This window comes from Callithrix jacchus, chromosome 8 (assembly GCF_049354715.1).
Source record: "Callithrix jacchus isolate 240 chromosome 8, calJac240_pri, whole genome shotgun sequence".
Lineage (NCBI taxonomy): Eukaryota > Metazoa > Chordata > Mammalia > Primates > Cebidae > Callithrix > Callithrix jacchus.
The window spans coordinates 4158229-5311661 of NC_133509.1; the positions used below are offsets into that span (position 1 = coordinate 4158229).

Below are 1153433 nucleotides of genomic sequence, written 5' to 3' on the forward strand. Positions count from 1 at the left end.
CCCTGAACATAATGTTCCTCAATCTTAAGATGCAAAGACCCTCGTTTTCTGGACTTATTCCCACACTTACTGAGTACAGATGGAGGAAAGCGGTAGCAATTCAATCATACCTTTCATTTGCTGATAAACATTATCAGAAGGCCCTTCCCAAGCCACCTTTGGTCTTGCTAAGCCTTGATCTTCCTTCCTGCCAGCCCCAAACATTCCATTCAGGGCATTTCCCCCAGTTCAGTCTTTTCCCCTTGAAGTTCTCTAATGGATGTTACTTCTGAGAAAAGATCGCCCGCGAGTTACAAGCACCAGGGGATGCTCCACATCAGGGGATGCACCTTCAGTGAAAGAGTCAAAAAGCCCAGCATTCCCAAAGGCGTTAGGTTTCCCAGCTGCTTTGTGCTGATAACAGAACAACAGAAAGCAAATGGGAAATGTTTCTGGTGACTTATGTTCTACCATCTACGGACAAAGGGGATTTTTTTCCGGCTTGGAGGCTACCTGGATATTTCCTATTTGAAATAAAATTGTTGAGTCACGGTTGGTCGGTTGGTTGGTTTTTGCAGGTATTAAGATTACTAAGTCCGTTTAGTTCAGAGGTTGTCTATTGTGTCCACAAATTTGAATTTCCTGGAGGAATTTAAAAAAAATACCCAGTTGGTCCTTTGTAAACATCTCAGGTGATTCTAAAAATGCAGCAAGGGTTGAGAACAATGAATTGGGTAAATCACGTGGGTCTAGGGTTTCTCCGGCCAGGTCCAGTAGCGGCCAGGTAATTCCTGGCAGGATTCCAGAGTCCTGGGATCCTCATGGGTTAGACCAATGGTTTTCCTCCCTCCCTACTTCTCAAGGGAACATGTGGCAATATTTGGAGAAGTTTCTCGTTAACATAACTCGGAAGGGGAGGCTAATGGCCTCTAGTGGCCAGGGATGCCGCCAACCATCCTTCAGTGCAAAGGCAGCCCTCAGAACACATCATTATTTGGCCTAAAATGTCAATAATGCTGAGGTTGTGAGGCCCTGGAGTCGAGGAACGGCTGGGAGGAGAGTGAGTGGAGACAATGAAACCCTGCACTTTGATTCAGGTTCGGCCAAGAGCAGAGGAGCCAAACAAACCAGGAACACACCCTGGGGGCGGACTCTAATTCTTAGAGCAAGAGGCGACTCAAAATTTGAGTTTTGAGAATAAACTGTGGAATCTGTGATCTACACGGGTCCTCATTAAACAAAACTTGATGATTAATTACTAGGATTTATAAAGAAGAAATGTACCATTAGGGAAATCAACCCCAGGAAGATTTTTTTCAATTAAAAAAAGTGCTTTTGTTCCAGGTGCTGACACTCAAATTCCCTTCCCACCCCCTGTTGACAAGTAAGTGGATTTACCTTTGTGAAGTTCTTACCCAAGAGGATGTTTATATGTTTGAATTATCTGTATCAGAAGTCAGCTAGATAGAGCAGACTCATCCCATTTTTTAAATAGTTGCTTTAAGAGTTAGAATTGTGGCCGGGCGCGGTGGCTCACGCCTGTAATCCCAGCACTTTGGGAGGCCGAGGCGGGTGGATCACGAGGTCAAGAGATCGAGACCATCCTGGTCAACATGGTGAAACCCCGTCTCTACTAAAAATACAAAAATTAGCTGGGCATGGTGGTGAGTGCCTGCAATCCCAGCTACTCGGGAGGCTGAGGCAGGAGGATTGCCTGAACCCAGGAGGCGAAGGTTGCGGTGAGCCGAGATCGCGCCATTGCACTCCAGCCTGGGTAACAGGAGAGAAACTCCATCTCAAAAAAAAAATAAAAAAAGAGAGAGAATTGTAACATACCTCCTTCCCTCCCCCTCATCAATCAAAAAACTTGATAGGAGCATTTATCTTAATGCCAAAAACAGAATCTCTCTGATTCTTTAACCCCTTTCGATCTCAGAGCATGTCAAAGGTTGCAGGAGTTTTCTACCCGGTAACAACCAGTCAATATTCAGCTGTTAAACAGGATACTCCACGCAAAAATGACATGTGAAATTTTATCTGTATAATGTAAATTACTATTCCCCTTACATTGTTGACACAGACGCACGCACACACACACACACACGTCCTGCTTTAAGGTATGTCGATGTTCAGCAATATCGTCGTGGGAAAAAAATACAACTCCCAGTTACGGAGCATGGTTTCTAAGTTTTGTTCAGCCACAGAACCTATCGCTCAAATAAAATCTTGTGTGATACCCACAAGTGAACTGGAACTGCTGTAAATAAGGAAAGGAGGGGGGTCAGGAGCTTCATTCTGCTTGTGATGTCATCTTAAAAACATCCCTAATGCAGCCCCTACCAGGTCACTGAAGAGAAATTGTGCGTGTGTGTGTGTGTGTGTGTGTGTGTGCACGCACGCATGTGTGTTGGGGGAGTCTTCGGAACACAGTTTTACAGTTTGAAAATCATTGATAAAGACTAGGAATAAGTCGCTGGTGCACATTTTTATGAAAGTTTCAAAGACAGGACCTACCAAAGGCCCTATTAGTTTAATCTCAGGTCATTTTCCAAAGACTCTTAATAAATGAATCATATGGGGTGAACAGATTACCCAGCTCACCCTTTCACCCACACACATCACCACAGAACTGATGTGGTACAGCACTTCTCAGACCGGGAATTTCAGTTCTCTGAATCACAGTCCACACAGAGAATCAGTGGTAGTCCTGGTCGTACTTATTATGTTGACTGTCTAAGTCTGTATAAAAACAGACATTGTGAACTGTGCTGTAATAAACATACGTGTGCATGTGTCTCTATAATAGAATGATTTATAATTACTTGGGTATGTACCCAGTAATGGGATTGCTGGGTCAAATGCTATTCCTAGTTCTAGAACCTTGAGGAATTGCCACACTGTCTTCCACAATGGTTTAACTCCAACCAAAAGTGTAAAAGCATTCCTATTTCTCTACATCCTCTCTAGCATCTGTTGTCTCTTGATTTTTTAAAAAATGTGGCACATATATACCATGAAATACTATGCAGCCATAAAAAAGGATAAGTTCATGTCCTTTGCAGGGTCATGGATGAAGCTGGAAACCATTATTCTCAGCAAACTAACAGAAGAACAGAAAGCCAAACACTGCATGTTCTCACTCATAAGTGGAAGTTGAGCAGTGAGAACACATGGACACAAGGAGGGAAACATCACATATCGGGACCTGTTGTGGGGTGGGAGGCTAGGGGAGGGTAAACATTAGCAGAAACACCTAATAAAGATGGCAGGATGATGGATGCAGCCAACCACCATGGCACGTGTGTACGTGTCCAACAAACCCACATGTTCTGCACATGCACCCCAGAACTTAAAGTACAATAAAAGCAAATAGATAGATGACAGATAGACAGACGGATATGTAAGCAACCGACCGTGCTCCAGTCTCTTTCTTGCTGCTGGAAATGGAGTTGCTCTTGTTCAAGAGATGCTGTCTCTGCTCTGGATTAGTGAAAAGTGGGCCCCAGGTACACTGAACCTGAATCCCTGGAACTATGTGTCTGGATTAGTGAAAAGTGGGCCCCAGGTAAACTGAACCTGAATCCCTAGAACTATGTGTCTGGATTAGTGAAAAGTGGGCCCCAGGTAAACTGAACCTGAATCCCTGGAACTATGTGTCTGGATTAGTGAAAAGTGGGCCCCAGGTACACTGAACCTGAATCCCTGGAACTATGTGTCTGGATTAGTGAAAAGTGGGCCCCAGGTACACTGAACCTGAATCCCTGGAACTATGTGTCTGGATTAGTGAAAAGTGGGCCCCAGGTAAACTGAACCTGAATCCCTGGAACTATGTGTCTGGATTAGTGAAAAGTGCGCCCCAGGTAAACTGAACCTGAATCCCTAGAACTATGTGTCTGGATTAGTGAAAAGTGGGCCCCAGGTAAACTGAACCTGAATCCCTGGAACTATGTGTAGATGCAGATGCCACCCAAGGCAGCTGGACTCTGTCTCCCTCCAGGGCCACTTATGTTTCTAGCAGCCTTAGACACTTTTGCCCTCCTTGACCTCTCCTCAGCCCCAAAGCATCAATTAAATCATTTTGTAATTGTACTGGTGACAAGCTCTACTGTATTCTTTTTTCCTGGATGAGGTTTCAGGAGAGATTTCAGCCTTTCCGTGGTCTCCTGGAAGTAGCCTGGGCTCCAGGCATAGTGCCCAGTGAGGAATTCCTGCTGCCTGCCACTACTTCCCTAGTCCAGTGTGCCTGTGTCCCAGAGCCCAGCACACCACATTGCCTTCCTCCACTGGACGCTCCACTCTCTTGACTGTGGGGTCTCAGGAAATGCTGGGGGAGCCTTGGGAGTCCTGGAGGTTGTGAGAGATGCTCCAGAGACCAGACCACTGTTCGTGGGGATCGGCCACATCGTGGCCCTTGGCCCTCCGCCATCTCCCTGAGGCTCCCAGAAGGAAAGAAGCTTCCTGACTTCCTTCCTGCAGAGGAAGCAGGGAAGTCCTGGGCCTGAGGACCTCCCATGCAGAGTCCTGCGTGACGTGTTACTAAAGCACAATTCTTGTGCTTTAATTCTGAGTGTCTCACCGTTCACAAAGCGTGTTCACATCCAGGCCTCTAAGACTCTCAGAGCAGCTCAACAAGTAGATTATTCTTTGGGAGGCCGAGGCGGGTGGATCACGAGGTCAACAGATCAAGACCATCCTGGTCAACATGGTGAAACCCCGTCTCTACTAAAAAATACAAAAAATTAGCTGGGCATGGTGGCGCGTGCCTGTAATCCCAGCTACTCAGGAGGCTGAGGCAGGAGAATTGCCTGAACCCAGGAGGCGGAGGTTGCGGTGAGCCGAGATCGCGCCATTGCACTCCAGCCTGGGTAACAAGAGCGAAACTCCATCTTAAAAAAAAAAAAAGTATATTATTATCTCCACTTAGAGATGGGGAAACTGAGGCTTGAGGCCTTAAACAGTTTGTACCAAGTTCCAGGATGAAGAGTGGAAGACGTCGGATGAAAACCACATGTCCTAGTGTGGTGACCAATCGGCCCAGGTTGCTTGGGACTCAAGGGTTCCCCGGGATGCAGGGTGCAGTGCCAATACCAGGACCAGTTGGTCACCTCTGTCCTGAGCCTGGACTCCCGCACTTCCCACCACTGAGCCTCCTTGCAGACGGATGCTCTCCTTCGGGCTCATTGTCTCGCAGCAGATAAAATGTTCTTCGATTAATTTGACAGAAAGAGAGAATGTCTTCATTTTTAATTTCAATTATAAATGTGAATAAATATTTTAACAGTGCCACAGTGGTTTAGAGCATAGGTTATTAATGAAAATTCTGTCAGCTCTACCTCCCAAACGGATTCCAAATCTGACCTCTTCCCTCACACAGCTCTAGTCTAAGCCACTGCCCTCTGTCTCTGAGTTCTCAGAAAAGCCTCCTAACCGGTCTCCCTGCCTTTCTGCTTAAACCCCTCCTGCCAGTAATCAACACAGCAGCCTGTGTGATCTTTACAGAAAAGCCCTAGTGGACTTCAAAGCGTCACGTGCTCTGACCTCCCTGGCCTGGTCTTGACTGCTCTCCCCTTTGTCTCTAGCCATGACTCCAGCCACACAGGCTTCCATCCTGATCGTCAAACCCACCAAGCAAGCCCCTGCCACGGGGCCTTTGCACCTGATGTCTCTCTTGCTTGAAATTCCCCACCCCACCTCCTTCAGGTGCCTATTCAGTATCACTGTCAGTAAGACCTTTCTGATCAACCATCACTCTCCACCCTCTTTCCTGATTTACTTTTCTCCCCAGCACTTATCACCCTTCCTAAAATACGTAAATTTCATATTACGCTTGTTGGATTTTGTCTGTTTCCTCCGGTTGGAATAGACGGTTCCGTGCTGGCAAATGCTTTGCTCTCCAGTTCTCCACCTAACGCCAGGGCCTAGAACGTGGTCGTCCCCCTACGAAAATGTGTTGAAAGGGCAGTACAGAGTCACCCTTTCTGGGTCCAACTCTGAGTTCTTTACTTGCTAGTGCGGTCGCCAAGCGAGTTAGCCTCGGTTTTCTCGTGGACCAAGTAGGAATAGTAACAATGGGATGAGTAATGTAAAGCTCTTAGAAAAGCCCAGCCTTAGAGTATGTATTGACTAACTGTGAACTGCTGCCGCCACAGCGTCTGCTGTTGTTACTATTGATCTTGCTAGAACAGGTGGGAATTTGAAAACACGCGGTGACGTCATTAGAATCTGGTTACAAGCTCTTCCCTTGCTTTTTATAATTCAATCGCTCTCAGTTGCACCTGTCTTTCGGGAACTATCCTTCAAGTACCTAAGGTTGCAGTTTTGTTTCTCAATCTTTAACGGACGTCACTAGGATTATTTTAAATCATTTAATTATGAAAGATTTTTAAAACACAATAGCGAGAAAACAGTATAATGATACCCCACATATTGTTACTCAGCTTCAACAGTTGCTGAAACATAGTCAATAATGTTTTATTTATTCACCCTCTCTGCTTCTCACGTTTCCCTCTGGGATTTTTTTTTTGAAGCAAATTCTAGACATGATATCATTTTACCCATGAATATTTAAGATGTATCTCTAAAAGATAGGGACTATTTTTAAAAACATAACTGCAATACCATTATCACGCAAAAACATAAGTATCAATTTCTTTTTTCTTTTTTTTTTTTTTTAGACGGAGTTTCGCTCTTGTTACCCAGGCTGGAGTGCAATGGTGCGATCTCGGCTCACCGTAACCTCCGCCTCCTGGGTTCAGGCAATTCTCCTGCCTCAGCCTCCCGAGTAGCTGGGATTACAGGCACGCGCCACCATGCCCAGCTAATTTTTGTATGTTTAGTAGAGACGGGGTTCACCTTGTTGACCAGGATGGTCTCAATCTCTTGACCTCATGATCCACCCGCCTCAGCCTCCCAAAGTGCTGGGATTACAGGCGTGAGCCACTGAGCCCGGCCATGATCTCTCAGTTTCTTAGTACCATCAAATACACAGCCATTGTGGACATTTCCAGTGAGACTGGACCTTGTGGTTGTTGTTTGGAGGAGAGTGTCTTGCTATGTTGCCCAGTCTGGACTCGAAATCCTTGGTTCAAGGCGTCTCCTGAATAACTACACACCCCCACACCTAGCTGAGACTGCCTTTCAACTCTGGCATGTAACAGTGTAAATTCTGTAAAGGTTGAAAACCAGTGAGTCACTCTGACGTCTAAAGACTCAGGCAAATATCAGGGTTTTGCAGCAACACTTGGCCTCAAATTTGTACAAATTCCTATCCAATTCTTCTGCAAGATTTGTGCAAAACATTTTTATTTTGATGCAAAAAGGAAAATGTATTTGTCTGCTACTAGTAAAAAGTAGTCACCTACCAGGAGCAAAGTTTAAACAAGGAGGAAGTCCTCAATTATTTGAAATTATGGAAAATATCATGAACAATTATTGTTGCACTAAGAAATCCACAGTATACAAAATGCTTATACTTTAGATGGTAAAATATGCTGTGAAAAGAACTTCAAATATTTAACACCTGTCCACCCCTGTGAGTGACGTTGGGAGTGATTAAGGTAAGTGAGCACCTGGAAAATCCTATTATAACCTGTGGTGGTAGCACCTATTTGATATTTATCTATTTATTCTTACCCAAAGACTTCAGATCTTTGGAAATAAAAACTTATACAAAAGTGGCACAATATTCCGGGTTCCAACCTCTTCATAAAGGAAATCACCTTTATCAAGAGAGGATTTTGATGGCCCTTGGTTGGCTGATCTATGGTGATATTTTGATAATAAGATTCTGATCTAATGGAGCATATAGTTATAGCCAAAAATCACCTGTAGATCATGGAGAAGAGAGGACCATGCATTGCCCATCCCAGAGCCTGTTCTCAGCCTATAGTCAAGGGCAGAGAATGGATGTTACATTGCTGATGTGATTATCTTTGGAAGAAGACCAGGAGAGCTTTCAACGGCTCACACATCGGAGACTGTGTAGCTAGTGATCAAAATGTCAGGCTCTAGAGATGGCCAGATTAGATTCCAGTCCACCAATGAATAGCTGTGTGACCCTAAACCTCGGCTTCCTCATCCATTAAATGGGAATGTTACTAGTACTTGGGTCTTACCGGTTGCTGAAAATAAAAGTTTGTGTCCTTTGTAGGGACATGGATGAAACTAGAAACCATCATTCTCAGCAAACTGACACAAGAACAGAAAATCAAACACCGCATGTTCTCACTCACAGGTGGGTGTTGAACAATGAGATCACATGGACACAGGGAGGGAAGCATCACACACTGGGGTCTGTCAGGGGCAAATAGGGGAGGGACAGTGAAGAGTGGAGAGTTAGGGAGAGATAGCATGGGGAGAAATGCCAGATAGAAGTGATGGGGTGGAAGGCAGCAAATCACACTGCCGTGTGTGTACCTATGCAACAATCTTGCATGTTCTTCACATGTACCCCCAAACCTAAAATGCAATTAAAAAAAAAAAAAAGAAAGCAAATGCCTGTGAAACATGTAGCACAATGCCTGGAATTTATTTCCTTCTTAATACTTGTAGGCTAATTCTGTTTTTATTTCACATTTACAAATTCAGCTGTATATTCATGTGAGAATTTGAAGAGCAAGAAAAATTTTCAGGAATATGGATTTGTTAACACCTGAATAATCTAATTCATATGGCTGGCTTAGCTCTGACAGTTTTCTGAATGTACTCGGGTGCAAAGAACCTACTTAAGGCTATGCTTAGCTTATGAATCACAGAGTTTAGTTTTGATAAATTAATTAAACAAATGATTTAGTTGCCTAATGGAGTTGCCAAGTTCATCTGAAAATCTATCATAAATAAATGAAGAATGATTTACAGAGTTAATGAAATTCCTAATAAAAAATTCAGTAGTCTATTTTTTGGAGAAATTCACTCAGTGATTCTAAAATTTGTATGTAAATACAAAGTAACTAGAAAAAACAAAATAAACTAGGAAAAGAGGGAAAACCTTGGAAAAGTTATGCTATCTAATTTCAAGACTTTCTATAACGCCATGGCAATCAAGAGAGTAGGCTATTAGTACAGGAAAGAACAAATCGATTAATGAAACATAATAGAGCATCCATAATTTGACCCACGCTCATGCAGTAAACTGATTTTCAATAAAAGGAGCTAATGCAGCCCCATGGAGAAGGGAAAACGTTTTCAACAGATGGTACTGAACAACTAGAAAAAAGGTAAATCTTGACTTCCATTTCACAGAAACAGACAGAAAAATTAACTGAACATGGATCATAGACTTAAAAATAAAAGTTAAAACTATAAAGCTTCTTGAGAGAAATGGGTGAGAATATCTGCAGTTTTGGAACTGGCAAAGATTTCTTGTATAAGAATATAAAACCATAAAAATAGATCAACTATATTTCAATTAAACTTCAAATTTCTACGTATTAAAAGGGATCAGTGAGAAAATAAGTGGGCAAGCTACAGACTGGGAAAAATGCTTGTAATAGCTGTAGAAGGCAAATGTACTCAAAATATATAAACTTAATTCAATAAAAAAGGCAAACCAATTGTTTAAAAAGACTATGGATGTAAACAAACACATTCATTAAAGAATACGTATGAATGACCAATAAGCACGTTAAGGAAGTTCAAATTAAAATCACAATGATGTATTAGAATAGTTATCTTTAAAATAGACTGAAGACACCAAATAGGAGGATGTGGGGCAAGTGAAGCCCTCATACATTGCTAGTTAAAGTGTAAAATGCTCACTCCTGTAGTCCCAGTACTTTGGGAGGCCGAGGCAGGTGGATCACGAGGTCACGAGATGGAGACCATCTTGGTCAATATGGTGAAACCCTGTCTCTACTAAAAATACAAAAATTAGCCAGTTGTGGTGGTGCGCACCTGTAATTCCAGCTACTCAGGTGGCTAAGGCAGGAAAATCACTGGAATCCAAGAGGCGGAGGTTGCGGTGAGCCGAGATCACGCCATTGCACTCCAGCCTGGGGAACAATAGCGAAACTCCGTTTCAAAAAAAAGAGTGTAAAATGGTACAACTATTTCATAAAGATATTTATTGCAAAAGTAAACTTACACCTACTCCATGATGTCCAATTCTATTCCCAAGTACTTACCCATAAAAAGGCTAAATTTAAAAAACAACAACAACCACCACAAAAATTCTTATGCAAGAATGTTTATATCATCTTCATTTGCAATCGTTCCAATCTGGAAACTGCTTTTTGAATTTACAGATATGGAATTTCTGGAATCCAAATGTCCATCGACATGAAAATGAATAAACAATTTGTGGTATATTCTTACAATAAAAATATTTCTCAGAAATAAAAAAGAAAATACACACCTGTAATCCAAACACTTTAGGAGGCCGAGGCAGGAGGATCACAGGGTCAGGAGCCCAAGACCAGCCTGTCCAACATGGTGAAACCCCTGTATCTACTAAAAATACAAAAACTAGCCTGGCATGGTGGAGTGTGCCTGTAGTCCCAGTTACTCAGGAGGCCAAGGCAGGAGACTTGCTTGAACCCAGGAGGCAGATGTTGCAGTGAGATGAGATCGCACCACTGCACTCCAGCCTGGACACAGAGAAAGACTCCATCTCAAAAAAAAGAAAACAAAAAAAAAAAAAAAGAAAATGCCATAATATGGATAAATCTTAAAAACATGCTGAGCAAAAGAAGTCAGATACAAAAGAGTGCATAAAGTGTAATCTCATTTTCACAGAGCTCAAGAATAGAAAAAAAGTACTCTATAGTTACAGAAACCAAAGCAATGGTTGCTTTAGAAATGGAAGAGTATACTGTTTATAAAGGGGCTTGAGGAAATTTTTGAAGGAAATGGAAATTTTATGTAATATGCTTCAGCTAAAGGTTACATGGATGTGCACATAAGTCAAAAACTTATCAAACCCTACAATTAAAAATCTGTGCAGTTCAATGTGTATAAATTATGCAAAAGTATTTATAGTTAATTACTCATCAGCAACCATGAGGGCCAGAAGGCAGTGGCATCGTGTATTTAAAGTAATAAAAGAAAAAGACTGTCAACCAAAAATTCTATAACCAACAAAACATCCTTCAAAAACGAAGATGAAATTAAGACATTCCCAGACAAACAAAAACTGAGAGAGTTGTTACTACTATATCTGCCCTGCAAGATATTCTAAAGGAAATCCTTCATGGTGAAACTAAAGCACACCTCACAGTAACTCTAATCCATATGGAGAAATAAATAGGCTGGTAAAGGTAACCACATAGGTAAAAACAAAAGGGAATATGCATGCATTTTTATTTCTATCTATTTTCTTTCCAATGATCTATTTGTAAAGACAACTGCTTAAAGCAGTAATCACAGAGCTGTACTGATGGAGGCTATAAAATTAAAAAACAAAAATCAACTTTATTTCCATACACTAGCAACAATCTGAAAATAAAATTTTTTTTAAAATCCCAGCCCATCAACGATAGACTGGACAGGGAAAACGTGGCACCTATACACCATGGAATATTATGCAGCCATCAAAAACAATGAGTTCATGTCCTTTGTAGGGACATGGATGAACCTGGAGAACATCATTCTCAGCAAACTGACACAAGAACAGAAAATGAAATACTGCATGCTCTGACTCATAGGCGGGTGATGAACAATGAGAACACATGGACACAGGGAGGGGAGCACTATACACTGGGGTCTGTTGGGGGGAATAGGGAAGGGACAGCAGAGGGTGGGGAGTTGGGGAGAGATAGCATGGGGAGAAATGCCAGATATAGGTGAAGGGGAGGAAGGCAGCAAATCACACTGCCACATGTGTACGTATGCAACTATCTTGCATGTTCTTCACATGTGCCCCAAAATTGAAAATGCAATTAAAAAAATAATAATCCCACTTAACAACAGCATGAAAAATAACAGAATTTACAAATAAATTTAACAAAAAAGTAAGAAGTACACTTGTGCACTGAAAACTATGAACTATCATTAAAGGCAATTAAAGAATATCTAACAAAATAAAAAGACATCCAGGTTCACGGTTTAGAAAGTTTTATATTGTTAATGAGGCATGGCTGTTTCTGTACAGCACTACGGGAGGAACTGTCACTGTCTGTGCTTCTGCAGTGAATAGTGCTGCAGAACTGCTACAGTTTCCTGATCGAGAGGAATAAGCAGACGTGTACCACAAAGCCCAATAACCCGAGGACCCACACTCCCTCTGCTACCAGGCCAACTCACCACGAGACTGTGGATATGAAGTCAGTGGCCAATGGCAACAGTGGAGATCAGACCAGCAAAAACCAGTCACCTCCTACGTGCATGCAGACCACCAGCAACAAAAAGAACTGGGCCACTCTGAGCAGCATCAAACACGTGATCCTCAAGAACAAAGACCTGCACGGGGCTGCCATCCGCAGGGCCAATGCCATCCTGCACAGCCAGAGCCTGTGATGGTGAAGACGATGTGGACCTATCTCAACAAGAGTGCCTGAGCCACTGTCCCCAAAAAGCAATAGTCCGATGACCTTTTCTCGACCAAAAAAAAAAAAAAAAACCCAGTAATAAAGATAATGTGGTAAGCAGAATTACGGCTCACCAAAGATACCCACATTCGAACTGCTGGAACCTCTTAAAATGTTAACTTATATGGCAAAAGAGAATGTGTAGATGTGATTACATTACGGACCTTGATGGTGGGGGAGCTAGTATTGGATTATCTGCATGAGCCCAATCTGATCACAGGGGTCCTTAAAAGCAGAAAACCTTTTCCAGTTGCGAGAAAGAGGTGTGACTTCAGAAAACAGAACCAGGAGACAGCAGCCTGAGAAGGACTTGGCTTGCCATTGCTGCCCTGGAAGATGGAAAAGGGTGTGGCAAGCCAAGGACTGAGGGTAGCCTCTTTCTAGTGGCCAGAAAGGGTGTTGTTAAGACTCATGTGGGACTTCTGACCTACAATATTATAAGATAAAATGTGTTTGCTGTTTTAAGCCACTTCATTCATACTAATTTGTTACAAAAGTCACAGAAAGTTAATACATCCAGTACGTTCAAAGGCAGATACAGATTCAGTGCAATCCCTGTCAAATTCTCAGCTTTGTTTTCTTGAAGAAATTGGCAAGCTGATCATAGATAGCATTCATATGGAAATGCAAAGGATGAAGACTAGCCAAAACTCTGTCTTTAAAAAGGAAAAAGGCGGCTGACATAGGCCTCCTAATTTTATTACTGAGTACATAGTTACAATAATCGAGACAGTGTGGCTACAGACAGACATTTAGAACAATGGAATAGCATCAGGAGTCTAGAAATAAACCCCTAGGTCTATGACCAGTTGGTTTTCAACTGGGTTGCTAAGGCAATTCCATGAGGGAAAGAATGGGCTTTTCAACACATTGTGCTGGGAAAACTGGATTTCCACATGTCAAAGAATGAATCTGGACCGATACCTCACAATATATGTGAAAATTAACTCTAAAAGCATCAAAGGCCATAGACATTAGAGTTAAAACTATGTAATACTTAGAAGAAACACAGGCATAAATCTTTTGTCCTTAGTTTAGGTAATAGCTTCTTAGATATGACAGCAAAGCATAATCAACGAAAGGAAAAAGAAATAGGTAAGTTGGACTTCAACAAAAGTACGAACGTTTATGCTTCAAAGGACACCATGAAGAAAGTGAAAAGGTGGCCAGGTACGGTGGCTCACACCTGGAATCCCAGCTCTTTGGGAGGCCAAGGCAAGTAGATCACTTGAGGCCAGGAGTTCGAGACTAGGTTGGCCAACATGGAGAAATCCCATCTCTACTAAAATAAAGAAAAAAAAATATATATATATATATATATATACACACACATACATACATACATACATATCCAGGTACGGCGGCACACATCTATAATCCTAGCTACTCAGGAGGCTGAGGCACAAGAATCTCTTGAACCCAGGAGGTGGAGGGGGCAGTGAGCCAAGATGGCATTACTGCACTCCAGCCTGGGCGACAGACCAAGACTCTGTCTGTAAAAAAAAGAAAAGATGACCCACAGAAGGGGCGATAAAACTTGCAAATCATATCTCTAATAAGGAACTCATATTCATATTAAAAAACTGTTACAACTCAAAAATAAAAGGACAAATAACCCAATTTTAAAATGGGCAAAGGATTTAAACAGACATTTCTCCAAAGAAGATATGAAAAAAGCCAATGAACACTTTGAAAGACGCTCAAAGTGGTCGTCAGAGAGATACAAACCAAAATCACAGTGAGACGCCGTTTCCTATCCACTTGGATGGTTATAAGTTATGCAAATAAATAATAACAAGTACTAGTGAGGATATGGAGAAATTGGATCCTTCATATATTACCGTTGGAAATGTAAAATAGTGCAGTTATTTTAGAATGCAGTTTCTCAGTAATTAAGCACAGACTTAACATAAGAACTAGCAGTTTCCCTGCTAGGTTTATACCCAAGAGAATTAAAAACAAGTGTCCACACAAAATTACACACATAAATGTTCAGCATTAAAGCATAATAGCCAAAGTGTAGCAGTGTTGTTCATAATTGTGAAGTAGGGGGAAGCAGTCCAAATGTCCATGAACTCATGAGCGGGTAAATAAAATGTAATGTCGCTACACAAGGGTATAACATTCAGCCGGGCGCGCTGGCTCACGCCTGTAATCCCAGCACTTTGGGAGGCCGAGGCGGGTGGATCACGAGGTCAGGCGTTTGAGACCAGCCTGACCAACATGGTGAAACCTCATCTCTACTAAAAATACAAACATTAGCTGGGCATTGTGGTGTGTGCCTGTAATCCCAGCTACTCAGGAGGCTGAGGCAGGAGAATCGCTTGAACCCAGGAGGCGGAGGTTGCAGTGAGTCAAGATCACGTCACTGCACCCCAGCCTAGGTGACAGAGCGACACTCCTTCTCAAAAAAAAAAAAACAAATAATTAAAAAATTTTTAAAAACCAATGGAGCACTGATACATGCCGTAACAATGATAAACTTTGAAGCCTTTATGCTAAGAGAAAAAAGTCAGACACAAAAGGCCACACATGTGTGATTCCACTTATCTGAACAGGAAACAGAGGAGCGGTTGTTAACGCAGGGAGAAGGGAAAACGGAGAGTGCCTCTTAATGGTTAGAGTTTCCCTCAACATTTCTTAAAGTGAAAAATGTTAGAAACCTAAAATAAACAGACGGAGAAAGAAATCCCACTGTATTTCCATGGCCACCTCTTGGAGGCCACGACAACTGTGAAGTGATGGAAATGTTCTAACTGGACCATGATGCTGATTTCACACATTCACGAGCGATCCAAAAACCACTGAAACGTGCACTCTAAAAAGGTAAATTTTATGGTATATGAATCCTGTCTCAGTTAAAAAAAAGAGAGAGACACTTCCTCCAAACTATCCTTGAAAATCTGTATCCTCTGAATTTTCAGGGAAGCTGATTTGAGTAATAATTAAACTCCAGTCTCTTGTTTAACCATATATGTGTAAAACACTTTATTGCATTTCCCCTGCCTTGATAAACTGGCTCTATCTGGGCAGCAGACAAGAAGAACCCATTGGACAGTTGCAATTACCCTATCAAAAAATAATACCGCTATCTAATATTGACTGAATAATCATTGTTTACCAGATGAAGAAACTGAGGCAGAGAAGAATTGTCTCTTGTCCAAACTCATGCAGCTGCTAGGACATATGTGTAGGACCTGAGCCTTCCACCCATGTGTTTTCCACCAATATGCCACATTAAAAGGATGAAGCATGAGCAGGCTTTTGCTACCTACCAAAAAGATTAAATAAACTCAAAGTGAATCATCAAAAAAAAAGAGAGAGAGAATGTTGTAGCCATTTGAGAAACAATCTGGAAGAACTCAGTGATGCTGAATATGTGTATTCCCGTGGTTCCACAATCTCATTCCCGCCAGATTCACACGAGCATATGCGCAGGGATGTTTTTTGTGTTGTTTTTGGCGACGAGATACTAGAGGCGACCTAGAGTCCATTACTAGTGGAACACATATGTGAAATGAGGAGGATGCATACTCTCTGACAGCATGTAACAGCTAACTTCAATGAGCCAGATAGATATTCTATATTGTAAACAGATCACATAGTAAAGTATGTATTGTAAATAGATCATATAGATGAGCAAAAAAAAAAAAGAAAAGAAAAAGTGAGAGACTGAACAAGACCAATAACAAGTACAATTTATGGAAATTAGATAAATACATAAATATAATATATGCTTCAGTGATACATGACTCAGGATGAAGCAGGAAAATGATAAAATAGGATCGAACCAAGCACATGCAAATGTTGATAATGTGCCGTGAAGGAGGAGGATAAATAGCCCAACTCTCTGCCCTTGAAACCCAAAGGGAGAAAGATAAGAGGATACAAAGAAGGAAAGGCCAGAGGGAATGAGGGAAGAAAGACGCCAGCTCAGACACACCCCACAATTGTAACAGAGACTGTCTCCAGGAGGTGAAATTGGAGTGGGGTTTATTTCTCCACCTTTTTTTTTTTTTTTAAAGAAATGTGTTTAACATTTTTTAGTTTTACGAGGTTAAGAAACGCCAAAAGTCTTGGATGCCTCTTGAGTGGCATTTAAGGACAGCTAGAGAATTATAACCAAGACCTTCCCCTAGGTCATTACATAGATGACAAATGACTCTCCTGTGAAGTGTAATGCATCACTGTCTCTCTCCGTTCTAATCAGATACGTTCTCTCCTTAAACTGGCATTTTGAGTACTCAGAGAGTCACTGGCGACCTGGATTCCACTCTGTGTGGTTGACTATTGTCACCCTGCTGAAAGAAGGGCATCTGATGGGTTTCTGACCGATAAGGCCATCTCTCAAAAGACTCAAAATCAGCAAGAGAAACGTTCTCCAGGATTTAATTCAGGACCAGCCAAAGAACTGACTGGCATGAGCGAGTGTCAGGAATCTTAGACATTTTCCTAGAGAATATCTTAGTACCTTGCTTGGCTGCCTGCTGGGGCAGCATGCTAACCTCCACTGCTGGGCCACCTAATGCTACTTGTAGATTCAACTGGGACCCAAGATCTGCTACTCCCTACTTCAGAAGGGGGATATTAGGAACCCTGAGCCTAGCACTTTCTGGCTTCTCCCTGTGTAGTTGGTTCCATGACTTGGTGCCCAGTCCTTGCCGGTATGATTGTATTTCATTTATCTTCCTGGTGCCCAGGTTCTCCCATGACTGGGTGCTCTTCTGCCTGTCCACTTTCTGCTTTCTACACCCACATCCCATGACTTCCTCGGGTTGCCTGGTTTTCTATCTCATTCTGCCAGAGCTAAGTGACCTCTAGGCCTGGCCCAGCACAGTCCTGGAGATGACAGCCGTGTGAAAATATGGTGCAGGGAAGCTGTAAGCCATGAGGAATGTGAGAAGTGGCCACTAGGGTTTTTCTGACACCAGCTGGAGCCCCAAATGGGTTGAGCTGTGCAGAACATGGGAGGGCCACAAAGGGCATGAGTTGGACATGGATGGGGGTGGAAGGGGGGACACATTTTAATTAACGAAGAAGAGCAAATGAAAAGGGATAGGGTTGCAGCTCCGGGCAGATGGTTATTGTGGACAGATGGCAGACAGAAAGCTGCACTATTTTTATTTTTGCTATATTCTTCAACACAGTCCCATAAACTAGGGACAGGCATGGACGCTTCAAATTTGCAGAGAAGTGACAGGAAAAAGGTCCATTTCACAGACTACAAAATGAGTAACAACTTACTATTACAATATGGCAGTAACGATAAGGAGCTTTAACAGGTATTGAGAGTTTGTTACACCCTGGGCATCCTGCTAAGTGCACTCCACATGTTATCTTGTAACCATCACATGAAACCCATGGAGGAAGTATTAACCTCCTCATTTTACAGATGAGGAAACTGAGGCTCAGAGAAGTTGAGTATCTTGGCTTAGTTCAGAATGAAAAGAACCAGGATTTCGTCCCAGGTGTGTTTGACTTCCAAACCTGTATTGTTTAAACTCTAAAATAGATTGTTCATGGTTGTGTAGAAATAAAGTGGAAGGCATTAGGCGCCCACATGACTGGGTTAACAGCCAGTCATGTCACACTGAATTTAAAACACTTTATTAGACAGATTTACTCTGAAAGTTCAGGGAAAGGCTAGAGAGCTAATATGCTTTGACTTCAGCAAGGTGAATTCTCCACAAGGCCTTCAAGCACTAAAGAAAGAAAAGCAGTTTCATTGACAGCAGATTATACAGACGTGTAGGGGAATGACCATTTCCTACAAGTGTTACTTCATCAGTGCTCTGCCAAAGGACTCTGAGTTTTCCAGATCCTGCTCAATATGTGGGCATATCATCAAATTGCAGAAAACACAGAAGTAATTATTATATTAGATGATATACTAAATTTTTTTTTCAAATCTCATCAAGCTGGAACGATGAGTCACAACAGACAAGATAAAAAGTGTCAAGAAAAATAATATAAAGTATTTTTGTTAGGTCCATAGCAACATTTAGGAAAGAACTTGGGAGAAAGAACCAAACAGCAGTCCTGTGACAATGCTGGGTGTTTATAGTTGGCTACAGAGTCAACCTGATGATATGATTGCTAAATGTGAATGAAATCCAGGACTGGGGTGACAGGGTCAGGGTAAACAAAGGCACTGCTCCTTCCAACCTCAACACTACGCAGACCCATTTGGATCCTGGGAATGTGTTTTAGAGGGCTGTTTCAGTTACACGTTTGATTGGTTTTAGCTCCACCCAAATCTCATTTTGAACTGTACTCCCATAATTCTCACACGCTCGGGGAGGGATCTGGTGGGAGATAATTTGAATCATGGGGGCAGTTCCCCCCATACTGTTCTTATGGTAGTGAACAATTCTCACGAGATCTGATGGTTTTATCAGGGGTTTCCACGTTCGCATCTTCCTCATTTTCTCTTGCCACCGCCATGTAAGAAGTGCCTTTCACCTCCCGCCTTGATGCTGAGCCCTCCCCAGTGATGTGGAACTGTAAAGTCCAATTCAGCCTCTTTTTCTTCCCAGTCTCGGGTATGTCTTTAAAAGCAATGTGAACACAGACTAATACAGATTTTGGTACCAGGAGTTCTTCTAGAGGAATAGAATATTAAGGATGGAGTTCTTTCACTGGTTTTGGGGTTTCTGGAGTTGGCTGTTTAAAATGATTAGATTTAAAAATGCTAAGGACTCTATTTCCAATAGTATGGAGAACATTGATAGTCCCTGGCATAAATTGTTTAGCGAATTCGTAGAAATGAAACTGAGAGGAAGCCTAGTGCACTCCTACTTAATTTATATAAAGAGAAAACTTCTAGGTCAAACGGACAAAAGACCAATTTGAATTATAAAGCAGAGAATCATGGCCCCTCATTTAACTTCCAGACTTGAGCCAGTTTAAAGACCCAAAACCACCTGAATGAAGGGGAGGCTGGGAACCCTTGAGGAAGGACCACACTCTCTTACTGCCAATTCATGCACTGAATCTTTCTCCCATCCTTCCCCAAGGAGACCGCTGGCCTTTTACCAGGATAACTGTGTATTGGAGAAAGAGAAATGATCAGACATTTCGGTGACTACTGGACACTGGCTCTGAGCTGATGATGATTCCAGCGGACCCCAAACGTCATTGTGGTCCTCCAGTTACTGGCTTATGGAGGTCAGATAATTAATGGAGTTTTAGCTCAGGTCTGACTTACGGTGGGTCCAGTGGTCCCTGGACTCATCCTATGGTCGATTCCCCAGTACCAGGATACATAATTGGCATAGACATGCTTAGAAGCTGGAGGAACCCCCACATTGGCTCCCTGATTGGTAGGGTGAGGGCCATTATGGTAGAAGAGGCCAAAACAAAGCCATCAGAGCGGCCTCTACCTAGGAGAATAGGTAGGGGCACCCTGGAGGGACTGTGGAGATTAGTGCCACCATCAAGGACTTGAAAGGCACAGGGATGATGATTCCCACCACAGCCCCATTCTCAGCTCTCCCATTTGGCCTGCGCAGAAGACACATGGATCTTGGAGAAGGACAGTAGATTATCGTAAGCTTACCCAAGTGGTGACTCCAACAGCAGCTACTGTACCATATTTGGTTTCATTGCTAGAGCAAATTAACAAATCTCCTGGTACCTGGTGTGCAGCCACTGACTCGACAAATGCCATTTTCTCCATTCCTGTCCATAAGGCCCACCACAAGCAATCTGCCTTCAGCTGGCAAGGCCAGCAGTCAACCTTTACTGTCCTACCTCATGGGCATGTGAACTCTCCGGCTTGTGTCATAATCTTATTTGGAGAGAACTTGATTGCTTTTGCTCCCACAAGATATCACCCTGGTCCGTTACACTGAAAACATTATGCTGACTGGACCCAAGGAGCAAGAAGTAGCAAACACACAGGACTTACTGGTGACACATTTGCATGACAGAGGATGGGAAATAAATCCAACTAGCTGCATTTGGCCCCTCCTACAACCAAGAAGGGTATAACGCCCAGTGGGCCTGTTTGGATTTTGGAGGCAGCACGTTCTCATTTGAGTGTGTTACTCTGGCTTATTTATTGAGTGATCTGAAAGGCTGCCAGTTTTAGTGGGTTCAGAACAGGAGAAGGCTCTGCAGCAGGTCCACAGGACCTGGGCCACAGGACCCAGCAGACCCAGTGGTGCTTGAGGTGTCAGTGGCAGATAGGGATGCTATCGGGAACCTTTAGCAGGGCCCCATGGGTGAATCACAGTGAAGGCCTCTAGAATTTTGGGGCAAGGTCCTGCCATCTTGTGCAGATAACTACTCTCCTGTTGAGACACGGCTCTCAGCCTCTTACTGGGCTTTGGTGTAACCTGAAGGTCTTACTACAGCTCATCAAGTCACCATGCTACCTTAACTGCCTATCATGAACTGGGTGCTTTTGGACCCATCTAGCCATAAAGTGAGTTGTGCACAGCAGCATTCCATCATCAAAGGAAGTATTAGGTACATGATCAGGCTCAAGCAGGTCCTGAAGGCACCAACAATTCGCATGAGGATATTATTCAAATGTCCGTGGTTTCCGCTCCTGCCACCCTGCCTTCTCTGCCCCAGCCTGTACCGATGGCCTCACGGGGAGTTCCCTATGATCAGCGGACAGAGGAAGAGAAGACTAGGGCCTGTTTCACCAATGGCTCAGCATGATATGCAGGCACCACGTGAGAGTGGACAGCTGCGACACTACAGCCCCTTTCTAGGACATCTCTGAAGGACAGCAGTGAAGATAGATCTTCCCAGTGGGCAGAACTTTGAGAAGTGCACCTGGTTGTGCACTGTGCATGAAGATGAAATGGTCAGATGTGTGATTATGCACTGATTCATGGGCTGTAGCCAAAGGTTTTACTAGATGGTCAGGGACTCACAAGCAGCATGATTGGAAAATTGGTGACAAAGAAATTTGGGGAAGAGGTATGTGGATTGACCTCTCTGAGTGGTCAAAAACTGTGAAGATATTTGTATCCCATGTGAATGCTCACCAATGGGTGACCTCAGCAGGGGGGGATTTTAATAAGTGGATAGGAGGACTCATTCTGTGGACACCCCTCAGCCTCTTTCCCCAGCCACCCCTGTCATCACCCAATAGGCCCACGAATAAAGTGGCCATGGTGGCAGGAATGGAGGTTGCTCATGGGCTCAGCAACATGGACTTCCACTCACCAAGGCTGACCTGGCTACAGCCACTGCTGCGTGCCCAGTTTGCCAACAGCAGAGAGCAACACTGAGCCCTTGATGTGGCACCATTCCTCAGGTGATCCACCAGCTGCCTGGTGGCAGATTAACTGTATTGGGCCTCTTCCATCATAGAAAGGGCAGAAGTTTGCCCCCAGTGGAACAGACCCTTTCTCCAGACATCAGTTTGCCTAGCCTCCACATAATGCTTCTGCCAAGCCTACTATCCATGGACTGATGGAATGCTGTATCCACTGTCATGGTATCCACACGGCATGGCCTCTGACGAGGCACTCACTCTTCAGCTAAAGGAGTGCAGCAGTGGCTTGTGCTTATGGCATTAACTGGTCTTACCACATTCCCCATCATCCTGAAGCAGCTGGATTGATAGAACAGTGGAATGGCCTTCTAAAGTCAGTCACAATGTCAACCACGTGATGCTATATTGCGGGTCTGGGGCAAAGTTCTCCAGAAGGCCGTGTATGCTCTGAATCAGCACCCAGTATATGGGACTGTTTCTTCCATAGCCAGGATTCAGGGGTTCAGGAATCAAGGGGTGGCGGTGGAAGCGGCACCACTCGCCATCATTCCTAGTGATCCACCAGCGAGCATGTGGCTTCCTGTTCCCAGGACATTCTATTCTGCTGGCCTAGAGGTCTTAGTTCCAGAGGGAAGAATGCTGCCAAGAGGAAACTGGAGTTAAGATTGCCACCTGGACACCTTGGGCTCCTCCTACTTTTAAGTCAACAAGCTAAGAAGGGAGTTACAGTGTTGGCTGGGACGACTGACCCAGACCATCAAGATGAAATCAGTCTACCACACCACAACAGAGGTAAGGAAGAGCATGAGTGGAATACAGGAGCTCCATGAGGGTGTCTCTTAATATTACCATGCCCTGTGATTAAGATAAATGGGAAACTACAACAGACCCATCCAGGCAGGACTACAAACGACCCAGACTCCTCAGGAATGAAGGTTTGGGTTACACCACCAGGAAAAAAACCATGACCTGCTGAGGTGCCTGCTGATGGCAAATAGAATACAGACTACCCAGTCTGGATTTTTTTTTTTTTTTTTTTTTTTTTTTTTTTGGCAGGGGATCCACCATCTTGCCTCCCTGCCGCTGAAGCCAGAGACTATGGCTTCAGTTCATAAATCCCTTTCTCCTTAAATATGAAGCCAAAGGACATGCAGGCAGGAGGCGTTGCTGAGGGCGGGATTATTTGTCTGAAGAGTTCTGTCCCCCAGGCTTACTTGGCTATGGAGTGGACCCCTGTCTAGGAGACAAGTGGACAACTGTGTGTGTGTGCGCATGTGTTCTGTAGTTAGCAGCCATATGCCATTAAGGAACGGTGTGGCTTTGGGCAAGTTGCTTAGTATCTTGGGACCTCAGCTCACTCATTCACAAATTGTATCCGTTGAGTGACATTTCTCCTGGGGTCTTCAAAAGCCCAGGGACTGTGGACACAAACAGCAGCTTAAGGCCATTGAGTAGGGCAAGCACTCAACAGTTAGGACAAAGGGAACTTTAGCCTCAGCTCTGCTAGGTACCTGCACACGACCTCGAGTGCTGCCCCTTACTATGCCTCGGTTTTCTCATCTATAAAAATGGTATTTTTCTCTTCTGGGTGGGGCTGTTAAGTAAAGTAAAAGACGTAAAGGGCCAGTAGAAGGTGGTCATCAATACCAGTTACAACCATGTGACCAGCCGCTGAAATGAGGACTGTAATTGTCGTGAGCATTTCCTTCTTCTTCTGTTAAAAGCATGCTTGTGCATGTACACGCTTGCACTAAGAAAATATCTTCATTTTATTTTCTTTCTCCTTTATCATGTGACATAAGATTTATTGACTTCACACCAGCATTTGAGTATTGTTAACTTTATATGATAGTATTCCGGGTGGGAATTGGTGTGTTTCCCGTTGCGTGAAGAAGTATTGTCAGACGTAACTACGACCTTGTTATTGTCTGAATTTGAAGATTATGTATGATCTCAGTAGATGTGTATGAGTTCCAGCTGACAACAGGTGGACTCGTGATGGTTAATGCTGAATATCAACTTGATTGGATGGAAGGATACAAAGTATTGATTCTGGGTGTGTCTGTGAGGGTGTTGCCAAAGGAGATTAACGTTTGATCAGTGGGCTGGGAAAGGCAGACCTGCCCAGACTCGGGGTGGGCACCATCTGATCAGCTGCCGGCACAGCTAGAATATAAGCCGCAGAAAAATGCGAAAAGAGAGACAGGTTTAGCCTTCCAGACTACACCTTTATCCTCTGCCGGATGCTTCCTGCCCTCGAACATCGGACTCCAAGTTCTTCAGTTTGGGGACTTGGACAGGCTCTCCTTGCTCCTCAGCTTGCAGACGGCCTATTGTGGGACCTTGTGATGGTATAAGTGCATACTCAATAAGCTGCCATGTATGTATATGTATATATACACACACACAGACACACACACACAGACACACACACAGACACACAAACACACACACACAGATACAGACACACACACAGACACAGACACACACAGGCACACACACATAGACACACACACACAGACACACACACAGATACACACACATACACACACAGACACACACACACAGACACAGACACACACAGACACACACAAAGACACACAGACACACATACACACAGACACACACAGACACACACACACACACAAAGACACACAGACACACACACACAGACACACACACACAGACACACAGACACACACACAGACACACAGACACACAGACGCACACACAGACACACACACACACAAAGACACACAGACACACACAGACACACACACACACAGACACACACACAGACACAGACACACACACAGAAACACACACACACAGACACACACAGACACACACACACACACACATTACTTCTGGGCATATAAATATATGTTTCCTACTAGGTCTGCCCCTCTAGAGAGTGCTAATACAATATTGCTGTCTAACAAATCACCCAAATGTAGTGGCTTAAAAAATAATGAACTGCATTAGCATCTCTCATGAGAGTGTGCTGACTGGATTCAGCTGGGTGGTTCTTCCGTTTGTCTCCCTTTGAATCTCTCTTGCATTTTCAGTGAGTTGGCAGCTGGTGCCAGAGCACTCTGGAGACCCAAGGGCTGGAGCATCCAACATGGCTCCTCTACATTCTTATCCATGTGATATCACATGCCCTGGGATCTCATCTCCCCAGCAGGGTAGCTGAACTTTTACATGGCACTAGCTTCTCAGGGCACAAAGATCGAAGTTATCAGGCCTTCTTAAGGCTGAAGATCAGAACTAGCACAGAGTCACTTCTGTCACATTCGATGTAGGTCAAAGGACAGCCAAAGTTCAGGGTGGAAGGGGATACGAAAGGACAGGAATACCAGGTGGTACCATTTATTAGAAGCGGTCTTTGTAACCCATCACAGAGGGACAACCAGCTTTACAAAGATATTCTTCAAAATCATGTATAATGTGAAAGACTTAAAGAAGTGTGGGGGTTTTAGCCTGGACACGATGTTTTATAGGTTCACAAGAGCTATTTTGAATTCTTAGAGGACTGTGCACAGAAGAAAGCATAGATATCTCCTGTATAGGAACGGAATTAGGACTAGAGGTGAGTTTCAAGTCAAATGCTAAGCACTCAATTGTCTGGGGCATGGAGAGAAGTTTGTCTGCATAGGAAGTCATAAGAGACAGTCTCTAAGGCCCATTTCCATTCTGGAAATTTAAGCTTCTAATTACACGCCTCATCCTGCTAATTATTTCTTGGTGTATGAGTCCTATCTCCTCAGCCACATTTTAAATTGGAGAAACCGAATGAAGAAATCAAAGACATTTCTAAAATAGCTTCCAGTCTTAGCTCTGCTGGCCGCCAGCGGCAGCCCGACTTCAGGTAAGTCACTTAATGTCCCTGGGCCACAACTTCTTTATCTGAAAAAGAATGAGACTCAGTTCTAATCTCCCTCGCAGTGCGACTGGAAGATGATAAATGGCAACCTTCATCGTTTTGCTTTCAGGGCCAAATGGAAATGATAATAGAGAAAACACTGAAGACAATGGCTGGCCAATTATCGGTGTTTCATAAACATGAGCTCTCGCTGTCTCCCTGATGATTGTGTTTTCTGATTGTGTGACTTCCATGTTTACAACAGGGTCCTGCGTTACTTTGGACCTTCGCTTCTTTTGCTCTGCACAGTGGAGATCAGAAAGTGACTCATAATTATCACTCGTCTAGGTCTTCTCACCAGGTGACCAGGAGCCCTTGATGAATGATTCAGTTAAATTCAAAAGGGCTTCGGCAGCAAAGTGTTCTCTTGCTCCAGGCCCAGCAGAGGGAGCAGAAGAAAAGGAACCCATCCTTTCTCAGCTATGTACCCAGCACGAAGGAAGACAGAGGCTGAGGGCTTTTAGAGGTCTCCCTATTCACCCACCCTCTCCCCTCACTTTGTAGATTATAAAACTGAGACCAAGAGAGGAGACGGGATTTCTCAAGGTTGCCAACCAATAAGCGGTAAGACCCTCAAAAAGACAAGCCTGTGTTCTCGGGCCCAGTGTTGGGCCTTTGCTATCGTGTTGCTTTCTTTCTTTTCAAGGAGATCAGCTGTGGGTAACCGCAACCTGAGCCCTCTCTTTTGCCTCAGTTCTCTGATGGCACAGGCTTGGTGTCTGAATTCGGCGCTGATGCTAACCGTGTGGCCTTGGGCAAGTTCCACAGCCTCTCCAAGATGCAGAAACATATTTTTTAAGTAATTGTAATAATTGTATTTCTCTTCAAAGTTGGAAGGAATTAATAAAATCAAGGCCGGGCGCAGTGGCTCAAGCCTGTAATCCCAGCACTTTGGGAGGCCGAGGCGGGTGGATCACGAGGTCAAGAGATCGAGACCATCCTGGTCGACAGGGTGAAACCCTGTCTCTACTAAAAATACAAAAAATTAGCTGGGCACGGTGGCGCGTGCCTGTAATCCCAGCTACTCGGGAGGCTGAGGCAGGAGAATTGCCTGATCCCAGGAGCGGAGGCTGTGGTGAGCCGACACTGTGCCACCGCACTCAGCCTAGCGCCTGGTGACAGAGTAAGACTCTGTCTGAAAAAAAATAAATAAATAAATAAAATAAAATAAAATAATGTAATATAAAACTCCTTGTAAGGCATCCTGAATGCATGAGGTGCCATAATACATGTAAATATATCCTTGTCAAAAAGAAATCGTTCATTGAAATGAACTGAAACTGCATGACATAGGTCTGAAACTCAGAGGCTGCCAGGAGCCAGCCATTCAAATAAAGGCATCTGGGTAAACAGAGGGACTTCCGGGGACTGCAGCAAACCACAGCGCTCATGGCTCAGGAGATAAGCAACCTTTAACAGGAGAAGATCCAAGCCCAGTGTCGCCAGATCTTCCCAGAGAAGCTGGAAATCAGAGTTTCTATGTGCAAAGTTCTTATTTTTAAAAATACTGTACAGATGAAATAAAACTCAGACCGGCAGCTTGTTATGCCTGCTTTTAAAACCTAATTTTAGAGTTCCATATGCAGAGATACACACCATGCTACGAATGAGAAACTCGGCTCCGTAAGTTCGAGAGAAGAGATGCTGTCTCTCATTTTGAGGGAATGTCAGTAATAGAAACCCACGGTCTTGTTTTTCTAAGGCCCTTACTCAGCAAATGCATTGAACCTCTGGGGACTATGTTGCGATCCCTGGAATATCCTCCAACTTTCCTTGATGGCTTTTGATTCCCTGCCCATTCCATGCCTGGTGCCATTTAAGTGGCTGTAGTCTTCCAGCTTGAGTGTAAATTATACGTTCCACACTGATATGCCTGTTCGCTACAAGGTAGAAAACAGCATTTGACAATTTTTTTTTTTTTTAATTTTTTATTGGATTATAGGTTTTGGGGTACATGAGCAGAGCATGCAAGACAGTTGCGTAGGTACACACATGGCAGTGTGCTTTGCTTTTCTTCTCCCCTTCACCCACACTTGGCATTTCTCCCCAGGCTATCCCTCCCCACCGCCCCCTCCCACTGGCCCTCCCCTTTTCCCCCCAATAGACCCCAGTGTTTAGTACTCCCCTTTCTGTGTCCATGTGTTCTCATTTTTCATCACCCACCTATGAGTGAGAATATGCGGTGTTTCATTTTCTGTTCTTGTGTCAGTTTGCTGAGGATGATGTTTTCCAGATTCATCCATGTCCCTACAAACGACACGAACTCATCATTTCTGATTGCTGCATAATATTCCATGGTGTATATGTGCCATATTTTTCCAATCCAGTCTATTATCAATGGGCATTTGGGTTGATTCCAGGTATTTGCTATTGTAAACAGTGCTGCAATGAACATTCGTGTACATGTGTCCTTATAGTAGAACGATTTATAGTCTTTTGGATATATACCCAGTAATGGGATTGCTGGGTCAAATGGAATTTCTATTTCTAAGGCCTTGAGGAATTGCCACACCGTCTTCCACAATGGTTGAACTAATTTACACTCCCACCAACAGTGTAAAAGTGTTCCTGTTTCTCCACATCCTCTCCAGCATCTGTTGTCTCCAGATTTTTTAATGATCGCCATTCTAACTGGCGTGAGATGGTATCTCAATGTGGTTTTGATTTGCATCTCTCTGATGACCAGTGACAATTTGATATATAACGTTCATTTTTATTTAACAGCGGCCTCCATCAGACAGTCACTGAAAACAGGTCCGTTATAAGCAACAGCCAGATGCGGGAAAGGGCTGACTGTCTCGAATTTTTATACCAAGTTTTCCTATACACATTAAGAACAAAAATTATTTTGTTCCAAAGAAGGAAAATAAGCTGTAGGTACATCAGAATAGAAGAAAGAAAGTGCAATGTTCAATGGCGACACGAAAAGGGGGTGGGGGAAGGAGGGATTAGGAGGAAAGAAGCAGAAAAGTGAAATCCAACCCTGAAAATTTTTCAGGTATTTTTGCTTCTCTACCTAAGCCCCTTAATTCGTGCTTGATTTCCATTAAGTGTCTCCACCATTAGCTCCCTTTCTCTGAGGGGGAAAGGAACAACAGGAAACGTGCTTACTTTTCATTGTTTAACTACCTTGCAAAATGTTCTCGTGCAAACCTAGCGTGGTGGTTTACTTTGCGGGCTAGTGTATGTAAAGCTACCGTTTTGCAGAAGGCACCACCCCTTCGGAGATGGGAGAATTACTGCCCACAGTATAGCCTTGCATTTGAAACCGACGTTTCCAATTAGCTGGACCAAGATATGATCATGTTGAGTTAATGCTGGGTTTCAATAATGCCAGGAAGCCTTTCAAAAATCAGTCTGAGATATTAAGGAACATGACTGACAGAGTGACAAGGCCAGGTCAGTGAGGGTGGCACTGTGTTAAAGAAGCAGCGCTGTTCACAATAGCAAAGACTTGGAGCCAACCCAAATGCCCATCAATGATAGACTGGATAAAGAAAATGTGGCACATACACACCATGGAATACTATGCAGCCATAAAAAAGGATGAGTCCATGTCCTTTGCAGGGACATGGATAAAGCTGGAAACCATCATTTAAAGCAAACTGACACGAGAAAACCAAACACCATATGTTCTCACTCATAAATGGGTGTTGAACAAAGAGAACACACAGACACAGGGAGGGGAACATCACAAACTGGGGCCTGTCAGGCGGTTGGGTGGCTAAGGGAGAGATAGCAGGGGGATGGGGATTGGGGAGGGATAACATTAAGAGAAATACCTAATGCAGATGATTGGGGGATGGATCCAGCAAACCACCATGGCACGTGTGTACCTATGTAACAAACCTGCACAATCTGCACATGGACCCCAGAACTTAAAGTATAAATAATAATCATCATCATCATCTAAAAAGTTAATAGCACTCAATTAAAAAAAAAAGTAAAGAAAGAAACAGTTACACAACGGAGACCAGGAAGTCGAAGTCAGAGCAATAGGGAGCATGAGAGTGCAGGGTTCCCTGCGGCCCCCAAGTTCAGGCCTAATAAGGAGAAACCATGGTCCTGAGGAGAGTGTGGAGGATCAATCCATGTCAGAGCCTCCTGAACGCCCCACCTCCCTGAGGCCTTTTGATACGGAAAAGCCAGTGCGGCAGGAGAAGGAAATAAAAAGTGAGGTTAATTTTCATGAGAGCTGAATATAACACCAGAGGCTGAACCTGCTCTGTGCCAGCTCCGTGGCCTTGAGTGAGTCTATAATCTCTTCGAATTTTAATTTTACGATTCATAAAATGAAAAATGTATAAGATAAAAATCCAAGGACTCTCCTATGTCTTATGTTGTAAGCATTTTCTCTCAACTTTTTATTTTGAAAAATTACAAGTCTGTAAAAAAGATAAAGGAATTGAACTAACAATATGCCCTTCTCCTAGATTCACCAAGTGCTAACATTTTACCTTATTTGCTTCCTCCTGTCACTGTTCTACCTACCTACCTACCTACCTACATACCTACCTACCTATCAACCTACCTACATACCTACGTACATACCTACATACCTACATACCTACCTACCTACATACATACATACATACCTACATACATACATACCTACCTACATACCTACCTACCTACATACCTACCTACCTACCTACATACATACCTACCTACCTACATACATACCTACCTACCTACATACCTACCTACCTACCTACATACATACATACATACCTACATACATACATACATACCTACATACATACATACCTACCTACATACCTACCTACCTACCTACATACATACATACCTACATACATACATACATACCTACATACCTACCTACCTACCTACATACCTACCTACATACCTACCTACATACATACCTACATACCTACCTACCTACATACATACCTACATTCCTACCTACCTACATGCCTACCTACCTACCTACATACCTACCTACCTACCTATACCTACCTACCTACACACCTACCTACCTACATACATACCTACCTACCTACATACATACCTACCTATCTACCTACCTACATACCTACCTACCTACATACCTACCTACCTACCTACCTACATACCTACCTACATACATACCTACCTACCTACCTACATAGCTACTTACCTACCTACATACCTATCTACCTACCTACATACCTACCTACCTACCTACCTACATACATACCTATCTACCTACCTACCTACCTACCTACATACCTACCTACCTACCTACATACCTACCTACCTACCTACATACCTATCTACCTACCTACATACCTACATACCTACATACATACCTACCCACCTACCTACCTACATACATACCTACCTACCTACCTACATACCTATCTACATACATACCTACCTACCTACATACCTACCTACCTACCTACCCACCCACCTACCTACCTACATACCTATCTACCTACCTACCTACATACCTACCTTCCTACCTACCTACATACATATATACCTACCTACCTACATACCTACCTATATACCTACCTACATACCTACCTACATACCTATCTACCTACCTACCTACCTACCTACCTACATACATACATACCTACCTACATACCTACCTACCTATCTACATACCCACCTACCTACATACCTACCTACCTACATACCTATCTACCTACCTACCTACATACATACATACATACATACCTACCTACATACCTACCTACATACCTATCTACCTACCTACCTACATACCTACCTACCTACATACCTATCTACCTACCTACCTACATACCTACCTACCTACATACCTATCTACCTACCTACCTACATACCTACCTACCTACCTACATACCTATGTACATACATACCTATCTATCTACAGAGAAAATATGGGAGGAAGAAAATACATATATTATTATTATTTGTTAAATCACTTAGAGTAAGTTGTGACGTTCATGGCATTTAGTCACGACTTCACCACGCACTGCCTAAAATTAAGAAGGTTCTTCTATGTAGCCACAATATCATAATCACATCTAAGAAAATGACAATTCCATATGATCTAATATTCAGTTTATATTTATATTTCTAAAATCATGCCACATTCTTCTACTTGTGCTTTTAGCCTTTAGAGCTTGTATTGGTTTAAAATACCAGAAAATGGCACTTTTTCTTTTCTAAAATGTGTTTGTGTCGTTAAAGGAGCCCCGTTATTTCACAGGATGCTCCGGCATTCCGGATAAAGCTGACTGATTCCTCTTGGTGTTTGTTTTGTGACCCGATCCTCTATCCCCATAATTTCTATGCTCTGAAAATCAGGTCTGGCAACTTGATTAGATTCCAGTTAAACATCTCTGGCAAGAACAAAGCATTGTCAATTTCGTTACTTAATGTTGAACCACACTGGGGTAGCCAGTTAATGTCGTAAGAGTGTCCCAGTGTAAGTGATGCTAAGTTTGATCCCTTAATTAAGGTGGTGATGGCCAGAGGTCTCCAAAGAGAAATACCTGTACATTTTCCCTCCTTTGTTACCAGGAATCTGTGAGCAGTACTCTGGCATCATATGAATGGACTTTTCTCCAAAATGTCACCCACCTGTTTTAGTATGATTTAAAGATCCTTACCTGAGTTCAACATTATATTAGGGTTCTCTCCTTCCTGTATTTATTAGCTAACATTCTTCTGTAAAGATGAGCTTTCCTTTTACTCTTTTTCTTATTTTCTTTCTCTCTCTCTTTCTCCCTCTCTCTATCTCTCTCTTTCTCTCCCCTCTCTCTACATCATATTCCTGTGGTCCCATCCATTTCTTTATTTAATGTGTTATAGTTGCTTACTTTTTTTTAATATTCAAACTGTCCCAAATTTGGCTGAAGGGAGCCCCTTCAAAATGAATCCTGTATCCTTTTTTTGAGAACATATCAGTTTTTTATTTCTCCTTGATTTCTGGCACCATAAAATGTCCCTGATTCATTTTATATTTTTTTCTCACATCTGGATTAAACCATTTTTATTATAGCCTGTTCTTGAATTTCTGTAAAGAAACACCTGAGACTGGGTAATTTATAAAGAAAAGAGGCTTAATCGGTTCACAGTTTCACAGGTTTTACAGGAAGCTGGCATCTGCTCAGCCTGAGGAAACTTACAATCACGGCAGAAGGCGGAGAGAGAGCAGGCACTTCACACTACCAGAGCAGGGGCAAGAGAGCGGGAGGAGGTGCCATACACTTTCCACCGAGCACATCTCAGGAGAACTCACTCACTATCACAGTACGGCACCAAGGGCATGGTGCTAAAACGTTCGTGAAAAATCCAGCCCCGTGACCCAGTCACCTCTCACCAGGCTCCACCTCCAATGCTGGGGATTACAATTTGGCATGAGATTTGGGTGGGGACACAGATCCAAACCAAATCACCATTCTCCAAGGAGTCCTGTTTCCTTATAACGAAGAGGAGCATTTACAAGATCTAGGTAGTAAGTGTGTTCATGGCCGCTAGGTGTCACCACTTGTTAGACCATTCATTTAGCTGCTACTTCACCACGCATTGCCTAAAAACAGGGAGGTTCTTCTACGTCGCCACACTCAAGTGGGCAAAGCAAGGAAATACATGTGTTCAAGACTCATATATTCAAATTTAACATAAAAGGGTTTTTTGACGTATTGTATTTTCAATGTTTATTTTCCGTTACAGAAAAGTCTTGATTCTCAATAATGTTATTGTGTCTGCATTTTTGCTTTGTCCTTATAATAGTCATGTAACAGTTTAAATTTATAAAACTACCATTCCTCAAAACCAACAAGCAGACCACATAAGGCTTTAGCTGCCTTCGAAAGTCTTCTTAGAATATACACTACTGATACCAAAAATTATTCAAATCAATTATTTTTTCTGTGTGGTTATTTTTATTTTTCTTTATCATCATTACTATTAGTTTCAGCTTTTATTTTAGATTCAGGGGATACACATGCAGGTTTGCTACCTGGGTATGTTGTGTGGTCCTAAGGTTTGAGGTACGAATGGTCCTGTCACTCTAGTACTGAGCATAATTCCCAACAGTTCACTTTCACCCCTTCCCCACTCTCTCCCTCCTCAGTTTATATGCTGCATCTTTATGTCCACAAGTATCCAGTGTTTACCCCCCACTTTTAAGTGGGAAATATGCAGTATTTGATTTTCTGCTCCTGTGTTAATTCGCTTAGGATAGTGACCTCCAGCTGCATCCATGATATTACAAAAGTCACGACTTCATTCTTTTTACGGCTGCGTAGTATTTCATGGCATATATGTGGCATATTTTCTTCGTCCAATCTACCATTGGGCACCTAGGTTGATTCCATGTCTTTAACATTGTGAATAGTGCTATGAGGAACACATGAGTGCATGTGTCTTTTTGGTAGAATGATTCATTTTCTTTTAGATATATAATCAGCAATGCAACTGTTGGGTTAAATGACAGTTCTAGGTTCTTTGAGAAATCTCCAAACCGCTTTCCACCATGGCTGAATTAATTTACATTCCCATAACAGTGTACAGTGTTCCCTTTTCCCCATAGCCTTGCCAATATATGTTGGTTTTGACTTTTAATAATAGCCATTCTGAATGGTATGAGGTGGTATCTCACTATGATTTTGATTAGCATTTCACTGATGATTTGTAATACGGAATATTCTTTCATATGTTTGTTGGCTGCTTATACATTTTCTTTTGAGAAGTGTCTGTTTATGTCTTCTGCCTATTTTTAATGGGGTTGTTTTTTGTCTGTTTAATTGTATAAGCTCGTTATAATGTCTAGATATCAGACTTTTGTCAGATATATAGTTCACAAATATTTTCTCCCATTCTGCAGGTTGCTTGTTCATTCTGTTGACAGTTTCTTTCTTCAATTATATCCAACTTGTCAACGTTTGTTTTTGTTGCAATTGCTTCTGAGGACTTAGTCATAAATTCTTTCCCAAAGCCCATGTCCAGAACGGTGTTTCCTAGGTTTTATTCTGGGGTTCTTATAGATTCAAGTCTTACCTTTAAATTTTTAAGCCATCTTAATTTTTGTATATGTTAAAAAAAAGGGGGGAGATCCAGTTTCATTCTTCTGCATATGGCTAGCTAGGTATCCCAGCACCATTTATTGAATAGGGAGTTCTTGTCTCATTGTTTATTTTTGTCACCTTTGTTGAAGATCAGATGGCAGTAGGTGTGCAGTTTTATTGCTGGTTTCTTTATTCTGTTCCACTGGTCTATTGTCTGTTTTTGTACCAGTACCATGCTGTTTGGGTTACTGTAGCCCTATAGTATAGTTTGAAGTTGGGCAATATGATGCCTCCAGCTTTTTTCCTTTTGCTTAGGACTGCTGTGGCTATTCATGCTCTTCTTTGGTTCATATGAATTTCAGAATAGTTTTTCTACTTCTGCAAAAAATGACATTAATAGCTAGTCAGGAATAGCATTGAATCTGTAGATAGCTTGGGGCAGTATGGTCATTTTAATGATATTGATTCTTCTGATACACGAGCATGGCATGTTTTTCTATGTGTTTGTATTATCTATGATTTGTTTTATAGTTTTCCTTATAGAGATCTGTCACCTCGTTGGTTAGATGTATTCGTAGGTATTTTATTTTTCTGTGGCTATTACACACAGGATTGCATTCTCTGGCTCTCAGCTTGAATGTTACCGACGTATAGAAATGCTACTACTTTCTGTGCAATGATTTTGTATTCTGAAACTTTTCTGAAGCTACCTGTCAGTTCCAGGAGTCTTTTGCCAGAGTCTTTAGGGTTTTCTAGGTAGACAATCCTGTCATCAATTAAAAAAAAAAGATAGTTTGACTCCTTTTCCTATTTGGATGTGTTTTCTTTCTTTCTCCTGCCTGGCTGCTTTGGCGAGCACTTTCGGTACTATGTGGGATAGGAGTGGTGAGCCTGGGCATCCTTGTCTTCCTCCAGTTCTCAAGGAGAATGCTTCCAGCTCTTGGCGGTTTAGCGTGACGTTGGCTGTGTGTTTCTCACAGATAGCTCTTCATACTTTGAGGTATGTTCCTTCAATATCTAGTTTCTTGAAGGTTTTTTTTAATCATGAAGCAGTGTTGGATTTTTTTTTTCTGTGTTTATTGAGTTGATCGTGTGATTTTTGTTTTTATTTCTGTTTAAGCGGTAAATCACATTTACTGATTTGCATAAGTTAAGTCAATCTTGTACACCAGGATTGAAATCTATTTGACCATGTTGAATTAACTTTTTGATGTGTTGTTGAATTCAGTTTGCTACTTTGTCAAGTGAATATTTTATCAAAACAATATATGGCTTCATTTTTTAAACTGTATTCTGATTTTAGATTTTGCTTCTTCTTACCCTTAATTTTACTATTTAATATTCCAAGTATATAAGACATTCAAATGCTCCCACCCCTGTTCCCTCCAACCCAGTTACAATCCTCCTCCCCATAGGTTTTATAAGCCTTTTTGTATTTCTTTCTTCCTGCAAACACACACACACACACAATTTTTCCTTCTTTCTGGACGGAGTATATTGTACTATATGCTGTTCATACTTTGCTTCTTTTATTTAACACTGTATTCTAAAAATTACTCCAAATCCACTCATAGGGATCCTCCTCGTTCTTTTTCATGTTTCACCAGCTATTTTTAAATGCATGTTTATTACAAAATAAGACTTCAGGAATCTAGTTAGCGTCTGACACCATAATAGAAGATTTTAAAGTTGGAAATAGACTTAAGGATCTAATGGGCCAATATTTCGAGTGTGTATTGTTGAATCAGAGGCTCAGAAGAGTGAAGTGACTTGGCCCATGCAGTGGATGCTGAACTGCGTTGCCCAAATTGCTTCAGCACTAAAAGCCTAATCCCAGCTGCTAGAGATGCTGTTGGCACTCCCTGCTGTAGTACCGCCCTATGTGAGAAACAGCTGCCCAAAAAAGATGACATCAGTCCAGTCCAGTCACCTCGTGCCAACTCAGTATAGCTGTGCAGGGCCACCGCAGCTCCAGCGTGCCCCCATGCGGCACTGAGCCCCGGTGACAGCATCACGGCCCACCGTCTCCTCTGCCCAGTATTAATGCAATTGATCCTCCTGAACCCTGATCTCTAACTCAGGGTCTGCCTCCTGGGGCCCAACCAGAGACACCCAGAGTCATCCGTTTCATTATCATTAGAATAAAACTGGACACCGAATCTTCTAACAATGAATCTACCAGTTGCCTACATCATACTGCCTTTCAGATCCTCATCAATTTTCTTAACTGTTAAGCACACCCAGGCTGCTAGTTACATTTCCTTCTGGGGCAAAAAGTCTCTGTCTTTAAAGATACTTGCCATCAAAGGTAGTATTCTAGCTCTGTTTTATTCAAAACACAACACATTGTGTTTTAAATAAAGCAGAACCAGAATGTCCACTAACATCCCTTCACCCTTTGAGTCTGGGTAAAAACGGTATGAAGTGCTAGTCCACACTCTGGCAATTCAAAGCTTTCTGCAAGATTTCTGAAAATTTCCCCAAAAGCTTACGTTCTTAAAACAATTCTTGCTCTGTCTCCTGCTTCCAAATGTACTGTCTAGCACACAGCAGGTGCTCAGTAAATATATTGTTAGCCACGTGCCTCTTTTCCTTTCTTCTGGGAATAGGGGCTTCTTTATTTCTTCCCCCGACACCTCCATGCAATAACAAAGGCTCCAAAACAGATTCGCTCTCATTTTACATGTGGATATTTCAGGATCAGTGATTGGCCCAGGGTGGAACACATAACCCAATTCAAGCCAACCAGAGTCTCCTCCAGTGACTAAAGATTAGAACTAAGGGGAAAAGGTCTTTTCTCTTCCGGCAGCAGAGCACTGAGCATAAGAACCTGGAAGCTGCCGATGGCCACATCTCCTGTGGATTACAGAAAGTTCACCTGTCAAGGAATAAATAAAGCCCTTCTGTAATGACCAAGAGAGGAATCTGACCGTTCCACATAGCATAGTCCCGGAGGCCGGCTCCACCCTCACCGTTCCCACAGTGTGAGCTGAAACAGGACATCATCCTTGCCAGAGGCGCGGGCTAAACGACCTCCCCACAAGATGGAGATGACGACAAGTGGCAGGAATTGCAGTGGGAAAGGGACGTAGAATTGGGAAATAATATTAATCCCCAAAACAAGTCAAAAGCTGCACGGATAAAAAGGCAAAGAGAGAGTGACAGATTAAGAAGGTGAGCAACGTCACACAGTTCATTTGTGAATTGTTAAAAGTGCAGCCTGTCCCTGGAAAACACTCTGTCCTTTCCACCTCACCCTTGCTTTTTGCCTACCGGCGAGCACCGTGATTCCAAAAAAAGGCCATGTCTCTCCTCCAGAGGAAAACTTATGGGTGGCCCTTCCCTAACCTCCCGCCTGCAAATCCCTGTAAGTTTAGGGCTGGGCGCGGTGGCTCACACCTGTAATCCCAGCACTTTGGGAGGCCGAGGCGGGTGGATCACGAGGTCAAGAGATCGAGACCATCCTGGTCAACATGGTGAAACCCCGTCTCTACTAAAAATACAAAAAATTAGCTGGGCATGGTGGCGCGTGCCTGTAATCCCAGCTACTCGGGAGGCTGAGGCAGAAGAATTGCCTGAACCCAGGAGGCGGAGGTTGTGGTGAGCTGAGATCGCACCATTGCACTCCAGCCTGGGTAACAAGAGCGAAACTCTGTCTCAAAAAAAAAAAAAAAAAAAGAAAAGAAAGTAAAAGCAAAAACAAAAAGAAAGACAGCTAAAGGGAAATATGTCTCAAGCACTTGGCTTGAGTAAATGAGCACATGTGAACAATGAGTGTAACTTTATCTGACACCAAGACCTGGAGGGAACTGTGATGTACTATGTAATTTCAATTTCATTTTTCATGCCAACATTTTCTTTAGAGAGACAAATGTTTCCTGGCAATAATCTCATGCAGAAAAGATTTCCATGTGGGCTTTATATGAAAGGTTACATGAGATAGAAGACAGTACTACCAGTGACGCTTTCAGTAACACACAAAGGATAAACCTCACGTGAAATATTTCCTGAAGGCAAACTGTGTCTCAGAAATGTCTCTGCCAGGCACGCCGCAAACAGGGCCCAGCTGCTTTGGCTCCGGTGCCGTAGTTCTGCCCCAGATACAACCCGGAGAAGCTGGACGTGTTTCTAGCAGTTGCTGCCAACGGGCCCCTCCTCTCCAACAGCAGATGTGTCAAGGTAAAGTTTGGGCACTGGCTAAGCCTCCACGAATGTTTGAACAAATCTAACACGTCCCTGCAGCTCTGCAGGTCCTTGTCGTCAGGTGCAGTGCTGGGTTAGGCCCTAGATTGCCCTCCCTCTGACAGGAGGAGGTACTCTTGTCCCGCCAGTAGCCTGGACCTCGGCAACAGGAGGAGTACCTGAAATCAAAATGCTTTATATATATATATATTTTTTTTCCTTTTTCTGGAAGAAATTCAGAAGCTACTCAAACTCCAAAAATACAGTCATGGAGCCTCCATGACCTGGGAGGCAGCCTTGCAGCGGCACGGAGCCTTGTCAGAAACTGCACTGCCAAGGGTGAGAATGACACTAGAAGCAAGCGGTAAATTCTAAGCTGTTACTTTATACAGAAGAGAGCTGGGGAGGCAGGCAGAAGCTGCAAGCAGCGCTGAATTGGAATGCTCAGAAAAACACCCCCGGAGAGCTGGATCACCTCCACTTCATTTCAAAAGAAGGGGCGAGACAGGTTTCTCCCCAGTTTTAGTAGGAAATTAAGACGAAGACAAAAATACTATTAGGTTGGTCAGAGGAAGTGTGCCATCAAAGTGGGTTTTCCAGAAGCGCACGCCCCACGAGCCTGGAGGAGCCAGAGAAGCTCTGTAAGAAAAGCGACCGACTGGCTGCCTGTGTGCAGAGGAGGGCTTTGGGCAAGGGATGGGAAGGGCTGACCGTGGAAGACGGAATGATCTGACTGGCTGCCTGTGTGCAGAGGAGGGCTTTGGGCAAGGGATGGGGAAGGGCTGACCGTGGAAGACGAAATGCTTGATCATGGCCTGAGGACCACACAGTGCTGGCCTTTCTTGGAAAGGCCCACATTTTGCCGCCCCATTCTCCACGGACTGAGCTCTATACTTCTTCAGGACTCAGCTCTGAGACCCCGCCCCGGGATGCTCTACCTGTGGTGACTCCCCCTTTCCCACACTCAGCCACCCCCTCTTCAAGGTCCCTCTGTGCAGGGAAAAAAGGCTTTTCCTCTTCTAGAGGGAACATCAGCAAGGCAGATGGAATGGGTCACAAAAAGGTGCATATGCGACACCTTGCCTTTGTGTGTGTGTGAACTTAGGGTGGAGGTAGCGGGCGAGCGGAGGGATAAAGAGAAGGTTCTCCTTGCCCCGGAATCAGACTGTTGCTAAGTCTAGACCCGAAGGTAAAGTTATTTTGATCCTATCAGAGGACCTAGTTGGAGGGTAGGCACAAGACGGGGCCACCCTTCTTCTCCCCGACACCCGTGCTTCTCCCATTTCCCTTAACTTGCTGGTTTCCTCTGTGACAACACTCCTGGGTAACGGGCTCTGGATCCCATCCCCGCCCCAGAGAACCCCACACCTAGTCTAGGCGGGGTACCTATTCTACTCTGCTGCAGGCTGCTTTAGCCATTGTTGGGGAAGGGAGAAGCTGGGCACGTGGAGAGTGACGGTTGGGGGCTTGGGAGGGGTCCTGGCAAGTGAGAAGATCAGTGGTTTCATAGGGAATTAGAATTCCTTGATATATTCCGAGGAAACTCAGGCCTAGGATTTAAATGGAGGGCGGAATGCAGCCGGGGACTGGGAAGTATGACCTGGAATCTTTGCCTTCAATTTGCACAGGATACTGTGACATAGCTGGCCTAGAGTTAGAACCTGAACAATGCCATTTTATAAAAGACAAACTGTTTTTTAAATAAGTTGTAAAGGCTGCTCATTCTCCTCATAATAACCAGTGGCCTTGGCTTCTGTAAATAAGACTGCTAGTTTACTTTACAGAATGCAAAGAGGTAAAGCGGCTTACCTTCTCTTATCAGTAAGGGCCAGAGTTGCTGGCCTTTACTCACCAGTAAGAACCAGAATGAGCAGCCCAAGAGGATGCCAGCCTGGCTCCTGCAACTTGGAATAAGGAACTGAGATCTGTGATTCCCACCCTACCCAGATAAAGTGTAAACTAATGTTTATCTTGACTTCTGTAAACCACTTAAGGAACAATCTGGATGACAAAAGTCCCCTGGCCTTTGGAATGTCCGGAGCTCCCCCCTCCCCGCCACCCCCCACCACCCTCCTCTCTGCCCGGGAGGTGATTTACAGAATCCGCTAGTCCTCCGAAATGTCTGAAGCCTTTCATCCCCATCCCCGCTCCTCACCCCCACTCCCAACTCCCAAGGTGGTTTTACGGGCATAAAAAGTCTTGTCACCCTTCTTTCTCTGCCACGGGTTGGAGAGACGTGAGTCCTCCGTGGCCGCCGGCAATAAACCCTGCAATTTGGCATACTTGTGTCTTAGTGTTGACTTTCGATGCTTGGTCCAGTACAACAATACAGTTTGCCCCTGACTAACATGTGGATGACAGAGGACTTGTACACACAGCATCGAGCTTGACGTTTACACCCACCTGGTGACATATAATTATGATCTCAGTCTCAAAGACCAGGAAAGCCAGCCCTAGGGAAGAGAAATGACTTTCCCCAAAGAAGCAGTAAAGTGCACAAGTGGGCTTTGAGTCTTCTGACCCCAGAATACATTTTATACAGATAAAATAACTCATGAATTTTAGCAATTATTTCAGAATTCTCATGCTGTGGAGTTAACAAAATAGAAACAAAATAAAGAATATATAAGATACGCAGATTTGCCTGTGCGAAACCAATCCCACTTACGCTCCCTGATGGAACGCCTAATCCTTGAGTCTAATAATTGTGGAACTCGGTGTGATAATGGACATGATGAATTGTGTCTGATATGCATTTCTTACAAGTTTTATTTATTATAACCTCATAAAATCTATGCACAAGATGTTTTCACAAATCATGTTCTTTGTGATATCTGCTTACAATAGTTGCAGACTCTCTAAGGGACTGCGGGATTCAATTATTTTATTAGACTTGTAGTACTTCACAAGATAAAGCAAATATAAAGACACAAATTGACGCTGAATTCTAAATTAAAATGATAGCAAACTATGAGACAAATTAATATCTGTAGAATGTGGCTTGTAAGCTACAATTCCCAAAAGTGAGGCTCTCGCCACACACAAAACCGTGGAGGGGAATGAGGAACCCGACTTAATTTGGGTACGCTGCCACCAGGTGGCGGCAGAGTGCCACAGACGGTAAAGTGCAAAACAGCAGGTGGAGGATTTGTTAAAATTACAGAGGCTCTGGGTTCAAACCCTACAGACTTGTAATCACAAACGTTTCCATTTTTTTTTGTATTAGAAACATTTACTGGAAAATTAAATTCAAGAAAGTGATATGCAAAACACTTAAAAGAGCTCTTTAGAATGATTTTCCAAACCAAAACTATAGTTACAGCTTTCCCTTCAATCTCTGAAGGTTCCTTTTCTCACAAACACCTTCAAAGGAGGTGAATACTGAACCCTCTGCTGCTGTTCTTCTGTGAAACCCCCAGATATCCGGAATGGGTTTGGTGCTCTGACCTCTTACTCTCTTTCTCTCAGCCAGTATAAGAAACAGTGGTCAAAGGACTCTGAAGGACAGTGGTGAAGGGTATGGAGGGTGACCGACTGTCCCAGTTTACCCGACACTGCCCCAGTGTTAGCATCGAAAGTCCCACACCCAGGGACACCCCGAGTCCCAAGCAAACCGAGAGAAAAATATAGGCTTTCATTTCAGACTTGCTGCTCTGAGACCTTCATCTCTTCCCATTAGAAAAACAGCCAAATGTCCCCCTGTCTGATGAACCCCTCAAGTCCCACGTAGAAAGCCCCTCCTTTGGTGTGAGTCTTTGCTATGACGTTCAGGTTGTGCTTTGCATTTTACGTGGAGGCAGGCACGATGCATAGTAGATACTTAAATGTTTAAAGGCTGGTGAAGAAGCACCAGGGAGCAGGTGGACCCGCCGTTTCAGGTAAACAGACAGGGCCTCAAGGAAGTCCCTCAGTTTATCATGCCAACCTCTTTGGACGCCTCGCGACCTTTAATGATGCTGCCTGGAGGCAGGAAAGCAGGAGAGAATCTGCTCCAGCTGACACAGGATGTGACCCTGGAACTGAGGCTGGAGGCTCCTGGAAGGGATATATTTAGCCCAGCTCTGTTAATAGCTGACCTCTTGGATTGCCTCAGGAATGTAGCAGGCAGAGTTCTTCATGGTGAAATAACACGTACTGGCTTATAACTTCAGAAGAAAACTACCTTCAAGGAATGACCTTAAAAAGAATGACTGCACAGGGACCAGAGGAAAATGTTAATGTTATCTTGTGAACTGCTTTCCTGAGCAGTATATATCCATTATGTCCATTTCCTTCCTGTATTCTTTGTTTTGTTTTGTTTTTTTGTTTGAGCCGGAGTTTCGCTCTTGTTACCCAGGCTGGAGTGCAATGGTGCGATCTCGGCTCACCACAACCTCCGCCTCCTGGGTTCAGGCAATTCTCCTGCCTCAGCCTCCCGAGCAGCTGGGATTACAGGCACGCGCCACCATGCCCAGCTAATTTTTGTATTTTTAGTAGAGACGGGGTTTCACCATGTTGACCGGGATGGTCTCGATCTCTCGACCTTGTGATCCACCCGCCTCGGCCTCCCAAAGTGCTGGGATTACAGGCGTGAGCCACCGCGCCTGGCTCCTGTATTCTTTTATGTGATCGGTACAACCACAATTTAGCCTTTCTTCAGGACAAGAGTTCTTTGTCAAGTTTGTGTTCTCGGGCACAGAGTACTAACAAATCCTGCAGGTAGAGTACATCTGGTACCTGCCGGCCCCTATCTATGAGGAAAGCCACGGGATGTGGTAGCGTTCTGAAAAACGGAGCTCTGGTTGGAGTTATCTCCACATCCTGCAAAGCATGAAGCAGATGCTGACCGTGGGAGCAACGTCCCACTGGGATGGTGGGGCAATTTTGCGTGTGCCTGCCGGGGCGGGGAGCGGGAGTTCTGAGCGCTGAGGCCTGGAACGGGAACAGACAAGGGACAAAGGCGACACGATGGCACAAACACTGTTAGAACAGCGCATTTATTTATTGAATCTGAAGCTAGAGAACTGAAGACAGCTGAGAAATATGGTCGGGTTCCTAACTCAACCATGAATAAGCAGACTGTAATTTACAATCGCATGGGTGTCAGGCTGCCATGTGTTATGTAAATCGCTCTGGGTCCCTGTAAGAACAGAAATCCAGGGAGGACAAGGCCCTTTTGTGATCAGACTGGCTGCCTTGACTCAGACCCATCTTGATTTGCAGGGAATAAAAGGAAGGTCACTCAGATAGAGCTGCCTGATAAATGAGAGGACACCCAGCTAAGTTTAAAAGTCAGGTAAACAACTAATAAAATACATTTTTATTATAAGTGCGTCCCAGATATTTCTAAGGACCTATGAATAGTAAACATGTTATGTGTTCTTTATCTGAAATTCAAATTTAACTGGGCATCCTGTTTGCCAAATCTGTAACCATACACCTGGGATCAAAAAGGAAAGAACAATGAGAGGGGAAGGGAAGCATTGCCGTTAAGGCAAAAGAACAGGCACTTGGACCCACATCAGAAATGCCCAAGAACAGAGGAGAAGCTCAAATGGTGAGAGCGCCCAGGCATGGAGAAGAAATCTGACCTCAAAGGCAAACGCTCCCAAGAACCCCTCTGAATACCTTCCAAGTTTTTTAGCCCACCTCGTCCGTGTTGGAGTCAATGCCTAGCTGTTGAACCTTATTTCATTGGCCTTGTTAGGGCATATAACGTTCTGCTCTAAATGGTAGAAGACTGGCCTTTCGAACTTAACTGGGTGTGCTTGGCAAAATTCTTCTGATGAAAGACCCACTCAAATGAAATCAAAGCCGGCTGGCTGGTGGGCTGGGAGTAGACAGAGAGGTGGAGTCATAAACCCAGAATGAGGAAGAGAAGAGGTGGGGATGTAAGAGCGCACTGGGATGGAATTCTGGAAGTGGGAGAGCAGATGGGTGGAGGAGAGACAACCGCTCTCCATGCAGAGCCCACCGAGCTGGCAGGAACTTGAACTCAGAGGGGCCGGGCACCCAGATGAAAGGAGAGCGGCGTTTGTCTCGAGGTCCTTGTGCTGAAGAGTAGAAACCAGAAGCCTCCACCAGCTTCACCAGTGGCTAGCTGGGAGTCCTTGGTGAGGAGACTAGAGAGCTGTTCTCTGCAGAAACTGGAAGGTAGAGAGGCTTCGGTCTTGGTAGAACGGAGCAGAGAAGCAAGTCGGATGGGCTGAAAACAGTAGGAGCAATGTGGTAGGACACAGGCACCTGCCCTCGCCCTGAACACATGCTGGAGGCTCCAGCCCAGCCCCCGGCAGGGGAGAGGAAGCTTCCTCCCCGGAGGAAAAAAAAATGGCCACAGAGAAGAGGCTCCCACATAACTGCCCTCACCCCAATATATAAAAGTAACTCACAGAGCTTTCAATCAGTTTATTTCTGCCATAATCTTAAATATGAACAAAAAAACAAGGATCATCAGCCATGGGAGGGAATTTTCCATCCTCTTCCAGAAGCTCCCGGCCCCCGCCCCCAGAGGGACTAAAGGAAGAAAAAAGTGAATAGATGAAAGTGTCCGATACAGAGGGTGCTGGGCTTCAGAACTTCTGCTGAATAACCTCAAATATGTCAGACCATACTAGATACTCTCTCTCCCCAAAAGACAAGAGAATATAATTCAAACAAAACAACTGGAGAACGAAGGAATCTTGGCGGCTTTAAGCATGACACCTTCCAATAGAAGGCTGAGACTCTAAAGAAGACAGCATCTCTGGTAAAACAGAACCAAAAGACAAATATATGGAAAAGGTAACAGAAAAGATAAAAGACATAGAGAATTCAGGAAGACCAATTTTCACATAATAGGTATTTCAGAAAACGGAGTTGCGAAACAGAGGGAATGAAAATATCAAAAACTGATATTGAAAAATTCAGAGAACTGAATAATAGCTAACGTTGATTGAGTGTCCGCTGTGTATTTTAGAAGTATTAACGAAGTTAATCTTCCTGATAACCATGTGAGGCAGCTTTTATTGTTTGAGCAATTTACAGATAAGGAAACTGAAATACAGAGAGCTTGAGTAACTTGCCCAGGGCCTTCCAGCTGGCAGGGCCAGGACCAAAATTCAAACCTGGAGTCCAGCTCAGGAGACCAAGCTCTGGGATTCACTGTGGCTTAGTCTAGCCTTCCCACAAACCAAACCCAAAACGTATCTTATTGTTGCTAACTCTTCAGTGGGGAATGCAGTGCCAAAAGAGCAAGAATGATGGAAAGGAGGGGAAACAAACATAAGAGCGGGTGCTCCCACGCCGGCCATGGATTTATGAGTAACGGGTTTGCTTTTCTGTCTGTTAATGATCCAACGCTGAGATAAGAGGAAGATGTATCTGCTCATTCCCATTTCCAATGGTCAGACTCGCCCCATAAGATTTTATCCTCCCTCCCCTGTACTTCTTGGCTGCTTGGCTCTTCCGGAGGCCACCACAAAAGCCAGATCCCACAGCAGCAGCAGCAATGGCTGCCAGCAAGTGGGCATGGGCCAGTGGCATACCCTCAAGCTCGCACAGCCGCCTGCAGTGTCTCAGGCCCTGCTCAGAAAGCCATCGGGCACATGCAGGTGCTGAGTGCACCCAGAGAGTCTCATGCCTCGGTGGAAACAGGAAAGTCCTAGGGAAGGAAGCAAATGACAGGTGCATGAGGTAAGAGACGGGTCCTATGGAATCATGCCTTCATGTGAATGGCATGAAGGATTGGAGCAGCTGCCATGGTGGACCTGGCTAGCCAAGAAGGCAATGCTCCACACTGGTGGTGACAGAGTCAGAACTCAGCAAAGGTCAAAAGTCCCCTCTGCAGCCTTTAAGAGTGTGGTTGGTGCCACCATGGAATACTATGCAGCCATAATAAAGGATGAGTTCGTGTCCTTTGCAGGGACATGGATGAAGCTGGAAACCGTCATTTTCAGCAAACTGACACAGGAACGGAAAACCAAACACCTCATGTTCTCACTTATAAATAGCTGTTGAACAATGAGAACACTTGGACACAGGGAGGGGAACATCACACACCTGCGCCTGTTGTTGGGGGAGCTAGGGGAGGGACAGCATTAGGAGAAAAACCTAACGTAGATGATGGGGTGATGGATGCAGCCAACCACCACGGCACATGTATACCTATGTACCGAACCCTCACGTTCTGCACACGTACCCCACAACTTAAAGTATAATTGATAAAAAAGAGTGTGGTTTGTGCCAAGTGGGTTTCCTGGGGGGAGGGCACGGAAGGATGGCAGCCAGTCCAATCAGGGGGACACATGATTGGCTATGGCACTCTGCTATGCTGAGTCTGCAGAACTGAATGCTGACAATGCCTTTCTCAGGACAGCATTTGCCACTACGTGCCAGGCACTATTCTAAATGCTGCATGTATATTATTTGTTTTAATCCTCAGAGTAATGCTATGAGGTTCCTCGGGATTTTCCAGACAAAAATAGTAGCCCAGGGAGGGTTAGTAAGTTAATCAGTGCCATAGCTGGTGTATGGTGGACTCAGGCTTTGAATCTGGGCCGTCCGACTCTGGTGTCAGCACATTTCACTGTCAAAAGCCCACTGACCTCTTGTTGAAGGCTCAACAAACAAATCAAACGAAGACCTCCCGAGGTGTGAACGTCAGGAATGAAAAGCTTCCAAAAGCTTCAAGGAGAACAAATCGATAGAATCAGAGCAGCGTCTGTGTTCTCAACACCAAACCCCGGGAAACAATGAACCAATGCCTTCAAAACTTTTAGGAAGGTCATTTTCCAACCAGGCACACGGATTCAAGTATGAGAACAGAATGGACATCTGCGGACATGTTCAGACTCAGGTAATCGACCTTCCTTTCTTAAAAGTGCCTGGAGGATATGCATCTTGGTTACAAGGAAGTAACCAAGGAAAAGGAGAAGATGGCATCCCGGAAACTGAAATCCAGCCTAGAAGAGCTGTTGAGAGAAGATCCCAAGTCAGATCCCAAGTGTGGCAGAACTAGGGAGCCACGAATCCTCACTGGTCCAGGAAAAGAAAGCGCTTCACGAAGGAGCGTCCGGAGAGAAGGAGACCCACTAGAAAGGCTGATGTGACAGGGGATAGGAGGAAGCTTCTGGAAAGGAGAGGCAATGAGGCAATGATCAACTCAAGGAATGACAAAAGCCAATTCAAGAAAAAAATATGCAGTCCCAATGCTCTAATAAGTTCCGCCGTGAACAACACTGACACTGTCGTAATGGTTTAAAGACTCATGATTGATATAATTTAAAGTGGGGTGAAATTTGGGAGAGGAGGAGGAGAGGCGGAGATACTAAACCTTCTTATCTGTTAACAGTTGTAAGTATAAACAGCAACATATCCATGCATTTCAGTGCATCGGTAACTCAGAGAAAGCAGCTAAAACTTCGAAGCATGTCTTTCAGCGAGGAACCAGCAGCCGGTGTGGGTTTCTCCACGAAACTGCTGCTTTGTATTGTTAGCTTTTTAACACTGTTTGATTTCTTAATTATGTAGATAACTACCTCACAAAACATAAAACGTAAAACTCTGCTGTGTTAAGAAGACCAAGTCTGCAAAGGGAGTTAATGCAACTCAGAGCCCCCCGCGGCTCTCCCCGAAGTTCACCTCATTGGCACAGACCAACTCCATGATTTCTCCTCCCTGGACTCATTCACGGCTTTGGTTTGCGTTCTGACCTTGGCTTTGAACATCTGGTATCTTTTCATTCCCCGTCCTGACGTCCGTGTTTCACACAATATCCTAATTGCCTTCTGTGTTGGACCTTAATAGTGCGAGCTTTTCCTTCCAGCCTGCCTTTTCCCATAGCTTCTAAGACAAGTGGCTCAGACGTGGGGCTTCTTATCACAAACAGTGATAAGAAATACAATCTGGGCTCACGCCTGTAATCCCAGAACTTTGGGAGGCTGAGGCGGGTGGATCACGAGGTCAAGAGATCGAGACCATCCTGGTCAATGTGGTGAAACCCCGTCTCTACTAAAAAAATATATAAAAAAATTAGCTAGGCACGGTGGCGCGTGCCTGTAATCCCAGCTACTTGGGAGGCTGAGGCAGGAGAATTGCCTGAACCCAGGGGGCGGAGGTTGCGGTGAGCCGGGATCGCGCCATTGCACTCCAGCCTGGGTAACAAGAGCGAAACTCCATCTCAAAAAAAAGAAAGAAAGAAAGAAAGAAAGAAAGAAAGAAAGAAAGAAAGAAAGGAAGGAAGGAAGGAAGGAAGGAAGGAAGGAAGGAAGGAAGGAAGGAAGGAAAGAAAGAAAAGAAACACACTCTGTGGGAACTACTAATTTATCTCTGTGACTTTGGCTGAATCTCCTCACTTCTCACAGTTTCCTTATCTGTGAAGTAAGACAGTAGATCTCCATGATCCTAATCCTCCATCTCTACCGTTCTGTGATTCACATTTGGATCTTAAGGCCGAACTGGCGAAGGTCTATACAAATAATCATAAAGGAAGTAACGCCATCTATTCTATGATTAAGGAAAATAATCAACTGAAGATTTATATGAGGTTCTGGTCACTTTAAAAAGAAATCCGGGCTGGGTGTGGTGGCTTCACACCCGTAATCCCAGCACTTTGGGAGGCTGAGGCGGGTGAATCACCTGAGGTCAGGAGTTTGAGACCAGCCTGGCCAACATGGTAAAACCCCATCTCTACTAAAAATACAAAAATTAGCTGGGCGTGGTAGCACACGCCTATAATCCTAGCCACTGGGGAGGCCAAGGCAGGAGAATTGCTTGAACCTGGGAGGCAGAGGTTATCGTGAGCCAAGATTGCACCACTGTACTCCAGCCTGGGTGACAGAGTGAAACTCTGTCTCAAAAAAAAAAAAAAAAAGAAAAAGAAAAAGAAAAGAAAAGTGAAATTCTCCATACGAAACTTAAAGAATCAATTGTCAGAGCTGAATCAAGCTAATAGAAAGCCTAAATGGAGAGCAGAGGGTTAGTCAGTCCTCATCAAGCTTCTTTTATGAACCCTTTTATGAGAGAGATATTCAAATCCAGATTATAATAATGGCACCAGTGACCTCTTAACACAAAGAAGGGAGTTTGTTTTTAAATTTCCTCAACTTTCAGGCAAGATAAAAGGTGACTGGAGACAGACAAAGGCAGACGCTTCCATTAGGAAGGGCCCACGTGACGAAAGAATAAAATAAAAGCCCAAAGATGCCCGGCCATTCCTAATTAGGGAAAGGGAGATTGCCCCATGACAGACAAAGCATTTTTCCTTTCTCCCAAAGTACAGAACACCAAACTGGGTGAACTAATTCACTTGCCGAGTGGATCTTAGGCCCAAAAGAGAAATGACAGAATGCATTTATAATTACTAGCAGGTAAAATAGAAATGGCGGGTTTAATATACATTCTAGAGTTAGGGACAAAAATCTTACTAGACACATGAGAGCCCAAAGTCATGTCGCTAAGTAGATTAGACGTGATGGAACCCACCAGTTAGGTCCCAGGAAGACACACCAGGATCCAGGGAGGTCAGTTCTTTGAAGTGTTAGTGACTTGTAAGTCTCTCAAGAATATAAGGAGTTACGCAAATATAATCTAACTCGAAGTAGCACTGAAATAAACGCACAAACACACACATACGTTCTGAGAAATAGAAGGTGAACAATCCCAAGAACGGAGAAATCACTAAGGATTCCCAGTCCTTTGCTCTAAGTGAATGGACTTTTTAAAATATAGATAACTCCATTTCCACTATCAAACTCATTCCTGTCTTCCGACATTGGTTCCTTACTGAGGGGTAAGGAGACAAATTATAAAGGTATTTCTGGTGATGAAATGCTGTCCGCCATTTATGTATCCAGCATACATTGATTGAATCATAGGGAACATATGCTGAACCCTCCCACTGTGCTGGGACATCATTCGGGGCCTTCCATATATCGTCTCATTTTATTCCTATAACATCCCTGTCTGGGATTATACGTGATCATCTGAGGGGGGCCCAGAAATATTCATGAGATGTGGGCAGGCATTTACAGTTGTATAATAGTGTGAGTTATTACAAATCAAGTCCACTTGGCATTAGTCATGATTTTCAAACTGTTTCAACACCAATATAGTTTGGATCTGTCTTCACCAAACCTCACGGAGAATCAAAATCCCCAGAGTTTGAAGTGGGACCTGGTAGGGGGGTGACCGGGTCCCCAGTGTTTGGAGTGGGACCTGGTGGGGGGGTGACCGGGTCCCCAGTGTTTGGAGTGGGACCTGGTGGGGGGTGACTAGGTCCCCAGTGTTTGAAGTGGGACCTGGTGGGGGGCAACTAGGTCCCCAGTGTTTGAAGTGGGGCCTGGTGGGGGGCGACTAGGTCCCCAGTGTTTGGAGTGGGGCCTGGTGGGGGGCGACTAGGTCTCCAGTGTTTGGAGTGGGGCCTGGTGGGGGGGCGACTAGGTCCCCAGTGTTTGGAGTGGGGCCTGGTGGGGGGCGACTAGGTCTCCAGTGTTTGGAGTGGGGCCTGGTGGGGGGCGACTAGGTCCCCAGTGTTTGGAGTGGGGCCTGGTGGGGGTGGAGTGCTCACGAATGTTTTAGCACCATTATCCCAGTGCTGTCCAGTGAGTGAGCAAGTTACTAGGAGATCTGGTTGTTTAAAAGCGTGTAGCACTTCACCCCTCCTCTCTTCCTCCTGCTCCACCCATGTAAGACGTGCCTTCTGCCATGATTGTAAGTTTCCTGAGGCCTCCCCAGAAGCAGAAGCCGCTCTGCTTTCTTTACAGTCTGTAGAACCATGAGCCAATTAAACCTCTTTCCTTTATAAGTTACACAGTTTCGGTTAGTTCTTTAGAGCAGTGCAAGAACAGACTAACACAGACACCAAACGTGAGCACTGACCAATCCAGAAACAGGTGCCAGCCTCAGTCCTACCGGGTCATCCCGGCATACCTGCTCAGCCTGGACTCAGCATCTTTCCCCCTCCCATCCAGGAAAGAGAGCCCAGCACTGTGGAACTAAACACATTTTATATTCTGGGCCCACTGAGGAGGACTAACCTCTCCACCTTCAGTGGAGGTCTGGAAGTTTAATGGGCTAACTGGGCCCCTGGCGGGCTGCCTGTCAGAGAAACGCAAGGAAGAAACTCCGTTCAAAAGACCTATTATAAACTTGTCTACAGATTTTCCAAGTTGAGTAGTAAGCAGAATTCAGAGGCTCCTTCATCTCCCTGGCTCTAGAGGGCTCTATGCCCACCAAAGAGGTTTTGAATGTCTGCCAGAAGCTGGTCTTGATATGTATCTTTTTTTTTTTTTTTTTGAGACGGAGTTTCGCTCGTTACCCAGGCTGGAGTGCAATGGCGCGATCTCGGCTCACCGCAACCTCCGCCTCCTGGGTTCAGGCAATTCTCCTGCCTCAGCCTCCCAAGTAGCTGGGACTACAGGCATGTGCCACCACGCCCAGCTAATTTTTTTTGTATTTTGAGTAGAGACGGGTTTCACCATGTTGATCAGGATGGTCTCGATCTCTTGACCTCGTGATCCACCCGCCTCGGCCTCCCAAAGTGCTGGGATTACAGGCGTGAGCCACCGCGCCCGGCCTTGATATGTATCTTATGTTTCTGATCTGTGTGTCTGTGTGTGTGTGTGTGTGTAAGCAGGGCGTGGACTTCAAGAATTTCTCCATCAACTCCAAAATGTCTTTGAAGTCTTAAATGTTATCTTTAAAAGTCAGGCTAACTCTCAATTCTTTGCCATAATAGATCAGTCCTTGTTTTAATACAAAAAATTCCCTCCCAAAACACTGAGTAAATCTGTGCTCCAGAGGGCAGTCCTGTAATTATCTAAAAGCTTAGGGAACCCCAATTCAGACCCATAACTGGAACCCCAAGTGTACTTTTCCCCAAACAAGAAGCAGGGCTGGTGAAAAGAGCCCTGTGTGAGGAGTGAGGCTGTGCCCTGCGTGCTCACAGCTCCTGGGGAGACAAGGAGGCTCAGCCTATGTCAGATGAGAAAATAATGAATGAATGAATGAATGAATGAATGAATGAATGAATGAACAGACAAAGAGCTGGGGACCCCTTGTGGAATATCAGTTTCTAGGAGTCCTAATTATGTCCATCCTGACCTGTAGTACATAAGCCGTTTTGCTGACACCCGTGGCACAAGCCAAACAGGTGCACTCAAGACAGACTTCCAGGACAGACTCTGAAGACACAAAAGGACAAACCTAGCAGAAATAATTGATCACCTGGGAAAAACAAACCTGAACCCAGGATACAAAGCAACTGACCAGAGGGGAATTCTGTACGAAAAACTATTAGACATGCGTGTCAAACATCCGCACTCTCTGTGGCAGGAGAATAAATCATGTTGCCAAAAGCAATTTGCAAGCAAGGGAAAGTTAAGGAGAACAGAACAAGAGAGCCAGAAAAACAGGAGCGTCTCAGGTAGGAAGGGGACCTCACACCACCTGGGCCAGGACTCTTGCGATCTGGAGAGGGACACACACCAGGTACCCTGAAGGCTGTACAGAGACCGAGTTCAAAACAAAATGATGAGAAGGCTTAAGAGAGGGCAAGAGAGGTCCCTCCTCTCAGAGTGCTCGGTGTGCCTGGGAAGCGGTAGGAGAGAATGTGTCGCTGTTCAAATGAAGTATGTGACGATTCCATAATGGCAGGCCACTCTTTACCCTGATATATATGGCATAATATTTGAATTTTTGTGTGCTTCAAACACGAAGAATGTAGCATTTAGTTATCTGTGTGCTTTCAATGTAACATAAGAAACAACCGGCCAGGCGCAGTGGTTCAAGCCTGTAATCCCAGCACTTTGGGAGGCCGAGGCGGGTGGATCACGAGGTCAAGAGATCGAGACCATCCTGGTCAACATGGTGAAACCCCGTCTCTACTAAAAATACAAAATATTAGCTGGGCATGGTGGTGCATGCCTGTAATCCCAGCGACTCAGGAGGCTGAGGCAGGAGAACTGCCTGAACCCAGGAGGTGGAGGTTGCGATGAGCCGAGATCACGCCATTGCACTCCAGCCTGGGTAACGAGTGAAACTACAACTCAAAAAAAAAAAAAAAAAAGAAAGAAACAACCTATAAAACCATGGGAAGGATTTGTAATCTGCCCTGACTCCTGAGCAAGAGCATGTATGTATGTATGTGGATTTTACAGTCTAAAAAACTGGGTCAACCTACATAAAATGTCAAAATGTCCAGAACAGGCAAGCCATCAGCAGAGACAAAAACTAGACTGGGGTTTGCCTAGGGCGGAGATGAAGGGATTGGGAGAGACTGGGAGTGACCGCAAATGGGCATGGGCCTTCTTTAATGGGTGATGGACAATTTTCTAAAATTCATTGTGATGATGGTTGCACAACTCTGGATATACTAAAAACCACTGAATAACACACATTAAACGGGTGAGTTATGGGTGTGTGAACTGTATCTTCCTAAAGTTTTAAAACAAACCCTGAATTAGTGTCCTACCTCTGTCGCTGAAGAGTTATATGCCCCTGAGAAAGTTACTGACTCTGAGCTCAGTTTCCTCATCTGTCTAATGGGGATGAGATGATGGTGCTACCCATCTCATACAGGTGATGGGGCTTCTCACTGAGATCACACCTGTGAGAGAGCCTAGAGCCATGTTCTCTATGTGGTAGAAATGCAGTCAATGTCAGCTCTCTGTCCATTTGTCCCAATATAACAAATGAATGAATACATTTGAACAGTAAAGTTTAGATTGGGTTTCCCATCGAGGGCCCTCTGAGAGCCTAGAAAATAACCGTAAGATTTCCCTGGCTATCTTCCACCAGGAAGCCCACCGCAACCTGCACAGTTACTAGAGATCAGGCTGCCCCAAACTGGGAAAAATACCAAGTTTCTTGCTTTGGGCTGGAATCAAATTAACACAACAAGAATATTTGCTGACGAGAAGTTCAATTTGGACACTGTGTAAGTCATTGGTCAATTAATCCATTATTATTTGGTAAATTGTTGCTTATTTGAAAGACAAAAACCTTGCAAAATAAGGGGTCCACGGAGTACACCCATGAAAGGGTTTTTGGTGGTGACGGGGTAGAAAACCACCAGACCAGATGCCTCTGAGCTCCTTCCAGCTCTATTGTTTTGGCTGATTTTTGCAAGATGGGTGTTTGCCACAGATACGGAAATAGCAGCACAAGTGACAACTTGGAACATGAAGGGCTGGGCATGTTTGGGGAAGAGGAGAGCTCCATGGGTCCTTTCTGTCTCCTTCTCAACTGCTAAGACCTGGCTTCTGGCTGCAGGAGCCATGGCATTTTGAAAGCGAGTCAAAGGTAATCCTGCTCCCATTCCCGTCACTAAACTCGCCTTTTGTCTGGTGACACTGCTGGGGCAAAGCCACGGTCTGGTCATTGTTATTCCAACACAAACAGAGGCTCTATGTGGCTTGTTTTGCCTCCTAAATCAACTCTTACAAAGCACAGTGAGGCTCCTCGCATCTGCCAGGCACGGCAGCTGAGCTGATTGCTACGCAGAAGGAAGAGCCACCAGGGACTAAGTTCCAGGTGGGTCCAGTCCTGCTTAGGGCACTCATGGCCCCGGCGGCCACGCACACAGCACGACGGTCACTAGCGCCTTCCTGGACTTGGGAGCTGCTGCTTTTGTCTGTGTGCCAGCTGTCAGAAAAAGCCATCTGCCTACAGAAGTTTAAAGTAAGAAATGGGCTTGCCCGGGAATGTCGGAGAAGGCCAGACAGCGGTCTTCCGAGAGGCTTCCCAGGGTGGCAGCTCTTCATTTGATGACTTGACTGTGAGCCCTGGTCTGACCTTTGGTCTGAGGGTGAACACAAAGAGGGCTGCCCACCAAGGGCAAGTGGCTGAGGCATAAAGCCACTCTCCTCCTGCAGGTAGATCTGGGAGGAAAGCCCACTGGCTGTGGAATGTTGTTCTGTGTTCCTGGATTAGAGCAGAGAGTGGCTATGTAAGTGAAATGTTGCAATTATTAAGATTGCCTGGGTCAGCCAGGCACGGCGGCTCATGCCTGTAATCCTAGCACTTTGGGAGAGGCAGGCGGATCAACTAAGGTCAAAAGTTTGAGACCAGCCTCACCAATATGGTAAAACCCCATCTCTACTAACAATACAAAAAGATTAGCTGGGTGTGGTGGTGCACGCCTGAGGTTGCAGCTACTGGGGAGGCTGAGGCATGAGACTCACTTTAACCCAGGAGGCGAGGTGGCATCACACCGCTGCACTCCAGCCTGGGTGACAGAGCGAGACTCCATATCAAAAAAAAAAAAAAAAAAAAGGTTGCTGGATCAGCGGGACCTGACGGTGGGAGGCTGGGAACCCTTGAGAGCTGATGGTTACATTCTCCCGCTCCACCAGCAGCCGAGACGAGGTTCCAATGGACGTTCTGAAGGACATCGCCGATTTTTGTCTAAGGGCCTCTCCTTTTCGGCATGACCACGTTTCCGTGACTGACGGCATCTGTCATTAGATGCATTAAAATATTCAATGGAGTTAGTCAAATCTCAGAGGCCAGACTGTCTCTATCTGCTGGGATCCGGCTGGACCCTCATAGGTGATCTTATCTTCCCACTGCTTGAGGCTGTCTCAGTGCAGTCTCTGAGTGCCGACGTGTAGCAGACAGTAGCAACCTTCACTGCCTGCAGGAGGTCAAAATGCCCACAATGTGCCAGGTACTATGCTGAGTATTTGGCAAGTCCTAACTCATTTTATCCCCATAAGACCACACGGAGGTGTGATCTGTTATTAACCCCATTTACAAATAAGGAAACTGAGGCACAGAGAGGGTCAGTAACTTGCCAAACAGCATGAAGGTAGCAAGCAGAGGTGGCAGTATCCAGACCCAGGTAGTCCGGCAGCAAGGCCAAGGCCCCCAACTAGTATGTTTCAATTCCTAATAACAATCACGGTTGGAAAATCGCCTGGATTTCAGGGACAACAGATCAACTTTACTGGAGGGTCGAGAATCTAATTCAGTCAAGGGAACATGCTGGGTTGATCTTTCTGATTAAGTAGAATATGAAGCTCCTGACCTGGAAAGAAGAAGGAAGTGGAGCCGAGCCCATTGTCCTGGCAGTGCCCTCTCCTCCCCTCCTGTCCGGTTTGAGGCCCTGCTGTCACAGTCACTCCTCTGACTTGCTGTCTGATTTATTCCGCAGGCTTGAATTGAGTACTTTCTACCTAGCAGATGCCAGGGACACCAAAGGACGTAGCTGCCTCTGAGGAGCTCCCAAATTTGGTAAGAAGTTACCATTCGGCTAGCTACCCCTCAGAGCCACCCAATGAAGTAAACGAGGCGAGAACAGATATACCCATTTTATATCAGGGTACACTGAGGCACTGAGGAGCTCATTGTTCTGCCCCGCGTCTCAGTCATGCTCACTAGAATTCCAGCTGAAGCACTGTTTGGACTATTGTCTGCTTGTCTCCACACTTAGGAAATACACCTACATGGCCAATCTGTTAGAAAGCTTCCACTAGTCACCAACGAAATAAGGAAAAAAATGAGGATGGGAAATTTTTTTATTAAACGAAACTTTTTCTTTCTTTCTTTTGTTTTTTTGAGATGGAGTTTCGCTGTTGTTACCCAGACTGGAATGCACTGTCGCGATCTCGGCTCACGGCAACCTCCGCCTTCTGGGTTCAAGCAATTCTCCTGCCTCAGCCTCCCGAGTAGCTGGGATTACAGGCATGCGCCACCACGCCCAGCTAATTTTTTGTATTTTTAGTAGAGATGGGGTTTCACCTTGTTAACCAGGATGGTCTCGATCTCTTGACCTCATGATCCACCCGCCTCGGCCTCCCAAAGTGCTGGGATTACAGGCGTGAGCCACCGCGCCCGGCCAAATGAAACCTTTTCTATGTAAAGAACTATTTTTCTATTCTGCAATTATGTCCTTCCTTCTTCATGGTATTAAAATGCCTCTTTATAAAATGGTTGTTTTTTTCTTTTTACTGCACTTTTATGGCAACACAAAATATTGGTGATTCTGTTGATGCCCAAACCTGTTTGCTGGTCTTTGAATCCCTGTCCTAAGACACACATGATCCCTGAGAGGGACAGAAAATCCATCCCTTCAGTCAGGGGCACAGGTGAGCCACTCTTATGTTTGCAGTCCCCAAGGCGTCTGAAACCATGGCCTTGATGGGGAATGCAGGGACTCTGAGGAGCCTTGGACTGAGAAGAACAGGAGCAGTGACATGCTGCGATCCCTTCCCTCTGCTTTACACAGACCCAGGACGCTCCATAGCCATGGCAACTAGCCCAAAATGACAAGGCTGATTAATTCCACAAGCACATTTTTCATGTGTCACCAAACATTGACTCTTATCAACCTCCTTCCCTCAGCCATCTGTCCTGGTGTGTCAAATCAAAATAAATCAACAAACAAAAAGTGGCAGGCAGATGCCACCCCAGGGATGCGGCAACCAATTGCAGAGTCCCCAGGGCTAGACTGAGTTCTAAGTGGCTCTTTCATTTCTCCATCTCACTTCTTCCCCACATGACCGGGAGTGCACACTCATGCGCACGCGCGCACGTGCACACACACACACACACACACACACACGTTTTAGATGGCAATGCTATGGGTATGTGAGAGGGATAGGGTTGAGGGCTGCTAGGATGGAAAGGATATAAAAGATCCTAGAGGCTGGGCGCGGTGGCTCACGCCTGTAATCCCAGCACTTTGGGAGGCTGAGGTGGGTGGATCACAAGGTCAAGAGATCGAGACCATCCAGGTCAACATGGTGAAACCCCGTCTCTACTAAAAATACAAAAAAAAATTAGCTGGGCACGGTGGTGCGTGCCTGTAATCCCAGCTACTCGGGAGGCTGAGGCAGGAGAACTGCCTGAACCCAGGAGGTGGAGGTTGCGGTGAGCCGACATCGTGCCATTGCACTCTGGCCTGGGTCACGAGAGCGAAACTCCGTCTCAAAAAAAAAAAAGATCCTAGGAAGCGCTCATGATAGGAGACCAGTTATCGAGCTCTTTAATGTACCAGCCACATAAATGTCATGCTAATGCTTAACCCTCCTCACAACTTCGAGATATGGAAGCTATGATTATTTCTACTCTATGGATGAAAAACTGAAAATCATTTACATGAATTGACTTCCCCAGGTCAAACAGCTGGCAACTCATGGCCTGAATTCAAAGCCAATGCTCTGAATCCCTGTATGAGCCAACTCACCTGTCATTGTCACCTGGACATGTTATTCGATCTCTCTATGCTTCCGTTTCTGCATCACAGTTAATGATGCACCCAACGTACAGGGTTCCTGTGAGAGCTTCATGAGCTCATGCATGTCAAGCATTTGGAATAATCCCCGGGGACATCACAAGTGCTCAGTACGTGTTGGCTATTGTTACCGATAGCACTGGTATTTATTTATTTATTTATTTTTTGAGACGGAGTTTCGCTCTTGTCACCCAGGCTGGAGTGCAATGGCGCGATCTCGGCTCACCGCAACCTCCGCCTCCTGGGTTCAGGCGATTCTCCTGCCTCAGCCTCCTGAGTAGCTGGGATTACAGGCACGCGCCACCATGCCCAGCTAATTTTTTGTATTTTTAGTAGAGACGGGGTTTCACCATGTTGACCAGGATGGTCTCGATCTCTTGAAGCACTGTTACTTTTTATTACACAACACTGTCTTCCTTTGCTGAATGAAGGGAATGTGGAGGACCCAGATTTTACAAGCAAAGAGAAGGTATTTGAGGGTATGAACGTTCTTGGGAATCCAGTGCCGGAAGAACCACATCTCTGTTATCAAGGAGAGAGTAAGTTGTCTTCTCTACATTGGCCCACACTAGGTTGTACTTTCTATACCCTGCAGATCACTTAGCCCCTTGTTCTCCTCCCCACTTCCTACCGTCTCCTCTCTGTTGACAGCTCTCCAGAGAGGCCTCTCACCCCACCTTCCATAGCTTTGTCTCCACTGAGCCAAAAGCTGTTAGATCATCTGTTTGTCCTTTGAATGGTCCTTAGAATGAACAGCCACATGGATGGCTTGGTGGTGGTGTGTGCCACACCTGCAGGGAGCTCCCAAGAAAGCAATTTCCAGCACGTTCCCCTCCGCAGCTCCCCACCAAATTATGCAAAAACAGCAATGTCCATCTCCATGCGGGGCTTCTGGTGCCCTCTAACGACTGGAAACTTGGTCTTCAATTGTTTAACTTGGAAAATACAAACCACCACCACCGTGAATGCGAGTTACTTCTGCGATTTCTCTTTTCACCGAAGTCCGTCTAGTCACCAGCTGGAGCCTGTCACACCTCTGCTTCTATCCCACACCACCTTCCCCAGCCACTGACTGCATTTTCAAAAGTAGCCCAAGGCCAGAGAACAGCTGTTTGCTGGTTCCATCCAGAACAAGTTGCAAATGATGCATCATCGACACGGGCCGTTGGCTTCTTTGAAGGATGCATTGAAATGTGCCAACAAGAATCACAGGATGTAGGTGTCTCCTAGGCACCAAGATATAACTGGCATGAAATAAGTGTAAATTTAAAAAATAAAAGGGGCATCAGTCAGTAACTCCTAGTGCTGGATTGTTCTAGAGTCAACTGGTTTCCACTGGGCCCTGCAGAGGTTCTGCATTTGAGTTGACCCATGGTGAATCTGCGTGGGATTTGGGAGGGGAAGTGTGTCTTTCCTCTCTGGTGACTGTTGGTTTAGAGAGGTGAGATCCACGTGGAGGTGCCCATGGGTTCCAGCTGGCCACTTTTCTCTGCTGCACACGCAGATCTCCTTCCCAGCTGCTGAGCCTGCTGACGGGCAGTGATGCCAAGCCCAGCAGAGATGCTTTGCTGTGAATTCTGACCCAGCAGCCGTCCGTGGACTTCCCTGCCTGCCTCCTTTGCATCCTGCTCCAGGAGCTGGAGGAGCCTGGCTCCCCATCTTCCTTGAAAGCGCGGACTCCTTCTCCTGCTTCAGGGCTGGTTCACCACCTTCCTATCACCCTCCACCTCCTCCTTTCAAACCTTATTTTCTCATTAAGGGTTTCCTGCAGACCAGTAAGACCAGGCCCCCAACTTTCCTCTAGTGGAGCCTCAGGCACAGGAGGGGACACAGAGAAGGCTGAGAATATGGAACCTGGAGGGCCTTCTCCTCTTCAAACGAGTTTTCACTGCTTTTTATATTCGAGTTTCAAATAAGCTTCCATTTGAAGGGGGACAGCTCCCACCATCAAGCATAGTCTAATTCATAGAATATGTTCCTTTTTCTATGAAGCTCAGAGGGGCTCTGACTTCCTGGCTAGACCCTGAGTGATGCCTTCCTGGACCACTCGGCCAGATCAAGGGATCAGAGTACGAAGCCAAGAGCCTTGTCAAGAGATGTCCATGGAGGGAGATGCACTGAGCTATGTATCCCCACCTCCTCCTTTACTTCCCGTCTGGTGATGGGCCACCACGGGATCCTCCGGAGAGGTTTTCTGTGTGCTCCCTGCAGCTGAGGTACCCAGGGCTGCCGTCTGACTCATGCCTCAGAAAGCAGCAGCAGAAAGTCAAGGTGACCCCACTGGGTTTCACTCACTCCCAGAGTTTGGGGGCAGTGAGCAAGAGGACAACTGAAAGGGGCAGAGCCAGCTCAATACCAAGAAGCCAGAGGTGAGCTCAGGCCTGCTACTCCCTGATTCCAGATTTCTCCAGGGTTCGTCAACTCAAAAACAAATGTAAAGAGAAGAATGAAACTCAGGTCTAGAACTTAGATTAGCCAGTGTGGGGTCAAAAAGGAAGGCCTTGGTGATACACAGAGGCCAGGCGCTGGGGAGCGTGGTCAGCCTCTAGGTTTCTCTTGACCTCAGTTGGGGGAAGCAGTGACCAGCAGTCACCTGGGGTGGAGGAGACTTGCCCACCAGGGCAAGAGGTCTGCAGGAGAGTCTAGTAAGGAGAACCTGGAAGAAGCCCCAGAAAACAGCTCTTGCCAAAGCAGCATTCAATATCTCTCATCCCGGAGGGCATGAGGCCCGCTCCGGACACTGCCAGCACCTGGTTTACCATACCTTTCTCCCTCCTCACCTTTCTCCCTCCTCTCTGACCCTGGAATGAGAGGTGGCTGTGAAAAAAAAGGTGGCAATGATTTGCTATAAAGTTAAGTTCTGGCTTTCGGTTAATCTCTTAGAATGGACATGTTGAACTGAGGTTGTGTTTCGTGATAAAGTGACCGCGTGGACAGTGTACTGGCCAAGTGCGGGCCTCCCGGAGGCTTGTTCCCAGGGGTGGGAAGATACTTCCGTTGAAAAGACCTTAACGTGGGAAAGGAAGTTGTGGTTGCTCACGTGCAGAAGCCAGGCACTGGGCATGCCAGTCATAAACATCACGGCAACAGAGACCAGGCCCGCAGGCCTCACCTTGCGTCTGCAGGCCCCTACGTTCCGATAGTGGAGCCACAGGCACAGGAGGGGACACAGAGGCGGCTGAGAATATGGCACTTGGAGGGCTTTCTCCTCTTAAACAGAGTTTTCACTGCTTTTCATATTTAGTTTCCATTTGAAGGGGGATAGAATTCCATTGCTTTAAAAAGTTCTTGCACCCCGCTTTCTGTCTAATTCCATTTAACCAATTACACAGGGAAGGTCCTAGAGGGGAAGCGATCTGCAAGTGTGACCTGTAACCCTGGGCCCTCCCCCGTCACCCCTGACTGCATGGCCCAACCGACTTCGACATCTGCTACTTGATTTCAGATTTCTCCAGGATTTGTCAACTCAAGAATAAATGTAAGGACAAGAAGAAGGAAACACAGGACTGCAACTTACATCAGCAAGTGCACGTCAGAAAGGAAGGCCGTGGTGAGGAAACGGAGGTCTGGGTGCTGGAAGCACATTCAGCCTCCAGGTCTCTTTGGACCTCAGTGGTACCTGTGACGCTTGTGGGAAAGCAGATTCCCAGTGCCTGTGCCATCCCGGGGTGTGACCCAGAATCTGGATGTGTAATGTGATGCTTCAGGTAAAGCAGATTCCCAGTGCCTGTGCCATCCCGGGGTGTGACCCAGAATCTGGGTGTATAATGTGATGCTTGTGGAAAAGCAGATTCCCAGTGCCTGTGCCATCCCGGGGTGTGACCCAGAATCTGGGTGTATAATGTGATGCTTGAGGAAAAGCAGATTCCCAGTGCCTGTGCCATCCCGGGGTGTGACCCAGAATCTGGGTGTATAATGTGATGCTTGAGGAAAAGCAGATTCCCAGTGCCTGTGCCATCCCGGGGTGTGACCCAGAATCTGGGTGTATAATGTGATGCTTGAGGTAAAGCAGATTCCCAGTGCCTGTGCCATCCCGGGGTGTGACCCAGAATCTGGATGTGTAATGTGACGCTTCAGGTAAAGCAGATTCCCAGTGCCTGTGCCATCCCGGGGTGTGACCCAGAATCTGGGTGTATAATGTGATGCTTGAGGAAAAGCAGATTCCCAGTGCCTGTGCCATCCCGGGGTGTGACCCAGAATCTGGGTGTATAATGTGATGCTTGAGGAAAAGCAGATTCCCAGTGCCTGTGCCATCCCGGGGTGTGACCCAGAATCTGGATGTGTAATGAGCACCTCAGTGATCTAATTACTAGGGTACATTTGGATCCACAGGGTGGCCGCATACATCAGGCCAAGGATGCTTCACACGTGATGGGTGTCAGGCCTCCAAGTCCAAGCCTGGCCATGATAGCCTTGGTGACCCACACAAACACCTCTGGATGGTCCCCAAGTGCCAGGAAATCTAAAGTAACCACAGTAACGAGGTGGCCACAGAAAGAAGTGAAACAACTTGTTTCTGCCTCAACTAATTGCTCTCCCCCTGCAACCTGCAACCATTGTTAGTGCTCAGCCTTGCAGAATCTCCCCTCTGGACCCTGGGTTTCTCAGGACGCCTACTCTGTAACTGTGTAGTTTACTGCACACTCCCCTCTGCTTGCACCCGATAACCCCCACCCTTATGATCATGCCTGTTTGTAATAATGATCCCTATCCTTGTGACCATGTATCCCACGATGCCCTTTCCCTCCCCAAGTTAGATCACCAACCCCTAGCCTTGTGATCATACATCCCGTGACGCCCTTCCCCTCCCTAAAATAGATGACCACCTTTAACTGACCACTTGCCCCAACCTGTAAAACCAACTCCTATCCCACCGCTCTCCCCCGACTCTCTTTTCAGACTCAGCCCACCTGCACCCGGGGAGTAAACAGCCATGTTCCTCACCCAAAGCCTGCCCGGTGGTCTCTTTACTGGGGAAACAGGCCTAAAGTGGGGACAGAGTGCAGCACAAGGGGCAGCTGCTCCGCAGCAGCAAGGCACACCCCGGAGGAGTGGGACAGGGCAGCCTTAGACTCTGGAGGAGCTAGAAGGGGCAATTTCTAGACCGAGGTGGGCACCATGAAGGGACAGCAACTGAGACACCCCCGGAGTAATCCGTGTAAGGACTTGTTCTAGAATACAGGCCAGCAGAAACAGGGCATTAGGCTGCATGGTGGGTGGCACTTGGAATGACTCCAGGGGCAAGAGCTGGAGGAGGCGGCCTTGGAGGGGGTCTGCAGCCTGGGGGACAGAACGAGGCCAGGCTGCAGGTAAGAAGGGTAATTCTGGTGAGGTCCTGTCTGGCCATCCCAGGGGGATTGAGAACTCAACAAATGAGGAAGAGGTTGTGCTAACTTGGGCATCTCTCGGGTAGCTCTGGGCGCAGACCCTCAAGACAAGGTCGTGCATCTTCACAAGGTATCTGAGCCCCAGAGCACCTGGAAATTAACATGCTATTCTTGCTCATCTATGTCAGTGGTTCTCAGCCAGGGGCAACTTTGAGAACGTTTGGAGGTATTTTGCTCGCCACTCCCGAGAGGCAGGGTAGAGAAGGTGTGGGTGCTACTGGCATCCAATGGGCAGAGGCCAGAAAAGCTACCTAACATCCTATAGCACACAGACACCCCCTACAACAAAGGACTACTCAGTCCAAAGTGTCAACAATGCTGAGGCCGAGGAACGCTGGTCTACGGCAAAATTGTAACGGGAGCCCACTGTCCTTTGGGAAAGCTTGTATTCGAGTTGCCATGATATGGAGCCCTGATTTAACCATCCCCACAAAGCAGTACACGATGGAGTTCTCATGCCCTGGAGGGCAGCCAGGCCTGGGAACTGGGCCCTGGCATGCAAGTATGTGCTGGCCACTGTGTACCGTAGCCAGTTTTATCAAAAGAAAAGATAAACAGCAATCCATTGTGCAGTCAGCTAGTAATAGGCAGCAGTGAAGCCTGTTGGCTTCTCACCCTCACACCCCTGCTGCCACACCTCCTGCCGTCTCTCCCTGTCCCACAGTGATTGTTCTGCATGTCACAGGGCAAGAAGTACCTTTGCATCCTTAGCCCCGGCAAGTAGGGCTCCTCCACTCACACGGTTTCCCGCAGGCAAACCGGACATCTCTTGCAAACCACCAAGTGCCCCAAGTCGCACGCTGAGTGGGGGACCACGTTTCTTGTTTTGCAGTCTTTTAATGTGATGGTCAACCAGGTGTGGCCACAAGAGGAGACACAGGAAAGACAGGGTTATGCTCACAGGTCCTACAGACAGGAGGCACGTCACCTCCGGCCACATGGGAAAGACACCAGAGCTGGGGAGAGGGGACTGCCGACCACATTTTTATTGGGGTTTCCGAGGGAAAGGCAGAGCAGGAGACTGCGAGCCTTTGGATTGTCTAGTTTAAATAATTTCAGCAGACTCTAAACTCTATGAGTGGCCCCTGGTTGCCTGGTGCCTGGCCCCGGCACGACTAAGGCAGAGGAATATTGCCTCCGGCTGTCTGGGCCAGACCTAGCAGGTGAGCTTCTGGACTGGTGAGTCTACACATCAAAGATACAGTCTGTGCTGATCCATTCACAGTGTCTAAGAATGGGCTAGTCCTGGGAAGGGTCATCTCTCCCCAGCTAGAAAGGCTTTTTAAGACGTCAAAACATCATAATATACAGCAAATAAAAAATACAGGCCGGGTGCAGCGGCACACGCCTGTAACCCTAGCACTTTGGGAGGCTGAGGCAGACAGATATTTGAGTTCAGGAGTTTGAGACCAGCCTGGCCAACTTGGTAAAACCCCATCTCTACTAAAAAATAAAAAAATTATCTGGGTATGATGATAGGCACCTGTAGTCCCAGCCACTCAGGAGGCTGAGGCAGGAGAATCAGTTGAACCCCGGAGGCAGAGGTTGCAGTGAGTCGAGATCACACCACTGAACTCCAGCCTGGGTGACAGAGCGAGACGCCATCTCAAATAAACAAACAAACAAACAGTATATGTTCCTCTCAGAAGAGCCAGTTCACTCTCTTTTTGGGGCTACTCAGTTTGCAGATGAGGTGACTATAACCCACCCTACACCTGGCATGTTTCTTGCCTCTCAGTGATGGGTGTTTCTGAGAGATCGCTCCCAACTTGTCCAGAGAGCCGCACGCCTCCTTCTCCCAATTTACTCTCATATATGCAAGTCACTGAGGCACTAAACATCATTTTGCTTCTAAGATACCAGGGACATGGGTTCTCTGAATCTCTCAAAGGTGCAGCCAAGTCCTTTGAAGGGCATGGCAGGGTGCAGAAGGGCGAATGCACAGACGTCTTGCTCTCGCCAAGCAGGGCTCACCCAGATTCTTTCCACACTGGAAACAAATCTATTTGTTATTCTGAGCTGGCACTGAGATGACACCGATGACGTATAGCAAAGCATGAATTATCTTTAGGAGCAGAAAGACAAAGACGTACTGCGGGTCTGATAAGATAACGGCGGCAGCAGGTAGAAATATTTATAAAGAGAGACGATGGCTATCTGCCACCCGGCAGGAAAATACTCACCCACTAAATAGAAAGAAGAAATGAAGGGAAGTCAAGCCAAATTCTGCGACAGGTTACATGTTAGCATTCTTTTCTGTCAGAAGATTCATTAATAGAAGAGAAAATGGAAAGGGATGGTGGGTGCTGGCGTTTGGGAACCTTTGGTGACCTTGGACCAGGTGTGTTCCCCTTCAGCAAAAGTTTCCTATATATAAAAGGAAACAGGGATTGCTGGGTTTGCGTCTCAGAGTCATGGTGACGTTTAAATGCAATCAACACAGGTTAAAGTGTGTGAGCTGGGAAGCATCATATGTTTAAGAAACAGGTTCTCAGCTGGGCACAGGGGCTCATGCCTATAATCCCAGCACTTTGAGAGGCTGAGGTGGGCGGATCATGAGGTCAAGAGATGGAGACCATCCTGGCTAACATGGTGAAACACTGTCTCTACTAATAATATAAAAAATTAGCTGAGCATGGTGATATGTGCCTGTAGTCCCAGCTACTAAGGGGGCTGAGGCAGGAGAATCACTTGAACTCAGGAGGCAGAGGTTGCAGTGAGCTGAAATCACACCACTGCATTCCAGCCTGAGCAACAGAGGGAGACTCCATCTAAAAAAAAAAAAAAGGAAAAAACCAGAAACGAGTTCTCAAATTTTCAATGTAGTATACAGAATTGTGGCTTAGAGGAGCTCCTAAAAGTAGAGATTCTGATCCACCTTGGGTTGATTTTTGTATAAGGTGAGAGACAAGGATCCAGTTTCATTCTTCTACATGTGGCTTGCCAATGATCCCAGCACCATTTGTTGAATAGAGTACCCTTCCCCCACCTTGTGTTTTTGTTTGCTTTGCTGCAATCAGTTGACTGTAAGTATTTGGCTTTATTTCTGTTCCAATGGTCTACGTGCCTGTTTTTATGCCAGTACCATGCTGTTTGGGTGACTATAGCCTAGAAGTATAGTTTGAAGTCGGGTAATGTGATACCTCCAGATTTGTTCTTTTTGTTTACTCTTGCTTTGGCTATTTAGGCTCTTTTTTGGCTCCATATGAATTTTAGGATTGTTTTTTCTAGTTCTGTGAAGAATAATGATGGTATTTTGATGGGAGTTGCATTGAATTTGTAGACTGCTTTAAGGAAGTATGCTTATTTTTACAATATTGATTCTACTCATCCATGAGCATGGGATGTGTTTCTATTTGTTTGTGTATGTTATCTATGATTTCTTTCAGCAGTGTTTTGTAGTCTTCCTTGTAGAGGTCTTTCACCTCCAAATGCCATTCGCAGCCCCCTGGATGGAATTGGAGACATTATGCTAAGTCCAGCAGCTCAGGAATGGAAAACCAAAACATTGTATGTTCTCACTCATAAGTGGGAGCTAAGATGAGGATGCAAAGCCATGAGAATGATATAATGGACTTGGAAACTTGGGGGAAGGTGGGGAGGAAGTGAGGGATAAAAGACTATACGTTGGGTGCAGTGTATACTGCTTGGGTGACGGGTCCACCAAAATCTCAGAAATCACCACTAAACAACTTACTGATCCAAGTATCCAAACACCACCCATTCCCCCAAAAACCTATTTTTTGTTTAAGTACAGATTCTGGATCCCAATCCAGAGATGCTGATTCAGTAAGTGTAAGCTGGGGCCACGAATCTGAATTTTGGAACGTCAGATTATTTGGGAGCAGGAAGTCTCGACAACCCTATAAGACGCTATTATGATCCCCATGTTACACACGAGGAAATGAGACACACAAAGTCGGGTAACTCACCCAAGGTCACCCAGTAAGTGAGCCAGTAAGTGGCAGAGGCCGCTCCCAAGAGATCTCAGACTCAAAGAAAAGCAAGGCTGCTGGGATCCGGAAGAATCCCCTGCCCTCTCCTCTGGAGCAGCGAGCAGAGTTGCAGCTTAGTTCCAGAAGTATCCAGCAAACTCAGAAGAGCTGCATCCCTGCATCCCTTGAGCTTCAGGCAAACAAATGAACAAATGTGCTTGGGACCTGTATAAACACATAGGCACATGAATGACAGAGACTGGGGAAGAGGGAGGCAGCGGGGAGCTACATTAAACACCAGGCATTCTACCTAGCTTGTGCCTCTGTGTATCACTGAGAAGAATCGCCGGGATACAAAATGCTCTAAAACATGTCCATGCCAAGATGATTAAAATGCCGTTCTGTACCGTCAGTGTATGGAAAGGAGAGAGAGCTGCAACTGGGACACCAAGGTTTCAGGAAATAACAGAAATGAGTAAACAGGGTTACAAAACCCAGAGTCACAGAATGTTAGAGCGAAATGTGCCCCTGGAGAAGCCCTTTGTGTTACAGATGAGAACACCGAGTCCTGGTAAGGGCCAGGGTGGGCTGGGTGGGCAAGTCTCTGGGTGGGCCAGCAGAGCCCAGCCGCAGACCTTGGAGCTCGGCCCCCAGCCTGACGTGTGGGTCACACCGCACCCTGCCCTCACAAAGCTTTAAGGCAGAAGTGTCCAAGCTTTTGGTTTCCTTGGGCCATGATGGAAGAAGAATTGTCTTGGGCCACATATAAAATACACTCATACTAACAATAGCTGATGAGCTTAAAAGAAATCACAAAAATAATCTCACGTTTTAAGAAAGTTTATTCATTTGTGTTGTGGTGCGTGCGGCCCATGGGCCACAGGTTGGACGAGCTTGCTCATCTGTGAGGCAGCACTCCTTCCAGACACCACCTTCACCTCGCACACAGCCGGATTTCTAGTCAGCAGGTGCAGTAAGTGGGGAGAGAGTCCCAAACGTGACTGAAAGAGTCCATCAATCCCAATTCTCCAGCTCACTCACAGAATTTGAAATAAAGAAAACAAGTGACTGGAGGGAAGAGATTCCAAAAAAAAAAAAAGCGCTCCATGGTGAGTTGGAAGGGGTGGGCACATTGCCTGGTTGCCCAGGGGTGCTCTCCAGGAAAATCAAATGTTTGAGACACAAGCTGCAGGGGCCGGAAACAGAGCTGTGATTGCAGGGCAGGAGATTCGCGTCCAGCTCTCAACCTTCCCAGAAGCCTTGGCCAAGCATCCCAGGTCTGCATCATCCAGCCACACCCTGCGCATCCAATTTTATCTTCCACCACTGTCCTGCCGACAGCGCAGGTCTCATCCCTCATGGACGGGTCTACACAACCCATACTCCGGGGGGAGTACTGGTGTACTAGTGTCAGCCCAGAAGCCCAGCCCAGGGCGGTCCTCGATGAGGGAAGAAAAAGAACTTCCAGGGGATGGAGGAGTTGGGGAGAGGCTACAGAGATTGGAGAGGAAGAGCCCCAGGCCTCTGGAGACAGGCCTGGGCAAGGGCACACCAGCACTCCTGCGCTTTTCCCACCCTGTTCCGTCAGCACTGTGTCCTCCACACATCTCGTACTCTAGCTGTGGAAATGGTGACATCAACACAGAGGGGGAAGTGACCTCGCCATCAGCTCTGAGCTCCGCACCCTCCAGTGACCAAGTCAGTCAAGGCCACCTCCAGAGCAGCCCATTGGCCTGGGTTTTGACAAGACAGCAAATGATAAAAAAGGACAAGATGGAAGTGTCCAAATGTGCTGCTTTCTCTTCACGAGATTATAACAAGGGTTACTGGCTTGGACTGAGGAAGCCCTGAGAGTTATCACCAGAATGTGGGGTTCTAGGAGCGAAAAAAACGTCAGCATCTCAATAGTGAGGAATAGAGAGACAAGAGCTTATTTTCTACACAGACTGGTAACACAGCAGAAACCCTGGGATCTGGGTTATGGCCAGCCACTGGCTGTAGCTTTAACTTTGTTTAAAACCAGCCTGTAAGAAAAAAAAAAAGCAGAAGGAAACATGCTCAAGATGTTACCCATGAAAACAACGTACCAGGTCACCTCCTAAGCAGTGGGCTTATCAGATTGTCTTCATTTCTCTGAACAAACCCAGGGTGTGCTGGAGACAGCAAGAAACATTGCCCTGCAACTCCCGTAAGTCTCCTTCCTGAGAGCCTCTTGAAATCCCTTTTTTTTTTCTATTTATCTCGGTAATGAATTCTCTGAGCCTTTGGCCTGCCAGTTCAGTTATCTCTCCGTACCCCTGACAAAAGCATAGCTGTGGGGAAAGATAGTATTTTTTGTAATCAAATGAGTATCAGTGAGATCCACGCGGCAGCTTCTGACATAGTTTTTAATGACTTGATTCTTCCACAGCTCCTCCCAGTAGAAAGCCTTTGGGTATAATGTGAATCTGAAGAAATAGTCTGTATTTATTCAACTCATCATTTTTCTAACTTTATTAATTGGCCACAGAAACCTGTGAACTTTCTAGCTTTTTCTACATGGACAATGGAAAGGGGAAATTTGAACAATTATTTAGAAGACGTGATCAGTTTCAACTTGCATTTTGGATCTTCAGGCATAAACACGCAGGGTTTTGAAAGACCTTTGTTAGAATCTTTGCCCTGATGTTTAACCTCTGTCTGCTTCAATTTGTAAGCCGATGAACCAGAGATTACCTTAGTACCTTCCTCACAAAGACATTATGAGAATTACATAAAATAACGACCATACGCATTTAACACAGAGCCACCTCAGTCAATGTTAGATTTTTCTTTCCTGTAGAAACCAAAGGATGATCTCACATTTCCCTTTTCTTTCGCCTCTACAGACATGGCCTCTAGACATTCAGGATGTCACATGGGCAGCCGTAACAATGAACAAACAGCCTCTCTGAGCAAAATGAAATCAGTAAGATCTGCATTTTTATCATGTGGAAGGAGAAGTTGGCTAAAAGATGGCTGCATCTGTTTCCCAGGACTCCTGCAACAAATGACCACAAACAGGGTAGCTAAAAAAAAAAAAAAAAAAAAGCACGCATTTATTCTCGAAAGCTAGATGTTCAAAATGAGGGTATGAGAGGAGGCAGTTCCTTCTGGAGGCTCTGAGAAGGAACATCTCGTGTGTCTCAGCTTCTGATGGCTGCCGATAATCTGTGACATTCCTTGGCTTGGGGCTGCATGAGTCGTCTGCCTTGGTCTTCACATGGCCTTACTCTCTGTTCTATGTGTCTTAAATCTCCTCCTTTCTTTTACAAGGAAACCAGTCATTGGACTTAAGGCCCACCCTAAATTACTCCTTTGAGATCCTTAACTGAATCGGTTACGAAAACCCTATTTCCGAACACAGGTCACATTTACAGGGGTTAGGGGCTAGGAGTTGAACATATCTCTCTGGAGAATGACACTATTCAACCCACCATAACTACTTGGAGTTATTCAAACGAAGTATTTCCCACTACTGTGTTTTAGGGATGAAATGGCTTCAAGAGAGTACCGTTCATTTTCCATTTATCTTCGGAAGTCCACATAACACGACGTTTACGAAGTGTGGGTTGTATCAAGGATGTAAGTTTCTTTGGAACCTAGATCCTTTTAAGTCTCAAAAGAAGATGGAGGCAAACAAACTCATCCTGGTAATTTTGATAACTGAATTTCAGATTTCTCAGTTCTAGTTAATGATGCCGTCTGAGGCAGAATAATGCCCGGCCTAAGATGCCCATGTCCTAACCCCTGCACCCTGTGAGCATGTTTCCTGACACAGCAGAGGGGTATTAAGATTGCAAATAGGATTGCTAATCAGCTGACTTCCAGATAGGAAGCTTACCCTGGAAGATTTAGGCAGGCCCCATGTAATTACAGGCATCCTTACAAGTAGAAGGAGGCAGAAGAGGTCAGAGTGATGCCATGTGAGAATGACTTGTCCATGGCTCTGAAGACCCAGAAAATGGCCACAAGCCAAGGAGATGTAGGCAGCTCCAAGAATTTGAGAAAGGGAAGGAAAGAGTCTCACTCAGAATCGAGCACAGCCCGGCCAACGTCTTGGTTTTAGTCCATCCAGTATGACCCACGTTGGACTTCTACATCAGAACGGTAAAATAATAAATTTGGATTAAGGCACCAAATTTGTAAAAATGTGTTACGACAGCAACGGAAAACGAATATACATGCACTCTGAGTGTACACGGTGGCCCTTCATACTTAAACTCCACTGGAAAGATGCTCAAGGGTGGGCAGAAGGAGGCGTGAACTCGCAAGGACAAAGGACAGAGGAGAGGAGAAAAGAGCAGCGGGTGTGTTGATGTGAGAAAGCGAATGGTCAGGTGGTACCTCACAGAGCTGTCCCGAGAAGGCTAAATCCTAAGCCATCAGTGTGAAGACAAGCAGCAGCCTAACGTGTTCTGCAAAACCCCCCAAAGGCTCAGAAATTAGTGGCACCAGGTATATCTAGAGGATGGGTTTAACAGGAGGCTATACATAGGGTTGTTTAAGTCTTTTCAAAAAACAGTTGCAACCCCAGATTCTGTATCCCTCTCTGACCGGCCCAGACAACTGCTACTCCCCAGCAAAAGACCAGTGGCTTTTGCCCCAAAAGGATGTAACGTACAGTCTCTACGTGGAACACCACCAGGCATTGCCGAAGATGGGCAACAGAACCGAAACACAGAATTCAATGAACATTTACGCTGTGACTGTCGGATTCCAGCTCTCTTCCTCTCCTCAGCTCCCAGACCTGGTGTCAAGGTTTATTTTCTCCAGTCGTGACACTGGAAACATCTCATTTGGAGACTGAAATCTGACCAGCTTCTCAATGTCCCACTCTGAAAGTGGGACACGGATCAGCACACGTTTGAGGAAACTCCCTCTCTCAGACAGGCCCTCCCAAAATTATTTTAAAACAACTTGGAGGACAGAGACTGTGCAGAAAGAAGAAAACTTCCACAACTAAAGTTGTCACAGCAGCTTCCGGGAGATAACATACTGTATTTGGGAAACAGGAACAGGGTGCTCTATCATAGGAATGCTAAAGAGCAAAAAAAAAAATTCAGAAGATAAAAATACAGTATCAGAAATTATAAACACAGCAGGAGGACTGGAAAATAAAGCTGAAGAAATAACAAAGTAAAAAGACAAAGAGATGAAAAATATGGGAGAAAACTAAAGAATCAGTCTAGAAGTCCAAGACAGAGAAACATAAAAAAGAGGGAGGGAGAACATCATTAAATAGAATTTCTAGAGAATTTCCTAGAAGTGAAGGGCATGAACTGAGTGTACCCATCCAGTATCAGCAAAATGAGTGAAAAACGACCTGAAGTAAGACGTGTCGTCTGAAGGTTTAGGGCAAAGGAGACAGAAAGATTTTATGCCCTTCTGAGGGGAGGGAGGGCAGAATGTTTACAGGAAAGATTCAAAATCAGAATCTCACTGGGTTTCTCATTAGAAACACTCAGAGCTAGAATACAGAGTCATGCCTTCAAAAGTCTAAGGGAAGATGGCTTCCAACCTAGAATTTTATATCTGGGTGATTCTTAATGTGTTCGGTGAAATTTTGGAGGCAGAGAGAAATCTGACACACACGGAGAAGGCCGTGTGAAGACAGAGCAGAGAGAGAGTTCAAGCTGCTGGCCATGAGGACGTGAGTGACGTGGCCCACAGCACAAGGAATGCGGGCAGCCTCCAGACCCAAGGGATGGGTTCCACCCCAGGACCTCCAGAGGGAGCTGTCCCTGCCAACACTGGATTGCATCCCAGTGACACAGATTTCAAACTCGTGGCCTTCAGAATGGTGAAAAAGTACATGTGTCACTTTAAGCCACCCAGTTGGTAGTAATTTGGTTACAGCAGCCACAGAAAACTACTACACACCCTCCAGTCCAATTTCCTACCTTCCATGAAACACCTGTTTTATGGTTGATCTATGACCTGAGTGCCAATACGTTCGCTTGTAAAATACATAGTGCTGTTATGTAGAAGACATTGGGTTTTTATTCCTATTATACATTAGGCTACAGACTCTTTTTTCTTTCTTCTTTTTTTTTTTTTTTTTGAGACGGAGTTTCACTCTTGTTACCCAGGCTGGAGTGCAATGGCACGATCTCGGCTCACCGCAACCTCCGCCTCCTGGGTTCAGGCAATTCTCCTGCCTCAGCCTCCCTAGTAGCTGGGATTACAGGCATGCGCCACCATGCCCAGCTAATTTTTTGTATTTTTAGTAGAGACGGGGTTTCACCATGTTGACCAGGATGGTCTCGATCTCTTGACCTCGTGATCCACCCGCCTCGGCCTCCCAAAGTGCTGGGATTACAGGCTTGAGCCACCGCGCCCGGCCTTTTTTTTCTTTCTTTATAAGTTACCCAGGCTTAGAGTCTAACAGTTACCCTCTGTTAGACTCCTTCTTTTTGTATTCAACTTTGTGTTAAGGTTTCTCTGTGCTGGCAGGTGTGTGCACACCTGCCCCGATGCTTCATCAAGAGGCAGGTCATTGCTAAAGGGCTGACGCAATCTTTTCAGGACCTAGCAAAAAGGACAGATATTACAGTTGGGCCAAAAGTACAAGGAGAGGATAAAGTGTCAGCTCCGCGCATGTGTGAGTGAGTGACAAGTCTGATTTTTGGGTTCCCCTGCCTAGCCTTTTCTCAGAGGTCCTCTCTGCCCTGGCCCTCTCCACAAGAGACTCCTGGGAAACAAAAGGCCTAACAATTCCAGCTGTCTGGCTTGACAAATTGGAATGGAAGTCAGCAACGGTTTTCCCTCCAGCATCCTCTGGGAAATCCATCCAGTGACATGTTCCCAGCCTCCCCTGCTCTCAAAGATGTAATAATGTTCAGATACCAAGTGGCACCCGCCATGGACAGGACATTAGTGTCAGGAAGCAGTGCAAGCATTGAAAGGGGCAGAGACAGCCCCCGGGAGGGAAAGGAGCCAAAGCTACTTAGCTAGAAGAAACGGGGGTGACATGAGCTCAGCTGTTTCCAAGTGTATGAAGGCTGGTACTGAGGAACTGCTTCCACTGAGTCATGGAGCAGAGGCAGTGAACCTGAGCTGTCAAGAAGCATCTGCTCAAACACTAGACAGGGCTTTCTCACAGGAGAGGTGAGAGACAACAATCACGCAGCCTCAAAGGTGCAAGATGCGGACTAGAAGAAACTCCATAGGAGCAAATACTTTGGGTAAGAGGGACCCTAAAAATTCCCCACTTCATTTCTGCCACTAGTGTACCTAAGAATCTGAGAAACTGGGTACATTAATTTCTGCCTGTAATCAGCACTTTAGGAGGCCAAGGAGGAAGGACTGCTTGAGGCCAGGAGTTCAAGACCAGCCTTGGTAACATAGTGAGACCTAGTCTCTATTTTTAAAGAGTTTTTTCATTAGCCACGTGTGGTGGCACATGCCTGTAGTTCCAGCACCTCAGGAGGTTGAGGCAGAGGATCCCTTGAGCCCAGAAGGTTGAGCTGAAGTGAACAGTGATCGTAGCACTGCACTGCAGCACACAACAGAGCAAGACTCTGTCTCTTAAAAAAATAAAAAGAATCTGATCCAAGCCCCTTTGGGTCAATTTCCTCATGTGTCAAGAGAAGGACTCAAAAGATATGACTGTACCAAATTAACTCAAAATGAATCCGAGAAGTAAATTTAAGAGCTAAAATTCAAACCTTCAAATAGAAAACATAGAAAATCTTTATGACCTTGGTTTAGACAGGTATTTTAGATATGACACCGAAGCATGATTTGTAAAAGAAGTAAGTGATAAATGGGACTGCCTCAAAATTAAACAAATTCGGCCTTCGAAAGATGCCTGCCATTCATTTTAATTTCAAAAGAAATTAAAACATAAGCCAAAGACTGGGAGAAAAAAGTTTTAATTTATATATCTGATAAAGGCTTATATTCAAAACATATAAAGAATTCTTAAAATTGGCCTTGATGCGGTGGCTCACGTCTGTAATCCCAGCAGTTTGGGAGTCTGAGGTGGGTACATTGCTTGAGCTCAGAGGTTTGAGACCAGCCTGGCCAACACAGCAAAACCCCGTCGCTACCAAAAATACAATAGTTACCCAGGCAATTAGCACACCCACACCCGCAATCTTAGCTACTTGGGAGTCTGACGCACAAGAAACGCTTGAACCTGAGAGGCGGCTGCAGTGAGCCGAAATCATGTCACTGTACTCCAGCCTGGGCGACGAAGCAGGACGCTGTCTAAAACCAAAAACCAACCAAACAGGAATTCTTAATAGTCGAGATTTGAAGAAATATTTTACCAAAGATGTATGAATGGCTAATAGAAATGTGAAAAGACGTTCAACACCAGTAGACTGCAGAGACGTGCAAATTAAAACCACACTGAGAGACCATCCACTAAATGTCTCTAACCAACAAGTGCAATGGCAGCCAGTGTTTGCAGTGACATGGAGACACTGGGGTGTTCGTACACACTGTGGGAATGTGGAGTGGTTGTAATGTGGTACCCAGTGTTTGCAGTGACATGGAGACACTGGGGTGTTCGTACACACTGTGGGAATGTGGAATGGTTGTACTGTGGGACCCAGTGTTTGCAGTGATGTGGAGACGCTGGGGTGTTCGTATACACTGTGGGAATGTGGAGTGGTTGTACTGTGGTACCCAGTGTTTGCAGTGATGCGGAGACACTGGGATGGTCGTATACACTGTCGGAATGTGGAGTGGGTGGTACCCAGTGTTTGCAGTGATGCGGAGACACTGGGATGGTCATATACACTGTGGGAATGTGGAATGGTTGTACTGTGGGACCCAGTGTTTGCAGTGATGTGGAGACGCTGGGGTGTTTGTATACACTGTGGGAATGTGGAGTGGGTGGTACCCAGTGTTTGCAGTGATGTACAGACACTGGGATGGTCGTATACACTGTGGGAATGTGGAGTGGGTGGTACCCAGTGTTTGCAGTGATGTACAGACACTGGGATGGTCGTACACACTGTGGGAATGTGGAGTGGTTGTACTGTGGTACCCAGTGTTTGCAGTGACATGGAGACACTGGGGTGTTCGTACACACTGTGGGAATGTGGAGTGGTTGTACTGTGGGACCCAGTGTTTGCAGTGATGTGGAGACGCTGGGGTGTTCGTACACACTGTGGGAATGTGGAGTGGTTGTAATGTGGGACCCAGTGTTTGCAGTGATGCGGAGACGCTGGAGTGTTCGTATACACTGTGGGAATGTGGAATGGTTGTAATGTGGGACCCAGTGTTTGCAGTGATGTGGAGACGCTGGGGTGTTCGTATACACTGTGGGAATGTGGAGTGGTTGTACTGTGGTACCCAGTGTTTGCAGTGATGCGGAGACACTGGGATGGTCGTATACACTGTCGGAATGTGGAGTGGGTGGTACCCAGTGTTTGCAGTGATGCGGAGACACTGGGATGGTCATATACACTGTGGGAATGTGGAATGGTTGTACTGTGGGACCCAGTGTTTGCAGTGATGTGGAGACGCTGGGGTGTTTGTATACACTGTGGGAATGTGGAGTGGGTGGTACCCAGTGTTTGCAGTGATGTACAGACACTGGGATGGTCGTATACACTGTGGGAATGTGGAGTGGGTGGTACCCAGTGTTTGCAGTGATGCGGAGACACTGGGATGGTCATATACACTGTGGGAATGTGGAATGGTTGTTCTGTCTTTGGAAAAAGTTTTCCAGTTTCTTAAAAGTTAAATATACCTTCACCATACAACCCAGAACACCATTCCTAGATTTGTACCCAAGAAAAATAATAACATATGTTGACACAAAGATTTGTAGATGCCTATTCACAGCAGCATTATGCATAATAGTTCAATACTGGAAGCAATCCAAATGTCCATCCATCAGTGAACAGATCAAAAAATGTGGTGTTTTATATACCTTTGTGCTTCTATAACAAAATATCTGATGCTGAGTAATTTATAAACAACAGGTATTTATTTTTCACATTTCTCTAGTCTGGAATTCTAAGACCAAGATGCTAGAGTCTGGTGTCTGGTGAGGGCCCAATCTCTACTTTTAAGATGGCACCTTGTCATTGTGTCCTCTGGATGGCATGCATTCTGTGTCTTCACACGGTAGAAAGAACAAAGGTGCCTATCCAGTTCCCTCTAGCCCTAGTAAAAGGTACTAATCCCAACCATGAGGCCTCTGCCCTGACGGCTTAATCGCCACCTGAACGTGCGATTTCTTAATACTGTGCATGAGGGATCAAGTTTCAACATGAATTTTAAAGAATACAAGAAACATTCCACCCATAGCACGTGGTGTGTCCGCACAGTGGAACGGGAACATCCCACCCATAGCACATGGTATGTCCGCACAGTGGAACGGGAACATCCCACCCATAGCACGTGGTATGTCCGCACAGTGGAACGGGAACATCCCACCCATAGCACGTGGTATGTCCGCACAGTGGAACGGGACTCGGCAACAACATGGTCAAACCTCAAAAACATTCCGCTGCGTGCAGAACCAAACAAAAGGCCATGTATAATGTGATTCCATCATACAAAATTTCTACTAACAGCAAAACTATAGAGATACAGAAAGCAAAACTATATACATACAGAAAGCAGAAATTTACCAAAGTGGGGGTGGGGGGGCGGGGGAGGGCAGGTAGGAAAGGGAGTGCCAAGCGCTATGGGGAACCTGCGGAGTGATGGACTGGTGCTCACTGGACAGCTGTGTAAGTTTACCCCACATCGTCCATTTACAACAGGTGGGTTCCATGATTTATAACTTATATCTCGGTAAAATGGAATGCAATAAGATCGTGACAAAATGGTGACTTTCCTTGCCTCCGAATGTTTACGCAAACATTGGTTCTTGTTAAAAACACAACCACTTATTCACCAATCTCGGCAGAAAATTCCTAAGAACAATGGTCCAGAAGGTGGCGGAGGTGGTAAATTTTACCCTTGTCAGGGTGAAATTACCCTGACTTGACAACCTTGTAAAGTAGGTGGCTTTGTCCGTCTTCTGTTCTCTCTCCTCTCCTCCAGGTTAGCAATTCAGGTGCTTTCACCCTTTCTGTGCCTGTTTTCCTGAAGCGAGTAACAGACACACATGCTCAAAGGGTAAGTTATTTAGACCCAGAGAGATAGGTTCTTCCTCTGTAAAGTGGGTGATATGGTTTGGCTGTGTCCCCATTCAAATCTCAACTTGAATTTTATCTCCCAGAATCCCCACATGTTGTGGGGGGCACCTGGGGAGAGGGAACTGGATCATGGGAACGGCCTTTCCCATGCTGTTCCTGTGATAGTGAAGAAGTCCCAATTCTGAGGCTTCCGCAGCCACGTGGAGCTGTAAGTTCAATTAAACCTCTTTTTCTTCCCAGTCCTGGGTATGTCTTTATCAGCAGTGTGAAAACGGACTGATACAGTGGGATAATAAAACCAACCACCAACCTCACTGTGCCAATGGGCAGAAATAAGATTAGGCTGGGCGCGGTGGCTCACACCTGTAGTCCCAGCACTTTGAGAGGCCGAGGTGGGTGGATCACGAGGTCAAGAGATCGAGACCACCCTGGTCAACATGGCGAAACCCTGTCTCTACTAAAAATACAAAAAAAAATTAGCTAGGCATGGTGGCGCGTGCCTGTAATCCCAGCTACTTGGGAGGCTGAGACAGGAGAATTGCCTGAACCCAGGAGGCGGAGGTTGCGGTGAGCCAAGATCGCGCCATTGCACTCCAGCCTGGGTAACAAGAGCAAAACTCCGTCTGAAAAAAAAAAGATGAAATATTTGTAAAGCAGCAGCCCAGTGTCGGCATACAGGAGCCGCTCTACCAAGACCATCTGCTACCCTCTCCCATTGTTTACCAAACCGGCTTCCAGGACACACCTTGTGGGAGTGCGTTTCATTCAACTCCTTCTCTATAACTGAAACCATCCTTTTCAGAGTAGACGAAAGGCTTTTTACCCTGCCAAGGGGAAAGATGGGCACAGGCAGTCTCCATGTTCCTAAAACTCCCGAAATTCACCCCCTCAAATCCTTACTCAGTTGCCCACCAATGGCTTTGGAAAGCCCATTTTTGGCAGATCAGAAAATGCACTTTGCCTTTCTTTTTTTTAATTTTAATTTTTTTTTTTTTTTTTGAGATGGTGTTCTGCTCTTGTTACCCAGGCTGGAGTGCAATGGCGCCATCTCGGCTCACCGCAACCTCCGCCTCCTGGGTTCAGGCAATTCTCCTGCCTCAGCCTCCTGAGTAGCTGGGATTACAGGCACGCGCCACCACGCCCAGCTAATTTTTTGTAGTTTTAGTAGAGACGGGATCTCTTGACCTCGTGATCCACCCGCCTCGGCCTCCCGAAGTGCTGGGATTACAGGTGTGAGCCACCGCGCCCGGCCACTTTACCTTTCTTGAAGCGACTGCCGTGCTGTCTGTCACAGGATCTCAGTGAGCGTAGTGCTATTTCAGATCAGGTCCGCAGTCATGCCCAGAACACCGAGGACACAGCCGCAGTCATGCCCAGAACGCCGAGGACACAGCCGCAGTCATGCCCAGAACGCCGAGGACACAGCCGCAGTCACCTGGATGTTGTGTGCTTGTTTGTTATCGGCGCTAAGAAGAATGGTGTGGACAGAGCTGGGAGGAGGGTGAGGCCAGCAAGGTGTGTCGGGTGCAGTATTTAAGGGGACACTCTTGCAGTGTCCTCCTCACCCTTGCGTGACCCCGAGGATGTGTGCCTGCTTAAGAATGAGTCTCCAGGGCACAACATTTAGGGAGGCCCTGACTCTCAGGTCATGCAAATGCAGGGTGGACCCAGGGAGTGTGTCTCCTTCAGTGTTGCACCCTAGACACGTCACTTGCCTGCAGGGCAGCGCCAGTGAAAAGGGCCTGGACCCAAGCCCAGACCCTGCCATTAGAGCACCAGCTTTGCCAGCAATTAGCTGCGAACCCTTGAGCAAGTTTGTGCCTCCTGTTTCCTACCTGTCCCTGTTCCACGACTTAAGGGAAACTTCACTCCTCTCAGTAACAAAGCAAAACGACGATGGAAACACACATGACCTGGGTCATCAGGTCCCAGCTTACATTTCATGGCTGCACAGAAGCATCTCCGGACCATGGAGGCCACCCTCTGTCATGTGCTATCGGCGACCTGCTCATTTCATTCATAGCAGCTCTCAGGACTTACTTCAATTTGTTGGTTCCTATCAGGCAGGGTGGTCTAGACTAAGGCACAGTAATAAGCAACCCTCAAATCTCAGGAGCTTCAGCAGTTAACATTTCTAGCTTTTTCATACCATGTGTGCTTTGTGCGCTGGCCAAGAGGCTCCGCTCAGGCACCAGGCTGATGGGCAGTGACCGTAAGGAGCGCTGCCCTGGTCAGGATGCCAGAGGGAAACGAGAGCTTTAGAGAGCATTGCACGAACTACTCAGCCCAGAAGGGCGCCACACCCCCACTCACCACTCATCGGCCAGAATTGGTTAAAGGTCCACCCACGAGCGACCTCAGGGATGTATCCTCCTAACTCATGCCGGCCACCGGGAAGTCCAAAGGTTTGGTGTGCAGTTCTAACGACTATCACATTGTTTATTTGATTTTGCCTGTCTCCCTTCACCAGAGTGGCCCAGCAGAGCAGGACGGTCTGTCTTCTTTGTCATTTTAACCCCAATGCAAGCACCTCATTGGTGCTTAATAACTCTTTTTTTTTTTTTTGAGACAGAGTTTCGCTCTTGTTACCCAGGCTGGAGTGCAATGGCACCATCTCGGCTCACCGCAACCTCTGCCTCCTGGGTTCAGGCAATTCTCCTGCCTCAGCCTCCTGAGTAGCTGGGATTACAGGCACGCACCACCATGCCCAGCTAATTTTTTGTATTTTTAGTAGAGACGGGGTTTCACCATGTTGACCAGGATGGTCTTGATCTCTTGACCTTGTGATCCACCCGCCTCGGCCTCCCAAAGTGCTGGGATTACAGGCGTGAGCCACCGCGCCCGGCCAATAACTCTATCTTGACTGACTAGACGGTTCTGCCACTTTAGGATTGGAGACCAACACTGTCTACTGCTGAATGTCTTCTGTTCAGAGCCTGGAGGATTCAGAGCTTACCAAGTTAACTGGACTCTCCTGAAAGGAGAGAGGTAATGACTCTAACTACCGCTCTTCTTAATGTTTTCCTTGACTGCCTGACCACAGAGGCAAATGAACGAGAACGTCCGAGAGCCTAGCAGAGTGGTCCAAAGTGGCAACCTATAATCCAAAATGTCTTTGAAATTTTATTCTTCACCTGAAAAGTTCATGTGAATTTCACATGCTGTTGCATCTTATATTCATGGTCATAAAAAAAAAAAACTACCCAAGTTTTAAAATACATAGCTGAGTAAAATTAATGCTTCCCGAACACATGTCATGCTTCTTGTGGGTTTCAAAGTCCCCCTAAGGGACCACCTACCCCACCTCCAGGGTGGTTTGTTCCAAGCCAGGAGAGGATCTAAGCCTCCTTGGATATCTGCTGGGCCTTAAGACTTAAGCCTAACTTATTAAGAACATCTTCTGCATTTTTTTCCCTCTCTGGATTCATTCAGAAATTGTGGTGACTCTTTTTCTCTGATGGGGACGAAATCCCAATTATATGTGGGAACTTGCCTTTGTCTAATGAAATCAGGAAAACATGGCGATAAGGCCACATTTTCTTTACCACAGATCGATAGACTAAGTTCTTCTGATCCAGCGTTCCTCCAGCTTTGTTTGCCGTGACCCACACTAAGAGGGAATGCGTTGTCTGTCACTTGCAGTCATGGACACCATTGGCAACTTCATTCAGGCTGGTGCACTCATCCCCAGCGCCTGAAGATCGCAGCAGCCTCCTGCTCTGGAGAATTGTCCTTGCAGAATAGAAGCTGACTTTCCAGAAGATTACGCACCCCTCCTGATAGGCACGCCCACAACTGGTAGTGAACCTGGGGGTTCACAGACTGGCCCCTTTCCTCACGCAGCACCAGCTTTTTGGAGCAACTCAAGCCTCAGGGCCCCAGAAGTCAGGCTGGGGGCACACACTGTCACTCAGCTGTTTCTCCTGCCCCAGCCGGCTCCCCTCTCTTTTCCAGATCACATACACCAGATCTCTTTTCTTGAGCTCTGCTTCTAGGGTAACTTAACACACACACACACACCCCTGAAATAAATTTTGAGTAAACAGTACTGACACTTACTTCAGGTGATGCACTTCTATTTTCTGTACTATTCTATTATTTCTAATTGCTCGTTTGTAATCCTCTAATTTTATTTCCTAATCATGAATGGGGCACAGCTCTGCAGTTTGAAAAATACTACACTTTATAAGCAATCTAGAGACCCAACAAACAAACAGAACCCCCCACTGCACTGACCTTTCCCAGTTAACCTTCTGGAGATGTCTGCAATCCGGAAGGTTCGGGAGAGGGTGGAGCGAAGGGAATCTGTCATGGTGTGCATGGCATTTACAGTTTTGAGACTCGGGAGATATATTCTCCCAGGACCAAGTGTCTAAAGTAGCCCCGGGCATCTACTGCCTTCTGACTGCTGAGAAGGGCACCAACCTCCCTCTGCTCTCTCCTTCCCCTTGCAAATGCATTCACTTCTGTTCCAAGAGATAAAGCAGTTTTTGACCTTGCATAGATGCACGGAGATGTATATTGAAAGTTTAATTCAGCATCATCTGTGACGCCAGAGCTGAAACATCTCCAATGGCCCTCGGTAAATGCACTGCAGTGACAAAGGGATACCACGTGTCCATTAAAAGCAATGAAATAAGTTATCTAAGTACAGAAAACTTCCCAGGTACACTAAGTGCAAAGACCAATTAGTCCCACAGTTCTCCAGCGCCATTTCATTTTTTTGAAAGTTAGTATGTATACGGTAAACATATGGAAAAATAGACTCAAGGTTATTTGTGGTAATCATCTGCAGGGAGATGATTACGGAACACTTTTATTTTCTAAGTCATGTTTCCATAGCGTTTGAACTTTTTACTGCAAGCATGAATTATTTCTGAAATGAGGAAAAGCAATCACTTTTCATTTTGAAAAGTCAGAACAAAAAAGAAGCTTTTATAAGGCGGCAGCGTAAATTCCTTCGAAGGTACAATAGCAGTCCTTCAGTGGGTGAAGTGTGCTTTCAAAAGTGAGGTAGGAAACATTTCTGTAAGTTCATGCTCTCAGGTAACATCTTTGCTCCGACATAGAGAAATATCAGATCAAGAATGAATGGAGGAGACTTATACACTGTAATGAGACTCAGAAACCAAATAAACATCCCTGTGTACCAGAAACGACAAAAGCCCACCAGGAGCTGGACCAAAGCCAGGGCTTTGGAGCCTGGTGCTGAAAGCAGGCTCAGATGGCGGCTCCCACAGGGCGTTAGAGGCTGAAAGGGGTAGGGAATGGAGGGAGAGGAGAGTCAGGGTCAGGGGTTGGGGCTCCCAAACTTTCTAGAAAGCTGGAAAATGCTACCTGGAACATTGTTTCGTTTGTTTTAATCAAGGGTGTGTTACCCTGGCTGTATCTTTGACTTGGGAAGTTCTTAGAAAAATAACATTGCCCAGAAATTCTGACTTAATTCTTTCTCCCTCTCTTTCTCCTTTCTCTCCCCAGGTTTCCCTCTCCCTTTCCTCCTTCTCCTTTTTCTCCCCTTACTCCTCTCTTCCCTTCCTACTCCCTTCCTCTCTCTCTCTCTCCTCTCTCCTTTCTCTCCCCAGGTTTCCCTCTCCCTTTTCTCCTTCTCCTTTTTCTCCCCTTACTCCTCTCTTCCCTTCCTCCTCCCTTCCCCTCTCCCTCTCTCTCTCTCTCTCCCCCTCCCCTCCCCCCTCCTCTCTCCCTCTCCCTGTCCCTTTTAAAGGGACTCCTTTGGAGATTGCTACATCCATCCGGGATTGAAACCTCATTAACACCTTGGACTTAAGGGTCAATGGATCCAGACACAGACTCCGCCCAGGTACTCAGCCAAACAAGCAGCCAGCTTGGAGATGAGATTTGGGATTTGTTCCCAGTGTGGGTGCGTCTAAGCATCAGGAAGGCCTGCTTTGGGACTGGAGGCCCTGGGGAAGGGTGAGTTTGAGGAGACCAAATACTGCTCTTCGGAATGAGGTAATGAGACAGAGACAGACAGGGAAAAACATGTTTCTCCACAGGCAAATGGATGAATGCACGGTGTGGGCATGTAACAGAGTATCATAGAGTGGTGAGGTTTGTAACCAGGCACTAACATGGCACCAATGTGGGTATCCCTCAAAAACGTAACGGTGAGTCACAGAAACTCTTTACAGCATGGTTCGTAGGTTATAATGCCATTTATCTACATTTTAAACTTAAGGAACCAAGAAACATATATTGTCTTGTAGCTAAAACTGTTGAAATATTCATGAGACTCTAACACACTGACTTCAGGGCAGGGGTTCCCTTTGGCAAGGGAGGAAGAGGACTGGGTGGAAGAGAGGTGCACAGGGAGTAATAACCGGCACCTCATGGCACAACTCGGGTGGATCTGAAGGCATCAGGCTGCGGGTAAGAAACTGGTAGCAAAAGGTTACGGAATTTATTACTCCATTTGTGACATTTATGAAAAGACAAAATTAGAGCGATGAAGAATAGATTCGTGGTTGTCAGGAGGAAGACTGGAGCATAAAGGGACAGACTGTGCCAGGGCGGTGGGGTTCTCCCGTATCCCAGCGGAGGGGACGGCGATGCAAATCTGCAAGGGCATTAAAATTCACAGGACTAAACTTCACAAACAAAACTAGAATGGATGGTCCCAGGAACCGAGGGAAGGGGCTCACTGCGCAATGGATGCGGAGTCTCCGTAGGGGGCGATGAAAAGGTTCCAGAAACGGATGGTGGTGATGGCTGGACAGCAATGTGGATGTGCTTAACACCATGAACTGGACACTTACACACGGTTAACCTGGTCAACTTTCACGTACATTTTACCACAGTGAAAAACGTCTTAAATCCGAGGACTGAACACCAAAAGAAGCCAATTTTTATTAAATGGCAATTTTTTAAAAACTAAAAAGTCAGAAGCAAATAATGCAAAGTGCTACATGAAAGCTAAATCATAGATATATTCATGTCTGTTACTTAATTTCCTAGACTTTCCTGCATGTTTAAAATGCCCTCATGAGATCTTAATGGCTTCAGGCAGAATCAAAACTTTAGGACTGTGGGAAGCTTTGTTAAAAATTCCTTCCTAGCATGGAGTGAAACTGAGTTTTCACAGCTAAAAACCCCTGACTTCAGTCCAGTGCTTTCCACAGTGACTGTTTGGAACTGAAGCTTCTAATTGATAATAAAATCAGGCTTCCTCCACTTAGGAAAGCCGATGCGATGCAAAGAAGCGTGAAAGATGTGCTCAACTTTTCTAGTCCATAGGAAACTGTTTCTACATAATCAGAACACTCAACTAAGAACAGAATTAATATTTAATCAGTAGCTCTCTTCAAAAGAACTGTTAAAGTAAATTTAAAAGAAAAAAGTCACAAAAATCATGTGTCAGTTTTACTGAGGTATTCTAACTGATCAAGTGAGACATTGTAATTTGCTTCATGTCACCCTTGCATCTGCCTTTGTTCTCTCCCCCGCTCTCCTCCTATATAAATACAATCTTATACTGAATAGCTTCTGCGACCTCTTCTCACCCCCTATCTAATCTTGAGTGAGGGTTGCTCTCATTAGAACTGACTTGCTTCAAAAAGTAGTACTCTGCAAAGTTCTGGGGTTAAAAAAAACGCGTTTCACCATTGGATCTGCAGGGTTGTCGGTTGCAAGCAACAGAACTGACTGGGAAAGCCAGGACATCCAGTCCTACAGGATGAGAGACAGGAAGCCTGGCCAAGGGCAAGGGGCCTCTGTGGGAAATACCACCTCTGGTACCACTGCTGCCAGCAAGGACCTCGCCTTGTCGCAGTCATAAAGAATTTCTCAGCTGATGGAATATCTTTTGCGGATTATTCCAGGGAGATGGAGGGTTCTGGGTGCGGACATCCAATGCGGTTGGCTGAGCCTAGGTCCTCAGCCCATTCTCTCTGACATCCTCTGCCAAGAGCTACTTTAAAGGAGGCTGCAGCTCTGCCTTGCAACACACAATGACAGGCTCTCTTCCCTCCCAAGCAGGTAGAGAATTCAACAGTAGGTAGCAAAGCCAAGAACTGTCCACCATAATCAGCGTCAGAGGCTTCCCAACCCCCAAGAGAACCTTTGCTTCCTTACTCAGTTCTCCCAGCCACCCCTCCCCCTGGTGCTCTCATCTAAAGCCATGCAATTCTCCTTCATGCAACCAAAAATGTCTTTACTCTGTTGGTGTCCGGCACATCTGCCGGGGTGCTACCGACCTGCAGGAGTCCCCGAGACTGCCAACGTAGATGTCTCGTTCAACCTGAGGGAGAGAGTGCGCGGAAGTGAAAGAATAAAGGAAAGCGGAGTCTGGAGGGCTGGCTTAGGCTATGTCCAAGCAGCAATTTTATTTTTAAAATACGTTTCATTATATACCTTTCTGAAGTTAATGTCGTTTATGCCAGATCAACGTACTTAAGTTACAGTAAGCAGGTTACGCCCAGTAAGTAGGTTACTTCCATTAAGTAGGTTACGCCCAATAGGTCAAGGTAAGTAAGTTACAGTCACGCCCAGTAAGTTACCATAAGTAAGTTACAGTTACACCCAGTAAGTTATGGTAAGTAAGTTACCAAGTGTAAATACTTAAGTTAATATTTTACAATGAAGGTAACAAGGGTCCAAAATGAACACAATGAGACAATAAACCATAAGGAGCCGAAAGTGGACACATTGCCTCCCAAGTCCTCATATCCATAAGGTAATGTCTGTTAATTATTTAGAATAACATAGTCCCTTCTCTTGGTTCCTGCTTTCCCTCAGCTCGACTGCTCCAACTAGGGATCTGTGTCTGGGCTCAAGCTCACCGTATGGCGAGGCCCATTTCCCAGGGGCCTCACACGGGAGCGATCCCCATATTACCCCTGCTCAAAGGAAAACCATCCTTCTGGCATCTGTGGGACTCCTGCTTCAACTCTTAGGTGTCCACAGTCTCTTCTCCCCTGAGCATCCACAATGATCATTTTCAAACCTAAGACCAATCTTTCTACTCCTTGCCCAAAGTTCTCCAAAAGCTCTAGTGTCACTCAGAAAAGCAGCCAAATTTTCACAGTGGTCATCTACGCCTACATAATTGTCCCTTCCCACCAGTCTGACCTCCTCTCCTACTTCGTCCCTCTCACTCTACTCAGAGACAAACTCAGAAATAGGGCAGAAACCCAGAGAGTCAAGGCAGCAGCAATGGAGCCAAAAGGCCAAACACATGGTCACATTAGAAATAGCCAAAGGGGGCCGGGCGCAGTGGCTCAAGCCTATAATCCCAGCACTTTGGGAGGCCGAGGTGGGTGGATCACAAGGTCAAGAGATCGAGTCTGTCCTGGTCAACAAGATGAAACCCGGTCTCGACTAAAAATACAAAAATTAGCTGGGCATGGTGGTGCATGCCTGGAGTCCCAGCTACTCAGGAGGCTGAGGCAGGAGAATTGCCTGAACTCAGGAGGCGGAGGTTGCAGTGAGCCAATATCGTGCCATTGCACTGCAGCCTGGGTAACAAGAGCGAAACTCCGTCTCAAAAAAAAAAAAAAAAATAGAAATAGCCAAAGGGTAGCAAGGACGATCCATTGGAGAGCTGGGTCCCTCTACAGTGGCTACAGGGATCCTGTTCACCCACCTGATCGCCGTTGACTAGGAAATTAGTGTCAGGGCATGAGCATGGAGTCCCAGGTCCTCCACTGCCGGCAGAAGCCTGCTTTCCCAGTGGCATTTCTCCTGGCTCTCTGCTCCTACTGCATGCGTCTTGTCCCACTGCAGTTCTCGATGATCCCCGAAAGCCCTATGCCCTCTCATGTCTCTGAGCTTTTGCCCAGAGTTTTCCCATGGTCTAGAAGATTCTTCCTCCCCTGGTGTCTTTCTTAGCCCATTGAGCTCCTATACACATTTTAAGACCCTGTTTAAAATCACCTCCTGTGGGAAGCCTTTTCTTATTCCACAAGTACACCGTGTACCCACAGCACAATCATAATATCCCTGTTATAACCCTGGCTGTGCTGCTTTGTAATTACCTGTTTTCATGTCTGTCTTTTTCTTCTTTTCTTTCTTTCTTTTTTTTTTTTTTTTTTTTTTTTGAGATGGAGTTTCGCTCTTGTTACCCAGGCTGGAGTGCAATGGCGCGATCTCGGCTCACCGCAACCTCCACCTCCTGGGTTCAGGCAATTCTCCTGCCTCAGCCTCCCGAGTAGCTGGGATTACAGGCACGCGCCACCACGCCCAGCTAATTTTTTGTATTTTTAGTAGAGACGGGGTTTCACCATGTTGACCAGGATGGTCTCGATCTTTTGACCTCGTGATCCACCTGCCTCGGCCTCCCAAAGTGCTGGGATTACAGGCGTGAGCCACCGCGCCCGGCCCTTTTTTTGTTTTGTTTTTTTTGAGATGGAGTCTCGCTCTGTCATCCAGGCTGGAGTGCAATGGCGTGATCTCGGCTCACTGCAACCTCCGCCTCCTGGGTTCAGGCAATTCTCCTGCCTCAGCCTCCCAATTAGCTGGAATAACAGGTGCACACCACCACACTTGGCTATTTTTTGTATTTTTAGTAGAGACGGGTCTTCACCATGTTGATCAGGCTGGTCTCAAACTCCTGACCTCAGGTGACCCATCTGCCTCAGCCTCCCAAACTGCTGGATTACAGGTATGAGCCTCATGTCTGTCTTTCTTCACCAAACTGTTACATTCTACTAGTTAGTCTATGTCTAACTAGTAGAAATTAATTAACTAACTAACTACTTGGGTTACTCAATAAACTTTAAGAATAGGACCTGGCTGTTTGCCCCAGTGCAGAGTACATTTGCATGTTTAATAAATGCTAAATGAATAATTTAAGTAATTAATAAAAATCCAGAAGACTAGAAAATATCTCATGGTGCCACTTAATGAATTCCTCTATTTTCAGGCAGGAATCTACCAAAATCTGATCAACCTTTTCTTTAAACCTTGGAAGGTCCTGGGCAGACATTCTAATATTTCATCTCCTACACTTGAGGAAGTATTTTTATGCCTAACAGAAACTCCTCCTACAGCATTTTGTCACCTCTCTTGAATCCTCCAGTGAAAATACCTCTTCGCCATCATTCCTACAGCTTTTACTCCAAAGTAGGTAGGGATGACCACACTGAGCCAGCCTATAAAGCCTTCTCTGTGCGTGTGCTAAGGGTGCCAGAACCTTAGTGGTTATGGCTCATAACCTTCACAGTGGTTGCCACAACCACTGTGAAAACATTGCAGACTGGGTGACAAACAGCAGACATTTCTTCATAGTTCTGAAGGCTGGAAGTCCAAGCAGGGTTGGTTTCCTCTGAGGCCGCCCTGCCTGGCTCGCGGATGGCCCCCCTGCCCGCCTCGTGGATGGCCACCCTGCCCGGCTCGTGGATGGCCACCCTGCCTGCCTCGTGGATGGCCACCCTGCCCAGCTCGCAAATGGCCCCCCTGCCCGGCTCGTGGATGGCCCCCCTGTCCACCTCGTGGATGGCCGCCCTGCCCGCCTCGCGGATGGCCACGCTGCCCGCCTCGCAGATGGCCGCCCTGCCCAGCTCGCAAATGGCCCCCCTGCCCGCCTCGTGGATGGCCGCCCTGCCCGGCTCGTGGATGGCTGCCCTGCCCGGCTCGTGGATGGCTGCCCTGCCCACCTCGTGGATGGCTGCCCTGCCCGGCTCATGGATGGCTGCCCTGCCCGGCTCGTGGATGGCTGCCCTGCCCGGCTCATGGATGGACGCCCTGCCCACCTCGTGGATGGCCACCCTCTCGCTGCCTCTTCACAGGTTTCTCCGTCTGTGCATGCTCACCCCTAGTGTCTCTCTCTGTGTCCTACTCTTTTCTTTTTATGAGGACACCTCTCAGATTGGATTAGGACCCGCTCTAATGGTCTCATGTTAACTTAATTACCTCCTTAATATCTCTACATACTGTCACATTCTGAGGTCCTGGGCTAAGATTTCAACATACGGATTTGGAGGGGCCACAGTTCAATCCATCACACCTCCCAGAAGGCATTCTGTTTCAGACAATAGAACCAAAGTGTACTTGGAGAGCCCAGGTGTGCCTCCTGATTCATTCTCATATCCATTCCCACTCCACCAATATTTCACAAGAGCTATTTATATGGTTATATGGTCTACATGAAACCAAGAAATTGATCTCTCCAGATGTATTCCTCATCATCTCACCCTTCAGATAGAAATTCCTGAATGGTTCCCCATGGCCTTAAGAGAACTCAAGAATCCAAGCGTGGGAAACAAAATATTCAAGGTCTGGATTCCACTTACCTACCCAGTCACAATTCCCTCGCAACCCTTTTGCTTCCGTTAAAGTACTGGAGTATAGTGGCCGCACACACAAATGATGCTGAGTTACCTCTAGCTGTATGATCCTAGGCAAAATGTGTTTTATTCAAAAATTATTTAATTATCTCCTTTCTGTAGCTGTGCGAGGCCCTGGGGCAGATAAGAAGATCTCATCCTCGAAGATCTAATTGGAAGGGCATGTCAGCAAGTAAACGAAAGTTACATTGCAATTGATATTTGCATCTAAAGTCTAGATGTATGCAAAATGTGTCAGAGCTCCGAGGAAAGTCTCCTTACATTTCTAGGGCGCAATACACCAACCTCCAAAATTAAACTAAAGGGAAGGCCAATGCATAGCATAATCTACACGTTGTGCTAAGACATTGCCAAAATAAATCAGAAATGTGCATCGGATCCAGTTAATGAGTTACGTCACATCTTACATAACTAATGAAATGGAAATTGGTTACACACCCACCGAAGTATGCAGAGCCCTCAGATGGAAATTAAAATCCCTCTTGCTGGCATGAATCCATCTCTGCAGTGTTTTTAAAATGCACATATGAAAGTCACATGTGACACCCACAGTAGAAGCCACTCCACCAAGCTTGAGATAGTCTAGCTCATTAATCACCTAAACCAGCAGCCATGGTCTGACAATATGCTAAAATATAACAATGTGACTTGCAGTGAGGGTTATTTTATTTACATTTTAAATCTTCTAGCACATGTCTCAAGCAGTTATCTGGCCTAAGGCTGAGCATAGTGGCTCGCGCCTATAATCCCAGCACTTTGGGAGGCTGAGGCAGGTGAAGCGCTTGAGCTCACAGGTTCAATACCCACCTGGGCAACTTAGCCAAACCCTGTCTCTACAAAAAAATACAAAAATGAGCTGGGCATGGTGATGCGTGCCTATAGTCCCAGCTACTCAAAAGACTGAGGTGGGAGGATTGCTTGAGCCCAGGAGGCGGAGGTTGCAGTGAGCTGAGATCATGCCACTGCACTCCAGCCTTTTAAAGCCAGACCTTTTCTCAAAAAAAAAAAAAAAAAGTATCTGACCCAGAAAGTCACAAAAGAGAAGAAATATTGTTAAGCTGCCAGAGGCATAGAGGCTGAAATCTTCCCTCTAAGACCTCGTAGAAATGCTGGGTATAATGTATGTCACTTTGCTTTTAATGCATAGCTGAGGTTCACGACCAAGAAAGGGAAATTCCCAAGTGATGAAAATGAAGAGAGGACATAAAAGGAAGGTAGTAAGTGACGCACAGCGGCCAAAGTGGATGAGGAGATGCTGAGATCAGTTTTCGGGGAGCGTGGGCTTCAATGCCCTCCTGGGAACAGGAAGGAAGTCCTTGAGTCCACACGAGGTAGGGAGTGGGAATAGGGCCGCTGCTTAGAAACTGAACTCTCAGAGGGTGGCACCTGCAGAGAAAGGTGGACTAACAATCATCTATTTACTGGCACGTAGATCGAGGGTGTCTTTGCCCACATTCTGGAGAAGGAAAAATACCATTCCAGATGGAATGACTAATGGAAAGTCACATGTGACTTTTATTAATTAATGCAATTTGTTTAAAGGACCCAGCGTTTATTAATTTATTGCCTCTCAGCTTGGAACTTGCAATACCTGGTCTGCGATCACGGTCTGAACGCTGTAAGCCTTTCTCCTTCGCAGTAGGCATCATACCACGCTTGTCAGCAGAGGGCGCCAGAAGGACACTGCAGGAGGAAAGGGGCCTCTTCCTGGTTCCTGTGTGTGGGGTTTGCCTTTTTCTTGCACCTGCTGCATGGTTGGTCAGCAGGACGGGTGAAGGGGGACATCCAGTGGTGCTCTGCACAGTCCCTCGGTGACCTCACCATTCCGGCCAGGCCTGTGATCACCTTTTTGGTGTGGCTTTACCCGGGAGGTTGTTTCCTGTTTGCCCAGCAGCTGTGGATGGGCCGCGGCAAGCTCCTCTCCTTCCTGTGAGCCGCAGCCACACCTTTGCCAATGAGGTTCGAACCCAGCCTCAGGAGGCCCCATCTTTTCCAAATGTGCCCTTCCTTGGGTATTCTCTCTCAGCCCCGGAGTTCCAGTGTAGTCCCTTCACATCTTTTTAGTTGCTCTATTATCATAGATTCATAATGCCTCATAGTAAACCTATTTAAATTATTATGTGTGGTTTTCAGGACTGAGACCCAGGCATCTAGGAGCACCTCTCCGTTGACTTCCACACTGCATTTCAATAGAAGAAAAGGCTGGCCGACTGGCGCCTCCAGAATCACCTTTCTGTAAATAGCAGGCATGGTGTGGGGGAGGCTCTCCGGAAGACACTGCTTTTACTTAAACAAGATCAAACCCCCACCCCGCTTCTCCATCCGGAGACCAGAAACCTTTCACATGTAATTCCTAAAACTGCAAACCCAAGACACTTTCATATATGATTTTTTTTTTTTTTGAGACGGAGTTTCGCTCTTGTTACCCAGGCTGGAGTGCAATGGCGCGATCTCGGCTCACCGCAACCTCCGCCTCCTGGGTTCAGGCAATTCTCCTGCCTCAGCCTCCTGAGTAGCTGGGATTACAGGCACGCGCCACCATGCCCAGCTAATTTTTGTATTTTTAGCAGAGACGGGGTTTCACCATGTTGACCAGGATGGTCTCGATCTCTTGACCTCGTGATCCACCTGCCTCGGCCTGCCAAAGTGCTGGGATTATAGGCTTGAGCCACCACGTCCAGCCCATATATGATTTCTAAGACTGTAAACCTGAGACCCTTTCATGTGTGATTTCTAAGGCTGTAACCCTAAGATCCTTTCACGTGTAATATCTGGACTGTGAGCCTATATAAAGACAGAGCTTCTCTTTGTTAGCTGAGCTGGGTCATTTAAACAAATTGTCGCCCGGCTCCCAGCCGTAACAATAATAATAATAAACTTCTTCCTTCCCAGTTCGGTGTTCAAGAGGTCTGCTTCCCTTGGCTGCTCCTACTACAGTTTCTGTCTCCTGATTAGACCCAGACTGATACCCCTGAGACATCAAAAATCTCTGGCCTGTGCTATTAAAGATACAAATTTATATTACCCAGCATGAGTAAACACAAAAGCATTATGAAGGGTTATTTCCTCAACCAAGCTTGCATGGCATTCTCCAAAAAGCAAAATGCTGAATATATATCCAGTCCAAAATTTTAAAACTCACAAGGAAACAACCCTTAAGTATTGTCAAATATACAGTAAAATGCAATGATAAGTATTGTCAAATATACAGTAAAATGCAATGATGAATTTAGAACCGGGCTTACAACTGAATGGGCTTAGAATGAAAAGACTCAGGAAACAGAACTTAGAACTAAAGTAAATGCTGATAATAACATGATCCAAAAGAAAACACTATAAGTATGCTTGTAAGAAAACTAGTACATTAGTAGGAAAAGGAAAGACTTGACAAGAACAGGCAGATTTGAAAAATAAGCAAATAAACCTTTTAAAATGAAAAAACAAACCTCCAAAGAATGAGTTTAATAAACAGCTGATTAAACACAGCTGTAGAGAAACTAGTGGACAAGAGGAAGTGAGCAGTCTGCTCAGACGTCCGCACAGCAAGTTAGGTGAAAATATCCCTAAAAGACACAGAGAAAAGAATTAAAAGCATTGAAATGCAGATCACAGGAGCTGCAGGAGGACAAAACAGAGTGAATTAGGAATTTTCTGAAAATGACTCCACAGATTGAAGAAACAGACATTCCCAAATAAGATAAAAACATGGAACACTGATAAGAAACTCTAGACCAGAAAAAACAGAGAGAAAACCTTTAAATCAAGAGTCAGATTCTCTACACATAATTAAACTAAGAGCAAAAATCTTAATAACAGCTAAAGAAGACATGAAATAATGTTTTGTAGTACACAGGAAAATAGCCAGTGTAGAATTTAATACCCAGCTAAATTATTATTATTCAAGGAGGAGGGTAAAGTAAACACAGTTTGGAATGAACAAAGCTGAGAAAATGTATTCAGTGCCCCTTGCTAAAATAATTACTCAAGGATGTCCTTCAGAAACCAAACTGTGAACACAGGGAGGACGGGCCGCAAGTAGCAGGGGTGAGCCAAAGAAAATCTGTGCCATTATCCACGTAGTCCTCTCGTCTTTTGATCCATACTTCTGTGCCCTCCTTTGGGATGTAGAGTTGGCCCCCAGCTGCTGCAATGTGAGTCCGACAGTAAAGGGCCCAGGAAGGACCAGCAGGGGGATGGAGCTTCTCTTTCTGGCTTTCTTGCTTTGGTCTCTGGCTCCTGCGGCGGCCACTGGGCAGTTTGCAGGTGAGGGGCCAGTTCCCTGGCAGTGGCATGTAAAAGACACGTAGTGCACAGTCTCCAGCAAGTTCTATGGGCACCCCAGCAGGTGGCTTCCCAGTGGCTTCCACTGCAACACCGTGGGTGGGTCCAAGAAACTTCATCACCAGCTAGTGGTGTTGCCAGCATTCTAGCAGGGAGTTTGCCCGTCTACCAGACCCAGTCTGTGGGACCTAAGCAGACTTCACCACGCAGGGGCCTCAACCACACCTCCTTCAGTAAAATCTGACTTTCACCCCGGGAGAAGGCCGTTTTCTAGATGTGAAGCTGCCTCAGTCCTAGGGGTAGTGGCCGCTTGTGTATTTGCCATTCCTATATTTTTTAATGTTAATTTTACTCCTCTAAAGTTTTTATAACACTCAAAGGAAGAGAAGTGACATTGACTAATTTTAAATTTTTTAGTCTGCGTGTTGTATATTTTAAATTGTTAGGGTGGTCAACTTTTGCTCCCGGGCAGAAAAGCAGATAGTGGCAGCCCTATGTTCTCACTTCAACAACTAAAAAACCTGGGCAAATTACAAAAATGTATTTTTAAGATATTAGCAAGTACTGGAAGCCATGATGACTAGATTATTCTGATTTTCAGAAGGAAAGACTTTTTTAAAAAGCCCTTTTGAGTTGAAAATTGCCTACAGCTTTCTCCTCTTTTTTGCCAGTTCTGTTTTTTGCCAGTTCTGTGTATGGACTGAGGATTGCGCTTGGCCCGCGCAGAGGGAATCTACTGGATTTGGGCAGTCACGTGACGCTAGATGCCCAAGCCCCAAACATGTGACTGGTTTTCTCCACGAACATTTATCGAGTCCTGGTTAACCCACAGAAAGCCAAGGAGCTCGGCCAAGGGCTTCTAAAACCAGAACGAAATCTCCATCAGTCTCTCAGTCCATATGAGACAAAGTCCCCCTGGAGAGCAGGCCTGCTTCAAACACACAGTCAACCTCCTTCTCAGTATATATGCCAGATTTTGAGGAGTGGTGGAGCTGAATCTCCTGCACTTTTTCAGGAATGAAAAGACAGAAACCCATCAGGCTCACAGTCAAAAGCTTGGGAGTATGGAACAAGTCTTAGAGAAACTTCAGCTCATCCCTGACTAGTACGAAGCATAACGGGAAGCTGATTAGCTCCTTGCCTTTTCTGCCTAAGAGAGGAAGAAGGGACTCCTTATGTTAAAACGTAACATTCTGGAAACTTTTTTAAACTTTTCAAAAATGTCTACAGTGGCATACAACAAAGTATTAGTAGGCCAATCACTCGGAGGAAAAGCAAACAGTAGAGACAAATCCATAAGTAATTCAAATATTGACGTTAAGATGCAAAGACTTTAAAATAGGTGACACACACCTGTAATCCCAGCACTTTAGAAGCCCGAGGTGGGCGGATCACCTGAGGTCAAAAGTTTGAGACCAGCCTTGACTAACATGGGTGAAACCCTGCCTCTACTAAAAATACAAAAATTACCCCTGAGAGGTGGTGCACCCACCCCTGTAATCCCAGCTACTCAGGAGGCTGAGGCAGAATCGCTTCAACCCAGGAGGTGGAGGTTGCAGTGAGCAGAGATTGTATCACTGCACTCCAGCCTGGGTGCCAGAGAGAAACTCCATCTCAATAAATAAATAAATGAATAAGCTATAATTGATAAGTTAAAGATCCTAGGTAGAAAAATGGGACTAGAAGAAGAAATGAAAAGCAACAGAAAGAGCAAATATGTAGATAAGTAGAAATAACACTGAGTATTTAAAACACAGTCTTGTGGAGTTTATACATATGTAGAAGTCAAATATATGGTAACAATATCACAAAGGGCAAGAGAGAGGTAAATGTAGTTAAAACATTCTAGGCTTCTTGCATTTCTTGGGAAGTGGCGAAACTGTTAAAATAAGTTACACTCTAACAACTCAAGGGTGTCCACTGTATTTTCTAAAGGAATAAGGCAAGGCTGTGTAACTAAAAAGTTATTACAGGAGGGAAATAAAATAAAAAATATTTGTTATTTACGAAGAAATCAAGGAGGAATTAGGATACAAAGAACTAATGGAAAATAACATGGTTAACTCAAATCTATACACATCAGAAATTTCTATAAATGTAAATGGACTAAACAATTCAATTAAAAGGAAAGACTGTCAGATTTTCGTTCTATTTCCTGATTTGGATGGTGTTTACATGGATACGTTCATTTTGTGAATATTTATAGAGCTATTCTTTTATGATTATGTACTTTCCTGAATGCATCACATATTTCAATAAATATGTTTATAAAATATGTATGTATACAATTTTTGGGTCAACAAACTAGAAATGCTTTATAAATAATTAAACACCATATATTAAAACGTTGGGAATGTAAATAAAGTGGTACTTATAGAAAAGAAATCCATAACTTTAAAAAACTATATTGATTTCAAAAAAATCAATGAGGGTAGATATTAGAGAAAGAAAAACAACACATTTTAAAAACGTAGAAGGAAGAAAATCATAAGATGAAGGAGAAACATACCTGAGAAATCGTGGATGTCAATAGCTTCTCTAGTGTTAACTGTCCTTGCCTTTGCCGATGGCCCCTCTGGGCAAGCAGGACATGGGGCATTGAAACTGCTTTTGCCCTGAGGGCTTTTGTTGATAAAGGCAAACCTGACTTCAGCTTTCAGAAAGGTAAAAAAACAAATAATGGTCCAGGGCCCGACCGGAGACTGAGAACCCAATAGGAGGCCCTCTTACATATGAGGCTGATCCTACAAGACTACACCCCCAGGGTAAGGTAAACCGGAAGTAAATCTGCCCCTAACTTAACCCCAGGACACTGGAGTCCGGGTTGTCTCAGTGCCCAGTGCAGCTGGTGTTCAGCTAGCCTCTAGTTCCCACTGTTCCTTCAATTCTGGCCTGCTAGCTCTTTATGACCTTGTCAGTCCTATAACATTTGGTAGGATTTTAAATATTTAGGAAAAAAGTATATTTATGCATGTATCATTTAGGTAGAATTTAGGGTTACTTATCACAAGGAAGGGCTTGATCTACCAAGCCTGACATCATCAGAAATCAAATTTATAATTGCAGTCAAAGTATAAAACTATGATCTGGGAGTTATGCACACCAACTTCAGGTTAATAGTTACCTGTGAGGTAGAAGAGAGAAAAAGGAGATAGAGACACACCTTTATGTTTATTTGGAATGTATCACATCTTTAAAAGAAAACAAGTGTCCGTGCTGGGCATTGTGGGACATGCCTGTAATTCAATCCCAGCTACTCAGAAGGCTAAGGAGACAGGGTCACTTGAGCCCAGGAGTTTGAGGCCAGCCTGGGCGACCTAGTGAGACCCTATTTCAAAGAAAAAAACAAGCAAAGGCTCTGAAGCAAATTTGTAAAATGTTAACATCTATTTTTTTTTTTGAGACGGAGTTTCGCTCTTGTTACCCAGGCTGGAGTGCAATGGCGCGATCTCGGCTCACTGCAACCTCCGCCTCCTGGGTTCAGGCAATTCTCCTGCCTCAGCCTCCCGAGTAGCTGGGATTACAGGCACGCGCCACCATGCCCAGCTAATTTTTTGTATTTTTAGTAGAGACGGGGTTTCACCATGTTGACCAGGATGGTCTCGATCTCTTGACCTCGTGATCCACCCGCCTCGGCCTCCCAAAGTGCTGGGATTACAGGCTTGAGCCACCGCGCCCGGCCCACGTTAACATCTATTAAACCCTAAGAGTAGGCAGCAGCAGACCTTTGTGACTTGTTTGCCCAATATCTACTCTCTTTTTGTTAACAAAACCCAATTTTGATGAGATTGGTAATGTCACTTTTCCAAAGTTCCCTGGAGTCTGGAGGGGCCATATCACATAGTTCTGGTCAAAGAGATGTAGGCAAAGTCCCTTGGCTGTGCTTCCTGACGCACTATAACAACTGCCGTGTTTTTTGCATGGAGAAGGCCTCTCCTTCCTGTCTGCCAGTGGCAGCGCCTTCTTCAGACCATGGGGATGGAAGCTGCCTTGGGTGGTGCTGACGGTGGGGAAGCAGTGAGAAGCAGCAGCCTGGTCCCAGAGGCCGCTCCAAGATACCACTGCCTACCTCCCAAGTTCTCGTTATGGTCAAAAAAATTAACTTTTAAACCACTATTTTTCATTGTTCTGTTACAGCTCCCGAACTCAATTCCATGTAGTGCATTGGTTTTGATCTTTTTGTCTTGTTTTGTTTTTGTTTGAGACAGAGTTTCGCTCTTGTTGCCCAGGCTGGAGTGCAATGGCACGATCTCTGCTCACTGCAACCTCTGCTTCCTGGGTTCAAGCAATTCTCCTGCCTCAGCCTCCCAAGTAGCTAGGATTACAGAGATGTGCCACCATGCCCAGCTAATTTTGTATTTGTAGTAGAGAAGGGGTTTCACCATGTTGGTCAGGCTGGTCTCAAACTCCTGACCTCAGGTGATCTGCCAGCCTCAGCCTCCCAAAGTCCTGGGATTATAGGATTGAGCCACTGTGCCCGGCCGTGCATGGATTTTATCATATTATTTCACTTACGTTGAAATGTCTCAGAAGTAAAGGTATTTCAAAATTTAAAGAAGTAACACAAACCATAGGAAAGTAAAAATCATTTAATCAAATGAGTGCAGACCCCCTACTTTGGCAGACGAGGGGAATTGGTGGCTTGGCCACTTGCTGTTCTGTTTCTGATAAGTTTCTTGGGCAGAATCTGATTCCTATTCCAACCGTGAAAATGAAATCAACGTGGAGTGATACTTGATTTTGCTGTGCCAGACCATTTCTTTTATGGTTCTGTACACTAACAGTAATCAAGTGTGCTTTTGGTACTATTTAATACAATTCCAGCTTATAGAGCTACGCAGGTGTGACTCACGTAACTGACATCTCTTACAGAATCACTGGTGGCCCACAAACACCTCGTGTCATAAGGTGAATGGCGTTAGCATAGTTAACAAAGAATAGAAGATACCTAGGTAGGGAAAGGAAGGGCAAATCACTGAGAGAAAGACTGAGGAAACCAGGTGGGAAAGAGGCAGAAATAGACATCTTCGAAGATTTTAGTGGCGAGAAGAGCCCAACGTCTTTAGCAGAGCGTGGACTGATGACATGACTGAAATCACGTGCCTCATCCTGTGACACTGCAGCCCAAATTCACAGTTCCGAGTGTGGGTGTGCGTGCATGGGTGTGTGTGAGAAAGAGAGCGAGAGACTTGGTACCCAGGCTGGGCGTTGGTCCTTTTCTGTTACTAGGTTTGGGCTTGAAGAATATGACAGACAAAGCCTCTAGATTCCGAAGAGGAAGAACATGCCATTGGTTTATTACCTCCCAATTTCTGTAGGAGAGCTGTTGCCCTGAAAATAATTTGGGCTACTATCAGGAAATATCTTTGATACTCAGGGGTGAACACAGTAACAGCTCTCATTGCCAAGGTATGTGGCAGAAACAAGCTAGTTTAATTATTCTGGAGAGTCCTTTAACCACGATTTTTCTACAGAGCTGAATTACACAAATATTGCTAGTGGAAAACCTTATTTTTGCCGACATACTTGAAAGAGAATTTCTAAATGTTCATCTCAAATGAATGCACAGGTATTATCATCAACTGAGACATATACTTCTCAGAACATGGACTCTTCAGACACTGAAATCAGAAAAGAGCAACCTCTAACTTACTTTTTAAAAGGCTTCGTTGCCATGACCGTGTGAGTAACCCCTATATTCAGTGAATAAGACTGATTCATGTTACAAAAGCCTAAAGATCATCTCAAGATAAAGTGCCACCTTCTGACGCTATTGATTTAAACAGATAATCATAAATATGTAGACAGTAGCCCCTACATACAACAAATCCGACTTACTTTTGAAAAAAAAGCTTTAAAAATCTGCAAATGGCTTTCTGAAATGTTAAATTTTTTACAGTACCTTGCAATTCATTAACTGATAATTTTTTTTCCTTAGAGCTCAGTTTGACATTTTTTTTTCAACGTGTCATTTTTTGTGCACAATTAAGACCTTTCATGAATAACGTGGAGCATATTTAAATCTTAAGTTTGAAACACACACATTTGTCTCTCCTCCCTCCGGATACCGCATTAAGATGAAACAGAAGGAATGAAAAGGGACAAAGTCAGAAGAGACTCTGAAGAGACCATCGATGGGTGAGAGACTTCCACAAAGCTACAGAAGAGGAAAGGTGGAGAGAGACTTTCACTCCTGGGAGTACAGGAGATGAAATATTCTCAAAGGTCCTGCTGCTAAAGGCTGCATCCTGCATAAATGACAACAAACCTAACTTTAAACGCCTTGCTGGGATCACAAGAAAGTGAGGGAAATCTCCAAAAACCAAAAGCCAGAAAAAAAGAAAAATGAAAGAGGAAAAGGAGAGAGAAAAGAGAAAGAAAAAGGAAAAGTGCCGGACACAGAGGAGTGAGCAGTGATCAGTTTAAAGTCCTTTCATCCTTCATGCGGTATAAGGTTCTAAAACCACCAAGCAATGGAACTGTGCATAGAAAAAGAACAGGACATACAGGGGGGCTAGGATTGGAGAAAACTCTCTAAACCTGCACAGTCTCATAAGAAATTTACCGAACCGTAGTAACGAAAGGAAATAAACACACACGTAAATGCTACTGCCGTTTTTTGTTTTCTATAAATAAATAATATTGTGATCATAGACAAAACATTTAAGTGTGCTTGCTGCGGTCAAATGCTGTAGCTTCTGAGTCCTGGAGAACAGGTAGTAAGGAGGGACAATGTCATTCTCAGGCTAAGATGTGGTGACGCCAGAGGTGGAAGGTTGTGGCTCATTGCCTCATTTCTTTCTTTTGCTCTGGCTTAAAATAGAGCCCTACCTTTGCTGCCCAGGTTCCTCCTTCCGTAAAGAAGCTGCATGTGCACCTCCAAAGGCGGCCACACACCAAGTGCCATCCTGCTGCTCTGAGCTCTGCAGTCTGCAGCTCCATCCTTGGCAAACACTTCCCAGTCCCAACTAGCACCGAAGATAACTGGGATGTGATCGCCCCTCCTCACTTTTATTTTCCTTGCTGTCTCTGGAGGCACGCAGCGTGGGTTCCCTTGTTTCCTGGCTATCCCGTGTTCACGTGTCTCTTTTTACGTCATAACTCCAAGCTTCTCTACAATACTTCAGAGCGTTCCTTTGTATGTTTATATGAATTCCTTTGGATTCATACAGCCGGAATGTTCCATCCGGTTTGGAATGTCCTCTTAAAAAATAGGATTAAAACAAATATACAAGCTTGGGAGAACGGTGCAATACCTACTTGTAGGTTATATGGATAAACTGGGGGAAGAGAAAAGTTGAGGGATGTGTGTGCTGCGTGGCCTTCTATGAGACACTACGTTGAGCATGGTGACTTTCAATTTTAAACTGGTGTTTGTCAAAATGTGGGAAAATTGCACGTATGCAAGCACAATTTCTAGTTGGGTAATTTTGTCCCTTTGCATGTTTATCTTGTATATATAAATTTGTCTGATACAAAAAAATATAAGAGACCCATGATGATGATGCAAAGGCACAGTTGACCCACAGGCAAAAGTTGGTAACAGCTCTGCCTTCTGAAGACTAAACCCCGACCCATGGAAAAGTAAGAGAGCTAAATCTGAGAGTCACCCACCACTGAGCTAGGACTCTTTTTGTGTTCGTTTCTGTTTTTCTTCCGTTGCCCAGGCTGAAGTGCACTGGTGCGATCTCAGCTCACCGCAACCTACACCTCCTGGGTTCAAGCAATTCTCCTGCCTCAGCCTCCGGAGTAGCTGGGATTGCAGGCACACACCGCCACACCTGCATAATTTTTGTATTTTTAGTAGAGATGAGTGAGGACTCTTAAAGGGGGCTGAAATATCCCTGGTATGCAAAATTTCTCCGGATAAACGTAACCACATTTAGGCTCTTGGGATTCCCACAAGCCAATCTCCTTCATGAACGAAGAGGCATACATTTTAAACAAAGTATTCATAAATCAAATCCAGTGATATACCAAAAAGATCAAACATCACAATCAAGTAGGGATTATTCTAGTAATTCAAAGGTGGTTTCAAACTTGCAAATCAGCTCACTTGATTCACCAGATTAACAACAAAAATAGAGGGGTGGAATGTATGGCAATTCAAAAGATATAGAAAAGCAACTGATAGTAACTCTGTTTTAGACTGGGAATAAAGGTAAACTTCTTCAGTCTGCCAGAGAGTAACTATACAAAAGTCCACAGCAAACACTTTGCTTCATGGTAAAACGTTCGGACGAGAAATGGGTCAAGGATGGAAGGAGAGAATCTTCTCCCTCATTCATCATTGCACTGGTTCTAGCCAATGCACTGAGGCAAGGAAATAAATCACGAGGATTATGAAGAAAAAAAATACTACTGCTTTATTCACAAATGATATGCTTATGGACATAAAAATCTAAAGATACCCAAAGGCAAACTTAGCATGGTCACTGAACGCAAGGTCACATATATAAAACACCGCTTATTTCATATGTCAGCACAAACAAACGAAATGGGAACCATTTTAGATGACTGCATCGCAGGAGCATGAGAACCAGACTATCGGACGTACGCAAACTACACACAGTTTTAGCTGGGGAGAGAAAGCGTGGGGAGAAATGCCAGATACGGGTGAAGGGGAGGAAGGCAGCAAATCACACTGCCACGTGTGTATTTATGCAACTATCTTGCATGTTCCTCACATGTACCCCCAAACCTAAAATGCGATAAAAAAATAAATAAATAAAATGATTTAAATGATTAAAAAAAAAACACACAGTTTTATACCACTCCCCACCCACCACAATACTGTAACACAAAATCAAATTATATCAAATGACGGCAAAGATGAAAGGCCAGTCCCGCTGTCACACCCTGCCGGCTGCAGTGCACATTAGTATAACCACTTTGGAAAACTAACACTATCTAGTAAAGCTGAACATACACCCACCCTGTGACCTAGTACTTCTACTTCCGGGTATGTACTCAATAGAAATATATACATAAGTTCATCAAAAAACACGTACAGCAATGCTGTTTTAGTACTATGGCTAATGTCTAAATATTGGAAAGACCTAGACGTCCAACAACATGAGAATGGATGATTACAGTGTAACCTTTTCATACAATGAAACACTGAACATCAGTAAGAAGGACTGACACCTGAGTGTATTAACAATAGGGACGAAGCTCATAAATACACTGTTGAACAAAAGAAGCCATCTGCCAAAGAGAACATAACGTATAACCATTATTTAAATACAATTCAGCAGCAGGCTCAACTTACTTGTGCTGTTAGAAGTCAGGATAGGCCGGGCCCGGTAGCTCAAGCCTGTAATTCCACCACTTTGGGAGGCCGAGGCGGGTGGATCACGAGGTCAAGAGATCAAGACCATCCTGGTCAACATGGTGAAACCCCGTCTCTACTAAAAATACAAAAAATTAGCTGGGCATGGTGGCGCGAGCCTGTAATCCCAGCTACTCAGGAGGCTGAGGCAGGAGAATTGCCTGAACCCAGGAGGCGGAGGTTGCGGTGAGCCAGGATCACGCCATTGCACTCCAGTCTGGGTAACAAGAGCGAAACTCGGTCTCAAAAAAAAAAAGAAAGAAGTCAAGATAATGGCGACATTTGGTAGAACATAGAAAGTGGGAGGGAAACTGGAGGACTTCTGAGTGGGGATGAAGTTCTGTTTCTAGAGCTAGGTACTGATTGCAGAGGTGTGGTCACTTGGCAAAAACTGATCAAGCTTTACACTCACGGTTTTTGCACTTTTTTAAAGTGTAATTATACTTCAATTAAAAGCTTCCTTAAGCAGGAAAGAAAATGTAAAACCCGAAGAAACTGGAAGGTAAATGAGGACGGCACAGGTAGAAAGAAGGAAGGACACACAACGTTTTCATCTTAGAAAGCGGAGAGTCAACAGATATTATTATTCACAGAACAAGAAATGTAAGCTTAACTATTTCAGGGTGGCAAAGATGATGAATGGGGAAATCAAGACATGTTACAAAATAAGGGCATGTGGCAGAAGCAATGAGCTGAATCTTCATTTGTCATAGAGGGAAATTAATAAACAATGCCTGAACAAAAAGAAAAAAACCAACTTCGTATCTTAAAACAACCGTTATTTCTCATCATTTTGTGGATTAACTGGGCAGCTCCTCCTCGCCTGCCGATTTTGCTTGGGCTCAACCATACGCAGCATTTGGCTGGGGACATGGCTGGGCTGGACATTGCAAGTGGGTCTCGTTAGCATATTCGGTGGCTGATGCTGGCTGATGGCTGAAACATGTCACTTCCTCTCTATGTGGCCTCCCATTCTTCTGTGGGCTAGACCAGCTTCCCTAAACGCCAGTCTCAGGGCAGCATCCAAAAGGTCAAAAGCAGAAGCTACAAGGCTTCTCTTTTTTTTTTTTTTTTTTTGAGACAGGGTTTCGCTCTTGTTACCCAGGCTGGAGTGCAATGGCGTGATCTCGGCTCACCGCCACCTCCGCCTCCTGGGTTCAGGCAATTCTCCCGCCTCAGCCTCCTGAGTAGCTGGGACTACAGGCACACACCACCATGCCCAGCTAATTTTTTGTATTTTTAGTAGAGACGGGGTTTCACCATGTCGACCAAGATGGTCTTGATCTCTTGACTTCGTGATCCACCCGCCTCGGCCTCCCAAAGTGCTGGGATTACAGGTGTTAGCCACCCCGCCCAGCCGGCTGCAAGGCTTTTTAAGGCCTAACCTCCAACTTTATAAAAGGTTGCTTCTGCCTTATACTACTGAATAGAGGAGGTCGGAAGATCAGCCCGGATTCAAAGGTTGGGGAAATTCTGCCTCCCGATGGGGGAGGAGGACCAGCAACATGATGCTGCCAAGTGGTGCTGCCAGTTACAAGGACTTTGTGGCCACTTTTGCAATCTACTATGGTCTGTCCTCCGCCCACAATTATTTACATTTCTCTCAAAGAAACAACATTAGGAAGTTAAAATTGGTTCTCTCTGGGAAGTAGAATGGGGGTATATTATTCTGGGTTGTCCAGAGAAACAGAACTAACAACAGGAGATATATATATATATAAAGAGATTTACTAAAAGGAATTGGCGGACAGAATTACGGAGGCTGCGAAGTCTCACCATCTGCCGTCTGCAAGCTTGAGGCCCAGGAAGGCTGCTGGTAAAGCTCCGGTCTGAATCTGAAATCCTGAGAACCAGGAGAACCAACGGTGTGAGTCCAGGACCTAAGATCTGAGAACCAGGAGCGTTTATGTCCAAGGTCAGAAGAAAACTGATGTCCCAACTGGAGCAGAGAATGAATTCTCCTTTCCTCTGCCTTTCAACAGAAAGCCTATTCAGGCTTTCAACAGGTACGTAGGTGGTGCCCACTCACATGGGGGAGGGTGGTCTTCCTTTTAGCCCACCAATTCAAATTCTAATGTCATCCAGAAACACCCTCACAGACATGCCCAGAAAGGGTATATAGCCAAAATCCTGGGCATCCCGTGACCCTATCAAGTTAACACAGGAAATTAACCATCCCAGGGGTAAGAAAGAATAGACACACAATTTTTCTTCATTCTAAGTCCTTCCATAGGATTCTTTTTAAACATGTACATGTTTTATAAAAATTAACATTTCTATTATCATATAAGAGTCAGTGCATATAAATCCCTTGCTCTGGACAAAAAAAAAAAAAAAAAAAAAAAAAAAGACAGTTTCCCCTATCCTCACTTAATAAAGGCTGAACAACATTTACTGAATATGGATTTTAAGAAGTATAAGATCATTAAGCTACTCAGAACCCACAATCTTCAGTCATAGCCTCCCCACTCCACGTGACTAAAGATTGTTTAAAAATATGATCATATATGTGATAAATACTTCTTAAACTGTAAATGTTTTATAACTCACTATACATTATCTGTTGCTACTGGTTGTATGTATGGACAGTGCTGTATTAAGCCACGTGGAGACCCCAAAAGAAACAGGAAATAGGTTCCTGCCAGCAAGGAATCTGCAGTCTACGTGAGGAGACAGAACGACACCCACTGACCAATTATAGTCCATTACACCAGACTGTAGGGACCCATGCAGGCAGGGACCATGACTCTTCATTCATTGCAGCCCTACGAGGCCCCACACAATATAAGACCTTGATAAATACGTGCTAATGGAGGAATGGATCAATTACCTGGCAGCCCATGATTCGGAGCCTGGACACAGGACTGACTCCAAGTGCTGGAAGCATCAGAGAGCGGAGATAGAGGAGCTGGTTGCACTCAGCTAAGGCAGTGAGGCTGGGCTTCGTTTCTAAGTTGCAGTGCCAAAGAGGGAAGACAAATATTCCAACGCAGAGGAGCCCAGACAAGGAAAGACACATGGAAGTGAGAAATTCAAGGCAGCCTGGCTGGAAGAAGAGGGGCTGCAGGTGCCCAGAGCACTGTGGCTGCTGGACCGTGGTGGGGGGCTCAAGTGGAGAGGGACAGGAGGTACCTAGGGCAAAGGAGAAGGAGACAGAAACATCCCTACAGCCCAGCAGGCCCCAGAGGGAGCCCTGCCACAAACACTTCTGCCGTTCCATGTAGAAGAACCCCACCTTTTCTTCTAACTTCTATTCCACGCCCAATCCATACTAGAATCAGCTGGGAGAGCAAAGGTGAGTTGGGCCAGTCTCCTGCTTACCAGGACATCAGAGGCTTTTACAGTGGGACGAACCACCAGTCACATGAATCACGAAGGGTCTTGCAGCAACCCACAGTGGTGGAAAGCCAGGGCGGTGAGCCCAGGCACACGCAGGTGCCCATCCCAGCTCGGCACTCTTAGGTCAGATCCTCAGGGAAGCTGCCTTTTCTAAGCCTCAGTTTCGTCACCTGAGACTAGTCCCTGCCTCACCAGCTGGGAGGAGGAAGTGAAGTCACCCAGGTAACGCATTCAGAAGGGTACGTGGCTCATTCCCAGGGCTGCATGAACCTTCATACTGTCATGGGAGCCACATCTGTGAGGCCGGGGAAGACTGGATGGAGCTGCGGGCACTGGATCCAGACTTGAAAAGAAACCGCATGGCCGGGCGCGGTGGCTCACGCCTGTAATCCCAGCACTTTGGGAGGCCGAGGCGGGTGGATCACGAGGTCAAGAGATCGAGACCGTCCTAGTCAACATGGTGAAACCCTGTCTCTACTAAAAATACAAAACATTAGCTTGGCATGGTGATGCGTGCCTGTAATCCCAGCTACTCAGGAGGCTGAGGCAGGAGAATTGCCTGAACCCAGGAGGCGGAGGTGGCGGTGAGCCGAGATCGAGCCATTGCACTCCAGCCTGGGTAACAAGAGCAAAACTCCGTCTCAAAAAAAAAAAAAAAAAGAAACCGTATTTAGACTGCAGAGAGGGAAAGCTAGGGCGTCCTGGGTAGGAAGCACAGGAGCAAGAGCCAGTGCAGGAAAACAGTGTGCTCAGGGAGTGGCGAGGCTTCATCTTTGACTCCTGGAGGGGGCATAGGAGCTAGGTCAGGAAAGGCAGACAGACCCTCCTGGAGGTGTCCTGAGCTGTCCCCAGCAAGAAATGCAAACCCTGTTCTGGAGTCAGTGAGGAGCTGCAAAGCCTTTTGAGTGTGAAAGGGACCTGGTCAAGGGGAGGGCCCAAAGAGCTCTCTGGTAGGCCCGGGGCAAAGGCTGCTGAGGACAGACTAGATGTGGGGAGCCCATGTGGCCCAGACCCAGCTCCCAGAGCAGGTAGAAAGCAGGGCACCTTTGCACTAAGTCGACGCTGTCCTGTGCTGGGAAAGACCTAGGATTGAGATGTAGTGCTTGGGACTCTATCTCTTTCACAACTGGCTTCAAAGGCGAGAAGATGTGTTGACAAGAGAGGAGATAAAGGGCCATGTTAATGATTGCAGAGGCAACACAGTTCAGGGAAACACCTAATCATTCACCAAGAAAGCATCACGTAAGTCATGGAGTCAGGGAGTCACGTAAGAGAAGTACAGCTCAGCAGCCCTGACAGCGAGCTGGAGTCCAGATGAGGGCTGGGCTTGGACAAAGGGAAAATGGACTGTTCTCTAAATCTACTTCAAGCCTCTTCAGGGTTCCCTTGTCTGGTTACCATCGCCCTTACCCTCGAGTGACCAGGCCCCGTGGCCACATCCGAATACACCATGTCTCCGTGTGCAGTGTGGCCTATGTTGGAATTCCTACAATGCTGCTCCCTAGCTGTGGGGCTTTGGATGACTTAACTGGGTCCCTTGAGACCTCTGCAGCAAATGGAGATAAAGGTGACTCCTCCATGAGTAGACTTGCTATCTGGGAGTCACCAGACAGGAAGATAAAACAAAATAAGCAAAATAAGATAACTTCTATTTTTCCATCTTAGTCTCTTCCTCCAATATAATGTAAAAGGTAGTGAAATCCTACAAGGCGCTGGGCTGAAAGTCCGGGTAGGTCCCTGACCTCAACGATTGCCAGTGTGTGTTCAAAGAGCCCATGTATTTCGCTTTCAGGCTGATTCTAAATACACAGGTACTGTTTGCTGATAGCACAGAGGTATGTCACAATCTGTGAGAACATGTATGCTTATTAAAAACCTACAGGAGCAAGCTAGCGTGAGTGTTCCACAGACTTGCAGGTGTTCTCAGACCAAATCGCTTTTGTTTCTGAAGAAATTATATGACGTGAAGCGATTCCAAAAGGAAACCTGATTTCAGTTCATCTTTCTGCTGGTTTGAACGTAAAACAGATTTATAAAATTTTATTTCCCTTTTGAATCCGGCAATGATCGAATAGAAGTGCTATCGTTGCCTTTGATATGTTTCCATGGAATTTTAAGCCACTTACATCATATATGTGTGGGTATAAAAATAGATCTTCTTATGCTTTCTCATTAGGAATAATAAGTTCATGACAACGTTTCTTCTCAATAAATCTAATTCTGATTAGGATTTGGGGCTAGAGTTTTCCTACTTTCCTGTCAAAGAAAACAGTAATCGCACTGCAGTTACATCACCGCCTGTCAAGTAATGGATGCAAATGTTGTAGGACCGTGGGAGTCATATTTGTACCAGACAAAACACTAGAGAGAGCGTGTGTTAGAGGCACCAGGTGAATAGAACTTGTTCTTATCTGTTCAATCTCCAGTGGGCTTCACCTGCAATGTTTCCTTAGCTCAGGTAAGTTCCTCATAGCAATGGAAAATAATAGAATCTTTTTGGAAACATCTCTGAGTAATTCAGACTAGCTTTTCTTCTAGCTGGTCTGAACATGTACAGTTTTGTAGGGTGGCATCAAGAATAACATTAAGAACAGCCTTGCAGGCATTCTCAAACTATTTAGATCTGCTTCGTTACCATAATTGCCTCATGAGGTAAGATAAATATGAGGCAAAATAATCAGAGTTCTTCCTGGCCCAGGACTCAGGCAGATTCATTGAGCAGAAACGGACTGTATTGGAAGCATATCAGAAAGTTTGAAGACTCAATAGGAATGCCTCTGTGAAAATCAACAACATTAAAAAAAGGCGGAAACAAACAAAGCTAAAAGAAAACTTGGAGAAACAGAGATAATTTAGGGAAGAGAAATTATCTTATATCACAAGCAAGTAAGAAGGCTAATAATAACAGAAGATAAAACCTAGTAACTACAGAAAGATATAAAAATATATATTCTTAAAAGTTATGCTACCCTTTAGGAACAATCAAAAAAACAAGAAGGTTTGGAGTTTTATTTTATTTTTATTTTAAGACAGGGTCTCTCTCTGTCACCCATGCTGGAGCACAGGGGTGGGATCTTGGCTTACTGCAGACTCAACCTCACAGTCTCAGGCGATCCACCCACCTCAGCCTCCCAAGTAGCTGAGACTACAGTCATGCGCCACCAGACCTGGCTAATTTTTGGTATTATTTTGTAGAGATGAGGTTTCACCACGGTACCCAGTGTGATCTTCGACTCTGGGCTCAAGCAATCCGCCCACCTTGGCCTCCCAAAGTGCTGGGATTACAGCTGGTGAGCCATCAACCCCTGCTAAAAGGTTTGAAATTTTAGACAGATAAATTAAAATTCTAATAATAGGGCTAAACGTAAAAGTCTGAGTGAGTTTTCTTAACAGGAAGCCAAAACACAAATGGATGAGAAGCAGGACATAAAAGACAAAATGCAGAAATAGAGTGTACAGGAGACCTGTTATCTAATTAATCGGTGTTACAGAGAAATTGAGAAAGCGGAGAGAAGGGACATATTTAAAATATTCGATCCTGCACATGTATCCTGGAACTTAAAATTAAATTTAAAAAAATAAAATGAAATATTAGAAAAATATCCCCTAAATAAAAGTTAGATGTCATCAGAGAATAATTTTTGCCCAATAAAATAAAAACTAAGTACATGATTATCAAGAATAAGAAAATATAAAAGCTTCCATAATGTTGAGTGGGGGGGGCAGAGTAACTTAGGAGACAAGAAATATGCTGACATCACACTTCTCATAAGCAACATAGGATTTGAGTAGAAACTGGTGGGAACCTGATTTCTTGAAGATAGAACTGTGTAGCCAAACAAGCTGTCAATCAAATGTGATTGGCCTAAATAAAGACATTTTTGGATAAACGAGCCCTCAGAAAACAACTTCCGACTTTCTTGACAAATTCCTTTGAGGTCTACTCCATCAAAAGTGGATGAGAATAATCCAGAAAGAGAAAGACCAGAATCGGAGAAACCCTGGGTTCAGCCGGGGAAATAGGCACAGAAGAGTCCCTCGGAGAAACCCTGGGTTCAGCCGGGGAAATATGCACAGAAGAGTCCCTCGGAGAAACCCTGGGTTCAGCCGGGGAAATATGCACAGAAGAGTCCCTCGGAGAAACCCTGGGTTCAGCCGGGGAAATATGCACAGAAGAGTCCCTCGGAGAAACCCTGGGTTCAGCCGGGGAAATATGCACAGAAGAGTCCCGGAAAGAGAGGAGACAGGAGAGAGCAACAGGTCCAGCCTCAGGTAGGAGAACTTGAGAACTCAGCTAGGAAACAGATAGGGACTCTGTAATTGCTAATAGGCTTGAAAGCCTTGGTAAACTGAGGTTGAATCAAGGCACATTCTCCCCCCCCCCACTTTTATGTGTCAGAAAGGAAAGAAAGAGGGAAGAATAGAAAGAAAGAAAAAAGATAAAAGACGACAGGTATCAGGAAGACCAAATCCTGAACAAGAAAGCAGTGATCCAAATGCATGGCAAAGTGAAATGTGACATGATTTTAAGCAACAGATAGAAAGAAAAGAAAAAGCATTTGACCTTGAAGTTACTGTGCCTCCTCTCTTTCAACTCACCCATAGGTCCCGACATTAGACCTGTAAAGAGAAACATGGAGTCCCAGCATATTGCCCCTCCCTGTAGGGGGCAACGATTAACTGATCATAATAATGTAAACGATTTCCTTGATGGGTTACAACTCTTTTTTTTTTTTTTTTTTGAGACGGAGTTTCGCTCTTGTTACCCAGGCTGGAGTGCAATGGCGCGATCTCGGCTCACCGCAACCTCTGCCTCCTGGGTTCAGGCAATTCTCCTGCCTCAGCCTCCCGAATAGCTGGGATTACAGGCATGCACCACCATGCCCAGCTAATTTTTTATATTTTTAGTAGAGACGGGGTTTCACCATGTTGACCAGGATGGTCTCGATCTCTTGACCTCGTGATCCACCCGCCTCGGCCTCCTGGGTTACAACTTTTTAAATCACTTTTCTAAAAGTTATAACTATCTAAATCACTCTGAAACATAAGGAAGAGAAAAGGTAGGAGAGTGCAAGGCCACGTGACATAAACCCTCTTCTATTACCACCAGAAGTCCATAGAATGTTCTAAAGCTGATGAAATTAGGAAACAGGAATGCAAACATATTATTCTGGCTGATGAAATAAGCTTTGGAAGAATGGAAAAGAGAAACTTCCGGTAAAGGTTTCCTTAGGGGAATGGAACTACGGCTTGGAAGAGTTAGGCCTGGAGAGTCATGCTTTTCATTGTAAGTTTGCTTACGCTATTTCACTTTTTTAAAGTGAATCAACTGTGTCAATAATATTTTTAGGTGTGTGTGTGTGAAAGAGAGAGGGTGTGTATGTGTGTTTTCCTTATAGAAAGAACCATATCTCATCTAGCTTTGTCTTCCTAGGTCTGTCTTAGTAATTGGTATAATAACAATAAAATAACAATAATAATCAAGTTACATTACTGTTACTCTTTCCACAACTCTGCAAGGCCAACGTTATCTTCATTTTTCTGATGAGCAAATGAATGTAAAGGAGTTTTGAAACGGAAATTGTCCAAGGATACGCAGCTGATTAAGAAAGGAGTTGAACCTAGGTCTGGCTGTTTCTAAGAACTTGGGATTTAAACCAACAAAATAAACTCACAAAACCAGCATTTCAATAGACGATTGTGAGGCAATGCATGCGTACAAAACTTAAAATGAATGTCATTATGTTGCCCCATGCCGTAGCAAATACCTTCTGTCTGGCTGTGAATATCACCATCTAGATCCAAAATGCTTTGCAGACTCTTAAATGTATTGTGCCTGAAATAACTTGAAGAGGCTACTGTGAAATAATAAATAAGGTCCAGTAGGAGCCAGAGGGAAAATTTAGATTCTCAGAAGTAAGTGGAGAGATTCTGACCAGTAATAGAACAAATTGAAACAATCATGCTGAAGGAACACTGGGCAGGAAATAATACATTGAATGAACCTCAACATTTTCAGCTTTCGGGACTGAAGTATTTTCGTGCAGATTTAAATGGCACAGGCATTAGGGCTTCATGCAAAATTAGTTTCCCTAAGTGGCTGCGTCTTTGAGCCCAAAGAAGGTCATACAGATGCAAGAGTATGTCCTGTCTCAGCAACACAGCACGGGTGCCCAGTCTTTACCATATCAGTAAAAATGGTTGTGTATCTGACTTTATATGTGTATTTATAAATCATATCCTCATCTACCTGATCAAGATATGCATTTTAGCACATACGGGAAAACAGAAAGGATGAAATACATATAGTACAAAAACAGAAGCGCTACTTTCTCCTTTTATCCTTCAATGGGTCTCATGCAACCCCAGCTGCACCCCACTTTGGAGAACGCTGGTCTATGGGCTGACTTATCTCACACAGGGCAAGTAGCCATGGAAAATAATTGTGTTTAAAAGAAGAAACTATTATAATCAAAGCCAACACTTATTAACTACGTACCTTCTGCCATCACTATTCTAAGCAAGTCATAAGTTAATTCACTTAATCCTCTCAACAACCCTACGGGCAGTTTTGCTAGAAACCCCTCATTTTACAAAACAGGAGACTGAGGCACTGAAAGATTAAATAACTCATCTGAGGTTACACAGCTGGTAAGTATTAGGTCCAGAATGCCTTTAAGAAAAGCATTTTGTTTTGGAATAATTTTTTATTTGTAGAAAAGTTGCAAAGATGGTACAGAGAGTTCGCATATACCTATCACATAGCTGCCCCATTTGTTAATATCTTACATAACCATAGTCCATTTGGCAAAATGAAGAAACCAACATTCAGCAAAATGCCAGACTTTCAGTTTTACCAGTTGCTTTTTTTTTTTTTTTTTTTTTTGAGATGGAGTTTTGCTCTTGTTACCGAGGCTGGAGTGCAATGGCGCGATCTCGGCTCACCATAACCTCTGCCTCCTGGGTTCAAGCAATTCTCCACCCTCGGCCTCCTGAGTAGCTGGGATTACAGGCACGTGCCACCATGCCCAGCTAATTTTTGTATTTTTAGTAGAAACGGGGTTTCACCATGTTGACCAGGATGGTCTCAATCTCTTGACCTTGTGATCCACCCGCCTCGGCCTCCCAAGTGCTGGGATTACAGGCGTGAGCCACTGCGCCCGGCCAAATTTCTTTTTTAGAAAAGATTCGGTTCTGCTCTTAAGGCTTTTCATCTGACTGAACTATGCCCCCCACTCAAACTATCTGATATAATCTTTCTTATTTAAAGTCAACTGATTAGGGACCTTAATCACATCTACCAAATACCTTGACAGCAACATGTAGATTAGTGTTTAACTGAGTAACTGGGGATTGTAGCCCACCCAAACTGACACACAAAACCGACTGTCTCGCATTGTAATGCATTTAGATTCATTTTCCCTAGTCTGCATTTACAGGACGCCTTTTGAGGTCAGAGACTATCCAAAGCAACTCCAGAAGCTGCTGTGACTAGAAGCCTCAACAGTAAAATCTTAAGCATCTAGTTAATGCCAGGCTTGCTCCACATGCTTCATCTCATTTAATCTTCTGAGTGTCCCTGTGAGTTAGGTCTCCAACCTTACTCAATGAAGAAGGAGAGGAAGAGAGACGTGCGGTGGCAGAAGCAGGACTGAAACTGAGGCAGGTCCGTTTGGCACCACACCTTTGGTGTTCAAAACCTTAACCACACTGCTACAGGATTGTCTCTCTGATCCCCAGTGGATCTTTTTAAACATCCACAAGAAACATACACAGTTTAAACATACACAAGAAACTGCAGGAGAGTGTTTGAGCATCTTAAGGTCATATAATTTGCATTTACCAAAAATAATTTCACGTATTAAAGGCAGTTCATCAGGTATTTTTATTTTGTAGGAGGATACATTTCACACAGAACATGCAATTTACTATCTGAACCAATTTTTTCTTTTTTATTTTTTTTGAGATGGAGTCTTAAGCTGTCACCCAGGCTGGAATGCAGTGGTACTATCTCAGTTCACTGCAACATCCACCTCCCTAGTTCAAGCCTCAGCCTCCTGAGTAGCCGAGATTACAGGTGCACACCACCACGCCCAGCTAATTTGTTTGTATTTTTAGTAGACACGAGGTTTCACCATGTTGGCCAAACTGTTCTCGAACTCCTGACCTCAGGCAATCTGCCCACCATGACCTCCAAAGTGTTGGGATTACAGGGGTGAGCCACCCCACCAGCCCTGAACCATTTTCAAGTGTATAGTTTTCCTTTTGTCTTTTGAGGTTAAATGGGCATAGGTCTTCTACAAAAAAAACAAATGTGTCTCTAAAGTTGGTTCGTTTATTATGTGATGACACCTACCCTGGCTAACAGCAAGTGGGAAAACCTGGAATAAGGAGAGGGCAATGGGCTTTGCAAGGCACGTGCTGTAGGAGGACCAGCCTCCCCAGGCATTGCACCTGCACTATGCGCATGTCGGTGGCAGCTCTCGGCCAGGTTGCAGGGTTAAATATCCATCAGGGCCCTAACACACCTTTACAACATTCTGTCAAGACATGATGTGAAATACTGAACAATTTTCTCTTCATACCTTCTTGATCTTTGAATTATTGTCAAGTTCTCAAGTGAGGATCTTGATAATCAACAAAAGAAAAGCAGAAACAACCCTTGGAAAGGCATGGATCACCAGGACAGCAGTTAAGAAAAGCAATCCCCACCACCCTCCTCCCTGCTGGCAACAAAGTCTCACAGTTCTGAAGCTTAGTCATTAACTAGCTTGGCAACCTCAACAATGCCAAACCCTAGGTGGGGTTACCTTTTACTTCTCAATGCCCTATATATGTTTGAAGAGAAAGGGACTATTTTTAGAACGAGTTACAAGGTGGTTTCCTTGAAATAGCTAAAAAAAAAAAAAACAAAAAAAAAAACAGGAGGCAGTCTTAGGCTTAGGGCAGTGGAAGGAGACCCTGATGCACACCTTCTCACCTGTTGCTCTCACCTGCTCACCTGAAACTCTCACCTGCTCACCTGCTGTTATCACCATCTCACCTGAAACTCTCACCTGTTCATCTGCAGCTCTGCTTCACAGGTTAGAAACTGATACCAAAGAGCAAGTGAAATTTCAGGATGGAACAAGAAATTTCACAGTGCTGGAAATCTGTTCATCCTGCTCCATCACCCACACTACTTATCCTCCACAAACATGACCTAATTTCTTTGCCCTCCACAGTATTCACAGTTACTGCTCAAAGACCCCTGGGAATACTAGTGACCCAACTCTATCCCAGACACCCTTGGGCATCTTCCAGAAATCCTCTCTTGCTTTCCAAGCAGAATCTCAGACCCGTCTGAGAAGAGCAGAATGAAATTATCCCTTCTCTGCTGAAGAAGCTAGGCTGGAGTCAAGGGTGTTACAATGTGAGGCTAATTACTGTAGCCTTTTAATATTCTCTTCTCTGAAGCCCTCCCGGGAAGGATAAAATAAAACACTGCATAATAATAGGTGAGATGAACGGTGGACTGGGAACCTTCACTTGCTGCGTGACCTTGCACAAAGGAGTTGACCCAGACTTGCAATCTCATTAACACAAAGGGAAAAAGAGAGAAAAAGGCCCCTTTCTTTTTCTCACCAGAGCCCGGGGCACCACGAAAGAGCCAGGGTGGCTCAGAGAGGACTCTCCTACTGTACAGACCTGGGCGCGGGGTGGCGCAGGCTTGTTGGAGACACGGCGCTTGGCTGCATAGCTTTGGGTTCTCCATTACTGGATCCCTTACGTTTTCCCAGAATTTTTGTTCAGTTGAAAGCATGCATTTTACGTGTTTTAAAACGTTTTGTTTTCATTGCAAACCATATCATACAGACATGCATAAAAAGCTTATGTACAGTTTAGAAACTAATAATAAAATGAACACCAGGGTATTTACCTTTCAGGCACAGAAATAGAATCTTACCTCATTCTGGTCGCTGTTTCCTCCTCCTCCTGAGAGCTGACTGCTAGCCTGATGTCTGTGTTAACTGCTCTCGTTGACCTTTTCTTGTCACCTGCAAATATACCAGTAAAAATACATTGATAAATTTTGGTTTTGCTATTCAGACCAATGCAGTCCCGTTGTTATGAATTCATCTATTACTTTGCTTCTTGTAATTAATTTTAGGTTTTTAAGGTGTCTTCATGCACTACAAACATGCAGCTGTGTGTAGTTCAGTCATGGCCACTGCTGTGTCCTATTCCTTCATACACGAATTTGAATATCCCACAACGTATTCATTCATTCTATCACTAATGGGCATCGGGTTGTTTCCAGCTGGGAGCCATGAAGAGTGATGTAGCCATGGATTTCTCTTGCATGTGTGTCCTGGAACACATGTATAAAACTGTCCTCAGTTAGGGTAGAATTGCTGTGTCATGGAATATGTGTAGGCAATACTACGCAGTGCTACTCTGTTTCCAAAGTGGCCTACCAAGCTATACTAGCAGAATCTCCGCAGCTTCACACCCTCCTAAGCATTCTAAATTGTCAGCTTTCTTGTGGTTTTTGCCAATTTGGTGGTAGAAGATGGTTTCTCATTGTAGTTTTAGCTGGTAATTTTCTGATTAATGGCAAGACCGGGCATCTTTTTATATGACTCTGAGTCACATGTGTGTTCCTTTTCTGTAAAATGCCTGTTCATTTCTTTTATCTCCTATTCAAAAGAATCATTTGTTTTCTTGTTTTTTGCTTCATAAGAATTGTTTTATATTTTGGAAGTCCTTTGTGGTTATATATTGCAAATATCTTCTCTCCATTCATATCATCTTTCTGCTCATTATTCCTTTTTGTATCTCAGATATTTCCTCTTGGACCATTCCCTCCTGCCTGAAATATACTGTGCATAATTTTCTTTAGTTGGAAACCTTTGGTCATAAATGATGTTTCATTTGTTTGTTTTATTTGAAATATCTTGATCTTGCCCTCATTTTTCAATGCTGTTTGGCTGGATACCGAATTCTTGTTGCGAATTATTTTCTCAGTGGAAGATATTATTCCACTGCCCTCTGGCTTCCATCATTGTGGTGAGAAGTCAGCAGTGACACTAATTGCCATTCTTTTGTAGAGGCTCCATCTTATCTCTCTGGCTGCTTTTAGCATCATCTCTTTTTATTTACTCTGTACTTAGTATGAATATATCTACGTATGACATATCGAGGTATGTTTTTCTCTTATTTATCCTCCCGCAAATTTGTTGAAAATTCGCAACTTTCAAGAGTTCTGGAAAATTCTCAACCATTACCACTTAGAATAAAATCCCTTCTCCTCATCTAGCTAAAACTTCTCATTTTTCTTCTCTCTTTTTTCACTTTTTCTCATATTTTTAACTTACTTCTCAAACTTATAACCATGATAATTTCATTGTGTCCGTCTTCATTATTTCTTTCTAACTATATCTAATTTTCAGGTTACTCCACCCACTGATGTTTCAATTTCAATTATTATATTTTTATTTTTAGAAACAATTTTTGGTCCTTTTTGAAACCTGCTTTCTCCCTACTCAAATTTTCAAGATTCCGGTTTACATCGTGAAACATATTTCACAGCTATTTTACTTTTGGTATTTAACACATCCAGTATTTGAAGCGCTTGCTGGTCTATTTTTACTACCTGCATTTTTTTTTTTTTTTTTTTTTTTTTTTGAGACGGAGTTTCGCTCTTGTTACCCAGGCTGGAGTGCAATGGCACGATCTCGGCTCACTGCAACCTCCGCCTCCTGGGTTCAGGCAATTCTCTTGCCTCAGCCTCCCGAGTAGCTGGGATTACAGGCACGCGCCACCATGCCCAGCTAATTTTTTGTATTTTTAGTAGAGACGGGGTTTCACCATGTTGACCAGGATGGTCCCGATCTGCTGACCTCGTGATCCACCCGCCTCGGCCTCCCAAAGTGCTGGGATTACAGGCTTGAGCCACTGCGCCCGGCCACTACCTGCATTTTTTTTTCCTACTGGTTCTCTCATTCATAATGTTTTATTTCCTTACATGTTTTGTAGTCTATTTTCACTACTTGGGGTTTTTTTTTCCCCCTACTGATTCTCTCACTGAAAATATTTTATTTCCTTATGTATTTTGTAATGGTTGACTATAAGCTTCGCATTTTCCCTGGACATTTATCAACGAAAATTCTGAAAGACAGAAGATTCCTCCAGAATATATTCTTATGTATTCAGTTGGCCTTGTGAGGTAGTACCAAGTTGAGGAACACTTTAAATTTTCATAGTTAAATATTTAGGACTGGCCGGGCACGGTGGCTCACGCCTGTAATCCCAGCACTTTGGGAGGCCGAGGCGGGTGGATCATGAGGTCAAGAGATCAACACCATCCTGGTCAACATGGTGAAACCCCGTCTCTACTAAAAATACAAAAATTAGCTGGGCGTGGTGGCACGCACCTGTAATCCCAGCTACTCGGGAGGCTGAGGCAGGAGAATTGCCTGAACCCAGGAGGCGGAGGTTGTGGTGAGCCGAGATTGCGCCATTGCACTCCAGCCTGGGTAACAAGAGCGAAACTCTGTCTCAAAAAATATGTATATATTTAGGACCAAATGTGTGGTATTAATTGAACTGCAAATGCAAAGTAGTCTGTGTCAACAGTGATTCTCTGAACTGAGAAAGTCTTTCCTTGGACCTTTTTCTGTTTTCACCGAAAACGTGTATTCCTTTGGGATCCCAGCTTTATTTAAGGTTCTACTATGAGGTACTCGACTTTGGTCAAGCTCTGGACTTTCACTCTGTCTCCTATCCCTATACAGTCTCCCAGGAAAAAGCCCAAGACTCTGGCGTTTGGTGGAAATTTCCAGGAGGAAGGCAGTATTTGGTGTTCATTTACCTCCCAGCATTCTTTGTTTGCCTGTTTGGAACTCAGAGGATTTCTGACTTCCATAGAAGCTCACAGAGTATTTCTAAAATTGTTGAACATTTACTCTCTTCAGCATTTCAGTTGTTTTGGAAGGGAAAATGCTCTGGCTATCTAATTCACTGTATCACTGAAAACAGAAATAGTCAAACCAGTTTATTTTTAGCCAAAGCTAATATCCAGATTGCTCTGCACCTGTGAACCTGAACCAATTTGCATGAATGTGCCTTCCTTTTCTAGCCAAGAAGAATTTCCAAAGAGGAAAACAAATGGAGCTCAGTGGGAGAAAAACCAGTAGCATGCCAGTCTGCCTGCCCCAGTGACTCCCAGAGTGATGATTCTAACCTGTTTGAAACTGTCACGGCAAATGCATTGATAGTAATAGCTAATGCTTCCAGGTAAGGCTTACTGTCACTTACCAAACACTAAATGCATTATACACATCACTTACCAGACACTAAATGCATCACACACATCACTTACCAGACACTAAATGCATCACACACATCACTTACCAGACACTAAATGCATCACACACATCACTTACCAGACACTAAACGCATCACACACATCACTTACCAGACACTAAATGCATCATACACATCACTTACCAGACACTAAACGCATTACACACATTTCCTCGATTTTCACAACAACCCTCTGACACAGGCATTATTATTATTAGCTCCATTTTACAGATGAGGAAACTGAAGGGCAAAGTGGTTAAACAATTTTCCCAAAGAATGTGTTGGCAGTGGGAGGCAGTTGGGCTCCAGGGCACAGATCCTTAGCCTCTCTGCTGTGCTATGTCTGTCAGAGAAAAAGCAACCAGTGAAGACCTGGCTGCTTGAGAAATGGGGCCCACATCTGATTGCTCGGGGAAACTGTTTCCCTAGCATCACAGTTCTGACCTGAGCTGCCTGTCTGAAACACGCGGGGAGTGGCTTCAAAATATATCCGGCACCTTTCAAGCAGAAATTCTAATTCAGTTGGTCTAGGGTGAAGCCCCTACATTTTTATTTTGTCAAGGATCCCCAGGTGTTCTGATGAAGCACTGTGATGAGGACCGCCCCCCCCCCACCCCCCGGGTGAGTTGTTACCCAGGGGCTGCCTTGAACAGCTCCCTCTCTGTCTTGGTTCATGCTGGAACACTTTGTGTGGTTTCACCTTCCCAGAAAAAACGGATGCTGGGCAAGAAACAGTTGTCATCTCACTAGTCACGTCTGAGTGTCCTTGGGCAATTCGTCTCCCTAAAATCGATCCTCAGTTTCTTCCTGTGTAACATGTGGATTGGCGCGCGCGCACACACACACACACACACACACACGCTCTCACGCGTGCTCTCGCTCTCTCTCTCTCTCTCTCTCTCTCTCTCTCTATATATATATATATATATATATATATATATATATATATATAAAACACATCCGCTTCTTCCAAGGGTCCTGAAGCCATCCAGCAGAAAGAAGCTGTTTTTTGTTTTGTTTTTGTTTTGAGACAGAGTTTCGCTCTTGTTACCCAGGCTGGAGTGCAATGGCGCCATCTCGGCTCACCGCAACCTCCACCTTCTGGGTTCAGGCAATTCTCCTGCCTCAGCCTCCCGAGTAGCTGGGATTACAGGCAGGCGCCACCATGCCCAGCTAATTTTTTGTATTTTTAGTAGAGACAGGGTTTCACCATGTTGACCAGGATGGTCTCGATTTCTTGACCTGGTGATCCACCTGCCTCGGCCTCCCAAAGTGCTGGGATTACAGGCGTGAGCCACCGCGCCCAGCTGAAAGAAGCTGTTTTTAAGAAATTTAGCTTTGGTGGGTCTGAGCATAAGAAATTCCAGCACAGATGTTTCTCAGCAGCAGACACCTGATCACCCTGGGCCGACGCGGCAGCAGCTCTCCCTCCCTGATGGATTCTGGCTGCAGGCTTGCATCATCAACTTAATCCTTCCATTCAGTGCCTCTGGCCTGAGTCCTCCTAACTGCACTGGATCCCTCCCAAGGAGCAACCACGTAATTCCCACCAGGGCTCAGCCCAGACCTCCCTCTTGGTGCTCACAGCCACAAGCTCTGAAGGGCTTTGTGAGTCTGCACTGTTCACTCGTGGTATGCCCCAGCCCTCATAGGTCAGGGGCAGAAGTTGCTCCAGAAGCAGTTAGAAGCATGCCAGAAGAATGTGGTGAGTTTTCTGAGAGCCCCTGAGCAGCTGTGGGCTCTGATTCACAACTCCGTTTCATCCCCTTCAGGACTCCCTGGGAGGCAACTTCCCCACAGTTTGCCTCCGCCTCTCTCTGGATCACTGACTAAACCTGGCTCTGCCTTCTTCACACCCTGGGCCTACAGAGGTGACCTCTGTGAAGCCCAGCCGGGGCCAGAGACAGGCCATCAGCTCCAAAGGAGAGGAGTGAGGTCTTTGTTTCCTTCACAGCAGTGGTTTTTAAACCACAGAAGTTGCTTAGAAAGGCCTCGGGGAACATGCTGGGGAAAGAGTGCAGAGGATGGAGGCCCCAAGGACCTGGTTCTGTGTCTCTATTAGTCTGTTTTCACACTGCTATAAAGACACTAGCCGAGGCCGGGCGCGGTGGCTCAAGCCTGTAATCCCAGCACATTGGGAGGCCGAGGCGGGTGGATCACAAGGTCAACAGATCGAGACCACCCTGGTCAACATGGTGAAACCCCGTCTCTACTAAAAATACAAAAAATTAGCTGGGCACGGTGGCGCGTGCCTGTAATCCCAGCTACTCAGGAGGCTGAGGCAGGAGAATTGCCTGAACCCAGGAGGCGGAGGTTGCAGTGAGCCGAGATCGCGCCATTGCACTCCAGCCTGGGTAACAAAAGCGAAACTCCGTCTCAAAAAAAAAAAAAAAAAAAAAGACACTAGCCGAGACTGGGTGATTTATAAAGGAAAGAGGTTTAATGGACTCACAGTTCCGCGTGGCTGGGGAGGGCTCAGGAAACTGATAATCACGGTGGAAGGCAAGCAAGAAGCAAAGGCATGTCCTACATGGCAACAGGAAGAGAGTGCAGACGAGCAAAGAGGGAAGAGCCCCTTATAAAACCATCACATCTCATGAGAACTCACTCACTTTCACAAGAATAGCATGGAGGAAACCACCCCCATGATGCAATCACCTCCCAGCAAGTCCCATACATGTGGGGACTCTCGGGATTACAATTTGAGAGGAGATTTGGGTGGGGAAACAGAGCCAGACCATATCAGTGTCAGATGACCTAATGTCCCGAGTCCACTGCCTGGCGCCTAACAAGAGTCCGTACGCCGCAGCTGTTACACAGTGCTAGCAGGGAAGGGACCTTCCAGACGCCGAGGGAAGAACTTTACATAAATTCTCCACGGAAGCCGACTAAGGTTTCTGCAGGATAGGTATTATTACACTCTCATAGTTTTATAGATGAAACTTGGACACGTTAAGTGACTTACCCAGTGCTACACAGTGGCAGTGTGTGGCAGAATCTGGTTGTGCTTATGAATGAGTCTGACTCTGAAACGTGGACTCTCCCCACTGGTCCAGGCTGTCTTATTTTCCCTTAGAAAAATGTGCAAGCCTCTCAATGCATGTGTTTCTTAAAATGACTCATAAAATAAAAGTGTTTCAAAAGGTAAACAGGAGCTGTGAGGACAAAAGCCAAATGCCAGTGATTATACTCAGTGTATGATCTGGCCTCCTGAATGGCCAAAAAGGGATATAAAATAAAATCCAAGTCCTCCTGAGCCCTTGTCCTCTGCTGGCTCTTCCTCCCACACCCTAGTATCTATCTCTATCCTCCTACCGGAAGTATCATAGTGCCTGCTGCTTGATTCCCACCCAGGAGGGAAGCATCCCATGCCCTAGCCCTGCCTCTCCTTCTTCAGCTTGCCAGCCTGCCATTGGTGATCATTTTTTCCTGCATTCTGTGCAGGCATAAAAATCAGAGAACAAGCCATGTGCAAAACAAAATAAAACAAAAACTACAACAAAAAACTAGTGATCTGGGCAGCACAGACAATTACAGACCGGGGCAGCGTACAAGGAAGGACCGTTTGCAGGCTAGACAGGAGAGGCAGTAATCTGATTTCCAGTGGAAGAAGCCTCTTTCATAGGTGGCAGGCATAAGGAAGAATTCAGAACTGGGGTGTCTTTGGACACCTTACGTATTATACCACAAAGTCTCCTCCCTACTTCATCAAGGTTTTGGCTGCTCAGTGTGAGGTCTGACAAGTTTTACCAAACAATCCTGGAAGAGCAGGACTATTTCCCTGAGCATTGCATCCCCTTCCTGCTCTGCCAGTGTGCGGGGCAAACAAGCTAATTACATCCAGTATTCAAGGCAGAGGATGTAAACCTGTGGTTCCTCGTTCCTGGGGAATGTGAAGATATTTCAGGCGTCTGAGAAACCGTGCGTGTGCCACACATTTACTGCAGACCGAATGTACCTGCCGTTATTAGGAACCACTATTTCACACATGCATGCAGATGCTACGGAGGCCAAGGACTTCTAGCTCAAAGAGAACGCTGAACATTGCAGGCCCCAGAACAGATATTCCACTCCTTGCTCATATGCCTGCAACACACTCTTTGTTCTTCACAGCCTTCAACACATCCTATTCACTGCAGTGAGTATTACATGAGTATTACGTGAATATTACATGAGTATTACATGAGTATTACGTGAATATTACAATGAGTATTACATTGCTACACACAACTCACTTGCTCCCAGCAAGAAGGCAACCAAAGACATGTGTTCTGCAGGTAGCATGTGCAATGCTAAGTCATGTGGACCTTTTCTGCATCAAGCCCACGACCTTCTGATAACACTCACTCCTCCAGTGTTCTTTCTGCAACCCTTTCTAAGCATCGGTCCTCTCTATTCTGCATACTTGGGGCAAACGGTCAATGTGGACACAATCAACACACCCGATAAACATGGTAGAAGGTGACAAGAGCATTTTTAAGCTGGCAATAACAAGAATAGTAACATCTATTTTGCTTTTTAATGAAAAAGGGAATGGGGTAGTGTTACTCAGTCATCAGATACTTTAGCAGAGAAGGGAAAATTCACATGAAAAAGAGGGAGGGACGATGCTCTCATTTCCTACCGATGTCGCTACCATTTACAACCCTCTTCCTCCCCTCTCCCATGTTCCCTTTGTTTTTCTGCCCAAAGGAATAACTCTAACTTTTGCTGTCAGAAAATCTTTTGGCTGCAAATAATAGAAAACCGAACAGTGACTGGTTCCAACTGCAAATACTAGAAAAGCTCTCAGTGGCATAAATAAATAGAGATTTGTTCTTCTCATATAGCAGGAAGTAGAAAGCCATTTCTGCTGTTGGTTTAGCAGTAATGCAGGTCTCTGGGTCACACCTCTGTTCTGCTTTCCCCCTTTGCCTCCTAATCACAAGATGGCCATCGCAGCTGACTAAGCCGTGTCGAAGGCAGGAAGATGGAATGATGAGGCGTTGACACCAGCTACATCGGACTTTTTGTCAGCAAAAGCAAACCTTCCTAGGAGCTTCCAGGAATCTTCTCCTTCCATCTTCCAGGCCAAAACCGGTCACGCCACCACTTGTTAGTGTTTTCAAGGCTGTGAACTCAGATATCCAGCAAAGAGACAGGAGAAAGTCATAGTGGCGTAAACCTAATGCGATTCTTTAATCGCATTGAATAACCTTCTCCTAAACAAAATGAGCAAGAAAGAGGTAAGCAAACAACTGCATAGACAGCACACTTGCCTATATTGTATACTCAGAGTTTTCTGCTAACTTTTATAGTCTCTTGCACCATATTTTACAACAGGACCTTCCCTTCATAATCAACAATAAATTCCTTTGCTAGTACCCTGTAGCCCAGCGTTTATCAAATTGCTTATGGCAGTTCTTCCTTCTAAAGGATTTTTATCATGTCCATTAGTAGAAGTATTCTCTGCTGGGTAACGAAACGTCCAGACCAGCAGAGTTCAGCTGCAATGGGGAGACTGCATCATCGGGCATCAACACGAGACTCATGCTTACAGCCATGCCATGGTGAGACTCATCGTCAGGCAAAAACAGGAGTGGGTCATCCCTGCCTCCACCCAGAGGTTCCTGGATCTTTTGTCCTCACTATGGAAAGTGACAGCACCATATAAGAGAACCTGAAATTACTAATGTATCTACCATTGTTTCGTTCTCATCATATCTTTGCTCAACCAATCACACCAAAACAAGACTTACATAAGTGTCTGAAATAATTCTGACTTCCAAAAGGGTTCCTCACACTCGAAGGAGGTTGGACCCTTGCTGGTCCAGTGGGAGGGGCTCCAGGAGTTCAGACACTTTTGGGTAAAGCTGGCTCTGCAGCTAGGTAACCAGCCGTGTGGCCATGGAGGAACCATCTGCTCCCTCTGGACCTCAGTTTTGTGCTCTGTGAGATCGGCAGGTTCAAGCAGATCATTGTGAAGGCTCCTTCCAGCTTCCAACATTTTCTGCTGATTTATTCGGCTTATGCAACTCTGAGATCCTGTGATCCTCTCACTTTCAGGGTTGAAACTCCTTGTTCTTCTTACTTTGTCATTTCAGACACTAAAGATGGGTCTCATTTCCCCAGAATGTTCCAGTAGAATATAAAAAGACTCCCATCATCATCATATTTTATTATTTACAACTTCTATTTCAAACATTTAAAAAAGGAAGGAAAAGGAATTCAGTTCAAAAAGTCTTAAATCCCCTCAAAGTGAAATAAAACAAATTGAAATTGTCTGGATATTATTGATACCTTTCCTCTTCTAAGCTAATTGGCCATGCATGAAAGTTTCTCAAGATTCTAACAGAACTCATTAATGCCAAAGTTATTAACAAGTGAGGCAAAAATGATGGTGACATTTATTTGTTAAATGAAATAAATCTTCATTTAACAAATAAATGTCAAGAATGTTTGAAGATTTTAAAAAATTAAATGTTTGGTTTTTCATTCCTCTCTCTCTTGCCCATGATTACAGGGTGAGCTATAGAGAACACTGAGTTGGGAATTACTTTTTTTTTTTTTTTTCGAGCTGGAGTTTCGCTCTTGTTACCCAGGCTGGAGTGCAATGGCGCGATCTCGGCTCACCGCAACCTCCGCCTCCTGGGTTCAGGCAATTCTCCCGCCTCAGCCTCCTGAGTAGCTGGAATTACAGGCACACACTACCATGCCCAGCTAACCTTTTGAATTTTTAGTAGAGATGGGGTTTCACCATGTTGACCGGGATGGTCTCGATCTCTTGACTTCATGATCCACCCGCCTCAGCCTCCCGAAGTGCTGGGATGACAGGCGTGAGCCACCGCGCCCGGCCGGGAATTACTAATTAATAGCTTCACTGCACTAACTGTGTGATCTTAACCAAGTCCTTCTACATTCTTTAGCTTTAAAATGGAGATCATAATTATGAACACTCACAACTTTGGTGAGAATAAAATCACATCAGAAGTATATGATAATATATGCCAACATTTTAATAAATTATAAATATGATTAAAATTCAAAACTCATGTACTAAAATGGAAATGATATAAAAAGAATCACTTGTAAAATATGTAACTTGTGATTAACAATTTTGCTGAAAGTTCAAAAGATCCTATACATCTAACATATTTGCCAAAATCCAAAGCAGCTGAATGCCTATTGATGATACACATACACTCACGTAAGTACCCTCTTTTCATAGGAGTTTAGAAATTTGTTTTCGTTTATTTGGAAAAGTTAATTATTTATATCATCTTATGGTTTTGCTGGTATATGTATATGTCAAAACTTATCAAAGTGCACACTTAAAATGTGTCTGCTTTATTGTATGTCAGTTCTCCTAAAATACAGTTGTAAACATTTTCATTCTAAGTAGTTACTTGATAATGAGGATTATATCGTGGTTAACTCATTCTTCCGGCTTTCTTCTCCTGTATTTTCCTTTGTGAAAGTGGCTGAACGTTCATCCAACTGGTGACATTTCAGAATGAGAGGGTTCAGGATATGCTACCTTGAAATCTAGCACCTTGGCATAGTGAATTGTCGAGACCAGCTCAGCCGTGGAGACCCAACCCAGGCAGTGCTGAAGGAATTCAGAAAAAGACACAGAGATAGAAAGCAAAAGGTGGGTTCAGAGTGAGGCACCAGGGGTTTCCCAGCATTTCCAGCTGGGAGCCCAGAGCAAACTCTGATCCTCACATTTATTCTTTCCCTTCCAGTGACAAGTTTTACAAGCGGATGCTCTGTGTTCTTCCATTGGTTAAAGGTTAACTAACCAGGCAGCTAGTGTGTGTTTACTGTAGGTTACAGACAAACTAGAAAGAGCTCTTTCCGAGGGAACAAAGGAAAGGGTCGCACGTCCTGTGTTCAAAACACTAATTCATCCGGCATGAGATATATTCATATTGGTCACTGTTTCATAATGCTCTGAGCAGTTTTCCACTTTGGGGGGCTGACTGGGGTTTCCTTGCCACCGCTCTCAATAGGATTTCTCAGCAAACAACACGATTTCTCGCACACGTCAGAATTTGCTCTCAACACTGAGTATTTGAAGCTCAAGGAATTTGAGAAACACATAGTAGAAAGGACCCTCTGACCTTCCCCTGAAGCAGATCATTAGACATTCATATGAGAGGCGACCTCCTTATACCCAGAAGAAAGGAACATCCTTACCTCTGAAGACAAAGGGGCACAGGAATTGAATGAGTGGGCCTTGCTAAGTTTCTCCCAGTTTATTATCCTTAGCTGACGCCCCCTTTGTCCTGCTGTGTTTCTCCACAACTCTCTGCTCTTCATCAAACATACAATAAAAACACGCAGGTTTAACCACCTCCTTGGGTCTTCATTGCCTTATGAAGGCTCTCACATCACGTAAAACTTACGTTAAATAAGTCTGTGCGCTTTTCTCTTGTTTGTCTGTCTTTTGGCACAGAAGCCCCCTCCAATGAACATAAGATGGGTAGAAGGAAAAGACATGTTTCCTCCCCTCCAAGAACAAGAGAGAAAGGAAAATAATGAATTCCAATGAGGAAAAAAGAGGGAAAACCATTAGTGAGCACCTACTTTACATCAGACACTGCACCTATTCATTTGATTTCCCCAAAAAGCTGACGAGCCGGGTGTTTGCTGTCCACTTGTTACTGCAAAGGAAGCCGGTGCTCCAAAGACAAAATGACTGAGTGTCACAGAGCAGGGTGCTCAATTTGCATGCACAGCGAGTCACCTGGGGAGCGTCAACGATTCTGGGTCCCACCCCAGAGATTCTAGCCTGGGCTTCCGCATTTTAAAAGATCCTCCAGGGATTCTGTTATAGGAAGGATTTAGGAACCACCATGCGAAATTAGTTGGTGGAGATGATAATTGCACCAGTTCCTTGTTACTCTCTGGGTAGATGGCCTGCTGAGACATGTCCACACGGCCACATCAATTGTGTAGATTTTGGACAGACTTCATATTACTTGGTGTACAGCTGTTGCCGCAAACCCCTGTTCTCCCCAACAACTTCACTTCCTTTCTCTGGCTCCCCAGCCTCTCCTCAAAACCCCTCAACCCAGCAATGAAAGAGTTAGAAGACTCTGGCCCTCTATGCTAAAAAGGGTGATAAATACCTTAAAATCATCTCTAGCAGTTTCAATGCTCATTTCGTTTTCATAATACTTCAGTGCACATGGACAGAGTCAGAAAGAAGACTTTGGGCAAAGAGCTTTTTGAGCATAACATACACAGAGCTGAAAATCCCTACCCCACCGGTACACCATGCTGATACTAACTGGTACTAGCAACAGCAAACTGGGACCTTTGCTCAGTTTTTGCAAGAGACCACTTGGGACTTTAAGGTCAAAATGTGTTTTGTTCTCAAATGTACCAAGTCCATAGTCAGGTGAACTCCGTGAGCTGTCCAAAGAAAACAAAAGACATGAAGAAAATAAAGGGAAAAGAAAGACCCAGGAAATGATCTCACACTTCCCAACCGACTGCTTTTTCCTGTAATAGAAAGAGCAGGCCCAACCAGTCTGAAGTTTGAGCAAAGCATTTCTGTCCTCTCTCCGGCAAAGAAGAGGGGATTGCAGCTTTCCCTCATTAGCCAGAGTAAACCACATTAAACAGAATCATCAAACAGCACGCAGGGACCAGCTAGAAGCGTGTGGCCTCCGTAAACCTGGTCAGAGATACTCAACAGAAAAAACGGAGACAACACCCTGCACTGTTGTTCATTCTCGTTCATAATTAACAGCAGAAGAATGGAAGCAGTGATAAAAACCCTTATGCCACGCAGAGCGCGCCGTCCCTCTGAGTGCCCAGCTTCATGGCCTGCAGCAAGTGAGTCCCTTTTAACTCATTTAACAAACATCAGTTGAGCAGCTACTATTTTCCAAAAACTCTTCTAGGAGCTAGCATGGAATGCAGACCTAAGTAAGACACGGTGTCGGTTCCCGGGAGCCCAGGAGACAGACATGCAAAGAAATAATTACAAAGCACTCTGGGAGAAGCTGCGACGGAGTCTGTGCCAGGTGCAGGGGAGCCAGAGCAAGGAGTAATTAGTTTGGCTGCTGAGTTAGAAAAGACCTCAAGGAGAGGCAGGATCTGAAAAAACACCACAGACGGATGGGTCCAGATAATCCCTGTGGTTTATTTCAACTCTGTCTTCACATTCTGTAAAAAAAAAAGAGAGAGAGAGAGAGAGAGAGTGCAATAGAAACACCTGCTGAGAGCAGTCCTGAATAGACGTGCATGTTCCTTAAAGGGTCAGACCAAGGGTCAGAGCCTCTCTTTAGGCATCACTGAACACCCGAGAAAGTGGCTTGTTGATATTTGCTAGATCTTGAAAGGTATGAGACTAAGGTATGACTTGGAGATTATGTTATGAAACTGAAGCATCAGCCTTCGGTGAGAAAACAGGAGATCCCTTCACTATGAATCATGCGTTTCCCAGAAGCCTCTGATTCCCTGAAACTTCCTTTGGAAAATTCCCAAATGCACCAATGAACTCTTGCCAACGGCACAGTTTTGCTCATGCTGGCCTCGGTATTCCCGTAAGGTAAACTGGGTGTCCCAGGGAGACTCTCAATGGGAAAGTCTTTCCCATTGAAAATGTGGTTGGGTTTCTTTTTCTTTTTTTTTTTTTGAGACGGCGTTTCCCTCTTGTTACCCAGGCTGGAGTGCAATGGCGCGATCTCGGCTCACCGCAACCTCTGCCTCCTGGGTTCAGGCAATTCTCCTGCCTCAGCCTCCTGAGTAGCTGGGATTACAGGCATGCGCCACCATGCCCAGCTAATATTTTGTATTTTTAGTAAAGACGGGGTTTCACCATGTCGACCAGGATGGTCTCGATCTCCTGACCTTGTGATCCACCTGCCTCGGCCTCCCAAAGTGCTGAGATTACAGGCGTGAGCCACCGCGCCCGGCCCACTGTTTCTTTTTATGGGCTGGCTCAGAGTGATTATTTATTGTTTTAAAAAAGAGTAACCCTATGCTATTTCTAAATAGAGACTTTGGAAAAAACCCGACAATCCTGGGAATATGTGTGGAGTTAATGAAAAGTTTTCTCTAAAGAACATCCCCCTTTCAAGGCGTGCTATCTGGGAGCCGAATGGAGGGCGAGCCAGGTGAAGGGAAAAGGCATTCCAAAAGCAGAGTTAAGAGCAGATGTGGGTAGAAGAGAAATGGGTACATCAGCTCTGACCCCTCCCCTTCCCACCTACCCATCATGCCAGGTGGAAACTTCTTCCACAAGTTCATTGGTGTGTTTGTCTCCCTATGTTCTTACTGAGCATCTGTACAGCCCAGGAACTGCATGAGAGGAATCAGATACAAGGTGAAGGACAAGGTTCTCCAAGGACAGGTACGATGGTCCACAACTTGCGATGGTTTTGCTTACGATTTTTCAGCTTTACTATGGCAAGAGGCATTCAGTAGAAACCCCACTCAAATATCCACACAACCATCCTGGTTTTTGCTTTTGGTACAGTATTCGATACGTTACATGAGATTTTCCACACTGTTATAAAATAGGCTTTGTGTCAGATGATTTTGCCCAACTGTGGTCTAGTGTCTGTGTTCGGGGCCCATTTAAGGTAGGCTAGGCTAAGCTACGATGCTCACTAAGTTCTGTATATTAAATGCATGTTTCTGATGATATCTGCAACTTACAGTGGGTTTATCAGGATGTAACCCCATTATAAGTCAAGGAGCCTCTGTACACGGATTGTTTTTTTTAGTCATGAACAAAGCAGAGGAGGCAGTGCTGAGTGTGAAAAGCGGTCTTGGCCTCTTGGTCTCTCAATTGGAAGTTGGCTCTATATGTGCAAAGACCACGGTAAATTCTATGCCTGGATATAAACACGTTTGGGAATCTTCCCACTTCTGGGGTGAGCAGAGTCCGTGGCAGAGCGCGGTGTTTGGGAGATTCCTCTCTGACCAGCTTCTGGAGCCTGGGCTCCTCCTCTGGAACACAGCTTCCAGGCAGCAGGTGCTGTGGGAGGGGCATGAAGGCAGGTGCTCCCTTATTCTGAGGACAGTGAGTCTGAGGGAAGGTGAACTGCTGGCTGAAGATCTCGGCATGGTAAAAGCACTCAACAGGAGGTCAGGACACCTGATTTTGTCCCAACTTTGGCCCTCTCAGAGCTGTCACCCTGTCACCAAAAGTAGACAACTCACTCAGTCTCCTGCCTCCGTTTCCTTCCCTATAATGTTGCGGATGGATGAGATCATCTCTGTTTCCTTCTCAGCTTCCCCCAGGACCTGGGAGAACTGTCTTCAGGGGCCCCACCTTCGTCCCTTGCAAGGCTGTCACCCAGGGTGACCAGCGTGGCTGCCCAGGAGTCCAGCCCCCGAAAAGGTAATAAATGCCACGGCTGGGGAAAAAAAAGCTGTCCTGTTGCTAAAAGGGATGTGTCCGCATTGTGAGTCTGTAAGCTGGGAGGCTTCCTTATGACCTTCATCCATCTTTCTGAGCCCTGCCAGTTCCAGGTCATGACAAGGCTGAGGGACTATCACTGGGGTAAGACCGCCCCAGGCCCTCGGCAGGTCGCTCCTGACAAGTACGTATTCAGTTCCCTTTCTTCTCTTTGTTGCCAACCACACTTGCCCAGCACTTACTGAGGCTCTCCTGAGCCAGGACCTTACAGTCTAGTTGGGGACAAACATGTCGCTATAGAACCAACTGTATTTTCCCCAAATTTAGATGTTGAAGTCTAACACCCAGTACCTCAGCATGCGACCGTGTCTGGAAACAGGGTCACTGCAGATGGAATTAGTTAAGATGAGGTGGTCACGCAGGCCCTAATCCAATATGACCGGTGCCCTATACAAAGCGGTAATTTTGATGCCAGCGCACACTCAGAAACTCCATGTGAAGAGACAGAGAAGACAGCCACCCACACACCAAGCAGAGCGGCCTGGCGTGGATCCTTCCCTCAGAGCCCTGCTGGCACCTTGTTCTCAGGCTTCCAGCCCCCAGAACTGTGAGACAGTAGATGTCTATTGTGAAAGCCACCCACCTCGTGGCGCTTCGTTTCAGCAGCCCTAGAGAACCAGCAAAGATGTACTTGCAACTGCCAAGCACAAGGCAAGGCCAAGCCTGACAGAGGATTCAGCTAAGCCCTTTCAGACTCCATTTCCCACTTGTGTAGAGAGTGCAAGGAGGAGGAGGAGCCCGAGGTGCAAGGTCCCTGAGGCCCTCGTGCAGGGCGACACCAGAGTAAAAGTGACCAGATGTCTCAAGCACCAACAACAGCTCTTGTAAAGCAGCCAACACCCTCTGCAGCTAAGGAGCTTTATGGCCTGCAGCTCATCCCGAGGGGGGAGGCAGGAGGCCTCACAGCTCATCAGAACCCGGGGAGACGAGCAGCTGTCTCAGGACGGCCCCCTGGGTATATATAAGGAAATGAGTGAGAACTGCCCTGAGAGCAGCTCCTTGCAATTGTCCTGTGCTCTTGTGTCCAGGGATAGCCACAGGCAGGCATTCTGCCAAGACCCAGATCTGCTGTGGGTCACGTCTGGTCGCATGCAGACATGTGCAGGGTTTCCAGGGTGCCACAGCACAGCTGCTTCCCTGACAGCAGCACTTGCGAGGAGAAGACAGCCTGTGTTGGGATTAGGAGCCCAGCCTCCCAGCGCACAGAAGCTGAGCACAGAGGGATGGCGGGGCAGAGAGCTTGAAGGAGGCAGCTTCAAAGGAGTGATCATAGATCAGTTATGGGTTATCCAAGAATGAGCTTCCTGCTTTTAGGAAATTATCTTTTAAAAAATTATTGGCCGAGCACAATGGCTCGAACCTGTAATCCCAGCACTTTGGGAGGCCAAGGTGGGAAGATCACTTGAGGTCAGGAGTTCGAGGCCAGCCTGACCAAAATGGTGACACCCCGTCTCTATGAAAAATATACAAATTAGCTGGGAGTGGTGGCGGACACTTGTAGAGCCAGCTACTTGGGAGGCTGAGACAGGAGAATCACTTGAACCCAGGAGGTAGAGGTTACACTGAGCCAAGATCTCACCATTGCACTCCAGCCTGGGCGATAGAGCATGACTCCATCTCAAAAAAAAAAAAGAAATTCTTAACATCAGGCAAGTAAAACACGAAAAACTTAGAAAACTAAAATCTAAAACTCAAAGACATAAGCTGAGCAAAAGAAGCCAGACACACAAAGCATACATACTTAATGAGTCCATTGCTATGAGGCTGTAGAACAGGCACATCCACCTAAGGGAAAAAAATGAAAATAGAGGTTTCCTCTTACAGGGAGGGCGGGGATTGGAAAAGGCACAAGAGAACTTTCGAGCAGCTGGAGATGTTCTATGTTATGTTAGAGACATGAGATACGTGGGCATGTCCATTTGTCAAAATTGTGCCGTTAAGGTATGTGCATTTTGATATGTAAATCTGACTTTAAAAATGTAGAAAGAAGACGATAAGCATCACCTGAAGTCACGCCAGCCAAAGGTAACCTGCCAACACTTTTTAGTCACCAGAGAGCCATTTTTCTTCGCAAGTTTCTGAAGTCGAGATCATACCGAGTATACAATCTTCTTGTTTCTTTTTTTATTAAGTTTATATAGAAGTTTCCCCATATCATTAAACATCTCAATCAACACCATTTTTAAGTTACTCCCTGATTTTCCATTGTTTGGGTATTCTGTAAATCATATACCATCGGCTGGGTGCAGTGGCTCATGCCTGTAATCCCAGCACTTTGGGAGGCCGAGGCAGGTGGATCAAGAGGTCAAGAGATCGAGACCATCCTGGTCAACAAGGTGAAACCCCGTCTCTACTAAAAATACAAAAATTTAGCTGGGCATGGTGGCGCGTGCCTGTAATCCCAGCTACTCGGGAGGCTGAGGCAGGAGAATTGCCTGAACCCAGGAGGCGGAGGTTGCGGTGAGCCGAGATCACGCCATTGCACTCCAGCCTGGGTAACAAGAGCAAAACTCCGACTCAAAAAAAAAAAAAAAAACATATACCATCTCCACGGCACTGGGCATGTCGGTTGCTTTGGCAATAAAGAACAACACTGTGATTAGTATCTGTGCTCATATGTCTTTGTCTGCATTTCTGGTTATTACTCTATAAGATTACTGGAGGAGGAATTACTGGGTCAAGTGTATGCACATTTTAAGGCTTTCTGAAATGCATTCCCATCAACGGTGTGGGCTCTGTGCTTTTCTCCCTGCACGCTCAGCAGCCTTGAGTAGTGCCCCAGTCTTAATCTTGCAGGATGCAGTAGGGGAAATTGGCACTCTATCGTCATTATTTGCCTTTCCGTGATCACTGCCAAAGCTGATCACTTACCCACATGTTGCCATTTTTATTCCCTTACCTGTGAACGGTCTCTTCATGTCCCTACCCACTCTCCTATGGTGATAGTTTAGGGTTTTTCTTGTCAAAGTAGAAGCTCTTTAAAGACCGAAGCTACTAACTCCTTCTCTGCCACATGTGTGATTCCCGTTCCCAGCTGGCTTTTAATTTTGTGGGTTTTTTTAAAATCTGCATTTACCATTCATCCATCTAGGTGGAATTATTTCCTTTGCTTCCTTTGCCAATGCTCCCATGTCTTGTAGCTCAGGGTGGGATGTTCTAGGTGGGGCCAGCCATGTGGACTACAGCCTGAAATCTGGAAAGAGTTGATAAGGTCAAGAGACAGGGGCTGAGGGGATGGGCTTCTGTCGCTAAGTAGGAAGGAGACTTGGCGAGATGCGTGAGGAGGGGACTCAATCAGTAGAGCTCTTTCTACCTCTATTCAATCAGTAGGGCCCAAAACAGGCGGGGAACAGGCACTGTGTGGTGGACGGGCGGTTAGGGTGCAGAGGCTCTCCAGCTCAGCTATTCATTGTGTCACCACTGAGCACTTGCGATGTGCTTGTGTGTAACAGCAAGCTATTCTATCCATCTCGGCCGAGGCCACCTTCCACTTAACAAGGAAAAGAGAATATCCAATAATTTTTATATTGATGGCATGCTGGCATGACATGTTGGCTATACTGTTAAATGGAATATATTTCTAAAGTTAATTTTACCTGTTTTATTTTCCTTTTATTTATTTATTTTTATAGAACAGTGTGAACATAACTCTTTTACTTTTTTAACGTGGCTACTCAAAAATTTTACATTCCGTATGTGGCTTACATTCTTTTTCTATTAGCAGCTCTGCGATAAAGGCAGAGAACAGCCTTCAAGGGCAGCCCCTGCTGTTGACCAGCTGAGGATCCTGATGGTGGGGTGTCTACACTCTGGCAGACACTGTGCCAGGTGCTTGGGTCTGTATGTCTTCATGAGATAACTCACAATAGCCCTGTGAGTCAGGTCTCATGATACCCATTTTAGCGATGACGGAACTGAAGCTGAGACCTTAAAGAATGTGGACAAAATCGCATTGCAACGAAGTAGCAGGACTGGAACTTCTGATTTGGGTCTTGTGTTGTTTCTAGCCCACGTTGGGGATGTCACTTAATTTCTCTCAACCTCAGCTTCTGCATCTTTAAAACGTGGGTGTCACAGGTTGGGTCCCCTCGGAAGCAGACCCTGAGATGGAGATTAGCGTGTGGGAAGTTTATTACGGCATGTTCTGCAGATCAACACTGAGGGGGAAAGGCAAGGAAGCAGGGCTGGGCAGAGGGCGAAGCTGGGCTGCCAGGCAGATGAGGACACAGCTGACCCCGCGGGGAGCTCCGGAGCTAAGATGGCCTTTCAGAGTGGCCCAGATTGGGGTGAGAAGGCCACGCCTTACGGACCCACATCAACCAGTCATCGGATGCTGCTTCTCTGGGGGAGGGGGTGTGACCTGGAGTGAGAGGTCTCACTTCAGCCAAGAAAGGAAAATGCACTGAGAGCTGTAAGGAAACGACCTCCCCGGTAGCTGGGGAGAAAATCAAGCAATCTTGAAGGAGGATCTAGGCAGCAGAGCACAGCATCCAATAATAAATAGCTGCATTACAGGGCTGAATAAGAATCAAGTGAGGGTACATATTAAGGAAATGCGTAATGCAGAATACATATCACATATAGTACATCCTTTTATCTACACGAGGCTCTCCATATGTCTCCTCGATACAAGGATCAAATGAAGATATAAAATGGGGAAGTCACTTATCAAAATACTACTGTCCCGTCTTGTGTACAATAGGAAGCTATTCTATCCATCGTGTATAATAGTCTGCCGTTGTTTGGAAGAAAGGTGACATCATGATGAGACTCATGTCCCAAAAAGAATAAGCTGACACTGGTATGAGATGGTTTCTAAATTATATACAGAAAATAAAGAGACCTCGCTGTGGGCAGGTGTGGTTCTGAGGTGCTAAAATCCTGAGTCAGGCTGGGCGCAGTGTCTCACGCCTGTAATCCCAGCACTTTGGGAGCCCAAAGCAGGTGGATTACAAGGTCGGGAGATCAAGACCATCCTGGTCAACAGGGCAAAACCCCATCTCTGTGAAAAGTACAAAACTTAGCTGGGTGTCGTGGCGCATGCCTGTAGTCCCAGATACTCAGGAGGCTGAGGCAGGAGAATTGCTTGAACCCGGGAGGTGGAGGTTATACTGAGCCAAGATCGTGCCACTGCACTCCAGCCTGGCAACAGCGAGACTCCATCTCAAAAAACAACAACAAAAAGAAAAACCTGGGCCTAGGTCATGGCTCAGGAAATGAACTAGGAGAGAGGACATAGAAGCTGTTTTGAGGGTAGAATTAACAAGAATCAATGACTACTTATATAGAGGAAACCTGCGCGAAGCTTGAGGTGTGAAATTTGGGTGGCAGGAAGTTATAAGTGCCATCATGAGGGCGGGAAACTTGCAAGAAGGAAAAGGTTTTTTAAAAGGGTAACAAATTATACTGTTTTGAGTAGCTTAAAAATGTCTCACTGTTGACTCCCAGAATGTGAGTGGAACCAGCTGACGCAGGACGCGTGCCCTGCAGAGGAAAAGCACCCTCTCGCCAATTTTACTGCTGAAAAGCAGCACTCAAAACAGCCAGAAAATACTCTCTCAAGAATAATTTCACTCAATTACAATTAGCCCTTCAGTAACACAAGTTTGAAATGCACGGGTCCACTTAGACACAGATTTTCTTCTGCCTCTGCCACCCTCAAGACAGCAAGACCAGCCCCTCCTCATCTTCCTCCTCAGCCTCGTCAGTGTGAAAGCAACAAAGATGAAGGCCTTTATGGTGAATCACTTACCATGAATGAATAGTAAATATATTTTCTCCTATTATTTTTTAAAATATCCAACTTTCATTTTAAGTTCGGGGGCACATATGCAGGATGCGCAGGTGTGTTACACAGGTAAACGTGTGCCAGGATGGATGATGCACACGGCATCCCAGCAACCAGGTATTAAGCCCAGGATCCATCAGCTATTCTTCCTGGCCCCCTCGCTCCTTCCACCTCTCACCCTCTGACGGGCCCCAGTGTGTGTTGCTTCCTGCCCCATGTGTCCATGTGTTCTCATCATTAGGCTCCTACTTACAAGTAAGAACATGCAGTACTTGGTTTTCTGTTCCTGCATTACTTTGCTAAAGATAATGGCCTCCAGCGCCATCCATGTCCCTGCAAAGGACATAATCTCATTCCTTTTACGGCTGCATAGTAATCCGTGGTGTATATGTACAACGTTTTCTTTATCCGGTCTAACATTGATGGACATTTAGGTTGATTCCATGTCTTTGCTATTGTGCACAGTGCTGCAATGAACCTACCTGTGCATGTGTCTTTGTGACAGGATGATTTACTATTCCTTTGGGTATGCACCCAGTAATGGGATTGCTGGATCTAATGGCATTTCTGCCTCCAGGTCTTTGAGAAATCACCACCTTGTCTTCAGCAATAATTGAACTAATTTATATTCCCAACAACACTGTAAGAGAGTTCCTGTTTCTCCACAACCTCACCAGCATCTGCTGTTTTTTAGCTTTTCAGTAATGCCATGCTGACTGCTGTGAGACGGCATCTCATTGTGGTTTTGATTTGTATTTCTCTAACGATAAGTGATATTGAGCTTTTTTCGTATATTCATTGGCCACAGGTATGCCTTCTTTTCAGAAGTGTCTGTTCCTGTCCTTTGCCCACTATTTAATGGGGTTGTTTTTTTCTTGTAAATTTGTTTAAGTGCCTTACAGATGCTAGATATTAGAGCTTTGTGAGATGCATAGATTGCAAAAATTTTCTCCCATTCTGTAGGTTGTCTGCTTACTCTGTTGTTTCTTTTGCTGTGCAGAAGCTCTTTAATTAGATTCCATTTCTCAGTTTTTGCTTTTCTTGTAATTGCTTTTGGCATCTTCATCGTGAAATCTTTGCCCGTGCCTATGTCCTGAATGGTGTTGCCAAGATTTTTGTCTAGGGTTTTCACAGTTTGGGGTTTTACATTTAAGTCTTTAATTCATCTTGACTTTGTATATGGTGTAAAGATGGGGTCCCGTTTCATTCTTGTGTGTATGGCTAGCCAGTTCCACCAGCACCATCTATTAAAAAGGGAATGCCTTCCTCATTGCTTGATTTAGTCAGGTTTGTTGGATATCAGATGGCTGTAGGTGTGTGGTCTTATTTATCAGTTCTCTGTTCTGTTCCATTGGTCTTTCTATCTGTTCTTGTACCAGTACCATGCTGTTTTGGTGGCTGTAGTACAGTGTGAGGTTGGGTAACGTGATGCCTCCAGCTTTACACTTTTTGCTTGCATTGCCTGGGCTATTCAGACTCTTTTTTGGTTCCATAGGATAGGATTTTTTTTTTTTTTTTTTTTTTTTGAGATGGAGTTTCACTCGTCACCCAGGCTGGAGTGCAATGGCGCAATCTCGGCTCACCTTAACCTCCGCCTCCTGGGTTCAGGCAATTCTCCTGCCTCAGCCTCCCAAGTAGCTAGGATTTCAGGCATGCGCCACCATGCCCAGCTAATTTTTTGTGTCTTTAGTAGAGACGGGGTTTCACCATGTTGACCAGGATGGTCTCGATCTCTTGACCTCGTGATCCACCCGCCTCTGCCTCCCAAAGTGCTGGGATTACAGGCGGGGGCCACCGCGCCTGGCCCTCTCTGATTTCTTTGAGCGGTTTGCAGTTCTCTTTGAAGAGATACTTCACTTCCCTCATTAGCTGTATTTCTAAGTATTTTATTCTCTTTGTGGCAGTTGTGAATGGGAGTGTATTCATTATTTGGCTCTCGGCTTGCCTGTTGTTGGTGTACATGAGTGCTAGCAATTTCTGCACACTGATTTCTATCCTGAGACTTTGCTGCAGTTGCTTACCTGCTTAAGAATTGGGCTGAGATAATAGGGCTTTCTAGGTACAGAATCATGTCATCTGCAAAGAAAGATAGTTTAACTTCCTCTTTTCCTAATTGAAGACCCTTTATTTCTTTCTCTTGCCTGACTGCCCTGGCCAGAACTTCCAAAACCATGTTGAATATGAGTGGTAAGAGGGCAACCGTGTCTGGTGCCAGTTTTCAGGGGGAATGCTTCCAGATTTTGCCCATTCAGTATAATATTGGCTGTGGGTTTGTCATAAGTGGCTCTTAATATCTTAAGGTATGTTCCTTCAGTATTTAGTTTATTGAGAGTTTTCAGCATGAAGGGATGTTTGGTTCTATTGATGGCCTTTCCTCTGTTTACCGCAATCATCACGTGGTTCTTGTCATTAGTTCTGTTTATGTGATGAGTCACATTTATTGATTTGCACATGTTGAACCTGCATTGCATCCAGGGATAAAGCCAACTTGATTGTGGTGGATAAGCTTTTTGATGTGCTGCTGGATTCGGTTTGCCAGTATTTTTTTTTTGAGATGGAGTTTCACTCTTGTTACCCAGGCTGGAGTGCAAAGGCACGATCTCAGCTCACCATAACCTCTGCCTCCTGGGTTCAGGCAATTCTCCTGCCTCAGCCTCCTGAGTAGCTGGGATTACAGGCACGCACCACCATGCCCAGCTAATTTTTTGTATTTTTAGTAGAGACGGGGTTTCACCATGTCGACCAGGATGGTCTCGATCTCTTGACCTCGTGATCCACCCGCCTCGGCCTCCCAAAGTGCTGAGATTACAAGCGTGAGCCACCGTGCCCGGCCTCGGTTTGCCAGTATTTTGTTGAGGATTTTTACATCAATGTTCATAAAGGATATTGGCCTGAAGTTTTATTTTATTTTTTTGTTGTATCTCTGCCAGGTTTTAGTATCAGGATAATGCTGGTCTCAAAGAATGAATTAGGAAGGCATTCCTCCTTTTCAGTTTTTCAAAATAGTCTCAGTAGGAATGGCACCAGCTCTTCGTCGTACTTACGGTAGAGTTCAGTAGTAAATCCATCTGGTCCTGCGCTTTTCTTGGTTCGTAGGTATTTATTACTGCCTCAATGCCGAAACTCGTTATTGGTCTATTCAGGGATTCAATTTCTTCCTGGTATGGACTTGGAAGGGTGTATGTGTGGGAACTTATCCATTTCTTCTAGATTTTCTGATTTATGTGCATAGATGTGTTTACAGCATTCTCTGATGGTTGTATGATTTTCTTAACATTGCCTTTAGCTTACTTTATAAAAAAATGCAACATGTAATATATATTACATACAAAATATGTGTTAATTGACTATGTTACAGTAAAGCTTCTGGTCAACAGTAGGCTATTTGCAGTTAAGTTTTTGGAGAATCAAAGGTTTTATGCAGATTTTTGACTGTACAGGGGGTCAGAACCCTAATCCTCACATTGTTCAAGGGCCAACTGCAATTCATATCTTTTCTTTTTTCAGAAAGAATTTAGGTTGACTCACAAAAATAGGCAAAATATATCAAAAGAACATAAATCAATAGTAGGCAAGAAAAATGGGACAAAGGGAAAATGAGACAGGAATATAAACAGAGCCAGGAATGAGGCCTATACAGATATGCGTATCATGAAGTTCTAGGCTACCCCAAAACCTAAAAGGCAATTAAAAAAAAAAGTTCTAGGCTTGCTCAGGGTTGACTCTAAACCTTTCAGCACCCAAAAATTAAAAGATATTAAAAATTTAAAAAAGGAAGTGTTAAGTCAGAGAAAGACCATGGAAAGGAGTTGGGATGAGTGTGGAAGGAGCCAGAGAATACAGAGAAAAAAGGCATAGATTCATGAGGGGTTTTTACTAAAGCCGAATCACCCTCAGATGAAGGCGCTACGATACTGTGATCTCAGCATATGGGAAATGTAAACTTTACTACATGTAGATAGCCATGTATTAAGTTGGTTAAAAGTGCTAAGATTAATAATATCTGACATTTATACAGGGTCCGGAGGACAGACTGCACAACGAAATGCACTTCTACAAACGGCACGAAGCTCTCCGGGCACCAGAATGCCAAGAGTGACAGGGTGGGAAGCTGGAAAATCACTGCGGCCTACACATATGGGCACAAGATGGACTGAAAGCTATTGATTCAAACACAGATGATTGTACAGTGAGACTAAGCTCCCTCTCTTCACTGAGGAAAACGTTATTTGGATTTTCAGGTTCTGGCACAGTATGTAATTTAGACCAAACTCCCAGCAAGATAATTTGAAGGAGGACAGCACAACCACCTTCAATGTGGAGGACAAAACAATTGTCCATGTTGAAAATCAACAAGGGAATCTGCAAACGCCGCTTGACCTCATGAGTGAGTTTTGCAAGGTTGCAGGATGCAAGACCAATATGCAAAACCGACTGAATCTCTACATACAAGCTATAATCATGAATTACAATTTAAAAACTATCATTCACAGCACAATCAAAATAGAGATAAATTTGAAAAATTACACGAAAGACATATACACCAAAAGATAAAAAATATTGCTGACAGAAATTAAAGATCTAATAAAATGGAGAGATATATCATGTTCATAAGTCAAAAGGCATAATATTGCTAAGGTATCAATTCTCCTAGAATTGAGTTACATTCAAACAATCCCAGTCAAAATCCTATATGGCTTCTCTGAAGAAATTACAAGCTGATTCTAAAGAATCTAGAATAAAACAAATCTGAAAAAGAACAAACAGTTAAAGGAATCACCTGACTTCAAACAAAACTTCAGGGAGTGACAGATATGTTCATTATCTTCGTGGTTTCAGAGACATGTACATATATCGAAACTTACCAAGGTGTACACTTTAAATACGTGCAATGTATTGCATGACAATTATACCTCAATAAAGCTGTGGTTTAAAAATGTTAAGATAGTGAAAGAAAAAAAAAAGAGGGATAAAACATTGCCTGGGTATCAGACCTTCCCAAAATGTAAAGGCTTGGTTTTTAAAGAACCATAGGCAAGTCAGGCTGAATTCATGTGTTAAAGCTAGGTGTTGGCTCTCTGTAGATTTCTTTCTAAAATCTTTCTAAACCAACAGAATAGAGCACACTTGGGCAAAGACAGAAAGAAATTCAGTATTCTCTGCCTTTTGTTTTTGAGACGGAGTTTTAGCTCTTGTTACCCACGCTGGAGTGCAATGGCGCGATCTCGGCTCACCGCAACCTCCGCCTCCTGGGTTCAGGCAATTCTCCTGCCTCAGCCTCCTGAGTAGCTGGGATTATAGGCACGCGCCACCATTCCCAGCTAATTTTTTGTATTTTTAGTAGAGACGGGGTTTCACCATGTTGACCAGGATGGTCTCGATCTCTTGACCTTGTGATCCACCCGCCTCAGCCTCCCAAAGTGCTGGGATTACAGGCTTGAGCCACCACGCCTGGCCTTCCTCGGCCTCTTATAACTAACAGCTGTGGTATAATTTCAAAGAATCAGTGTTAGGGAGATTCTATACACTCACTGCAGTTACCTCCTTTTAGCCATTTTAATTCCTCCATTTATTTGATGCATGTTAGTTGAGTGTCTAGTGCCTGTGAGGCCTTATAATAGTCCGAATGGGGATGCAGGCAAGAACGAAACAGACACACTCAAGGCTGCATTTTAACTTGTACGGGTCTAAAGCCCTGTAGCCTTTTTTGGTCCCTTCCGTTATTTAAAAAAATAAACTTGTATTTTACAACTGTGCTGGCATGAAAACAAACACAATCCAGGCTGTATTTATTCTCTATTATTATTATATTCTTTTTGTAACTGATTTTTTAACAGTTGAAATTAAAACATGTTCGTGGACCCTGAAAAGATGGTGGCCCAAGGCACCTACTACGCTAATGAGTAAGTTGGCTCCAGGCACAGTTCCTGCCCCGTAGAGTCTGCTGTCTAGTAGAAGAGGCAATCTTTGAACAGATACTCATGGTAATAACCAATCAATTACAAAAGCTCTAGACAAAGGGCCGAACAAACAGAAGAGGGAAAGAGCTTAAAAGGCCAGGGGTTGCAGCCTCACAATCGAAAGGGAAACGACATGTCAACTGAAGCTGAGTTATGAAGGATTTGGGTCTTTTATCTCAGGACTGGTAAGAAGCCATTGACGTGCATCAAGGACACAATTATCAGAGTGAAAAGGCAAACCAAACACTGGGCAATTCTTTGCAAAGTATATATCTGGTAAGGAGTTAATATCTAAAATACATAAAGAACTCCTACCACTAAACAACAAACACCATTTTTAAATTGACAAGAACCTAAATAAACCTGTCTCAAAAAATATCCAAATGTCCAATAAACAAATGTATAGATGTTCAACATGACCGATCACTAGGGAAATGGAAATCAGAATGACAGTGAGATACCACTTTGCAGCACAATACTTTAAATGTGGAGGACAAAAACGATCGTCTGTTGAAAGTCAACGGTGGAATCTGTAAATGCTGCAACCTGTAAGGACGGCTACTACCAAAACAGCAGAAAATAACACACGTTGACAAGGGTGTAGAGAAATTGGAATTTTGGTGCACTATCGGTGAGAATGTAAACCGGTACAAATGCTTTGTAAAACAGTATGGCAGTTCTTCAGAAGAGTAAAAACAGAATCATCACACAATCCTGCAATTCCATTCCTGGGTATATACGAAATAGAATTGAAAGCCGGGTTCTCCAAGGGTTACTGTATACCATGTTTATAGCAGCAGTGCTCACAACAGCCAAAAGGCAGAAACTACCCAAGTGTTCATCCATAGGTGAGCAGATAAAATGTATTTGATGCATACAGTAGAATATTATGCAGCCTTTAGAAGGAAGGAAATTTTGACACATGCTGCAAGATAGATTACCTTGAGGACATAATGGTAAGTGAACCAGCGTGCTCATAAAAGACAAATACTGAATGATTCTACTTAAACATTGAGTAGAAACAATGATTCTACTCAAATTCATAGAGACAGAAAGTAGAATGGGGGTTCCCAGGAGCTGGAGGGAGAAAGAATGGAGAGTTTCTGTTTAATGAGCAAAGAGCTCCAGTTTTGCAAGATGAGAAAGGTCTGGAGATTGGTGGCACAAAAATGTGGATATATCTACTACTACTAAACTGTATACTTAAAACTGGTTAGGATAGTACATTTTATGTTATGTGAAATAAATAAATAACGCCATTAAAGTTGAGCCATGGGGAAGGTACAATACAATTAGCATTTTTTTTTAAAGATTGCTCTGACTTCTGTGGAAAGAATGAATGAGAGCATGCAAGAATGAGTCAGGTGAAGTCTCCCGGGAATATGTTGCAGACGTCCTTGTGGTGAGGGGAGAAGACTTGACTAGACTTGAGTAGACATCAGGTGTCTTTAAAAGGCAGAGGAGATAGACAAAAACGAGCAACATTTAAGAGTTAGAATCCACAGAATGTGGTAAGGGATGAAGTCCAGAAGATGAGGGAAGGACAGATGTCAATGGTAATTTACTGATTTTGACATGAACAGCTGAGTGGCTGGGGCTGCCGTTTACCGACCCAGGGAACTCTGAAGAAGGAGCTTTCGGGAGGAACACGGAATAAAACTCCATTTGGTACATAGTGAGTTTGAGGCACCTGCAAGATCCAAAAATAAAAGTTGGGTTGGCAGCCGAAAATACAGATCCCAGCAGGGATATCTAATCTTTTGGCTTCCCTGGGAGCCACACGGGAAGAAGAATTGTCTTGGGCCACACATAAAATACACTAGCACTAACCATAGCTGATCAGCTAAAAAAAAAAAAAAAATCACACACACACAAATCTCATAATGCTTTAAGAAAGCTTACAAATTTGTGTCGGGCCACATTCAAAGCTGTCCTGAGCCGCGTGTTGCCTGTGGGCCACAAGTCGGACGAGCCTGATCTACAGCTAATAAGAGTCTTTCAAACTGGAGTTCCATCAGAGTTCAGATGTTTTTAGGTAACAGTGGTGAATACAAAGATGGGAGATTGTTTTGAGAGGAGCGGAGAACCTAGAACTGAGCCCTGAGGAATTGCTGGTGAGTTGAGGTCAAGAATAGAAAGAGCTGGCACTACTATCCCACTTTATACATGAGGAAAGTTTCTCGCTATTGAGTTCCTTGTGTATCCTGGATATGAATCCCTGGTTGGATGAATAGTTTGCAATTTTTTCCTCCCATCCTACAGACTGTCTCTTTGTTGATTGCTTCCTGTGGTGAGCAGGTGCTTTTTAGTTAAATATAATCCCATTTGTCTGGTTTTGCTTTTTTCAGTTCTTATTTTTTATATAAGGCAAGTGAAAGTTATTTTCAAAAAAAATCTTACTGAGTATTTCTAACTTTTTTCTCTTTTTCAACTTTTATTTTAGATTCAGAGGCTACATGTGCAGGTTTGTTACCTGGGAATGCGGCGTGATGCTGAGGTTTGGGATACAAATGATCTTGCCACCCAGGTACTGCACATAGTAACCAACAGTTACCAATTCAACCCTTGCCCCTTTTCCTCCCTCCTGCTGCTAGTGGTCTCCAAGGTCTATTTTTGCCATTTTTATGTCCATGAGTAAGTACCCAATGTTGGTTCCCACGTACAAGGGAGGACACCCTGTATTTGGCCTTCTGTTCCTGTATTAATTCACTTAGGATAGTGGCCTCCAGCTGCATCTATGTTGCTGCAAAGGACATAATTTCATTCTTTTTTACGACTGCATAGTACTCCATATCACATTTATTTTCTTTATCCAATGCACTGTTGATGGGCACCCAAGCCAATGTTGCAACTGTGAATAGTGGTGCAATGAACATGGTACATATATCTTTTTGGTGGAATAATTTGTTTTCTTTGGGATATATGCCTGGGTCCAGCTGTAATTCTGTTTTAAGTTTTTGAAGAACTCTCCAAACTGCTTTGCACAGTGGCTGAACAAATTTACATTCTTTACGACTCTTACACTTTTTTCCCCAAGCCTTGCCAACATCTGTAGTTTACTGACTTTCTATTAATAGCCATTCTGACTGGTGTGAGATGCTATCTCATTGCGGTTTTGATTTGTATTTCTCTGATGACTAGCGACGTGGAGCATTTTTTATATGCTTTTTGGCCACGTGTACGCCTTCTTTTTTTTTTTTTTTGAGACGGAGTTTCGCTCTTGTTACCCAGGCTGGAGTGCAATGGCGCGATCTCGGCTCACCGCAACCTCTGCCTCCTGGGTTCAGGCAATTCTCCTGCCTCAGTTTCCCAAGTAGCTGGGATTACAGGCACATGCCACCATGCCCAGCTAATTTTTTGTATTTTTAGTAGAGACGGGGTTTCACCATGTTGACCAGGATGGTCTCGATCTCTTGACCTCGTGATCCACCCGCCTCGGCCTCCCAAAGTGCTGGGATTACAGGCGTGAGCCACCGCGCCCTGCCCGTGTATGCCTTCTTTTGAGAAGTGTCTGTTTATGTCTTTGGCTCATTTTTTAATAGGGTTATTTGTTTTTTGCTTGTTTACTCATTTAAGTTCCTTTAGATCCTAGCTGTAAGACCTTTGTCAAACGCACAGTTTGTGAATACGTTCTGCCATTTCGTAGGTTGTCTGTTTGTTGATAGTTTCTTTGCTGTGCAGAAGCTCTTCGATCACTTTCCATTTGTCAGTTTTGGGTTTTGTTTTAATTGCCTTTGAGGACTTAGTTATAAATTCTTTCCCAAGACCCAAGTCCAAAATGTTTCTGTTTCTTCTATCATTTAAGGTCTTATACTTAAATCTCTCATTCATCTTGAATTAAATTTTATACATTGTGAAAAGTAGGGGTCCACTTTCATTCTCTGTGTATGGCAAGCCAGCGATCCCAGCAACATTTGCTGAACAGGGAATCTTCCCTATTGCTTATTTTTTGTCAACTTTGTTGAAGTTTAGATGGCTACGGTGTGTGGCTTTATTTCTGAGTTCTCTATTCTGTTTCATTAGTCTTTGTCTTTTTTTTTTTTTTTTGGACTGGTATCATGCTGTTTTAGTTATTGTAGTCTTAGACTATAGTTTGAATCTCTGGCTTTGTTCTTTTTGCTTTAGCTATTCAGGTTCTTTTTTGTTTTTGGTTCTGTTAGTTTTAGAATAGTTTTTTCCAATGCTGTGAAAAGTGACATTGATAGTGTGACAGGAACAGCATTGAATCTGTAGATTGCTTTGGGCAGTATGGTCACTTTTGTGATATTGATTCTTCCGATCCATAAGCATGGAATGTTTTTCCATTTGTTTATGTCACCTGTGATTTTTTCAGCAGTTTTGCAGTTCTTTTACAGATGTTTCTACCTAGGAATATGTCTGTAGAAAAGAAAATCAGATGCCTAGGAATACATCTGTATACCCTGGAATATACAGATGTATTCCTAGGTATCTGATTTTTCTGTGGCTATTACAAACGGGACTGTGTTCTTGGTTTGGCTCTCAGCCTGAACAGTATTGGTATACAGAATGCTACTAATTTTTATACATTAATTTTGTATTCTTAAACTTTGCTAAAGTTATCATTAGTTCCTGCAGCCTTTCAGTGAAGTCTTTAGGGTTTTCAAGATATAATCATATTGTCCATGAAAAGAGGTAGTTTGACTTCTTCTCTGCCTATTTGGATGCCTTTTCTTTCTCTTTCCTGATTGCTATGGCTGGCACTTCGGATACTATGTTGAATAGGAGTGGTGAGAGCAGGCAGCCTTGTCTTGCTCTAGTTCTCAAGGGAAAGAGTTCCAGTTTTTGCCTGTTCAGCATGATGCTGGCTGTGGGTTTGTCATAGACGACTCTTATTATTTGGAGGTATGTTCCTTCAGTGCCTAGTTTCTTAAGGGTTTCAATCATGAGATGTTGACTTTTACTGAAAGCTTTTTTCCACATCTCCCGAGATGATCATACGGTTTTGGTTTTCGATTCCGTTTATGTGGTGAATCAGTTATTAACTTGCCAGTGATGACCCAACCTTGCATCACAGGAATGACGGCTGCTTGATCATGGTGAATTCACTTTGGATGTGACGCTGAACACGCTTTGCTGGTATTTGGGGGAGGATTTTTGTGTCTATGTTCGTCAGGGATATTGGCCTACTGTTTTCTTTTTTGTTGCCTCTTTGCTCGGTCTTGGTATCCGGGTAATGCTGTCTTCATAGAATGAGTTAGAGAGAATTTCTTCCCTCAGTTTTTTTGAAATGGTTTCAGTAGAATTGTCACGGCCTCTTTTTTTAAAGTCTGGTGGAGTTTGGCTATGACTATCTGATTCAGGGCTTATTTTAGTTTGTAGGTTTTTTATTACTCATTCAATTTTGCAAACTGATACGGGTCTATTCAGGGTTTCAATTTCTTTCTGATTCAATCTTGGGACATGTGTATTTCCATGAAATTATCCATTTTCTCTAGATTTGTGACGTACAGGTGTTCATAACAGTTTCTGAGAATCTTCTGTATTTCTGTGGGGTTAGTTATGGCGTCCCCTTTGTTGTGTCTGATTGCACTTATTTGAATATCTCTTTTCTTCTGTGTTAATCTAGCTAGTCTGTTGATCCTGTTTATCTTTTCAAAACACTTACTTTTGATTTCATTGGTACTTTGTATGGATTTTGGGGTTTCAATTTCATTCAGTTCCACTCTGATTTTACTTATTTCTTTTCTTCTACTAGCATTGGGGTTGGTTTATTCTTGTTTTTCTGGTTGCTCTAGGTGAAATACTGGATTGTTAGTATGAGATCTTTCCAACTTTTTGAGATAGGCGTGTAGCACCATAAACTTGCCTCTTAACATTACTCTTCCTGCATTCCAGTGACGTTAGTATGTTGTGTCTCTGTTTTCATTTACTTCAAAGAATGATTTTTATTTCTGCCTTGATTTCACTGTTTACCCCCAAAGTCATTCAGGAGCAAGTTGTTTAATTCCCATGTAATTATGTGATTTTGAAAGACCTTCCTGAGGTATATTTCTATTTTTATTCTATTGTGGTCCAAGAGTATGACTGGTATAATCTTGGCTTTTTAACATGTTTTAGTAGAGTATTTAGGTTTTTCTATATATAAGATCCTATTGTCTAAGGATCTGAGTATATTTTTATCAAAAGAAGACATACAAATGGTTAAAAAGTATATGAAAAAGCTCAGCATCACTATCAGATAAATGCAAATCAAAACCATAATGAGATATCATCTCACCCCAATTAGAATGGCCATTATGAAAAAGAAAAAAAATAACCAATGTCAGTGAGAAAGCAGAGAAAGGTAAGTCTTGCATGCTATGGTAGGAATATAAATTAGTACAAAAATTATGAAAAACAGTACAAAAGTGCCGCAGAAAACTAAAAATAGAAATACTGTATGATTCAGTAATTCTACTTCCGGGTTTTCACCCAAAGGAAAGAAAACATGTATATCAAAGAGATATCTGCAGGTCCTTGTTTAGATGCAGAACTTCTCACAGTGGCCAATATATGCAATTGACCTGTGTTCATCAACAGACAAACAGATAAGTAAAACGTGATACATATATATATACACACACACACATACACACACACACACACACACACACACACACACACACACATATATAATGGAATATTATTCAGCCATAAAGAAGGATGAAATCTCATAATTCACAGGAACATGGATGAGCCAGGAGGACATTATGTTAGGAAAATTAAGTCAGGCACAGACAGATAAATATTACATGTTCTCACTCATATGTGTGAGCTGAAAACGTTGAGCTCTTAGAAGCAGAAAGTACAACTGTGGTTCTCCAAGGATAGGAAGAGTAGGAGGAAGGGGAGAATAGGGAAAGTTTGGTTAATGGACACAAAATTACAGCTAGATATAAGAGTAAGTTATGGTGTTCTACAGCACTGTGGGGTGACTTACTTAATAAAAATCGATGGTATATTTTCAAATAGCTAGAAGAGAGAATTTTGAATGTCCCTAACACAAAGAAATGATACATGTTTGAGGTGACGGATATGCTAATTACTCTGATTTGATTATTATACATTGTACATATGTATAAAATATTCCTCTAGCCCCAATAAATATGTATAATTATTACATGTCAATTGTAGGTGTTTTTTGTTACCTAATTAGTTAGCTTTAAAAATGAGGAAATGGAAGCCCTGAGAGGGTAAGCCACCTGCCCAGATCACACAGGCTGGAAAGGGGCAGGACCTGAAATCCACCTTCAACCACTGTACTCCTTTTGCCAAAAAAAAAAAAAAAAAAAAAAAGGCCAGGAGAAGCCTCAGGGAACTGCAGCCTGAGCCTGGCCCTGGATGCCCATCCTGGCTCCTGGCCCAAGCTTCCTTCTCAGGCAAGTTCCACTCTCTGACCCTGACCCAGTTTCTTAATCTGCAAAAGGAAGAAAATGTGACAACCCCTTCCTAGGGCGCAAGGTTGTGATGAGGACCAGATGAGTCACAGACATAGACACCTGCCAATTGTAAAAGATTGTTCGGAGGGGCTAAAAATCTATGTACTTGTGTCTGAATGAGGAGAAGATCCTCCCTGTGCTTGGCCTACGGTAATAGCAAAGGCAAGAGTCACAATCTTCCGTCGACCTAGCCCAACAACCCAGTTAATCAATTCCACCCCAGGTGTACTTCCTGGTGTTTACCTTTCTCTGGTAACATCAGCCCAGCCTACTTCCCAACTCTTGCCAGACCTGTCCTCCCCCAGCTGAGGTCACCAGATCCATGCCCGCAGGCCAGCGCCCCCTCTGCTGGGCTGGCCCTAATCGAATGCCCAGTGTGGGAAACTGAATCCTTATTCTGTTCCACTGCTTTGAAACTAGAATCTGCCTTGTTCTTGGCAGGACTCCGCCTCATTGCCAGGAATGGGATCTGGCTAGAGGCAGGAGCCTGAAACCTGATGCTGCTACCCAGCTTGGACTTCTGAGAATCATCCAGCCCTGAGAATTTCTGACCACCAAACCGTGTCCACTGCCCTATCTGCAACTTCTTTTCTTTTTTTTTTTTTTTTTGAGACGGAGTTTCGCTCTTGTTACCCAGGCTGGAGTGCAATGGCGCGATCTTGGCTCACTGCAACCTCCGCCTCCTGGGTTCAGGCAATTCTCCTGCCTCAGCTAATTTTTTTTGTGTGTTTTTAGTAGAGACGGGGTTTCACCATGTTGACCAGGATGGTTTCGATCTCTTGACCTCGTGATCCACCCACCTCGGCCTCCCAAAGTGCTGCAGTCCCCTTTTCTTAAAAGCAGAAACCTACCTGCTCCTGTCTGCTGCTCAACAGGCTACCCGTCCTCCAGCAACCTCAGGTGGGCTCCCCACCCCTGTGCAGCACCCGGACATGCACCGGTGCCTGCCCCCTCCACAGCCTTCTTTTCTACCACCTGCCTCCGTATGTACACGTTTCCCAAGGTTTCACACTGACGTAAATTCTCTTTTCTGGACCTTCTGTCCCTTGACAATCTCACCCACTTCTGGGGTTTCAAGTAGCAGCCCAGGCGAAAGAGGCCATGAGTATAAGGGTTATTTTCAAGTTAAAAATCACCAAATCTCAAAGCTAATGGGCAGGGGAGGGAGGAGGGAATGAGAAAAAAGCTGAGCCCTGAGGAAGCTGAGCCCTGGGTGCACTGCCGGGCATAGGGTGCTACAGTCTTTGCTGGTTGAATGAAGGAACAAATCAATGGCTGAATAGGAAGTTGCTGCTTCCATCCCTGGATTTTGGTGCATTTTCTGAAGCTGTCCTCCCTCCTGATATGGGGCATACATAAGGCCAGGAGAAGGGGTTAAAGCCAACCCAAGTTTAGGGAGAAACCCCTCGATTTCCTGCAGGATGTACACGGGAATGTGTTGCAAGGTGTTTCCTCCAAGAACTCGCCGAGTCCCTTCAGGAGACCAAGAGATCACAGAACGGGCCCCCACCCTTTGGAGCAGCACCCAGCTCCTGTCTTCCGAGGAGACCTTGGTTCCCACAGCTTTTATTTTCCATTCGGCAACACTGTCACCTAGGTTTGTGGATAGGGACTGTGTTGAGGGAGACTTTACCTTTTTTTTTTTTAATGAGAAATCTTTTTTAAATTTTACACATATATCATTTAAAAAATCTTGTTTTTAATTTTACACACATGTAGCATTAAAAACAGCTTGAAACATTTTTACACAAGGCATACACTATGAACCCAGGGCCCAGCGATGGAAGAGTGGGAACGACCTGGACACTCTCTTTTTAAAATTCTCCCCTTCAGTCACTATTCCCAAGAGAGATGGATATCCTGGCTTTTCACTATTTTATTTTTTTCTTAATTTAATCCTCCCAAAGACCTTCTGAGACAGGTACTATGATTCTCTCCATCACAGCACCTATGGGAAATAGGTGCTGTTTTACGGATAGGGAAATTGAAGTTTAATATGATCCCACAGCTAATAAAAGTGACAGAACTGGGTTTTCTTCCTCTTCACTGAAATGCTGTTATTTCATCAGAATTTGCCCGCATGCTCAGCACTGATGGAATGTGTTATTTTCAAATCTAGCAATGAAGAACAGAATGGTAAAACTGAAAGAGCCTTTGAGACAAATTAGTCTAGCTCAGAGTAGGGAAGGAAAAGAGAGGGAGGCTCAGCCTGCAGGCTGCAAACCCTCCCCTCCCTGTTTATTCTGCTCCTAAAATAAAACAGAACAAAAGACAGGAAAGTCACCAGATTGGAAAATTCAGCATCTCCCTCCTAATTCCCTCCGATGCTATAATTCTAAGACCCATTTCCTGGAGGAAGAAGTAGTTAAGATCCCTCCGCTGGCTGATGTGGTTTTGAAATTGGAAGAGGGCAGGAAGGGTTGTGGTTACTCCCACCCAGAGCCCTCCTCGCCAGGTGCTGCCAGTCTGCCGACTGCAAATCCAGGAGCCTGAAGCCTTCCTGGGACTGGCCGCTGAGAAGACAGCCTCACCCTTCAACAAACCCTCGCTTCCTATTTGTATTCCTAATCGGCCTCTTCTATTGCTTTTCCCGGTGATTTCATCTTTCACTCTTGGCTAAAAATGGGTCTCTGATGATTTATTCTATCCTGGGTGTTGACAAGCTGAAGAAGTTGTGTGGGGGCTGCTGCCAGGCACATGGGTGACGAAGCGTGACTCAGCACTCCAAGGTCAGTGGGGGGGTGGAAGGCAGGGGAGTCAGCTGACAACATCTGCTGCTTTGTCACCAGGCCTTCTGCCCTCTTCCATGAGGCAGCTACACTCTAGGAAATGAGAGACGCCCCAGAGCCCGGCGAGGGAGACAGGCCAGGCAGCCCACAGGTCTGTCACATCCCGAGGCTGATTCTCTGTTTTGTTTCCCACCCCCAGTGCCAAATGCTAAGCAGCATTTCAGAGAGAGCTCTAAAAGGGAACAAGAACCCAGCCTTCCTTGAATCTCCCAAATACATTTTCACATATACACAAAGGAGCCCTGGAGATGATTTAACTCAATCTTCTCATTATGGAAAAAAAGTTGAGGCCCAGAGAGGTCAAGCAACATGGCCAAGGTCGTAAAGTGAATTAGAGGCAGAGCTGGGACTAGAACCCAAGTCTTCTGCCTCCCAGCCCTCTGCTCAGTCTACTAACCACACTATCAGGAGAATTAGACTTGTGCTCCTGAATGAATGGGGCCAACTCTTTCCTCCACGAATGGGGACAAGAAGGGCAACCTTTAAGGAGAGATGACTGCTGGAATTTCAGCCTTGCCCTTAGTTCTTCCCTCAGAGGGGTTCTGTGTTTGACAGACTGTCTCCCCTCCACCTGCAGGGATCCCTGGAGTCCCGGGGGATTGGGGTTAAGATTCCTGTCTCCCAGAAAACAGATCACTCTGAAGGCAGGTCCAAACTGAGGATGATCCAAAGATTATTTCTTCTTAGCTAAGACAAGAGCAAGTTGTTCTTAAATAAACAAGTAAGAGAGTTTATTACATCCCATCTGGGTGCTCAGTGACCCCATCTCGCTTTTTCTCTCTATCGTAAGTAAACAATTTGTTAGCCCAGAGGAGACTCAAATTCGTATCATCAGTAAATGAGAAAGGACTACAAAGTTCCTCTAGTCTGAACCCCCTACACTCGGCCAGAAACCACCTCTGCAACATTTCTAGATTGACACTACCCACGGCTTGAACGCTGAGAAGGATACACAACTCTCCCTCCCTCTCTGATAAACCCTTGTGTTGCTGGACAGACCCAAGCAACAGGCGTCAGCCATTCCGTGATGCCACTTTTGCCCTTTAGGCCAAAACAAAGCAAGTGTTTTCTTTGCACCACAACTTGCGTCCTTGCTCATGACTTACAGGACAAGCTGAAACAGATAGCACCGTTCTTGACCCTCAGAGGCCGAGTGTCCCGTTGGTGGGCTAGACACGGCTGTTACTCAGTTTCATGCTCCCATACAATGACCACGAGTCTTTACAAAACTCCTGCCTGCCTCCCCTAGAGAAACTGAGTAAGGAAAAAAGATGAGTGCCAAACCTGCCCATTTGCTTCTTGCCAGCAATTCCAGCAAAGGGTCTGACTGAGGAAGAGGCCAGACCCATCTGAGGCACTCTAAAATTAGCTTCTTTCTTCTTCTCCTGCTTACTATTAAGATAGACCATGAACAATTCCTCATTTGCCATTTCAGTCCTTTTGGAAACCACGTGTGAATTTCATTCAGTTAAAAAAAAAATCAGTTCCTTACTAGACACCAGGTACCATTCTAAAGGACGCAATGGTGAATGAAACAGAGGCAGCCCTACTCTCATGAAGCTTGCATTTTAGCAAGGAAGACAAGTATCAACTAACAGTTAAACATTGTAACATCGGGAACTGATATGCACTATGAAGGAAAACAAGCAGGGTGAGGGCAAAAGGTGACGAAGGCAGGCCTAGGAGGAGACGATGAGTAGAGACTGGGGCGGAGTAAGGATTCCTCCTCGGAAATGTGTGCAGGGAGCGCTGTAAGATGAATGACTGCAAGAAAGTCCTGACATGTGCAAACGGGATAAACTAGAATGAGTTTAAGGCGACTTTTCTTTTTTTTTTTCTTGAGACAGAGTCTTGTTCTGTCACCAGGCGCCAGGCTGGAGTGCAATGGCTCAATCTCCGCTCACCGCAACCTCCGCCTCCCGGGTTCAGGCAATTCTCCTGCCTCAGCCTCCCAAGCAGCTGGGATTACAGACACGCGCCACCATGCCCAGCTAATTTTTTGTATTTTAGTAGAGACGGGGTTTCACCATGTTGGCCAGGCTGGTCTCGAACTCGTGATGTCAGGTGATCCGCCCGCCTCGGCCCCCCAAAGTGCTGGGATTACAGGCGTGAGCCACCGCGCCCGGCCCTAAGGTGACTTTTCATAGGTAGACATAATTTTCAAGCCAAGGTTGCTGACAGCTGAGAAAATTTAACATGGCATTACCTGCCTTTGAAATTCTTCAGCATTCCGGAAAGCAGGTGGGACCCTCAGGATACAGACAATGTAGTCGAACAATGTTACTGTTTGTGAAACCCTTCTCACACATTATCTTCTTAATGATCACAACAGCCTCACAAGGCGGCTATCATTATCCACAACAATGTTACAAATGAGGAAACTGAGGCTGCCTTAAATCAAGTGTCCAGAGAGTGGCAGAGCCAAGACTCTGGTGGTGTGACTCCGGTCAGTACTTTGGGTTACGTAAGTACCCAGTTTCTTCACCAAATCACATAGTGTGGAGAAAAACACAAGGACATACGGGCTTGTCAATTTAACCTCAAATCTGAAACAATATCCAGTATTGGAGACTGGTATTTCTCTGGTAGTATGGCAGGGCACCATTGAGCTCTCTTCTAAGGGGACCTGCCAAAGGGAGCAGTTGGCCGCCAGCCCCAGTGAGCGTCCTTGGGACCTGCCTCCCTGCTGATACCAAGGCCATACTTCCCCTGGGCTGTTTGCGGCTGGCAGCCGAGCACTGTGGTGGGAACCAGTGCTCGCGGCTTCCTGCTGGATATAGGATGCCTCCAACCAGCAGCCTTTGTATTCAGGGACTCCAGTGGACCTGGCCAAGATCCTCTGAAAAAAGTGCTGCAGTCTGAGGAGCTGCAGTTCTCCTTCCCTCTCTCCTACCACAGGTGGGAGGCCAGCACTGCAGTCTGAGGGCTGTCTGCCATCTCCTGTTGCCGCCCCCTTATCCTTCAGTCCTTTCTCCCAATACATCTCTGGCAAAACCAACCCCATCTTGGCATCTGCTTTTCAGAGGACCCAGATTGGCATAATTGCTAATTTAAGTGGTTTTGCTTTTATGAAAGGGCCAGATTATTAGTTCATTTTATCTTTGTCTTTCTGGACTTGATATCCCAAAAGTAAAAGAAAAAAATATGCTTTTTCTCAGTTATCAGTGTCAGACTTTGGCTTCATTAATTGTTGATTTTAACAAAAACATAAAGGGAACTTCGGACATTTTGCTGCTGCGAATCAAGGTGAGGTCTTGGCCTGAGTTCCGGTTTTTATTTTAGCAGTTGCTGATCTGCTTTCACAGGTCCTATCTAAAGCAAACACTAAAGCTTGTAAATTCCAAGCTTGGAGCTAATATGAGTTGTCAATGCATATTCAAAAGCTTCTAAGTGGTTACAGGAGAAGACTGCTGGGAAGAAGTGCCACAGGCCGTGGAGGGATCTGGACCACCACTGCCCAGCAGAAGTGTAGTGTGAGCCGCAGAGGAAAAGGCAGGCACACCTCCCTGCACTGTGCTTTGCAGATACTGTGTTTTTTACAAAGTGAAGATTTGTGGCACTCGTGCTCAAGCCTCGTGGTGCAATTTTGCCAACACCACGTCCTCACGCTTTGTCTCCATGTCATACCTTGGTAATTCTCACAGTATTTCAGACTTTTTCATTATTATTATAATGAAATATAATATATTATATTTTGGTGATCTGTGGTCAGTGATATTTGATGTTATTATCATAGTTTGGGAGTGCTATGAACTGTACCCACAGGATACAGTGAACTTAATCGATAAATGTTACGTGTGTTCTGATTGATCCACTGACCAGCCATTCCCTGCCTTTCTCCGTCTCCTCAGGGCCTCCTATTCCCTAAGACACAATATTGAAATTAGGCCAATTAATAACCCTACAGCTGCCTCTAAGTGTTCAAGTGAACGGAAGAGTCGTACATCTCTCACTCTAAGTCAAAAGCTAAAAACAAGCTTAGTGAGGAAGGCCGATCAAAAGCAGAGACAGACCAAAAGCTAGGCCTCTTGCCTTAAGCAGTCAGTCAATTATTAATACAAAGGAAAAGTCACTGAAAGAAATTTACAGTCCTACTCCAGTGAACACATGAATGATAAAAAAAGCAAAACAGCCCTATTGCTGAGAGAGAGAAAGTTCCAGTGGTCTGGGTATAAGGTCAGACCAGCCACAACATGCCTGTTAGTCAAAGCCCAATCCAGAGCGAGGCCCTCAACATCCAGGCAAGGCCTTCCAGCAGCAAAAAGATCACAGCTCGCTGAGGGTCAGATGAGCATTAGCATGTTTTAGCAATGAAGTATTTTTAACTTAAAATGTGTATAGATATTCCTGACTGCTTTTATATTAACAAGAAATAAATTTCCATGTTGTTTAATCCATAAAAATAAATGTGTATAGATAGATAGATAAATAGTTATTTTAGACATAATGCTATTACACACTTAACACACCACAGTATAGTATAAACATAACTGTTACGTGCCCTGGGAAATCAGAAAGCCATGTCACTCACTTTATTGCTATATTCGCCTTACTGCAGTAGCCTAGAACTCTATGGCTGAGGTATGCCTGAGTAAGCAGCCACATGTGAAAAAGGAAGAAGGCGGCCAGGCACGGTGGCTCACCCCTGTAATCCTGGCACTTTGGGGGGCTGAAGAAGGAAGACCGCTTGAGCCCAGAAGTTTGAGACCACCCTGGATAACCTAGTGAGACCCTGTCCCTATTTAAAAAATAAAATAAAATTTAAAAAATGGAAATCAAAACGAATCAACTTCACTTTAATAATCTAATTATTACAATGGTCATGATTAATTTTAATAATGGTTTATTTAACCTGATGCATTGAAAATACTACCATTTCAACATATAACCATATTTAGGCATTACTAGTAAAACATCTTACTTCTTTGTTACACAGAGTCTATAGACAAGCTGCATTTCTTTCGGTGCTCATTAGCTACATGTGGCTCCTGGCTACCATGCTGAACAGTGCACATCTAGGTACTCCCGGCTTTGAGAAATAGTATTTGAACCTGGAGCAGCTGACAAGCTATTTCCTGGTGTTCCCCCTAAGCTGATTATAGCACTGCACCTACCCCCACGGTAGAATACCCAAGGGGATTTTTATTCAAGACTTTTTTCCCATTCACTAGGAAATGTAAAATAATACTTTTGAAATAAAATATTCCTTGGATTGAGTTTTTAGGCACATTTCAGATATTAGCTCCCAAGGTTATTCTAAATATGTCTTTGTAACTAACCAAGTGTACAGAAGTATGAGGCTCTTTTCTTTTCGCAAACATGTCTGATTCTACAGCTCTGGCGGTTCCCCGGTACAAGAGTCTGATTTCTTCTGCCCCCTTCTCCAAAGCAGCAACTGCCCACCCTCTCCTGGCCACGTCTATTCTCAGCAGAAAACACCACTCATGGCCTTGACTAACGTAAGAAAGTATTATGAAACTCTGATACTTTCAACTGGAATTATACAGTTAAAACCAACGTCACATGAGGCAAGTATTGGGTAAGTATTTGCCTATGCATTTTCTCAATTTTCAGCCTTACATGATTATCTCTATTTTATAGTTTAAAGAAATTGAATTTCTGAGAGCTAAGTTAACTTGCCCGGTGCCACATTGCTAATCACTCTATATTCCTTGAAAAGTTGGCATTGGGAGACCGATATTCTGAACCAATTTACAATGTTGATGGCATTGTAAATTGATTCAATCTTTTCTGAGATTAACTTGGCAATGTTTAACAGCAATAGAACGGTCCATGCCCTTGTATACAACTATTTTGGGATTTGTTCTCAGAGAACAACACATGCCAGATGCCAGTCCTCCTGTATACTTTCAGCCATTTCTAGACTTTTTTTTTTTTTTTTTTTGAGACGGAGTTTCGCTCTTGTTACCCAGGCTGGAGTGCAATGGCGCCATCTCGGCCCACTGCAACCTCTGCCTCTTGGGTTCAGGCAAGTCTCCTGCCTCAGCCTCCCGAGTAGCTGGGATTACAGGCGTGCGCCACCATGGCCAGCTAATTTTTTGTATTTTTAGTAGAGACGGGGTTCCACCATGTTGACCAGGATGGTCTCGATCTCTTGACCTCGTGATCCACCCGCCTCGGCCTCCCAAAGTGCTGGGATTACAGGCTTGAGCCACTGCGCCCGGCCTTAGACTAGTTTTAATACACTTATACATCACGTTGTGTAAAGATGTTGATGACAGAGAAACATCCATGATTGCAAAAATATATTAAACATCCCTGACTTTTTCACTCATTTAACAAGTATTTATTGAGTACCTGCTATGTGCTAAGCAAGAATTCAGCAGCAGAGAAAAAAAAAAGAGAAGAACAAAGATGATCACTACTTTCATGAAGAAGTTTCATGCACAAATATCTTAAGAGTGTAAAAGAGGAGTGAATAATGAAAGCCACACCCATAACGTTGAATTGTCTAGTTGTCTAGTAGCTACATTAAAAAGGTAAGAAAAAACAAGAAAAACTACTTTAAAGATTTTATTTAACCCAATATATCCCAAACATTATTTCAACATATAATCAGACATAAGAAATCAATCAATCAGATAGTTTACATTCTTCCTTTTGTATTAACCCTTCAAAATCTGGTGGCTATTTTACTCTTACAGGACATCTCAATTTGAACACCAAATTTTCAACAGAAATACTAAATTTATATTTACATTTTAGAAAATTAACCATTAAAAAATAGATTCAGATAGCCAAAGTGTTCTAAATATATTTAAAAGTTTCCAAATAATTCAATCAAATACCAAAAATATTTTTTTCTTTTTCTTTTTTTTTTTTTTGAGACAGAGTCTTGCTCCCTCACCCAGGCTGAATTGCAATGGCATGACGTCCGCTGGCTGCAACCTCCACCTCGCTGGTTCAAGCGATTCTCCTGCCTCAGCCTCTTGAGTAGCTGGAATTTCAGGCATGCACCACTATGCCCTGCTCAATTTTTTTTTGTATTTTTCGTAGAGAAGAGGTTTCACCATGTTGGCCAAGCTGGTCTCTAACTCTTGATCTCAGATGATCCATCTGCCTCAACCTCCCAAAGTGCTGGGATTACAGGTGTGAGCCACCATGCCTGGACCCAATTTTCTTTTAATATTTGCATATACAGTGGCCAAAATACCTCATCCCTTTTTAGAAGAAAAAGTGTATCCATTTTAAACAAATTTTTGTCCAAGTTAGGTAAATTCACTAACTGTTGGGTTAGTTCAGTCTCACTGGCATGAATTCAAAGAGATATTTTGTAAATAAATAGAAAACAACTCTAAATGTATCAATACAAAATGTCTTTGAGTTCTTCTTGTTTTTGCAATCAATTTACACAGTACTCCAGGACCCTCCAGAGGGTACCAAAATCTATGGCTGCGTAAGTCCCTGATGGCGCAATGGCTCACGCCTGTAATCCCAGCACTTTGGGAGGCCGAGGCGGGTGGATCACGAGGTCAAGAGATCGAGACCATCCTGGTCAACATGGTGAAACCCCGTCTCTACTAAAAATACAAAAAATTAGCTGGGCATGGTGGCGCATGCCTGTAATCCCAGCTACTCGGGAGGCTGAGGCAGGAGAATTGCCTGAACCCAGGAGGCGGAGGTTGACGTGAGCCGAGATGGCGCCATTGCACTCCAGCCTGGGTAACAAGAGCGAAACTCTGTCTCAATAATAATAATAATAATAATAAAATAAAATAGTATTTACATACAACCTATGCACATCTCCCTGTATACTTCAAGTCATTTCTACATTACTTGATACCTAATACAATGCAAGTGCTTGCAAACAGTTGCTTTACATGGTACTGTTTTTAAATTTGTATTACTTTTTGTTGTTGTATTTTTATTTTTATTCTCTCCAAAATACTTTCTATTTTCAGTCCATTGAATCTGCAGATGGCATTGTAAGCTGGTTCAACCTGAGAATACAGGCCAACTGTACTTTCTTTTCCGTTTTTAAATTTTTCTTTCTTGTGGCAAGAACACTTACCGTGAGATTTATCCTCTTAGTAGATTTTTGTTTCTTTTTTGTAGGGAGAGAGAGTCTGGCTCTGTCACGCAGGATGGAGTGCAGTGGTATAATCATCGCTCACTGCAGCCTTGAACTCTTGGAATTCAGAGATCTTCCCGCCGCAGCCTCCTGAGTACCTAGAGGTACAGGTATGCACCACTGCACCTGGCTAGCTTGTTGTGTGATTTTGGTATTTTGGGGTTTTCTGTTGTTGTTGTTGTTGTTTGGGGGGTTGTTTTCTGTTTGTTTGTTTTGTAGAGACAAAGTCTTCCTGTGCTGCCCAGGTTGGTCTTGAACCCCTGGTATCAAGTAATCCTCTTACTCCAGCCTCCCAAAGTTCGGGATTGTAAGCATGGGGCATGCACCTCACCCCTGTACTTTCAGTTACAATTTAAATCTTCCGTGATTGATTTATGTTAGAAAAAAGATGTAAAATTGTTATCATTGGTTTCGATTATGAAAGTCTTCAATTTCAACATAAATTCTTGTGCTTTTCTAATTAGGTCACAAATAAGTTTTTCCTTGACTTGGAAATTCAAATGTAGCTTGTTCACCTGCAGTGTAATACTGACGAGAAAACACCAATCACACTGCCATTCTGTGTCTTTGATCATTGACTATTTGGCAAGCATTCCTCTCGTTTCAAGAAAATCTTGAATTGGACCTAACAATACAGCACATCTTTGTAAAACTCTTCCACGACTCAATCAACCAGTATTGGCAAGAAAACAGGATCATTAAATTCATCATCTTCTATTTCTTTCAACAGTTCCACAAACTGTGATGATTCATGGCACTTGCACATACACTGACAATCTGAACAACTGCATCCATAATGCTTTTCACAGTCTCCTTCAGAAAACCGAGCACGTGTAGTTTCAGTGATCTGTATTACATCATGGAATTAAGAGTTAAAGGAAACATCAATCTCTGATTTCAACAAAATTCCAATAAATCTAAATTTTTTAACTGATGTGGCCAGATCACAGTGAATCATAATAGAAACTAATTTTTTCATATCTCGGTGAAATTCTTTGATAGATATAAGAGACTCAAAGATATTCATGCTTTGAATTTAAATTTTTAGGGCACAAATGGACATTTCTTTGTAAATTTGGAAGTCATTTGAGAGAAAACATCTCTAAGTGCTAGGTGGACAGTGAGCTCATCCAAAGCAGTTTTTCAGATTTGAATCAATTTATCTGTGACATTATTAAATGGCCTTATATTCTACCGACAACTGTTCGGTGGCTCCATTGAAGATCTTTCCGTTTTTGTAAAATGGTATTAGTAGTCTTTTCCTTTATCACTTCCAACAAATTTTCATAACTGAGATATTTTACTTTTCGTCCACCTAAAATTGATTCTTCTTTTGTTCAGGAATCCAAGCCATTTGATAGAAAACCAAAGTCACACGCTCAGATATTGCAGAAATTTTTTTGTGATTTTTATTGACATTTACTTCTTATTTCAGGTGTCTGAGTTCATTGATTCTTTTTTGGCAGTTCGGAGGAAAGTTCTTACCAAATTCCCTCTGCCTTTGCTGCACATTTCTGTGACTATCACTCATTTTCTTATTTTTGAATGTTTTATACAGGAATAGCTTTTTCATGCTGCTCTGCCACAGCAAACTGAAACTGCCCTGAAATGTAATATTTGCTTTCATCTTTTTTTTTCCCGTTCCAGTCACAGTGCTAGCTTCTGCTTATCTGTACCTATACTTCTGTGTATCTACACTTATTTACCTAGAAAACTAACTTAATATTACAATTAAAGGTGATAATGTTTAAAAGTCGAACGTTATTACTGATTATCATTTACACTGTAACTATGTTGCCTGCATAAATAATCAAATAAACACAAGTTACATCAGATACAAAGAAAGAAATCATTCAAACTGAATTAACCGCCTGACACCCACTAGATGAGTGAGGTGATCGTGCTGACTGCACGATCTTAGGCAATGTAATGAAATGTCCTATCAGAACAATAAAGTTGTGTTTAACAGAAAAACATTGGATACTGCTTCAGATTTTACCTTAGATTAACTTAAATAAAATTCATAATTCTGTTTCTGAGTCACCCTAGCCACATATCAAATGCTCAATAGCTACCGTGACTGGTATTAGATGGCCCAGGTCTAGTGAGAGGCAGGGAGAAGGGCCAGGCCAGTGAGTGGGGCCTTGTGTTTCCTTGAGGTTCCGGGAGTTTGGAGGGGAAAAGCAGCATTTTGAATGACGCTTTTGGCAGCCTCTTCATCTCAACCATGGTGGCTCCACTTTCAGGTTTTACTTACTGGAAGTCCATATAAGACTGAGTTGGAAGAAAGTGTTTCACTGTTTTTCTTTAAGAGGTTGAAACCAACCATGGATCCTCTATTCCCTTGCTCCTCTGAGAGGCGGAATCTCAGCGTGGTGTAGAAAGGTGGGGTCTCGGCCCCACTCTAGGCGATTCATATGATTCATGTGTGCACTAACGGTTAGGAAATATTGGGCTACATTTTTTTTTCAGCCTCACGATCGATCGCCTTTCTCTATGATTCTTACACATACACACACGCACACACACACACACACACAGTATGTTTTACGGAGGAATTAGCCCATCATGATACCATAATCAAACTCTGACATTTCAGAAGCAATCACAAATCAGGGACTGCAGCCCTTCATACTTCCTTTCAGCAGCTGTGACCCACGCAGAGTTCCAGCAACCTGAATGATAGCCCCAGCCCTTCCCCTCACACTCCTGCAATTGCTGTGCCTGACGGAGCCCCCAGAAGCACCATGCTTATGGTAGACTCTCCATCAGTTTCACAGAGGCAATGTGGTGAGTGTTTCAAAGAATGAACCCTGGAGCCAAACTGAACACACTGACATCCCGGTCTACTATTCCCGCTCAGGGGCCTTATGAAGGCTTCATTTGTCTCATCTATAAAATGGGAATAAGAATAGAATGTGCATAAAGGGCCGTTAAAGTGAGTAAGTTATGTAGGTAAAGCATTCAGAACAGTGCTTGGCACACAGTAAACACTCTGTATACCATATAAAAATCAGTCAGCCTCTGCGTCTCTTTCACAATTTGTAATATGAGGAAAATAAAATTATTTACAGCATTTTCTGTAAATAATTTCCTATCTCTGGGCAAAGGAAAGATTCATCTGCTATTAAGAGCTCATCAGAAGGTTTTAAATACTTGAATAAATGAGTGTATGAACAAACAAGGGGTTAGAATGGGATGATGACGGATGTTCAGAATCCGACACTGTCTTCCAGGCTCCAGTCCTTCCTGTGAACGTAACTTTGTTTTATCTGGTTTTATTCCTCCTGGCTGTTAACCTCTGAGCTTTCCAAGAATCATTTGAGTGTAACTTCAAAAAATGCTTTTCATAATTGAAAAGATTCCAAGCCTGCAGTCAGCAAAGCTCCCGGCATAAGCAAAAGCAAAGCTAAGGGTTTTTCCTTTATTTATATAAAGTCAGAAGATTGGAATGCAAAGTGAGACAGAACTACAAAATAAAAAATATTAACACAGAGAGGGCTGGAGACACTTCACTGTAGCTCTGATGTCACCTTATTAAAAGAACTTTCATTATTCCTTCTCATTATTCTTCCCTAAGTAGCTCTAGTGTAAGTCAGCTTTCAATTTCCTCTAATGGGTTCATGATGGCCACAATGAGGGGAATCCCTCTTCCGTGTAATTGTCCAGGTCTCTGAAAGCGTATACCTTGTCCAGTCTGAGGAATCCAATGTCAGGTGTGATGCGGGGCAGGTGGGAGGGAAGATTGGTGGGGGATTCTCTTTTAATGTACACACCTATTGTGAACCACCTCCTGGAAAAAATTCTACATAGAAAGAAATCAGAGATCCCTGCCTCCTCTCTCCAAATTTCCTGAGAAAATTGCAAAGTAAATTATCTCTGGAAAATAAAGTAAGAATATGAGAAAGAAGGCTTATTGCTGAGAACAAGAGATTGAACAGGAGAATGGGGTTAGGCTGTAATGTTTTAAATCCATTTGCTGGAGGCGTGAAGGCTTCCTGGAACTAGAACTGAGAAAAGGCTCCAGGTAATCTGAAATGATCATGGTCAAAGACCTTGGCTCACCAAAAGTCTCGAAGCTCCCACCAGGATGAAGCAGGGGATGTGCTAACCCCGCAGGTAGAAAGATTTCCTAACGCATCTTTTTTTTTTATAGTGTCCTACTAGGCTGTAAGCAATACAAGGGCAGGGACCCAGGTCTGTCATCTGTATATCCTCGGCCTCTGGTGCTAAACACATAGGACATATTCTGAACCCTTATGAATACATCTGAGAACCAAACTTACCCTTCCTAACACAAAGAATGGACTCAGACACCCGACCAACAGCAGAAGTCTTACAACATCAGTGGCTGGTGGGCAGACACACCACGCACAGGTTTCAACAAGCAATTTATCCCCCAGTGCGCAGGCCCCTCCCCCGGTTCCTCATAGGCTGAGTACTAGGGGGTCACAATCTTCCGAGACGTCACCTACTGATTGCTGAGTAGGGCCTTAGGTGGATTTTTTAGGGTTGTCTTGCTGCTTTTTGCTGCAGCCCAATGCATTGCAATCCTAGTTAACACAGGGGCTTTTCGAGTATTTGAGTTATGACCTAGGGATTGGAGCAGGCTGATAGGAAAAGACAAAGTGAGCTATTTTGCAGGCTAGTAAACTTTCATTTTAGACTGATGTTTTTTAGTTTGTGTGAAGGCAGCTAAGGGAGGGGCGCCCGACAAGCCCTCACTGGCCCCAAGCAGGGGCCTGGCGTATCCTGCTTCTTCTGCAGTTTGCTGACCTAAGCCAACTGAAGGCACTTTATCGTGGAAACGGACCACTGTATACTTGATTTCCTTCCATAAATAAATGAGTCTATAGGCAAACAATCAAGCAGTGTCACAGGTAGTTAGGCAAGAGCGTGGCAGGAGCAGGCTCTATCCCCCTCTACTACAAATGGCGGGCGGTGGTTTGGCAATGGTCATATTACCTCTCTAAAGGGGATAAATTGGCAGCCAGCCAGGAGAGGACATTTTCTGATGGTCCATACCTTTTAACATTAAAGTGTTAATTAAAGACAGACCCCAGGGAGAAGAAACTTCTTGGACATGCAATGTTAGAGACAAAAATGGCAAAAAGTATGATCTTCCTGCTACGCTCCACCAGAAAAAGGAAGAAAGCCTCGGATGGGCATGCCTGACTTTCTAAACACACTGGTGTGCTCATTTTACAAAAAAAAATACAAAAAATACAAAAAATGACCAGGTGTGGTGGCACACACCTGTAGTCCCAGATACTTGGGGGCTGAAGTGGGAGGATCGCTTGAGCCCAGAAGGTCGAGGCTGCAGTGAGCTGTGGTCACACCAGTGCACTACAGCCTGGCTAACAGAGTGAGACCCTGCCTCCAAAAAAAAAAAAAAAAAGAAAAGCAATTCAAGTTGATATTTTTTAGTGGACCCTATAATGCAGCCCCAGATCCTTTTTTCAGGAATGAAAGACCTTGTCCCCCAGCTGCTGAAAGTGACATGGAGGCCAGCCCCAGCAGTCAGCCATTGGAGAGATGCTCGGCTGCCCCAAAAGTCCCCTCCTCAATGTCAAGTCATATCCCTGCTTGACACAAGGGTGTAAATGCCAGGTTCTCCAGTCTTAGGATAGTTCCGCAGGGTCATCCCGACTTTAGACCTTCCCACACAGTCCCTGCCCCAGCCCGTCTGAGACTACCACACGTGGACGGTCCCTAATCAACTTCCCACAGGCCAGTGTCTGTCTCAGACTGCTTCTCACACCCAGAAATGAGACGCACATTTTAAAAGAAAGGAAGTCCCACACGGTGCTCCTTCAGAGAATCCAGCTTATAGAATTCATGACATAAACTTCTTTTGACTTTAGTGGGCTGATTCTCCCATTGACACATCTGACGAAGGAAGACCCCACACAGGTACACCTCTATATTTACTAGATTCTAATGAAGCCGTGTTCATCATTATTGCGAAACAAACTTGAGAGGAGGAGGGAATTCAACAGAACTCTTTTTCATTTTGCCAATCAGGTGAAAAACTGGTTTTCACAGTGTTCTTTTAATTGGCATTTTCCCAAGGACTATGGGATGACAATGTTCTTAAGTGTTTATTACCTATTCATATACTTTTGCCCATTTCCCTTTTGTTTCACCTGTAATTTTTCTTATTAATTGGTAATAAATGTTTGGATATAGGTTGCTTTCTTGACTTTTTAAATGATGAGTTTCACCCTTTTAACACATTATGTGTTGCTTTTTAAGAATTACTATAGTTTTAATTTTAAAACTCCACATATACAGAAGCATATAAAGAAGAAAATAATAACCACTGAAATGTTTCCACTCTGAAGTTCTTAATTTTTCCTTGCAATTCTTCCATTCTCAATTTCCGTAATTCAGATAATCTTACACTGAGCTTTACATATGGTTTTGAATTCTTGCTTTTTTACATAATATCCTATGATAAGCGTTTCTCTAGCCCCTTATAAAGCCTTAATAAACATATTTTAAATGTTTATCAAATGACAAACTATTATTTAATTTGATTCCTTCAGAAGTATCAGACACGTGATTCATTTCCAATTTCTACCTATTATAAATAATACTATTATGAGCTTCATGTGCATAAATATGTTTGCATTCCTAGTTGTTCCCTTACATTCTCAAGAGTAAAACTGAGGGAAACATATAAATATTTTTGTAAGTGAAAGCAAGTTTATTAAGAAACTAAAGGAATAGGCCAGTCACAGTGGCTCACACCTGTAATCCCAGCACTTTGGGAGGCCTAGGCAGTCAGATCACCTGAGGTAAGGAGTTTGAGACCATTCTGGCCAACATGGTGAAACCCCATCCCTACTAAAAATACCAAAAATTAGTTGGGTGTAGTAGTAGACACCTGTAATCCCAGCTACTCAGGACGATGAGACAGGAGAATAGCTCAAACCCGGGAGGTGGAGGTTGTGGTGAGCCAAGATCACACCATTGCACTCTAGCCCGGGCAACAAGAGTGAAACTTCAGCTCAGGAAAAAAAAAAAGACAGAACGAAAGTAAAGGAATAGAGAATGACTAGTCCAGAGGCAAAGCAGTGGCATAGATCACGGTTTCTCATTTTTATGGTTATTTCTTGACTATGTATAAAACAAGGGGTGGATTATTCATGAGTTTTCTGGGAAACGGGTAGCATTTCCTGAAACTAAGGATAACTTTCTGACATTGCCATGGCATTTGTAAATTGTCATGGCACGGGTGGGAGTCTTTTAACATGCTAATACATTATAATTAGCACATAACAAGCTGTGAGGATGACAAGAGGTCACTCCCATCACCATGCTGATGTTGGTGGGCTTTGGCCGGCTTCTTTACTGCAAGCTATTTTACCAGCAAGGCCTTTATGACCCGAATCTTGTGCCAACCTCCTATCCCATCCTGTGGCTTAGAATGCCCAGCCTCCTGGGAATGCAGCCCAGTAGGGCTCAGGCTTATTTCACCCACATGGAGTCACTCTGGTTCCTGTGCCTCTAACATTTCCCCCTACCCTTTTATAAGAGAGCCCTTAATTGTAAGGGTTGTAGAGGGATGAAGATCCATCTTCTGTGACTTCTTCAGGCTGAATAGGGCGGTGATGTTTCTGCCTAACTATGAGGGTCCCCTGTACTCAGGGTGGAGAGGAACTCAGTCACAAAGCGCCGGTATATCAAGGGCCACTCATAACTCTTGAGTTCTGACAAAAGGGGATATCCGCAGTCAACCAATCATTGCTGCAGTCTATTTCCTTTGGGCTGAGCGGTCTCTGTATCATCCCTTCCTGTTTTGCCAGAAAGGTGTTACCAGAAACGGGTCTAGATCCAGACCGTAAGAGAGGTTCTTGGATCTCACACAAGAAAGAATTTGAGGACAGGGAAAATGTAGCACATATACACCATGGAATATTATGCAGCCATCAAAAACAATGAGTTCGTGTCCTTTGCAGGGACATGGATGAACCTGGAGAACATCATTCTCAGCTAACTGACACAAGAAGAGAAAATGAAATACCGCATGTTCTCACTCATAGGCGGGTGATGAACAATGAGAACACATGGACACACGAGGGAAGCATCACACACTGGGGTCTGTTGGGGGGAATAGGGGAGGGACAGCAGGGGGTGGGGAGTTGGGGAGAGATGCCAGATATAGGTGAAGGGGAGGAAGGCAGCAAATCACACTGTCACGTGTGTACCTAAGCAACTATCTTGCATGTTCTTCACATGTACCCCAAAACCTAAAATGCAATAAGAAATAGAAAAAAAACTGGCTGGGCACGGTGGCTCAAGCCTGTCATCCCAGCACTTTGGGAGGCCGAGGCGGGTGGATCATGAGGTCAAGAGATCGAGACCATCCTGGTCAACATGGTGAAACCCCGTCTCTACTAAAAATACAAAAACTTAGCCGGGCATGGTGGTGCGTGCCTGTAATCCCAGCTACTCAGGAGGCTGAGGCAGGAGAATTGCCTGAACCCAGGAGGCGGAGGTTGCGGTGAGCCGAGATCGCGCCATTGCACTCCAGCCTGGGTGACAAGAGCAACACTCCGTCTCAAAAAAAAAAAAAAAAAGAGTAAAGTGAAAGCAAGTTTCTTAAGAGAGGAGGAATAAAGAATGGCTACTCCATAAACAAAGCAGCCAAAACATAGAAACGTTTCAAGGCTTTTATTATATATCTGAGCTCATTTTGAGGACTCGTTTGCAAACCAGTGTTTTACATCCAAAAAGAAATACTGCGGTGAAAGCATCACACTCAAGCTCGTCCAAGCTTCGGTGGCTGTGGTAGCGTCTTGGGTTATTCAGTTACGCAAACATATATTACATTTACTGTCCACAGATGACTATTTTAGGCACGCGAGGGAGGTGAATAAAGGTGACAGGATTCTGGCCTCAAAGAGCAAAGGATCTGGGAGAAAGACGCACAGTAACTGATCAGCTGTGACAGTGGGTGGAGGGGAACGTGGTAAAACACGGCAGTTGGGAAGATAGGTTGTTATACTGCGGTTTCAAAAACACGCTAACGGGCACGGGGGCCTTTTTAATCATCAGCAGTAGCAGTACTGTACTTTTATACCAAGTCTAGGACTTGGGAAGTGGTGTGAGGATTTTCCATAATTTCCTAGGTTGATGGGTTTTGCAGCTTCACTTTTAAGCTCTCCTGTTGGTCACTTGTTTTAGCTGTTACCAAGTCACTGGCATGCAGCCTCCATGTTTTTCTGGTAGAGTTTCATTTTTTAGCAGCCCATTCTGCACCAGGGGCTTGGGGACTGCACTGTGCCTTCAAGGCAGGGGCTGTTTACAATCGTTGCTGATTTAGGCTGTTTGCTACTTGCCCCTGGAGGAGGCTTTAGGGGATGGAGAGAGACCTGCCTTGCTGGCCTCCAAAAGCACATGGTTTTTCCCCTACGCAAAAGCTGAAGGGACCTTCTGTTGGTCCAACCTGAAGACCCTGACCCAGCAACGGATGGACAAATGCAGTCAGACACAGATATCCTGTGAAAGAGTGGGCTAGGGGACCAGGCCCCTCACAGACACCAAGGAAGGTGCTGAAAACAGCCAGCAGCCGAGGCCCTAAGAAGCCAGCCTGGGCCAGCCCTTATTTAGTATAGATTTAAGGACAGAGGCCTAAAGCAAACACCATTTGTGGGTAATTAACTTGACCGACCCCCCCCCCAGATAGAGAGCAGTCATGCACCTGTGGATTTTCAAAGATAGGTCTTAGGACCACATAAGTAAACAAGCTCTTTAGATAAACTCCCCTACATTTCTTTGTATCCGCTCTACAGCTGTTTGCTCAAGGACAGTTGACCAGGCTGCCTTCAACCATAACCTCTTTCCCAAGGCTTCTGCAGAAACCTCCCAGCCTCCCAAAAACATCTGCATCCTTTTCCTACAATTCCTCCCCCCACCCTAACTCAACTCTTACAACCTTCAACACCACAACCAGACCTGAACAACGTAAAGACGGTGCTGTGTGATGGCCCTAGAGTCAAAGTGCTAAATGTGGCCTTTGGTTTCCCCACTTAGCAACCATGTGGCCTGGACAACCTGCTCACACCTTTCACCTTTCTTTCCTCAACTGTGCCACAGAGCCAAGAAGGATCATGGAAAGACAAAAGACAGTGAATAGGAAAACACCTAAGAGGAAACTGTCTTCGAAATACCGACATTTATTATGGTTTTAAAATCTAAATAAAAGATTTTGCCTTCTTCCTCTCGGAACAAAATGTGATGTCCACAGTGGGGGCAATGGAGCACATCGGTGTATTATTTATCCATTTTAAAATGCACGGTTCAAAGTGACGTGACAGAGAACCATTTTTTGAGCTTCATTCTGTCCCTGGAAAGGCAGACTTTGGTTAGCTAAGAACACATTTGATTGTGTGGCTAAGGTTTTAAAAGTTAAGGGGAAATAGGCTGGGTGCAGTGGCTTATGCCCGCAATCTCAGCACTTTGGGAAGCCAAGCAGGTGGATAATCTCAAGTCAGGAGTTCAAGACCAGCCTGGACAACATGGCAAAATCCCATCTCTACTGAAAATATAAAAATTTAACCAGGCATGGTGGCACACACCTGTAGACCCAGCTACTTGGGAGGCTGAGACCCGACCGAGAATTGCTTGAACCCAAGGATCGTGCCATTGCACTCCAGCCTGGGCAACAGACTGAGACTACATTTCAAAAAAAAAAAAAAGTTAAGGGAAAACTTGGAAGGCAGGCTAAGTGGGAAAGTTTCTTGAGGGTTTACAAGTTGATACCAGGCTCCTCTCCTTAACCACACAGACTTCCAAGCCATCGGCCATTACCTTCCACTCCTTGGTCTATAAAAGGGGCATTCAGGAAGCCGATGTTGATGTGGTTGGTTGGGGGAGCAGATGATCAGCCAGGCTTCTGGACAAACGAAGCTCAAAGGAGCAGAGAGTTTCAAACAACAGCTTCTAATGTGTGAGCCTAAGAAGAAATCTTCAGACTTGCTTTATCCCACTTTCAATGGATAGAAAAAACACACATAAAACATGTCGTTTCTATACCCACCAGGTGAACAGAACATTACCAAGTGATTTGGTTAGGCACTCTTGGAAGCCAACTCAAAGAGAACATGCTTTCACCCAGAGAAGCTCAGGGAAGAGAGGAAAGGGACTAGAACATGCTCCCTGATCCACCTCTTCCATGTCGTCTGTTCCAACACAGCCCCCGAGAGCAAGACAGGCCTCCATCCCCACCCCTCCCTCTCCATCCTCACAGGCAGGCGAAGGCCAGGCTAAGGAGGTATTGCTACTGCATGGCTCAACTTCCCTGGCTGTGCACCCCACTCCACTGCCCGTCTGCCTTCAAGGATCCTCCCCTGAGCTTAGCCACCTCTGGAGACCCCTACCTATTCAAGAGTGAAGCCCAAGTCCCCACACCTGATGTCTTCCAAGCACTCCCACCTGCCACTACACAGTGCCCAGCCCCCAGCTTTGCTCTCCCCCCATGCCTCCTCTCATGGCTCTTCCCTACAGATCCTCTTTCCACCTGCAGTTCTGAGATCCCCACGCCTGCTTGCACTTCAAAGAGGGTCCAGGCAATTCCCAGGATACCCCATATATAACTCAGCTCCTGCTCTGTGAATTCGCAGCCCTGGTCAGGAGCATGCAGAGCCCTGCCTGCTCCCCGCCCAAAAGAAGTGGTATTTTCAAGAGACTGTACAGTGAAAAGGGTCAGCGCAAGCTGCAGTGGCAAATCCATTGAGTAAAAACACCTGATTAAGTGGAAAATAGTAATAATGATGACAGCTAGCATTTTCAAGGGCGCTTTCCTATTCACGTGCTGTCACTTCCATCATCCCTCTGACTCAACATCATTCGGTGGGGAAAGGAAGCAGGTGTTTGCTCCATTTTGCAGACAAGAAATGTGAAGCCGGAGGAAGTTAAGTGGCTGCAGCAGAACCCGCAACTTGGGGGTTTTGGGTACTCAAGGCCTCTTCAGCTTCTGGTAACGAAGAGCAAGCACCGGCAGGAGCAGGGAGGTTACACCCACCCCGCTGGCCTCCATCCAGCTTCCAGGCCACCCTGCCCAGCACTGCCAGCCCGCAAAGACAGCAGGTGCACCTGCAAGAGACAGCGCCTCACCCTCAGCACCTCACCCCTCAGCAAACTGGAGGGTGTTGTGAAGCAGAATGCCTCAGAGAACAATCTGGAGGTTGGCATCGTGATTAGAGACTTCCGTGGAGTGAGGAGTGGCTACCACTACCAACAAACCATAAAGGCCGAGCTGTCAGAGTCACGACCCTCCATCCTCCCAGAAAGCAGGAAAACCACACTGCACATCCTCCGGACCGGGCACAAAGGGATGGCCGGTGTTGATTATACGACAAAACAAATCAGCCACACACCTGCCCCGTGCCTTTCCCTCCGCCTCTCCCACACACACTAAGAGGCAGGTTTCACCGTGTGTGGTTGGTTCTTCTTTCTTCCAACAAGTGGGAAGATCCGCGTCTGGAAGATGGCTCCTGCCAAGAGCAGAGCCAGCACATGGCCCTGCAGCTGGAGGCCGTGAGCAGCTGTCCATGGGGAGGGGACTGCACCAGATAAAAATGCTAGAGGTGTCCTCTTCGGCATAAGGAAAGGAGCTAGGGTCCGGATGCAGTGGCTCACACCTGTAATCCCAGCACTTTGGGAGGCCAAGGCAGGCAGATCACTTGAAGCCAGGTATTCGAGACCAGCCTGGCCAACATAGTGAAACTTTATCTTTACTACAAATGCAGAAATTAGCAAGGTGTGGTGGCACACACCTGTAATCTCAGCTACTCGGGAGGCTGAGCCAGGAGAATTGCTTGAACCCGGAAGGCGGAGGTTGCAGTGAGCAGAGATCATGCCACTGCACTCCAGCCTGGGCAAGAGAGTGAGACTCTGTCCCAGAGGAAAAAAAAAAAAGGAAGGAGGGAAGCTAGGGAGGAGCACCCCTCCAGCTCTTCACATCAGGCACAGCACCGCTCCCCAGCCCGCAGCCTCTCCATCAGATAGAGGTGAGTCAGGGGCTCTGACCCTGCCCCAACCTCACAGAGGCAAGAAGGGGATTGCCTCTCCAACCCACATGAGCCAGAATATGGGGTCCCACTTTTCAGGGCCATCTTAGCGTTCTCCTCCTCTCTAGCTCCGGAGCTTTGCCCTCTTCTTACGAACTCACCTCTCCTCCTAGGAGGAGAAAGGTGGGCAATTTTATGGCCTACTCATTGAAGGGAAAGGGCCCGGAGCTGGGAAGGAGACTCAGCTATTACAGTACTCCTGCCAGCACTGACTCATCTGCTCCTGAGGTAGCCCCAAGGAACACATGGAAAAACTAGGACTGGAAAAGGGTTAGGGTTACTATGGGTATTTGTGGTGGAATCGGTACTGGCATTACTATTTGAACTCATATGAGTATTTGTATCCATGCTGGTATTGGTATGAGTCTTAGCACCTTATGAGGACAAATGTGGGTGTCCAGGGCTGCCTCATCTTGTCCTCTATTCTCAATACGGACTGGAGACGGTCTCTGGCAGTAAGCACGAGTGTAAAAGCTCTTGAGTTCCGTTTAACCCAGGGCCCGCGTGGGATGGCAGTGCACCCTCCTGGGGCTGCAAGAGGAGAATGGCAAAAGCCAGATCTTACGAACAGCTCCCAAATCTTGCATCGCATTTAGGGTTACAGCAAGGCAGTGGGAAATAAGGCCAAATAGGAGGACAGGAGGGCAGAGCCAATTCTGAATGGCATCATGGGATATAACAAGAATTTTTCCTACAAAAATGGATCGCCATTCAGGTCCTGGAAGCTCTCTTAAGTCCCAGGATCCAGAGTCAGGACCCTTTCTCTTTCCCCCATCATACTGTTTTATCGAACTCAGCACAGAAAGTCAACACCAGAACAAAAGTATGCCAAATTACAGGGTTTATTGCCGGCGACCACGGAGGACTCATGTCTCTCCAACCCATGGCCCTGAAAGAAGAGAGGCAAGACCTTTTTATACCCACAAAACCACCTTGGGAGTGGGGGTGGAGATGGGAATGAAAGCTGTCAATCACCTCCCAGGCTAAGATGAGGGTGAGGGGCTTCAGAAATTCCGAGGGCCAGTGGATTCAAATCACCTTCTGGGCGGAGAGGAGGGTGAGGGGGTTCCGGACATTTCGAGGGCCAGGGGACTATTTGACATTCTGATTGTTATTTAAGGGGTTCACAGATGCTAAGATTAGCATTCATTTACACATCGTCTGGGTAGGGGTGGGATCCATAGATTTTCAGTTGCTTGGCGCCAGATGGAGTTATCTGGGGGTGCTTACTCTGGGAAACAAAGGCCAGCAATTCTGGCAGAAAAGAGAAGGTATGCAGCTTTACCTCTCTTTGCATCCTGCAAATAATCTAGCAGTTTACAGAAACCAAGGTTAGCAGTCCTTGTGAGGAGAATGGAATTTTTGTCTTTTATACAGTATACAGGTTCCAACTTAAGTGAGCTATATCACAATACCACCACTCACCTGCACACACACACACACACACACTCTCTCTCTCTCTCTCTCTCTGCGCAGAACTTCAATCACCTGACATCACTCTATTGCTTTGAGAACATCTGCAGAGCAGAAAGTCAAGCTTTTTAACTTAGCCAGGGTGAGCCTGAGGCTTAATCCACAGGCATCTGTCCCGGGGCTGACTGGTGCTACCTTATTCACAGATACTCTACACCACCTGAGCGCTTCTTTGTGACAAGCCAAAGCCTCCAGGCTTACCAAAGAGCATCATCAGGCCTGCTCTTTATGGGGCCATTCAGCCTGTGGTCAGCCGGGAAGTGCAGAGGTCTTTTGTGGGTAACAGGGCCCAAGGTACCTTGGTCACCTTCTGATACCTGGTACCTGGTATCAGATGCCCCTCCAGGAAGGGCCAGCCCCCCATCCAGTCTTACTCTCACCTCACATGGTGCATGGAAAGCCTTCCTATGAGACTTCACGTCTCTGGGACTCTCCACGGCAGGAGGCCAATCCAAAGCCAACGTTTCCTTCTTTCTTGTTATTTTATGACGTAAAAGAAAGCACCCACCCAGGGAGCTAGAGTCTGAAAAATATGCATGTTGACCTACATTAGCATCCCTTTGATCTGTAGGGATGCAGAGGGAGGCATGCTGCACTAGTGCTGGCAGCTTCATCCTTTCCAGCTCATTGCCACCTTCCTGCTTTGAGGGCATAGATTCTCACGTAAACCTGCAAACCAGGTAAGCACGGGGACCAGTGAAACATATGCCTTCCAGAAGCCTATCAGCAATCAAGCTGTGGCATCAGAGCCAAACCTTTGATATCACAAACCCAGCTCCTGTGCTTACATTTCACAGCACTGGAAACAATTCTAGAATTTTCCAACTGAATGATATCTGAGAGCATCATTTTATGGGTGAGAAAATGTAGGGATTCATTTCTCAAGGTATAATCTTGTAGCCAGTGGCATCAGTACCACCTGTGGGCAGATTCTTTAGGTCCCTCCGCCCCAGAGTGGCTGAAGCTGGATTTGCAATGGAAAGGCCTAGGAATCTGCATTTTAAACACACCCCCTAGGCAACTCATGTACCTGACAATGGTCTAAAAGTACAGCTGGCTCACACAGTTCTGAGACCATAACAATAATCACCACCACAATATTGAGGAGACATCAATCTGGATACCCCCAGAGGCCCTTCTCCACTCCATTTCAAAGCTTAGCAAGGAGCTGGAGCAGCAGGTCTGTGCTTAACCGAGGAAGAGTGTCTGTTCCTGGTCACAGAGTCCCGGAGGTGCTACTTCCTCAACTAGGGATCTCCACTGATCCATAGAGGTCTCCTGCCCTTCAGTCCCCATCACAAGGCAGTGAGAATCATGCTCTTAGAGCTCTTTCTATGGTATAATAGTCCTGCAAGGTCCAACCCAGACGTGCCTCTCATTTTCTTCCTTCGACAAACACATATTGAAGGAGCTCTGTGCCAGGCATTGCGCTAGTGCAGATGATGAGAAAATGTCGTGGTATCCGAAAGTGTGGCTCAGTACAGAAGAGCCTGAGAATTGCTTCTCTAGCCCACGGGTTAGAGATTAGCTTGGAAAAGCCTTCAGAATGGGGCACCTCCCAGAAAGGAGGTAGAAAAGGAAAGAGCTCCTCTCCAGGGTGGCCCTGAAGGGAACTGCAGGAAACACAAACTTAAAAGGTCCTAAAACTGTGTCTCATGACCTTGAGTATGGCCTCAGTCTCAGAGAGTAAACTGCATGGGGAATGGTGGCCGATTTGGAAGTGCCAACACGTCCACCTCCCTGCTGTCTAGCCAGCAGCACAGCAGCACAGCATTTAAGACACAGAATTTCTTACAGCACATCTTCCCCAAAGTCCAAGTCAAGTCAGCCTCACCCACATCTACACCACTGCACCAAGCCTCCTGGTAACCCCTACCATGCGCGCACATGCACGCGTGCACACACACACACACACACACACCCCCAAGTAACCCAGAGCCTGCTGCTGTGACCAAGGACTTCTGCACAGACCTCCGTTCTTCCTCCCCCAGTCTCATGCCCATCCTCATGTCCCCTGTTTGGGAAGGTAGGTTTCTGCCTAACATGACTGCTCTGGGGTCTAGAGATCTATCCCCAAGTTGCCAGCTGAGATCTGCTCCCAGGGGACTCTGGCACCAGCTGCCTGCCTGGTTCCCTTGGCTGTCCTGGCTAATGATGAGAGCAAGGGCTTGAGAGTCAGACACACCTGAGCTAAAACCCTAAGTCCACCACTTCCTAGCTGTGTGACCTCAGGCAACTTTCTTAATCTCGCTAAACCTCAGTTTCCACTCTGTGACATAAGAAAACCGGGGCCTACCTTGCAGGTTACATTGTGGATTAGAGATCACCTTCATAACACCAAGTATCACATCTACACAGCAGGTGCTGAATACAAGGTCACAACTGGTCTGTGTCCCCGGGTCAAATAACCTCTCTATATCCCCCCCAGAAAGACCCAAGCATTGGGCTAAATACTCATTAAGCTCCTACGTGCCAGGCACTTTTCTAGGCACTGGAAATATGCCATGAACAACGCATAATTCCTGTCCTCATGAAACAAATTATTATCCATAATAAGAGAGATAAAGTGCTTGTACTCATTCGCGAGGGCCACCCTGACAAAGTGTGGTAAACTGGGGGGGGCTCAACAACAGAAACTCAGCAATGGAGAGTTTGAGATCCGAAGCCGGGTGTGTCCCGCAGCAATGGAGACAGACTAGAGATCCGAAGCCGGGTGCCAGCAGGGCTGGCTTCCTCTGAGGGCTGTGACACAGAACCCGTTCCTGGCCTCTCACCTGGCTTCTGTAATGACTGCCATTCTTTGTCTTGTAGATGCAGCGTCCATCTCTGCCTCCATCTTCACACGGTGTTTTCCCTGCATGCATGTCTGCTTCTGTGTCCAAATTTCCCCTTTTGGAAGGACACCGGTCATATTGGATTAGGGTCCATCCTAATGATCTCGTGTTAACTGGAGGTACTGGTGTTTCCATTTCAACATCTCTTTCCAGGAGGAAAAGATTCAATCTTTAACGGTGTCCCCTTCTGTCCATTTGATTTGTGAGTTGAGTTGATTCCACACAGGAATCCTTCTGATCCGCCTTAATCTCCCGGAATTGGAGGTATCCAGCAAGTTCACGGCCTTTAAACGCTATCTCCAAAAACCACCTCTGGCTCTCTTTCATCTGCTCTCAAGAAGGGAAAAGACTCCCAACATGGATCTTGCCCTGTCTCAAAAGAGAGACTACATGAACCTCCACAGGGGCTCAGGCCATAGCCCAAACTTCTCTCCCCGGGTCTCCAGCTCTAGCCACCTGCCCACCACACATGGCGCCTGAAGCATGGGCCTGCACCCCAGGCACTAGACAAAGAGTTTCACTCTGCACACCCCATACTACCTCGTACTCAGTCATCTTATACAAATGGAGAAAGTATCTCTTTGTGAAACTGACTATCTCCTGCAGCTTAACTTGGAAGAATGTTTACACATTCGGCCCTGGGGACTCATAAACATCTTGCAGCATATGTTAGCAGTTACTACATAACACCGTTCATTTTTAGGATCTAAAATTACAAAGTGTTCCCACCAGGATTCTCCTCCAGTGGTTTAAAGACTGATGGCTTTGGTTTTCCTCATCGGGCCTCAGAGGAATGACATTATTGGTTCTGGCTTGTCCCCTTCAAAAACAACCAATATCTCCTAGTAGGAAAAAGCAGAGGAACCAGCCACCAGGAGCAAGTCTTATTGCAAAACGTCCAGAAATGCCCAAATAGAGGAAGAGTCAGTTACTAAAAGTGACCAGTGGGTGCCAGGGGTCGCAAGGAGGAAGGGAGGGATGAATACACCATGCACAGAGACATTTGGGGCAGTGAAGCTACCCGGTATAACTGTACTGGTCAGTAAGTGTTCTTATACATTTGTCAAAGCCCACGGAATGTACATCAAGAAGGAATCCTAACGTAAACTCTAGACTTTGAGTGATACAGATGTGTCAATGTGACTCTATCAGTTCTAATAAATGTACCACTGCGGTGTGGTTTGACAGTAAGGGAGGCTGTGGATACGTAGAGGCTGGCGATACATGGAAAGTCTCTCTACCTTCCTCTTGATTTTATTGTAAACCTAAACTGCTCTAAAATACAAAGTGTAATTTTAAAAAGTCAATTACTATAAAAGAATGACAATAGCTTTGGTTTAAAACAACGGTTTCTAAGTACTGGTGAATAAGCCTGAGTGAACCTGAGATGCATTTAAAATACGGACACCTGGAGCCTACCTCCAGATCCCCTGCCTACCGTCTCAGTCTGTGTGTGCTTCTCTAACAAAACACCTCAGACTGGGTACTTTATAAACAACAGAAATTTCTTTCACGGTTCTGGAGGCTGGGACGTCCAAAGTCAAGGTGCCAGCAGGTTTGGTGTCTGGGGAGGGCCCCCACTCTGCTTCCAAGTTGGCACCTTGTTGCTGCATCTTCCAAGGGAAGGGACACCATCCTCACATAGCAGAAGATGGAAGGGAAACAGGGCACTCCCTTCAACCTCCAGCTCTTTGGTAAGGGCTGAGCCCTCGTGACTTAATCGCCTCCTAAAGGCCACACTTCTTAATACTGTTGCACCGGGGATTAATTTACCACAAGAATGTTGGAATGGACACCATCATTTAAACCACAGCCCCTGCTGAAAATTGGAATCTTAGAGTAAAAGAGAGAATCTGTATTTTTTAAAAATGGAGGGAGACGGCTGGCAAGATGGCCAAATAGGAACAGTCTACAGCTCCCAGCAAGATCAACGCAGAAGGCCAGTGATTACTGCATGTCCAACTGAAGTACCCGGCTCCTCTCACTGGGACTGGTTAAACAGTGGGTGCGGCCCACAAAGGGTCAGCCGAAGCAGAGCGGGGCATCACCTCACCCAGGAAGTAGAATACAGTGGGAAAAGAGTGGTATCTGGGCTGGAGTGCACCATTCGTTATGGCACAGTCCCTCATGGCTTCCCTTGGCTAGGGGAGGGAGTTTCCTGACCCCTTGCACTTCCACCACCTTGGGGGTGGAATCCACTGAGCTAGAACGCTTGGTTTCCTGGCTTTCTAGGAAAATTAACAGTTCTGTCTCGCTGGCATTCCAAGTGCTACCAGGGTTTGAAAAATGAGTTTGACAAATTGACAAAGTAGGCTTTAGAAGGTGCGTAATAACAAACGCTTCTGAGCTAAGGGAGCATGTTCTAACCCAACGCAAGGAAGCTAAGAACCTTGAAAAAAGGTTGGAAGAACTGCTAACTAGAATGACCAGTTTAGGGAAGAATAGAAATGACTTGATAGAGCTGAAAAGCACAGCGGGAGAACTGTGGAAGCACACACAAGTATCAATAGCCAAATCAATCAAGCAGAAGAAAGGATATCAGAGATTAAAGATCAACTTAATGAAATAAAGTGCAAAGACAAGATTGGAGAAAAAGGAATAAAAAGGAACAAACAAAACCTCCAGGAAGTATGGGACTATGTGAGAAGACCAAACCTATGTTTGATGGGTGTGCCTGAAAGTCATTGGGAGAATGGAAACAAGTCAGAAAACACTCTTCAGGCTATTATCCAGGAGAACTTCCCCAACCTAGCAACAAAGCTGACATTCAAATTCAGAAAATACAGAGAACACCACAAAGACACTCCTCAAGAAGAGCAACGCCGGCCGGGCACGGTGGCTCACGCCTGTAATCCCAGCACTCTGGGAGGCCGAGGCGGGTGGATCACGAGGTCAAGAGATCAAGACCATCCTGGTCAACATGGTGAAACCCCGTCTCTACTAAAAATACAAAAAGTTAGCTGGGCATGGTGGCGCATGCCTGTAATCCCAGCTAGTCAGGAGGCTGAGGCAGGAGAATTGCCTGAACCCAGGAGGGGGAGGTTGCGGTGAGCCAAGATCACGCCATTGCACTCCAGCCTGGGTAACAAGAGCAAAACTCCCTCTCAAAAAAAAAAAGAAGAGCAATCCCAAGACACATAATCATCAGATTCACCAAGGTTGAAATGAAGAAAAATTGTGAAGGGAGCCAGAAAGAAATGTCGGGTTACCCACAAAGGGAAGCCCGTCAGACTAACAGCGGATCTCCCTGCAAAAATCCTGCAAGCCGAAAGAGAGTGGGGGCCAATAGTCAACATTCTTAAAAAAAAAAAAAAGAATTTTCAACCCAGAATTTCATATCCAGCCAAACTAAGCTTCATAAGCAAAGGGGAAGTAAAATGCTTTACAGACAAGCAAATACTGAGAGATTCTGTCACCACCAGGCCTGCCTTGCAAGAGCTCCTGAAGGAAGCATTAAATACAGAAAGGAAAAACTGGTACCAGCAACAGCAAAAACATATGAAATTATAAATACCATCAACAGTGAAGAATCTGCATCAACTAATGGGCAAAATAACCAGCTAGCATCAAAATGATAGGATCAAATTCACACATAACAATATTAATCCCTCTTAAATGTAAATGAGCTAAGTGCCTCAATTAAAAGACACAGACTGGCAAATTGGATAACGAGTCAAGACCCATTGGTGTGCTGTGTTCAGGAGTCCCATCTCACATGCAAGTACACACACAGGGTCAAAATGAAGGGATGAAGGAAGATTCACCAAGCAAATGGAAAGCAAAACAAAAAAAAAAGGAAGGATTGCAATCTAGCCTCTAATAAAATCAACTTTAAACCAACAAAGATTAAAAAAAAGACAAAGGAGGGCATTACATAGTGGTAAAGGGACCAACGCAACAAGAAGAGGTGACGCTCCTAAATGGACATACACGCAGTACAGGAGTACCCAGATTCATACGGCAAGTTGTTAGAGACCTACAACTTGCTTTTTATTACATCTATTCGATTCTTCTCTCCTTTCTTTTTTATTCGTCTAGCTAGTGGTCTATTTTGTTGATCTTTTCAAAACCCCAGCTCCTGAATTTATTGATTTTTTTGAAGGGTTTTTTATCTATCTCCTTAAGTTCTGCTCTGATCTTAGTTACTTCCTGTTTTCTGCTTGCTTGTTTTTGTCAGGTTTGTCAAAGATCAGATGGTTGTAGATGTGTGGTGCTATTTCTGGGGCCTCTGTCCTGTTCCGTTGGTCTACATACCTGTTTTGGTACCAGTCACAAAATCCCATTGTCAGTATCAGACAAACTAAGAACCTTGAAAAAAAAAAAGGACAGACAAAATGCTAACTAGAATAACCAGCTTACAGAAGAACATAAATGACTTGATGGAGCTGAAAAACACAGCACAAGAACTTCACAAGGCATGCACAAGTTTCAACAGCCGAATCAATCAAGCAGAAGAAAGGATATCAGAGATAGAATATCAAATCAATGAGATAAAATGAGAAGTCCAGATTAGAGAAAAAAAGAGTGAAAAGAAATGAACAAAGTCTCCAAGAACTATGGGACTATGTGAAAAGACCTAATCTATGCTTGACTGGCGTACCTGAGTGTGATGGGGAGAATGAATCCAAGTTGAAAAACATTCTTCAGGATATTATCCAAGAGAACTTCCCCGACCTAACAAGGCAGGCCAACATTTAAATCCAGGAAATACAGAGAACACCACAAAGATATTCCTCAAGAAGAGCAACCCCAAGGCACATAATCATCAGATTCACCAGGGTTGAAATGAAGGAAAAAATCCTAAGGACAGCCAGAGAGAAAGGTCGAGTCACCAAGAAAGCAAAGACCATCAGACTCAGGATTTCTTGGCAGAAACTCTACAAGCTAGAAGCGAGAGGGGGCCAATATTCAACATCCTTAAAAAAAGAACTTTCAATCCAGAATTGCATATCCAGCCAAACTAAGCTTCGTAAATCAAGGAGAAATAAAATATTTTATGGACAAGCAATTGCTAAGAGATTTCGTTGCTACAAGACCTGCCTTACAAGACCTCCTGAAGGAAGCACTAAACATGGAAATGAACCAGTACCAGCCACTGCAGAAACATATCAAATGGTAAAGAACAATTATGCAATGAAGAAACCATGTCAAATAATGGGCAAAACAACCAACAGGAACAAAATGGCAGGATCAAGTTCAAACATAACAATATCAATGTTGAATGTAAATGGCCTAAATGCCCCAATCAAAAGACACAAACTGGCAAACTGGATAAAAAGTCAAGACCCAATGACGTGCTGTATTCGGGAGACCCATCTCATGTGCAAAGACTCACACAGACTCAAAATAAAGGGATGGAAGAAGATTTACCAAGCAAATGGAGAGCAAAAAAAAAAAGCAAGGGTAGCAATCTAGTCTCTAATAAAGCAGACTTTAAACCAACAAAGATCAAAAGACACAAAGAAGGGCATTACATAATGGTAAAAGGATCAATGCAACAAGAAGAGCTAACGATCCTAAATATATACGCACCCAACACAGGAGCACCCAGATACGTAAAGCAAGTTCTTAATGACCTACAAAGAGACTTAGACTCCCACACAATAATAGTGGGAGACTTTAACACTCCACTGACAGTATTGGACAGATCAATGAGACAGAACGTCAATAAGGATATCCAGGACTTGAACGCAGATTTGGACCAAACAGGCATAATAAACATTTACAGGACACTCCTCCCCAAATTCACAGGATACACATTCTTCTCAGCACCACATCACACTTAATCTAAAATTGACCACATAATTGGAAGTAAATCACTCCTCAGCAAGTGCCAAAGAATGGAAATCATAACAAACAGTCTCTCAGACCACAGTGCAATCAAATTAGAACTCAGGATTAAGAAAAGCGCTAAAAACTGCACAATCACATGGAAACTGAACAACTTGCTCCTGAATGATGAATAGATAAACAATGAAATGAAGACAGAAATAAAAATGTTCTTCAACGAGAATGAAGACACAATGTACCAGACTATATGGGATACATTTAAAACAGTGTCTACAGGGGAATTTATAGCATAAATGCCCACATGAGAGACAAGGAATGATCTAAAATTGACACTGTATCATCAAAATTGAAAGAGCTAGAAAGCAAGATCAAAACGACTCAAACGGAAGCAGAAGACAGGAAGTAACTAAGATCAGAGCAGAACTTAAGGAGATAGACACATTAAAAAACCCTTTAAAAAATCAATAAATTCAGGAGCTGGTTTTTTGAAAAGATCAACAAAATAGACCACTAGCTAGACGAATAAAAAAGAAAAGAGAGAAGAATCGAATAGATGTAATAAAAAAAATGATAAAGGGGAGATCACCACTGATTCCTCAGAAATACAAACTACCATCAGAGACTACTATAAACAGCTCTATGCACATAAACCAGTAAATCTGGAAGAAATGGATAAATTTTTGGACACTTACACACTCCCAAGACTAAGCCAGGAAGAAGTTGAAACCCTGAACAGACTAATAACAAGGTCTGAAGTCGAGGCAACAATTAATAGCCTACCAACCAAAAAAGTCCAGGTCCAGATGGGTTCACAGCCGAATTCCACCAGACACACAAAGAGGAGCTGGTACCATTCCTGTTGAAACTATTCCAAACAATACAAAGAGAGGGAATCCTCCCTAACTCTTTCTATGAGACCAATATCATCCTGATATCGAAACCTGGCAGAGACACAACTAAAAAAGAAAACTACAGGCCAATATCCAGGATTAACACTGATGCAAAAATATTCAATAAAATACTGGCAAACTGATTGCAACAGTACATCAAAAAGTTTATCCACCATGATCAAGTAGGCTTCATCCCAGGGATGCAAGGATGGTTCAACGTATGCAAATCTATAAACGTAATCCACCACATAAACAGAACCAAAGACAAGTCCAGCCAAGCTGTACACCTTCCTGTGGTCGTGAGAACAGTGAGTCTGACCCCTGGCCAGACACATGCCTCCAACTTGTAGGCCAAGGACTGTCTAGGTAGGGGGTTTTGTGAGCAGAGCCCCACTTTTGGGACCAACCTGAGGAGTAAGGGCAGGCAAGAAGGTGAGGGTGAGTGTGACACCAAGAGACTGCTCTTCCTGCCCTCACCCTGCCCCACTCCCACAACATTGGGTCTACCCTTGCGAGCTGACATGACCAGCTCAGTGATCCTGTCAGCAGCGCCTGCTCCTGGTGCCAGACTCCTGTTAACAGCCATGATTAGATGTGGTCAGACTGGGGGCCTGGAGACCATGGTCACTTGTTGACTGTGGACCAGAGTGCCTGAGGCATCTCAGGCAGCCTCAGCCTGAGCTTCTGCCTGCCTCTGAATTGCTGCAGGCGTAGCCTGGGCAAGCAGGGGAGGGAATGGAGGATGGAATGGGATGTATGGAGAGGATGGAAGATTTTCATGTAAAATAAAATTCAAAGAAAGAAAAACAAAATTCAACAGCCCTTTATGCTAAAAACTCTCAATAAACTAGGTATCAATGGAATGTATCTCAAAATAATAAAAGCTATTTATGACAAACCCACAGCCAATATCATACTAAATGGGCAAAAACTAGAAGCATTCCCTTTAAAAACTGGCACTAGACAAGGATGCCCTCTCTCACCACTCCTAATCAATATAGTATTGGAAGTTCTAGCCAGAGTAATTAGGCAAGAAAAAGAATTAAAGAATTAAAGGAAAAGAAGAAGTTAAATTGTCCCTATTTGCAGACGACATGATCATATATTTAGATGACCCCATAATCTAAGCCCAAAACCTCCTCAAGCTGATAAGCAACTTTGGCAAAGTCTCGGGATACAAAATCGATGTGCAGAAATCACAAGCATTCCTATACACCAATAACAGACTATCAGAGAGCCAAATCATGAGCAAACTCCCAATTACAATTGCTACAAAGAGAATTAAATACCTAGGAATACAACTAACAAAGGATGTAAAGGACCTCTTCAAGGAGAACTATAAACCACCGCTCAAGGAAATAGGAGAGGACACAAACAGATGGAAAAACATCCCATGCTCATGGTTAGGAAGAATCAATATTGTGAAAATGGCCATACTGCCCAAAGTAACTTATAGATTCAGTGTTCTCTCCATCAAGCTAACATTGACCTTCTTCATAGAATGGGGGGGGGAAAAAAACACTTTAAACTTCATATGGAACCAAAAGAGAGTCCACATAGGCAAGACAGTCCTAAGCAAAAAAGACCAAAGTTGGAGGCATCATGCTACCTGACTTCAAACTATACTACAATGCTACAGTAACCAAAATGGCATGTTAGTGCTACCAAAACAGTTATGTAGACCAATGGAACAGAACAGAGGCCCCAGAAATAGCACCACACATCTACAACCATCTGATCTTTGACAAACCTGACAAAAACAAGCAATGGAGAAAGCATTCCCTATTTAATAAATAGTGTTGGGAAAACTAGCTAGCCACATGCAGAAAACTGAAACTGGACCCCTTCCTTACACTTTATACAAAAAAAAACTTAAGATGGATTAAAGAATTAAACATAAGACCTAAAACCATAAAAACCCCAGGAGAAAACCTAGGCAATGCCATTCAGAACATAGGCATGGGCAAAGACTTCATGACTAAAACACCAAAAGCAATGGTAGCAAAAGCCAAAATTGAGAAATGGGATCTAATGAAACTACATAGCTTCTGCACAGCAAAAGAAACCATCATCAGAGTCAACAGGCAACCTACAGAATGGGAGAAAATTTTCACAATTTACTCATCTGATGAAGGTCTAATATCCAGAATCTACAAAGACCTTAAACAAATTTATAAGAAAAAAACAACCCCATCAAAAAGCGGGTGAAGGATATGAACAAACACTTCTCAAAAGAAGACAATTATGCAGCCAGCAAACATACAAAAAAAAAGCTCATCATTTCTGGTCACTAGAGAAATGCAAATCAAAACCACAATGACATACCATCTCACACCAGTTAGAATGGTGATCATTAAAAAGTCAGGAAACAACAGATGCTTTTACACTGCTGGTGGAAATGTAACTCAGTTCATCCATTGTGGAAAGCAGTGTGGCGATTCCTCAAGGATCTAGAACCAGAAATACCATTTGACCCAGCAATCCCATTACTGGGTCTATACTCAAAGGATTACAAATTAATCTACTATAAAGACGCATCCACAAGTATGTTTATTGCAGCACAGTTCACAATAGCAAAGACTTGGAACCAAACCAAATGCCCATCAATGATAGACTGGATAAAGAAAATGTGGCACATATACACCACAGAATACTATGCAGCCATAAAAAAGGATGAGTTCATGTGCTTTGCAGGGACATGGGTGAATCTAGAAACCATCATTCTCAAAAAACTAACACAAATACAGACAACCAAACGCTGCATGTTCTCACCCGTAAGTGGGAGTTGAACAATTAGAACACATGGACACAGAGAGGGGAGCATCACACACCTGGGTGGGGAGCTAGGGGAAGGACAGCATTAGGAGAAATACTTAATGTAGACGACAGGTTGAGGGGTGCAGCAAACCACCATGGCACGTGAATACCTATGTAGCAAACCTGCATGTTCTGCACATGTATTCCAGAACTTAAAAGTATAATTTTAAAAAAGAAAGGAATGCTAAAGATACAGTGAATGAAGTACAACAGGTTTGGAAAGACACTGTCAGAGTCTCAAGGCAAATTCTCCCATATCCCATGTGTCTCTGAAGTCCCTGTGTCCTAAGCCCCCAAGCCCACTTCTCTCCAGGCTTCTTTCCCGCTGACTTGGACCCTCACGGTGCCCTTCCTACAGATCTACCTCCCGCCTTATATTATCACTGCACTGCCTCTTTTATCTTACTAAACCCTGTCTTCTTCCTGGTGCTCAGTTGGGTTCATCACCTCTCTCTGGGGCCCTACAGCACCCCAGGCTTCTACAGTAGACTTGCTATGCTCACTGTAATCCTTGTTGGCTCATCTGTATCTCCAGCTAGACCATCACTATCTGCAAGAATGTAACCTTTTTCTTGTACCCAGCCCAGATCCTTGTTCACAACATCCTTGTTACCTGAGTGAATAATGAACTGAATCCTCCTAGGCCTATCCCAAGCTTCTGTGACCACCCCAGTGAGCAAGCTCACTCTCACACACTCCCCTGCCTGTCCTCCCCTTCTCTCCCTCTCTCTAATACAAAAGTACCAGTTCAATTCAGTACTTGCTTGATTGGAATCTACTGAATTGCAAAAGTACCCTGCTTGCAATTCAGTAGATTTCTGAAGATGTTTGTGGATGGCTTGGCTGGTGGACACACAGGGTGGTAGAATGGAAATAACAGGAATATGGAAGACCCGGGCTAGAGTTTCAGCTTCACATTTAGAGACTATATTTTCTGCATAATCCAGGGAGTATTCCTTGACAACTGTGATTCTAAACCTCTTTATTTGTACCTAGGGGTTTACTATTCTTCCTGGGATGTAGGTAGGTTAGATAGAACAGAGGAACAGTCTCCAACCTTTGATGTTCCCTATATCTGCAGGTGCAGAGGTACCCTAAGTTATAATGAAGCCCAACTAGAGTGATACCATTCCACAGAACACCCACTGTGGGTGTGTGGAATCACCCACAGACCTCAGAGTGAAGGGGAAGGAAGGGATGGGAAGGGAAGAGGCACAGCGTGTCACATCAGCAGTAGTCCCAACACAGGGTTTTAAACCAAGCCCATCCCTCAGGTGGGGAATCTCGGTCATGCCAAGGTATTGTCACTAAATCAAAGAGTGATTGAAGCAGATCTCAATCAATTTGAAGTTTATTTTGACAAGGTTGAGGATGCATTATGTTTCTCAGGAAAAAGAAACACAAGTTACAGTTGGAGCTGAAACCTGTAGTTTCTCCAAAGAGAATTTTAGGAATTTCAATATTTAAAGGTAAAAAGCAAGCAGGAGGGGAGGAGGGGAAAAAAGGAGGTGGGGTAAGGAATGGGGCAAGTGGTCACATTTGTGTAAGGCTTTGAGTAGCACTCAGTGAAAAGAAGGGAGTTGGGGAAAAAGTCAATTATATATTTACCCTATGCTCAGTAATTCTACATTTGGCGTAAGATAAAGTAAACATGTGAAATTACAGCTAATCTGTTTGGAAATAAAAGGAAGGTAGTTTTTTTCAGTGGCTCCAAAAAAGTTCCCAAGTTTAACTTTCCCTTTGACATAGTGAGTTTGGAATCCCAAGATTTTATTTTACTTTCACATTTCCCTCCCGTTCTCCAGAATGTTTTGGAGAATGCGTCGTAGAAGAAAATGAGTCTCTGGTCATGGGTTCAGTCATATCCCTCAGCACTAGAATGGTTTACTCCTAGAAGGTGAGGTCTCACATGGCTAGGAAGGCTCATTACTAAGAGAACATGAAGTCTCCTGTCCCACAGAGAAAAACAGAAGGAGGAAGAAAAAAAGAAAAAAGAGCAGGGAAAACAAGAGCACAAAAAGGCCAGATTATAGCAACAAAAGGAAAGCCATCCTGAAAACCCAATTCAGGCTATATTACCAAGAAATCTGTCTATCTGTAGGCAGGCAGGAAGGTGATATAAATAAGTAAATGCACACACACACACACACACACATGCATGCATGCACACACATTCACACACACACATATATATAGAATGGATATATATATATACACACACACATACATATATATGTATATATATATTCACACACACACACATTCACACACACATATATATGGGATGGATAGATATATATATACATATATATGTGTATGTGTGTCTGTGTGTGTATGTGTGTGTGTGTATATATATATATATAATATATATATAATATATACATGTTATGTCTCCCAAAATCTAAGTAAGAAAAGCACAGTCATAACTCCTAGTGATTTCAAGTAGTTAGAAAATGGAAGAAAAAATAATTTGGAAATGTTAGTTTGGAGACTTGCAGTTAGGAAAGAATTCAAGATCCAGTCCAGATAAAATGTAGGCAAATAATAAAAACTGAAAAACAACAGACAAGGCTAGAATCTAGTAACAGGTTTACTATAACTCCTTTTGAAACATAATTTTTTCTCTCCAGTCCATCATTTTTACCAAAGATAAATTATAGTAAAACCAGTTTATTTGCAAAATAAGTTGTAGTCTTATTATACTTGGCCTGATTATTTGCATGGAGTGGGGCAAGAAAAATTGGTCAATAGTCTCTTTTTGAATGGGCTTTGCTGGAACTTTTCCATAAGGAATCTCAGATTTTTAAATGCCTCTCAAGTCTAGCTGAGAATTTATCTTTTCCTGTATGAATTGGGTGAATTCCTCTCTTCTCAAGATCCCAAAATAACTAGACTTTCCTGGGCCTGTCAGAAAGCGACATTCTTTCCTTATCACAGGTGAGGAACCCTGTGGAGAACTATACAGACAAAGTATGAGGCCAGTAGTTCTGAGGGGCTTTTATCAGCTCCCTAAAGTCAATTTTAATTCCTCAAAGCAGTCTGTTCATATTTGAAAATATGCCATTCCAGTCAAAGTCTTGGTAAAATAACCAATGTCTCCAATTATGTCCTATTGCAAAAGAAAAGACTGCTATTGGACTTATGCAAATAAATGTATAGCCAAAAATTAAGACTACTCACAAATAGTTTTTAAATTCTGGAGAAATCAGGTAGAGAGAAATATTTTCAAATTTTGTTCACATTTTTAACTCAATTGTTAAAAACTAAATGGCTCAAAAGAAAAAGCAGCTTTCTCGATTCTGAGAAACCAAACAAAAAGAACCAACAATGTTTAAGACAAAGGAAAAAGGTGATAAAAATTATTTCAGTCCTCTATCAGTTTTGTCACATGAAGTTAACTCATTCCATTTGATACTGGGGTTAGTAAACCTCATGAACACATTGGTTCTTCAATGACAGTTCTGGAAAATTTTTGTTTTCCTCTAGTTCAATGGCACAATCTCCAAGGTTATCAGAAACCTGGTTTTAAGAGCACCCAACAGAATCCTTTCTGTGAACTTCCATAAAGAAGTAAGTTTTGGACGACAGTTGATTATATTACTTTTTGAGAAGGATAAAAGTAAAACAACAGAGAGAGGTGATGATAAAAGTCTCAGGATGGCCATGATCAAAGACACAATTGACAAGGAAATTAGGAAATTTCTATGGCATACAACAATTTAGCATGACGATCGTAATTATTATTGATGACATATACTAAGACATGTCAGAATAATAGAAATCTCATATAATTTCAGAAATAATACATTTACATAAAAAAAGTCAAGAAGTTAAACACCATCTAATATTTGTATGATTTTAACATATCAGGTAAGCTGAATATATCTCTTTTGGACTTCAGGGATCTAATATCTAAAAAGAAGTTAATGAAGTCAAAAAGACTAAATTTAGTACTTGAAATTTTGATTTTGAAAACATTGTCAAATATGAAAGGTTTAAGACACTTGATATGCAAAATAGAATCACAGGTCATTGTAAAATAAGTCATTCATTTAGACAAAATGATAATTCAAAAGATTTTTTAAAGCAAAATCTTTTTACTTTTTGACAGAGAGGAGACTCAGTTTCCCAAATAATAAGATCCAATAAAGACAGCTGACTGAATCTGACTCTTTTTTTTTTTTTTTGCAGTTTACTCAAAAGGTAAACAGAAATCTTTTACTATCTCTTAAAATTACATGAAAATCTTGCCCAAAAGAGAAACCCAGATTTTACTTTTGCATAGTAAATTATTAATGCTAAATTTATTTTTAAAATAACGACTTGTAAACAAACCTATCCAATCTCAGTTTGACTATAAGATTTCCAGAAATCTTTTATAACATTTTATCATTTGTTTCTATTTTTTTTTTCCAACTTTCTTGATCCATCCAGTTTTATTTATTCCTTTCATTTAAAAAAATAGTTTAAAACCTCTGGTCTAGAGAAAATTACTTTCCCTTTAACAAAAATTACATTTTCATGTCTTTGTATAATACTTTTACTAAAACTACATCCTTTTTTGTATATTTTGCATACAGAATCATTTCTCATATCTAGTACTTTTAATTATATATATTGATTTCAATGTTAAATATTAGTAACTCTTATTTTTAGTGAAAAACCTAGATGGGGATTGTAATCATGTATCAGTTGTAAGGCCCAGAATAAATGTCAGTGCCTGAAGCTAGGCTTCATCATGGCCCTTAAGGTTCAAATCTAAAGACCCTAAGTTTGTGGATAGCTTAAGGATCTGTGACTTGTGCTTTTTCCAAAGAGGGTTTGGGGAACTTCAATATTTGAAGGGTAAAGGGCAAATGAGAGGCACAGAGGGAAAAAAAGGAGGGAAGGTAGGCAGTGAGGCAAGTGGTTACATTCTTGTGAAGCATTAATCAGTGCTCAGTGAATTTACATTTTACATGTGAAAAGAGGGGAGTGGGGGAAAGTCAATTATGCATTCATCTCAAGCTCAAGTTAATCTGCATTCCTCATAAGATAATGTAAGCATGTGAAATTACAGCTATCTGCTTGGAAACAAAAGGAAGGTAGTTTTTGTGTAATATGACTCAGTTCCCAAGCGTAACTTTCCCTTTGGCATAGTGAGTTTGGGGTCCCAAGATTTGATTTTTGTTTCACACTGTCACCAAACCCATAACCCCAGTCTCATCTGTCAAGCACAATGTTGGCTGGCACAGCCCAGACATACTTCAGTAGCCAGACCTAAATTTATTGCACATTTACTTGAGCCAATAAATTGCAAGCAAAGAAGCCTGCCACCAGCCCTCACTGTCCAGTGAACGTTGGGATCTTTCCATGATTCTAGGCCCACATCATGCATAGTAGGAAGCTGTCAGCTGCTTCCAGGAGAGGGGCGGTGCTGGCAGAGTTGGCCCAGGGGAAATCACTGGCTAGAAGACACTTGGAGATTAACCAGCCCTACCCAAATTGCTGAAGGGGATGACATTCTTTTCTGAGAAGCAAGACTGTCTAAAGAAAGCTCTCCCTACAGTTCCCCTACCAAGACCTTGTCAGGATTCCCAGAAGGATACCCTTATTCTACCAGGATTGAACAGGTGAATATACTGGAGATGTTGGATACAATGAATTATAAATTTCTCTTCAAAGAATCAGTAGGTCAGCATGTTCAATTCTTTGTCCTCATTCTAAAAGTTAACTTCCTCATAGTTTCAGTAAACAACCTTTTCCACCAGTTCTAATCAGTAGGTCACATTTGTTTCCCAGGTCACCAGCTCTGTCCCAACTCACCCTGATCGCCTGCTGTGACCTGAGTCACCTTTAGTTACCTGGTCTGTAACTGTCTTTCCTGCCAAACTGCTCACTCTGGCTCATACTCCTGCTCCCTTTAAAACAGCCAATCAGAATTAGCTTACACTGTGTGGTCCAACCCTAGCCAATAGGGGAATGACACAGCAATTGGGGCTCCCTGCATCAGGGATAAAAACCCATTCCCCTTCCTTGTTCAGGTGTATGCTCACCATTGCTCCATCTGTGAGATGCACCCTTCTATAGAAGTAAACTGCCTTGCTGAGGAAATTTATATTTGAGTTCTATTTCTTTTGCAGCACCAAAAATTTACATATAACATGGACTTTGCAAAACACTCATTCCTCACAGCCCCTCTCTGGACATGTGTGGTATTAACTGCTACTGCCACTTGTTGTCCTTATTATTTTTCTACCTACACTAAACTTTGCATGGACCATGGGAGAGAAAATGAGACCAGAGTTTGCAGAGTGGTGGCTGCCTATATGATGTCTTTATCCAATTATCCAATTCAATGCACAACCCATGTCTTAGGTTGTGCCAGCCCACAACCCTAGAAGCTTCCCTGACTCTTATCAGGTGGATTTGTGAATTTAACATTTCAAAGAGATCCTTTACTACTGTCAGGGCCAAGGGAAAATTTTCCCTTCACCTTCTGAAGGTCCACTGAAAAATACTGACAAGAGGCCGATTCATAGAAAAGGCACACAAATTTATTTGATCAGAGTTTTACATGAAACAGAGGCCTTCAGAATGAAGACCCAAAGATACAGGGGAAATCACTTTTATGCTTTGTTTCAATAAAGTACAGACAGTGTAGAAATATGATTGGACTAAAAGGCTATGATCTAATGCTGATAGACTGAGTGGGGAAACTCAGCAAGGCCTACCCGTCTGGATTCTTCTTGGCCCCTCTGAGCATGCATTCCTGCCTTCTGGGTATGAGCAGAACCCTCTCTGGAATGGGGGTCTTGTGACCTACACCCAAACAGCATAGCTCAGATAATTTCTTTGTGCCCAGTTTTTACACAGAAAGGTTGGGGGGAGAGAGTAATGTTTTTACTTTTCCTGGCTGCCTTTGGGGAATGGGGAAAGGGGGTTCTGTGAAACCTGCCGTGGGAAAGAGGCTAGTTTCCATGGCTAGGCTTTATGGGAGATGGGACTAAGAGACCAGAAGACAGGAGGTCACAGAAAAACTTTTGCTTCTGAGGATTTCATTTTGGGATATTGTTTTCTGAGACCCAACATTATAATGTCAATATTCTATCTCTGGAAGGTAAGGAACAGGAGGACTCTATGAGTCACTTACTCCCCACTTAAATTATCTGCTCCTTTTCAGAGTCAGCTTTTCTTTGGGGGTGGGGAGAGAGAACAAAAAGAAAACTCTTCCTAACTCTCCAGGGAATAATTCAAGTGTGCCCTTAACAGAGGTTAGCTTTCTCCTGGAATTTCACCTTAAATTTTCAGAGCTTGTTTTAATTGTCAAAGCACAACTTTTTGTGTTGTCTTCAAAATATTCTTGTAAGTTAACCCTGGGCAGCAGTAATCATACCCTTACTTGACAATATAAAAGCAAAAATTATGAAGTGTCATGTTTAAGAGGCCATGACATTTTTTACATAAACTTTGAGCAGAAGAGTATGGGAGAATTTTTAAGTGTATAAATAGTTGTGGCATTGTTAAGAGAACTTGATTTAGTATAATTACATGTTAACTGCATGCAAGAGTCATTTAAATGCTTAAGAGGGTTTTGCTTATTAATATTGTAAGTTTACTCTGCCAGGCAAGTGAATGTTTAAAAAGAAAACATATTCATTTATAAATGTTGTTGAAGATATTTAAGGGAATGTAATTAACTAAGTTTGTAGATGGGACTAATTATAATCTGTGCCTTTGAGTTCATTGAAAGTCAAGGAATGAGTGAAAGTGTTTGTTCTTTTTTTTCTACTTTGGGAGGCCAAGGCGGGTGGATCATGAGGTCAAGAGATCGAGACCATCCTGGTCAACATGGTGAAACCCGTCTCTACTAAAAACACAAAAAATTAGCTGGGCATGGTGGCGCGTGCCTGTAATCCCAGCTACTCGGGAGGCTGAACCCAGGAGGCAGAGGTTGCAGTGAGCTGAGATCGCACCATTGCACTCCAGCCTGGGTCACAAGAACAAAACTCCATCTTAAAAAAAAAAAAAAAAAAGAATCATGAGATGTAATTTTAAAAATTTGAACATTGGCTTTAAATACATAAAAGCCTTTCACATGGAAGCCGGGTGTCTACCCAGTCATCTCCTACACATCCAAGGTGAAGCTTTTTATCTCCCGGTGGTCTCCCTATCTCCGTACATGTCAACTCCATTCTTCCAGTTACACAGGACAAAAACAAACTTAGCCACTCTGAACGCCTGTCTTTCACTCACAGCAATTCAAGAGAGGATCCTAATGACTTTGCTAAAACATTCGAAATCCGACCATGCCTTAGGCCTCCCCAACTGCTTCCATAGCCCAAGCCGTTCCCCTCTCTCCAGGATTACTGCAGTCACTTCCCAACTGGTCTCCTGCTGCCACCCTCAGCCCTCTAATCTATGCTCCACGCAGCAGCCTGGGAGGTCCGTGAACACACAGTCAGATCATGTGGTTCCCCAACTGAAAACCCTCAGAGTAAAAACCAGAGCCCACGTGGTGGTCTGCAAGCTGTGCCAACTCGTTGCTCTTATCCCGGCTCTTCTCACTCAGCCGGCTCCAGCCTCACTTGTCTCCTTGCTGTTTGTACAATGAACGCACCTCTCATGCTGGGCCTTTGCTCCTGCTATTCCTCTTCCCTAGATGTCTGCATGGCCCCCTAAAGGTATTTTTGCCCTAATCGCCAGAACCAGTAAATATGTTGGGTTACACGTCAAAAGGGAAGTAAGTTCGCAGAACCTAATTCCTAATGCAACTGAGTTGTACGATGAGCTGAATGATGTCCCTTCTCCCAAAATTCCTAAACCCCAGGACCTTAGAATGTGACTAGATTTGCAGATAAGGTCTTCAACAAGGTAAAATGGGGCCATTAGGGAAGGGCATCATCCAATATGATCGGGGTCCTTTTAAGAAGAGAAGAGGAGGACGGCAACACACATACACAGAAAACCTTGTAAAGACAGGAAGAAGACGGCCATGTACAAGCCAAGGACAGGGACCTCCAAAGAGGAGGAGCTGGCCTGCCACCGCTGGCTTTGAATATGGAGGAAGAGACCACAAGCCAAGGATTGTAGCACAGAGAAGCCGGAAAAGGCACAGAAATGAATTCTCTCCTAGAGCCTCCAAAAGAAACACAGCAGTGCCGACGCCTTAATTTTAGCCCCAGGAGACCAATTTGGGACTTTTCACTTTCAGGATTATGAGAATAAATTTGTGTTGTTTTAAGCCACTAACTTTGTGGTCACAGCAACAAAAGGAAGCTAATACACTCTCCTACAGGTCATTTTTCTCTTCTTTTTCTTTTTTTTTTTTTTTTTGAGATGAAGTTTCGCTCTTGTTACCCAGGCTGGAGTGCAATGGCGTGATCTCACCTCACCACAACCTCCGCCTCCTGGGTTCAGGCAATTCTCCTGCCTCAGCCTCCTGAGTAGCTGGGATTACAGGCATGCACCACCATGCCCAGCTAGTTTTTTTGTATTTTTAGTAGAGACGGGGTTTCACCATGTTGACCAGGATGGTCTCGATCTCTTGACCTCGTGATCCACCCGCCTCAGCCTCCCAAAGTGCTGGGATTACAGGCATGAGCCACCGCACCCGGCCCAGGTCATTTTTCTAACATGCTTCTCAATGCAGCCCTTTAGAACCTTCCTGTTTAAAACTGAACCCCTCCCCACCCCCCCTTTCCTGCTTTATGTTTCTCTAACATACAACATAGTTAGACTTACTTACCATGCCTATTGTCTCTATCCCTTGTTTAAAACAGACACACGCAGCTGGCGTGGTGGCTCATGCCCATAATCCAAGTACTTTGAGAGGCTGAGGAGGGCAGATCACTTGAGGTCAGGAGTTTCAGACCAGCCTGGCCAACATGGCGAAACTCTATGTCTACTAAAAATACAAAAATTAGCCAGGCATGGTGGCAGGTGCCTGTAATTCCAGCTACCCATGAGGCTGAGGGAGGAAAATCACTTGAACCCAGGAGGCAGAGGATGCAGTGAGCCGAGATCACGACACTGCACCACAGTCTGGATGACATCTCAAAATATAGTAATAGGCCGGGCGCGGTGGCTCCCGCCTCTAATCCCAGCACTTTGGGAGGCCGAGGCGGGTGGATCACGAGGTCAAGAGATCGAGGCCATCCTAGTCAACATGGTGAAACCCCGTCTCTACTCAAAATACAAAAAATTAGCTGGGCGTGGTGGCTCGTGCCTGTAATCCCAGCTACTCGGGAGGCTGAGGCAGGAGAATTGCCTGAACCCAGGAGGCGGAGGTTGCGGTGAGCTGAGATCGCACCATTGCACTCCAGCCTGTACAAGAAGAGCAAAACTCCGTCTCAAAAAAATAAAAAATAAATATAATAATAATAATTTAAAAATAAAAATAAAACATACACACACGTGGGAAGAAATCATTGCTTCTCTCGAATAGCCCTACTACATAGTTGCTGCTCCATAAAAATTCAATGATTTTATTAATAATTTAACTTGAATATTAACACTAATCCTTTATCTGCATAACAGCCTCCCTCCATCAAAAAACATAGCAATTTTATGGTGGTTATCTCTTTATATTTTCCTAAGATAATTTTAGAATCCAACAGAGCCTGCTCCATCCATAATGAAAGTCAAGCAGGAAACTGCAAATGAGGAATAACTAAAGCAATGGTGGTAGCCAGGGCTCTCCAGTGAAACAGAACCAATGGGAGACATAGATAGATAGATAGATAGATAGATAGATAGATAGATAGATAGATAGATAGATAGACAGATAGATACAGTGATGCATTGCTTAACTACAGGACTGTGCTCTGAGAAATGAGTCATGTAGGCAGCTCTGTCACTGTGGGAATGTAACCAAGTACTCCCATTCATCTAAGAAAAAGAGAATTACTTATTTTTTTCTTTTCTTTTCTTTTTCCCCTTTTCCCTGCCCCTCACTTCCTAAGCCACCATCACCAGACATTCCCTACAGGTCAAGTTCATCTAACTGTAAGCTGAGAGGCTCCAGAGTGGAGCTCTCTCTCACCAGAAGATTGCCTCAAGAGGCAACAGTCAATTTACAAGACGAGGTGTGCCCACCACAAAATTCTGTCCCACCTGGAGAGTTTCAGGCACTTTTAAAACCTGGTTCTCCCCATGAAGGCGCCAGCGCAATGGCCTGGTGGATAAGGCACTGAGGCGAGTTATGCGACCCTCCATCCAATCGCTTCCTCCCCTGCACACCATTCATGCTAAGCCCCCTTTTAAAATAATTTTTTAAAATAATTCCTGCTTTCTGCACCTGCTACCCTTAAGACAAGAAGCCTGTACTTCTTCCCCTTAGCTAGCTTTGAAATAAACCACTTTTTTTAGAACTAATAAACAAATTTATTAACATTATAGGATACAAAATCAAGACAAAAAAAAAATCAATGGTGATGTTATATACCAACAACAATCTCATTTGGTGTACAGCACCAACAAAAAAAAACTTAGTAATTAACCAAAGAGATGAAAGATCTACACATTGAAAAAAGGGTGGAGGAAATTTAAAAGACACAGACAAATGGAAAGACATCTCACGCTCATAGATCGGAATGTTTTCTTTTTTTTTTTTTTTTTTTTTTTTGAGATGGAGTCTTGATCTGATTCCAGGCTGGAGTGCAGTGGCGCAATCTCAGCTCACTGCAACCTGCACCTCGCGGTTCAAGTGATTCTCCTGCCTCAGCCTCCCGAGTAGCTGGGACTACAAGTGTGCACCACCACGCCCGCTAATTTTTATATTTTTTAGTAGAAACGGTTTCACCATGTTGGTCAGAATGGTGTCGATCTCTTGACCTTGTGATCCGCCCGCCTTGGCCTCCCAAAGGGCTGGGATTACAGACGTGAGCTGCCGCGCCCAGCCAAAATTTTTAACTTTTAAATTTGGGGGTACATGTGCAGGTTCGTTATATAAGTAAATTTGTATCCTGGGAGTTTGCTGAACAGATTGTTTCATTACCCAGGTATTAAACCCAGCGCTCATTAGCTATTCTTTGGGATCTCCTCCCTCCTCCCAACCCCACTCTCTGATAAGCCCCAGTATCTCTTGTTGCCCTCTATGTGCCCATGTGTTCTCATCATTTAGCTTCTCCTTATAAGTGAGACACACAGTATTTGATTTTTTGCTCCTGCATTAGTTTGCTAAGGATAGTGACCTGTAGCTCCATCCATATCCCTTCAAGGGACATGATCTCATTCCTTTTTATGACTGTCTAGTATTCCATGGTGTATATGTACCACATTTCTTTATCCAGTCTATTATTGATGGGCATTTAGGTTGATTCCACGTCTTTGCTGTTGGGAATCATGCTGCAATGAACATACACGTGCATGTATGTTTATGATAGAACGTAGAGCAGCTTCTTTATACCAGACCTCGCTCTTGTTAATTGGACTCTGCGAGCGGCGAGCGAGCTGCATCTCAGTTAAAGGAACGACATAAAGTGTTCTTACACAAATTCACAAGATACAGTCAAATACACAACTAGGCTATATGAGATAGCCTATTGCTCCTAGGCTAGAAACCCTGTACAGCGTGTCACTGCACTGAATACTCGAAGTAATTGTAACACAATGGTAAGTACTTGTGTATCTAAACACAGAAAAGGTAAAGTATTGTCATCTTATGGGACCACCATCATATATGTGGTCTATCTTTGACCCAAATGTCATATGCAGTGCATGACTATATATATATATAATAAGGAATTGGTTCATAAGTTATAGAGGATGAGAAGTCCCCAGATCTGTATTCAGGCAGCTGGAGAGTCGGGAGAGTCCAAGTATAGTTCTAGTTCCAGTCTGAAGGCCTGAGAATCAGCAGAGTAGAGGGTGTCGGTTCCAGTCCAAACGCCAGCAGGACTGAGACTCAAGAAGAGCCGATGTTTTAGTCTGAATCAAAAGGCAGAAAAGAATGTCCCGGCTGGAGCAGTCAGGCGGGAGGGACTTCCTCTTACTCGGCCTTTTTGTTCTATTCGGGTCTTCAACTGACTGGATGAGGAGCAGCCCCATTAGGGAGAGCAATCTGCCTTACTCAGCCTCTCAGTTTAAATGCTGATCCCATCTAAAAAACTCCTCTCGGACAAACCAGAATAATGTCTAGCCAAAAGTCTAGACACCCATGGCCCAGTCAGGTTGACACATAAAATTCACTATCACAACAACCAATTATGGAGCAGTAACATGGGACAAAACGGTTTAGGACATCTAACAAGTGAAACAGAGGAGTCGCTCTGCCCTGACCAAGCCTGAGACTTGGCTCAACCCCAGCTGTTTCCTATGCTTGGAGAATAGGAAATCTTTGGAAATATTAGTCAATTCCCTAAAGCAGGTGTGTGCCATTTTCTAGGGAAAGAATCCACTGATTTCACCAGCTCTCAGAGGAATCAGTGAACATTTAGGAATCTTTGTCCTAGAATCAGCCATTTCTCCATAAATACTCCATCAGTTCTCACCTGGAATCCAGACTATATCCACACAGACCATGTATGGGTGAATTCAATAAATTCTTTACAAAATAAGTGTCTCATGACTGAGCATGACGGCTCACACCTATAATCCCAGCACTTTGGGAGGCCCAGGCAGGCAGATCACTTGAGGTCAGGAGTTTGAGACCAGCCTGACCAAAATGGTGAAACCCTATCTCTACTAAAAATAAAAAATTAGCTGGAGGTGGTGATGTGACCCTATAGTCCCAGGTACTCAGGAGGCTGAGGCAGGAGAATCACTTGAATCCAGAGGAGGAGGTTGCAATGAGCCAAGATTGAGCCACTACACTCCAGCCTGGGTGATAGAGTGAGACTCCATCTCAAAAGACAAAAAAAAAACCAGTGTCGGGTGATCATGATTACTTATTTCATTTTTAAAACAAATGTTCTGTGCTGATCCATCTTTGGCCCAAACTTTGTAGCAACAGCAGATTTTTACTTATAGCAAAACTATTTAACCTCTTTCATAGACCAAATTATTTCCTTAACATAGGCCTGGGCTTGACCCTATGGAATTTGAACATTTTCCTGAATTATTTCTATGTTCTCATTGATACAATCATGGTAACGCTTCCTTCTTTCTCCCTCAGGAATTTAGTGAGCACCTATTATGTGCTAGTCTCAGTGATTAAAAACACAGAACTTCTGCCCTCAAGAAGCTCAGTCTAATGAAAGGGAGAGTTGTAAATAAGCAGTAACACTATGTTCTAAGTGCTGTCACAGGGATACACAGGTTCAGAACAGTGCATCCCTGGTGAGACATGGGCTCAGGAGCTGGACTAGTCAGATACAAATACTGCCTCCATCACTGCCTAGACACACAACTTCAAATATGTTCAGGCAGCTTGTCTCATTTCCTCAACCGTAATGGAAATAAGGCAAGTATAGACTGCATCTGCCTCTTGCGGGGATCAATGAGACAATGTTTGCGAGGTGTCTGGCCGGCTCTCCGCCTATGGAGAGAGCTCAGTAAGTATTCGGGTATCTCAGTTCTTATGCAGTGGAAGCACAAATGAGGAAATGACTAAAAGCAACTAACTCCACCCAGAGGGGTCTGGGAAGCCTTCTTAAGGAGGTGACAAAAGATGAATCCTCTTCCAGGAAGGAGGGAGGGTAGGGGCACTCCAGGGAGAAGGAGTGGATAGGCAAAAATGCTGAGGAAAGTTTGGGAGCAACAAAATAACACAAATATAGGTGTGTGTTTTAGAGGAATTTCTTGAGTAGCTATGTAGAAAACAGAATGGAACCAAAGGGATCTGAAGGCAGAGAGAAGAGCTGTGACACTGTCACAGTTACACAGGGGAGAGGGGAGAGAGACCTGGATGGAGGCAGGGGAGAGGGGAGAGGGACCTGGATGGAAGCAGGGGAGAGGGGAGAGGGACCTGGATGGAGGCAGGGGAGAGGGGAGAGGGACCTGGATGGAGGCAGGGGAGAGGGGAGAGAGACCTGGATGGAGGCAGGGGAGAGGGGAGAGGGACCTGGATGGAGGCAGGGGAGAGGGGAGAGGGACCTGGATGGAGGCAGGGGAGAGGGGAGAGGGACCTGGATGGAGGCAGGGGAGAGGGGAGAGGGACCTGGATGGAGGCAGGGGAGAGAGACCTGGATGGAGGCAGGGGAGAGGGGAGAGAGACCTGGCTGGAGGCAGGGGAGAGGTGAGAGGGACCTGGATGGAGGCAGGGGAGAGGGGAGAGGGACCTGGATGGAGGCAGAGAGAAGAGCTATGACGCTCTCACAGTTACACAGGGGAGAGGGGAGAGGGACCTGGATGGAGGCAGGGGAGAGGGGAGAGAGACCTGGATGGAGGCAGAGAGAAGAGCTATGATGCTGTCACAGTTACACAGGGGAGAGGGGAGAGGGACCTGGATGGAGTCAGGGGAGGGGGAGTCAGCAATGGCTTCAGAGAAAGAATCGGTAAAATTGGTGTCACCTGGTGAAGGCAAGGGGTGGCCCAAAACAGAAAGAAACCATGTGTCCTTAGAACCTTCAGAGCCTCTTTCACAAGGATGGTGGCATCTCACTGAACAGCCACCTGCCCCTTCACTGGTGAAGCTCTAAGATTACACCCTTCGTGGAGGAACTTCTGGAGCTAATGGTCAGATTCACAAGGTCTCTGAAATAGAGTCTTGGAGAAAGAGGGTGCCTGGCCCAGACTCAGGGGAAGCTAAAGGAAGGGGCTGGGAAAACAAAGATCGCATCTGTGTGTCCAAGACCTGAGGCCCCTGGGTCTTTCTCCGGACCCCTGCTCATGGTGGGTGAGCATCTCTCAGACGTGAATGAAACCCAGTGCCGGCCCCGAAGGAAGAGAGCAAGTAGTAAGTTGTAACGGAAAAATGACATCCTCCATCCCTACCCTTTGGCACTTGCTCTTAATTCCTCAGCAATCCAGATGGCAGGACAAATAATGAGGGTATTTGAAGGCAGGGGCTGTATTCACCATTGTTTCTTCCTAGCCCATCTCATTCCCCTCCCTCTAAGACTCCAGGAGAACTTCCCTGGTAGCTTACAAAGACCCATCACTCAATCACAACAGGTACCACGGGGCTGGTTGGGGGTTTTGTGTTTTTTTGACTTGTAAGTCTCTGTAACAACAAAACACAAAACATTAAACATTAAACCTTTAGATCTATGTGTCCCTGTTGTTGTCATGGCTGCTGCTGTTTGTAAATGCCAAATATACAAATCTCCAAGCATCTGAACACTGTTCCTCGAAGTATAACTACCCTTCAGAATTTAAATGAGGTTTCCATCTAGAATTTTCTTTTCTTCTTGAGATGCCAAGTCTGTGAGTTCTGACACCAAGTGAAATAAAGGTATTAGGTTTTCTGCAAAGACTGTGGCTGTCCAGCCACGGTACAGCTTCTGGATACGGCCGAAGTGGCTAATGCCATCTGCCTCAGCTGGTCTCTACCACCCAGGAAAGAAGGGACCCTGGCTGTTCTGTGGAATCAAATGCTCCACTATTTCCTGAGGCAAATCTCAGCAACTGATTTTTACTCAAATATACCCTGCTCAGGCCCTGCCTTCTGGATTAGCTCCTGAGTCTCCTCTTTCCTATGAACAGTTTTAAAAACAAACAAAAAACCCTAGAGATGTACACAGTTCAGGGCAGACAGGAACATCTGATTTCCCAGTCCCATGCTGAGGTCTGGTGTCCAGTGAGCCTATCTCACCACTATTTCTCCCTGCCATTTAGTGATACTATTGAACATGAGTCACTGATGACCACCTGTGGAGGTCTGCCCTGCAGACCCTGATTCGGCAACAGAAGAATGAAATACACTCTCACACACCAGAGTACAGTGAACCCCAGTGGGCTAGGGAGGTTGTTAGCTGCTCTCAGAGGGCGACACTCGCTGCTCCTCCTCACATTTTTTCAGTATAGATTTGATAACAGAGGTTCTAAGTCAACATACTTGCAGATAATTAACATCATTAAAAGAGTGATTTTTATGAATGATAAAAGGTCTCGGTTCCAGGGCCCAGAATAAACACCATTAATGGGTAATTCCCCTTTGACCTCCCCTGGGGGGGCCATCCAGCACAAAGTTTACATGAGTAAACAGAGCAGAGACAAAGGGATGTGGGGTAAACAGACTTATGTTATTCTAATCTTTACCCTATGACTTAGAGTTCTAACATTAGAACTGGTTGCCTTCAGCTCATTCCATTAAAACCTTTCGGCCTTACAATCTTACAAGTTTCCTTACTATTTTGCTAGCCACCCTGAGTGAATCCCAACAAACGTGGTTCTCAGGACCTGGAGAGGAGCCTATACTCCCCCAGAGCTCAACTCAGCCAGGGAGGCTGCTGGCTCAGGCTCCCAGATCACAGCTCCCAATGCTCAGCGATCCCAGCCCCATGCCACACCTCTGTGCCACGGAGCTAGTTGCCCTATCCCTCTAAGTCAGAGACTCTCACCGCTCTCCTCACCTTCCCTTTCTGCCTTTCCATCCTCAAGGAATCACACTTCTTTTCAATCCCTGAAGCTCAAAGGGTCTCATCACAAGGGGTCTCTTTCTTTAAACAAAGCAACCACCAGCCAAACACTTAAGGGTGGATCCTAGCAACAGGCTCTAGGGAGTTGTCTTACTCAGCTTAGGCTGTGATATAGTTTGGATGCTTGTCCCCTCCAAATCTCATGTTGAAATGTGATCCCCAATGTTGGAGGTGGGGCCTGGTGGGAGGTGTGTGGGTCATGAGGGTGGATCCCTCACTAATGGCTTGGTGCCGTCCCAGTGGTAATGAGTTCATGTTCGATCTGGTTTTAAGAAAGAGATAGACATCCCTCTCTCTCTCGCTTCCTTTCTCACCATGTGACAGACCTGCTCCCCCTCCACTTTCTACCACAAGGAAAAGTTTCCTGAGGCCTCACCAGAAGCCGAGCAGATGCTGGTGCCAATCGTGTACAGCCTGCAGAACCATAGGCCAAATAAGCCTCTTTTCTTTATAAATTAGCCAGTCTCTGGTGTTCCTTTATGGCAATGCAAATGAACTAGAACAGGCTGCTATAGCAAAATACCATAGATCGTGTGGTTTACACAACAGATACTTATTTCTCATAGTTCCAGAGGCTGGGAATTCTGAGATCAAGTTTCCAGGAGATTCAATGACTGCTGAGGGCTCTCTTCCTGGCTTGCAGATGACTGCCTTCTCACTGTATCCTCACACGATGCAGAGAGGCAGCTCTGGTCTCCCTTATTCTTCTTAATGTGGTAAGGGCATTAACCACATCATGGGGCATCAACCTTCACGATCTCATCTACCCCTAGTCATGTGCAAGGGTCCTATCTCCTAATAACATCACATTAGTATTGGGACTTTGACATAGGAATCTGGGGAGACACAAACATTCTGTCCATAACCAAGTCTGAAACTTGATTGTCTCTTCCCCTGGAGGAAGGAGCTGCTTTGCAGCTAAAAGGAGGCTGGTTTTCCTCCAAAGCTGACAAATAACTTGCAGAAACTTCCGTCTGTAGAACAAATAAATGGGAAACACACGCGTATCACACGTTAAATCTTCAGCCAGGTGAATTGCTGCACAGGTTGTTAAGCGATGGAGTGGTGAGGAATGGACCTTGCTTTTCCCATTATCTACGCAGCCGCTTCTCTCCATTCAACGTACAGCATCTGCTGCAAGGACTTCCATGAGGAGGGAAATACATGCAAATTCCCCCCTCCTATCACAGAAGTGGAATCTCAGTGTTGAAAGGGATTTTGACATCACAGTCTAACTCCTACTCAAGGTTTTAAGCCCCTCTCTTTATCTCTGCCAGGGATTATTCAGCTTATTTTTAAACGCCCAGGGACAGAAAACTCACCCACTGCTTTCTAAGCTCTCACTTGCTTATTTGCTTACTCACTTCTGAAAACACACAAATAGACACACACATACATTTTTTGAGGACTGTTGAGTACAGTGTAAGAGAAAAAGCCTGGACTTTGTGCTGAATGGACCTAAAATCCAAGTTCTGCCACCTTCTGCCAGATTGTAAGGAAATGTTCTAACATCTTTGACCTCTAATGTCATCACCTGCTAAAAAGAGAAGAGGAGGAGGAAGAGGAAGAGGAACAGGAGGAGGAAGAGGAAGAGGAGAAACAAGAGGAGGAGGAAAAGGAGGAGGAAGAGAAGGAGGAAGAGGAGGAAGAAGAGGAGGAGGAACAGGAGGAGGAAGAACAGGAGGAGGAAGAGGAGAAGGAACAGGAGGAGGAAGAAGAGGAGGAGGAGGAAGAGGAAGAAGATGACGATGATGGCAACGACCAAATTCCTGTATTGTTTTGTGAATGTGTTAGATAATGAAGTGTCCAGCATACATGTTAGTTTCTCTCCCATTCCTCTGTCACTGTTCCCTTTTAGCCTTTTGTTCATTTCCTGCAATGTGGATATTTTAACTGATGATTTGAGTTAATATCAAAACACTTTAGCCAATAGGCTATTGATGAAAACATCACAAAAAGCCATAAAAAAGCCATTATGTTGGTAAAGGAGACCCTTGCTTGGCAAGCAGACTCTTACATTCGTAATTTACACCCTCACTTGCCTTCAGCTTCTCCAAGGGCACGGATCTTGTCTCATACCCCCCACAGAATCTACCATAAGTCTTGGTGCATAATAGAAACTCGATAAATGCTTTGGAATCGAATTATGCTTTCTGTTACAAATTTAATTTCAGAAATGTATATAGATCATGGCAAAAATACAAACAGTGTTTGGATATCTGTTACTTTTGGGTTATCAGTTCCTACATGAGCGTATAGAGGTTTGTTTCTGCATTTAAGCTACCAAAAAGAAAGCTTACGGTCTCCAAGACGGGTATAACCTTAAGGGCTACTGCATTGGCAACTAGGCAGTAAGTACCAATCAACCTCTGGAAAATTAGTTATTCTGTTTATATGTGTGATTGAACTACATCTCCCCCTTCAAGAGTATTTGAATTTATTTATTTATTTTTTAGTAAAGACAAGGTTTCCCCACGTTGGCCAAGCTGGTCTCGAACTCCTGACCTCAAGTGATCTGCTCACCTCGGCCTTTCAAAGTGCTGGGATTACAGGTGTGAGCTGCACACCTGGCCAGAAACTAGACAATTTGAAAAGTTGATTCTCAGTTACCCTGTATCCTCAGTGCCTGTCGCAGTGACTGGCAGACGGGCAGCATTTCATGAGTGGATAGACTGAGAGACCGATCCACGGATTCCAGCATTTCCACTTCATTTTGAGTGTATTTGCAAAAAAACCATGATGAAAGCAGAATTTACAATTGAACTTAAAGATCTAGTGTGCACATTACTTATTTTCACGTAATTTAAATATTCACATTATCACTTAAAATTTTAATACTGCATTCTCTCTGTTTCACTGGATTATTATATAAGGTAATGTTAAAACATAAATGGCTCCAAAATTGTCAAGATATGTCACTCTCTGTGAATGAGTTTGGTACAAATCAACATGTAATAATGAGCTTAACCTTGTAGAAATAACTCTCCCAAGAGCCAGGTTGTAAATATATTGCTGTTACAAACTTAGGAAACATCTAAATCCAATCAAGATGATTAAAATATGACCTCAGAGAGTTACTAGAAAGAAAAAGTGTTAGGGCCAGGCGCGGTGGCTCAAGCCTGTAATCCCAGCACTTTGGGAGGCCGAGGAGGATGGATCACGAGGTCAAGAGATCGAGACCATCCTGGTCAACATGGTGAAACCCCGTCTCTACTAAAAATACAAAAAATTAGCTGGGCATGGTGGCGCGTGCCTGTAATCCCGGCTACTCAGGAGACTGAGGGGGGAGAATTGCCTGAACCCAGGAGGCGGAGGTTGCGGTGAGCCGAGATCGCGCCATTGCACTCCAGCCTGGGCAACAAGAGCAAAACTCCGTCTCAAAAAAAAAAAAAGTGTCAGAAGAAAAGAGCCAGCCAGCAAGCAGTCTCCTTCTTCAGCACGTGGTAATTACCTTAGTATCTGTGCAACCCCCACTCACACCCCCGTTAGCTGTAAGCTCCAAGAGAGCTTTTCCACTATGGCAGCCCCAGATCCTAGCTTGTCACTTGACATCCATCCATGCTGGGGTTTCTGGAAGAGCCTAGAGTGGAAAGCAAAAACAGTTTGTACTATTTCCTTCCCCAGTGAGATCTTCAAGTAGGGAGAGTGTGGTCTCCAAGACAGATCCCACTCAGCTAGCTTGCTTGCATGGAGGGGACAGCGACGCTGGGAGTATAGAAGAAATATTGTCACCTGCAGTGAATCAAGGCCTCTGTCAATAATTGTGAAGGGACTGAGATTTTAGCATACTTGCAAGCTAACAAGGAGCTTATAACTGCCTTATGGACGTGAGCAGAAGACACAAGGCTCCTGAGTCAGAGACAAATGACTTCGTTACTCACGGCAAGTGCAGTAGCCGTAGTATGAGTGTGACGGCCACAACAGTTTCCCATTTCCTCTCATTAGGTCCCATAGGGACAATATACGTGGCCCTAGATGGACCCAGAACATGCAGAGTTGTGTTGCAAGGGAGAAAGTCTCTACGTGGGTGGTTCACTGCTTTTATAGCAGGTGGAGGCAAGCCTGCTCTTTGCCCAGAGAGAGAGATGACCTTCTCTCTCAAGGTTGCTGTTGGAAATGCAAACTTGGAAATGGCCTGGGGAGACAGCACTCACAGTCTTGCTTTCGTGGCATATGCAGAAGAACAGGTAAAGCTGCTCAGGGTCCATAGTAGGTTACTGCTTCCAACACGAGTCAGATCAGGACCCCCTTCCCATGGGAGAGGAAGGAGAGGTTGAAGAGAATGGGGGGGAGTTACTCCACCACCTCTCCCCTGGAAGAATAAAAGCAGCAATCCCCTCATAGGGGAACTTCCCAGCTGTTCACTCACTTAACACTTTGGATTTAACAAGCAGGTCAACTGGGCTATGGATGCTTCTCTTTGGGATGAAAACAGAAGTTTATCAGGGTAATCCTGCTCCCATATTTACTAGCATACATCCAGATCCACTACTGTGCCTTGTATGATCCTCTAGGGACAAGTTGGGGCAGTTCTAATTCTGCCCACTTGGCTAAGCTATTGTGCCCAACTACTTGATGAAACGCTCATGTCAGCATTGCTGTGAAGGTATTTTGCAGTTACAGTTAACATCTACGATCAGTTCACTCGAGGCAAAAGAGATTACCCTCAATAATATAGTTGGGTCTATAGTTGGGAGATAACCCTCGTCCAATCAGGTGAAAGGTCTTAAGAGTAAAACACGTTTCCCCGAGGAAGAAAAAACTCTTCCTCAAGACTCCAACATTCACTGCTGCCTGAGACTTTGCAGCCAGCCAGCCTCCCCTACGGGTTTCAGACACCAGCCTCTACAACTGCATGAACGAATTCCTTGAACCCAGACAGATAAACCCAGGTATCAGAAATAGGCCTGAAAAAGATGTTAAATAAATCAGCTGATAGCTCTACTGCATCCTTGCTCACCATACAGCCTCATAACGGCTTATTCAGGGTCTCAACTCTCTTGATACCTGAGGAAAAATAGGCATCAATAGTCCAGCCACTGGGAGATAACAAATGGACATCTTTGCTGTGCTATTCATATTTTCTAAACAAAATATAAGACCACATGGTCAAACAGATATGAGTGTGCTTTGGGCAAGTGAGTAAAATTTCTCCTCCTTAGTTTTCTCATCTGTCACGATGGGCTCATAACAGTTGCTACTTCCTAGAGATAAAGTGAGACCAGGTCTGTACAGCACTCAGCAGAGAATCTAGCAAACAATAACACTCCGTGTATGTTCATTTCATTATTATAATCATTACTTCATCTCTCTTGACCTGCGATTCCTTGCCCACCGAACGATGAGTTCAACCACATAACTCCCAACTCCCTTCCAGTTCAACAGCTCTGTAACTTGGTAAGGCAGAAATAAACTTTTTAATTGACATCAGCCCCACTTCACAAATGAAAGTGGACACCAGGGGAGCGGAGGGGCTGGAGCCCAACTTTGAGTTGTGCCAGCTCTAGCATCCGCTTTTGGATGACGCTGTTGCTAAACCCAGTTGAAAACCTTCCATCCCTACCTTGCCTTGTGTCTTGCCTCTCGCTGCAACGCTAAGCTAATATTAAATCTTCCGTTCAGCACACGATGAATTGCTATTGATTACCTCATTGTCTCAGATCAGACACGAAGGCTCGATATACTGCATTATACATTCAGCCACGTACAGTTGGCTGAAACCAGCATCCGGAGTCACCTCTCAGCTCTCTGCAGGCTTTAGAATGTTTTCAGGATTCTGAGTTTCTTACAGAATAGGACGAAATTTTCAATGAGCTGGCAACTTTCACTGAACAATTCATATTGAACCACGAAGGAAAGGAGCGTCAAAAGCACTGTCTGCCAGGAATGTAAATCACTACCGATCAATTTCAATGACTTCCAATGCATTAAATTTAGTAATAAAACTGTTTGGGGAAAGACCGAAGGCTTGTGTCTCTTAATCACACACACCCGGAATCTGTTCTTAAGTATGTCCATGAAACGGTGTGTAATGGATCCACTGGAAGGACTGTTTATTTCCTCAAAACTATCAGGACCCAAGCTGAATTTAAGGGTGGAATTAAACAGAAGCTCTACTGCTCATTAGCATTAGTCGGTAGAGCTGAGATACATGGGTGATCTTTCTCCCGTGAATGAATCTTTCAATACTCAAAAAGTAATAACTTTGTAAGAATTGCTCTTATCCAGGACAAACCAGATAGAGCAACTACGATCCTTCTTACTCCAGTATTCCACAGGCGTCCCCTTCTCCAAGAAAAGCCATCTTCTGTTTCTAATAGACTTTGCTTCCATTTCTCTCTACCCCTCCCCTCAAAAAAGAAAATCACAAGTTTCGCTAAAACTTAGATTGCGATGTGTTTCACAATTTAGCACTCAAACGTCCAAGTATTGACTCACGACTGTTCATGCTGACTCCTAAGGAGACCACGAGACCCCTGGCAGCAAGAACGCCATCAGGAGTTTCCCTATGTTCTCTCACGTATTCGGAACAGTGTTTCTCAATCAGGGCAACTTTCCATTCAGGGGACATTTGGCAATGTCCAGGCACATTTTGACGGTCATGGCTGGGTCATAGCAGGTGCTAATCAAGTGGGAAGAGGCCAGGATGCTTTAAGTATCTTACGAAGCCCGGGACAGCCCCACAGAGTAGAATGATCCGGCCCATTTTGTCCGTAGTGCTGAGGTGCAGAGATTCAGATCTGGAATCATTCTGGGCACATATAAATGATCAAAATGTTTGTTGATAGAATACAACTGGCTCGTGCCCACATGAAGGCAGATGAGAACTCAGAGGAGTGTGGGGTAGTTAGGGGGTTCATGGAGGAGATGGGCTTAGTGGACACTTGGGAGTACAGGTAGAACCTGGGTGAGCAGGAAGAACGGGACACATTTCAGAAAGGGAAAAGCTACACAACTATGCCACTCACGAGAGGCCCGAGAAGACTGATCTCATTGGTAAAGCCTAGGAGCCCTCAGACCAGGGAGATCTTAGTAGAATAGAACTCAGTATAAAATCTGACTGAATAATAGAGCTTTGTTTCAAAAACGACTATATGTTTTGGGGAAGGGGGTAGGAAAAAAAATTCAATTTAGCACCATTTATATTTACATCAATAGCGCCATTGATTTATTTTAGCACATCTTACAGATAAAGGAAATGAGACATGGAGGCGTTAACCACAAACTCGAGAATACTTCTGCCTAATACTTTGGTAAATCTGCTTACTTACACCTTCTAACATGAGCTGGGTGTTACTGTAGACAGTACTACTAGTGCTTGGTATCCCGTGGTGTTGACAGCATGGTTCTGGTTGAGAAACACTGTTCTGCTTGTGTGAAAGATCTCAGGGAAATCTTCTGACGGGTATTTCCACCACCAAGCGCTTCACAGTCTACTGTGGACTCACGCTGACTTCGCCACTCAGCAGTTCATGACCTTGGCAGGGGCTGGACTTGTGAATATTAAATTGGCTTGTCAGAGTAAAGCAGAAAGGACAGGACTAGGCACATGGAAGACGCTCAGTCATGCTGGCTGGTTTTTATCACCGTCATCCTTTTTAATAAAGGTTCCTCAACCCTAGCCTACAAGTCTCTGCTGGATTTACCACCTGAATAAACAGTATCGACTCATCTGGGGGTGGGGAAATGAAAGAAAAATTAGTGTAGGCGCCCAGGGGAAAACTGCCCTTTTGCCCTCTGAAGGTTTACTGAAAAAATCAACTCACAAAAGCAGATTCATTGAAAGGCATATAAAATTTATCTGATCAGAGTTTTACATGACACAGAAGCCTTCAGAATGAAGACCCAAAGACACAGGGGAAATTGTCTGTTTTTATGCTTAGGTTCAACAAAGTATGGACAGGGTGTAGAAATATGATTGGACAAGAAGGGTCTGAGCTAATGCGAGAAGACGGAGTGGGGAACCCAGCAGGGCCTGTCTGTCTGAATCCATCTCAGCCCCTCTGAGCACACGCTCCTTCCTTCCACGTTTGGGACAGGGCCTTCTCTGGAATTGGGGTCTACGACCTACCGTCAAACAAGGTAGATCTTTGTGGCCAGTTTTGATGTAGATACACGGGCAGAGGGGCAGGAAGGAGTTAGGGTAGTATTTTTAGGTGCCTTTGGAGAAAGGGGGTTCTGGTTTCTATGACCTGCCTTGGGGAAGAAGCTAGTTTCTGGATCTAGCCTTGGGGGAGAATGAGACTAAGAGACAGAAGAGCAGAAGAAGAGTAAAGAAAAACTCTCGCTTCTGAACTCTGCATGGTGGGGTATTACCAACATTAGCGAGCCCCTTTTAGGAATTTCCCAACTCTTTTCAATAGCCTATTTTCAGAGATCTCACAAAACTCAAGAATTTCAACGTCACCAGTCGAGCTGCAAACATTTTCCCTGCAGCCTCCTTGCTAAATCTGTAGTCTGGACAAGGAAGCGATAAAGCAGGCATGTGCGGGCTGCTGCTTTGAGTAGCCAGCTGAGAAACGATTCCAAGGCGGGTGTGTGTGTGTGTGTGTGTGTGAGAGAGAGAGTGTGTGTGTGAGACTGTGTGTGTGCGTGTGAGTGTGTGGGGGGGGGTGTGAGTGGGTGTGTATGGGTGTGTGTGAGAGTGTGTGTGAGACAGTGTGTGTGTGAGGAGTGTGTGTGTATGAGTGTGTGAGTGTGTGAAGTGTGTGGGTGTATGTGTGTTAGAGTGTGTGTGTGTCTGTGAAGTGTGTGTGAAGTGTGTGTGTGAGAGTGTGTGTGAGAGTGGTGTGTGTGTGTGTGTGTGTGTGTGTGTGTTATAGGGAGAAAGAACAAAGGCAAGATACACAGCAGGATGACGCAGAGTTTCTGAGAACACAGTACAGGCTGCGGGGACTTTTACAATTACCAGCAATCAGAATCCTTTACGTGCAACTTATTTCCAGTTTAAAAAAAAATGAGGTGGGTGGTTCCTCCATCAAAGTTACCTCCCTGACTTTTAATCACTCATTAAATGGTAAAGGATCCAGAGGATCCTAAATGGTGAATGGGGCTGGAGGCTCTGCCACTAAAAAGGACTGGATAGACTGAGAGAAGCTAATAGGGCCCAGGGTGGCTTCAAATCTCTGCAGGGCTGACAGCATAGACAGGAATTAAATATGTTATGTGTAGGAGCCAGTTGCAGAGAGCAGGTGTCAGTGCAACATACCGAATGTCTTTCTGCTGCTTAGAACAGTCTAAAAATACAATCCACTGCCAAGTAGTGAGAGTCCCATCTTTACAGTTATGCAAGCAAGAGGCTGCAGGACCATTCTGCAGGAGGAAGTGATTACTTCAAACATTAAAGCCAATTCCAGTTACATAGTTTCCAAGTTTAAAACTTATATTGCCAGTTTGGGTGTGAGGAGTAGATCCTGCTTCTTTTCTTTGCCTTCCCCAGGCTGGACTCCACACCAGTGATGGAAAGCGTTTCCATCTCCAAGGCCAGCTCCTGTGATCGTCAGTGGATGAGAGGTTGCGAGGCTATGTCATGTGATCAGTTATAATGCTGAGGACAGAAGGAAGGAGCAAAGGGGGCCCGCTTTTCATTTCTATTGTATACACAGCAGCTATATGTAAAGATAATATTTTTTAAACATTTTCAATCTAATTTTCCTTCTCAATAAGCAAAATTCTTTCCTTTCCCCCATTATGGTTAGGGCATGAGATTTATTGCGTCAGGAAAGGAGCAGCTGGATCTTTCTAGAACAAAGAGACTATGGGGTAAGGAAGAAGAAAGATGGAATGCAGGGCAATTTCCAGCAGACAGAAGGGAACATCGAACCCTTCTCCAGAGGAGGTGAAGCGTTCTGGAGAGGATGAACTGGGGAGAAGGAGCTTCCTGAGACATCCCTGTCCTGCCTCCGAGCCTCACTCAGGGCAGGGAGTAAGGACAGAATGGAAACCTGGGGTGGGATGAAGGGAAAGTCAAGCACCAGAGAGGATCCAGGACACGTCCCACTTGGAATTCCAGAGGGAGACCGTCTCCTGCTACCCTGTGTCAATAACACAAAGCAGCCACCACAGGTCAATGACAGGGGCATGTGTGAGAGGATAGGGCCACAGCAGGGGTCCTGAGCATCTCTGTTCACAGGTGCTGTCAAAATGTCTGGAGTTCTCAAATGCACTAGTGAGGGATGCAGAGTTGAGAGCAAGGGGCCAGCCTGGAGTAGCCACTGTGCGTCAAGTGACACAGCTGATTGCCAAAGATCCTATAAAGCCATCGACATCTGAGATGGACATCACATCAACAAAGAAACCAGCAAGCTAAGAGAGCACACTCAAGGGACGCCACTGTGACTGTGTCAGGAGCAGACACACGAGGACAGAGGCCGTGGCCAGAAAGGGTCCTGCTGGAGCTCAGAGGAAGCTGAGACGCACGGCACTCTCACCAGGACCCTCTCCCTGAAGCAGAGAGGATGCAGAAGCTTCTCTCATTTGAAGCCACTGAGGAATGCCGGAGGGGAGACCCTCTGAAAGCACCCACAGTTAGCCTGAACTGCAAACTGACTCATTGCTACAGAGGCCATTTTAACCCAGAAAAGGCTGAGTTGCTTTTAATTCACAAGAATACGTCATAGTGTGTGGCGTCATGGAAATGGAAATGGCCTTTCCAAATCTGAGTGCGGCTGCGGCAGCGTCTCCACCGACTCCCTCAATCCGAGTGTGGCCGCGGCAGCATCTCTACCGACTCCCTCACACACATACACACTGTTAGTTCATCTGCAGGCAGTCATGAGAGCCTGTCAAGGTGCAGCTAGAGCAGAAAGAGCTGGAAGACGTTTGAAAGCAGAAGGAAAGAAGGAAGACAAGTAGGTGGGCACATGGTAGGAAAGAAAGAGAGGGAGCGATCCACCTGCAGGCTAGCAACAGCACTGTGAAATGTTTCTCACACAGCAGGCACTTTGCATCCTCATTACTCCAAGTGTGGCCTCGAGACCAGCAGGCATCACCCAGAGCTTATCAGAAATCCAGAATGACAGGTACTCCCTAGAGCTACCGAAGAAGAATCTGCATTTTAACGTGATGCCGGGTGACTTTCGTGCTCGTTAGAGTTGGAGGGGTGTTACATTACATGATTTAACATACTCTCAACAATTCTATCCGTTCAGGCCAATTCTCTTACTTTGCAGATGTGGAAGCTGAGATCCAGCCAAGTTCACATATCTGGTGAGTGATAGAACCTAGACACCAATCCAAGCATCCTGGCTCCAGAGTCCTCTTCACTGTACCAAAGGCTTAGACCACTTGGCTGCTTGGTTTCTGGTCAAACGTGTGTTGACAGTTGTGCGGATGCACACCCAGAACGTTTTGGAATCATCTGTGAAAATATGGCTGTGGCAAGATCTCCTTTTCCAATATGTTTTCCAAAGTAAAACAGCAGACATTCATGATTCAGCCCGTGTCTGGGATTCTGCATGATCAAGTACCCCCAGTACTTCAAGCTTTTGGATAATTCGTAGCTATCATGTCTAAATTGTTCTGCTTGTTCTAAATTTGCCCTGCCTGTGTACCTTTCAAGATAAGTTCTTTCAGCTGATAAACTCCCGTTTTTAAATGCAAATGCGTTTTGAAATGTATCTGTTCCATCGTTTCTCCCTCAAAATCATACTATAGCTGAATTACTCAAAAGGAATCCTAGTGAAGCACAGAACATTTTCAAGCGTAAGCCTGTGGTGCTTTTCATCTAGAAAGGTGACTAACAGCTTGCATAAGCTTATAACCAGACTTAAAGCTTAAAATCCCTGTGGAGTTTGCAAAGGGCATTGCGAAAGCCAGCCAGACCTGGGAAACATAAATGTCTTTGCATGCCGACTTATCTACCAGTCACAAAACCAGTCTGATTTAAAATTGCTGTTACTCATTTCAGCTCCACAACCTTTTCATGACAGCGAGTTGAAAAAGCACTCCTACCTCTGTTAAGAAAAATAAGAAATGACTTCTATCTAACAAATGTTAATTAGGTCACACGATGTTGTGGAAAGAGTCGTGAAGTGAGATGAAACCCGTGCAGCAATATCTGGCATCGGGTGGGTAATTATCAACATAAGTTTGAAAAAAAAGTGAATGACAAGGAGTCCTGGGTCTGGAATCAGCCAGTTCTGTGGCCTTGGGGGAAGGCATTCTCCTCTCCAAGTTCACTTTCCTTGGACTCAATAATTTCCTAAGATTCTTTCTCACTTTGCAGTCTCAAATTTAAAATCAGATCTTAATTATGTGCTAAGTAAATATAGCATACTTAATTCGAAGGGTGGCATGCTGATAAAGATAGTTAAGACGATGACAAGGCAGCATGGAAATTAGTTGTTACATAATATAGAACACAAAATGTTGTTTACAATCTAAAACCATGTAAGATGCGGCAGGCGTCTGAACAAAAGCCGAAAGGAAAGAGGGGACAAAGAAAACAGGGTGACAGCGCAGGTGGGTCACCTCTCCTTATATTTTGATTGCCACTATTTGCTTTTTGTTTTATGTTTAAAAACGACACTTTTAGGGAAGGATTTCATCACGTTTTATGGGAGAACTATTTGCCTGGCAGTTTGCTGTCATTTATTTTCTCAGCTTCCAAAATAGTGTTAGCCAGGTTGATCTCGTTGCTATTTATGGACCGTGTCACCTTCCCGAGCTCAATATTGTTTCCAAAGTTGTCACAGTAAGGTGGCACATCCGCAGCCCAAACCATGCGCTCAGCCCAAACCTACGACCACAGCCAAAGACTCTGCCTTTGCTTTTCCCTCCACTGCTGATGGGGAAGGGACAAATACAGAACAGAAGGTCAAATCGAAGCACCTCGGGTGGAAAGCGGCCCCAGCGTGTGCCTCGTCCTTCCTGTGAGGCAGCCCATGTACCGTCTACCTGGTCATGAAGAATCCCAGCTCTGCGTTCTTTGATTCACCCTGAGGGCCTCCATAGCCATTCCAGACAATGTGTCTCTGCTCCCCGCCATGGGAGCATTGGATTGAACCAGGCCCGGGCACCTGACCCAGGACGGCCCCTGGAGCCTCTTTCCTGCACATTTGAAATTGGGACTAAGAGGCTCTCTCAAGATGGTAAAATCAAAAACATGTCAGCATATCAGCTCGGGAACCATGGGTTAGGCTATCGCCACGTGGACTGTAAAAGGCAGAGAAAGTTCTCCTGAAGGGCAGCATGCCAGTGAGGAGAGAACGTGTCTGGATGGCTTTTTGCACCCCGTTCCAGCTTCTTCCTGCGGGACTGCGGCAGTCTGTCCTTGGCTTTTGTGAAACACACTGAATCCCCAAAATAAGGTATCTTTTCAGCTTAGGCTAAGGCAAGTTGGTTTATGTAAATTGCCATCCAAACTATCCTAATACAGCTTCCCTCCCTCAGTTAACTGTGGGACCCTCCATTTCCCATGCCACTGCGGGCCCTGTGTGACCCTAACGCCCTGCCTGGCCTCCCACTCCGTATTTCAGCCATGCTGGATGGCACATGGCCATGCCACAAGCCTCCTTGCCTCGTGTCTCTGGGCTCCGGTAGCTGCCCTGCCTGAAATGCTCAGCAGCCCACTAAGCTCCCTCTCCAGCCTCCTCAGGCAGGTAAGAAACCTGGCTGCACGGGCTGCTGACCTCCCTTGACTTTCAGCCTTGCCTGTGATGAAGACACTCTAGCCAGAGAGCTGCCTGGGATGCTGCAAACCGCGCTTTCTAATCCATGCTGGGCAGAATAGGTTTTGAGCTCACAGAAACCAGGTCCTCCCAGGGAAGCTGAGGTAGATGAACCTCCTTGCTGCACCCTGAGATTATGTTGTTCTCGTTAGGTTTGACTGCATTCTTTTTTTACAAGGATTTCCTGTGCACCCAGGTTAAAGGCAGACAGTGCCCAGCAGCCCTGTGCTTACTGAGGAATCAACACCAGGGTACAAAAGTAGATGAGGGGACTTTTTAGCATCTATGGCATGAGTGAAAGGAGAGAGGTTCTCTGGATATGCCTGGATAAGAGGAAGACCTCACCGCAAAAAGATTTTCTGAAGAGCAGCAAATGTGCACGTTTTAGTCCTTGATGAAGTCGAAAGGAATGGCAAATAATGATAACACTATACAGTGCCTACATATAGAGCATACACCGGGCTTCACAAAAGTCACCTAACTTGGGAGGCCGAGGCGGGTGGATCACGAGGTCAAGAGACCGAGACCATCCTGGTCAACATGGTGAAACCCTGTCTCTACTAACATATAAAAAATTAGCTGGGCATGGTGGCGCGTGCCTGTAATCCCAGCTACTCGGGAGACTGAGGCAGGAGAACTGCCTGAACCCAGGAGGCGGAGGTTGCGGTGAGCTGAGATCGCGCCATTGCACTCCAGCCTGGGTAACAAGAGCGAAACTCTGTCTCAAAAAAAAAAAAAGTCACCTAACCTAGGTGATATTAGCCCTGACTTAAAGAAAGTGAGGTACAGAGGTTAAGCAACTCGCTGAGGCTGCAGAGACACAAAGTGAGACTCTAGGTGCAAAGCTAGTCTGCCTGGCTCTGGTGCCTGCCTCTAAGCCAGTGGTTCTCAAAGTGTGCTCCCTGGACCGGCGGCACCAACGTTACTGAGAAGGCACTTGTTCAATGTAAATTCTTGGGCCCCGACCCAGACCTGCTAAATCAGACACTCTGTTCCCAGACCCCAGCAGTCGGGGTTTTAACAAGCCCTCCAGGCGACTCTGAGGCACCCTTTGCACCCTTCATTACTCAACATGGGACTCCGTCCAGTGGCATCGGCATTGCCAGGGAGCTGATTAGAAAGGCAGACTCTCAGGCTCCGCTCCAGACCTCACAAACTGGAATCTGTGCTTTACCGTCTCCGGGTGATTTGTATGCACGTTAAAATTTAAGAATTAAAAAGCGCTGCTCTGCACTATGAGGAGCAAACAGCCGGCATTTAATACAGTATAATTGTATTCCTGTTTAAAGTCCAGAAGAGGAGGGGAGTGTGGAAAGACCCACCATGAACTAAATGGACAAAATACAGATCGACAGGAGAAGAGGCATACAAAGTGTATTCATGTTTTTTCATTCCACATGCATGGCAGCTTCACAGAAAAGAAGTGAAAAATCCAAAGAAGCAGTTAGGCTTAGGGTCTTGTATATCATTTTAACAACAGGTGATAAATTGTGGAGAAGCGACTAGACAAAGAAGAGGGCTGGTAAAGTTTGGGAAGCAGGAGTGATAAGTTGTGGGAAGGTGATGGGGAAACACATGGGGGAAGGTAATGAAAGATGAGGGTTATTTTAATAAGGTATGTTTGTGCAGACTCCTTCTGGTGCCAGCTCTTCATTTCCAGTGATAAGGGTTGCACTCCTTATCGTGGCATAGAAGAGGGGAGGAAATTTATGCTCTGCTTTTAGGCAGATAACAAGAAAGTCAAGAACTTCTCCCGTATCTGTTGATTCACAATTGCTCAAAATAATCTTTATGCCAAAGTGGCGTATTTTGGGATGGCACATTCTAGACTCCCTCACAAACAAGAGGCGAGCAACCAGCATGGCTCGCAAAGGCAAAACAGCCCAGCTTTGCGGCTTTCAATACTGCAGTGGAACTGTCTAGCAACGACCGGAAGTCACCAGGTCCCTTTGGCTCATAATGATCACAGATGTTTTTGTTTTCCAGATATTTCTGTGCAATATATGCTTTTATAATCACTCAATGACCACGGCCCCTTGGACCACTATCCATATCATGAAATATAAACAATATAGCCTCTAAAATGAGGCTGAGGGTGTTTACTTATTAACACGCAAAGTTTCTTGTCTGTGTATGAAGCGAGGGTAAACTCACTCATTTACATGTGGCTCCAACAACCACTTACAGGTAGGTATGCAGGCGGATGACAGATGGATACATGATATCAATACACAAATATATGAAGAGAGAGCTAGAGAGCCAGTAAGATGCTAACGCTGGTTGTATTCTTGAAGTAAGGTTTATAGCGGTGTTTTATTTTCTTTTTGCTTACTTTTTTTGAAACATTCTTCAATACGCCTACCTTACTTTATGATAATGAAAAGAAGTCTTTGTAGAAGTCTTATGTAATACCTTAATCCACTCTACTGCTGGACACATGGTTTTCCTCAAACAACTGTTTCCTTCCTGTGTGTCTGATCTTTTCATTTTAACCATGTGGAGAGGACAACTCTATAAGGTCTGACAGAGTCCCTGCCCCTTAAAGGGTCTGCGCTGATTAGAATGAACAGTGCTGATGTCACAGGTTTGTAACTCCAGACTCCATTATTGTACTGTGGTGCCCTCGGGTAACACCGAAGGGCTGTAGCACCCTTGGCCCCTGACTCAATGGCCCCAATGTGCTGTGCTCTTGGCTCTTGGGTCTCAGATATGCTTCGTTTCAGCGTCTTCGGGGACTCCACATTATCTGTCAAAGCATCTGCTGTTACATGCTATCTACTCTCTTCTAATCTGTGGCTTCCAGTACACTGAATCCTTAGGAATCAGAGGAGCTCCATGATCATCAGTGAATGTAAAGGAACAGTAAGTATTTTCCAAATCAAAGCTCGAGGAAGTTTCCCAGGAGGAAGGCACGTGAGCTTTGGCACATGAGCTTCCCGGCGGTCTCAGCTGCACACAGCCTTTTTTCGTTTGTCTTCTGGTTCCTGAGTCTATTCTAAATTGGTGGAGCTGCTGGAGAGCAGAGTTCTGCATACCTGAAGTGGCAGCGTTTCTCAAGGCAAAGAGCTGCTTAGGAAATCGCACGGTTCAGCTGCCCTGGACATCTCCCTCCAAAAGAAGGAGGCCACAGATGGCAAAAGCAGAACCAACTGGGGTCCCCTCTACCCCCCACCCCATCAAAGTGAGGTTATTTAGGGCTACCACCTGGCTACTACATTTGCCAGATGGCAAGCCTGAGTAACTGCTCAGAAAGAGAGCAACTGCCCAATCTATTACCCTCGCACAGGAGGCACTGGTGTTTTAACACGTGGCCCACATCACAGTACACAACAGGGGAAAGAGGTGGCGGAGAGCCGTCATAAAGGCAGCCATCTGGGCTCGTGCTGGACAACCCTGCTCACAGTGGTCATGGGAACAACTGAGTTTTGTGGGGGCAGGGATGGGGGGAAGCGCTGGCGATGGAGAATGGGGCGCAGAGTTGGGTGGGAGAGGCGGGAAGCTGGACATGGGTCCACCTGTGCCACTGGGCTTACAACTGAAATCGTTCTGGCCACGGGAAAGCCAGTGTCTTCCATCTCTGAGACATCAGTGACTCCTGCCCATCCTCATCTTCTTCTGAGTTTTTCTTCATTATTTTCCATTCTCATGAAAAAGTAATGATATTTTTCTACCAACGTGGGAAAAATAGACACATAACTGGAGGTCATTTTGAATACTTCGATGGCACCAGCCCAACTCTGGCAGTGACGAAAATGGTTTTCTTTTAGGAAATGGCACGTACGTCTGGTGGGGTGAGGGCCGGGCAGGGAGGCTTCGCGCACGTTGGCTCTCCTCTCGAACTGGCTGTGACAGAAAAGCTCCAGTGGGTCCCAGCAGGCTGTCAGTTGTGGGGCTGACAGACACCAGACCTTGGCACCACAGAGAGTGACACCTGGAAAGAAAAGCAAGGGCACCGGGCCGTGCCCCACGTCAGGCCTGGCAATCTGCACGGGAACAGGAAGCTTCTCGTGGTCCTTCAGATCCCTTTGTCACCTCTCATTCCCCACAGTGCCCAGCTGCTGCCCACGCTGGGACATGAAGAGGGAGATGGAAGCAGCTGGTTTTCCAGCAGCCTAAATGATCTCAGTTCTGAGGCCCGCGGTACATGTGGACACACGCCCTGCTTCCTGCCGCCCCTCCCAACGCTCCACGTCCCCACGCTGTCAGTTTTAAATTCATGCAGGCGTCAAGTATTTCCTAGATTAAGACCAGCTTCATTCTGGGTTTTTAACCCCACTCTTCAAGCCCTGAGTACCATGCATGACTTCATTTCGGAAACATCAGGGATGGCGGGGAATGCTCCTGTGACCCACTTTAAGCAGCTGCCTCCATTCCTGCTGCGCTCTCAGGTATGTCCCTCAGCCAAGAGCTGCGTTACGCTCTCCTCAAGGCTGTGCCATTTACTGCCGTTACTGTCAAAGAGAAGAGGAGGCAGCAGCTCCGGAGTGAAAATGAAGGCAACTCCTCACTCGTGTTTTAGAACAAATATGAGGAAATAAACCAAGAACACCCAGGATAATTCCACATACATTTTTATCAGGGTTCTCTACTGTCGTGGACATTTTCAGCTTGTCTACAACGTACAGTAACCCTGGGAGCCCAGAACCTGGGGTGGCCCTCGACATGTGAGGAGACCGGGGCACACGGGCTCCTGGATCACAGAAAGAGTGGGAGACAGAGCAGGTCTCCAACTCGCGCTGCTGACTGGAGTGCCTGTTCTCTCTACACCAAAGCACACTGCTTGCGCCCATGTGCCACCGTCTGTCTATGCAATGTTCTCTGCCGCTCCTCCTAGTTAACCCCACATGCTCACTTTATTTCCATCAGCTTTATACCGTCTGTGTCTCAGTTCTTACAAATCACGTTCAACTTCAGCACTCGTTAAATCATAGAGAGCCAGTGTCTCAATCTGATAGTTTGAGGTTTTCTAGCTCACAGGCAGCTGGTCTTGCTCCAGAATAATCCCCTTCGGGGAGGAACCTAAAATGAGTCTTTCTCAGATGCCAGTGGGCCCACTGCTAGTGGTGTCTTCACGTCGCACGTCCAGTGTGGCACGGAGCAAAACAAGACAAAGACCAGGGAGAGCTTAGTGTCAGACACCCAGCAGCAAGCCGCAGACCACGAGCCTAACTGAGAAAGGTCAAAAGTTGCCAATACCTGTGAGGGGTTGCCATGGAATGTGAGTCCCAGATGAAGACATGGGAAAGTAGCCGATGGTACAGGGGGCAAGCCTGAGACATGCCAGCCATTTCCTGGTTTATTTGGCACAGGAAGACTTTCAAGAGTCCAGGTATGACTGTCTCCTTTTGCTCCCCAGTGGCTCAAAGGCACCACCTGTCACCTGGCGGATGACTGACTCGGCAGCCTGGGAGTTCACAGGGGGCCAGCCTGCCCTGGACACAGTCCTGTTGAGTGAAGCCAAGGAATCTCACAGAACAGTGACAGGTTAAAGCCAACAGATGTCTTCACACCCTGCATCACAGAGAAAGTCGGGATGAGATAGGGATAACTGACAGTGTCCCTAATCAAAACAGACATCTTGTCACGACATATTTAGTGGAAAATACATAGAAAACAAATGCTGAATTCTCCATCCAGGCTGCAATACCTAATATACCACTGTCAAGAAGAAAGCATTTCATGAAATCCTCTAAGTTTTATCTAGGGTAGGTGCCATATGGAGCAATTAGACAGCAAGCTCACGGTGCCGTACAAACAAAGCTGGTATAGACAAATGGGCACAGCACAATGTCCAGCAAATACGTTCATGAGACACCTACTATGTGCCAGGCACCAGGCTAGGTTCTGACATCACACCCAAGCTGTTCTTTAAAACTTCCAAAGCAAGTTCACACACACAGTCAAATCTGATCCTAGCAAAACCAAGTGACGCAAGGAGTTATGATCCTATCCCCACTTTGCAGATGGCTAAACTGACGCTCAGTGGGGTCAGATGAATGACCCAAGGTCGTAGACTCAAGCTTAGTATAGCGTCAGTCCGTGACCACTGAACGTTTCTGCATTGGGCAAGAATCTCAGAAAATAGAAAACGGAGAGTCAGAGAACATCTTGAGATGGAAGTCCCCTAATGTGTGTCAATGTCACTTGTTTCTAATAGATCTAGATGTCCCCCAAGGGCTATTTGTCTTCAGGCCCCCGACTTTACTTGTGCCAAAAGCCTGATCCTCAGCTCTGTACTCGCTCTACCTCAGATGTCCCTGCATTCTGCCTTCTGTACCTTTTGGTGAGAAGGGTAACATTTTAGTGAGAATATGCTTAGCCTCATGCAACAGAAAACCCAACTGACATAGACATAAGCAATAAAGACGTGTAATTATCTTATATAACAAAAGACATGAAAGCAGGCAATCCCAAAGGCGGCAGCCTACCATCTTAGGGTTGTTGCCTCATGGCTATAAAATGGCTGCGACAGCTCTCATCTAGTGTTCGCACAGGTCTGTGGCCAAAGGCATATCCCAGTCACGTGACCACGCCCGCAGCAAGGGTAGCTGGGAAAGCAAGAATCCAGTCTCTGTGGCCTTCATAGCGGGTGTGTGGTGTGTGCATAAGGAAAAAATTCAACAGTGGTTATTGGATTGCTAACCCGCAGTTTCTACCATGGATGACTTTCTGATTCCTGGTCAGGGTCAGGGCTGAAAACGAATTCCTCTTGAGCAGAAATGCGGATTGGATTTCCTGACACTATCTACACGTTGCTCTACTCATTTTCTATTGCTGCAAAGAAATAACCACAGACTTTGCAGCTTAATGCAATTCCCACTTGTTTCTATATAGGCCAGAAGTCCAGAAAGGCTTGAGCGGGTTCTCTGTACATGTCCCTACAAGGTTAGAATCAAACTGTTGGCAGGGCCAACCTCTCATCTACAGACTTGGGAAGAATTCACTTCCACGCCCTATCAGGTTGTCGGCAGAATTCAGTTCCTTGCAATGGTAGGACCGAGGTCTCCATGGCCTTCCTGGCTGCCAACCAGGCACCAGTCTCAATGCCAAAGGCCATTCTCAGTCCTGGCACCTGGCACCCTCCCTCTTCAAAGCCAGCAACAGTGTACTGAATTCTCTTCATACTTGGAATCTCTCTGACTTCCCTGCTTCTGCCACCAGCCAAAGAGGGCTCATGTGCTTAGATAATGACATAGATAACAAGCCTTTGCCATAATCAGGGATGGAGCACCAGAGGGTAAAGATTATAAGGCCGTCTTAAAACTGTACCTGTCACAGTCGCCACTAAAATGTACGTCTTTGGGACTTATTCCCGGAATTGAGAATTGGGTCAATCACGACATGGACAGGAGGGCTGCCAATCAAAACCAGGGCTCTGCACACGAAAAGTTTAAGAAGACCATGGGGGGTGGGCAACCAAGAGTGTCTGATTTGATTAATTATTGTCTATGAAACTGAGTTATTAATCTGTCAACATAAATTCACAGAGCTATAATACTGGAGAGGAGAGGTTTATTTTTTATAAGGGGTTGAAGCCTACAGGCTGGAAATCCCACAGGCTTGAAAGCACAGTCTACAGCAAAAAACCAAAGCAGGCACTTCAAGGGAGGAAAGGGGGAAAAGGAATTTGTATTGAATGGGTTGGCTAAGTATACATATTCAACAGTTATGGGAAGAGCTGCAAATGTTCCTGAAGGGAGGTGCACACATGCCTAAACACACATGCATGTTACATGTGTCCCATGTTCATGTTGGGGTGGAGACTTAACATTTAAACTCTTTGCAATTAGGTCCTATATGTCAAATGGTGAAGCAGAGAACAGGGAGGCACTCAGTGCAAGCCTCTGTAAACTGGCCAGAACCAGTCTGCCATCAGTGGACACTCACCAGGAGAAAGTCACTGAAATCAGTCTCTGATCCCATCATAGTAGTTATGGCAGAAAAGGGGTAGGGAGACGGTCGCTTAGGGTCTGGTGGTTGATGAGATGCCACTGTTTCAATATTGCTTCCCTGGAGGCCAGTGCTTGTTTAGCTACCAGAGAAAAAGAAAAACCGTGCACCTGTTAGAACCTAGTTTACTCTGTAAGTGTTGGGAGGTGTGACTTAACCCTTACCTGGCATGGCCTCGGGTCTTGTTTATAATTTCGTATATTTTTACCACCAAGAGTCCATTCTGTCATTCTTATAATCTCTTTCTTTTTTGAGATGGAGTGTCACTCTTGTTACCCAGGCTGGAGTGCAATGGCACGATCTCAGCTCACCACAACCTCTGCCTCCTGGGTTCAGGCAATTCTCCTGCCTCAGCCTCCTGAGTAGCTGGGATTACAGGGACGCGCCACCACACCCAGCTAATTTTTTGTATTTTTAGTAGAGACGGTGTTTCACAATGTCGACCAGGATGGTCTCGATCTCTTGACCTTGTGATCCAGCCGCCTCGACCTCCCAAAGTGCTGGGATTATAGGCGTGAGCCACCGTGCCCGGCCCCATCACCTGCTCTTTCAATGCATTATTTTCTGTTTCACTGCCTCAAACCAGACTCAGACCACCAATGCTCTTTATTTCAATTAGTTTTACCTGTTTTATGACATCTATTTGGGTTTAACTTTTGGTTCCTCCGCCAAAAAGTCTGAAATTCTAGGTCAGAGGTCTCCAAGGAACTTATATGTGTTTGCACAAACATGTGGAAATCCTTAAGAACTAGAAATTACCAACCAGTCAGTGCTCAGTGCCTTGGTATTTTTTGCTTTTGCGGAGGCTTGTGTTTACCTTTTATTTTAAGTGCTCTCCAGCCCATCCTCTTGAAGCACCAGGAGCCTTGCTCATTTGTTCTTGCTGCCTCGTTATTCAGAAGACCCATCAATCAGTGTCTGAAACAAGGAAGCTTCTGTGTAGAATCAAAAGCCACCACATCACAGCTGAAGGCAACAGAATGCAGTGGGCCTTGTTTGTACACAGGTCCTCATCTCTTTCAGAAGTGTCTCTGTTTGAAATGAATGAGGCAGACAAGAGCGTGGCTTCAAAAGCAACTCTCCTCCTCTGGGCTTTACTTATTGAAAGTCCTGTGAGCACTGTTAGTAGGAAGTAAAGGGAATGAAAAGCAAACCCGAGGCAGGCTACAGGTTCCTAGGCAAGGCACTTATACCCAGCCTCAGCCAGGCAGTACAGCCGGTCATTTGCCTTCACTTTGTCTATTTGAGTTTGCAAGGTTAACATGAAAGAGGCTGTTTATTTTCTCCCAATGATTATGCTTTAAAAATACATGAACTTCCCTCACCTAGAGTCTTGCCCAGACATATCACAGGCTTCTCTCTTTGCCGGTACCTCTTAAGGGTGTCATTGCCAATGGAAACAGAGCTGCCTGCACTACTGTTGCCATGGCTACAGTTTCTGGACCAGAAGATTGGCTGATCCTTAGCCCAGCTCTTCCACCCGGCTATCATCTCCTCCACAGCAAGAGGCCTCCTTATTCCCTGATCTATTTTGTGTTTAGCTGGAAGATCGGAGAGCACATAGCTTTCCACGGTACTTATGACACTTCTGTAGGCTCTTAATGGCTCTAATGTTGATTAGGACCCAAAGTCTTGGGCCAGTGGAAAAGTTAAAACGAAGTTCAAGACTCATATAGATGATGATCCAAATAACCATCTAAATGGCTTGAGAATCATCACCTCCATCTTTTGTCTGCAGAGGGTTTGCAATGAGTGCTAGAGAGTTCACACCCAATATCTGGCCCGCCACGGGAAAGTATAAAGGACAGTACAGCGTTTATCAATTCACTCTATTTTTCACACCCTTTTCCCCACCTAAATTTTCCTCTTAATGTCTCACATCCTGGTGGCTCATGCCTATAATCCCAGCACTTTGGGAGGCTAAGACGGGTGGATCATGAGATCAAGAGATCGAGACCATCCTGGTCAGCATGGTGAAACCCCGTCTCTACTAAAAATACAAATATTAGCTGGGCATGGTGGTGCGTGCCTGTAATCCCAGCTACTCAGGAGGCTGAGGCAGGAGAATTGCCTGAACCCAGGAGGCGGAGGTTGCGGTGAGCCGAGATTGCGCCATTGCACTCCAGCCTGGGTAACAACAGCGAAACACTGTCTCAAAAAAAAAAAAAAAAAAAACTTACATTGTTTGTATCTTTTTAAAGTGCTTTAAGTTCTTTTGAAGCTAAACTACCTATAAGGAAAATATAGGTATAATCATCAAAAATCGATTTGATTCTTGCTATTAGGAGGGGAGGGGGGGAAAGTACAAAGGTTTTTGTGTCCAAAAGGCAACAAGTTAACGTAATGCAAAGTACCTAGAACGTATTCTGTGTAAAATCAAATTGTATAATTTTACATAAATTTTCCTTTCGAAAAAAAATACACATGATTAAAGAAAATTTGAATTTCTGGTACAAAGGAGGAATAAGGACATGGCCTTCCTAATCCAGTAAGGTCCGTGAATAACCAGGGGCCTGCCAGGTACGGTTGTTCACACAAGAAAGTTGGGCAGTACCTTCAAAAACCTGAGATGGGCGGGGTGTGGTGGCTCGCACCTGTAATCCCGGCACTTTGGGAGCCTGAGGCGGGCTTATCACTGGAGATCAGGAGTTCGAGACCAGCCTGGCCCAACACGGTGAAACCCCATCTTTGCCAAAAATACAAAAATTAGCTGGGCATCGTGGCACATGCCTGTAGTCCCAGCTACCTGGGATCCTGAAGCAGGAGAATTGTTTGAACCTGGGAGGTGGAGCTTGCAGTGAGCCAAGACTGCACTATTGCACACTAGCCTGGGTCATAGAGCGAGACTCCGTCTCAAAAACACAACTCGAGATGAACTGTATGAGCAGGTATCAGGGAGGTGCCCAGTGGGTTCCAAAAATACCAGCGTCCTGCACGCAGCCAAAGCTTTACAAACACATAGCAAATAAACAGGGAAAATGAGTAACTAAAGAAATTCACAGATAATCTTCAGATTAACCCGGGTAGAAATGATTTAGCAATCCTGAGAGAAGCGGTTGCCGTCGAGGGTGTTAGAGCTATTTTAATCCTCTTGACAACACTTTGAGATACATGTTTTTATCTCCAGTTGTTTTTCAGGTGAGGTTGAGGAAGGTTAAGTAATTTGTGCAAAATCACATAACTGGTAAGTAAAAGATCCAGGACTTGAGCCCAGGGTTGTCTGATTCTAAAAGTAAAATCTATCCCCTCGGTGTACTCCATTGTTTCCAAAGCTAATGTTAACAACACAAATCTGGCCAGGCAGAGTGGCTCATGCCTGTAATCCCAGCACTTTGAGAGGCCAAGGCAGGTGGATCACTTGAGGTCACGAGTGTGAGACAAGCTTGGCCAACATGGTAGACCCCCATCTCTACTAAAAATACAAAAATTAGCCAGATATGGTGGTGTGTGCCTATAGTCCCAGCTACATGGGAGGCTGAGGCAAGAGAATCACTTGAACCCAGGAGGTGGTGGCTGCAGTGAGCCAAGATTGCACCACTGCCCTCCAGCCTAGATGACAGAGTGACACTCTGTCTCAAATAAAAAAAGAAAATAAAAGAAACCATAAATCTGAGGTCCCATCCCAGACCCACTGAATCAGAGTTTCCAGGGAGGGACTTGGAAACATTTGTTTAACAAGACACCAGATGATGATTAGTATCAGAAGAGTTTTTTTTAATGTCTCTGTTGCATGCCATAGGACATGAACCTACAGCTTCCTCTGGGTGACCGAATAGGAGCCATCAGATATGGTGAAGTTCATTCAACTAAAAATGAATCCGGTCAGTCTGGGCTGTATCAGATGACCGTATTATACTCTGGATCCTTCAGTTGGGTACTACAGCATTGTCTGATTGAAGGTTTTCTGGATCCTAAAATACCAAGAACATGTGAAAAGTTAAAAATGGGTTCCAGTTTCAACCTCAGACTTTTTTTTAGCTTCCCTCACTGCCTCTGATCCTGAGGAGCAGAAGTGAATGCACTTTGAATTCCTGGCAGCTTCACCGGCACAGAGGTTCCAGCTGTATCGGGGCTGGAGAACTGCTGGGGAGAACCACAAGCTGAGAATCAGTCCTCATCTCTGGCTGCCCCCGTCACCCCCTCCCCTCATTGCCTTTCATTGGATGAGCAAGTCATACAATCCAGGAAGTAAGAAAATCTATCACTGCTTGGTTGGATTTTCTTGGTTTCAGTTTTTCCACGCCTGATGAGTACTGCAGAGGCACAGCGAAGCCTGCAGCTTCCATACCCATCCTGAGAGCAAGTAACTTATTCGCACAACTTAAACACTTAATAACTAAACGGAAAGCAAGGCAGCGAATGATTCCCGACATGGCTGAATTTAAGTCAAGCTGTGAAGCTCTAAGGGCAGCCAGAAATGGACATGGACAACAGGAACTGAAACCTGAGAGCTTCTGAGGGGCTTTGGACCACTGCTTCTCAGCAGTTTTCCCTGTAAGTTACTCCCATCATCTCAAAGAGAAATTTAAAATACGGTTGCAGAAAAGTATAGAACTGATTATCCCCATTTTGAGCATAGATCATCATTTAACCAACTTGCTTTATAATTGCCAAGAAACTTGCTTTGAATGGTATTTCCAGACGTAGTATCTGCAATAGCAAATATTGACAATTGCATTTTACAAATAACCAGTTTAATACGCTTTAATATGCTTCTGTTTCTGAGTGCTCTTGATCTTATCTAATCTTCGAAGCAACGCTGTGCGGTTGGTATGCTTATTAACACCATTTTACAGATGCAGACACCTTGAGTGGCTTTCTCACAGGGCATTTAAGGGACTCGTAGAAAGTACACAGCCAGTACCTGGGAGCCCATCTCATTTCACTACACTATCTTCACCCCGAAGAACTTTATATACTTAGGCCATTCATTTCTAAAAAGACAAATTGTCATATTAGATTAAAACATAAGATCCAACAATACGTATGTTGCCTAAAAATAGGAACCTGTAACAAAAAAGAAATTCAGAAACGCTAAAATAAAAAGGTTTAATGAGAAAACTCAGACAAAAAAGAAAACGGTTGGTGAAGCTGATCGCATATAAAAGAAATTCTGGAGCCAAAAACATAGGGGGAGGATGCAAAGACGCTCCTGATTATGACACAAAATATAAAACCAACTGTGAAGACAGATTACCAAAGTTAGAAATGCAAAAAGAAATAGAATAAAAGATGAGCAGTTGTAATGGGAGGGTTTAATTCACTTCACGGCTAAGAAAATAGACAACAGTAAAAAATAAAGACAAATAAATAGACAAAAACTTAAAAGGTATTTAAGATGTGACAAAATACACACCAGAGGTTATGAGCATTACACGGTTGAGAAGTTAGAGCCAATAAACGTATACTGAACTCAATACAACATAGATTATATATTCTTTTCCCTCTGTGGGCACTGGCACATATATACTAACTCTCAAATAAGGCCCCAAAAATGGAATCAAGAGCAAAAAAAATACATAGTTTCTCACCACATGCAATAAAACTAAATGTTAATAATACAGTAAAGGCAATGAAAGAAGCCTTGGGCAAAACAATAATTTAACCAAGAGCCTTTGCAAAAAGAGTTCAGGGTTTAGATTTTAAACTCCCCTCCTTGCTGCTGTGTGACCTGAGCAGTCTACTGAACCTCTCTGAACCTTGGATTCCTCATCTCAAAATGGGGCTCTACTTTTCAAAGCTGTTATGAAGATGACCTATGAAGTATGTCAAATAAACTAAGACTTAAGAGAGACTTAAAACCATAGGCCATACAATGAGACTCCATTTCTAATGTACTTATATTTTATTTAACTAGAAAAAAAGTCTAGAATTTTTGTTTATTGAAAGCAAAAGTCTATAAAATATTCATCGAAATACTAATAGTGGTTATCTCTATGTACTGATATTTCTGCCAATTTTTGTTATATTGCTTTATCTTTTCTACTATGAATACATAGGATCATAAAAATAGTATATATGAAAATAAACATGAACTTTTGAAAAATGGAGTACAAGAAGAAAATAAATACTTATACTTGGGTGGCCTACAGATGGTGGTTGCTGCAGGCATGCAGCCATCTCGGCTGCTTGACCGTCATTGTAAATTCTAAAATACTCTCGATTTCTCTTTCTCCATATAAACATGCACACACACACACACACACACACACACATATAACACAATATTAGTATAACTGACAATTTGAATGTGGGCTATGTGATTAGATAATCATATGGTACCAATATGAAATTTCCTGATTAAATTTCTTGAATTTTATAAAAGAAAATATTTGTCTCAGGAAATATACATTGAAGTATTTAGGTATATGTATATATATATACACACACACAGAACTTACTCTCAAATTGTTAAGAAAAACATTCACAGATATATAGACAGAGTGAGAATAACTAGGGAAAAATAGAAACAGATGGAGCACCTAGGTAAAGGGTGTATAGGAATTTATTCTAGCCTTTTAACATTGCTCTAAGTTTAAAATTACATTAAAATATTAATGAGTATTCACAGCAGCAACAAATGAATGGGTATCAGTGTCTAACAACAATGAACCCTTTCCTAAACTACAAGGCCAAGTAAAAGAGGGGTCTCCAACCGCTGGTGGCCGTCTGTGGCCTGTTAGGAACCTGGCCACGCAGGAGGAGGTGAGCAGCCGAGCTCCACCTGTATTTGCAGCCACTCCCCATCACTCACATGACTGCCTAACAGTCACACCACCTCCTGTCAGATCAGCGGTAGCATGAGATTCTCATAGGACCGCAAACCCTCCTGTGAACTATGCATGCGAAGGATCTAGACTGCACGGCCCTTATGAGAATCTAATGCCTGAAGATCTGTCACTGTCTCCCAACACCCCCAAATGCAACCACCTGGTTGCAGGAAAACAAACTCAGGGTTCCCATTGTCTCTACATTATGGTGAGTAGATTATGATTATATAATTATTTCAACATATATTACAATGTAATAATAATAGAAATAAAGTGCACAGTAAGTGTGATATGCTCGAATCATCCCGAAACCATGGCCCATCCACCTGCATTCATGGAAAACTTGTCTCCCGTGGTACTGGTCCCTGATGCCAAAAAGGTTAGAGACCTCTGAAGTAGAAAATCACGAACATGGTAATAACTTTTGAGATGCTTATAAAATTGAAAACACCATATATCAAAAGTGAGGGGGCTTTGTATGAATCGGGGCCCAGAGATTAAGGCATAAGTCTACATGCTTTTATTTTAGAAATATGAAATTCGCATTTAACTTAAAATCTACTGGGTACAATATTCACTAATTGGACAATGGGACCGTTAGAAGCTCAAACCTCAGTGTTGAGAGCAAATCCTGAAGACAGTCAATGTAAAGGATGATAATAAAGAATAAGGACAGAAATAAACTAGAAAAGGGAAATCAGAGGAAATAATAAATAAATCTAGATGCTCATTCTGTAGAAAGACTGTAAGATAGATCAACCCCTGATGTGAATGAGTTCAGAAGTAAGGAGAAAGGTCTGGCAATAGATATCATTTTGGATTTTGTAGTAGTGTTTTGATAGCAGTTGTTGATAGCACGAAAATAATTTATCAGTGAGCTCCCTGACAGCTCCCTGACTTTTCTTTTTAAAGAAACAGGGTCGTGTTATGTTTTCTGGGCTGTGCTAGAACTCCTGGGCTCAAGTCATCCTCCTGTCTCAGTCTCCCAAGTAGTATCTAGGGCTATGGCCATGCGCCACCATGCGCAGGATTGAGCCACTCCCAGCCATCATGTTGCAAAGTATTTAAATGTTAAAAAAAAAAAAAGAAGATAGATCAACCCCTTGGAGATATAATAAACAAAAGAAAAGGTATAAATCAGCAAAATTAAAAACAAGACTGAAATCAATAATTTTAAAATATAAATGATTGCAATGCAGAATTTACGATAATCAATTTGAAATGCTTAGCCAAATGGACAACACGAAACACAGCACCATTGGGAGAAGATGTGGGCAACATGAAAATTACAAGGAGGGCAAAGGAAAAGTTGTTATTTATCTCATCCCCCACAAGGAACATGACCTCGACAAATTAACTGAGCAATGTTACCACATACTTAAGAAAAAGATTTTTTCATATTATATAATCAGTTCCAAATCACAGAAAAACAAGATCTGATACCCAATTCATTCTAAGAAGTGCGTATTATTCCCCAACCACAAACCTGTGAAAAGTACCACACAGGCGCACACCCAGCTAAAGACACAGTCTCAGGATGGCAAATGTGCCCAAGCGCGAGTTCCAATAAAACTGGCTGGAAATGATTAGAACCAGGCTCAAGGACATTAGATTTTCCCAAAACAGCTGTTGAATAAGTGAATATATGAATGAATGAATGAAGAAAATAATGCAAGGCCGGGCGCGATGGCTCACGCCTGTAATCCCAGCACTTTGGGAGGCTGAGGCAGGTGGATCACGAGGTCAAGAGATCGAGACCATCCTGGTCAACATGGTGAAACCCCGTCTCTACTAAAAATACAAAAAATTAGCTGGGCATGGTGGCACGTGCCTGTAATCCCAGCTACTCGGGAGGCTGAGGCAGGAGAATTGCCTGAACCCAGGAGGCGGAGGTTGTGGTGAGCCGAGATCGCGCCATTGCACTCCAGCCTGGGTAACAAGAGCGAAACTCCGTCTCAAAAAATAAATAAATAAATAAAAGAAGAAAATAATGCAAGCAATTAGCAACATGGACTAAGGATCTGAAAGGCAGGAACGGCTTGTGCACACTATCTGCTAAATTTTATTGATCGATACATTTTATCGATCCAAGGAACATTCTCAATGAGCATAGGCAGAAAAATCATTTTGAAATGAGCTCATAAAACGCAGCTATAAATTAAAACAATAGCAAGTAGTGACTAAATAAGGTAAATTCTACTAATGCCAGAAGATTATAATAATTATATATATTCATTATATAAATATATTATATGATAAATATACATAAAAGGTCCTCATAATGAATTGTATAATGAATCACAGAATTACTGTTTGCTAGGGTGTAAGACTAAAAAGTAAAATTGAAGAAATGAAGACACTAAGGATATTCGTGAAGGAAAAGACAGTAAATCTCATTACCCAAAAATGTAAAACTCTATGAAACAAAAGACATCACAGGTGATATGAAAGACGAAATGCAAACCGGGAGTATATTTGCAATGAACTAATAGAAGTATGGGCAAAAGATATGAATAAGCTATTTTCAGCAACAGAAATTTGAATGAGCAGTCACACACGTAAGAAAATGTTCAACCTCACCAGTAATCAGAAAGTTTAAAATTAAAACAATGAGATACCATTTTACATCCAAAAAACTGGTGAAAATTAAATAATCTGACACTATCAAGTGTTGGTGATGATGTGGAAAAATAGAAGGAACACTCACATTTTTCCAACAATATGTTCACAGGGGTAACCATTTTGAAGAATAAATTGTCAGCACCTTACTGACTCTGACAGGACGTGTATCTTATAACCCAGCAATTTCACTTCTAGGAGCAAATTCCAGAAGCTTTCGCTTGTGGACGATGCAATGTCTACTGCAATACTGTAATCGTAAAACGAAAAAACTAAACAACACGAGTATCCATCAACCCGATGAAAAAGTTCTGGTACATTCATACAATGGGACCATTTATAGCTGTTCCATCAACAGAGATAAATCTTGAAAATACACTGCCAAGTGACAAAACAAGTTGCAGATTGATGTGTAGAGTATAAAACTTTAAAACATACAAAATAATGGTGCAGTTGGCCCTCTATATCCATGGATTCCACATCCATGGATTCAACCAACCAAGGATGAAGAATATTTGGGGGGGAAATAACACAAAGTTCCAAAAGGCAAAACTTGAATTTGCCACAGCCCGAGTACCATGTTGAAACCAGGCAAATGACTGTGTAGGCATTGTCTTAGGTTTTAGAAGTAATCTAGAGGTGATTTACAGCCTACTGGAGAACGTGCATAGGTTATACGCAAACACGACACCATTTCGTATCAGGAACCTGAGCATCGGCGGATGGTCCTGGAACCAGTCCCCCACAGATACTGAGGAACTATCATATATATTTCATAGCTACATACATATGCTGCCAACGTTACAGACAGATATGAGAATGACAAACATGAAACTCAGGGTGGCGTTGCCTCTGAGACAGGAAAAATAAGATTAGGCTTGAGAAGAGATGCACAGGTATGCAGGTATAACACTCTACTTTTTAGCAAAAATAGGAAGCAAATATGGCCAAAATGTTAGGATCTGATGGAGCTGGGAGGCAGGTGGTATTCAAAACTATGCATTATAGCTATGAGTGTGTTTGACGTCATTATAATGTCTTAAATGAGCATCCCAATTTTAAAAGTATACAAAAACTATAAAAACATATAAAGTACATACAATGTATTAAAATCATGAACAGATTATTCATAAAGAAAGAAAAAAGGCAATAGAAATGGAAGCGGAGGTAAATTCAACTTCAACCCACTAGTTTTAAAGAAAGATTAAAAAATGCACATACTATTTTGGCTTATCAATTTAGCATAAAATTACAAAAACGTTATTATAATACTAATGTTAATAAGGGTGGAGGATAGAACAGGAGTATATTCACTGTTAACAAGAATTTAAAATGATAGAAATTTACTTAATGTAGCAGTACATATGTGAAGGCAAAATATATAGATAGATACCTAGATAGAAAACTTTTGCCCTAGAAATTCAACTTTAAGAAATTTATACAAAAGAAAATGTGATACATATACGATGTGTAGTGTTGTTTTTTAAGGAATACTACACAGCCTTAAAAAAGAACAAAATCAGGTCCTTTGCAGCAACATGGCTGCAGCGGAAGGTCATTATCCTAAGCAAATTAACACAAAAACAGAAAACCAAATACTGCATGTTCTCACTTCCAAGTGGAAGCTAAACAATGAGTACACGTGGACATAAAGGTGGAAATAGTAGACAGTGGCATTCCAAAAGGTGCAAGAAAGGGAGGGGGACAAAGGCTGAAAAAAATCTACTGGGTGCAATATTCACTAATTGGGCAATGGAACCGTTAGAAGCTCAAACCTCAGTGTTGAGAGCAAATTCTGACGTGTGCGAGAAATCGTGTTGTTTGCTGAGAAATCTTATTGAGAGCGGTGGCAAGGAAACCCCAGTCGGTCCCCCAAAGTGGAAAACTGCCCCCAAAGCAGAAAACTGCTCAGAGCGCTATGAAACAGTGACCAATATGAATATATCTCATGCCGGATGAATTAGTGTGTTGAACACAGGACGTGCGACCCTTTCCTTTGTTCCCTCGGAAAGAGCTCTTTCTAGTTTGTCTGTAACCTACAGTAAACACACACTAGCTGCCTGGTTAGTTAACCTTTAACCAATGGAAGAACACAGAGCATCCGCTTGTAAAACTTGTCACTGGAAGGGTAAGAATAAATACATAGGTCGGAGTCTGCTCTGGACTCTCAGCTGGAAATGCTGGCAGACCCTGGTGCCCCACTCTCAGAACCCACCTTCCGCTCAATTCCTTCGGGACCACCTGGGTCGGGGTCTGTAAGGCTGAGCTGGTCCTGGCCCCTCAGCATCACACAATATATCCATGTGACAAATCTGCACATATACCCTCAGAATCTCAAATTTTTTTAAGTTACTAAAAAAAAATTTATACAAAGAAAATAATCATACATGTGGAAGATTTCTGCATATGTTTCCAGTAGCATTGTTCACGGTAGTGCTATCTTAAAGTTATTGAAAAAAACAACAGGAAGTTAAGCCGATGAGGGTGCGTCTAGAGAATGTAACAGTACTAACAGTACTCTGTAGCTATTTTATGTAAAGTTTTAAAAGAATATTTAATGCCCCTGGAATATGCCACTAATGCGCTGTTAATACACAGGTGTTTTAAAGGCTTGTACAGTGTGTTTACAGTTGCATTCTTAAATAAATGTCTACACGGAAACATGATTTGGGGTTATTGACATCAAAATGCCAACAGCGGTTCTCCAAATGTGGAATCGCAGATCTACTTACGTTTTTCTTGAATTTCCTCATTTTCCTATTTTACAATAATAAATGTTTATTGATTTTATAATAGAAAAGAATTAAAAATAAAACATGAAACAAAATAAGCTTTGGTTGATTAAGGATTTAAACCTAAAATCTAATTATGAAAGAACTTGCAATTGAAAAGAGTTTATCAGCTCTCTGGGGGAATTTTAACTTTCTCAGCTTGGAAGCAACTGAAATGATTACACTATAAAAATTAGCATTACTAAAGGTTTTATAAGAAGGAAAATATTTCTATTAAACATTACAAAGAATTAAGAGCCATCATAAATAACTAATTCAAATTTGTAAAATAAATATCAAGATTCCAAAAGATAAGTGGGTCAAAGACAGATGATTCCCATAAGAAACATAAAATTAGTAGATAAACATAGTGGGGAAATGTTAATTCTCACCAGAAATCAAAGAAATGAAAATGGAAGCGGTCTGGAGACGCCAGTTTACACATTCTAAAGGAGCAACAAGAAAAAAATGTCAAATGCTAATATCCACTGACGGTGGCGCTCCCGGAAATTTGTCCACACATTCATTTACAATCATATTGCTCATGTCCCGTTAGCAGAAATGTTACTACTGAGAATTAGTTCTTAAGAAATAACTTGGCTAAAGCAGAACGGTCCCTCCTCATCTCCTTGACTTCTAAATGTTCGAACACCCAGGGCTCAGTTCCTTGACACCTTCTCTTTTCCACCCACAGGCAGTGTGTGGAGGATCTCACCCAGCTGTGCACGTGACCGGAGCTGCAGCCTCTCTGGGTATGGGCTCCAGGGAGAAAGGCAGCCACAGCAGAGGTTTCCCTAGGAATAGGGTGGGGGTAACTTGAGGGCCATTCAAGGACTCTCACCTCAGTCAGAGAGGGCAATGAAGGAAAGAGAAACCAGCAAAGACAATCAGAGAGAGGCCTAAGGCGAGCTTCGTCATAATATCAACCCCTATGCAATAACAAAGCATCCAGGCTAGATCCGCCAAGGCTCACCAGGGAGGTCCCCAGGAACTGCCTAATTGCAGTAGCCCTCAGCTCACCTGCAGGCCACCAGATCGCAGGTGACCCTGACCACCATCTCCAAAGCCTGAAGGAATTATTGTGAGACAGCCCACTCACATTACAGCTGAAACCTAAAACCAGTGAAGGCGGGTATCTCAGAGAGCCCTGCCCTGCCCTGCCAGGAGCCAGAGCTGTCCCTCTGTTGGTGGTCATCCTGGGAATCTGAGACAAGAAGGTACACCCTCGTCTGAGGCCAGAAAGCAGAATTTCTTGGGTCCCAATCTCAAGATCTCTTTGCTCCACCGTGTTCATCCTCTCATCCCACCCCAGGGCCTCTGCTTCACGTTGGTCCTTCCATTGCTTAAGTATGTTTGGAAATCTACCATCTCTTCTCTCCCCCCCCTCCCCCCGGCCCGCCGAAACAGTCATGCTCTGTTGCTGGGGCTGGAGTGTCGTGCCCTGATCTCAGCTCAGTGGAACCTCTGCCTACCAGGTTCAAGCGATTTTCCTGCCTCAGTCTCCTGAGTAGCTGAGATTACAGGCACACACCACCAAACTCAGGTATTTTTGTATTTTTTTAAATATAATTTTACTAATTGAGACTGGGTCTTGCTGTATTGCCCAGCTGGTTTTGAACCCATGGGCTCAAGCAATCCTCCTGCCTCAGTCTCCCAAAGTGCTAAGATTATAGATGTGAGCCACTGTGCCCAAAGAGTCCTGTAGACTTTAATACTAGTTCTGAGATACATGTGCAGAACATAGGTGTACACGACACTGTACCCATCAATCCATCATCTACATTATTTATTTCTCCTAATGCCATCCCTTTCCTAGTCCCCCACCTGCTGACAGGGCCCAGTGTGTGATGTTCCCCTCCCTGTGTCTATGTGTTCTCACTGTTCAGCTCTCACGTATAAGTAACAACATGCAGGATTTGATTTTCTGTTCCTGTGTTAGTTTGTTGAGAATGATGGTTTCCAGCTTCATCCATGTCCCTGCAAAAGACATGAACTCATCATTTTTGATGGCTACACAGTATTCCATTGTGTATATGCGTCACATTTTCTTTATCCAGTCTATCACTGATGGGCACTTGGGTTGGTTCCAAATCTTTGCTATTGTGAACAGTGATGCAGTGAACATACGTGTTCATGTGCCTTTGGGTATATACCCCAGGAATGGAATTGCTGGGTCAAATGGGATTTCTGGCTCTAGATTCTTGAAGAATCATCACACTGTCTTCCACCATGGTTGAACTAATTTAGACTCCCGCAAAAGTGTTCCTATTTCTCCACATAGTCTCCAGCACCTGTTGCTTCCTGATTTTTTAATGATCACCATTCTAACTGGTGTGAGATGGTATCTTATTGCAGTTTTGATTGGCATTTCTCTAATGACCAGTGATGGTGAGCTTTTTGTCATATGTTTGCTGGCCACATAAGTGTCTTCTTTTGAGAAGTGTCTTTTCATATCCTTTGCCCACTTTTTGATGAGATTCTTTGGTTTTCTTTTGTAAATGTGTTCAAGTTCCTTGTAGATTCTGGATATTAGCCCTTAGTCGGATGGAGAGATTGCAAAATTTTCTCCCATTCTGTAGGTTGCCTGTCCACTCTGGTGATAGTTCCTTTTGCTGTGCCGAAGCTCTTTGGTTTAATTAGATCACATTTGTCTATTTTGGCTTTTGTTGCCATTGTTTTTGGTGTTTTAGTCATGAAGTCTTTGCCCATGCCTATGTTCTGAATGGTACTGCCTAGATTTTCTTCTAGGATTTGTATGGTTTTTGGTCTTACATTTAAGTCTTTAATCCATCTCATGTTAATTTTTGTATAAGGTATAAGGAAGGGGTCCAGTTTCAGTTTTCTGCTTATGGCTAGTCAGTTTTCCCAATACCATTTATGAAACAGGGAATCCTTTCCCCGTTGCTTGTTTTTATCAGGTTTGTCAAAGATCAGATGGTTGTAGATGTGTGACATGAATTCTGAGGCCTCTGTTCTGTTCCATTTGTCTATATATCTGTTTTGGTACCAGTATCATGCTGTTTTGGTTCCTGTAGCCTTGTAGTATAGTTTGAAGTCAGGTAGTGTGATGCCTCCCGCTTTGTCCTTTCTGCTTAGGCTTGTTTGATGCGCTCTTTTTTGGCTCCATATGAAATTTAAAGTAGTTTTTTTCTAATTCTGTGAAGAAAGTCAATGGCAGCTTGATGGGGATTAGCACTGAATCTATGAATTACTCTGGGCAGTATGGCCATTTTCACGATAGTGATTCTTCCTATCCATGAGCATGGAATGTTTTTCCATCTGCTTATGTTCTCTTATTTCCTTGAGCAGTGGTTTGCAGTTCTCCCTGAAGTGGTTTGTAGTTCTCCTTGTGAAGTTCACATCCCTTGTAAGTTGGATTCCTCGGTATTTTATTCTCTTCGTAGCAATTGTGAATGGGAGTTCACTCACGATTTGGCTGTTTGCCTATTACTAGTATATAAAAATGCCTGTGATTTTTGCACATTGATTTTATATCCTGAGACTTTGTTGAAGTTTCTTATCAGCTTAAGGAGACTTTGGGCTGAGACAATGGGTCTTCTAAATATGCAGTCATGTCACCTGCAAACAAGGACAATTTGATTTCTTCTCTACCTATTTGAATACCCTTTATTTCTTTATCCTGCCCAATTGCCCTGGCCAGAAATTCCATTGTTATGTTGAATAGGAGTGGTGTGAGGGGGCATCCTTGTCTTGTGCTGGTTTTCAAAGGGAATGCTTCCAGCTTTTGCCCATTCAGTATGATATTGGCTCTGGGTTTGTCATAAAAAGTTCCCATTATTTTGAGATATGTTCCATCAATACTTTGTTTGTTGAGCGTTTTTAGCATGAAGGGTGTTGAATTTTATCGAAGGCCTTTTCTGCATCAATTGAGATAAACATGTGGTTTTGTCACGGGTTCTATTTATGTGATGGATTATGCTTATTGATTTGTGTATGTTGAACCAGCCTTGCCTCTGGGAAATGAAGTTGACTTGATTGTGATGGATTTTTTTTAACGTGCTGCTGGATTCAGTTTGCTACCATTTCACTGAGAATTTTTGCATCGATGTTCATGAGGGATACTGGCCTGAGATGCATCAATGTTCATGAGGGATACTGGCCTGAGATGCATCAATGTTCATGAGGGATACTGGCCTGAGATGCATCAATGTTCATGAGGGATACTGGCCTGAGATGCATCAATGTTCATGAGGGATACTGGCCTGAGATGCATCAATGTTCATGAGGGATACTGGCCTGAGATGCATCAATGTTCATGAGGGATACTGGCCTGAAATTTTCTTTTTTTATAAAATGAGTTCGGGAGGAGTCCATCTTTTGCGGTTGTTTGGAATAGTTTTAGAAGGAATGGTACCGGCTCCTCTTTGTACCTCTGGCGGAGTCTGGCTGTGAATCCACCTGGTTCTGGACTGTTTTGGTTGGTAGACTATTAATTACTGCCTCAATTTCGGAACTTGTTATTGTTCTATTCAGGGATTTGACTTCTTCCTGGTTTAGTCTTGGGAGGGTGTATGTGTCCAGGAATGTATCCATTTCTTCTGGATTTTCTAGTTTATTTGTATAGAGGTGTTTATAGTATTCTCCAAAGGTAGTTGTATTTCTGTGGGATCAGTGGTGACATCCCCTTTACCGTTTTTTATTCTGTCTATTTGACTCTTCTCTCTTTTCTTATTAGTCTGGCTACCAGTTTATCTAATTTGTTGATCTTTTCAAAAAACCAGCTCCTGGATTCATTGATCTTTTTGAAGGGTTTTTCGTGTCTCTATCTCCTTCAGTTCTGCTCTGATCTTAGTTATTTCTTGTCTTCTAGCTTTTGAGTTTGTTTGCTCTTGCTTCTCTACTTCCTTTAATTGTGAATGTTAGAGTCAACTTTAGATCTTTCCCGCTTTCTCTATTGTGTCGGGCACTATGGTAAGCACAACTGTTTTTTTTTTTCATTTAATCTTTCCCCAAGCCCGCGAGGTAAATAATTGTATTATCCCTGTTTTAAAATAAGGAAATTGAGGTGCCAGCTATTAAATAATCTGCCTACTTAATGAGATGGAAAAGGGAGAAACCGAGCTTGGAAATTTGGTTCTCGGCAATCACAGAGTCTCCACCCAGGAACAAAGATGCCTCAAGAGACAGTTTTTCCTTGAGAAAGAACCTCACCTTCCTATCGGAATTCTGTAGCTAAATACTTCCTTTATCATTTTGTAACAATACTAAATATAGGGGAAATGTTGTATTTCCATGGAAAAGGATGCCCTGTCTACATACAGCAGAGCTTCCCTAGGTTATCTGATTCCAGCTTTCATTGTTCCCGAAGCATTTTACAACTCTGTAAATTGTAGATAAATAATAGCGATGCAAAATGCAAATTCTGTCCTATCCTGTAACAGGGCCACCGACTTCGCGTCCACACTGCAGAAAAAGCCAGTTTTGCGTCTGTTTGCCATTTGTACGTTCACTGCAACATTTCTTTACTCATATAAATTTGTGTGGTTTGGGGGCTGCTTCTCTGAACTGCTTATAACACCCTTACAAGTTTCCTCATTAACCAGTTAAGTAAAATATTAACATGTATCCATTTTTGTAGGTGACAGTCATGACTTTACCTTCTTTTAAAAAAATTATCTCTTGGCTGGGTGCGGTGGCTCAAGCCTGTAATCCCAGCACTTTGGGAGGCCGAGGCGGGTGGATCACGAGGTCAAGAAATCGAGACCATCCTGGTCAACATGGTGAAACCCCGTCTCTACTAAAAATACAAAAAATTAGCTGGGCACGGTGGCACGTGCCTGTAATCCCAGCTACTCAGGAGGCTGAGGCAGGAGAATTGCCTGAACCCAGGAGGCGGAGGTTGCGGTGAGCTGAGATGGCGCCATTGCACTCCAGCCTGCGTAACAAAAGCAAAACTCCGTCTCAAAAAAACAAAAAAATTATCTCAACAGAATTATGAAAGCCTATCAAAAGCATCTCGTTGTTACTTGCTGAAGGACGCCAGGCAGGATCTCACTCAAATAAATGGCTTCAGGATTAACTGCATAACTGAGGATGGTCTAGTCAGGTCTTGGGTAGCACAGCCTTATCCTGTCAACTTCCGTTCAAGCATTTTTCTCTGTCCAGGACAAAGTGTCACAGTCAAAGGCCCTGGTCCCCTCTTCCTGGCGGGTCATCTTTACCATTGATTGAGGAAAAGTACTTGGGATATAAATTCTATGGTTCTGTCCCACTGTAATGTCTCCATTATTTCTATCTTCTGCTGTATCTCATAGGCTATCCTAGAGCTACCTCCATTAAATAGCTGAGAAAAAGCTTGAGAACATTTAATAATAACAATAAAAGTGATGTGATGGTTAACACTGAGTGCCAACTTAATTGGATTGAAGGATGCAAAGTATTGTTCCTGGGTGTGTCTGTGAGGGTGTCGAGATATTAGTGACACTTGAGTCAGTGGACTGGGAGAGACAGACCCACCCTCAATCTTGGTGGGCACCATCTAATCAGCTGCCGGTTTGGCTAGAACGAAGCAGGCAGGAGAATGTGGAAGGAGGAGACTGGCTGAGTCTTCTGGCCTTCATCTTTCTCTCGAGCTGGATGCCTCCTGCTGGTGAACATCAAACTCCAAGTTCTTCAGCTTTTGGACTCGTGGACTTGTACCAGTGATTTGTCTGGAGCTCCTGGGCCTCTGTCCACAGACTGAAGGCTGCACTCTCGGCTTCCCTACTTCCGAGGTTTGGGAACTCGGACTGACCCACCACTGGCTTCCTTGCTCCTCAACTTGCAGACTTGACTCTGTGACTGTGAGTCAGTGCTCCTTAATAAACTCCCTTTCACGTATGTGTGAAATACACGTGATATATGTCTATATACAGAGCAAGAGCATGACACAATTCCATCTCTGTAAGCATCGGATACACAAAGACCTCACAGCCAATCCCTACTCTACTTGGCAAAACTACTTTTTGTTGTATGGATTTCGAGGTCAAATAAGCATCATTCAAGTACCATTCCACCATTTACTACAGTATAGACTTGGGCAATTCATTAACCTCCCTGAGCCTCAGTTTCTCCTCTATTCAAAGGGAAAAATCATGCCTACATCATTGGATTCTTCCTGAAGTGTGGATGAGATCACATGGAGATTCTGGCACTATGCAAGCACTTGGGCTGTCGGTTCCTGAATTGCTAACTCCTGACTTTTAGGCCTGCCTCGGAATAAGTGATGGACCACGTCAGCAAGATTCCCTGTCTTCGGCAAAATGATGACTCATTGGCGGCCATTCAGAACTTGAAACGCATCATTGGGAATGAAGAGAATGAATGGGAATTAGTTCCTGGTTTCCCACAGCTATGGATTCCATAGGCTAAACTCAGAAAGCCTTTGTGAGATAAGGATGTGGCATCCTGCTGAAGGGAGGCTGGGGCCATCGTGATCTGACCAGTGCCCAGCCCTGCCTGATACCCAGGGTGAGGACTGTGTCCCTGGACACCCCATGACTGGAAGCACTGGGACCCAGAGAGAGAGCCAGTGTGCTGGTCCCCCCTCCGCAAACTGTACCCTTGCTTGCTGCAAGCAGCCAGTCCAGTTCATGGCTTAGGGGGAGTGTCCCTGAGAAGCCAGCATGGTCACCCCTGACCAAGCCTGACCAGCACCCCAGGAGCTGGAGGAAGCAGGCGCAGAGGAGACACGTCATGAATTCTAGCCTACACTCCCCTTCTTCCCCACAAAGGGGAAACCTCTGGGCAAACTTTATGAAGCCAACCATATTCACCATCTACCTGGTGTTCAAAGCCAACTTAAATCTTTATTTCCTTTTGCTTCTAAGCATAATACAAAGAGAGAAAATAGGTTTTTCATTCTACTGGGACTTCTAAGATCATAAAATGCATTATCGGGTTCTGCGTTATCTAGTCATAAAAAAGCCTGCTGTGGTTCTAGGGTGTTGCTGTTGATATTGATGAATTTCCCAATTGTTCTGCAATCTGACAGCTGAAATCCTGATAAGGAGAGTTTGTGGGCCAACACAGACCAGGAAACATAAAAATAAGAAGAAAAGAGATCTTGACTCTGCTCCCTAGCTCCGGAACTTGAGACTTTGGGAATCAGAATATTAGAGTTTCCAGGGACCTAGGGTCCTCACATTCGATTAATATCGATTAGATATGTGACCTTGCATAAGGGGTCTCTGAGCCTCACTTTGCTTACCTGGAAAATAGGGAAAATAATTCCTACCTCATTTGTTCAGAAAATCAAATGAGGCTTGATTATGCAGAGAGCTGTTATAAGCATTTTCATGTGATAATAATTTAACCTTCACAATCCCATTTGACAGGGAAACACACAGAGGCAGAGACAAGTTACAGAATGTGCCCAAGGTCACACAACTAGTTGGAGGCAGAGCCAATGCAAAGACACCCCCTAGTCACCAGGCGTGATCATCTTGGGTGAATAATAACCCACTTGAAATGCCTGAAATACCTCATTATTCCAAATAGTCTAAAATGTCATCTGCAATCTTGATTTCACCCTTCGTTTGTTTACTGGGTCTTTTTCTGTCTAACACAGATAAGGAAAAGGTTAAACTCCAGTCCAACCACCTTCCAAATGAGGACAGGCTACAGACCAACTCAAATTAATCAGGTTTACCTATTTGTTTTGCCATACTCCCACACGGTGCAAGAATGTCCACACAGATCAGTCAGTGACCCAATAAAAACCTGGTCATTCTCCTGACAACAGCTGGCCCCATGCAGGAGTAAAAGAGGACAGTCATTTTCCTATAACATGCTGCAAGGAAATTCATAAATTTCATCTTGGAAGTGAAATAGGCTGATGTGCAGAGAAGCCTCATTCGGTCTTAGGGAAAGTCAGATATACAGGGATTAAGGATTTGTGGGTTTCTTTTTTAAATATTACTTTATTTATTTTTTTTTTTTTTGAGACAGTCCCATTCTGTCACCCAAGGAAAAGTGCATTGGCACAATCTCGGCTCACTGCAACCTCCGACTCCCTGGTTCAAGTGATTCTCTTGCCTCAGCCTTCCAAGTAGCTGGGACTACAGGTGCACACTACCACGCTCAGCTACTTTTTTATAGTTTTAGTAGAGACAGGGTTTCACCACGTTGGCCAGGCTGGTCTCAAACTCCCAACCTCATATGATCCGCCCACCTTGGCTTCCCAAATTCCTGGGATTACAGACATGAGCCACTGCAACTGGCCGGGTTTGTGGTTGTTAAGAGAACAGAACCTGGCCTCAGATCCCCCGACTTCTCCTCTCTCTTCCTTTTACTGGTAAGATACAATTTGGTACCAGTTCTCAACCACTTAAATCTTTTTCTTTTTTCTTTTTTGAGACGGAGTCTTGCTCTGTCACCAGGCTGGAGTGCAGAGGCACAATCTCTGCTTACTGCAGCCTCCTCCTTCCAGGTTCAAGTGATTCTCCTGCCTCAGGCTTCCAAGTAGCTGGGACTACAGGCGCGCGCCACCATGGCCAGCTAATTTTCGTATTTTTAGTAGAGACAGGGTTTCACCATGTTGACCAGGCTGGTCTCGATCTCTTGCCCTCATGACGACCCGCCTCAGCCTCCCAAAGTGCTGGGATTACAGGCATGAGCCACCGAGACCAGCCCCTCTTAAATCTCAACTGCAAAATTAGGAAAATAACAGTGTCGATCCAAATTTTATTGCTTCAATCGTTATTGTATTAGACACCAACAAAAACCTGCCTTTCTCAGGTAAGCCATCCCAGTTCCTGAAGATGAAAACAAGAAAACCTGAGTCTGGGTACAAAACTCTGTTTCTGTCATCAGTGAACTTCACCTTGTCCCCTGGCCTCTTCCTCTGGGGATCTGCTTGCTTTATGCTTGTTAAATATCTGTTTCTTCTCTCCTAATTAACTTTCTTATCACCATGACACTAAAGAAAAAGGTCATTCTCAGATCATGAAATGCCACTCTCTTGAAATCTTTATTTCTTCAAGAAGTTCTGCACATTAAAAGAGAGCAAGACCTGGGCAATGTTTAAAAATCTAATTATAAAACCGTTATTACTTTAGACCGAGGCTTGCAGACCAGAATGCAGTGTCACTGAAAACAGAAAAGTCTTTAAATTGCAAAGGAAGAGGCTGGGCATGGTGGCTCATGCCTGTAATCCCAGCACTTTGGGAGGCTGAGGCAGGCAGACCACTTAAGGTCAGGAGTTTGAGAGGAGCCTGGCCAAAATGGTGAATGAAACCCCATCTCTACTAAAAATAAAAAAAAAATAGGCCAGGCATAGTGGCTCACGCCTGTAATACCAACACTTTGAGAGGCCAAGGCAGGCAGATCAGCTGAGGTCAGGAGTTTAAGACAGGCCTGGCCAATAAGGTGAAACCCTGTCTCTACTAAAAATACAAAAATTAGCCAGGTGTGGTGGTAGATGCTATGATCTCAGGAGGCTGAGGCAGGAGAACTGCTGGAACCCGGGAGGCGGAGCTTGCAGTGAGCGAAGAATGCGCCACTGCACTCCAACCTGGGAAACAGAGGAGACTCCGTCTCAAAAAGATAAACAACATAGTTGGTGTGGTGGCACATGCCTGTAATCCCAGCTATTCAGGAGGCTGAGCCGTGAGAATCACTTGAACCTGAGAGGCAGAGGTTGCAACGAGCCAAGATCATGCCATTGCACTCCAGCCTGTCTGACAGAGTGAGACTCTATCTAAAAAAAAAAAAAGAATCGCACAAGAAGCCGCCACAGGGCTCTGCTAACATGCACTGTGCTGATCGCTCCAGTGGAGGCTCCAACCTCTAAGAGGCTCAGGCTCGCCTCCTCTTCAGCATATAGGAAATGAAGAGGACTCGAGAACCTGCTGGGCTTCCTTGGGCATAGAAAGGGCCAAAGATTCTATGAATAGATCTATGGACTGTTAGATGCATGGCTGGAGGCAAGCACATGACAGCAGGTCTTGAAGCCCTATGAGCCATTTTGCCCCTCTAAGGCAGAGGCTTCACCCTGTGATAACACATCTTTATCAGTATTTTTTTAATTTGAGCTCTCTCCTGAATATATAGTTACTTCTTTATAAATAATGTAGCACTAGTAAATTCCATAGTGCCATGTGCAAATTACATAGTTCTTATATACTGTAAACATTACACAGGAACAAATACAAGCTGTCTAAGGTAATACACAGAAAAATCTGAACGGTCTATACTACTTTCTTCCTGAGTCCCAGTAGATGTCTGAAGCACCATTCTGAGGCCATGGTTCTCAAACTTTGTGTGACCAAGAATCACATGGAAACCTGTTCAAAATGAAGGCTCTCCAGGCATGGACCCTAGTTTTGATTCCATTACTCAGAATTGCTGGGTGGGCCCATGAGTTGTCCTTTGTCTGAGCTCCCCAGCTGACTCTTACTCTGATGCTCAGTTGGATTTTGGAGCCCCGGATCCAGACCCTTGTGTTTTCCTGTCCTGACATTTTTTGCTACAATTATGTCACTGGGTCCTTTTTTTTTTTTTTTTTTTTTTTTTGAGGCGGAGTTTCGCTCTTGTTACCCAGGCTGGAGTGCAATGGTGCGATCTCAGCTCACCGCAACCTCCGCCTCCTGGGTTCAGGCAGTTCTCCTGCCTCAGCCTCCTGAGTAGCTGGGATTACAGGCACATGCCACCATGCCCAGCTAATTTTTTGTATTTTAAGTAGAGACGGGGTTTCACCATGTTGACCAGGATGGTATCGATCTCTTGACTTCGTGATCCACCCGCCTCGGCCTCCCAAAGTGCTGGGATTACAGGCATGAGCCACCACGCCCGGCCTATCACTGTGTTCTTATTGTTATCTACCTCCTGGACACCCTCCTGATCCCCTCAGTGAATTTAAACATAAAAGATAATAATATTAGCTCTCATCAGTTATGTCCTGTGGTCTAGGATTGCTGGTGGCTTCACATGCATTGCCTCACTCAGTCAGACTAGGGAGAGATTACCAGCCCCATTAGGCAGATTAAGAAAACTAAAGCTCAGTCACAATGTCTTATCCAAGGTCACTCAGCTAGTAAGTACAAGGGGTAGACCAGGACTTTGAGCCCATATCTGTTTGATTCTCAAGGCTGTACCGTAATTTTTTTCTTTTACAGATAGGGTCTCACTCTGTCACCCAGGCTGGAGCGCAGTGGTGTGTTCATAGCTCACTGACCTCCACCTCCTGGGCTCAAGCAATGCCCCTGCCCCAGCCTCCTGAGTACCTAGGACTCCAGGTGTGTGCCATCACAACAGGCTAACGTTTTGTTTTGATTTCTGAATAGATGGGGTCTTGCTATGGTGCCCAGGGTAGTCTCAAACCCCTGCCTCTGCCTCCCAAATCATCGAGATTACAGGTGTGAGCCACCGTCCCAGCCTCAAAGCATGAACTCTTGACTGCTAAGTGCACAGCGCACAAATCAGATCATTACTGCTAGAACCAGGTGCTTGGCTGGACACCTTACACACAGATTTCTGATATTCATAGCTTACCTCTGTTTGTCAAGGTATTAATTTCAGTCCACAGATTCTGACATGCAGTCAGTTTCTTCAATCTCTGTAACCCATCTAAATTACTGACTCCAAATCCCTATCTTCAGGCCTTCTGGATTTCTTCTCCCCACCCCATCCCCAACCTCAGTAGCTCTGCCACAGTTCTGGACCAACACAACAGCCAGGCACGGGGTCAGGGCAGTGTGACCCAGTCCTCTGTCACCAGTCCACACTGGTGGCCACTGAGGGGCCCATCCTCCCATCAACACGACCTGCTGGCCCCAGAGGCCACCACTCTTCTTCCCTACATCAAGCCATGTTTATCTTCTGCCCTTCGGCCAACAGAGCCATTTCCTCTCTGGGTTCTTGCAGCAGGATTTCTGGGAAGCAAGTGACTGTCCCCTCTGCTCTCACACCCACAGACAAACCTCCCCCTTCCACAACACCTGCAAAGCCCAAGATATTGTCTTTCTAGTGATGGGAAGGGAGGGGTTTCTTTCCCCTTTACATCCCTTCAAGGTATTTTAGCCTTTTTCTTTCCTTTGTTGGTTAGAATTCACCTGCCCACACCTTGGGAAGCCAAGGCAAGATGATCACTTGCGCCCAGGAGTGTATGAATAGCCAGGGCAGCAGAGGAAGACCCTGTCTCCAAAAATAAATAAAATAAAATGAAAGGTAAAATAAAATTGACTTGGTCCTACATTTTTGGAAGACAACAGATTTGTAGTCTTCTCTCTACTTTGCCTCCCTTAAGTGGAAGGAAAAACAAGGGAGACAGTTTGGGAGAAAAATAAGAAGTTGAGGGCTGGGCGCGGTGGCTCAAGCCTGTAATCTCAGCACTTTGGGAGGCTGAGGCAGGTGGATCACGAGGTCAAGAGATGGAGACCATCCTGGTCAACATGGTGAAACCCCGACTCTACTAAAAAATACAAAAATTAGCTGGGCATGGTGGCATGCGCCTGTAGTCCCAGCTACTCGGGAGGCTGAGGCAGGAGAATTGCTTGAACCCAGGAGGCAGAGGTTGCGGTGAGCCGGGATCGCGCCACTGCACTCCAGCCTGGACAACAAGAGTGAAACTCCGTCTCAATTAAAAAAAAAAAAAAAAGTTGATATCTCAAAATATTATCTCAGGTACATGCTGTCCCCATTATATAGGTGAGGAGATGGAACTCATTAAGGTTATGTAATATCACACATAGCGAGTGACAGGCTGAGGACCCTCCCAAGAAACCTGATCCTCTACGAAGTCCTCCACTCTTCTCTCCCAGTAGCCTCCGTGGTCAGCTTCAAGAATACACAACAGAACCTGTGTGTTAAAACCACCACTGGAAGGTGGGACCTGGTGATTCGGCAGGCCTGAAGAGCTTGGGTAGAGGCAAAAGCAGATACCACCCCCGAAAGCCTGAAAGGGGACAGAGATCCATTCCTCCTCGTCATTTTCCAGAAGAGCCTCATAGAATTTGAGTTGACATGAGATGATGGTAAAGAAATTTTGGGTGGTTTGTGATGGAATGACAGGAGCTAGAAACCACGTTGAAGGCCGCTTCCTGTGTAGAAAGCGGTAAAAAAGTATACGCTGTAGAAATTTGGGGGGTGGGTGGGGGCACAGGGTTGGTATTTCAGAGGCACTTAGATTCATTGGGGTCTTTTGATGAGTTCATGACCATAATAAAATGGGGAGTGGGGGTGGTTACCGGCAGCACCCAGAGGAGGAGAGATAAGGGTGGGCCCAGGGCAGAGGAGCCCGAGGTGGGTAGCCAGCTGGTTTTACGTGCCAGTGTTATACGAAAAAAAGCGGAACTTTCAGATCCTGCTTAACTGTGCAGGAGCCAGCCAGGGATTCAGGGCAGAAGCCCTTACTCAGAAATTGTGTATCTGTCAGGGGTGGTGGCTCACGCCTGTAATCCCAGCACTTTGGGAGGCCGAAGCAGGTGGATCACAAGGTCAGGAGTTAGAGAACAGCCTGGCCAACATGATGAAACCCCATCTCTACTTAAAATACAAAAATTAGCTAGGCATGCTGGCACACGATTATAGTCCCAGCTTCTAAGAAGGCTGAGGCGTGACAATCACTTGAACCTGGGAGGCGGAGGTTGCAGTGAGCTGAGATCGCGTTACTGCACTCCAGCCTTGGCAACAGAGTAAGACTCGGTCTTAACAACAACAACAACAACAAAAAGCAATTGTTTATCTGACAGGATGGTGTGGAAGCTGCAGGGCTGGGGAGGAAGGTGCAGCCACAGGACAGACCACAGGCTTTGGGCTGGGTCAAGCTCGTCCAAGTCTGCTGATCACTTCACACGGCCCTTTCAGTGGGCTTGTCCAGGCAGTCATTATTACCACGTTATCTCATTTGCCCACTGCCGCTTGGATAGCTAAAAGCCATCTCACGACCGCACCCGGCCAAGGCGGAATCTCTCATCTTCCCCCACCAAACCTTCACTCACAGCCTTCCCTCCCCAGCTGACAGCGACCCCGTTAATCTACTTGCTCAAGACAAAACCCTTGAAGTCATCCTCAACTCTTCTCTTTCTCCCGCATCACACAGCTCAGCAGTCAGAAAATCCTGTTGGCTCTACCTTCAAAATATATCCAGCACCCATCCAATACTCAACAGTTGCCCTATTTCCATGCTGGGCCAAGCCCGTCACCGTCACCTCTCACTGGGTCACTGTAACAGACCTCTCCACTGCACCCGGGCTCACTTGCAAACCAAAGTGATCTTTTAAAACTCGAACACAAATCCTATCACCCTTCTGCTCACAGTGGCTCCCCATGTGTTATCGTATAAAAGTCAAAGTCCTTGTCATGTCTCCCCATTCATTGGCCTCCGCACTATTCCTGCAGCACGCCAGGCATACTCCTACCTCAGGGCCTTTGCACTGACTGCCCGAAAGTCTCCTCCTCAGGATGCCCGCAGGGGCAACTCCCTCACTTCCTTCAAACCTTGGCTCAAAGTTTAACTCCCAATGCAATTCACTCTGACCACACTGCTTAAAATCCCTACCTTCTCCCCAACCTGCTTAACTCTGCTTCTCCTGCGGTTCTCATTACAGTCCGCCAGTCCACATAAAACTCTTCTTTATTATGTCTATTATCCATCATCCAACTCCTCCCACCTCCACCGGCACAGAAGGCCTTGTACCTCCCACATGCCTAGAACAGTGCCTGGCACATAGTAGGCATGCCAAAATACGTGAATGTTGAACAAATGAAGAAAGCTAAAATAAAACTAGAGGCTGGCTCACGCCTGTAATCCCAGTACTTTGGGAGGCCGAGGCGGGTGGATCATGAGGGCAAGAGATCGAGACCATCCTGGTGAACATGGTGAAACCCCATCTCTACTAAAAATACAAAAAATTAGCTGGGCATGGTGGCATGTGCCTGTAATCCCAGCTACTCAGGAGGCTGAGGCAGGAGAATTGCCTGAACCCAGGAGGCGGAGGTTGCGGTGAGCCGAGATCGCGCCATTGCACTCCAGCCTGGGTAACAAGAGCGAAACTCCGTCTCAAAAAATAAACAAATAAATAAAATAAAACTAGAGGCCCGAAAATATCATGAGAGCCATGGACAGTAGCCTTTTCCCTCCCTGATTTTCTGAGTGGTCTCACTCCTCAGTCTTCTACCCAGCTGGAACATGAATGATGAACACGCAGGGGAAGAGGGGTGTCTACTCTGGGACCACCCTTCAGTGGGGCACTTGGCAAGGGCATCTTTGCTTCTCCGTCAGCTCCTTTTCACACGGGGTGAAAGGTTTTCTGCCCCTTTCAGCTGTAGAAATGTTGCCCCACCACATTTGACCACAAGCATCCCCAATTTCACTAAACCTAACAGAAATCTGGACCCCCGGCCCCCGGGGGCTCTCCGCATAGCAGGGCCCTTTTTGTCTTCTTGGGGCTTAGCCTGCAATTTGAAAAGCCAGTTTCCTGAGCATGCATAACCCCTTGCAGTGCCTTGTCACCCCCTTGTCACTGGGAGGCTTAGGCAGGCACGCGGAAACACCTACCCCTGAACTTTGGCACAATTTCCAAACACAACACAGTAGCTTCAAATTGATTAATCTGCAACTCTGACCTTGGCCCCGGAAGGTAAGAATACATACCAAGGTATTTTATTCTCAAAATGTGTTAGGATAAGCAGCGCTTCGCTGAATCAACCTTTTAAAAATAAATTTAAGTGGATTTGCAGTTGGGGGCCAGTAAGCAAAGTATCTGATCAGTGGATAGCATGTTGAGAGGTTAATTATTAATGGGCAGCCTTCCCTTACAAAGTAGCTAATAGGCATTCTGGTCTCTTTGGCTTCAGAAATTAGCAAGAAAGCCTGGACCCTGGGTGAAACGGAGAAATGGACACAAGTCGCCTGAGTGTCACCATTCTCTTGGTTTTATCCACCTTTATCCAACCAAATGCCCACGGACAAAGCCTGGAACCAGGTAAGAGCCTGACTTTTCTCCATAGATGGCCATGGATTTTTCTTTTTAAAATGTGTGTCACAAAGAACCCAGGGTTTTCTGACTGTATGAGCATGTTCTATACATGACTTCACAGGTTCACGGGGACACACAGCCATTTGTAAACAGAAATGAAATTTTAGAAAATCACCCTGGGATTAAAAGTCTTCTAAGAGTGCCCGCAGCTAGCAGGAAAGCCTCTTGCATACCTGATATGGAAACAGTCATGCTAAAAGTTATTCAGTGGAGAACGATCTGAAAGCAATTCGAATCTTCCTGGGAGTTAATGTGGCATCTAATTTGCAGCCAGGGAGCCAGGCTTGCAATGCAATGCTCTATGGTTCTGGGGTTGTCTCATCGCCCGGCTCTCAGGAGAGAGAGGAATTTGTAAGAGTTCCATATCCAGCCAGGTCTGAAGTAGAGCTTTCATTGCACAATTTCTAGACTTTGTTATTCTGCCAGTGTTTTCGTCAGGTGGAAGAATCCCACAGCCGTCCCGCCCGTTTTGTTTGTGAATTCATAAAAGAGATGGGTGGCCAAAGACAGATCAAATGTCTGATGAGGCATGTAGAGTGGAGCCCAGCTTCCAGGCTAACCAGTGGACCAATAAATGATGGATGAGTTAATTGAACAATTTGGCCAATTCAGACAGGTGTTAGGGTCTTCGTTATGGTACTGGTCACTGGTCAGGAGCCAGTAATGCAAAGGAAGATTTTTCTCTTCTCTAGGACTAAGCTTGGAGAGAGCTCTGAGAACTCTGAGAATTAGAAATTTACCAACAGGGAATGTACCTAAAACTTTCAGAAACATTTTCCCCCTTTAAGACAAAGGACTATCCCTTTATATTTGACTATTATTTTTACATCCTAGGTCAGTTAATAATTGAGTAGTAGCATTAATTATCACCACTCATGAAGTATTTTCTGTGCCAAGCACTATACTCATTATTTTTGATATATCATGTCTTTTATAAAGCCACATCCAAAAATGACCCTTACATAATAATCTAGAGCATACAGGTAAAACTACTGGAAATCTTCATTCCCTTGGTTCATAGAGATTTTGCTAAAGAGCCTTTCCTGCCTTTTGGCCAAGAATGTTGTGTTTATTTGTTTACTTTTTTAAAGTTTATATCATATATCTAGAAAAGGGCCAAATCATAAACCCTCAATAAATCCTTGCAAACTGAACCAGTCCCCAAAGCCTTCCTTGTGTGCCCTTTGAACCTTAACCTATATGATTTTGCCTCTGGGGAGATTTTTCGTTAAGAGAAACACATCAGTTGCTCTTTTGCGCCTGGCTTCTTTCATTCGACCTGACGTTTGCGAAAGTCAACCGTGGAGTTTCGTGGAGCTGAGGTTCATTCGTTCTCACTGCCCTAGCATTCTGGGTATAACTTATCCATTCTACTTGTCGATTGGCCCAGACAGTTTTCGCAGCGTGGGAATTGGAAGCATTCCGTGCTGAGGTCAAGGTTGAAGGGAGGGACGGCCTCCCCCAGGCTTCTGGGTATTGTCCAGATTTTCCTTGACCAATCTCACTGTCCTGGTCAGCCTGCTTGTTTCCCCGGGGCCTTGTTTGCGCAACTGCTGAGGGAAATGGTCACTATCAGCGACAGGGTTCCTCGGGAAAGGGGATCAGAGTCAGGAGGCCTCTTGTTCTCTTGGAAGCAGAGTCTCTTGGCAGAATTTGTCTGCAGTGAGTGAGCCCAATCTGTTGCATGTGGCTGGTGTGATGTCTTTCTGGGGAAACCACAGGGAAGCCGGTGTCCTGTGGGGGAGCCCTTGTCAGGTGACTTTCTACACCAGTGGTTCTCAACAGGGGCAATTGTACCTCCCAGGGGACACTTGGCAATATCTGGAGGCATTTCTGGTTGTAAAGACCCGGGAGAGAGGCTTCCCTGCCAGCATCTAGCGGGTAGAGGCCAGGGATGTGCTGAACATCCTACCACTCACAGGACCGAATTATCCAGCCCAAAAGGTTATGAGTGCAGAGGCTGAGAAACCGTCATCTGTGCCACACTTCAACTTATCCCACACCAGGAAGAACTCCCTCCAGGACCCTTCCTCGTTAGCCCCGCCTCCCAGCCTCCTTCTTTTGAGCATTTATTATTAATGACATCTGACTAATGGAGTCACTAATGTACTGAGCACCCAGCATGTGCCAGGCACTCCACAGACATTTTATCTCGTCCTCACCATATGGTTGAGTAAGCTGGCAGTTACGTGCCTCGCCAGCGGGCACATGGCTAGTCACAGCAGAGCAGGGACAGGTACCCATAGCCTCAATCTCTCTTCTGAGGCCGCAACACTGTCTGTAGAGCCCACACCCAGTGATTTGACAGCCAGAGGTTTCTAGAAAAACATTCGGCTCAGTTCCTCTCCCAGAGAGGCAGATTCACACAGTTTCTCCTGCCCATCAGCACTAAGGGGGACTGGACAGAGTGAGCTGCTTGAAGCCCCCATGACACATCACGCTTATGCCCAGCCCCCACTGCCTCAGACCCAGGTTCCCCAACCAGTATTGCCATCAGAGCCAACACGGCTCCAAAGAGCAGCTGCTGCTGGCAGACCCTGACAAGCCTCACCTTCCACTGGGCCCTCTATCAACAGGTGCCTTCTCCCTTCCCTCCACCCCAGTCTCAGCTTCCAAATCCTAGGAGCAACAGAAAGCTACCTATTCAGTCAGTCCCTTGCGAACGTCACAAGCATCTGTGAGCATCTGCCATATGTAAGGCAGTGCCTGAGGACAGCTCACACTCTCTGTTCCCAGGACACTTTTTCTATCTTAAAAATCATTGAGGAGGTCGGGCGTAGTGGCTCACGCTTGTAATCCCAGCACTTTGGGAGGCTGAGGCAGGTAGATCACAAGGTCAGGAGTTCAAGACCAGCCTGTCCAATATGGTGAAACCCTATTTGTACTAAAAAATAAAAAAATTAGCCGGGTATGGTGGCGCATACCTATAGTCGCAGTTGCTCGGGAGGCTGAAGCGGGAGAATCACTTGAACCTGGGAGACAGAGACTGTGGTGAGCCAAGATCGCACCATTGCACTCCAGCCTGGGCAACAAGACTGAAACTCCGTCTCAAAAATAGTAATGATAATAATTGAGGACCGCAGTGTTCATTCTGTGAGATAGCAATATGTACATTAGAAATTAAAACTGAGAAAGCTTTTAAATCTGTTAATGCTTCTAAAATAATAAACCCTTCCATGTTCACACATATAATCTAATTTATGAAAAATAATTTGTATTTTCCAAATAATAATTTTTAAATGAGGCAGAAGAGTGACACTGTTTGACAAAGAAATGTTGCAAATTTCTCTAATATCTGGCTTCACAAAAGATGGCTGGATTCTCTTACGTGTTTCTGTATTCGGTCTGTTGTGATGTGTGGCTTTGTTTGAAATATATGAAGAAAACGTTGCCTCCCACAGAGGAAAAGGGAGGACATCCTAAGGCGATCTCGCTGGGGCCCTGGCCTGCAAACTGCGGCACTTGTGCTGTGGGCCCTGGACAAGAGGTGGCTACACAGCTGTCCCCGTCTTGCAGGAATTTACAGTCAAATGCGGTAGGAGTGGGGCAGTGGGGGGAAATAAGGGGCCACGGGACGGGCTGAAGATGTGCCAGCCATGAAAGAGCAAGTGCACGCAGAGAATGTAAATACAATAATACAACCAAAAGCTGATCTCCCTGTCACTGTCACAATCCTAAGAACGTCAGCCAGGCGCGGTGGCTCACGCCTGCAACCCCAGCACTTTGAGAGACCAAGGCGGGTGGATCACCTGAGACCAGCCTGGCCAACATGGTGAAACCCCATCTTTACTTAAAATACCAAACATTAACTGGGCATGGTGGTGGGCGCCTGCAATCCCAGCTGAGGCAGGAGAATTGCTTGAACCCAGAAGGCGGAGTAGAGGAGCATTAAAATGGGCCATTCTGCGTCAAACACAGTACATGAGGTATACCACTGGGTCACAGAGGTAAATGGTATCAACTAGAACATGGCGTGTAATGAGCACCACGAGAGAGGAGTAAGTACGGATTCAGAGTTTACTTCCCAGTGGAGGGAAGACTTCTGGGAGGAGGCAGCATTTGAGTAGGGTCTCGAAGGGTGGTATCCAGACAGAAGAGAAGGAGGCTGTAGCACAGGTACACAGCTCATAAAATACATGTGCTTTCCAAGCCCAAAGACCTTCCAAAAAATAGACCATCTAGGAAGAAAAAGAAAAAAAAAACCTAAAGAACGGTGAGGATAGCAACACACACTGGAAAGAATTTGAATGCCAGGCACAGACCATGGGAGTCAGGGACTCCAGCTACTGCCAAGTCCAGCTCCAAACAGGCTTTGTTCTGAATACCTATCACTAAAAGTCACAGAAACTGTGGGGTCAATAATGACCAAGTCCAGACATAGGAGTTTACTGCTGGCCCCCGGGCACTCGCCGTCTAACCCAGCGCAGAGGATGGGTTTCGGGAAGTCCCCCCGCCTCCTGATATGCTGCCCAAGGCTATGTGTATGTGCATTTTGAGTGGGGGGGCAGAGGTCCTAACTTGTGGCAAATTATCAAAGGGACCTGTGACCTCTGAAAAAGTTCAGTAACCACTGGTTTTGTAGCTTTGAAAAACAAGCATAAGAGAATTGTATATGCAGGCCAGGCGCAGTGGCTCATGCTTATCATCCCAGCACTTCTGGAGGCCGAGGTTGGTGGATCACGAGGTCAAGAGTTCAAGGCCAGCCTGGCCAAGATGATGAAACCCTGTCCCTACTAAAAATACAAAAATTAGCCAGACGTGATGGCAGTCACCTGTAACCCCAGCTACTTCAGAGGCTGAGGCAGGAAAATCCTTTGAACCTGGAGGGGGGCAGAGGTTGCAGTGACCTGAGATCCATGCCACTGTACTCCAGCCTGGGTGACAGAGTGAGACTCCATCTTGAAAGAGAGAAAGATAGAAAGAGAGGAAGGGAGGAAAGAAGGAAGGAAAGTATATACGCAATATGGTAGGGAGAAAAAAGGACTAAATAATCTACACATTGAATCATAATTTTAAAAAAAAACTGTGCACACATGCTGCATATTGCTAGAGATTCTAAGTATATTTCAATATATATAAAGGGGTTTAAGGCTTTGAAGGATTTTAAGTACTTAAATGTACAAGAAAAATAAAATAAAATGGCCCTGATCAGCTACAGTTAGACTGCTCTTCCCAAGACGACCCCTGGGAAAGGGCTCTTCCACTGTCCCTTCCCACCTGCCACCTCCACCCAACCTTGCAGGTTCAGCCACACTCAAAACCACTTCCCCAGCAGGGTCTGTCAGATTTCTGAGAAGCCTCCACAATTATACACAACGTCGTCCATGACTGATATTTGAGGGAGAGTCCAGAGATGAAACTCATTCTCCCAGGAGTGCACAAAGTTCTGGCATCAGCAGAGGGCCAGCCCACAGCCTGCCAGGGAAAGGCTCGCTTTCTTTCCTCTGCAGGAGGCCCTCCCCCATCCAGGGCCTGCCTTCCTAGCCCTACAGCTGAATGGGTGTGTGGTCCTGCTGAACAGCTCACCATGGAGGCCAGAGGAGAGCAGCCAGTCCTCCACTCTGCTTGCCTCTCACAGGGACTCTGGACTGAAACCCATATTCTTTCATTCTGAGCTGCAGAGAGAAACTTCAGGGCTGACAGCTGAAGGCATAGGGTCTGTAAGCTGACCTGAAAACATGAATCACCTAACAAGTGTACAGGCAAAAAGCAAGTGAATCTAGTGCCTGGCTTCCTCCTTCGGCCTCTCCCTTCCCTCCTCCCCACTCCAGCTGCCACGGTGCAGCGCTGCGGGCACACTGGGTCCTCACAGGAAGCACAGCAGGGACAGAGGCAGAGAGAGGCTGGGAGGCAGAGAGAGGCAGCACAGCAGGGACAGAGGCAGAGAGAGGCTGGGAGGCAGAGAGAGGCAGCACAGCAGGGAGAGAGACAGAGAGAGGCTGGGAGGCAGAGAGAGGCAGCACAGCAGGGAGAGAGACAGAGAGAGGCTGGGAGGCAGAGAGAGGCAGCACAGCAGGGAGAGAGACAGAGAGAGGCTGGGAGGCAGAGAGAGGCAGCACAGCAGGGAGAGAGACAGAGAGAGGCTGGGAGGCAGAGAGAGGCAGCACAGCAGGGACAGATGCAGAGAGAGGCTGGGAGGCAGAGAGAGGCAGCACAGCAGGTAGAGAGACAGGGTGGAACAGTTCCCATTTCATCATCCCAGGACTGTCACCACCCTGGCCTCAACATGGGTGTCCCTGACAGCCACGAGCTCCACATAGAACAGAGGCCGTAACAGTTCTCACAGCCAGGAAGGTGCTACCCTCTGGTCCCCAGGAGGGTAACCTGTTTCGAGTGGGGCGCTCTCATCCGGGAATTGGGGTTCAGCCCACCAAAGAAATGGGCTGACTGGGAGCCAAAAGTGCCTCCAGATTTCTACCCTGAAGGCTGGACTTCAGCCGCAAGGTGTTAACTAGAAGAAGAGGGCCGAGCCTGTCTGTCCCGCAGTGGGTGAGGGAGCCGTGGTCGGAAAGGCAGTCCAGGCTCCCATCCACGTGGGGCGAGAAGACCAAGTTCAGTCGCTCCAGCCCTGGAGGAGTCAGGGCACCCACCTGACTGCTCCACTGAAGGTGCCATTTCAAAACATGGCCACAAAGTAGCGCAGGGACATCCCAGCTGCTTCGGGGTTTCAGGAGGGTTTCCAGCTTGGGAGAACGGAGTTTCTGGATGACTGGAAGATGGGGCGGTTAGCTAACCTCCCTTTCCCTCCCTACTTAGGGCTCCATTTCCAGAAGCATCCCTCGTTTCCATTTTTCCCCAGTGGGGCTTGGCCAGGGTGGGGAGGCGTGGGGGAAAAGCGCAGATAATCAAACGCGCGGAATGCAAGCGAGGCCTCTTTGTCTGCAGCATTTTCTCCTCCACGCCTGCAGGTTCGCAGTCAGGGCCTGGTGAGGTGAGTTCACATTCAGGGCTCTCCAGTGGAGTGGCAGCGGCCCTTAAAAACGGTTCTTAGGGGCCGGGCGCGGTGGCTCACACCTGCAGTCCCAGCAGTTTGGGAGGCCGAGGTGGGTGGATCACAAGATCGAGACCATCCTGGCCAACACGGTGAAACCCTGTCTCTACTAAAAATACCAAAGTTAGCTTGGTGTGGTGGCGCGTGCCTGTCATCGCAGCTACTCAGGAGGCTGAGGCAGGCAAATCGCTTGAACCTGGGAGGCGGAGGCTGCAGTGAGCCCAGATGGCGCCACTGCACTCCAGACTGGGCGACAGAATGAGACTCTGTCTCAAATATATATATATATATATATATATGGCAACACTGAGTAGCGCTTATGTTCCAACACGAAGAACAGGCCTCATTGTGTGTGTCCTGTGATTGCAACTGTGTGAAAATACATGGGTTTGAGAAACAGTGCTGGAAGAAAATGCATGAAAATGTTTATCCGTTGAGTTTCTATCCACACTTTTGTCTCTCCCACTCTTTATGTAGTGTTATTGTGTGGATATGGTATATTGACTTCCATGATTTACATGATCAGAAAATAAATTTGCTACAAAATGGTACAGTAAAGGGGTTTGACTAGATCAGTGGCTCTGGAACTGCCGTGGGCATCGGAAGCGCCTAAAGAGCTTGATAAAATAAGATTCCAGGCCTAACTGCGGAGCTGCTAATTCAGCGAGCCTGGAGTGCCCTTGGATATTGGCATTTATCACAGTTCCCAAATGATACTGCTGGTGTGCGAACCACATAGAACCACTAGGAAAAAACGAAGCCAAGACTTGAATGTAGGCCACTGACTTCTGGGCTAGGGTGCTCCCTACAGAAACAAGAAGAGGCTACTGGGCGAAGCTCACTTCCTTTCTCACTCTCCCGGGTGGAGGGGGTGAGAATTAACAGCTACTGCGCCCAGACACTGATCTCTTCCCTAGTAGCTACAACCCAGATGATACTAAAAACCGCAAGACATTCATGAAAATGTATTCATCCAAAATAAAATATCTACATGCTACAAAGAAAGCAGTCCTTGAAATGAAGAAGAATTCCCAAGCTGCACATTACTTATAACTGGTGGAAAAATAATCACTGTAAAAGCTAATTAACCATCCACCCTGAGCAGCTCCTTGGCAGGCCTGAAAATATGATCAAGAAAATTCTTTTCCTATGAGTGGGGCATGACCAACGGGTTCTCTGTTGACTAGGAATGCCCTTTCCATGACGGCTAAAAACTTTCCAGTGACAAATGTTCCAGCTTCCTGGTCCCAAGAGAAACCCAAGCGGTAAGAAAACAAACTGCTTTAAGTCTAAAGTGTAAAAACATAACAAGATCCACAGCAGCTGTTTCCTGCGTACCAGGAAATTATATCCCCGAGGGTACAGAAATGAGAAGGCGTGCATCCATTCACCAAGGACCTCCCTCTATGCCAGGGTCTCTAGCCCGTTATGGGGTGGGGAAAGGGAGGCTGGAACTTGAAAGAAGGGCATAATTTCAACACAATGCAGTATGTTTGTAAATAACATTACGTACAAAACATTATGAGCTCCCTGGGGCAGAGGTGATCAGCTGAGAAGTCTTGATGGAGGAGGTGATGTCTGAGTTGAACTTTGACTTGTCCTTCAAGAAGTAGAAGGACATTGTACAGAGAGGAAAAACGCAGGAACCAGCCTTGCTTGGCTTGGAGGCTAGAAAGGGGAGAGTGAAGTTGGGAATTCTTGAGACTTTGGGGAGGTCCGGGATGGGGTGTATAAAAAGAAGTGGCCAGAGGGAAGGACCACAAGGGCCAGCCTCAGAAGTTTCGTCCTCATCCTGGAGGCAGGGCAGACCACTGATAAGGCTAGTATTTTTAAAAGGCTGCCTTTCCCAGATGGGTTGATAGACTTCGCTCTTAGCCTGGCTAAAAGCCTGGCCACTCCCTGATAGAGAGTGAGGTTCCCAGCAGGGAAGGGGAGGGGTTGGGCCCAGCAGGGACCAGTTTTACAAGCTCACTGGGCCCCGCACCCACAAACACTCAGCTCTTCCTCCAAGGCAGGTCTCAACCTTGGGCAAGTCCCTTCGAAATTTTCCTGTTAATTGCTATACTTAACATTAAATCATGGGAAAGATTAACACCCATGAAACTGAAGCAGGAACACATAACAGAAGCTTAATAGGAATCTTCCATCATTAAAAATATCTTATTCTACATCTAAAAAGAGAACCATTTGGAAATTCCACATCATACTCACAGACTATAGCAATTTCAACATTAAAAATTCATTCCCACCTGCATTATATCGCTTGATTGTTAAAACAGGCCTGTAAAGAATATTGGGTAGGAATTCTTACTCCCATTTTAGAGATGTAAACATTCACCGTCCACAGACCATGGGGACACAGCTGACATCAACTGCAAGTTAGTTTCTGTGGCTTACTGCAGCCAGACTCACTCCAGACGTGGGCTTGTGCTGGACGAGTCTAAGGAAGGGTGGGAAGGAGAGGGGAATTCTGGATTGGATTCTGTCAAGAAGGAGGGCAATTCAATGATTAGGCATCGCAATAATTTAACAGTAAACTAAGTATCACTAATTATTATTTAATGTAATCAATAAATGATCTAGCAGATGAGAAAACAAAAACAGGGCTGAGCTGGTGTTGATACAGGAGCACAAGTCACTCCTGTTAGTCAGAAGAAGGGAATGTTTAAGCCGGGCGTAGCAGCTCACGCCTGTAATCCCAGCACTTTGGGAGGCCGAGGCGGGTGGATCACGAGGTCAAGAGATCGACACCATCCTGGTCAACATGGTGAAACCCCGTCTCTACTAAAAATACAAAAAATTAGCTGGGCGTGGTGGCGCGTGCCTGTAATCCCAGCTACTCAGGAGGCTGAGGCAGGAGAATTGCCTGAACCCAGGAGGCGGAGGTTGCAGTGAGCTAAGATCGCGCCATTGCACTCCAGCCTGGTTAACAAGAGCGAAACTCCGTCTCAAAAAAAAAAAAAAGAAATGTTTAGTCATGTTTCTTGATTTTGGAGTGGCCTCCTCCCTGCCTCGATGCAAACACAGATGAGGAGGGTCTGTGCTGCATGTCTTTCTATTCTGTGGGCACTGTCTCCATTCACTTGTGAGTATTATGGTCTGGCTGAGTCAGAGCTGGTTTTAATTGCTGTGCTGTGTTTTCGTGTTGTCTTACCGAAAGGAACTCCAGTAATGCCTTTGGGGTCTCCTAATACCTATGCGCCAGATGCACAACTTTGGGGTCTCCTAATACCTATGCGCCAGATGCACAACTTTGGGGTCTCCTAATACCTATGCGCCAGATGCACAACTTTGGGGTCTCCTAATACCTATGCGCCAGATGCACAACTTTGGGTAACGCCCTTCACCTCCTCTGACCTCTCAGGAGTAATAGAGTCCCTTCCACACTGATACTCTGGGCATCAACTGGGCTGATGAGAATGGTCATCATGGTGCCTGGAGATATGCGGTGGGGACCTCCCCACTCTCAGCTATTTAAACATTATCAGGAAAGAGAAATGTGGAAGCAAAGTTCTATTCATTTTATGTGGCCTTTTACCCTAACTGAACCTTAACTGACTCAATTGCCTTGAGCAATTCAAAGGTTCCAGGAAGGTTCCAGCAATTCAGAGCCACCAGGAAAACACAGATGGGATTCTGCAAGAACAGCCGAAGCAGTCAGTGACCGTGCGGCCGTTTCTTGCCCGGTACCGCCTTATTCAGAGCCAGACACACAGCAGTTTTTGACCAAGTGCTGACAATGAAAATATATGTTTGATTATGTTTGGAAGAAAACTCTTACATTTCTTGAATTGAATAGAACTAAGATGTATAGAAAAATAGACACTATCACTTCTGAGAATTTTTAAATGTGCCAACTTCTTTGCCCACTTATGTCCATTAATCCATGAAACACCCTGTGAGATAGGTTTTATCCTTATTTTACAGATAGGGAAATCGTGGCTCAGAGTGTTGAAGAAACTGTCCTTAGACCACTCAGCTAGCGCGTGGCCAAGGCAAGATTCACATCCAGGCCTGTTTGATTCCAAGCCCACAGCCCTCCATTAAGCCAGAGAAACCTCTCTGCTGTAGCAGAAATGTGGGCTCGGCTGAAGGGCGAACAGGCCGAAGCAGCCTCCCAAGGTCCTGTGATTCTCACTGATGCTTCCTCCTAGTGGTGCTGGTATCCCTCAGAGCTCACATGGATAGCTTAGCCTTCAGAGAGATCTCATTTTAGTTTTGGGGGTCGTTTTTGGGTTTTTTTGAGTCTCCCTCTGTTGCCCAGGCTGGAGTGCAATGGCGTGATTTCAGCTCACTGCAACCCCCGCTTCCAGGGTTCAAGCGATTCTCCTGCCTCAGCTTCCCCAGTAGCTGGAATCACAGGTGTGCACCACCACGTCCAGCTAATTTTTATGTTTTCAGTAGAGTCAGGGCTTCACCATGTTGGTGAGGCTGGTCTTGAACTCCTGCTTCAAGTGATCCGCCCGCCTCAGCCTCCCAAAGTGCAGGGATTACAGGCGTGAGCCACCGCGCCCGGCCTTTCTTTGTGTTCTGATGTCTGCCTCTCTTCTCTGTCTGCACATGGTCTTCTTTCTGTTTCTGTGTCCAATCTCCTCTTCGTAGAAAGACTCCAGTCATATTAGATTAAAGCCTACCCCAGTGACGTTATTTCATCTCAATCACCTCTTCAAAGACTGCCTGCCTCCATGAGCAATCTCAATCTGAGGTACTAGGGTTAGAACGTCAACTTATGAGTCTGAGATCTGTGGCCGAAGCCTGTAATCCCAGCACTTTGGGAGGCCGAGGCGAGCAGATCATGAGGTCAGGAGATTGAGACCATCCTGGCTAACATGGTGAACCCATCTCTACTAAAAACACAAAAAATAGCCAGGTGTGGTGGCACGCACCTGGAGTCCCAGCTACTGGGGAGGCTGAGGCAGGAGAATTGCTTGAACATGGGTGGCGGAGGTTGTAGTGAGCCGAGATCGTGCCACTGCACTCAGCCTGGGCGACAAGAGCGAAACTCCATCACAAAAAAAAAACTTCAATGCCCAGAACACCCACCAAACACTTTTCCAGGCCCTGCTGTGACCGGGTCCTGGGCTAGGCCCTGGGAATACAGTGAACACTGAAAATCTCTCTTGGTTGCTTCAGCAGCTCTCCGGGAGGCTCCTGAGTTAGAAAAGAGGTTTACAAATAGACAGGAGATTGGAAAGAGAGTACGAAGTCCACCCCAGGCCCAAACAGAGGGTCTATGCTAAGGGGGTACAGACAGCACAGATCCCCCTGTTTGGGCTTGCTTCCTAGCAGCAGCAGGGCTGACACACAGGAACCGGCTGGCTAGTGCCAGCGTGGTAGGAGGGGGCGTGGGGGTCCAGGGAGCCTGGTCTGGGGAGGGGCACCTGCCCTCTCCAACAGAGTTATGGGGACTTTCTGGCAGCATAAGCAATAACTGGCAAGAGACCAAGAAGGCACCGTGTAGCTGGCTCACGCATGAATGAGCGATAAACGTCACCCTGTGGCTCTGCACCTTACGAAATCATTATGTCTGCATGGATGTGCTCAGTGTGGGCCCCGAGCCACTCCCTCTGGCTTTGAGAGGTGTTTCTCCCTGCCCAGCTGGCTTCAGCCAGACTGTTGCCTCGACTGGCCCAGGCCTCAGATGAGGGGAAGGGCCAAGGCCGGCTGCCGCCTTCTTGTCATGTGCCTGCCTCCCTTCCTTCACCCCGCCAAGCCCAAATGGAAGGGTGGGATGATGGCCGGTGCCCGAGGACAGCGCTGGGGCTGGGAGGACAAACTCCTGGGCTCCTTCATGTCTGGGCTACAAGATCCTGGCATCAACAGGGGTTCCTGGTACAGCGGAAATAAAACACGGGTCCCTGAAGGAGACTCTGGATGGGAAGAGAGACCTAGATTTGGAGTCAAAAGTCCTGGGCCTGAGTCCCACCTCTACTTCCCAGCACGTGGTCTTGAACAAATCACCCAAGGCCTGCAGAGCTCAGTCAGTCATTAGTAAAGAGATGACGACTATTATAAAGACCCCCCCACGCCGGGCTGTTTTGAGGATGAAGCGAGACCGTGTAAGTGAACGCACTCGCAAATTATCCATCGCTGGCCACAAGACTAACACGAGTGGGCATCGACTTCCTAAACAGTCACTTCATAATACTCGCCCGATTCATGCATGACTCCCAGTGGTTTTCTCTACTTTTCGGGACAAAAGTATTCGAATACAGAAGGAAGTTTAAACAATGATACGATTAATTTCCATCTTCCCTATAGGTTAGACTCAGTAATTGTTTGCATATTGGTATATATCTTTATATCACTCTCTCTGTGCATATTTATGCGTGTGTCACTTTTAAAACCTGTTGAGACGAGAGGGAAAGAAACAGAAAGAAATGCACATGTATATTCCATAGGAAAGTTGGAGACATCATAATACTTCAATTCTAAATATTTGTAAGCTAGTATATGTTTTTTGTTTTTTTTTTTTTTGAGACGGAGTCTCACCCTGTTGCCCAGGCTGGAGTGCAGTGGCACAATCTTGGCTCACTGAAACCTCTACCTCCCAGGTTCAAGCAATTCTTGTGTCTCCGCCTCCTGCGTAGCTGGAATGAATGTCTCCTACTATGGACATTCTCCTACATAGTGCCAGTACCATCACAACACCTGAGAAATCTAAAGATCATTTTATATTGTCCAATATCCAGACCTGACTCCAAGTCCCCCGGTTGCCCCAAGATTGTTGTTTGTAGCATTTTTCAGACCGGGATCCACTCAGCATCCTCCCGTTGCCTCATTTGCTGCGTCTCCATCCTGTCTCCGCAGGGTCTGAGGTCGTGAGCATCTTGGTCGCTTGGTGCCAATGCTGACGCTCATCTGTGCTGTCCACTGGCCCGTGGCCCCTTGCACACCTCTCTCCGTGGCGCCAGCTCCTTGTGCCTACCTAGCTGCTCGCACACCCCTCTCCCTGCAGGAGGATAAGCAACGCCAGGGTAACGGCCAGTCTTAGCTACTGTGGTTTCCCCAGGACCCACACAGGCCCGGCATGGAGCAGGCACATGGCAAATGGCTGTTGCATGTTTGAATCTTCATCACAGGGCTAAGCAACATACACCTTTAAAAAGTAAGTCAGTTTTGTGTGGTAATTCATGCCTGTAACCCCAGCACTTTGGGAGGCCAGAAGCAGGCAGATCACTTGAGGTCAGGAGTTCGAGACCAGCTTCACCAATATGGTGAAACCCCTTCTCTACTAGAGATATAAAAGTTAGCCAGGCATGGTGGAGAGTGCCTGCAGTCCCAGATACTCGGGAGGCTGAAGCAGGAGAACCACTTGAACCTAGGAGGTGGAGGCTGCAGTGAGCTGAGATTATGCCACCGCATTCCAGCCTGGGTGACAGAGCAAGACTTCATCTCAAAAAGAAAAAAGTAAGTGAGTTTGAAGTAATTTCATCCGACAAATTCTGTACCCCTGCCGGAGATAACGGAAAAGCATCCCAGAGGCCCCCGAGACCTAAGTCAGCCCTGCCCTCCTTCCCAACCTAGAAGTGACCACTTGGGCTCTGAAGTAGCTTGGGCTGTTGACTCGTCTGCCCTCGACATCTGTGACAGGAGCAGCAGCTGAGAGGGAGGTCTGCCCGCCAGAACACAAGTCTTCTCTGAAACACACACACACACATACACGTGCGCGCGCGCACACACACGTGCACATATGCATGCATGCACAAACACGTGTGCACACACGCACACATGCACACATACATATACACACACGCACACACATGCACATACACACACGCACACACATGCACACACACATACACACACGCACACATGCACACACATACACACACGCACACACATGTGCACACACGTGCACACATGCACAAACACGTGTGCACACATACATATACACACACGCACACACATACACACACACGTGCACATATGCACAAACACGTGTGCACACATACGCACACATACATATACACACACGCACACATGCACACACACATACACACACACACGCACATACACGTGCACATATGCACGCGTGCACAAACACGTGTGCACACACGCACACATGCACACATACATATACACACGCACACACATGCACACACACATACACACACGCACACACATACACGTGCACGCACGCACACGTACACATATGCACGCATGCACAAACACGTGTGCACACACGCACACATGCACATATACATACACACACACACGCACACATACACACACGCACACACATACACGTGCACGCACACACACGTGCACACATGCACAAACACGTGTGCGCACACACGCACACACACATATACACACACGCACACACACACACACACACAGAGGTTGGCTCTGTTCCCATCATGGATCTCATAGAAGTGATTCTAAGTCCTTGACACACGCACACACACACACACACACAGGTTGGCTCTGTTCCCATCATGGATCTTATAGAAGTGATTCTAAGTCCCTGAGTTTCTGTGGAACCAGGAAACCCGTCGCTGACCAGCAAGAGTGAGAAGAGGGGACTGCACATCGTGTTTGCACAGCTCTCGTGCATGTCACTTCACCACGATGCTCAGGACCTTAATGAGGGTTTCCAGTTCTCCCCGCTTCAAACTGCTTTCCACCGCAGAGCTTCGCGAACTTTAATATGCCTGTGGATCACCTGGGGAGCTGGATACAACCACAGTTTTTTGTTTGTTTGTTTGTTTTTAAAGTAGATTTGGGATGAGCTCCAAGAGCCCAAATTTCTAACAGGTGGTCTGTGTGATGCCAATCCCTCTGGTCCCTGAACTATTCTTTGAGAAGCAAAGTTCTAAAAGTCACAAAATAACTTCTCATTTCTCCCATGAACTGGTAATTAGCACCTACAGCTAAACACAGGCAGTGTTCTAGCATCGGAGGGACAAGGAAATGCGAAGAAACACCAAGAAGAATAAGACACAGGCCCTTGACTCAAATCCAACCAGACACCCCTTTATATGACATCTAGCATTTTGCTTAAGTCGGCCGAATTCTTACAATAACCTGTCATCCATAAAGTGTACAGTTATTCTCACTCTACATATGAGGAAACTGGGCTCACGCAGCCTAACAGTCATGTTCCCAACTAGTAAAAGAGTGCCATGAGGTCTGAAATGAGGCCAGTGTTGTTCTGCACGCACCTGACACGTGATCTCATGCACTTCCCACCAAGTGCCCAGACCTGATGGAGAAGGCTGGGGAAAGAACTACCTTGCTCAGCCTGGCCTTGAAGCAGACCTGGCAGTGGCCGTGGGGAGAGGGTGGGAGGGGTGGCAGGCTGAAGGCTCCTAATAGATACCAGAAACGGGAAGTAGGACCCAGAAAGTTACTCCAAGCTGCCTCCCCTAGGGTCTTCTGGCTGTTTCTAGTAATGTCTATTCCTGCGGAAGCTCAGGCCCTTTGCTATAAGCTCCTAACATGCTATCAAATACTTCCCATGCTTGTAAACTTCAACCATAAATTAGGATCCAAATTTTGTCACCAAATGGCCGTGTGACTTTGGATGAATCACTCTCCACCCACCTGGACTAGGGTTGGGAGCTCTTCAAGTCCCTTCCTGTCTGCCAAAAGGTTTCTAAGCAGTTTTCAAGCAGTTTCTTGCAACTTTCCCGTGGAGCAAGTGAAGGCATGTGTTATGTCCCCATCAGGGTCCCCCAGCCCCCTCTTCTTAGCTCAGGACCAGGGCTTTCTGGGGCTCACCTACAGTCTTCGTCCTTTACTTCCTAACTACACGCGCATTTATCAAGCACATACTCTGCATCATTATCTGAGCCCAGGACTAGGGAGGCAAAGGTAAGTAAAATGCACTCCCTCCCTGGGGAGGAGACCCAAAACAGACCACGGGTGCCCTGCAGCATGGCTGGCTCAGGCTCTCCGGGTGCGAAGAAAGCACCTCACCCAGCACTGGCAGAGGCCAGCAGGCCTAAGCGGGCCTTCACCATATGTCAGGCCTGGCTAGGAACTTCCCTGGAAGATTCCACTTAACCCCTAGAAACCCTGAAAGGAAAATGCTAGTGTTGTCCCCATTCAAAAAATGGAAAAACAGGCTGGGCACGGTGACTCATGCCTGTAATCCCAGCATTCTGGGAGGCTGAGGCAGGTGGGTCACCTGAGGTCAGCAGTTCAAGACCAGCCTGACCAACATTGTGAAAGCCTGTATCAACTAAAAATACAAAAATTAGCCGGGTGTGGGGACATGTGCCTGTAATTCTAGCAACTTAGGAGGCGCAGACAGGATAACTACTTGAATCTGGGAAGCAGAGGTTGCATGGAGCCTAGATCACACCACTGCACTCTACTGGGACAAGAGAGGGAGATTCCATCTCAAAAAAACAAAAAAATCACGCCTGTAATCCCAGCACGTTGGGAGGCCGAGGCGGGTGGATCACGAGATCAACAGATTGAGACCATCCTGGTCAACATGGTGAAACCCCGTCTCTACTAAAAATACAAAAAATTAGCTGGGCACGGTGGCGCATGCCTGTAATCCCAGCTACTTGGGAGGCTGAGGCAGGAGAATTGCCTGAACCCAGGAGGCAGAGGTTGCGGTGAGCCGAGATGGCGCCATTGCACTCCAGCCTGGGTAACAAGAGCGAAACTCCGTCTCAAAACAAAAAAACAAAACAAAACAAAAATTGGCCAGGTGCCATGGCTCACACCTATAATCCCAGCACTTTGGGAGACCAAGGTGGGCAGATCATGAGGTCAGGAGATCGAGACCAGCCTGGCTAACATGGTAAAACCCGATCGCTATTAAAAATACAAAAAATTAGCCAGGAGTGGTGGCGCACACCTGTAGTCCCAACTACTCGGGAGGCTGAGGCAGGAGAATCACTTGATCCTGGGAGGCAGCGGTTGTAGTGAGCCAAGATGGTGCTACTGTACTCCACCCTGGGAGACAGACAGAGACTCCATCTCAAAATAAAACAAAAAAAAAATTTTTTTTTTTTTTAAATACAAAAATTTTTTTATGGAACGCTTCACGAATTTGCGTGCCATCCTTGTGCAGGGGCGTGCTAATCTTCTCTGTATCGTTCCAATTTTAGTATATGTGCTACTGAAGCGAGTACAACAAAAAAAAATTTTTTCACAGGCTTAAAGAGGTCAGATGACTGGCCCAACATCACACAGCTACTGTGGATTCGGTGAAATATGTGCCAAACACTTAGCAGAGCGGCGAGTCGTAACTACAGGGCAACTACGATGCCTTTTCTTTTTTTCTTTTTCATTGTTTTTAGAGACAGGGTTTCGCCACATTGGCCAGGCTGGTCTCGAACTCCTTACCTCAGATGATCCGCCCACCTCGGCCTCCCAAAGTGCTGGGATTTCGGGCATGAGCCACTCTACCCGACTCTAACATGCCTTTTCAAATGACAGAACAGGGGGTGGGGGCCACTCATCTCCACTCTCAGACAGAAAAAAAACCGACAAGTGGGAGAAAGGTTTCTTATCTCCCCTGAAAGACAATAACCTGGCTGGGGACCAGCCACACATGATTGAGAAACTCACCAAGAAGAGAAGCAGGAGAGACTTTGGAAGAAGGTTTGGCAGGGTGGAAAGTGCTCTTGGCGCACACCAGGGGCAGAGCGGGGCTCAAACAGAGGTGGGGGCCCGGGGCGGAGGGAGCAGATAGTCATGCCCAGGAGGCTCCAGGGGCCCTTTGTCCTTCCTAGACGGCTGCTCAGATAGCGCTCTTTGAGCACCCCGGGCTCAGCTGCTCCATGCTTCAGCCCACCCCACGAGGGTAATGGAATGTTACAAAGTGTGTTGGTGGCCATCGATTAGTGCTAAACTCTGTGCTCATTGGATCGTATTTCCAAGGATGCTCTGCTAAGATCCACGGCAGAGGTGCATCTCTCTCCTTCTACTCTGATGGCCCGGAATTAAACCACCACCCAACATTCTCTGCCAAAGAAATTGAGATTTATGGGTCACTATCAGTATCAACACATGCTGGCCATTATTTGAGTCTCCTTGCTGCTTGAGGCTGACTGCTATTTACTTTGAAAGGTAAATGTGGCTTTGTAATCCATGTGGGTTGCTGGGAGGAAAGGGTTTTAAATGCATTGAGTCTCACTCTGTCACCCAGGTTAAAGTGCAATGGTGCCATCTCAGCTCACTGCAACCTCCACCTCCAGGTTCGAGCAATTCTCCTGCCTCACCCTCCCAACTAGCTGGATTGCAAGCATGTGCCACCATGCCCAGATAATTTTCATATTTTAGTAGAGACAGGGTTTTGCCATATTGGCCAGGTTGGTCTTGAACTCCTGACTTCAAGTGATCCTCCCACCTCAGCCTCCCAAAGTGTTGGGATTACAGGCGTGATCCACCCGGCCCAGCCTTGGGTTTTAAATGTGTTTGTTTCTTCCCTTGGAGATCTTTCTATTCCGCTTTATTCTGTTTTGTCTGCTGGTGTTAGCCCCACCCTGTCCCTGCCGTCAGATATTCGAATGTCCTCTGAGGCTCTGGAACAAATACCAGAGGGACCAGCCTGTCCTCTGTCCAGAGTCATCAGTGTGACAGAATGTAGAGACACTTTTCACCTTGGTAGAAAAATTGCCCCTTTCTTATGGGGAGATGCCACTCATACATATCTGGGGCCAGAGTCAAGACTCCCTAAGACCTGCCTGAGGAGCAATAGGTAGGCCCTGTTGGCCTCTTCTGGTCTTTTGTGTTGCTGGGTGTGGTGTAGAAACTGATGCAGGAGCTCAATCAATTAGGCCACTGGTTCTCAAACTCAAGTGTGCATCAGAATTCACTGAAGACCTTTTTAAAATAGATTGCGGCCCCCACTCTAGAGTTCCTGATTCAATAGGCCTAGCGTGGGGCCCAGGAATGTGTATTCCTAACAATGTCCCAGGTGATGCTAATTCTGATGTTGGTCCTGCATCCCACCTGAAGAACTGCCTCAGAACAAGAGTGGGACGCATTAGAGGCCGGTTGTGGGAGCCATGAGGCTGCCGGCAGTGTTTGGCACTTGGGAAAGATCACAGCACTGTTTTCTAATGGAATTTTGTTCAGTTTCACCAGACAATGTGCGATTTAAATCCTTTTCTATGAAATCTACAGTTAAAGGTCAATTTCCATAAATATGGGGATCCACGTGTTTTAGAAATGCATTAAAAAGTTGCATGGGTCTGGGCTCACCCAGGCTGCCTCGTGGTGGTCTCCTATACCTCGGTACTGGGAAGTCGAGGTGCTGAGTAGGTCACATTCCTGCTACGGGGATGTTGTGCTAACGTTATTGGGTGAAACAGATGCCTTGTATTGGTAACGGAGCCCACTGCGCTAGTTTATACCAGCGGTCCCTGAGCAATTTTCCCTGCAGCAGTCAGGGTTTACAGATAAAACTGGGCCCAGGGCAGTTTTATTTACCCAATAAAGGGGTACAGCCTAAAGACTCTGGACATTTCCTGATGAACACTAGAGGTCTTTGGAGGCAGATGACAACTTTTTCTTTGCAGTGGGACTTTACATTGTAAGTCTCCATGAGGCTGCAATCGCAGTTCACCAGTGCTGCACTCCCGCCCCGGGAAATGTGCTGGGCAGAATCACTGTTCACTGAAGCTACCCCAAACCCTCCCATCAAAGTCTAGTGCACTGGGCAAGCTGTCAGCCGGAATTCATTACTTAGAGGCACGCGTCCCGCCGAGCAGTGCAAGCCTGACTCGCACAGGATTGGGAGGCTGTTGCTGAGATTCAGGCCTGCTCAGGGAGAGCAGTGGGGTGGACGAGAGTCCAAACGTTTGGAGATAGGAAAAAGGCAGGTAAGTAAGTGTATTCGTTGAAACTTTGGGTCACAAGAATAATAATCCAACCCAAATTAACTTGTGGGGAATTTATTTCTTCACATAAAAGGTAGGCCCAAATTATAAGCTGGCTCCATGACCTTAATAAAGTCACCAAGTCTCTTCATTTGCTCTCTACCCGCTCCCTTCATAACACTTGGAAGTGCCAGATTCCTCAGTCCTCAGGACTCAAACTTCCAGAGAGACCTTACTTTATCACATACCTATGGCAAATGTTCCAGAAACGACTCTGGCCAGGTTCCCACCCCTGAATAGATGGCCAAAGGCAGGAGAATGAGATCTCTAATCGGCCTGATTAGGGAACCATCCTATCCACCCCTTGGATAGGATCAACTTTACCCAAACCAGACTGATGAGGGTCCACATGTGAGCGCTGCTCCCTTGGAGGAGGAGATGCCAGCAGACCGTGGAGGACTGGCTGTGAGGCACGAGGATGAGCAGGAGGCAAGGGCAGCCCCCGCTTCCACAGGGCAGGCTGGAGGATGTTCCCGCCCTGCTCACACAGCCCTGACTCTGCACCCTGGGCCCCACTTGAAGATGTGCTATCGTAGCTAACCCGCCTGGGCAGAGCAGACCTTGTGAGTGTGAGAGAAATCCTGGGTGGTATAACAGACTTATCTGTAGGGCAAAGGGATTTCCAGTTAGTTCTGTAACACGCAGGAGGACCAACACAATGCTGAAGCATCGCTCCTCCCGGAGGAAGCAGACGGATGACATAAAGAAAACCAGCACCCTCACTGGTATCCTAGGATGCTCGAGGGCCTGTTTTCAACACTGTGTACGTTAAATACACATTTCAGTGATTCTCAAATAGCGGTCCCCAGGCCAGCAGCGTCACCACCCGCTGGGAACTCATTTGAGAGGCAGATTCTCCCTCCCACCCCAGACCTAATGAATGAGAAACCCTGGGTAGAAGGCCCCGCAGTCTGTGTTTTAATGCACCTTCTGGGTGATTCTGATACAGGCACCAAAGTTTGAGAACATCTGCTCTACAGACGTATTTGATCCACCTGCTATAAAAACGAAGTCTTATGTGCGGGGTGAATTTAAACCAGTAGAACGTAAAACTGTTCCGTTTCTCCCATCCCTGCCTTCAGCCGTGCACTATCGAGTTACATGCTTCCATCCCTTAATAGCATCTGGGGCAAATTCCTTTAACTTCTGCTCAGTTCTTTTATTAAAAGTTATCTTATTTTATTCTAAAGTGTCAATCTCACATCTGATCTGACCTTCTTCCCTTCTCTCACGAGCTACACTCAGGGAGGGGACGCAATCTGCAGTGGGGCGGGGACAGGAGAGTTGTGCTGTTTCGCTCCTCTCTGAGCACCACGGGGTAGGGTGGGAGGAAAGGTGAGGCCTTATCCTGGAACTGCTGTCCCCCATCGTTCAGGGCCTGGTTCTCAAACTTGAGTGCACAAAGCCCCATGGGGCTGGGAGCTGGCAGTGAGGGTACAGCTGGGGGACACACAGGTCCTCACCTCTTGTGTGTGGTCCCATCTGCTGCTGGTGGCCTCGGCCTGAGAAGACGGTGGATATGTTTTTCTGAGAGCCCTATTGGTGTGACTCCAGTCCATCTGTCACTGAGAAGGACAGCTATGGCCCCTTTTGGCTTCTCCAAAGGTCTATGCCCCTCCTACTCTGTCCTCCCATTCAGAGCATCAGAAATGACTTGGGTATTCTTCCCCACCTCTGAGGACTGTAGGAGCTGAGGTGTGGGGACCCATCTTTTCAGGCAAACTACCTCACAGTGCTTCTCCCCATGTGCCTGAGCCTCCTCTCGTAAGATGGCTAAAGCAGGCACAGCTCCCATGTTCCTAAACAGCCCCACAAACACCCATGGATACAGGTCAGTCTCTGTCCAGAACTCCATCCCCATATCCCCAGCACCAGATGGGACCTAGAATACCAACATCTCAGCCAGTATCCAGCCTCGAACAGTATGACCATTTCTGCCTCCTGCAGGCACCCTCATCCTGCATTCTTGATAAATGATTCTAATCGATGCCTCAACTTGAACTCAAGAGACCAACAATGGGAGGAACAGAACTAAATCATTCTCCCAGCAATTCCTACTCTCCCTCTCCCACTTGTCTGTCTACATGGGCTGGGGGAAGGTGGTGATGGGAATACGGACTGCTTCTTTGAGAGCCTCCGACTTGGAAGAATTTGGCCTCAGTTGCTGGCACTCCCATTACAGAATGTGAGGTCTGCTGGGCACAGTGGCTCATGCCTGTAATCCCAGCTGAGGCAAGGATCACATGAGCCCAGGAGGTCAAGACCAGCCTGGGCAATATGGTGAAACCCCAACTCTACTTAAAGTTCAAAAATCAGCCAGGCCTGGTATAGTCCTAGCTACTGGGGAGGCTGAGGTGGGAGAATCACTGGACCCTCAGACAGCAAAACTGCAGTGAGCCATGGTCATGCAGAGCAAGACCCTCTCTCAAATAAAGGGGGAGAAACTGTGGGTTCCTTGGCACCTGGTGTTTCAGCAGAGCTCCTGGTGCAAGTTCACTGTCCTCTCATTTGCAACATGCCTTCACACACACTCTCAGTTAACCCCACAGCGATTCTGTGAGGCATTTAAGCTACAAGGAAACAGGCCCAGAGAGGATAAGTGACAAGCCTGAGGTCACACACACAGTGGCAATGGTGGGATGGGAACCCAGCCCAGTGACTCCCGAACTCCTGTTCTCTCCATGCTGTTTCATGCAGGCACCTCAGCCACACTTGTCATCCAGCTCTGGGTGAACTTGGAGCAAATAAGCAGAGAAATAGCTTGTCTCCAAGGCCGCAGAGCAGCTGGCATGGGAGAGTTTGGGGCACGTGATTTCCTTAGAGGAAACATCAACTCGTTTTGGTCAGTCATGCCCATTCACATGGGTCCTGCCCTTTATCTTCCCAGGCCAAGGTCATATGTTCGCCTGGAACCCCGCTGGCTTTACTCCCTTCCTGGGATGGGGACAAGGGTGGGGACGTAAGTTGGTACTTTCAAAGCAGAAAGCTGGGGTTTGGGGCGGACAGAGCTGACGTTGAGCTAGAGCTCCATGGAGTTCCCAGCCCAGGTCAAATGGGGTCAGGGTACCATCTGTCCCTTCTAGATGAGTCTAAGTGATTCAGTTCTGCCTGTGGTGGGTGGAAGTTCATGTTCTTACTCCCACACAGAGACCACAGTGCATGGCAATTTTCTAGTCAACAGATGGGGTTGGAGCTTCTGCTACACACAAGAGGCTTCTTTCTTCAAGTTTCAGACTTCTGATGCTCACAAGACCCTCCCAGGCCCTTAACACATGCAGAACTTACCCCCGGGCCTGGGGTTTGATGAGATGTGTGACCACATGGGCTGAGATCACATTTTCCCCAGCGAAGATGAAAGCCCTCACCTGTCACAAAGCCATTTGCTAAATTCTCAAGAATTCTGCAAGCTGATTTTTAACCACAGCCATTATTTTAAACTATAAACCTTACAATGAAGCACGTTTATGATTACAGTAATAAATACTCAGAACTCCTCCGTCCCCAAGGTTATTTACATTTGCCGTACTGTGTGGTGGAAATACTGCAGAGTGGTGCCCCAGAGGGCATCTCCTCCCCACTCCGCGTTCAGTAACGTCACACTGGGAGCTTAACAGCCTCCAAGACGGTTGTATTTACACACGGAAATCGACAAACATTATAGACTAGGGTTTGACGTACTGTTTCGTTGACCGTGTAAAGCAAGGGTCAGCAAAGTTTTCTCTATAAAGGGCCAGGCAGTGAATATTTTTCCTTTCGTAGGCCGCAGGTCTCTGTTAAAACTACTCAGCTCCACTGCTGTACCGCAAAAGCAGCCACAGACGATACAGACGCAAAGGGACCTGGCTGTGTTCCAGTAAAGCTTCATTCACAAAAACACGTGGCACAGCAGATTTGTCAGGCACAGACGGCTGGCCCCTCATCTAGACTTCAGAGAGCCACAGGAAAAAATGTCAGTAATGAAGGTTAACCTCAGAACTGCATTGTGTCTGCAGCTGTTTCAATAACCAGCATAAAACAGGCCGGGCGCGGTGGCTCACGCCTGTAATCCCAGCACTTTGGGAGGCCGAGGCGGGTGGATCACGAGGTCAAGAGATCGAGACCATCCTGGCCAACATGGTGAAACCCCGTCTCTACTAAAAATACAAAAATTAGCTGGGCGTGGTGGTGCACGCCTGTAGTGCCAGCTACTCGGGAGGCTGAGGCAGGAGAATTGCCTGAACCCAGGAGGCGGAGGTTGCGGTGAGCCGAGATCGCGCCACCGCACTCCAACCTGGCGCCTGATGACAGAGCAAGACTCTGTCTCAAAAGTAAATGAGTAACTAGCACAAAACAACACTGAAGAAATATTCTTCCAATGTTCAAAAACAATGGTTTGATTGAATAAACAATTCATGTCACTGTTGAATGACTGAAGCTCCAACATGAGTCTTTATTTCATTTCTGTCTTCTTCATTCATGTGAATAAACCTATGAGCCAACCTGTACTTGTCAACTGCCACCATCGGGTGGCTAGTGAGACACGTGCCCAATAAAAATTAGCAAAAGTTTTCTGTGAAGATCAACTGGCTATTTGCACTTCACAGTAAAGAACAGTGCATATTTGATTATTATTTATAAACTGTATAATGCTCATCTTGAGAGCAATAAACATATCCATGTATGCGTGTATATATATGAACACTTTTTTTTTTTTTTTTTTTGTTGAGACGGAGTTTCGCTCTTGTTACTCAGGCTGGAGTGCAATGGCGCGATCTCGGCTCACCGCAACCTCCGCCTCCTGGGTTCAGGCAATTCTCCTGCCTCAGCCTCCTGAGTAGCTGGGATTACAGGCATGCGCCACCGTGCCCAGCTAATTTTTGTATTTTTAGTAGAGACGGGGTTTCACCATGTTGACCAGGATGGTCTCGATCTCTTGACCTCGTGATCCACTTTTTATAGGCGTGAGCCACCGCGCCCGGCCATGAATACATTTACTTCCAGAGAGCCAGTTGCTAAGTATCTACCAACGCACCACTGCCTGAGGGGTGTCTACGTAAAGAGTCCTAGCAGCCTACAGAAGCACTTGTTAAGGACCCAAGGCATGGTCCAGACCCCAAGGAAGGGAAGGGAGTCAGGGATGTATGGACAATTGGGAGAGTTCTCTGAGGTGGTCCAAGAACGCTTCCTGGGGGACAGAGCGCCATACAGCATGGCAGGACTAAATGAGAAACGGAGAACGGCTGCACTTCAGACAGGCACACAGCATGAGCGCAGGTGGGGAGGCTGAAGTCGGGGACACCCAGAGAAGAGGGTGAGCATGTGGAAGCAGCGGGGCATGGAGTGGGGTTAGATATACCTGACGCCAGGCAAACACGCTATGAGGTCGAGCCAAAGGAAGAAAACGCAGAACACAAAATTTTACATTCGCATTAAGGAATAAACACGTTAGAAGAAAATGCACTTAAATAAATTGCTGTGGGGGACAGGATGACAGCTGATTATGTACTCATCCTCAGCGCTGTCCTGCACCTTCCTGGTGTTCTGAAGTCATGTGTGTTACTTGGATATTCCTGGGGAAAGATAAGCTTTTCCAGTATGCAGAGCAAAAAGCACTGAGCCAAACCTGAAGCCATAGCCAAGGACAGGGCACATCTCCCCTGATGCAGTACAGGAGGTAGAGACTAGGGGTATTGCTCCCTCCTGGGAGGGAGGACTGCCAGAGCACCTGGGTAGCCAGTGCTGAGGCCTTCTGCCCCCATGGGCCTGAGCAGCCCTGTCCACACAGGGGATCTGCCCCCTACCCCACAGCCTCAGGGAGATGTCTGTTCTTTCCTTGCAAATTTCCCCCCACCCATTGTTAAAATATACACTCTGAATGAAGACACCCCCCCAAACAGGCTTTGTGTGAGCAACCTGGCTGTTTCATCACCTGGCTGCAGGCAGGCTGAGTCCAGAAAGAGAGTCAGTGGAGGGCAGTGGGATAGTAGTTGGTTTTCTAGGTCTGGGGTAGGCAGTGGAAAGTTACGGAAGTTAGTTTCAGGCGGTATTTTGCAAGCTGGGAGGGGATCCTAGGATCTGGAGTTAGGAGGTTGACCAAGGTTGGCTGCAAAGTCCAGTTGCCTTATCAAGTGAGGCAGTTTTTTCCCTATCAATTAAGGAACAATAGAAGAATGTCTCAATTAGGCACCTCAGGGGGTGACTATTCCTCCTCTTTTCATGGTCTTCCAGTTACTTCAGATTTCCTAATTCTGGGAGGCCCCGTGTACATGTGGTTCACAGGGATGCCATGGCATCCTTCACGCCACCAATCAGCCTAGAAGACCCATCACATTCATGAAGGCAAAACAAACTGGGGAAAATTAGAGTTCCTCTCTCTTTTTAGGGCTTCATCCCTGCTGTTTTTCCAAATGAAGAAATAGATATATTTTCAGGAATTCTTTACCATGCACAGCATTGGGAAATTGGAAGTTATCCTAGAGAAGATCTCTCTCAACTCGTTTACTTCACCAATAAGAAAATTAAAACTGAGAGAGTCAAGTGGCATACCCAGGGGCACAGAGCTAAGTGAGAACTAGGTCCCAGGAGACATGACACCCAGGGGCGGGCTCCCCCTTTCTCAGCATGCAGGTATTGCTGGGCAAGTGCAGGACTCAGCACCGGGCCATGTGGGCTAAGCAGCCTTGGCTTCGAAGGCATCACGTCTTCTAATCGCTCCTCAAATTTGCATGTGGACAGCAGCAGTGTCTACACGGCACCCAGTTTATGACACGCCACTCGGCTCCCTCAGGGCAGAGCTGTGGCAGCGGCACTTTTTTCCCTCTGTGCACCGCACCCCCTCAGCACATAAAACCATTCCACCCCACCCACTGCCCAATGGGACCTTCAGATGCTGTCTTATCCATAAAGCGTTGTATGGCTCAGCCATGTCATTTTGTCCTCAGTTACCTTCCCTGTTAGTGTTTATTCCCCCTAAACCAACCAGGTAACCCCTCAAAGGAGCCAGCAGTACCACCTTGGTCATTTCCTCCACATGCACCTGACTAAACTGGATGGATGCTAAGGATTCTGTCTCGTACATAAACACCTTTGTGCCTCTGTGATTCACACTCTGTCCGGGGTCCGTGTCTCCATCCTGCCCCCGATGCTGGCTCTTCAGGCATTTTCTGCATGTGCCGTGTGGTTAGTCTTAAATCATGAGCTCCTAGAGAGCAGAGGACATACCAGTTTATACTTTTTCTAATCAGGAATGAATGTAGAGGATTGAGAAACGCATTTTCTTGAGCTAGATAATAACAAAAAATTAAGCCGCAAAAGTCCTTGCTGTCCTCAGTAGCTGAAGAGCTTTAAAAATAAATATATAAGCACCTGTTTCCATTTTTTACTCCTACAGAAGCAGGGAAATTGCTGGAAGGGAAAAAAAATGTATGCCCATGTATTCTGTACTGTGTCTCTGGGAAGAAGAATAAAATTATAAACAGGGTCATGGGGAAGTGCTGACTGAATGTGCAATTCACAAACTGACCTTTGAAGTTTAGCAATGGACTTCCCCCAAGCCAGGTCAGCAGACACTATTGTTAGACCAGCAGCTGAGCCTCCCCACCACATCCTTCTACCTCATGCAATTAAAGCGCAGCCCAGGCAGATTTTTCTTAAATGGGATTTTTCTTTACGTTGGTGTGTATGTTGTTGTTTTAATTAATAGCAGAGACATTTTGTCCTCATCCCCAGCTGGTTCCTCCAAGTCAAAACATTTAGGATGACACCACCCAAGAATAAGTCTCATTTAAGGCTTTGCCACCGCTAACCCTTCCCACCTCTAACACTTTTCTTTATCCCTGTTATCTTGGGTGCTTTCCGTTTTTAGAGACCAGTTCTCCACCAGGGCTAAATACCAGTCTATAGTCTCTTTCCCCGTCGGAAACCAAAGAACTCCCTGTTTCTCAGCCCTTTCCAGCAGAATCTGGTCTCCCCTCTACCCCCCAAAATTACACATCTTATACAACTGGCCCCTGTCCCTGCACCATCCCTGTCCCTTGTCCTTGATGCTGGTTTCCCAGTGGAATACGAAAAAGGTTTTGCAAAGGACTTCTTGCCACCCTCTCTCCGGTCTTCAGGAGGCGAATAAGTTGTACGTTAAGTGGGGAGAAAGTACATTAGGTCAACCTCGAGAGCTGCCATCGATAATATCATCAGAGTGCGCCCATGGCTTTCTTACTTTTCTAGTGAATAGTAAAGAGAGAAAGGAGTTAGATCACAGGTTGTTGAGAAGGCTACGCATCTCCCCTGGGCTATCGGGGCAATACATTCTGAGAGGGAGAGGCGGTAGCCATGCCTCCTGTTTTTTAGATGAGGTAGGTATTTTGTAGTTCTGCTGTGACAAAAATAGCTTTCAGTCACTGAAAGCCCAAGGCCCAGTGGACGTCAGGAGGAGCTGGCCTCCAGCGGCGCAGGACGACCTCTGGGAAGTCTAGTCAAAGCCTGGTGCGGAACCTTCGACTTTTCCCAGCTAGCAGGAAGTGACACAGACGACGTGCTCTTAGAGAGCTCACTTTGGAGAATGCTCAGTAAGGGGCAGATATTCACCGGTGAGGTTGTATTTTCATCCCTTGCTAAGCTTGAGTGAAACAATCTTTTCAAGAACCGACCCCTTTTTTTCCCCCCTGTTTGTGGTCCCTTAGAGAGCTCACAATAAATACATAAATCACATCAACGCTAAAAGTACATGAAAAGTCCCAGGCTTCATCCAGATTTCAGGAAACCAGCAGTTTCTGGAGGAAGTCCCACCCGCTCCTGAAAACAGAAAAAATAAACAAGATCGAGTCCACCAGCAAACAGGTGTTCAGTATTCTCTGGAGTCATGTGAAGCAATTTTTACATTTATGGAAAAGTAAATACTCCCCAAACCCCACCCCGCAGAGGGCGTGGCCTGCCCTGGAATGGAAAACCAGCCTGGTGTTCTCGGCACAGTGTTCTAGTGGCTTCCACAGCTGTCACAGGAAGGAATGCACACCCCTCCCCAGAGATGTCTGCACAGGAGCAGATGCGGCTCCATCCCCCCTTGGGGAAGGACAGAGGTATCTGAGGGATTCGCAGTCCCGGCCACTCCTTGGGGTTCCTCCTTCATTGGCAGGCCCTGGGACCCCTAAGAGATCAGCACCGCAGCCAGTGGGGGGGTGCAGCAGGCTCACACGTAACAGGAACCGACCTCTCCCTTTTTCCTAAGAAGGGAAAACGACTCTCGAGGCTCACCCTGGAGGCCCCCAGGGAAGGCTGTGCGGTCCCGGCCTGCAGCTTCCGAGCCGACAGTGGACGTCTGAGCACCCCGTGGGGCTGTGCTCTAAAGTCCTTTCAGCTCCCAAGGAGCCCCGCACCGCTCAAGCTGATGAACGCACCCAAAGCCCCTGCACTCTTGGGGCCGCGGCCCCAGCCACCGCCTTGCACCTGTCTTCAAGGGTGTTTACAACAGAGTTCTGAACCAAAGTTTCGGCTTTTCTGGAGTTCTAACTCTGCAGGACAGGCAGTGAGATAGGACTCTGAGGAATTCAGGAAGCAAAGAACAGCTCCTGGGGAAAGGAGAGGCCGAGGCTGAGCAGGATGTGGATGTGGAAGAGGAAGGTGAAGGCTGGATGGGAGGCAGCGTGGGCACAGGGGGACGACCCCCTGCCAGAGAGCGGGCTTCAACATCTCAGCCCCATACTGTGTGCCACACACTGTACCAATCCCGTCACTCAGGTAATGATCACTCTACCAAACCCATCACTTAGGTAATAATCCCTTCTCCCGCCCTCACTCTCACCCTGCAAGGGAGCTCTTAGCATCAGCTTGCTCTCAGTGACTGAGAAGCCCAGGCTCCGAGGGGTGACATCACTTGTTCAAGGTCACTCAGCCGGAAAGGGCCAGTAAGGGCACAGGTCAAGCCTGTTTCTGGAAGTGCTGGAACGCGTTCTCTCCCTCGTCCCCACTCCCACCCATCAAGCAGTCTGCAGCGCATCATCCAAGTTACATGCCAAACGTCCGTATCCCGCCACGTCTGAGTGTGGCCCACCTTCCTCATTGCTTCTAGCATCCAGTTTCCTATTTCTGGCATGAACGACACTGTGTCCATCATGTCTATTTCTGTCTGCTTGTTCCTGCTTCCCCCTTCCCTGTAGGAACGTGAGTGCTTTGAAGGCAGAGAGAGGCTGGGCCTTAGTCCAGTCTGTGTGCAGCACGTGGCATACAGTGGCTGCTGGACAAACACTGATGACTGATTGACTGGGTGAAATGAATAACCACAAGAGCAAACGAGATCTGGATCCAGGAAAGGGCCCTGCTGGCACCAACCCCGTCCTGTGTCCCTAAACAGTATCACATTTAGCGTTTATGAGAAACATTGTCAGAACCTGTTTGAAGAGTTGGCACCACCGGTCCACTGTCTGCCTTTCCCTTAATGCATGCCACTGGTTTAGACACTCATATATGCAATCTTTCTCTCTTGCTCTCTCTCTCTGACTGGACCCCAGACTCAAGCCAAAGAAATCAGTGTTCCCTCTCCTGCTCTATTCCTACTTAGACAAATCGATCCTCAGCGTGAAAGGAACCAAAGCCAACACGTTAGAAGTCAGCCTGCTGCCAGCTTGGTTTGCTCACCTGCGCCTAGCCCTTGGCTTCCTCCTCCTGTGTGGGAGGAGCACAGCCCCGACTCACAGCCCACTCGAGGCAATCCTCTCCTCCCAGGTACTCCTTTGGTTTCCCTGGGTAGAGAACCCATTGGCTGAGCTCTGGCCTCAGAGGGGAACCCACTGGCTGAGCTCTGGCCTCGGAGGGGAACCCACTAGCTGAGCTCCGGCCTCTGGGTTGAGGGAACAGGCCAGAGGAACCCTTTCCAAGACCAGTCGAGCTCTGCTCGTCCGCTGAGCCCTGCCTGCAGAGACAGGTTGGCAGAGTTATTCTTGGTGCTTATTAAAACTACATAGGCAGGCCGGGCGCGGTGGCTCAAGCCTGTAATCCCAGCACTTTGGGAGGCCGAGGCGGGTGGATCACGAGGTCAAGAGATCAAGACCATCCTGGCCAACATGGTGAAACCCCGTCTCTACTAAAAATTACAAAAAATTAGGTGGGCACGGTGGCGCGTGCCTGTAATCCCAGCTACTCAGGAGGCTGAGGCAGGAGAATTGCCTGAACCCAGGAGGCGGAGGCTGCGGTGAGCCGAGATGGCGCCATTGCACTCCAGCCTGGGTAACAAGAGCGAAACTCCATCTCAAAAAAAAAAAAAAAACAACTACACAGGCTGCTGGATTATTCCTTTATTGCTAAGTGGTCCGCAGAACTGCAGACTCATCCCTGCTTTTGAAGTCATTGCAAGAGGCTCCAAGAAGTTGATTCCAATATCTTTCCTCCCAGCATGGATTCCCCTAGAGCAGCACTGGGGGTGTCTGGCTGTTAGAGGGGCAGCCAAGGGCCAGGTCCCCGGTGAAAGATGATATTGTGTGTCCACTGCATACCTGCACACTGGGATGGGGTTTGCCTCCCAGCCCGACTGCTCTGTTCTCATCTTCCATGGACCCCAGAGGTGGAAGGGGAACTCATGTGTCATTCACTCCAGGATCCTTACGGTCACTTGCTCAGAGCAAAGAATGTCGGTAGGGCCTGCAGCTGAGGTTCCAGTTTCAATGAGCACTGTGACCTCAGGGAAAGGGCTTAGACGCTCTACAGGAATCTGTGACCCAGACCAAACCAGCTATCGGAAGCTGCTCTGCTCTTTTGCTCTCCCACTCCTCTCCACCCTCTCATGCTGTGCTGCATCCACAATGTACCAGCCCAGACTGACTCAGCTTTCCGCCCACTGCTCCCCTCTAACGCACAGCACCCACCCTTTTGCCCTAACTCCACTATCCCATCCAAGCCCCTCAGCCAGCCTGGGTCAGCCATGCCCCTCCTCTAACCAGGAAAAAAAGAAAAGAATCCGTGGGGTCTTTTCTGTATCCTGAGATTCGGCAGGTATTCACCCTCTCCACACCCATCTCCCTGGCCCCTTTCTTGCCCTGTTCCTCTGGGACCTAGGCATTGGGTCCCGGTTGGTTTTTCTACTTTTCCTCATTCCCATAGGGCCCCTCAACCTGTCTCCTCATCAAAAACTCCAATAGAGGCCCTCGTATCTTTGAATATTTGATTTTTCAGTCCATCTTGCATAACTCTCAAGTTTGAGTTCAATATAAATAAAATCATTTCAATTGTCTGATATTAAATACTTCTGACCCGAAAAGCGGAAGGCCTTTGAACGGACAGTTACATTGATACAAGAGTCACAGTGACAGGTTTCAAAGATGAAAGTAACGGATCAGAAAATAGAACAGTAGAGAAAACACAGATGAAAGGCAAATAACCCCGTTTGAAAAATCCGAAGCTTTCATTTAAAAAAAAAAAAAAAAAAAAACCTGCCAAAAGCAATGTATTCTGTGTTTAAAAAAAAAAATCATGATGAAAGGAGCATACACCTGTTACCCTCCCATCCCCCTTTATACTTGTCCCTTTCTGTAAGCGCTGTGGTCTTTGTGCTGACTTTGTTGACTCAAGTTTCCTAGGCTGCTGCTCCCAGAGCCTGGTTTGTGTCTTCCTAGGAGCAGTACTCGTAACCCAGATACCATGGACGCCTGTGGCTGGCAGTGCCACCTGTGTGCCCCCTGTGTGAACCGACTTGGCTCCAAAGAGCCTTCCTCTCCATCTCCATGTTTAATCCAGTCAAAGCTCCACCTGCTTTCCCACACAATGAGAGTCCAACAGACGTTTTCGTTAAAACGACGTATCATAACAAATACTTAACTACTACAAATAAGAGCATTTATTTCAAGCAAGGTTTAAAGACATATAAACGTGAAGCATCAGAGCTCCATTCTTTAGTTGCTAACCATGACAGCCTATGCCAGTCCGTGAGTTCTGTCATGCTTGAGTAGAAGGCAGTTTTCTAACTCACCGTCAACTTCCTTGGGATGAGTCCTCCCCAGGCTCCTTGCTTTACTAGAAATGTCAGTGACTTCACCCCACAGCAAAACACACAGGGCTGTCAGGCATGGTGGCTCACGCCTGTAATCCCAGCACTTTGGGAAGCCAAGGCAAGCAGATCACCTGAGATCAGGGGTTCAAGACCAGCCTGGACAACATGGCAAAACCCCTTTGCTACTAAAAATACAAAAATTAGCCGGGTGTAGTGGTGCACACCTGTAGGCCCAGCTACTCAGGAGGCTGAGGCAGAAGAATCGCCTGAACCCGGGAGGCGGAAGGCACAGTTAGCCAAGATCATGCCACTGCACTCTAGCCTGAGCAACAGCACGAGATTCTGTCTCAAAAAAAAGAAAGAAAGAAAGAAAACATATAGGGCTTCTCATATAAAGACCATATAAAAGCATATTATGGGCCGGGCGTGGTGGCTCATGCCTATAATCCCAGCACTTTGGGAGGCCGAGGCGGGTGGATCACGAGATCAACAGATCGAGACCATCCTGGTCAACATGGTGAAACCCCGTCTCTACTAAAAGTACAAAAAATTAGCTGGGCATGGTGGCGCGTGCCTGTAATCCCAGCTACTTGGGAGGCTGAAGCAGGAGAATTGCCTGAACCCAGGAGGTGGAGGCTGCGGTGAGCCGAGATCGCGCCATTGCTCTCCAGCCTGGGTAACAAGAGCGAAACTCCGTCTCAAAAAAAAAAGAATATTATGACTGGTTTGCACCGGAGGAAAAAAAAAAAAGCCCTATCACTGCTCCCTGACTTTTCTGGTGTTCTGGGTTTCTATGTCTTATCTCTTGAGGAACCAGGGGAAAAAGAAAATTCTCTGGCACATGCACTCTACATTCGCCCATGTCACCCACTTTTTCCAATCAGGACCCGTCCTTTCCCCCACTCAACTGCTCCCTCATCTTTGCACTTTGGAGCCGGATGTATCTATCAATTGGTGGCTATTTGCTTGTAATTGGTGCCGCTTATGAAAGGCAATTGTGATTATACCTGGCTTTTAACACAGACTGTGCTCTTCACTAGTCTTAGTGCAGATTGAAGGTTTTTAAAATTCACACTTATAGAAAAAAGTTCCGTTAAATTCCACACGAGCAATGGAGCAAGTTTTAAATGGGACGTTAAAGTGATCAACTGAACACAGATTGTAGGAAATGACTGACGCGTAGGGCTCGGCTGCGAGGAAGAGACAAAGACCAAATGTTCAACCAAGGGCAGAGGCGGGGTGTAGATTACAGATCAGAACCATAATGGATGGAGTCCCAGGTGGATCCAGGAAGTTGGAGGGAGCAGGTAAAGCACTTGGGTCAGGCTTTCATGGACCTAGGAAGTCAGCTAGGGCAGGAAGGCCCAGACAAGGCTCGGGGATCCAGAAAGGTTGGACCGCTCCTGAGAAGACAGAGTCACAGAGGGCAGTCATCACCCGTCACACTAAGAGCACCAAAGCTCTCTGACCTCCCGTCTCTACTCTGTGCAGTGTATTGTCAAAGCAGGGATAGGTACAAACTAGGGAGACGGCACAGCCCCGCTGTCCATCATTTCTAATTAACGCAGAGCAGGGGAGGTAGGTCTTTCGTGGAGATCTAACGTTCCTCTGAAGTTCTGTCAAACCCCACCTCCTGATGATTCAATGGCAGTTCTAAAACAGGAAGACTTACTTCCAAAACCAGCAGATGCCTGTACTAAACTCACTTGTGATTTCACTGTGAAGTCCTGTCTGTGTCATTTATCAGGAATCATTTATGTAAGATTACGTGGAAAATGTTACTAGTCGTGAGGTATCTATCCATCTAGCTCGATCTGACTTTTACAGCCATGCAATGGGACGTGTGGAGGGAGCATTGGGTCAACTTTCCACCTAATGGAGATACAATTAGAACTCCTAGCAGGTGACTCATAGAGAATGATTAGAAATAAAAATGTTCTGGAAATTCCCCCACCCTCTTTAAGGCAGCCCTTATCGGGTAGCTTAGATTTCGTGAAAGGAAGACTGATGTTTTCCATCTAGTACACAAAATATTTTCTAAGTAGTTATGGGACCTTGAACAAGCCAGTTACCTCTGTAAGCCTCAGTTTTCTCGTCTACACAATTAAAGCCATCAGTAGATCACTTGATCTCTATGGCTCCTTTATTCTAAGGATGTAGAGATATTTTGAACACTTGGTTACCCATCTTGACCAAACTAGCACCACAGATAAGAAACAAAAGAAACAAGCTCAGCCAGGCGCAGTGGCTCACACCTATAATCCCAGCACTTTGGGAGGCCGAGGCGGGTGGATCACGAGGTCAAGAGATCGAGACCATCCTGGTCAACATGGTGAAACCCCGTCTCTACTAAAAATACAAAAAATTAGCTGGGCATGGTGGTGCGTGCCTGTAATCCCAGCTACTCGGGAGGCTGAGGCAGGAGAATTGCCTGAACCCAGGAGGCGGAGGTTGCGGTGAGCCGAGATCGCGCCATTGCACTCCAGCCTGGGTAACAAGAGCGAAACTCCATCTCAAAAAAGAAAAGAAACGAGCTCAAAGGCCAGAATTCCTCTGTGGTTTATGTGCTTTAAGTCAAAGGCAAGCACTTTACACGTTGTTTGGGCTACTTTGCCCTAAGCACATGATAGCTTTGTGGGCATCAAAGGGCATCTTCTATTTTCCTGCCCATTCATATGACCGCATAAGACCTTCCAGCATCTCAGTCTGCTGAGCCTTTTACCTCCTGGAAAGCACATGCTCTCCTTCTCTTTCAGGCCATATGAAATGCTCACACGGTACTTACAGTGATTATTCAGTAAAGCTGCTTTTCACATCTTCATCCAGAAAATTAACCCAACTGTTCCCTATACTTTTATTCTAACTGAACAATTCCAGTTTTCAAAACATTTTCAGATACCTATTGTCTCGCCTGAACCCTCATAACCTCTTTCCTTATAAATTATTCAGCATTCCTACTCACAGGTAACAGTTGTAACAACCTTTTATTCCTGAGAAACTTTGGATGACGGTTCATCAGATTCTTTCTGATACTTTTTGTTTTTCGTTCATTACATTCCTATCCAAATGTTTACTGACCCTGGAAAATAAATCTGGTAGACACTGAAGCAGAATCTAACTCAGAGGGTGATTAGAATTAAAGGCTGAAATAGACTTCAGTGATCACCTGTCCCACTCATCCCTAACCACAAGATCCTGTTCACAGTGACCAAAAGGTCCATCTCTCCCAGGGGCTTCCCGCTTGCGAAGCAGAGCCTTGTTTACGGGCCCCTTGTGTCTGTGATCTCCTCGGAACCACTCTGGAGCTCACAATGCCTGATTTGCACATAGTGGGACCCACTCCATGGCTTCTTCTGGTCCCCTCACAGGAGTAATATTTTCCTTTCTTCAAAGCTGTCCTTTCCCAGAGAGCTATGAAGCTGCTTTTACTGGGTTAATGAGTCAGCTGCCGCATTTCTGATCTGGTACCAGGCCTTCTGGGAAGCAGCTTTCTTGGGCTTCCCATAAGCCCAAAATGTCAGGCTGTTCAAGAGCGTCCTGGCCTTCCTGCTGACAATGCTGGGCTACTTTTTCCTCCTAATCAATGCCTCTATCTTATCAGAGTGGCCATTCTCAAATGAAGTAACTGAGTCTTGGACGTGCTGTGTTTTCTTTTGGAAACTTCCCATTCTGCCCAGACCTGAATTAATTGGCATTTGCTCCCTGTTGCACAGTGGTTTACCCATCAGGTATCCCTTACATTGAATCCTGCCCGCCACATAGGAAAACCACAGCTAGAAGCTGTTTGACAAGTCTCAGGGTTCACAGGGTTTTCCCACTGAGGCTCAGGGACGGCACAACAATTGAGAGCTTGGACTCTGGGGTCAGCCAGAACCGCCTCTAACACAAGGACCGCTCTTAACAACAGTTGATGCTTCCTAAATTCAGTCTCTAGATCTATAAAATAAGAATGTGAACTACTTCCTAGAAATGCTCAGAAGATTAATGGGAATAATGAGTTTAAAATGCTCAGTGAATGGTAAGAGTCCAGTGATTACTGATTATCCCACTACTGGGATATAAATACTTTATAAAATATACAAATATATAAACAAAATAAATAAATACTTTTCAATGCTTAGGGAAAGGCAGAGCAGCTAATATTCCCCCAGATTAGAGATAAGAGTACTGGGTTCGAAAGAGGTCCCATGGCTCACCCTCGTCTGCACGGCACCTGCATGAACCGTGGACCTGAACCCAGGTCCCTGCCTCCTCCCAGATCTTTGCTCTTCTGCTTCCGAGGCAGTGCCTCTCAGAGCAAAGAACTGTGTCCACAACAGTGATTCCCCAAGTGTTGCCTTCAAACCAAAAGCATCAACATCACCTGGGAACCTGTTAGACACGTCAGGGCCCCATCCCACACCTAATAACTAGACACTCTGAGAGTAAGGCCCCACAAACCGGGTTTTAGCAAGACCTCCAGAGGAGTCTGATGCACACCCGAGTCTGAGAACCAAGGCTTCGTGGAATACTAACTTGCCTTTGGATCTAAACCTGCCACGCACTCCTGAGATGGATGGTCGTCACATTTCACTAGGATCCCTAACATGAGTCAAGCTTTCCAATCCTGGGACATTATCAGGGGATTTGCGACGAACACATATTCAGACCATTTAACTGTGGCAGCGGTTCTCAGCCTTGGAAGCTCATTAGAATCATTTAGGGAACTTATAAAATAACCCAAAGACCTACCCAGACAGTTCAGATCTGAAGACAGCCTGGACTGACAACCACAGAACTACAGAGCTGCCGCCCAGACTCCACAGAACTCCGCTAGGTTGGTATTATTTTCACTTCACTGAGGTTTATGTGTTTCCTAATCCAGTTCCAGTAAATTGGTTCCTTCCTTCCCTGTGAACCTTGGGTCCCCACCTCATGCCTACTTGTTTGCACAGCTGCTAAGGTTCATGAAGTGTTTACTTAATATACCTCAGCCCACTGCCCAGAGCTATCCCGCTGATCTGAAAACGTCGTAAGGAGGTATGGTAAGCAACAAACATTAGTTCATCATAGTTCTGTTTTTCAAAAACATCATGATGAGGTATGGTAAGCCCGTCACAGGTATGTTTTCTAATAACTTAGAGGGCTTCCGGGAAAGTGATGTGTGTGTGTGTGTGTGTGTGTGTGTATGTGTGCCTTAAGAGACTGGATCTCACGCTGCTGCCCAGGCTGGAGTATAGTGGCATTAGCACAGTTTACTGTAACCTTAAACTCTTGGCCCAAGTAATCCTCCTGCCTCAGGCTCCCAAAGTGTTGGGATCACAGGCACGAAGCACCATAACCACTCAGGAAAATAGTTTTATGAGCATGTTAGAGTGTTCAGAAGTCTCAGCTCAGCTCTTGGCCCACGTCAGTCACAACCATCCAGAGTACTGATTACCAGACGAAGAGCACAGTATCAGCTTTTCTCCTCTTCCGTACCATGGAGGAGAGGATCCGGCTTGAGCCCCAAGCCATAGTGATGCTTTCTGCCCCACCCCCTTTAAACTGAAGATGACCAGATTCCCAAAAAGAGGCCACCCTCACTTTCCCACCTAGTTCAGGCAGGGAGGCTGAGAAGCTGGGGGTTGCCCATTCACCCAGTCACCAGGCAGATGGACAGGGGAGAAAACTGGGACCTTCAGGCCTGCCCTCAGGAAGCCTGGCCACCAGGTTTTACAGCCCAGAGCAGAGAAGATTGTAGCTGTTGCAGAACTCAGAGTGAAGTGACCCTGCCCTCTAATAAAAACATGGCCCCTGGACTCCAGTTATCAACAAAGAAAGCTCATTAAGAAGCAGCAAGAAAGAGATAGAGAAACAGGGCCTCCCTACTATAGTACTTCCCCGAGGAGAAATGCCGCATTCTTCCCAATGCTGGACAACGTTCCATCACCTTCCTCATCATGGAATGCATTATTTTGGGACAAGGTCTCCCTTTATCTCCCAAGCTGGAATGCAATCGTACGATCATGCCCTACTCAGTCTCACCCTCCCAGGCTCAGGGAATCTTCCCACCTCCACCTCTCAAGCAGCTGGGACTACAGGTACATACTTAAATAATTTTTTTTTTTTTTTGAGACAGAGTCTTGTTCTGTCGCCTGTCGCCAGGCGCCAGGCTGCAGTACAGCGGAGTGATCTCGGCTCACTGCAATCTCCGCCTACCGGGTTCAAGCAATTCTCCTGCCTCAGTTTCCCGAGTAGCTGGGACTACAGATGCGAGCCACCACACCCAGCTACTTTTTATATTTTAGTAGAGATGGGGTTTCACTATGTTGGCCAGGATGGTCTCAATCTCTTGACCTTGTGATCCGCCCACTTCAGCCTCCCAAAGTCCTGGGATTACAGGCATGAGCCACCACGCCCAGCCTCGAAAAAATTTTTAATTTTTGTAGAGATAAGGTTTCACAGTGTTGCCCAGGCTGGTCTCCAGTTCCTGGCCTCAAACAATGCTCCCATTTTGGCCTCCCAAAGTGCTGAGGTTACAGGCGTGAGTGGCTGTACTCAACTGGAATGCATATTCTTTTAATTTGAAAAGACTCTGTAAATGAGAGATTTGTTCAGAGAAGAGGGTGTTTCATACATACAAACCCAAAGACCAGCTTTTAATTCATTTTACTTTTTGAGACGAAGTTTTCCCTCTTGTCACCCAGGCTAGAATGCAATGCCTCTAATGGCAAACTCCCTCTGCCGGGTTCCAGCAATTCTCCAGCCTCAGGCTCCTGAGTAGCGGGATTACAGGCATACGCCACCACGCTCAGCTCGTTTTTGTATTTTTAGTAGAGACGGGGTTTCACCACATTGGCCAAGCTGGTCTTGAGCTCCTGACCTCGGGTGATCCGCCCGCCTTGGCCTCCCAAAGCCCTGGGATTACAGGCGTGGGTCACTGCGCCGGCCATTAATTTTTCATTAGGTATTATAGTCCCAAAGGTATGAAAGGGCGATAAGTCTGAGGCATTTTTATGAAGTTTCTGAAATGCATTTTCATAAAGTTTTTAATAAAAGTTTTAATAAAATCACTCAATTTTAAATGTAACTTAAAATTTCTTTAGAAAATTACTCCATTTTTATAAAATACACTTGAACTACTTTGAAAAGTATTACCTTCTTAATGCAGAATTGGAAAAGACAAACACACAGAAAGAATTCCCTGTAACTTCATCATTTCAAGTCAAAACTTCAGCTGTTTCCAAACACCTTGAACGTGTGAGTAAGTAAAGAGGGACACTCGTCCTTCTGTCCGCCTACTTGTCCTCTTCCTAGTACCTAACACCTCTCTCATCTTTCTAGTAACTGGGTAAGAAGGGCTTCCACAAAGAAAGGTGGAGAGAACTGAAACATGGCAGTATTTTTCAGGGAGAAATTACAAGGTTTGAAACGTGTGGAGGCATCAGGACGCACCCCGTGATCTAAGGTCTAGGCCAAAGGTGGTATTCTCAGTAGGTTTTGTTTTGCTTCTCGTTTTTGTTTCTTTGAGACAAAGTCTCCCTCTCTCACCCAGGCTGGAGTACAGTGGTGCAGTCTCAGCTCACTGCAACCTCCACCTCCCAAGTTCAAGCAGTTCTCCTACCTCGTCCCCCCAGTAGCTGGTATTACAGTAGCCCACCACCATGTATGGCTAATTTTTGTATTTTTAGAAGAGATGGGGTCTCATCATGTTGGCCAAGCTGGTCACAAACTCCTGATCTCAAATGATCCACCAGCCTCAGCCTCCCAAAGTACTGGGATTACAGGCGTGAGCCACTGTGCAGGCTGTTAAGTAGCTTTAAACCCAAGTGAGGATTCTATTCCATCAGGAAGGGCTGCTTCATGCAGAATAACTTTAAGAGGACTCCAGACTCAGGGTGAGAGAATGCTGTCATCCATTAGCCATATTTGTCACGGTCATGGGAGCAGCAAGAGGCAGTCTGAGTACCACACATTTCACAGCAATCTAGGGGTGAGCGGAATGGTGAATGGAGATTTGCCTTAAAGAAACTTCTAAAGTCAGTGCTACCAAAACATGAATCAACAGAATAAATGAATAGAACCCAACAGAAAGATATGACTACTCATTCTTTATTACGTGGAGAAGCTTAGAAAGGGCAGGCACCTGGAGTTCCTCCACCTTCCTCCCACCTCATCCAAACACCTCTTTCCTCCCTGCTCTGCCAGTCCAGCCACATTCCCTTTCCCCCTCTCTCAAGGGCCCTTGGGCTCCCCACTGAAGCTCCCTGAGGACAAGGGACCCAGATCTTTGGGGCTCTAAAGGCATTGGTTCACCCTTCTCAGCCCTGTACACAATTACTGGGTACTTGCACTTTGTATAAAGAGACGAAGATCTTGGCTGGATTACATCTGTAATCCCAGTACTTTGGGAGGCAAAGGCAGGTAGATCACATGAGTACGGGAGTTCAAGACCAACCTGGCCAACATGGTGAACCCTGCCTCTACCAAAAAATACAAAAATTAGCCAGGTGTGGTGGCATGCGCCTGTAATTCCAACTGCTCAGGAGGCTGAGGCATGAGAATCACTTCAACCTGGGAGATGAAGGTTGCAGTGAGCCAAGACTGTGTCACTGCATTCCAGCCTGGACAAGAGAATGAGGCTTTTTTTTTTTTTTTAGACAGATGAAGATCTTGCCCCTTCCCTCAAGGGGCTCACAGCTTATGGGAGAGGAAAAACATAAATATAAATAATTGTATTTAAAGAATTATGGCCGGGTGCAGTGGCTCACACCTGTAATCCCAGCACTGTGGGAGGCCGAGGTGGGCAGATCACGACCTCAGGAGATCGAGACCATCCTGGCTAACATGGTGAAATCCTGTCTCTACTAAAAATGCAAAAAATTAGCCAGGCATGGTGGCAGGTGCCTGTAGTCCCAGTTACTCGGGAGGTTGAGGCAGGGAGAATCACTTGAACCCAGGAGGCAGAGGTTGCGGTGAGCCGAGATCACGCCACTGCACTCCAGCCTGGGGGACAGAGCGAGACTCTGTCTTTAAAAAAGTAAATACTTGTGAAACAGTAAATTTTATAAATTTAAAATATAATCATAATTAAATCATCATGATTATTTAGATAAGAATAAGAGCAGCTAAATGCCAGACAAGGTGCTAACCATTGTGCTCACCCACTGTATTCCGTATCGTCTTTACAATGGCCTTGTGAGGTTTACTGATATTGCCCCCATTTTACAAATAAAGAAACGGAGGCTTAGATCATTCAAGCTAGCTGAGGACTCAAACCCAGGTGTGTGTGACTACAGCTGTTACTAAGAGGGAAATGGAATCATCTGAAATTGGGTTTGACTCAAAAAGGGACATGCTTTGGGCAACTTTGAAAGCACCTCTAACAGTGCCAGAGGGGAGATGGATGGCTGAGGAGCGGCAGGACAGCAGCCAGAAGCAACAGCCTCTGCAGTCCCAGCAGCTGGGACCCCCATGCCTCAACCAAGGATCGCCCAGCCTGGGTCCTGGTCTCCAGCACTGGGTATTGGCTTAGAGCAGAGAAGGCTGCTGGGGGCGGCCTCTGGTTCCTGCATTTCCTGTGCTCATGCTGCTGGGGTGGGTTTTATGTGACCAGAGACAAGCGGGGAAATTCGCTGAGAAGTCAGAGATCTGCCAGGGAATCGGTGATGAGCCCCAGGAAATGCTTTTTGTCTAAAAATATGCCATTTCGGAAAGGAAAACAGTCATTAGAGGGTGTGAGAAGCCTCCGTGGTGAGGAAAGCAAAACAGTAAGACTCACTGGGAGGCCAGCGGAACAACAGAGAACGCCATTACCCACCCACTTCCCGTGCGATTAACAGGACGCTGGGAGGATGAAAGGCAGGCAGGCAAAATGACAACCCACAGACAGAACTCCAGGGGAAATGTCTGGGGACACGTCGGAAGACACAGCAGGGAGGTGGGAGGAGAAAAACCGCTCCGGTTAGTATCTTTCTGGCGTCAGCTGGTTCTGCTATACATTTGGCTACGATTCCCTGTGTACCTGCTAGATGCCAGGCAGTCAGGGGCCTCTGCTTACCTCACTCTCCTGCACTCCTTTACACAGCACTTTATGGAGGAAAGTGAGTCTTGGAGGTGAAGTGACTTGTCCGAGGTGACACAGCTGGGAAGGGACAAAGACATGGCTCCATCCCTGGTTCCCTAATCCCAAGTACCAAGCTGCCTCCAGCACAATCAAGAATCGTAACCATCCCCAGGTCCAGTCAGTCCAGTTGTCCTGGCAGACTACAGCTGTTCTGTACTCTTCATCTTGTTTTGAAGCAAACCAGGTGAAAGAAACTCCCCACTTTTTTTTAATTAATAACCCATTTTTCAGCTAAAACACATTGCAGCCACATCAGGTACACGTGCCCGCCCAGCAGAGATGCGTTGTGGGAAGGCAACGCCTAAGTTACTGGATCCAAAGCCCTTCTACATCCATCAGGAAGCAACCAACCCTCCTTTGACGAATTTTCCAGGGGACCCGGCCCTTTGGTTGGGGAAGAGGGAACAGCTCCTTCAGGGTCATCTCCCCACTGGGAAGCGAGTGCATCCTCTGTGCTGGAGGCAGTAAAAGGACTTTACATGGGCTGGCTATGCCTATAATCCCAATACTTTGGGAGGCCCAAGCAGGAGGATCACTCGGGCCAAGGAGTTCGAGATCAGCTGGGCAACAGAAACAGACCCCCATCTCTACACACAATACAAAATTTTGCTGGGCTTCGTGGTTACACACCTGTGGTCCCAGTTGCTCCGGAGGCTGAGGCAGGAGAATCAGAAGGTCAAGGCTGCAGTGAGCCACAATTGTGCCACTGCACTCAAGCCTGCGCAGTAAAGCAACAAAGCAACAGAGCAAGACTCTGTCTCAGAAAAATAAGAGACGCTTTTCATGAATTTCACATTTCACCCCCCAACATCTTTGACAAGGTAATTGATCAGCTTTTTGTAGAGGAGAAAACAAGGTTTGCCCTATACTGAACGCAAATCGAGTTTGGCCTTGGGGAACACAATGAGCTTCCCACGTGGAGGTGCACAGGATTACCGAGAGTGACCGCCTTGATGGTCCCTCCCCCGGCCTCTCTGCAAATCCAGTTTGGCCTTGGGGAACACAATGAGCTTTCCCACGTGGAGGTGCGCAGGATTACCGAGAGTGACCGCCTTGATGGTCCCTCCCCCGGCCTCTCTGCAAATCCAGTTTGGCCTTGGGGAACACAATGAGCTTCCCACGTGGAGGTGCGCAGGATTACCGAGAGTGACAGCCTTGATGGTCCCTCCCCCGGCCTCTCTGCAAATCCAGTTTGGCCTTGGGGAACACAATGAGCTTTCCCGCGTGGAGGTGCGCAGGATTACCGAGAGTGACCGCCTTGATGGTCCCTCCCCCGGCCTCTCTGCAAATCCAGTTTGGCCTTGGGGAACACAATGAGCTTTCCCGCGTGGAGGTGCGCAGGATTACCAAGAGTGACAGCCTTGATGGTCCCTCCCCCGGCCTCTCTGCAAATCCAGTTTGGCCTTGGGGAACACAATGAGCTTTCCCGCGTGGAGGTGCGCAGGATTACCAAGAGTGACAGCCTTGATGGTTTCTCCCCCGGCCTCTCTGCCGGGGCTGAACATCCTCAGGTCCCTTGGCTCTCCTCTCAGCGCACAATTCTCCACTCATGGCCCTCCCAGCTGCCCCTGGCTTCTCAAAGCTACTCCCGCGTGGAGGCAGCTAGAACTAGCCAGCGAGCCTCCTGACCCACCCAAGGCCAGCCAGGAACTGCTTCTAGGTCCCCGTGGATTCTGGGCCTCTGTCCAGTGGCCAAAGGAGAGGAGGACATATCTCCAGCTACCATCTCTCCACCTATTTTCTAAGGAAACCAGTGAGTTCTCAAATGCCACCTCTGGTGGCCCGTTCTCAGCCTTCACCTTGAGAGGCCTTCCTCAAGTCAGGATTTCCCACACTGGAAGTCACTGTGGGCTTCTCTCTCCCTCCCCCACCTCATGTGGTCAGGAAGTCCGGCTGCCCTTTTTTCCTGCCTGTCTCTCAAATGTGTCCCCTCCGGCTCCCCTCCATGGCCACTGCCCTCTTCAGTGTCCGGCCTGTGTTCCCACCGTAGGCCTAAAGCTGGCTGCCCTCTCCCCTACCATCCTCCACACCACAATCCTGGTGACCCTTCTAAGAAGAAAAGGTAATCATGTGTCTTCCCTGCTCAAGATCTATCTAAATCTTCTGTGGCCTCCAGAGAAAAGGAAAACAGCCCAGCCACCCAGGCCCTTGACCATCTCCTCCTTGACCATCTCCAGCGACCCACAGTGTGTGCTGAAGATGTCCTTTGCCTGCCTCCGACCAACCACACTCCTTTTCTTTCAAGACGCAACTCAACTTTCACCTCTTCTCCAGCAGATCTTCCCCGATTTCCCCCAACCAAGCCAAAGGTGATTGTCCCCTCTGGTTCCCCACACCGTCCTCCACTCACCCCTGCTCAGGCATCCCTAGAACACTACCATTGCGACCACAGGCTCACACATTCGTCTCTACCAGCAAACCACTAAACCATGAAGAAGTGGCTTCCAGAGCCGGGCCTTGAGCAGTGAACAGATTTGCAACTAAGAGGGCCATTGAGAGATGACATGAGCTAAGTCATGGCCGTTGGCTCCCACGGAAGCAGCAGCTCAGGGCAGGGCCCAGACTTGGTGGGCAGGCTTAACTGTGCAGGACATTCCATTTACAACAGGTGCCGCCACTCTGATCACTTCCTGTGTGCCAGGAACTACGTGAAGCTCTTTACCTGGATTCTGTCAATAAAAAGGACTGAACGTGTTCATTTCTGGAAAGCAGTAGCACAGTGCCTGACACAGTGTGAGCACTGAACACACTGACAGGTCATTTATGGGACAGTTCACACCAGGCAGCATGGCAAGCACAGTCCATGCATCGTCTCACTCTTCACAACAACCTTGGGAAGAGGGCAGTCCTGTTTGTCCCCATTTTACAGAAAATGATACCAAGTCTCAGCTAGGCTAAGCAATCTGCTCAAAGTCTTCAGCTCAGAAGTAGTGGAATTGGTCCTCCATCCCCGATCCATCTGCTCTGGCACCCAGGTTCTCAGAGTCTCTGATACAGCAGGGTGCCAAAGTCCAGTCTAGAAGAAAGCAGGCCGGGTTTTTTAGGCACAGACTGATGAAATATCCAGGGGAAACACGTGGGACTGACAGGCTTCCTTTTCTGTCCCATTTAGTCTATTATCACATAGAACATACCATCCACCGAGGGACAGAATTCACAGGAAGCCATGCGGTCTGGTTCCTCCTGATTTCCCCTGTGTGCCCCGTAGTTACGCCTTCCTTCTGGAAAGGTGTGAGTTGGAGTCAGTCCCCTTCTGCATGCAGCTGGGGAAACTAAAGCCAAAACCGTTCTGTTTTACTCACAAGGAGCTAAGACAACCACACAAAGCTCAGGCACGGGGTCAGTCCACCAGCGGTGTGGACCTCACCCAGCCAGCTGTGCTCCAAATGACCGTGGCAGAGTGCCACCGAAAAAACACAAGGTGTGCAGCTGGACCTCCAGAAGCCCCAATTCTGCCAGGTGCTAGCTCTGGGACATCTTGGATGAGCCATTTGGCCTCTCTGAGTCTGTTTCCCCACCTGTAAAACAAGCCAGAGAGCTCATCCCTCACAGGTCTGTGGTCAGAATGTGACTCTGTGCTTGAGAAGTTGTAAAATGTTCCTCAACTGCCGCCCTTAGTAGAGAGCTCAGAGGAAAGTTTCAGTTTCACCTGTTTTCCCCTGGACTGCACTGTACCCAGGGCACTTCCTGCCTTCTGACAACAATCAGGGTCATTCTACCTCAGCTCAAGCAAACTGGTCTCAAACCAGTCTTGCACCACCGTGGCCTTAAGCTGCATTCCCATTCCATCCATGTTTGCCGAGCTGGGTGGGCTGTTTCCCCCACGAGCTCCTTTAGGCAGCCACATTTTTCTTTTAAAGATATTTCCCCTTGACTACAGTCCACAGACATTGGAGGATGAAGCTGGCAGGTTGTCTCTATATAGACTTTCTTCCAGGGAGGAAAGCGGCTTTGCTATCTCCTACCTTTTTAAACAAAATCTGCCTTGATTTTCTCTGCCAAGATATATCTTTGGATGGCGTAAGCGCTTCTAAGGGAAGCTACGTGAGCCGTGTTCTAGCTGAAGAGAGAATTGAAAGAGGAAGCCGAGCCGAGACCGCCACAGTTCCGGGGCTGGAACCCAGCCTTGCAGGATGCCTGCAGAGCAGTTTGACCCCAACGGATCAGGCTGTTAGGGACAGAAATGAAAAGCAAGAGGGAGGAAGTGTGGGTGGAGCTTACGGACATTCTGTGAGCCAAAGCAATTTTGAAGTCAATTCATTTAGGGGGGAAATATTTGCCATGTCATTTCAAAGAGCACACAACACTGAGGAAAATGAAAGGGTTCAAAAATAATTGGGAGTGCTTCTCTCTTTACGCTTGGAGAAGACGGCTCTGTTTTCCAGCTCCATTCGCTGTGTCCTCCATTGGAGGCTCCCACAGAGTCTTAGAGACGATGACAGAAAAGGTAGAAAATGCTGTGTTTCCTGCTTGCCTTAATTTAAGTAACTGCTCAACTGAAAAGTGACCGAATTTCATTTATAGGATAAAATATTTGACCTCCAGGGAAGCAGGCCTCAACAGACCGATTTTCACCATGTCGCTTCCCCCTAGACCTGAGGGGATTGGCCTGATTCTTGGGGAAAATTTGAACCACATGGCAGTCTGCAGGAGCCTGCAGGTCCCTCTGCAATCCGAGTCTCATCTCATCTCCCTCCTCCCCAGTCAGGGAGACCTGCAACCTATACTCACCCCATGCCCACCTGTCCCAGGCTCTGGCTTTCAGCTCCCACTCCAGAAAGGCCCACCTCCCACCATAGCTAAGGGTACCCAAGCTTGGCCCCTCCTAAAGCCATCTCTGATAACCCCACCACAACCTCTCTTGGTCAAATCTGGAAGTAGTGACTGAAGTCTCAGAATAAATAACTCATGTTTCTTGAGCTAAGAGCCAGGCACTTCACAAGCCCACTCTTTTTTTTAAGACAGAGTCTCACTCCATCACCCAGGCTGAAATGCAATGGCAGGATCTCAGCTCACTGCAATCTCCACCTCCTGGGTTCAAGCTCTTCTCCTACCTGAGTCCCCCAAGTAGCTGGGACTGTAGGCACACACCACCACGTCTGACTAATTTTTGTATATTTAGTAGAGATAAGATTTCACCATGGTTGGCCAGGCTGGTCTTGAACTCCTGACCTCAACTGATCCACCTCAGTCTCCCAAAGTGCTGAGACCACAAGTATGAGCCACTGCACAGTCAGCTCACTCTCAACTTCATCCTCCAACAACCCTATAATATAAGTATTACTGTGATTTATCCTCATTTCATAGAGGAGATAACTGGGACTTAGAGAAGTTATGCAAATTGCCCAAGGTCATATAGTTGAGAAGTATCAGAGGCAAGAGTTGAACTCATACTGCCTTTCCCAACAGCACCTTGAACTCCTGGAATTACTGTGCACCTGTAACATTTTTACAGAACTATAGTTCAGTGGGCAAAGGCCATGCATGATTCTTCGTAACCCCCACAACACTGAGCCACCAGGAACGAATGCATGAATGAATGAAGGAAAAATACCCACAGACTAGAGAGTTAAGGCGACATTTATAAACATTAAAAGGTTACCATCTCAACAAAGACGCATTAAGCACCAACCATGTGGCCCACATTCTGATGGGCTCTGGGCCCCCCGAGCTGAAGCCAGGCTCTACTGGACTTTCGGATGTACAGTCAGTTCGCACTTTCCAGCCTAGAAAACGGGCTCTTCTGTTGAGGACTGCTTCTCGTTCTCCTAGCTGCTTTGTTCATCATTGCTCAGCAAACAGTGTGATGTATGCATGGGACACACACAGTGAGATGCAATGTGGTTATTCCGGCTGTCATAACTACGAAATTGAATCGAATGGCGATCTACTGATGGCTCAACCTCTGCAGGAAAAATAATCAGCCTGAAAATAATCAGTGCAACAGCCCTGTGGCGACCCTGTCGAAAACCGTGCAACAGTACGAAAGGTGACGTCATGACTCATGTGTTAAGCACAGAATTCTGGCGTTCTGCACTAAGATGAAAGCCACTGAAATGTGAAGCTAATGTGTCCAAACGGAATGGCTAATTAATACCTTTGATTGTTCCTTTGTCTCTATCTTTTACTAAAGTCAGGCGGTTAGCAGTGTTTGCAATATCACAAGCAAATGAAATTGGGTCTCTGCCCGGTCTGCCTACAAAGTTCTTTTATAGCAATAAAAATAATCAACTGGATTCTTCATTTTATACTGGGTCCGAGTGATTTCCTTAATAATGTCATTGCATACTGTAATCTGTAAGAAAAAATACACTGCTTGCATGAATCATAAATTTCAGACCGCAGAAAGGCCATCTTTTCTTACAAAATTGTTTTGTTACAAGGGTATGCGGCTTGAACAATGAGAAGAGACCTCAGGTCTGGTGCCCAATTCATATTTTGTCTCCCAAATGTGCCTTGTACATTTCTCCTTCTGTATCTTTGGTCTCCAGCTATTGGTGAGGGAATGTACAAAAATTAGATTCAGAAAATCCACATTAAATCCCCAGCTTGAACATTCCCTAGCTAGTTATTTAGCCTCCGGGGCCTCAGTTAGGTTCTCTGTAAAATGAAGCAGAAAACTATGAAAGCACCTCCCATGTAAGTTCCCCAGGCTCCTAAGACGATGCCTGGCCCACAGAAGGCACACAGTACATGTTGCTTAAGAAACTGAGGGAGTTTCCTGCATGGCATCTGGCATGTGATCCACACAATTAACGGTGGCTTAAAAATTAGGAGTCTCTCCCAGCACTTTGGGAGGCCAAGGCGGGTAGATCATGAGGTCAAGAGATCGAGACCATCCTGGTCAACACGGTGAAACCCCGTCTCTACTAAAAATACAAAAAATTAGCTGGGCATGGTGGCGTGTGCCTGTAATCCCAGATACTCAGAAGGCTGAGGCGGGAGAATTGCCTGAACCCAGGAGGCGGAGGTTGTGGTGAGCCGAGATCGCGCCATTGCACTCCAGCCTGGGTAACAAGAGCGAAACTCCGTCTCAAAAAAAAAAAAAAAAAAAAAATTCTTGTTTTTCAATCAGAGAATTCCTAAGTCTCATAGAACACACTAAATCCTAAAAGGTAACAAATTTAAGTTCTTCAAAATGGGAGTGGCTATTTAAATGATCTTTAATTCACTTTTAGCATGACTGAAATTCAATGTAAATCACAGTGGTTATCTAGAGTTGAGATAAAAACCCTCCCTCTGTCAAACACAGGTTACTAAGGTCATAGGGATTAAGAAATGACCCTTGATAACAAAAGCTACCAATGTGGACCGGTTACGTGGCAAGTGGGGAGAGCCATTCTAAGTGTACGTGGCAGGTGGGGAGAGCCATTCTAAGTGTACGTGGCAGGTGGGGAGAGTCATTCTAAGTTTCCCTCCAACTCCAAGGGGCTCAGATCAGATACTCGGCAATTGGAACACTGACCCTGCCGTTTACAAAGTGAATCCTGTGATCCTCGAGGAGCTCATAATCAAGACCATGGGTAGAAGATTCTGCTCCTGGCAGACTTCTGCAGGATGTGGATGAGGCTGGAGGGGAGGCTGCTGTGAGGGTGGAAGGGGGTAACCTCTATCCCCTCACCCTGTTTCTCTTGCCGTATCACCATCCAGCATTCATACTCCATTCCCCAAAATAAACCACAGATACAAAGTAGAAACATGCTTCTCCATCCATTTTTCGAGTAAATCTAACAAGTTAAAGATCACAGCTGTCTCCAAGAATACCAGGCTCATGGACTAAATATAGCTCTCAGCAAGTTGTCCTAAATCAATTTTTTTTAATGAGACCTCTTTTTTCCTTCTTAGTATTGATAATTTAACAGCTCTGCAAAAAGTGCTTCTGAAGCAAGAAAACTGAGTATTTTCTCATTTATTCTCTGGGAGATTTGTCTGCTAATCAAATATCTTCATTCCCTCCATACTAAAAGGGGAATTTTTTAAGTGACTTTTCAAGTCTTTCCAGATTACTCCTCGAGGTTTATTGTGTTTTTAAAGTTATATCCAACCTGGGCTCTCTTCTTGAGGAATGAACTGTTTCAGAAAATGTTGATGGAAATTTTGGGTGAATCTACCAGCAGTGTTCAGTCTTCCCTAAAAGACAGTTCATTAAAACCTGAAAGGTTTGACCCTCTGGCTCTGTCTTTTTGGCCTCCCATCCTAACACAGGTGTGGACAGGGTCAAGCATGCGGGCCTATCTCTGGTATCCAGTTATAGCAAGGCTCCCCTTGGCATTTCACCTCTTCTACATCATACATTATTTATTTTCCCCTCGTTGTTCCATTCCTACTCCATCTGTTGATAATCCACTGTGTGCCAGGCACCTTTCTGGGCACCGGCACACAGAAAAAGGCCTTAGTGATTGCCCCTGCCCTTGGGCCTTGGGATTGAGAAGAAGTGGACAGAAGCACATCTCACTAAATGCTACATGATGGAGTCCGCATCGGGGATGAGAGCAAAATGCTCAGAGATAACGCCTTTTATTTAGGTCACAAATGCTTCTACAGCACTTACCATGGGCCAGGCATGGTGCTAGTAGGGGCTTTACCGATATTAACTCATCTCATCCACATAGCAACCCACTGAGATGGATACTATTCTTATCCTTTTGTACTGATGGGGAAACTGAGGCACCGAGAGGGTAACTTGCCCAAGGTCACACAGCCAGTCAGCCCCGGGTAGGGCTCATGGGACACGGGCCCTAGAGTCCACACACTACAACTCTAGGGCCCATACTCCTAACGTTGGGCCACACTACCTCACAACACACTTTCTTGCCAAGTTCAAAGACGTATTACTAAAATCACTTGCACATAGAGTATGACAACCTGAAACGCTACGGAACACACGGAGGAAGTCACGTTGGCACTAAAACCTGAACGACGAGCGGGAGTTAACCGGGCTAGCGGCAGAGGAAGTGGGTTGCGAGCCATGGTTCTGGGTGGGGAAAGTGACTCCGCAGACCACCACAGCAGGAGGGTGCGGGAGGAGGAAGAAAACAGCTCAACAAGAGGCTGAAACATGAGCAGTGGCCATAGCATTCAGTGCCCTTGCCACAGGCCAAGGGTTATTCTGCGGTCGGGTTTTGCAAGCATGAGAGGAATCTGTCTAACAGCTCTGGGAGGTGACAGCATCAGTTACACGTCATCCACTGATCACCTGGGCTGGTGTGTAGAATCACTGTAAGAGGACGGGGTGGAAGCAGGGAGCCCCCGGGGGACACAGCAGCCAGGAGAGAGCTGATGATCCCTTGGATGGGTTGCTGGTGGATAAAAGTGGATTCAAGAGAGTTTTAGGGGGCAGGATCAACAGGTGCATGTTTATGTTGGGTGAGGAGAGGGAGGGGTCAAATTCACGGGGTCAGGAAGCACTTGCTTGTCACAGGTTTGACGAGTGCTGGTGGGGAAGAAAGTCCCAGGCACAGCGTTCATCAGTCCCCTTGCGCTCAGGCGGCTTCAGGGTTCCAGACCCTCGCCTGTGATGGCCTCAGGCCTAAGAGCCATTTCGCTCCCTCAACTGAAGACCTTTCATACCATAACATTCAGCTTGAAAGTCTCCCGCTTCATACACATCACACGCTGACACTGGACCAGGCACTTATGTGGATCTCACAACATCTCTGCAAAGACACTGCCATCCCCATTTTACACATTACTGAGAATCAGAGACGTTCCAAAGCTGACCTGTCATTTGGGGCATAAGCAACAGAGCCCACTGACATGCCGGTGCTGCCTTCCCAGCCACACTGAGGTGGAGGTGGGCTTGGCATTGGGGCCCCTTCTTCTCAAAGGCATTGTGGATTCGAGTTGAGAACTTGAGGAACACTGAGAAGTTCGGAGGACATGCTATGGGCTGTGAGGACATGGGCGAGGGAACAGAGGAAGGTGGCTGGAACCACAGTAGGTGTTTACCATAGAACACGCCCCTCTGTCACCTCTAGAATTCATCTAGTAAAGCACATACATCCCAAGCCTCAGGCATCCAGGGTGTCCCTGTTCTTCCTACAAGTGAGTTCCATGAACAGACACCCCACAGCATAACTAGGCACAAGCTTTGTGCCTCTACCTCCCTGCTGAATCCATTCTACTTCCTGTCCTGCCATTCTGACATAGACCCTCTGTTCTAACCATGCCACTCTCTGGTGCCACTGCCCCTGTGCCCAGTTCCTCTTTCCTCTCTCTTATCTGCCTGCAGAGTCCCTAATCCTTGAATGAGTCCCACCCAGAGCATCCCTCCCCATCTCCTCGGGCTGGGTGGAGGACAAGCTGTCGTAGTATGCCTGCGCCTAAAGGACGTTCCACTTTGTAGCACTTTGGGTGACGAATCAGGGCACTCCCATGCAAACCAGGACGGTCGGTCACCCTAGTTAGGCACGCGGATTGCCTCTTCTTATGGCAAGCCCAGCAAGTGCCCAACCTGTCTTGTCCTCACTGGTTCTGTCTTCCGCTCCTTCCCCATAAGTGGATGTGACTGTGAGATGATGCCCTACACTTTGTTAATCACTGTACTCTCAACATCTAGGCCTGGTACAGACCAGGTGTGCAGTCAAAGCCTGTGCAATGAACGTACATGCCCAGACTCAGAGTAGGTGTGTTAGAAGACGGCCCCCAGCACCCAGCAGTTAGAGAGGAGGCAACGTGGGCAGGAGGCATCCTACCACAGCAGCTAATGAGCAAGACACGGGGTCCGAGAAAAACTGAACCGTGGCCCACAGACGCCAAAGAACTGGTTTTGCTTTTTGTGTTTCATTTGCCAATCGGAAGCTTGGCGGATAATTTAGTGGAATCCCTTAACCCGAATAATTCAACTATAGGTGCTTGGCAAACAGTAACAGTGAACAAGGCCCGAGAGAGGGGGAAGTAATTTAGATAGCAGGACGGCTGCACTAGGAGTGCCACATGGTGGGCACAGGCCCACAGTGGGTATGAGGTGTGACAACGGGGATCACTTCCCTCCTGCATGTGTGTGTCACTCTGCTCTAGAATGATTACGGTTCTGGTGTGCGCCGTCACTGACTTTTCATGCAACCCGGCCCCTAAACTTAAGGAAATGTCTTTATCTGATAATCAACTGGGAAAAATATTGGCTGAACTCCGTACTTTGTAAGTGCTCATGACATTTTCTTTTTTTTTTTTTTTGAGACGGAGTTTCGCTCTTGTTACCCAGGCTGGAGTGCAATGGCGCGATCTCGGCTCACCACAACCTCCGCCTCCTGGGTTCAGGCAATTCTCCTGCCTCAGCCTCCTGAGTAGCTGGAATTACAGGCTTGAGCCACCGCGCCCGGCCGAGATTTTCCAAAGTGGTTCTTACACAAACTTTAGAATGCCCAGACCTTCAGTCCCAGCTGTGCTCCTTAGTAACTACATGACCTTAAGTAGGTAATGACGTAAGCCTGCAGAGCTTCTGTTCTCCTGGTGGGCAAATGTGGGCCAGTATCTGTCCCTCACAGGCTCACGGTGAGGATTAAATGAAGGAAACGCACGCTCAACACTTAGCAGAGTGCTTGGTACACAGTAAAGGCCCAATAAACCAAAGCTATTATTTTTAGTGGTGGTAATAGCACTGCTTTTATTTGGCACTTAAAGCTGTGTAGCTAATCTGGGCATTCCACCAGGTTGCTGAAGCAAAATACAGCCCCTTAAAAAATAGCTTCCTGACAGCCTGTCATTTAAAACTGACTGCATTTTTGTTTCTCGGTTATTGGACCTATTATTTCCTACCTGATGGTCTTGCTCTGGCCCAAACAAGCTAATTATTGCAATTCCAGAGCACATGCCATCATCCAGAAACTGCTTTCTCTAGAGTAGAGACTGAAATTAACAGGCAATTAGCAAGTTTAACAGGATTTCCTTTCCCCAACCCACCCCTGGTAATTCTAACACATTAAACTGATCACAATCGTTATTTTAAGGAAACTCAGCAGAGGTACTCATAGGTCACGGATCATCTTGTGTTGGCCATGGATAGATCATGAAATCCTGTTGCCAGGAGCCTGGTGGGAGTGTGGCAGGGAGGCTGAAGTCAGAAAAGCCACCTCAGCCACCAAGTAGCCATATGGTGTGAGGCAAGTCACTACCCAACTCTGGGCTTCAGGTTCTTCATCAATAAGGAAGGAAACGGCCAGGTTAGCTCACCCTGTAATCCTGTCACTTTAGGAGGAAACGGCCAGGTTAGCTCACCCTGTAATCCTGTCACTTTGGGAAGAAATGGCCAGGTTAGCTCACCCTGTAATCCTGTCACTTTAGGAGGAAATGGCCAGGTTAGCTCACCCTGTAATCCTGTCACTTTGGGAAGAAATGGCCAGGTTAGCTCACCCTGTAATCCTGTCACTTTAGGAGGAAATGGCCAGGTTAGCTCACCCTGTAATCCTGTCACTGTAGGAGGAAATGGCCAGGTTAGCTCACCCTGTAATCCTGTCACTTTAGGAGGAAATGGCCAGGTTAGCTCACCCTGTAATCCTGCCACTTTAGGAGGAAATGGCCAGCTGCCATAGCTCACCCTGTGATCCTATCACTTTGGGAGGCTGAGGCAGGTGGATCACTTGAGGTCAGAAGGCTGAGACCAGTCTGGCCAAAGTGGCAAAACCCCATTTCTACGAAAACTACAAAAATTAGTGGAGCATGGTGGCAAACACCTGTAATCCCACCTAGTCTGGAGGCCGATGCAGGAGGATGGATTGAACCCAAGAGGAGGAGGTTGCAGTGAGCTGAGATCACACCACTGCACCTGAGCCTGCTTGATAGACTGAGACTCCATCTCAGTAAATAAATAAGGAAGATAGTCTGAGCAGTTCCTGTGACTCCTTCCAACCCAGGAATCTGGTGTCCAAACTGGGGCTGGCCACCAAAATACACAGAAGCACATGTCTCAGTTACCTTATCTACACCATTCATCCAACAGCTAAGTATTTGTCCCTATTAGGCACTAGGTACCGTGCTAGGTGTTTGGAAGAGTGACTCTCAGGACTATCCCATCTCAGCAACCTGTAGGAATGCCCTCACCTCCAGAGGCAGCCTCCTCGGAAGGAAAATGCTTCATCTCACATTCATTTCTTTCCTCCCTGTACCTGGAATCATTGGGGGCAGCCTCTCTGAAATGCCCTATTTTCTGAAAAGTGTCAGAGAAGTGGAACCCAGTCACGGGGCCTTCGGCACCAAGGGGGAAAGTCTTGGGAGAGGGTGAAGTTAGGAATGAAGAAATCCTGGCCTCCCACCATCCAGGCTTATGGTAAAAACAACTGCACAGACGAGCACATTTCTTCCCTTTAGAATCTCTCTTTGGCGTGACCCAAAGACCACTCCCATAAAGGGCCATACCCCAGTGTTTTCTGACAATCTAGGGGTGAATTCCCTGTTAGATCTCAGGATGGGAGAAAACCAGGATTTGGGAGCTCTGGTTTTAACAATCACTAAATGAACCTACTCTTGACCTCTCCTTTTGTCATCTGCAAAAGAGAAGTGGTCTTGATGGCTACCTGATAAAGCCGTTTGTGGGACAAATAAGACTGTGCGTCTGAACATGCTTTGCAGACTGCAAAAATAATAATTGTGATTCTCTCTTGGCCTTCTTCCACCTCACAACAATACTGAGCTGACCTTACAAATTAGCTGAACAGATGGTTGCCTCCATGGTAGAATGTGAATAGCACCAGAAACTTTCACCTGTCCAAAAGGATCTTTCCTCTGGCCTGAAATTCAACCATTAGTACTTCACTCTGTTGTGAGGCTTACAAGCTTCTCAGGGTTCATGAGCACTCGATTAAAAACACTGTTTCAGCTGTTGTAATCACCCAACAGCTTCTTCCCACTGGCTGCATACACAAAACCAGTTCTCTAAGAACATGCTGGGCCGGGCGCGGTGGCTCATGCCTGTAATCCCAACACTTTGGGAGGCCAAGGCGGGTGGATCACGAGGCCAAGAGATTGAGACCATCCTGGTCAACATGGTGAAACCCCGTCTCTACCAAAAATACAAAAAATTAGCTGGGCACGGTGGCGTGTGCCTGTAATCCCAGCTACTCAGGAGGCTGAGGCAGGAGAATTGCCTGAACCCAGGAGGCGGACGTTGCGGTGAGCCGAGATCGCGCCATTGCACTCCGGCCTGGGTAACAAGAGCGAAACTCCGTCTCAAAAAAAAAAAAGAACATGCTACTGCAATAAGGGAAGTTTAATTAACACAAGGCCACCCACACGGAAGACAGAGTTATTACTCCATCATCTCTCTGAAGGCACATAGGTCAAGGTTTTTCAAGGATGGTTTGAAAAGCAGGGGATTAGGGAATGGATGCTGCTGACTGGTTGGGGATGAAATCACAGGGGTGTGGAAATGGTCCTCCTGAACTTAGCTTGCCTTTGGGTAGGGTCCCCAAGACTGGCTGATTCATGAGTCTCAAGTTTGGATGGAATCAGTCTAAAAAATCTAAAAAGACCAATCATAGGTTCTACAATCCTGATGTTACCTACAGGAGCAGTCGGGGAAGTCACAAATCTTGTGACCTGTGGCCACATGACCCCTGAGCAGTAAGGGATGGTAGAAAATTTGCCTGTATCTTAGCAGAATTCAGGCCCCTTTCATAATCTTAACCTGCTGGCCTTTCATTGGTTTTGCAAAGGTGGCTTCATTTGGGGAGTGACTGTTATCCTTAAGGTTAAACTATGAACTAAATTCCTCTGAAAGTGAGCTTGGCGTAGGAAAACCAAGGACAGCTTGGAGGTTAAAAGCAAGATGGAGTCAACCAGGTCAGATTTCTCTTACTGTCATAATTTCACAAAAGCAGTTTCATTGTGACCTGCTAATACTGTGAAGAAAAATTGTACTCACTGGGCCTTAGGCATGTTCTAGGTTCTTTACATCACTTAATTCCTTTTTATCCCAAACCAGTCTGTGAGACAGGATTTACTATTCAGTGTATTTCTAAAACTGGGAAACCAAGTCTCAAGAAGTTTAGTAAACTTGCGAAAGGGTCAAGTAAGCGATGAGGTTAGGACTTCAACATGTGGGGTCGGGAAGGTGGTAGGCACAGGGTGTCAGGCCAGGGGAGATGCCCTAGAGCCAGCGACACTCCATCTACTTAACTTCTTCTAGCCTGGCACCTGGATGACCCGGTCACCTCCACAAGGACAAGCAGAGCTTCTGCCAGGAAAGGATGGGCATGGTGCTTGTCTTCCAAAACAGCGTATCTCCTCTGGCTAATCTGAACATATTTCTTTTTTTGTTTGTTTGTTTGTTTTTTGAGATGCAGTTTCGCTCTTGTTACCAGGGCTGGAGTGCAATGGCTCAATCTCGGCTCACCACAACCTCCGCCTCCTGGGTTCAAGCAATTCTCCTGCCTCAGCCTCCTGAGTAGCTGGGACTACAGGCGCGTGCCACCACGCCCAGCTAATTTTTTGTATATTTAGTAGAGACGGGGTTTCACCATGTTGACCAGGATGGTCTCGATCTCTTGACCTCGTAATCCACCTGCCTTGGCCTCCCAAAGTGCTGGGATTACAGGCGTGAGCCACCGCGCCCGGCCCTGAACATATTTCTTACAGGGTTCTTGAATGCCCCTTTGTAGCCGAGTGGGTTAACAGGCATCAAAAAGCTTGTCCCCGCTGCTCCACTGAGAGCCAGCACCGTTCGCTGGGTAATTATCCTGCTGTCGTCTCACCTCGGGAGAGGAGGCAAAGCGCCCTCCTTCCAAATCTGGCCCATCACGCCGGCAACACTTTCATTTTTAGAAGCTGTTTTCCCCTCATTGTTTCACAACCTCTGATCTGCCACTCTCCAGTGAATATAAATTAAAACTCAACAATGAGATATGGAGAAATGATTTCTCCCATCGTCTCCAGCTCTCTGAACCCAGGGCGGGGAGTGGGTGGAGCCCCTGATTTGTCTCCCCGGGGAGAGGAAAAGGGAGGCAGTGAGAAGTGCTACCTGGTCGCTTCCAGCTCTGATGAACGGCTGCCAACCAATTATTAGAGAGGAGGGGGCATCACTTGCAAAAATGTCAGGTCTCTGAGAGCCCAGAGAGGGAGCAGTGTGGAGGATTATTACACGCAGTTGGAAGCCTGGCCACGGCTCACCTCCTAAGGAAAGAGCTAGCCCATAAAATAGCTGGGAAGGAATGGAGTTCACAGGGGGTTACATTTCGAGATTAGAGCCTCAGAGTTATCCTCATATTTAGACCCTAAAATCTGGAGCTGAAGGAACGAGAGCGACCTTGAAGAACAGGTAAAGGGAGCCCTGTCTGAATTCTAAGTTCCCAATAGCCAGGCCACAAAATGACAGACATCCTGTACACACACGCCTACCCCATCGCTAAAGCAAGCCCCAGAGTCAGAGGCTTAGAGACTGGCCTTTCATGAGACCACAACACCTGCCAAGCACAAGAGGGAAAAAGATCTTAGCGCAGCCAGGCAGTGCCACAGAGTGTCGGGGGATGGGAGTTTCACCCAGACGGTGCCAGGCTTTAATCCCCACTCTGCTCCTCCTGGGTGTGCTACCTAAGCAAGTCACTCAGCTTCTCCGAGCCTCAGTTTCCTGCCTATAGAGTGGGAATAATCCTAATACTTTCTTGGTTGCCAGGTTTGAAGGACCAAATGAATGTCAACTGCCTGGCCGTCTACTTAGAACAGTAAGAGGGCCTAAAGTTAGTTTAAACCGGCCAGGCGCGGTGCCTCACTCCTGCAATCCCGGCACTCTGGGAGGCTGAGGTGGGCGGATCACTTGAGGTCTCAGGAGTTCAAGACCAGCCTGGCCAACATGGTGAAACCCCGTGTTTACTGAAAATACAGAAATTAGCTGGGCATGGTGGCAGGCACCTATAATCCCAGCTACCCAGGAGGATGAGGCAGGAAAATTGCTTGAACCCAAGAGGCAGAGGTTGCAGTGAGCCAAGATTGCGCCACTGCACTCCAGCCTGGGTAACAGAGCTAGACTCCCTCTCAAAAAAAACAAAGTTAGCGGGAGGCCTTGAGGCAGGAGACTTGCCTGAACCCAGGAGGCAGAGGTTGCGGTGAGCCGAGATTGCACCATTGCACTCCAGCCTGGGTAACGAGCAAAACTCCGTGTCTAAATAAATAAATGAATGAATGAATGAATGAATGAATGAATAGATAAATAAATAAATAAAGTTAGTTTAAACCATCCCTCTCCACCCTCTCCTTCGCTACCTCATTGCCATACCACAGAGAACAAATTCCTGACGAATTCCGGTGCCAAGCGCTGGGCAGGGCATGGTTCTGTAACCAGCTGTCAGGCAGCAACAACTTCACAGCCCTGCTTCATTCAGTGTGTGGTGACACTTCCGGGACAAGAATCCAAGTCGTAGGGCTTTAGTTGGAACCTACCAATGCCTGACTGCAAGTACACAGCACTGTCCCTTCCCTCATCCCAGACCTGACCTAAGACGGCTGGGATGCCATGGAACTGTTGATCCCAGTGAGAGCTCAGGGTGCCAGAAGCACTGCCTGCCACATGATTCCCGGTGGCCCTTCCCGGGATGCTAGCAGGCCTTGAGGCTGGAGGTCTCTCTGCCCACACTGCCACACAAGACCTGGAGCCCGGGGACCATGCTCCGTAGCTGCATTTCTGACCCAGTTGGGTACCTTGACATGGTCCCAGCAAGCAACAGAGCACCCACTGTACAGCCTTCCCCAGCCCCACAGAGGGACTGTCCCTGCCAAGCAGAGGTACCCCTAGATTCTGGAAGCAGGGGAGACTCCCCAACCATGCGACCTCCCCTGGTGGCCTGCGGCCCACTCTGCTCCTCAGGGTGGCCTGCTTTGCTGTCTGCGAAGGGCAGGTAGGAAAGGTCGGGCAAGTGGATGAAACCTAAACCATGCACTCTGCTACGGCCATGGAGGCTTCCTAGGTATTATTATTACATAGCTGTAATAGATTAATATTACTACAATTATTATTGTAATGTTACTATATCGCCATACATTGTAACATTACTGTAATGTTACTATATCGCCATACATTGTAACATTACTGTAATGTTACTATAATATACTTATATATATATATCCATAATATAAACGCATTATAAAGCTGTAATAGCTAATCTTAATCCTACTATGTGACAAGTCTGTACTAAGCATTTGCCCACTCTAAACTCCCCATAAACATATTAGATACAAACTATCATTGAATTTCATTTCACAGACAAGGACAATCCAAGACGCTGAGTTACTTGCCTGAGGCCACAAGGTCCACAAGAGCCCAAGTTCCCACTCAGGCCTGTTCTCTCAGCTACTGTGACACCCAGCTCTGCAAATGTGGCCACCCAAACCCACAAGCCAATCCAGCCAGGGGCAGAGTTGTACGAGCTAATCTAAGGCTCTGCCCACAGATCTCCGCCAGGTGCCTGGAATTCTTCTATTGATGTTTTTCTGTTTTAAAGCTTCACCTCCTCCTTAAACACAAATATCCCTGGGACAGGATGGAAATTCACAAACGGGTTTATCATTTTCACAAAGCCTTTTCTTCCAGATCGCTGGTCAACAGCAGGAGAGGGGGCCCTGCGCAAATTTGGGGGATCACATCAAAGTTCATTTGCCCCCACACACCCCTCTGCTTTCTACATGCTCTTCCCCTCCTGGTGGATTCCTAAATCATCTCTCTGCTAAAATCCTGGTGCCGGGTGCTCTTCCATTCTCCCAGCGATCCAGAACTTTCTTGCTGTCATAAAGAAAACTGATTTAATAAGTAAACTCATACTTAGGAAGCTTCCCATCCCCCCGGCCCACCACGTGATCTCACATCATCATCAGACCAAAAGAACCCATACCCTCGTCAGTGATGACTCAGCAAAATAAGCTTTCCTTGATGAGGAAGCCCACATGACTAGCAAGGCAAGGAGGTTCTCTGTGCCGGCCCCTCCTCTCCCCTGCACGCCATCACTGCCTGCCTACTGTCTGCTCATTTAGACTAGCAGCTGATGCTGTGGGATCTTTAACTCCACTGAAACTATGTCACAAAATTGGGGCATCATGGGGAAGATAGGAAAACAGACAAGCAATAAGGACTCCATATGCACCTGGCCCATACCTGAGTTTGGCTTAGGATGTACCTATTAGATCCTGCCATTCACTTTTTTTTTTTAATTTATATATATATATTTTTTGAGACAGAGTCTCGCTCTTGTCACCCAGATGGAGTGCAGTGGCGCCATCTCAGCTCACTGCCACCTCCACCTCCCAGGTTCAAGCCATTCTCCTGCCTCAGCCTCCTGAACAGCTGGGATTACAGGTGCCTGCTAATTTTTGCACTTTTAGTAGAGACAGGGTTTTGACATGTTGGCCAGGCTGGTCTCAAACTCCTGACCTCAGGTAGTCTGCCCACCTCAGCCTCCTAAATCGCTGGGATTACAGGCGTGAGCCACCACACCCAGTCTATTTATTTTGTGTGCGTGTGTGTATATATATACACACACATACACACACACACAAATATATACACACAAAATAAATGAACTTATACATCTTTCAAATATATACGAAATAAATTATGATAAAATTTGTACAAAATATTATTTCGTATCTATTTGTATATGTGAAATAAGTATTTTCACATAAATTTATATATAATGTATGTAAACATGTATAAGCATTAATCTACATTTCTACGGCTCACTATAAAGCAGCTGAAACCTCCTTAAGCATGACCCGCGTCTCCCAGCGGCATGAGCTGCACATGAAGCCGGCACTGGTTAATCTAAAGGAATGACTTGCTTGTGGGGGAACTTCACGCACTACAACTCCAGGTGAGAGAGGTTTTGAGAGGTGAGAGGAGGGGTTCTGGAGGAGGTCACCTTGCCTCCTCGTACACAGGTGAAGACTCCGCCGAAGCTGGAGAAGAACGTTCAAGAGGAGATTGGCAGGCCCAAGATCCTTGCAGCTGCTCAGGCAGAGGCTTCTATTTCTTGCCATGGGGGGGCCTCTCCATAAAGCTGCTTCCAACATGGCGGTTGGCTTGTCCCACAGGGAGAGGGTAGGGGATGGGGAGGAGGGAGGGAGGGAGGGAGGGAGGGACAGGCTCCACTATGGAAGGCCTAGTCTTTCACAGTCTAATCCCAGCAGTGATGTATCAGTCACTTCTGCTATGCTGCTGGTCACACAGACCAACCCTGGTGCAACGTGGAGGGGACCGCACAGGGTACAAATCCTGGGAGGCGGGGGCCCTTGGGCCGTGTGGAGGGTGGTTACTCCGGCAGGTAGAGCATGGTGAGCCCACATAGGGAGGTGCCCAGATTGCCGCCATAGACCCTTGGGCAGGTCATCTCACCTCACTCAGGCTGTTTGCACTTAGGGAGAATGAGAGTAATAGACTGGTCCGGGCTTGGCGATGCCAAGGGAAGCGCAGCGCGGCCAGAATAAGGCAACCTGCTTCTGACTGCAGCACAGCACAGTCGTGAGGGCTCCTACTCTGTTGAGCTAACGGGCCGCACCCATCCGTACCGATCAGTGCCAGTGCGTATTCCACGGTGTCAATACCCAGTGTCAAACAGTCAAGCGTTGTAAAACACAGCTTGGCTGAGATCTCTTTAGTGACCTGTTATAAAGCTCGTTTATAATTAGCCTTTTACCTGATGACACATAAGGAGTCTGGAGTTCTTGCTGCTTCTTGTTGGAAATGATCTGTTTCTCCATCTGAATGTCCTCCCTTCACCTGATTTCCTTAGCAACTCCGGTTTTCTATTTTCTCTGACAATACAAAATTAAGTAGTGGTCCAGTCCCTCTCTGGGATATCACAGGTTCCAAAACGCCCAGCCCTGGCATCATGGATCCCCACCTCAACCCTCCCACGGGTCCTTCCCCCCCCCTGCCCCCTTACCATGACCTGAGGGCTCTCAAGACAGACCTGTTTACCTCTGGCATTTAGAACACAGAGGACTTTCTCACCAGGCAATACCTCTTTCTAAAATCCCCACAATGCTCATCGTGCACCAAGAGCACTGGACCAGGAGTCAAGACCTGGAGTGGTGATCCTGACTTTCATCCTTAACAGCAGCGTGACCTGGGCAGGTCACCTCACTGCTCTAAGCAACTTAGTTCTTACTTACTAAAGACCAGATGATTCTACGCACAATTCACTGAACACCTCTGGGCCTTCCATTACGGCCTCCTCCCTGGCCTCCTGCAGCTCCCCACCAAAAACAAAGTCTATGCAGCCTTCGTGGATACTCCTCACAGATCCGTTTCTCTCCCTGTGGGCTCTTCTTTCCTTCTCAACACTGGCAGGACTAAACCATATGTTCCAGGCACTGGGGGTAAAACCAGCACAGCTTTTTGTGCTGGAAATTTAGCTACTTCTTCCCATCCACCATAGCTAACTAACCCTTGGAGGGTACTTGCTCTGTGTGCCAGGCACCGCTCTACCCCATTAAAACTTCACAGCAGTCCTAAAGAGGTCATTATTATCATCTCCATTTGACTGATGAGGAAACTGAGCTCAGAGAGGGTAAGCAACCTGATTCAGTCACCCAGCCTGCACGATGCAGAGCCAGGATTGAAGCACAGGCACTCCGGAACCCCAGCAGGCTGTCTCGGGACTAGATTTCCTTTCCCTGTGAAGAATGTAAATTTCGTCATCACAGGCCCCTTTTATTTTAGGCACAGTCAGCATCTGTATTTGTTGACTGATGACAGGCTTCTGTCCTAGGCATGTTAAGCATAGAGTCAAACATAAACTCTGTCCCTACCTCTCCAGAGCATATGATCTGATACAGTAGAGCAGACAAAACCAAGATTTCCTAGACCCGCAGGATTCAGAAGGAAGTTTTTTCATCTTGCTTTTCACATAAGAAAAGCGAAGCTTGAAGAGACTAAGCTGCTTCTGACCACACACCTCCCTGCTGCAGAAACAGGAGAGAAACCCAGGCCTTTGGTCCCTATCAGGAATTAGATCTAGGCCAGCGGTTCTCAACTGGGATGATTTCCATACCTCACCCACCCCCTGGGAGATTTGGCAATATCTGGGGGCATCTTTGCTTGGCACAGCTGGAGAAGAGGATGGTACTGGCATCTAGTGAGGAGAAGCCAGGGATGCTGTGGCACATCTTGCGAGGCAGCAGACAGCCTTCACCACAGAGAAATGGCCCAAACTGTCAATCACTCTGAAGCTGAGATACGTTCTGTGGGACTGACCAGTTCCTCTAAGGCTCTTTGTTCCTGTCTCCTTACAACTTGTCGTCTACAGCTGGACATCTTGTCTTATTCATCCCTGGCTCCAGCGCTCACGAAGGACCTGGCGTATAAAAAAAGCTCACTGAACACGGGAGGGAGCTGAAGGTGAGGGAAGGAAGGAGAGAGGGAGGAAAGGAAGAGAATGACAGAAAAAGCTGTCAGGTTTTCCTGCCAGGCAAAGAAAGTCCAACCCTAAAAATGAAGACCTCTGCTCATAAAACAGAAGACAACTGTTTGAAAACGATTCTTGCATATCGTTCCAGAGAGAAGACTAACTCTGGACACCTTAATCATGCTTCAGCACAATTCAGCCTAATACTCACAAAATGAATGGGGCAGAGACCCCAACCTCCGCTGCAGACGACTTCCCCCTCTTAAAGTAACTCTTTTTAATTTTTTATTTTTTTGAGACAGTCTTGCTCTGTCACCCAGGCTGGAGTGCAATGGAGCAATCTCTCCAGGGATGACAAGAGTGTGCCACCACACCCAGCTACTTTTTGTATTTTTAGTTGAGACAGGGTTTTACAATGTTGGTCAGTCTGGTCTCCAACTTTTGATTTCAAGTGATCCTCCTCAGCCTCCCAAAGAGCTGGGATTACAGGCACAAGCCACCGCGCCTGGCCCTCTTAAAGAGCCGTGATGACAGGCACAAGCCACCGCACCCGGCCCTCTTAAAGTAATCTTGATGGATGGACATGATGAAGTCAGTGAGGTACAAATGCTCTGCCTTTTAAAAAAAGTAACTGGTTCCTTGGAGGTGTCCATTGGGAAAATTGTGGTAGTTTTTCTGCCACTGCAAAAGATGTAACAGACAGCTCTCACGCCAAGGCAGCTGAGTCACAGAGGAGGGCTGGCCGGAGTGGTCAGTGTGTAGTGAAACCAAACCTCCAAATGCAGCTCACGCTTCACCCCCGACCGAATGACAAATGGCTCGCCCGTCAGAGCAAGCTGGCAGGTGCTGCACCACTCCTCCCCTCGCCTGCCACCCATGGTGGGACAATCTGTTAGCAGCCACGGATTCTCAGGAATGCATAGGGAAGCTAGGGAAGTCAGGCTGTGATTACCGGCCAAGGAGAGGGGGTCTCTGAGCCCAAAGACCTTCCTAGGAAATGCAGCTAATAACACTCAGTGACCAGTCAGGGAGGGCAGTGCTCATCTGTGCTTCCATCAAGTTATGGGAAGCATCTAGAAAACGCCTTGAAACATCCCCACATTTTCCTCCCTCCCTTAAGTAATGCTCTCCGCAGTTCTCCCAGGTCCTTCCTTTGTCCACTGGTCCACCTCTTCCAAAGCCCCCAGGATGCAGCCTGTCTTTCCCAGGCTCCAGGTGGGCACCGTGCACTCCCCACTTTATTCCCCAACTGCACACCGGTCTCCATCGCAGACACCTTCACATGCCTGGCTGGCAGGCCCTCAGCCCTGCCCATCGACCCATCTTTGTTCTTCGACCACCTTCAGGGTCCTCCCTTGGGCTCAGCAGTGGGCTCACTTGCGGTGGAACCAATGGAGCTCAAAATCCTTCACTTGCACAAGCCCCTTTCAACCCTCCCCCCTGCACGCGCACGCACACACACACACACACACACCTCATCATGTACTCATGATGTTGTGTTTTTTTCTTAAAGAGGACCTCCAAATTATATCTAAGATTCAGGCTTTATAGGACCCAGCTCTTTCCTGCCAAAATATGATCTTCACAGAGCCCAACGTTCCTTGCACATTTAATAAGGGCTGACGGATTGAAAAGATTAGATCCTAACCATGATTACCATGAATTAGCAATAAATATATAACACGGAAGGGAGGATCTGTGTTTCTCTCAGGCGGGCTTTAATAATTCTTCCTCTACTGTCAAACCGAAAAGAGCCAACAGTCTCCCCTATCTCAAATCCAGGATCCTCTGGAGGGTTTCAGTGGCAGCCAGCTGCACCCCACCTCCCAAGGACACGGTTCAGTAGGTCTAGAGCAGGACTCACGATCTGCATTTCTAACAAATTCCTGGTGAAGCTGGTCCGACGCCCACACTCTGAGAATTACTGTAAGCCCATGCGTTACCAACGGGGGCCATATTTTCCCCAAGAGGGTGACACTGGTTCTTGTGGTAGGTGACAAAAAATTTTTCATTCCTTCGTTCATTCATTTATTTTCAGACAGTTTCGCTCTTGTTGCCCAGGCCGGAGTGCGATGGTGCAAACTTGGCTCACTATAACCTCTGCCTCCCGGGCTTAAGCCAATCTTCTGTCTCAGCCTCCCAAAGTGCTGGGATTGCAGGCATACCTTGCCATCCTAGCCAATTTTTGTATTTTTAATAGAGGTGGGGTTTCATCTTATAGGCTGGTCTCAAACTCCTAACCTCAGGTGATCCACCTGCCTCAGCCTCCCAAAGTGCTGGGATTACAGGCATGAGCCACCACACCCAGCCTATTCTTTATAAGGCAGATATGTATATGCACACGCATACACATATATACAGCACACAATCAGGGGTGCAGTATATCCCTGGTGTTAAAACTTCATGGGTAGACAATTAGGGAACAGGGTGTCTAGAAAGACTCTGTAGAGGGCAAGAATGATAAAACATTGAGAAACACCAACTTGGCCCAAGTACCTCGTTGGTGCTCAGTCCCCAGCAGCCTGAGCCAGAGTCCCTCACCCGCAGTAACCTAGAGTCTACACCGTATCTGATACTGTGGAAGAAGCATTAGACTTGGAGTCAAAAAACCCAGGTTCAAATCCTAGCTCTGCAATACCCTCGGGCCACCCCACCCACACCCACTTCAGCTGCCATACTAAATAGAGAAAGTTACAACAACCAAAATTACCTGTGAGAGAACGCTGTGCATGCTTGGAAGGGATGCATTAGTGGTTTGTTTACAGGCATGGGACTGAGCGAGACCCCCAAAGGGCACGAGAGCAGCCCATGAAACCATCTCCCACGGAGGCTGGGCCTGTCAACTGCCTTGATTCGCTGCGTGTAGAAATGCACGTTTCAGGCCAAGCAGGATTACCTGGCACGAGAGAGGCCAGGCTGGGGTGAGAAGGATGGAGAGACGGTGGCTGCCAGGGACAGGCTGGGGCAGGACCTACCATGCAACATGTACGTGGGTCCTGATTTGGGCAAGTGTTCTCAGGGGCAGCTATATAAACTCCTTCGCCACCCCTAAGAATTCTGTCCTTTGTCATCTGCCTCTGAATAATGCCTTTGGGGACAGCAGATTATTTGGGGTAGAGCTGAGAGAGGCTGAGTCTCCCTTAATGTTATGCTGGCTCAGAAAAGGAGACGCACACATAAGGGGGACCACCAGACTCCTGGGTGGCACATCTTGTCTCTGTTACTATGTGTATGTGTCCAGTCTCCCAGGCCCTAAATAAGGATTCATCAGCAACGAGCGTGTAACAGGAAAGGGGGGATCTGTGTTTCCCTGAGGCGAGCTTTAAGAATTCTTCTGGTCAGGCATTAGAAGAATGGTCAGTGGCACGGGCTCACGCCTGTAATTCCAGCATTTTGGGAGGCCCAGACAGGTGGATCATGAGGTCAGGCATTCGAGATCAGCCTGGCCAACATAGTGAAACCCTGTCTCTACTAAAAATACAAAAGCTTAGCTGGGTGTGGTAGTGGGCGCCTGTTATCCCAGCTACTCAGGAGGCTGAGGCAGGAGAATTGCTTGAAGCTGGGAGGTAGAGGTTGCAGTGAGCCGAGATCACACCACTGCCCTCCAGCCCAGGCAGCAGTGCAAGACTCCATCTCAAAAAAAGAAAAAAAATTCTTCTACCATCGACCTGAAAAGAACCCGTAGGAACCAATAGTCTCTACCCCTAATCCAGAACACATTTCTTCCTCAGAAACTCTGTGTCCAATCAGCCACTGAACCCTACAGGTGATAGGTTGATCCCAGTGGGTCTGCTCTTCAGCTCCAGCTTCTCTGAGCACCTACGACCTGATCCCTGCATCTCTCCTGGGGGCTTCCATTTCTCATCTAGGCTCCAGCTCTGCCTGTCCAGTCCAGGAGCCACCCCGAATGCTCAAGCTGTCTTCTTGGTGAACAGGTCGGATTATCCTGACTGTATATCCTTGGTCTAAGCAAGGATGGGTAACAGAAGTGGTCTAAGCCACCTGCGTCCTGGAGAGGAGGTTAAGTGATGAACAGGATGTGGTCAACATGTCCCAGGCAGCAGCCCTTTGCAATGTAGGTGGATGCCAGGGTCGTGAATGGGGGAGGTCTGATTCGGTACAAGACATGAGTTGGAGAGGTCTGATCTGGTACAAGAGATCCCGAACTTGTGTCAAGCTAGAGTAGGGAGAGACAGAACAAAGTATATTAGACCTCAGAGACGGGGCATGGGGCAGGGGCTGGTTCCAGCTGAAACTTAAGGATCCCCACATCCCTCTACAGTCCCTCAAATGGTGAGGTTTAGCACACAGTAATAAGGGGTGGGAAGAGCATGGGTTTGGGTATCAGTTTTCACTCATGCAAACCGTGGAACCCGGAGCAGTGATGTCACACTGATGTCACTCCCCCGAGGCTCAGTTTCCTCCTAAGATGGGAATGAGAATGTCTACTGCATAGGCTATGGGATGATTTAGTGAGATGTAAGCACCCAACAGATGGTGGCGATGACGATGCTGGAATCGAGTGACTCCAGCGCCTTCACTGTCACACCTGCTGTCGTCTGAACATGCTCCCATGTGTCCATGTTGCTCCTGTGTCCAGAAGCAAATGCAATGATCCACTACCACTTAACCAGCACAGAACCGAATGAGACTGTCACCTTCCTTTTCTAAAACACATCTTGCAGACAGCACAGTCTACAGTCGCACGAGGGCTGGGAGATGATGCTGAGCAACAATGACTCCTGTTGAAAACAATAACCCATAAGCCTCTGAGTACCTTCATATGTGCTGCTACTAAGCCACCCCTGCCCGACGTTGAGCAGACAGGCTTGGGATCCACGTGTAGCCCTGTTACGTTTTATCATTTTAGATTCAGTCTCTCTCTCTCCTATCACCCTCCCATCCTCCCTCTCTCCCCCAGCTCTCCCCCCCCACCCCCTCCTTCTTATCCTTTGTGACATTTTTAGATTTTTGTTTCTAGTATGTCTTTTAGCTTCTTGACATCAGAAATGTGATGAACTCATTCTCTATTATTATCCAAATCAATGACAAAATTCCTGACTAAGACAAAGCCATGCCAAGCCATGTGAAACCACAGGAACCGCCACGCCTATGGAAGACACACCAGACCATTCACTGATACCCTCCAGGTGCGTCCCTCCCACTGGAGACGCAGCCCCAGCCCGGCCACTTTTCTCCCGCCTCTCTACATGAGCCTCACTGAGAAACCTTAGCAGATATCCTACCCAGACCCTTCTATTCTCCCTTCACCCCCTCATTTGATCAACCTCTGTATCCTGCTGGCTCCACCTCAAAATGGCTCCTGTGCACCCTTTCCTCTGCATCTCTATAGCCACACGCCTCGCAGGGATTTGTCACCTCCCCCACATACCACTGCGGTGACTCCCTAACGGGTCTTCTCGCCTACATGGCTAGACTCTTTCCGGAAAGCGTTTACGGCGGCTCGGCCGATGGATATCCAACGCCACTACCTGGTCCTAATGTGAGCGTTACCTACAGGCCACTTACACTTTTTTTTTTTTAATGCCGTAAGTTTTTTGTTTATTCCTTGTTTTTGCCCAGTTCCACACCCCAGTACTTCCTTGATGATGACAGATCTTCTCCCAAAATGACAAAAAACTTAGAAACGTTTTCCATGTATTTTTAACATCTGCGTCAGTGAACAAAGAAATCATGGTTGGCGGCGCGGTGGGGAAGGAGAAGAGGGAAATTAGCTTTAGCTTTTATAAGAACGTCCATCGGCGCTGGGTGAACTGGAATGTGACATCTGATTGGGCCTAATCACAAGGAAGGGTACATTGACTTGCCATGAATATATTTACCAGTTTTTACAATGCCATTTTTAAAACCCTCTACAGAAGCCAATTTTCTTATGAGAAAATTACCCTACCAAGATTTTTTTTTAGAATAAGCAAACCCAAGTTTCTTTCTTAGCCTAACTCAGCCCATCCAGCTCTGACACCGTGGCCTGAGGACAGACACTGATGCTATCTTGGAGTCTCTGCCTCTGCCCTTCAGTTCTGCGGCCTGAAGGAGGTAGAGAAACTTGAAGATGCAAAGAAAAACCAGACATCTGTTATGTCTCTTGATGTTAGGGAGTGGGAGTGAAATCCCAGCTCACCCACACTCCTGGGGAGGCTGGAATTTAACGGGATGCTTGAGATGGTGGACTGAGGGTGAGACTGCAGCCAGCGATGCTGGAGGCTGGACCTGGAGGTGATTTAGTGAGCACAGGGGCAAGGCCAGGGAGGGAGAGCCCTGCAGGAACTTAGTGACACGACAGCTCCCAGAGTGGGCACGCTGTGACATTTTCTCATTTTCTTTCCTTCTCTGCCATTCCCCAGATGCCCCTCACCAATTCTCAGCCCATTCATTCCTTCCACACAAGCCCCACAGCACTTTTGCTCCTGCTCAGAAGCATGTCCACTCCTGTGCTGCTATAGAACCCACCCTCCCCACCAGAGTGGATGCCCCGGGTCAGCAGGATCGTGACTGAGCTGTCATAATGAGTACCCGGCACACGCAGATGCTAAGCAGACATTCCTTCAAAACACAGGAAAGATGGTGGCACATCGCTACGTAGCTTCTTCCCTGGGACTGGTTTGCAAATCTTGTGTTGAATTCCATGCCATTTTCTCCTTTTGTTTTTGTTTCTTGTAACAACATATCATGCAGTTTGCCATAACTCTTGCTTTGAGATCACAAATGTCAAACTGGTTAACTCCAAGTCACGGCCAAGGGCACCATTTCTGTTGGGTTAAGGCCCCACCCTTATGAGCTCTAATTATCTCCTTAATGTCTAAGAGGAGGAAAAAGTTACCGAATCAGAAATAAGTTTTCTAAAACTAAGGCTTCCGATGCTGAAGAGAAGGTACAAAATGAGGAAAGCATGTTCCCTCATTCACTTGTATAGTGAAAGAGCAATGTCTAGGGCACTCCCATGTGCCACACAGCCTGGCAGGCTTTGGTTATCACCACCCCCAAGCAACTCTCAGCCTGTAGAGCTTTTCCACTCACTCAACGGGCATTTGATAAGCCCATGAGGTGCTGACACATTGCACCTGGGCCTTTTTTTTTTTTTATTTTGAGAGGGAGTATGGCTCTTGCCACCCAGGCTTGAGTGCAATGGGGTCATCTCCACTCCCTGCAACCTCTGCCTCCTGTGTTCAAGTGATACTCCAGCCTCAGCTTCCTGAGTAGCTGGGATTACAGGCATGTGCCATCATGCCTGGCTAATTTCTGTATTTTTAGTAGAGATGGGGTTTCAACATGTTGGCCAGGCTGGTCTCCAACTCCTGACTTCAGGTAATCTGCCTACCTCGGCCTCCCAACTTGCTGGGATTACAGGTGTGAGCCACCGTGCCCAGCCCTGGGCTTTTTTTTTTTTTTTTTGAGACAGAGTCTCACTCCATCACCAGGCGCCATCACTGCAACCTCCACCTCCCGGGTTCAATCAATTCTCCTGCCTCAGCCTCCCGAGGAGCTGGGACTACAGGCGTGCACCACCACGTCCAGCTAATTTTTTTTTTTGTATTTTTAGTAGAGACAGGGTTTCACCATGTTGGCCAGGATGGTCTCAACCTCTTGACCTCGTGATCTGCCCACCTCGGCCTCCCAAAGTGCTGGTATTAGAGGGGCTTTTTTTTTTTTAAACAAACACTTCTATCAGCTAACCCATGCATCAGTGAGAATAGTATACACATATTATAAATATGTATAAGCACTTTATAAATATTAACTCGTTTTAGCTCCGTAACAACTGAGCTATGGATAATGATCTATTATTAGGGATAATCTCTTTTAACTCCCACAACTGAATGAAACAGTGTTGCTAATCCCATGTGAAAAGGGGGAAACTGAGACACAGAAAGGTTAACTTTCCCAGAGTTGCACAGCCTCTTAAGTGGTAGAACGAAGATTTTATTTGTTTTCCTGGTGTAAGAGAACTTGGTGGGTTCCTTAAATCCTGATCAGAGTCTGTCACAGAATTTGCCTGTTGCCCATTCAGAGGCGGGAGGAGGAGTGGAGGGGCAGGGGCAAAGGTAGGGCACCAGGACTCGGGGAGAGGTGGTTTGTGAAAGGCTTTAGGGACAGCACCAGCCCCTGTAGAACAGGGACCCTGGGGGTCCCAAAGCATCATTGGCAGGACTCTGGGAGGTTAGGGCTTGGTCTGCATGGGACAGCGCGTCGCATCTGATACTGTCACATATTAGCAGTCTACTGGCCACATTCAAAGAGGCAGCACCCCATGAGTGTCTCAGCACCAGCACAGCAGCCTTCCAATTCACCTGCTCACTCCAGGGCAGGTGAGAGTTCCATTGGGCCTCACCACCCAGCCCCTGGGTGGCTCCAAGGGCTGAAGGGATGTGATTGCCATCTCCGTGAGCCTAAGCAGGCAATGTACCTTCCAGGGCACAGGGCACAGGGCACAGAGCACAGGGCACAGAGCACAGAGCACAGAGCACAGAGCACAGAGCACAGAGCACAGAGCATGCGTCCGAGGGCGAATCACCTGGGCAGAGAGAGCAGTGGCAGAAATCAAGGAGAAGTGAGCATGCTAGCCAAGTCTTCAGCAGCCTGTGACTTTCCAGGCACAGGCCCCACAGCAGGGTGTACATTTTTTATGTACACACACACACACACACACACACACACACACTGCACCAGTCCTGTCTCTTCAGATAGGCATTTTCAGAAGAAAGCCAATGACACTACCAAGCCCATGACCCATTTCAAGATATGACAGGACATAATTTCCAAGTAGAGAGAAGAAAAATTCTCAGAAAGCCCTGTATACCACAGAAATCCGTACACCAGTTTCAAGTCTCATCCAAAAGACGGGGCCAGAGTGCAAGACACCGCGTCCGGACTGGGGTGAAGAAGCTCCCTCCAGCCCCCTCAAGACTCTAGGCCAACCAACATGAAAGTCCCCTTGACAGTGGGGTCATTCCAGCCTCATCTCAGGTGGCAACCTCTCAGAGCAGAGGAAATACACACGCTGCTGCCAGGCAGCCCGGGGCAGAAGTGATCACAGCTGCTCATTCCACATTTCCCTTTTATAGACCTACAGTCACCTGTGGACCATTCAAAACAGAGATGTTTTCTGCATCTCAAGCAGGTGGCTGTTTAAGCCCAATCTACAAAGAAATTCCCATTTTGGTCAGTGCTCTTTCTGGAGGTCAACACAGAAACAGCTTCTTGCTCTTGAAAAGTGATCTTGTTGCAACACCTCCCTCTCTGTATGAATAAGGGGGTCTTCCAGGTGGCCAGGAACAGCCCTCAACAGGCCAAGGCAAAGCAGAGAGCGGCCTGAGATCCCCACTGCTACCTCCAGCCTGAGGCCCAGCATCACACGGCTTCCCCCGCTTTCAGCAACCCATTCGGTAGCTTTGCGGTGGTTAAGAAGACATTAGGATTCTACTTTTTCTCCTCCCAGCAATCTCAAATGTCGAAGAAAGGAAACTTCTACCATTATTGTCAGAAACAAGACCGAAACCACAGGCCATCCTCAAACACTAGTGTTCTCTCTCTTTTTTTTTCATCTTTATTTGTTCTTTTGTTAACACTAGTGTTCTCTTCACCAGACAGCAGCACGTGGAGGGTACTGCATCCCTAATCTAAGCACTACCCACCGTGTGTAAATCCAAATGGCTATTATCCTACCTCAAGGATCGCTGCACATGCTGTACCCTGTCTTATACGGCCTGCCAAGCTTCTGGCAGCAAAGAAGTAATCTCCCGGTTCCTACGTGGCACCGGGGATGCCAACGACAGCCAGAGAAATAGAACTCATAAGGTCAAATACATGCCCTCAAACCAAGCTACAAAAACCACAGTCAGGCAAAGCTGGAGTAACCACAAAGGCAGAGAATGGAAGCTCCCTTATGCTAGACAGCACAGCTCCCCAGGTTTCTGCGGCATCTGAAACTTGATAGGGTGACATCACTGGGAGAGGGTGACGGCCCACGAATAGGCCTGGGACTATAGGGAAAGGCTTCCACTCTACAGGCAGCCATCAGGGTGCTGGGCTACAGCAGGGCTGGCGCGGGCAGACAGACGCAGCATACTGGTGAAGGTGGGTGAAACATGAAGGAAACGGATGTTGGTATATCCAAGACCCTTCGCTACAAACGGTCCCAGCCCCACCACTCACCAGCCATGTGGCCTCAGGCAAGTGGGATAATCCCTGTGTCTCACTTTCCTCATCTTTAAAAGGTGAGCTATTGGGCCAGGTGCGGTGGCTCATGCCTGTAATCCCAGCACTTTGGGAGGCCCAGGCGGGTGGATCACGAGGTCAACAGATCGAGACCATCCTGGTCAACAAGGTGAAACCCCGTCTCTATTCAAAATACAAAAAATTAGCTGGGCATGGTGGCGTGTGCCTGTAATCCCAGCGACTCAGGAGGCTGAGGCAGGAGAATTGCCTGAACCCAGGAGGTGGAGGTTGTGGTGAGCCGAGATCGCTCCATTGCACTCCAGCCTGGGTAACAAGAGCGAAACTCCATCTCAAAAAAAAAAAAAAAAAAAGGTGGGATAATACAGATTGATGTACTTTATTGGGTTGTGACGATCAAATGATTTGATATACAGAAAAGTGTTGAGAACAGGCTCAACATACAGTATGTGCTCCATCGCTGCTGTTCATATTGGTGGTGGTGGTGAATGGTCTGCGGGTTAGTAGGGATGCCTGTGAGGTGGGAGGAACACTTCCTGAGTAGGAAGATAGACTGCTCCGATGATACTCATCTACTGCCATTGGCACGCTCCTCCCTTTATTGTACCAAGATCTGTTTCCTTCATGTTTCACCCAACCTCAATCAGCCCTTCCCTTCTTAGGACTAGGTCTCCCTTCAACACGTCCTCAAATGCTATGGTTTCCAGTCCCCACACTCTTATTCACCCTCCTTGGAACAAGCTCAAGGCCCTAAACAACTGTCTCTAAAGCCAGTTCCCACCCAAGCCAACATTCCAAGGCCGAAGCCATCCCCGCTATCATGAGTTGAGCATCCTGCTTTCACTAGGGGACAGCAGGTTGCACTGACGGGGCTGCAGGCTGACAGTCAGCCCTGGGGAGCCAGCACCACACATTCCCATGAGCTCCCTCCTCACAGGAGGTGGCTGTTGCCTTCTTCTGCCAGAGCTCCTGGTCCTTGGATAGAGGAATTCCACTGCTGTGTCTCATCCTTACTCACCAACTTGGAGACACTTCCTAAGAGTGGACGGCAGCCGCCTCCCCGCCCCACGGGGCTGTGCTCGGGCGCCTTTCGTGCCGCCTCTCACCCTGTTCTTGTCTCAAACACGCACACCTGTGGGGCTCCCTTCCCAGCACTACGCTTCACAACAGACTCTCCGTAGCCCAGGAGAGGAGAGGCTCTTCAGAAAGGAGATGGCTGCACTGCCCATGGCTTCGCTGCGGAAAGGGTGTTGTTTTGCTCCTTCCCCAGATCTCTAAAGCCACAGCTATGCTGGAGCACAGACATAGAAGCCAGCCACACCCAGCCGCCTTTGGCATGGGCACACTGAATGGGCTCAGTTCTCCTGCCATGACTGAAAGTGCACCCTCCCACAGAAGGCACTTGACCCCTGTTCCAGGACAGTCCCGATCAGAAGAGAGGCCCTCGAGCAGCGCAAGGCAGGTGCTGAGAAGGCACAGCAAAAGTGGCCCAGGCCACTCGCCTATTCCCTCCTCCTCCCCTGTCAACTCCACTCACATTCCAAACCCAGAGCCCTAGCTCCTGAGAAACCCATGCAGACGGCAAAGTTTTCTTTCTCCCGGACCCCTGAGAGGTTCTCCTGATAAAGCACCAGTGCTCTCCCTGAAGACACAGGCTTCTGTAAAAGGAAAGAGGTTGAATTGACTCACAGTTCAGCGTGGCTGGGGAGGCCTCAGGAAACTCAGAATCATGGCAGAAGGAGAAGCCAACACGTCCGTCTTCACACAGTAGCAACAAGAAGCACCCAGTGAAGGGGTGGGGGAAGCCGTTTATAAAACCATTCGATCTCGTGAGAACTCACTCACGATCACGAGAACAGCCTGTGAGAATCCGCTGCGGTAACTCAACTGTCTGCACCTGGTTCCTCCCAGGACACAGGAGGATCATGGGAGTTACACTTCGAGGTGAGATTTCGGTGAGGACACAGGCAAATCATATCAAGGGCGAAATGAGAGCACGAGGAAGTACATTTACCAGGCCGGGTCAGCTCGGGAAATAAAATTGGCTTTCACAGTGGCTAAACTGCTTGAAATTCCTTCTTCTTTCTCTATCCTCTCGAGAGTATTTCTAACTGAAAGAGAAATATACTTTTCTTTTTGAGGAAGGAAGGCAAGGAAAGGAAGGAGGGAGGGAGGGAAGAAGGAAGGAAGGAAGGAAGGAGGGAGGGAGGGAAGGAAAGGGAGAATGAAGGAGAGAAGGAAGGTAGGTCAAACTGACTTGATTTAGCTCATTATTAAACATACAAATAGGATAATTCCTGTTGTTGGCGTGTGATCATTTACCTGCATAAGGTCTTGTGACGTATCTATGATTGCATTACTTCTTTGAGTTAAGGATTCCCCGGCCACACACAAATCAGTACTTGCCTTACTTTGGAAAACCAAAAGAGCTCACTAAAGCGGTCCCTCTTATAATAAGGGGACAGCAGCCTGCAGGACACATTTCGGCTTCCACAATTCTGGAATGCAGAAAAAGTAGCTGGCTAATGACTTTAAAACCCATACTCCACCAGGCACTATATAGGGGCCAAGGGAAAGCTTCCCCTCCACCCTCTGAAAGTTCACTGAAAATCAACTCACGGAAGACAGATTAGTAAAAGAAATGGCATATGAATTTATTTTAACAAGCATAGCACTGAGGATCCATAGAGAACAATTACCCAATAACCCTTCTTCACAGGGGAAGGGGAGATGGAGGAAATGTGGCAATGTGAGGGATGGTAAATTATTTTTGGGGGGAGATAAGTGGACTTGTAGAACTTACTGTGACCTCAAACAGTCTGTTGGGACCACAGAGCAAACGATGGCTCACAAATGAATCTCTTTAAAATACCGAATGGCACCAATGGCTCGTGACAAAAAGCTGTCCAGGTGTGTCGACAGACGTCAGTGTTTCTTCCTGTGAGATGGGTTGAGTTGATGAAAACTCAGGGAGGAGACTAGAGGTAACTGTTTTCTTTTTGGTGGGTCCAGACTTCAGGCAGATAAGGATTAAAGAGAACAACTTCATCCAGAGCTTTGGGAGGGATGGGGCTGGGGGTAGGGGGTGGGGGTGAAGACCAGAGAGACCCTGAGGCTCTTCCTTAGCTCAGCATGTCAAAGCACCATATTTTGGGGTAACAGTTGCTGAGCCCCAACAACGGCCACACCATAGTCAAATTAAGCCAATCATCCAATACTGCAGGATTGGTCCAGTCCAGTTCCTCTCGTGACAAGTGACCCCAACACGAGTTTTACTCCCCGAGGTCATTTTGGAGGGGGAGAGATCACTTACCCGCATACTTTGATAAAATACGAAATGCCTTTCCCAGCTGGCTCTTTTCCTCTCCTGCAGGCCGACTCCCCATCCCTTTATTGGTATATGAACTTAACAAATCCATTAATATGGGGACATTTTGGATGTATCGACTCCGCTCTGAAACAAACCTGTATTCCCAAACTCAGTGCCAGGGCTGAGGGGGAGTCCCCTACGGCCGACATAGCTCCCCACGAGGTTCTCATTCGTCCCAGGTTTTTTTTGTTTGTTTGTTTTGAGACCTTTTCCTCCCATTCATGTCCTTCTCCCCTCTCCAGCACTGTGCGGGAAGAACCTGACTGTGATGAGAAGGCTTTGGGTTTCTCCACCCTTCACTCCTGCTACTTTTTTTTTTTTAGCATTCTTCTCTACATCCTCCTTTCCTCACTCCCAGGCTTCTCACCCAGACTCTCTGCTGGGTAACACTTGTAGACAAAGCTCCCTCATTCACAACATCCCAACTATTTGTCCTGTATCAAAGCAGACCTTGTGCAGTAGCTCAAAATTGAACAACCGCTGAAAGAGTGAAGGAACAAAACTGAGCGAAATGAAGCAGAACGAAGGGTTTGTGGGCAGGGAACGGCGGGGACGTGTCATCAGAATTCTCTCTTGCTGTTGTACCCAACTCCGCACATTCTCCTCACTGTTGAGTTATATCCATCCCCTGTGAATGGTTTAGATCGAATAGAATCGGTCAAGTTCACCAGCTTGACTCCTCCTCAGATGATGAGCCGCATTCTCCATGACAATTCCAGGGCTGGTCCCAGTCTTCCGAAGCGGTCGTTAACTCCTAGCAGATGTTCCGAAGCTCTCAGGTTTTCTGCGTAAGCGTAGAGTGGCTGGAAAAGCTGTAGAATCAGGAAGACTCAGACTGGAATCCTGGAGCAACGACCTACTGGCTACAGGCAGGTTACTCTCTCCGAGTCTCAGGTTCCCCATTTGCAAAATGAACCAGTGCTATCCGCTCCAAGAATTTCTGTGAGGATTAAATGACCATGTGCTAACCTGATAGTTGTTCTGGGCATATGTTTTTCCACTGTTCCCTGCAAAATTCACTGCCCATATCACCAACACAGTCCATATTCTTTCATGCCTTGCTAAAGTATAACGGCCACACTGTGTATACTCGGGGTTTCGTCACATTATTTACATGGATGAAATTGTTTCCTGTACCCCCAAATCTACCCTGCTTGGTGACCAAGAATCACTTCTGTCCCTATTACTAGTTATTTCATGTCTGTACTCAGACAACTGTTATTCAAAATTACATAATATGAAAGGAGTGCTGTCAATGGATGTCTATTATTATATTTACCAAATTTTTAATTCTTAGAACTGGTATCACCAACTAAACAAATTTAGAAGAAACGGGTTTTTATACCATTGGTTCTATTGGATCATTAAAAAAAGAGGTTAGAAAAAGAAGCTATTTATATAGTATTTTATTCCCATAAGACTTTAACCAGCTCCAGTGTTCATACAATGATCGCGTGCAGAATTGTATCGCTTTCTCCTTTACTCGACACATATGTATCCAGCACCTTCTTAATGCCAACATTGTGCTAGGCGCTGGGCACAGCGTAGCAGACACAAATGACAAGCACTCACCTCCTGGTGCAGGAAAGGTATTTCTTCAGGTGTAATGTCCACCGTTGTCCTATTGAATATCTTTGAACGTGGAGTCTATCTTACAAAGGCTATTGGCTAGGCCACGACTGTGACATTGATAAAAAGTGCTCTTATTGCCATCACTTCGGTTGACCTGGGTGCATTGTTGGGTGGCACTGCATGGCTTGAGCTTAACTGCCACTCAGGAGGTTTTTGAAAAGACTCACTCATTATCTGCACACAAAAAGGCACAGAGAGGTGAAGCAGAAATTTGATATTCGTCATTAGAGTGACCGTCATCTTATGTTTTCTTACAAAGCAACAAGTGTTTTATGAAACATAATCACAATATATGAAGCTGTGCTTCACTGGGCACGTGCAAAAGGATTGCTCATCAGGCTCTAAGCAGTAGAAGAAACTGCCAAACACTAAAGCAGAGGAAAGACATCCCCAGACAAAGAGAGGCACTGTGACACAAGACTATCACTAAGACATCAGGTTGCCGTGCAACTTGTAACTTGCCTTTTCCTTTTTTACTGGTACGTTAAACAATGGTACAGCGTGCTATTTGTGTATATTAGATTCAGTGAAATACTATAATAAACAAGTAAGCAAAAGATAAGATCATTATACGTCCTGAAAGGGCCTCTCAGCAAGAGTGACACATTGCCAAGTAATGCACATTGTTCCACATGAAGTTGGTGAGCATAACAGCACTTCCTTCTGGAAATACTTTAGTATACAAAGTGCTGACACGTGATGGTGTCTCTCGTCAGCAGCTCAACAACCACTCCTGGAAGCCATTATTACTGTGTATACGTATGGATGAAGAGACGGGGGCTCAAATAGCTTAAGAGATGTCCCTTATGTCACTCGGCTAAGGCCTGGAATACTCAAAACGAGAATCCAGGACTTGTGGCTCCATCTCCTGTGTTTTTCTTCTCAGCTATGTGAAATGGTACGAAATGCAGATTAAATGATTATCCGCAGTCCTGTGTGATTCTGGCAGGTATCCCGCTGAGACTTACCAGCTGTCCACTCAACTCCAAGGCATCCTTCAGTTCTCTCATCCTTTCCTCTCAGTCTCAGGGATCTGCCTGCAGAGGGAGTGTGGTCGAAAGGAGATACTGAATCCTCACTCTCTGCCGGGCCCTAACTCAAGGAGATGTAGGCAATAATTCATTCCATTGCTTTTACCATGGGGCTCTCCAGGGATGGCATCAGACGCTGCAGGAACGTGAATGATAAATATCACACTCCAAGGATTAGGTCCCAGGCAAGTTCTCAGGGGAGAGCTATACATATGACACATATCACTGTGTCCAGAAGACAAGGGCACCCTGCTGGTTCACATGAGCAAAGCCTAGATTGGCAATAACAGACAACTGGCAATAGGTATAGAGAGTCTTGTAAAAGTTGATGTCATTTAACCTAGTAATTTCATTCCCAGGAATTCATTCAAAGACAATCAATCTGGGATGTAGCGAAAGGTCTGTGAACAGGATTGCATCACAGTGTGTTTTACGTTTGGAAAAAACAGTGATTTTAACTCAAATTACAGTAGTGAAGGGTTGATCAAATATTGTAATTCTGATACAACCACACATTAGAATTCTCTCTTGCCAGTTATCAATGTCATGGGGAAATATTCAAGACAAAATATTGAGTCATAAAATCAGGATTCTTTCAAGGTCTGGTGGCTCATGCCTGTAATCCCAGGGCTTTGGGAGGCCTAGGCGGGTGGATCACCAGGTCAAGAGATCGAGACCATTCTGGCCAACATGGTGAAACCCTGTCACCACTAAAAATAAAATACAAAAAAAAATTAGCCGGGTGTGGCGACACATGCCAGTAGTCCCAACTACTTGGGAGGCTGAGGCAGGAGAATCGCCTGAACCAGGGAGATGGAGGTTGCAGTGAGCCGAGATCGTGCACCACTGCACTGGGTGACAAGAGCAAAAACTCTGTCTCAAAAAAAAAAAAATCAGGATTCTAAATGATACACACACACACACACACACACACACACACACACACACACACACACACACAATTAAGCTCAAACATACACATGGAGACTTTTACTACATTTTAAAACCTAGAAGGAAAGCATACAATAGTTATCTCTGACTATGGGAATACAGGTAATGTTGGTTACTTCGGTGTTTTTTGGTGTTTTCTCTAAAGTTTCTTTTTCTTTTTCTTTTTTTTAATTTTAGATGGAGTCTCAATCTGTCGCCATGGGCTGGAGTGCAGTGGTGTGATCTTAGCTCACTGCAACCTCCTCCTCCCAGTTTCAAGCAATTCTTGTGCCTCAGCCTCCCGAATAGCTGGGACTACATGCTAATTTTTCTATTTTTAGTAGCGATGGGGTTTTACCATGTTTTCCAGACTGGTCTGGAACTCCTGACCTCAGTTAATCCACCCACCTCAGCCTAACAAAGTGTAGGGATTACAGGCATAAGCCACTGCACCTGGTCGTTTTTCTCTAAGTTTTCTGCAGTGTTTTATTTTGCTTTTTGTTTGTTTGTTTGTTTTTGCTTTTTAAGAGACAAAGTCCATCCAAGTCAGAGGCAGAAATAGACGTGAAAAATGGGGACAGGGCCTTTGAACCAGAGGCAATATGAGAAAGTGAGAAGGATGGCCCGGGCCGGGTGGGTCTGTGAGGCTACCTGGAAAAGAGTATCACAGGGATCACATCCCACAGGGCAATATCTCCAGATCCAGCAGTCTTTCAGGAAGGCAGATGGAGTCTCACACCTGTCCCACTCATCTTAAACTGGCCTGGTCATAGGGTCAGAGCCTCAGCAGACGTAGGCACCCTGGAATAAGTTGCCAAATAGGGGTTGAGCAACAGCACCCCGGAACAAGAAGGTGGAGCCTGGGAAAGGGGATGTAAGGTAAAATCCTAACCCCTCTCCTCAAGGTACTTACAGTCAATGTGAGGAAGGATGACAGCCATAAAATGATGACCTGTGACAATGAGGGTCATTCCACACACGTCCTCCAGACCCCAGTACAAAAGCTCAGGCTTTCATCTCCATTATATTGGGCAAAACACAAAGCATTAACCAAAGAAAAAAATTAAAAGTACATAGAAAAGGAGACACAGAGGAATACAGAAAAGCAAAAACCCTCCACCAAACTGATGGATGTCTCCTCCCGAAGGACGCCTGACCTTTCTCAGGCATCCTGCCACTGAGGAAGTCAATTATTCACAGCCTACGTTCCCCAGATTCCACTCAGCACAGCCTGGAATCAAGGAGTTCATTTAATGGAAGCTTAACAGATTCAGATTTCTCTAAAATTCCACATCCCCTTCTGCCAAAAAGCTGTTTTGAAAGATGACACTCCCTTGATGTAAATTTGCAGCCTGCCCCATTAACAAGCTTCAGAAAACATTTTTAAACCAACCGTGTTCCAGACACTTGCTCCCAAGGACAAACTAGAAGAAACTCTGCGCCAGCTCAAACCTTCCGAGCACTTTGATGATCAGAAATGAGGGAAAATATTAGAACAACTGTTATTAATCCCAATAGTCTCAACAATCTTCAAAGCAAGCCATCGCTCCGGGCTGCAGAAAGCAGAGCTCATGCCGAGCCGGCCCTTTTGGTCCTAACTCCTGTTAGCCAAACCAGCCCCCTAAAAACAGACAGACCGCAGAACAATGGAGGGAAACATTCAGAATCAAAGGTGAGGGGAGGAAAAAAGGAAGAGGAAATGGGTGAATGGAAGAAGGAGGATGAGGATTGGAAAACTGACTACTTAAACCTTTAGCGGGTCCCTCCAATAGAAGGATAAGGTATTGCAATGCCACACCCGCCTCAAAGCAGCCCCCTCAGGTCACTGTTGTGCAGCTGAGAATTCTGGAGATGCCGAGGCAGCTGGCATCTACATCCCTGTCCCGCTCACAAGAGGCTGAGAACCCCAGAACCCCTCACCGTGCACATTTCTCTTGGGCGCGGTGGGAGGGGTGTTTCCATTCCCAAACCTTGCGGCCATGTGCTCTTAGATACACAAACATCTCCGCAGCCTTTGCCAACTTCACCCAGCAAGAAAGCTGCAATGCAGAACTAGTGGCATGTCAATCCTTTCTGTGACGAGCCGGTGACAGGCTGGACTACGATGAGTGAAGCAGTCGGATGTTGTCACAGGAAAGAGGCATGAGGAGAGGATGAGAACGGAGTGGAACCGTAATAAACATCATCATAGAAGACCCCATCGGCACCAAGTTTATCAGCGCCGGCCTAACTGAAAAAGCCAGAACACCTGTTTGGAACGGGGATTCCGGCTCCTCCACTTCGTAGCTGTGTGGCTGAGCACGCTTCTGGCCCTTTCTAAGTCTTCCTTTAGCATCTGTTGAAGGTGATAGCAATCACCACTCCATATGTTTAGAGATTAAAGCCAAACCATGTCTGTAAGGCATTTGCAGAGCATTAGCAGTACCAGTAGTAGAAAGGAGTATTTTATATTATTTCAACTAGGATTATGTACTATTTCATTGTACCCTTGCTTCGTATAGAAGACCTTTTTAACACTATGTGATTGAAAGTAGAGCAGAGTCTCAGAAAGGTTAGACGCCTTTCCCAGTAAGTAGAAAAAGTGAATGCAGGCTGGGTGCAGTGGCCAACGCCTGTAATCCCAGCACTTTGGGAGGCCAACACAGCCAGATCTCCTGAAGTCAGGAATTTGATACCAGCCAGGCACACATGGTAAAAACCCTGTCTCTACTAAAAATACAAATATTAGCCTGGTGGTGCATGCCTGTAATCCCGGCTACTCAGGAGGCGGAGGCAAGGGAATAGCTTGAACCCAGGGGGCAGAGGTCGCAGTGAGTCAAGGTCATGCCACAGCACTTCAGCCTGGGCAACATTCCATCTCAAAAAAATTAAGCAGTTAATGCAGAAATAAGGCCGTGTATTGGTTTCTTATTGCTTCTGTAAAAAATTACTACAAATTTAATTACTTAAATTGACACTATCCTACCGTTCTGGAAGTCAAAAGTCCTAAAATTAAGGTGTCAAACAGAACTGTGTTGACTCCAAGGACAAAACCCATTTCCTCGCCTTCTTCAGCTTCTAGAGACCACCTGCATTCCTTGGCTTTCGGCCCCTTCCTCTATCTTTAAAACCAGCAGCACAGCATCTTCCAATTCTCTCTCTGTTCCTAACCCTCCTGCCTCTTTCTTATAAGAACCCTTGTGATTCCATTGGTCCCGTTCAAAGAAACCAGGGTAATCTCCCCACCTCAAGATCCTTAAGTGAATCACACCTGCAAAGTCCCTTTTCCATATCAGGTCACCTATTCTAGGCTCTAGGGATTACGATGTGGACAAATGTGGAGGTGGTCCTTATTCGGCCTGCCATGAACCTGATCCTGTTCTACAGAACAGAGCTAACTGCAGCGGGAATGGGGTTTTGTTTGTTTGCTTTGGTTTAAACTCTCATTTCTTTTTTTTTGGAGACAGAGTTTCGCTCCTGTTACCCAGGCTGGAGTGCAATGGCGCCATCTCAGCTCACCGCAACCTCCGCCTCCTGGGTTCAGGCAATTCTCCTGCCTCAGCCTCCTGAGTAGCTGGGATTACAGGCATGCACCACCGTGCCCAGCTAATTTTTTGTATTTTAGTAGAGACAAGGTTTCACCATGTTGACCAGGATGGTCTCGATCTCGTGATCCACCCGCCTCGGCCTCCCAAAGTGCTGGGATTACAGGCTTGAGCCACCGCGCCCGGCCCTAAACTCTCATTTCTTTACTCAGCAAATACCATAGAGCAGCTCCTATGCGCAGGGCACATTTATAACTTATAACCTCCTCCTCTCTGGATATAACCCCATCAGAATCAAGCTTCATTAGTGTGATACAAAATAGGTCTTTACATGCATATCACAAAATATCTCTGAAACCCAGACTTTAAAAAACAAAAAGGGGCTTTGGAGACCGTCAGCCAATCCCTATTCTATAAAGGGGCAAACTCAGACCCAGAGGAGTAATATAACTTTCCCAGGGTCAAACAGGGAGTTTGTGAGAGGTTTTGAGGGTCTGACTCAGATCTAGAGGAAGAAAGTAAATGGAGACATTTTCGAGAAAAATCAGCGAGCTGGCTGGCAACGGGGCAGGAGAAATGCAGGGGTCACGGGTGCCTAAGGTTCACGGCTTGGGGATGTCATTCGTCGAGCTGGGGACCGATAGTACAGGAAGACACTTTTAAGGGAAAGTACGTATTCGGTGTGTTCCAGAACTCGGATCTCTTCTTGGTATCACTGTGAAATTTTCCATTACTTCATCTCGCTTCCTGTCTATTCTCTCATAAGTCCAAACACGAGGCTGTAATCATCGTCGGACCACTACATATCAGTGCTCCGTGCTTCTTGCTGACACCTGGCTACGCTTTGAGGATGAGATTTTTGTTCCAACATCCACCAACATACAAGGAGCCCAAGGCAATGGGATTTGCTGAGCATCTCTGCTTGAACCTTAAAGGTGCTGCCCCACTGTCTTCCAGTAGACCTTCTTTCTGGGGAGAGGTCTGTTGAATTTTTTTTTTTTTTTTTTTTTCTGAGACGGAGTTTTGCTCTTGTTACCCAGGCTGGAGTGCAATGGCGCAATCTCGGCTCACCGCAACCTCCACCTCCTGGGTTCAGGCAGTTCTTCTGCCTCAGCCTCCTGAGTAGCTGGGATTACAGGCACGCACCACCATGCCCAGCTAATTTTTTGTATTTTTAGTAGAGACGGGGTTTCACCATGTTGACCAGGATGGTCTCAATCTCTTGACCTTGTGATCCACCCGCCTCGGCCTCCCAAAGTGCTGGGATTACAGGCTTCAGCCACTGCACCCGGCCCATGTCTGTTGAATTCTTATCTTTGTTGCTGTGTGTGCAGTAGGGCCTTTTACTCTGGCTTTTCTAAAGAGTTTCTTTTTATCACTGGTTTTCGGCAATTTGATTATTCTGGACCTTGTTTCCCTCAGGTTGTTTGTGCTTCAAGATCATTGATCATCTCGGATCTACACATGAGTGTTTTCATCAGATTTAGACCGTATTCCAGCATTATTTCCTTAGGCATATTTTCTGGCCTCTTTCTTGTCTCCTTTGGAATCTTCAATGACATGCATATGAGGCCTCTTAAAATTGCCCGACAGCTCCCTGATGTTCTGTTCACCTATTTTCCGTCTTTTTCCTCTGTGTTTCATATGAATGGTTTCTGCGGCTGGGCCTTCGAGTCCACTAATCTTTTCTTCTGCAATGTGTAATCTGTTATTCATCCCATCCAATGGATTTCAAGTCTCAGACATTGTTTTTTCAATCTCTAGAAGTTCAGTGTAGACTTCTATGCCTTCCATGTTTCTTCTCAGCATGCTTCCATGCTCTTCTACCATCCTGAACAAATGAAATAGAAGAAATGTTTTGATGTTCTTGTTGACTAATTTTGCCATCTGTAACAATTCTAGGTTGGTTTTGATTGATTGATTTTTCTCTTCATTATGTGTTGTATTTTCCTGCTTCTCTGCATGCCCGGTAATTTTTGACTAGATACCAGACATTGTGAATTTTACCTAATTGGTGCTGGATATTCCTGCATTATTTTAAACGTTCTTCAGCTTTGTCCTGGGGTGCAGTTAAATCCTGGTCAATATGGTGAAACCCCGTCTCTACTAAAAATACAAAAAATTAGCTGGGCATGGTGGTGCGTGCCTGTAATCCCAGCTACTCGGGAGGCTGAGGCAGGAGAATTGCCTGAACCCAGGAGGCGGAGGTTGCGGTGAGCTGAGATCGCGCCACTGCACTCCAGCCTCGGTAACAAGAGCGAAACTCCATCTCAAAAAAGAAAAGAAAAGAAAAGAAATAAATTACTTGGAAACAGTTTGACCTTTTTGAAGCTTGCTTTAAAACTTTGTTAGAAGGAGCTGGGCACAGTGGCTCATGCCCGTAATCCCAGCACTTTGGGATGCCAAGGTGGGCAGATCATGAGGTCAGGAGATCGAGACCATCCTGGCTAACACAGTGAAAACCCATTTCTACTAAAAATACAAAAAATGAGCTGGGCATGGTGGCATGTGCCTATAATCCCAGCTACTCCAGAGGCTGAGGCAGCAGAATCGTTTGCACCTAGGAGGCGGAGGTCGCAGTGAGCTGACATTGCGCCACTGCCCGCCAGCCTAGTTAACACAGGGAGACTCCGTCTCAAAAAAAAACCCAAAAAACAACTTTCTTAGATGGGACCAGAACAGCCTTTAGTGTAGCGCAAATTTGCCCCTTGATTCCAAACAACACTGTTTATGTTGTTTTGTTTTTTGTTTTTTGATTTTTTTGAGATGGAGTTTCGCTCTTGTTACCCAGGCTGGAGTGCAATGGCGCGATCTCAGCTCACCGCAACCTCCGCCTCCTGGGTTCAGGCAATTCTCCTGCCTCAGCCTCCCGAGTAGCTGGGATGACAGGCACGCGCCACCATGCCCAGCTAATTTTTTGTATTTTTAGTAGAGACGGGGTTTCACCTTGTTGACCAGGATGGTCTCGATCTCTTGACCTCGTGATCCACCCGCCTCAGCCTCCCAAAGTGCTGGGATTACAGGCGTGAGCCACCGCGCCCAGCCGGTTTATGTTGTTAATGGTTACAATATAATGACAAGATATCCGTGTCCCACACTATTCCTTCCTGACTCTCCCTTCCACAACCGTGTTGGGGTAGAGCCGTTTGCTGCCCAGCTCACTCTCCCGTGTATTCACAAGGCAAATTTTCCAAGGTTTAAACAAATGCCTAATGGTACTGCGGTGCCAGTTTGCACAGCACCAGGGCTCTTGCCTCTCACAGAGTCCTGCCCCCTTTCCACTGTGTAACACAGCACATCCAGCTCAACAGTATTCCATCAGACTGACGTTGCTGCATATCTTCACCCAGGAGGGGTAACGGCGCTAAGCCTCTTATGTGAGTGACAAAATAAAATCCGAGCTTCAGCGCTGAAATGCCTTGCTTTTCTGGAGCAAACCCCATCGGAGATCTCAGAAGAATTTAAAAAAGAATTTCTAGAAGTTTCAGTGTGGAGAGTGGCGGGCTTAGAGAATTGCAGGGATGTTTGAAGCCCTGCCCACAGTTCCAGGAAACACCCTTTGCATGTGAGCTCCTTTCCCACACAAATGTGAGAAGGAGGCTATGACCCTGGAAACTGAACACGGGGAAACAGAAACCCTGCCAAAACTATTCCTCCATTGACGTCAGACACAGAAACACCCATATAAGTTTGGTTCGTTGTCACAAATAGAATAATAACATGTAATCATTTCACAGAGATTCCACTAACATTCTCACTTGTGATTCTGACAACAAGCCTATAAGTAAGAAAGGCAGGTGTCCCAGCTCCCAAGTGACAGATGAGGAAATCAGCCTTGTGGAGGATAAATCGTCTTAACAAGGTCAGACAAAGTTCGTGCAAAGTGGGGCCCTGAACCCAGATCCTCTGACTCCTGGTCAAGAGCTCGTTTCATTCTGCTCTGCCTCCTCTCTTACTGTATCAGAAAAGAGAACAGCCACCAACTTCCTGTGTTGACCCAAGACCAAGGTTTCTTGATGGCGGCACACTTGACATTTTGTGCTGGGTAATTCTCAGCTGTGAGAACCTGTCCTGTGCACTGAAGAGTGTTTAGCAGGATCTCTGGCCTCTGCCTACTAGATGCCAGTAGCACGCTCCTTGCCCCCTGTTTTGACAACCAAAAATATCTCCAGGTATTGCCATGATGCCAAATGCCAAATGTCCCGAGGTCGGGGATTAACAGCAGAGCAAACTCACCCCTCGGGTGAAAACCCCTGCCCGAAATGATGCCTGAGAACGCTGTCCACGAGTTTGAGACAGCAGCAGTGATTAAGTTTGTTCTGCAAAAGGAGAAACGAAATCAAAAGAGCAACGCGTGCTGATGGCAGTGAGTCTGGGACCTTGGAACTTGGCTGTGAGAGACAGAACAGCCCCGGAGAATTCTCTGAAAAGCTCTCTTCCGGGCCACCCTCCTAACTTAAGCTTCTGTGGTCCCAGTCCACTCCTTCAGGCCCAGTCAACTCTGCAAAACCCAAGCCACGTTCCAAGGAAACATTTCTGGAGGGCAACATAGAATCGTTAACGTGATGAGAGGCAGAATGGCAGAGGAGTTCAGATGCAGGCTCTGCACATACAATCCGGATGAATCTCCCCTAGTGCTGGGTGAGAAGGGCCAGGCCCAGAAGAGCACCTGCTGTATGAATCTACTGACTCGAAGGTCAAGAGCAGGCAAAACTGATCTCAGTGATGGAGGTCAGAACAGTTACCTCTTGCGGTGGTGTTGCCTGCAGACAGGTCTCAGAAACAGAAATGTTCTCTGCCTTTATCTTGGTGCTGGCTACACTGGACACTCACGATACTCACAGAGCTATGCACTTAGGATTCATCACCTAAAAAAGAAAAGAAAGAAAGAAAGAAAAAATGTTGACTCTGGAGACAACAATTGTCTGGGTTTAAGTTTCAGCCCTGAGGATGGTTCTGGTTACCTTGGAGCATTTGGTGAGAGGTTAATACACTACACAGGACATGCAGGAAGGGAATAATAAGGATTTGCATCATTATAATTAAAAGAACTGCACTTCCAGCCAGCCAGGCAAAGCAAAGGATGAAGAGAGCTACTCTGAATTTCTCTGCTGCCCTCCCCCCGCCCCGCCTCACCTCCCATGCATTGAACACAGAGTGCATATGTAAGTCCTCCCACCCAACCACGAAGACAGGCACACCTGCCATCTTTCTCTGTCTTCTCCAGTTCCTTCCAGGTTCTCTCCGGAGGATTGCTTCGGAGCTGCCCCTGTTTGCAGAGCTCTTCATCAATAGACTGCATATCTACAGAATAGCATGGTGTGGATTACACAGTTCATCGCTGGAGACCGGGGTGCTGTACTGCGTCTCCTCCACAGTTATTCTCGGCATCAGCAGCCCTGGCTCTTAGCATCCGTTTCTTTACATTTGAAGGTGGAGCATAAGAACTGCAGTGAAACAGATCAGATGGGGGCAGATGGGATTTCTCTTTCCCTTCCCCACACGATTCCTCAGTGGATCTATCCTGATACCTTCACTGCTATTTGCTCCCTGCTATCTTTTATTCTTCTCTTTTGAAACTGGCTGAGTTGAAAGGAAGTAAACAAGTGGGCGAGCGTGTGGAAAGGGCATTAGACGGCGTGTCCAGACACCTGGACTCTAGAGCCAGTATCTAGTTATGTGATTGATTGACATGTGTTTTAGCTTTTTGGCACCGCAGGTTCTAGGCTGTTTTGTTTTTTTTTTAATGTGTTAAATGAAGTGATTGGTCTAGATCTGTGGTTTTTGAATGCATGTCAGTCATGGAAACCTTCCTACAAACAGAATCTCTAACAGAAAATGTTAAAACCTAAAAGCAATTTTGTTTGGGTTGAAACGAGGTGGGCAGTCAGGAACCCACCCTTTCATCCTCTGTGTCCTCTCCCATCTCCCACAGCAGCCCCCAAAGTCGCTCCACAAGATCCTGGGACTTGGGGTCCTAGAGCACGATGTCTAAACCGTCAGATGTACCTATTTAGAAACTCATTTTCTGCTCGTCAAGTGCGCCGGCCTCTGCCCTCCATTAGAGCAGCGAGGACTAGCCTTCGAAACCCCAGCGCACAGAGGAGAGTGCAGGTGCAGCTGACAGCGTACAAGGCCTTGAAAAGCTGCCCGGACAGAATTTCCCCAACGGTGCCCTATGGACTATCAGTCCCAGAGATGCTTGGCCAAAAAGGGGAATACAGAGGGTAGGGGCACCTTGCCTCAAAGGAATTGAGTTTGAGAGCCTCTGTCTATCATCTGCCCCTACCAGAGACTAAACGCACAGTAGCTTCTTCTCTCTGGCCAGCAGGAAGCCTGATTCATGTTGCTTAATACAACATTTCCCAAATTTATTTGGCCACAAAATTCCTTTCTCCCCATAACTCCTATGAATATCACGAGAAACACTTGGAGATCAGAAAGGCCTTCACAAAGGGAGCTTTTAAAGACTGAGTTACAAGGCTCAAAATAAATGAGGAATCCGAGAAGACGAAGGGAAGAGGGAGAAGGACGCTGGTTTGGGCTCTAGAGGGCTTTACCACGAGGGCGGAGCAAGGCCCACCGTCATGATTCCAAAGACCACCCAGAACTCACTCGCTGTCTGTCGGTGCCTTTCTGCAGCTCATCCTAGAGGGCAGACAGAGGCCAGGGTTGCTGTGTTCGTGGCCCGAGGCTCCTGACCGTCTGAAGGGGACTGTGGGTGTTAGAAGTGAAGAGGGCAGGCCCCTCCTCTGTTCTCCCCTTCCTCCTGGTAGTGCCTCGCTGTAGCAAATCTTTCCCTGGAAAGGGCAGAACAATGAATTACCCTGTTAAATCACTTCAGCAGATAACCCACCTTTGTGCTGGGACCACACGGATGCATAAGATATGAACAGCTTAGAGCCCAGTCATGAAATGGGCAACTCAACAAACAGCCCCACCCTCAAGCTCTGCACAGGGGACTGGGGGCACAGAGAAGGGCCCCTCCCCTGACCAGCTGTCAGGAGAACCGTCCACACGTTCTGTTCCTCCAAGGTTGGGATCTAAGGCGTAGGAAGAGAAGACAGGCTCCAAGCACAGAGAATTGCAGGAGCAAAGGCACAGAGGCACCCGGGACCCTCGAGCAGCCATGGCTGGAGCCACGTGTCGCAGGACGGAGAGCGTGTGAACAGCGGGGACTGGAAGCGGAGGGAGCCTACCGGGGAGCAGTTGCGGGCGTTCATGCTGCAGAGAGTTGCTGACAGTAGGAGGGAAGAAGAGGAAGGGGGAGTGGAAGATAACTCAGCGGGGGTGAGCCGGTGCCTGGAAGAGAGGGATGTGTGAGCGGGATGAGGAAGTCAGCAGAAGCTGGCTGGAGGCGGGAGGTGGAAAGACAAGTTCAGTCCTCAGCAACTTAGCAGGTTATATAAGAACTCGGGGCCTGGATGACGATGATCATAATCATGACGGGGAGGAGGACAAAGACGTCTAGGAGCTCTCTCTGTCATCTCTCTCGCTCTTTTTCTTTCCTTCCTGGTTGTGGGAGTTTGCAGGGAGGCAGGAGGTGGTGAAGAACAGTAATTAGAAGAGAGTTTGTGTCATCATCAGAAAGCACCTGGGGCAAGTGGAGTTGGGGCTAGCTTCTCCATCCATCCCTGATACCCCAGCCCCATTCATCATGCAGCAGAAGACAGGCTGGGCTGCCCAGCTGGGTCCTGTGCCCCCACCACCCCACAACCCCACTGGTCCATATTTAGGATCCCTTGTCTTTGACTCCCTTCCTTCCCTGTGACTCACCTAAGCCTGACCCTACACTCCCTATCCCGGCCACTGCCTCAGCTTCCTCCAACCCCAGCTTGGGATGAACCATCTCCCTGCAGAGGCAGAGAACCAATGACACTACACGCTAACCAGGGCCATGATGCAAACAGAACGCCAAGGCGCCCTCCGCTTAGGATGCATTATATTCGGGGTAGACGCTGAATTCTAGTAACACATTCCCTGCGGTGTTTTCACATCCAGACACACCGGAGCCTTGTTCCAGCCTCACTGTGGGCGAAGGCCCCGGGCTCACCTCCAGCCTCAGGCTGGCTCTGGCTGCTGCCCCTGTTCCATCCTGGCTAGTGGAACTGAACAGGCCGGAGCTCCACAGCCCCCGCTGCTGCCCGCTGGAAGTTCTGCTGACTCCAACCTCAGGCCCCTGCCTGCTTCTAAATCTACACGCTCCTGCTCCTTCCTGCCCCTGCTGGCCTGTCAGAATGCCACTCCCTTCTGCCAAGACCTCGGGCGTTGCTACAGCCCAGCCCCGTCTTTATTGCCATTGGGGCTCTGTCCTCTGGCAGAGCCCATCCCATTGCCACCCACATCTGGGACAGCAGACTTCCCAATTTCCTCCAGAATCCGTTTCTTCCAAAAAGCTTGGCACATCTTAGCTGCCAGCATGAACTGCGAGCTCCCAGAGATGCCCATGGCACTTTCCAACATTCGTCACTTTTGACACATCTAAAATATCCTCGCTCCCAGAGCTGCCTGAGCACCAGCCCAGATGGACTGGCTGCTGGGGAGGCATCGGTCTCTCCAGGGCATCTGAGAAGCCCTGGGGCAGGAGGGGGATGTCTGACACAGCTTCCAGAGGAGCCCCGCTTCCTCTCTCACTGGCACCCCTGCCAAATGAGCGGGTACCTCTGTGTTCCAGCAGCCCTCGCTGCCCGGCTTCCAAGCTCCAAGCCAGCTTCCTTCCACAGAATTCTCTGCACCTTGGCTCCCGGTGGCTCCAAGCACTTTGCCATCTGCTGAGTTCAGTTCTGCCAGAGAGGAGGTGGCCTAGGTGGGGAGTTCTCTGTGGGGCCCACCTCTTCTCTCTCAGGTCACCTGTACTCTCAGAAGGAAACCGATCCCTGACCTATTAAATAGCTGAAATCAAGGGCCACTAGGCCCAGGTGGATAAAGGCATGAAGGTCAGATCTAGTGAGGCAGACAAGCAAGGTGAGCAGACCCTTTGACCCCACAGTCAGACAGCAAGAGAGCTACTCCCATGGTTCTCCGGGGCATGAAGGGGCTGCAGCGGTAGGTCGACAGCATCCACTAATGGATACCATGGAAAGTAGAAGAAGGAAACAAGCTGGGACCTTTTTTAATTTAACATTATTTTTTAGGCCGGGCACAGAGGCTCACGCCTATAATCCCAACACTTTGGGAGGCTGAGGCAGGAGGATCACTTGAGGCCAGGAGTTTGAGACCACAACACAATGAGGCCCTATCTATATGGAAAAAAAATTAAAATTAAAAGTTAGCTAGCGGGGGGGGGGGTGCTGGTTTCATGTGCCTGTGATCCCAGCTATTTGGGACGCTGAGGAGGGAGGGTTGCTTGAGCCCAGGAGTTCAAGGCTACAGTGAACTATGGATCACTGCACTCCAGCCCAGGCAACAGAACCCAGACCTTGTCTCTAAAACTATAAAGAAATAAAAAATAATAGTTTTTTTTTTTTTAGACAGAGTCTCACTCTGTTGCCAGCCTAGAGTACGGGGGCGCGATCTTGGCTTATTGAAACCTCTGCCTCCCAGGTTCAAGCAATTCTTCTGCCTCAGCCTCCTGAGCAGCTGGGGCTACAGGTGTGTGCCCCCATGCCCAGCTAATTTTTTTTTTTTTTTTTTTTTGCATTTTTAGTAGAGACAAGGTTTCACCATGTTGGCCAGACTGGTCTCGATATCTTGACCTCATGATCTGCCCACCCTGACCTCCTCCCAAAGTGCTGGGATCAGAGGCACGAGCCATCGTGCCCCGTCAAGGAAAGAAATTTTTTTAAGGGAGTAAATACATGCCTCATAAATTAAAAGGCTATAAAATAGGAGATTTGCAAAGTCCTATCCCCGCCCCGTGATGTCCGTATCCTGCTCTCCCACCATCGGTGACCACTTCTCTTCATCTTACCTGTATCTTTCCAACATTTCCTTATGCAGCTGAAAGCCAATATGGAGTTATTTACCTCTGCTCCCCGCACCCTTGCACAAAAGGTATCGCACTCTAGATACCATTCGGCACCTTACTTTGGCCACTCAGCAGCACATTCTAGACATATTTTCAAATCGGTACAGCGTTTCTGTAGTCAAGCTGCAAAGCATTTCATTGACGCATATGTCCCAGTTCAGTCACCTAGACTCTAGATGGATACTTGGGATGTTTCCAGTATTTTACAAGTACAGGCAACCCTGCCATGAATGACCTTGCATTAACTTAATTTCATATGTGTGCAGACATAGCCGTAGCGCAGATTCCCATGCAGGAAATGCTGAGTAAACAGAAAATGCGTTTGTAACCTTCATGGCTGTTGCCAAATCCCTCTCCGTCGGAGTTGCAGCATTTCAGCGTCTCCATCAAGCTCTGCGGTCACATTTTTTAGTGCTTACCAATCTGCTGAGTGTGACTTGTGTCTCAGTATAGCTTTAACTTGTATTTTTTATCTTCGAAGTGAGGCTGAGGATCTTTTCATGTGTTAAAGGGCCATTCGTATTCCTTTTTCTGTGAACGGTTCCCATGTCCTTGGCTGCCCCGTTTTTCTGCGGGTTGCTGGTCTTGCTCTCCTTGATTTCCAGGCATTCTGTAGATATCAGGGAGATTAGTCCTTTGCGTTGCAGGTAGCCATTACTTTTTCTCCCCTTACTGTTCATTTTTTGCCTCTTCTTACGGTGCTTTTTCGTTTGGTTGGTCATACGGTAGTTTTGTGTTTGCTTTCGTGTAGTGTAATTTAACACCTTAACAGCTTCTGAATTTTGAATCGCAGAGGGAGATTCTTATTCAAAGGTTATGAATGAATGAGCCCATACTTCCTTCTAGTCATTTTAGGATTCCTACTATTTCACTTAAAAATTGGATCCAGTTGGAGTTTCCCTGACTTGTGATGACAGGTCTCATATCTTTTTATCCTTTCCAGATCTCCCAGTACTGTTTTTTAAAGTCCGTCCTTACCCCAGCACTTTGAGGGATTCGATTTCCACTGCCCAGAACAACCTGGCCACTTTGAGAAGTCACTTCTATCAAACACTCCATGCAAATCTATGCATTTGGCTGTTCTGGATTTCTATTTTGCTTCTTTGGTCTGTCACCCATGCTCCCGTATACACAGCTTGAGTTATTGAATCTTTATGATGTGTTTTAGTATCAAACAGGACAAATCTTCCCCCATAGTCCTTTTTAGTTGAGAGCTCCCCTGGCCACTCACTGGCAAGCTGAGCTCTGTCACTGGCACTCTGTCCTTGCTCGCTGTCATGTTTTATTCTCTTCTCTCCTACAAGGAGGCCAACATGTGCCTTTAGGCATCCAACCAGCAAAAGAGACAAGCACAGCCCACTCCCCGAACGAGGCAGAGGCAGGGGTGCAAGGCCTTCTGGGAGAATCCCAGTAGCCCACTCCCATGTACTTCTTGGAGGCCGGTGTTTTGGGGAAAGGCCAAATAAGAGAGCTTTGCCTTCCTAGAGGCTTGGAATTTGCCCTGAAGATTCTCAGCACTGACCTTCTGGTCCATCTAATCTGTTTAAATGAAGGTGATCGCAGATAACCTCCACATAGAGTTATCCTGTCTGATACTCTGTCTCCTCATGATCTGTTACTGATCAGGTGCAGAAGAACCCTTCAAGGAGGAAGGTGTCATCATAACAACATCAATCCCCACCTCGACTACCACCGGTGTCTCCATGGCCACCTTTATTCCTTGAGAACCTGCTATACACCAGGCATTGTGGGAGGTACTTCACACCTTTATCTCAGTTACTTACAACCCCATGAGGAAACCATCTGTAAACTTGCCCAGAATTGTGGCTCATTAGCGGCAGAGCCAAGCTTTGAATCCCAGCCTGGTTCCAAAACTCACATTCGTTACCACAGGGCAACTTCTCAGAATGATCTGCCACCTTGGGATGATGCAAGTTCCCAACCCTCCCAGACCTAATGAATCAGCTGCTCTGGGAATGGCACCCAGGAGTCTGCCTCTCCCACCCGTGAATACACGAGAGGCACTGCTCGCAAGGTTGGGTCATACCTCAGGAAGGCTGTGAGGATGAGCATTTCCTTAGCGGCGGAGTGAGGGCAGAACTCTCGCCGGTGGGTTTTGCAGTCAGATCTTGATTTCCTCATTAGCAGAGAGTGTTAACCTGCAGCCTGATTTGGCTCCTTGAGCTGCCGAATTCAGACAGAGCACCCCACAGCTGGAGCACCCCACAGCTGGAGCACCCCACAGCTGGTAAAGGCGGGGACTCAGCTAAGTAGGTTCCAGAGCTACCGACTAAGGCCAGCCGATTTCTCCTGCCAAGAACAACCTGGCCAAATGGAAGGTGGGAGGCTGAAATCCTCACTCCAGAGAGGGGCCTCCTTTTCCTGGCACAAAGGCACAGCACCAAGCCACACAGCTAAGGCCACGTGCTACCTAAAGCAGGTGCACAGAATTCACAGAGAGGCACCGAAGACCTTGGTGGATAAGTCCCAACAAATATCTGCAAGGAGCCATGTTAGGCTGAGACATGAGAAGGGAGAGATCTTAGGCAAATTTTGTTTTTGTTTTTGTTTTTCTTTTTGAGACGGAGTTTCGCTCTTGTTACCCAGGCTGGAGTGCAATGGCGCGATCTTGGCTCACCGCAACCTCCGCCTCCTGGGTTCAGGCAATTCTCCTGCCTCATCCTCCCGAGTAGCTGGAATTACAGGTACGCGCCACCGTGCCCAGCTAATTTTTAGTATTTTTAGTAGAGACGGGGTTTCACCATGTTGACCAGGATGGTCTCGATCCCTTGACCTCGTGATCCACCCGCCTCAGCCTCCCAAAGTGCTGGGATTACAGGCGTGAGCCACCACGCCCAGCCCCTTAGGCAAGTTTTGAAAGGAAAGGGAAACAGTGCATTGAATGCCAAGCCCTGGACTAGACATTTCACCAAGTTTCATCCGTCCTCACTACCACCCCCACAAGACACTCTTCCTATTTCCAATGTAGGAGAAGGAAGTTGAAGTCCCTACCGGGTAAGGAAGCTTCCCAAGGTCACACAGCTACTAAGTGTTAAACAATCAAACACACAGCCAACCAGCTCCAAAGCCAGTGCCCTCCCACCCCACTACCCTGCCTCTGCCGTTGCTCCCCATGGCAACCTAGAAACTGCTGGCATACCTGCCTGACGTCTGAAGTGGGCAGGCAGCAGTCATCTGGGCCTCCAGATACGGGTGGTGAAGGGAGGGTACGAGTCCAAAGGCATATCTTAGGGGAATAGTGCACATGCCCAGAAATGGGTCATAGTCTCAGAACTTGAATGCAGAAATTGAATTCTGGTCCTGGTTTGGTTTTTTTAGCTAATGTGGCCCTTGGCAGTCACTGAACCCCTCCTTATTTCTTCCTGAGGAAATTAACATGCATGGATAGGAACAGCTGCCGATCCCAGAGTCAGGCAAGTCTCAGGCAAGATGAGAAACACTGAGGGTCTCAGGAAAGCTGAAGGGTCCGGGGTGCATGCTGCAGCCATGACCTCAACCTCTGTGAGTCTAGAGATGACCATACATAAGCTGATCTTCCCCCGACATGTCATAGTCCTTCCCTCCCAAAGGGACGCGCCTTTGATTAAAATTCCCAAGATTACCTGGGTAGCTGGGGGCACCACCCACCCATGGAGTTCGTCTGGCTGCGTTTACACCGGCCGGCCGCCTTATGGCTGGGGAGCTGCTCTCCTATTCCTCCGCCAACACAGCACTCTCCAAACTGTGTGACAGTTGTCTCTACCTGCCTCTACCATAGGACCATGAGCTTTTTGAAAGCATGTTCTGTCTTATTCACTGTTACATATCACAGTGTTAGGCACAGTCCCTGCCACATAATAGGTGCTTAATACATGTTGGGTGGATGAATGAATAAAAGGATGAATGGGATCATGGTGGGCCTTCCGTCTCTAAAAGCATACCCAAGAGCCAGCCCTCTCAGCCCCAGGACCCCACAAGGGGAAGCCGTAGGGAGGTTCAGGGTCTAGATCAGGCCCTTTCCTCATTAGGCAGCCCCCACACCTCTGCCCCAAAGAGCACATCCCACGTGCTTTAGCCCACACTCGCCACCCACGGTTTACTGCCTGTAGTCCCAGCCACTCAGGAGCCTGAGGCAGGAGAATGACTTGAACTCAGGAGGCAGAGGTTGCAGTGAGTCGTGACCGTGCCATGCATTCCAGTCTGGGTGACAAGAGCAAAACTCCATCATAAAAAAAAGAATAACCTTGGGCTGTTCGGCCACATTAATGCTTAATGCCGTCCTCATGCTGCAAGTGTTTATCTTCGCCCAGATTCCGGCTCCAGGGAGATGAACAACCCTGCAGAACAGGCAGGCATTCCCAGGTCACCCCTGCTCTCACTCTCACTTCTCTGTTTGCCTGATTAACTCTGACCTAAAAACACATCTCGGGGGCATAGCTGTCACTCATAATAATTATATGGTAGGTAGCTCTGTTAGTCTTATTTGATAGTTGAGATACAGAGAGGTTAAGTAACTAGCCCAAGGTCACACAGCTAATAATTAGCAGAGCTGAGATTTAAGCCAGAAAATCTGACGCCAGAGCTCAAGACCTTCTTATTTGTTTATTTATTTATTGAGACAGGGTCTGGCTCTGTCACCCCAGCTGCCGTGCAGTGGCACAATCACTGCTCACTGCATCCTCGACCTCCCAGGCTCAGGTGATCCTCCCACCTCAACCTCCTGAGTAGCTGGGACCACAGGCATGCACGGCCATCCCCTGCTCGAGCCCAGGCCCCTAACCACTACACAGCACTACGTCCTGCTCTTCAGCAACAAGCCACACTCAGGACGTGAGCCCATCTCGAGTCTCTTCAATCCATGGGTCCAGACTAGAAAGGAAGCGGCAATCTTCTTTGCTCATCTAAGTATAAGGCACCCCATTCATCTTCCAGCAGCCGACCTGGAGGGGGGAGTGGCCCTCATTTTCCATTTACAGGCGCCAGCACTGCCAGCGCTAACGCAGTGCCTGTCCCCACCTGCCTGGGCACCCGTGATCTCTGTTGCTAGCAGTAACTTCATGAGGTGGGTGGCTCTGGGCTAAGCTAGGACTAGCATGTTCCGAGATTCCCTGACTGTGATGTCGAAGGTCCTCTGCCCCCACCCCTGCTTCTATTCCTTGTAAGCTTCACTCGGCAATTATGTAGTGATGTCTGATACAGGAATGAAGGATAAGGTCGAATGAAGCTCAAGGCCAGGAACTAGATAGTCATGACACATCAAATGAAGTTTTGGAACAAGAATGCAATGAGATTAATTTGCCAATGGAAACAGCACTTGGCAACTTGACTGTAAGCCAAGACTTCCCACGGTGAGAGCAGTTGAGGGGCCTGTGATGGCCCCGCTCCTGGGGAGCCTCCCCCAGCCTAACTGTGGTCAGATGCCAGCATCACAGCCCCCTTAGCTGAGTAAGGATTCTCTTAGCGTCATCTCTGGGAGGAAAGGGAGACCAACAGACAGCGATTCGGCCAGATGTTTAAAAGGTGAGGATCATGGAACTCTTTGCTTATATTACCCTGGGCACCCCCAATTGTTTGGGGGTATTTCCCACAGACAATAGGACACCCCAGTCAACAGCTCTTCTGTGATTCCAGACCCATTTCCTCTTGAGCCAACCAGGGGCCTCACTGGAGGCATCGGCCTTTATGAGGCATGGAATGTAAGCCCTCTGAGCTTTACCAGATGTAGAAAGAGTCCCAGAGCATGGCAGGGAAGAGAGTGGGAACTTCTGTCTTCCAGCATAGTCGAAAGATGCTGGCTTGAGTGTCAGGACAGCCCAGTGTTTCTGCTTCGGCTGCTACCTGGATGCATGTCTAGGGCACGTCAGCTGGCCTTTCTGGGTCCCAGTTTCTTCCTCTGTGACAAGGAAGGCAGACTAGATCATCACTACCAGTAAGAGGTTTCTGACCTTGGGGAGCAATGGTTGGAGTGGGAGAAGGGCATCACCCAGCTATTTTCCAACAAATTACAAAAGATGATATCGCACAAGACGATGGAATGTTGACTTTGTTTGTTTCCCTATGGAATCCTCTTCCAGAGAACTGGAAGTGGAGATCAGTGGTGTTATCTATATCCTTCTTTGATAAGAGAAGGAAATGAATTATCCCTCAATAAGTACAGGTTGTTTGAAATGCAAGCTGGGTGCTAGGATGCTGCCTGGCCTCCAGACCTCCTGTGTTTCTAACCCTCTCACTGGACACCTTGGTCTCCACAGGGTAGTCCCCAGGAAACCCTTGGCCGTCCCTGGCATGAAGGAATCGGGGAAGGCCTTCTGGACATGCCAAGTCTCCCTGAGACCCTGCTCCACAAGGACTGGCTCACTCCCTGACCTGCTGTTTTGGTTCAAAGTCAGCTGTGGAGCTAGCTCTGCCAACTGACCCCAACCTCCAGAGAATTCAGAAACAGCTTGTCCTCTCAGGCCTGCAAACCAGGAGCAGCCAGCCCCAGCCATGACTTGTACAAGTAACTACCCCAGAAGTCCTGCTGTCCAGCCTATGCCACTTGTCCTGAATCCAGGACAATGTGGAGAAGCCACATTATTACTTGACTGTAGTGCATTATTCCAACAATAATTTAAAATATGCACCTGTATAAACAAGATCACCATCAAGATGTAGGATACTTCCATTTCTCTAAAAGATTCCCTTTTGCCCTTTCCTAGTTATTCCCCACCCCATTCCCTGGGTCCAGGAAATCCCTGATCTTCTCTAGATCATGACAGTCTTGCTTTTCCAGAATGTCCTATACATGAAATCATATAATTGATAACCTTTTAAATCTAGCTTCCTTCACTTAGCACTATGCGTTTTAGATGTATCCATGTTCTTGCATGTATCAGTAATTTGTTCCTTTTTCCTGCTGAGTAGTATTCCACTGAATGGATATACCACAATTTGTTTATCCATTTACCAGTTGATAGATAGTTGGGTCGTTTCAGGTTTGGGGTTGTTATGAATAAAGCTGCCATGAACTTTTAATCTTTATGTGGACATACGTTTCCATTTCTCTTGAGTAAACACTTAGGCTTGGAGTTTACTGGGTCCTATAGTAAGTGTACATTCACCTCTAAAGAACTTGTCAATCTGTTTTCCAAAGTAAGTATTTTTTGTTCTCACCAGCAATCTATGAGGAGATCTACTGGGTTTTATCACTCTTTAATTCTAGCCATTCTAGAGGGAAAGAAGTGATATTCCTTTGTATTTTAAATTGGCATTTTTTTCTCCCATAACTAATGATGTTAACCAGCTGTTCTTGTACTTATGTGCCATTTGCGTATCTTCTTTTAAGGATCTCTGTTCAGTTTGCTCACCCCAGGGTGGAATGTGCCGTGACCTTGGAACAGCTTTAGGCAAGTAATCCCCACTTGCCCCAGACAGGATTCCAGCCCAGATGGAAAGCTTTTCTGAACGGCATACTCTTTCACAAGCAGATTTCTTAAAAGAAAAAAAAATCATTCTGATTCTAGCCAGAAGTGAAGTGGAGTACGATTTAGGAGAAGAGTCAGGACCCCGTGTTTGGGCCCCTTCCACGAACGCTCCCTTCATGGAAGCCGTCTTCCTCGCTCCTGGATTTCCCCTCTGGAGTTCCCTTCCGCACTCTCTGCTGGAAGCCTGTCTTCCCCTCCTAAACTCCATCTCTCTCTTTTCCCTTCCACTCAGTGTGGAAGCTGCTTTCCCTCCCTGGATTCCATCTTTCTGGATTCTCTCACTCAGTGTGAGAGTTAGCTGTTTCTTTCTCTCTTCTTCTCCTATTTCTCTCTCTCCTTAAATAAATCACTTTCTACAAACAAGAAAAAAAAGAGAGAAAAGTCTAGAAGAAAACACTTTTTGGCAAGAAAAAAGACTCTAGTTACTTTACTCCCTGTCATCCGCGAAGGAAGAAATTGTGGCCTCAGGCTACAGTAGTCTGGTGCAAAAATGGACTTAAAAAAAAAACGGAATAAATGAGACACGAAAACGCGATCAGAGATAGCTTTGCTCCCATCCCTCATCTCATTGTCTTGTTTGGTAACAAAATGGTAAAGAGAAACTACAACAGCAGAGAACAAGTGAAACACAACACAAAAGATGATGGGGCGGTGGCAGCCCCCAAAAGGTAATAAATTAACTTCGGCAGCTTCAGAACCTAAAGCTGTAAAAGAAATCCACTCAAGACAACTTTAGGAATTTCTTCTGGGTTCAAAACAGTATCTTAATGACCTGAAAAACTACCACGGCTTTACAAAGCACCTCGTTCACTCCTTAGGGATGATTTATACCTTGGGTAATTGAGGTTCAACTTTATAGTGAAGTGATGCTAGGGCGTCACCGGAGGTGAAGGAAAATACAAACATTAGTAACTATTGAGAAATTTCTGAAATTTTTTTTTTTTTTTTTATGATGGGGTTTTACCATGTTGGCCAGGCTGGTCTCGAACTCCTGACCTCAGGTGATCCACCCACCTCGGCCTCCCGAAGTGCTAGGATTACAGATGTGAGCCACCATGCTCAGCCAATATTTTCAAGAAAATAATAAACTGGAGGGTGGGGTATCCAGGTCAGGGCAAAATTCAAGACCGTGGGAGTGGGAGAAACGTTCCTCACCCTGGCCTTGGGCAGAATCTGCTTATCTCCAAACAAAGCTCAGCAACAGCTAGGAGCTGAATTCCTAAGGTCCAGCTGCGACTAAATTCCCACGCAAATGTTTCCATCCTTCCACAGTGGAAGAAATTCTGAAGTCAACATTGCCCAGCTACAAATCATTGGCCTGACCACGGCAGCCAGGGACAGAGCTGTGGCTGCATTGATCACATAGGACTGTTCCACCCTGAGCAGAGGACATGGCCTGGAAGACTTTCGAGGCAATTATGAAATGTTGGTCTTCCAGAGGACCCCTGCCAGGTCTGGGGATATTTTCAGCAGTGGATGTTTACAAAGCAAAAGTCCACACACACACGTTAGCAAATCAAATAATGCGTGTTGTACAAAACGTGAGCATGTTGGGACATAGCAATACCTGAGGCTTCTTTCCTATGCACTTGTGTGCCCAGCACCAGCCAAGTACATGGAAAGGACTCAAGAAATGCTGAGCTGAGCAACAGCCTCTAGCCCAGGCATCATGCACAGGAGGCAAACCGTGACTCCAACCAGGTGTCCTTGTGGTAGAAGACCTGGTTCACTCCCATGGAAAGTGACCCACCTCGGTTGCCTGCAGTCACGCATCTGCTGATGTCCTTACCCAAAAGAAAATGAAAGAATTTCTTCTTGTATGAATTATCAGGAACCCTCAAACCTAGGAGTTGACTCTAAGTAGAAAAATCACTTGCTGCAGGGAATAACATTAGAAATGCAATGGCTGGAGCCTGCTTCTCCTTCTGACTAATTTTAAGGATTGTGTGGCTCCTCTAGTAGCTTACTGTCGTGTAGAGGACAACACCACCAAGCCTCCCTAGTCCATCAAGCCCTTCTCCTGGATACAGGGGCTGAATCCCTCAATGGATTTGACCACTTACCTCAATTTCATATTCCCCCTCCTGAAACCATAGTATCGGCCCCAGATTCTTGTCACTGGTGTGACCTTACCTCTTCTAAAGACATGAGAAATTCCGATTTCAGAAGACATGCTTGGAGAACGTGCTGCTTCTAGCTCATCCGACGTGGAGCCAATGTCTTCACTCCTACCTACAGCTTATCCTTTCCTCACAGCTTATCATAGAGCTGCCAGGTTTAAACGAGTCCATACAAATAAGACTGCTGGAAAATCACCTGGCACAGAGAGAGCATTCAATATACATTAGCTTAAAAAAATGCCGAAGATCAACTTGAAAATGTACGTGTCTATAAGGAGACACTAACAGGATCATACCCGAGGAAGCGGTTCTACGTTTAGGAAACCGTACTAAGAAGATACGAACGGATGCAGACAGATACTAATACCTAAAGGTTATTGCCAGAGAATTGCTTGTCACAGGGCGAAGAAAACCTTGAAACGACACAAATTTTCAACAATCGTGGAACAAGGAAATAAATTATGCCACTTTTTCCAAGTATGTTTTGAAGCATCTCTGGTGGTCTGAGAAAATGATAATGATGAGTGAAGAGGGATTTTAACCAACCATGTAACATGATCTCAATTACAGACCCTGCAAACAAATATCTATGGAACTAATATCTATAAAATTGGTAAGACATACCCTAAGTATTTTTTTTCTAAATAATATTTTCAGCATTGCGCACACTGCCTGCATCCAATGAGCATGCCTTAATTCTACAAAAACATAAAATAAAATATGAAACAGTTAAGAGTCTATTGCAACCCTATGATTTGAAGGGAGAAACAGGCTAAGGACCTAGACTAGGCCACTGGGCAGAGGAAGAAGATAATTCTGAAGTTGAGTCCTCAGTAGATGGTGACCCAGTACAGAAGCAAGAGAGGGCATAAGCTTTGAGCTGTCTAGCTTGAGCGTAGAGATGAATGATGGTGTCATGAACCACAACAGGAAATGCAGGAAGAGAGGACGAAGAAGGGGATGAGAGGAAAGAAAATGCATTTTGTTTGGCCTGGCTGAGTCTGAAGTGCCCAAAGAGTGCCCAGGCAGGGATGCTCAGTCAAGAGCTGGTGAGGAAAGCTGAAGTTTGGGGAAAGAGACTGCAGCAAATGTATGAGGGTGGGCACAGCAGTGAGTCCTCTAAGGCACAGGCTTCCCTTAAGATGCCCAAGGCTCTACGTGTTCTGCTGTCATGGAGACTCAGACCCTTGGGTTCAGGGCTCTATTCATTCCACCCCTAAATGTGACCTGAAGTGGCCCCTGCCTCCCTCAGTCATAGGGACTGCTGCTCAATTAGAGTGAAGGATCTCTCGCAGACTTTCCGTGACGTAAATGCTATTTGGTGCTGTGGCTGCTGTTTCATTGAAGATTACAGGGCTTTCAGAGTTCACCACACAAAACTTGCTGTTACATCTTTGGTAGGGATGGTTTCAAGACAACACTTCCTTTCTCACCCGGTAACCTCCACATATGGAAATCATCTTGGGTTTCAGGACCAGGAAAGAAGGAGCATCCGGCCACCGGGAACGTTATAATTGATCCTACTTCCCTCTTTGATGTGGCCAACAGGAAGCTCAGAAAAAAAATCTGTGGCCCATCTTCAGCAGCCTTGTAGTATCACGCGGTGCACATTTTAGGGTGTTCATATTAACATGTCTATCTTCATTGCTGCACTGCCCTTATTTTCTCTGTCTCGAGTTCTTCAACTGTTTCAAGTTAAACATGTTCTTTCATGTCATGACCACCCATTCTGTTTGTTCCTAACTCTTGAAGTGACACAAAATAATTCTAGTGTATCTTCTCCACAGCAGCCCTTCAGCTCTCATGTCATCCACCCAATCTTACTTTCATGGGCACCAGAGCCCTATTTCTTTAACAATTGTTCATAATGTGAGCTCTTAAAGAATCTTTCATCATCTAGACCCGACTGATGCCCTATCTTCTCTTGATCTCTTCCCTAAAGCCCCTGCTCAGGGTATTCCTCCACTGCAACACAGAGACAGAGCCTGGCTCTGTTGCCAGGCTGGAGTGCAGTGGTGTAATCTCGGCTCACTGCAACCTCCGCCTCCCGGGTTCAGGCGATTCTTCTGCCTCAGCCTCCCAGGTTAGAACTACAGGCGCACACTGCTACACCCAGCTAATTTTTTGTTTTTGTAAAGACAGGGTTTCACCATGTTGCAAAGGCTGGTTTCAAACTCCTGAGCTCGGGCAATGCACCCTCCTCGGCCTCCCAAAATGCCAGGATTGCGGGCGTGAGCACAGCCGGTTTTCATGCTTGCAGCCCCTCCCCCAACCCCGCATGAGCCTGGGGACTCTGGAAAGTCAGGGACCACGTGCCCTCTTTGCCTCCAGCTAGCACCTAGCCAGGGCCTGGGGCATAACACGGGCATAATAAACGTTTGTTGAAGAAGAGAATAAATGAATGAGCACACACCTGTATACAGTATACACAGCGTCCTCGCTCATGCATGTTAAGGAGAGCTAAAGTCCCCAGGATGGGAGAAGAGAGAGGGCCTGCTCAGCTCCGTTGGTTGTGGGCTTTTCTATCTGACAACTCTCTTCCATGGTCTCTCCTGAATAGCCTCGAAGCCTCAGGCACCTGGGTGGGAGCTTGTCTCACAGCTAAATCCAGAGTAAATACACTCAAGACAGAATTGGTCCTATGAGGACAACTGGGGTGAATTTCCACAGAAAGAAAGGTTTTCACTGATCAGAAATGCAAGATGCTAGATGCTCCGAGTGGCGCTTATTCTAACAACACTCCCTCCTCTACGTGTTAATCGCATGCCAGGCATTGTTCGGGGCTTTCTACAAACGTCTTGTTTCTCATAACAATCCCTTGAGATAGGCACTATTTTTATCCCTTTTTATGTTCATGTGACCCTCCTAACATTTGAGGCAGCTGTCCTAAAACGAAGAAAGGTAGAGTGATTCTGTCTCCGAATGAAAGAAAACGAGCTACATTAGGTCCAACGTACAAAAGGCTGAAGACTGAACGCCAGCCTTTGATCTGAGGTCTGGACCCGGCAGGACACCTCACCGCTCGGTAACACCGCCACTACTGTGCCCAGTTCTCCATGAGTTCACAGACAGGCGGAGGAAGCACACCTGGACAAATAAATCACCCAGCCGCAGGGCAAGAACATCCGGATCAGGGAGGCGGTGCGGCACCGAGATCGGGCAGGACTAACGACCTCTGACTAGATGAGAAGGCTTCTTGGACGCTGGGAAGTCTCCGTTCCACTTCAATGACTGGGGCAGCAGAGAGAGAGCAGGAGACGAGGTGCAAAGATACCGGTGTCCAAAAGGGCATTTGGGAACGGCTGGTGGCAGGAGACGGAAAAGAGGAGGAGGTGGGGGATGAGGGGCGATCACTCAGGTGACGGCCGTGGCTGCAATACCAAGAACCTGGAAGTGGCTCAGGGGTATAGTCGTTTCTGTGCTAGACTCTGAGCAGCTTGTGCAGGAGGACAGAGAGAGGCCAAAGACAGAAGGCCAGCTAGGAGGCTGCTGCAATAGACCAAGCGAGATACAGGCTCACAGGGACTAAGGCACAGGATTCTAGGGCTATCAGGGAAGCCTGAAGCTTTGGACGAATCGAGAGATTGCCGTAGCAGTGCGAGGTGACACCCCGGCTTCTGACTCAGTCAGGAGGGCACCCAGTGAAATCAAAAGGCTAGGTTGGAAGCAGGCTTCCAGGAGCAAGGGCGAGCTGAGACCCTCTAAAGCTTGGAAAAGCCGAACGGGGCAGCAGAAAAGTCATTCAAATTCTTGCTCACTTCTCCTTTTAATAAAATATGCTGCATTCCATTCTGTCATCACAGTGAAAAATCATTGCCCTTTGCTGGGAATTAATCACCTTTTGAATTAATACCCAGAGGGTAGGAGAACTGGTTCCATTAACACCGCCCCTCAGACTCTGTAGGTTTGTCATCTCCTGGTCCTGCCGTCCCCTGAAACCAGAAGCCCAAGACTTATTATCCGAGAAGCCTGAAGGATTTTGTGCTCAGAAAGAATGATCAGGGTCCTTAGTAATTGGGCTGAATTGAGTTCACTGACCAAATATGCCAGAGTGGCCTCGTGTCGGGCCCTCAGCCACAGGGGAGCCCACCTTCTATCAGAGGGAAGGGATGAGAGCTTCCTCTCTCAGCTCTTGGCCTGATCCTTAATCTGGGCAGAAAAGATGCGCCCATCTTGACATGCCACCCCATGGAAACGCGCCCAGCACTACAAACAGAACAGCTATTCGGCTGCCTGACAGAGTTGAATGACCACCCACCCCCATTCCAAAGTGGGTCATGGTGAGACTCCCCCAGAAGAGAGGGTGTAAGACCCTTCAAACAACAGAAAGTGAGATCTTAAAAACAAGTTCCCCTCCTTTTCCACCTCCCACGGCCTTGGAAAGCCTTGACTCATGTTGCTCCCTCAGCCAGCCCTCACCCCCGCAACCACACACACACACACACACACACACTCTCTCTCTCTCTCTCTCTCTCTCTCTCTACGATCCTGCAAGGCCAGGGTCAACATCACGTTCCCTGAAAAGCCCTCCCTGAATGCCACACCCTCCCTCAGGCAACATCCACGACTCCCTTTGTGATTCCCCCAACCCCGCCCCACCTTCAACCCTGTACCTTGTCCCTGCAAGGCGCACCTGATATAATGTGTCTGCAAATGAGGAAAGGCTGAGTCACAGGAGCTAATACACAGTGTCATCCGGTTAAGACGCTCTATTCACCGTCTCCCCACGTAGGGATGCAGGGATGAAACTGGAGACAGCGAGACCTGGGTTCAAATCTCCTCTCTCTCAGTTTTTAGCAGTGTGATTTGGGATGAGCTGCTTTTCCACCAAGCCTCCAAAACCGCCTTACCTGTATTCCTTCTGACCCGCAGGGTGACTCTAGTGCCTGATTGGCTGGTCACTGGGATGACAGGATAGAGGATCTCATGGTCTCCACCTCTGTGTTGGGTCCTCCTAGGCCATCCACCATCACTTGGCCATTCCACTGGAAACAGTCTTTGGGACTCCCCAGATTTGTGGCTCACTCTGATCTCCAGCATTTCCCAGTAACCTCGTTGGCTTGTGCTCGCAGAAGCAGCCTTTGAGAAGACAAAGGGCTGCACACGGACCAGATACCAAGCCAAGCACTGTCCCCAATCTTATATTCCAGAGCCATTTGGAAGAAGAACTCGAGCTCTTGAAACAAGCAAAACACCGCATGAGACAAAGACCAGATTCCTGCTCTTTGGAGAAACCCATCGGGGCTGTCAGATTCAAATTGATCGTCTGGACAGGCTACAGGAGTGCGGCTTCAACTCCTCTCTGCCTCTGGTGATGATCATCCACGGGTGGTCGGTAGGAAATGCTGACATGCCATTTTTCTCTCTGCCTTCACATTTTCTTTTCTTCTTTCTAGTGCGTTCATAAAAAGATAGGGAGCTGGTGATAACTCCGTGCATAATGTTTATGAAGCACATTCTCATATTCCAAGTGCTTCCCCATGCATTAGCTCATTGATTATCTCAGTTCCATGAGTAAGCAGGGTAGGAAAATATAATTATCTCCATGCTTCAGAGAGAAAGTGGCTCAAAGAGATCACAGCTCATTAGGACCCACAAGGGATTGCAGTCCATGTAGGAGGAAGCCTCCCTCCTGAATCTCCATGTTACATGGGGGGACGTGGGAAGCCAGACGAACGCACTCCCAGTGAAACACTGTAAGGTTTAAGTTCTACTGCGAATAACAGAGATTCAAATTAGCGTGGTTCAAATAAAACAGAAATTTATTCATTTCACAAAATATTCCAAAGATATATGTATCTGAAAAACTGGCTAGACAGCTTTGGTCAATGAAGTTCTCCGGGCAGTGCCTCCTTCCAGCTCACTGCTGTGCCATCCTGGGATGTGACCCTCATCCTCATAGTCCAAGATGGCAGCTAGAGCACTAGCCATCACATCTTTGTTCCGGGAAGCACAATGTAGTAAAAGATATACGCGAAGGGGTCAAAAGCAAGGTTTTTACAAAGAGCTTTACTGAGATATAATCTGCAAAGCATACACGTACAGTTCAGTAGCTTTTGGTAGAGAAGAGTGTTTTTTAGGTATCCCAGAGCCGCTGTGAAATTCTCCCAGTTATGCCCATTGACCAGACCTAAGTGGAAAGTGGCTGAAAAGCATAGGCTCAAAGAAGATGTAGCCTTTTAGTGACACTAAAATTTATACCACCACGGACTAAGGAGAGGAAACATATTGTCGGCAAGGGGTGAAGTCACACTCTGTGAGGCCTTGGCTCCAAGAGGAAATCCTGCCTCCCCATTTTCTAGCCCACCCATGATTTCAAGCATAGTTCACAGTTTGAACCCTCCAGAGAGGTGTGTGTCTATTTCGTGACTTAGAAACCTTTTTCCCTTAGAAAACTTTCCTTGGAAAGTACTCTGGGAACCCCCATCTAATCTGCCCTGGAGAGTAAAACGAGCCATTCCATCACCTGCCTCCCCTCCCCACTCCCTGCCCCCCACATGATGTTCCAGCTCCTCCATACCCCGGGTGCCTGCCTTCTCTCTTCTGGGTCTTGGCTCAGTCTGTGCCCTCTGCCTAGAGTAGTCTATGTCCTCCTCTTTTCCTGATTAACTCCCACTTTTCCTGTAAGACGCAATCCCAAACAGGTCCTCCTGAAGCCACTGCTGCCACCACCCTAGCACTCCTGCGGGGACCTTCAGCATCACCGGGAGTCCCGTGCGGCACCGAGCACTCTCCAGCACTGTTCTGCAGCTTGGCTTTCTAAGCTCTGCGTTTCTCTGCTCTGCTAGGCTGGAAGCTTCTTCCTGGGAAGGATTCTGTCCTATTCTGGTCTCACTGACCACTGTGGGCCAGTATCCACTATGTAATCAGTGCTCCAAAATGTTTGCTAACTGCTTTAAAGATCAAATGAATTAGTCTTGTTCATAAATGCAACATGAAGACCACATGAGCCTCTTGCCAGGACCCTTTTACCAAAATGCACTCTTCATTATCAACATTCTGTCCAACCTACTAGATGTCTCCACCTCCTATCACTACTAATATTAGTAACAACAGCGGCTGCAGTAACGAACCTTTCTTCCGTCTGTACTATATTCCACACACTGTTCTAAGCACTTTAGATCCCATCATCCAGCCCTCACCTCCTACTGCCTAGTCCTCGCCTACTAGTGTCTAGCCCTTACCCCCTAAGGTCTAGAGTGAGCCCTTATTGTCTAGCCCTCATGTCCTATTGTCAAGCCCTCACCTCCTATTTTCTAGCCCTCACCTCATATTGTCTAGTTCTCACCCCCCATTGTCTAGTTCTCACCCCCTGTAGTCTAGCCCTCACCTCCTATTGTCCAGTTCTCACCTCCTGCTGTCTAGGTCTCACCCCCCACCTTTGTCTAACCTTCACCCCCTATGGTCTCGTTCTCACCTTCTATTGTCCAGCTCTCATTCCTATTTTCTATCGCTCACCTCCTATTGTCTAGCTCTCACTTTCTGTTATCTAGTTCTCACCTCCTATTGTCTAACCTTCACCTCCTATTGTCTCAGTCTCACCTCCTGTTGTCTAGCGCTCACCCCATTTTCTAGCTTTCACCTCCTATGTCTAATCCTCACGCCATATTGTCCAGCCCTCACCTCCTATTCTCTAGTTCTCACCTCCTACTGTCTAGTTCTCACCTCCTATTGTCTAGCCTTCACCCCCTATGAAAGGGAAGAAGGCTATTCTCTCGTTCTCACCTTCTGTTGTCTAGCTCTCATCCCTGTTTTCTAGTTCTCACCCCCTATTGTCTAGCCCTCACCCTCTATTGTGTAGTTCTCACCTCCTACTGCCTAGTTCTCACCTCCTATTGTCTAGCCTTCACCCCTAGAAAGGGAAGAAGGCTATTCTCTCGTTCTCACCTTCTGTTGTCTAGCTCTCATCCCTATTTTCTAGTTCTCACCCCCTATTGTCTAGCCCTCACCCTCTATTGTGTAGTTCTCACCTCCTACTGTCTAGTTCTCACCTCCTATTATCTAGCACTCACCCCCTACTTTCTAGCCCTCGCCTTTTGTTGTCTAATTCTCACCTCCTATTGTCTGACCTCACCCCCTATTGTCTGACCTCACCCCCTATTGTCTGACCTCATCTCCTATTGTCTGACCTCACCCCCTATTGTCTGACCTCACCCCCTATTGTCTGACCCCACCTCCTGTTGTCTGACCTCACCTCCTGTTGTCTGACCTCACCCCCTATTGTCTGACCTCACCTCCTATTGTCTGACCTCACCCCCTATTGTCTGACCTCACCTCCTATTGTCTGACCTCACCCCCTATTGTCTGACCTCACCCCCTATTGTCTGACCTCACCTCCTATTGTCTGACCTCACCCCCTATTGTCTGACCTCACCTCCTATTGTCTAATTCTCACCCCCATTGTCTGACCTCACCTCCTATTGTCTGACCTCACCCCCTATTGTCTGACCTCACCTCCTATTGTCTAATTCTCACCCCCTATTGTCTGACCTCACCTCCTATGTCTGACCTCACCCCCTATTGTCTGACCTCACCCCCTATTGTCTGACCTCACCTCCTATTGTCTGACCTCACCCCCTATTGTCTGACCTCACCCCCTATTGTCTAGCCTTCACCCCCTACAGTCTCATTCTCACCACCTATTTTCTAGCTCTCATCCCCTGTTTTCTAGCCCTCACCTCCTATTGTCTAGTTCTCACCCACTATTTTCTAGAGCTCACCTACTACTTCTAGCCCTGACCTCCTGCTGTCTCATTCTCACCTCCTGTTGTCTAGCCTCCACCTCACCCAACTTTTCTACTCTCCCCTGACACACCACACTGCCCTTCCACGATGCTGTACCTCTGCACACGCTGCTCCTTCTGCCTGGAATTCCCTAGACCTCACCACTACCACATTCACCTGCCCACCTGTATTTTGTTTTTAGTTTTGCGTTGTTGAGATATGGTCTCACTCTGTTGCCCAGGCGGGAGGGCAGTGCAATCTCCACTCACTGCAGACTCGATCTAATAGGCTCAAGCCATCCAGCCACCTCAGACTCCGGAATAGCTGGAACCACAGGCGCACACCATCACACCTGGCTAACTTTTATAGTTTTTGTAGAGATGGGGTTTCCTTATGTTTCCCCAGGCTTTCTCAAGCTCCTAGGCTCAAGAAATCCCCCTGCCTTGGCCTCCGAAAGTGCTGGGAATACAAGCATGAGCCACTGTACCTGGCCCCCAACCATATTCTTCTTAGTGGACTCCTACTGATCCTTTAAGGCCCAGCACAAAGCTCTTTGTCTGTGAATCCATTAGAAGTGCCCTGCAAATTTGTTTTCAAACAAGGCACACACAGAACAATTCTCTGTAAACATTTTTCAGCTCCTACGATGTCAGGCTCACAGTGCCCATCCCGCTAAGTGCCACATCACCCAGTCTGCAGGGGCAGAGCCAGCTCTGTGAGTTTAGGGCTGAGGTGGGGCAGCCTCACGGAGGAGGAGGAGGAGACCTAAGGGATAGGTCAGGTTCCAGGATCTGATTTACACACATTTTTCCACTGTTTTAAGGTTTAGAGAGTCCCAAAGTGGGGAAACGTTAAGATAATCCTTAGGCAGGGAATGTTTGGAGAAATCTGTAGGCAGGCTTGGTTTTCAAAACCTGGGGCAGGGGGTGGGTGCTGCTGGCATCTGGTTGGTGAAGGCCCAGAACGCCGCTAAACGTCGTACAAAGCACAAGGCAGCCCCCACATCAAGGCATTCTCCGGCACAAAATGCCAGCTATGCACGGCTGAGAAACCCTATCACAAGCCCTTCGTCTTGCGGGAAAGGATCCAGCATTACCCAAGAGCTGGAGAAGGAAGAAGTGTGAGCAGGGAGAGGAAATGAGTGTGACCCTGTCTCTGTCACCTCAGGTGAATGGCATACTAGAAAACTGGATCTGGCAGCTGGTGGCCGCACTGAAGTCTCAGCCGGCGCAGCCAGTGAACGTGGGGCTGGTGGACTGGATCGCCCTGGCCCAGAACCACTACACCATCGCCGTCCGCAACACACGCCTCGTGGGCAAGGAGGTCGCGGCTCTTCTCCGGTGGCTGGAGGTACCGACCTGTCCCATCCTTCCTTCCCCTCCCTTCCCTCCTTTCCCTTCCTCTGAGACTGAGTGAATTAAGCCGGTTTCCAACAGCAGCCCAGACAGGAGAAGCACTAACGCTCAGCTCGAAGGAGCAAGACCAGACCTCAGGGCTCTCTCAGCTGCCTCCCTTGAACCCCTGTCTTGCAGAACAATCTTCTCCTCGCTCCTCATCCACTGTCCCTGTTATGCTCACCCCCCTCAGACACGCAAAGGGATCCAAACACACCCTGTAAGCTATCAGGTCGCCACACAAGTGAGTGGGATGACTTCTGTAGGACATTAGTGTCCAGGAAAAGACAGGCTGGCAGGAGGCAGCAGCCACCAGGTAAGGTCCTAGGTACCTGAGCCCCAGGAGAGGCAGCCAGGCAAGAGACGAGTGTGTTTGGAATGTGAATAAGGCACGTCATTTCTGAGTAGGCACGAAGAACAGGGTGGATGCCAGAACGCCCTGGACCACTAAAGGCATCTCTTCTCCTGCCCCCATCCCCCTGCTGTCTTTCAGGAGTCTGTTCAGTTCTCTCGAAGCCATGTTCATCTAATTGGCTACAGCCTGGGTGCACACGTGTCAGGATTTGCCGGCAGTTCCATGGGTGGAACACGCAAGATCGGGAGAATCACAGGTAACCATGCCCGATAACTCACGCTGCGATCTCCACCACACGGGGGCATCCAGCGGGGACCTCCTTTTCCAACAGGCTCATCATTAAAATGTCCCGGCTCTTTTTAAGACCAGAGCTCCTAAGAGGACTTAGAATACTCTCTCCAACATGACCAATGTCATGGACTCCTGTTCCAGAGAACTCAGAGCAAATCACAACCCCAGCTCAAACAAATGTCTCATGTAGATGCGCCAAACAGGACTAAAACACGGACTCTTCTAGCAGGAAGGTCTTTTTTTTTTTTTGAGTTGGAGTCTCACTCTGTCAACCAGGCTCGAGTGCAGCGGTCCAATCTCGGCTCACTGCAACCTCCACCTCCCGGGTTCAAGCGAGTCTCCTATCTCAGCCTCTCGAGTAGCTGGGACTAGAGGCATGTGCCACCACGACCAGCTAATTTTTGTATTTTTAGTAGAAACAGGGTTTCACCATATTGCTCAGGCTGCTCTTGAACTCCCGACCTCATGATACACTCGCCTCAGCCTCCCAGAGTGATGGGATTACATGCATAAGCCACCGCACTTACCAGGGCCTTATTTTTTATTCTGTGATTTACAAAGTCCAGTTTGGGTGAGTTAATTTGCTGTGATTCACGTTCGCACCTCTGTTCCCACATTTGTGAAACGTGTGTATTTTATTCTGGGACTCATTGGGGTTGAAAGAGGGAGCTCTGCGTCAAAAACCTCACCCCAAACTCCATACCACTCAGAAATGCCCCAAGACAGCCAGGAAGTTCGGCACACGTGCGAGAGAGGTCTTCCTCCCAGGCTTGCCTGACCCAGCCCCATCCTTCACACTGCCAGGAATTAGGATGCAAAAACACAGAGCTGGTCAGATTGTCCCCCAGCCCGAGTCTGAGGCCCACTGACAGCACAGGCATAAAACCCACGAGGCACAGGCAAGGCCCTCCTCAGTGTGGAAGCCCCAGAGTGCCCCAGCCTCCCCTTCTGCTCATCCCTTTCCATAGCTCTAGGCGTCAACAACATAAGGTTTTTCTCCACTTCATGAACACACCATGGCCTCTTGTGCCTCTGGGCCTTTCCACGCACTGTTCCCTTTCCCCACCACTCACCCCACCAAACTCCTACTCATCCTTCAGGACCCAGCAGGCTCATACCATATTTCACAGGCTAAAACAAAGAGTATTTGAGACCAATAACAGAGTGGTTACAACTTTATATTTTACCGAGAGGGCAATTTTAAAAACAACTACTATCTACTATCACCATTCCTTTATAAATGGCGGACACATAAACGGAATACATTTGTGATGATGAGAGCTCATTTCCTCATGCTGTTTTGTTCATCTTGCTGGTGACTGGGGAAGCCTGGTCCGGCGTGTGGCCCCATGGATTTAAGCCACAGTCACCTAGGGGTGAGCAGCCCTCCCAGTGAAGAAGCAGGGCCAGAGGGCAGAGGCCCAAGGACCAGAACCCTCTCCATCCAACCAGGGCTGTGGTGGGTCCCATCAGGCATGTCAGCCTGGCCCACCTGCCTCAGAGACAGCAGGAAGGCTCAACACCCTCTTGCCATCTTGTTATCAGCCTGATGAAAAAGTAAATAGAAATGACATCAGAACATTTTTCTTTTCTTTCCTTTTTTTTTTTTTTGAGATGAAGTCTTGTTCTGTTGCACAGGCTAGAGTGCAGTGACACAATCTTGGCTCACTGCAGCCTCCACCTCCCAGGTTCAAGTTTTTCTCCTCCGTCAGCCAGGACTACAGGTGCCTGCCACCATGCCTGGCTAATTTTTGTATTTTTAGTAGAAACGGGGTTTTGTCATGTTGGCCAGGTTGGTCTCAATCTCCTGACCTCAGGTGGTCCACCCACCTTGGCCTCCCCAAGTGCTGGGATTACCAGGCATGAGTTACCACGCCTGGTCAAGGACATTTTTCATCTGTCACTGGGAGTGGAGCTGGAGAATGGGTAATCTCAGAGCTCACTCTCAATTCCTTCACCCCTCATAGTAGAGAAGAAAGCCAAGGCTGGGGTGGGACACCAGAGGGTCCTCCAGGGAAGGCAGAGGAAGAAAAACAGGGAAAAACCTTGAGTGCATAAATGCTACGCAACCACAGTCAGCTGGGGGCTGCCACCTTGCTTCATGCACATACATCTGTCACTCGAGGCCCAGAGCTTTGAGCCACCCTGCTTGCACACACTTTCTGGACGTTCTGACGGAATGACATTGTCGGACAAAAATTAGCTTGTTTAGGGAAATTATAGACAACATGCAGGCAAACAAATTTCGTTCTTTGATAGGTAGGTTGGAACTACTTATAATGAGCATATTGGCTTTTTTTACGGATGCAAACAGATGGTCTTGAAAGAAGCTTGAGAGGTACTCGAAATTGATTTGCTTACGTAATTCAAGCATTCCCTTTTTCCTTTTTGAGACAGGGTCTCCCTCTGTTGCCTAGACTGGGTCACAGTGGTGCAATCACAGTTCACTGCAGCCTCAAACTCTTGGGCTCAAGTAATCCTCCTGCCACAGCCTCCCGAGTAGCTGAAACTACAGGCACATGCTACCACACCCAGCTAAGTTTTGTATTCTTTTTTTTAATTGAGACAGAGTTTCACTCTCGTTGCCCAGGCTGGAATGCAGTGGCGCAATCTCTGCTCACTGCAACCTCTGCCTCTCGGGTTCAAGTGATTCTCCTGCCTCAGCCTCCCAGGTAGCCAGGATTACAGGCATGTGCCACCACACCCGGCTAATTTTCTATTTTTAGTAGTGACAGGTTTTCTCCATGTTGGCCAGGCTGGTCTCGAGCTCCTGACCTCAAGTGATCCACCTGCCTCAGCCTCCCAAAGTACTGGGATTACAGGTGTGAGCCACCACACCCAGCCTTGTATTGCCTTTTTTAGAGATGGGGGTCTCACTATGTTGCCCACGCCTCCCAGCCTCAAGCATCATGACCTTATGCCTACCACTGGGTAGTTTCTGCAAACCTCTTCCCTTCTAGCTAATGCCTAGCCTGTGTCTCATTGTTAGCACCATGAACTACTGTGGTTTTACTGAGAAAAGGTTATGGCAAGGTTTTCTAGAGAAGGATTATCCCCTAGGTGTTTCTTCTTCCTGCTAGCTCATTAATGTATAATAATATGAAAAAGCTAAAAAGCCATTTCTCTTCCCCTCTCCTTGCTCCCACCTGACGCTTACCTCTGCTTTCCAATTAGGGCTGGATCCTGCGGGCCCTTTGTTTGAGGGAAGTTCCCCCGGCGATCGTCTTTCTCCAGATGATGCCGATTTTGTGGATGCCATTCACACCTTCACCCGGGAGTACATGGGCCTGAGTGTGGGCATCAAACAGCCCCTAGGGCACTATGACTTCTACCCCAATGGGGGCTCCTTCCAGCCCGGCTGCCACTTCCTAGAGCTCTACAGACACATCGCGCAGCACGGCCTCAACGGTGAGAGAGAAGTTATGGGGCCAGAGCACCAGCCTACACTTTCACAGGGCCGCTGGAATTCAGTGGAATCTACCGACATGTGGGACTCGGGGAACAGTTCAGCAAGGGTAGGGGTCCAGGTTGTATGGTCACCGAGCCCACCCAGAGAGAAGGAGTATGGGAGTGGGCAAGGCCACACCCTGAGGATGAGCAGAGGGTACCAACAGGAACCCCCACCTCTCACCCTGGCCCCATGTGCCTGGGCAAAGCCTCTCCCCCAGGACCAGCTCTTCTGAGAGTTGAGTCTGGATGCTCGTGGCTATTCCTCCTCCGGAAGTTTCCTCATTCCAGGGACTGCCACTAGGAGCCACATGAGGATCTACTTAATAGGCTGTGGCTTCTTGAGCCCTGCTCTCACCCTTCATCCCACGCCATCAGGTTAATTGGGGACATTACTCAGATTCTCCCAGTGGGAAATTCAGCTTCAGATGTGTCCTTGTTAGGCCCTTTACCTTGGGGCAGACACAGAATGTGCCATTATCTGGGGTGTGATCCCATTTCTCTCTGAAGTCCTAAAAACCGAAATGTGAACATGCACATGGATAATATGCACAGGGTTAAAGAGCAAAAATGTCAGCAGAAGCAGCACATTCCAAATTTCTTGCTATTGTAAAAGACCATCCTGATTCAGACACGCCCATCACTTTAAGCCGGCTAGAGCCCTCTACCCCCGCAAGCCACCTCACCCTGATCACCTGACACTGAGGGGAGAACACACTCCGTGATGACACCATCCTCGCTTCTCCAGTACAGAATGACCTTCACACTCCACATCACCTCATTTTGGCTGGACTCCTAGTCTTCCAACGCCCAGGCCTGAGAAAGCCTCTGGGAACTTGCCCTTTCATTGCTTACATCCCACACCCACCTCCGCCCGCCCATCGCCTCCCCTCCAGCCACCAGCAGTTCCCAGCTGACCTTCCAGCCCTCCTCCCAAACTTCACCCCCGCAAAGCTCAGCGGAGACCACCAGGATGGTGCATGAGCTTTGTTTGCCTGGTAAACACATCCTGACCAATCATTACCATTTGCTCGTTTTTTTTTTTTTTTTTTTGAGATGGAGTTTCGCTCTTGTTACCCAGGCTGGAGTGCAATGGTGCGATCTTGGCTCACCGCAACCTCCGCCTCCTGGGTTCAGGCAATTCTCCTGCCTCAGCCTCCCGAGTAGCTGGGATTACAGGCACGCACCACCATGCCCAGCTAATTTTTTGTATTTTTAGTAGAGACGGGGTTTCACCATGTTAACCAGGATGGTCTTGATCTCTTGACCTCGTGATCCACCCGCCTCGGCCTCCCAAAGTGCTGGGACTACAGGCGTGAGCCACCGCGCCCGGCCCCATTTGCTCTTTTGTGCTAAACTTCAAAGCAATGGAACCAAATATACATATTCAGCTTGCCCAAGTTTGGGGTGGCTTTTCTCAGTTGTCTTCACCCCTGTGTTTGAAAGGGTTCTGGGGGTAGTTCTCCCAGCCACGACTGCATGGGGGGTCACTGGAGACCTGCCGTTCCACCCTCACTGCCTCCTAGGTGGATGAGCTGGGTTGAGTTAGATGTCTTGGAGGCTCAGCTACCTCGTTGATAACAGCTACCTCCAGGAGCTGCAGTGAGGATGCAGGCAGTGGAGGATGGAGGCAGTGGAGGATGGAGGCAGTTGAGGATGCAGGGCAGGCAGTGGAGGATGCAGGGCAGGCAGTGGAGGATGGAGGCAGTGGAGGATGCAGGGCAGGCAGTGGAGGATGCAGGGCAGGCAGTGGAGGATGCAGGCAATGGAGGATTCAGGGCAGGCAGTGGAGGATGGAGGCAGTGGAGGATGCAGGGCAGGCAGTGGAGGATGCAGGGCAGGCAGTGGAGGATGCAGGCAGTGGAGGATGCAGGGCAGGCAGTGGAGGATGGAGGCAGTGGAGGATGCAGGGCAGGCAGTGGAGGATGGAGGGCAGGCAGTGGAGGATGCAGGCAGTGGAGGATGGAGGCAGTGGAGGATGGAGGGCAGGCAGTGGAGGATGCAGGCAGTGGAGGATGGAGGCAGTGGAGGATGGAGGGCAGGCAGTGGAGGATGCTGGGAAGGCAGTGGAGGATGGAGGCAGTGGAGGATGGAGGGCAGGCAGTGGAGGATGCAGGCAGTGGAGGATGGAGGCAGTGGAGGATGCAGGCAGTGGAGGATGGAGGCAGTGGAGGATGCAGGCAGTGGAGGATGGAGGCAGTGGAGGATGCAGGGCAGGCAGTGGAGGATGCAGGCAGTGGAGGATGGAGGCAGTGGAGGATGGAGGGCAGGCAGTGGAGGATGCTGGGCAGGCAGTGGAGGATGCAGGGCAGGCAGTGGAGGATGGAGGGCAGGCAGTGGAGGATGCAGGCAGTGGAGGATGCAGGCAGTGGAGGATGGAGGCAGTGGAGGATGCAGGCAGTGGAGGATGGAGGCAGTGAAGGATGCAGGGCAGGCAGTGGAGGATGCAGGGCAGGCAGTGGAGGATGCAGGCAGTGGAGGATGCAGGGCAGGCAGTGGAGGATGCAGGGCAGGCAGTGGAGGATGCAGGCAGTGGAGGATGCAGGGCAGGCAGGGGAGGATGCAGGGCAGGCAGTGGAGGATGCAGGCAGTGGAGGATGCAGGGCAGGCAGTGGAGGATGCAGGGCAGGCAGTGGAGGATGCAGGCAGGGGAGGATGCAGGGCAGGCAGTGGAGGATGCAGGCAGGGGAGGATGCAGGGCAGGCAGTGGAGGATGCAGGCAGGGGAGGATGCAGGGCAGGCAGTGGAGGATGCAGGCAGGGGAGGATGCAGGGCAGGCAGCGGAGGATGCAGGGCAGGCAGTGGAGGATGCAGGCAGGGGAGGATGCAGGGCAGGCAGTGGAGGATGCAGGCAGTGGAGGATGCAGGGCAGGCAGGGGAGGATGCAGGGCAGGCAGTGGAGGATGCAGGCAGGGGAGGATGCAGGGCAGGCAGTGGAGGATGCAGGCAGTGGAGGATGCAGGGCAGGCAGTGGAGGATGGAAGGCAGGCAGTGGAGAATGGAGGGCACGCAGCAGAAACAGCCGCCCAGCAGGTGCCCAACGAGTGCAGCCACCGGTGTCCAAGAACTGCGATGACTAATGTTGGTATTTGGCCTCCAGACACCTGGGGAAATAGCTTTTGGCAAAGTCACCTGTGCTGTCCTTTTACACCAAGGGTTTGACATATCTTGTGGTGGTTTCTCAACGCCCCTGAGAATTATTTACTACAGATTAGGTTAAAATTTGGAAAGTTTAAAAAAGAAAGTTCACATCCATGGTAGATCAACCCCATAAGCTTGTTTTGGGGGTGAGGGCTGTGCAGTTGGTTACTGGTTACTGGACAATGTCCTTCCAAATCCAGTCCCCGTGCTGCTTTCACAGGCCTGCCACCTAAGGGATGCGGCGTGGCTGCTTTGGGACACAAGGTAGACCCTGTCAAGAGGCCTCAGTGTTTTCCAGAGTGTCAGAGTGCCACGGGAGTGCACCCTGCATCCAGCTCTATTAAGAGAAAAGCTGCTCCCAGGCAAGCCTGTTCCAGAAACCCCACCCTCCAGGCATCAGCACCAGGGCATTTTAAGTTATCCCATTTAAGATAGAAACATTTCTCTCTTTTTTTCTTTTCTTTTGAGATGAAGTCTTGCTCCGTTGCCAGGCTGGAGTGCAGTAGCACGATCTCGGCTCACTGCAACCTCCGCCTCCCAGGTTCAAGCGATTCTCCTGCCTCAGCCCCCCGTGTAGCAGGGACTATGGAAATGCGCCACCACGCCCAGCAAATTTCTGTATTTTTAGTAAAGATGGGGTTTCACCATGTTGGCCAAGATGGTCCCGATCTTTTGACCTTGTGATCCACCTGCCTCCGCCTCCCACCGCAGAGAGAAATATTTCTATAATAAACTACACTCACGTGTTCTCGTAATGAATTAACTTAGTGACTTGGGTGCCTATTTACTTAGTGACTCCACTGCCGCAGAGGAGTGCCCTGAGGATCCCTGCGGTGCCTGGGATTTGCCCGACACTACGTGACCCAGAGGGTCTTCTTTCCTTAGTTTCCGTCAGTTATCACATCCGGCTGTTGTCAGGGGGTCCGCCTTGACAAGCCCATCCCTGCCTGTCCTGTGTGCTACTGCTAACCTCCTGTGGGCTGAGAACCAAGATGATCCTCTGAGTTGAGGCTGCTTTGGGTTAAGGGGTGATAATGTCCTTCTTGCCCTGTGTTCCAGCCATCACCCAGACCATCAAATGCTCCCACGAGCGATCAGTGCACCTTTTCATTGACTCCTTGCTGCACGCTGGCACGCAGAGCACGGCCTACCTGTGCAGGGACATGGACAGCTTCAGCCAGGGCCTGTGCCTGAGCTGCAAGAAGGGCCGCTGCAACACGCTGGGCTACCACGTCCGCCAGGAGCCGCAGAGCAAGAGCAAGAGGCTCTTCCTTGTGACTCGAGCCCAGTCCCCCTTCAAAGGTAAGTGTGGAGCCGGGGAGCCTTCAGAAGGGCGGCATGCAGCGCCCTGTCCAGGGGGCTCAGAACTCCCCCTCGGCTCTTGTCCTGGAGGTGCTTCAGCTCTGCTGTTGCAGTGTTTCTGAAACTGCAGGCTCCAGACAGCGACGATGACACAGCCTTTCTCCCAAGAGCGCGGCCACCTTACTGCCAAGAGCTGGGAGGAGAAACCTCGATAACTTCTAAAACGATCCGGGGTTAGCTCTCTATCCATTTTCACGATCCCCTGGAATGTTAGATCTGCAAGATCCCAGGCGGTTCACCTGGGCCCCCCCAGATCTCACTGTACAGGGACTTGGGGCATCTTCAAACACAGCCTAGAACCAGGTTCTTTCCTCTCTGTTCACGGCCCCAGAGTGCATTTCATTCCCCCTAAAATTTGCGTCTGCTGATCTTAGAAGACATTGTGGTCACCCTGAGGCACTCCAAAGACAAGATTCAGCTCCCAATGTTTCCCAGTCAGATTTTTAACCTCAAGGCAGGAAGTGGGCCCGGTGACTCTCAGGGTTGACCGGAAGGTTGCAGAAAGGGCTGTGGCCACGTCTTAGTGGAGGCCACAAAGAAATACTCCACTGAAGCCTAAATCCTCCTGGAGGGAACCAGCTGACATCTGTTGCCATTAACATTTCTGCCCGATCCTTAAAACAGCTCAGGAGTGATTTGGCATCTTACAGTTTCATCGCACGGCGTCTCCAGCGCTGGGAGAAGAAAGCTGGTGCTGTGCTGTTTGCCCATTACCATGCAGGTATTTGTATCTGGAAAACGTGAACGGGCCGTCACCACCACTTTGCTTTTAGAGAGCATTTTACACAAAACATCTGATGCAGCTGTCGACTCCTCGTGGTTCTCACAACAGCCGGGAGAGGATAGCAGGGCTGGTTATTATCCCATTTTAAAGAGGAGAAAACCAAAACTCACATGGGGTGCCAAGAGCTGCGCTGCTGTAAAGGGACCTGGCACAGGGCCACCTGACGCCCAGTCGTGAGTTCAGACTCCCAGGCAGCCTAGTTTTGAGGATTCCTCTTGTATCTGAACTGTTGCTCTCCAGCCAGGTTTCATTCTGTGAGTCAGGTTCAGGACTGACAAATTTCTTGTGGGTGCACATAGCATCCGAAAAGTAGTTGGTGTGAGGGCAGGATCTGTCGGGCCAAAGGGTCCATCCAGTGTCTATCCCTTAGGGCTGGAGGAGATGGCAGCACGCAGGTGAGGGAATTTGGAAGTCCTCCTGCTTGGGGGCTGGGGGTGGGGAGCTCCCCCTGCAGACTGTCAACTGTTTAGAGACTCCTTGGGGTTAACCAGCGCCTTTAAATGGCAATGCTGCCTGGAGTTAACCCTCTTAGATGATCACATTTCTCTGGATCTAGTTTAATCATGGAATGTTTGCATCTTTTTTGTTTGTTTGTTTGTTTGTTTGGAGACGGAGTTTCGCTCTTGTTACCCAGGCTGGAGTGCAATGGCGCGATCTCGGCTCACCGCAACCTCCGCCTCCTGGGTTCAGGCAATTCTCCTGCCTCAGCCTCCTGAGTAGCTGGGATTACAGGCACGCGCCACCATGCCCAGCTAATTTTTTGTATTTTTAGTAGAGACAGGGTTTCACCATGTTGACCAGGATGGTTTCGATCTCTTGACCTCGTGATCCACCTGCCTTGGCCTCCCAAAGAGCTGGGATTACAGGTGTGAGCCACCACACCCAGCCCACACCCTCTCCTTTTCTGTCACCTTTCAAATTCTCCCCAGTTCTGCTTCAGCCCCTCCAGTGAGCAAAGTCCTCACCCGCTCAACCCAGTTTCACTTGCTAGTGGAGAGCAACCTCTCTGAGGTCACATCAAGCAGCCCTGGGCACGGCTGGAAAGCCATGTGATGCTTGCCTGTTTGAAGCAGCTGCTCATGGGATACTGCTGTCTGTATAATGTTATGTTGTCCAATATGGTAGCCACAAACCATATGTAGCTATTTAAATCCACATCTCAGTTACTTTAAATTAAATAAAACCAAAAATTCCATTTGTCAGTCACAGAAGCCACCTTTCAAGTGCTCAAATACGTGGCTGCTGCATCAGAGAGCACAGAAATAAAACCTTTCCACCGCTGCGGAGAGTTCTATTGACGGTGCTGGGATGGAGGCTTTAATCTAGGCCACCGCAGCCACCCCACACCCCGCCCGGCACGGCTGCGATCATCGCTGACTTGGGCCCCCAAAGCCTATTTCGCCAGCCACCTCCAGCATTTTGATGAATACATATTACACTCTTGGAACAGCAGACTTGCCCAACCCCGGCCTACAGAGAAACCGCAATCCCTATTTTTCAAAAACATCTCATTGTACTATATATTTTAGTTCAGGGTCTGGTGGGGCAAGATAAACAGCGCGTCCTGACTGTAGTTTCACAAAGGATGACTAACTTGGCCCGGATTCCTCTGGCTCCCAAGATATTTCGACAAAACCATCAAAGGATCTATTTTCTACAACCGTACCCAGCACTCGGGTAAACACTGCGAGAGAAGAGCAGTGGCAGGAGAGGACTGGGAAACAGTCGCCGAGTGAAATGAGGCAATTTATCGCCCACGTGCGTTCTCACTCTCTCACGAGGAACCTTTACCAGTTTGGGAGCCTGTTTTTAAGGGAGGGGAGGGAAACTGATCTGTGCGGAGTGAATCCTGTTTCTCCAGAGCCTCATCTGGTTTCCTCCTCAGAGCAGTCAGATGAGGTAAGGGGGTGGGGAGAGAAGGGGAACTCGGGGAGCGCTGCGCCAGGCACTGGGCTGGATGTGTTGTACGCGTTAGCCCATTTCCCATTTGAGCCTCACGGCAACCTCGAGACATACACAGAGAGACACCATCAGGGCAAAGTCAGGTAATTTGTGAGCAGGAAGCACCGCATTGGGTCCCAGCTGGCCCAGATTCTGCAGCCTTTTTTCCTTTCACTGCACTCGGCCTCCTCGGGCGTAGGACCAAGGCCACTCCACTGAGTGCCACTCCCTCCGGTGGCATTCCAGCTGCATGTCCCTGCCTCCCCATCTCTGCCCTCCTCCCACACTCCCTCTTTCAGCTCTCCTGCGCTCTGCTGTCCTCCCCATGCTGCAACTCCCCCTACTCTAGGCTCTCCAGGCTGGGGGTGAGGGTCACTTGCTTCTGCTGATGGCTGCAGCCCTGAGAGCTCCCTTTCCATCCTGCTGGTCGGCGACAGGACGAGCCAAGCTGTGACTCGGGAGGTCTGTCTGTTTTTGGCTTTTCTCAGCTACTTCTTTGGAAGGTTTCTACTGACTTCAGGGAGAGTTCCAGAAGAAACGGGGTGTCACAGACAGCACAGGCTTGGGGTTGGGATAAGGAGTGTCAAGATGGCCTTGCTGCCAACCACTTATGTGACCTTGACCTAATAACAAAACTGAGCCGGGCGCAGTGGCTCATGCCTGTAATCCCAGCACTTCGGGAGGCCGAGGCGGGTGGATCACTAGATCAAGAGATCAAGACCATCCTGGTCAACATGGTGAAACCCCGTCTCTACTAAAAATACAAAAAATTAGCTGGGCATGGTGGCGCGTGCCTGTAGTCCCAGCTACTCAGGAGGCTGAGGCAGGAGAATTGCCTGAACCCAGGAGGCGGAGGTTGCGGTGAGCCGAGATCGCGCCATTGTACTCCAGCCTTGGTAACAAGAGCGAAACTCCGTCTCAAAAAAAAAAAAAGAAAACCAAAACCGATGTAAGCAGCAAGGAGGGCATGTGGACAGACACGGGGATGAATCACTGGCCTGGGGCCTGCAGATGGGTCTCAAAACCTGGCCGGGTCAGTTCAGGGTGGAGGAAGGAAGCAGGTAGCACCCAGTTCACACCTTCTGGAAGACGGGCCTTTTTTCATCACCATCTTGTCACATTCTTACAGCAACATTACAAGAGAGTTTTAATCCACATTCACAGAAGAGGAAATTGAGCCCCAGAGAAGCTATGTGCTCTCAAAATCACAAGGTGGCATATGGCAGAAAGGACTCAAATCCCGGACTCTGTCTGTCCGTTGAGGACCCTTATTATCCCCACAGCACAAAGAGCTGCCTACAGGATGCCAGTCAGCACAATAGTCTTCACACAAACACACACACACACAAACTCCCCCATCTCCACAGCTCACGGGCAGCAACAGATCCCCCACAGAATGGGGGTAGGCATTGGCCAGGCACGGTGGCTCACACCTGGAGTCCCAACACTTTGGGAGGCCAAGGAGGGAGGGTCACTTGAGCCCAGGCGCTCAAGATCAGCTTAGACAACAAAGCAAGACCCCATCTGTGCAAAAGAATTAAAAATTAGCCAGGTGCATTTGGTGCCTGTCTGTAGTGGCAGCTACTTGGGAGGCTGCGGGAGGACTGCTTAGACCAGAAGGTCAAGGCTGCAGTGAGCCATGACGACAGAGTGAGACCCTGTGTCAAAAAAAAATCAATGTACTTTAACAAAAAGGGGCAAGCATCCAGTCTCGTAACAACAGGAGATCGCATAAATGGGGCCGCACCGTGAAGCCGGAGTGTGGCCATGAACATCCTCACACACACCGGTGTTACATGTAAAGGCTCACGCAGTCACGTTCCCTTTGGCTTCTTCACGGCGCCTACTCTGAGTTCGTTCATGTTCATTCAGCCTTGCCGGCACCGGCCGCCTTGTTGGCACAGCAGCCCCTGGGCAACAGCGTCCTGGTCCCTCAGTCCTGTGATCTTCAGCTTCCCTCGGAGTTAAGAGGCATTTCAGGTCTCGGAACGAGCCCCCCGGGCTTGGGAGAAAACACAAGAGGTCTCATTCCTCCCACCTCCATGAGAGAAATCCATACACTGAGGGGGAAAAAAGCCCTCTCTCATGTTTGCGAAGAGAGTCTATCTCCCAGAGCCAACATCTAATGATTCAGAGTCATTGTTTCTGGGAGGAAAAACGTAGAAAGAAATACATTCTCTTTTCACAAATTCCATACCTGATCTTGTGAAAGGAAATGTAAATTTTTCTGTTATGAATGGCACCAGCAGGTTCCACACAGGGTTACAATCCGGGATGTTTCCTAGTGAGGAGACTCTCCGGAGGCCTCAGATTTCAGCTCTTGATGGAGTTTGCCTGGTCACATCTGAGGTCAATGGACTATTTCATGCTTTTCATCTTTAAGACCTGAAATAATTTATCCTGCCAGAACTCAGGAGTATGTTGTACTGGTCTCTTTCCAGCCACAGGATCAAAAACATTGTCCCCAAATCATTTTTTAACATCCGTATTAAACATGTCGTCAGGTACAGGGAGCAAAATCCCTCCGACTCTTCCCTTAATCTTTGTAACAGCATGGTTGCACTGGGGGTGGCAGGGTGGAATGCCAGGCACATTAGCCTTTCTTTTGAAGAAAAATGCTTACGAAAATCCAAATAAGAGTAAATAATTAGGGCTGGGTGCAGTGACTCACCCCTGTAATTTCAGCACTTTGGGAGGCCGAGGCAGGAAGATTGTGTAGACCTGGTCTCTATGAAGAAGAGGAAGAAGAAGAAAGAGAAAGAAGGAAGGAAGGGGGGGGAGGAGGGGGGGGAGGGGGGGAGGAGGGGGAGGAGGGGGGAAGGAGGAGGGGGGGAGGAGGAGGAGAGGAGGAGGAGGAGAGGAGAAGGAAGAGGAGGAGGAGGAGAGGAGAAGAGGAGGAGAGGAGGAGGAGGAGAGGAGGAGGAAGAGGAGGAGGAGAGGAGGAGGAGAGGAGGAGGAGAGGAGGAGGAAGAGGAGGAGGAGAGGAGGAGGAAGAGGAGGAGGAGAGGAGAAGGAAGAGGAGGAGGAGGAGAGGAGAAGGAAGAGGAGGAGGAGGAGAGGAGAAGAGGAGGAGAGGAGGAGGAGGAGAGGAGGAGGAAGAGGAGGAGGAGAGGAGGAGGAGAGGAGGAGGAGAGGAGGAGGAAGAGGAGGAGGAGAGGAGGAGGAAGAGGAGGAGGAAGAGGAGGAGGAAGAGGAGGAGGAAGAGGAGGAGGAAGAAGAGGAGGAGAGGAGGAGAGGAGGAGGAGGAGAGGAGGAGGAAGAGGAGGAGGAGAGGAGGAGGAAGAGGAGGAGGAAGAGGAGGAGGAGAGGAGGAGGAAGAGGAGGAGGAGAGGAGGAGGAGAGGAGGAGGAAGAGGAGGAGGAGAGGAGGAGGAAGAGGAGGAGGAGAGGAGGAGGAAGAGGAGGGAAGGAGGAGGAGGAGAGGAGGAGGAAGAGGAGGGAAGGAGGAGGAGGAGAGGAGGAGGAGGAAGAGGAGGAGGAGGAGAGGAGAAGAGGAGGAGAGGAGGAGGAAGAGGAGGAGGAGAGGAGGAGGAAGAGGAGGAGGAGAGGAGAAGAGGAGGAGAGGAGGAGGAGGAGAGGAGGAGGAAGAGGAGAGGAGAAGAGGAGGAGAGGAGGAGGAGGAGAGGAGGAGGAAGAGGAGGAGGAGAGGAGAAGAGGAGGAGAGGAGGAGGAGGAGAGGAGGAGGAAGAGGAGGAGGAGAGGAGAAGAGGAGGAGAGGAGGAGGAGGAGAGGAGGAGGAAGAGGAGGAGGAAGAGGAGGAGGAGGAAGAGGAGGAGGAGAGGAGGAGGAAGAGGAGGAGGAGAGGAGGAGGAAGAGGAGGAGGAGAGGAGGAGGAAGAGGAGGAGGAGAGGAGGAGGAGCGGAGGAGGAAGAGGAGGAGGAAGAGGAGGAGGAAGAGGAGGAGGAAGAGGAGGGAAGGAGGAGGAGGAGAGGAGGAGGAAGAGGAGGAGGAGGAAGAGGAGGAGGAGGAGAGGAGAAGAGGAGGAGAGGAGGAGGAAGAGGAGGAGGAGAGGAGGAGGAAGAGGAGGAGGAGAGGAGAAGAGGAGGAGAGGAGGAGGAGGAGAGGAGGAGGAAGAGGAGGAGGAAGAGGAGGAGGAGGAAGAGGAGAAGAGGAGGAGAGGAGGAGGAGGAGAGGAGGAGGAAGAGGAGGAGGAGGAGAGGAGAAGAGGAGGAGAGGAGGAGGAGGAGAGGAGGAGGAAGAGGAGGAGGAGAGGAGAAGAGGAGGAGAGGAGGAGGAGGAGAGGAGGAGGAAGAGGAGGAGGAGAGGAGAAGAGGAGGAGAGGAGGAGGAGGAGAGGAGGAGGAAGAGGAGGAGGAAGAGGAGGAGGAGGAAGAGGAGGAGGAGAGGAGGAGGAAGAGGAGGAGGAGAGGAGGAGGAAGAGGAGGAGGAGAGGAGGAGGAAGAGGAGGAGGAGAGGAGGAGGAGCGGAGGAGGAAGAGGAGGAGGAAGAGGAGGAGGAAGAGGAGGAGGAAGAGGAGGAGGAGGAGAGGAGGAGGAGGAAAAGAGGAAGAGGAAGAGAAGGAGGGAAAAGGAGAAGGAGGAGTATGAGGGAGAAGGAAGAAGGAGAAGAAGAAGAAGAAGAGGAGGAGGAGGAGGAGGAGGAAAAGGAAGAGGAGGAGAAGGAGGGAAAAGGAGAAGGAAGAAGGAAGAAGAAGAGGAGGAGGGGAGGAGGAGGAGGAAATAATAACTGGTTCTCTGCATGAAAGACCTTTGTATATTTAAAGTTAATTTCATTTCAAGGTTTCTCCAAAAAAGTACAGTCAGGCAAGATTCCCTCTGCAGACATGGAGTTTCTCAGGAGGGCTCCTGCAAAGTCAGACATCTCCCTCCATAGCCTCAGAAAGCAGGCTGGCTCCTCGCAGCCCACACCTTGGCAGGTTCCGCCCTCCCGCAGAGGCGCTACTCTAGACACACGTGTTGCGGAGACAGGCAGTTCTCACTCAGGACATGCAAGCTGAAGCGGCCTTTGCATCCTCTACAGCTGACTCCTGAGTTTTACACAAGCACCTTCTAAAATCGTGGAACCATCGCATCTCGAAGGCAGAAATCAATCTCCTCCTACTCACAATTTAAGAAAAAAGGGAAGAAAAATGGCATCTCCAAGACAAGGGCATGAAATATTTTTCTGGGCTCAGGGGCCAGACGTTTAGGGGACAGGAGAGAGGACTCTGTGGCAGTGACAGCCCAGGATGGGTGTCACGGGGTCAGAGCTGGCAGGCACTTTCTCTTGGTGGCTTCACTGGAAGCAGGTGTTGACCACAACTTTTCTTCCAGGGCTGTTGGCCATTTGCTTTCAAGGGACAGACTCAGTTTGCTGAACCAAAGCACGAGGAGATACAGAAAGGGTCTTTTGCAATTAGACACACCTGGCCTGGACCAGTTGAAGAAAGCAAGTAGGCCTCCTTACAAAGGGGTGGCAGTATTAAGGAAACCAACAAGGGCTGGGGCTGCACCCTGCCTCTAACAGCAGGATGGATGGAGCCAGGGAAGGGACTCGCCGTGGGAGAGCAAGAGCCGTGGAGGAGGGGCTGCTGCTAACTGTGGAAGGGCAGAGGCTGCACAGTCAGGCTCCAGAGCACCAGGGAGCAGAGGGATGATGCCCTGGCCTCTCTCTCCTCTGCCCTCATCTCCTACTAGTGCTTCTCCCTCCAGTGGTCACATCCAACCAGAAACCAATCGACAAAGGAGCCTGGCAGATGCAGCCTAAGGGATCCCATGCTGGGGCTCAGAGCTGAGCAATGGAGGGCAGAGTGGATGAGGGCAGCAGGGGTAGAGGGAGTAGACGGACAGCACGCAGCAGGTGAACATTGTGAAGTCTGTTACGAGGACAAAATGATGTGTGTAACCGTTAGTACGTAGCTTGATGTAGGATCTCAACAAATGGAAGCTGTTTTCTCATTCTTGGTCTCTTTAATGCACTTCTGTGTCCATCTTGTTCCTGACTCAATAAGCCTGTTAAGTCTCCCTGGACGCCTAGTGTGCGCTGTGCCCCTGTGGAGATACAAGCAGTAGCGTGGCTCTGCGACTGCCTTTGGGGACATAGGACATGGGCATAGATGCCCGTGAGACATAGCAGAGGCCTAGAGGACCTCAGCTTCTCATTCTTTTTTATTTTTTTCTTTTTTTTTTTGAGACGGAGTCTCGTTCTATCACCAGGCTGGAGTGCAGTGGTGTGATCCCGGCTCACTGCAACTTCCGTTTTCTGGTTTCAAGCAATTCTCCTGCACCAGCCTCCTGAGTAGCTGGGATTACAGGCAAGCACCACCATGCCTGGCTAATTTTTTGTATTTTTAGTAGAGACGGGGTTTCACCATGTTGGCCAGGATGGTCTCCATCTCTTGACCTCATGATCCACCTGCCTCGGCCTCACAAAGTGCTGGGATTACAGGTGTGAGCCACGGCACTGGACTTTTTTCTTTTTCAATGCTTGTAAAAGCTCTTTCTTTTTCCAGCTGGATTCAAATTAGAATACACGTTTACTACAGAACACGTGAAACCTGCAGAACATAAAGAAGAGAATGATGTCCCAGCACTTTCGGAGGCCGAGGCGGGTGGATCACGAGGTCAAGAGATCGAGACCATCCTGGTCAACAAGGTGAAACCTCGTCTCTACTAAAAATACAAAAAATTAGCTGGGCATGGTGGCGCATGCCTGTAATCCCAGCTACTCAGGAGGCTGAGGCAGGAGAATTGCCTGAACCCAGGAGGCGGAGGTTGCGGTGAGCCGGGATCGCGTCATTGCACTCCAGCCCGGGTAACGAGCGAAACTCCGTCTCAAAAAAAAAAAAAAAAAGAAAGAAAGAAAAGAAGAGAATGACGTTACCACTGTGCCCTCTCTGGAGATAAGCACTGTTAATATTTTTGTGAATTCCCGACCTCTGCGTATTCCCTTCTGCAGTGTTGGCCTCACACTAGACAATTTCATAACCTGTGGTTTTTTGTCGTTGTTGTTTTCTTTTTCACTTCTTTCATAAGCATTGAAATCGTTCCAAAAATAGCCTTTAATGGCTCCGTAAGAGTAAATCACACGTTTGGGACGATGAACTGAAAATCAGCAGACTAACCTCTAATTGCAGCTTCGTCAGTTATTAGCCACGTGACAACAAGAAGTTACTTTTTCGGAGCCTCGGCTTCTGTCTTTGTAGAAGGACGTGGGCGGGAAGACAAAGCGGGCATCTTGTGCGGTTGTTGTAAGGAGAGACGGGACAATTATGCGAAGCTATTAGCGCGGTGTCTGGGACACAGTAAAGAATATCATAATTGCTGTTATTAGTTCATAGCCGTCCTTCCATTACTGAATATTTCAGGTGTTTTCAGTGTATTTTTAAACAAATGTTAGGACATTTTTTGACTTAAATCTCTTTCCAGTGAAACCCCGTCTCTACTCAAAATGCGAAAAATTAGCTGGGCATGGTGGTGCGTGCCTGTAATCCCAGCTACTCAGGAGGCTGAGGCAGGAGAATGGCCTGAACCCAGGAGGCGGAGGTTGTGGCGAGCCGAGATCGTGCCATTGCACTCCAGCCTGGGTAACAAGAATGAAACTCCATCTCAAAAATGATAATAATAATAATAATCTCTTTCCACAATTCAGCTTTTTCCTTAGAGTATATACAGCTAGTGGTCCTGGGAATAAACACGTGTAAGTTCAAGTTCTGGAGTCAGGCTGCGTGAGCTGACGTCTCAGCCATACACGACTTACTTGTCTGTGATCCCACAAAAGTCACTTAACTGCTCTGTGCTTCAGGCTCCTCTTCTTTAAAATGAGATAATCATAGTATCATTTGTTGGCGGGTTAAGTGAGATGACAGATGGAAAGTGCCTCGTGCATGCTGCCAATTACATGCTTTTACCTGCATGGAGCGCTAGGCTGAACACACAGTAGGCGGCCAATTAATACATATCATCTGAAACTGAATGAAGACCGGTCACTAGGAGTGTTCCTTGAGTTCTCTGGAAGATGTCCTGCCTCCTCATAAGCAGGTTAACCCAAGGCCAGTCCTTCCACATCTTACCCGCTTCCACCCTTTGGGAAGAACCTTTGGCAACTTCTTTCTTTGGAAACTGCCTTTGGAAAGCACCTTCCTTTCTGTCTCATTTTGACTTACAATACTGTTTGCCTGTTACGGTTTCCTTGACAAACTCCTAGATAGTGTAAGACCTCTCCAGAGGCTTCTGGGATGACAGGCTAAGTCCGTTTCTCCATTGGTGCCACCCAGGAGTCTAGGGACCCTTCCCGGGACTCATGCCGATAGCTCTTTCCTTCCTTTTCCACCCACAGCCTCTTGTGGTCTTGAGAGCTTCAGGTTACTTTATTCCAGGCTTAGGATTTGAGCACCTATTGTATGACAGCACAGGTCCTCAACACCTGGCCACGAAGTGTGGCCCATTAGGAACTGGGCCACATAGCCAGAGTTAAGTGGCCAGTGAGGAAGTATTATCACCTGAGCTCTGCCTCCTGCGAGAGCAGTGTGGGCGGAAGATTCTCACAGGAGCGTAAAAAGCCTATTGTGAACTGTACATGACAGGGATCTAGGTTGCATGCTCCTTATGAAAAGCTGATGCCTGACGATCTGAGGTGGAAGAGTTTCATCCCGAAACCATCACCCCTACCCCCACACCGGTCCGTGGAAAAACTGTCTTCAACAAAACCCAACCCTGGTGCCAAAAAGGTTGGGGACTGCTGATGTGTAGGGCAGTATCGTAAGTACCAGATACTACCTGAGCCAGCTCTTACCTCAGTATTCAACTCTTGTTGTGAACGTAAACAAACATTTAGTGCTTCAGAGATAAACCCAAGAGATATCCCCACTCACGTGAGTAAATTAAGCATGAAATTCAAATGGGAAGATTAGTTTATGCCAATTAATTACACAATAGGATTGCATTTCAACATGCTGGATAAAAGGGAGGGATGGTCAACTGGTAGTGACCATGATCTAATTTTCAAATATTCTCTTCCAACAAAGCTCGAAACCCAGGTCTAGAATCCTCATGGGTGATTTCCATCTAGATGTTCATGCACATTGTGATATGTCACTCCCAAACAAACCATCAGTTCATTCATCCCACGAAAGTTTATTAAGCACCTACTGTGTGCAAGGCACTGTTAGGATTCGTGGATTAATCAAAACAGGAAAGGCAAATACACAGCGAGGATTCCATAAACCCCTTATCCTTTGCCCAAGGGAGATACTCATCTTGCCGCAAGCCTGGACGTGGCCTCAGAATCCAACTCAACACAGGGCTCCAGGCAGTTATTATCAATCAAATGGAATCGACATGCCAATTAAACCTGTTTGCAATCTTGGAGCTACAGAGAATATGGATACAGAAGAACCCAGGAGGTCAAGGCTGCAGTGAGCTGAGACTGTGCCACTGCACTCCAGCCTGAGTGACAGAGAGAGACCCTGTTTCAACCACGCCCACCCCAAAACTAAAACAAAAACCCACCCTGGTCTGGAAGTTGGACGCTGTATCCAACCCTGGGGAACCCACTGGGGAGAATACGGAGACAAAAGAAAGAAGCCCAAGCAGCATCGGTCGTCTCGAAATGAGGCAGGAGAATTTTCCAAACAGCTCCATAGCTCTGCAACCACACAAGCTAAGCCAACACCGCCTAGGGTGAGGGACGCTAAGGGCACACAGGCTGCTATTTGACCTTGAGGAAGTCACTGGCATCTAGGTGAGCTCCAGTTTTCCTATTTATAAAACGGGAGTGATGATAACTGTGCCTGCGTCACAGGGCTGTGGTAAGTAAATGCAATGCGTTCCATAATGCAGTGGAGTTAGCATGTAATGACGCAGTGTGTCTACCAATGTCTGTCCGACAGCAAGCCATTTGCTTTCAACAACTAAATGTAGAATTTATTAGGTAAAGAAGAATAAAAAAAAAATTATCTGTTTCCAACCAACCCATCAGTAGGAGGGCATTCTGGACATTTGATAAAACAGAAAGTTTTTAGGCCCAAGTTCTACAACTGAAGGTATCTTATTTCCATAAGGAAATGTGCTCATTAAACCTTACAGAGCTTGTTTCCAGGAACTGCCACAAGGGCGTATGTTGCTCTACCCCACCCTGAAACAGGCCCCATCAGACAGAGGCAATAGTGTAAGATGGCAGTGTATCTCTCTTGCCTGGTCAAATGCCCCAAAGGCATATATTCTTTGACTTATGAAAGGAGACCCTTGCCAAACACACAAAATATTACAACAGAACTCGCATCTAGAAATCAGTGACAGTGTCAGACATCCTATGCTCCTATTCTGCCTTTTTTTGTTGGCAAATATTTATCATAATTACATTACAAACACAATATAAGTCCTATGCAAACATCTAGGAAATATAGAGGAGATAAACCACTATTTAGGAGCCAAAAAAATGTTAACATTTTAATATCTAGGTATCCAAACTTTTCCCGCTAGATGTTTAAATTTTAAGAAATAAGAGATTTTTAAATTTAAAATCTCTGCTTAACTTCTCTCTTTCTCTCTCCCTCTCTCTAGTTTATCATTACAACTTCAAGATCCAATTCATCAACCAACGTGAGAAGCCAACAGAAACCATTTTCACCATGTCCCTACTCGGAACGAAAGAGAAAATGCAGAAAATTCCCATCACTCTGTGAGTAGGAGGTGTAGCCCCCCCAGGGTGAGGACACGCTTATTTTTCTCGTCGAGTATAAATGGACTCTGTAATTTTCAAGGATCAGGCCAGCCACGGCTACTTTATTCCAGATGTAAACCAAAGAGCATCTGAGACAAGTCTCAATGTATTTAGCAGTTAATTTTGCCAAGGATAAGGACATACCAGTGACACAGCCTCAGGAGGTCCTAATGGCCTGTATCCAGGGTGGTCAGGCTATGGCTCGGTTTTATACATTTTAGGAAGACATAAGACATCAATCAGTACTCGTAAGATGTACACTGGTTCGGTCCAGAAAGGTGGTTTGGGGATGGGAGTGCGGGGGAACTTCCAGGTCCTGGGTACGTTCAAAGATTTTCTGATTGGCATTGGTTGAATGAGCTTATCCAAAGATCTAGAATCAATAGAAGGGAGTGTCTGATTAAGATAAGGGCTTGTGGAGACCAAGGTTCTTTTTTTTTTTTTTTTTTGAGACGGAGTTTCGCTCTTGTTACCCAGGCTGGAGTGCAATGGGGCAATCTCAGCTCACTGCAACCTCCGCCTCCTGGGTTCAGGCCATTCTCCTGCCTCAGCCTCCTCAGTAGCTGGGATTACAGGCACCCGCCACCATGCCCAGCTAATTTTTTGTATTTTCACTAGAGACAGGGTTTCACCATGTTGACCAGGATGGTCTCGATCTCTTGACCTCGTGATCCACCCGCCTCACCCTCCCAAAGTGCTGGGATTACAGGCGTGAGCCACCGCGCCTGGTCCCAAGGTTCTTATTACTCAGATGGAGCCGGCTTCAGAGAGAATTGATTGTAAATGTTTCTTAACAGACTTAAAAAGGTCCCAGACTTATTTAGTTCTCTCCCGGATCCGTGAAAAGACCAGGAAAGGGAAGGTTGTTCTCTACAGAATGTGGGTTTTCTCCCCAAGGGACAGCTGTTCAGGGTCCTTTCAAAATATGTCAAGGAAACATTTTTTAGGTTAAAATAGTTTAATTTTTTTCAGGGCCTGTTGTCTGTCAGGCTGGAATTTGGTGTCTTATTGCTACAAAAAGTCTGGTTCATCAGTCTTAAACTCTGTGTTTTAATGTTAATGCTGGTCAGTTGCGCCTGAATTTCAACGGGAGGGGACTATAATGAGGGATGTCCCCCCCCACCAATCTCCTCTTCTCATCATGGCCTGAACTGGTTGTTCAAGTTAACTTTGGAATGCCCTTAGCTGAGAGGAGGCGTCCATTAGATGGTTTGGGGGCTTAGAATTTAATTTATAGTTTACACAGGGTTGAGCTTTTGAACAGCAATCATGTACAGGGCACTGTGGTAGGTGCCAGATACCACCTGACCTAGCTCTTACCTAAAGCAGAAAACGCTTGGTCCGCAAATCACCTCTTAGTATTTGGTTCTTCTTGTAAACATAAATAAATATTTGGTGCTTCAGAGACACCCCCTTTGGTAAGCCCAGCTCATCTCACATGGCCAACCTGGTCAGACAGGACATCCACCCATGCCCAGGCACTCACATCCCTCCTCAACCTCTATACAACATAAGTCCTGTATAGATATTTGGGAAACACAGAGAAGGAAGAACAAGATAAACCACCATTTAGGAGCAAAAAAGTGTGGTTAACATTTTGATATCTGTCTATCCTAACTTTTCCCTCCTTTTCCCTCCCACCACCTGCTTAATGTTACACACTGTGGGCTGAGCAGACAGGGAAGCCAGGGGTGGCCCCACCAGGACCTGCAGTGCAGAGGCGAGTGGTAAGGGGCAGAGCATTTGTCCCCAAGAAGTTCCCCAGAGCCTCTCCAGTGAGTTCATGACCCAGAAATGAAAGTTGTGTCTTTTGACTTGGCACAGATTTCCAATTTCAGTCAGCCTGCTCTGCCAGCTCCCCGTCTGTCCTTCACCCTGTTACCCACCTGCTCACTCTGAGGCTTCCCGGCCTCTCTGGCCTCTCAGCCTTCAGCATGGACTCTCCCTGGGAAGTGACACTAGCCCCTCACCCACTCAGGTATGGTCCTAAGCTTCTCGAAGATTGCCCCCAGCTTGGGATCTCTGATCATCACACTGATTCAGTCATTCAGGAGGCGTTTGCTGGTGCTCTGCCCAACACCCACCTAAGGATACAGAGGACCCTAGCATCTGGAGGCTCACAGCCTGGCAGGGCAGGGGATTCCTAAACAGTTCTTCACAGCACACTCAGGAAGAGCTATGCCAAGCCACACCAGGGACCCCTCCATCCAGCTGCCCTTCCCTAAATCCAGTGCTGCCTCTGCACTGCCGAAAATCTCACCTAGGAGATGGTTCTCAGTAGTGGAAAGGGCATCTCACCACTCTGTCAATGTTGGGATATTTCAGCGTCTTGGAGACGAGTGAGTAAGCTGATAATGATACCTCAGAGTCTGCATTTAAATCTTGCTCTAAATCGACGCATCCTTTTTACGTGTGGTTTTTCTATTACAGTTATACTTCACTGTTTTAACATTGATTTCTACTTATATGGGGGGAGGAGCATTACTCGGGAGAGAGGCAGACTGTGTTAACCCTACCGAAAGCTCAACTGTCCAGACGCCATTGCCAAAGCCCCCCCGTCTCCACAGGGGCTTCTTCCTAGAATCGAAGCTGAGGTGGGTGGATCACGAGGTCGAGAGATCGAGACCATCCTGGTCAACATGGTGAAACCCCGTCTCTACTAAAAATACAAAAATTAGCTGGGCATGGTGGCGCGTGCCTGTAATCCCAGCTACTCAGGAGGCTGAGGCAGGAGAATTGCCTGAACCCAGGAGGCGGAGGTTGCGGTGAGCCGAGATCGCGCCATTGCACTCCAGCCTGGGCAACAAGAGCGAAACTCCGTCTCAAAAAAAAAAAATCGAAGCTAAAGAAAGTTAACTAGATTTGTTATAGCAGGACTTCTCAGAGATTTTTTCCCAATTTTATCATCTGGAAATCCCTTTTTTATCCCGGCATACCTATTGCTAGCTCTAACAATAGTGTATTGAACACCAGTTTGGGAAATGACCAAAAATCCCAAGTCACTCAGGCAGACATAACGCATCCCGAATGTGTGTAAGCATCACTGTGCTGTTACAGCTAAACTGATTGTGTCTGATTTTCTTTGTATATTCAAGGGACAAAGGAGTTGCTAGTAATAAAACGTATTCCTTTCTCATCACGCTGGAAGCGGACATCGGTGAGCTGGTCATGATCAAGTTCCGGTGGGAAAGCAGCGCAGGGTGGGCCAACGTGTGGGACACGGTCCAGACCATCATCCCGTGGGGCCCCAGGCCCCCCGACTCGGGCCTCCTCCTGAAGACGATCAGAGTCAAGGCCGGGGAAACCCAGCAAAGGTGACTGGTGCTTCAGTCTGCTTCTAACATCTGCCAAGCAGCTATTTGGGCCGATTCAGAACAGAATGCTCACGTTCGTCATGTGAACTATTACGCCCTAGCGAGGGAGTGCAGAAGCTTAGAGAGGTGAAGGGACTGTCCCAACTTCACACAGCCGTGGGTGCAGGGACGAGGACTCACACCCCAGTCTCTGGATCCCACACCAGCGTCTCCCCACTGCCCAGGGCTGATGCTACCTGCCCCTGGAGGCTGAGAACCTCCACCCTAGCCCAAGAATTCTCAAGCTTCAGTGCAGGTGAATCACCCTGCGATGTCCGCGCCACCGGTCGGAGGTGCTGTGCTAGACACAACATCTCCTTCTTGTTCTTTGCCCAAATAACCGCTTTTAACAGATCACAATCTCACAAATCCCAATGTTATCTCTCTCTTTCTCTCTGTGGTGGTATCTTTCGAATGTCAGATGCCAAACAATTACTGGGAAGCCTAACACATTTGCAGAATTCCTGCACCAACCTGCATAGCTTCTGATTCCTGGCGGTCTTGAGAAGGGATCCAGGATGTCTGTTGTTGAATAAGAGCATTAAGAGATAAGAAATGCTGCTGCTGTGTTTGATTTAACATATTTAACATCCCCCATGACCCAAAGTCTCCAGGGATAAGAAGGTGTTGGGGTGGGTAGTAGAGAAAGGAGGGAAGAGGCAGGGCACGGGGGCTCACACCTGTAATCCCAGCACTTTGGGAGGCCAAGACAGGCCAGTCACCTGAGGTCAGGAGTTTAAGACCAGCCTGGCCAACACAGTGAAACCAATCCCTACCAAAAAACAAAAATTAGCTGGGTGTGGTGGCTCATGCCTATAATCCCAGCTACTCGGGAGGCTGAGGCAGAAGAATCGCTTGAACCCAGGAGACTGAGGTTGCAGTGAGTGGAGATCACGCCACTGCACTCCAGCCTGGGTGACAGAGAAAGACTCTGTCTCAAAAAGAAGAAAGAAAAAGGAAGGAAGGAAGGAAGGAAGGAAGGAAGGAAGGAAGGAAGGAAGGAGGGAGGGAGGGAGGGAGGGAGGGAGGGAGGGAGGGAGGGAGGGAGGGAGGGAGGGAGGGGAGGGAGTGAGGAAGGGAGAGAGAAAGAGAAAGAAAAAGAAAAAGACGAAAGAAAGAAGGAAAGAAAGAAAGAAAAAGAAAGAAAGAAGGAAAGAAAGAAAGAAAGAGAGAGAGAGAAAAGAAAGAGAGAGAAAGAGAAAAGGCAGATGGTCCAGCACTCCTGAAATCCTCCCAACAGAGCAAGGGCTGCCCAGCGTACCCTGCCACAGTGACTGTGCTTTTCTGCTATCCATGTTCTCCATGGCAGAATTCCGGGCTTCCCCGGGCCCTCCCCTCTCTCCTCCCTGCTCTATTCGGGACGTGGTCTCTCCTCTCCCATCTTCCCTTGTGAACTCCATGTTTCTCTTTGGCTTGTCCTCACAGAGGGGGAAAACAGCAGGCTTCTAATCCTGAACCACCCCCTGGGTTTCACTGCCAGGAGCTGGCCTGTGGCAGATTTATGCCCCCGAGTCCCTTATACAATCACACTGTCAGATTTTATCTCCCTGGCAATTCCTAAGAGCATACTCTGCCTTCTGCCAACAGATCTCCCAACGTGATCCATTCGGGAAGATGAAACTGCTCACTCCTCTTCTGCACTGAGCTCTTCTCACGCGACTCTTTGGCCCATTAGAGCAGTGCCGCTTCTGAGCTCCCACCCTGCCCACACGCTCTTAGCCGGAGGGTAATTCCTCAGTTCGGGTGGCTGCTCACCCTGCCAGTCCCACGTGGCTTGAGCTGAAAGGTTGTCTAAAGCACAGCACTGCCTTCTCCACTGGGGCACACCCATGTGGTACCAAAGAAGAAATGAGGAGAGGGAGGGGCCTGGCGCTTTCAGGGCTCCCACATGTGGTGGGCATTGAACGAGGCGCTCCATGCATCGATCTCATGTGATCTTTGCTGTGATCCTGAAATGGGCAGTATTGGCCATGCAGAGTAGGAACCGGGGCTCACAGAAGTTACACAGCTTGAGGACATGGCTCAGAATTGTCCCAGTCCAGATTTGACTGCAGTTTGTCTGATTAATTACCCATTCGTTGACGGTGTACTGTTTCCAACAATTCCTTCTTCCATTCATTTTGGTTCCATTAATCTGAATGTTCTCAGTCTAATCTAGCAGAGTTGGGGGGCTGGATATTAACATATACATGCATCAAACCCATCCTTAGGGGTACAGGAGGCTGAGGCAGGAGAATCGCATGAATCTCCAGGAGGCGGAAGTTGCAGTGAGACAAGATCTCACCACTGCACTCCAGCCTGAGGGAGTGAGCGAGACTCCACTTCAAAAAAAAAAGGAATGAAGTACTCGGCAGCCCTCCTTCGTTCCCCTCGTGACAGGTCATGAAGGTGTGAGGGTGACTGGTCCTTGACCACATTTGCCTTGACTTTGGGGCCAACTTTTTTAGTTCCTTAACCCTTTCTCCCAAGGCAGCCCTACCTCCCCAGCCTTCCCTCCTTGGACAAGCTCCAGTTTGTCAAGGCTGGTTTTTTTGGGTTTTTTTTGAGATGGAGACTCACTCTTGTCACGCAGGCTGGGGTGCAGTGGTGCGATCTCTGCTCATTGCAACCTCCACCTCCTCCGAACCTTGAATCTTCCAAGTTCAAATGATTCTCCTGCCTCAGCCTCCCAAAGTAGCTGGGATTCCAGGCACATGCCAACACACCTGGCTAATTTTTGTATTTTTAGTAGAGATAGGGTTTCACCGGGTTGGTCAGGCTGGTCTCGAACTCTGACCTCATGATCAGCCCACCTCAGCCTCCCAAAGTGCTGGGACTACAGGCGTGAGCCACCACACCTGGCCCCTTTCATTCTTACAGAACTGAAATCACCCCAGGCAGAACTCCAGGAAGTCTTATACTGATTGCTTTCACTGTCTTGGGTTTTGTTTTTCTCTGATGTTACAAAAATATTTGTGAAGGCCTAGGGAGGTGGATCATGAGGTCAAGAGATCTAGACCATCCTGGCCAATATGGTGAAACCCCGTCTCTACTAAAAATACAAAAATTAGCTGGGCATGGTGGTGCGTGCCTGTAATCCCAGCTACTCGGGAGGCTGAGGCAGGAGAATTGCTTGAACCTGGGAGGTGAGGTTGCGGTGAGCCAAGATCACACCACCACGCTCCAGCCTGGCACCTGGCGACAGATAGAGAATCCATCTCAAAAAAAAAAAGACATTACATAAATTGAGTAGCATTTGATAAAAGACGAAACATTTCAATGAGCTCCACCTAATACTTACTGCTGTGTTTGCTTTCTGTTTTCTATTCAGAATGACATTTTGCCCAGAAAACACAGATGATATACAACTTCGCCCAACCCAGGAGAAACGCTTCGTGAAATGTGAATTAAAGTCTAAAAACTCAAAGCAAAAGATCAGATGAGATTTAATGAAGACCCAGTGTGAAGAATAAATGAATCTTACTCCTATCTGGAATGGCTGCCTTATTTAGAATCCAAGATTACAAAAAGAACCTCACATAAAGTTAAAATAAGATTTAGATTTAAAGGGGATATGTTTCACTCTCACAAGCTGAGCTTTTCAAAACTATGATAGAACTATTTTCCGGTATTAGTACAACTAAAACTTTCCCAATTTTATCTCTAATTAAATATTAATTTATGCAAATCAGTGCAAGCGCAAGAGCTATTTTAGCTCTGTTGTTCTCATTTACAACGTCTTTGATAATTAAGTTTCACACATTTCTTTGCTAGTTTATTCTGACTAGTTTTTGAACCATGCTGGAAAGGTACATTTTTACTAGGTAACTAGTGTTCCAATAAAGCAAATTCTAATTTATCACCGCTAGTTATGTATGCCAAAATACATACCCTTTAAGACAATACAGATCATAAAAGAAAAATTCTAATTATTCTAAGAGTTATAAAATCAGATACTCATTTCACAGAACCAAGCACTTAGAAGTAGAATTCTACTAAAACTGCTAGTGATAACGGTGAAAGCTGGACAGTTGGTCATTTTAATAATGAAATTACAAATTAAGGGGAATGATCCAAGATGGCCGATCGCTAATATCTTGGGATTGCAGCTCTCAGTGAAAGCACAGGGAACTAGAGGACGCCACACTTTCAGACAAATTCAGGTCGCTCACGGAGCAGAAGATCCCCAGTGGAGGAGTCACACAGGTCGCCAGCACGACTCTTGTGGCCGGCGCAGCGGCTTCGCCGGCACCTCGGCGCAGCAGCTCTGGGAGCAGAGTAAACAGGGCCGGTTCCCCTTCTGACGGAGGTTTGGAGCCCGGGGAAGGCAGAGTCGCCCATTACGGAAACAAGAAGGAAGCCAGACAGGAGAATCCCGGGCAGAAAAGCACCATCAGTCTTAACGCCGCCGTTCTGGCCCTGGGAACTAACAACCTGGACGTCCACTCAAGAGACCTAATCTGAAAGTTGGTAATTTCAAAGATGACAGGAGGATAAATTTACAATGATGGGAAGAAACCAGCGTAAAAAAGCTGAGACTACTCAAAGTCAGAACGCCTCTCCCTCTAAAGATGATCACAGTTCCACATCAACAATGGAACAAGGCTTGACGGAGAATGAGCTCATCCCAATGACAGAATCACTCTTCAGGGAATGGATAATAAGAAACTTCTGTGAGTTAAAAGACCATGTTGTAGCCCAACGTAAAGAAACTAGGAACTTTGAAAAAAGGTTTGATGAAATCCTATTGAGAACAGACAACTTAGAGAGGAATATAAGTGAATTAATGGAACTGAAGAATACAATACAGGAACTCCGAGAAGTATGCACAGGTTTAAACACTCGAATTGTTCAAGCAGAAGAAGGGATATCAGAGGTCAAAGTCCAACTTAATGAAAGAAAACAAGAAGACAAGATTAGAGATAAAAGGATAAAAAGGAATGAGCAAAGTCTCCAAGAAATGTGGGACTATGTGAAAAGACCAAATTTACGTTTGATAGGTGTACCTGAATGTGACGGAGAGAATGAATCAAAGCTGGAAAATACCCTTCAGGATATTATTCAGGAAAATTTTCCTAACTAGCAAAGCAGGTCAACATTCAACCCCAGGTAATACAGAGAACACCACAAAGATATTCCTCAAGAAGAGCAACCCCAAGGCATATAATCGTTAGATTCACCAGGGTTGAAACGAAGGAGAAAATACTAAGGGCAGCCAGAGAGAAAGGTCAGGTTACCCACAAAGGCAAGCCCATCAGACTCACAGCAGATCTCTCAGCAGAAACTCTACAAGCCAGAAGAGAGTGGGGGCCAATATTCAACATCCTCAAAGAACAGAACCTTCAGCCCAGAATTTCATATCCAGCCAAACTAAGCTTCACAACTGAAGGAAAAATAAAATCTTTTATGAACAAGCAAGTACTCAGAGATTTCATTACCACCAGGCCTGCTTTACAAAAGCTTCTGAAAGAAGCATTACACACAGAAAGAAACAACCAGTATTAGCCTTTCTAAAAATATACCAAAAAGTAAAGAGCACCAACATAAAGAAGAATTTACATCAACGAATGGATAAAACAGTCAGTTAACATCAAATGACAGTAACCCTAAATTTAAATCGACTAAATCCCCCAATCAAAAGATACAGCCAAAACCCAATGGCAGCCAGGTGCGGTGGCTCAAGCCTGTAATCCCAGCACTTTGGGAGGCTGAGGCAGGTGGATCACGAGGTCAGGAGATCAAGACCATCCTGGTCAACATGGTGAAACCCTGTCTCTACTAAAAATACAAAAAATTAGCTGGGCACGGTGGCATGTGCCTGTAATCCCAGCTACTCAGGAGGCTGAGGCAGGAGAATTGCCTGAACCCAGGAGGTGGAGGTTGCAGTGAGCCGAGATCACACCATTGCACTCCAGCCTGGGTAACAAGCGCGAAACTTCGTCTCAAAAAAAAAAAAAAAAAACCCAATGGCATGTTACATCCAGACCTGTTTCACATGCAAGGATACACAAAGACTCAAAACAAAGGGATGGAGAGAGATTTACCAACCAAATGGAGAGCAAAAATAAATAAATAAATAAATAAATGAAAGGCAGGAGTTGCAATTCTCGTATCAGATAAAATAGATTTTAAAGCAACAAAGATATAGTGGTAAAAGGATCAATGCAACAACAAGAGCTAACGATCCTAACACCCAGATACATAGAGACTTAGATTCAATGAGACAGAAAATTAATAAGGATATCAAGGACTTGAACTCAGATCCGGAACAAGTAAACTTAATAAATATTTGTAGAGCTCTCCACTTCAAATACACAAAATATACATTCTTGTCAATACCACATCACACCTACTCATAGGTTTAAATGAAACATTGATTGGCCATTATTAATACCCATTTTTTTTAATAAAGCAATATTTCCGTTCACCCTCCCTCTTTCTCTTCCTCTTTCTTCCTCTCCTTTACTCATTCTTTTTTTCTTTCCTTCTCTCAAAAAAAAAAAAAAAAAAAAAAAAAAAGAAATCAACTTGTAAACCTCTAGATCCAGGTCAGCAATGTCTCCCTCATTGCTTGATTTCCTTCCTTCCCTTCCCTCCCTTTCTCCCTCCCTCCTCCCTTTCTCCCTCCCTCCTCCCTTCCTTCCTTCCTTCATCCCTTCCTTCCTCCCTCCCTTCCTCCTTCCCTCCCTTCCTGCCTTCCTCCCTTCCTCCCAAAAAAAAAGAAATTACAAATTAAATAAATATAATTATTGTCTCTTACTCATGCTTGCGACTAAAGCTAACAAAAAACTTGGAATATCTCAAAGAGTTTGCTATATGGACTGAAGGTTGGAGTCAACCCAAAATTCATATACTGAAATTTATCCCCAGTGTGATGGTATTTGGAAGTGGGGCTCTAGGAGGTGATTAAGTCATGAGGGTGCAGCCCTCATAAATGGGATTAGTGCCCTTATAGGGGATAAAGGACCAGAACTCTCTGACATGTGCAGATACAAGAAGGCAACTCTATGCAAACCGGGAAGTAAACCCTCACCAGACTACCAGATCTGCTGGTACCTTTATCTTGGACTTCCCAGGTCCCAGAACAGTAAGAAATAAATGTTTCTTGTTTAAGCCATCCAGTCTACGGTAATTTGCTATAGAAGCCTGAACTGACTGAGAAAGTTAGATGTCAAATTTCAAACTGTCCAATAAGTGAAATTATAATATTTTGATCACCAAATTCTATCACAGAGCACATGGTGACAACGGGTACTAAATATGGTAATCAGTTAGATACGTGTTTTACATAATTCAGAGAGGAACATGCCATGCACATTAATCAGCCTAACCTAACATGCACATCGGCTCAGCTCTACACAGCCCATAATTCACGTTCCCTTCACCAAAGCCGGGTAAACGGGGGCTCATGGAAACAAAAATCCGGGAAAGACGTCTGCCTCTGACTAATCACTTTTAAATTAACTTGCATGATTCACTTTTCTTTCCCTTTGAAAGACCTAGAAATCTAAAAAGTTTGGGGTGAGGGAGGAAACGTTTAAGGAAGCACTCATGCCTTTTGCCTTTGCACAAGGACATAAAAAATAGATACAGTATGATATAGGAGGAAAAGCTGGTCCAAGTTTCCAAATGAAGCATTCTGTCCTGCAAAAGTCTTTGTCCCCACTTTGAGGGAATGTGCGTGAATATGTGTCTAAAACTGATACTAAAATGAACAATATTTTCCATTATGTCTAAAATACTAAGGTTTACAATAAAATATTTGCATTGGATCGCCAGGTTTTATCATTAACAATCCAGAAGGAATTTAAAATATCACTTTCAATAAACAGCAGAGAAACACTCTTTGCTACGTACACAACAGAGTCCACGCATATGTATTCCAGGAGACATGCATGAGCCTTGAAATCATCAGAAACAGCCCAAACGTCTGCCGGTACAACGCAGAAATGAACTGGGGCATAGTCTTGCTAATGGGCTGTCATACAGCCATAAGAAAGATGAACCAAAGCTCCACACACACAAGAACAGGGCTGGGGCCAGCGTGAGGCAGCAACGCATCTAGGGAGCAACGTTTAAGGAAGCACTCATGCCTTTTGCCTTTGCACAAGGACATAAAAAATAGATATAGTATGATACAAACAAAACCAACCTATATTGTTAGGGATGGGTAAACAGGTGGCAAAACTCTAAATAAAAGCAATAACAGGCCGGATGCAGTGGCTCACACCTGTAATCCCAACACTTTCGGAGGCCAAGGCAGGCGGATCACTTGAGGTCAGGAGTTCAAGACCAGCCTGGCCAACAAGGTAAAACCCCTGTCTCTACTAAAAACACAGAAATTAGCCAGGCATGGTGCACACCTGTAATCCCAGCTATTTGGGAGGCTGAGGCACAAGAATCCCTTGAACCCAGGAGGCAGAGGTTGCAGGGATCCGAGATCTTGACATTGCACTCCAGCCTGGGCAATGAGACTCTCCGTTTCAAAAAACAAAGAGAAAAGGAAACAACAAAATCACCATCACAAAAGTGAGGCTGTGATAGTCCCAGGAAAGAGGAAGGGCACCCTGCAGCTCCAGGTGCCAGCAAAAGTCTACACACACGTTCACTGACTTAACCGTTCCACTCCGTCCACATCTCATGCATTTTAGCATGAATGTCACCTCCACAGTGTGAAGATAAAGGGCAGAGCTCAACAAACATGTTTCTACTGTAGTGTGATAGGTTTCGAAAGTAACAGTTTCACAAGCAATATAATTAGAAATTATTTCATCTTTAGTAAGGAAACCTGAAGTGCCACAATACATGGTAACATTTTGGGCAGAGAATCCAGCAAGCCTCCAACATGAGGAGTAGTTCTCGGGAACGTCTGACACTCCTCGGGGCGTGTCCAAATGCGGTTGCCAATTCTGCTGCCGGCGGATGATTTTCACTTGCAGGGGGTGTTCATCACATTTTCTTAAGCATATTCCAGTAGGGAAGTCAAATTGGGAAACTGAATAATGCAACCACATCTGTTCGTTGTACATGCAAAACGCTGGCTGGTGAACTGATTATACACCCCTCTCTCCACCGAATCTGCATTTATGAGCCCACTCAGGAAAGATAACACTAGCATTTTGCCTTTCAGGCAAAAGCTCATCTGTGCTTCTGCGTGTAAGAGCACCGGGAAAGACACTGAATGTCGATCACACTGCAGCTGGGCTCTTGGAGGTGAGTAAGTCGAGAGAAGGAAACGAGCACTCCATTCCACGTTAAAATGAATGCACTCCGCTGCCTCGCAAAGCTCCCTGTCCTCAGTGTTCACCGTGAGTCGTGTTGGTCGCAAATACTGCAAAGGCATTTATTGCAGCCCATGTCTGTGGGGTGGCAAGGCGAGGGGCAAAGCTGCCCAGTGCTGTGCTTGCACTCCCACAGAGGCTGGACTAGAGGAAAGGCAGAGGGTTGGAAAATAGACCACAAGACGAAAACTGAAGAAAGTCAATCCCCAAAGTGACCATTTACCAGCTAAACTTTTCTTATAATACACGTTTCTACTCGAATCCCAATGATCTACACATGACTAATGGCTCCCAACACATCTCATTCTCTCCCTTCTCTTATCCATTCCTCCTCTTCTTTTCTCCTCTGGAGTTTCTCTGCCTAACCAAGTCCTATTTATCTACTCAGGCCCAGTTATTTTCACTAGCTGCCTCCCGGCCCGGCCAGCCCACGGAGATCTTTCTGTCTGCTGAGTGCCTGGCAGTCACGTAAGTGACGCTCTCCGCCCTCCACTTGGCCCTTAGCTTTTTGTGCCCCACGGATTGCCCTCCAACGTCCCAGCCTCCTCCCAACCGCCGCGCTGCTCCCTGCCCTCCATTCAACAATTCCAGGGAATCCCAGGTCTCCTTTCCTGCTCACATGGTTCTCTCGTGCAGGCAATCCCACTCACTCCTATGGCTTTATTTATGACCAACCACATGGGACAACCATTCTCACTTTAGAGCTCCAGCCTGGGCCTTCTCTCCAGAGCCTCATTCCCACGTATTATGCAATTGTCCACTCAACAGTTCCCCTGTGTCATCTCTTCCTGCATCCAGAGATGAATGCATGCCGTTTCTTCCCCTGCAGCCTGCTCATCCCTGTTCTCTCTGTCATCTCTCTCCCTGAATGTCTTTACCACCCACCCAGTTGCTGCTGCTGGACTCTCCATGTGAGTCATCCATCACATGTCCTCCCCTTTGGCCCCTCACAACCCAATAATCACCATATCCCATGAACTCCTCTTATTTCTTAGGCATGTCTATGTCTCTCCACCTCTACTGCCAGCAATCCAGCCCAGGGCAAACTATCGCTTACCAAGACTCACAACAACTTTCCATCTCATCCCCCAGACCCTCTCCCTCTCAATTCCTTCCCCACACAGCAACCAGAGTGATCTTTAAAAAAAAAAAAAAATATATGTCATTTTTCTGCAACAAACCTTCCCAATGACCTCCCACATTTTTTTGGAAAAGGTCCAAAACAATTACCCTGGTCTTCAAGACCCCAGTCAAGCCCCTACTTTTCTTCCCAGTCTTGCCTCCCACTACTCTCTCTCTGTCTCTCACTCACTAGGCCATTGTCCAGCTCCACCCACGGAGTCTCCACCCAGCCTGCACTTCATTTTTTATTTTTATTTATTATGTAGGTATTGGAGATGAAGTCTCTGTCACCCAGCTGGAGTGCAGTGGTGCAATCCCAGTCATTGCAGCCTTGACTTCCTGGGACTCAAGCAATCCTCCCACCTGATCCTCCCGAGTATCTGGGACTACAGGGGCACACCGCCACATCTGGCTAATTCCTAAATCTTCTGTAGAGACAGGGGTCTCACTACATCACCCAGGCTTAGCGTGCACTTTAGAAATGCCTGAGGAGCTTTAAAAACTAGCCCCGCCTCAGCCCCACACCTAGAGATTTTTGACTTAATTAGACTGGGGCAGGGCCAGGATATCGAGACTGTTCGAAGCTTCCCAGGTGATTCTAATGTGCACTAAGATTGAGAACCGCAGGTCTAGACAACACTGCCCATCTCAGTTCCTTCAAAAGCACAAAGCTCTCTCCTTGGCTCCCACGTGTCCTCCACTGCATGTTTGTAGCTCCAAGTTGGGAGCTGGCATCCCCTAAATGCTTGTTGAGTTAATAAGTGACAGTTATCTCTTCTTATCAGTATTTTTTGCCTCTAGATTAAACCAGAAGCTTCAACTCTCATACCTGTCCCAGACAAGAGTTCACAGCTTCCTCATTCCGTTCAGAAACAAAGGCAGGTTGGCTACGGGGTGACTTCCCCCTCCGTCATCTCTTCCAGCTGCTGGCCTCCTCTTACCTTGGCTCAGTTTCCGTCTCAGTCAGTTCATCAAAATCTTTTTGTGTTCCTTGAATAAATTTTTACTTTACTTTTCTTTCTTTCTTTTTTTTTTTTTTTTTGAGACAGAGTTTTGCTCTTGTTGCCCAGGCTGGAGTGCAATGGCACAATCTCAGCTCACGGCAACAAGAGATTCTCCACCTCAGCCTCCCGAACAGCTGGGATTACGGGCATGTGCCAACACGCCCAGCTAATTTTGTATTTTTAGTAAACACGGGAATTCATCATGTTGGTCAGGCCGGTCTTGAACTCCCGACCTCAGGTGATCTGCCAGCCGCAGCCTCCCAAAGTGCTGGGATTACAGGCGCTAGCCACCATGCCCAGCCAATTTTTATTTTTCAAAGATGTCTATCACAAAAATAATTTTCCAGAGTCTTGAAGGTCTCTTCCTGCCAAATAGAACTAGAGAATAACCATAGGGGTCACCTACAACATACCTGTCAACACATGCTGTTCACAGGCGCCTTGCTGAATGGCATTTCTGACTCCGTAGGTCTAGGGCAGAGCCCGAGAGCCGGCGTTCCTGACAAGCTCTCAGGCGACGCCATGGCGGCTGGTCCCCAGGACACGCTGAGCAGCGTGGATGTACAGCAGAGTTTCCCAGGTCTCCCCGATGATATGTATCACCTGGGCTCTAAAAGACAGAGCTTCCCAGACTCCTCCCCTGGAGATTCGAATTCCTCGGGTCAAGGACAGATCCCAAAGATTTTTATTCTCAGCAAGTACCTGGGGAAATTCATCTCTTTAGATAGCTGGGGCAACACTGATGGAGCCTAACGCCTTCCTCTGAAGAGAGTATTACAGGTGCGGCCGAGCTCTGCTAGGGAAGGAGCGTCCCTGTGTTGCTGTGCACGCCATTGCACTCCAGCCTGGGTAACAAGAGCGAAACTCCGTCTCAAAAAAAAAATTAAAAAAAAGAAAGAAGAAAGAAAGAAAAGGAAAGAAAGAAAGAAAGAAAGAAAGAGAAAGAAAGAAAGGAGAAAGAAAGAAGAAAGAGAAAGAAAGAAAGGAAGAAAGAAAAGAAAGGAAGGAAGGAAGAGAAAGAAAGAAAGAAAGAAAGAAAGAAAGAAAGAAAGAAAGAAAGAAAGAAAGAAAGAAAGAAAGAAAGAAAGAGCCTGCATCTAACTTCCTTATACGTGTATCCCTATGTACCCATTCGTGGGAACTATTTCTACTAGTAGAATTTTTAAGTCAAATGATATATATTTTTAAATCAAATAAATGTTGCCATATTGATCTCCTAAAACGTTACCACAGTTTGCAGTTCCACCAGCAGCGTATGAGCACCTATTCCCCACTCCCTGCCTCTTTCCAAGGCAGAAATATTTACTGCTCATTTGAGTTTTTGCTAGTCTAATGGGTTCAAGTGGTGACTTCATTGTGACTCCACATTTCCCTACCTACTGCTGAGTTTGAGAATCTTTCCATATGTTTATTGAATTTGCTTTACTGTGAATGAATTGTTCAAATTCCATTTTGTTAGAATCCTTCTGTTTCTCGCCAGTTTGTAAGAACTACATATTTATGACATGTATTCACCTTTTATCTTTCAGCTTCTTTGCAAATAACTAAGTCAATTCCTTTATTGATTTTAGTTATAGGTTATTTTATTTTGTTTTATTTTATTTTATTATTGTTTTGAAACAGAGTCTTGCTCTATCACCCAGGCTAGAGGGCAGTGGCACAATCTCAGCTAACTGCAACCTCCGCCTCCCAGGTTCAAGGTGCTTCTCCTGCCTCAGCCTCCAGAGTAGCTGGGATTACAGGCATGCACCACCACATCTGGCTAATTTTTATATTTTGGGTAGAGATGGGGTTTCACCATGTTTCCCAGCCTGGTCTCAAATTCCTGGCCTTAAGTGATCTGCCCGCCTTGGCCTCCCAAAGTGCTGGGATTATAGGCGTGAGCCATTGCACCCAACCTTGATTTTAGTTATAGTATTCTTTGCTGTGGTAGTCAAATTTCTTTGAGGTCAAAAAAATCTAACATTTCTATTACCTGGAATTTCTAACTTAAAGTCACCACTGAAATGCAAATTGTTGAAAATAAACATTTTCTTCTGAGATTTTTGGTTTTGTCCCTCAAAAGCCTTAATTCATCTGAAATTTATTTTGTATATGGTGTGAGATAGAATGACAACTTTATTTTCTTCTATACGGATACAAGTAGAGCCAACATTATTTATTAAATAAATGTTTTCATGCTGAATTGAGGTCCCACTTTTATCACGAATTTAAAGTCTCTGTAAACTATTTCTTAACTCTCTATTTTGCCACATTGATCTCTTTACTTCTGTTCTAATCACACTCAATAGATTTCAAAGTCTTTAAATTACCATTTACGGTGGTTTTATTTATAGCATATTTTCAAGCATCTGGTCTTTCATATGGACTTTACAGTAATTTTGCTAAAATCTCTGTAAATATTCTAATTGGGAGTCACGTGAAATATAGAAATCAGTACAAAGAGAACCAATTTTCTTACTATGTGAAATGTTCCATCTGAGGGACACCATATGGTTTTCATTTCTTTGGATCTTATTTCATATCCTTCAATAAAAGTTCGTGGTGTTTTTTTCTGAGTATTTTAATTTTTTGTCCTGAGTTTGATGGAACCCTTCGTTCCATTCCATTTCTATCTTACGGACCTTATTAAAAACACCTTATAAAGAACAGCCTGGCCGGGCGCAGTGGCTCATGCCGGTAATCCCAGCACTTTGGGATGCCAAGGCAGGTGGATCACAAAGTCAGGAGTTCAAGACCAGCCTGGCCAACACAGTGAAACTCCATCCCTACTAAAAATACAAAAAAATTAGCCGGATGTGGTGGCGCGTGCCTGTAATCGCAGCTACTAGGGAGGCTGAGACAGGAGAATCACTTGAACCCAGGAGGCAGAGGTTGCGGTGAGCCGAGATCACAACATTGCACTCCAGCTGGGGTGACAATGTGAGACTGTGTCTCAAAAAAAAAAAAAGAACAGCTTTTGGTTGTTTATTCTGTACTTGTCCACCTGATCAAATTAATATTAATGCTATTCGTTCCTTGTTATACTAGAATCTTCCGTTGTACAACCACTTCGTCACTAACCACCACAGTTTATATTGTTTATTTCATTTTTCCCCCCTTACTGGCAACCCAAGTTGACCTCAACTGATCCACCCACCTCAACCTCCCAAAGTGCTGGGATTGCAGGCCGAGCCACCTCACCCGGCCTCTTCCTTCTTTATTCATAGATTACACTATGTTGGTACGCTTCCTGATACTGAGCCACATTTGCATTCTTGGAGGAAACCTTCCTTGATTACCATGTGTTTTTTTCATAACTTTGCTGGACTTTCCTTGCTTTTAGTTAGAATTTTGCCTTCGTTTTCATAAGTGAAATTTTTGTTTTTGTTTTTGTTTTCAGAGGGTCCTGCTCTGTCACCCAGGCTGGAGCGCAGGGGCACAATCTCAGCTCTCTGAAACCTGCACCTCCTGGGTTCAAGCGATTCTTGTGCCTCAACCTCTCGAGTAGCCAGGATTACAGGCACGGGCCACAAGGCCCAGCTAATCTTTGTACTTTGAGTAGAGATGGAGTTTTACCATGTCGGCCATGCTGTTCTCAAACTCCTGGCCTCAGGTGATCCTGTGTGCTGGAGCCTCCCAAAGTGCTGGTTACAGGCTTGCGCCACCTCGCCTGCCCTCATAAATGAAATTAATCCACACCGTTTTTAGGGAGCCTATCATTTCATGCTTTGATATTCTACAGCTTTTATCTATGGCCTTGAATAGTTTAGATAATATTGTGATGATCTTTTTTTAACAAATCTTTTTAAAACTCAGCTGTGAAACCATCTGGTCCTTGTGCTTTTGCATGTAATATTCTTAGATTTTCAGCTTTTACTTGCCTTTTGCATATAACATTTATTAAAATTATTTTTGTGAAATATCTTCAGGCAAGAGAGGCACAAAGTTATGTAAGAGAATAATAATGAGTAAATGAAGACATAACCTTAAAGCACACACAATACTCCAAAAGTAAACTCCAAAATTCTAATCATTCTTCCTAGGGTAGTTGAAGCAATGGACACATTTATCACAGAAAACAGGATAAACTACAGAAATGCCATGTAGAGCTCTATCCAACATTAAATCTACGTATAACCCACAAAAGGGAAAACACTGAAATGCTCAATAGTTCAGTTAACTATCAAGAGAAACTGTTTTGGAGAATGATACTCTTCCTCCTAATTTCTAGCAATATTCTCCTTAAGAGCATACTTATGTGGAATCTGTTTAGAAAGCACATTTAAAACAATTTTAACTTTGTTCAATTCTTGAGTAATTGGTAGGTTCATTCCCTGCCTGGTGGATGATCACCAAATAGCCCACATTTGTTTGTTTTCTACCTTATACCCTGACATTCTTTTTCTTTTTCTTTTTTCTCTTTTGAGATGGAGTCTAGCTCTGTCGCCACGCTGGAATGCAATGGTGCTATCTCGGCTCACTGCAACCTCCGCCTCGTGGGTTCAAGTGATTCCCCTGCCTCAGCCTCCCCAGTAGCTGGGACTACAGGGGCACTTCACCACACTGGGCTAATTTTTGTATTTTCTTTCTTTCTCTCTCTCTTTTTTTCCTATTATTATTATTATTATTTGAGACAGAGTTTCACTCTTGTTACCCAGGCTGGAGTGTAGCAGTGCAATTTCTGCTCACCACAACATCCGCCTCCCAGGTTCAAGCGATTCTCCTACCTCAGCCTCCCAAGCAGCTGGGATTACAGGCATGCAGTACTGCACCTGACTAATTTTGTATTCTTACTAAAGACAAGATTTCTCCTTGTTGGTCAGGCTGGTCTTGAACTCCCGACCTCAGGTGATCCACCCGCCTTGGCCTCCCAAAGTGCTGGGATTACAGGCATGAGCCACCACCCCCGAACTAATTTTTGTATTTTCAGTAGATACAGGGTTTCGCCACCTTGCTCAGGCTGGTCTCAAGTTCCTGATCTCAAGTGATCCTCCCACTTCAGCTTCCCAAAATACTGGGATTACAGGCATGAGCCACTGCACCCAGCGCACCTTGACATTCTAAATGAAATAAGATGTACAGATAGTCTGGCTGGGCGCAGTGGCTCACACCTGTAATCCCAGTGCTTTGGGAGGCTGAGGCAGGCGAATCAGAAGGTCAAGAGATTGAGAACATCCTGGCCAACGTGGTAAAACCCCATCTCTAGTAAAAATACAAAAATTATCTGGGCATGGTGGTGCACACCTGTAGTCCTAGCTACTCAGGAGGCGAGGTTGCAGTGAGCCAAGATCACGCCATTGCACTCCAGCCTGGGTAACAAGAATGAAACTCTGCCTCAAAAAACAAAAACATGTACAGAGAGTCTTATTACTATTTGTATTTTTCAATAACGACATATAATGACATGTGTGGGCCCATGAAATAGGGCTATTGACTTAGGAATATAAAAGAAAGTAAGAGGTCTCATTTTTCTAAGAACTGTTTTGGCTCCCCTGTCTTCTAGGCTGGGATTAACAGTAGTGAAACTCAAAGATCACAATAATAAGTATAAATTACATCTGGGTTATTATGAGTTTTATCCATTTTAAAAAAAGAAGAGGAGGAAGAGAAGGAAAAGGAAGGAAGGAGGGAAGAATAAGAAAGGAGAAGGGGAAGGTGAAAGAAAAAGGAGGAGAAGGAGGAGGAAGAGGAGGGAGAGGAGGGAGAAGAGAAAGAAGAAAATGCTCTTTCCTCCCCAGGAAGGAAGCTTTTACTATTCTAGTCAGCCAGAACTAGGGTGAGCGAAGCAAGGCACATAGGTCACAAAATTGAAGGAAGCCATACCGTGCAAGAGCCAGCCGCTCTCTTAATGTGCCTGTGAGATCAGGTGCTTCCTAGGGAGAGAGGTGCCTGGGTCCCAGGGCTGGCACCTGCACACTGTTTGCTCTGATTTTGTGCCCTGGGCTCATGCTTGCCTCTCTGTAGTCCCAGTTCTGTTTATATTCATTTATTCCTCATTTTCTTTGGCTTTATTTTGTTCTTTCCATGGAACTTGTTCCATAGAAAAGCAAATAGTACTTTTATTTTTAGTCATTCTTCTTTATTAATAATAGTATGTAAGCCTGTAATATACAGATGTTAATATAAAGCATTCTTTTCACTGTAGATTTTTAGTATCAGGTTTATATGGCTCTTCGATCCAAAGAGCATCCAGGAAGTATTCCTCCATTTATAAATAGGCTGTTCTGATCACTTTTATTTATTTCTAGTTTTACTGAAGGTGGCTACAAAAATCTCTCATTTCTGTATTTGCTAAACCTTTCTTTGTGATCAAGTACATAGTCAATTTTTATAACATTCTGTTGGATAGGTAAAAAAATCCTGTTTTACTTGAGAAATTTAAGATAATATATCTACTAAGTATGTTGATTGTATTATTCTTCTATAGCCTTGTTTTTTGTATATTAGGTATGATTCTTAAAAGTTTTAAAATCTACTCCATTTTGATCAAATTGTGTTTATAGTCACAGAGATTGGTATACATAAGTTTACTAATGTTAATTCTGCTTCACAAAATGTGCATTATATTGTTAGATAATATTCCTCTTATAGTGTTTCTAACCTTTAATTCCTCCTTGTCTGACAATTAATTTTGCTAATCTCATTTTCTTTTGCATTATATTTTCTTGGTATATTTGTTCATCTCTTTATTTTTAACTTTTCTTTATACTTAGTTTCTTTAAAAATTTTAAATATTTTTCCTCTAGACAGAGTATAGCTAGCTTATTTATATTTTTAACTCAAACTAAGTGTTTCTGACTTCTAATAAGAAAATCTATTCCATTTACATTTAGTGAAATGATTGGACTCTTACTATCATAGTTTTTGGCTTACTTTACCAAATATTTTCTGCTTTTACTTACCCTTATTATTGCAGATTGATCAAATTAATAGTTCCCCTTTCCATCTTCTTGATAATACTTCTCTTGTAGATTTTCATTCTTCTTCCAGCTATTTTCCCTTTCCTGTTGCTGATAATCAGATACATGTTTATTTACCATCATATAAAAATCAGACGCATACTTCTCCCACCAAACACTATTTGTCCACTGCTTCCACTCCCCATCCCAAACTTAAGAATACTTTCACTTCCCCTACCAGTTGCACAGCTACTACCCAGATGAGAACTTTGGAACATTTCCCTCCTTCCCACCCACCTCTGATAGCCAGATTTGCTGAGATTCACTTATTATTTTTAGCACCAGACTGTTTTTAGAAGAGTCGTCAAGGCAGATGGTGATGTGATCAACTCAGAAAAAGAATGGACTTTTACAGCGTGGAGGACCCAGTAACATCCACAGCGGAAAGATGGGCTTCTCTGGCCTTTGAGTATCCAGGAGCTGGCAAAACATTTTCATTTGGGTGATGATCCCCTTCACTGTTATGCTAAGATTTGATATTTTTCTGGTCCTTCCTAAGTCTATTGAAGACTTTAACAGTTTATTTTTTCACCAAGTAAAAGGAACTGGTAACATATTCTTGGATGCTTTTTAAAGAGTGAACTGAAGATATGGGGGGCCAAGCTGTAGGTCTGCCTAGGTGAATTTCCATATAGTCCTTTGCCCTCAGTGGGTGGCAGTTTTCCTTATTGTAGCTTCCAGTGTTGTAAGTAAACAGTCCATTGCCAGGATGACTCTTTCTTCATTAGAAGTAGCTTGTTCTTCCCTGTAGAAACTTTTTTTTTTTTTTTGAGACAAAGTTTCGTTCTTTTTGCCCAGGCTGGAGTCCAATGGCACAATCTTGGCTCCCTGCAACCTCTGCCTCCCAGGTTCAAGCAAGTCTCATGCCTCAGCCTCCCGAGTAGCTGGGATTACAGGCATGTGCCACCATGCCCGCCTAATTTTTGTATTATCAGTACAGATGGGGTTTCTCCACTTTGGTCAGTCTGGTCTCGAACTCCTGACCTCAAGTAAACCATCTACCTTGGCCTCCCAAAGTGCTGAGATTACAGGCATGAGCCACCATGCCTGGCCCTTAAATAAGCTTTTAAGATTTTTCTTTATTCTTGTAGCTCAGAGACATAATATGCCTAGTAGCACGTCTTCTGGTCATCAGTCCTTCCTCGAACTCCTCTGTGTTGTCATTTTGTTTCTTGAGACAGGATCTCACTTGTTACCCAGGCTGGTCTCAAACTGCTGGCGTCAAGTTATCCTCCCATTTTTGCCTCCCAAAATGCTGGGATGATAGGCATGATCCACCATGCCCAGCTTCTGAAACTCTGAGAGACAAGTCTCTCTCTTCATCTCAGAAACTTTTTAAACATTTTGGGTCACATCTCTCTATTTTGGATTTTTACTATCTCTTTGTAATCTTGCGCGATGCTTTCAGATAAATGTTTCTCTGACACTAATTCAGACATCAACAGTCACCACTTTCTCCTTCCATTTGTCTTTTAAAAGCTCTGGTTCAATATCATCCCTTTTTGGTTCCAGAAAATCAGTTTTATTGTACTGCCCTTCTATCTCCTTTTCTCATTTTTTGGTTCAAGTTGCCTATGCCAGCAGCTATTTCTGTACTAAGGGTTCTGCTTGTAATTCTCCCTGGCTACTGGACTCTATTAGGAATCTTCTTTTCCTTTGTTTGTTCACTGGGGCTCTGTTCCAGATACTGAGGTACCATGAGACAACATTAGCAGCCTGATAGAAGGAACAGCAGTCTCGGCCTCCCAGGCTCGAGCTTAGAAGCATACGGGTTACCAGTCCTCTGGCAAGGGACTAGGAGGAAGCCTCTCTGCCCCTTCTGGTCTCCTCACCTCTCTCTGACACCTTCACAGCAGTGAAGGCAACTCAACCCATCTGGTCAGCTCCTCAAGAACCAGGGAGACCCAAACGCTCATGAGGACCTTCCCCCGGGCCCCTTCCTTAGGGCTCTCTGATAGGGTTCCCAGGCGGGAAGACAGTCTTGCATCAGCTCTCTGATAGGATTCTGCTGTGGTCTGAAGCCTCATTCACATCCCAGCCCTTTTTGTTTGGTTGGTTTTGCTTTGTTTTCTAAATCTCACACACAAAAAAGGAAGTTCCAAGGTAGAGCGGGCTTCAGGGAGAGTTGACTGGTCCACTTGGTAATGTCGTGAAGATACAGTGTTTTTCACTGTCTCTGCTCCACCATCCTCGACGTTGGCTTCATCCTCAGGCTGTCGCCTACTGCAGCAGCAGACACGGTAACATCCAGAGAATGGAAAATAGACATAGCGGAGTTTTGCTCTTTTTGCCCAGGCTGGAGTCCACGCAGAAGACAGCCCCTCTTATCTCACTGGCCAACATTTGGTGACATGACCATTCCTAAACTAGGTGAGGGTAATAAAATTAATTAGAAACAAAGCATCCCTAACCACATGTCTGTTTGAGAAGATACTTAAAATCAGGGGACGCCTGCTCACCAGCTAAATGCTCCGGTTCGGTAAGCAGTTTTTCACGTGACAACAATGGCTGATATTTGCGTGTTCACCATATGCAAGGTGCCTTACATACCTTCTACTTTAATCTTGATCACAGTGCCCTGAGGTGGCTAATACTATTATCCTTGTTTCACAGATGAGGGACCCAGAGCTTAGCTTTTACAAGGTCACACGGCTAATGGACCATCATTTCCCTTTATAGAGTCCATGTGTCTAGGAAGGCAGCCTAGCACTGCAGTCAGGAACAGAAAATGTCCTTTACATATGAACTCCCGTGGACCCCATGTGAGAGCTATAATTAGGTACTCTACTTTAAGACACTGTCTTTTCATGTTATGGAGCCTGGTAACCAGCTAAAAGTGTAAATCATTCATGGCAGACGGCTAGCTGTGCCCTCCCTGCTGCTGCTGAGACTGTGCAGGGGCATTTGGCTATGCTGTGGAGTTTCACCTTTGTTTAATTATATAACAAGCCCAAAAATCCTTTTATAAAACAAGCCTTCAGATCTTAATATGGGGCCAGGTGCGGTGGCTCACGCCTGTAATCCCAGAACTTTGGGAGGCAGAGGCAGGCAGATCACAAGGTCAGGAGTTCAAGACCAACCTGGCCAACATAATGAAACCCTGTCTCTACTAAAAATACAAAAAGTAGCCGGGCATAGTGGCGGGCACCCGCAGTTCCAGCTGCTCAGGAGGCTGAGGCAGGAGAAACACTTGAACCCAGGAGGTGGAGGTTGCAGTGAGCCGAGATCGTGCCACTGCACTCTAGCTTGGGCAACAGAGTGAGATTTCATCTCAGAAACACAAAAGAGATAATACGGAACAGCCAAGACCTACATATTGAACACTCTTGGCTTGCCCACTTATTTTGTAAATTCCCTTGGGAACTCACATTTGTCTAGGAAATCGGGTATTTTCTACTCCTTTCTACACATGAAACTCTTTGCACTGCTGGCTCTACAGTGTGTGCGAGTGTATTTGTGTGTATGTATCAGTGGTTTTTCCCATTATAAAACATTTGAGGCAGAAGTTATCTGAAATTCTACTCAACCCTCCTTCCGTCCTCCCACCCTTAAAATAACCATTGTTAACTATGTAGTGTATTTCTATAGATTCTTTTGCAATGTGTTTTTTGTTTAAAATTTTTATTATGGAAATATTCAAAAACACATAAAAATGGAGAAGAATAATGAAACCCAACATGCCCATCGCCCAGCTTCAACAATCAACATTGGCAATGCATTGTGACATAGCTGACATCATAATATATTTAGTGACTTTAAAAATTATTTATTATAAAAAGAATCCAGTTCATTAAAAATTCAAGCAGTGAAGGGTAAAAAGTAAAAAATAAAAATCTTCTCACTCTCCCAAGACCCTCAATCTCAGTGCTCAGAAATAACTCAACAGTTTTCAATGTATCAATCTAGAGATTTTCTCTGAATAAATTATACATTTTTACAAATGTAAAAAGGTTTCACAGAAGAAACCCGACCACACATATACATGCACACTTGCTTCTTCCACTTAGTACTTCTCGGACTTCTTTAGAAGCAAATGCCTGCGGGCGGCCTGCATTCTTCAATGGCTGCAGAGTGCTTCACTGGAAAACAAACTTGACCCAGGAATGCAGGGAGGGTGAGAGCCAGTTGGCTTATAAGATAAGTAGATTCTATCTCAAAAGCCTGAGGCTTACAAAGTGGATTGGGTACACATGAGAGAGTGCAAAAAGCCTACTAAAATGAGGGAAGAAATACTGTGATTTCCATTAATTTTTTATCGTATCCCTTAAAATTGTGGCGTACTTTATTTTTTTTTTTTTTTTTGAGACACAGTTTCGCTCTTGTTACCCAGACTGGAGTGCAAATAGCGTGATCTCGACTCACCGCAACCTCCGCCTCCTGGGTTCAGGCAATTCTCCTGCCTCAGCCTCCCTAGTAGCTGGGATTACAGGCATGCGCCACCATGCCCAGCTAATTTTTGTATTTTTAGTAAAGACAGGGTTTCACCATGTTGACCAGGATGGTCTCTATCTCTTGACCTCGTGATCCACCCGCCTGGGCCTCCGAAAGTGCTGGGATGAGAGGCGTGAGCCACTGCGCCCGGCCAAATTGTGGCATATTTTAAAACATAATAATCGCACAATAACATTCATATTATTTATAAATAAATATTTCCATATTAGGAGTGTCAAGATTTTTAAATATGAGATAAAAGATCAAACAACTTGGAGACCAGCTGGATGTGATGGTTCATGCCCTTTGGGAGGTCAAGGTGGGGGGACTGCTTGAGGCCAGGAGTTTGAGATCAGCCTGGGCAAAATACCAAGAGCCCCACTTCTACAACTGTTTTTAAATTTTAGCTGGGCACGGTGGCATGTGCCTGTAATCCCAACTATGGGAAGTGGAGACTGCAGTGGGTCACGATGGTGCCACTGCACTCCAGCCTGGCCTATAGAAAACCCATCTCAAAAAAAGAAAAAGTTGGAGACCACTGTGCCAAGTAATTCTGATGCGTGCCCCAGAGAGCAGAGCTGCTTTGAGAGTGAGGGAGTAGGCTAACCTGCTTGTCCTGAGCATCTCTGCAACCCCACTGTCAGTGCCAAGTGTCTTAACGAGATGTGGAAGTCCCGGCCCAGTGAGAATTGCTTAGGTAAGGAGAAGCTGTCCCTGGCAGGGAACGCTACACAGTATCAGCCATCTAAGCAGTAATACCCAGCGTGTTCTACAGAACTCAGTCTTCGGGGGAGAAAATAGCAGAAGAGTTCACGAGTTTGGGAGAAATGCATAGTGTAAGATGCTTTTACAGATCGCAGTGAGTGCTAGCTCATTAGAGACTCTAAGTACCTCGTTAAAAAAATCAATCAATAAAACAAAATAAAAACCCATGTAACTCAGCATTTCCATTTGACCCTGGAATTTATACCTCCTGTTTTTTCCTGAATATTTGTCTAAAAACCTATTTGTTATTAAAAAAAACAACAACAACCTAGAATTTTGTGAAAACTGGAAAATGTTAATCTGGCGTCTTACTGCAGGAAAATGTCATCTGGAAAACATTTAACTTCCACCTTTCACTATGAAATAGCCAAGTAAGCAACGCCATCAGTGATTCAGCTGAAAAAAACATTCATCCACAAACACAAAGCTAGGGCCTCCCCTTTTATGTCCAATTTGAGCTTTCTGAATACATCTCCTCTTCTTTCAGGAGTTGTTACATGCCCGAAAGCTAAGTTACGCCTTTTCCATTTGTGTGAAACATGGTGGGTATGTTTCATAGTCTATAAATACGATGCACATTAGATTTTGAAAGAACGTTTCTATCCAGGGATGAGGGAAAGAGGTCATGCTGCCACAGGATTTAGAATGAGATATGGTAAAGGTTGGTAATGTGTTGTAATGAGACTCACTTTTGTGCCTGTCTTGTGAAATCAGCTTCATTGCCTACTTACAAAGCACACGACAAAACAAATGTTTATTGAACACCTACTATATATAGCAAAGCTCATGGAGATTCATAAAGCCCAGTCCTGCAGAACAATCAAGAAGGAAAGCGCAATTCAGGGGAAAGGAAAAGCAAATCCAGTCACGAAAGCAGGAAAACAGTCAACTGCCCGATGGTTACATCACTTCTAGAAGCCTGTGACAGTTGCCTGGACTAGTTAGAGCAAACTTTTACGGAAACTCAGCTCCAGGTTTTCTCCTCTGGGAAGTCATCTTGGCGCTCCCTACTACCTACTACCATGTTCCATACGCATTTCCTCTAAGCTACCAGGGCATCCTGTGTTTGTAGCGTTTCCAACACAAACCCCTCTGTATTGTAACTGCAAGTTTCCTTCCTAGACTCTGAGCTCCCTGAAGGCATGGACTGCAGTCCTTTGGGAGCTGTGAAGACAAACTGCAGTAGGTTGATAAGTGAATGAGAGCTGAAGGAGCCACTGAGTACAGATGATTCTCTCAAGGGTTTGGCTTAGATGAAGCAGGATTATATTGCAATGTGGTTTGTCCTATGAGAGAAAGATGTATAGAATTCCAGGGAGCAGCAGATCACAGGGACACCTCCTTCACCCTGGCAGGAGGCTAGATGTCCTAATCCTAAATTTATAATAGTCATGATACAGAGGCCCAGGTCTGAAAATCCAAGTGCCTTTCACAACTCCCAGACTGTTCGGTGAGAATAACAGGTATCATATTTTCCAAAGTATGGTATCTGCCAACGTTCATGTCAGCTCTTCAGCAAATGAATAAAATGCAAAGCAAAAAATAAAAAATTATTAAAAAAAAAAAACCAAACCTGAATGACTAGGCTGACATGTAATAAAGAGCAAAAACATACCTTTCCCCAAAGAAAACTTAGCTATCCAGTGCCCAGTATTTAACCAATCAACAGTATTAAAAATTCTATGCAACCTATTTAAACTCTCTTCACCCATCAGATTTTGATTCAAGCATCTTTTTCACAAGGAATTCTCTGACCTTCCTGGCAATGTCCCACCCTCCTTTCTCAGTCCTGTCTCTGCATTATCAGCTCTTGGATCACCCAAGACCTCCCCCTCAGCATGTATCACAGCTGAAACTGCACATTTATTCACATGATTATGTGGTATCTGTCTCACCCCACGACCATAAGCTTCACCAGGGCAGGAACATTGTTAAGTTCTTATCATCTAGCCAAAACCCTGGCACAATTAAGTGTCTAAGTAGTGTCTGTTAATGAGTAAGGTAACTGGTCAATGCACATCAGAAAACACACACCGTAAGAGCCAAAGAATTCCAAACATCTCTGATATGTCTCAAGTGAGGAGGAAAATGGTTAACAGGTCAGTTCACTTAAATTACAGATGCTTTTAAGAAAAATGAAAACCAACCACGATCACAAAACGAATGAGGAATATACTGACACCTTAATTTATAAAAATCGACCTGTTGGATTTAGAAATACAAAGGCTAATTCCCATACCCAAAGGACAAGGGAAGAAAAACAGTAAAATATTCATTGAAAACAAAGAATAAAATTGCTTAATTTGCTCAGTATAACCAAAGAGCCTTCATTTTTCCAAAATGATTTCTAAATCTCATGCAAATGGAAGCACTTTTTATATAGGACAACCTACACTCTATCAAATTATTCTCATTTTACACTGAGAACAAACAACTACAGGGTATCTTTTTAAAGATCTATTTCCACCTCCAGGGAACATGATCATCTAAACAAGGGCAGAAGAATCTAGTTTACTGTACTGAGCTACTGAACATTTACGCCAACATGGGACACAAAGACTGAATGTGGATAAGCTGACCACACTCCCTGACATGTTTAACAGAAAACGAGTACTGTGCTTCGGCAGTGAGTAGCTCCACGACAGACAGAGAGAGAGCAGACACCCAATGGTCTACTTGCTAAAACTGCTGGATGACTGATAGCTTCAAGAGTTCACCCTAGCAGTTACAATCAATTAATTATTCACTGTAACTAGAGCAGAATAGAATTAATTATGTTAGCTTGACTGGTTCAAGTTTAATTCCACTAAAGCAATCATTCTGAAAATCATTATGAATACAGGTCATTATCATGAATTACTGCTAAACTAAAAACAGTAATATATCAGCTTCTATATGAATAGGATTCACACTTAAACTTTTTTTTTTCTTTATTTGAGATGAGGTCTTGCTATCTTGCTCAGGCTGTAACTCCTGAACTCAAGTGATCCTACCACCTCGGGCCTCCCAAAGTGTTGGGATTACAGGCGTGAGTTATCATGCTCGGCTACATTTTTAAAACTTTTATGGAAAAACTTTCAAATATAAACACAGATAGAGAAAATAGTAAAATAAATCCCCAGTGCCCAACACCAGCTGCAGTAATTCTCAACTCACAATCTCGTTTCAACTATATCCACACACACTAGCCAACTTCAATCCTTCAGTTATTTTTAAGCAAAAACTTATACATCAGTTCATTTTTAAGTGTTTGAATTTGCATCTCTAAAAGGGGTCCTTTAAAAATGTAACAAAACTATCACACCTAAAAATAATGATTAAAAACCTTAATATCAAATATCTAATTTTCACATTTTTCTATGGTGTCAACAGTTTGTTTAAATCAGTATCCAAATAAGTCCATAATTATCTTGACGGACATACCTCTTCCGTCTCCTCTAACCCGTCATTGTCTTTTCTCCTTGCATTTCTGTTGTTGAAGAAGCAGGGCCATTGGTCTTGTAGTTTTCCAGAGTCTGGGTTTTGCTGATTGAGTCCCTTGTGTAGCATCCGTCTCTCTGTTCCCAGTATTTCTAATGAAGTTAGAGCTGGAGGCTTAATCATGATCAGATGTGACTTTTAGCAGAACTGCTTCTTAGGTGGCCTATGTACTTCCATTAGGAGGCACAAAATCTGACTGCTCACTCTTCACGAGGTTAGCAGTCACTGGTGACTACCGTCTAGATCACTAATTGTTGGGGAGTAAAATGGTGATACCCTAATTCTATCATTTGTCTTATTAGCTGGAATGTCTTTAAAAGCAGATCCCAAAGGTAACTATGACTCTGTCCACTACCATTATTAACTCATAGAGTTAAACATAATACAATGAGTTTCTATCTCTTGCTGATAGTATCCTTGCTGATGCTAAAGTTATCTCAGTTTTGGCCCGTGGTAGCTTCAAGGTGACTCCTTAATCTTTCTGATAGAGCTCTGGTACAAAAGAATGTTTCCTAGGTTCTTCTTGTACATTTCTTTCTTATACTTGGAATTAGCAAATTATCCAAAGGAGTCTGGCTCCTTTGAAGAAAATGGTATTTAGAGACCACAACTCGGGCACTAAATCTGACTTTCATTTGAATTATGTCTAAAGCTTATCAACTTAATTAAGCATGAGCCTTCTATTATTGTTTCTGATAAATTCATGTAGCTGCATATATGTGGGTTTCTAAGGATGGGGCTCTGATTTTTTTTTTTAAATACATATATTTTAATTGTAAGAGTAAGACTTGGTACATCTATCCAGGAGACAGTACCGTAATTTTTATCAGTGACCCTCACAAAACCTTTATTTCAACAATCCCACTTTTAGAAATTTATTTTATTAGCCGGGCGCGGTGGCTCATGCCTGTAATCCCAGCACTTTGGGAGGCCGAGGCGGGTGGATCACGAGGTCAAGAGATCGAGACCATCCTTGTCAACATGGTGAAACCCCATCTCTACTAAAAATACAAAAATTAGCTGGGCATGGTGGCGCATGCCTGTAATCCCAGCTACTCAGGAGGCTGAGGCAGGAGAACTGCCTGAACCCAGGAGGCGGAGGTTGCGGTGAGCCGAGATCACGCCATTGCACTCCAGCCTGGGTAACAAGAGCGAAACTCCGTCTCAAATAAAAAAAAAAAAAGAAATTTATTTTACTATTAGGGTAAGGATTTTCCTAAGAATTGTTTAAAATAATAAACAATAATGTCCAAACACTGGGAAATTAATTTTGAAAAACCATGGAATGCATCCATAGAAATATTTACAGTAATTAACAAGATATACAGTATCAATGCACTGTGAAATAAGAAAGGTGGGTTACAAAGTGTATTATGCTTTCGTCAAACACATAGAAAAAAAGTCATGAAGTCCAGGTACCCCAATTTTTTTTTCTTTCTTTTAGAGATGGAGTCTCACTGTTACCCGGGTTGGAGAGCAATGGCGCAATTGTGGCTCACTGCAGCCTCAGCCTCTCAAGTGACCCATCCACCTAAGCCACCCAAAGTCCTGGGATTACAGGTGTGAGCCACCGTGCCCGGCCCTGCCAGGTATTCACGTCTTAATAGTGCTAACTACACCATTCTCTGTGTCTCCACTGCTGGTTTAGGATTTGACTTCTCTGGGTCTGTCAAATCAGTACCACTCCTTTATCTGCTTCCCAGTTTCCAAAATGTTGTTCTTGTTCAATTCACCCTGTCCTTGTTCGATTACCCCTAGACCCCATCACTTTAGTGGAGATTTCAGGAAAAAGCAGACACTAATTAATATTTTGCTCAACCCTCTGTTTTTGCCTAATGTCTTCTTGTTTTTTGTAGGAGAAGAGGTGCTCTGAAGAGCATTCAATTATAAAATACATGCATTTCTAACTGAAAATAGTACATACATGTATATATATCTAAAACACATAAACAATACAGCAATATAAAACAGAAAGGCTCAGTTTATATCCGAATCATACACAGCGTTGAATACAGAAACAATAATGAAAAAACTAAACTGGCAATAGGGCCAGGCGAGGTGGCTCATGCCTGTAATCCCAGCACTTTGGTAGGCCAAGGCAGGCGGATTACAAGGTCAGGAGATTGAGACCATTCTGGCCAACATGATGAAACCCCGTCTCTACTAAAAATACAAAAATTAGCTGGGTGTGGTGGATACACCTGTGATCCCAGCTACTTAGGAGACTGAGGCAGGAGAATTCCTTCAACCTGGGTGGAGGCTGCAGTGAGCTGAGATTGTGCCACTGTCCTCCAGTCTGGCAAGAGAGAAAAGCTCCATCTCAAAAAAAAAAGGACCCAAAATGTTCAACAAAATAAAAAAAAATTAAAAATGAAAAAAACTAAACTGGCAATAAAGGGAAAAGTGTATCAAACAGAAGTTGTTTTCAGGAGCATAACATGAGAGATGCTGAAACTGAAGCTGTCTTCTGTGGGCAAAGCAACCACCGCTCTAGTTTCTTTTTTTTGAGACAGAGTTTCACTCTTGTTGCCCAGGCTGGAGTGCAATGGCGCGATCTCGGCTCACCACAACCTCCGCCTCCTGGGTTCATGCAATTCTCCTGCCTCAGCCTCCCGAGTAGCTGGGATTACAGGCACGTGCCACCATGCCCAGCTAATTTTTTGTATTTTTAGTAGAGACGGGGTTTCACCATGTTGACCAGGATGGTCTTGATCTCTTGACCTCGTGATCCACCCGCCTCGGCCTCCCAAAGTGCTGGTATTACAGGCTTGAGCCACCGCGCCCGGCCCCACCTCTCTAGTTTCTAAGACGCTGAACATGGTTTTGGGGAAAGTAAAATTTTTTACGACTTCAGTGACTTCTCTAAAGATGAACCGTCCCCGGCAGCTGCTTTATAAGTACATCCAGCTTGCACCTAGTTTTGGGAGACCTTGACCCTTTAAATATGGATAATGAATATTTCTTCTTGTGCTTCTGAAAGGGAACGGTCCAGGTTTATAATGCTTGACGCTGATACCTTCCATAACAAAGGCCTTCTCAGGCACAAGCCCCCAAAATTTCATAGATGCCAACGACACCAATCCTATCTTTGTAGAAATAGTCATAATGAGGTCTTACTACAGGGACAAAGGCAAGGACTTAGGGTCAAGCGGTTTGCTCAGCTTGGACACATCAGCTTTCACTAGTCGGTGACTGTGACAAAAACGAAGCACCCAAAGCACAGTGCTGAAAACATCTCACGCAACGAGACTGATCGGAGAAAGCTGTCATTTCCTTAAATACAGGCTTCCCCAAACTGCATGACATTGCCTGACACTACAGGGAATGCTGAATTCAGAAGCAGTTAATACATTTATTTTATTTCTGATTTTGTTTGTGAACTGGTGCCTGAATTTATAAAACTGGGGAGGGAGAGGGGAGAAAGAGAGGGAGGGAGGGAAGGAAGGAGGAAGGGACTGTCAACAGAATTTAAGCAGTCAATTACAAGTAAAAATAACTATAATTACCCAAATTAATATTGACAGTTTCATAACTAAATATAATATACATCTGATGGTCCTACATTAACAAAGTGACTCTCAAAGTATTATATATATACTCATTTAATAAGCATTACTTATAGCTGACCTTGACTAAAAAGAGAATTTCAAGCAGATTACCCCATACAGGGAACTGTTCTGAGCTTACAATTCCTTTTCTAGATAACACTGAAATGTCAATTCTCTCCATATTTGCTATGAACAGAAAAATGTTGGCTCAAAATTTTAAATAGACTTATCATTAAACTAGGCTTTTTAAAATAAATGAGGTACTTAGCATTCAAAACTCTGAAAAACACATAGAAACAAGATCTAAGTTTTCAAAGTGACTCAGGTCTTCCACCAAAACAAGCACTGAATATCGATTAGAAACAATGTAATGCATTAGTTGGGTGTTTTATAAAGGTTTATTGTGTGTACACAGAGAATCTAATTGGAAATTTTCTACATGGACTCCAAAGTATTAGCAGGAATAAAGATAATCTATACTTCTGTAGGAAGAGACAACTCTGTTTCTGCTTAATAATCTCTTTCATTTAGTAAGAAAACGCTGTCTGGTGGGAAGCCTCTTGTGATAGTTCTCAGAGTTCAAAGAGTAGAGAACCTTCAAGTTGATTTAATCAAGTCTATTTATTAATGCATTTCAAGTTTCAAAAAACCTTACATCTTTGCACAATACTTTATTTTTTGCAATTTTTAGTAAAAATTTCCAAAGTGAACAAAAAAAGATACTGTATAAAACACAGTGGACATTAAAACTGACAGTAGTATTAGATCTCATTTGTCTTGATCCTTTTATTTTACCACATCTTGATTCGCAGTGGAAAGAGTTCAGTGCATGTATCTCTTTTCAGAAAACATTTAACTTAGATTCAAAATAAAATAGGGCAGTGTGTGTACCTGCCAAAACCCTACCACAGGATAACATTACAAGCAAAAAATGTACATGTTCCAAAGTCTACCACACTCGAGAAGTTACTAAGAACTCTTGCAGAATAAAAGTCACCATTTTAGAAATGCAAACCCACTTCCAACCTTTGCACAGTCCAAAAACAAAGGCATTAAATGATTTAAAAGCAATTACATACATATCTACCTACTTGTTTGTTTAGAATTATTTATAGTCTATCTGGGGTTTCATGTACAAAATTTGTCTCTAAATCATGTACAAAAGCTGTATTTTGAAAAAGTCACCACATACTGTACAAGTTTACAAGGAAGAGATCCCGTTATTTTCTCTAGCATTTTTGGCCTTGCTGGCTTGCGTCACATTATGAGAATGATTGTGTAAACCTTATACTCTTAAGAAAAAATGAAAAAAAAAAAAAAAAAAGCCAAAACACAGAAATCTTTTCAACTTTCTCTAAATCTGTCTCCTATGTGAAGTCAGGAAAATCACAGCTTTACTCTAACTGAAGTGATGTAGTTGGAAATCAGAAACAATAAATGCCACAAGCTTCAATTTTTATAATGCCCCTTCCATTTCCTGCATAGCAACAAGCCTGTTAATACATTAAATGTTTTTGCTTTCTCTTTCTTTACAATGCCAATTATTTACACCTGTTTCAAAAATAAATTTGGAATGGGACATTGTGCTGTTTCACCTTCAATGCTGTTAAAAATTTTAGGGAAAAAAATGTCAGAAGGCCTATCTACAATCTTAACTACTACTTGAGCAAAATACTCATCTTTAGTGGTTTACCAATGATCAGTGATGATATGCTGAAAAAACTGTTCAAATATTTTGATAAAGACACAACTTTTCTGTATCCGACAGAAAACATAATTAGCATACTTCAGAAATATGGAAATACAAATAAGTAGGCTACAAATAAAAAGAATCATTTCATTGACATAATTCCTATCAAAGCATGAATACAATGTCACCTACCAATTCAAAAATGGAATTTAATTAGAAAGTTTAAAATATGTAAGCAGAAACCAGACGTTTACATAATGAACTCTGACGTAGTATGCTGCTATATCCAGTCGGCACAACACTTCACTGTGTTCTTCAGCATAGTCACCTGTGCCCATAGCAGCCATGTGATAAAGAAAAAATAAGTATCAAAACCAACTCCATTATAAGAAAAAGGTAAATTGATTTTCATTTCAAAACTGCCTGTGTAAAGCATTACAGAATCCTGGACCATTGAATACCACCATTCTCTGTTATCCTGAGTATGTCAATTAAACAGTAATTTTTCATTAAGAGCGGAAAAATTTTATAATACAAAGAAACATCCATATTGCAATTTCTGTTTACAATTGCACACAGAAGTACAGTGTACGTAAGAAATACATGTCTGCATATAACAAGGTATGTACATTGGCAAGTGATGTCTCCAATGTTGAGGTGGTCAAGCCTCCTAGCCTTGATTGGCAGTTGAAAAAAATATATATATTTCAATTTGTGGTAAAAGTTTATCGAGAGCCAAGTTTGCCTGCAAGTGAAGAAAATGCAGCAACGAAGAACAGGGAACACGGGGCACATAATAATATGCTAAGACTTTGTGCCATTAGGTTAAAAATATCTGTTCATAAGAAAATTGGGTTCCTTTTCCACCTCCCACCCCCAAATTGCAATTTTCAGGCTTTAAAATTTAAGTAATTCCACCTGGTCTGAGGACATGATCTCTTGCCATTTTTTCTTCATGTTTACGTGTGAGGGTTTAGTTTGGAGATGATGACTTAATAGGTTTCTCTTTGGAGTGAAGTTTTCCCATTGTAGGCACTAGGAAGAACCAAGGCAAAAGCTGCAGTTAACGTCTCATGTGTCCCATTTGATAACTCTCTCGGGGCCTCTGACGCTGGGGTTGCTGGATGGGCTGTGGAGGTCTCCTCCTCTTTAAAGTGCCTGTGAGCCACAAACCAAAGCAGAACAGATTGATTGATCATGAACATTGTAATCTTTAAAAACAAAGCTGCCGTTTCAATAAGAAAGGTTTTAGTTCAAAGCTGTTCAATAACATGGGCCACCAATGTAATTTAAAATTTCAGATGGGCATAACAAAAAAGGTTTAAAAAAGTGAAATAATTTTAATAATATTTTAAATTGTATTTAAATTAACATAGCCCAAGTATCATTTCAATATGTAATCAATATAAAAAATTACTAACAAAATATTTTTTATACTGTCTTCAAAGTCTGGTATGTATTTTAATTAAAACAGCACATTTCAATGGAAACTAGCAAGCCTTCAGTGCTCAACAGCCACAAATATTACATTAATTTAGATTAATATCACAGGTTCTGTGGACTGAATCCATGAGGAATTACTAGTGTCTTTGAGCAATACCTTAACCTGAGATTCAGACGCCTAGACTGTAAAACAGGGATGATAATTAATTTATATAGTCTGTTGTAAAGATTATATAAGTCATATAAAAATGTTTTAACACTTTTTCTGAGGGTTAGTTTTCCGACAGCTAGCTTTCTTAGTTTTTAAAGGTGCTATTTACTTAAAATGAAATCAATATACACATAAAATGTTTTACTGAATGAGAATATAATTAGTAATAGTATCTAAAAAGTGTCATGTGGCCCTTAGAAATCCCTTAAACACTAACATAAGTTCCAGAGTGCTAACTAACATTATGAATTTATGAAAAGCAATGATATAAAAATCAAATTTCCTGTAATTCTCACTAAGATACTGTCCTAGCATGACTACTGGCTCTATTGCCCCAGACAGGTAAGTGCAGGTGAACCGAGGGAAGACAGAAAGTGTAAGAAACCTAGTTTTGAACTACTTTGTACAGGGTAGTGGATTTGCCTGAGGCAAGACACTTCATGAGAAGCCTGAGAGCTGCAGGAGAGGGGACTGCTGTCATTTACCTCTGGCCCTCCCCTGCCACTGCCCTGAGACAATGTCTGTCCCCACACCTGTGGAGAATAGCCACAAATACCTTGGAGAGATGGAGGTATAAATAGAGGGAACTAAATAACACGAAGGGTTTATTTCCTAACCTTTTCTCCTCCCAATGCCCACAGCTAATCTAAAGAGGGTCCTTCCTCATGCGAAGTCTCCCTGTGGTAAAGGGTGGAGACAAGAACTAAAGAGTTGTTTTCAGGGATGGAGAATACTTGATTGTGCTTATTTGATGAATGAATCCTCTACCCTAAGACTCTCCCACAGACTGGGATCTGTATTTCCCCATAAGCATCACTCTGGTGGAAAATGAGCTTATGTACCAGAAAATATTTCAAGAGCACAAACACTAAAAATAGTAAGAGAGGCGGGTGCAGTGCACGCGCCTGTGGTCCCAGCTACTTGGCAGGCTCAGGTGGGGAGGACCTCTTGAGCTCAGGATTGAATCCAGCCTGGGCAACATAGTGAGAGAAAGAGGAAATAAAAAAAGAAAAAGAAAGAAGGGAAGGGAGGAAGGAAGGGAACATGGAAGGGAAGGAAAGAGGAAGGAAGGACAACAATATGAGAAGCACAACTATTAGAATAGCAAGATCAATAATTTTAAAGTAGTTTAACTACCATACTCACAACAAGGGAATATATTAGAATATGAAAAAAAAAATAAAAGAGCAAAAAGTAAAATTTCCAGTTTTAAATATTTTCGGACACTTAGGCAAATTAGCATTAATTTAGCAATCACTGACCAGACTGGATTGACAAAAAGCACACAAATATCAACTGAATCATTCATGCAATAATCCCATTCTTAGGGAGAAAGTACTAAAACATTAATTACTGAAGACTCATTTATAATTCAATTCTACCTGCTAAACAAGTCTGAGTTACATAACTACGTATCTTGCTCAAATACACTTACCTGGAAGTGGTTTAGGAGGAGGCAACTTTGGATTACTACTTGGAGTATGAACACTGCATATCTTAATAAAGCCAGCCATTAGCATGATCAGAGCAATTCCCATAAGCAATACTGCCCACCAATGAGCCTAGAAATAAACAGATTTTTTCCACTGAAAAAAATCTACAAAGTATTTTAGAATATTTTTAACAGTATATAAAACATAGAATAGAAAAACAGTACATAAAACACAGAAGAGAATAATAGTATATAAACATAGAACAAAATAGTATAATTTTTAAAGAGCATTTGTTGGTTGGGAGTTGTATACATATATTAGATACCTGCACATATATATTATTAATATGTTTAAATTTTTAAAAGTTTATAAAGTGGTTATTCTAGTTAAAATAAATCAAACAAATAAATAAATAAAAGTTTAAAGGAGAAAATGAAAATCACCCAGAATTTTAACTCCTAGAGGAAGCTATTCAATCTGATTTTCTTCTCAGTCCCTTTTCTGTACATAACAACATCTGTCATACACATGAACACAAATACTAAACTGGGGTCATCTTGCATATAGTTACATTGTATTTCCCATGTTATTAAATATTTTCTCATTTAAATATTTCCTTTTTTCCCCCCCTTACTCCTTTCACCCCCTTAAATGGGGGAACAAGGTTTGAGGGAGGCACATGTCACACGTGACTGTGAAAACCCAATCATCACACTTAAGAACTACAAAAGGATCTCCTCTTATACTCGTATAGAAGTTTTGTTTGCTTTTATACTTCCCATGGCTTAGAAAGCATGTAACTTGCTTTAAATTCTACTAATGAATAGATTTTAAAATTATTTTTTAACCTATATTGCTTTCTAATTACCAAAGTTAAGACTGAAATTCTATCTTTTGAGACCCTCTTTTCCTCTTTCATTTCATTTGGAACTGAAACTCAGACTACTGTTATGAAATTAATTTTTACACACATATAGTTTTCATTATATTATATATAATATATTTTCATTCCTTAGTGTATAGGTTAACTATCCTTTTAAATATGAAAAGTGGAAGAAGATATATATTTTAGCAGCAGGCAAAGTTTATCCAGTCTTAGAAGAAACCAAAACTTCACTTTTAACTTGACCTATAGTAAACAAATCAATTAGTCAAGTAAAAAAAAACCTTCAAAAATTATTGATAAATTTATAGGAAAATTACTGTGTCTAGTCTTAAATTCTATTTGACAATTCCAAATGTTCAAACTTTGTTTTAAGATCACATCATACAAAATATTAAAAATTTTAAAACGGAACCTTCACATTTATTTAACACAGACTGTTGTAACATATACACAGTTAACACTAAATGTTTCCAGCAAAACTACCATTTAAGAAGATTTTTATAACTTAGGGGCTTACAGCAAACTGGGTACCGCTTCTACACTGTTTACTTTTTCTGGCAGTGTTTATGGAATTGAAGTAATACTAATGCTAATTTTAGCATTAATGAAAGTAATGCTAAAATTAAAAGGCACATTCTACATTGATTACTTTTTCTAGCAGTGTTTATATAATTAAGGTAATACTAATTTTAGCATCAATGAAAGTAATGCTAAAATTAAAAGGCATGTTGTGGCAAAATTTCCCAAGCCACTTTCTCTGTGTGCACATAAAGACTTTCCTACTTTCTAAAAATTTGTTTTATTTTGAAATAGTCTCAAACTTAAAGAAAGTTGCCAGTACAATTCAAAAACCTTTTGAAAATCTGCAGCAGGGCACAGTGGTTCCCAGCACTTTGGGAGGCCAAGGCGGGTGGATCACCTGAGATCAGGGGTTTGAGGCCAGCCTGGCCAACATAGTGAAACCCCGTCTCTACAAAAAATACAAAAAGTAGCCAGACATGACGGCAGGTGCCTGTAATCCCAGCTACTCGGGAGGCTGATGGGGGAAAACTGCTTGAACCTGGGAAGCAGAGGTTGCAGTGAAATGAGATGGCACCACTGCACTCCGGCCTGGGCGACATGGTGAGACTCCATCCCCCCACCCACCAAAGAAAAAAACTTTTAGAAAATCTGGAAGCCCCTTAGAGTAAGGCGCTGCCATCATGCCGATCATGCCAATACTCCTGAACATTTCAGCTTAGAATTTCTACAACCTAAGGGTGGTTTCCTAGGTAACAAGACAATCATCAAAATCAGGAAATCTGTGCTGGTGTATTACTAACATTCAATCCTCAGACCCCATTCAGGTTTTGCCATTTGTACCAATACAATCCAGTGCAGAATGCTGTATTCTATTTAGCCACCATGTTTCTTCAGTCTCCTCTGATTAGGAAAATTTCCAGTCTTTCTTTGGCTTTTATGACCTTGATACTTTTGAAGATTACAGGGCAGTTGTTTTGTATGGAAATGTCCTTCAATTTGGGTTTCTCTGGTGTTTCTTTGTGATTAAATTCAGGTCATACAACTTTGGTAAAAATAACACAGATGCTGGGTTCTCACTGCATCCTATCAGGTGACACATGATTTTGATTTCATTACTGCTAATGTTAACTTGATCACTGGATTAAGGTGTTATCTGCCAACTTTACCATGATTCTTGTTTCTCTTTTGTAGACAATATTTTGTAGGGATGTAATATCGAAGTATGTAAATATCCTGTTCTTCATCAAACTTCCAATGTATTCATTTATTTATTCTCTCATGGTTTCCTATTTTATATATATAATCAATTACTGACATTATTTTGTTTTTTGGACTTGTCCTCATTATTCTTTAAGCACTTTCTTACGTTCTGGACCAACAAGACATTCCTGATTTATCTCATTCTTTCCCGACCCCAGCCTTGGAATCAGCCATTTCCCCAAAGAGATGTGGTTTCTTTTAGTCCTATCCCTCCTGTGTAGACACGTTCCTCATTCCACTTGCACTCTTGACATCCCATGTCATTCACTCCCCCACAGAGGTGCACTTCTCACCCTGCTCGGGCTCTGAAACCCAACACTGGTAGTCTTCCCCATCCCACACCTTCCAAATCTGGTCAGGTTTCAACACTCTGCTCTGTGCCATTACAGCTCCCCAAATTTGGTGTGAATGCCTACCTTCCTTGGGATCACCTCATGACTTTAGGGATTAACTGTTTCAAAAAAAGGAGAGGAAACAAAAAAGGGAAAGAGATCTATACATACATACATATGTATGTACACATACACACACATATATTCAATTTTCAAAGCAAATTTAGAATGATTTATACTTAGGTGTCATTTCTCAGGCTTATTTAATTCTCAGATTAGATCTCTGTGCAGAAGAGTCCCACAGACACCTTCCTTCTCTTTATTTTCATTTTTATTGTTCAATCTGTAAAAAGTGTGTCATGGTTGTCCCTCACATTGCTTGTTATGGCAGGGACTGCAAACTCAAAGGCTTTCATGGCAGGTAAGATGTAATACAATTCAACCTTACTGCTTAAAGATCTGATTTTTCAGGAGAAGCAATATATCTGAATTTTTATTTAAAATCTGTTTTTAGATGCTGGCAAACTTGTAAGAAATTTCTTAAAACAATGTGTAGAATATACAAAACATGCTGATGGGACTGAATCTGGCTTAGAAATTAAAACTTTACAATCTTCTTTTTAAAAGCCACTTCTTGAGACTGCCAGATTTTTAAAATTTTTATGTTGTGGTCTATAAAAAATCATGTTCAGACTTATGCTTTCCTTGCTGGTCTTTAGAATGACGTTCCCATTCATGTATTACATGTTTTCTATAGACTCCTATTAGTTTTTGTTTTTATTCATCCTCAAATAATTGACCTGCTATTTGCTGCAAGACAGGGCAGAAGGCTGCCCTCAGTCTGTGAAAGCAGTACAGAACCACCTGAGTAGTGCAAACAGTTTAGCATCCCTGGGCCCCATCCATCCAATGCCAGCAGCGGCCTGAGAGTTCCTCTGACAATCACTGTACATCTCCAAAACACCTGCCGGGGAAGCAGGAACACCTCTAATGTGAGCCAATCCCTGAGTGCAAAGGGCTAAGAGCTTTCCTACTAGCTTTCTCAGGTTGATGGACAAGTTATGTTAAAGGAGACACACTTCTATTCCTCACATTCTTTATCATCTTGAACATATTTCCTTCCTTCATCTTTAATTTTTATGAAAATACGGCCATCAGTGTTATGGCTACCTAAAATATGGAACTGACCATGTCACTCCTTTATGTCAAACCCCTCTTCGAATGCTTCCCACCAAAGATTTCCAAGATGGACCATTACGTGGGATAGAGGAAAAAAGGCAAAAGCAAAAACTTGAGTACATGATAAAGTACAGCAAAATGTGTATGATTCCATTTTTTAAAAAAGTATATATCTTTAAGAGTGATACAGCGTTTCTGAAGAATACACAGGAAATCCATGCTGGAAAGACTAGGGCACAGGGGGAAAAAAAAAAGCCTACTTTTGAATGTATTACTCTGTCAATTAAAAAAAGAATAATCAAAGTTTTCAAAAGAAAAGAACTAGAAAAAAGTTTGTTTTGGAAAATTCATAGTTCTGTGACTTTTTCACTAGCACTGTGGGAGGCTAACGAAGGCAGATCACCTGAGGTCAGAAGTTCAAGACCAGCCTGGCCAACATGATGAAACCCCACCTCTACTTAAATACAAAAAATAGCTGAGCATGATGGTGGGTGCCTGTAATCGCTGCTACTCAGTAGGCATTGAGATGGGAGAATCGCTTGAACCTGGGGGACAGTGGTGGCAGTGAGCCAAGATCGTGCCACTGCACTCCAGCCTAAGCAGCTGAGCAAGATTCCGTCTCAAAAACAAAAACAAAAAACAAAAAACAGGGCCGGGCGCGGTGGCTCACGCCTGTAATCCCAGCACTTTGGGAGGCCGAGGCGGGTGGATCACGAAAAATAGCTGGGCACGGTGGCATGTGCCTGTAATCCCAGCTACTCAGGAGGCTGAGGCAGGAGAATTGCCTGAACCCAGGAGGCAGAGGTTGCGGTGAGCCGAGAGAGCACCATTGCACTCCAGCCTGGGTAACAAGAGCAAAACTCCGTCTCAAAAAAAAAAAACAAAACCACCTTTGCTCTGGTACTACCTCCTGAAAGGCTTCCCCTAATAGGTTCTCCTAGTTTCTGTGAAAACACCATAAAGACTGAAAATATGTTTCTCTGGCCTGTCTTCTCTATCCCAAACTGACCTGTGAGCTCCCTGAGCTTATATCCTACTACCTCAGTACCTAGCCAACAAAACAAATACCTGCTGAACTAGTTATTACAAGTAAGTCATTATTTAGGTACTGACCTTGACACATAACTAACAGCTCATTTATCATTTCTAGATTGCCTAACACATACAAATAATGTGACAAGACTGTTACAACGGAGATAGGACAGTAAAACTGGTTTTCATACATTTAATGAAAATCTTTTTAGGACGCACACACTCTTTTTTTTTGTTCTTTTAAGAGAAAATTGGGTCTTGTTCTGTCACCCAGGCTGGAATGCAGTGGTGCAATCATGGCTCACTGCAGCCTTGTCCTCCTGGGCTCTGGCGATCCTCCTGAGTAGCTGGGACTACAGGTGCATGCCACACTAACCTGCAAATTCATTTATATATTTATTTGTATACATAGGGTCTTGCTAGGTTGTCCAGGTTGGTCTTCAACTGCTGGTCTCCAGTGATTCTCCCTCCTCAACCTCCCAAAGTGCTAAGATTAAAGGTGTAAGCTACTGTAACTGGCCTATAGATTTAAATAAAGTGCCATGCAAGTATGCACTATGGCAGTAAGAAAGGCAGATTTGAGAGAGCATACCCAGATTTAATAGTGGTTAAAACTGTATAAAACAAAGGTAAGAAGAACCTAGTCCCAGTGCAGATCAATACATATATAATATGGCACTCAAGCCCTTGAGAACTTCCAGTTCCTTCTAGCACAAATGTTCCTGGCTTTCTTCTAAATTTTTTCGGGTAACTGCCTATTTTAGAAGTCCAATGCTTGAGATGTTTTAGTGGCAGTGATAGTAGCTTTTATGAATTTAGTGTGTGAGGAAATGGAACATGGCAATGGATGTAACATAGCAAGAAAAACTAAACAAAATAATGGTGTACCTGAGAATATTAATAAGTATGGCCACCTTTGAGAGTTTTTCTTTTTAAAAGAGAATTAATTAAATGCTAAGGTGCATGCTTTCTCCTTTAAATATACTATAAAATCAGGGGAAGGAATACTAACTAGCCTAGTATATGTAAAATATGCGTTTCATCTCAAAAGAAAAGATAAAATTGTCCACCTGTTAGTCTGAAAGAAAGGAGAGCTGTCACTCATCCAACGAACATTTACTGAGTATAAACTGTGTGTCAGGGTCTTCTATGTCAGAGACAAGGGTGTTAAGCAAAACTTCAGGGACAAAGAGAAGACATCACTCTCAGCAAATGCACTCTGAACTTCCCATGGGTCACAGGACCATGTGGGGCCCACAGCTCCTTGTCATGATACCGATTATGTCATCCCTATGGGGGCAGAAACTTTCCTTTCATTTTGTCAAAAGATACAACATTATAATCTAGACTTTGACTATATACTCCTTCTGTCCTTCAAACTCCCACCACCAGCAGCAGCAGCAGCAACAATCTGCCAAGAAGAAAGCAACTTGTTACTAAACTTTTGGTTACTTTAAGCTCAGCCTGGACAAGTAGGATAAAACACCACTAAAGGCCAGGCGCGGTGGCTCACGCCTGTAATCCCAGCACTTTGGGAGGCCGAGGCGGGTAGATCACAAGGTCAGGAGTTAGAAACCATCCTGGTCAACATGGTGAAACTCGTCTCTACTAAAAATACAAAAATGAGCTGAGTGTAGTGGTGCGTGCCTGTAATCTCAGCTACTCAGGAGGCTGAGGCATTAGAATTACTTGAACCCAGGAGGTAGAGTTTGCAGTGTGCTGAGATCACGCTACTGCACTCCAGCCTGGCGACAGAGCAAGACTCCGTCTCAAACAAACAAACAAAAAAAGAATGTCATTTTGATAATTTTTAAAATTTTCTAATCATTTAAAAATATAAAAACCATTCTTAGCTTCTGAGCCATACAGAAATAGGCCAGGGCTGGATTTGGCCCAGAGGCCATAATCTGCCAACCCCTGTTCTAGATGAGTGGTCCTAACCCTGGCTCTTCATCAGAATTAACTGGCGAGTTTTAAAAGACCCAGATACTTAAACCCAAGAGATCCTGATTTAATTAGTGCAGACCCAAGGGTGATTCTGGACTACAACCAGGACTGAGAACTACTGGTATTAATCAATATCTTCCCAAATGACATCTAAGGAGGATATTTAGGACTTAGTCTTTTCATGATAAAAATTTCTGAGGTTAGGTAAGCTGGGAAAATGAAGTTCGAAAGATGTATTTATTGCAGGACTTCTCAGAATCTTCTCACAAGTATCCAAGAAAGGGCCACAGTATATATGGAGCAGTGTTTTCCAGAATCATTTGAACATCAAAGTCCTAGAACATCTGGAACTAGTGTTCTGTTAAGCATTTGGGAAACAGTGCTCTAAATCTTCCATCCATAAAGAACAGCAGATACTTAATACTTAGATGCATACATTATAGCAAAATATGAGACCAGAAATTAATTTTAAAATGAGAAAGTGATTCTTGGTAAACTAGCAATAAAAAAATACAAACTCCTGATAAATCTGAACAAATTAAAAAGAAAAGAGCAAAGTATCAGGCAATAATTTTTAAAGGGAGGGGAAACACATGAAATTTGAAAAAAGAAGGTCAAGGTAAAAGATGGTTTTCTACAATGTCAAACCTAACATGAAAGTTACAGAAAATCAGAACACAACAACTATAAAAACACTGGAAAAGAATCAATGCCCTCAATCCTTAATTGAAGAAAAAGAGATGCTGAAACAAGGTCTCAACCAATTTATTGACGAATGCTCTTAAACCTTTCAAGAGCTAGATGACTTTGATAAATCCAAAGGATGTTCATCATCTCCTGTCCAGACACACAGTAGGCACTCAGCAAATACAGTGAATGTATTTGGAAAAATCAAAGCATAAATGTCAACACAGAAGAGAAAGTATCATTTCCATGGTCCAGTAGCAGTAGTCAATAACCCATGCCCTGAGGTTCTAAATTGTGAAGGTTCTTCCTACTTTACCCAGCATGAGGAGAAAAGCTGCCACAGTGTACCACAGAAAGAAGACAAAAGGCCAGCAGGCACCACTGGAAAGGAATGTAATGAAACCAACAACTCACTTCTTTCACAGCTTCTTACACCAGAGCATCCTGATCATCTGTATTACTAACTGGAAGGGCATTTCCATGTCATGATAGAGTAAACTATGCACAAAAGAAAATGAGACAAGTAGCTTGTACAGAAGTGGATGTTTATTATCTTATTGCCTGACATGGTTAATGCCCACAAATGCACCAACAGCCTAGTGGTACTCTTCACACATTATGAGCATGCTATTCGAAAGAACTGGCACATGACCATCAACAACGACATAAAATAAAGGCATGTTCTATTCCACACACACTGAAAGTCAATGTCTATAAACTTGAAAGTGTCTGATTAATTAGTTCCAGAGCACAAGAAAAGACTTCATGTTGCCAAATCATTATGAAGCATTTCATTAATCCTCACATCTAAAATATGCGGAAAAAAGGTTAAAAAAAAACTTAAAAGATCATGTCTATTCAATATTTTTAAACTGAAAATAAATGAGCTTTTGAAATTCTAAATAATTTAATGAGTCAAAATTAGAGATAATAGAGAAAGTGAAAAATGTCATATCATATTTAGATATGACTTAGTATGCCCAAAATCTAAAATATCGAGCACAATATCTATGCAGCAGAATGTAATTCTGAGATCCCTTTCCTTTTCTGTATATGCTGACCTCTATAATAGATAAGTATACCAAATTTCAACTTTTCTTATTAGAGATAATCAGAAAAAAAAAATAGTTGAGTTGAAAATAAAGAAGGGCCAAGAAAGGTAAGTCACAGAATTGATAAATGCCAAAAAGATTACTTGAATCCTACAGGATTCTCAAACCTGTGCTCTTTCCACTACACCATGGTACCAGATGAGAACTTCAGCCTGACAGGTATTTACTAGAACTTATTAAGCAACAAGTGTAGGAATAAAAAAAAAAAAAAAAGAGTAACATGTTTTAAGGAAACCTAAGTAAGTCAACTGCTCAACTATTTAGTTTGAAAACTAAGTAGATCTCCTAAATCCAGTTTCAACAATCCTTCTACTACATGATCATTACATATTTAAAAACCACATATTCTATAACGTGTCCTAGAAACAGTAAACATCATTTTAATGCTGGAGGTAACTATAAAACTTTAGAATGCTATTAGAAGAATACCAAAAAAAGGCTGACCTCCCACACAAATAACATCTTTTGTGCTTTACAGCATCCAGAGTCCTGAAAACACACACGCGCGCATGCGTGCACACACACATACGTATGTTAAAAGTAATTTGAGAAAGGGGAATCTGAGTTCTAAATCAATTTCCAAAGCAAACTATATTCAGTTCAATTATAGCACAATCTCAAACAGATCATTTGCAAGTTTCCTATAGATATTTTAATGTAATTACTTTTAAAGCATGAACACTTAAGTTGAGATAGTCATTCTTGGAAATCTTTTAAGAAAAGTATCAGGTAATTCAGTGTTCGTACAACTTGGAGAAGTGTGGACTTAAAAATAAGCATTCAGTGGATGACTGCTGGATGAACGTCCAGAATCATTAGTAGATCTACCTGTGTAGCTGATTTACTCTGTTCAACATTTCCTATTATAAACAAGATGAAGACCCAGAGATTATACTGAAAGATCAGGAAAAATCGCCAATTAGTCCATGATTTGGGCAAATAAGTTTTCTTGAAAATAAAATAAAATAAAAATTGTAAGTCCCATGAAAATGTCCTAATAATATGCACTGAATGAAGTAACACATCCAGGAGATGAACTAAGGAGCACAGAAAAACAGAATGACTGCCATCGCCTACTAAGCAATCTGTGAATGATACAGATGATTCTGATCATTTCAGAAGAAAACAGTAACGGGGGGGGATACTGGAACTTTTAAAATCTTCACATAAGGCCAGGCGCGGTGGCTCACGCCTATAATCCCAGCACTTTGGGAGGCCGAGACGGGTGGATCACGAGGTCAAGAGATCGAGACCATCCTGGTCAACATGGTGAAACCCCGTCTCTACTAAAAATACAAAAATTAGCTGGGCATGGTGGTGAGTGCCTGCAATCCCAGCTACTCGGGAGGCTAAGGCAGGAGAATTGCCTGAACCCAGGAGACGGAGATTGCAGTGAGCCGAGATCGCACCATTGCACTCCAGCCTGGGTAATAAAAGCGAAACTCCATCACAAAAAAAAAAAAAAAAAAATCTTCCCATAAAGTAATTCTAATATAAATAGTTAAGAAGTTGTTTTCTCATAACATTGATGACTTCTGGCCAAGTACAATTAAGATCAAACTGCTTTAAAGTTAAGGTTTCTTTGTAAATAAAAACTAAACTTACCACAATCCATTCAGCAATGTTTTCATAGAGCTCTGGACTAAAAATTGCTTTTTTAAGCCTAGCTAGAGGCCCATCAGCATCTACTAATCTGCACCGCATGAAAACGTCACAGTAACCTCTAAAATCATTGCAAGGGGATCCAGGTTGCAGGGTGATGGTCCGACCACTGAAGTGCCTACTCCACTGCACAGACCCTGTACTGGCGCAAGTTGATGGGTCCACTGGAAAAGAAATGCCAAATACAAGCTGAAGACCAGACTCAAATATAAACTGAAGATCAGATTTCTAGTTGGTGAAATACAAAGGGGAAAAAAACTGTCTGAAATCATGACAATAACATGTTATATAGACCTTTTCTAGTTAGGCTGGATAACACCATTAGCAATTGGCATTAAATGTTACAAAGTAAACAAGCAACCAGCAAGTCTTGATTTAGTGTCCACAATGACTTTAAAACCTTCTAACAGTGTTTATATAAATTACTGCTGTAAAGCTGGCAATGTTTTGTCTAGTTTATCATTTTTAAAACATTGTAGAGACCCTAATAATAGAGACACAATGCTCTGTTACATCTGTAATTTCCTCAAGAGGACAGATTTAGCGGGAAACTATCTGGTCAAACTATAGGTCAAAGTTTAACACTTAAAATTTAGGAGACAGTAATACTTTGAGGCAGATACTCTTGTATTTTTAAAAGCCTTACTTTTCTTCATACAGCATACATGGCATAATTCTTTATCATCTTTGCCATCAGAACTGGCACAGGTACACTCCTCTAGGCCATATTTCTCACAGATAGAACCTGCACATTGCTAGAAGAAAAACAGAAGACAAATTATTTAATCCCTATACAGTCAAGCCTATTGTTTATAGTAATAGACAGGCAAGTGTAAGTTTCCAATGTCAAAATATTTAAATGGAAATAAAAGTGAAAAACAAACCCAGATGAGTATCAGAACTGAACTGCATACATTTGAAAACATTTGAAAAACAGTAAATGCAGGCAACATGGTAAATCTTGTAACGCAATGACAACTTTAAAACATAAAATAAAAGCAGAGAAAGAGAGAGACCAATTTTATGTTGGTTATTATGGTTTAATTTTAAGAAAAATTAAATTTTCTTCATTAGAGCAAAGTGATATTCAGCCAAAAAAGCTTTAAAGTTTTCATATTCAGAGAAGATGACTAGAAGAGTTACCTTATTTAGGCTACTGAAATATTTTATAAAACTTAAATATTATAGACAAGTCACATGCCGAGCGGCACAACTATGTTTCTCTAGATAATATCGATCACATGTACGTGAAAACATGAAAGACAAATGAGTAGCTAATTGAATGCCACCTAATGTGTTCATGGTTTTGTGGGGAATAGATAGGGATATTACTTAAACAGAGACCAAGATTAATTACTTTATGTAGCTTGAAGCATCTGTAATTATTCTGAAAAGCAAGTTTTCTAAAATAAAACTTATAACATATGAAGTTAAATGCTTACCCCATTAATGCACACCTGTGTGTGCCTATTACAGTCTGTGAAGTTGGGTTTGGGGTCAGACGCCGGGCAGAGCGCTGTGAAGCCGTTACACACCCCTTCCCGTGCACAGTCTGAATCGTCCCGACACTTCTCAGACTTGGACTTGAACGCACACTGTGCAGTACAACAAGGACCCTGACTCGGACTAGAAGAAACATTAACTGATTAAACAAAGTAAATCACCAGTTACTTCCTTAATTATCTCCTTGTTTGTTTGTTTGTTTGCACCTTCTGGCAACTAGTTACTTCCTATATACTATTACACATCAGATTAGATCCACATTATTCGACATAGTGCCAACTTTTAAATCTTAAATCTCATCATTTAAATAAGTATGTTACTGGTATACAACTTCAAAAAACTGAAACTGCACACTGCCTCCTGAGCAAAGAGTGCACTGGTGGAGCCATGTCTCCCAAGGAAACCGTGCTGGAACTACACAGAAAAGTCACACCCTGAAGGGCATGAGATAAAGCAGCACACTGCTCCTTCAGGTAACAGTGCCTTGGCCAAGGTGAGGAGCTGTGCATTCCAGGGCAGAAGAATCACTTGAACCCGGGAGGCAGAAGTTGCAGTGAGCTGAGATCACACCACTGCACTCAAGTCTGGGTGACAGAGCAAGATCCTGTCTCAAAAACGGACTGTGAAAAGAGACAAAAAAAAAAAAGGTCATTATATAGTGATAAAAAGATCAATTCAGCAAGGGGCTACAACAATTCTAAATCTATAGGCACCTAACACCAGGGCACCCAGATGTATAAAACAAATACTATTAGACCTAAAGAGAGAGATCAACTCCAATACAGTAACAGTTGGAGACTTCAACACCCACTCTCAGCACTGAGCAGACGACCTAGACAGAAAAATCAAGAAAGGCACACTGGATTGAAACTACTTTAGACCAAATAACAGATCTAACAGACATTTACAGAACATGCCGTCCAACAGCTGAACAGAATACACACACTTTTCATCAGCACAGGAATCATTCTCCAGGAAAGACCACATACTAAAGTACAGAACAAATACTAACAAACGTTGAAAACAGAAACCGTATCAAGCATCTTTCCTGACCACAAAGGAATAAAACTAGAAATCAGAAACAAGAAAAACTTTAGAAAGTGTACAAATATATAAAACTTAAACAACTTGCTTCTTAAAAACCAGTCAATGAAGAAATTAAAAATGAAGTTTAAAAGCTCTTTGAAACAACTGAAAACAGAAAAACACAACATACCAAACACTGTGGGATACAGCTAAGCCATATTAAGAGGGAAGTTCATAGCAATAAACATCTACACAGAAAAAGTAGAAAGATAAACAACATAACAATGCACCTCAAGAAACCAGTAAAGCAAGAACCAACCAAGCCCAAAATTAGAAAGAAATAATAAAGAGCAGAGCAGAAATAGACAAAATTGAGACTAAAAAATTAAAAAGAATCAACAAAATGAACAGTTGGTTTTTTGTAAAATCAACAAACCATTAACTAACTAGACAAGAAGAAAAAAGCACCCAAATAAAATCAGAAACAAAAAAGGAGACATTATAACTAATACCACAAAAACACAAAGAATCGTTAGAAACCATTATAAGAAACCACATATGCCAATAAATGGAAAAACCTAACGAAAATTAATAAATTCCTGGACAGATACAACCTACCAATACTGAAATAAGAACAGAAAACCTGGACAGACCAATCATAAGTAACGAGATTGAATCAGTGAAAAAAAAAAAAGTCTCCCAACAAAGAAAAGCCAAGGAGCTGATGGCTTCACTGCTGAAATTTAACAAACACTTAAAAAAGAATACTAATTATTTTCAAACTCTTTCAGAAAACTGAAGAGGAGGAAATTCTTCCAAACAAGTTCTCTAAGACTAGTGTTACTTTGCTACCAAAACCCGTCATAGGCACAACAGTAAAAAAGCTAAGGCTGGATGTGGTGGCTCACACCTGTAATCCCAGCACTTGGAGGGACTGAGGCAGGCAGACGGTTTGAAGCCTGGAGTTCGAGAGCAGCTTTGCTAACACAGTGAAACCCCATCTCTACTGAAAGTACAAAAATTAGCAGAGCATGGTGGTGCGCACCTGTAATTCCAGCTACTCAGGAGGCTGGGACATGAGAATTGCTTGAACCCAGGAGGAGGAGGTTGCAGTAAGCCAAGATCATGCCACTGCACTCCAGCCTAGGCAACAGAACAAGACTGTTTCCAAAACAAAAGAAAACTATAGGCCAATATTCCTGAAGAATATAGATGCAAAAATCCTCCAAAAATACGAACAGATAAAATCCAGCAGCACATTAGAAAGATCATTCCCAGGATCGAATGAGATTTATCATAGAGTTGCCAAGTTCGACATCTGCAATCTAAAATACATGATACATCACATCAACAGAGTGAAGGACAAAAGCCAGGTAATCATCTCAATAGACACAGACAAGCCATTTGAGCCATTTGATAAAATTCAACATGACTTCTAAGATTTTTTTTAAAAACCTCAGAAATTAAGGTACAGAAGGAGCACACATCAATACAATCAAGTCATATATGACAAACCCACAGCTAATATTATACTGAATGGGAAAAGCTAAAAGTTTTCCCTGTAAGAACAAGAACAATACTTCCTGATAACCAGGTAAAATAAATAAGAAAAAAAAGACTAGAAAAAGAAAAGAATGTCCACTCTCACCACTCTTATTCGATATAGTAATATACAGTAATATATTCAATATGGTCTGAGCCAGAACAATTAGGCAAGAGAAATAGATAAAGGGCATCCAAATTGGAAAGGAGGAAGTCAAACTGTCCCTGTTTACAGACAACATAATCTTAAATATATAGGCAACCCTTAAAGTGCCACTGCAAACTCTTAGAATTCATAAATGAATTCAGAATAGTTGCAAGATACAAAATTAACATTCAAAAATCAGTTGTATTTCTTTATACAAGAAAAGAGCAGAAAAAGAAATCAATCTCATTTATAATAGCTACAAAAAAGAGTAAGTTTAATAAACTCAAGGAGGTGAGTTTATTAAATTGCTACAAGGAAAACTATAAAACACTAATGAAAGAAATCGAACAAGTCAAAAAAAAAAAAACATTTCATATTCATGGACTGGAAGAATAAATACTGTGAAAATGGCCATTCTACCAAAAGCGATCTACAGATTTAATGTAATCCCTATCCAAATACCAATACATTTGTCACAGATAGAGAGAAAACAATCCTGAAAGTCATATGAAACTGCAGAAGACTCCAATAGCCAAAAGAACAAAGCTGGAGGCATCAATCTACCTAACTTCAAAATATACTACAAAGCTATAAACTAAAACAGCATAATACAGATATAAAAACAGGCACATAAACCAATGAAACAGAACAGAGAATTCAGAAGTAAGTCTATATGTTTACAGCCAATTGATTTTTCATGAAGGTGATTTGTGAACATTCAATGGGGAAAGGACACTCTTCAATAAATGGTGATAAGAAAACTGGAAATCTATTGTAGAAAAATGAAATTAGACTCCTATGTCTCATCACATACAAAAAATTTTTTAAAATGTGATATAAACGCAAGACCTGAAGCTATGAAACTACTAGAAGAAAACACAGAAGAAACACGTAAGGACATTGGTCTGAGCAAAGATTTTTGAGTAAGGCCTCAAAAGCACAGATAACAAAAGCAAAAATAGGCAAACAGGATTACATACACTAAAAAGCTTCTGCACCGAAAAGGAAACAATTAACAGAGCGAGAAGACACTCTGTTGAATGGGGGAAAACATTTTCAAATTATTCATCTGACTAAGGACTGATACATAGAATGTACAAGAAACTCAAATAACTCAATAGCAAAAAACTAAATAATCTCATTAAAAAATGGACAAATGATCTAAATAAACATTTCTCAAAAGAAGACATAAATTGCTAACAAATAGATGAAAAAATTCTCAGTATCACTAATCATCAGGGAAACACAAATCAAATCCAAAATGAGAAATATATCCAGTTAAAATGACCATTATTAAAATGACCCCAAAAAAAAAGATGTTGGCAAGGATGTGGAGATCAGGAACCTTTAGTTTATTGCTAGTGGGAATATAAATTAGTATAGGTTCCTATAAAAATTAAAAAGAGATCTACTATACATGTGATCCAGCCTGCTACACAGTCAAAGAAAAGGAAGTCAGTATATAAAAGGAATACCTACAGCCCCACGTTTACACTGTGCAATAGCCAAGACACAGAGTCCGTCTAAGTGTCCACCAACAGACAAATGGATAAAGACAAGGTGGTTTCTATTTGGTCACAAAAAAGAGCAAAATACTGTCATGTGCAGTAACATGAATGGAAATAGAAGTCACCATGTTAAGTAAAATAAGCCAGACACAGAAAGACAAATAGCACACGTTGTTACTCATATGTGAGAGCCAAGTAAGGTAGAGTAGAATGGTGGTTGCAAGAGGATGAGAAGGGTGGTGGAGAGGTGCAGAAAGAGAGACTGGCTAATGGGTACAAACATACAGTTAAAAGGAATGTGGCTCCAGTGTTTCATAACACAGTAAAGTGACTACAATTAACAAAAATTAATTGTAAATGTCAAAATAGATTTGAAATGTTCCCGAGACAAAGAAATGATAAATGTCTGAGGAGATAAATATCCTAATTGCCTTCACTTGATCATTACACAGAGTATGCATGTACCAGAATATCACATGTCCCTCATAAATATGTACAGTCATTATGTATCAATTGAAAATGGAATAAGAAGCTACTAGACCAAACATTCAAGAATAAAGTGTTTGAGTGTCTTTTTTTTAAACAGTCAAAGCATACTGCATTTGATATTCTTGTCCTATTTGCCTTTAGTAAAAGGCTATAACGGAAAATGGATTTAATATTAGGCAATTTATCAGTATTTTTTCAGTTACATCACACATTCATTGATTTATCGTTTTCTTTCACATTTTCATACTAAAATCAAACTAGGATACACTCACCAGCCATTTAAAAAATGCTGTTTTGGCAGAGTGCAGTGGCTCACACCTGTAATCCTAGCAATTTGGAAGGCCAAGGTGGGCAGATCACTTGAGGTGAGGAGTCCGAGGCCAATCTGGCCAACATAGTGAAACCCCATCTTTACTAAATATTAAAAAAATTAGCCAGGCATGGTAGCACACACCTATAGTCCCAGCTACTCAGGAGGCTGAGGCAGGAGAAATGCTGAAACCCAGGAGACAGAGGTGGCAGTGAGCTGAGATCATGCCACTGCACTCCAGCCTGGGCAACAGTGAGAACTCCATCTCAAAAAAAAAAAAAAAAAAGTCCGGGCGCAGTGGCTCACGCCTATAATCCCAGCACTTTGGGAAGCTGAGGCAGGTGGATCACAAGGTCAAGAGATCGAGACCATCCTGGTCAACAAGGTGAAACCCCGTCTCTACTAAAAATACAAAAATTAGCTGGGCATGGTGGTGTGCGCCTATAGTCCCAGCTACTTGGGAGGCTGAGGCAGGAGAATTGCTTGAACCCAGAAGGCGGAGGTTGCGGTGAGCCCAGATCGTGCCATTGCACTCCAGTCTGGGTAACAACAGCGACACTGCGTCTCAAAAAAAAAAAAAAGTACAAACAATTGCTTACATTGCTACCAAAGTAAATCTGGCAAGTGAAATTGTTCTATTTCACCAAGTTACAAAATTATATGGATTGCACATTAAATAAATATTTAAAGTTAAGATTTTAAAAATATGGAAGATAGTTACATTTTCACAATTAGTAACTAAAGAATATGTATTTTTTAGGATTCTTTTTAGTATGTCCTTTTTTTTACACTCACCACACAAATTACTTCTAAAAGCAGTCCAAACAAGCCTAGGCAAATGGTGTAACCATGTCTCTACAAAAAAATAGAAAAACTAGCGTGATGTGGTAGCACATGCCAGTAGTCCCAGCTACTTGGGAAACTGAGGCGGAAGGATCAACTGAGCCCAGGAGGCGGAGGTTGGAGTGAGCCAAGATCATACCACTGCACTCACTCCAGCCTGGGCAAGAGAGTGAGACCCTATCTCAAAAAAAGAAAAAAAAAAAAGGCAGTTCAATCTGCCAATAACAAAGGGCTAACCAATACTATTTCAGAAAAAGAAAATAAACAACAAATGAAAGCAAAGTTTCAGAACCATATGCATCTCTTAATCTCAGCTTTAAAATCGTCCTAACTGCATTCAGGTGACTTTACAAGAAGATTAGTATCACTGTAGCAAGGTACCTGCACTGCTTCCCAGGTTTCAGTTTGCATTTTTTCCCCTCTTGATTTGCGTCGAAGCAGCATTCATCTTTACACTGGTCGCTATAACCACAATCACATTCTTCACCTTGTTCTACCATTCCATTTCCACAAATAGGTTGGCCAGATTCTGAGGAAAATAAACAAAACAAGGTAAGCATCGTATGCACACATTAATTTTATTTAAAATTCACAAATTCTTCTGAGCATCATAACAAAAGGATAACGGAAAACTCTGATGAATAAATGGAGCAAACTAGGAATCCGGCAATCACGAGACTTAATTCTAACAGGGGTTTTGTAACGAACTAGCAATGAGATCTTGGGCAAGGGATTTCCCTTTTGGGACCTTCAGTTTCTTCATCTGCATAGTGAGGGGATTTGACAGAGGGTCCCTTCCGGAAGTGGTAACTTGCTATTTAAGCCATGCTACATTAAGGTTTACTGACTGTACTATTTATACAAACAAATACAAATCAAGTTAGTGCTTCATTAACCAGAAAAATAAATGAAGCCTTTTTTGCAACAGATAATTTCAAACATACATAAAAGCAGTAAAAGAATACATACAATGAACTCCCATGTACCAAACACTCATCTTTAGCAACTACCAACAATATGCTGTTCTTGTTTCATTTACTCTCACAATTTTTTTCTGGAGTATTTTAAAACAACCCCACCTAACATATTATTGTCCCTGTAAATACTTCAGAATGCATTGCTAAGACATGAAGAGTTTTTCTTATTTAAACCTAACTATAGTAACCAGGATCACATCTAACAAAATTAGTAATACGCTCAATAACATCTAATAGCCAAATCATGTTCAATTCTCCTCAACTGTCCCTTTACAATTTGTTGCTGTGAATCAAGTTTCAGATAAGATTTTTCTAACCCCAGCTCCTCCCCTGATGGTTGCTTTCTGACAGTTCTCTTACGGTCTTTCAATGTGTAATCGATTTCTCTATTTTTATTTATTTTTACACCATTGACCTGTTAAAGAAGTTGGGTGATTTGTCTACGAAATGTTCCACATTCTACTTAGCTGACTGTAATATATTAAGTAATTTTTTTTAATGTACATTAGTTTTGCTGCTGAGCTAAACCAAGCTCCTTAAGGGTACAAACATGTATCATTTATATCTTCTGTATTGTCACAGACCCTAACGGTACTGAGTCAGATCTAGGTTGATTAAGATTAGACAATCTCATCTAAGCATAGTGAGTAATTTTAGAAAATTTCTTCAGCAGTCTTCTAAAGTTCTTTGATTTTTGTCAATGGAATTTAAAATTGGAATAGAAATGCTCCTCTTTGTAAGGTCATAAAATCAAAGAACTTCAGCGATTGCAGAGAATGATAAAAAATCAAATGCCTTAAATGTTCTAGGAAAGAAAACTAACTTCCAGGGAGTCTGTAAATTGATAGAGACCATATATCCCAGAATGGGCAAAATACAGACTAAACCTCAGCTTTTCTAGGTCTACAATCTGGTGCTCTTTTCTTTCCACTACACCAAATCAATGTGGAAAACAGTCACTGTCTAGGCTTTAAATTAAGAATTGAGTAAGTAATAGGGAACACATACATCTCAACACAGGAACCCAACATGAGGCCCCTCTAAATCAAAAATGTTCTAGAAACACTGGCTTTATATTCAGAGAATTATTTCTTTATGGTAAGTCATCTTCCTTTATTTATATCTGCAATATAAAATAGAATCTTGGTATGAACACATGCACACTCACACCAGCCCGGAGGGAAGGAACCAGGACAAAGCCACTTGGCAACAGGACTGGGACCCCAGACCCTCAGAGCACACAGGTGCTTAGCTGAACCCCGATTTCAGGGCCCCCAGGGATTTTGCCATGGAGGCCCCTGCTCTCCAGAACCGAACTGGCCTGGGTGAAAGCAGAAAGTTCATTCTTAACCACATCGACGATTTTCAAAAATCTTCGAGGTGACTGAAGCTTCATCCCTGTTTCACTTTAAACCATCTTTTTCTCAAAAACTAGAAGCATGCACTATTTACAATAGCAAACACATGGAACCAACCCAAATGCCTGGCAATGATAGACTAGATAAAGAAAATGTGGTACATATATACCATGGAATACTATGCAGCCATGAAAAATGAGATCATGTCCTTTGCAAGGACATGGATGAAGCTGGAAGCCATCATCCTCAGAAAACTAACACAGGAACAGAAAACCAAACACCATATACTGTCACTCTAAAGCAGGAGTTGAACAATGAGAACACATGGACACAGGGAGGGGAACAACATACGCAGGGCCAGTCCAGGAGTGGAGGCAAGGGGAGGGAGCACATTAGGACAAATAGCTAATGCATGGGCTTAAAACCTAGATGACAGGTTGATGGGTACAGCAAACCACCATGTAACAAACCTACATGTTCTGCACTTGTATCCTGGAACTTAAAGTGAAATTTAAAAAAAAAAAAACTAGAAGTGTGCATTTGCACACATAATACCAGGTAAATAATAATGATTTTTATAAGTCTAGTAATAACTGTATAATTCATATGACATAATTTAGAAGAAAACAAAAAATGAAGTCAGAAAAATGTCAGATACATTATTTACTACATATTAATTTTATTTCATATAAAATTAGTACTTCAAGTTAGGTATTTGCTAACAGCTTAAACAACAGTAAAAGTACTATATGTATTTTTGTTTGTTTGTTTATTTGAAATAGAGTCTCACTCTGTCGCCCACACTAAAGTGCAGTGGCGCAATCTAGGCTCACTGCAGCCTGTACCTCTGGGGTTGAAGTGATTCTAGTGCCTGCAGCCTCCACCTCCAGGGTTCAAGCGATTTTCATGACTCAGCTGAGACTACAGGCTTACACTACCACATGTGGCTGGTTTTTGCATTTTTTGTAGAGATAGGGTTTCACTATGTTGGTCAGGTTGGTTTCAAACTCCTGGCCTCAAGCAATCTGCCTGCCTCAGCCCCCCAAAGTGCTGGGACTACAGGCGTGAGCCACTGCACCCAGCCTAAAAATACTGTTTAAATGCAAAAATTGTAATAGATACACATTTTGTTATAATTTAAGAAAAAATCTTCTTTCCTGCAATACCTACAAAGCAATGTGTACATTTTTAAAGATCAACTTATATCAGAAGGTTTACTGTGAAAACCCAGTTTACAAATGAAGAATCTTAATGTAACTGTACATTAAGAAGCACTGGAAAAACCACCATTGATAGTAACAACAATAACAAAAACAATAACATCAATGTAATTTCAATGTGCCCTTTTACAAGAAAAAGAAGGCTTTAAAAGATAAGGCTGGCCAGCGCAGTGGCTCACACCTGTAATCCGAACTCTTTGGAAGGCTGAGGTAGGTGGATCACGAGGTCAGGAAATCAAGATTATCCTGGCTAACACAGTGAAACCCTAGCACTACTAAAAATACAAAAAATAAGCTGGGCAGGCACCTGTAGTCCCAGCTACTTGGGAGGCTAAGGCAGGAGAATCACTTGAACCTGAACCTGGGAGGCAGAGGTTGCAGTGAGCTCAGATTGCACCACTGCACTCCAGCCTGTGCAACAGAACAAGACTCCTTCTCAAAAAACAGAAACAAAAGATATGGCCAATCAATGTAATGAAAAACTGATTAACTGGACCTCACCAAAATTTTAAACTTTTGCTCCAAGAAAGAACTGGGAAAGGATGAAAAGACAAGCTACACACAGGGAGAAAATATCTGCAAACCAGTATCTGACAAAAGGCTACTATCTAGACCATATAAGGAACTCTCAATACTCAAAAGGAAAAAAATCCCATTAGCAACGACCAAAAAGTATGGACAGACATTTCACCAAAGGTAATTTCTAAATGGCCAATAAACACATGAAAAGATGTTCAGCATCATTAGCCACCAGAGAAATGCAAATTAAAACCATAAGATATCACAACATGCCCATTAGAATAGTAAAATAAAAAATCATGAAAACACTAAATGCTAGTGAAGATGCAGAAAAACTGGATCATTTATGCAGTGCAGGTGAGAACATAAAACAGTACAGCCACCTTGGAAAACAGTTTGGCAGTTTTGTACAAAGCAAAACAAGCAATTGCTATATGGTCCATCAGTTGGATTTGGGGGCATTTATCTCAAAGCAAAAACTTACCTTTATACAAAAAACCTGCACATAAATGTTTATAGCTGCTTTATTCATAATAGCCAAACACTGGAAACTGCCCAGCTGTCTTTCAAATGGATGGTTAAACAAATTGCAGTATATACATACCATCAGATATACTACTCAGAAATAAAAAAGAACCAACTATTGATAAGCGCAACAATTTAGATGAATCTCCAGGAAATTATGCTGAGTGAAAAAAGGCAATTCCAAAAGGTTGTATACTGTATGCTTTTATTTATATAACTTTTTCTGAAGTGACGAAACTTTACATATGGAGAACAGGTTAGTAGGGTGGACGAAGGCACAACAGAAGGGAAGTAAGTCTTGTCATAAAAGCTCAACAATGAGGGATCCTTGTAATGACAGTACTGTTCTGACTCTTGACTGTGATGGTGGATACATAACCTACACATTAATAAAATTATATAGAACTAAATACACAAAGAGAGAAGTGAGAACAAGAAAAACTAGGGAAATTGGAATCAGATCTGAGGATTTTCTCAGTATCGATACCCTGGTCGTGAGACTGTACTGCAGTCTTGTAAGACATTACCCCTGGAGGGAAATGAGTGAAGAGTACAGAGAATCCGTCACTTCTTATAAACTGGATGTGAATCTATAACTTTCTCAACAAAATTTCAAATAAAAACAAAATGGCATGCTTATCCGGAAATCTACCTCAATTCTTTCTCCACTGCTGTGACATTTTTACCTCCTCTTTGAGTGTCCTTAATGTTCAAAGATGAACAGGCCTCAGGGTCTGCCCTTAAGAAACCTATAGTCTTGTGAAATAGGACAAGGACATGCACCAAAAAATCCTAATACAAAGTAAATATTTAGAGTATGTTCAATGCCACAAGGAAGACAGAAGAGACAAATGGAAAAACAAAATCCGGTCTGTACATACAGTGGAATGTTATTCAGCTATAAAAAAGGAATGAAACTCTGATACATGCTACAACACAGACAAACCCTGAAAATATTATGCTAAGTGAAATACGCCAGGAACAAAATAACAAATATAATACGTCCCCACTTACATGAGATACCCAAAATAGGCTAATTCATAAAGACAGAAAGTGGATTAGAGGTTACCAGGGGCTGAGGGGAAGACTTATTACTGCTTAATGGTTACAGAATTTCTGTTTAGGATGATGAAAAACAGTTTGGAAATGAATAGTGAATGTAACTGACTACATTCACACTCAACATCGTACATATAATTAACGTCACAGAACTGTACATTTAAAATCAGTTTAAAATGGCAAATTTTACTAAAATATTTCACTAAAATAAGAAATAATTTCATAGTAATTTTATTCACAGTAGCCCAAATCCAAGGTATTTTTATTCACAGTAGCCCAAATCCAGGAAAGATGCAAAAACTGGGATACAGTCACACAATGTAATGCTACTCAGCAACAGAAAGGAGTAAAATACTAACCATGAATCTCAAAAAGCTGTATGCTGAGTTAAACAGCCTTCCACAAAAGGGAAACTCTTATGCACAAATTATGAACAAAACTAATTCCACTTACATGAAGACAGAGCCAAAGTCTAGTGAAATAAATCAGATAGTGGTTGCCTCTGAGGGTGTGTTGGGACAGAGCTTGATTGGGAAGGAGACTAAAAGACAGTTCTGCGGTGACAGAAATGTCCTGCATCTTGATAGGTACTTAGTTTACACAGGTAAATGCATCTGTCAAAACTCATCAAATGATGCACTTAAAATTTGTGCATTTTACTTATGTAGAAAACAGAAAAAGAACTATAAACAATTTTGAACTCTAGTTAACTATTTGTAGACTAAAATGTTTAGGTGTGACGTATACTCATGGCTACAACTAAGTTTAAATTGCAATAAAACATGAATTGAGAGATGGCAAGACTAAGAAATAAGAGAAAGGAAATACAGCGAAGTATTAACAACAGCAAAACGCAGGTGGTAGTTATGTCAGTAGCCACTACAGAATTCTTTCAAGTTATCTGAATATTTGAAAATGTACGTAATAAAATGTTGGGAAAATACACATACCAACAAAACAGTTGTTTCTCTTCTTCTCAAGAACTTGGCTTATGTTCCTAATACTACAGAGTGAGAACTTATTGTTGTTAAGTTTGTCCCCAGATGTTGCTCTTGCATACATGATGTAATTCCCATTTTCTTTTTGTCCTAAATTCTTAGATTCTCCCGGTGTGCACTCTGTTCCAGAATCATGCTGTCAAAAAGAATACATAGTTACATAAACAGGAAGTAAAATAAGGTTTTCAGGTCAACTGATTAAATGTAATGTTCTCATCAGGAAAACAATGGAAGCTTGTGGACTCACCTTTAAAAAAGATCTTATAATTGTTTTACACCTTAGTAGAAAAAGAATTTGCTCTTTCAGGCGTCACTGTCTTAGAAAGGATGGAAAATCAGTGGAAGTCTAGCCACAATTTATAGCTTTATAAGTAAGGACCAGAATTTAGGGCAGATTGTCATAAAAGTATATTAAAAATAAGCTCACCTTCTTTTAAAACTACTAACAGCAAAATAAACTACTTTAAAATGACTAAATAGTCTCTAACATAAACTACATGTTATGACTAATTCAAAGAAGACAGACGTGGGGAAAGACAAAAGATTCAAAATAGACTGGCATGGGGCTAAGTGCACACAGAAAAGGAATCGAAGACAGCTAACTTAACAGCCAATATTTAAGCAAGATAAGCAAAAATGCTGACTAGGAACAGAAACACAACAGTGTATTTTTAAATGAAAAACAGTAAAAGCCAAGAGAAAACCAAAATACTGCTTTGCTGAATAAACAGGAAACAGAGTTCTGTGTACGTGTTAACATATAAATGCACAAAAGTGGTGGTTGGTTTTGATAAAGTTTATTGAAGTGTCAGATACATACAGAAAAATACCAAAGCATAGCTCTCCTAATTTTCTCAAAGTAATGCTTATGAGACCAAGCGAGAGAACACGACCAGATCCCAGCAGCCCCTGCCATCCTGGGGGATACGCACTAAAACAACCCTCACAATCCTTTTCAAACAATTCAGAGCACATCAGAAGGGGCAAAAAGCATGGGCACTAGAGTAATAATGCTATTTAATTAAAATCTTGCTTTAAATACCCAACAATCCCACTCCCAAGAAAGAAAAAGACTGCCCAAAGGAGTTCTGTTTTTTCCTAGAGCCCAACTAAGTTGCTTTCATTTTCTACTCCCTATTCTGAGGCAACTGTTAAATTAAAAAATATGTTCTCTATCATCACCTTTATTCTTCCTGATACCTCTTGCCTTTCTCCTGAATCTAGATTCAGCATTTAACAACTCTGTACTATTCTCCAATGTTATCTTGCTTTATGTTTTCATCCTACAAAATTCAATTCAGTTTCTGGAAAAGTTGTAGCACTAGAATTATTCTCAGTATTAGAACTTGAGAAAGGAAAGAAAAAAAAATCCCAGTTCTGTATAACTTTTGATGTCATCACAGAATATCTTGTGACTTTTCAATTCAATAAATATTAATGAATATCCAGTGTTATACAAGGAGGCACTAAAATATAAACATATAAACATGAGAAAAGTATTATCCCTAGCCTTCAAGGCACTTACATTCTATTTTTAAATGAGAGCAAATTTTGACGTATCTACCTAGTCTGACTTGCTGCTGCATAAATCCATTACAGACATTGCTAATCAAATATTATTTTACTAGGCCAGGGGATATTATAATAGATCATCATTAGCAGGAATGGAAGGGGGAACAGCTTGTAAGCAAACATGACAGCTATTTGCCATCCTCAGATAAGGAATAAAACAAGCACATGAATAAGCAAAACATAAAGAACAACCTAGAGGCCATCTTGACCAGACACACACAAGTATTGAGAGTTCAAATCAGGAGAAGGGTTTCACAAAGAAACTATATTCTGTTAGATAAGAAAACAGCAAATCTTTTCTAACCATAAGAAAGAAAATTAAAAAAATAAAAAATGCATAAAGGAAAATTCAATCACAATCTACCATGCATAACTATTATTAAATTTTTGATATATCTCCTATCTGACATATCTAGCTATATCGTATTTTAATATAAAATCTGGACTATACCATGTGTACGCTTATATATATATTTTGTGAGATGGAGTCTTGCTCTGTCGCCCAGGCTGGAGTGCAGTGCCGCAATCCTGGTTCACAGTAACCTCGGCCTTCCAGGTTTAAGTCATCTTCTCCCACCTCAACTACAGGTGCAGGCCACCACACCCAGCTAATCTGTGTGTATTTTTGGTAAACATGGGGTTTTGCCACATTACCCAGGCTGGTCTCAAACTCCTGGGCCCAAGCAATCTGCCCTCCTCGGCCTCCCAAAGTGCTGGGATTACAGGTGTCAGTCACTGCAGCCAGTCTCCACGTGTACAGTTATATACACCTTTCTTTCAGCTTAACAGTATAAAATGAGTACTGTGAAACTTCATGTTTAAATGACTGCAGAGCATTCCATGGTATTTTCACATTGCAGGGCCATTTAGGCTGCTAAATGCCATTTAGGCCATTTTGGTATTACAAATAAAACTACAATGGTTATATTTTCTTAATTTTTATTAATGGCCATATTTGTTTACATCATATAACAACATGGATCGAGATCTCAACAGGCAGACATGGGAAGGAACTGACTTCCTAGCAGAAGAAAGCTTTAAAGGTCTGTGAATTACTTAATTTGACAAATGAGGGGAGATAACACTAGAAATATACTTAAACACCAATTTATCAAACCCCCTAAATGCTAAGATAAGGAAATTGTATCAGCAATATTAGCAGGTAGAAGTACATTTGTAAGCAGAAGTGGCATTATTAGAAATATATTTACACATAGATGAAATCTGGTGAGAGTAGCTATATATTAGAATTTTCACACTGAGAGAGAGGAACCTTCTATTATTTATGATTACAACTTCCTACAACAAAGTTTATAAAGTAGTTTATAATTAATACACAATAAATATTTCAGATAGGATAAATCAATATAAGAAATAATGTGAACCACTCAGAAAAAGTAACACTGACATAGTATAAATGTGTAAGAGAGAAACAGATTTCAGATAAAGATGTCAAGGGAGACCGGTTCAGGTGTTTATGATTCTGGCTGTTCTTACTATTAAATTATTCAACAAATATTTATTAAGCATTGCTATAATTGGGATGTTTGCCCCCCCAAAATTTGATCCCAATGATGTTGGTGGGGCCTAACAAGAGAGGTCTGGGTCATGAGAGCAGATCGCTGATGAACAGATTAATGCGCTCCCTGGAGGGTTGGAAGTGGGTGGGTGAGTGCATTCTCACTCTCTCAATTCCTGAAAGAGCTGGCTCTTAAGAGCCTAGTACATCCTCTCTCCCCTATCTCACACTCCCACCACCCCCACTCTCTCAAGTGATCTCTGTACACGCCAGCTCCCGTTGCCCTCTATTGTGAGTGGAAGCAGCCTGAGGCCCTTACCAGAAGCTGAGCAGATGCTAGCATCATGCTTTTTGTACAGCCTACTGAATCATACGTCAAATAAACCTCTTTTCTTTATAAATTACCCAACCTCAGATATTTCCTTATAACAACACAAAACAGATGAAGACAAACATTTACCGTGAGTACAGATGGCACAATTAACAACATGTACAAAAGAATGAGGTATAATTGAGCGTAGTAGGCAAAGAATGGGAATTAAATAACAAGCAGTAACACAACATTAATGTAATAAAAACACCTCACTGCAGCTAGGTAGGAAACACATTAGACAAGAAGTGAGAAGAGAATGATCTAGATTCCCTACTTCAAATGTGGTTCACAGATGAGCACCAAGAAATACAGAAACTCAGGCCCCATCAAAGACCTACTAGAAAAGAATCTGTGTTTTAAGAACCTCAGGTGATATATAAGCACATTAAAATAAGAGACCTGGGACTATGAGCCAGCGAAGTAGCTGGAAGGGTCTAAAATTCCCCCAGTAAGGCCTGGAACCAGGGGAACTAGAAAGAGAGGACACTTTCCAGCTCTTGAAAATGCAAATCAACTTTGAACAATAATTCTCTGCTCATCTCTAAAATTCCAAGTATTCTTTTAAGAACACATCACAAAAGCAATCAAGAGTTTAGAGATTTGGCACATTTTAAATACCTTATCCAGGAACATTAATAATCATCTATCAATTTCTGATTGGGACTTAGAAGAAAGACTGGCAACTTAGTGAGATGGCACATTTTACAAACATGGGAAAAGGAGAGAAGTGCATTTGGGATTTTAAGCTACAAGCATACAACTTATTTTTAAAATCATAAAAATTTACATTTTTGCAAGTAACAAGGTAAAAGTAAAGTGAATTTACATACAGTTTTCAAGTGCAAATTTCCAAAATGTTATCTTTAATAAGCTCTACCAAAATCACAAAGACAGAATATCATTCAGTATTTCATATTTGTATGTTGCACTTATATTTTAGGTCACTTAAAAGATCAATATAATGGATTGCGTATTAGATAATATCAAAGATTGCTGTTAATTTTGTTAGTTGTAATAACCACATTGTGGTTATTACATAAGAAAATGTCTATGTTTCTCAGGAATGTGTACTAAAATATGTAAGAATAAATAAATTTGCTTTAAATACCTTAGCAAAGAAAAAGAAAGAAATAGAGACAGATGATATGGCGAACTTGTCACAATTACTGGCTCTCAATTAGGGGTTGACAAAGGAGCCAGCAGCCTGTTATTATATGGCTTAACTAAGAATGGCTTTTCCTAACAAACTGTAAAAACAACAGACTATACAACAAAACCAGATACTGCCCTGAAGCCTAAAATATTTTGCTAATCCCTGTTCTGAATCATGGGCTTATAACGCTTTGTTGCACTATCTGCTCTATTTCTGTGTATGTTAGAATTTTTTCATAATGAAAGATTTTAAAATATTAATCTCATTCCACAGTAGAGAAAAGATTTTAAAATATTAATCTAATTCCCCAAAAACGCTTTAACAGAAACAAAACAAAGAATTTCTCACAATTTGCTGAACAGTCAAAATATACTTTTAAACAATGAATAATGATTCTCATTCAAAAGATATTGAGTACATTATGTATTAGGCATTGTTCTAGGGCCAGGAGATACAGATATTATTTTGTCTGAATAAGCCAGATGAAATTCCTTGCCTTCACTGAATTTTGGCATTGTTACGCTTACTTTTCTTATTTTAATCACAAATGTTCTATCTTCCTCCCCCATTATGGTCAAATACATGATTGTGTTCTGACATAAAAACTAAACACTCGTAAGTACATTCGTTTTCACTGTAAATTTAAAATGAATCAATCAACATAACAGTTAGATTAATAAATATTTTTTAAGCTAATAATTAGACAATACTTACTGGGGATCCAAAGTTATGTCCAACTTCATGAGCAAAAGTAATGTGAGAGACTTTGGGAGGTACATGAGACCCATAGTTCTGAACAGTAATAATTCCAGTGTTTAAGGACTTCTTCTTACCATCTGAATAGAGTTTACTTTTTTCACATATTCCTCCAGAGCTTCCTAATTCAGAACAAAAAAAATGGCTCAATTAGTATCTATTTTCCCTTACCCCCTAAAAAGGTAATATATGCTGTATTAAATGAAAACAGTTTATATTTTCAATCTAAAATATAACTGTTACTCAAACATATGAAATACTCAAAAGTTTCTTTGGCCCAAAACTAAAAAGTCACTTCAAATAAAAGTTTTAATGACCCTCATAAAGAAACTCCCAGGACTGACTACACAGCCTTCACAAAATGTTCTTCGTAATCAAAATGTCCCCACATCTTTCTTCCCATTAATTAAAGAAAACAAATATTTACATTTCCTTTCAATTTGAATATATCAATATTTACAGAGCCAAAGTGTACACTTTCATCTTTTAAAAAGAAATCTTACGACTTAAGTTAAATGGAAGTTGCACAAAATATCCTCAAGAAGATTCTGAGACAGTCAGCTCTGCAAAAAGCAGTGATGCACATGAGTACATGATTCCCTGTCCTGAGACGTAACATACAACGTATTTGAAAAGAAGAAAATAATTATGTCAAGAAGACTTAAAAAAAAAAAAAGAGGGGGTGGAGGAAAGGAGGAAGGAGAGAAGGTGGGTGCAAAGGAAGAAAGAGATAGAAAGCATATGTGGCAAAAGGTTAATAATTAATCTATCAAGAATTCACCACTGCTGAGCGCAGTAGCTCACACCTGTAAACCCAGCACTTTGGGAGGCCGAGACAAGTGGATCACTTGAGGTCAGGAGTTTGAGACCAGCCCGGACAACATACTGAAACCTCATCTCTACTAAAAATACAAAAATTAGCCGGGCGTGGTGGTGTATGCCTGTAATCCCAGCTACTCAGGCAGGAGAATGCCTGCACCCAGGAGGCGGAAGCTGCAGTGAGCTGAGATTGTGCCACTGCACTCCAGCCTGGGCAACACAGTAAGACTGTGTCTGAAACAAACAAAAAAAAAGAATTCACTGTACTATTCCTGTAACTTTCCACAGGCTTGAAAATTCCAAAACAAATTTAAAAACTGAATTATGATTATTCCAATATGTCTTTAGGACACTATCAAATTTTAAAAGAGAAACCATATTTCTACTTATATTAAATATTTTTATCATTTTGTAGTTCATCTGTTCATGAACAGGAACTTTAGAATTTAATAGCAAAATGACAGTGCTTTCACAGTTAAAATCAATTAGAAGAAATCAGAAAAAGAACAACAGGAAAATCAGAAACCACCTGGTCTATTCATGCCTTTATATTATACACACTACACTGATAAAATCATGCTTTCTTTCAATTAACTTTATTCTAAGACTTTCAGTGAGAAGTTATTTAGTTTATGTTCATACTTAAAGTTTTCCCTATTTGATTTTTAAAAGAAATACAATCAATTTTTATTATGGTAACTGCTCAAATTAGCTTTCTATACCTAAGTTACAACAAAGTTACTAAACCATTAAAAAAAAGTCTAATTTGCTTCTCCTCCCCTTCCCACTCTCCCCGCTTCAAAAACAAGCCTAATATTTAGAGTCCCCAATAAAGCATATAATAAAAAGCAATTCAAAACAGATCTGGAAGAACAGCATGATACTATGACTGCTGCCTTGCTCCCATTAAATACAAGAAAATACATGGCAACAAAACACAAATTTGAATTCCTGTTACTACATAATTCAGAAAGCTGAAATGAATAATGCACTTCAAAGAAAAGTAAACTAAAAGACTGAGTCACATGCAAATTTAACCCATTAAGGGCTTGAGAACCTTTATGATATTCAAAATTAACTACCTTTTCTACATTGACAACTGAATAGAGAGAAAATATCAAATAATCTGTGAATATTTCATCTATTTTCTTAAGCCAGTTCTACTTTTGGAGCTAAGTCCTGAGGATCACATCATTATTGCCAGAAACCAGAAAAGATAGAAATAAGTATTTTACATATAATAATTACTGTACACACAGAATAGTTTTAAACAAACAGTAAATTAATACCCTGCCTTAGTGAAGATTTGTCATGTGCAAATTGGTCCAATGCAGTACTGTCAAACTTGAATTAAGCATAGAAGACTCCACACTTCAAATCATTATCAGTTAAAAAAAAAAAAAGTAAATAGGCATATTTTAAAATCTCTGATAATATAAATTTTTCTGTACTTTTAGGGTCTGGCTAATTTAAGAGAAGAGTATACATAAATTTGAATCTACTCTTCTGAAATATAATCTTTGTAATTTATATATTGCTTAACTTATTAAACAACTGCTTTTGGGCTTTATGATTATTGCCTATATGGAAGTATGGCTGGCCAGCGTCTCACGCCTGTAATCCCAACACATTGGGAGGCCAAGGCAAGCAGATCACCTGAGATCAGGAGGTGGAAACCAGCATGGCCAACACGTTGAAACCCTGTCTCTACTAAAAATACAAAAATTAACCAGGTGAGGTGGTGCATGCCTGTAATCCCAGCTACTTAGGAGGCTGGGGCAGGGGAATCACTTGAACCTGGGAGGCAGAGGTTGCAGTAAGTGAAGATCATGCCACTGCACTCCAGCCTGGGCAATAGATGGAGACTCTGTCTCAGAAAAAAAAAGGTTTCATATTTATTACAGACTAATAGCATATGTTCGAGAAACCTGATTATACAGGAAGAAATAAAATATTACTTTTAATTCTATAAGTTACAGTTTAATTTTTTAAATACTGCAACTAGTTTTGATATGCCAGAAAACTCAGATATCATATATACCCTCACCTAAACCATTAACTCAAACTCAACTACCATGTATTTTAAATTTAAGATTTTATTACACAGATATTCATCATTGACAAATTTAAGTTATAAATAACAATGAGAGGAGTGAAATGTTTTAAATTCCGGTCAAAAGCAATTGCTGATCAATGAGCCAACGAACACAATGGCAACTTTCTATCTACGGGATAGTTTGAGAGCTAAAATCAGAGTAGCTGTCCTAAACTTCAAAACAGACCCACCCCTCCCTCCCCCACTCCACCCCAAAAATGTTTTAGAAAAAAATACAAGAGTAATATAACATCTTAACAGATTCCATAAATACAGTTTTGATGTGAGGAGGCCAAAAATCAATAGTATGATCATCAATCATGCTGATCATACAATATTAATAATGAGCAGTAATTCTGGACCAGACCACAGTACTACTCCCAGAAGTGTTGCAAGGAAATGTGAGAGGGTAGGCATTTGGCTTTCAAGTCTGGAGGGCACTACTCATGTAATGGGTAGGGGTCAAAGATGTTAAAGATCCAAGGGTCCAAACAAGCACAAAATGCCAATAGCAAGTGTCCTATTGCAATATTCTAATGATGTAATTCTCCCAGCATTTCATATTATACTTTTAAACTGTGAGTTAAGAACTCAATGAGCTGTGGGTTATCCTGAGAACCCTGTGTTAAGCTCTGCATGCTCTCAAATTTTATTATGTAATATCAAACTAAAACATCTAATCTAAAAAAAAAACAAAAGGGTCTATTTCTACTAAATGAAATGTCTCAAAAAATGTTCTTCACAAATAGAGGAGTACTGAAGGTTTCAGGACTAACTACAAAGATGAATTCCAAAGGCAGCCTTATCAATGACCAGGCTGAACTGAGACTATGTTCATTCAGTTAACTGATAAGACCTACAGGTAGAAACAGGAAGTCTGAAAGGAAGAGCAAAGACAGAACTACAATGAAAAATAAACAACCAGAAGCAAAATGATTTTCCTGAATTTACAGAGAACAGACAAGAACCCTTTCTCCCAGCTCTCAATCCATTGCTCTTCCTATTATGCCATGACAATTCTCAAAATTGTATCAAAAGATTACAGCTTAGTATGATTTTATAACTCTTCTCTCTCAAGAAAGAAAACCAATTCCACCACTATATAACCTCTACTAAGAAGCAGAATACATTTCAGTTTCTTATTTGAAACATCTGGGAAAAGGCTAGGATGTGTGTTTGTGTGTGTGTGTGTGTGTGTGTGTGTGTGTGTGTGTATATATATTTACACACACACACACACACACATATATATATATATATAATACCTAGTAATATAATTACCAAATGAACTAAATCTGGACTCAAAAGGTCCAGATACTAGATCCTGTTCCACCTCTAGCTGTGTGATATCAGGTTGTTAACAGTTTCTGAACACAAGTTTCCTCATTTGTAGAAGGGAGACAATGATACCTACACCTCCTAAGAGTACTGAAATAATCAAGACTAAATATATAACATTTGTTGTTTTTTCTGAAACTCAGTTCAGCTAGTAGTAAAGGCAAAGACAAGTGAAGAAGAAAGCTGGTAGTTTTACTTCAAGGGAGGTAACCTACACTAAAAAAGCTGGGCCAAGGAAAAAAAGATCCCTTTTCTTTCCAACTCTGGACTCTATTCTTCTGTTTCTGCTTAGCCCTTCCCCACTAGCTCTTAGGAGATGGTTTCCAAGAGCTGAAGTTGGGGGTTTAACATAGAGTAATGGAAGAGAACATCTAATGTCTGAAATAAAGAAGAGATATAATCATATAAAAGAAAAAAAAAAAAACAGAGCAGAGGGAGAAAAAAATGGGGATCGAACGTTGCCAACAGTAGTCTTACTTTGCTATTTTGGTTGCCAAATACTGTAGTTTTGCTCATGAAATACACAGAAAGAATCTTGTTTCACCTTTACAAAGAACCTAATAATGAAAATACAAGTAACATGTCCCACCATGTTCAATTCAGAACTCTGCCCACCTCAAGAAAAAAGAGCAGCATCACAAATGGTGATTCAAATATCACAAACAATGAGACATAAACACTTAGTGTCCCCAAAAACCCATAACTATAGGTTAATCATGAGGAAAACATCAGACAGATTCCAAACAGAGGAGCATTCTAAAATATACCTGACCAGTACTCCTCAAAATTATCAGGGGAGAGAGGATGGAGATTGGAGAATACCTAATCTGTTCAATTTTTTGTAAATCTAAAACTGTTTTAAATATTAAAGCCTATTTGTAAAAAATCGAGTACCTGAATCTAGAGACATGACAATATCTGAAGATTTAGGAAGAATTTTACCAAATTTCTGCAGAACCATTACATCCTTAAGTACAATAGTGTGAAACCGAAAATGCAAAATGGCAGGAAGTTTTTAAGTTTAAGATCATATACTCCATTACCCAGGAGGCATTTTGTGAACAAGCTTTAAAGACAAAAATATTAATGTGAAAGACTGCTGGGCCCCACACCTAGAGCTTCTGATTCAAGAGACCTGGGTAGGGCCTACCAACTTATATTTCTAAGAAGTTCTGAGGTGGTGCTGATGTACTAGTCCATGGGCCATACTTTGAGAACCACTTATTTATTTCAGACTTCAGAACTACTATATTAATGGATAATATACAAATAAAAATCAAACGAGACAGAGTTTTTAATAATACTTACTAATGGATAGGGAGAATAAATCACAAACTTTGTGATAAAATCCTCCAACCATTGCAGAGGCAAAAAGATTTCAGAGTATGAAAGTTTCAAACATGAACTATCATAGGAAAGAGTGAGCTGTACAATCTGCTGACCAATCCAAGTAAAAAGAAAAAAAGACTATCATAAAAGACAAGTATCAAAAACTACTGCACTATAATACGCAGTCCATGACATAAAGTTGTACTTTACTGACATCGTGAAATTGAGTACACTTTCAAACATAGAAGAAAAACAAAAGAAGCCATGGAAATTATAAAAAATATTGACTTAAAATAATGACTTTTAAAAAAGGAGAAAGAAATATAAAGGAAAATATAGTACTAAGATATTAAAATATATAAAACAAATCGAAGATTAAACTAGTAAGAACAGATATACAAAAGCTTCTCTTACTCTGGATTAAAGCAGAAGTTTTTTTTTAAAAGAAAAGATAGAAATGAAGTATCAGAGGGAGAACTTGTATGTAGCTCAGAAGACAACATACTACTGACTAAACTCTACTTGGCACAATTTATATTCAAAGAGCCTGGGGTCCTTTCCACTCGTCTATCAATTAATAAATTTGGATTTCTAAACTAGGCAACTGAACTTACACAGTAAATCACAGATCCTCCACGCCACCCCACCCCCACGGTAATAGGAAGTTCAGTAGCTTTCAGATGGCTAAGGCAGAGACTTGGCAGAGTATGAACCCAGGTGATGATGTCAGTGGAACTGTGGGTACCAGGGGATTCCTGCCTACACCTCTTTCAGTCAGTGCTTCTCTTTTATTAAAATAAAGGCTAGAAATTAAATAATAAAGACAGGCTTTCTTTTCTTTCTGCCTGCTGTTCTGGATGATTTCTCTGTTCTTTATCTCACTACAGAGAGAAGGCAAGACATAGTCTTCCCCTTTTGATTCTATGTACCCTATTTTGGAAAAAAAAAAGTTAATAAGTAACATTTATTAACTTTTATGAAAAATGAATTTCCCTTTGGGTTTCAGAATTACCACTTTTTGCCATAAAATTATTTATTTCATTTGGTCTATTCAAATGGCTCAAATTTCAGGATATTTCCCTTGACACATTTCAAAATAAAAATCTCCTTCATCTCTTGTGCCTTTTACTTTATGCTTATGAATCTTGCCTAACTCAAGTAGTGTAAATTAAGATATTATACAGGCTTTACTTTCTCCTATACTCTGAAAATTCAATATTTCCTGAAAACTCCTCTTTGTTTCAAGTAGTAAGTTAAGGCATATTTAATATGATAAACTACCTGAAGGTGCTCCAACCCAAGCCAGACCAAGTACGCCATCATCAAAATCTCGGTCTGTGAAGACGTAAGCCAAACAGTAGTCATCATGATTCTGCTCAGAATTCAATTCCAGAAACTTCTCCACACCAATATTTGGGAAACGGAAAGGATTTGTAGGGTCCTTTTCATCAGCAGTTGTATTGATCTAAAATCCAAAACAACAATTTAGTAAGTAATTAATGTTAGCAGAACCTTAGTGTAAGTCTCTGCTCACCTTCTCCATACACCTGGACAATATGCTCAGGGTCCCACGGAAATGAGGCCTGCATTAAGGCTTCTAAGGTTGTTCCCACTGCCCACATCCCTGAGCTAACCACAGAAAGCAAAACAATAACAACCAATAAAAGAAAAGAGAAAGGTAAGGTTGGGAAATTAAAATTGAAGATGTTAAATTTCTGAGCAAGTATTCACCAGATTCCTGAACAGAGAACACCTGGGAAGAAAAAAAACAAGTTTTGCTTTTAAAACCTCTAGTAAAGGAAGTACAGTTTCTCAAATTTAATCATCTGAACAAGCGTCCTTTAGTCTTAATCTCCTACATATGGTGATACTTATAAGGATACAAAACCCTATTATTTCAGCAAATTATCAGACTTAAAATAGATATCAAAAATAATAATAATTTTTTAAAATCCCCTTTGCCGACATCCCTGGAAAAATAATAATGATAAATAGATATCAAACCCAACATTGTCAGTTGAGCAGGCAAAGCCTTTTCCTGGTTTTCCTTGCCTAGAGAGTCACATGAGCCAAGCCAAACTAGCTGCAAGCTTATTTTCTTTTCCTGAACGTGGGCAAGAATTTCGCTTTCCAATTTAAACTCACTTCTTTTACTATTTCAAGCTGAGTTCTTCCAGAATGTTTCTTTTGATACTCAGCTACTATACTCCTACTACAGGTTCCTCCTTTAGAATGTGAATAAGCTGTTCTAATACCGGACTTCTATTAAACAAAAGTTTCTATTTATTAGCCCCTGCATCCTTTCAGAGACCTGTGTGTCTCCTCTGAAGTCCTAGAACAATTTGGCTTTCTCCAGGTAAACCAAGAAATTACAATACGAAAGTAAATGATTTTATTGGAATGCAAACCTCAGTCTAACGGAAAATGTTGTCAGTAAGGGGATGATATAATGGTTGATACAACAAGAACTATAGGTCTCTTTATGATCCCTACTCTCCAGTAAAACCAAGAGGCTAAGAACTAGGAAGGCAAAACCACCATCAACAGATTTCAAAATATCTGCTTTATCCATTAACAATTAACCAAAAACAATCAATTATGGCCATTTAACAACAAAAAAATTCAAAAGCAAGCACACTGTATGTTATACGTAGTCCATGCTTGAAGACAAGCTGTCGATGGCTTTCTCCCACTAAGTATAAAAATGAAATTTTCGCCAGGCGCAGTGGCTCACGCCTATAATCCCAGCACTTTGGGAGGCCGAGGCGGGTGGATCACAAGGTCAAGAGATCGAGACCATCCTGGTCAACAAGGTGAAACCCCGACTCTACTAAAAATACAAAAATTAGCTGGGCATGGTGGTGCACGCCTGTAGTCCCAGCTATTCGGGAGGTGTTCAGGTGTTCTCCACTTTTCATTACTTGCATTTTATTGCTCTGCCTACTAAACAGCCACACTTACACCTCTTATCACTGTTACTTGCTCATTTTAGGATTTATATTGCTCTCAGAATACATGAAAGCAATTAATTATGAACACTTCTTATACTGTAAATTAACAAATCATATTTCACTTTAAGAAAATCCAATTTAAGATTTAATCATACTATTTCTAAATTTAAGGACTACCTACAGTTATGTGACTGAATGTATATACTAAAATTTTCTAGTGTAGACATTTTTATCTAACCATATTTGAAGAAAAATAGGAGAGCATAAATACTAAGGAACCCTGTGGCAAATACTTTTGTGAAAGGATAATTTTTTAAAGTTTGGTTGTTTAGTATATAAACACTGTTTCTTAAAAACCTATACATATATATTTAGAATATTCAGAAAAAATTTTTTTTAAATAGCCTAAATTTGGGCCAGGCGTGGTGGCTCAAGCCTGTAATCCCAGCAATTTGGGAGGCCAAGGTGGGTGGATCACCAGGTCAAGAGATTGAGACCATCCTGGCCAACATGGTGAAACCCCGTCTCTACTAAAAATATAAAAACTAGCTGGGTGTGGTGGCGTGCGCCTGTAGTCCCAGCTACTCGGGAGGCTGAGGCAAGAGAATTGCTTGAACCCAGGAGGCAGAGGCTGCAGTGAGCTGAGACTGTGCCACTGCACTCCAGCCTGGCGCCTGGCAACAGAGCAAGACTCTGTCTCAAAAATAATAAAAATAAATAAATAAATAGCCTAAACTTGTCAGTAATTTAATATTTACTTATTTACCTGTAATTTATAAAATTAAAACTAATAATAAGTGACCATATGGCTCTGGACCAGCATTTCTCAAAATGCCTTAAGTATTCTGGGTTTTGTTGATGTTAACATATAAAAAATAAAAAAGTTTCATGGTCAAGAATTTAGAAAAATTGGGTTTCTTTCCTGAAAAACTTCTCAAAACTTGATATATGTTACTGTGAGGTTTGAATTTTCAATATGATTATAGTACTAACTGTTTTTCCAACTTCCAATTTTATTTAAACACTGCATTTATCCTTTTTCTCCCCTGGGACACCAAATGGGACACACACTGAAAAATACTGCACAAGGTAAATTTTAGGAAACTGAGGGATAACGTCGGGGGAAACAAGTCAAGTACTACATGCATAGTTATTGAAAGACCAGGGATTGCTTAACAGTATGTTACTCACATAGATGAAAAACACACTTTTCCTCTATTATAGTCCAGATTAAGGCCTTATATATTTAATTCTTAAGTCATAAACCCAAGTATCTCTGTGTGTGTGTGTGTGTGTGTGTGTGTAAATGCCAACAGTAAAAAACTGCATTAATAGATACAATTTAAACTATTTAATTCATGAAGATAAAATTAAAAGTAAGCATTTTTTTTGTAAACATGGTTCTGATTTTCACTTTTTAAGTGTTTTTAACTATTTAAGTTCCTTACTCTTATGCGTTTCACCATGAAACTGATGTTGCGAATTCCGGAGAAGTCTGTGGTCTGGTAAATTGTATCAATCGCTTTAACATGACTGGATATCTATGATTTAAGAAAAAAGAACATTTTAGAGGCAATGTTGAAATATGAAAAAGATTATAAATTTCTATTTCCAAAATCAGTAATTATTCATATCAGGCCACACTCAAATTCTAAAATGTCAACATTACATACTGGACAGAAAAATGAAAAAGATTAGTGAGCTGCACTGAGAGGGGAGATTCTATTTTCTTTTTTTTCTTTTCTTTTTTTTAATTTAGAGATGAGGTTTTACCATTTTTGCCAGGCTGGTCTCAAACTCCTGACCTCAGGTGATCCACCCACCTCAGCCTCCCAAAGTGCTAAGATCATAGGCCTGAGCCTGGCTGATTCTACTTTCTTTTCCAGACTCCTCTGGCCAACAACACGCTTTTTTTTTTTTTTTTTTTTTTTTTTTGAGACAGAGTCTTGATCTGTTGCCCAGGCTGCAGTGCAGTGGAGCAATTTCAGCTCCCTGTAACCTCTGTCTCCTGGGTTCAAGTGATTCTCCTCCCTCAGTCTCCCACGTTGCTGGGATTACAGGTGCCCACCACCATGCCCAGCTAATTTTTATATTTTCAGTGAGAAAATATAAAAGTATAAAACCCTGTCTCATAGTGAGACAGGGTTTCACTATATTGACCAAGCTGGTCTTGAACTCCTAACCTCAAGTGATCCACTGACCTTGGCCTCCCACAGTGCTGGCATTACAGGAATGAGCCACCTCACCCAGCCCAAACAGAAATTCTTGTTTCAGTCACATAAAAATTTTGTTTTTTCATTCCAGTCCTACAATGTCACACGTTCATTCGTTTTCACTTATTTCCTACGCCTAGAGTATCCTTCTCTATGTATCCTTCAGACTCAACTCAAACATTTTCTATAAGAACTTCCCTGACAGTTCAGGACACTCAGTCATTCCCTGACTTTAATCTCTCTATTGTTGCACTAGTACACATTCTGTAAGCTTTGCTGACCATTTTCTATATTCTAGACACTGTTTTAGGTGCTGGGGATATAGTGGCAAACAAAACACAGAAGGTCCCTATAAATTTACAGAGGCTTATTTTAGTAGGGGAGGAACGGAGGAAGATAAAACAAATATAATAAATATACATTCAGATTTTGCTAAATTCTCCAAGGAGATAAATGATGATAAACCCAAAAGCATCCGTTCACCAAGCTGACCCCCAGCTAAACTCTCTAGCTTGTAAACCACTCTATAGACAATCTTCTCAACTTCATTTACAAAAAGCACTCTTGCTACCATTTATGTAAAAACATATATGTATACTCTCAAAACTATTTTCAAGGAAACTGTAAAAACATAAAACAAGATGGTCAAGTAAAAGCATTAACAATATTCATTTCGAAGGTAGCCCAGGCTGTCAAACACTGCTAATGAAATCCTAACTGTGCCTATGGGGCTCATTATAAATGCATGCTATTTTGTCTTGAAATTTATTTGTTCCTTGGTTAGTCCTATATAATTTGCTACCTCTTTAACTATCACGTTTTTCCTCACTAGCTTCTCTTCCTCATCCTATTCACCAAATACAGATAGCTCCAATTTCTTCGCTTTTGAGTTCATTCTTTCCATATTCAATCTCTCAAGGCTACCCTGCCCTCAAGCTCTAGTTACACATTTTCCAAATCCTAAGGGAAGGATTACCTGGCTTTTATACATGTTTAAAAATAAGTTCATCCCCACCACCAAAATGAATCCTTCATATTAGTGGTAACTCCATCTTCTCCACTTCAAATCCCCTGAGTCAAAAATTTATTCATCAAATTCTTTTTTTATTTTTTATTTTTTTTGAGACAGAGTTTCACTCTTGTTACCCAGGCTGGAGTGCAATGGCGCGATCTCGGATCACCACAACCTCCGCCTCCTGGGTTCAGGCAATTCTCCCGCCTCAGCCTCCTGAGTAGCTGGGATTACAGGCACGCGCCACCATGCCCAGCTAATTTTTTTGTATTTTTAGTAGAGACGGGGTTTCACCATGTTGACCAGGATGGTCTCGATCTCTCGACCTCGTGATCCACCCGCCTCAGCCTCCCAAAGTGCTAGGATTACAGGCGTGAGCCACCGCGCCTGGCCTATTCATCAAATTCTTATTGGGTACCTTCAACACGAAGTACATTTTGAAGCGTACTTGCAAAATATTTATACTTTAATGAGGGTTAAGAAGACACAAGTGCAAATAATAATAATGTAACTCAGAAACTGCAACATACAATAAAAATACAGAGTAAAATTAAATACTTCTAGTTTGAAGGATTTCCCTCTAACTTTCCCTCCTTTAAGACCAATAATGAAAATTTAGCTCTCTTTCCAAAGCTGAGCTTCAGCGTCATCACGTCCTTCAGGAAATCATTGTCTTACCCCTCTCTTTTGACACATAAAATATCCCAACTGGTCTTTTAGTTATCAGCATACTTGTCTTACACATTTTATCACAACTGAAAATACATACTCTTTTTCCCAAAAAGAAAATGCACTCACTAATTTAAATTTTTAAAGGAAAGTATAGGTATTATAAAACAATATGAGTACTACTAAAATAGTGCATAATCATAAATACCTGGGCAATCACAGCTTCTCGTGTTCCATAATATTTAAAGAACAAATGATCAGTCTGAATGTAAAGCTGACAAGTATTTCTTTCAGCCGAAGTTGTACGTTTTTTCCTCAGGAGTTCTGGACCATTAGCAGCATGTTCTTGAGGTATCTATATGTCAAAAAGAGTCATTTATGATAATTATCATGCTTTACTACTATCATTTTATCTAATTATGAATAAATACTATAAACAACTTCATATTCTGCTTTATATAACACCATAGGTCTTTCTGCTGCTATTAAAACTTAATAAAATCATTTTGTCTCATAATATTCTCCATATAGATGACTTACTATCTATTCAAGGAACTTCTTTACTTTTAAACATTTTCAAAACATGTATTTTAAAATGTATTCATTTAAATCTAAAGCAAGTTTTATAATAGCTTATAATACTTTGATGCCTTCTTTACCTCACATGTAATGCCCATCTACCACCCAGTTCTGTCAAATTTCTCTCCTCAATCCCTACGTTGCTTATCTATTATCTCTGGCTCCACCACTCTAGCCCAAAAGTACCATTACCTAGAGCACTGCAATAAGATCAATTTAATCAACCAATATCCACGAGTGGCCTTAGACCTATTCTCCATACTGCAATCTTTTCAAAATGCAGATCTGAATGTTATCCACCTCACTAAAGTATTTCAGTGACTCCCTACTGCTCTACAGATTAAGCCCAGATCCTTTCTATGTTCCCCTAAATATCAGCATTGCACAGCCTCTACTGACCTACCCAGCTTCTTGTCATTCCATATTACTTCACAAAAAGACCCTACTACATTACCCAACTCTAGCTCTCTGTGGTACAGCTACATAAGCTTTCTTTCCAGTCTTTCTGCTGCCACGGTCTTTGCACATGCTGATACTACCTCCTCTGAACTTGTTAATGTCTTCCTTTAGACTTAGAGAAGGCCACTTGATCCATTAGACCACTCCACAGAACCACGTACCAATGTCTCTTACATATTGCAACCTTACATTTACTCATGTGATTATTTAATTTCTGTCCACATCCCACTTTACTCACTAGAATGTAGGTTCTGGAAAGAAGAAATTATCTCTGTTTGATCCTCACTGTAATGCTATCACCTAACATAGACTTGGCAGCAAGGAATAGACAGTAAGTATTTATTTTTGAGACACTCTTGCTCTATTACAGGCTGGAGTGTGGTGGCATGATCACAGCTCAATGTAGCCTTAAACTCCTGGACTTAAGCAATCCTCCCGACTAAGCTTCCCAAAGTAGCTGGGAATATAAGCATGTGTCATCATGTCTGGCTAATTAATTTTTGTAGAGACAGGGGTTTTTCTACACTGCCCAAGCTGGTCATGAGCTTCTGGTCTCAAGTAATCCTCCTGTCTCAGTTTCCTGAAATACTGGGATTACAGGCATGAGCCACAGTGCCTAGCCTCAGTAAGTATTTGTTCCAAGAATTACCACTGCTATTGAATCCAAGCACTCAAACATTTGTTAACAGCTAAAAGGATCATCTTAAGTAATTCTGACAGCACAGTAATATAAAACTCAAATTAATTTTTTTTTTTTTTGAGATGAAGTGTCACTCTGTTGCCCAGGCTGGAGTGCAGTTGCTCAATCTCAACTCACTGCAACCTCTGCCTCCCAGGTTCAAGCAATTCTCCTGTCTCAGCCTCCTAAGCAGCTAGGACTACAGGGAGGTGCCACCACACCCAGCTAATTTTTGCATTTTTAGTATAGACAGGGTTTCACCCTATTGGCCAAGCTAGTCTTGAACTCGTGACCTCATAATCCACCCACCCCAGCCTCCCAAAGTGCTGAGATTACAGGCATGAGCCACTGCACCTGGCCCCAAACTGAATTTTAAGCCACAATTTCTTCTTCCTTAACACTTCCTTCTCCCTTAAAAATTCCATGCCAACAAACACAAAATGAAACACTAGTATTATATACTATACACACAAAAAAGGGTAACTATGTGAAATGATGGAAATGTTTATTTGCTTCATGATAATAACCATTTTGACGATCTGTATGTATCCCATATCATGTAATACACCTGAAATATACACAATAAAACTTATTCTTAAAACAATTTGTATTATAGATACATATATTGTATTTATATAAGATATATTATGTATTGGCCTACCAAAAACGTTATATTTATATGTTATACATATTATATAACTATATAATATATAGGGTATTTGTAATATATATTACAGATTACTGAAATAGTGTAACATTTTGGGGAACTCATATTCATAAATAATTATATATGTAATATATATAAATATATATTACATATATATTTGATATAAATATATTTATATATTTACATAATTATTAAAATATAGTAATATAAATAGTATATTTGTACTATATATTATAGATTATGCTACTGAAACAGTGTAACATTTGGGGGAATTGTCCCCTCGGCCTACCTTGAATACTATTCTACTCAGGATTTTCATTTAGATAGTCTCCAGGTCTCAGTCTATAGAGTTCGCAAATGACTCAAACACTGAGAAGTATTTCAAATGCATGTATTTGTGAAATGCAGTTAATATTTACAAGGGTGTTATTTCACACACAAAGGGATTTGTTTCTTGGCTAATGTTGAAGTTTTATACATGAAAGATTTTCAACTCCAGACCAAAATAGAAAACCAAAACTGCATGCTTTCATGTGAAAATTCTATTTAAAGGAAAGTTTTAAATTAAGGTATCACTGTAAAATATGAAAAAGTGTTCCAAGCAGAAACATTAACATAAAGGTGTCCCGAGTTTATTAATCACGTAGTTCAGATCTCCCATATCTTTACTAAGTTTTATTTTTTCTATGACTGTTCTCTTATTTATTGAGAACTGAACTGAAATCTCCCATCATATGATTTTTCCATTATTCCTTTAGGTTTTGTCAATTTTTGCCTTACATACTTTGAAGTTATATAATATTACAGACATACAAAAAGGCTGCTATAACATAATGGAGAACAAAACTTTTTGTCATTATGACATATCTATTTCAGTAATGCCTTTTCAGCCTTAAAATCTACTTTGTCTAATTTTAATAGATATATTTTTTAATAGAGTCAGCAAACTTTATATCTTGTCCGCCTTTACTTTCCATCTTTCTGCATCCTATATTTTAGGAACAGTTTTTGTAAAATAGTTTGTGGAGTTTTGTTGTTGTTAAATTCAACCTGATTATATTTTAAACATTGTATTTAATCCATTTACCTTTAACATCATTACAGATATTTTTGGATTTAAATCTCCAATTTTATTATCTTCTATTTGTCCTGCCTCTTCAATATTCTTATCTCCTTTCTTGTCTTCTTTGGGATTTTTATTCTTTTATCCATTCTCCCATTAGCTTGTGAGTTACACATTTTACTAATACTTGACTTACCAAAATCAAATATAAATCGTAACGTTTACTCAATCCTAGAAAGGAACCTCAGAATACTTTAATTATTTTTCTCACTCCAATTTTAACTCCCTTTATATCCACATATACAATATACAAATAGATATCACCCTACAAGTCTTACTATTAGTGCTTTGTAGTATACAGTCAATATTCGCTTAAAATTACCTAATGTGTTCTTTATTCCATACTTCATCTGCAAATTAGCATTTGAGCCTACAATCCTTTCACCAGCAAAAAAAACTTTCAGTGTGTCAGATGGGCATACATTCAATCTGAAATGTGTTACTTTTACTTATTTTTCTGAGTACAGCAACCTAGAGGATGGCAGTTTCTTTGTTTCGGCATATTCTACTGTCTTTTGGTTTCACCTGCTTCCAGTGAGAAAGGAGCTGCCACGTTTACGGTGGCTTCTTTAACAATGATTACATTTTTTCCTCACTGGCTGATTTTAAGATTATATCTTTGGCTTCTCAAATAATGTGCTATAGTATCGTTTTCACTGTAACGTATTTATCCTGCCCTAAGTACAGGGGTTAATGAATTTGTTGTTTGATTCTCAGCCATTACCTGTCCTTATCTCCATTTTCCTCCTTCAAGGACATAAATTATATAATATACATATAGTAGACCTTCTGACTATATCATCTATATCTCTTATGCTCTTTTCCTATTTTCCATTCTTTTATTTCTTAGCAGTTTTCTCTATTTTCTTATATTATCTAAATCTAAATACACAAAATTCCTAATTTCTGTTGTTACATTTGTCAATTACACATTTCCCATTAGGTTCTTTTGCTAATTTTCAATTTTCTGCTAAAATTTTAAACTTAGTCTTTATGACCTGAATATATAAAAGTCTGGGTTGGAATGTTTTAATAAGAAAAAAACAAAGTCTGTGTTGGGTGAGTTTATTATCCAGGTATCATTTCCTTTGTCGGCTGATTCTCTTGTTCTGCCATCAGGTTGTTTTATTTGTTCATACACTGGGTATGCTGAACCGAGTGCCAGGCTGTGTATACGGATAACCACGGATTTAATGTGAAGTTGTGACTGACATCCTTCTCAATAGATTTACTTTCACTTCTGGTAAGCAGAGTTAGGCTTGGTGCACAAATAATCCTAGATCACCTTAATCCAATCAAGGACTGAGATGTGGTGTGAAACTTCCATCCCTGTGAGGAGAGGTTGAACATTTTATGATTTATACCCTTTTTCTTAAGGGAGCAGTCCTTCAAGTTCCCAACCAAAAGCTCTTCTGGGCAGATCCTAAACAATATTTTGTCCTCAGTTCTACTGTCCCTCTCAGTCTCTCAGCTACCTCCTCAGAAATTCATAGACACACGTGGAGAAAAGGTAGAGCCAAATACCAGGATCATCATTTTAGGTATATACTTTTGTCTGAGATCTTGGCCCCATACTTCTTCACAGTCACGTTATCTTTCCAATACCTTCAAATAAACACATACAAACATACAAAACACATATATGGAGATATACATACATATATATTTTTTAAATATTTTTATTTTTAGGCCAGGTTGCTTTATATTAGTTGTACTAATCAGTTGTTCTCTACTTCTTAAAAACAACTTTTTATTAATTTTATACATTGTGAATACATAAAATTTATACAAAGTTTATAACTTGTCTTCACTTTAAGGTGTCTTTTATTTTTAATATTCATATAGTGAAATATATCCATCTTTTTTATACTGAAAAGTCTTACATATTCAAAAGATTTCTCCAGATCAAAATCCAAAATATCTTATAATAACATTTTTTACAAAGTGTCTTTTCAAATGTTTTGCCCATTATCTATTACTTTTTTTTAATTTTTCTTTTTAAATTTTGTGGGTACATAGTAGGCATGTGTATATATATATATACGTACACACACACACACACACACACACACACACGGGGTACATAAGATATATGATACTTTGGTACAGGAATGCAATTGCATCATGTTAAACGGAGAGTCCATCACCTCAAGCATTTATCCTTTGTGTTACAAAAAAATACAATTACACGCTTTTAGTTACTACAATTTAATTATTATTGACTATAGTTGCCCTGCTGTGCTTTCAAATACTAGGTCTTATTCATTCTAACATGTTTTTGTGCCCATTATCTCTCCCTACTTCCCCCACCACTGCTCTAATATTCATGGCACCCTCTAGTAACCATCCTTCTACTCTCTATCTCCATGAATTCAATTGTTTTAATTTTTAGCTCCTACAAATAAGTAAGAATATGTGAAGTTTGTCTTTCTGTGTCTAGCTTATTGCACTTAACATAATGACCTCCAGTTCCACTCATGTTGTCAGAAATTACAGAATCTAATTCTGTTTTATGACTAAACAGTACTCCATCGCATCTATGTACACATTCTTTATCCATTCATTTTAATGTACACTTAGTCTGCTTCCAAATCCTGGCTATTGCGAACAGAAATGCAACAAACCTAAGAGTGCAGCTATCTCTATATTTCTTTGGGTATATATGTAGCAGTGGGATTGCTAGATCATATGGGAGTTCTGTTTTTTGTCTTTTGAGGAACCTCCAAACTGTTCTCCATGGTAGTTGGACTAATTTGCATTCCCACCAACAGTGTATGAGGGTTTCCTTTTCTCCACATGCTCACCAGCATTCGTTACTGCCTGTCTTTTGGATAAAAGCCATTTTTACTGGGGTGAGATGATATCTCATTGTAGTTGTTATTTGCATTTCTCTGATGATCAATGATGCTGTGCAACTTTTCATATGCCTCTCTGCCAGTCGTAAGTCTTCTTTTAGGAAATGTCTATATAGATCTTCTGCCCAATTTTTAGTCACATGAGATTTCTTCCTATAGAGTTATTTGAGCTCCTTATATATTCTGGTTATTAATCCCTTATCAGACAAGTAGTTTGCAAATATTTTCTCCAATTCCGTGGGTTGTCTCTTCACCTTGTTGATTGTATCCTTTGCTGAGCAGAGGATGTGATTTAAGAGGATTTAAATTGATGTGATTCAATTTGTTCATTTTTGCTTTGGTTTCCTGTGCTTATGGGGTTTTACTTAAGAAATTTTTGTCCACATGAAAGTGGACAGTTTCTCCAATGTTTTCTTGTGGAAGTTCCAAAATTGAGCACTTAGGTTTAAGTCTTAATCCATTTTGATTTGATTTTTGTATATGGTGAGAAATAGGGGTCTAGTTTCGTTCTTCTGCACATCTATATCCAGTTTTTCCAGAACCATTTATTGAAGAGACTGTCTTTTCCTCAATGTATGTTTTTGGCACCATTGCAAAAATTGCAATGCAGGCATATGAATTTGTTTCTGAGGTCTCTATTCCGTTCCATGGGTCTATGTGTCTGTTTTCATGCAAGTTCCATGTTGTTTGGTTACTATAGCTCTACAGTATAATCTGAAGTCAGATAATATGATTCCTCCAATTTCGTTCTTTTGGCTCAGGATAGCATGGTTATTCTGAATCTCTTATTGTTCCACATAAGATTTCAAATGGCTTTTTTCTAATATGTAAAGAATGACATTGATATTTTGTTAACAATTGCATTGCTTTTTGTAATATTAACATTTTAATAACATTGTTTCTTCCAATACATGAACACAGAATACCTTTCCCATTTTTTGTGTCGTCTTCAATTTCTTTGATCAGTGTTTTATACTTTTTATTGTAGAGACCTTTACTTCTTTGGTTAATTCCTAGGTAGGTAATTTTATTTGTGGCTACTGTAAATGGGAATGCTTTTCTTTTTCAGACTGTTTGTTGTTGGAAACAACAGCAGAAATGCTACTGATTTTTGTATGTTGATTTTGTATCCTGCAACTTTACTGTATTTGTTCATCGGTTCTAATAGTTTTTTGGTAGAATCTAAGTTTTTCCAAATATAAGATTATATCATCTGCAAACAAGGACATTTTGACTTCTTCATTTCGAATTTGGGTGGACTTCATTTCTCTCACTTCTCTGACTGCTCTAGCTAGGACTTCCAGTACTATGTTGAGTAACAGAGGTGAAAGCAGGCGTCCTTCTTGTGTTCCCAATCTTAGAAAAAAGCTTTCAGTTTTTGCTGAAAATATTCAGTATGGTACCAGCTATGGGTCTGCTGTTCATCACTTTTATTATGCTGACATATGTACCTTCTACATTCAATTTTTTGAGCATTTTTATCATAAAGAAATGTTGAACTTTATCAACCTTTTCAGCATCAACTGAAATGATCATATGATTTTTGTCCTTCATTCTGTTATGATGTGCAACATTGACTGATTTGAACCATTCGTGCAACCCTGGGATAAATTCAACTTAGCCGTGATGAATAATCTTTTTAATGAAGAGTTCAATTCAGTTTACTAGTATTTTGTTGAGGATTTTTCCACCAATAGTCATCAGACATAATGGCCAATCGTTTTCCTTTTTGCTGTGTCTTTATCTCGTTTTGGTATCAGAGTAATACTGGACTCCTAAAATGAGTTTGGAAGTTTTCCCTCCTCCTCCTCTATTTTTCAGAATAGTTTGAGTATCATTTGCATTAGTTATAATTTAAATGTTTGGTAGAATTCAGTAGTGAAGCCACTGGGTCCCAGGCTTTTCTTTACTGGAAGACTTTTTATTAAAGCTTCAATTTCATTAATGTGTGTTATTGGTCTGTTCAGGTTTTGAACTTCACAGGTCAATCTTGGTAGGTTGTATGTGTCTAAGAATGTATCCATTTCCTCTACAGTTGGCAATTTGCTGGCATAGAGTTGCTCACAGTCGCCACTAATGATCCTTTGAATTTCATCTGTACCACTTGTAATGTCTCCTTTTTCCTCTCTGATTTTATTTATTTAGGTCTTCTGTTTTTTTTTTCCCTTAGTCTGGCTAAAGGTTTATCAATTTTGTTAACGATTTCAAAAAACTTTTTCTTTCTTTGATCTTTCAAACTGTCTTCTCCATTTCTATTTCATTTACTTCTGTTCTGACGTTTATTATTTCTTCTACTAATTTTGGGTTTGGTTTGCTCTTGCTTTTCCAGTTTTTTAAAATGCACTGGTAGGGTATTTATGTGAAGTTCCTTCTTTGTGGATGCAGGCACTTATAACTATATAAACTTTCCTCTTAGTACTGCTTTTACTGTTCCAATCTTATGTTGTGTTTTGCTTGTTGTTTTGAGACAGCGTCTCCCTTTGTTGCCCAGGTTGCAGTACACTGGCACAATCTTGGCTCACTGCAGCTCTTCCTCCTGGGTTCAAGCAATCATGCTGCCTTAGCCCCCCAAGAAGCTGGGACTGCAAGCAGGCACCACCATACCTGGCTAATTTTTTAACTTTCTGTAAAGACAAGGTCTCACCATAGAGCCCAGACTGGTCTCAAACTCCTGGGCTCAAATGATCATTCCACATCAGCTTCCTAAAGTGCTGGAATTACAGACATGAGCCACCGCTCCCGGCCAGTAAGTTGTGTTTCCATTATCATTTGTTTCAAGAAATGTTTCAATTTCCTTTTTAATTTTTTCACTCACCCACTGGTCAATCAGGAGCATATTGTTTACTTTCCATGTGATCGTATAGTTTCCAAGATTCCTCTTGTTATTGATTTCTAGTTTTATTTGAGTGTGATCAAGAGAAGATGCTGGATATTATTTCAGTTTTTTGAATGTTTGAAGACTTGTTTTATAACCAAACATATGGTCTATTCTTGAGAATAACCCAGGTGCTGAGGAGAAAAAAATGTATGTTCTGCAGCCACTGGATGAAATGGTCTATAAATACCCATTAGGTCCGTCTGCAATCTGTACTGCAGATTACGTCCGATGTTTCTTTGTTGATTTTCTGTCTGGAAGGTCCATCCATTGCCGAAAGTGGGGTACTGAAGTCCTCAGCTATTACTACATTGAAGTCTATCTCTCTTTAGCTCTAATAATATTTTGCTTTATATAATTGGGTGCTCCAGTGTTGGGTGCATATATGTATTAGGCCATTTTTACATGGTTATAAAGAAATAACTGACACTGAGTAATTTATCAAGAAAAGAGGTTTAACTGGCTCATGATTCTGCAGGCTTTCCAGGAAGCATGGTGCTGTCATCCCCTTGGCTTCTAGAGAGGCCTCAGGAAGCTTGTAAGCATGGGCAGAAGGTGAACAGGCAACAGGCACATGACATGGTAGATGCAAGGCAAGCAAGCGTACGGGGAGGTGCCACATACTTTCAAACCACCAAAACTCGTATCACGAAGACAGCACCAAGCCACGGGGGATCTGCCCCCATGATCCAAACACCTCCCACCAGGTCCCACCTCCAGCACTGAGGATTACAATTCAACAGAAGGTTTGGGCAGGGACAAATATCCAAACCATATCAATATATACTTACAGTCGTTAAATCCTCTGGCTGAACTCACCCCTTTATCATTAGACACACACACACACACGCTAAAGTCACCCCCTTATTTTACACGCACACACACACACACGCTGAAGTCACCCCCTTATTTTACACACACACGCTGAAGTCACCCCCTTATTTTACACACACACACGCTGAAGTCACCCCCTTATTTTACACACACACACACACGCTGAAGTCACCCCCTTATTTTACACACACACGCTGAAGTCACCCCTTTATTTTACACACACACGCTGAAGTCACTCCCTTATTTTACACACACACACGCTGAAGTCACCCCCTTATTTTACACACACACACTGAAGTCACCCCCTTATTTTACACACACACACACACTGAAGTCACCCCCTTATTTTACACACACACACACACACACACACACTTTTTGAGATAAGAGTCTCGCTCTGTCACCCAGACTGGAGTGCAGTGGCACAATCTCACCTCATTACAACCTCCACCTCCTGGGTTCAAGTGATTCTCTTGCCTCAGTTTCCTGAGTAGCTGGGATTACAGGTTCCCACCATCACACCCAGTTCATTTTTGTATTTTTAATAGAGACAGGGTGTTGCCATGTTGGCCAGACTGGTCTCGAACTCCTGATCTCAGGTGATTGGCTTGCCTCCACCTCCCAAAGTGCTGAGATTACAGGTGCGAATCACCATGCCCAGCCCCCTTTATCGTTATATAGTGACCACCTTTGTCTCTTAAGAGTTTTTGTCCTGAAATCTATTTTGACTGATATACGTATAGCTACTCTTGCTCTTCTGGTTTCTACTGGCATGGAATAAATTTTTTTTTTTTGAGATGGAGTCTCACTCTGTCACCAGGCTGGAGTGCAGTGATGCGATCTGAGCTCACTGCAAACCTTCGCCTCCTGGGTGCAAGTGTTTCTCCTGCCTCAGCCTCCCAAATAGCTGAAACTATGGGCATGCGCCACCAAGCATAGCTAATTTTTGCATTTTTAGTAGAGACGAGGTTTCACCATGTTGGCCAGGAAGGTCTCGATCTCTTGACCTCATGATCTGCCCACCTCAACTTCCTAAAGTGCTAGGTTTATAGGTGTGAGCCATCGTGCCCAGGCCAAAATGACACTATCTTGATTACTGGAACTTTATACTAAGTCTTAAAAATCAAATACTATTAAATCTTCCAGCCATATTCTTTTTTGAAAATTGTTTCTCTATTCTAGATCTTTTCCTTTTCAGTATAATTTTTAGAATCAGTTTGTCAATTACTAAATAAATGTCCACTGGAATTCTTGATAGTGGACCTGCAGAACAATCTGGGGAGAACTGTTCTGAACCTGAAGAACAATCTGGGGAGAACTGACATGTTAACATTGAGCATTCCAACTGCAAATGAAGTACGTTTCTCAATTTATTTAGATCTTTAATTTTTCTTGGCAATGTTTTCCAGTTTTTCATGTACATATCTTTTACATATTTTGTTAAATTTATTTGATGTATTTTATATTTTGATGCTATTTTTCTTTCATTTTCTAAATATTCATTGCCAGTATAAAGAATACGATTGATTATACCAACTTTTAGCCTATGTCCTTGATAAGTTTGCTTGTTGATTCTGGGAACCTTTTCTAGGTTTACTCTTGTATTACCTTTAACCACTTCCTCTATAATCTGTATGTCTTTCATTTCTTTTTCTTGCCTTATTATGGTGACTAGGACTTTGAATATAATGCTGAGTGAAAGTTTTTATTGCTCAGTCAGGCAGAGCGGCTCACGTCTGTAATCGAAGCACTTTGGGAGGCTGAGTTGGTGGATCACGAGGTCAAAAGTTCAAGACCAACCTGACCAACATGAAAATACACTAAAAATACAAAGTTTGTCAAGGATGGTGGTGCATGCCTGTAATCCCAGCTACTCAGGAGGCTGAGGCAGGAGAATCGCTTGAACCAAAGTGGTGGAGGTTGCAGTGAGGCAAGATCGCACCACTGTACTCCAACCTTGGCAACAGAGTGAGACTCTGTCTCAGAAAAAAAAAAGTTTTTATTCCTGGTTCAAAGGAAAAGGACTTAGTCTCTCACTTTTAAGCACAGTGTCAACTATAGGTTTTTTACAAAAGCTCATACTAGCCTAAGAAATTTTCCTTCTATTTTTAGTTTGCCAAATATTAGGTGTTGAAATTTAGCAATACTTTTTTACTAGTCTACTGAGATTATCAGAAGGGTTTCATCCTTTATTATATTTCTGTGGTGGGTTACACAGATGTTATACTGTTAATCAATCCTGCATTTCTGGAATAAACTTCATTTAAGCATAACGTGTGACTTTTATGTTGCTGGATTTCATGTGCTAACAGTTTAAGAAGTTTTACTTTTCCATTCATGAGGAACACTGGCCTGTAATGTCCCTGTTTGGTGTGACTGTCACAGTAACACTGGCCTCATAGAATGTTATGAAGCTTTCTCTTGTTTTCCCAAGGACTTTAAGACTGTCCTTAAGGATAAACTCTAAGAATATGAATCCATAAATTAATTCATAGCATAATTTGTTTGTTTGTTTTTTTTGAGATGGAGTTTCACTCTTGTTACCCAGTTTTTTGAGATGGAGTTTCACTCTTGTTTCCCAGGCTGGAGTGCAATGGCGCCATCTGGGCTCACCGCAACCTCCGCCTCCTGGGTTCAGGCAATTCTCCTGCCTCAGCCTCCTCAGTAGCTGGAATTACAGACATGTGCCACCACGCCCAGCTAATTTTTTGTATTTTTAGTAGAGACGGGGTTTCAACATGTCGACCAGGATGGTCTCGATCTCTTGACCTCGTGATCCACCCGCCTTGGCCTCCCAAAGTGCTGGGATTACAGGCTTGAGCCACCACGCCCGGCCAATTCATAGCAGGATTAAAACCAATTTCTTTTTCATCTTTTTATGACCCAAATCCAAAACAATAAACTTTTTTTTTTTTTTTTTTTTAAAACAGGGTCTCACTCTGTGGCCTGGGCTGGAGTACAGCGGCACAATCAATCACAGGTCACTGCAGCCTCAACCTTCTTGGTTCAAGCAATCCTCCTACCTCAGCGTCCTGACTAGCTGGGACTATAGGAGTGAACCATCTCACCTAGCTCTTTAAATGTTAAACTGTGTCTTTACTTTTAAATTGCATTTCTTCTAGACTAATTTGGTCTGATTTTTTTTTTGTAATCACTCTAAATCTTTAAGCATATCCACTAAATATTTACTTCAGATAATCCAATTTTTAGCCTAAAAGTTACATTTGGTTCTTTATTAGAATTTCTATTCTCTCCTTTTTGTGTTCATGTCTTTAATTCTTTGTACATACTAATAATTAATGTGTTTCTTAATTAATGTGCTTAGTCCGTTTATACTTTTCTAATTTAAAAAAATGGAGAATGGGTCTCGCTATGTGGAACAGGTTAGTCTTGAACTCTCAGCCTCAAGCAATCTTCATGCCTCAGCAGTCCATTTACATTTAATGCAGTCATCAATATGGTTACATTTAAACTTATCATCTTGCTATTTATTTTCTATTTGTCCCATCTGTTTTTTGTTCCTTTTTCTCTATTTCTCTTGAATTAACTGTTTTAATTACATTTGATTTATTTTATTAATCTGTTAAATTATTTGCTTTTCTTTTTTTCTTAAAAGGCTTTATAAGTAAATATTTAGACTTTTGGACAACATGGTCTCTATCACAACTACTCAATTCTGCCACTATAATGTAAAAGTAGCCATAGACAATGTATCAGTGAATGGGTGTGGCTGTTTTCGAATAAAACTTTACTTAAAAAGCAAATGGTTGGCCCACAGGCTGTAGTTTGCTGACTCCAGCTCTAAGGTTTACAATATCTATCTTTATCACAGCACGGTTTACCTGTCAAAGTTACACCACTTCACAAACTGTTTAAGAAACAAAATATGCTTCTGCTCTTTCTCTTGTCCTTTGTGCTACTGTCGTCAATTCTGATTCTCTGTACACTACAAAATCCTTTATACCGTATTATTTTGACTTAGGTATTAATCTCTTGAAGTTTTTCTTAAATGAGAAAAAAACTGCTTAACATTTACCTATATAGCTACTATTTAATGTCCTTAACTCCTCTGTGTATACCTGTGTTTCCATCTGGTATATTTTGCTACCTGAAGAACTTCCTTTAATGTTTCTTACAGTGTAGGTTTCCTATAGACAAATTCTCTCAATTTTTATTTTAAAAAGATCTTTAATTTGCCCTTGTTTTCGAAGATTCTTTTCACAGAATACAGAATTCTAGTTTGGCACGGTTTTCTTTCAACACTTGGAAGATGTTATTCTATGTCTTCCAGTTTGACTGTGTGATGAGAACTCACCAGTTCTACTTATCTTTGTTCCCCTGTATGTAAATGTATCTCCTTTTCTCTGGCTGCTTTTATAGTTTGCTCTGATTTTCAGGTGTTTCCAGTAATTTAATTATAATATACCCTGGTATGGTTTTCTTTGTGTTTATCCTGCATGTGTTTCACTGAGTTTCTCAAACCATGAGTTGAAATTTTTCTTCATATCTGAAAAATTTGGAGGCATTAATTTTAAAATATTTTTTTCTGTATCTCTTCCTCTTGGACATCAATTATTTTCTCTCTGTGCTTAGATACGGATATTATTGTTGTATTTTCCTTTATTCAAGTATATTCATGTTGACTTCTATAGTAATTAATTTTCTTTTAAGCCTATCCACTAAATTTTTTACTTCATGTAATACATTTTTCAGCCTAGAAGTTCCATATTGTTCTTTATTAGAATTTCTATTCTTTCTTTTTTGTGTACACATCTTTCTTTAATTCGCTGAATATACTAATAATAGTTGTTTTAAAGTCCTTGCCTCTTAACGTCTATAATTACTGGTTGTTTTTCTATTTAGTTGGCTTTTTTCCTTATTATGAATCACATTTTTCAGTTTCCTGTCATCTAGTAATGTTCTTTGAATATTTAACCTGTGAATGTTAAATTGTTGAGTATCTGAACTTAGTATCCTCCTTTAACAAATATTATTGAGCTTTTCTCTGACAGACAACTAATTTATTTGAAAAGCAGTCTCATATTTTTGAGGCTTGTTTTTCTGCTTAGGAAGGGCAGGTCTAGAGTAGCTACTACCCTAGGGCTAGGTTAGCCCTGCTACCATGGCTTGGGATCTCTACTATGTGCAATTTTTTTAGAGACAGAGTCTCGCTCTGCTGCCCAGGCTGGGGTGCCATGACACAATCACGGATCACAGCAGCCTCAACCTCCTGCGCTCAAGCAGTCGTCCTATGTCAGCCTCCAGAGTAGCTGAGACTACAGGTGCTCACCACCACAGCTAATTAAAAGAAAAAAAATGTATGGAGATGAGATCTCGCTAGGATGCTCAGGCTGGTCTCGTACTCCTGGCCTCAAGTGATTCTCCTGCCTCAGCCTTCTAAAATCCTAGGACTACACACATGAACCACCACCTGGTCCAAGTATTCTGATAGTTGTTCACTTCATAGAGTGCCAGTAGTTTTTCTTTGTCTCATAGTTTTCTCATAGAATTTCAACCTGTGCAGGCACAGCTTAGTATTCAGCTAAGTCTCAAGGAAGGCAACACCTGTGGAGATATCTGGAGCTTTTTCTCAACACAGTTCTCTCCTCTCAGCAATTGTGCCCATAAGTCCAGACGCCTCAGTCTTCCTGAACTCTGACTTCTAACTATTCAACTCAGCAACATTGCTGAAAATGTGAAAATAACTGTTTCACTTTTTTTTCCCCCACCCAGTTTTCCAGTTGTTTACTGTAGAAAGCCTGGTTAGATATGAGTTACTCTATCACAGCTTGAAAGGGAAATCTTCAAGTTTCAAAGTTTTCACTTTAGACATTTAATACTTCAACCTATCTGGATGTTTCTGTTGTAAATATATGATCCAACTTCATCTTTTTTCAAACAGATAAACATGTTTCCTGAATCCATTTATTTAATGGTCCCAACTTTTCCTTACTAATTTGAGATTGCATCTCTACCACACAAAAAAGTTTCATACATGCATGGGTCTTTTTCTAAGCACTCATTTTTATCCCACTAGTCAATGTGTCCATCCTTGTGCTATCATAACCTCAATTATTATAGTAAGTCTTAATACTTCCTAGGGTAAAACCCTCTTTCCTGTTCACCATCTTTCAATGGGCCCTAATTCTTCTTAGTCCTCACTTTTCCATATAACATTTTAGACCCATTGATAAGTGTTGTAAATAAACCTGTTGTAACATGTATTGAACTTGTATTGAATCTACAAATCAATACAGGGAGAACTGACATTTTTATAATATTAAATATTTCCCATTAATATGGTATGTCTCTCCATTTATTTAAAATCAAGCTTCCTTAAAATTTTTAATAAAGTTTTGATTTTCCTTATATAGGTCTTATAATTCTTTGTCACATTTATTCTGTAATACATAATAGTCTCTGATATTATTATTAAACGTCCACTTTTTCATTATATTTCTGGTAGTCTACTCACAGTATAAATAAATGCAACCTACTTTTGTATATTAATATTTTATCAAGCCACCCTGCTAAATTCTATCATATCTAATGGTCTATAATCTCAACCTCTCTATCCACATTGGCAATACATTAGTACAAGCCACTATCACTTCTCAATTGAATAACTACAACTTCTCATTAGTCTCCTAAACTCTAGCCTTAAACTCTACCCCGCCAGGTTAAAAATTCTTTACTGATCTTTCTGTCTCCCTGGCCTTTATATGTACTGTTTCTCCTGTTTGGAATAGTGTTTTCATATCCTCATGGCTAACCTAACTTCTACTTATTCTTAAGGTTTCTGATTACTGCCTTCAAACACTTCCAAGGCTAGGTTAGCTATTTCTCTTGTGTGTAGAATATCATCCTATTCTTAATCCTCTTCTCTCTCCTACTAACCTAAATTGTTTCTATCTCCAATTAAACCATAAACTTTTGAGAATAAGCCTTCATGTTAATCTCCACATATTCCCAGAACTTTCCACAGTCTCTGACCATGGCAGAAGACCAATGTGTATGTGTTCAAGACAGGTAAGAATAAAATCTCACTTAATACTAGAAACACCCACCTGAAACAGAATTGTTTATGCCATTTTACAGATCAAGAAACAGATGCGAATACAAATATTCACGTCTCAAGAAACATTACTCTACCATACTATTTTTAAAAAGGATGTCCAAAATATATATGTTTTATCATAAAAGAAATGTTTTCTCATTGTGAACTTACATTTTGAATAACTATAATTTGTCACTTATGACTAAAAAAAAAAGAAGGAAAACAAAAAGAAGAATTAAAATATGAAAAGCCCTGAGACTTTTATTAACATGACCAACCAGATTATCTATGGACACATAACTTTCAGTGTTAAAAATGAAGAATACCTTGGCAAACGAGGGTAAGTGGTCACTTAAATACTAACACAAATATTTACACTTATATGAAACATCTGTTTTCTGTTAAAACATAGACAAGACAGTATATTTTAGTGGGCTTTTTTGGGTCACATATATTTGTATTCAAACCTCAGTACAACCTGGCCTCTTTGAGCATTAAAAAACACTCCCCATAGTGGTAGAAATTCTAGAACATACATTTTTAAATGTAGATATACATGCTCAAGTTCATTTCCATTTCCTAAATGCAAGCTAGTGTTAAAATCCTTACCTGTGTTACTTCCTCTACACCAGTCATCTGGTATTTCCTCATCCTTTCAAATACTGAATGATCTGCACAGCCCCCCTGAGGACCATATTTATGGGGATAGTCTAAAATACAAAGAACAAATATTACTGTCACATATTTATGTATAACCAATTATGAGAATTATCTTATAAATGAAAATTTAACTGTCTTAATTAATGAAAACCATAAATGCTTACTGGGTACCTATGGGAAAGGAATTACACTAGTCTTTTTTTTTTTTTTGAGATAGAGTATCACTCTGTCACCAGGCTAGAGTGCAGTGCACGATCTCAGCTCACTGCAACCTCCGCCTCCCGGGTTCAAGCAGTTCTTCTGCCTCAGCCTCCCAAGTAGCTCGGATTATAGACATGCACCCACCACACCCGGCTAATTTTTATATTTTTAGTAGAGACTGGGTTCCAGCATGCTAGCAGGATGATTTCGATCTCCCGACCGCATGATCCGCCCACCTTCGCCTCCCAAAGTGCTGGGATTACAAGCGTGCACCACCTCGCCTGGCCTACGCTAGTTATTTTAATGTTAAAACCTAGCAGGTTCCTACGATCCCCCTCAATAAAAATCATTGGTCTTTAGCTTTTTGTCATATGGATGACTTGAGAATTCTAAAACAGGACAATCAAAAATCACTCATTATTCTAACCCTATCAGCAATACACAGAATTTGGCTGTCCTCAAGAGAGTATGTTTCTGGTCCATCATCTGACAGGGGTAACGAGAATCCTTCTGCAGCATTCCTGACTTCCATCAGGAGGACTCAAGCAAAAATCAAGGAGAACCCCAGAAGTCTTCCAATTCTTGGGAAGATACCTCTCATTTTACAAAACACAACTATCTACCACTTTCTCCCTTAGGACCACTAAGCCTATTGTGATAGTAGCTCAGTTTTTTACTGTCATGAGACTATATCACTGACTACCCCAACTTACTGCTGTCATTCAAGTCACTGCTGCCCTTATTTCCTTATTTGTAGATCCTGACTTACTGTGAGTCTTTCCGACACCACCTCATCATCATGATGATGATCTTTTCAATATACTCAGCTCTTTTCTCCAATGATCTTTTCCTACCTCAGCCTCTCATTTCCATAGTTATACTTCTGAACTTGTCATTATTGATAACTGAAAGCACTTTATAATCTCAGCTTCTAGTATTCTCTAGTATTCCACTTTCTTTCCCCCACTTATCTTTTCAGCACATTCCCTCTAGGGTCCAACAACTCTTTAACATCAGAAGAACCCTTCAGTCCTCCAATGCTAACACTTTATTGCCTATTACCAGATATTCTTTCTCTTCCTTATTCAGTTTAAATCCCATAATCAATTATTACTATAATTACACCACTGCATTCATCATCAACTCCCTTGTCCTCCATGCCAATGCCTTTGAAGGGAATTGATGGTGAATGCAGTGGTGTCTTACTTACTTCAGAAGTGTACCTATGCAAATGGGAAGCTCCTCCTGAAGCTGACTGGGGCTAAAGAAAATCTAGTAACCATGACCGGTCTCATTCAAAAGTCATGATCTTGTGACCTCAAACAGTCCCTCAATGACAAATAGCAACTGAATTTCCAGAGTCTATTCTCAATTTTGTTCACCTAGTTAACACCAGGCAGTCCTTGCTTTGCCACAGCAGCATGTGCCAGTCATAAAAGCGACCATACAAGCTGAAGCTAAGCAAGATGATCTTAATAATCTACGGAGATGGCGGCGGGGGCTGCAATTGTTCTGTCACCTTAAAAATCTTTTTAAAAACTCAAAACACTAAAACTCACTTACCATTGGTTACTAATGTATAGGGGAACAAAAAAAATAAAACATGTTTATTTAGTACAGTTACTTAAAACATTGGAATTGTAAAAGAATTAGTGTTCTATTACTTCGTAAATTGAATTTTATGTATCATAAATTTAAAATATAAATTCCTTTTGAAAGCCTGAAACTTAGGGTAAAAAAATATTTCCAAAGCAACAAAACAGTACTTATATAAGCTTCAATTTCTGTCAGCACAAAACTCTCCCAATAGAAAAAGAGTCAAGCATACAATTTTTCCCATGTACTTTCAGAACTTCTAAAAGAGGCTGTTTTCCTTGGTCACCACATTAACTATAAAAATGGACAATGACATTTTCCCTCTAAAATTACTAACAATATAATCCTCATTTCTAAAAAAAGCCTTTGTTCAACTAATGAATAAGCCCTCATTGAGATGCTAAATCATAGGATGCACTGTAGTTCCCCTGAAAAGGCCAAACAGCATATTCTTTCACAAAGAATGAGTCATGGGTGTAGAATATCCAGCCTATTTAAAACAAAGATCAGCTTTAGATCTATTGCCTTTCTTCCAGCTCCTCTGCATGCCAACCTCTTGCTTTTGTTTTGTTGCTCAAGACACAAATATAAATAGTACATATATTGTGACTCTACCTCAAGCAGGAAATAGCTCTAGTTAACTCTCAATCACCCACTCCTTTGAGGAGAAATATTTACAGCTCAGATTCTCTGTCCAAGAGAACCAGACATAAAATACTCACTTTTTGCATTCTCACTACTTCCAGCAGGGTATCCCTCCACCTTATGTGACTGGCAGCTCAGAAACTTAATTGTAAGGTCCAAGGCCATGGCTATAAATTGATTCTCTAATAGTCAAAACTGGGTGGTAATCCCTCCAATATGCCATGAATCGCCAAATACAATTTTTTAAGATCTACATTAATTGAATTTAAAACAGAACAACTTCATATAATATTATGCATAAAATTAATTTGTTAATATCCAGAGTATCATGGGATGAGATCCATGTCGTTCAAAATTGCCATTTATTCCCAAAGTTGCCAACATCAACAAGGATTAACTGATGGGAGAGTAGGAGAAAGAATAGACTTTTTTTTTCTTTTGAGAAGAAATGAAGAGTCTGGAGAGAAGAAAGAACTCCAAATGTTCTTCCTCCTAATTCCAGTGGACAGGAGGCCCTTTCTCCCAGTACCAATGCTCATGTCTTCCCAATCCCCGTGTCTAATTTGTTTGGGGAGGGCAAGTGGGCATAAGAAAATGACAAGAGTGATTGTCCCTAGGAAGAGGAGGAAGCTGAAGATGACTCCACTTTCCACACGCACTTACAACACTGATCTCTCAGGAAACAGAGATGTGGAGGAGGGCCAGGCATGTCTCTCCCCACCCCATGGGTTTTAGAAAGAAAGGGTTAGTACTGGCAGTCAAAGGGATAATGGGAGTCAAGTCAACCAGAGAAATGTTGCTTCAGGGCCGGGCACAGTGGCTCACGCCTATAATCCCAGCACTTTGGGAGAGCAAGGCGGGTGGATCATGAGGTCAAGAGATCCAGACCATCCTGGTCAACATGGTGAAACCCCGTCTCTACTAAAAATAAAAAAATTAGCTGGGCATGGTGGTGTGCACCTGAGAATTGCTTGAACCCAGAAGGCGGAGGTTGCGGTGAGCCGAGATCGTGCCATTGCACTCCAGTCTGGGTAACAACAGCGAAACTCAGTCTCAAAAAAAAAAAGAAATGTTGCCTCATTATTCTGATCAATTACAAACAGAATTACTAGACTCTAAAGTGCTTAAGGACAGAACCTTCGTCCTATTCATCACTGTATTGATAGTTTCTAAAAGTGTCTCATACAAATTAGGCACTCAAATAATGTTTATTAATAAATTAATCAGTTGTTAAACCTATACAACTTAATAACTGACACTTGGAATGAAAACTTGTAACATACTAACTTTAAGTGACCGTTATTTACATTTATCTGACTTGGGACTATACAAGCTATACACAGATGAGTAATTCCAGGCCAAAGAACACACTCTCTTCTTTAGTTCCCAAGCTGTGACAACTAAAAAGAAATATTGTTGCAGCCAAAGTAACAGCGTTGACCCTTCTCCTGTGATCACAGACTCTTCTCTAGAAAGCAAAGGTCTACACCTTACCTTCAAGGTTCAAGTCAAATTCCACCTCCCCAGGGAAGTCTTCCTACGTCTCCCTAAGGCTCGCTCACCGAGGTAGTACACACTACCCTCAGTTCTTTGATGATACTTTTGTTATAGCGTTTACCACATTCTGACTTTCTATTACTGAAAATGCCCCTGAAAGTTTTTAATTTTCAGGAGAAATTTTAAAATTCGTTTTTCTGTATATTCACAAACCAATAAATACTTGCTGAATTTAATTTTTCAGCCACATCTGGTTTCCATGCCTCTTTTTAAAGGTTATCCATTTAACCATTGACCTGAATCCCTAACTACTTTACAGATTGACTATAACATACAATATATTCAAAAATAAGACTTGTGTGCATATCAATTTCCAAATCATATGCCAATGTTATTTTAACTGCATTAACTTATTAAGCAAACAAATAATAAGAAAAATTATTATCTACTAAAGAACAGGGATACAAAAATAAATAACATAAAATATGCACTCTCAAAAGCTTTCAGTCTAGCTAAGGTGTCCAACATGTAAACAAGCAAGGCATTTAAGTACCAACTTTGTCAAGTGTTAAGCTCTCCCTGCAATCATTCACAGTTTATTAAACGCTGGTTGAATTTAATTTACTCATCCAGCCAAAGGTCAGTCATTTGACCAATGACCTGTAAACTACCAGGTTCAAAAGATAGGGAGGGCTTATCAATACATAAACAGCAGTAAAAAGAGGACACCCAGAACTGTGAGGTCAGGAAAGAATTCTAGGAGTCACACCTAAGTTGTATTTCGAAGGAAACATATCAGCTTGGAGGAGAGAAAATGTGTATGCTACCAGCTTAAATGAACATTCTTTGGGCATTTCCTTGTCTTGTTTCCACACAGGTTGCCTTGTTTCCAAAACACCCTCTTTCTAGAGCTCAGGCAAAACAGCAAGACTTCCTGGAACTTAGCAGTTATTTCATTCCCTTCCCTCTTCTTATCTTCTCTTTAATCATCCACTACTTGATGAGTTAATATAAAAAACATCATAGTAAGCCAGAGCAACCAGGCAAGAAAAATAAAGAAAGGGTATTCAAATAGGAAAGGAGGAAGCCAAATTGTATCTATTTGCAGACGACATGATTGTATAAGACCCCATCATCTCAGCCCAAAATCTCCTGAAACTGATAAGCAACTTCAGCAAAGTCTCAGGATACAAAATCAATGTGCAAAAATCACAAACATTCCTATATACCAATAACAGACTTAAAGAGAGCCAAATCAAGAACGAACTGCCATTCACAATTGCTAACAAAAGAATAAAATACCTAGGAATACAACTAATAAGGAACATAAAGGACCTCTTCAACGAGAACTACAAACCACTGCTCAACGAAATAAGAGAGGATGCAAATAGATGGAGAAACATTCCATGTTCATGGTTAGGAAGAATCAATATTGTGAAAATGGCCATACTGCCCAAAGTAATTTACAGATTCAACGCTATCCCTATCAAGCTACCAATGACCTTCTTCACAGAACTGGAAAAAAAAATCCTTGAACTTCATATGGAACCAAAAGAGAGCCCACATAGCCAAGTCAATTCTAAGCAAAAAGAACAAAGCGGGGGGCATCACACTACCAAACTTCAAACTATATACAGTAATCAAAACAGCATGGTACTGGTACCAAAACAGAGATGCAGACCAACAGAACAGAACAGAGGTCTCGAAGGCAACACCACACATCTACAACCATCTGATCTTTGACAAACCTGACAAAAACAAGCAATGGGGAAAGGATTCCCTGTTTAATAAATGGTGTTGGGAAAACTGGCTAGCCATGTGCAGAAAGCAGAAACTGGACCCCTTCCTGACACCTTACACTAAAATTAACTCCTGATGGATTAAAGACTTAAATATAAGACCTAACACCATAAAAACCCTAGAAGAAAACCTAGGCAAAACCATTCTGGACATAGCTGTAGGCAAGGACTTCATGACCAAAACACCAAAAGCATTGGCAACAAAAGCCAAAATAGACAAACAAGACCTAATCAAACTCCACAGCTTCTGCACAGCACAAGAAACAGTAAATGAGAGTGAACTGGCAACCAAGAGAATGGAAAAAATTTTTGTAATCTACTCATCTGACAAAGGGCTAATATCCAGAATCTATAAAGAACTAAAACAAATTTATAAGAAAAAAAAAATAAGACCATTCAAAAGTGGGCGAAGGATATGAACAGACACTTTACAAAACAAGACATACATGAGGCCAACAAATATATGAAAAAATGCTCATCATCACTGGTCATTAGAGAAATGCAAATCAAAACCACATTGAGATACCATCTCATGCCAATTAGAATGGCGATCATTAAAAAATCGGGAGACAACAGATGCTGGAGACTATGTGGAGAAATAAGAACACTTTTACACTGTTGGTGGGAGTGTAAACTAGTTCAACCATTGTGGAAGACAGTGTGGTGATTCCTCAAGGACCTAGAATTAGAAATTCCATTTGATCCAGCAATCCCATTACTGGGTATATATCCAAAGGATTATAAATCATTCTACTATAAGGACACATGCACACGAATGTTCACTGAAGCACTGTTTACAATAGCAAAGACCTGGAATCAACCCAAATGCCCATTGATGATAGACTGGATTGGGAAAATGTGGCACATATACACCATGGAATACTATGCAGCCATCAAAAATGATGAGTTCGTGTCCTTTGTAGGGACATGGATGAACCTGGAAACCATCATTCTCAGCAAACAGAGGCAAGAACAGAAAATCAAACACCGCATGTTCTCACTCATAGGTGGGTGTTGAACAATGAGAACACATGGACACAGGGAGGAGAGCATCACACACTGGGGTCTGTCAGGGGGAAACGGGAGGGACAGTGGTGGGTGGGGAGTTGGGGAGAGATAGCATGGGGAGAAATGCCAGATATAGGTGATGGGGAGGAAGGCAGCAAATCACACTGCCATGTGTGTACCTATGCAACAATCTTGCATGTTCTTCACATGTACCCCAAAACCTAAAATGCAATAAAAAACAAACGAACACATTATAGTAGTTTTACTTGTAATAACCCAACCCAAATGTCCATTAACAGGCAAATGTATTAACAAATTACAGTGTCCATCCAACAAACTACTGTTTATCAATAAAAAGGATGACTCCCAAAATGTTTATGCTGAGTTAAAGCCAGATTTTCTTAAAGAGTACATGAGCAGTTTACTGTTATCAATTTTTCCTCAAGTAAGCTATTAAGAGTCATTCTGACTACAAAGATGTGACAAAGACAATGTGTATATCTTGATTAAATCCTGTATTAAAATTAGGAGACACTTTTGTCAAGTAATTCAGAAAGTATGTCCACAGCCTATACACAAAGATATTATTAAGTCAATATTTAACTTATAGGTCTAAGAATATAAATCTCTGTAACCTTTTCAGAACATTATCTGGCACTATATATCAAAATGTAAATGTCTGACAATGCTACTTCTAGAAAATTAATCTTAAGGAAATAACCATAAAAATATTGAGGGGAGAAAACGTGCCAAAATGTTACCTGTTCCACTTTTAAACAGTAAAAAAAAAAAAGAGGAAACAATCTATACATTCATTAGCTGGTAGGCTGGTAAATAATACATTTACGAATAAAACAGAATATTATGTAGCCATTAAAGGGAAAATGTAGAGCTATATTTACTGACAGAAAAAGAGACCTATGATAAACGAAATTTAAAATGGTATGTGAGATCTGAAGGGCTATTCACAAAAATGTTAACCGTGGTGGACATATTTTCTCTTAATTTACTTAATTTGCATATAAGAATACTTAATTTACTTACGTAAAATACTAAATTTACTTAATTTACATACAAGAATAACCTTTTTATATAGTCATTTGATAATTGGCACAAACAAAAAAATTTTTTTTTTACTTTTTATTTCTCTCCGCCATCATCAATCAAGGTATTTCCACCTTTAAAGGAAAAGTACTTTAGAACCATTAACTTTTGGAAGAGATAATATTAGCACTGTGATCTAACACCCTCATTTTATGCCTGAAGGAAATTAGACCAAGAAAAAGTACCTTACCTGTATAAGATTATAAAGCTATTCTATCACCTTGATTTTATTTCTAACTCTTCTCATATATATGTCATGCCTCAGTTCTTTGATATATTACCTTCTGAGCCTTTCCCTACCAAGTCTGCCACTAACTTGTATGATCTTGAGCAAATGAATTAAAGCCAAAAAAGTTTTAACTAGTATATCTATCAGCCTGCCCATAAAAAATGGTTCTAAGATGTCTCTGGAAGCTGAAACCAATAAAATCCACGTCTGTGAATTCTAGACTTACATTCAAATATAAATACAAGATAGCAAGATTGCTTATGGAGATTATCTAATTCCCCAATTTATAAACCGTCAAGAGAGTATAACATTTCTATAATAAACCAGACCTCACAATGCCTCTTTAGAAGCAACTCTTTCTTTTTTTTTTTGAGATGGAATTTCGTTCTTGTTTCCCAGGCTGGAGTGCAATGGCGCGATCTCGGCTCACCGCAACCTCCGCCTCCTGGGTTCAGGCAATTCTCTGCCTCAGTCTCCTGAGTAGCTGGGATTACAGGCACACACCACCATGCCCAGCTAATTTATTGTATTTTTAGTATAGACGGGGTTTCAGCATGTTGACCAGGATGGTTTCAATCTCTTGACCTCGTGATCCACCCGCGTGGGCCTCCCAAAGTGCTGGGATTACAGGCGTCAGCCACCGCGCCTGGCCCTGAAGCAGCTCTTTCAAGGGCCAGACTCCTGGACCAATGTCCTCTTGTATTCTTACAAGGTCACTAGTACAAACATTAATCTTTGAATTGTGCTACAACAGATGTGAAAGACTGAGGTTTAGCTCCGAGTATTCCTAGAACATACACATACATATACACATACTCCTAAATGCTATTTCTTCTAGTTTTTCTATAACTTATCACTCATTAAGAGTTGAACCTTGGCCAGGCATGGTGGCTCACACCTGTCATCTTAGCACTTTGGGAGGCTGAGGCAGGAGGATCACTTAAGCTCAAGAGCTCAAGACCAGCCTGGCAACATAGTGAGACCTCATCTCTCAATTTCTCTCTCTCTAACTATAGATAGGTACTTTCTCTATATATACAGAGGCACTCTTACAAGGGCATACAGAGAGAGATATATAGATAGATAAGATAGATATCTATATAATATAGAGGTACTGTTACAAGGGTATATATATATATAGAGAGAGAGATCTATATAGATCTCTATAGATATCTATATATTATCTATATTATATATTATAATCGTATATTATCTACATTATATATTATAATCTATATTATATAGATTATATAGATAGATAGATATCTACATAATATAGAGGTACTGTTACAAGGGTATATATATATAGAGAGAGAGAGAAAGAGAGAGAGAGATCTATATAGATCTCTATAGATATCTATATATTATCTACATTATATATTATAATCTATATTATAGATTATATAGATATCTATAGAGATATAGATCTAGCTCTATTATATAGATATCTATAGAGATACATAGATCTATATAGATATCTACAGCTATCTATACAGATATCTACATATATATATAGATGTCTATGTATTACAGATATCTATAGACGAAGATAGATATCCACAGAGATATCTATATAATACTGATATCTATAGAGACATATTTATCTATAGATACCTCTATGTATATAGATAGATATCTCTCTCTAAATATATATGCCCTTGTATAGTATTTCTATATAGAGAGAGTACCTATCTATATGTAGATAGAAATCTTTCTCTCCATATATATATAGAAATAAAAATAGAGAGAGCGAGAAATATATATATATTTAATTGAACCTAAAATATAAATTTGCTTTTTCAGTAGTAAATATGGCTAATCTTTGAAGTCAATGATACCAAAAATAACTTATTTTAATCCTTTCTGTCATAGTCTCTATTGTCATTAAGTTCTTGCCTTTTAGCAGCCCTTAAACTCTCCTAACTCAGAATGTAAGAGAAACAAAGCTCTGGAGTGGAAGCCAAAAGACATGGATCCATGTCATACTGCTCAAGTTTTATAACTCTAGGCTTCAGTTTCTGTCATCTTTAGTGTTGGATTCTAGTGCCTTTTACAATACCAAAACTATAGAATTTCTTATTCAACTTCTTTGCAAAACATTTCAAACACTACAAAATCACTAGAAGATAGTTCTCAGAAGAAAAAAACAAAAATTTCAAATACAATTTTACTTGTTAGAATGAGTTTCAAAGTTGCTTTACAACATAAAAGCTTTGTTAATTTTAAATAATCATATATTTCTCATAGCCATTACAGTACACTGACTTCCATAGAGACAGTGCTGGGGCAAGTGAGAGCCAGATGAGCACCAGGTGACTCTGCACTTCTCTGAGGAAAAATAACCAAACATGGCAAAAGAAGATCCCAAGAAGCCAAGAGGTAAAATGCCGTCATATGCATTATTTGTGCAAACTTGCCAGGAGGAGAACAAAAAGCAGCACTCAGTTTCAGTTAACTTCTCAGAATTTTCTAAAAAGGGCTGAGAGGTGGGAAACCATGTCTGCTAAAGAGAAAGGAAAATCTGAAGATGTGGCAAAGGAGGACCAGGATGGTTATGAAAAAGAAATGAAAACTTATATCCCTCCTAAAGAAACAAAAACGTTCAGGGATCCCAATGCACCCAAGAGGGCTCCTTCGGTCTTTTTCTATCTTGCTCTGAGTACGGCCCAAAAATCTAAGGAGACCATCCCAACCCATCCATTGGTGATGTTGCAAAGAGACTGGAAAGATGTGGATATGGTGCCTATGACAAGCAGCCATATGAAAAGAAGGCTGTGAAGCTGAAAAAACCTAGGAAATGGATATTGCTGCATACTGAAATGAAGGAAGGACTGATGCAGAAAAAAAGAAAAAGAAAAAAGAAGGACATGTCAATGCTGAAAAAAATAAAGGAAGAGAAGGAAGGTGAGGAAGTTGCATAAGGACAAGGAGGAAGATGAAGATGAAGAGGAGGAGGAAGACGAACAAGATGATCATGATGAATAGGTTGGTTCTAGCACAGTGTTTTTCCTTGTTTATACACTACTTAACACCCCTGTCACAACTCATTCCTTTTAAAGAAAACACCTGAAATGTAAGGCTTTGTTTTTAAACTGTACAGTTAATACACGAACAGTTAACCACACTACCGAATGTGTCTCTAGATAGCCCATTCTTGAGAGTCAGTGGATGAGAGAGCAAAAAGAAAAAAATACTGATGGATGGATGGACGGACGGACGGACGGATGGACAGATGGATGGACAGGCAGGCCGACAGAGAGCCAGCCTATCCTGGTGATATTTTCAATACCCACTAACTTAGCCTGAAAAGTATGAGAGTTGTAAGCTGACATGAAAATCTAAAGCAGGTTCTTATTGGTGCACAGCACAGATAGGTTATATATGGAGATGGTAGGCTTTTCATCTTCACTCTTCTCTGGCGCAGCTTATACAAAGCAAGTATTACTCTTAACTGAATACCACTCCGTAATTGCCAAAAAAAGGCTGCAGCTTTTTTGATACTGTAAATGCTTTTAATAACTATTTATTTTTTAAAATCTTGTATTTCTGAAATAATTCATTGTATTTCACTATAGCTAAAATATTTTCTATTTGTTTTAAGATAAAATATATATCAATATACATTTATATACATACATAGATATATATGATAACCAATCAGAAAAGAACTTGATCTAAAATTTTCTCAACTGTTAACCTATTTATATAGTTATATAATATAAAATGCATAATATGAAAAGTCTAAGCATATTTTCTCCAGATTTTGCTAAAAAGAAATAAGCCCCTCACTGTCTCTTTTTATATGATTTTTTTAAGTTTCCAATTTAGTATCCTACATTTCTAATTAAGTATTATTCTTAAAATAACTCCCATTATCTTGTGGCCTTTTGAGCTTTTCTGCTTTTATGCCTGTGAGTTGCTTAGAAAAATTAATTTATACTTCCCTAGAGATTAACTCAGAAAAAAGACGGTGTCAACAATACCATGAAATTTGTGTATTTCTTTCAAACACTACCACAGTGTTTAAGTAAGTTCAGTATTTAACATCAATGCTAAGTAAAGCATATAAATTAAAACACACAGTAGAGATTAACCAATACACTCGTATGCACTGTGGGAGTTCAGAATTCAAACAATCAGAGCACTCCACACCTCAGCTTTTCCAACTGTCCACGTAATTTGTCACAACTCAATAAGCATAAGCAGATTTCCAGTCTCCAGACTAGACCTAAGTATAGCCAGAACGCTTTGTAAGACAATTTTCCTGTTAGATGAGAATGATACAAACAATGCCAGCTATTATCAGTACTTACCAATTCAATTATTTCTTCTCTTGCACTCCTTCTTTTTGTCTCTCCCTGTCACTAACAGTGACACAAAACAACTCCAAAAATACAATACGGCACTAATTGACTTTTTACAGTTTTAGACGCAACACCCTGACACTGCCACAAAGGAGGAGGCTTCTATGTGAATGAAGAGGCCCCTCCATCGTGAAATGGTAAAGTTCAACAATCCTAACTTTTCAGAACAAGAAATAGGAGGTCTTTCCATTGAAGCACAAGAGAAAGAAGAAATAAGCATAGGTATGGCTAACACACATTTTAAAAGCAGGGGTGCCCAGCTACTATAATGTATAGGCAAAGTCAGGCCAGGGACAGTGACTCACGTGTGTAATCCCAGCACTTTGGGAGGCCAAGGTGGGAGGATCATGAGGTCAACAGACTGAGACCGTCCTGGCCAACAACATGAAACCACCTATCTACTAAAATTGCAGAAATTAGCTGGGCTTGGTGGTGCACGCATGTAACCGCAACTACTTGGGAGGCTGTGGTGGGAGAATCGCCTGAACTGGGAAGGCAGAGTATGCAATGAGCCAAGATCCTGCCACTGCACTCCAGACTGGTGACAGAGTGATAGTCCATCTTTAAAAATGGAAAAAAAAAAAAAGAAAAATGGTATACACAATTCAAGCTCTCTGGACTTTCCTGTACCACACACAGGAAAATAAGTAATAATTCTGAAATAAAAGCAATAAACCCAAATAACTTATTCTGCAGCTTTACATACACATTTAAAATTTTCTTTTTAATTTGGAGATTAAGTATTTACAAGCACAGCATGGAAAAATTATTCAGACCTTTAGTTCTTGGGTAGATAGTATATAAAAAGGATGCAAGGGAATTACTACACAAATAATTCCAGGTAATCATATAGTCAGATATTCCTAAAACCTGTTCATGTTAATAACATTACTACTCTAGTTTCTGGAACAATGTTTTTCTCAGTTTCTTTAAAATAAACTGTGCTGAGGGGCAGAGGACTAAGTAGTATTCTTACCTTGTCATTAACTGCTCACACTTCTATGTCCTAGTAGAGAGGGTTTTTTACTACCTAAGTACAGAATTAAGTATTATGCATTTTATGTTGATAACAATATATAGTTATCATTATCACATCTAGAGTAATTATTAAGTATTTTCACTGAAAACTATCTCTGTGTTCTGGTACCGTCTCGAAAGCCATTCCCTAAGGTTCTGGAGAAAAGCAGTATCGTTTTTCATGGTGGTTCTATATATTTATGCCTTCAGTTGCAAAAACAGTATTAAGAAGAGGGTAGCCAAATTCTCATCAGAAGCTATATCCTAGATTAGTATGCCTCCCCTACCATTTGCTTCTTTTAGGTAAGGATAAAACACACAAGGATACCAAATCCACCTAAGAACATACACAGTGATATAATCATGTAGCACTTTGCTTCTAAAAATAAATTATTGGCAGTTAAATCATTTATATAAAAATAATATACATTAAAGGGCATCCTTTCCCTTTTAGTTAGTTACAAAATAAACACTACTAAATACATTAAGGAGAGAGTTTGGCTGAAAACTGCAATAGTTGCAAATGTATGATTTTAGAGAGGCTTACAGATTTCAGAAAAGCCCCAGAAATCCTTGAGGTAAAGGCAGTGAGAATTTACAGCTTTCTTCCATGAGTGAAGCAGAAGAGCACAAGGGAAAGAACACGAGGCCCACAATCAAGTGATACAAGTTTTCTAAGCCTCAGCTTAAGCCTTCACCTACAAAGTGGGAGTAACAGGTGTGCCAGTATCTCATATGGTTATTGTGAGAATTCAATTCAATAATGCAAGTAAAGAATTTTATACAGTGTCAGGTATTCTTTAAGCCATAATAATTACTCTTCCTACTGCTACTGCTACTACATCTAGAACCTGTCATATTCTACACAGAGAACTTAAAGAACCAATTAAAATAATTATTAAATTTACTGAGCCCTCCCATCTGTTTTTGTTTGACACAAAAACTCAGGGTGATTTTCACATTTTTAAACAGTTAAAGAAAAAAATCAAAAGAATGTTATTTTATGTCATATGACAAATATGTGAAATTAAAATTTAAGTATCTATAAAGTTTTATGAAAAACAGCCATGCTGGCCGGGAGCAGAGGCTTACACCTGGAGTCCCAGGCTACCTGGAGGGCTGAGGTGGGAGGATCACTTGAGCCCAGGAGGTTGAGGCTGCAGCGAGCTATGATTACACCACTGCACTCCAGAATGGGCAACAGGACAAGGCTCTGTCTCTAAAAACATAAATAAATAGATAATAATTTTTTTCAAAAAATAAATAGATAATTTTTTTCAAAAAGCACCCATGCTTATTAATTTATGTCTTTCTTTGGCTGTTTTTGTGCTACAATGGCAGAGCTGAGTAGCTGCAATAAAACATACAGCTCTCAAAGCCAAAAATACTTACTATCTGTCCCGTTGCAGAGAATTTGGCAACCATGGTCTAGAATATAAACATAGCAACTACAGACTAAAAGGCTAATACGTGGGTGTTTTCTTGACTTAAACCATGGTTTGTTCACTAGACAGATTTTTAAATAGTTTTTCAAAAGTAATTGTCTAAATTTGTGAAGGCAATTACTTCCATACTCTCATCCTCATATCCTACATTTTCAGTTACTCGAGAAGTTCCAAATAAAATCACCTGAAAAATCGCTACTTTCAAGTTCTAACACCACTATTGATACTTAATCATAAAAAGAACACAAAAAGGTCTCCTTACCAACATATATCTACTTATAAACAAGTATAAAATAACAGCTGAAATCCATGGTAAAGCTAAATGCCAAAAAGAACAGAAAACCAAGTAACATCCAGTATCATTCATCCTCCAAGCTAACTTATCATCTTTGAGGAAGAAAAGCGACTGACACCTGTTAAGATATTGGGAAATTACTGTTGGATGCAATGTCGAGATTATATTACGAGAAATAAATGAAAGTGAAAAAAAGAATATGCTTAAACTACACACAAGTAGGTAAGAGAAGAAGGAAAACGAGAAAGAGAAGCACAACAGCAGAAGTCAAAACAGGCAGAAAAAACAGAGAGCACCGACAGGAAGTAGAAAGCAATGGAGAAAGTAAGATTACAACATCATAAAAAGGAAAAGGGTAATCTGTGAGATTACCCTTTTCCTCTTTCCTTCCTCACAAGGTTTTATTTGATTTTGATAAAACATTCTAGAAAACTGTTCCAATATCTCATTATGAAGAGCCTGCTGCAGACAAATGATACTCGGAATATTAAAGGAGCAGAAGAAACAGAAACTGCACCTGGAGAACCTACATACCCTGATAGGGAGGCGACCTACAGAAAAAGGTCAAATTACTAAGAAAATTACAAAGCAAGACACAAACAGGATAAATAATCCTGTCAGCAGAAAGAAAGGAACACAAGTGAATTCACACTCCTGCTTATGAAGGAGGACAATAGCTTGGAGCTTGAAAAGAAAGGTGGAGTCTGAAGTATCAGGAGTTAAAACTGGAAAAGGAATCAAATAGAGATGAATGAAAATACAGGCAAGCAGCATTAATGAGTTTATGATTTAACAAGTAGGCAAAATCATAAATGCATCCTACCTAGCATATTTACGTTATTTTCTGCAGTAATCTAACAGCAGAGGTAACAAGCAGTTGGATGGATGAAGTACAGAAACTGTGAGAGCTGATGGAGCAGAAAGTCAAAATGGTTAACGCTTGTCAGTGTATTACTAGGGGTGAGAATACAATCGCTGACAATAAATTTCTGTCTAAAGAAAGGAAAACGTTCTGTAGGAGGAAACAGCCGAGTTAGGAAAGTAGGCAAAAATAGAGAGACAAGTCTAATTACAGTCAAGAACTAATAAAGGGGTATTCAAGAGCTATGTAAATTAGAGGTATGTATTCCTGTGGTATTTCAAAGAAGCTTTCCCAATAGCTGGTTAACTGTGGATAGAATTAACAGGCAATAGAATTAACAGGTAAAGTCTGAATACATTTTTATTCTTAGAAAAAACCCTTCTCCCAAAAAATTATCATCATATAAACTTGACGGTAGAGAACAAAATCCATGACAAACTTGGACCCTTGAGGTCAAGTCATTACTTTAAGATTCCACTTAGAGGACTTAAAAATTCCAAAAATACTTAAAATGTTTCTTAAACACTACACAAATATCCACACTGAAATTTACAGAAGTAATAATGCTGTTCCACCTTCAGGAGGCCACACACACAAGGGTATTAGCATCACAGACTGGCTGATGTCAAAATATACAATGTCCAGTTCAGTCCGATTTCGTGGACTCACACAGTTCAAACGGAATTAGTTGTGTCGTATCAACAAAGTAGTACCGGCCACGGATTGACAGGGAAATTGCTTCATTACATATATCACCTTTCCTTTAACAGGAATTGCTAGTAAAACTATGTTCTAGCCTGATTAATTGCTTAGGAAAGAAAACAGCTAATGCTTCATTTGTCTCCACACAGTTTTTACTATTCATATGCCTTTTGAAAGAAGGCTGCTGGATAAAATTTAAGTACTTACTAATATCATCTTCATGATAAATGACAGAGTGAAATGGCAGAGTTCGGTCTTTAATATATCTCTCTGCTGGCTCAACATAAAATGTGCCACCATGAGTCTGGATGAATCCTTCAAATCTTCCATCAATAACAGACCCATGGCTAAAACTTCCTTCTTCACCTATTAATGAAAGCAACAAATTCTTGACAATTTAATTTGCACATGAATGTTAAACTCATTCATATATATGTATATATACACGTATACATACACATACGTACATACACACATATATGGTTAAATCTGGAATATAAATTTATTATAGAAAGTTTCACATGAAATACATCAAGCAGAATTTGAGATGTGAACAGCAAACTAGTATTTAGTTAAAACATATACAATTACTACTATTAGCAATGAAAAACAAAGTATCTGCCTGTTACCAACCACATTCCTTGCACCTAGCTCAGTGCCTAGCATGTATGCAGTAGTCATCAACAATCATTAAATTGGCCCAGCATGGTATGGTTCACACCTATAATCCCAGCACTTTGGGAGGCTGAGGCAGGCAGATCACTTGCGTTCAGGAGTTCGACACCAGCCTAGCTAACATAGTGAAAACCTGTCTCTACTAAAAATACAAAAAACATTAGCTGGGCTTCGTGGCACACGCCTGTAAGTCCAGCTACTTGGGAGGTTGAGGCAGGAGAAACACTTGAACCCTGAAGGTGGAGGCTGCTGTGAGCTGAGATGGCACCAATGAACTCCAGCCTGGGTGACAGAGCAAGACCTTGTCTCAAAACAAAACAAAACAATTAATTGTTAAATTAACTTAAAAGCAAGCAAGCAAACAAACCCAATGATAGGATATACACTTTCAGAATAAAGACATCCAAAACATCTTGCGAAAATTTTGCTATAGGTACCACAGGAAAAAAGCTCCTTCCCATCTGATATATTGTGCATGGGTCATACCTTTTGGCTTCTCTGCTATGCTTGGGTTTTGTTTCTTTGTTTGTTTGTTTTTTGAGACAGAGTCTTGCTCTGTCACCCAGGCTTGTGTGCAGTGGCAAGCTCATGGCTCTCTGCAGCCTCAACCTCCTGGGCTCAAGCAATCCTCCCACCTCCACCTCCCTAGTAGCAGGGACTACAGGCATGCACCACCACGTCCAGCTAACTTTTTTATCTATGGTAAAGACGAAGTCTTGCTATGTTCCCCAGGCTGGTCTGGAACTCCTGGGCTCAAGCAATCCACCTGCCTCGCCCTCCTAAAGGGCTGGGATTACCAGCGTGAGTCACCACGCCCGGCCTATAAATACATTTTTAAATAGAACAGTGTCAAAGATTTCAGAAGCAATTTGAACAAAACTAAACCAATAGTACTTTTTACAATATTGGACAAAGATTTATAACATTATCTCATCAGTTATACTTCCCTAGTGAAAGGAAATAATAGGGGAAAAAGGGTACTTCTGGTTCTTAATAAAATCACAACGAAAAGGTGAGCACCAAAATCAAATGACACAGAGGGTGAAAGTAGAGGGAGAGCGCTTTAAACCTTGAATTTACCCATTACAATTCTCTCATTAAAATAAAAATCAAGTTTCCACAATTTCTAAGTTGTAGAATAACATTCATTCGTTGGCTTTGAATTAATCATAGACTGGAGGCAAGAGCCCATGACACTGGTATTTTAAGTGATTTTTTTAAATAAAGAGACAAGGTCTCTCTCTGTCACCCAGGCTACAGTGCAATGGCACTCACAGTAGCCTCAACCTCCTGGGCTCAGCAATCCTCCTACTTCAGCCTCCCATGTAACTGAGACTACAGGTATGCCACCACAACCAATGTTTTTCAAGTTTTTTTAGAGACAGGGTTTCACTATATTGCCCAGGCTGGTCTCAAACTCCAGGTCTCAAACACTCCTTCTGTCTCAGCCTCCCAAAGCACTGGAATTTTAAGTGTAAGTGCAACCACACCTGGCCTAAATAACATGATTTTTATCTGCAAGCTCATTTATAGTCTTATACTTTTCTTGATCATCACCTAGCAAAATAAAAAAGGAACTACTAAGTTATTTGCCCAACAAGACAAATAATCAAGAAGATAATAGAACACTAAAGTGTGACATTAAAAATCTAGACTGATGAATAAATGCTTTATTTTGGTTACTGAACTGTAAGAGTACAAACAATCTAAAGAATTTAATAATTCAGTTTATTCTACAAATAAGAACGTTTAAGTATAGAAATGCCTCATTTATCTGGCACAATCAAAAAATGAGAAAAAATTCTTCAATCGCTTAATTTTTCATGTTATGATTTTCAGTAGAAATCACTCAAGTGTAGAAATAATCTCAAACAGTTTAACACTGTCTTACATGAGAATCATCTTGAGTACTTACTAATATAGTTTTAAAACAATGACATTTTGCCTCTCTCCAACGCCCCCAGATTTTCACTGCTTAAGCTTTTTTTATGACTTCTATAACTGTTCTGTTCTTTCCAAACTACTAGTAAATGTAAGTTTCTATTGGGTAAGTATGCCACTCATGGCCCACAATACACATTTTTAATTTGACACAGTAAGAAAAATTTGTTGGAACTGTGAATAAAGCAAATAGATTCTGAGGAAGGATGGTCTTGAGAGGATTTCCCTACAGATGACTTTGTCACATTATTTTTGGCTAAGATATCTTTACGGTTTCCTTTTAGGCTTTTCCTGTTTTCATATAACACACAGCAAACTGACCATTCATTTCTTACTTGGAAAATCAGAATATTATAGAAGTCATTAAAATTTTTGAAAACTCTAACAGTTTAGAGGTACTGAGTCAGAATTTCATACCTCTCAGAAGCCAGATATTTCATACTTCACTATTAAACACACATGTAAAGATAGGTGCACACATTACTTCATTTCTCAAAGACCATTACCCTTCATGATGAATTCAATCTCCTCTAAATTTAATACCCTTTTCTGAAATATTTGCTTACACTTCAAAATATGTATCTTTGTGTAGGAAAAAAAATGAAAGAAAAGGGTTTTGTTAAGGTCCGACTTACCATAAATATGTCCAGTGTAAATATGAGAGGTATCATAATCAAGTACTTTATTTGATGTTTCTACTTTAAATTCATCACTGAAAAGGGAAGTGTCCCTCTTCATTCGTAGGTTGAAATGTCTGTAAAATGGGATGGGAAGGGGGGAAAACTGAAATTAAAAAGATCCAAATTTTAAACAATCATTTTTTATTTTAAAAAATCTACAAAATGTGGGCTGTTTGTCTATTTGCGAAATATGGTGACCAAGATTTTTAAATAAACATTCTGCTCTAAAAGTCAACTTAGTAGCTGTGGTGGGACCCTAAATAAGATAAAATTAAACAGTAACTGTCTAGGATATTAAAAATAAATGCGTATAGACTGATTCTTACATGGTAAAACAAGATATTCAAACAGCAACTAAGTTACTTGGAGATAAAAAGAAGCTTCCTGACCCAATTACTATTATTTACCACTGTCTGTCTTCTCTGTCTAGTAATTCTGCAGCTTTACTATTCTCCCCTACTTTCTACAACTCAAATAAGAAAATACATACGAAAGCAGTATCTATATTAGGTATTTAACATCTCTTCTCAGAAAGACAAATGTGTACACTCTTTGTTTTACCCTGGGACTTCTAGATGTTGCAAATCATAGAAATCTTCCTCGATTCAATCTGGGAACCCTGAAAGGCCAGGATAATGGCTGAAATCAGAGGAATTTTAGGCCTCCACATAAAAAAGGGAAAAATAAAAATACTGAAGTAAAATTAATTGAAGATATGACAAAAATCTGGAGTTTGGAATCAAATTGGGATCAAATCTTAAGCCTAGAATTTACTAGCCCAGGTTCCTGTCTGTGAAATAAAGGTAATAAATTATACATTATATTATTATATATGACATAGACATATTTACATATTAATTATATATGACATATAATTATATATAATATAAAATAGTAAATTATTTTATATATATAATTATATATAATATATTAAATATAATTTAATATATAATCTTGTAAAATTATTTTAAATTATTAGAGCTTACAATGTATATAAATTCCTAACACAGTACCTGACACATTGGATATATATGATAAAATGGCAAAAAAAATCAGCTACCATTAACTCTTTTAAAAGTACTTTCAAGTCTTTTATAATTGCTACAGAAATCTGAACATAATGAAACTCAATTTTTTTGACAATTACAACAAAGTACTACATCCTTTTTTTTTTTTATACATGTTTTGCAAAGTACTACAAGAACTTTGTTTTTAAAAATACTTGATAAAAATATGTAACAGAAGGCCAGGTGTGGTGGCTCACACCTGTAATCCCAGCACTTTGGGAGGCCGAGGCAGGAAGACCATGAGGTAAGGAGTTTGAGACCAGCCAGGCCAACATAGTGAAACACCTTCTCTACTAAAAATACAAAAATTAGACAGCCATGGTGACACAAGCCTGTAGTCCCAGCTACTTGGGAGGCTGAGGCAGGAGAATCACTTGAACCTGGGGTGCAGGCTGTGGTGAGCCGAGATCGCGCCACTACACTATAGCCTGGGCAACAGAGTGAGACTCTGTCTCAGAAAAAAAAAAAAAGTAACACAGTAAGTTGTATGGAAAAATATACAGTCACTTCATACATCTGTGAGACGAAAAAACTGGTACAATCTCTATGGTGGGAAAACTAGTCTAAAAATCCAAATTACAAATGTACATAGCCTTTGATACAGGAATTCTACTTCTAGAAAGTTATCTTATATATATTTGTACATAAGTGAAATTACTTACTACAAAGAATGCGGCATAATAAGAAATATAAAGTAAAGCTGGACACGGTGGCTCATGCCTGTAATCCTTTGGGAGGCTGAGGCGGGTGGATAACCTGAGGTCAGGAGTTCAAGACCAGCCTGGCCAACATGACAAAACCCTGTCTCTATTAAAAATACAGGGTTTTTAATGATCCTAAATATATATGCACCCAATACAGGAGCACCCTGATACATAAGACCTATAAAGAGACTTAGACTCCTAAACAATAATAGTGGAAGACTTCAACATCAATATTAGATAGATCAACAAGACAGAAAATTAATAAGGATATCCAGGACTTGAACTCAGATCTGGAACAAGTAAACTTAATAAACATTTATAGAACTCTCCATTTTAAATACACAGAATATACACTCTTATCAGTACCACATCACACCTACTCACAGGTTTAAATGAAATATTGGTTGGCCATTATTAAGCACAATTATTGGCATAAAAGAGGTTTTCAATACCCATTTTTAGAAAAAGGCAACACTCCTGTTCTCTCTCCCTCTTCTTCCCCTTCATTTCCTTTTTTTTTTTTAATTACAAAAATAAGCCAGGCATGGTGGTTTGCACCTGTAGTCCCAGCTACTGAAGAGGCTGAGGCAGGAGAACTGCTTGAATCTGAGAGGCAGAGGTTGCACTGAGCCGAGATCACACCACTGCACCTCAGCCTGGGTAACAGAATGAGACTCCATCTCAGAAAAAAAAAAGAAATATAAAGTCATCCCTCAGTATCCATGGGGAATTGGTTATAGGCTCCTCCCCCAAAGGATACCAAAATCTACAAATGCTCAAGTCCTTTATACAAAATTGCATAGTTTTTGTAACTAACAAATGTATTTGTATAGTAATTGTATATATACATCCTCCTTTATACTTTAAATCATCTCAAAATTACTTATAATACCCCATACAGTGTAAAGTCTATGTAAATAGCTTGTGTAGTGTACTGTTTAGGGAATAACACAAGGACAAAAGCCTGAACATGCTCAGTACAGATGCAACCATGCAAAATATTTTCAATCCAAGGTTGAGTGAATCCACAGATATAGAGGGCCAAATACTTGACCTTTGTCCCCAGTTCCTGGCACAAAGTTCCCGAAATCCAAGGAATATCCTCCGTGATAGGTGTCTCTTCATTCTTATGCATAATATGTTTTCTTGCATTTTAGGTTTTGGGGTACATGTGAAGAACATGGAAGACTGTTGCATAGGTACATAAATGGCAGTGTGGTTTGCTGCCTTCCTCCCCATCACCTATATCTGACATTTCTCCCCATGTTATCCCTCCCCTAGTTCCCCCCTGACAGACCCCAGTGTGTGATGCTCCCCTCCTTGTGTCCATGGGTTCTCATTGTTCAACACCCGCCTATGAGTGAGAACACGTAGTGTTTGATTTTCTGTTCTTGCACCAGTTTGCTGAGAATGATGGTTTCCAGTTCCATGTATGTCCCTACAAAGGACACGAACTCATCATTTTTTATGGCTGCATAGTATTCCATAGTGCATATGTGCCACATTTTCCCTGTCCAGTCTATCATCGATGAGCATTTGGGTTGGTTCCAGGTCTTTGCTATTGTAAACAGTGCTGCAATGAACATTCGTGTGCCTGTGTCCTTATAACAGAATGCTTTATAATCCTTTGGATATATATCCAGTAATGGGATTGCTGGGTCAAATGGAATTTCTGTTTCTAGGCCCTTGAGGAATCGCCACACTGTCTTCCACAATGGTTGAACTAATTTACACTCCCACCAACAGTGTAAAAGTTTTCCTATTTCTCCACATCCTCTCCAGCATCTGTTATCTACAGATTTTTTAATGATCACCATTCTAACTGGAATGAGATGGTATCTCAATGTAGTTTTGATCTGCATTTCTCTAATGACAAGTGATGATGAGCATTTTTTCATAAGTTTGTGGAGCTCATATATGTCTTATTTTGTAAAGTGTCTGTTCATATCCTTCACCCATTTTTGAATGGGCTTGTTTGTTTTTTTCTTGTAAATCTGTTTTAGTTCTCTGTAGATTCTGGATATTAGCCCTTTGTCAGATGGGTAGATTAAAAAAAATTCCCCATTCTGTTGGTTGCCGATTCACTCTAATGACGTTTTCTTTTGCTGTGGAGAAGCTGTGGAGTTTGATTAGGTCCCATTTGTCTATTTCAGCTTTTGTTGCCAATGCTTTAGGTGTTTTAGTCCTGAAGTCCTTGCCTATGCCTATGTCCTGAATGGTTTTGCCTAGATTTTCTTCTAGGGTCATAAAGAGTCTGTTTCACTCACATCTGAGTTTATGCTAATGATGTGACTTAAGAGTGGGGCCCCTAGATGACCTTGGAATGAAGGTGGTCACACCAGAAAGAACAATTAATAAGAGGGTTAGAATTGCAGCCTTAGCCAATGACGCCAGCCCAGAAAGTGAGGTGGGAGAGAGTGGAGATGAAGCTCTATAAAAACTCTTAAACAATGAGCTCTGATGAGGTTCCAGGGTTGGCGAACACACTGAGCTGATTAGAGACTAGTATACCCAGAGAGCTCATAGATACTCTGCACTGCCTCCCACATTCCTATGCATCTCTTCCATTTGGCAGATCATGAGTTGTATCCTTTATAATAAACTAGCAGGAGTAAGTAAACTGTTTTCCTGAGTTCTATTAGCCACTTGAGCAAATTATCTAACCTTAGGAGGAAGTGGAGGGAACCTCCATTTATAGCAGATGGTCAGAAGTACAGGTGGCCCAGGACTCACAAATGATGTCTAAAGTGGAGGCTGGTCTTGTAGGAATGGGCCTTTAAGCTGTGGGGTCTGCACTAGCTCCAGATATACACTGTAAGAACTGAATTACACTGAATTGTTGAACACCCATTTGGTGTCTGAAGAATCAGAGAACTGGTTGCTGGTGCTGGAAAATAACCCAGAAAGATTATTCACCTTAGCACTATTTGAAATAGCAAATGATCAGTAACAACAGAACAAGTTAATTTACCGATGGTGCATTAATAGTATTTATGGGTATATCCATTTAACTATCTACTACAAAGCTGAAAAAACAATGTAAAATATTTACATGTAATCAAATCATAGATCTCTGTTATATTAAGTAAAAAAAAAAAGGGGTGCAAAAAAGGGAATACAGTATGTTACCTTTTTTAAAAAACAAGGATATGAAGAATATATATATCTCCACATTTCTGTGTAAAGAATTTGAATAAAATATGTATTATCAAAAGGTACATCAAATTTCTTGACAGAAACCCAATAAATTAGTAACAATGGTTGTCCCCAAGAATGGAAAGTGGGTGACTGAGAAATAAGGGAGGAAAGGAGACCTCACTGTATTGTCTTTTGTGTCATTTAAATTTTTAAATATATGAACATATTTCTTACTCAAAAAAATGTAAATTAAAATAACATCTTAAGACACAAAAGAAAAACTACTGCTCTTTGGACAGATTAATCAATTTTGACTTTCAAACTACTAACTTGGAAATAAATAAAAGTTTTGTTGTGTGCAGTGGTGAAGAAACCATTACTGGACTTGCCTACCCATCTTAAAAATACAGGTTTTCAGTTATATAAATGGAACAACTGCTTTCAGACAATGGACAACAAGCAGCGAAACACTGTGACTGAAGAAAAAAGGAAGGTGCGACAGTGAAAAAGAACTCCAGAAGTCTGCACAGGCGTTCATCTGTAGTCTTTGGTTAGATACTACGAGGGATGAATAAAAAGAGACTCCACAAGAGTGGGCCAAAAAACAACTATTGAGGGGCTGTTAGCTGAACAACTACTGGATCTTGCAGAGAGAGGGATACATTCAAGTTCTGATCAAGCACAGAAGACAGACACATTTCATTACTGTCATTTAATAGAGAACCCAGAAAAGCCACTCCTTAGAATTAGGAACAAACTATTCCTACAATAAAGGCCACTTCAAAACTATCCTAACAAAGCTTAAAAACAAGGCTCAAAAGGGTCCTGCTGATCCACAAGTTGCCCAACTATCTAGCAAACAGACAAACAAACAAACTCCATGCTTTTAAAAAAAAAAAACAAAGTTAAATTGTGGCATATCCATACAATAGGATAGAATCTAGTTTAAAAAAAGGGCGGGGGAGGGAACTATTGATAAACACAACAATTTGTACAAACTTCAAAAAAATTATGCTGAGTGGAAAAGTCAATCTCAAAAGATTCTCCTTGCATTACACAATTTATGTAACAATCATGAAATGATATAATTATGAATACGAAGAACCAATGGTTAATTAAGGGTTATGGATGGGGGAGGGGATGCATGTGGCCATAAAAGGGTAACACAAGGGAAACTGGTGATGCTACCATTGAGTATATTGATTGTAGGGATAAATTACACAAGACTATGTAATAAAATTGCACAGAATTACGCACAAGCAAACACACATGCACATACATGTAAAACTGGTGAACTCCAGATAATTTCTATGCATTGTAGCAACATCAACCTTTGTTTTGATGTTGTAATACAGTTATATAAATTGTGAACACTGAGGGAGATGGGGGGGTGGGGAAGGATGTCCAGGACTTCCCAGTACAAGCTCCTGTGAATCTACAATTCTTTTTAAATCAAAGCTTTTTAAAAATCCACACCACAGCTGGGCACAGTGGCTCACACCTGTAATCCCAGCATTTCGAGAGGCCAAGGTAGGAAGATCGCTTGAGCCCAGGAGTTTGTGACAAGCGTGGACAATGTAGCAAGACTCCATCTCAAATTAAAAAAAAAATAACAACAACTACAAAAAGACACTAAATATTACAACAATCAAAATGTGAAATATCCAATTAAAAACCAATAACTATAACTAAAACAAGAAGGGTCTTAAAAAAAAAAAAACCACTAACTATAAAGAAATGTGACAAAAAAGAAGAAAATTAGTCTAAAAAAACTCAGAATTAATGATAATGTAATTAGCAGACAAGGATTTTAACGTTTATAAACTGTAGATATCTTAAAGAATTATGGGGAAAACATAAGCATAATGAGGAAAAACAAGAAACTGCAAGGAGGGGAGGGGAGGAGCAGGGAAGGGAGAGAGGGAAAGGAAAGAAAGGGGAGGGAAAGGGACGAGAGGGGAGGAAACTTCCCGAATTGGAAAACAGAATTTCTAAAATGAAAAAAATATACATATATATATTACTGGACTGACTTAAGAGCAGATGAGATACTGCAAAAAAGAATATCCGTGAACTTGAAGACAGGGTAACAAAAACTATCCAACTTGATGTTCAGAGGGATACAGAGTTAAAACACCACCAAAATCCAGAGCCTCAGTAACCTCTGAGACAGTAAGTAAATAAAGAAGGGAGAGGAGACAGAAAGAGAACATTGATAAAATAATAAAAATCTTCCAAATCGATAAAACTATAAACACAAGTCTAAGAAGCTCAACAAACACCCTTTCTTGGTGTTGTTGTGTATCTTTCTTATACACACAATCAAAAACATACAAGGCACACCACAGTCACTACTAAAAATCAGTGTTAAAGAGAAAGTCTTAAAATCCATCAAGAAAGACTGATTATACGCAGAATAACTGCTGATTTAGCATTAGAAATAATGCAAGCAGGCTGGGCACAGTTGCTCACACCTGTAATCCTAGCACTTTGGGAGGCTGAAGTAGGCAGACCATCTGAGCTCAGAGTTCAAGACCAGCCTGGGCAACACGGTGAAAGCCCATCTCTACCAAAATACAAAAAATTAGTTGGGCATGGCAGTGTGTGCCTGTAGTCCCAGCTACCTGGGAGGCTGAGGCAGGAGAACTGTTTGAACCTGGGAGACGGAGGTTGCAGTGAGCTGAGATCCCACCACTGCACTCCAGCCTGGGTGACAGAGCAAACACTCTGTCTCTAATAATAATAATAATAATAATAGTAATAATAATAATAGTAATAATGATGCAAGACAGAAATTACTGGAGTAACTTTAATGCTGAAAGAAAAAGTCAATCCAAATTCTATAGCCAATAAAAAAAAGCATTCAAAAATACACTGTCAACAAGAAATGAATGAGAAATCATGATAGTACTGTAGATATTAAAAGTGATAAGGTAATATTATGAGCATAATTAAAATAAATTCAATTGCTTAGATAAAATAAACTCCTTAAAAGGTATAAATTATGTAAACTATCACAAAATGTAGAATAACTGAATGAGCCCCTATCTACTGAAGAAAATACATTCATGATTTAAAGCTTTTCCACAAGGAAAATACCAGGGCCAGATGGTTCCCCTAATGTCCTATAAAACTATTTTAAGAAAAGAGGAGGGAATGGTACTCAACTCATTTTATATGACTCATATCACCCTGATCCTAAAACCAAAGACAGATCAGCCAAAAAAAAAAAAAAGAAGACTGATATCCCTTATGAACATAAACACAAAAATCTAACCAAAAATTAGAAACTGAACAAAGCAATACATAAAAAGGACAATACATCATAAGCAGATGAACTTGATTCCAGTAATAAGCGGCTGGTTTACCATTTTTAAGTCATCAATGTAATTCACCATATTCAAAGGGGAAAAAGCCACAAAATCATCTCATTATGTTCAGAAAAAGCACAAAACAGATTTCAGCACTCACTCATGACAAAATTCTCAGCAAACTAAGGCAAGACAGGAATTTCCTTAACCTGATAAAATGCATCTACAAACTCCAGTTAACGTCATACTTAAGGGTTATAGACCAATGCTTCTCCTTTAAGACTGAGAATAAGGCAAAGATGTTCACACTTTGCCACTTTTATGCAAATAAGCCAAGAAAAATAAATAAAAGACACAGTTTGGAAATGGAGCAATAAAACTGCCTTTATTAACAGACAATATAATCTTCTATGTAGCAAATCCTAAGAAATCTTCCCAAAATCTATTAGAATAAATGAGTTTAACACAAAGTAACAAAATCTATCCAAAATCTACCAGAAAGAATGACTTTAACACAAAATAACAGGATACGAGACCAACATACAAAAATAAAACAGTACAGCTGGGTGTGGTGGCTCGCATCTATCATCTCAGTACTTTGGAAGGCCAAGGCAGGAGGATCACGTGAACCCATTCATGAGCTTAAGAGAAGCCTAGGCAACACAGTGAGACCTTGTCTCTCCGAAAAGTTTTTAAAATTAACCAGGCATGGTGTTGGGTAGCTGTAATCCCAGCCACTCAGGAGGCTGAGGTGGGAGGATCGCTTCAGGATAGTAGATCAGGGCTTCAGTGAGCTATGACCACGGTGCTGCACTCCAGAGCAAGACTGTCTCAAAAAAATAAAATAAAATAATATTTCTGTGTACTAGTAGCAAGCACTGGAAGGAAGATAACATGTTTTAAAAATCTCATTTACAAATAGCATTTTTACAGTTCTTAAGAACAAAGATGTTCAATGCCTCTAGTGAAAACAATGAAACACTAAAAGAAACTAAAGACCACTTAAAGAAATGGAGAGATACATCATACCCATGAATTTGAAGACTCAATAGCATCAGAATGTCAACTGTACCCAAGTTATCTACAGATTCAACATAACCTCAATCAAAACCCCAGCAGGTTTCACTATAGAAACGGAGAAGGAACTCTAAAATGCATATGGGAATGCAAAGGACCTAGAATAGCAAAACAACTCTGGGGGAAAAAAGATGACGCCACTATTTGATTTCAAGACAGGGTGCCAGTTATCAATTTATTGCCTCTAGGCTCCTCCTAATCTACACTTCACTGCCTTCTTGGACCCTGTAAATATTTCTCTTTTGCCAGCTAGTGATAAGCTTTGTCAGCAGATGGCTCTGAAGTAGTACTTTTCTTTCTGGTTTCAGGGTGCTTCTGTTCTAGCTGCCAGAGACATGCAAGTGGTATACCCTGTGGCACTCACCCTTCAGCAAAATTTGTTGCCAGTTTTGACTGATGGTTACTTGCCTACCAGTACTGGCCTACCAACTGTGGACCAGCTCTGACCCAGGAAAGAAGTTGTCTGATAAGCTGCTGCATCCTTGCCAATAATGTCTGAATCCCAACTTCGAAGAAAGGATCCCTATCCATACCTGCCTCTTTGGTAAATCTCTCTCAGCTCTAGGGTATGTTATAGAATTTTTTTCCTTCATCCTCTTTTAGTTGCTAATCCCCAGAAACAGTAATTCTTTGTGGGTTTTTTTTAACTGTATAAAAACAGCATATTCTTTATTTTGCATACTTTAATTTCAGAACAAAATAAACAACAACAAAAAACCATCATACACAACATCCAATCCTGCTGTCAAACTAGGGAGGAAATAGGGCTTGACGCCCTTGATTCCTGCCTTAGACACAAAGAAAGGAGAGAAAAAATACTAGATATCAACAGAGAGGGCCGGGTGAGACCAGACCACTCAAGGCTGCAGTGGGCACCATGGGGACACTATACAAGGGCACAAAGTTTCCAAGTATAAATTCTTAATCTACTTCTTCCATGCAAGACATATCCTCATCACCCCCAAGGGAGGTGGATTTCACTGGGAACAGCAGCACTGGGTTCCTCTGTTGCCACCTCAAATTCATCAACAGGTAACCTAGCTTGATCAAGTGGTAGATGCAGCTGGATGGGTCTGGGGATCCTCAAGGCAGAAGCCAGAAGAGAGCAGTATGGTTTCAAACAATAGACCAGCAGGTCACTGACAGCCTGGCTGTTGTCTGCCTCCGCCTTCCACTGCAGTGTCTCTATAGTGGGGTGGTTGGGGTTGATCTCCATGTGCATTTTAGTCATCATATAACCCATCACAGAGTTATCCCAAAGCGCCTGGGCTTTCAGATCCACTTGGTATTAGCATCTAGCTGTAGATGATGGTCACAGAGCAGCAGGGTGAAGACAAAAGCCTACTGGAGATTGTCTCCTTCTCAACCTTATCTAAGATTTCTTAGCCGGGCGCGCTGGCTCACGCCTGTAATCCCAGCACTTTGGGTGGGTGGATCACGAGGTCAAGAGATTGAGACCATCCTGGTCAACAAGGTGAAACCCCGTCTCTACTAAAAATACAAAAAATTAGCTGGGCACGGTGGTGCGTGCCTGTAATTCCAGCTACTCAGGAGGCTGAGGCAGGAGAATTGCCTGAACCCAGAAGGCGGAGGTTGTGGTGAGCCAAGATCGCGCCATTGCATTCCAGTTTGCATAACAAGAACGAAACTCCGTCTCAAAAAAAAAAAAAAAAGATTTCTTTCATGAGCCTGCAGAGGTTCTCAAACTTTACCTTACTCTCCTCCACTTTCTTCTTCTCCTACTCATGATCAGGTAGCTCCAGACACTGCTTGGTAACTGAGACCAGGTTCTTACCCTCAAATTCCTTGAACTGCTGTACACAGTATGCATCAATGGGCTCAGTCATACATACTGCCTAGAAGCTCTGCTTCCAAATATGATCGCAGATAGACTTCTGTGTCTCCTTCATGCAAAAGAAGACAGAGATGTCTTCTCATCTCCAGACTGGGAAGTATGAGACCACAGCAGCTCAGATAGGTGTCACCAGTTGTCCTCATGGATTCCAAGTCATGCAATTTCAGAAAATGCGTCATCAAATTTCTTGTTATTCTCCCTGTCTTCTGCCAGCTCAGAAAACCTCAAGGCACTTCTTAACAAAGTTTTTGCAAATGACTTTCAATATTTTGCTCTGCTGGAGCATTTCCCAGGAGAAATTTGGGGCAGATCCTTAAAGTCAACCATACTATGGATAAAGCTGAGATACTCTGGTAGCAACTCAGCAAAGCTGTCCATGATCAACACATGATGGACACAGAGCTGTTCATTTCCTTCTTGTTTTCAAAAAGGTCAAAGGGAGCCTGATGAGGGATGCACAGCAATGCCCTGAATTTCAACCAACCTTCTACAGGGAAGTGCCTGACTGCCAAGTGGTCTTCCCAGACACTAGTGAGGCTCTTGTAGCATTCACCACACTCTTCCTGGGTGATGTCATCGGAGTTTCTGGTCCAAATAGGCACGGTCTGGTTCAGTTCTTCCTGATCAATGTATTTTCTCCTTGATCTTTTTTATTTTCTTCTTATTATTCTTAACAATGTCATCCTCCTCATCAGAACCCACATCTTTGATCTTGGGCTTTTCTTCATCATCTTTCTCTTTCTCTTCTTTCTCACTTTCTCTTCCTCTGCCTCATCGTCACTGATTTCCTTCTCTCATTCCTTCTCCAAATAAAGGACAATGAGAGAACCTATGAACTGAGAGTGCTTCTTCACTACTTCTTTAACATGGCTCTCTTCTAAGTACTCTGTCTGATCTTCTGTAAGCTGGAGGATCACTTTGGTATCCCTGACAATGGGCTCACCACGATCAACATGTAAAGTGAAGGACGTCCCGACAGAAGATGCCCAGGAATGCTGTACAAGGTCATTGTGCTTTGTGATCCCTATTTTCTTGCCACCAGGTGAGCAGAATAAAAGCCAACACTAAATTTCTCAATCGTGGAGATGTCTGTACCAGACTGAAAAGCCTCCATAAATGCTTTACTAACAGACTTGGCAATGGTTCCCAAATTATTTATGAGATTAGCCTTGGTCATGCCAATGCCTATGTCCACCAAAGACAGGATGCATTCCTGAGGGCTGGCACTGGTGTCAATTTTCAGTTCTTTACAACTGTCAAACAAAGGGTCTGTCAGGCTCTCAGAACAAATCTTGTCTAGGCCATCATAAGCATTAGAGATCAACTCCTAAAGGAAAATCTCCTTGTTGGAATAGAAGGTATTGATTATGAAAGAAATGAGTTGGACAATTTCTGCCTAAAAGACAAAGTCTCTACCTCCCCGTCTCCAAGGTACACCTCCTCAGGCATCTTAAAAGGAAAAAGGCTTACAGGTATTAGAGAGCAAAAAGGGCTGGATGTCCAAAATGCAAGCAGTACCAAGGCTGCATGGGGTGACTCAAGAGCTAATTCTTTTATTAAAATTTCATTCTTCAAATTACTGTATAAATTCTGCCTCCTAAATAGACCTTGCTTACCACATGTACCATAAAGCTACAGTAATCAAACAGTGGCATGAAAATATAAATAGGTCAATGAAATGAAAAGACATAAGAATATACAAATAGGTCTCAACATATAGATCACGGTAATTCAATGGAGAGTACTTTTTTCAAAAAATGATGTTAAAAAACTGATATCTACGTGAAAATATTACCCTTGACCCTTACCTCTATCATTAAAAAAATTAAATTGAATTGGAATACAGACTTATATGTAAAACTATAACATCTAGAAGACAACCGACATGGCCTTGGTAGTCAATGCTCTCTTAAGAAACAAAAGCAAAAACCGTAATAGAAAATTATTCTTTCATTAAAAGGATTTCTTCATCTGTATGAAAAATACAAAACGTAGCTGAGCATGGTAGCATGCACCTATAGTCCCACCTACATGGGAGGCTGAGGCAGGAGAACTGCTTAAGCTGAGAGGCAGAAGTTGCGGTCAGCCAAGATTGAGCTACTGCACTCCAGCCTGAAGACAGAGCAAGACTTGGTGTTAAAAAAAAATGTTTTTTAACTTTCTGCTCACCAAGAAATAGTAAAAAAAATAAAAAGCAAGCCAAAGTCTGGGAGAAAACATTTGCAATACATATGGTCTAAAAAGAACTTATATTCTGAGTATCTTTTTTAAAACCTCTTACAAATCAATAATAAGTCAATCATTCAAAGACAGCCAACAACACAAAAAAATACTTCACAAAGATATACAAGTGGCAAACAAGCATATGGAAACCTAGGTAACATCATTAGTCAACAGAGAAATGTAAATTAAAACTAGAATAAAATACTGTCACATGCCCTTTGGTAGAATAACATCTCCAGAAATTAGTAGGATGCTGAGTACCTGGAACTCATACTTTGCTGATGGAAATGCAAAATGGCAGCATCACTCTGGAAAACTGTCAAGCACTTTCTTATAAAGTCAAACAGAAAAACCAGGCCAGACACAGTGGCTCATGCCTATAATCCCAGCATTTTGGGAGGCCGAGAAAGGCGGATCACTGAAGGTCAGGAGTTCCAAACCAGTCTGGCCAGCATGGTGAAGCCACTTCTCTACTAAACATACAACAACTTGCCAGGTGTGGTGGTAGGTTCCTGTAATCTCAAAGATTTGGGAAGCTGAGGCAAGACAATTGCTTGAACCTGGGAGGAGGAGGCTGCAGTGAGCCAAGATCCCAACACTGCACTCCAGCCTGGGAGACCAAACAAGACTCCCTATCTCAAAACAAAAACAAACAAAAAAAGCAAAGAAAACCTTATGACCCAGTAATTCTACTCCAAGAAAAAAGAAAACATAAAAGCATATAACCACACAAACAAGTGAACACAAATGTCCACAGCAGCTTTATTTATAGTAGCTAAAAACTGAATAAAAATTAAATATCTATCAATAAGTAAAGAGAAATAAAGATGTATTCATACAATGTCAAACTACACAGCAATAAAAAAAGGCAACTACTGAAAATACGCGCTTTGGTTAAGACACAAAAAGAATGCACAGGGTCTAATTCCATTGATAGGCAGTTCTGGAACAGTAAAAATCTGTCCATAGTGACAGGAAGCAGATCAGGGGTTGCCTAGGGTGGAGACTAACAGTAAAAATAATGAGGGAATTTTGTGATATGATGAAAACACTCTATCTTTATTTCAATGGCAGTTACCTAAGTATATACATTTGTCAAAAGTGCACTCCAACTATATACCTGACATGAATATATTTTATGTAAACAGGGGTCAATAACATACATTTACTAGCTTCAAAATTGCGTCCATTTTTTAACACTGTGTATTTTCTCTTTTCCTTAATTTCATGTCAGTCTGGGCACCCTTTTACTTTGAGGCTCTACTCACATTCCTCTTGCCAAAAAACTCCTCCGACTTCTGAGGTACTGTGACAAGGACTCCAGGCTTTTGCCTTAAAGCCATAAGGACCCAAGCTACTGCAGTAAGTAATCAAAAAAGCCAAATACATCTTCTAAATGGGAACCCCACAAACTTAAAAATAGACTCTCCTCAACAAACAAGTAACCTGCCTCAATTTTTACTGCCTATTGTGTATTTTTGTAAAATCACTTTTGCAAACTGATAGAAAATTCTAGACCATGAATGTGATTATAAACACACAGATCATTTTTATAAAGGATACCATTTTGAAAAATCATTAACTTATAATATCTACATTTACATTTACTATAAAAGTACTATTTCAAAAACAGCATCATCACTAAAAGGAATATTTATTATTTCAGATTCATTACTCAGCAAAATTGTACCTAAAACCATTCTAAGTGAAAGCACTAGTATTTCAGATTGCGGGGGGGGGGGGCGGGATTGAGGGCAAAGGCTACAAAAAGACATTTAAGTTTTAATATAAAAACATTCTGGCCGGGTGCAATGGCTCATGCCTATAATCCCAGCACTTTGGGAGGCCAAGGCAGATGGATCATTTAAGTTCAGGAGTTCAAGACCAGCCTGCCCAGCATGGTGAAACCCTGTCTCTACTAAAAATACAAAAATTATGTGGGGCATGGTGGCTCACACCTGTAATCCCAGCACTTTGGGAGGCCAAGGTGAGTGGATCACCTGAGGTCAGGAGTTTGAGACGAGCCTGACCAACATGGTGAAACCCTGTCTTTACTAAAAATACAAAATTAGCCAGGTGTAGTGGTGCATGCCTGTAATCCCAGCTACCGGACAGGTTGAGGCAGGAGAATCACTTGAACCTCAGAGGCAGAAGTTGCAGTGAGCTGAGACTGCACCACTGCACCCCAGCCTGGGCAAGAAGAGCGAAACTCTGTCTCAAAAATAAAAATTAAAAAATTAGCTAGGCAGTAGTGGCTCATGCTACTCCCAGCACTTTGGGAGGCTGAGGCAGGAGAATCACCTGAGCCCAGGAAGCAGAGGTTGTGGTGAGCCAAGACTGCGCCACTGCACTACAGTATGGGTGACAGAGACCCTGTCTCAGAAAAAAAAGAACATTCTATGCTACAAACCCTTCCCAAAGAAATGCTTGTGTATCTATTAAGTACAAGCTAGAAAAACAACTTAGAAATAACAGAGAGAAGTTAGGAACACTTGAAGTAGGCCCCTACCAACCTTCAAACCTTGATACTGATTTCTCTTTTTTTTTTTTGAGGAGTCTCATTCTCTCTCACCCAGGCTGGAGTGCAAGAGCACGAGCTCATCTCACTGCAACCTCTGCCTCCCAAGTTCAAGTGATTCTTCTACCTCAGCCTCCCAAGTAGCTGGGATTACAGGCACCCACCATCATGTCCAGCTAATTTCTATACTTGTGTAGAGATGAGGTTTCACCATGTTGGCCAGGCTGTTCTCAAACTCCTAACCTCAGGTGATCTGCCCGCCTCAGCCCCCCAAAATGCTGGGATTACAGGCATGAGCCACCATGCCTGGTCGATGCTGATTTCATAAGAAGAAAATCATCTCATACTGACAAAGGGAGCTGCCTGGAGACTACATGATGACCTTGTCCAGCGAGGGAGCTCATGAAGAGTCTCCTCCACTCCTAAGTCCTTAGCAGCTACAGCAAAGCACATTTTGAGAGCCAAGTCCCAACAAGATTGCATCCTGCCCTGAGGCCAAACAGCCCCTCCATCTCTAAATCCCTAAAGTTCACTGACATCCCCCACCTACAGCCACTGTTGTGATCAGATGCTTCCCCCAAGCCAAACTGTAAACCATGGGCAACCCCACTACCCACAGCAGCAGAGATGCTGTGCATTTTCATGTGCCCAAAGAGGCCTAAGGATAGACTGATAGAGGCCCACCACCCAAAGCCACCACTCCTGCTTGCTGCTGCCATTGGTGCTAAAGTACAAACCACTGACAGTGACACTACTGCCCCAAGTAGTGGAGCTACTACACCTTTACAAATGTCCTGAGGAAGGGCTACCCCACCCATAGCTGCTACATGGGGCCCAAGGACCTATTCATCAGCTAACTGCCTATGTCTGATGCCACTGAAAGCAACTCTTCCCTAGCCAATAGCAGGGCCCCACTCGAGCACTCCCTTGGGACCATGGGGATTACCGCGCCCCTGCCTATCTCAGCCAATATCTGCACACATCACTAGTGGGCCTGAGTACAGTTCTACCCAGCCCCCTCCACCACCGTTGACATGCACTTCTCCTAGAGGCCTGAGCTTTACCTCACCCAACCTGCCATTACACACCACAGCTGGCCCCCAACCACATGCAGGCCTGGGGACTGACCTGCCCAGCCACTGCAGATATCAGCACAAATCGCCTGGAAAACAGAGGGTTTCCCACCATAAACCATGCCACATGTGCTGCCCAGTGGCCTGAGAATCTCCCCACCCAATTAGCCCACCACTGCCCCTACCAACACTCAAGCTAGTCACCTGAAGGCCCAAGAATTAGCCCACCCAGAACTACTAACACCACTGGCAGCATATGTTACCCTGAGGCCCAAGAACAGGCCCACCTGGTATCCTTGTCCCCACCTAAGCCTCACCACAGACTCCACTAACAAACCAAACCCTACAACATTGAGAAAATCAGAGGCACTACTAACACTGTACACAGCCGAGTCATTTATACAGAGACTATACCATGTGTACACCCAGATCAATGGTAAAATGTCCTACCCAGCCAACATCGTAAGTACATTCTCAGGAAAAAGCTCTCCCCTAAGAAAGCAAATTCAAAAAACTGGAAGAAGTGACTGTTACACCGTATGTGCAGATTTCAACATAAGGACCCAAGAAACATGATAAAGCAAGGAAATATGATCTCTAAAGTAACACAGTAACTCATAAAAAAAGAAATTTATGAGATCCCAGAAAAAGAATTCAAAATAATATTTAAAAAGCTAAGTGAGATACAGTACAGAGACACAATAGCAAGAAATCATAGAATTCAGAGTATGAATGAGAAATTTACCAAAAAGACAGACTCACATCTGTAACCCCAGCACTGTGGAAGGCTGAGGCAAGCAGATCGCTTGAACCCAGGAGTTCAAGACCAGCCTGGGCCACATGGCAAAATCCCATGTCTACAAAAATAAAAATAAAAAAATTAACCCAGTGTGGTGGCATGCCCCCATAGTCCCAACTACTCAGGAGGTTGAGGTGGGAGGACCACATCAGCCAGGAAAGAGGAGCTTACAGGAAGCCAAGACTGCACCAATGCACTCTAGCCTGGGCAATAGAGTGAGACCTTGTCTCAAAAAAATCAAAAACAGATATCATAAAAAAAGAATCAAATTAAAATTCTGGAAATAGAGAATTCATTGAATGAAACACAAAATACTTTCAAAAGCTTCAACAACAGACTAGATTAAGCAGAAGAAAGAATTTAAGAATTTTAAGATAGGTATTTTGAAATATACAATAACATAAAAATAAAGAATAAACACAGCATATATGACATATAGACACCATAAAGTGACCAAATATTCAAATTTTTAGTGCCCCAGAAGGTGAAGAAAAAACAAAAGGGATAGAAAACCTATTTAACAAAATAAGAGCTGAAAACTTTCCAAGTCTAGAAAGCAATTTAGACATCCAGATATAGGAATCTCAGAACCCCTCAAACAGATACAACTCAAAAAGGCCTTTGCCAAGGCACATTATAGTCAAACTGTAAAAAGTCAAAGACGAAGCGAGAATTCTAAAAACAGTAACAGAAAAGCATCTGGTCACTTACAAGGGAACCCCCATCAGACTAACAGCAGATTTCTCAGCAGAAACCTTACAGGCCAGGAGAAAATGAGATGATATATTCAAAGTGCTATAAAAAAAAAAAAAAAAAAAAAAAATACCTGGCAGCCAAGAATACAAACAGGAAAAATATCTTTCAAAAATGAAGGAAAGTGGCCGGGCGCGGTGGCTCAAGCCTGTAATCCCAGCACTTTGGGAGGCCGAGGCGGGTGGATCACGAGGTCAGCAGATCGAGACCATCTTGGTCAACATGGTGAAACCCCGTCTCTACTAAAATTACAAAAAATTAGCTGAGCACGGTGGTGCGTGCCTGTAATCCCAGCTGCTCGGGAGGCTGAGGCAGGAGAATTGCCTGAATCCAGGAGGTGGAGATGGCGGTGAGCCGAGATCGCGCCATTGCACTCCAGCCTGTGTAACAAGAGCGAAACTCCGTCTCAAAAAAAAAAAAAAAGAAAGAAAGTTTACCACACAAGCAAAAACAGGCAATCTGTCACAACTAGACCAACCATACAAGAAATGCTCAAGGGAATTCTGCAACTGGAAGCAAAAAGATGATAATCATCATCATGTAAACACACCGAAGTATAAAGCTAACTGGTAGAGCAGATACACAAATGAGAAAAAGAAGTCAAATATCACCACTACAGAAAACCACCAAAGGAACAAAGAATAGACAGACTGGGCACAGTGGCTCACATCTGTAATCTTTGCACTGTGGAAGGCCGAAATAGGCAGGTCACTTGAACTCAGGAGTTTGAGACTAGCCTGAGCAACATGGCAAAACCCCATCTCTATAAAAAATTTTAAAATTAGCCAGGCATGGTGCTGTACACCTTTAGTTCCAGTTATGGGAGGTTGAGGTGGGAGGATCACCTGAGCCTAGGAGGTCAAGGCTACAGTGAGCCATTTGTGATTGCACCACTGCACTCCAGCCTGGGCAAAAGAGTAAGAGCTCATCTCAAAAAAAGTCAGAGAAAACAAAAAAATATATAAAACAACCAGAAATTAATAAAATAGCAGGAATAAGCCCTCATATACCTTGACTGTAAAAGGATTAAACTTTCCACTTAAAAGATACAGATTGGGATTACAGACACGCGCCACCACGCCCAGCTAATTTTTTTTTGTATTTTTAGTAGAGACGGGTTTCACCATGTTGACCAGGATGGTCTCGATCTCTTGACCTCGTGATCCAGAGGCTGAGGCAGGAGAATTGCCTGAACCCAGGAGGCGGAGGTTGCGGTGAGCCGAGATTGTGCCATTGTACTCCAGCCTGGGTAACAAGAGCGAAACTCCATCTCAAAAAAAAAAAAAAAGATACAGATTGGCTAAGTGGATAAAAGAAACATCACCCAACTATATGTTGCCTACAGGAAACTCAACTTACCTGTAAAGACACATATAGACTGAAAGTAAAGAGATGGAAAAAAATATTCCATGCAAATGGAAACCAAAAGTGAGCAGAAGTGACTACACTTACATCAGATAAAACAGATGTTAAGTCAAAAAAAAAAAAAAAAAGACAAAGAAAGTTATTATTACGTATAAAGGGATCAATTCAGCAAGAGGACAGAACAATTCTAAATATATATGCACCCAACAACAGAGAACCCATTACATAATGCAAATATTATTAGATCTAAAGGGAGGGATCAACTGCAATACCTTAAGAGTTGGTAGACTTCAACACCCCACTCTCAGCATTAAACAGATCATCTAGACAGAAAATTAAAAAAGAATCATTGGATTTAAACTGCACAGTGGGCCAAATAGGCCTAAGACATTTACAGAAGATTTTATACAACAGGTACAGAGCATACAACATTCTTCTCATCAGCACATGAAATACTCTCCAGGACAGACCATACGTTAGGAAACAAAACAAGTTTCAACCAATTTTTTTAAACAGAAATCATATCAAGTCAGTCTACAATGGAATAAAACTAGAAAGCAATAACAAGAAGAACTTTGGAAACTGTATGAACACTCGGAAACTAAACAACATTTTCCTTAAAGACAACAAACAGATCAAGAAAGAAATTAAGGAAGAAATCAAAAATCTTCTAGAAACAAATGAAAATTGAAACACGACATACTAAAATCAATGGGATACAACAAAAGCAGTGCTTAGAGAGAAGTTTACTGCAATAAATGCCTACATCAGAAAATATGGAAAGATTTCAAATAAACAATATAATGATGTACCTCAAGGAACTAGTAAAGCAAGAACAAACCAAACCCACAATTACTAAAAGAAAATAAATAATCAAAATCAAGGAGCCAGGTGCAGTGGTGGGCACTATAATTCCAGCTACTCAGGTGGGTCAGGCAGGAGAACTGCTTAAACCCGGGAGGTGGAGAAGCGATGAGCCGAGATCACACCACTGCACTCTAGCCTGGGCTACAGAGTGAAACTTCATCTCAAAAAACAAAAAAAAATCAAGGAGTGAGGCACAGTGACTCAATGCCTGAAAGCCCAGCACCCTGAGAGGATGAGATGGGAGTATCACTTGAGGCTAGGAGTTCAAGACCAGCATGAGCAATATAGCAAGACCCCATCTCTAAACAAAATATAACAATTACAGCCCATAGCCCTGCAGTTTCCAGTTACTAGGGAGGCTGAGGTAGGAGGACTGCTTGAGCCCAGGAGCTCAAGGTTGCAGTGAGCTATGATTATGCCAATGCATTCCAGCCTGGAGTGACAGAACAAAATTCCAACTTAAAAAAAAACAGGGCAGAACTCAACTAAATAGACACTCAGAAATCAATAATAAGGATCAACAAAACCAAAAGTTTGCTTTCTGAAAAGACAAATAAAATCAATGGCCACTTGCTAATCAAGAAAAAAATAGAGATAATCTGTTTAACAGAAGAAAATATTTGCAAACTATTCATCCAACAAGGGACTAATATCCAGAATATAAAAAGAACTCAAACAACTCAAGAGTTTTTTAAAAATCCAATTAATAAGTGGCCAAAGGACATGAATAGACATTTCTCAAAAGAAGACACCGAAATGCTGGTTTGTGTCCTTTGAGATGAAAAAATAAAGATGAAAAGACATAGTAATAGCCAAAAGGTATAAAAAACTATGGTCAACATCACTCATCATCAGGGAAATGCAAATCAAAACTACAATATATCATCCTACCCCAGTTAGAATGGCTGTTATTAATAAATAACAGATGCTGGAGAGAAATATGAAACAACAGTAATTCTTCTATACTGTTGGTAGTAACATAAATTAATACAGCCACTATGGAAAACAGGACAGAGATTTCTCAAAAAACCAAAAACAGAATTACCACATGATCCCGCAATCCTGTTACTGGGTGTTTATCCAAAGGAAAAGAAATCAGTATGTCCAAGGGATACCTGCACTCTCATATTTAGTGCAAGACTATTTACAATAAGCCAAGATATGGAATTAACTGTCAATCACACATAAATATTTAAAGGAAATGTAGCATATATACACGATGGAGTACCGTTTAATCATTAAAAAACAGTAATAGTAAGGCCAGGCACGATGACTCATGCCTGTAATCCCAGCACTTTGGGAGGCTGAAGTGGACAGATCTCTCGAGGCCAGGAGATTGAAACCAGCCTGGCCAACACAGCAAAACCCCAGCTCTACTAAAAATACACAAATTAGCTGGGTGTGGCGGCACACACCTATAATCCCAGCTACTCGGGAGGCTGAGGCAGAAAAATTGCTTGAACCCAGGAGGCAGAGACTGCAGTGAGCCAAGATTGTGCCATTGCACTCCAGCCTGGGCAATAGAGTGAGATTCTGTTTCAAAAAAAAAGAAAAGAAATCTCATCATTTGCAGCAACATGGATGGAACTGAAGGTCTTTATGTTGAGTGAAATAAGCCAGGCACAAAAAGACAAACATTGCATATTCTCACTCATATCGGTGAGATTAAAAAGTTGATCTCATGAAGATAGACAGCAGAAAGACAGATACCAATGGCTGGGAAGGGGGTGTGGGTGGAGCTTGAGGGGAGATAAAGAGAGGTTGTTAATGGGTACAAACATACCATCAGGTCAAAGGAATAACTGTGAATGTTTGAGAGCAGAGCAGGGTTACTGTAGTTAACAATAATATATTATTGTTCATATATATATATTTCACAATAGCTTAAAAAAAGAAGACTTGAAATGTCCCGACACATAGAAATAATGAATACCTGAGGTGATAGACACCCCAAATATGACTTGATTACGCATTGTATGTACATAACAAAATATCATGTGTGCCCCATAAATATGTATAATTATTGTGCATTTACTTTAAATTTTTAAAAATAAAGTCATTTCTAAAAAAATCATGTCTAACATGCAAAACATTCCCAGTATTGATTTAAATTGGATTATAACCATATATAAAATCAGTGCTCAATTATATATGCAGTCAAGTAGCAGTACAGATCATTTAAAAATCAAATTTAAATCACATAACAAAATTCACTGCTTCTATTAACATCAAAATTAAATTGCATCTAAAACATACATGAACAGAAGGAGGAATGAGGGAGAGCCTAGCAGGCAGGTAAATAGTAGAAAGAAGCCAGAATGATTAAAGACTGTCACAATCCATAAAATAGTAAACCACAATGAATAATCAGGAATTGGACATAATTTATTCTGTTAACCAAGCCACTGGATTATAACTTTCTAATTTTAATTCTACTATAATCTGTTTGACAGTTCACATGTTTATGCTATTTTAGCATTTTATAAAATGCAAATTCTAGCTGGGTGCGGTGGTTCATGCCTGTAATGCCAGCACTTTGGGAAGCTGAGGCAGGCAAATCACAAGGTCAAGACAGCAAGACCATCCTGGCCAACATGGTAAAACCCTGTCTCTACTAAAAATAAAAAAATTAGCTGGGCGTGGTGACATGCACCTGTAGCTCCAGCTACTCAGGAGGCTGAGGTAGGAGAATTGCTTGAACCCAGGAGGTGGAGGTTGTAGTGAGCCAAGATTGTGCCACTGCACTCCAGCCTGGTAACAGAATGAGACTCTATCTCTCAAGAAAAAAAAAAAAAAAAAAAAAGGCAAATTAATTGCAATGTTCCTGTTGGACGACGTATTATTTCATAATGTATTATGAGATAATAATGAAAGGTAGATGATAGAAACAACCCAACCACATACAACCTTTTTAGTTTAACAAGCCCTCAATAAAAAGCTATCTGAAAACATAACCAAATTAATTGTTTAGTCTTCGGCTCAACATTCAGAAAAACTGCAGCATATGTTGCCTTAAAAAGATCACTGTATTCCACCAAAACAATTTGGTGGTTCCCCCTTAAAAAAAAAAAAAAAAAAAAAAAGGAAAAATACATGGAATTACCATATCATTCAACAATTCCACTTGGAGATATATACCTAAAGAAACTCAAACAGTTGCATATCAATGTTCATAGCAACATTATTCACAGCAGTCAGAAAATGAAAACCCAAATGTTCACAGATGAGTATTTTTAAAGTCTGTATATATACATACAATAAACATTGTTCAGCCCTAAAAGGCAATCAAACTTTGATTCTTGCTACAATATGGATGAACCCTGAAAACATTATAAGTTAGTCAGACATTATGGTGAGTGATATGGTTTAGCTCTGTGTCCCCACCCAAATCTCACGTTGAACTGCAATTCCCAGTGTTGCAGGGAGACTTTGTGGGAAGTGATTGGATCATGAGGGCAGATTTCCCCCTTACTGTTCTTGTGATAGTGAGTGAGTTCTCATGAGATCTGGTTGTTGGAAAGCATGTAGCCCTCCCTTTTCTTTGTCTGTCTGTGTCTCTCTCTCTCTCCACCCCGCCGCCCCCGCCTCCCAGCGCCATGTGAAGACTCTCCCTGCGTCCCATTCTCCTTCTGCTATGATTTTAAGTTTCTTGAGGCCTCCCCAGCCATGCCTCCTAACGGCCTGCAGAACCATGAGCCAACTAAACTTCTTTTCTTTATAAATTATCCAGTCTCAGGTAGTTCTTGATAGCTTGCTTGGAGGTTCTAGCAGGGGAGCACAACTACTCATATAGCCTTGATCAAAGACCAGTCCTCCTCTATTGGGGATGGTCTTCCTCTTCAACCGAGCATGCAGCTTCAGGAACAACACACATGGAGCAGTGAGGGAGGAAGGGGACACCCATCTAGCCAGCCAGAACAGCTGAATCAACCCTGGAGATGGCCCTCACATCCTCAGGTAATTCTTTCTAGCAATGTGAAAATGGACTAATCAGTAAGTGAAATAAATCAGTCATAAATATTCCACGATTGCTAGTATATGAGGTACCTAGAATAGCAAACTCATTGGGACAGATAGAACAGTTGGTTGGCAGGTACTGGAGGAGTAACTGAAAACAATGGGGAGTAACTGTTTAGTCAGTACATACTTTGTTTGTGATGATGAATATGGTGATGATTGCACAACATCGTGCATATACTTAATGCCATTTAATGCATTCTTTTAACCATGCCATAATGGGACATAAAGCCCCAACTAATGAACTTTGGCAATAGAGAGAGAGAAATCTGAGGGCAAAAACCTTGCTTTAACCACTTAAAAATGGGTAAAATAGTAATTTTTATGTTATTTTACTGCAATAAAAATAAATGTTTAAAAACCATTGCATTCCAAAAAGCTGGGGTATAAAATCAAATTGTGTGGCTATCTTTCATAATAAAGTCTCAAGGGATGTGTGTGGGATGATGGAATGCGAAGATAATGATGAGACTGCAACATTCTTCTTAAATGTATACAGTATGGAGGCTTGCAGTTTCCAGCACTTTTACATGTATTATTGCATCCTACCCTCAAAGTAACAGTACGAAGGAGATACAATACACATTTTAATCAAAGGGCATGACTCAGGGTCATAAGACTAAAATTAGGACTGGAACTCTAGTGTCTAGTTGCTGCATACTGCTCTTACTACTATCAAGAAGGCCCCTCAAGCACATGAAGGAAAGTCAAGCTAACACATGCCGAGTGTTACAGTCTTAATGTAACATCATTAGCCTCCAGCAAGTCACCTTTTAAAATATAAACAAATGTAAGTAAGATATAGAAATGAAAATTATAACCTAATTTGGCTTTCACTGAAAATTGTACTTTACAACATTACCACAAAAAACTCTTTGATTTTTAACGCTTGAGCTACTTTCAAGACTATGGCTAAATCTGTCCCCTTTTTACTGTTTCTTTCAGCAAGTTTAGTTCCTTTTTTTATTTTATAATATATTACACTGTCATCAAAAATAAACTTTAGGCTTCCTTGAGGAGGTAAGATGTCCTGTGTAAAGAATATCATTCCTACCCTCAATTTAACCACTGTATTGATTTTATGAATCAATAGCATGTTTCTCAACTTGATTACAGTAGCTCTATGATAATTCTTTTTTTTTTGGTGTTGAGATTACAGTAAAATTATAAAGAATGGAGTGAAGTTATAGGAGGATGAAATCAGTTTAACAAATGATAGCAATTTTTAATACATCAAACATGCTGATTCCCTAGTCTCAACGCTCTGCATAGGCAGTTTTCCCATGTGGCAGTAATAGCTGGTTTTTCTTTCTCAGGCTTTAGAAAAGCATTTTACATCCAAACCAGACAAATAACAGAGGTACCAGAACCACCTTAGGTGCAGAGCAACAAAATAAATTACGTTAGGATGTCATTCCCTAAGTTTTCACAAAGGTTATGGACCCTCTACATCTTTATATACAGAGATACTTTCCATAGGTTAGAAGAGTTGGAATAGACAGTAGTTCCCTCTTACCCATACTGTTTCAGTTACCCACAGTCAACTGTGGTCTGAAAACAGGTAAGTACAGCACAATAAGGTATTTTGACAGAGAGCCCACATTCACCTTACTTACATTACAATAGTTGTAATAACTGTTCTCTTTTATTATTTATTGTTGCTAATCCCTTAGTGTACCTAATTTGTAAACTGAACCTTACCATAGGTATTTATGTATAAGAAAACACAATGTATTTAAGGTTTGGTACTACACAGAGTTTCAGGCATTCACTAAAGAATCTTAGAACGTATGCTCTGCAAACAAGGATGGACTATTGTAGACTAAAAAGAAGCTGTCTTTTCCCATGGGATTGCTACTTTACCTAAAGATAATATGATTCTAATACTCAGAAGAAAACAAGATAAAGGGTGCATCCTTTTAACTCAAGTCATAATGGAACATAAAGCCCCAACTAATGAAGAACGCTGGTAATACAGAGATGAAATCTGAAGACATAAACCTTGCTTTAAAGTACTCTCAGAGTAATCCAGAAGCTTCAGTTAGAGACAGTGCTTATCTATCATATCTAAATAAGGGTCTATCATATCTAAAATGGAGCAGGCCTATGACAGGCATAAGTTAGTGATTACTAGTACTTAACCAAGGCATCTCTAATGTTTCCAGATACTCATTTCCTCTTAACTTTCACCATCTTAATTAAGATGCTTGAGAAAGTCTCCATTCAAATTACTTTTTAAGGTAAGCTGTCAATATCAAATATTATTTTGAGTCAATTATCTTCCACTAGTATACTTTCTGAAATAGAAAAGTCCTTTTCTCAAGTTACCATAGGGAAGGGGAAGGAGAAGTGGGTGGGAGAAGGAGCAGAATGGGAAGGGAAAGGAACAAGTCTGCAGAGGGGAAAGGGGGAAGGGGTAGAAAGTCAGCCAGTATACACCCCACCAGGCAGTACCTGAGGTATCTTCAAAAGAAATTCAGGGTTCGGCCCAGCGCGGTGGCTCATGCCTGTAAATCCCAGCACTATGGGAATCTGAGGCAGGCAGATCACGAGGTCAAGAGTTCGAGACCAGCCTGATCCAACATGGTAAAACACCCATCTCTACTAAAAATACAAAAAGCCATGTGTGTACCTACGCAACTGTCTTGCATGCTCTGCTCATGTACCCCAAAACCTAAAATCCAATAAAAAATTAAAAAAAAAAAAAAATACAAAAAGCCAGATGTGGGGGCATGCACCTGTAATCCTAGCTATTCAGGAGACTGAGGCAGGAGAACTGCTTGAACCCAGGAGGCAGAGGTTGCAGTGGGCGGAAATCACACCAATGCACTCCAGCCTAGGTGAAGAACAAGACTCTGTCTCCAAAAAAAAAAAAAGGAAATTCTAGGGCTATACAGTTCAGAGCAAAACAAAAAACACAGCTTAGCCAGGCATGGCAGCTCACGTCTGTAATCCCAGCACTTTGGAAGGCTGAGGCAGATGGATCCCCTGAGGTCAGGAGTTCGAGACTAGTCTAGCCAACCTGGTGAAACCCTGTCTCTACTAAAAATGCAAAATTTACCCAGACATGGTGGTGCACCCCTGTAATCCCAGATGCTCAGGAGGCTGAGGCAGGAGAATTGCTTGGACTGGGAGGTGGAGGCTGCAGCGAGCTGAGATCACACCACTGCACTCCAGCCTAGGTGGCAGAGCAAGACTCCATCTCAAAAAAAAAAAAAAAAAAAACACAGTGCCAGGCTTAACTGATGGCCCTGAAGAAAAGGAATTACCTCAAAATAAGCAAAAATAATAAACACAAATCTACAAGAGTTTCTAAGGAAGATAAAAAGAGATAAAAGTAAAACTGTAACTTAAGCTAAAATAAGTAACTTCATCCTATGTAAGAAGACAAAAAGAACAACAACGTGAGTCTCATATAAAGGAAGGCCAATGAGAAGAACCTGTCATGATGGCATAATTACAGAACACATGATTATACATATTATACATGATTACAGAATAAGTAGATATCTCTATTTGAAAAAGGTTTTTATAAATACTTTCCAACCTCATGCAACTATGTAATTAAATCACTGGTAAGTAAACTACTGTATAGAAAAGACCAGCCTGACCAACATGGTGAAAAGCCATCTCTACTAAAAATACAGAAATTAGCCAGGCATGGTGGGAGCCTACAGTCCCACCTACTCAGGAGGGTGAGGCACAAGAATCACTGGAATCCAGGAGGTAGAGGTTGCAGTGAGCCAAGACTGTCCCACTGCACTCCAGCCTGGGTGACAGAGCGAGAGTCTGTCTCAGGTCTCAAAATAAACACACATATAAATTTAATATTAAAACAATGACAGGATTTAAGAATAGAGGGAGACTTCCACGGTTCAGATATCTAATGTAAACCAAACGTATAAAATAATAATCACCTAAATTTACTAATTTAACAAATCGATGAAGATTGACTCGACCAAGAGCATGCAAAATCAGAGTTTAAATCTGAACCAAGGTCTTCAATTAGCCAACCACATCTTTCTATCACACCAAACGGTTCCTTGCTTAGGATATAAAAGGGAGTCCCTAGGATGATAAAATGCTGAACATCTTCCTGGTGACAGATTAAAAAAAAAATTGAGCTGTACATGGTGGCTCACATCAGTAATCCCAGCATTTTGGGAGGCTGAGGTAGGAGGACAGCTTGAGCCCAAGAGTTCAAGACCAGCCTAGGCAACACAGCAAGACCCCATATCTACAAAAAACCATAAATATTAGCTGAGCATGGTGGCACACACCAATGGTCCCAGCTACTTAGGAGACTAAGGTGGGAGGACTGCTTGATCCCAGCAATTTGAAGCTAGTCTGAGCAACACAGCAAGACTGTGTCATTCATTCCATCCTAAATAAATAATAAAATACCAACCTGGCAATTAATACTGGCACATAACACAACTATTTGTCCCACACCATGATAACTAAGACTACTGATTTGCCAGACCTTGTGTTTACACTTGATTTGTTGGTTCAGTATAGCCTATTCTGGGAAGTTACTAGTGCAAAGTGATTATAATTTCAGATTTCAGAGATGCACACAAATTAACAACTTAACTTTATTCCTATATACAAGTATCAAAAATATATGTCAACCTGCAGAGGTACAGAATAACTTTACGAAACTAAAGATGTTATAATACAATCAACTGAAGAACAAGTATTCAGACGCTATGTCAAAAAGGAACTGTATACATGATGACCAAAGAATCTTTCATTGGTTTAAAGCTATTATACTATAAAGTTTCCCTGATGATAAAACAAACCAAACAAGCATATTAAAATAAAACCAATAAACTGAACATATTCAATACAGTTACTATAAATGACTTTCAGATATAATGAATCAGGATAAATATTTAAACAACTTTTAGTCACATAAAATCCTGGCTGCACCTTTAAGAAAAGGCCACAACTTTACGAGGGGCTTAACCACTTGCACTACAGAAAAAAACCAAGGTTGACTATGAATCTGGAAGAAATCTGAGCTAGGGTACTTATCTCACAAAAGACCCAACTGAACATGTAGCATTTTAGCATGAAATATAACATAATTAAGGATAACAATATATAGGATTTTCTATTAGACAAATATCTAATTTCTGACATCACTGTCTAGGTCACCAACTCTAGAAACCGGGCTACTATTAAAAACTACACCACTAAATAAGCCATCAGATATAAGCCTGTTTTTAGGTTAACTTTTAGAGGAAACAATTTCTCCAAAGAATTAAAAACAGCCAGAAAAATACTTATGCACTCTTACTTCCATTCCCTTTTCAAAGGGGACGGAGAAAGCTAAGTTTATATTTAAAAAAAAAACAAAAAAAAAACTCATTTCCTCCCTTCCAGGTAAGCCCTGGGTAGTGCTTAAAAACACATACAATTAAAACAAACAAACAAACAAAAACAAAAAACATGTATAACAGGCCAGGTGCAGTAGCTCACACCTATAATCCCAGCACTTTGGGAGGCCAAGGTTCAAGGCATTCAAGGGATTCTCCTGCCTCACCTCAGCCTCCTGAGCAGCTGGGACTACAGGTGCATGCCACCATGCCCAGCTAATTTTGTATTTCAGTAGAGACGGGGTTTCACCATATTGGCCAGGCTGGTCCTCAGCTCCTGACCCTGAGATTACTCCTGTAATCCCAGCACTTTGGGAAGCTGAGGCAGATGAATCACAAGGTCAGGAGCTCGAGACCAGCCTGGCCAATATGGTGAAACCCCATCTCTACTGAAAATACAAAAGTAGGTGGGCATGGTGGCATGTGTCTGTAGTCCCAGCTGCTTGGGAGACTGAGGTGAGGCAGGAGAATCTCTTGATCCCAGGAGGCAGAGGCTATAGTGAGCCAAGACAGTGCCTCTGCATTCCAGCCTTGGTGACAGAACAAGACTCCATCTCAAAAAAAAACAAAAAAACCAGTGAAGGAAAGTTTTTGGTTTCGTCTATACTATATACAAATCACTATTAGATAAAAATCATTTTTGATATATGGACTGATGTACCCAAATAAATACACAGGCAGAAAAATACGGTTTATTACTGACTAGGTAGTATTTTAATGCTTTAAACTTAGCATACTAATATATTCTGTAGAATCTGAAAGCAGAAAAGAGCTTAAACATTATCTTGCCTAAACGTCAAGGTTTTACTAATGAGAAAACTGAGGCTCAGAAAAAAAGTCTCTAGAGTTGATGTCAAGTTAGAAGGAAAATCAGTTAGTCAGAAGTAACCACACTCCTCCTCCTCTACCCGGTTTACGACCACTCCAATACATACATAAAATCGTGTAATTCTTTACTAAGTCGCTTCCTCCTCAAATGCAGAGTTGGTAGCTGTGAACCACCAACCCTATCAAAGACAGTCAAGTTAGCAAAGCGGTGAGAAAACAAGAAAATAAACACAAGGTGCCTGCCCCAAAGTCCAAAATCTGGAAAACAAGATAGGAAGAATGAAAAAGTTTAAACATACATATACATACAACAACAAAAATAATTCAATATAACGGTGTATATATACTTCCAACCAAAAAGATAAAGAATATCATAACAGACAATCATTTTAAATAAGAGATCTCAGAGAGTTCATTTTCTTTTTTTTGAGATGGAATTTTGTTCTTGTTGCCCAGGCTGGAGTGCAATGGTGAGATCTTGGCTCACCACAATCTCCACCTCCCAGTTCAAGCAATTATCCTGCCTTCCTTCCCCACCCAACGAGTAGCTGGGATTACAGGCATGCACCACCTTGCCCCGCCAATTTCGTATTTTTAGTAGAGATGGGGTTTCTCCACGTTGGTCAGGCTGGTCTCAAACTCTCTACCTCAGGTGATCCACCTGCCTCAGCCTCCCAAAGTGCTGGGATTATAGGCATGAACCACCTTGCCCAGCCAACTTGTTTTTGTTTTTTTTTTAATTACCACTTTCAAAGGGTGTTTCAGAAAATTCTCACAATTTCTATTAGGAAGAAGACAGAGTGGAATGATCCCTTATGCTTCTCTTCAATGACAGGTACAAACAAAAGGCATAAATTAAAATACGTATACAATATAAGAATCACACTATAAGCCATAAAAGGGATCATTTACTATACAATCTTGCAATGAAGTTTTTCTCATGCTATATTAATAGCCTTGGTTAACTGCAAGACAGATATTTATTCTAATTTTCACCTATATCAATATAGGTGATACAGTAATGTTCCAACTCTAGCATCAACACATAAACAATATTAACCTGCATTTTACAAAAACCACCTAAGCAAAATTTCTGCTGAAATTACAGTATGCTAGTATTACAAAGTACATGATGGTTAAGACAGGAATGGCCGGGCACGGTGGCTCACACCTGTAATCCCAGCACTTTGGAAGGCCAAGGCAACCTGGGCAACATGGCAAAACCCTATCTCTACCAAAAAAAAAAAACCCAAAATTAGCCAGACATGGTGGTGTACTGTATGCCTGTAGTACCAGCTACTTAGGAGGCTAAGGTAAGAGGACGGCTTGAGCCCAGGAGGCAAGGGTTGCAGTTAACCGAGATATCACCACTAGACCCTAGCCTGGGCAACAGAGCCAGACCCTGTTTCAAAAAGAAAAAAAAAAAAAAGACAGGAATAGCAGGACACAACATGGTATCTAAGAATAAGGGAAGGGAAATTACAATAGACAGTCCCTGATACATCACATACTTTCATATGAACATGATGACTGAGAGAAAACAAATTTCCCACAAAAATGCAGCATCCCACAATATGACAAATCTGCCTTAGTCATTTTATCTATGATATAGAGTATAAAATATTTAAGAAGAAGATCAGTTTCCTAATATCTGTGTATTTAATTTTTGGCTGGCAGTGTTTTTTTGTTTCTTGAGACAGGGTTTCACTCTGTCGCCCAGGCTGTAGTGCAGTGGCACAATCATGGCTCACTGCAGCCTCAACCTCCTGGGCTCAAGTGATCCTCTCACCTCAGCCCTCCAAGCAGCTGGGACTATAGGCATGCACCATCACACCGGCTAAGTTTCTTGCAATTTTTCTGTAGAGTCAGAATCTCAACATGTTGCCCTGAGTGGTCTCAAAGTCCTGGGCTCAAATGATTCTCACCTCGGCCTCCCAAACTGCTGAGATTACAGGCACCAGCCACCACATCCAGCAATTCACTCACTCAAAATCACTAAAATGACCATCATCTATGTAAAAAGGTGAATAAGACTCGCACTCTGCACTTCAAGTTCACAAGCAGAGGTTATATGCATGTAAATAAAGTTATAATATAATGTGATAAATGCCATAACACATATATACAGCACTGCATTACTAAGTGAGCAATTCAATTCATCAGAAATTATCCAAGTGAAGTAATTTCTGAAACCTGGAAAATTGATTCTTAATTTCTGAGCAAAGCTAAGAGATGTATTTTAGCCTAATAACTATAATAAAAATAGTTTGATATTCTAATAAGTATTACTGGAGTTGTTTCCTTAACAACTGTGGCACTGGCTCAAATGGTACTTTTATTTTAAAACAACTTTAAGCTTTATTTCAAGAGCAACAGTTTTTCATAGAATTCTTTTTGAGACGGAGTCTCACTCTGCCGCCCAGGCTGCAGTGTAGTTGTGCAATCTCAGCTCACTGCAACCTCCACCTCCCAGGTGCAAGCAGATTTCGTGCCTCAGCCTCCCAAGTAGCTGGTACTACAGGCACACACCACCACGCCTGGCTAATTTATGTATTTTAGTAGGGACGGGGTTTTGCCATGTTGGCCAGACTGGTCTCAAACTCCTGACCTAGGTGATCCACCCACCTCAGCCTCCCAAAGTTCTGGGATTACAGGCGTGGGACACTGAACCTGGCGATAGGATTCTTAAGAATGGCCTTTTGGTTTGGAAAAATCTAACTGTTTCTTCATTTAACAGTAACATCTATAAACATGGCATATAATATACCCTTCATTACTGAGAAAACACAGAAGCCAGGTTGAAAGGGTGTTCACATGCTTAGATATAAACACCACAAAAAACTACTTTAATACTAAAACATACATACACATGTGCACACGTGCACACAGAGGCTGTGCTACTCCCAGAAATGTAAGTCATAACTGTACAAGCAAAACAGTTCCCAAGTATATTCTTCTTCGTATGTATAAGTTAAATGCATGAAATTTAATATATTATATTATGTGTTAAGTACACTGATCGGATTCTAGGGGACTAAAGTCTACTATGTAAATGAAAAAAAAATAAACTCTACTTGAAATTTTTTAAAGGGTGAAACACAAATAACAATTCTAGCCACAATGTATAAGAGAGTAAACATTTTATACACTGGGCTATAAGATAGTACACATTTTACAGGCTGGGCTACAAGTAACTCTAACCCAACGTCATTTCAAAGCTATATTCACTATGTAATAAGGAAATCTACCTAAAAATAAAAATATAATTTATATTTGGCCAGGAACAGTAGCTCACACCTGTAATCCTAGCACTTTGGGAGGCTGAAGCAGGTGGATCATCTGAGGTCAGGAATTCAGACCAGCCTGGCCAACATGGCAAAACCCCGTGTCTAATAAAAACACAAAAAAAATAGCCAGTTTTAGTGGCACACGCCTGCAATCCCAGCTACTCGGGAGGCTGGGGAAGGAGAATCACTTGAACCTGGGAGGTGGAGGATGCAGTGGGCCGAGATCGTGCCGCTGCACTCCAGCCTGCACAATGTGAGCGAGACTCCATCTCACACAAAAAATAAATAAATAAACTTATATTCACATTAAACACAAAAAACAAAAATTTGGAAAAATAAAATACAGGCTGGGCGTGGTGGCTCACTCATGTAATCCCAGCACTTTAGGAAGCCCAGGCAGGCATGCCGATCACGAGATCAGGAGATTGAGACCATTCTGGCCAACATGGTAAAACCCTGTCTCTATTAAAATACAAAAAAAAATTAGCTGAGTGTGGTGGTGCGTGCCTGTAGTCCCAGCAACTCAGGAGGCTGAGGTAGGGAAATCACTTGAACCCGGGAGGCAGGGGTTGCAGTGTGCCAAGGATGCACCATTGCATTCCAATCTGGTAACAGAGCAAGACTCCATCTCAAAAAAGTAAATAAAATACAAATAATTACAAATCGTTATTAACCAAATAATAAATAATTTATATATAGATAGAAATCCTGTTAGGAGGCGTTATAGTGTACCAAGACTAATATTTGTGAGATGATAGGAGAAGAAAGACCTAGCAAGAAATCTATAATTATACTACCCCAATCATTTTGTAAGTATATTTTTAAGGAAAGGGAAAAACAAGATCATCCACCATTACATTTTAACGTAAAGTATTTTAAAAGGTAATTACAATGACCAAGGTTTAGGGCATAAATTCTGAGACAGTGTGAATATACAAAAATTGGGAAAATAAAATATCTTAAACTAGATGAAGTCTAGAAAATACAGTAAGTTTGTATAGTTAATTGTACATATTTGTGTTAAAAGCATCCTAAAATGGGCCAGGCATGGTGGCTCATGCCTGTAATTCCAGTACTTTGGAAGGCAGAGGTGAGCGGACCACTTGAGGTCAGGAGTTTGAAGTCCAGCATGGCCAACATGGTGAAACCCTGTCTCCACTAAAAATACAAAAATTAGCCAGGCATGATGATGGCACGCCTGTAGTCCCAGCTACTTGGGAGACTGAGGCTGAAGAATCACTTAAACCTAGAAGTTGCAGTGAGCCGAGATCGTACCACTACACTCCAGCCTGGAAAACAGAGCAAGACCCTGCTTCAGAAAAAAAAAGAACTACCCAAAAATGACCCAGTATACATGAGACCACATTACATAAGATTTCCTAGCTTCAGGTCCTTTGTTTAGTGCCTCAGCAAGAAGTTCTCCTGCCTTTGAATACCTACAGCATTTTATCTGTAATGTAACATATCACATGTGTCTTATACAATCTCCCACATCTTACACTAAGTTTTTTTTTTTTTTTGAGACAGTGTCACCTGTCACCCAGGCTGGAATGGCCCAATCTCAGCTCACTGCAATCTCCACCTTCCAAGCTCAAGCCATTCTCTTGCCTCAGCCTCCCTAGTAGCTGGGATTACAGGCACACACCATAATGTCAAGATAATTTTTTTTTTTTTTTTTTTTTTTTGTAAAGACAGGGTTTCACCATGTTGCCCAGGCTGGTCTTGAATTCCTGACCTCAGGTGATCCACCCGCCTCGGCCTCCCAAAGTGCTGGGATTACTAATAGGCATGAGCCACTGCACCCAGCCAGTAACTTTTCACTAGCAGTTAATAAACATTTTTGGACAACCATGTGGCAGCCCTCTCACTCATGCACAGTCTCTTGCTTTCCCTGCTCTCTCTCTCTCTCTCACTCACACACACACAAAAGAGCTAAGGATTCCGTTTTGCCACTTATTCAATATGAATTACATATCTAACAAAAATCTAATTATATAACAGGAATAGATATTCAAGCCAGAAGCAGCTAGAATCTCGCCTTTCTTTTTGACACTCAAAACGTATTTGGTGTATACTAAATAATTAATAAGACTAAGTATGTTTTGAGATGCTCATTAAAAACAGGAAGACTAATAATTGCTTGTTATTTCACAATACATACTATTAAAGAATAATTTTAAAGTATCTTAAGAGTCATAAAATTTTACATAAACTGCTGCCACTAAAATGTTTATCTACAAGAAAAGACCCTGAAATAAATCTTTTTTCCTCCTTCAAATCAAAGATTTTATAACCTGAAAGTCATTTTTTCAACAATAACCATTCCTGTTGTAATATGGAAAATACACTAATTTAAGGAACACATTTATTTCCATGTACAAAATACTTTAAGTTTCATAGCATTCCTAATTATCTGATTTTTCATCCATTAAAATCTTTCTTAAGCACATGTACCGTATGTGCAATATAATGGATAATAGCAAACGCCAGCCAGGACGCCTGCCTGTGAGGAACAGAAAACACAGTCATAGAAAAATAAATAAGAGGGACTCACACACAAAAAAAGAGAGCACAAATGAAGATTTCAACGGTTAAGATAAGGAATTTTAAAGTTTAGAGGGAATTAAAAAGTAAAGTGTCTAAGAGACAGAAGCTGAATTCCACATTAAAAGACTATCATGATTTAGGACCGATGACACAAAGAACAAAGTTTACGTGGTATATTCAGAGACTAGAAGATCATTCTGGGTGAAACAGATACTTGATGATGGGAAGTAAAAGAAATTAAGTTTAGAACGATAGGATTAATTTACAGAGACACTTAAAAGTCAAATTAAGAAAATCTGACTAACAATCATTAATTGAAGACTTTAGAGCAATAAGCTGATATGAAAAAAGTAGAAAAGAGTCATCTCATAGTAGGATAGTTTTAACGATAAACACAGTGGAAGCTGGGAAACATATTAGAAAGTGAATACTACAGTAATCAATCAGGGTTACATCAGTAGAAAAAGTACAAAAGGAATAGATTTACTAATTACACCTAAGACAGCAAGGGCTTGACAAAGATCTCCAAGATTCTGTAATAGATAGAGAAAATATCAGGGTTGTTTAGCCAGGTCTCAGTAAAATCAGTGCTGGGTAAGTTATTTAACTTCTCTGAGCCTTAGCTTCCTCAGATACAAAAAGCTTTTATCTTTGTCTGAATGTCAAGAAGAGTAAACAAGAAAGTGCATAGAAAGCATCTAGAACACAACAGGTACTCAGTAAGTGATTCTGTTTTTCAGCCTCTCTCCCTTGGCTCCCCTTTATCACTTAACAATTCTGTTTGAGAAGTGAACAATACAGCAGGTAATCTGTCTCCCAGCTGTCATTTTAGAACTGGTAAAACTGAGTTAATGAGAAACTAAATGAGGTATTCAATGGCATACAAGTAGTTACCTTCACTGCTGGCACCAGTCGACAGAGACATTGACCATAAAACATAAAAAAAGTAGTCAGAAACTATGAACGCACAATCTTCTTTAAAGACCGATCTTTTACTAATGTAAGATCTGATTCATATAATCAAAAACATTTAAATTTGACTGTTTCCTCCACAATACAAAAGGGCAATCCATTTTAAAATAAGTCATTTTTTAATGCATATACCAAATTCCGATGGAAATGGAATTTCCAAATAAAGACCTTGCATTACAGAAGAAAAATTAAGGGTATAAACTTCCCCTTTAACTTAAATTAAATATAGGGGAACTTCAGACATAGTCAGCAGTAAATTTACTCACCTTCCATGGGCATGGAAATCTAGATGTAAAAACTGGTCCTCATGTGAGACTGCTCTTTTGGCACGCTGGTGTTTTTGGTGTAACGAATCCACATTGTAAGATAATCCTTCATAATGTCTAATATATTTATTTAAAGGATTCCCATACTGACCTATAAAAAATAAACAACAGTCTGAATTAGTATCATCTTGAAGACCTCTTCTAGTTCTAACATAATGCCATAAGTATTTAAATATTTATGAATATGTATGAAACAACTTCTCCCTAATCCCAGCACTAATATTATGACTTCTTCATTAATATTAACATATATATTATTAAAACTTATCATGATGGTAATTTCAACCTCACACACAAGTTTGGATGTTAGCCATATATTTGTTTTAGATGTCCTTTATCAGGCTGACCAAGTTCTCTTCTATTCACATTTTGCTGATAAAAACTATCAGAGCCAGGTGCAGCAACTCACACGTGTAATCCCAGCACTTCAGGAGGCTGAGATGGGAGGACTGCTTGAGGCCAGGAACTCAAGACCAGCCTGGTCAACACAGTGAGACCTCATCTCTAATAAAAATAAAAAATAAATAATTGCTGTAATTTTGTTTAGAATTTTGTCATCTGTGTTCACGGGATATACTGGCTTACAGTTTTCTTATACTATCTTTGTTAAGTTGTGACATCAGGGTTAAAAATATATACTCAGAAGCATTACCTCTTCTTCAATTTTCTGGACAAATTTATGTAGAATGAGTGTTCAGCCTGGGGCTAATTATTCCCACCGAGGCTAGACCTATCTCAGACACAAGGCTCCATGAACTGACTTTTTCCAGTCTACTTGGTAAGAAAAGGCACTGCTTATAGCCCCATATGAGCACCGGGTACTATTCAAGGTAATCTTTGGGATGATTCTTTTCTCTAGCTTCAAGTAGTTTCCTCACACTGGCTGATTAGAGCTCTGCATATATCTCAGAAATCCTCCTTGCAGCTCTCTCTTCACCCTAATATTCTGTCTGCGAACTACACCCACTTTGGTCTCCCCTGACTCAGCTTCATCTCCTCAACTTAGGGAGTTCACTGAACGCTACCTAGGTTCTCTCTCATAGCACTACAAACACAATCCAGAAATCCCTCAAGGCAGAAAGCCGGTACAATCAAAGAGCCAACCTTATTGTTTCCCCTCTCAGGAGCCCTCACTACCTGATGACCATGCCTTAAAAACTATTGATGCAGCAGCTCACACCTGTAATCCCAGCACTTTGGGAAGCCGAGATGGTGGATTGCCCATGGTCAGGAGTTGGAAACCAGCCTGACCAACATGGTGAAACTCCGTCTCCACTAAAAATACAAAACCTAGACAGGCATGCTGGTGGATGCCTGTAATCCTAGCTACTCAGGAGGCTGAGGCAAGAAAATAACTTGAACCTGGGAGGTGGAGGGTGCGGTGAGCTGAGATCGCACCACTGCACTCCAGCCTGGGTAACAAGAGTGAAACTCGGTCTCAAACACACACACACACACACACACACACACACACACACTTTGTTTCTCTGTATTTTTCTTGGTTTCCTTATTTCCTTCCAGGTAGGAAAGTAAATTTGGTCCTTATTTCTCCATCTTCAAGAGGAGCAAAAAAAAAAAAAAGTGATTCTTCAACAAATCAAGTAAAATTCTTAACTAAAGAAAACCATCCTCTTTTATAAAACAAGTAAGTTTTCTAGAAAATGATAATGGTTCATCTATTATTCAATACTAAATTTTCTGTTTATGTACTATGAGGTTAAGGGCACAAACCCTGAAGTCAAATTATCTGGGTTTAACTTCTGGAATTTGTTGGACAACAGTGTGAATATACTTAAAACTACTGAACTGTGTATTTAAAAATAGTTAAGACAGTACATTGTACCTTAAGCATTTTTTTTTTTTTTTGAGACGGAGTTTCGCTCTTGTTACCCAGGCTGGAGTGCAATGGCGCGATCTCAGCTCACCGCAACCTCCGCCTCCTGGGTTCAGGCAATTCTCCTGCCTCAGCCTCCTGAGTAGCTGGGATTACAGGCATGCGCCACCATGCCCAGCTAATTTTTTGTATTTTTAGTAGAGATGGGGTTGAATTAAACAAAAAATGATCTGGGTTTGAATACCACTATCTTCAGTTATTAGTTGTTTCCCAGATGGAATAGGAAACTACTCAGCTTCAGTCTCCTATCCACAAAATGCAGAGACTAGAGTAGCTCTCTCTCAAGATAATCACAGGCCAAGCATGGTGGCTCAAACCTGTAATCCCAGCACTCTGGGAGGCTGAGGCGGGCAGATCACAATGTCAGGAGTTCCAACCAGTCTGGCCAACATGGTGAAACCGATCTCTACTAAAAATACAAAAATTAGCTGGGCGTGGTGGTGGGCACCTGTAGTCCCAGCTACTCGGGAGGCTGAAATGGGAGAATTGCTTGAACCTGAAAAGCAGAGGTTGCAGAGAGGCAAGATCAGGCCACTGCACTCCAGCCTCGGCGACAGAGCAAGACTCCATCCCAAAAAAAAAAATTATCACAGATAAAATGATTTAAACCATGTGTGACAATTAATATTAGAGTGCCTATAAAACAAAAAAGGTTCAATAAATTGTCCATCATCGCTGGGCATGGTGGCTCATACCTGTAATCCCAGCACTATGGGAAGCCAAGGCGGATGGATCACCTGAGGTCGGCAGTTCAAGACCAGCCTGACCAACATGGAGAAACTCCATCTCTACTAAAAATACAAAATTAGCCAGGCGTGGTGGCACATTAGTAGTGTAATCCCAGCTACTCAGGAGGGTGAGGCAGGAGAATTGCTTGAACCAGGGAGGAAGAGGTTTAGGTGAGTCAAGGTCATGCCTTTGCACTCCAGCCTGGAGAACAAGAGCAAAACTCTGCCTCAAAAAAAAAAAAAATTATCCATCATCATCTCTTCCCCCTCTTCCTTTTCTTCCTTCTCACACATCTGCCTTTCAGTCCAATAAACACATACCGAAGTAATGAATTCAGGAATAAAAAACAAAACTGGGTTGAATGCTGACACTTCCTAGCCATAAACCCATGAACTAGGTTTTTAACTTTCTTAAATCTCAGGAGGTGTTTTTTTTTTTTTAACCTGTAAAATGGAGACAACATTGCCTACCTTAAATGCATGCAAAATGCTTACGAGCACAAAGAATGGCATAAAAGGACCATTCAACTTAAACTGCTTGCACCAGTAGACAGACATACTGATCATAAAACATAATGAGTTATTTCATCCTCCTCTTGAACCCACTCCTCCCAAGAGAGGTGAGAGGAATGAGTCCAAAACTATCTTCCACAACTAGCAAAGAAATTACAGTGAGGCCAATGGCTAAGAGATAATAAAAACCACTAGCATGGAACTTTTAAAAAATTAAAACTAAATAATGGAATCAAATATATCAATGCATCTTCTATATCCTTTAAACTTAATTAGAAATGTAGTATACGTGAGTTTAGCAAAAAAGAAGAAATCAAGAATGGGGAAGTATGAGAACATTTGAATAATTTCTCTCATTTTGAAAATTTCTATTGGATTACTAATTGAATTTAAGTGATCTGAGTTGCCATAGCACAAGCTTGGATTTGCACAACTGTGGGTTCCACTCCTTTTTCAGCACTAAAGGACTCAAGTTGGTTTCTTGTTTGTTTTTTGAGACAGAGTCTCTCTCTGTCACCAGGCTGAAGTGCAATGGCACGATCTCAGCTCACTGCCACCTCGCTTCTTGAGTTCAAGCAATTCTGCTGCCCAGCCTCCTGAGTAGCTGGGATTATAGGCAGGTGCCACCATGTCCGGCTAATTTTTTTATTTTTAGTAGAGACGGGGTTTCACCATTTCGGCCAAGACGGTCTCCTGACCTCATGATCCACCCGCCTCAGCCTCCCAAAGTGCTGAGATTACAGGCATGAGCCACAGTGCCTGGCCAAGCTGGTTTTTATCTCTGTCTCTGGTGCTTAAATAAGGAAAAAGTCAAGCTTTTAAGTCAGTTCAGATAAAGTGTTCTGTCACTTCTGATAACTTAAAACAGTAACTATTGCTGTTCTGGTGAAGCACTCACAACAAAAGCTCAACTATTTACACAGTTGAAATTCTACTGGGAAAGTTATTAAACAAAGTCATCTTTTCTCTGTCCCACACAAAAATTTTATAAAACAACATAATGTTCACTTTCACTGGCAAGAGACCTGAGTAATGATTTTCTGAATCTTTATAATTGAGATTGAACATGATTCACAGGACTTAATTGGGAAAGTTAAAAACACTCTCCAGGGACACACAGGTACCCAGTCCATCTCATATCATCTTCTATATAAGAACTATGAATGTTTATCTTAATTATGCCTAAAGATCAGTAATTGTGTAATCTCAGTATTGTAGAAAAAAACTTACGTTAAGATAATGTATTAAAATCGAATTATGTAATTTCTCTTCCCCAGTACTTAATGAAGAAGAAAATAAGGAGGCCATGGGTAGAGGATAAAGCAGCCTACCTGTCAGTCTGCTCCCACTCCACACACACAAAGAGCAACCTTGAAGAACTGAAATCAGGTCAATACAGATACTTTGGGAGGCCAAAGTGGGAGGATCACTTGAGTCCAGGAGTTCAAGACCAGCCTAGGCAACAAAGAGAGGTCCATCTCTACAAAAAAAAATTAAAACCTAACCAGGCGGCCGGGCACAGGGGCTCACACCTATAGTCCCAGCAATTTGGAAGGCCGAGGCAGGTGGATCACTTGAGATGAGGAGTTCAAGACCAGCCTGGCCAAGATGGTGAAACTCCATCTTTACTAGAAATACCAAAAATAGCTGGGCATGGTGGTGGGCGCCTGTAATCCCAGCTACTCGGGAGGCTGAGGCAGGAGAACCACTTTCACACAGGAGGCAGAGGCTGCAGTGAGCCAAAATCATGCCACTACAATCCAGCCTGAGTGACAAGAGCAAAAACTCAATAAATAGATAAAATAAAATAAATGAAAACTACCCAAAAAGAAAAGAAAAAAGAAGTCACCCACTTTATATCATAGCAATAAAAGTATATGGGCAGAGAAGAGCCATACAACCATGAACGTAACATTGTAAAATCATACTAGAGAAAAAAAAAAACATGAAAGAAACAATAAAAGGAAAATGGAAAAAGAATCCAATTGAGAAGAAAACAAACAACATTTGCAAACAAACCTAGGCAAAGTGGAATCAGTCTTAGATGATATTAAGAAATTTATATTCAAGTGCAGTGGCTCACACCTGTTAATCCGAACACTTTGGGAGGCTGAGGCCAGTGGATCACCAGGGGTCAGGAGTTCCAGATCAGCCCGGCCATGGTGAAACCCTGTCTCTACTAAAAATACAAAAAAAAAAAAATAGCCAGGCGTGGTAGTGCACATCTATAATCCCAGATACTTCGGAGGCTGAAGCAGGAGAATTGCTTGAACCCGGGAGGCAGAGGTTGCAGTGAGCCAAGATCATGGCATTGAACTCCAGCCTAGGCAACAGAGTAAGACCCAGTCTTCATCTCAAAAAAAAAAAAAAAAAGAAATTCATATTAATTTTCCTCAAAACAGTAATATTGTGATTATAGAAAAGGAGAGGGTCAGGCAGGTGCGGTGGCTCAAGCCTGTAATCCCAGCCTGACCAACATGGTGAAACCCCATCTCTACTAAAAACAGAAAAATTAGCTGGGCCTAGTGGTACATGCCTGTAATCCCAGCTACTCAGGAGGCTAAGGCAGAAAAATCACTTGAACCCAGGAGGCAGAGGTTGCAGGGAACGGAGATCACGCCACTCCACTCCAGCCCAGGAGACAGAGCGAGACTCTATCTCAAAAACAAAAACAACAACAAAAAAATAAAAAGAAAAAATTAGGTATGGTGGTGCATGCCTACAGTCCCAGCACTTTAGGAGGCTAAGACAGGAGGATTGTTCAAGGCCAAGAGGTTCAAGACCAGCTGGGCAATAGAGCAAACCCTGTCTCTTAAAAAAAAAAAAAATGTAAAAATTACCCAGGCATTATTTTTATTGCACACCTATAATCCCACCTACTCAGGAGCCTGAGGTGGAAGGTTTGCTTGAGCCCAGGAGTCTGAGGTTGCAGTGAGCCATGATCATAGCAGCCTCAGCAACAAAGTCAGACCCTATCTCTAAAAAAATTTTTTAATTGAAAATATAAACAAAAACCACATAAAGCCATATCATAAGCTAATGACTATAAAAACTAGTGAGAAAAAAACCTGAAAATCATCTGTGGGTAGGGAAGCACCAAAGAAGCGAGAAAAAAAGACACATTTTATTATAAGAAACAAAGATAAAACTGACCGCACACTCTATGTTAACTCAAAGAAAATGTAGCAACATATTTAAAGTACTAGCAGAAAAAAAGAACTTTATCAACCTAAGATTCTACACCCAGTGAAAATAACTTTCACGAATGAAGGCGGGAAAAGGAGGTAAAAGAAAGCCCTTCTGGGTTTCAAAGCTTATAATGCATCACTGGTAGCCTCCATTAATAGAAATAATAAAGTTTTTCAGAGAGAAGGAATAATACCAGATGGAAATCAGCACTGATGCAAAGAATAGTGACAGAAATAATGAATATATAAGAAAATTTAAAGGATTTATTTTCTCATTTTTAATCTCTTTCAAAGTGAATGTATTTATTAAGACACAATGTACTGTGGAATTTATGACACACAGAATTAAAATGTGTAACAACAACAGCACAACAGAAAAGAGGAGAAACAAAGTGTACATATACTCTATATGAAGTGAAATATGATTTTATAGTATACAGTGATAAATTATAGATACTGTACACTCTGAACAACCTCTTAAAAATCCAACAGGCATATCATTAAGCCAACAGCAGAGATAAAACTGAATCATTTTTAACAGTATATATTGGGAGGCTGAAGTGGGTGGATCACTTGAAGTCAAGAACTCGAGACCAGTTCGGCCAACACGATGAAACCCCATCTGTACAAAAAATACAAAAGTTAGCCAGGCACGGTAGTAGATGCCTGTAATCCCAGCTACCAAGGAAGCTGAGGTACGATAATCACTTAAATCCAGGTGGAGTTTGCAGTGAGGTGGAGACTGCAGTGATCGTGCCACTGCACTCTAGTCTGGGCGACAGAACGAGACTCGGTCTCCAAAAAAAAAGAAAAGAAAAGTATATTATTACTCCCCAGAATGCAAGAAAAGGGGTAAAAGAACTATGAACAGATGGAACAGAAAACAAATAGAGAGATGATAGTTTAAAACTCAGCCATATGAATAATTACATTAAAAGTAAATGATATAGCTAGGTACAGCAGTGTGCACCTATAGTCCCAGCTACTCAGGATAGTGAGGTGGGAGGACTGCTTAAACCCAGGAGTTTGGAGCGGCAATGCACTAAGACCACATTTGTGAATGGCCACTGCATTCTAGCCTGGACAACAGAGAGAGACCTTTATCTCCAAAATAAGGGAAGGGGGAAGGGGGAGGGGGAAGGGGGGAAGGGGGAAAGAGGAAGGGGGAGGGGAGAGGGGAGAAGGGGGAAGGGGAGGGAGGAACGGGAAGGAAAGAAGAAAGGGGAAGGGAAGGAGAAGGGAAGGAAGGGAAGGAAAGGAAAGGAAGGGGAAGTAGTAGGGAAAGTAAATGATCTATCATAACAATTAAAAGGCAAAAGCTGTCATTTCACTTTCTGTTTTTTAAAAGACAGGGTCTCACTTGTTGCCCAGGCTGGAGTGTAGTGACATGATTATAGCTCATTGTACCCTCAACCTCCTAGGTTCAAGCAACCCTGTCACCTTACCCTTCCAAGTAACTGGAAACTGATGCATCACTATGCCATGCCTGGCTAATCTTTTTTTTTTTTGAGACAGGGTTTTACTCATCACCCAGTCTCCTGGGGTGCAGTGACGCAATCTTGGCTCACTGCAACCTCCACCTCCCAGATTCAAGTGATTCTCCTGCGTCAGCCTCCTGAGCAGCTGGGATTACAGGCGCACACCACCATGCCGGCTAATTTCTGTATTTTTAGTAGAGATGGGGTTTCAACATGCTAGCCAGGTTGGTCTCAAACTCCTGACCTCAGGTGATCCACCCACCTCGGCCTCCCAAAGTGCTGGTATTACAGGTGTGAGCCACCACACCCAGCCTGGCTAATCTTTTTATTTTTTTTCTGTCGCTATGTTGCCCAGGTTAGTCTTGAACTCCTGGTATAAAGTAATCCTACTGGCTTGGCCTCCCAAAGTTCTGGGATTACAGGCATGAGGTGACACAGCAGCCTTGTTATTTTTTAAAGAAGGAAAATGTAAATATATGCTAACACAAAAATAAAGATGAGTTAAAGTAAAAAATATGGGAAAATATGTAACATACAAAAGCTAATGCAAAGAAAGCTAGAGTGGCTATAGTAATATCTGAAAAAGTAAACTTCAAAACAAAACAAAACAAAAATTATGAGGGATAAAGAGGAACATTTCATAATTCAAGAAGAGAATACAACAAGCCTAAATATTTATGTACATAACAGAGCTTCAAAGTAGGTGAAGAAAAAGTTGGTAAAACAGAAAAATCTGTGACTAGAGTTAGAAACTGTAACACTCCTTTCTGAATAACTAGACAAAAAATTTAGTAAGATTATTAAAATCTTCAAGACAAAGAACTGGACTGCAGAGCTAGAATGTACTTCTTTTTAAGGTCACATGGAACAGTCACAAAGATAGACCTCAATCCTAGGCCACAAAGCATGTTTCCATAAATTTTGAAAGAATAAATGCTTAAGAGTATGTTTTCTGACTAAAGTAGAATTAAGTCAATAACAGATATGCAGAAAAGTCCCCAAATATTAGGACTTACATTTCTAAATAGTTCATGGGTCAAAGAAGAAATCAAAAGGAAATTAGAAAGTATTTTGAATTTACTACAAATAGAAGAGGGAGCTTTTTGGATTGATGTGTTTTATATTATGACTATTGAGGTAGCTATACAAGTAAATACATTTCTCAAAATTTATAAATGTGTACACTTAAAAAAGAGTTGAATGTTACTGAATGTAAACTATACCTCAATAAAGCTAACTAGATTTTATTTGCTTTTTGTTTGTTTGTTTTAAAGGGAGTTTCGCTCTTGCTGCCCAGGCTAGAGTGCAATGGTGCTATGTCGGCTCACTGCAACCTCCGTCTCCTGGGTTTCAAGTGATTCTCCTGCCTCAACCTCCCAAGTAGCTGGGATTACAGGCATATGCCACCATGCCCAGCTAATTTTGTGTTTTTAGTAGAGATGGGGTTTCTCCATGTTGGTCAGCATGGTGTAGAATTCCCCACCTCCGCCCACCTTGGCCTCCCAAAGTGCTGGGATTACAGGCCTCAGCCACCACGCCAGATTATTTTTTTTTTTTTTAATAAAAATATTGAGGCCGGGTGTGGTGGCTCATACCTATAAGCCCAGCATTTTCGAAGGCTGAGGAAAATAGCTTAAAGTGAGGCATTCGAGACCAGCCTGGGCAACACAGCAAGATTCCATCTATATTTTTAAAAAAAAAAAAAGAAAGTGTTGCATCAAAGTGAGTTTCTAGACATTCTACATTTTCCCTAAGATGTAAAATTTATAAGTTACGAAAGTCATAAAATTTCCAAGTTAAAAAATTTTTTTAAATCCAGAATCGAAAACAAAGATAAATCTAAATATTCCAACTTTATCTTCTCAGTAAAATAAGTGAACTTAACTTTCTACTCACTTCCAATACTAAACAGCCTGTAATGATTCAATATTCCTACATAACTGTAGTTTGCTAATAGGACAAAACTAGTAAGAGATGGGGAAATGAAAGATTAAATGACAACCAGTGGCTACAGGTTTTAAAAGAACATTGGGGGAAACTAACATCAAGGAAAAATATTCATTGAGAAAATAGCAACGGAACCATTTTTAAGAACTTCTTAGAAGACCTGAAGGTCCAACTTAACACTGAGACTAAAATAAAATATGAGCCATGGGCAGTGGCTCACAACTGTAATCTCAGCACTCTGGGAGGCTGAAGCAGAACTGCTTGAGCCCAGGAGTTTGAGACCAGCCTGGATAACACATTGAGACCCTGTCTCTATTTTTTTAAAAAAAGAAAGAAAAGAAAATATGGAGGCCTACTACTCACCATGGGTTCAACTAACAAGTTCTTCCAATTATTACCACTGAAACTGAAAATCATGTTTATGGATGTTTAAGTCTTTGTCCAATTAAATCTTTTTCCATGTTTAGCATTTTGCAATTTCTTGAGCACAGAACCTTGCTAATGCAAACTGTGTTTCAGGGACTAACAGCACAGGTTAAATCTCCAAGGAAAGTGTTAGCCATGCACAATCTCAGACTCCCCGCAGAACTAACCCCGTAAGTGCCTCGGGCTCTACCCCAGACTACCCCGGAGTGATCTGCATGCAAATTCAAGATTGAGAAGCCCTGTAACCTTTCTTCATTCGGAAATTCCATGACTTCTACCAGTAGCTATACAGGTTGAGTATCCAAAAATCTAAAATCCAAAATGTTCCAAAATCTAAAATTTTTTGAGCTCTGACATGCTCAAAAGAAATGTTCAGCCAGGCGCAGGGGCTCATGCTTGTAATCCCAGCACACTGGGAGGCCAAGGTAGGTGGATCACTTGAGGTCAGGAGTCCGAGACAGCCTGGCCTACTTGGCCAAACACCATCTCTAGTAAAAATACAAAATTAGCCAGCTGTGGTGGCACATGCCTGTACTCCCAGCTACTCAAAAGGCTGAAGGAGGAGAATCACTTGAACCCAGGAGGCGCAGGTTGCACTGAACCAAGATTGCGCCACTGCACTCTAGCCTAACCAATAGAAGGAGGCTCTGTTGCCAAAAAAAAAAAAAAAAATTGCTCATTGAAGCACTTTGGATTTTCACATTAGGAAACGGTAAGTATAATGCATATATTCCTAAAATGTGAAAATTTAAAGATCCAAAACACTTTTGGTCTCAAGTATTTCAAATAAGGGACACTCAACCTGTGTTTCTTTTTTCTACACGCTTGCTTTAATATGAGCATTTAACAGCACATCAGTAGGGCTAGGTAGCACGGGGGCTACCACTGAAGCAAAAAACACTTCAACTGATGTCTCAGGCAATGTAGAGTAGAAAGAGTCTCCAAATAATGCAAAACAAGGGTCGGCAAACTATTACCCGAAGGCCAGTCAGTTCCAGCTGCTTTTACAGCACTGCTGTGCTTATTTACACATTTTCTTTTTTTGAGACAGAGTTTCGCTCTTGTTACCCAGGCTGGAGTGCAGTGGCGTGATCTCGGCTCACCGCAACCTCCGCCTCCTGGGAACAGGCAATTCTCCTGCCTCAGCCTCCTGAGTAGCTGGGATTACAGGCACGCGCCACCACGCCCAGCTAATTTTTTGTATTTTTAGTAGAGACGGGGTTTCACCATGTTGACCAGGATGGTCTCAATCTCTTAACCTCGTGACCCACCCGCCTCGGCCTTCTATCTCCAGTTTCACACAACAGCAGAGAGGAATAAGTGAAGTATTACAAAATGGATCAAGTCTTTCGTAAGTCACTTCAACACTTAGTTTCATCGTGTTTGGCTGCAATCCACCTTATTTTCCTTTACAAGAGGACTACTAACCTGAGATCCACGGACCTCTGTGGTAGTTAATTTTAGGTGTCAACTTGACTGGATTACGGAAGACCTAGAGAGTTGGTAAAGCACTATTTCAGGATGTGTCTCTGAGGGTGCTTCCGGAAAAGGCTGCTGTGTGGAGAGGTGAGCTGACGGGAAGATCTACCTACACTGTGGGCAGGTATCATCCAATGGGCTAGGGACCAGGAAAAAGCAAAAAGGCAAAGGAAAAGCTAATTCTCCCCCCTTCCCCTTGGACATCAGGACTCCATGCTCCATGGGCTTCAGCCTCAGACAGAGTGAAAATACCAGCTTAAATACCAGCTTCCCTGCTTCCCAGACATTAAAACTAAAATAAGTCGCACTACCAGCATCCTAGGGTCTCCAACTTGCAGACTGCCTATCATAGGACTTCCCAGTCTCCATAATTGGTTAAGTCAATTCCCCTAATAAATCCTCTCTCATGTATCTATCGTACATATACATATCCTATTGGTGCTGTCTCTCTGGAAAACCCTCACTGATACAGTCGGTCCTCTGTATTCATGGGTTCCACATTATTGAATTTAACCAACTGTGGATTCAATATATTGAAGGGGAAAAAAATTCCACAAAGTTACAAAAGGCAAAACCTGAATTCGCTGTGCACTGAGTACTATGTTGAATCCACACAAATGAAGTAATGTGGTGACATTACATTATGTACTGTAAGAAATCTGGAGATAATTTAAAGTGTATGGGAGGGGCCAGGTGCAGTGGCTCATGCCTGTAATTCTAACACCCTGGGGTTACAGGCCGAGGCGGGCAGACTGCTTGAGCCCAGGAGTAAGAGTCATGCCTACGCAACATAGCAAAGCCCCATCTCTTAAAAAAAAAAAAAAACACTACAAAAAATTAGCCAGGCATGGTGGCACACACTTGAAGTCCCAGTTGCTTAAGAGGCTGAGGTGAGAGAATCACCTGAGACACGGAAGTCGAGGCTGCAGTGAGCCATAATTGTACAACTGCACTCCAACCTAGGTAAGAGAGTGAGACCCAGTCTCAAAAAAATTAAAAAATTAAAATGTAAGTATATGAGAGGGCATTTTGCAGTGAGGCTCAGAAGGCAACAAACGACCCTGAGGTGACCCTACCCAAGGCAGCTGCTATGGAGTGGAGGATGAACATATACCTTCCAAGCAGGGTGTTTAAGAGGTGTAACAGCTGAGAACTCCTAAGGCAGGTCAGAAAGCCCACCCCTATGACATGTGTTGCCTGGTGCTGAAAGACATTTTCTCCATCTGGCTGGACAATGGGGACATCCTCTGAGTAGCAACCACACACACGGAAGTCATGTGGTGGAGACTTCTGTTCATTTAACCTTGACCAGATCCAGAGGCAGCAGGCAGAAACCTTCTAGAAGGAAAAGAGCCTTGTGTTTGTGAAGATCTGCAGATCTCCAAGCTTTCCACTTGCAGGAAGGGTGGGAAATACTTCTTGAAAATCTCTGAAGTTTTCAAGCACCAGGCCTCTCCCAATGGGGAAGAAGCCACACCAAAGTATTGACAGTAGGGAAGCCTTTCATATTGAACAAAGGGACTGCAAGTGCAGTGAATGTGAGAAAGCCTTCAGCTGCAAAGACATACTTATTAAGTAACAGAAAAAGCAATGATGCAGTAAAGCCTTAGGAGTGCAGTGAATGTGGGAAAACCTTTAGTCACAGCTCCTACTTTACAGCACAGAAAAGAATTCACAACAAAGCTATACGTTATAAACACACGGATTGTGGGAAATTCTTTGGCTCCATCTCCAACCCTCACACTCCAAAGAGATCATGAGGTCTAAGGCCGGACACGATGGCTCAAGCCTATAATTCCAGCACTCTGGGAGGCCAAGGCAGGCAGATCACCTGAGGTCAGGAGTTCAAGACCAGCCTGACCAACATAGTGAAACCCCATCTCTACTAAATATACAAAATTTAGCCAGACATGATGGCATGTGCCTGTAGTCCCAGCTACTCAGGAGCCTGAGGCAGGAAAATTGCTTGAACCAGGGAGGCAGAGGTTGCAGTGAGCTGAGATCATGCCATTGCACTCCAGTCTGAATGACAGAGCAAAGACTCCACCTCAAAAAAAAAAAAGACTGAGCTTAATGTAATAAATCCTTTATCAAAAGATCCTACTTGTTCAGCACCAGGGAACTGATAGTGGAGAAAGGCCTTACTTGCGTGCAGATCATGTGGCTAGTCTTTTCATCTGTAAAGACACATTTGTTGAGCACCAGAAAGTTCACACTGGAAAACAGACTTCTAGGTGTTATAGATGAGGAAAATTCTTCAGCCACAATTTCTATCTTAGAGCATATAAAAGAATTCATAATGCAACAAGGCCTTATGTGTTCAGGAAATATGGGCAAGCAGACACTTCCACCTTGCTTGGCACATGAAAGTTCACACAGAGAAAGGCCTTGTAAGTGTGGAAGTGCCGCAGATGTAAAAAAGCATACAGTCAAGGCCTAACCCCATTAAGCATTAGAGTTCACACTGGAGAAAGGCCCTTAAGAGTGTATGGAAAGGCCAGGTGCAGTGGTTCACACCTGTTATCTTAGCACTTTGGGAAGCTGAGGCAGGCAGATTACCTGAGGTCAGGAGTTCGAGACCAGCCTGACCCACACGGAGAAACCCTAAGCGAGTGCATGGAAGGTGCTGCCTCATTGTTCAACAAAGTCTGAACATAAAAGAGAAGAGCTCTGACAGTGACCTTTGAGAGTGAGCTGTCAGCCAGCAGTTGAACCGCTCTGTCCATCCACAATGTAGATGGACAGATCCACTGCAGCTGGATGAGTAAAGAGAAGCTGGTGGTTCTTCGTCCCCTCCCTAAAGGGGCTTCTGTGTGGAAATGACCCAGCTCTTGCCCAAAAGTCCTGGGCTGGGGCTGCAGTGGATTTCCAGAGGTCCCCCTTTCTGGTGGACAATGTTGGTAGCTGAGATGGATTTGTCCAGTCAGTTTCTGAATCAGCCAATCCTGAAACTGCCTGCCTCATTCTACCCTGATTTGTTCAGATAAAGGCTTTATTGTTTAACCCTTTAAAACAAAAATAAAGTTCAGGGAAGGATGTGCGTAGGTTATATGCAAATACTATGCCTTTTTATATAAGGGACTTGGATTCATGGAACCAATCCCCACAGAAACTGAGGGAGAAAACACACAACCTCTATAGGGAATTCATGAGCCCCTAGATTTTGCAGGCATAATTCCAAAAATATTCTTTATTTTCTTTCTTGGCCTTTTACTGGTTCTACTTTGCACATTTAATTATTTTATTCATCTATTTATTATTTTTTTTTTACTTACTATGCTAACTAGGACTACCAAACCACGCCGATTAACAGTGAATGTGGGCATTTACTTTGTCCCTGACTTTAATAGGATATCTTGAGTTTATCATTATATAACAGATTCACAATATTACACTAAGGCTGTTGGACTCATTCTCATTTTAGAAATCCAATATATTCAGGCCAGGCGCGGTGGCTCACGCCTGTAATCCCAGCACTTTGGGAGGGTGAGACGGGTGGATCACGCGGTCAAGAGATCGAGACCATCCTGGTCAACATGGTGAAACCCCGTCTCTACTAAAAATACAAAAATTAGCTGGGCATGGTGGCGCGTGCCTGTAGTCCCAGCTACTCGGGAGGCTGAGGCAGGAGAATTGCTTGAACCCAGGAGGCGGAGGTTGCAGTAAGCTGAGATCGCGCCATTGCACTCCAGTCTGGGTAACAACAACGAAACTGTCTCAAAAAAAAAAAAGAAAGAAAGAAAAAGAAATCCAATATATTCAAATTCATATTAAAATCTGGCTTAAAGATTTTTTTAATGATGTTTTGAGTTTCACATTTGACATAAAGGGAAAAATTAAAAATCCCAAACTATATATGCCTATTTTACTTTAAAAAGTATCCTGATTTTTTAAATGTACCCTGAAAGCTTACCATAGACAGAAAAATATCCTGATTACACAAACTTCTTGTTTAAACAATAATGCTTATGAATTGGATGTCATGATAATTAAAATGTGTACAGCACTTATCTACCAGGCTCTGTACTGCTCTACATTTTTTCATTTAAACCATCCAATCAAGTGAGAGCAATTAGCCCATTTTGAAGAAAACTGAGGTTTGAGTGACATGTAACAAACCCAATGTCATACAGCAAATAGGAGGCAATACCAAGAATGCAATTTTGATTTCAATAATTTCATGATAACCTACAATGAGTCTAATTACCTTCATCATAAACAAGGTAAGTCACCATGTTTCTGACATGACTACAAAAAACTGAAAAGACAGCCAGGGCAAGATGGCACATCTCTAAAACAAATACACAAACTAGCTGGGTATGGTGGCATCCATCTGTGGGAGGATTCTTTGAACCTAGAAAGTCCAGGCTGCAATGAGCCAAGATCATGCCTCTGCACTCCAGCCTGGTGAAAAAGTGAGATCCTGTCTCAAAAAAAAACAAAAACTGAAAAGAAAAAAATTCTATCAAAATACAGCATATGGCAAAACACCTTTCAAAAACTAAACTGATGTCTACCTCTCAGATGTGGAAAACAAGTAATGAAATAATAAAAAAGAATATACTTTTTATAGACCAAAAAAAAAAAATATGTGTACCCTTGATTTCCACAGCTAGTGATTGAAATAGGCATAGTTTACTCCACGGGAGCCCTGACTAATCTTCAACCCTTGTACTAGTTACCTCAGTCAGATACCACCAAATTGCCTGTTCCCACATGCAGAGACTGGACCTATGAACTGAGATTTATTCCTAAACTTTAGCAATCAGTCAAAAGCTCAAAAAGTAGAGGCAGAGCATGTGGTATCATCAAATCTCACTGAAACATATTAACTATTCACCCATCTCTATCTGAACAGAGCTTGGCCTCTGACCCGCGCACCTTCGAATGTGGGAATCTCTCCCTGTTGTACAGATCTTCCTGATTCCCTAGTTCCAAGCTGCCTAATCGTCTACTCCGATTCCTTATCACCTACTCTATCCTGATCCTTACTCCTTGCTACACCCTCCCAGTCCAGGTTCTTTCATCACTGTAAGATATATTATACAAACACAGGACAAAATAAACAACAGGGAAGGACTCAAAGAATGCCAATCTTAATTCCTAATTTTATCCCTTCTGATAAAGAATAGAATAGAGTTGTCCTTCGGTATCCCTGGAGGGTTGGTTCAAGGACCTCCCACAGTTATCATAATCCATGGATTTGATCCATCAGATGATGCAGTATTTCCATTTAACCTATGCGCATAACCATGTATGTTTTAAATAATCTCCAGATTACTTATAATGCATATTACAATGTAAATCCTATATAAATAGTTGTTGTACTGTGTTGTTTAGGAAATAATAACAACAAAAAAGTCTGTATGTGTTCAGTACAGACCCAATTTTACTTTTTAAAATATATTTCATTCGTGGTTGGTTGAATCCAAGAATGCGAAACTCACAGATACAGAGAGTCAAGTGTACTTACAAAAGGCACTTTCAGATAAAGACCTCAGCAGCGGAGAAACAGATGTTAACTGACAACGATGAAAATAAAATACATTCAACCTAGAGGACAATAAAATGTTACTAATCTGACATCAATGGAAAATGACAGCTTCCACTTAAGGACAGTTTCTAAGTAATTATATCTTGCTAAATATCCATTTGATGAATTATTAATTTTCCTCCTACTTTAACGTCTTCTTAAGCCAGGCTTATCCTTATTAACATCTTCACCAGAAGGGGCCATAATGATGTAATAAGCTCAAGGCTATGTTACTGTGCTATTATTCCTACATAAAATAGCTCCACCCTACAGGGTAGTTACTCTGCAGTATCAAGGTTGTCTTCTTTTTCTTCTGTTACTTTATTTCAGCTACACAGAAAAATGCACCAACAGCATTTTACTTTCTTGTTCTCAGTTTTAGTTGCCACAAAGCTAGCCTTCACAAAGAATATACTGCAGTCACATGGTACCTAACACTTACAAGTCCCATGGGAAATTTGAACATCTCCAAACTTAAGAAAAAAATCTCCTTAGTTACGTAGCACAGTGTCCTTACTCTTATGAAATGCAAGCATACTGAAGTATTTAGACTACAACTTATATTCAAATGATAGAGGGAAAAAAAGAACATATATTAAAAAGAGAGATAAAGCAAATGTGGTAAAAGGTAACCATTAAAATAAATTTAGGTGAAAGGCATACAAATATTAATTACTATGTATACTCTCAACCTTTCAGAAAGTATGAAAAGTTTCAGGATTAAAAAAAAGAAGCATAGTATATCAAGCAAAGACTACATGTAAAATTACCAGAAAAATAACTAAATTGGATCTATGAGATGGAGAAAACAGATCACTTATCAAAAATTATGTAATCCTAGCACACTGGGAGGCCGAAAGTAATCTTTGGGAGAATCACTTGAGCTCGAGAGTTCAAGACCAACCTGGGCAGCATAGTAAGATCCTATCTCTATTTAAAAGGGGGAAAAACTAAGTAATGTAATACAAAAAATCACATGCAAGAGTGGTAGAAAAATGACCAGTAGGTTCTAAAAAACAGAGAAAACATAACTTGGCCTCCCTGCCTCAGGAGAGCTTAGGGGAGCTCTCCCTTTTTGCAATTTAAGAACAGTATTTATTTCCCATAACTTTTCTCAAAGTCACCAGGATACTGCTATTTACTAAAGGTAATCTGCCTTTTAAAAAATTACTTTCCTGATTACAAAAGTGCATTATGGATCTCACCACCCAGAAAGTTGGTATCTGTTCTCAGACTTTTAAAAATGATTACACATGTATTTATCTATGACAAAACTGAAATGGTTTTATACATAATGTTCTTTCTGCAAGGTGCTTTTCTTCCCTCAATTGTAAACATTTTTTCAAACCCAAAAAATAAAACACCTTCTATAAAGAACTCGACTAAAAGGAAAATGGTTCAAACACTGAAGTACAAACAGCCTAAATTATGCTTTGAGGATAAAATGAGCCTACAAGTAAAGGCAAGATCTAAGAATGATAATTCATCCCACCAAACTAAACTTTTTAAAGCATGAGGTATGTTTCTGAGAGACAGTACAGTGTATGAGAGGAGGGATTCTGAAGCCAGACCGACTATATTCAAATACTGGCTTCCCTTGATAACTATTTGACTTTCCTTACTCTGGATAAGGAAGCCTCTCTGATTCTCCTCTCTCATTTATAAAATGAGAATAACAACACCTATCTCATAGAGATCTTGTGAAGACTGACTTAATATATGATACACAAAACAACCTAAAAACAGGGCCGGGAGCGGTGGCTCAAGCCTGTAATCCCAGCACTTTGGGAGGCTGAGGTGGGTGGATCACGAGGTCAAGGAATCAAGACCATCCTGGTCAACATGGTGAAACCCCATCTCAACTAAAAAAAAACAAAAAATTAGCTGGGCATGGTGGCGCGTGCCTGTAATCCCAGCTACTCAGGAGGCTGAGGCAGGAGAATTGCCTGAACCCAGTAGGCAGAGGTTGCGGTGAGCCGAGATCGCGCCATTGCACTCCAGCCTGGGTAACAAGAGCGAAACTCCGACTCAAAAAAAAAAAAACCTAACAACAATGCCTGACATTAAGTACCCCAACAAATGCCAGCCATTATGATTTTTTTCCATATTCCACAGGTAGGTAGCATCTCACTTTCCAAGTACGCTTCTAAGTATTAGCTTCCTTCCCAATCCTTGAATGCAAAACTTAACAATCTTCTGTTCCAATACAAATTAAAGAAATGGGCAAAAAAAAAAAAACAGAATGAAAATGTCATTAACATCAGAAGAAAAAAAAAAAATATCTTACCGATGGTGGGTAAATATCATCACCTTGGTGTGAGACAGAAATATCTTATAACAAATAAGCAAGTTTTTTCCTATATAAATCCAAAAAGTTGATTGTACAGTCTTAAGAATGGGAGAGGAAAATCTACAATGATGTTTTGATATTACAGATCTTCGTATTTACAGAAAAACTCAATTACAATAAATGAAAGGATGTAAGAGTAAGCTAAGCCTGGCATATTTGCATTCCTCAAAAAAAATTACTTGTAATCAACTTGTTTCAACAGACTTTTCATTTGTATAATTTCAAAATTAGGTACCAAGAGCATTTTTCCCCAACATCCAAGTACATTTCCTTCCTACTGAGTCATCAACTACATCATAGGCATCATACTGTGTTGACCAATGCTTCCTTTATTTGATATACATATTTGCTCAAATCTTGAGGCACTAAATGCCACTAACAAAACTGTTCTCCTATATGACAAGGGTAGGCTTCCAGGAACTATCATGCCCTATATTTCAGCAATATATTTAAGGGCCATTAATGCACTCTGTGAAAAGCTACTTCTACAAAAGGACTTCAAACTGAAGCCAGTATCCATGTCTTCACTAGAAACAAGTCAAATGATCTTCTAGAAGCAAACATCTACACCTAACAGTTACAAGTGAAAGTTCAAGATAGGAGGGTGTGTCTACAATCAAAAGCATATTTCAACACACCCATTTTTGAAATTAGCTAGTCTCTAAAGTAAAAAGAATGCAAGCTGGCTCACAAGTCAAAGGAGTGCTTTTATAAATTATACACAAATTTAGAGTTTAAATTGTATGATTTTTAAATTATACAAAACAAATGTATACATTTTATAAATTAAGCACGAATGATTAAAATCTATTGAATGTAATAAATTTTTACCACTAAGTTACAAAATACAATTTAAAAATCAAAAAACTGAAATGTGTATATAAGAAAGATTTCTATGCTGATATGAAATTCTTTTATACAATTTATTTTATTCTTTTTTCTGAACCTATGAGTTATATTAAATCTTTCATAAAATTTCTAATAAGACACAAGTACAGACGGTAAGAGAATATGACTTTCAACCTACCTCCATCACTTTCACACTCACACAGCCGCCACCCCACTTTCAATGTACATCTGCCTCACACCCTGCATCTCATCTTAAACCCACTGTCATTAACCCATCCTTCTCCCCTAAGATATCCCAAAACATCTGCCTCTGCCTCCTAGCTGGGAACCACTGTGGGAGAGCTTGCTCTACACCAAAGAAAAAGGGCTCCTCCCTACTAAATGGCCTGCTGTTCCTAGGGATCACAGAGTTACTAACAGACTTCTGCTACTGTATGGGTACAAGTGAATTTTATGGGCTACCAGAAAAAGTACTTTATAAATTTTTGCCAAAATTAAATTCTGGTTTCTGAACCAATTTATAAGCATCAGGGCCAATCCATCTCCAAAGCGGTCAACAAAATTATGCTCTCCGTTATGCTAGATTAGAATACCTAACCTTTAGAATATACATTTGAGGGTGCTAATAATTTACTGTACTAACTGGAGGAGGTCACTTCTAATTTTACTATACCAACATTCCAATTTTAACAGAAATCATGACATTCACTTTCATGTAATGAAACAATTTCTGTAAGATAGCTGACAGCCAGTACTATGAAGGCTGCTTCACTAATGCCAACATCTGCTGAATGAAAATGGGTGTATAACATGTATCCAGAAGTCCAGTCCACTTACCAAGCAATGTATTTAACAATTCTGTGGTCTTAATAATACTTATTACCAAATCCTAATGTGAGACACTGTGCTAGATCCTAAAACATAAAGACTAAGAATAAAGTTACTTCCCTCTTAAAAAAATTTTAAAAAATTTTAAAAAGAAGAAAAGGGCCAGGCGCGGTGGCTCAAGTCTGTAATCCCAGCACTTTGGGAATCCGAGGCGGGTGGATCACAAGGCCAAGAGATCGAGACCATCCTGGTCAACATGGTGAAACCCCGCCTCTACTAATAATACAAAAAATTAGCTGGGCACAGTGGCGCATGCCTGTAATCCCAGCTACTCAGGAGGCTGAGGCAGGAAAATTGCCTGAACCCAGGAGGCGGAGGTTGCGGTGAGCCAAGATTGAGCCATTGCACTCCAGCCTGGGAAAGGAGCGAAACTCTGTCTCAAAAAAAAAAAAAGTTACTTCTTCCCTCTTAACATTCCTATTCTAGTAAGATGAGTAACATAACTAGAAAGCTTGAAATAAAGAGAGCAATATTGAGTCTTGGCATGATGGCTCACACCTGTAATCCCAACTCTTTGGGAGGCTGAGGCAGGAGGATCACTTGAGGTCTAGAGTTTGAGGCCAGCCTGACCAACATGGTGAAACTCACCTCTACTAAAAATACAAAAATTATAGGAGCATGGTGGCACACACCTGTAGTCCCAGCTACTTGGAGGCTGAGGCACAAAAAAAAAAAAACCCAGGAGGCAGAGGCTGCAGTGAGCCAGGATCACACCACTACATTTCAGCCTAGGTGTCAGAGCAAGAATCTGCCTCTGGGAGAAAAAAAAAAAGAACAGAAATATCTATAAAATAGAAAATATATGGTATAAACAGGAATGACATGACTTCATTTTTTTAGTACTCATAAATATCTCAGTGTCTGCTTTGCATATGCATTTTAACTATACATTAGGTTTTTCTTCTGTTTATTTATATATATATTTACATATATAAAAATAAACATACATATAATAAAATATATATATATATCTAAAAAAATATATATATATATATTTTTTTTTTTTTTTACATAGAGATAGGGTCTTGCTATGTTGACCAGGCTGGTCTCAGACTCCTGGCCTCAAATGATCCTCCCAGCTGGGCCTCCCAAAGTGCTAGGATCATAGACATGAGCCACCACACCCAGCCATTAACTATACATTAGTTTTTTTAAAGGTATACAGAACTACACAAATACTACAATGTAAATCCATAATAGGCATTTTAAAAGACTAAATGATTAATATTAAAAAGTGATAAAATTGTGTTGGACGATAAATTATAAATTTTCTTCAATTTCATTTTCTAATGTTTGATAATGATATTCTAATATTCTAACTATTAAAAATAGATTTTATCCATCTGTATTTTGTAACTAATAGATTCCAAATAAAGTAGGTCTGGAAACAACATAATTTTAATAATATTTGTATAATACTTTAGAGTCTTTGGCACTTTTACAAATTATCCCACTTAATTCCTAGGAAAAGGGGTAGTAAATTAATACTCTATCAATCATAAGTATAGAATTCTATCTGTGTTCTTTTGAAAGCTAAATTCAAAGTTCAAATGTATATATACATATGTCCTGCCATCATCAATACAAGCAAAAACAGATGGAAAGTAAATTCTGCTCCACAAATCATATATGTACATTTGCCTAAAATGAAAGATCACATTATTCTCCATTTGTCTCTGAAACAGAAGTTCACAGTTCACATGTCAATCATATTTTTGAACTGAATAGCCTAATTCCAACTACAGAAAGAGAAGATGTGCTACTGTATCTTTAAACCTAATCTCTATCTCCACTCCAGATTCACTAAACTTCCACAATCCAACTACCTAGAGCACTGCTTCCCAAATAACTAGCCAGAGATTAAAAGATCTGTGCAAAGTTTTATCCAGTTCCAAAGTATTAGCATGCAAATAAGATAAAATCCCAGACTCTGACACCCACCTCAACCTATAAGCTTCTATCTAGACTCAAAATCTTAGACATTTTTAACTTCCAAGACCGAGGTCTTCAACATTTTATCAGACCACACTCCCTCCAATAAAACAGCCTAAGATTTAAATTCAACAGTGAACCCTAAGTTTTGCCACTTTCACATTAAACATCTGCCCAGTTTTACCAGTTTTTCTTCCATGTCATGTCTCATTCTATCCTTATTTCTACAATCATTCTAATCCAAGACCCCATCACCTAATTCATCAACCATGACCTAACTCTTCAACGTGTGCTCCAACCACCATTCCATCACATTGTGTCTCCTAGTTACTGCCGCCTGGAATAATGAAAGTCCCGGTTATCACGGCCCAGTTAGCAATTCTTCTTCCCTGACACAGACAGGCATCTTACATGCCATTCTCTTCTACCTCAAAGTCTTCCCCAACTCCTGATATCCCTCAAGCTTAACAAGTCCTCAAGGGCAAGTACAATCCATAACTGAAAGTCTATTTTTATGTTTTGGCACTTCATCTACTCCAACAAACTCAGTATTTCTTACTTTTCTTCTCAATACTGTCGCTTCATGACTCATAACAGTCATAGACACATAATAAATCCTGGTGACTAAACAACAATGTTCTCACTGTACACACCTCACATAGTTTACTTGTAGTAGTACAGGTGGACTGTACGTATAGTAACCAACTTAGAACGATTCAGATTTTTCAACCTTATGATGGGTTTATTGTGACATAACCCATCATTAAGTGGAGGGTCACTCCTTACGACTTAACTTACCGTTAAGTTTTCTGCCAAACTTTCTCACCATCATAAAGTTGAAAAATTATACAAAGAACCATCATCTCTCTTGCCAACAATGAATACATTTTCGATTTACAGTATTTTGAACTTACGATGAGTCAAGGAGCATCTGTAGTAGCTTCAAAATGAATTCACTCAACATCAAAGGGAGACTACATTCCCTAAGAAGTATTCTCAGCACTGCTATTTCCTGCAACCTAGCCGGGTCAGACTATCCTCACTAACACTAAGGCAAAATCTTCACATTGCTACACAGCAACGTTACTGCCCTTATAGGAATCCAAGTGGGGTGTTTTATAGTTTTTTCACTTATCCTTAACATTGCTTCCTTCTTCCTAACATAAAAATCAACAGCTAGACTAGTTAAAATTACCACTGCTAGATTTTTGCTCAGAAGAAGCAGACCTTTTTGGGTTGCTTGGAAGATCATTAATGACCATTAATTAAATCAATTACTCATTTAAAAAAGAACAAAGCAGCCTGGGCAACATAGTGAGACTTCATCTCTACAAAAAAAATCAAAAAATTAACCAGGCACAGTGGCGCGTGCCTGCAGTCCCAGCTATGGAGAGTCTGAGGTGGGAGAATCGCTTGAGCTAGAGAGGTCAAGGCTGCAGTGAGCTGGAAGGTCACACCACTGTTCTGGCGGTCACTCTTGGCCAGCAAGAGGGTTCCAAACCTGAGTGGGGAATGTGCGGGAAATAAAGGGAGACAGTGAAGCGGGGTCAGGAGGGATGTGGAGTCCTTATTCCACACCAAATTTATTTTTCAGAGGCTCAGTATATATACATTTTTCCAGGCTCTGGTTTACGTCATTGCAAGAGGAAATGCAAATCACTAGATGACCTACTCTATACAATAAAGATGGCAGATACACAATCAGTGGTTGTAAAAGGTGACAGTCATTCCTGGTGCTCATAAAAAACATTCACATGGAGACATTGTTCCTCGTGACTGCAAGAGTTTTTGGTTTCGAACATCTGATTATCTTTTAAATAGATTCCCTGTGTTCCTGATTCTTTTATCTCGACTCCCCTCCTTCAGGAGGCCCTATGTCTGGGCTCAACCCCCCACCCCACCGTATTGTAAAACTCGCTTTGCAAGCATTTACACGGGCGGGCTCCCCACAATCTGTACTCCAGCCTACGCAACAGAATGAGACCCTGTCTCAAAAACAAACAAACAAAACAATAACAAAAACCTGGAGATCTTTACCCGAGTGTGTCACACAGAGTTGCCCATGTAAAAATCAAACCAAATGCAAATCATTCCTATAATCTGGAATGCCCGCCCCTGTGACTTTGGGCTTGGGGGCTCAGATTTGAAATCATTATGTGGTTTTCTGTCCACTCCCTTTCCTATCCACAATTTATCTCACATAGGCCTCTCACTGAAACTGGCAGCAATGGCCAATGACTGTCCTTGCCCTCAACCTTCTCCACACAGACTACACTATTTTTGGTACTCCACATAGACCATATTTTAAGCTAGACTCTTCCAACACTATGCCCCAACTTTGGCAGTTTTTTTCTAACCATTATAATATAATACAATTAAAGACAAACAAGAAATTATCTTCATATAAACGTAAAAAAATCACCAAACTGGCAACACAGTTAATGTAACACAGATAGTTACTACAAACAAGCACAGTACCATGAGCCTATATCATCTACCTTTCACTGACTTTCCTTTAAATAAAATACTTTGTAATTCACAATTTCTATTCCTGTAGAGAATATTACAGTTGGACATTTTAGAGTATGTTTAATGTCCATAATCTATTGTCTCAGTATGGAACCAGAGTATTCCGGAGCACTCAGCATTTAGCTCTTTAACTAACTGAGTATACATTTTGTTTGCTGTACCTTCCTGGTTACTCACCAGTTTCTTCTCTCCATTCTTCCCTGCCTAACTGTAATTATAATTAGCAAAACACATTAGTATCACATCACCCCAACTGTTTACAAAGTTGAGAGCCAGGCAACCTCAGTGCTAAACTCCACAAAGCCAAACTACACATACTGAACGGTGAGGAGTAGGGCTGGGGGGCAGGGAGAAAGAAAAACTACCCAAAGCCCATGTACTTTATTCCGTAGAAGATTTAGAACTTATTTATTTCTCTTCACATGCAAATGTGTTTGTTAAGAACAATTATTTAGTTTTCCTACACAAAACATACTAGAAACAACTAATTAGAAGGTGACGTCTTCAAGGTTTACAAGAAAGCAAAGCAAACAAACAAAAGGTTGGAAATACCGCTACAACTAGATCCAAGAATAAAATGCACCATCATCTAGAATCAATTTAAAAAATAATAAGCTACCAGGCCACTTCAATCATTTCTGAAAAAATTAAAAACAGAAACTACAATAGAACCCAGAATAACAAGTGTTCTCCATATTAAACTTCAATCATTTAAGATTAAATTCAGTCCATCTTAAGGAGATAGTAGAGGTGTCTACAGCAAATTTTCTACATTTTAGAAAAACTTCCATCAAAAACATCCAAAATTGGCCAGGCGTGATGGCTTACACGTATAATCTCAGGATTCAGGGAGGCCAGGGTTGGAGAATTGCTTAAAGCAATTCAACAGCAGCCTGGGCAAACTAGTCAGACCTCATCTCTAACCAAGACCAGGAAAAAAAATTAAAAAACAAAAAATTTAGAAGTGTGTTCCCAGAGTTTGTTACACAGACATCGTCCCATATCTGAACCAGTGATCTCCCACAACGTTAGGAAAATGTCACTTATTGCTAAAGTTACTGTTCCATTTCACGTCTTCATTTCAAAACCAGAGTTTATGTTTGTATCCCATTCTTTAATTGGTTTTTATTAACATGACCCTACACTGATGTTTTCTGTGGTTCTCATTCAAGTAGAAAAAAAAATGTTTCTTATTTACTCATTTAGATAAAGACACGTAGAGAGACTGTAACAATCATTCTACCATAAGGACATTCAAACTGTTACTACTAATAAAAATAGAGATTAAAAAAAAAAATCTCATAACCTAATGCCGAATAAAAAGTACTGTGTATGCCACGTTTTTTTTAAAATCAAAATTTTTAAGACTATAGAAAAAAACACTGCAAATAAATATTAGAAGTTGGATAAGAGGTCATATTCAAACACTGTTTTAAAAGTTGGAGTCATCTATACAAGATAAAGCTGAGGCAGAGAAGTGAACAACAAACCCACAGTACCAGGCAGATAACAAGAAAAACACTGAATCAGCCCAGGTGTATTACCAGCAGGAATAATGAGGACTGCAGTAACTGGTAAGCACACGGCCAGTTTAAAGAGGGCAGCTACTATATAGACCAATGGAACAGAACAGAGGCCTCAGAGGCGACACCACACATCTACAATCATCTGATCATTGACAAACCTCACAGAAACAAGCAATGGGGAAAGGATTCCCTGTTTAACAAATGGTGTTGGGAAAACTGGCTAGCCATGTGCAGAAAGCAGAAACTGGACCCCTTCCTGACACCTTACACTAAAATTAACTCCTGATGGATTAAAGACTTAAACATAAGATCTAACACCATAAAAACCCTAGAAGAAAATCTAGGGAAAACCATTCAGGACATAGGAGTAGGCAAGGACTTCATGACCAAAACACCAAAAGCATTGGCAACAAAAGCCAAAACAGACAAATGGGACCTAATCAAACTCCACAGCTTCTGCACAGCAAAAGAAACAGTCATTAGAGTGAATCGAATCGGCAACCAACAGAATGGGAAAAAATTTTTGCAGTTTACCCATCTGACAAAGGGCTGATATCCAGAATTTACAAAGAACTAAAACAGATTTACAAGAACAAAATGAACAAGCCCATTCAAAAGTGGGTGAAGGATATGAACAGACACTTTACAAAAGAAGACATACATGAGGCCAATAAACATATGAAAAAATGCTCATCATCACTGGTCATTAGAGAAATGCAAATCAAAACCACATTGAGATACCGTCTCACGCCAGTTAGAATGGCGATCATTAAAAAATCGGGAAACAACAGATGCTGGAGAGGATGTGGAGAAACAGGAACACTTTTACACTATTAGTGGGAGTATAAATTAGTTCAACCATTGTGGAAGACAATGTGGTGATTCCTCAAAGATCTACAAATAGAAATTCCATTTGACCCAGCGATCCCACTACTGGGTATATATCCAAAGGATTATAAATCGTTCTACTACAAGGACACATGCACACAAATGTTCACTGAGGCACTGTTTACAATAGCAAACACCTGGAACCAACCCAAATGCCCATCGATGATAGACTGGATTGGGAAAATGTGGCACATATACACCATGGAATACTATGCAGCCATCAAAAATGATGAGGTCGTGTCCTTTGTAGGGACATGGATGAACCTGGAAACCATCATTCTCAGCAAACTGATGCAAGAACAGAAAATCAAACACCCCCTGTTCTCACTCATAGGTGGGTGTTGAACAATGAGAACACATGGACACAGGGAGGAAAGCATCACACACTGGGGTCTGTCGGGGAGAAATAGGGGAGATATAGGTGATGGAGAGGAAGGCAGCAGATCACACTGCCATGTGTGTACCTATGCAACGATCTTGCATGTTCTTCACATGTACCCCAAAACCTAAAATGCAATTTAAAAAAAAGTATACAGATCTGTATGTAGTGACAAGCAAAGCTTTCCAAAATATATATTTTTTTAATTCAAAAAAAAAACCAAACAAACAAAAATAAAAAGGCTGAGCATGTATTTCTAAAAAAAAAAAGAGGGCAGCTACTGCCCTATTGCTCAGCTCTGAACAATGTTAAGATAACCCTACTAGTACCTCGATTTCCAAATCTTCCCCTAAAAACCAGAAATCCATGAATTTCATTAGCAAATATCCCAATTTATCAAAGTTAATCATCTGCTCAAACTTAAAGACACTGCAAACAAAACATACCTCTAAGGCAGTTGAGTCCAGAGGCCACCTTTGAGCTAATGGCTGCTTTCAAAAAGGTATGAGCGGGCAGTGGACGAAAAGCTTGTTATGATTTAAGGTCAAAGCAGCTGAAGTTTGAATGTCTACTTCACCACTACGTTGTGGAGGATGCTAGAAAAATTATCTTTTCAAGTCTGCTTTTTCAACTGCATATCACCCCTCTCCCATTAACTATTGAAACTCCTAACAGTAGCAGATACACAAAAGATATCGCAGAAATGTCCCATTTGCCCCACTTTCCACAACCCCTAAGGTCCTTAAAAAATTTTAGAGATCAGCTAATACACATCCTTGAAGGTCTTAAAAAACTTATTAAAAGCACATCAAAGAAGAGCCTGCCATGTCCATTCCCCTTAACCCCTGCTGCGAGAGGCTGTATACACATACACAGAAAAAAACTGTTAATGTAGGCAACGATATACTACAACTACAACACGGGATGGGACTGTGATGGAAATGGAAACCGTTAGAAAAGTTGATATTTTATGATTCTAAACACTTTAATTCTTCTTCCAGCTTCCCATCCTAGGTAATATGTAAAGTAAGAAAAAATTCTTAACAATACAAGGAATTGGCCCGTTGGGGTGGTTCATGCCTGTAATCCCAGCACTTTGGGAGGCCAAGGTAGGTGGATCGCTAGAGGCCATGAGTTTGAGACCAGCCTGGACAACATAATGAAACCCCATCTCTATGTTTTACAATAAATAAAATTAATTAAAAAAAAAGAAGATGATGGAGTTAACTGGACTCAAAGTCATGTTAAAAAAAGATGAAGGGTCAGAGATCCTTAAGAATAAAGACAAAATTAGTCTGTCTCTTTCATTAATTTCATAGACTCTTATTTGCTGGCAGATTCAGTCAAGAGAAATAGTTGCACTGCATAAGTTCTACTACTTCTAAAGCTTCTGGTCCAGTTTCCAGAAAACTTATTTATACTGAGTGTATGGTACTAAGGTAAGTACTTAAAACAGATTTTTAAATATAAAAGATATATCATACTCCAGAGTTCATTTCGTGTATGATTCCATCAAACAAAAACACCATGGGATTAATTTACTGCTACAGTTGTAATACCTTCTGTCCTCTCAAACACACCAATTAATTAAAAAATAAAAATAAAAAAATATGATATCCGCCTACAACTACGACATAGGATGGGACTGTGCTAGAAATGGACACCATTAGGAAAGTTTATGTTTTATGATTCTAAACACTTTAATTCTTCCTTCCAGCTGCTTCCTAGTAATATGTAAAGAAAAATTTCAAACACAACATGATTGACAAATTGGAGAAGTGGAAGCAACAAAAAGGGCTTATTAACTCTGAAAATAATCTATACTTTAAATTTCCACCACGACTTCTAATCTACACAAATTTCTTCACTCTCTCGTAAGCAAAGGCAAATACATCTTCTATTTGAATGTGCTGCTGTCTACAAACCATCATATAAAGATCTTACAAATGACCAAAAATAGCTCAGATTAGATGAAAAATGTCCCATAATTACAATAAAATTACAAATATCTCTAAGTACCCAAAAGCTAGAATCATGATACTAATCCTAAAATACTTTTTTTTTTTTTTTTTTTTTACATTTTTTGGAAAAGTTCTGCTTAACAGATACACCAAAAAGCAGCCTTTTAATCAGTGCTTAATGCAATAAAGGACTCCGGAAATCTGAGTGAGGAACATTTTGTATGAGGGCTTTAACCCACGAACATCATGTTATTCGATTGTCTTTTCTTCAAACATCAGACTACATCACTTTTGTTTACGGTTTTCATTTTTTTAAAGGAGTATTTAGTATACTACTACTCAGTGAAATGCCTCATACGTTTGTCTGTCTTACTTCTTATTACCTTACAGAGAACAGTGTTGTAACTTCTGAGTTTATTCACAAAAAGTGAAAACAGACAGGATGATGACTTGTTGGAAGCCAAGTTTAGAATAGAAATAACAAATGTCAGATGAAAAGGCTCTAATAGAGGGTCTCCCGCACATAATCCTTTTTAAAGCTAAACATCTATTATCAGCTCTTAATCTAAAATTTGTTTACCTGATGACTTGGATTGAAAAAATAAAATGCGTATCAACAAAATGAACACTCCAAACTGTAACAGAAGTCTGCCTACGCAGTACCACCCGCAGACTCGGTAGAACACAGGACACAATCATACTTGGCCCTGCAGTCTTAAGTCAAACTGACAAAGAAAAAAAAACAAACAATCCATCTCATGAAACAGTCAGGTGTTTCCCTAATTATAAAAGTCTACAGACACCCAAAGCATTTCTCAGATTTTTTCAGTTCGCTGTTTTTAGACACACTTTGAGGTTTTTAACTTTACTTTGGGGCAAGTCAAAAAGCTCACCTAAAACAAAGCACTTTACCCAAGAAGAAAACGAAGCAGCTGGTGCTAGGACACACCGGAAATAAAAATCGTTGTCTTCAAACCCAGAATCAATAAATTACATGCTGTTAGCAAATTTAAGTTTCATGTGTAGGGTGGAGGGGGCACTGTTTTGACAAGCCACTAACTACACCGCACGTCACTCCACCCGAGGGTTTAAGTAAAGTCTTCAAGTTGGGTCACCCGGGGACCGAACTTCCACTCTAGGAGACCCGATCCGGTGTACAAATCCAAGAGCATCCCCAAACGCTTTCCCCCGGGCCACGGAGCGTTTTCGCCGAATACCAACACACCCTCCTGTGATCTCTCTCCGAACACAGGGCACGGGGACAACCGAGGCCGCTCGTCTTAGACGAGCGGGTGACGGCTGCTGCCACTCCAAGGGCCGCCCCTCCGCAGAATGGGGTCGGTCGGGATCCACGCGCCCGGTAAAGAACAATACACGAGGCCACAGCCGCAAACAACACAACTTCCCACGAGTCTGCGCGGCGGAGAGGACTTCGGAATCCGCCACGGGGCAGGGGCTGGGGCGGGGGGGAGAACGGTGAGCCGGGTGAGCGCTGAACGAGGACGGCGAGACCGCCAGCCCCGCCGCGGCTGCCTGCACCGGCGCCCGCCGAGCAGACTGGAGGGACGCAGCCGCCGGCCTGGGTTCTGCCGCTGTCGCCAGGCGCCCCGGATGCCCCGACTTCGCTTCTCTGGGAGGCGACCCCCGCCGCCCCGGGCCGCCAGGGCGCTGGGGGGTGGGGAAGGCCTCGCCGGAGGCTCGGGAGCTTCCTCCGCACGCCGCCGAAGGGAACGCGGTCCGGGCGCGCGGGGGACAATAGGGAGCGGGGAGCGCGGCCCGCCAGAGTGGCGCCGCTGGCCGGCTGGGCTGACGGACGCGCCCGCCGCGAGGCGCGACTGGGCTCGGCTCGGCTCGGCTCGGCCCGGCCCGGCCGCTGCTCCGCCGTGGTCGCTGCGCCCCCGGCGCGCGCAGTCGTGCCTCACCTCCCATCCCCGCCGCCCAGGAGAGGAGCAGAATTAACACTCTCAGCAGCACCATCTTCCGCTGCCGCCGCCTCCTCACGGGTTAACAGCAGCACATCGATCCGGAGGGAGAAGCTGAAGGGGCTTGGTCCGGAGCCTCCAGGGGAAGCCGGGACCTCCCCTGGCAGGAGAAACGGCGAAGCACCTCCCTCTCGCTCCACTTCAGGGGCCGGCAACGCTCCCGGCTCCTCCAAAACAGGGACCTCCCTCCCCCTCGCTCGTTTCCTTCCTCCCTTCCCCGCTTTCCTTCCCTCGCTCGTTCCCTCTTCTCTCCCCCCTCCCTCGAAACTCGGACCTCCGCCTCCTTCCTCATCACGTGACGCGCGGACACCCAACAGACACGCGGAGCCGCGCCCCTACCTCCCGCCCATATCCGTCCCCTGGGCGCTTCAGGGGCGCGCGCATGCGCGCAGGCGACGGTTCCCGTGCTGCTAGGCCTGCCGCCGCTTCCTGTCCGCCGGCGGAAAGCTGGGATTGGACTTGGGAGGCGGGGTTTGTCCTGGTTCCGCCCCGGGGCGGGAGCGCTCCTGCGAGGCGAGAGTGCTCCGCTACGTGTTACAGCTGCTGAGGACCGTCCCTGGGGCTAAAATGGACCGTGAAAGATGTAAGCGGGGCTGCTTTCCACTTCTTAACGTCACGAGTAACAGAGGTTCTGTTTCTTCTTTTCCTGCCTCTCCTGGTGCAACACAGCTACGAAGTAAACAAAAGCAAAGTCCCAACGAGGGGTAATTATAGCAGCCACAGCCTCAGTGATCGGAACATAAATGCAACCGTCCAGGGGCGGGAAGAAAAGACACCACGTCCGAGATGTACTTTTCCGAGCTCTTTACGAATTTATGTCGCAGACTAAGGCCTTAGCCTTTGCAAAAGCATGCAGCCTGAATTAGACAGTCTTGAATCTCCAGTGCAGAAAATGTCCTCTTTCCTCTCTCTCTGTCACATGTCTGAAGCGAATCCTTGTACATCTTCTTTCAACTTCTTAAAGCTTGTATTTGTTTTCTGGTAACTCATTTTGAGTCTTTAAAATTGAATGTCATCAATTTGGAGGCCAAGGGGGTGTATCACCTGAGGTCGGGAGTTCAAGACCAGCCTGACCAACAGGGTTAAATCCCGTCTTTAAAAAAATTGCATGTCTAAACAGATTTACAGGAAAAAAACAAACAAGCCCATTCAAAATTGGGCAAAGGATATGAACAGACACTTTACGAAAGAAGACATATACGAGGCCAACAATCATATGAAAAAATGCTCATCGTCACTGGTCATCAGAGAGATGCAAATCAAAACCACATTGAGATACCATCTCACGCCAGTTAGAATGGCGATCATTAAAAAATCTGGAGACAACAGATGCTGGAGAGGATGTGGAGAAAAAGGAACACTTTTACACTGTTGGTGGGAGTGTAAATTAGTTCAACCATTGTGGAAGACAGTGTGGCGATTCCTCAAGGCCTTAGAAATAGAAATTCCATTTGACCCAGCAATCCCATTACTGGGTATATATCCAAAGGACTATAAATCGTTCTACTATAAGGACACATGCACATGAATGTTTATTGCAGCACTGTTTATAATAGCAAAGACCTGGAATCAACCAAAATGCCCATTGATAATAGACTGGATTGGGAAAATGTGGCACATATACACCATGGAATATTACGCAGCAATCAGAAATGATGAGTTTGTGTCGTTTGTAGGGACATGGATGAATCTGGAGAACATCATTCTCAGCAAACTGACACAAGAACAGAAAATGAAACACCGGATATTCTCACTCATAGGCGGGTGATGAAAAATGAGAACACATGGACACAGGGAGGGGAGTACTAAACACTGGGGTCTATTGGGGGGAAAAGGGGAGAGCCAGCGGGAGGGGGAGGTGGGGAGGGATAGCCTGGGGAGAAATGCCAAATGTGGGTGAAGGGGAGAAAGGAAGCAAAACACACTGCCATGTGTGTACCTATGCAACTGTCTTGCATGTTCTGCACATGTACCCCCAAACCTAAGATGCAATAAAAAATTAAAAAAAAAAAATTTGCATGTCTGCCGGGCGCGGTGGCTCACGCCTATAATCCCAGAACTTTGGGAGGCTGAGGCGGGTGGATCACGAGGTCAAGAGATCGAGACCATCCTAGTCAACAAGATGAAACCCCGTCTCTACTAAAAATACAAAAATTAGCTGGGCATGGTGGTGCGCACCTGTAGTCCAGCTACTCGGGAGGCTGAGGCAGGAGAATTGCTTGAACGCAGGAGGTGGAGGCTGCGGTGAGCCGAGATCGTGCCATTGCACTCCAGTCTGCGTAACAGCGAAACTGTCTCAAAAAAAAATGCATGTCATGAACTAGAACTTTTTATGACATTTAATTAGATACTTTTCATCAATTTCACATCATGCTTAAGTAGGCTTAATTAGGAAGTGTGTGTGTAAATTGTTTTGTTTTGTTTTCTAAAGACAAGGGCTCTGCTGTCTCGCGCAAGCTGAAGTGCAGTGGTGTGTTCATAGCTAAATGTAACTTCCGACTTCTGGGCTCAAGCGATCCGCCCTCAGCCTCCCAAAGTGCTGGGACTGCAGGCGTGAGCCACCAGAGTCGGCGTTAACATTGTTAATACTATAATAAACGGGAATTCCTGGACTGTTACCTTGTATATTTTATACCATTTATTATCATTAACATAAATCAAGAGTATTCTTTCTCAGTTTGAGAAATGACTGATTCCAGTTTTACTCCAACATTAATAAACTCAAAACAGACGTTTCAAAACCATCATAATTGTGTCCCATATGAGATATGTGGAATCATCAGAGGATGGCAGAATTTCACGAATGGTTTTTTTGTTTCGTTCGTTAAAAGATTCAGACTTAGGAAACAATTACCTGCAGACATTACATTGCATATTACCTGTGCTTTTTACTAATCTCTTGTGGTAGCGCTGTCAACAAATGATATTTTTCTTTTCTAGCTCTTAAACCACCTTGTAGCATGTTTTCTGCTGCACAGTATTTTTATAATGAATTCCAGTGATTAGAGGCAAATGGCATTTTCCCTTAAAATTCAACTGGAAAAAAAAACTCCAAAACCATATTTTGCATTACCAAGGTGATTATGGAAACTTACATTTAAGACTGTTTTTGTTCTTGTTTTGTTGTTATTTGACAGAGTCTTGCTCTGTCACCCAGGCTAGAGTGCAGGGACGCGAATCCGCTCAGCAATCTCTGCCTCCCGGGTCCAAGCTATTCCACTGCCTCAGCCTCCCGAGTAGCCGGGACTACCAGCACGAGCTACCACGCCCAGATAATTCTTTGTATTTTGCTAGAGATGGGGTTTCACCATGTTGGCCAGGATGGTCTCGATATCCTGACCTCATGATCCACCCGCCTCAGCCTCCCAAAGTTACCACACCCGGCCAAGACTGGTTTTTTTTTGGGTGGGGTGGGGCAAGCACGGTGGCTCACACCTGTAATCCCAACAGTTTAGGAGGCCAAGGCTGGCAGATCACTTGAGGTCAGGAGTTTGAGACCAGCCTGGCCAACATGGTATTTTAGTCTACTAACAATACAAAAATTAGCTGCACGTGGTGGAGTGCGCCTGTAATCCCAGCAACTCTGGAGGCCAAGGCAAGTAATCCCAGCTACTCGCCAGGCTGAGGCAGGAGAATTGCTTGAACCAGGGGGGCAGAGGTTGCAATGAGCCAGGATGGAGCTGCTGCCCTCTAGCCTGGGCAAGTTTGTTTTATTTTTTGGAGAGATGGGGTTTCGCCATGTTACTCAGGCTGGTTTCAACTTCTGGGCTGAAGTGATCTGCCCACCTTGGCCCCACAAAGTGCTGGGATTACAGGTACGGGCCACCGCACCTGGCCACAATATTTCTTTTATAAAAGAAATATTGAGCAAGACTCTGTCTCAAAAAAATAATTAATTAATTAATTACAAATAAAAAAATAAATAGCCAGGGCAGTAGTGTGCACAGTAGTCCCAGCTACTGAGAAGGCTGAGGTGGGTCGACTGCTTGAACCCTGGAGGTTGAGGTTGCAGTGAGCTGTAATCACGCCACTGCATTCCAGCCTGGGTAACACAGACAGACCTTGTCTCAAAAAAAAAAAAGAAATACTGTATTTTTTTTATTTGTAAAGCACAAATGGCATTACATACCAGCATCATGATGAACGGTACTCCAGTGTTTGGACCACTATTTTAACTCACTTCATTACTGAGATTTTGCAAATGTACGGAACTAATGAAATGTGAAAGTATAAGGTCTGCATCTCTACTATTTAAGTCGGCCTGGGTTTGACCCGTAGCTATCCATAAACTGTGCGACTTTGACCAAGTTCTTTGCCTTCTAACTTCAATATTTTCCTTTTCTTTTCTTTTTCTATGTTTTGTTGTTGTTGTTGTTTTGTTTTGAGACACGGACTCACTCTCTCACCCAGGCTGGGGTGCAGTGGTGGTACAACCACAGCTCACTGTAGCCTCAACCTCCAGGGCTGAGGTTTTCCTCCCCCTGAACCTCCCAGGTAGCTGGGACTACAGGTTGCGGGGGGCCCACGCCGGGCTAATTTGTTTTATTTTTTGGAGAGATGGGGTTTCGCCATGTTGCTCAGGCTGGTTTCAACTTCAGGGCTCAAGTGATCTGCCCACCTTGGCCCCACAAAGTGCTGGGATTACAGGTATGGGCCACCGCACCTGGCCACAATATTTCTTTTATAAAATGACAAAAAATATTTGCCTTAGCAGATTGTTTTGATGATTACATTTAAGTTAGTTAATATTTGTAAAGCAATTGTAACAATATACCTGGCAAATAATACTTGATATATAACTATTAAGTAAAAAAATTATATAAATATCATGGTCACTCCATGAACACACAAACATCCACTTGAAAGCAGTAATTATTTGAATAGCATTATTTCCTCAGAAACAATACAGTTTTGATATTACCAATATAACTAAAGTTATCCTCAAGTTTTAGTAATGGGAAATTCAGCTTGTAAGCAAATAATCATACACATACAGTGTACTAGACAAGTAATACTAGAGGAGAATGCTTGTGGCACCGAACGAAGGCTAATGCTGGTAAACATTTCAATAGTCACATTGTGAATTTCCAGCGTCTACTAAACAGCCTGCTGGGTGTCCCACTGTCCTGCCAAAACTCAATATATTTAACTTCTTATCTCTGATACTGACACTACCACTCTCCCAGAAACCTGGAACCATTTAGCCTGGGCACTCTGGAAGGCCAAGGCTGGGGAATTACTTGAGCCCAGGAATTTGGGACCAGCCTGAACAACACAGTGAGATCTCGTTTCTATTTTCAAAAAAAAGTGGAATCATTTTAGATTATTGCTTTGTCACCAAGTCATATTGATGTCTTTGTGCCTTTAATTCTCCCCTTTACACTGCTGTTGCTCTGACTGGCTTTCACTCTGAGGGTATTCCAGTGTTACAAGTTTGGACCACTGCTTTACTTCAATTAGAATATTTTATCTTGCTTAGATTGCTGCAGAACTCTTTTTTTTTTGAGACAGAGTTTCGCTCTTTTTACCCAGGCTGGAGTGCAATGGTGCGATCTCGGCTCAGCGCAACCTCCGCCTCCTGGGTTCAGGCAATTCTGCCTCAGCCTCCTGAGTAGCTGGGATTACAGGCGCGCGCCACCGTGCCCAGCTAATTTTTTGTATTTTTAGTAGAGACGGGGTTTCACCATGTTGACCAGAATGGTCTCGATCTTCTGACCTCGTGATCCACCTGCCTTGGCTTCCCAAAATGCTGGGATTACAGGCGTGAGCCACCGCGCCCGGCCCTCAGAACTCTTAACTTGCATCTATTACTCTAGTCTCTCTTCTTTTTGGTCCTGCTTTCAAACTCCTTGTTAATCCACTGTAATTTGTTTCCACCTAGCTTTGTAAGAGGATGCTTTTTCTGGGGTCATCAAAGACATCAAAGATCTGTCAGTGATCGATACCACCAGACACCTTCACTCCTTACCTTTCTGGACCTTTCAGACAACACTGTCCCCTCAGAACTCCCTCTTTATAATAGTTTCCACACCTTCACTCGCTCCTGACTTCCTTCTTTACCTTCAACTACACTTTCATCTGCATCTTTTTCCTGGAACTTTATCTTCTCTTCACCCCATAAATCTTAGTGATCCTCAAGATTTTACCTTTGGCTTTCGTCTCATTTTCACTTGCATGACTATATTTTGCTACCCCCAAATGGATATGACTCACCAGGCTATCAACTCCGTGGAAACAAAGGCTTGGTGTGTCTTGACAATGCCTGGCACATTATCAGCACTCTTCCTGGAACACTATTCCAGCCACGTTTTCTTGGGACACTTCCTATGCCTCCAAGGCCAAAACCCACATCCTAGTTGCACAAGTTCCTAGCCATGTGACCTCAGGTAGGTTAAGGCATCTGTGCCACAGTTACCTAATCTTCACAATGGGGAAACAGTGGTACCTACTTCAGAAGTTGCTATGAGGGTCAAATAAAGTAACAGGTGTAACGCACTAACAACAATGCGCAGCACATAATTAGTATTATAAAATATTTTAGATGTTATGATTACATATCCAACTCTTATTAGTTATCTTCTACCTGAAATTACACAGCCATACCAAGTAACATGTCCCGCCGGGCGCTGTGGCTCACGCCTGTAATCCCAGCACTTTGGGAGGCCGAGGCGGGTGGATCATGAGGTCAAGAGATCGAGACCATCCTGGTCAACATGGTGAAACCCCGTCTCTACTAAAAATACAAAAATTAGCTGGGCATGGTGGCGCGTGCCTGTAGTCCCAGCTACTCGGGAGGCTGAGGCAGGAGAATTGCCTGAACCCAGGAGGCGGAGGTTGTGGTGAGCCGAGATCGTGCCATTGCACTCCAGCCTGGGTAACAAGAGCTAAACTCCGTCTCAAAAAAAAAAAAAAAAAAAGTCCCAAACTGGAAAAACCCCGACATCAACCCACCCAGACCTTCTTTTCCTCCTCAATTCTGTATTTTGGTTATTGGCAACACTATCTGCTCAATTATGTAAACTCCCATCCCAATAGACAGATCATCAAGTCATCTTTATTCTCCATCGTATGAAGTCCCTCTACCTACCTTTACTGCCACAGCCTGAGCCTTGGTCTTCCTGTCTCATATACCCACTGTCTGACCTCCTGCCAGTCTTTCAAAAATATAGGTCCTTTTATCTGCAAGATGAAATATAAGACCTTTAGCCCAGCACAGTGACTCACGCCGGTAGTCCTAGCACTTTGGGAGGCCTAGGCAGGTGGATCGCCTATGTTTGGGAGTTTGAGATCAGCCTAACCAACATACAGAAACCCTATCTCTATTAAAAATACAAAAAAATTAGCTGGGAGTGGTGGCACATGCCTGTAATCCCAGGTACTCAGGAGGCTGAGGCAGGAGAATTGCTTGGAGCTGGGAGGCAGAGGCTGCAATGAGCAGAGATTGCACCACTGCACTCCAGCCTGGGTAACAAGAAGGAAACTCTGTGTCAAAATAAAAAAAGACCATCATGATCTGGTCATTGTTTTCCTGGCCAGCTTCATCTTTCACCAATCCTCTCTTTTTGTTTTTTTTTGGACATATAGCAGTCTGATCACACATAGTCCAAGAATACTCAAAAAATAAATGAAATACAATCAGGTATTTAAGATTGGTCTTCAAAGATTATAGCCAAGGATGCCATGTTGCCCAGTGTGCTCTTGGATAGAAAATCACATCCACACCTCAGTGGCCACCAAACCATTCAGCATAGCTTCCTTAACTGTGAGCTGTGTGAAGCTATTAGTTTATTTCTGAGTTGGTTTTTTTCATTGTTGTTGTTCATTTTGTTTTGAGAGAGTCTTGCTCTGTCGGCCAGGCTGGAGTACAGTGGTGCCATCTCAGTCCGCTGCAACCTCCGCCTCCTGGGTTCAAGTGATTCTCCTGCTTCAGTAGCTGGGACTACAGGCATGCCCCAGCATGCCTGGCTAATTTTTGTTGTTTTTTTTTTTTTTTTAACTAGAGACAGGGTTTCATCATTGTTACCCAGACTGGTCTCAAACTCCTGACTTCAAGTGATCCACCTCCCTTAGCCTCCCAAAGTGCTGAGATTATAGGCATGACCCATCATGCCCAGCTGAGGTTTTCTTTTTTTTTTTTAAGCTCTAAATAACTGTAGGAATCTAAGCAGGGATTGGAGGAACCAGCTCAACCTTGGCACAGTGCCAAAATAGAGCCAACCATGTCTTCAAGTAAGTCACAGCAGTGTTCACCAGTGGGGTTGGGGCCTTCTCAGTAAGGTTTTGGAGAAACTGTTCCTAGGATGAAAAGTCTGCTGTCCCCAATGGCCAGCTCTTTCTTACTTTATCTTCTAAAAGTAGCAGTTATAAAAATTAGAACAACAGTAATAGCTAGCAGTTGATAAGGTAATGGAAACGTAAATAACGAGCCCAAAGGCAGAAAGCTGGTGCGTGGCAGAACCAACGCCTGAAGTGAGATCCGCCTCGAGAACATGCGCTTTAACCATCATTTGCTGCTGTCCAACGGCAGCTGGTCTCCCAAACACACGTCACTTCCCTCTGTGACATCGCTGCACGCTATTCCCTCCAGGAGGAAGGCTTCTCCCATTTATCCCATAAATTCTACAAAATTAGGCTCAGAGAATCCTTTCAATAATTTATTTTAAGACAGTTTTTTGTTAGGATTTTACTTGCTATATAAAAGAGGCGTCAGAGAAGAAAAAGCTTTAAAAATCCACTCTGGGCCTAGGCACAGTGGCTCATGCCTCAGCACTCTGGGACACCAAGACAGGAGGGTTTCTTGAGTCCAGGAGTTCAACACCAGCCTGGGCAATATAACAACACCCTGTCTCTGTCTCTTTTTTATTTTTTGAGACAGAGTTTTGCTGTTGTTACCCAGACTGGAGTGTGACGACGCGATCTCGGCTCACTGCAATGTCCGCCTTCTGGGTTCAAGGAATTCTCCTGCCTCAGCCTCCCAATTAGCTGGGACTACAGGCGCACACCACCATGCCCAGCTAATTTTTGTATTTTTTGTAGAGACGGGGTTTCACATTGTTGACCAGGATGGTCTCGATCTCTTGACCTCGTGATCCACCCGCCTCGGCTTCCCAAAGTGCTGGGATTATAGGCGTGAGCCACCGCGCCCGGCCTATTTTTTTATTTTATTTTATTTTTGAGACGGAGTTTCGCTCTTGTTACCCAGGCTGGAGTGCAATGGCACGATCTCGGCTCACTGCAACCTCTGCCTCCTAGGTTCAAGCAATTCTCCTGCCTCAGCCTCCCGAGTAGCTGGGACTACAGGCGCACACCACCATGCCCAGCTAATTTTTGTATTTTTAGTAGAGACGGGGTTTCACCTTGTTGACCAGGATGGTCTCGATCTCTTGACCTCGTGATCCACCTGCCTCGGCCTCCCAAAGTGCTGGGATTATAGGGGTGAGCCACTGCACCCGGCCTATGTTTTTATTTTTTATGACAGAGTCTCACTTAGTCACCCAGGCTGGAGTGCAGTGGTACAATCTTAATTCAAGGCAACCTCTGCCTCCTGAGTTCAAGCAATTCTTATGCCTCAGCTACTCAGGGAGCTGGGATTATAGGCATGTAATTGCCACCAGCCCAGCTAACTTTTGTGTTTTTTGTAGAGATGGGGTTTCACCATGTTGGCCAGGCTGGTCTTGAACTGCTTACCTCAGGTGATTTGCTCTCCTCGGCCTCCCAAAGTGCTGGGATTATAAGCCTGAGCCACCACACTTGACCAACGAGATCCTGTCTCTACAAAAAATAAAACAATTAGCTGAGCATGGTGGCACATGGCTGTAGTCCCAGCTATGTCACAGGCTGAGGTGGGAGGATCACTAGAGCACAGGAGGTTGAGACTGCAGTGAGCTGTGGTCACACCACTTTAGCCTGAGCAATAGAGTGAGACCTGTCTCAAAAAAATATATATACTTCTGGGGAAAAGAGAACAATGAAATATGGTATTTATAACTTATAGCTATTAGAAGGCATTCCTTTAAAATATAAAGGAATAGACATTTTAAAGATATGGCTCAGGCTTCTTCCGTTCTGTAAAATTTTTAACTTCCCCTCTAGACAAAACTTAATATCTACCATTTATATACTTCTAATACAGCTTTATCAAACTGTATTGTATTTTTTAAATATTCCTATTCTATTTTTCTTAAGACAGGGTTTTGCTCTGTCACCCAGGCTGGAGTACAGCGGCACTCACCACAGCCTCAAAATCCTGGGTTTAAGTGATCCTCCTGCCTCATCCTCCTGAGTAGCTGGGACTACAGTGTGCACTGACATGCTTGGCTAATTTTTTTTCTAATATAGAAACAGGATCTCACTATGTTGCCCAGGCTGGTCTTGAACTCCTGGGCTCAAATGACTGTCCCTCCTCAACCTCCCCAAGTGCTGAGAGTATAGGAGCCAGCCACTGTGCCTGGCCAAAACTTTTTTCTTAATTATTCATCAATATTAAATAATTGGAAGCTTTCATGGTTAAACAAAGATTCTAGATTTTCTGTGAAAACTGAAAGGTCAAGCAGACCTAGATTCTTGCACAGAATCAATTGGCAGAAACTGAGTAGAGGCTGCCCTCTTTGGACTGGGTTTGTCTAATCTCACCCCAGCCTAGTTATCCCTGTTAGTATTTGAGTTTATGACCCGTTTTAAAAACTAGACCAAATTCCAAATAATCCTTGAAATTTTTTCCTAGATCCCCCCGCCATAATAATCTCAATCACATTTTAGTCTGAAACACCCATTATTTATATCTGTCATGTGCAATTAATCGTGTGTTACTTTATGGAAATTCTCATTATTAAAGAGAGCAGAGATAGTAAAGTTCTGAAGCAAAGCAGAGGGCACCCCAAAACCTTACAGGGTGGCAATGATAATAATCATTCATTCACTTGACAATGGGTGGATCACAAGGTCAGAAGTTTGAGACAAGCCTGGCCAATATGGTGAAAATCTATCTCTATCAAAAATATAAAAAATTAGACACAGTGGCTCATGCCTGTAATCCTAGCTCTTTGGGAGGCTGAGATGGGTGGATTGCATGAGCTCAGGAGTTTGAGATCAGCCTGGGCAACATGCTGAAACCCCATCTCTACTAAAATACAAACAAAATCAGTCGGACATGGTGGTGGGCACCTGTAATCCCAGCTACTGTGGGAGGCTGAGGCACGAGAATTGCTTGAACCCAGGAGGTGGAGGTTGCAGTGAGCTGAGACCGTGCCACTGCACTCCATCCTGGGCAACCAAGTGAAACTCTGTCTCAAAAAAAAAAAAAAGAATTAGCCGGATGTGGTGGCAAGTGCCTGTAGTCCCAACTACTTGGGAGGCTAAGGGAGGATAATCACTTGAACCTAGCAGGCGGAGGTTGCAGTGAGCCAAGGTTGCACCACTGCACTCCAGCCTGGGCAACAGAGTGAGACTCTGTCTCAAAAAACAAACAAACAAACAAAAACAAAAATAGTCGGGCATGCTGAGGCAGGAGAATTGCTTGAACCCAGGGGATGGAGGCTGCAGTGAGCGAAGATCGAGCCATTGCACTACAGCCTAGATGATAAGAGCAAAACTTCCCTCTTACTCTCCCAAAGGAATAGAAAAACAATCATCAGTGGCAAACGGCAGTTGCAGCGAAGCAACACGCGGACCCAGCTTCACACTCAGGAGGATGCTGCTCCTCTCTTCATGGTTTCTGCACATCCAGAGAAACTTCTCCAGTGATGAACTACAGAAATCATCCCTGAAAGGATACTATTCCTTTTATTTTCTTTTACAAAATGTGAAAACCGAAAAGAAGTAAATTTATGAAATTACTTCCACCCAAGCTTGTAAAATTAGTCAGTGGCAGGACTAGGTTCTCGTGGTCTCCGTTCATCACACTTCAGGTACGTCGGGCTGCCTGTGTACGACCATGCTTCATATTCTCTCTTGTGCCCCAAAGCGCCACATCGTACAAAGTCAGTGAAAATTGTGGAGATTCATTATTGTGATCCTAAGTCAAATGGGTCAGAATTCTTACTGTATGCTTATTAACAATGGACAACTATACTTCTCAACAATGCAAGTAGTTTTTGCCTGATATCATTCTAGTCAGTGTTTCTCAATGTACAGCTAGTGAAACATCTGCATTTAGAGTTACTTAGGATGCTTATCAAAACCGCAGAGTCCCTAGCCTGGGCAACACAGAGAGAACCCATCTGTACAAATAATTTAAAAATTAGACAGATGTGGTGGTGCATCCCTGTGGTCCCAGCTACTGTGGAGGCTGAGGACGGAGAGGCTCAAATCCAGGAGGTCAAGGCTACAGTCAACCCTGATAGCACCACTGCACTCCAGCCTGGGCGACACAGTAAGACTCTATCTCAAAAAAAAATTGGGGCCGGGCGCGGTGGCTCACGCCTATAATCCCAGCACTTCGGGAGGCTGAGGTGGGTGGATCACGAGGTCAAGAGATCGAGACCATCCTGGTCAACAAGGTGAAACCCCGTCTCTACTAAAAATACAAAAATTAGCTGGGCCTGGTGGTGCACGCTGGTAGTCCCAGCTACTCGGGAGGCTGAGGCAGAATTGCTTGAATCCAGGAGGCGGAGGTTGCGGTGAGCCGAGATTGTGCCATTGCACTCCAGTCTGGGTAACAACAGCAAAACTCCATCTGAAAAAAAAAAAGAAAACAAAATTAGGCCAGTCATGATGTAATCCCAACACTTTAGGAGGCTGAGTGGGGAGGATGGTTTGAGACCAGGAGTTTGAGACCAGCCTGGGCAACATAGCAAGACCCCATTTTCTTTAACCAGGTAAGGTGGTACATGCCAATAGTCCTAGCTACTCAGGAGGCTGAGGTGAGAGGATTCTTTGAATCCGGGAGTTCAAGGCTGTAGTGAGCTATGATTGTGCCACTGCAATCCAGCCTCAGCAAAAAAGTGAAACCTTCTCAAGCGTGTAATGCCAGCACTTTGGGAGGCCGAGGCGGGTGGATCACAAGGTCAAGAGATCGAGACCATCCTGGTCAACATGGTGAAACCCCGTCTCTACTAAAAAAATATAAAAAATTAGCTGGGTGTGGTGGCGCGTGCCTGTAATCCCAGCTACTCAGGAGGCTGAGGCAGGAGAATTGCCTGAACCCAGGAGGCGGAGGTTGCGGTGAGCCGGGATCACGCATTGCACTCCAGCCTGGGTCACAAGAGCGAAACTCCGTCTCAAAAAAAAAAAGTGAAACCTTATCTAAAAAAAAATTAAATTTCAAAATAGGACTTACTGTGAGGTAAATAAAACAGAACTACGTGAATGTTTTAAGCCTGGGTGACTGAGAGAATGATATTAATGTGAAAAAACATGAGACAGACAAGAACAAAAAAGAAGTTGACATCGGGATTATAAATATAGACTTAGACATTACTTTGAAATTATATCTATACACACACACACACACACACACACACACACACACACGGGAAAGTGGATAGCAAAACACGGCCAAAAGACTAATTTTGGAGCATTGCATAGTTCCAGAAAAGTAATGAAAAATAACAGTGAATATAGAAGGTGAATTCCGAAGCCTCTCACTGTCTCTTGCTAAGGTTAATTTATTTGTCATGTGAGTGAGAAGAGGTTGCTTTCCCTAATGCTAGAGTAGTAAATTCTCAAACTTTATCAAAGATCAGAATCACCCAGAGGTCTTAGGTCTGGAATGCGGATCAATAATTTTCCTTTTTTTTTTTTTTAAGACAGAGTTTTGCTCTTGTTGCCCAGACTGGAGTGCAATAGCATGATCTCGGTTCACTGCAACCTCCGCTTCTTGGGTTCAAGTGATTCTCCTGCCCTCAGCCTCCTGAGTAGCTACTATTACAGGCATGCACCATCATGCCCAGCTAATTTTTTGTATTTTTCTTAGAGACAAAGTTTCTCTATGTTGGTCAGGCTGATCTCGAACTCCCAACCTCAGGTGATCTGCCCACCTCAGCCTCCCAAAGTACTGGGAGTACAGGGGTGAGCCACCGTGCCCCGCTGAGAAGTTCCCAGGTGATCCTGATACTACCAACCCCAAAACCACACTTGGAGAACGAGAGTTGACAGATACCAGGCAAACTGGTGGGCTGACAGGACAGAAGTATTTCTGAGAGAAATTCTAAGGAAAGAATGAGGCAGGCATAAAATACGTGATCCAATGATAAAACTTTAACCATTGGCCATAAGAGTAGGGGAGTAGGGATTCTGTTATTATATATTTCTTAAATTCATTTGTGGTGCAACCTACCTGGAATCACATTTTGGCCTCACTTTTAAAAAGGATAAATAAAACTGAGAGAACTGTTTCATTAATACTGTCACACATTAGGGCTATAATAAGAGGGAAAAGAAAATTATTTCCCTCCATTCACCATCATGTATTTTTAACATTACCAGGACAGATGAGCATCTGGTAAAGCAGCATGGAGTAGAAGCAGCACCTGGTGGAAAATGATAGGATTGGACTTGTTTCTTAACAGGTGTGGGACTCCCCATGGGGGCTCTCAGAAATAATTGAGTCGGGGATGTTCTTTGCAGGAGGCTGGAGTTTCTGTAAGAAATTGAAGTCCAGAGCCAGGGCAATTTGAGTTACATGAAAACCTTTGATTTTTAACTCAGAATTTTCTCACGTATCTTAAATAGAAGGCTAAAAGAGGAGGAGGAAATGTATATATGCCCTGTACCTGTGCAGTCACCTGTTCTGAGCTAATTTTGCTGCAGCTAACAATAAAGAACTATCAATTTGTTTTCCATAGCACCATCAACGTAATAAAATGTTTGAACTATAGCTCTCATAGGTTTATGCAGAATAAGCTGAGGAAGAGGACACAGGCTGCGGAATAATTACAATGCTGCTACACTCTAGTGGTAAGGAGGTAAGGATTCAGGAGTGGCCCCTGTCCGAATGAAGAAAAGGGGTATGTATAACATCAGCAAGACTTAATTAATGAGATAATCAGTAAACTAGCGTGAAAAGCAAAGATGGCACCAAGTTTTCTGTCATGATAGCTAATAATGTTATGATTCAACTAAGAAAAACCGAATTTTCTTTCTTTTTTTTTGAGATGGAGTTTCGCTCTTGTTACCCAGGCTGGAGTGCAATGGTGCGATCCTGGCTCACCACAACCTTCGCCTCCTGGGTTCAGGCAATTCTCCTGCCTCAGCCTCCTGAGTAGCTGGGATTACAGGCACGCGCCACCATGCCCAGCTAATTTTTTGTATTTTTAGTAGAGACGGGGTTTCACCTTGTTGACCAGGTTGGTCTCGATCTCTTGACCTCGTGATCCACCCGCCTTGGCCTCCCAAAGTGCTGGGATTATAGGCGTGAGCCACTGCGCCCGGCCCAGAAAAACTGAATTTTCAAAGAATAATCATTTTGATGTAGTTTTTGGATTTCTTAAGCTTGAGATAATAATCAGCCTGTTAATTTAATTAAGAAAGTACCATATAGCTTAATTCTTCCTTATTTCACTACAAGATGTTTCTTCATCTGAACTTTCATAACATTTGTTTGCGCCAGTCATTTAATTACAAAGTGACTCTTATTCTCAATAATCATTTCAGCGAACATACTTCCTAATTCCCCAAACAACTCTGTACTCCCAAAGAACAAGTGCAACGTTTTACACTTACATTCCCCATATCTCCCTTCCTAGCATGATCAATAACTATATGTTCACTAAGTATGCTTTTCTGAAGGTCAGGAGTTCACGAAGTATATTTTTCAGATATCTTGAAAAACATAAAGGATATATTCAAAATCATAATATTCTAAAAGATGAAAGGTCAGGATGCCATGAAACAATAAAAATACTAGAATGATTTATTGAAAATTAAATATGTAAAGTAGAACAAAAAGATGAAGAGTGTAAAATCTGAGAAAAGAATTATAAAAAATAAAAGAAAATTTCACAGAACTGAAGGACATAGTTTTTACATTGAATGTGATCACACGAGTAGCCAGCCCAATAAATTGAGCAAGACTCATACAAAGATATATCAAATACTGAAATGTCAGAACGTCAAGAATAAGAGAAGATCAATTAACTTCAGAGGGAAGTAAGAAGTTACATACAAAGGTTCTGGAGTCATAATAGTATCAGACTTCTCTATAATCACCTGGAAGCTAGAATATAATTGAAGAATGACTTTAAAATGAAGAAAAAGTATTTCTAACCTTTAATTTTTATACCCAGACAAACTATAAAAAGTAAAAAATATACAAGGTCTACAAAAATTTACTTCCCTTACACTCTTCCTCAGGAAGCTAATTAAGAATACATTTGGGCCCAGCATGGTGACTCACACCTGTAATCCTCAGCACTTTGGGAGGCTGAGGCAGGTGGTTCATGAGGTCAGGAGTTCAAGACCAGCCTGGCCAGGATGGTGAAACCCTGTCTTTACTAAAAATAGAAAAATTAGCTGGGCGTGGTGGCAGGTGCCTATAATCCCAGCTACTTATGAGGCTGAGGCAGAGAACTGCTTGAACCTGGGAGTCAGAGGTTGCAGTGAGCCAAGATTGGGGCACTGTACTCCAGCCTGGGCAACAGAGCAAGACTCCATCTCAAAAAAAAAAACACATTCGGCTAGGTGTCATAGCTGACACCTGTATTCCCAGTATTTTGGGAGGCCAAGGTGGGAGCATCACTGGAGGTCAAGAGTTTGAAATAAGCCTGGACAACACAATGAGAACCTATGTTTACAAATACACACGCGCACACACGCACACGCACACGCACGCACACACACACACGCACACACACACACACACACACAGACACACCCCCCACACACGCACACACACACGCGCACACACACACGCGCACACACACACCCACACACACACCACACACACCACACGCACACGCACGCACACGCACACACACACACACACACACACATTTTAATGAACCAGGCATAGATGCATGTGCTTGTAATCCCAGCTACTTGGGAGGCTGACGCAGGAGGACCCCATGAGCCCAGGAGTTTGATGCTGCAATGAACCATGATCGTGTCATGCATTCTAGGGTGAACAACAGAGGGAGGCCCTATCTCTATTATGAAAAAAAAAAAGAAAGAAAGAAATATGTATCATTAAAGAAAAAGGAAGACAGGAGATCCAAGAAAGAAAGGAATCAACACAAGAGAAGAAGGAATTCCTCAGAAAGTAATCAAGAGAAGTCCCAGGATGATGCTTGCATGGCAGGCTTATAAAACAAGATGTCAGGCTGGGTGCAGTGGCTCACGCCTGTAATCCCAGCTCTTTGAGAGGTTGAGGCAGGCAGATCACCTTGAGGTCAGACGTTCGATACCAACGTGACCAACATGGAGAAACCCTGTCTCTATTAACAATACAAAAAAATTAGCCGGGCGTGGTGGTACATACCTGTAATCCTAGCTACTCAGGAAGCTGAGGCAGGAAAATTGCTTGAATCTGGGAGGCTAACGTTGCAGTGAGCCAAGATCGCAGCATTGCACTCCAGCCTGGGCAACAAGAGTCAAACTCTGTCTCAAAAAAAAAGAAGCCCAGAGCAGAGCAAGAGAAGTGAGTGCTCCACGAGGGATGTATCCAGCATTAAAAGGACCTGAGCAGTAACTTGATACGATTCATCATACTGCTCACTCTGTGGCTAAGTTAGTGGGAAGTGAAGGATTAAGCCAATAGACAAAATATTGAGGAAACTAGGTTATTTTTGGTTTTTGTTTGTTCTTTTTTTTTCTTTGAGGGAAGTGTTAATTCCAAGACAGGCAAAAAGTTTAACACAAAAATAAATCACAGTAAAATACTGGACTTAGTGGTGAATACTTACATAGCTCTAATGCTTTAATCTTTGGGTATTTAATCAAAAATTATGAAATAACTGGAAGATTGGAGAAATAGGAGGAAGAATGACACGAAAGAAAAGAAGTAAAAAAAAAAAAGAAGTAAATCCTCATCTTCCATGGGAATAAATCAATAAACGATACCTACAATTATTTTTCTCTGTCCAGTGAATGGAATACAGTCTTTTGGGTTTCTTTTTTTAGATGGTCTTGTCTGTTACCCAGGCTGGAGTGGAGTGGTGCCATTGTAGCTTATGGCAGCCTTGAACTCCTGGGCTCAAGCAGTCTTCCCACCTTGGCCTCCCAAAGTGTTGAGATTACAGGAGTATGACACAGCACCCAGCCTACAATGGTTACATGAAGAAACCAGAGTGTAGACAGTTTCTCAGAAACATGAGTACAAAGAGCTAAAGTACAGCTATGAGGCGGGGTGTGATGGTGAATACCTAGAGTTTGAGCCACTCTGGAGACTGAGACAGTAGAATTGTTTGAGTTAAGTTAGAGGCCACAACAGCCACTGTGAATAGCCACAGCACTCTAGTCCAGGCAGCATGGTGACACCCTGTCAAAAAATAAAAAATAAAAAGCTATGAGTTGAAAGAGACTGTGAGGCTGTTTAGAATGAACAGGACTCAAGGTTCTGGAAGGACAGAACAGGGAACTGCTTTGTTTTTATATAAACTATAAAAACTATAAAAAAACGTTTAAGACTATTACATCTGCAATTTGGAAAAATAATTTTTAAATTTTTGATAATGGTCGGGCAGTCACTCATGCCTGAAATACCAGCATTTTGGGATACCAAGATGGGAGGACTGCTTGACTTAGGAGTTCAAGACCCGCCTCAGCAACATACTCTACAAAAATTTTAAAAACTAGCAGGGCATACTGGTGTACGCCTGTAGTCCCAGCTACTCAGGAGGCTGAGGCAGGAGGCTCACTTGAACCTGGGAGGTTGAGATTTCAGTGAGAATTGATTGTGTGACTACCCTCCAGCCTGGGTGACAGAGTGAGACCCTGTCTAAAATAAATAAATTAAATTAAATTTGGATAGTAACTATTTAACTTAAAAATGGAAATGTTTGTTGGCCATGGTGGCTCACGCCTGTAACCCCAACACTTTGGAGGCCGATCACAAGATCAGGAGTTTGAGACCAGCCTGGCCAATATGATGAAACCTCATCTCTACTAAAAATAAATAAAAGCAGCCGGGGGTGGCGCTCGTGCCTGTAGTCACAGCCACTCAGGAGGCTGAGACAGGAGAATCGCTTGAACCTGGAAGACAGAGGTTGCGATGAGCCGAGACTGTGCCACTGCACTCCGGTGTGGGTGACAAGAGCAAAACTCTGTTTATATTAAAAAAAAAAATTAGCCTGGTGTGGTGGCACATGCCTGTAGTCCCAGCTACTCGGGAGGCTGGGCAGAAGAATTGCTTCAACCCCGGAGGCGGAGGTCAAGGTGGCCAAGATCATGTCACTGCACTCTGGCCTGGGTGACAGAGCAACAGTCTGTCTCAAAACCAAAAAATAAATGGCAATTTTAACTCAGAGTTTACCTAAAGATACATATAAGCAAAATAAGAATAAAATATCAGTTTGTCTTCTGATATTCTCCCTAGATGCCACTCCCCACACCCTTTAAATCATAACTATGTACATTTTCATGAACTTAAATATCTACCTACATTTTCCCAGCTCTTTATATAGGCTAAAGTCATTCTTGACCACACATTAAAAGAAAAACCGATGGTTTCTGTTACAAATAAATTATTAAATGATGCCATGTGAGCATCTGAAACACACACCCGTAAAAACTACCACAGCAAGTACAGGTTTATCTAAGTAAACATTTGGAAAAATGGTGAAGGGCCATTATTCGAGAAGTGTGTACCATGATTTTTGGCTCTCCTATGGCTCACTGGCCTATAAATAATTCATTTGTTTAATTTATTCATATAACACAGCTTTATAGATTTCCTTTTTACATTTGAGGCGCCATGCTAAATTCTAAATGTCCTGAAATCTGTATGATTCTTATTTCTACTTGATGGCCTAAAATACTGTAAATGCTCAAAGCAGCAGCCTATACTTTAACCTATTAACATCTGCAGTTCTTTTTTAGGGAAAAAAATTCAAATTTAAGAACAGGATTTATTGTTTATGGATTGATATGGAGATCAAAAGCACACACAACTCCTAAATTCAACATTCTAGAAAAACTCTCCATTATCTTTTCTAATTTTCCTATTTACCAAGAGTTGGACATACACCATAGTATTATGTCAATGAGGATCACAAGGTCAGGAGTTCGAGAGCAGCCTGGCTAACACAGTGAAACCCCATCTCTACTAAAAATACAAAAAGATTAGCTGGGCATGGTGGTGTGCGCCTGTAATCCCAGCTACTCGGGAGGCTGAGGCAGGAATATCACTTGAACCTGGGAGGCAGGGGTTACAATGAGCCAGGATTGCACCGTCGTTCTCAAAAAAAAAAAAAGAGACACAGTCTTATGCATTCTCAGGTAAATAAGTATTAAATATACATGTATTATATGTAATACATATAAGTATGTATTTAAAATATAGCAATAAGAAAAAAAAAACCACCACCAGACAGTAAGCTCCATGAAGATATAAGCTCTGTGGTCCACTAGGGCATCTCCAGTGCCAGACGGCATCCAGCAACTTACTTGGTACTAAAATGTATTAAACGGATGAATAAAATATTACTTTCGTATTTTCGTATGACTTCTATAACCAACGGGATTACAAAAATATCCCATTCTAATTACGTATCGGGTATTTACATGTCTGAGAAGGAAGACCTGTCTTGTTAATTTTTGTATTTCAAGAGCCTAGAAAATGTTGAAAGGAAAAAAAAGAGGAAAAAAAAAGCCCTTTTCTGGAACAAGTTAGAATAGGACCCACATACATTTTATTTGTTACTAACAAAGCGTCCAGCTTGTCTTTCTTCTTTGAAAACTGCATGGTCTCAAGAGGAGTCCATTCTAATTAGGAAAAAAGTCACTTTTCAGAAGCTGGCGCTTCCCACTCCATGCAAAGCCAAGACAAGTTAGCAAAACCGCAAAGACTTGGCTAATTCAAACATAAGCTAATAATTTGTTATTATTGGCGCAAATTAGCCACTGTCTTTTGCTGCGCAGGTCAACGTCTGCAGCCACACTGACCCCTCCTGTAGGGCGAACGTCTCCCCAGTAGCTCGTGAGAAGCACAGCTCTTCTCAGCAAAATCCGAGGGAGACTGGAATTAGTGCAGTGCAGGAATCCAAACCCCTGGAGTAGATGCCCGCTTTAAAATCTGCATCTCGTAGGAAATGTCTTCCATTTTCCATATTAGGAACCGAGAAAACAAGTCTCCTGAGCCCTTCAGGGACAAGTTCTTTTCCAAACACTACAACCACCACCAACCACCCCACAATGCCTGAGCTCGACGGTGGGTCACACACCACCCAGCGCTCAACAGTCAAGCTGTCCGCCGCCTGCTTCGCCTTTAAAGAAGCCGCACACAATCAAGCTGCCCCGGAGTTCAACTTCCGGCCACATAGTGAGAGGATGTTTTTCTACTGGAGCTGAGCCGCGGGGGCGCGCCCCCCCGGCCACGCCCTCCTAGCTCCGCCCTCCACGCCCAGCCTTCGGAGCGCGAGCTGGGGCGGGAGCACGGAAGGGGCGGGGCCGCATGGGCGGCTGCTGAGTGGTTCGCCTTCTTCCCTTCGCGCGCAGTCACGCGGAGGCAAGCTCGCAGTGGATGGAGAGCGCGGCAGCGCGCGCACGAGCGGGCTCTTAGTGCCCTCCCCGGTGACGTGCCTGGCCGAGGCCGCGCCAGGGCGCTGTTGCTGCCAGTACAGCTATCATGGCGTCCGAGGCGCTGGCTGCGGAGAACTGGCCGCGGTCTCCATAGAGCGGGGGGCGGGCGGCCAGGTATGGAGAGCAGCCCCGAGAGCTTGCAGCCGCTAGAACACGGGGTGGCGGCCAGGCCGGCGTCAGGGATAGGTTCTTCGCGGGAAGGGCTACAGGAGACCAGGCTCGCCGCTGGGGATGGTCCTGGAGTATGGGCGGCGGAGAGCGGCGGCGGCGGCGGCGGCGGGAATGGGCAGGGGGCGGCGGCCGCCAGGAGGAGCCTCCCGGACTCGGCTTCTCCCGCGGGCTCTCCCGAGGTTCCCGGACCCTGCAGCTCCGCCCCGGGTTTGGACTTGAAGGATAGTGCTTTGGAGAGTCCTGCTGCCGCCGAGGTGCCTCCGAGAGGGCAGTACAAGGTGACCGCCTCCCCCGAGACCGCCGAGGCCGGAGTGGGTCATGGGTTGGGTCCCGCTGGAGACGCGGGAGTCCGCCCGGATCTCGCCAGCACCTGCCAAGCGGAGGTGACGGCCGCCGGCTCCGAGGAACCCAGCAGCGCCGGCGGCCTGAGCAGCAGCTGCAGCGACCCAAGCCCTCCTGGGGAGTCGCCGAGCCTGGACTCTCTGGAGTCGTTCTCTAACCTGCATTCTTTCCCCAGTAGCTGCGAGTTCAATAGTGAGGAGGGAGCGGAGCACAGGGTCCCGGAGGAGGAGGAGGAGGGTGCGGCAGTGTTGCCCGGGGCTGTTCCTCTGTGCAAGGAGGAGGAGGAGGAGGAGGAGGAGGAGACCGCTCAGGTGCTGGCGGCCTCCAAGGAACGCTTCCCGGGACAATCTGTGTATCACATCAAGTGGATCCAGTGGAAGGAAGAGAACACACCCATCATCACCCAGAATGAGAATGGACCCTGCCCCTTGCTGGCCATCCTCAATGTTTTGCTCCTGGCCTGGAAGGTACATTCTGCAGCTTTCTACTTCCTACAGCTTTTGGGGTGGAGGAAAACGGGGTGAGGGAGCTGCTGCATGTCAGGTGATGGCTTCATTTCTTTCCTCATTCATCAGTCCCCTTCTTACATGAAATTCATTCCAGGACTTCCATGTTGAGAGAATATTCCCGTGTACACATACCGAAAGGCATTGGCCCGAACCTCAGGTTTCTCCTGTAGTGTTTAAGAGTTCATGATACACTTACAAACAAAAAGGACTTAGAGCATCCTAAACCTTACGATTATTTTTAACTATAATTTCTTACTTTATCTCTTCTTACTGACCTTATCACGTATGCAAAAAAGTGAAGAATTGGAGAAAGTGATCTTCAGAAGTTACCATCAATCCATGATACCGTGGACTCAGTTTTGATGGTTATGTTTAGTCTAATTTCCAACTGACGCCCCATTTGTGTGTAGATACTTAAGAGAATGGTGATGGGGAAGATGTGGCTCTTTAGACAAATTCCATTTAAGGAAAAGCATTGGTCTCAGACCCGATTACCAGAACTTCTTGGTTTTCAAAGACTGTTTTCATTTTATGCATGATTTTTCCTTGCCTCGTTTCATTGGCTCTCCATAAATGGTTTGGCATTATTACCAGTAACCATGCATCTGAATGTGTTAAGGGAGCTAAAACTGTAAGAACTAAAATAAAGAAAGATGTGTCTAAGGTGAGGGAGCAAAAAAGGGAAGGGCCTTTAAAAATAGGTATGTTGAGGACCCAGAGTGAGTTACCTGTAAAATGAAGTGTCTTATTTAAGCTTGCAGTGTTAGGGTGCTGAGATGCATCTCACAGCACGTATTTTATTTTCAAATTGGTATTTATATCTGTGGATGCAGTGTTTCCTAGAAAAAAAATAACCCAAACTGGGTGTGGTGGTGTGCGCCTGTAATCCCAGCTACTCTGAAAGCTCACCTACTCTGGAAGGTGACACAAGACAAACGCTTGAGCCCAGAAGTTTGAGACCAGCCTGGGCAATATAGTGAGACCCTATATTAAAAGAAAAAGAAAAAAATAATAACTTGGATACTTCTGAACAGTTAGGAAGAAAATCAAGAAAAGGGAACAGTGTTTATCATATGTCTTTATCTTCCTGTCAGTAGCAAGGGCTGATACAAAAGAAATAAAATTAGAAACCTTGCCATTATCTGGTGCATAATGGCACTTAGATGTTTTGAGTGAAGACAGTGCCTGCCCTTAAAAGGCTGTCAAGCTGTTTGAGGTGGCATCATTGACTTACTTGAAACTGTTAAAGAACCAGAAATAGTGGGTTTTGTGAGAAAAGTGATAGGTAAATTGTGGTAAATCTGTGGAAATGCATTTGACATTCAAAAAGGGGAATTTTTCCTTTGGTATGGCATAGTCCTAGAAAGCTTCATGGAATTTTGGGTTGAACCAATCTTTTCTTCTTCTTTTTGCAAAAGACGACACCACTTTTAAAGCAATTGAACAAATCTTTCAGGAAGAGAATTTAGAATAACAGGGAAATGGAATTTCTAGGGGAGGGAAGAGTATAAACTGAAGGATTGAAAATAGAATGGATATTGTGTGTTTATATGTTTATGAAATGACAGAAGTGGTAAATTAATGTTGGAGAATAATGAAAAATAAGTTTGAAAAGGTGGAGAAGAGCCACTTGCTAGAGGCCCTCAACTAGGGAGTTAGTTAGACTTGCTCAAATGGGCCAGAATCCCTCATCTTTTCTGTAGGAAGGAATAACTGATTTTCCTTTAGTCTTTTTTCTTAGTTTCCGTATAGTACTGCAGAAACGCAGAGGAAAGAGCAAGTACTGTGGTCTGGAGTATCTGGGGACAGGTCTGTATTAAACTGATTCATTCAGTTCAGACAGACTGAAATGAAGTCAAATGTTTGGGTTCCCACTACGCGTGAGGTACTAGAAATGCAAAGATGAGGCTGGGTTTGGTGGCTCACATCTGTAATCTCAGCACTTTGGGAGACTGACCTGAGGTCAGGAGTTTGAGACCAGCCTGGCCAACATGATGAAACACTGTCTCTACTAAAAATACAAAAAATTAGCCAGGTATGGTGGCAGGCACCTATAATCCCAGCTTCTCAGGAACTTGAGGCAGAAGAATCGATCGAACCCGGGAGGCGAGGTTGCAGCGAGCCTAGATCACAACACTGTACTCCATCCTGGGCAACAAGAGCAAAACTCTATCCCAAAAAAAAGAAAAAAAGAAGAAATGCAAAAATGAGTATGATGCAAGTCTGTCTTCATGTAGCTGACTGTCTGGTGGCACGACAGACATGTAAACAGTAACTGCAGTGCAATGTAAGTGGCTCCAATCTGCTGTGGAAGCACAGAGAAGAGGGTAATTGGGAAGGGGATATATCAAGGGAAGACTTCATGGAAGAGAGAACCTCTGAACTAGATCCAAAGCATGAGTGAGAGAAGACCTTCTGGGCAAAAAGAATAGTTTATTGAAAGATACTAAAGTAGGAAAGGGTTCTACTTAGGACCTTCAAGCTTGGTTGAAGTGCACAGCCCAGGAGGTAAAGGAAATGATAATAGTAGGACATAATGGAGAGGTTTTGTCAGATGGTGAATAAGCAAGTATGCTGATGAATTTGGAGATTATTTTGTCAATCTCTGGTTATCAGTGTTTTTCCTTTCTCCAGCCTATTGCACACAAAAACCAGTCATAAGTAATCATTAATGATTGATAAAGAGATGGATAAGAGAAGCAGAGTAGAGCAATATTCTCAAAGTGAGCCAGGGGTACTAGAAGTCAAAACTATTTTCACATTAATACTAAGATTTACTTGGCTTTTTCACTCTCATTCTCTCACAATTGTCCGTGGAGTTTTTCAGCGTATCTGATGTGATGACATTACTCAGACAGTTAATGCAATGTGTGCCTCTGTAGTTTGTGTTTTAAATTTTGCTCAATTTTAATTTATAATGAGGTAGATATAGATAGATATAATTCACATAGATGAAAGTTATTGGGAGTCCTCAATCATTTTTAAGACTGTAAAGGGCTCTGGGAACAAGAAGGTTGAGAAATGCTTTAGTAGAGAAAAATAGTAAATAGGGTGTGAAGATGGTTGTCAGATTTTGGAGGACCCATTGTTACCGGTGTTTAGACTTTATATACAGCTGATAATGGAGCTATTATAAATTGCCAGATAAAGAAACGACGTGAAGAAGGTGGTCTTTTAGTTTGATATTAGGCTAGAGGTGAGTGTGTAGCCAGTGTAGCAGGAAGAATTAACGTGGCTGGCGCTTGAGGTAGAGAGTTCTTTGGCCCCTCTCTTTATGAGGATAATGTGGCCTTCCCAATGATGAAACCATTTTTCAAACCTGGGTAGTAGAGATTGGCTGGATCTTTCAAAACACAGGGAAGGTATGAAGGGAATTATTTCATAATTTGATGCCAAAGTTTGGTTGTGTTGAATTGGAAATGTCCGCTAGTGGGACATAAAAATATAAATGTTCATTATACTGCTAGAAGCATGGACTGGGTCTCAGGAAAGAGACCAAATTTTTTTTTTTTTTTTTTTGAGACAGAGTCTCTCTCTGTCTTGTGGAGCAATCACGGATCTCAGCTCACTGCAGCCTCTACCTCCCAGGTTCAAGTGATTCTCGTGTCTCAGCCTCCCGAGTGAATGAGATGACAGGCATGTGCCACCACATCGGATAATTTTGTATTTTTAGTAAAGATGGAGTTTCACCATGTTGTCCACATTGGTCTCAAACTCGTGATATCAGGTGGTCCATCTGCAAGAGGCTAAAATTACAGGGAAAAATCAAATTGGGGAATTACTGCATAGAGTAAATACAGTAGTTCTGACACTAAATGAATTCTTCATAGAGTAATGAGCAATAGTTCTCAGCTTGTTTCCATCTCAGTATATGTGAGAGTGACAAACTGCCAGCAGAAGCGTCCTCTCCATCCTGCCTCATATTTCCTACTCCCTCTCCTCCCCTACCTCATTCTCCAGGAGACAGAGAGAAAACAAGAAGAAAGCTGAAACTGGGGGAGGAAGGGAAGGATATTAAGGATGAGAGAGTGAAAAGCCAGCATAGGGAAAATTCGAGATGTGGAATGAGAACTAGAAATAGGACAATGTCATGATAGTATTCAGGAAAAGAGAATGTAATAAAATGTGGTTCGTTACTATTACCAAATGCAGCAGCATCAGAGAGCCGATGGAGTAGAGAAGATTCTGCCAAAAATGGCAGGTGTAGGGACAAGATCCATGAAAAATCAGGATAGCGTGGACTCCTCAGTTCTCTTCAGAGGACAGGAACAACAACCGTATTTTCTGAAGTAGTGGAAGGAATGGGACAAGAAAAATATAATAGAGACAAGGTCACATTAAGATAGAGAGGGTAGGCCGAGTGTGGGGGCTCAAGCTTATAATCTCAGCATTTTGGGAGGCCAAGGCCGGAGGATTGCTTCAGCCCAGGAGTTTGAGACTAGCTGGGGCTCTATAGTGAGACCCCATCTCTATAAAAAAAATAAGGAAAAAAGAGAAGTAGATGAAAATTGGAGCCTCGTGTTTTTCATTTTGGCCAAATAACATTGAATTCATCAGTAATTAAGTTTGTAGTAGCTGTTGAACTCATCAGTTATTAAGATTGTAAAGCGTTTTGGTGAATTTTGTGAGAAAAGTTTATTGCATTTTAAATAAGAATCTCAGTGGAGATTATGCTTAGGAATTTGAGATACAAGCCAAAAGCAGCATGGATAAACTGAGGTATTCTTTAAAAATGATCAGCAAATCAGATTTGCTTTCCTTTTGGTCTTTTCTCTCATTCTCTTACATCTGGAAATAGGAGCAGCAAGAATGACTAGTTAGAGTTAGCAAAACTAGGGCTTTTCTCTCAAGAACTGACACCTGGGATGTAGGGGGAACGAATTAGAGAATTGAAAGTGAAGACAGTTGATCGTGTCTTTTGGGAGAGGGTGAAATTATTAGAAAATCAATAGACTGAACAGAGTTGAAGGATTTGAGCAAAGGAAGTAAGTGTCGTGGTTCTGGATAAGGAGCAGTAAAAATGATCAAACAGGGCTGAGTTGAAAGCGTTGGTTCAGAACTGAGAGAGAGTAGATGATCATTCATAATCTAATAAATAGTTGGCCAGGCACTGTGTCTCACACCTGTAATCCTAGCACTTTGGGAGGCCGAGGCCAGAGAATCATTTGAGCCCAGGAGTTTGAGACCAGCCTGGGCAACATAGTGAGACCCCATCTCTATAAAAGAAAAAAAATTTTAATTATAAAAAAATGAATCTATTAAATAAGTGAGCTGTGAGAGCCTAACAAATCAAGAAAGAAAGAAATCTATTAGATTCAAGATTTAATTCAAGCTCAAATTTGTAATTCCATTTACCTCTCATTTTCAAAAGGTAGTTTCATCTATCTCTGTATTTTTCCTTTTTCTTATTTTGTTTATAGAGACAGATGGGGGTCTAACTATATTGCCTCGGCGATATATGTCAGACTCCTGGGCTCAAACTACAAATTACACCAGGTAAATTTAGCAAAAGTTATGACTTAGAACACATTTCCCTTTTCTTTTTTACTGTATTTGATTTTTAATAGTTAAAAAAAATCTTCTTTAAACCGTAAAAAAAGATGTTATTTATAGGTATATTTGAGGTCTGTGACCCATGTAATTAGGTGTTTATAAAAGTTAAGCCATTAGGTATAATATAACATATATATTTGAGGGTTTAAAAAGGTATTTCTTTTCTTTCCCTCCCCCCATCTCCCCTCCGCACAATGGAGTCTTACTTGGTCACCCAGGCTGTAGTGCAGTGGTGTGATCTCAGCTCACTGCAACCTCCGCTTGCCAGGTTCAAGTGATTCTTCTGCCTCAGCTTCCTGAGTAGCTGGGATTACAGGTCACTACCACTACGCCCAGCTAATTTTTTTGTATTTTTGGTAGAGACAGGGTGTCATTATGTTGGCCAGGCTGGTCTCGAACTGCTGAACTCGTGATTTCCCCTGCCTTGGCCTCCCAAAGTGCTGGGATTACAGGTGTGAGCCTCTGTGCCTGGTTCACCAAGTGATTTATTTAATAATAGAGGGAATTCCTACTTTGTTATACTTTTTAGAAAGAATGTTACAGGTTCTGAGGCCAACAAACAAAAAAAATAAGTACATATAATCTATACTATATATTATGATAGAGAAGACAGAATATTGCAATATCTGATCATTATATAGCATTTTAGTAGAAAAATGAATGTACTAATTTAAGATGCTGGAAAGACATTTCCTCATCTAGGTAGAGAATTCTTTTTCTGATTTTTTCCTTTGCTTAGTATGAGCTGAGATGATCTCCTATTACTAGTTATGGAAGGAATGCTGGGGTCCTGAAGTAGAACTTTTTATATAAAGTTGGTTTCTCCAAATACCAAACCTAGAAACTGTAAAATAAGGATTAATATGTTTGATTCTGTAAAATATAAAAAAGCTTAAAAAAAATAAACACCGAAAAAAAAAAAAACCCCACCATAAATTAAATCAAAACATACTAAACTAAGGGAAATATTTTCGAGATTATATGTCTAAGGACTAATTTTATTTTTTTTTATTTTTTGAGATAGGCTATAATTCCGTAACCCAGGATGGACTCTGGTGGTGCAGTCATAGCTCACCATAGCCTTGGTCCACATGTGTGTGCTACCGTGCCCACCCAATTTTTTTTTTTTTTTTTGAGACAAAGTCTTGCTCTGTTGCTCAGGCTGGAGTGCAGTGGCGTGATCTCAGCTCACTGTAACCTCCGTCTCCTGTGTTCAAGTGATTTCCAGCTAATTTTTGTATTTTTAGTAGATATACCGTGTTGGCCAGGCTGGTCTCAAACTCCTGACCTCAGTCCTCCTGACTTGGCTTCCTGAAGTATTAGGATTACAGGCATGAGCCACTGTGCCCGGACAATTTTTTTCCTTTTTTTCTGTAGAGATGTGTCTAGCCATGTTGTTCAGTCTGGCCATGAACTCCTGGCCTCAAGTATTCCTCCTGCCTGAGCCTCCCAAAGTGCTGGGATTACAAGTGCGAGCCACCATGCTCAACCCTAATTTCTTAATTTGCAGAAAGCCCTTATAAATTAGAAAAAGAGCACCACAATGGGAAAATGAACAAAAGGCTATTAACAGGAAATTCAGAGCTTAAATAGACATATCTTCTTGTCTGATTATCACCTGCAAAGTGAGCCACCATGAAGGTGAGCCTCTTACCAGTGCCTCTTACTAGTTTTTGCTCTAGTTCTCCCTCTCTCCTTGATGATTTTTTTCCTTATATCCTTTCACATACACTTCTAGCCTCCAGCTAGGTTATGCTTTTTCTCCTGACTTGCAGAAACATTGTAATCACACAAATTTTCTCTTCCTGAAGTAAGCATAGAGCTCTTTTGAGGTTTTCCAAGTGTTACTTATAAAAAAGGAAAAACAGATGGTGAGCCAAAGGTTCCATCTTAGCCTCTGCCCACCCTGTTTTTAAATATAGATCCTGTAAAAAGAGATGAAAACTTCCCACAATTGTGGGGTTTTGTTTACACACAAGCCTTAAGTAACATTTCTGAGGCTTTTATTCCCAGTCTCTTCCAAGAATTAGAATTGGTGTTGTATCTCTGGATTTGTAAGATAAAGTAGATAAGGGCGGAGGAGAGTATAAATACTGCCAGTAGGGGTTGCCCTCCTGTAGTGATAGATATGTTCATTTTCTTCTTCTCCCCTTGATATGAGTAGTCTTTTAGTGAAAAACCTTCTCACTCCCCATTCACCCTTGTCTGTTGAGTCCCAGATCAAGCACATTTCAGCACTGGTGGTACTACCAATCATAGCGGCTTCGAATGATAATAGAAAGTACTCAATTATTTTTGTGTCCAGACACTGTGCATTATTTTATATGCATAATATGTGTTTTCTCTTTCAGTTTTCTTAGCCACATCATGAAATCCTTATGTAGACTGTTGTCCTTATTTTATGTGTATAGAAAATTGAAGTCCATAAAGTTTAAATAAGTATCCCAAGGTGAGATTATCACCCGCTCTAGAAGCTGAGCTCTCACTCAGGATGCTTGATTGGGAAGATAGTCTAAGAGACCAGTAGTCTGGTGGACAACAGGTCCAGAGCAAAGCAGGGTGGGAGAGCCAATGATAACGTCAGAGAAGTTGAAATAGACTTGATAATGCCTCGCATCAAATCCTGCGGATCTGGTACCGGTTGCTCTTTATACAGACTCCCATTTTTAGCCCTCTGTGCTTTATCTTACGTCTTCTGAAGTGTCTCACACTTCTAATTTCAGAGTCTCTTTGGGGTATTATGGTGAATAAGCTTGCCTTTCCCACTGCAGTTTATTAAATAAATTCTTGGATGTTTTTCATTAGTAACTTCCGTTTCTTTTTTTTTTTCTTTTGAGATGGAGTGTCACTCTTGTTGCCCAGGCTGGAGTGCAATGGTGAGATCTTGGCTCACTGCAACCTTCCCCTCCTGGTTTTAAAGGATTCTCCTGCCTCAGCCTCCCAAGTAACTGAGATTACAGGCAAACGCCACCACACCCAGCCAATTTTTGTGTTTTTAGTAGACAGGGTTTCACCATGTTGGCCATGCTGGTCTCACTCTCCTGACCTCAGGTAATCCGCTTGTCTCAGCCTCCCGAAGTGCTGGATTACAACTGTCAGCCACCGCACCTGGCTAGTAACTTCTGTTTCTGCTGCCACTACCCTAGTTCAGGACTTCATTTCTCTCCTGGACTACCTAAGTCACCTTCAAAATAGTCTCTAGTCTTATCCTATTCTGATCTGTCTTTCAAGCAGTTAATGTAAAAGTTTTATTAACAGGTTTTTTTTCTTTTTTTTTTTTGAGATGGAGTTTCACTGTTGTTACCCAGACTGGAGTGCAATGGCAGGATCTTGGCTCACCGTAACTTCCACCTTCTGGGTTCAAGCAATTCTCCTGCCTCAGCCTCCTGAGTAGCTGGGACTACGGGCGCTTGCCACCACGCCCAGCTAATATTTGTATTTTGAGTAGAAATGGGGTTTCTTCATGTTGACCAGGATGGTCTCGATCTCTTGACCTCGTGATCCACCTGCCTTGGCCTCCCAAAGTGCTGGGATTATAGGCGTGAGGCACCACACCTGGCCTTATTAACGGTTTTTTTGTGGGGGAGATTTTTCAGCATGATAAGCTTGCTGAGCCTTTTAAATATAAGCAGTGAATTCTGAATGTAAAATGCTTTCTTTTACTAGTAAATCTTTTTTGTTGCTGTTCTTTTTTTTAAGTTCTGGGATACATGGGTTTTTTGGTGGTTTCACTCTTGTTGCCCAGGTTGGAGTGCAATGGGACGGTCTTGGCTCACTGCAACCTCCGCCTCCTGGGTTCAAGCTGTTCTCCTGCCTCAGCCTCCTGAGTAGCTGGGACTACAGATGCACACCACCAGGCCCACATAATTTTTGCATTTTTAGTAGAGACGGGGTTTCACCATGTTGGCCAGGCTGGACTTGAACTCCTGGCCTCAAGTTATCTACCTGCCTTGGCCTCGCAAAGTGCTGGAATTACAGGTGTGAGTAACCGTGCCCAGCCTACAGGTAAATCTTTTATTAGTAAATCTCATTGCAACAACATTCTTTATTACTCTAAAACACTTTGAAGGCCAGGCTCAGTGACTCACGCCTGTAATACCAGCACTTTGGGAGGCTGAGGCAGCTGAGGCGGGCAGATCATAAGGTCAGGAGGTAGAGACCATACTGGCTAATACGGTGAAACCCTGTTTCTACTAAAAAATACAAAAAATAAGCCGGACTTGGTGGCACGCGCCTGTAGTCCCCACTACTCAGGAGGCTAAGGCAGGAGAATCGCTTGAACCCAGGAGGCAGAGGTTGCAGTGGATCAAGATTGCGCCACTGCACTCCAGCCTGAGTGACACAGCGAGACTTCATCTCAAATAAATAAATAAATAAACAAATAAGCCACTTTGAAGTGCATATAAAGTAAGACATTCTTGCAAATTTAATATGTATGACTTTCTGCAATTTCTGACAGTTTTAAATAGGCGTTGGTTGTACTCTTAGGGTAGGGTATAAATTATGATAAAAATTGGCGAAAGTGTTTCAAAGTTTCAGAGCCTTTTTAAGTTGTGGGTTGTCTTACAAAATTTTCCTGTTTTGAAATATGGATGGAATGGCCGCTGGGTGTGGTTGCTCTCGCCTGTAATCTCAACACTTTGGGAGGCTGAGGCGGGTGGATCACAAGGTCAGGAGTTCAAGACCAGACCAGCCTGGCCAAGATGATGAAACCTCGTGAAATGTCTCTACCAAAAATACGAAAATTAGCCGAGCCGAGCGTGGTGGCAGGCGCCTGTAATCCCAGCTATTCGGGAAACTGAGGCAGAGAATTGCTTGAACCCAGGAGGTGGAGGTTGCAGTGAGCTGAGATCATGCCACTGCACTGTAACCTGGGTGACACAGGAGGAAAGAAGGGAAATAGAAGTCCAATTAGATTGACTAAAAAGTCTGAATTTGAGTATTTTTAAGCATAGTAAATATTATTAGTAGTAAATGAATAGTACATACAAGAAATTAAAGTGTAAAGCATGATGTGTCATAGCTTGTAATACAAACATTTTGATTTGCTAGGGCCAGAATTAAAGGCATATTGAAAGAATCCATAAGTTTTTGAGTCCTTATTTTGAAGAAAGTGGGTAAAGCTTCTCTTTGATTCCCATTAATGATACTTCTAATATTTTCTAAAGAATACTTTTTTATAATTTCAACTAAAAAATCACATTACCTATTCGTGCTGATACACGAATGCTATAGATATATATACACACATATGTATATGTACAGTGCATATTTCAAATTAACGAAATTTGACTATTATTTAGTTGGTCCATTTTGTCATACATAAGCAATGCAAAAATAGACTGCTATATGAAAATGTTATCTCCTGTGTTCCAAACTCAACTCCCTGTTTGAATGTCAAACTAAAAATGTTAACAGTTCCAAAGCAGACATCATTTTCTTCTACAAACTTATCTTTACTTGCCAAATTTTCATTTTTATCAATCGTTTGGATCTTAATTTTTAGAGTTTCCTGAGCCTTATAGTCAACTTTGATTATTCTTTCCCTGTCATTCTCCACTTTTCACTGGTCACAGAGTTCTATCAATTCCTGATTTGAAAGATGTTTCAGATGATGTTTTATGTAAGATTTCATGGAGTGAAAGTGTTCTGCTGTTGTTTAAAAAAAGTCTGTGAGGATTGGTATAAGGGAAAAGGTAACTGGCTTTGGGGTCTGATCTTATTTCCCATCATAGCACTTCTACTTACTTTGGATAAACTCATTTTTTAAAGCCTTAGTTTATTCATTGAATGGAGGTAATAATGCCTGCTTCATAGGATTGCTGGGGATTAAGGTAACATACAAATTGAATGGTAATTATTAGATGTTCAATGTATTTTGAGTTTTTTTCCTGACTTTTTTTTTTTTTTTTTGAGATGGAGTCTTACTCTGTCACCCAGGCTGGAGTGCAGTGATATGATCTCAGCTCACTGCTGCCTCTGCCTCCCGGGTTCAAGTGATGGTCCTCTTTCAGCCTCTGGAGTAGCTGGGATTTCAGTCACCTGCCACTGTGCCTGGCTAATTTTTTGTATTTTTAGTAGAGATGGGATCTCACCATGTTGGCCAGGCTGGTCCTGAACTCCTTACCACAGGTGACCCACCCACGTTAGCCTCCCAAAGTGCTGGGATTGCAGGACTGAGCCACCATGCCTGGCCCCTGACTTACCGTTTCTAAAGAGCAGAGACTGGCAAACTCAATTTTATGTTTTCTCAAATATCTTCCCAACTTTGAAGCGGTATTGGAACTCAAACTGTGTGTTTCTTGAGTACTTATTAACTGGTGTTGTAACTGTTAAGCATTTAAAAACATTCTTTGGCCAGTACTAATTTTTGTACTTGCTATCAACTATATGCACTGCTTATTTCTTAGTTATTGGCAAGTCCCCTGCATTTATCTTTTCCTTTGGAGTATCAAAATCACAGGTGTAAAATCTTGGCATAAACCTCTTAGGATGTTTTCCATTCCGGTTTAAGATTTTACTTGCAGTTTAAACAGACAGTTTTATTGTTATTATCTGTGGCCGTGCTTGAGTCTATTCCCAAATATACTCTTTATATATAAAGAGTAACTCTTTAGATGATTAACACTTACAGAATGGGCCAGGTATGGTGGCTTAGGAGGCTGAAGCAGGCAGATTACTTGAGCCCAGGAGTTTGGTCAACATGTCAAACCCCCATTTCTACAAAAAAAATTAGCTGAGCATGGTGGCGCACACCTGTGGTCTCAGCTACTTGGGAGGTGGAGGTGGGAGGGTCACCTGAGCCCGGGTAGGTGAAGGCTACAATGAGCCATAATTTTGTCACTGCACTCCAGCCTGGATGACAGAATAATTGGGCTAAATTTTTGAGGTTTTACCTTATAGTGGAATATTTGGAGTTGGAGTAGCTATTTTCTTTTATTAATTTAAATAATTCTTATGCTTACATAAATAATTTTCCAGGGCCAAGAACGGTGACTCACACCTGTAATCCCAGCAGTTTGGGAGGCTGAGGTGGGAGGATTGCTTGAGGCCAGGAGTTCAAGACCAGCCTGGGTAACCTGGTCAAACCCCACCTCTACAAAAAGTACAAAAATTAGCTAGGTGTGGTGGTGTGTGCCTGTAGTCCCTGCTACTTGGGAAGCTCAGGTGGGATGACTGTTTGAGCGCGGGAGGTCCAGGCTGTAGTGCACCATGATCCTCACATTGCAGTCCAGCCTGGAGGACAGTGAGAACCTGTCTCAAAAATAATAATAACTTCCTCAGGAAATCTGGTTAATACAGTAATATTTATAGGGTAGGATATTATTTTCCTAGATAATAAAAATTTGACGTCTATTAATTGTGAGCTGTGTTTTGATTTATGTTGAGATATTTTGTTCAAATTTTAGGAAGAATAACCTACTTAAAGTGCTTTCCAAGTACCTTTGTATACTTTAAAGGACTCATTTATTTATAAACACTATGTTGCAGATAATTGCTAAAAGAGGTTATACTTGATTTGTCATTTTTTTCTTTCTTTTTTTTGAGACAGGGTTTCTCTCTTTTGACAGTGATCCTTCCGCTGTAGCCTCCCGAAGTGCTGGGACTATAGACATGAGCCATCACACCCAGCCTGTTACTTTTTTCATCATAAAACTTGAAATGTAGAGATTCAGACAGACTGCTGCAATTGTTAATTCCATATTCTTAGCCAATGTCCCATAACCTGTTCTCCTTTGATAACATCTAAAAAGACAAAGGTCATTAACAAAACTCTTGACACTTCCTTTTGAGGTGATGGTGAAGAAAAGCAAAAAAAAAAAGGCAAGCTTTTGGGAAGATCTTAAACAGTTAAAAAAATAATTAAGATTTGTGAATGGCTCCACAGCGTTAGTGTGAAGTAGACAATTTTTAGTTTTTTTTTTTTGTTTTTTTTTTTGAGACGGAGTTCCGCTCTTGTTACCCAGGCTGGAGTGCAATGGCGCGACCTCAGCTCACCACAACCTCCGCCTCCTGGGTTCAGGCAATTCTCCTGCCTCAGCCTCCCGAGTAGCTGGGATTACAGGCACGCGCCACCATGCCCAGCTAATTTTTTGTATCTTTAGTAGAGACGGGGTTTCACCATGTTGACCAGGATGGTCTCGATCTCTTGACCTCATGATCCACCCGCCTCGGCCTCCCAAAGTGCTGGGATTACAGGCGTGAGCCACCACACCCGACCTACTTTTAACCTTTTTATAGTGAAATATAACACACAGAAAAATACATAAAACAGAGATGTCCAGTTTAATAAATTACTATAAAGCAAACATCAGTGGAACTACCATTGCAGTTCAAGAAATAAGAGTGTTTTCAGCACCTCAGAATCCCCTTAAAAGACTCTTTTTTGTTTTCTTTTTAAGATGGAGTTTTGTTCTTATCGCCCAGGCTGGAGTACAATGGCACAATCCTGGCTCACTGCAAACTTGAAGCAATTATCCTGCCTCATGCTCCCAAGTAGCTGAGATTATAAGCATGCACCATCATGCCCAGCTAATTTTTGTAGTTTTAGTAGCGTTAGGGTTTTACCATGTTGGCCAGGCCGGTCTTGAACTCCTGACCTCAAGTGATCAGCCTGCTTTGGCCTCCCAGAATCCTGGGGTTATAGGCATGAGCCACCATGCCCAGCCCATTTCTTTTCTTTTTCCTTTTTTTAAAACTCTGTTGCCCATGCCCAGCCCATTTCTTTTATTTTTATTTTTTTTAACTCTGTTGCCCAGGCCAGAGGTTTCACCGTGTTGGCCAGGCTAATCTCGAACTCCTGACCTCAGTGATCTGCCCACCTTGGCCTCCCACTGTGCCCAGCCCATTTCTTCTTAATTGTTTTAATCTCCTATATGTGCTTCTTACTTCTTAATTGTTTTATCTCGTATATGTGCCGCTCTAAACAATATAGTTTGATTTTGCTTGTTTTTAAGCTTTGCATTACCTTTTTTTTTTTTTTTGAGATGGATTTTCACTGTTGTTACCCAGGCTGGAGTGCAATGGCACGATCTCGGCTCACCGCAACCTCCGCCTCCTGGGTTCAGGCAATTCTCCTGCCTCAGCCTCCTGAGTAGCTGGGATTACAGGCATGCACCACCATGCCCAGTTAATTTTTTGGTATTTTTAGTAGAGATGGGGTTTCACCTTGTTGACCAGGATGGTCTCAATCTCGTGATCCACCCGCCTCGGCCTCCCAAAGTGCTGGGATTATACGCGTGAGCCACCACACCTGGCCACCTTTTTTTTTTTTTTTTTTTTTTGATGGAGTCTTGCTCTTGTTGCCCAGTCTGGAATGGCACGATCGTGGTTCATGCCAACCTCCACCTCCTGGGTTCAAGCCATTCTCCTGCCTCAACCTCCCGAGTAGCTGGCATTACAGGCATGTGCCACCACACCCAGCCAATTTTTGTGTTTTTAGTAGAGATGGGGTTTCTCCATGTTGGTCGGGTTGGTCTCGAACTCTTGACCTCAGATGATCCGCCCACCTCAGCCTCCCAAAGTGTTGAGATTACAGGTGTGAGCACCCACACCTGCACCCGGCCTGCATTACTTTTAATAGCAAAAACTGCAATTATTTTTGCAACAATCTAATAAATAGAATAACAGAATAAATTCTTCAGTGGGTCACTAATAGTACACACGATAATAAAAATACAATAATAAAGCCAGGTGCGGTGGCTCAAGCCTGCAATGCCAGCGCTTTGGGAGGCCGAGGTGGGTGGATCACGAGGTCAAGAGATCGAGACCATCCTGGTTAACATGGTGAAACCCTGTCTCTACTAAAAATACAAAAAATTAGCTGGGCACGGTGGCGCGTGCCTGTAATCCCAGCTACTCAGGAGGCTGAGGCAGGAGAATTGCCTGAACCCAGGAGGCAGAGGTTGCAGTGAGTCGAGATCGTGCCATTGTACTCCAGCCTGGGTAACAAGAGCGAAACTCCGTCTCAAAAAAAAAGAAAAATACAGTAATAATAAAAATGGCCCGGTAGATGGTAGTAATGTGATACTGAGCTGTACTGAAGCCTGTCTTCAGTAAAACTGCTCCATGGGTAACATCAAATGTTTGGCACCTCTTCCTGCCCTTTAACTACATTTGCTACCTCATAGGACACTGTTGCTGGTGCCTGATAATTACGGTGGGTGATGAAAGGTATAGCACTTGGCTTTGAAAACAGAGTTTTCTTTAAGGCCTTAGGTCAGTCACTCTGTAAGTTTTATGGTGATCGGACTGATTTTCTATAGTTTAAAAAGGCTGGTTATAAAGATTCCAGTATATGTGAATGTTAATGTATATGTATAGTAGATACATATGTAGACATAAGTATTTGTGTTTCAGACTGTAAGAAACACTTTAGTCACCTAAAACATTTAATTTTATAGAATTGTTTTGTTTTTCAGGTGAAACTTCCACCGATGATGGAAATCATAACTGCTGAGCAGCTGATGGAATATTTAGGTTGGTGTTGAAAAGTGGATTTTACATCTCTTCATACAAACATTTTCAAAGCTAGTTTATTACCCAGTCTCACCTTTCTGAAGTGCTATTATACAATCTATGTTAAAATTATGGTTTTCAATCTGCTAATTAAAAATTTTGTCAGGATATTTCTGTTCTTAGATGGTATAGTCTTCTTTCTGGTCTGCATTAAAATTCTGTAATATATACAAGGAATCTAGGTAACATCTAGAAAACAAGATACATCTTAATCCCAATAAATTGTAGAATGGGAGATGGCACAGAATCGCTGATTTTGCATATACAAAGTGTTTAAAAATATTGGGTAGACTTAAAGACAAAGGAGGTGATTTAGAGCAGTGCTACTCAAAGTGTGATTCATGGTCATATGCCACTCTACAAAATGTTAGTTATCAGTCTGCAGTGAGATAGAATCTTGTCCTAGGATGTAAAATATTTACATTAGTAAGCATACTGTTTATGTCTTCTGTAATTTTTTATAGGAAAATTTTCTGTTTGAAGGAAGTAATGTATTGAATTGCATCCTTGTCCAAGGTTCTTGTTTCAAAACAGACCACTAATATAATTTGTAGACCGGCTAAATTGATGAACTTGTTTAGAGAGCAGGCATGTACATCACATTGTGGCCTTTTATAATCTAATCTGGCAAATAAGAATTCATAAATTTATACTATTACCAAATAGGAAATCTTAATTCATATTCTTACAGTTTTTTCAGTAACTAAATTTGTATTTAGGCCCGGCATGGAGGCACACACCTGTAATCTCAGCACTTTGGGAGGCTGAGGTAGGCAGATAACTGGAGATCAGGAGTTTGAGACCAGGCTGGCCAACATGGTGAACGCTCATCTCTACTAAAAATACAAAAATGAACCGGCCGTGGTGGTGTGTACCTGTAGTCCCAACTACTTGGTAGTCTGAGATGGAAGAGTCACTTGAGCCCAAGAGGTGGAGGTTGCAGTGAGCCGAGATCACACCACTGCACTCCAGTCTGGGTGATGGAGTGAGACTCCGCCTCAAAAACACAAACAAATTTTATTTTTAAAAATTCTAGCCGGGCATGGTGGCTCACGCCTGTAATCCCAGCATTTTGGGAGGCTGAGGCGGGTGGATCACGAGGTCAAGAGATAGAGACCATCCTGGTCAACATGGTGAAACCCCGTCTCTACTAAAAATACAAAAAATTAGCCGGGCATGGTGGTACGTGCCTGTAGTCCCAGCTGCTCGGGAGGCTGAGGCAGGAGAATTGCCTGAACCCAGGAGGCGGAGGTTGCAGTGAGCCGAGATCGCACCATTGCACTCCAGCCTGGGTGAAAAGAGCGAAACTCCGTCTCAATTTTTTTTTAATTAAAAAAAAAAAAAAATTTCTTGTCTTTACCCTTCCAGATAACTAGTTAACTGATTTTTTGTGAGATACAGGGTTAGTGATACAACTGAGACCACAAATTTTAGAAGACTCTTTGTTTTTTTTTTAATTTTCTTTTTGAGACAAGAGTCTTACTCTGTTGCCTAGGCTGAAATGCAGTGCCATGATCATGACTTGCTGCAACCTTGACCTCCCCAGGCTCCGGTCATCATCCCACTTCAGCTTCCCGAATATCTTGGACTGTAGGCACATGCTACCATGCCCAGCTAATTGTTTTTTTTTTAATAGACATAGGGTTTCACTGTGTTGCCTAGGCTGGTCTTGAACTCCTGGGCTCAAGCGATCCTCCTACCTTGGCCTTCCAAAGTCCTGGGAATATAGGCATGAGCCACTTCACCAAGGAAGAAGATCCTTCTCAGAAAATATAATTTATATCATGTAATACCCATTTACTGGCTAGGGTATCTTCCCTCATAGTTAAGGGAAGATTAGTCTGAATACCTAGATGTCTGCACACTGGCTTAAAAAGAAAATCCCTCTTTTAAGTTAGCATAATGATTCTTATTATTATTATTTTAAATTTTTATTTTTTTCCCCATGGTACTCTGCTGGATAAGCGATTCTTAAAGTTAGTGATTCCTATTTTGTGGGGAAGGCTGAAATATGCTTGGTGATTTTGAGGAATAGCCAGTATGACTGCCAGAGAGTATACAAAGGGGAGTTGTAGGAGACCAGATCAGAGTTATTGGAGTAAGATCACATGGGGCCCTAAGGATGTAACAGCAATTTTGATTTTTGCCATGAATAAGCTGGGCAGCTGTTGGAGGATTTTGAACAGAGGATGACATGATGTAACTTTGGATTTAGTAAGAATTCTCTAGCAGTTATGTTGAAAATAGACCTTAGAGAGGGGTAAGGACCAGCAGGAAGACCATTTAGGAAGTTATTACCACTAGCAAAAGGTGACGACTTTAAACAAGGTGAAATAAGCGAAGTTTGTAGGAAGTGGTCAGATTCTGGCTGCAGAGTTGACAGAGTTTGCTCATCAGTTGGATGTAGATTGAAAGTGGAGTAAAGGGTTATCCCGTGGCTTTTGGTTTAAACAAGGAGAAGGATGGAGATAGAAAAACTAAAATAGGAAAAAGTGGAAGGAGCAAGGTTTTTAGGGAGAAATTGCAGGACTTTTGTTTTTAGGTGTTTATTGACATCAAAATGGAGAGATCAGAAAGCAATCATATATATGTGTGTATATATATGATATATGTCTATATGTGTGTATGTATGTACATGGTGTGTATGTACATGGTGGTGTGCACCTGTCCCAGCTCCTTGGGAGGCTGAAGTGGGAGGATTGCTTGAGCCTGGGATTCAGAGGCTGCAGTGAGCTGAGATCACAACACTGCACTCTACCGTGGGCAACAGAGCAAGACTCTTCCCCCCCCCATACACACACACACACACACACACACACACACAAACACAAACATATACATGCATATATACATATGTACATATGTGTGTGTGTGTATAATGTGACCAAGGACTTGAATTTTTATTTTTATGTAATTCACATTTACATATTCACATGTTGCTCCTGGCTACTGTATTAGACAGTACAAGTCTGTAAATATGTATTTACAGACAACGTACATTAGCAGTAGTTAGATTAAGTGAGACCATTAAGAGAAGGAATGTGGTAGATAGAAGAGAAAAGGTCAGTGGATTGAGTTTGGCATATGCCAGTGATTAGAAGATGGGGAAGGAGAAAGAGCTGGCATGCTCAGCTGGTTAGAAGAAAAATAGAAAACTAGGAGGCTGTGAATCCTAATGAAGAAATGTTTCAAGGAAGGTTGAGAGATGAACTGAATCAAGTGCTGCCAGTGGCTGAAGCAGGAAGAAGACTGAAAGCTCATTGAGCCATAAGGAGTTCATTGGTAACCTTGATGAGTGTATGGGGTGAAAACCTGACTGGAAACCCTCACACCTAGCCAGTAGGAATGTAAAATAATACAGCTGTTTTGGAAAGCAGTTTGGCAATTCTTTTTTTTTTTTGAGATGGAGTTTCGCTCTTGTTACCCAGGCTGGAGTGCAATGGCGCAATGTCAGCTCACTGCAACCTCTGCCTCCTGGGTTCAGGCAATTCTCCTGCCTCAGCCTCCTGAGTAGCTGGGACTACAGGCACGCGCCACCATGCCCAGCTGATTTTTTGTGTTTTTATTAGAGACGGGATTTCACCATGTTGACCAGGATGGTCTCGATCTTTGACCTCATGCCCGTCTTGGCCTCCCAAAGTGCTGGGATTACAGGCGTGAGCCACCGTGCCCGGCCTGGCAATTCTTTAAAAAGTTAAGCAGAGTTACCATATGACCATGAAGTATCATTTCTAGTTATTGACCCAAGAGAACTGAAAACATATGTCCATACAACTTGTATAAAAATGTATATAGCAACATTATTCATAGTAGTCAAAAAAATGGAAATGATGAGCAGATAAGTAAATATAAATTCATACAATGGAATATTAGCCATAAAAAGGTATGAAGTGTGAATATATGCTATAACATTTAAGTGAAAGAGGCGAAGTCATAAAAGATTGCATATTGTAGGATTCCATTTATATGAAACATCCATTAAACAGGCTGGTGGTGCATGCCTGTGGTCCCAGCTACATGGGAGGCTGAGGCAGGAGGATCACTTGAATGCAGGAGTTGGAGACTGCAGTGAGCTATGACCATACCACTGCCCTCCAGCCTGGGTGAGAGAGCAAGAACCTTATCTCTAAAAAATGAAAATTTTAAAAATTAGGCAAGTTTATTGAGACAGAAAGTAGATTAATGGTTGCTTAGGTCTGGGGAAGAGATTGGGTGAAATGGTGATTGACTGCTAATGGGAACAGGGTTTCTTTTAGGGAGGACCAAAATATTCCAAAATTACATCATGGGCTGGGCACAGTGGCTCACGCCTGTAATCCCAGCGCTTTGGGATGTTGAGGCAGGGGGATCACTTGAGCTCAGGAGTTTGAAAACAGCCTAGGCAACATGGTGAAACCCTGTCTCTACTAAAAATACAAAAAATTAGCCAGGTGTGGTGGCACATGGCTGTAGTCCTAGCTACTTGGGAGGCTAAGGCATGAAGAATTGCTTGAACCTGTCATTTGGAGGTTGCCGTGAGCAGAGATAATGCCACTGCACTCCAGCCTGGGTGACCGAGTAAGACTCCATCTCAAAATATTAAAATTAAAAAAATTTTTTTAAATTAGATTATGATGATAATTTCATAATCCGGTGAATAGGCTACAAAAAAATCATTGAATTGTGCATTTTAAATGGGTGGGTTGTATGGTATATGAATTATATCTCAAAGCTGCTTCATAAAAGAGAAAACTAGAAAAAAGGAAATACGGAAAGTACTTTATACAAATAGAAAAATTATCCTTAGATAGGTTATTCATAGTAATAGAAGGGAAGACAGAATGCATTATAAATAGATGCAGGTAGGAATGTCTCTTGAGTGCTTCTATTTTCTCAATGAGATAGGAAACAAAGTCATCAGCCGGGAGTGAGGATGAAGGAGGAGTTGCCGAAAATAAGAGGGAAGGTATAAAATAATTGCTTAGAGGAATGGGAGAGTGAACGGATTAGAGAGCTGTGGTGTGATTTTTGGGTGTTACCTTTGAGGTTAGTGAGACCAGCGGGCATGGTGTTAGGCTTTTCCACTCACATTCAGCTGCCATGAGTCCAGGCCTGAATAATAGGAGGGCAGGATTTAACCAGAGCTGGATTTTTGCCCGAGGAATGTGTTGAAGAAAGAATCTAGGGTATGTTGCTCTACATGTTGCCAGTGGCGGGGCCAGAGTTGTGCATTGGGGGAGGAGGGGAGGAATCTAAGGTATGAAGATGTGTACAGACAGTGATTATAATTACAGGCCGTAGAATTTAAGCTGCATAAAGAGGAAATGATGTAATCGTGTTGAAGGAAAATGTAATGAGATTAATGGATTTTAAGACCTGATTCCTGAAAGAGTTGAGGAATTTTTTGTAGTAATGAAACTGTATTACCAAGTGAAATGAGTTTCTGAGATAAAATAGAATAAAAGAGGTGTGTGTGTGTGTGTGCACGTGTGTGTTTAAGAATAAAATACAGGCCGGGCTTGGTGGCTCACGCCTGTAATCCCAGCACTTTGGGAGGCCAAGGCGGGTGGATCACGAGGTCGAGATATCGAGACCATCCTGGTCAACAAGGTGAAACCCTGTCTCTACTAAAAATACAAAAATTAGCTGGGCATGCTGGTGGCGCATGCCTGTAATCCCAGCTACTCAGGAGGCTGAGGCAGGAGAATTGCCTGAACCCAGGAGGCAGAGGTTGCGGTGAGCCGAGATCGAGCCATTGCACTCCAGCCTGGGTAACAAGAGCGAAACTCTGTCTCAAAAAAAAAAAAAAAAAAAGCAAACACTAGTAAAGGGATTGTAAGAGGAACTAATAATTGCTTTCCTAATGCCTAGCTGAAGTACCCCAAGGAAATGGGAATTTTGATTGGCAAAGGTTAGAGGAGAAGAATTGAGTTTCAATCTGGAAATTTCTGTTACTAGAATACGGGAGCAGAGCCAGCCATGGGCATGGCTTTTTGGTTTGGCACAGAGAATGAAACACGGTATCTAGTCTAATAAAGTAAGGTGGGGAAGAGACGTAGGTAAGAGGCAGGAAACAGGCAGGAATATGACACTCAGTGTAAACTGGAATGTACGTTGTGATGTCAGCCATCTGAAATCAGTATGAGACTGGCATAGTATAAAGTCAGTAAAATAGTAGAGATGGTGGCCTTGTCTGACTTCAAACAAAATCATTTTATCTTGGCCAGGCATGGTGGTTCATGCCTGTAATCCTAGTACTTTGGGAGGCCTAGGCGGATAGATCACCTGAGGTCAGGAGTTTGAGACCATCCTGACCAACCCATTGTATTTATTAGTAGAGATAGGTTTGAAACAAAATTTAGTATTGAATTTTTTATATTTTGAGACCACCCTGACCAAAAAGTATATTTTTTGTATTTTATATGAAATATATTTTATATTTTGAGACCACCCTGACCAACCCATTGTATTTTTCGGTAGAGATGGGTTTGAAACAAAAATTAGCCAGGTGTGGTGGCACATACTTGTAATCCCAGCTACTTGGAAGGCTGAGGCTGGAGAATTGCTTGAACCCGGGAGGCAGAGTTTGTGGTGAGCTGAGATCGTGCCACTGCTCTCCGGCCTGGGCAAAAAGGGTGAAACTCAAAAAAAAAAAAGGAAAATTATTTTATTTTTTGAATATAAATTTGCTATAAAGAGAGGTCAGTGTTGAAGCATTTTAATTCCACCCAGAATTGACTGTATTTCCTTTTTTCCAAATGTTCACCTGGTATAAGCTAACTTATGCCAAACCACCTCTTCCAGTTTTTGACCAAATATAGCTATCAGATTTTTGTTTCTTGTCTTTTTGTTTATCTGGAATATCCCATAAGTAGCAAGACCTTATGAATTCTTCCTTTGAAATGTTTTCTTTTTCTATATACTGGTACATCTGCAAACTGTATCATTCTTTGTCCTCTAAGTTAGCCTACGTATCAGTGTGCTTTCCTAAAGCATCAGTGTCATCCTTTACCCCTCTCCTTAAAAGTATAAAGATCCCTGTGATCTTTCACATGCAGCCAAACGTATCATCATATTATTAAGGATTTTCTAAAATCTGTTCAGGTTTACTCCTTCAGCTTGTTTGCCGCTACTTTACGGTATAAATCTTTTGTATTAAATCTTCTTATAAGCTATCCATGTGACTTGATCTTTCGTATATGTGCTTTCTCCATTCATTCTTCCCCTCAAAAGATGCTTTTTCTCCCATTGCCATTCCAAGTTATGCTCATTTTTTCTTTTTGAGACGATTAACCAGGTTTGGTGCATGCCTGTAGTCCCAGCTACTCGGGAGGCTGAAGTGGGAGGATCACCTGAGTCTAGGGAGGTCAAGGTTGCAGCAAGTCATGGTCATGCCACTGCACTCCAGCCTGGGCGACAGAGTAAGAGTCTGTGTCAAAAAAAAACCAAAACCAAAAACAAAGAGTCTTCCAAAATTTGCAGTATCCATTACATCACTAAGTCTAGAGCTCACAAAAAAATCAGTTGACTGGTTGTGTGGAAGGGTAGAGACAAATTAACCAGTTGACAAGATTTTTTAAAAATACAATTTGTTTTTGTTTTTGAGACAGAGTCTCTCCCCATCACCCAGGCTAGAGTGCAGTGGCCGATCTTGGCTCACTACAACCTTCATCTCCTGGGTTCAAGCTATTCTCCCACCTCGGCCTCCCGAGTAGTTGGGGCTATAGGCGCTCGTCATCACGCCTGGCTAGTTTTTGTATTTTTAGTAGATATAGGGTTGTATCATGTTGGCCAGGCTGGTTGTGAACTCCTACCCTCAGGTGATGCGGTCTACTCGGCTTCCCAAAGTGCTGAGATTACAGGAATGAGCCATGGTGCCTAGCCCAGTTTAGCTTTTACGTTCAATAAGGAAAGACAAGCCAGGTGTGGTGTCTCAGACCTCTAATGCCAACACTTTGGGAGGCTGCAACATGACAAAACCCCATCTCTTAAAAAGAAGAAAAGATAATCATATAGGTAGAGAATTCAAAGAAATATATGCATATAGTTAATACATAATTTGAAAGATAATACATAGGTTATGCATAGATTTAAAAGTATTAAAATTGTGATCCATGTTTTTAAAAAGTACCATGTATATTTAAAAGTTGCCACGTATACCAAAAGATTGTGTATATCAAATAAAAATTTTTATATAAAAATACCATCTTTTTAAATGCACAAAAAAAACCTTTTTTTTTTTTTTGCGGTGGAGAATGGCTCTGTTGCCCAGGCTGGAGCGAAGTGGTGCAATCTCGGCTCACTGCAACCTCCACCTCCCAGGTTTAAGTGATTTTTCTGCCTCAGCCTCCCGAGTAGCTGGAATTTACAGGTGCCTACCACCACACCCTGCTAACTTTTGTATTTTTAGTAGAATCGGGGTTTCACCATGTTGGCCAGGCTGGTCTTGAACTCCTGACCTTGAGTGATCTACCCACCTCGTTCTCCCAAAGTGCTGGGATTACAGGTGTGAGCCACCACATCCAGTCAGATGCCAAATAATTTTTTTTTAACCTCTCAGGGTTGCAGACATTTAGAAGACTGATAATACCCATTGTTAGTGAGGTAATCAGAATTAGTTATATCGTTGACAGCAATGAAATTTGGTACAACTTTTGGGACCTTTATATATAATAATATGGAAGGATGCTGAAATATATTATAAAATCAAAAAAGTTCAAAAGCACTGTAATATATACATTAAAAAAATATATGAGGTGATAGCAAATAGTTAACATTTATTTTCTCTGGGTAGGTTTGAGAAGTCAACTTTATATGTCAGCCATAGCTTCAGTGTTTTAACATTTATAATTAAAATCTATTATTTTTGCAATCAGAAAAAAAAAGTTTTTAAAAGGCAATTTCACAATTTTTTTTTTACAGGAGATTACATGCTTGATGCAAAGCCAAAAGAAATTTCAGAAATTCAACGTTTAAATTATGAACAGGTAATCAACACAATTTTTGTTAAAGTTTAATTTTAAAGTTTAAATATATACATTGGTCTCTATCAGTAGCTGGGAGCCTTTTTCTATAAATGATTAGAGAGTAAACACTTTAGACTTTGCAGCCCACATGTGGTCAGTCTTTATTGCATATTGTTTTCTTTTTCAATAACTCTTTAAAAATAAAAAAGCCATTTTTACCTTACAGCCAGATTATCATTCTACAAATCTATGTAGAATGATAACCTGGTATTTTTCCTTTTTTTTTTTTTCCTCATTCCGTGACAGATCAAACCTTGTGTTTTTCTTGAAAAATTGACTTCCAGGTGAATTTGTCATTGATTCATCTTTTCTAGTTTTATTTATATTTTACAATTAAGTTATGTTCAGGAGAAAGTCGAACTAATGATGTGTGTATCATTAGGACAAATTTTGCCATTTGATAGTTTCAGTGTTCACATTTCTTGGCATGTTATTTTGAGATCCTGATCCACAACATAGGAGGTATCACTAGGCTCAAAATTATTAGTGCTGGGAAAAAGCAAGCAGAGCTTCATTTTCTTCGGTATTCATCCTTTACTTGGCAGTAGAAGGCAAGAAGGAATTGGCTTCTTAGAGTGGAAGGAAGTATTGGCCAGGGAAGAAAGAGACATGCTTGGAACCTTGATTTACTTCCAAAGCAACCTTTTTAACGTACTTTGGCCAGTATTAAATTTGCAAAAAGAAAGCCTAACTCATTTCAGTATTGCAAAATTTCATGCGTTTGATGTTCAGATAATCTAGTCCTAATGGAGTTTGAAAAATCAACAACTTATATTGCATCGTTTTTTAAAATAGGAAGTCTAGGCCAGATGCAGTGGCTCATACCTGTACTCCCAGCACTTTCAGAGGCCAAGGTGAGTGGGTCACTTCAGGCCAGGAGTTCGAGACCAGCTGTCTAGCATGGCACATCCCCATCTCTACTAAAAATCCAAAAACTACCCAGGCATAGTGCACGTACCTATAGTCCCAGCTACTCAGGAGGCTGAGGCATGAGAATTGCTTGAACTAGGGAGGCAGAGGTTGCAGTGAGCCAAGATTGTGTTACTGCACTCCAGCCTGGGTGACAGAGGGAGTCTCTGTCTCAAAAAATGGTAAGAAAAATAATAAGTTAAGAAGATGATAGGAAATCTAAACTTAAAGCCAAATTTGTATTCTAACTCATTTAAATTTTGTCAGGGGAATTTGTATCTTAAAACAGTGATACTCAAACATTTTTAGCAATAGAAACCTCTTTTCAAATGAAATCTTATCTCAGCTTCCAATATGTAAAACCAGTACATGATAAGTATAAAGGGATAAGCTTCCATTTATATCATATATTTATCAAATTTATATCATACCTTTTTTTCTTTTCTTTTTTTTTTTTTTTAATGAGACGGAGTTTCGCTCTTGTTACCCAGGCTGAAGTGCAATGGCACGATCTTGGCTGACTGCAGCCTCCGCCTCCTGGGTTCAGGCAATTCTCCTGCCTCAGCCTCCCGAGTAGCTGGGATTACAGGCACGTGCCACCATGCCCAGCTAATTTTTTTGTATTTTTAGTAAAGGCGGGGTTTCACCATGTTGACTAGGATGGTCTCGATCTCTTGACCTCGTGATCCACCCGCCTCGGCCTCCCAAAGTGCTGGGATTACAGGCGTGAGACACCGCGCCCGGCTGTCTTAAATCATTTCTTACTGAAATCATAAACCTATTTTAATAACAAAACATTAAATTAGGGACTGTAGATGATAGTTGCAGTCTGATATCAATTTCCAAATTTTTTTTACTTTTATTGCCTAATTCTGAGAAAATCTTGACCGAAATGAGAAAATCTTGATTTTCATGTTTGCGGTTGCTGGGGGTGCTGGGTCATGCCTGTAATCCCAGCACTTTGGGAGGCCAAGGCAGGTGGATCGCTTGAACCCAGGAGTGAGACCAGCCTGGGCAACATGGCAAAACCCTGTCTCTTCAAAAAGTATAAAACATTAGCTGGGCATGGTTGCAGACGGCCATATCCCTAGCTACTTGGGAGCCTGAGGTAAGATGATCACTTGAGCCCTGGAGGCAGAGGTTGCCGTGAACCAAGATCATGCCACGGCATTGCAGCCTGGACAATAGAATGAGACCCTGTTAAAAACAAAAAAAAAAGAAGAAGAAGAAGAAGAAAGAAAAGTGTTGGTAGCCAGTCACAGTGTTTGCAGCAGTAATTCTAGCTGCTCAGGTACTTAGGAGACTGAGGCAGGAGAATTACTTGAGCCTAGGAGTTCAAGACCAGACTGGGTGATATAGTGAGACTCAATCTCAAAAAAATAAGAAAGAAAGAAAAATAAAAATGTTTGCAAATGTTATCAGCATTTTAAGTCGATCTTGCAGATTTGGAATACACTCCTGTTACAGTGATCAGGATCCTAGAAAAGAGATTGGAAGTATGGGCTCAAAGTTAAAACAAAGGATATCTAACAAGTGCTTGCATTTCTCGTAAACATATCAGTCAAAAAGTATCCTGCTTTTAAAATAGACTGAAACTATACGGTGTTATTATTACATTGCTATTAGTTTTGAAAATAGTGTATGTCAAGCTTATATGGCTGAGTCTAAGCTAGTGTGTAATGTTCCACAAGTGTGATGTAATAGTGTTCTTTTTTGTATATTTTTACGTGAGCAGACCTCTTCAAACCTGAATTTAGAAAGACCAACACAGAGCTGCAATAGTCCCAACTAAAACTCCTTACGAGAAGTTGTCATGTAAGCGTAGAGCAAATTTTTCCAGTTTTGCCTAATAATAGACATCCTAACAGTACCAGAAAACATGATGTGTGTCTGTGTCTGTGTCTGTGTGTGTCTGTGTGTGTGTCTGTGTGTGTGTGTGTCTGTGTGTGTGTGTGTGTGTTCATAACAGATTTTTTTTTTTTTTGGGACAGAGTTTTTCTCGTGTTGGCCAGGCTAGAGTGCAATGGCATGATCTCAGCTCACCACAGCCTCTGCCTCCTGGGTTCAAGCAATTCTCCTGCCTCAACCTCCCAAGTAGCTGGGACTACAGGTGCCCACCACCATGCTCGGCTAATATTTATATTTTTAGTAGAGTTGGGGTTTCACTTTGTTGGTCAGGCTGGTCTTGAGCTCCTGACTTCGTGATTCACCCACCTCAGACTCCCAAAGTTCTGGGATTACAGGCGTGAGCCACTGCGCCTGGCCTCATAACAGATTTTTAAATGACTGCAAATATATTCTTTTTTTTTTTTTTTTTTTGAGACGGAGTTTCGCTCTTGTTACCCAGGCTGGAGTGCAATGATGCGATCTTAGCTCACTGCAACCTCCGCCTCCTGGGTTCAAGCAATTCTCCTGCCTCAGCTTCCCAAGTAGCTGGGATTACAGGCACGCACCACCGTGCCCAGCTAATTTTTTGTATTATTAGTAGAGACAGGGTTTCACCATGTTGACCAGGATGGTCTCCATCTCTTGACCTCGTGATCCACCCGCCTTGGCCTCCCAAAGTGCTGGGATTATAGGCGTGAGCCACCGCGCCTGGCCAACTGCAAATATATTCTTAAAATGTATTTTGTATTTAAATTTAAAATATTTCACCATATTAAAGGTTGGTTTGAAAAGAGTTGTAAGAAACAGTTTAACTGCCACCTTAAAGGATCCAGTAGTAATCCCTTCTTGTCAGGTAAGCAACCATAGCTCACATTTATATTTTATAATATTAAGTATTGTTTCGAATTAGGAACAAAGTGGCAAAATACTTAGCCAAGAGTTTAAAACCCTTTTATAATAAGTTTGTTTCATTTATCAGTTGTTGTTTTTTATTAAGACAGAGTGTTGGCCAGGTGTGGTGGCTTACGTCTGTAATCCCAGCACTTTGGGAGGCCAAGGCGGGCAGATCACAAGATCAGGAGATCAAGATCATCTTAGCTCACGTGGTGAAACCCCATCTCTACTAAAAGTCCAAAAAATTAGCCAACCATGGTGGCACACTCCTGTGGTCCCAGCTACTTGGGAGGCTGAGGCAGGAGAATCCCTTGAATCTGGGAGGCGGAAATTGTAGTGAGCCAAGATCATGCCACCACACTCCAACCTGGTCAATATAGTGAGACACTGCCTCATGGGAAAAAAAAAAAGACCGAGTCTTGTTCTTTTCACAGGCTGGAGTGCAGTGGCACCATCTCAGACCACTGCAACTTCTACCTTTGAGGTTCAACGGATTCTTACGCCTCAGCCTCCCAAGTAGTTGGGATTATAGGCATCTGCCACCACTCTTGGCTAATTTTTGTTTTTGAGACGGAGTCTTTCTCCGTCACCAGGCCGGAGTACAGTGGCACCATCTTGGCCCACTCAACCTCTGCCTCTGATTCCCCCGCATCAGCCTCCCAAGTAGCTGGGAGGTGTGTGCCACCACGCCCAGCTAATTTTTTTTATTTTAGTAGAGATGGGGTTTCACCATGTTGGCCAGGATGGTCTCGATCTCTTGACTACGTGATCCACCCACCTCAGCCTCCCAAAGTATTGGGATTATAGGTATGAGCCATACAGCCTAGCCAGTTTTTTTATTTTTAGTAGAAATGGCATTTCACCATGTTGGCCAGGCTGGTCTGGAACTCCTGGCCTCAAGTGATCCACCTGCTTTGGCCTTCCAAAGTGCTAGGATTACAGGCATGAGCTACCGCACCAGCCTTTGTTTGTTTGTTTGTTTTGATAGGGTCTCACTCTGTCACTTGGGCTGACATGTGACATGGTGCGATCATGGCTTACTACAGCCTCAAACTCTTGGGCTCAAGTGATCTGTCCACCTCAGCCTCTCACAGTGCTAGGATTACAGGCGTGAGCCACTGTGTCTGGCCTGTTTTGTAAAGTTACCTGAAGATATCAAATGATGTTAATTTAGTTGTTTTAATACTAAATAATTGGGAATAATTGTAGCAAATATGAAGGTATAAGCATGAGCCTGGAGCCATTAGAAATCATACTGCCCCTTAAGGAAATTGGGTGGTTGACAACCGAGAATTTACAAAAATAGAGGAAGGAACTGGTGGTTATAAAACTGTAAGTCTTAGATTGCTCACTATCGTTACTGTTTTCTCAGATTCATCATTGCTGTAGGTTTAAGAAAAGTTTTAAAACATTTAAAGGAAAAAATGTAAGCTGATTGTTTTTAAGGGTTCAATTTTTGGGAAGGTTGAGAAAATACATTGTTTGGGGGAAACATACATAGTAGGAAGAGATGAAACTGGCAAAGGTCAAAGACTGTAGTATAACAATGTTATCCTATTATAATTGCATCATTCGTGAATTTAAAACATTTGAATGATTTTTCTTTACTGTCTGAACAGTCTGTTAGAATGAAATTTTATGAATTATTTATTTATTTATTTATTTTTTGAGACGGAGTTTCGCTCTTGTTACCCAGGCTGGAGTGCAATGGCACAATCTTGGCTCACCGCAACCTCCACCTCCTGGGTTCAGGCAATTCTCCTGCCTCAGCCTCCCGAGTAGCTGGGATTACAGGCACGCGCCACCGTGCCCAGCTAATTTTTTGTATTTTTAGTAGAGACGGGGTTTTACCATGTTGACCAGGATGGTCTCGATCTCTTGACCTCGTGATCCACCCACCTCGGCCTCCCAAAGTGCTGGGATTACAGGCTTGAGCCACCGTGCCCGGCCGAATTATTTCTTAAAACAGAACTTTGTGACCTAATTTGTCTTTTTCAAATTTGAAAGAGAATCCGTAGTTTTAATGTAAGAAGGTGTCCTTCATTTTCTCTCTTTTTAAAAATCAAACCCCTCTATGTAGTCTACTGTTCCTATTTTTTAGCATCTAGTACAGTGTCTGCTAAGCAGTAGGGATTCAGTAAAAGTGTGTGAATTTTTTCTTTTTTTTTTTAGACGGAGTTTCGCTCTTGTTACCCAGGCTGGAGTGCAATGGTGCGATCTCAGCTCACCGCAACCTCCGCCTCCTGGGTTCAGGCAATTCTTCTGCCTCAGCCTCCCGAGTAGCTGGGATTACAGGCGCGCGCCACTGTGCCCAGCTAATTTTTTTATTTTTAGTAGAGACGAGATTTCACCATGTTGACCAGGATGGTCTCAATCTCTTGGCCTCGTGATTCGCCCACCTCGGCCTCCCAAAGTGTTGGAATTACGGGCATGAGCCACCGTGCCCGGCCAAAAGTGTATTAACATTTATGTACTGGTTTTTCTTTGTTCTTTTGAATGTATCCTCTATATATATGACCATATTTAATGTGTTAAAATGTTTAGAAAAGCATTTTTTTTTTTACTCCACTATCATAGAAGGATAGAAAAGCATTTAAAAATAGTCTTTATTCCAGATTTATATGACTGTATTTATGGAGAAAACTGATGTGGGCAGAATGATCCCTTAATTTGACAAACAAGACATTGTGGTTTAGCCTCTGCCAGTCTCTTAGAGTTCATCTCCTACAGCTTTTCACTTTTACTTTGTCCCAGCCACACTGGACCCCATGCTATTCCATGGATACACTAATACACTCATTTTTACCTCAGGACTTTTGCAACGCTCTTTGACCAGAGCTTCCTAAGACTCAGTGCTCACTGTGATCTCTATTCTAGTGTCATTTTCAAAGAGGCCTGCCTCCCTCTCCTTCTTTTCCCTCCCATTTGCACTGCCCTCTTTCCCTCCCCTCACCCTTCCTCCACCTTCCCTCCCTCCCCTTCTTCCTTCCTTCCTTCCTTCCTTCCTTCCTTCCTTCCTTCCTTCCTTCCATCCATCCATCCTAGTGTATTCACTGCAAAATTGAGCATGGAAAGTGCTGAGAATTTCTATATACCTTCTGTTCCTCCTAACCCTACACACAAAGCTTTCTCTACTGTCAACATCCTGCACCAAAGTGGTACATTTATTACTGATAAACCTACAATGCCTCATCATTATCACCCAGAGTCTATAATTTATTCATTGTTGGTGTTGTAGATTCTATGGATTTTGAAAAATGTATAATGACACGTATCTACCATTACAGTATCATACACAATAGTTTCACTGTCCTAAAAATTCTCTGTACTCTGCCTAGTCATTCTCCCTTCCTTCCCCTAATCCTTGGCAACCACTTAACTTTTTTTTTATTTATTTTTATTTTTATTTATTTATTTTTTTATTGCATTTTAGGTTTGGGGGTACATGTGCAGAACATGCAAGACAGTTGCATAGGTACACACATGGCACCACTTAACTTTTTTACAGTCTATAGTCTTGGCTTTTCCAGAATGTTATTTGGAATTATACAGTATGTAGCCTTTTCAGAATATCTTCTTTTCTTTACTAATATGCATTTAAATTCCCTCTGTGTCTTTTCATGGCTTGATGGCTTGTTTCTATTTTTTTAAATTGTGTTAAAAACCACGTAATATAAAATGTATTATTTTAAACATTTATAAGCATACAGTTCAGAAGTGTTAACTGTATTCATGGTGTTGTATAACAGATCTCTAGAACATTTTCATCTTTAAAACTGAAACTTGCCAGGCATGGTAGCCTATGCCTATAATTCCAATGCTTTGAGAGGCTGAGGTGGAAAATTACTTGAGCTCAGAAATTCAAGACCAGTCTGGGCAACACAGTGAGACCCCGTCTCTACAAAATATCAACTACACTAGCTGGGCATGGTAACATGCACCTGTAGTCCCAGCTACATGGGAGGTTGAGGTGGGAGGATCACTTGAGCCCAGGAGGTTGAGGCTGTGGTGAGCCATGATCATACCACTGCATTCTAGGCTAGGCAACAGAGTGACAGCCTGTATTCATCAGACAACTCCCTTCTCACGTCCCACAATTTCCTATAAACCACCATTTTACTTTCTATTTCTATGATTTTGACAACTCTAAATACCTCATATAAGTAGAGTCATACAGTATTTTTATTTTTGTGACTGGCTTGTTTTACTCAGCATGATGTACTCAAAGTTCATCCAGGTTGTAGCATATGACTAGATTTCCTTCTTTTTAAGGCTGAATAATATTGCATTGTATGGATATACCTCATTTTCTTTATTTTTTTGTCAGTTGTGACTAAGAATAGATAAAGAATTATGAATAGGCCAGACACGGTGGCTCATGCCTGTAATCCTAGCACTTTGGGAGTCCGTGGCTGTCAGATCACGAGGTCAAAAGATCGAGACCATCCTGGCCAACACGGTGAAACCCCATCTCTACTAAAAATAAAAAAGTTAATTAAAAAAAAATACAAAAATTAGTGGGGTGTGGTGGCGCCCACCTGTAGTCCCAGTTACTCGGGAGGCTGAGGCAGGAGAATCGTTTGAACCCAGGAGGCAGAGGTTGTGGTGAGCTGAGATCGTGCCACTGCACTCCAGCCTGGTGATAGAGCAAGACTCCATCTCAAAAAAAAAAAAAAAATTATGAATAATGTTGCAGTGAGCTTGGGTGTGCCACTGTCTCTTTAAGATCCTCCTTCCAATTATTTTAGATTCAACTGTAGGAGAGACCTTCCTCTTTGACTTTAAAAACATTTGGCTTTAGACTTTCCAGTCTAAAATAGGTCCTTCATTTCTGCTACTCTCTACAACCTCATCTTGCTCAGTTTTTCTTACTAATACCTGACATTGTGTTATATAGATACATGCTTATCTCTCTCAATAGAATGTTAGTTGCATAAGAGCATGAACTTTGTGTTGTTTTGTTTTGTTTTGTTTGAGGCAGAGTCTCTCTCTGTTGCCCATGCTGCAATGCAATGGCACAATCTCTGTGCATTGCAACCTCTACCTCCTGGGTTCAGGTGACCATCCTACATCAGTTTAGGGACTAAAGGCACGTGCCACCACGCCTACATCAGGTGACCATCCTACATCAGCAAGTAGCTGGGACTAAAGGCATGTGCCACCACGCCTAGCTAATTTTTGTATTTTTAGTAGAGACAAGGTTTCGCCCTGTTGGCTAGGCTGGTCTCAAACTCCTGACCTCAAGTAATCCACCTGCTGTGGCCTCCCAAAGTGCTAGGATTACAAGTGGGAGCCACCATGCCCAGCAATCTAGTAAATATTTACTGAGCAACTACTGTAAGCTAGTTATTTGAAGGTGTCAGCATGTAGTCAGTGGTACTGCATAAGTGTTATTAACAGTAAAAATATGTTGAATTTATTGGAGAAAATGGAAAATTAAAAGTAATTGTCCTTATACTTGATTATCTTTTGTGTTCTTGTTTTGATGTTTCTGAATTATAACTTTCCCCTTTTCTATTTTCAGAATATGAGTGATGCCATGGCAATTCTGCACAAATTACAGACAGGCCTGGATGTAAATGTAAGATTCACTGGTGTTCGAGTGTTTGAGTATACACCGGAATGCATAGTATTTGATCTTCTTGATATTCCTTTGTACCATGGGTGGTTAGTAGACCCTCAGGTAAGTCGAAGAATTTAAATTATATAAACACAAATGCAGGAAAAATGTATTAATTTGGCAAACAATTCTAAATTTATATATTTTTGTTGACTTACTCTTTTTGTACTTTTGCCTGGAATTAGCCAAACTATGAGGTTAAGAGCACAGTCCTCCAGACTGCCAAGTCTGCCCAAGGCTTCTGACCCCAACTGCTAGGTCCCAACTACAAGGATAGAGGGAAGAGCTCATAGAAGACCACCCTTTCTTCTCACACCAACCACAAGGTCAAAGGTTTCCCAAAACCCCACCCTCAGGTTCAGTAATTCACCAGAATGACTAACAGGACTTACAGAAACCTATTAAACTCACTGTAAGGCCGGTTGCCTCACCAGGAGCTGGACACACCCACCTCTGCACTCAGCACCTGACTCTGCACCCAGCACCAGGCTCTGCACTTCCAGGCTCTGCCGCATGGCTCCCCTGGAAGGCTCCGGCTGATGCAACCCTGGCCAGCTGGAAAACCCGCCCAACAACCCACCAACCAATAGTGGCCTGCCCCGTCCCAATCCCGCTCCCCTGGAGCCAAACAGATCACCCAGCTGTTGCTCAGTCCTCATAGCCATAAAACCCCACGCCCCAAGAAGTCAGCGCAACTTCTCTGGCCCCTTGTGTGGGACCGCAGAACCTCGCCCAGGAGCCAATTAAATTTCAATAACTGGCCTCAGTTGCCTCATTTGAACCTTAGTGCCTCATTCAAACCTTACACTCACCATTACAGTTTATTACAGGGCAAAGATACAGGTTAAAATTAGCCAAGGAAAGAGATGTAGGGCAGAATCTCCGTCTGGATCCTCAGGACGTCATTCCCTCTTAGAACTGATGATGACAATATGCACGGAGTGCTGCCAATCCTGGACGTTCACCCAACCTTTCGTTTTTGGACTTTTTACTGAGATTTCATTATGTAGTTATGATTGACTGATGAATTGATGGCCCATGTAGTTGAACCCAGATTCCTACCCTTCCCTCCCTGGAAGCTGAGCTGACGCCATGTGGTTCAAGGGATCCATCATTAGTGTAAACTGCAGGTGTGGCCCAAGAGGCCCAGGATAAATAACACAGTCACTCCTGTTGGTATAGAAATGCCAAGATTTAGAGGTTATCTCATAGGAACCGGGACAGAGGTCAAACCTCTTTGGGCAAGACTGTATTCTTTATTGCACAGCTTTGAAAAGAGATTTTGGATTACCCAAAGATTTATTTTAAAATGGCACCCCCATACATCCATCACTCCAACAGTATATTTCTCAATGTACAGTGTCCTGTGTATATTAGTCTAGCAATCTAGATTTTGCGTCTTGTTAAGGGTATCAGGGTTCTGGCGGGAAGTATATAACACACTTAAGGATAACTGACAAAAGTTTAAGGAAGAGACTATTTACAAAGATGTGGGCATGGTTAAGGGGAACAAGCAAGGGATGGTGAGGCGTCCTAGAGCTGGCAACAGCAGAAAACGATTGCCATTTCTAACTGAAAAGACAAGGACAGGGAATAGTTAGCAGAGCCCAGCAAGATAATTACTAAAGCCCAGAGCTGCTGACCAGGAGAGGTGATCTTCAGGAAAGCAATACTGTTACCACCAAGCTGTGGCCCAGCAGGGAAAGAGCAAAGGTAATCCCCTGTCTGACTCCCACTTTCTGATTTCCTCCATTTGCTCCTAATGGCCAAATTCAGCTAACTAGAGAGTAAGAACTCCAGTTGCTGCAGTCCGCAGAGGTTAGTCTCCCGGATACAGAAGAATGGAGAGTTAATTGGAGGATGAAAGGAAAACATAATTTTGCTGTTACATACTTAATTTTCATATAGGTTAGTCTTTTCTTTTACACTGATCTCTGTTATGTCCACTCCTATACTGTTTTAGTATTCACTTATTTACATTTTTCAACATAAAGTTAAGATTCAGATTTCAAAATAATACTGGTTAATTATGAACTTTAAAAGAAAAAGACAAAGGAATCATACCAGCTAATGCCTTTCAAATTTATTTTGCTTTATAGTATGAGGTGAGAATTTACCTTTTATATAAAGTAAACTTTTCATTTTGAGGTAATTGTAGATTCATATGCTAGTGTAAGAAATAATAAAGAATGATCCCTTGTACCTTTTGCACAGTTTTCCCCAATGGAAAAATTTAGTAATTTTGCAAAATTTAAAATTTGATTATTTTAATAAAAGCCAGGAAATTGACATTAATAAAGTCAAGATACATGACTGGGCACAGTGTCTCATGCCTGTAATCCTAGAACTTTGGGAGGCCAAGGCAAGAGGATCGCTTGAGCCCAGGAGTTCAAGACTAGCCTGGGCAACATGGCAAAACCTTATCTCTACAAAATATAAAAATTAACCAGGCATGTTGGAACATGCCTGTGGTCCCAGCTTTTCAGGAAGCTGAGGTGGGAGGATCGCTTGCGCCTAGGAGGTCGATGCTGCAGTGAGCTATGATCATGCCATTGCATTCTAGCTTGAGACAGAGGAGACCCTATCTCAAAAAAAGTAGATAAATAAGTAGACAAAGTCAAGATACAGAACATTTCTACTAACACAAGAGTCCCTCCTGATGCCCTTTTATATCCACACCCGCTTCTCTCACACCCTGACCCTCTATCCTCTTGTTAACCACTAATCTTTCTCCATTTCTATAATTTTGTTATTTTGAGAATATTATATAAGTGAAATAACACAGTGTGTAATCTTTTTGGATTGGCCTCTTTTTTTTGTGAGATGGGATCTTGCTCTGTCACCCATGCTGGTGTGCAGTGGTGTGATCTTGGCTCACTGCAACCTCCACCTCCTGGGTTCAAGCGATTCTCCTGCCTCAGCTTCCCGAGTAGCTGGGACTAGGACTACAGGTGTGTGCCACCATGCCCAGCTAATTCTCATATTTTTAGTAGAGATAGAGTTTCACCATATTGGTCAGGCTGGCCTTGTATGATCCAGCCTTATGATTTGGGCCTCCCAAAGTGCTGGGATTATAGGTGTGAGCCACCACGCCCAGCCTGTATTGGTTTTTGTATTCATCATTAGTCTCCAGAGCATCATCCAGATTATGGCATCTGTAGTTTCTTCCTTTTCGTTACTGAATAATATTCTGTGGTGTGGACATACCACAGTTTTACTTGTTACAGAGCATCTGGGCATTTTCCAGTGTCTGGCCATTATGTTAAAACTGCTGTGGGCCGGGCACAGTGTCTCACACCTGTAATCCCAGCACTTTGGGAGGCTGAGTTGGGTGGATCACTTGAGGCCAGGAGTTCGAGGTCAGCCTGGCCAACACGGCAAAACCTTGTCTCTACTAAAAATACAAAAATTAGCTGGGCACCTGTAATCCCAGCTACTCGGGAGGCTGAGGTAGGAGAATCACTTGAACCCAGGAGGCAGCCGCGGCAGTGAGCCGAGATTGTGCCACTTCTTTCTGGACTAGGTGACAGAGCAAGACTCTGTATCAAACTGCTGCGAACGTTTGTGTACAAGTAGGTTTTTCATTTCCCTGGTTTAAATGCCCAGGAGTGCAGTTGGTGGGTTACATCTTAGTTGCTTGTGCGTTTGTTCTTTAAGAGACAGGGTCTTGCTTTGTTGTGCAGGCTGGGCTTGAACTGCTGGGCTCAAGTGATCCTCTCACTGCAGCCTCCCACGTAGCTGGGACTACAGGCATGCACCCTTCTGCTCAGTTAACCTGTGTATTTTTTTTAAGAAAGTGACAAATTGTTTATAGAGTACCTGTACCAAAAGTTTACATTATCACCAGTAAAATGAGTGATCCAGTTTCTCTGCATCTTCATCTTCATCAGCATTTAATGTTGTCACTTTTTTTTTTTTAGCCATTCTTAGGTAGCAATATTTCATTGTAGTTTTAATTTGCTTACCTTTTTCTTTTTCTCTTTTTTTTTTTTTTTTTTTTTTGAGACCGAGTCTCATTCTGTTGTCCAGGCAAGAGCGCAATGGTGGGATCTTGGCTCACTGCAGCCTCCTCCTCCCAGGTTCAAGCGATTCTCCTGCCTCAGCCTCCTGAGTAGGGGGGATTACAGTCACCCACCACCATGCCCAGCTAATTTTTTTGTATTTTTAGTAGACACAGGCTTTCACCATGTTGGTTAGGCTGGTCACAAACTCCCAACCTGAGGTGATACACCCACCTAGGCCTCCCAAAGTGCTGGGAATATAGGCGTGAGCCATCGTGCCCAGCCTAATTTGCATTTTTTTAATAGCTAATGATGTTGAACATCTTTTTTTTTTTCTTTAAGACGGGGTTTTGCTCTTGTTGCCCAGGCTGGAGTGCACTGGTGTTATCTCAGCTCACCACAACCTCTTCCTCCCCAGTTCAAACGATTCTCCTGCCTCAGCTCCCGAGTAGCTAGGATTATAGGCATGCGCTACCACACCCAGCTAATTTTGTAATTTTAGTAGAGACAGGGTTTCTCCATGTTGGTCAGGCTGGTCTCGAACTGCTGACCTCAGGTTATCTGTCCTCCTTGGCCTCCCAAAGTATTGGGATTACAGGTATGAGCCACCACACCTGGCCAATGTTGAACATCTTTTGATGTGCTTGTTTGCCATTTGTATATTTTTTAGTAAAATATCTCCTCATATCTTTTGCCCATTTCAAATTAGACTAGTTATTTACTGTTGAGTTTTGTTATTTTGTTTTCTTTTTTGACACTAGGTCTTGCTGAGTCACCCAGGCTGGAGTGCAGTGGCATGATCATAGCTCACTGCAGCCTCAAATTCTTGGGGTCAAGTGATCCACCTGCCTCAGCCTCCTGAGTAGCTGGGTACATGCCATCATGCCCTGCTAATGTTTTAATTTTTTTCTAGAAATGAGGTCTCACCATATCTCTCAGGCTGGTCTCAAACTCCTGGACTCGGCCTCCCAAAGTGCTGGGACTACAGATGTGAGCCACCATGTCCAGCCCCTTTGCCCATTTTCTTAATTGGGTTCTGTGTCTTTTTGTAATTGAGTTGCAAATGATCTTGATGTGTTGTAAGCACAAATCTCTTGTCAACTATATGACTTAGAAATATTCTTTAATGTTGAATTTTTTTTTTTAGAAACAGTGTTTTGTTGTTTTTTTTTTTTTTGAGACGGAGTTTCGCTCTTGTTACCCAGGCTGGAGTGCAATAGCACGATCTCGGCTCACCACAACCTCCGCCTCCTGGGTTCAGGCAATTCTCCTGCCTCAGCCTCCCGAGTAGCTGGGATTACAGGCACGCGCCACCGTGCCCAGCTAATTTTTTGTATTTTTAGTAGAGACGGGGTTTCACCATGCTAACCAGGATGGTCTCGATCTCTTGACCTCGTGATCCACCCGCCTCGGCCTCCCAAAGGCGTGTCACTCTTTGACTTGGGTGAACTCCCAGTCTGGTCTTGAACTCCTGGCGTCAAGCAGTTTTCCCACCTTAGCCTCTCAGAGTGCTGGGGTTACAGGTGTGAGCCTCTGTGCCTGGACTTACTTTCAGTGAAGTTCATTTTATCTGCTTTTTCTTTTGTCCCTTATGCTTTTGGTGTCCTATCTAAGAAGGCTTTGCCTAACCAAAAATCAAGATTTAGTTATTTTCTATTAAGAGTTGTATAATTTTAGCACTTACATTTATGAATATGGTTAATTTTGAGTTAATTTTTATGGTTTGAGGAAAGGGTTCAACTTTATTCATATGCATGTAGATATCCGGTTGTCCTAGTACTATTTGCTGAAAAAGTTATTCTTACCCTGTTGAATTATCTTGACACTTGGCGTGATCTTCATAAAATAAACCCTTCCCTTTACCCTGTGCCCTCCTCTTTCCCTTAAAAGCATCCAGTTTAATTAAAATAAGATTTAGGCGGGGTGCGGTGGCTCAAGCCTGTAATCCCAGCACTTTGGGAGGCCGAGGTGGGTGGATCACGAGGTCAAGAGTTCGAGACCATCCTGGTCAACATGGTGAAACCCCGTCTCTACTAAAAATACGAAAAATTAGCTGGGCGTGGTGGCGTGTGCCTGTAATCCCAGCTACTCAGGAGGCTGAGGCAGGAGAATTGCCTGAACCCAGGAGGCGGAGGTTGCGGTGAGCCGAGATCGCGCCATTGCACTCCAGCCTGGGTAACGAGCAAAACTCCATCTCAAAAAAAAATAAGATTTAAAATCCTTATTCATATTTATGGAGGCTTGTTTTTTTTTTTTGTTTTGTTTTGTTTTTTTTGAGACAGAATCTCACTGTGTCACCCTGGCTGGAGTGCAGTGGCACAACCTTGGTTCACTGCAGCCTCAGCCTCCTGTGTTCAAGTGAGATCCTCCCTCCTTAGTCCCCAGGTAGCTAGGTGCATGCCACCACGCCTGGCTAATTGAGACGGGATTTCACTGTGTTGCCCAGGCTGGTCTCAAACTCCTGTCCTCAAGCGATCCTCCCACCTCAGACTCCCAAAGTGCTGAAATTATAAACATGAGCCACTGTGCTTGTCTCAAAAAGATAGGTTGTTATTTCTTTACCTGATTAATTGTATAAGGGCTGGATTCATATCTCAGTCTTTGGAACAGTGCCTGGAACGTCTTAGGTTCTCAGTAAATATTGACTGATGAAATGCAGCATACATGGATGCATCCATTAACTCTAGGAAGGTGGAGATCATAATGGCAAGGACTTGGCAGTGGTTTTTTTTTTTTAAATCTCTGTCCATTGGTAGCAGCTGCTGGGATTCAGGAGAATGGAAAGATGGCTTACTATAAGCAAGGCAGCTCTGAGAATTTCACTGAAGTCTCAGCATGCCCAGTAATTTATACATGCAAGGTTGGATTCTGGCAGATGACAATGACATATAATTTAGATTGTGAAGAATGACAATCTGAGGACTGTAAGCCTGGGTTCTTTATTTTTTAAAATTTTTTAAGAGACAATATCTCACTGTGTTGCCCAGACTAGAGTGCAGTAGCATGATCATAGCTCCCTGCAGCCTCAGCTAGTTCAAGGGATCCTCCGACCTCAGCCTCCCAAGTAGCTGGGGCTACAGTGCACCAGCATGACTGGCTCACATACAAAGTATTTTAAATACTGTGATTAAGAATTAGACCAATGGCAGAGAGTAGAGGCCTAAAAAGACAATTATACAGATAGAACTAGGGCACACTAGAGCAATGGGGAAAGACAATCCTTTCAATAAAAGATTCTAAGACAATTAGATAGACACAGAGGAAAGAAATGAAACTGTTTCCTATTACTCACACCACAAAATTCTATTCCATGTACATTGAAGTTTAACTGTAAAAGCCAGGTGAGGTGGCATACCTGTAGTCGGTTACTTAGGAGACTGAGGCACAAGAATCACTTGAGGCCATGAGTTTGAGGTTGCAGTGCACTATGATAGCACCTGTGGATAGCCATCGTACTCCAGCCTGGGCAACATGCTAAGGTCCTGGCTCTACAAATGCAGTGGGGCAGAGGTCGGGGGAGTGGCAGTTTAACTGTAAAAAATAGAACTACAAAAGTTGGAAACTATGTTTCTGATCTTCTGTTACTACTGTAGGAAGGGATTTCAAAAACAAGATACAAACCTATTAACTATAAGGAAACATTGGTAAACAAGACTACCTTAAAACTGAGATTTTGTGTTTATCCAAGACATTCCAAAGAGAATGTAAAAGCAAGCCACAGAGTAGAAGATGAATTGCAACTTATAAAATGACTAAAGGATTAATATTCAGAAAGTAGGAGCTCCTACAGATAGTTTTTAAAAAGATAGACAGCCAAGCCAAAAAAAAAAAAAAAAAAGGAACAAATGACTTGAGTAGGCACTTCAGAGAAATAGATATCCAAATGGCCAGTGAACATATGAATTGGTCATTAAGGAAATACAAATGAAAACCACTGTTAGAGACTACTGTGCGTACTTCAGACTGGCTAACATTGAAAAGTCTGATGCTTTTAGGCCAGGTGCGGTGGCTCATGCCTGTAATCCCAGCACTTTGGGAAGCCAGGGTGGGCAGATCACCTGAGGTCAGGAGTTTGAGACTAGCTTGGCCAACATGGCAAAACCTTGTCTGTACTGAACTACAAAAATTAGCCAGGGGTAGTGGCAGGTACCTGTAATCCCAGCTACTCGGGAGGCTGAGGCAGGGAGAATTCCTTGAACCCTTGAGGCAGAGGTCTCAGTGCGCCGAGACTGTACCACTGCATTCCAGCCTGGGTGACAGGGTGAGACTGTGTCTCAAAAAACAAAAAACTTTTGAATAAGTCTGACATTATTAAATGTTGGACAAGATGCGCAGCATAGAGAATTCTCATTCCCTGCTGATGAGGTTGGAAATTGGCCATCTGCTTCGGAAACAGCTTGGTTTATCCATTAAAGTTGAGGCTAAACATTCCTTAAGACTCAGCAGTTTGGCGAGGCACACACTCTTGATGTTTGGAACAGGGTGAATGTGCTGGAATTTTTCACAGCAGTATCGTTTGTCACAGGGCCAAACTGCGAACACGTCAGATAGCCGTCAAAAGACAAATGAATAACCACGTTATGATACATTCTGTAGAATACTATGTTACGTTGGAAACAAATGCCATCTGCATACCACTGTATACAACAGCCTTACATTATATATTTGTTGATTTGGTGTATTGTTTGCTTTTACTCTAGAATATAAGCTTTATGAAAGCATAAACTATTTCGCTCACTGCTGTGTCCACAGATTCTCTCATGGCACCAATTTTATGTAGTAGTATTTAATAGGCATCCAAATAAATTGGATGAATGGAATTCTGGGGGTGGGAGGAGACAAGATCTCACTCTGATGCCCAGGCTGGAGTGCAGTGGCATGATCATAGCTCACTGCAACTCCTGGAACTACTGGGCTTAAGCATTCCTGCCTCAGCCTCCTGAGTAGCTGGGACTACAGGGACACACTCCCATGCCTGGCTAGCTTTGTCTTTCTTTTTTTTCTTTTGTTTGAGGCAGAGTCTCACTCTGTCACCCAGGCTAGAATGCAGTTGTGCAGTCTCGGCTCAATGCAACCTCTGCTTCCTGGGTTCAAGAGATTCTCCTGCCTCAGCCTCCTGAGTAGCTGGGATTACAGGCACCCACCACCACCCCAAGCTAATTTTTGTATTTTTAGTAGAGACAAGTTTTCACCATGTTGGCCAGGCTGGTCTCGAACTCCTGACCTCAGGTAATCCCACCTGTCTAGGCCTCCCAAAGTGCAGGAATTATAGGCGTGAGCTACCGTACCTCGCATGTTTTATTTTTTGTAAAGACAGAATCTTGCTGTGTTGCTCAGGGTGGTCTCAAATTCCTGAGCTGACGCAGTTCTTCCACCCTGGCCTCCTAAAGTGTTGGAATTATAGACATGAGTCACCACACCTGGCCTTGAGTGAAATAGTAATGTATAGATTCTGCCTGTGAACATTTGAAATCTTTTTTATTTCTAGCTACTCTAGAGAAATGTATTTGATACTTGTTTTTTTGTTTTTTTTTTTGAGACAGTTTTTCATTCTTTTTTTTTTTAAGTGCATTTTAGGTTGTGGGGTACATGTGAAGAACATGCAAGATTGTTGCATAGGTACATGGCAGTGTGATTTGCTGCCTTCCTCCCCATCACCTATATCTGCCATTTATCCCCATGCTATCTCTCCCCAACTCCCTACCCCCTGCTGTCTCTCCCCTATTTCTCCCCGACAGACCCCAGTGTGTGATGCTCTCCTCCCTGTGTCCATGTGTTCTCATTGTTCAATACCCACCTATGAGTGAGAACATGCGGTGTTTGATTTTCTGTTCTTGTGTCAGTTTGCTGAGAATGATGGTCTCCAGGTTCATCCATGTCCCTACGAGGGACACGAACTCATCGTTTTTGATGGCTGCATAGTATTCCATGGTGTATATGTGCCACATTTTCCCTGTCCAGTCTATCATTGATGGGCATTTGGGTTGGTTCCAAGTCTTTGCTATTGTAAACAGTGCTGCAATGAACATTCGTGTGCATGTGTCCTTATAGCAGAACGATTTATAATCCTTTGGATATATACCCAGTAATGGGATTGCTGGATCAAATGGAATTTCTATTTCTAGGTCCTTGAGGAATCACCACACTGTCTTCCACAATGGTTGAACTAATTTACACTCCCACCAGCAGTGTAAAAGTGTTCCTATTTCTCCACATCTCTCCAGCATCTGTTGTCTCCAGATTTTTTAATTATCACCATTCTAACTGGTGTGAGATGGTATCTTAATGTGGTTTTGATTTGCATTTCTCTAATGGCCAGTGATGATGAGCGTTTTTTCATGTTTGTTGGCCTCATGTTATGTCTTCTTTCGTAAAGTGTCTGTTCATATCCTTCACCCACTTTTGAATGGGCTTGTTTGTTTTTTTCTTGTAAATCTGTTTCAGTTCTTTGTGGATTCTGGATATCAGCCCTTTGTCAGATGGGTAAACTGCAAAAATTTTTTCCCTTTCTGTTGTTTGCCGATTCGATTCACTCTAATGACTGTTGCTTTTGCTGTGCAGAAGCTGTGGAGTTTGATTATGTCCCATTTGTCTGTTTTGGCTTTTGTTGCCAATGCTTGTGGTGTTTTGGTCATGAAGTCCTTGCCTACTCCTATGTCCTGAATGGTTTTCCCTAGATTTTCTTCTAGGGTTTTTATGGTGCCAGGTCTTATGTTTAAGTCTTTAATCCATCTGGAGTTAATTTTAGTGTAAGGTGTCAGGAAGGGGTCCAGTTTCTGCTTTCTGCACATGGCTAGCCAGTTTTCCCAACACCATTTATTAAACAGGGAATCCTTTCCCCATTGCTTGTTTTTGTGAGGTTTGTCAAAGATCAGATGGTTGTAGATGTGTGGTGTTGCCTCCGAGGCCTCTGTTCTGTTCGATTGGTCTATACCTCTGTTTTGGTACTAATACCATGCTGTTTTGATTACTGTAGCCTTGTAGTATAGTTTGAAGTCAGGTAATGTGATGCCTCCAGCTTTGTTCTTTTTGGTTAGAATTGACTAGGCTATGTGGGCTCTATTCTGGTTTCATATGAAGTTTAAGGTGTTTTTTTTCCAGTTCTGTGAAAAAGGTTGTTGGTAGAGACAGTGATTCATTCTTGTTGCACAGGCTAGAATGCAGTGGCGTGATCTTGGCTCACCACAACCTCTGCCTCCTGGTTTCAAGTGATTCTCCTGCCTCAGCCTCCCACATAGCTAGGATTACAGGTGTCCGCCACCACACCTGGCTAACTTTTTATATTTTTGGTAGAGGTGGGGTTTCGTCATCTCTGGTATCAAACTCCTCACCTCAGGTGATCCACCCATCTCAGCCTCCCAAAGTGCTGGGATTACAGGCATGAGCCACGGCACCCAGCTTATTCATCTTGTGTTTATTACTGTAGTTGGGTTTTGGGGGGTTTTGTTTTGTTTCAGAGACAGTGCCTTGCCCCGTTGCCCAGGCTGGAGTATAGTGGCATGACCATCGCTCACTGTAGCCTTGAACTCCTGGACTCAAGCGGTCCTCTCGCCTCAGCCTCTTGAATAGCTGGGATTACAGGCATGCACCACCATATCCAGCTAATTTAAAATACGTGTATATATTTTTAGAGGCTTTGCATGATGGCTCGTACCTGTAATCCTAATATTTTGGAAGACCACGGTGGGAGAATCACTGAGCCCAGGAGTTTGAAACCAGCCTTGGCAACAGGAGACCTGTCTCTACAAAAATTTTAGCAATTAGACAGGTGTAGTGACTTGTGCCTGTAGTCCCAGCTATGCAGGAGGCTGAGGTGGGAGGATTGCTTGAGCCTGGGAAGTTAAGGCTGCAGTGGGCTGTGATCACGCCACTGCACTCCAGTGTGGGTGACGGAATATGGGAGATGGAGTGAGAAAAAAATCTTAAAAAGTTTTTTTTTTATTTTTAGAGACAGGAGTTTTGCTATGTTGCCCAGACTGGTATTGAACTCCTGGCCTCAAGAAATCCTCCTGTCTCAGCCTCCTGAATTGCTTGCATTACTGGTGTGAACCACCATACCCAATTTATTGTAGTTGTATTTCTGTGGATTTCTTGAAAGTGAAAATTCAGACTCTTTGAAAAGACTTACTGAAGTTGAGTGACTGACAAAAGCACTATAAAGTAAAGGTGCTGAGGAAAATAACATCTGAAGAGAGCGTGCCCTCAAAGTGTTTCTTAAGGATCTAACTTCTCATTTTAAATCAATCAAAGCTGGAACTCGTGAATTTTTTTCTTACGATTTACGTAGAATCTTATCCCAAGGATCCTCTCACACAGGAAAGAACTCATTTGGCTCTGCATCAAAAGATGGACAGTTGAATACATTTTTGTGTTTTAAGTTAATATAAAATGTTTTGGTTTTATAAAGGGCAGCAAAACAAAAAATATGTATATATGAAATATTTCAGATATGGGCCAGGTATGCAGCTCACACCTGTAATCCCTGCACTTTGGGAGGCCCAGGTGGGCGTATTACTTAAGTTCAGGAGTTCAAGACCATCCTGGCCAAAATGGTGAAATCATGACTCTACTAAAAGTACAAAACTTAGCCAGGCGTGGTGGTGGGTGCCTGTAATTCCTGCTACTCGGGAGGTTGAGGCAAGAGAATCACTTGAACCCAGGAGGTAGAGGTTGCAGTGAGCTGAAATCACACTCCTGTACTTTGGCCTGAGCGATGGAGTGAGACTACATCTCAAAAAAAAAAAAAAAAAAAAAAAAATGTTTGGCTGGGCATGACTTTGGGAGGCCGAGGCAGGTGAATCATGAGGTCAGGAGTTTGAGACCAGCCTGGTCAAGATGGTGAAACCCCATCTCTACTAAAAATACAAAAAATTAGCCGGGTGCGGTCACAGGTACCTGTAATCCCAGCTACTCGGGAGGCTGAGGCAGGAGAATCACTTGAAGTCAGCAGGTGGACGTTGCAGTGAGCGGAGACTGCACCATTGCACTCCAGCCTGGAGCTAGACTTCGTCTCAACAAAACAAAACAAAATGTTTAGGATATGTATGCCTGTACACATTTTCCACAGTTTACTGCTTTGACTTTCTGAATTAACTGATTGTCTCAAACACCCATTAGTCCCAGTTGTATGAGTTAGGAGGCTCTTAGTACTGCAGAATTTTTCATAAACAAGGAGGATAAATTACAGCCTCACACGATGGTTCCCAAACGTCGCCATGTATCAGAATCACCTGGGTAGTGGAATGAAAACTTAGAGAACTGAGAAGCAACTTGAGCCTGAAATTATTTTACATCTTTTTAACACACTCCTCCAGTTTGAAAACCACTGCTGTGAGTACTACTTGTGCAGATGTGTGTCCAAACCTGTGGTGTTCCAAGAGTCAGTCTTCAAGACGATCATTTGAGTGTAGGAAGAAAACGTTCACCCTCTTATTTCTATTTATGTTATTCTAAAATTTGTATTTGTTGTATTGGGTATATAACTTATTAATGCAGCAGAACATTTGAATAATTTATAAATAAATATAAATATATTATGTATGCCAATGCAACTATATAAATTGTTTAGACAGTAGGAACCTCTTTTTCTTCTCTAGTCAAAGCAAAGCATAATGGAGAGAGAGTAGAGAAGCCCAATTTTCTTTTCCTATAGCTTAAAAGTTTAAATTTACTCTTTTGCTGTACCTCTAAAAACAAAGATAAAATAAGAATCATGAAGCAGATACTGTCCCTGGTTAACACATATTAACTTTTCTTCAGGAAAATAACAATAGTTATCTCTACTCATATCTCCACTATACTTTTCTTGGAAATAAGTAATAAATCAAATAGAATAATTTTATTAATCCTATAAATTAACATATTTAAAGTTCCCTTGCTTTAAATGTGCAGCATTTGTTTTTTAGTTTTAAAAAAAACTGTTGCTTGGTACTTTATGCTGGGGGAAAAAAGTGGATATTTTTTCATTTTTCCTCCTTGAATAGTTTTTATTTTATTTTGATGACTTAAATACGTGTTTATGACCTTAAGAAATAAAGTTGCATGTAATAATCCCATTTAATCTTCTTTTTGCATAATTGAAATACAGCTAAGCAGTATTTTTCATAATGTGTCATACCGAGCTGTAAACTTGGAAACCGTTGGGTGTTGATTTTAGTGCCGATTTTGTTTTTCAAAAATTATTATTTATGAAAAATAAATAGTTTTATATTTACTATTAGAATACAATTCTAAAGAGTGATGTGGCTTTCTTTTGTTTCGTTTCTAATCTTACCGTGATTAGTGAGACAGTTATTTGTTTTCTAGATTGATGACATTGTAAAAGCTGTTGGTAACTGCAGCTACAATCAACTAGTGGAGAAGATCATCTCTTGTAAGCAGTCAGACAACAGTGAGCTGCTTAGTGAAGGTGGGTGAGTGCTGCTATTACCTGACTTTTTAAATTCTTGGCAAGATGATTTTTCTTACAAGTTAGTATCTTTGAAATTTCTTAAATAAGACTTCTGAAAAACACAAGTGATATTACTTGTAGGAATTTTAAGAAGTAGCCATTCATAGGCTGGCCACGGTGGCTTCCAGCACTTTGAGAGGCCAAAGCAGGCCGATCACCTCAGGACAGGAATTCAAGATCAGCTTGGCCAAATGGTGAAACCTCATCCTTACTAAAAATACAACAAAAAATGTGCTGGCCATGGTGGTGTGTGCCTATAATCCCAGCTACTCGGGAGGCTGAGGCAGAAGAATCGCTTGAACCGGGAGGTGGAGCTTGCAGGGAGCCGAAATTGCACCACTGCACTCCTACTCCAGCCTGGCAACAGAGCAAGACTTTAAAGATGCCAGTGAAAGGTTTTTCCTATAACTCAGTTAACTTGTAAAATCAGGCCTGGATTCTATTAAAAATCTTTGGAATCACTTGCTAACTTTGGTATGGTCTGGTACCCAGAGATTACTGATAATTACTTTTTTAAAAAAGGCTTGTTCTTCAGGAGTACAGAATGAACTTCACCATTGACCCTGAGCGCTTCAGCTGACTGAGTATTATAGTGCTCAAGGATTCTGTTTTGGTAGACCTCTGCTTTATGTTTCAGTTTCATACAGTATAGTAAAGCTCCATTCTGGATCAGAGTATACCTCCAAAAATCAGTTTTCCTAACCCTTAGCTAACTGGAGTTCCTAAATTCATCATCACGAAATCAGTTTAATGTTTTTTCAGCTGTGTTCCATCACTGATGAGAAGAGGAGATTTGAAACAGAATGCCGTCAAAAGGCATAGCATGTAGCTTATACCTTCCCACTCCCCACTTTACTCTTTCAAAAATACACACGAATACTGAGGCTGTAATTCTTCTTTCTATGAAAGGTATACAAAAGAAAGAGAAATCATGAGAAGTAGGGCATGAGTTTTGTCTCTCTCAGACACACAGTTATTTTGCATGAGGTATAATAAAAGTTCATTACAATATCACATTTTTAAGAATTAAAACATTTATTACAGTTATCACATTTTTAAGAATTAAAAGTAAAGATACAAGAATATACGAGCATATAAAAGATACGTACATGAATTCCATTTGTATTGATCGGAACCCAGCTAATTATGTTACTTAATTACCCAGAAGTTTAACACATTTTCGCAAAAGAGGAAAACAATAAGAAAATACATAGTATTTTAATTGAGGTTTATCCTACTCTTTTTTTTTTTTTTTGAGACGGAGTTTCACTCTTCTTCTCCAGGCTGGAGTGCAATGGCACGATCTTGGCTCACGGCAGCCTCCACCTCCCAGGTTCAGGCAATTCTCCTGCCTCAGTTTCCTGAGTAGCTGGGATTACAGGCATGTGCCACCATGCCCAGCTAATTTTGCATTTTTAGTAGATATCGGGTTTTGTTATATTGGTCAAGCTGGGAGGTTTATGCTAGTCTTCTGCTTGCAATAAACACGTAAAGATACAGGGACAGGCTGGACATTGTGGCACACACCTACAATCCCAGCCCTTTGGGAGACTGAGGCAGGAAGATCGCTTGAGCCCAGGAGTTTGAGACCAGCCTGGGCAATGTAGCAGGAGCCCATCTCTAGAAAATAAATTAGCTTGACACCTGTAGCCCCAGGTACTTGGGAGGCTGAGGCTGAAGATCACTTGAGCCCAGGAAGTCAAGGCTGCAGTGAGCCAAGATCATGCCACCACTACACTCCAGCCTGGGCAACAGAACAGAACCTGTCTCAAAAAAAAACAACAACAACAGTATAGGGTAATCGATCACTGATTTGTCTGACAACTCTTTCATTACAGCATGAGGCAGCAGTGTTCAAACTTTAGGAGGGAAAGAAGCAACAAAAACTGTTACAAAGGATTTTCTCTCAATTAACAAAATTTCTTCTCAAGCTAGAATGTAGGAGGAAGAATTCCACTCACTAGAATTTTGCATTCCTATACAAGCTCTTATTACCATAGCTATATTACTAAAAAGAAGCCTATTTTAAACATTTCTATCTATGGAATCCTTCTTTTTCAGTAATGTCCAATATACTAGAGTATGCTATTCAGTAGTACAAGGATTCAAAAAGGAATCCTGTTGAAGGAACAATAGGATTCAAAAAGTAGTAACAATGCTGGCCACCAAGTAATACTTGAATACACTGACTTAAGGAGTATAAAGTTATGTGAAATGTTGTAAACATCTTTCTCAGTTCTGGCTACAAATACAATAAGGGTAGGACTTAGTATTATAATAATTAACAAAATGAAGAAAAAAATCAGTCTGTTCGTGACTTCTTTTTCCTTACCTGATGTGACAACTATTATTATTTATTTGATATTGATTCCTCAGGATAATGAAAAACTATAGTTAATATATGTGTTATTGATAATTGGGAAGGACATCATGGTAAAAGCAAAGAAAGAAACCCTCTAAAACAGTACAGAATTTTTAGGGATTACCTGCTGGTCATATTTATTGATTACTTCCTTGAGATGTAAATTTCGTAATGGTGAAATTCTGCATACCAGACTTCCATATTAAAGATTAAAGAATAATTATATGTGTTATTTATCATAATTAAGAAGCTAAACTAGATTTTTGTTCATGAGTAACTACAACTACGTGTAGTCCATTTGAAATAACACCGATGGTTACTTGCATAAGACACTGAGAAATGATGGAAAATAAAAGGTCATAATAGGCGTTTTTACTTACTTTGTAGCAATTAGCTTTCCTTCACCATTTTTCATCATCATATTACCCTTTTTTTGAGACAAAATCTGCTCTGTTGGCCAGGCTGTTGTGCAGTAGCACAATCTCAGTTCACTGCAACCTTTGCCTCCTGGGTTCAGGCACTTCTCCTGCCTCAGCCTCCCTAGTAGCTGAGACTAGAGGCATGTGCCACCATGCCTGACTAATTTTTGTATTTTTAGTAGAGATGCGGTTTCACCATTTTGGATAGTCTGGTCTCCAACTTTTGACCTCAGGTGATCACCAACCTCGACCTCCCAAAGTTCTGAGATTATAGGCATAAGCCACCATGCACAGCCTATCATATTATCTTGAGTGGTGCTCAGTTGAAGTAATCTTTTTCTGTTTAGCCTGCAAATTGTAGTTTTCCCTTTAAATCAGTAAAATACCCCAAAGCTGACTTTTTTTTTTTTTTTGGCTACTCTGAACACAGTACTCACGGTTTATTATATAAATCCAAACCTGAAAAGTCAAAATTTCCATTCAGGCTACTGTCAAACAAAAAAAGCTTAGTTTTTGGAACACGGGTTTGAATCTTGTTTCATCCACTTTGTGTAACTGGGGACCTTAATCGTTTATTTTCCGCACTCCTTCAGTGTTACTGTTCAACTCCCAAGCATTTGATGAGGCATTACACAGCTAGGTCTGGTTGCCTGACAACTTTGGGATGCAGCAGTCAACATTCTGCATAGGTCCGAGTTCTTAGGCAGGACTGTATAGGGTAATTACCCAGGAGGCTCTCTAAAACTGAGGTCTGTATTACCCTCCGACCCCAGCGTAGGGGACACACCTTACAGTCATCAAGTTTGTGCAGGTAACCTGGAGAAAGCATCTGCTCTGACCCTCCTGCCAGCACAGTGCCGTTTTCCACACTGTACCACGAGGTGCCGTCTTGTTAGGTGACAGGGAAAAATCCAGCCTGTGTCATGTCAGAATAGGTTGAGAGCCAGCATTACAAAACCGAGATCAGTTTGCAGAGTACATTCCCAAACTATGGGCAAGACCAACAGCAGTTAAAGTTCAGCTTTTTATTGAATACATTATAAAAGAGGTTTAGTCAAAAAGACCAAAGCCCATGTCATCATCAGCCTCCTCGGATTCTTCTTTCTTGGCTTCCACTTTCTTCTCCTCAGCCGGAGCAGCAGCAGTGGAGGGGGCAGGACCTCCTGCTGGTATAGCACCAGCTGCTGGAGCAGGCCCACCAGCCCCTACGTTGTAGATGAGGCTCCCAGTGTTGACGTTGGCCAGGGCCTTTGCAAACAAGCCAGGCCAAAAAGGTTCAACATTTCCACGGGCTGCTTTAATGAGGGCATTGATCTTATCCTCCCTGACGGTCACCTCATTGCCGTGCAGAATGAGGGCCGAGCAGAGGCAGGCGAGCTCGGAGACGGAGGCCATGGTGCGGGTGAGTGTGAGGCTAGCGCTGCCGGACACGGTGCTAGTCGCTGGATGAAGTGAGGGCCTCACCCCAACGCGGCCTTACCTTGCTCAGAAGAACCGAGCACCTTGGCGCCAGCTGAGGAAAGGGCTCCAGCTGACTTATTTCTAATTTTTATTTTTTATTTCTAATTTTTATTAAAAATTAAACCTTGGTCACATGTCGTAACTTTTTTTTTTTTGACACGGAGTTTCGCTCATTACCCAGGCTGGAGTGCAATGGCGCGATCTCGGCTCACCGCAACCTCCGCCTCCTGGGTTCAGGCAATTCTCCTGCCTCAGCCTCCCGAGTAGCTGGGATTACAGGCACGCGCCCCCATGCCCAGCTAATTTTTTGTATTTTTAGTAAAGACGGGGTTTCACCATTTTGACCAGGATGGTCTCGATCTCTTGAGCTCGTGATCCACCCTCCTGGGCCTCCCAAAGTGGTGGGGTTACAGGCTTGAGCCACCGCACCTGGCCACATGTGGTAACTTTTTAAAAGTTCAAACATTTTGTTTCCTATCAAGGTATGGAGGGTAAGAAATAAATTCACTAAAATTCCTTAAGGAAAAAGAAATGTTAGTTAGGAAATAATCCAATAGGGTTAGGTATTCTTTGACCTGCTTTTAGAGGACATTCATTTTCCTTGATGCTAATACCTTGTAAGTAATGGTACAGAACTTTACTTTATGTAGAATACACTGCTTTTGGGTGTCAGTAACTTTTCTATTTTCTACTTCCTTTCCAGTACAATGATGAATAGGAACAATACCTCTTTGAATCTGGTTATAATGATGCTGATTTTTCATGGCAGCAAAAATCAGAAGGTTGAAAAAGCATAGTACCAGCTGCCAGACTTCACCAGAGCTAATCATTTAATTCCAGATGCTCTCAAAAATGTTTCTTTTTTTTGTTTGTTCGTGTGGGTTTTGTTTGTTTTTGAGATGGAGTCTTACTCTGTTGCCCAGGCTGGAGTATGGTTGTACGATCTCAGCTCACTGTAACCTCCACCTACTGAGTTCAAGCAATTCTTCTGCCTCAGCCTCCCGGGTAGCTGGGGCTACAAGTGTGCGCCACCATGCCCAGCTAATTTTTTGTATTTTTAGTAGAGACAGGGTTTCACCATGTTGGCAAGGCTGGTCTCAGACTCCTGACTTCAGGTGATTCACCCACCTGGGCCTCACAAAGTGCTGGGATTACAAGCATGAGCCACCGTGCCCAGCCTAGCAATGTTTCTCTAACAGTTGTTCATAGGACCAAAATATGCTTATAAAAATATTTCTAGGATATGTATTTACTTATTTATTCAAATATTTATTGAGCCTTCATTATGTGCCATAAACACCGAACATTATAGTTTCAATTCTTATTTTTTTTATTAAATAATACTGGTTTCCTTTTCTTTCTTCAACTTGTATTTTGAAAATTCTCAAAACCATAAAAAAGTTGTAATAGCACAATGAACATTTATATCCTCTTTACCTAAATTTACCAATGTTGATACGTTGAATGTTTTCCTTTTTTCTGTATTTCTACACATAACACATACTTTTTTCCCTAAGTCTTGTGAGAATTAACTGCAAATAGAGCTCTTTGCCCATAAATGCTTCATCGTTTGTCTACTAAAAACAAGGAATTCTCTTACGTAAATTCTCCTATACAATCACAATATGATTATCTCAAGCAATTTAGCATTGATAAAATGTTATTTAATATATTATTCATATTCAGAATTCTCCCATTTTCCCAGTAATGCCCCTTACAGCTTTTAATTTTTTTTCAGTGTAGGCTCCAACTGATGATCATTGAGTAGTTTTATAACCTTTTTCCTTCCTTCCCCCCTCTCTCTCTTTCTCTCTCCTTTTCTTCCTTCCTTCTTTCTTTTCTTTCTCCTTTCCTCCCTTTCTTCCTCCCTCCTGTCCTTCTTTTTTCATCTTTTATGACATTGACTTTTTAAAATAGTCCAGGCCAGTTTTTCTGTAGAATATTCCTCAGTTTGGATTCATGTGATTATTTCCTCATTAGTAGATTCAGGTTGCATACTTTTGGCAGGGATTCTACGTAGGTGAAATTTTGTTTTTTCCGGTACATCAGATCAGGGGACACACAAGCCTAATTATCTCATTATTGGTGATGCTCAAATATGGTAAGATGTCTGCCAAGTTTTTATATTGTAAAGATGTTCTTTTCCCTTGGTGATTAATAAGTCATTTGTGATGTTATGCTTTGAACTGTGCGAATATCCTATTTCTTAGTAATCTTTCATCCAGTAAGTTTGGCATTCATTGATTCTTGCCTGAATCTGTTATTACTGTGGTGGTCATCATTTCTATTATTTCTTCTATTTATCAGTTGATACTCTTCTGTAACAGAACAGTTTTCCCTTCTCTTCCTTTTACTCTTTCCGCATTAAAAAAATGGTATCAATATAAACTCAAGGATTTTGTTTTATTCAGTGCATTATAATCCATTATCATCATTATTCTTTTTGATGCTTAAATTGTTCTAAATATGGCCAGTGTGATGCCCTCAAGTTGGGTCTTGTGTTCTTTTGTATCTCCTCATCTTTCCTTGAGCACTTATTTTTTGGCACAGTAAAATGTTCTGGGCTTCCTACCCCACTCCTGGAATCGAATCATATGAGCCTTTATCTTTTCAAATAAAATCTGGGCATTTGTCATTAAAATAAATTGTTTTGCCCATCCTTTTGAGGAAAAAATACATTAATGTATTTGATCTTTGAAACTTAAATGTAGATTAAATTCTTAAAAATTAGATTATTTTGGCTCAAGCCTGTAATCCCAGCACTTTGGGAGGCCAAGGCGGATGGATCATGAGGTCAAGAGATGGAGACCATCCTGGTCAACGTGGTGAAACCCCATCTCTACTAAAAATGCGAAAAATTAGCTGGGCATGGTGGCACGTGCCTGTAATCCCAGCTACTCAGGAGGCTGAGGCAGGAGAATTGCCTGAACCCAGGAGGCGGAGGTTGCGGTGAGCCGAGATCGCACCATTGCACTCCAGCCTGGGTAACAAGAGCAAAAACTCCGCCTCAAAAAAAAAAAATTAGATTATTTGTTTAAAGCTACACAGTGAGTAAGTTTAAATTTGAACACAAGCCAAACATGATGGTTCACACCTGTAGTCTCAGCACTTTAGGAGGCTGAGGTGGGCAGAGACCCAGCCTGGCCAACATGGTGAAGCCTTGTCTCTACTAAAAATGCAAAAAATTAGCTGGGCATGGTGGCGCGTGCCTGTAATCCCAGCTACTCAGGAGGATGAGGCGGGGGAATTGCTTGAACCCGGGAGGTGGCAGTTGCGGTGAGATGAGATCGCACCACTGCATTCCAACCTGAATGACAGAGTGAGACACGTGTAAAAAAAAAAAAAAAAAAAAAGTTGAAGACAAATTTCAGACACGACCACATCCAGGCAATATTTTTAAATCATCAAGTTTCCTTTCTTTCTATTTCTACTTTCTATTCCTTTTTACCTAATTTTAGTGCCTTTCTAACGTCACCATCTTTAGGGCATTTATTACTTTCATGTTCTCTAATAACTCTCCAGTAACAAAGGAAAACAGTTTAGTGAGCTAATTTATCACTGAATTTCAGAATGTAAGAAATATTTTCAAATATAGTAATCTTCTCAGGAGAATAATACTTCATTTAAATTTATTTTGAGGAATAATACTCTATTATCGTTAAGTTTTTTTTACCTTTACCGTGGATTATTTGAACCAATAACACGTCTTTGAGTGTCAGCATGATGCTCTGATGAGTTTACAGATAAATCAACTGCTGTGTAACACTTAGAGTTGTTGACTAAAATTTGTTTAAAAAGTTCAAACTAGATTAGCCTTTTTCCACTAAAGCCACTGTTTGTGAGATGACAGGAGAATTAGGAAACATTGTTTTCTAGTTCTTAATTCAGGTGGCATTTATAATACTCATCTGCACTAAATTTTAAAACTTAACACTCGTAATAATTCTCCTAGGTACAGTCTTCTTTTTGCCATAACTAGTTTTATGTCCTTGGGCAAGTGACTTATTCTTTCTGCGCCTATGTCTTGCTCTGTAAAAAGAAGTAGCCGAGAAAGACCTTTCTAGTATTGAATTTTTGAATTTCATACTGGCGTGAAACAAATGTGCTGTATCTCCACTGAATTTCTGTATCTTTTTGAAGGGGATTTGTAGAGAGGAGGATGTGTGAGTAAGGTAGGAAGGGGCATTTTAAAACATCCTTCTGAAGGGAGCATTTAGTAATATGGGTATTACACACATCAGAGGTACTTTTCAGCACAGGCATAATGCTTGCTTTTTAAATGCTACATAATGGTAAATGCTGTTTACTAGCATATATTATAAATGTTATTTATTAGTATGTAGTAACTTAGGACTTAGCAGAGTAAAGTAACAGTAAAAATTAGGTGGAGAATGGCCGGGCACGGTGGCTCATGCCTATAATCCCAGCACTCTGGGAGGCCAAGGCGGGTGGATCATGAGGTCAAGAGATGGAGACCATCCTGGTCAACAAGGTGAAACTCCGTCTCTACTAAAAATACAAAAAATTAGCTGGGCACGGTGGCGCGTGCCTGTAATCCCAGCTACTCAGGAGGCTGAGGCAGGAGAATTGCCTGAACCCAGGAGGCGGAGGTTGCAGTGAGCCGAGATCACGCCATTGCACTCCAGCCTGGGTAACAAGAGCAAAACTCCGTCTCAAAAAAAAAAAAAGAAAAAATTAGGTGGAAAAAAGACAGTGTTGCTCTGTCGACAGGCTGGATTCAGTGGCACAATCTCGGCTCACTGCAACCTCCGCCTCCCGTGTTCAAGTGATTCTCCTGCCTCAGCCTCCCAAGTAGCTTGTACTACAGGCATGCGCCACCATGCCCAGCTATTTTTTGTATGTTTAGTAGAGACAGAATTTCACCATGTTGGCCAGAATGTTCTCGATCTCCTGACCTTGTAATCCACCCACCTCTGCCTCCCAAAGTGCTGGAGTTACAGGTGTGAGCCACCGCACCCAACCAAAAGCTCCTATTTCTAAATATATGAACCCAAGAAGTTGAAAGTACTCTGTGAATTTATTTTGGCTGTAGACCTCTTTATAATTTTTCTACTTCCTCTATCATAAGGAAGTCCTTGCAATAGTATGATAGCTATAGTATGGTAACTTTTTACCACCACTTTGCAGCTTGAAGTACTATGGCTCGACACTAAGGGATGTTGAGGGAATGGAATAAACCTATGTTGTCTAGCTGCTTCTGGCCCTACCAAGTTTTATTTTCAATTTATTTTTGAAGTGTTAGTTTCGTACCACAGATTTATCTTTACTCCCTATATCTGTATCTCTCAATTACTTATAAAGCTTTTTAGGGCATTCCCTTCCCTCCTCCCTCATTGCTTCTGAGACATCTCTCCTTGCTCCCAAAGAAAGGAGGGAAAGAAGAAGAGAAATACAAGTTTAAAAAATAAATATACAGTTAATTCTCATTATTGATGGTAGGTATGTTCTACAAAGGTACTGTGAACACTGAACTAGTGAGTGCTGAACCACCGGCCCTAGGAGAAATACAGAGTTAGGTTCCAAGGAACCTTTGGTAACAAAATTTTCATCAGCTTATCAATACATAAATTTGTTTTATGTGTGTTTCTGTTAAACACACCTTATTTGATACAGATTGTTAATTCATTAGCATTAAGCTCACAGCCAACAGCATTACAAATAGAATATCCGTGATTTGAAAACCCCGGATCCAAAATGCTGCAAAATCTAAACAGCAGCATCACACTCAGAAGAAATGCTTATTGGAGCATTTCAGATTTCTCATTTTCAGATTAGGGGTGCTCAACTGATGAGTATAATGCAAATGCCAAAATCCAGAAGAATCCCAAACCCAAAACCTTTCTGGTCTCAAGCATTTCAGATAAGTAATACTCAACTTGTATCACTTAAGCCAGAATGAAACTTAACTAGCACATGTATTTTCTCTATGAGTCACATGGTATTGTCTACTTAATACCAGCCAGCACTTCGGCATGCTGCCTGGAGGCCATTTTAAACAGCAAAATCACCAACAGAAAACATAAAAATGTTAAAAACAGGGCTCTAAATAGACCATGAAAGGGACACTTGTTTACAGTACAAGAGGGAGCTGAGACAGGAAGGCAGAATGTTGCCTTGTTTGACCTCAGCTGGGAATGTGCACATTGGGCCACTCAGAATTTTCGCCGGTCTTCACATGTCCACAAACAAGCACGAAAAAGCCGCAAGTATTGATTTGGGGGTTCTAAATAAATTTTAGCCAGTAGATGAACTTGCAGATGTGAACCTGCAATCAGGATCAATTGTGTATGTGAAGATCAGTTGTGTGTATATATATATATATTTTTTTTTTTTAAATTATACCCCAAGTGACTTGATACATCTACATGAGTAGCATATGTTGGAGGAGATTAGGGTAAAAATGGCATCAAAAAACGTTAAAAATGGCGTCATTTATCCCACAGCTTTCTGCTCAGTCTTATGCCTACTTTTAAAGCAAGAATTGAGAATACTACAATTTAAGAATTGTCTAGGATTTTTTTTTTCAAAAATGAATTTTAATTTTTAGTCTTGAGTTTGATTTAAACATTGCTTTTATTTAACGTGATGCCGACCGCAGCTGTGCAGAAAGGGCTCTGAAGAGATGCTCATAGCGGCGCACACCTGCGGCTCCTCTTCAGTTTCGGAGGCTTCAGGGCAGCCAGTATTGCTTCAGCAAATACGTTCTTTAGGTCTTTCTGTGTGAGTGCAGAACACTCCACATACGTGACAGCCTTCAGGTCATGGGCCAGCATTTCAGCAGTCCTTGGAGCGATAGGCTTCTGTTTGTTCTTGGCAAGTTTCTCGATAGTAGAGGGGTCATCTCTGAGATCAATTTTTGGGTCCCAACAAGCAAGAAAGGAGTCTTTGGACAGTGGTGCGTTATCTCAGGCACCCACTTTTCTTTCACATTTTCAAATGAAGGTGGAGAAACCACTGAAAAACCGACTAGAAATATATCTGTTTGTGGATAACTCAGCAGTCCTAATCTGTCATAATCCTCTTTCCCTGCAGTATCAAAAAGTCAGAGTATATGGCTCTCCATGAATCATAACTGTGATTGCATACTTGTCAAAAAACAGTTGGTACATATTCCAGTGGAAATTTATTTGTTGTGTAGGGTATCAGGAGATACGTTTTACTGACAGCACCATCCCCACAACTACACACTTAAATTGTCTGCATTGCTGAAATAGTTTTGTATCCACTTTAAATATTTCAAATATGATGTTGACCTCAGCTTCTCCACCAGGGCCTGTCTAGGATTTTTGTGAAATCTTAAGCTGCTCAATTTGTTAAGGCTACTTTTAATTTGAAAACACCTTGCTATTGGGGAGGTAGCTGTTAACTGACATTTTTCTTTCCTACCTCTTGAAAATTGCTAACACCTGTTCTGTCATTTGCTTTGATGTGTTTTAGTTTTATTGCGTCTGCTCTTTTACTGCAGCCTGCTTGAAATCCTTTGTGATAGTAGGTGAAGTATAAGTAAATGCATTTGTTTATAAAAAGGAATTTGACATAACTATTTCTTCAGGATGGGAATGTCTGTATACACATAGTTCATAGCAAAATTAAAAAGACAAATCTCCAATTTGGAGCCATCATGAAGTAGTAGGGAAAGTATTATAATGATTTGCCTTTTTCCATACTTGGAATACACTGTAAATAGAAAAAGAATAACTTATTAATTTTGAAATTATTCTTCTATCTAATATTATGCATTGGTTCTATAGGCTTTGTAGCTGAGCAGTTTCTAAATAACACAGCCACTCAACTGACATACCATGGATTATGTGAACTAACTTCAACGGTTCAGGAAGGAGAACTTTGTGTGTTCTTTCGGAATAATCATTTTAGCACCATGACCAAATACAAGGTATGATCTAGAAATAGCTGTTTAATCATTATCCTAAAACAAAGGAGCTTGATTTAGAGATGTCTTCTGGTCTGCTTATAAAAGATTTTAGCATAATATTTCTTAACCATGAAATTATGAAGGTAATTATTAAATACTGTACTTAAGGATGGGATGGATTAACAGTTGAAGTGTTACCTCAAATCACCTTTTGTTTTTTTAATTCTTTTTCACAGATTATTGTATTAAGAAATATTTTAGGCCGGGTGTGGTGGCTCGCGCCTATAATCCCAGCACTTTGGGAGGCCGAGGCGGGTGGATCACGAGGTCAAGTGATCGAGACCATCCTGGTCAACAAGGTGAAACCCCATCTCTACTAAAAATACAAAAATTAGCTGAGCATGGTGGTGCGCTCCTGTAGTCCCAGCTACTGGGGAGGCTGAGGCAGGAGAATTGCTTGAACCCAGGAGGCGGAGGTTGTGGTGAGCCATGCCATTGCACTCCAGTTGGGGTAACAAGAGTGAAACTCCGTCTGAAAAAAAAATTTTTTTATTATTTTCTTTCTAAGAAAATAAAAAGATAAACCCTAGAGATAGAACTAGGATGATGACTTTTTTTTTTTTTTTTTTTTTTTGAGATGGAGTTTTGCTCTTGTTGCCTAGGCAGGAGTGCAATCACACAATCTCGGCTCATAGCAACCTCCACATCCTGGGTTCAAGCTGTTCTCCTGCCTCAGCCTCCCGAGTAGCTGGGATTACAGGCATGTGCCATCACTCTTAGCTAATTTTGTATTTTTAGTAGAGATGGGGTTTCTCCATGTTGGTCAAGCTGATCTCGAACTCCTGACCTCAGGTGATCTGGCTGTCTCGGCCTCCCAAAGTGCTGGTATTATAGGCATGAGCCACTGAGCCCCACCAGAAGTAGGATGACGTCTAATGATGGAAGTTTATGTTTCAATGCTAAAGGAATTTAAAATAAATGAATTTTTGTATTTATTTAGATGATTTGCCTTTATGATAAATGTTTGCTATTATTAAAGTTTGATAAGTTTAATGTGACCAGACAGTAAATTCTTTAATAATGTGTAGCTTTAAATTCTTCTTATACTGCCATTTATGGCTCTGTGAAAAACATTTACTGATTTACCCTTTTTATCTTTTATATCCATCCTTTTTGTTTTTGTAGCTATCAGTTCAGAAGTTTCTCAGCTTATACCTAGATTTCTTCACTAGTATAGTAAAATACTGTTCTGACGCCGTCAGTAATACACCAAAAATGTTTAGTAGCACTTCATGCATGGGGTAAAAATACAAGATACGTTCTGTTCGCCAACACCTTACTACAGCCAAAATGGTGTCTATTCACTGATAACCCTCCATCCCATACACACATTACACCTTATCTCACTCCTTAATCCCTATTTGGAAAGCTCTTCTCATTCCTTTTTGCCTGTCCAAATTTTACCCATCCTTTCAGAAGCATTTCAAATGCTAAGTCCTCAGTAAAGGTATGTCTACTCTCCTCAAACCAGTGATTCTAAACCCAAATTTTATGCTAAAACTATATGAGAAGCTTTTTTTAAAAATGCCAATACCGAGAACCTACCACCAACTTCATTAAATGAGAATCTTTGGAGGTGGGATCTGAGCATCATTAATTTTCAGTGCTTTTCAGGTGATTTTAATGGAGTGCCATTTTCTAACCATCCTGTAGCTGTCATTGGCGACATCATCTTTTTTTTAGACCTTATTGGTTAATACCTAGTTACCAGGTTTCTTCCCATGTAAATGTGTCATTTTTTTTTCCAAATGAAGGTAGCTTATTAAAGTCGTGAATTACATCTTCATATTTTCTGTAACACTTTGTGACAGAGGAGTATAAAATGCTGATTTGTTTCCTTATGTAAGAATAACGTAAAGCCCTTGCTCTCCCGTTCCTGTCTTAGCTGTAGCAACAGCTCGTTGGTTTAATTTTAGCTAGATGTATGTCAGAAATGGGCCCAGAGTCATCCACACTCCTCAGGAATCTGAGGCCAGAGGACCTCAAGATCAGAATTATTGCTACATGGTGAATACTGCTAAATCATTTTACTTGTTACTTAACCTTACCTTTCAAGTCTAGGATTTATTCACTTATTTAATGAGTACTTACTCAGAATGTGTCATGTCTGGGTGCTCACTAGTAGTAGGAGTATGCCATGAGCAAGGCAGCTATGGTTTTTGCCTATTAAGGACCTCCTAGTTTGACAAGGGGCAGATACTAAACAATCACATAATTATTCATTTATTTATATTATTTATATTGAGATATGTTTTGTTCAGGATACTTACCACAAGCTGTGAATGCTTTTATCAGGACTTACACCTTAGTTGCTTTTATCAGAACTTATAACTTAGGGAGTGTCAGGAAACACTTCTTTGAGAAGTTCACATTTAAAATGATACCTGAGGCCGGGCCCAGGGGCTCATGGCTGTAATCCCAGCACTTAAGAAGGCTGAAGTGGGTGGATCACCTGAGGTCAGGAGTTCAAGACCAGCCTGGCCAGCATGGTGAAACCCTGTCTCTACTAAAAATATAAAAATTGGCCAGGCATGCTGGTGGGCGCCTATAATCCCAGCTACTTTGGAGGCTGAATAAAAGGAATGAAGGAAGGCTAAATAGATAGGCAGGCACTAGATCTTGTAAAGTCTCAAGAGGAGAAATAGCCCTTGGTTCTTTTTCTTCTCTCTGGCTCAAAAGTGAGCAGAAATGAGTTAGCTCAGTGAGGAAACAAAGTTTTTGGCTGTGATAGGGGACTGTTATGCAGCCTTCCAGATGCTTCCTTTTCTGTACCAGGAGCTCCTTTACTGGTCAGCTAGGTATTCTCAACCTTCTTATATGGCTGGGGAAGTCTGAACTAAAATCACCTTTCCATGAGATAATAATAACTCAGGGAATGTGTGGAGTCTACTATTTCTCTGCTTTTAAGTTTTTCTCAGTAAACCTTAGTCTATGACTAAACAGTATTTCACTAGTGGTGTATATCTTCCTGCTCCTTGCACATTAAGGTGCTTTGGACTTTGAGCCAAAAGTGAATGTGGGATTTAGTTGGGAGACTCTTTCGAGGAGCCAATTAAGAGATTATACTGCCGGGCGAGGTGGTTTACGCCTGTAATCCCAGCACTTTGGGAGGCCGAGGTGGGTGGATCACTAGGTCAAGAGATCGAGACCATCCTGGTCAACATGGTGAAACCCCGTCTCTACTGAAAATACAACAAATTAGCTGGGCACGGTGGCGTGTGCCTGTAATCCCAACTACTCAGGAGGCTGAGGCAGGAGAATTGCCTGAACCCAGGAGCCGAGATCGCACCATTGCACTCCAGCCTGGGTAACAAGAGCGAAACTACGTCTCAAAAAAAAAAGAGACAGAGAGAGATTATAGTGACTTGGACTAGGATGGTAAAAGAATGGAGAGTAGACAGATTCCAAAAACATTTAGAAAATGTAATCAACCAGATTTGGTGATTGGGTGTGAAAAATAAAGAATGATTTCTGGGTTGTGGATGTGGATGAATGGTGGGGAACTGTTTTTTGCTTGTTTGACACAGGGTCTAACTCTGTTGCCCAGGTGGGAGTACAGTGGCATGTTCACAGCTCACTGCAGCCTTGACCTCCCAGGCTCAGTCGATCCTTCCACCTTAGCCTCCCAAGTAGCTGGAACTACAAGCTCACACCACCACATCTTGATAATTTTTGTGATTTTAGTAGAGACAGGGTTTTGCCATGTTGCTTAGGCTGACCTCAAACTCCCAGACTCAAACAGTCCTCCCACATTGGCCTCCCAAAGTGTTCAGAATTACAGGCGTGAGCCATTGCACCTAGCTGTAACTGTTTATTGAAACCGAAGAGTAGAAGAGAAGGAAGATATAAGATTAGCCTTGGACTGTTAGAGCTGCTTTCTGAGGCATCTCTCCAAGTGAAAATGTTGGGTTAATTGTTCAATAATGGAACAGTTGTGGTATACAGATAAAATATGGTATGAGAAAAAAAGAGAAGGCCTAGGACAAAGATGTGAGGTGTGCCAACATTTAAGGATCAACCAGGGGAGCAGGAACTGGCAAAGCAGATAGAGAAGCAAATAAGAGGAAAAATCTAAAGAATATGAGGGCTGGGCACAGTGGCCCATGCCTGTAATCCTAGTACTTTGGGAGGCCAAAGCAGGTGGATTGCCTAGTATTTTGGGAGTCGGAAGCAGGAGTTCAAAATCACCCTAGGCAACATGGTGAAACCCCATCTTTACTAAAATACAAAAAATTAGCCAGGTGTGGTGGTGGGCAACTGTAGTACCAGCCACTTGGAAGGCTGAGGCAGGAGAATCACTTGAACCTGGGAGGCGGAGGTGGCAGTGAGCAAGATCGCACCACTGCATTCCAGCCTGGGCCACAGAACAAGACTCTGTCTCCAAAAAAAAAAAGAATGAATGAATATGGGATCTTGGAAGCCAAGAGAGAAAGAGTGTTTCAAGAAGGATGGAAATCTCATTTGTTAACTGCTGTTGAGAAGATGGGCAAGGTAAGAATGCTGGAGATGGAGCTGGGAGAAGTGGGGGTTGGGGTAAAGAATGATGGCAGCAGAAGAAACCTAATTTGAATTGGTTAAGAAATGATTCAATTAATGGAAACTTGTGAAATGTTAAAACAACTTTTAAAAAATTAAATGATTAGAATATCAGGGAATGGAAACAGTTTGTAGGCAACTCTTTGTCTATAAGGGGGGCATAGACATAATGACTCATAATACTAGTGGGTACAGAACCCTGGGAGGGTTTTTTGGTTTTGCCTTGTTTTGTTTTGTTTTGTTTGAGACAAGGTCTCCTTGTCTTGTCCAGGCTGGAGTATGGTGGCTATTCACAGATATGCTCATAGCACACTGCAGCCTTGCACTCCTGGGCTCAAACTGTCTTCCTGCCTCAGCCTCCCAAACACCTGGAACTACAGGCACGCCACCATGCCTGGCCTGTTTTTGTTTCTTACTATGAGATAGTTGGTCATGGTTAAATATTATAATGTTTAATAGAGAGTAAGGTTAAAGATTCAGAAGAGGTTGATAATTAATGTTAGAAGGCCCTTAGGGAGGTGAACAAAAAAAGAAACTTGTAAGTAGAGGAGATTGACCTTTGGTTGTATTTATTTTATTTTATTTTTTATTTATTTTATATTTTATTGAGACAGGGTTGGCCTCTGTTGCCTAGGCTGGAGTGCAGTGGCACGATTTCAGTTCACTGCAACACTGACCTCTGGGGTTCAGGCAATCCTCCCACCTTAGTCTCCTGAGTAGCTGGGACTGCAGGCACACACCCCCATGCCTGGCTAATTTTCCTATTTTTTGTAGAAACAGGGTTTTACCATGTTGGCCAGGCTTGTCTCAAACTCCTGGGCTCAAGCTGTCTGCCTCCCAAAGTGCTAGGATTACAGGCGTGAGCCATGGGGCCTGGCCTGACTGTTGATTTTTTAAAGGGACCTTTTCATCGTAAAGGAAAGAAGGAATAGATTGTGAGTACAGCTATAGGTAAATTTGCACATCTTTTTTTGTAGATGGCAGGAAGTTGAAAATCTACTGTTTGAATGCTTCAGTTTTCTCTGTTATGTGAGAGTCAAGATTATCTACTGAGTAGTAGAGAGATGGTATGTTTCCAAATTTGAAGGAAAAATGTTTAAAATAGTCCTTGCAGCGCATGAGAGAAAGCCTAGACTGTAGAAATGAAGATCACCAGGAAATGTTGAGGATGGTAATGATTAAATAAATATGCCACTTTGTGACTGTTCTACAGGAGTATTCGTGACAGTATAGGCATGAAGTTAGCTGGGTTGTGGTTCTGTTCGGGGGTCTGTTAAGTGGGCGAAGCAAAGGAGTTTAGAGACAAGATAGTATTGTGGACATAGTGATATTTCTAGGTTTGTAGAGATAAATTTTACATAGGGCAAATAAAACACCATTCTTCTCTACCATCTTATTCCAGTTACCAGGGAAAATTCCACTGTTACTCTAGTGACCAGCAAGCCAAAGCAGTAACACTGTGGTTTTTATTATTTGTTTTATTGGTTTTGTTTTTAACTTTTTAATATGAAACATTATAAGCTTACAGAATAATGAGACTTACATTAACAAGTTTAACATTGTGCTCTTTTCATCTATTTTTATACTTCACTTATACTTGAATACATTTCTAAACAAAAAAACTTAAAAAATTAGCCAGGCATGGTGGTGTATCCTTCTTGTCCCAGCTCCTTGGGAGGCTGAGATGGGAGAATCATTTGAGCCCAGGAGGTCAAAGCTACAATGAGCTGTGATCACGCCACTGCACTCCAGCCTGGATGACAGAGCAAGACCTTGTTTCTAAAAAAAAATGGGAAAATTGCAACAATCACCATGTTTTCCATCTTTCTACTACTGTGAACTCTTTCTCTTTGGAACATCTATCATATAAATACATTTTACCGCACAGAATTCAAGATACATTTTCAGGACAGGCATGGTGGCTCATGCCTGTAATCTCAGCACTTTAGGAGGCCGAGACAGGTGGATCACTTGAGTTCAGGAGTTCAAGACCAGCCTGACCAACATGGTGAAACCCTGTCTCTTCTAAAAATACAAAAGTTAGCCGGGCATAGTGGTACATGCCTGTAATGCCAGCTACTCAGAAGTCTGAGGCAGGGGAGTCACTTGAAGCAGGGAGGCGGAGGTTGCAGTGAGCCGAGATTGTGCTACTGCACCCCAGCGTGGGAGACAGAGCAAGACTCCATCTCAAAAAAAAAATATATACTTTCAGCAAACAGTAAATTTAACATCTAGGTAGAGTGCTTTTCTACCTGAGTGGCGTTTATAACTAGGGGTTCATCATCATAAATTGCCAGTCTATAATAAACTGGCCATCAGACATAAATATCTATAGTTCTGTTATTTTGTTAGTGGAGCTATCTCTTTTTTTTTTTTGGAGACACAGTCTTGCGCTGTTGCCCAGGCTGGAGTGCAGTGGTGCAGTCTCAGCTCACCACAACCTCGGACTGGTGTTGAACTCCTGACCTCATGATCCGCCTGTCTCAGCCTCACAAACTGCTGGGATTACAGGCAGGAGCCACCATGCCTGGCCTAGTGGGGCTACTTTTTAAGGATTTTTTTTTTTTTTAAGATGGAGTTTCACTTTGTTGCCCAGGCTGGAGTGCAGTGGCACTATCTCAGCTCATCACAACCTCAGGCTGGTCTTGAACTCCTGACCCCGTGATCTGCCCACCTCACCCTCCCAAAGTGCTGGGATTACAGGCGATAGCCACTGTGCCCAGCCTAGTGGGGCTATTTTTTAAGGAATTTTTTTTTTTTTTTTTAAGATGGAGTCTCACTCAGTTGCCCAGGCTGGAGTGCGTGGCACAGTGTCAGCTCACTGCAACCTCCACCTCCCAGGTTCAAGCAGCTCTGCTGCCTCGGCCTCCCAAGTAGTTGGGATTACAGGTGGATGCCACCACTCCCAGCTAATTTTTTTTTAGTAGAAATGGGTGCACCGTATTGTCCAAACTGGTCTCAAAGCCCTGACTTCAAGTGATCTCCCACATTGACCTTCCAAAGTCCTAGGATTATAGGCATGAGCTAATGAGCCCAGCCTAATTTTTATTAGGACTTTTCAGAGAGGATCTTTATGCTTCCAGGTATTCATGATTATATTGTATCATTAGCATACCAGGACCTAGGCAAACGGGAAAGTCTGTGATGGCAGGACAAAAATGATTAACAAGGAAGGGCCATCTCCAGTTTTTTTTACTCGTTGTACCAATTTCCTTAGGACTTTACGAAACCCTATTTATGAAAATTTTTTTGCTATTTATTTATTTAATTTTTTGAGTGTGTGTTAAGATCTTTTGTCATCCAAAGCGTAGAGGTACATACACTTTATATGTACAGGGAAGGGGGATATATGTGATTAGAGGGGAAGGGTTATTTTTTTTTTTTTTTTTTTTTTTTTTTCTGAGACGGAGTTTCGCTCTTGTTACCCAGGCCAGAGTGCAATGGCGCGATCTCGGCTCACCGCAACCTCCGCCTCCTGGGTTCAGGCAATTCTCCTGCCTCAGCCTCCTGAGTAGCTGGGATTACAGGCACGCGCCACCGTGCCCAGCTAATTTTTTGTATTTTTAGTAGAGACGGGGTTTCACCATGTTGACCAGGATGGTCTCGATCTGTTGACCTCGTGATCCACCCGCCTCGGCCTCCCAAAGTGCTGGGATTACAGGCTTGAGCCACCGCGCCCGGCCGAGGGGAAGGGTTATTAATGGCATTGTTTAAGACTATCTCTGTCCTAACTCCTGTCTGGTTTGGTTTTTTTTTGAGATGGAGTCTCACTCTTTTGTCCAGGCTGGAGTGCGGTGGCACAGTCTTGGCTCACTGCAACCTCTGCCTCTCTGGTTCAAGTGCTTCTGCTTCAGCCTCTTAAGTAGCTGGGATTACAGGCACCTGCCACCACATCTGGCTAATTTTTGTATTTTTAGTAGGGATGGGGTTTCACCGTGTTGGCCAGGCTGGTCTCAAACTCTTGACCTCAGGCAATCCACCCACCTCAGCCTTCCAAAGTTTGGGGATTACAGGTGTGAGCCACCGCACCTGGCCTAGGGTTAGGCTTTTTAGTGACCCTCGATACAGCAAAGTGGTGTTTAGAGGACCAGTAAGTGGTGTTCGGTATACTGAACCATGAAAAGTATTCAGAAGTTTTAGAAACATGTGTATACTTGTCAATGGACAAAGTATTCTCTGTTATTAACTTCATGATTTATTCTTTGTTTATTTTTACCGCACTCGATTTTATCTTTTTTACTTTTTTTGAGACAGTTTCTCTGTCATCCAGGCTGGAGTGCAACAGCATGATCTCGGCTCCCTGCAACCTCCGCCTCCCAGATTCAAGCAATTCTCGTGCCTCAGCCTCCTGAGTAGCTGGGATTACAAGCGTATGCCACCATGCTCAGCTAATTTTTGGTGTTTTTAGTAGAGATGGGGTTTTGCCATGTTGCCTAGCCTAGTCTCGAACTCCTGACCTCAGGCAATCTACCCACCTCAGCCACCCAAAGTGCTAGGATTACAGGCCTGAGCCACCATGTCTGGCCTTGACTTTAACTTTATAGACTTTTGTAAGCCTTCTGCCATCATGGGGTCACAATGGATGTATTAAATGACCCATTTTCTGTGAATATTATCTACCAGTCAACCTCACACTTCCAACTAGAATAGTATGAACAGTGATTTTTACTGCACAGAACATTTTCTCTGACCCCAGATATTAATTGACTTGGAAAGTCCTCTCATCATTCCTAGTTTTGTGGTTTACTGTTGCTAGATTCTGGACAAATACCTCTGGGTTTCTTTCATCACTAACAAAGTCAAGTCCATTTCTGTTAGTTATTACTTGTAATAACATCCTCCATGAACCTTTCATTAAACTTTTTATTCCTCACCTGTCCATTGGCAACAAATAAGGATACCCCTGATTTCTGCTATCATTTATATCACTTATTTCCTTGTACTTCTACCTGGTTTTCTACAATTAAACTGGGCAGATCATCTTTGCAAAATACACATTGACCTCACGATTTTATTTTTATTTTATTTATTTATTTTTGTGAGACAGTTTCATTCTGTCACCTGGGCTGGAGTGCAGTGGCATGATCTTGGCTCACTGCAACCTCCGCCTCCTGGGTTCAAGAGATTCTCATGCCTCAGACTCCTGAGTAGCTGGGATTACAGGTGCACACTACCGTATCCAGCTAATTTTTTGTATTTTTAGTAGAGACAGGGTTTCACCATGTTGGCCAGCCTGTGGTCTTGAACTCCTGACCTAAAGCGATCCACCCACCTCGGCCACCCAAAGTGCTGGGATTACAGGCGTGAGCTATTGCACCAAGCCATCCTCATGATCTTCTTATAAGTAATTTTAATTTGGGGGTCCAGATACAGTGGCTTATGGCTGTAATCACAACACTTTGGGAGGCTCATGATTCTGTGAAGGGTGGCTATTATCTCACTTTATAGCTGAGAGAAGACTTAAAGACCCTAAGTAACTTGCCCAAGACCACTTAGCCTAGACGCATTTCCAGTCTGACTTTCAAGTTCACTTGTAAGTTGACTTTCAAGTCAACAACTATGCTTTACTGCCTCTCTGGGTGGATAAGAAAGTGCTTTGTGGATAAGACTATATTTGTTAAGTAGGAGTGAAGTTCATTTCTGAGTACTTAAAATACTTTAGAAACTCTCTTAGAAATGTATACATTTTCTTTCTTTTTTTTTCTTTTTTTTTTTTTTTCCAGAACAGTGGCTTATGGCACTTACGGCTTTGAGACAGTCTCATTCTGTCACCCAGGATGGAGTGCAGTGGCACTATCTCTACTCACTGCAACCTCCGCCTCATAGGTTTAAGCAATTCTCCTACCTCAGCCTCTCAAGTAGTTGGGACTACAGGCGTGTGCCACCATCTGTGGCTAATTTTTTGTATTCTTAGTAGAGACTGGGCTTCAGCATGTTGGCCAGGATGTTTTCAATCTGTTGACACTCCCAAAGTGCTGGGATTACCGGCATGAGTCACCGCACCCAAGCCAAGTAATTTGTTTTTTGGTGGTGGGTTTTCTTTTGGATGGGGGACAGAGTCTTGCTGTTTCCCAGGCTGGAGTGCAGTGGCACAATCTTGGCTTACTGCAACCTCCACCTCATGGGCTCAGGTGATTCTCCTACCTCAGCCTCCTGAGTAGCTGAGACTACAGGCAGGCGCCACTACACCTAGCTAATTTTTTTTATATTTTTAGCAGAGGTGGGGTTTTACTATGTTGGTCAGGCAGGTCTCAAACTCCTGACCTCAAGTGATACACCCACCTCAACCTCCCAAAGTGCTGGGATTACAGGCGTGAGCCACCATACCTGGTCTAGAGGTGTTAAAGTAATTTGAATCCAAGTTAGTTAACCAAAAATCTTCAGCCAGTGCTTTCCTCCATATTGGATTACAAAAGAACACTGAATGAAAATTTATTCTATCTAAAAATACCCTCATACATTAATTCTACATGGAGTAGTTCCTTGTATTAGCAACATCATCACGATTTGTAAATTGATAAAGTGGAAGAAAACTTGTCAAATTTAGTAATATTTTATAAATTTGCAAATTGTGACAATATCGACTTTTTTTTTTTTTTGAGACGGAGTTTCGCTCTTGTTACCCAGACTGGAGTGCAATGGCGCGATCTCGGCTCACCGCAACCTCTGCCTCCTAGGTTCAGGCAATTCTCCTGCCTCAGCCTCCTGAGTAGCTGGGATTACAGGCACGCGCCACCACGCCCAGCTAATTTTTTGTATTTTTAGTAGAGACGGGGTTTCACCATGTTGACCAGGATGGTCTCGATCTCTTGACCTTGTGATCCACCTGCCTTGGCCTCCCAAAGTGCTGGGATTACAGGCTTGAGCCACCGTACCCAGCAGACATTTTATATAATATGCATTAATTTAAGAATATGATGTATTGGTTGGGCACAGTGGCTCACATCTGGAATTCCAGCACTTTGGGAGGCCATGGCAGCCAGATCACTTAAGGCCAGGAGTTCAAGACCAGGCTGGCTAACATGGCAAAACCTCGTCTCTACCAAAATTACAAAAATTAGCTGTGTGTGGCATTTCATCCCTGTAAGGATATGAAATAAAGACTTAAATCCAAGACCTCAAACTATGAAATGACTAAAAGAAAACATTGGAAACACTTTCTAGGACATTGGAGTGAGCAAATATTTCTTGGGTAATACCCCACGAGCATAGGCAATCAAAGTGAAAGAGGACAAATGGGACCGTATCAAGTTTAAAAGAATTCTTTACAGCAAAGGATACATGCAACAAAGTGGCCAGGCACGGTGACTCACACCTGTAATCCTAGCACTTCGGGTAGATTACCTGAGCTCAGGAGTTTGAGATCAGCCTGGCCAATACGGCAAAACCCCATCTCTGCTAAAAATATAAAAAAAACAGGCATAGTGGTATGCTCCTGTAATTGCAGCTACTTGGGGGGCTGAGGCAAGAAAATTGCTTGAACCCAGGAGGCTGAGGCCTCAGTGAGCCGAGATCACAACACTGCGCTCCTGGGCTGTAGAGTGAGATCCTGCCTTAAAAAAAAAAAAAAAAAAAAAAAAGCGAAGGTACAACCCACAAACAAAATGGAAGAAACATTTGCAAACTACCCATTTGACAAGGGATTAATCATCAGAGTATATGAGGAGCTCAAACAGCTCTCTAGGGGAAAAAAAAATCTCATAAATTTAAAATGGGAAAATGATTTTAATAAACGTTTCTCAAAAGAAATGCAAATGGGGCTGGGTGTGCTGGCTCACACCTGTAATCCCAGCACCTTGGGAGGCCAAGGTGGGAAGATACTTGAGGTCAGGAATTCAAGACCAGCCTGGCCAACATGGTGAAATTCCATCTCTGCTAAAAATAGAAAAATTAGCCAGGTGTGGTGGTGGCCAGCACCTGTAATCCCAGCTTCTCAGGAGACTGACACAGGAGACTCACTTGAACCTGGGAGATGGAGATTTCAGTGAGCCAAGATTGCACCACTGCACTTCCAGCCTGGCCAACAAAGTGAGACTCCCATCTCAAAAAAAAAAAAAAAAAGACATACAGATGGCAGACAGGTATCTGAAAAGGTGCTGAACATCACTGGTCATCTGAGAAATGCAAATCAAAAGTACTTTGAGATATTATCTCACCCCAATTAAAATGTCTTTATTCCAAAAGACAGACATTAACAAATGCTGGTGAGGAAGTGGAGAAAAGGGCACCCTCATACACTGTTGATGGGAATATAAATCAGTACAACCACTATGGAAAACAATTAAGAAGTTCCTCAAAGAACTAAAAGTAGAGCTGTCATACAATCCAGCAATCCTACTCCTAAGAATATAACCGAAAGAAAGGAAGTCCGTGTATCAAAGAGGTGTCTGCACTCCCATGTTCATTGCAACACTATTTGCAATAGCCAAGATTTGGAAGTAAGCTGTGTCCATTGACAGACAAGTAGATAAAGAAAATATGGTGTACATACACAGTGGAGTACTCTGGAACCATAAAACAGAGTAAGACCCTGTCATCTGTAACAACACGGGTGGAACTGGAGGTCATTGTGTTAAGTGAGATAAGCCAGGCACAGAAAGGCACATTTTGCATCTTCTTAGTTTTGGGGACTAGAAATTAGAACAATTGAACTCACAGAGATAGAGTAGAATGATGGTTACCAGAGGCTGGGATGGCTATTTGGAGGCAGGTGGGATGGATGGTTAATGGGAGTAAAAAAATTATATAGAATGACTGAGACCTAGCTTTTGCTAACACAAGAGTGTGATATAGTAAAAAATAATTTAATTGTACATTTTAAAATAAGTAAGATTGGAGGAGTTGGAGGAAACAAAAAGAGTTTATAACCGGGCATGGTGGTTATACACATGCCTATAGTCCCAGCTACTAGGGAGCTGAGGCAGGAGAATTGCTTGAACCTGGGAGGGGGACGGAGGTTGCAGTGAGCTGAGATTGCACCATTGCACTCCAGCCTGGGTGACAGAGTGAGACTCCGTCTCAAAAAACAAAAGTTAAAAAGTTAAAGAAAAAAAAGAGTGTAATTGTATTGTTTGTAGCAAAAACAGTAAATGCTTGAGGAGATGGATACCACATTTACCCTCACGTGATTATTATGCATTGCATGCCTGTATCAAAATACCTCATGTAACACAAATACATATACCTACTGTGTATCCACAAAAAATAAAAATTGAAATATATATATTTACATGCACACACAGACTCGGGATGTCAGGAAAATGCAATCAATACTACGCAATTTGGTGCCACAACAAGGGCAGAACAGTTGCACTGTATCTCTCTTATGGTATACAACAGAACTACAACGATAATACGAAATAGGCACAGAGCGTTATTAGGGTGTAAAACGAGCAGCTAATGGTACAGAGAAAGGAAAAACTGGTATGGATTGGATTAGTCATACAGGCATAATTGAAAAAAAAACAGGCAACATGGTATCATTTTTTGTGACTGTAATGTATTTTTCAGGAAGTTGTATAGTACTTTTCTATTTTGTGAAATAAGATTATAAACTCCCCAAAGCTGTTTATAAGCTATATATTAGCTGAGCATGCCAAGAGCTCTTATTTCTTGTTATAGTGTAGTATGTCAGCTATAAACTGTACTCAAAGCCGGGTGGATTTCAGGAAGTAAAATATCTACTTGGTCTATTTACTGTGTTGTACAGATCTAAACAATAGAAACGTTTAATATATTCTGAAGATACAGATGATAAAACTTTCCTTAAATATTAACTAGTTTTGATGAATTTAACAGTCCTTTTTCTTTTATTACATCTTATTAAGGGTCAACTGTATTTGTTGGTAACGGACCAGGGGTTTCTCACTGAAGAAAAGGTTGTTTGGGAAAGCCTGCACAACGTAGATGGTGATGGAAATTTCTGTGACTCAGAATTTCATCTTCGGCCTCCTTCAGATCCTGAAACTGTATACAAGGGACAGCAAGATCAGATAGATCAGGTACATTTGTATTGCCTTCTTTATAGTGCTTAAAATGCTCGTTTTTTTTCAAATGTCAATTCAGTTATCCAGAGTTTTTCAACTAAAGATTAATTCATCAATATACTTGTGAAATTTTCCTGGCACTTCCTGAATAGTTGGTGATGATTCTACATGGACATTAATTACATACTTTGGTGCCGAAGGCCAGATCACACTGAACTGTGAAGGTCATGGTAAGAAGTTCGAATTTTATTGTAACTGCACTAGGGAGGTGATGTCAAGTATTAAACACGGAAGTGATGTGATCTTCTTTACCTTTTTGAAAGACTAATATTTGTTTTTTTTGTTTTAAAGACAGGGTTTCACCATGTTGGTCAGGCTGGTCTTGAACTCCCGACCTCAGGTGATCCGCCCACCTTGGCCTCCAAAGTGCTTGGATTACAGGCGTGAGCCACCACGCCTGGCCCGAAAGACTAATATTTGGAGAATACATAGTAAGGATACAGGTGTAAGCAGAGACGAACATTCCAAGCAAGAGCTGATGATGGCTTAGCCTTGGTGGGTACAGATGAAGAGATGAGCACATATTTGAGCTGTATTTTGACTAGTTAGAAAAACTAAAGGAGAGAGAATCTGGAAGGTAGCATGTACTGTATAAAGAATAGGCGGGTATTCTAAACCTTAGAGGCCAAGGTAAGGAAGAGTAGACATTTATAGCAAGAGATGTACTAGTGAATAGAACTTGCACTTAGAACTAAGACAGATGAGTTTTTTGTTTTTTTTTTTAACAGATGAGATTTTTGCCTGCCATAAATGGGCGGGCTTGGAGTCACAGGTCTGTTTATTATTAGAAGTATGATGGTGATGTGGATTTTTCCCTGACTGAGGCAGAAATATGGTCATATTAAACAGTTGGCATACATTTCACTCATAACAATTTAAGTGCACAAAGACTGTTCAGTTAGCCAGTATTCAGTGGGGAGTTGTATTCCTGGCACCATTATTAGGTCCTAGAGCTACAAAGATAAATCATTCAGTCCTGTCCTTGAAGATGCTATAGGGGAGGAAGATATTTGACCAACTCATGTTATATGTTAAGTTCTATAATGGCCATTTGAAGAGCAGGTGTAAGTACATAGAACAATACTTAATTCAAACAAATGTGAATCTCTCTAGGACTCTTCTTCGAAAAACAGTTCTGACAGTCATTGTGCTCATTTTCCTTCAGAAGCTATACAAGGGTATTGTTTTTTAAATGTTAAGAAAAATGTGGCTGGGCGCAGTGGCTCAAGCCTGTAATCCCAGCACTTTGGGAGGCTGAGGCGGGTGGATCACGAGGTCAAGAGATCAAGACCATCCTAGTCAACATGGTGGAACCCCGTCTCTACTAAAAATACAAAAAATTAGCTGGGCATGCTGGTGCGCGCCTGTAGTCCCAGCTACTAAGGAGGCGGAGGTTGCGGTGAGCCGAGATCGCGCCATGGCACTCCAGCCTGGATAACAAGAGCGAAACTCCGTCTCAAAAAAAATGAAAAGAAAAAAGAAAAATTTGCAGGATTTTTCTAAGCTTTATGTTATATATAAAAAAAATATATTGGGCCAGGTGCAGTGGCTCACACCTGTAATCCCAACACTTTGGGAGGCCGAGGCAGGTGGATCACAAGGTCAAGAGATCGAGACCATCCTGGTCAACATGGTGAAATCCCGTCTCTACTAAAAATACAAAAAATTAGCTGGGCATGGTGGTGTGTGCCTATAACCCCAGGTATTCGGAAGGCTGAGGTAAGAGGATTGCTTGAACCCAGGAGGCTCTATTTCATTCCAGCCTAGGTGACAGAGCAAGAGTCCATCTAAAAAAAAAATAGTGGAGCAGGGGAATGAAGGCAAAGTAATACGTTGTCACAGTCCATTTAAGGTGTTTCAGTTGTTATCTGGAAGTAGCTAGAAAGGTGGATTCAAGACGATGAGGCTTGATAAAGAGCAGAGTTTAAAGAATTCAGAAGAACTTGAAGGACAAATTCTTCGTATCTTTGCATCCATAAGATAGTCATGCTATGTATGTGACAAGATCTTTACAGGCAATGACATTTTTTTTTGTGAGACAGAGTCTCACTCTGTCACCCGGGCTGGAGTACCGTGGTATGATCTCGGCTCATTGCAACCTCCACCTCCCAGGCTCAAATGATCCTCCCACCTCAGCCTCCTGAATAGCTGGGACTACAGGTGTGTGCTACCACGTCCCACCAATTTTTGTATTTTTTTTTTTTGAGACAGAGTTTTGCTCTTGTTACCCAGGCTGGATTGCAATGGCGCGATCTCGGCTCACCGCAACCTCCGCCTCCTGGGTTCAAGCAATTCTCCTGCCTTAGCCTCCCGAGTAGCTAGGACTACAGGCATGCGCCACCATGCCCAGCTAATTTTTGTATTTTTAGTAGAGACGGGGTTTCACCACGTTGACCAGGATGGTCTCGATATCTTGACCTCGTGATCCACCCGCCTTGGTCTCCCAAAGTGCTAGGATTATGGGCGTGAGCCACCGCGCCCAGCCTAATTTTTGTATTTTTAGTGGAGGCAGGCTTTCACCATGTTAACCAGACTGGTCTTGAACTCCTGGGCTCAAGTGATCTGCCCACCTTGGCCCCCTAAAATGCTGGGATTACAGGCATGAGCTATCGCACCTGGCCACAGGCAAAAACCTTTTACCCATCCTCTGCATCATTTAAAAGTCTGTTACTTTAAGGGTGGATGAGGGAGGAGGTGCACAGAGTGACCAAATTTCATTCAGCACTGACTCTTAAAAGTGGATATTAAGTTAACGCTTAACCAAAATATACCACTTTTTCTGATAAGAATTAATCTTAGTGTGTACCTGGGAGGAGGGAGAAGGTGGTTAAATAATTAAGACTATATGATTGCTACTATGTTGGCTTTAAAAATCATCTTTTAGGTTGAGTGCAACGGCTGACGTCTGTAATCCCAGCACTTTGGGAGGCCGAGGCGGGCAGATCACCTGAGGTCAGGAGTTCAAGACCAGCCTGAGCAACATGAAGAAACCATGTCTCTACTAAAAATACAAAATTAGCTGGGCACGGTGGTGCATTCTTGTAATCCCAGCTACTCAGGAGGCTGAGGCAGGAGAATCACTTGAACCCGGGAGGCAGAGGTTGCAGTGAGCTGAGATTGCGTGATCGCACTCCATCCGGGGCACCAAAAGTGAAACTCTGTCTCAAAAAAAAAAAAAGAAAGAAAAAAACGTATTTTAGATGAATATTTAATAATCTTGGGAAATTCTTATTTTTAAAAACAGAAGACTTTTGCGACACTAAATGGAAAAGAAAACCGATCATAGTAGTTTCAGAGGGTTGGTTTGAATTTGTATGTGAATGTAGAAAGAATAATAAACTACGGTTAGCAGTTGTTCTCCCTGTGTAATGATATTACGGTGATTTAAACCTTACAGTTGGTGTTCAGTTTTGTCTGAACTGTCTGTAGGCATGTGTTTCTTTTGTAAACAGGGAACTTTTTTTTTTTTATTCTTTAAACCAGTTTACTTATTTATTTGTTTATTTTTGAAATAGGGTCTCAGTCACCCAGGCTAGAGTGCAATGGTGTGAGCACAGCTCACTGCAGCCTCGACTTTCTGGGCTCAAGTGATCCTCCCACCTCAGCCTCCCCGAATTGCCGGGACTACGGGCATGGTCACCATGCCCAGCTAATTTTTTGTGTGTTTTTTGCAGAAACAGAGTTTTGCAATGTTGCTCAGGCTGCTCTCAAACTCCTGGGCTCAAGCAGCCTGCCTCCTTAGCCTTCCAGAGTGCTGGGATTATAGGTGTTTGCCATCATATCTGACTCCCCACAGCCTTTTTTTTTTTTTTTTAGCTTTCTTGAGTGCCTATATGTGGCTTCCAGAAAAGAATTTCAACCGGTGCAGTGTGGCTAACGCCTCTTTGAGAGCATCCTGACCAAAACATGGAGAAACCTCATCTCTACTAAAAGTATGAAAATTAGCCAGGATTGGTGGCGTATGCCTATAATCCCAGCTATTCAAGAGGCTGAGGCAGGAGAATCATTTGAACTCGGGAGGCAGAGGTCTCAAAAAAAAAAAGAAAAAAAATTAAAGGGCCGGGCGCGGTGGCTCAAGCCTGTAATCCCAGCACTTTGCGAGGCCAAGGCGGGTGGATCACAAGGTCAAGAGATCAAGACCATCCTGGTCAACGTGGTGAAACCCCGTCTCTACTAAAAATACAAAACATTAGTTGGGCATGGTGGTGTGTGCCTATAATCCCAGCTACTCAGGAGGCTGAGGCAGGAGAATTGCCTGAACCCAGGAGGTGGAGATTGCGGTGAGCCGAGATCGCTCCATTGCAGTCCAGCCTGGGTAACTAGAGTGAAACTCTGTCTCAAAAAAAAAAAAAAAAAATTCAAATAAATTATCCTTTTTTTTTTTTTTTTTTTTATTTTAATTTAACCAAGTCTTGCTTTGTCGGCCAAGCTGGAGTGCGGTAGCACAATCTCAGCCTCTCAGGTTCAAGTGATTCTCCTGCCTTAGCCTCCCTAGTGGCTGGAATTACAGGTATGTACCACCATACCTGGCTAATTTTTGTGTTTTTAATAAGAGACCGGGTTTCACCCTGTTGGTCAGGCTGGTCTCAAACTCCTGGGCTCAAGCGATCCACCTGCCTCGGCCTCTCAAAGTGCTGGGATTACAGGCATTAGCCACCACGCCAAGACTCCAAAAATATTTAGAACAATGATAGAATCACTGAAATAAGTTAATAGCTCCCCAAGGGAAATAAGAAGATAACTTTCATTTTAATATTTAAAATAAAATGTTTTTATTTTTTTATTAATTTTTTTGAGACGGAATCTTGCTCTGTCGCCAGGCTGAGGCAATCTCGGCTCACTGCAACCTCCACCTCCGGGTTCAAGTGATTCTTCTGCCTCAGCCTCCTGAATAGCTGGGACCACAGACGCGCGGCAGCACGCCCGGCTAATTTTTCTGTATTTTTAGTAGAGACGGGGTTTCACCATGTTGGCCAGAATGGTATTGATCTCTTGACCTTGTGATCCGCCCGCCTCGGCCTCCCAGAGTGCTCGTATTACAGGTGTGAGCCACCACGCCTGGCCCAAAACATTTTTATTTTATTATTTTTGTTTTTCTTTTTCTTTTTTTTCTTGAGACAGAGTTTTGCTCTTGTTGCCCAGGCTGGAGTACAATGGTTCAGTCTCGTCTCAGAGCAACCTCCACCTCCCAGGTTCAAGCTATTCTCCTGCCTCGGCCTCCCAAGTAGCTGGGGTTACAGGCATGTATCACCATGTCTGGCTAATTTTGTATTTTTAGTAGAGATAGTGTTTCTCCATGTTGGTCAGGCTGATTGATCTCAAACTACCAACCTCAGGTGATCCATCTGCCTCGGTCTCCCAAAGTGCTGGGATTACAGGCATGAGCCACCATGCCCGGCTGTCTTTTTTTTGTTTTTGTTGTATTCTTTTTTATAGACAGGGTCTATCTCTGTCACCCATGCTGGAGTGCAGTGAAGAGATCATAACTCACTGTAACCTAAAACTCCTGGGTTGAAGTGATCCTCCTGCCTCAGCCTTCCAAGTAGCTAGGACTACAGGTGCACACCACCATACCTGGCTGATTTTTAAACTTTTTTTTGTCGAGAAAGAGTCTTGCTATATTGCCCAGGCCTGGTATATATTTTTAAAGCTACTCTTACAGCTTTATAGATAAAACATTTATATTTGCAGTCACTTGTTCTTGGATAAAAGCTCATAGCTAATGATGATTATATTTTAATTTCCTAGGATTATCTTATGGCGTTATCTCTACAACAAGAACAGCAGAGCCAAGAGATCAATTGGGAACAAATCCCAGAAGGAATCAGTGATTTGGAACTAGCAAAGAAACTTCAAGAGGAAGAGGACAGACGGGCTTCTCAGTACTATCAGGAACAGGAACAAGCAGCAGCGGCTGCCGCTGCTTCTACACAGGCTCAGGTAAGAGTAGTGTTCTGAGTCTTCAATTTGATGGTCATGGCTGGATGCGGAAACTCACACCTGTAATCCCGGCACTTTGGGAGGCCTAGGTGGGTGGACTGCTTGAGGCCAGGAGTTTGAGACCAGCCCGGCCAACATGGCAAAACTCCATCTCTACTAAAAATACAAAAATTAGCCGGGAATGGTGGGGCACACCTGTAATCCCAGCTACTCAGGAGGCTGAGGCAGGAGAGTCAGTTAAACCTGGGAGGCAGAGGGTGCAGTGATCTGAGATTGTGCCACTGCACTCCATCCTAGGTGACAGAGCAAGACGCGAATGTCTCAAAAAAAAAAAAAATGTAATGATCACTTTAGCAATAAATTTCTGCTTTAGATAAAAAAATTTTAAATTAGGTATTAACTCTTCAATTTTATTAGGATTTTAGAATCCATGGGTTTTCTGATGTTGTCCTAAATAATTATGTTGTTGAGTAAAATTTTTTCTCCTGAGGTTCTGATTTTCAAATTTATTTTTAAAATTCATAATAGCTGCAAAGAAAATAAGCCAATTTGAACAAAGTCCTTTCTATCAGCTAGAGGGCAGAATGACCTACGACTAGAAAAAAATACTTTGGAGCCAGATAAATGTGGATTTGCATTTCCTGCTCCTGTCTTTCCTTCCTAGTTACAGCCCCTTAGATGACGTCCTCTACCTCTCTTAGCTTCTGAGAAAAAAAAAAAAAAGTTTATTATGGTATTTAATGAGGTTTTGAAGGACTATCTTTATCAAAAGGTATCACTTTTTTTTTTTAACACTTTCTAAAGTTTTAACAAACATGTCTTAAAGATATGACTTTAGGCAGTATTATCATGTTATTTATTCTATGAAATTTAGACTTCAGGAGGTCAAGACAGGTAGATCATGAGGTCAGGAGTTGGAGACCAGCCTGGCCAACATAGTGAAACCCAGTCTCTACTAAAATACAAAAAACAATCCGGGTGTGGTGGCAGGTGCCTGTAATCCCAGCTACTCATGAGGCTGAGGCAGAAGAATCACTTGAATCGGGGAGGCGGAGGCTGCAGTTTGCCGAGATTGCACCATTGCACTCCAGTCAAGGCGGCGGTGCGAGACTCCTTCTCAAAAAAAGAAAAGAAAAGAAAAATTTCATTTATTTAGAATAATGCATATATTAATTATATCCAGAATGGTAGAGGCAGTTGCTCAGATACCATGCAATATAACAGATCTGTATACCAATAGCTTCTTTTATCATCAGTGATTCCTGTCACTTTTTCTTTCTAGATAACCATAAATAAGTCCCTTAGAATAGCTGGAGTAATTTCTTCCTCTGTATTTTTCTTAAAGCAGGGCCAGCCAACACAAGCCTCTCCATCAAGTGGAAGACAATCCGGGAATAGTGAACGTAAAAGGAAGGAACCACGAGAAAAAGATAAAGAAAAAGAAAAGGAAAAAAATAGCTGTGTTATTTTGTAACAAGTGTTGGCTTCTGTTGGAACCACCTATGTGTCTTGATAAACAAAACCACGGGAGGAAAGAAGAAAATCGATCAATACCGTCTGTGCCTGATTTCCCAATGGATTCTGTTCATGTTTTTTCAGGGGAAAGTTGTTACTTAGTTACAATCAGACTTTTTCAAGTCACACAATACACTGTTTATGAGCTGGAGTTTCATGTTGCAAGTTGGAAATGCTGTGTGTTGTCATTCATAAAAAATACTGCACTTGTAGCCAGATAAGCAAATCACAGCAGATTTTGTGTCATAGTGACATTCATAACTCATCAGTTAGTAAGCTATTCTATCTTCTGTTCTAACAATGAATGGAGGTAATTGATTTAGTCTGATTCCTTCCTGAAATCTAAATATTAGCACAATAGTTTCTGAAACTTTGCACTGTTAAATTACGATCTAATCCATGAGAAACCACGGGCTTAATATAGGGATTCAAAAAAGCAAAAACAAATAAAATAATAGGAATAAATAACCCTTAATTGTATATTGGACTAGTTCAGCCCTTGAACAGCTTTACCTTTATTTAGGAATGTACATTTTAGATATTATCTTGAGAACTGAAAATGGAGCTTAGATTTAATTTAGATAGCGAAAATAAAGATTTGTATTTCTTTTCCAATAGCAAAAAGTTACATAACACTAATACTATAACCTATCAAAATCAGTATAAATGACTTTGTAGTGTTGTAAATTTTTGAGGAATTTTGGAGTCTTTATCATAGGTAACCTGGACCACAGTTACTATTTATTGACAGTGTGATTAAGTGAGGGTGTGGAGGAAAGCACAGTGGATGCCAGGCCTTGTAAATATGGGGATGTAGAAAGCAGTTCAGTGTCCACTTTTTCTAGAATTACCTTGAACCTTAAATTTTAAGTCATGTTTATTGGTAGAAAATTAAGTATACTTATTAAAATCAATGATAAAGCACATTTCTGAAAGGAAGTTAGAGATAATCTCTGTCTTGTGAAACGACATTAATAAAAACCAGAGGGCCGGGCACAGTGGCTCCCAGCACTTTGGGAGGCTGAGATAGGCGGATCATCTGAGGCCAGGAGTTCGAGACCAGCCTGGCCAACATGGTGAAACCATGTCTCTCCTAAAAATGCAAAAATTAGCCAGGCCTGGTGGTGTATGCCTGTAATCCCAGCTCCTTGGGATGCTGAGGCAGGAGAATCGCTTGAACCTAGGAGTTGGAGGTTGCAGTGAGCTGAGATCACGCTGTTGCACTCCAGCCTGGGTGACCAAGCAAGGCTTCATCTTAAAAGAAAAAAAAAATCTGATAGTAGCTCAGAATTTTGGAGGAATTTATGTAAAAGCAATCAGAGTTTTTAACTTATGGGAACCAAATAAAACTATAACCTCTTAGAGTGTTTATAGAACTCAGAAATAATATTTATTTAACTTTATCATGAGGCAATGCATATTTTCCTGTATTTCTAGGTATAGTTTGGAAAACTGTCCTTTATAGTCCGTTTTATATGCCTTATATTTGAAAATGTTTTAGTCATTTTTGAAAGACTGTTGCTGCTGCACATAGTTGTGCGCTTTACATTCTAAGCTTCAGTACATTTCTTTCTTTACGAGCATCATAATCTGACCTGCGCATCCACTTGGAGAATGTTTTTTTGTGTGTGTGGTCTAGCGTGACAAAAGACCACAAAAATGTGTGGTCTAGATGTTTTCAACTATGTCATTAACTTTATGATCCAAGAGCAGTTATAGGACAAATCTATATGTAAAGATAAAGTCTTATTTATGGAAGGAATTATTCTAAGGGAAAAATCCAGGGTCAAGCTGTATCTTTTATGTCCTCTATATTGCATGTCTATTCTGTTACACAGTTTGTTATTTCTTCAAACTTCCTGTGGTAGCATGATAAATCATCAGAGAACCTGTTTGGGATATAAAACTTTGATAGAAAATATTTGATGAGTATCTTGATAATAACCTAGAATATGTATACCTTAGTAAAATAACCACATATACTACAGAACTCTCTGTTGGCTCAAACAGGTTGACCTCAATCCAAGTTTACTCTTGTTATCACTCTATTGGCTGCAGGAGGAAACTCGAACTTCAGGGTTTGTTTTTCCCAGGATAGATAGTAGTGATAATGCATTGTATTTTAATATGAAAAACAAACCAGTAAACCTTGAGAAACTTTAAAAAGCATAGTCGAGGCATATTTTTTCATAATTATATACTTACTATTTATTGCCCATGGAAAATATATGTGTAGAAGTATTTCTTCTGTTATTTGTTACTATCGTGTTGATTTGTTCCAAAGATAATACTGCCGACTGCATTCCCTCTGGAAGGAAAGGAAACAAACTCACTCACAACCAGCAGTGCTGCTCTCAGATAAGTAGATAGATGTCAGTGTATACTTACAGGGAAAAACTAAAACGTTTCATTTGTTAATTCAGCCTTTTTCTATGTAATATTTCCAAGTAAGACTCTTACATTCCTGGAATTTAGTTGGATATAGCCAGAATAATAATGATAAAATGTTTGCTTTGATTACTGTTGGAGGGGGAATGAAATATTCAATTGTATTAAACAAAGTTTTCAGAGAGACTGAATTCATGTCCTTGAAGATTATAAAGAATTTAGATCATGCCTGTAATCCCAGCACTTAGGGAGGCTGAGGCAGGTACAACACCTGAGATCAGGAGTTTGAGACCAGCCTAGCCAACACAGCAAAACCCTGTCTCTACTAAAAATACAAAAATTAGCCAAGGGTAGTGGCAGATAGTTGTCATCCCAGCTACTTCAGAGGCTGAGGCAGGAGAATCACTTGAAACCAGGAGACAGAGTTTGCAGTGAGCCGACATCACACCACTGCATGCCAGCCTGGGCAACAGAGCAAGCAAGACTCCATCTGAAAAAAAAAAGAAAAAAAATTTAGAATGATTTTGTCTTTATTTTCTTAAATTTTGCCCAAGGTAACATGTTATATATCCAGGCATTTCATTGCTGGTTTGAGTATATAGGATTTTTATAGTGGTATATTAAAGTCTTTCCTTCCCAGTATTTTGTAATACTTGAAAATTATTACATGTACAGTGCTAACAAAAGTTAGAACTTAAACGTTTTTGTTTTTATTGTTTATAGGCTAGATTAGGGACACATTTGCTTCAAGCAGATCATCATTAGATTTGAAAAAGAGGCAGATGAATGAAGAAATGCGGTCATTGCACCTTCCTTTTACTTTCAGAGTCTAAGTCTGTTCCTTAAGGTTAGTAACCAGTCTTTATTAAAAATACAAAATTTTTCTTCATGTCTAATCCCATTGTATCCACAATGCTGTGATTTATAGTACCTGATCAATACTTAAAAGTACTTACTGTACGTGTGTGTTCCTGAACAAGTTTTCATGACCTCTGTTAGATTCTCAAAAGAATTCAAAACTTTCCTTCGCATTTAAGAATCACCATTTTAAGAATCCAAGCAGCATGAGGCAGCCAAAATCCGCGTTGGTTTTACACTGGTCCCGTGTGCTTAGGCAAAGTAACGTCTTCCATGTTTCAAGGTCAGTTTCAGACCTGAATGAAGCATAGATTTAAATTTAGGGTTAGGCTTTGGAATATGTCTTGTTTTTATTGTCTCACATTTCTAATTTTGACTACTTATCCCATGTTATGTTTCAAATTTATTTATCATGTTCCAAGTTCTTTCTCATACTTCTTGATCTTGGCTTAACTGAGCAAGTTAGTATCAGAGGCTAGTTGACTGAACCCAAGATAAATCATTTTGTACTGGCACAAAACCTTCTTAGCATTTTTTTTCTTTTTTCTTTTTCCAATCCCACTTGTCAGCAGAAGGCATTTTTTTTTCCAATGAATCAGTCAGTTCACTAAGAGACAGATCATGAGAGGAAAGAGAACTAGAAGGCCAATAAATATGTAAGAAAATAATTGTAGTTCATATATTAATGTTGACATGTAAACCACATATCTAAACTTTTGCTGGAGAAAAATCCACGCAAGAATTTCCAGAACTGTCCTCAAGTAACTCATTTATTTAAGTTTAAAGGAAAAAGCTAATTGATTACATTTGATTAACTTTTCCTGTTCCATGCACTAGTTATTTTAAAACATGATAAAAAGCTTATGGGCATTACCTATCACACAGTACTTATGTACAGACTTCTAATAGTAAAGTAACTAATGTTTGATCAGATAAGATGGAGGCATTACGAATAGTCTACAATTTGTATTTTAAGGAATTGGACATGAAGAAGTCTAGAACATTTTGTGTCTAAAAACCTGACTTTCTATTTTGCCTTGGGCAAACTTTCTGTGCCTCAATGTACTCTTTAAATATGTGAAGGATGCTCTTTTTGGTTAAGTGCTCTACACACCTGAATACAGGGCATAGTATAAGCACAAAGTATGACTTAAGTTATCACAAATATTACACATCCTGTGTTCTTGAATGTGCACACTTTTTTCTCAACAAAATGTATCTTAAATCAGTTTTTTTCTTACCGCTCTCAAAATGTGTAGAATTACCTTTTCTTTGAGTATGGCATCATCTCTTCCCAAATGCATTTTACAGTTGCTTTTGTGTTCCACAGACTATAGAGTCAAAATCAAGAGTATTTTGGGAGTATCAGAAGCATTTAAAAATCTATTTTTTCTAGTATCTTTCACAGACCTAAATATTTAGATTCTCTTTGCCTTTTTCTCCGTGGAATAAAGTACAGTAGTATCAAATTACTTATACAGAATATAAACTTGTTTGCATTGGTCGAATTCATTTAGATCTCTCAAATACTATTATTTTAGGGCTATATAAATTGTGTTTTTAGTGTAAAATGTTACTTGACAATGTGATGTTAAATCCCTTTTAGAAAGTAGCTGAAAATGGTAAAGGAACTCATCAGAATCTTAGAGTTCTTAGATTTTCTGATAATTTATTATCTTTTGTTAATGATGTCCAACACTTCTAAAACTGTTGAGAAAACATGAAGAATTGAGGTTACTCTTCTCAGGTGACACTTTAATTATTAAAATCAGAGGCTCCCTGAACAAAACATATTGCAAAATAGAGATAATGGCATGGGAGAGGCCAAATGCAGGACTCTGGTAAATTTAACTGATTTTGAATATCTATCTAAATTTTAGTTCATGCATGTTCCTACTCCATCCTGGTGTTTCTGCCATTAGAAATTAGAGTTTAATAAATTGTGATGTGCATACATACTTTTTACATGAAGGATTCTAGTTTCTAACTTTACTTTTCTGATCTCAAGAAAATTAAACTTGAAAAACAGGGTAAAATTCTTCAACTGTTGCCTCCAGTTCATTTTTGTCCTGTAGTCCTGAGAAAGGAGATTTAGACTTGCCTGCCTAATACAGCTGTTTTTTAGGCCATGATACTATCCCAAAGAAACTGTTGAGATACCATGGCAGAAATATAAAACCTAAGCTTTGAACCCCAGTAGACTTCTTACTCTGCCATTAAGTCTCTCTACTTTATCTGGTATTCTAAGAATTTCTTCAAACCACTTAATAATTTGTCACCATTAACTTTAATATCCACTTTTAATCTGCACTGTAATATCCTGCTTTGAGAAGCAAAAATGCCTCATAAGACTAGGGATGCATAAAATAAAATGTTTTGGAAGGTGATCCTGGCTCCTTCGGCTCTCATAACTATTTTATAGCTGTAAATAAAAAGTCAAGAAAGCGGCCAGGTGCGGTGGCTCATGCCCTTAATCCCAGCACTCTGGGATGCTGAGGTGGGTAGATCACCTGAGGTCAGGAGTTTGAGACCAGCCTGGCCGACGTGCTGAAACCCTGTCTCTACTAAAAACACACAAAAAATTAGCCAGCTATGGTGGCACATGCCTGTAATCCCAACTACTCGGGAGGTTGAGGCACGCGAATCACTTGAACCCAGAGGGCAGAAGTTGCAGTGAGCCAAGATTGCCCCACTGTACTCCAGCCTGAGCAACAGAGTGAGACACTGTCTCAAAAAAAAAAAAAAAGTCAAGAAACTGAAATTCCCATTTTAAGTTCTCAAATCAGTGACCTTTCAAAATAGGCCTTGTAACTGAAATACCTGACAAAGCAGTTCTAACTAATGCAATGTGTTTTTAAAAATTTTTTAAACAAATCTTACATGGTAAACATAATTGCAATATATTTTAAGACTAATATTGGTATTTAATCCTTGAAGACCTGTCTTGTATGTCTCTCAATTTTGTCAGAATTTTTATTGTTTTTCACATATTATGTGAAATAAGCATTTTTTTCAGGGTACATAGGGTATCTCTGTTTTACAGATTTTTAAAGATGAGGTTTTGAAAAGACCTCAGAGATTTTTGTTATCTTGCTTAATAAATGTCAACTTGTGGGCCGGGCGCGGTGGCTCATGCCTGTAATCCCAGCACTTTGGGAGGCCGAGGCAGGTGGATCACGAGGTCAAGAGATCGAGACCATCCTGGTCAACATGGTGAAACCCTGTCTCTACTAAAAATACAAAAAATTAGCTGGGCATGGTGGCGCGTGCCTGTAATCCCAGCTACTCAGGAGGCTGAGGCAGGAGAATTGCCTGAACCCAGGAGGCAGAGGTTGCGGTGAGCCGAGATCGCGCCATTGCACTCCAGCCTGGGTAACGAGCGAAACTCCGTCTCAATTAAAATAAATAAATAAATAAATAGTCAACTTGTTACAGATTCACACATTGCAAGTAGGACAACAACAGGAGATTGGCGTATGACTGGTGCACAGCAGCCAGCAAAATGGATCATGTTTGCTGTGTAACTTCAGAGGTACCCTGAAAGTCATTTCCTAAAGCCATCTTTTTCCTTGGATTGTGCAGAACAATTGGATTGAGGCACATATTGTTAGGAGTAGCAAGTGGAAAATTATCTTGAAATACAGCAAGGAAGAGAAACAAGTTTTCTTTCTCTACTTTATTGTTGGACTAATTGGGTCAATTTGCTGTGACGTATCAAAGATCTTTTTGTGCCAGGCGGAGATTGGCTATTGAGTTCTCCAGCATTTAAATATATAAATTGTATATGAGTGCCTATTTTTTTCTTCTTCTTTCATTTTCTATCTTAATACCCTTTTTACTTTTGAAATAATTCATCTGTTTTACTTTATGACCAGCTTTAATTTCAATTAAGGAATAATAGCAACCCTAGAAATTCATAGGAAAGCATTGAAATACATTTTTTTTTTAATAAAGATACCTAAAACCATCTCCCCAGCTTAGGGTTGAGCTGAATTTCTGTGAAATGAATTTATTGTTTTAAATGCTAATTATTCTAAAACTACTTAATTCTTAAAAACACTGTGTTCAGTTTCAAAAGTTTCACTTTGGAGGATATTCCCAAAAAGGTGGGAAAGTATAAAATATTTCTGACAGAATTATTCAGTATTCTTTAAAATTTACTTCAAGTTTGTTATTGTATCACAAAGATAGTGTCCTTGTTGGATTAAAATGTTGGCTGTTTTTGTTAATATACTTAAAACTGTAACCAGTGAATAACACCTGTAGTATTTTTTATTATAGATTATATTTTATTTCAATAAACTTTGATATTTAGACCAAAGTCTTTTTGCTCCGTATATTCATGTCATCAAGCTACAGAGTTAAGATGACCGGGGAAGGTAGGGAATTAACATGCTGATTCACATTTACCAGGATTGACTTCAGAACACTTGGATAGAGAGAATTTCCCCACCTCCAGGAAGTAAATAAAGAGTTAATTCTAGCCGGGCGCGGTGGCTCAAGCCTGTAATCCCAGCACTTTGGGAGGCCGAGGCGGGTGGATCACGAGGTCAAGAGATCGAGACCATCCTGGTCAACATGGTGAAACCCCGTCTCTACTAAAAATACAAAAATTAGCTGGGCACGGTGGCGCGTGCCTGTAATCCCAGCTACTCAGGAGGCTGAGGCAGGAGAATTGCCTGAACCCAGGAGGCGGAGGATGCGGTAAGCCGAGATCGCGCCATTGCACTCCAGCCTGGGTAACAAGAGCGAAACTCTGCCTCAAAACAAAACAAAACAAAAAAATAAAGAGTTAATTCTAAACCATGTAATAGCTTACCACCTGACCCAATGGTAGATTTGTTATACCTGCCATGTCATTCCTCTTGGAGGACCAAGAGCCGAGAAGGGATCCTTTTTCTTTATATCAAGCCAAACCTAACATAAAGGTTTTCTTCAACAATTTTATGTCTAAACCAGAGGACGTCTGACGTTTCTCTGTGATGCTTTCTTGGATTCGCCAGCCCTCTAAGCAGAATCAACCATTCCACATACTATTCTGGTGACCTCATAGCATTTAAAGTAGGCTAAGAGCCATCATGTCTTCTTGATCTTGATCTTCTTCGTACATTACATGATTACTGGCACAGAACTCAAATGTCTATTCACAGGAATTTCTCAAGTGACCTATATTAGGTAGTTATTGCTTACCTGTCCTTGAAATAAGATGATTTTAAAAGAAAATATAAACACAGTGAAGGAATTAAATATGTAAAAAGATCCTTATATAACTTAGAGATTTTTTTTTTAAATGCAGTATGTGAAACAAATTTCACAGGATGAGATTAACAGCAGATTAGACATTGCAGAAAAAAAGGCTAAATTTGAAAGCATAAAGATTATATGAATAGAGAAAAATAATCTACCTGTGAGACAAGAAGAAGTTAGAAAATGACATGTAAATGGCTGGGTGCAGTGGCTCACATCTGTAAGTAATCCCAGCATTTTGGAAAGCTGAGGCAGGATGAACACTTGAGGTCAGGAGTTCGAGGCCAGCGTGGCCAACATGGCAAAACCCCATCTGTACTAAAAATACGAAGATTAGCCAGGCGTGGTGGTGCATGCCTGTAATCTCAGCAACTCGGAAGGCTGAGGCAGGAGAATTACTTGAACCTGGGAGGCAGAAGTTGCAGTGAGCCAAGATTATGCCCCTGCACTCCAGCCTGGGACTCTGTCACACACACACAAAAGATATGCAAATATACCAGACACCTAATCCAGGACTTTCGGAGGCCAAGGTGGGGAATTTCTCAGTTTGTCTGTATCCTTACTGATTTTCTGTGTACTTGTTCTATCAGCTGGGCATGGTGGTGAGCACCTGTGATCCCAGCCACTCAGGAGGCTGATAGAACAAGTACACAGAAAATCAGTAAGGATACAGACGAACTGAGCAATTAATTTCCCTTAGGACATTCACAGAACTCTCCACTCAGTAACAGCAGAATACACATTCCTTTCAAGGGCATTTGGAACACTCACGAAAATAGAAATGTCATGGGCTATGAAACAAATCTCAGTAAATGTAAAAGGACTGAAATCAAGCAATGCATGTTATCTGAACAAAATTGAATTACATTAGAATCCAGGCCGGCAGGCCGGGCGCAGTGGCTCAAGCCTGTAATCCCAGCACTTTGGGAGGCCGAGGCGGGTGGATCACGAGGTCAAGAGATCAAGACCATCCTTGTCAACATGGTGAAACCCCGTCTCTACTAAAAAAAATTACAAAAAATCAGCTGGGCATGGTGGTGCGTGCCTGTAATCCCAGCTACTTGGGAGGCTGAGACAGGAGAATTGCCTGAACCCAGGAGGCGGAGGTTGCGGTGAGCCGAGATCGCGCCATTGCACTCCAGCCTGGGTAACGAGAGCGAAACTCCGTCTCAAAAAAAAAAAAAAAAGAATTACATTAGAAACCAAAATGGAAAGATACCTGAAAAATACCCAAATATTTGAAAATTAATTCACTTTAAAATAACCCAGAAGTCAAAGAAGAAATCTCAAGGAAGATTACAGAATATTTTGAACTGAATGAAAATGAAAACCAAAGCATTAAAATGTATGGAACAAAGCTAAAGTAATACAGGGATATTTGAATATTAGGGTAACATCGTTTGGTGTTTTGTTTGTTTTAAATGATGTCTCGATCCAGCTGTGAGGCCCTGGGTAAGAGGTCAGTGAGTTTTCCTTTTTTTTTTGAGACAGAATTCCTCTGCGTTGCCCAGGCTGGAGTCCAGTGGTGTGATCTCGGCTCACTGCAAACTCCAGCTCCCGGGTTCAAGTGATTCTCTTGCCTCAGCCACCGAAGTAGCTGGGATTACAGGTGTGCACCACCATGTCCCACTATTTTTTTTTTGGGTGGGAGACAGGGTTTTGCCATGTTGGCCAGACTGGTCTTGAACTCCTGACCTCAGGTGGTCTGCCCACTTTGGCCAAAGTGCTGGGATTACAGGCCTCACAGTGACTCACTCACCATGCCCGGCGAGTTCTCCCTTTTGGAGCAGTGAATTAAGTCCACACCCCAATCACCTACCTTGTTGAGCTCTCACAGTCTGGATCACTACACACCCACCCTTGTCCCCTGGGGCTACCTCACCCTTGGAGATGACTGCTTCCTGCGTAGGAGACAACATAACTTCGGGCACTTAGACACATTTGCTGAGCTCATTGTTTCCCTAGCCCATAATCCTGGCATACTCCCCACTGTCTGCCAAAATGTACACCCCTACACTCCCATGTTTAATGGGAAATCTTGCAGACGTTACTACTACCCATGTGTTTTAGTCTGTTCAGCCTGCTGAAACAAAAATACCATCGAATGGGTGGCTTATAAACAATGACAATATATTTCTTGTTCTGGAGCTGGGAGTCCAAGAACAAGGTGCCAGCAGATTCAGGGAATTGTGAGCCTCTTATGAGGTTGGCTGTCTTCTAGCTGTGAACTCATTTGGTAAAAGGGGCAAGGGAACTTCCTGGAGGGTCTTTTAAAAGGAAACTGATCCCATTCGTAAGAGCTCTGTCTTCCTGACCTAGTCATCTACCAAAGACCCCACCTCATAATAGCACATCCTGGGGGTTCTAATTTTTCTTTCTTTCTTCCTTCCTTTCTTTCTTTTCTTTCTTTCTTTCTTTCTTTCTTTCTTTCTTTCTTTCTTTTTTCTTTCTTTCTTTTTCTTTCTTCTTTCTTTTTCTTTCTTCTTTCTTTTTCTTTTCCTTCCTTCCTTCTCTTCCTTTCTTTTTCTCTTTTTCTTTCTTTTCCTTCCTTCCTTCTCTTCCTTTCTTTCTTTCTTTCTCTTTCTTTCTTTCTTTCTTTCCTTTCTTTCTTTTTCTTTCTTCTTTTTCTTTTCCTTCCTTCCTTCTCTTCCTTTCTTTCTTTTTCTCTTTTTCTTTCTTTTCCTTCCTTCCTTCTCTTCCTTTCTTTCTCTCTCTTTCTTTCTTTCTCTCTTTTTATTTTTTTCATGGTCTTGCTCTATCACCCAGGTTGGATGGAGTGCAGTGGCATGATCATAGCTCACTGACTGCATCCTCTGCCTCCTGGGTTCAAGTGATTCTCCCGCCTCAGCCTCCCAAGTAGCTGAGACTACAGGTGTGTGCCACCATGCCTAATTTTTTGTCTTTTTTTTTTGTAGAGATGTGGTTTCCCCACATTCCCCAGGCTGGTCTCAAACTGCTGAGCTCAAGCGATCTGCCTGCCTTGGCCTCCCAGAGTGCTGGGACTACAGGCGGAAGCCACCGCCTCCGATCTGGTATGGTATGCCTGTGCCCCCAACGAAATCTCATCTCAAATTGTAACTCCCACAATTCCCATGGGAGGGACCCAGTGGGAGGTAACTGAATCATGGGGGCAGATCTTTCTCATCCTATTCTTCTGAGAGTGAGTGTGGCTCAGGAGATCTGATGGTTTTAAAAAGTGGAGCTTCTCTGCACAAGCTTTCTTCTCTTGTCTGCCGCTTCCACCATGATTGTGAGATATCCTCATGGAACTGTAAGTCCAATAAACTTCTTTCTTTGGTAAATTGCCCATTGTCAGGTATGTCTGAGTGTGAAAAAAGACTAATAGAGGATCCCTTTAGAATTTCAACACATGAATTAAGTGAGGACACAAACAAACTTAACATAAATGGATATTATTGCTTTCTCTGGGAGACAACTGCCTTTTATCAGTCCACCCTGAAACTCCCTGGGGAGAAGAACTCTGACTCCCCACCACCATTACCTCCCCCTCCCCACCAGAGCTTGCTACCTAACTTCCCATCCTGCATCTCCAACCACGACCATCCCATTTGTCCCTTTCCCTTGGGTACAAAGGAAGGAAAAAAATAATATCCTATCCCAACTCAGAAAAAGGCAAAGAAGGAAATGTTTCTTAATGACATGTATGAGGTCAGCATTAACCTCATAAATATTACAAGAAAAGAAAACTACAGATGAATATTCCTCATAAAAATAGATGCAAACAACTTCAAGAACCACCACAGCAAAAAAACCAATAAGGACTCGGGTCCTGATTTCAATTCCTGATTTCAAGTCTTACTACAAAACAACTGCAATAAAGACAGTGTGATATTGGCATAAAGGTAGATGTATAGATCAATGGAATAGAATTGAGAGTCCAAAAATAAAACCATGTATCCAAGGTTAACAGATAGTTGACGGGAGTTCCAAGACCATTAAGTGTGGGACAGGATATCCTTTGTAACAATAATGCTGGGAGAAACCACTGTTCACAAGTAAAAGCATGAAGTTTGACCCTTAACAACCGTATACAAAAAGTATCACAACAAATCATGCACCTAAACATAAGAGCTAAAACTATAAAAGTCTTAGGAAAAAACAGTGGTAAATCTTCGTGACATGATTTAGCAATGGATTCTTAGAAATGGCACCAAGGCAGTGCGGTAGCTCACGCCTGTAATCTCAGCACTTTGGGAGGCTGAAGTGCGTGGGTCATCCAAGGTCAAGAGTTCCGAGACCGGCCTGACCAACACGGTGAAATCTCGTCTCTACTAAAAGTACAAAAATTAGCCAGGTGTGGTGGCGGGCTGTAATCCCACCTATTCGGGAGAATGAGGCACAAGAATTGCTTGAACCCAGGAGGCAGAAGTTGCAGTGAGCCAAGATCATGCCATTGCACTCCAGTCTGGGTAACAAGAGCGAAACTCCGTCTCAAAAAAAAAAAAAAGGGTAACAAGAGCGAAACTCCGTCTCAAAAAAAAAAAAAAAGGGCCGGGCGCGGTGGCTCAAGCCGGTAATCCCAGCACTTTGGGAGGCCGAGGCGGGTGGATCACGAGGTCAAGAGATGGAGACTATCCTGGTCAACATGGCGAAACCCCATCTCTACTAAAAATAAAAAAATTAGCTGGGCATGGTGGTGCATGCCTGTAATCCCAGCTACTCAGGAGGCTGAGGCAGGAGAATTGCCTGAACCCAGGAGGCGGAGGTTGCGGTGAGCCGAGATCGCGCCATTGCACTTCAGCCTGGGTAACAAGAGCGAAACTCTGTCTCAAAAAAAAAAGTAAAACTTTGCCAGGTGCAGTGGCTCACGCCTGTAATCCCAGCACTTTGGAAGTTTGTGGCAAGAGGATTACTTAAGGTCAAGAATTCAAGACCAGCCTGGGTAACATGGTGTAACCCTGTCTCTATTAAAAATACAAAAATCAGCCAGGTGTGGTGGTACACACTTGTAATCCCAGCTACTCGGGAGGCTGAGGCACAAGAATCACTTGAACCTGGGAGGTGGAGGTTGCAGTGCGCCATGATTGCACCATTGTACTTCAGCCTGGGCAACAGAGCGAGACTCTGTCTCAAAAAATAAAACAAACCAAAAACTTTTGTGCTTCAAAGGATACCATAAGAGTGAAACAACAACCCACAGAATGGGAGTATTTGCAAATCATACATCTGATAAGGGACTTGTACCTAGAATATGTAAAGAATTCTCACAACTTAATAACAAAAAGGCAAATAACCTAATTTTAAAATCAGCCAAGTTGATCTGAATAGACATTTATCCAAGGAAAATATACAAATGGATAAGCACAAGAAAAATGCTTGACATCATTAGTTATCAGGGAAATGCAAATCAAAATCACAATGAAGCATCCCTCCACACCCACTAAACAGCTAGAATCAAAAAGTCAGATTACTGGGGCACAGTGGCTCACACCTGTAATCTCAGCACTTTGAGAGGCAAGGCAGGAGAATCACTTGAGCCCAGATCGAGATCAGCCTCAGCAACATTGAGAAAACCCTACTTCATCAAGAAATATTTCAAAAAAATATAAAAAAAAAATACAAAAGTCAGCTAGGTGTGGTGGCACATGTCTGTAGTTCCAGCTACTCAGGAGGATGTGGTGGGAGGATCACCTGAGCCCAGAAAGGTTGAGGCTGCAGTGGGCCATGATCATGTGACTGGACCCCAGCCTGGGCAACAGAGTAACACCCTGGCTCAGACAAACAAACAAAAAGGTAAGCGTTGGTGAGAAAACAGAAATCAGACCCTTATGTATGACTGATGGGAATATAAACTGGTGCAGTCACTTTGGAAAACAGTCCTGCAGTTCCCTCAATGAGAAAATGTGGAAGGCTCAAGTGACTTCCACCTCAGCCTTTTGAGTAGCTGGGACTACAGACGTGCACCACCTAATTTTTGTATTTTTAGTGGAGACAGAGTTTCGTCATGTTGCCCATGTTGGTCTTGAACTCCTAGGCTTCAGTGATGAGCCCACCTGAGCCTCCCAAAGTGCTGTGATTACAGACATGCACCACTGTACCAGGCCAATAAAATGGTTTTGAGAAAAGTTTTTAATTTTAGTAAATATAGCATTACCATATGACCCAGCAATTCACTCCCAGATATTACCCCAAGGTAATAAGAACCCATGTACACACAAAAGCTTGTACTGGACTGTTCCTAATGGCATTATTCACAATAGCTAAAGGGTGAAAGCCTAGATGCCCACCACCTGATAAATGGATGAACACCATGTGGCAGATCATGCAATGGAACTGATTCAAACTGAGAGGGAAATGAAGCACTGCCGTATACCACAGCACAGATGACCCCTGAAAACATCATGCTAAGGCAAAAAAGCCAGTCACAAAAGATAACGTTTTATATTATTTAATAAAGCATCTACAACAGTAAATTCGGAAGATAGGGGAAGTAGTTTAGTGGCTGCTTATGACGGGGGGGAGAGAGTAAAAAGTGACAGCTAAAGAGTATAGCTCTTTTTTTTTGTGATTGAGTTTCTTTATGAGGTGATGAAAATGTTCTAAAATTCACTGTGGTGATAATTACGTGTAACCGAGAATATACTAAAATAATTGAATTGTACACTTTAAGTGGGTAAATTTAATTGTATGGCAGGTGAATTCTAGCTTAATAAATTGATTTGTTTTTTCTTTTGTTTTGTTTTGTTTTTGAGATGAAGTCTTGCTCCGTCCTGCCCACGCTTGAGTGCAGAGGTGCGATCTCAGCTCCCTGCAGCCTCCAACTCCTGGGTTCAAGCAATTCTCCTGTCTCAGCCTCCCAAGTACCTGGGACCACATTAGTACGCCACCACAGCCGGCTAATTTTGTATTTTTAGTACAGACAAGCTTTCACCATGTAAGTGTGGCACAGTGGCTCACACCTGTAATCTCAGCATTTTGGGAGACCGAGGCAGGAGGATCACTTGAGCATGGATTAAGATAAACCTCAGCAACGTTGAGAAACCTCATTTCTCAATGTTGGTCAGGCTGGTTTTGAACTCCTGACCTCAGGAGTCCACCGCCTTGGCCTCCCAAAGTGTTGAGATTACAGACATGAGCCACCGCACTGGCTGCTTTTGTTGTTGTTGTTGTTGTTGTTTTGTTTTGAGATGGTCTTGCTCTGTCTCCAAAGCTGGAGTACAATGGTGTGATCTTGACTCACTGCAGTTTCGACTTCCTGGGCTCAAGTGACTTCCAACTCAGCCTCCCGAGTAGCTAGGCTATAGACGTGCACCACCTAATTTGTTTATTTTTAGTGGAGACAGAGTTTCGTCATGTTGCCCATGTTGGTCTTGGACTCTTAGGCTCTAGTGATGAGCCCACCTGAGCCTCCCAAAATGCTGTGATTACAGACATGCGCCACTGTACCAGGCCAATAAAATGGTTTTGAAAAAAAGTTTTTGGCCAAGCGTGGTGGCTCATGCCTGAAATCCCAGGACTTTGGGAGGCTGAGATGGGTGGATCGCCTGACGTCAGGAGTTCAAGACCAGCCTGGCCAACATGGTGACACCCCATCTGTATTTAAAAAAAAGAAAAAAATGTTTTTAATTTTAGCAAATCAAATCCAGTAAGATATAGATACATAACCATAACCAAGTGTCAATTTTCCCTGGCTTGTAAGATGGGTTTAATATTTTAATATCAATGTAATTCACCATAATAACAGAACAAAGAGGAAAACCTCAACATCATCATATAATCTCAACAGATACAGAGAAAGCATTTGACAGAATTTAATTTGCATTTGTAATAAAAACTGTGAGCATATGAGCAATAGAAGGGAATTTCCTCAGCCTCATAAAAGATATGTGACAAACTCAAGGTTGACACCACACCTAATGATGATGGTGAAAGCCCGAATGGTTTCTCCCTAAAACTGGGAACTATGCAAGAATGCACTTCTTCTTTTTTGAGATGGAGTTTCACTCTTGTCGCCCAAGCTGGAGTGCAACGGCTCAATCTCAGCTCACTACAATCTCCACCTGCCCGGTTGAAGACATGCTGCTGCCTCAACGTCCCAAGTAGCTGGGATTACAGGTATATGCTACCACGCCCAGCTAATTTTGTATTTTTAGTAGGAGTTTCGATATGTTGGCTAGGCTGGTCTCGAACTCCTGACCTCTGGTAATCCACCCGCTTCGGCCTCCCAAAGTGCTTGAATTACAGGCGTGACCCACTGCACCCAGCCTGCCCTTGCCACTTCTTTTCGACACCCTATTGTAGAAACTAGCCAGTGCAGTAACGCAGGGGGAGTAAAGGCATTTAAATAGGTAAGGAAGTTCTTTTTTTTTTTTTTTGAGACGGAGTTTTGCTCTTGTTACCCAGGCTGCAGTGCAATGGCGCGATATCGGCTCACCGCAACCTCCGCCTCCTGGGTTCAGGCAATTCTCCTGCCTCAGCCTCCTGAGTAGCTGGGATCACAGGCACGCGCCACCATGTCCAGCTAATTTTTGTATTTTTAGTAGAGACGGGGTTTCACCATGTTGACCAGGATGGTCTCGATCTCTTGACCTCGTGATCCACCTGCCTCGGCCTCCCAAAGTGCTGGCATTACAGGCTTGAGCCACCGCGCCCCGCCAGTCGGTAAGGAAGTTCTAATGCTGCCATTTAAATCGTAAGGAAAATCGAATCCCGCCTTTATTCCCAGAAGACATGACTGTATACATGGAAAACCCTAAGTCATGTAAAGTAAAGCTACCACAATTAATAAGTCTGCAAAGTCACTTGATAAAAGGATCCACACAAAAATTAGCTGTGTTTCTGTGTACCGGCAACCACGAATGACACGTGTAAGGAGTCCCGGGGAGCTCTGTGCGCATGTGCGGGCGGTGCGGGGGCCTGGGGGGCCCGGCCTGAGAGTGAGCTAAGGAAGCGGAGATACAGCGTGTTACCAAAGGTGCCTTGTCCCTTGTCCAAGGACACAGAGCTGGAATTCGCTGCAGAGCCTCAGTGCGGTCGGGCAGCTGCGGGAGGAGCTGCGAGACTGAGGTGCAGAGGCCGCGGGGGCGGGGGCGCCCGGGGAGGGGCAGAGTCAGGACTTGACTCCGTGGGAGCCCAGGAGTGGGACGCCCTTTCCTCAGCGCCCGAACCAGTGCCGTCCCTCGCTGAGCCCTGTTCTCTCCCTCGGCCGTGCGGGGCAGGCCTGCCATCGGGGAGGCTCCATGGAGGTGGCGGTGCCCGCGAAGCAGGCGGCCGAGGGCCTGCGCGGGCTGCCTGTGGGGCCGCTTCGGGCACCGCTTCCGGCACCGCTTCCGGCACCGCTTCCGGCACCGCTTCCGGCACCGCTTCCGGCACCGCTTCCGGCACCGCTTCCGGCACCGCTTCCGGCACCGCTTCCGGCGCTTCCACTGGGCTAAGCCGGCCGCGCTCCTCGCCGGGGCTGCTCCGCGGCCTGTGCCGGGACTGGCTGCGGCCCGAGGCGCGCACTGAGGAGCCCTTGCCCGAGCAGTTCCTGAGCGCGCTGCCCGCCGACCCGACACGCCGGCAGCCGCAGCGCGGGAAGGAGGCGGCGGCCCTGCGGGAGGAGCTCCGGTGAGCCTGGCGGGGCTGCGAGGCGGGAGGGGAGCGGGGAGCCACGAGGAAGCCGAGGGAAGAGACTGCGTAACCCCCGACAACCCGTGTGACCACGGTGGGGAGGCCACGGCGCCGCGGGAGGGACAGTGCACGTGGGGCGCCTGCATCCCAGCGCCAGCCGCGAGTCAGGAGGGCGCCGAGACCCGGGCGTACTTGCGAGTTCTCCACGGGCCTCACGGCCATGGTCACGGTCCCGGCTTCCCAGACGAGGACGCGCCGGAAGCAGCCGGGAGAAGGGCCGGGAGACCGCTCGTCCGCTGCCCCCTCCCCGCGGTCCTCCCGGCGGGCACCCGGGGACCGTCCTCAGACCTCGGTGTTGGGATCTTCCTGCGGACTCCTCCGCGTGCTGTGCGGCCGACCTCAGCCTCCAGTCCCCCAAGGTCAAGGGTAGCGCCGGGCCAGCCTCCACTCCGAACCCCTCTTCGTGGGGCTGGGCTGGGCTGGGCCCCCGAGCAGGCTGGCCCTTCTCATGCGTTCGGGACCCAGGGCTTAGAGTGACTTAGGGGCGGAGGGCCGAGCCCAGGCCTCTCTCCGGGGAGGTTTGGGTTATTCTTTCTTTCTTGCCTTATTTTTTTATTGTTTTTTTTTTGAGACGGAGTTTCGCTCTTGTTACCCAGGCTGGAGTGCAATGGCGCGATCTCAGCTCACCACAACCTCCACCTCCTGGGTTCAGGCAATTCTCCTGCCTCAGCCTCCTGAGTAGCTGGGATTACAGGCACGTGCCACCATGTCCAGCTAATTTTTGTATTTTTAGTAGAGACGGGGTTTCACCATGTTGACCAGGATGGTCTCGATCTCTCGACCTCGTGATCCACCCGCCTCGGCCTCCCAAAGTGCTGGGATTACAGGCACGCGCCACCATGCCCAGCTAATTTTTTGTATTTTTAGTAGAGACGGGGTTTCACCATGTTGACCAGGATGGTCTCGATCTCTCGACCTCGTGATCCACCCGCCTCGGCCTCCCAGAGTGCTGGGATTACAGGCACGCGCCACCATGTCCAGCTAATTTTTGTATTTTTAGTAGAGACGGGGTTTCACCATGTTGACCAGGATGGTCTCGATCTCTTGACCTCGTGATCCACCCGCCTCGGCTATTTCTTTCCTTTCCTTTCCTGTTTCCTGAGTTTCCCTCTTGTCGCTCAGGCTGGAGTGCAGTGGCGCCATCTTGGCTGAATGCAACCTCAGCCTCCTGGGTTCAAGCGATTCTCCTCCTTCAGGCTCCCGGGTAGCTGGGATCATAGGCGGCCGCCACCACGCCTGGCTATTTTTTTGTATTTCTGCTGCGCCCGGCACCGGGTTTGGATCCGTTACCACGCAGCAGGCATGTCCGACTCACTGTCTGGGGCCCTCCCAGCGCAGCCCAGCACCTTTCTTTGTGAAGTCTCGGTGCCCAGACACAGCCTTTGTTTACGTCATCTGTGGCTGGCTCTTGCCACCTTGGCCACAGCAGAGGGCCTGAGAAGCTGGAAGCACTTACTGCCTGGCTCTGTAGGGGAAGCTTGCAGCCGGGCTTACGGCACTCTGTCCAGGGGGACGCGTGACCTGAGCCGCAGAAGCCATCTTACGTGTTCTAGTCACCACGTTAAAAAAGATGAAAAGAGGCCGGGCGCGGTGGCTCACACCTGTAATCCCAGAACTTTGGGAGGCCGAGGCGGGTGGATCACGAGGTCAAGAGATCCAGACCACCCTGGTCAACATGGTGAAACCCCGTCTCTACTAAAAATACAAAAATTAGCTGGGCGTGGTGGCGCGTGCCTGTAATCCCAGCTACTCGGGAGGCTGAGGCAGGAGAATTGCCTGAACCCCGGAGGCGGAGGTTGCGGTGAGCCGAGATCGTGCCATTGCACTCCAGCCTGGGTAACAAGAGCAAAACTCTGTCTCAAAAAAAAAAAAAAAAGATGAAAAGGAGGCCGGGCATGGTGGCTCACCCCTGTCATCCCAGCACTTTGGGAGGCCGAGGTGGGCGGATTGCCTGCGCTCAGGAGTTCGCTACCAGCCTGGGCAACACAGTGAAACCTCGTCTCTATTAAAAAAATACAAAATATTAGCTGGGCATGGTGGTTTGCGCCTGTAGTCCTAGCTACTTGGGAGATTAAGGCAAGAGAATTGCTTGAACCCGGGAGGCGGAGGTTGCAGTCAGCCGAGATCTCGCCACTGTACTCCAGCCTGGGCAACAGAACGAGACTCCGCCTCAAAAATAAATAAATAAATACATACATACATGCATAAATAAAAAACGCTCAAAACAAAAGGGTAAATTTAGTTTCGATAACCTTAATTGACTCTAATGTCTTCAAAACACTGCCTTTTCAATACGTGACACTCTCAAGTGGCCCGTGGCTGCTGTGTGGGCCCTGGGTGATGAGCAGCGGGGCACCCACGCAGAGGCCTCTAAGAACAGTGGTCCAGGCCATGGAAGCAGCCAGTGCAAGGGCCCTGAGGCACCTCAAGCAGCAGAAGGGCCTGAGGGCGTGTCATCGGCAAGTAGTGGGTGGGTAGAGTCAGAGCGGTCAGGTGTTCATCACGTACCTCGTGCCTGCTGGGTGCTGGGATGTGGCAGCAGAAGTGTGGCATCTAGGTGAGGCAAAGTGAGCAAGAGCCTTCAGTCCACTGCAGCTGGGCGTCCTTCCTTTCTTCCAGAGGGAGCAGCTCCTGTCAAGGCTGCCAGTTGCCTCTGCGCCACCCAACCCAGTGGCCTCGTCCATCTCCCTTCTCATGCAGCCTGACCAGCCCCAATCACTCAACTCCTCTTACTGTCTGGGATACAGCTTGCCCCTCCTCTGCTCCCACTTCCTGGCACCTCTGTGCTGACTCTGGCTTCTCTGTCCTCACCCTCCTTCTGGGTCATTGTTCCCAAAAATGGGTTGTAACAAATCCCCACAAACCCAGCGGCTTACAAATAACACAAGTCTGTTACACTTCTGGAGGTCAGAAGTCCAAAATGGGTCTCATGGCCCAAAATCAAGGTGTCTGCAGAGCCACGTTCCTTCCCGAGGCTCTAGGGGAGAATGTTTCATGCCTCTTCCAGCTCTTAGAGGTTGCCCGCATTCCTCGACTCATGGACCTGTTCTCAGAGTGCTGGGCTCCAACCTCTGCTTCTGTCTCCCTGTCAGTCCTCTGACCTTGACCCTCACTTCTTAGGATGACATTTGGCCCGTCAGGATAATTCAGGATCAGGTTCCTGGTGTCAATGCTTAATTCCCTCCATCCAGAGTTGCTGTTGCCCTGTGAGACAGCATGTGGCAGGTTCTAGAGATCAGGCCATGTACATCTTCGGGGCCATTATTGTCTGCCATAAAGGCTAGGTGAACTGGAGGTGGAAGAAAACGGACATGGAATTGGTCGGCCTCTGGGTTACTCCCTTTCCAGTTTTCGTGACTCCTCAGAACAGGAGCCAGCACATGGGTGCCATATAGGTAGATTTCAGCCACCGTTACTACACTGAGCTCATGCCATCTGTGTTTTTGGCATTAAAATGTCCTTTTAGGAAAAGATGGTAAAAGTACACTTGGTAGTTGTTATTGCTTTTTTTTTTTTTTTTTTTTTTTGAGACGGAGTTTCGCTGTCGTTACCCATAGTGGAGTGCAATGGCACGATCTCAGCTCACTGCAACCTCCACCTCCTGGGTTCAAGTGATTCTCCTGCCTCAGCTTCCCGAGTAGCTGGGACTACAGGCGCGCGCCACTGTGCCCAGCTAATTTTTGTATTTTTAGTAGAGACGGGGTTTCACCATGTTGACCAGGATGGTCTCAATCTCTTGACCTCGTGACCTCGTGATCCACCCGCCTCGGCCTCCCAAAGTGCTGGGATTACGGGCGTGAGTCACCGCGCCAGGCCTATTTTTGCTTTTAATGTATATATCTTGCAAAATAAAAACAATTCCTTCTACTCAGGGAGGCAGTGAGAGTTCAAAAAAATGTGTCAGACCCGTACAATGAAATTATAGCACACTGTTGAGAGGTAGGAATGAAGGTCTGCTAGATGAAGAGAGGCACTCATTACGAATTGGCAGATTCAGTACTCTTTGTTGTTTGTTTCATTTTTTTGAGATGGAGTCTTACTCTGTCAGCCAGGCTGGAGTGTAACCTCTGCCTCCTGTGTTCAAGGAATCCTTCCTGCCTCAGCCTCCTGAGTAGCTGGGATTACAGGCGTCAGCTTCTGCACCCAGCCTCAATAGTCTTTGTTAACATGTCAGTTCTTCCATCTGTGTATCCAACATAATCTCTTTTAAAATTTCAGCAGGCTTATTCATAGAAATTGATACAGTGATTTAAAAACTTATATGCAAATGCAAAGAAATGATTAGCCAAAGCTATTTATTTAGAGACAAGGTCTTGCTCTGTTGCCCAAGCTGGAGTGCAGTGGCACAATCATGGCTCACTGCAGCCTCCAACTCCTATGCTCGAGGGACCCTCCCGCCTCAGCCTCCTGAGTAGCTGGGACTGTAGGCATGCACCACTAGGCCAGGTCAATTTTCTTATTTTTGTAGAGATGAGGTCTCACTATGTTATTCAGGTTGGTCTTCAAATCCCACCTCTGCCTCCCAAAGTGTTGAAATTATAGATCTGAGCCACCTTCCTTGGCCCCAGAACAATTTCGAAAAATGTAAGTAACAACATGGGAGGAATTATATTACCTGACTTCAAGACACTGTAAAACTGTAGTATGATATTTTGATATTGGTGAAAGTATAGAAGTACAGGGTGGGTGCAGTGGCTCACGCCTGTAATCCCAGCACTTTGGGAGGCTGAGGCAGGCAGATCACGAGGTCGGGAGTTGGAGACCAGCCTGGCCAACATGGTGAAACTCTGTTTCTACTAAAACCAAAAAGTAGCCGGGCATGGTGGCGCATACCTGTAATCCCAGCTACTCAGGAGGCTGAGGCAGAAGAAGCACTTGAATCTGGGAAGTGGAGATTGCAGGGAGCCGAAATTGTGCTCCAGCCTAGGGAACAGAGCAAGACTCCATCTCAAAACAAAACAAACAAAAAAAGAGTATAGACCTATAGATCAACAGAACATAGAGTGCAGAAGTAGATTCACACATATTGGGTAAACTTTTACTTTTTTTTTTACAAAGGTTTCAGAGTAATCCATGGGAAAATGTCTTTTTTTTTTTTTTTTTTTTTGGAGACAGAGTTTTGCTCTGTCACCCAGGCTAGTGCGCAGTGGTGTGATCTTGGCTCACTGCAACCTTCGCCTCCTGGGTTTAAGTGATTCTTCTGACTCTGCCTCCCGAGTAGCTGGGATTACAGGCACGTGCCACCGTGCCCAGCTATAATTTTTGTATTTTTAGCACAGATAAGGTTTCACCACATTGACCAGGCTGGTTTTAAACTCCTAATCTCAAGTGATCCACCTGATTTCACCTCCTAGAGTGCTGGGATTACAGGCATGAGCCACCATGCCCAGCCCGGAAAATAAGTATTTTCAACAAATAATACTGGAAAAACTGGATATCCATATTAATATGGTTTGGATCTGCCCCCACCAAATCTCATGTCAAACTGTAATCACCAGTGTTGGATGTGGGCCTCGTGGGAGGTGGCTGGATCATGGGAGTGGATCCTTCATAAATAGTGTGGCATTCTCTTGGTGCTATTCTCCTGATACTGGTTGTTGAAAAGCGTGTGGCACCTCCCCACCTCGCTCTCCGGCTCTGGCTCTGGCCATGTGGTACATGCCTGCTTCCCCTTCGCCCTCCACCATGATTGTAAATTTTCTGAGGCCTCCTCATAGGCAGAAGCCTCTATGCTTCCCATACAGCCTGTAGAACTGTGACCAATTAAACCTCTTTTCTTTATAAACGACTCAGTCTGTTGTTTTACGGTAATGTGGGAATGGACTAATACACATATAGATCCGTAACTTATGCCATACATAAGTTAACTAGAAATGTATTTTTTTTTTCTTTTTTTGAGATGGAGTCTGTTTGTCATCCAGTGGGGTACAGTGGTAAGATTTCGGTTGACTGCAACCTCTGTCTCCTGGATTCAGTCGATTCTCCTGCCTCAGCCTCCTGAGTAGCTGGGGTAACGGGCATGCGCCACCGTGCCCAGCTAATTTTTGTATTTTTAGTAGAGACGGGGTTTCACCTTGTTGACCAGGATGGTCTCGATCTCTTGACCTCGTGATCCACCCGCCTTAGCCTCCCAAAGTGCTGGGATTACAGGTAATTTTTGTATTTTTTAGTAGAGACGGGGTTTCACCATGTTGGCCAGGATGATCTCAATCTCTTGACCTCGTGATCCACCCACCTCGGCCTCTCAGAGTGCTGGGATTACAGGTGTGAGCCACTGCATACGGTCTAACTTCATTGAAATTTTTTGTCTGTTCATTTTCGTTTTGAGACAGAGTCTTACTCTGTCACCCAGGCTGGAGTGCAGAGGCACAATCTTGGCTTATTGCAACCTCTGTCTCCTGGGTTCAAGCAATTCTCCTGCCTCAGCCTCCCGAGTAGCTGGGATTACAGGCACCCGCCGCCAGCCTGGCTAATTTTTGTATTTTAGTAGACGGGGTTTCACCACGTTGGTCAGGCTGGTCTCGAATTCCTGACCTCAGGTAATCAACCCACTTTGGCCTCCCAAAGTGCTGGGATTACAGGAGGGAGTCACTGCACCCAGCCCACTTCTTCAAAATTTTAAAACACCGTTAAAAATGGAGCAAAGCTTTCGGCCAGAACTGCCATTTTCCGGTAATTCACCGAAATGACAAACACAAAGGGAAAGAGGAGAGGCACTGGACATGTGTTCTCCAGACCTTTTAGAAAACTTGGAGTTGTTCCTTTGGCCACCTATGTGCGAATCTACAAGAAAGGTGATATTGGCCAGGTGCAGTGGCTCACACCTGTAATCCCAGCACTCTGGGAGGCTGAGGTGGGCAGATCACGAGGTCAAGAGATTGAGACCATCCTGGCCAACATGGTGAAACCCCGTCTCTACTAAAAATACAAAAATTAGCTGGGCACGGTGGTGCATGCCTGTTACCCCAGCTATTCAGGAGGCTGAGGCAGGAGAATTGCCTGAACCCAGGAGGCGGAGGTTGCGGTGAGCCGAGATCACGCCACTGCACTCCAGCCTGGGTAACAAGAGTGACACTCCGTCTCAAAACAAACAAAAAAAGAAAACATGGAGTTGTTCCTTTGGCCACCTATATGCGAATCTATAAGGTGATGTAGACATCAAGGGAATGGGTACTGTTCTAAGAGGAATGCCCCACAAGTGTTACCATGGCAAAAGTGGAGGAGTCTACAATGTTCCCCACCATGCTCTTTGCACTGTTGCAAACAGACAAGTTAAGGATAAGATTCTTGCCAAAGAATTAATGTGCATATTGAGCACATTAAGCACTCTTAGAGCAGAGATTGCTTCCTGAAACACGTGAAGGAAGATCATCAGAAAAAGAAGGAAGCCAAAGAGAAAGGCACCTGGGTTCAGCTGAAGCAGCGGCCTGCCCTGCCCAGGGAAGAGCACTTTGTGAGAACCAACAGGAAGGAGCCTGAGCTGCTGGAACCTCTTCCGTATGAATTCATAGCATAACAAGTGTTAAAATAAAATAAAATAAAATACCTCTGAACTGTTAAAATGCTTCTCTTTATTGAGTAGATGGTGCTGTGTTCTCCCCCAAAGAAATACTTACAGCAAATTGTAGTTGTTCTGATTCAGTGTGTAATGTCTTTACCCTTCAAATTGAATGTCTTTCTTGCTGAAAGATGGGACGTGGCTTATTGTGAAACAAATTACTCAATTTCTTAGAAAACGGACACATACGAGTTACGAAATATTTGTACTGGCTTGAAAAGAGTCTCTCTAAATCACCATGGAAGAAATAAAATAACTTACAAAAATTTTAAAACATGGAGTGAGCCAGGCATGGTGGCTCATGCCTGTAATCCCAGAACTTTGGGAGGCTGAGGCAGGTGGGTTACCTGAGGTCAGGAATTCGAGACCAGCCTGGCCAACATGGTGAAACCCTGTCTCTATTAAAAAAAAAGAGTAATGATTTAAATAAATAATTCACAAAGAAAGATATATTTATGGCCAGTAAGCACATAAAAACATACTCAACATCAACTGAGCGTGGTGGCTCATGCCTGTAATCCCAGCACTTTGGGAGGACAAGGTGGGTGGATCACCTGAGGTCAGGAGTTTGAGACCAGCCTGTCCAATATGGTGAAATCCTGTCTACTAAAAAATACAAAAATTAGCTGGGCGTGGTGATGCGTGCCTGTAGTCCCAGCTACTCGGGAAGCTGCGGCAAGAGAATTGTTTGAACCCTGGTGGCAGAGGTTGCAGTAAGCTGAGATCATGCCACTGCACTCCAGCCTGGGCAACAGAGTAAAACTCTGTCTCAAAAACAGAAACCAAAACAAAAATGCTCAACATCATGTCAGAACATGTAAAACTACATTTGAGCCCGGCACAGTGGCTCACACTTATAATCCCAGCACTGTGGGAGGCCGAGGTGGGTGGATCATGAGGTCAAGAGATCGAGATCATCTCTACTAAAAATACAAAAATTAGCTGGGCATGGTGGTGCGTGCCTGTAATCCCAGCTACTCAGGAGGCTGAGGCAGGAGAATTGCCTGAACCCAGGAGGCGGAGGTCGCAGTGAGCCCAGATCGCGCCATTGCACTTCAGCCTGGGCAAGAACAGCGAAACTCTCAAAAACACACAAAAAAACTACATTTGAACTCCACTGAAATAGTACAGCACACCCACTAAAAAAGGCTAGCAATGAAAAGAGTGACAATACCAAATGATGGTGCATCTGTGGAGCCATTTGAACCTTTTACATTGCTGGTGCAAAAAGGTACAACTGCTTCAGAAAACTCTGGTAGTTTTCTGTAATGTTAAATATACACTCCCATATATCCAATCCTATTTACCCAAGAGAAAGGAAAACGTGTCCACACAAAGACTTGTACACAAATATTCATAGCAGTTTTATTCATAATTGCCCAAAATGGTCAACAACCCAAATTTCCATCAATAGGTGAATGCACAAAAAACTGTGATACATCTGTACATTGGAAACCTACACAGCAACAGGAAGATGGAATGGCTAACACAAACAGCAACATGGCTGAATTGCAAAAACTGCTGAGTGAAAGGAACCAGACACTAAATAAGACATTACTGTATGATCCTGTTTATAGGAAACTCTCTAAGACATGAAGTCTCCAGTGGTAAAAAGCAGATAAGTGGTGCCTGGGGCTGCAGATACAGTTTAGGACAACCAGGAAAGGGCACAAGGAAACTTGGTGATGGAAACACTCCACATCGTGACCATGGCGGTAATGGCTTGGCTGTCTGCATTCATCTATGCACAGTAAATTGTACACTTAAAATGTGTGCATATTTGTACATTTTACTGCAAAATACTCGTTTCTGTATGCTAGCAATGAACAACTGAAAACTGAAATTCAACAAGTCCATTAATAATACCATCAACCAAAATACTAAAGATAGGTGCAAAACCTATACACTGAAAACTAGAATTCGAGTTTACTTCTGTCATTCTGTGTGACCACTTGGAGCTTTTGTGTTTACATTTAAAAAATAAGCAGATAAGATAAAACCCACTTGAAAAAAATAGGTAAACAGTGTCAACTGAAAAGTGTAATATTTTTGCTTAGTGAATGAAAATTTTAGTTGATGCAAAATGAGACTCTTGATCTAGACTCTCTAGTACTTGCATTCGCCCCGTTACACTCCTTTCAAAGGTGACTCTCTACTTAATAGAATGAAAACGAAGTATTACTTATCTAAATAATACATAATATTTCACAGCTTAACCAACGCAGTTCATTTTCGTTTTTTGTTTTTAAAGAGACAGGGTCTCACTGTTTGGCCCAGGCTAGTCTTCAATTCCTAGCCTCAAGTGTTCCTCCCACCTCAGCCCTCCCAAGTGCTAAGATTAGAGGCGTGAGCTATCATGCCTGGCAAGCAGGACAGTTCTGAAAGCTCCGGACCCACGTTCCTAAACCTGATGGGGAAGTCCCCCACTCCCACCGAGTGATTCAGCTCTACAGAGGAATTGAACATCATTTAACCAGAAAATCAGAGAATCTCATCCCACTGACAAAAACAGTTAATTGCCAGCACCTTGTAAAAATCATTTAGTCTTTCTTACTCTGAGCTGTATCTCTAGAATGATTCTCAAACCTTGCTGTATATGTGAATCCTGTGGAGGAACTTTTGGAGGTAAAACATGCTGGAACCCCATCATAAACCTCTGGGGGAGTGGCCCAGACTCATCAACCATTAGACCTCAGATTTTGCCCAATTCACATCTATGCCAGTTTAATTATCTATTTTTTTTTTCTTTTGAGATGGAGTCTTGCTCTGTTGCCCAGGCTGGAGTGTAGTGGCGTGATCTAGGCTAACTGCAACCTCCGCCTCCCTGGTTCAAGCGATTCTCCTGCCTCAGCCTTCTGAGCAGCTGGGATTACAGAGGGTGCACCACCATGCCCAGCTCATTTTTGTATTTTTAGTAGAGATGGGGTTTTACCATGTTGGCCAGGCTGGTCTTGAACTCTTGACCCACCTACCTTGGCCTCCCAAAGTGCTAGGATTATAGGTGTGAGCCATCACACCTGGCTTGTTTTTTTTCATGTTTACTTTTTTTTTTTTTTGAGATGGAGTTTCACTCTTGTTGCCCAGGCTGGAGTGCAATGGTGCGATCTTGGCTCACCGTTGCAACCTCCGCCTCCCGAGTTCCAGCAATTCCCCTGTCTCAGTGTCCTGAGTAGCTGGGATTACAGGCATGTGCCACCATGCCCCTCTTAATTTTTGTATTTTTAGTAGAGACGGCGTTTCTCCATGTTGGTCAGGCTGGTCTCAAACTTCCAACCTCAGGTGATCCACCCGCCTCGGCCTCCCAAAGTGCTGGGATTATAGGCGTGAGCCACAGCACTTGGCATACTTCTCTATTTAATCATCGACCTTTTACAAATTAGGTAGTCCTTGGGTCTGAAATCAGGGAACACAGGATGAGTTTGCTAGAACAAGAAAACAATGAGCATAATTTGTTCTGTATTTGGCACATATTTTCCCACTTAAACCCTTACAACAAGCGAACCCTGTCCCACAAGCGAAGTCGACTGTAGTATTCTGGACATAACAGATAAATTGCCCATAACTGAACACACCAAGTAAATGGCAAACTCCCTGTTCCTCCACATTCGGAGGCCTCTGCTTTCTAGACTGGATGCTCCTGCATACTGTCCCAGCTGCAAGGGCCTTCCCTGTACTACAGTCTTAGCGAATATATTTGACTGTTCTTAAGAGTAGTTCAGAGGGAGCGAGCTGTCGACCAGGTGAAGCAAATCCTAGCAGGCTACCTCTCCAGAGGTCTGGGATAGCAGATCCATGGGAAATAAAGTCATTAGAGAAGTTAACAGGTAATTTGGTAATTTTACAAAATTTAGGGTGTTAGTTCCTTGGATCAGCATTCCTTAGAATTTTTAGTCTTATATTACCATGTCCTTGAAGGATGCACCATTTCTTGTCATGATATTTGACTCACGCAGTCCACCTCCCAAATGCCTGAAGTGTGATGAGGAAATGGATTTATAGTTTGATGGACATCACTAGACTTACTAAGGGAAGGGCCAGGCCAGGCTCAGTGCCTCACGCCTGTAATCCCAGAACTTTGAGAGGCCGAGGCCGGCAGATCACCTGAGGTCAGGTGTTCGAGAGCAGCCTGGCCAACATGGTGAAACCAGGTCTCTACTAAAAATTTAAAAATTGGCTGGGCATGGTGGCAGGTGTCTGTAATCCCAGCTACTCAGGAGCCTGAGGCAGTAGAATCGCTTCAACCTGAGAGGCAGAGGTTGCAGTGAGCTGAGATCACACCATTGCACTCCAGCCTGGGGGAAAAAAGCGAGACACAGTCTCAAAAAAAAAGAAAAGAAAAGAGAGAAGGGGCCCAGCGTGGTGGCTCATGCCTGTAATCCAGCACTTTGGGAGCCTCAGGAGAGCAGACTGCTTGAGGTCAGGGGTTTGAAACCAGTCTGGCCAACGTGGTGAAATGCCATCTCTATTAAAAATACAAAAATCAGCCAGGCAGGCATGGTGGCAGGCGCCTGTAATCCCAGCTACTTGGTAGGCTGAGGCATGCGAATCGCTTGAAACTGGGAGGCAGAGGTTGCAGTGTACCAAGATTGTGCCATTGTACTCCAGCCTAAGTGACAGTGAGATACAATCTCAAAAAAAAAAGAAAACTGTCTCTGTCCAAATTAAAGGTTATTGCTTGAGCTTTTGATGAGCTCAGTCTCATAAACTGGTGAAAATGTAACCACTGAGTAGATTTCATACTCATTTCCTAACACTGTTGGCAAATCCAGGTGGGAAACTATACATGGTGAGCACGGAGGCAAGATGACTTCATGGCTAATGTTTATGCCTGGGGCAGGCATCTCACCTTCAGAAAGCATGAATTCCAGGCTTAGAGCTGTTAGTCTGCGCAGCCTGTCCCTAAATAATCCCCTTTCTTACTGGTGGCTGCACCAAGGGGTGGTTTAAGTATTCAATCTTTAAAAAGTGTGTTACACAGTGGCCAGGCGCGGTGGCTCACGCCTGTAATCCCAGCACTTTGGGAGGCTGAGGCGGGTGGATCACGCAGTCAAGAGATTGAGACCATCCTGGTCAACATGGTGAAACCCCGTCTCTACTAAACATACAAAAAAATTAGCTGGGCATGGTGGCGCGTGACTGTAATCCCAGCTACTCGGGAGGCTGAGGCAGGAGAATTGTCTGAACCCAGGAGGAGGTGGAGGTTGCGGTGAGCCGAGATCGCGCCATTGCACTCCAGCCTGGGGAACAAGAGCGAAACTCCGTCTCAAAAAAAAAAAAAAAAAAGAAGTGTGTTACACAAATGCAATTTCAAGACAAAGCCCAGGCTCCCCCATTCCAACTAGATTGTTCTCCCTATGTCCCTGTTGTAAAAATCCCAGGGGCCAGGGATACAGCAGTGAAAATAAAAAACAGACAAAAACAGCTGTCCTTCTGGAGCTTACATTCAAGTAGGAAAAGATGGATTATAGATTAGATGGGAAGGAGGGGGAATGCCGAGAAAGGGAGTGTGGCAATTTTATTTCATTTTGAGATGAAATCTCACTCTTATCACCCAAGCTGGAGTGCAGTGATGCGATCTGAGCTCACTGCAATGCCCACCTCCAGGGTTCAAGCAATTATCCTGCCTCAGCCTCCCAAGTAGCTGGGATTACAGGTGCCTGTCACCAGGCCTATCTAATTTTTTTGTAATTTTAGGAGAGACGGGGTTTCATCATGTTTGCCAGGCTAGTCTCGAACTCCTGACTTCAGGTGATCCACCCGTCTCTACCTCCCAAAGTTCTGGGATTATAGGCACGAGCCACTATGCCTGGCCTAAGTGTGGCAATTTTAAATAAAATCAGAGAAGGCATGGTTGAGAAAATGACATTTTAGCTAAGAACTGAAGCAATGAGGAGGCGAGGCACATGGCTATCTGAGGAAGAGAACTGCAGATGAAGGCGTGAGCAAAAGCAGGCTGGAGATGGGATGCTGTTGTCAACGCATGAGATGAGGCCAATGTGGAAACCAAGTGAACAAGGAGAAGAGTAGTAGGAAATGAGGTGAAAGACTGAATATATTCCATAGATGGAAAGACACTAGAGGGCTCAGAGAGAAAACATAAGGCAGTAGCGGTGAAGACACATATACTGGTGATTTTGGTACAGAATATATAGGTGAACATTAACTACATGATACCTGCACCTAGGGCCTGGCTAGAATGGCTAAGTCAAAAGGAAAGACAAAGATAGAAGCTTATCTGTAGGAAGCACTTAAAAGATTTCAGGAAACACTTTGTTTCAGATAAAAATAAACTATTTGTTGAGTGGTGTGTGTGTTTTTTTAATAAGAGACTGCGTCTTGCTCTGTTACCTGGAGTGCAATGGCATGGTTTTGGGTCACTGCAACCTCCCCCTCCTGGGTTCAAGCGATTCTCCTGCCTCAGTCTCCCAAGTAGCTGGGATTATAGGTGCTCACCACCATGCCCAGCTAATTTTTACATTTTTAGTACAGACAGGGTTTCACCCTGTTGGCCAGGCTGGCCTCAAACTCCTGACCTTGTGATCCACCCGCCTCGGCCTCCAAAAGTACCGGGATTACAGGTGTGAGCCACCACGCCCGGCGAGTGGCGTGTTTTAAGGGATATTATTAATTTTACCTTCGCACCCTTACTGAGTTGAAGGCGGTGATTAAAGTACTTCAGAGGATTCGTTTGGATGTAACTGCACGTGGTAAATTTGAGGTGTTTGACAGAAATGCTAATTAAGCAATTATTGGAGGTACTAGAAGAGACTCATCTTTAGGTAGAGATGGATTGGATGCGGTTCTTTATAAATGCAAAAAAATCTGACAGTTTTTTCAATAAGGATTCAGTTTGTTAAGATGTGTTAAGTATGGAGGAACTAAGTTAAGTGACAATCCAGGCAGAAGGGTTTTAAATGTTTTCATTACTGCATATATTTAAGAACTTGAGATTGTTTTCTACCTAATTCCTAAGCTTTTAATTTTATTTTACAATTATTTTTGGCATGTGTAGTTTCTGACATCAGCATCTTGCCCAACTTACAAAGACTGGCTGCTGTCTTTCTGGACTCTTCTTTGCATCGTGTAAGCTGTCCGTATCTGGACTCCTCTTTGCATCGTGTAAGCTGTCCGTAGCTGGACTCTTCTTTGCATCGTGTAAGCTGTCCGTAGCTTCTCACGCATTGATGCCATTGCACTGTGGTGAAACATACGGATTGTGCATCCAGCACATGGAGAATGGCACGTTTTCCTCCATTCTCTTGGCTTTGAGGAGTCTATCTTCTTTCATAAAAACCTCTAAATAGACTGGGTGCAGTGGCTCAATCTTATAATCCTAGCATTTTGAGAGGCCAAGGCGGGTGGATCATGAGGTCAGGAGTTAAGAGACCAGCCTGGCCAACACAGTGAAAATACAAAATTACAAATACTAAAAATACAAAAATAAACTGAGCCTGGTGGCTGGCGCCTGTAATCCCAGCTACTCAGGAGGCTAAAGCCAGAGAATCACTTGAACCCGGGAGGTGGAGGCTGCAGCAGTGAGCCAAGATCTCACCATTGCACTCCAGCCCGGGCGGCAGAGCGAGACTCTGTCTTAAAAACAAAACAGACAGAACAAACCCCCTCTAAATTAGATTTTCACTATTGACCCTAAGCCAGCCAGATCACTGCTACCTGCTGTCCTGGATCATTGACGGTCACTCAACCTCAATGCCAGCATATCAGGTGGTTTTGTCAGGTTTTCTGAACTTAAGAAAGCCATCACCATGGCAACCTGAGTAAAAAATAATTACCTATAGTGTCTGTAGGCTTGTAGCCTTCAGTGTAAGTGTAGAAAAGAATGAAACAAATCAAGGATCTAATGTTTAAAATGTAGGTTACTATCCATATTCCCATCTGAAAACTGCTCAGGTCAGCTATTCTACCTATGGCTAGGAGGATTCTTCTGAGTATTGGGCAAGCGAACGCACGCCAAACACTCAGCACACTGCCCAGCACATAAAGCGCTTAGCCCATGTTAGCAGCTGTATGATAATCCCTTCTAAGAAGCATAGTCCCTCTCTACAAACAAGGAAACAGTGAGAAGTGACACGCTAACCCAAAGTCACCAACATTCACTCCAGTGGATACTGAGGCTTCTGTGCCACTCTACAAAATGTTGTGATCAGGAAATGAAGACCTCTCAAACACCAATGCACACCCCCACCTTCTCCCACAGCTAGGACTGGGAGTGGCAGAAAAGGCTAAGAAATCCAGAGAAGTCCCCAAAGTGCCACTTGCCCAAAGGGCCAGAGACCACAGTACCTTGGTTGCCCATGGCACTCGGAGGTCTGAGCCATCTCATGGGCATGACCGTACCAAGCACAGAGACTGCTGAATTTACCAAGAATCTAGACTATTTGGATTGTTCGTCACTGATTTAGATAAAGGGATGTGGGAAGTTTTCTGAAAGAATAGCATTTACCTTGAAGGGCCTTCCTAAAAGAGATGCCTTTTTAAAAAAAGCCGTAGGATCAGTGGTTAAGTCTCTAACATATGAACAGCATATGCTGCCCAGCTAATGAGGTGAAGAGTCGAAGCGAGATTTATTTCTGAGAAACAAAGACCAAGAGACTGCCTTTATAGCACTATGCCTCACCAGTTACCTCGGGCTGAACTGCAGAAAGAGCTTGATGACCAACACCTAAAACGCTGGAAACAAAGACACACACACTTCCAGGTGTGGATTTTTATTTTCACAAAAAGACAACAATGTCTTCCCACATACAACATATTTACAAAACCCAACTGATTCACCCATCTAGAACCTGGGTTTTCGTTCCACTTCTCAACATAGTTGGGAACATGGAAACATTAATACCCACACAATTCCCAGAGATGGAATTTATCCATTAAACAGTGCAGATTACCTACAAGTGCACTTACCTGCACAGCTCGGTCTAAGAACCTTGTGCAACAAACCTCATGGCCAAGGTTTCATTAATCTATTTGGTTTCATACCATGCAAACCTGAACAAGTGTGCTGCTACGCTAAACCGAAAATCGGTTCTCATTTTACAATTAAAAAGGTTCTCAACACTTTAGCAACTATACAGAATATGAAGGTTTATTTCAAAAAAGATTACATTTTTTTAAACCAGGATACACAGATGCACTTAATGTAACAGTACCTTCTGCAAAAATAGGTTACATAATACTCAGAAATGCAAGAACAATCTTATTCTCTAAAAATTAGACAGCTAAGACTTCTGAAGCTTAGACAGCCTTCAAAAGGGAGGCTGAAAATGCTTGGTGAAAAGAAGTAACTCTAGAGCCAGACACCACAGAGCTAAGACTGCAAATCAAACCACTACCGCACGGCTGCAAACTACTCTCTATATTCACACAGCGTTAAACAAAATGAATTCAATTTCATCTTTTCAAGTGTGTCTTGGTGCTGCAAGAAAAAAAGCTGAATGATACACAAAACTATTAAAAGTTACAACAGAACTATTTAAACATCTTCTCCAAAATTGAGAAAAGCAATCATGTTAAATTTTTAAAAAGAAAAAGTCTGACAGAACTCTCAAGCAAGTCAGAGGTCGTCTTCATAAGTAGTCAAGTAAAGTTCACAAGAGTTTTCAATAAATTATCTTAAAACCAGGGCAGAGAGCTCATTTTCAGAATCGTCGTGGAGGTCCGCCCTTAAATGGCTTAAATCCGGAGCCACTTCCTCTTGGCATGGAATTGCCACTGATTTGTACAATTCTATTAATTGGGGATGCGTTACTGAAAAAGGTTTAAATGAAAAAAAAATGTAAGAGAACAAAGAACAAATCATCACTGCAAATACTTACACAGCACTTACCATTTGCCAGGCACTGTTCTTGCTACTTTATCCAAAATAAATCATTTACTCTTTTCAACAGTCCTTTGAGATCTGAATCACTACTAACCCCACTTTACCGATGAAGAAACAGATCTGGAGGTTGAGTAACTCCGATGGTCACAAAGCAAATAAAATGGTGGAGCAGAGATTGGAACCTGGGCAATCTCACTTTGAAGCGCCACTACTTCATAAGCCATTTGCTGATACGCACATGGATGGATTATAGCAGATTTCTTAAGTGTGGACGTGAAACCAGCAGCAGTAGCAACAGTTGTAACAGTTGTTAGAAATGCAAATTCTTACCCCCATCTCAGACAACTGAGAAGGAACTGGGGGGTGGGACCCCAGCATCCTGTGTTTTGGGGGTTTTAAAAAATACATATACATATTTTTAGACAGGGACTTACTCCCTTCACCCAGGCTGGAGTGCAGTGGCACAATCACGGCTCACTGCAGCAACCCCTGACTTCCTGAGCTCAGGTGATTCTCCCACCTCAGCTTCCAGAGTAGCTGGGACTACAGGCAAGCACCACCATGCTCAGCTAATTTTTTTATTTTCAGTAGATACACGGTTGCACCATGTTGGCCAGGCTAGTCTCGAACTCCTGGGCTCAAAAGATCTGTTGGCCATGGCCTCCCAAAGTCCTGGAATTATAGGCATGAGCCACCATGACCAGGCAGCCTGTGTTTTAACAAACCCTCCAGGTGATTCTGTTGTTTGCTAAAGCTTGTGAACTAAATTCTAGGACGTAATGTAAGAAATATTTCTGGAATCTTTATCTGTAACGCAACAGAGCAGATGTTAGTAAGACAGAAAAAGCAGACCCTCTCCCCACCCCAAAAAACCATTAATAGGCCAGGTGTGGTGGCTCAGGCCTGTAATCCCAACACTTTGGGAGGCTGAGGCTGGAGGACCAACGAGAATTGCTTGAATTTGTGAGGCACAGGTTAGAGTGAGCTGAGATCATGCTATTGTATTCCAGCTTGGGCAACAAAGTGAGACTCCATCTCAGGAAAAACCATGAACAAACCACACAATAAAAATCTACAGTGAAAGCCAGGTGCAGTGGCTAATGCCTGTAATCCCAGTACTTTGGGAGTCTGAGGCCGGAGGATCACCTGAGGAAGAGGAGTTCGAGACCAGCCTGGCCAACAAGGTAAAACCTCTGTGTCTACTAAAAATATAAAAAATTAGCTGAATGTGGTGACACATGCCTGTAGTCCTAGCTACTTGGGAGGCCAAGGAAGGAGAATCACTTGAACCCACAAGGCAGAAGTTGCAGTGAGCTGAGATCGCACCACTGCACTCCAGCTTGGGCAACAGAGACTTTGTCTTGGAAAAAAAAAAAAAAACTACAGTGAAAAGGTTCAGGCAGAATAAAACTAAATTATATAAAAGCTTAAATGCCAGGCTGAGGAATTTCGGCTTGATCCTGTGACCTACAGCAGCTGCTTTTTTTGGTTTTAGAGCAGTAAATGGTAAAACAAAATGGGGGTTTTAACGATTGAGAAATAGGGTAATGGAGCATGAAAAGAATAATTCGGGAAGATCAGACAGAAGCTGAAATGCGGAAGACGGAATAGCCATGAGAAACATTTTTTGTAGAGATAGGGTTTTGCCATGTTGCCCAGGCTGGTCTTGAACTCCTCAGTTCAAGTGATCCACCTTCCGTGTCCTCCCAAAGTGCTGGGATTACAGGTGTGAGCCACTGCCTGAGAAACATTAAAAATAAATAAATGGCCAGGCACAGTGGCTCATGCCTGTAATCCCAGAACTTTGGAAGGCCGAGACAGACAGATCATGAGGTCAGGAGGTCAAAACCAGCATGGCCAACTACAAAAATTAGCCAGGAGTGGTGGTGTATGCACATAATCCCAGCTACCTGGGAGGACGAGGCAGGAGAATCTCTTGAAAGCTGAGATCAGCTACTACTCTCCAGCCTGGGCAACAAAGCGAGACTCCGTCTCAAAAAAAAAAAAAAAAAAGAAAAAGAACCACACTTAGAAATTTATGCTAGAAATGAAGAAAGGTAAAGACGAGGCCCCTGTTTTTCCAGTCAGGATGAGTGAAACGGGTGGTGGCACTATCAAATTAAAAGAAGCTGGAGGCAACGAAAGGGACACAAAAGTTTAAAATAGGAAAGAAATGAGTCTGACTGTGACCTGGAATTCATGGAAACAGAAAAGCACTTATATGGCAATGGCAACATGAAACTGAAAAGAAACAGCAGTGTCTAAAGCTTAGCCACAGGAAGGAGCATGCAAAGGCAGTCACAAGGGCAGAAAGAAAATGATGGTGCCTTAGAAAACAGACTCCCTCAAAATAAAGAAAAGTGACCGTGTGAAACAGTGTTGAAGCACCGAGGAGCCTGACAACTATGAAACTAAAAGAATCTATATTTATCGGGGCCGGGCGCAGTGGCTCACGCCTGTAATCCCAGCACTTTGGGAGGCTGAGGCGGGTGGATCACAATGTCAAGAGATCGAGACCATCCTGGTCAACAAGGTGAAACCCTGTCTCTACTAAAAATACAAAAATTAGCTGGGCATGGTAGCGTGCGCCTGTAATCCCAGCTACTCAGGAGGCTGAGGCAGGAGAATTGCCTGAACCCAGGAGGCGGAGGTTGCGGTGAGCTGAGATCGCGCCATTGCACTCCAGCCTGGGTAACAAGAGCGAAACTCGGTCTCAAAAAAAAAAAAAGAATCTATATTTATCAAGCGAAAAGTCATCTGTGACCTTTACAAACCAGATACAATGAATTCTGCGCTTGTGCAGGCTTACTGAAGTTTGATGTTAGAAGTGTGACCATGGAATGGTAGTGACCTGGGTCAGAGTCTCCTAAGAGGAATGGGAAAGAAAGGAGGACATGAAAGGGATGGGGAAGCTGAAGGCGTGCTGGGTGAAAGGTCACATCCCACCTTGGTTTGGAGACAAAGTAAAGCTCTCTTCTCAACACATGAACAGATTTTGTGTTAAATGTCTAAAAGCTTTGCCAAGAGTTTTAAAAGGGAGGAAACAGAACACACTTTCAGTTTTTTCTTCCTAAGAATTTGAGGAATGCTGGGTAGGGAACAAGATGATGGTTCCAATGTGAGATTAAGATTCATTATCTAGGCCGGGTGGAGTGGCTCACACCTGTAATCCCAGCACTTTGGGAGGCCGAGGCAGGCGGATCACCTGAAGACAGGAGTTCAAGACCATCCTGAGCAACATGGTGAAACCCCATCTCTACTAAAAATGCAAAAAGTAGCCGGGCATGGTGGCCACACCTGTAATCCCAGCCACTCAGAAGGCTGAGATGACAGAACTGGTTGAACCCGGAAGGCAGAGGTTGCAGTCAGCCAAGATCATGTCACCTCACTCCAGCCTGGGCAACAAAAACTCCATCTCAAAAAAAAAAGGATTCATTATCTACTAGATCCTGCCATACATACATACATACATACATACATACCTACCTACCTATATCTAGATCAACTTGCCAGAATGTCACTGAATTCATTTGCAAGGAAGAATACAAACTAACATTAATATCAGCTGTTCTGCAAACACTCCTTGGGAAACTGAGTGGATACAGGGTGTTCCGGCAGACCAGGGGTTTTTACTAGTTGCAATTCAGTCTCTCATCAATGTCAGAAGAAACTATAATGACTTCTATGGAAAGGATAAAGCGCTGGTTGTGTGTTGGCAGAAAAAGTCTAACCTGGTTAGTTATTTACCTTGAATGTTGGGTTATCATGCCTGCTCCTGCCCGGCCATCACCCATTCGCCTTGTATCATGATAGCTAGGCCCTTGAGAGGGTGGACCATGCCACTCTTTCCTTGGTCCACTTGTGTCCCGTCCATGGCGTTCAACCACATGTCGCTCCTCAGGATAGTGCTAAAAGAATAGCATATGAAAAGTCACTTGGCTGGGCGCAGTGGCTCTTGCCTGTAATCTCAGCACTTTCGGAGGCCAAGGTGGGCAGATCACCTGAGGTCAGGAGTTTGAGACCAGCCTGGCCAACATGGTGAAACCCTGTTTCTACTAAAAATACAAAAAGTTAGCTGGACATGGTGCCACGTGCCTGTAATCCCAGCTACTCAGGAGGCTGAGGCAGGAGAATCGCTTGAACCCGGGAGGTGGAGGCTGCAGTGAGCCAAGATGGTTCCACTACACTTCAGCCTGGGCAACAAGAGTGAAAATCCGTCTCCCAAAAAAAAAAAAAAAGTCACGACACCCTCAGTTTCATCCCAACTTACTTCTATTGGTGTCCTTTTAATGTCAGAAGCAAATTAGTAAGACATCTGACAAGACAAGATAAAAAAGAGTAATGCAAGAGCCTATGAAAAGAGTTTATTTCGTAGCAAGAAGCTACTCAGGCTTCAGGGAAGGACATGGAGGAAATGATTCAAATTTTAATTCCTTTCTTTTTGAGATGGAGTCTCGCTCTCTTACCAGGCTGGAGTGCAGTGGCGCAATCTCGTCTCACTGTAACCTCCACCTCCCAGGTTCAAGCGATTCTCCTGCCTCAGCCTCCCGAGTAGCTGGTAGTACAGGTGCGTGCCACCACGCCCAGCTGATTTTTGTATAGTAGAGATGGGGTTTCACCATGTTGGCCAGGATAGTCTCGATCTCTAGACTTTGTGATCCACCCGTCTTGGCCTCTGAAAATGCTGGGATTATAGGTGTGAGTCACTGCGCCGGGCCAATTCCTTTTTTTTTAATTTGAAGTTTTTTGGAGACACAATCACACTGTTGCCCAGGTTGGAGTACTGCATTGCAACAATAACTACTCCAACTCTTAACTGCTGGGCTAAAGTGATCCTCCTGCTTCAGCCTCCTGTCTAGCTGGGACTACAGGGTGTGCACCACCATGCCCAGCTAACTTTTTAATTTTCTTATGGAGATGAGGTCTTGCTATATTGCCCAAAGTGGTCTTGAACCCTTGGCCTCAAGTAATCCACCTGCCTTGGCCTCCAAAGTGCTGGAATTACAGGCACAAGCCACCAGGCCTGGCCATTAATTTATATTTCTGTATTTCCTGGCTCCCAGTGCTTTTTGACCCTTCATTATTTCAAATGCTTGGATCTTACATTTATTGTAAGAAGGCACAGACAAAGATCAAAACCTTAAGACAAGTTAGGGTGGGGCCTATGATCAGCCTATCAGGACAACATGCAAACAGCACACAGAAACCAGAGTTGCCAACTTGTTTTACATCGTACTAGTTAGTATTATGGCACTTAGAAGTTGACACATTCATAACTATGGAAAAGAGAGTAGTGAACACTCTGTTTAAAGCTGTTTAAATCATTGCACTCAACCAAGAATATTTTTTTAAAAAGGAAAAAGTGAGAAGGAAACATAAGTAGGGGCCAGAGATTCTGGATCCAGTCTGAAAACCTCAATTTCTTAAAAAGAAATAAAATCAAAGTTATCATGAGAAAGGCTTAGGCAGGGCGGGCCAGCTCACATCTGTAATCCCAGCACTTGGGAGGCCGAGAGGGGCGGATCACAAGGTCAGGAGATCGAGACCATCCTGGCTAACATGGTGAAAACCTGTCTGTACTAAAAATACAAAAAAATCAGCTGTGCGTGGTGGCACGTGCCTGTAGTCCCAGATACTCAGAAGGCTGAGGCAGGACAATCACTTGAACCCGGGAAGTGGAGGTTGCAGTGAGCCAAGATCGCACCACTACATTCCAGCCTAGGTGACAGAGCGAGATCCTGTCTCAAAAAAAAAAAAAAAAAAAGGGGGGGGGGTCCTTTACCAAATTAATAATTCTTAAGTTTTTCTGGGAAGTTAAAAAAAAATGGAGTAAGTATTTCAAGGCTAGTACTTTAACTCTTTGGACTCCTGATGGTCAACTACTGACAGTAAAGTATGAGGAAAATATAGATTCATTTTACAAATTAATGCCTCTCAATCATTCCTATCTAACTAATCTAGGCCACATCAAAATGCTACTGTGTATCCAGAGTAGCTCATAAATCTTCTAAAGGTATGTGTGCAGGCTGGCTGCAGGCCTCCCGCAGCATTTACCTGTGCTCCACTTCCTCGGTCTGTGATGGCTCCTCTGTCTCCATCTCTGCTCCCGTACCCCGAGGTGCTGCTACGATTCCCAGGGGGGGCACCTCTCACGCTGTGTCCTGATACTTCTCTCCCAGATCTTTCCGGTCTTTCGACTCTGTTAAACAAAACATAAAAACATACATGATCCAAACTTTAATCTTACCTTTTTTAACCCCGATGGATTAGACCATCAAGAGAGCATTACAAAGTACACAGCTACCTTGTTTCCCGTTTGTCAGTGGACATGCTTCCTTCACTCTTCCAGCTGGTGGGTCTGGAAGGATTGGGCCCTGCCTCTCGAGGATGTCTAGCGTGAGTGATGTCAGGCCTGTCATGAATGATCACTGTTCTCCTTTCGTCTCGCTCCCCTCGTACTTCTCGCCTGTCTGATTCTCTAAGTTCATTCCTTGGTGGTGGAGGCTCATTTCTTCTGGAGTCACTGAAATTTTTGGGATATCTTTCAAAGCTTGGATCTTCCCTTCGTGCAGTAGGTCGTGCTTTTTTCCCTTCACTTTGACCAACAAAGCGATCCCGCCTATTGATTAGAAACAAAGAATATAGGTCCTAGAAGTGCTTACTTGAGTGCTTAATTCTTCTTAACTTTGTCTGCATAACCTATAATGATGAAACCAAAAAATGAACTTAAGGCAAAGCCATGGAAAAAAGCTAGTTATTATTACAACTCATTTTCTTTTAAACTGAACTAAGTGTCTAGCCTAAAGGCTGGTTTTTTAAGCATTTAGGAGAAATGATACCAAGCACTCAAAGTCACTACCAAGCTAAAGAATGCTTTACTTATTAACAGTCGAGGCACATACAAAGCAATCAGTGCTCCCACAGTTTTCAAGATAAGAAGAGGCTGGATATGGTGGCTCACACTTATAATCTCAGCATTTTGGGAGGCCAAAGTGGGGGATCGCTTGATCCCAGAAGTGTGAGACCAGCCTGGCCAACATGGCAAAACCTGTCTCTACTAAGAATACAAAAATTAGCCAGGTGTGATGGTGCATGTCTATAATCCCAGCTACTTGGGAGGCTGAGGCAAGAGAATTAATCGCTTGAACCCAAGAGGCAAAGGTCGCAGTGAGTCAAGATCGCACCACTACACTCTAGCCTGGGAGACAGAGTGAGACTCTTGTCACAAAAAAATAAAATAAACATAAGATCAAGTCAACCTATTTAGTGGTGTTCTATCGAATTAATTTGGAATACTGAATCACATTCACTTTAACAGAAACGAAAATCATGTAATTTGTTTGAACATTCAGTTCTGACCTGATAAGTTAAGATTTTAGGAGAAAGTTATCACTAGCAAGTCTCATAAAATAAATATAATAATTTTCAACATATCTATCTACCTTTCAAAAGATGAAGACTGTACTGCTGAACTCTCAGGAAACCTGCCCCTCTCTCGGTGATCAAAGTCATTAAATCTGTTCTGCTGGCGAGAGTAGTCAGATCCATGGCCAAATCGTGCATCTGTATCTAGAGACAACTTTTTATTGTCGCTCCAGTAAGGATCATCTCGCCTTGAAGAGAAATATTTGCTCGTTTACATAAATTACTTCCACAGTAATCAAACAACATTTACTTGGAGTTATACATACCACATGTTAGAACTGTGGACACAACAGGGCTAGTAAACTCAAGATATAACACACTCAGTTAGGAGTACAAACTAGCAAAGCCTTAATTGTTGAATTATGTAAAGTCAATAGTGTGAAAAGAATTTAAACAGGAGAGAAAAATAGTTGAAAAACTGCCTGTCTTAAAAGTATTAAACAAAAAGACAAATAACATACTTGAAACCACTTTACAATAAAATTCTAACCAGCAGTTCACAACGTCTTCATTTATCCTGAACTTTGGTAATGTCAGAGTGGAAGTCAGAAGCACAATTCTTTCATTCCACCTAATTCTCTATTTCTAAAATCAACTTAATTTCACAGAATTTATGTTAAGAAAATTAAATGGGCATATTTATATTTTTAAATCTATATGAAGTATGAGTGCAAACACACAATGCAATCTCCTCAAGTTTATGACTTCCATTTCTATACTACCTGCACTACCTTTTTACAAACATTCAAAATCTGTTTAATTATTACTGAAGGCTACTATGATTTTATTGTATTTTCCGTGTGTTTATGTTTTAAGTGACCCTGAAAGATAACAGTGAATTAGATACTAGTTAAAAATACGATTAGTAGTGACTTTGTCCTAGATAACTGGTAATAACTCTAGCTCTGCAATGTCATGGCAGCCTAACAGTCTGAGCATAGGACTATGAGTCCAGAGTGGTTGTAATCCAGGCTCTGTCACTTCCAAAATATTTCAACAATGAAACTTCATAATGAAAAACATTTGGCATTAGAAAGGCGGACAGGACAAGAAATGCAGACTGTTCCCACTCGCCAATGCACTGGGTCTACCCTAGCACTGTCATCCATCCCATCCCTGTTGATCATGACTTTTATTCCAGTGACGGGAGCCTGTACTTTCTAATTCTCTAGTCTTAGCCTAAACGGAATAGAACAGCAAGTGTAACTGTTAAGGAAGAAAGTGAGTAACTACCTGTGATCTACATCACGTGGGCGTTTCAAGGAATTCCTTTTTTCTTGTTCATACCGAAGCTGCTGCTGTTGCCGTCTGAGTTCCTCTCTTTCTCGAGCAATCCGTTCAGCTTCCTTACGACGTTCCTTCAGACCACACAGAAGGAAGAACCAACCAAGGCAAAATGAAAACAAAAGGTAAGTAGACATGCAACCTTGTTTTAACCTTACCACTAAGAAACCACCATAAGCAAAGACCAGGCAAAACAAACCTGGGATACATACATTTCATTTCAATAATCTAGGCTAAGGCTATTGTTCTGCAACATTAAAAATAACAAGGACTGGGGGGCGAAAGTTGGCAGTATTTGGGGAGGTCAAGTTTAGTTTAATTATTTGACTAAAACAAAAGCACCTAAAGGGAATTAGAAACAGCGTTCTTAATATGTATGGAGACTAAGTGCCTTAAAACCTTGAGGTGCAATTCTGCAAAGAGAGGCATTATTTCCTTCCAGCCTTGGGAAATCATTCCCACTGTAATATGTAAGGAAATTGTTATTATTTTCTAAGACTGGGATAGTGACAGAGCCTGGATTACAACTACTCTGGACTCATAGTCCTATGCTCAGACTATTAGGCTGCCATGACATTGCAGAGCTAGAGTTATTACCAATTATCTAGGACAAAGTCACTACTGATTGTGTTTTTAATGAGTACCTAATTCACTGTTACCTTTCAGGGACACTTAAAAGCTCATTAGCTAAACTCATTCTATAGACGCTTTACAATGAGTAAAGCAAATTTTAGGGCAAAAATCACAGTTTCAAAAAGGTGAGTTATTTAAGATGAAAAGATTTTCTGACTGCACCTGTTCAATACGAATGCGTTCCCTTTCCAAGCGTTCGCGTTCCATTCTCTCTCTCTCTAGTTTTTGCCTTTCAATTTCTAGGCGCTCTCTCTCTCTCTGTAAGCGTTCCCGTTCTTCCCGTTCACGAATTATTCTAATGCGTTCTCGCTCTCGACGCTCTCTCTCTGCAATCTCTCTTCGTCTACCAAAAATCAGTATTTAGAAATACTTAAATTATGCTAGCACTGTGTGAAAGAGAATAGCTTTGAATTTGAATTTTTCCTTGAGGTTGGCAATTTTAAATTTCAACTCAATCTAAGTAGTTTTAATGTAATTGGAAACATAATTCAAAGTAAAACTTTAAACAGATCCCAATATTTTCACTTATTTGTAAGTAAAACTGTCAACTGAGCAGCTAAATTTTATATAGAGTAGTTGCCTCTTAGATGAATCCTGTTTAAATAAAAATCACTATAATAGTCCATTAATCAATTGACATTTTAGAAGGATGTAATCTGCATATACAAATTTACAAAACTACAACTTCCAACACTTGTTTTGATGGAAAAACCTCTAATGCCTATTATATATTCTATTGTATCTCCTTAAACAAAATATATACTCTCTTTTGATGATTTGGGATCCTAACAATGAACATCAATAATAGCATATACTACATATGACAAAATGACATCCTGAAGGGCTGTTTTGGAATGTTTACTACCCTGTAATAGATGCCTCCAGGTAGTGTTCAATTGTTCACTGAACTGAACTGTTACTGAATTAGGCCTTGAATGTGATTTTCTTACTGTAAGGCGGTCAGCACCTTTTTCTGTCTATTATCCGCATGTCGTCTTCTAGGAACCCAGTGGTTCTCAAAGAGTCAGCACTACTTCTACAGAAATCGATGGGGTATTTTTAATTATCACAGTACCATGGAGCAGATACTAGTGTTCAGTGTATGAAGTAAAGGAATCTAAGTATCTCACTGATGCATGGAATAGTGAGGATGGTCGTATACAACAAGAACCATCCAACACTTCTCCCACCTTTCAGAGGCCACAATGGACATTCATACCATTAAAAACAACCAAACACCTTAAGCAAAAATTACATCTGAGTCTAGAACTCAACCCCATTTTTAATAAATGCTAAGTTTGTTTGTTTGCTTTGACATGGTTTTATATATTCTAGAATTTCCAATAATGCAACTCTATATAAATAGAAGGTACGTTCTTGAGACCTTTACTAAGAGTTGCTCATGATTTCAGAAATCATGTCATAAGGTCAACACTACTTCTGGTATTTACTAACCAATACAATGTATCACTGACATATGTCAGTTTGTATTTGGAGCTGTCACATTCTCAGTGAGTCTAAATAGGGGTGCAAACATCTGACTACTTCAGTAAGTCATGCCTAAACATTTATATCTGGAATATATATTTTTAGTATAAATTACTTTTATTTCTCCTTTATATTATAGTTAAGCCATTACATTCAATTTTTTGGAAATTATTAGTATAGGGTAAGTACATTATGCATCAATTTCATTTCAGAATAGTAAAGGCATTGCAACATTTTCTCATATAAAAGGGACTTTGGTCTCATAGGGTTTGAGAATCACTGCGCTAGTTGCTCCTCAGTCCCACTCTCCACTCAATCTGTTGTCAACTAAATAAAACAGGAAGCTAGGCACATTTGAACCTCATCTTAAAAAAGAGAACATGGGTTCTGTGTGCTACAAGGATTACTTACTTTTATAAAGTTATGTGACAGTTATTGTACAGTATTATGTAAGTTGTTAAAAGTATCTCTGATAGTTCCTAACACTCTTTTGTGAATGAATAGATCAAATTCCATGACGAGTAACCCCTGGACAAGATAGGTTAACATTTGAAAAAATATACTATAAAACACACCCACAAGACTTATTTTAAGTGTCATCCAAAAACTGATATGCAAAAGTAAACTGGCTCTCATAATGAACTGCTGAGAAACAGTCACTAAAAATGGAAACATCCTGCTTGGTTTGTATTTTCCATTTGTTTTAAAGAGAATGCTTGCTTTGGCATACAATCTAAATACCATTAGGCTCATAGGGCAAATCTTCCTTCTCTCGGGCACTAATGCAAACAATACATTTTTGCTAAATTTGTTGTTAAAATTTCAGATTATAGAATTTGAACACTATAGCTACTCTGAAACGACCTCATCTCAAATTTTTCCTTTCAAGTCATGTTTTTTATGGCAGCAGCTTTGGTGTTGAGGAAAGAGCATTGGACTTGGAGTCAGAAGACTTGGGTCTGAGTCCCGACTCTGCCACTTGTTAGCCATGTGGCATTGGAAGAGTCATTTCGCCTCTCTGGGCCTCCATTTTTTCAACTGTGTAATGGGCATAACTAGCCTTACAGAACTGTTGAGTTGGAGATAACAGATGAAAAAGCACTTTGTAAACTATAAAGTGCTATGCAAACTTAATAAATCATTAAAAGCTACCGTACTTCTTTAAGGTGGCAAACAGTTTTCTGTGGGATTACAATTTCCAGAAATCTGGCTTACAGCTAGTGTTAAATATTTACCTATGTTTAAAGACAGGTATAAAACAGACTCTCTTCCTACCTCCGAAGTTCCATTGCTCGTCGCAGCCTTTCAAAACGAAACACATGTTCTTTCAGTCTTTGTTCCTTCATCTTTTCAAAAGTCAAGATCTCTTTCCTTCTGTAGTCTTTATCTCTTTTTTTATCTAGACTGGCTCTCTCCTTTTCCTTACTTCTTCCATGAATCTATAGACAAAAATTATAAACACACTAGAAATTAAAATAATGTGAGGCTTTTTTTTCCTTTTCTTTCTTTTTTTTTTTAAAAGATGGGGTTTCACCATGATGGCCAGGATGGTTTTGAACTCCTGACCTCAGGTGATCCACCCACCTCGGCCTCCCAAAGTGCCATGATTGCAGGCGTCCACGCCCAGTAGAGGCTTTCTTTTTTTTTTTCATGTTTAGCAGGTCATTTAAAAAGTTCAAACGACTAGTAACATTTTCTTTTCTTAGGTTTGCTAGCATGCAAGTAAACAAAGATGGTTATGGGAAAAAAAAAATCATCTCCTTTTGTAAACAGCTTAAGTAGTATACAACCATCCTGATCAGAGACTTACTTTCTCATATCTTCCTCTTCTTGATGGTCTACAATGATCTCCTTTAGTTTGGTCTAATATTACCATATGTCCTGGACTCTTTGAAGCTAAGGGAAAAAATTATACAAAGTAAGTGGCTAAAAATTTTCCTTGAAAAATAAAACAGGTAGGTAAAAATGCTAAATTCTGATAGTCAAAATCCAATACAGGAAATAAAAAACCTACTCATTCTAGAAGAACTTAAATGCAAAGAGTTTTGTTTTGTTTTGCTTTTTTTTTTGAGATGGAGTTTCACTCTTGTTACTCAGGCTGGAGTGCAATGGTGCGATCTCGGCTCACCGCAACCTCCGCCTCCTGGGATCAGGCAATTCTCCTGCCTCAGCCTCCCGAGTAGCTGGGATTATAGGCACGCGCCACCATGCTCAGCTAATTTTTTGTATTTTTAGTAGAGATGGGGTTTCACCATGTTGACCAGGATGGTCTCGATCTCTTGACCTGGTGATCCACCCGCCTCAGCCTCCCAAAGTGCTGGGATTACAGGCGTGAGCCACCGCGCCCGGCCTGCAAAGAGTTTTTTAAACAGTTCAGTCTGCTAACAGAAATTCTTTCAGTGATAGCGAAAAATCCCAAGTCAATACTACTGATCAATGACCATTTTAAGTCAGCCGAGAATATTTAAAGAGCTTAGACAGAACACACTCTGTGTCCCCAGAATAGAAAAGAAGACCCCTCCTCCTACTAGAGTTCCTGTCCTATCACAATGACATCTAACAACAAAGCTTACGTATCTGGATTATAATTTCAGGTTTTCCCTTCCACTGTAAAACTTAAGCAGAAGAAGGCATTAGAAAGGGACTGAAAAGATGTATAGCATACTTATTCGCTTCTTTTCTTCACTTTTTTTAATTGATTCTGATGTTTGGCCACTTGCTCCATTATCATTCTTCTCCTCTTTACCATCTATTTTCTTAGTATCCTTGCTTTCTTTTTTTTCAGATTTCTCAGATGATCTTTTCTCTTCTTTTTTCATAGAGGCTTGTGTCCTGACCATACCACCCCAGACAAAAAAAAACAGAATGAATACTTCCTAATGTAACAACAAAGTCTATCTGCTTATCAAATAAATAAATAAAAATAAAAAATCCTTACTTGCTACTTCTATCACTCATATTTTTTTTATCTCCAGAACTTCTTGAACTGCTCTTTTCATCATTTTCTTTCTTCATTTCTTTCTTAGAGGGATCACCTTTTACCTGAAAGGTTCAAAGCAGAAGAACAATTTATACATGATTATAACAAGTGTGCTAATGGCAGAAAATTGGGAAAACATAGAAAATTATAAGTAAAAACTACAAATAAATAAAAATTAAAAATAATTGCTAATTCTATTCCCTGCTAGTGTTAACAACTGGAGTTGAGAATGAGCCATCAAATTAAACTTGCTTTGATAAAGGGGTAGGCTTACTTTTTCAACAGAAATCAGCTGTCCATGCAGCTCAGTGCGATGAAGATGGGCAATACACCTGGACACCTCTGTGCTTGAAGACATAGTTACAATGCCATAGCATTTTGCCCCAGGACTTCGAGCATTTGTAACTACTTTTGCACTCAGAACCTATAAAATGAGGCTGTAGTTTACAAAGTTTTATAATGTTACAACTACACAAACTTCTAAATATGCGAAACTTTACAACCAAAACTATAAAACTACTTAGATTGAGTTGAAATTTAAAACTGCCAATCTCAAGGAAGAATTCAGGTTATATCTTACTCTGTTTCACATTGTTTTTTGTCTTTTTGAGATGGAGTCTTGCTGTTGCCCAGACTAGAGTGCAGTGGTGCGATCTTGGCTCACTGCAACCTCCGCCTTCCAGGTTCAAGCAATTCCCCTCCCTCAGCCTCCCAAGCAGCTGGAACTGCAGACATGTACCACCATGCCCAGCCTGTTTCATATTCCTGTGATCAGCATCTACCTTACTTATCTTAATAAATATTCAGGGGAACAATTTAAAGGGCCAAAAAGCAATTTAACCTTCTTTTTATGTTTATTTTCTCCCCTCATATATGTAGCCAAAACACAATCTCATCAATGACTTGGTGGCATAATTAATAAAAGCAAATAAACTGGATTTGAATCAAAATATCCCTATCATAGGCCCACCCTGAATGTCTTTCGGGAAAAAATAAGTTTCTAGTATTTTATTGATGAGTATTAACACTTGTCTATAATAAGTAAAGAATCAATCACATATAAAAAAAGCAGACTTAGGCCGGGCGCGGTGGCTCACACCTTTAATCCCAGCACTTTGGGAGGCCGAGGCGGGTGGATCACGAGGTCAAGAGATCGAGACCAACCTGGTCAATATGGTGAAACCCCATCTCTACTAAAAATACAAAAAATTAGCTGGGCATGGTGGTGCGTGCCTGTAATCCCAGCTACTCAGGAGGCTGAGGCAGGAGAATTGCCTGAACCCAGGAGGCGGAGGCTGTGGTGAGCTGAGATCGCGCCATTGCACTCCAGCCTGGGTAACAAGAGCAAAACTCCGTCTCAGAAAAAAAAAGCACCCTCCAAAAAACACCCTAAAGCTTGAAAGACAGCACTTTCCATCTATGTGCTTTTAAAATGTGTATTCTATGAAAGTGACAAATAATTTCAATTCTGTAAGATGGACAGTTAAAGAAACAAGGCAGGGATGGATGAGTGCGAAGAAAAGCAAGAGACAACGATCCACTGCTAAACAGGAAAGTAAAGAAATAAAGCTGGGAAGAAATAAACAGGGAAATAAGGAGTCTTAGGGTGTGGGTGGCTACAACCAATCAACTTCTACCTCAATCCTAGGAAGGGCCAATCTGCCCCAGAGCCATTTAATTTTAAAATCCACAGGTTGTCTTACCAAGTATATGATATCCTCATATAGTTTTACTACCAATAAATACCAGCATTAAAATACTGTTTTCACATTTCTAACAATACATTATTAAAAACAGAACAAAAAAGTGCAACACAGCCTACCATGGGACTACAATTCTCATTGTTCTATATCTGACACCTACAAGAACTTCCTTTACTCTCAGGCAACTCACTAATTAAAGCCAGAGAAAAAACCCTCCTAAAATCAAAAGAACAGGTTTTGGACCAATAGTGGTTATTAATTCAGTAATTTCAATATTTGAAAGCCTATCATGTGCACATGAAGTACAGTAATAAGGTCCCTGACCTCACAGAGCTGGACTACATTAACTACAATGAATGTGAAAAATGACAATGTAAGCAGACAGTATTGAGTGCCCTCCGGGATGCAGCTCACAGTTCAAAGCATTCGTTATTAATTGAGTATGCTTTGACTCCTCCTTCTCTTCCTTTAGGTCTCCCCTTAACTGCCAGAGAAACTTTTCCTGATGAAGTAATCACAGTAAAGCCTCCCCTTTGTAACAACTGTATACTTTTCCTTCACAGCACTTACAACAACTTCTGACTAAGTTTGTGTGTGTGTGTGTGTAGGTTTGGCATGGTGGCTCACATCTAGAATCCCAGCACTTTGGGAGGCTGACATGGGTGGATTACCTGAAGCCAGGAGTTTGAGACCAACCTGGCCAACATAGTAAAAACTCATCTCTACTAAAAATACAAAAATTAGCCAGGTGCAGTTGCTTATGCCTGTAATCCCGGCTGCTAGGGAGACTAAGGCATGACAATCACTTGAACATGGGAGGCAGAGGTCGCAGCGAGCCTAGATTGCACTGCTGCATTCCAGCCTGGGTGGCAAGTGAGACTGCATCTCAGAAGGAAAAAAAAGTTCATATATATAGTTAATATGTTTTATTAGGTTTTAATATATTAAACTTAATATATGTTTATATAAAGTTTAAAAGTATCTATCCATCTATAGCCAGTTTTACATTAAATCTTTTTTTTTTTGAGATGGTGTCTCTTGTGTCGCCAGGCTGGAGTGCAGTGGCAAGATCTTGGCTCACTGCAACCTCCACCTTCTGGGTTCAAGTGATTCTCGTGCCTCAGCCTGCAGAGTAGGTGAGATTACAGGCCTGTGCCACTACGCCCAGCTAGTTCTTGTACTTTTAGTAGAGATGGGGTTTCAACATGTTGGCAAGGCTGGTCTTGAACTCCTGAGCTCGTGATCTGCCCGCCCAGCCTGGACTAGAAGTCTATAACAAAGATCATATCTGGCTCCCCCCAACCCCCCATGAATTATATATCCTATTGCCTAATAATAGTCTAAATATCAATATATTTTCAAGATGTCCAAATCGGGCTCAGCAATGTGTTAGATCCCATGCTACTTGCTAAAAAGTATCACGACGAATAAACTTAGTTCTTGGCTTAAATAGGTTTAAGGTTTGGAATACAAAGATCCCAAAGTCTCAGGGAGAGAGAGATTAAATGATGACACACTATTTATTCCCTAACTCTCATCTACCATTCCCACGGAACTCAGTGATTATGTCTATGACAGTCCTAAGAGATACAATAAATTAGAAGATATTTATGTAATGCCATTTAGAATACAATCCTATTTTCAGATACAGATACTAGAAAGACGGATAAAAAGGTAAACAGAATGTACCTTTCCATATTTGCCAAAGAGGTTCTTCAAATCAGCAGCTTTGGTACTGGATGAAAGTCCACTAACCCAGATATTTTTAGTTGAGCTTCCACTGCTACCACTAGTGCTACTTGTACTTCCTAGAATAGATTTAATATCAGATTTTTAAATACCTCAATCAGAACTTTCACACAAAATTGTAAGGGCCACGTTCTTTTGAAACTGTAATTCTGATAGAATGACATTACGGTATCAAAATCCTGAGAGTTTACTATTAATGAAATCAAACAACAGGCAACATAACTAGTGATGAAAAAAATCTGAATATATGTACATTTCCTACTATAGGAGTTCTAAGTTTAAGAGGGTAAAAAATCAAGTATCTGTCTCGAATTTTTGCTGCTCAGTTTTAATACTTTATACTCTACCACTGCATTGGACAGAGGCAACTAGGAAGCAGTCTTTTAGGAGTGAACAGACTGCTTAATTGCCACATCTGCTGTGGGCTTTAGACCGTGAGAAATTGAAGTGGAAGAAGGAAAGAGTCAGCGCAAGGTAGACACTTTACAGTAACTTATATGGTTAATAACAAAAACTAACCAACCAGTACATCTTCATTCCCTATTACAGAACAGGTAAAACAAAATGGGAATTACATGCAGCTGGATAACTCTAGATTCAGTAAGAAACAACCTTCTAAAACAAAACAACTACAAGGTTAAGATCAGAGATCTCAAAATCCTTTAGAATAGGTAAATTATTATATGAACCATTTCTGTACTATGTCACACACAAATCATGGCTTCATACATATAGAGGCCATATCTTAGGATACAGGCCTAGCCAGTCACCATTTTCTTTAAATGTGGTGTAATAAGCGGGAAATTTTCATTCACTTGACTTTATTTGGAAAACAATTTTTACTAACTTTAAAAGAAACAGTATACAAGCAATTAAAAGGAGTAATTTCTATACTTCACATTATGAAAGAGTAAAAGTTTTAGATGTTTTAAAAAATTACATGTGTTAACAGTTGTGAAAGTACAGTCAGTGTAGCCTTAGAGGGAGAGAAGACAACACATACTGGGCTCAAATATTTTAAATATTAATGGTTGATATTTTTCTGTTCTTAAGAAAGGCATTCATCAAGGGTCTTATGAAATATTAACTCAATGTCTGTGTACCATTTTTATTCCCAGTAACACCTGGGCCCAGATACTTTACTCATTACAGAAAAACCTCTTTTTTCACTAACAGGAAAAAAACGTATTTTTTAAGCAAGACCAGCCAATTCATAAATCACATCCTTACAATTTCTAACTATTAAATAAACTATAGAGGATGCATATAATTCTTCTTTACACACTTAGAAGGTATTTTAAAGCTTTGCAATATCTGAATGTTTTATTTTCCCTTAAAATGCTTTTGTAGAAAATAAGTATTTTTCAAGTAAACACAGCACATGTACAAGATGAAACTGTAGCTCATGGGCATGAGGTAACCAAAGATTTCTCAATACCAGAAACCAACTAAATATTGCGCCTTGAAACTTACAAGAATTAAAAAAAAAAAGAAAGAAAGAAAAACACTGGACTTCACAAATACAAGTATTATTTAAAGACAGAACAAGGAAAAGGTGTGATGATATATAGTAGTTATAAATGAATAACAGAAGATAAAATACTTCTGAAATTATAATGTAAGAAAATATCTATCAATATTCAACACAGATCCTTAGCCAATGGGTTTTTAACATACCCAATACCAGTTTACAAAGTAAACAGTAATGCATCAATCACATTTTCCTGTAATCTATGTAATTCCATAGTTTATATAATGACCATCTCAAGTTACTAGTTTGTCAATAAAATTTTTAAGGACTAAATGTCAAAGAAAACACTGTACAACTACTACTTTTTCATGAAATATGCAAAGTCAACACTGAAACAAACAGGGAAAATCTGTTACCTTTGTCATCTTTAGATGATGTCTTGCTGTCTTTAGATTCCTTTGAAGAGCTAAAGAGGCAAATCACCAGAAGAAAATTGAAAACAAAAACAAAAACCCAAAATCGAACAGCTTGATATTCACTCTATTTCGAACTAGTGCTATTCATACAAATTAACAATTGCAAAGGCCTAGATTAGATCATTTGAACAAAGGACGCCCTGAGGATTCTTGCACTGATTTTCCCCAAGATGCCTGAAGATCTAGATTTTCTGACAATTCTATTCAGTGGAAATATGGCCATCTTCTCCAGATTTCAGGACTGGGACTTGACTTCATTTTGTGTTCTTAGAACTGATAGTTGTTCATTAACCATCATCACAAGGATTTTAAAAAATAAAACACAAAAAAATTGTCAATTTGAAAAACAAAAAACAACAAAAAAACCAAATATATGCTGACATTCGACAATGCAATCAGTAGAACACACTGCATTATTATGAAGATCTTGAAAATTTTTAAAAGTAACTTATGACGGTCAAAAATATTATAGGCAGGATCATAAGACACTAATTACTGTACATGTTCTTGAAGCCACCCCCTTAATGTAGAGTGATCTTATTGAATGCTGGAATTCAGTATCGTAAAGAACTGACATAGAAAAACAAACCTCTTTGCTTGACCAGAGGCCCCAGTAGACGAGGGCCCTTTCTTCAAAGTATCCTTTTCTTTGTCTCCAGATTCTGCTTTCTTAGAACCTTCTCTGGCTTCCTTCTCGACAGGGTCACCCTTCACGCAGTCTTCCTTCTTACCATCTTTATGGTTCGCATTCATCTCATAATCCTTGCTTTCCTTCTCCGGGCTCTGTGCAATGGCGTCCTGCCCATCTTTTGGCTTACTTGCTTCAGAATCTGTAATTTTCACATTTTTACCTGTTTCTAGGAGGTCATCACCATCAAAATCCAGAGTGATGGCATCTTCAGCCTGGATTGTGACCGAGATGTTGTCATCCTCAGCTTCTTTCACAGTCGTATGAGCTTCCATCTCTTCATGAGCTGTGTGATCAGCCTCAGCTAGGCTCCCTTCTGAAGGAAGAGGTTTAGATACTTCTTGTGTACCATCACCAGAACCTGCTATATCTAAGAGGATTTAACAGGAATAAATATGGCAAAACAAGAAGTTTAAACAATTTCATATTCATAAGCTAGAATAGGACCTAGAAAATATAAAGCCAGTTATTAGCACTGATGGAAAGTTAGGGAAAAAAAAGCACAAGGGTATTAACTAATATAAACAATCCTTTACCCAGGATCACTTATTCTTCATGGAAAAAATGATTTCTACATACAAACACCAAACAACAATAGTGAGAAAATGGTTCCATCCTGAAGATACCAGCTCTTCATTTCTGGTTATAAGTTAATGGCACATGGAAGATTTTGTTCCTCCATGGGACAGTGACAAAAGTGCAGATTGTTGTTCAATGTTCAAATTATCCTGGGATTGAACCCTAGTGACCTTCAGAACTCCCATGGTGACTTCTCGCAAGGTCACAGTCTGAGGATATCAGTCAGTCTTCAAAGTATTTCAGGGCTCCCTCTTTTCCAATCTTCAACACTTGAGTAGTCCAGAGTCGTATGGAAAACCAGTAGAGAAGGCTCCGAAGATGCTCCTGCTCCGTAAGGTTCAGGAAATCGGTTATTTCCAGTCTTCACCCTGTCCAGTCAGTCTGCAATTACTGTTTTCAAAGATGTCTTGCATTCCCCCAAAATAGAAAGGCTTCGGGCATGTGAGATTTTCAGTCAGTAGCTTTACTTCACCATTGCTTCTCAGCTCTTTATTTGCCTTGGTTAACCCTGCTTCATGTCCTTTCTAGTCCAATGTAGGATCCTTTGACTTCTGTACAAGGACTCTTCCATAACCTCCTACTGACCACATGTATTGCTACTGTTGCCCCTGTAATTGTACTGAATGAGACAGCTCGTCTAAACTACTAAAATTGTCAGACGACTGTATGAGTTTCTCTAAGCAGCAAACACAAAGTCAGTCTCCTGATCATTCATCATTTTTAGGACTAGTTGTAAAACTCACAGTGAGTTATGCACTAGGACTCCAATAAGCACATGTGAGTTACTGCAGTGTCAGTCTTAAGAATTTAATCAACTTACCGTATACCAGAAGTAATTTTAAAAATAAAATTAAAATTGGGTTAAATAAAAAACAGCATTGTTCACCACAGTAACTGACATGTACTATTAAGTTGGAATATATCTTTAGTTTCTAAAGAAAATTAAAACCAACTGGAAAATAAAATCAAGATGCAACTTCATTCACTAAATAGATAAATCTGAAAATAAACTAATTTCAAAAATAAGATTTCAAAAAAGGAATGCTTTATTTTCACAAAATTTGCTGTTTTCTAAATGTTAGCAATTTTTAAACTCTATTTAGCATCAAACATACCTTTCTCATTTTCTTCTTCCTCACCATCCTGAAATTCAAAGAATAATCAAATGTAAAATGAATTCACGTAAAACTATATTTTAGTAATAGTACAAAACCAGCCAAGTTAAAAGTGGTGGATAAGTTAATAATATTATTTAGGGATACCTAACACTAACAAATAAATAGGCTATTCCATTCAAAACCAGAGTCGTTGTAGAGACATACGTGGTACAAGTTTGGTACATTTTAGAAAAGAGGTTTATCTATCAATGAGTAGATCAACAAAAAACTAGATTAGCCTCAATATTCAAAACTAGTTTGTATGACCCAATTCTTACTCATATTAAAGAGCTGTCAATAAGAAGACTAACCTGATGACATATTTTATGTCACTCAGTTCACGGGTACTCTTAGGTAAGACTTATTTTATTCAAAATAGTACCAGAAAGTATAATCTGTAGACATAACTTTCAAGTGCTTGAAGACACAGTAATAAACAAAACAAACAAACAGCACTCCCCTTTAAGTATATTAGACATTAGAAGAATAGTTACTACGTCAGTTTCAAATTATTCATTCTTTTAATGTGTTAAAAATGAGTTCGTATCACACCACTGTACTCCAGCCTGGGTGACAGAGTGAAACCCTGTCTCAAAAAAAAAAAAGTTCATAGTTGTCACACATATACTGATGGCCAAGCCAATTTTAAAATGGTTTTGTGCTATAGATAATCAAAACAAGTAACGCATACATTAAAAAACAATGATTTTTTGCTTATATAAATTAGAAATCCAGTAGAATTAAAAAAAAGAAAAAAGATTTTAATTTTAAAATTTTGACAGTTTCACTAAAATTAAAATTAGGAATGTGCTAGCTTAAAAATAGAAGTCTCATCAATGGGAGAAGCTTAATTTACTCTACCAAGCAAATACTGCAAAAATTACTGAAGTGATCACACCAACATGGAACCAACATTTTCCCAAATACAAAACTGTAAAGAATAAGGTAATAAGCATTATAATCTCAATAAGTGAAAAAAACTAAAGAATCATTTTACTTTTTAGAGACGAGTCTTGCTATTGAAGCTCAGGCTGGTCTCGAACTCCTGGCCTCAACCTGATCTCTCGCCTTATCCTCCCAAGTAGCTGGGATTAGAGGCGCAAACCACTTAAGATTGGCTTAAGAGTTTGTTTTTGTTTTTGAGACAGGTTCTTGCTCTGTCATCCAGGTAGATAGAGTGAAGCAGCATGATCACAGCTCACTGTAGCCTCGATCCTCCTGCCTCAGCCTCATGAGTAGCTGGGACTACAGATGTGTGCCACCACGTCCAGCTAATTTTTAAAAATATTCTAATTGAAGGTGAGGTCTTGCTATGTTGCCCATGCTGGTCTGGAACTCCTGGGCTCAAGCGTCCCTCCTACCTCAGCCTTCCAAAGTTCTAGGATTACAGGGCAAGCCTCTGTGCCTTAACAAGTGTTTTAATAACTTTTTTTTTTTTAAGATGGAGTTTTGGTCTGTTACCCAGGCTGGAGTGCAATGGCACAATCTTGTCTCCCTGCCACTCCCACTTCCTGGGTTCAAGCAATTCTCCTGCCTCAGTCTCCCAAGGAACTGGGATTACAGGTGCCCACCACGACGCCTGGCTAATTTTTGTATTTTTGTGTAGATGGATGTTAGCCAGGCTGGTCTCGAACTCCTGACCTCAGGTGATCCACCCACCTCAGTCTCCCAAAGTGTTGGGATTACAGGTGTGAGCCACCTCGCCTGGCCTTTAATAACTTTTAAAAGAAAAACTAAGCAGAAGTATGTTGTTTAAAGTCAGGTGATGTGAAACTTGTGAAATTACCACATACAAAGCCTTAGAGCAGTGGTTCTCAAACTTGAGCATGCATCATAACCCCTGGTGGGCTTGGGCTTGCTAAAATCAAACTGGTTTTCTGATTCAGAAGGTCTAGAGTGAGGCTTAAGAATGTGCATCTCTAACAAGGTTCCAGGTGATAGTGATGCTGCTGGTACAGAGAGGACACTGAGAATTACTGCTTTTACAGAATGACAACCTCTCAGTTAAAAAAAAAACAACAAAACATAAGTATAACTTTAAACAGCATATTTATAATACAATTTTAGATTCATATAAAAGCGTGCACTTCTTAAAAATGTCAAATATTTTACAATGTGCTCAAAAGTACATTTGGATAATTTGTCTATTTAAATTCCCTCCTTCCTTTCTTTTTTCTTTTCTTTCCCTTTGCCCCTCTCCCTCCCTCCCTCCCTCCCCCTTCCTCTCTCCCCGCTCCCTCCCCTCCTCCCTTCCTTGCTTCCTTCCTTCTTGTGTGTGTGTTCTCTTTTTAAGTTCTTTCTTTCTTCCACTCTCTCTTTTTCTTGCTTTCTCTACCTTGTGTGTGTGTGAGAGAGACAGCAGGTCTCACTCTGTCACCCAGGCTGGAAGTGCAGTGATGTGATCTCGGCTCACTGCAACCACTGCCTCCCAGGCTCAGGTTTATTCTCCCGCCTCCGCCTCCTGAGTAGCTGGAACCACAGATGTGTGCCACCACAACTGGTTAATTGTTTTGGTATTTTTTTGGTAGAGACAGGGTTTCACCATGTTGGCCAGGCTGGTCTTGAGCTCTTGAGCCAGGCAATCCACTGGCCTTGGCCTCCCAAAGTGTGGGGATTGCAAGCATGAGTCACCATGCCCAGCCAACCATAATTTCTATGAAATTATTTTATTAATAAATGATATATGGACTAACTTAAAGTGTGCCAACTAGGGAATGACCAATTATTTTACAACTAAAGTACATGAAAGAAACTAAAAATACTTAAAAACTCAGCCATAAGAAGTAAAATAGTCCAGAACTAGTAAATTACCAATTGATAGCAGTGTAAATTCTAACACTAAATAAGTCCATTACACTGTGCTCTAAGAATCTCTCTCTCTTTTCTTTTTGTTTTTGAGACAGAGTCTTACTCTATCACCCAGGCTGTAGTGCAGTGGCGCGATCTCAGCTCACTGCAACTTCCACCTCCTGGGTTCAAGTGATTCTCAAGTCTCAGTTTTCCCAGTAGCTGGGACTACAGGCATGCACCACCACACCCGGCTAATTTTTGTATTTTCAGTGCAGATGGAGTTTCCTCATGTTGGCCAGGCTAGTCTTGAACTCCTGGCCTCAAGTGAACTCCTTGCCTCGGCCTCCCAAAGTGCTGGGTCTACAGGTGTGAGCCACTGTGCTTGGCCTCTAAGAATGTCTTAATAAATTGTTTTACTACAACATATTTGTAAGCATTATGTGTCCAATCTGCAATATTTGGAAAGGAAAGGAAAACACTTTAACGTGGGTGGAATGGTAGACAGAGTAAGCAAGGGAAGAATGAGTTATGCTTGAATTATGGATAAATCTTTTTCTTTCAAACTCTCTTTTAGTTTAGTAATTTTTCTTGAGGGAATAAATAAACTGAGACACCTGAGCTTTTTAAAGCAGAATAAATGAACTTAAAGAATGCAACATGTGGTCGGGCGTGGTAGTTCACGCCTGTAATGTCAGCACTTTAGGAGGCAAAGGCAGGAAGTTAGCTTGAGTTCAAGAGTTCAAAACCAGCCTGCGCAACCTAGTAAAAACCCTGTCTCTACTTTAGAAAAAAAAAATATTTTTAAAGAAAAAATAAAAGAAATATTTTTTAAAAGATGCAATTTGACTCTCCTTATCTACCTTGAATCCCAAGAGCACACCACTTCCAAGTTATTATTTTAGAGATGCAATACTGAGAGCTTCAAGAAAAGAAAATATCCAAATCATAGGCTATTTTACAAAGTAAAAGTTTAAAAATACCATGATGTAAAACACAAAGTCTGTTCTAACGTAGTTCCTGTCAATTATAGTGTTATTTCTAGTTGCTGAAGTAACTAGTAAGGTTTGTCTTACTTGCTGCAGAATTTTTAGGTATTTATCTTAGTAATTCAGCATTTCTTCTGAAGGGTTTCATAATTTAAAGAGAAACTTTATGACATACACTTAAATGTCGCTAGGGAAATGGCCTGACCCAGCTTCTAGAAGACAGAACTAATTACAATGCGGGTGAAGTACAAAACAACTTGGGTTAAGTAGAAAAAATGAACCATAGAAATGCTGTTTATTTTACTATGCGGCATTGCAGCAACCACAGCACACCCAAAGTCCTAAATAAGCCCAAAATATTTGCAATAAGGAAACAAACTAAGAAATACAATGGGAAATTTCCCGTCTTTAGATATATATGCACAGACATGATATGTGACTATATGAAAACAATATCCCCCATTGAAAACTGTTTTTTTTTCCAAATGAGGAATATAGCAAATAAGTAAATGTAAAGCATTTATTTATTAAATGTAAAGCATCCTTTTAAGTCAACCATTCAAGTTTGTCCCGAAAAAGAATACTTCACATGTGAACAAGAAGCAAATATCTGTAAGGTAAGTACTCATTTTGTTTATCTTCATAGTAGGATCTGCAATCCTTAGTCAAATGCTAAAGGGCTTACATAAAGCTCCTTTATTTATTTTCATTTCATCCTAGGAGCAGCAATAACTAATCAGAGACAAAGACAAGCCTAGGATTTGTTTTCAGTTAACCAAGTATTTACTACACATGCACTTCTGTTGCTTCCCACGGTTTATCTTATGATAGATGCACATGTGCAGGCCGAGTAAAATGACCTCCTTTCCCTGACCTGAAATGTAAACCTTCAAAATAACTTTAAACCATGACTTACCTAGCTGGCAAGATGCAAAACATTGGCACATTACGTACTCAAAAACTACGTGTTGAATGAATAATTTACTAAATAAATGTACTTTAAGACTGCTGTTTTTAGCTTGAAAGACTGAACTAACTGCTTGATTTTTATGTATCTGAGGGGCTTAACTGGCATTATGTTAAGTACAACACAACTCTCAGAAAACATCTGCTAGCATGGTGTTATTCAGTGAAAAGAACATCACACTGGGCATCATGCCACCTAGGTATTTACCCTGTCTTTATCACTGAAACGGTTTCACTCCGTGGTATGTCATCTATCTGGATGAATTTACCTATAAAATGGAGTTCACATGTGAACTATGTAAGATATTATCAAGAAGTGAGTAAGGTAATGGATGTAAAAAGTTGTCTGTGAATAGTAAAGCACTAAATAAAAGAGAGAGAGATATGAAAGAAAGCTTTGTGGAGGAGATAGAGGTGAATCTGGCCGTGAGAGGTATATAGATTTCATGTGACAAAAAAAAAAGTAAGATTTCTGAGGTCAGTGAAACATTAGGGGCAAAAGCAAATAGAAGAAAGGAAGACACATGATGTTACCATAGACAGAAGAGGTTCTTGAGATTTTAAAGAATTAAAGTTAAGTCCAGGCATGGTGCCTCATGACTGTAATCCAAACACTTGGGAGGCCGAGTTGGGTGGAATGCTTGAGCTCAAGAGTTCAAGACCAGATTGGGCAACAAGGCGAACCCCCATCTCTACAAAAAAATACAAAAGTTAGATGGGTGTTGTGGTGCACGCCTGTAGTCTCAGCTACTGGGGAGGCTAAGGTGCAGTGATCACTTGAGCCCGGGAGGCCAAGGCAGCAATGAGTGGAGATCACATCACTGCATTCCAGCCTGGGCAACAGAGTGAGACCCTATCTCAAAAAAGTAAAAATAAAAATAAAGCATTAGCAAACAAGAACATTTTAGAGAAAAAGCTCCAGAAATTTCTCAAGTAAGCAGTATGTTCAAGTTAGTAAAACAACACTACAAATGACCACTAATTGTACATATACTACATGCGAATCTATGATTAGTCCCTACATTAACTAAGAATTATAGTATTCATTTATAGACACAGCAGTTGTGCCACAATCACAATGTTGTAATTACGTAACAGAAGGAGAATCTGAACCAAAGTCTACCTCGTGTAACTGCCCAGAGGCTAATGCCCAAAGATTTCAGCTTCAAGTCCATGCCTGAGGACTGGCTGGACATAGACATATCCCTACACAGATATGCTGCATCTGTGTGTACACACACACACACACACACACACACACAGACACACGCACTTTTTATTTTTTGAGACAGAGTCTTGCTCTGTTGTCAATGATGGAGTGCAGTGGCACAATCATAGCTCACTGCAGCTTCAACCTCCCAAGATGAAGCGATCCTCCCACCTCAAACTACCACCTGAGTAGCTAGGACCACAGGTGAGCACCATCACACCCAGATAACTTTTGCATTTTTTGTAGAGACAGGGGTTTGCCTTGTTGCCCCTTGTGGCCTCGAACTCTTGAGCTCAAGTGATCTGAATGCCTCAGCTTACCAAGTACTGGGATTATAGGCATGAGCCAGTGCATCCCGCCAGATTAAATTTTCTAACTTTTCTGAGATAGGGTCTTGCTCTATTGCCCAGGTTGGAGTACAGTGGCACAATCTTAGCTCACTGCAGCCTCGACCTCCTGGGGTCAAGTGATCTTCCTGGCTCAGCCTCCTAAGGAGCTGGGAGTAGAGGCATGGACTAGCACGCCCAGCTATTTTTAAAGTTTTTTTGTATAGACAGGGTGTTGCTATGGTGCCCAGGCTGATCTTGAACCCCTGGCCTTAAGCAATCCTTCTACCTCAACCTTCCAAAGTGCTCTGATTACAGGTATGAGTGATCACATCTGGCCCAGACTAAACTTTCAAAACCAATACCTAACTACTGAAAATAAATGAAACAAATCAACCTAGACATGTATCAGTGGGTGACAAAACCGTATAGAATAGAACAGATTTAAAACAGGGATTTGTTCATCCCCAGAGGGGAACATCCGTGCAAAAAATATGTCTCAAAAAAATGTTAAATTCCTTTCAGTAACTACACTGGTAGTGTATTATCGTTCTAAAGTTGTTGTATGTGTACCGTGAGATAAGGGAAAGGATTATCTTGGAAGTACCATATGAATTGAAAGTCTACTTGACCTTAAAAGTAAAAACAAGCAAAAACAAAGAAATCTCCAACATTTTCTCTAGGACCGTACACCGAAAAGACCTAGAAACAATGAACAACTCAGTAGCAGTGAATACCTCCACCACCTAGATTGTTGTCTTAAAATACCACTTACCACTATAAGGAAGAAATGTCTAATTATAGGTCTAGAGCAGGAAATGGCATATCTACATACTAGCAAGCAAGGAATCAGTCTTCTGGGATCATGCTGAAAGGACTCAGGAGCCAACGTTAAGAGGCTCTCACTATGTGGAACAATTTAAGCATTAAGGATAATAACTGCAATGGACCAAAATACATTACATAGATTCAAATCCATGAGTTCAAAATGAATCTACAGGGAGAAAAAAGGAAAAATTAAGAACTAACTGACCACTGTCTTACAAGCCAGTGAACCAGCTCAATATTCTGAAAATTGGTAAATAAAAAGGAAAGAATCAAGCATATATCCTGGCTTCCCTGTGTAAATGATACCACTGGGTAACCAAATAGTAAATAAGGGAAAGTTTCTCTTTCTAGAAACATTCCAACGACTAAGGACTAAGGAAGAAATGGCAGAATTAGAATAGCACCCCTTTGCAACCCCTGTGGGGTTTGAATCATCAGTGATTGGTCCGATCACAAAAAGACAACCAGATACCATGCACATCCAAACAGAATACAGTACTACACCTACGAGGTGGCTGTGTGTGCTGGGGTGGGGTGTTAACGCCGAATCTGACAGCAAGCCTCTAGATGCTACAGCCAATTTACAAAAAACACAATAAACAAAGGAATATGTTGAACACCACCATAGGAATGCAATCAGCAAAATCTAGGCCTTGGAAGCTCTACGGTAGCAATTGGCAAACTACAGAAGATTCCATTTTTGCCAACCCCTGCTCTAAGGGATAAACAACTCGATGTTTTCCACAAATAATATAGTAAGAGGAAAAAAGATGGAAGGGAAAACCTAAAGATTAAAAGAGACCTAAAACATTTCAATCAATCACAATATGCAGATCTTACTGGTATCTAGATTTAAACAAGACATAATAGGGGGAAAAAACCTATAGAAAACTGAACATTTGAATCCTGTATATTTCATAATATCAACATTTACATCTTAGGAGTGCTAATGTAAAAAGTAAGAGTTCTCTTTTAGAGATACAAACTGAAATTTTTCAAGGGAAATAGGTTTGGATTTGTTTCAGAATAATGCAGAAGGGTGAAAGTAAATAGAGGCATAGAGGACAATAAGACTGGCCATAATTGAAAGCAGCTGAAACTAGGTGACTGTTACACTATGAAGTATCCCTGAATGCACAAAGTAATACATTCAGTAAGGATGTTTAGAAACATTAGATCATAATGAAACACAGATACATTTATGTTTCTAGATGTTCCACTAGACATTATTTAGAAACAGAAAAAGGTTATTTTAAAGAAGTTCTCTAAAATGTAACCTCATCTTTTGCTACAATGTGGCAAAATCTTGCTCCCTAATAAGAAATACATAATTGGTCTTCCTTTAGATACTTTATTTTCATCTGTTTAAACAGGTGAAATAAATGTTCCTAACAAAGTTTATTATTTAAGTGGGGATCCTTAGATATGATGCCTTCATACAAATCCCAACATGCACAACTAGGAGTTGTCCTTGATGTAAGCTAATTTCTAACTGCCTCAACTTCCGCTTTTTGCAAATCAGTAATCTAGAAAAGATACTCCCTCAATCTGAGAGTTAATCTTCCTCAAGATTCTTTGTTTTTGAGACGGGAGTCTTGCTCTGTTGCCTAGGCTAGAGTGCAGTAGCTTGATCTTGTCTCAATGCAACCTCAGCCTTTCACGTTCAAGTGATTCTCCTGCCTCAGTCCCAGCTGGGACTACAGGCAACAACCACCATGTCGGGCTCATTTTTTATATTTTTAGTAGAGACGGGGTTTCACCACATTGGCCAGGCTAGTGTCGAACTCCAGACCTTGCGATCCGCCTGCCTCGGCCTCCCAAACTGCTGGGATTACAGGTGTTAGCAAATGCACCCGGCCCCTTATACATTCTTTATCACTAGGAAATCAATGTACTTAGGGGCAGGCCCACAGACATTCACCATCCTAACATTTCCTTCTTGAATATTCCAACATTTCTCCCCAAAACGCAATTTCTCCTCCACTGCAACACACAGAGAGGCAATACATAGCCTCACAGCATTTGTGGCTCGCTCACCAGCATTTCAAAGGCAAGAAGAATGCTGCAGAAAAGAAAGCATGCAGAGGCAATCGACTAAGCAGTGCATGAACACAAGCCCCAGTGCTCTTCTAGGCAGGACTACCTAGAGGAAGTAACTGACACGATCACAATTTTTCCTGAATCTAGTAAACAAAGGAACCATATGCTTAATTGAAAGTACACCATTTAAAGAGGACACAATCCTGCTTGGATAACTACGGTAATTCCAGAGCTAACACATGCCAACAGGCGCTGACTCCCTTCAAAGGGTGATGCTGATGCATGCATTTATCAGATTAAAACCAACTTGGATCAAAACCACCAAACTGTCTGTTTTGTTTTTGAGACGGAGTTTCGCTGTTGTTGCCCAGATGGGAGTACACTGGCAGGATTTCAGCTCACCACAACCTCCGCCTCCTGGGTTCAAGCAATTCTCCTGCCTCAGCCTCCTGAGTAGCTGGGATTACAGGCACGCGCCACCATGCCCAGCTAATTTTTTTTGTATTTTTAGTAGAGATGGGGTTTCATGGTGTTGACCAGGATGGTCTCAATCTCTTGACCTCGTGATCCACCCACCTCGGCCTCCCAACGTGCTGGGATTACAGGCTTGAGCCACCGCGCCCGGCCCTGTCTCTGGTTTTTATAAGATTAAAAATAAAAACAAAGAGGACACAAAAACAAGGATTCTTTAGTTACAGTTATGAGGGAAAAAAAGGATAATTTTTTAATGCAGAAATTATAGATGTCTATTTATAGCATCTGTAAGTCACTTTAAAACATACACTATATGTATCATATATAGCAGCAACAAACGTTATTACACATTGAAGTGCAGTAATATTCAACACATACACACACCCCCCCCAAGTAAATTTCTAGAAATTAATCATTTTTAGACTACGCTTATTATAGGAGTGTTAACAAAATTTTAAATAAAGCTTTGAAAAGGATATTAGTACTTTTAAATGACTTATTTTATACCAAGTGACAAGAAAAAAATCAAGAAGAATGTAGACTTCTCAAAAGACTAGTAACCAGAGTTAGGTTTTACAGAAAAGATGGCCTTTTTTCTAAAATTCTGAAGATGATGGGAAACTCATAGTAACTCCAATTATCTTTCAGGCAACAGAAATTTCAGCTGCCAACAGTTTTAAGCACTTTGTGTATGTCATGTAAATAACTCATTATTAAATTTAACAGTTTAAATTAAAGAATTATGAAGTCAAAATAAGATTCCTTTTCCAAGCCCTTCCACCCGCAATATTGAATTCATAGGACTAAATGTAAACTTACTTGGGCTGTTAGAAAGGTATCATCTTCACCTTCTTGAGCTTCAATTTCCTAAGTAAAAGGGTATACAATAGCTTTGCTTTACAAAATATCTGCGTAACAGGAGAATGCTTTCATGTTTATACCTGCTTATCATTTGCCTTGTGTTCTGTATAATATCTATGACACCATCGGTGCTTAATATTCAGACTATACTTCTTATGCCAAAAAAAAAAAAAAAAATTTAGCCATGTTGCTAGAGAATTAGAAACATTTCTCTTGAGCCTCTCATTTATTAGGGTAGGTAGAAGGGAAGTGTTTTAACCATGAATACTAACATCAGGGACTCCTTAACCCACTGACTTCCTTAAAATGCAGTAACATACTTTAAAGCAGCACAAATGGTCCGTAAATGATAATAAATGAAATATTATCTACTTTAAAATTAAATTTTCATAAGTAATTCCCCACCCTTGATATAACCAAAGAAATGTAAATTAAAGCAACCTTTTATACCTGCTAAGGTAGCAGAAGGGGGAAAAAAGCATGTCACTAAGTAATGTTGGCAATGCCAGAATGAAACTGATACATTCATTCATCGTGGAGTAGGAAAAAAGCCTTAAAACTTAAAATGTGTCAAATTAAAGAAGTATCTATTAGATATGTAGAAATCAGTCTAATAAATTAGGGTAAAATTACGAAATTATATGTTACATGAAAATACAGAATAAATAGCAACTTATTGTATAACAACTATGTAAAAATATATATTATATGAAATAAGCAAAAATTTAAAAGATTGCCTAAGGTGGTAGGAATTTAGATGACTTATAAGTAGCTTTAATAACCATCTTTTAAAAATTCTGAGACTTCCAAATTGAACTAGGAAAAAAAAAACTTTTTATTATTTAAAACTTAATGTATCTGTGTCATGTTTTAAAAAAAACTGGCTAAAGACCTGACTTTCGATGTCCTCTTTTTCTCTATCTTCTACTGCGTCTGCCTCTATTAATTCATGAGCTCTCTTGTTTTCTTCTGCAGAGAGTAACTCCTTGGAACGCACATTTTCTTCTTCATTTTCACCAAATTCTTCAGAGTCCTTTAGTTCATCATTTCCATCTTGCTCTTGTGCCTCTTGATTCTCCAATTCACAGTCCTTTTAATGGTAAGAAAATTTGGTACAACTAGAGGCAAAGTAGCGTGGGCTATCCACCTAACGTTTTTGGTAATTTATACCTTTAAATGTGTCAAATTTGATCATATTTTAATATTCCCAAAGTTCAATCATTTTACCTTATATATTAACTGTGTCTTTAAAAATAGGTCTAATACCAAGATTATCATACATGAATCTGAGTTCTCAAATCTCTCATATTAAAATGCACAATAATTGAATTGCTACTAGAGATGCCCTAAATTCCAGTTATTTAATATTTACCAAGCCAGCTCTAGGAGCTGTCCAGAAAATACAGCTTGATTTCTCTATGTGCCACAGATTGAGTTAACTTCAAAGACCTTAGAAGTCTTATACACTAAAACCAAATTTATTTCTGATAATAAGAAACTCCTAACTGCTGCATCAATGACTGTTCTTGAGAAATATGCCAATAACTAATTAAAATGTATTTGCTTTGAAAGTTACCACTGTGCCAAATGCCAATTAGGAAGGGGAACATAGGTTGTGATTGGTCTGTTTGCCTTTCAAAGTTTATGGATATATGGTACTTCAGTGAAAACAAAATCAGCAGTCTGCCTAATTTCCTCTGATTAAGTGCAGAGAAAGGAGTGAAAGCAATAAACATTCCTTCCTTTTTTTGTTTTTTTTCCTGTTCTTATGGTAAATCCAGCAGATTTAAGAAAAGGTTTCTTTTCTTTTTTTTTGAGACGGAGTTTCGCTCTCGTTACCCAGGCTGGAGTGCAATGGCGTCATCTCGGCTCACAGCAACCTCCGCCTCCTGGGTTCAGGCAATTCTCCTGCCTCAGCCTCCATAGTAGCTGGGATTACAGGCACACGCCACCATGCCCCGCTAATTTTTGTATTTTTAGTAGAGACGGGGTTTCACCATGTTGACCAGGATGGTCTTGATGTTTGACCTTGTGATCCACCCGCCTCGGCCTCCCAAAGTGCTGGGATTACAGGCTTGAGCCACCGCGCCCGGTCAAGAAAAGGTTTCTTGGTTAAAAGGTGAATGAGGCTGAGGCATGACTAATAATCATTCACAGCTAAACTGCAGTGAGGAAATTGAAATTTCTATCTAGAGGTGGGCACAGAGAAGGAGTATGATTATTTTGGAATGTAGTGTGCTTGGGAAGCAGAGGATATCTTGTTTGACCAAACATATTACAGTATGAGTGGGGGAATGGTAGGGGTTGAAAATGAAGTACCTAGCTGTATTATGACAGAACAGGCACAAGAAAGATCAAGGGAAGTTACCAAGGTGATCTCACCCATTCTGAAGTGCCAACTTTGACTAATTTCCTCCCTTATTCACAGAAGCAATTTGTATACTATTCTGGCATTTAGGCAATCGGTGAAATTTACCCACCATTACTGTATAAATCCCAAAATTATCAACCGTGGGAGATGGGAAAAATACATTCACTTAATTTCTATCAAATACATCACATATATGTTGATACTTCCAAAAATAAACTGAAGATATGTTTCAACAGAATTTTTTAAAAAGCTCCTAGAACCAGGCGTGGTGGCTCACGCCTGTAATCCCAGCACTTTGGGAGGCCGAGGCAAGTGGATCACGAGGTCAGGAGTTCGAGACTAGCCTGGCCAACATGGTGAGACCCCATTTCTACTAAAAATACAAAAATTAGCCAGGCCTGGTGGCGTATGCCTGTAATCCCAGCTACACAGGAGGCCGAGGCAGGAGAATCGAACCTAGGAGGCGAAGGTTGCAGTTAGCCAAGATTGCACCACTGCACTCCAGCCTGGGTGACAGGGTGAGACTCCATCTCAAAAAAAAAGCCAAAAAACAAACAACAATAGCAAAAAGCTCCCCTGTTCTTCTAGACATTATGACCACTTTTATTTAATAATAACACAAAGGCATCCTTTGCAGCACATATAAGAGAGAATACTATTATTCTTCTGAATAGATGTATACAGCTTCTTAGGACATTTCAAACAACTGCAACATTTTTATGAACTGAAGAGCTAAACAAACATGTTTGAAAAGTAAAAGATTTTTTACTGAGTCATAATGCTTTTACAGCTTATGGAAAATCTCAACTTAATCATACACTTACTGGTGAAGACAACTGGAGAAAATAAGAACAACAAAAGTAACCCTAATGGAACACGTATCATAAGGATAACAGAACAGCAAAATTTAAAGGCTCGAACAAAAGCTGATTACCGGCATGCAATCAACAATTTTAATGGATCCCTGGGCAAACAGTTCCTAAAATTATCTGATTTCAGGTTAACTCCTCAACAAAACATCGTGTGTGTGTGTGTGTGTGCGCGCGCGCGCCATGTGAAGAGTGAAGACAGCTAGGAAGCAGAAGAGATGGCTGTGTAAATGAACATGAGCACACAAACATCAAGAGACATGATGACAATATGGACTAGTTTTACCTAGAAAACAGACCATATGGGTGCATAAATGCACATAATTCAAGACAAACTACATTAAATAATTCCTGAAAATACCACAATACTAAAGACCTAATAAGCAGCAGATCACTTTTCATTAAAATAAAAACAAAACAAATTTTGAAAACCCAATTACAATTAAAAATAGCTTGTTCTCTATCTGTAGTATACAGAACTGCCACAACCCCAATAAAAATTACATCCTTCATTTTTCTGGCCAGCCAGTTTTGAAATGCACCCTCCTTTTTGGTCCAAAAGGCCTAGCTTATTTATCTCTAAAGGGCCAAATTTCTAAATTTGATCTTTTTTTTTTTTTGAGATGGATTCTCACTCTGTCACCCAGGCTGGAGTGCACTGGTGCAATCTCAGTTCACTGCAACCTCCACCTTCCTGGGTTCAAGTGATTCTCCAGCCTTAGCCTCCCAAGTAGCTGAGACTACAGGCGTGCACCACCATGCCTGGCTTTTTTTTTTTTTTTTTTTTTGTATTTTTAGTAGAGATGGAGTTTCACCATGTTGGCCAGGTTGGTCTCAAACTCTTGACTTCAAGTGATCTGCCCGCCTAGGCCTCCCAAAGTGCTGGGATTATAGGCATGAGCCACAGCGCTGAACCCTTAATTTGATCTTTACCAAGTGGTAACACATCAGCAATTTTCTGTCTGTATTTTAAGGTCTACATTAATCTAGGTTCTGTATATTACACACAAAAACTAAATGCAATGAGCAGATAGAAAAAAAATTATCAATATCCTTCCCTGGGGTATTTTGTCCAGGAACTAACACATGTATCTATTGTCTTGTAGCTATATCCCAGACCAGCTTTCTACCTAAAGGCCTGGAAAAACAGATTATTATTTTTAGTTTTATATCTCATTTAACTAAAAAGTTATTTACTCTATTTTTCAATTATGAGAGTTAATGAGACCGACAATATTACATATTGTCAATATTATGTAAGTCTCTATCTTTAACCTACATAGTTCAGTGACCACTGTTCAATAAAATGCACAAAATTCATAAAGCAAAATACTAGGCTTAAAAGCAGCATCTTATCCTGAGTACTTAACACTTTACCTTGATGAAAGCATCATCTTCCACAGAAGCATCTCCACTCAACTCATCTGCTTCTTGTTTTTTACCTGCGGAAGAAGGAAAATGGGCTAACAACCAGTATTTTAGTACTTTAAGAACAAAAATATTCAGTGTTTACCCTGCAATAGCACTCTTCACTCCCAAACCCTCTGACAAAGCTAATGCCAACCGCTTACAAACCACCTGCTCAGAGCTGTCTCAAACATAAAAAGCTTTAGTATGTCTCAATGAAATACGCCGTGCACATAATCCTACATATGAACCCATCAGCTTAACTGACTTGACGTGTATGATGCATTTTTCTTTACACCACTTGAATTTTCTACCTTCAGTTATCTCAGAAGCTGTGGTACTTTTCAGTGGCATTCAACTATATATGTAGCCAGACACCTGATAGCTAAGCACGAGATCTCGAACTCCCACAAAGCCTTTCCTATCTTCTCTTAAATAAGCACTCTCTGAAATAAAAATTCTCACATTTTAATCTTCATCTTACAATCCATCAGGTGATTATATACAGCTCTGTACTGTCTCTAGCACACCCTGCCTCTTCATAGAGAAGAAACTCCTTAAATACGACGACTGCTTTTATGCTAATTATTTATTTATCCAAAAGCCTAAAAATAAATAGTGCTGGCCACTTAACATAGTAACTGGTTTACGGCATGTAGAAATGACTGCAGTGAAAACTGTTAATAGCTTTCAGACAGACTGCAGACCTTCTCTGCCCAACCGTCATCTTCAAAACTTTGTAAACTTGTAGTTAGAATTTTCCTTTTAAGAATATCTATTTATTTATTTTTGAGACGGAGTTGCACTCTTGCCCAGGCTGGAGTGTAGCGGCGCAATCTTGGCTCACTGTAACCTCCCAGACCCAGGTTCAAGCGACTCTCCTTCCTACCTCAACCTCCCAAGTAGCTGGAAGCACAGGTATGAGCCACCACACCTGGCTAATTTTTGTATTTTTAGTAGAGACAGTTGGGGTTTCACCATTGGCAAGGCTGCTTTCGAACTCCTGGCCTAAGTTATCTGCCTGCCTCAGCCTCCCAAAGTGCCAGGATTACAGGCATTGAGCCAGCACACTTGGCTGGTAGTTGGAACTTTAAAAACGTTTTCCATGTTAAAAAAAAAACAAAAAAAAAGTTTTCCAGAGGCAATGCAAAAAGTTTATTATGTTTTCAGGCTAGTCCACAAAATCCTACTTAGAAATCTGTAATGTGCTAGAAATGTAAAAAACACATCTGCTGGAACATTACTGTGAAGTTTTTTTTTTTCGTTTCTTTTGAAACCTTAATGGATGTTCTTTCCTAAGGCCAATGAATGAACTTTTCCCTTAGCCTATAACCAGCACAGACAGTGCTACTCCCTATTGCAAGCTTCAGTAATCAGAGTGGAGGTTCAGCTACTGATAATTTATTTAACAAGTTAGGATACCTGCATTTCCTGAGTCTCCTCAGTAGCTCCTATCATCTACTTCCAATTCTAAGTCATTTCCACGAATGAGTGATAAAACAGGATATGATATGATAGTCCTTCCAAGTATGCAAAAAACAAGATTAGGAGTGGGGATTTTTCTTTTACTCAAGTAGTGGCTGAAGGCTTCTGAAAATCAAATAAGAAACGAAGTGTGGCGCTTCGTGGTGTGCTAACTTCCTATTTACAATGTTGATATCTGCATTTTGGGGAAAACGTAACTTTTTGGTTTACTATTTCTTTTGTTAAAGCTTTGCATCTAATTTTACAATTACTGTCATCATTCTCTTTATCACCAAACTTAATTTGTATGAGAATTTCAGACAACAAGCAGCCTGTCGGATTATATTGCCCTAAAGTCTAATATTAGAATTATTAAAAGGGCGATCACTAAGAAAGCCTGTTCATCTGAAAGTATTAATCTATTTAAGAAAGAAAAAAAAGATGTTCTTTTCCTGAAAAAGAAAACTACTGAACAAGAAAGAGCTAATTAAATTATTCTATTACATTTAGAGAAAGTTCCATAATACAAAAACCTTAAAGAGGCTACTTTCTGGGAGAAATAAGTTTTTAAAATATCAAATCCAGCAGGAAGCAGTGGCTAATGCCTGTAATCACAACACTTAGGGAGGCTGAGGTAGGAGAATCACTTGAGCCCATAAGTTAAGACCAGCCCAGGCAACATAGTGAGATCCCTATCTCTTCAAAATTGTTTAAACGTAGCTGGGTGTGGTAGTGTATGCTGGTAGTCCCAGCTATTTAGGAGGCCGAGGTGGAAGGAGTGCTCAAACCCAGGAGGGCAAGGCTGTGGTGAGCTGTAATTATACCAATCACTGCATTCCAGCCTGGGCAACAGAGTCGGACCCTGTCTCAGAAGCAAAATAAACCACAACATCAAATCCTTTCCTATACCCTCACCACCAAATAGCCAATTGGGCATAACTTTTGGGGAAACTCCTTTAGATCATTCACAAACGCTATTTATTCCTTATAATTACAAAATGCCTATCACCCAGCCCAGAACCTATTTTATTTATGTATATAAATATATATATAAATAAATATATAAATATAACATATATAAAACCAGCAGATAGCCAAGCATTATATATATATATATATATATTTTTTTTTTTTTTTGACACGAAGTCTCACTCTGTCACTCAGGCTGATAACTGGGATTACAGGTGCGCACCACCACCACCTCCAGCTAATTTTTATATTTTTACTAGAGATGGGGTTTCACCAAGTTGGTCAGACTGGTCTCAAACTCCTGACCTCAGGTGATCTGCCCACCTTGACCTCCCAAAGTGCTGGGATTACAGGGGTGAGCTGCCACACCCAGCCACATTATATTTTTTCTGACTGATAATGGAGTAAGGCCTGGGCATGACACTAATGTAAAATAGGTCAGGCATGGCAGCTTGAGCCTGTAATCCCAAATTCTTTGGGAGGCTAAGGCAGGAGGATCACCTGAGGTCAGAATTTCGAGACTAGCCTGGACAACATGGTGGAACCCCGTATCTACAAAAAATACACAAATTGGCTAGGCATGGTGATGTGCATCTGCCATCCCAGCTACTATGGGGGCTGAGGTGGCAAGATCCCTTGAGCCCAGGATGTCAAGGCTGCTGTTCCATTTCAATCTGGATGACAGAGCAAGGCTCCTCAAAAATAAACAAATGAAAAAAAATTTCTAAAAATTAAAAATAAGAAAACAAGGTCTAGATTTCTCTTTGACCAACTGGATGGCATGGCTATTCAAGCAGCTTTGTGTGCAACCCCACTCTGTCCGTACTTTTTGTCACCACATCTGCAGGTCCCTAATTTTTAAATATCACACATAAAAAATAACTTTAAAGACCAAATCACCCTTCAATTCCAACAAGCCACACATTTTTGTACAGTCAAGTAACCATTTACACCTGTCCCATTCAAACCTGTGCTATCAGAGCTCCAGCAGCAAATGGACTAAACAGTTTCACCTCTTTCGTCCTACAGGGACTCTAGCAGGTGCCACAGAACTGTGAAAGTAGCATGACCAGGATAAAGGCGCTAACTGAAAGTGTAAGACAGATTGAAGCCAAACTTTTTTTTTTTTTTTTTTTTTGGAGACAGGGTCTCGTTCTTGCACAGGCTGGAGCGCAGTGTAGTGGCATGATCTTGGCTCACTACAACCTCCGCCTCCTGGGTTCAGGCAATTTTCCTGCCTCAGCCTCCCGAGTAGCTGGGATTACAGGCACACACCACCATGCCCAGCTAATTTTTTGTATTTTTAGTAGAGACGGGGTTTCACCATGTTGGCCAGGATGGTCTCCATCTCTTGACCTCGTGATCCACCCGCCTCGGCCTCCCAAAGTGCTGGGATTACAGGCGTGAGACAGTTTCATCATGTTGGCCAGGCTGGTCTGGAACTCCTGGCCTCAAGTGATCCACCCACCTGAGCCTCCCAAGGCACTAGGATTAGAGGTGTTAGCCACCACGCCCAGCCTGAAACAAACCTTTTATGCTTTGAGGAAAAAACTATAAAATACATTGGGCAGTAAACATAATCTGAATAACAAAAAATAAAAGCAAGATTAACCTATCACATCCTAAACTATCATAGTAGTAATATGGCTATTTTGAGATTACAAAAAAAACCCTAAAATATTATTTGCATGCTTTTAGGGTCTAAAGTAAAATGGCAAAGTAAAAATGTATATACCAGAGAAAGATGAGACTATAAATATTTTGCAACATAAATCTGTATACGTCCAAAAATTCTCAATAAAATCCTCTATGAGATATGTTTCAGAATTTACAATTTTCAGATTTTACAAGAGTGAAATGTTTGGCAGGGCACAGTGGCTCACACCTGGAATCCCAGCACTTTGGGAGGCCAAGGTGGGTGGATCACGAGGTCAAGAGATCGAGACCATCCTGGCCAACATGGTGAAACCCTGTCTCTACTAAAAATACAAAAATTAGCCGAGCGTGGTGGCACGTGCCTGTGGTCCCAGCTACTTGGGAGGCTGAGACCAAAGAATCGCTTGAACCTAGGAGGCAGAGGTTGTAGTGAGCCGAGATTGCGCCACTGCACTCCAGCCTGGTGACAGAGCAAGACTCCGTCTCAAAAAGAAAGAACAATAAAATGTTGCATACACTATGTTAAACCTCCCCATGGCTTCTGGAATAGTACTTCACAATTAATCACAGAAAAAATTTGTACAATGAAATGTATGAAGATTCACATCAAATGGGATAAATCAAGACTATAACCTCATTTCTGCCACCAAACTTGAAAAAAAAACTTTCAATTTTCAGAACTTTTGTATTTGATAATTCTGAATAAAGGATCTTGGATCATAAATTGGCTGGTGGCTCATGCCTGTAACCCCAGCACTTTGGGAGGCCAAGGTGGGTGGATCACAAAGTCAGGAGTTCGAGACCAGTCTGGCCAACATAGTGAAACCCCATCTCTACTAAAAATACAAAAAATTAGCTAGGTGTGGTGGTGTGCACCTGTAATCCCAGCTACGCAGGAGGCTAAGGCAGGAGAATCATTTGAACCTGGGAGGTGGAGGCTGCAATGAGCTGAGATCGCTCCATTGCACTCCAGCCCAGGTAAGAATGCGGGAGTCTGACTAAAAATAGGCAAAAAATAAAAATAAATAAATAAACAAATCTGCCTTCTCCTTCAAATGCAAATTGGTCTTTATAAACGTTTGCAATTTTGCTTTTCCTCCAAAGGCAAACTGGTCCTTGTGCACATTTGCATAAGGAAATACCTCCCAAACAAAAACAAATCCCATTTATTAATGAGTTTTTTCTTGGATGCAGGGTCTCACTGTACTGCCCAGGCTGGAGGGCAGTGGCAGTGACAGTTCACTGCAGCCTCAACCTCCTGGGCCCAAGCAATCTTCCTGCCTTGGCTTTTCAAAGTGTTGGGATTATAGGCATGAGCCACTTTGCCCAGCCTAAGGAAATTTTAAAATCATTTCACCAAAATACTTTGTGGCTGAGTAACTTTTCCTTTTAAACATTCCCAAAACTATCATAAAATGTTAAAAAAAGAAAAATAGCTTAGTTATAAAATTTTTGTTGGAAGGGAAAGACTGAGAAGATATGCCAAATTGAAATGTTTCCAGCGACCTCTCCCCAGTTGCATGCAGTATCTTAAAACAATCCAACACCACACCTTGTGTTGTTTGCAAGTGTTTTAGCTTCTATTAAACTTACATTTTACTAATAAAATCATTTTTCTGAAAGGCCTTGTACATTATCTTAAACATAACAGTCATAAGATAGGTCACTTCGGGTTTTTGTGTGTGTTTTGTTTTTGTAGCAGGGTCTTAAAAGTCTACTGCCCAGGCTGGAGTGCAGTGGTGCAATCTCGTGTGAGTGCAACCTTTGCCTCCCGGGTTCAAGCGACTGTCCTGCCTCAGCCTTCCGAGTAGCTAAGGTTACAGATGCCCGCCACCACGTCTGGCTAATTTTGTATTTTTAGTAGAGATGTGGTTTCACCCTGTTGGCCAGGCTGGTCTTGAACTTCTGACCTCAAGTGATCTACCCGTCTTGGCCTCCCAAAGTGCTGGGATTACAAGCGTGAGCCACCCCACCCAGGCCAATAGGTCACTTTGAAAAATTACTACAAAGATAATTCACATTCATTATAATACACCTGGAAAATGCCAACAAAATATATTTTTCAAATGTCTTATATTTATTATTAAAGATTATTATTAACAGAATGAACATTTCTGGCACACAGGGCAGGTCTGCCTGCAAACACAAGACTATAAAAGATAATTTAACTGGCTTCTTAATGAGTTACCTTTCCATTCTACCAGTAAAAAGAGAATAGTCCTGCTTAACTCTCAGCACTGTTGTGAGAATCAAATAAAGCAAAGTGGAAGTTTTTCTAAAACGGTCACGTACATAAAACAGTCTAGAAACTGACCAGCTGAGAGAGGAATAAAAATAATGCTCAATTTCAAGTTTTAGGCGAGTCAGTAGTTCTTAACTCCACGTATATGTAAGAATCATCTGAGGAGTTTTTAGAAAATACATACTGATGCCTGGGTCCCCAACATAACAACCCAAACCAACTCTGTGGGGACTGAAAGCCTGGTATCTGTATTTTTAAAATGCAAATGACTAATGCAGGGTGCAGATCATGAACCACTAAGATAAGTGAATCCATCTACAGAAGTTGCTAAGAAGAATACAGAAAAAAAGGTTACTGTTTTTAGATTCTCCAGACTACAGAAAATTTAAATTCTATCTACCTTCAACAAAACACCATGTACAGTGTGAATCTCTTTTCATTGTTGAGGGGAAAAAGCCTTAAACATAAACCTCCTGTGAGTACTGGCACACACACCTACATACCTTAGATCAACATGTGTTACATGAAATGTGCTTTATGGGGTGATTACTATATTAGATGGATAAAAATTTTAGAAAGCTTCAGAGTAAACATATACTTAATTATAAATATTACATATGTATATTGTACATAAAATGTTACACATAATAAATTCACAGTAGTGGGATTATGGGTAATCTTCACATTTTTGTACTTTTCTGAATTATCTATTTTTTTTTTCTTCGAGACAGGGTCTTACTCTGTCACCCCAGCTGGAGTGCAGTGGTGCCATCTCAACTCACTGTACCCTCCACCTCCCAAGTTCAAATGATTTTCCTGCCTCAGCATCCTGTGTAGCTGGGATTACAGATGCATACCACCACACCCGGCTGATTTTTGTACTTTCAGTAGAGACCAGGTTTCGCAATGTTGGTGAAGCTGGTCTCGATCTCCTGACCTCAAGTGATCCACCTGTCTCAGCCTCCCAAAGTGCTGGGATTACAGGTGTGAGCCACTGCACCCAGCCTGGATTACCTAATTTTTTAAGTGAAAACTTTTCTTTTCTTTTCTTTCTTTTTTTTTTTTTTTTTACAGACAGAGTCTCACTGTGTCGCCCGGCGCCAGGCTGGAGTGCAGTGACGCAGTCTCGGCTCACTGCAACCTCCGCCTCCCGGGTTCAAGCAATTCTCCTGCCTCAGCCTCCTGAGTAGCTGGGACTACAGGGGTGTACCACCACATTCAGCTAATTTTTGTATTTTTAGTAGAGACGGGGTTTCACCATGTTGGCCTGGACGGTCGTAATCCCTTGACCTCGTGATCCGCCCGCCTTGACCTTCCAAAGTCCTGGGATTACAGGCATGAGCCACGGCGTCTGGCCGACTTTTTACCTCTATAATCTGGAAAACAATACTATAAAGCCATACTTACAGACTACTATTCCAGTGTACTAGCTAGGATTGCCATGTAAAACTACTCAGATCAGGCTGTCCAGTTATGAAATCGAGTGAACTCCTGGAACTACTCAACACTGAGGCTCTTTTATTGTAATATGTGAGAGAACAGTTGATTAAATAACTCAATAAATTCTATCCTTAAATCCTAAGCCATTGTTCAGCTTCTACATTAAAGTATTTTCTGATGCTACCAACTGATAAAAATGATTTTTTGTCTAATTCCTGTACAAATACCACTTTGTTTTACATGGGTCCATGAAAAATCTTTATTCCTCTGCCTCTAATTCAGAATATGTAGATGACTGACTTGGGGGAAGCACACTGTCTTCAAGTACTAGAAAATTTTACTTATTTCCCTTCCAGGATCCTGGCCACACACAATATTGGGGATGGTAAAACAGCAAAAAAAAGTAGCAAAGTGCTGTGGCACTAAACACAGTCCCCCACATACAGCTTCATAAGGCAAATGTAGGTTTTTTTTGTTTGTTTGTTTTGGAGACAGAGGCTTGCCCTGTTGCCGAGGCTGGAGTGCAACGGCAAGATCTTGGTTTACTGCACCTTCTGCCTCCCGGGTTCAAACGATTCCCTTGCCTCAGCCTTCCCAGTAGCTGGGATTACAGGCACCCACTACCTCACCCAGCTAATTTTTGTATTTTTAGTAGAAAGGGGGTTTCACCATGTTGGCCAGGCTGGTCTCAAACTCCTGACCTCAAGCAATCCACCCACCTGTGCCTCCCAAAGTGCTGGGATTACAGGCATGAGCCACTGTGCTTGGCCCAATAGAGGCATTTATAAAAGCAGTTAAAAAAGCCCCTGAAAGGCCCTTAGTATTCATTCAACAAATATTTTTTGAACACTTATTATGTGCCATCCTCTGTACTAGGCATTACAGAGACAGAGGCAAATGAAAAACTATGTCCTGGCCTTCACAGAGCTTTCAGCCTTCTGGGTACCTAAAAAATACCTATAACAATTCTATGCCCCAAGTCTTCCTCAATGCCACAGTTTTGATTAAAGTATTCCTTAACATCTGAATATGCTACAGTTGGGGGGGAAAGGCTAATTAAATACACTATAATACTGTGTTATGCGAAATATGCTTTATATGGCTGATTACTATGTTTAATTGATAAAAGTTTCAGAAAGCTTTACAGAGTAAACATGTACTTAATTATAAGTGTGTAGTCTGGGGTATTTTCCACAAAAAATTAGACGTTAAATGTTTGTCCAAACATTTACTTGTTACCTCAACATATACTTGTTTCAATAGGAGAAAAATCAGATTTTACACAGCATTTTCAGTGTTTTTAACGTTGCCAGGTATTGCAAATCAGTTTTAACATTTGTAAGTACTCTATTATGTACAGTTCTAAATACTGTACTGATCAACCATGTAACTTTTACTGAAGTTAACTGGTGACTATAAAGGTTAAAAATCTAAAAGAAAAGGCTATGCCAGTGTCAGGTAAACCAAAAGCCTTTAAATCTATAATCTCTAAAACAACATAATGAGAAGTTAGCTCTACCTGTTTTACTACTTTTTTAACACACACCCAAATATAACCATAAACCTCAATGGGGAAAGCTTTCTTCTAGGTTACTTATTTAAAAGTTTGTAACAAAGAAAGTGTGAAAAGACTCAGGAAAACTATTCTAAGATACAAACTTCCACTATATTAACTACATGTAAACAGACTTTATAAATACATTGATATAAATGTCAGAACCCACTATAACATCACATTGTTTGTGCTTGTAATAGCTGCATTTAAAAATTATTCCAGAAGAAACTTAAAGATTTAGGTTCCTTTCCCTCTAACCTCTGTAATACAATCATTTTAACATACATTTTTAAAAGAAAATTACCCTATATTTATAAGAGAATAAGCTCTACTGGTTTCTGATACACAATAGAGTTCAAAAAAAGAAAATAGATTGGAAAAAAAAAAAAGAATAAGCTCAATGTTTCACCGAAGTATTTTCCCATGCCTGTGAAGCTTCTCTCATCATTTAACTTTTATTCACTATCTTTATATTGTCATAAGAATGATTTCTTTTCCTGACAAGCTATTATATGTTGTATCTTGCTGATATCTAACTGCCTCTAAGTAATTCCCTTCTTTTTCTAATAACTTGTGTTGAAGAAAAACTATATTGATTTTTTATGAGCTTACCTGTTCCTTCCTTAAATATCACTTTAGTTAAACAGAAAGCATTTTCTTTTCATTTTGGCTATATAATTATTAAATTTCAGAACTAAAAGAGCCTTATAGATAAACTAGTAAAATTTCCAGTTTTACAAAAGAGAAAACAGGTTCACTGAAGGAAAAGTGGCACGACCAAGATGAAATTATTTTAAAGGTAGATACCAGTAAGTAAAACAAGATCTGGCAAAAAGAACTGAATGTAGTAATTCAGCAACTTGACTGAAAAACTGACGGGCTGGGCGTGGTGGCTCACGCTGGTAATCACACTGGGAAGCAGAAGCAGGAGAATCACCTGAGGTCAGGAGTTTAAGACCAGCCTGACTGACATGAAGAAACCCCATCTTTAGTAAAAATACAAAATTAGCCAAGCACGGTGGCACATGTCTGTAATCCCAGCTACTCGGGAGGCTGAGGCAGGAGAATTGCTTGAACCCTGGAGGGAGACGTTGTGGTGAGCCAAGATCGCACCACTGCACTTCAGCCTGGGCAACAAGAGCGAAACTCCATCTCAAAAAAAAAAAAAAAGAAAAAGAAAAAGAAAAACTGACATCACATTAAAACAGTATTTAATACATCCTTGGTTTTCAAATCTGTTCATTATTGATATTTTAATAAGTTTCCCTATACAAATTTGGTCTCTAAAAGCTATTATATAAACTTCTTAATTTTTTAAAAATAGAGATAGGGTCTCACTAAGTTGCTCAGACTGGTCTTGAACTCCTGGCCTAAAGTGATCCTCCCACCTTGGCCTCCCAAAGTGCTGGGATTACAGGCATGAGCCACCGCACCCGGCCTAAAATAATTTATCACTGTGTAAACTGGCAGAGAAAACATCTCAAAAACTAGAACTGAGTTGATATGATGCATTTAAAGCAAAACCAGATCTAAAGACGAACAGCAGCATTCTTTAAAAAGTAAACTGGGTTCAAAATCTCTTATACTAAAAATAATAAAAATAATTGAATCAATAAGCATCTTTATTGTAAATTAATTCAAACTATGTTTACAGTTGGAGATTTACATTATATTCTTCATAATTCACAGGATTTTCATAACAATGACAGCCAGAGAAGACTACAGCTTTTTGTCATGTATCTCTTAGAATAAGTCACAGGATTTTCATAAGAATGATAGCTGGAATTCAGGCAGACTACAGCTTTTTGTCATGCATCTCTTAGAATGAGGCCTGCTACAAATGATTATCTGTGACAACTTTTAACTTAAGTTCTAACTTAAGATCTTAAGACCTCTTAACATTAGAGTTATGGAATAATGTTCACGTATAACCCACACAAAGGAAAAAAAATAACAAACATATTGATAAAAATAAATAATGTTGACTTATTTAAAAATGTATTCGGCACTGGAGTGGTCCAGGAATTAGAATTTTTAAAAAAAAGAATGAAAAGAAAATGTACTGGGCAGTTGTGGTAGAAAGTGCCTATAGTCCCAGCTACTGAGGAGGCTAAGGTGGGAGGACTGCTTCACCAGGAGTTTAAGGCTGCAAAGAGTTATGATGGCACCACTGTACTCCCTGGGCAACAGAGCAATACCCTGTCCATTAAAAGAAACCAACAAACAATATATATGCCTATATGTCATAAAATGTACTGAAAAACTCCTTGAATTTTATATTGCTGAAATTATTTCTAATGGTAAGATAAATGACATTCCTAATCAAAATGAAAAACAGATATACAGAGAAATTTAAAGTTGGCAAGAAAGGAATAAATCATATGTTTATTTTAAATGCTAAAATAATGGGCAACTCAAACAATCTGGGGCTATGGTTAATACACAGCACCTGTCAAACTAGCACAGTGTGCGAGGTAAATAAATGATAGGAATCAAAACCAGCACAAGACACATGTAATTCCTGGTACACTTAAACTTATTTCTAAATGTTTATGCTTTTCCATTTTGAAAAAGCCTCTAAGTTTGTCAGCAGTTTTCTCAGTACAAGCTTCTTTAAGACAGAAAAATGTATCTCTCCAAGGGTTACAATGGTCAGAGTTACATGAAAAGTCACCTTCAAGATAACTTTTTTACTCCCCCAACTACAGTCCCCCCTCTCCCAGGGAATGCTTCTGAGCCTTTTTCAATTTCTTTCGGCACAAACAGGGGCTCCCCTAACCTAGGAAGACTCAAAACAGCAAGCTGTCCTCATCTCTGATGCCCAGGTGTGCTTCAGTTCAACATTTAATATTCCCTTCTTTTCAAGATTAATCCATTCATTTTATTTTATTTGCAATCATTCAGTGGTTGGAAATAACATTTGGATCACTTAAAGCACTAAAGAAAATTAGATTACAAAACATGCAGCAACCGTCCATGACAAATTCTGCATGAAAACTGTAGGTAAGCACCAGAATCCAGATATATCATGTCCACCCTCTGCCACTGCCCTTACAGGAGGGAGATATTTGCAGTTATACGAGTAAAGGTTTCACTCACCAGAAGCTTTAAAACATACCTCAATTCCGGCTGGGCACAGTAGCTCACACCTGTAATCCCAGCACTTTGGGAGGCCGAGGGAGTGGATCACCTGAGGTCAGGAGTCCAAGACTGGACCGGCCAACATGGCAAAACCCCGCCTCTCCTACAAATACAAAAATTAGCCAGGCGTGGTAGGTGCCTGCAATCCCAGCTACTTGGAAGGCTGAGGCAGGAGAATCACCTGAACTGAACCTGGAGGTGGAGGTTGCAGTGAGGCGAGATTGCGCCATTGCACTCCAGCCTGGTCAACAAGAGCAAAACTCCATCTCAAAAAATAATAATAGTAATAATAATAATTTAAAAACCTAAGTTCCTTTCATACTGCAAAATGTTTATTTAAAACCACTTTTAGCACTTTGGGAAGCCAAGGTGGGAGAATCACCTGAGGTTGGGAGTTCAAGACCAGCCTGACCTACAAGGAGAAATCCCATCGCTACCAAAAATATAAAATTAGCTGGGTGTGGTACAGCATGCCTGTAATTCCAGCTACTCAGGAGGCTGAGACAGAAGAATCACTTGAACCAGGGAGGTGGAGGTTTCGGTGAGCCGAGATCACACCATTGCACTCCAGCCTGGGCAACAAGAGCGAAACTCCGTCTCAAAACAAAACCAAAAACAAACAAACAAAAATACTTAGCTAGTCACTAAATCATTAAATCCTGGAAATATATTCTGCTCTAGTTTAAAAGTTACAAAATAAGAATCTTTACATTCCTGTAATTTAAAGCTTTTTTAAAGCTAATTAATCATGGATTTTCCCCTCTACCTTGTTAGTATGATTGGTCAGTCTTTTAGAATTTCACTAAAAATTAGGATGTATAATGGCATAAATGCAAATTAAGTCCACCAAGTCAAACAAAGTACTAAACAGTAAGATCACAGAATTTTAATATACTAAAGAAAACAGCAAGAAGGCAAGGTGAAAGATTGGTAGGAATTCCATCAATACTCTGCCAATTGTGGGGCAAGGTAGACATGTGTTAAACTGTATTCTATTCTTCAGGTCTTCACACTATGAAAGATCATTACACAACTTGACTTTGTAATTTTTCGGAAGCAATAAGGAACTATTTTCACTTTCTAATCAGCTTCAGCCGAATCTTAAGGGATACAAGTTACCCAAAGCCAGGCAACAGTAACTTTTCTTCCTTGACCCAAGAAGGCAGAGTGCCAGAGGGAAATAGCAAAGAGTAGCACTATATAAACAGGGCAAGTGGCACAAGAGCAGAGGCAAGTTATATAACCAAAATATATTTTAAAATATGTTCATAACTCGTAACAACCTTTGCCTTTAGTTGGTTTCTTGTTTGTAGTATCAGTTGAAACAGTTAATTCAATATTATCTGGATCGCCTCCTTCCTCTTCAATAGCCTACATTAGAAAGAGAAGTTAATATGCTACACAGTCTATCTAAACTTATTTTATAAAAACGAAATGAAAAAAAAAATGAGCAAACCTCATGCCTCAAGACATTAGAATTGCCAGTCATTTCATAAACCGACTTCAAAAATGAGCAATTAAACTACACGAAAGAGTAAGAGAAAGTTTCAGGGGGAAGAAATCATTAGGTACGTTTTAAATTCTACCGTGTCAAGATAATTAAATATCACATTATACTGGCCAAAAATGTAAATATGTTCTATTGCAGAAAAGTTGCCAGCTACTGAAGTAAATAACTAAAAAGAGTTTTCCTGGTTTCTGTAATGCAAACTTACTGCTCCTCTACTACAATTCCAACGCTCACTCAAATAAACCAGAAAGCTAATCAGGAACGAAAAAGTAGATTACTGCGCTGATGCAAAAACTAAAAGCCTAATGGAAAACAAAACCTCTCTGTCACCCACCCATCGACTCCCATTACCAATTCTCCCTCAAGATGGGGCGGAAACGATTGGGCACAATTAAACGGTAACTTCGCAGAAGTCACCAAAGTAACCATTCCCTCCGAGGCCAAGAAATGCACGCGCTCACCATGGCTAAAGGCTGGGGACCGAGCGCCTCCCAGGTCTCCACGATCGCCCTTGGGAGGCCGCGCCGGCCGAAGCAACCCTCGCGGCCTGGCGGGGACGTCCCGGGGAGGCGGGGGCGCGCTGGGCTGCGGTGGCCGGTCCCGGGCGGCTCAAGGGTCTCGTAGGCCCGGCCCGGCCCGGAGCGCGGGGGCGGGGGCGCCGCGGATGGGTCCCCGTCCTCCGCGCGCGCGCGCGCGGGAGCCGCCCCGGGCCTCCCTACCTGCCTCCCCGCGAGTCCCGGCGGCTGCGGGCGGCCGGGGGCTGAGGCGGAAGCCGGGCGCCCAGACGCGGCCTAAGCTCCCCTTCCCGGTCCCTCCCGGTCCTCGCCGGGCCTCACCTGCTTGAGTCGGGAGATGAGCACGGTCTTGACTCCGGTGATGTCTAAGTTCCGCCGCTTCAGCTCCGACTTCAGATCGATGACCCGCAGATCGGTGATCTTTTTACCTTCCGCCTGACCCGAGGCGGCCGAGGCTGCCACCGCAGCGGTAGCGGCAGCCATCTTAGAAGAGCAGCGCGCCGCCGAGGCAGCGAGTGGGCTGCAGGGCGGCGGCGGCGGCAGCAGCGCCAACTTCCACCCAGGCCTCGGCGGCCGCCGGCGCGGCGCAGCGCTGCGCACAATGAGCCGCTGGCCCCGCCCCCGGTCCGCCACCCTAGCGCAACCTGCAGCCGCAGCCAGCACCCGGATGACGGCCGCGCGTGCGCACTGGCGCAGGGACGGGCCGCGGCGCGCTCCGCTGGGCGGGCCGCGGCCACTTGGGCGGTGCGATCCCTTGTGTGGTCTGGCAGGTCGGGCACGTCCAACCGCAGCAACGGCCGCCGCGCCGCCGTTCCCCGTCGCTTCGTTAGCCATTTTCTTGCAACGTCTTGAGTCTTGAGCAACAACGATGTGCAGGCGCTGAATGACGTCGTGCACGCGTTACTCAACACAAACCCGGGGGGCGCGTGCGCGCGCTGAACCTCTCAGGGAAATACTTAATCAGTTCTGCTGAATAATCGGAAAATTGTCGCCGGTGTGCACCAGTGAGCTAGATTCCCCGAGTTCCATTCAAAAGACCTCAAAGCAATTCTGGGACTGTTAGTCCAAAGAATAGGAAGGGCTGGCCTTGGACACGTGCCTCAGTAGCTGTCTCAGGAGAAAACATCGTTGCCCTGCCCATGGCAGCTGAGTTTATTCTAGTGCTGCCCCTGCTCGCTTGAAAGAACGGGAAAACTTCTTTCGTGTTGCCGTCGGGTTTGCTATCCTCCCAGTGGACCTGATGGCCCAACACGAAATTGTTCACTGAATGGGAAAACTAGCTTCTAAGTACTTGTTGCCCTTGTCGTATATACTGTATTCACTATTTTGTCCCCCAAAATTTGGGATTCCAAGAACAGTGAGCATCTTCTTGTGGAAGATCGGCCTGTACGAGTGAGTACCTATTTGTAATTTTACCTTATATTATTTATCAAAATATAAGTATTGATAGAATAAAACGATTCTATAAATTCCACAAGGTGAGTATGATGCACAATTCACTGTACTGAATTTCCTGGTTTTACAACTTAAATTCCTGAGATCTGACTCACTTTAGGTTACTTTTTCTGATTGGCTGGCTCAAAAAGAGGAAGACTGGGCATTTCAAAAGAATACCTGACACTAGGGTAGTTCTTTACAGTTTATAAGGCACTTTGACATACAGTAACCCCCTTAATCCTTACCAGCTCCGAGAGGTTAATCTCCATGAGACTTAGAGAGATTAAATGACTTGCCCATGTTCACACCGCAGAGCTGTGCTCAGATCCCAGCCTCCTAATTCCAAATTCAGCTCTGTCTCTGCTACAATATTAGATTCACAGTGATGGAAGTTTAGAATACAGAGACTCCTTAGAAATCTTCTGGCCCATCATTTGAGGTCAGGAGTTCAAGAACAACCTCTCTACTGAAAATACAAAAATTAGCCGAGTGCGGTGGTAGGCACCTGTAATCCCAGCTACTCAGGAGACAGAGGTAGGAGAATCACTTGAACCAGGGTGACAGGGGTTGCAGTGAGATTGGCCACTGCACTCCAGCCTGAGCAACAGAGGGAGACCCTGTCTCAAAAAAAAAAAAAAAAAAAGGTCTGGTGGGTTGGCTCACGCCTGTAATCCCAGCACTTTGGGGGGCTGAGGTGGATGGATCACTTGAGGTCAGGAGTTCAAGAGCAGCCTGGCCATCATGATGAAACCCCATCTTAAAAAAAAAAAAGAGAAATTATCCTTGAAGGGAGATGCAACACATTACCTATTACCTATGTTCACAAGTTGGTTTTACAATTTTTTTTTTTTTTTTTTGAGTTGGAGTCTCGCTCCGTCGCCAGGTTGGAGTGCAGTGGAGCGATCTGCGCTCATTGTAACCTCCGCCTCCTGGGTTCAAGCCATTCTCCTGCATTCGTCTCTTGAGTAGCTGGGATTACAGGCATGCACTACCATGCCCGGCTAATTTTTGTATTTTTAACAGAGACAAGGTTTGACCATATTGATCAGGCTGATCTCAAACTGGTGACCTCGTGATCCGCCCTCCTCAGCTTCCCAAAGTGCTGGATTATAGGCGTGAGCCACTGCGCCTGGCTGCTTTTACAAATATTTTAAAAATTACAGTGTCTAGGCCAGGCACAGTGGCTCACACCCGTAATCCCATCTACTTGGAAGGCTGAGGCAAAAGAATCACTTGAACCAGGTAGTGGAGGTTGCAGTGAGCCAAGATCATGCCACTGTACTCCAGCCTGGGCGACAGAGCGAGACTCTGTCTCACACACACACACACACACACACACACGAAATTTACAGTGTCTAGCATTCAGTCAAACTCACAAGGAGACAAGATCCCATGAATGGAAACTAGCACAAACAACAGACTACAGACATAGGCCCTAGGTTCTCTGAATAGTAGACTTATCAGATACAGACCCAGTGCGGTGGCTTACGCCTCTAATCTCGCACTTTGGAGGCCAAGGCAGAAAGATTGCTTGAGTACAAGAGTTTAAGACCAACCTGGGCAACATGGTGAGACCCCATCTCTACTAAAATTTAAGAAAGTAACTACTCAGGAGCTACTTAGGAGACTGGGGTGGGAGGATCACTTGAGCAGGGGAGATAGAGGTTGCAGTGAGCCAAGACTGTGCCACTGCTTTCCATCTTAGCTGACAGAGTAGGACCTTGTCTCAAATAAAAATAAATACATCAAACATCAGTTACACAGAACTCAAGATAAAATTAGAGAGCTGGAAGATGGGTCCAAAGAAACTATCAAGAATGAACCATGGAAAGGCAAAAAAAAAAAAAAAAAAAGAGAAAGTATTGAAGAAATATCTTAGGGTCTTGGCAGGAAAGAGATTGCAAACTCAAATCGAGTAAGTTTTTTTATTTTTATTTTTATTATTATTATTACTTTTTGAGATGGAGTTTCGCTCTTGTTACCCAGGCTGGAGTGCAATGGCGCCATCTCGGCTCACCGCAACCTCCGCCTCCTGGGTTCAGGCAATTCTCCTGCCTCAGCCTCCTGAGTAGCTGGGATTACAGGCACGCGCCACCATGCCCAGCTAATTTTTTGTATTTTTAGTAGAGATGGGGTTTCACCATGTTGACCAGGATGGTCTCGATCTCTTGACCTTGTGATCCACCCGCCTCGGCCTCCCAAAGTGCTGGGATTACAGGCTTGAGCCACCGCGCCCAGCCGAGTAAGTTTTAAAAAGTGTAATAAAGGGATTATTTACAAAGGTGTGAGCAGGGTTTAGTGAAATCACAAAAAAATGGTGCATTTGGGTTAAAATCAATGGAAGTTCTTAGTGCCTCTCAGCCTCAATAGGCAAGAAAGGAATAGTTTCTAGAACACAGAAAAAGAGGGCTGCACAACAGGCCCGTGGCTTCAACAGAGGAATACAGCCGTGGCAACTTCACAGCAAGAAACCACGGTGTGGAGCAGGGAGGTGGTGACAGCAATAAGTGCAGGAACCTCAATCTTTTTCCACGCTTTTACTTCCTCCCAGTGCTCCTATTGGTGAAACCCCGCTGGAAGCCAGAGGTAAGAGTAAAGAAGCCAGTTCATTTAGTCCATAAATACCTGCCTCTTGGCCAGGCATGGTGGCTCACACCCGTAATCACAGCACTGCAGGAAGCTGAGGCGGGCAGACTGCTAACCATTTTTTGGAGTGGAATTTGAGAAACTCATTCAAATTTTACATGGATGCAAATGATCAAAAATAAGCAAAAACTTCTGAGGAAGGAAAATGATGTCAGCATTTTTTCTGTGATACATCAAGCATTATTTTAAAATGCGGTGTTAGCAAAGCGATTGACAGCTAGACCCATGGAACAGAATAGAGGGACCCAAAGCAGATCCATGGACCTGCTTTTTGACAAAACTGGCTTTATAGGGTAGTAATGTGAGGGCAATTTTTTCAACAAATTATGTTGGGATTACTACTTTACACCAAATTTTAAAAGAAGTCAATTCGATGTGGATTATAGACATGAATATGAGGCAAAACAATAATACTACTGGTGTCACAGTATATAAATATAAAATGGGAAATATAAGTGGAAAACGTACAGCATAAGAAGTAAGAAGGGTACACACAGTGAAGCATGGAAAGGAATCCAGTTGGCGAGAACATCACCACCTTAATGCTCTACGTTATTCTACGGTAAGTGGGGACAGCAATCAGTCTACTGTGTAATAGTGGAGGTTGCTGGGTCAGGAAATAGTCTTTTTTGCAAAGAAAGATCTTTTGGAGTTCAGTTTTTGCTATCAGCTTGCTTTTTTTTTTTTTTAACAACAGAGTCTTACTCTGTTTCCCAGGCTGGAGTGCAATGGTAAAATCTCAGCTCACCACAACCTCCGCCTCCCGGATTCCAGTGATTCTCCTGCCTCAGCCTCCCAAGTAGCTAGGATTACAGGCACCTGCCACCACATCCAGCTAATTTGTATATTTTTAGTTGACACAGTGTTTCACCAAGTTAGCCAGGCTGGTCTTGATCTCCTGACCTCAGGTGATCCACCCACCTTGGCCCCACAAAGTGCTGGGATTACAGGCGTGAGCCACCGTACCTGGCCAGTTTGCTTTTATGCTGAGCCGAGTTACCAGAGAGAGGAGGAAAACAGTCCTCAGATTTGTTTGTCCTTAAAGATAGTATTAGGAGAGTATTATCAGGACCTTGGATTAGGAAAAGATTTATTTATGAGGAAACAAAAAGCACCAAGTACAAAGGAAAAGATTGATATAAAAAACTACACTAAAATTAAGAATTTCTTCTCATTAAAAGGTACCACTGAGCGAGTAGAAGGCAAACCACGAAAGGGGAGGGCATTCAAAACACAGATAACGTAGGTTCATCATCAGCATATACAGAGAACACGTGAAAAAAAAATCCAGTAGAAAAAAAGTGGTCAAGGCCAGGAGTGGCGGCTCATGCCTGTGATCCCAGCATTTTGGGATGCCAAGGCCAGCGTACTACTTAAAGCCAGGAGTTTGAGACCAGCCTGGCCAACATGGTGAAAACCCGTCTGTACTTAAAAAATACAAAAATCAGCTGGGCGTGGTGGCATGTACTTCTAGTCCCAGCGAATTGGGAGGCAGAGACAGGAGAATTGCTTCAACCCAGGAGGCAGAGGCTGCAGTGAGCTGAGATCAAGCCACTCACTTCAACCTTAGTGACAGAGTGACACCCTGTCTTAAATTAAAAGAGAAAAAAATGGTCAATACTTGAAAAGGCGCTTCACCAAAGAGAAAATCCAATTCAAATGCTATGTGCGTGTGTGTCTATATAACATTACATACATATATATACACACACACACACACGTACACACACATGATTTAAATACATGGAAAGATGATCAAACACTAGTAATCAGGATACTGCATTTTATTTTATTTTATTTATTTATTTTTTTGAGACGGAGTTTCACTCGTTACCCAGGCTGGAGTGCAATGGCGCCATTTCGGCTCACCGCAACCTCCGCCTCCTGGGTTCAGGCAATTCTCCTGCCTCAGCCTCCTGAGTAGCTGGGATTACAGTCACGCGCCACCATGCCGAGCTAATTTTTTGTATTTTTAGTAGAGACGGGGTTTCACCATGTTGACCTGGATGGTCTCAATCTCTTGACCTCGTGATCCACCTGCCTCCGCCTCCCAAAGTGCTGGGATTACAGGCGTGAGCCACCGCGCCTGGCCAGGATATTGCATTTTAAAACAGCAATGATGTATCTTTATACCCCAGAATAATGGCTAAATCAGAGAGAAGAATAATACTAGGTTTTGGCAAGCACGTGGAATAATTGGAACTCTTTAATAGTAAGAGAAAAAAATTGGACACAACCACTTTAACATATAGTTTAGACTTAAAAAGCTATAGAACCACATATTCTTTATATTCTTTGAGTCAGAAATTCACTTCCCTGTTTTTTTTGTTTTTTTCTTGGACTGGACTGCACTCTGTCACCCAGGCTGGAGTGCAGTGCAGTGGTGCTCTAATGGCTCATTGTAGCCGCGACCTCTCAGACTCAAGGGACCTCTTAGACTTCTCAGAGTGCTGGGATTACAGGTGTGAGCCACCACGCCCGCCCCAAATTCACTTTTACTTGTATACTCTATAGAAGAACATCTGCACGTAGGCAAAAAAAAAAGAAAACAAATATGCATAGCAGCATTATTTGTAATAGTCACCGCCTAGAAACCACCCAAATATCAATCAACAGCAGAATGGAGAAATAACTGTTATTGCCATACAGTGCAATACTGCACAATAATTAATATGAGGCAATTATAATGATGTTGAAAGAAACTACATTATGTAAATACAGTGATGTGAATTCTTTTATGTTACATAAAATAATACATAATGTATCATTTATATGACTGAATTACAAGAAAAATCAAATGGTAATGCTCAGGGACATATACTCAGGTAGTAAATCTGTAATGGAAAGCAAGGACGCCATGGCCATGAAGGGACAGTGCTTAATATAGTTGGGAGGTACAGGGTAGGGACTGGGAAGAGTCATGTGCAAGGCTTCTGGAAAGCTGAAAATACTTTATTTATTTGGAGATGAAATCTTGCTTTGTTGCCCAGGCTGGAGTGCAGTGGTGTGTTCTCAGCTCAGTGCAACCTCCGCCTCCCGGGTTCAGGCGATTCTTCTGCCTCACCCTCCCAAGTAGCTGGGACTAGAGGCATGTGCTACCATGCTTGGCTAATTTTTTTTTTTTAATGAATGAGAGGTTCTTACATTGCCCAGCCTGGCCTCAAATGCATAGACTCGCCTCCTTAAGTGCCAGGACAACTGGTCTGAACCACTGAGGCTCCCTAATTTTTGTATTTTTAGTAGAGACTGGGTTTCTCCATGTTGGTCAGGCTGCTCTCCAATTCCTGACCTCAGGTCATCCACCCACCTTGACCTCCCAAAGTGCTGGGATTACAGGCATGAGCCTGAACGTTTTTTTACTTTATTGATTCAGATGGTGGTTATAGGGATATTCACTTTATAATAATTTCTCAACCAGTATATTTATGTTTTCTTTTTTTTTTTTTCTGAGACAAGGTCTTACTCTGTCGCCCAGGCTGGAGTGCAGTGGCGTGATCTCGGCTCACTGCAGCCTCTGCCTCCGGGGTTCAAATAATTCTCCTGCCTCAGCCTCCCTAGTAGCTGAGATTACAGGCATCCATCACTGCACCTAGCTAAGTTTTGTATTTTTAGTAGAGACGAGATTTCACTATGTTGGCCAGGCTGGTATTGAACTACTGACCTCAGGTGATTTACTCGCTGTGGCCTCCCAAAAGTGCTGGGATTACAGGCTTGAGCCACCATGCCTGGCCTATTTATGTTTTCTAAAATTTCTCTATGAATATTATATCTGTAATAAAAATGGTTAAAATTGAAGGCATAGGCTTTGGAGCCATATAATCATGAATTTAAATTCTACTTCTGAGGTTAACAGGTGGTGATACAGTTTTATTTTTAAAACTTAAATAATGTATATAAAGCGTCTTGAGTACCCAACCATTGTTAATCCTCATTTCCTTCTGGTATCCATGAAACCTATCATACAATAAATACTTGTATGCTAGTCTTCAAGGAGGGTGTGATGGCCTTCAAGAAGGCCCCCAACCATTCTGTCTTCCAATATTGACATCTTCAAGTAGCACTACCCCATGCTGAATAGGGCGGACCTGTGCAGCCAATAGGATGTTGAGGAAATGAAAGAGCTGAAGTTCGAGGTTAGGCCATAAAAGAGATTGTGGCCTCTGTCTTTCCCTCTAGTGGGTCATTTGGTCTTGAAGAATCCAGCTACCATGTTGTGAAAATAGTTAAATAGCCCTAAGGAGAAGTCCACACAGCAAGGAACTGAGGCCTCTTGACAACAGCCTGTATCAATTCACCATCCCTTGGAGTGAGCTATCTTGAAATGGGATCCTCCAGCCCCAAGAAGCCTGAAATGACTGCAGCCACGGCTTGCATCTTGAATGCAGCCTATAAGAGACCCTGAGCCAGACCCGCCCACTTTTTTTTTCCTTTTTCTTTTTCTGTTTTTTTTTGGCGGGGACAGAGTTTCTCTCTGTCACCCAGGCTGGAGTGCAGTGGCGCAATCTCGGCTCACCGCAACCTCTGTCTTCCGGGTTCAAGCGATTCTCCTGCCTCAGCCTCCTGAGTAGCTGAAACTTCAGGTGTGCGCCACCACGCCTGCCTAATTTTTCTATTTTTAGTAGAGACGGGATTTCACCATGTTGGCCAGGATGGTGTTGATCTCCTGACCTTGTGATCGACCCGCCCTGGCCTCCCAAAGTGCTGGGATTACAGGCGTGAGCCACTGCACTCGGTCTTCTTTTTCTTTTTTGAGACAGGGTCTTGTTCTGTTGCCCAGGTTTGAGTGCAGTAGTACAATCTTGGTCATTGCAACCTCTGCTTTCCAGGCTCAAGCCACCCTCCCACCAGCCTCCTGAGTAGCTGGGACTACCGGTGTATGGCACAACACCCATATAATTTTTTCTATTTTTTGTAGAGTTGGGGTTTCTCCATGTTGCTCATGGTGATCTCAAACTCGTAGACTCAAGTGATACACCTGCCTTGGCCTCCCAAAGTGCTTGGATTACAAGTGTAAGTTACCATGTCTGGCCCAGAACCACACACTTAAGCTACTTTTAACATCCTGTCTCAGAAAAATTGTACATAATAGTAAATGTTTATTTTAATTTTTATTTTTATATTTTGAGACGGAATTTCGCTCTTGTTACCCAGGCTGGAGTGCAATGGTGCAATCTCGGCTCACCGCAACCTCTGCCTCCTGGGTTCAAGCAATTCTCCTGCCTCAGCCTCCCAAGTAGCTGGGACTACAGGCATGTGCCACCACGCGCAGCTAATTTTTGTATTTTTAGTAGAGACGGGGTTTCACCATGTTGACCACGATGGTCTCGATCTCTTGACCTCGTGATCCACCCGCCTCGGCCTCCCAAAGTGCTGGGATTACAGGCGTGAGCCACTGGTAAATGTTTATTTTTATGTTACACTCCTGAGCAATTTGTTATGCAGCGATAGAGAACCAGTACAAAGAAGCAGGAAGGTAGGAAACTGAAGAATCTGTGACTTAGTCTGAAAGCTGGCTTTGAGGGAGAGAATTTCCAAGCGATAAATAAGGGAGCGAAAAGTAGGCTGAAGTACGGAAGCTGGGAAGGAAAAGGAGATTGCTCAGAGTCGCACTGGGGTAGGAAAGGGCCGTGTATTGAGAAGAGTCTATGTGGGATTCTCCAAAAACGCTTTATTCAGCATTTGCTTTCAATGTGTATCATTGGAATGCCCACTGCATGCCAGGTATGGACCAGCAGTAAGGATACAGAAATGAACACATGGGAGGCCCCGAAGGATAGACAGTGTAGTGGAGAAATAAGCAAACTAACATTTATAATACAATCTAAATACTAAACCACCGGACAATGACCAAAATAGAAAAGATCTATCGGCCCTGAAATAAATCTGGGACACTTCCTAGTGAAGGTGACGTCCGAGCTGAGTTTTGCGAGATGACATGAACAGAAGTGGTAATGGAGGAGAGAGCAGAAGAATCAGCATGTAGGACAACAAGGAGACGCGTAGAGGAGGCGGCAGTGAAGAAAGTGTGCTGCACGGGGAGAGGAGTGGAGTGGGAGGGACGAGATGGAGAGGCAGCCCGCCCGTTTCCCAGGTGCAGGAGTAAGGAAGGAGGCCGAGAGACAGGGAGGGAGCTACTGCTGTGTTAGGGGAGGTGGAGTGGGAAGGGATGAACTGCAGAAGTGAATCCACAGGACTTAGTTATCAAATGGATGTGGAATCATGACATGGCCTGAGGTTCAAAACACAAACCAAGAAAGAGATTCATGCTGAGGAAAGAATTGAGTTGACTTTAAAGTTAGGAATCTTAAAGTTCAGGATGATGCAAAGGAGAGAGCTGGATGCGGTGGTGAGCGCCTGCCGCAGATTCTCTGAGGCAGGAGGACCACTTGGGCTGAGATGTTTCAGACTAGCCTAAGCGTCATAGCAAGACCTTGTCTCAAACAAACAAACAAACAAACAAAAAGAACTGGCAGGGAGGGAAATTCTGAACTTCTTTTCTTATTCCTGTCTGTCTCTCCTTTTACAGTCAAGCTTTTCAAAAGAGATACCTACGGTGCCTACTTTTTTTTTTTTTTCTCTGAGACAGGGTTTTTGTCTGTTGCCCAGCTGGAGTGCAGTGCCATGAACAGAGCTCACTGCACCTTCGGCCTCCCGGTCTCAAGCAATCCTCCTGCCTGGGCACCTCACCCCACAACCAGTAGCCGGGACTACAGGCACATGCCACCACACCCGGCTACTTTTTGTATTTTTGGTAGAAACAGGGTTTCACCATGTTGCATATGTCTGAGGCATGTTGCCCAGGCAGGTCTCAACCCTCTGAGCTCAAGCCATCTTCCTGTGTCTGCTTCCCAAAATGTTGGGATTATAGGAGTGAGCCGCTGCATCCAGCTGATCTGTTTTCTCAAGGGTAACATTTTAAATAAGCATGCAGAGGCCATTTTCTAGACAAAGCATTAAATATTTAATATCTAAATCTTAAATATTAAGATTTTTAATTATCTTCAAGCTTACTCTCACTCAGCCTTTTGATGGCTATAAAGTCACACGACAGTGGATGTGGAGATTTGTCATCTCACGGGAGCAGAGATTTCTGGGTTCAAGAGTCTGTGGCTGTAGAATTGTCACTTACTGCCACAGGTTCGGGCTGGGACGTGGAGCCTGAATACCCGTGCTCCCAGGATAGTTCTGCCTGATTCCGGGAAGGGAAGACTGTGCTTTCTTATTATTGCGATCCGAATAGGCAACTCTAAATCAACACATTTTAGCTGAGATTTTTAATCAGCTGCCCTCTGTTTTTTTGCTCTGTCTCTGCCACAACTCTATTACCATTTTAGTATTAGTACATTATTTTTAAGTAATTTAAAACATAAAAGTGTTCACCAATCTTTTGATGTACGATTGAAGCAGTCCGGACTGAAGGACTTGTCTAGACTAGATTCAAAGATGGGTGAGAACGATCAAGTACGTGATTCCCTATTCACGACTGAACCTGTAAAAAAGCAGTGAACAAAGTACTTACACAACTAAAGATATGAATAAATGTGGTTCCCCAACACCTACCTTTATTCTTCATGGTGGTCCGCCCAAAGGTCAACAGTCTGAGATGCCCATGGAAATGAACAAGCTGCTAGGTCAGGGAGGCTCGCGCAGTGGGCTAGCTGCCTTTTATATCATTTAAAGCTGGAGTGAGGCAAGGGAGGCCACCGCAGCCCTGCTTACCCGTCTACCCTATTATTATACAAGGAAATCCCACAGTGCCATAATTTAATGCTCTGGATTACAGTTTAAACGGCCGCAACGAGCTTACTGAAGCTTCAGAGCACCAGACCTGGCCGTGGCTTTTCAAAGGAGAAAAGCCTTTTCTTTGAATTTTGGAACTCATATTTCTGGGGCTTCGGGAATATTTAATTAAATTACATTAGAGTGCCGTATGACATGTGCAACTGGAAAAACAGGTTGTGGAGCAAATCCGTATGACTAATAGCAAGCAAGATGCAGCCCAACTTCTGGCAGCAGAAGTACATCTTATGCTAGAAAATAGCCTCCTAGTTGAAAGTGTTCAGTGTGACATGGCTTTAGCCCGTTTTACAAAGGCAATGGTGAGAACGCAGGTTACTACAGTGCATTAGGTGAAAGGACGCAGGCCAAGAACATTTCTACTCTACACAGGCATCTAAACATGTGAATTTGTTCTGTGTGAGTCTGGGAGGATCTCTCCATCTGTTCATATTTTTGTAATTTCTTTATATAGCTGCCACGTGCTTAAGAAGTTCCCCAGTTGTTATGGATTCTCAATCAATAACTTAAGTGGATCCCATGGAAGAGATAATGCTGTATCTCTGCTTCTCTCTTCCTGAGTGCCTCGGCAGTTAAGTTGCAACCTCTCTAGAAGATTGGCTGGTGAGATGTGGGTGGAACTGATGTTAGCCATTTTCAGGCCCTATCCCTTAAAAACTTCTTGGGCTGGGGGGCAGTGGCTCACACCTGTAATCATAGCACTTTGGGAAGTTGAGGCAGGACGATTACTTGACCCCAGGAGTTTGAGACCAGCCCGGGCAAAAACAAGACCCTGTCTGTACAAAAAAAAAAAAAAAAAAAAAAATTAGTGTACAGGCACATGCCTATAGTCCCAGCTACTTGCAGGCCAAGGCAGGAGAATTGCTTGAGCCAGGGAGGTCGAGACAGTAGTGGGCTGTGACTGTCATTGCACTCCAGTCTAGGAGACAGACCTTGTCTCAAAATCAAAACAAAAACAAAACTAGAAAAGCTTCTTGGGCAATCTTCCTGTCTTATCTTGACGGCTGTTACCTCAGAGCCCTCACGATTCAGATGGTAGAGCTACAACATGGTGAAAGTCTCACTGAACCACGAGAAGTGTCACAAGACTGAGAAATAGACTTTCGTGATATTAAGTCGCTACAGTTCGGAGGTTTGTCAGTTTTGGCTGATAGTGTTGATTACTGTGAAAAAGACGGTAACATGAAACATAGTGTGAAAGGGAAATAAAAACTCAGAGCCCCAATTCACTGTGCCAGAGGGAGAAAAAAATAAGCTGAAAGCTGAGTCATGCAAGAAGCTGCCTTTCCTTTTGTTCGTAAGCAGATAGCCACAGATAAAAGGGTAAGTATCTCCATGGGTGGCTACTCTATGTTCATCTTATCTTACGTGAAGTGCCAATTTACTGAGCATGAGACCAGTACATAATTGACCCTTTCCCTACTTGCTTCTTTTCTCTTGCAACATGTGAATGACCATAACTTCCTTTCCCTCCAGATCGCTTTTCCCCATTAAATATGGAAGCCCTAAAATTCCTTGGAGAAAGGCACAGACCACAGACTTTTTATGATTCTGTGTTCTTGTCTTCTGAGAATGTCCTTAGCTTTGGCAAAATGAACTTCTAAATTCATTGAGACCTGTCTCAGATACTTTTTGGTTTATAATAAAATCTATGAGGTTTGTCCATGTTGTTGCGTATGTCAGTCGTTTGTTCTTTTTCATTGCTATGTAATATTACATTTTTCGAATTTACCACATTTGTTTATTCGTTTTGTTCGTAATGGACATTTGGGCTTGTGATATTGTGAAATATATACAATATTATTTGGTCTTCCTTCCTGTTTTCTCGCATACAACTCCTAAAATCCTTGAACTCTCTAAAGTGATAAATGACTTTTTGTGTGCCAAGAAGTCGACTGATGGCTGGCCACCCCTAGGTGGCTTCGGGATGAGGGCTAGTCACTGGGAAGACGTGACATCCCAAGCCGTGATGAGAGAATTGGTACTTTCACGCCAGTGGGAGGATCACTGGAGCCCATGAGGTCAAGGCTGCAGTGAGCCGTGATCACGCAAGTGCACTCCAGCCTGTGTGACAGAGCAAAACCCTGTCTCCAAATAAATACATACATACATACATACATAAAACAAATACATACAGAAATATTTATGTCTTCTCTCCAATAAATGTCACCTGCAAATGGCTGCCATTTGCGATTTCTGTCGATTTCTCTCTGTAGTTCAGTTTTTGCTTCATTGTTTTGTGTTTCAAGGCAGTTTTGGACCTAATACAGCTACATCTACGACTGGCGTGCTGTGTCCTTTCATCTTTATTTAGTGCCCCTCTTCATATCTGCTTTTGCCTTAAATTGTATTATATTGCTTCCATTTTATTTTCAAGCTTTCCTCTTTTTTTTTTTTTTTAATGCAGGGTCTCACTCTGTCCAGGCTGGAGTGAGGTGGTGCTGTCTTGGCTCACTGCAACCTGTGCCTCCTGAGATCAAGTCATTCTCCCACCTCAAATGATCTTCCCATCCCAGCCTCCCCAGTAGCTGAGACTACAGGCGTGCACCACCATGCCTAGTTAATTTTTGTATATTTTGTAGAGACAGAGTTTCGCCCTGTTGTCCAGACTAGTCTCAAGCTCCTGGACTCAAGCAACCCACCAGCCTCATCCTCCTAAAGTGCTGGGTTTACAGGTGTGAGCCACTGTGCCTGGGCTATTTTCAATCTTTCTATGTTGTTTTAGGATTATCTTCTGTAAGAAGTATGCGATTGATATTTTTAATCCAATGTCTGGGTTTTTCCTTTTTAGTACGTGGGTTTAATGCATTCGCATTTATTGTGATTACCAATATCTTTAACTTTATATGTGTATATTTTGTGATTCTGGTACTGTGTTTTGTTTTTTCATATTTTTTCACTTCCTCTGCTTTCTGTTGCATTATTGACATTTTTATGGTTCTCCTCTGCCTTTTCTTTGCTACTTTGGGAACTATAAACTGTATTGCTCTTACTTTAATCATATCCTTAAATCTCTACTTGTTTGCATCAGCTATCTATTGCTGTCTAATGAATTACCCCAATACGTAGAGGCTTAAAACAACAATAAACATTTGGCTGGGCGCGGTGGCTCATGCCTGTAATCCCAGCACTTTGGGAGGCCGAGGCAGGTCGATCACCCGAAGTCAGAAGTTCGAGACCAGCCTGGCCAACATGGTGAAACCCAGTCTCTACTAAAAATATAAAACTTCACCTGGCATGGTGTCATACACCTGTAGTTTCAGCTGCTCAGGAGGCTGAGGCAGCAGAATCGCTTGAACCTGGGAGGCAGAGGTTGCAGTGAGCTGAGATCATGCCACTTGCATGCGGGCCTGGGAGACAGAGATTCCATCTCAAAAAAACAAACTAGCAACGAAAAACAATAAACATTTATTATCTCACACAGTTTGTGTGGGTAATAAATTTAGGAGGGGCTTAATTGGGTGCTCTGGCTTGGGACCTCTCATGACTTGTCAAGATGTCAGCTGGCCTACAGTCATTTGAAGATTCCCTGGGCCTGGAGGCCCCACTCTCAAGGACCCATGTAGCTGGCAAGCAGCAGCCTTAGTTCCTTACCATGTGAACCTCTCCATAGGGCTGTTGGGTAGTTCTCATGATTTGGCATCTCAGCTTCCCTAGAGGAACTATCTGCCTCAGTACTATAGACTTTAAAATTCATAATTCCCTGTTGTAGGGGCCGGAGGTGCTGTTTAACAGCAGCCTTGACCTCTCTCTACCCACTAGATGGCAGTAGTGCTCCCAGTTGCGACACACTCTAAGACACCTCCAAATGGTCCCCAGGTTCTTGGGGTGAGCATGGAGGACAAAATCATCCCCAACTGAGAATCATTGCCATAGAGCCAATGCTTCGAGAGAGACCGAGGTGGAAATCGCCACACGTTTGATGAAGTAGCGTTAGGAGTTGAAAGCCTTCTCACTTCTGCTGCATTTTTTTTTTTTTTTTTTTTGAGACGGAGTTTCGCTCTTGTTACCCAGGCTGGAGTGCAATGGCGCGATCTCGGCTCACCACAACCTCCGCCTCCTGGGTTCAGGCAATTCTCCTGCCTCAGCCTCCTGAGTAGCTGGGATTACAGGCACGCGCCACCATGCCCAGCTAATTTTTTGTATTTTTAGTAGAGACGGGGTTTCACCATGTTGACCCAGATGGTCTCGATCTCTTGACCTCGTGATCCACCCGTCTCGGCCTCCCAAAGTGCTGGGATTACAGGCTTGAGCCACCGCGCCCGGCATATTTTATCACTTTCTATGTTCTCTCATGTCTTACATCCCACTCCTTTAAAGTTCATTTTTCCTGCTGACTCACACCCTTTGGTAGCTCTTTCAGTGAGGCTCAGAAGAGAATACTGTCTCCCATTCTTTATATGCTATTTCGTCCTCACTTTTTTTTCTTTTTTTATATACAGAATCTCACTCTGTTGCCATGGCTGGAGTATAGTGGCAACCCCTCGGTTCACTCCATCCTCTGCCACCTGGCTTCAGAGTGATTCTCCTGCCTCAGCCTCCTGAGTAGCTGGGATTGCAGGTGTGCACCATCACACCCAGCTCATTTTTGTGTTTTTAGTAGAGACAGGGTTTCACCACATTGACCAGGCTGATCTTGAACTTCTGGCCTCAAGAGATCTGCCCGCCTTGGCATCCCAAAGTGCTGGGATTACAGGAGCAAGCCACTGCACCTGGCCCATCCTTGAATGACAGTTTAGGTGTGGTCAGATTTTTAGGTTGACAATTACAGTTGACCCTTGTACAACATGGGTTTGAACTGCATGGGTTCACTACTATAGGGATTTTTTCCAACCAAACACAGATGAAAATAGAGCATTAGTGGGATGTGAAACCCACTTATAGGGAGGGCTAACTTTCTATATGCAGGTTTGCAGGGTGGATTGTGGACTTGGGTATGTAAGGATTTTGCTATCCACCCGGTGTGTGTTGGGGGATCCTGGAACCAATCCCCTGTGTGTACTGAGAAAAGACTGTATCTACTTTCAGCAATTTGAAGCAATTATTTCTATAAGTCTAATGATTTTCTAATAGAAAACTTCTTAAAGAGGCTTTTAGCAATTTCTCTGTAGCTTTGATGTTTTCCAGTGCTACTTTTTTTTTTTAGTTACCGCCCTCATTCTACTTACTTTTTTTTTTTTTAGATATTTTCTATATAGTCTGCATTCCATCCCAGAATTCCTGATCACCTATTTTTTTTATTAGTGGCTAATAAAAAAACTTTTTTTTTTTGGTCCAGGCTGGAGTGCAGTGGCGCGATCTCAGCCCACTGCAGCCTTGACCTTGGGCTCAAGCTATCCTTCCATCTCAGTCTCCCGAGTAGCTGGGACTACAGGTGCACACCACCATACATGGCTAATTTTTGCGGTTTTTGCAGAGATGAGGTTTTGCCATGTTTCCCAGGCTGGTCTATAACTACCAAGCTCAAGCAATCCACCTGCCTCAGTTTCCCAAATTGCTGGGATAACAGGCGGGAGCCTCCACGTCCAGCCTACTTGTTCGGATATAAAGGTAAGATTTTTCTTTATCCTGCAGAAGTGCACTTTCAATCTGAAGATTTATATCTTCCTTCAGTTCTTTAATCTATCTACCCAGCAATGATCACTTTCATTGCTATTTTTTGCGATGGAGTCCTGCTCTGTCTCCCAGGCTGGAGTGCAATGGTGTGATCACGCGAGTCTCCTGTCTCAGCCTTCTGAGTAGCTGGGATTACAGGCACCCGCCACCACGCCCAGCTAATTTTTGTATTTTTAATACAGGGTTTCATCATTTTTGCCAGGCTGGTCTCAAACTCTTGATCTCAGGTGATTCACCTGTCTCAGCCTCCCAAAGTGCTGAGATTATAGGCGTGAGCACATCGCCTTAATGCTGTTTCTCTGTAATTCTTTTTTAGTCTCTTCTTCTAGAACTCCAATTAATTGTATGTAATTTTTTCTGTCCTGTCTCATACATATTTTTATCTTTTTTTGTGATTTTTTTTTTTAGAAGCAGAGTCTTGCTCTGTTGCTTATTAAACCATGACTCCAATTCTAAGATAAAATTTTAAAAAATTTCCGGTGACAAAAATAAGTCAGAGTTTTTTTGGGGGGGGGGGGGAATAACCATATAACCATTTATTAACTTTTTTTTTTGTAACAGAGTCTCACTCTGTTGCCCAGGCTGGGGTGCCATGGCACAATCTTGGCTCACTGCAACCTCCATCTCCCGGGTTCAAGAGATTCTCCTGACTCAGGCCTCCTGAGAGCTGGGATTATAGGTGCCCATCACTACACCTGGCTCATTTTTGTATTTTTAGTAGAGATGCGGTTTCACCATGTTTATCAGGCTGGTCTCAAACTCCCGACCTCAGCTGATCCACCCGCCTTGGCCTCCCAGAGTGCTGGGATTACAGGCATGAGCCACCACACCAGGCCTGTGATATGTTTTTAATGTATTTTTTCAGTATTTTCTTGCAAGTTCACTCATTACTCAGATTTGTCTAGTCTTAAGTTTACCCAATTTTATTTATTTATTTATTGAGACGGAGTTTCCCTCTTGTTGCCCAGGCTGGAGTGCAATAGTGCAATCTCGGCTAAAGGCAACCTCCACCTCCCAGGTTCAAGCAATTCTTCTGCCTCAGCTTCCCTAGTAGCGTGGATTACAGGCATGCACCACCATGCTCAGCTACTTCTGTATTTTTAGTACAGAAGGAATTTCTTCATGTTGGTCACGCTGGTCTTGAACTCCTAACCTCAGGTGAGCTGGCCACCTTGGCCTCCCAAAGTGCTGTGATTACAGGTGTCATTTACTGCACCCAGCCATTATTATTATTATTTTAAAAAATAGCTTCACGGACATGCGGCATAGTGGCTCATATCTGTAATCCCAGCACTCTAGGAGGCTGAAGTAGGAGGATCACTTGAGACCAGGAGTTTGAGACCAGTCTCTATAAAAATTTTTTTTTTAATTAGCTGAGCATGGTGGTAGGCACCTGTTGTCCCATCTACTTGGCAGGCTGAGGGGAGAGGATGGCTTGAGCCCAAAAATTCATGCCACTGCAGTCCAGCCTGGGCAACAGAGTGAGACCCTGTCTAGAAAAAATAAATAAATGGGCATTGCACAGTGGCTTATGCCTGTAATCCCAGTACTTTGGGAGGCTGAGGCAGGCAGATCACCTGAGGTCAGGAGTTTGAGACCAGCCTGGCCAAAATGGTGAAAGCTTGTCTCTATTAAAAATACAAAAATTAGCCAGGCATGGTGGTAGGTGCCCATAATCCCAGCTACTCAGGAGGCTGGGGCAGGAGAATTTTTTGCTTGAACCCAGGAGGCAGAGGTTGCAGTGAGCCAAGACTGCGCCACGGCACCCCAGCCTGGGTGACAGAGTGAGACTCTGTTTCAGAAAAAAAGGAAAAATAAACGAAAAGTTTCACGGAGGTGTAATTTATATGCCTTGTAATTTTATTACTATTTTTTATTGAGGTAAAACATACATATGTAATTTACCATCGTTACCGTTTTACATATAGTCTTAAATATACAATTCAATGATTTTTGCTGTTATTTATGGAGTTGTGCAGCGAGCCTCATAATCCAGTGTTAGATTTCTTTCACAGCAAAATGATCCCTCATGCCCATTCGCAGTCTACCCTTGTCCCCACCTCTCTATATATTTCTGTTTATATATATTTGCCTTTTCTGGACATTTCATGTAAACAGAATTATACAATATGTGTTGTGCACTTGGCTTCTTTGAGATTCATTCATTCTGTAGCCTGTATCAGTTTTTTGTTCCCCGATACTGCTGAAAGTATCCCGACATGCAGATGTACCACATCGTGTCTACCCTTCACTAGCTGAAAGTATCCCGTCATGTAGATGTGCCACATCATGTCTACCCTTCACTAGCTGAAAGTATCCCGTCATGTAGATGTGCCACATCGTGTCTACCCTTCACTAGCTGAAAGTATCCCGACATGCAGATGTACCACATCGTGTCTACCCTTCACTAGCTGAAAGTATCCCATCATGTAGATGTACCACATCGTGTCCATCCCTTCACTAGCTGAAAGTATCCCGACATGCAGATGTACCACATCGTGTCTACCCTTCACTAGCTGAAAGTATCCCGACATGCAGATGTGCCACATCGTGTCCATCCCTTCACTAGCTGAAAGTATCCCGACATGCAGATGTGCCACATCGTGTCTACCCTTCACTAGCTGAAAGTATCCCATCATGTAGATGTACCACATCGTGTCCATCCCTTCACTAGCTGAAAGTATCCCATCATGTAGATGTACCACATCGTGTCCATCCCTTCACTAGCTGAAAGTATCCCAACATGCAGATGTACCACATCGTGTCTACCCTTCACTAGCTGAAAGTATCCCGACATGCAGATGTACCACATCGTATCCATCCCTTCACTAGCTGAAAGTATCCCGACATGCAGATGTACCACATCGTGTCCATCCCTTCACTAGCTGAAAGTATCCCGACATGCAGATGTACCACATCGTGTCTACCCTTCACTAGCTGAAAGTATCCCATCATGTAGATATGCCACACCGTGTCCATCCCTTCACTAGCTGAAAGTATCCCGACATGCAGATGTACCACATCGTGTCTACCCTTCACTAGCTGAAAGTATCCCATCATGTAGATGTGCCACATCGTGTCCATCCCTTCACTAGCTGAAAGTATCCCAACATGCAGATGTGCCACATCGTATCTACCCTTCACTAGCTGAAAGTATCCCGACATGCAGATGTACCACATCGTGTCCATCCCTTCACTAGCTGAAAGTATCCCATCATGTAGATGTACCACATCGTGTCCATCCCTCCACTAGCTGAAAGTATCCCAACATGCAGATGTACCACATCGTGTCTACCCTTCACTAGCTGAAAGTATCCCGACATGCAGATGTGCCACATCGTGTCCATCCCTTCACTAGCTGAAAGTATCCCGACATGCAGATGTGCCACATCGTGTCTACCCTTCACTAGCTGAAAGTATCCCGACATGCAGATGTGCCACATCGTGTCCATCCCTTCACTAGCTGAAAGTATCCCGACATGCAGATGTACCACATCGTGTCTACCCTTCACTAGCTGAAAGTATCCCGACATGTAGATGTACCACATCGTGTCCATCCCTTCACTAGCTGAAAGTATCCCATCATGTAGATGTGCCACATCGTGTCTACCCTTCACTAGCTGAAAGTATCCCGACATGTAGATGTACCACATCATGTCCATCCCTTCACTAGCTGAAAGTATCCCGACATGCAGATGTACCACATCGTGTCTACCCTTCACTAGCTGAAAGTATCCCGACATGTAGATGTACCACATCGTGTCCATCCCTTCACTAGCTGAAAGTATCCCAACATGCAGATGTACCACATCGTGTCTACCCTTCACTAGCTGAAAGTATCCCGACATGCAGATGTACCACATCGTGTCCATCCCTTCAGTAGCTGAAAGTATCCCATCATGTAGATGTGCCACATCGTGTCTACCCTTCACTAGCTGAAAGTATCCCATCATGTAGATGTGCCACATCGTGTCCATCCCTTCACTAGCTGAAAGTATCCCGTCATGTAGATGTGCCACATCGTGTCCATCCCTTCACTAGCTGAAAGTATCCCGACATGCAGATGTGCCACATCGTGTCTACCCTTCACTAGCTGAAAGTATCCCGACATGCAGATGTACCACATCGTGTCTACCCTTCACTAGCTGAAAGTATCCCGTCATGTAGATGTGCCACATCGTGTCCATCCCTTCACTAGCTGATGGGCATTTGGATTGTTTCCACTCTGGCAATTGTTACTGCTATTAATATGTACCAGTCTTTTGTGTGAACATATGATTTTATTTTCTTGGGTAGATATTTAGGAGTGAAATTTCTTGGTATGATTGTAAATTTAAGTTTATTTATTTATTTATTGAGACAGAGTCCTGCTCTGTCACCCAGGTTGGAGGGCAGTGGCACGATCTAGGCTCACTACAACCTCCACCTCCCAGATTCAAGCAGTTCTCCCACCTCAACCTCCCAAGTAGCTGGAACTACAGGTATGTGCCATCATACCCAGCTAATGTTTGTATTTTTAGTAGAGACGGTTTCACTCCTGACCTTGTGGTCCTCCCACCTGGACCTCCCAAAGTGCTGGGATTACAGGCATGAGCCATCATGCCAGCCTCTCTCATTTTTTTATTTTGGAAAATTTCAAATGTATTCACAAGTGGAAAGAGAATATGGCAGACCCTAATGAGCTTATCACTCAGCTTAATGTATCTCCCACCTCTTAAGGCTAATTCGCTAAGAAACCTTCTGCTAGGCTACTCAGGAAAAACCTGTTGAAATCTTGCTCACGTATTACGAGTTTCCCCATGTGGATGGTATTGTTGGAATGGCAGTGATTATTTATGTCATGCAACAACTGGTCTCTCTATGACCAGGAGTAGAGTGTTCTCAAATCCATGGTTTGTGTCATACCTAGCCTTTGGATATGGGACAGGCTGTACCAGCAGGACAGGAAGGTGGCGTGCAGGAAATGATACCTGCAGAAGAACCCTTCTTGCAAAAGTCCTGTCCTGACTCAGTGAGAAAGTAAATGGCCCTAAACCTTCTAGAAAGTTTTCATATGAAGAGATCGTGAGAGGGTTTATTACCAGACAACTCCTTAAGAAAGGAGATAAGCCCAATGTGAGAGGGAGTCTGGTTACCAGACTCGCTGAAGGAGTTGTGGAAGGGTCTCCCCGTGCTATGTCTCCTCAGCTTTCTTCCTTTCATGAAACTCTGGATGATAATTATTGCAGGGATGTTGTTGAGAATGTTGTTTGCAGTCACACAGTGTTGCTATAACCATCTTTTCTTTTTTTTTGAGACAGAGTCACACTCCGTCGCCAGGTACCAGGCTAGAGTGCAGTGGTGCGATCTCGGCCCACTGCAACCTCTGCCTCCTGGGTTCAAGCAATTTTTCTGCCTCAGCCTCCCAAGTAGCTGGGGCTACAGGCGCTCACCACCACGCCCAGCTAATTTTTTGTATTTTTAGTAGAGACGGGGTTTCACCATGTTGGCCAGGATGGTCTCGATCTCTTGACTTGTGATCCCAAAGTGCTGGGATTACAGGCGTGAGCCACCGTGCCTGGGCGATAATTTTTTTTTGAAATGAAGTCTCTCTGTGTCACCAGGCTGGAGTGCAGTGGTGCAACCTCAGCTCACTGCAACCTCCGCCTCCCGGGTTCAAGTGAGTATCCTGCCTCAGCCTCCCAAGTAGCTGGGACTATAGGCATATGCCACCACGCGGCTAGTTTTTGTATTTTTAGTAGAGACAGGGTTTCACCATGTTGACCAGGATGATCTCGATCTCTTGATCTGGTGATTCACCCACCTTGGCCTCCCAAAGTGCTGGGATTACAGGCTTAACCCACCACACCTAGCTGATGATATTTCTTTAAGGTCTTGATGTAAGTAAAAATTATGCTTCTTCTGAGACATATCCCTTTACTGACACTATGAATCTTGTGCGTTTCCCTATTGGCTTTTGTTGAAAGGAACCTAAAGCTAAATTTGTGACCCACGCTTAGAAATTGTCCAGAATTTCATGGTGTGAATTTTTGCATCACATTAATAGTTACCTCTGTTTGAATTTCACCATCCTTTTTTTCTTATTTCGCCCCTGAGGGTCTTAATTCATTTAGGTTTCTACCCTAACGATGACACGTATTCATGTAAGCTGCCACAGATACTGTTAGAGAACAGGGCGAGGCATGTTTGCATAAGTAAGTAAACACAGTAAAAGATGATTCGTTTAAAGTGGCACTTGTGGGCTGGACCTGGTGGCTCATGCCTATAATCCCGGCATTTTTAGAGGCCAAGGCAATGGATAATCTGAGCTCAGGAGTTCAAGACCAGCCTGGGCAACATGGAAAAACCTTGTTTCTAACAAAAATACAAAAAATTAGCAATGTGTGTTGGCATGTGCCTGTAATCCCAGCTACATGGGAGGTTCACATGGGAGGATCACTTGAGCCTGGGAGGTGGAGGTTGCAGTGAGCTGAGATCATGCCACTGCACTCCAGCCTGGGTGACAGAGTGAGGCCCTGTCTCAAAAATAAAAAAAAAAAATTAAAAATAAAATAAGGTGGCACTTGTGGCAAGGAATTGGTATTTTACATTTGAAAATACAGGCATAGTTTTAGATCTTTAGATTGCATCCCTAAACTCATTTTCTCTTACGTATTTATTTTTGAGACGGAGTCTCGCTCTCTCTCCCAGGCTGGAGCTCAGTTTCGTGATCTCAGGTCACTGCAATCTCCACCTTCTGGGTTCAAGTGATTCTTCTGCCTCAGCCTCCTGAGTAGCTGGGATTACAGATGTGCACCACTACGCCTGGCTAATTTTTTTTTTTTTGAGACGGAGTTTCACTCTTGTTGCCCAGGCTGGAGTACGGTGCATTCTCACCACTAACTGCCTCCCGGGTTCAAGCGATTCTCCTGCCTCAGCCTCTGAGTAGCTGGGATTACAAGCACATGCCACCATGCCCGGCTATTTTTGTATTTTTAGTACAGACAGGGTTTCTCCATGTTGGTCAAGCTGGTCTTGAACTCCTGACCTCAGGTGATCCACCTGCCTCCCAAAGTGCTGGGATTACAGGCATGATCTACCACACCCAGCTAATTTTTGTATTTTTAGTAGAGATGGGGTTTCGCCATGTTGGCCAGGCTGGTCTCAAACTCCTGACCTCAGATTATCTGCCCACCTGGGCTTCCCAAAGTGCTGGGATTACAGGTGTGAGACACCATGCCCGGCCAATTTATTTTTATTTATTTATTTATTTTATTTCCCGACTCACCCTGTTCAATACAATTTATTTTTATTTATTTTCAATTTTAATTTTTTTTTTTTGAGACAGAGTCTCACTCCATCACCCAGGCTGGAGTGCAGTGGCACAATCTTGGCTCACTGCAACCTCTGCCTCCTGGGTTCAAGTGAGTCTTCTGCTTCACCCTCCCAAATAGCTGAGATTTCAGGCTTGCACCACCAACCTTGGCTAATTTTTTTATTTTTTATTTTTTGGTAGAGACAGGGTTTCACCATGTTGGCCTGGCTGGTCTTGCACTCCTAACCTCAAGTGATCCAACCACCTCAGCCTCACAAAGTGCTGGGGTTACAGGTATGAGCCACGGTGCCTGACTCATTTATTCATTTTTAAAACTTTGGTTTTTGTTGCACAAACCAAAAGTGAATTTGTGAAAAATATTCTTGGTAACGAAGAAGAAAGATTCTTTTGTTTGTTGTTTTATAGAGATGGGGGTCTCTCTATGTTGTGCAGGCTGGTCTCAAACTCCTGGCCTCAAACAGTCTTCTTGCCTGGACCTCTTAAAGCACTGGGCAAAGGGCCAGGTGAGGTGGCTCATGCCTATAATTCCAACAGTTTAGGAGGCGAGGGCAGGAAGATTGTTTGAGCTCAGGAATTCAAGACTAGCCTGGGCAACATAGTAAGACCCCCATCCTCTACCAAAAATCCTTTGAAAAAATTGGCCAGAGCCAGGCATGGTGGCTCATTCACCTGTAATCCCAGCACTTTGGTAGGCCAAGCTGGCTGGATCACTTAAGGTCAGGAGTTAGAGACAAGCCTGGCCAATGTGGTGAAACACGTGTAAATTTACAATGTGTAAAAATACAAATATTAGCAGGGCATGGTGGTGTGGGCCTGTAGTCCTAGCTACCTGGGAAGCTGAGGCAGGAGAATCCCTTGACCCCAGGATGCAGAGGTTGCAGTGAGCTGAGATTGCACCACTGCACTCCAGCATGGGTGACAGAGCCAGACTCCGTCTCAAAAAAAAAAAAAAAAATTAAAAAAAATGTATAAAATTAGCCATGTGTCATGGTGCATGGCTGTAGACCGAGCTGCTTGGGAAGCTGAAGCAGGAGGATCACTTGAGCCCAGGAGACTGAAGCTGATGGTGCCACTGCACTCCAGCCCAGGCAACAGATTAAGACTGTATCTCTCTAAAAAAAAAGAACAAACAAAACAAAACAGAAGACAAAACAAAGCACTGTGCAAAGATATATACATACATACATATATACCATATGTAAATGTATATGGTATATAAGTATATATATAATATATAAATATAAGTAAGTACATATGATATATAAATATGTATATAATATATAAATACAATAAATAAATGTGTGTGTGTGTGTGTGTGTGAGAGAGAGAGAGAGAGACAGTCTCATTTTATCACCCAGGCTGGAGTGCAATGGTGCCATCGCGACTCACTGCAGCCTCGACCTCCCTGGGTTCAGGTGATTCTCCCACTTCAGCCTCCCTATGAGCTGGAACTGGAGGCACACGCCACCATGCTCTGCTAATTTTTGTATCTTCTGTAGAAGCAAGTTCTTGCCATGTTGCTGATGCTGGTCTTCAACTCCTGAGCTCAAGTCAGCTCAAGTAGTCCGCCAGACTCAGCAGTGCTTGGATTACAGGCGTGAGCCACTTTGTCCAGTCTGAAAACATTATCTTTTTATTTTCTAAAAAAAAAAAAAAGACATGTGGCCCAAAATGAGAGAAAATATATTATTTATTTATTTATTTTTTTATTGTTGTAGAAAGTGATTTATTCATTTAGAGAGAGAGAAACAGGAGAAGAAGAGAGAAAGAAACAGCTAACTCTCACACTGTGTGAGAGAATCCAGAAAAATGGAATCCAGGAGAGGAAAGCAGCTTCCACACTGAGTGGAAGGGAATAGAGAGAGACGGAGTTTAGGAGGGGAAGACAGGCTTCCAGCAGAGAGTGCAGAAGGGAACTCCAGAGGGGAAATCCAGGAGCGAGAAAGACTCCCAAACATGGAGTCTCGAGAAAATATATATAATATATATATAATATATGTATTGAGATGGAGTTTCACTCTTGTTACCCAGGGTGGAGTGCAATGGCGTGATCTCGGCTCACCGCAACCTCCGCCTCCTGGGTTCAGGCAATTCTCCTCCCTCAGCCTCCTGAGTAGCCGGGACTACAGGCACGCACCACTATGCCCAGCTAATTTTTTTATTTTTAGTAGAGATGGGGTTTCATCATGTTGACCAGGATGGTCTCGATCTCTTGACCTCGTGATCCACCCGCCTCGGCCTACCAAAATGCTGGGATTATAGGCATGAGCCACCGCGCCCGGTCCTTCCAGAAAATTTTTTTAATGTAAACCTTTTTGTCTTTGTGTGCCCCTCACTTTAACACTTAATGTTGATCTTTCAAGTAATTTAACCTCTCTCAAATATAATTTTCTCATTTATAATGGGAATAAAGCCTATTTCATTTAATGGTCAGTTCAAGGAGACAGTACCTCTTTGATGAAAAGGCATGGTTGATTATTATTGCCTACTAACTTGCTGTGGAATATTGGATTAGTTACTAGACCTTCCTGGGGCTTACTTTTCTCTAGTGGAAAATAGAATGATTGACCTAGATGAACCTTAAGATACTGTATCAAGTTCAGCAAAGCTTAAAGGTTAAAACAAACAAAACTAGGCACAGCGACTCACGCTTGCAATCCAGCATTTTGGGGGGCTGAGGCAGGCGGATCACTTGACCTCAGGAGTTTGAGACCAGCCTGGGCAACATGAGGAAACGATGTGGTGCCAAAAATACAAATATTAGCTGGTCATGGTGGGATGCACCTGTGGTCCTAGCTACCTGTGGAGCTGAGGTGGGAGGCTCACTTGAGCCAGGGCAGACGGAGGTTGCAGTGAGCCAAGATTGCACCACTGTACCCCAGCCTGGGGGACAGCGCCAGACCTAGTCTCAGAAATTTATTTACTTATTTTTGTAGAGATGGGGTCTCACGATGTTGCTCAGGCTGGTCTTAAACTCCTGACCTCAAGCAACTCTTCCATTTTAGCCTCCCAAAATGCTGAGCCATCATGTGGCCTGTTCTTGTTTTCGGTTCCATTGATTGCTACTTGTTTTTTTCTATCTGAAACATGAAAATGTTACATTTTTTCCCAAAAGTAGAGTTTCTATTATGCGTAAACATGATGCAGAGGACATAAACATGAACGTAGTACAGACTGAGCAGCTGTGGGTCTGTGTCGGTTTAACCACTCAAAACAAGTTTATCTATCAGCAGGATTGATGCCTCACAAACCTACTTTCTCTGTAAGACAGGGGTTAACCTACCAACAAGTAACAAGTTAACATTACTCCTTCCTATCACCTTCTTTCCCAGTCTCCAATTCCTCTTCTCCAAATCCATCTCCATATTTCAGTGTGTGCTTCTCAAAGAAGGTACTCATCATCCAGATCATCAGCACTCATTCTACATCTTGGGGTAATTCTTGGGACAGTTGTCATCAACCACAAGGGGCTTTGCTTTCCTCTTTCTCTTTTTCATTGGCGCTGTCATCTCAGCCAACTGTTCTTGCTCTTGTTTCGGCCACGCGGGGCTCATATTTCCAAATCCTTTCTCTTCCTGTTGTATCCCATGCTTTGCTTGTTGAGCGCCCCGTGATTGATTCCACATAGACCCTGAGCGCACAGCAGATTCCACGGCATTGGCTGACAATGCCCTGATTAGAGTCATGCGTTCCCTGAAATCATTTTGCATAAAGTCTTTTTCATCTGATGGTCCACACTCAACCATCGCCAGTAACTGATCAATCTCAGCTAGAGCTACATTTTGTTTGTCTTGAACAAACTGTATTGGCAGCACATTCCTCAAGGTCTGCTGAGACATCCAAAGATGCTTCATTTGTACAGTGCTCTTCCGTAAGATGGCTTCTGTGTGTTCATTCTGCTCAGCAAAAAGAGTTGTGTTCTAACATAGGCTGAGAGGTCTGAAGTCAGAGATGCTTTGGAAAGCTGCATAGTCAGATTATAGATATCTTGCTTCACATCAGAGGTGCACTGCAGTCTGTCAGTGCTTTGTAGAGAAGGCCATCCCGAGTCCTTAAGCACAAGCATATGTGGGCCTCCTTGATACTCTTTAAGGTATTCTTCATCAGGAGTTCCAATTTAGACGGTTGGTTAGTAAAGTGAGATCCTAGAGAAGGAACTTCATACCAAAACATTATTCTGACTGCTACTCCTCAAACTGTCAAGGTCATTAAAAACGAGGAAGGTTTGAGAAACTACCGCGGTCAAGAGGAGTCCACAATGAGACAAGACAACGGCTCATGTCAGTGAAATATAATGTAGTATCTTGGATGGGGTTTTGCTTTTTGGCAAACTTCTTGAGCAAGTTCTTGTTACCATAGGAAACGCAACGGCCAGAGAGGCATCTGGCTTAGCTGCTGAGCAGTTGCCCAGGAACCAGTTGGGGTCCCCTGCCTCTCAGTTGGTGACTTATTTATTTATTTATTTTGAGACGGAGTTTCGCTCTTGTTATCCAGGCTGGAGTGCAATGGCGCGATCTCGGCTCACCGCAACCTCCGCCTCCTGGGTTCAGGCAATTCTCCTGCCTCAGCCTCCCGAGTAGCTGGGATTACAGGCACGCGCCACCATGCCCGGCTAATTTTTTGTATTTTTAGTAGAGACGGGGTTTCACCATGTTGACCAGGATGGTCTCGATCTCTTGACCTCGTGATCCACCCGCCTCGGCCTCCCAAAGTGCTGAGATTATAGGCGTGAGCCACTGCACCCGGCCGTTATAAGTGTTATATTTAATTTCCAATTATTCAGGGGAGATTTTTCCAAATCTCTGTCACGAATTTTAATATAATTATTTTATAGTGAGAGAATACTGTGTATGAATTTAATTCTTCTAAATTTATTAAGACTTGTTTTATGGCTCAGAATATAGAACACTTAACTTGGTAACTGCACCATCTAAACTTTCTAAGAACGTGTATTATGTTGTTCTTGGAGAAAGGTCAAGTTGGTTGATACTGTGCTTCAGGTTTTCATGTCCTCGGTCATTTAAAAAATTTCTTAGGCTGGGCATGCAGTGGCTCACACCTGTAATCCTAGCACTTTGTGAGGCTGAGGTGGGGAGCAGCCCACCTGAGGTCAGGGGTTTGAGACCAGCCTGGCCAACATGGCGACTCCCTGTGTCTACTAAAAAGACAAAAATTCGCCAGGTGTGGTGGTGCATGCCTGTAATCTCAGCTATTTGGGAGGCTGAGGCAGGAGAATTGCTTGAACTTTGGAGGCAGAGTTTGTAGTGAGGCAAGATTGTGCCACTACACTCCAGCCTGGGTGACAGAGTGAGACTCCATCTCAAAAGTAATAATAATAATAATAACATTTCTAACACTAATTATTTGTGGATTTTTCATTTAAGTCCTGTCACTTTTTTAGTAACTTACTTCAAGTCTCTTATTAGGTGCGTACCCATTTAGGATTGTTATCTATTGATGAATTTAACTCGTTTATCATAAAATGAACTTCTTTTTATATGGTACATTCATTTCTCTGAAATGTGCTTCATCCCATATAGCTGTTTTAACTTTTCTTTCTTTAGTGTTAGCGTAGTATATCGTCTTGCATCCCTTCACTTTTATCATTTTCCCCCCACTTCCTTGGCTCAAGTCATCCTCCTCCCTTAGCCTCCTGAGTAACTCGGACTACAGACGCACACCACAACACCAGGCTAATTTTTGTATTATTTGTAGAGATGGGGTTTTGCCATGTTGCCCAGGCTGGTCTTGAACTTGTGAACTCGAGCAGTTGTCCTACCTGAGCTTATTAAAATGCTGAGATCACAGGCGTGAGCCACTGTACCAGGTCCCCTTTTACTTTTATCCATATCTTTAAATTTAGAGTAGGTTTTTCATAGGCACTGTGTGGTTGAGTCTTGTTTTTCATCCATTGTGACAATTTCCGCCTTTTAATTAGAGTATATAGACGATAAACCTTTTAACTGGGTTGGGCGCCGTGGCTCACGTCTGTAATTCCAGCACTTTGGGAGGCCGAGGGAAGCAGATCACAAGGTCAAGAGATTGAGACTATCCTGGCCCACATGGTGAAAACTCCATCTCTCCTAACAATACAGATATTAGCTGGGTGTGGTGGTGCACACCTGTAGTCCCAGCTAGTCAGGAGGCCGAGGCAGGAGAATCACTTGACCCTGGGAAGTAGAAGTTGCAGTGAGCTGGGAACACAACCCCGGCACTACAGCCTGGCGACAGAGGGAGACCATCTCAAAAACAAAACAAAACGAAACATAAAAACATTTTAACTGGATGTATTACATGATTGAGTTTGAATCCATCATTTTGTTTTCTGTTTTCCCCATCTTCTAGTTGGGGAAAACCTATCTTTGGTTCTTTTTTCCCTATTTTCCTGAGTTTTTGGATTAATTGAGAAATTTTAAATGATTCTATTTTCTCCTCTTTATTAGCTTAGTAGCTATTCTTATTTTTGTGTTTTTACTGATTGACGTAGAGGTTACAGTACAAATATTTAACTAAGTAAAATAATATTGAAACATTGTATATACTGTCTAACAATTGTATATAACAGCTACCTCTGCTTTCTCTCTCCCCTTTTCCTCATACATTGAACTTGAATATGTAATTAATTACACACTATGTTTCTTACATTACTTTGGCCAGTAAATTATACCTTAAAGAGAAAAAAATTAAAGCAATCTTTTATCATCCTGTTTACCACTTATGATGTAATTCGTCTGTTTATGTACTCAGATTCCCTTCTAGTACCATTTTCCTTCTCCTTGAAAGATTATTTGAACATTTCTAATATAGTCACTTTACAGGGGATGACTTATCTCATCTTTCACATGTCAGCTTTTTAAAAAAATGTTTCCTTCATTTTTAGAGACATTTCTGCTGGGTATAGAAATGTTGCTTGACAGCCATTTTTCTTCCAGTACTTTGTCACCCCACTATTACTTGCTTAAATTTTCTTTTTTTTCTTTTTCTGTTTGAGATATGGTCTCACCCTGTGACCCAGGCTGGAGTGCAACTCACTGCAACATCCCCGTGCTCAGGTGATACTTCTACCTCAGCTTCCCAAATCACTGGGACTACAGATGTGAGCCACCATGCCTGGCAAATTTTAAATTTTTTTGTAGAGATGGGGTTTTGCCATGTTGTTCAGGCTGGTCTCGAACTCCTTAACTCAAGCATTCTGTTCACCTTAGCCTTCCAGAGTGCTGGGATTATAGGCATGAGCCACTGTGTCTGCCCTTAAATTGTTTCTAATGAGTTGTGGATTGCCTTTCTCATATTTTTCTTCTGTATGTCATTTTTTTACCCTCTTCCTGCTTTAAAGATTTGTTCACTGTTGACCAGGCACAGTGGCTCACGCCTGTAATCCCAGCACTTTGGGAGTCCGAGGTGGGAAGATCACCAGAGGTGAGGAGTTCGAGATCAACCTGGCCAACATGATGAAATCCCATCTCTATTAAAAATTCAAAAAAATTAGCCGGGCATGGTGGCGGGCACATGTAATCCCAGCTACTCGGGAGGCCTGAGGCAAGAGAATCAGTTAAACCTGGGAGGCAGAGGCTGCAGTGAGCTGATTGCACCACTGCTCTCCACCCTGGGCAACAAGAGCAAAACTCTGTCTCAAAAAAGAAAAAAAAAAGATTTGTTCATTGTTTTTGACCAGATGTGGTGACTCACGCCTGTAATCCTAGCACTTAGGGAGGCTAAGGTGGGTGGATCCCTCGAGGCAAGAAGTTTGAGACTATCCTGGCCAATAGGGAGAAACCCTGTCGCTACTAAAAAACAAGTTAGCCAGAATGGTGGCATGCGCCTGTAGTCCTAGCTATTTGGGAGGCTGAGGTAGAAGAATCTCTTGAACCCAGAAGGCAGAGGTTGCAATAAGCTGAGATCGTGCCATTGCACTTCAGTCTGGACAACAGAGTGAGACTCCGTCCCAAAAAGATAAAAATGAAAAAAAGATTTGTTCATTGGTTTTTAGCAATTTGATTATTACGTACCTTTGTGTGGTTTTCTTCATACACTCTTCGCTGAGGGTTCATCGAACTTGTTGGACCTACGAGTTTTTATTTTTCATAAAATTTGAAAAATTTCTGGGCCATTACTTCTTCAACTTCCGCCTCCCCATGTCTTCATCTGGGACTGCAGTTGTACGCACGCCAGGCTGTGTGATATTTTCTCATTGCTCATTGATAGACTGTTCTGTTTTTGTTTTTGTTTTTATTTCTTTTTTTCTCTGTGCTTATTTTGGATAGTTGTGGCTGTTTTGTCTTCAAGTTTACTAATCTTTTATTTGGTAGTGTCTAATCTGCTGATAATCCCATGTAGGGTACTTTATATTTCATATATATATATACATACATATATGTATATATATATATATATATTTTTTTTTTTTTTTTTGAGACGGAGTTTCGCTCTTGTTACCCAGGCTGGAGTGCAATGGCGTGATCTCGGCTCACCGCAACCTCCGCCTCCTGGGTTCAGGCAATTCTCCTGCCTCAGCCTCCTGAGTAGCTGGGATTACAGGCACGCGCCACCATGCCCAGCTAATTTTTGTATTTTTAGTAGAGACGGGGTTTCACCATGTTGACCAGGATGGTCTCGATCTCTTGACCTCGTGATCCACCCGCCTAGGCCTTTCAAAGTGCTGGGATTATAAGCGTGAGCCACCGCACCCAGCCTATATTTGAGATATTATATTTTTTATCTAGAGAAATTTGAATGGATCTTTTAACCTTTTATTTTATTTTATTTATTTTAAGACAGGATCTTGTTTTGTTGCCCAGGCTGGGGTACCTGTGGCATGATCACAGCTCACTGCAGCCTTGACCTCCTGGGCTCAATTGGTCCTCCTGTGTCAGCCTCCTGAATAGCTGGGACTATAGACAGGCACCGCCATGCCTGGCTAATTTTTGTATACTTTTGTAGAGACGAGGTTCTACCATGTTGCCCAGGCTGACCTTAAACTCCTGGGCTCAAGCAATCTGCCCACCTATGTCTCCCAAAATGCTAGGAGTACGGGCATGAGTCACCATGCCCTGACCTTGCATTTTATTATCTATCATGCTCATGATTTTCTCCATCTTCTTGATCAAAAGGAGTGCATTTATACTAACCATTTTAATGTGCTCATCAGCAAATTCTAACATCTGTTTTAATTCTGGATCTGTTTCTCTTGATTAATTTTCCCTCTGCCAGATTATGGGTTCTCTTTTCCTACTTCTTTGCATGCCTGGTAATCTTGTTTGGACCCGACGCATTGTGAATTTTACATGCTTGGGTGCTGGATTATTTTTATTGCTTTGTTTGGACTTTATTCTGAGACCTCATTAAGGTACTTGGAATAAATGTCATCTTTTATGGTTTTGCTTTTATGCTTTGTGCAGCTGGGTCCAGAAAGTCTTTATTTTGGACCTAATTTGGCCTCACTACTGAGGCAACACCTTTTTGACAACCTGACTCCATGTCCCCGTGTTTGGAGGCGTTTCCTTCCTAGCTGGTGGGGAATAATCATTTACAGCATTGTTTGAGCTCTGGAGATGTTCTGCCGGCTGTTTTATCGTTTCTTTCCCCATGCTCAGTAGCGTACTCATACGTATGTATAGATCAGTCCCGAGTCAAATCCTGAAGCAGCCCCTCTCTAGTTCTTGCGAGCTTTCCCTCTTTCTCTGTGCAGCTTCTTCTTCTTCTTCTTTTTTTTTTTTTTTAGACGGAGTTTTGCTCCTGTTACCCAGGCTGGAGTGCAATGGCGCGATCTCGGCTCACCGCAACCTCCGCCTTCTGGGTTCAGGCAATTCTCCTGCCTCAGCCTCCCGAGTAGCTGGGATTACAGGCACGCACCACCATGCCCAGCTAATTTTTTGGTATTTTTAGTAGAGACGGGGTTTCACCATGTTGACCAGGATGGTCTCGATCTCTTGACCTCGTGATCCACCCGCCTTGGCTTCCGAAGTGCTGATATTACAGGTGTGAGCCACAGTTCCTGGCCAAAACCTAGATTTTTAAAACATGAATTTTGACTTTGGGAAAATTGCTTATACTCTCTGATTCTCTTTCCATAAATCTGGATAACAAAGGAAAAGTATTCAGTCTCACTAGGTTATGGAAATAAAATGAAAACTTTGGAAATAACATTTACCTTAAAGATATAGAAATTGAATGAAATTATATATTTATAATCATTGACATATAGATATATATCTAATTCTATATACATCGTAGGTTTGGGATTCCTTTTTTTTTTTTAAAGATGGGGTTTTACCATGATGGCCAGGATGGTCTTGAACTCCTGACCTCAGGTGATCCACCCGCCTCGGCCTCCCAAAGTGCTAGGATTACAGGTGTGAGACACTGTGCCCGGCGGTTTGGGATTCAAGTGTGGATGTAGAATAGGCAGTTGAGCATACATATCTCATGCTCAGAAGAAAGATCTGGGCAAAGAGATAAAGGAGAGCCTAAAACTAAACCTTGAGGGCGGGACATCCAAAATTAAATTATAGTGGGGTAGATCATTTGTACCTACCTTCCCATTGAACATAACTAAAAAATATAGACTACCTATAAATATGTCTTCTAAAATTCATGAAACAGAGAACCATTTAGTGAGGAATTACAAGGCAAGATATGGGACTGGGAGAGCACATTCATCCTTGGAATAGGACACTCTGAGGAGGAAAATGAGAAACTAAACTATAGTTTTAGAAGTCATGCTGGATCGAAGGAATGAGGGTAGATATATGGTTCCCACCAAGGATGGTGACCCACTCGCATCTTTGGGCAGGGCCAGGAATGTGTATCCTCTAGGAGAAAGAATATGGATTATGGGCCAGGTGTGGTGGTTCACGCCTGTAATCCCAGCACTTTGGGAGTCCGAGGCGAGTGGATCACCTGAGGTCAGGAGTTCCAGACCAGCCTAGCCAACATGGTGAAACCCTGTCTCTACTACAAATACAGGAAAATTAGACAGGTGTGGTGGCACACGTCTATTAGTCCCAGCTACTCAGGAGGCTGAGGCAGGTGGATGGCTTGAACCCAGGAGGCGGAGGTAGCAGTGAGCCTAGATTGTGCCATTGCACTCCAGCCTGGGCGATACAGCAAGACTCTGACCACATAGATAGATAGATAGATAGATAGATAGATAGATAGATAGATGTCTTCCTTCACACCATGTGGCAGTGCAGCCAACCGCACACCTTGGTCCCGCACTGCTGACCACCTTGAACACCTGGCAGATACAGAAACCAAGATCCTTGTGGAGGAAGTTAACATCATAACAAATCTCAGATAATTTCTATAAATCATATTCCAAGCACAGATTCCTGACCACATTGAAAGATTAAAAGGAACACAAACACACAAGAAGCCATGAGTCACAACCAGCAGGAAAAACAAATAACAGAAAAAGAATCACAGGGACTCCAGAAAATTATAGACATGGACTAGGAAACAACTATGATTACTATGTTCGAGGGGCAAAATCAAGACAGAAAATTTCAGCAGGAAACTGTGAACTATAAAAAACTGACATGGCAGATTTTGGGAAAAAAATTGCAGAAGCAAAAGAAGATGAGAAATTCTTATCAATCGAATGAGTAGATTGGTTATAACTGAAGAGAGAATTCGGTGACTGAATAAAGCTTGGAAGAAGCTATCCAGAGCGAGGCGAGGAGAAATCCAACAGCACAGCACACGTGTAAACGTTTATGAACACAGTCAGAAGATTGACATGTGCCATTGAAGTTTCAGAAGAAAAAGAGAAAGAATGGATCACAGGTTATATTTTAAAGAAATGATGGCTGGGCCGGGCGCGGTGGCTCACGCCTGTAATCCCAGCACTTTGGGAGGCCGAGGCGGGTGGATCACGAGGTCAAAAGATCGAGACCATACTGGTCAAGATGGTGAAACCCGTCTCTACTAAAAATGCAAAAAATTAGCTGGGCACGGTGGCGCGTGCCTGTAATCCCAGCTACTCGGGAGGCTGAGGCAGGAGAACTGCCTGAACCCAGGAGGCGAGGCTGCGGTGAGCCGAGATCGCACCATTGCACTCCAGCCTGGGTAACAAGCGCAAAACTCTGTCTCAAAAAACAAAAAAAAAAAAAAAAAAAAAAGGAAAGAAATGATGGCTGATAATCCATTGTCAAAAAGCCCTACAAAGCTTAAGCAGAACAAAAATAGAAGTAAACGCTCGACGGAATACATCAAAATGAAAGTTTAATAATCAAGACAAAAAGAAAATCTTAAAGTAGCCAGAAAAAAAAAATGTCAATTTAGAAGCTACGCAAGGGCTTCAGAAGACAGTGAAATGTTATCTTCCAGGTACGGTGAGGAATTAACTATCACTCCAGAAGTACTTCATTAAGGAAGGTGAATTCATATATTTCCAAGAAAAACAAGAGATATTGTCAATAGCAGATAAGCATTAAGTGATATTCTATAGATTATTCCTCATGCAAAAAGAAAATCATCTTGCATGAAAAATCAGAGATGCAGAAATCAATGAGGACCAAAGAAAAAAATAATTATGAGGATAACTCTAAATAATATTTACTGCAAAAACAGGGGATGGGAAAGACATTAACAATGTCCTGCCGGGCGCGGTGGCTCACGCCTGTAATCCCAGCACTTTGCGAGGCCGAGGCGGGCGGATCATGAGGTCAGGAGTTTGAGACCATCCTGGCCAACACAGTGAAACCCTGTCTCCATTAAAAATAAAAAATTGCCAAGGGAGGTGGCTCACGCCTGTAATCCCAGCACTTTGGGAGGCTGAGGCGGGAGGATCACGAGGTCAAGAGATTGAGACCATCCTGGTCAACAGGGTGAAACCCTGTCTCTACTAAAAATACAAAAATTAGCTGGGTGTGGTGGCGCGTGCCTGTGGTCCCAGCTACTCGGGAGACTGAGGTGGAAGAATCGCTTGAACCTAGAAGGCAGAGGTTGCAGAGAGCCAAGACTGCGCCACAGTACTCCAGCCTGGCGACAGAGCAAGACTCCGTCTCAAATAAAATAAAATTAAATTAAATTAAAAATAAAAAATTAGCTGGGTGTGGTGGTGCACACCTGTAGTACCACCTATTCAGGAGACCGAGGCAGGAGAATTGCAGTGAGCCAAGATTGCCCCATTGCACTCCAGCCTGGTGACAGAGCGAGACCCCATCTCAAAAAAACAAAAAGCAGTGCCTTGTGGGGTTTAAATGTTAATAGAATTTCGGCAGGGCCCAGTGGGTCACACCTGAAATCCCAGCACTTTGGGAGGCTGAGCAGGGTGGATCATGAGGTTAGTAGATTGAGACCATCCTGGCTAACATGGTGAAACCTTGTCTCTACTAAAAATACAAAAAAAAAAAGTAGCCGGGTGTGGTGGCATGCGCCTGTAGTCCCAGCTACTCGGAAGGCTGAGGCAGGAGAATTGCTTGAATCTGGGAGGCAGAGGCTGCGGTGAGACAAGATTGCGCCACTGCACTCCAGCTTGGGTGACAGGGCCAGACTCCGTCTCAAAAAAAAAAAAAAGTTATAGAATTTCAGTAAAAGGCAAAAATATCACAAATGTTGGTGTGTGTGTGTGGAGGGAGAGTATATATAGAATTTTGTTTTTGTTCTCATTTTTGAGACAGTGGTCTTACTCTGGAGTACAGTGGCATGATCACTGATCACTGCAACCTCCACCTCCCGGGCTCAAGTGCTCCTTCCACCTCAGCCTCCCAAATAGCTGGGACTACAGGTGTGCACCACCATGCCCAGCTAATTTTTCTTTTCTTTCTTTTTGTCACCCAGGCTGGCGTGCAGTGGCATGATCTTGGCTCACTGCAACCTCCGCCTCCCAGGTTCAAGCAATTCTCCTGCTTCAGCCTCCCGAGTAGCTGGGACTACAGGCATATACCACCATGCCCGGCCAATATCACCTTCCTTATGGAAATTATTCTGGCAGCATTATTTATGATCATAAAAAATGGAAGCCTGAGTGTCCATCAATGGGTGAATGAATAAATACATTTCGAATTTTAGAATTCCTTTTCAGTTTTGGGAAATTTTTATTTCCTTTATAATTGCTTTTCTTCATTTTTTTTTTTTTGTTGTTGTTCTCCCTTTGAAGAACTTTTATGATACTTTTTTTTTCTTTTAAATGAGATGAGGCTCTCTCTTTGTTGCCCAGGCTGGCCTCAAACTCCTGGGCTCAAGGAATCCTCCTTTCTTAGCGTCCCAAGTAGCTGGGATTATAGGTGTGTGCCACTATACCCTGCTTCTATTAGATATTTTACCTCTAGGATTGCTCTTCTATATCTTTTCTCTTTTCCTTCATATTTATTTTACTTTTGATCTTACAAGCTGGAATATTTTCCTTCTTTTATCTTTCAACCCTTCTCTTGAATTTTAATTTCAGGAATTATAACATTCTAAACATTCTTTCTTACTTTTAAAAAATAACATCCTTTTTCTATGGTAAGAAGGCAGTATCATTTTTTTTCCCCCAGTGCTCCGCCCCCAGCAGTATCATTTTTAATTTCTGAGGATATTGGAGTTTAAAATATTTTCCCTCTTATGTTTGTTGAGTTATCTCCATTCTCTATTGTCATTTAAAAACATCAGCTGGGCGTGGTGGCTCATGCCTGTAATCCCAGCACTTTGGGAGGCTAAGGTGGGCAGATCATCTAAGGTCAGGAGTTCAAGACCAGCCTGGGCCAACATGGCAAAACCTGGTCTCTAGTAAAAATACAAAAATTAATTGGGGGTGGTGGCGCGCCTGTAGTCCCAGCTATTCAGGAGGCTGAGGCAGGAGAACTGCTTGAACCCTGGAGGCAGAAGCTGCTGTGAGCCCAGATGGTGCCCCTGCACTCCAAACTGGGTGACAGAGTGAGACTCTGTCTCAAAAACAAAAAACGTTTATCTTGGACTCTTTTGTGTTATAGGTTTCCTTCAAATACCTGGCATTTCTGGGTTGGTTTGTTTCTGTTTGAGATGGAGTCCCACTGTGTTCCCCAGGCTGGAGTACAGTGGCATGATCTCACCTCACCACACCTCGACCTCCCAGGCTCAAACAATCTGGAGCCTCACCTTCCTGAGTAGCTGGGACCACAGGCACACACCACCACCCCTGGCTAATTTTTTGTATTTTTGGTAGAGATGGGGTTTTACCCTGTTCATCAGGCTAGTCTAGAACTCCTGAGTGATTTGCCCACCTCACCCTCCCAAAGTGCTGGGATTACAGGCATGAGCCACAGCACCCTGACTGGCATTTCTTAAATCATCATTATTATTATTTTTGTAGAGATGGGGTCTCACTATGTTGCCCACGCCAGTCTTAAACTCCTGGGCTCCAGGAGTCCTCCCATCTGGACCTCACAGAGTGTTGGGATTACAGGTATGAGTCACTGTGCCCAGCCCTATCTGGCATTTCTTGGTTGTCAATAAATATATTTTTCAATGTAGTGTATAAATGAAATCTAAACGGGCTGGTTGAGGTGGTTCACACCTGTAATCCCAGCACTTTGAGAGGCTCAGGTGGGTGGATCACAAGGTCAAGAGATCGAGACCATCCTGGCCAACATGGTAAAACCTCTTCTTTACTAAAAATACCAAAAATTAGCTGGGCATGGCGGCTCATGCCCCTAGTCTCAGCTACTCCAGAGGCGGAGGCAGGATAATTGCTTGAAGCCAGAGGGTGGAGGTTGCAATGAGCCGAGACGGTGCCACTGCACTCCAGCCTCGGTGACAGAGCAAGACCTTGTCTCAGAAAAAAAACAAAAACAAAAACAAAAACTAAACCAAAAAATCCCTAAGTGTGATGTTTGTGTGGAAGGGTGCTGCCTGCTGCCAGGCAAGTGTGGGCAGGTGGAACCTATACATCACAGAATGCGAAGAATTTATCGCTGCTTGTCTCACCAGCTGTTCTGGTTCTCCTCAACTAGTTCAATCTGTGTCTTTACACAACTCCCTGCCCCTGTCTTTAGCCTAAGACTTCAAGGCCTAGATGCCATATTTTACTTATGTGATGAGAGAGAAGTGAAAAGGTTTGACTGGGCTGTGCCCAGAGAAACTTACGATTAATCTCTCCCTGTTCCATGTCTGTGTTTTGCTCGTGTCCCCCCTTGCCTTTGGCTTGAGTCCCCAGCCCTTGTATTTTGCAAGTCATAGCAGCTTGCTTGTTGATGCAGCCTTCTTTCCTTCTCTCTTTCCTTCCCCCCTCCCTTTCTTCCTCTCTTTTTTTTGAGATAGAGTCTCGCTCTTGTTAACTAGGCTGGAGTGCAATGGCATAATCTCGGCTCACCACAACCTCCATCCCCCGGGTTCAAGCGATTCTCCTGCCTCCGCCTCCCGAGTAGCTGGGATTACAGGCACGCGCCACCACGCACGACTCATTTTGTGTTTTCGGTAGAGACGGGGTTTCTCCATGTGGGTCAGGCTGATCTCGAACTCCTGCCCTCAGGTGATCCGCCCACCTCAGCCTCCCAGAGTGCTGGGATTACAGACGTGAGCCACTGCGCTCAGTAGGTGCAGCTTTTTTGCTTTGCTGTAATAACAATCACTAGTTCTCTGATATTTAACTTCCAGGTATTTGGTGGAATACTTGGTTGTTAACGACCTGCTCTCATTTTCTTGCTTGGGTTTTGTACCTTTTTAATTCCTTTCTCATTTGTCAGGGTGATGTCGGGATGATAAACACCTGTGGCCAGCCTAGCAGTTCTCCTTTACTGAAAAAGAAAATTTCGTTCAATAAAACACTATTTGCTGGCTGGACGTGGCGGCTTACGTCTGTAATCCCAGCATTTTGGGAGGCCGAGGTAGGAAGATCATGAGATCAAGAAAACGAGACCATCCTGGCCAACATGGTGCAACACCGTCTCTACTAAAAATATAAAAATTAGCTGGGCGTGGTGGCACACACCTGTAGTCCCAGCTACTCAGGAGGCTGGGGCAGGAGAATTGCTTGAGCCCGGGAGACTGAGGTTGCAGTGAGCCGAGATTGCACCGCTGCACTCCAGCCTGGTGATAGAATGAGACTATGTCTCAAAAAAATTAATTAATTAATATGTGCTGTATGAAGATTCTCTTAAATTTGAGAAAAATGCTAGAGCTTTTCAGGTTTTATAAAATGAACTTAAGCAACTTTGCTTCAGTAGGTGGCACTCTTTCCTAGTTTAACTCAGTTCTAAATCAGCGTTTAAGGGTTCAAAATGGAACTATTTTACTTATCTGTATACTTTAAATAGATTGGGTTTCAGAGTTTTGTGATCGTCAACCTTAATCACTTGATATTTTCAAAATTTAAAAATACTTAAGCAAATTTTTAATTAAGATATTAAACTGAAATCTCTAATCTTTATACATTTTTCTTGCATAATAGTGACGTATGCTGTCAAAATCAAAAATAATTAAAATCTTACCAGAACCAAACTACTAAAGGTGTTTGAATTCAAGTTGTTGAATAAATTGGAAAAATTCCTTTTCAGCACATGAGCACTTTCATTTTATTGTCTTTCTGATTTTCTATCTTTGTTTTGGAATACTCCCCCAATATATCAGTGTTTTTAAATGTACTTTATAATTTATTTTTTATTTTTTTGAAGCATCGTCTCACTGAGTTGCCCTGGCTGGAGTGTTCATAGCACATTGCAGCCTTGAGCACCTGGGCTCAAGTGATCCTCCTGCCTCAGCCTCCTGAGAACAATGTACTATATAATCTTTTAATTAAAGCACAGTCTCTGCAATCCCGTAACTTAAAATTATAGTCAAGTATTAGTTTGTGCAATTAAAGCTAATAGTAATGTAGTTTAGAGAAACTTACATGCTTTTGGAAAACTTTGCATGATCTATAAATAATAACAAGCAAATGAATCAAAATGTCTTTATTTCCTGTTCTGAATTTGCGACTAAGTAAATAGTATGTAAATCACACTTGAAATTATAATATAGAGTTCACAGAAATCTAATTGGGTCTGAAGTAAAACATGAAATGTTAGAACTTAAGGGACTTTGAAGGTTATCCAGTCTAACTTGTCAAAGATCAGAAACTTGTGATTTTTTATTTTTTTGAGATGGGTCCCACTCTGTCACCCAGGCTGGAGTACCGTGGCATGTTCATAGTTCACTTGCAGCCTCAATCTCCCAGATTCAAGTGATTCTCCTGTCTGAGCCTCCCACGTAGCTGGGACTATAGGCACGTGGCATAATTTCTGGCTAATTTTTTTTTTAGTAGAGATCGAGCCTCACTATTTTGCCCAGGCCAGTCTTGAACTCCTAGGTTCAAGTAGTTGTCCCACCTTAGCCTCCCAAAGCACTTAGATTACAGATGTGAGCCACTGCGCCTGGCTGGAAACTTGTGATTTAAAAAAAAAATTGCCAATAGAGGTGAGTGCATTAAAAATTCTCAATTTTAAAAACAGCATTGCAAAAGCATTCTGAGAGTTAACAGCAACTTAATGAAAATGCTTACTGATAAACCCATGGCTGACCTTGACCAAGTGCATAAAAATACGGGTAACTATGAGACTAAAGCATTTCTGAGAATGATTATCAGTCAGTTGGAACTCCTCACTTGTGATTCTAGGCTTACATCACCAGGGGTGGATGGTAGCTTTCACTTTCATTTTTCTACACTTTTATCTTAAAAATACACTTTTACAGAATGAGATAGCCTCAGACATGCCCAGAATTTGGCCTGATAACCAGAAACATATTAGAATATTGGAAGTTTTGCTCATCTGCAAAATTCCGGGCATTCTCTGTCCACTTGTTACTCCATAAATTGTTCTCAGTTTTTTAGAAACAGAATCACAGAGACAGTATTAATTATTGATTTTTTTGTTGTTGTTTATTTGTTTGACACAGAGTCCTGTTCTGTTTGGCCTGATCTTGGCTCACTGCAACCTTTCGGGTTCAAGCCATTCTCCTCCTCCCTCAGCCTCTCAAGTTGCTGGCATTACAGACATGTGCCACCAGGCCCAGCTAATTTTTGTACTGTTAGTAGAGACAGGGTTTCACTATGTTGACCAGCCTGGTCTCGAACTCCTCAAGCGATCCACCCACTTGGCCTCCCAAAGTGCTGGGATTACAGGCATGAGGCACCGTATCCAGGCTCTTGATATTTCTACTGTATCTGGAAAGTTGGATTCTAAAGACAGTTGGAAATTAAGTACTCATCACAGGTGTATTGTCTTTTGATGTTTTTCTTCTACTAAACAGCTCCTCAGTTTTTCAGAATCTATTATTGCATTTATTGTAAAACAGTTTAGTAGGATAAAAGGCTGTGTCTAAATACTCCTTTCTATCTGTTTCTATGTATGTATAATAAAGAGTATATATTACTATATGTTGTATCTGCTACACATGTAACTTTTTTTTTTTAGACAGAGTCTCACTCTTGTTGCCTAGGCTGGAGTGCGGTGACATGATCTCCGCCCACCGCAACCTTCACCTCCCGGGTTCAAGAGATTCTCTTGCCTCAGCCTCAGCCTTGTTTTTTGTATTTTTATTAGAGACGGGGTTTCACCATGTTGGCCAGGCTGGTCTCATACTCCTGACCTTGCGTGATCTGCCCACTTCACCCTCCCAAAGTGCTGGGATTATAGGGGTGAGCCACCACCTCCCAGTCTTACATACATAATCTTTAAAAATAAGCCAAGCACGGTGGTTCACGCGGGTAATCCCAGTACTTTGCAAGGCTGAGGCGGGTAGATCATGAGGTCAGGAGATTCAGACTATCTTGGCCAACATGGTGAAACCCCGTCTCTACTAAAAATACAAAAAAGTAGCCGGGCATGGTGGCACGTACCTGTAGTCCCAGTTACTCAGGAGGCTGAGGTAGGAGAATTGCCTGAACCTGGGAGGCAGAGGTTGCAGGGAGCTGAGGTGGCACCACTGCACTCCAGCCTGGGCGACAGAGCGAGACTCCATCTCAAAAAAAAAAAGTCTCCATTTCCAATCACGTAACCTGAACTCATATTTTTTTTTAAAGGGCTTGTTTAATTATTTAAATGCTAGGATAATCCTAGGCAGGGCAAAGGAGGAGCACCACCCACAGAAAGCACCTGTCCCTTGGAGCCATCCTCCCCCAACCCCCCACCACAAACGCTGGAACCAGGTCCCAGTGACCAGCGGCTCCTGGGCGAGTGGAGGAGTGGACGCAGGTCTCTTAGGCCTCTGGACACTGGAGAGAGCCCCAGGAACAGAGTTCTGGAACCCACAGCCCTACCTGCCCCTGCTGCAGACAGGCCCCAGCCAGGGCTGGGCCAACCAAGATACACGAAGGAATATGGGGCCCCAGGCCCCCACCCACCCTCACAGACTAAGGCGTCTCACTAACACTGCCGGAGGAGGGTTTGAGGCCAGGGACAGAGAACATAGAGAACTGCAGAAGAGTCCCTGCCTCCCTCCCCCAGACCCCCAGGCCCCATCTCTGGATCTTACCAGGCTGGGGCTGGGTCCTGGTGCACACCAGTGCCACCCAAAGGCCTCCTGCCCCCAAGTGAGAGGCAGGAAGATTCTGGAACAAAGGGGGGAAACAAAAACTGCAGCCAACAGTGGGGGGGATCCGCCTTTCTGGGTATCAGACATGGAACCTGGGACCCTTCTCATTGCAGGCTGGAGTCCTCATTACCTGCCAAGAGGAAATGCAACCCAGGCCACAGCAGGACAACCCCTGGCAAGGACATGAAGGTGGCCCCCAAGGGACAAGTCCCCACCCCACCCAAGTTCAGCTCAGAGACACCCCCCCACACACCCCCTGAGGATGCCGGACCACCCACCCACGGGGGCCCAGAAGAAAGAAATCCATGCCTGAAAAAATATTCTACCAGGTGCAGAAAAAAAACAACAACAACAACGAGCTACCCCAGGGGACCGCACAGCCAGCCCTTTGCTTCCAGTCCACGAGGCAGACCTCGACCACCGGCCACAGCCCACCTCTTCCAGGCACCCAGGAGAAGGAGGGGACGTCGGGGGAGCGGGACCGGCCCAGAAGAGCGGGTAGCCCCGGCGGGCATGGGCTCTACGGCCCCACCTGCAGGCCAGGAAGGGCAGTGCGGCCCCACGGCAGCAGGCTTCGGGAAAGGAGAGTTGATTGTCACATGATGCCGCAAAGGCCAAGGTCGGCGGCAGCGACAGGAGGGCCAGGCCCGGTGCCAGCCTCCCCGGCAGCCTCTCTAACATCCATCCACCCACCCAGACGGGGGAGCTGGGGCCCCACCCCCGAGGAGAGCGAGAAATAAATAAGCCGGCCTTCCCTTCCACCCCGATGTCCACCTCCCGCTCCCTACCCCAGTGAATCAGACGTTCTTTGGAAGAATCCACTGTTCCCCCCTCCCATCCCAGGTCTCAGAAGCGAGACCTGCAGCCCCTCCGGGCATCCTAACGCCTCCCGATCCCAGCTCTACCCTCGAGGTTTGGGGGGCCGGGCAGCCCCTACCGTGGGGAGAACCTGTGGACACCTGAGATAGAGTACCCGAGTGGGGAGCGGCCGGGCGGTACCCGTTTCCCTGAACTACCCCCATGGCCTGGGGTGGGGTGGGGTGGGGTGGGGTAGGGTGGGGAGAGGCAGGGGCCGTGTCAACCCCGGGCTTCTCTATGGCTGTCTGCACACTTCATTCCAACCTGCAGGTACTGGGCACGGGGTGCCTTCCCTGGGCCAGCTCTCAGAAGCCCACTCCACTCCCCCAAACCCCACTCCGGGAGGGGGCAGCAGGGGGTGGTGAAGAGAGGGGAGGACCTCCTAGCTGCCCCCGGGGGCCCCTGCTGCACAGACGGGAAGAAAGTTAGTATCATGGCTATTTACAGATACAAACAAGCCCCGGTCACCCGTACCGAGACCACTTCTGAAGTCAGGCAGCCCCAGGTCCAATCTCAGGCCCCCTCCTCGCTCTCTGGAGGGGGCAGGGGCGTCTTCAGGGTTTGCCCCTCCCTGGAAGGGGCCCGGGCTCTTCCCTAGACGGCAGCAGCGCCCTGGCTGTCAGGGTGGGCTGGACGAGGGCCCTACAGGTCGGCGGGGGCGGGGCTGGGCGCGGGGCTCCCAGCTAGGTTGCAGAGCAGCGTGAACTGACATTTTTTATGTAAATAAATGTTTTTTGAGATGGAGTCTTGTTCTGTTGCCCAGGCTGGAGTGCAGTGGCACGATCTCAGCTCACTGCAAACTCCACCTCCTGGGCTCAGGCGATTTTTCTGCCTCAGCCTCAGACTATCGAGTAGCTGAGATTACAGGTTCTCACCACCATGCCCAGATAATTTTTGTATTTTTATTAAAGACAGGGTTTTACTATGTTGGCGAGGCTGGTCTCAAACTCTTGTCCTCAGGTGATTTGCGCTCCTCAGCCTCCCAAAGTGGTGGGATCACAGGCATAAGCCACCACACCCAGTCTATATAGAAAATCTTAACGAGGAGCTATACTACCTTAACTAAATCAGCAGTTATGTAGTCTAAAGCATTTTTCTTTTTCTTTTTTTTTTGAGACGGAGTTTCGCTCTTGTTGCCCAGGCTGGAGTGCAATGGTGATCTTGGCTCACTGAAATCTCTGCCTCCCATGTTCAAGCGATTCTCCTGCCTTAGCCTCCTGAGTAGCTGGGATTACAGGCATGCACCATCACACTTGGCTAATTTTGTATTTATAGTAGAGACAGGGTTTCACCATGTTGGCCAGGCTAGTCTCAAACTCCTGACCTCAGGTAAACCGCCCACCTTGGCCTCCCAAATTACTGGGATTACAGGTGTGAGCCACTGCACTCGGCTATAGCATTTTTCTTTCAGTGTCAAGTTCCACTGATATCTTCTTATGCCAACAAGAAAGGAAAATATTGTGAATCACTAAGTACTCTGACCAGTTCACCTCTGAGTGACTTTCAATTATTTCCAAAGCTTTATATCTAAAGAAAAGATTCACTAAGTACTTTCAAGAATTTCCCAAGATCTTCCTAACTCTTCTATTAAATCTTAAACCTTTTCTCCGTTTCTTCCAAAGAGCTCCCAGAAGTGACTACGTAATTAGTTACTCTCACTTGCAGCCTTTATGTAGTTGTGAAGTATGAAATAGTTGACGGGCATCCCAGTCTTTCCTTCCGACTTTGGTAGTTTGTAGAAATTCTCTTATTCCTCTTTATTGCAGGTGACTCATTAATTCAGCCCGGTATTTCCATGTTTAAATCAAACTCCTCGAATTCTTGCCAGGCTGATAGTTAGATGCTGCTGGCCCATATATGCAGACTAATTTGGTAAACATTATTTGGCTGCAATTTCAGGAAGGCAGAATTTGGTTTGGAGTGGATTTGGATAAACTTGATCTTCCACACGTGAGTAAAATTAATTTTCAGATATTTAAAGTGATTTGATTAAGGATTTCTGGTTTCTTGTGGCAAAATTGAGATTAGAATCCCAATCTCCTTATTCAGTACAACTCAGTAAATATTTATTGAGTGCTATGTTTCTACTAATGACAGACTTTTTTTTTTTTTTTTGAGACAGGGTCTCGCTCTGTCGCCAGGCACCAGGTTGGATCTCGGCTCACTGCAACCTCTGCCTCCCGGGTTCAAGCAATTTGCCTGCCTCAGCCTCCTGAGTAGCTGGGACTACAGGCGCCTGCCACCATGCCCAGCTAATTTTTGTATATTTTTTTAGTAGAGACGGGGTTTCACCATGTTGGCCAGGATGGTCTCGATCTCTTGACCTTGTGATCCGCCCTCCTTGGCCTCCCAAAGTGCTGGGATTACAGGCGTGAGCCACCGCGCCCGACCTCGAGAGAAAGACATTTTCTCTGATTTTAAGTTTTGAGACAGGTATGTATGTAAATAATCATAATCCTTAGATGTATACTTAAAGACTGTAGAGAGTACCAAAACTGGATTAAGTCCATTTCAAGGGGTGGGGAGAGAGGTAAGGAAATGCTTCATGGATGAGGGCTTGGAGGGATGAATAAGAGTTTGTTAAGCAGATAAAGTATGGGTGGGAAACGTGGAGGAGGCGGGTGAATTTGAGACAATAACTGTGCAAAGGCAGGGTGATGGAAAAAAAAAGACATACGTCTAGAAGAATATGGAGTTAAGATCGGGTGAGTCTTGAACCTTATTGGAATTCTGAAGGGTGAGAAACAGTAGAAAAAGAAGAAAGATCATGGAAATAAAGAGGTGCTTAGTTGAGGAAAGTTCCTGTGGAGTTAGAGGAAATGATACCCAAAGCTCACATGGAAGAATTAGCCTTGGATAGGAGTAGGGATCATCTTTCCATTGAAACACATGAGAGGGAAGAAGTGATTGTACAAATGCGATCAGGTTTTTCAGCTTCAGGGAGAAAATTGATAGTTATGTAGGAATAATACATATGTATTTTTTTCTGGGAGAACTACAAGAAGTTTGAGGAGTCCACTGAGGCCGAGGGAGGGTCAGGGGACAGGATGGGAGCTAGGGCTGCTATGAAGTGGTACTGAAGGATATGAATTTTGAAGGGCTTTATTTGCCATGTTAAGGATTTTAACTTGAAGGTGACCGAGGTCATTGAAAGATTTTAAGCATTTTAATGTCTAGTCAGTTTCTGCCATGCTCTGATTGTGTCTTAAGGCTGAGTTTGGGGTGGTGTGGTGACAGTGGTGGAAGCAGAAGCATAGAAATCAGAAAATTGTGTGTCATTCAGGTGAGAGCTGTCTCTCACCCCTATAATGGACCATTATTCCTCCAAATACAGCTGCATAGCCCCTGTCTTTTCAACCTCACTCCTCTTCTGCTCTCAGCTTTGATTGTTGCCCTTTTGCCCATTATGTTAGTGACTGCTCTGATTTTTAAAATCTCTTCCAGTTATTCTCCACCCAGTATTTCCCGAACCTCATCTCTCAGTAGATGGCCCTATGTCATGTTTCACAGAGAAGTCAAGATCATTCAGTGAACAAGCCCTCGACTTGCCTCCTGAAGGTAACATACCTAAACTGTAGTATCACTTCTTCCTTCTCACCTGTTTCAGTGCAAAGGCTATCCCTTCTCCTATCCGAGGCTAACTTTCCATCTGAGCTTCGAATCTCATCTCCTCTGCCTCTATAGGTGTTTTTTTCCATTGAGCATCCCTTTATTTTCTTTTTCTTTTTTTGAGACGGAGTTTCGCTCTTGTTACCCAGGCTGGAGTGCAATGGCGCGACCTCGCCTCACCGCAACCTCTGCCTCCTGGGATCAGGCAATTCTCCTGCCTCAGCCTCCTGAGTCGCTGGGATTACAGGCACGCGCCACCATGCCCAGCTAATTTTTGTATTTTTAGTAGAGATGGGGTTTCACCTTGTTGACCAGGATGGTCTCGATCTCTTGACCTCGTGATCCACCCGCCTCGGCCTCCCAAAGTGCTGGGATTACAGGCTTGAGCCACCATGCCTGGTCAGCACCACTCTTTTTTTCTACTGACTCTTTTCCTTCAGCATCCCAATAGGGTTTGAGGCCTCACCCTCTTATTTTACCCAGGGTTTCTCAACAGCATTATTAACATTTTGGGCCAAATAATTCTTTGTTGTGGAGAGGCCAGCATCCCTACCGTCCATTCTAGTGGAAAGATGCCAGTAGCCACACCCCTCCTCCCTGAGTTGTAACAATCAACAGTGTCTCTGGATGTTGCTAAACCCTCCCAGCTTCAGAACCACTGACTCAAAATAAAATAAAATTTAAAAAAACAGAACCACTGATTTAACCCAAGATATCCAAAATATTATTTCAACATATTGTAAATATTAGAACGTACTGAGATTTTTTCACAGTCTTTTTTTGTATGATACCTTTGAAATTCGATGTGTATTTTTCAGTTAAAGCACTTCTCAATTTGTACTCACTGCTTTTTCTTATCCTTTTGAGGAAGGGAGAGGGAAAAGGAAAAGGAGAAGGGACAGGGAGAAGAGGGGGGAGTCTAGCCACATTTTAAGTGCTCAGCAGCCTACCTAATTGAAAAGCACAGGTCAAAAGCTTTAGAAAAAAGGGTAGAGCTGGAAATACAGGTTTGAGAAGTCGTGAGGCGGTAACAGTTAAAGCCACGGGAGAAGATAAGATAATCCAGGCAAAAGTGAAAAAAATAGGAGGATTGAGGAAAACCCTAGTCGAATGCTCTTTTAGTTTCTCCACACAATCTGCTATCCTTATTATTATTGTAATTGAAAAATCATTTGTGTTTTTTTTTCTTTTGGAGACAGAGTCTTGCTCTGTCGCCCAGGCTGGAGTGCAATAGAAGGATCTCCGCTCACCGCAACGTCTGCCTCCTGGGCTCAAGCCATTCTCTTGCCTCAGCCTCCCGAGTAGCTGGGATTACAGGCGTCCACCACCACGCCCGTCAGAAGTTTGTATTTTTCGTAGAGACGGGGTTTCGCCATGTTGGGCAGGCTGGTCTTGAACTCCCGACCTCAGATAATCCACCCGCCTCGGTCTCCTAAAGTTCTGGGATTACGTCATGAGCCACGGCGCCCGGCCAGAATCATTTGTTTTCTGAACGACGTGGAGAATATGAGTGAGCACAAAAAGGCACTGAAACAGATAAGTTGGTGGCACGGGGGGGGGGTGTTAATGTTTCGTCAACACCTCATTGTCAAGTAATGTTCAGAGCATTCTATTAATTGTCTCATTTAATCTAACAAGAAGCTTTTTAGGTAAATATGTTATCTCAATTTATAGAGGAGGAAACTAAGATTTATAAGGGTCTCATAAATCCAAGAACTAGATTTTTGAAAGGAAGTCTGTCTGATGGACTCTAAAGCCCATTCTCTCTGTATCCGCCTAGTGCCTATAATGAAGCATTTGTGATCTACTGACTTTTATAAAATAAACACGGCAGCTTATGCGATTGTACAGCCAGAGTTAGCAGGATATCTCTTACCACTTTTGACTTGATTCCGGAAGCAAATTCGTTTTAACAGTGCGGTGCGGTGATCTTTATGTCCTTAGCGCATATGATACGGACATCATTCATAGTGAAGGACACTAACCCCATCATGTGTTTGTTTACACGTGTCAGTCATTCTGTAGCTGGTTAACTTTTTAGTTAGAAAAAGACGAATCAGGGTGTAGTCAGGATTTGGATTCAATGTTGAACGCGTAATCGCCAAATAAAATTAAATAGTGGGCTTCGTGACACTGTTCAGTTTCGCCAGGAGACTGATGAAAGCGGTACAAAGGGGGAGGGCCGGGGCCGAGGGGGCGGGGCGCTGAGAGACGGGACTCGGGCACGCGCAGAAACAGACAGATGTTACTGGAGGCGTGAAGGCTACTGCCGCCTCACTTTCCGGACTGTCGTAAAGGCCCCTAGTGTCGTGCTCCCCTCGGTGGGGTAGGAATTGGTTAGGCGGCGGCGGCCGGGGAGCGGCGGCGGCGGCGGCGGGGAGGCGTTCGGTCTGCGCAGCGCAGAAACGCCCGCAGCTTCCGAGGAGGAGCCCCTGCGGGACCGAATCCGGCATCGTGAGCCCACGCCGGGCCAGCTGGGCCGAGTCCAGGCGCTGCCGCACGTCCGGCTTTGGTGGCGGTGACAGACACTGCTCCTGACTCTCCGGGCCTGTTAGGCCGACGTCTGGGGCGCACATCGCCGGCTGTCGGCGCCGCGCTCGTCACGCGTTACGCCTCTGTCTTCCCTCCCGGGTCACTGATCCCCGGACCCCGGAGGAGCTGGGGGGCGGCTCATGACTAAGGTGAGGGGGGCAGGGGGGAGGGGATGCGCTGGAGGCCGCGCGTGCGCGCCGCGCGGGAGGGGCCGGGCCGGAGCGGAGAAAGAGGAAGGGCTGCGGCCGCGGAAGGCTGGGGTCGGCGAGCGGCCGCTTCTCGCCGGCGCGGCGGGGACCGAGGCTCTGCGTCCCCGCGGACGTCCCGCGTTCGGGCGAGGCGTCCGTCCGCCGACACACCCACAGCCCGCAGGGAAGGGAGCGTGGGTGAGGGGACGCCTCTCCCTCTTCCCGACTGTGCCCGGAGTCTCCGGATGGGGGCTGAGGACCGGGGCGTGGGAGTGCGCTGTGACAATGGAGTGCTGCAGGGAACCCGGGCCCGGGGACTTGCGGGGCGCTCGGTGGCCCTGACGGCCGCGGTGTCGCCCGCTGCTGCCGTGGCCGGGGAAACGTAGTCCCCGGAACAGCTGGGACACGGACGCGTCGGATTCGGTACGGGGTTGGCTCGTTGGTCGTTTAGAAGGAAGCTTCGTGTTTTTACTTTTGTCCTCGGATAATTGATCCGAGTCAGTGGGGGGTGCCGTCGCGGGAACGTCTGCCCGGCGCTGCGGAAGCAGATTTGTCACAGCAGCTCCTAAATAGGTTATAGTAGATCTCTGCAGACGGGTATTGCTCAACCTGAGTGCAAGTTTTGATATTCCAAAAATACCAGGAAGTGTAGGGTATTCGTTCAGTCTGTTCGTGTGTGCTGTGTGGGGTGACTCCATTGTATTGTTGGAAGCTTTCCTGTTTCTTGATTTACGTGGGCATTAATTTAGGATTCTCTTGAATGGTAAGATGCCGGCTGACACGGACTTCGTTTTGTAGGAGTTCCTGTAGCTTTCGAACCTGACTTAATCTAAACTTTATTTCATTTGGTATTTTACCTGTAATTTTCTTGTTTTAGGGACCTCTTCAACCAAAAGAATCTACTGGGAAAAAGATAAGCTAAGGTTCCATTTCCTTTCCCATTTGTGTGTGTGTGTGTGTGTGTCTGAGAGAGACATACTTGTAAATGCTTGAATGTGATTTTAAGAATACCACACACAAGTTCTGTAACACTGAACTTACAGTAAAGGTTACTTTTGATACTTTGTTGCTGTATGTGTTTTCATAAACGTCTTCATTTCAGTATAAGCCACATTGTTTCACCCTAGTCTTTGATTATATTTGTGAGGTAAAACAGATGGATAAGAAGCAAGGCCTTTTAAAGTACTCTTCAATTGATTTTTTTTTTTAAAGACTTGATTTATTGTACTTTCTTGTCGTTTAACCTTGGACAAATGACTTTATCATCTCTCTCCTGCTCGTTGTGACCAAGGACTCACAAAAGTATTGTAAGAATTGGTGAGGGTGTTTATAAATTGGTCTGAACAATATTATGGGAAAAAGTAGGAAGAGTGAGTCTCTCCTTGCTTATCATGGGTGCTGTGTCGTGTGTAGGTGTTTCTGTCACTTTAACTTTTGTTTGGTGTCAGTTGACCACTTGCTTGGTAGTTGTTTCACCAGAAAGAGAGTTGGTTTTTGAAGAAAGGTATAACAAAGTGACTTCGTTTTGGTGAAAAATGCATTACAGCAGAGGTTACACCTTAACAAATTTCTCATTGGTGCTCCATTTCTACAGATTATTGAGAGGGAGCTATACTGATGTATACGGAACAGCTCCTTGCTTGTATAAGGCCAAGGTATAGTCACTTATCAGATACTCCTAAGTAGTTATTTTACTTTAAAATTTAAAATGTGAAAGAAACTAATTGAATCAAACCGTTTAGATTTTTAGATGTTTCTTTTATTGTTGTAGTTTCAAAAGGAATTTCTGTATCATGCTTTACTTAAGGCATGCTTATATGTGAAAAACTCTTCTTTTGAGTTTTTCTCCCCCCTTTGGGCTAAGACTTAAATAGGAAATAAAAGAGACAATCTAAAAATTGATAGCAGTTAAATATGTTGTAACTTGGCATTAACATTCTATGGGTAACATTATCCTGTGAATCTTAGGGCTAGAGACAGGAGATCTAGATTTTAGATCTATCTTTGCTTGCTCTACGTAAGATCTCCCAGTTGATTGTTAACCCTCCTTGGGCTTCAGCTCTCCCTGTTTACTTGAGAACTGTAGAATAGATAACTGGTTTTCTCTAGGTTCCAAATTAATGGTTTGTGTATCTAGGTAGGTTTTTGGTACTGAAAGCATCAATTCCCTCATGATAGGTATATGGATAACACCTATGATGAAACTGTCGGCCAGGCATGGTGGCTCACCCCTGTAATCCCAGCACTTTGGGAGGCCAAGGCAGGCAGATCACTTGAGGTCAGGAGTTCCACTAGCCTGGCCACCATGGTGAAACCGCATCTCTACTGAAAATACAAAAAATTAGCCGTGCGTGGTGGTGTGTGCCTGTAGTCCCAGCTGCTTGGGAAGCGGAGGCAGGAGGATGGCTTGAATCTGGGAGGTGGGGGTTGCAGTGAGCTGAGATCATGCCACTCACTGCAGTCCAGTCTGGGCGACAGAGGAAGGCTGTTTCAAGACAAACCAAAAAACCTGATTGTTGTTCCGCATATCATGGCTATTGCTGTTGCATTGTAGATGTAAAGTACTCAAGCTTTAACAGCTTTCACATGGTACTAAGATTTTTTTTCATTACTCCTGATAACATTTTAAAAATTGTCCCGAATAATTTTTCAGAAGCCTGTGATTATTGTTCAGTAAAAGTCCAGAGTTATATTTGAATATCTTATACTGGACTCTGTTTTTTTTCTTTCCTACATCCTACAGATGATTGGTAACAGCTGGCCCAGTTTTCTACAAGTACCCAATTTATATATTACATGAGGAGTGAATTACAAATGTTTAAAGACAAATACTTATCTGAGACTAGTTGCCCTGGCTCACACCTGTAATTCCAGCACTTTGGGAAGCAAAGGCAGACAGATCACGAGGTCAGGAGTTCCAGACCAGGCAGGCCAACATGGTGAAACTCTGTCTCTACTAAAAAAAAAAAATACAAAATTTAGCAGGGTGTGGTGGTGGCACACGCCTGTAATCCCAGCTACTCGGGAGGCTGAGGTGTAATGGCTTGAACTTGGGAAGTGGCGGTTGCAGTGAGCTAAGTGCACTGCACTCCAGCCTGGGTGACAGAGTAAAACTCTGTCTCGAAAAAACAAAACAAAAGAAAACAACAAAAAGACCCCCGATATTTAGCTGAGCTTACATACTGCATTATTATGTCGTTACAGGTATTGAATGTCTCATGTTGTAGGCACTGTCACTCGTCTTCAGTGAAGGCACTCTGCCTTCATGGAGCTGACATTCTGTTGTGTTTGGGGGAAGATAATAAACAGAATGGTTTCAGGTAGTGGTAAGTGCTGTGAAGAAAACAGGAGCATGTAATATGGCATGGATAGAAGTGATTTTTATTTAGATTGAGTGGTTAGGGAGGGCCTTTAAAAAAAAGAGGTAGGGTTTCACCATGTTGACCAGGATGGTTTCCTTCTCCTGACTTCGTGATCCACCCACCTCGGCCTCCCAAAGTGCTGGGATTACAGGTGTGAGCCACCGTGCCTGGCAGGGAGGGCCTTTTTTGAGGGTAATTTGGCTTGCGGCTTCATTGACTAGAAAGAGATCAGCCATAGTGGCGATTTGGAGGAAGACTGGTACAGATAGCAGGAATGGCAAATGCTCTGGATGAGGTTTGAGTCTCGAGAATCTACAAATGTAAATTAATTATTTGGTTTGTCTATTAAGCTTTTCGTATTTGCTGCCAAATGATGTAGCAGAAAGATAAAAATTATTTTATGTGTAGTAACCAAATACAATATGTTGCTGTTGTTTAAATCCTGACTCAAACCAATCATAGAAAATTATTTTTGAAACACTGGGGACATCTGAATATGGATGGGTATTAGAGGATATCAAGGAGTTACTGTGATTTTCTTAGGGCTGATATGGCATTATGTTTATGTAAGAAAATACCCACTTTTTTCTTTTTTATTTTTAGAGACTGAGGAATGAGGGAGAAAACTTGCAGATGTCTGGTATTTTATTTTGTTACTATTTTTTGAGACAGAATTTCGTTCTTGTTGCCCAAGCTGGAGTGCAATGGCATGATCTGGGCTCATTGCAAACTCTGGTTTCTGGGTTCAAGCAATTCTCCTGTCTCAGCCTCCAGAGAAGCTGGGATTATAGGCGCATGCCACCATTCCTGGCTAATTTTTTGTATTTTTAGTAGAAATGGAGTTTCACCGTGTTAGCCAGGCTGGTCTCAAACTCCTGACCTCAGGTGATCCACCCACCTTGGCCTCCCAAAGTGCTGGAATTACAGGCGTGAGCCACCGTGCCCAGCAATGTCTGATATTTTAAACAGATACCAGATAAAAACCAAAAGAAAGCAATGGAGGGAGATGAGATAGATGAAGTAGGTCTGGCACAGTCTGGATAATTGTTGGGTTGGGGTGATGGGTTCATGGGCGCCAACAATATTCTCTGTCTTTGTGAGGTTTGAAAATGTTCATATTGTAAAATACTGTTTTTTGGCCGGGCACAATTGCTCATGCCTGCAATCCCAGCATTTTGGGAGACTGAGGCAGGTGAATTGCCTGAGCCCAGGAGTTCAAGACCAACTTGGGCAATGTGACGAAACTCTGTCTCTACCAAAAAAATACATTTTCCAGGCCATGATGGCACATGCCTGTAGTCCCAGCTACTTGGGAGGCTGAGGTAAGAGGATGGCTTGAGCCCAGGAGGCAGAGGTTACAGTGAGTTGAGATCATACCACTGCACTCCAGCCTGGGTGACAGAGCCAGACCCTGTCTCAAATAAATAAATGAAATACAATAAAATAATAGTTTTCTGAAAATGTTCATTCCTGTTTAGGCCGAATATAGTGACTTACACCTGTAATCCTAGCATTTTGGGAGGCTGAGGCAGGCGGATCACCTGAGGTCAGGAGTTCGAGACCAGCCTAGCCAACATGGCAAAACCCTGTCTCTACTAGTTACAAAATTTAGCTGGGCGTGGTGGTGTGCGCCTCTAATCCCAGCTACTTGGAAGGAGAGTGGCTTGAATCCAGGAGGTGAAGGTTGCAGTGAGCTGAGATTGTGCCATTGCACTCCAGTCTGGGTGACAGAGCAAGACTCCGTCTCAAAAAAAAAAGCTCAATCATATTTAAAAATGTTTTAAAATAATTTGTAAAAGTGACTGGGCACTGCGGCTCATGCCTGTAATCCCAGAAGTTTGGTAGGTCGAGGCGAGTGGATCACCTGAGGTCAGGAGTTTGAGACCAGCCTGGCCAACATGATGAAACCTTGTCTCTACTAAAAATACGAAAAGTAGCCAGGTGTGGTGGTGGGTACCTGTAATCCCAGCTATTCAGGGGGCTGAGGCAGGAGAATCGCTTGAACCCAGGAGGTGGAGGTAGCAGTCAGTCTAGATTGTACCATTGCACTCCAACCTGTGTGACAGACTCTGTCTCAAAAAAAAAAAAATTTGTAAAAGTACTGTATTTGTCTCTTTCCTTCCCCCCTTTTTCATTTTGATGAAATACAGTATTTTCTTTCTATTTGTAAATGTTCAGTACTCAACAAACAGGATTGCTGTATTTCAGGCACTGTGCCAGTGCTTGAGTTAGAACAAAGGACAGGCTCTTAACACCTGCCTATGAGGGCTTATGACTTGCTGTTGGAAAGGAGAATTCTGCAGTGTGGGTTGTGTTAACATGAAAATCAAAGATTTCTGTGTTTTCCTGAGGACATACAGGATTAGCATCTTAGTTTAGCATTTATTTGCTTGGATACTTACAAAATATGTTTCCTTTTCTGCAGAATAGAAGTTAAGAAATTCTCTATACCTCTAGGTGTCAAGCTGAATCAATATTGTGATTTCCTTTATTCATATGTACTATAAGGCACTTGAATAAATCACTTATTTTACTGTCTTTTTTTTGTCTGTTATTTTACTATCTTTTGACATCCCAATTTGTTTTTACCGTGTGTGTGTGTGTGTGTGTGTGTGTGTGTGTATGTGTGTGTGTGGCACAGTCTCACTCTGTGGCCCGGGCTGGAGTGTGGTGGCACCATCTTGGCTCATTGCAACCTCTGCCTCCCAGGTTCAAGCAATTCTCCTGACTCAGCCTCCCAGATAGCCGGGATTAGAGGTGCACGCCACCATAGCCGGCTAATTTTTAATATTTTTGGTAGAGATGGGATTTTGCTATGTTGACCAGGCTGGTCTCGAACTCCTGACCTCAAGTGATCTGCCTGTCTCATGGAGTCTCATTCTGTCTCCCAAGCTGGAGTACAGTGGTATGATCTCGGCTCACTGCAACCTCTACCTCCCGGATTCAAGTGATTCTCCTGATTCAGCTTCCTGAGTAGCTGGGAATACAGATGCCTAACACCACATCTAGCTAATTTTTGTATTTCAGTAGAGACAGGTTTCACTATGTTGGCCAGGCTGTTTCACCATGTTGGCTCAAACTCCTGACCTTAAGTGATCAGCCTGCTTCGGCCTCCCAAAGTGCTGGGATTACAGGCATGAGCCACTGCTCCTGGCCCCTTACTCTCTCTTGAATCTTTTAAAAGTAAATTGCTTACATTATGCCCATTTGTTTCTAAATATTCACCGTGTATTGTATTCTTTTGCATTCTCACTGCAGCAGTTACCAAATTCAGGAAATTTAACTTCGGTAATACTAATCTGCAGCTCATTGTCCAGTTTCGTCTGTTTGTCCTAATAACAGCATTTATGCCTTTACAGCATTTTCCTCATAGGGTGCAGGTCAGGATCACAAAATGCATTTAGTTGTCATATCTCCTTATTCTCCTGTAATGTACATCAAATAGGCAATCCGTGGGGATAACTTTGAGATGGTTCAGATACTCTGCTCCTCAAGGGTCACATAGCATCCGTTGATGATTCTTGTCTATCCTGATCTTTACTCTGATGGTTGGTAAGTGTTTATTTTGTAACTCATCCTTTTTCTTCACTAATAGACATTCTTTTATAAGGAAGAGACATTCTTTTATCTGATTATTAATAAAGATTTGTATGTTCCCTGTTCAGTGGGTCATAACCCATTATTACCTTTATTTTAATGTTCAAATTGTCCCAGATTTGTCCATTAGGAGCTTCTCCACATGGGTTATTGTGTCTTTTTAACATACCCTCTTTTTTTTTTTTCCTAAATATTTCCTTTCTTTCTGCCATATCGAGATTTTCCAAGCTCATCTTGTTTCTTTCCTGTGTCAGTGTTGGAATGAGCCATTTTCCATTGAACCCTGGTTCCTTTTAGTGGGCAGTCCGGTTTGCTTTTGCGTTATATACAGAAGTTATCTCTTCTTTCTGGATCAGGACATCTCTAGGAAACTAAATTAGATTTTTGATACTAGGTTTATATTTCTGTGAAGATTTTATGAAATAATCATGTAAGATTTAGCAGTTTATTATCATAAAGTGATTTTTAATTTGTTTTATTTTTCAAATACATGAGTTATATTCTGATATGTTCTTTTTTTTTTGAGACGGAGTTTTGCTCTTGTTACCCAGGCTGGAGTGCAATGGCGCGATCTTGGCTCATCGCAACCTCCGCCTCCTGGGTTCAGGCGATTCTTCCACCTCAGCCTCCTGACTAGCTGGGACTACAGGCGTGCACCACCATGCCCAGCTAATTTTTTATATTTTTAGTAGAGACGGGGTTTCACCTTGTTGACCATGATGGTCTTGATCTCTTGACCTTGTGATCCACCCGCCTCGGCCTCCCAAAGTGCTGGGATTACAGGCGTAAGCCACTGCGCCCAGCCTCTGATACGTTCTTAATTGTGATCATATGAAATGAAGAAAAAAAGAATCGTGTGTGCATGTGTGTCTTTGGCTACTTAACTGTTTATTAAAAAAATAAAGTTTATGCTTTTAACTGTTTTTAACTAAGTCATGAGACATTCTAATCTGAAGAAAATTGTTGCTTTTTAATGAGCTTTAAAATAAATTTTAAAAAAATTGAGCTGGGTACGGTAGCTCACCCCTGTAATCCCAGCACTTCGGGAGGCTGAGGCAGATGGATCATTTGAGGCCAACATGGTGAAACCCTGTCTCTACTAAAAAATACCGAAAAAAGTAGCCGGGTGGGGTGATGCATGCCTGTAATCCCAGCTACTAATTGAGTGGCTGGGGCAGGAGAATCACTTGAAACCTGGGAGACAGAGGTTGCAGTGAGATGAGATCATGCCACTGTACTCCAGCCTGGGCAACAGAGCTAGACTTCATCTAAAAAAAGAAAAAAGATTTTTATAAAACAAAATTTTTGTATGTGATTGAAAACTCACCAGTGCATTTTTTTTGCCCCAGGCAGTTACTATTACATCTTGTTTTATTTCACAGCCAGTTTTTCACCTGTGTATGGATATTTGCTTTATTTACTTACTGAACCTAACTTAATCGGTGTTTTTTTCAAAGTAATATCTCAAATATTTAAATTTTTCAACCAATTAATATATGTACCTGGTTTTAAAAGTCAGTTTCAAAAGGCTTATAATGAAACACAGCAGTTTTCTCTGCCACTCTCTTAATCTTTAGTTGTACTGCCTAAATAGAAACATTTTAGCTCTTATTTTTTCTAGAATATACCTTTATATTTCTAAGTAGTATGCTTATATTTCTTTATATTTACTTATGTACTTATATTTCTACTAGTATGTTTAATTTCTACTGAGTTTTTATGTCAGTTTAAATGTCTTTTTTTTAAGGTAACTTTTTTTAGAGACAAGTAATACATACAAAGTGTATCAAATTTATACGGTACAAAGAATGTACAGGGGAAAAAACAAGGCTCCTTGTCATTCTTATCTTCCTGTGACCTGACTCTCTTCTCCGAAGATATATCTGTTTCCTCTTAGATTTTATATGTACTTCCAGAGTAGTGGTTCTCAAAGTGTAGTCTGTGGATACTTGAGGTGGGTCAGGTGTTCAGGAGGTCTCCCAGGTTGAAACTATTTCAGAATAATACCAAGTTCTCATTTGCTATGTAACCGATGGAAACATAAGTTGACATGTACACTAATGATGCAGAAAACAGTGGTGCTTTAAACTGCTGGCCCTGTAGCACGCATCAAGACAGTGGCAACACTGCACTGAGAATGACTGCATATTTACAGTTTAAGAAAAAGCAGAGCCCGGGCACGGTGACTCATGCCTGTAATCCCAGCACTTTGGGAGTCCGAGGCGGGCAGATCACAAGGTCAGGAGATCGAGACCATCTTCGCCAACATGGTGAAACTCCGTCTCTACTGAAATACAAAAATTAGTTGGGTGTAGTGGGACGTGCCTGTAGTCCCAGCTACTCAGAAAAAAAAAGGAGTAAAAACTGTTAATTTATTAATTTTAATCCTTGAGTACATGTATTTTTAATATTCCAAGTGACAAAATGCGAAGTTTTGTTTTTCTCTTTCTTTTTTTTTTTTTGAGATGAATTTTTGCTCTTGTTACCCAGGCTGGAGTGCAATGGTGCGATCTCGGCTCATCACAACCTCTGCCTCCCAGGTTCGAGGGACTCTCCTGCTTCAGCCTCCCAAGTAACTGGGATTATAGGCATGTGCCACCATCCCCAGCTAATTGTGTGTTTTTAGTAGAGACGGGGGTTTCTGCATGTTGGTCATGTTGTTCTGGTACTCCTGACCTCTGGTGATCTGCCCGTCTCGGCCTCCCAAAGTGCTGGGATTATAGGCGTTAGCTACCATGCCTGGCTTGTTTTTTTTTTTTTTTGTTTTTAACTTTAAGTTCAGGGGTACAAGTACAGGTTTGTTACATAGTAAACTTCTGTCATGGGGTTTGTGGTACAGATTATTTCACCACCCAGGTATTAAGCCTAGTACTCAGTTACTTTTCCTTATCCTCTCGCTCCTCCCTCTGAAAGACCCCAGTGAATGTTCTTCTCAGTGTGTCCATGTGTTCTTGGGAAGGTTGTTATAGGCTCTTCCGCTGCATGCCAGTGTATGGTGCTTATTTTCAGAAAATAACTTGTTTAATTTAGTTATGAACTGGATTAACAAACTAGTCACTTTTTTCATGAATACATTTTTACCTGAAGGTAGCAAGCTATAGTTATGTAAACTTGGATATTTGTACATATTTTCTCAAATGAAGTGAGCCTTTCCCTTCAAGAGAAGCAAATGATAGAATTTGTTGCCAAGATAAAATTCAGACTGTCAAGCAAAAATTAGAGTTGTGGGACACTCCTATCAGTCACTAAAATTTTGACAGCTTCTCCAGATTTTCTGATGAGATTGGTTGTGTTATTAATTTTTTTTTTTTTACTGTTACATAATGAAATGTGTCATGTTTGAAAGAGGTGCCTAATTTGGTGAAACAGTATTTTTCATATGACCGATGCATGATGTTACAAAGTCAAGTATGGGTGAAAGATCTATGTAAAGTGCAATGTAGAGTAGTCGATTTTTCAGTGAAATGGTACGAGGTTTCATTGGTAAGATTTCAGATTCCACATTGCAATTAACTAAAACTGCCCTTGTAAAGTTTTGGGGTAGTATCTAAGAGGATTAACACCCACACTTACCTGAAAAGGTTATTAAAAATACTACTACTTTTGTCAACTACATATTTGCGGGGCCAGGTGCAGTGGCTCACGCCTGTAATCCCAGCACTTTGGCAGGCCGAGGCGGGTGGATCACGAGGTCAAGAGATCGAGACCGTCCTGGTCAACATGGTGAAACCCCATCTCTACTAAAAATACAAAAAATCAGCTGGGCACGGTGGTGCATGCCTGTAGTTTCAGCTACTCAGGAGGCTGAGGCAGGAGAATTGCCTGAACCCAGGAGGCGGAGGTTGCGGTGAGCCGAGATCGCGCCATTGCACTCCAGCCTGGGTAACAAGAGCGAAACTCCATCTCAAAAACAGACAAAAAAAACCCTACATATTTGTGTGGACCTGGATTTTCTTATAATTTAACCAAAACAGTGTCTCATGATAGATTGAATTTAGATGCAGATGTGAGAATCCAGCTTTCTTTTTTTAAGCTAGTCATTAGATTTGCAGAAAACTGTATAGCATTACTACTCTTCTTATTAAATTTTTGAAAATATTTTGATAAAAGTTACTTATATTCGATATGAGTTTGCGGTGTTTTTTTGAGATGGAATCTTACTCTGTCTCCCAGGCTGGAGTGAGGTGGTGTACTCTCAGCTCACTGCAACCTCTGCCTCCCGAGTTCAAGTGGTTCTCTTGCCTCAGCCTTCTGAGTAGCTGGGATTACAGGCGTGGACCACCAACCTGGCTGATTTTTATGTTTAGTAGAGACAAGGTTTCACTATGTTGCCCAGGCTGCTCTCAAACTCCTGACCTCAAGTGATCTGCCCATGTCAGCCTCCTAATGAGCCACCTCACCTGGCCTGTTACTGCATTTTAAAGTAATACATTTTAAAGCATTTAGGAGTTTTACTTCCCAATAGGGCAAGGGTATTCGTTCATTCTCACACTGCTATAAATAGCTGAGACTGGGTAATATATAAAGAAAAGGGGTTTAATTGGTTCAAGGTTCTACAGGCTGTATAGGAAGCATGGCAGCATCTGCTTCTGGGGAGGCTTAGGGAGCCATGGTAGAAGGCAAAGCAGGAGTTAGTGTCTTATATGGCAGGAGCAGGAGAGAAGCGGGAGGTGCCATCAAATTTTAAACAACCAGTTCTTGTGAGAACTCTGTAATGAGAGCAGCACCAAAGGGATGGTGGTGAACCGTAAGAAAGTCACGTGATAATCCAGTCACCTACCAGCAGGCCTTGCCTCCAGAAGTAGAGATTACACTTCAACCTGAGATTTGGGTTAGGACACAGATCTAGACCATCTTAGTAAGCATCAGTAGAAACAACCCACATGATAAAAGCTTTTTGAGACCTTCCAGTGATTTTTTTTTTTTCTGAAACAGAGTCTCTCTCTGATACCCAGTCTGGAGTGCAGTGGTACAGTCTCAGCTCACTACATTCTCTGCCTCCTGAGCTCAGGCAGTCCTCCCACCTCAGCCTCCTGAGTAGCTGGGACTACAAGTTTGTACCACTATGCTTGGCTAATTTTTCTGGTTTTGGTAGATACAGGTTTCAGCCTGTTTTCTAGGGTGGTTTTATACTCCTGGGCTCAAGCGATGCACCGCGCCCCCCAATTTTTAAGATAATTAAGGACCTCAGGACCGGGCGTGGTGGCTCATACCTGTAATCCCAGCACTTTGGGGGCTGAGGCAGGCAGATCACCTGAGGTCAGGAGTTCAAGACCATCCTGGTCAGCATGGGGAAACCCTGTCTCTATTAAAAATATAAAACACCTGGGTGTGTTGGCAGGCGCCTGTAATTCGAGCTACTCGGGAGCCTGAGGCTCAAGAATCACTTGCACCTGGGAGGCAGAGGTTTCAATGAGCTGAGATCGTGCCATTGTGCTCCAGCCTGGGCGACAGAGTGGAATTCCATTTCAAAAAACAGGAAAGATTATAAAGGACCTCACGGTTAAAAAAAAAAAACTGCTGCTCCAGAGAATTAACCAGTTTTTTGATGACGTAGTAGATGAGCCCACTGTTCTCCCTTCATCCCATCTTTCAGTTATGTCGTAATTTTTGATTATTTTATTATTATTATTATTTGAGACGGAGTTTCGCTCTTGTTACCCAGGCTGGAGTGCAATGGTGCGATCTCGGCTCACCGCAACCTCCGCCTCCTGGGTTCAGGCAATTCTCCTGCCTCAGCCTCCTGAGTACCTGGGATTACAGGCACGCGCCACCATGCCCAGCTAGTTTGTTTTTGTATTTTTAGTAGAGGTTGACCAGGATGGTCTCAATCTCTTGACCTCGTGATCCACCCGCCTCGGCCTCCAAAAGTGCTGGGATTACAGGCGTGAGCCACCACGCCTGGCCCTGATTATTTTAAACAACAATTCAGCAAATGCCTGTTGAATGCCAAATGTGTGTTGTTGTTGTTGTTTTTTTATTTTTGAGATGGAATCTTGCTCTTGTTGCCCAGTCGGGAGTGCAATGGTGCGATCCTGGCTCACCAAAACCTCTGCCTCCCAGGTTCAAGCCATTCTTCTGCCTCAGCCTCCCCAGTAGCTAGGATTACAGGCATGTGCCACCATGCCCAGCTAATTTTGTATTTTTTTAGTAGAGATGGGATTTCTCCCTGTTGGTCAGGCTAGTCTCAAACTCCCGACATCAGGTGGTCCACCTGCTTTGGCCTCCGAAAATGCTGGGATTACAGGCATGAGCCACGGCACGTGTCCTTCCAAATATGTGTTTTAAGCTTTTGGGCACATAGTTGTGAACAAAACAAAATCTCTGCTCTGATGGAGAAACAAATTTTGTAGATGGTGATTATGGAAATGGACTGGAAAAGGAATATAGAGGGTGGGGTTAACTTTATATTTTTATTTTTTTTGACTTTCCACAAAAATATTAATGTTGGTGTTAAACTGTCAATGTAAGGTGTCAAGGAAGGTATCATGGATAAGGAAACATTTGAATGCAGATGTGAAGGGAGTGAAGGAGCGAGCCTCGTGGTTATCTGGGGGAAGAGCACTGAAGGCAGCTTGACTAGCCATCGCATGCCTGACCTGCTTGAGAAATAACCTGGAAACTATTGGGGCTTTAGTGGAGTGGGCAAGGAGGAGAATGGTAGTCTCTGAGAACAGAGGTATTAAGTTCTTCAGTTGTATGAAATACTTACATTACCTTTGAAAACTTCTTAGCCATTTTTTACCTCTGTTCTCTTTTTTTGGATTTTCTATCAGATAACAGGATTCGGTTGTGATCTCTACTTTGCCTGCTGTTAGTTCCTATTTTTGTAGTTGGTTTTTAAAAAAAATTCCTTTTACTATCAACGTAGTGGGGATTGGAGGGAGATTTGAGATAAAGGTTTTGTATAACTTACCATGTTTTTAAAAATGTGAACTTTTGCTTTTGATAATCATGACAGTTTTGCCAGGAAAAAGTTATATTAGTGATATGGAACTGGGCTCTCTGTATTTGGTGAATAAATTTACTTTACAAAGCCTAAGTCTGGTTTGACAGCTAGGTTCTTTAATAGAAAATACTTAATACTTTCATTGAATGAAGAAAGTCATGTGATATACGATTTGTTACAGAACATGTACAAAACATATATTACCATGGGATTTTATTTTATTTTCTATGAAATCACGTTTAAAGAACTAAATACAGTAGTCCTCCTTTATCTCTGAAGGATACGGTCCACGACCCCCCAGTAGATGCTTACAACCACAACATGCATGCCTGTTATAAGGTTTAATTTATAAGTTAGGCAAAGAAATTAATAGCAATAACTAATAAACAATAATTATAACATTATATTCAGTAAAAATCATGTCAATGTGGTCTGTCTCAGAATACTGTATTCACCCTTCTTGTGATGACGGAAAATGATAAAATGGCAAAGTGAGGTGAATGACATGGGCAATGTGTAGGCATTCATGAGTGTTTAAAACTTACAGGCTGTTAATTATTTCTGGAGTTTTGATATTTTTGGACCATGGTTGACCATAGGTAACTGAAACCATGAAAGTTAAATTGCAGTTAAGGGCAGACTGCTGTATAGTATTCCTTAAAACTCACCATTCTGTTTTCTTGACGATCCTCCTGCCATTTCTCTGATGTATTGTTATCCTTAATATCCACTTGAAATACTACTTTTAAAGATCAGTTCTTAAACTTCTTACAGGTTTTTCCTTTGGAAATGGTAACTGTCCCTTCTGTGTTCCCATAGTATTTGGTACTTGCTTATCTTGTAGCAGATACCACATTTTCTTAGAACATTCTCCTACTGTGAGGACCAAGTTCCTAAAAACCTCCATGGTAAATCAGGAAATTGTGATTGAGTAACATAGGTAATAATTTTATGTAAAAGTCATGGGAACTGAAATTCTGAGTGAAATTCCTCATAACTGTGCATTTAATTAGAGAGAGAGTAAGCAAACTCAACAACTTACGTAATTATTTAGATCCAGGCTTTGGTGTTAGGCCTTGGGCAAGTCCCTTCTGTAGTCTTCAGTCCCTGGAGATGCTTTTAGTAAGGATAAAATGAAATGAAAATGCGGCACACAGTTCCCTGCAGGCTCTACCTGATCCGGCCCTGACCACCTCTGATCTCATTGTGAGCCATTTCCCTTTCCGTCCACTTCCCTTCTTTCTGTTCTTTGCACCTGTTAGGCGTATTCCTGTCACACAGTCTTTCCTATTTTTTCTCTCCCAGAAATACTCTTCCTCCAGAATTGTGTGGCTTGATTGCTGGCTAGTTTCTTGTCAAGATTCATGTTTTTAGCTTCTTAGAGAGGATCCTTTTGATGGTCAACCTTTACCATTTGTTTTGTTTATTTCTTTTTTGTGATGAGATCTCATGTTGCTAGGGCTGGATTGCAGGGGCTATTCACAGGTGCTATAGCTTACTGCAGCCTTGGACTCCTGGCCTTGAGGGGTCCTACTCCCTGTTTTATTTTCTTTTTCTGTTTTTGAGACAAGATCTTACTCTTTTGCTCAGGCCGGAGTGCAGTGGCTCAGGGTCAGCTCACTGCAACCTCTGCCTCCCAGGCTCAAGCAATCCTTCCACCTCAGCCTCCTGAGTAGCTGGGACAGGCATGTGCCACCACATGCAGCTAATTTTTTGTAGAGATGTGCTTTTGCCCTGTTCATCAGGCTAGTTTGGAACTCCTGAGCTCAAGCAACCTGTCCACCTCTACTTCCCAAAGTTCTGAGATTGCAGGCATGAACAACCACTCCTGGCCTTTTCTTTTTCTTTTTTCAAAACAGGGTCTGGCTCTGTTGCCCAGGTTGGAGTGCAGTGGCATGATCCCTGCTCACTAGAACCTCCACCTCCTAGCCTCAAACCATCTTCCCACCTCATCCTCTCAGGTAGCTGGGGACTACAGGTACATGCCACCACAGCCAGCTAATGTTTGTTACTTTTTATTTTTTGTAGAGACAGGGTTTTACCATGTTGCCCAGACTGGTTTAGAACTCCTGAGCTCAAGCAATCTGCCTGCCTTGGCCTCCCAAAGTGCTGGGATTACAGGTGCAAGCCACGGTGCCTGGCCTATTTTCTTAATAACACACGTTTCTCTCTAAAATTATCTTTTTTTTTTCTCTCATTTGCATGTAATTTCCATGAGAGTAAAGACTTTTCTATGTCCTGTTCATGACTGATGCCAGTGACTAAAACTAGCTCATTATAGGCTTTCAATAAATATTTATTGAATGAGAACCATAAATGAATAAATGATCGTTAACATATTAGCAGTGATGTTTTGTCTTTCTAAAATATTAATAAGCTATTGTAAAATTAATCTCTTTTACCTGAGGGACATTTCTTGGTTTTGTTCTCGTCCCAGATGAATGGGATAGAAAAAGTTTGAATGACCTACCTGTGTTTATCCTCCTTGCCATAGTTGAGTAGATGTTTTTGATACCCTTTTCCCAGACTCTTGGATGTATTTATTTTATTCCAGTGTGAACGCATACTTTTTTCTCCTCAGATGGCAGTTCTGGATTAGCAGTTTTAAGGTCGACTTTGTTTTTAGTTCCCTTCCTTTATCTTTAACAAGCTTCAATTTAAAATAGTCCTTCTTTTCTCTCTCATTATCTTTACTGATCTTTAGTTGCCTCTTTTTTTTTTTTTTTTTTTAAATCTCCAACAGAAAGAACTTACAGTTTATGTTTACTGAAAACAAAGTTCAGAAGATTGCAAAAAAAGTATACAGGTAAATGTGTGTAGATGAGACTTAACGTATACAGGAATTCATATTAGGATTCGGATTACTGTTTTTATCTAGAATATGAAATTTTAAAGGAACCTAGTAGCACCTTACTAACTTTTTATCACCTTGAGTAGTGATTTATAGCAGAAATCCAAATAAAAAAGGTTTGTTAAATAAAGTAGCTGACATCAGCATACAGGATAGTAAATTCTTGGTTTCCCCAAACCAATATTCTAGAATTGTTTAATATCTTGGTATTTTCTGTTTCTTGCAACAAGAGTTTTCGCTTCACTGTCTGAGTATACTGATCCAAGGAATACAAAAATGGCATTTAGTCAAAGATAACTTTGGAAATCCCTGAAGTTGCCCATAAAATACACAGTCTCTGGAAGTCCAGCACTCACCATTTTCCCTCAACTATTGGAATAAATTATGTTTTCATTGTTAAACATCAGAGAAAGAGTAGGTTTGTGTTTATGTCCTATAGTGTGAGAAAAATAAGTGGCTCTAAAGATTAGAATCTGACATTTTGAGAAACACTTGGGAAGTGAGACCCAAGAGAAAGCAGCAAAATTTAATCTCTTATTTTGCGTTCTTTCTAGGCGTATAATCAGTGAGCAGAGTGGCAAGCATAATCTCCTACGTGGTTTAAATTATTTTTTTCTTGTCTGGTCAAATTCACTTTATGGGCACGATGTCTATCCAGAGATGTTCTCTCCCAAGTTCCAGCTTTCAGTACGCCTTAGCTGTCAGGCATTAGAATGTCAGTAATTCTTCCTTGTTTTTCTTTTAAAACTCATGTTCTCTTTCTTTAGCACATACTGTTCGTTTGTGGAGACAGTCATGTTGGTGACTATGTTGCCTAGGCTGATCTCAGACTGCTGGGTACAAGCAATCCTCCCTCTTGAAGTGCTGGAATTATAGGCATGACCCACTGCACCCTGCCTCTAGAATATAATCTTTCATTACTATTCTCTAGGTTACATATTTTGACTGACCTAAATCATATATCATATAAAAAACAAATTTTATCTAAATAAACTTGTTGGACTTCATTCAAGGAGTAATTGTTTCCTTAACATTAGATTCTCCATTCTCAGGACAGCTGTCATCTTTTAAATTTAGTTTTCTGATTTTTATGTATTCTTTTCGTTTTGGCCTTAACTCAAGGTTTTGATCTAATCTTCAAGAGGAATTGGGGATTCAGTTGAATAAGTTAGACTGGTTTGAGGTGGGTGTAGTTAGAGGATTGAAGGCCTGCCAGCTTAAAAGAAAAGGGTGGTGGTGGGTAGGGGAAGGCTCAAGGGGAGGAAGCTTGTGGACTTCTGTGCCTGGATGATTTCTAAAAACTAGTTGACTCTTCATCTTCAAAAACATATGTTACTTTGTTTAATATTTACAACAACACTTTGTGGTAAATAATTTTTCACATGAGAAAATTCAGGCACAGAATGGTTACTAACTTCCTAAAGAGTCACAGCGGTGATAGCCTTGTGGGGATTTAAATCAGTGGGTTTTGAGATGCTTGAGTAAGCAATTCCAGAATTTAGGAAGTCACTGTTTCTATATTTCCTTCTAAGGAGAACAGTGAGGTGTATTTTTATCTTCAGTAGGCATGGTCATTGTCAACAGAAGGAAAGGTTGGTGATTTTATTTGGGTGATGGGATTGGAGGGACTTAATTTCTCTTTTCTTTTTCTGTGTATTCCAGATTTTATATTGTGAACTTATTTTAAAAACCAACCAAGTTGATGTTTGGTGTATAATTTATATGCAGTTTGAGGCACACATTTTATGTATAGTTTCATGAGTTTTGGCAAATGTGTGTATCCGTGCAGTCACCATCTCAATAGGACATAAAATATCACTCTAGAAAGTTCCTTTCTGCTCTTTTGCCATCAGCCACCCGCATCTCCTGTCTGAGGCAACCACTCATCTGATTCTTGCTATCATAGATGAGTGTCTTTGTTTTAGAGTTTCATATTAGTAGTAGTATTACTCTTGCTATCATAGATGAGTGTCTTTGTTTTAGAGTTTCATATTAGTAGTATTATTACTCTTGCTATCATAGATGAGTGTCTTTGTTTTAGAGTTTCATATTAGTAGTATTACTCTTGCTATCATAGATGAGTGTCTTTGTTTTAGGGTTTCATATTAGTAGTAGTATTACTCTTGCTATCATAGATGAGTGTCTTTGTTTTAGAGTTTCATATTAGTAGTAGTATTACTCTTGCTATCATAGATGAGTGTCTTTGTTTTAGAGTTTCATATTAGTAGTATTACTCTTGCTATCATAGATGAGTGTCTTTGTTTTAGAGTTTCATATTAGTAGTAGTATTACTCTTGCTATCATAGATGAGTGTCTTTGTTTTAGAGTTTCATATTAGTAGTAGTATTACTCTTGCTATCATAGATGAGTGTCTTTGTTTTAGAGTTTCATATTAGTAGTAGTATTACTCTTGCTATCATAGATGAGTGTCTTTGTTTTAGAGTTTCATATTAGTAGTAGTATTACTCTTGCTATCATAGATGAGTGTCTTTGTTTTAGAGTTTCATATTAGTAGTAGTATTACTCTTGCTATCATAGATGAGTGTCTTTGTTTTAGAGTTTCATATTAGTAATATTACTCTTGCTATCATAGATGAGTGTCTTTGTTTTAGAGTTTCATATTAGTAGTATTACTCTTGCTATCATAGATGAGTGTCTTTGTTTTAGAGTTTCATATTAGTAGTATTACTCTTGCTATCATAGATGAGTGTCTTTGTTTTAGAGTTTCATATTAGTAGTATTACTCTTGCTATCACAGATGAGTGTCTTTGTTTTAGGGTTTCATATTAGTAGTATTACTCTTGCTATCACAGATGAGTGTCTTTGTTTTAGGGTTTCATAGTAGTATTATTACTCTTGCTATCATAGATGAGTGTCTTTGTTTTAGGGTTTCATATTAGTAGTATTACTCTTGCTATCATAGATGAGTGTCTTTGTTTTAGGGTTTCATATTAGTAGTATTACTCTTGCTATCACAGATGAGTGTCTTTGTTTTAGGGTTTCATAGTAGTATTATTACTCTTGCTATCATAGATGAGTGTCTTTGTTTTAGAGTTTCATATTAGTAGTATTACTCTTGCTATCATAGATGAGTGTCTTTGTTTTAGAGTTTCATATTAGTAGTAGTATTACTCTTGCTATCATAGATGAGTGTCTTTGTTTTAGAGTTTCATATTAGTAATATTACTCTTGCTATCATAGATGAGTGTCTTTGTTTTAGAGTTTCATATTAGTAGTATTACTCTTGCTATCATAGATGAGTGTCTTTGTTTTAGAGTTTCATATTAGTAGTATTACTCTTGCTATCATAGATGAGTGTCTTTGTTTTAGAGTTTCATATTAGTATTATTACTCTTGCTATCACAGATGAGTGTCTTTGTTTTAGGGTTTCATAGTAGTATTATTACTCTTGCTATCATAGATGAGTGTCTTTGTTTTAGGGTTTCATATTAGTAGTATTACTCTTGCTATCATAGATGAGTGTCTTTGTTTTAGAGTTTCATATTAGTAGTATTACTCTTGCTATCACAGATGAGTGTCTTTGTTTTAGGGTTTCATATTAGTAGTATTACTCTTGCTATCATAGATGAGTGTCTTTGTTTTAGGGTTTCATATTAGTAGTATTACTCTTGCTATCATAGATGAGTGTCTTTGTTTTAGGGTTTCATATTAGTAGTATTATTACTCTTGTGTTTGATATTCTGGCCATCAAATGTTTTCCCTTTAGCATTTTGTCATGAAAAATTGCAAACATAGAAAAGATGAAAGAATTGTACAGTGATCGCCCACCTCCCTGCCACCTAGATTCTGCGATCAACAATTTGCTATTTTTTTTGCTTTATGGTATGTCTAGCCATCTCTGTGTTCCTCCAGTCATGCATCAACCAAACCTATTGTTTGTTTTGCATTTTAAAGTTACAAAATTAAAAAAAAAAGTTACATCAGTGCATTTTACCCCTAACAACTACAGCTTCATGTCATTAAGTAGGGTTGAATATTTGTTTACAGTTTTTAAAGTAAACTTTACATACAGTGAAATGCACTAATCTTAAGTGTACCATTTATTTTTTGTCAAATGCATCTGTTACCCAAATCCTTACGAAGATATTCAACACAAACAACCATGACCTCAAAAAGTTCTTCCCTCATGCCCTTCCTTGTCAGTCCTTCCGCATCCTTTGAAGACACAACCACTGTTTAAAATTTTTTTTTTTTTTTTTTACTTTAGGTTAGTTTTGCTGGTCTGGAATTTCATATAACTAGGAGTATACAGATCCTTTGTGTCTAGTTTTCTCTTAGCATGATGTTTTTTAGATTAATCCATATTAATACATGTCTCAGTAGTTCCTTCTTTGTTGTTGCTGTTGAGTATCTCTTTGTAGCTGTGTAACAATTTATCCGTTCACTTGGAGATTTATTTTTTCTCTAATTTTTGGCTGTTGTGAGTAAAGCAATGAACATTCATATACAAGTGTTTGTATCCATGTTTTCCAATTTAGGCATGGAATTACTGGCTCATAGGTTAGATATATGCGTAACTAACATTATTAGAAGCTGCCAAAGAGTCGTGTGGAGTTCCAGTACTGGAATGTCTTTGCCTATGTTTAGTGACTTTGGGCTTTTTAGTTTTAGGTATGTTGGGTGTGAAGAGACAGGGTTGCACCATGTTGCCCAGGGTGGTCTCGAACTCCTGGCCTCTGGCCATCTGCCTACCTTGGCCTCCCGAAGTGCTGGGATGACATGAATGAGCCTGACCACTGTGCCTGACCACCCAATTTCTTATTATTTTAAAATTCTGTAGTTTGGCCTTTGCTATTTAGACTTAGATTTTAGATCAGTACTTACTTGGACCAAAGTTGGATTTTTTTTGTTCTGTTATTTTTCTTTATAATTTTTCAAAATAAAAGGGAAATAAATAAAAATAAATATTATGGATAAGATAGAAGTCACCTATGTTTTCCTTACCAGTTTGAAGGCTTTATTTGCATACCAGCATATTAGAGATATTGTCATGTTTTGTGTTTTGTATATTTCTGCATTTTTAATCTTTTATCATTCTTATCAATTCATAGTTTTATTATACTCTTGAAATATGTACATTTTAATAAAAATGGAGATAATATTGTTAGTCATAATTAGCATGTTAATGTGGTAATACTGCTAAAACCACTTTTTGCCCCCTTCACTGTAAGAGCTTCTTCTGTAATCTTTGTTGACTTTCCCTTTAGCCTGTTCCCTTCGGCTCCTCTGGTAAGTCTTCCTAAAACTGGGTTAAACAGAAACCTGTAATCCCTCACTCTTTGATAATTTGACCCTAGGTTATTCTCCCCACTTAAAAAAAAAAAAAAGAAAGAACCTACAGCCACAAACATGAGAATATTTAGATGTTGCCATTTCTTGCCATGTCTCAGCATTATTTTAAATGAATGTTCTTTGCCCATCATCACCCCGTGCATCCTTCATGGTTTGATTTGGATGTCACTTTCTTAATACCACCGTGCCCAGATAATATTTTGTTTTTAGTAGAGACAGGGTTTTGTCATTTGTTTACCTTCTGGCTCAAGTAGTCCACCCACCTTCACCTCCCAGAGTCCTGGGATGACAAGCGTGTGCCACTGCTCCTGGCCAATTTTGGTTTATTATTGTATAATTCTTTCTGTCCTACTAAATTGTGAGGTTCTTGATGGATAGGACCCTATATTTTCTCTCTCTGCCCACAGAGACAGCATATAAAGTAGTTATTCTATATTTATTTGAATAATTGAGCATATTACCATATCAGTCAACATTTTTCATCTTGCCTTTTTAGCCCATCATGTAATTTCGTTCTGTCCTACCTATTTGAAACAGTATGTCCTGCTTCTCACAAGGATGTGCTCACTGCTGCAGTGAGATTGTTTTCTCCAAAGAGTTCTGTGTAATAGGATTCCCCAACCCCTGGGCCACGGACTAGTACCCATCCATGGCCTGTTAAGAACTAGGCTGCATAGCAGTAGGTGAGTGGTGAGTGGGTGAGTGGGTTGTGAGGCTTCATCTGTATTTATTGCTGCTCTGGGTCACTCACATTACTGCCTGAGCTCTGCCTCCTGTCAGATCAGGGGCAGCGTTCTTAAAAGAGCGTGAGCCCTGTTGTGAATTGCACGTGTGAGGGATCTAAGTTACGTGCTCCTTTTTAGAATCTAATGCCTCATGATCTGTCACTGTCTCCCATCACCCCCAGTTGGGACCGTCTAGTTGCAGGAAAACAAGCTCAGAGCTCCCATTGATTCTGTATTATGGTGAGTTGTATAATTATTTTATTATATATTGCAATGTAATGATAATAGGAATAAAGTGCACAGTAAATGTAATGCACTTGAATCATCTCAAACCACACCTGTGCCTCACCACCACCCACCCTGGGTCCATGGAAAACTTGTCTTCCATGAAACCGGTCCCTGGTGCCAAAAAGGTTGCTGTATAGGCCACAATAATTTTTATTTTTGTATTTTTAAATTTGATCTTCTAGAGATTGTAAATGCATCATTCACCGTATGTGACAGTCCTATTAATCAGAAAAAGACCAAGCTATTTAATAGTATTGACAAAAAAATTAGTTCAGAATGTAAAATGTGCTGCTATAAAGGTTTAAGAACTTATTAGTGAATGGTTTAATTCTACATTTTCCAGTTACAGATTAACATTTTGAAGACATGTTGAAGCAGACATCTTTTCCATATATTTTTATAAAACCATCAATTACCTTTAAGTTTGGCTTCTATCATTTTAAAAGAGAGAACTCTTCATTTCACTGAGTTCCAATCTCCAAGAAAATCTGGAAGCTACTTAAAGTTCAGTTTTGGAAACTGGAATTCAAAATAACAGAAATCTCTAGGAGTAGTTTGTAAGTTCAAAGCTTTGAACGTTGACAGATTTATTACTTGAATTAGCAAGAACCAAAGGTCCCTGGAGGTTTGTCTTCCAGGTATGTCACATTATTTGTTGAACTTTTTTTTTTTTTTTTTTTTGAAATGGAGTTTTGCTCTTGTTGCCCAGGCTGGGGTGCAATGATGTGATCTTGGCTCTCTGCAACCTCCATCTCCTGGGTTCAAGCAATTCTTCTTCAGCCTCCCGAGTAGCTGGAATTACAGGTGCCCGCCACCACACCCCGCTGACTTTTGTATTTTTAGTAGAGATGGGGTTTCATCATGTTGGCCAGGCTGATCACAAACTCCTGACCTCAGGTAATCCACCTGCCTTGGCCTCCCGAAGTGCTGGGCTGATAGGTGTGAGCCACTGTACCCGGCATATTTATTGAACTCTTAAAAAGACTACTTTCCATTGATGCAGCAATAATAATTACTACACTTGAATGATAAAAGATTTTGTGAAATGGTTTGATGATAAATTACTATTTTGGAGCATTAAAATTCATTTGTAAAGATGGGTTCAAAAACAACATGCCTAGAATTGCAGACTAATATAGATAACTGAAAATTATTTCTCACATTTGACAATTCCATTCATATTTGCTAAAAGTCACTGCCATTTCCGAGTTTTCTGCCCTATTCTGTCATTAAGCTGTTCAGGATTGGTGGTCATTTCTGGTCACTAAGAAATTTTATGACTAGTCAAGATTGCTGTAAAAATTGTGCTTGCATATATTTGATTTGTTTGTATAGAAATCTGTTAGTGGGAGGCTGAGGCAGGAGAATCGCTTGAACCTGGGAGGCGGAGGTTGCAGTGAGCTAAGATCACCCCATTGCACTCCAGTCTGGGCAACGAAAGTGAAACTCCTTCTCAAAAAAAAAAAAAGCTCTTATCAAGTTGCGTTTTAATGTAGCAAAAAAATCAAATAAATTATATTCTCATAATTTGTTTTCTTAGAAAGTCTGTAATTTCAAAATTGGTAAATGGTTACTTTTTAGAAAAACAAACCATGTATACAGAAACTTATAAAGGGTAAAAGACCCCAGCCCAGTGCTGTAAATTTCTACCCTGTAGTTTCACTGCCAAATTGTTAAGTGAGTATTTTTCAATATTTTTAAATGTATGTATTAATATAAGTTGTTTAAGAAAGAATCCCATGAAAGCAAGTTTACTTATTGTCTGTTTAAATTATCCATACTTTCTGTAACAGTTTGTGCAAATCCTGCCTGATTTTAAAAGGCTGCTTAGTAGTTTATTTTATGGAAAAAAAAATTTTTTTTTTTTTGAGACAGTTTCACTCTCCTACCCAGGCTGGAGTGCAATGGCGGGATCTCGGCTCACCGCAACCTCCGCCTCCTGGGTTCAGGCAATTCTCCTGCCTCAGCCTCCCGAGTAGCTGGGATTACAGGCACGCGCCACCATGCCCAGCTAATTTTTTGTATTTTTATTAGAGACAGGGTTTCACCATGTTGACCAGGATGGTCTCGATCTCTTGACCACGTGCTCCCAAAGTGCTGGGATTACAGGTGTAAGCCACCACGCCCGGCTGGAATATATTTTTTTTTTTTAAATAAGAAAAGAATAAAAAATAGTTAAGAGTTTACCTTTTTTTGTTTCTGCCTTTTCAGTTATGCATGTAAGTCTGCATTTGTTTCTTTTTTCTTTTTTTTAAAGACAGGGCCTTTCCCGGGTTGCAGTACAGTGTAAGATCAGCTCACTACACCCTCTGCCTTCCAGGCTCAAGTGATCCTCCTACCTCAGCCACCCAAGTAGGTGGGACTTCAGCATGTGCTCCCACCCCGGCTAATTTTTGTATTTTTTTTTTTGGTAGAGGTGAGGTTTCATCATGTTGCCCAGGCTGGTTTTGAACCCCTGGGCTCAAGTGATCCACCTGTCTCGGCTTCCCAACCTGCTGGGATTACAGGTGTGATCCACCACTTATTTATTTTCTTAAATTAAGTTTTAATTATTTTTAAGTTCCACTGAACAAAATAATGAGAAACAAAATGCAGACTATTAATTCGAATGAGCCTTTAGGTTTATGTATTAAAACCCTTTAAAAATACCAATGTCTTTAAAGGCCTGATATGTCTGATGGTAGTGTTTATGTTCTATAGTTTAAAAAAAATTTGGCTTCTATTTTGTGACGGATCCAGTTTGGAGTCGTTGCTCATCCAGAAATGAGGTCTCTCTCTTTACTGGGATTGTCTGTTAAATCATGTTGTACAGTTTTGTAGTGTTTTTCATGTAGGTTTTACATAGTTCTCGTTGGGCTTAATACCTTGGAATAACCGTATATTTATAGTTATTTATGTTGCTTTCAGGAATGTGATCTTTTTTCCATTGCACTTTTAAACATGTTATTATTCCCTGTAAGCACTATTATTATTCCAATTTTATATGCTAGAAACAGTTTTACAAGGAGCATGGCAAAGATTACTTAGGGGCAGAGTCAAGACTGTAACTCAGTGATTCCTGGATGGAAAATCTACATCACTGTTTATCACTCAGTATCCATTGAATATTTCGTTTCCATAATGTTTTCACATGGTTCTTAGATTAACTATAGCTTTTTGGTTATTGCATTGCATTCAGTTTCTCTAGCTTCCTATAAATTTTTCTTTCGAGCCAGAGTCTCCCTCTGTCAACCAGGGTGAAGTAAAGTGACACGATCTCAGCTTACTGCAACCTCTGCCTCCCAAGTTCAAGCAATCCTCCTGTCTCAGCCTCCTGAGTTACTGGAATTTCAGGTGTGTGCCACCACGCCTGGCTAATTTTTGAGATTAGTTGAGATTAACTAATTAGTATTAGTTGAGATGGGGTTTCACCATTTTGGCCAGGCTGGCCTCGAACTTTTGATCTCAAGTTATCCCCCTACCAAGGCCTCCCAAACTGCTGGGATTGCAAGTATGAGCTGCCACACCTGAACAAGCTTCCTCTAAAATATTTTTATTTTCTTTTTCCCAACTTCCTGTTGATTTGTAAAAATATTTAAAATATATATATATTTTTTATTTATATACATATATATAAATAAAATATATATATATTTTAAATTTATTCTACTCTTTTCTGTATCGTTCCAATTTTAATATATGTACTGCCAAAGCAAGCACTTAAAAATATTTTATAAGACTATTAGTCTTGAAAATTTCCTCTTAGTGATTTTGTCTGTTAGCTAGTTCTCTACCCTAAGTGTTTTGAGGTCTTTGTACTCAGAGGCAGCAGAGAATTTTACATTATTGAGAGCAAGCCTTAGCTGAGATAATAAACTCATTGAAACTTTATCTAAATGTAAGCATCGTTCTATCTTTGCTTCTCAGTTCCTCTTTACTTGTCAGAGGAGATAGTTATCCTAGACAGATCTCCCAAAAGGTAACTTTCCTTTGACTTCCGGCATCTGACAGTTCTAATCTCCATTTAACTGTATTTTCATTCTTCTTAATAGTGTTAGCAGAAGTATCCAGACCAACATGGAATGGAGGATGTCCCTTAATCTCCTCACTTAGATATCCCTTGTGCAGTTCCTCTTTTAGCCAGTCATTGTTTCATGGGTATCTGTATAGGTTAAGGAGTATAGTGAATGTCTTTGGATTTAGGTGGTTTAATCTCTTCACACTCCATGTAGATCATTCCTCTTCCAGTGTCTTTTAAATGCAACCAAAAGACTGACCAAGGTGACATTGGCAAATAGTAGGAAATTTTTCATTATATCAGCATAGAGACATCCAATAAGGAGATTGCTTGTCCTTCCTGCTCTCTACCTAGAAGGGTATCTAGGTTTTACTTGGGATCTGAGAAAAGTAAGGAGAAATTCTGAACTGCTTAATGCAGAAGTATGAACAGATCGATAGTGTTCTGGTGGATTATATGAATGACAGAGAATCTTTGAAAGTAAGAAAATAGCATGCTAGTTTACCCTGTTTTATAATTGAAAGAATATGCTAGTATTTTGGCATCAAATTGAATTTCCCATAAATTTTTGCTTAAGTGAAATTGTTATAATTGTTTTCGTGTAGGTCCTATGCCTCTCTTGTTAAATTTCATAGCAGATATTGAATCTGTTCACTCCTATTGTAAGTAGTATATTTTTGTTACTCTGTAGTATTTTCGAACTCATTTGTTTAAAGGAAAGTCATCGTATTTTGGAGTGTTATTTTCATTTATTTATTTTTTGGTAGATATATAAATAACTAGCCTGTCTTACTATTGCCAGTGGTTTTCTACTGTTGAGCTCATTTGTCAGGGTCATCTGCAAATAATGAAAAAAAAACTACCTTTTTAAGAAATATTTATGCCCATTCTCTTGTTTAAATTACTTGACTAGCCTTTCCAGAACAGTTTTATAACAGTGAATACCTTTTTTCTTCCATATTTTAATGAGAATGCCTATAGTTTTTCACTATTAACTGTCAGTTTTGTTTTTCCCTCAATTATATATGCCAAACAAAACATGTCTGTGAGCTAAATGCTGCAGTTTTCTAGTTTGAATACTTAACTTCTAAACTGTGAGCTTGGAGACCCTAAGAGACATGAGGAGTGATCTTGCTAGACTTGCTGCAAGATGTACCACTTTCCTGCTTAATATTTCCTATGTCTGAAGAAGCAGCATGTAGACGAGTTTACCAATTTTATATAGAAAAAATCTTTCGGCTCCCTCCTGTTCTTTTCCATGGGCAATCTCTGTTTTAAGGATTTGATTTCCCCTAGTTATACAATACATATCTTGCGGCTCCAAAGAACCTGAAAAAGGAAATTGGGCAATAGTGTATGTTCAAGAAATGTTAGACATTATTTTCCTAATTTTGTTATTCGTTTTCTCATTCTGCATGTTTTCTTTTGTATCTCTGCTGTTGGTGTCACCATATTCTTAGTTACCCAAGCTAGAAATACAGCAGTCATGTTTTACTTCCTTCCTTTTGCCTGTTCTTTTACAGATTAATGCAATTAAAGAAAATACTCATTGAGTGCCTACTGTGTGCCAGTCAACTGCTTTAGTTGCTAGAGATCTCCTAGATGAGATTCTCTCTTCCTTGGAACTTATATTCTAGTGAGCTGCTTTGTGTAATAAATAGGCTAACAAGATCTTTTCAGTTAGTAGCAAGTACTTTAAGAAAGAGAGAATATGAGTTTGAGTGATGAGGAAAAGAGGGTGAGTTTTTTAAATGAAGTGTGTTTTGGTCCATATTCTCTGAGAAGCAGATGCCAACATAGGTAAATATTCATCTTTCACATATTTATGCCCATTCTCTTGTTTGAGTGACTTTTCTAGCCTTTCCAGAATAATGTTTTATAACAATATCTCTTTTGAATTATTTTGGTGGTAAAATGTATGCAACATAAAATTACCATTTTTAAGTGTATAATTTGGCGTTAAGTAAACTGACATTGTTGTGCGGCATCTCCATCTGTTGCCACAGCTTTTATCTTCCCCGACTGAAATTCTGTAACTGTAACCATGACATTCTAACTCCTGTTCTCTGCTTCCCTCAGGCCCTCACACCACCATGTTACTTTCTGTCTGTGAATTTGGCTACTCTGGGTACTTCATATAAGTAGAATCATATAATGCTTTTCTTATTCTTTTACATAGCCTAATGTCTTTAAGGTTCATCCATGTTGTAACGTGTCAGGGTTTCCTTTTTATGACAGAATAGTGTTTCATTGTGTGTATCACGTTTGTTTATGCATTCATCACTTCAGTGGACACTTGTGATGCTTCCACCTTTGGGTTGTTGGCAAATAATGCTGTTATGATCCTCCCGCCTCGGCTTCCCAAAGTGCTGGAATTACATGTGTGAGCCACTGCACCCAGGCACAAATTGAGCTTATCTTACAGTTTCATAGCCATTATCCTGAGTGTAACTTTCTCCTTTCTTCCAGGAAAGGTAATAAGTTTATCAAGGGTCCCATTCTTCTTTTCATAACTGAGTACATTATTAGATTGTATACACCTAGCAGAAATCTCTTGAGAAATTTTAGTATGAGCTAATGCATTTAAGAGTCCAGAGTGATAACTTTTGAGGGAAAATACTTGGTATAAAATTTTGACTATTTAGAATATGTAACAAAGCATATTGTCTGTATTATCTAGATACAAGTAGTAGTAGTTATAGGTAGTAGAAGAGAATATTCTGTTAGGCATTTGATTTAATGCACTTAAGCTGGCACATAGTAAAATAAATAAGAGGATTAAAAATGTAATACTAACCCCAAGTGATATCCCTGTGGTATAAGTATTATTTTTTCCACTTAGTTATATCAAAAAGATAGTTAAATGGTAGACATATTTTAGTTCATTTTCTGATAATCTCTAAAACTTTCATAGAAAACTACCAAGTCATTTGTGGCTTTTTAAAAAAATCTTGTTTCTTTAGAGTCATGTAAGCAATAGTTACATTTTTATTTAAACTTGAAACAAGTATTCGTATTTATAATAGGTAGTGAAGCATCATACCAATAATAGTGTATCACAGTTTAGAAGTAGAGTTCCTCACTTTTACACTGTTGGTGGGAGTATAAAGTAGTTCAGCCACAGTGAATGACAGTGACAGAATGTCATTGTCACAATGACAGAACCATTGGTGATTCCTCAAGGATCTAGAAATAGAAATTCAATTTGACCCAGCAATCCCATTACTGAGTATATACCCAAAGGATTATAAATTGTTCTATAGAGACACTCGCACATGTATGTTCATTGAGGCACTGTTTACGGTAGCAAAGACCTGGAACCAATCCAAATGCCCATCAATGATAGACTGGATAAAGAAAATGTGGCACATACACACCATGGAATATTATGCAGCCATAAAAAAGGATAAATTCGTGTCCTTTGCAGGGACATGGATGAATCTGGAAACTATCATTCTCAGCAAACTGATGCAAGAACAGAAAACCAAACATCGTATGTTCTCACTCATAGGCAGGTGTTGAACGATGAGCATACATGGACACAGGGAGGGGAACATCACACAGTAGAGTCTGTTGGGGGTTGGGAGTCTAGGGGAGGGATAGTGGTGGGGTGGGAGGATTAGGAAGGCATAACATTGGGAGAAATACCTAATGTAGGAGACAGGGGAATGGAGGCAGCAGACCACCATGGCAAGTGTATACCTATGTAACATTCCTGCAAGATCTCTACATGTACCCCAGAAATTAAAGTATAATAATAATATAAAAAAGAAGTAGAGTTCCTCAGAGTTTTATCGATAATCTTAATGGGTTTTTCCTCCCTTTGCTCACTTAAACTTGTTTATAATGTGGATTACTAAATCCTAACCCTAATTTTTTGTTTTGAAAGTTAGTATTAGTCGGGTGTGGTGGCTCACGCCTGTAATCCAAATACTTTGGAGGCCAAGGCGGGCGGATCACCTGAGATCGGGAGTTCAAGACCACCCTGACCAACATGGTGAAACCCTGTCTTAAAAAAAAAAAAAAAGCATTTTTTAGTATCATGTTTTCTTAGTGCAGTAGTGGTGTATTCTACAGTAATATCAGGAGTAATTAGCGTGTAGTCATCATGACGTAGCAATAAAATGATTGGATTGATCTGTGCAAAGAAGGACTAGTATTATGGGTTCAGTATTGAAACAATGTATAACAGCAAGCCATTTATAATGTCACCAAGGAGATACATCTTGTACATATTCGCCTCCTTTGTAAATTAGCGAATAATTTTTAAAAAAATAAAAGACTAGAAAATATGGTTTGTTAAATAGCAAATAGTTTAGAATATTATCTCGTTATATTTGCTGCTTTTTAAGTTAAATGCAGTACTTCTGTTTATTTCTTTTTGAACTTTCCTCTTTTTCTCAATTTGCAATAGAGCATAATACAATACAGCAGTGGATTTTTTTTTTTTTTCTTGAGACGGAGTTTCACTCTTGTTACCCAGGCTGGAGTGCAATGGCGCGATCTCGGCTCACCGCAGCCTCCACCTCCTGGGTTCAGGAAATTCTCCTGCCTCAGCCTCCTGAGTCGCTGGGATTACAGGCATGCGCCACCATGCCCAGCTAATTTTTTGTATTTTTAGTAGAGACGGGGTTTCACCATGTTGACCAGGATGGTCTCGATCTCTTAACCTCGTGATCCACCGGCCTCGGCCTCCCAAAGTGCTGGGATTACAGGTTTGAGCCACCGCGCCCGGCTAGCAGTGGATTTTAGAAAAAAAAAAAAAAAAATTAGAGCACGATACAATACAATGATGGATATTGGAGAAAAAAAGATAGCATGAATAACTCCCTGGGTGGGAGCCTCTTAGTTTTATGGGTTGTTAATTTTCCATTTAATGACTGCATGACATTGTAACTCAGAGAAGTTACTGGTGTACAAACACACATGACAGAATCACCAAACCACCTCTGTTGCTCCCCTCTACCCTTGTCTCATTGGACAGACCAATTTGACCAAACATCAGAGCAGATTTAACCATAAAGAGTTAATTGGATTGTTTTGGCTTTGGGACATACAATGATGGAAAAGAAATTGGGTTTAGTTAATTGTGCTATGAATCACTTCTTTGTAAATTAATGTGTGGCTTCATATTCTCAGAATATGACTGTTTTTTGGCAAATTTTCATTGCTATGGGCTCCATTATCAACATGAAGACTTTGTAATTATGGGTGAGGGAGGAGTCTCATTTTTAATTCAGCCAATGAAGACTCCAAGATTTCCTCCTCTGAAATCCACCTGAACATAACTCCGACATGGATTTCTGGAAGAACCCCAGCTCTTTGCAAAATATGTCATGAGACTTCTGTTGCTGATGGAGTCTGTATAGTTTATCTGATGCCCAGAAATCTTGATACTTGTCCTCTTGACTTTTTTGTTTTTTTTTAACCTCTTGACTTTTTTGCAAGAGTTTTATTGAGATATAATTTCATTGGGTTTTTAGTATATTCAGAGTTGAATACTCAGCACCACATTTAATCGTAGAACATTTTCAGTTTACTGAAAATAAACTCTGTACTTTTTTGTTTGTTTGTTTGTTTTGAGATGGAGTCTTGTTCTGTTGCCCAGGCTGGAGTGCAGTGGCATCATCTCAGCTCACTGCAACCTCTGCCTCCCGCGTTCAAGGGATTTTCCTGTCTCAGCCTCTTCAGTAGCTGGGATTACAGGTGTATGCCACCACGCCCAGCTAATTTTCGTATTTTTAGTAGAGACAAGGTTTCACCATATTGGCCAGGTTCATCTCTAACTCCTGACCTCAGGTGATCCGCCCACCTCAGCCTCCCAAAATGTAGGTATTACAGGCTTGAGCCACCTTAGAAACTCTATTCTTTTTTGGCATCACAGTTGAATCCTCATATTATCCCCAGCCATAAGCTACCACATTCTGTCTCTATAGATTTGCCGATTCTGACATTCCATATAAAAGGGATCTTACATTATGTCATTTTTGTGACTGGTTTCCCCTTCTCAGCATATTGTTCATCCGTGTTGTAGCTTGAATCAGTATGGCTGTCCCCACCCCCATCCAAGGGGAAACCATTCTGAGATCCCCCAGTGGATGGCTGAAACTGTATGTAGTGTTTTTTTCCATATACATACATGACTGTGATAAAGTTTAATTTATAAATCAGGCAGAATAAGAGACAGCAACAATAAAATAGCACAGTTATAACAATATATTATAATAAAACTTATGTGACTGTGGTCTCTCTGTCATACTGTGAGTAACTGAAACCATGCAAAGTGAAACTGGATAGGGGGATCTACCGTATTTCATTTATTTCAATTGCTGAGCAGTCTTTCGTATGGATTTATTGTTCGTCAGTTGATTGGCATTTGTGATCCCACTTTTTGGCTATTATGAGTAATGTTACTGTTTACAAGTTTTTGTATGAATATATGTTTTCATTTCTCTTGGGTATATACTTAGGAGTGGAAATGCTGGGTCATATAGCAATTCTTTGTTTTATTTATTTATTTCTTGACACAAAGTCTTGATCTGTCACCCAGGCTGGAGTGCAGTGGTGCAATTGTGGCTCACTGCGACCTCTGCCTCCCTGATTCCAGTAATTGTCCCAAGTAGCTGGGATTCCAGTCATGTGTCACCAGCCTGGCTAATTTTTGTATTTTTAGTAGAGACAGGGTTTTGCCATGTTGGTCAGGCTGGTCTTGAACTCCTGACCTCCAGTGATCTGCCCGCCTTGGCCTCCCAAAGTGATGGGATTACAGACGTGAGCCACCACACCCAGCCTGTGTTTAATTTTTGAGGAACAGCCAGAGTGCTTCCCAAAGTAGCTTATGCCATTTTATATTTCCATCAGCAATGTATGAGGGTTCCAATTTTTTTTTTTTTTGCATCCTCTCCAACACTCGTTATTACCTGTGTTCTTTATTATAGCCATCCTATTTGGCCCCTCTCAACTGTTAGATCTGTACCTGTGTTTTATCACTGTGACTCCTGTTTTCTTGTTTTTAATTAAGGTGATCCTTGTCTGACTGGCCGTCTTCTGTAATTTGCTGATTACCATGCTCACGTTCACTCATTGTGTTCCTGGTTTATCAGTGGTCCTCCTGACCTAAGTTAGAGCTTGATGGCTGATCTTGGATACAGCCCTGCCTAACCTTGTAAATAAGAATAAAATAAGACAGTGGTTTTGATAGCTTTCTGTAGGAATAAGCCATTCCATGTCTTAATTATTGTCACTTGTTCTGATAATAAAGTTATATACTACAGTAACATGGCAGTAGTAAAGCTCTTTGTTTGTCACATTAACTGCCTTTCGGATGAGTATGTTTCATTTTGAGTCATGGCATTTGCTAGTTTTACATTATTTTCACATGTACATTGCATTGATGTAAATGCTTTAAATTCAAGTCTCCTTTTAGCAACTCGTAATTTAAGAGGTTGAAGGATTTAGATAGTGTATTAGCTGTAGGAAGTTTGATTTTTATATTCTGCTGTACTCTTTATTTAACTGAATGATCTTGGCTCTAATCTTTTCTGTATCTAAAACTGAAATGCTGTAATTGTGCCTACTACCAGGAGAATTCAGATTCTCATTAGAGAATTAACAGAATAGTATGAAGGAAAAAATAGGAAAGCGAAGCTTATATTCTTTAGCACATTATTAATGTTTCAATCCAATGTAAACATCTAGATGTACAGAAATATTTCATAGTAACCACTTTAAAATGTCATACCAGGAGTAAAACATGTTGTCTGATTAGTCTTTTGAATTCTCATTCTTTTATCTATATTTTACTGAAACAGGTTTTGAAGCAATTGTTTGATTTAACCAAATATGTTGCTGAAGGTAGTAAGATATACACTAAGATGAGTTTTTGGTTATTAGAAGTCTTTAAGTAGGCTTATGCTTTATATTTACTGTATTTCTAAAAATTGGGTGCATGAGGAGAGTGATCAGAGAAAAATGTTTTATAAGAACAGTGAAATAATTCATAACAGACATTTAATGTACTGATGAGGAAAAGACACTTCTGCCTTTATAAGGGATCTGCTCAGTGGACTTTGAGAACTCTTCAATTAAATAGTATAAAAAACACATTAAAAATCTTTTAAATATCTAATTTTGTCTTCTAGGCGTTCCTTAAAGTTTCCCATGTCTCAATGGACTCCTGAATATAACGAGCTCTACACCTTAAAAGTGGATATGAAGAGTGAGATTCCTTCTGATGCACCAAAGACACAGGAGAGTCTGAAAGGGATCCTTTTGCATCCAGAGCCCATTGGGGCAGCCAAAAGTTTTCCTGCAGGAGTTGAGATGATTAATAGTAAAGTGGGGAATGAATTCTCTCACCTGTGTGATGATTCTCAAAAACAAGAGAAGGACATGAATGGTAACCAGCAAGAACAAGAAAAAAGTGTCGTTGTGAGGAAAAAACGCAAAAGCCAGCAGGCTGGCCCTTCCTGTGTGCAGAATTGTGTCAAAGAAAACCAGGGAATATTAGGACTGAGGCAACACCTGGGAACACCAAGTGATGACGATAATGATTCCTCTTTTAGTGATTGTCTTTCTTCTCCTTCATCTAGTCTGCATTTTGGAGATTCTGATACTGTGACTTCAGATGAGGATAAGGAAGTCTCCGTGAGACATTCCCAGACCATTTTGAGTGCTAAAAGCAGAAGCCATAGTGCACGGTCTCAGAAGTGGCCTCGGACCGAGGCAGAATCTGTATCGGGATTGTTAATGAAAAGACCCTGTTTACATAGCAGTTCATTAAGGAGACTTCCATGCAGAAAGAGATTTGTAAAAACTAATTCCTCACAGAGGACACAGAAACAAAAAGAGAGGATATTAATGCAGAGGAAGAAACGGGAAGTGTTAGCTCGAAGAAAGTATGCCTTGCTACCTAGTTCTAGTAGCTCCAGTGAGAATGACCTCAGCAGTGAATCCTCTTCTAGCTCGTCAACTGAAGGAGAAGAAGATTTGTTTGTTTCTGCCAGTGAAAACCACCAAAACAATCCAGCTGTTCCCTCAGGTAAAAATGTTTAAGCCGAGTAACACATGGAACTGATTACATTGTATTTGCACTTATTTTTTTGGTTATGTCTTACTGATTTTGTTTTATATAAAAGGACTATGAGCATCTATTAACTTTTATTTTTAAGCTGTATAAATTACCAATTGTAGTATAGAACCCTGACTCTACTTCAAAAATAAAAATTAAAAAAATTTCGAGGACAAAAATAAGTCAGAGTTTTTTGGGGGAATAACCATTTATTACTTTTTTTTTTCTTTTTTGAAATAGAGTCTTACTCTGTCCCTCAGGCTGGAATGCAGTGGTGCAGTCTCGGCTCACTGGAACCTCCACCTCCTGGGTTCAAGAGATTCTCCTGCCTCAGCCTCCCGAGTAGTTGGGATTACAGGCACCTGCCACCATGCCTGGTTAATTTTTATATTTTTAGTAGAGACAGGGTTTCACCATGTTGGTCAGGGTGGTCTCGAACTTTTGGCCTCAAATGCTCTGTCCCCCTGCTTGGCCTCCCAAAGTGCTGGGGTTACAGGCGTGAGCCACCACACCTGGCCTCATTTATTACATTTTATACATACTGGATTATACTATGTATTATATGTGTTTTTAATTTATGGCACACAGTTTTTTTCCTTGTGTTTCTTTAGTATGTTTGACTTTTTTTTTTTTGGAGACTGAGTTTCACTCTTGTTACCCAGGCTGAAGTGCAATGGCGCGATCTCGGCTCACTGCAAGCTCCGCCTCCTGGGTTCAGGCAATTCTCCTGCCTCAGCCTCCCGAGTAGCTGGGATTACAGGCACGCACCACCACGCCCAGCTAATATTTTGTATTTTTAGTAGAGACGGGGTTTCACCATGCTGACCAGGATGGTCTCGATCTCTTGACCTCGTGATCCACCCGCCTCAGCCTCTATGAATACTTATTCAGCTATCTGTATGATGAATTCAACCGTAGTAAGAACAATACTAGTCACTGAAAAAAGACAAATAATAGTTTTTCTTTTTTTGAGACAGCAAGTGGGTCTGTTGCTCAGGCTGGAGTATGGTGATGCAATCTTCGCTCACTGCCAACTTTGCCTCCTGGGCTCAAATCATCCTCTCACCTCAGCCTTTTTAGTAGCTGAGACTATAGGCATACACCACCACATCTGGCTTATTTTTGTATTTTTTGGTAGAGATGGATTTTGTCAAGTTGCCCTGGCTGGTCTTGAACTCCTGAGCTCAGGTGATCCACCTGCCTCGGCCTCTCAATATTTTTTCTTTAAGTACTCTATTTTTGTTGTTTGCTGTTATCATGTTTTTTTATAGCTGAAAAATAATATTAAGTATCTGAGTGTTAACTTTTATTCTTTTTTTTTTTGAGACTGAGTTTTGCTTTTGTTACCCAGGCTGGAGTGCAGTGGCGTGATCTCGGCTCACTGCAACCTCCGCCTCCTGGATTCAGGCAATTCTCCTGCCTCAGCCTCCTGAGTAGCTGGGATTACAGGCATGCGCCACTGTGCCCAGCTAATTTTTTGTATTTTTAGTAGAGATGGGGTTTCACCATGTTGACCAGGATGGTCTCAATCTCCTGACCTCGTGATCCACCCGCCTCGGCCTCCCAAAGTGCTGGGATTACAGGCGTGAGCCACCGCGCCCGGCCAACTTTTATTCTAATACTAAGACCCAGAGACTTTTGGTCCTGACAGTATATATTTTAATATGGACTGTTTCCTATCAGTGCTCTTGTGCATGTGTGCTCTTGCTCATACTCACTGTCTCTCTCTTTTACACACACACGCACACAGAGTAAATGTGATATTTAAGTAGAATAAGTTGATTTGCAGACAGTCCAGAAATGTATGTTTTATGTACATGAACCATCCTAAGGTGCATCAGCTTTACAGCTGTAATTTAAAGGGAGTTGTTGAAGTGAGCATTGAAGAGCTAAGTCTGAACTGAGGGAAAAGATTAATTTCTTGTGAAATTAGGGAATAAGGGAGTGGGCTTAGGGAGAGCTTTCTAAAGGGCTAGCTGGGATCATGGTTTCTGATACTAACAAAAGCTTTCCCAGTTTTACCTTATTTCTTACGTGATAAGGTCAGGGCCTGCTAGTCTACTTTTGGATGTGCCATTTCTGCTTCTTTTCTTCTTTATGAATTCCTTTCTCTTTCAAGACTCTCTTTCCTTTTTCATTTTTATTTTTCTATTTTTGCCAGAACCCCAAAACCAGTAATCTTGTTTTAGTTACCATATCTTAGGCTTAGCCATGTTCAGCTCAGTTTTAACCTATACAAATACTTGTTTTGAGAAGAGTTCATTTTGCTTGTCTACAACCAGCTGAGAGGTATGTAGAGTAAACCATTCCCAGAAGTTTCTTGAGAATAAGGGAGATCAGTTGTCTTGCTTAATTGTCACATTTTTCTCAAGTGATCAGAATGTGAATTCATTAGTTTTGGAAGCGGGAACAGCAGAGCTCTGTTTTGCTTGAAGTTAGTGTAACAGGATGGTTGATGTCAAGCAGAAGTTCTAAGGAGCTGATGTTTATAGGGGAATGAGAATATAGTAATTGAATGTAATTATCACTGCCAGGAGTTCATATATTCTCAACTATTAAAGAGAAGTTTGAACTTAATTCATTTTAAAATCTTATTTAATATTTACTGTAGCATGTGGTTTTTTACTGCCTTTCTTGGCAGAATTACATCATTTTAACTACATTATTTTCATATATTATACTCAAACATTAGAAACAGAAATCCAGAGTGTTGAAACCAAGTACACCCAATGTTTTCTGGTTTCTAGACAAGTGATTTCCTTTAAACTAGTTTCTTAAAAAATAATGATTTAATAACATTCACATGATGTGGAATTTTTAAAGTATCAAGTAAGTATAAAATAGGTAATAAAAATTTATCTCTTCTTCAGATGCTCCAGTCTTACTATTACTCAGAAGTAATCACTATTAGCAGTTTATCTCCTTCAGAAAATGTGAAAGCCTATTTAAAGATAAATAAATAAATTAAGTGGCTTTTTAAATATCACTATGTATAGTTATCTCATTCTTTTTAACATTTGCATAGTATTCCCTTTGTATGGATGTTCCGTAATTTAATCAGCGTTTGTTAGTGGGTTTTTGCTGCATTGAGTTACCTTTTGCTTGTGTTTTGTACACATACGTAAGTATATCTTAAGGAATAATTTCTAACAGTGTTTTAGAAGGTATATGCATTTAAGATTTTGTTAGTGATTGTTACCAGGATGCCCTCCAAGAGGTTTGCATTAAATTCTTCGTTGCTAATGTCATGATGATAATAAAAATACCTACCACTGGTTGGGGCGTACTCTGTGCCAGGAATGTTCTGTTTTATGTGTATTATTATTGAATCCTTCTAGTACTCTTAGGAGATGGATTCTATTATCATGACGCTTATATTACAGATGAAGCATTTGGAAAATCAGTTTGGAATGATTTTTTTAAAACTATTTTTAGAATAAGCTGAAATATTAATGGGATTTTATTATCAAGAAATCTCAGCTCTTTCAAAGAATTAACTTCCTTAGATTTCTTAGGAGATACATTATTTCCTAGTTATATTTTGAATGATTCAAATAAAGTGATTTGGCAAAAAGTTTTAGCTAATTCAAATGGTAGAGTAGAACTTGAACTCAGGCTTTCTGGATGGAGTTGGAATGTCTCAACTTTTAATTTGATTTATTTACTAAAAGTTAATATGATTTGTATGGATGAATGGATATTAGTTACTCTGGAGCTTCCGGGACAACTTTTTCATATATAATTGTGTATATTTAACTGGCTTTAGCAAATCATCTACAGTATGCATGTATTAATTCATTCTCACGCTGCTAATGAAGACTTACCTGAGATTGGGTAATTTATAAAGAAAAGGGGTTTAATTGACTCACAGTTCTACGTGGCTGGGGGAGCCTCGCAATCATGTCAGAGGTGAATGAGGAGCAAAGTCACGTCTTATATGGCAGCAGGCAAGAGAGAGCTTGTGCAGGGGAACTCCCATATATAAAACTATCAGATCTTGTGAGACTTATTCACTACCATGAGAAGATGGTATGTGGGAAACTGCCCTAGCCCCTCCCAAATCCCATGTCCTCACATTTCAAAACCAATCGTACCTTCTCAACAGTCCCCCAAAGTCTTAACTCACTTCAGTATTAACTCAAAAGTCCACAGTCCAAATTTTCATCTGGCAAGTCCCTTCCGCCTATAAGCCTGTAAAATCAGAAGGAAGTTAGTTTCTAGATGCAATGAGGGTACAGGCATTGACTAATTACACCCATTCCAAATGGGAGAAATTGGCCAAAACCAAGGGGCTACATGCCCCATGCAAGTCCAAAATCTAACAAGGTCAAAACTTAAACCTCCAAAATGTGAGACTCAAGGGATGAAAAAATAAGAAATAAAGAAAAAGCTCTAAAATGATCTCCTTTGATTCTATGTCTCACATCCAGGTTATGCTGATACAAGAGGTGGGCTCCCACAGCCTTGGGCAGCTCTGCTCCTATGCTTTGCAGGGTATAGCTCCCCTCCTGGCTGCTTTCATGGGTGGTGTTAAGTGTCTGCAGCTTTTCTAGGCTCACGGTGCAAGTTCTGTTGATGCATCTACTATTCTGGGGTCTAAAGGACAATGGCCCTCTTTTCACAGCTGCACTATGCAGTGCCCAAGTGGATACTGTTTATGGGGGCTCCAATTCTACATTTCCCTTTTGCGCTGCCCTAGCAGAGGTTCTCCATGAGGGCCCCATCCCTGCAGCAAATTTCCATGTCGACATCCAGGCATTTCCCCCCAGACATCCTCTGAAATCTAGGCAGAGGTTCCCAAACCTCAGTTCTTGATTTCTCTGCACCCATTGGCCCAACACCATGTGTAAGCCACCAAGGCTTGGGGCTTGCACCACATTGAGCAACAGCCCGAGTTGTAAGTTGGCCCCTTTTAGCTATAGCTGGAACTGAAGCATCTGGGATGCAGGGCACCATGTTCTGAGGCTTAACAGAGCAGGGAGAACCTGGGCCTGGCCCAGAACACCATTTTCCCTCCTAGGCCTCCAGGCCTGTGATGGGAGAGGCTGCCTAAGGTCTTCGACATGCCCTGGAGACATTTTTCTCACTTTCTTGGTGATTAACATTTGGTTTGTCATAACTTAGGCAAATTTCTGTAGCTGGTTTGAATTTCTCCCAAGAAAATTGGTTTTTCTTTTCTCTCACATTGTGAGCCTGCAAACTTTGCAAATTTTTATGCTCAGCTTCCTCTTGAATGCTTTGCTGCTTAGAAATTACTTCCACCAGATACCCTAAATTAGCTCTCCCAAATTCAAGGTTCTGCAGACCTCTAAGGCAGAGGCAAAATGCTGCCAGTCTCTTTGCATAGCAAGTGGGATCTTTACTCCAGTTCCCAAGAAGTTCCTCATCTTCACCTGAGGCTACGTCCGCCTGGACTTTATTGTCCATATCATTATCAGCATTTTGGTCAAAGCTATTCAAGAAGTCTCTAGGAAGTTTCAAACTTTCCCACATCTTCCTGTCTTCTTTAGAGCTCTCCAAACGGTTCCAGCCTCTGCCGGTTACCCACTTCCAAAGTTGCTTCCATATTTTTGGATATCTACAGCAGTGCCCCACTCTGTTAGTACCAATTTACTGTATTAGTTCATTCTTATGTTACTAATAAAGACATACCCAAGACTGGGTAATTTATTTTATTTTATTTTTTGAGATGGAGTCTCACTCTGTTTCCCAGGTTGGAGTGCTGTAGTGTAATCTTGGCTCATTGCAACCTCCGCCTCCTGGGTTAAAGTGATTCTGCTGCCTCAGCCTCCCAAGTAACTGAGATGACAGGCCTGTGCCACCATGCTTGGCTAATTTTTGTATTTTTAGTAGAGACTGGGTTTCACCATGATGTCCAGGCTGGTCTTAAACTCCTGGCCTCAAGAGATCCACCACCCACTTTGGCCTCCCGTGGTGCTGGTATTACAGGTGTGAGCCACCACACCTAGCAGCCAAGACTGGGTAATTTATAAAGGAAAGAGGTTTAATTGACTCACAGTTCCACTTGAGTGGGCAGGCCTCACAGTCATGGTAAAAGGTGAATGAGGAGCAAAGTCACATCTTACGTGGTGACAGGCAAGAGACAGCTTGGGCAGGGAGCTCTCATTTATAAAATCATCAGATCTGGTGAGAATTACTACCACGAGAAGATGGTATGTGGGAAAATCGCCCCCATGATTGAATTATCTCCACGTGGCCCCACCCTTGACATGTGGGGATTAATACAGTTCAAGGTGAGATTTTGGTGGGGACACAGCCAAACCATATTGGTGCATCGGTATTTATTGGCTATTGCCGTAATGAACTGATGGAAAAATGTTTTGCATTTTAAGTATTTTTTTAGTATCTTAACAAGGCTCGACAGTTTTATATAATTAACTGCCATATCACCTAAGAATTAGTTAAGTCAATATTTTACACTGTATGGCAAGCAAAAGTTTATTTGTGGTTCTTTTAGGTTTTGTTTTGTTTGTTTGTTGAGACAGAGTCTTATCTGTTGCCCAGGTTGGAGTACAGTGGCGCAATTACGACTCACCGCAGCCTCAACCTCTCTGGGCTCAGGTGATCCTCTCACCTCAGCCTCCTTAGTAGCTGGGACAGCAGGTGTGTGCCCCCACACCTAATTTTTTTTTTTTTTTTAAATAGAGACAGGGTTTTGCCATGTTACCTAGGCTAGTCTCGAACTCCTTGACTTAAGTGATCTGCCTGTCTCGGCCTCCCAAAGTGCTAGATTATAAGTGTGAGCCATTGCACGTAACCAGTTTATTTGTTACAATCAACAGATTTCTGGAAAATGTTTGCTTATTGCTGCCCCTTCATTAATTGGCATTTCACTTTATTAGGGCTTTCTATTTGCGTGTAGAAAGCTGAAATGATATGTTACTTGGGTTAGCAAGTCTGTTGGACATTGAATTTTTCCCAGTTGTCAGTGACACTGATAATTTATACATTCTGTTTTGTTCCTCTAATATTTGTCAGCAGCTTCACATATTTAAAATAACCTAACAGAAGCTGGGTTTGAGAACAGGTGTTTTAGTGATATATTTCTAGGGTCTATTCAGAGAACAAACATTACTGGAACTAATTAACATTTAACAGTACTAAAGCGTTAGTTTCCCAATTAATTGTGGATATTAGCACTTCCTTATACTCTACTAGCTTTAAAATTAATAGATATTACAGATTATATCTCCTTCAGTCTTGAAGGAAATGTAAATGCCAAATATGCTCCTCAGTAAGAGAGTTTAAGTCAGTCCCATTTTACCACTGAGGACAAAAAGAAGTTTTGTCTATCTTGCTTTGAAATATACAGTTTTAAGGCTGTTGTTAAAATAGTTATATGTCTTATAGTTATTAGCTTATTTATATATAAAATGTTGAACAAATGTTAACTTAGAATTAGTGATTATTACCCACATTTCCTGAAAATAAGTTTATTCACACAGCATCGTATACATAGGTGTCTTGAGAATTGCTGGGACCATTATTTAAGTCATCACAGTTTTTGAGAGCATAGGACCCTCATCTGCTCTGCATGAGGTATGGAACTTACTGATTCCAGGAGAGACACATCACTAGAAATTTTGTCTCAAACTACAGATATCACTGTACTTATAGTAGGACTTAAAAAATTATTCAGTAGCTGTATTTTTATGTTTTTCACATGTACTCCATACTGTATTAACTTTTTAAGTTTTTTTTTTTAAAAGTTTGCTTAAAAAGATAACTTGGAATTATAGAGTCCCAGGATCAGGAATTATATCAGAAGCTGTGAATACTTCTATCCCTCTTTTTGTAAAGATAGCATTGATAGTTATACTTTCTTTTTGTTTTATGGTTTTATTTGGGAACTTTTAGACACACAAAAACAGAAATATGAACTCAGCGTCTCACTTCAGTTGTTGACATGCTGCCATTCTTATTTCATCTCTCACTCCTCTTTTTTTTCCGGGAGAATATCACAATTGTAGGCATCGTTTTACTCACAGACACTTCAGCACACATGGTTTAGTTCTTTTTTGTATATGGCATCGTTTTTGTAAACTGGTACTTAGGTCTAAAAGGTTGCTTAAGTTCAAGTTCAGTTCTGGCAATACTTTGTGGGTGATACTCTGTGCTTTCTGTTGTCTCGCGAGCTTGATCAGAGGGTTCAGATGGCATCTTGATCCTTCCATTATAACGTTCCCCTTCGCCTTTTGCTGTAATGTTTTGTTTTTAGCAGTTATTAATGGCGTTGCCCAGATTCATTATATCATTAGGGGTTATAAAATATTGATATTCTAATTTTATCATTTTGCTTAGGTTTCTTGTCTGAGGTTCTTCTATAAAAGAACATTTCGTTCATCAGCTAATTGGTTGTTCTGAAATTCTGTTCATGCAGGAAAGGCAAGACGAATGCTTGATTTTCTTTCTTCATTTACCACTTCTCAGAATGTCTTAGTATTCTAGCAGCATCCAAAGAGGTTTTTTCATTTTCGAGTATCATTATGGATGCATGAATTTTAGTATATTTGATGAGTTTCAGTTTGTTGCAGTCTTTTTATAATTTTAAAATGATTTCATCTTTGGCCATTGGGAACATCTTCAAACTGGGTCAGTGCTCTTTTGGTGCCATCCTAATAGTCTTTGATAACTTCCCTGCTCTCTGGTCTATCAAGTTGGTGCAGATTAATCTACATTTCCTGCCATAGACCTAGAAACAGCCATTCCTTTAACAACTCCTGATTTTCTTTTATTGGGAAGTGATAGAGACTAAAGTCTGGGAATTAAGGTGTTTTTTGCTCTGCTGGGTTGCCAATGCTCTTGGCTTTTTTGAATTTAACTTTTAGTTTTTTTGTTTGTTTTTTTAAGAGAGAGGGTCTCACTTTGTTTCCTAGGATGGAGAGCAGTGGTGCGTTCATAGCTCTCTGCAACCTTGACCTCTTGGGCTCAAGTGATCCTCCTTCCTGCCTTAGCCTTCCGAGTACCTGGGACTACAGCACATGCCACCTTGCCCCACTAATTTTTAAATTATATTAAAAATTTTTTTAGAGATGAGATCTTGTTATGTTGACCATTTTCGTTCCCAATTCCTGGACTCAACTTATCCTCCTATCTTATACTCCTCAGTTGCTGGGATTACAGGTGTGGTGTGAGCCACCATGCCTAGCACATTTTGACTGTTTTAACAGACAAAGCTAGGAATTTGAAGATTTTGGAATAACATAAATCATTAATTTAACTGAATATCTCCGTTGCAAGTTTAGGATTAGGGTTTTTATGTAAGTGGTTGTTTTGTATTTGTTTTTGTTCTTGCACAGAAAACCCCGATTCTTAACAATATTAACCATTACTTATTTGCCTTATTGTAGAGAAACCATAAGTACATACACATAAGCGAACTAGTTTCAACATAAAACTTACCTTTCATGGCAAAACCGCCATTGCTTTTGCACAAACCTAATCCAGTAATTCTAGTGAGTACGGTTTAAGTATTTTGTTTTGTATTGTGCCTTTTTGGTCTTGGCCAGTTTTCTGTGTGGTTATGTTATCAATTTCGTAGGCATTTTAGGGTTAGCTTTTTCAAGGTATTTTTTAAAAAGCTTTAATTTCGCTTTTTAATTGTGTAAAACATTTACCTGGCTTCGAAGTCAAAACTTTAAAACAAGATATACTCAGTGAGGTCTAACTTTAGTTTTGGTTAATTCTTTTTTTTCTCTCTCTTCAAAAATAAACTGAAAATATGTCCCCCTTCTCTTACTCAAAAGTGTCCCTTGCTTTTTTCACTTAATATACACTTTTGTTGGGGTATCCAGAGATACTGTAGAGGAATGAAATATGTATCTCTGTGTATCTCATCTCTTTTCATTCCTTTTGTTCTTAAGCTTCGTCGTACTCCCTTGGATGGTTGTACCATAGTTTGTTCAACCAGTTGATGAACAGTTGGCTGACTTTTTTTTTCTTCTAAATAGCACTTTAATAAATATGTCATTTCCTATTTTTTGCCAGTGTGTCTTCAGGATAGAATTCTAGAAGGGAGTTGTTGAATAAAGGATGAGTGCATACGTTATTTTGTAAAATATGGCCACATTTTTCTCCATAGTTATTGTAACCATTTTGAATGCTTACCAGCAAGGGTGCCTGTTTTCTCAAAATCTTTCCGAAAGAATATTGTTGTCAGGGGGTTTTGGTCCATCTGATAGGTGAGAAATAGCATGTCAGTACATTTTAAATTTGTATTTCTTTTTTTTAAAATGTGTAATTTATATCTTTTCATATGTTTTAAAAACCTTAAGTCATTTGTATTTCTTTTTCTGTGATCAGTCTGTTTATTTATTTATTTTTTTGCCTGTTTTAATATCAGGATGTTAGTCTTTATTTTTCTGTACATTTTTAGAAGCTTTCTGTATATTAGCAATACAAATCCTTTATAGTATACACATTTTTCACAAATTAATTAGTAATTTCTTGACTTACATACTTTTTAAATTTTTTTATTTTTAGTAGAGATGGAGTTTCACCATGTTGGCCAGGCTGGTCTTGACCTCAAGTGATCCACCCACCTCGGTCTCCCAAAGTGCTGAGATTACAGGCGTGAGCCACTGCACCCGGCTGGCTTCTATACTTTTATGCTGATTTTTAAAAATCTTTTTGTCTCTTTTGGAGACAGGGTCTTATTCTGTCACCCAGGATGGAGTGCAGCATTGCCATCTTGGCTCACTGTCTCATGAGTTGCTGGGATGTCAGGTGTACACTCCTACGCTTGGATAATGTTTGTATTTTTTTTGTAGGAATGGAGTTTCGTCATACTGCCCAGGCTGGTCTTGAATTTCTGAGTTCAAGCGATCCACCTGCTTCGGCCTCCCAATGTACTGGGATTATAGGCATGAGCTAGCACGCCTGGCCAACATTTTTTTTTCGCAAATCATATTTATCAGCTTTTATTCTTACTACTTCTGAATTTTGAGTCATAATTAGGAATACTTTTTCCACTCCAAAGTTCTAGCAGAATTAGCCCATTTTCCCCAGTCCTTGTACTTAATTCTTTAACATTTAGAGCATAGATCCACTTGGTGTTTATGTATAATATGAAAAATGAACTGAAGTTTTTCTCGTGTGACTATCCAGTTGTCTGCAAACCAGTCATTAGCATCTTTCTTTTTCCTGTCGACTTGAGCTGTGTTAGCTTTGTCACATGTTAAATTTCCCATGTGCATTTGGTCCTGTTCATGGAGTTTTTATTCCGTCTTACTACTCTTGTCTGTCCATGTACTGGAAGAGCACTATAGAGTCTTCAGTGTTTTTCTAGATATTGCTGGTTGTTTATTCTTCCAAGGGAGCTTTATAATCAGTTTGTTTATATGGAGGTGGTGGGGGTAAGGGAGGTCTATGATGGTACTTTTTGGGGATTGCATTTGTAGAGTACATTATGGAGATCGGACATCTTGGGATTTTTGAGTCCTCCTATTCCAGAATATGGCATGTCTTTTCATTTGTTAAGGTCTGGTTTTGTATCTTCCAGAGTGTTTTATGTTTTTTAAAAAACATTTTTATTGAGGTATAATTAACTACTATAAAATTCATTTTTTAAAGTGTAAAATTTGGTAATTATTTTTTGAGACAGGGTGTCGCTCTGTTACCCAGACTGGAGAGTGGTGGTGTGGTCTCCACTTACTGCAACCTCTGCCTCCAGGGTGCAAGTGATTCTCCCACCTCAGTCTTCCAAGTAGCTGGGACTATACAGGTACATGCCACCACACCTGGCTAATTTTTGTACTTTTTGGTGGAGATGGGATTTTACCATGTTGGCCAGGCTGGTCTTGAACTCCTGACCTCAGGTCATCCACCTGCCTCGGTCTCCCAAAGTGCTGGGATTGCAGGTGTGAGCCACTGCGCCCAGCCCAATTTCGGTAATTTTTAAAAGTAAATTTAGAATTGTGCAGTCATCACCACAATACAGTTATAGAATATGTCTATCAATCCTGGAAGATCCCACCTGCTTTCTTACTGTCAGTCTTTGTTCCTATCTTCATTCCCATCAACCTCTTTTTTTTCCCCCTTTTTGTGGATATTTTATATAAATGAAATCATACAATATGTGGTCTTTTACATCTGGCTTCTTTTACTTAGCATAATTTTTTTTTTTTGAGGCAAGGTCTTGCTCTCTTGCCCAGTGCAGTGGCAATCGCAGCTCACTGCAACCTCTTCTTCTCAGGCTCAAGCAATCCTCCTGCCTCATCCTGCCAAGTAGCTGTGACTACAGGCGCATGTTTCCACGTCTGGCTAATTTTTATATTTTTTGTAGAGACGAGGTTTCTCCATGTTGTCCAGCCTAGTCTCCCAACTCCTTGGCTCAGGTGATCTACCTGCCTTGTTCTCTCAAAGTGCTTGGATTATAGACATAAGCCATGGGGTCCAGCCTAAGTTAGCATAATTTTTTAAGGAGGTTAATCCATGTGTAGCAGGTATCAGTAATTAGTTTTTATTTATTTATTTTTTGAGATGGAGTCTCGCTCTGTCACCAGGCTGGAGTGCAGTGGCGCAATCTCGGCTCACTGTGACCTCTGCCTCCCGGTTCAAGGGACTCTTCCACCTCAGCCTCCCGAGTAGCTGGGACTGCAAGCGTGCACCACCACGCCAGGATAATTTTTTGTAGTTTTAATAGAGATGGGGTTTCACCATGTTCGCCAGCATGGGCTTGATCTCTTGACCTCATGATCTGCGCACCTTGGCCTCCCAAAGTGCTGGGATTATAGGCATGAGCCACCACGCCCAGCATTAGTTTTAATTTTATTAGTTACAGTATATTCTGTTTGTGTAGATATACCACATTTTGTTTATTTAATTGTCAGTGATGATGTACTTTGTTTGTTTGTTTGTGCGGTGGAGTCTCTTTCTGTCGCCTAGGCTGGAGTTCAGTGGCATGATCTTGGCTCACTGCAACCTCTGCCTCCTGGGTTCATGCAATTCTCCTGCCTCAGCTTCCTGAGTAGCTGGGATTACAGATTCACACCACCACACCTGGCTAAATTTTTTGTATATTTAATAGAGATGGGGTTTCGCCATGTTGGCCAGGCTGGTCTTGAATTCCTGACCTCAAGTGATCCACCCACCTTGGCCTTCCAAAGTGCTGGGGTTACAGGCTTGAGACCCTGCGTCCACCCTGGAAACTCTTATTGTGTCTCAAAGCACAGACGGACTAAGGTCACCAGAGAGTATAGTGGCTAACATTGCTTATTGCTGATGCCGAGAGAGTCCGTGATGTCTTACCAGGAGATAGAAATGGACTTTGAGGAGTTCATAAAGAGCTCTCAGAGAAACCATTGTTTTGTTATTGTTCTTACACTGCTCATATTCTTTCTAGCCTGGTAGCCAGAGAGAGATGTTATTTTTCTCATGATTTAAAAGGTATAAACAACCTAGCTAACCTTAAAAAAAAAGTTCAAAGAAAATCACCCACAGTCCTACCAGTCTGTCTTAGCCATACTTGTTTTTTACCCTTTAGTATTTCTAAATGTAAAAGATAACATGAAAATAAAATCGACCCATTAAGAAGGATCTGTTCTCCTGATTTTCTTTTAAGCTGTGCTATTTCATAAGATTAATTTTATAATTATTTTAGGAATGTTTCCCTTTTTAAAAATTTTAAATAGCTGTTTTACTAGAGAAACACTAGATTGTAGATGCCAAAATGTTGCCTATTGTGAATATGCTTTAGTTATATAATTTTTATGTATTATGTTCAAGTTGTGCACAAAGTCCTTTTTAGAAAAATAATGATGTTTAAGGAATAGAATAAGAGTGCCTAAGCAAGCTATTTATACTTTTAGTTACATAATCTCTGTATTCATAAAAAGTTATATAAATTGAATTTTCATGCATTAGCAAAACTAGCTTTGTATCATTTATCATTGAGGTTTCAAAATGTTACATAAGCCACGTAAAAGGTGTTTGATAATGTTAGCTTATTCTTTTCTACAGTGGTTTTTTTTTTTTATTTTTTAGTTTTTCCTCTTTTTTAAACAGGTTTTTGTTTGTTTGTTTGTTTGTTTGTTTGAGATGGAGTTTTGCTCTTATTGCCCAGCCTGGAGAGCAATGGCGCAATCTCAGCTCACTACAACCTCCACCTCCTGGGTTCAAGCGATTCTCCTGTCTCAACCTCCTGAGTAGCTGGGATTACTGGCATCTGCTCCCATGCCTGGCTAATTTTGTATTTTTATTTTTATTTTTTTAACTAGAGACAGGGTTTCTCTAGTTGGCCAGGCTGGTCTCGAACTCCCGACCTCAGGCGATCCACCTGCCTTGCTCTCCCAAAGTGCTGGGATTACAGGCGTGAGCCACCGCATCTGGCTTAAACAAGTTTTGTTTTGTTTTGAGACAGAGTCTCATTCCGTCACCAGGCACCAGGCTGGAGTGCAGTGGCGCGACCTCGGCTCACTGCAACCTCCGCCTCCCAGGTTCAAGCAATTCTCCTGCCTCAGCCTCCCGAGTAGCTGGGACTACAGGTGTGCGCTTAAACAGGTTTTAAAAGAAATTTTGTAATCTCCATGTAGAACTGGTAATGTCTAGTTTATGGATTGAAATAAGGAAGGTTTTAAAAATATTATGACTTTTCATTGATACATAAAATGCTTTTAGTTTTTGGTTTGTTTTTCAGTCAGAGTCTCGCTGTGTCACCCAGGTTGGAGTGCTGTGTCGTGATCTTCGCTCACTGCATTCTCCACCTCCTGGGTTCAAGTGATTCTCCTGCCTCAGCCTTCTGAGTGCCTGGTATTACAGGTACATGCCACCACCCCTGACTGATTTTTTGTATTTGAGATGGGGTTTCACCACGTTAGCCAGGATGGTCTCGATCTCCTGACCTCGTATCCCACCCACCTTGGCCTCCCAAAGTGCTGGGATTACAGGCCTGAGCCACTGCGCCCAGCCAATGCTTCTACTTTTAAATGTACTTTTACCACCGTTACTTAACTCAGTATTGAATAATTTGAGTTAACTAACAACAACTAACATGTCTGCAAAGTCAGTGGTTAGTTGGGTTAATGTCTCAGGGTTCCTGCTGTACTTCTGCCTTAAGCTGTCTTGTGTTCATGATTATGAAGCAAGAGTTAGAAAGTAATTTGGAAATTCAATCTACAATTTTATTTTAAATAGTCACTTGAGTGCTACTGTTTTGGTTTTTTTCTGCCCTTAAGATATATTTTTAGCTGTTAAAAATGCATTTTACCTCAGTCTATGTGTGTAATCTTTAGGACTTAAAAACCATTTCAAATGTTTTCACATCTCATAACTCCTAATAAATGTTATGTTTTCTATCTGATTGATAACATTTTACAAATATTCCAGAATATAAATACAATATTACTAAATAATTTAAAAAAAATTTCTCCAAATCAGATAAGTTTTTATTATTTCCCTTATTTATCTGTGTCTGCTGCTATTTTCTTCTCTTTTTTTTTTATCCTTTTATTTTTTTAAGACAGGATTTTATTCTGTTTCCCAGGGTGGAGTGCAGCAACGCCATCGGGGCTCCCTGCAGCCTCAACCTCCAGGGCTTAGATGATCTTCCCACCTCACCCTCCTGGGTAGCTGGCACTATAGGCACGTGCCACCACACCTGGCTAATTTTTTAGTTTGTGTAGAAATGGGGTTTCGCCATGTTACCCAGGCCGATCTCAAATTCTTGGGCTCAAACGATCTGCCAACCTCAGGCTTCCAGATTGCTGGGATTATAGGCGTCAACCTCTGCACCTGGCCATTTCGGCTCTTTGGAGTATTATATATGGACCTTTTACCTCTCGTCTGACACAGAAATTACAAAGTAGATCATAGACCTAAATGTAAGAGGTAAATGATAAAACTTATAGAAGACATAGAAGAAAATCTCAGTGACCTTGGATTAGGCCGAGGTTTCTTAAATATATCACCAAAATCACAATCCATAGAAGAAGTTGCTAATTTGAACATGAAAATTAGAGATTTTTGTGCTTCAAAAGACGCTATCAAGAAAATGAAAAGACATGTTACAGACTGGAAGAAAATATTTGCAAATAGTATATCTGAGAAAAGACTTGTATTCACGATATATTAGGAGCTCTTCATTTATTATTATTACTGTTTTGAGACATAGGGTCTCACTCTGGTGTCCAGGCAGGAGAACAATGGGACAATCTCTGCTCACTGCAGACTCAATCCCCTGGTTTCCATTGATCCTCCCACCTCAGCCTCCAGAACAGGTTTTGTGGAGATGAGGTTTTGTTGTGTTGCGAGGCTGGTCTTGAACTCCTAGGCTCAAGCCATTCGCCTACCTCAGCCTCCCAAAATGCTGGGATTACAGGCATGAGTTATTGTGCCTGGCCAAGAATTCTTGTAATTCAATAATGAGACCAAAAATTCAGATTAAACATGGGCAAAAGAACAGACATTTCACCAAAGTGGCTAACAATTAGGCTGGGCACAGTCGCTCACATCTGTAATCCTAACACTTTGAGAGTCCAAAGTAGGAAGATTGCTTGAGCTTAGGAATTCAACACCAGCCTGAGCAACGTAGTGAGACCTCATTTGTATAAAAAATTTAAAATTAGCTGGGCATGGCATCCTGTACCTGTAGTCCTAGCTACTTGAGTGGCTAAGGTGGGAGGATTGCTTGAGGTCAAGGCTGCAGTTTGCTGTGATCGTGCCACTGCACTCCAGCCTGGGCTTTGGAATGAGACCCTGTCTCAGATGAAAACCAAAGTAACTAATAATCACATGAAAAAATGCTCAGCCCCATTAGTTGTTTTGTTTTATTTTTATTATTATGTTGTTTAGAGACAAGGTCTAGCTCTGCCACCCAGGCTGGCGTACAGTGGTGCTATCTCGGCTTACTGCAGCCTCCATCTTCCGGGCTCAAGCCATCCTCCTACCTCAGCCTCCCGAGTATTTGGGACTACAGGCATGTGCCACCATGCCCAGTTCATTTTTGTATTTTTTGTAGAGACACTGTTTAGCCATGTTGCCCAGGTTGTATTAAACTCCTTAGCTCTAGCAATCTGCCTGCCTTGGTCTCCCATAGCACTGGGATTGCAGGCCTGAGCCACTGTGTCCAGCCTACTTATTTTAGAAATGGTTATTAAAACCACGATGAGATACCACTGTATAGCCACTGGAACAACTGTAATGAAAAAGAGACAACAGTAGGTGTTGGTGAGGATTTGGAGAACCTGAAGCCTTCATTTTCTTACTGGAAATGTAAAATTGTAGAGCCACTTAGGAAAACAATTTGGCAATTCCTTAAAAAGTTAAACAAACGTACCAGAGAACCTAGAAATTACATTCCGAAGTATTTACCTAAGAGAAAGGAAAGCACATGTTTGTACAAAGACTTATACGTGAATGTTCATAGCAACTTCGTTTGTAATACGCAAAAACAGCAAAATCCAAATGTTCATCAATGGATGAATGGATAAACAAAGTGTGTTATATCCACATGATTGGATACTACTCAGCAATTTAAAAAGGATGAATATTGATACAACAAATGAGTACATTTCAAGATAAATATGCTGAGTAAAGGAGATCAGATACAAAAGTGTATGTAATATGTGACTCCACTTAACACAAAAGTTTACAAAATACAAACTAATTCATAATGACAGCATATCAGTTGTTGCAGGGATATTGGGTATAGGGGATGATGATTGACCGAAACAGGGCTTGCAAGCTCTTTTGGGGTTATTCGAAATGTTCTTAAACCAGATTGTGGTGATGATTACACTCCATAAGTTTACTAAAAATTAGCAGAATGTACATTTAAAACGGGTGAAATTTTTAATAGTCATAATGGGAAAATTCTTTTTTTTTTGAGATGAAGTCTCGCTCTGTCGCCCAGGCTGGAGTGCAGTGGTGCAGTCTTGGCTTATTGCAACTTCCGCCTCCTGGGTTCAAGTGATTCTTCTGCCTCAGCCTCCTAAGCAGCTGGGACTGCAGTCACATACCACCATGCCCAGCTAATTTTTGTATTTTTAGTAGAGATGGGGTTTCACCATATTGGCCAGGCTTGTCTCGAACTCCTGACTTCGCGATCTGCCCATCTCGGCCTCCCAAAGTGCTGGGATTACAGGGATGAGGCACACACCTGGCTTATGGTAAAAATCTTAATTATAGACATTGTAAACTGTTGGCTGACATTTGTATTCACAGGTGATAGTAATGAAAAGAGAAGCCATTCAGCAACAGGTTTGTAAAATATGCAGCAAGAGAAGAAATGGAGCGTTACTTCTTAAAAAACCGTTTAACCATTTTTAAGCATACAGTTCAGTAGTGTTAAGTAAATTCACATTGAGACCAGGTGCAGTGACTCATACTTGTCATCCTAGCACTTTGAGGGACTGAGGTGGGTGGAGGATTACTTGAGCCCAGGAGTTCAAAACCAGCCTGGACAATGTACTAAGACCCTCTCTCTTAAAAAAAAAAAAAAAAAAAAAAAAAAAGAAAGAAATAAATTAGTCGGTGTGGTGTGCACCTGTAGTCCCTGCTACTCACGAGGCTGAATTAGGAAGATCTCTTGAGCCCAGGAGATTGAGGGCATGATTGTGATTGTGCCACTAAATTCTAGCTTGACCCCGTCTCAAAAAGAAAAAAGTGTATTCATATTTGTTGTGAAACAGATCTGTAGAACTTTCCCGTCTTGCAAAACTGGAACTCTATAGCCATTATACAACTCCTCTTTCTCCTCCCTCTGACCCTGGTTACCACCACTCTACTGTCTGTTTCTATGAATTTGACTATTTTAGATACTTTGCATAATTGGAATCACAGTTTTTATCTTTTTGTGACTGGCTTATTTCACTTAGCATAATGCCCTTGGCTTTTATTTTGTTTTGTTTATAGTCCAGGTGTCTTCGATTTTTTTTTTTTTTTTTTTTTTTTTTTGCCACCTAATAGGTTTTTTTTGCCACCTAATAGCCATGCATTTCCAAGGAATAGGTTCTGTAGCAGCTTAAACTCCTGTCCATTGGTTCTCACAGTGTGCTTTTCTGGGTGGAGAATGTTGGTGCTTCAGCTGTTCCTAGGTACCTTTAGCTTCGGCTTCCATCTTTTTCTCATCTTTTTCCTTCATGTGTTTTGGGAAGCTATCTAAGCTGTAGTGCTTTATATGCTCATTATATACATTAATTCTTTTGGCAAGAATCTTGTTTGTTACAGCAATACCAACAAACAAGATTCTTGCCAAAAGAATTAATAAGTAACGTTAATTCCAACAACATACCGGGTAACGTTCTGACTTCCGGTTTTGCCATGGTAGTATTTAGAGGGCATTCGGACTTCCGGTTTTGCCGTGGTAATATTTAGAGGGCATTTCTTTTTGAACAGTAGCCTTTTTCTTGATGTCCACAGCATCACTTTTCTTGTAGATTTCTATGTCTGTGGCCAAAGGAACAACTCCATGTTTTCTAAAAGCCCTAGAGAACATATTGCAGGTGCCTCTTCTCTTTTCCTGGTTTTCGTCTTGGTGAATTATTGGAAGATGGTGGTTCCCTTGGAAAGGCCAGACAAAATGGATGATTTTTTTTTTTTTGAGACGGGGTTTCGCTCTTGTTACCCAGGCTGGAGTGCAATGATGCCATCTCGGCTCACCACAACCTCCGCCTCCTGGGTTCAAGCAATTCTCCTGCCTCAGCCTCCATAGTAGCTGGGATTACAGGTGCATGCCACCACGCCCAGCTAATTTTTTGTATTTTTAGTAGAGACAGGGTGTCACCTTGTTGATCAGGATGGTCTCCATCTCTTGACCTCGTGATCCACCCACCCGCCTTGGCCTCCCAATTTGCTGGGATTACAGGCATGCGCCGCCGCGCCTGGCCCAGAATTTAAAAATGATACCTCAAAAAAATTATTTTAAAAAGTCAAATTACCCTTAAACTAGACTCTATGTAAAAGGGGTTGAGTAGATAGCTTCAAAATGCACCAAAATATGCATACTATTTAAGAGAAGTATCAAAAATATTTTAACTGCGTTATTGAGGTGTGGTTAATATACCTAAAAGCTGAAGGAAGGTAGTGTATATAACTTGATGTGCTTGGAAAGGGGGAAAACACCTGTAAAATCCATTATTACAATCAATGCCATAGACTTATATCCATTATCTCCACAAATATCTTCCTGTCCCCTTACCTTTGTTTCCCTTTTTCATTAGCACACTTAACATAATATACCCTTTTAGCACATTTCTAAACATACAATACATTATTTTTAATCATAGACCCTATGTTGTGCGGTAAGTTTCCAGAACATATTTCTTTTGTATAACTGAAAATTTGAAGAGGTATCAAAAAAGATTTTTTGGCTGGGCATGGTGGCTCAAGCCTGTAATCCCAGCACCTTGGGAGGCGAGATGGGCAGATCACGAGTTTAAGAGATTGAGACCATTCTGGCCAACATAGTGAAAACTTGTCTGTACTAAAAATAAAAAATTAGCCAGGTGTGGTGGTGCATGCCTGCGGTCCCAGCTACTTGGGAGGCTGAGGCAGGAGAATCGCTTGAACTTGGGAGGTGGAGGTTGCAGTGAGCTGAGGTGGTGCCACTGCACTCCAGTCTGATGACAGAGTGAGACTGTCTCAAAAAAAAAAAAAATTTTTAATAAATGTTATTGTTGTAGCTAGTTAGCTGTGGAGAGACAGAGCAGGATTCTATTTATATAATCTTGTCTAATATCAACAAAAACAAGTTCTAGATACAGTAATATAAAACATATTAAAGAAAGACTTCAACCAAGTCTAATTTAATATGTATTCCACCTTCTAAACAAGCAAGCACTTTCCAAACTTAGAGTAATTTAGAAAAGAATATGCATTGAAAAATGACAAATTTTGGCCAGGCACAATGGCTTATGTCTGTAATCCCAGCACTTCAGGAGGCTGAGGTGGGACATTAGGAGTTCAAAACAAGCCTTGGCAACATGGTGAAAACTCATCTCTACTAAAAAATTAGCCTGGCATGGTGGTGTGCACCTGTAGTCCCAGCCACTCGGGAGGCTGAGGGATGAGAATCACTTGAACCCAGGGGGCAGAGGTGGTCGCAGTAAGCCAAGATCATGCCACTGCACTCCAGCCTGGGCAACAGAGTGAGAGACTGTCTCAAATAAATAAATAAATGCCAAATTTTATAACATAAAACCAAAAAGCTACTGTGTGTTTCTTAAAAGAATATATCACCTATATGAAAACAGCCTTAGAGAAATCATATACAGCTACTAGAATAACTTCATCTGGGATATTATGGGGTTAATATCTTAAATAATGGAATATTCACAAGATCTATCACATACTACAGATATTAGAGGATAAATATATAAGATCTTACAAATTCATATAGAAACCACTGAACATTTGTAACAAAAGGCACAAAATTCATAAAAGAGGAAGTAAACATACAAAGAAGTATAGATTAAAGCAGTGATTACCACTTTTTCTGTTTTTTGCTCCTTGTGTATTTTTTAAAAACTTTTTATTTTGACAGATATGATTTTTATTTTTTTAATGAATCTCATAGTCTTCAAAGTCAGAATAAAAATTTGTGCCTAGTGATTAGCTGACAGGAAGATGCCTTTAAATGTTGTTTCTTTTTGTTTCCAGGAGGTATTGATGAAGATGTTGTGGTGATCGAAGCTTCCTCCACTCCCCAGGTTACTGCCAATGAAGAAATTAATGTTACCTCAACTGACAGTGAAGTGGAGATTGTAACAGTTGGAGAAAGCTATCGGTGAGATTTTAATTCTTAGTTAAATGTTTGAAATTTTAAATGTAAATATTAAACATGCTTGTGCTGCAAATATATGCATTTAAACAAAAATTTTTTTGAGACCCAGGTTGAGTATTCATGAATATTTTTATGTTGCCAAGGCTGAACTTGAACTGCTTGGCTCAAGTGATTCTCCTGTCTCAGTGTGTGTGGTAGGAGGACTCTAGGCACATGCCACTGAGCCCATGTAGATTAGTGGTTTTCAAAGCAGTCTGCATTAAAGTCACCTGGTGAGATAATAAAATAAAGCTATATTGTTGCCTAGACTCTTTCCCAGACTTGAACTGGAACTTTAGAGCTTAGTCTTTTAAAAGCACCCCAAGAATACAGTGAGAGTTAAGAATTATTGCTCTAAATAGACAATAATTTTTCTTAGTGTTTTATGAAATTGCATTTGTTTAATGATATGAAGGATTCATGATCTCCTTTGAAATTTAGATGTGAATAATACGTAAGTGTTGGGGATGGTACTAAAGTTAAAAGTGAAAGATATATTAAGAGGTACTGATGTTGGAATAGCCCTTTTTGTTAGAGTCTACTTGTTGATACCAGTGAAATTTGTGCTGTTGCTAGGTTAGGGCACTGTAATTCAAAACATCCTGTTTGCCTCTTTGTCCTTCACTCAGTAATGTCTTCTGTGCTCTGAAATAACACCTCAGTGAAACATCCTCATTTGTTTTTATAAATAACTGGAAAACAGACGTTGCCCTATTGCACAGTCACTCCAGCTCTCCCCTCAGGACATCAGCTCCTAACACTGCATTCATCTTATACTTTGGACGATTATAACTGTTGGTAATAATAGTAGTAAAGAGTTGCTCTGTTACATTTGCTACACCAAACTAATTAACAGATGAATCTTAATTTTTGTGTTGTAATGAATTTAAAAGTGCCTTTGTTGATTGCATTTTAATATGTTGTTACTGATTTTAAAAGCATTTCTGACATCTGTTACAAACACACATAGAGCTCGAGCACGCTTTTTCACTGCCTTTTTAGCATCAAAGTACTACTTCCAAAGGCACAGAAGTGAACATTCTATAACATATCCTTGCTTAATTTTTATATGATTTTCCCCAACTCTGATGAAAACTGATAATCATTGTTATGTACCACACATGTCCTGTGGCTGTGCATAGTGCTTGGTACAACAGTGACTCAATTTTTATGAGCTGTAAGGACTACTGAAATTATGGACCTGTTTTTCCTTGTAGGGCTAGAGGTCTTCTTTTGGACATGGTGATGCCAAGCAGATTCATTTACCTGAGCAATAGATAATGATCTTGAAAAAGACCCAAGTGTTCACGACTCATTGTTGTTTTCCTTATTGTTATCGGGGATATTCACTTTGATACTGTTTAGCTGGCTTTTGGCCCGTTCATTTAAGAGAGTATTTCTGTGTTTTAGAGTGTTCGGTGTCAGAATTTGATCGTTGCTACTGATCATAGTGGCTACTAACACCTCCTTGAGTCTTCCTCATACGTCAGTTGTTTTTTACACTTGCTCCGTCTGGTAGAATATGTTGCTTTTCACAGAAGTACTGCAGAGCGGGCCTGTCACTTCCTTCAGCTATTAACAACTTCCCAGAGATAAGACACTGCTCAGCCTCATCATAGATTTGGCTTTTCAAGAATTTTAAGTTTTGATACCTGTCCTCAGATGAAACCATTTTATCCCAAGACATTTGTTTACTGTCACTGCTCAAGCTGTACCACAACTGTTTCTGATATGTACTATCCTGTTTGACAGTGGCTCAGTCATTAACCTTTATACTCCTTCTTAAGAGTTTTATTTTAGAATTTGAACTCCTTTTTAAACTCGTAATTTCTGAAAATGTGGAGGCCATTTTCAGCCCACTTTGACCTTTGGAGTTCTCTTCCGAGTGGTTAGGTTCCTCCCCTCGATGACCTTTTATATTACAGGTCTTTTCCATAAATGCTGACAATAAACTTAGGAGCAGTTTTATATTTAGTTTGAGTAGGAGAAAGCCCTTGTGTTTTATGGGCCTTACCTTTCTAAAACATACATTTTTTTCTCTCAGAGCCTTTAGGACTGCATGTTCTACATATTATCCCTGTATATCCTCAGTCCAAATCATTATCGCGAGTCCTTAAAAGTATACATACCTGTAAGTAAATTTAGAACAGTGTAATGCCACACACATACTTAAATGAAGTTAGATGTTTAGGGTTTGCAGTCATGTGTTTTAAAAGCATAAAGCAGCTCATGCAAGTGATGTTTCTTATGGCTACCAAACTATTAAGTACTTGTGGATGTTTTTAATGTGTAGGGTGTTTTTTTATTCCTTTACCTCTAGTGAATTATCTTAGCTATTAACAGAAAATATAAATAGTTTATTATAACCTAGGTAAATACTCAAAGTAACCATGGAGGAGAGAGTAGCATTCTTGAAACAGAATCATATATTTTACACTAATGATTGGTACAACATAGCATTTATATTCTTAGGTTAGTTGGTTGGTGATTCATACAGCAAAGTTTACTGAGTGCTGGACATTGTGCTAGTCATGATTTTTAATTCTATTACCATTATTTCTTTGGAGACATGTATGAAAAACTTAACATTTAGTAAGAAAGGCTTATGGGTTTTTGTGGTGACTAAAAATTATTTATATTTACTAACTTAATATTTTATTTATTAATATATATTATTTATTTATTTATTAAAATATATTATTTATTAATGTAATTTAAGGTCTCGTTCAACCCTTGGACACTCCAGATCTCATTGGAGCCAGGGTTCAAGTTCTCATGCAAGTCGGCCACAGGAGCCACGGAACCGCAGTAGGATTTCTACTGTTATACAGCCCTTGAGGCAGAATGCAGCAGAAGTTGTGGACCTTACCGTTGATGAAGATGGTAAATTGAAGTAGTAACAGTAGAAAATTATAAAGGAGTTTGATAAAAGGAAATCTTAATATGCTAGAAACTCCTCCTACTGCTTACTGGTAATGTATTAACTACAGGGAAATTGTCAGATATTTTAATCTCACGTTTTTAGTTGATAGGATATCCTAGGCTTGTAAATGTACATAAAATTTTTTGTGGTTATTGTTTCATTACTTGACAGCTGTTTTCTCAGGAAAAAATATTTTTACAAGTGGTAGTTTGAGTTTAGCTCAGACTAGTTTAGTTTGATTTGTAATATGATTGTCTTTAACTTGCCATGAAAAAATAGGAGCAGCACTTTTTATATACAAACACAGAAGCATTATAACTGAATTTTAAATTACTAATACTGGTTGTTTAAAATATGTAACTTTACTTTTTAAAAGTTACGTTATTCTTCAGTATTATTGGTACCTTTTTGTGCTGCTCAGTTTTTGTGCTTTATTTTGGCTCACAGCTGTACCCAAGTAACTCAGGAAACAAAACCAGAGTTGGAATAGAGAGGTTAGGAAAAGGGGGAGAATACATGAACGTGTGAGTGAACGCATGATGGGAGAATTCATGAACATGTGAGTGAACGCGTGATGGGAAAATTCATGAACATGTGAGTGAACGTGTTATGGTAGAATTCATGAACATGTGAGTGAACGAATGATGGGAAAATTCATGAACATGTGAGTGAACGCGTGATGGGAAAATTCATGAACATGTGAGTGAACGTGTGATGGTAGAATTCATGAACATGTGAGTGAACGCGTGATGGGAGAATTCACGAACATGTGAGTGAACGTGTGCTAGGAGAATTCATGAACATGTGAGCGAACGTGTGATGGTAGAATTCATGAACATGTGAGTGAACGTGTGATGGGAGAATTCATGAACATGTGAGTGAACGCGTATGTGAATTTTCCCACATACTGAATCATCTTGAGGTATTATTAGTTGTCTCTTAAGAATTGGTCAGTCATAATTTCCCTAAATGAAAATGGTAAGCCATATATAAGTTCGTTAGATTTGGGAGTTAGCTATAAAATGAGCAAAGAACATGTCAGGTATATGGAAAGAGTTAATAGGTGGGAAGAGTTAGAGGCCATATGCAATCAGCTCTTTTATGGGCTGTTTGCAGTTTGGTTGGTCATAACTTTCAGAGTACCAGTACTGCGTTGTTTATGAAGAGATAAACAGCTGTTCGCATTTCATTCAACAATCTCTGGTTTTTGTTTTGAAACCCCGTAAATTATCTGTAAGACACAGGCCAATGTAATAGGAATTAATTAATGATGATTGCTCAGAGTTAATTAAATACAGGGTGACTATTTTGGAAACTTTTCGTATGTGTTCCAATGTGACACCTGCTAGCCAGTACGTAGGAGATGGCCTTTTCCTCACTAGAGTGAGTTCAACCGGAAGTCACACTACTGGGTTAAAAGCATTCCAGTCATCAGTAGATACCCTCTTCCTCCCCTAGTTTTTCTCAGTGGAAAGTTTCTCTCTTACTAAAAATAAATCTAAAACTTAAGTTTATGAGATCAGTGGTTCTCAACCAGGGGAACTTTTCTCCCCCAGGTGATAATTGGCAATGTCTGCAGATTTTTGGTTTTCACAGTTAGGGAAGGATGCTACCGATTCACAGCGCACATCTCCTCCCCACCGAAGAATTGTCTAGCCCAAAATGTTAGTATTGCCGGGATTGAGAAACCCTGGTTAAACTACTTACAAATAAACAGAAGTTCTTCCCCCCTCCTTTTATGTAGAAGCAATTCGCATATACATTTGTACATAGTAGCATTGAAAGTAAAGTGTCCCATATGGACTTAGAGGTACTATTCGTACCTAAGGAATTAGCTTACCATACTGCATTATATAGAAGGTCAATCTTCTCATTCCACAGTGTGTTAAGAGAGCCCCTTCTTTTCAGATTTAATTGTTGTGACTATGCTTTGGATGGATTTATTCCAATTGTTCTCCATTTTAAGCAGCCATTTTACAATTAGTTCTTTGAGGTCTGCCTGAAATTTCTCTTACTTTCTGACAGAAAAATGTTAATTTTTATTAGAAGGCACTGATGAATATTAATATTTACAAAATTTACTTTGGAAAATGTACAGAAAGGCATGGAAAGAAGATTAAAACAGACATTAGAAATCATAGCTAAGGTTAAGTGATTGCTCTCTATAAAGCACCATATGAAGTATGTGATCGCAGTTCATCCTAATGACTGTTCTGTGAAGAAAATTCTGTTACTTTTCCAGTTCTGAGAGTGAGGAAATGGAGATCAGTTAAGTAACTTATTCATATTCGTACTGTCAGTGGTGAAATCAGTGTTGCTATCCAGACAGTCTTACCCTAGAATTCATATTGTGTCAGAGTGCGGTTTGTAACACTGTTCTGACAACTTGTGACCATGTGTATGTGCTTAGCAAAGAGCTTTTACTTCCCTTTTACTCTTCTTTGTCATAGATCAGAGAATTTATTTAGAAGCCATCTGAAAACTGTTATCACCTACATTATTGGAATATGGTTATAAGTCTTAGATTTTAAAAAATGCAGTAATATTTTAGTAACGTCAGTTTGATATTGCAGTTTAGCTTTGTGAAAGCTTTCTTTACCATGTTTTTAGAGACTTTGCATTTTTAAAGTTTGCTTGTTGATTATCATAAACACATTAGCTTTGATTAAAATATACCCCTTCGTCTCATTTGTTCTGAAATGCTAAGTTGACATTTTGTGTTTTGTAGAACCTACTGTAGTACCTACCACTTCTGCAAGAATGGAATCACAAGCTACTAGCGCTTCCATTAACAGTTCAAATCCACCTACCTCTGAGCAGGCCTCTGATACTGCTTCAGCTGTCAGCAGTAGCCAACCTTCAACAGTGTCAGAGGCTTCAGCTACTCTTACAAGCAATAGTACCACTGGCACTTCTCTAGGAGGTAGGTAAAAAAGTTGGGGACAGAAGAATTTCAGTCATTACTTTTGTTAGGAAAAGTATTGTTTTTAAGTCTGAGATTTTAGCTGTATTAATAAGAGTATTCTTACTTTATAATAAACTTCATATGTCAGCAAGATAGTCTTTATTATAATGAGGCTGGTTTCATAGTTTGTGTGCTATGTGTGACCAGATTATTAGAGCTCAAATAGAGCCTGGGGAGAGGTAAGTGGCTGACACCAAAAGCATGAGCAACAAAAGCAAAAGTGGTTAAGTTGGACTTTATCAAAATTAATTAATTAATTAATTAATTAATGAGACGGAGTTTCGCTCTTGTTACCCAGGCTGGAGTGCAATGGCGCAGTCTTGGCTCACCACAACCTCCGCCTCCTGGGTTCAGGCAATTCTCCTGCCTCAGCCTCCTGAGTAGCTGGGATTACAGGCACACGCCACCATGCCCAGATAATTTTTTGTATTTTTAGTAGAGACGGGGTTTCACCATATTGACCAGGATGGTCTCGATCTCTTGACCTCGTGATCCACCTGCCTCGGCCTCCCAAAGTGCTGGGACTACAGGCTTGAGCCACTGCGCCCGGCCTTTATCAAAATTTAAAACTTTTGTGTATTAAAGGAAATTATCAAGATAGTGAAAGATAGCCTATAGAATGGAAGACAGATATTGCAAATGGTATATCTTATAAGCACTTTAGAATCCAGAATCTACAAAGCACTTTTTTTTTTTGAGATAGAGTTTTGCTCTTGTTGCCCAGGCTGGAGTGCAGTAGTGCCATCTTTGCTCACCGCAACGCCTGCCGGGTTCAAGCAGTTCTTCTGCTTCAGCCTCTGGAGTAGCTGGGATTACAGGCATGCAACACCATGCCTGGCTAATTTTTTGTATTTTTAGTAGAGACGGGGTTTGTCCATATTGATCAGGCTGGTCTTGAACTCCTGACCTCAGGTGGTCTGCCCACCTTGGCCTTCCAAAGTGCTGGGATTACAGACATGAGCCACCACGCCTGGCCTACAAAGCCACTCTTAAAACAACCCAACAGGCCAGGTATGGTGGCTCACGCCTGTAATTTCAGTACTTTGGGAGGTTGAGGTGGGAGGATCGCTTGACTCCGGGAGTCTGAGACCAGCCTGGCTAACATGGTGAAACCCTATCTCTATTTATGTTTAAAAAACAAAAAAGTAAAAACAAACAAAAAAACCCCAACCCAACAGAAAGACAACCCAATTTTAAAATGAGGAAGGATTGAATAGACATTTCTGAAGAAGCTATATAAAAGAAGCACAAGGTGCTGAACATCATTAATCATAAGGGAAATGCATCTGAAAACCGCAATGAGATACCACTTGACACCCACTAGGGTGTCTGTAATTACAACACAAACAAAGATAGAAAATCATCAGTGTTGGCAAAGATGTAGAGAAATTGGAACCCTTGAGAATTGGTGGTAGGGATAGAAAATGGTGCAAATGCTGAGGAAAACACTTGGATGGTTCCTGAGCAAGTTAACATAGAATCGCCATGGATGCACTGAGTCTGCTCCTTAGCTATTTTCACAAAATGATTGAGAATGGGGATGGGAGTTTTAGAAATTTTAATGGTATCTGTTTCTGGGGTTTTGGGGTTATTGTTTGTTCTTTTGGTGTCGTATCTAAGAAACCATTGCCTAAACCAAGGTCACAAATACTGATTCCAGAGTTTTCTTTTACAGTTTTAGCTTTCATACCAAGCTAGTTACTGTGTTTCAGTTAGCAGTGATACCACTAGCGCTCTCTCATGTCAGTTGTCAACTGAGTCTTAAACTGGCTTTCTTTTGTTTTTGGATAATGGTACAGAGATAGGAACTTGCTAACTGCTTACCAATAAGGACACTGTAGACCCTGTAGCTTGTGGCTTGACTAAGTCACCATTAATAATGAAACCATCTTATATTTTCCATCACTTTTTGCTTTTAATAGTGTCTCATTTAATTCTTTTAATATTCATATAATTTACATTTAGCATTAGAAAACTACGTGTGGCTGGATTAGGAAGTACTCTCTCTGGAAAACTGAGGGCAGAATTGAGAAACATTCCCAGGAGTATCCTTCTTTTTGGCCCAGGCTAGTTGTGAAGTCCCGATCTCAGGTGATCCACCTACCGCAGCCTCCAGAGTAGCTGGGACTACAGGTGTGAACCACCGTGCCCAGTAAGGGTGTCTTTTAAATACATTCTCTGAAAAAATGCAGACAGAAATGAAATGGGCTTTTATTTCCATTGTTGAGTACATACTTTTTCCTTAGCTTGTTACTTGGGTATCTTATATGTTATTGTATATATTTTAATTCTTTAAAAAAAAAAATCCTTGACATGGTGAGACTCATGCCTGTAATCCCAGCTCTTTGGGAGGCCAACGCAGTTGGATCGCTTGAGCCCAGGAACTCGAGACCAGCCTAGACAACATGGTGAAACCTTGTCTCAAAAAAAAAAAAAAAAAGCCAGACACAGTGTCTCACATCTGTAATCCCAGCACTTTGGGAGGCTGAGTCAGGCAGATGATGAGGTGAGGAGATCGAGACCATCCTGACTAACATGGTGAAACCCTGTCTCTACTAAAAATACAAAAAAATAGCCGGGCATGGGGGTGGGTGCCTATAGTCCCAGCTACTCAGGAGGCTGAGGCAGGAGAATCTCTTGAACCTGAGACGTCAAGATTGCAGGGAGCCAGGACAGCACCATTGCACTCCAGCCTGGGCCATGGAGCGTGTCTCAAAAAAAACCCCAGAAAATTGTAGAAATTAGCAAGGCGTGGTAACACACACCTGTAGTCCCAGCTACTTGGAGACTAAGTCTGTAGAATCATGTGATCCTGAGGAGTCAAGGCTGCAGTGATCCTCAGTGGCACCACTACACTCCAGCCCAGGTGACAGAGCGAGACCCTGTTTCAAAAAATAAAAAAATTCTTGATGTTGGCATTTCTCTTGCCATTTCAGAAATGAAGAAATCTGAGAAGTTAAGTACCTTGAACAAAATTGTAATAATCTTAGAGGCAAGGATTGACTTCTCATTGACTCCTGTCTCCTGTTACAGCTTGCTGTAGCATTATTCCTTTTTTTTTTTTTGAAACAGGGTCTGACTCTCATCCAGGCTGGTATGCAGTGGTGCAGTCTTGGCTCACTGCAGTCTCCACCTCCCGGGCTCAACCTGATCCTCTCTAGTAGCTAGGGGACCACAGGCATGCACCACTATGCCTGGCTAATTTCTGTATTTTTGTAGAGATGGAGTTTTGCCATGTTGCCCACACAGGCCTCAGTCTCCTGGCCTGGAGCGATCCACCTCCCTTAGCCTCCCAAAGTGCTGGAATTACAGGTGTGAACTACCACGCTTGGCCTATCTGTAGCATTATTCTTATGTAGATTTTATGTGATACAATCCCAACCTTATTTCAGAATAGTCCAAAAGCATTTATATATAAATCTTTGTTCTTTCACAACTCAGATTTAATTTCTGAGCATCTTGGCTACAGTCCTAAATGGGCCTCTCTTAAGGTCCATTTTCTTCCAGGACCCTATGGAACATTAGTTAAACTTTTTTCCCCACAACCTGTCCTTACCTTATACCTTTTTGCATTTTTCCAACCCTCACATTCAAGCCATCTAGCTTCACACTTACCCAAGTTCCTCCATAAATTTATGGGTTCTCATCGTGGGCTTTCTGTAGGAAATCTCCCTAGTATTAATGTGTCTTGATCAGCTCCCTTTCCTTCCTCTAAGTGCCTATTTCAAAACATTCTCCTTTTCCTCAAGGTTTTCATTCCCCAGGGGAAAATTAAATGAATGAATGAATGAATGTTCTTAAGCATGAACTCCCGCAGCTTCCAACACCTTAAAAACTTCCGTGGGTCTCTACCTGTCGTCCTCTACAAATTCTTAGTCTCCTAACTCCCTCTCCCTTCCATTGCCTTTATCTGTCCTCCACCTCTCGTCCTTCTCTTTGTCCTGACCTTGCTTTAACAGTGATCTCCTCCATGTCTTCGGCGTCTTCTCTGGTTTCATTTCCTTAGTACATAAACGTGTATACTTGTGTTAGGTCTATGTACTTTTAAGTGTATTTTTGTCACACTGAACTCTTTCCTCTAATGGGCTTCTGACGCCTTTCATAATGAATAAACCCGATCTTTTAAAATCTGACGATAGTCTCCTTTTCATAATTGATTTTCTTCCCGGGACTGTGTTCTCAAACCCTTTTCTCTAGCCCATTTCATTAACTGCAAGTGTTGTAATCTGTCACTAGTATGCTGATGTCTCTCCTGTGTTTTTTGACCACCCTATTTGTTTTAAACTTTTTTTTTTCGAGACAGGGCCTTTGTCACCCAGACTGGAGTGCAGTCTCACTGCAGCCTCCACTTCCCAGGCTCAAGCAATCCTCCTGCATCAGTCCCCCAAGTAGCTGGAACTAAAGGCACACTCCACCACACCTGGCCAATTTATGTACTTTTTTGTAGAGATTTTTGCTGTGTTGCCTAGGCTGGTCTTGAACTCCTGGACTCAAGCAATTCACTCGCCTCTGCTTCCCAGAGGGCCGAGATTACAAGCGTGAGTCACCACGCATGGCCATTTTAGACTTTCAGGTACAGTTGCCTCTTGGACATCTGTCCTGGACCAATCTGCACCCAGTTCAAACTCTGTGTGCCAGAAATAGCTCATTATCTGCCTGACCTCTCCACGTGGTCCTTGTGTTATGCATACATGATAGCTTATATATTCATTTTTTTGGTCTTTTTTCTTTTTTTGTGTGTATTTTTTTTGCTTATTTTTTAAATATTCATTTGTTTAACAAATGTTTATTAATGGCACACTATATGTCAGGCAGTGGAAACAAAACAGATAAGTTTTTGTTCTAACAGAGCTTACATTCTAGTGGATAACAATAGATAAATGTTGAGCCAATAATGTTGGCCAGTGGATTTACCTGTCATAACTCTGATTTTTGCAGTAATGAGGCAGATTTTATTACTCTTATTCTACAGGTGAAGTAGCACATCTAAGGTTATATGATAGTGGAAGAAGAATTCAAACCTAGGCAGTATGGCGTGGCACCTGTACTTTTCCCCATTATGCCAAGATTTCTCAATCTTGGCCCTACTGTTGACTTTGGGCCAGATAGTACTTACAGTGGAAGGTGGGGAAGGGCTGTGCATTATAGGATATTTAGCAGCATCTGTGGCTTCTAGCCTCTCAATTCCAGTAACACCACCTCCCTTCCAATTGTGGCACCAAAAATGTCTGCAGGGGACAGCATTGCTTTATGCTATACTAGAAACCGGTGCTTCTGTTCTAGTATTGGTTGATTTGTATCCTAAATTGTCTCCATGCTTGATGATGAGCTTCTTAAGGGCCAAAGAGCAAGTGTTTCTCTTCTTGGCACTTAGCTACATGAGTGCATGCCTCTTTTCCCTTGTGAATTTAACTTAAATTTACAAAGTGCTTATTGAACCACCTATGTTGCACAAGCGTGTTTCTGGTTGCTAGAGATAAAAACGGCAAAGGCAGATAATACTGTAAGTTACGTCAAAGGCTAGGACTTTCACTTTCACCTTTATGTCATCCAGTGCCTTTTGTAGATATTTTACCACACCTCTATTATGTGTAAGTCTGTTGAATGAGTGATTAAATTCATGCCTGCATCTCAGTAATCCTGCTAGAGTTACTGAAGGCACTCCTAGGAGGGACTTTAACGAAATTATTGTCACTGGGCTGTGGAGTTAATTTCCCTGATGCGGGTTCGTGATTGTTTCGTTTTTACTGGGCTCTCTATGGGTTAATTTTCATAGAAAAAGAAATGTTTTATTTACTGAATCTGATATCTTTGTATTTCAGCTCTAATTTATGGCGGTTTTATTTAGGTAGTAACTCTTGAATGAGAGGCTAATTGGTTGTCTTTACTTGGGGCTGCAAGCCTGCTTGAGAAAAAAAGAGGTTCTGGACAATAGGAAAACAGACTATTTAACTGGAAGGCAAATCTGTTGCCTAGAAGTAGAGCTGTAAGATCAGTCTTCTTTTTGTCATACTGTTAATTATTTTATGCCTTAAGTATGTATTCAGCCTTAAATATATTATAGTCATTGTGTTTACTCTTTTCTCAATCTGATTTTTATTTTCAGAATCCTCAAAGGCAAAAGGAGACAATCAATTTCTGAACAGATACATGCCATATCTATCACATTCGTGATGGTAACAAACTCATATCCTGACTTTTAGAGTCTCACGTAATCCTCAAGTAACTTGGTTTGTAAATTAAAGTGTCAGAGTTGGAAGGGACCATGAAGGCCATTTAGTGTATCCCAGTGAGTGAATTTAGTGTCCCAAGGGTTTTCAACCTTTTTTTTCCTGATGTGATACACAATAAATGACATTACTTGTGTAACACTTTTACATAGGGACTAAGATAAAATCCTGAAAATGCTGTAGCAACTAAAGCTACTGAAATAATGAGTAACTTGTTACACATATTATAATTTATAGGAAACAGCTACTTAATGTTGGGTTCAGCACAGCCCTAAGAGACTGTTGATCATGCTGGGTTCCTGATACGCTGCTTTTAACTTCGTCCAGGTTATTCAAGACATTTGGAATGCAAGTGAATGAAAGTAACATAATTCTAGAACTGACTTTGAAACTGCCATTATTTGTTTTAAAAAGTAAGCAATTGTTGACTTTATTTTATTACAAATTACAATATTTCACATGTCAACTGATGCTATAAAGTAGTACTAATTCTAGGGTCAGTTACAGGTTAGTGAGAATTTGTATTTTTCTTCCATCCAGGTTCACAGAACCCTGGATTCTAGTTCCCCAGGTTAAGAACCTTTACAAAAGGGTTTGGGAGATTAGCCTCCATAGGCCAGACTAGGAGCTTGGAAAAATCGAATATACAGAAATGTAGATTAGAGCTACTGTGTGACAGAGGTTAGAACACAGACCTTGAAGAGATGAGAATCAGGAAAGGCAGGATAGGACATTAAGAGGGCACAGCCAGGAGAATTATAGGGAAATTTGCTGGAATCTTACTAAGCAGAGCCTGAAGCACGCCCCTACCTAGATTCATTTATGTGAACCCATAATTCCCTTTATTGTTTAAGCTGTTTTGGTTGGATTCTTTTTTTTTTTTTTTTTTTTTTTTTTCATTTATTTCAATACTGTTTGGCGGTTGGAGGATTTTTTTTTTTTTGAGACAGAGTTTCGCTCTTGTTACCCAGGCTGGAGTGCAATGGTGCCATCTTGGCTCACCGCAACCTCCGCCTCCTGGGTTCAAGCAATTCTCCTGCCTAAGCCTCCTGAGTAGCTGGGATTACAGGCACGTGCCACCATGCCCAGCTAATTTGTTGTATTTTTAGTAGAGACGGGGTTTCACCATGTTGACCAGGATGTTCTCGATCTCTTGACCTCATGATCCACCCGCCTCGGCCTCCCAAAGTGCTGGGATTACAGGTTTGAGCCACCGCGACCAGCCTGGATTTTTATATTATTTGTAAACAGGCAAAAGATTCCTAATTGATTGATACATGTGGCCCAGAAGAGATGAGCTACTTTGAGCCACATGGGAGCAGGATATCTCTGCTGTTGGGTACTCTAAAATCAAGGCTGGGACAGTAACGTTCCAGAATTCTAAGGGTTCTGATGAGATGCCTCAGAATCAAAGTGGGGGTTTAAGGCTTTGGCTTTGGGCTTTTCACCCTTGTAATTTAATCAGAAACTTCCCTTTTAAAAAATCTGTTTTATATAATTTCCGTCTAATGTTTAGTTTAAGGAAAAGTTTCTGGGTTTTAAATGACTTTGAAACACTGGGACAAACTTTCAGGGGTCACTTTTGCAGTTCTTCTCGCAGGGAAGAATATGTCTTCAAAATAATTCTGGGCATGTGGCAGACAGCATAATCAGGACTCATGTGTTTCATACCTAGAAAACTTTTTTCAGACAGTCATGCAAGGCAATTTTACTGCCACATTTTATGGATGCAATGGAGGTTAAACAACTTTCCTGTGGTCCCATTGCTAAAAGAAGGGTCCCACATTAGAACCCAGATTCATTTGACTCCATGCTTTTTTCCCCACTATGTGACACTAGGTTATTAGATTATTATAAAGCACATATTATTTTACAGGTATTAGAGTCTGATCATTTCTTATATTTTATTGGTTCTGATTATAGAGTCCAAAGGCAGGGAAAAAGATACTGGGCCAGATATGGTGGCTCACACCTGTAATCCCAGCACTTTGGGAGGCCGAGGCAGGCGGATCACCTGGGTTCAGGAAGGAGATTGAGACCAGCCTGGGCACTATGGCAAAATTTCGTCTCTACAAAAAAACACAAAACTTAGCCAGGTGTGGTGATGTGTGCCTGTGGTCCCAGGTACTTGGGAGGCTGAGGCAAGAGAATCTTTTTAGCCCGGGAGGTGGAGGTTGCAGTGAACCAAGATCAAGCCGCTGCACTCCAGCGTAGGCAACAGAGTGAGACCTGGTCTTTTTAAAAAAAAAAAAAAAAAGTTAGCAGATAGTGAGACTCAGCTAGATAAACTCTGACTTGGGTGGTTGTGTCTTAAGAAGGTAAAATTTTAAGCGGTACATAGCTGTCTGTGTTATACAGGAATGATTTATGATATTAGGGGTTCATGGACCTCAGGGGAAGGTCACTTGATTTGTAGCATATAGTGGAAGGACTCGTGGTATTTTAAAACTTTTAAAATGCAATTTTGTTCGTGATCATTTGTTATGCCCTAGGAAGATATGATTAACTGCCATACTTACACATCACAGTAAATATGAGCCTCCTGAAGAATTCAGAGTTTCAGGAAAATCTCAGTGAAGACCACTGCATAAAATCATATAATGTGTATGTTAAGAATGTGTCAGTATCGGCTGGGCATGGTGGCTCACGCCTGTAATCCCAGCACTTTGGGAGACCGAGGCAGGCGGATCACCTGAGTCAGGAGTTCAAGACCAGCCTGAGCAACGTGGAAAAACCCCGTCTCTACTAAAAATACAGTATTAGCCAGTGCCTGTAATCCCAGCTACTTGGGAGGCTGAGGCAGGAGAATCGCTTGAACTTGGGAGCCAAAGTTGTGGTGAGCCAAGATTGTGCCATTGCACTGCAGCCTGGACAACAAGACAGAAACTCTGTCTCAGAAAAAAAAAAGTGACACTATCACATTTACAGAGATTTGAATTTACTAAACAGTTCCTAATTATTTATACCCCATACCTTTTTTTTACACAGTGATACTTAACGATTTGATTATTCTGTGCATTTTCTTCTGTTTCAAGATGACTCAAGGAGAACTGCCTCTAGTGCTGTGACGGAAACTGGCCCTCCTGCAATGCCCAGGTTGCCTTCCTGCTGTCCCCAGCACTCACCGTGTGGAGGGTCGTCACAGAACCACCATGCATTAGGACACCCTCATACCAGTTGCCTTCAGCAGCACGGTCACCATTTTCAGCATCACCACCACCACCATCATACTCCCCACCCGGCTGTCCCAGTTTCTCCCTCCTTTAGTGATCCTGCTTGCCCTGTGGAAAGACCTCCACAAGTACAAGCACCTTGTGGAGCAACTAGTAGTTCTGGTACCAGCTATCATGAACAGGTATGTGGAATTCGAATCGGCCTTTCTTTCCTGCCTCCCTCCTTTGTCTCTCTCCGTTTCTCTCTCTTCCTTTCCCTTCATTCCTCTCTCCCCCTCCTTCCGTTTCTCATCCCTGCTTTCCTCCCTCCCTCCTTCCCTTTCTTTTTTTCACTCCCTACCATGCTTCTTTCCTTTCCTTTCTCTCTTCCCCTCCTTTCTTTGTTCTCTTCCCTTTCCTCTTGCCCCTCCTTTCCCCTTCTGTTTTGGATGTGTGGAATACCCAGCATGAGGGAGTAACCACTTGAGTTAAAACCATCCCACCTTTCTTTTTTAATTGTGGTGGCTTTGGGAGGAGGAAAAAAAGCCCTCGGGACAGATGATCCACACTAAATTAGTCACATTCTCACATTCAAAAGTGGCCTATTGAGTGGTCTGTAATCTCTTTTTAATTAAGTCTCCAGGGTGTTCAGATGATCTAAATTATTACAATTAATTGAAGGGACCATGGATGTGGGAAATCAGAACTGATACTTAACGTAAAAATCATTTTATAAAAATTCTGGAGGGCCGGGCGCGGTGACTCACGCCTGTAGTCCCAGCACTTCAGGAGGCCGAGGTGGGCGGATCACGAGGTCAAGAGATCGAGACCATCCTGGCCAACATGGTGAAACCCGTCTCTACTAAAAATACAAAAATATTAGCTGGGCGTGGTGGCACGCACCTGTAGTCTCAGCTACTCGGGAGGCTGAGGCAGGAGAATTGCTTGAACCCGGGAGGTGGAGGTTGCGGTGAACCAAGGTTGTGCCACTGCTCTCCAGCATGGTGCCTGGTGACAGAGTGAGACTCTGTCTCAAAAAAACAAAAACAAAAAAATTCTGGAATGGTTTTTGATGTTTTTAGTGTAAATACAGTTGAATCTGATCTTTGGGATCTTATTTTAAACAAATGGTGAAACTCTAGAGTCAGGCTTATTCTCCCACTTTTTTTTCCTTTTACCTCCTCTAGAGTTCACTGTAACCTCACTCATGTAGAAATAAACAGCCTTCTCAGATGTAGACCTGTAGCGTATTTTCTCAGGGGCAGATGAGGTTTTCAGTTTATGGAGAATTGAAATGTCAGCAGAAAATTGTGATTAAGTAGATTACTTGGTATTATTAGTGAGTTCACGAAATGTCAAATAATATTACCTTAGTATTGGCAATCACAGAGAGTAAAACAGTCTAGTGTTCCATGCTACTTTAACTTTTGGTATGTCACTTCCATGTATGATTGTGATACAAGCCTGAGTGTTGCATACTTTAAAAACCAAAAGATGTAATTTCAGAGAATAATTGTGACTTCGACATATAATATGCCAGAAAATAAGTGCGGCAAAGAAAGTCAAAGAGGCTGGCACGGGGGCTCACGCCTGTAATCCCAGCACTCTGGGAGGCAGAGGCAGGTGGGTCAGTTGAGGTCAGGTGTTTGAGATCAGCCTGGCCAACATGGTGAAACCCTGTCTCTACTAAAAATACAAAAATTAGCCAGATGTGGTGGCGTGTAGCCCCAGCTACTCAGCAGGCTGGGGCTGGAAAATTGCTTTAACCTGAGAGGCAGGAGTTGCAGTGAGCTGAGGTTGCGTCAGTGCGCCCCAACCTGGGCAACAAGAAAAAGACTCCAAAGTTTTTTTTTTCTTTTTATTTTGAGACAGAGTCTCACTCTTGTTGTCTAGGAATACAGGCATAAATCATTGTGCCTGGCCAAGGTGGTGCTTTTCTGTTTTCACCTCACCTTTCCTAAAGTACCTGCCTCATCTTTAAAAATTTTGATGGTATGTCTTCTGCATCTTGACAGATTAAAAATCATTAAGAAGGAGAGGTATTCTTTTTAAAAATGCAGCTGCTATTAAGAGGAAGTTTGAATTGAGCAGAAAAAAGAGATTTTAGATATCATTTTGGTGTTGGTTATATTTCTCGGTATTAACAGATTGTCCAGACCTGTTCTGCCTCTGGGGAATGAGGGAACATCAAGAAGAATTTTCCAGTGAAAGGACCTGCTTGATAGTATAATGTTCTTTTGCTATAAATTTGGTTAAATGACTCTTAGTAAGTATTGTAGGAAAATGGTGAAGAAGAGGTGGGTCTGCCAGCTTTTCCTACATTCATTAAAGAGCTGTCAAAAGTATCATTTGCAGAATATTTTATTATTAATAAAATAACACAGCTGATTTGAGAGATCAATTATCTATATAATGTTTTCTTTCAGCTTGAGTTAATTATAGGTAGGATCTCTTTTACAGTTCTGTTCAGTGTAAAATAAATATAACCCATTTACCCACCTGTAAGTATTAATAGAAATATTTGGACTGCAAACAAAACCTGAGAAGAATCAGCAGGATCCCAGGCATTCAGTGGTGATACTGGCTTGGAAGGTAGAGAGTGAGATTTTGAAGACAACAGTTTGAGACTCATACTGATGTTTCTAGGACTCTAAACTTAACTACATGCTCGTAATGTAACCATATAGTCTTCACTTCAGACCTATTTGGGCATAGCAGAAAGTAGAGGAACAAAAGTAGCAAACAAAACCTGAGATTTGTGATTGTGTAGATGTCTTATGATTTGAGTGCCCGACTATGCAGTCAAAGGAAAATTGGACAAGCAAACCGAGAAGATGCAGTAGTCGTATAGATGGTCCCCACTGCTTGCTTTCATACGATATGGCTTTCAGCCCGACCTACCCTCCACAGTACCCTCCATCCTCCACCCACCCCACCCCACCCCACCTCCCACTTTTTTTTTTTTTTAAGAGAGGATCTTGCTTTGTTACTAAGGCTGGCCTTAAACTCTGGGGCTCAAGTAATCGTCCTGCCTCAGACTTCCAGTTAGCTGACTACAGGCATGTACCATAAAAGCCCAGTAGTTTGATTAGTGTGGTGCGTCATTTGTGATCTATGTAAAGCAATTATTATGTCCCAGCACTATACTCACCTTGCTTACCCTTGACTGTCTTTTGAGAATGAGAATTGAGTGAGCTGTTAGAATTGTGAAGAAGAGGGTTCTCATTATTGTTTTTTTCCCTTTATTCTTTAATTTTACCCTCACTTTCTTCTAGGAATTACGTTACCCTGGGAGTATTCTTAGTCACTGACTGGAGATGAAGATAAGATGAAATTTGGTCACCTTCACAAGATGTTGTATTCTAGTCCATTTGCTAATTTTGGTCTAAACAGTAGGGAAAGGATTCAAACCATAAACATAAATTCAGTCTTACAACATTATTCTTAAACCTTATTTACCTGAATTGAGGACAGAAGTTGCATTTGCCAACTCAACAGAAGGAGACAAGACATACACTTGACTGTACATAAATAATACAGAAGAAAGGAGCTCTTCCTTTTCTCCTTCCCATCTTCCGTATCATCACTTGCCTTTCCTTTCAGCACCCAGAGTTCCTTTTGTTTCTGTTATTCCCCTGAACCTAGAGCTCACTGAAAGTAAAAAGACTGCTGTGGTTCCTCTGAGGACTACAGGGTGACTTGGGCCTTTAGTTTCCCCAGTACATATAGAAGTTAATGTTAACACTGTACAATAGTAAGTCCACACTGGCGTTATGTCTAAAAAAAGTACATGATTCAATTTAAAAATACTTCATTTAAAAAATATTGTTAATACATCTTTTAAAAATGCCAGCAGTCCTCTGAGCCTTCAGCAAGTTGTAATCCTTTTGCTGATGGAATGTCTTGCCTTAATGTTGATGGCTCTGACTGGTGAAGGTGGTGGTACCTAAAGATTGCAGTGGCTGTGCCAGTTTCTTGAAGCCAACAGTGGAGTTTGCGGCATTGATCCACTCTTCCTTTCGTGAATGATTTCTCTGTAGCACATGATGCTGTTTAATAGCATTTTACCCATAGAACTTCTTTCAGAATTGGAGTCAGTCCTTTCAAACTCTGCAGCTGCTTTAAGTTTATGTAATGTACTCATGTAATATACTGAGTTTGTATGATAGTCTAAATCTTCTGTTGTCGTTTTCATCTTGTTCCCAGTATCTTTAACAGGAGTAGATTCCATCTCAGGACATCTCTTCTGCCTTTTTTTTTTTTTTTAAATGAAAACAACAACAACGAAAAACACTTGTCTCTGGGGCTGTGCTATGCTTTTATTTAAAAGAAAAACACTTCTGGCTGGGCATGTTGGTTCATGCCTTTGCTCCCAACACTTTGAGGGGCTGAGGTGGGAGGATTGCTTGAGCCCAGGAGTTAAAGACCACCCTGGGCAACATGGCAAGACCCTGTCTCTACAAAAAATTTAAAAATTAGCTGGGTGCAATAGCGCACACCTGTGGTCCCAGCTACTTGGATTGCTTGAGCCCGGTAGGTCAAAGCTGCAGTGAGCTGTGTTTATAACACTGCATTCCATCGTAGGCAACACCTTGTCTGAAAAGAATGAATGAATGAGTGAATGAATGAATGAATGAATGAGGCTGCGTCAGTGGCTCACTTCTGTAATCCCAGCACTTTGGGTTGTCAAGGCAGGTGGATCATTTGGGGTCAGCAGCTCTAGACTAGCCTGGCCAACATGGTGAAACCCTGTCTCTACTGAAAACACAAAAATTAGTCGGGTGTGGTGGCATGTGCCTGTAATTGCAACTGCTTGCAAGGCTGAGGCAAGAGAATCACCTGAACTTGGGAGGTAGAGGTTGCAGTGAGCCGAGATTGTGCCACTGCACACCAGCCTGGGCAACAGAGTGAGACACTGTCTCAAAAAAAGAAAAAAAAGGTAAAATAAATAAAGGGCATAAAGAAACCACTTTCTTTGCCTCTCTGTAAGAAGCAACTTACTCAGCTTTTATCATGAGTTGCAGTAATTCAATCATATCTTTAGGGTCCAGCTTCTTACTCTGGTTCTCTTGCTGTCTTCACAACATCTGTAGTTACTTAATCCACTGAAGTCTTGAACCCCTCAAAGTATGCATGAGGCTTGGGATCTACTTTTTCCAAATGATTAGTGTTGCTGTTTTTGGCTGCCTTCCATAAACCACAGATGTTCTTAATGACATTTAGAATGGTGACTTCTTTCTGGTAGGTTTTCAGTTTATTTTTGCCCAGGTTGATCAGAGGAATTACTATGGCAGCTGTAGCCATACGAAATACATTTCTTAAGTAATAAGACTTTACTCCTCGATCCATAGTCTGCTGACTGGATGTTGTGTTCGCAGGTATGAAAACATTAATCTCCTCATACATCATCAGAGCTCTTGGATGACTCTGTGCATTGTCAAAAAACAGCAATTTTCTTTTTTCTTTTCTGAGACAAGGTCTCACTTTGCTAAGCGGTAATATTTTAAAAGGAATTGTTTTTTCTTAGTGGGTCTCAACAGTATTCTTAAAATACTCAGTAAACCATGTAAACAGATACATTGTCAACCTAGGCTTTTGTTTGTTAATAGAGCACAGGCAGAATAGATTTAGTATAACTTTTAAGGGTTCCAGGAATTTTGGAATTGTAAATGAGCATTGAACTTCAAGTCACCGGCTACATTAGACCCTAACAGGAATCATCCAGTCCTTTGAAACTTTGAAGCCAGGCATCGACTTCTCTTTAGCTATGGAAGTCCTGGATGACATCTTCCAATATTAGGCTGTTTTGTCTACATGGAAAATCTGTTATTCACCGTAGCACTTTCCATAAACGGTCTTAGCTAGATTTTCTGGATACCTTACTGCAGCCTCCACACCAGCACTCGCCGCTTCACCTTGCACTTGTATAGAGATGGCTTCTTCCCTTTCATTTCTTGAGCTACCCTCTGCTATCTTCAGACTTTTCTTCTGCAGCCTCCTTGCCTCCCTCAGCCTTCATAGAATTGAAGACAGTTAGGGCCTTGTGCTAGCTTAGGCTTTGGCTTAAGAGAATGTTGTAGCTGGCTTGATCTTTCATGTAGACCACTGAAACTTTCTTTAGATCATCTCTAAGGCTGCTTCACTTTCTTATCGTTTGTGTATTCACTGGAGTACTTTCAGTTTCTTTCAGAAATTTTTACTTTGCATTCACAACTTGCCTAACTGGTATACGAGGCCAGTTAGGGAAGGTGTTCTTTCTGGGTCCACATGGGGGCGTAGTTTTAAGGGCAAGAACTTCCTACACTATGCTCCCCTCCCATCTCTCTTCATCTGGGAGATTTAACAGTTTATGTTTAAATTTCACTGGTTCGGGAAGAAACTGAAGAGTCAGTCATTCCAGCAGAAGTTCTAGGGAACTCCTTTCATTGGCCTGGGGTCTTAGAGAAGGTGGGGGTTCCTTCCAGGTTAAAAGTCCCCTTCTTCCACACCCCTTTGGACTCCATGTTTGGGTCCCCTTCCACGAACATTGCCTTTGTGGAAGCTGTCTTTCTCTTGGATTTCCCATCTGGAGTCCCCTTCCACACTCTGTGGTGGAAGCCTGTCTTCTCCTCCTAAACGCCATCTCTCTATTGCCTTCCACTCAGTGTGGAAGCTGCTTTCCTCTCCTGAATTCCATCTTTCTGGATTCTCTCACTCAGTGTGAGAATTAGCTGTTTCTTTCTCTCTCCTCCTGTTTCTCTCTCTCTAAATAAATCACTTTCTACACTTTTGAATCTTGTATTTACTGTGCACTGCACTGTGGTCCCCTTTCACATTCTTGAGAGGGCAGGAGACCAAGAACCTGGAGAAATGTCCTCTCAGGGGAACTGAGGGCACCCCTGAACCCCAATATAACATATTTTTTAGCCTATCTGGGCTTTTGACATGTCTTCCTCACTAAGCTGAATCATTTATCGGTTTTGATTTAAAATGAGAAATGTGCAAATCTTCCTTTAACTTGAATACTTGGAGTCCATGAATTGGCCTATTCAATGTTGTTGTGTGTCAGGACAGAGGGAGGCCCACAGAGATGAGAGGAGGATGTTGGGAACATCTGTTAAGGACACACACGTTTATTAAATTTGTTGCCTTATATGGGCACAGTTTTTGGTGCCCAAAGCAATTGTAGTAACTTTAATGACTACTGATCAAATATCACCATAATAGATAAAATAATAATGAGAAAAATTTAAATACTGTTAAGAATTACCAAAATTGGATAGACAGAGTACGCACATGCTGTTGGAAGAATAACCCTGATAGACTTGCTTGACAAACCTTCAGTGTGTTCAGAACAAAACCGCAAACATCAATAAAGCATGATAAAGCAACGTGCAGTAAATCTGCCTGTCAAAGCAAGCAGTGGTGTCATCTTTTTATTCTTGGTTTTTTGAACAAATGAAAGCTTTAAGTGGCAAAGGTAATTCATGATTTAGTGTGAAGAATCTCAGTCCTTTGTTACTTTGAGTAATGTAGATTTGTTAACACTATTGGTTAAATTCTTGCTTCTTCATACATTTTGGAACTTGCGGCAGACGAGATTTTTCCTAGAACCTTAATGTTTTCACTAGTGCGACCGTATGTTTTCCAAAGGAGTCCTAAATTAGTAGTCACAATGTTGGGATAAAGGAGCATATAGAAGTATGATTTTAAAGTTTATAAGATATAGATGTAATAAGACAAAAAGACTTTATTACACTTATTCATCTTGTGATATAATCTTATGCTTGATTTTTAAAAATTGGTTTTAAGTAAAACCACTACAGTGTTCACAGTCTAAGATACACAAGATACCCAAGTATTTTTTTGGTGCTCAGTAGTTCTTCACACTAGGAATCTTACTGTTTTCAAATTAAAGATTATGTTTTTCTTGGTTGTGTTAGGAATACTTTTATAATATAGCATGAAATGTTTGACCAAACTTTAGAAAGATAAAACGTAGTTCCTTTTTATATAGCAGGCATTGCCAGTAGACCTGAGCAACAGTGGTATCAGAAGTCATGGAAGTGGCGGTTTTCATGGAGCATCTGCATTTGACCCCTGCTGCCCTGTTTCCTCTTCCCGAGCTGCAATCTTTGGCCATCAGGCTGCTGCTGCTGCCCCAAGTCAACCATTATCATCAATAGATGGCTATGGATCAAGCATGGTTGCACAGCCCCAGCCCCAGCCCCCTCCACAGCCCTCTCTCTCGTCATGTCGGCATTACATGCCACCCCCTTGTAAGTATAAACTTAATGGGCACAAAATCTAGAGTTATATCAGTGAAGCATTTTATACTCCTTCATGAAATAACCTTTAATTAACCCCAGTTCTTAAATTTTTAGTATTTACTTGGCTTAACCATGGAGTATATTTTTCCCATTGTAATACTATGAAACAGGTATGTTGAATGGAAGTTTTAAGGAATTTTGATTTATTCTCTAGGACAACTGAAGAAATGTGAAAGTTGAGTAATATTTCTAGGCGCTGTTAAGCAAATTCTAAGAATTCTCAAGCAGTTAACTGAGACATGAGAGAGCATATCCTGACTGCAAGCTCTGTCAGTTATAAAAGAGTTTTTATACTCACTTAATGCAGGCAATTAAAATAAAACCTTGGTTGGGCATGCTGGCTCACTCCTGTAATCCCAGCACTTTGGGAGGCCAAGGCAGGAGCATTGCTTGAGACCAGGAGTTTGAGACCAGCCTGGGCAACATAGTGAGACCCTGTTTCTATAAAAATAAAATAAAATAAAATAGAACCAGGCATGCCTTTTCTGAAGAAATTGAAATTTGTTAGATATGGTGAGAACTAATAAATACCCTAAGGACGTGTCACATAGTTACTGTTTTGTTAGATCATAAGCTGATAATCAAATGGAGCTCAATAAACGGCTAAGAAATACCAAAAGTTCATCCTGAAATAAAGTAGGACGTCAGCAAGGAAATTTGTGTTTTGTTCTGATTACGTGGCAAGGAGAATTTTCAGTTATGTATGTATCTTCTTGGATTTTTTTCTTCTCCAATCATTTAAAAATCTGCATTCTGCAGAAACAGCTGGAATCAACCCAGAATTTGTACAGTGAAACTGGAATATATTATTTACCTTCTCAGTAATGCAACTTAAAATTTTGAGTATAAATTGGAAAATAGATTTAGAAACACTTTTTACACAGCCTTGACAAATGGCCCAGTTCCGTGTATGAGCACCAATATTATGCATGGCCTATTTTGTGATACTTGATGGTATTCACTTTTTTTTTTTTTTTTGAGACGGAGTTTCGTTCTTGTTACCCAGGCTGGAGTGCAATGGCGCAATCTTGGCTCACCGCAACCTCCGCCTCCTGGGTTCAGGCAATTCTCCTGCCTCAGCCTCCTGAGTAGCTGGGATTACAGGCATGCGCCACCGTGCCCAGCTAATTTTTTGTATTTTTAGTAGAGACGGGGTTTCACCATGTTGACCGGGATGGTCTCGATCTCTTGACCTCGTGATCCACCCACCTCGGCCTCCCAAAGTGCTGGGATTACAGGCTTGAGCCACCGTGCCCGGCCTGGTATTCACTCTTAATGGATCATCTTTTATTTGAAATTCCATATATGTAGTTTTCTGCCCCTCCTCTTTAAAAGTAATATACTGAAGCAGTTTACACGTAAGTTCATTCCTTTTAAAATGTTCTAATAAATAAACGTTTTAGATTCATTTGTTAAATTCTAAAACATTCAAACTGTGCCTAGTGATATAAAATAATTTAAAAGCTTTTTCCCACAGCTTACTCTTAATATATCAGAGGTAGCAACTGTGATATAAAAACTTTTAGAAATTTTCTTTGTACATTTAAATAAGTATGTATATGTCTTACCTTTTCAAAATGGGAAATCAAACATACACCCCTTGCTTTTTGTTTTCAAATTTAGCAGTATATCTTGATTTTTGGATATTAGCATATAAAAGTCAAGCTCATTGGTTTTTGATACCCCCATAATCTCCATTGTATATTAAATCAGTCTTCTGTTGATGGACATTTAAGTTGTCTGTGGTTGAGTTTATGTATAGTATAACTTCCTAGAAGTGAGATTGCTATGTCAGAGCGATAAACTTTCAGGTAAATACTGTTAAATTTCTCTCCAAGGGGCTGTATCAATTTATACACCTCATTCGGTGTGTTTAATGAGTATTAATGAGAATGAAGGTAGGAAATTTAAATTGTATTATTTTCTGTTAGAGACATTTTGATAACTCTCTTCTGGGCTTCTTTTCCTAAAGGATTGTGTATATTCTCTCCCTAACTCTCGCATGCTTTTAAAAAACATTCCCAGTATCCTTTAGTTCACTTGTGAAACATGTGGTTCTTAAACTTTCTTCATCCAGAATGAACTGGGGAAGACAGTGTGATGTAGTAAAGCACCAGCTTTGAATTGAATAGAATAGATTTGAGTTAACCTCCCAGCTCTGACTAATCAGATTAGTGACTTTGGATAACTTACTTAATCTCTCTCCTTACATTCTTCGCACTTGTAAAATGGGAATAATTCCTATTGGCTATACATTGTGATACTTGGACCCAAATGAATAGTTTGCTGTTTCGTAAGTACATTTATATGTATAACAACAATACTTGTGCAATAAGAGTGTCTCCTTGCTTTTGAAAAGTTTATGGTCTTGATGAAGTGATAAAACAACTGTGCTTGAAATGATGTCATTTAAAAGTTTTGCTATCTGATTAATAAGATGTACTGATAAGATATGTAAGGCCTAACTTGGTAGTGTAAGCCTGTAGTTCCAGCTATTCAGGAGGCTGAGGCAGAGGGGATTGCTGGAGCCCAGGAGTTCAAGGTGGTGGTGTGCTGTTAACACACCTGAATAATCCTTGTACTCCAGCCTGGACAACATAGTGAGAACCTGTTTCTTAAAAAAAAAAAAAAAAAAGATATGTAGGTAGGGCAAGGCTACTTATGATGAATCATGAAGTGAATGGTCTACCCTGTAAAGCTATAGCAATGTAGAGAGTAACTGTTGGAACAAATCATAATATTGCATCTGCAAGTGATATGTTGTACATCTACGAAGCAAAATCAAAAACATTTTTTTTAAACTGTTAAGAACACAAATGTGAGAGAAAGGGAAGGGGTTTTGGGGAATGCAGAATGTGTCTTTCTTTTATAACAGTGAGCAACCTGTTTTGTTTAGATAAACAGTGAATTCAAATGATGTCTGAAGAGTAGGTAAATAAACGGACTTATTCTGAAACAGAACTTCTTGTTTTGTAATATTTGTGAGTATTGTCTTGCATAATGACTACACAATTTTAAAACTTTGAAACTAGAAAAAATGCTGTGGGCTGGGTGCAGTGGCTCACTTTGTAATCCCAGCACTTTGGGAGGCCCAGGTGGGTGGATCACAAGGTCAGGAGTTCCAGACCAGCCTAGCCAAGATGGTGAAACCCCATGTCTACTAAAATTACAAAAATTAGCTGGGCATGGTGGCAGGTGCCTATAAATCCCAGCTACTCAAGAGGCTGAGGCGAGAGAACCCGGGAGGCGGAGGTTGCGGTGAGCTGAGATTGCGCCACTGCACTCCAATCTGGGCAGCAGAGCAGGACTCGATCTCAAAAAAAGAAAGAGAAAAATGCCGTGAATTTGAGAAAGGATAGTTAACAGTCATAAAACAATAGTAGATTCATTTTTTATGATTAAGAGCTACTGAGCTTTATGCCTTCTTGAAGAGTAAAGTATTGATTTGAAAATAGAACTTTTAGAAAATTGGTTTAAAAATTTGTCTTGCAACTTTAAAAAATTATGTTTGTCGAAGGTTGGTCCTTTAACTACATGTTAACAAAGGCATACTTAGAAAACACAGTTGTGTTGTGGATGCCTAACTTCCGCCCTTGCTGAATGAATCAGAAGCATTAAAAATTGAAGAAAACTTTTCTGTAATTAAACTAGAGAATGGCTGTTGCTCTCTATCAGACTTCCAAGAACATATTCTAATAAAATGAAATTTGGATTGAAATCTAAGGAGACAAACTTTTTTTTTTTTTTTTAATGGCAAGTAGATGCAGATCTCTAAGAGTAAGAAAGATGTGTATTACTCAGAGGGATTTTTCAGCAGTGACTTTGAAACATAAAGATGTAGAATGAAAAAATGGGGGGAGCCATCTTATTAAGGACTTTACTTCCATATTTGTTGGGAAATAAGTATGCCTCCTTCATCATAAGGTAGTACAGGAAAAACGTCATGGGGTAGGGGGAGAAAGACAGTTTGGAAAAATGTTTACACCCTATTATGACAGAAATTCCATATATGCAAAGAATACTTGTAAGTCAATAAAAGGGTGAATAGGCTAAGCATGTAAATAGATAATTCTGAGAAGAAATACAAGTGGTCAAGAAATTTTCTTTGATTAACATTTATTTAAAAGAAAATAGTGGTAGTGTAGGGGTAATCAGGCCTTCGTATGTACTCCTTTTTGTTTTTTTTTTTTGAGATAGAGACTCACTCTGTCGCCCAGACTGGGATGCAGTGGCTCGATCTCAGCTCACTGCAACCTCTGCCTCCCAGGTTCAGGTGATTTTCCTGCCTTAGCCTCCCGAATAGCTGGGATTACAGGCACCTGTCATCATGCCTGGCTAATTTTTTTAGTATTAGTAGAGACAAGTTTGGCCATGTTGGCGTGACTGGTCTCAAACTCCTGGCCTCAGGTGATTCAGCCCGCCTTGGCATCCCAAAGTGCTGGGATTACAGGTGTGAGCCTCCATGCCCAGCCCTTTCTGTGTACTCTTGATTGAAATGTTAATTATGGCAACCTTTTGGAAAGGGTATTTTTTATCAACTGGCATCTAAATTTAATTTTCTCTTTCTGTCCCACAACTGCCTATAGGAATTTTTGCTACAGAAATGGTCTCTATGTATGTGTGTATACATGTGTGTAAATGAAAGACTGAGTGCAGGACGGACCATATACACAAATATGTATCACAGCATTTGAGTTTCTTATCAGTGGGGATTTTGTCAATGTATTTTGGTATATTCATGTAATAGAATGTTGTGAAGCTGTGAATGAAATTAATATATTTAATACTGAAGTTCATGTATATAATGTAATATATATTGACCTAGGAAGATATGCAAGGTTATTCTAAGAAGAGAGCAAGTTGCTTGAACAGTTTCATTTATACTTTACTTGATGAAGTATTCATAAAAATAAAATATGTGCTAGAATCTTTAAGAGTACAGTAGGAATATGTAATAGCAATATATGTTCAGCTGCATGGTGCCTATGTAACATACTCGAAATGTTTTTCTTGCAGATGCCTCTTTAACAAGGCCACTTCATCATCAGGCTTCTGCCTGCCCTCATTCTCATGGAAATCCCCCTCCTCAGACTCAGCCTCCACCTCAAGTGGATTATGTTATTCCTCATCCTGTACATGCTTTCCATTCTCAACTATCTTCTCATGCAACATCTCATCCTGTGGCACCCCCACCACCAACTCACTTAGCCAGTACAGCTGCACCAATCCCTCAGCATCTTCCTCCTACACACCAGCCAATTTCGCACCATATTCCAGCCACAGCACCTCCAGCACAGAGACTCCATCCTCATGAAGTGATGCAGAGGATGGAGGTTCAAAGGAGGAGGATGATGCAGCATCCAACGTATGTGTCACATTTTTAAAAAGAAAGTTAAGCTTCCTTCTTCTTTTACTTCTCTTGGTCTTTAAATCTCTGCAATCTGACTGGGTATGGAGGCATGCAACTGTAGTCACAGCTGCTTGGGAGGATTGCTGGAGCCCAGGAGTTTGAGTCCATCCAGGCAGCACAGTGAAATACTGTTTTTTTGTTTTGTTTTTTAAGAACAAAGACCAATAACAAAAACTGTGAAGTCTTTAGAAATATTGTAACTTGTAACTAAGCTGGGTGAGTGTCATGCCTGTAATCCCCAGTTGCTCAGGAGGCTGAGGCAGGAGGATAATTTGAGCCCAGTAGTTCAAAGCTGAGCTGTGACTGTGCCACTGCGCTCTAGCTTGGGTGACAGAGTAAGACTCTGTCCTTTTTTTTTTTTTGAGACGGAGTTTTGTTCTTGTTGCCCAGACTGGAGTGCAATGGCACAATCTCGGCTCGTAGTAACCTCTGCCTCCTGGGTTTTAAGTGATTTTCCTGCCTCAGCCTCCCAAGTTGCTGGGATTACGGGCATGCACCACCATGCCTGGCTAATCTTTTGTATTTTTCATAAAGACGGGGATTCTCCTTGTTGATCAGGCTAGTCTTGAACTCTTGACCTCAGGTGATCCACCTGCATTGGCCTTCCAAAGTGCCAGTATTACAAAACACCAATAGAAAACGAAAGATAGGTGGCTGCAATGATTCACCTTTAATTCCAACACTTTGGGAGGCCAGGAGAGGAGGATTGCTTGAGCCCAGGAGTTTGAGACCAGCTTGGGCAGCATTAGGAGACCTGGTCTCTACTAAAAAAAGAAAGAAGCTGGGCATAGTAGCATACTGCTGTGGTCTCTGCTGTTCGGGAGGCTGAGATGAGAGGACTGCCTGAGCCTGGGAGGTCACAGCTAGAGTGTGGTGGTGCAACCATTGTTCACTGTATCCTTGAACTCCCGGGCTTAAGCGATCCTCCCATGATTATGCCACTGCACGCCAGCCTGGGTGACTGAGCGAGACCGTCTCTTCCCCTCCCCCAAAAGTAACTATGCTAAGTCCTCAGTTCACTATAAAATTGATTCTTTGCTAGCCAGAATCTTCCCCTGCCTTTTCCTGAATTGTAGGTATTGAGAAAAAAAGTTTATACCAGATTATTTAGTAAAATCTGACCAGTTTAACATATGACCAAGGGTAATTTCTTTATGCAAACCAATTTTTAAAAACATAGTAGACTGGGCTGATGCAAACTCATCTGTTGTTCTTTGCTGCAGTCTCGCATCGTGAAAATCGTGTTAAAATTGATTATTTTGAGGAACAGTATCTGAAGATACCAAAGATTTGACTGTTACTGACCAGAGGGGCGAAAACTATTAATAGAATTAAAAAAAATCTGGCAGTGAAAACACTGTGCTTCAAATTTATGAAAATTCTTTTTTCCCTTTTGATTATTCAGGATCTGATGTTCGTATTCAGAGCAGCAAACCTTCTTGGTCTAATTCTGCCTGCCGATTTTTGTAAACAAAATTTTATCGGAAAACAGCTACATTTTTTCAGTTACAAACAAACTGAAAAAGTGTTTGTGCTGTTTGTGGCTGTTTTCACACTGGGAAGGCTAAGTGGAGTAGTTACAACAGAGAACATATGGCCTTTAGAGCTGAAAGATGTTCCTGTTTTACCCTTCACATAACGTTTGCCAAGCTCTTGATCTAATTAATGATCCAGCTCTCGTGTAACTTCTTGCTTTAGTTCTGTGATGTAAGATTATATCCCAAATCTCGGCCGAGCACAGTGGCTCACGCCTGTAATCCCAGCACTTTGGGGTGCTGAGGAAGGTGGATCACAAGGTCAGGACATTGAGACCATCTTGGCCAACATGGTGAAACCCTGTCTCCACTGAAATACCGAAAACTAGCTGGGCATGGTGTCGCGTGCCGGTAGTCCCAGCTACTTGGAAGGCTGAAGCAGGGGAATTGCTTGAACTCTGGAGGCAGTGGTTGCAGTGATCCAAGATTGAGCCACTGCACTCCAGCCTGGTGACAGAGCAAGACTGTCTCAAAAAAACCAAACCAAAAAACCAAGATTATATCCCATATCTATGCTTGTTGTTGCCATTTTAATAAAGTAACCTTTTATATAGAAAATTGCCAGTTTACAGTCTTATCCTCCAGTACCCGGCAAATTGTTATTTAGAATAAACATGCAAAATCTGCAAATTTGTTAAAAACTAATAGAAAATAATTACACTATAAAAATGAATCTTAGCTGAGCATTGTGGCTCACATCTGTAGTCCCAGTTACTCAGGTGGCTGAGGTGGGAGGATCACTTGAGCCCAGGAGTTCACGGTTACACTGAGCTATGATTGTGCCACTGCACTGGACCCTGGAGCAAGATTCTTAAAAAAGAAACAAAAGCAAAACAAAAAGTGAATCCATGAAACTAAGCGGTTTTTAGTGTCTTTTGTTAGTGACCTTAGGGAGAGGAAGTACAGTAAACTGGGATGCAGAATAAAAAGTATGAATAGCACTAAATATAAGTTTCCTATGTGTGTTAACATGTACTGCATGTATTTTGAAAAAAATGCACAAGGTTAAATTTTTTTTTCTCTTAAACTTTCACCCATTAAAATGCTTGCATGTCTTTACATTTTAAGTGTAAATGAAGCAAAATTAAGGTTTCTATTTTTCCTGCTTTAATGTTTATATAAAATTATTTATTTGTGCCTGCAACGTTTGACTGGGATACTTAATTTTAAAAAATTTTATTTCTATTCAATTCCTATTATTCTCCTATTTAAAATATCTCTTGTAAAGAAGGTATACAAAATAATGTTAAAATTACCATTTTCCTTGGGTGATATTTGAATTGGAAGCATTGGAATAAATGACCAATTAGAATTTGTAGAGGAGGTTATGTTTTCTTTGATTTATTAATACTTTTTTATTTTTTATAATTTGCAAAATTTATGACTAGTCTATAGATGTTTAATACTAGGGTTTTTTTTTCTACTTTAAGAAAAGAAATAACCAATTATTCAATTATTTCCAGTGGTGTTTTTGTGTTCTGTGTTTCCAGGCGGGCACATGAACGCCCCCCACCCCATCCACATAGGATGCACCCAAACTATGGTCATGGGCATCATATTCATGTGCCTCAAACTATGTCCTCACATCCTCGACAGGCTCCAGAGAGGTCTGCCTGGTCAGTATCTTGTTTAATTTCAAAGCAATACTTAGCAGCTTGTGGTGAAACTATTGGAAGAGATGCTTTGTGATGAATTGCCATGCAGAATGGTGATGTGGAGAAAACTAATCCCCAGTTTCACTGTGAGACACTGCCTCTGGGCAGATAGAGATTTGGAGGAAACAGCAGGAGCTGGGGCAGGGAACCATGTCAAGCAGGAATAGAACTTTTTTTTTTTTTTAGGTGTTCTTTTATGTTTAATTGACAAATAAAAATTGTATATATTTTGGAGGAACCACATACTTTAGTACATGTATACATCGTGAAATGATCACATCAGGCTAATGGCATATTTATCACCTCAAATATTTATCATTTCTTTGTGGTGAGAAAGTTTAAAATCTTCTGTTTTCACAGTTTTGAAATAAACAGTACATTATTATTAACTGTAGTCACCTTGCTGTGCAGTAGAATATCAGAAATTTTTCCCCCTAGCTGAAGCTTTGTGTCCATTGTCCAACATATCCCCTTTCCTCATCCACGAGCCCCTGCCCCTGCCCCCTCCCCAACCTCTGGTAAAGAACTTGCTTATGAGTTCTCATGTCAGTAAGAGGAGTAGAGCTTTTTTCCCGTTTTTCAGGGGTGCCACCAAAGTTAACTCCCTAGACTGATCCTGCTTTTCACATCTTTAACTGACCCCCACCTTCGTACTCAGATTGCTCCACCACCCTCACCTGCTATTGACAAGGGAAATTCAGCCTTCATTCTCCTAGACTTGTGATCTTCCCTAGAGAGATGAAAGCGGATTTTCATTAAATTTTTTTTCCTGAATTTATTGTTTGTGGGCATTCATTGAGATCTTGAACCATAATGACTTTTGAGGCAGAACATAAAATGATAATAAGTAAATGAAGATTTAGCAGGTAACAGTTTTACCCCTTCTCAAATTCTGTTTACCCTTGTTTTATAAAATGTGGAAGAGTTTGCTGTTGTAACTGTTCTTAATGTCAACAATCAAGAGATTATATCTAACAGACAAAAACCCAGAGATCATCTGTAGCATTCAGATACACGAAAAAAGTAAATGCTATGTTGTCTGCTCCTCAAGTACGATCAGGCTTTTATCTTGGAATGGACCTTAGTAGCCATTCATTGTATTTCCTTTCTTTGTAAGATGTGAAAGCAAGTACAAATACTTTACTTCTCATTGTCACAAAATTTAGGTTTTCTGAGCTTTTAGTTCTGAAATAAATTTGAAATTAAATATTTTGGGCTAAATTATCTTTCCTCAGCTTTGTAAGTTAAGAAACCTTAGATTACTTTTTTAAGTGTAAACATAATTCCCCATTTCTGTTGATGATAAAGGGACCCTAAGGAAGGTTAAACTGTTCTCATCCTCTTGTCAGGGAGCTGGGAATCGAAGCTGGAGTGACTGCAGCTACTTACACACCTGGTGCATTGCATCCTCACTTGGCCCATTATCACGCACCTCCTCGACTTCATCACTTGCAATTAGGAGCTCTTCCTTTAATGGTAAAATGGAAAATCTGCAAAATTCTGACATGTTCTAAAAGTTCATTTTCTAAATTAAATATTTTATTGGAAATATTTTCCTATATTAGTTATTATAGGTGGTGTAATAGAATTTGAGAGTAATCTTGTTAGCTAAAAATTGTGCTGTAAAAAGGTATTAGATGTATTAAAATCTGTGTAATTTTCATTGTAAAATGTACTCATAATGTACAGAATGACAAAAAGTATGAGTTTTTTGGTATACCAAGATACTCTTTATCCACTGTCAGGAGTATACTGTGCTTCAGTTATTTTGCCATAGTGGTAATAGGTCTGTTCTGATGCAGTCATACTTGGTTTTCTTTTCTCTCTCTCTCTCTCTCTCTCTCTCTCTCTCTCTCTCTCTCTCTCTCTCTCTCTCTCTCTCTGAAAGCTGTTGATGAGACTTTCAATTCTTTTTTTGAAATGAAGCCTCAGTCTGTTACCCAGGCTGGAGTGCAGTAGTATGATCTGTGCTCCCTTCAACGTCTGCCTCCCAGGTTCAGGTGATTGTCCTGCCTCAGCCTCCCAAGTAGCTGGGATTACAGGCACAGGCCACCATGCCTGGCTAATTTTTGTATTTTTAGTAGAAATGGGGTTTTGCATTGTTGGCCAGGCTGGTCTCAAACTCCTGTCCTCAAGTGATCTGCCCCGAAGTGCTGGGATTACAGGCATGAGCCACAGCACCCAGCCTGATTTTCTAATCTGCAGAAAGATTTACTAATTCTCTACATCTGATTTAAGCAGGTTCAGATTTTGTGAAGTAAGTGCTAAAGAACAAGTTCAGCAAACCATATATTGCATTTGCTATTTGTATTACACACTTGTGTAAGTGATACAGAAAAGAAATAGTTTTGTGTTGTTGTGGGTAGAGGTGCTGCAGGGAAGCTTTGAGAGACGCTTTCTGGTACACGTGATTTCTAAGCAGACTTTGGATTTTGGAATCGTGCCCTTGCAGAGGTTACACCATGTAAAAAGATGTAGCCAATAGCACAAGCACTGGGAACTCCAAGTAAGCCGGTGTTTCTAATCTTAGGAGTGAGGGTCAGGCAGCAGGGAGAAATTGTTCTAGCACGAAACTGGAACTCAGGAACCATTGAAGGGGAAATGTCCTGATCAAATTTATGATTTCAGAGTGATTTATCAGATTATAGTTAGAAAAATCACCTCCTCAGTTATGTGGAAAAATAGATTTAAATGTGGGAAACCAGTGAGGACATTCCAGTAGAAGAGGTAGGTATCGGTGAATGCTGGAATGAAGGCAATCATAGTTGGCATAAAAATGATGGGACACGTTTGAGAAATATTTAGGGCGACTCCCAGATTTCTAGTTTGTGTTAAAAAGTAATGAGAGTGGTTATTGGTGTCTTGTGTCAGAATGGCTTAATAATGGTGAGTGATGCAGGTAAGGAAGTGAAAACACGGAGACGCTGAATACAGACTGCTTGCTTCATAAGCTTCACTGTGAAGGGAAAATGAAGGAAACACTAATTTGGTGGCGGTAATTCCAGGATTAGTGGAGAATTTCGGTTTGGAGAAACTTAAAGTTATTTTTAGATTTAAGACCGAAAACCGTTAGAGAGGAATTGTTTGAAGATACTGAAGAGATACTTGGTGTGGAGTAATTAAACATGATCCGTGGTGAACAGGTGAAGGTAGGAGCAGGTGGTAAGGATAGAGTTTGAATAGGAGAAAAGCTTAGCCCTGAAAGCTAGAGGAACAAGACTAGGGAGGAGAGGGTTTTCAGGGTAAGTGAACATTCATTTAATTTGGGATGCAGGAGTTTCTTTCTGATTTTTTTGAAGATGTTTAGGAGGTTGGGTTATCTGCTTATTAATATTGATCTTGGTTATGAGAAAACTTGTAAGTAATTTAAGTAATAGGCTATTGAAGGTTAAAAGTTATTGGTAAATTCTTTCACACATTTGAAGTGTCCGTGAAAGCTTTAAATTCTGCTTGAAGTGTGCTGTGATTCAGTGTAGGCTAATTAAAAAGTGATGTCGGAGATTTAGGTATAAAGAGTTAAGAACGGTGCTGTGTCTCAGAATCCCCTTTCCTAACACTCAGTGCGCATGGCAGTTGTGATGTATACAGTTGCCGGGAACTCTGAGTTAGCAAATGTGAGACCATACTCCTAGGAGAAGTACAAAGTTATCTTATTGCAAGCCTCTGTTCACAACTAAATCAGTATATGACCTTTTTGTGTGTGCATTTCTGTGTAAAGACAGCTTTAAAAAAATATTTTAGAAACATTAACATTGAGCTCATAGCGAACAACACTGTAACTCATGCCTGAATGAAACTCTCTCCATGAGGTGTATCACAGCCTTCTTGTCTTAGGAACACTAGGTAGCACTTCTGCTTTATGCTTGGGGGCCATTTTAAACAACAAGATCACCAACATAAAGCATGAAACTGTGAAAAACATGGCAATAAACAGACTGCAGACAAGACACTTGTTTAGAATAGGAGCTCAAATACGACAGGGCCCTGTGCTGCCTCAGCTGGGAGCAGAGTTGCATGTTGGTTAACTCAGATTTTTTTGCCACCGGGTATATCCCCAAATGACTCTGAAAGCACAAGTGTTGATTATGGGTTACAGATAAATTTTAGCCTGTGGGTCATTTCACGCATATGTAATCCATAAATAATGGAGATTGAATATACCTAACAAAAAACTAGAAAACAGTGTTAAAACTTTCACTATTAGAATCAAGCAAAAAAAAAAAAAGGCATCAGGTCCTCTGGCTGTTAGGAAGCTAAACGGAAGTGAAATAAAAACTTGAAGTGAAATTTTGTTGGAAAATTGTGTGCACTTCTGTTGTTTTAATATGGTCTCTGAAATTGACAGGATCTTAAGACAATTTTGCTCTTTTCGAGCTACTAAGAGCATCAGGGTTAAGTTTGGGCATTTTGGAGAGTTAGGTTATATTTTAAGAGAAATCTAATCTTGTCCAACTAAACTACGAAGTCTTTGTTGGAGTTACCTATGCTTATTGAAGTTGAATTTCATGGGCAGTCAAATGGTAAACATTGAAGGCTTTGAATTAATGTTAGCAGTAAACCACAAGTCTGTTCTTAATTGATGGAGCCTATCTCTTCTGTTGAAATAGGTTCCTGATATGGCAGGCTATCCTCACATCCGTTACATTTCATCAGGATTGGATGGGACATCATTCAGAGGTCCTTTCAGGGGCAATTTTGAGGTATGTGATAAAGTAAATGAATATATTTGTCACAGTATTTTTTTTTCTTTCATCAGCATTTTCGCAAGCATGTCACAGTATTTTTAATGCAGAGAGTATATATGTGCTATTAGTGTACACAATTGTGTAGGACTGCTGCAGTAGCTGAGAATTACAAGGCAGTAACATGTCTGATTTTCTGAGGTTAATTCTAGGACTTACAGAAAGATTTATGAGTAATACTAATCTTAGGGTCAAAAGTTACCCAGGTATTTAAAGATGAGTAAATGAAAATATCTAATATAGAAGTATGTAAAAATGCATTAAATAAATATAAATATCAGATAAGTAACCATACCATTAAATATGAGGGGGAGGCTATTTTTTGACTCAGCTAAATTTTTAGAGAAATTAGTAGAGAAAAGGAATCCTAAGTAATTCCCTTTGTAGCTAAATGTCTTGTTTGAATTTTCAGGAAGAACAAATCATTCAAATGTGGTTTAAAGTTTTTTATGTCAGTTTGGAAGTTGGAGTCAGTATGACTTAAAACTTTTTATTTTATTTTTTTGTTCATTTATTTTTTCCAAACCACAATTAACTTCTGCAGACTTAGAACTACTATATGATTTGTCTCTTTAATTTACTAGAATGATTTCATCTTCTACATGCATACATACATACTGACTCATGTAGTACCATGTGGTAATATTGTTGTAATTTATAAAGATAATTTGAGCTGTCCCATTTCAGTTGGCTGAGGAAAACATAAACAACCATTTGCCTTACTGTGTATGAGAAACATTAAGCCAGGCGTGGTGGCTGACACCTATAATCTCAGCAGTTTGGGAGGCTGAGGTAGGAGATCACTTGAGGCCAGGAGTTTGAGACCAGCCTGGGCAACATATAAACTTCTATATAGACTTACTTAAGTATGTAAATAACTGCTTGTGTTGTCATATGTAAGTTTTTTTGAACACTGTATTTATATTTCCAGTTTCTAATTATGGAAGTTTATTTCTTTTACAATGTTGACAATACTGTGCAAGGAATAATCATCCTGACTTTTACTACTAGTTATGCTTCACTTGCAGGAACTGATTCATTTGGAAGAAAGATTAGGAAATGTCAATCGTGGAGCATCCCAGGGCACAATTGAAAGATGTACATATCCACATAAATATAAAAAGGTAAGAATTTATTCTATGAAGCGTCTAGAATGTTTATATATACCTTCTTTGAATTTGTAGTCTAGCAGTGACATTTTTATTGAAGCAATACATACATATTATTTGAATAATTTGGAAAGTATAAAAAATAGATATACCCTGCAGTTTCTTACTCTGCAGACCGTAGTCCTTCTTCCCGGCAGTGAAATCATAGTTAAGGATGTAGATATTCTTCCAGATACTTTTCAGCGTTTTCTAATCATGTGCATATGTGTATATATTTTGTCTACTTTAAAAAAATAACATGAAGGAGATAACCACACAGTTTGCAGATTGCCTTCATGCCGTATTAGCTCCCACAGATCACCCTTGTCATAAGCTTATACAGAATTCCGTCATAGGACAGTGCTGTCATTTTTTTAACTAGCAATTTATTTTGAGGGACATTTTATTGATTTTTTCCTCCTCTGCCCTCAATTTCTTGCATAGTATTATACAATATCTGGAAGTTATGGAGTAGACATGTTAACTAAGTGTCTTATAACAAATAATGCTCAGTGCTAATAGTGCTCACCTTTTTTGGCACCACGGACCTATTTTAATGAAAAACAGTTTTTCCGTGGGTAGGTGGTTGGTTTCATAATGAAACTCTTCCACCTCAGATCATCAGGTATTAGATTCTCCCAAGGAGCATGCAACCTAGACCCCTCGCATGCGCAGTTTACAATAGGATTCATGCTCCTATGAGAATCTAATGCTGCCGCTGATGTGACAGGAGGTGGAGCAATACTCGCTCACCTGCCACTCTCGTCCTGCTGTGCAGCTGGATACTGGTTTGCAGCCCAGGGGTTGGAGACTCCCTATGCTATGCAGAGAATAATCATAAAGCATGAAAATTACTATTCTTTGTATTTTTCATCTATTTTCTGAGAGTACTGAGGTATTACAGTACATTCAAGTTTTCAGCTCTCCAAGCTAAATACTGTAACTAACATTAACCTAATGGATGTTATTTGAAACATTCACTAGTAAAATAAAACTTATCTATGCTCATGATAGGATAAAAATAGAGTTTATTTTGTGTGTCATTCTCATTGTTGATTAAAAGTAATAGTTTTCAAGTGAATGAATTTCTGTTAAGTTTGATTTTGCTTTTGATCCCGATTGTTAGAGGGTCTTAAAAGTATACTTAATTGATGATAGTCGTTTAATTTATCCGTTTATTTACGACAGTCTTACCTGGGAAATAAGTGTGGGTGAATATGTGGTTTTGTTTTTTGTTTTGTTTTTCAAGTAAACACAGACTTTACTCAGTTGTTCAATAATGTCATCTCTACTAATAAGGTAACAACTGATTGGTTCTCACAGAGGAAACTGCACTGCAAACAAGATGGGGAAGAAGGGACTGAGGAAGACACAGAGGAAAAGTGTACTATCTGTTTGTCTATTTTAGAGGAAGGTGAAGATGTGAGGTAACTAGATACTAATTATCTAAAATCCATTGTCAAAACCGTGCAGGGGATTTTATTTGAAAAGTAGATTAGACCAGGCATGATGGTTCACACTTGTAATCCCAGCACTTCTTGAGGCCAAGGCCAGGCCTCAAGTTTGAGGCCAACCTGGGCAACACAACAAGACTCTGTGTCTACAAAAAAAAGGAAAATAGAACAATTACTTATATGTGATGGTGTGAACTTATATGTGATGGGTAGTCCCAGCTACCCAGGAGGCTAAGGCAGGAAGATAGCTCAAGCAGGAGTTTAAGGCTGCTGTGAGCTATGAGCATACCACACTGTATTCCAGCCTGGGCAACGGAGTGAGACTCAGTCTCTAGAAAAAGAGGGTAAAAAGCCAAACAAAGGTTACTCTTCCATATACCGTTATCATCTATAGCACGTAGAAACGGCTTCATCTCGTGAGTGAGACAATGAAAGATTAGCGTCTCTGTGTCACCAACATGGGAGTGGGAAATATAGTGCCTATTTTAGGGCCATACGAGGTTTTGCCAGGGAAATTTTGTAGTCAAAATTGTCTTGTGTAAATCTTGCAGAAATGAGAATTTGAGTGGCTTTGGAGGTCCTGGAAAGTTGTTAAAATGTATTCCCACAACTTAAACAGGGATTCAGATCAGCCCTATGCAGTTTGTTATACAGCATCTTTTTTTGTTCTTTTTTTTTTTTTTTTTTTGAGATGGTCTCTTTCTGTCGTCCAGGCTGGGGTGCAAGGGAGCAATCTCAACTCACTGCACCCTTCACTTCCTGGCTGAAGTTCTCTAAACTAGTAGAACTATTCCCTTCTTGCACCTTTGTAGTTTAGAAAATGTTAGTATGCTAAAAAACAAAAATAAATTAAAATAAATTAAAAAGAAAAAAAAAAGAAAATGTTAGTATGCTAATCCTATATTAATTTTAGGCATTTTCTTTGTTTTCCTATTTTTTTAATGTAACATAATGCCATACTAAACAGGTTCTATATCATATATAATAGAACCATGTTAATTATTGCCCTAATTTATAAAGATAATTTTGTCATACTACTTCAGTTGGCTGAGAAAAAAAAATATTGTCTACCATTCCACAAATAAGGTTATTTGCATACTGTATTTCTAATGACGGTTTATAAATGTGGAAGTTAATTGCTTTTACAGTATTGACAATACTGTTCAGGGAAAAATTGGGACACTTTTTTAAGCTACTATTTTAGCAAACTATTAGAAAGTCTGAAAGGGTATAACAACTCTTAACAGTTGATAGAAGTAGAAATGGACACGAGTCAGTAACTTTTATCCACTGTTAATGCTCAGATTTAATGTTACCCTGTCTTGGTTGGAGGCTCTATTTCTCAATTTCTAATGGACAGTTTGGCACGATGCAAACAAACTAAAATCATTATGTCTCCTTTTAACCTACCTGTTAAGCAGTGGCACAGTGCTAAGTGTATGTAACAATTATTCCGTGAAAAGAGTATGACTCCCCTTTAATCAGTTACGTTCTTAAGTTTAATGTATAAAGATCTTCTTGACAGAAAATAGCTTTGCACAGTAAGACATTTCTTAGTGTGGAGAGCATAGTTTCTCTCTATTTGCCACATGAATTCTAATGTTTTTGAGAGACAATTAAATGAGATAACAAATACGTATTTGAGATAATATGTATTTTTAAAGGGCATTACAAACACAGTGATGATTTGATAATTAAAAATATACTTGCACTGTTATGTGGCCAGTAATGTACTGCTAACTTCAGTGCATTGGCAGCTCCTGTACCAAAACCAAACTGGAATAATTGCCGTTTTAATTTGTGTTCTTACAATTTTCAAGATTTTACATAATTTTGTTCTGTAGCTTTGAAAGTTATCTTGGTCATTTATATATTATATTGCCAAGAGTGCTAATTTAATCTATGTGTTCCTTTTTTTTTTTGAGACGGAGTTTTGCTCTTGTTACCCAGGCTGGAGTGCAATGGCGCCATCTCGGCTCACCGCAACCTCCGCCTCCTGGGTTCAGGCAATTCTCCTGCCTCAGCCTCCCAAGTAGCTGGGATTACAGGCAAGCGCCACCATGCTGAGCTAATTTTTTGTAATTTTAGTAGAGATGGGGTTTCACCTTGTTGACCAGGATGGTCTCGATCTCTTGACCTCGTGATCCACCCGCCTCGGCCTCCCAAAGTGCTGGGATTACAGGCTTGAGCCACCGCGCCTGGCCTCTATGTGTTTCTTTATAGAAGAGGAAGATGCTTAGTAACTTAAAACATTATTGAATTATTACATGTATAATTTGTTAAGTACAGCCTGCAGTTATTATAAAATTAATTTTTGCTTTTTGTTTTCTTGCCAATAATAGACGTCTTCCATGTATGCACCTTTTCCACCAAGTGTGTGTTGACCAATGGTTGATTACCAATAAGAAGTGCCCCATATGCAGAGTGGACATTGAGGCCCAGCTGCCAAGTGAAAGTTGACACCATGTTTCTGAACTCTTGCCCTCCCTCTCATTCCCATTTTTCCTGGTACTGCAGTCAACCAAAGATGGCATGACTTACCTGCGCAGATTTGGAAGCATTGAACTTAAGAGTGCTGGCTCTGCTATATGGTACAACTAATGCTAGACCTTCAGTTTATGTATACAGTTGATTTTGTTGTATTTATGAAAGCTTTTTTTTCCCTAGATTTGACATTTTTCCTGTATCATTTTACTGTATTTTTGCATGGTTCCTTGTATTGCATTTCTTTGCACATATTATGGGCTTGTGACCCTAAACTTGCAGGCAAGATTAGCTGCTTTAGTAAGTAGAATTTTGTGGTATTTTTGTTTTTTTACATAGTACCAAGCCTTGATAATTATGAATTTTTTATCCATTACTAACCTTTAATTTAATCAACCATGTACTTTAGTTTAATGTATAAAGATCCTCTAGAAAATGATAATATTGTGTATTAAGACATTCCTTAATTAGGACAAAATGGCTGCTGTATATTTACTATATGGAGTTCTGAGTTAAATACCACCCTTAATACTGGGAACAGAACACAACCCACATTGAATCAGATGCAGGTGGTCGTCACATCACCAGAGAGATCAGTATAAACTTTCTTGGTGTATCCTTTTCCTTTCAACACGATGCAGATAAGAGTTGAATATTAATATCATACATTTAGACTGCTGTTCTGATTGCATTTATCTTTTTCCTACATCATTTAAAATTTTATTTCCCTGTTTCAGTTTTTGCTGCTGTGAAACAGCTCCGATGAACACTAAATATTAATTTCAGTTAGCTAGATTGTACATACTTGCAGATTTAACAAAATTTTAGGGAAATTGAAAAAGACATGTAGAATTTGTTGTCTTCTGCTAAGCACGAGAAGTTAAGATATCTGCTTATATTGATTTTGTAGATACATTAAGTTAAGATTTGGAATTTAAGTCTTTGGCAGGTATCTGTGCATCCATAGAACTTCTAAAGGTCCCAGGGTCACTTTTAAGGGATTTTTATTAGTTTAAAGATAAATAAAGTCAGCTGAATCTACATGTCTCTTGTTTTATTTCTCTCTAAACTTGAAAACAGTAAATCTGCAGATACTGTGAGGCACAAATTATACTGTCAACCTACTGTTGCTATGGTTATATACTCCCACTTCATACATTACCAAGAGTCGATCACTGATTTAAAGTGTTTAATTTCTGTAGTTAAGATTTACTGCGTAATATAGAATATAAAGTTAACATACTAACATTTCTCCTTTGGAGGAAGTTTTAATCCACTTCAGGATGCATATTATTATCAAGATACTTTCATATACAGGATAGCCTAATTTTATTTGTTTAAATATACTTAATATGCCCCAGATTGCAAATGCATCCAGTCAGTAATATCACTGTCTGTATGTGGAGGACATGTTCCCATGGATCATATGTGAAGATGTCAGTAAGCTTGCATTAAGCCACCTGCTTTGTAAGTGGATTGATTAATAAATAACTTATATTTCTATTGTCTTTGTGTTTCATAATTAGTTTTTATAAAAACAGTTTACATTAAACATCTTGGAATTCAAAAACAGTGATCTCACTCAAATTGACATTTGCATAATTTGACATTTATATTCATTCAGTTATGACTACTTGCCCTTTTTTATATTAATAAATGTTGCAGTTATCAATGTTAACATGCTTCGACGTAGTGTGTGTGCAGATGTACGATGGGTTTAAAAAGCGTAACTTATGATTAAACTGAGGTTGTAGACGGTCAGGGAAGAGTGAATGAGGGAGTGACCTCTGGGGAAAAGAGCAAGTAGCCTATCTTCTTCAAGTAAGTAGCCTGCGGTGGATGTGGTACTTCGCCACTGGAAAACCCTGGATCTGTGCCAAGGGATTGAAGAAGTGTAAGATGGGGAAAACTGTATGCCGTGGAGTCCTCTCGATGTGCCCCCAAATATAAGTAAAGCACAGGTGGATTTCTCTATTTTTGAATGTAACATCAGATTTAGATGCACGACTACCTGTTGACTTGTTTTATAATTGCTACTGATTTTTTTAAAATGTAGGCAATGCATTGTTACTTTAAAATTTATTTAATAAAAGTATTTGTGACATAAACCTAGATTGTTAATATAGGAGCTTATTAAGCTATTGCCATTAGTTACCCAAGAGTGTGATAATATTGAAAGGAAGGAAGAAAACGACTTTGAACATTTTCACTTTTTGTGCTTTGTTCTGGGGTCTTCCATATCCTGCCGCATCTTTTATGTCAAAATGAGCGTTTCAGTGATAGCTGTCCACGTACGTAGAAACTAAAATTCTTTTGTCAGCACATCCTTATTTTTATTATTGTTAATATGCAAGTGATAAACTGATGATTTGAAACCTTTTTCTTACTCTGGTGACTTTATTTTAGCTGCTAGCACACTTCAGCATTTGACCCATAACAGTTGACTTAGAGAAAACTACTTCTGTTTTAAAAACTGTTAGCAACTAGTTCAAACAGTGCAATTAAAATATAAGGTCTTGAGGACATTTTATTATTAATGTTTCGTAAGTGGGAAGTTTAAATCTGTAGAAAATACATCCTAGTTTCTAACTTCCAAAACCTCTGGAAACACAGTATATGCGTGTCACACACACACACAAATATAGATATACTGTGTTGTTATATATATATGGTTATGATGTTGTTGTTTTTGAGACAGAGTCTCTCTCTGTTGCCTAGGCTGGAGTGCAGTGATGTGATCTCGACTTACTGAAACCTCCGCCTCGTGAGTTCAAGTGATTCTCATATCTCAGCCTCCGGAGTAGCTGGGATCACAGGCGCACGGCACCATGCCACTGTGGCCAACCAGTGTATATATATATATGTATTTTTATTATTGAAAACTTCGCATGTCACAGTATTGGATATGTCTTTTTCTGTCAGTCATAGATATTTTCTTAAGAATAGTATACAAGACCGGGCGTGGTGGCTCAGGCCTGTAATCCCAGCACTTTGGGAAGCAAAGGCAGGTGGATCACCTGAGGTCAGGAATTTGAGCCCAACCTAGCCAAATCCCGTCTCTACTAAAAAATACAAAAATTAGCTGGGCGTGGTGGTGTTTGCCTATAGTCCCAGCAATTTGGGAAGTTGGGACAGGAGGATCACTTGAACACAGGAGGCAGAGGTTGCAGTGAGCTGAGATCGCGCCACTGCACTGCAGTTTGGGTGACAGAGCAAGAGTCTGTCTCTGAAAAACATACATATATATATATATATATCTCCGAAACGATTATGTTTTTACTAAGAAAAATGTTACCAATTATATTCAATTATATTTTGTCATTTTGGCTGGCTGGACTTCAGGATAGTCTTTTCTCTTCTATATTCTATACGAAATCATAGACCAGACATTTTTTAGAGTAGTATGAAGAATATAGACTTTGGAGTCATTCATATTTGGAGTTTGAATTGTGCAAATTTGAATAACTCAAAATTAAGCCCTCCGAGACTAAATTTTTTCGTCTACCAAATAGAACTAAAACCTGCTTCTCAGGTGATTAGGATTAAATGAGATAATGAATTTAAAGGGCTTTGCACATAGTACATACGTAAGAATATCAGCTTTTCCTATGCCGGCTTCACCCCACCACTCAAATACCTTTGCTTTCGATAACAAGTGGCACTATAGCAAGGTGCTGGACCACAGATTAGTTTTTGGCTGCTAATTTCACTTACACTGATTGCAAGCAACTCATTACTAAATAAACATCTCTCCAGCTTTTACCTCATGTGTTGGAACTTCTCATTATCTATAGGGATGGAAGATTCCCAGCACATGTGCTTTCTTTCCCTTGCTTTGCAGTCACAGGAGGACAGTTACCGTCAATACCATCCAGTGCTGTGCTTTAGGCAGCTAGTGGATTAGAAGTGGCACAGGCCATGGAATCATTTGCCCTCTCTGAACTAAAATTAATTTTTTTTGAGGGAAATTACCATCTAAGGCCGGGCGCGGTGGCTCACGCCTGTAATCCCAGCACTTTGGGAGGCCAAGGTGGGTGGATCACGAGGTCAAGAGATCAAGATCATCCTGGCCAACATGGTGAAACCCTGTCTCTACTAAAAATAACAAAAATTAGCCGCGTGGTGGGGCGCACCTGTAGTCCCAGCTATTCGGGAGGGGGTGCGGAGGCTGCGGTGAGGCGAGATCCTGCCACTGCACTCCAGCCTGGTGACAGAGCAAGACTCCATCTCAAAAAAAACAAAATCTCCTTTTCGGCCAGGCGCGATGGCTCACGCCTGTAATCCCAGCACTTTGGGAGGCCGAGGCGGGTGGATCACAAGGTCAAGAGATCGAGACCATCCAGGTTAACATGGTGAAACCCCATCTCTACTAAAAATACAAAAAATTAGCTGGGCACGGTGGCGTGTGCCTGTAATCCCAGCTACTCGGGAGGCTGAGGCACATTCTATTTCTTAGAAATGACAGTCACTAAGGGTTGCCTATACTTGAGTTGGTGAACTAGGTTCCACCATTTGGAGAAAGGAGTAGCCAAGGATTTGTGTACATATTTTGAAAACACTCTTATCCCATGTCAATACCCAGCTTCTAACATGTAAACTTCTGTGTGCAAAAATTCTTTTTTTTTCTGAGATGGAGTCTCACTCTGTCACCCAGGCTAGCGTGCAGGGTGCGATCTTGACTTATTGCCAGCTCCGTCATTCTCCTGCCTCGGCCACCTGAGTAGCTGGGATTACAGGAATGCACCATCACGCCTGGCTAAAGTATGCATTTTTGGTAGAAACGGGTTTCACCATGTTGGCCGGGCTGGTCTCGAACTCCTGACCTCAAGTGATTTGGGGTAAAAATGCTATCAGACTGCCCTCAGTGCTTCCCAAGGCTTTCAGTTACATCTGATCCACGGTTCAACACCAGATGATTTCGTGTGCACGCAGGAAACAACCAAATGCCAAAACATCTTGACATGACGAAGGCAACTCAAATTTCCCGTATGAAAAATCTGCCAGGAGAACATTACTGAGAATTTAGAGTTTACAAATGATCATAAGTCACAGCTACTTTGCTATGTTTTCTTAGAGTGTGATGACCGTACAAAACCGAGATGATAAGACTTCCAAAAGGCTTATTGGTGCAAGGATTAGGAGTACCCCCAGGTAAGTGTATTTATCCTGTTTTGTAAGCACCCCCACATCGAGTGGGTTTTAAAACACATTGATTTGCTCACGGTTGTGTGATCTGGGCAGTGCTGGGCAGGCAGCTCATTTTTTTACTGTGGTATGATGTGTTCCTCACGTGGCTGCATTCAGCTCCGAGTTGTACTGAGACAGAGTGTCTGTCCACTGGGCATCACCCTGGTTACGTGATACATTAGTTGTGATGGTTGGGGACAGGTGATGATGCCTTGGGCATTTATCTCAATGTCGTTTCTAGAAAGCAGTAGCTCGAGTCCCTTTAAGGTGGTGATGTAGGACCCCAAGGGAAGAAGAAAGCGCTTCCTCAGACCCAAGCCTGCTACTGGAACAGAATCACTTCTGTCACATTCTGTTGATCAAAGCAAATGGGAAGGCTAGCCCAGATTTAGGGAGAGAGAAAACAGCTGACACCTCTTCACAAAACGGATAGCAAAAAAAGAAGAAAAGTGGCAGTCTTTAATCCACCACAGTCAGATAAAACAAGCCCCACTGGCTGGACGCGGTGGCTCATGCCTGTAATCCCAGCAGTTTGGGAGGACAAGGCAGGCAGATCATGAGGTCAGGAGATGGAGACCATCCTGGCCTACATGGTGAAACCCCGTCTCTACTAAAAATACAAAAATTATCTGGTTGTGGTGACTCGTGCCTGTAGTCCCAGCTACTTGGAAGGCTGAGGCAGGAGAATCGCTTGAATCTGGGAGGCGGAGGTTGCAGTGAGCCGAGATTGTGCCACTGCACTCCAGCCTGGCGACAGAGCAAGACTCCGTCTGAAAAAGAAAAAACAAAACCAAGCCCCATTGTTTTGTTAGAATACCTAGTAGAATACAAGCTTTCTGAACACATTCACTTTTCCCCCCAAAATAAAGCTTTGCATATAGAGAAGCCCATGTGCACAATGATGTACGTTCTCAGAAGAATCAGCGGTGAAGGAACTTTCGGTTTCCCATGGTGATATTTGGAAAAAAGAAATCTATGGATGTGCAGTGGTGGCTCATTCCAGCACTTTGGGAGGCTGAGTCAGGAGGATCACTTGAGCTCAGGGGTTTGAGATCAGCCAAAGTAACGTAAGTGAGACCCCCATCTGTATAAAGCATTTAAAAATCAGCCAGCCATGGGGGCTCACACCTATAGTCCCAGCTGCTTGGGTGGCTGAGGTAGGAGGATCACTTGAGCTTGGGAGACTGAGGCTGCCGTGAGCCATGATCACACCGTTGCATTCCAGCCTGGGTGATAGGGAGACCCTGTCTCTAACAACAAGTTTGTGTATAAGGTTTTAGGTTAGTTGCATTGAGAAGTACAAAGCAAGAACACTATCTTCATTTTTAACACCTGTAATCTCAGCAACACAGGGAGACCCTGTCTGTACAAAAAATTTTAAAAGTTAGCTGGAAGTGGTGGCATGTACCTATGGTCCCAGCTACTCAGGAGGCTGAGGCAGGAGATTGGTGTGAGACCAGGAGTTTGAGGCTGCAGTGCCCTGTGATTACACCACTACACTCCAGCCTGAGCAACAGAGGAAGACACTGACTGAAAAAAAATAAATAAGAAAGCACTTTACATTCACAACATTTGTTTACAAAGCCCTAGGAGTAAGCAAGGCTTGTCACTTTTATGATCGTATTTTTTGATAACATCAAAATAACGCAGAGATATTTTACAGCTCCAGTGCACGACAACAGGATTGTTCTTTTCCGAGACTTCCATAGGATACCTAGGTTTTAACTGTAGGTTGGTTACGGATAGGCTAACATCTTTTAACATGTAGCTGCACTTGTTTCTGTTTCACCTAAGAGGAAACAAGATCAGAACTGGCAGATGCCCTCCGACCCCTAGGGATTGAGGCAATTTAGGAATTTAACTTTATGTAAGGCTTGTCCAACCACACTCATTATTTGTACCCAAGTAATGGAACCACTTAAGAGTGATGGGAAAGCTTACTCAATTTTTTTGTGTTTGTTTTGAGACAGAGTCTCACTCTGTTGCCCAGGCTGGAGGGCAGTGGCCTGATCTCAGCTCACTGGAACCTCTGCCTCCCAAGTTCAAGCAATTATCTGCCTCTGGCTCCGGAGCAGCTGGGATTACAGGCCTGCGCCACCACACCCAGCTAATTTTTGTATCCTTAGTAGAGATGGATTTTCAGCATGTTGGCCAGGCTGAACTCGAACTCCTGACCTGAAATGATCCACCCAGTTGGCTTCCCAAAGTGCTAGGACTACAGGCATGAGCCACTGTGCCCGGCCTTCAAATTCTTAATGGAACCTGATACCAAGAGTTATTCCACTTTCTTTGCCATGGGTGTTAGACCATTCCTTTCCTCTTTTCCTTTCCTGTTCCCTTTAATCTCAGCTTTTCCTTTCCCCTTTCTCTTCCTGTCTTGATCTTGACCTGCTTCCTTTTACAAGGGCAACCTAAATACTGCTGCTCTCTTTGGACTTCCACTCTTCTGCTCAAGACTGACGTCACATCTTGTTTCTCATTCCTAAATCTTATATACATCATACGATCTTTTAGTAGATGAATATTGTTTAATTAATACACTTAAAAATTTTACTTCAGTAACTTGTGCGATACAAGTGGTTTTCTGTTACGTGGGTGAATTATATAGTGGTGAATTCAGAGATTGTAGTGCACCCATCACCCAGGTAGTGTACATTCTACCTGATATGTATGTTTTTATCTCTAGCTCCCCTTCCACCCTCCCTCTTCTGAGTCTCTACAGTCCATTATACCACTCTGCTTGCTTTTGTATACACATTGCTTAGCTCTCACTTATATGTGAAAATATTTTGGTTTTCCACTCCTGAGTTACTTCACTTAGAATAATGGCCTCTAACTGTATTCCACAATGGATAAAATCCCTGGAAGAAAACCTAGCCACAGAGTGGAAGTATTTAAGGAACTGAATGCAGTGGCTCACACCAACACTTGTGGAGGCTGAGACAGGAGGATTGCTTGAGGCCAGGAGTTCAAGACCAGCCTGGACAGTATAGTGAGATCCAGTCTCTACATTTTTTTTAAATAAAAAATTAAAACATTAAAAAAGAAGGGCAAGGTACCATGATATATAAAGCTTACTCCTGAATGGTTTAAATGAAAAAAATCTAGATACATATCACAAATGATAAAACAAATAGAGTCAAATGTTAATAACTGATGAATCTGGGGGAAAAGTATATGAGTGTTATTTGTACTATTTTTAGCATTGTAACTTTTCTGTAAGTTTGAAATTATTTCTACACATCATACATAAAGCAGGTACTAACAGTAAAAAAAAAAAAAAAAAAAAAAAAGAATAATGGCCTCTAGTTCCATCCAGGTTGCTGCAAAGGATATTATTTTGTTCCTTTTTATTGCTGAGCACTATTCCATAATGTTTATATGGGTACACATTTTCTGTACCCACTCAGTCGATGGGCACTTAGACTGGCAATTGTGAATTGTGCTGCTCTAAACATACGTGTGCAAGAGTCTTCTTCATATAATGACTTCTTTTCCTTTGGGTCGATACCCAGTAGTGGAATTGCTGGACCAAATGGTAGAGCTACTTTTCCTTTTTTAAGGAATCGCCAAAGTTTTTTCCATAGAAGTTGTACAAATTTACATTCCCATCAGCAGACTTTAAGCGTTCCCTTTTCTCCACATCCACGCCAACATCTATTTTTTAATTTCTTTTTTTTTTTTAAACAAATTCTCACTATGTTGCCCAGGCTGGAGTGCTGTGGTGCAATCATAGTTCACTGCGGCCTCAGCCTCATGGGACTGAGGGATCCTCCTGCCTCAGCCCCTGAGTACCTAGGACTAAAGGTGCTCATCACTACACTTGGCTAATTTTTGTATTTTTGTAGAGATGGGGTTTTGCCATGTCACTCAGGCTGGTCTCTAACACCTCAGCCTCCCAAAGTGCTGGAATTACAGGTGTGAGCCACTGTGCTGGGTCCTTTCTCCTCTGACTTTTTAATGATGGCCATTCTTGCAGGAGGAAGGTAGTGTCTCCTTGAGGTATTAACTTGCATTTCCTTTATGATTAGTGATGTTGAGCATTTTTTCATATATTCGTTGGCCATTTGAATATCTTCTTTTGAGAAATAACTATTCATGTCCTTTGCCCATTTTTCGACGGGATTTTTTTTTTTTCTTGCTGATTTGAGTTCCTTGTAGATTCTGGATACTAGTCCTTTTTCTGATGCATAGTTTGCGAATATTTTCTCTTAGTCTTTGGTCGTCTATTATTTCTTTTGCTATTCAGAAGTGTTTTAGTTTAATTAGGTCCCATTTATGTATTTTTGTCGCACTTGCTTTTGGGGTCTTAGTCATGAATTCTTTGCTTAGGCTGATTATTAGACGAATATTTATTGAGCACCAGCCATATATAACAACGTACTAGGTGCTGGGAATACATGGAGAACTTACATAAATCACTAATCACACAAATCTCTTTTTTCTTTTTCGCCTTACTTGAGAATTTGGGTTTTTGGGTTATTATTCCCTTTCTTTTCGCACTCTTTTGCGTCTCAACCACCTAACACACTGCAGCCTAGAGCAACCAGGAGGGGCTGGTTCCTGAACCCTGGTCGACGCTGCCTAAACCCCAACTCGACATTTCCGGAAGAGTTTAAAGGTCAACCAACTTCCGCCCATTCAGCGCTGACGTCTAGAGACATTCGCAGATGAGGCCTTGTCAAAATCCACAGGCGTCCTACGTCTGCTTTCCCAATGAGACAGTTCCTTTAGCTGTTTGTCTCAGAGACTGGGAATTCTTTTTTTTTTTTTTTTTGAGATAGAGTTTCACTCTTGTCCAGGCTGGGGTGCAATGGCGTGATCTCAGCTCACTGCAACCTCCGCCCCCGGCTCCAAGCAATTCTCCTGCCTCGGCCTCCCAAGCAGCTGGGACTACAGGCGCGCGCCACTATGCCCGGCTAGGGATTTTTCTTTTTTTAAAGACTAAGTAGTAAAAACATCCCAACATGTTGTTGTGACAATCAAACGGGCTAAAACAATCCAGCCAATGAGAGTGCGAGAGTGCCTCCGTTATTAGCCAATGAGAAGAGCGCGCCGTGCGCAGGGCCGCCCAATGGGACGCGAGCGACGCGGTATTTGAATCCCGGAACAAAGAGAGCGCGACGAAGGTTCTCAGCGCTCCGGGTCCCGAGAGCATCCCTAACGGCGCCTCCCTAGTACCCTAGTGCCCTCCCTTCTCAGTCCGCGTCCCTCCCCGGGCCGGGCTGACACTCTTGCCTTCCCCGTCCCTCATGGCTCTGCTCCGACGCCCGACGGTGAGTTGTGCCTGGCGACCCCTCCCAGAGGCGAGCTCGTCGGCCCCACATCTCCCATTTCGCTTCTGTCCTCTTCTCCGAGCTTCTCGGTCCCAACCGGGTCCGCTTTTCCCTTCACCGGAAGCTCCCCGCTTCGTCCGCGTCCCTGGCCCTGCGGCCTGTCCTCTCCGGCCGGCCTCTTCCCCGTCTAAATTCCGCTCTCCAGTTGCCCCTCACTGCCCCGGGGTGGGAGAAGTGTAAGAAAGCGCTTCCGACGTGGCACTCGTCAGATGAGCCCCAGGAGCACTGGGCCTCGTACTCGGCGAGCGACCCCATAGTGCTCTTCGTCGCTAGAGAGTTACCTCCTGGCACGTTCCTGGGTTGAAAACCTCCCGCTGTCTCACAACTCCTTGCCAACTAAGGGATCGGTGGTGGGGGCCGGGAGAAGGGCGGGAAGACTTCTGCAGGCAGAAAAGTGAGCTGCCGGTTTCATCAGGCAGCTGCCAGGCTGCTTTTCAGATTGTTCACATTTCTTTTTATTTGAATTTCCAGCTTATTTCTGCACGCTGAGTATTCCAGGCTAAGTTCACTAATAAATGTGTGTGTCCCCTTAAAAAACTAATTTCTCTACTCAAATGTAATAGAGATTTTTGAATATAATTTGGACCAGTGTGGCAGACAAGAGAAAAGGGTTCAAATTCATTTGTTTCATCCTTGAGAAGTTCAAAGTGTTAAGGTGTTTTGGATATTTTTTCCATGAGCTTCAATTGTGCTGGGACTTTTTTCCTTTGCTGAAAGCGAGAGGGCGCAGACACACCTGAATTCCATCGTCTTGGCTGTAAGGTTAGATAAAAGCTGCCAGTTTCCATCCAGATGAATTTAAACTTAGTCACATTCCTAGGCTTCCACCCATAAGCTTTACATTTTCAAACACTTTTTCAGATTGGCAGATGCCGCTGGAAAAAACTGAACAGTGTGACTTTTGAGAATCCTAACTGATTGAAGACATTCAGCATTTAATTAATATACTTTTGTTGATCTAAGTCCAACTGACAAGTAATTTTTTTTAAAATAATGTATTCTATAAAGTTACTCAATAGTCAGAATCTTCCTGTTCGGGGAAGGCTTGAATTTCCCTTGCCTCTTTCTCTATCCTGGTAGATCCACTCACACCCCTGGTTGGGAGTTTGGTTAGAAACAGGACCCTGAAGTCTTAGGGACAGGACATGCTGAGTTTTTTTTTTTTTTTTCTTTTTTTAATGAAATGTTTATCACTTCTATAATAAGCTTTTCTGGTATGAATTACTTTTCCTATCAAGTTTTATTTCTAAGACGTTATGTCTAAAGCAGGTTGAGGTCTACAGTTCCACCCTTTCCTGATAGTGGGAGCTAAAACTATGTTACCCAAGAAAACTACTTATGTTCTAAATATCCTTAATATAAGAAAGAATCCATTTTATGGCAACCCCGTTTTAAAAGGCTGTATTCTAGTTTTTTTTTTTTTTAATCTTATTCTAAAAGATCATGCATACAGGAGCATTTCTTATTTGTAAAGTGGCATAAGAAGCAAAGCAAGTTTAGGTTTTAAACAACGAGACCTATTATTAACTATTAATATTATAGCTTTTTAATTTTTCTTTTTTTTTTTTTGAGACGGAGTTTCACTCTTGTTACCCAGGCCGGAGTGCAATGGCGCGATCTTGGCTCAATGCAACCTCCGCCTCCTGGGTTCAGGCAATTCTCCTGCCTCAGCCTCCTCAGTAGCTGGGATTACAGGCATGCGCCACCATGCCCAGTTAATTTTTTGTATCTTTAGTAGAGATGGGGTTTCACCATGTTGACCAGGATGGTCTCGATGTCTTGACCTCATGACCCACCCGCCTCGGCCTCCCAAAGTACTGGGATTCCAGGCATGAGCCACCGCACACAGCAGCTTTTTAATTTCTCATCTTAATGGTACTTGTTACCAAGCTGTGTAAAGGAAGGTCCTTAACTATTAACTATATGCCTTTACCATACCCAGATCTCTAACAGGTGATACAAGTGTACTTTATGAGAAATAATCATTAAATTGTAATCAGCTTTGAAGTTATCTTAGGGGCCCACTTGAGTAATCAAAATGGTTTTGAACGGTTACTGGGAGGACCTTTATTACCGATAAAGTAGACGGGTGATTTGCCTAATTTAGAGTGATGTTATTAATCACCAAGAGCGTTTTCAGACTTGCCCAAATGTAACTTCTGCGTCGAGCAAACAGATCTTGATGTATTACCCTATCCCAAAGCAATTCTAAATTTGAATATCTAATACTGGCAAAGTATACCAAATTCCTTCAAGGTTTCATTACTTTTTTTTGTTTCTTCAGGTTTCCAGTGATTTGGAGAATATCGACACTGCTGTTCATTCTAAAGCTAAGAGTCATGTGACTATTAGGCGAACGGTTTTAGAAGAAATTGGAAATAAAGTTACAACCAGAGCAGCACAAGTAGCTAAGGTAAAAACGATGAGGACTGAAAGTGCACGCACAGGCTTATTATGTGGAGTGTGAGGGAACAGTGAGGACTGAACCTGCACACAGAGGCTTATTATGTGGAGTGTGAGGGAACAGTGAGGACTGAACCTGCACACAGAGGCTTATTATGTGGAGTGTGAGGGAACAGTGAGGACTGAGCGTGCACACAGAGGCTGATTCTGTAGAGTGTGAGGGAACAGTAAGGACTGAGCGTGCACACAGAGGCTGATTCTATAGAGTGTGAGGGAACAGTGAGGACTGAGCGTGCACACAGAGGCTGATTCTATAGAGTGTGAGGGAACAGTGAGGACTGAACGTGCACATAGAGGCTTATTATGTGGAGTGTGAGGGAACAGTGAGGACTGAACGTGCACACCGAGGCCGATTCTATAGAGTGTGAGGGAACAGTGAGGACTGAATGTACACACAGAGGCTCATTATGTGGAGTGTGAGGGAACAGTGAGGACTGAGCGTGCACACAGAGGCTGATTCTATACAGTGTGAGGGAACAGTGAGGACTGAACGTGCACACAGAGGCTGATTCTATAGAGTGTGAGGGAACAGTGAGGACTGAATGTACACACAGAGGCTGATTATGTGGAGTGTGAGGGAACAGTGAGGACTGAGCGTGCACACAGAGGCTGATTCTATACAGTGTGAGGGAACAGTGAGGACTGAACGTGCACACAGAGGCTGATTCTATAGAGTGTGAGGGAACAGTGAGGACTGAATGTACACACAGAGGCTGATTATGTGGAGTGTGAGGGAACAGTGAGGACTGAGCGTGCACACAGAGGCTGATTCTATACAGTGTGAGGGAACAGTGAGGACTGAACGTGCACACAGAGGCTGATTCTATAGAGTGTGAGGGAACAGTGAGGACTGAATGTACACACAGAGGCTGATTATGTGGAGTGTGAGGGAACAGTGAGGACTGAGCGTGCACACAGAGGCTGATTCTATACAGTGTGAGGGAACAGTGAGGACTGAACGTGCACACAGAGGCTGATTCTATAGAGTGTGAGGGAACAGTGAGGACTGAATGTACACACAGAGGCTGATTATGTGGAGTGTGAGGGAACAGTGAGGACTGAGCGTGCACACAGAGGCTGATTCTATACAGTGTGAGGGAACAGTGAGGACTGAACGTGCACACAGAGGCTAATTATGTGGAGTGTGAGGGAACAGTAAGGACTGAGCGTGCACACAGAGGCTGATTCTATAGAGTGTGAGGGAACAGTGAGGACTGAAGGTGCACACAGGCTGATTCTGTAGAGTGTGAGGGAACAGTGAGGACTGAACGTGCACATAGATTCAGATTCTGTTAAGTGTGAGGGTACAGTGAGGACTGAACATGCACACAGAGGCTGATTCTGTAGAGTGTGAGGGAACAATAAACCTCTGTGTGCACGGACCCTTATTCTGTAGAGTTTTAGGGAACAGTGAGGACTAGACGTGCACACAGAGGCTGATTCTGTAGACTGTGAGGGAACAGTGAAGACTGAACGTGCACACAGAGGCTGATTCTGTTGGGTGTGAGGGAACAGTGAGGACTGTACGTGCACACAGAGGCTGATTCTGTATAGTGCGAGGGAACAGTTAGAAATGGACGTGCACATGGAGAGCAATTCTGTAGAGTGTGAGGGAACATTGTGGACTGATCCTGCACACACAGTCTGATTCTGTTGGGTGTGAGGGAACAGTGAGGAGTGAACGTGCACACAGAGTCTGATTTTGTAGAGTGTGAGATCACAGTGAGGACTGAACGTGTACACAGAGGCTGATTCTGTACAGTGTGACGGACCATTGAGGACTGAACGTGCACACAGAGGCTGATTCTGTTGGGCGTGGGAACAGTGAGGACTGAACGTGCACACACAGGCTGATTCTGTAGAGTGTGAGGAAACAGTGAGGACTGAACGTGCACACAGAGGCTTATTCTCTTGGGTGTGAGGTGATAGGACTGAAGGTGGACACAGAGGCTGATTATGTAGAGTGTGAGGTAAGAGTGAGGACTGATCATGTACACAGAGGCTGATTCTGTAGAGTTTGAGGTAACTGGGGACTTAACCTGCACACAGAGGCTTATTCTGTTGAGTGTGAGGGAACAATGAGGACTGAGCGTGCACACAGAGAGTCATTTTGTATAGTGTGAGGGAACAGTGAGAAATGGACGTGCACAAAGAGACCAATTCTGTAGAGTGTGAGGGAACAGTGAGGAGTTAATGTACACACAGAGTCTGATTCTGTATGGTGTGAGGGAACATACAGGACTGAACGTGCACATGCAGGCTGATTCTGTTGGGTGTCACTCAACAGTGAGGACTGGACGTGCACACACAGCCTGATTGTTTTGGGTGTGAGGGAACAGTGAGTACTGAACATGCACACAGAGGCTGATTCTCTTGGGTGTGAGGGAATAGTGAGTACTGAACGTGCACACAGGCTGATTCTCTTGGGTGTGAGGGAATAGTGAGTACTGAACATGCACATAGAGGCTGATTCTGTAGAGTATGAGGTGACAGTGAGGACTGAACGTGCACACAGGCTGATTTTGTAGAGTGTGAGGTAACAGTGAGGACTGAACATGCACACAGAGGCTGATTCTGTAGAGTGTGAGGGAACATTGTGGACTGAACGTGCACACACAGCCTGATTCTGTAGGTGTGAGGTAACAGTGAGGAGTGAACGTGCACACAGAGTCTCATTTTGTAGAGTGTGAGGCCACAGTGAGGACTGAACGTGTACACAGAGGCTGATTTTGTACAGTGTGACGGACCATTGAGGACTGAACGTGCACACAGAGGCTGATTCTGTATAGTGTGAGGGAACAGTTAGAAATGGACGTGCACATGGAGACCAATTCTGTAGAGTGTGAGGGAACATTGTGGACTGAACGTGCACACACAGTCTGATTCTGTTGGGTGTCACTGAACAGTGAGGACTGGACGTGCACACACAGTCTGATTCTGTTAAGTGTGAGGGAACAGTGAGGAGTGAACGTGCACACAGAGTCTCATTTTGTAGAGTGTGAGGCCACAGTGAGGACTGAACGTGTACACAGAGGCTGATTTTGTACAGTGTGACGGACCATTGAGGACTGAACGTGCACACACAGGCTGATTCTGTTGGGTGTGAGGGAATAGTGAGGACTGAACGTGCACACAGAGGCTGATTATGTAGAGTGTGAGGTAATAGTGAGGACTGATCGTGCACACAGAGGCTGATTCTGTAGAGTGTGAGGGAACAGTCAGTACTGAACGTGCACACATAGGCTGATTCTGTAGAGTGTGAGGGAACAGTGAGGACTGAACCTGCACACAGAGGCTGATTCTCTTCGGTGTGAGGGAACAGTGAGGACTGAACGTGCACACAGAGGCTTATTTTGTAGAGTGTGAAGGAACAGTGAGGAGTAAACATGCACACAGAGGCTGATTTTGTAGAGGGTGGGGGATCAGTGAGGACTGAACGTGCACAGAGACGCTGTTTCTGTAGAGTGTGAGTTAACAGTGAGGAATCAACATGCACACAGAGGCAGATTCTGTTGAGTGTGAAAGAACAGTGTGGACTGATCGTTCATACAGAGTCTGATTGTGTAGAATGTGAGGGAACAGTGAGGAGTGAACGTGCACACAGTGGCTGATTTTGTAGAGTGTGGGGGATCAGTGAGGACTGAACATGCACATAGAGGCTGATTCTGTTGGGTGTGAGGAAACAGTGAGGACTGAACGTGCACAGAGAGGCGCATTTTGTAGAGTGTGAGGGAACAGTGAGGACTGAACGTGCACACAGAGGCTTATTTTGTAGAGTGTGAGGTAACAGTGAGGACTGAACGTGTACCCAGAGGCTGACTCTGTACAGTGTGAGGGAACATTGAGGATTGAACGTGCACCCAGAGGCTCATTTTGTAGAGTGTGAGGTAACCGTGAGGACTGAACCTGCACACAGGGGCTAATTTTGTATAGTGTGAGGTAACAGTGAGGACTTAAGGTGCACACAGAGGCAGATTCTGTTGAGTGTGAGGGAACAGTGTGGACTGATCGTTCATACAGAGTCTGATTGTGTAGAGTGTGAGGGAACAGTGAGGACTGAAGATGCACACAGAGGCTGATTTTGTAGAGTGTGGGGGATCAGTGAGGACTGAACATGCACATAGAGGTTGATTCTCTTGGGTGTGAGGGAACAGTGAGGACTGAACGTGCACACAGAGGCTGATTCTGTAGAGTGTGAGGGAACAGTGAGGACTGAACGTGCACACAGAGGCTGATTCTGTAGAGTGTGAGGGAACGGTGAGGACTGAACGTGCACACAGAGGCTGATTCTGTAGAGTGTGAGGGAACAGTGAGGACTGAACGTGCACACACAGTGATTCTGTTGGGTGTGAGGGAACAGTGAGGAGTGAACGTGCACACAGTCTCATTTTGTAGAGTGTGAGGTCACAGTGAGGACTGAATGTGTACACAGAGGCTGATTCTGTTGGGTGTGAGGTAATAGTGAGGACTGAACGTGCACACAGGCTGATTCTGTTGGGTGTGAGGTAATAGTGAGGACTGAACGTGCACACAGAGGCTGATTCTGTAGAGTGTGAGGTAATAGTGAGGACTGATTGTGCACACAGAGTCTGATTCTGTAGAGTTTGAGGTAACAGTGAGGACTGAACGTGCAAACAGAGGCTGAATCTGTAGAATGTGAGGTAACAGGACTGAACGTGCACACAGAGGGTCATTCTGTTGTGTTTGAGGGAACAGTGAGGACTGAACGTGCACACAGAGGCTGATTCTGTAGAGTGTGAGGGAACAGTGAGGACTGAACCTGCAAACAGAGTCTGATTCTGTAGAGTGTGAGGGACCATTGAGTACTGAATGTGCACACAGAGGCTGATTCTCTTGGGTGTGAGGGAATAGTGAGGACTGAACGTGCACATAGAGGCTGATTCTGTAGAGTATGAGGTGACAGTGAGGACTGAACGTGCACACAGAGGCTTATTCTGTACAGTGTGAGGAACCATTGAGGACTGAATGTGCACAAAGAGGCTTATTGTGTAGAGTGTGAGGAAACAGTGAGGACCTAACGTGCACACGGGCTGATTCTGTAGAGTGTGAGGGAACAGTGAGGAGTGAACCTGCAAACAGAGGGTGATTCTGTAGAGTGAGGGAACAGTGAGGACTGAACCTGCAAACAGAGGGTGATTCTGTAGAGTGAGGGAACAGTGAGGACTGAACCTGCACACAGAGGTTTATTTTTTAGAGTGTGAGGGAACAGTGAGGACTGAACGTGCACACATAGGCTGATTCTGTAGAGTGTGAGGGAACAGTGAGGAGTGAACCAGAACACAGAGGCTGATTCTGTAGAGTGTGAGGGAACAGTGAGGACTGAACCTGCACACAGAGGATGATTCTGTAGAGTGTGAAGGAACAGTGAGGACTGAACCTTCAAACAGGCTGATTCTGTAGAGTGTGAGGGGACAGTGAGGACTGAACGTGCACACAGAGGCTGATTTTGTAGAGTTTTGGGGAACCGTGAGGACTGAACATGCACATAGAGGCTTATTCTGTTGCGTTTGAGGGAACAGTGAGGACTGAACGTGCACACAGAGGCTGATTCTGTAGAGTGTGAGGGAACAGTGAGGACTGCACGTGCACACAGAGGCTCATTTTGTAGAGTGTGAGGGAACAGTGAGGAGTGAACCTGCACACAGAGGTTTATTTTGTAGAGTGTGAGGGAACAGTGAGTACCGAACGTGCACACACAGTCTGATTCTGTAGAGTGTGAGGGAACAGTGAGGACTGAACGTGCACAGAGATGCTGTTTCTGTAGAGTGTGAGGTAATAGTGAGGACTGAACATGCACACAGAGGCAGATTCTGTTGAGTGTGAGGGAACAGTGAGGTTTGAACATGGACACAGAGGCTGATTTTTTAGAGTATGCGGGATCAGTGAGGACTGAACATGCACATAGAGGCTAATTCTGTTGGGTGTGAGTGAACAGTGAGGACTGAACGTGCACACAGAGGCTGATTCTGTAGAGTGTGAGGGACCATTGAGTACTGAACGTGCACACAGAGGCTGATTCTGTGGAGTGTGAGGGAACAGTGAGGACTGCACGTGCCCACAGAGGCTCATTTTGTAGAGTGTGAGGGAACAGTGAGGACTGAACGTGTACACAGAAGCTTATTCTGTAGAGTGTGAGGGATCAGTGAGGACTGTATGTGCACACAGAGGCTGATTCTGTAGAGTTTGAGGGAACAGTGAGGACTGCACGTGCACACAGAGGCTTATTCTGTAGAGTGTGAGGGAACAGTGAGTACTGAACGTACACACAGAGGCTTATTCTGTAGAGTGTGAGGGATCAGTGAGGACTGTACGTGCACACAGAGGCTGATTCTGTAGAGTTTGAGGGAACAGTGAGGACTGAACCTGCATACAGAGGTTTATCCTGTAGAGTGTGAGGGAACAGTGAGTACTGAACGTGCACACACAGTCTGATTCTGTAGAGTGTGAGGGAACAGTGTGGACTGATCCTGCACAGAGACGCTGTTTCTGTAGAGTGTGAGGTAATAGTGAGGACTGAACATGCACACAGAGGCAGATTCTGTTGAGTGTGAGGGAACAGTGAGGTTTGAACATGGACACAGAGGCTGATTTTTTAGAGTGTGGGGGATCAGTGAGGACTGAACATGCAGATAGAGGCTAATTCTGTTGGGTGTGAGTGAACAGTGAGGACTGAACGTGCACACAGAGGCTGATTCTGTAGAGTGTGAGGGAACAGTGGGAACTGAACGTGCACACAGGGGCTGATTCTGTAGAGTTTGAGGGAACAGTGAGGACCGGACGTGCACACAGAGGCTGATTCTGTATTGTGTGAGGGAACAGTGAGGACTGAACGTGCACACATAGGCTGATTCTGTAGAGTGTGAGGGAACAGTGAGGAGTGAACCAGAACACAGGCTGATTCTGTAGAGTGTGAGGGAACAGTGAGGACTGAACCTGCACACAGAGGATGATTCTGTAGAGTGTGAGGGAACAGTGAGGACTGAACCTGCAAACAGAGGCTGATTCTGTAGAGTGTGAGGGAACAGTGAGGACTGAACGTGCACACAGAGGCTGATTCTGTAGAGTATGAGATGACAGTGAGGACTGAACGTGGAAACAGATGCTGATTTTGTAGAGTGTGGGGGATCCGTGAGGACTGAACATGCACATAGAGGCTTATTCTGTTGCGTTTGAGGGAACAGTGAGGACTGAACATGCACACAGAGGCTGATTCTGTATTGTGTGAGGGATCAGTGAGGACTGAACGTGCACACAGAGGCTGATTCTCTTGGGTGTGACGGAACAGTGAGGACTGAACGTGTACCCAGAGGCTGATTCTGTACAGTGTGAGGGAACATTGAGGATTGAACGTGCACCCAGAGGCCCATTTTGTAGAGTGTGAGGTAACAGTGAGGACTGAACCTGCACACAGGGGCTAATTTTGTATAGTGTGAGGTAACAGTGAGGACTTAAGGTGCACACAGAGGCTGATTCTGTTGGGTGTGAGGGAACAGTGAGGACTGAACCTGCACACAGTGGCTAATTTTGTATAGTGTGAGGTAACAGTGAGGACTTAAGGTGCACACAGAGGCTGATTTTGTAGAGTGTGGGGGATCAGTGAGGACTGAACATGCACATAGAGGCTGATTCTGTTGGGTGTGAGGGAACAGTGAGGACTGAACGTGCACACAGAGGCTGATTCTGTAGAGTGTGAGGGAACAGTGGGAACTGAACATGCACACAGGGGCTGATTCTGTAGAGTTTGAGGGAACAGTGAGGAGTGGACGTGTACACAGAGTCTTATTCTGTAGAGTGTGAGGGTACAGTGAGGACTGAGTGTGCACACATAGGCTGATTCTGTAGCGTTTCAGGGAACAGTGAGGACTGAAGATGCACACAGACGCTGATTCTGTAGAGTGTGAGGGAACAATAAACCTCTGTGTGCACGGACGCTTATTCTGTAGAGTGTCAGGGAACAGTGAGGACTAGACGTGCACACAGATGCTGATTGTGTAGGGTGTGAGGTAACAGTGAGGACTGAACCTGCACACAGAGGCTTATTTTATATAATGTGAGGTAACAGTGAGGACGGAATGTGCACACAGAGGCTGATTCTGTTGGGCGTGAGGGAACAGTGAGGACTGAACGTGCACACAGGCTGATTCTGTAGAGTGTGAGGGAACAGTGAGGACTGCACGTGCACACAGAGGCTCATTTTGTAGAGTGTGAGGGAACAGTGAGTACTGAACGTGCACACAGAAGCTTATTCTGTAGAGTGTGAGGTTACAGTGAGGACTGAACGTGCACACAGAGGCTGATTCTGTAGAGTTTGAGGGAACAGTGAGGAGTGAACCTGCACACACAGGTTTATTTTGTAGAGTGTGAGGGAACAGTGAGGACTGAACGTGCACACAGGCTGATTCTGTAGAGTTTGAGGGAACGGTGAGGACTGAACGTGCACACAGAGGCTAATTCTGTAGAGTGTGAGGTAACAGTGAGGACTGAACTTGCACACAGACGCTGATTCTGTTGGGTTTGAGGGAACAGTGAGGACTGAACGTGCACACAGAGACTGATTCTGTATAGTGTGAGGGAACAGTTAGAAATGGATGTGCACATGGAGACCAATTCTGTAGAGTGTGAGTGAACATTGTGGACTGAACGTGCACACACAGTCTGATTTTGTTGGGTGTGAGGGAACAGTGAGGAGTGAACGTGCACACAGAGTCTCATTTTGTAGAGTGTGAGGTCACAGTGAGGACTGAATGTGTACACAGAGGCTGATTCTGTACAGTGTGAGGAAACAGTGAGGACTGAACGTGCACACAGAGGCTTATTCTCTTGGGTGTGAGGTGATAGGACTGAAGGTGGACACAGAGGCTGATTCTGTAGAGTTTGAGGTAACAGTGAGGACTGAACGTGCAAACAGAGGCTGAATCTGTAGAATGTGAGGTAACAGGACTGAACGTGCACACAGAGGGTCATTCTGTTGTGTTTGAGGGAACAGTGAGGACTGAACGTGCACACAGGCTGATTCTGTAGAGTGTGAGGGAACAGTGAGGACTGAACCTGCAAACAGAGTCTGATTCTGTAGAGTGAGGGACCATTGAGTACTGAATGTGCACACAGAGGCTGATTCTCTTGGGTGTGAGGGAATAGTGAGGACTGAACGTGCACATAGAGGCTGATTCTGTAGAGTATGAGGTGACAGTGAGGACTGAACGTGCACACAGAGGCTGATTCTGTATAGTGTGAGGGAACAGTGAAGTCTGAACGTGCATATAGAGGCTGATTCTGTTGGGTGTGAGGGAACAGTGAGGACTTAACATGCACACAGAGGCTCATTTTGTAGAGGTAAAAGTGAGGACTGAACGTGTACACAGAGGCTTATTCTCTACAGTGTGAGGGACCATTGAGGACTGAATGTGCACAAAGAGGCTTATTCTGTAGAGTGTGAGGAAACAGTGAGGACCTAACGTGCACACGGGCTGATTCTGTAGAGTGTGAGGGAACAGTGAGGACTGAACGTGCACACGGGCTGATTCTATAGAGTGTGAGGGAACAGTGAGGAGTGAACCTGCAAACAGAGGCTGATTCTGTAGAGTGTGAGGGAACAGTGAGGAGTGAACCAGAACACAGAGGCTGATTCTGTAGAGTGTGAGGGAACATTGAGGACTGAACCTGCACACAGAGGCTGATTCTGTAGAGTGTGAGGGAACAGTGAGGACTGAACGTGCACACAGTGGTTTATTTTTTAGAGTGTGAGGGAACATTGAGGACTGAACGTGGACACAGAGGCTGATTCTGTAGAGTGTGAGGGAACAGTGAGGACTGAATGTGCACACAGAGGCTGATTGTGTAGAGTGTGAGGGAACAGTGAGGACTGAATGTGCACACAGAGGCTGATTCTGTAGAGTGTGAGGGAACAGTGAGGAGTGAACCAGAACACAGAGGCTGATTCTGTAGAGTGTGAGGGAACATTGAGGACTGAACCTGCACACAGAGGCTGATTCTGTAGAGTGTGAGGGAACAGTGAGGACTGAACGTGCACACAGAGGCTGATTCTGTAGAGTGTGAGGGAACAGTGAGGACTGAACGTGCTCACAGAGGCTGATTCTGTAGAGTGTGAGGGAACAGTGAGTACTGAACGTGCACACAGAGGCTGATTCTGTAGAGTGTGAGGGAACAGTGAGGACTGAACGTGCACACAGAGGCTGATTCTGTAGAGTTTGGGGAACAGTGAGGACTGAACGTGCACACATAGGCTGATTCTGTAGAGTGTGAGGGAACAGTGAGGACTGAATGTGCACACAGAGGCTGATTCTGTAGAGTGTGAGGGAACAGTGAGGACTGAATGTGCACACAGAGGCTGATTCTGTAGAGTGTGAGGGAACAGTGAGGAGTGAACCAGAACACAGAGGCTGATTCTGTAGAGTGTGAGGGAACATTGAGGACTGAACCTGCACACAGAGGCTGATTCTGTAGAGTGTGAGGGAACAGTGAGGACTGAACGTGCACACAGAGGCTGATTCTGTAGAGTGTGAGGGAACAGTGAGGACTGAACGTGCTCACAGAGGCTGATTCTGTAGAGTGTGAGGGAACAGTGAGGACTGAACGTGCACACAGAGGCTGATTCTGTAGAGTGTGAGGGAACAGTGAGGACTGAACGTGCTCACAGAGGCTTATTCTGTAGAGTGTGAGGGAACATTGAGGACTGAACCTGCACACAGAGGCTGATTCTGTAGAGTGTGGGGGAACAGTGAGGACTGAACGTGCTTACAGAGGCTGATTCTGTAGAGTGTGAGGGAACAGTGAGGACTGAACGTGCACACATAGGCTGATTCTGTAGAGTGTGAGGGAACAGTGAGGACCGAACGTGCACACAGAGGCTGATTCTGTAGAGTGTGGGGGAACAGTGAGGACTGAACGTGCACACAGAGGCTGATTCTGTAGAGTGTGAGGGAACAGTGAGGACTGAACGTGCACACATAGGCTGATTCTGTAGAGTGTGAGGGAACAGTGAGGACCGAACGTGCACACAGAGGCTGATTCTGTAGAGTGTGGGGGAACAGTGAGGACTGAACGTGCAGACAGGCTGATTCTGTAGAGTGTGGGGGAACAGTGAGGACTGAACGTGCACACAGAGGCTGATTCTGTAGAGTGTGGGGGAACAGTGAGGACTGAACGTGCACACAGAGGCTGATTCTGTAGAGTGTGAGGGAACAGTGAGGACTGAACGTGCACACAGGCTGATTCTGTAGAGTGTGGGGGAACAGTGAGGACTGAACGTGCACACAGAGGCTGATTCTGTAGAGTGTGAGGGAACAGTGAGGACTGAACGTGCTCACAGAGGCTTATTCTATAGAGTGTGAGGGAACAGTGAGGACTGAATGTGCACACAGAGGCTGATTCTGTAGAGTGGGGGGGAACAGTGAGGACTGAACGTGCACACATAGGCTGATTCTGTAGAGTGTGAGGGAACAGTGAGGAGTGAACCAGAACACAGAGGCTGATTCTGTAGAGTGTGAGGGAACAGTGAGGACTGAACCTGCACACAGAGGCTGATTCTGTAGAGTGTGAGGGAACAGTGAGGACTGAACGTGCACACAGAGGCTGATTCTGTAGAGTATGAGGTGACAGTGAGGACTGAACGTGCAAACAGATGCTGATTTTGTAGAGTGTGGGGGATCCGAGAGGACGGAACATGCACATAGAGGCTTATTCTGTTGCGTTTGAGGGAACAGTGAGGACTGCACGTGCACACAGAGGCTCATTTTGTAGAGTGTGAGGGAACAGTGAGGAGTGAACCTGCACACAGAGGTTTATTTTGTAGAGTGTGAGGGAACAGTGAGTACCGAACGTGCACACACAGTCTGATTCTGTAGAGTGTGAGGGAACAGTGAGGACTGATCCTGCACAGAGACGCTGTTTCTGTAGAGTGTGAGGTAATAGTGAGGACTGAACATGCACACAGAGGCAGATTCTGTTGAGTGTGAGGGAACAGTGAGGTTTGAACATGGACACAGAGGCTGATTTTTTAGAGTATGGGGGATCAGTGAGGACTGAACATGCAGATAGAGGCTAATTCTGTTGGGTGTGAGTGAACAGTGAGGACTGAACGTGCACACAGAAGCTTATTCTGTAGAGTGTGAGGGACCATTGAGTACTGAACGTGCACACAGAGGCTGATTCTGTGGAGTGTGAGGGAACAGTGAGGACTGCACGTGCACACAGAAGCTTATTCTGTAGAGTGTGAGGGATCAGTGAGGACTGTATGTGCACACAGAGGCTGATTCTGTAGAGTTTGAGGGAACAGTGAGGACTGCACGTGCACACAGAGGCTTATTTTGTAGAGTGTGAGGGAACAGTGAGTACTGAACGTGCACACAGAGGCTTATTCTGTAGAGTGTGAGGGATCAGTGAGGACTGTACGTGCACACAGAGGCTGATTCTGTAGAGTGTGAGGGATCAGTGAGGACTTTACGTGCACACAGAGGCTGATTCTGTAGAGTGTGAGGGAACAGTGAGGAGTGAACCAGAACACAGGCTGATTCTGTAGAGTGTGAGGGAACAGTGAGGACTGAACCTGCACACAGAGGCTGATTCTGTAGAGTGTGAGGGAACAGTGAGGACTGAACCTGCAAACAGAGGCTGATTCTGTAGAGTGTGAGGGAACGGTGAGGACTGAACGTGCACACAGAGGCTGATTCTGTATTGTGTGAGGGAACAGTGAGGACTGAACGTGCACACATAGGCTGATTCTGTAGAGTGTGAGGGAACAGTGAGGAGTGAACCAGAACACAGGCTGATTCTGTAGAGTGTGAGGGAACAGTGAGTACTGAACCTGCACACAGAGGCTGATTCTGTAGAGTGTGAGGGAACAGTGAGGACTGAACCTAGAAACAGAGGCTGATTCTGTAGAGTGCGAGGGAACAGTGAGGACTGAACGTGCACACAGAGGCTTTTTCTGTAGAGTATGAGGTGACAGTGAGGACTGAACGTGCAAACAGATGCTGATTTTGTAGAGTGTGGGGGATCCGTGAGGACTGAACATGCACATAGAGGCTTATTCTGTTGCGTTTGAGGGAACAGTGAGGAGTGAACGTGCACACAGAGGCTGATTCTGTATTGTGTGAGGGATCAGTGAGGACTGAACGTGCACACAGAGGCTGATTCTCTTGGGTGTGACGGAACAGTGAGGACTGAACGTGTACCCAGAGGCTGATTCTGTACAGTGTGAGGGAACATTGAGGATTGAACGTGCACCCAGAGGCCCATTTTGTAGAGTGTGAGGTAACAGTGAGGACTGAACCTGCACACAGGGGCTAATTTTGTATAGTGTGAGGTAACAGTGAGGACTGAACGTGCACACAGAGGCTGATTCTGTAGAGTATGAGGTGACAGTGAGGACTGAACGTGCAAACAGATGCTGATTTTGTAGAGTGTGGGGGATCCGTGAGGACTGAACATGCACATAGAGGCTTATTCTGTTGCGTTTGAGGGAACAGTGAGGACTGAACATGCACACAGAGGCTGATTCTGTATTGTGTGAGGGATCAGTGAGGACTGAACGTGCACACAGAGGCTGATTCTCTTGGGTGTGACGGAACAGTGAGGACTGAACGTGTACCCAGAGGCTGATTCTGTACAGTGTGAGGGAACATTGAGGATTGAACGTGCACCCAGAGGCCCATTTTGTAGAGTGTGAGGTAACAGTGAGGACTGAACCTGCACACAGGGGCTAATTTTGTATAGTGTGAGGTAACAGTGAGGACTTAAGGTGCACACAGAGGCTGATTCTGTTGGGTGTGAGGGAACAGTGAGGACTGAACCTGCACACAGTGGCTAATTTTGTATAGTGTGAGGTAACAGTGAGGACTTAAGGTGCACACAGAGGCTGATTTTGTAGAGTGTGGGGGATCAGTGAGGACTGAACATGCACATAGAGGCTGATTCTGTTGGGTGTGAGGGAACAGTGAGGACTGAACGTGCACACAGAGGCTGATTCTGTAGAGTGTGAGGGAACAGTGGGAACTGAACATGCACACAGGGGCTGATTCTGTAGAGTTTGAGGGAACAGTGAGGAGTGGACGTGTACACAGAGTCTTATTCTGTAGAGTGTGAGGGTACAGTGAGGACTGAGTGTGCACACATAGGCTGATTCTGTAGCGTTTCAGGGAACAGTGAGGACTGAAGATGCACACAGACGCTGATTCTGTAGAGTGTGAGGGAACAATAAACCTCTGTGTGCACGGACGCTTATTCTGTAGAGTGTCAGGGAACAGTGAGGACTAGACGTGCAAACAGATGCTGATTGTGTAGGGTGTGAGGTAACAGTGAGGACTGAACCTGCACACAGAGGCTTATTTTATATAATGTGAGGTAACAGTGAGGACGGAATGTGCACACAGAGGCTGATTCTGTTGGGCGTGAGGGAACAGTGAGGACTGAACGTGCACACAGGCTGATTCTGTAGAGTGTGAGGGAACAGTGAGGACTGCACGTGCACACAGAGGATGATTCTGTAGAGTTTGAGGGAACAGTGAGGAGTGAACCTGCACACAGAGGCTGATTCTGTAGAGTGTGAGGGAACAGTGAGGACTGAACCTGCAAACAGAGGCTGATTCTGTAGAGTGTGAGGGAACAGTGAGGACTGAACGTGCACACAGAGGCTTATTCTGTAGAGTGTGAGGGATCAGTGAGGACTGTACGTGCACACAGAGGCTGATTCTGTAGAGTTTGAGGGAACAGTGAGGACTGAACCTGCACACAGAGGCTGATTCTGTAGAGTGTGAGGGAACAGTGAGGACTGAACCTGCACACAGAGGCTGATTCTGTAGAGTGTGAGGGAACAGTGAGGACTGAACCTGCAAACAGAGGCTGATTCTGTAGAGTGTGAGGGAACAGTGAGGACTGAACGTGCACACAGAGGCTGATTCTGTATTGTGTGAGGGAACAGTGAGGACTGAACGTGCACACATAGGCTGATTCTGTAGAGTGTGAGGGAACAGTGAGGAGTGAACCAGAACACAGGCTGATTCTGTAGAGTGTGAGGGAACAGTGAGTACTGAACGTGCACACAGAGGATGATTCTGTAGAGTGTGAGGGAACAGTGAGGACTGAACTTGCAAACAGAGGCTGATTCTGTAGAGTGTGAGGGAACAGTCAGGACTGAACGTGCACACAGAGGCTGATTCTGTAGAGTATGAGGTGACAGTGAGGACTGAACGTTCAAACAGATGCTGATTTTGTAAAGTGTTGGGGATCCGTGAGGACTGAACATGCACATAGAGGCTTATTCTGTTGCGTTTGAGGGAACAGTGAGGACTGAACATGCACACAGAGGCTGATTCTGTATTGTGTGAGGGATCAGTGAGGACTGAACGTGCACACAGAGGCTGATTCTCTTGGGTGTGACGGAACAGTGAGGACTGAACGTGCACACAGAGGCTGATTCTGTAGAGTGTGAGGGAACAGTGAGGACTGAACATGCACACAGAGGGTGATTCTGTAGAGTGTGGGGGAAAAGTGAGGACTGAACGTGCACACATAGGCTGATTCTGTAGAGTGTGAGGGAACAGTGAGGAGTGAACCAGAACACAGAGGCTGATTCTGTAGAGTATGAGGGAACAGTGAGGACTGAACCTGCACACAGAGTCTGATTCTGTAGAGTGTGAGGGAACGGTGAGGACTGAACGTGCACACCGAGGCTGATTCTGTAGAGTATGAGGTGACAGTGAGCACTGAATGTGCAAAGAGATGCTGATTTTGTAGAGTGTGGGGGATCCGTGAGGACGGAACATGCACATAGAGGCTTATTCTGTTGCGTTTGAGGGAACAGTGAGGACTGCACGTGCACACAGAGGCTCATTTTGTAGAGTGTGAGGGAACAGTGAGGAGTGAACCTGCACACAGAGGTTTATTTTGTAGAGTGTGAGGGAACAGTGAGGACTGAACGTGCACACAGGCTGATTTTGTAGAGTGTGAGGGAACAGTGGGAACTGAACGTGCACACAGGGTCTGACTGTAGAGTGTGAGGGTACAGTGAGGACTGATTGTGCACACATAGGCTTATTCTGTAGCGTTTCAGGGAACAGTGAGGACTGAACATGCACACAGACGCTGATTCTGTGGAGTGTGAGGGAACAATAAACCTCTTTGTGCACGGACGCTTATTCTGTAGAGTGTTAGGGAACAGTGAGGACTAGACGTGCACACAGAGGCTAATTCTGTAGAGTGTGATGTAACAGTGAGGACTGAACTTGCACACAGACGCTGATTCTGTTGGGTGTGAGGGAACAGTGAGGACTGAACGTGCACACAGAGACTGATTCTGTTGGTGTGAGGGAACAGTTAGAAATGGATGTGCACGTGGAGACCAATTCTGTAGAGTGTGAGGGAACATTGTGGACTGAACGTGCACACACAGTCTGATTCTGTTGGGTGTGAGGGAACAGTGAGGAGTGAACGTGCACACAGAGTCATTTTGTAGAGTGTGAGGTCACAGTGAGGACTGAATGTGTACACAGAGGCTGATTCTGTACAGTGTGAGGAAACAGTGAGGACTGAACGTGCACACAGAGGCTTATTCTCTTGGGTGTGAGGTGATAGGACTGAAGGTGGACACAGGCTGATTCTGTAGAGTTTGAGGTAACAGTGAGGACTGAACGTGCAAACAGAGGCTGAATCTGTAGAATGTGAGGTAACAGGACTGAACGTGCACACAGAGGGTCATTCTGTGTTGTTTGAGGGAACAGTGAGGACTGAACGTGCACACAGGCTGATTCTGTAGAGTGTGAGGGAAGAGTGAGGACTGAACCTGCAAACAGAGTCTGATTCTGTAGAGTGTGAGGGACCATTGAGTACTGAATGTGCACACAGAGGCTGATTCTCTCGGGTGTGAGGGAATAGTGAGGACTGAACGTGCACATAGAGGCTGATTCTGTAGAGTATGAGGTGACAGTGAGGACTGAACGTGCACACAGAGGCTGATTCTGTATAGTGTGAGGGAACAGTGAAGTCTGAACGTGCATATAGAGGCTGATTCTGTTGGGTGTGAGGGAACAGTGAGGACTGAACATGCACACAGAGGCTCATTTTGTAGAGGTAAAAGTGAGGACTGAACGTGTACACAGAGGCTTATTCTGTACAGTGTGAGGGACCATTGAGGACTGAATGTGCACAAAGAGGCTTATTCTGTAGAGTGTGAGGAAACAGTGAGGACCTAACGTGCACACGGGCTGATTCTGTAGAGTGTGAGGGAACAGTGAGGACTGAACGTGCACACGGGCTGATTCTATAGAGTGTGAGGGAACAGTGAGGAGTGAACCTGCAAACAGAGGCTGATTCTGTAGAGTGTGAGGGAACAGTGAGGAGTGAACCAGAACACAGAGGCTGATTCTGTAGAGTGTGAGGGAACATTGAGGACTGAACCTGCACACAGAGGCTGATTCTGTAGAGTGTGAGGGAACAGTGAGGACTGAACGTGCACACATAGGCTGATTCTGTAGAGTGTGAGGGAACAGTGAGGACTGAACGTGCACACATAGGCTGATTCTGTAGAGTGTGAGGGAACAGTGAGGACTGAACGTGCACACAGAGGCTGATTCTGTAGAGTGTGAGGGAACAGTGAGGACTGAACGTGCACACAGAGGCTGATTCTGTAGAGTGTGAGGGAACAGTGAGGACTGAACGTGCTCACAGAGGCTGATTCTGTAGAGTATGAGGTGACAGTGAGGACTGAACGTGCAAACAGATGCTGATTTTGTAGAGTGTGGGGGATCCGTGAGGACGGAACATGCACATAGAGGCTTATTCTGTTGCGTTTGAGGGAACAGTGAGGACTGCACGTGCACACAGAGGCTCATTTTGTAGAGTGTGAGGGAACAGTGAGGAGTGAACCTGCACACAGAGGTTTATTTTGTAGAGTGTGAGGGAACAGTGAGTACCGAACGTGCACACACAGTCTGATTCTGTAGAGTGTGAGGGAACAGTGAGGACTGATCCTGCACAGAGACGCTGTTTCTGTAGAGTGTGAGGTAATAGTGAGGACTGAACATGCACACAGAGGCAGATTCTGTTGAGTGTGAGGGAACAGTGAGGTTTGAACATGGACACAGAGGCTGATTTTTTAGAGTATGGGGGATCAGTGAGGACTGAACATGCAGATAGAGGCTAATTCTGTTGGGTGTGAGTGAACAGTGAGGACTGAACGTGCACACAGAAGCTTACTCTGTAGAGTGTGAGGGACCATTGAGTACTGAACGTGCACACAGAGGCTGATTCTGTGGAGTGTGAGGGAACAATGAGGACTGCACGTGCACACAGAAGCTTATTCTGTAGAGTGTGAGGGATCAGTGAGGACTGTATGTGCACACAGAGGCTGATTCTGCAGAGTTTGAGGGAACAGTGAGGACTGCACGTGCACACAGAGGCTTATTTTGTAGAGTGTGAGGGAACAGTGAGTACTGAACGTGCACACAGAGGCTTATTCTGTAGAGTGTGAGGGATCAGTGAGGACTGTACATGCACACAGAGGCTGATTCTGTAGAGTTTGAGGGAACAGTGAGGACTGAACCTGCACACAGAGGCTGATTCTGTAGAGTGTGAGGGAACAGTGAGGACTGAACCTGCAAACAGAGGCTGATTCTGTAGAGTGTGAGGGAACAGTGAGGACTGAACGTGCACACAGAGGCTTATTCTGTAGAGTGTGAGGGATCAGTGAGGACTGTACGTGCACACAGAGGCTGATTCTGTAGAGTTTGAGGGAACAGTGAGGACTGAACCTGCACACAGAGGCTGATTCTGTAGAGTGTGAGGGAACAGTGAGGACTGAACCTGCACACAGAGGCTGATTCTGTAGAGTGTGAGGGAACAGTGAGGACTGAACCTGCAAACAGAGGCTGATTCTGTAGAGTGTGAGGGAACAGTGAGGACTGAACGTGCACACAGAGGCTGATTCTGTATTGTGTGAGGGAACAGTGAGGACTGAACGTGCACACATAGGCTGATTCTGTAGAGTGTGAGGGAACAGTTAGGAGTGAACCAGAACACAGGCTGATTCTGTAGAGTGTGAGGGAACAGTGAGTACTGAACCTGCACACAGAGGCTGATTCTGTAGAGTGTGAGGGAACAGTGAGGAGTGAACCAGAACACAGGCTGATTCTGTAGAGTGTGAGGGAACAGTGAGTACTGAACGTGCACACAGAGGATGATTCTGTAGAGTGTGAGGGAACAGTGAGGACTGAACTTGCAAACAGAGGCTGATTCTGTAGAGTGTGAGGGAACAGTCAGGACTGAACGTGCACACAGAGGCTGATTCTGTAGAGTATGAGGTGACAGTGAGGACTGAACGTGCAAACAGATGATGATTTTGTAGAGTGTTGGGGATCCGTGAGGACTGAACATGCACATAGAGGCTTATTCTGTTGCGTTTGAGGGAACAGTGAGGACTGAACGTGCACACAGAGGCTGATTCTGTATTGTGTGAGGGATCAGTGAGGACTGAACGTGCACACAGAGGCTGATTCTCTTGGGTGTGACGGAACAGTGAGGACTGAACGTGTACCCAGAGGCTGATTCTGTACAGTGTGAGGGAACATTGAGGATTGAACGTGCACCCAGAGGCCCATTTTGTAGAGTGTGAGGTAACAGTGAGGACTGAACCTGCACACAGGGGCTAATTTTGTATAGTGTGAGGTAACAGTGAGGACTGAACGTGCACACAGAGGCTGATTCTGTAGAGTATGAGGTGACAGTGAGGACTGAACGTGCAAACAGATGCTGATTTTGTAGAGTGTGGGGGATCCGTGAGGACTGAACATGCACATAGAGGCTTATTCTGTTGCGTTTGAGGGAACAGTGAGGACTGAACATGCACACAGAGGCTGATTCTGTATTGTGTGAGGGATCAGTGAGGACTGAACGTGCACACAGAGGCTGATTCTCTTGGGTGTGACGGAACAGTGAGGACTGAACGTGTACCCAGAGGCTGATTCTGTACAGTGTGAGGGAACATTGAGGATTGAACGTGCACCCAGAGGCCCATTTTGTAGAGTGTGAGGTAACAGTGAGGACTGAACCTGCACACGGGGGCTAATTTTGTATAGTGTGAGGTAACAGTGAGGACTTAAGGTACACACAGAGGCTGATTCTGTTGGGTGTGAGGGAACAGTGAGGACTGAACCTGCACACAGTGGCTAATTTTGTATAGTGTGAGGTAACAGTGAGGACTTAAGGTGCACACAGAGGCTGATTTTGTAGAGTGTGGGGGATCAGTGAGGACTGAACATGCACATAGAGGCTGATTCTGTTGGGTGTGAGGGAACAGTGAGGACTGAACGTGCACACAGAGGCTGATTCTGTAGAGTGTGAGGGAACAGTGGGAACTGAACATGCACACAGGGGCTGATTCTGTAGAGTTTGAGGGAACAGTGAGGAGTGGACGTGTACACAGAGTCTTATTCTGTAGAGTGTGAGGGTACAGTGAGGACTGAGTGTGCACACATAGGCTGATTCTGTAGCGTTTCAGGGAACAGTGAGGACTGAACATGCACACAGACGCTGATTCTGTAGAGTGTGAGGGAACAATAAACCTCTGTGTGCACGGACGCTTATTCTGTAGAGTGTCAGGGAACAGTGAGGACTAGACGTGCACACAGATGCTGATTGTGTAGGGTGTGAGGTAACAGTGAGGACTGAACCTGCACACAGAGGCTTATTTTATATAATGTGAGGTAACAGTGAGGACGGAATGTGCACACAGAGGCTGATTCTGTTTGGCGTGAGGGAACAGTGAGGACTGAACGTGCACACAGGCTGATTCTGTAGAGTGTGAGGGAACAGTGAGGACCGCACGTGCACACAGAGGCTCATTTTGTAGAGTGTGAGGGAACAGTGAGGACTGAACGTGCACACAGAGGATGATTCTGTAGAGTTTGAGGGAACAGTGAGGAGTGAACCTGCACACAGAGGTTTATTTTGTAGAGTGTGAGGGAACAGTGAGTACTGAACGTGCAAAGAGTCTGATTCTGTAGAGTGTGAGGGAACAGTGAGGACTGAACGTGCACACAGAGGCTGATTCTGTAGAGTGTGAGGGAACAGTGAGGACTTAACCTGCACACAGAGGCTGATTCTGTAGAGTGTGGGGGAACAGTGAGGACTGAACGTGCTCACAGAGGCTGATTCTGTAGAGTGTGAGGGAACAGTGAGGACTGAACGTGCACACAGAGGCTGATTCTGTAGAGTGTGAGGGAACAGTGAGGACTGAACGTGCACACAGAGGCTGATTCTGTAGAGTGTGGGGGAACAGTGAGGACTGAACGTGCACACAGGCTGATTCTGTAGAGTGTGGGGGAACAGTGAGGACTGAACGTGCACACAGAGGCTGATTCTGTAGAGTGTGGGGGAACAGTGAGGACTGAACGTGCACACAGAGGCTGATTCTGTAGAGTGTGAGGGAACAGTGAGGACTGAACGTGCACACAGAGGCTGATTCTGTAGAGTGTGGGGGAACAGTGAGGACTGAACATGCACACAGATGCTGATTCTGTAGAGTGTGAGGGAACAGTGAGGACTGAACGTGCTCACAGAGGCTGATTCTGTAGAGTGTGAGGGAACAGTGAGGACTGAATGTGCACACAGAGGCTGATTCTGTAGAGTGTGGGGGAACAGTGAGGACTGAACGTGCACACATAGGCTGATTCTGTAGAGTGTGAGGGAACAGTGAGGAGTGAACCAGAACAGAGAGGCTGATTCTGTAGAGTGTGAGGGAACAGTGAGGACTGAACCTGCACACAGAGGCTGATTCTGTAGAGTGTGAGGGAACAGTGAGGACTGAACGTGCACAAAGAGGCTGATTCTGTAGAGTATGAGGTGACAGTGAGGACTGAACGTGCAAACAGATGCTGATTTTGTAGAGTGGGGGGGATCCGTGAGGACGGAACATGCACATAGAGGCTTATTCTGTTACGTTTGAGGGAACAGTGAGGACTGCACGTGCACACAGAGGCTGATTTTGTAGAGTGTGAGGGAACAGTGAGGACTGCACGTGCACACAGAGGCTGATTCTGTAGAGTGTGGGGGAACAGTGAGGACTGAACGTGCACACAGGCTGATTCTGTAGAGTGTGGGGGAACAGTGAGGACTGAACGTGCACACAGAGGCTGATTCTGTAGAGTGTGGGGGAACAGTGAGGACTGAACGTGCACACAGAGGCTGATTCTGTAGAGTGTGAGGGAACAGTGAGGACTGAACGTGCACACAGAGGCTGATTCTGTAGAGTGTGGGGGAACAGTGAGGACTGAACATGCACACAGATGCTGATTCTGTAGAGTGTGAGGGAACAGTGAGGACTGAACGTGCTCACAGAGGCTGATTCTGTAGAGTGTGAGGGAACAGTGAGGACTGAATGTGCACACAGAGGCTGATTCTGTAGAGTGTGGGGGAACAGTGAGGACTGAACGTGCACACATAGGCTGATTCTGTAGAGTGTGAGGGAACAGTGAGGAGTGAACCAGAACAGAGAGGCTGATTCTGTAGAGTGTGAGGGAACAGTGAGGACTGAACCTGCACACAGAGGCTGATTCTGTAGAGTGTGAGGGAACAGTGAGGACTGAACGTGCACAAAGAGGCTGATTCTGTAGAGTATGAGGTGACAGTGAGGACTGAACGTGCAAACAGATGCTGATTTTGTAGAGTGGGGGGGATCCGTGAGGACGGAACATGCACATAGAGGCTTATTCTGTTACGTTTGAGGGAACAGTGAGGACTGCACGTGCACACAGAGGCTGATTTTGTAGAGTGTGAGGGAACAGTGAGGACTGCACGTGCACACAGAGGCTCATTTTGTAGAGTGTGAGGGAACAGTGAGGAGTGAACCTGCACCCAGAGGTTTATTTTTTAGAGTGTGAGGGAACAGTGAGGACTGAACCTGCACACAGAGGCTGATTCTGTAGAGTGTGGGGGAAGAGTGAGGACTGAACGTGCTCACAGAGGCTGATTCTGTAGAGTGTGAGGGAACAGTGAGGACTGAACGTGCACACAGAGGCTGATTCTGTAGAGTGTGAGGGAACGGTGAGGACTGAACGTGCACACAGAGGCTGATTCTGTAGAGTGTGAGGGAACAGTGAGGACTGAACGTGCACACAGAGGCTGATTCTGTAGAGTGTGAGGGAACGGTGAGGACTGAACGTGCACACAGAGGCTGATTTTGTAGAGTGTGAGGGAACAGTGGGAACTGAACGTGCACACAGGGTCTGACTGTAGAGTGTGAGGGTACAGTGAGGACTGATTGTGCACACATAGGCTGATTCTGTAGCGTTTCAGGGAACAGTGAGGACTGAACATGCACACAGATGCTGATTCTGTGGAGTGTGAGGGAACAATAAACCTCTTTGTGCCCGGACGCTTATTCTGTAAAGTGTTAGGGAACAGTGAGGACTAGATGTGCACACAGAGGCTAATTCTGTAGAGTGTGAGGTAACAGTGAGGACTGAACTTGCACACAGACGCTGATTCTGTTGGGTGTGAGGGAACAGTGAGGACTGAACGTGCACACAGAGACTGATTCTGTATAGTGTGAGGGAACAGTTAGAAATGGATGTGCACATGGAGACCAATTCTGTAGAGTGTGAGGGAACATTGTGGACTGAACGTGCACACACAGTCTGATTCTGTTGGGTGTGAGGGAACAGTGAGGAGTGAACGTGCACACAGAGTCTCATTTTGTAGAGTGTGAGGTCACAGTGAGGACTGAATGTGTACACAGAGGCTGATTCTGTACAGTGTGAGGAAACAGTGAGGACTGAACGTGCACACAGAGGCTTATTCTCTTGGGTGTGAGGTGATAGGACTGAAGGTGGACACAGAGGCTGATTCTGTAGAGTTTGAGGTAACAGTGAGGACTGAACGTGTACACAGGCTGATTCTGTAGAGTGTGAGGGAACAGTGAGGACTGAACCTGCAAACAGAGTCTGATTCTGTAGAGTGTGAGGGACCATTGAGTACTGAATGTGCACACAGAGGCTGATTCTCTTGGGTGTGAGGGAATAGTGAGGACTGAACGTGCACATAGAGGCTGATTCTGTAGAGTATGAGGTGACAGTGAGGACTGAACGTGCACACAGAGGCTGATTCTGTATAGTGTGAGGGAACAGTGAAGTCTGAACGTGCATATAGAGGCTGATTCTGTTGGGTGTGAGGGAACAGTGAGGACTGAACATGCACACAGAGGCTCACTTTGTAGAGGTAAAAGTGAGGACTGAACGTGTACACAGAGGCTTATTCTGTACAGTGTGAGGGACCATTGAGGACTGAATGTGCACAAAGAGGCTTATTCTGTAGAGTGTGAGGAAACAGTGAGGACCTAACGTGCACACGGGCTGATTCTGTAGAGTGTGAGGGAACAGTGAGGACTGAACGTGCACACGGGCTGATTCTATAGAGTGTGAGGGAACAGTGAGGAGTGAACCTGCAAACAGAGGCTGATTCTGTAGAGTGTGAGGGAACAGTGAGGAGTGAACCAGAACACAGAGGCTGATTCTGTAGAGTGTGAGGGAACATTGAGGACTGAACCTGCACACAGAGGCTGATTCTGTAGAGTGTGAGGGAACAGTGAGGACTGAACCTGCACAGAGAGGTTTATTTTTTAGAGTGTGAGGGAACATTGAGGACTGAACGTGCACACAGAGGCTGATTCTGTAGAGTGTGAGGGAACAGTGAGGACTGAATGTGCACACAGAGGCTGATTCTGTAGAGTGTGAGGGAACAGTGAGGAGTGAACCAGAACACAGAGGCTGATTCTGTAGAGTGTGAGGGAACATTGAGGAGTGATCCTGCACAGAGAGGTTTATTTTTTAGAGTGTGAGGGAACATTGAGGACTGAACGTGCACACAGAGGCTGATTCTGTAGAGTGTGGGGGAACAGTGAGGACTGAACGTGCACACATAGGCTGATTCTGTAGAGTGTGGGGGAACAGTGAGGACTGAACGTGCTCACAGAGGCTGATTCTGTAGAGTGTGAGGGAACAGTGAGGACTGAACGTGCACACAGAGGCTTATTCTGTAGAGTGTGAGGGAACAGTGAGGACTGAACGTGCACACAGAGGCTGATTCTGTAGAGTGTGAGGGAACAGTGAGGACTGAACGTGCTCACAGAGGCTGATTCTGTAGAGTATGAGGTGACAGTGAGGACTGAACGTGCAAACAGATGTTGATTTTGTAGAGTGTGGGGGATCCGTGAGGACGGAACATGCACATAGAGGCTTATTCTGTTGCGTTTGAGGAAACAGTGAGGACTGCACGTGCACACAGAGGCTCATTTTGTAGAGTGTGAGGGAACAGTGAGGAGTGAACCTGCACACAGAGGTTTATTTTGTAGAGTGTGAGGGAACAGTGAGTACCGAACGTGCACACACAGTCTGATTCTGTAGAGTGTGAGGGAACAGTGAGGACTGATCCTGCACAGAGACGCTGTTTCTGTAGAGTGTGAGGTAATAGTGAGGACTGAACATGCACACAGAGGCAGATTCTGTTGAGTGTGAGGGAACAGTGAGGTTTGAACATGGACACAGAGGCTGATTTTTTAGAGTATCGGGGATCAGTGAGGACTGAACATGCAGATAGAGGCTAATTCTGTTGGGTGTGAGTGAACAGTGAGGACTGAACGTGCACACAGAAGCTTATTCTGTAGAGTGTGAGGGACCATTGAGTACTGAACGTGCACACAGAGGCTGATTCTGTGGAGTGTGAGGGAACAGTGAGGACTGCACGTGCACACAGAAGCTTATTCTGTAGAGTGTGAGGGATCAGTGAGGACTGTATGTGCACACAGAGGCTGATTCTGTAGAGTTTGAGGGAACAGTGAGGACTGCACGTGCACACAGAGGCTTATTTTGTAGAGTGTGAGGGAACAGTGAGTACTGAACGTGCACACAGAGGCTTATTCTGTAGAGTGTGAGGGATCAGTGAGGACTGTACGTGCACACAGAGGCTGATTCTGTAGAGTTTGAGGGAACAGTGAGGACTGAACCTGCAAAGAGAGGCTGATTCTGTAGAGTGTGAGGGAACAGTGAGGACTGAACGTGCACACAGAGGCTGATTCTGTATTGTGTGAGGGAACAGTGAGGACTGAACGTGCACACATAGGCTGATTCTGTAGAGTGTGAGGGAACAGTGAGGAGTGAACCAGAACACAGGCTGATTCTGTAGAGTGTGAGGGAACAGTGAGGACTGAACCTGCAAACAGAGGCTGATTCTGTAGAGTGTGAGGGAACAGTGAGGACTGAACATGCACACAGAGGCTGATTCTGTATTGTGTGAGGGAACAGTGAGGACTGAACATGCACACATAGGCTGATTCTGTAGAGTGTGAGGGAACAGTGAGGAGTGAACCAGAACACAGGCTGATTCTGTAGAGTATGAGGTGACAGTGAGGACTGAACGTGCAAACAGATGCTGATTTTGTAGAGTGTGGGGGATCTGTGAGGACTGAACGTGCACATAGAGGCTTATTCTGTTGCGTTTGAGGGAACAGTGAGGACTGAACATGCACACAGAGGCTGATTCTGTATTGTGTGAGGGATCAGTGAGGACTGAACGTGCACACAGCGGCTGATTCTCTTGGGTGTGACGGAACAGTGAGGACTGAACGTGCAAACAGAGGCTGATTCTGTTGCGTTTGAGGGAACAGTGAGGACTGAACATGCACACAGAGGCTGATTCTGTATTGTGTGAGGGATCAGTGAGGACTGAACGTGCACACAGCGGCTGATTCTCTTGGGTGTGACGGAACAGTGAGGACTGAACGTGCACACAGAGGCTGATTCTGTAGAGTGTGAGGGAACAGTGAGGACTGAACGTGCACACATAGGCTGATTCTGTAGAGTGTGAGGGAACAGTGAGGAGTGAACCAGAACACAGGCTGATTCTGTAGAGTGTGAGGGAACAGTGAGTACTGAACGTGCACACAGAGGATGATTCTGTAGAGTGTGAGGGAACAGTGAGGACTGATTGTGCACACATAGGCTGATTCTGTAGCGTTTCAGGGAACAGTGAGGACTGAACATGCACACAGACGCTGATTCTGTAGAGTGTGAGGGAACAATAAACCTCTGTGTGCACGGACGCTTATTCTGTAGAGTGTCAGGGAACAGTGAGGACTAGACGTGCAAACAGATGCTGATTGTGTAGGGTGTGAGGTAACAGTGAGGACTGAACCTGCACACAGAGGCTTATTTTATATAATGTGAGGTAACAGTGAGGACGGAATGTGCACACAGAGGCTGATTCTGTTGGGCGTGAGGGAACAGTGAGGACTGAACGTGCACACAGGCTGATTCTGTAGAGTGTGAGGGAACAGTGAGGACTGCACGTGCACACAGAGGCTCATTTTGTAGAGTGTGAGGGAACAGTGAGGACTGAACGTGCACACAGAGGATGATTCTGTAGAGTTTGAGGGAACAGTGAGGAGTGAACCTGCACACAGAGGTTTATTTTGTAGAGTGTGAGGGAACAGTGAGTACTGAACGTGCACAGAGTCTGATTCTGTAGAGTGTGAGGGAACGGTGAGGACTGAACGTGCACACAGAGGCTGATTCTGTAGAGTGTGAGGGAACAGTGAGGACTGAACGTGCACACAGAGGCTGATTCTGTAGAGTGTTAGGGAACTGTGAGGACTGAACGTGCACACAGAGGCTGATTCTGTAGAGTGTGAGGGAACAGTGAGGACTGAACGTGCACACAGAGGCTGATTTTGTAGAGTGTGAGGGAACAGTGGGAACTGAACGTGCACACAGGGTCTGACTGTAGAGTGTGAGGGTACAGTGAGGACTGATTGTGCACACATAGGCTGATTCTGTAGCGTTTCAGGGAACAGTGAGGACTGAACATGCACACAGACGCTGATTCTGTGGAGTGTGAGGGAACAATAAACCTCTTTGTGCACGGACGCTTATTCTGTAGAGTGTTAGGGAACAGTGAGGACTAGACGTGCACACAGAGGCTAATTCTGTAGAGTGTGAGGTAACAGTGAGGACTGAACTTGCACACAGACGCTGATTCTGTTGGGTGTGAGGGAACAGTGAGGACTGAACGTGCACACAGAGACTGATTCTGTATAGTGTGAGGGAACAGTTAGAAATGGATGTGCACGTGGAGACCAATTCTGTAGAGTGTGAGGGAACATTGTGGACTGAACGTGCACACACAGTCTGATTCTGTTGGGTGTGAGGGAACAGTGAGGAGTGAACGTGCACACAGAGTCTCATTTTGTAGAGTGTGAGGTCACAGTGAGGACTGAATGTGTACACAGAGGCTGATTCTGTACAGTGTGAGGAAACAGTGAGGACTGAACGTGCACACAGAGGCTTATTCTCTTGGGTGTGAGGTGATAGGACTGAAGGTGGACACAGAGGCTGATTCTGTAGAGTTTGAGGTAACAGTGAGGACTGAACGTGCAAACAGAGGCTGAATCTGTAGAATGTGAGGTAACAGGACTGAACGTGCACACAGAGGGTCATTCTGTTGTGTTTGAGGGAACAGTGAGGACTGAACCTGCAAACAGAGTCTGATTCTGTAGAGTGTGAGGGACCATTGAGTACTGAATGTGCACACAGAGGCTGATTCTCTTGGGTGTGAGGGAATAGTGAGGACTGAACGTGCACATAGAGGCTGATTCTGTAGAGTATGAGGTGACAGTGAGGACTGAACGTGCACACAGAGGCTGATTCTGTATAGTGTGAGGGAACAGTGAAGTCTGAACGTGCATATAGAGGCTGATTCTGTTGGGTGTGAGGGAACAGTGAGGACTGAACGTGCACACACAGGCTGATTCTGTAGAGTGTGAGGGAACAGTGAGGAGTGAACCAGAACACAGAGGCTGATTCTGTAGAGTGTGAGGGAACATTGAGGACTGATCCTGCACAGAGAGGTTTATTTTTTAGAGTGTGAGGGAACATTGAGGACTGAACGTGCACACAGAGGCTGATTCTGTAGAGTGTGGGGGAACAGTGAGGACTGAACGTGCACACATAGGCTGATTCTGTAGAGTGTGGGGGAACAGTGAGGACTGAACGTGCTCACAGAGGCTGATTCTGTAGAGTGTGAGGGAACAGTGAGGACTGAACGTGCACACATAGGCTGATTCTGTAGAGTGTGAGGGAACAGTGAGGACTGAACGTGCACACAGAGGCTGATTCTTTAGAGTGTGAGGGAACAGTGAGGACTGAACGTGCACACAGAGGCTTATTCTGTAGAGTGTGAGGGAACAGTGAGGACTGAACGTGCACACAGAGGCTTATTCTGTAGAGTGTGAGGGAACAGTGAGGACTGAACGTGCACACATAGGCTGATTCTGTTGGGTGTGAGGGAACAGTGAGGACTGAACGTGCACACAGAGGCTGATTCTTTAGAGTGTGAGGGAACAGTGAGGACTGAACGTGCACACAGAGGCTTATTCTGTAGAGTGTGAGGGAACAGTGAGGACTGAACGTGCACACAGAGGCTTATTCTGTAGAGTGTGAGGGAACAGTGAGGACTGAACGTGCACACAGAGGCTGATTCTGTAGAGTGTGGGGGAACAGTGAGGACTGAACGTGCAAACAGAGGCTGAATCTGTAGAATGTGAGGTAACAGGACTGAACGTGCACACAGAGGGTCATTCTGTTGTGTTTGAGGGAACAGTGAGGACTGAACGTGCACACAGGCTGATTCTGTAGAGTGTGAGGGAACAGTGAGGACTGAATCTGCAAACAGAGTCTGATTCTGTAGAGTGAGGGACCATTGAGTACTGAATGTGCACACAGAGGCTGATTCTCTTGGGTGTGAGGGAATAGTGAGGACTGAACGTGCACATAGAGGCTGATTCTGTAGAGTATGAGGTGACAGTGAGGACTGAACGTGCACACAGAGGCTGATTCTGTATAGTGTGAGGGAACAGTGAAGTCTGAACGTGCATATAGAGGCTGATTCTGTTGGGTGTGAGGGAACAGTGAGGACTTAACATGCACACAGAGGCTCATTTTGTAGAGGTAAAAGTGAGGACTGAACGTGTACACAGAGGCTTATTCTGTACAGTGTGAGGGACCATTGAGGACTGAATGTGCACAAAGAGGCTTATTCTGTAGAGTGTGAGGAAACAGTGAGGACCTAACGTGCACACGGGCTGATTCTGTAGAGTGTGAGGGAACAGTGAGGACTGAACGTGCACACGGGCTGATTCTATAGAGTGTGAGGGAACAGTGAGGAGTGAACCTGCAAACAGAGGCTGATTCTGTAGAGTGTGAGGGAACAGTGAGGAGTGAACCAGAACACAGAGGCTGATTCTGTAGAGTGTGAGGGAACATTGAGGACTGAACCTGCACACAGAGGCTGATTCTGTAGAGTGTGAGGGAACAGTGAGGACTGAACGTGCACACAGTGGTTTATTTTTTAGAGTGTGAGGGAACATTGAGGACTGAACGTGGACACAGAGGCTGATTCTGTAGAGTGTGAGGGAACAGTGAGGACTGAACGTGCACACAGAGGCTGATTCTTTAGAGTGTGAGGGAACAGTGAGGACTGAACGTGCACACAGAGGCTTATTCTGTAGAGTGTGAGGGAACAGTGAGGACTGAACGTGCACACAGAGGCTTATTCTGTAGAGTGTGAGGGAACAGTGAGGACTGAACGTGCACACATAGGCTGATTCTGTTGGGTGTGAGGGAACAGTGAGGACTGAACGTGCACACAGAGGCTGATTTTTTAGAGTGTGAGGGAACAGTGAGGACTGAACGTGCACACAGAGGCTTATTCTGTAGAGTGTGAGGGAACAGTGAGGACTGAACGTGCACACAGAGGCTTATTCTGTAGAGTGTGAGGGAACAGTGAGGACTGAACGTGCACACAGAGGCTGATTCTGTAGAGTGTGGGGGAACAGTGAGGACTGAACGTGCAAACAGAGGCTGAATCTGTAGAATGTGAGGTAACAGGACTGAACGTGCACACAGAGGGTCATTCTGTTGTGTTTGAGGGAACAGTGAGGACTGAACGTGCACACAGGCTGATTCTGTAGAGTGTGAGGGAACAGTGAGGACTGAATCTGCAAACAGAGTCTGATTCTGTAGAGTGAGGGACCATTGAGTACTGAATGTGCACACAGAGGCTGATTCTCTTGGGTGTGAGGGAATAGTGAGGACTGAACGTGCACATAGAGGCTGATTCTGTAGAGTATGAGGTGACAGTGAGGACTGAACGTGCACACAGAGGCTGATTCTGTATAGTGTGAGGGAACAGTGAAGTCTGAACGTGCATATAGAGGCTGATTCTGTTGGGTGTGAGGGAACAGTGAGGACTTAACATGCACACAGAGGCTCATTTTGTAGAGGTAAAAGTGAGGACTGAACGTGTACACAGAGGCTTATTCTCTACAGTGTGAGGGACCATTGAGGACTGAATGTGCACAAAGAGGCTTATTCTGTAGAGTGTGAGGAAACAGTGAGGACCTAACGTGCACACGGGCTGATTCTGTAGAGTGTGAGGGAACAGTGAGGACTGAACGTGCACACGGGCTGATTCTATAGAGTGTGAGGGAACAGTGAGGAGTGAACCTGCAAACAGAGGCTGATTCTGTAGAGTGTGAGGGAACAGTGAGGAGTGAACCAGAACACAGAGGCTGATTCTGTAGAGTGTGAGGGAACATTGAGGACTGAACCTGCACACAGAGGCTGATTCTGTAGAGTGTGAGGGAACAGTGAGGACTGAACGTGCACACAGTGGTTTATTTTTTAGAGTGTGAGGGAACATTGAGGACTGAACGTGGACACAGAGGCTGATTCTGTAGAGTGTGAGGGAACAGTGAGGACTGAATGTGCACACAGAGGCTGATTGTGTAGAGTGTGAGGGAACAGTGAGGACTGAATGTGCACACAGAGGCTGATTCTGTAGAGTGTGAGGGAACAGTGAGGAGTGAACCAGAACACAGAGGCTGATTCTGTAGAGTGTGAGGGAACATTGAGGACTGAACCTGCACACAGAGGCTGATTCTGTAGAGTTTGGGGAACAGTGAGGACTGAACGTGCACACATAGGCTGATTCTGTAGAGTGTGAGGGAACAGTGAGGACTGAATGTGCACACAGAGGCTGATTCTGTAGAGTGTGAGGGAACAGTGAGGACTGAATGTGCACACAGAGGCTGATTCTGTAGAGTGTGAGGGAACAGTGAGGAGTGAACCAGAACACAGAGGCTGATTCTGTAGAGTGTGAGGGAACATTGAGGACTGAACCTGCACACAGAGGCTGATTCTGTAGAGTGTGAGGGAACAGTGAGGACTGAACGTGCACACAGAGGCTGATTCTGTAGAGTGTGAGGGAACAGTGAGGACTGAACGTGCTCACAGAGGCTGATTCTGTAGAGTGTGAGGGAACAGTGAGGACTGAACGTGCACACAGAGGCTGATTCTGTAGAGTGTGAGGGAACAGTGAGGACTGAACGTGCTCACAGAGGCTTATTCTGTAGAGTGTGAGGGAACATTGAGGACTGAACCTGCACACAGAGGCTGATTCTGTAGAGTGTGGGGGAACAGTGAGGACTGAACGTGCTTACAGAGGCTGATTCTGTAGAGTGTGAGGGAACAGTGAGGACTGAACGTGCACACATAGGCTGATTCTGTAGAGTGTGAGGGAACAGTGAGGACCGAACGTGCACACAGAGGCTGATTCTGTAGAGTGTGGGGGAACAGTGAGGACTGAACGTGCACACAGGCTGATTCTGTAGAGTGTGGGGGAACAGTGAGGACTGAACGTGCACACAGACGCTGATTCTGTAGAGTGTGGGGGAACAGTGAGGACTGAACGTGCACACAGAGGCTGATTCTGTAGAGTGTGAGGGAACAGTGAGGACTGAACGTGCACACAGGCTGATTCTGTAGAGTGTGGGGGAACAGTGAGGACTGAACGTGCACCCAGAGGCTGATTCTGTAGAGTGTGAGGGAACAGTGAGGACTGAACGTGCTCACAGAGGCTTATTCTATAGAGTGTGAGGGAACAGTGAGGACTGAATGTGCACACAGAGGCTGATTCTGTAGAGTGTGGGGGAACAGTGAGGACTGAACGTGCACACATAGGCTGATTCTGTAGAGTGTGAGGGAACAGTGAGGAGTGAACCAGAACACAGAGGCTGATTCTGTAGAGTGTGAGGGAACAGTGAGGACTGAACCTGCACACAGAGGCTGATTCTGTAGAGTGTGAGGGAACAGTGAGGACTGAACGTGCACACAGAGGCTGATTCTGTAGAGTATGAGGTGACAGTGAGGACTGAACGTGCAAACAGATGCTGATTTTGTAGAGTGTGGGGGATCCGTGAGGACGGAACATGCACATAGAGGCTTATTCTGTTGCGTTTGAGGGAACAGTGAGGACTGCACGTGCACACAGAGGCTCATTTTGTAGATTGTGAGGGAACAGTGAGGAGTGAACTTGCACACAGAGGTTTATTTTGTAGAGTGTGAGGGAACAGTGAGTACCGAACGTGCACACACAGTCTGATTCTGTAGAGTGTGAGGGAACAGTGAGGACTGATCCTGCACAGAGACGCTGTTTCTGTAGAGTGTGAGGTAATAGTGAGGACTGAACATGCACACAGAGGCAGATTCTGTTGAGTGTGAGGGAACAGTGAGGTTTGAACATGGACACAGAGGCTGATTTTTTAGAGTATGGGGGATCAGTGAGGACTGAACATGCAGATAGAGGCTAATTCTGTTGGGTGTGAGTGAACAGTGAGGACTGAACGTGCACACAGAAGCTTATTCTGTAGAGTGTGAGGGACCATTGAGTACTGAACGTGCACACAGAGGCTGATTCTGTGGAGTGTGAGGGAACAGTGAGGACTGCACGTGCACACAGAAGCTTATTCTGTAGAGTGTGAGAGATCAGTGAGGACTGTATGTGCACACAGAGGCTGATTCTGTAGAGTTTGAGGGAACAGTGAGGACTGCACGTGCACACAGAGGCTTATTTTGTAGAGTGTGAGGGAACAGTGAGTACTGAACGTGCACACAGAGGCTTATTCTGTAGAGTGTGAGGGATCAGTGAGGACTGTACGTGCACACAGAGGCTGATTCTGTAGAGTGTGAGGGAACAGTGAGGAGTGAACCAGAACACAGGCTGATTCTGTAGAGTGTGAGGGAACAGTGAGGACTGAACCTGCACACAGAGGCTGATTCTGTAGAGTGTGAGGGAACAGTGAGGACTGAACCTGCAAACAGAGGCTGATTCTGTAGAGTGTGAGGGAACGGTGAGGACTGAACGTGCACACAGAGGCTGATTCTGTATTGTGTGAGGGAACAGTGAGGACTGAACGTGCACACATAGGCTGATTTTGTAGAGTGTGAGGGAACAGTGAGGAGTGAACCAGAACACAGGCTGATTCTGTAGAGTGTGAGGGAACAGTGAGTACTGAACCTGCACACAGAGGCTGATTCTGTAGAGTGTGAGGGAACAGTGAGGACTGAACCTGGAAACAGAGGCTGATTCTGTAGAGTGCGAGGGAACAGTGAGGACTGAACGTGCACACAGAGGCTTTTTCTGTAGAGTATGAGGTGACAGTGAGGACTGAACGTGCAAACAGATGCTGATTTTGTAGAGTGTGGGGGATCCGTGAGGACTGAACATGCACATAGAGGCTTATTCTGTTGCGTTTGAGGGAACAGTGAGGACTGAACGTGCACACAGAGGCTGATTCTGTATTGTGTGAGGGATCAGTGAGGACTGAACGTGCACACAGAGGCTGATTCTGTAGAGTGTGAGGGAACAGTGAGGACTGAACGTGCACACAGAGGCTGATTCTGTATTGTGTGAGGGAACAGTGAGGACTGAACGTGCACACATAGGCTGATTCTGTAGAGTGTGAGGGAACAGTGAGGAGTGAACCAGAACACAGGCTGATTCTATAGAGTGTGAGGGAACAGTGAGTACTGAACGTGCACACAGAGGATGATTCTGTAGAGTGTGAGGGAACAGTGAGGACTGAACTTGCAAACAGAGGCTGATTCTGTAGAGTGTGAGGGAACAGTCAGGACTGAACGTGCACACAGAGGCTGATTCTGTAGAGTATGAGGTGACAGTGAGGACTGAACGTTCAAACAGATGCTGATTTTGTAGAGTGTTGGGGATCCGTGAGGACTGAACATGCACATAGAGGCTTATTCTGTTGCGTTTGAGGGAACAGTGAGGACTGAACATGCACACAGAGGCTGATTCTGTATTGTGTTAGGGATCAGTGAGGACTGAACGTGCACACAGAGGCTGATTCTCTTGGGTGTGACGGAACAGTGAGGACTGAACGTGCACACAGAGGCTGATTCTGTAGAGTGTGAGGGAACAGTGAGGACTGAACGTGCTCACAGAGGCTGATTCTGTAGAGTGTGAGGGAACAGTGAGGACTGAACATGCACACAGAGGGTGATTCTGTAGAGTGTGGGGGAACAGTGAGGACTGAACGTGCACACATAGGCTGATTCTGTAGAGTGTGAGGGAACAGTGAGGAGTGAACCAGAACACAGAGGCTGATTCTGTAGAGTGTGAGGGAACAGTGAGGACTGAACCTGCACACAGAGGCTGATTCTGTAGAGTGTGAGGGAACGGTGAGGACTGAACGTGCACACAGAGGCTGATTCTGTAGAGTATGAGGTGACAGTGAGCACTGAATGTGCAAAGAGATGCTGATTTTGTAGAGTGTGGGGGATCCGTGAGGACGGAACATGCACATAGAGGCTTATTCTGTTGCGTTTGAGGGAACAGTGAGGACTGCACGTGCACACAGAGGCTCATTTTGTAGAGTGTGAGGGAACAGTGAGGAGTGAAACTGCACACAGAGGTTTATTTTGTAGAGTGTGAGGGAACAGTGAGTACTGAACGTGCACAGAGTCTGATTCTGTAGAGTGTGAGGGAACGGTGAGGACGGAACGTGCACACAGAGGCTGATTCTGTAGAGTGTGAGGGAACAGTGAGGACTGAACGTGCACACAGAGGCTGATCCTCTAGAGTGTGAGGGAACAGTGAGGACTGAACGTCCACACAGAGGTTGATTCTGTAGAGTGTGGGGGAACAGTGAGGACTGAACGTGCACACAGAGGCTGATTCTGTAGAGTGTGAGGGAACAGTGAGGACTGAACGTGCACACAGGCTGATTTTGTAGAGTGTGAGGGAACAGTGGGAACTGAACGTGCACACAGGGTCTGACTGTAGAGTGTGAGGGTACAGTGAGGACTGATTGTGCACACATAGGCAGATTCTGTAGCCTTTCAGGGAACAGTGAGGACTGAACATGCACACAGACGCTGATTCTGTGGAGTGTGAGGGAACAATAAACCTCTTTGTGCACGGACGCTTATTCTGTAGAGTGTTAGGGAACAGTGAGGACTAGACGTGCACAGAGAGGCTAATTCTGTAGAGTGTGAGGTAACAGTGAGGACTGAACTTGCACACAGACGCTGATTCTGTTGGGTGTGAGGGAACAGTGAGGACTGAACGTGCACACAGAGACTGATTCTGTATAGTGTGAGGGAACAGTTAGAAATGGATGTGCACGTGGAGACCAATTCTGTAGAGTGTGAGGGAACATTGTGGACTGAACGTGCACACACAGTCTGATTCTGTTGGGTGTGAGGGAACAGTGAGGAGTGAACGTGCACACAGAGTCTCATTTTGTAGAGTGTGAGGTCACAGTGAGGACTGAATGTGTACACAGAGGCTGATTCTGTACAGTGTGAGGAAACAGTGAGGACTGAACGTGCACACAGAGGCTTATTCTCTTGGGTGTGAGGTGATAGGACTGAAGGTGGACACAGAGGCTGATTCTGTAGAGTTTGAGGTAACAGTGAGGACTGAACGTGCAAACAGAGGCTGAATCTGTAGAATGTGAGGTAACAGGACTGAACGTGCACACAGAGGGTCATTCTGTTGTGTTTGAGGGAACAGTGAGGACTGAACCTGCTAACAGAGTCTGATTCTGTAGAGTGTGAGGGACCATTGAGTACTGAATGTGCACACAGAGGCTGATTCTCTTGGGTGTGAGGGAATAGTGAGGACTGAACGTGCACACAGAGGCTGATTCTGTATAGTGTGAGGGAACAGTGAAGTCTGAACGTGCATATAGAGGCTGATTCTGTTGGGTGTGAGGGAACAGTGAGGACTGAACATGCACACAGAGGCTCATTTTGTAGAGGTAAAAGTGAGGACTGAACGTGTACACAGAGGCTTATTCTGTACAGTGTGAGGGACCATTGAGGACTGAATGTGCACAAAGAGGCTTATTCTGTAGAGTGTGAGGAAACAGTGAGGACCTAACGTGCACACGGGCTGATTCTGTAGAGTGTGAGGGAACAGTGAGGACTGAACGTGCACACGGGCTGATTCTATAGAGTGTGAGGGAACAGTGAGGAGTGAACCTGCAAACAGAGGCTGATTCTGTAGAGTGTGAGGGAACAGTGAGGAGTGAACCAGAACACAGAGGCTGATTCTGTAGAGTGTGAGGGAACATTGAGGACTGAACCTGCACACAGAGGCTGATTCTGTAGAGTGTGAGGGAACAGTGAGGACTGAACGTGCACACAGTGGTTTATTTTTTAGAGTGTGAGGGAACATTGAGGACTGAACGTGCACACAGAGGCTGATTCTGTAGAGTGTGAGGGAACAGTGAGGACTGAACGTGCACACAGAGGCTGATTTTGTAGAGTTTGGGGAACAGTGAGGACTGAACGTGCACACATAGGCTGATTCTGTAGAGTGTGAGGGAACAGTGAGGAGTGAACCAGAACACAGAGGCTGATTCTGTAGAGTGTGAGGGAACAGTGAGGACTGAACGTGCACACAAAGGCTGATTCTGTAGAGTGTGAGGGAACAGTGAGGACTGAACCTGCACACAGAGGCTGATTCTGTAGAGTGTGAGGGAACAGTGAGGACTGAACGTGCTCACAGAGGCTGATTCTGTAGAGTATGAGGTGACAGTGAGGACTGAACGTGCAAACAGATGCTGATTTAGTAGAGTGTGGGGGATCCGTGAGGACGGAACATGCACATAGAGGCTTATTCTGTTGCGTTTGAGGGAACAGTGAGGACTGCACGTGCACACAGAGGCTCATTTTGTAGAGTGTGAGGGAACAGTGAGGAGTGAACCTGCACACAGAGGTTTATTTTGTAGAGTGTGAGGGAACAGTGAGTACCGAACGTGCACACACAGTCTGATTCTGTAGAGTGTGAGGGAACAGTGAGGACTGATCCTGCACAGAGACGCTGTTTCTGTAGAGTGTGAGGTAATAGTGAGGACTGAACATGCACACAGAGGCAGATTCTGTTGAGTGTGAGGGAACAGTGAGGTTTGAACATGGACACAGAGGCTGATTTTTTAGAGTATGGGGGATCAGTGAGGACTGAACATGCAGATAGAGGCTAATTCTGTTGGGTGTGAGTGAACAGTGAGGACTGAACGTGCACACAGAAGCTTATTCTGTAGAGTGTGAGGGACCATTGAGTACTGAACGTGCACACAGAGGCTGATTCTGTGGAGTGTGAGGGAACATTGAGGATTGAACGTGCACCGAGAGGCCCATTTTGTAGAGTGTGAGGTAACAGTGAGGACTGAACCTGCACACAGGGGCTAATTTTGTATAGTGTGAGGTAACAGTGAGGACTGAACGTGCACACAGAGGCTGATTCTGTAGAGTATGAGGTGACAGTGAGGACTGAACGTGCAAACAGATGCTGATTTTGTAGAGTGTGGGGGATCCGTGAGGACTGAACATGCACATAGAGGCTTATTCTGTTGCGTTTGAGGGAACAGTGAGGACTGAACATGCACACAGAGGCTGATTCTGTATTGTGTGAGGGATCAGTGAGGACTGAACATGCACACAGAGGCTGATTCTCTTGGGTGTGACGGAACAGTGAGGACTGAACGTGTACCCAGAGGCTGATTCTGTACAGTGTGAGGGAACATTGAGGATTGAATGTGCACCCAAAGGCCCATTTTGTAGAGTGTGAGGTAACAGTGAGGACTGAACCTGCACACAGGGGCTAATTTTGTATAGTGTGAGGTAACAGTGAGGACTTAAGGTGCACACAGAGGCTGATTCTGTTGGGTGTGAGGGAACAGTGAGGACTGAACCTGCACACAGTGGCTAATTTTGTATAGTGTGAGGTAACAGTGAGGATTTAAGGTGCACACAGAGGCTGATTTTGTAGAGTGTGGGGGATCAGTGAGGACTGAACATGCACATAGAGGCTGATTCTGTTGGGTGTGAGGGAACAGTGAGGACTGAACGTGCACACAGAGGCTGATTCTGTAGAGTGTGAGGGAACAGTGGGAACTGAACATGCACACAGGGGCTGATTCTGTAGAGTTTGAGGGAACAGTGAGGAGTGGACGTGTACACAGAGTCTTATTCTGTAGAGTGTGAGGGTACAGTGAGGACTGAGTGTGCACACATAGGCTGATTCTGTAGCGTTTCAGGGAACAGTGAGGACTGAACATGCACACAGACGCTGATTCTGTAGAGTGTGAGGGAACAATAAACCTCTGTGTGCACGGACGCTTATTCTGTAGAGTGTCAGGGAACAGTGAGGACTAGACGTGCAAACAGATGCTGATTGTGTAGGGTGTGAGGTAACAGTGAGGACTGAACCTGCACACAGAGGCTTATTTTATATAATGTGAGGTAACAGTGAGGACGGAATGTGCACACAGAGGCTGATTCTGTTGGGCGTGAGGGAACAGTGAGGACTGAACGTGCACACAGGCTGATTCTGTAGAGTGTGAGGGAACAGTGAGGACTGCACGTGCACACAGAGGCTCATTTTGTAGAGTGTGAGGGAACAGTGAGGACTGAACGTGCACACAGAGGATGATTCTGTAGAGTTTGAGGGAACAGTGAGGAGTGAACCTGCACACAGAGGTTTATTTTGTAGAGTGTGAGGGAACAGTGAGTACTGAACGTGCACAGAGTCTGATTCTGTAGAGTGTGAGGGAACGGTGAGGACTGAACGTGCACACAGAGGCTGATTCTGTAGAGTGTGAGGGAACAGTGAGGACTGAACGTGCACACAGAGGCTGATTCTGTAGAGTGTTAGGGAACGGTGAGGACTGAACGTGCACACAGCGGCTGATTCTCTTGGGTGTGACGGAACAGTGAGGACTGAACGTGCACACAGAGGCTGATTCTGTAGAGTGTGAGGGAACAGTGAGGACTGAACGTGCTCACAGAGGCTGATTCTGTAGAGTGTGAGGGAACAGTGAGGACTGAACGTGCACACATAGGCTGATTCTGTAGAGTGTGAGGGAACAGTGAGGAGTGAACCAGAACACAGGCTGATTCTGTAGAGTGTGAGGGAACAGTGAGTACTGAACGTGCACACAGAGGATGATTCTGTAGAGTGTGAGGGAACAGGGAGCACTGAACTTGCAAACAGAGGCTGATTCTGTAGAGTGTGAGGGAACAGTGAGGAGTGAACCAGAACACAGGCTGATTCTGTAGAGTATGAGGTGACAGTGAGGACTGAACGTGCAAACAGATGCTGATTTTGTAGAGTGTGGGGGATCTGTGAGGACTGAACGTGCACATAGAGGCTTATTCTGTTGCGTTTGAGGGAACAGTGAGGACTGAACATGCACACAGAGGCTGATTCTGTATTGTGTGAGGGATCAGTGAGGACTGAACGTGCACACAGCGGCTGATTCTCTTGGGTGTGACGGAACAGTGAGGACTGAACGTGCACACAGAGGCTGATTCTGTAGAGTGTGAGGGAACAGTGAGGACTGAACGTGCTCACAGAGGCTGATTCTGTAGAGTGTGAGGGAACAGTGAGGACTGAACGTGCACACATAGGCTGATTCTGTAGAGTGTGAGGGAACAGTGAGGAGTGAACCAGAACACAGGCTGATTCTGTAGAGTGTGAGGGAACAGTGAGTACTGAACGTGCACACAGAGGATGATTCTGTAGAGTGTGAGGGAACAGTGAGGACTGAACTTGCAAACAGAGGCTGATTCTGTAGAGTGTGAGGGAACAGTGAGGACTGAACGTGCACACAGAGGATGATTCTGTAGAGTGTGAGGGAACAGTGAGGACTGAACTTGCAAACAGAGGATGATTCTGTAGAGTGTGAGGGAACAGTGAGGACTGAACGTGCACACAGAGGCTGATTCTGTAGAGTGTGAGGGAACAGGGAGGACTGAACGTGCACACAGAGGCTGATTCTGTAGAGTATGAGGTGACAGTGAGGACTGAACGTTCAAACAGATGCTGATTTTGTAGAGTGTTGGGGATCCGTGAGGACTGAACATGCACATAGAGGCTTATTCTGTTGCGTTTGAGGGAACAGTGAGGACTGAACGTGCACACAGAGGCTGATTCTGTATTGTGTGAGGGATCAGTGAGGACTGAACGTGCACACAGAGGCTGATTCTCTTGGGTGTGACGGAACAGTGAGGATTGAACGTGTACCCAGAGGCTGATTCTGTACAGTGTGAGGGAACATTGAGGATTGAACGTGCACCGAGAGGCCCATTTTGTAGAGTGTGAGGTAACAGCGAGGACTGAACCTGCACACAGGGGCTAATTTTGTATAGTGTGAGGTAACAGTGAGGACTGAACGTGCACACAGAGGCTGATTCTGTAGAGTATGAGGTGACAGTGAGGACTGAACGTGCAAACAGATGCTGATTTTGTAGAGTGTGGGGGATCCGTGAGGACTGAACATGCACATAGAGGCTTATTCTGTTGCGTTTGAGGGAACAGTGAGGACTGAACATGCACACAGAGGCTGATTCTGTATTGTGTGAGGGATCAGTGAGGACTGAACGTGCACACAGAGGCTGATTCTCTTGGGTGTGACGGAACAGTGAGGACTAAACATGCACACAGGGGCTAATTTTGTATAGTGTGAGGTAACAGTGAGGACTTAAGGTGCACACAGAGGCTGATTCTGTTGGGTGTGAGGGAACAGTGAGGACTGAACCTGCACACAGTGGCTAATTTTGTATAGTGTGAGGTAACAGTGAGGATTTAAGGTGCACACAGAGGCTGATTTTGTAGAGTGTGGGGGATCAGTGAGGACTGAACATGCACATAGAGGCTGATTCTGTTGGGTGTGAGGGAACAGTGAGGACTGAACGTGCACACAGAGGCTGATTCTGTAGAGTGTGAGGGAACAGTGGGAACTGAACATGCACACAGGGGCTGATTCTGTAGAGTTTGAGGGAACAGTGAGGAGTGGACGTGTACACAGAGTCTTATTCTGTAGAGTGTGAGGGTACAGTGAGGACTGAGTGTGCACACATAGGCTGATTCTGTAGCGTTTCAGGGAACAGTGAGGACTGAACATGCACACAGACGCTGATTCTGTAGAGTGTGAGGGAACAATAAACCTCTGTGTGCACGGACGCTTATTCTGTAGAGTGTCAGGGAACAGTGAGGACTAGACGTGCAAACAGATGCTGATTGTGTAGGGTGTGAGGTAACAGTGAGGACTGAACCTGCACACAGAGGCTTATTTTATATAATGTGAGGTAACAGTGAGGACGGAATGTGCACACAGAGGCTGATTCTGTTGGGCGTGAGGGAACAGTGAGGACTGAACGTGCACACAGGCTGATTCTGTAGAGTGTGAGGGAACAGTGAGGACTGCACGTGCACACAGGCTCATTTTGTAGAGTGTGAGGGAACAGTGAGGACTGAACGTGCACACAGAGGATGATTCTGTAGAGTTTGAGGGAACAGTGAGGAGTGAACCTGCACACAGAGGTTTATTTTGTAGAGTGTGAGGGAACAGTGAGTACTGAACGTGCACAGAGTCTGATTCTGTAGAGTGTGAGGGTACAGTGAGGACTGATTGTGCACACATAGGCTGATTCTGTAGCGTTTCAGGGAACAGTGAGGACTGAACATGCACACAGACGCTGATTCTGTGGAGTGTGAGGGAACAATAAACCTCTTTGTGCACGGACGCTTATTCTGTAGAGTGTTAGGGAACAGTGAGGACTAGACGTGCACACAGAGGCTAATTCTGTAGAGTGTGAGGTAACAGTGAGGACTGAACTTGCACACAGACGCTGATTCTGTTGGGTGTGAGGGAACAGTGAGGACTGAACGTGCACACAGAGACTGATTCTGTATAGTGTGAGGGAACAGTTAGAAATGGATGTGCACGTGGAGACCAATTCTGTAGAGTGTGAGGGAACATTGTGGACTGAACGTGCACACACAGTCTGATTCTGTTGGGTGTGAGGGAACAGTGAGGAGTGAACGTGCACACAGAGTCTCATTTTGTAGAGTGTGAGGTCACAGTGAGGACTGAATGTGTACACAGAGGCTGATTCTGTACAGTGTGAGGAAACAGTGAGGACTGAACGTGCACACAGAGGCTTATTCTCTTGGGTGTGAGGTGATAGGACTGAAGGTGGACACAGAGGCTGATTCTGTAGAGTTTGAGGTAACAGTGAGGACTGAACGTGCAAACAGAGGCTGAATCTGTAGAATGTGAGGTAACAGGACTGAACGTGCACACAGAGGGTCATTCTGTTGTGTTTGAGGGAAGAGTGAGGACTGAACGTGCACACAGGCTGATTCTGTAGAGTGTGAGGGAACAGTGAGGACTGAACCTGCAAACAGAGTCTGATTCTGTAGAGTGTGAGGGACCATTGAGTACTGAATGTGCACACAGAGGCTGATTCTCTTGGGTGTGAGGGAATAGTGAGGACTGAACGTGCACATAGAGGCTGATTCTGTAGAGTATGAGGTGACAGTGAGGACTGAACGTGCACACAGAGGCTGATTCTGTATAGTGTGAGGGAACAGTGAAGTCTGAACGTGCATATAGAGGCTGATTCTGTTGGGTGTGAGGGAACAGTGAGGACTGAACATGCACACAGAGGCTCATTTTGTAGAGGTAAAAGTGAGGACTGAACGTGTACACAGAGGCTTATTCTGTACAGTGTGAGGGACCATTGAGGACTGAATGTGCACAAAGAGGCTTATTCTGTAGAGTGTGAGGAAACAGTGAGGACCTAACGTGCACACGGGCTGATTCTGTAGAGTGTGAGGGAACAGTGAGGACTGAACGTGCACACGGGCTGATTCTATAGAGTGTGAGGGAACAGTGAGGAGTGAACCTGCAAACAGAGGCTGATTCTGTAGAGTGTGAGGGAACAGTGAGGAGTGAACCAGAACACAGAGGCTGATTCTGTAGAGTGTGAGGGAACATTGAGGACTGAACCTGCACACAGAGGCTGATTCTGTAGAGTGTGAGGGAACAGTGAGGACTGAACCTGCACAGAGAGGTTTATTTTTTAGAGTGTGAGGGAACATTGAGGACTGAACGTGCACACAGAGGCTGATTCTGTAGAGTGTGAGGGAACAGTGAGGACTGAATGTGCACACAGAGGCTGATTCTGTAGAGTGTGAGGGAACAGTGAGGAGTGAACCAGAACACAGAGGCTGATTCTGTAGAGTGTGAGGTGACAGTGAGGACTGAACGTGCACACAGAGGCTGATTTTGTAGAGTGTGAGGCAACACGACTGAACGTGCACACAGAGGCTGATTTTGTAGAGTGTGAGGGAACAGTGAGGACTGAACGTGCACACAGAGGCTGATTTTGTAGAGTGTGAGGTGACAGTGAGGACTGAACGTGCACACAGAGGCTGATTTTTTAGAGTGTGAGGTGACAGTGAGGACTGAACGTGCACACATAGGCTGATTTTGTAGAGTGTGAGGGAACAGGACTGAACGTGCACACAGAGGCTGATTTTGTAGAGTGTGAGGTGACAGTGAGGACTGAACGTGCACACAGAGTCTGATTTTGTAGAGTGTGAGGGAACAGTGAGGACTGAACGTGCACACAGAGGCTGATTTTGTAGAGTGTGAGGGAACACGACTGAACGTGCACACAGAGGCTGATTCTGTAGAGTGTGAGGGAACAGTGAGGACTGAACGTGCACACAGAGGCTGATTTTGTAGAGTGTGAGGGAACCGTGAGGAGTGAACCAGAACACAGAGGCTGATTCTGTAGAGTGTGAGGTGACAGTGAGGACTGAACGTGCACACAGAGGCTGATTTTGTAGAGTGTGAGGGAACACGACTGAACGTGCACACAGAGGCTGATTTTGTAGAGTGTGAGGGAACAGTGAGGACTGAACGTGCACACAGAGGCTGATTTTGTAGAGTGTGAGGTGACAGTGAGGACTGAACGTGCACACAGAGTCTGATTTTTTAGAGTGTGAGGTGACAGTGAGGACTGAACGTGCACACAGAGGCTGATTCTGTAGAGTATGAGGTGACAGTGAGGACTGAACGTGCACACATAGGCTGATTTTGTAGAGTGTGAGGGAACAGTGAGGACTGAACCTGCACACAGAGGCTGATTCTGTAGAGTGTGAGGGAACGGTGAGTACTGAACGTGCACACAGAGGCTGATTTTGTAGAGTGTGAGGTGACAGTTAGGACTGAACGTGCACACAGAGTCTGATTTTGTATCGTGTGAGGGAACAGTGAGGACTGAACGTGCACACAGAGGCTGATTTTGTAGAGTGTGAGGGAACACGACTGAACGTGCACACAGAGGCTGATTCTGTAGAGTGTGAGGGAACGGTGAGGACTGAACGTGCACACAGAGGCTGATTCTGTAGAGTATGAGGTGACAGTGAGGACTGAACGTGCACACAGAGGCTGATTCTGTATAGTGTGAGGGAACAGTGAAGTCTGAACGTGCATATAGAGGCTGATTCTTTTGGGTGTGAGGGAACAGTGAGGACTGAACATGCACACAGAGGCTCATTTTGTAGAGGTAAAAGTGAGGACTGAACGTGTACACAGAGGCTTATTCTGTACAGTGTGAGGGACCATTGAGGACTGAATGTGCACAAAGAGGCTTATTCTGTAGAGTGTGAGGAAACAGTGAGGACCTAACGTGCACACGGGCTGATTCTGTAGAGTGTGAGGGAACAGTGAGGACTGAACGTGCACACGGGCTGATTCTATAGAGTGTGAGGGAACAGTGAGGAGTGAACCTGCAAACAGAGGCTGATTCTGTAGAGTGTGAGGGAACAGTGAGGAGTGAACCAGAACACAGAGGCTGATTCTGTAGAGTGTGAGGGAACATTGAGGACTGAACCTGCACACAGAGGCTGATTCTGTAGAGTGTGAGGGAACAGTGAGGACTGAACCTGCACAGAGAGGTTTATTTTGTAGAGTGTGAGGGAACAGTGAGGACTGAACGTGCACACAGAGGCTGATTCTGTAGAGTGTGAGGGAACAGTGAGGAGTGAACCAGAACACAGAGGCTGATTCTGTAGAGTGTGAGGGAACATTGAGGACTGAACCTGCACACAGAGGCTGATTCTGTAGAGTGTGAGGGAACAGTGAGGACTGAACGTGCACACAGTGGTTTATTTTTTAGAGTGTGAGGGAACATTGAGGACTGAACGTGCACACAGAGGCTGATTCTGTAGAGTGTGAGGGAACAGTGAGGACTGAACGTGCACACAGAGGCTGATTTTGTAGAGTTTGGGGAACAGTGAGGACTGAACGTGCACACATAGGCTGATTCTGTAGAGTGTGAGGGAACAGTGAGGAGTGAACCAGAACACAGAGGCTGATTCTGTAGAGTGTGAGGGAACAGTGAGGACTGAACGTGCACACAGAGGCTGATTCTGTAGAGTGTGAGGGAACAGTGAGGACTGAACCTGCACACAGAGGCTGATTCTGTAGAGTGTGAGGGAACAGTGAGGACTGAACGTGCTCACAGAGGCTGATTCTGTAGAGTATGAGGTGACAGTGAGGACTGAACGTGCAAACAGATGCTGATTTAGTAGAGTGTGGGGGATCCGTGAGGACGGAACATGCACATAGAGGCTTATTCTGTTGCGTTTGAGGGAACAGTGAGGACTGCACGTGCACACAGAGGCTCATTTTGTAGAGTGTGAGGGAACAGTGAGGAGTGAACCTGCACACAGAGGTTTATTTTGTAGAGTGTGAGGGAACAGTGAGTACCGAACGTGCACACACAGTCTGATTCTGTAGAGTGTGAGGGAACAGTGAGGACTGATCCTGCACAGAGACGCTGTTTCTGTAGAGTGTGAGGTAATAGTGAGGACTGAACATGCACACAGAGGCAGATTCTGTTGAGTGTGAGGGAACAGTGAGGTTTGAACATGGACACAGAGGCTGATTTTTTAGAGTATGGGGGATCAGTGAGGACTGAACATGCAGATAGAGGCTAATTCTGTTGGGTGTGAGTGAACAGTGAGGACTGAACGTGCACACAGAAGCTTATTCTGTAGAGTGTGAGGGACCATTGAGTACTGAACGTGCACACAGAGGCTGATTCTGTGGAGTGTGAGGGAACATTGAGGATTGAACGTGCACCGAGAGGCCCATTTTGTAGAGTGTGAGGTAACAGTGAGGACTGAACCTGCACACAGGGGCTAATTTTGTATAGTGTGAGGTAACAGTGAGGACTGAACGTGCACACAGAGGCTGATTCTGTAGAGTATGAGGTGACAGTGAGGACTGAACGTGCAAACAGATGCTGATTTTGTAGAGTGTGGGGGATCCGTGAGGACTGAACATGCACATAGAGGCTTATTCTGTTGCGTTTGAGGGAACAGTGAGGACTGAACATGCACACAGAGGCTGATTCTGTATTGTGTGAGGGATCAGTGAGGACTGAACATGCACACAGAGGCTGATTCTCTTGGGTGTGACGGAACAGTGAGGACTGAACGTGTACCCAGAGGCTGATTCTGTACAGTGTGAGGGAACATTGAGGATTGAATGTGCACCCAAAGGCCCATTTTGTAGAGTGTGAGGTAACAGTGAGGACTGAACCTGCACACAGGGGCTAATTTTGTATAGTGTGAGGTAACAGTGAGGACTTAAGGTGCACACAGAGGCTGATTCTGTTGGGTGTGAGGGAACAGTGAGGACTGAACCTGCACACAGTGGCTAATTTTGTATAGTGTGAGGTAACAGTGAGGATTTAAGGTGCACACAGAGGCTGATTTTGTAGAGTGTGGGGGATCAGTGAGGACTGAACATGCACATAGAGGCTGATTCTGTTGGGTGTGAGGGAACAGTGAGGACTGAACGTGCACACAGAGGCTGATTCTGTAGAGTGTGAGGGAACAGTGGGAACTGAACATGCACACAGGGGCTGATTCTGTAGAGTTTGAGGGAACAGTGAGGAGTGGACGTGTACACAGAGTCTTATTCTGTAGAGTGTGAGGGTACAGTGAGGACTGAGTGTGCACACATAGGCTGATTCTGTAGCGTTTCAGGGAACAGTGAGGACTGAACATGCACACAGACGCTGATTCTGTAGAGTGTGAGGGAACAATAAACCTCTGTGTGCACGGACGCTTATTCTGTAGAGTGTCAGGGAACAGTGAGGACTAGACGTGCAAACAGATGCTGATTGTGTAGGGTGTGAGGTAACAGTGAGGACTGAACCTGCACACAGAGGCTTATTTTATATAATGTGAGGTAACAGTGAGGACGGAATGTGCACACAGAGGCTGATTCTGTTGGGCGTGAGGGAACAGTGAGGACTGAACGTGCACACAGGCTGATTCTGTAGAGTGTGAGGGAACAGTGAGGACTGCACGTGCACACAGAGGCTCATTTTGTAGAGTGTGAGGGAACAGTGAGGACTGAACGTGCACACAGAGGATGATTCTGTAGAGTTTGAGGGAACAGTGAGGAGTGAACCTGCACACAGAGGTTTATTTTGTAGAGTGTGAGGGAACAGTGAGTACTGAACGTGCACAGAGTCTGATTCTGTAGAGTGTGAGGGAACGGTGAGGACTGAACGTGCACACAGAGGCTGATTCTGTAGAGTGTGAGGGAACAGTGAGGACTGAACGTGCACACAGAGGCTGATTCTGTAGAGTGTTAGGGAACGGTGAGGACTGAACGTGCACACAGCGGCTGATTCTCTTGGGTGTGACGGAACAGTGAGGACTGAACGTGCACACAGAGGCTGATTCTGTAGAGTGTGAGGGAACAGTGAGGACTGAACGTGCTCACAGAGGCTGATTCTGTAGAGTGTGAGGGAACAGTGAGGACTGAACGTGCACACATAGGCTGATTCTGTAGAGTGTGAGGGAACAGTGAGGAGTGAACCAGAACACAGGCTGATTCTGTAGAGTGTGAGGGAACAGTGAGTACTGAACGTGCACACAGAGGATGATTCTGTAGAGTGTGAGGGAACAGGGAGCACTGAACTTGCAAACAGAGGCTGATTCTGTAGAGTGTGAGGGAACAGTGAGGAGTGAACCAGAACACAGGCTGATTCTGTAGAGTATGAGGTGACAGTGAGGACTGAACGTGCAAACAGATGCTGATTTTGTAGAGTGTGGGGGATCTGTGAGGACTGAACGTGCACATAGAGGCTTATTCTGTTGCGTTTGAGGGAACAGTGAGGACTGAACATGCACACAGAGGCTGATTCTGTATTGTGTGAGGGATCAGTGAGGACTGAACGTGCACACAGCGGCTGATTCTCTTGGGTGTGACGGAACAGTGAGGACTGAACGTGCACACAGAGGCTGATTCTGTAGAGTGTGAGGGAACAGTGAGGACTGAACGTGCTCACAGAGGCTGATTCTGTAGAGTGTGAGGGAACAGTGAGGACTGAACGTGCACACATAGGCTGATTCTGTAGAGTGTGAGGGAACAGTGAGGAGTGAACCAGAACACAGGCTGATTCTGTAGAGTGTGAGGGAACAGTGAGTACTGAACGTGCACACAGAGGATGATTCTGTAGAGTGTGAGGGAACAGTGAGGACTGAACTTGCAAACAGAGGCTGATTCTGTAGAGTGTGAGGGAACAGTGAGGACTGAACGTGCACACAGAGGATGATTCTGTAGAGTGTGAGGGAACAGTGAGGACTGAACTTGCAAACAGAGGATGATTCTGTAGAGTGTGAGGGAACAGTGAGGACTGAACGTGCACACAGAGGCTGATTCTGTAGAGTGTGAGGGAACAGGGAGGACTGAACGTGCACACAGAGGCTGATTCTGTAGAGTATGAGGTGACAGTGAGGACTGAACGTTCAAACAGATGCTGATTTTGTAGAGTGTTGGGGATCCGTGAGGACTGAACATGCACATAGAGGCTTATTCTGTTGCGTTTGAGGGAACAGTGAGGACTGAACGTGCACACAGAGGCTGATTCTGTATTGTGTGAGGGATCAGTGAGGACTGAACGTGCACACAGAGGCTGATTCTCTTGGGTGTGACGGAACAGTGAGGATTGAACGTGTACCCAGAGGCTGATTCTGTACAGTGTGAGGGAACATTGAGGATTGAACGTGCACCGAGAGGCCCATTTTGTAGAGTGTGAGGTAACAGCGAGGACTGAACCTGCACACAGGGGCTAATTTTGTATAGTGTGAGGTAACAGTGAGGACTGAACGTGCACACAGAGGCTGATTCTGTAGAGTATGAGGTGACAGTGAGGACTGAACGTGCAAACAGATGCTGATTTTGTAGAGTGTGGGGGATCCGTGAGGACTGAACATGCACATAGAGGCTTATTCTGTTGCGTTTGAGGGAACAGTGAGGACTGAACATGCACACAGAGGCTGATTCTGTATTGTGTGAGGGATCAGTGAGGACTGAACGTGCACACAGAGGCTGATTCTCTTGGGTGTGACGGAACAGTGAGGACTAAACATGCACACAGGGGCTAATTTTGTATAGTGTGAGGTAACAGTGAGGACTTAAGGTGCACACAGAGGCTGATTCTGTTGGGTGTGAGGGAACAGTGAGGACTGAACCTGCACACAGTGGCTAATTTTGTATAGTGTGAGGTAACAGTGAGGATTTAAGGTGCACACAGAGGCTGATTTTGTAGAGTGTGGGGGATCAGTGAGGACTGAACATGCACATAGAGGCTGATTCTGTTGGGTGTGAGGGAACAGTGAGGACTGAACGTGCACACAGAGGCTGATTCTGTAGAGTGTGAGGGAACAGTGGGAACTGAACATGCACACAGGGGCTGATTCTGTAGAGTTTGAGGGAACAGTGAGGAGTGGACGTGTACACAGAGTCTTATTCTGTAGAGTGTGAGGGTACAGTGAGGACTGAGTGTGCACACATAGGCTGATTCTGTAGCGTTTCAGGGAACAGTGAGGACTGAACATGCACACAGACGCTGATTCTGTAGAGTGTGAGGGAACAATAAACCTCTGTGTGCACGGACGCTTATTCTGTAGAGTGTCAGGGAACAGTGAGGACTAGACGTGCAAACAGATGCTGATTGTGTAGGGTGTGAGGTAACAGTGAGGACTGAACCTGCACACAGAGGCTTATTTTATATAATGTGAGGTAACAGTGAGGACGGAATGTGCACACAGAGGCTGATTCTGTTGGGCGTGAGGGAACAGTGAGGACTGAACGTGCACACAGGCTGATTCTGTAGAGTGTGAGGGAACAGTGAGGACTGCACGTGCACACAGGCTCATTTTGTAGAGTGTGAGGGAACAGTGAGGACTGAACGTGCACACAGAGGATGATTCTGTAGAGTTTGAGGGAACAGTGAGGAGTGAACCTGCACACAGAGGTTTATTTTGTAGAGTGTGAGGGAACAGTGAGTACTGAACGTGCACAGAGTCTGATTCTGTAGAGTGTGAGGGTACAGTGAGGACTGATTGTGCACACATAGGCTGATTCTGTAGCGTTTCAGGGAACAGTGAGGACTGAACATGCACACAGACGCTGATTCTGTGGAGTGTGAGGGAACAATAAACCTCTTTGTGCACGGACGCTTATTCTGTAGAGTGTTAGGGAACAGTGAGGACTAGACGTGCACACAGAGGCTAATTCTGTAGAGTGTGAGGTAACAGTGAGGACTGAACTTGCACACAGACGCTGATTCTGTTGGGTGTGAGGGAACAGTGAGGACTGAACGTGCACACAGAGACTGATTCTGTATAGTGTGAGGGAACAGTTAGAAATGGATGTGCACGTGGAGACCAATTCTGTAGAGTGTGAGGGAACATTGTGGACTGAACGTGCACACACAGTCTGATTCTGTTGGGTGTGAGGGAACAGTGAGGAGTGAACGTGCACACAGAGTCTCATTTTGTAGAGTGTGAGGTCACAGTGAGGACTGAATGTGTACACAGAGGCTGATTCTGTACAGTGTGAGGAAACAGTGAGGACTGAACGTGCACACAGAGGCTTATTCTCTTGGGTGTGAGGTGATAGGACTGAAGGTGGACACAGAGGCTGATTCTGTAGAGTTTGAGGTAACAGTGAGGACTGAACGTGCAAACAGAGGCTGAATCTGTAGAATGTGAGGTAACAGGACTGAACGTGCACACAGAGGGTCATTCTGTTGTGTTTGAGGGAAGAGTGAGGACTGAACGTGCACACAGGCTGATTCTGTAGAGTGTGAGGGAACAGTGAGGACTGAACCTGCAAACAGAGTCTGATTCTGTAGAGTGTGAGGGACCATTGAGTACTGAATGTGCACACAGAGGCTGATTCTCTTGGGTGTGAGGGAATAGTGAGGACTGAACGTGCACATAGAGGCTGATTCTGTAGAGTATGAGGTGACAGTGAGGACTGAACGTGCACACAGAGGCTGATTCTGTATAGTGTGAGGGAACAGTGAAGTCTGAACGTGCATATAGAGGCTGATTCTGTTGGGTGTGAGGGAACAGTGAGGACTGAACATGCACACAGAGGCTCATTTTGTAGAGGTAAAAGTGAGGACTGAACGTGTACACAGAGGCTTATTCTGTACAGTGTGAGGGACCATTGAGGACTGAATGTGCACAAAGAGGCTTATTCTGTAGAGTGTGAGGAAACAGTGAGGACCTAACGTGCACACGGGCTGATTCTGTAGAGTGTGAGGGAACAGTGAGGACTGAACGTGCACACGGGCTGATTCTATAGAGTGTGAGGGAACAGTGAGGAGTGAACCTGCAAACAGAGGCTGATTCTGTAGAGTGTGAGGGAACAGTGAGGAGTGAACCAGAACACAGAGGCTGATTCTGTAGAGTGTGAGGGAACATTGAGGACTGAACCTGCACACAGAGGCTGATTCTGTAGAGTGTGAGGGAACAGTGAGGACTGAACCTGCACAGAGAGGTTTATTTTTTAGAGTGTGAGGGAACATTGAGGACTGAACGTGCACACAGAGGCTGATTCTGTAGAGTGTGAGGGAACAGTGAGGACTGAATGTGCACACAGAGGCTGATTCTGTAGAGTGTGAGGGAACAGTGAGGAGTGAACCAGAACACAGAGGCTGATTCTGTAGAGTGTGAGGTGACAGTGAGGACTGAACGTGCACACAGAGGCTGATTTTGTAGAGTGTGAGGCAACACGACTGAACGTGCACACAGAGGCTGATTTTGTAGAGTGTGAGGGAACAGTGAGGACTGAACGTGCACACAGAGGCTGATTTTGTAGAGTGTGAGGTGACAGTGAGGACTGAACGTGCACACAGAGGCTGATTTTTTAGAGTGTGAGGTGACAGTGAGGACTGAACGTGCACACATAGGCTGATTTTGTAGAGTGTGAGGGAACAGGACTGAACGTGCACACAGAGGCTGATTTTGTAGAGTGTGAGGTGACAGTGAGGACTGAACGTGCACACAGAGTCTGATTTTGTAGAGTGTGAGGGAACAGTGAGGACTGAACGTGCACACAGAGGCTGATTTTGTAGAGTGTGAGGGAACACGACTGAACGTGCACACAGAGGCTGATTCTGTAGAGTGTGAGGGAACAGTGAGGACTGAACGTGCACACAGAGGCTGATTTTGTAGAGTGTGAGGGAACCGTGAGGAGTGAACCAGAACACAGAGGCTGATTCTGTAGAGTGTGAGGTGACAGTGAGGACTGAACGTGCACACAGAGGCTGATTTTGTAGAGTGTGAGGGAACACGACTGAACGTGCACACAGAGGCTGATTTTGTAGAGTGTGAGGGAACAGTGAGGACTGAACGTGCACACAGAGGCTGATTTTGTAGAGTGTGAGGTGACAGTGAGGACTGAACGTGCACACAGAGTCTGATTTTTTAGAGTGTGAGGTGACAGTGAGGACTGAACGTGCACACAGAGGCTGATTCTGTAGAGTATGAGGTGACAGTGAGGACTGAACGTGCACACATAGGCTGATTTTGTAGAGTGTGAGGGAACAGTGAGGACTGAACCTGCACACAGAGGCTGATTCTGTAGAGTGTGAGGGAACGGTGAGTACTGAACGTGCACACAGAGGCTGATTTTGTAGAGTGTGAGGTGACAGTTAGGACTGAACGTGCACACAGAGTCTGATTTTGTATCGTGTGAGGGAACAGTGAGGACTGAACGTGCACACAGAGGCTGATTTTGTAGAGTGTGAGGGAACACGACTGAACGTGCACACAGAGGCTGATTCTGTAGAGTGTGAGGGAACGGTGAGGACTGAACGTGCACACAGAGGCTGATTCTGTAGAGTATGAGGTGACAGTGAGGACTGAACGTGCACACAGAGGCTGATTCTGTATAGTGTGAGGGAACAGTGAAGTCTGAACGTGCATATAGAGGCTGATTCTTTTGGGTGTGAGGGAACAGTGAGGACTGAACATGCACACAGAGGCTCATTTTGTAGAGGTAAAAGTGAGGACTGAACGTGTACACAGAGGCTTATTCTGTACAGTGTGAGGGACCATTGAGGACTGAATGTGCACAAAGAGGCTTATTCTGTAGAGTGTGAGGAAACAGTGAGGACCTAACGTGCACACGGGCTGATTCTGTAGAGTGTGAGGGAACAGTGAGGACTGAACGTGCACACGGGCTGATTCTATAGAGTGTGAGGGAACAGTGAGGAGTGAACCTGCAAACAGAGGCTGATTCTGTAGAGTGTGAGGGAACAGTGAGGAGTGAACCAGAACACAGAGGCTGATTCTGTAGAGTGTGAGGGAACATTGAGGACTGAACCTGCACACAGAGGCTGATTCTGTAGAGTGTGAGGGAACAGTGAGGACTGAACCTGCACAGAGAGGTTTATTTTGTAGAGTGTGAGGGAACAGTGAGGACTGAACGTGCACACAGAGGCTGATTCTGTAGAGTGTGAGGGAACAGTGAGGACTGAATGTGCACACAGAGGCTGATTCTGTAGAGTGTGAGGGAACAGTGAGGAGTGAACCAGAACACAGAGGCTGATTCTGTAGAGTGTGAGGTGACAGTGAGGACTGAACGTGCACACAGAGGCTGATTTTGTAGAGTGTGAGGGAACACGACTGAACGTGCACACAGAGGCTGATTTTGTAGAGTGTGAGGGAACAGTGAGGACTGAACCTGCACACAGAGGCTGATTTTGTAGAGTGTGAGGTGACAGTGAGGACTGAACGTGCACACAGAGGCTGATTTTTTAGAGTGTGAGGTGACAGTGAGGACTGAACGTGCACACATAGGCTGATTTTGTAGAGTGTGAGGGAACAGGACTGAACGTGCACACAGAGGCTGATTTTGTAGAGTGTGAGGTGACAGTGAGGACTGAACGTGCACACAGAGTCTGATTTTGTAGAGTGTGAGGGAACAGTGAGGACTGAACGTGCACACAGAGGCTGATTTTGTAGAGTGTGAGGGAACACGACTGAACGTGCACACAGAGGCTGATTCTGTAGAGTGTGAGGGAACAGTGAGGACTGAACGTGCACACAGAGGCTGATTTTGTAGAGTGTGAGGGAACTGTGAGGACTGAACGTGCACACAGAGGCTGATTTTGTAGAGTGTGAGGGAACAGTGAGGACTGAACGTGCACACAGAGGCTGATTTTGTAGAGTGTGAGGGAACAGTGAGGACTGAACGTGCACTCAGAGGTTGATTTTGTAGAGTGTGAACAGTTAGGACTGAACGTGCACACAGAGGCTGATTTTGTAGAGTGTGAGGTAACCGTGAGGACAGAGTGTTCACACAGAGGCTGATTCTGTTATGTGTGAGGGAACAGTTTGTGCTGAACCTGCACCCAGAGGTTGATTCTGTAGAGTTTCAGGTAACAGTGAGGACTGAATGTGCACACATAGGCTGATTCTGTTGGGTGTCAGGGAACAGTGAGGTGTGAACGTGCACACAGAGGCTGATTCTATAGAGTGTGAGGGAACAGTGAGGAGTGACCCTGCACACAGAGGCCGATTTTGTAGAGTGTGAGGGAACAGTGAGGGCTGATCATAGACTCAGAGACTGATTCTGTAGAGTGTGAGGGAACCGTGAGGACAGAGTGTTTACACATCGGCTGATTCTTTTGGGTGTGAGGGGACAGTGAGGGCTGAATCTGCACACAGATGTTTATTCTGTAGAGTTTGAGGTAACAGTGAGGGCTGAACGTGCACACAGAGGCTGCTTCTGTAGAGTGTGAGTTAATAGAACTGAACGTGCACACAGAGGCTGATTCTGTTGGGTGTGAGGGAACAGTGGTGTGTGAACGTGCACACACAGGCTGATTGTGTAGAGTGTGAGGGAACAGTGAGGACTGGACGTGCACGGAGATGCTGATTCTGTTTGATGTGAGGGAACAGTGAGGATTGCATGTGCACACAGTCTGATTCTGCAGTGTGAGGGAACACTGAGGACTGGACGTGCACAGAGAGTCTGATTCTGTAGAATGTGAGTGAACAGTGAGGCCTGAACTTGCACCCAGAGGCTTATTCTTTAGAGTGTCAGGTAACAGTGAGGATTAAACGTGCACACAGAGGCTGATTTTGTAGAGTCTTAGGAAACAGTGAGGACTGAAGGTGGACAAAAAGGCTGATTGTCTAGAGTGTGAGGTAATAGTGAGGACTGAACCTGTACACAAAGGCTGATTCTGTAGAGTGTGAGGGAACAGTGAGGAATGGATATGCACAGAGAGTATGCTTGTGTGGAGTGTGAGAGAACAGTGAGGACTGAAGGTGCACACAGGCTGATTCTCGAGTGTAAGGGAACAGTGAGGGCTGAACGTGCACACAGTGGCTGATTCTGTAGAGTTTAAGGGAACAGTGAGGAGTGAACGTGCACACACAAGGTGATTTTGTGGAGTGATGTACAGTGAGGATGGAAAGTGCACACAGAGGCTGATTCTTTGGAGTGTGAGGGAACAGTGGGGGCTCAATGTGTATGCATAGGCTGATTCCGTAGAGTGTAAGGGAAGTATTAGGAGTGAATGCACACAGAGGCTGATTGTTTATTTTGCTTTGTTTCACCCCACTGGGTCTCTTGCCCTATTCCTGTTTCTTTTTCGTTATAGAAAGCTCAGAACTCCAAAGTACCATTTCAACCCACCAAAACAACAAATGTCAACAAACAACTGAAACCCACTGCTTCTGTGAAACCAGTACAAATGGAAATGCTGGCTTCAAAGGTAGGCAGTTATGAGTTTACCCACATACTTAAGGAGGTAGCCTGCTTTAGCCAGACTAGAAATGTGCCTTTATCATTGCTTCACCTTTTAACAAACATATGTAGCTAGAGCTCTGCTTTGAATCAGCAGTGTGTGAAATGTGTATATATACCTTTTGTTTTTGAGATGGAGTCTCGCTCTGTAGCCCAGGCTGGAGTGTTGTGGCGTGATCTCTGCTCACTGCAGCCTACGCCTCCCAGGTCCCGGTTCAAGCAGTTCTACTTCATCCTCCCAAGTAGCTGGCATTATAGACACGAGCCACTATGCCTCGCTAATTTTTGTGTTTTTTCTTTTAGTAGAGATGGGGTTTCACCTTGTTGGCCAGTCTGGTTTTGAACTCCTGACCTCATGATCCGCTTGCCTCAGTCTCCCAAAATGCTGGGATTACAGGTGTGAGCCACCATGCCCGGCTGTATATACACCTTTTAAATGATGCTAGTTAACTTAACATTATGACCTTGAAGCTGGGCATGGTGGCTTATGACTGTTATCCCAGCACTTTGGGAGGCTGAGGTAGGAGGAAAATTACCCTGAATAATAACGTTAATTACCTTAATACCGAAATAAAGGATGAAAATGGTTGGGAAAATTCATGGAGTGAGTGGGATTTTTAGGTGTAGAGAGAAGTTGATAGGAAAGGGCACCTTTTTGGAGAACAAAGGAGCAGCAAGATCAAGGTAGCAAAGTGGAAATGGATCTGTAATTGGTCCTTTGGTTAAGGAGTCTGAAAGACTATGCTGAGTAAGGTGGCTTGAGTGAGGAAGCAGAAGGTAAGGCTGGGAAGAAGGTTGCAGTTGGATTTGTAGGTCTTGGAATTTCGATTTTTACGACATTAGACTTGAGGAAACAAAGTTTTGAGGAGTAAGGAAATGAGGAAAACAATGCAGGGAGGTAAGTTAGGAGGTGTCACACTTGCCCAAGCAAGATGATGAGGGTCTGGAGCCAGCCTCGTCTTCCCTAAGCACCTGCCCAGACACCACTGTCAGCACTGAGTGTGAGAAGACAATGTCACATGCGTTAGGCTGTCTCAGAACTCCTTTCAGGGACATCATCTTGTATTTCAGAAAGAGTACTTTGGACTCATGGCTTGGAGTACAGGAGCGGGACGCTTAACTACTTGGGTGTTAAACCATTTGTGCAATAAATGAGCAAAAAGTAGGAAAGTCAGGAGAGGGAGGTAGCTTTGGGAAACGTATCCTGTTTGGCTTCACATTTGTTGAGGTATCAGCGTAGCTCACTACAGCCCACAGCTCCTGGACTCAGCTTATCCTTGAAAAAGCTAACCTTCAGCTGAAGCTGCATATGCTTATTAAGATGCAAATCTGATTCCAGTCACTTGCTAAATTCCTTCAGTTGTTTCACCTTTGGATAAAATCTGAGCTTCTTTGTGCAGCTCTTGTTCAGCTTTTCAGCCCATCTTCTCAAATCAATTTGCGTTTCCCAGAATTGCTTTGATTTTCTTTGGTTTCCTTTTGCCTATTCGTCTTCCTCTCTGGTACCCTGGGTGTCTCTACTCATTTGTTACAGCTCCTTGAGGTTTCCAGGTTCCCGAATTCTTCTTTTTCTTCTCTTTCCTCTTTTCTTCTTTTCATTTCCTCCTCCCTTCTGTCCCTTCATTCCCTTCCCTCCCTCCCTCCCTCCCTCCCCTTCCCTTCCTCCCTCCCTCCCCTCCCCTTCCCTTCCCTTCCTTCCCTCCCTTTCCTTCCTTCCTTCCCTTCCTTCCATCCATCTCACTCTGTCTGTAGGCTAAAGTGGAGGGACATAATCACCACTCACTGCAGTTTGCTCTCCTGGGTTCGGGTCATTCACCCACTTTATCCTCCCAAGTATGTGGGACAACAAGTTTGTGCCTCCATGGCTGGCAGATTTTTATATTTTTTGTAGAGGAGAGGTTTTGCGATGTTGCCCATGGTGGCCTTGGACTCCTGAGCTGAAGCAATCTGCCTGCCTCAGCCTTCCAAAGTGCTGGGATTATAGGCAGCAGCCACTGCACTTGGCCTGGTTCTCAAATGCTTGAATAAATGTTGTGTGTGCCTGCATACCTCTTGCTAACCTGGTCCTTAGCTTAAGACTTTATTTAAGAGAGTAGGAGACGTTTTAAACGGCTCTGTTTTTCTTGTCGTTACTGTTCTATCCTCTAGACTGGAAATTACTAAGCTTTACTGTAAATTAAAATTGTTCTGTCATAAAGCCTCCTCTTTTTAAAACACATTTTATTACCTTAATATGTATTCTTACAGCTTAGGATCTTGCTAGGTTTTACTGGCAGAAGTACTTCTGGTTAAAGCAATGATTTATTTTTATTTCATTAATAACTTACTTTATAAATTTTTAATTTGCATACTTTTTATAAATAATCCCCTAGTCAGCATAAGAAAGTGAAATACTGAGTTGTATACTTGCTCAGTCTTTGCTTTCTTCTATTTTATTCATAGACTGGATGTGCTTTTCTGCTTTTTAGTTACCAGTTTTTCAATTTGGAATAAATTAGTTGAACAGAAGAAAATATACTACAGAAGAGGCTGTACATTGATCATTGTACTAAAGTAGAACGATCAGTTCCAGTAACCACAGAACCCAGGTGGTGAAGTTTCTTTCACTTATCTAGCACCTACTCTGAGGGATTATATGGACGTTTGAGGGACCTTAGTGGGCAAAATCTAAGCTTGGAGAGCTTTCTGGCAGAGGTAGACAGAAAATAATACACATACTATATAAATTATTGTATATTAGAAGTATAGGTTCTATGAGAAAAACACAGAGATGAGACATATATGGTTATGGTGGGAGGATAGGGATTGGAGGCAGGTGATAATTTTGTTTGTTGTTTATTTGGTTGGTTTTGAAATGGAATCTTGCTCCATCCAGCCCAGGCTGGAATGCACTGGCGTGATCTTGGCTCACTGCAACCTCCACCTCCCAGGTTCAAGCTATTCTCCTGCCTCAGCCTCCTGAGTAGCTGGGACTATAGGTGTGTACCACCAAGCCTGGCTTTTTTTTTTTTTTTTTTTTTTTTTTTTAGTAGAGATGGTGTTTTGCTATGTTGGTCAGGCTAGTCTTGAATTCCTGGGTTCAAGTGATCTGACTGCCTTGGCTTCCCAAAGTGCCAGGATTACAGGCGTGAGCCACTGTGCCCGGCCAGATAATTTTAAATAGGAGTCAGGATAGACCTCATTGAGAATGTAACATTTAAGCAAAACTTGGGGAAGGTAAGAATTACCCATATGGACATAGAGGCAACAGCATTCTGGATAAGAAGAGCCTGGCTGGAGTGCAGCAGTCAAGGGAGAGAAGCAGGAAGTGGGGAGGGCCAGGTTGTGTAGGGTCTGTAGGCCATTAAGAGGACTTAAGTTTTCCGTTTGAGTGAAATTAGAGAGTTTCAGACAGAAGTGTCTCTTGAAGAACTTCATCTATTATATCTTGTATTATTTCCCTCTTGGTATGCTTTAACATAATTCAAATGTGCATATGGTACTGATGATGAAGCCAGCTGGCCCTGGATGTATTTGTGGTTTAAGGCTGCTCCTACCTGTGCCTTCATTTGTTGCTGTAGGGTCCTTCTCCCACACCTGAAGATGTCTCCATGAAGGAAGAGAATCTCTGCCAAGCTTTTTCTGATGCGTTGCTTTGCAAAATTGAGGACATTGATAACGAAGATTGGGAGAACCCTCAACTCTGCAGTGACTACGTTAAGGATATCTATCAGTATCTCAGGCAGCTGGAGGTGTGTGGGCCTTTGTATTTTGGTTGTATAAGCATGTGGAATTTACCACACAGCTGAGAAGGAAACAAGGTTAGTTTTTTAAACTTTTGATTCTACCTACAGGTTTTGCAGTCCATAAACCCGCATTTCTTAGATGGAAGAGATATAAATGGACGCATGCGTGCCATCCTGGTAGACTGGCTGGTGCAAGTCCACTCCAAGTTTAGGCTTCTGCAGGAGACTCTGTACATGTGTGTTGCCATTATGGATCGATTTTTACAGGTAGGCATGGCTCCAGGGACTTCACGCCAGTGGCTCATTGAACGTTGCATTTATGCTTGGGGGATAGAAAACTAAACTGAGTACTTCAGGAAAAAAAGACCAAAAATGAAACTGTGAGAAGCCAAAGAACTTTAGATACTAAAAAGGGAAGTAATCCAGTCGTGTGAAGCCTTTCATGATGCTGACCAATATTGGGCATTTCTTGAAGGTTAGCCCAGCCCTCTTGCCTCAGCCTCCTGAGTAGCTGGGACTACAGCTGTATGCCCCCACAATTGGCTAAGATTTTGATTTTTTATAGAGATGGGTTTTTGCCATGTTGCCCAGGCTGGTGTTGAACTCCTTAGCCCAAGTGATCTGCCCATCTCAGCCTACCAAAGTGTTAGGATTATAATTGTGAGTCACTGTGCTCAGCCATGGTAGATTTTTAATAGGAGAGTTGAAGCAAGAAAAGCGACAAGTCCCAGTTTGGGAGGAAAAAATAAGAATGGCAATTAAGGGAAACACTTTACCCTAGCCTGAGAGTCTCCTTGACTCCAAAGCATTAGTGGAAGTATTTCCAAGCTGAACAATGGGTACACTTTTGGTACGGATTCAGGAAATGAGCCATCCATTACATTCTCACTTTTTTGCTTGGTCTCACCTAATTTCAGCCCATGCTGAGTATGTCAGGTCAGGGCTGCCACGGACACTCAAGTCAGGATGAAGCTGTAGGAAGAGTGACTAGGAGCTTGGTATTCAGGCCTGGATTCTTCCCTTCTTGGCAATTGAATGATCTTGGCATGGTGTCTGAGTCTGTTCTCAGACCATCTATTTGTAATTGAGGAATAAAATACGTGCTTCCTAGAATTTTTGTGAGAATTGGATGAGATAATGTGTGAATCTTAGCATGGTGCCTAGCACAGAGTTACAGTGCCTAGCACAGACAGTTACAGATAGCTGTCATGATCAGTGGTGGGACATTTAGGTCTCCTGTGCCCTTATGAGGGTCATGAGCAGAGGCAGTGTGCACTTTGCCAGGACTTGGTTCCCTTTCTGCTTCTCCCATCCAAAGCTTCACTCTTCTTCTTAGGTGCGACTTTTGATACTTTGATTTTCCATTAGGTTCAGCCAGTTTCCCGGAAGAAGCTTCAGTTAGTTGGGATTACTGCTCTGCTCTTGGCTTCCAAGTATGAGGAGATGTTTTCTCCAAATATTGAAGACTTCGTTTACATCACAGACAATGCTTATACCAGTTCCCAAATCCGAGAAATGGAAACTCTCATTTTGAAAGAACTGAAATTTGAGTTGGGTCGACCCTTGCCACTACACTTCTTAAGGCGAGCATCAAAAGCCGGGGAGGTAAGTGCCTCCAACTCTGTAAGAGACTATTTTCGCTTGGTGTCTCATCCCAGAAACCTTGACCTAATGAAAGGAAAGCTTATTAATTTATAGGACACATCCTTTAGGTAAGTCTTAATGCATACCTCATCAGTTATGAAGAGAAAAGGCCTCATGATATGTGTTTACAACATACTGTAGAATAGAATAATCCTTGAGAAGGATAAGAGAGTTACGTGACTGAGTTCCTAGGCCGTCACACAGAATTGTGCGAGATAGTAATTACAGTTGTGATTTTTACTGTCCCTGGCTGTTCTTTTTTAGGTTGATGTTCAACAGCACACTTTAGCCAAATATTTGATGGAGCTGACTCTCATTGACTACGATATGGTGCATTATCACCCTTCTAAGGTAGCAGCAGCTGCTTCCTGCTTGTCTCAGAAGGTTCTAGGACAAGGAAAATGGGTGAGTAGTGGATTTAAAAAATTAATTAGGCTGTATTTTAGTCTCTCATAATGTGAAAGGCCTTTGCACGACACTGTGCTTGAAGCAGTTGCTTTTGTTTCTGAGACAGGGTCTCTGTTGCGTGGGCTGGAGTGTGATGGCGCAGTCACAGCCCACTGCATCCTTGACCTCCCAGGCTTAGGTGATCCTCCTGCCCGAGTAGTGGGGACTACAGGCAGGCATGACCATTCTGGCTAATTTTTGTAATTTTTTGTAGAGACAGTGTTTTTCTATGTTGCCTAGGCTAGCCTTGAACTTGGCTCAAGCAGTCTGCCCACCTTGTCCTCTCAAAGTGCTAGCATTTCAGGTGTGAGCCACGGTGCCTGGCCTGAGGCAACTGTTAAAAGTCCAAAGGCCTAAAGGAATGCTTCTTGGAAACAGGCATGGTGGCCTGTGCTTGTAGTTCTAGTTACTTGGGAAGCTGAGGCAGGAGGATCATTGGAGCCCAGGCCCAGGAGTTCAAATCTAGCCTGGGCAACATAAGAGGTCCCTGTCTCTTGGGAAAGCAAGCAAGCAAGCTACTTGGAACAATTCCAGTGGAACCGAGTTGATTATACTAAGGCGCATGTATGCATTACAGAGTTGTACAGAATGAGGAAGGCCACTCACAACTGATAACGTATAATTCTTAGATATTATGTTAAGTGAAACAAGCAAGTTGTCAAGCACACAAGATAAAGGAAGGCCACGGCCTGACTGACTTAGCCAGTGAGAATAGAGTGAGCCACTTTGAGGTTCAGACGAGTAGCCAAGGATGGCAGCTCCCTGGGTCTTTGTTTCACATGGCAAAAAGGATACTATGGAGACAAATGGAGCTGGATAGCTGCAATTCCACAGTATCCAATGTGCCTTCTCCACAGGTACACTGTTGTGGAGAAGCCAGTTCTAGACTACTGCTAAGCAGTCTTGTAGTCTGCAGCTATACCCTGGGAGCAGCACAGCAGAAAACGTTGTTAGAACTGAGGGGATAAGAAGCTTATTTGGCCGGGTGCCATGCCTTAATCCCAGCATTTTGGGAGGCCAAGGCAGGCACATCACCTGAGGTCAGGAGTTCGAGACCAGCCTGGCCAACATGGTGAAACCCCTTCTTACTAAAAATACAAAAATTAGCCAGGTGTGGTGGCAGGCACCTGTAATTCCTGTTTAGGAGGTTGAGGCAGGAGAATTGCTTGAACCTGGGAGATGGAAGTTGCGTTTAGCTGAGATAGTGCCACTGCACTCCGGCCTGGGGTATAGGGCGAGACTTTGTCTCCAAAAAAAATAAGAAGCTGTCTTGTGACAGCCTCCCAGTGGGAGATGGCTGGGAGGCAGCTCTGCCCACACTTGCCATCTCCTCCTTTTCCATGAGGATCACAAAGCATTTTGCCAGGACAGATCAGTGGTGGTTTAGGTCTTGGACTGTGTGGCTTATATGGATATAGGCAAGGTCACCAGGCCAGCATGGTGGAGCTGTTCACCTACACATTTGTATGTTGTAGTTCACCTTTTATACAAGAAAGTTTTGTGTGTGTGTGTGTGTGTGTATTTTTTGGTACAGGAGGAATAAATGAGAAGGAATGAAGTGGATACTGTGGGGTTCTGTGGGAACAGGGTAGAGGCTGAGGATGAGAGGACTTCTGATTGTAACTATTGACTTCATAATACAGTGTAACTTTTTAAACTTGTGACCAGTGTAAATATTTTATGCAAACTTTAAATTGTAATTAAGTGGACATAAACAATGTAACTACATGTGAACTTGGTAACAGAACACAGAGGAAAGAATTAAAGTACTTGTTCAGGTGTGGTGACTTACCTGTAATCCTAGCACTTTAGGAGGCAGACAGAGGTAGGAAGATTGCTTGAGCCCAGGAGTTCGAGGGCAGCCTGGGTAGCATAGCAAGACCCCTGTCTCTATAACAAAACTGAAAAATTAGCTGGTTATGGTGGTGCACACCTGTAGTCCTAGTACTCAGGGGGCTGAAGCAGGAGGATTGCTTGAGCCCAGGAGTTCAAGGCTAAAGTGAGCTAGACTCATGCTCCAACCTGGGCAACAGAGCAAGACCTTGCCTCTAAAAAAAAAAAGATCTGTAACTTGAACACACCATTCTGACTGTGCATCCTTGGTGCCATTTAAAGCATGACAAAAGAGAGGACTCAAGTGGTAACGTGAAGTTTCCTTAGTAGGTTCAGTATTGGCTAACAGTAATCTGTCAGTATAATCCTGGAACTGTTTTGTGTGTATTTAGGCTAAAACAAATGTACTCATGTTGTTAAGGACTAAAATTTTCACTCTAAGAACAGTAGTTGTTAGTTGTTTTGTTTTTAAATGATACATGGTCTTGCTTTGTCATCCAGGCTAGAGTGTGGTGCTGCTACCACGGCTCACTGCAGCCTCGACTGCCTGGGCTCAAGTGAGCCTCCCACTTCAGATTAGCAGGGACCCAGCCACACACCATTATGCCTGGCTAATTTTAAAGATTTTCGTAGAAATTGGCTCTCCCTATGTTGCTCAGGCTGCTCTGGAACTCCTGGGCTCAAGTGACCTTCTCACCTTGACCTCTCAAAGTGCTGGACTTACAGACGTGAGCCACTGTGCCTGGCCTAAGAGAGAAAATACTAACAATTAAAAACAGAAGGTTAGTCCTCACCTAGGAAATAGCAAAACAAAATCAAAGGAAAATCCCTCTTATGTTTTGGATATAACAGCAAATTCATAATAAAGGGGCTCAGAAACAGTGACAACTCAGTGATAGCCTCTTTGGTGCCCACATCTTGTATACTGAATACCATTATCTACTGGCAACTAGCACTCTTTAGTGAAACTGCTGATTTCAGGGCTATGGCAGGGGAACTGCAAGGTGAGCCTAGAACAATCTGTGCCAGATAGCACACGAATTTTCAAAGATCATCGAGGTCATATCAAAAGGACATAGAGCTGGTCATGGCAGCATAGGCCTATAGACCCAGCTACTTGGGTGGCTGAGGCAGGAGGATCCGTTGAGCCCAGAGTTTGAGGCTGCAGTGACCTAAAATTATACCACAATAAAATAGGAAGGGAAGGAGGGACATAGGAGCTAGTTTGAAAGGGCTCCAGCTGACTGAATTTGAGCATTAAAAAGAATAATGACAGTAATAGATTATAATGTATTAAAAAAGGATTAATGGATCCATAATGACACAGAAGATGAAAGGGGTTCGTTTTTAAAAATCAGAATACCAGCTAATTAAAATAGAAGGATAGAGTTAGAAACCGACTAATTTTCAACCTGTAATGTAGTAATTTATTCAAACAAGGGTCAGCAATGCATGCAAAAATCATTAGATGGAATAATTTTGTAGAACAAGATTCATGTGGTCTCAAATTATCATCCCACAGATACTAGTTAATTCTGTAGCAAAACTGCACGTGTATAAGGAAGTGATCTGGTGTTTAAGCTTAGCATCACCGTTAGTGGACAACCTGAGTTGCCCTTATTCTTGTGCAATGAGATGTATACTATCACTTACGTGGTATTCATGCCCAAATGTTTGACATGGATTAAATCATGAGGAAATGTGCAAATCCAGAATGTGAGACATTTTAAAATGAACTGCCTGGATGCTTCAAAAAAAGTCACTGGTGATAATGTTTCTTAAGTGAGAATGGTGGTATGGATAGGTACGAAAGGTACTTCTTAGAATATGCTTCTGAAACAGCAGGGATGTGCTGTGATATCTGCAGATCACTTTCCAATGGTACAGCCAAAACTGTGTGTGAGTATACACACAGAGGGAGAGGAGCAGAAAGCGACACACCCATGATCTACATGAAGGGTATCTGGAGGGTCATTCTTCCAGTCTTTCTGTAGATAGGTAATTTTTTGAAATGTTTGAGGCAAAAATGTCACTGGTACCTGGACCAATGGCTTATTTTTAGTCACCTTACTCTTAAATATGCTTCCTTTGGGCTCTCCTAGTTTTCTGAGAATTGATTTCAAAATGCTAGAAGTTGTGCATTTTCAGTTTTTACTTTTGCTTCCTCTTTTTTCCCTTCAAAGTATTTTAGGATTAAGAGTAATTGTGTGGACTGGGCCCAGTTGTTCACCCCCGTGATCTCAACACTTGGGGAGGCTGAGGCAGGCAGATTGCTTGGGCCCAGCAGTTTGAGACCAGCTTGGGCAACATGGTGAAACCTCACCTCTACAAAAAATAGAGAAACTGGCTGGGCACAGTGGCTCATGCCTATAATCCGAGCATTTGGGAAGGCTGAGGCAGGCGGATCACTTGAGGCCAGGAGTTTTATACCAGCCTAGCCAACATAGTGAAACTGTATCTCTACTAAAAATAGAAAGACGAGCTGGGTGTGGCGGCACATGCCTGTAGTCTTAGCTACTTGGGAGGCTGAAACACAAGAATTGCCTGAACCTGGAAGGTGGCGGTTGCATTGAGCTAAGATTGCACCACTCACTGCAGCCTGTGCTACAGAATGAGACTCAAAAAAAAAAAAAAGATAAATTATCCAGGCATGTTGGCACACACCTATAGTTTCAGCTGCTAGGGAGGCTGAGGTGGGAGGATCGCTTGAGCCCAGGATATCAAGACTGCACTGCAGTGAGCCCCGATAGTGCCACTGCAGTCCAACGTGGGCAAGAGTTGAGACCCGGTCTCCAAAGAAAAAAAGGAGATTTAACTGTGGCTTATTTTGCCAGTTACACCATGCATATGAAGCATGAAAAGAATGCATTATATAATTGCCAATTATACCATGCATTAGCAAGCATGAAAAGAATGTACTTTAGCTTTTATAACTTTGTCACAGAACTCTTAAAGCTAGTTGACATATCCTTTTTATGTTTTTTTTTTAAAACAGGGTCTCCCTCTGTTGCCCAGGCTGGGGTGCAATGGCATGAGTATAGCTCACTGCACCTCAAACTTCTGGGCTCAAGCAGTCTTTCCTTCTCAGCTTCTCAAGTAGCTGGGACTTAGATGTACACTAGCATGCTTGGGTAATTTTTCATTTTTCATAAAGATAGGGTCTCCCTGTGTTACCCATGCTGGTCTGAAACTCTTAAGCTCAAGTGCTGGGCTTACAGGCATGAGCCACTGTGCCCCGCCACTTTATAAGTCTTCTCACATGAAAAGTCTTACCAAATGACAGCTGTTCTTTTGCTTGAATTTGACTCTTTGGGAGGCTAGGTCACAGGGCTTGGTGTGGTGGCGCCTGAGTTCTCTGTTCTCTAGTGCTTAACTGCACAGTGCCCAGCAAGAGAATCGTAGGTAGTCTTAGTTCTTCTGGATTTAATAGACTCTTGCCTGTAGCAGTTTTATTTCTTATTTCTGAACATCTTTCTCTGACTGACAGTATGCTTGTTTGGGCTCTTGAGCTTCCAACACACACAACTGGGCAGGGCTTTGATGCAGGGTTGTGTGAGATGCGGCCAGCAGTGTAAGGCGGCACTTTAACTGTTTTTTCATCCGCTTTCAGTGTTACTTGAAGTACTCCTACCTTTGCATTCTCTGTAAAGATCCTATGGGCCCTTTGGCACTTGATTTCGCTAACAGTTTCGAATGTCTTTAGTCTGGTCTCAGGGCCAGAATCATCTTGTATTTACTGGATGCTTTTGTGGGGCTGGTACTGTGGGAGTGGTTAGGGCTTTAACTGAATTTCCATTAGGTAAGAATATCTTTACAGCTTCTACGTAAGTGATGTCGTCATGTACAAGATGGGGTCGAAAGCAGCACAGGCTTTCTCTGGCCCCTCAGTCATGTATGTCTGCTTTTGTGTTGTTTCAGAACTTAAAGCAGCAGTACTACACAGGATACACAGAGAATGAAGTACTGGAAGTCATGCAGCACATGGCCAAAAACGTGGTCAAAGTGAACGAAAACTTAACCAAATTCATCGTAAGTACTATTTTTTTTTTTAGCTGTGGAAAGGATTAGGTTATGAGTTTCGTGTGTATATGGGGTACGTATGTGTGTTCTCATGTAAATATATTAATATCACATGTAAGAGTTTTAGCACAAGTCCTTTATCCTGTACATTTTTCCAGTACAGTATGGTATGGGGCATACTGATAAACCTTGAAAGCAGACTTTCTTTGAAACGGGTTGATGGGCCAGCCATGTCTAGGCCCAGTTCCCAGTCAGCCAGTCAGTTACTCGGTGTATTGATTTACTCTGTGCTCATCCCAGCGTCCTAGGGAGGGCACTTTGCAAACAGGGAAGGCTGGTCTGCATGGGACTGGTGAGAGAGAGGGCCCACTGAAGTGGCAGTGTGGAAGTATTGAGCATTCACGTGATGGTACTCAGGGCCTTTGTCCAGGGTCTTCTGAGGCAGTGATTCAAAAACACCTAATTAGCAAGCATGGTGAAGTGGGAAGATGCCCATTCAGGGGGCATCCTGAGGGCATGGTGTCTATCTCTGCATGGCCCACCTAAGAGTAGGAGCCAGAGGAGACTTAGTGCTGTCCTGTGCTTGTGTGACACCAAACGACAGGGCTCATCAGGTACGTGGTGGCAAAGAGCAAGGCCTTTGAACCTCAGAACTGAGTCTCAAGTGTCCTCACAACATGAGTTGCTTCATGGAAGTGTGATTTGTGTGCAGTCCTGAGAGGACTGTCCGGGATTTGTTAAGCACTATTTGCCACCCTCTTTTATTGACAGTTACTGCTGCCAGGCCTGGTGCATCTATAATGTCCTGATGGCACTTAGGTATCATACACACAGCTCCCTGCTCCCATCCCTCGGGTAGCCTGTGAGAGGAAGCCTGCTACTTGAACCTTGAAATGATTTGTTTCCCATCACCTGTGCTACCAGCTGGGTTTTTTTTTTCTTTTTGAGACAGAGTCTTACTCTGTGGCTCAGGCTGGAGTGCAGTGGTGTGATCTCGGCTCACTGCAATCTCCGCCTCCTGGGTTCAAGTAATTCTTCTGCATTAGCCTCCCAATTAGCTGGGAGTACAGGTGCGTACCCCTAAGCCCAGGTAATTTTTGCATTTTTAGTAGAGACGAGGTTTCACTGTGTTAGCCAGGATGGTCTTGATCTCCTGACCTCGTGATCTGCTGCCTCGGCCTCCCACAGTGGTGGGGTTACAGGCATGAGCTACCACACCCAGCCCCAGTGGGTTTTATTCATTTATGGGGATGGAAGGAAATGGTCAGGAACGTGTTATAAGCCCAGAGCTTTCACTGGTTCCAGCGATTGGGAATCATTGTGATGGTTGTGGCCCTGATCTTTGATACCTGTGGGTTAGGTAAGGAATAAGCTATTAGTGGGGGTTCCTCACATGACTTTAACCACAGATGACTTCTGCAGGCCGTCAAGAATAAGTATGCAAGCAGCAAACTTCTGAAGATCAGCACAGTCCCTCAGCTGAACTCGAAAACCATCAAAGACCTTGCCTCCCCACTCATGGGAAGGCCTTAGGCTGCGTGGCCCCCGCTGTGCCCTGCTTCTTACTGCTTAGAACTCTTGATTTTGTACGTAGTCGTCTGGTCCGTCTCATGAAAGCTGAGACCAATTTTCTAAATATATATTGAAGAAAAATAAAGTGATGATTGGTTTTTCTTAAGGTATGCCATGTGTATTTATTTGTGTATTCTTTACTGAAGACATCAGTGAAAGCTTGCTTTGAATAACTTTTTTTTGAGCTGTTACGAATAGCATGTAAATTACTGCCGTTATGGCTTGGGCACGACCTTTTTACCATTTTCTCAAATGGAAAAAACGAACTTGGCTTCAGTGAACACTAACCTATTCCTAAGCTTCTTGAATACTAATAATATATTTACTGTGAAAATTTAAAATGGGAGGATAACCATGACACTTTCTTTTCTAGAACGTAGTGAGCTGCTCTCTAATTCCTGCATAGGAACACCTGGCCCAGAGCAACCCTTATAATGGGTCCCTTTCTGAAAGGCATGGTTGAGACCAGAGAACGCCATCCCAGGGGTCACAGCTGGAGAAAATGGGCCGTGGCATCCTGTGCAAGTTGAAGCCTGGGATGCGTTTTCTCCTTGTGAAGCTTCAGGTACATTATGAGCTAAATGGCTTTGTATTTTTTTGTTTGGTTGGTTTTTGATGGGTACTGAATGTCGTTTCCTATGGTGGAATGCATCCTCAGCCTCCAAACACTAGCTTTATAAACAAAAACAATTAACATAATGAGTCTTGTATAACTTCCCAAGATGTTAGTTAAACAAGATGTTAATTGGTGTTGTAAGAGAGAGGAGTCAGATATACATCTGTGAAACATTGCAGATTTTTGGAAGATTCATAAAGGTTCTGTGCTTTGCAGTAAACTTTTATCTCAGTCATTTTCCCCAACCTAGAGTGTGTTAAGAGCTGCCTTTTAATGACAGAGAACACCAGTGTCTGCTCCTATGATTCAGGTGTGCCTTGAGGACAGCGGCCCTTCGGGAGGAGAAACTGGCTCCAGTTAGCGCTGGCTTTTAGTCTCTTCCTGGGCAGGCAGAGCTGTCTGACTAGTGTGTCTTTGTATGTTGAAATCCTAGTATAGAGTTTTATGAATATCCCTTGTTGGGTAGTGAAGCTTGTTCCCACGGCAGCCTGAGACAACTCAGATCACAAGTGTGAATGATAATGCAGTGAGACCGTCAAAGGGAGGGTTCCTGGCTCTGACAGGCAGTTATTTCCCAGGGATGCTTGAGCTCAACTTTTCCCCAAGAAAGCCTGACTTTTGTAAGCATACTCCAAAGACATTTTATAGCTTCCTTGTTACATATTTTACTTAAATATTAAATGTCCTGATGCAGGAAACTTAGATGTCATTAAAAAAAGACCTTTAAGATACTTATAGGTGGCACAGCAGGCACCCAAACTAAAATGTTGTGTTAAAAGAGTGGTGGAAATAGAAACCATATCCCAAAGACACGGAAATTAAATATGAAATGATGTATCCACAGTGTAGCAGAGCGCTGACTCTCAGTGTGGGGGCTTTGGGTTTGATTCTAAGTAGCTGTGACCTCTGTACTTTAATTCTGTACCCGCAAGAGCGTCTGCCCAGCACTTAGTATAGGTTCTAGTGAAACCTTAGTGTAGGTTCTAGTAGGAAGAAGAAACCTAAACACAGCTGTTACTATTTTAAGGAGCGGTTAATATAATATCCCATCTCTTGTAAAGAGATTAGATGGAGCTCTTGCCCATTACAGGACTTTACAAGTTTCTAGCTGTTGTTCTATGTGTGAGGTGTTTTTTTTTTGAGATGATGGAGTTTCGCTCTTGTTACCCAGGCTGGAGTGCAATGGTGCGATCTCGGCTCACCGTAACATCTGCCTCCTGGGTTCAGGCAATTCTCCCGCCTCAGCCTCCCGAGTAGCTGGGATTACAGGCACGCACCACTAAGCCCAGCTAATTTTTTGTATTTTTAGTAGGGACAGGGTTTCACCTTGTTGACCAGGATGGTCTCGATCTCTTGACTTTGTGATCCACCCGCCTCAGCCTCCCAAAGTCCTGGGATTACAGGCGTGAGCCACCGTGCCTGGCTATTTTTTTTTTTTTTTAATTTTTCCTTTCTGGACAGGATGCCAGAATCTCTTTTCCTTTTTTAAATCTGTACCTGTTGAGAGAAGGATGCTAGAGGTTAAAAGGCTGACACAGTGTACTGTCACATTCCTAAATATTTGTTGAATTAGAGAAAATGATTAAAAGCCCAGGCCTATTGGGAATGCTGGCTCACGCTTGTAATCCCAGAATTTCGGGAGGCCAAGGTGAGAAGACTACTTGAGCCCAGACGATCAAGACCAGCTGGGCAACATAGGAAGACCCCATCTCTACAAAAAATAATTAGCTGAATGTGGTGGCACATGCCTGTGGTCCCAGCTACTTGGGAGGCTGAGGTGGGAGGATTACTTGAGCCCTGGAGTTTGCGGCTGCAGTGAGCCATGATTGTGCCACGCTGTTCTAGAGCCTGGGTGACAGAGTGAAGTGCTGTCTCAAAAAAGCACAGGCCTTGGACTCAGAGTTCCAACGATGGCTCCCCAAGGGAAGAACTGTGTGATCTTGGGTGAGTAGTGAACCATACTCATCCAGTCTTCTGGTTAGAAAGGGTGCTCAGAATGGAGGGGTATGGTCCAGTAGGCAAAAAAGCATCAAGATTAGTGGGTAGGAATAAAAGCAGGTTTCTAAATCCAAAAAGAATTGTAATCAGCTAGGCCTCTGGGAGAAAAGCAAAACAAGGGGTGAAAGCAGAATTGTAGAATGGCTCCTCTGGTCTTTTGGCCACAAAAGTGAGGGGTGCCAGAAACAGTTAAATTGTTCGCCAAAGATGTACTGTGCATGCTCTGCTCGACTGCCCTGGAAACCAGTATGTAGTCCTACTGCCAGTGAAATCTTAACGGGGACACAACCTGTAAAAGAAATGGTAGCACTTAGAGGCACAGGCAGAGTTAGCATGACCAGCTCCACTCAGGGAGGGTCTGGGGATGAGTTCAGGAAGGAGTCTCAGAGAAGGAATGCAGATTATGTAAGAGCCATGCTCTGTGGAAGCCCGTGGAGTTTGTGGTTCATAGATACACATACCTACTTTCTCATTTTTGTGAACAAGTCCACCTGGCAGGAGCCCACTCTCACTCTGGTGCTCTGGGTCAGCTGCAGAGACCTCCAGGCCCCTGGAGTTGAGGCCGGGATCACAGCACTGCACGCCCGCCTGGGCAGCAGAGCGAGACTGCCTCAAAAAAGAAAAAGTCCATGACGGCTGAACTGTTTTCCTAACACCAGGGTATTATTTCCTTTTCTCCTTCTTTCATTCTCTCAGTAGTATATGATGGAATTTTACAGAGGCTACATGACATGCATTGATACTCTGGTAACCAGTAGAATGTGTGTGTGTATTCTTGTGTTCTAAAAATTTCTCACCTTTACTTTATAATGTGGTAAGTATCGATTGCCATAACCAATATCAGCTGAACACCTGAGCATCTTTAATAACATTGGGGAGTGTAAAAGGGTTCTGAAGCCAAAGAATTTGAGAACTGCTTGTCTGTAACTAAAGCTTGCACACTTCTGCCCTAGGGTACACGGTCAGGCCGTCTCTCACTGAGTCCTTGTTACTTACAATCTTTGCTTGGGCCAGGAGCAGTGGCTCACGCCTGTAATCCCAACATGGGAGGCCGAGGCGGGCAGATCACCAGGTGAGGAGTTCGAGATCAGCCTTACCAACATGGCAAAACCCCTGTCTCTACTAAAAAATACAAAAATTAGCTGGGCATTGTGGCGCGTGCCTGTAATCCCAGCTACTCAGGAGGCTGAGACAGGAGAATCTTTTGAACTTGGGAGGCGGAAGTTGCAGTGAGCTGAGATCGAACCACTGCACTCCAGCCTGGGTTAGAGTCTGTTTTTAAAAAAAACTTTGGTCGAAAGGATGTCACTTTTTTTTTTTTTTTGAGACAGTCTCGCTGTGTCACCCAGGCTAGAGTGCAGTGGCACAGTGTCAGCTTACTGCAACCTCCACCTCCTGGGTTTAAGCAATTCTCCACCTCAGCCTCCTGAAGAGCTGGGATTTTAGGTGCCCGCCACCACACCTGGCTAAATTTTGTATTTTTATAGTAGAGACACGGTTTCGCCATCTTGGCTAGGCTGGTCTTGATCTCCAGACCTCATAATCCACCTGCCTCAGCCTCCCAAACTGCTGGGATTATAGGCATGAGCCACCTTGCCCACCCGGGATGTCACATTTTATACTGATACTGCTATACATGTTGTTGCTGTGTGTGCACATGAACAATCCTTATTTCAAACAGGATGGCAAGTTCTAGAAGGTGAGGGTGGCCCTTTGATCTTCTGTATGTTCTTTCCTGGTGAGTGACTCCTGAACTGGTCATATTTGCCTAACTGCACAGTGACGAAAACGGCAGGCCAGGCTAGATCCAGAGACTAGAGGAAACCCAGGTTAGTGTCTTAAAGATCCTAAAGGGGAAAATGGCAATTTTTCTGAAGACTTTTTAATTAGGGAAAAAAGGGAATTGTTATTTATCCCAGATTTTTCTGGTAGTCCCCATGCTGAATTTCTAAATGTGAACAATAAGGTTCAGATAAAAAACGATTATTTCTTCAGCATCTCTACGCAGATTTAAGTGTCCTTCCCCTGAGTCACTCACCTGTGTAACCACCATTCCTTAGGCATCTCCTTGAGCCTGGCAGTGGCTGGGTACATGATGCAGGTGCTAAGGGCTTGGCCTGCGACTTCCATGGATGACGGTGTTCATGCTACTCCTGGGGGATTTAACTCAGTCCCTGTTTTATCAGGAGGAAAAACAAAGGCTTGTCCCAGCCAGCCAGGGGCTTACAACAAGGGAGATGGTCCTGGTGCTCCTGCCCTGTGAGAAAGCAGCTTGTGTGCTGGTGGCTGTGGGGAGCCCCCCATGCTCCTTGGTCCCAGTTCTTGTGGTGTCCTCCTCCCACTGCAGGGAGTCTATGAATGTGAGAGTATGTTGTAAAAATAGAGAGAGACCACTAGTGTCAATAGGATTACCTTTCCTCAATTCATCATGTCCTGGCTTTCCTCTCCTCTCTGGTCACAACATGGAACTGATGTAGCCTTTTAACACTATTTGTTACTGTTAAAGAATGAAAGGCCGGGCGCGGTGGCTCATGCCTGTAATCCCAGCACTTTGGGAGGCCAAGGCGGGTGGATCACGAGGTCAAGAGATCAAGACCATCCTGGTCAACATGGTGAAACCCCGTCTCTACTAAAAATACAAAATTAGCTGGGCGTGGTGGCGCGTGCCTGTAATCCCAGCTACTCAGGAGGCTGAGGCAGGAGAATTGCCTGAACCCAGGAGGCGGAGGTTGCGGTGAGCCGAGATCGCGCCATTGCACTCCAGCCTGGGTCACAAGAGCGAAACTCCGTCTCAAAAAAAAAAAAAAAAAAGAATGAAGTTTGCTCCCTGTTCTTGAAGTAAAACACGAGAACAAAATGCCATGTTTTTGTTTCTAATCTAGACACATTTTTTTTTCCTTGTAAGCCCAGGCAACTTTTTCTCATGGACTTTGAGGATCCTGAAATAACTCAAAGGTATATGCTGCTGAAACTCTTGAGTTCCCAGTAGCTTAAGAACGGCCGTGGCAACTAGAGGAGGAGAGGCAGAGAAAGGGCAGTCTCCAGTTACTTACAGCCATTCCAGCTTTTCACTATTACGGCAAGAAAACATCGTCTCAGTCAGCTAGGGCTATGCTATTATAACAAAATAGCATAAACCCAGTAGTTCAGACAGCGGAAGGCATTAGCTTACCGTTCCGGAGGCCGGAAGTCCAGGGTCAAGGTGGGCAGGATTAGTTCCTCGTGAAGGCTGTGAGGGAGAGTCTTCCTCTCTCCTGGGCTTGTGAATGGCTGGCTCCCTGCCTCTTCACAGGGTCTTCCTCTGTTGTTGGTTTCTGTGTCCAAATTTCCCCTTTTCATCAGGAGACCATTATATTGGATGAAGACCCATTCTAGTGACTTCATTTTCATTTTGTTTGCTCTGTAAAGACTATTTCCAAATAAGGTCATATTCTGAGGTGCTGGTGGCTGGGACTCCAGCATCATCTTTGGAGGGGCACAATTCAACCCATAACAAATGTCATAAAGGAAGAAGGTGTTCTCTGATTCCTTTATTTATTTATGAGGCGGTAGGGGGAGGGGAGGAAAATTCCTATAGGGAAAGAGTTGAGAAGAGTCTGCAGGGAACTGAGCTAGAAAGCAATGACACGTTTCCGTAGTTGGAAAATAACAGGGCACCTCTGTAAGTACCTGGTGTGAGTTTTGTAAGAAAAGCTACCTTATGAATGAGTACAGTGGAATACTACTTAGTACATTCATACATGTTTCTACCATCTCAGGATTTTTATACATACAGTATATGATCTGTTTTTATAAATGTACAGCTTGAAAAAAAGATCCTTTTTATAATAAGTACAGCATTTAAACACAAACCAACATGGGCCAGCCATATTCCAATTGAAGACCCAAAGAAAGCAAAGCCGGCAGCCCAGCCCCCAGCCTCTGACCTGCGCCTGGCGGCCCTGATGGTCCCGGCAAAGTGTAAACTAGTGCCCTCTGTCTCCCTGGGCTCAGCAGGCCTGCTTGCCCTTGGCATGTGCACAGGAAGTGCCTGCTCACGCTAAGCCCAGTCTGCAGAGGTGGGTCCTCCCTGAGGGAAGGTGGCAGAGAGGAATGTGTACGTCAGGTATGGACAAAAGAGGTGAAAGAAATGTGCTCTTCAACTAAAGGCACTTGTTGGCGACCACTTACAGCCATTCCCTGGGCCTGGTGAGGAAGCAGGGTGCTGTTTTGACAGAAGCCTACAAGATGTCAGCAGACCTCACTTGTCCTCTCACCAGGTTTAAATACAATAAATAAATGTTAATGCGGGTGGTTTTGCCTGCCTGGGTTCCTATGAAGGGGCTGCCTTTCAGGATCGTTTGTGGAGTGATACTCCCTGTTCCCAACCCCAGCCTTTTCAGTGTCCTCCATGGGGAAGGTACCAGAAGAGCTCCAGGCCTTGGAGGAGCAATTGCTCACTGTGGATTGGAAGTGCCTCCTCCCCTGGGCTGTGCCTGGAGCTCCTCTGCCCCATGCGTCAGAGTCGTGGGCGCCTCAGATCTTGGTCACATAGTTGTTTGGGAACAGGCCCTGCTTCCCTCGTAGTCGACCCGTCCACCAGCCTGAAGGATCTACAGGGAGAGGTTGAACGCGGAGATGAGTAAGTCTGTTCTACCCAGCCAGACTCTCTGCCTCCGTGGGCTCAAGTGATTTGGTGCCATCCATGGTGTTTTTCCCTTTGTTCTTTAAATCAAAGTTTGCTGTAAAATGTAAGATAGCTACCATATTAATAAAGCACTCAGCCAAGCCCATAGCTGCTTTGATAATGGATATTCAGGGTTGTCTCTCCGGCTTCTACTCCGTCTGCTTTATGAGGAAGCCTACCAGGTCTAATAAACTAAAGGGTACAGCCCTCCTCTTGCTACTGCAGTTGGTTCAGGACACATGACTAATTTGGTCCAATCAGAATAAAACTCAGGACTTTTGTCCAATGGCAAAGAAAAGTTTCAGAGATGATGCAGATTTCAAATATCATTTCATCTGCAGGCCTGGAATTGCAGCTGCCATTTTGTTACCATGAAGAAAACAGCTTGAGAAGGGAGGGGATATAAAGAAGGGGGCAGAGCTGAAAGAGGCATTAAAAAGAAAGCTGATGTCTTGATCCAATTGAGCCTGTAGCCTGACCTGCCTCTACAAGTTTCAGTTAGAGGAGCCCATACATTCTCCTCATGTTCACACAGGTTCTTACAGTGCTGTGACTGTTCTTTGGGAGGCTGTCCCCACCAGTCAGCCACACACTTACCTTCTCTGATGACATCAATAATGTCACTGGCATTAAAGCTGAGTTCGTCCGTGTCCTGAGCGTCATAGGCATACAGAGCCTTGCACTGTGGCACCTGGGGCTTGGGCTTGGGCTGCGGCTTGGGTCTGCCCCCTGCTGGGGGAGGCCGACTGCTGGTTTGTCTCCGGACCCTGTGGGGAGAACAGGGCACATGAGACTGGGTCCCAAGAGGAGGCAGCAGCACTGAGGGCTGCTTGGAGCATGCTGGCTGTCACTGGCCTTTTCAAGTTCAAATCCAGCTCCACCCTTAGAAGACACATGGCCCAGGGTGCAGTCTTTTAAACCTGCGGAATAAGGGTGACTTTCCTGACAAGGTTGTTGCAACCCCAAATTGCTCCTACAAACCTTTGCTGCTGCTGCTGCTGCTGTGTTCCCAGCATAGAAAGAAAAGTGGAAGATACCCAAATAAAATCAAAGTATACCCATCTATTAAATCATGAACACTCAGGTATCCGTCCCTCCCTCAAGTTTGGAAATGGAACTTTGCCAGTGCCACAGAAGCCTGTAGGCATCTCTCCTTCACTGCATTCCCCCCAGAATTACCACCTTGGAGTTTGTATTAACCATTCTATGGATCATCATCTCTACTCCCATCCCATCCACCCACCCCCTCATCATCACTCCAGAGACTTCCCTCCCACCCACTCATTACTCCAGAGACTTCCCTCCCACCCACTCATCATTACTCCAGACTTCCCTCCCACCCACTCATTACTCCAGAGACTTCCCTCCCACCCTCACATCATTACTGCAGAGACTTCCCTCCCACCCCCTCATTACTCCAGAGACTTCCCTCCCACCCTCTCATTACTCCAGACTTCCCTCCCACCCCTCATTATTACTCCGGACTTCCCTCCCACCCACTTATCATTACTCCAGAGACTTCTCTCCCACCCCAATCATCATTCCTCCAGACTTCCCTCCCACCCACTCATCATTACTCCAGACTTCCCTCCCACCCACTCATCATTACTCCAGACTTCCCTCCCACCCACTCATCATTACTCCAGAGACTTCCCTCCCACCCACTCATTACTCCAGAGACTTCCCTCCCACCCCCTCATCATTACTCCAGAGACTTCCCTCCCACCCACTGATCATTACTCCAGAGACTTCCCTCCCACCCCCTCATCATTAGAGACTTCCCTCCCACCCCCTCATCATTACTCCAGAGACTTCCCTCCCACCCCCTCATCATTAATCCAGAGACTTCCCTCCCACCCCCTCATCATTACTCCAGAGACTTCCCTCCCACCCCGTCATCATTACTGCAGAGACTTCCCTCCCACCCCTCATTACTCCAGACTTCCCTCCCACCCACTCATTACTCCAGACTTCCCTCCCACCCTCTCATCATTACTCCAGACTTCCCTCCCACCCTCTCATCATTACTCGAGACTTCCCTCCCACCCTCTCATCATTACTGCAGACTTCCCTCCCACCCCCTCATCATTACTCCAGAGACTTCCCTCCCACCCACTCATCATTACTCCAGACTTCCCTCCCACCCACTCATTACTCCAGAGACTTCCCTCCCACCCTCTCATCATTACTGCAGACTTCCCACCCACTCATCATTACTCCAGAGACTTCCCTCCCACCCCCTCATTACTCCAGACTTCCCTCCCACCCCTCATCATTACTCCAGACTTCCCTCCCACCCACTCATCATTACTCCAGACTTCCCTCCCACCCACTCATCACTGCAGACTTCCCTCCCACCCCCTCATCATTCCAGAGACTTCCCTCCCACCCCCTCATCATTACTCCAGAGACTTCCCTCCCACCCACTCATCATTACTCCAGACTTCCCTCCCACCCCCTCATCATTACTCCAGAGACTTCCCTCCCACCCCCTCGTCATTACTCCAGAGACTTCCCTCCCACCCACTCATCATTACTCCAGACTTCCCTCCCACCCCCTCATCATTACTCCAGACTTCCTTCCCACCCCCTCATCATTACTCCAGAGACTTCCTTCCCACCCCCTCATCATTACTGCAGAGACTTCCCTCCCACCCCCTCATCATTACTGCAGAGACTTCCCTCCCACCCCCTCATCATTACTCCAGAGACTTCCCTCCCACCCCCTCATCATTACTCTAGAGACTTCCCTCCCACCCCCTCATCATTACTCCAGAGACTTCCCTCCCACCCCCTCATCATTACTCCAGAGACTTCCTTCCCACCCCCTCATCACTGCAGAGACTTCCCTCCCACCCCCTCATCATTACTGCAGAGACTTCCCTCCCACCCCCTCATCATTACTCCAGAGACTTAGCTCTCATCTCATCTCATCAGTGTTACTCTTCAAATCTCCCTTCCATTCTTTCATTGTTACCCCTCAGAGCTCCCCTCTGCCCCTCCAGAAATGTTGCTGTGAATATTCCTGTTTCTCAGCACCTGCACTCCTGACACCTGGGGCTGGATAACCTTTATAGTGTGTGGGGGCAGGTGAGGGAGGCTGTCCTGTGCCCTGCAGGATCCCTGGCCTCTAACCACTGGATACAAGTGACACTCCCTCCACTCCACTGTCGTGATGATTAAAAGTATCTCCAGTGCTCAAACCCTAACCCAGATCTTCCAGCTTTAAATGTACTATTTCTATATACTGTGCTGGCTGCCTCAAGTCACCATTCATTCGTTGTTTCAAAGGCATGGAAGTTCTGCTTGTTCCTGCTTAGTGAGATCTTTAAACTTATACCTGAATCAATTATTTAATAAATATGTTAATTAAAAGCATCTAGCAAAAACAAAAAGGAAAACAGAAACATGGAGAACATTTCTTTTTTTTCCACTTTGCTTAAGGACAAACCAAAGTAAAGGCTATGTCCATTTGCTTACGAAAGAAACTTAAGATTTCTCCTTAAAGAAGTTGGGCTGGACCTCAACATGGCAGGACTGGCTGTTAGGTCTGGGCACATCATTCACACCCACAGGAGCAAAGAGGAAAAGGGGGGCTTTCCTGGGACCTGAGTTCTGGAAAGAACCACGACATCCAGTTTTGAGCTGCACCCTGAGGAGGCCCCAGCCTGCTGGCCTTGCCCATGTCCTGTGATGATAGATGCTCGTGGGGTGCTGATGAACAAGCTGGATCATGAAGGGGAACACTGGCTGCCAGCAGGGTAGCAGGCTGTCCCCAGGAGGGGCTGGGCTCCCATGAGACTGGGCTTTTCCTTCACCCCACACGGGAGGGAGTAATCCTCAAGGCTACTCAGGCTCCCTCCTCTCACCACCCCTGCCACTTTTCTCTTAGTGTAGAGGAAAGGCGTTTTGTGGGTTGTCAGTGTGACATCATTCACTTCCTACCTCACGTCTACTGGAAGTCCCTATTCCCTGTTCCAGAAGTGCTTGCTTCTCTGAAAGCTGGCCAGGCAAACAGGTTTTAATTAAGCACCCTATATACTGGGGATGTGTCAGCATTTGGTTGATAAGAGCCATTAGCCTGGATACCAGAAGTCAACGTGACTTCTCAGCAACAAGGAATAAAGCCGGTGGTGGGCGGGGGGGGGGGCCAGGCATTACAACACCCTGGGAGGGAGGAAGCCTCCAGCCTGACAGTCCACAGAACTGGGCTGGGAGTGCACGTGCAGGGACACAGAGGCACATGTGTGCATGCACACACACCAAAAACTCGTCCCTGTGTCCCTGGGGGGCTGGTGCTAGGACTACTCACAGATAACTCCACAGACACGTCCCTCATATCAGAGGGTGTAACAATTTCACGTAACCTACGTACGGCCTCTTGTATATGTTAAAACTCCTCTAGATTACTTGTAATACCTAATGCAAATAGTATGTAAACAGTTGTTATACTATATTGTTTAGGGAATAACAACAACAACAAAAAGGCTTTTTAAAAAATAAAGGACTGGCCAGGCATGGTGCCTAACACATGTAATCCCAGCACTTTGGGAGGCCAAGGCTGGTGTATCACCTGAAGTCAGGTGTTCGAGACCATCCTGGTCAACATGACAAAACCCCTGTCTCTACTAAAAAGAGAGAAATTAGTTCGGCATGGTGTAATTTATCATAATAAATTGCAGATTACACCTGTAATCCCAGCTACTCAGGAGGCTGAGGCAGGAGAATTGCTTGAACCCAGGAGGCAGAGGTTGTAGTGAGCCGAGATCGTGCCACTGCACTCCAGCCTGGGCCACAGAGTGAGACTCTGTCTCAAAAAAAAAAAATTTTTTTAAAGTCTGTACATGTTCAGCCGGCCGCGGTGGCTCAAGCCTGTAATCCCAGCACTTTGGGAGGCCGAGGCGGGTGGATCACAAGGTCAGGAGATCAAGACCATCCTGGTCAGCATGGTGAAACCCCGTCTCTACTAAAAAATACACAAAAAATTAGCTGGGCATGGTGGCGCGTGCCTGTGATCCCAGCTACTCAGGAGGCTGAAGCAGGAGAATTGCCTGATCCCAGGAGGCGGAGGTTGCAGTGAGCCGAGATCGCGCCATTGCACTCCAGCCTGGGTAACAAGCGCGAAACTCCGTCTCAAAAAAAAAAAAGTCTGTACATGTTCACTACAGAGGCAACTATCCATATTTTTTTTTCAGTCCAGGTTTGGTTGAATCCACAGACGTGGAACCCGTGGGCACAGCAGGCCAACTATATCCATAGATGGAAATCTGTCCAGTCTTGTCCGGTGGGAAAACCCCACTGTCCTTAGTACAGACTGATGAGGTCTCTGTAGACCAACTATTGGGGCCTAGATACAGGGTCCTCCTGCTGAAGGACTCCCTTTGCCAGGGCTGGGGTAAGACCCCTTAGTGGGAAGATAAGGTGGATGGCTCCTGAGAGGGAAGACCCTCCCTGCCTTGGGCATCACACACCTTTTCTGCCCCACGTGCCTCCAGCTTTGACTAAGCCCTGTTCTTTCCTTCATGTCGTCTTTGCCAGTTGCTTCCTTTCTAGAACACTTGGCCCTCATGCCAGCTTAGCTGTTATCAGTTCACCCCCTCCCACCTGAAAATCCTTCCAACAGCTTCTCTCTGCTCTTGGAAAAAGGACCAAAACCCTTCATGGCGCCTACAGTCTGCCACGTGCGGCTCCGCTCATACCCTGACCTTACTCTCTGCTGCAGGCCACAGCGATGCCCTCCTGCCTTTCTCCATGAGCCCTGGTTGGGAAGAGGGCCCTTGTCCACATACTTCAAACTTACATCATATTTATCCAGTGAAACACACGATTTCCACGTAAGATCAGGAAGAAAATGGATGTTAGCACTCACAACTCCTGTCCAGTATTATCCTGGAAACTCCAGCCAGGGTAGTTAGGCGAAGAAAAAAGAAAAAAAAAGTCATCTAGATTGTGTTAAAATAGAGCCTGAAGTCTGATCCAACAAATTCTTTTCGGTGATGATACCAAATTACAAACGAGCTAAAGGGATGAAGGTGGACCAGGCAAACAGCTGGGTGTGTGGCCACAGAACGGTGTTCGATCTCAACGCATCAGAGGCTGCTTCCTCCGCAGAGGTGACTACCGGTCAGTCAGAGCTCGGGAACTACCTGGGTTCCCGTGTAGACCCATGGCAGCAGCTGGTCTAATTGTCCAGGCTGTGTACAACGGCCACTATCCTGGCAGTGTAAGCCATTTGGTCTTTTATCACTAGGCTGAATGGGAGGCTGAGAGGTGGGGGAGGCCACGGCAGCTTTGAGATGGGACATTTGCTGGGGAGCAGGGTCTGGACAGCAGGGACTGTTTGGTGGCGGCAGGGAGGAGGGGGCAGGTGAGTGGAGGAGGGAGGACCTCTGTACTTTGTATTAGGAGTGGAACACTGATGCCACCGTTGGATCTCACTTGTGACCACAAGAGGTACAACAGCTCTGTCAGGGCAGCATATTCCTCAGCAAGCCACAGTGAGAGCCACTCTCCCTGGCCAGCCTGCACATGTCTACGCTCTGAGAGCTAGCAGACAGGATGTCTTCTGGGAAACTGCCTGTGGCTGTGTGAGGTCTGGCTAGGCGTTATGCGAGGCATCAGGTGCGGCTTCACTTTACCCTCACCACCCTGCTGTGACATGACTGATTTAGGCTCCTGGGATTTCCTGCTGGATTCATCACTGGCCAACACGGTGGCACATGCCTAAGGCTCCTGGCACTGCAGCCACACCGATCTTTCTGGCTCTTTGGTCTGGCTGGCCTCCCCTGGCCTCTCCCACTCCCCAGGCAGCATGGCTAACACCTACTCAGCCTTTGGACCTTACTTCCTTTACTGCCTCCTCATACGCTGGTGAAGCCCCCGCCAAATCCTCTCCTAGCCCACGCCTCCTCCGCAGCAGGACTGAACTGTATCGCGACACTGACTTGTGTAGCGTGGCAAACTGTCCTGCTCTGTTGCCTCGGCTGGAGTACAGTGGTGTGATCTCAACTCACTGCAACCTCCGCCTACCGGGGGATTCTCTTGCTTCAGCCTCCTAAGTAGATGGGATTGCAGGTGTGCACCACCACGCCCGGATATTTTTTTTTTTTTTGTATTTTTAGTAAAGACAGGGTTTCACCATGTTGGCCAGGCCTCCTGCCCGCAAGTGATCCACCCACCTCAGCCTCCCAAAGTGCTGGGATTACAGGTGTGAGCCACCAGGCACAGCCTATTTATTTTTAGAGATGAAGTTTTACCACATTGCCTGGGCTGGTCTTAAATTCCTGGGCTTAAGCGATTCTTCCACCTGGGCTCCCACTGCTGGAATTACAGGTGTGAGCCACCGCACCTGGTCCCAGGCCTTTTTTCTAATCCTAGGAAAGTTTTACAGGGAGCTCTCAACGGCACGGAGGAACACAGGAAATCTCAGCCAGTGAAGCGTCAGTCTGTACAGTTCACCACACTGAAGACCTGGAAGCCACCTCAGAACACAGTCGGTGGGAAAGCCGTTTTCCCAGACAGCCTTGAAAGCCCAGGCAACCTCCTTTGCATCACTAGGTGGCGATGCTGCGTCATTAATGAGAAGAATGACTTTCAGAAAAAACTGCCAGAAATGAGATGAATGAGGTCTTCTAGGTGCCTGGAGCCCCCACTCCCAGGAGTTAGGGATTACACAGCCCCTCACAGGGCACACGAGACCTGCATGCCCACGGTGCTAGTACGGGCTGCTCACTGCAGCTTGTGAGAGCTGATGGAACTTTCAGGAATTTTATGAGCCTGTTGTCAAACACGGCCATTATTAAGAATCAAATCATTGATGACAAAGAATATTAAAGCCCAGGCAGTAAATGCTCATCATTTCTCCTTCGTCCTCACTGCAACCGCGACCTCCCTGGCTCACGCGTTTATGCTGCCTCAGCCTCCTGAGGAGTTGGGATTACAAGCATGTGCCAACAAGCCCGGCTAGTTTTCTTTTTATATATATTTTTTAGAGATGGGGTTTCACCATGTTGGCCAGGGTGGTCTCAAACTCCTGGTCTCAACTTATCCACCTGCCTTGGCCTCCCAAAGTGCTGGGATTACAGGCATGAGCCGCCGCACCCGGCCTACGTATTTTCCTTCTGTCTACACATTTGAAGTTATTAAAGTCTATTGCTGACGCACAATAGAGATATGCAAAGGTGTGAGACTTCCATCTTTTCCAAACTCTGCAGCCAGCAGTAGTCACACTAGTACCTACAAACTGGCCCCAGGGAGAGTATTTTACCACAGAAACTGGTCAATGTTACAGCTCAGGCCTTTTCCTCCTCAGAGGGCCCGTTGTTGACAGGCACACACCACCATCCTGCCCTCCTCATGCTGCCCTCACGACGGCACAGGCTCACTCTTGTCTACAAATGCCTTGCCTACTTTTGTTTGGTTATTTACTTATTGCTCTTATTTTTAGAGACAAGGTCTTGCTATGATGCCCAGGCTGCGGTACAGTGACATGATCATATCTCACTGCTGCCTTGAACCCCTGGACTTGCGCCATCCTCCTGCTGGGACTACAGCCATGGGCCACCATTTGTTTTCTAATGGCCGTGTGGCATTTAGATACTGTTGGTAGTTTTGGTACTTTGTGACAGTGTTTGCATTTCTAATAAACATCACAATTGAAAATTGTGTTACAAAAACATTTCATTAATTTTTTTTTTTTTTTTTTTTTGAGACAGAGCCTCACTCTGTCATCTGGCTGGACTGGCGTGGAATAATCTTGGCTTACTGCAGCCTCTGCCTCCCGGGTTTAAGTGATTCTCCTGCCTCAGCCTCCCAAGTGGCTGGGATTACAGGCACCCGCCACCACGCCCTACTAATTTTTAAATTTTTAGTAGAAACAGTTTCACCATGTTGGCCAGGCTGGTCTGGAACTCCTAGCCTCCAGTGATCCTCCTGCCTCAGCCTCCCAAAGTGCTGGGATTAACAGTGTGAGTCACTGCACTTGGCTAGACAATTGGGAGTTGCAGCAAGATTTCAGACTCACAATAAGGTTTTTTTCCTTTTGACGTTTCAATAATAAATGCTCCTTATATCGATTATATATATATACACGTCAGTATATGGTTATAAAACCATACATCACTGAGCAAATCCAGTGTTTCATTATACGTAACTTTTGTACAATGCAATTTGGTTTTTCTGTTACTACCTGACCCATCATTTATTTCAGGGTAATTTGTACATATCACTTTGTGTCTATTACCAATGAACATAAATACATGAAAAAGCTGAGCCACAGCAAATTCTTTTTGCACCAGGTTCTTTTTTCTGAGTAGGACAATCACATTATAACCCAGAAGCAAGTAACCCTTCCCGATGAATTACGCACACTGCATCCAGTTGGCTTTGCGAAAACTTGCAGTGCAAGTAAGTCCTGCATTAGTGACCAGAGAAGACCAAGTGATATATTTGCCCCAAGACATTAGGATGGCAACTGACATTTGAGCTCTCATAGATGGCTGCTGAATCTCACAAGATGCCAAAAGCCTACAAGAATACAAAACCCCCCCCAGTGACATCAAAACTCTGTAAACTGAGGGCTGGTGAATTCCCTCTGCCCGGCATGTCCATCCCTTTCCGTGGGATGTGCGTTGTTATGACTGCAGCGGAGATGTTTAGTTAGAAAGAGACTGTGAGGGCCAGGCGCAGTGCTCATGCCTGTAATCCCAGCACTTTGGGAGGTCGAGGCAGGTGGATCACCTGAGGCCAGGAGGACGAGACCAGCCTAGCCAACATGGCAAAACCCCATCTCTACTGAAAATTAGCCAGGCGTGGTGATTCATGCCTATAATCCCAGTCACTCAGGAGGTTGAGGCACGAGAATCACTTGAACCTAGGAGGCAGAGGTTGAGCTGCAGTGAGCCAAAACTACCACTGCACTCTGGCCCTGGTGACAGAGTGAGACTCTGTCTCAAAAAAAGAAAAGAGAGAGAGAGTCACAGCTGCCAAGGACATGTGTGTGTTGGGGGCTGGCGTGTACCTGCCTGGTCTCCTTGACTTGGCTTTCTCAGGCTGCCCATTCCCTGCATTAGAGCCATCAATGCCTGAAGCATAGACCTTTGTGGAGTCCAGTGCTTTAGGCAGGCCAGAGATTTGAGTTCTGGAGAATAAAGCCACTGGGCCAGGGAACCTCACCTTTCAATCCCAGTAGAGCGTTAAAATTTCCTTGCAAGGCCAACCAATGAGTAACAGTAATGAAACCAATACCAAAGACCTTTCAAATTACGTGGAGCTTTATAGCACACGAAGCCCTTATTTAACCTTCAAGAAAACTCTGAGGACTGGGTTTTCAAAATTATTATACTATTATTATTATCCCTATTGTACAGGTGAAGACACCAAGGAGTAGAAAGGTTAAGTGACAAGCCTGGGATAGAAGGCACATGGCTCAGTAAATATTTGATGAGTAAGAGAGAAAGGAATGAATGAACGAACCAGGGCTCACACCCCGCTCTTACAAGTGCAAATCCCGTGCTCCCTGCACTGTAAATGCTGCCTTCTGCGAATTTCTCTGTAGCTCCCACTCCTCCTGGTGGGTGTGCCTAGTCTCTGCCAGGGGAAGCTGGGATTAAGCTTTCAAATATCACCTCTTTGTTCTGCAGATGTGAAATTTATGTCTTGAAATTCCAAGAAGGAAAATAATGGCATTTTATTTCACTGGCTCTTACAAATATGCTGTGTTCCAGAAGGTTGAATCTATAAACATTACCGGAAAATGTGGAAATGGATGCCAAAAATTCCTCAGCACCGTGTCTGCCTGGGCCAGGATATGGCTGCTGCTCCTGTAGATTATGGGTTGAGAAATATTGCTATTGGATACTTGATGGAAATTTGAAGTCCCTTGAAAATAGGACTCAATTAGGAGATCTTGACAAGAGACACACAGGCAGCATTTAAACTTTTCTGCTGACCCCTCTTTTGTGGGGTCCTGCATGCCCAGAAGCCCTACCACTGAGCACCTGCAAGATTTATCTGTTTCCCCAACTTCCAGCTGGAGGAATCTCTAGATTATCTTGAAATTTCCTAAAGTTGTCCTCCCACAAAATGAACCACAGGATTTAAAAGGTCAACAGATGTTTCCAGACTGGGTTTTAATGCTTCCAATAATGAACTACAGGTAGATTATGTACATTTCAGTTACAGGAGGGAAAATTACCAAGCACGCTGGACAGTGAGAGCTGAGCAAAGGTGGGTGCATGAACTGTTTATAGAATTCTTGCGTAGCCTCTTGTATTCCCTTGAGAATCAGGAATGATCTTACACCTGAATTATATACTAATCGACGGCAAGATCCTCATTCCCACTGCAGATCTCACAGTGTTCTGGAGAACGACAGCACGGGTAAAGAATCCAGTCGAGAAGGTGATTAATTTAGTGAAATCTACATGCTCTCTTCAACTGACTGAACCTAAAGTAAACTGCTAAAGACTTGCCTGAATTAACCTGAGGTGCTGATTGCATCATTCGATTGGATCCATGTAACAGGATCCAAAAGAAATTACAAAAAAAAGTGCGCTGGGGCTGGGCGCGGTGGCTCAAGCCTGTAATCTCAGCACTTTTTGGGAGGCCGAGGCAGGTGGATCACGAGGTCAAGAGATCAAGACCATCCTGGTCAACATGGTGAAACCCCGTCTCTACTAAAAATACAAAAAATTAGCTGGGCATGGTGGCGCGTGCCTGTAATCCCAGCTACTCAGGAGGCTGAGGCAGGAGAATTGCCTGAACCCAGGAGGCGGAGGTTGCGGTGAGCCAAGATCCTGCCATTGCACTCCAGCCTGGGTAATGAGGGCGAAACTCCGTCTCAAAAAAAAAAAAAAAAAAGTGCTCTGAGGGATGACAGAGAGGAAGGAAAGCTAAGTCCAGAATGCGCACATAGGAAATAAAGACCACAGCGATTCTGCTTCTACAGTTCGGTATGTAGGAATCTTGATTCAAGTTTATGGAAAAAGTACAAACCTGGGATCCTGAAATTCCCTGAAATTCAGCAGCTTCCCGTGGAATAAATGCAGTTCGTGTTTTCTTGGCAAATAGTAGAAGCTATTAAATGCAGGTAACCATGAGGACCCGTAAATGCCACACCCAGAGTCTCTGGCCACAGTAGAAACTTTTACTTTTCACCTTTACGAGTTTTAGAAAATAAATACTAAGAAAAAGCTCAACCCTTTGCCCAAGGTGCTGTTTCCTAAGGAATGTTTGCACAGCAGATTTACGGTTACAGAGAGGAGGCTGGCTGAGACATAGTGTGCCTACTAACTGTGTTTTACATATAAGGACATCTTACTGCCTGGTAGACAGGTGTGGAGGTGTCCTCTCCTTCTGGCCTCATGGCCAGCCTCCAAGACAGCAACACGTGTACCCAGTCTTGAGGCCTGAAGGCAGCAAAGGTGTGATAAGATTTAAATAGGGAACCACATGGCAGAGGGCTGGAAGGGAGCAGCCTCGGTTAAGACACAGTGTTCCTAAATTGCCTACTTTTGGCTGACAGATGCTCCCAGCTGGCCGATGTGCAAGTCTGCAACTTGCAAAGTAGGCTGGAAAGATGGTTTTGCTTCCAAACCAAAGCAAGTAGGCAGCAGACGGAGCTGAGAGGCGGCGCACTGTGGACTGCTTTCAACACCTGCCTGCGTGGAGGCATCGCCCTGGGCCGAGGAGGGACTGTAACTGAGTTACCTCCCCCAGCTGAAAGGTGCAGGTCTGGGTTAGAGAGTGACAATCCCATGAGCCCAACAGCACCCTTGCACTTCACCTTCACATGGAGGCTTCCCTGGCTTTATCAATCAGACCATAGGTGCCTTCAGATCATTGGTTTTCAAAATGTGGTCCCTGGATCAGAGTATCACCTGGGAACATGGCAGAAATGCAAATTCTTAGGCCTTACTCAGAACCAGAAACTCACGAACTGTGCCAGCAAGCTTTCCTGGTGACTCTACTGCATGCTAGAGTTTGAGAACTTCTGGTTTAGACCAAGCCAATCAGGTAAACCATGGCCATCAGCACTGGCGGGGTATAGCTAAGTCTCCAAGAGTGAGGGAAAGTGGAAGGGAAGGAGAGGGAGACACAAACACACACACACACACGCACGCACGTGCGCATGGAGAGAGAAACAGAGGTGGGGGGTCTGTATAAGGGTGGCATTCACTCTACTGATGGCCGTCTGTGTGATAAAATTAAGATGCTTTCAGCCAGACATGGTGGCTCATGCCTGTAATCCCAGCATTTGGGAGGCAGGCGGATCATGAGGTCAAGAGATTGAGACCACCCTGGCCAACATGGTGAAACCCCATCTCTACTAAAGTACAAAAAAAATTAGCTGGGCCTGGTGGCGCACCCCTGTAGTCCCAGCTATTGGAGAGGCTGAAGCAGGAGAATGGCTTAAAGCCAGGACGCAGAGACTGCAGTGAGCTGAGATTGCACCACTGCACTCCAGCCTGGTGACAGAGCGAGACTCTGTCTCAAAAAACAAAACAAAAAAACAAAAAACAACTAAGGTGCTTTCATATGAGGAGCCCAAATGAAGTGAGATAAGACTTGCCAGGGAAAAAGGAATACTAGGTGAGAGCACGGTAAAGTTCCTAAGAGCTCTGTGGTCTTCAGAAGAAAGCTGCCACGGCAGGACAAATGTCATATAACAGGGCATAAAGGCAAATGGGGCCAGGCGCGGTGGCTCACGCCGGTAATCCCAGCACTTTGGGAGGCTGAGGCGGGTGGATCACTTGAGGTCAGTTGAGACCATCCTGGCCAACATGGTGTAACCCTGTCTCTACTAAAAATATAAAAAATTAGCCGGGCGTGGTGGTGCGCACCTGTAGTCCCAGTTACTCAGGAGGGTGAGGCAGGAGAGTCACTTGAACCTGGGAGGAAGAGGCTGCAGTGAGCTGACACTGTGCCACTGCATAGCAGCCTGGGCAAGAGAGCGAGACTGTCTCAAAAAACCAACCAACCAGCAAAAAGGTGGGTGCATGGCTGCCCACTCAGAGGAGGCTGCTGGGCGCGCGGCTGCCCACTCAGAGGAGGCTGCTGTTGTTTCTCTTCCTGCCTGGGTCTCTTTTGCATTCACACTTCCTGATCCTCACTTGAAACTTCTCCATTGTGCTAGAGACAGAAGAGAGTGGAAAACAGAAGTGGACCCGAGAGAGGGGAGAAGAGACAGTGGGCGGGAGCAGGCAGAGCCACTCCACCACGGAGAGCTGTGCAGAGATGGAAGATCCCTTCCAAGTCTCCAGTTCAGCCTCCATTAAGCGACAGGGTCCTCATCATCATCCTGTCATGGTTGTCACCACCATCAAGCTAGAGTTCAGTGAGTAGACTCCTGCATGCCAAGTACCACGCTAGGTATTTTATGTGCATTATTTCTAGTCCTCCCAACAACCCTGCCAGCTTGACGGCATTAGATCCGTGTTTGGACAAGGAGACTGAAGCTCCGAGAGGTAAGCAGCGGGTCCGGTGCTAGAAAGGCCTCCCTCCCCTGTACCAACATCTGACAGCACTGCTCTAAACACTCCTGCCTGGCGATCGCCATCCACTGGTGCCTGCGTGCCCCCAGGGACAAAGCACTCTACATGTGAGGGCAACTCGTCTTTGGGTTGCTGTAACGTTCTTCCTTTTACTGGAGCCAAAATCTGCCCCCTGGCAGAGTTCACTAACTGGTCTTCAAGTTGGTCCTAGATCCATCCCTGTGACTCCACAGGACATGCCTTTACCTCCTTTTAAAACTGAGAGCTCTTCTACTGTCTACACAGAGTATCAGGATCTTCACTTCCTCTGCCTAGAAAGCCTGGGTTCTCTTCCCCACTCCTTATTTATATTCTGGAAAGGCAGAAGGGCTCTCACTGTAGAACCACAGAGACCTGTATGCTTCAACAAACATTATACAGAATGCTGGGATGTGATTCTTTATGTTGCTGAAGACTCTTAAGGCTATTGTATTTCTGCAACTGCAGGCGCAGACATAAATCAAAAGCTCCATTATTCCTCAACCATGCAAGAAAGCACAAAGAGGTCACAGAGTAACTGTATCTGGGGGCCAGAGGGAACCCATCTTCTGATGTTTCCAAGATAAGCCCTCTCTGGAGAATGAAATGAGTTGTGTGCCATTAATGTTGCTGTACCTTTAGAAATACCGGCCACAGCCCCACAGCCTCGGGTCCCACCCCCACCGAATACAGCACTGAGGTGGAAAACTGAATTTCAGAATTCTGTACGGACAGCCCAAAGGAATCTCTGCACCCTTGTTTTGAATGGAGATGGAGCTCGCCAGCCTCATCCACAGGATGTGAGACTCTTACCCTGCAGCTCCCTGGTCTGGGACCTTGAGGAAATCCAGGCTCTCAGGTGTCTGTGACACTCGGTCAGAACCGGTAGACTGCTGCCGTGGCAAGGGCGGGCGGGCCATGGAAGTGTACAGGCTTTTCTGATTGGACCTCTGGCTTCCAGGAGCATGGGGATGTGGCACAAACTGGTTTCTGATGACCCCGTTCTGATGGTATCCTAGAGAGAGGAAGAGAGAAGGAAATAAGGCTTACATTTTTGGATACTTTGCTGAAAGTCTCTCCATATTTCTTCCATGTACTAGTCAAGCGCAGCTTACTTAACTTCTGAGTCTGTTTCCCCATTTGAAAAAAACAGAAGGCGTCATTGCTAACACATTGTGAGAATCAGAGCTGGTGCACTTTCCCCAACTCCTGGGCTTCACTGACAAATAAAACTGTACGTATTTAACTCGTACAACAAAGCGCGGCAAACTTCCTGGGATGCGCCCAGAACACAGAGGACACTCAGCACGTGCTTGGTGACGACAGAGTCCCCAGATTTCCCAGGATTCAAAGCCCACAGTAAGAAAAGGTAAGCTCACAGCTGGCTGGGAGACACCTTCTTGGGCCTAAGAAAAATTATGAGGTTATGACTCTCGAGGGTTGGCAGGCAGTTGTTTAAACAGCTGGATGGAAATTTTCAAGGGGTCAGTCTGGAGCATCCACAGCAGGAGCAGAGGGGTCACTCCACACAGGCAAGGGAAATGTGGCCACCCAGTTGGATCAGTCCGGATGGAGCAAGCTGTCTCAGCTGAACACGGATGTCTAGTTAAAATCGCATTAGCCAATAAGTAATGGGTTACAGTGACATGCTCCAAACCATGTGTCTTGGCTGAATCAGGCATCAGCATTCCATGCTATGTATCAAGAGGCCCTTATTCATTCTCCCACTGACAGACCCGGGCTGAGTGGAGAAAGAGAATGAGACTCTTCAAGGCCCACTTTGGTGAACTCCACCCAAAAACCTCTTCCAACTGAATTAGGAGAACTCTTTGGTACTAGTGGGGTGATGCTTCGTTTACAAGAAAGACTAGGGGTTCAGTTGTGGCTCTGCCTCTGACACCCACACTGATCATGAGCAAGAGAGCTGATCTCTGAGTGTCAGTTCTTCATGAAAGAACCATAAAATCGGTCCAGAATCCGCTTGGTCGCTTCCAGCTCCGACATACATGTCTTTATTATTGCAGAAATAGGGTTTTTCCTGTCCAGTAATAATAAGTAGCATTCTTACTTTGAACCACGGTTTTCTCAGGGTGGAGCTTTCAAGAGGGTGGCTCCTCATCTAGCCATGTCGCCAGCAATTTCCTCCCACAGGTCATAAGACCAGATCAGAACTAGACATTTGGAGCAAACAGTTTCTCTTCATCTTAACCTGCTCCTTCAGTCAGTGGGAGCTGAATGGACTCCCACAGGGTTGGGGGGGCACAGGGGGAGGGCAGAAGGATCCCACTTGCTGCCTAAGGTCCCAAGGAAAGGAGACGGGCATCTTAAGAGTTTGACATGTCCTCAGGATGTCACATGCCCAGTGATAAAAGTGGGGTCCCCACAGGGGCTGCACCACATGCTGCTCGAGATCCCCTTGTCCACAGTAAGGTCAGAAGTTAAGAGTAAGCATTTAGATAAGGTCACGGCAGTTTGACAGATGTATTTCATGTCTATTTCATGCTTGCTGAATCTTGTAAGAAATTTTGGCTATTATATATGCTTTGAAAATTCCATTCTTCGACTAATTCATTTTTATTATATCATACAAACACATGGTTTGTGATCGACTGGAAATTTCTTTTAAACCCCTCTAAAGCCCCTGGTCTTTCACCACAGACAGTTTGCGAAGTGCTGGTCGAATGGACCCAGTTCCATTGTCTCATTTTATTGATGGAGGAATTGTCACTTAGGTCAGAAACTCTGGCCTGATTTGATCTGAGGCTCCTTTAGCCAGCCCAGCCGAGGCCAGCGGGCTTTCCAGGTGGACTTGGCTGGAGTTCCCCACTGGAAGCAGCACACTCGCAGTAATGCGATACGACAGCACTGCTCTCAAGTTCCTCTGGGCTTGGATTTTCTTCAGGAAAGGAGGAGAGACAGAGCCGGGTCAAGGCAGGATGGGGACTCCAGGAAAAATGAGAATTAGTTTCTCACTGCTGGGCGCCAGGGTCCATACCTTACCATGCGACTGTGAGATTCCAGAGACTAAACAAGTGTCTTTTTAATTTTTTCTTCTGGAAATATGAAATCAAAGCTCCAGAAACGAACAATTCCTAAGGTTTAGGTTGTGTGCCATTCCGCTCTGTCCCGTCAAGACACAAACCATCCCTTTGCCCAGCCTAGCCATGCTGTGTGCTACCCCTCATCAGTCACTAAGCAGCCGTCTTGTTTTTCCTTTCTTTTGAGACGGGGTTTCACTCTCGTTGCCCAGGCTGGAGTGCGGTGGCACAATCTCAGCTCACCACAACCTCCGCCTCCCAGGTTCAAGTGATTCTCCTGCCTCAGCCTCCTGAGTAGCTGGGATTACAGGCACACGCCACCACACCTGGCTTATTTTTTGTATTTTTAGTGGAGACGGGGTTTCTCCATGTTGGTCAGGCTGGTCTCAAACTCCCGGCCTCAGGTGATCTGCCCACTTCAGCCTCCCAAAGTACTGGAATTACAGGCATGAGCCACTGTGCCCGGCCTGTCTTGTTATTCATAATGGCCCCAGGATGCTGGCGATTTGGATGTGCCAAAGAGAACCCATTAAGTGCTTCCTTTAAGTGAAAGGGTGAAAGTTCTCAACCGAATAAGGAAAAAAAGAAAACCTGTATACAGAGGTTGCTAAGACCTAGAGTAAAAACAAATCTTCTATCTGTAATATTGTGAGGAAGGAAAAAAAATTCCTGCTAGTTTTGTGGAAATACCAAACTGCCAAAGTATAGATCAGTTTTGGTAACGTCTGCATTTTCAAGCCCCCACTGGCAGTCTTGGAATGCATCCCCTGAGGATAAGGGGGACTACCGTGGGGGTATGTGGCCAGAGCTGGGTAGTGGTAGTGGGGCTAGACCCGACAAACTCCTGTTTCCATAAAGCAGCACCCTATGTCTTAAAAGCTGACCAGTGTGATGGTCACAGACAAGGAACTCCTTTCTCTTTGTCAGAAGCCTTTCCTTAAGGGAGTAATATTCTGAGGTAATGAAATCCAGATTGCGAACTCAGCCTCAGTTCAGGCTCACTGACTCCTACTTTTCTGAATTTTGAGGTCTAGAGTAGGGCTGCTGTGTTATACAGCTGGCACTGAAATGTGTGTGCTGATTTGCTAATGGGTTTCTTCCCAAACATAATTTATAGGTTATGGGTCCCGACTTAGCGGTCTGAGACTATAGCACATGGCTGGCTTACCTGGGGGAGGAGGGGCAGCTCTCATTGGGTAGTTGGCATTTTGAGTCCCACTGGAATAAGCCCTGTTTTGGGTAGTGTTCCTTCTGGTAGGACCTGAAATAAACAAGCGAGACAAAGTTAAAACCAGTGCTGCTGGTTGGTTTTATGGCTCCTCATGGTTCTATGCATATGCAAAATTTTTGAGAGACTTAGAATCCAGTTCTCAGGTGGCTCTGCAGGAGGACAGCTGCAGTAGACAAGGGGCAGTGACGGAGGGATGCAATGGGAGCTATAGGTGGGAGGGCCGGAGGACAGGTTCAGAGGTACAGTTTTGAAACGTTAGAGACAGTGGCTTTTAAAGAAGGACTGATAATCTCACAGAGCTGTTCTATTTTTGCAGACTTTCAAGAGAGACAGATTGAACATTTTAACATTTGCATTCATGTTCTAAATGCCACATATCATAAAGACACGATTGCATTTATCGGTATTGCATTAATATGTTAGAGAACATGCTAAGGTATACCTTTGCAGATGGATTTGAGAAACAGCTATTTAGTTAATTAATTAATTAATTTTTGAGACAGAATTTCGCTCCTGTTGTCCAGGCTGGAGTGCAATGGCACGATCTCGGCTCACTGCAACCTCTGTCTCCTGGGTTCAGGCAATTTTCCTGACTTAGCCTCTCAAGTAGCTGGGACTACAAGCATATGCCACCACACCTGGTTAGTTTTTTGTATTTAGTAGAGATGGGGTTTCACCATGTTCGTCAGGCTGGTCTTGAACTCCTGACCTCAGGTGATCCACCTGCCTCGGCCTCCCAAAGTGCTGCAGTTACAGGTGTGAGACACCGTGCCCGGCCTAGAAAGAGTTATTTTATATATGGCATCTTCATGTGTGTGATCACAGTGTGTGCATACACGGTATGTGATTATTCTATGCTAGGTTCTATAAACCTAAGTTTATAAATATCAAATATAAATACAGAAAGAATCAAAGGCCAGAGAATGAGTTAGAGTGGGGTTTGAGGTAGGGCATATGCATATGGGTGTATGTGGTGTTTTATTTTTTTCTTTTTAAAATGAGACAGGGTCTTGATCTGAGAGAGAGAGAGACCGAGAGAGAGAGAGACCGAGAGAGAGAGAGAGAAAGAGAGGTTTTCTTTTTCTTCTTTTTTTAAATGAGACAGGGTCTTGCTCTGAGAGAGAGAGAGAGAGAGAGAGAGAGAGAGGTTTTCTTTTTCTTCCTTTTTTAAATGAGACAGGGTCTTGCTCTACCGCCCGGGCTGCAGTGCAGTGAGACGGGGTCTTGCTCTACTGCCCGGGCTGCAGTGCAGTGAGTCGGGATCTTGCTCTACCGCCCGGGCTGCAGTGCAGTGAGTCGGGGTCTTGCTCTACCGCCCGGGCTGCAGTGCAGTGAGTCGGGATCTTGCTCTACCACCCGGGCTGCAGTGCAGTGAGTCGGGGTCTTGCTCTACCGCCCGGGCTACAGTGCAGTGAGACAGGGTCTTGCTCTACTGCCCTGGCTGGAGTGCAGTGAGATGGGGTCTTGCTCTACCACCTGGGCTGGAGTGCAGTGAGATGGGGTCTTGCTCTACCGCCCGGGCTGGAGTGCAGTGAGATGGGGTCTTGCTCTACTGCCCAGGCTGCAGTGCAGTGGCATGATCATGATTTCCGGCAGCCTTGACCTCCCAGGCTCAAGCCATCCTTCCACCTCAGCCTCCTGAGTGTCTGGGACTACAAGCGTGCACCACCGTGCCTGGCTAATTTTTGTATATTTCTTTTTCTCTGTGGAGACAGGGTTTTGCCATGTTACTCAGGCGGGTCTAGAACTCCTGGGCTCAAGCAATTGTCTGGCCTTGGCCTCCCAAACTGCCATGAGTACAGGTGTGAGCTACTGTGCCTGGCCCAGTTTCTTTAAAGCCGGCAGAGAGGATGATGTTTGTATTGTGGACAAGATCTACTAGAGAGGGCAGGGAAACCAGAAGCTAAAAACTTTGATTTAAGTACAATACTGTAATGCCAGGTGTACTGATATGTAAGTACTATATCCCTCAGAAAGTTTTAACCTGCTCATTTTCCTTGCTGTTGCTTTAGTTTGAAATGCTCCATTCTGAAGAAGCCTGAGCCCTAGGAAGCAGAAGGTGTACTGATTCTCAGCCCCCACATCCATGCACATGTTTTTAGCATTTGCTCACGAAGCTCCGAGAGTGGCAGCCATTCCCCACCCGGCGCCTGGGGGCACTTACGGGAGTTCTTGGGCAGTCCGGGTCCGATGCTGACCTGAAGCACTTTGTTACTGGGTTTGAGGACAGCCAGTTCCCCAAAGCCTTGGTGGAACTGCACTTGCCGGGAGCCCCCCGCACTCCAGGGACCCCAGTTCTCCTTTTTCAACTTCAGTTCAAGCCTGCAAAAAGCACACTGGAGTTAACAGGTCGAATGAAGCCGTGAGAATGCTGCTCAGAGATCTCACCAGCGAGGGCTGCTGGACAAGTGTGAACGTGAGGCAAGACCAGACCGTCTCCACCAGGGGCAGGACCCTGAGGATGCGCACCGCATCCATGGGGTGGCGCTGTCGCTGCGTGATGCTGAGCTAGAAGCAGGTGGATCTGGGGCCCGGTACCACGAGACACCAGGTGGTGAGGGAGGTACCTCGCTAATGTGCCAATGCCACTCTGTCAGGTGGTCTCCAGGGCGTCTGCTGAGGCGACAGAGGAAAAGGACAATTTCTAGGTCACACTGCAGTGCTGTCATTGTGCTTCCAGCTGTTGGCCCTGGTTCTGTGCTTGTGTCACGCAGCGACAGCTGGAAGGACTGAGAGATGCCAGGCACAAGCCAGCTTAAAGACTCCTTAGCACAGAACCTGGCTTCATTTAGTCCAGTGCTGTTCTTCCACCATCACATCCCACCCGGGGATGGAAAAAGACACATACTAGCAACCAAAATCCAAACAGAAGGGAGGATTTACCCACAGTTCCGACTCCCCAGCCAGTTCCCCTGCTTCCGTATTGCCTAAATGCCTGCATCATGCGGTCTTTATTTTGCTTTCTTAAACTCATATTTTCTCAGCTCATAAGAAGGAAAAAGCCTAATGTTAAGTTGTTGCCTATTAATGATATTAAGGCTTTTGTCTTGGCCTCATTCTTGTAGCTGGGAAGAGATGGAGGACATTTGCACTTTACAGATGGGGAAATTTAAAAAGCAAAGTTAAATAACTTTGTTTCTGTTTTTCAGACAGGGTCTTGCTCTGTCACACAGGATGGAGTGCAGTGGGTGGTCTTGGCTCACTGCAACCTCTGCCTCCTGGGTTCAAGTATCCTCCCATCTCAGTCTTCTGAGTAGCTGGGACTATAGGTGTGTGCCACCGTACCCAGTTAATTCTTAAAAATTTTTTGTAGAGATGGGGTCTTACTGTTATGTCCCAGACTAGGTAAGCAACTCTTACTTAGCAAATATGAGATTAGAAGGGCAACAGCATGCCATTACCTGGTCCATTAGACCATGTTGCCAAAAGAAATGAAAATGAGGCTAGGTGTGGTGGCTGACACCTGTGATCCCAGCACTTTGGGAGGCCGAGGCGGGTGGATTACTTTTGGTGGGAGTTCAAGACCAGCCTGGCCAATGTGGTGAAACCCCGTCTCTACTAAAAGTACAAAAAAAATTAGCTGGGCATGGTGGCAGGCACCTGTAATCCCAGCTACTCGGGAGGCTAAGACGGGAGAACTGCTTGAACCTGGGAGGCAGAAGTTGCAGTGAGCTGAGATCGCGCCCCTGCACTCCACCCTGGGCAACAGAAAAATCTTAAAAAAAAAGAAAAGAAAAGAAAAAGAAAGTGAGCCACTACACAATACATTGGCCACCCACAGTCCTCAAGCCCCTAGAGGCCCTACCAATAGGTTTTATTACGCATTGCTTTGGGGAATTCAAGCCCCCACACCTGTCACTTTCATCTGCTTCCAGCCTGATTCTACTCCTGCTGCTCTGCTAAATAAACCGCCCCCCCCTTTTCTGGTGATACATAAAAATCTGCCTACCTCTGCCTCATGTAGGTGTTTTCATCTAAATGATAAAATACACTAGTCTATGAAGTCATTAATTCACAGAAATGCAAAAGCAACCTTTTCACAGTCTATGACTGCCATCCAGACTGTCTTCTGCAGGTTCTGAGATTCCACTGGGGCCAGCCAGACCCTACTCTCTTCCTCGAAGGCCTCCCCCAGCCCCATCCTGAATCCCAGAGGTGTGATCAAGGCCCCTTTTTAGTTACACGCAGAAGTCTGGGCTCCAGATCTGGACTTACGTGTTGCTGAATTTCAGAGGTAGTTGCTTCTGGGTTTTTTCCTCGTAACGCTTTGCTAAGAGGCTTAAGAATTCAGTTTTGAAGACAGATTCAAGCAAACTGTCGTATTCTTGCTCATGGAGAATAAAAATGTCATCCTGCATAGTACTGTAAAGAGATTGGACAAACACTTGGTGAAAGCTGTGCTTCTGTTTCCTCTATTGCTTTTTTCCTTCCATTTAAAAAGTCCTTCAAGACAGCGCTAAGTTTCCACAGCCTTTCTTTCTGTAAGTAAGAATCTTTAAAACAAAAACCAACAACGAATTACATAATGAGATTGCTGAAATCTGCTTGCAAAGGACGTTTATAGCCCGACAAAAGCATAATCAAAGTATTTCTTCTGCATGATTTTAAAAATCAGGATCTTAAGGACAATTTAGTCTGTATTTTTTAAAAAAATCCATTTTAAAATCCAACTTGTCTTTTTAAGATTATACAAATCCAGAAAGTTATGAATATAATGTGGCTGAAAAGCAGTAGCTCTACATTTAAGTTCCAGCTTAGTGTAATTTATGACGTGGCTGTAGCTACTGCAATAGACTGAAGTCGAAGAATTACAAGGTCTGTTACCTAGGGGGAGTCAACGTCCTGCACTTCAAGGTACGTGTTAAGAACCTTCTGGCAAACAGTGCTCTGCAGACCCTGGAAGCCAGGTGCTGCTAGAACGTACAGACACATCCAAGTTCAGAGATGCAAAGGCCAGATGGACAAGCAGCTAACAAGCAAAAATCATCACCTTCAAGCTAATGAATTCTGTCGGACAAGGAAAGAACGCACCTTTGTGGGAACCACATGTTTGAATAGGGTTCGATCGTGGAGGAATTTATGCCTGGAGGGAGCAGGTGTTAGGAACTACAGGGGGATGGCACAGAGACGCTGAGGCAGACCCAGCTCCAAGGAAATGCTTGGTGGTCAGGGGAGGCTGACGAGACAGTTCCATCTTCAGGCCTGGCGAGGCTTGGTGGAAAGTGACAACATGTATGTAACTGAGAATTTGTATTCTCTAGCTGTTAGACTGATCACTCAGATGAAAGGCTGTAATATGTAAGTTCAGTATCTCCAGTACCACTGCCAAATTCCAAAGACAAACCTTTGAAGAATGACATTTCATTAGGGATTGCAAGCATCTTCCCTGACACTGGACACAAAGTAGGCAAACCTGCTTCAATGGACCGACCATGGTAACACTGCAGTCCTTCCAAGTGCCACAGGCATGGTTCTTTCAGTACCCAGAGCCCTGCAGCACAGCTCAGGAGCTCCGCTCTGCTCTCAGAGCTCCCGGTGTCACCGCATCAGTGGGATTACTGGGGCTGTGACAAAGTCAGATGAGGAGGCAAGGGGACCACATGGAGGACTGACCCAGGATCCTCGTTCCATGTAAAATCTGACCCATTTAAAGGGAAACTCCTGTGGTACCCCTGTTTCAGCCCCATTCATAGGTCAAGGTAGGGGGTGGGCCCTTCTTGGGATCACAGGGCTCCCTTGGGCAGAGAATCTTGGTGGACTATCCCGGGCTTGTCAGGAACCTTCTCTCTGGGCTGAGAGAGGGAACTAGTGACCTGGAGCTGATGGAGCCAGTAGCTGTAGCCATAGCCTCTACCCTGGTCTGACACCAAAACTTACTCACCAACGTGCTAACCTTAAGTGTGGCCTTAAGGAGGTGATTAAGTTATAAGGAAGAGGTCCTCATGAATGGGATTAGTGACCTTACAGAAGAGTCATGAGGGGTCGTTTGACCTTTCTGTCTCTCTCCCATGTGCACCATCTGTGACAAAGAGAGTGGGCCCTCACCAGACACCAGATCTGCCCGCACCTTCATCTTGGAATTCCTACTCTCTAGAACTGTAAAAGTTAAATTCTTACAGTTTACAAGTTACCCACTTTCAGTCCTCCTACAGGAAAGGAGCTTGGTAACCCACAGGAGAAAAAGAGGTTGAAGGAAGGACCACAGCATAACTAGATCGAAAGGCAGAGAATGGCAGCGTGCACGAACCACGGTGGGGCGGTGGGGGTGAGTGGAGTTCGCTGGAAGCGAGAGGCCAGCGTCCGGGGAGAGGAGCTCGGCCCTTTCACGGCCAGCTCACTGAAGAGCAGCCAAAGAGTTTCTGCTGGATGTGAAGTCAGAATACTTCACAGCGTTTTTTGGACAAATAACGGCCACTTGGGTGGAGCACTCGGTCATTGTCCTTTGTTTTCAGACACCCCCCTGACAGCCATGCTTGCCCGCTCCTGTGACAGACGGGATCAAGGACAAACCCTGACACCCGGCGGTTTAAACCACACACAGTTCTCATCTCCTTCACTCCACGGCACACGCGAAGGCGACTCAGGGCCAGCATGCCGGTTCTACAGTCCGGAGGACAGACAGCTCCTCCTTCCTTTAAAGGCACAGGCAGCAATCCAAAACTCCAAAAAGCACTCCTGAAAAGCTGCTCAAAGAGCTCCTCCATGTCATTTTGAATTGATAAAGTCGAAGCCTCCTAGCACCCTAGCCCAGGTGTAAGAACACGGCTGAATTAGGTAGAGAGCACGCGACAGACCAGAGGAGAACAAGAGGCTCCACTTTTTGGCCTTTGGGGTGAGGAATGAAACTCCTTCCTGTTTTGGTTGCTTGCTCAAAGCTCTCTTTGGCATGTCTGGCCAGGCCTGGTTGCCTGGCTGAACTTTGGCAGGATGGTCATTATTCAACAGGGCTAAATGAGCTCAACCCAAGTCACCCTGAGTGGTTTGATGTGCTTAGATTTGTTAGCAGTTTCATTATCATCAACAGAAAAAGCAGGCAGGCCCACACTTCATCCAGGCCAGGGTTTCAGCTCACTCTGCTCTCCCTCAGCCCGTGCTCCTGGACCTGAAAACAAAGCTTTGGTTTATTTATTCTAGAAAGTCAGACTTATCTTTGGACTTCACCCCTGACTCGCTCCTATGCTCAGGCTGCAATTCCTTACAGATGTCTGACGCTGCCCCCCGCGTTCAAAGAGCTCCTCCTAGTCTGTGGTTTGGATCTGCCCTGAGTTTCCTTTCTCCGTCTGTGCGGCTTACTGTAGTACTGCTGACAACACCAGAAAATCTTGTTTTACTCTCAACCGATATATCTTCTTCACAGAAATGTTAGTCGCAAAACACCAAGGAAAGTCCTAAAGGAGTTTAAAAAAAAAAAAAAGCTGAAAAGGCAATTTCCAAGGATAGCCCTGCCTCTATTTAAGCTTTTATAAGTCTTTCCTGATTATGAAATAGTTGCTGCTTTTAGTAAACTAGAAGATACGGAGGCGAATCAAGGAGAAAAGAAACCTCGCCCAGAATTCTACCGCTCAGAGAAACCAGTGGCACCAGCTTCCGAGTCTTCTCTGAGAAAGCCAGGACGCAGGTGCGGGCCTCAGCCCTGATGTGTCCAACTCAGAGAAGCTTCCCCTGACCCGCAGGTGCAAAGACCCCCTCTCCTCCTATCTTAGGAGTAGCCTTTCAGTCACACTGGGAACACTCGTAGTAAGGCACATGTTTACTCAGCTGTCTGTCCGTCCCCTCTTCCAGAACGACAGGAGCTTCCTGAGGCAGTGACTGTGCCTCACCCACCTCTAACACCAGGGCTCAGCACCAGGTAGGTGCTCAATCTCATGATGTTGATGCCCACAGGCCACAGCAGGTCAAGGTGTCAGTAACGCTTCAGGTCAGCGGAACAGGCAGTGAGTGAAGTGGGCTGTTTTTACTGCCTGAAAGATTCAGGGATTTAGGCAAGAATGTTGTGGCCAGAGAGCTGGGCCTCTGTCTGAAGCACTCTCTTATGGGCTGTTTTTCCAATTGGAGGTAAGTACTGGAAAATCTACTGACCCAGACAGGCAGCCACACAACTGTGGTCTCATCCTTCTGGTGGTCGGCTACCAGATGAGAAGAAACATGAGAAGCTTCATCGGAGAGCCCCGAGTAAGGGCTTCCCTTGCACAGAATTCAGTTCCTACAACAGCAAAGCCAAGAACGTGGGCAGAACTGAGTACCTGCAACAGCAAAGCCAAGAACGTGGGCAGAACTGAGTACCTGCAACAGCAAAGCCAAGAACGTGGGCAGAACTCAGTACCTGCAACAGCAAAGCCAAGAACGTGGGCAGAACTGAGTACCTGCAACAGCAAAGCCAAGAACGTGGGCAGAACTGAGTACCTGCAACAGCAAAGCCAAGAACGTGTGCAGAACTCAGTACCTGCAACAGCAAAGCCAAGAACCTGGGCAGAACTCAGTACCTGCAACAGCAAAGCCAAAAACGTGGGCCTTACACCTGTGGTCACCCTTCCTGAACTGAGTTTTTCAAATAAGAGGGGGGCCAGGTCAGGACTTGAACAAGCAGCAGCTCTGGGAGGATTCTTCAAAAACCCATGCATGGCCTTCTGCCAGCAGCCACCACAAGCCTCAGCAATCCTGTCTCAACTCTGTACTGGTGTGTGGTCTCCTGACATTCTTCCCAAGTCTCCACTGAAGGCAGAAATGTGGGCATCCGTGTTTCACGTTAATGTATGTTTGTTTGAGACAGACAGAGTCTCGCTCTGTTGCCGAGGCTGGAGTGCAGCGGTGTGATCTCGGCTCACTGCAACCTCCGCCTCCTGTCTTAAGAGATCCTCCTGCCTCAGCCTCCTAAGTAGCTGGGATTGGAGGCACCACTGTGCCCGGCTAATTTTTTTGTGTTTTTAGTAGAGAGGGGGTTTCCCCATGTTAGCCAAGCTGGTCATGAACTCATGACCTCAAGTGATCTGCGTCCCTTGGCTCCCCAAAGTGCTGGCATTACAGGTGTGAGCCACCACATCCAGCCTAATTTTTATTTAAATAAGGATTTTTCCTGATCAAATTATCCCAGAGTCTCTTTGACAATCTCTAAGTATCTCTCTGACCTGTTGGCCCTATTACTACCTATTGTGATCCTATTTTTTCTTATAAATGAAAACTGCAAAAAATGTTTTAACCATAATTCAACAAGACATGTATCAGTATGCTTAGAAAAGATAAAAACTTCTAAAAATTTAATGTCTACCAGAGAATTAAAAAACATTTTGTTATGGAAAATTCTAAATTGTAAAAAAGCAGGATAGGAGTCCCGGGTGTGGTGGCTCATGCCTATAATTCTAGCACACTGGGAGGCTGAGGCAGGCGGATCCCACGAGCCCAGGTGTTGCAGACCGGCCTGGATAATATGGCAAAACCCTGTCTTTACAAAAAATACAAAATGTAGCCGGGAGAGGTGGCGCATGCCTGTAGCTACCCGGAAGGCTGAAACGGGAGGGTCACTTGAACCTGGAAGTCACGGCGGCAGCGAGCCGAGACTGTGCTACTGCACTCTGGCCAGGGTGGCAAAGTGAGACCTGTCTCACAGTGTGGAAGGAACCACCACGTCGGCAGATTTCAATCATCAATCCACGGATAATCACAGTGATCTACAATCTCACTCTTCTTGCTTCCACTTTAAAGTAACTTCCAGGTTATTTTAAACCAAAGTAAACAAATAGGCTGTTTTTTAACTTGAGACAGGGTTTCACTCTGTGGCCCAGGCTGGTGTGCAGTGGTGTGATCATAACTCACTGCAGCCTGGACCTCTTGGGCTAAAGCAATCCTCCCACCTCAGCTCCCTGAGTAGCCAGGAGCACGGGCACACACCACACACTCCTGGTGTAAAAATGTAATTTTTACATTTTTGTAGAGACGGAGTCTTATTATGTTGCCCAGGCGGGTCCCAAACATCCTGGGATCAAGTGATCCTCCTGCCTTGGTCTCCTGAAGTGCTGGGATTACAGGCATGGGCTACTGTGCTGAGCCTTTATCTTATCCTCAGATGTCTTAGTGTGTATCATTATAAGACAAAGTCTCTATATAAAATTAATCATACCGGGCGCGGTGGCTCACGCCTGTAATCCCAGCACTTTGGGAGGCCGAGGCGGGTGGATCACGAGGTCGAGATCGAGACCATCCTGGTCAACCAGGTGAAACCCTGTCTCTACTAAAAATACAAAAATTAGCTGGGCATGGTGGCGCGTGCCTGTAATCCCAGCTACTCAGGAGGCTGAGGCAGGAGAATTGCCTGAACCCAGGAGGCGGAGGTTGCGGTGAGCCGAGATCGCGCCATTGCACTCCAGCCTGGGTAACAAGAGCGAAACTCCGCCTCAAAAAAAAAAAAAATTAATCACAAAACCATTATCTCACCTACAGAAATAAACAATAAATTCTTCACACCAAATATTTAGTCGTGCTCACATTTCCCTTCTTGTCTCAAAATTGTTAGTAAATGGATGGTTTGAAGCGGGAGCTGAGGCCCACTGTGCACTGCCCTCAGTTATAAGAGTTAGAGATGGGCTAAGATCAAGCTTATGGGATACTTGACAAGTCATTAACTAGGAGGCCATATTGTGCTATTGTTCCAGCCAAGTCAGCTGGTCAATCTCAGAAACTTTTAGGCTAAGAAGCTCATTTACTACATCTTAAAAACACATACAGATGTTGTGGCTTTTTTCCCGAAGTACGAGACAACCGTTAGGACCTTTCTGTGCGCCAGTGCTGAGGTATGCTGAGAACACACACGCACCTTCACAAGTCTGGGACCAGAACTGATTTCCACTCTGGGTTCGACTCTGCGCACATATTGCCCTCTGGCTGCTTCCTAACTTGGTTCTGATTACTGGCCTCACTCAAGTATAAAGGAATGAGGGACACTATTGTTCGTGTTGGCAAGTGGGAGGTGCGGGGACTGCAATACGCACACATCACAAGCTCAAATGACTCACACTTCTTTTTCCCTTAGACTCAGAGAAACTTTTAGGCTAAGGACCTCATTTTACTATATCCTCTAAAAAGGGAAAGCCACAAGAAAGCAACCATCCAGGTGACGAACACCAAAAAGGAAGAAAAAGAAGCTGGTGTTACCAGGAGACATTCTATCTCCAATGAAAAACAATAAAAGGAAGAAACCTGAGTGTGAACAGCTCCCTAAGTCCCTGTTTGGAACCCCCTCAGGGAATTATGAGTGAGACAGTAAGTGGCAAAGTGCTTGATACAAGTGTAACTCAAGGCTGGGTGCAGTGGCTCACGCCGTAATCACAGCACTTGGGGAGGCTGAACCAGGTGGAATGCTTGAGCTCAGGAGTTCGAGACCAGTCTGGCCAACATGGCGAAACCCCATCTCTACTAAAAATATAAAAATTAGGCAGGTATGGTGGCACACACCTGTAATCCCAGCTACTTAGGAGCCTGAGGCAGGAGAATCACTTGAACCCAGGAGGCGGAGGTTGCAGTGAGCGGAGACTGCACCACTGCACTCCAGCCTGGGCAACAGAGCAAGACTCTGTCTCAAAAAACAAAACAAAAATCCCACACAAATGTAGCTCAATTACGATGACTTATGGTCCCAGTCATGAGCACTCCACCACGGGTCTGAGGGACTGTAACAGACCTCGGCGATAACAGAAAGAACGAGAGTCACTCTCAGCACGGCGACTACACGTGCCCTAGAGCTGTGAATTCCTGACTTTCACCTACGGTGCCTGCCAAGCACGTTTTGGCCAACCTGGCTTAGTCCAGCCATGGCAGTTCCCCATGCAGGGACAAAGAAGGAGCTTCCTGTTGGGTTCCCAGGGCAGCCTCAGGGCCCAGCTAGCCAGGAAGAGAGTGGCCAGCAGGCGCTTCCCCGCTCAGGTTGGGACCCTGCCGGTGAGCAAAATGTTCAGGAAGCCCATCCGAAAACCAGTCAACACCTAGAGCTTTTTTTAAAAAACAAAAACAAAAACAAACCCAATGGGAGTCGGGCGCGGCGGCTCACGCCTGTAATCCCAACACTTTGGGAGGCCGAGGTGGGTGGATCACTAGGTCAGAAGTTTAGGACCTGCCTGGCCAAGATGGTGAAACCCTGTCTCTCAATAAAAGAAAATAACCAATGGGCGGAGTGTAGTGGCTCACGCCAGTAATCCCAGCACTTTGGGAGGCCAAGGCGGGAGGATCACCTAAGGTCAGGAGCTTGAGACCAGCCTGGTTAACATAGTGAAACCCCATTTCTACTAAAAATACAAAAAATTAGCCCGGCATGATGGCGCATGTCTGTAATCCCAGCTCCTCAGGAGGCTGAGGCAGGAGAATTGCTTGAACCCAGGAGGTGAAGGAGCAGAGAGACTGTACCACTGCACTCCAGCTTGGGCAACAAGAGTGAAACACTATTTCAAAATAACCAAAACCAAACCAAACCAAACCCAAAAAACCAGTGGCCTTGAGACCTTCCTGAGGTGAGGCTGCAAAAGGAGACACTGTGGACTCACCTGATGAGCAGCCTTACCACATCCTGGGTTGGCATGTTTTAAACACTTCACCGCACCGCCTGGCCCTTTATCCAGGGAAATCAGGAACAGACAGAATCAGAAACCACAGAGACACAGGCAAGAATGGACTCAGCCGGACATCTGCTTTGGATTATCAGACTCGAGCTAGGATTTCCAGCTTGGTAGGTCAGAGGCCTGAGCGCATCAAACCCCTGCTTTCCCCTGAGTGCAGCGGTTAAGTCTTCTGCGTGGAGTAAGAGCTTGAGAGGTGTCCCCGTTCCATGTTCACGTGCGAGCTGAACATCGCTACTTTAATGCAAAGGCCCAAAGCTTTTCCTGACTAAACAGTGTTAGCCTCAGAGGCCCAGGGACACAATCCTGGAGGAAGCTACGGGGCTCAAGGAGGTCCTTCTTCCATTCGTAGTGTTCATGGATTGTGAAGACTTCCTCTATCAGCAGAACCTAGTCCAGAAGTTCTTAGCATGGGAGGACTTTGGGGGGACTCAGTCTAGAAGTTCTTAGCATGGGAGGACTCTGGGGGGACGCCTAGTCTAGGAGTTCTGAGCATGGGAGGACTCTGGGGGGATGCCTAGTCTAGAAGTTCTTAGCATGGGAGGACTCTGGGGGGACGCCTAGTCTAGGAGTTCTGAGCATGGGAGGACTTCTTAGCATGGGACTAGACTAGAGCCTAGGCTAGGTTCCACTGACAGAGGAAATACTCTGACAACTGACACAGTAGCCCCTCTGCCAAAAGGAAGCCAGGGTGCTGCGTGGGGCCTTGCAGAAGCAAACACCACTTCCCACTGCCTGAGAACTTGGAGCGAAGAGAGCATCTCATGACGACTCCAGAGCTATAGAGAATGGAGACCAATTTGCACTCTCTAAGGAAGTTCCAAAGAAACTTCCCTTCTAGGACCCTCTGCATGGGGAAATGCGTGAGGTGGGCTGCGGGAGACGGCTCTGAACTCCTGGCTCCACTATAACAAGAGAAATTATTCTCTGAGGTGCTCCATATACCAAGTTCATTTCTAACATGTTATGGTTACAGATCTGGGTCTCCCTCGATTAGAGGAGCTGTCCACAGGCTCCTGTCACATCAACACTCCCTGAGACTAGGAAGTCTTCCCTTTGGAAAGAAGGGACGTTCCATTCTCTTCATCATGAGTTTGACAGCAGGGGAGCCCAGGCCGGCCTTCCTCCTGGCTGTCTGGAATAGCAGACGGTGATGCTGAGGCGGGAGGGGCAGTCCTGCCTCTGTACGTCGGTCGCTCACCTGAGGGACACAGACAAGATCCGCTCCAGCTCCATCTTCCGCTTCAGGACTTCCTTCACCAGGCCCTTGTCCGGGCCCTGTTTGACTTTTTCTCGTCCAATTAAGTACAAGCACTTTGGGGTAAGAAGCAGGTCTCTCTTTACACCCTGTAAGGAGGGGAGCTTTAAGAAGGTGGACAGGCCGGGCGCGGTGGCTCACACCTGTAATCCCAGCACTTTGGGAGGCCGAGGCAGGTGGATCACCTGAGGTCAGGAGTTCGAGATCAGCCTGACTAACATGGTGAAATCCCATCTCTACTGAAAATGCAAAGATTAGCTGGGCATGGTGGTGGGCGCCTGTAATCCTAGCTATTTGGGAGGCTGAGGCAGGAGAATCACTTGAACCTGGGAGGTGGAGGTTGCGGTGAGCCAAGGTCATGCCGCTGGGCAACAGACTAAGACTCCATCTCAAAAAAAAAAAAAAAAAAAGGTGGACAGACATGGTGGTCAATGTGATGATAACCATTCACATGTGGAAGCTGCTTTGGACAGTCCATCTTCACTACCACGTATACAAAAATGCTGACATCGGGCTCGTTTTGACTTAAAAATTGGCAAACTCATATGGAGTCACCTGAAGTATCAGGACAGCAGGTATAAAGGGAAAGTCACCGACACCTGTGGTGAGCTTACCCATCATGTGCTACAGCATGTGTCTAAACAGGGGGCAGGGTCTGCATATATTTTTTTGGGACTCCATGTTTGAGATAGAGTCTCGCCCTGTTGCCCAGGCTGGAGTATAGTGATGCAATCTTAGCTCACTGCAACCTCCACCTCCTGGGTTCAAGCAATTCTACTGCCTCAGCCTCCCAAGTAGCTGGGATTATAGGCACGTGCCACCATGCCTGGCTAATTTTGTATTTTTAGTAGAGACAGGGTTTCTCCATGTTGGTCAGACTGGTCTCAAACTCCTGACCTCGTGATCTGCCTGCCTCGGCCTCACAGTGCTAGGATTACAGGCGTGAGCCACCACACCCAGCCTGGGAGTCTATAAAATTTTCTTTTTAAGATACTGCTAAATTTTCATTTGGATAATTCTCGATAACGTCATATAAATCTCCTGGGGAACATGTGGGTAACCACTTTATCAGGCGTGCCGCTGTGAGAGCTAAGCACTCATGTGTGCGTCTGGAGCTGCCATCACAGCAGCTGGTGCCATGCACAGGTTGAAAGGAATGGTTTCGTTTTAGCAAATCAGCATGCTTCCACACTGCTGACTTCATTCCGTTTTTCTCCTCATCTCCCAGCCCCCGCCAAAAACCAGAAAGCTCTTAGTGGGTCCATCAGCTTCTGAAGCTTCGGATTTCTCTATTAGGGCCAAGACTCCATTAAAAGTTATCTAAGGGAGGAGGTGAAAAATCAGTCATTCCTCCTGCGGCTAGAAAAGCCTTACTCATCAGTCATTCCGGGAAATGGGTGAGGGTACTCTGCAATATTACTCGATATTCTGAATCTTTTCATTCAACGACTTCACTCCTCTCAATTTCTTCTAAAAATATTAGGAGACAAATACACAAAGATATGTGAAAAGATACTGAAGTTATGATAGTAACAGAGAAAGAAACTCACTAAAAATTGATTCATGAGAAACTGGTTAAAAATAGTAAAACATCTGTCAAATGGAATACTATGCAGCCATGTAAAATAATTTACATTGCTAAATGTGCTACTATGGAAAATTCTCCCTGGCATTATTTAAAAAACAAACAAAAAAATGCCTCAGGACATAAAACAGCACGCAACATATATCTCGTTTTTTTGTAAAACTAAATGCAAATGTATGTTTTCATAAAAACGTTGTGAAAGATATGGATAAGCACAGAATGTTAACAATGACTGTTTCTGGGCACAGGTGCCTGTTTTTCTTTTGCTTTATCTGTATTTTTTTCTAAATTTTTCTACAATGAACATGTTCTGCTTTGGTAACAACAAAAGCCAAATAACAACTTATTTAAAAAAACAAGGAATGTGGTGATCTCAGGGCAGGCAGTCAGCACGTACCTTGAACCTCCTGTCGTACTTGGTGACTGTGTCTGCGAAATCGATCTTCTCCCTCTTGCCCACAAACTGCTGGAGTTCTGGGTGCTCCTCCATCCCAATATAATCCCCTATAAAGTTCCTGTTAATGCTGTTTCTCCTTCTCTCCTTCTTGTTCAGTAAGAGGTCTGAGGCTGCAATTCCCACGAGGGTGAAGAGGGAGGAGAGACGTGTCAGTAAGACAAAGGAGGGAAACAGTGTGGAAATATACAAAGAAACTCTAAATGATACGAGATTTTTAGAGTGACATTATAAGCAGAATGAAATGGAACTCAGACCTCCAGTTCAAACTTACTCTTCAGATCTGTTAAAATGAATGAGACAACACTGCTAAGTTACCTTCTTCTCTCATTTGAACGTATTTCTTGCGGGCGATGAACTTCCTCCATGATTTCTGTATCACTCGAGCATATCCATCATACTTTCTCTCTCTCATCTCTTCTAAAAGAAATAGCTGTGAATGGAGAGAAGATAAATGTGAGCCAAGCCCGAAACCCCAACACCTGAACAACACTTTTCTTGTTATTCCAGGGACACTCAGGTTAGACAATGACACGCATGGGAAGCAGCTTCTCTGACTCGAACTAGTATGTGGGATCTTACTGTGGCATGTTGTTTATTCTCACTATGGAATGACCTATACCTGTTTTCTTTTAATGGAAAGCAATGGGAAACAGCAGAATCTGAGTGTATTCAGTTGGACCTTGCCCTGCCTGCTATAGTCTGAGAGTCAGATGATTCAGTGCCTGTCCACTTATTCCCCACCTTGATCCGAAGGATATTATTAGGAAGCCAGATCAAGCGAGTGGGGTGGAGGCTGCTGCTGCTGTTTGGTGTGGCAATTCAGCGTGCAGCCTTTAAACAGAATTTTCCAGTTTCTGCAAGAGCAGCGCTTGTGCTGCTGTGGAGGGAGGGCTGCCCTACTTTCAGTTCCAAGGAAGTATAGACGTCTTGTCTCAGGGCTCACTAAGGAGTAGCGGAGCAGAGGATAATAACCGCAAAGACTGGTGCTGGACTTGAAGTGTGCTGGGTAGGGCTTATATTTGCTCAAAAGGGCTGGGGCTGTTCAGGGGCCACATCAGCCTCTGGCAGGTCATCAGAGTCCGGCCATTTGAACAATGAATGCTGATGACTGCACCACAACCAGGCTTTGGAATAATGAAGGTGACAGCAACAAGCTGTAGTGAGCAGAGTGCCCGCGATGGGGCAGGAGTCACCCTGGATGGTCTCCATGTAGTTTCACTCAACACCTCCAAGCTACGTGAGCCGCATCCTCCATCATCTCCATTTCATAGATGAGAACTTTGGAACAAAGACTGGGTGGGCTAGAAAGTAAACCTAGGTCTTTCAGGCTCTGCCAGGCTCCTCCTCATTTTGACATGCAAATCTTTGTCTGTAAATCTGCATTTGATCAACTTGTAAAATGGTAGGAAACTCTCTCATCTACCTTAAGAGTGGCTTACATGACTCTCCAGGAAAAAAATGAAATCAAACAATAAAAAACCAAAGTAAAGATGATGAATAGTCATTGCAGAAATGTTCCAGGAGTATACAAGCCAAAGCAGTGTGAAGGCAGCTGGGGTTGATTTGTTGTCTCTGTTTCTCTGGGTGTGTGCTTGGGAGCCAGACCTATGCCCTCCTGCAACTCAGCTTCTTTCCTTCTCACAGTTCCACCTCTGTAGAAACAACATCCCAAACTCCAAACCCCAGGTGAGTGGCCACGTCATTCCCCAGGCTGCAGTGCCATATGTAACAGGCATAAGGACACATTTCTAAGCCCCAAAACAGAATACATGGATTAGCAACTGGAGAGAATGCTTAAAATCTGAGCCCCGCAGCCGCCTGTTGTAAGAATATCTATTGATGCTTCTTATCTGCTGTGTTGGGTTTCTGAGTACGTCTTGTTTCCTTCTTCTTTCCCAGAACTATTTTGGGAGTATCACAGAGAACACACTTGTGACTCAGAGAAAGGGAGAGGAGGCAAACAATTCCCAACCTCTTAGGGACTATCTCCCAAATTCGCTGGGTTTTAGATTTCTTTTGAAAATCCCAGGGGGTTAGAAATTAGGGAGGTTTGGGAAAAACCTTGATAACACAGATGAGGAGGGTAAGAAGCATACCAAACCACCACCACCACCACCACCACCACCACCGCCACCGCCACCAAACAACCTTGACACAGAAAAGCCACCAACACAAATACATGGAACACAAAACAAAAACAGACCCTGTGGTGCCCGATGTGGGTCCTGAAAGCAAAAGGGTAATTTTGTGTATTCAGCACATTTACTATTAAGGTAAAACCACACAGTAGTATTTCTTTTCTTTTTGAGACAGAGTTTTGCTCTTGTTACCCAGGCTGGAGTGCAATGGCGCGATCTCAGCTCACCGCAACCTCCGCCTCCTGGGTTCAGGCAATTCTCCTGCCTCAGCCTCCTGAGTAGCTGGGATTACAGGCACGCGCCACCATGCCCAGCTAATTTTTTGTATTTTGAGTAGAGACGGGGTTTCACCATGTTGACCAGGATGGTCTCGATCTCTTGACCTCGTGATCCACCTGCCTCGGCCTCCCAAAGTGCTGGGATTACAGGCGTGAGCCACCGCGCCCAGCCCGTTTTTCTTCTTTTTTAAGAGAAAGGGTCTTTCTTGATCTGTTGCCCAGGCTGGACTGCAGTGGTACAATCATGGCTCACTGTAACCTTCAACTCCTGGGCTCAAGTGATCCTCCCACCTCAGCCTCCACACCCAGCTAATTTTTTTTTTTTTTTTTTTTAGAGATGGGGTCTTGCTGAGTTGCCCAGTCTTGAACTCCTGGCCTTAAGTCATCATCCTCCCATCTCAGCGTCCCAAAGTGTTGAGATTACAGGCATGAGCCACTGTGCCCAGCCAGATTTTAAAAACCAACTTTTATGAAAGTATTTGCACATCAGGGCTAGATGTGGATGGATGCGTTTGGGGCAGGGGAGAATGCAGAGGGGAGGGCGTGCATGTGTGAGCGCATGGGTCAAAGATGGGGGGAAGGAGAGTCAAATAACGGTAAGGCAAAAAAAAGTCAAATACACAGCTGACTGTAAGGCAAGGAAAAGGACAGCCAAAAATAAATCTCGATCTTGAAATATAAACCCCTCCAACACAACTGAATCAGAAAAGAAAAACGTTTTCCAAATAGTGAGGCTGATTTAATTATGTATGAAAATCTCGCAAGTTGAAAAGTAAGAGTGGGTATGAGACAAGGGGTTCTGCATCGAGCCGATAAATCACCCCATCCCATTTTAGAAAGAACAGGAACTGTTCTGTGGGTTGCTTAATGGCGAATGACACAACATTTTCACTTTATATTTGGAAATGAAATTCTTGTGATGCTACAAATAACTCAAAGTGGAAAAATGCTACCACAAATGCTTCATAAATAGGTTCCATCTCTGTGTGTCACTTATCTATTTAATAATCTTGATGTCTCGCAAAGCCATTCAGTTACGGCCCCTATTATTCCTGAACCTCGGGCTGATCCTCTAAGGCAGGGAGAACAGTGGCTGTGGGGCCCACCTTAGAGAAGAAAACTAACTGCAGGACTGGGATCTGCCTGGAGTCAAATGCTTCCCTTTTTACTGTGAGTTCCCGTATGATTTCCCCTTGGTCTGATGACTGATTTCTGCCAGGTTCATCACTGACTCTTGAAATGGGGTCTTGTGATGGTTACGGGAGCCTCGAGAAACGATGCTGCCCAACCTCGGGCCCAGCAGTTTCTCCAGCTTAAAAAGCAATAAAGGTCTTTATTCCACAGCCCTGGAGTGAACTGGGCAGAAGAACTGGACAGAACTTCCTGTGGACATTCATGGGGCTCACTGACCACACCCTCATCAGGAAAGAAAGAAGTGTCTCTAAATGAAGCTGCAGAGGTCTGATCAGTTTGTGACCTGTAAACGTGTATTATGAATGCCTTACTGTTAAGTATTGTGTGCTGTAAACCAGAGATTTCTCCTCCACCTATTTTCCCCCTCACAGTCCTTTCTAGCCCCCCAATGGCCTTCTAGAACAATCCTGGGAATTCCCACGTGGCACTCTGCTGCGCCTTCCAGGAGGAATCCTGAGCCTGTGTGTAACTGACTTGGTGTCAACAAACTTTGGGTGGGACACAGAAGTCCCTCTTTAGCTTAGATACTCTTAGAGACTGAGTAACCACTGAGTATTTTCTTTTCTACTTTTAATACAGACAAGGTTTCACCATGTTGGTCAGGTTGGTCTTGAACTCCCAACCTCAGGGGGTCTGCCTGCCTTGGCCTCCCAAAGTGCTGGAATTAAGGTGTGAGCCACGATGCCTGGCTCTTTTGAGCATTTTCTATGTGACACTTAGGGGCATATAAAGACACATGGAACAAAGAGTCCCTGCCCTGAAGGAGTGTAGCAGCTAGAGAGCAGCGAGACAGTGAGTGAGGAAGCAGCCACTCCCCGCTGCCCCTTTTCCTGCCCGCTCACTGCTCTGCAGGAGATGAATGGGGCACTGATGGGCTATAGAGAGCTGGTGTCTAGCGAAGGACCCACTTAGACTGGGGAGGAAGGGAAGGCTTCTTTGAGGAGACAACACTGATTGGCATGAATGAGAAAAAGAAGCCAGCTGCGGGGTGCGGCAGGGCTGGGGGGCGCCCTGCGGGAGGGAAGAGGGTGGAGAGGCAGCCAGGCACTCACAGACTCGGGGGCTTTGATGAACACTTTACTCCTCCCCAGCTGGAACTGGTCGCTGTCCATGTTGACTGACTGCAGCAGATGCAGGACGCCTTGCTTCTCGTCTCCTTGCCAAGAGGGCCAGGTGGCTTTGGTCAGAATGGCATACCTGTGGGCACAACGGGGAGAAGAGGATCAGACTCGGGAGGGACTACGCCTCTTTTCTACACAGGTGAGGCAGCAAGAGCTCTGCTCCGAAGGTGCCCAGTGCTGCAGACACTGATCATCCATCCACCAGCTATTGAAAGGGATGGACCGTGACGACTGCAGAAATCCCGAGTCTGGGATGCCTGCTCTGGAGCTGCCTCCCACTCCTTCCCTCTTCCAGCATTCCCACGTTAACACCCTGGGAAAAGCTGCGTACTGTTTCTACCACTGTCTAAAAATAGCATCGTGGAAGGTCACCAGGAATGCTCTTCAGGCAAAATCAAATGGTCTTGTCTCAATAATAAATCTCCCCTGATTTCTTCAGGGCATTTAACAATTAATGCAAAGAGTTTTATAAAGCTCCTGCTAACCAGCTATTAAGACAACTGTGTATCAACTTTCACCTTTGAAATTTTGTGCATCTGGGTGACGAGGCCCTTGGGATCTGGTCCTTGACTATTCTCCAGCCTCGCCTCTTCACTCTCACTGCGGCTTGCTGCATTTCTTGGAGAATGGCCTATTCTTCATGCCCACCATGCTCTTTCCTTCCTCGGAGCCTCTGCCCCTGCTCTTCTCTCAATTGGGGTGCTGTTCCCCAAACTCATCGCTTGCTGCCTCCCACTTGGCTGTCTCACCTTCAGTGGCACTCCCAGACAGCCCTTCTTGGACCAAAGATCAAAAACTGCTCCCTTGTTAGTTTCTCTCATAGCAAGTAACATTTTTCCCTCAGAGCATGTACTCTCATTGTAGTTATATTCATATTGGTGTTTATTTGGTTAATATATGCCTCCCGCATGAAGGTGAGGGCTCCAGGAGACCGCATGCCACATCTGTGTGGTTCCCTCATGCATACCCAGAGCCTTAAACCATACCTGGCACACAACAATCATAACGAACACTCCGGGCTAACGTGGAGGGGTGCTCTCTCTGCATCTGGTGCTGTGATTGCAGCTTTTGATGTAGGATTCCTTATTCCTATAGCAACCTGACTAGGTTGGTTTTTCATTTTGCAGAGTAGGAGACACAGGCAAATTATGACTTGCCCAAAGCTACTTAGCTGGTGTCAGAGATGGGTCTGCATCTGTGTCTCTTTCACTATGGCACTGCAGAAAAGCCATGGAGTGGTTCATCTTTAGATATCTCCTTTAAAGAGGATCCAGTCTAACACACATGCCTATGTTAGAACCATGATTATTATGTCAGAGGCTGACAGAATAAAGCAGAGACAAGCACATCATAGGATGCCAAGTACGGACAGAATAATTGTGGGAATGTGGGTGTGAAGTTGGAGGGCATGGCCCATGTGCCCGCACATCCAGGGCCCAGGAAACAGGCCCCCAGGCCTTGAGTGAAGCCAGGGCCCCCCTTTGTCCCCAGAAACTACTATCAGGATTAGACTGATTTATGACAGCAGAGGGAGAAGGGAACCTTCAGTGGCCCTCCTTCAGGACCCAGAGGTCCCACAGAGCCGGCTGGTTGGGACTAAGGTGATTTCAGGAGCCTTCTCTGCTCCTCTCAAATGTGTGCATCATCTTGCCTGACGATATCAGAAACTTCCTGAAGAGGAAAGTCCTCCTCTTCCCTAATTACAGATCAAAAGCTTAAAAATGAAAATGCTTAGTGGAACTCACACATTAGCACGAATAAGTTTTGTATACGGTATAATGATGTTAATTAAAACAAATTAAGCCACCAATAAATGACCAAGAGCAGAATCTTTCTAGATGCGATTGGGGGAGTTCGTGGAAATGAGGAAGGTGCTGGGAATCTAACTGGGTGAGGCAGAAAGTTCATGGAGGGTAGCAGTGAGAAGGAAAAGACTAGACTTCCACGGTGACAAGCTTCTAAGAGTACAATTTTGCCTGGCTTGATCTAACCTACAATTATAAACTATTTTTATCATGCAACTGGAAATCAGTCTTTATGGCAATTCACATTTTTTCCTACAAAATTAATGCTGCGTTTCTCTCTCTCTCTTTTTTACTGTAATGAACCTTGCAGAGACTTTCTCTCTCTCATCCTGACAACGCCTCCAGTAATGAGGGTCTTGGCAATACATGGGAATTGCCTGGGACTTCCTTTGCTTTCATGAAGCCTGATACATCCTCAGCCCATCCTTTGGTCTCCCACTGGGGACAGACCTAGCACAATGTTCTCCTACCAAAGTGCACCCAGGCCAATATCTTTCCCTAGGATACTTGTGGGAGCAGGTTGCACAGGGCAATGGTGCCCTGCCTGATTGACACCTGTGATAATTTTGGACAGATGGTGATAATAACTAACATTCCTTTCTTCACAGTTTAAGGCTCAAATATGTCCTCTCAAGGCCTTTGTGCTGGCTGCTCTTTCTGCCTGGAATTCTCTTCCCTGCTCTTGTTATCTCTTGGACCACTGATCCAATGTTTCCTTCTCAGAGGAAATGCAGCTCAGGCCCCAGGGACTCTCAGCTGTTGGTACTTGAGATTAAGGATGTTTCTGACCTCCAAGGACACAATCCTGGCAGCCTGGAGGAAGCGCTCTACCACTCTGTGCTTTCCTGGGCTTCCTGTTCTTCCTTTTCTCTTGCCATTGACGTAGAAAGCCTTTGCTGACAAGGCATTCCTTTATCATCCCCACATTCCGAGAGGCTAGGTCAAGGTGAGAGCAAGCATGCTGGGGGGGAAGTATAAATCATGCTACAAGATAAACTTTGCAAATCTGTTATGTTCCTACCACATTCTTCTTCGTAAGCATCAGAATCCACATTTGGGTTTATTTCTGACAGCCACAGAAAGAAACACACATTGCCTAGCTCAGAGAGGTGTTTTCTAGAGAACTTAAAGATATTTTCCAAGATGTAACATGGCTGCTATTTCTAACAGTTTTTTGACACTTTCTAAAGGTATAAAAATTGTAGTGCAAAGATAGTGTACGAGGGTTCTTCCTATTACTGCTTCAAATGGCACAGGACTTACAAGAGCATGGGGCCCACCTGTGAGGGTATTAAGGTATCTTTTGAATTTTGCTCTCCAATATTCAGTCAAGAGGAACAGTTTTGATAAATATAAAGGATTTGCCAGAGAGGAAATGAACACACACTGAACACACAGAATATTTCCTACGACAACACTATGCTCTGAGTAGTCTCTGAGCCATGCCTCTGTTTAGGCCTGTGATCCTCCTTTCTAGAAAGGGTGAATAATACAGGCATATGTGGATAGTTGTGCTGGGTATTAATAGATCCTTTCCCTTCAGGCTTTTACTTTCTATTTCTCATTTGGCAGCCTTTCTGTGGACACCTAGAAAGAAACTTTATGAAGACTTTCCTCTCACCTTTGGAGAAAATAAAGTTACGAGATGGTTCAATTACCTTCAGAGCATCCACTATGTATGTGTATCACATTTTCTTTTATTCTTTTTTGGTCTGAAACAGGGTCTTGTTCCGTCACCCAGGCTGTAGTATAGTGGCACAATCTTGGCTCACTGCAGCCTCTGCCTCCCAGGTTCAAGCATTCCTCCCACCTCAGCTCCTGGATAACTGGGATTACAGGCATGGGCCACCATACCAGGCTGATTTTTGTATTTTTAGTAAAGATAGGGTTTCAACATGTTGGCCAGGCTGATCTTGAACTCCTGATCTCAAGTGATCCACCTGCCTTGGCCTCCAAAAGGGCTGGGATTACAGGTGTGTGCCATTGCACCCAGCCTGTATCACATTTTATTTATTCACCTGCCTGTTGATAGATGCTTCCAAATGAATTGTGCTGCCATAAACATGGGAGTGAAGATACCTATTTGATATCCTGATTTCCTTTCTTTTGGGTCTATACCTAGGAGTGGGATTGCTGGATCATACGGGAGCTCTATGTCTAGTTTTTTGAGGAATGTCCGAACTGTTTCCCATAGTCATTAAACTAATTTATGTTTATTTATTTATTTTTTTTTTTGAGACCGAGTTTCGCTCTTGTGACCCAGGCTGGAGTGCAATGGCACGATCTCGGCTCACCGCAACCTCCGCCTCCTGGGTTCAGGCAATTCTCCTGCCTCAGCGCCCCAAGTCGCTGGGATTACAGGCACGTGCCACCATGCCCAGCTAATTTTTTGTATCTTTAGTAGAGACGGGGTTTCACCATGTTGACCAAGATGGTCTCGATCTCTTGACCTCACGATCCACCTGCCTCGGCCTCCCAAAGAACTAATTTTTATTTTTATTTTTTTGAGACCGAGTCTTGCTCTGTTGCCAGGCTGGAGCACAGCGGCACAATCTCGGCTCCCTGCAACCTCTGTCTTCTGGGTTTAAGCGATTCCTCTGCCTCAGCCTCCGAAGTAGCTGGGACTTTAGGTGCACACCACCACAACCAACTAATTTTTGTATTTTTAGTAGAGACAGGGTTTCACCATGTTGGCTAGGATGGTCTCAATCTCTTGACCTCGTGATCCGCCTGCCTTGGCCTCCCAAAGTGCTGGGATTGCAGGCATGAGCCATCTGCCCAGCCATAGTCACACTATTTTACATTCCCACCAATAGCGTATGATGGTTCCCTTTTACCACATCCTTGCCAACATGTGTTACTGCCTGTCTTTGGGTCAAAGCCATTTTAACTGGGTGAGATAACACCTCATTGTAGTTTTATTTTGCATTTCCCTGACGATCAATGATACTGAACACTTTTTCATATGCCTGTTTGCCATTTGCATGACTCCTTTTGGGAAATGCCTATTGAGAACTTTTGCTCACTGTTGTGATTGGATTATTCTATTTTTTCCCCCACAAAGATGTTTGAGCTCCTTCTATATTCCGGTTATTAATCCCTTGTCAGATGGAAAGTTTGCAAACATTTTCTCCCAATCTGTGGGTTGTCTCTTCATTTTGTTGACTGTTTCTTTTGCATGTGGAATTTGTTTTGAGATGGAGTTTCACTCTGTCACCCAGGCTGGAGTGCAACAGCACCATCTCAGCTCACTGTAACCTCCGCCTCCCTGGTTCAAGTGATTCTCATGCCTCAGCCTCCCAAGCAGCTGGGACTACGGGTGTATGCCACCGCACCTGGCTAATATTTGTATTTTTAGTAGAGATAGGATTTTACCAAGTTCGCCAGGCTGGTCTCAAACTCCTGACCTCAGGAGATCTGCCTGCCTCAGCTTCCCAAAGTGCTGGGATTATAAGTGTGAGCCACTGCGCCTGGCAACTCTTAATTAAAAAAGGGTATTTTTGTGCTGGGCATGGTAGCTCACACCTGTAATCCCAGCAGTTTGGGAGGCTAAGGCAGGAGGACTTCTCAAGCCCAGGAGTTTAAGACCACAAGAGAGACCTTATCTCTAAAAAAATAAATATAAATTCTAAAATGATGATCTAAGCCGAAGTTCCTCAACTGACTGTGCCCTATAGGGGGAACATCAGTCAATGTCTGGATATACTTTTGGATGCCACAGCTCAGAGAAAGGTACACCACCAGCATCTACTGGGTGGAAGCCACGGAAGCTGCTAAGCATCCCTGCAGTACACAGGACAGATCCCGCAGCAGAGTCTTCCAGCCTAAAATGCCAGCGTCTGAGGCTCTAAGCCTGTGCTACTAATCTCTTTAAGGACGTCTCCTAACGAACATCCCAGTTGTCTGTCAGTAAATGGATGGTACTATGCTGACGCAAAAGCTCTGTATTTTCTCAACTTCTTAAATTACTTCTTTCGCATAGTTCTGCTTACACTATAGATGTACTGACCTCTTTAATTCAGAGAACAGAGAGGGTGAACCTTGTTCCTAGTCTAATTTACCTCCAAAATTATTAGGAAACTCAAATGTTGGAGACTGAGTTTATGAGGGTTTATTATACGAAATGATCAGCCCCCCCCCGTTTTGTTTTCTGAGGCAGAGTTTCGCTCTTGTTGCCCAGGCTGGAGTGCAATGGCGCGATCACAGCTCACCACAACCTCCACCTCCCAGCTTCAAGCAGTTCTCCTGCCTCAGCCTCCTGAGTAGCTGGGATTACAGGCATGCACCACCATGCCCAGCTAATTTTGTATTTTTAGTAGAGATGGGATTTCTCCATGTTGTTCAGGCTGGTCTTGGACTCCTGACCTCCGGTGATCTGCCCAACTCGGCCTCCCAAAGTGCTGGGATTACAGGCAAGAGCGGTGGTGTCCAGCCAATTAGCCCTTTGTAAAAAAACCTCTACATGGTGAGTCAGCTGTCCTAATCTCGTAGCACAAGAAACAACAGCCCTAAAGAAGAACCGTGTTATTAGAAATACTAGATTCCAAAGACAGTAATTAACCTGTCCTTCAGTCTACTGGTTCTCTGTTATATACCACCTAATTTTTTAAAAATCATTATATCCAGCCCTGCAAAATAAATCAGGAAGATGTAATTGTTTCTGATTCAAATACTAAATTTGATGAGGCATGGTGGCTCATGCTGATAATCCCAGCACTTTGGGAGGCTGAGGTGGGAGGACCACTTGAGAACAGCCTGGGCAACATAGTGAGACCATGTCTCTACCAAAAGTGAAAAATGACCTGGGCATGGTGACGCATGCCGATAGTACTAGCTACGCATTGACTGAGATGGGAGATGAGGGCTTGAGCTCAGGGGTTCAAGGACACAGTGGGTTGTGATTGTACCACTGCACTCCTGTCTGAGTAACAGAGCAAGACCTTGTCTCTAAACAAATAAATACAACACTACATTTGGCTTCTTTTTTGTTTCCCTGTTCCTTAACGGAAATTAAATGGATGTAGAAAGCACAGCGGAATGCCACAGAATCATTAGGGAAGTTACAGTGATGTAACATTTTAGGGGCAGTAAATTTTACCCTTTTACAAACGACACAAAATAAGAACCATTCGGCCGGGTGCGGTGGCTCATGCCTGTAATCCCAGCACTTTGGGAGGCCGAGGCGGGTGGATCACGAGGTCAAGAGATCGACACCATCCTGGTCAACATGGTGAAACCCCGTCTCTACTAAAAACACAAAAAATTAGCTGGGCGTGGTGGCGTGTGCCTGTAATCCCAGCTACTCGGGAGGCTGAGGCAGGAGAATTGCCTGAACCCAGGAGGCGGAGGTTGCGGTGAGCCGAGATCGCGCCATTGCACTCCAGCCTGGGTAACAAGAGCAAAACTCCGTCTCAAAACAAAAAAAAAAAAACAACAACCATTTAAGTATAGGTCCTGCCAAACACATGTTGAGGGATATGCAAAAACAACAGAATTTCTGAGGTTAAATATTTTAAACTTAAGGTCTTAAGTGGGTTAAATATTTTCCCGAAATTGTCTTCATACTGTTAATTTGTTCAGCCAGGTTAAACCTTCGCCACTCCTGTGGCACGATTAATCATGAATTCTTTAACTTATGTGTTACACTAAACAGACAGCCTAATGAACACTTACGGCTACTGATTTATTCTACAATAAATAATGGTAAAAAAGGAACTGTTATTACAATGCAATAATAAAAAGACAAAACACCCAATTAAAAAATGGGCAAAGGGCCTAACAGACATTTTTCCAAAGAGGAAATACAAATGGCTAATAAGCACATGAAAAAATGCCCACTATCATTTGCCATCTGGGAAATGCAAATCAAAAGCACCATTCGATACCACAGCACACTCACTGGGAGGGACAGAAAATAACCTACGTGGGCAAGGATTTACGTGAATTGGAGGCCTCAAATACGGCTGAGGGTATAACACGTAAAATTATGCAGCTGCAGAAAACCATCAGGCAGTTTCTCCTAAAAGGGAAATGCCAAGAAGTGGAAACGACTGAGTTTTTCAGCTCATGCACGAATAAGTAAACTGTAGTGTGTCCACGCGATGGAATATTATTCCACAGCTAAGGAAGCAAGTGCGGAAGTGCAACAACATGGATGAATCTTATGTTCAGTGACAGACACCAGTCACAGAGGACACATACGATTCCACTGCTATGAAAAGCCCAGCACAGGGCGGGGCACGGTGGCTCACGCCTGGAATCCCAGCACTTTGGGAGGCCGAGGCGGGTGGATCACGAGGTCAAGACATCGAGACCATCCTGGTCAACATGGTGAAACCCCGTCTCTACTAAAAATACAAAAAATTAGCTGGGCATAGTGCTACGTGCCTGTAATCCCAGCTACTCAGGAGGCTGAGGCAGGAGAATTGCCTGAACCCAGGAGGCGGAGGTTGCGGTGAGCCGAGATCGCGCCATTGCACTGCAGCCTGGGTAACGAGAGCGAAACTCCATCTCAAAAAAAAAAAAAAAAGAAAAAAGAAAAGAAAAGAAAAGCCCAGCACAGACCGGGTACGGTGGCTCATACCTGGAATCCCAGCACTTTGGGAGGCCGAGGTCAGCGGATCACGAGGTGAGGAGTGTGAGACCAGCGTGACCAACGTGGTGAAATCCCATCTCTACTAAAAACACAAAAATTAGCCGGGTATGGTGGCACATGTCTGTAATCCCAGCCGCTTGGGAGGCTGAGGCAGCAGAATCGCTTGAGCCTGATAGGTGGAGGTTGCAGGAAGCTGAGACTGCGCCAGGGCACTCCAGCCTGGGCAAAAGAGCAAGACTCTGTCTCAAAAAAAAAAAAACCAACCCAGATAGGCAAATCTATAGAGACAGAAAGTAGAAGAATGACCCACTGGGGCCGGAGGCGAGGGGAGAACCGGGGGTTGACAACGAAAGGAAACGGGACTTCCTTTCCAGGTAAGAAAACGTGGCGATAGTGGTACGACTCCGTGAATATGTTAAAAGCCATTGACAGTAGGTGTAAAAACACGTGAAGTAGGTGAACGGCACAGAGTTTGAATTATAGCGCAATACACCTGTTTTTAAAAAGGTAAGAGTCGCCAGTTCATTACCTCTGTAGGAATTTCTGGAAGATGCGCCGATAGGCGTAACCAGCTCTTCTCACTCGGATGTTCTCTTTCAGACCCAGATACTCGACTTGATGCTTTACCCTGCGCAGAGGAGAAAATGGGGCCTGGAAGTCACTGGGCGATGCTTTCACCTGTGTTCTTACCCGCCACTCCCCAAGCCCCCAGGTCCACGCTGTAGGGAAATTTATTCAAGAGACTACAATTTGTAGGATTCAGACACTGGCTGACCTCTCAGATGACACAATGCTAATTTTAAAATATCAAAATACAGCAATTACACCAGGGGTGGTGGCTCATGCCTGTAATCCCAGCACTTTGGAAGGCCGAGGCAGGCGGATCAGCTGAGGTCAGGAGTTCAATATCAGCCTGGTCAACATGGTGAAACCTTGTCTCTGCTAAAAATACAAAAAATTAGCCAGGCGTGGTGGTGCATGTCTGTAGTCCCAGCAACTTGAGAGGCTGAGGCAGGAAAATGCTTGAACCCAGGAGGCAGAGGTTGCAGTGAGCCAAGAACGTGCCACGGCACCCCAGCCTGAGCAACAGAGTGAGACTCCATCTCCAAGAAAACCCCCCAGCAATTCAGCATTACATATCTGTTACAAAAAACAATAGTAACACAAAGACCCATCTACCTATCACCTAGAGTATGAACAAAAATATGGTTTATCAAAAGGCTAAGGGAAAGAACTTTTAACTTATGAATCAAACAAATCAAATAAATTTGTTATTGAACTTAAATTTAATATTGATTTTTTTTTTTTAAATATTGATTCTTATTTAATGAAACTACACTTCCAGGTTTTTCTAATACAAGTTACAAAAGAGCATATAAAACTATTGATTTTCAGTGTGTGCATTAAAAATAGTCCAAAATATATCTAAATTATCGTTTTAATTGTTTTCTTCTTTCTTAAATTTTTTTTTTTGAGACAAGGTCTCACTTTGTCATCCAGGCTAGAGGATGGTGACATGATGGCTCACTGCAGCCTCGACCTCCCCAGACTCAGGTGACCCTACTACTAGAGGCTTCTGACTAACTGGGACTGTAGCAGTGCACCACCACACCTGGCTAATTTATGTACTTTTTGGAGACAGGGTTTTGCAACTTGGTTCAAGCTAGTCTCAAACTCCTGAACTCAACTGATTAGCTTCTTTTGGCCTCCCAAGTGCTGGAATTACAGGCATGAGCCACTGCACCTGGCCTGGTTTCTTTTCTTTTCTTTTTTTTGTTTTTTTTTGGAGACACAGTCTTGCTTTGTCACCCAGGCCGGAGTGCAGCGGCACAATCTCGGCTCATCTCAACCTCTGCCTCGTGGGTTCAAGTGATTCTCCTGCCTCAGTCTCTCAAGTAGCTGGGACTACAGGCGTGTACCACGCCCGGCTAGTTTTTCGTATTTTTTAGTGGCAATGAGGTTTTGCTATGTTGGCCAGGCTGGTCTCGAACTCCTGGCCTCAGGTGATCCACCATGCCTGGACTATCCTGGTTTCTTAATAGTAAAAATCTAGCAATGTTTTTTGAAAAATGGATGTAAAGAACTATTAGGTTAATATTCTCACACACGAAGGTTTTCATATCAGAAAATGCCCCATGCCTCACGCCTCGGGGATGCTGTTTTACTAGGCCTGCTGGGTCTAGGCTGAAGCCCGGACATGTACCCTGTGAAAACCCACCACTTGCTGGGAAGCACAGTGTTCTAGCTTCCGAGAGACAGAGCCTCAACACCTGCTTCAGATCATCCACTCTGGGAAGACAAACGGGGCCTGAGCTCAATACAGACACCTGGAAACATGGCATTTGAGGAAAATTAGACATAAAAAGTCAAGACTCTCTCTTTTGAAGGTGGAATGTCATCACTGTGCTGCAGTACGGAGGTGACTCCTCATGCTCCCCGTTCGGTACCTTTGGGGTTATCTGTGCTGATCGTGCTAACTGGGCTAATGCACTCAGCAAAACGGGCCTTTCTGGAGCAGAAAGCATCGTGCATTCTGATGTCACACAGGTTCCCGACACCTGTCTCCTTAGTGAGGCTCTCACAGAAAACACCATTTCCAGTTAAGCCTCATGCTTCCTGACGTCCCTACCGCAACATGCTAGGGTCACCAAAAAAAGACAATGCTCTGATTTCCCGCTGGGGCCCAGGCAGGCAGCACAGTGGTGAGGAGCCAGGCTCTGGCACGTTGTTCCTGCTGTGCCTCGGGCCCTGCCATGCTGCAACTTCTCTGTGCCTCTCAGTCTCCTCTTCTGTAAAAATGACAATGGTGGCATAGATTCTTTATTTCCAGATGGGTACTTTCTAGGGAAAGCACTTAGTTCCTAGCATGAGTGATGTAAAGCTGCTATTATTCTCACCCATTCCCAGCTTCAGTAGGTACACCAGGATAGGGGAATACAGAAGGAAATGAATCTTGTACTGCAGGGAATTCTCAGGAACACTGTGATACGCCTGGGCCTGGAGGGAGGAGCTGAATCCATGAGGTGCAGAGGACAAGGCAGAAGGCACGAGGACAGGAAAGGCCAGTGATGGGGGCTGTGGGACAGTAGGAGGGGGACAGATGAAGCTCGAAGTCAGGGGCACAGCCTTGGCTGATGGGAAGGATGAGGTCACAATGGGAGCGGTGTTTAAGAGTTTCCCATTTGATGGGTCTTACGGAGGCAACAGCCAGAAATGTTGATTCCTCTAAGATTATTGTTATTATTTTATTTCATTTTTTGAGATAGAATCTCTGTTGTCCAGAGTAGACTGTAGTGGCATGGGGATTATAGGCGTGCACCACCACACCTGACTAATTTTTGTATTTTTAGTAGAGACAGGGTTTCACCACATTGGTCAGGCTGATGTCGAATTCCTGACTTTGTGATCCACCCGCCTCGGTCTCCCAAAGTACTGAGATAACAGGTGTGAGCTACTGCGCCTAGCCTCCTCTAAGACTATTAACTTTTAAAAAGCCTCTATATAAAAAGAGTTAATATTCAATATCTAATTTGCCCATATAAGTCAGGCAGAGAGGGGGAGAGAGAGCGAGAGAGAAATATCATGTCAGCTAAAAAGGTAATTAAATTTACATTTAAAAATAATTAATTTTCCTTTTTCTCATCCTCCAAATCTAAAACTCACCACTAGCCTTTTCTCTAGTGAGAAAAATGCACGAGGCTGTTCATTTCAGGGTTCTACTCATTTTGAAGTACTTTTCATAAATACTGGCTTTACGCCAAGCTTTTGAGGCAGGGAATGCTTCACCCACTAATTCAAGCAGAAACGTTCCTTTCCCATGAATCACATAAGAAGGAATATTCCTCATGTTAAAACATTATTTCATTCACCATAACTCTCACCATCATGAAATTTTCTTGTAGAAATTCCCTTCAGCAGGCTCACCAGTCTAGCAAGTCCTGTAATGTTTAAAATTCTGGGTCATCAGAGGGACCCAAGTTGATTTTTACATATTTCTGGGGCACTGTCACCTCCTCAGTAGTCACTGGTCAAACAACACCCAGTTGTTCCCTAGGTTATGCCAACTTCGTCTTGCAGAGGAGTCTTTTTCCAAGACTCTCCCTGGCCATTTACTCAAATTGATCAGGGCTGGAGAACCCTGCAAGCCAGCAATTCAGAATCCAGGGCAAGCAACCTTGCCAGAAGCCAAACAGAAACACATTTGCAACAGGAAAGGACAATCCTCACACCCCAAAAACTTGTGGAATGAGTAACCCTCTCCACCAGGAGCTTCAACTGGGTGTGTAATCCCGGCCAGGGAAGCACATGCCCTTTCACGGACCCCAACGCCCCTGACTCATGGACGGAGTGAAACCATCTGTCACACAATAAACCCAAAGCAGGATTAAGGGTGGAATCCCGGAAAGCGATCCTACTGGGATTATAGATCAACGCTTGACCAACTAATACCTTCCGCTTCTTAAACCCAGTTTACTTGAATGCATGTCATAAAATTCTTGGCTGCAATTCAAAGAAGGGGAATCATTAAGAAAAAGAAAAGAGAAAATGCCCTCCTCACCCTATGAGGACTTACTGAATAAAATGTACCACTGTTAACTTGTCCCTTTTCTGATACTCCAATGAATCAAGCTGGATTTTTTTTTTTGAGACAGAGTTTCGCTCTTGTTACCCAGGCTGGAGTGCAATGGCGTGATCTCGGCTCACCGCAACCTCCGCCTCCTGGGTTCAGGCAATTCTCCTGCCTCAGCCTCCTGAGTAGCTGGGACTACAGGTGCGCGCCACTGTGCCCAGCTAATTTTCAAGCTGGATTTTTACAAGAAGGTAGCATCAGGGTTGGTAAACTTCCAAGCGGCTATTGCAAAATTTCTATTTTCAAGGGGCATTCAGCAGAACTAGCTATGTGGGGTAGAGGAGGGGATGCTAGGGGAGGTACTGCATTTGTAGGTTAAGTGAGATGTTTTATTTGAGAGTATTTGCTGGGAAGGGAAGATGGATAGAGTTTGAAATGGGGAAAGATGGGCTAAGGGACCCTTTGGCAATACCTCTGTTTCCAAAACTGTCATGATTTATTTCTAAGGTTACCTGTGACACCACTGTTCTATCATGTGTGTGTACCTGTAGATGCATGTGTGGGTGCACTGTGTACGTGTGGGTATGTGTGAGGGGTGAGTGTAAAAGTGACAGAGACAGAGGCAGACTGACAGCCTTCATTCTGTCAGACTGAAGGAGATCCTATTCTAGATGGAGCCTCTGAAGAGGAAAAAACTGAGGGCTAAGGAGACCAAGCGTCTCACTCTAACGACTTCGTGACAGGTCATCACCAGGACACAGGTCTTCAAATCCCAGTCTAGTTCTTTGCTCTGGATCAGCGACTCTCAAAGTGCAGTACCTGAGCCGTCAGCACCAGCACCACCTGCAAGACTTTTCAGATGCACATTCATGGGCCCCACTTGAGGCCTACTGCATCAGAAACCCGGGGTGGAGCCCAGCAATCTGAGCGTTAACAAGGCCTCCTGTGGATTCTGAGGAATGCTCAAGTTTGAGAACCAACGTAAGAGGGCAAAACAAAGTATTTTCTATTTGATTGACTGCCTGCCTTGGGGTCTCACTCTGTCACCCAGGCTGGAGTGCAGTGGCTCAATCACGGCTCACTGCAGCTTCAAACTCCTGGGTGTAAGCATCTTACATCTTTAGATGGGAAGAGATGACCCTGCTGCTACCCTCTGAGTCTAAAGCAGGAGTCCCGTCTCTCCCAGGAGGTAATCGGCAGCTAGGAATTTTAGTCCTGGTGATGCTGTGGAAGCTAAACCTGGAGCTCGTCACTTGACACCTAAAAGAACCTATCTTCTCTTCTCCAAGAGAGAAGACAAGAGGTAGCAATTCTGGCGGGCTCCCATCTGGGGACTGATGTTAGGTGGTGATGGCTGGGGTCCTCTCTGTAGTTGAAGCGTCTCTGCAGCCTCCTTCCCAGGCTTCTGTGGACAGTGGGATCAGGCCTCTGAACAATGTGTGTCTGGGTCCCCCGGTGAAACACAAAATTCCCACCTTCTAGGCACCACCTTAACCGGCTCCTACTCAGTGCCACCATTTCCTTCTGCCCAGACCACTTCCCTAAATGCTAGCTGTGGAAGGAACAGTGACACAGTTTTCCTTGGAAGTCGGGGCAGAAAGGGCTCGCTGAATTCTTGTGGAATTTCCGCTGGACATCATTCCTCCCAGAGCCATTCTGCTCATCAACAGGGTACTTAGGGGGAATGCTAGAGCCGGCGAGTCCCCAGTGTCTTCATGAGGCACAACAAATACTGGACTGTGCTTCTGCCAGCTCTTGAGCCCTTCACTTTCCACCCCAGGCTAAGCATTCTAGGCTGCATCCTGTGGGTCCCGGTCAGGAGCTGCGTGTACTCAGAATGTCTACGCAGAGCCTCAAACTGATTTTAAGACCATCATGACTCGGCAGTATGTGGTTATATTTTGGTTTTGTTTTTTTTTCTATCTGCCCCCAGACTAGCCAAGATCAACATTATAAACTGCTAATTCTGAAAAGAATGGCACCGCTAACATTTTAGGAAGTGACACAGGGGAAGCAGTATATAGCCTTTGTCCTGAAGAAGTTAAGCCACAAGGACATGACAAAGACATGTGCCAGCAATTGACACTGCTCCTGCCTGCGATGGAGAATGGCTCACCTTGAGCACAGGGAAAAATGTGCCGGCCCCACCCAAGCTGGTTCCCCCCATACCTGCTTTCCTCCCAGTCTCTCGGCTTCTTAGTTTCATTTGGTTTTATGCAGCGAATGTAGTGGGGTGTACATTTCATCAGGGTGCTCACAAGGTCATTGGCTTGTTTCTAGAAAGGAAGAACAGTATCATAGTCATGGAACTTTCTCTAAAGAAGACCAAATTTCAAAGGAGACTTGTAAAAACGCTATTGTAGAATTATATAACTAGGAATTAATCTTTGTGACAATTTGCTCATTAAGCCTAAGTCAGGTCTACTAAACTTTTGTAAAGCTTTGCTGACTTTTATGATGATTTTCTCTCTCCTAAATGGGTGTGAAATTTAATCCTCGAAAGCAACCAGGCATTTTTAGTATAGTTAATAAAATAAAACAACTACAAAAAACAAAACTCCCAATAAATCTTCACATACAATGATGTTCACGAACGGTGAAGCCCGTCAGTTCACTTTATACTGATTAGAGGGCCTCTGCATCTATTTCGTTCTCATTAACTTTTTCCCTCCAAAATCATTTATAAGGATGAATCATCAAATCCCCTCCACTCTCTTTCTTGGCAATGCAACTAATGAAGAATCACTTTATGAAAATGATGAAAATTCACGGTTAAAGAATGGGAGATTCATAAAAATCTGAGAATTTATAAACTTTTGATATGCCATTTCATTCCATTTCTCCCTGAACATGTCCATTTAAAAACCTGCAGAGTCCGAACACTTTGTGTGTGGCTGATCACTTACTTCTTCGCAAGTAGAGAATATTCTACATAAAACCATCTATTAATGCCTGTGCACTGGGTACCCAAAGGAGAACTGGGTTCAAGCAGAGAAAGCCACATAAATAAAGCCGAAATTGCTTAGGAAGTCTTTTAAACCCTGAGAATCTCAAACTTTGTTTGAATAAACAGGAATAGAGTTCACCTCAGCATTCCCACCCCACAGCTGAGCACATCCTGTGAGTCCAAGGATGTGGCACACATGTGAACTCTACTTCCAAGCAAAGCAGCATGAAGGGAGAAGACCTCCAAAAGGAAAAAGCCCAAAGGGGCCTCCAAAGCCAGAAAACCATTACAAAGTCAGCAGAAGGGATTTGCTTGCAAGAGATGACCTCTCTCAATTAGGGCTTTTCTGTTTTCATGGGTTTGAGAAATCTGAAACCCTTGGGAAAAACTATTGAGTATATTCAAAGCAAGATATTCATTGGTGAATTAAGTTCTCTGTTTAGATGTGCAGGAAACAGCACCCTTCGCGATGCTTGAAACTGAGGACAGACAGGACTGCAGAGGTCGTGTGATCAAAGCAAAGTCCTCTGATGGAAGAGGAAATGGCCTTTTATGTTCTTTGATGACGTAGACTGCACTTGAGAACAACTCTGATGATTTTTACAACACGCCAGGTGGAGCTGGAGAGGATCTGCAGAGCTGCATACAACACAACTTTTTATCTTTAAGTCCCCAAATCCTCAATTTTTTAAACTTTACTTTTAGATTTTAGTTTCGTATTTAATTACAACCTTTTTTTTTTTGAGACAGAGTCTCACTCTGTTGCCCAGGCTGGAGTGCAGTGGCATGATCTCACCACACTGCTACCTCTGTCTCCCAGGTTCAAGTGATTCTCCTGCCTCGGCCTCCCAAATAAGTGGGATTACAGGTGTCCACCATTACACCTGGCTAATTTTTGTAGTTTTAGCAGAGACAGAGTTTCACTATGTTGGCCAGGCTAGTCTTGAACTCCTGACCTCGTGATCCACTCACCTTGACCTCCCAAAGTGCTGGGATTACAGGCATGAGTCACCAGTGCTGGCCTGCATTATACTCTATAGTTGAGTATCCTGAATCTGAAGAACTGAAATCCAAGATGCTCCCAGATTGGAACTTTTTGAGTATCAACGTGATATGTTCACTGGAGCATTTCAGGATTTGGGATGCTCAACCTGTCCTGGTCCCTTCCAGCCATAACAACAGTGAATTTAACGAAACCTCAAAATCAGGTGCTATTAAGTATTACTATATTTATAGTTTTATTTATAATCAAGATAATGAGAGTTCCCATCAAATGAATATTCTTTGAGTTAAATCCTACGAATCAGTTTAAATTTTTAAATAATTAGAATGTACGGAAATACGTAACACTAAGACGACCTTGAACACAAGTTTAATTTTTCCTTCAAGGAAATCAGAATCCTTTTAAATGCTTATGCCCCAGGGACATCATTCAGATGACAATGATGTCTGCAAAACACCGTGGGTATGGAATGTCGCAGCGACTGGGCCACGGCTACGGATCTGTATGAAGTACTTGGAGAAACTTTTATTCCGACGTGGAGGCAGACAGCCAGGCAGAGGTCATGCCGTCCACCGAGGAGAGTGTACCTGGGTGGGAAAACACACTGCAATCCCTTTAGGTCAACTAGCTGACGTCAGCTTGACCTCCCTAGCAACAAGAGCCTGAGACTTCTAACCCTGAACATGTTGGAAACGCCCCAGAATGATGACACTCTGAGCCTTCAACTAGACAAGCAGATGAAGGAAAGAAAAGGGACAAGTCTACATGGAGGAAAGAAGTGTCCCCACCCTTGCTCTCCTTTTTATAGAGAATAATCCAGACCACTTGGAAATGAGTCATCACAACCTGGATGATCTGGGCCCTTTGGATCTGAATGTCACAGTCTCATGACTCGATTTTCCAGCCCAGAGTTAATCCTTATCCAGGACCTTGCAGTAAAGACATGAGTCAGAAACTTCACGCAGACATTGATATCACGGCCTCATGAGAATTTCATCTGTTTCTGCCTTCAGCTCTCTGCTCCAGTGAACCTAACCCAGTGACTGTCCTGCGGCTACTCAATTTCTCTAGTTCTTTCGACATCATGTTCTTGAAACCCAGAGGGCTCTACCCTACAGCTAAAAGCCCAGGCTGGACTCAGTGGCTCTCACCTGTAATCTCAGCACTTTGGAGGCTGAGGTGGGAGGATCGCTTGAGCCCAGGAGTTCAAGACCAGCCTGGGTTGGGAGGCCCCAACTTTACAAAAAGAAAAAAGAATTAAGAAGAGGCAAACATCGGTGGTATAGGAAGGGGCTATCAGGGAAGAATGTAGTCAGAGCACGTGTACATCTTGTGTTCACCATGTCTCAGGCACTGACTGTGTTAAATGCTTCTGATGAATTATGAAACTGAACCACGACAGTAACCTCTTAAGATAGGCACTAAGATCTCCGTATTACAAGGAAGTGGTGAGGGCACTGAGAGAGTAACAGCTTGGCAAGCACACCGCTAGGAAAAGCCACAGCTGAGATTCAAACACGGGCAAGCGAACCTCGAAGCCCTGCTGTCACCCACCATTCCTTTCATTGTAAAACTGAGGAGATATCTAGCTGGTATAATTTTTACAAAAATTATTCCTAACCAGTATGACTTTATAAAATGGTTTAGTGAGTACTTCCCAGTTACATGATTACGTGTGTGTGACACAATGACAAAACTTTTTTTTTTGAGACAGAGTCTCATTCTGTCCCCCAGGTTGGAGCTTCACAGCTCACTGCAGCTTTGACTTCCTGGACTTGAGCGATCCTCCTGCCTCAGCCTCCCAAGTAACTGAGAGCATAGGTGTGAGCCAGCACACCTGTCTAGTTTTTATTTTTGGTAGAGATGGGGGGCTCACTATGTTGCGCAGGTTGGTCTTGAACTCCTGGGGTCAAGAAATGCTCCCTCCTTGGCCTCCCAAAGTGTTGGGATCACAGGTGTGAGCCACCACATCCGGCTGACTCAAATTCTTAATTCAGAGTGTAGCCAGGGACGATGAATTTCGCCACACGACGGCTCGGGTACCACAGAGACCTGCCTACTTCCTGGGAAACACTTTAAGATTTCCTTCAGACTTGACACACCATGTGGCCAGATGTGTCTGTGATTCACAGCAAGGAGAAGCCTGCAAGATCCAGTGAGGAGGGATACATAAATTGCCCCCAAAAGACCAAATAGACTTTCTGTCCAGCAACGTTCCATAACTGGCCGGGCCAACTGTCATCAGTGTCTAAAACACGGCTCCGAACCACATTTCTCTGCTAGTTTAACAGAAATTCTTCCAGATTCTGTTTAAAGCCATTTCCTCTTAGAAAGTAGCTGATTATCATCTGCCGACTATTAAGCTATGAGGTACTTAATATCCACCGAAGGTGTTGGGTACAGCCAAGTCAAACTCAGCTTGCACCCTGGAACCTTCCAACAAGCAGTGATGGTAGTTCTGGGCATCTTCTGTGACCACCCCTTCACATCTCACTGACTTCATCCTGGCCCAGGGGTGTAGTTCCCGAGTCCTAGAAAACCCCAGCCTTGTAAGAATCTATACATTTCCGAGAATAGAACTAACCTTTATTTTGCTTCCGGCAGTAGTCGGGCGCCCTTTCTTGTCAGCTTGCAGATTTTCTGGAAACAAAGACTTTATAAAAGGTCTGGAAAAGGAGAAAGAGAATGAATTAGCAATCTGTAAGCACCTTGGGAGCCGAAAGCCTGCCTTTCTGAAGGATGGAATGGCGGGCTGTCCCCAGGCACAAAACCTTGGCTACAGAAAGGCCAGCTGACTCACAGCACAGGCCATCAAGATGTGACGTGGGGAAATGACCAACCCACAAAAGACACGAAGGGAAAGAATTCTAAGATATAAGCAACTTGGAATCAAAGACTGCAAAATACATTTTAAAACTCTGCCTTTCCAATGTCCCTAGACAGGAATTGAGGTATAGCTTGACAGGAGAACCTAACGGGGAAGTCAGTATGGGATTTCAGGTTTTCTGTTTTCTTTTTGAGACAGGTTCTTGCTCTGTTGCCCAGGCTAGTATGCCAGGGTTCAGTTACAGCTCATTGCAGCCTCGACCTCCCAGGCTCAAGTCATCTTCCCACCTCAACCTCCTGAATAGCTGGGACTACAGGCAGGCACTACCATGCCCGGCTAATTCTCATATTTTTTTAAAAGAAAGGGGTTTTGCCATGTTTCCAAGACTGGTCTCAAACAACTGGGCTCAAGTGGCGTTCCTGCCTCAGTCTCCTAAGGTGCTGGGTCTACAAGTGTGAGCCACTGCGCCCAGTCAGCATGGCTTTGTTAAGACAAGTAAGACAGACCAGAGCTCAGGGAACTATACGAAATGTCTGGACTCAGTGCTGATGCTGCTTGGCTCGAGGGCAGAATTTCTGCGCCTGGGCACCATCAGCATCTGCAGCTGAACAATTCTTTAATTATTCTGGATAATTCTGAGGAGGGGCCTCTTCTACACATTGTGGGTATGTAGCAGCATCCACGGCCTCTGCCCACCAGATGCCAGCAGCACACTGTTCCCAGGTCCACACAGAAAACCCTCACAAACTGCTTCTGAGTATGAGCAATTTTTTTTTTTTTGAGACAGAGTTTCGCTCTTGTTACCCAGGCTGGAGTGCTTGGCGCGATCTCGGCTCACCGCAACCTCAGCCTCCTGAGTAGCTGGGATTACAGGCGTGTGCCACCACGCCCAGCTAATTTTTGTATTTTTAGTAGAGACAGGGTTTCACCATGTTGACCAGGATGGTCTCGATCTCTTGACCTCACGGTCCACCCGCCTTGGCCTCCCAAAGTGCTGGGATTACAGGCTTGAACCACCGCGCCGGGCCAGTATGAGCAATTTTAAACGGGGCCGTAAGAGATCACGAATGCTCTGCCTGCTGAAGACACTTTCACTAGTGGTACTAACTGAGCTGCCTGTGTTTCTATGTCTCCCTAGCAAAAGGGCAAGGGCAATGCCTACTCACCTTGTGCCCCTGGTGTCTGAAGCACAGCACGGTGCTCAGTTGGTCCATAACATATGCTCGCTGACTGGGTAAATGAGGGGATCCATGTAAATGAGCAATCTGACACTAATACTCACTTCCTCCTCAGTGACTTACTGGGTACCTTGAATTTTCCAGAAAGTCTCCCCAGCAATCTACTTTTAACTTGACCAGACACAACTACAGATTTTGACATCAAATGTGTTTACAAAACAATAGGCCATGCCTCTATGACAGCAGTTTATGTGGAAGCAATAACAGCTCTTAAATTTGGCAGGAATTTTACTAGTTTTTAACAAACAATATCTGGAAACAAGTTTGCACCTGACTGCCATAAAACCCACAAGCCAGGACTTGTGGCTTACCTAACCATTTCCGAGAACAGACAGATACTGTATGTTTGGAATGAAAAGAAATGCAAAATCTCAGAAATGGTGGCATGACTGCAAGGAGGGCAGAGATGGAGAGCAGAGGGAGAGAAGCAGCAGGGAGCTGTGGAGGGAGAAGTAAATGGAGCAGAACAACTGACCAGGGCCTGAAAAGGAAACACTGGCTTTAGTTTCATTGCAGTCAGGCCTTTATTAGAAAGGTAGCAGGTTTGCCGCCGTTGATTAGAGAAGCTGGCCTTGCTATTGTGACTGCTTTAGAAATAGAGACCAAAAGGGCAGCTCTTACTTGGAGGAAGCGCTAGAAATTGTAAGATCTGGTATGCATGGGTCTGCTGGTGTACATTTCATCTCCTATGTGTTTATCCAGGGTCTTTAGAACCCTTGAGGGTTCTCGGAGAGGAAGAGGAGAGGAAGACAGAGGTGTTCTGGAGAGTTCCAGCAACATGCAAGAGGGATACCCGCCCTGTGCTACCCCTACAGCTTAAACAGGCTCCTGGGAATTCAAATGGATCTCGGAGTCACTCCTTTACTTATCCCTCCCAGAGTTCTCAAGCCATTTCTTTTTCTTTTTTTTTTTTTTTTGAGATGGAGTTTCACTCTGTTGCCCAGACTGGAATGAAGTGGCACAATCCTGGCTCACTGCAACCTCTGCCACATGGATTCAAGCAATTCTCCTGCTTCATCCTCCCAAGTAGTTGGGACTACAGGTGCGTGCCACCATGCCTGGATAATTTTTTGTGTTTTTAGCAGAGATGGGGTTTCACTGAGTTAGCCAGGATGGTCTGGATCTCCTGACCTCGTGATCCCGCCCACCTCCCAAAGTGCTGGCATTATAGGCGTGAGCCACCGCACCACCTCAAGCCATTTCTTAAGTACTTCAGCGACCCTGGTTACTGTGGGTCTTGCTAAGTCATTAACCATATTTAAAAATTCAATGACAATGAAGAAGACTTCAAGGGAAAAGTATCATAGACGGCACCCTCTTAAATGGTCAGAAATGGCCATCTCAATCCAAACCCAGTGTGCTCACTTCTTCCTGACCATAGTATTGAAAGGTAGAAAGCCTGAGGTCCTGAAGGACATGTACATGGCACTTGGGATTTGGGAGCGTAAGTGTTAGGGACATAAGGGAGAGACTGATACAGGAAAAAAGAAAGCTACTTTGAGAAACCAAATAGATGAATGATAATCCAGACCCAATAGCACAAACGACAAAATGCTAACCAGTAAACATCACAGGTGCTCTGTTTCGTTTTCCTTTTTTGTTGTTTTTGAAATGGGGTCTCGCTCTGTTGCCCGGCTAGAGTGCAGTGGCACAACCTTAGCTCACTGCAACTTCCTGACTCCCTGGTTCAAGTGACTCCTGCCTCAGCCTCATGAGGAGCTGGGATTACAGACACACACCACCACACCTACCTAATTTTTGTATTTTTAGTAGAAATGGGGTTTCACCATGTTGGCCAGGATGGCATCGATCTCCTGCCCTTGTGATCTGCCCACTTTGGCCTCCCAAAGTGCTGGGATTACAGGCACGAGCCATCGTACCCCGCCTTTATTCTTTCTGTATTAGAAATAGGGTCTTTCTACGTTGCCTGGCTAGAGATCAGTGACTATTCATAGGAGTGATTTCAGCTCACAGCAGCCTCAAACTGCTAGGATCAAGTGATCCTCTTGCCTCAGCCTGCCAAGTAGCTGGGACTGTAGGCGCACACCACTATACCCAGCTCGCAAGTTTGTTTTCATAATGAAAATGTCATCAAACCTATATCCCCTGTCAGCTATGACAAAACATACTTACAGCTCACTGCTCTGCATAAGCTCGATGAGATCCATAAAAAGCACATCCCGGTTCCTTTCACAAAAGCCATCCATGTCATAGGATACCTGGCCAAGAAAGGAAAAAAAAAATCTAATTTCATTGAACAAAAATGCAATTCATTCAGCAAAATCATTCATTGAACAAAAAAATGTAACTTCACTAAACACAAAACCCAAGCTGGCAAGGCTACCCTCACCACAACGTGTGGAATTCCAGATGCTGCATTTGGAATTTCGTCGTGCACTGTCACAGGAAGGCTACGTACATGTCTTACTTGTCAGCTGGCTTAGCGGGGATGGCCTGCAGATGCTGATGAGGGTCTAGCTGCCAGGATAGCTCAAATCATCAATAATCAGAACTCCAATTCTAAAGGCCCCATGCCCCTTCTTCAGTGGAGCCATAGGGTGTGTAAGTGATAAACTCAATTCTTTCCTAAATTCTAGCTAAGACAGAGCAAAAGTGAAACCCCTCATGCTCAGTAGTTCATTGAAGTGAGCCATGTCATCTGAGGCTTTGCAATTTCTCCCAAAAGTGGTATCAAATGTGCACCAATCTGGCCAGAAACTCATGCTGATACTCTGTTTAACAAGAGATCAGCAGGGATGATGGATGAGACCAGGGGATTTCCACAGGACGAGGAAGTCCCCAAGACCATGACCTCAACTTACTTTTTGATCATCAGCAGCCCCACACAGCCTGGCACCCAGTAGGCACCCAATATTCACGCATTTTATGAGGACGACACCAAAAGTGAACTCCGGACCTTCATTTTTACAGCCAGTCAGCATGGTCAGACAAGGAATGCAAGTCTGTGATTGCAGCAAGAGGCAAGATGAAAATCCGTTTCCTCAACAGCTAATATATGTAGCAGAGTAATAATTCACGTTCTAAAAATATGCAGTAGCATGATGAGTTTTTAGTGCTGGATGACTCCAAGCCGGTCCCTACCCGGCTCAAGCTCCTACTGACTGTTGCAGTGTGGGTCCTGGCCAGGACTGGCACCAAGGTGGTGGGATCCTTTATAAATAGGCCTCTAGGCTGGGCACAGTGGCTCATGCCTATAATCTCAGCACTTTGGGAGGCTGAGGCAGGTTGATCACCTGAGGTCAGGAGTTCGAGACTAGCCTGGCCAACGTGGCAAAACCCTGTCTCTACTTTAAAAAAATAGAAGAAATTAGGTGGGCATGGTGGTAGATGCCTGTTAATACCACTACTTGGGAGGCTGAGGTAAGAGAATTGCCTGAACCTGGGAGGGAGAGGTTGCAATGAGCTCAGATCGTGCCATTGCACTCCAGCCTGGGTGACACAGCAAGACTCCATCTCAAAAAATAAATAAATGAATTTATAAATAAATAGGCCTCCAGACCATACAGCAGAAAGCAGGAGCCCACTCTGGGACACTGGGAGATGGTGCAAGCAGCTACCGGCACACAAAGCACAGTGCCCTATCCTTCCTGGCAGGGTCACGCTTCAGATGAAACCTTATTTCCAGCTGTAGTTAGCAGAAGCATTTTTCTTGGCATTCATACTAAAAATAGAAAACGAGTAATTCCAGGGATCTGGGTTAGCCTCTTAAGCATGCCAACTCTTGATGAGGATATTCTTGGTAAAACAAACTCCAGAAATCACGTGCTAGTGAAGCAGCCTTTCACCGCCTTAGTCTGAGCACCCACGGAAAGCACGTGTGGGAAGCGCCGGCAAGGCCCGCGCAGTCGCAGTGGAGGGTCGGGAGCGGCTCATGCGCAGTCGCAGTGGAGGGTCGGGAGCGGCTCATGCGCAGTCGTAGTGGAGGGTCGGGAGCGGCTCATGCGCACTGGCCGTTGAGGGCTGACGGTGCTGCCAACGGCTCTCCTGGCGTCTCAACGTTTCAGTCCGCAGCTTTTTCCCCATTCACTCCCTCCACTTCTCGAGTGAACAGCCATGAGTTGGACCTTGCCTGTGGTGCGGGCCACCCGGAGAGTGAGCTCGGCGGGGATGGATTTCCTGTGCCTGGGGATGGCCCCGTTTCCCCGTCAGGGCACCCGGCTCTTCACCCCCACGAGCAAGATGGCGACTGTGAAGAGTGAGCTGATGGAGAGCTTCACTTCCGGGAAGCTCGTTCCTCACAGTAAGGTCTCCATCATAGGTGCCGGGTCGGTGGGCATGGCCTGCGCCATCAGCATCTTACTAAAAGGCTTGACTGATGAACTTGCCCTTGTGGATCTCAATGAAGGGAAACTGAAGGGGGAGACCATGGACCTTCAACACGGCAGCCCTTTCCTGAAAATGCCAAATATTGTCTGTAGCAGAGATTACCGTGTCACAGCAAACTCCAGCCTAGTGATTATCACAGCAGGTGCACGCCAGGTAAAGGGAGAGACGCGCCTTAATTTAGTCCAGCGAAACGTGGCCATCTTCAAGTCAATGATTTCCAGCATTGCCCAGTACAGCCCCCTCTGCAAACTGATTGTTGTTTCCAATCCAGTGGATATCCTGACTTACGTAGCCTGGAGACTGAGCGCATTTCCCAAAAATCGTGTTATTGGAAGCGGCTGTAATCTGGATACCGCTCGTTTTCGTTTCTTGATCGGACAGAAGCTTGGTATCCACTCTGAGAGCTGCCACGGATGGATCCTCGGAGAGCATGGGGACTCAAGTGTTCCTGTGTGGAGTGGAGTGAACATTGCTGGCGTCCCTCTGAAGGATCTGAACCCTGACATAGGAACTGATAAAGATCCTGAGCAATGGAAAAATGTCCACAAAGAAGTGATTGCTAGTGCCTATGAGATTATTAAAATGAAAGGTTATACTTCTTGGGCTATTGGCCTATCTGTAGCTGATTTAACGGAAAGTATTTTGAAGAATCTCAGGAGAACACATCCAGTTTCCACCATAATTAAGGGCCTCTATGGAATAGATGAAGAAGTGTTCCTCAGTATTCCTTGTATCCTGGGAGAGAACGGTATTACCAACCGAATAAAGATAAAGCTGACCCCTGAAGAGGAGGCCCACCTGAAGAAGAGCGCAAAAACACTTTGGGAAATTCAGAAGGAGCTTAAGCTTTAAAGTTGTCTAAAACTACCATTCTGACTGGGCGCTGTGGCTCACGCCTGTAATCCCAGCTCTTAGGGAGGCAGAGGCGGGAGTACAGCTTGAGCCCAGGAGTTCAAGACCTGCCTGGTCAATATAGCAAGACCCCGTTCTCCACAAAAAGGAAGAAAACAAAAAGACAAAAAAAAAAAAAAAGAAAAAAGGCATAAAACTACCATTCCGATATTGTTGAAGAGATCATAGATACAGGCTATTTTTATCAAAATTTTGAAAAAAACTTGAATTCTTAAAAGATGGAAAGAGGAAAGTGGGTAGAGTGACTTTCCTATTTATTCCGTCCTCCAGCTCTTTTATTTAGCATCCAGGTGCTGGACAATCCTTATTTACAATTCCTAAAGAAAGTGTTTCTGGTACCCCTGATGTAGCAGCACTTGGCTTGTTTTATATATATGTAGTTGGCATTTGGTTCCCAAAAGTAGGACATAGGTGTTTGTGTTTTAGAAATTCTGCTTCTTTTCATTAGATGTATGTTAGTTCTTTCATTCTTGCTGGCTTATACCTACGTTCATTTATATGCTGTAAAAAAAAGTAGTACCCTCCTCTACAACGTAAAAAGTATGTACATGAAAAAACACGTATTAGTACATACAGTCTTTTGTTTTGCCTCCCTTGATAGTTGGTAAGTCCTGTTTGTTGAATGACTAATACAGCAAGGCATATCATTTGCTTCATGAGAAAACAGATCACAGACCCAAAGGCTTAAAACAGACAGACATTAAAATGGACATTGGCCATACCTTCCCAGCGTAATGGTGAATGATGAAGCCTTGGTTCCAGCTGTTGAAGTGCTCATGACTCCCAATCTGCATTTGAAGTTTCTGGAGCAGGGTCTGATCTGCCCCCTCACCCACCGCATGCATCGTGGCGCACACGTCATCCAGGATGCTCATGATGCCAGGAGGGTTCTGACGGAAACAAGAAGGCAAGGCCCTAGTCACTGACCTCTCCAAAACAGACAAGTCCTTTTTTAGGCAAAGATACCATCTTGAAAGTCAGTCTTTCCCTTCAGGCAAGAATGTAATTAATAGTCCCAAATGGGGAGTCACCACTTAGATATAAAGAGGGAGGAAACTCTTATTTTCCAAAAAACTGTTTAACTCCCTGAAGTCTTATCCAAGAGTCATGCACAGATCAGTATCTGCTCACTCATATTCATGCCAAATTGACTTTAAGAATCCAAAAGTAAAATAAAAACATTTTCTTTTGACCGAATCTCTTTCTTAATGTTCTTTTTCGGCCTGTGACCCATATAGGTATCATTTATATAATTATTTAGTGCACACATTCTATAATGCATTTCTCTTTTCACATAGCACTAATTTTATCTATTTTTTAATTGACACAGAGTCTTGCTCTGTTACCCAGACTGGAGTGCAGTGGCATGATCTTGGCTCACTGCAACCTCCGTCTCCCGGGTACAAGCAATTCTCCTGCCTCAGCCTCCTGTGTAGCTGGAACTACAGGCACGTGCCACCACCCCCAGCAAATTCTTTCATATTTTTATTAGAGGTGGGTTTTCACCATCTTAGCCAGGACGGTCTCGATCTCCTAACATGATCTGCCCGCCTCAGCTTCCCAAAGTGCTACGATTACGGGTGTGAGCCACTGCGCCCAGCTATTTTATGAGCATTCCTCATGCTTTACACATTCTTCGTACTTACTAGTTTAATGGCTGTATTTCTCTCTTCTGATACACTATAGTTTGTTTAATAACTAAGTTGTCTATGGATATTTTTACTGTTTTCAGTTTTATAAAAAGTCCTGTGGTATCTGTTGTATATCACTTTTGTTTTATTTTGAATCTTTTTTTTTTTTTTTTTTTTTGAGACAGGGTCTTGTCTTGCTTTGTCACCCAGGCTGGAGTGCAGTGGTGTCATCTCAGCTCACCACAGCGTCAACCTCCCAGTCTCAAGCGATCCTCCCACCTCAGCCTCGAGAATGGCTGGGACCGCAGGTGCACACCGTCATGCCTGGCTAATTTTTGTATTTAGCTAATACAGTTTTCATATTAGCTAAATTTTGTCTTTAGAAACAGGGTCTCACCATGTTGCTTGGGCTGGTCTTCAACTCCTGTGCTCAAGCGGTCCACCTGCCTCAGCGTCCCAAAGTACTGGGATTGTAGGCATGGGCCACCACACCTGGCCTGAAACAGTCACTGGGGCTAAAGTCCAGAAGTTGGACTAGAACCTGGGGCCAGTGTTAACGGCTCTGCACATGGCGTGGCATCACGTGACAGTCGTCTTCTCTTAGAATCAGTGACAACTTCCATTTGCAAACTGACATTTTACTCATATCCACGTGTTCATATTTACTACCAGAATAAAGCCCTACTGTTCTCTTTTCACACATACAGAAAAGTAGCACAAGTGCTCCAATTCCCTGCAAATCAGAGTTGTCACTTTGCCTGTTGTAAAACAATGACAGGGAGAACAAGAATTCAGTGTAAACCTGTGAGCAGTGACAAGACATACTAAACCAACACTCACCACTTTGTTCTCTATGAGGTCACACACGATTTTGTTATTAAAGTACTCAATGGGTGTCCATCTTATTCCCTCTTGAACATATTCTTCCTATAAGACAGAAACCAGGACCTCACGTTATTACCCAAACAGCAAGAGCCCTGCATGGAGAGACCCTGGATGGACAAAAATTCTCATGAAAGAGAAAGACTTGAAAGTCCTCCAACCAAGAGTAGGAACTTGAATTTCTTATTTTGTAAGAGGCCATAGGAAGGGACATTTTATTACTTGGTAATTTTTACGTTTAGTTTGAACCGTATGAAATTGTTACCAAACAATTGTTTTTGACAGACAAAAACTACAATTTAGTATAGCACCAAACTGATAAATCACGAAACTCTTAAAATTCGACGTAGGACAGGAGTACAGGTTAGCATCAAGGTACTCAACGGGAAGCTCCTTCAGTCTATTAGTCACTCATTTAACTCGAACACTGTGACACTGTCCCAGTTTTTCCTCCTTCCTCCCTGGTCTCGCCTTGTCGGCTTCCTGTGCTAGCTCTTTCTTCTTTCCAGAACTTTCTATGTGTTGAAATCTCAGGGTTCAATCTTCCAGCCTTCCCATGTTCTCAGCCCTCCCTCTCTAGGTGGTTTCCATCAGTCCCAAGGCTTTAAATGCCACCTACAGGCTAATGGCTCCTGAATTCATTTCTCTAGTCTAGACCTCGCCACAGGGTTCCAGGCTTAAATCCATTCTATAGATTGGAATCTTCACTTGGAAGTATGATAGGCCTCTAAAACCTAACCTGTCTAGAGGAACTCTGATTCCACATTTCCCACGGCCTCCAAACAACCCCTCTTTTAATCTCATTCTCCAGTAAACAGTGTCACCATCGGCCTGTTATCCAGGGTACAAAGCTAAGAATCGCCCGTGAGTGCTTCCTCTTTCTTGGTTACTGCTAATTATTTTGAGCAAGTTCCATTGGCTCACTCTCCAGATGCTCCCTCCCACCACCTGCACTGCCACCATGGCCGTCTAAGCCTCTGCCATGTCCAGCACAGTCTCCTACAGTAGCCCCTCGCTGTTTTTTAAACTTCCATTTTAGTTTGGTTTCCCCTGCCTCACCCTACTCCCCAAGTCTATAACAGCCAGAGACCTATGCAAAAACACAAATGACAAATCAGATCCCGTCACTCCTCGTTCGGAATTCTTCAACGGGTCCTCATTCCACTTACTGTAACGCCCAAAGTCTCAGCCATGCCCTGCAAAGTTCCCACAAGATCTGGCCCCTACCTCCCCATCCCATCTCATTTGCTATTGCACTCTTCCTCAGTTGTTTTGCTCTAGGTACTCTAAGGGTTGAGTAAGGCTAGAAGACCACGTGAAACCCATAGGGAGACTACCAAGCCAGTGAGGAGGCTGCTGGAGTAGACCGGGCTGGATGTGGTAAGGACTGAGGCAGCAATGGTAGAAAGGGTTTCATGCGAACCTCAAGCCTTCTCCCACTCCTACAGTAGCTAGAGCAAAACAGCCATAGGCAGGTTCCTGGGCCTGGTATTTCCCCTGGTATGGTATTTTCTTTTTTTTTTGAGACAGAGTTTCGCTCTCCTTACCCAGGCTGGAGTGCAATGGTGCGATCTCGGCTCACTGCAACCTCCACCTCCTGGGTTTAGGCAATTCTCCTGCCTCAGCCTCCCGAGTAGCTGGGATTACAGGCACGCGCCACCACGCCCAGCTAATTTTTTGTATTTTTAGTAGAGACGGGGTTTTACCATGTTGACCAGGTTGGTCTCGATCTCTCGACCTCATGATCCACCCGCCTCGGCCTCCCAAAGTGGTATGGTATTTTCTAAGCAGAGGCATGAACACTTCCATAACTGAATGACCCCAAAACAGCCTTTGACCTGTGCAGTGGCTTGAATACTATCCCCAATATTCCATGTCCACCTGGAACCTCAGACCGCCAGGTTTGGAAATAAGGTCTTTATAAATGTAATCCACTAAGGATCTCACAATAAGTCATCCTGGGTTTTGAGTGAACTCGAAATCCAAAGCATAGTGTTTTTCTTTTTCTTTCTTTACCGTTTACTCTCCATTGAGACTGTCAAAAACTGTCAATGCCAACTATATTTCAAGTCGTCATGGCGGGGTATTGCAAAAAGTTTTCAATTAGCAATAATCATGCCTCCGACAAACCTCACTGGCCACAATATTGCCACTGTGCGAAGCTAAAATGGTGTCTTCATAAAAGAAAAGAGATGGAGATTTGAATACAGACATAGAGGGACACTGAAAAAGGCTATGTGAAGACACAGGCAGAGACTGGAGTCAAACTGCCATAAGCCAAGAAATACCAGGGGCCACCAGAAACTAGAAGGGGAAGGATCCTCCCCTCCATCCTGGCAAGGAGTGTGGCCAGATTTCAGCTCTGGGCTCCAGAACTGGTGGAGAAGAAACTGCTACTGTTTAAAGTCACTCAGTTTGTGGTGCTTTGTTATGGTGGCCCCAGGAATCCTAAACAATATGACAGCAGCAAACAACGGACCCTGCACTGAACGATCTATTTATTATTATTATTATTATTTTGAGACTAAGTCTTGCTCTATCACCCCAGCTGGAGCACAGTGGTGTGATCTCAGCTTACTGCAATCTCTGCCTCCTGGGTTCAAGTGATTCTCCTGCCTCAGCCTCCCAAGTAGCTGGGACTATAGGCACTCACCACCATGCCTGCCTAATTTTTGCATTTTTAGTAGAGACGGGGTTTCATCATGTTGGCCAGGCTGGTCTTGAACTCCTGACCTCAAGAGATCCACCCGCCTCAGCCTCCCAAAGTGCTAGGATTACAGGCGTGAGCCACTGTGCCCAGCCGAAAATCAAGTCTTTTATTTGGAACATAAAATATGCCACAGTCAGTGAGGGCTGGAACTAGGCTCCCATTTCCCACGTGCTCAATGAGTCAGTATAGTAAAAGCAGTCAATCTTACGTCCAACGTCATAGCACCATCTGCTTAAAGAAGGCAAATGCTGCAGACGGTATTTATGTTTCAGGGACTAAAATGCCACAACGGCATATGGTTTTCTACCTGACTTTGTCAGGTACATTTCCTAATATAAGACTGGAACCCAAATCTGTTATCCAAAGACAGAGATCTATACCCTTTTAAACAAAATGAGTTGTAAGTAGAACAGGATTAAGGAGGGGGCTGCTTACCTGCTCCGCCTTCAATGTGAGTTCAATAAAAATCTGCTGCAGTTTCTCATTAACAAAATTGATACAAAACTGTTCAAAGCCATTTTTCTGGGGGAAAAAAGAAGTTATTCACATGTAATTGTTCCATAAACTCATTTAAAAGTCATTTCTTGAGTGATTTATTGAAACTTCTCGATGCACAAGGCTTTAATAGAAATGTTGGAAGCATCAATAGAAAGAAGTTTATATTTAGGAGAAATTAATTTGGTAGAGGTACATGAAAAACTCAGAAAGGCAAAAATGAACCTGAGTGGTTTTTGTTGTTGTTGTTTTCCCTGTTTTGTTTGTTTTTGCATTGCCTAGAATTATTTCTTGCAGGCGAGATGAAATACGTCACCCTCCTAAACCTGCAGTTATTCAAACTGGCCTCACCTGGAATATTTCAAAGCCATAGATGTCCAGGACGCCAATGTTGTACTCTTCATGGTCCTTCTCCATGGCTTTGTTGATGGACTAGAGAAAGAAAACAGCATGGCAGTGAATTCCTTTCCATGTACACTAAAAATGGGCCCATGCTGGGGAGGGAAGCTGGACTCCACACAGCAAACGCTACTGCCTGCAGGACAGAGGACAACGTGAAGGCAGGAGACTCGCTGCATTCACCAAGTCTCGGTGCAAAGTGGAGGACTTTGAAAAACCACCAGGATTCAGAAAAGCAGGGACAGTAGAACCAAAAAATGTTTGCTTAATCATGATAACATTAGTTTCTGGCTGACTCAGCTTTTTCAGGAAGTCTTAAGACTTGGAAGAAAAGGTCATCTTGGATGATCAAAGCGGAACCTATTTCACGTGAAGAACCCACACCAAAGGCTCTGTAACTGCCATCTCCGCTGTCTTCCATCCGCCAGTCATTTAGTGATGACCCAGCACAGTATGCCAGCGATGCTAAGAACAAGACAATCCTTGTTCCCAGGAGCTTGTAGAGAGCTACCTATGGATAGTAACCACAGTCATCATGTTTGAATTGAGACTAAAAGCAGCTTACATCTACTGAATGTTCCCTCTCGCCAGGGTTTGCTAAGCGCTCTCACTGTATGTTTCACTGAATTCTCATTTCAATTCTCACAACAGCAGTGATACCATTATTTTCCCAATTTTCCATTGTTCTAGTAAGAAGCAGGGTCTGGGAATAAATTTTAGCAGTGTCATGCCTAAACCGGTGTTCTTTTTTTTTTCCTCCTGTCCCTTTTTTTTTTTTTAATCACTGTGAGAAGAGGCCAAGCAATTCGTGGGAACAGACTTAACGATTGCATGTGAGGTAAAGGATAGAGGGGGTTGGTGGGTGATGCAGGAGGGGAGGAGTGTAAGAGGAAAATTCTTTGAGGTATTGAACATCTGGATGAATTCTGAAGTACCAGAGGTGTTTCCAGGCAAATAAAATGATATATCTCTTTTGTGAGAGAATCAGTAATCATATATAATACACAGTCAGTGCCCAGTATATGCCACGTCAAATTAGGATCACTTACATGAGCATTCATCTACTTTTACTATTTACAAAAAAAAAGGACAGATGACAGGAAGGAAGGAGGGTAGGAAGTCCAGCGCTGTAAGGTGCTCTGAATGAACAGACAGACAAGAGATACGGATTCTAGTCCCAGGCTGCGCCACCCTCTTACTGACTGGCCTTGGGTAAAACCACCATTACTCAGGCCTGACATTCCCTTCTCAGTAAAATGAGGGGTTTGCACAACCTAACGGCGTGACTTCTGTTTAGTATGACCCTGACCTCCCCAAGCAATGTTATCCTTCAAAAAGCCACTACAAGTACCCAGAATAGTTCTCCCACGCTGTCGTACCTAACCCTACTCTAACCACACTAACCATACTGTAAGCCACATAGATGTTAGTGACTAAAATACAGATCTTTTGGCTCAAATAGCCCCAATGTTGTCCCTCGACGAGGGTCCTTCTAGCTTGAATATATAAACTTCAAAGGAGCCAAATAGCTAGGGATGCAGGGCCTCTTACGTCAATCACATAGTAACAGTGTGCCCTTGGGAAAATGCCCTAATCAGTCTATGCCTCCCTTAATTTATCTGTAAAGCAAAGATAATAATACCTAACTCACAGGGTTGTTGTAAGAATTAAGTGAGGGTTTTTTCCCTTTAAAATACTTAGAAAAGTATCTGGGCACTTATACAACTAGTGCTATATAACTGCCTGCAATTATTATTCTACCAGTTAGAGGGCACAGTGATGAACACAGATTGTTACCGGCAGCTCTGCACTGCGGAAAGACCAATTTTCAGAATATATATGTGATACACATATATAAATATATATGCATATGTAAGTATGTATATGTACACACACATATGTAATTATGCCATAACCAAAAATACCTAACAGTTTCAAAATACACGCCGAAAGTTTTTTTATATTCCTCCCTTCAAAAGATGGAGCTTTATTCCCTTCCCCTTAACTGTGGACTTTGCTTAGTGACTTGCTTCTAACAAACAGAATGTGACAGAGAGACTATACCTGAGTCCAAGATTAGGATATAAAGAACTGGCTTCCTGCTCATTCCCCCTTTCAGATCACTCATGCTGGGGAAAACCATCATGTTATGAGGACATTCAAGGGGTGGTCCGTGCAGCAAGGGACTGAGACCTCCTGTCAACAGCCACATGGGCAATCCATCTTTCAGCCAGACTTCAGAGGACCACAGTTCCAATCAGCATCTTGCCTGCAGCCTCATCTTTGAGTCAGAACCAGCAAGTTCAGTCCATCCCTAATACCTGACCCTCAGAATCTAAGAAAACAAGTGCTTCTCGTTTCTAGCCGCTAGGTTTTGCGTTAATTTGTAACACAGCAATATGTTAAAAACACATTCCTAAAGCTTTAGGCCCAAATGTTAAGAAAGGCCCATGAACGTGGGTCTCCTCTTTTTCTGGTCTCTAATCCTAGCTTTACTAAGTATTTTGTCTGGAAAAAACTTGTTACCACATTAGATGTAGCTAAGGTGCCTTGGTGGGCAGTTGTAAAAGGAAGATCAGGATTCAGTGATCACAGAGTGAGAAGACAGAAAGTGAAGTAAGGTAATGGGTGAAAGGAAGGAGCCAGAACAGGAACACAAAGCCCTTAGTCACTTTACTCTTTCTGCTGCTGTTGTTGGAGGCAGCGTCTCACTCTGTCCCCCAGGCTGGAGTGCAGTGGCACAGTCTTGTCTCACTGCAGCCTTGGCCTCCCAGGCTCAAGTGATCCTCCTACCTCAGCCTCCTGAGTAGCTGGGACCACAGGCATATGCCACCACAGCTGGATAGTGTGTGTGTGTGTGTGTGTGTGTGTGTGTGTGTGTGTGGGTGTTTTGTAAAGATGGGATCTCACCATGTTGCCAACGCTGGTCTCAAACTCCTGGGCTGCAGAGATCCTCCCACCTTAGCTCTCGAAGTACTGGGATTACGGGAATTAACTCTCAAAGTGCTGGGATTACAGGAATGCCCCACCACTCTCGGCCTGCTAGTTCTACTCTTTATAGCTAAGATATGAAGCATCACCAACAACAACTCGTGTTACTTACATCTACGAGGAAACCAAACACTCGGGCATGCAGGGCCTTTGCCAGCGCATCCCGGGTGTAACAGGCCTGCTCCACGTTGAGGGTCACGTGGATGGATTCGGATTTGCCTCCCCACTTGCTATCCATCTGCCGGCTCGTTAGCTTTTCTTTTAACCGGTCCTGGTTTATCCCTAGCAGATACGCAGGAAAAGCTAAAACTGTAGAACACAAAACAAAACAGTCTTTCAGAATTGTGACAATGCCAGTTCATCTCACAAACATACGGAGGCACTTATGTGCACATGCGTGTGTGTGTACACAGGAGGCGCAATTACGGGCCCCAAGAGCTTCTGTTCCGGTGAAGGCTGCTTGTCAGTCATCCCACACACTTCCATCTTCCTTGCTGTTCCCTATTGTTCCATTACATGAGTCAATTCCTATGATGACTGAGACTTCCCATAATACAAGTCAGGGATCCAAGAAGGATGGCAAACCCGTTCCTCCTACTAAGATCACAGTTAAAGTGGCTAAGATGGACATCTCTCAAAGCTTCCAGCAACACAGCCCGGAAGGAACTCAATCAAGAAACGTTTCTTTGGCTCCAAATGTTGTTTTCTTGCTTTTCAGGGCAATGTTTTCATAGCATCGTTTTTGAAGCACCTGGTATTCCTGAACTAATAATTACAACCAATCCCATGTTTATGAAGTATTTAGCACGTGTAGGGTTACTGAAGAGAGAGGGAAGGATAGAAAATATGTGAGAAATCTTGAAAGCAATCCAGACGAGGCAAAGACAGCGTGCCAAATACAGAACCCTCGGAAAAGCTGAAAAAGTAACACAGACAGACAAGATCTGGAGAAATTAGAACAGGAAGATATTACTACTTGCTGGGGCAGTCAAGAGATTGTGGCTGGGCGTAAAGGATGAGTAGGATATGTGCGGATGCAGAGAGGAGAAAGGCATGCGCCAAGGGGAGGAAGCAGAAGTGTGGGAGACATGAGGAGATGGATGGCACATGGTCTACAGTGTGTGGACTAGCACTGGCTACAGCTCAAAGTTCAGGTCAGATTCAAAAGGTGAAGACAGATCCCAATTCCGGGGGTCCTTAAATGATATGATACATTTGGGCTGGAGGCAAAAGGGGGCCTGAATGTCTAATTAAGAAGGGCGTTATGAGAAGAGCCCTCTGAGGGTAGCATATGGAGTAAAATGAAGGGGATGGTGCCGTCCATATGACAGCACACCCATCCTGCCCTAATGTCACAGAGCACGGTCATTCGTGGTCTTCAGATAGAAAAACTGAGACTTCCATAGCTCAACATCTTATTTCAGACCATGAAACTTACCAAGAAGGGCTACTGATATAAATGGGGTTTTCTGGATTTCTGGGAAAAACTACAATATAAATATTACTAATATAAATAAATGACACCATTCTTTGACATGAAAGAATGCTCAGATTTTTCCAATATGAATGAAAGATCTTTATAGATGCAAATGAAAATTTTGAGCTTGGCTATGAGTTTTCTTTTTCTGCATAATGTTTTACCAAAATTATCTGATAAAAGTATTTTGTTAAAGGCGTTATGATAATGCTGAAAAATGCAAGCCTCCCAATGAGGGATAATCTGCTCCAATTTCACAGATGGTGTTAGAATATAACGGGCTGACATTTCTCAGTATACACCTTCCAATGAGATTAATTCGGTGAATGCATTCTGAAAAAGTGTAATGCCAGAACAAGACATTTATCATCTGTATGAGCGTTTCACAAAAACACTTTGAGCAATGAAGGGCTTCCTTTTAGAAAGGACATGTGAACACAATCAAACGCACTGATCTGAAAATGGCCATTGGACCTAGTTTGGTCTTAGTGTTAACACATGTCTAGGAATCTGGATGTGTCTTCCACTCAACTAAAAGTTCCTGTGCAGAGTGAGGACAGATGACATTCATAAATCAGACTGGACACATGTGCGGCTGTTGTGAGAATCAAGAGATATTTACCAAGATATCCAACATGTAAGAAGTCTTCACTAAGGGAAGACTATCATGTTGGTTTTATCGTCAGAAGCTTATCCCACCAGATGCAGTGGAGATTGTCATCCATGGTTTATAGGACAGTCATAAAGGCCCCTCTCATTACTATTAGGAACTATACACTGAGTAGGTTTATAAAATGAATAATTAGCCTCAATCTCTGTTTTGTAAATATGCCTTTCACCCAAGCCCTAACCATGTTCCCACATGGTTAATGTATTTGGTTAAAATGTTTATGCCTCTTTCTTTAGTAACCTTACACATGCCAAATACTCATTATCTTTATGACTTTCGCTAAAGACATAAAACAGTAAGGGTGAAGATGAGAGTCCTTGAGACGAAAGAAAGAGAAGGGACTGACAAAGACACGGGCTCTACTTCCATCTTGTGGTCCTTTTCTGCAGAAGAAGGCATGGAGGCCTACAAGCACTCACAACACGAGGAAAGGAATCAGAGCCATAAGCTTGGGAAATAGCTAAGGAGACTAGAGAGGAAATACAGCGCTTGGATTGAAAAATAATCCGTGCCACGTTTTTCAGACTTTTATGGCTGGTGCCTGCCCTGATGCCAAAATTACAGGGCTGCTAATACTGACTTTCTTCAGGCTGTGAGTTTCCATTAGGCAGCTGTGCGTGTGTCTGGATGGGACTGTCAGTACAGAAGCCTGGAGAACTGGGGAGAGACAGGAGGCAGAAAGCAATGATTTACTTTAAAATGTGGGTGTGTAACTCAGATATAGCTAATCGGAGTCATGGAAAACATAGAAGAACCTGCTAAAAAGTAGTATTTCCACACATTTACATAATGAAGACACATTACTATTACTGCATTAAAGTGTAAAGCAAAGTTAGGTTTAATTTTTCCACCTAAATTTGAAATAAAGGGAAGAGAGAAAAACCAAAAATGTGTAGGAAAAAAAATTGAATTTTAACAAATTTAAAAGAAACAGCATGGTAAAAAATGTTCATCTGTCTTTGGTAGTGAGTTTCTGTGCCTGCTTTTTTTTTTTTTTGAGACGGAGTTTCGCTCTTGTTACCCAGGCTGGAGTGCAATGGTGCGATCTCGGCTCACCGCAACCTCTGCCTCCTGGGTTGTTCAGGCAATTCTCCTGCCTCAGCCTCCCGAGTAGCTGGGATTACAGGCACGCGCCACCATACCCAGCTAATTTTTTGTATTTTTAGTAGAGACAGGTGTTTCACCATGTTGACCAGGATGGTCTTGATCTCTTGACCTTGTGATCCACCCAACTCGGCCTCCCAAAGTGCTGGGATTACAGGTGTGAGCCACTGCGCCCGGCCAATAAAAATATTATATATATAATTATCATAACAATTATCTGTCATATATATATATATATTTTTTTTCTTTTCTTTTTGAGATGAAGACTAGCTCTGTTGCCCAGGCTGGAGTGCAGTGGTGCAATTTCAGCTCACTGAAATCTCTGCATCCTAGGTTCAAGCGATTCTTCAGCCTCAGCCTCCAGGCACGCACCACCACCAAACCCGGCTAAGTTTTGTATTTTTAGCAGAGATGGGATTTCACCATGTTGGCCAGGCTGGTTTCAAACTCCTGACCTCAGGTGATCCACTCACTTCGGCCTCCCAAAGAGCTGGGATTACAGGCATGAGCCACCATGCCTGGCCTAAGACACATATTAACTGAAAAAGCAACCGTAGAACATTGCGTTATAAGCCCTATTATTGCACAACAGTGGGAAAAAAGAGTGGCTGTGTGTAGTCGTTCTAGCACACACATCCCTTAAAGGCAACACAAGAGACTGGGAACCTTGGTTACCTCTGACAAGGGTAACAAGTGAACTAGAAAAGGTAGAGAAGGGAGAACTTTCACTGCATACCCCCGGAGCCATGTTAATGTATTACCAAATAAACGAAACCCCCAATCAAAGGAGATTCTTGGGAGGGAGGCCCATTTCCTAGACCTCTCCGGCTTCTGTCTCAGCCTTTTCCGATCTCCATGCCTCCAGCATCTCTAGGCAAGGAATTTCATGGGCAGTCGCCAGTGCTGGGCCTTACCCATCTGGCTGACAAGACTACGGACTCTGGACGTCGATGTGCAACACGACATTTGGTTCAAACATCTAGGGAACTGTTTGCTGTTTCAGTGTCATGATTTTGTTTTCAAGCATAAAGAGGCAGTAAATTATTTTAGTATCCCAAGAAGGCAAAAGAAATCCAGTCTACTTCAACAGAAACTACAACCAGAGCAACACTGTTACACTGAGAGGCCAAGCGTTCCTCATCTTACTGGAAACACAGGCGCATGCGTGAAACTTCAAGGACAATGTAGCAAAGTTTAGAAACAAAGTTATCAGTATCATGATGGTCAGGTCACATTTTTAGACTTGATGGACACCCTGAATATTTATAGTTTTCTGCCCCCTTCCCTGGTAAACATAATTCATCTTTTTCTTTATGAGACAGACATCAGAAGTTAGCAGAACTTCCCTCTTTGATCAGAAAAGAAAACAAAAACAATAAAAAAAGAACCTTATTTGGAATGGAAACATCCCCATTGCATTGTCAGCAATGAGTGGGATACTATTTATTACTAAGCATCTAAATTTATCATTCGTAAAGAATGCTGAGAAGGGAAGAATGTCTCCCCGGGTGGCTAAAGGATGTGTGGGTTGAGAGCAGTCTGCAAGCGGCTGATGTCTCAGAGGCTGGTCATGTGCCACAGTATTTACGGTACATTTCGGGCACATGTAACCAACAGCATCTCTCTATAGGAAGAACCTGATTTTTCTCTCAAAGAGGAAGAATGATCATTTAGGTGTAGAGGCTCCAACGATACAGATGTGATCATTCAAGGTGATCGTGAGAAATGTAAACACAATAGTCAATGTCCGTCTTTCCTGTGTTCAGAAATCCAATCTAATCCGACCTGGGAAACAAACTGTGAAGTTGTGAGCTTCCCATATTTACAGGTTTTATATTGCTTACTTGCTCTTTAAAACCTTGAGGCGAATTTAGATCTTTAAGACCAGTTACTGAAAAGCTTTTCATAAAGAGACTAAATCTTTTGCATTATTAAGCATTACTCTAATCCTCATTAAAGAGATTACTTTATCTTTAAACCTAGATGTGAAATCCTCCCAGCTCTCCCTGGGTTAACCATCAACTGAAACAATTAATCGTGGATGGTGTGGGACTTGGAAAGGCTGGGGACAGATAAAGAGAGGGGCAGGTGCATTGAAGAGGTCTGGTCTCTTGTGAAGCCATTCTGTTCTGCCACAGAGAGCATGGAGATTTCTCACTTCTTCCCAATATTCCCAATGAGATAAGGAGAGGAAAGAGCTGGGTTACTTCTAATCGCAGCTAGCCGCCCCCCTCGTTTGATGGCCACGTGCCAGGGCTACGCACACTCTTCACTCTCCACAGCCGCGTAGTTGCCGACTTCTTTGAAGCTGATATTTCCCAGGTGGAGAATTCCTGCCACTATCTGCAACACCAGCATCTGCTCTTCTGCAAAGATCCCAATCACATTCATGGCGTGCTGCAAGAGAAAAGAGAGACGATCCAGAGAAGCTGGTCACCAGCTTTACAAGCACATAAGGAAGAAGCCAGAGCAGAGCAGCTGCCCTAAATAAGGGTGTAGCAAGTACAGACAAGTTAGCAAGAGAAAGACAAAGCGAAAGCATAGGCTGGGTCGTGCAGTCACACGTGGCTTAGCTGATGGCGACAGTGGGACGTTCTTCTCCGTGACCCCTGCCCGGTGCACACGTTCTCCTCAAGTTGTAAAGTCATGCTGGAAGGGCAGTTTTGTCTCTAAGCACAGCATGCCATCCCCCAGAAGTAAGGGAACACTCAGGAGGAAAGACGCTCGGAGGAGCGGTGGTTGTGCACTGAGTCTCCAAGTCCTGTCTTTGTCATTTGACGTGTTCTTGTTGCCAGCTTCCCCTTGCAGGTCACTGCTGACCTTTCCACTTACTCACAATGGACTCCAGAGATCTTTCCCTTCACCAGGAGGGCTAAGAATATATTGTAATTGCAAAAAGATCTTAATGAAAAATCTCCAGGAAATCCAATAAAAGCATCATGTAGAAGTCTAGTTTCTGAGGTCCCTTAAATGCAATAAATACCACTAAAATGTCTAAATCTTAGAGAACCATCTCCTGGGAGAACTATACCCTAGGACCAGTGAGCAGACTCCTTATCGGCACTTTTTCTCCCAGCTGCTTTGTGGCCATATGACCTGTTGACATCATTTTGTTTCCTGGCGCCCAGGACACAGTCTGTCTGAACTTTATATCTGTTTCAAGCACAAATGTACTGAACCCACACTGCTCATTCAGGGTCTACCGCTCAGTTCTAGATCTGGGCTGAGGACTCGTTCCCAGCTTGGAACCAACTCAAAGCGTAGTGGTAATGAAGCCCTATGAGGCTAAGTGGGTGTTCAGCCGGTCTCCGAAACCTTCTAGACTGACTCATTTTAGTTCCTGCCCTCAGGATAGAACCCCTCCGTAATCTACCTAGTTTCACAGTTAGGGACATAACAGACAGGCAATGGGAGGGGCATGGCACAGAAAGAGTCCTCTGCTTGGTGCAATACAGAGAGGAAGAGAAAGTCTTCGAAAGCAGAAAAGAAATGATCAGAGAAAAGACTAAAGATGGTCGCAAATTTCTAAAGCTAAATAAGTCCATAAACGCGCCGTTTGCTTTGCCTCTCTGAGGAAGCAGCTCACGAACTGAGTAGACCATCAGCAGACAGAGTATGCTCAACATAGGAATCATTTCTGCCTGTTTATCAGAGCTCCTGCAAGGGAATAATGATGAATTCATTTCTTTTCTTTTCTTTTTTTTGAGACGGAGTTTTGCTCTTGTTACCCAGGCTGGAGTGCAATGGCGCGATCTCGGCTCACCGCAACCTCCTCCTCCTGGGTTCAAGCAATTCTCCTGCCTCAGCCTCCCGAGTAGCTGGGATTACAGGCACGCGCCACCATGCCCAGCTAATTTTTTGTATCTTTAGTAGAGACGGGGTTTCACCATGTTGACCAGGATGGTCTCGATCTCTTGACCTCGTGATCCACCCGCCTTGGCCTCCCAAAGTGCTGGGATTACAGGCGTGAGCCACCGCGCCCGGCCGAATTCATTTCTTTTTAAGTCGTCCTCAGGCAACTGGCACATGGTTATTTAAGGGCACTGAAACATGTATGAGCATACAAAGTGCTCACAGAGAACAAGGGGGACACTGCATGCAGCTCCTTGCCTTATGAACGTTCACCGCCCTTTCCACCACAGGAAATGCCCAGTTGGGAGAGAGGTCCTGCCTGGCTCTGGGCCGGCACTTACCAGAGTTTCCTGAAACTCCCGCCTGTCGTCAATGTCATCAACCTTGTATGAGCCCGAGAGGCTCAGGTAGTAATAATAGTCCATGCTGGTGATGCCAAGGCTGTGCTTCTGCTCTGCAGAGGCGCCCTCGATGAGCTGGAGTAAAAGAACATGGGTTGAGCCGTGGTATGGACCACAGGACACCCAAGGTCACCTCATGCATCCTGCAGACGCCACCCCCAAGTCCAGTGATGAGGTCTTTCCATGTATGCTTTCTAAAATTACAGGCAGTCTTGGCTCCCAAATATGTACTTGCTGTAGCCCCAAGTCACCTCTGCAAATTTTGGCTCCTAACTCTGCAAAGACTTGCACGAGCTGAGGACTTTTCCTTTGTCCACTGAAAGGAACTGGACTGCCACCCTTGGAAGAGTGGAAAGCAAAGCAGATTATAATTACCTAGTTCCTGCCCAACTTGCTATAGCTTTTTAAAGTCGAGCTGCTTTTCCATGCTTCTCACTACAGGGTGCAGATTAGAAAAGAGGGGTGTGGCTGCTCACTCTCGGGAGTATTCTGAAACCTCTTGATCAATGACTGTCCCTTGTTATTTTTTACAGACAGGGTCTTGCTCTGTCATGCAAGGTGGAAGGTAGTGACCCAATCTTGGCTCACTGCAGCCTTGATCTCCCAGGCTCTAGCAATTCCTTCACTTCAGTGCCTTCAGGAGCTGGAGTCACTGGTATGCATCACCACGTCCCGTTAACTTTTCAACTTTCTGTACAGACAGGGTCTCACTACGTTGCCCAGGTTGCTTTCAAATTCCTGGGCTGAAGCAATTCTCCCACCTCAGTCTCCCAAAGTGCTGAGATTACACAGGCATGAGTCACCACGCCCAACTCCTTGGCTTTTTGTTCGAGCTCTGATGTCTGCCTTAGGCGGGGCAAGACCCTCTTACTGGGCTTTAAGCAGTGTGAGCTAGAAAATGTTTAACCAATCAACCCCTGAGGAAAAAAACTGATTTGTAGTGCTGGCCAATATTCGTGGTATAAACACACCCACCATGACTGATTTCAAACCACCAAAGATATCTCACAGAAGGAAGAGGGAAGGGATGTGCCTTGCCCACACGAGCCGGCTCCAGCACACCCTGGCTCTAACCCAGCAACCTTCAGGAAAATAGAGACAGTTCCCCTCCATGCTTCCCCGCCTTCATCAAGTTGCACAAGGCCGCCCTGGCTCCCCCCCCCATGGGGGCCTCATCTCCATCACTGAACTGGCTCCCCTCCCCCACGGGGGCCTCATCTCCATCACGGAGCTGGCTCCCCTCCCCCACGGGGGCCTCATCTCCATCACTGAGCAGCTCTAGGTCCCCCCACGATACCAGGTTCCCTTCGTTTCCCGGCCTATCTCCCGAACATCTTTTAGTACCATCCCTTCCTTTTGTGCCTCTCTTCTTTTTGGTCCTCTCCCCACCCACATACTATATACTGCCTCTAACTTGCATCTTCAAATCTCCCTTCATCTACAAACACGCTCTTCTTTGCCTGTTTGGAAGCTTTTCCTTGACTCTGCACTTCCCCCAGCTGTAGAATCTACTCCCTCGTCAGGACATAACCACCTGCATCCCGGCTCCTCCCTCACCACTCTGATGGAACCCTTCTGTGTGGCTACTTTCGCGTGCCTAAATCCAACAGCCTTTTTCTTGGACCCCACACTCCAGCTCACCCCTTTTCCCCCAAGAGCCCTGAGCATGTGATCTTGCTGCTGTTCCCCTGAGGCTCCCTGGGTTTGGGGACACTGCAGGACCCTGGCTTTCCTCATTACTTCCCTGGTGGCTTTGCTGGCTCTTCAGGGCCTCCCCATCCTACACATCCACAAAGTCCCCTAGTCCCGTGTGGCATGATTTTCTCCCCACATTCACTCCCACGGGAATCTCATGTATTTTGTAGCTTCAAGAATTACTTTCACGTCAGAATCTTGAACCCCGGAGCCCCTCAATTTCTAGCCTCTGGTCTGGTGCTTTCTGATCTAAGGGCAGAGGACTCCCTGGAGGAGGGCTGGTGTTCGCATTTATTTAAAGGAGTCCTGGCATCCGTCATCCACTTCCATCTAGCACTCAATATTATGTATGTGAAATAAATAATTACTTTTCACTTATCTATACATGTTGCTTTCATTAATACAGTTTTTAAAATCACTGAATTCACAGAAGTTTTGGTCATTTACATATGTTTTCAATCAACAGATACCAACTAAAAGAAGTATTTGGCATCACCTCAGATGTGTGTGTAACTGGAAAGACTGAATGGGAGCTACCCCACAGTTTAATGTCCTTCTAATCCAGTGATCCTGAAGCTAAACATGAAACAAAGCAGAACAGAAATCGGTGACCAGGCCTTTCTTCAAAGAACGTCTAAAGTGGATCCTCAATACCTAAAACACTACACAGAACACAAAAAATGTGGTTATCAACATCAATACATTTTTTAAGTACTTAAAGACCTCGTACAAAAGCAGCTGAATCAGGGTCAGGCATGGTAGCTCATGCCTGAAATCCCAGTACTTTGGGAGGCTGAGGTGGGTGGGTCACTTGACTTTAAGAGTTCAAGAACAGCCTGGGAAACACGGTGAAATTCTGCCTCTACGAAAAATATAAAACTTAGCCAGGTGTGCTTACAGTCCCAGCTACTTGGGATGCTGAGGCAGGAGGATCATTTGAGCCCAGGATGCAGAGGCTGCAGTGAGGCAAGATTGTGCCACTGCACTCCAGCCTGGGTGACAGAGTAAGACCCTGTCTCAAATAAAAATAAAATAAAAGTAGCTGACTCAGATGACTGCTGAAGCCTTGAACACAACTGAAAAGCACCCTGCACCTGCTCTGGTCCCAGGCTCTCCATGACTTCTGAGGGTCTACGTGAAAACTTTTGAACTTGGCATTAAAGATCCCAAACCTATCTCAAATCTTTCCTCCAGCCGGGTGCGGTGGCTCAAGCCTGTAATCCCAGCACTTTGGGAGGCCGAGGCAGGTGGATCACGAGGTCAAGAGATCGAGACCATCCTGGTCAACATGGTGAAACCCCGTCTCTACTAAAAATCAAAAAATTAGCGGCGCATGGTGGCACATGTCTGTAATCCCAACTACTCAGGAGGCTGAGGCAGGAGAATTGCCTGAACCCAGGAGGCAGAGGTTGCGGTGAGCCGAGATTGCGCCATTGCACTCCAGCCTGGGTAACAAGAGCGAAACTCTGTCTCAAAAAACAAACAAACAAACAAACTTTCCTCCAATAGCTCACGTTCTGGAGATCCCTGCCTGGGACACAGGCTGAGGCCCGGCTCCCTGACTGGCCTCTCCCACCTCCACCGCTTTGGTGCAGGTTACCTGTCTTCCCTGAAAACGCCCCTCCTCCACACCTCTCCTACCACCCAGCCAAACCCACCCACAGCCACCCACGTGAATTCCTTTGGTAAGACTCAAACACTGCTCATTTTGTTTTGAAGTTACATCAGCACTTTCTCGATGATTTAGCTCTTGGGGAATTTCCATCTTGTCACTCCAGTTAGAACTCATTCTGCACACTGACTTGTGCCATCAGTCCTTCCTGGCTTGCCAGACTACGGTCTCTGCCTGAAGTCCGAGGAATATTTTCATGTAGATATAGAGGAAGTGGGTAGGAAAGTAGAAATAAAAACCTGGTAAAATATGTGAAAACTCCGCTCTCCTGGGTTCCTCATCACCACCCTAGATTTTTCCAGAAGGAAGTTGGAGATCTTTCCACCATCTGGTTCCCCACCTGGACTGAACTGGATTTCAAAGTATTTTCCCTGCAAGAAAGTTAGAGATTTCCTTGAATGGTTGTTGAACAAAACACGATATCCCAAACACCCTTTGAATCCAGCATATAATTCAAGGAAACTCATTAATAGAAGACACATTCTGAGTGACACCTGATTCGAGTCTAGACTTCCTCACCATTTTCAATCAGACAATAACCGTGCTGTTGTCCAGCCACACGATTCTGTTATGACAGCACCTGCCGCTGCAGCATGACTAAATAAGGATCTGCTCTATTCTCTGCTCATTTCCCCCACTAGTTGACTGCCTGCTCAACTGGAAAAAATAAGGCAGAAAAACAGCATGGCACCCTTTCAGAAGAAGAGCACTCTTTCCGTCAGACTTCATCTCACGGCTCTGAGCAAAAATACTCAATCCCTCTTACCTAAGGAGCATCTAAAATGCTTATCTAAAATGAAAACACTTTATTAAAAGTAAAGCTCTTTCCAGCCACTCATGGGCCTAGGGAGTTTTGTCACTGTCCTTCTTACAAAAACTCCTCTTTAAATGGCTGCTGATAGGGAACAAAAGAGAAGAAAAACCTAGACTTTCGTTGAAAAGGTATCCAGGTTGTTATATTAATTATTTACAGCCAGGAGCGGTGGTTCATGCCTGTAATCCCAGCACTTTGGGAAGCCGAGGCGGGTAGATCACTGGAGGTCAGGAGTTTGAGACCAGCCTGGCCAACATGGTGAAACCCAATCTCTGCTAATAATACAAAAAATTAGCTGGGCCTGGTAGCAAGTGCTTGTAGTCCCAGCTACTCCCAGGAGGCTGAGGCAGGAGAATCGCTTGAACCCAGGAGGTGGAGGGTGCAGTGAGCTGAGATCATACCACTGCACTCCAGCCTGGGCCATGGAGCGAGACTCTGGCCAAAAAACAAAATAAATAAAAAATATTATATATATATATAATTATCATAACAATGATCAAATGTGTGTGTGTGTGTGTGTGTGTATTATTTTTTTTTTCTCACTAGAACTTAATTTCTCTCCCATCCTCAGAAATTTAGGCACCCTCAGAGTCCAGAAGGGTAAATACAAATAAAGGTAAAGAGGGAGCAGTTAGCTCTACAACCATACTGGAAAGGATGCCCAGCCTCCCCGCATTCACACTTAATATCATAGAAATGCGTATGCTGACTAAGTCCACCCACCTCAGGGATAAATTCACCTGGGTTGGTCTACGACTGGAGCTGTAAACTTGGTAAGGGCAAGAAAAGTACTGTGTACACTATGCAAATGAATACATGCTGTGTTCCTGTTCTTAACTACTTAGTGTCAAGAAAGACCACCAAAGAAGGCCAGCCTCTGTCTGTGTGTCTTAATCTGATGACCCTCTTCCTCCCGGGGAAAAACAAAAACACCCAGCAGCGCCAGGCACAGAGGACCACCAGTCATCGCTCTGCGGAATGTCACTGACACCGGAGAAAAGCTCACTCAACAAGAGCTTCATCACCTTCACCACCCTTTGCTTTCGGCATGTAAGAGAGGCAACATTTCACTGCCTGTCCCCACTCCTCAGCTGAGGGAAAATGAAACCAGGCAGAACACCTGACCTTCCTAGGTCAGCGGTGGACAGAGCACGCTCCCAAGTCCTCCTAGCAGCGGTGCTCAGCCTTGGCTGCCCCTTAGAAACACCTGCGGAGCCTTTCCAACATGCTGGTGCCTGCTGTTAGCCCAGACCACACACATCAGACTCTCCAGGACCAGGGCCCAGAGCTGTATGTCTTCACAAAGTGTCCAGCTGATCTTTGTGTGTGATGAAGCTTGAAACCACTGCTCTAATATAATAAAATGCATATGCATGGCTCAAAATTATCATATAAAAGTTAAAATTTCTAACCAAAGTTCAACATATTTAGGACTGCTGTATAGCAGCCTGGGGGCAAAGAGGAAATTTTATAAAGGAAATAAAATGTTGCTTTTGCATTTTGATAATAAAAGGAAAAGAAGTTTCAAGTCAACTCTTGGTATTGATGTATTTCTTAAGCTGGGTACTGGACACATAGATGCTCATTGTATTATTTTTAAATCATGTTTGAAATACTTAATACATTCTTTAATTTGAATAGATTTATGTGTTAAATATATATATTCTTATGCTTCATAACACCTGTCCATTTTTAAAAGTGAAATTACCCATAATTCTACCCTGAAGCCATTTCTTCTTTCTCTTGCTAAATAATTCCTGTCACAGATATCAAAATTTGATTTACATACCCCTTAGTTACATTTTATAAAATGTGCATATTTTAAAAATGAAAACAGGAAAATATTGAAGATACTGTTCTGTAATCTGTTTTTCTTAATTTAACATTATGAGTATCTTTTAAAATAAGTAGTTATTTGGTAGGAAACTTACGTAATTTATTCTAAACTAATTGCTGGGCAAAGATAATGAATGATTAAAATTTTAATAACAATTGCCCAGTCACTCTCCTGGGAGAATGCGTCAGTTTTCAACCAATAGTGTGTTTTCTCCATTGTTATGAATCACCTTAATGTTTGCCCATCTGAGAGAGAGAAAATGATATGTGGTTTTAATTTACATTTCTCTCATCCATGATGGTGAATAGTGAGTGTGTATGTGTGTGCGCACGCACATGTGCGTATATGTGTCTGAAATGTCTCTTCCCATCTTTCCATCAGGGTTGTATAAAATTTTGCAATTAGAAAAATAAGAAAATGTTGAGTGTTCGTTTTTGTTATTTACAGAAATTGACTGATGAATCCTTCAAATGCAATGAACAATTTATATTGTATAAATCAATGAAATTGTCAACTTAATTATTTTTTTCTGGTCTCCGAGGACTCCAAGAAAGGGGGAAGGTAAATAAAGAGTGGAATTTGGTCAAGCCTATTTTTACAAGGCAGATTTAGATTGAAAAATTAAGAAAAAGGTTCAAGTGGAAAATCCGTTTAAATCTTCTTTCCTATTTTATTATCTGGAAAATTTCTTCAAGATGACACAACTCAGGCATTGGGCCCAACAATATGAGAGACAAAACAAATGAGTAGTTTGAATAGAATTAGAAAGCAAGGAAAGTAAGGGCAAGTCTGACAGACAGAACCCACCAGGGAACTTGACAATGATCATGTGAGCACATAGTAAAAATTCTCTTGGAAATAGAACCTTCCTTCCAAAACAGACAGTGGAAAAGAAAATTGTTTTTCTCCAAAATTCCTACTTATTTATTTAAAAATGTTCCAGAATCAGCCTCACAGATGGCTCCGTGATGGCTTTAGTGCCAGACACGGTCTCTGGTTGAAAAAGATGCGAAATCTACATGAATCAAGGTTACTGGGTAAACATTTGTTTTTGTGAATGTGGCTTTTGTCAGGGGCAACATATTCATACTGATCCTTGCCAGCTTTCCTATATATCTACCCCCTCTGGAGACAGCCAGACAGAAATACGACTAAATGAGCATTCACAGCAATGCATTTGGTTGACATTTTCATCAACAGTTAGGTAGGCCAGTGAGAAGGCAACCTGTGGGCCTAGGTCAGGCACTTTTGGATGTCGTTAGGTTGTATGAGTAGGCATGAGACAGATGCACAGAGCCGGAGGGCTGGAGTGGGCGGGCGGGTCGCTCTGAGGGACAGAGGGGAGGAAGTTTCTCTCCAAGGCGCCAGATCAGTCCACCTCTCTGCACCCTTCAGAGTCTACGGACCAAGTTCTAAGAAGTGAAACCATTGCCAGTGGTAAACGATACCTGGGACATCCATCTCCTCTAGTTACTTCTATGTCTAGGAAAGAAGGTCTTGTCTCCAAGGCCAAAGCTGCCACTTTCATCATTTATTTTCCTTAATAAGGCGACTCAAGGGGAAAACGATTTTCAACATTACCTTGTTTGTATCCCCGAGGCGCAAAAAAAAGGGCAAACGGCAGCTTGGCAGCATGCTGCTCAAGAGAATGAAGGAAAGACTAAAGGGGTGGCCCCGGATGGCCTGTGAAAAGCCCCCATTTCCCGTGGGATACTGGACTTCAGTCAGGGACAGCAACATCATCAATCAAGTGACACTCTCGGAAGCAGGGAAGAGACTTACAAATCGGCTGGAGTTGTTGTTCCGCACGGTCTTGGCGTTCCCAAAGGCCTCCAGCAGCGGGTTGGACTGCAGGATGATGTCCTTCACGTGCTGTCCCAGCAGACAGAGTGGAGGTTAGGAAGGCGTGAACGCCTGCCATGCAGTGTAAGCCAAACTTTCTCTAAGGACCTGGTGTCTGAATGCATTAGGGTGAGGGGCCCCACAGCCATGTGGGGTTTCTGGAGGATTTATTCTTCCACCGCGGCAGACCACAACCTGTTTGTGTATTTGGGTCTTCCAATTCCCGTGGCTTGACGAAGGGTCCCCGAGAGCCAGGAGCAGTTCATACAAACGTTCTCAGCTTGGGTTTCCAAATCGGTTGCTGCAGTTCACCTTGCACTTGTGGGTGTGCCAGGTGTCAAAGCAGGAAAGAGAGGAAAGCAGCAGACGAACGGCTGTCTCCCTGCTGCCCGGCCAGGGTCTGTATTCTCACTGCCCCTTCCCACCTGCTCTACCAACACATCTCACCCCACCTCCACCTGCTCCACTGCAAGTTATCTTAAGGAAAATTAATCCACTTCTTCTCCCCAAACAAGGTTATGCAAATACAGCCTGGTGTTTCTCAATCTTTTTTTTTTTGAGACGGAGTTTCACTCTTGTTACCCAGGCTGGAGTGCAATGGCGCGATCTCGGCTCACCGCAACCTCCGCCTCCTGGGTTCAAGCAATTCTCCTGCCTCAGCCTCCTGAGTAGCTGGGACTACAAGCACGCGCCACCGTGCCCAGCTAATTTTTGTATTTTTAGTAGAGACGGGGTTTCACCATGTTGACCACGATGGTCTCGATCTCTTGACCTCGTGATCCACCCGCCTCGGCCTCCCAAAGTGCTGGGATTACAGGCGTGAGCCACCGCGCCCAGCTCTCAATCTTTAAAATGCACGAATGACCTGGGGATCCTCTCAAAATGCAGATGTGGACTCAGTAGGTTGGGGTAGGGCCCACGAGTCTGCGTTTGTAGCCAGCTCCCTGGTGCTGCCGGTTTTGCCAGCAATGATACACACTTTGAGCGGCAAGGTTCAGCAGCAGATTCAGTGGAACAAGTCCTGGCCTACTAGACAGGAAGGATTTGTTTTTCAAACATCCCCGTTCTACTGAAGTGTGCAAAACACACCGCAGACATGAGACTGCTCAACAGGCAGAACTTGATGTTGGAGAAGCCTTTCACCAAGTGAGTCATTCCTTGTACTTCTAATTATTCACATGCTATGGGCAAGCATGTTCCAGAAATAACAAGTCTTCTGGCGTGTGCTCTTTAGCTACTGACTAATTTCAAGCCAAGGGCTCTGTGTCATTGTCCTCATAGGAAAACAGGAAGAGAAAAGTCAACATTAACTGTCTGCAGTCTGGCTGCTAGGTCATGGGGGTGCAGCAGGGAGAAGTAAATGAAGGCGCTAACTACCGACTGACGATGTGGCAGCCAACGTGTTCTTCCAGCACCTTCTCAACATTCAGAAGAGAAACTGCCATGAGAAATGAGAACTGGCCTTTCCTTGTGACTAGGGAATCATCCTCAGCAATGGCACCAAGGGCAATTCTGGGTAATCCTTTTGTGGGTCAGTTTCAAACCTTAGAAACATTTCCAAGCTGCCTACTTTCTTTAAGAAACCCATGGAATGATATAAACTTTGCTTTTCTTTGTAAAATTGATTTTGAATTTGTGGATCTTCATTAACTTTCTTTTTTTTTTTGCTGGCCAGATATACCTATCCCATTTAATCACACTCAGCTTCTCTCAGGAAGAGAACAAAAGACAGAATCATCTTCTGTCTTTTCTCGTTTTAAATTGTGGACTTTAAAAATGGGAATCTTTATGTATCCATCCACCCATCCATCCATTCATGCATCCATCCATCCATGCGTCCATCCATCCACATGTATTCATCAATGAGCAGTAATGTTCAACAGAATTTTGTGCCACGTGGCAGGCATATCAGGGAAAAGAGAAAGAGCAAACTTAGGTAAAAGGGCAGCCCATCAGCCGGCCATGGTGGCTCATGCCTGTAATCCTAGCACTTTGGGAGGCCGAGGCAGGCAGATCCTAAATGTCAAGAGATTGAGACCATCCTGGCCAACATGGTGAAATACTGTCTCTACAAAAATACAAAAATTAGCTGGGTGTGGTGGCATGCACCCGTAGTTCCAGCTACTGGGGAGGTTGAGGTAGGAGAATCGCTTGAACTAGGGAGGTGAAAGTTGCAGTGAGCTGAGATCACGCCACTGTACTCCAGCTTGGCAACAAAGCAAGACTCCCGTCTCAAAAAAATAAATGAATTTAAAAAATAAAGTGTAGCCCATCTGCAAAACAGCATCCTGGATTCTTGTCTCCATGTCAACCCTCTCAAGGTCTGGAAGAACCACAGAAATGGAGAAAAGCAAATGGACTGAACCTCATGAACCTATGTTCCAGAGCTGCCCTGACCGTCCAGTACAAAAGCCGTAAGTCACGGGTGGCTGTGGCTACCCCAAATGATACGTAAGTGTAGGATACACACTGGATCTCAAAGACTTAGTACCAAAAAGATATAAAGTATCTCATTAATTTTGTTATATTGATTACATAATAAAATGGTCATTTTTTTTTATATACTGGGTTAAATAATATTATTTTACAGAGTTATTTCCTTTTCTTCTTTTTACTTCTTTTAACTTGGCTACTAGAAGATTTAGAATTACATAGATGGCTTGCTTCACCTTTCTACTGGTCAGAGCTGCTGTCCATCTTCCTTTCATTCAGAGCAAGAGGCCACTTTAAGAACCCTTCACTCTGCAACCTTGGCTTGCTCTTTCTCTTTTTCCTCTGCTATGTTCACCATATACCACAAAATTCTGTTGGATACCACTAATCGATAGTGCATGGATAGGGATGTATGGATGGATGGGATGGCTACATAAATACTCTCAGTTTTAAAGCCTGTAATTAAAGAAGGGAAGAGATAGAAGCAGATTCTGGCTTTTGTTCTCTCCCTGAAAGAAGCTATAGTTGTTGGCCGGGCGCGGTGGCTCAAGCCTGTAATCCCAGCACTTTGGGAGGCCGAGGCGGGTGGATCACGAGGTCAAGAGATCGAGACCATCCCGGTCAACAAGGTGAAACCCCATCTCTACTCAAAATACAAAAAATTAGCTGGGCATGGTGGCGCGTGCCTGTAATCCCAGCTACTCAGGAGGCTGAGGCAGGAGAATTGCCTGAACCCAGGAGGTGGAGGTTGCGGTGAGCCGAGATCGCGCCATTGCACTCCAGCCTGGGTAACTAGAGCGAAACTGTCTCAAAAAAAAAAAAAGCAGCTATAGTTAAATGGTACAGGTACGTCTGGCCAGCAAACAAAAGACAGAAAGATCCAGAAATTCACAGGAGAAATGTTTGTCTCTGCCTTAAGCTTTCTCATCTCCCAGTACAGGACAGAACACTACTTAATTAATAGATAGGGGCCAGACACGGTGTTCATGGTCGTAATCCCAACACTTTGGGAAGCCTAGGAGGGTGGATCGCTTGAGCTCGGGAGTTTGAGACGAGCCTGGGCAATGTGGTTAAAACACTGTCTCTACCAAAAATACAAAAAATTAGCCAGGCATGGTGGCGTGCCCCTGGGGTTCCAGCTATTTGTGAGGTTGAGGCGGGAGGATCACCTAAGCTGAGGAGGAGGAGGAGGCTGCAGTGAGCCAAGATCTCGCCATTGCATTTCGGCCTGCATGACAGAATGAGACCCCATCTCAAAAAAACCACAATAAGGTAATTTTATGTGTGGTTTTTTTTTTTGACTGAGTCTTGCTTTGTCACCAGGCTGGAGTGCAGTGGCACGATCTTGGTTCACTGCAACGTCCGTCTCCTGGGTTCAAGCAATTCTCCTGTCTCAACCTTCCGAGCACATGCCACCATGCCTGGCTACTTTTCTGTATTTTCTAGAGATGGGGTTTCGCCATATTGGCCAGGATGGCCTCAATCTCCTAACCTTGTGATCTGTCCCCCTTAGCCCCCCAAAGCGCTGGATTACAGGCATGAGCCACCATGCCTGGCCAATTTTATGTATCTTTTAAAAGTCTACAGCCAATCATGGGAATAACATTAAATAATTCTGATTTTAAAAACTAATCTTTGGAATGAATTCTGTCACCAGCGGTGCGTACCGGTGATGAGCCCTGAGCGTGGGGCGCCCCTTATGGACCTCAGCTCACCATCACCGTCAAAGTGTATACAGGAACAGGAGTCCCTTCTCCCCGTCTCCCAGCCCCGCCCTGCCCAAGACACCCACTGCCGACGGTTTCTTATGTATACTTCTAGGGATATGCGATATATATCCAAACAAATACAAATACACACTCTCTTTTGGTCCCTTAAATGGCAGCATATATTACACACAAGGTTCTGAACCTTGATTTTTGTCATTCATGATGTATCTTGAAGACCATTCTCTATCAGTACATGAAGCTTCATTTTTATTGCTGTATAATATTCTATTATATGACAAACCACTATTTCACCAGATGCCTAGTGATGAACACTGTTTTGCAGTCTTTGCATTACCAAAATTGCTACAAATAACTTCATATGCATTATTTTGTATTCATTTCAACATATGTAAAGAATAAATTCTCAAGCAGAAATGCCGACTCATGCTGCATGTATGTTTAAGTTCGACAGCTTTTGTTGAAATGTCCTTCATTAAAGTGTACTAGTTCACGTCCTACCAGCAATGTATGAGAAAAACTGTCGCTACTCCCTTCTGATCAAGTGATTAAAATATGGTAAGATTTTTGCTAATCTAGGCAAAAATTAGTTTTCTAATCTAGTTTTAATCTGCATTTTTGTTATCATGATGGTGAACATACTTCTGTGTTTTGTGAGTAATTTTTATTTCCTTTTCTATGACTTATCTTTCATGTCCTTTGTTTATCTTCCTTTTGGGCTGCTGACCTTTTTACTGATTTATAGGAATTCATCGAGTATTAGGCACACACCTATTTTAAAACATGTCATTCCTTTGCAGATTTCAAGTTTCACAGTTATAGAATCAACGTCTTTTCTGTGGAAGAAAAACTGTTTTCTAACAGCAACTGGAGCCTCTTACATTTCCCATAGTATAAGGTACCATAATGGGCCAGCACCCACTCACCTGGACTTTGGGGCCTCCTCCAGACACTCTGGAGATGTAGCTCATGATATACTTGGCAGCCACTGTTTTTCCAGCACCGCTTTCACCACTAAAGACAGACAGACAAAAATGCTCACCTGAGGAGTGAATTGTAACCAGCTCCCTTCCTTGGCCCTACATCCCACAAAACAAACAGAAACAAAAAGAAAACAGGTAGAAAGGAATTCCTTTTTTTTCTTTCCAAGTACAATACCTGGTAGAGAAAGGCAAGTTACGGCAGGATTAGGTCGCCTTTGTGACCCACGTGAGCAGAATTAAGATAGTATGGGTAATTACCACTGTGCACAGAACTGACCATCAAGAATTTTACATGCCCAATAATGGGGACTATAATTAGGAAAATTATGGAGTATCACAAGGGTGGCATTCTGCATAAATTACAACTGGCATGGAAATTAAATGTAGAAAACAAGCATATGAAATCATGTTAAGTGAAATAAGTCATTCAAGTTATACACAAAACACGATGACAATTTTTGTTTTTAAGTACATAAGAAAGGAAGACTGGGACCAGGTGTGGTGGCTCACACCTGAAATCCCAGCACTTTGGAATCTGAGGCAGGCAGATCACCTGAAGTCAGAGTTTGAGACCAGTCTGGCCAACATGGTGAAACCCCGTCTCTTACTAAAAATACAAAAATTAGCCGGCCTGTAATCCCATTTACTCGGGAGGCTGAGGCTGGAGAATCACTTGAACCCAAGAGGCAGAGGTTGCAGTGACTGGAGATTACGTCATTGAGCTCCAGCGTGGGTGACAAGAGCGAAGCACTGTCTCCAAAAAAAAAAAAAAAGACTGGAATTACCACAAAATATCGACAAAGGCTTTGGTCAAGGAAGAGACAATGAGAAACTTGTTTTATTTCATTATTTTTCAAATGTTTTATAATGTATATGCTATTTTTGTAATTTAAAAATGAAAAGAAACAGTGGGCACTGTGAGGTTTCGAACCATGTGCCTGAACTGATGCAAGCTGCCTTATTTTAGAAGTTCTAAAATTAAACCTCGAAGCAATATTAATCACACCCTGACTAACAAAGGCACCTTCCTCTGGGTGGCCTTCCTGCAAGGGGAGCGCCTTTGTTAATACTACACAGTCTGCTCTTCAAAATCCCCCATTCTTCCTTCAAAATCCCCCTGAATTCATAATCACCTCAATTCAAAACACGCTTACATCAGATTTTTTACCTTTCTATACTGGTACTCTTTGTGTTACCAGAAGAAAATTAATTAATTAAAGAAACCCATGTCACATAAAATGATGGTGAGAGTTAGTATGAAAAATGTGGGCTGCTACAAGCTCCTATGACAACATTTTTGTTTGCTCTTTGCGATAAAAACATTTCAGGGTGCAGAGCAAATGTTCTTCTGTGAATGTCCAGCCCAATTAATTGTTATCAATTGCTGAGTTACCCAAGAAAAGAGAAAACATTTGCTTAGGGGACAATCAAGCAAGGAGACCCTCCCATTTCCAAAAGGAAACCGAAATAAATTTGAAATAATTTTGTATTTCAAAACAAAACAAACAAAAGAATTGAGCTGGCCACAGGGCAGAACTCAAAACTTTGCTGAATTTCCTTGAACTAATATATGGGTTTAAAGGAATTATGGGGAGGCAGGAACCATCCTCTACTCAGGGCTTAGGACCTTCAAAAGTCTGAACCCACCCATGCGATTCACTCGCCATCCTGGTGCTATGCTCTTGGCTTCCTGGTCACATGAATGAAAAAACCAGACTGAAATTTCATAAGCTACAGTAGCAAGTAGAAAACCAGCAAGCCTGGGATGAGGTGTCACGCTGCTTCCAGAGGACACGCTCACTCACAAGCATTAAGTAGGTCTGGTAAACTCAACTCCACGGGGAAATTATCTTTTCAAATGGTCGACATACTCAGATGATGTATTTACTAGACCCAAGGTCAATACAGGTAATCTTATCACTAGAAATACACATTTTGGCAACAATGAAACCGCATTTTATAAGCAGCGTAAATATTCACGAATATTGGGAAGACTGCAATACCTGCAAACACCACATAGCAACATAAAGACACTGCAGCTAAGGTCACGCGGAAACACGAATAGAAGACGCTGTATTGATAACAAGTTTAAAACTATGGAAAAGTAACATACGGACAAAAATAAATAGACAAGGAAAAAGAAATACTCCTGACTTTTATGTGTAAACATTCTGAACATACCACACACACAAAAAAAAAAAGAAAAGAAAAGAAAAAGAAATACTCCTGACTTATTAGGAGTCTGTTACAGGAATGATTTTTTTTGTTTTTTGTTTTTTCTGGGGGGATGGAGTCTTGCTTTGTCACCCAGGCTGAAGGGCACTGGCACAATCTCAGCTCATTGCAACCTCCACATCCCTGGTTCAAGTGATTCTCCTGCCTGAGCTTCCCAAGTATCTGGGATTACAGGTGTGAGCCACCATGTCTAGCTAATTTTTTTTATGTTTAGTAGAGATGGGGTTTCACTGTTTGCCAGGCTGGTCTAGAGCTCCTGAGCCCAGGTGATCCACCTGCCTCGGCTTCCCAAAGTGCTGGGATTACAGGTGTGAGCCACCACGCCTGGCTCTTTTTTCTTTTGATGTGCTTTCTTATGTTGGTTAAATTTTTTTTAGATTTTTAGGCTGGGTACAGTGGCTCATACCAGTAATCCCAGCACTTTCAGAAGCCAAGGTGGATGGATCACTTGAGGTCAGGAGTAAGAGACCAGCCTGGCCAACATAGTGAAACCCTGTCTCTACTAAAAATTTAAAAAATTAGCTGGGTGTGGTGGTGGGCGCCTGTAATCCTAGCTACTCAGGAGGCTGAGGCAGGAGATCTCTTGAACCCAGGAGGCAGAAGCTGTAGTGAACCAAGACGGTGTCACTGCATTCCAGCCTGGGCAGCAAAAGAGAAACTCCAACTCAAAAAAAAATTTTAGATATCTTTGAAATTTGTGTATTTCAGATTCTTAAAAACAGCTGTCACAGAGAAAAAGTGAGGGAGCAAACCTCACAATGATAATCACCATTAATCAACTTCGTCACTATTATTCAACTTCCTATATATCACCATGAGTATGTAATTTTCCTTAAGTTTGCACTGTCACATTTAAACTTTGTTAGAACAAGCTGGGAAAGAGAGAAAGAGAGACAGAGAGCGAGAGAGTGAGAGAGAGCAAGAGAGAGAGAGAGAGAGAGAGACTGAGAAAGAGAGAGTGTGCAAACCCTATTGGAATTATAAAATAATATCTATGAAGGAGAATTGATTAAATTGAAAGAATTACAAAATAAAAGCATAGTAATGCTAGTAATCCCCCCTCCACTGTGTCTTCAATTAATACTGTATTCAGACATGACACCTTTTGTCTCTTTTGTTGGAAACAAAAGAAAGTAATAATAATGGAAAGTAACCCTTTCCATATATTAAAATAAGCATAGCAGTTCCAAAAATAGGATATCTGCATTCTCAGTAATTGGGATCTTTTCCAGGAGACTGAAAATAATCAGTTCTTGCTAAACATTGATCAGAATTTTCATTACTTAGTTTCAATTTACAGATGCTTAAGAAGAATTTTTATTAATCAGAGGTGGTGATTTGCTCAAAATATGATCAGAGAATCATTATGTAACATTCTGTTCTAATAATAGAATGTTACATAATGACTTGAAGCTTACAGTATACACAACCATGATTACACTGGTCTGTTTGGGATGAGAAAATATTGTTTCTTCTCCAGGACTAAAACCCAAGCTAAAAGAAAGTGAAGGTATCAGACAGATCATACGGCGCATCCCAAATCATTACTGTGCATCTCACATCAGTTATTACAGAGCAATTTGCTTCATTTATGCTTCCAGGCAGCCCTTCCTAATTATGTCTTCAGTTGACTTCTAAAGTGGACACACACACATACACACGCATACACACACACACACACACACACACACACACACACTCTCTCTCTCTCTCTCTCTCTCTATCTATCAGGAAAACTCTCTCTCGAAATCAGGAAAACATCCCCGTGGTTCCCAAATCTGGCAGTCTATCAGAATCGTCACAATACTTTCTAATTGCCTATGTCTGGCCCCTCTTCTGACCTGCTGGATCCCAGTCTCTGAGGACACAGACTAGGTATAGGAATTTCTAACAGACTCCCTAGTTAGTTCTTGTATAGCCAGCGGGAAACAAGACAAGCAATTTTCAATCAAAGTCGTAACAGACTCTATAGGAAATATTAACTCAAATAGGAAGTACTGTTGTGTGTGTGTGTGTGTGTGTGTGTTATAGAAATGAAAACATACGGTAAAATATCAAAGAAATGGAAAGAATGTTCTGGGAGGAAAAAGGCATTTGCAATGACATAATCCAAGGGTCCTAATTATTTTTCTGAGAAGGGTTATTCCTTACTTAGAGATCAATAGTATTTTCTAGTTGCTTCAACTGACTCAGTAAGTGTAAAAATACTTCAGTTCCTTATTTTTATTTTTTGAGACATTCCATAAAACAAGGAGGATCAGCTGTTACTACTACTGGAGACTCAGCCAGGCACTCCAATCTCCCCATTCCTGGTCTCAAAGTCTCTCTCCTGGTTCTGTACCACAGGAACCCGTCCGTGTTCCCTTGTAACTGGCTGAATCAGTGTAATTGAAAAGTCGCTTTTCCAACTTTCTGTTTGTCCTTTAAAAAGGATAAACACTTAAAACAAAAATGATGTCTACTTTTGTTCACCCAACACGCGTTATCTAACACCCACTCTGCCCCAGTGTGTTGAGCCAGAGGCCATAATGAGATTTAACTTCTGTCACAGAAGAACTCACTGTCTGTCTCACAGCGAAGTCTGTCAATCACACAGTGGAGATGCGGGTACAGTTTTAGGGATCTGTGGGTGGCAGCTATCCCTGACGAAAAGATTCTTCAACAAGGATAATCAAGTTAGCCAGGTGGGCTGTGTGTATGTATGTGCACTTGTGTGTAAATATCTTAGAGGATGGGATGAACCCTGAGCCGCAAGAGAGAGGTAAAAATTCTGTAGGGTACCTAAAGTACAATTTAAAAAAGAAGCAAGTACTAGGCTAAAAATAAAAACTCTGTGGGGTACGTGTGAAGGGACTCACAGGTAGTTAAACAGGACTTGAGGGGATGGGTACGGTGGCTCACACCTGTCACCTCAACAATATGGGAGGCCAAGGGAGTTAGAGACCAGCCTTGGCAAATAACAATATTTTTTTTTTTTTTTTTTTTTTGAGACGGAGTTTTGCTCTTGTTACCCAGGCTTGAGTGCAATGGCGCAATCTCGGCTCACCGCAACCTCCGCCTCCTGGGTTCAGGCAATTCTCCTGCCTCAGCCTCCTGAGTAGCTGGGATTACAGGCACGCGCCACCAGGCCCGGCTAATTTTTTGTATTTTTAGTAGAGACGGGGTTTCACCATGTTGATCAGGATACTCTCCATCTCTTGACCTCGTGATCCACTCCCCTCGGCCTCCCAAAGTGCTGGGATTACAGGCTTGAGCCACCATGCCCGGCCAATCTCATTTTTAAAAAGAACAACCAACCAAGAAACCCAAGAAGAATAATAAAAAGACAAATAAAAACAAAAACAATTGGCCAGGTATGGTAGCTCATGCCTATAAACCCAGCACTTTGGGAGGCCAGAGCATGTGGATGACCTGAGGTCAGGAGTTCAAGACCAACCTGGCTGACATGATGAAACCTTATCTCTACTAAAAACACACAAAAAATTAGCTGCGCATGGTGGCATGTACTTGTAGTCCCAGCTGCTCAGAAGGGTGAGGCAGGAGAATCATTTGAACCTGGGAGGCAGAGGTTGCAGTGAGGTGAGACTTTGCCACTGCACTCCAGCCTGGGTGATAGAGCAAGACTCTATCTCAAAAATAAATACATTAATTAATTAAAATTTAAAATTAAAAATAATTAGCTGGGTATAGTAGTGTGCTCCTGTGGTCCTAGTTATTTGGGAGGCTGAGGTGGGAGGATGGTTTTGAATGCAGGACGTTGAGGCTGCAGTGAGCTATTGTTGAGCTCCTGCAATGCAGCCTGGGTAAAAATTAAGTAAAAAATAACAGGGCTTGAGTGTGAGGTGGGAAGCTGGGAGGGGTGGGGAGTCGAGCCGGAAGGCAGTGCAGAGATCCAGGAGAGATCCTGGGTAGCAGGTTTGGGGATGCACGCAGGGTCTGGTCTGGGGCACTTCGTGCTACATTTTATACAGACCCTAGACTTCCATTTTCTCAAGGCAGCATACCGATAAATTTGCCTTTATCTACATAGAACAACTGATATATTATTTACTTGCACTTTTTTTCAAAATAAATTTATTAATGTAAATGGGAACCTCTATATGACTTCTATAAATATGAAATCAGAATCACTTGCCCACAATTAAAACCTTAAAAAAAATACAATGAAAATAAAATACTTAATGTGAAAATAATGCAAATATCCATCAACATAGAATAGTTAAGTAAACATATTACTTTTTTTTTTTTTCTGAGACGGAGTTTCGCTCTTGTTACCCAGGCTGGAGTGCAATGGCGCGATCTCGGCTCACCGCAACCTCCGCCTCCTGGGTTCAGGCAATTCTCCTGCCTCAGCCTCCCGAGTAGCTGGGATTACAGGCACGCACCACCACGCCCAGCTAATTTTTGTATTTTTAGTAGAGACGGGGTTTCACCATGTTGACCAGGATGGTCTCGATCTCTTGACCTAGTGATCCACCCGCCTCGGCCTCCCAAAGTGCTGGGATTACAGGCTTGAGCCACTGGGCCCGGCCCAAGTAAACATATTTCTTGGCATTGTCCACTAAGAGGGCCTAGAAACAATGGCACACGGGTGTCACTAAACACACAAAGCACCCCATGTCGGTCTCTAAATACCGTTTTTCAATAAAAGGAACCAGGGCTGCTTGGGGAAATGACCAATGCCAGGGCTGGAGCAGGGAAAATTCAAGCTGAGCGTGGAATATATAACTGTGCCAAAAGGTAAGGAAATTTACAGTGGTGTCACGTCAAGCATATGAGTGGACATGTGGCCATGTCAAGCATATAAGAGTCAGCTGAAATGGGTTCCCACTGGCCAAATCAAAATAAGTAATCACAGTAATAGATTATGAACCTTTGAACGCAAAGGAAGCCATAATTCTATATTGCCATAAGAAAGTAAATGAATCGATAAATAAATAGGAGAGAAGGGAAAGCTCTTCCTCACAGTGGAATACCAGCTAACAAATGTGGAAGGAATGATGGAAATAGATCATCACCATTTGGCGGCCGTCATATGGATGACTGACTGGCGAGGAGTCATTAATGGATGCTCAGGCTGGTAGGTGGAGATTTGACGTGGAGCAGGATGTTCATAATCTCAGAATATATCCCCACAAAACACTAACACATCCTAAAAGAAAATAGGGTGCATTGAATGAGAAGAAACCTAGCAGATGCCTATGGAACCAGGTGATCAAGAGCACTGCATTGTTTCTAGATATTCTGGCCTGGAAAGCATGACCTGGGCCTGGTCGTGAGGAAATATCGGGGAGACTCAGCCTGAGGTCATCCTACAAAATGGAATGCCTGAACTCTTTAGAGCTGTAAAGGGCGAAAAACACGGAAAACAGAGAAGATGCAAAACTCATAGAGGCACACAGAGAGGCAAGAGGATGCATGTGGCTTCATGGCAGCCAACGGAGTCAGAATCAACTGTGTTGAAGTGGTGGGGAGATAAACAAGACAGTGGAAATTCCCACTGAGACTTATTTAAATTAGACCCTGCTTTTATGCAAATACAGAGACATAAAGTGGAACACGACTCTTATTTCAAAAGGTGTAACCCAAGGAATAAAAATACAGGGATAGTTTTAGAAAACTGTTTTTTGAATTCCAGAGTTATTAAAGAAGAAGACAGTTATTCATCTAGTGAAATATCGTCCAGACGATGAGAAATAACATCAATTCCAAAGGACGCTTGGAAGGAACACACAGAAATACTGTGGCTATAACTGTAGGATGTGTTCACTGTGTGTATCATGCATGTCACAGACTGTTACAAGTGCTTTACACGTAACAATCGCCTGACCCACGTGAGAGCCCATGAGGGAGGTGCTTTTATTGCCTCCATTATTTGAAGTGAGTAAAGGTAAGCAACTTGCTCAAGGACACTTAGCTAGTGAGTGGCAGAGCGAGAACAGGAGGTGAGGGAGACTGTGTCAAGGGTCAGAGCTGTACCGTCTCAGAGGAAGGTAAACCTTTAAGATCCTCATATGAGTTGACGAGTCAATAAAAATCAACGATGTTTCCCAAAGTAACCCTATGAATAGTTGATAGCATTAGAAAACTTCTAGCTACTCCCAAGTCTGTGCTGATACACACCCATTTAAGCAGGCCTTCTGCCAATAACATTTATTACCTCACACGGTTGGCACTAACAAATCATAGCCTACATCACTGTGATCACAAGACAAGATAATTCTGCGAGAACGAGAAACCACATCAGAGAAGGCCCTGGACGGCCTTTTCCAATGAGTCAATTCACAGACTCCCTTCCTGGCAGCCCTCCTAGATCTGGGCCAGAAACAAGATGGAGGGGAAGCACATCTGGGAGGTTTCAGGGCCATGGAGAGAGGGAGTCAGACCTCAGAATTACACTAAAAAACTAATTCTCAAATACATGCCATGGCTAACAGCATAACAGTCATAACAGTCAAAAACAAGCAGCCATGCTGAAACCAGCGGGTAAGTAACACAAATTCATTTTTTTTTTTTGGAGATGGAGTTTCGCGCTTGTTACCCAGGCTGGAGTACAATGGCGCCATCTCGGCTCACCGCAACCTCCGCCTCCTGGGTTCAGGCAATTCTCCTGCCTCAGCCTCCTGAGTAGCTGGGATTACAGGCACGCGCCACCACGCCCAGCTAATTTTTTGTATATTTTTTAGTAGAGATGGGGTTTCACCATGTTGACCAGGATGGTCTCAATCTCTTGACCTTGTGATCCACCCGCCTCGGCCTCCCAAAGTGCTGGGATTACAGGCGTTGAGCCACCGCGCCCGGCCATATTCATTCTTTAATAGATTGAGGAAAGTGTGAGTAAGACTAACAGCTAGCTGGTACTTCTCCCCAACCCCAGACAAATACCTAGTTAACTGGTGTTGTCGAGTAGAAAAACTTTTCACCTAGTCTGCCAACAACATGGATGGCCCCATGGTAATGCTCATCCTGGCCCAGACGGACGCAGTTGGAAGAACCCAATGTTGAGTATGAAGATCAGATTTGAGTCCCAGCTTGGCTACGTACCAACTCTGAAATTCCTTCTAACGTAACCGGCAGATCTTTAACAACACTCTTCAAGAGTTAAATTTTTTTCTTCATGTGTATTTCCTCATTACATTTTCTTAACATTCCTTTAAGGTAAGAATTCCCATTTTACAGATGAAGTAACTGAGGCTTGCAGAGGTCACACGCCTTAGATAGAAAGAATAGTCCACCCTATGACTCACCCCAGAGATCTTTCCACTGCACCTCATGACTCAAAGTGGTAATGGATTATTAACCAGCTAACCTAACACCTGCTGTCCCAGAGGCAGGCAGCCCCGCCTGGGAGCACAGCTCTGTCACATTTCAAATGCAAGATTTCAACAAGTTTCTTTGCCTGAGACTCAGTTTCTTCATCTGCAAAAGTAGGGGATGGCAACACCTAGTTTGCCAGGCTGATGGAAAGATGAAAAATGATGTAATTAAAAGGACACAAAGCAAGTACTCAAAAGAGGGCTGCTGTTATGATTACGGGTAGTGTAGTAATTACGCACCTTCCCGAACAGCACTCCTTGGCTGATGAGAAGGGAATTTCGGCAACCAGTCTAGAATGTAAGGTTTGCAGGGAGCTTGGCGAACAGGGTAAATCTGGGCCCTTGCTCTTCAAATGTACAGCCGGGGCAGCCCCATGCAGCTCCGTTAGTCACAGGCATGGGGTGACAGGGCCTCCCAAAGCCAGGCCAGGGGGACGTCGAGCACAAAGGCCAGTGCTGCTGGGATAACAAGAAACTGGGTGGACCCACAGCAACTCAGGAGAACCCTGAAAAGGGTCCCCATGCTAACAATGAAAGGTTCCTGAAATACATCAAAGGCAGGAAGACAGCTTGAGAATCCAGAGACACTTGGTGGGGCCACGGCAAAGAGCACAGGAGACCCATGACCAAACATTAGAGGCACGCGGAATTTTTCCCTTTTATATTTACTACTGCAAAAGTTACATATTCCAACTCTAAGATGTATGCTGCAGTACACAGGTCAGAAATCTTAGCTCTAGTGATGACTACTATCCCTTTTCCTCGACAAAAATTCTCTTACTCAATCAGCAAATATTACTCATGTACCTTCAAAATATCTCTCATGTCTTTATTCTTTAAAAAAAATATTTATTAAAAAAAGGCATTAACACTGAACAAGGGAAAAAATATATTTATTTATTTATTCAGCTCCCGTGCAGGTTGCAACCTACAAAAACTTTGCACTGCTACCGGATGTATTCAGGACAGACGGTCTACTCACCAGAAAACAACTGTGCCGGGATATTTCACATACAAAAAGTTGACACAGCACCAAAGGGGATGCTTTCACATTGACATCATGTGTCTCAAACAGCCTAAGGTGGCAAGAGCTGATTTAGGCCAAAAGTGATAGGAATTCATTTCAGACGGCAGCAATAAAACTGTCACATAAATGTTCTCCAAGGCCCAGTGATTCTCCATAGAGAAGGGCAAGGACTTCAGAAATGCCTCTTGCCACACTGCCGAGATTCTGCCTGGTGAGGCAGAGATGGTAGAGATCATGAACGAAACTCTCCAGTTCTTCCTTTTACACATGATCATTTTGTTAAACAGACTTACAGAGAAGAGATGTGTATGACATCCGAAGATTTCACATATGTGGTTCTAATGCACAAATCCAAATTCTGGATTTTATAGAACAGATTAATGAGCTAAGCAGATATGGGTGGCTCACTTACTGGGTTCACAGGTACCTACCAAGCCTTCAAGAGCTCACCATCATTTTTTTTTTTTTTTAAGATGGAGTCTCACTCTGTCATCTAGGCTGGAGTGCAGTGGTGTCATCTTGGCTCATTGCAACCTCTGCCTCCTGGGTTCAAGTGATTCTCCTGCCTCAGCCTTCTGCATAGCTGGGATTACACGTGCCTGCCACCACGCCCAGCTACTTTTTATGTTTTTAGTAGAGATGGGGTTTCGCCATGTTGGCAGGGCTAGTCTCGAACTGCTATCCTCAGGTGATCTGCCCACCTTGGCCTCCCAATGTGCTGGGATTACAGGCATGAGCCACTGTGCCCTGCCTCACCATCATTCTTAACAATGCTAATGTAGCTCCTGCTGTTGCATTTTTCTGTTGGCAGTGCCCGGAGGCTACCTTCACTTGCCCATTCCTTGATTTCTTTACAGGCTTACTGAAAGTCACACACTGGCTTCCTCCTTGCCTTTCTAACACGTCAGGCCCTCGCTGCTGCACTAGATTTCCACATTCCCTCAACATCCCATCTCTTTTCTACCAATAGTGTTATCTTTGTGAACCAGGCTTTCGGGCTATCATGTCTCTGCTCAGAGACCTGCTAGAATATCTAAACAGGCCACAGAGAACCATGAAAAGCAGGGGAAGACTGAGCTCTGGCACCCAGACGTACCCAGGGGATAACAAGTCAGGTAAGTCACAGAAACTGCCCAGGTATGGCCATTTGGTATACAAATGCGTCCTTACCTCTTGGTAAGAAATCAAAGCTAATGTGTCAGTAAGGTCACGTCCTTTGTTAACTCAGTCTCTGTGTCAGTTACCCTACCCTCCTGGGTAGGCAGAACGCATCACAGCCAACCATGTACAAAGGGTTAGGTTTTCTTCTTCATTTCTTCCTAGGAGCTATGGCTTTGTTGTACAAAGGGTTAGGTTTTAAAAAGCACTTGAGTCCAGCCGGGACAACATAAGGAGACACCGTCTCTAGAAAAAATTAAAAAAATTAGCCGGCCATGATGGAGCGCCTCTGTGGTCCTAGCTACTCGGGAGGCTGAGGTGGAAGGACTGCTTGAGCCTGAAAGGCAGAGGTTGCAGTGTGCTGAAACTGTGCAACCGCACTCCAGCCTAGGTGACAGAGCGGAGGACTTCAATCTTTGGAGTCCAGGGCTAACTCACCTGGCTAACTGTCCTGACCCCTGTTCCCATGGTAATGATAGCTATCACATCTCCATCAAAATATGGTTAAATTTGAGACCCAGAGGGGCATCACTCCTAATAGGTATAGAGAAAGCGCATAAGGTTTGAAGTCAGACAGGGCCAAATTCAAACAGAGGCTCTGCCATCTACTAGTTTTCGATCTTAGAATTCTCTTAAGCCTCATTTTCTAGATAAAGCTTCAAAAACCAATACCAACAGAGTGATGAGGATTAAAAAAGACAAACTATATGAAAAGCAACCAGCAGAGTACAGGCACTCCGCAAGGCTATCTTTCCTGGCCTGAGGGTGCTACCAGCAAGAGGTGACCTGCTATCAGGGTTTCAAGAGCCTTAGCCCTTGGCTTTGAAGCAGAGTGAGCTGCGGAACCTGAAAAAGAGATACTGATGCTAAGAGGCTACCAAAGATCAGCAGAAACAGAGTCTCTGGAGGTGGAGCCTACTTTACGTATCTGTACAGCCAGTGAAACAGGGAGGCAGTTCAGGAATCAGAAGTACTTATCCCTGGGAGAGTTAAGTTGGCGAACCTAGACAAGTAACAGCAGCTCGTGCCTGTCATCCCAGCACTTTGGGAGGCTGAGGCAGGCAGATTACTTGAGGTCAGGGGTTTGAGACCAGCCTGGTCAACAGGGCAAAACCCTAACTGTACTAAAAAAAAAAAAAAAAAATAGCTGGGGGTCATGGCACATGCCTGTAATCCCAGCTTCTCAAGAGGCTGAGGCAGGAGAATCACTTGAACCCAGGAAGTGGAGGTTGTGGTGAACCAAGATTGTGCCACTGCACTCCAGCCTGGGTGACAGAATGAGACTGTCTCAAAAAAAAAAAGTTAAATTAGTGAACACAACTGATGGTAGATAAAATTAGCATCTATAGGCCGACATGGTGGCTCACACCTGTAATCCCAGCACTTTGGGCAGCTGAGACAGGTGGATCACTTCAGGTCAGGAATTCAAGACCAGCCTGGCCAACACAGTAAAACACTGTCTCTACTAAAAATACAAAAAATCAGCTGGGTGTGGTGGTGGGCACCTGTAATCCCGGCTACTTGGGAGGCTGAGGGAAAGGAATCCCTTGAACCCCAGGGTGGAGGTTGCAGTGAGCCAAGATAGCACCATTGCACTCCAGCCTGAGCGACAGGGCAAGATTCCATCTCAAAACAAAATAAGCATCTACAGAAGCCACTCTCCCTGAGGAGGAAGACGTAGGAAATGTCCAAGGTCAACCCCAGGTGTTTATTCCTGAGTAGATGTTAGCCTAATAGACACCAGGGCTTGGCAGGACAGAGTGTGGGTTAACGAAAGGGGGTTGACCTATGGCAGAGACAGGACAGGAAAGTAAACAGCAGAGATGGGGGGTTTTCTCTAAGCAAAAAGACTGTTCTGCAGACTGGAGCAATACCCTTAGTTCACGTGTTCACATCTGCTCTCTGGAGATTTGAGTGCTGTGAGCTGAAAATAAGGCCGGGCGCGGTGGCTCACTCCTGTAATCCCAGCACTTTGGGAGGCCGAGGCAGGTAGATCACTAGGTCAAGAGATCGAGACCATCCTGGTCAACATGGTGAAACCCCGTCTCTACTAAAAAAATACAAAAAATTAGCTGGGCATGGTGGCGCGTGCCTGCAATCCCAGCTACTCAGGAGGCTGAGGCAGGAGAATTGCCTGAACCCAGGAGGTGGAGGCTGCGGTGAGCCGAGATGGCGCCATTGCACTCCAGCCTGGGTAACAAGAGCGAAACTCTGTCTCAAAAAAAAAAAAAAAAAAAAAAACAAAAAAAAGAAAATATGAACATCCCTTCACTCAGAATTCATCCCTCTATCCAGCCTCCTGGTGGTAATCTTAGTCCCCCTCATGGACTGTATTCCAGGGCAAATAATCAGCTGTCCACAGAAAGAATTCTCCCCAGGAAATAATGAATTGGGGTCTGATTCATACTTCCTTGTGAGTTTGCTTGGCGAGGCAGTCTACCAAGGCTGCTCAACTGTAGCTGTTTTGACAAATCAAGTGTGTCCTTGGGTCAAGCTCAGTAACTACGCTTCCGTGGAGCCCTGTGCTTGAGAAAGCAAGGTGTCTCCTTCCTTGATGTCTTGTAAAATGCAATTTGTTACAGTCATTTCTAGTCTCGAAATGGTTAGGTGCCAGTGCATCCTCTGTCATTGTATCCACTGCATTAGAAAACATGAGGAAGACTGGGAGGAAACTAGAAATGCCTGCTTTGTGGGCTGCATTATGCCATCTGAAGTGTCCTTTAGATAAAGTCACACCAGGGGCATTGGGAGGTGAAAGTCTAAAAGAATACCACAGAAATTAGGTCATCACTCATCTTCTATTTCCTAATTAAATGACACTAAAGATTCCTAGCCTTTCCAGCCATGCCAGAATCCCTTAGCTCGAGGAGCAGGATTTTCTTCCAGCCGCCAAGAAAATGGGTTTTTGTTTGTTTGTTTTCTGCTCACAAACGCATTTAGAAAGGCAGCATTCAGCTCAGCCCCTAACAGATGGAACACATGCCTCATCTGGTGTCAGGGGCTACAAAGCTGGCATTTCCACCCAGAACAGGATTTCCCTGCCTTTCCTTCTGTCTAGAATTATGTGGAAGAGTTCCAAAACAGGAAGACCTCAGAGGTCATCTGGTCATTCAATTCCTTTGCAGGTGAAGAAACCAAGGCCCAGACAGGAGTGAGGCATGCTGCCCAGGGTCAGGTGAGCGTGAACCATGCCAGAGGTGTCCAATCTGCTTTCTCAAGGCAGACAAACACAGGAAAGAATCAGCTCAAGAGGTCAGGCTCTTGCCTTCCGTGCCTGGGTGGAGATGTCTATGGCCCTGGAATGTCCCACCTAAGAGGGGTGTTTCTGCTTGCTTGGGGGCTTTGATCACAGGACAGTCTGACAATGTGATGTATGTTCGGGGCTTTGGGACATACCATCACAATTCTGACCTCGAGGAAACAAAAGGCATTTGCACAAGCCTTTCACAGCAGCTGGAAACCGAGGGTGAGCCAGGCAGGTGGTGCATGGTCAGAGTATTGTCTCACCTCGTATGGGCAGAAGGTAGCACTGCCAGTGACTCCACAGGGAGAGGACAACTGGAAGCTCCACCTCTGGACACTCCGAGACCTTGCCCTTGGCTTCTCTTTTGTCTGGCTCTAATTTGTGTCCTTTTGCCAGAATAAAACTGTAATCCTAAGTGTGGGGCTTTTCTGAGCTTTGTGAGTTGTTCCAGTGAATTATTGAACCTGATGGGGCACTGAGAACCCGTGAATGGATGAGGGTGGCCTGGGGAGCCCTGAATATGCAGCTGATGTCTGCAGGAAGGGCAGTCGACTGGAGGCCTGTGCCCTTAACCTGAAGTTTGCCCCACCTCCAGGCAGCTCCTGAACGAAAGCACATCTCCTAAATTAAAGCACAGCCATTGCAACAGAAATCCTTGGGAGCAGGTCCCTGAAGCCTTTGCCATCTGAACAGCTGGAAACAAGGATCTGGAAGTAGGCAACCATCCTGCTTCAGTGTAGGGGGACCTTGCAGTGCCAGGTAGAGGGAGACACACGGGCTGCGGAAGACTGAGGTGGGTTCCAGACTGACAAGCTCATGGAAGAAGACCATTCCCTTCCTGCTCATCTCAGTACATGCCCAGAAGAGGGAAAATGTGAAGAAGGAAAAAGGGCAAAGGACTCCATTAGAAAACTCATCCTGGACCCTCATTCAATTCTGTCTAAGAAAACACCTCCTCGGTGGCTCACGTCTGTAATCACAGGACTTTTGGAAGCCGAGGCAGGTGGACCCACGAGGTCAACAGATCGAGACCATCCTGGTCAACATGGTGAAACCCCGTCTCTACTAAAAATACAAAAAATTAGCTGGGCATGGTGGTGCGTGCCTGTAATCCCAGCTACTCGGGAGGCTGAGGCAGGAGAATTGCCTGAACCCAGGAGGCGGAGGTTGCGGTGAGCCGAGATGGCGCCATTGCACTCCAGCCTGGGTAACAAGAGCGAAACTCTGCCTCAAAAAAACAAAACAAAAAAAAAAAAACAAAAAAACACCTCCTGCCTCTCTAGCAACTGATGACTCCACTTATTGTCAAACAGAAGCATCTTCTATTAAGTAATCAAATACAACATGACCCGGGTGCTCGTCCTCATAAAGTTTAACTTGCATCTGCATCTAATCAAGTCATTAGCTATAACCTGACATTTGTAGAGAATCCAGTCGAAGGACTAGGTATAGTGACACCATGAAGAAGCAATGAGATAAATGTACATGATGTCTGGAGGAAAAGCAGTTCTGGTCTCTTCAAAAAGTCAGTGTCATGAAGGAAATAGTAGTAATAGAGGAACTGTGGTCGAATAAAAATAGATTTATGATTCATAACCAAATGCATTCGGCATTACTCAATTTGCATAAACCAGCAAAAAAGGACATTTGCTGCAATTTAAGAAGGTTGAATAGTAAAGTTTTTAGATGATGTTGAAAAAGTACTATTAATTATTTAGTTATGATAATGGACTTGGAATTAGTAAGAAAATATTTCAATTTTTCAGAGTTGCACATGGAAATATTTAGGGGTAAAATGTCATGAAGTCTACATTTACCTTTAAGTACTTCAGATATATATCTACCTTGAAATGCTTCAGTGCTCACGTTTTGCAATATTGACTTTGGAATTACGTAAATGTTTTACATAATTATGAAAACAATTAAATTGAAAAATGCTAAACAACTAAAAATGAAAATGAAATAAATGAACCCAACCATAGGTCAGGTTGACAGAGAAAAGGATTATCTTAAGTGACTTTTATGAAACCCAGTATTTTGACTGTAAATATTGGGCATTTGGACAAAAAAAAACAACAGAAATTTTAAAATAAATTCAGTATTGCTACTACTAATAGTGGTATTGTTATTTTAAAAGCATTAACACACATTCCATCTATCTAAAATACATACACTGCAATGCAAACAACGCGATCAGGAAGCAAGATTTTTCAGCATAAGAGAAATAGGGCACGAAAACTAAAATCAAAGAAAAACTGAAATCTTCTAAATTAACTGCAAACAGTTTTTCCATTTCATGTTTCTCTTAAAAAAACTCATATTCCGTAGCTTTGTCCTTTCAAAAAACTACACGCACTAACAACAGCGCAGTGAGCATTCTTGGTGCCCAGTTTACTGTTCTTTTAACACCATTTCCCATTAAAGTAAACCAAGGCCCAGCAGGGTACGGTGGCTTACACTTGTAATCCCAGCACTTTGGGAAACTGAGGTGGGTGGATCACTTGAGGTCAGGAATTCGAGACCAGCCCAGCCAACATGGGGAAACCCTGTCTCTACTAAAAATGCAAAAGAATCAGCCAGGCATGGTAGCACATGCCTGTAATAACAGCCACTCAGGAGGCTGAAGCAGAAGAATCACTTGAACCCAGGAGGCAGAGGCTGTGGTGACCTGAGATCACACTACTATACTCCAGCCTGGGTGACAGAGTGAGACTTGGTCTCAAAAAGAAAAGAAAACAGAAAAGAAAAGAACCAAGGCCCCTGGAGAGAGAGTGGATTGTCCATCTTGCACAGGATGTATACAATATACAGGAAATACACACGGTGAGCTGCTAAGTCTTAAAAGAAGGAAACTAACTGAGCCTACTGGGGTCACGTCCAAAGGACAAAGTCAGAGTTCAACAATAAGATCAGCCGGGCGCGGTGGCTCACGCCTGTAATCCCAGCACTTTGGGAGGCCGAGGCGGGCGGATCACGAGGTCAAGAGATCGAGACCATCCTGGCCATGGTGAAACCCCATCTCTACTAAAAATACAAAAATTAGCTGGGCGTGGTGGCGCGTGCCTGTAGTCCCAGTTACTCGGGAGGCTGAGGCAGAAGAATGGCTTGAACCCAGGCGGAGGTTGCACTGAGGCGAGATCGCGCCATTGCACTCCAGCCTGGCAACAGAGTAAGACTCCGTCTCAAAAAAAAAAAAGATCATTCTAGCCTTGAAAAGTATAACTGCAGTGTAAACAGGTACAATATTAAAAATCCACTAGTTTGGAATAAAACTGAAAATGAAACACATGACCTGGGAAGACTACTCGGGCAACGATTGATTGTACTGAAAACAGGTGAGTCATGGCAACGAATCCAGTGTGTTTGCTTTTTCTACATAACTTGAGGATAATCCTTGAGCAAGAATCCAGTGTTTTGTCTAATTTTCCCATACATTTTTATTTTAAGGTGACCAAACGAAAGAACTAATAAATGCAGAAAAATAACAGAATTAGAAAAAAGATATTTTTCAACCACTCATTAGACAGTGGCTCTGAAGTGGTTTATAACAGATGGGTTCACTGACAACCTGGACACACGAAGAGAGCGCAACAGGCAGGAAGTGCAGTGCACGGCATCACTGATAAAGGTATTTTTGCCAAAAATGGAACCGGACTCTGATCAACCTTTAGATCTAACTATGAATTTACAGCAAGTGTGGGAACAGTGCAATGCTGAAGCAACATCGTTGGATACGATTAGGCAATGCCAGAGTAGCGAGACCTGCAGGACAAAAAACTTTTGTTTTTGTTGTTCTTTTAAACAAACCCAAGGAAACAAAAAGAGGAAGGGAAAATAGTTAAAGACTGAAGAGACGTCGCAACCAGGTGCGGTAATGTGGACCCTGTTTGGATACCAAATAAAAACAAACCTACTGTGACAAAGAATCCATGAGAAGAGCATGGAACTGGAACACTGATAATGTTGGATACTCTAAAAGAATTCTTCATGTTTAAGGTGTCATGAGAATGATTTCTTAGAGGCACATATTAATTACTGGCAAATAAAGGGGATGTTTGGATTTGCTTTTTTTTTTTAAGACAGGCTCTTTGTCCAGCCTGGCTAGAGTGCATTGGTTCAAGTATAGCTCACCGTAACCTCAAACTCCTGGGCTAATGTGATCCTCCTGCCTCAGCCTCCCTAGACTGACTATAGGTGTGTACCACCATATCCAGCTAATTAAAAATTTTTTTATGGAGATGGGGTTTGCTGTGTTGTCTAGGCTGGTCTCCAGTTCCCGGCCTCAAGTGATCCTTCTGCCCTATGGCTTCCCAAAGTGCCAGGATTACATGTAATCTTGTCTTGACCTTGGAAATGAATCCACTGCCATGCCTTGTCAGATTTGCTTTACGTAATCAAGTGGGACAGAATGGGAGGACCAAATAAAACAGAATTAGCCATATATTGGTAACTTGGCAAAATGGACAATAGATATATAGGGATACCTTCTACTATTCTTTCTCATTTCGTGTATATTTTTAACTATCCATAATAAAAGGTTTTCAAAATCTCTCAAATTAAAAAAGATGAACACAAATATGTATGATAAAATGTAAAATGTCAAATTCTAGCTGATGAGTATATGGATGCTTATACTCTCTAGTGTTTGAAAATATTCACAATAAAAATAGGAAGGAAAAGAAACTATTTACAATAGTAAGCACCTTTTTTCCTTGAGAGGGAGTCTTACTCTCTCCTCCAGGCTGGATTGCAGTGGTGTGATCTTGGCTCACTGCGGCTTCCATTTCCTGGGTTCAACCAAATCTCATGGCTCAGCCTTTCAGTAGCTGGGACTACAGGCATGTACCACTATGCCTGGCTAATTTTTTATTTTTAGTAGAGATGGGGTTTCACTAAGTTGTCCAGGCTGGTCTTGAACTCCTGACTTCAAGTGATCTGCCTGTCTCAGCCTCCCAAAGTGCTGGGATTACAGATGTGAACCTTTTTAAAAAAAATTTTTTTAAACAGGGTCTTGCTCTGTTAACCAGGCTGGAATGCAGTTGCATAATCTCAGCTCACTGCAGCCTTGATTTCCATGGCTCAACTGATCCTCCCCACTCAGCCTCCCCTGTAGCGGGGACTACAGGCACATGACACGAGGTGCCTGGCTAATTTTTCTATTTTTTTGTAGAGATGGGATTTTGCCATGTTGCCCAGGCTGGTCTCGAACTCTAGGACTTACAGGAATGAGCCACCCCATCTGGCGTCAGTAAGCAGAATTTTATTTTATTATTTTTTTTCAAGACAGAGTCTTGCTCTGTCACCCAGGCTGGAGTGCAGTGGCGCAATCTTGGCTCACTGCAACCTCCACCTCCCAGGCTTAAGGGATTCTCCAGCCTCAGCCTTTCTAGTATCTGGATTATAGGTGTGGGTCACCATGCTCAGCTAATTTTTGTAAGTAAGCAGAATTTTAAAAGCACTTAAGCCGGGGGTCTCCAATCTTTTGGCTTCCATGGGCCACACCGGAAGAAGAATTATCTTGGGCCACACATAAAATGTACAAACACAAATCATAGCTGAAGAGCTTTAAAGAATTGCAAAGAACTCTCATAATGTTTTAAGAAAGTTTACAAATTCCTGTTGGGCCACATTGCAAGCTGTCCTAGCCTGCAGGTGGGACAGGCTTGACTTAAACCCAGCCAGGATTCAGAGCCGTGTCAGGCTAGAGAGATTACGAAACGTGGCTACAGACACCTAATGCTGGCAGTTACCAGTAATCTACCCCCACATTCAATACAAATGACAGAGTTCACCAAAAATATTCAAATATGAATTACTAAATTATGAACGGAAAGAAAAAACAGGGACGTAGAGGAAAGGATTCCATATGACTACACAGTGAAAACCTATTTATTGTGCTTACTGCAAGCCCACAGAAGCTCAGAAGGTTTCTGATACGGAGCTCTATTACACAGTTATAAACACACCAGGACAAAGCAGCTAACCTGCTAACCTATTTATTGTGTTTACTGCAACCCCACAGAAGCTCAGAAGGTTTCTGATACGCAGCTCTATTACACAGAGTTATAAACACACCAGGACAAAGCAGCTAACCTGCTAACCTATTTATTGTGTTTACCGCAAGCCCACAGAAGCTCAGAAGGTTTCTGATACGGAGCTCTATTACACAGAGTTATAAACACACCAGGACAAAGCAGCTAACCTGCTTGTGACTCAAACACATTAACCAGACTCTGACATCAGTAGCTATTGCAAAACCACTGCTTATCGACCGAGATCCACGGTCACGGCACAGCCTCATATCCTTTTTGCCCACTGATAAGGATCTTCATACCTGATGATGACGCACTGGTTCTCTCTGTCAATGATCATGTTTCTGTACATATTATCTGCAAGGGCGTAGATATGTGGTGGGTTTTCATACTGTGCCTAGAAAAGCAAAAAATAGTAATACATAAATCATAAAAAAATAAAAACATAATCATGGTCAGAGAGGCAACGTATTTCTTTCCCTCAATTTGGAAATGAATGCAAGCACTATAGTTCCACTTCCTGTGATTACATCTCAAAGGTTGCATGATACGAGAATTCATAAAATTTCCTAGGTCATCAAGAGTTACACCCGCACGAAATTAAGATGGAATTTACGAGTCTTCCGTAGGCATACGCACGATTCAGCCTTCCGATGTGCCCCGCGTCTTCAGACACTCCAACACCCTGCTCTTCCACCCATACATACCTCTGCAGTTGACAGTCCATTTCTAAATGTTTCTGTAGATGCTTAGGCAACAGGTCTTAGGAGACGCCTGCCACACACCTAGATCTGACTTCCACCAGAATTCCAAATTCCTATGTAATTTTTTCTAAGAGGACACATTGTAGATTCCGGAGCCTCAGGACGAGTTAGGTGAGATTATCTATGGATCAGGAAAAATCCTTAAAGAGGGCAAGGAGGTGTGCTTCTTTAAAGGGATAAGCCAGTTTGTTTCATCTCTACTGGAAACAAAAAAATCCTAAAATCCTGCCACACTAAGATACTCTCCTGGGTTTGTGATTTCATCTTATAGGATATCTTAGCTATGCACCAATATGAAACTAAATACATTTTCCATGCTTAAGAAATTCTCAGGCTGACTTCAGCCCTGCTTTATTCCATTTCTGGACATACACCTTCATCACAACCTCAAAAATTACCAAAAACAAAAATACTTAGTTGGGTATATATGGGGAAAGAACACTCCCAGCCTGTAATCACTCCAAGCTACTTGGTAGGCTGAGGCAAAAGGGCCATGTAAATCCTAGGACCTGCAGGCTAGTCTCTACAAAAAAAAAGTTTTTTTTTTTTTTTTGAGACGGAGTTTCGCTCTTGTTACCCAGGCTGGAGTGCAATGGCGCTATCTTGGCTCACCGCAACCTCCGCCTCCTGGGTTCAGGCAATTCTCCTGCCTCAGCCTCCTGAGTAGCTGGGATTACAGGCACACGCCACCGTGCCCAGCTAATTTTTTATATTTTTAGTAGAGACGGGGTTTCACCACGTTGACCAGGATGGTCTCGATCTCTAGACCTCGTGATCCACCCGCCGCGAAAAGTTTTTAATAAGCTGGGTGTGGTAGCACTCGCCTGCAGTCCTAGCTACTTGGGAGGCTAAGGTCGAAGGATAGCTTGAATCCAGGAGTTGGAGGATGCAGTGAGCTATAGTTGTGGGAATAGTGGTTTCCAAGCTGCATGTCTCACAATGACAGATGGGAAAACAATTTGACAAGACAGGTAAAGCTTTACACAAAGGTAAAGCTCAACTTACTTAACCCATTTTATTGTTAAATGACTTACTATCGAAAAGGGGTCCTGGCTAGAAGCTGTTGCTCACTGCCATGTTCCGGAAGATGAGAGCTTGGTGGGGAGGGGTTAGGACAAGGGGGCTTTGTATCCAATACCCAGTGTTCCTCCCGAGTTGTGGGCAGGGGGCTCATAAGGGGAAGTACCCAGCGAGGGCTGCAAGCTACGCCTAGACCTGGTAGACGAAAGAACCCTACGCAGGAACCAGAACATGTTATCTCTGCCTTAACCTTACGGTCAGAACTGATGTCTGTAGGGACATCAGGACATGGATTTACATAGACTTTTTTTTTTTTTGAGACAGAGTTTCGCTCTCGTTGCCCAGGCTGGAGTACAATGGCACCATCTCGGCTCACCGCAACCTCCGCCTCCTGGGTTCAGGCAATTCTCCTGCCTCAGCCTCCTGAGTAGCTGGGATTACAGGCACGTGCCACCATGCCCAGCTAATTTTTTGTATTTTTAGTAGAGACAGGGTTTCACCATGTTGACCAGGATGGTCTCGATCTCTTGACCTCGTGATCGACCCGCCTCGGCCACCCAAAGTGCTGGGATTACAGGCGTGAGCCACGGCGCCCAGACTAGATGGACTTCTAGTCCATACTGCTTGTGCAGGATTATTATAATTATTATTTTAATTTAACAGAGTTTAACTGAGCAGAGAATGACTCAGAACAAGAAAAGGTTCAGAGAGCCTCCGGTGCTGCCATATGCTGTAAGATTTAGGGGCAGAAAAAGGAAGGCCGTGTACATAAAGTGGAAGCGAGGGCCGGCCCTGGCTCACACCTGTAATCTCAGCACTTTGGGAGGCCCAAGTGGAAGGATCGCTTGAGGTCAGGAGTCTGAGATCAGCCAGGTCAACGTGGCAAAACCCCCTCTCTACTAAAAATACAAAAATTAACCAGGTATGGTGGTGCGTGCCTATAAATCCCAGCTACTCAGGAGGCTGAGGCAGGAGAACTGCTTGAACCTAGGAGGTGGAGGCTGCTGTGAGCTGAGACCGCACCACTGCATTCCAGTCGGGGTGACAGAATGAGAGTCTGTCTCAAAAAAAAGAAAATGGAAGTGAGGTACAGAAACAGCCAGATTAGTTCGTTTGGAGTTTGCCTTATTTGAACATTGTTTGAATCGCTGGCCACCGCTGATTGGCCAAAACTCGGTGATTTGCAGAAGAGTAGATTACAGTTTGTTTATACATCTGGTTAGGCTACAGTTCACTGTGTACAGAGAAACATTTAGGGCTGGGCGTGGTGGCTCAGGCCTGTAATCCGAGCACTTGTGGAGGGCAAAGCCGGAGGATCACTTGCGCCCAGCAGTTCCAGATCAACGTGGGCAACATAGTGAGACCTCCTCTCCACAAGAAAGAAACAAAATCAGCTAGACACGGTGACGTGCACCTGCAGTCCCAGCTACTCGCTCGGGAACCTGAGGTTGGGGGATGACTTGAGCCCTGGAGATGGAGACTGCAGTGAGCCAAGATCGTGCCACTGCACTTCAGCATGGGTGACAGAGACCTTGTTTCAAAAGAAAAAAGTAAAACACATTTAGACTAAACTTAAAATATGTAAGGAGGCAGCTTTAGGCTAAACTTAATTTAATAATTCCCCTCTTGCACTTTTTTTTGTTTTTAAATAGAGACAGGGTCTCACCACGTTGCCCAGGCTGGTCTTGAACTCCTGGTCTCAAGCGATCCTCCCACCTTGGTCTCCCAATATGCTGGGATTACAGGTGTGAGTCACCCCGCCCAATCCAATTTCCATCTTTTGGTCATCTTCTCGATTTTCAGATACTATCCCTCTGTCACCATTGTAAAGACATACTTATTTGCTCTCAAGTATCATTGAGAAATAGCAGAACAGTGGGGTTTGTAAAATGGGAAGAAAGACTTTAGGTTACTTTTTGTAAGGGTTAAAGTAGAGGGGACCTCCTCCTGTTGGCATCTCTTGGTCGGTTTCTTTAAAGTTTTCATTAGGTCACATTTAGCATGAGTGCCCCATGTTGGTTTGGTCTGGTCTATTAGGGGTTAGTGCATGAGTTTAGTACAAAACAATGGCCTCTCATAATTTTGTTAAAAATTCTCTTCTTGGGAGGCTGAGGCAGAGAACTGCTTGAACCTGGGAGGCGGAGGATGCAGTGAGTTTAGATAGAGCCACTGCACTACAGCCTGGGCAACAGAGCGAGATTCCGTCTTTAGAAAAAAAAAATTCCCCTTTTTAGGTCAGGTTCTCACTAGGTGAGACTGTCACCAAAACTTTAGGCCTTAGTGTCCCTTTCAGTTACCATCATTTTGGGGTTCTGGTCTCAAGTGCACGATTATCATTAATGACTCTGAAAATTAGAAAGTAGAGGACTGTAAGACAAGAAGATGGAAAATCGAAGGAACCGGAGTGGTGAGAAAGCTGCGGGCAACGGGGGAAAGGTATGGGCAAGCCACCGTCCAGTAAGTCTGCTGAACTGTCATACTCGACCTCTGCATGTCACTCTGTATTTTCCAAACTGCTTTCCCTCTGTGGACTTACTGAACCTCTCAGCTATCTATGAGAAAACTAGAGTAGGCATTTCCTCTTCCTGATTCTTCTCTTCCCTGAGACTCTCACTTCAACTCCTAGTTCCACCACTTAGTAGATTGTGATACTTCATTTCTCTGAGCCTCTGTTTCCTCATCTGTGAAATGGAGATAGACGCTGTAACACAGCCAGCACCCAGGGCTGTTTCATTATTGTTGCAAGTATAACATAGTACACGGCACTCAGTAAATGCCAGTTTTACAATAACCTGTTACCATTAGAAGTAAAGATAAGCGTACGTTTTAGAAATAATACATTTCTTTAAAGAGAACACTTCAAAAGATAAATGGTCTAAAAGGGATGTGTATATAGCAACCCTTTTCAGAAAACTGGAGAGAAGCACACATGCACCGCACTTCCATCTACAGCGTCTTGGCTGACACTGAGGACGCGGAGCCAGCTCTGGGCGCCTGCTGATCGGTGCACTAGGGCAGGGCCAGCCTCTGCTGACAGTGTTTCCCTTGTGCTGGGCTCCCATAAAGGCAGCATTCTCAAAGGTCTTTCGCGTGGCAGCCTCTGAAGCTCCAGCGACCAGCACCATTCATCTGGCAACAATGGGGTGGGCTCTTGCTCCGGGTAAATTGCCTTCCACTTCAACTGATGAATTTGTGTGGGCTCTCTTTTGTTTGCTTTTTAGGGGTCAGGATTAATGAATGCTCTTGTGCTTCTGCTGCAAAGAGGGAAGGAAAATGAAAGAAAAAGATGCAGAGATAGGGAGGCCTGGGGAAGTGGTGAACCAAAGAAGAAAATATAAATTACAGCTTCCACTTTCACAACACAACTGAAATGGCTACGGAGCTGATTTTGAATAGGGACCAGGGTCAAATTAATAAATGAAGTAACACAAGATTCATTTTTCATGTTCAAGTCATAGTTATATAGTTTAACAATAGTTCTGATTCTGCAAATCAGTACCCATAGCTCTAATTTTTTTTTTAACCTATAACTGATTTTTATTCCTTAGAGTTGTGTCATATGTGGAAGCAGGAAGATCCCTAAGCTGTAGGTCCAACATCCCATTTACTCATTTTTTCATGCAAATGAGGCTCAAATATTAGACACTCCTAAGTTTTGAGCTATGCTCTAAAAAGGAGATCATTAGGCAGGCATGGTGGTTCATGCCTGTAATCCCAGCACTTTGGGAGGCCGCAGCAGGTGCATCACCCGAGGTTAGGAGTTCGAGACCATCCTGACCAACATCGTAAAACCCGGTCTCTACTAAAAATACAAAATTAGCTGGGCCTAGTGGCACATGCCTGTAATCTCAGCTACTCGAGAGGCTGAGGAGAAGAATCATTTGAAACCGGGAGGCGGAGGTTGCACTGAGCCGAGACTGTGCCATTGCACTCCAGCCTGGGCAGCAAGAGCGAAACTCCAGCTCAAAAAATAAATAAATTAAATTAAAATTAAAAAATAAAAATAAAGAGCAGATCATTAAAATAAACAATGTCACTTAAGTTTTTCCAAGAAGTAATACATGATTAAAAAAAAAAAAAGTGTAGGCCAGGCATGGTGGCTCAAGCCTGTAATTCCAGCACTTTGGGAGGCCGAGGCGGGTGGATCACGAGGTCAAGAGATCGAGACCATCCTGGTCAACATGGTGAAACCCCATCTCTACTAAAAATACAAAAAATTAGCTGGGCATGGTGGCACGTGCCTGTAATCCCAGCTACCTGGGAGGCTGAAGCAGGAGAATTGCCTGAACCCAGGAGGCGGAGGTTGCGGTGAGCGGAGATCACGCCATTGCACTTCAGCCTGGGTAACGAGCAAAACTCCATCTCAAAAAAAAAAAAAAAAAAAAAGTAAAAGTACTACCAACTTCAAGAAAAACAATGTCTGCATCATAAAAGCCCTAAATAAGAAAGTAATTCATGTGACATGTAACTTACCGCTCCTTGGTACATTTCAATTTCCTTGTCTCCAAAATATGGCATCTGCTTGAAAGGGTTGACTGAAATCAATACGGATCCTATATATGTCTGAATTTAAACTCGGTTAAGGTCCATCATTAATCTTCATAGCTACACATTTTTCAAATTAATAATCAGACGTTATCAAGAATTTGTAATGACTATCCAAGTGGAAAGCTTGTGTACTTGTTTTCTAAAAGATTACAAATAAAGACAAAAGCGATCATCCGACTAGCAGAGGCTTTGTTCCTCCTCAGGAAGACTAATGAATTTAATTATCAAGCTGCTACAAATTGAAATCATTATTTTAAATGATTAACGCACATTCTTTCAGGATTGGTAACATGTACAGCAAGGAGAAGAGACAACAATGCAAAAATGGCCAAAGAGGGAAAAAAGCAGTCACCAGTCCTCCCCTCAAAAGATACGCACTTTTTCCTTCGAACTTTCGTATCTGTTAGGTACACTAAAAGCATATTCATCAGCCAGCCTGGGTGGCCCACGCCTGTAATCCCAGAAAGTTGGGAGACCAAGGTGAGCAGATCATTTGAGGTCAGGAGTTCAAGACCAGCCTTGCTCACATAGTGAAACCCCATCTCTACTAAAAATACAAAAATCAGTGGGGCGTGGTAGCGCACACCTGTAATCCCAGCTACTCTACTCGGGAGGCTGAGGCAGGAGAATCGCTTGAACCTAAGACGTGGAGACTGCAGTGAGCAGAGATCTCATCCCTACACTCTAGCCTGGGTGACACAGTGAGACTCTGTCTCAGAAAAAAAAATTCATCTACTCATTTAGCAAATACAGGGATACATTTAGCAAATACAGGGATACAAGATGAACTAACAGCTCTATTCTACAGAAGGTTAGAGGAATGAAAAGGCATCAATAGGTAATTCCCTGGCCAGGTACCGTGCCTCATGCCTGTAATCCTGGCACGTTAGGAGGGTGGATGGCTTTAGGCCAGGAGTTTGAGGTCAGCCTGGGCAACACAGCGAAACTCCATCTCTAAAAACAACAGCAACAACCAAAAATAAAAAATATTAGCTGGGCATGGGGACATGTGCCTATAGTCCCAGCTACTTGGGAGGCTGAGGCGGAGGTTGCAGAGGGCCTATGTCAGAGGTTATAGCAAGCCAAGATCATTGCATTCCAGCCCGGGTGACAGAGAAAGACCTTGTCTCAGAACAACAGAAATAATCATAAATAACGTAGTTTTCAGAGAAGAAAACTATAAACCCACCTACGTCAGGTTTAGGGAAAGAACGTATTATTTCTGCTTGGGGAATCCAAGCCTACGATCACATGAAAAATATTTCCATCTATTCATTCAGCTATCAACTAATTTGAATTGGGTGCTCACATAACACGCCAGGCCCTGTTTTACATGTTCAGGATATGACAGTGAACAAAATAAACAGAATACAAAAAAAAAACCCTTGACTTCATGGAGGAAAAAAAAAACGCCAACAAACACCACACACATTCAAAGCTGTTTCTTTCCATGATCAATTAAGGCGTTTGGAAATTTCACAAATAAATTGTTAAACAAAGTTATTTACAAATATATAGCTTTAGATAAAGACTTAAAACTACGGGATTTCCTCCCACGGGCGGAATTTTTATATTTACATATTAAGACCTGTGTGGCACAAAAACCAGCCCAGGTGTGAGTCAGACGGGCTGGTGCTCAGAGAGATAAAACAGGACCTACGTAACAGCCTCACTGAAATGAAATGAAATAATTATAAAATGCTCAGCACTGTGTCTGAGCATAGCACGTAGTAGGGGCTTTTCCCTTAATATCCTCTAAGGTGCATGTTTTATCATGGTAGTATCTGAAATTATGATGGATTTTTCGAGTGTGGCTTCTTAACATGACAGGCGGTGTTCGAGAAGCAATGGTTTGTTAGTTTCTATGAGACACAGTATTATTATTACTGAATATAAATCAATGTGAGACGGGTCATATTATCAGGTAATTCTTTTAAAGAAAATATCTTAAATCATTGTGTATATACAAAGGAGAGCATGCAGGATGACTTGATTGTGATTTTACTACTCTTTATCACTGACCAGAAAGATCTTCAAACTTGAAAGGGTTGAACGTGAATTGCGATGAGAGGGAAGATGAGGTGGTTTTAAGGCCAGTCCAGCGGTGTCCAGCTCTGGTCTAGGGGCAGGCCACAGAGCTGAGACAAAATGCTGATGAGACAGGGAGCCATGACTGAAAATTACTGAAGAGTTATGGAAGCAGGGCCACAGAAAATGTATTCCCAATAGCCAAAGTCAGATGACGCCAATGATAGATTAGTGGCTTGCTTTGTTTGAGGTAAAATTTAGGACACATAAATGTACTGTTAAAATTATCAAGCAGGTACGACGTCCATGATGCCACAGCCAAGACTCGGTGAGGGGGCATAAAATTAACCCAACACATCTACACTTACATCTTAACACCGAATAACAACCCTATTTCACTTCAGGATGACTATTTCTTATCCAAAATGCTTTTTTCCGATTTTGGAATGTTTGCATTACACTCTCGGGTTCGGCATCCCTAACCAAAAATCCAAAATCTGAAGTGCTCCGATGAGCATCGAGTCAATTACTAAAACGTTTCAAACTTGCAGCATTTCAAATTTGGAATTTTCAGAGTAAGTTGACTTAACCTGTACAGGCAAACTGAGGCATGGAGACATTTTAAAGGCTGCTTAAGGTCACAGACTATCAGTGGCACAGTTATGATTCAAACTCAAGCCCTCTGGATTCCAAGCCCACACTCTGAATCAGCGAGCTACGATGTCTAAGATGAGCAGGTACTGTTGTGTTAGTATTATTCTTCTTGGGAGCCAGATTTAGCAAATAAAAATACAATATACCTAGTTAAATTGAAAAGTCTTTCAAACAAGAATTTTTTTAAGTATAATGTCCCAATTAAGTATGTTCCCCAATAACATTGGGTTCATAGTTGCAGTGAAAAGTACCTTGTTTATTGGAAATGCAAATTTAACCAGCACTCCTGAATTTTATCTGGCAACCTTAAACTAGAAGTTTAATGGAGGGTGAATGGCAGACTGAATTGGAGAGCTTTAGGTCCTCTTCTAAGTTAGATTCTGTGATGCTTTGCATACTCAGAAACCTACTTCCCTTAGGTGGATTTTTCAAGTATCTTTTTCAAATGGTAAGGACCTAATCAAAACTGAATGAATGAGCTGTGTGTGGTGCCTCCGGCCTGCAGTCCTAGCACTTTGGGAGGATGAGGCTGCTGGATCCCTTGAGCTCAGGAGTTTAAAACCAGCCTCGGCAATCTAGTGAGACCTCATCTCTACAAAATTTTTTTTAAAAATTAGCCGGGCATGTTGGTGTGTGCCTGTAGTCCCAGCTGAGGAGGCTGAGGTGGGAGGACTGCTTAAGCCCAGCAGGTCGAGGTTGCTGTGAGCCTTGATCAGCACTTCCAGCCTGGGCAACAGAGCCAAACAATTCATGAATGAGGTAATGATGATTCTTACGGTAAACCCAATTTTTAAGAAATACAACAGTCTTCACTTCAGAAGAGGAAGATGTTTATGTCACGTCTACATCCATCCCCAGGGAAAAACAAACAGGAAAATAAGCTCATTCCATGGAGGAGGGTACTCCTTCCCTCAGTTGTAAAGGGACTGTGGTGGCTGCCACCTTACCCTAGATAAATTGACTACTGCACACAAGGAATAAAGGGCTGCCCTCAGGACATCAGCCAAAGGCACCACCTCCCCACCAATCCCTCGGTTACCCAATAAATATAAATTCAGTTGCATATGAGCTCCTAAAGTAACTAACGCTTTAAAAACTGTTAATCTGCTACATAAAGAGATAGATACCTCATAAAGTATTCACTAAGTAGGTTACATATATTCTGATAAGGGCCTGGTTAAGGAGACATTTTTTAAAAATTCTTTTTCTTAGAAGAGAAAAAAAAGACAAAAGAAAAAAAAAATCAAAAACAAACAAAAACGATACTTCCTTGGGACTATTCTAAGCCAGTCCTGAATCAATGACTAGGGCTGGAATGAAACGAAGAGGGAAATCTGTATCTGCTCCCTAAATTTATCAGTAGGGTTCTTGAGAAGATACCTAGGAAATAAAGTTTGGTTTAAAATGGTTGTTTCTGTTTGGGTGCTATAAGCACCACACTGTGGGAGGCCAAGCAGGATGACTGCTTGAGCCCAGAAGTTCGAGACCAGCCTAGGCAATAGAGTGAGAGCCTGTCTCTCAAAAAAAAAAAAAAAAAAAAAATTGTGAAGCATGGTGGTCTGTACATTTAGTTCCAGCTACTTGGGAGGCTGAGGTGGGCGGGTGGCTTAAGCCCAGCAGGGCAAGGCTGCAGTGAGCTGTGATGTGCCACTGCTCTCCAGTCTAAGTGACAGAGCAGATAAAATAAATGCGATGAAATGGCTGTTTGTACAGAAAAACTAAACAAGAAAAACTGAGACAAGAGAATTTAGTTTACACAAAATAAACACCTTGTAGTTATTTCAGGTGAGAGTTTGAATACCTGTTTATCTAAACAATTCTCACCTTTTCCACTTTCCATGCCCGCAGAGGCCCCAGCTCTTTTCCATAGATCTGTGCTCTCCTGCTGGTTTGGGGACTCCAGGTAATTCCAGCAATGCTCACTCCCACTCCCTATTACATAATTCAGGTGTGCCTCTGGGAAAAGCCATTCCGATCTGTGTCCCTGCCCACATAATCCTTGGTGGTGAAGGTGTGGCTTGGGCTAATTTTCAAAATGCCTGAAGATAGAAACCTATGACACCAAAAAGCAGGAAAAAAATAAAGCAAATGCCAATTATTTAAAAGACTCCCAGAGAAAGAAGGGGTCCAAGGTATCTTTAATTGATGGTTCCTGAATGCCTGTCCACGGACCTACAAGTTTTCATTCACCTGCAGCAGGAACGACAAAAAAAGAAACAACGCACTCAATTTTCATGAAGCTTAATTTATCAATACAAAGAAACTGTCCTTTATTCTTAGATTATTTCCTCCCTACGTTTTGGTGTAAAAATATTCTTTCTTCTATGAAATGTGATGGTAGCACAACTTTCAAATGTTTGTTTTTAATAGTCTGATTAGGCAATGCTAAGAGTCAAACTTCTAAAACCTATTTTAATAGTCAGTGAATTTCCCAAAACCACCTACACTGGTCAAGTGGCTTCCCCAGGTTCATCACTGAGGGGACACAGGGAGGTAAGGTGACTTGCCCAGAGTCACGTGGAGGAGGGGTGGGCTGGAACCTGAGGCTCTGGCTCCAGCCCAGCGTCTGTCTTCCTATATAGTACAGTGCCCCTCCAGTGAATTAGATGCCAGGGGCCAGACCTCACTCGGAACAACCACGCCGCGTTGAACTCTAGTGAGTCTGGCACAAATGTCTGGACTCCTAATTCAAGGATTAAAAATGCCAAACACACTAGAGTGCGGTCTTTGAGTTAAAAACAAGTTTGCAGAAAGTTGGACCAAATGAGCATGGAGTAGTTTGCACAGGAACTCTTTTCGTCAGTCAAGTGGCCAGAAATGCTCTCTCCCCTCGCACAATAGAGAGCACTGTAACGTTTTGCTCCTATAGCTTACAATGTAATTGTACGAAGTGTGGCAACATCAATGACAAGCAGATGGCAAATTAAGTCTTCTTTGTCATAGGACAAATAACTTAAAAATATGGAGTTTTATTGGTAAACAATGTCAGCATTTTCTAAGCGGATTTTTATTTTTCCTAATGTAGAAAAAAATGTTCATTCAGCCTGAATGCAGCAACTGATTGCTCCAAATGCTGACCTTCAATACAAGACAATGTGCTGGAATTAGATACAGAAGGGATAAAGTGAGCAATTTTATAACTTAATGCGAAATAAGTCTCTTCTTGTCTTAGGAATTAAACACAGGAAAGGAAAAAAACCCAACTCTTATTTATAGTAATGCCATTCTATTATAATACTCCCTTAACATTGAAGTGTTACAGGATGCTTTTATCATTTAGCAGAGCAAGGTCTGCAGCTCTACTCCTCCTATTATTTCATAAACATCCATCGAGCCTCCTCAAAGCCGAAGGCTACTCTGTGGTAATGATGGAAAGCACATTTATTCTGGGCTTCCCATATACTGAGTGGGTAGAGAGTTCTAAAACAGAAAATCATTAGTGGTCAGGTAACTCATTTCCTTGGTAGAACACACGATTAGTCAGTCATCGATCCAAAGGCATTAATTCACAGGCGCATAAACAGCCCTCTCTGTGCCAATCGTTTAGAAACTCTGCTGTCTGAATTTAAAAAGCAAGTCTTAACAGTCAAGAAATTCTTAATACAATGCACCATGCCAAAAATTATACGGGAAACCAAGAAATACCTGGGGCAGGATAATGCCATTTGAGTTAAAATTAGCAAGAAAGCACACATGTATGTACGGCCGTATGTGGTCAAACTAAAGGCCACCCAGACATGAATAAGAACTAACCTTTGGTGATGGGTTCTGGGTGACTTTGGTATTTTCCTTTTTGCTTGACTGCATGTTAGGAGCCGTGGTAAATGACTATGTATTGCTTTAAAGGGTTTTTATGTGTTGCTTTTGGAAGAAGATATACAAGACACAGTCCCTGCTTCTGGTATTTGGGGAGTCAACAATCCTGATGGGGAGGAGTGACGGAGACTGGACTTAGGAGGGACTGACTACAGACATCATTTGTTTCTTTTCTTACCCAGCTTATCAAAAACCGTATTTTCATGTTTACAATGCAGTAAGTTGAGCCGACATTCCACGAACATTCCGAAACGGAATTTATTCAACTACTAACACTCAGTGGAAATGAAGACTTCTGTAGGCTTGTCAATCCTGCATTTATAACGCTTTCTGTGGCAAAATGCATTTTAATTTCCAATACGTAACTTCACAGTTGAATTTTTGGAAAATTATTCAGTAATATGGGAAGCACTTAATGCTTGCCTTGGCGTACGGAAATAATAACTCACGTTTACTCCTGATTTGCTGCATGCTTTATTTCATTTTGCCCTACAACAGCCTCATGTGGGAGATTTTATTATTACTCCCATTTTACAGATATGGAAACCAAGGCACAGAGATCACAAAACTTATTAAGGTCAGTAATATGCAAAGTCTGAAGCCAGGCAGTCCAGATCCAAATCCTGCCACCCAGCTCCTTCTTATCAATTTCATGTGCTGTGGGTGCGGCACGTAAGAGTGATTA

At 43.5% G+C, this 1153433-nt stretch overlaps 13 protein-coding genes, 3 long non-coding RNA genes, 2 other non-coding genes and 5 pseudogenes across 65 annotated transcripts in view; 8 read left to right on the forward strand and 15 right to left on the reverse strand.

Moving 5' to 3' along the window:
- AQP9 (aquaporin 9) overlaps window positions 1-529 on the forward strand; it is a 44680-nt gene extending 44151 nt beyond the window's left edge. For both annotated transcript variants that reach the window (XM_002753181.7, XM_017976610.4), the window contains one exon: window positions 1-529. This exon is cut by the window's left edge and continues 1387 nt beyond it. The gene's annotated coding sequence lies outside the window, so the exon portion shown is untranslated.
- Window positions 530-234607: 234078 nt separating this feature from the next.
- LIPC (lipase C, hepatic type) lies at window positions 234608-406513 on the forward strand. The gene is made up of 10 exons (XM_035258704.3): window positions 234608-235076; window positions 259540-259667; window positions 371305-371489; window positions 376046-376228; window positions 376766-376883; window positions 380093-380326; window positions 384566-384808; window positions 398094-398211; window positions 401349-401567; window positions 404917-406513. Exons 2-10 carry the CDS (start codon window positions 259580-259582, stop codon window positions 405026-405028), a joined length of 1500 nt encoding a protein of 499 aa, XP_035114595.2. The 5' UTR covers window positions 234608-235076; window positions 259540-259579; the 3' UTR covers window positions 405029-406513.
- On the reverse strand, window positions 277697-277808 carry LOC118145263 (U6 spliceosomal RNA). The gene has a single exon (XR_004730391.1). It is a non-coding gene; the product is annotated as a U6 spliceosomal RNA (small nuclear RNA).
- Window positions 338747-344372, reverse strand: LOC144577261 (uncharacterized). Its single transcript, XR_013520665.1, has 5 exons — window positions 343994-344372; window positions 343732-343881; window positions 342088-342286; window positions 341060-341293; window positions 338747-340427 (listed from the first exon to the last, which is right to left on the reverse strand). It is a non-coding gene; the product is annotated as an uncharacterized LOC144577261 (long non-coding RNA).
- Window positions 346813-353856, reverse strand: LOC103795502 (uncharacterized). The gene is made up of 5 exons (XM_078333251.1): window positions 353804-353856; window positions 353220-353404; window positions 351806-352051; window positions 351350-351472; window positions 346813-348435 (listed from the first exon to the last, which is right to left on the reverse strand). The coding sequence occupies exons 1-3, from the start codon at window positions 353825-353827 to the stop codon at window positions 351940-351942; spliced, it is 321 nt and encodes a 106-aa protein (XP_078189377.1). The 5' UTR covers window positions 353828-353856; the 3' UTR covers window positions 346813-348435; window positions 351350-351472; window positions 351806-351939.
- Window positions 406514-413698: 7185 nt separating the features above from the next.
- LOC144577263 (uncharacterized) lies at window positions 413699-428691 on the reverse strand. The gene is made up of 3 exons (XR_013520666.1): window positions 428553-428691; window positions 419877-419984; window positions 413699-413837 (listed from the first exon to the last, which is right to left on the reverse strand). It is a non-coding gene; the product is annotated as an uncharacterized LOC144577263 (long non-coding RNA).
- A 4068-nt stretch (window positions 428692-432759) lies between these two features.
- On the reverse strand, window positions 432760-588173 carry ADAM10 (ADAM metallopeptidase domain 10). Of its 5 annotated transcripts, XM_078333253.1 has the most exons (17): window positions 587744-588040; window positions 555274-555424; window positions 537381-537431; window positions 517181-517299; window positions 514137-514295; window positions 497115-497215; window positions 479586-479732; window positions 476932-477024; window positions 473814-473997; window positions 466910-467073; window positions 461531-461714; window positions 455304-455451; window positions 448996-449179; window positions 448200-448308; window positions 447497-447717; window positions 436937-437063; window positions 432760-435005 (listed from the first exon to the last, which is right to left on the reverse strand). In XM_078333253.1, the coding sequence occupies exons 4-17, from the start codon at window positions 517281-517283 to the stop codon at window positions 434911-434913; spliced, it is 2019 nt and encodes a 672-aa protein (XP_078189379.1). In that variant the 5' UTR covers window positions 517284-517299; window positions 537381-537431; window positions 555274-555424; window positions 587744-588040; the 3' UTR covers window positions 432760-434910. The 5 variants fall into 5 exon arrangements, with proteins under 5 accessions (XP_078189379.1, XP_078189378.1, XP_035114600.3 ...); XM_078333252.1 differs by lacking the exons at window positions 537381-537431; window positions 587744-588040 and adding an exon at window positions 588143-588173; XM_035258709.3 differs by lacking the exon at window positions 537381-537431.
- LOC118145433 (small nucleolar RNA U13) lies at window positions 437572-437668 on the reverse strand (annotated as a pseudogene).
- Window positions 527298-529965, reverse strand: LOC103795503 (heat shock protein HSP 90-beta-like; annotated as a pseudogene).
- An 11209-nt stretch (window positions 588174-599382) lies between the features above and the next one.
- LOC118145186 (small nucleolar RNA U3) lies at window positions 599383-599580 on the reverse strand (annotated as a pseudogene).
- Window positions 599581-609409: 9829 nt separating this feature from the next.
- On the forward strand, window positions 609410-695733 carry MINDY2 (MINDY lysine 48 deubiquitinase 2). 2 transcript variants are annotated; one of them, XM_035258725.3, is made up of 9 exons: window positions 609410-610455; window positions 626472-626529; window positions 635470-635534; window positions 644788-644946; window positions 659190-659292; window positions 671349-671491; window positions 685894-686067; window positions 691861-692052; window positions 693398-695733. In XM_035258725.3, exons 1-9 carry the CDS (start codon window positions 609592-609594, stop codon window positions 693524-693526), a joined length of 1887 nt encoding a protein of 628 aa, XP_035114616.2. In that variant the 5' UTR covers window positions 609410-609591; the 3' UTR covers window positions 693527-695733. The 2 variants fall into 2 exon arrangements, with proteins under 2 accessions (XP_035114616.2, XP_035114617.2); XM_035258726.3 differs by having other exon boundaries at window positions 693401-695733.
- Window positions 663036-663534, reverse strand: LOC100385005 (large ribosomal subunit protein P1 pseudogene; annotated as a pseudogene).
- On the reverse strand, window positions 670172-670800 carry LOC100408174 (cell division control protein 42 homolog pseudogene; annotated as a pseudogene).
- A 1247-nt stretch (window positions 695734-696980) lies between the features above and the next one.
- Window positions 696981-711896, reverse strand: LOC118144774 (uncharacterized). The gene is made up of 2 exons (XM_035258727.3): window positions 710991-711896; window positions 696981-697109 (listed from the first exon to the last, which is right to left on the reverse strand). The coding sequence occupies exon 1, from the start codon at window positions 711853-711855 to the stop codon at window positions 711046-711048; it is 810 nt and encodes a 269-aa protein (XP_035114618.3). The 5' UTR covers window positions 711856-711896; the 3' UTR covers window positions 696981-697109; window positions 710991-711045.
- Window positions 711897-722586: 10690 nt separating this feature from the next.
- On the reverse strand, window positions 722587-780945 carry SLTM (SAFB like transcription modulator). Of its 22 annotated transcripts, none has more exons than XM_078333255.1 (22): window positions 780664-780945; window positions 779601-779688; window positions 765821-765885; window positions 762096-762293; window positions 761162-761209; window positions 750681-750708; window positions 748888-749356; window positions 748239-748288; window positions 746292-746410; window positions 743174-743323; window positions 742858-742961; window positions 742585-742751; window positions 741730-741815; window positions 741195-741358; window positions 738594-738774; window positions 737748-737872; window positions 736532-736702; window positions 735394-735708; window positions 735144-735288; window positions 732837-732997; window positions 726294-726446; window positions 722587-722644 (listed from the first exon to the last, which is right to left on the reverse strand). In XM_078333255.1, the coding sequence occupies exons 1-22, from the start codon at window positions 780823-780825 to the stop codon at window positions 722602-722604; spliced, it is 3192 nt and encodes a 1063-aa protein (XP_078189381.1). In that variant the 5' UTR covers window positions 780826-780945; the 3' UTR covers window positions 722587-722601. The 22 variants fall into 22 exon arrangements, 21 of the variants coding, with proteins under 21 accessions (XP_078189381.1, XP_035114607.3, XP_017832104.4 ...); XM_035258716.3 differs by having other exon boundaries at window positions 722613-722673; window positions 748888-749302; XM_017976615.4 differs by having other exon boundaries at window positions 722613-722673.
- On the forward strand, window positions 737812-831530 carry LOC144577266 (uncharacterized). The gene is made up of 6 exons (XM_078333271.1): window positions 737812-737923; window positions 825739-826244; window positions 828383-828433; window positions 828606-828916; window positions 829928-830041; window positions 831292-831530. Exon 2 carries the CDS (start codon window positions 825809-825811, stop codon window positions 826226-826228), a length of 420 nt encoding a protein of 139 aa, XP_078189397.1. The 5' UTR covers window positions 737812-737923; window positions 825739-825808; the 3' UTR covers window positions 826229-826244; window positions 828383-828433; window positions 828606-828916; window positions 829928-830041; window positions 831292-831530.
- Window positions 828739-832770, reverse strand: LOC144577265 (uncharacterized). The gene is made up of 2 exons (XM_078333270.1): window positions 831969-832770; window positions 828739-831619 (listed from the first exon to the last, which is right to left on the reverse strand). The coding sequence occupies exon 1, from the start codon at window positions 832666-832668 to the stop codon at window positions 832204-832206; it is 465 nt and encodes a 154-aa protein (XP_078189396.1). The 5' UTR covers window positions 832669-832770; the 3' UTR covers window positions 828739-831619; window positions 831969-832203.
- On the forward strand, window positions 831558-934857 carry RNF111 (ring finger protein 111). Of its 17 annotated transcripts, none has more exons than XM_078333267.1 (14): window positions 831558-831602; window positions 868036-868934; window positions 890580-890706; window positions 893462-893625; window positions 896394-896588; window positions 905896-906215; window positions 914009-914270; window positions 919338-919686; window positions 922730-922882; window positions 924271-924397; window positions 927529-927621; window positions 928692-928787; window positions 930135-930238; window positions 932608-934857. In XM_078333267.1, exons 2-14 carry the CDS (start codon window positions 868055-868057, stop codon window positions 932723-932725), a joined length of 2988 nt encoding a protein of 995 aa, XP_078189393.1. In that variant the 5' UTR covers window positions 831558-831602; window positions 868036-868054; the 3' UTR covers window positions 932726-934857. The 17 variants fall into 17 exon arrangements, with proteins under 17 accessions (XP_078189393.1, XP_035114621.2, XP_035114626.2 ...); XM_035258730.3 differs by lacking the exon at window positions 831558-831602 and adding an exon at window positions 832399-832773 and having other exon boundaries at window positions 930111-930238; XM_035258735.3 differs by lacking the exon at window positions 831558-831602 and adding an exon at window positions 832399-832773.
- An 8204-nt stretch (window positions 934858-943061) lies between these two features.
- On the forward strand, window positions 943062-1016468 carry CCNB2 (cyclin B2). Of its 2 annotated transcripts, none has more exons than XM_054240427.2 (9): window positions 943062-943212; window positions 945557-945685; window positions 1002972-1003085; window positions 1006678-1006848; window positions 1006951-1007109; window positions 1008211-1008447; window positions 1008751-1008891; window positions 1014685-1014795; window positions 1016196-1016468. In XM_054240427.2, the coding sequence occupies exons 1-9, from the start codon at window positions 943189-943191 to the stop codon at window positions 1016220-1016222; spliced, it is 1113 nt and encodes a 370-aa protein (XP_054096402.1). In that variant the 5' UTR covers window positions 943062-943188; the 3' UTR covers window positions 1016223-1016468. The 2 variants fall into 2 exon arrangements, with proteins under 2 accessions (XP_054096402.1, XP_054096401.1); XM_054240426.2 differs by having other exon boundaries at window positions 1016209-1016468.
- A 6019-nt stretch (window positions 1016469-1022487) lies between these two features.
- MYO1E (myosin IE) overlaps window positions 1022488-1153433 on the reverse strand; it is a 232243-nt gene continuing 101297 nt past the window's right edge. For all 4 annotated transcript variants that reach the window (XM_002753190.6, XM_078333272.1, XM_035258746.3 and 1 more), the window contains 26 exons: window positions 1146176-1146265; window positions 1140221-1140315; window positions 1118850-1118937; window positions 1113704-1113793; window positions 1109510-1109641; window positions 1105844-1105978; window positions 1103915-1104047; window positions 1098512-1098708; window positions 1095361-1095441; window positions 1094950-1095036; window positions 1091763-1091849; window positions 1090014-1090181; window positions 1086166-1086251; window positions 1082552-1082633; window positions 1078187-1078293; window positions 1071977-1072075; window positions 1062979-1063123; window positions 1058632-1058746; window positions 1058257-1058426; window positions 1056218-1056363; window positions 1046633-1046779; window positions 1044582-1044739; window positions 1042355-1042447; window positions 1038962-1039163; window positions 1024236-1024405; window positions 1022488-1023564 (listed from right to left, as the gene is read on the reverse strand). In XM_002753190.6, the coding sequence (XP_002753236.1) occupies window positions 1023488-1023564; window positions 1024236-1024405; window positions 1038962-1039163; window positions 1042355-1042447; window positions 1044582-1044739; window positions 1046633-1046779; window positions 1056218-1056363; window positions 1058257-1058426; window positions 1058632-1058746; window positions 1062979-1063123; window positions 1071977-1072075; window positions 1078187-1078293; window positions 1082552-1082633; window positions 1086166-1086251; window positions 1090014-1090181; window positions 1091763-1091849; window positions 1094950-1095036; window positions 1095361-1095441; window positions 1098512-1098708; window positions 1103915-1104047; window positions 1105844-1105978; window positions 1109510-1109641; window positions 1113704-1113793; window positions 1118850-1118937; window positions 1140221-1140315; window positions 1146176-1146265 (3180 nt within the window). In that variant the 3' untranslated portion in view covers window positions 1022488-1023487. The remainder of the gene's footprint in view (window positions 1023565-1024235; window positions 1024406-1038961; window positions 1039164-1042354; window positions 1042448-1044581; window positions 1044740-1046632; window positions 1046780-1056217; window positions 1056364-1058256; window positions 1058427-1058631; window positions 1058747-1062978; window positions 1063124-1071976; window positions 1072076-1078186; window positions 1078294-1082551; window positions 1082634-1086165; window positions 1086252-1090013; window positions 1090182-1091762; window positions 1091850-1094949; window positions 1095037-1095360; window positions 1095442-1098511; window positions 1098709-1103914; window positions 1104048-1105843; window positions 1105979-1109509; window positions 1109642-1113703; window positions 1113794-1118849; window positions 1118938-1140220; window positions 1140316-1146175; window positions 1146266-1153433) is intronic.
- Window positions 1037752-1046130, forward strand: LOC144577267 (uncharacterized). The gene is made up of 2 exons (XR_013520675.1): window positions 1037752-1039517; window positions 1044430-1046130. It is a non-coding gene; the product is annotated as an uncharacterized LOC144577267 (long non-coding RNA).
- LDHAL6B (lactate dehydrogenase A like 6B) lies at window positions 1087997-1089453 on the forward strand. The gene has a single exon (XM_002753191.6). The coding sequence runs from the start codon at window positions 1088107-1088109 to the stop codon at window positions 1089229-1089231; it is 1125 nt and encodes a 374-aa protein (XP_002753237.1). The 5' UTR covers window positions 1087997-1088106; the 3' UTR covers window positions 1089232-1089453.
- On the reverse strand, window positions 1093828-1093968 carry LOC118145206 (U4 spliceosomal RNA). Its single transcript, XR_004730337.1, has one exon. It is a non-coding gene; the product is annotated as a U4 spliceosomal RNA (small nuclear RNA).

What these genes read in the sequence shown, in the direction of transcription:
- LIPC (XM_035258704.3), top strand. Translation starts at nt 259,580, where the DNA reads ATGGACACAAGTCGCCTGAGTGTCACCATTCTCTTGGTTTTATCCACC. An exon ending in CAAGATCGGGAGAATCACAG is followed by an intron (nt 376,884 to 380,092) that starts GTAACCATGCCC and finishes CTTTCCAATTAG; the next exon opens with GGCTGGATCCTGCGGGCCCT. An exon ending in GCCGGGGAAACCCAGCAAAG is followed by an intron (nt 401,568 to 404,916) that starts GTGACTGGTGCT and finishes TTTTCTATTCAG; the next exon opens with AATGACATTTTGCCCAGAAA.
- LOC103795502 (XM_078333251.1), bottom strand. Translation starts at nt 353,827, where the DNA reads ATGAACGCCCGCAACTGCTCCCCG. An exon ending in ACGCCCGCAACTGCTCCCCG is followed by an intron (nt 353,405 to 353,803) that starts GTAGGCTCCCTC and finishes TGCCCTTTCCAG; the next exon opens with GGAAAGATTTGCTACAGCGA. An exon ending in AAGGCACCGACAGACAGCGA is followed by an intron (nt 352,052 to 353,219) that starts GTGAGTTCTGGG and finishes GTTTCACTGCAG; the next exon opens with TTCTTATGCTCCACCTTCAA.
- ADAM10 (XM_035258709.3), bottom strand. Translation starts at nt 587,798, where the DNA reads ATGGTGCTGCTGAGAGTGTTAATTCTGCTCCTCTCCTGGGCGGCGGGG. An exon ending in CTGGGCGGCGGGGATGGGAG is followed by an intron (nt 555,425 to 587,743) that starts GTGAGGCACGAC and finishes TATTTTTTATAG; the next exon opens with GTCAGTATGGGAATCCTTTA. An exon ending in AAACCTGGGAAGCAGTGCAG is followed by an intron (nt 449,180 to 455,303) that starts GTACCTTGCTAC and finishes TGTTTCTTCTAG; the next exon opens with TCCGAGTCAGGGTCCTTGTT.
- MINDY2 (XM_035258725.3), top strand. Translation starts at nt 609,592, where the DNA reads ATGGAGAGCAGCCCCGAGAGCTTGCAGCCGCTAGAACACGGGGTGGCG. An exon ending in CAGTGAGCTGCTTAGTGAAG is followed by an intron (nt 659,293 to 671,348) that starts GTGGGTGAGTGC and finishes TTGGTTCTATAG; the next exon opens with GCTTTGTAGCTGAGCAGTTT. An exon ending in GCACCATGACCAAATACAAG is followed by an intron (nt 671,492 to 685,893) that starts GTATGATCTAGA and finishes CATCTTATTAAG; the next exon opens with GGTCAACTGTATTTGTTGGT.
- LOC118144774 (XM_035258727.3), bottom strand. Translation starts at nt 711,855, where the DNA reads ATGGCCGTGAGGCCCGTGGAGAACTCGCAAGTACGCCCGGGTCTCGGC.
- SLTM (XM_017976615.4), bottom strand. Translation starts at nt 780,825, where the DNA reads ATGGCTGCCGCTACCGCTGCGGTGGCAGCCTCGGCCGCCTCGGGTCAG. An exon ending in GAAGAGGAAGATATGAGAAA is followed by an intron (nt 741,359 to 741,729) that starts GTAAGTCTCTGA and finishes TTTTGTCTATAG; the next exon opens with ATTCATGGAAGAAGTAAGGA. An exon ending in CGAGCAATGGAACTTCGGAG is followed by an intron (nt 738,775 to 741,194) that starts GTAGGAAGAGAG and finishes GATTTTTGGTAG; the next exon opens with ACGAAGAGAGATTGCAGAGA.
- LOC144577266 (XM_078333271.1), top strand. Translation starts at nt 825,809, where the DNA reads ATGAAGGTGGCCCCCAAGGGACAAGTCCCCACCCCACCCAAGTTCAGC.
- LOC144577265 (XM_078333270.1), bottom strand. Translation starts at nt 832,668, where the DNA reads ATGTGCGCCCCAGACGTCGGCCTAACAGGCCCGGAGAGTCAGGAGCAG.
- RNF111 (XM_035258730.3), top strand. Translation starts at nt 868,055, where the DNA reads ATGTCTCAATGGACTCCTGAATATAACGAGCTCTACACCTTAAAAGTG. An exon ending in CCTTACCGTTGATGAAGATG is followed by an intron (nt 893,626 to 896,393) that starts GTAAATTGAAGT and finishes TGTGTTTTGTAG; the next exon opens with AACCTACTGTAGTACCTACC. An exon ending in GTACCAGCTATCATGAACAG is followed by an intron (nt 906,216 to 914,008) that starts GTATGTGGAATT and finishes CTTTTTATATAG; the next exon opens with CAGGCATTGCCAGTAGACCT.
- CCNB2 (XM_054240426.2), top strand. Translation starts at nt 943,189, where the DNA reads ATGGCTCTGCTCCGACGCCCGACG. An exon ending in TTATGGATCGATTTTTACAG is followed by an intron (nt 1,007,110 to 1,008,210) that starts GTAGGCATGGCT and finishes ATTTTCCATTAG; the next exon opens with GTTCAGCCAGTTTCCCGGAA. An exon ending in AAAACTTAACCAAATTCATC is followed by an intron (nt 1,014,796 to 1,016,208) that starts GTAAGTACTATT and finishes TGACTTCTGCAG; the next exon opens with GCCGTCAAGAATAAGTATGC.
- LDHAL6B (XM_002753191.6), top strand. Translation starts at nt 1,088,107, where the DNA reads ATGAGTTGGACCTTGCCTGTGGTGCGGGCCACCCGGAGAGTGAGCTCG.